The sequence below is a fragment of the Ilyonectria robusta genome (assembly GCF_021365365.1).
Source record: "Ilyonectria robusta strain PMI_751 chromosome Unknown BGZ61scaffold_3, whole genome shotgun sequence".
NCBI classification, from domain to species: domain Eukaryota; kingdom Fungi; phylum Ascomycota; class Sordariomycetes; order Hypocreales; family Nectriaceae; genus Ilyonectria; species Ilyonectria robusta.
The window spans coordinates 581863-1400215 of NW_025764437.1; the positions used below are offsets into that span (position 1 = coordinate 581863).

Consider the following 818353-nt stretch of genomic DNA (forward strand, 5'->3'; position numbering starts at 1 on the left):
TGTGGGCGTGTTATTGTTTAGTTGCTCCAAATGCGGCGGTCCATTCGAGGAGCTGGTGGTGGGCTATCGTCTGGATGTAGCTATTCGCTTTGGGTTCTCTTCTCATAGTCCTCTTTCGTTTCCGTCGTCTTGGTGGTCCTGCTCAAAGTGAGGACACACGAAACGAGACAGAAAAGCGAGAGGCGGCGTGAGGCGAGTGATCAACGAACGGCAGACACAGTGATTCGCTGACAAAAAGAAGCGGTGGACGAGAACTGAAGGGGAGGCGAGGGTAGAAAACAGGCCGAGTAAATAGGCCCAATCGCGTGATGGGGGAGGGAAACTGGTGATACGACAACACTGCTGCAAGGCACAGTCAAGCAGGGCCGGGCAGGACAGATCAGAGGACGAGGCGGAGAATGGGTTTCCTCGCAAACAAGTTGTTGGGCGAGGGACGGAGAAATGGGAGAAAGGGCGGCACCCAGGATTAAGCCTGCTGGGGGTTGAGGAGCAGATGGAGGTGACCTGTTACTAATGCTCATTTCCTCATGTCTGCTGAGACTCTTTGTCCCCTTGCTTCTTGATTCATAGCTAGATCCATGATCCCGATGGCCTTTATTTTTGCATGGCGCCCGCTAAATCCCCGCCAAGCTGAGCAGCGGTGCTCCCGGCATGCGGGATGCGGGATGCGGCCCCTTCCACCATCAGCAGACGGTGCGGTTGGATAGGTCGCCTACAGGGGCTTACAGCACATGTTCTAGCGGACCTAGGCCCTATATACGGACCTCGTACCCCCACCAGCCCTAATTTTCCGGCCGACTAACAGGCTCAACAGCCGCATGCTGCGAGCCCCGCGCGCCTTCATGGGGTGATTGATGGATTGATGCCAGGCTTCGCTTCGAGCACGTTCAAGAACTTGGCCTGCATCCGGCCACCGCAAAGCTAGAGATGGAGCTAGGGCTGAAGAGCAGCTGTTGAGAGCTGGAGGTTGGCCGCCACTGCTCAGAGGCTTAATCGGCCGAGTGAATACGAACTGGCAAGGTGGGCACTAGGCGCCAGTGTGGCTGACTCAGGATCCACAGCGATTGGGTGTTGCACCGTGTTGGGCGGCATGCCCAGCGGCGGGCCACCCATCCTCAGCGCACCTCAGCGCCAATGGCACCATCTCCACGGCGGGCTGCAGTGGTCCATGAGACTTGCAGGGGACTGCACAGTGGAGGAGGCTGGCCCCACGATGCCCGGCATGCCGCAGTCCCAGATATAGTCTTCAGACTAGGGTCGACCTCCAAAAATAGCACTGCCGTCGTCTATCTTGGGATTGTTCTGGATTCCTGGGGATCCTTGGTATCAGTACGATATTTACGCGGATGCGCCGGTGGAATGCCATGCTTCCAACTCCTGGTGCTTGTTCCCATTCCCGAGCATTTGGGACATGGCCCTGTCTCTCCCAGTTGATGAGCGACCATAAGCAGACGAGAGTAAGCGAGCGAGTAAGTCCAAGACGCTCTGTGGTGGATGAGAATGACACCATCTCATGTGCAGACGACACAGCGGGTAGGCTTATGGAGGTGGCAATTGCAAACGAACGTTGGATGGATGGCACCTCCGGGTCCGAGAAGTGGCTGCACTGGCGCTTCTAGGCCACCGGAGTTCGGTTCTCGGAATGCATCCGAACTAGACGTCTCCAGCTGCTTGAGGCTGGAAAACGAACCGCATCCCAACAAGACGGCACGAGGTGAATGGCCAGCATCCTACAGAGTGTACATGATAGGGTGCGGATCAACCCCAGTCATGCGACATGTGCTTCGTCCAGTCTAGCAAACCCTGTTTCTGCTTGCGCTTCAAATAAACCCTCCTCACCTGAAAAGCGAGACCTTGGCAGGACCATCTAGCTGCAGCATGCAGAGCTGCAGGGCGATGCGAGGTAGTTCAAAGTGGTGAGGCGTGGTGTTGTGCTGTTCGTGTTACCACGGACTAGTCCAATCCTGGGGGCGGGCCGTGCATGAAAGAAGCCCAGAGCTTTTTCGCTGATGCGGTGTGGGTGGTGGTCCTGCAGCTCTGGAAGAAGCCCGCTGATGACGATGACGATGGCGATGACGCCAGTACCCCATCAATCACAGGGCAAATTCATCTGGCACGTCTATCGCAATTCCCACCACATCATATCAGACAGAGTTCTGCAGTTGTCATGCCCGCAAGCGACTTCCCGCAAGCGGAGGTCGTATTCTTCGTCGGAAGTTCAGGCCAGAAATGGAGCAACGCCAGACTGGCACCGACCCAGGACAAGCCGGGAGGTCGGCAAACGGTGCCTGATCCTGCGATGCAGCACGTCGTGATCGGCGCTGGGCCGGTGGGGGGTTGATGTCCTGTCTGCGCGAACCTCCGTATCGGCTCGTATTTTTTCGTCGGCGGCAAACGGTGACTGCTGAACCCTGCTCGTTCAGGCTCTAATCGGGATAGACGACACTTGCCCCTCCGTCTCCCCTCGTTCAGCGCTCGTTTGGGGTGGGCTGCTCCTCGTAAAGGCTCGCCAACATGCGCTCGGCTCGCATGTCGTCTATGTAACTCCCCAAACCGGCGAATGCCCTCCCCAAGTTAGAATCAGTCCCACCTGAAGAGTCTTTGACATGACGTTAGTTGCGAAGCATGGGTGGTTAGCCTGAATGCAGGGCTAGCCGATTTGAACCCCTCCACACACCACTAGTGGCTTATTTACGGCAGTCCTACCCTAAACCTCGCCGAACAGTTCCGCAGTCGACAGTGCAGAGTTGCTTTGGATGACTGCTTCTTGAATGTGCTGCGTGATAAACGTGCTCATGAAATGATTTTTACGTGGGTGGCTGAACATATACTACCATTGATGCTTGTCTCGAGGCATGTGGTGGTGTCTTGTTCCAATTTGTTAGTCGTTAGTTCAGTACATAAATCCAAAATGCCATCACATGCATCTCATTGCCTAGACTACACAGTCAAAGATTAAAATGACATTGCAATGCGCCATCACACGTCTCCAAGTCGAATATACGAGCTGTATCCATGAAAAAACCGTACAGGTCCAGAATACAACTTGTGCTCAAGCTACCTCATGTTCCTGCAGCGACTTTCCCCAGGATTCCTAGGAGGCGCGTTACAGTGGCTTGCATGATCTCGTCCTATCTGTGAGTTACATTCACTAGGGCTCTTGCAGTCCGAGCGGCGGTTCGTAGAGCAAAGGACCTCAACATTTGACGGTTGTCGCTACACATCGCCAACAAGACGGAGGAGTCGACGGTTGGGGATACAGAGTCCCTCCCCACCAAGGAGCGACCTACAATTCTGTGTGTAAAATATCCATCTGTCTGCTATGACCATTCATAATCCGGGGTATCTGGGGACTATCTCTTCAAGTTTCAGTTCAACTTGACATAGGGCTACATGAGCTCGGGCTCCAGGCATAAGGTCGTCATGCTGAGCTGAGGCGCGATGTAACCATTCTTCAAGATTGCAATCCCATCCCCAGCACAATGACAATCCAAAGAGGTGGTGACCGTGACCAAAATGCCGCACCTAAGTTCAATTTATGGCCAACTTGATGAACTTCTACAAGACTGCAACTTGATCTCAGCTGATCAAGTGGGTGATGCTCACACCTCAAGTCACCCACCTCCACAACACCATCTTTGTGTATCTTCATGTTTGTTGAAAATGGCGGTGGAGCAATTAGAAACCAACCTAGACGCATTCATCTACCAGCCTGGGAAATTGGCCTTCCAATTTGCATCAGCACAGCTTCATTCACGTCCAGATCGCAGCATTCTGAGGGTCGAAGCGGAAGCGGGGCGATTTGATTACCTAAGGCAGGTCTGTGGCAAGGTCGGGGCCATTTTATCCGGCAGGGCATCGTGTCCCCGCTCACGTGATGGTCGCCTCCCGCTGAGCACACAACCTTTGCCAAATTCCCCAAAAATCTTTGGTGCGCCTCCGTCGTCGATTCATCATCCACATCACCAACTCAATCAATCACCATGGGTAAAGTTCACGGATCTCTCGCCCGTGCCGGTATGTTGACCTTCCTTTTCGTGATACCCGTTGTTCATCATTGCTGACATTTCCACAGGCAAGGTCAAGTCTCAGACCCCTAAAGTACGATTCCTCGATCCCATCCCATCCCGTCCCGACGATCACGATGACTGACCATCCCGCCCTACAGGTTGAGGCCCAGGAGAAGGCCAAGGTCCCCAAGGGCCGTGCTCTCAAGCGCCTCAAGTACACCCGACGATTCGTCAACGTCACCCTGACCGGTGGCAAGCGGAAGGTGAGCAGAACGCTTCGCGTTGCGATTTCGGGAGGAACGGGAGTGCTGACTCCGTCAACAGATGAACCCCAACCCCGGCGCTGCCTAAACGACTGGTTTTGCTATGTGAGGAAAAGCGGTACTGGGAGGTTTGCGAAACCGTTCACCGATGGATACTTCAATCAGCAATGGGAAGATGGACTAGTCGGGTCACTTGATAGGCTGAGCATCCTCGACAGAACGAGAGATGTGAAGAAGCACTACGGCTCTACGGCGTCTGGTGTCGGTTGTCAATACAACACACATTTGTTCGCACCTTTTGAGACGCGCTCCACGGCGCGGTCCCATGTGATTACTACCTGGAAGTTCTTGACGAAGCCTAATCCTAAGGAGACCAAGCTGGGAGTGATGAAGCAGCTGTTGGCGCAGTGGGCGCCAGGCTCTGTGATGCTTGGGAACATCGTAGACCTGTTTCTTGGCCCCGCCATCACGGCGAGTGACTCACGCCGGCGAGCCCAGGGTCAGGCTTAAGATGACGCCGTGTCAGACGATGAAATTACTGAAGACACGCCTCCCCGGCAATTACCTCGAACAAGCCGTCAACGACGGATAAACTATTGATAGCGTAGCTACGATCTCTTCAATAATCCTTAACGAGATACCTGACGTAGGACGAGTTGAGGCTGCTCCAATGGAAGAATCACGTGATATGAATTATTGACCTTCAGCGACGCCTCTTCCGCCCGTGAAGAGCCTCATCTCACCGCGACCACGCCTCCACGACTTCGAACCCCTTAACCCCTCCCCCCGACCGTACCCTTCACAATGGCCGACGTAGAGATGGATGTCGACGTCGAGGTCGACAATGCGTCACCCCCTCCCCCCGTGCGCAACGAGGGCGACATGCAAACGCACAGCAAGGCTACCGCCGTGCGCTCCATCGAGGGCTGGATCATCGTTGTGACAAACGTCCACGAGGAGGCCGACGAGGAGGCTCTTCAAGACATGTTTGGCGAGTTTGGAGAGATCAAGAACATGCACCTTAACCTGGACCGCCGGAGTGGTTACGTCAAGGTAAGGATGACGGAAGCGCCCTGACTGTCCCCGCGACTTGAACTTCGACCGACATGGACACCTATTTCTCGACGAAGGCACATCGCTGACCATGCACTCTGCTATAGGGCTATGCGTTGATCGAGTACACCACCCTCGAGGAGGCCCGCGCCGCTATCGACGGCGCCCACGACACTAAGCTGCTCGAGCAGTCCGTCCAAGTCGACTTCGCCTTCGTGCGCCCCCCGCCGGGAGGCAAGGGCGGGCGCGGCGGCCGTGGTGCCGGTGGCCGCAGGGGAGGACGCAGCCGCAGCCGCAGCCCCGAGGCCAAGGCGCGCGAGGAGCCTGCCGAGGAGCGCGAGTGAAGCGAGAGCAGGGACGCGCTGGTTCAGGACACAACACATGCTGTGATGCGGCACGGGAGGAGATGAAAAAAAGTAAAAAGTATAAGAGGGGATTGCCGATGTGGTCGCGAACACGTCGGCATGTCTAATCTCATTCTACGAGGTATGTCGGCCCATACAGGCTCGTTCGGGGCGTATCTAACAGAGGAATAGACCAAATCAAAATATACACCCTTATGGCCACACAATTGGCAGTCTCTCAACGACCGAGATGAGCTGTCGACGCGCCTACGATGGGGAAATAATACTTAGACCTGGCCACGCGCTTTCTGAGTATTCTGGTACACGTCTTGCTTGGGTCTTCCGGGGCAAGATCGGTATCGTGACAATCAATGTTAAACTGGGAGCACGGCGCTAGAGGCGATCTTGAACGTCGGGTGTTTCACTGATCAAATTTGTCGGACTGAAAGACTAGAGTTCAAGCTACCTCAATTCACATGTTGCCCTCTAATATGACGACGCATATTCGTTCCGGCCAAGAATGGTATTTCATCTCGAGGCCTACTTGGGCCTCGGTCATCAACGTCGATAAAAGAGTGACATGAATCAAAAACATCACATCCACCCAACCCTTGTGACTGCTGTCAATGCATCGCACAGCCGCATAATGGCTCATTCCGTTTGTTACGCTTCGTACTCTTCAAAACACCCAGGTAAACGACTCCTTCACTTGGAATTTCGTCGTTCGTCTGCGCTGATTAGTATTGCTGCCAAGGAGTTGCTTGATATCAGTCCGTACCTTATATCTGCGCTCGAGGCTCCAATGAGGACCTGGAAAGCGCCCTCTTCAGCGATCCACCCAGGAATCGCCTCATCATAGTACCCCACCGCATACTTGTCCAGGTCGATGGTAATGTGTCTCGTCTCGTCCGCCTCGAGGAACACCTTCTCAAAGGCCACGAGCTCCTTCTCCGGCCGCGGCAGGCGGCTCTTCTCGTCGCGGACGTAGACCTGGACGATTTCGGCGCCGGCGCGAGACCCGACGTTTGAAATGGCGAGCGTGATCTTGATGCTCCCATCCGCGGTGAGCGTGCGCGATGAGACCTCCGGACGGCCGTACTCAAACGTCGTGTAGGAGAGGCCGTGGCCGAAGGGGAACAGCGGCGTGATCTTGGCGTGGTCGTAGTGCTTGTACCCGACGTACAGGCCCTCGCCGTACAGTACCTTCTCGTTCTCACCAGGCCATGTGTGCCATGCCGGGGTGTGCTCAATGCGTCTTGGAAACGTGGACTACGCTTCATTAGTAAGACATAACGGCGCTTGTGCCTCAGGGATAACTTACCGGAAGCTTTCCACTTGGGCTCTCAATGCCGAAAATGACATCGGCCAAGGCATTGCCCGCCTCCTGACCCTGATACCATCCCTGAATGATGACGGGAACCTGATCAACCCAGGGCATATGAACCGGACTGCCGGACTGGTTGACGACAATGGTACGGGGGTTGGCTTTTACGACGGCTTCAATAAGACGGTCCTGAGTCCCGTCAACGGGGAGGTCCATGGTTTGACGGTCGTAGCCCTCTGACTCCCACTCAGCATCAACTCCAACAATGACCACAGCCACGTCTGCAGCCTGGGCAGTTTCGACAGCTTCCTGGATGTAGTCGACTTGGTCCTGCTCCTTGAATCCAATACGACAGCCACCGTACTTGTGCGTGATTCCGAACTGCTTCTGCTTCGAAAGCGGGCGCAGCTCGTTTGTCATTTCAACCTTGAGCTCCACCGGTTTGGAAGCCTCCATGTCGACATCAACAAGATAGTCTATCGAGCCATCAAACATGGCCTCTCCCTCCTCAGTCCACTCCCAGAGATCAAGGACCGGCTTTCCATCGACGTAGAGCTTTCCGGGGCCGACGCTCATGAAGCTAACTGTGTGCTTGCCTGTTGTCGACGGGGTCAGATACGTCGTTGCGATGGCCGACCACTCGGGGCCAACCTGGCTGAGCGGTGCCGAGTCCCACAGAAAGAGGTCAGTGTTGGTCCGTCGCTGAATGACAACTGGGCTGCCCTGAAACTTGTCACCAGCGTACCAGTCGATAGTGACTCCAGGCTTTCCAGCCTTGTCAGAGCAGTACTTGGATGCAACAGGGAGCCACTTGTGAATATGGCAACCCTGAGCAAAGGTGACATCCTTCTCTGCAACCTGGCGGATACTCTCAAGAGGGATGGTGTTGTAGTACGGGTTGAGACTTGCGCTTCCACCGCCACCTGCAATAGCGCGGTTGGCGTTGGGTCCGATGACGGCGACCTTTGTGGTTTTGGGGCAGAGGGGAAGGATGCTGTCGTTGTTCTTGAGGAGCGTCAGGCCCTCATGGCCGGCTGTTCGGATAAGCTTCCTGGTTTCCTCCCGGTCGTCCATGCGCTCAGGCACCTCTGGTGACATGTCGCCTCCTTTGAGACGCTCAACTAGTGTAAGGACGTTTTCAGTAGCCTGGTCTATGTCATCCATACTGATTTCTCCTTCATTCGCGGCGGCGATGAGTTTATCAAGCCGCCATTTCGAGGAGAAGGGGAATTCAATGTCGCATCCAGCCTGAACAGATTCCACAGTCGAGTTGGTGCCACCCCAATCGGACACAACAGTGCTGTAGCAAGTCAGTGAGAGCAGCTGTCAGTCAAGAAGGGAGATGCTAACCCGTCATAGCCCCACTCTCCACGCAGAATATCTTTCAGAGTATGCTTGTTCATGTCGCAGTGCACACCATTCAAGAGATTGTACGAGCACATGAGAGCCCAGGGATTTGCTTCCCGAATAGCAATCTCGAATGGTCGAAGATATAGCTCGCGAAGTGTTCGTTGAGTCATGAGCGAATCTATTGTGAGCCTATGCGTTTCTTGCTCATTGCCGACGAAATCTGCGTCTTGTTCAGTATACCAGAATATCTCAAAGCCCGAAATCAACTTACGCTTGATAGTCGCAGCCACTCCTTTATCCTGAAGCCCCTTGATATATTGTGCAGCCAGTTTACCCGTCAGAAGCGGGTCTTCGGAGAAGGACTCGAAGTTTCGGCCGCCAAGGGGATGTCGGTGCATGCAGACGGTGGGGGCGAGAAGCATCTCAGCCGACCTTGCTCGTGTCTCAGCAGCTAGGTGTTGCCCAACTTCGTAGAGAAGATTCTTGTTCCATGTAGCTGCCAAGGATATGCCACAAGGGAATAGTGCGGCCTGTGATATTTAGCATGACCGTCAGCTGCAAATGGGGAAAGATCCAACCTTGGTACCGCCCACAAAGATACCTCCACGAGCGCCATTTGGGCCGTCGGTGGTTTTGATGGCCGGAATACCCTTCTCAGGAATGGCCTTTGTCCTCCAAAAGTCGGCTGCGGTGAGTAAGGAAACCTGGGAGGTCAGCAGAGGTTCCTCAAAGCGATCAACTGGTCAACAGACCTTTTCCTTTAAGCTCAGGTTTGCCAATTTCTCCCTGGCTGCCAAGCGAGTGTTTTTGAGCAATTTACTCTTCTGCTGCGGGCTGCATGGCGGAGAGTATTCCGTATCAGGGGTTGAAGGGGTGTTTGAGTCGTTCATCTTGAAAGAAGAAATAACCACGTTGTCTTATAAAAGTCTTTCAACGAAATGCTTGAGTTAGTTTGGTCCCGGAACGAACTCTTCTGTATGATGTGATGTCGCTGTTGCTTTGCAACCTACCGTCTGGGCTCGTGGGGGACGGCTGACGGGGACGGCTGACAAGGAAGAATGGACACGGCGCAGGGTCACAAACCACAAATATGGAAATAGACCCAACTTGGCCTAGATTGGACGAAGTACATGCACTTCACCAGTTAGAACCTGTGTGAATGTGATAAAGGTTGCGTTGGTAGGGGGAGGCAGGTCGGAAAATGGGCGCCAAAGATGCACAGGTAATAGCGCCTAACTTATACGGGCAACCTGATTCTGAGATGCAAGTATGCGTAAATGAGAGTGGCATTTGATGCTTACCCACATCGAACCAAAGTCGTGCGTCTTTTCGAGGGGGACATAATTCTAGTAATAGTTTGGAAGGCTTCCACACTCTCAGAAGCTGGGGTGGGAGTGTGTTCCGGGGCTCCCGCCTGACGAGGTAGACAGCCTCGGGATGTCACTGCGTCTGAATTGCTGCACCCTGAAGGGGAAACGGAGGCAGCAACCTATGGGAACGGGAGGGGATAGCAACGGAGCTTCCGGAATACCGCCGGCGAGCAGACGGGGAGACAAGTGGAGATTGCAGGGGATTGACGGACGTTGGGTTAGGATGTGGGAGAAATGCAACTTCTTGCAGCGGATGGATGAGTTAGCGTGTTTCGATGCTATAACGACATCGGTCTGAACGGACCGTGTGAGCGGTAGCCAACCCCAAGCGGCCAATGCCGTACCATTTGAGGTCATCTGACATAAAGAGCACTGAAGGCAATTGCTGATGTGTGGACGTGCGGTGCAAGGAGGATAAGGCAGCAGGCATGTGGAGGGTTAGTACAAGGAGTGTGCATCGCCATGAGTTGGGCGATCAGAGGTGGCGGTCATGCAATGTTGAATGATGACCGGACCATGTTGTCCAGAGGGTTGCCACGTTGCACAGCTACTGACAGGCAGCGGGGGAAGAGAGATCTCGAGGTTGGCAAAAACGACGAGATCCAATCCCAATACTGGCAAAGGACAGGAACGGCTCTGCTTGGGCGTTGAAGAGAGGAGCGTGGAGATTTTCCCCACGACGCTTTAACGGAACGCTGGAGACAGCACCGGCGGGCTGGGAATGAGGTGCAGACCCAGGGCCCTGGGTGTGATCCTTGGAGGCGGCTCGGTCCAGAACCGTAGAGGCCATGTCGCCACGGCTGATCATCCCATAATGCAGGCAGTGTAGCGTAGCGTACCGAGGACGCAGATGCGAGGTCTGGGATGCGAAGGATGCGATTACTGGGTGCCAAGTGGCCGACCGGGGGCAGCCAACAATCCGACAGCAGTCATCCATTTCGCACCAGTCATTTCACACCAGACAGGCGATGCGCAGCGGCAGTGCAGCCGTAAAACAAGGTGTGCGGTGCTTCGGGCCGGGATTCCTTTGGCTCGGCGGCGCGACCGGGACGAGCGAGAGCCGCACATCCGCTATCCCCAGGTCGAGCCATGGATGGAGATGGAGTCGGCGACCATGATAAACGGCTTCGGCCCCACGTTCCTGGGAGATAGATCAACAACTGATAACAATTATGCGTATACGAATGATGCTGCTCTTCCCCTCGGCAGTATCCAGCATGGCTTGACAGAAACCGGGCGTTTGTCCCGGCTAGAGCTGATGGCCGAGATCTTTGTCGGGCCGCGCGGATTGTTGGTGTAACTCTGGACGAAACAGACTCACGCCAAGGTTTTGGTGTTGGAGCTTTGAAGGTCCCGGGTAGGCGGGCAATCTTTGTGTAGGTAGGTAACCCAATCAAGAAAGACCCATTTCCGTTCCTGACCAAGATCCTTCCTTCCCAAGGCGACGAGAATTGTTTCATTCCTGGTGCCTCACTGCTCAGGCGCCGAATCAGGTCAGTAGGCTGAGCACCAAGGAATTAAAAAAACATTCCGCCCCGAAACATTTTGTTGCAAATGCACACACCTCTCTGCGACTCCATCACCAACCATGTGCACTGCGTCATGGCTCTCTACCGTCGGCCGGTTCGCGATCTCAGCGACCGACCTAGTGCCACGACGATGGCCACCGAGATCCGCCGTTCCAGGTCGGCAATCAACAACCATGGGCTTTAGTCGCCCGGTTGCGTCTAAAAACCTTCATCCGTGACTCTAGTCTTTGCATCGACACTTCACCTCTCGAGACAGACGGACGCAAAGCATCGGCGCAGTGCATCGCAATCGCCCGCTCCAGATCTTATTCCCCGAACCCCCCTGCGTCATCCACACGCCGTATTCCCTCGTGCTTCGCGCGCCACGTCTCAGATCAATCACGGCGCAGCTGCGTCGGCCGCTTAGTGGCGCATTTTGCTCACCTTGGGGCGCTCAGCCATGCATCCCCGGGTCCGCTCCCGTTCCAATTCGGCAATCTCGCTCGACGAGCTCGACTCGCAGTCGCATTCTCGTGTCAATCGCTCTTCATCTAGTAGCGGAAGCTATGGACCGTCGTCCCAAGACCAGGACCAGGGCCAGGACCGAGGATTTGACGACGATGAACACGAGCACGAGAATGAGCTTGAGCCTGTTCCTTCAGAGCCATGTGGAGCAGGGACCGCCGGCACGGCGGGCTCTGAATCCGGCGCCCGATCCGAGACGCCGCCGCCTTGGGGAAAGAGGCCTATCTCGCGCCTGGCCAGCGCCTGGGGATCCCATGTTAGCTGCGAAGTTGACTTTGCCGCCGCCCGCGATCATCTAGGTACACGATTCCCTCTTCCTCTCATCTCTGCTATTTTCACATGCTCCCTCATCTTTCATATTTGTTTGGCTTAGCTGGACAATAATCTTCCCGCCAAGTGGCAACCCGGATCAGAATCGGAGGACCTTCCTCCTTACCCATTTGCATACTTCATTATTGTGGCTCCCGAACCATCTTCCCCATGTCTTAATGGCTTCTTTTATATGTCCTCGATATGGCACTCGCAACTTGTACCTCCGAGTTGCCCCCTGCATCCGTGGCATGTCATCGATGTAGTTGATGATCCCATCCGTTACTGACCTGGAGACTGCACTGTAGCGCTTGAGCGAACCTTTCTTGGTTATCTGAGGACCTCAATGATGATGTCTATGCTCGGTACCGCGATCGCTCAGCTTTTCACACTCGCACACGACGACTTGGGCTTTGGTTACAACCGGGTAGGGAAGCCGCTAGCGTCTGCATGTTTCGCCTTTTCCATCGCGACGATACTTCTCGGAGCGGTACGCAGTTGGAGGCACCAGCACTCCATGATATCCGGGAGAGCGTTGACTGGTGGATTTGAGATTCACCTTCTTGGTATTGGGACGTGTGTGGTATGATTTCCCTTCTGTGCTCAATGAAACCACTCTAACGTTTTAGCTTCTTGTTATATTTTTCGGATTCATGGTCGGGATCGATGCTGTCATAGTGGTCACCGAAGACTGAGCCACTCGGGAGAGTGTCCGAGACAGTGTCGAGTCAGCAAAAAGTCTGACAAGCTCATCCTCAATGAACCGACGGAACATCTACCAGGAACGTCACGAGTGACTCGTTCCAAAGGAAGAAAAACCAGAAATCGCAAAGGGCCAAGCACTACACTAATGAATGACTGTCCAAGGTTGGGACGTGAGCACACAGTCTTGGATTGCCATATCTTAGCACCAGTGAAGCCTTTGGGTCGAGAAATGCATTGTATCAAGTGGACATCGAATCACTGTCACACACCTGGTCGGCACACGTGGTCACAATGGGCATGACTAGTGAGGAGGTGCAGAAATCCGATTCAGATTGCATCAACTCAGCACTGCACCTAGCATAAACCCGACATCCTTGACTTTACTAACATGCGCAACTTCAAGACGAGCAGCAGGCTGAAAATTCAGATCCATGATGCGAGACAGAAATGCGAATGGGATGTCACACACAAACATTCCAAATATCAACAGGCCAAAACGAATAAAAAGAATATCTAGAGGTCGACCGTCAGCCGTCATGAAGCCGTATTGCTATTCGTGTCCTTTTGATCCCTTCGCCTTTTCTTGATGAATGTTAACTTGCGCGTGGCTGGCATGCGACTGGCCCTACATGCCGGTTAACAAGCGGAAACTCCAGGTATATTAGATCAAGATATACCTTCCTCCGAGCCGCCCGAGATCGCCATCGTCTGCTTGTTCTGCATCGATTGATTCGCGATGTCGTTTGCCAGGGGGCCCAGCGTCTAGGGACAAATATGATATCCCGGAATCTGGACTAATAGGGAGTTTATTCCAAGCTGACTGGTTTGACTCGGGAATAATGCCGATTAGGGTTGTCATTCTCTCAAAGGTGTTGTTCTGAGGAGTGGTAGGCCGGGGCGAGGTGGACGTCTCATCAATGAGAGGCTCTTTACCGGGACGTGATATCGGGTGAGATTGAGAGGTCTGGTCCTCGTCAGACTTGTCGATAATTTGCCAACTCGAGCCATCAGATAGCGATTGTCCCAGCGACTTTTTGGGAGATGAAGGCTGAGATTGGGAGGCTGATTCACTTGGCGTACTAGGTGGCAATCCAACCATGCGCATTGCATGCTGATCCTCTTCCAGCAAGTATACATCCATACGGTTCGTCACAGAAGGTGTTGATGGAGTACTCGGCTCAGAGGGAAGACGCGGGCAGCCATCCTCCGGACTGACCTCGCGGGGCTCGGTCGTGAAAGTGAGTTCCTGGGGCTGAAAAAGAAGAAGAGGAGACTTGGCCGAGTCGTGTACTGCCGGGGCGAGGTCGCTCGGGGAGTCGCGATGGCTGGTGCACGGGTTAGCATCCTTGATGAGAGTTGGTGGATGCGGATGTGTCAGCTACTAGTCATTGGGAACCCAGGCTGCGTCCTCGAGGCTGATGCTGCTGCCGCGGTTGGAGGGCTCGCTGGAGCTGCTGGACCGAGGAGGTGGTGAAGGACGGGAGGAGTCAATGCCGAGAAAGCACGAATCGTCCATGGCGAAAGGATAGGACAAAATTGTTGAGGTTGAATCAAGGATATGGGAATCAGATGCTGATTGAGTAACAGATGGGATACTGCGCACCATTGCGCCCCTGAAAAGACGTTGACCTGCAACGAGGCTCGAGCCCAACAGAGAGGAACGGGGCGTCCGACTTATATACCATGAGCAGGACAAGGCCAAATCTGCCAGCTAAGCCCGACGGCTTGGTCCAGCACACAAAGGTGACAGACGGGATGGACGGGCACGGATTGGCGCAACGGCAGACCAGGCTCCCCCAACATGTTTGCCGGCCACTCCCCTTGCTCTCCTCCTCCTCTCGCAGGAGGGAAAAGAGAAGGCAGCGCAAGCCACGCATACCGCAGGCCGCCCGGATCCCAGCCGCCCGGCCGCTGTCACCTCATCCCTGAGGCCCCGGTATGCTGGGCCGCCGCTCTTGTGCCGTCTCGGGTCTTGGCGACGCGGCCGTGGCCAATGAGACGGTGGGATGCGGTACGGGGAGGCGTCCTCGGGATGAGGCATCTGTGGTGGGCTGTGTGGGGAGCCGGTGTGCTGGTGTGAGCGCCGTCGTTTGGTCGTCATCACTGCCGGGGACAGACCCAACGACCCGTGTCCAAGGACCCATGTTGACGGGGGCCCATGGCGATGGTGACAGCACACGGCAATGGTTCGCCGGGACCCAGACCGCCGGGACACAAGGCGACGGGGTGGGTGAGGTGGTTCCGCTGTGCTGGGTCTGCGAGATGAAGTGACGGGAATATGACGGCTGGGACGGGCGGGCGAGTCTTTGTTGCGCGTTGAAATTATCCAAGACATTTGCTCGAGTCTAGGCGCGCTCAGCTGCGGCCGGTCGACGCCAGACGCAGGTCGTCGTCGTATCATGGGCTCGCCAGGCCGCGCAGAAGAGCGACGAGCGACAGCCAAGACGCCCAGTGCCCGGTCTGGACGCTGCCATCGTCAGTTCGGTGCGCTGCGACGGACTGCTTGTCTCTCATCTACGCCCCGCCGGACTTAACGGTTCTGATGACTACTGTATGTGGTTCGCATTCTCTCGTTTTTCTCACACCCATGCGGAACAGCCATGGGTCTAACTTAGCGAGTTCCCCCTCCCAGGCAAGACAAACCCGGGCTCGAATCACGACTCGCATCACGATGATCGGTGTTAGCATCGGTACCCCCGACCAGAAATAGGAGCGCTTGGCCCTAGTTTCGACTACGTACAGTATGTCCGAAGGCCATGCACACACAGGACACGCACGAGCTCCGCAGCAAGAGGCAACTTCATAGGTGGGCAGCAGTGCGCGCGACCCCCCTGCGTTGGCGACATGGAACCTTTTTGAACATGCATATCTCATTTCGGCCGGGGTTGCTTTTAAGGCTGCCGGCCCCCAAGGGTTCTTCTAGGGGCGGCAGCGGGTCGATGGTTTCCGGGGCCGCGACCCGGAGCCGTGTCGCTGGGAATTTTTCCATTTGCATTTCGATCTGCATTTGAATCTAGGATGGGAGAGATGGATGGGTGGGTGGATGGGTGGGAAGCGTGGAATGACGGGTGGCATGGAATGACTGGTCGGCGGGTGAGTGTTGAGATATGATATGATGGTAATGTCATGTTTTCCCATCTGCCTGTCTGTATGTCTGAGATGCTGTCCCTCGACTAAAATACTGCTTTTAACTCACAAAGCCTCGTCATCTTCCAAACATGCCATCATAGAACCAGAAAATAGAATCCATCACTCCCCAGCCTGATTCCCGTCAACCCAACCCCCTTTAACCCCCCTTCATCTACCCATCCACCCACCCACACCTCGCCTCGACCAACATGGCAACACTCTGCCCCCAACATCAGGCCGCCCCCCGTTTTGCTTTTTCCTTCTACACTTTGTCTCTTTTTCTGCCCCCGTTTTTATTTGGTTTTTTTTTAACCGCTTCGCTTCTGCGACACCCACGGACCCCCCCCACCGCCGCCGCCGGGTTTCTGTTCCCCTGCTGCTCTGGACGCCTTGTCTCGACGCCTCGAGGACACGATTCGACGCCGGCGCTTGTTCGCGAACCGGCGGAAGAATAAAAAAGAAACGCGAAAAAAAATAAGATTCCGGGCGCCGTGGCTGAGTTAAAACGAAAAGGTTACTCGTTCTGGTTGGCGCGTCTTGCTTCGATGGAAATAGGGACTAACAAAGCTGAAGTGGTTCATGTCTCGAGCGAAAGCCCCAGGAGGCACCACGGGAAGGCCTTGGAATTGCTTACTCGAGACATCGTCCCGCTCCCAGTACGTCAATGGAGTCAAGAATCCCTCCAGCCTGGTTCACCATCTCGGCTGCAGCATGCGGGGGTGGCATGATGATGATGCCGCTTATGACCGTTTGCATTCGCAAGCACGTTCGCATTGCTACGTGATACGGAGTACTAATGTAGTGTAACAGAGGCCCATTCTCCGGCCCCCAAAACAACGCCCAAGATGCCAGATGTAGAATATTTCCCGTACCAATGCCCATCCAATTGGGACAGATAAAAAAAGAACGCCAGATGCCAATGCTGTTGAATGTAATCCCGTACCATGTGCTTACAGTCTATGTCACCTTCTGTTTTGGTTGATCCAACGTCTTACAGCTCATCTCGATCAAGGTCAGGAAGCTGAAACTTCCACCAGCGGGGTGTGATTGGCACACCCAGCCAGAACTGGTACAGCCGAATCAATTCAGATTTGAGGATGTTCCAACTGCAAGATGATATGTCAGCATGGTGCGTTTTTGCCTGGGTGTTAAAATCATGAGGAAAAACTTACACTGTCTTGGGACCACGGATCCAACCCTTGATAATCACTTTAACGGCCACGCGGAACCGAGCCATCTCATGACTAAAGTGGTCGCCGACTGTGTCGCCCCGGGGTCCTTGGTTCTGAAGCCGGACGAATTCAAGGAGGTCCGGGTCAATGTCTTCGAGCTCCTGCGCCTTGGCAGCAGCGGTCATCTCCTCAGCCTCCTTTTCCGCCGCGATCTTGTCCTCCATGCGGTGGCGGAAATGCCCGATGGCATTCATGGAGCTGCTGATGCGGGCGTAGGTGTTGAACAGGGCCACAAGCTCGGTACGCTTGAGGACGGGTACGTCACCACTGTCGTTGTCGAGCTCGAAGAGGACCTTCAGGGCGGTGCCATAGCCAGCGGTCTGGAGCTTGCCCCAGAGGCGGCACTTGTCACAGCCCACACAGTCCATCAGGCGGCTGACGTTGCGGAAACGGTTGCGGAAGTCCTCCTTCAGCGAGGGTCCCTCGCCGTTAACGAACATGAGGCTCTCATCAAAGATCTGGGGTACACTGGCTGCTTGCTCAGTAACTGCCAGTACCTTGGACCGGGTAACAGCGTCACCCTGAGGATCACCGGTGCAGAAGGTGTACTCTTCGCCCTTGAGGTACTTGCCGAGCTTGGCGACGGCGCGAGTGAGGAGAGCGTAGTTGAAGTAGACATTGCTGATGCGGTCAGGGAAGTTGTGGAGGCGGTGTTCGTAGCAGGACAGGTTGGGCTGCCACTCGCCGGTGGTTTGGTTCAGGAAGTCCCAGCACAGATGACTGCTGATGCTGGCGTGCATTCCTGACATGACACGGTAGAAGACGCGCTTCTCGAGGCACTCGTCCTCGACCTCGAAGCCAGTGTTGGCGACGAAGGGGGTGTTTGGTTTTTCGATGCGCTGCTGCTCGAGCTGGGCCTGGCGACCGGCGGCATCGAGAATTTGCTTCAAGTCCTGGGCGGCGGGACCGGGAGGCCACTGGGAGACGCCCAGGTTCGCCGAGCGCGGGAACGAGCTCTTTTGGAAACAGTTCTCGCGGTAGACGGCGTCCCAGACCTGCTTGGCCCCATCGCCGGCGTACCCCGTGAAGCGCTCCGGGTTGCGGAGCAGGCTGACATAGTCTCCCTTGGAGCTGGCGCTCTCGTCCTCGGGGACGCAGTAGTCTCGCTCGTCGCACTCGTCGTCGTATTCGAAAACGCAGCTCTCGCCGACATCTTCACCTAGCTTGCCCTGGAGCGGGCGGTCGGGGTTCTCGTGGCGTGCCTTCTTTCCAGGATGCTGAGCTCGCGGGCCCTCGAGCTTACTGAGCTCGTGGGCGCGCCAGACCTCGGGGATATCCTCCTCGTTGTCGAGCGTCTCGACGGCGCAGCCAATGTTGCCGCACATGCCATTTTCGTCGTTCCAGAAGGGACAACTCTTGTGGAAGAGGTTCAATCGGTAGTGGGAGAAGAAGTCGGTGTTGCGGGTGAGGTCGTCAACGGCGGGCTTGGTGCGGGCGTTGAGCTTCTCGAGGGTCGCGTAGGAAGCACAGGCATCTTCAACGATGGACTTGGGAGAGATCTGCAAAGTCAATATTAGCTGGGTGCGAGCAAATGAAGTGGTGCGACAGTTGGCGACACGGAGACAAGGACACCACGCCGAGGGGCCGACAGTGACTTGGCGACGTACCGGGCAATTCTCTGTGGAACTGGAGCAAGATCCAGGAGCAGCCCAGAGGGCAAAGACGGAGAGATAGAAGACTCTACTGGCAGTCTTCATGGTTAGTTTAGTGGCGGCGTAGTCAGCCGTAGACGCAAGAGAGTTGATGCGTGTATGCGGGAAGCGTATGCGAACGCCGTGTCGAAGGTTGATTTAAATGAGGGTGGAGCAGGGCCGTCCCGACGGCTGGCGGTTGCAGCGGAGCGAGACAAAATCGTACCAGAGAAAAAGACTGGCAGTTACCCAAGAGAATCGGGCCTGATTGAGTTGAGCGTGCAACTCCTCGCGGACGAGAAACTCAGGACGTTTTGTACGAGCGCGCAACAAAGAATGAGGCGATACAGGAAACGAAGAAGCGACGTATCGGTTTAAACTGAGTGACAGGCCGGCGCCGGCGGAAGGCAAGCTGGCCTTACCGGATCGGGACTGGCGCGTATCTTCTATTCTGCGCTGTGGCGGGAAGGTGCAGGAGGGACGTCACTGGGGGTTTGTCATCAACGGACAAGGACGAGACACCAGCACGCGGCGAGTGTCTGCAACAATGGAGATGGACACTAGCGACGGCAGATGAGACACGGGGACGCAGAGTTGTAGAATTGGAGAGACGGAAAGGGGAGGGAATGGGCGCTGGGAAATGGGACTCGGGGAATCTTAAACCAAATCGACCGGCGTGGAGAGAGGCTTAGAAACCGACAATCAAGCCACGTCCATCAGAAGCAGCACTGCGGAGGTACTTTGTGCATCGCACGGGTTGCTAACAAATGACTCCGACGGGAAGAAGCCACGCTGGCTGCTGGCTGCTGGCTGCTGATGAATCAAACCAATTCCAGGGTCGTCCGTCTTCCCGTTGGTTCCCCCCCGCCCCAGTAAATTTAGTTGGTGCTACTCCCGATGTACAAACGGAACGGGATGGCTGCAAGCATGGCCTGAGGGCGTCATGATTGATGGGGTGCATCATGACTGGATGCAAACGGGGTGTGAATGCGCTTGCGGCTGGTCCTATAAGCGTGCATTGCTTGTTTGCAAGCTGAACGCAAAGGCAACGCTGCTGCATGGAATACGAACTCTCAGCCCACAACGACCGCCCAAGAGGCAAGTCAGCAAAGCCAAACCGCCATATGCCCATCGCCACGCCGTTGGTCTCCGGCTGGGAAAAGTGAAATGTGGCCACAACCAGCCATTACTCACAAGAAACTCCCAAACACACGAAAACGCACGAGGACACAGTGACAAGAGCGACAAGGGAACCCGGCTGCTCCGAGAAAGCCTAAAAAAATCAGCAGATACCTACCCATCGCTCGCCTGGGCCGGGTGGTGCCGATCAGCCCAGAACCTAACTCACGTAGCGGGAAAATGAGAGGGATGGGAATGGGATGAGGCTGAGGAGCCGAGTTTTGAGCAGATTACCTATTCGGGACTACCTACAAGAAGGCATCCCGGGCCCACGGAGGGGGTTTGCTCCGTCCAGAAAACGACTCTGTTGTTGCTAACATGTCAGGCCCTGGCACGTCGTTAATAAATATGCGAATAAGACGGCTTTTGTCGTCGACGGGCCTCTGCGGAAATGTCCAATAAAAGCTGCTCACCGAGTTCCCTGGGATGTCTTGGCAAGGCCCAAGAAGAGAGAACTACGCAGTAAATAAACCACCCCCATGCCCGCCCGCCTGGATACTGGAATGCGGTTTCACCCCTGGTCCTCCTCAAACACCCAGGATGCTAACCTTGACGACACCCGAAAACAACAACAACAAAAACACACTCGCAATCATTGACATCCCGTTGCGTCTTCCATTTCGCTCCCAGAGTTGCCGTCTCACACACTCTGCAGTCAGCAATTGTGGCGCAGGCGATCCGAGCCATGCGTCCACAAGTCCAAGTAGCCATCATCTCCCCGGTCTCCCTTGCGTCATGTCCTCTCCCGTGCGCGTATCCGTGGTTATCACGGTAATTGTATGTACCGCTTTCCACGTGCCAATCTACAACCTGGGACCGGGGGCGCTCTTCATCGCCTGCAAGTAGTGAGAGGGACGTCATACAAGGTTGAGTGAAAGCTGCATCTGTCACCCTGTCTATATGCTACGCTCACATTCCCGCCCAACTAATAAAGTGACTTTTCACTTTGAGGCTATTCCCAGTTCATGATACCGGTTTTCCTTTTTCCTCACCTTCACCCTTGCCGGATCCTTTCCTTTTCCGTCCATGTGAGACTCTGTGAGCTTGCCTTCCTCGACTAGCTGCAGCCAGCCATCCCACTCATTGGGTCTTGTCCATTTCAACCCCTCCCTCTTCCTGTCTTGCCTCGTCACTCCCTCTCCATATGTATACGACAAGTTAAAAAACACCACAAGCCACGAACCCACCCTCTTTCCTCACCCACTAAAGATGACTCTCGTCGTCCAAGTGGCTGTGGGCGTCGGCCAAGTCCCGCAACGAATCAGAGACATAAAAAAAGAATCCAGAGAAATCACCTCTAGATACCACATGGCAGGCCTCGTACCCACACTTGGGTCTAGATTGAGATCCTGCCATGCTTTCAGTGGACGGCACTCATTCTCGAGACCCATCCAGTCCGCTGTCCCGTCCCCCTCTCTCCACGCCTGCGGTCCCGGGACGGTCCATCCCTCGATTTTGCGTTGTGCGTCATACGGAGGCCTGGTCCTAGGAGACCGAAGTCGGCCGGAGAGAGCACCAGCAAGGCAGAGGAGCAAAAGAAACGGCAGGAGAGCATATCGAGCATATCGAGTCGGGCACGGGCGAGAGACGTATTTTTTTTTTCCGCATTGAACCAACAAGTCTTTTTTCTTTTCTTATATCTTAACGTGTAGACCGTAAAATCGTGAGACGACGTGGGAACCCCGTCTGAGCCTCGAGCATTTGCGCCGGTGCGGGGGGCCCTCTGTGAAGTAAGGTAGTAAGGTAGGTATGTATGGTACATGTAGAAAACTTGGAGCCGTTGGGGTGTGATCGATTACTGCGGTGGTTGGAAGTTGAGTGGTCGCCTGGGAGGTGTGGCGTCAGCAGGGACTTGATCGGGCTTGGCGGGAACCAAAAAAATGCTGGTACGTGGAGGAGGTGGGAGGAGGGGGGAAGAATGGTAACTCACTTGAACAGGAGAATGTGTGGCTCGGGCTCGTGGACCTCGTAATGCTCCCAGCCTAGACTCTATCGCGGTGTCAGTATTCGGCATGTTGCGGCGTTGACCGGTCCATTGGACGCGGGCGGGCATACCTGGGTGATGCCGATTGCTCGCCATTCCTCCTCCCACAGGAGCTTGAGCGTGCCGTGGGCAGTGTCGTGGTAGTCCTTGGGAATGGCCTTGAGCATGGCCTTGGGGAGTTGGACGTGGCGGTATTCATATTCACTGTCCGAGTATCTGGAAGTGGGGGAAGCCGTCAGTGTCATGGCCAGCTCGAGCATGGCGTCAAGCCCAGCGCCGGGTGGGGGGTCGTACCTGGCAGAGTAGTGGATGGAGTCGATGTACTCCTCAAGCCGGGCACGCTCCGAGTCGGACAGAGGCCGCGGAGACGTATTCCGGCGACTCGTGTCAATGTCGAGCTGAGGCATGGCTGGCTAGGTAGAGGCAAGGGACTGGCGTGCAAGTCCAGATCCCAACAACGTTGTAGAGTAGAGTCGGTGGGCGTCGAGGTGCGCCGGCGGGGAGCTCGCTCGATCGTGGGCGGTCGAGGGGCAATCGATCAAATTCTTGGTGAACCGGTCTGCGTCTCGCCAGGCGGCTCCGAGATCGAATTGCGGGTGCTGATGGATGACGGTCGGCCCAGAATCGCTCAAAGAGGCGGGGGCAAGTTGTTTAAAGAGTTCTTTGCACGGTCACGCGAGATCGGCGGGCGTTTTTACAACGGTTGGTTGTCCGGGGGCGTGCAAGATTCGCGGGGGTCCCTTTTGAGGGGTGGTTGGGACCAGACCAGGGCTAGATCTGTCGAGGAATGCGGTGATGGAGACGGCGAGGGGGGGTTAATCGATCAGCGCACGTGCTGGGAAGAGCACGAAAAAGGGGAGGGAGACGAAGAAAGAAGAGGAGAAGGGCCCTGTGGAGGAGGGAGAAGGGAAACACGCAGGAGATATGAGAGTGCAAGTCGAGTCGCGATGGTGTTGAAGGCGGGTTTTGGCGGGCGTGCGGGTTGACGGGCGGCGGGGGGCAGCAGAGCGGGGGGGCAAAAGAAAGTGGAATAATAGTAAACAAATGCAAATAAGAAGGTAAATAAATCGGAAAGACACACACAATCACGCCCACAGCGCCCACCCGCACACACACACCACACACACACCACACACACGCACACTCGCTCGCGCAGAATCAGAAATGCACACTAAGGCACCTGCAAAATATGGACATGGGGGGGGTGAATAGCACGGCAGCATACCCACTAAACCACCTGAACCAGCGCAACCCGTGCAACGAGCGCCCAAACGGGACCGCTCCAGCGCCGCGGAGGAGCCACCAGAGGCTAACCGCGAGATAACAGGCACTCCACGACATCTCCACCGCGCGCCTCCACTTGACTCTTGTCTCCCACGCATTTAATTTGATTGACCGAGGGCCAGATACGTTGCAGGGACGCGCAGCGAGGACCACCACCGCCAACCGAAAACCGGGAACTTGGCATCGGTGCGACAGGGGGGAATCCGCGGCAGCGGCAGCGAAGGCCGTGGGCTTGGAGGGGACGCGGAGGATCTGCGAATACGGCGCCGTTAACAAGCGCCCTCTGCAACGCTGGGCTCCACGGGGAAGAGGCAACGTCCTTCAACGGGCGGCCCAGGTCGGTCGGGTCGCCTGGGCCGGCCGCGTTGGAGGGGCTCTAGAGGGGCTCTAGAGGGGTCTTGGAAGCGGTCCTGAAGGGCCTGGAGGCATGTTTACAGGGCGCTTTCGGGGGGTGAAGTGGTCTAGCGCGTTGTGGCCGTCCGTGCTCCGGTTCCCGGATCCAACGCCTGGTAAAAAAGAAAACGGTGGGCGCGGGTTTTGACGTCGCACAGAGACGAGGCCGTCGCACGCCTGTTGGTGAGACGGGCATGTGCGTTTGTACATGAAACCCCATATTTCTACCATGACACAAGGCGAATGAATCTGACGGGAGATCCGGTGCACTTCCCGCGGATTTCGCAACGCAGCGCAACGCAACTGTAGCCGCAACGCGCATGAGGGCGAACAGGTATAAGCCGTTGGATATCGGGGCACGTGGCTCCCACATTGTCTCAACGCAGATAGCGGCTTGCAAGTTACACCTGCCTCTCGGCCCATTGTTTCACGTTCCCATTTCCACCACCAAGACCCTTTTCTCCTTCGCGACCGCCGCATCTATGTCAACAAACAAACAAACAAATACCGCCCGACCGAGATGTGCAGATCTCGAACACGGTAGATCTGCGCCTCGCTTGGGAAGCGACTCATCACGTCATGAGTGATGTCACTTCTCGGGAATCTCCCCCTCGTTCGATTTTTCAACGTCTATTGCTTTTTCTTCTTGCTTCTTTTCTTTTTATGCGGGGAGAAATCGCCTATCATCCCTGACAGTTGCTCCCATGATGCGGAATCCACCGAAGCGATCAATTTGCGATTGGGCTTCTTGGCTCGTCACCCGAGAGCCCCAGTTTGCCATCGTAGGGCCATCGGAAAAGTCCGTCCGTGCTTACTTTGCCATCCTCAAGCTGGAGCCTGCCGGCTACAGCAACACCAGAAGCGAGCCTGTACTTCGGCCCGTGATTGTCGTCTCATCCCAACTCACCTGAGAAACGCCAGCGTCCGGAGCAAATCCTCCTAAGCCACCGTGCCGAATGACTTCGGGTGTCTACGGCGTGGGAATGGTGAAGTAGCCTGATTGCCCAAGCCATGAGCGTCCTCTGTAGATGATGGTCTTAGGGCCTCTGGACCAGCTCAGATTTGGGCATGCTGAGAGAGCTGCCCTCGTTGTGTATGCACTCAGTTAAATGACAAAAGCCCACATCGAGGAATGGTCAGGATTCCAAAAATTTAGACACCCTGTTGTCTCTTCCCGAACCCTTTAAAGCAATGTGATTCACCACATTTCCAATTTTCGCCTTGACGCCAGGAACATCAATCTCCCATGATTGAATGCCAAGCCTAGCCTGCTTGAATAGCTCCACCGTTCTCCGAGAAGCCTCGTCGTCTGGCTGGTCAAATGTCCACGCAATGGATATGTGGAACTCATTTCCCGCAGGTCCTTTCTGGTTTTGCTGATACAGCGCCGGTTGGTCGAAGGATGTGACGGCAGTGTTGCAACGCGTTAGAAGACTCATGAGCTCCGGGTTTTGGTCCTTTGCGGCGTCATCCTCGCCATCTACTGATGGGTTACTAGCTACGCGGAGAACGAGAAAGGTCCGGTTCGAGTCTGGTGATTTGAACCATTTGAGGCTGCTTGGGCGCACAATGAAAGGTGCAATGCCGCCGGCGTAAATGGTGTGAGTGATCTTTTCTAGGAAGTTGTCCTTGTCTGCTGTCGGAAGAGAGAGTGGCCGAGAAAGACTGATATGCAGTGGGAGAGGCGAGCCCAGATCGCTGTTCAGGAAGTTGTGTAGGTTGACTTCACCACGTAGCTCGGCTTCAATATCTGTGATGAGGTCGACCAACACAGCATGCTGTGCCGTGGTGGGATGCCCTGAAGCAATTAGCTTTATGGACATGGCTTGGGACAATGCCAAGAGACTCACATTCAACGTAGAGATGACTTGGCCAATTGCCGACAACATGGGGTATCTGCCGGCGGCGGCCATGGTGCAGACTCGGGTCATCGACGACGCTCTGGCGGACGGTAGATGCGTAGAGGTCGTGGAATTGCGAAGGCAGGGGTGGCATGCCCGAAACGCCGGTGCCAGCCCTGCTTGAGTTGGCATCGGTGCCGGAGGTGCGTGCAGGGTCACCGCCGGAGGCCGCATCGGAGGTGTGGGCCGCCCCAACGCCGGTCTTCTGCCGTTTGGACGGCGGCAGTCGGCGGTCAGGCTCGTCCTCAGAGGACGAGTAGTCGACAAGAGCCATGGACTGGAGCGCAGAGGCTGACGTGGAGGGTACGAAGGGCGAGGCTGGGAGACAGGGGTTGGGACGGTTCGGTGTCGATTCAGAAGACGGTCCGGCTGACGGCCGAGATGACGGATGGTTCCTGCATTCGCCGTGCCGTGTCTCAGTGTCTTGTCCTACCGAACTCGACACCTAGCAGATGGCTAAGCAACTTGGGTGGGTGGGTCGAGGAGAGCTTCTTGCGGATGACGAAAGCGTGGTGGAGGGAGGACATTTACGCACGCAGGGACTTCGCCTCGCAAACGGACGAGTGACCTGCATTGTTGGGGTGGGTTTGATTGTGTTGCGAACCAACAAAAATCCCAGACAACATACAGCAATTTGGCTTGGCACAAATTCATACATGTACAGCACACAGGGCTGATCAGCATAAAGTGCTACTTAGCGTCCTGGCGGGGCAGGGTTGCTCCGTGGCCTTCCATGGCCTGGAGTCGGTGAAGAGTTATACATAGAAGGAAATAGCTACCGCAGTCAGCGTGAGTTGGCATGGGATAAAATCCGCCGGCGCAAGTGCTCTGTCGCCTTGCATGAGCAACACATGCACGTGGATGATTTGGACTGGCGGTCGCCCGAAGTAAAATCAGCCGTCTTCCCCTGACACCTAAGGACTGGGAGCGAATCATTCACTCCACCGTCGGAGGTGGCCCGGACGATGCCATGTTCCTGCAGTTTCAAAGTCTAATCAGTCAGTACACATTGGTTCAAAAACTTTTGACGTGTGTGCGTGCGTGTCCCTGGACTTAGTTTGTGGCTCGGCCAGGACAATGGTTCCACTGGGCAAGTCGCAGATCCCCAGCAGTCCGGGAAGCCGGGTCTCCCGTTGTGATGGAACAGAAAAACCCGATCTCGGCCCAAAGAGATCTCCAGGTCCGTCAGACACACACTGGGTGGCAGGGTTGTTTTGACGCTTCTTTCGAATGAGGTGATCAGGTGACGATGACGAGCCGTTTTTTGCTGCGGCTTGTGACTTGTGACTCGGTGAGCTGCGGGGCCCTGGCTGCAGACGAAGTACTTGCAGCTGGGGACATGGACAGGTCGGGGTCGTCGAAGACGTCAAGTCGCACGGAATACGAGGACGAAGAAACCTACTGGCCTCCCTATCTAGCCGATTGTTCCGGGGCGAGCCATCCGAGAGACAAAAATAGGAGGGAGCAGATTGTCGACGGGCGCATACGAATTGGTGCTGTACGTGTGAGGTACTCGGTCGCTGTGTTCGTATCGGGTCCCTGAGACCCTGCCTCGTACCTGATGCGCGAGAGACAGAACTGGCGACAGTCTGCTGCAGCCAGGAAAAGCCCCTCCCCCGCGACCGCAGGCGGGACTTGCCTAGACCAGAGTGAGAGGTGCTGGGGGCGTCGTCCATGGCGTGGACGGCGCGGGCGGCGTAGTTCTTGGGGCACCACCGGCGTGGGTTCGTGCGTCGGCAAGTGTGACAGGTGAAGGGTGATGTGGGTGATGTGGGTGATGGGATGGTCGAGAAGCTATTCCGGTGGTAGCTAGTAGAGGTCGAAACGGTCACGAGGAGTGGGCAAGCTCCAACTCCCGCGCCTTCCCCTGGTGGATGGTGGAGGATTAGACGGAAGACCGGACGACGGATGTGATGGATGTGATGGATGGGACGGATGGTTGAGGAAGGTGTACCTGTCCGTACCTGCCGCACCTTGCACCTTGTCGCACTCCGCTCCCTACCTTCCGTCCCCGAAGCTACCTGACGTCCAGCGCATGTCTCTCTTTGCGTCTTGCCTCGTTTGTTCATAAGACCTGCAGCTCTTCCCCCCTTCCCTCCTTCCACTCCGCGTTTCCCACAAATTTGCTCGTTCCCCTCCTACTGATCTTCTGCTCGGGAGCTTTTCACCCGTGAATAACTTCACCTTGCTTCGCCTCCAACGACCCGGCACAAACTGATAAGAGCACGGCTCGGTCACGGTTTCACGGTTTGACTGATATTGCGACGACGGACGACACTCGACCCCGCCCTACACCGACCACGCCGACCGCGCCGGCGACAGGGGAACAAAGCCCGATACCACTCGAGCCATCCAGGCACCTTCGGTAACCAGCAAGAAAAGAAGGGAAGCGAAGGGAAAAGGAACCCCCACCGATCGATCTCATTCCTATCTTGATTCTTGCTCAATATCTCACCATTTCATCGCACTCTCGCCACGATGAAGGAATCAAGCAGTGATAAACAGTGGGTGAGTCGCACAGCTTCCAATGATCGATCCTTGATCCGATCCTGCCTCTTTTCCACTCTGTTCTCCTCCACACCACCCGGTTCTCTCCCAACGTCATGTCATCCACTCGGCCACACGATCAGCGTCAGGGACCCAACTGGACCCTTTTTTTTTCGTCGTCTGCGTCGCGTCCATGTGGATCCCCACTTCGCCAGGATCCCCAGACCTGGGCGCTGGGCTTTTACGCTCGCTGCGATTGGCATGTGCCAGCGCAGCATCGCTTTGACGGCCAAGATGCACTGCCGCCCTACCTAATGGAATGGGACACGGAGTACGCGCAAGCGCGCTGGCGTCGCCCCGAATGAGAGGCTGCGCCCTGGCATTCATCCCGTCTTTCGTCTAGTCTTTCGTCCGGTCTCCCCGTGCTAGCAGACATATAACTGACTCCATCTCCCATATTCACAGGCGCAAGCTTACATCTTGGATCCATTGACTGCACCTGAACCCAGCCAGGAAACCGGAGTTGCATCTTCTCACAACCTCGCCGCCCAGTTGAAGAAGCTTAACCTTTCAAACTCAAACTCAAGCTCAAGCTCAATCTCGAGCAAGGAACGCAAAGAAAAAAGCTCGAGGCCATCCCAGAAACAACCGCGGAACTATCCGACACCCCCGACCTCTGCGAGCCCGTCTCGCTCCAACTTCCATCCATCCAATCCTTTTTCTACGGCTAGCGAGTCTTCCAAGTCCTTTTCGCCGCCCAGATCTCCTCCTCGATCTCCTCCTAACGCTGCCCGCAACTCGCGACGTTACCCCCCGAACACTGCCGTCACCCGCTCGTCCAGCGCCCGAGTTCCACAACTGGCCCCGCCGTCGAACCCTCGACACCACCGCAGCTTCAGCACCGGCAATTGCGATCTCTCTCGCAACCCTTCAATTTCACAGCGCTTTCCTGGCGACATGACCCACCGTCCTCTTGAAATTCTCCGAAAGGAGGCCCGGGCCGCCGACCGTTCACCCCACCTTCGGCGCAAGAACATTCCGCACACCGATATTATTGATTCGCTGGACACTATTGGCGGTACCTATCACCATGGCGGACCGTTTGATGCTGCTCTTGCCAGTCGCAACCGGAACAAAAAATACTCTCCAGCTGCCGCCGTGCACGACTCCAACATGGAAGCGATTCGAGCCACGCCAAGGGAGTATCTCGAAGACGCTCTCCGAAAAAACAGGCCCCTTCAGGGCACTGCAGTCATCCCCAGCGGCATGGAAGATTTCAGTGGCAATATCATGCAATACGAAGAAGGTGCCGATTTGATGCGAGAGCCGGATGCTGCTGGTGGCGCGTATCGGCGATATGAAGGCGTTGTAAGTGAAATCGATGAATGGACTCCTAACCATACCAAGTACTCACACTGTCAATAGGTCTACCACCCCGATGATCTCAAGGGAAAGGGTGCCAATTTCGAGCTTGAGCGAGATTTGAAAGAGAAGAAGCGTCTGGCCAAGGGTCAAGCCGCCGAGTACGAAATGCAGCCCCGAGCCAGTCGTCCCCCCCGGAGCCACCACCGAAGTTTCAGTGAACAACCCGTCTCCACTCCCGCCGGCGGTTTCTCCAACAGTGCCGATCTCGGGCGCCAGACCTCCACAAGCAAGCGGCTGAGTGACGGCTTCAGGCGACGTTTCGGTAGCATCCGTCGCAAGAAGCAGGAGGTACTATGAGGATGACTTCTCTACTCGCCTTGATTCAATTTCAGTTTTCCGGATATTCTTTGGCGTTCTTTTTTAGGCAATCTGGGTTTGATGGCGGACACGCTAGTTTTGGGAGTACGCATAGAATGAAATATTCACGACGATAGAGGCACATACACTCGAGGGGTTGAGGAGTTTTAGTATCTCTGGCGACAGTCTGATTGATAAGAAATACGGGATGGATGCGACAGTTTATCGGTTTACTACGAGGGCCTAAGATCCAGGCCTCTTGCAAGCAGATAGAATGCAATGAATGATACCACATTAACCGAATTCCTGTGCGTGTGCAAGAGGTCCATTGCAGTTGTATAATTGCAGTTCCATGTATTTGTATTTTACCCAGCTCTAATTTGAGGCAACCTACACGCTCCGCCGCAAGTGCAGCCAACTTGACGTGGCTCCATGAAGCACCTTTTCGACTCCCTGAACAAAACAGCATAACCATTGGGATTCGAACAAGACACGGTTAAAAGTACGCCAACCCACTCCAACCCAACAGACCTTCCAGCTCATCCCTCAGCTCAGCCACACCATCATATCCACCCTTACCAGCGATTTCAGCTCGCTTCGCAGCAGCCAGCTCGGTCCATCGCGCCAGCACAGCGCCGTCCACGATGGAGCGTCCGGCAGCGGCCTCGACGCCGACGTAGCGCGAGGCGTCCCCGAGCCGGTGGGCCTTTGCGTTGAGGCCGCCGTGGGGCGTGAGGGCCGGCAGCAGCTGGTTGGTGACGGAGAGGAGGCGGCGGTACGTCGTCTCGGGGAGCGGCGTCAGGGCGGCGAGGTGGCCCGAGGGCGAGGCGAGGACGAGGACGTGCGGCGGCGAGTCTGGGGCGGGATGCGAGGGCGGGAGGGTGCGTGGGAGGAGGAGCGTGGAGGATGGGATGTTGGGCGTTACGGAGAAGGTGGTGCGGTGGAGGAGGAGGTGGCCTTGGAGAGACTTGGGATCTGGAAGATGTTAGTCTGGGATTTATGCGTACATGATAGGGAGAACTTACGGTCTGGGTTAAAGTCGAGAATGTGCAGGTCGCCATCCGCGTCTGACGCAACAATGGCCAGGTCGTCGCCATCGGGGAGGAAGTCGGCCACCAGAAGCGGCAGCCGGCCGTTGCTCTTCCCGAGGATCTTGAACGTGTACGGCTCCTCGGTGTATCCGGCAAACCACACGCCCTTGAAGGCGTCGGCCATGAGACACAAGCCGGTCCGGGGCAGCTCGCGGGCCGTGGCGACGTGGCAGCTCATGTCGAGAAAGGCCACGGGCAGCAGCGAGCCGTCCTCCTTGAGGCCGCGCACCATGCACTTCTGGCCCTGGGCGACGAGCATGAGGCCCTGCGAGCCGATCTCGGACAGCGCCGTGACGCCGCCGCGCGGGATGTCCTCGCGCGCGATGAGCTTGAGGCGCTTGTTGGTCTCGGGCCGGCCAGGCTCCGGGATGACGGTGACGATGTCGAAGACATGCACGCGGCCGCGGATCGGCAGGTCCTCGCCCTTGGAGAGCGCGGTGCCGACGGCGAGCAGCATGCGGCGCTCCTTGGTCTCCTCCGAGACCTCGAGGTGCAGCGTCCGCATGCACTCGATGGACTCGCACGACTCGAGCTCCAGCTCGTGCACGACGGTCCAGCTGACGGGGCTGACGAGCTTCAGCACGCCGCGCGCCATGGTCGGCGGGATCCCGAGCGTCTCCTTGGCCCACTCCTTGTGGTAGTCGTCGTCGCGCGGCAGCTCGAACGGCTCGGGCGCCATGCACCCGGCGATGTACGCGCCCGTGGGGTGGTGGTACGCGATGCCGCGGACGTCGACGTCGAGCGGGACCTTCTTGACGGACAGGCCCAGCTCGGTGAAGTTGGTGTCCGGGGGCAGTTGCGTGACGCGGGCGATGCCCTCGTCGTCGGCGTAGATGAAGCCCCTGTCGCAACCCTCGGTGTGGAACGGGCTCATGCCGCGCACGCCGAGGCCCTGGAGGCCGACGACGCGGGGGATGCTCTTGCTAGACTTGATGACGAAGCTCGGCGACGGGCCCGGCAGGAAGACGGTGCTGTAGCCGTCCACGTTGGCGCATGCCCGGAGGGGAACGAACCGCGGTTGCTGCACGGCGTCGTCGCCTGTAGCCTCGACGGGGGTCACGGCCAGAGTAGAGTTGGCCGACTTCTTGAAGGAGAGGGTGGCTTTGAGCGTGGGCTCGGTGCCCTCGGAGTGGTTGCGGAGGGGTTCGTAGATGGTGAGGTCGTCGGTTGAGTTGCGGAGCTGGAGAGTCAGTTGATGCCCAAGATGCGGCCGTGGGCGTCGCTTACAATTAGGTACGGTTGTTGGGACACGGAGTCTCCGAGATCAGCTACCATGATCTCGCTGAGGGTCTCGCGGGCCATGCCTCGACGATGGGTGTAATCGGGGGAGAGGAAGGGGGGGATATAAGTCAAGCCTTCGGCGACGTAGACCGGCTCTGAGAGGTCAGGAAGTGCGTAGATCTATATTGTCAGCTATGTTCACATAGTTGGGAGAGGCTGAATCTCACATGAAGCGCTCCAGCCGAGCTTAGTAGGAACATCATGACCTTGTCCTCAGTGCTCGCGCCTTTGTCGCCCCCAAGAGGCTGGAAGGTGCCCTGCGTGTCGGTGTGCAGGCATCCAGCCTGCCACTTGGTAGTCGATAGAGTGCTGGTCTTTTCAACCTCCTCGATTTCGTTGTTGCTGTCTATCTGAGCGATGAAGATGCTACTGTCATCTCGGATGAGGAGTAGGTAAGGGTCGGCAATGCTTGCGCTTGTGACCCTGGGCTCTGCGCCTGTCTCTTCGTCCAGCATAGGCAGGATCTGGGCGAGACCGAGATCTATTTCTGTCAGTACATTTGCTCATATTGGCTGTGGACAGTGACCAACTCACCTCCGTCATAAGATCGGACTTCAGACTTGAGCACCTGGATGATCCTCATCTTCTTGCCCATCGTACCAGCCTCAACCGTGAAGCCAGCGGCGGGGTCAAACTCGGTTTCCTTGAGCGTCTCGAACCCGGCGGCGGTAAGCGCATAGACATCTGACGTCTCATAGCCGTCCAGGTCGACCTTGGCCACAATCATGAACTTGTCGTACTGCCCAAACGTCTCGTAGTCGCTGTTCACGGCGACATTGGCACCGAGCGACTTGGGAATTGGCTTCTTCACGGACATGGTCCAGAAGCCTCGTGCTTCGGGAAACTCGAAGCGCCCAATGATCTTGGGCTGAATGTGGCGGTTCACGACCGCAAGGGAGCCTGCGCTTCCGCGACCGACGGCCAAGCCGAGCTGCAATTCAGCGACGACGCCCTGAGACAAGGTCGCTTCTTCGCTGTCGGGAAGAAACGACGCCTTGCCGCAGGTGAAGTCCTGGATCGGGGCGATGCTAAGAAGGGTATCATGAATGCGGAAGCTCAGCTCGCCCGATTTTCCAGTGCCGTTGAGAACTTGAGCAGGTTTTGTGGCGGCCGATTCCGTGCCATACAGGTCATCGTCTTCGTCGTCCTCGTCATCGAGATCGAGATCGTCCACATCTAGTGCCAAGTCTGCATCGATGACTCGAGCCTTGCGGCGTTTCTCCTGTCCTTGTTTCCTTGACCAGCCCAAGACGACAGAGTCGCCAGTCTCGCTTCCCACGAAGAAGGAGTTCTTGCCCAGCTTTGATATACAGGAAGCACGGCTCTTTATGAGGGTGCCCCCACTCTCTGTGGGAATCATCTTGATGGTGATGCCGGATACGGTGCGGCCGTCGATTCGGAAAGACACAATGCCAAGTCGGCCATCGTTCAAGACAAGAAGAAGTTCTCCGTTCTCGATGTATAGCTGTTCAATGGCACATCCCTCCAAGCGTAGGTTTAGGTCGGACTGGTCAGTCAAGCTGAAAGAGGTCATCAACCTCGCCATAGAGTTGACAGCCACACCATTGGCCTTTCCTGACTGATCGACGTGGATCAGCTCATTCTGGCCAACCAGCAAAGCTCCTCCCACAGGCGTAGGCAGGGCAATAACCTGGTACAGGTCCCGGGGGAGGTCGGTGACGGAGAGAATAGTCGTCGAGGCGCGTTGCTGCAGGTCCAGAGTAAAGACCTTGTATGTGAGGTGGTCCTTCTGGCCAAACGAGTGCGCGGTCGATTGGCTGGACGAGAGAATGCCAAAGGTAGGCTCTCTATACTCATGCAGAAAGGCGAGGTGCACGGGGTGGAGCAGGCTGGGATCTAGCAGAGGGAGACGAAGGACAAAAGACGGTGTATACGCTGCTTCTAGACTGTCGCTATCTCCATTGGCGACTGCAGTGGGCGCCTTGACGGGCCGCGGGCCGTCGAGATCCTCATCCCAATCGTCCATCTCCAAGTCCTCTTCCGACTGCCGGAACGGGAGGATGGCGAGGTTTCGCGAGCCGAACTTGAAGGCCGCGCACCTGCTCCCGGGGTCGGCCTGGAGGTAGTTGACATGCTCGCCAAAGGGCACCTCCCACGGCGCGCCGTGCAGGTCGTCCTTTTCGTAGTAGTGTATTGAGATGGTCTCCAGCGTGTTCTTTTTAGGATCCCACTCGGCAAGGCACATCTTGGCCGCCTTGTACGCCAGCAGGAGCGCCTCGCCTCCCGACTTGGTGTTCTTGGTCTTGAGCCTCGCCAGGCCTATGACGGCGCCGGCAAGCGGGATCTCGGCAACGAGCACGAGCTTGGTGTTGTTTGTCCGATCGGTGCGCACCAGCATCGACTCCCCGCCGCCGAGGAAGGACGACTCGAGGCCGTCATCGTCGTTTGCGCGGAGGTCGAACTCGGGTTCGAGCTTGGCCAGCTGCGGCGGCGGGTTCTGGGCGTCGAGCTCGGCGGAGATGGCCTTTGTGGCGAAGATCTGGAGCAGCGAACCCTTTGCGACGACCAGGTTGGCGGCCGTGGCGGACGTGAGCGGCAGGCTCAGGGAGTGGGAGACGGCTGAGGGAGCCGCGAGCTCGGTGTAGGCCTGCATCGCTCCAAGACCATGCTTTCGCGACGAGGAGGGAGAGGGATTGAGCTCGAGCTCGGCGGGGGAGTTTCGTCTTCGTAAGCGGGCTCGTTCGCCTGGACCCTGTTGTCGCGACCGGTTGTTGGATGTTGCGAAAGAAGCTTGAGCTTCTAGCGGATCAAAACAGCCTCCGCCTTCCGAGAGCTCCAGGGCCACGACAGCTAGCTTACCCTACAGGCCTAGAGCGGCCTTGCGGGGGACTCCTCCGCCAGCCGGGCGCAGGGACGTGAGACAGGGCAGGGGTCGCGATAGCACGCTACTGCGGTAGTAGGCCGCTAATGGGCTCATGGATGCATTCTTGGGCAAGGCATAGCCGCACAAGCATAAGTCTATTGCGTCACGCAAACAGGCTGAAGCCGTGACATCAAGCTTCAACCCGTCACCAGCTCCAGGGATATCTGAGCTGCCTGCCTTCCCTTGCTAATTGCTCCTGATCTGTGCATCCTTCACTACCGCTTGCATATACACGCATTGCTCGCTGTGCCGAGTGCATAACGAACGACGTCACTGGCTCTACCGCAGCTTGTCTCTCCCAGCGCCCGTCGCCAACCAGCAATCTCGCATCTCGATTCTCGACCTCACACAAAACAAAGACATCTCGACGCCCTCACCTGCAAAATCCCACATCCCTTGCGTCTGCGGAATTGAGATCCACTGCTCGCATTGCACGCCTTCTTATCACCATGGCCGCCGCCGGCCTCGTTCAGACCAGTCTCATCTGGGTCACCTACGCCGTGGCTGTTGGCCTCTGCCTGGTCGCCGCCGTCATCACCACCTTCACCTGGCAGACGCCGCGCGAGCGCTCCGCCATCGTCAGCGTCGTCGCCATCGTCAGCTTGACGTCCCTCCTCGCGACCGTCCTGCTCCTCCCCGTCGACATTGCCCTCGTTTCCGCGACCGGCTCCTCCGCGCACGGCGCCAAAAAGGACTGGGCCACGCCCGAGCGAATCGACGAGATCCTCTTCACCCTCAAGGTCGTCTATTACAGCCTCTACAGCTTCGACTCCCTGCTGTGCCTCATCGTCATCCCCTTTGCCTACTTCTGGCACGAGGAATATGACGAGATCGAAGTCGAGGAGGGTCGCACTCTCACTAGCCGCTTCTGGGCCGCTGCCAAATACACCCTATTCTTCGTCGTATTCGTTGTTGTCCTCTTCCTGCTCGGCTTCTTCGTCCCAGCGGCTGGCGATAGCTCCAAAGATCACTGGGATCTCGACTACTTCAAGCATCTAATTTCTCAGAACCACGGAGAGAAGGCACTGACCTTTGCTCTCGGTCTTCTGATGACGATTGGCACGCTACTTTACGTTGTCTATACTGGCGCCGGACTTGCTCTGTTGCCCATCGCCTTCATCAGATCCGCACCTTCAATCTCCGCCCCGCAGCTTTCCGAAACGACCGCTTCTCAGCTCGAACAAAACCGCGAACGACAGCGACAGATTGAGATGCGCAATGTTGGCCGTCAGGAAGAGATGTCACGCAAGGATCGCCGGGAGTTGGATGCTTTGGTCAGAGAGGAGCAGACCTTGGTTCGACGAGAGAGATTGGCCGCTGAGGCGCAGGGAGAAGGCAGGAGCAAGGTCTACCAGGCATGGCTCAAGGTCTGCGTTCTTTTCCGACCGATCAAGATGCTGGGCGGCATCCTCCTGCTTGTTCTCGCCATCCTCATCTGGGTCTCGATGCTGATTACGGGCATCGACAAGGCCAAGAACTCGGTCTGCAAGCGGCGTTGTGGCTATATCCTGGGCCAAATTCACCTGTTCCAGCCTATGAACTTCATTTTTGTCAAGGCGGCGAAGGCTTTCCCAGTTGACTACGTCCTGATGGCTCTACTGGTGCTCCTGTTCTTCAGCAGCTCCATCTCAGGTGTCGCCACCGTCGGCATCCGCTTCCTTTGGGTTCGCATCTTCCAGATTCGCAAGGGCCGCACCGCTCCCCAGGCGCTGCTCATCGCAACTGTGTTACTGGGCCTCATTATTTTGGCCACTAACTACAGCATCGCTATGATGGTTGCTCCCCAGTATTCCATCTATGGAACCCAGACTTTCTGCTCCAATGCGCCAGACTTCCCCGGAACGCAACCTAACTGCAAGGGTCACCCGGACAAGATCCAACCTTGCTCCGAGCTCTTGGACTACAGGCACGCAAAGGATGTTTGCACCCCGTCCATGATGTCGACATTTTTGAACCGAATCACTATCACGTGGCCATTCTTCGGTCTCGTCGACTTCTGGGCACAGTTTGCTTTCTTAGGCGTCTTCCTCATTGTTTTCGTCACGGCGCTTTTCCGCTCCCCCAAGGTCAACATGTCCGAGTTTGACGAGCAGGCCGAGGCCGACGAGGAGGAGAGCCTCCTCGCCACCACAGGAAGGCGGTTCGGCGCGACCTGGCAGGATGTGAGGGGCAAGACTGGGTCAGGGAACCATTCTAGCAATGGCGGGAACGGATCACGGTCTAACGATGTTTGATATGATTGTACGAGTGTTGTATCAGTGAGAGAGGGATAGGTGGCATATCTGTATTGGTTCGCTGCAGCGCAGCAGCACAGGCACTGGTGATGGAGTTATGGCAAGGATTGGTATCTTGGGTATCTGGTTTATTTAAAATGGTTACGCGGTTAGGCAGAGTCTGGCAGGATGGATTGTCAAGTAGGGGACCACAGACTGGCTCGAATTATTTTCACGCCCCTAGCGCTATCTTCCTCTTCTCCGTCTTCTTGTCCCTGGTGAACTGCACGGCCCTGTGGCTGCGCTCGTCGAAGCCGGCCTGCGGACCGACGTGCATCTCGCGCCAGCACCGCGCGCAGTAGACGTCGTCGTCGCAGCCCAGGCACCGCAGCGTGGCGTCCTCGAGGCACACGGTGCACCAGCTGTCCATGTCGTCGTCGGTGTAGTTTGTGCGCGAGGCGAGCCGCTTGAACGGCTTGGAGGGCGCGTCGGTGGGCACGTCGGGGAGGTTGAGCATGTCGTTGGGTGCTCGGAGGGCGGCCATGCGCGCCGTGAGGTCGTCCAGGTCGGTGCTGGCGGCGCGGGCGGTGCGGGCGGCGGGGAGATCTTCGAGGGTTGGCGGGAGGTCGGGCAGAGAGAAGCCTGATTCCGTCGAGGGGAGGACGGTGGAGGATTCATGGCCGTCCTGGGACTTGTCGTCGTCGGGAGGGTCATCTTTGGCGAGGGCATTCTCAAGTTCCAGCTCATCGCGGAACCTCGCGAGCACGTCGTCGACGTCACGCTTCATATCCTCATTGTCCGAGTCATCCGAATCCAAGACCTTCTCATTCTTTCCATCCTGCTTCATGCGGCCCTCGGTGTCCTTTGGGATTGCTTTGGCGAGTTCTTCCAGCAGGACCTTGACCCGCTCATCGTCTGGTTCAGCTTGGAATTGGTCGTCGGGGCCAACATCCCCGAGTAGCTCTTCTAGCGTCTGGTCATCCGTCTGGAAGATGGCGTCGTCAATGTCCCCGTCATCTGGCTCAGGAGGACTCTCTTTCGGTGCTGCTCTCACGGGTGCAGGACTTGCGCTAGCCGTGGTGGACGACTTGTCCGCCTGAGGTGGCGGCCTTGCTGCTACTGGCGAGGGACTGCCCTGGTCGCGTAGAGACTTGAGACGCAGGGCGAGAGCCTCCTCCCGGTTCGGAGTCTTCTTCCGCTCTATGGGGTCTACATTTATCCTGAATACTTGATTAGCCTGGGTCTTGTCTTTTCAAGCCAATATCGCGAAGTGTGCCGCTGTACTTTGTAGGTGGAGTCCTGTCTGGGGTTGCGCTGCCCCCGCGTAGCGCTTGGAGGCGATCGAGGAGGGATTTGTCGACGGGGTCGGACATGACGCGGGGTCGGGCTTGCAGGGTAATTACACAGCCCTGCACGATGCTGTTAGTGACTCGATATGTGTAATCTAGTGTTTGGCGTCCGAGTGTTGTCGTTGTAGGTGGTGGAATGAGATGAGGCGATCTGCAGCGCTGAGCCTCTATCTCCGCTGTTGAGTCAGGTGGGGTTGAGTGCCCAGACGTTAGTTAGTTGGCGTTGGCGACGGCCACACCTACCTTATCACTTGACCAAAAACAGAGTCGCAAGACCAGAACTTCTGGATCATATGACAGAAACTAAATCATTTCATAAATCCCATCCTCAAATTTGTCAGTTTTTCTTCCAGTTTTTTGAACTCGCAGCATAAGAAGATCAACGCCAAGTCTGGCTGTGACGTCAGCCCAGCAACAACATCCACTCTGAATCAAGAGGGCCAAACGAGTTGAGACCTTTGTTGTCAGGATATTTTACTCTGACCTGGTATTTTAGATGGGATGCTTCTTGCACTCAGGGGGACTTTATTCCGAGCCTTATATAAAGCAGCCGGACCAGTACATCGACGCCGGTCTATTAGATAGGATACTGTATTGCATTATGGAGAACTACCCTCTGTGCATGTGCGAATAGCAAAACGCCGTCCAAAATCCATGCTAATTTCACTAAATATCTAGTCATCTCACAGTCAGTCTTGCCCTAGCACCACATTTATTAGTGTAATGTGATATTGGACCATTTAGCCTCGTATGATGCCTCCCCCAGCATCATGCTTGGAATAATGCTGTCACCGACCACCGTATATGTCCCGTCCGTTCGAGGGCGTAGGACCACGGGGACACTGCTCCCACTCAAGATGGCAATGGAATCGCCCGGCCTCGAGTGCTTAGAAAACCACCCAACATTCCCCTTCGTAGTTTCTCCTAGTCTCATACCCATTCGCAAGGCGTCTGTGGCTGCAAAAATGGCGCGAAACCTGATGGCCGTCTTTTCCTCACTCCTAAATCCTGGAAAATTCCACTTGGAAACGGGTCGAGAAGTGAACCACGACCTTAGACTGTGACCTCTAATCTTGAATGAAGAGTTCATTGGACAATCTAACCATTCAAGGATATCAGAGGCCCTCTTCCCCAGATCAGTTCTCACTTTCCTTTTAGAGATTATCGTATCTGATACGAATTGCATCCCCATAAGGAAACGAGGCATGCTCGAGTATCTTCTCTCATCATCGGGGAGAATGCAGAAACAGTTGAAAAGTGCAAACTCAATACTTCTGTGGCTCTTTTCCTTAACAAGTCGTATATTCCGACGCCCACCATAATCAGGTAGCTGTTTAGATTTTGATCGTCTCTCTTCAAAGGTCGCAGAACAGTTGCCGATGGTGTCCAGAATCGATCCTTGAACTACCAAGTGCTGGCCTTGTACGGTAGCTACTGGGAGACTCGATGGCGTAGCATCCCACTTGGAGCATAACGTTCCATTTCTCGAACGGAATTCCATAGTGCCATCGAGGTATGACACGACTCGCGGATCCAGCCAGGTCTCCGAGTCAAACCAGTCGACCAACCAGGACCTTGGACCCTTGCTCCTGAAGACGATGGTATCTAGCGAGCGCTCAAGTCGGATAACGCGCAAGGTCGCATCCTCGTTAACACGCCGGATGTCGCTTCCGTAGCTCGGAGTGGGGAAGATTATGGAGCCGTCGTATGTCAGTCCCATCAACCCGTAGACCTTGTCGCGAACGTCTGTCGACCTGGCAAACGACGTCATCTTCAGAGCTTTGATCAACGGTACGGCTTTCAATCCGCTTTGGAGGTTCTTGAATTTGAGGAGATTTTGAATGTGTCGACAGGCTCTGGGGGAAACAATGTCGCCTACCATGTCGGCTTTGCGCATGCGCCTGTAAGCCACGGCGAGGTAGGCGAGGTCCAAGAAAGCAAACTTGTGACTTCCCCAGATAACTTGTAAGCGGTTTGCCATAGATAGTTCTTGGATGACCCAAACCCGACTCCAGTATTCGCAGCTAAGCAGCCTCTCAAGGGCTTCCCAATGAGAGTCTTGCAGGTTTGCGCGAATGTGTTTTAATGCGCCCCTCGTTTTTCTGACTGGATGAAGGTCCTGAGAGGTGTTTTTGTCCAGGAGTTTGACGACGCCTCGAACGACACGGCGTAAAGCACGCTGGCGTAGCTTCTGGCCGTCGGGCGTTTTTGAGTCCTGCAACTTGGCCTCGCTCAGGATGTCATGCCCACTCCCACCACCGAGACGCTGAAGCTTGTCCCTTCTGTCGTTGAATCCTAGCAAAGTTTCAATTGCGCCCATTAGATGGATGACCCCTTGGACTGCAGGAGGTTCGGCATGACCCAGCCAGGCTATCACGGCGTGAGCGGAGCGGTAGCCTGACCGGCACGGTCTTGTCAGAACCGCCCCAACAGTATGAGAGCGCGACGTAATTGGAGCTTGCTGCTAGCGGGACATGTTCGAGCTGGCATTTAATCTCGTCTTGAGGCCTCTTCGCAGGTTTGATGCTTAGGATCCGTATTTCGTTGCTCGCCGCACTCAAGGGCTGGTAGCTCAAACCCAGCTGCGGCGCAGAGCTTGCCATTGGGGTCAATCAAGCACCTGCCAGCGATGGGGAAATCCGTGCCAATGAGTATCGCGCGAACAGTCGCGGTCGTACGTCCGAACAAATGCGTATGTTGAATTCGAAGATTAGTATGCTCCGTCTGACATTGCTTTTGTCAGCTCTCATATGCTCCATGAGCATGGAAGGCAGACGAGGCAACCAATGTGGCGCAGAGCTGCAGTCCGCCTTTCCATGCAAGTGATATGCATGTTCCCTCAGAAGAGGCTTGGATAGCATACCGGCTGAAATTTTTTATTGCAGCCATGTGTGATGCCTGGATGTTTTGTGAGTGGGTTTTTCGTGATAATGCTTTTACTGCTTTGTCTACATACCACTGATACCAGGAGATTTAAACATGGAATTATGGCTAGTCTTCCGGTAATTACCGTTAATATCTCCGATAGTAGTAGCGCCTTAATCCCGTGATAATTCGATTCATCATTTTTGAGAGAGAGGAAGCCATAATCTCTGAGGAGGAGCCCATTTCATGGCCTACTCGTCATATTCTACCTGGTGTCATGATTTTGTAGAATGGCTGGGTCAGTGGGACCCCCTCACTTGACCAACACGGTTATAGACAAATTTATCTAAGGCGTCTGGGACCAGAAAAGAGAAGAAAAAAGGAAGAAGAAATAAATCAAAGGCCTCCAAAAATTGGAGGTAAATGTCTATTCTTGGCGGCTTATGAGAGGTCTCCTGTTTACATCTTGGAGTTCGTGCTTTGAGGGTGGCTTAGGCGGGCGAGGCATACTTCACAAAATCTGTAGGAGAGAGCAGGGTATGAACAAGTGCCGCAGAAACGTATGTGGTGTTTTTCTGCTGCTCTTATTTGCCGACGCTTCCTGCATGTGTGACGCAGCGATGCGCTGGCAGCCCAATTAGCCTAACCAGGCAGCAACGACTCGGCCACTCCGCAGTTAGCATATTGGTCAGATTTGGATGGATCGCTTTATTGTTCGCAAGCAAAGAGTTGAGAAGGGCTTCCTTCAAGAAATGTACACTTCTGGATCGTCTCTGGGGAACTCTCTTCTGTATAGCATCAGCCCCCGATGTATGCCGCTTTGGTTGAACCCGTCATCCAATGCGAGATGAAATCCAGAAAATTGACTTTCAGCGCACTATCGATATCGCACCAAGAATCGCATCGGCATGAGAATAAGTCGCGACGCCAATTCCTACATGGGCGAAAATGGCACCTCCCATTCTCCATTAAATCGAGTCCCAAGATATTCCATACCAAAGTCCAAATGTCTTCCATGCGGCCATGCATCTTCCGTGTTAGGCCAATGTGTCGGCCAGCGACAGAGTTCCTTAGAAAGTCTGGGCTGAATTGAAGATATTCGCTGACCACCCCCGGCATCTTGTATTTTATTAGTTTGACATTTTCGTGCCTCTCCACCTTCTAAGACGCGCATTCTGTGACTTTGTCACCCTCTGCATTCATTGCTGTTAAAAAGCTCTCTATCTCTCGATGAGGCAACCCAATGTCTGCATCTGGGGCGTTTTCGTCGTGTATGTCACGGTTGCCAAGGCCCACGTTTGGGTTCCAAGCCCAACTTTTCGATCTGCTTGAGTCCTATTTTCGTTTTATTGGCCTTACAGCCATTATAACCTTTATAGACTGGTCAAAAACCCCATGACCCAATGCCTTGCATGTCTCGAATCACGTAGCTCAGGATAAAGTTATTACCCACAGGTAGCAAAGTTATGGCTTACACTGTATGGCTTTGATCCATCTGTGATATTGAGTGAAGCTTAAAATCTTTTCTTTTTGTGGTCCTGGGCGAAAATGTTCATCCAGCATCTTCCACTTCTCCACCCACTTTCTTGTCCTCTCAAAAAGATTTTAGTCGTACCATCATCGCATCTTCTCGCCATGTACGTACACATGAGACCCTACAACTAACAACTATTGGCTAAAATACTGCTCAGGATGCGCTTCTCGATTCTCGGTATTCTTGCCGCTGGCCCTCTCTTGGCTGTTGCTCTTGCGAAGGGCTGCGCCATCTCCTATCTCTGGCCTGCCGGTGCTAAATATGACGTATTTTGGGACCCGAAGGCTGAAGCCATTTGCACCGAAATGGGAGGGACTATAGCCAATTCTGAGATGGCCCTTAAGGATCGTGGCAGCAATAGGAACAGATGCTCTATCTGTCGGGGTGCGAGAAATATAGATCGGACTGATGACTTTAACTATATTGTCATACGGGGAAAGCAACGACTGCAATACTCAGTTCGATGCGGATGGTACGAGTGGGGGGACTGTGATTTGTATTAGGTATCAAGCCGCCTGAGGGAGGATCTGTGGTCAAACCTCTGTGCCTATTTTCAACAGTATATTCAAACGAAGCGTATTCCCAACCGAAATCTCCCGTTCACTCATTCAAAGCGAACCAAACCCCTATCAACTTATCAGTTCTAGGCGTGCTGCAGTGGCCGTCAACGTGACGAGGGTGCCAAGTCATTTCCCCGCTCTGAATCAGCTCACTTATACACATTACCAACACCCAACCTGCATATGCAATCTTGATATCGCACAATACCCCTCCAGTTTTCCTCCATGGGTGTTGACATCCCTGCACTTTTGGATTGTATTTAAAGGTGCGTTATTTCCCGCATCAAATCAATCTCCTGTTGAGTTTTGAGCGACGACTTGCCAAAGGACTACGAACAGAAGACTTGAAAACCCCACCAAATCGTGTAATCATCATGGGAGATCAGGAACCCACACGAAAGAGTAGTCCCGAGAGTGGGAAGAGCAGCCCCCGGACGGTAGCGAGCTCCGATCACGGCGAGATCCCCGCAATTGAGCCTGATGTAAGAACCCCGAGACAACTCTCAACACCGAAGCATCCGAAGCTTAGGGACGCATGTTGAAACGAAAAATGTAGGAAGCTGAATTTAACGACGGTGATTCTGCCATTGAGACTGTGAGTCCGCCGCCACACAACTAGATAACCCCCTTCAAAGCTCAACGATGTATCTGTAGGCATCCACTGGCAGCAGCACCACATCGCTTGCTTCCAGCATCGCCAAATATCGCATGGAGAACGGCCGCACATATCATACGTACAAGGAAGGATGTGTGTTGACAACAACAACATTGAACTTCCGAGAGCTATAACTGACTAGTAACGTTCACGCAGCCTACCACTTGCCGAACGACGAGATAGAAAACGAGCGACTAGGTGAGGGATTATACCGGCCAAGAGCAGCATTTATATGTCCATTTCATGTGACAAATATCTCTAACAAGATGTAGATTTACAACACCATCTCTGTTTTCTAACTTTCAACAACAAACTCTTCACATGTCCAGCCGGCGTGGATAAGCTTTTGAAGCGTGTCCTGGATGCTGGTTGCGGAACAGGCGCGTGGGCCATGGATATGGGTAAGTTGCGATCAAAAGATATGGATTAATTCAAACTGATTAGCCTATTAGCGGATGAACACCCTGAGACAGAAGTATGTTGATAATTATGATCTTTGACGCAAGCCATTGTCATCTCTAACCACTAGGCAGGTCATCGGCGTAGATCTGAGTCCAATCCAGCCTACATTGCAAGTTTCCCGTAACTGAGATACGAGAAAGATATATCTCAAGCGAAATCTCATACATCTTCGCTAACTACAACTAGGGTGCCACCCAATGTGACCTTCTTGGTCGATGACTTGGAGGCAGAGTGGACTTATAGTCAGCCATTGGACCTTATTTACCTCCGCTTCCTAGTAGGTTCCGTTTCCGACTGGGATAATCTGATCCGCCAGGCGTTTCAGAATCTCTCCCCTGGTGGATGGATCGAAACCGCCGATGCGGTGTACCCCCTGGCGTGCGACGATGACACCGTTACGGAGGATCAAGCTGTCTACAAGTGGAGCAACCTGATGAGAGACGCAGCAGCCAAGGTTCACCCAGGACGGAGCCTGGACGGATCCATGGAGCTGAAGCAGAAGATGATTGACCGCGGGTTCACCAACGTTACTGAGAAGTGGTACAAATGGCCCATGAATAGCTGGCCGAAGGATCCCAAGTTCAAGGAACTTGGTGGCTGGACTCTGGAAAACGTGCTCAGCGGGCTTTCAGCCTTGAGTCTGGCGTTGTTCACACGCGTTCTAGGTTGGACGTGTGAGGAAGTTGAATTGTTCCTGATTAATGTCAGGCAGGATTTGAAGAACAAGAACATCCACGGCTACTGGCGAATGTGAGTCTCCAATCCCTTTTGGCCGATATTTAAATGCTGATTGCTTTAGTCTTGTTGTATCTGGGCAGAAGCTGGAATAAAGGGATCAAGTTTGCTATTTTAAGTGACTGTATTCTTTCTTTTGTCCAGGTTTCTAGCGCCGTTCTTGCTTGCTCATAGTATGGTATGGCTTTGCTCCATTTTGCTAGAACATGGAAGGGACCAGCCGGAGAGGCAATAATTGGGTTTTTGACTGGAGTGGAAGCTTGAATGGAATTATACCTACACTTCCTAGAGTTGAAATAGGCCAAAGAGCAATCCGAATGTTGAATTGAAATGTTTCCTTTCTCGTGGGTGAACCTACACTGTGAATAGCTGCTCCAAGTTGAGTTTACCTCCAATCCAAGTCCTGAATGTGACGCTATTAAGGGGTTTGTTACGGAACTCCGACGCATTCCCCGACGAAACCCATCCTCATATTATATTCGTCAACATCATTAGATTAATCACTAGAAGTAATGCCGCTGATAATGTTTGAAGATCACGTGCTGTCAGGCATTTTTACACCCTTGTTGCCCCGCGCGGACGAGCGCATCCTGGCGTTGGAGTGGAGGTTTGGCTTGAGCAACATCCATCTTCATACAATCTACCACCGACGGGTTCATAATAGCCACCATGGAAGCCATCGGGGCTGCTGCGAATATAATCGCCGTCATTGATTTGTCTGCCAAGGTCGCTACACTATGCCTCCAATACTATACCGAGGTTGCGGGGGCCCAAGCCGACATCACTCGCCTCCAGAGCCAGATTAACCACCAGTGCGTTGCCTTTAGAGGCGCGCTCAGCAGCTACTGGAAGAGAAAACTAGCTAGCCACTCGCTACTTCACGCGAACTGGTAGATTCGCTCTAGGAATGCGAACGCGAGCTACGGAGACTCGAAGACAAGCTTGACCCCAGCAGAGCACGTAAAGCGATGCGCCGCTTTGGGCTTCGAGCCCTCAAGTGGCCCTTCAGTAGGAAGGAGATGGAAAGTGTCATCGCAAACCTGGAACGTTGCGAACAAACTATCATGGTCGACCTGCAGGTTGACCAGACGTGCGTTTGAGCCTACCAGTATCTCATTAAGTTGCACGCTAATCTGCCATATAGGAGGATCCTTCTCGACATTAATGATAAAATCGAGGGCATTTCACCCCAAGTAGCCGACGACTCGCCAAAAGTTCACAAGCCTCATTTCATGGTGCCATTTCCCGCCGATCCCGATTTCTTCGAACGGCCCGCAATCTGGACTTGGCTCACGGAACGATACGCAGAGCCTGTGAGCCGAATAGCCCTTGTGGGCATGGGAGGGTTTGGGTAAGGCTTTTATGTCTCGACAGCCGCTTATTGGGCTAACAAGTGGAAGGAAATCCAAATCGCCATCCAGTTTGCTTACCATGTCCACACCACTTCCCCCAACACGAGCATTTTTTAGGTATACGGGAGTACGAAGGCCAGATTCGAAGAGTCGTACCGTTCCATCGCAGACGCGCTTGCGTTACCCCGTCGCCGCGATCCCGGCGTTAACGTCCTCACGCTCGTCCGCGACTGGTTGCAGAGGGACGATGTGAGTCCGTGGTTGATGAGTCTCGATAACGCAGATGCCCTCGACATGTTCTTCTCTAAAGATGAAGGTGAAGATGATACGCAGGTGCTGATAGCATCATGTTTACCGAAAACACACAATGGAAAGACTCTAGTCACGTCGCGCAGCTTGACCGTCTCGGAGAAATTGACGGGTAGTCACAAGGCCATCCTGAGAATACCTACGATGGGTAGATCAGAGGCCCTTGAGCTCTTCCGAAACAAATTTGATGGAGATATCGACGAAGCCGCCGCTGCGGACCTTGTTTCAACACTTGACTTCATCCCGCTTGCTGTGAATCAGTCGGCTGCTTACATTAACCGACGCGCTCCTCGACTTAGTATCCGCTCGTATCTGGTTGATTTCCAGAAAAGCCAAGAAAAGAGGGGAAGTCTACTTCACAGTGACGCCGGGGATCTTCGGCGGCATGAAGATGTGTCCAATGCGGTCGTTGTGACCTGGCAGGTGACCTTTGAGCAAATTCGCCGACAACAACCAGCAGCTGCCAATTTTCTCTCACTCATGAGCCTCTTTGAAGCGCAGAACATCCCTGAATATATGCTACACGGGTACAGCAATGTTGACTCGGACTGTGGAGAGAGCGACTTTGAAGATGACCTTGATGTTCTTCGCGGATACTCCCTCGTCAATACGACGACGAAAGGCTTTTGCGAGATGCATTCCCTGGTTAAATTATGTACGCAAGTCTGGATTTCGAGGTTTGACGACTTGAGACGATGGAAGAGGCTTTTCTTGAGTCTAGCTTCAAAGCACTTTCCATCCGGTGATTTTGAGACTTGGGAACAATGTCAAACATTACTGCCGCATCTTCAGTCAATCTTAAAAGAAGAGCCAGTAGAAGAGAGTGATTGGCTGGATTGGAGTACGTTGCTTGCAAACACATCGTGGTATATGGTCCGCATGGGACAGCATCACCAGGCAGAGATATTGGCTCAAAACGCTCTCAGAATGAGAACACGGATACTGGGCGAGGGGGATACCGATACATTGGCCAGCATGTACACCTTAGCGTCAATATAGGCAGACCGGGGAAGGTGGAAGGAGGCAGAAGAGTTAAAGGTGAAGGTACTAGGGATCAGCTCAAGGGTGCAGGGCGAAGAGGATTCCTCAACTTTAGTTAGCATGTCCCACCTCGCGACAACATATCGATCTCAAGGAAGGCTGAGGGAGGCAGAGGAGCTACAGGCTAAGCAACTAGGAATCTGCTTAAGGGTGCTGGGTAAAGACCATGTCTCAAACCTAGTTAGCATGGCCCGGCTAGCGTCAATATATTGGGATCAGGGAAGGCTCAACGAAGCAGAGGAGTTAGAGCTTTGGGTAATGGAGACTCACAAGAGGGTCTCAGGCGAATAACACCCCCTAACATTGGTCAGCATGGACAACCTCGCGTCCACGTACCGAGTTCAGGGAAGGTTACGGGAGGCAGAAGAGCCGGGCTCGCGGGCCGTGGAACTTCAAAAGAGGGTCCTAGGCGAAGAACACCCTGAAACATTGACTAGCATGGCCAACCTAGCCTTCACATACCGACTTCAGGGAAGGTGGGGGGAGGCAGAGGAGCTACAGATTATGGAATTAGGGATCACCTCAAGAGTGCTGGGCGAAGAGCATGTCTCAACCTTAGTTAGCATGGGTAACCTAGCTATGATATACTGGAACCAGGGAAGGATGAAGGAAGCAGAAGCACTGAAATTACAGTCAATGGAGAGCCTGAAGAGGGTTTTAGGCGACGAGCACCCCGATATGGTAAACAGCATGGCAAATGTAGCCTACGGGTGGCATCGCTTAGGTAGACGCGGCGATGTGATTACGTTGATAAAAAATTGCGTTGGTTCTCAAGAGAGAATCCTCGGTCGAGATCATCCTCAGACGCAAAAGTCAATCTCAACTCTGAGATCATGGCAAGAATCATTTGCCCCGGTATGAGGATGGGGTATGATTAGAGAATGGAGTTTGCAATACGAGTGTTCAGGATCTGCATCCTTCGTTATCCTCTCTAGTGACAGCTTCATTTGACCACACATCATCGAACAACTAGGATTATTAACTTATTCGACTTTTCGTCATGTGAATGGAGATGACAGAACATTGTCGGTTGAAAAGCGGCGAGAAAAGCGGGCACCACAGGCGAGTTGCACGCATTCCTTTAAACTACTCAGCGCGGCCCGACGGAGTGAGAGCTGGCGGATTGAGGCCACACAAGCTTCAATACTAAGGAGGGATCGATTAAAGTCCCCGTAACTGGAAACCTCAACACCGCTATTATCCACACTTCGCCATAATTCCTAAGGCACTGAGACGAACACATGGGGCTTGGTGGGTAGCGGCCAAGTAGTGCTGAACCTGGCGCCCCCAGAAAATGGCGATACTTCTGGTGTCGCACTAGGGTGTTGAGCATCTAGATTCGGTTGTCGAAACCGCATTTGTTTAATCGCAATATAGTGCATCTTGGCCGACATGGGTTAGAATCCTAGTTGTTTATCTAATTATAACATACACTCTAGCTTTTACACGGCGCACTAGTCTTGAATTGTCACCAAAGTCTATTATCTGTTCTTATGGACTACTTGATGTACTAGTAATAGTTACTTTTTCAGATCCCACCCCGCCCCTGCGGAATTTTACCAAATAACACATCCCAGACGTCTGTCTGTAGACGAATCCAGGAGACTTGACGGTGCCCTTTAGTTGCAGGTCGCCGCGTTGTTAGCGTTTGCGTTGGCATTGGCGTTGTTGGCATTGGCATTGTTCGCCTGCTGTCCTTGGTGGTGACGGGCATAAACCTCATCATCACGCTTGTTGTTGCAAGCATTAGCATTGGCGTTTGCATTGGCGGCGTTGGCATTGGCATTGTTGGCGTTGTTAGCATTGGCATTGTTGTTGGCCTGCTGACCCTGGTGATGTCTAGCCTCAAGCTCCTCGTCTCGCTTGTTGTTGCAAGCGTTAGCGTTGGCATTGGCGGCGTTGGCATTGGCGTTGTTGTTGGCCTGCTGTCCTTGATGATGTCTGGCCTCGAGCTCCTCGTCACGCTTGGCATTGCAGCCATTGGCATTGGCATTGGCATTGGCAGCGTTGGCGTTGGCATTGTTGGCATTAGCATTGGCATTTGCCGCGTTGGCGTTGTTGTTAGCCTGCTGCCCTTGGTGATGTCTGGCCTCAAGCTCTTCATCTCGCTTGTTGTTGCAGCCATTGGCATTGGCGGCGTTGGCGTTGGCGGCGTTCGCGTTGTTGTTAGCCTTCTGGCCCTGGTGATGACGGGCCTCAAGTGCCTCATCTCGCTTGGCATTGCAGCCGTTGGCATTGGCATTGGCAGCGTTGGCGTTGGCAGCGTTGGCGGCGTTGGCATTCGCATTAGCGTTAGCCTTCTGCCCTTGATGGTGACGAGCCTCAAGCTCCTCATCGCGTTTGTTATTGCAAGCATTTGCGTTGGCAGCATTTGCGTTGGCATTGTTGGCATTCGCATTGTTGGCCTGCTGCCCTTGATGGTGTCGAGCTTCAAGTTCTTCGTCTCGCTTGGCATTGCAGCCATTGGCATTGGCATTGGCGTTAGCGTTGGCATTAGCATTATTGGCATTGGCGTTGTTGGCCTGCTGTCCCTGGTGATGAGGCTGTTTTGTATTAGCGAGTGGTTCGGGAAGTCCAAAATGATTCAACTCACATCTCTGATCTCGACAGTCTTGAAGATAGGGAAACCAGCGGCTGGAAGAGCCATGACGGCTAGTGGGGCCTGCGAGAGTATCAGTAACAATGTCTGAGTTCAGCTTGAATAACCACATACGGCATATCGTCCAACAGTAGAACCCGAAGGAGTGAGGCCATAGGCCAGGGTCTGACTGGCGAAGACAGTCGCAAAGAGAATGGAAGAATGCATGGTGGATGTTGAAAAGGTTATAAGTAAAGGTAATAAGTAAAGACTGGCCAGCAGTGTGAAGTGAAAAAGTATTCAATTGATAGAGGACCGGGCCTGAAACCAAAAGAAGAAAGAATAGAGAGCAATGTGAAGCTGTGTGGTGTGATGATGGAGAAAGAATCGAACCACATGGACTGAGCAGGTTTGAGAACTTATATGATATCCATCACAGGAGCCACAGGTGTCCAAAGTTGGAGCTCTGGTTGATTCCTGAGTTAGCCCCTGAGGCCTTGTCTGCTGGTAAAGATGCTACACCGAATACCCCAAGTTTCCGAATCCAGTGTCAATGACATCGCGTATGCCGATTAGCCGGCCTCTGCAAATGAAGACTCCTCGATGTGTCTATCAAACTCGACGTCGAGAACTTGTCCCTCAAACTAGAGGCTGGGACGGCACACTAAGCGGATTCTGGTTGTTGAGGACCGCAGACAGTCACATTGCCGCCGCCACTAATCCAATAGCACCGTAGCGTCGGCCAAGAGCCCTATGCGCGCTCTGACAAGTGTCATCGAACGCCAAGGCAAGCCATTGTTCATGGTTTCGAAATAAAATCATTGGCAGACATGGCAGGCGGCTATTGCCCCCTGTTTGAGAGTTGGTCAAGGCTTTAGGCGAGCGCTGTTGGACTCTTACAGGATGAACCATACTAGTGCTTCAGGTTTTCAAACAACCCCCAGACAGGGCTTGAATACCACCCTGGCGCCAAAATTCCACAAATCCTGCGTATTTAATTGGGCAGGCCAGGGTCAGTTTCTCCGAGCCAGGAGACGGCCCCTCTGCAAAGGGGTTGCAGTCAGGTTGTGGAACATCGGCGATCGCACTGAACCCGCCTGTCGGTTAGTTAGCTCATACATTTCTACCCCGCGATATTTATCGCTCGTGTTGTAGGGAACCCAGTTTTTTTTAAGGGTGCATCTGTATTCCTCTAGCCCTGGCTTTCCCCTGTTTGAGCGTGGCTTTTTCGTTCAATGATCGCTTCATCATCGTTACATCCGTTTACGATTCGTCGGAGAGCCAAGACCTATTCATAGCTTGCCAAGCTCCTATTCCGCTTGGCCTTGTGATCTTCGCTGGTAATAATCACTGCACGCACCCAACGAAAATTCCCTTCGCTCTTCATTCCATTCCTACGGCTGTGCCATTCTTTTTTTTCGAGTCGCTGGGCGTCTTTGTACATTTTTTTTTTCTTTGTGTAGAAGCATTTCGCAGACGCTAGACGCCGCGATGGATACCTACCAGTCAGTCCCTCTTGACGAGGAACAGCAAACGTCCGAGAAGGAGACTCTGCTGTTGCAATTGGAAAAGCCCGTTCCGTTCTACAAATCGCTTGTCCAACGTTTGGGCCTCCAACCCCATCTGATTTGGATATTACACGGCCTACTTTTATCCACTTCACTATCACTCTTCGCACTCTCATTTTGTCTACATTTCGGTCGGCCCTCGGTGCTATCATGCACTGGACAAATTTCGCCTTACTGTAAGTCACGAATGTTCATGAAAGATGTATCGTTCTGACGCATGGCAGCTCCGGCAGATTCGGCCGTTCAGTACCAGACCACTCGCTATAACATCACTCCTCTCCTAGCAGAGTCTGAGTACGTCGGGTACGGCGCGGAAGTTGACAAGGCCTGGGACCACGTCACCTATGATGTTGGTGATCAGATGATTAGCCAAGCAGAGCTTGATCGTCTTGGCCTTGATCCGGCTTCCTTGAAGATCAAAGACCCCAAGACCGGCAAAGAAGGTTACCGTGTCGGGGTGCAAGCATTTCATCAACTCCACTGCCTCAACCTCCTGAGACAGGACAGTTATAGAGACTACTATTCTCACCACGGCGGAGATATTGAGGTGCAGCCTGAAGACTTGAGAGGGCATCTTGGTGAGTGAACCGATCGACCTTGGGTTACCCTGTACTAACGAGTGACAAGACCACTGTATTGAAATCTTGCGCGTGGCATTGATGTGCCAGAGCGACACTGGTGTCTATGCCTTCAAGTACTATGAGGGGTTTGAAGGACACTGGCCTGACTTCAGCACATTGCATACCTGCCGTAATTTCGACGCTATTCGAGACTGGGCATTTGAAAATGCTGTAGTTTTTGGAGATGAGCAATAATTTGCTAGTTCACCGTTAAATAATCGGATTGCATGACATAATTATATCCTTCTCGGCATTTTTTGTCCCATCGTGGAAAAGACGAGTAGGTGGAGCCTGTTACTCAGCTTCATTAAATTTCACTTGTGAGGCTGGAGGATTTTACCAAAACGTATATTTTATCCGCCTCAGCCTGTTGTTCCCTGTACTTCTCTTGGCCTTGAGCTCAAAGGTGGATGGCTACCCTATGACACACGATAGCTCAGTGACGAGCATCGGGTGGCTGAGGTGACTGGGCCTACAGCTGGGATTATATAACCCTAGCACCACTGCCAAATGATGTCCGCATGGGATAACCAACTGATTTTTTAGTTAATGAGATGAACAGGACCCGGACATTCACGATGCGTGACGCAATCACTCCATAGATTTTATTAGTGACACGGTCCCTTTCTCGAGATTGATTAGCTAGAGGGAATTTAATGGGGCTGGGCAAGTGAAATTGCGTTCTGTCCAGTGATCCTCCCGGAGCCTACCCTGGATCTCAAATGTTGGTCGCGTCTTCCACTACACTACCAACAGGATCAATCCGTACGGAGCTGGATAGCCGGTATTAATTTAGCTGCTGTTTTTGGTAGAACGCACTGGGAACGAACGGGAAAAGACGCAACGCGCGTACACACGTGGAGCTGTTGGCGCAACAAATGTGAAGTTGAGGGTGAGGCGATATTTTCTACGATCCCGCGTTGTCTAGCTTTGTAACACAGCACTGGCTGGACTCTCCTATGTATCCTTCTGTAGATCCCTCAGCACTATTTTTTTTCTTCTGACCAATTCAGTTCTTCGATGTCTACAAGTTGTTTTCCCCTTTAATCTTCATCGCGCGACGAGAGTAGAGCGATAGATGACAATTGACCATAAGAAATCATCCCCACACGAAATGAGACGAGACGATTCGTCTACCCCGGATAATCGGCTCTCAGTCGGGCCAAAATAATGGCCATTCAATCTATCTCAGCCGCGTTTCATTTATTGACCCTGTAACAGTTTTGCTATTCGTCCCATAGGATCGATCGGATTGTGGCTGGTATCAGAAACATGCGACGAAGGATCCGCAACATGGGGTGCTTGTTTCATTACGCTGACTCCTGCCAGACTGGGTAGGCGGCCACGCATTGGATCATTTTCCGTCGCTGTGAATGAATTGTATGTATAAAGCTTTCGAAATGCACCCAGTTTGCTCATGCGAGGTCAAATTTATTCATGTAACATACTTGCACTTTCTGTTCTATTCTCTTCATTTCGTTCATTCATTCAACAATTTTGTCATGCGTTCTTTCATTACTTCCACCGCTCTGGTCAGCCTGATTACTTCTGTTTCTGCTACCGGGATTTTGCTCCCACTCTACGTCTATCCTTCTGCTGAGTGGAACGACAATGCTGCCAACTGGAAACCCGTCATTGAAGCCGTCAAAGCCCACACCGATATCGATTGGACTATCGTTATCAACCCCAACAACGGCCCCGGCCTGTCAGGTAAACCCGCCGATGATGATGTAAACTTTGTCAGCGGCGTATCGCAGCTGAATGCGAACGAAAATGTCAACACCGTTGGTTACGTCCGAACCAACTACGCAAAAGCTCCGATGGAAGAGCTCAAAGCCAACATCACGAACTATGCCAACTGGGCTTCATATTCCGGAGCGGACATCTCCATCCACGGTATTTTCCTCGACGAATCCGATGCCGATTTCATCTACCTTAACGAGGCCATTACGTACGCACGCGAGGCCTTTGACGATCATATCACCACCATTTGCAATTTTGGTGTCAAGACTGCAGAAGAGTACTACGGCATCTGCGATATCGTCATCGCCTTTGAGAGCTGCCTTAATTGCTATGGAATGCCTCAGTACGAGAGCGAAAAGACTCTTAAAGCCAACTTTCCTGTCGGTTACAAGTCTCAGGGAGCCGTGATCGTCAACCAGTTCACAGGCGAAGACTTCCAGGGCAAGAGTGCCGATCCTTCCTTGCTGGCCAGCTATGCCGAGACCATTGTCAGCCACGGTATTGGCTGGTACTACTTCTGCCCTGCAGACTACAACGATATCACGTCCTCCCCAGCCACCGTCTTGCAGAACGCGAAATCACTTGTTAGTGTGTAGCTCGCGGTAGGGGTTCGAAATCTGAACAACAGTGGTTCTACATTGGGTATAAATTGTAGATAAAATTAAGTAAAAATCGTAAATGATTCTAAAAACCACCCCCTACCAGTTTGGTAGATCAACAACTGCAGGGACATCCTCGACCTTGGTAATCTGAACCTCAAGCTCTATTATGGTTCGCCCAAGGAAAGCTGCAGTGTTGAGTTTCGCCGTGACTCTCTGCTGCTCAACGCCCCCCAGAAGAGCAGAGTCGACATGCGATTTCGTATTTCCATCAAAATTAAAGAGTGAGTCGAAGGATCTATCACGCATGCGGACGCTTTTCATGACCTCCCGAGCAAATGCCGCATTGCCACGAACACTGATACTTGCGTGCTTCAAATCGTCCAAGGGCCAGATTTTGCACCATATTGAGAGAAACTGCTCTTCTCGATTGCGAAAAGGAGGCTTGGCTCGTCTTGATTCCCAAATGACGCAAAATCTGGGGGCTGAAGGCTTATGGAACATGATGATGCCTCTTGGGGTCAATCGGGAGGAAGTCAGCATGGTGTCGCTGAGTCTTTCTGGGAATGTATCCTCCACGCTGTATCCTCCGCATTCAATAAGTGGCTTTATCCGCAAGGGGGTCCCCTGAACAATGGGATCCTTGCGGAGATCGTATTCTGGGACGATGGTAATCCTTTGAACCTGAGCTTCAGCGATGTCAAAGTTAACTAGATCAGCCAGTTAGCCGCTGTTATCCTCTCCCAGAGGAGGGTCTACTTACAATCCGTCCAATTTCCAATTGGACTTCCCACGAGGCGGCCGTGTCCGGGTTGGTCCACACAGCACAAGATGCCAGGTAAAAACCTTCGAAATGTGTGCTCAGGTAGATGAACCGGCTTCAGGAGAATAGCAGGTCTAGAGAGCAAGTCTGGCCCCATCGCACAATCCAATATGCCGATATAATAACGCTCCGAATCTAGCGGTCTAAAGTCCCGCAGAGGACATATTAAGATGTCGGCGCTCAATCCACCATTAGCCAGGTAAAGCTTAGATTGGCGATTGCTCAGTAATTCGACTTCACTATCGAGTGCCCATTTGGAATAGATCTCGCCCACACCGAAGCAATCTGGGCTGCTGGCGAGGATCGTACCCCAACCCTGATTAAAGGCTAGGATCGATTGATCGTCGTTTCGCCGGACGATCTCCTCTTGAAGTCGAGTGAATGCCCTTGGGCCCTCGCCGTAGAGCAAAGGCAGATTAACATCAAAGAGGCCAAAGAGGCAGTACCCAATGTCCTCTTCTCGTGTTGTTGCCCGTTTTGCAGCCCACGACATGCGCTGCGCGACGCTGAATTGGGCAATGCCATCATCATAAATGGAGGACCACCATCGGCACCCGCACGACAAGCAATAGGAATTAAACGTGTTGTCGGACTTGTGATCTGCCCATCGTGAAGGGTATGGCTCGTGCCCATGCCGAAGCACTACCTCTTTGATACCTGTGATATTTGCGAGCACCGGTGCAAGGGAGAATCGATCGTTGATAAATGTCCAGCTCTTGTCGAAAAACCTGACGTCTGTGGGGGCAATCAACTCCTGCAACGTCCACCCTCGAGTAAACCATCGACACCCATCAATGGGCGCGTTCGGAGTGGTATCGTCAAGGTAGACGTAGCAGACTTCTGCTTGATTGTACCACTGAAACATGGAGTTGATGGCCTCAGATAATTCGGCACTGCTGCCCTGGTCGATACAGCACGTATCAATCCAAACATATTCATAGCCATGCTGGTTAGCTTTCTTACAAAATCCTTCTAGTTTCGAAAATGCGCGTTTCTTTCGCCAGCTGCGAACAGGCCTATTCTGGACGTCGTCGAAGAGTATTTCATCGTCCCCCCAGGTATGAGATAAGATGGCGTATCTCGGTGAATTCGCGATGAGAAAGAAATGTAGCTGCAGAGTTTTTATATGCAGTAGACGCATTGCAGTTTCGGAAAAGAGTAGCTTGTATTTCGCAGAATGTGACAATGCTTCTTCGCTTGTTCATAATATGCAGACGCGCATGTTTAGTTGAAACGGGGAGATCGCCCTCCGTCACGCCAGCCGTATAATCACAATCACACCTCAAGACACGTGACTCCGAGCATTTGCATTATTTCAATTGTGCAATTCTGCTACCTGGCGCAAATTGTCAAAATGCACAAAACCAAGCTTCGCAGACAATTTTGCTCTTGTCGCAGCTCAGTCCAACGTCCTGATAATATCGTAGGAGTGAGCCAAAGCCGCTATTTTTTGGACTTCACATGCTTGATTATAGTCACACCTGGTGGGACTGAAGCCATTCCCACTCTGCTCCCGCCTAGCCACTGCCGTCACTATGTGTGCTGACGAGTAGCACCCTAGCAAGAGCGGTGACAGCGATTATGCAACTTCTGTTGTCGGTGTTAATAAATAGGTGTATGGTAGATACATGTCTGCACCTCGTTCAGTCAGAAGCTTGATCTTAATTGTAAATTATCACACACCCGCGACGTCTATCGCAGAAAGGTACACATTTTTTGGTTGACTGCGCCGTCTATAGTCAAGCATGGTTAAAACAATCTTGCGCTAATTCTCGCTGATATTGAAAGGACATCACTAATTGATAATGCACCGAGCTTGGGGCTGGTCCTCTGTTCTCCTAATAGTGTGAGGCAACGGTTCGCCTGACATTACAGCGATCAAATTTCCTCGATGACTTCCATCTCAGCATTAGTCTTCTGAGGCAAAATTATTCCTCCATAGACACTCTCAGCTGGGACACTGGATGCAACTGGATCCGCTCTCGTTTCTTCCACTGTCCGTATCAAGCTTCCATACAGAGATGTTGCCTGAGCAAGAGCCTCTACGGGGACCGTCAGCAGAATGCTATTTTCTCCTCCTCTCCCACACCCATTGCAAGGAACCTCCTTTTTGGTCATTTCTACAATTGGCGGAATGGCCGTGCGGCACATAGCGCAGTAGTAAAATTCAAGAGTAGTGCGGATTTCGACAATGATGAGAGATCGAGAGTGTGTCGGCTCAACGGTCGTGTATCTAACCACCGATGTAATTGATGTAAGAACGGTTTTTGGCGCAGCCGAAACCGGTTCAGCCCCTATATCAGAGGCCATCTTCTCATTTGCAATTAAAGATGTGGTAGAATCCTCGTCATGGATATAAAGAGTAAGCAGAAGAGAAGCGATATCTAGCTTAGCGAGGGGATCAACACGTCGAGTACCACCATTTCTCCAGCCTCTCAAACGTCCCAGCCCACCACAGAAGCGGCCTAGATTTCCCGGGCAACGCCAATTGCAGCGCTGTGAAGGGACAATTCTTGTCTGGTTGATAGAGTCTGCAGCATAGCAGATACTGTGTTCAGCATTAGCCTCTGGGTATTAGAAAATTAAGGGTAGTAAGACTATACTCGTCGTTGATGCCAAAATACTTGCTTCCCTTCGCAAGAGATAGACACAAAGCAGGCTCCATTTTGTTACCCACGTTACCTCTGCCCACTTCTGCGAAGGTTGGGTAGCCAGCTTCGGACAGTAGACATCCGCCAAAGGTGTATTGGCCAATTGTTGGCAAATTCGACACAGGTCTCATCCCAGATGATATATTCGGATCGAGTGCCGTAGATATAGGTGATTTGATTGCATCTGCATCCTCCTAGATGTGTTAGTGGGGCGGGCGAGCGGAATGTGATTGACAAGGAACCTTACCGTAGTGTCCGCAAGTGAAGTTGATTCTGGTCTACGCACAGCCTTCACGCTGAAAAGTAGCGCAGAGTCGCGAAGAGCATCTCCGACCTCGTAAACTGTGAACATGAACGAATGGATTCCAGGCGACATTGGGATGTTACGTGAGAGTAGCCTCGTGGAGCGAGCGTACGACATCCCAATATTATTCGACGAGGACGTTAGTCTTAGGTCCGATGCATATGCTCTCTCTATTATCTCCCCGTCGAATCGAATGACCATTTGGTCATCTTTCATATGTCTTGGGACAAGTTCACGCTTGCGTCGTCGCAGTTCGTCTGCAAAAGGCCTATCATCTGTTAGTAGTTCATTCACTAGCTTCGTTCAACTTCTCTCTCACGGTGGCTCAGCTGTTGCAAATATATAGCTTATTTTTAGCGCCTCGATGCTCTCTGGTACAACGATGTTGGCGACGACGCTGATGGTGTCATATCCCGGATACTCTCCGCTGGGCATTCTTCCTGCGTCAACATTGATATCTCCCCCGAGTATAGCTTCAATTGGATCCCCTGTGGTCAGAATAACTCCGCGCTCCATGCCTAGAGGTCCATTTATGAACGTTCCTGAGCTCAGGTTCCCAATTAAAATATCGATGTCGCCTTCCAGAAGTCCAGCATCACCAAAGGCGGAGGCATACAGAGCGGAGGCACCGGGGTTGGGTTTAACCGAGAACGATGGGGCATGGGCAACTGCCGGGCGGCATCCGAATGCCATCCACAGTAGGAGAGGGCTGGCGGTCGCAGGCTTCATCGCGACAGGAAGAATTTTAAAAAGTTGGCACAGCTCAGGAGTGTGCCAGCCCAGCACTGGAAGGAGTGATTAATAGAATCACGAATACTAAGAAATGACCGAGAAATGACCACTCAGTCCTCTAGCGGAGTTTCCGTGGGGAAACTGAGCTCATCTGGAATGCGATAAAATTAGTGACCGTGTTGGCCAGCCACGATACAGTATGACGCGCTGGGTGATTCATGATACTAAATTCCAAATTCAAGCCTTGTGGATCTAACGACCTAAAAGTTTTCTCGGCAGGGACATGGTTCGCGTATCACACTGCCTCCTGAGACATCCGTCTTCCGTGCTGGTTAGGTGGTATAATTGCTTCACTCCCTTCTCAAAATGTTCTAAGAAATTGGGGACCAACCCAAACTAGGAATTTTAAGCATATGGAATCTAGCAACTAATACGTTCGTTTCTAGGAGCCGCTTATGTCATGGCTGGTAGCTCTAAGTTTCACCCTCGATGACCATCGCCATTTTCAATCTTCATACAGCTCACCATTTATCACGCTCGTATCATCCCGTTACAGAATGTGAAACAATACTCTCCCTTGAGATAGAAACATTTCTTTTTGCGTACTCGTTGAGAGGTACCCCTTGTTGTCTTGAATCTAGGTTCAGGGCGTCTTTATCGCTTAGAGGGGGGTGAGGTGGGAATTCATGGTACGTGCCTGTTGAAAGAAATGGATAGGAAGAGATTGTGTGATCCGATATATACTTAACAATAGCATGTTCAGTCTACTTTGTTCTTCGACAAGAGGATTCGTAACCACAGCCGAAGAACATTGCTTCAGCTAGGTCGGGGCTATCCGCTTCCTCCTATTGAGCTAGGCTCTATATTAACCCCTGCAATTTTGACCTCCGGGTTTAGAATCAACGGGCCTGCTTGTCTTCGCGACCTTTGTCCAGACAATGAATACCACCAATCATGTTAGTTTCGCCGCTCTCAATTGCCGTTAACCACTTCCAGGTGGGGGTTCCGGAAGATGCCACAATGCATTGCACGCTAGGGTTCCGTCGTTTCTTTCCGAGGCAGTCTATTGGTTCGAACTGGTGAGTCCTTCATGGGTTCTAGTCTACAGGCGCATGATGACGTCACGATGCGCGATGTCCTCCTTGCTGTTGTCACTAGAGCTTTTGCTGTCGATGGGGAAATGTGAGAGGGTGACAACAGGAAACCGGCTCAATTGTGTGGTGTTTTTCTGTCTAAGACAACGGAGCATGTCAACCTACGCCGCATGCTTCCCACAAATGCCGCCTCCCTGTCTTTAGGACAAGGGCTATTTCCCAGCTTGCATGACTCGACTCTGGTTAATTGTGAAGCCACAGTCTAGCTACTTTATCTCAGCGCGATACTGTGCCACCGGAGGGCTTACTCCGCGATGGTCTCCACCAACCCGCTGCATCATCGCTTCTTTCCTCAGACTACGGACTACTTGGTGCGCGAAAAGGCAGCTGCTGGCAACCTCCATGATCCGCCCACATTCCTGATTTTACCCTTTGCATAGTGTCCCGACCTACGGAGTATGTCGCCCCCTGTCCATCTCCCGGCGTGTTGTCTTTGATCACCGGCCGCTGTGGGGGATCGCTGAGTCGCCTAGCTAGGCAATTTTTGTGCACATCGCGGTACCTGCGGCGACTAAGAGCCCCGCGCGATTGCGATGACGGCACCGCCCAAAGCTCCAAAGGCCGTCTGCGAGACGACGCGTGAGCGCGAGACGTTCAAGTGAGAGCATGCTCTATGTTCTGTTGCTCATCGACATTCACCTAACCAACCGTCAGCTAACCAATGCGTGTCGCAGATACGACGGGTCGCTGTTGACCTCGGCACGATTCAACAATGACGGCCTCCCCATTCCCAGCTCCGAACTGGTGACCTGCTCCGACGGAACATTGACTGCGCTCGCCCAACTCGCAACCTGCCAAACGGGCACCGCCAGGTCTCTGATCTCCCTTTTCGACCAGACCCATCAATACATCGTCACCGAAGCAACGCCCTCGCTCCCGCTGATCCCTAGCCTGCCGCAAAGTGGTCATGGCGAAGAACTCTGGCTGTGCGGCACCGCCATTCCTCGCGCCCATGGAGTGTGCGATTATACCCTTTGCAGGGGCGATACGGATCAATTCGACCAGCCCAGTGACCCCAGTAAACTGCCCATGGTCATAGTGGACGACCTCACAGCCGACCCGCGCTTCATGACGAGACCATATTGCCAGCCCGGGAGTCCCGCACGCTTCTATGCTGCGACTCCCATTACGACCCGCCAAGGCATCAATATTGGCGTATTGTGTGTCATCCACACCGAGCCCGTGACGGATTGGACCGAGCGTCATTCCGACTTGATGCGGAATTTATCTCGCATTATCATGGGCCACCTGGAAGCGAGCAGGCTGAAGAGTGTACAAGCACGGAACGATCGGATTACTCGGGGTCTTGGATCATTTCTCGAAGGCAAGCTGGCATTGGCTTCCGAGGTTAGTCCAAAGAAGGGAGGTACTCTGAATGCGGGTCATGACTCCCTCCAAGATGGTGATGGGACCGCCAAGCAACAAGATCCCCCACTGTTGGAGCAGATGACTGAGTCAAATTCCAGGCCAGATTCCAAGCCAGAGGAAGGGCCTGGAGGACCAGTGCTTGAAGTGCCACACAAAACATCGAACGATACTCGGCCAATCGAAGAACCATCATATTCAACTACCGATGAGAACAAAAAACGGGACCCCGAAACAATCTTCTCAAGAGCCGCAAACATAATCAGAGAGTCCATCGACATAGAAGGATGTCTATTCATCGACGCCAGTTCAAAGAAGTTCAGCGGTGCGGCTCCTCACCAGGCGAATGAGACGCGACAAGGCTCCTTAGCTCCCTCAATAACATACGGCTGTATCAGTGATGAGGAGGATGGTGAAGTCTCGTCGGTTAAAATTTTGGGGCCACCATGCGAAGTGATTGGATTCTCTAGTTCTGGTCAAGTTGGCACCCACGCTTCCTGCACACGATCATCACCTCAGCCTTTACCACAAAAGTTCCTGGAAAAACTCCTTCGACGGTATCCAAAGGGTCACATCTTCAATTTTAATGTGAATGGAGAGTTACAGCGCAGCGACTCCTCCGAGGATAATGTCCGGGGGTGGCTTGCCCGAGAGCCTGACAGGCAAGGTGCTACACATCAGCGCGAGAACCCCATAAAATCCAGTGGTGTGTCAGGGAACCAACAGGATACAACGAGGACGCGACAGAAAGAAGGTCGTATACTCCTTGAGACATTTCCAAGAGCCCGAAGTGTCGCTTTTGTCCCTATCTGGCACCCAAAGAAGGAAAGGTGGTCTGTCGGTGCCTTTGCCTACACGTCCACACCAGCTCGGGTTTTTACTCTGGAGGGCGACCTGAATTATCTAAGAGCTTTTGGTATGCTCGCGGCTACCGAAAAACTCCGACTCGAAACGGTCATGGCCGACAAGGCGAAGGCCGATGCACTTGGCTCTCTTTCACACGAGCTCCGCTCTCCGCTTCACGGCATCATCCTGGGAGTTGAACTGTTGAACGACACGAACTTGAATGTTGTACAAGAAAACTTAGCACATACGATTGAGACGTGCTGCCGTACTCTTGTCGACACTGTGGACCACCTCTTGGACTACTCCAAGATCAATAATTTCATGGGGAAAGAAAGGTTACCGAGGAGAGACAGCGGGCCCCGAGGATTGCGACCGGACAGTGATCAATCGATCGAAGCTGGAATGCAGGTTCTTTACAAGGATACCCGTCTCGATATTCTTGTTGAAGAGGTCATGGAAAGCGTTTACGCAGGTTTCAACTTTCAGCATCTATCCATTGCTCAACTTTCAAGAAAGAGGGCAACGGGTTTAGCACACACTGATTACACCGCAATGAGACGCCTCGATTCGCTACGAGCGATGGAAGACCTTGGCCCGACACTCACACAGAGGGGAGAAGTCCAAGTGAAATTTGGAGAGGTCACCATTTTGCTCATGATTGACCCTTCTCTCTCTTGGACGTTTCACACTCAGCCGGGCGCCCTTCGCCGTATTGCGATGAACCTATTTGGCAACGCTCTGAAGTATACTCACCGAGGCGTGATCAAAGTATCACTTGACCAGGTCTCGTCCGAATCTGGTTCCAATGAACGGCTGGTAAACCTCACAGTCGTTGATACTGGGGTGGGGATCAGCGACGACTATCTCCGAAATGGCTTGTACAGGGCATTTTCACAGGAGGATCAGCTAGCACCTGGCACAGGTCTTGGGTTGAGCCTTGTCAAACAAATCGTGGATCAGCTTCGTGGCCATATCTCTGTCACGAGTCAAGTTGGAGTTGGGACAACCGTACTGGTGTCACTGCCATTGACACAAGTTGTGACCCGCCTCGAAGTGCTACCTGAGGCTTCAGAAGCGGACGATGCGATCCAGGCGCAGATGCGTGAGCTTCATGGCTTGCGTGTTCAGATAGTAGGGTTCAACAAGCAGCGGGCTTCCGAGGAGCCTTCGTCAATCGACACTCCCGGGGCTCATCCTCTTGTCCAGCATATCTGCCATGACCTGCTGCATATGCAGGGCAATGCAGAACCGCAAACACAACAGCTGATACCGGATGTAGTGATTTGGTCCGAAGATTCTTTGCCTGGTCCTGCGGATACGGATGAGCGGCTTGCAAAAATACCAGGAGTTGTCATCTGCACAAACGAGCTCATTGCGTATCAGTACACCACTGGATCCAAAAACGCTGGACGACTTGGAATATCGGAATTCATCTCACAGCCGTCAGTATTACTCCTTATATTCCCAAGCTGACAACTAACGACAAAGCAGTATCGGCCCTCTCAAACTCGCCAGAACAATATCACTGGTATTGAAACGTTGGACTGAGACCCAAGTGAACCCGATAACTTTCAGTGTTACGAATCCAGTTAACGAACTGCGATCTCTAACTCCTCAATCACCTCCCAGCCTGCCGCCTTCTCTCAACCGGAAGGAGAGTGTGGACCAATCTCTAGGCTACTTCGCATGTCCCGAACTTCTGCTCGTGGACGACAACAGCATAAACCTGAAGATATTGGCCTCGTACGTGCACAAAGTCGGACGCCTATATAGCACGGCGACGAATGGGCAAGAGGCTGTGGATGCTTTTCAAACAAACCTGGGCCAATACAAATGCATTCTGATGGACATCTCAATGCCGGTCATGGATGGATTTGAGGCCACGCGGCAAATTCGAGCCTTGGAACAAAAGAACCACATGAAGCCAACACTCATCTTGGCGCTCTCTGGATTGGCCTCCGAGGATGCCCAGAAGGAAGCATTTAGCAGCGGAGTTGATCTTTTCCTGACGAAGCCGGTTCGGCTGAAGGAGTTGGGGGCCATTCTCAAGTCCAAGGGAATATTAGAGGAGTAGAAAATTCTTACGTTTAGTTACTGCAAGCCGACAAACTTTAGATACCCGTATCTGGACATAGATTCAGATCATTAATATGACTACTCTTGGTGTCATCGCTCGAATCCTATTGGTACAAATGAGTACAATGCTGCGATTGATCTGTCTTGTGCTATAGTGCTATCATATTTGGTAAAGATGTTGCGAAACCGTCCAGCCAGGCTTTTCTGAGTCATTACGCATGTATTATAGACAAAAGAATTCCATCCTCAAAGGATGACGATCGAAGCTTCAGAATTGCACAATGCCTAGTTACAATGGTGCGCTCTCAACGCACCAACCCATTTTTGGTCAGACCGACCCGTTCCTGTGAACTCCGCATTAGTGTCTCCAGTCCCTTGGTTTTAGTCTCGTGTGCCTGGTGCTTAGCAATCTGGTTTCCGTTCTAGGAAGGACTAGCCGCTGATGTCCAATCGGCAGCGCCACTAAGATGCATAAAGATCGTGGACCAGTGTCGTTTTGCACTTGGCGCATGTGATAAATGTCTCGGGAGAACGGGAAAACATGACAGTTTCTATGGGCGGGTCTCAATTAAGGCTTGAGACGGCTGTCACGGGTACAGTGGTGAAGAAATCGATACGGGTTGTGTGCTGATATCCACACAGCCTTGCCAGCATAGATTCGTTCATTGATCTTCCAGGAAGGGTGAAGTCTCTAGGAAATGACAGTCTTTGCTTCACTTAGATCTACAATTGGTCTTCTTGGTGCTTTTATTAGTTCCGCTTCTGTTGGGAGTGAGTCGGTTGGCTCATGATGCTAGAAATCTTTGCGTAGGCTCTGTTTTCGACCTCACCGCATCTCCCTCTGACCCACCAACCCATCTCGTTTATCTTGGGTTGCATGATCCACCCTGCCCTGATACCCAACCCGCACCTGCTTCACACCTTGCCAACGGACTTTGATAAAAAGGGATCGGAAATAACAAATCGTGGTCCCAAAGGAGCTTGTGGTTGGGTCGGTAAGCTTGAGTCGTGGCGACTGATCCACTCCTCTTGGTTCTGTCTGTGGTGGATGCATCCGCAAGCTTATCATCCGTTGAGGGCAAACTATTGTTAGCGCGTTGCAGTGAGTCCACTTTAGATAAGTCACACACACTGACAAGACTTTGCACCATCAAGATCGCGGCAACTCTCGCAAACTCGAAAGGAACATATTCCATTCGAGATCTCTGGATCATGGCGTTCCGTGTGCCGTTTTACGTGACTGCAAGCATCCTTACATCATGCGTGGCATTTCTCTTCGGGTGCGATCGTTGATTCTAGTCTCTTTCTCCGGATTTCAAATTCGCTAATGCCTTTCTAGGTTCGACACCGGCAGTGTCGGTTCAGTGACCACCATGCCCGCCTTTAAAGAGACATTTGGGGAATTTTCAGCAACTGTGCATGGATTGATTGTGTCGTCTTCTCTTATTCCCGGCGCCTTGACAGCCCTCATTGCTGGGGCCCTTGCTCACCGATTTGGCCACACCAGCCTCATTGCCCTTGGTTCCATCACCTATGGCATAGGGGCCGGGATTGAGTGCGGTTCTCCCATTCTGGGCGTCTTCGTACTGGGTCGACTTATAAAGGGTATCGGTGAGGGTCTGTTTCTCAGCAACGTCTATGTTCAGGTCTCTGAAATATCGCCATTTCGGGTTCGGGGCATTATGACGGCGTTGCCGCAGTTCCTGATTGTATCCGGCCTAGCTACCGGATACTTTGTCTGCTATGGCACATCACGTCTCGGAGACTCGACTTCTTCCGTCACATGGCGAATACCTCCGGCCATCGCCTCATTCCTTGGGCTTGTCCTGTCGACAACCTACTTCGTCACGCCCCCGTCGCCTCGCTGGCTGTTGTCCAGAGGAAGAATAGATGAGGCTCGCGTGGTTGTAGCCCAGCTTGGACTGGATGAAGTTGAGCAAAAAGAGCTCCTTTCGCAGTCCCTGCCGCCAGATGAAGTCATGGACCCAGACCTTACTTTCTGGCAAAGCATTCTACATACCTTCAAGGAGTTTGCGCATGCCTTCTCGGCCCCCTACAGATCTCGGACTGCGTTCGCCTGTTTTATCATGGGCATGCAGCAATTCAGTGGAATTGACGGTGTCTTGTACTATGCTCCTATCTTGTTCACCCAGGCAGGACTCAGCAGTGAGAAAGCATCATTCTTAGCATCCGGCGTCTCTGCGCTGGTCATCATGGGGGCTACTATTCCTGCGACCCTCTTTGCAGACCAATGGGGCCGTCGTACCTCGGGGATCTTGGGTGGAATACTAATCACAGGATTGATGCTGGTGATGGGCTCGCTCTACGCTGCAGACAAAGTCCACCCAGATCATGGAGCTGGAAGATGGATTGTTATCGTGTCCATCTATCTTTTTGCCATATCTTTCAGCTTCACTTGGGCTATTGGATTCCGAACATGGGTAGTGGAGAGTATGCCGAGGAAGACAAGAAGCAGTGCCTCAAGTCTTGCGCAGTGTTCCAACTGGGTAAGTTCGCATCTTTAAACTGGATCAAGAATTCACATTAACAACATTTTTTAGTGCGCAAACTACGTTGTTGCATTGGTCACTCCAGTCCTTCTCGCCAAGTCTACCTTCGGGGCGTATTACTTGTTCGCCTTCTCCAGCCTTGCCTGCACGCTCTCAGTCTGCTTTTTCATGTTTGAGACAAAGGGGCTTAGTCTTGAGGCAATCGAGAAGAGGTATGAAGAGAGAAAGGGGAGCTCAAATGGCCAAGAGTCTGGAGACTTGAAAATGGGACTCGGATGTGCCTAAAAATAGAAGGGTTCCAGGCGAATCACAATGCACGCCTGACGGTCGGCACACAACATTTAATAGCGACAATCAAGGTTTGGCCGAATGGAATTGAGTATTAGAAAGTACTGCGGCGGAAGATTTAGGGGATTAGTCGTTCGGGCGGTGGCGTGATGCACATTGATTAGCGGGTGGAATGAGCCGGCGATGCGGTTGACGTTCGCGGCCGTCTGCGGATTTTCGGTCCCGGAAAAGTGAGAAATGTCCGGATTCCGACCGGGTCGCTCACCTCACGTCATCTTTTTCGCGTTACAACAGCGCAATAAGAATATATAAATAGAGCATGTAGACCTTTGTGATTTGATCAATCGCTTCTCTGTTCTGTATCAAATTTTATTTCTCATGTCTTGGACAATCCAGTTTCGCCAAGTGCGACCAGCACCTCTCATCGCCAGTCTCGCCGCAGGTGGTATCGGTCTTGGAATAGTATCCAAACTCATGATGGGCACAGCCTCTGCAGAATCCAATTCTCCCCCCAAGGTCTTCAAAAGCGGCCCGGCGTTTGTGTCTCTGCCTCTTGAGAGCTCCGAAGCGGTAAACCACAATACCAAGCGCCTCCGGTTCAAGCTACCCCAGGAAGATGCAGTCAGTGGACTTGCTCTCACATGTGAGTTAATACACAGGATCATTAGGAGATACTGAGGGCTGATATTTAATAGCCGCTCTGTTGACCGTTTCATGGCCTAAGGGAAGTTGGGTGCCTGTCCCACGACCATACACTCCTGTGAGCGCGTCTGGTAAGTTCTGCATCCTCCAAAGCCCTTAGAAGCCATGCTCATGTCTATATCCCCAGATGCACCAGGGTTTCTTGATCTTCTTGTCAAGAAATATCCCTATGGAAAAGCCAGCAGTCACTTGCACTCGCTAGAACCAGGAGAGACGCTCCTCTTCGCGGCACCTCTGAAAGGATACCAATGGAAACCCAACACTCACTCGCACGTCACTCTCATTGCTGGAGGTGCTGGCATTACTCCCATTTACCAACTCGCTCAGGGTATCCTCCGAAACCCCGACGACAAGACGGCCATCACTCTAGTATTCGGTGTGAATGGTGATGAGGATGTCCTGCTAAGAAAAGAGTTCGAGCAATTTTCCAAGGACTTCCCCGGTCGGTTCAAGGCGATCTACACCGTCAGCCATTCAAGCGAATCATCGACTTTTCGAAAGGGCTATGTAACAAAAGCTTTGCTAGAAGAGGTTATGCCACCGTCTAAACAAGACACAAAGGTTTTTGTTTGTGGACCACCAGCAATGGAAGCGTCCCTTGTCGGCAAAAAGAATTCGCCAGGAGTTCTAAGTCAGCTTGGGTACAGGTGGGATCAGATCCACAAGTTCTAGAGCCGGAAACGCACGCCTTGTGTATGTTGAGTTTTTAAGCATTCGATTGACAGCTGGAATGTTTTGGAATGAAAAGTCTACTAATGTAAGATTATTAAGTAATTCTATATTCTTGGAATTGAAAAGTAAAGCAAACTAACTTTGTCCAATTATGTTAAGTGGTTCTCTCTCAAACTTAGAGCCAGCCGTAGATAATCTATCAGTACATGCTAAAAACTCTACATCTTGAAGCATAGGTAGAACTACGAGGGGGACTGAAAACTGTCTCCCCTAGTACCCGAGCTGATCCGAGTTTGGAGTATGTCCTTTTCGTTGTCCAGGGTGAGCGAGTTTCGCAACTGGGTCTGACCCACCTGCATGATTGGACTTAGCGGACACTTCTCTTATCAAACACGCGGGTTTAGCTCAGTTGGGGTATGTTCACACAATAATCCCTCACTTCAAGCAAATCACTAACCTTCACTGGCAGAGAGCGTCAGACTGAAGATCTGAAGGTCATGTGTTCGATCCACATAAACCGCAAAGAATACCTTTTTGTGTTTCATTTTTGCTGAAGTACACTTTCAACTCGGCAAGATAGTCCACACGAAGAACCCCGGCTCTCAACACAGCGGGTTTAGCTCAGTTGGGGTATGTTGTCATATTAATCCCTCTTCGAGCCACATCACTAACCTTCACTGACAGAGAGCGTCAGACTGAAGATCTGAAGGTCATGTGTTCGATCCACATAAACCGCAAAGATTGCCTTTTTGTAGTCCTTCTGTTCCAGGAGCAGGCATCGGTGTCACTGCCTTATTAGGCCCATCGACTGCCACGTCAGTTCCTTATTTTTTTTCACTGGTGTATAATTGGAGTGGGTTTCTATCTATATATAAATATACTTACCTTGCCAACTCGTACCGATGTTTGGACAATGTGTGAGGGAAAGAAAATTTCGTCCAGGATCCATATCAGATGGGGTTAAGCTAGAGTAGCACAAATAGTCCGAACCCCGGCTCGAAGTTCGGAGGGAGGCAAACGATGATTCATAGGCATATCCACAGAGCATGATACACAACTAGGGTCTTCATTGGAGTTGATGCCTTCAACTCGGGCACAGTCTTTAAACGTCGTAGTAGTTCAAGGAGAACGGAGCCTAAACTGACATCTATAACTTCCGTTTAAATCCTTGGAACTGAGAGTTTGTTGCACGGCGATAATGAACGGATCCCCCCAATTTCATACATCGGCACCAGTCAATACTTTATCGCGTCGCCACAGGCTTGCCATAGCGGATCAAATAACATTGCCAAGTAAACCAAGATGTCTGGGCCCCTCAATAATTACAGCATATGCGTCTCTGCAGAGCTTGTAGCTGCCGAATCTTGGCTCATGGATAAGACGTGGTGGCGAGTAGGATCTAACCCTGACTTCTGACCGTCTTTCATGTTGGCCCATGGAGTCCTTTGAAGGAGGCATACACTTGCAAACCACCTTCAATACTTTGTACCAAACCAAAGAATATTGTCAACACAAGAACCAGCACGGCTACCCAAAATGTATACCTGTTGATGAGACCAGTATTAGTGGACAACAATGCACGTTGAAGCGCTTGCGGTTGAGAGGGGGTACCATTGAACGCCGTTCCGCCTATCATGCCACCATTGCGACAAAGATTTGGGCTGTGCTTCATCAAAGACCTGCTTCAATATGACAAGACGATCACTCCAAAATCCGAACCTTTCAGTTTGCCGATGGTCGGTCTTTAGTTGCCCGCACTGGATGACTCGTTTGTCGAGTCCAGCGTCGGACAACTTGGAGAACCACTTTTTCGTTTCCAAGTCCGAGGATGGGAAGAGGAGTGCCAATGTCCTCAAAGTCTCATCCGCGAGACCCTTGGGTAGCAGGGAGTCGGTACTGTCACAATAAGTCAGCGGCCATCGCACATTGAGTGGTCAAGAAGAATGTGAACCTCTGTCTTTGGACTTCCAGGAACGAAGCATGATGGAAGATGTGTACGCGTCGGTCGTCATCCGTCAAGCGGAGATGATCTACCAAGTTATCCGTCCAAACGATATCCAGTCCTGCGATGCGGCATAAGTTGCGTGCAGTAAATATTTTCTCCATTCTGACGTTCTCCTTGACCTGGTGGGCAGTTCCAGGATCGAAGTACTCAGACACAAAGCTCTCCAGTGATCCGTCACTCCAGTGAAGAGGACTCCTGCCAGAGAAACCGTATGCGAAGCTGCAGAAGCTCATCATCAAAAGCAGACTGGCGGCCAAGTCTATTGAGTTGTCGAGCATCTCGTCTTCGTTGTCATGAAAAGCCGTAAGTTTTTCTCGCAGCTCCTCCTTGATGTCATGTCGCAGCATCCCGCTTTTAAGCTTGCGGACGCAGTCGGCCACATCGCGGTGAGATCTCAGAGCCACGTATCGCCCTCCGTTGTGGAGAGCTCTGGCGCATTCTTTGTTGTAGTATATCCAAAATGATTGCAGATCGTAATCCACGCTATTGAAGCGCTGACCTTGGTGCCGGTAGGCCCAGTACTCGCTGGATATTGCCGTTTTGGTGAGTTGCGGCAGCGGGAGGTCCAGCAGGCTCGAATCGAGCACCGTCTTGTCTGTCATTATCACAGTTCAGTCGTCTTCTGGCCTGTTTTGTTCACATGGAGGATCAGGCTCTGGTGACGCTGAAGACAACGAGTCGAGTGAGGTAGCATTGCTTAGCTGCATGATACTGCATTTGCTATTGGTGGATAATGCTGCGCCTCAGCTCAGCTCTGATAAGCCACCTACACACAGCCTCAATAGCCCCTCATAAGTGCGGCTGATTCCAGGATCGAGAGCCGTATTTCTCGTCATCTGAGAAAGATGTCCTGCATTACGCTGAACCATGTCGACGGAAATCGTAACATCCCCTCTGAGATCCTGGGGCAGCGGCATCGCGATACTCAGTGGCAGGTCGGCAACGAGACATCTCGCATGGCCTGAACCAGAGCTATCTGCCGGCCGCTGCATTGGCAACGTCGGCAAAGAGCGTTGTTGGGTAGCTAAAGGCCCAGCGAGAGACGCATTTATGACCTTGGCCCCAAAGATCAAGGCCTACCTCGAGAGGTCCGTCGAGCCAGTATCGAGCTGGGTTACATGGTCCATCTATATGTTCGGCAAGTCAGCAAAGAATGCCAGCCCAGCGATCCTGTTCTGCTGCGAAGTCGCTGCATATCGCAAGCAGGTGAGAAATGCAATCAAAGACAGCGGCATTCTCGATGAATTCCCCGGGATCAAGACGGCCCACATGCCGCGACCGCCTGACTTCAATCAGCTCGTTCAGTTAGCAGACAATGGCACGACGTCCGCATTTTATCAAAGACCTGTTCTTGCGTCCTTTGCGAGCAACCCGTGCGGGATGCCGTTGTTCGTTGAACCAATCATCGACGACAGAACTTGCTGCAAACAAGCTACTGTTGGTGGCATCATTCAGCTGTCGGACAAGTTCTACTACACCACAGCAGGCCATGTGCTCAGCCCTGATACGATGCCAAGCTACGCGGAGGCTGAGGGTAGTGATGACGAATTCGAAATTGACGATGAATTTGACATTGACGACGATGCTGAGGTGGAAGAAGAAGGATCGAGGTCTGAGGAAAATGCGTGGTTGACACAAACAAACGACGCCGCTCTGAGCTCGCAGTACGCAAGTTCAACCGAGAACGAGATACTCCAACCGCAAATCTCATCGAGCATACAAGATATGCAAACAACAGAGGAGGGATTGAAATGCAAAAGCCGTCGGGTCCTCGAGAAAGAACCTTCACTGGGAACTTTCCCGCCCCCACAGCGTCTGGGACATGTCTATCTGTCCTCCCTCGATGAACCGCCGTCTGGTCTCGACTACGCTCTGATCGAGGTGACCAAGCCCAATCACTGCATCGCTAACGAAATAACCCCTTCCTCATTTCATGTCCAGGGCCGAGCCAAGATCCAGCGTGTTGTCCCTGACGGCCCCAAGGACGTTGAGATCTTGAGCTCCACCTCCAGAGGAACGCTCACAGGAGTCATGTCAGGCACTCCACTGTACGCCCGCCTCCCAAACAGCCGTCTGTTCCAAGACGTATACAACATCCTCCTGGAATCTCAGCTAGAAGCCGGGGACTGTGGCTCCTGGATCATTGACGCGGAATCCGGGGACTTGTATGGGCATATCGTTGCCGGCTCCCCAGATTCAGGTGCTGCAATTGTGATACCTTTTGCTCGGGTATTCGAAGACATAGAACTGCGAGTCAACCAACAACCTCACCTACCCCTAGCTGTAGCAGAGTCTCTATACAATGCTAAGGGAGACCTGGATCTTGATCCGCATCCGCAAGACATAGAGTCCGTCACGGCATCCTCTTCCAACGCAAAATCGGACTACGGCCAAAAGTGGAGCCGGGACTTGAGACGTCGATTTGAGGACCAGCGGCGGATCAAACTATTGAATGAAATTAGACTGTCACGGGCTAAACGACAAGCTACTATTGAACAAGCAGTTTCGTCCAGTGGCAATGAATCGACTCAATGCCAGGATGCACCCGGCGAGGATGAGTCAGTTCCACCGTACACTACAGCTAGTGAGGATGGGTCAAATCCATTCCACACCGGAAAAGAATTACTGCTGCAGCCCCAATGGCGAAGGCCAATCCTGACACCGCTTTTACCCCAGCCTCCAGCAGAATACAACGGGGAGTTCAACAAGTTCCGCAATCTTTTGATATCCCTCTCCTCGACCCCAACGAAATATGAGAACCCAGGACTACTGGACGAGGCTCTGAGCAAGATCCCGTTGATCCGGATCTATGCCGAAGCTGAAGAAGAGAGTACATTGCTCCAGGCCGAAGCAGAGTCATATGACGATGGACGGCGGCCCACGTGGAGCTACACTGACTGCATCATCCGGGCGTTACTGCGATGGTTTAAACGCTCGTTTTTCACTTGGGTAAACAATCCACCATGTCCAGTATGCTCATCGTCCACCATTCCTTGGGGGCTAAGTAGCCCAACCGCAGAGGAATCAGCTGGCGGCGCTTTGCGTGTCGAGCTCTTCAGATGTTCAAAAAAGAACTGCCAGGCATACGAGCGATTCCCCCGATATGGAGACGTGTGGAAACTACTCCAGACCAAGAAAGGGCGAGTTGGTGAGTGGGCGAACTGTTTTACGATGCTCTGCCGGGCTATGAGCGTTAGAGTAAGGTGGGTGTGGAATAGTGAAGACCACGTGTGGACCGAGATGTACTCAGAATACAACAAGAGATGGGTTCACATTGATTCATGCGAGGAATCTTTTGACAACCCATCCCTATACGGGAAACGTAAGTTTTCGCACCCAAGATCTTCCCAATCAATGACTGCCCTCCCAAAACACAGCGCTGACATTTCGCAACAGACTGGGGGAAGAGAATGTCGTATGTGATCGCGTTCTCTATTGACGGCGCTACGGATGTCACGCGACGATATGTTCGCAACGCAGACCATGCGCTGGAGCGAACCCGTTGTACAGAAGCTGCCCTGCTCTTCATCATGGATGAAATCAAGAGCATCCGACGCGCTGAAATGAGTGACGAGGATAAACTCCGACTGGAAGAGGAGGATAGGCGTGAACAGCGGGAACTCAACGCAAATGTTGTTTCAAGTCTCACCGCTGACTTCATCGCGACGAGCTCAGCTCAGATCGGAGATCCTTCACAGCTGCCGATCAAGCCCCGGGGAGACAAAATGAAGCACGGCCAAGGGCAGGACCAGAAGCAGAGAAGTGGAGGAGTGGAAGAGGGACCTTTAGTTATCCCTTAGGTGACTCCTGTGTATTTCGGTCAGTTGACGACAGGAAGCGATACCTATCGCGCTGAAAGGATCCGTTACGAGGCATCATCGCTAAATATGTCGGGTGATAGCTTGAAATAGGAAGACATGTCAAAATAGAACGAGAACTTGGGCGTGACAATTCACTACATCGCGCGAGACAGCTCACAGCGTTTAAAATTCCACTCGGCATACTGAGGTATAGCTTGACTAGCAACACATCTTCCAAGAAACATCAACATCAATTCGCTCAAAACCCTCACACTAAGAAATAACTGGGAACCCTAGTAGTTTCATCCCATTCTCCAAGACCTGCCGTGCATTCTGGTACAGGACTAGCTTTGCCTTCTTTTCCTCCAAACTCTTCTCACCCAGATCGCTAGGACCCCCCTCCTCACCGTCGCCTTCAAACTCCTCATCTTGTTCGTCACCCAGCATAGACAACGAACTCACAACCTTGTACAAATAGCCGAGGAGCGTGTGCGGCTCCAAGGACTTGTATGTTGCTACAACAACGTTGGGAAATTGTGCCATGAGCCGTAGCAAATCCGCAGAGTCGTCATCACTCAAAGTGGCGTAGTCTGCCTCAGCAGCCTCGACCTCGTCAGTGGTCAACCTGTCGATCGAGGCATTCAACACTCCGTGACATGCCTGCAGCACCAAGCCCGTGTGGGAACTGGATGATGCGATTTTCTTGGGGTCAAAGGTGTAGTTATGCCCTCTCCTTCCAGACATGTCTAGGGCAAGTAACCCGCTGATCAGGGACACGTCACTGACGGATCCCAGACCGTCGCTGTCGATGTCACTGTCACCATGCTCCTCTCGCAAGGCGTCATGAATCCGAACCGCGCACTGGTCGAGAATTTTGGAGAGCAGACTACCCTCAACCCCGTGGATGGCACCGAAATTGACGTGCTGAAGCTTGCCTTTGAGATCCGAGCGGTCCATCAGATCGAATGATGTGAACAACTGCTGGAAATGATTGTCCTGCCTTGCAGATACAACGTAGATCATCTTGTCGAATGCGAACTTGCGTGAGCGATCGAGCACTCCAGCAATGTCTCGGAGGAGGTAGCGTGTGGAGCCATCGCGGCCTCGGACGATTTGCGTACCGAGGCCTTTCTTCCCAGCATGCTTGACAAAGTCGATCATCCACGACCCATCGCTCTCCTCAAGGACGCCTTTTTCCTTGAGGGTGCCTTCGACTTCAGCAATTGTCTTCGGCTGAACCTCCGACTCGCCCCAGTACTCGTCGAACTCAACACCAAGGCGTCCATACCCGAGTTTGAGTTCGTCAATGGTGATATCTCGGAAGCGCTTCCACAGCGCAAGGGCTGTTTCATCCCCATCCTCCAGCTTCTTGACAAATGCGTCTCTTTCAGCGAAGATGCCCTTCCCTTCGATATCCGCAGTGTTCTGTTTGTCATGCTTCGCTTTGTCCCTTGCATCTTGTTCTGGTCTGAAGATTTCCTGGATCTTGGCGTAGACGTCTAGAAGGTGATGAATACCGCCACTTTGCAGCTCCTCCTCAGAGCTGAACCTGTCATATCCAACTGCAAGTAAACCGATCTGCTTGCCCCAGTCCCCGAGGTAGTTCAGACGTTCCACTTCCCATCCCATAGCTTCGTAGATGTTGGCAACAAAAGCGCCGATGAGGGTGCTTCGAAGATGGTTTCCATCGAAATCGGTGGCAACGTTTGGGGACGAGAATTCCACGACGACTTTCTTCTTGCCTTGACCAGGCGATGTGGGATCCCGGAGACCTTGGGATAGATCATGACCGTACAGCGATTTTCGGTCGCTGATGTACGGGAGAAGGAGCCGGGGGAGAGTATCTGGAGAGAAGAACATCCGAAGATGGATGCCATCGACCCAGGGTGCCAAGAAAAGCGGAGAGGAAGGGAGCTAAGAAGTGCAAGTTAGACAAAATCAACGCTGAATATCAGGCTATGGGGGTGGCAAACCCTGTGACCTATCTCGAAAGCCAGTGTCTTTAGACCGTTGTTGTCAATATCCTTCAGCTTGAGGCGAGGGAGAATGAGCGCCAAGTCTCCAAGCGAGGTCTCAGTTGTTGAACTGATAGCCTCTTGGATCACAGCCTCATCACAATCTACCACTGTTGAAAGGAACTTTGCGAAATATGACCTCCATATTTCAACGGGCTTAGTAAGAGCATCGTTTGATGCATACTGAGGCAAAGGATCGAGGCGGAGCCCCTGGAGGAGGGCCTCAAGTCCTTGTGGTGTACTTGTAAGGCATGCCATCGTCGGTGTGTTGAGGCGAAGTTATTTTGAATGAAGCGGGTGCGGAGAGGCCGGTCTTGATTGTGCACATGAAGTATCGGGCTCTTTGGGAAGAAATTAGGCTGCGTTGGATTGAGAGCATATGGTTTGCTGACGGGAGCCGCATTAGGCACATACCTGAAGTTGGGCAGATATTGGGTACGGTAGGAAGGGTGCTCACGAGGCAGCCAGCTGACTGCTACGTGATGCACATCGCCCTCACTGTGATACTTGAAGTGACGTAGCAAGGGAATTGATCCTACTAGAATAACGTCAACAGGACAAAGAGCGTCATATGTAGTCTTTTTCCTAATTTGTTAATTATCATCTGATTTGTGCCCAAGGCCCTACACTCTACAAGCATACAATATCCAGAGGGAATCAATCGAGGCTTCGAAATACCCGGAAAACAAGGCTTACAAGCGCCTCACTTCAAGCGCCGTCTGTCCAATAAGAGTTGGCCACGCAGCTTGCTATGATGTGACGAAGGAATTCGTGCGTCGCAATGGCATCATTGTTAAACCACTGAAAAGCAGTGCGACGAATAATTTTGTTGAGGAATCGCAGGTAATTGATCGCCCGCATATTTCTCATATGTGGCGAACGCACATTGAAGGTTAGGAGGAATATTTGAGCGTTTTTGAGAAGCAAGTGTCTCCGGGTTTTACAAGAGTAAATTACAGAGCACCTGGTAAGAACGAAAAAAAAAAGGAAAAAGAAAGCTCGATCGGAAAATATAGCCAGAAATTTCATAATATTCTCTTATTTCGCCATACGTTTTGAAGCTTGCATCTCTTGGTGGTCCCTCTTTGGGCATCTCGAGCCATGATGCACGCTCGACAACCTCGTTAAAATAGGGTTTCCTCCAGAACTAGACGTGGTTCCAAGTGTGGTCATTCTTTGGTATTTACCGTATTATCTTATACATTGGATAGTTTGAACAAGGATGGAAAAGGATTGGAAGAAGGCGGAAAATTTGTCAAGTAGACTCTGATCGTTCCACAATTACCATGATGGCATCAGTGGGCTGCAAATGTAGGCTGCGGGAGCCTGAGACCCTCTTGCTGCCAATGGAAACCATTCATCATCGGCTCTTGGGCAAGTGGCGGAACAAAGCTGGCCCTTGGCTTCGAGCCCATGTATCGATGATACCATGTTAATGCTGGCCGCACAGCCGCCATCAGAATCCACAGGATCGCCGTCACAATAAGCCAAGGAAGGAAACCGGACGTCCAAGGCAAAACTCGGCTCTGCATCATGGTTGCTGCCAATGCAGGCGGTGATATAATTTGGATCTAATCGGAAATTGTTAACCTTGCATTTCCGGTCGCCTGCTAGACAGACTTACGAAGCTGATGTTGAATTGTTGCAAGACGATTGTTCTGTTATTCTCTACCTGTAGGTATAGCTCGAGCTTCTAAATTCAGTACGGATTGCTTTGCATTAGAATAAAGGGTTATCTCACCGACTTCCTGAAGTCCTCATTTTTGTCCCATAAGTCTCCCAATTGAACTTCAAGGGCGTTTAGTTCTGTTACTATTGTATCGATGGAGCAAAGAAGAATCCTTGTACGGTTTGGCTTGTCGCTTTGTTGGTCAGTCACGTCGAAAGAATGAGTATCCCTAGCTCTAAATGACTCCCAGGCTTTGTTGAGGTTTCTGATTCTTTTCCTCAGGTGCGTTAGAAGACAGGTGACTTGCTGTGTCCACCCGTAGGAATCCTGGAGAGACTTCGAGTGATCTTTGTCAGGCCCGAACGGCAATTTATCGTGGTCGAAAAAGAAATCTTCGTCGTCAATCTATGATAAATTTTAGGATAGGCCTTGTGCAAACAGGAAACTAGGGAGCAAGCTCGTCGTAAGAATCGAAATGCAGCATGCGTCTCGGGCCGGGGAAATAAGATACGAAGTGTAGATTTGCATGAGCGAAGGAAATTTCGAAGAGATCCACTCACGTAATAGCACATTTTGCGCTCAAGTCTGGTGATGATGTTGTTCCATTCTTCAAGAATGTGGTTCATGCATGATAGGAGGGTCGCTACAAAGTATTCGCGAGGGTCTTGGATTGGAAGGTTGGCATCTGATCCAATGATGGGATCGTACTCCATCCTGTCTTCATCCTCGAGACATCTTTGGTAATAATTGACACTCACACGATCAAATTCATCGTCTGTGTCGTAGAAGTAAGTGTCTGTGAAACCGTATACATTCCAGACGGTGTTGTTGAAGCCGGTCACGACACAGGACCACTGACTTTCGTGCAGACAATCCAAGTTATCTCCTTCTTTAGAAGTTGGACGAGACCTTTCCAAGAAGGAGAGGAGCCTCGACTTCCTCAGCGGAAACTTGTCTGATCTGATTCGTTTGTCGCGGAGGATTGATTTTGTGTCCTTCCACACAAAGAATGGGAGATGAAACTCCAGCGAGAAATGGCGAGAGGTCTGTATAGAATCAGTTTAGTTTCAAGTCTGAAGGACCTCTAGAAGAACTTACTGAGACGGACGCTTGGATTGAACAACGAGCTATCATATGCTTCCATAGAAAAATGCTCAAGATGCCCGCCTCCTGTCTTGAAGCAGTCAAGATGATGGGCGACAAACCTTGCCAGTCTGGATTTGGTAGGTATCTGATGAAGCTGTCAGCATCTAGCAGTTCTAGGAAACTGAAAGAAAGTAAGTCATACATGAGACGGCGTTCAGCATTTGGCTCATGGCTTTCATCGACATCACCATCATTTTGGACGTGAATGCGCTAAAACTTAATTAATCTGACTTTCGAGATCATGACAAAACTTATATTATAGAAGCTTCAACTGAAAGAAGGAATTTACTTACCTTTGCCCGCAGGGCCTTATACAGATCAGAACGCGTCAGCCAACCTGACAACTTTCTCTTACAGGTCGAGTTCCGGGCCTGTGACCTGTCGTCAAGCCACGCGATGATCTCAGAAGACCGACCAGTGACACCGACCTGGCGCAATTCTTGTAGCTTAGAAGGTGGACAAATAACTTCAAGCTCCCTAGCCTGATAGTGTAACCTTGGAGACCCATCAGGGATGAGTTGAAAGAGCTCAAGAATTGTTCCATCTAAATCATCCCACTGCTCAACAGCTGACTGGTTCACTGCCGTCTCGACACCTAGCATGGGCTGGTTCCAATCGTAAGTGCATGGATGAGGCTCAGGTTTATTGTCCAAACCCATTATTACTGTTTGGTTGTTCTATATTCCGCCGGCGCAGGATTTGTTGCAGGGCCCGGATGTGTTGTGACGGGAGCTGTAGATGTAAAGGACTCATGGTCAGGCTAGACGGATGTCGGCTGCTGTTATTTAAATCGAGAATGCGCCGGGTTTATATCCTTTAAAAACGGTTGTACCTCTCAGATGGCATCTTGAGTCAATGAGAGTGAGGTATTGAAACTTGGCTGCCCGAGATCGGGGTCCCAAGATAAAATATTGACTCAACATTGGTAGGGTTGGGTCAGCCTGAATGTAATAGGCTTGTGGAGTTGTCTCATGACCAACAATTGGCCACGTCATGGTGCAGGTCAGCATGTATGTTTGCTCACAAAGTCGCTTTGATTTGAGTGAGTCGACATTGTCAATGTTGTGCTTCCATGGAAATGGATACATGGGGGCTGTGAGGCCTGACTGAGAGCCGAGGCGTCAAGTTGTCTCGTGTGAAATAACCAGCATTTGTGGGGGTCTCAAAGGGCCCCCATCTGGGAGTAACGAGTCAGATGGGTTTCATATGTTAAGAATAAAGATACATGAATTGCCATACTGATTGCATAGGGAGCTAAGCCGCTCACTAAAAGATTTTTGTCAGTACTCGGAGGTAGCTTGTTAAGTGAAGTGTATTCGTTTACAAATCAATGATTTAATTCATTAAAATTGCCAATTAAATACACGTATCCTGATACAAAATTGTGCGTATGTACGTTGACTCTGTTCTCCATTGACAACCCTCGTGCTTCTGAGGCCCCCCAAAGTGGTGCCATAATCTCGACAGGCGAATGTGATACTGAGAAAAAACTATTTGTCGCGCCGTTGGCCGGTCTTAAGGGCTGAGGCTCGATATCACGCGGAGACGCGGCCGCCTATCAAGTGGAAGCCAAGAGACGAGGCGACAAGGCAACGAGGCCAGCTCATGGCTGACAAGGAGGGCGCAGTGCATTGAAGGTGTGCTTGAGGCAAAACTGCGAGATAAAATCTTCCAAGCATGCTTGAATTGGCCGATTGGTAGAAGTGACGAGGAGGGGGGGCCTCACATTGCCAGCCAGAATCAATAGCACCAGGGTGCGATAGTCAAGTGGACTATAGATATCAGATCACGTGTAAATGTAGGTTTTCTTTGAACCAGACTCTTCACCTCAGTCATGGCTGAAATGTACTGCCTTGACCCTGACTCTTTCTACAGGGCAGTACGCGCAGCGAGACGTGCTGCAGTGCTGACACGTGGGGATATTCACTGACATGCCGGTGTGGCCACAGACGCAACACGTCCACTGAGTTACCGTTTTCTTCTTCGGAGCCAGTTGTACTGGGCCTTGAAGAGGGTAAAAAATGTCGCTGCCCTCAGGCCCGTCCACACTGGGTAAGGCGAAATCTGGTACGGGCCCGGCCTGCCCGTCCTTCCCCGCCGTAGCCCACGTGCTAATAGGTTCCCATTCGGACTCTCCATCTCCGCTGTTGCTAAGTTTCTGGGCTAGGGGTGGGATATAACTCATGATCAACGATATAATTGTCGAAGCTAGGAGATTGAAGTGCTGAAATCAGGTCCACGGTTAGATACGTGAGGACGGGTGAGGTGTTTTAGAGCTGCCTCAGCTTGAATATAAACATCTATAGATATCTCTGCCAAGCTCCTCAAGTCTAGCTACTCTTAGGCCGGTGATTGCTCTCGTCGCACTGGAGTCTCAAGTAGCGAAGCGGCTGAGATAATTGTCTCAGTACCGTATTAACTCGTGTTGGACTGACCCTCGGGTGCCGGACTAGGGGCCCGGATAAGACCGAATCCCTGATACATCAATATCTTGTCTTAGTCATGAGGGGGGTGTGAGATTGACCAAAAACCCCTCACCGGAAACAGGGCCCTGGAAGCAGGTTAGATCCTACAAGCATGATCATCAATATCATCATCTTTAGGCTCCACTATCGTCTTGATCATTATTGCCCTAATTGACTTACCCGTACCGGATCCAACAACTCGGTAAATTCTTTCTGCCCCGCTTTACTGCAGCTTATCAGTGAAGGCTTATCGGGATGACTAGAGCCAACCACTAGTGAGTTAAGCTACAGAATTTGCGGGGTCTACTTGCATAAGGGAGTCAAAAAATTTGTACCAACTTACCGAGTTCATACGGTAACTTTGGGTCTTAAACTGTCCGTTTTCGAAAAGAGCTATTAATATGGGCAAAAACTCCTTCCACTAGCGCTAGCGTCTCCATTTTTCCACTCTTAGCCGCGAAAGCGTGCAAACAGCCTACAATGGTTCCTCTTTTGTAATAGCTAGGCTGCGCGGAGTGAGGTAGTCTGCGACCGGAGGACGCACCCGTCCGCCAGGATCTGCAACTGAATTCCTAATAATGGACGTTCTGGGCGTCACACGATGGCCTGAAACCAGCTTGTGTTGCGGTCCAGACACCCAAACAGTCGTTAGGGCGAAGTTACACGGGGAGCTGAAACGTATTCATTAAGTTTGTGCTTGTGCTATGTATTGAAGCTCAATTGGGACTCGGATGACCCCTGAATGGGATAAGTCAAACCAAGCTAGGCTGAATGGTATCACTTCTGTTCCATATGAATATTGTCTTGTACTTTAGCCGAGCCTGCTATTATCTTACCTTGTTCCACTCTCACACACTTTAGAAGGAGGATCCAAAACTTAGCACGAACCTTGACGTAAGTGTCTGATGCCGGGTATCAACGAGAATTAGGTACCTAACAGATGTTAAGTTGATTTCCAAATCGTACTATTAGTTTTATTAGTAGTATCTTCTTCGTGTTGTGGCTCAGTGCTGACTAGATCTTATGCCATCACACAATATTGCATTGACAGCTGCAGCAAAAGTAAAATGGACACTACGCTAGTGTGTAGTGCAACAGAAACCTTACATTATGTGTGACATACCCCCGCCCCCCCTAGATTAGCGAATATGTGTGTGAGGCAATTCAAACATTGCGATTCTGAGACGCAGACTGTACTTTGTGTTGCTTCTCAGTAGGACTGTGTAGCTGTGTGGCTGTCCCAGCTTGTTGTGTGCGTGGTCCGGACTGTCGACGTCATCCAGTTGGTGTATGGGTTGTCTATTGCACCTGCGATAGCAATCTTTAGAATAGTTTCAGGTATTAAATTCACGGGCTTATAACTCTCAGAATAGCTCAAAGACGGGAGTACCCTATGACAACGAGTCGGGGTAAGGACCCTTATACCATGGCAGTGACGGGGCGGTAACTTAGCAGGAATTAAATGCCCCAACATGTTGAGATTTTACGAAGTCATTGAATTAAATTGGATTGACAACTGTAGCCTTCGAACTGTTACAATGCTCTGAATGGCAAATTTCGTACATTTCAGTCATTGGATTTCATCACTGCTTAAATGTGTCCTCGTCGTATAGTAGATAAGGAATGAAGGGTTGGTATTTTCTATCGACTGTTTAAACCACATTGGAAGGATACTGGATCGTTTCTAGTGGTATGAACTCCTCCTTGATGGACCGAACACTCACAAATCGCTGCAGATGAGCCATTGTGCCTGTCTTATCGTTGGTACCAGAGTCACGGCTGCCTCCAAACGGTTGCTGAGCCACGATCGAGCCGGTACACTTAGTGTTAAGGTAGAGCATACCGGCAGCGTGCTTCAAGATAGTCTGCGCCGTTCGAGAGGCGTAGGGGTCAGTGGCATAAACACTGCCGGTCAGAGCATATCGAGAGGTGCTGTCAATAGTCTTTAATGTCTCCTCCCACTTGTTATCCGGGAAAACGTAGATTCCGAGGATAGGTCCAAACAGCTCCCGAGACATAATGTCATGTCGTGGGTTGGTTGTTTGATAGATGGTTGGGTGGACGAAGTAGCCCTCCTCCTTCGAGGCTTTTCCTCCCACCACCAACTCCAGTTCGGGATCAGTCTTAGCATCCTCAATGACCTGATTCAGTTTGTCAAAAGACCTCTCGTGGATAACTGGGGTGATGAAATTTTCGTAATTCTCAACATTGCCGACCTTCAGCTCAGCAACCTCGTCTTGTAGATGCTTCTTGAACTCGGGCCAAACGGATTCGGCGACGTAAACCCTGGAGTTTGCAGAGCATTTTTGGCCCTGGTACTCAAAGGAACCTCGAATGGTATTGAGAGCAGCACTCCTGATGTCGGCAGATGAATGAACAACTCCCCAGTTCTTGCCACCAGTCTCGCCGACGACTCTGGGGTATGAGTTGTAGATGCCATCGCCGATTCCGTTTCCAATCTTCTTTTGCACTCCCTTGAAAACCTGGGTAGACCCAATGAACGACAGCGCGCCAAACTCAGGCCTTTTGAGGACTGTGTCGGTGACCTCCTCAGCGTCGCCAGGAATGAACTGGATGACGTCCTTCGGAAGACCTGCCTCGAGCAGGATCTGATACAACAGCCAGCTAGAATGAAGAGCCGAATCGGAAGGTTTCCAAATGACCACATTGCCCAAAAGAGCGGCAGGGCCAACGAGGGTGGCGCCGAGTGCGGTGAAGTTGAATGGAGCGATCGCGTAGACGAAGCCTTCTAGCGGGCGGTACTCCATCTTGTTCCATTGCCCTGAGGGCTGAACCTTGGGTTGTTGCGCAAACAATGACCAAGCCTCTTGGATATAGTACCGGAAAAAATCCACCGTCTCGCTGGGTGCTTCAATCTCTGCTTGCCAGATGTTCTTGCCCTGGCCCAACATGGTGGCCGCGACGATATCAGAGCGGTACTTTCCAGCGATCAATTCTGAGGCGCGCAGAAAAATGGCAGCTCGGTCCTCAAAAGGCATGGCCTCCCAGGCGGGCTTCGCGTTCAGGGCAGCATCGATGGCTGCGTTGACATGGTCGGGGGTGGCGATGGCATATTCTGCGACGATCTCCTTGTGGAAGGATGGGTTCTCTTGCTTCCTTGTTTGTTCCGTTTTTACCTGATTACTACGTGAGTGAAAACTTTTCAAAGGAGAGTATGACACATACTGTTGCACCGCTAATGGATATGGGAATGTTGAGAGGAAAAGCGCTCTTCATCCGCTTGATGGTCTTTGTCAACTCGGCCCTCTCGGGCGAACCTTTGGCATAATCGAGCTGGAGTTCCTCAGTTAGCATAATTTCAAGCCATGTAAAAATTTATTCGTGGGTCATACAAATTTCTCATTTTCGAACTTGGGAGGATGGAGGCTGAGACATCGTCGCAGAGCGGGAGTTGCGGTGCTGCGACGACTTGCGGCATTCAAGTCCGCCAGCTGGACCCTTCGGATAAATTGAGACCTCTGCATGATGGAACTTGGTAAAAGGACTCGATGGAGAGAATTAAAGATGAACTGCTGAGTGAGCATTTGTCAAATCAAGTCGGCTTTGAGCGATCAAGTATGCCTCTTATGGTAGCGAATCGGGATCTGGACGGAAGCAGCTTCCGACGGTCGGCGTCTCTCCTCCGACCAGCGCTGCAATGCAACCACCCCCTTTAGTCGTCCCGATAGTAGCCTATCCAAACGTCTTCAACGCCACGGAATTTGCTCCGACTATTGGCTCATTTTCCGTGCTGATTGTCGCGCAGGTCGTCATGACTGCATGAACCTGCTCTTGTGACCTCGCTGCGCGTCCCCGCCCGCCGCCACCTTACCTGAATGGTCTTTTAGCCCAAGCCAAACAACGATAACAGCGTCGGGATGCAATCCCGTGCTACGTCGCCTATCGTCGGAGGTTTGTTCTGGGTGTTACGGAGTGAGGGGGTCGTCAAATAGGGCTGGTAGCTCAGATGGGTGAAGTATATCATCGGTTGATCTCCTTTATCGTGACAGGCGACAATCATACTTCCATACCAAGGCCATCCGCCCCAGAATGTTATTCCAAAGTCCAATTCACAGCCGTCAAAAACTCCTTCCCCTTGTATCCCATCTCTTTGGGCAGCAACAGAGGAGAAGGCTACTCAGTCATGCCTCTATCAAATCTGCTCCGGTAGTGGTGGAGGAGCAGACGGCGCTCTCCAAACTGCCGGCCAAAACCCTACTGCGCTCTGCTATTTTGACCACCGTTATGTCAAAACCCTGGCTACTTCGACCTTCTTTAGCCATCATGGAGCTCGTCGTCAACTCAAAGTCTGCGCTCCTGAATGCGGACAAGAACCCTGCTCTGAATCGGTTGCTACGGTGGGCCGTCTACAACCATTTCTGCGCGGGCACAAATTCCAAAGAGAGCTTAGACGCAGTGAAGAATACAAAGAAGCTAGGGTACCACGGTGTTATTCTCGGATATGCTAGGGAGGTTGTGCTGGATCCAGTGGAGGCACTCCACCACACCCCCTCCGAAGGCGCCAAGTATGGACAAAAGCACTATGAGGTGGTCGATGAGTGGAAAATGGGAAACGTGGAGACTTTGGACATGCTTGATGCTGGCGACTTCCTGGCAGTGAAGTGAGTTTACACATACTTTCCTGGCGGAATCAATCAAGCTAACCTTGGGATAGACTGACTGGTGCTGGTCAAATCGCTCTGGATGCTCTGCAAGATAAGCAACCAATGCCCGAGTATCTCGAGAAAGCTGTGGATGAGATTTGCGGGGAGGCGAGAAAAAGAGGTTGCCGACTGTGGTTCGACGCTGAGCAACAGGCCCTGCAGCCTACACTTGATGAGTGGGCAATTGCAACAATGCGGAAACATAACCGAGGAGGCAAAGATTTGATGTACAACACGATCCAGGGTTATCTCAAAGGATCCAGAGCCAACGCTGAGCGACACTTAACACTAGCAGCCCAAGAAGGATTTACCGTGGCTGTCAAGCTTGTTCGAGGAGCTTACATCGAAAACGAAATCCGGTCTCTGATCCACGACACAAAGGAGGACACCGATCGATGTTACGATGACATCGCTGACATGTTCATCTCTCGGAGGATGCCGGAAGCGGCGAAACACCTTGATTTCCCTAGTGCTACCCTATTTTTGGGCACCCACAACGCTGCGAGTGCAGAAAAGGCCATTCAAACTCACAAGCAGAGGGTGCTGGCTGGTCTCCCTCTAACACCTCTAGAGTGCGGTCAAATCTTGGGAATGGCGGATGAGCTCAGTTGCAAGCTGCTTCAGGATCACGAGAAGGATGCTGCTGATTCTAGGATTGGAGGGAAATCACCCCGAATACTGAAGGCCTTCATTTGGGGCTCGGTTGGAGAGTGTATGGGATATCTGTATCGCCGGACGGTGGAGAATCGTGGGGCTGTAGAGCGAACTCAGCACATGGCGGAGGCAATGCGGAAAGAAGTGCGCCGCAGAATTTTCGGGTAGATGGGGCTATGAACTGAGAATATGTTTTAAACATTCAGATTTTCTGTCTTAGTGTAGCTGGCATTATATGTATCAATGAAATCACGGCCGTACGGTCGAACTGTTCATCCAGCCCTGTCATTCCCAGTCACTCTAGTTAGTGGAGGAAATAGCATATGTGCGAACAGATGTTCCAAGGATTCTCTGCAACCAACACTGCCTTAACTGGTAATAAATTCCCGTCATATTTCATTTCCTTCTAATAAGAAACTCTCACATTTACTCAACATTTAGAGTCATGTGCGAGGATACAGCAATAGGAGTCACCAAAAGTTCACATACATTGAGGGAGCAAAGAAAAGACCCGGATGGAATCGCCACTCCCACCAGAGTATCTAGGATGCAAGACGGACATAGATTCATAATGAGACTCTAATTTATTACACTGGGGGAACCAATCGTCATTATTGCTTCGACTTCTCTTCTAGTTTGGTAAGAAGGTCACTTTTGGGTTGTTCATCGACCCACCGCATTCGGGGCAGCTCAAATGTCGAGGTAATACGACCATAAGACATGCCACCTAATTGCGCAATCGGTCGCAACTTTTCGAGGTCAATGTGACTAAAGTCCTCATTGGCCGCATCCTCTTGAACCCAGAACCGTGTTGCCTCGAGTAGGACTATCGCAGCACTGCTCATCCCAGGTTGGTGGGGGGCGAACTCCTTGATATCCACAACCTTGCCCTCGATGGAAAAGACCGACTCTTGAACCCGGGATGGCTTGACAGTTGTTGTGGGGGCCTCATGAAGACCAGTGACATCCCACTCGGACAGTCCATAGGGTGCATCGATTGAGGAAGCGCTCACAGCCTCGATCATATTTTCTGAAACCGTATTGATAACGCATTCGCCAGTGTCTTTCAGATTTTGGTAGGTATCTTTGATAGCGCCAAATCTTGAAGAGAAACTGACGATAAACATGGGCGGGTCATGATCAACAAGTTGAAAGTAGCTGAAGGGTGCGAGATTCTTCGTCTTGCCATCCACGGAAAGTGTGCTGATGAATCCGACCGGGCGTGGAGCGATTCCGGAAACCAAAAGTCTATAATTTTGACTAACGGATCGGTCTGAAGAATAGGGATCGATTTCCTTGTGAACTTTCTGTCTTGGGTCTGTGGCAGAAGGCGACTTATTGCGGACGCCATGGCCAAAAGACCAGGTTGAGTCGGGCGACTTGGTGACTTCGATTGGGGGGTTGGAATGATCGAAGTCCGGTCGCTTAGCGATGGTCTCTTCGAAGTTGGAGACTGTTTGTACAGCTGAGAACCCATTTGTTGTCTTTGCCGGACTGGGAGCCAACGCTGCTGCGGCGGAGGAATTCATTCGCAGGGTGGCTGGGAGCGCCCTTGACACCACAGATGCTTGTCCGCGGAGTGTATTCAATTGCCTATGACAGATTTGATAAGATAAACAATTTTGAAACCATGGGGACCTAAATAATTAGGATGCCTCATACCTCAGGGCAATTAGTGAGCGAGATGCGGTGGCTCTGATGGCCATTGTCAGATCCGGCTGGGGAGGTTCAATTCCTTGGAATGAATCGTTATAAAACACGTGTTCTCGGGTTTCGTTTTCGATATACCATAAATGTACCTGTCGTCAAGGGATATTTATCGACTGTTTGCGAACCCCAGAAAATGTGTTGCTGAATGATAAGAAAATGCAAACCCCACCGGATTTCGAAGCCGATCTCGCGCCATTGTGCCCACTGACTCGCACACGTCGGGTGCGCCATCCGACTGACAAATCACTCTCCGCCGATAAGCGCCATCATTTTGAGAAGCCGAATGCGTACGGATTTACTTATAGTCGGAACCATCCCCCGACCTCATTCCCCGATCGACCCACGATAATCCACAAACCCACTGCGAGTCCAGTCGCCTGTTCACAGTCTCAAGATGCCGAATAACCTACAGCGGGCCAAAATCGGCAAGAAATGCCCGAAAGCGTGTGTATCTACTGGCATTATTTTCTCCACTTCTGTGGCGTCCTTCAAGCCCTGACTGTTGTTGCAGCTGTAATCGATGCCGGTCCATGAAGGTCAAGTGCTCCGGCTCTCAGCCATGCACAAGATGCGATCGTAAGCATGTAACATGTCAATTTCCTGCCACGGACAAACGAGTCTCGGTCCCAGAGAGGTATGTGGGATGATCGTTCATCTTCGACTTTCCCCACCCCGCTCCTAAACCGCGTCTAACCTGCATCTCCACCAACAACAGCTATCTCCGCGCCTTGGAAGGCCGCCAGGACGGCAGTGCCTCAGACCCCTTCTTGGAGAATGAGACATGGTCAAGCCGTCAACTTCGTTCCAGAGACTCGAATGTTGGGGCCCGGGCTGTCGGTGCTGGCGAGGGCTCAATGACATCCGGCCGAGGTGAGATGGTAGACCCAGGTAAGACAATACCGTCAATTCAACAGCCTGTTCTTACTGACACATACCAGTCTTGACGCCGGGGACGTCCCAGGAACATCAATCCGAACACGCCCATGCAGGGAGTGTTATTGAGTCGGCCCTTAGCAGAGTGGAGCCGGCCTTTCAGCAGAATCCTCTCGTAGATAATGACTACACCTTTGCATTTGCACAAGAAAATGGGAAATATTGTAAGTGCCATAAGCCATCTCACACTGGAATGTTCACTCATATTTGCCAGGGTACATGGGCCCGTCGTCATCTTGGGCCTTCTGTCGTCGTGTACTCTCACTCGTCGGGAAGCATCTTCCTGATGCCGGCTGCGAACCAGCCCCGTGGCATCTTGACGGAGTCGCTTTTAAGATGCAAAGACGACCCCTCGGCTTTGATGAAGCCCCTGATGTTTCAAATCTACCACCTTCAGATTATGCCCTTTTCTTGGTCAAAACAGCCACCTTTTATCTGGGTCCACTGGCCAACATCATTGATGAGCAATCTTTCCTCCGCAACATGAAAGAGTTGTACCAGGATGCGCCCACCAAAGCGAAGAGATGTAGGCACTGGTACGCCCAATTCTTGCTCATGTTGGCATTTGGAAAGGCCTTCTTGGGTAACGGAGGCAAGAGTGATAAGCCACCCGGTTATAATTATGCGGCTCGAGCCATGTCACTACTTCCAGATCTGGCGGCAATTGACAATGATCCTGTAGTCGCAGCTCAGGCGTTAACTTTGGCGGCCATTTACTTTCAATCCGTCGATATGAGGGTGCCTGCTTTCCAGCATGTGAGTGTTGACCTGATTCAGTGATCATACATCTGCTTACATGATGCCTCTCTAGATTGGACAGGCTCTACGTATATGTGTTCTTGCTGGGATGCATCGACACATGCGAGAGGACGTTGTTGGCGTCGAACTGTCCAGACGATGCCATATCGTATTTTGGATCGTCTACATGTTGGACCTCGACTGGGCGGCACTCATTGGGGCAACGAGTTCTATTCGAGACGAAGACATCACCACGAAGCTTCCATCTGAGACGGATGACTCTCTCAATGCATTGACTATGACTCTTCATGTTCGACTCTCCCGCTTGACAACTCGAGTCTTGACAAGTGAGTCCAGCGTGTTCTAACCCTTCGCTGCTTCGAACATCGCTCATCATATTCCACAGCCGTCTATGGTGTAGGAAAGAATTACGATGGCACACTCATCACAGATACTCAGTCGATTTTGAGGAATCTTGCGGAATTATCTAGAGATTTGAATGCTCTAATCAGCACGTACTTTCAAGACTCCATCAGCAAAGCTTCACGCACTGCGACCCGTTTAATCCTGGGCTATCACCACGTGAGTTTAGTATTATAAGTGTATCGCCGATTCAAATCTAACATTCTCCAGTGTGTGGTTCTTACAACCAGACCGCAAATCATGTGCGCACTGCACATGCATATTGAGCAGGCTACAACACAAGTCTCTCGGGGAATCAATCTTTCGCCGCCTGTCGCGTCACTTATACAGTCATGCGTTGACTCAGCTCAGACGGTTTTAAGCACTCTCCGGGCATTAGCTGACGAAGATCTATTGGGTAAGCTTTTATACTCTCCTCATAATAGGAAGTTGCTAACTGTAATGTCTTCGTCTAGAATCTTTTCTACCTTTCCAAGTCGAATACGCATCTTCTTCCGCCTTTCTGCTTCATCTTATCACCGTTATCTGCCCCTACCTTCTCCACGACCATACCTGGCGCGAAGATATCAACTACATACTCGACACCATGATCTCAAAAGGCAGCTTGGTGGCGCCTCTCAGAAAGGTAGAACTAAGCCAACTAGAACAAAAGCTATCTTCTTTCACTCCAGCTAGTGAAGTACCTGAGACACAGGAACCTTCAACCGTGGAAGATGAGTTACAGCACCAGGTACAAGGAGAGCTAGAGCACGAGGATCATGCGATTATTGATGAGACTGGATGGGATCACTTTGCAGCTAATGCAATGGCCGGGTTATCACCACGGGAACTTCTTGATCTGGCAGAACAGCTCGACGTGGATTGCCTTTTATATCCTCCAGAAATGTAGTAACCTTGATTTCCCTCGGGAATATTCCACATCCACCCTTCTTAGCGCACAAAATATGCGACCGACCTCCCTACTCGTCGTTTGAGAGAAAGTTTTCTAGGACAAGGGCTCTCGCACAGCCGGAACATACTACCAGGAGGAAGATGATTAATACACTTGGCTGTGTGGTAGTGGAAGGGCGTAGAAAGTAATTACCGGAATGATCTGGGCTTTTTCGAGATCCCACACGCCACCTCGAGCGTAAGCATCATTGGTGATTAGTTTGTGGACTTCTTCAGCGCTGTCTCCAGTATATACGATGACACTACCCTTGAACAATGCAGGTTCGCCATCAACAGGATGCTTTTCGAACATGGCTCCTTCAATATCGTTTGGTTAGCCATAGACAGCCAGCCGACTGGAGAATGCAGCAAGTATTAAAAGAACTCACCACCAGCGACGAGTTTTCCAGAAGCAACCAACGGCTTCACTGCCTCATAATGCTGACTTGAATGGAATGTGTCAGAAAGCGGACCAAGGCGAAGTTGAGCGCGAGGTTGAACCCAGTGACATCGTCAGCTTACCTTTTTACCTCTTTTCTACGTTCAAGAACGTTGGCCTTATCGGGGAGAATACAGAGCCACTCCCGCTTTTTATCGGTGGCCATGTTTCGAGCCTGAGTCGCAGTGTTCAAGAAAGACGAATGAGGGGAAAATGCCCGTGACGTGGGTGTTGAGAACACCCGCACACAAACTCGGCGCAACGAATGAGTAGTGAACGACATCGCTTGCTGTAACGAGAATGTGTGAAGCTGGCGGATTGTCTTCTTCGATGTTAATTTAACGTCCTTTAGAACCGCACATATGATGATGTTCACTAGCCACGTCGGGACCCCGTTCCGATTCTATGTCGAGTCAGGTCCACCGGGTGACATACCCGACGAGGCCGAGAACTTCGCGCCGGAAACGAGTCCTTTAGAAGGCTATATGTAGCAAAAATGAGGTATCCGTTTAGCAATTACATGCTAATTAAAAATACAAATGGGGGTGTTTCTTGCCCAAGTCCTTAGCCTTGCTTTCGCTTGGCGGGTGGTTCAGCTCCCATGATGCTTCCAACATGCTGTCTCCATCAGAGGCGGACATAGACTGTCCAGTATTTACGACTATCGGCTGCTGTACTTCTGTATCGGGTATGTCTGTAATTGGCACCGGTACGGCCATCTGGTTGATTGCGCGAAGGGGCCAGGTAGTGCTCGGTGGCGGATTGTCGATCGACAAGTCACCTGCACTCGAAGGGGTTGCTCCAATTCGTTGTTGGTACCATTTATGTACCTCATCCATTGATTGCAACGGAAGGCTGTCCCATTCTTTTATGCGGTCGGCTTTACTTTGTCGCGAGTGATGTAGTGAGTTCGGTTCATCAACCGATCGTTGGTCAATGAACTGAAGAACCCGATATAGGGCATCTTCAGTTTCCACTAGGCGTGCTTCCAATCTATTGATGAAACCAATAGGTATCCCCCTGTTTAGGATGTCAGTATTTGATAAGGCAACATGTCCAGAGTGGATACAGACCTCTTGTTCTGCTCCGGATAGTGGCAGTTGGACGGGTCATGGCTGCATTGAAGGCAGTGAGGTCTAGATAAGGCAAAGAACTTAGTTCATTCATAGCAGATAGTCAATCGATAGGGAAAACAAACAGTTGGCGGTCGCACTGCACCGGTTGTTAGTGATCTATGATTTGAGGCTGATAGTTGTCCCGCCCTGCAGCACCCAGTGTAAGAGATTGCTCACCTTGCGTTTCCTCTGTCGACAGTAGCTGCAGGCAATGGGATTCAAGCCCTGCCCAGCCTCCCCTTCCTCTAATTCATTGTCGGCCATATGCTCTTGCGCAACGGCCGACCCTTTCTGTGCAAATACTGCTGGTGGTCCAGGTTAGCACAATCACTGAAGCGATGCCCCACTGGAGCGACCACACGAAGTTCCATCATAACCCCGCTTCGGACCTTTCTTTGTCCGCTCCAACGTCATTCCTTGACCTTGGTTCACACGCGACACGGCTTCAGATGCAGCCTTCTCACCTCGGACACGACAAGGTCATTTCAGCGGTGAATTATTCCCCTGGAAATTCTGTGCCATATGGCTCCACGGGGAGTCGCAGCGTGATGGCCACTCACCAATCACCGTTCAGCGCCTCCGAGACTGCCTCATGTTCTACCCCTGGATACTCAACCGAAGCACGCAAACGAAAGCGATCGATCTCCGGATCCCAGCCAGCCAGAGAATATGGGTTGATGCGCGATTCCGGAGAGCATGATGTGGCTCGCTTTGTCGGGAGTGGCAGCGGGATTCACTACATACGTGCTGTGTACCTAAGACTGGCCAGGAGGTCCGCGACGAGAACGACCCAGGCGACGACGATCAATAATCTGGTACCGGGCGAGGACGATCAGCTTCGACAACCGACCTTGGCAAAAACGAACCGAGAGAAACTTCTGTGGAAATCCCATGAAGTCCTCAGTGACTCAGGGGCGGGCAACCTTCATCCAAGCTTCGAAGACTTGGTTGGGTGGTCAAAGAGCTTCTTTGAGTCCTGGCATCCCGCCGTCCCGTTTCTCCATGGCCCAGACACACTACGGATATTCGAAGACGCTTCGGAGCGAGGGATATCGTCCATTCTTCCATTGGACTATGTCATTCTCAGATCAATACTGTCCATCTCGCTCGCCGATAGCCGCCAAGGAGATGCCTTCTCGAAACCTATTCCGTCAGACCTCGTTTTCAAAAGTGTGGAAGAAGCTGTAGCAAGCTCACAATTCGCACTCAGTCAACCAGCATCGATCCGAGCCACCCAAGCAGCTCTTGCTATCCAGTTATTCCTCACGTCAATGCTCTGTCTGAATGCAGCATCTCGCCTGGGCGGTCTCATCGTTCGCATGGCCTTCCACCTGGGGCTTCATCGATGTCCAACTCGGTTTCCTTTCTTCACCGTGGAGGAAGCCTCTGTTCGGCGCCGCGTGTTCTGGTGCATCTACATTCTCGAGAGATTTCTCTGTCAATCCCTCGGGCTGCCTCTAGATATCCAAGACGATGACTTGGATGTTTGCTACCCAGGTGAGGAGCATCATGGCGGGTCAACTGATGCTGCTAATGGAGCCGAAAAGCTACAATTGCTCACTTATCTCGCCAAACAAGCCAGAATTCGCGGGCTTATCCTAGAACTACGCAACAAGTCTTTTACGAAGCGTCAGGACACCGCTGATCGAACAGCATTTGTACAGACGGAGCTCGCAAAATGGTCGAATGAGATCCTGGATATCGTTGAAGAAGAGGACGAAGTAGACAATTTGAGCGACACCGATACGCCTAATCGACCAAAGATTTCCCCTAGCCATCGCTTAATGCTACTTTTCCTGAAGCACGAGTCCACAATTTGTCTGAACCGCCCCGGTTTGGCTTCTGAGGCTTCTTCTCCATCCTACTCTTCTGCTTTCCAAGCCTGCATCTCTGCGGCAAAGTCGATCTGTATTCTATTTAAAAGACACCGAAAACGTCACCGTCTCGGTAATGATCGGGGTGAGAGACGGTTGGTCATGCCCCTTCTGTGGCCATCTTTTACCTGGGCTGTGTGGATCAGCACTTTTGTTCTTGTCCACGCCGCCTTTGAGAGCCAGGTCCCACTTGACAGTGCACTGAGGTATGTCCCCGGCTTAATTCTGTGAACTAATACTAATGTTTGTTGAAGGCACGTCATGGCTGGGAAGGATATGCTCAGCCATCTGGCTGCTCGAGACACATCATGGCCAGAGTATTGCCTCGAAGCCATTGATGAACTTATCTCTGCTGTCCGGGAGTTATCCACCACGATCTCGGTGACCCAGGACACGGCCGATGTATTGCCAGAGTCTCAGACATTGTTCAGAACAGTTGCATCTCAGAGTGCGCCATCTGATGGTCAAGAAAGCACTTCTACGGCAAACAAGCGCCGAGGTACAACATCGGGCTGGGATTCAGCCGCTGGTGTCGACAATAACCCAACCTCGGGAGGATCATACAATGAGTCTAGCGTTTTGACACAAGCCTCAAACGGTAGCGAAGCAAACGTACAGCATCAAAACACGGTACCATCATCCAGAGCAGCGGCTCCATTGCAACCAGACGCGCTTTGGCGACAGAGGCAGTCGCGTGCCCAATCATTCGCAACTATGGGCGTTCATTACAACCCAGACGCCTCAGCTATTGCTGCTAACCGACCAGGTCTCGCAGGTGCCCAAGATCCCTCTTCCTCATTTCCTGTGGCAACAGACTCACTTGATGTTCCCCTGGACACCGGGCCCGTCGAAGGTCAAGAGTCAATGATGTGGTATGACCAGCTATTTGCCAGTTCATTCAGTGCTATTGACAACCCTTTTCTCGTTGCTGCCGAGTTTGACGCGTCTATTGACCCAACTTGGAACTATCTAAGGTAATGTTGACTTGTGCTGTATCTTATACTGTATTCTAATACTTTTACTATCCTGGCGTGGGAGGTATTGTGTACATATTTCTCTCCAAATACACTTTCGTGATAGTTCTGGCCTCGGTTAATATCGACGTGTGCAAATTCACGATGGTGTGTATATGAGACATATTTCAGCTCTACATCCAGCAATAAAAGACCCATAGGGTCAAGAACTTTTGCCTACGATCTTGACCTGTATTTTCTCTTGGCCCCGTGGCGACCGTTAGCACCCTAGAATGAGTATTGCCATTCGCACATATAACTACATACTTCAATTCTGCTGATCATTATTTATTATTCTCATAAATTATTTAGAAGACCAATTCGAAGTGTTTATTTCCTAATAAGCATTTCATTAAATTGAACATTTTAAGACATATAACCCTAAGGTCTAAGAACTCCAATTTTAGATATATCGATTCGCCCTGGGGTTAAGCTGAAGAGGCTTGCAATTGTGTGCAAATAGCAATACTCCCTAGAATCTTTTTTCTTCTTCAAGACTGGCTGAAGAAAACAAATCCTCACATTCGCGATACACCCGCCGACAAACTTTAGCAGGGAATGGGGAGAAAAAGGCAAGGTCACTATTCAAGGATTGTTCACATTTTTCCGGTTATCTGATCGTAGTACTCAAAAACATGTGTTCTGTTGACTAAACCTCCCCCTAATCGTAGATAGCACGATTAGCCTACAGTTCAAACAATTGTTCGTTCCTTCACCACAATCCCCGAGTATGGCACCTTGGACCGCAACATTGGTTGCCCACTTGAGCCTAGTAAGCGTATCTCACTGTCTGGGCATTTGTCTCTTGGTCAAGCTTCTTGTTGTCCCGACGCAGCCAGACCCTCATGGCCCACGTTCCAGCAATGCACGCGACGGCAAATGCAGCATTGCTCGACATTCCGATCAAGTAACGAGGTCCGTTGCTCTTTGGGTACAGGTACGCGGTGTAGATGTAGGACGCATTGGCGACCACATTTACAATCGACAAGCTGACGGACTTCTTTTCGGGGGTTGATCCAAGGGTCGCGGACACCCAGCCAAGAATCATGGAGTTGACGGCATAAGCACCACTCGCGAACAAGAAGCATGCAATGTATCGGGCAGGAGTGTTGAGCGTGGCGCAAGAGATGATATATCCAACCAGTGCGATGCTCATACACGTTGTGATGTGCCAGGTCCGCTCATTGTACTTGCCCGAAGACATGCCGGCAAGGTATCCAAAAAAGCCAGAAACGAGGTAGGGAGGGCAAGTGAGCACGAGAGTGATGGTTTTGTTGAAACCCAGAGAGCCAACAACAGTCGGGAAGAAGTTGTTGAAGGAGCACGCCGAAAGATGCATGTTTTGGATGAAGCAAAAGAGCCAAAGTCGAGGATCGCGAACAGCCTGGAAGAATCCAGCACGGGCTCCCTTGCTCTCCTCAAGACCGACAGTATCACGGACCATACGGTCATGAGCAAGCTGTCTCTCTTCCGGCTCCAGCCACCGAGTGGTCAATGGGCTATCGGCCAACGTGAAAATGCCGACAATACCGACAACAAATGTCAGAATGCCTTCGATGATGAAAAGCCACTGCCATCCTCGGAGACCCTGTGCTCCATCAATGGTGTTGAAAGTAGCTGCGGCAATGAGACCCGAGAAGGAGGTGGCAAAGATATTGCCAGAGTATAGAATCGACAGTCGCGTGGCAATCTCTTTGCGGGTATAGAAGATTGACAGGAGGTACAGGGCTCCGGGGTAGAACGGTGCCTCTGTAACGCCCAAGAAGAACCGAAGTACAACAAGGCTGGTGTAGTTTTTGGCGAGAGCGGTGCAGGCAGACACGACTGCCCAGGCCATCATGCAGATGGACATATAGACCGAAGGACGAACGCGTTTCGATGAGATTAACATGTTGGACGGAATTTGCATAAGGAGATATCTAATCGTGTGTTAGCAAAATAAACAGATGAGCGCGTGTTCGATGGTTTGAACTTACCCAACGAAGAGAATGGAGATGCAGGTGTTGTACTGGGTTCCGACAAGACCAAGATGCTCCTCCAGGTCGTTCAAGCGCGCTTGAGCAATGGCATTTCGATCCAGCTACAAGTTTACCAGTTAGTAAAAGGTATTCCAAGCAATCAAATCAGTCTCGGCCGGACGTACATAGTTCAGGAAATACATGGCCCACAGAGTCGGCATGATTCTAAAGTCCAGCTTGCGGACGAGGCGAATCTCCTCGGGGCTGGTCTTCTTGACAGCTCCAGAGTAGTCGGCCTCCTCACCCAGGACGCCTCCCTTTTCCATGGGGTCGGCAGACATTTCGACAAAGTCGTCCTCTGGCTTTCGCTCGATGCTGCTTCGCTTGGTGTCTGCTGTCATGATGATCGCCCAAGAAGATGTCTTAGAGAAGAGGAGGAGTTGGTGGGATATGAGGCTGGCAATCTCAAGCAAACCGTGACGGCCGCAATGCCATCTTATATTTCACGGGGCCAAGGCTACATTGGTCATGGCCTGACCTAGTCTTCTTCTCCGTGACGACGTCCCCCCGGGGCCCCAGATTTTCCCCAAGGTCAACTGCCATTAGACCGGATCTAGACCCAGGATTGGCGTAAGGTTAGATGCTTTAGCGTCGGACAATGAATGCACCGCTGCTTGGAGCCGATGCGGGACCGCCGTGAAGCGGGGGAATGCATCCCGTCAGCTGAAGTTGGAGTCAACACCAGGGTCTAAGAATGCGGCGAAAGGGGCGTCACATTACGGTACAATTTCAACACTAACAAGTACCGGATGAGACCTCGGTTTGAGAAATAGATCAGACTATGGCATTGGACACAGTGACGGACTATCTAATTGTGCACAGCAGGTTGAGATGACTCGAAGGCGGCTACTCCAGCTCCTTCACCTGCACCACCTCTCTACCCTTGTTCAGGACAATCTGCACATGCATCTTTGATCCTACCCCATCTTCCTTGAAAAAGTTCTCCTCTTGGAGGCGGCCTAGGAATAGTTCGTATGCAGGCATGTATCCCCGCACGAATTGAATAACTTGTTCGTCCGTCATCCCCGGCTTGTGCTTCCTAAGCGCCTTCTCCTGGTCCAATCTCCACTCATATACGTGGATCAACTTGTCTGTGCTCAGATGCAGAAAGCCGTCAAAGTGCTTTGGGCCTGCAAACGAGTCGCAGTAGCGCCCAAGATTATCGTTGATGAGCAGCAGGTGGCTCAGGTCGTGGCTGGCGAGCGTCTGGATGAGCTTGGCCTCTTCAGACTGAGGTTCGCCGCCCGTAATGGTCGCTTTGTCTTCTTCCCACTTCTGGCTGACCTGTTCTTTATTCAAAGGCTGGAAGCCGAGGCACCAGCCTTCAAAGATTAGAACATCCAGGCCCTGGCTGGCAGGGACCTTGTCCCACTGTTCCGGGGGCACTCGGCCTCCCTGACCGCTGTGAAGGCTCTTATCGTAGGCTGGCCACTTGATGAAAGCCTCTGGACTATTGTTCGAGTTTACGGCAAGAACCTGATGGAAGAATTCTCGAGCAAGAGTCTCATCGTGGGTCCCAGGCTGGCCTCGTGTCTGCAATAGCCCATTGTCCGGGTTTGCCTCTCGGAGAGCGACGAGGTCTGCATGGTCGGAGTAGAGGTCGTCCAGTGAGAGAATCCTTGTCTTGAGGCTGTGCTGAGCAACCAGAGCTCCGGATAGAGCTGCAGCCCATGTCGATTTTCCACTGCCTTGGAGACCTGACAACCCTAGCACGTAGGGCGTCGAGGTTGTCTCGCGATGGGCTTGGATAAGGGGAACAAATTTAGCCAGGACGGCTTCAATTGCTTTCGGGTCTATCATGATGTTCAGAAAGTATTCGGTGAAATTTGATTGATTGAGTTGTAAAAGTCCATGTCCAAATGAGTGACGAGGGGCGACAAACACCTCATGAATCGCTACTCGGCGTTGCACCTCCGCGCTCTCCCCGCATTCGGCATCTCTCCATCATCTTCGACTTCAGTTCCTCTCAACAAGAGCAATCTCAGATTCTTTCCCCGCATTCTCCACGGTCTTGGCCGGATGCCGGCACTAAACCATCCCATGAAACAAATGGACTGACATCTGACGATGCGTTACGCAGGATACGTCCGCGTGGACTGATTCTGGCGGACTATGAAATGTCCGCGGCCAATCCTACGTCCGCTCCGCATACACTTGCGCGTCTACCTTGGCGAAGCGTTGGATGAAATGGCCGACCTACATCCGTGGTCGGAGAAGTCCTGAGGAATCGACGATTACAAAAGACGGCATGCTTCAAGAGTCTGCATAATTGCTTCTCACCGCATCCTCACCACCCAACCCCCAGTCGAACCAATCTCCTGCATCCCCCACCATGTCTCCTAGCGCGCTTGCTTCCAAGAAGGCGTACAGCATCGCCTCCATTCCTGCCGATGGAATTGGCCCCGAGGTTGTCGAGGCCGGTATCGAGGTCTTGAAGGCTCTGGCCGACACGCTTCAGACCTTTGAGCTTGACTTTACTCACTACGACTGGAGCTCTGATACCTTCAAGAAGACGGGGAAGTACATCCCCGACAACGGTTTGGAGGAGCTTAAGAAGCACGACGCCATCCTCTTTGGCGCCGTCGGTGCCCCTGGTATGTTGATATAACCCTCCGCGTTCATTGGCCTCCTTGTTCACACGACGGCGCAGATGTCCCTGATCACATTTCTTTGTGGGGCCTTCGCCTGGCAATTTGCCAGCCCTTCCAACAGTATGCCAATGTCCGGCCGACCAAGGTCCTGAAGGGCACCCAGTCACCCCTCCGCAACTGCAAGACGGGCGACCTTGACTGGGTCATCATCCGCGAGAACAGTGAGGGAGAGTACGCCGGTCAAGGCGGCCGCTCCCACCGCGGCCGGGCCTGGGAGACAGCTACTGAGGTTTCCATCTTTACCCGCCATGGAATTACTAGGCTCATGCGCTTTGCCTTCGAGACTGCTCAGAAGCGACCTCGCAAACTGATCACTGTCGTTACCAAGAGCAATGCTCAGCGAAACGGCATGGTGCTGTGGGATGAGGTTGCCGCTGAGGTCGCCACCGAGTTCCCTGATGTCACAGTCGACAAGATGCTTGTTGACGCCATGACTACCCGAATGGTCCTGAAGCCCGAGACTTTGGATACCATTGTCGCCACCAACCTGGTAAGGCCTCCGTCAAGTTGATCAAATATGACATGCTAATGCTCAACCTAGCACGCTGATATTCTCTCTGATCTGGCAGCCGCCCTGGCTGGTTCCATTGGCATTGCCCCTACCAGCAACCTTGACCCGACGCGCGAGAACCCGTCCATGTTCGAGCCCATCCACGGCTCTGCCTTTGACATCACCGGAAAGGGCGTCGCCAATCCTGTGGCTACCTTCTGGACCGCTGCCGAGATGATGACTTGGCTGGGTGAGGAAGAGGCCTCGCTCAAGTTGATGCAGTGTGTCGAGAACGTGTGCGATGCGGGTGTTCTATCAGCTGACCTGGGTGGTACTGCAACAACAAAGGAGGTGACGGCTGCAGTGGTGGCGGAGATTAAGAAGACGCTTGTCAAGTCAATCTAGACAAAGGTTCTGAAAGCGATACAAGGAAACATGATAGACGTGGAGAATTGCGCTCTTTGGATTATCGAGGGTAGTTAAGTGTATAAAATTGATGTTCTATGGGGTGCTTCTAGTTTCTGCTCCCTTCTTTGACACAAGCCATTGTCCCGTGGACACACGCAAATCCACCCGAAAATGTACGAACAAAGATATCAGTTTGAGCAACAAACAGCTTTTCATTGTTAGACATAGACCCATTGTTTGACACCTCCCATATAAACTCTCGCAGGCTCTAACTCCCACCCGTAACATTTCTCACATAACGCAATCGACCAAGATATCACCATATCCACCCCAGCTCAAAACCTCCCAAGACAGAACAAATCAGCAAACCTCCACAGAAACCATGTGTCGCATTCAGAAGTCCATGTGCACCGCCAAAGACTGCGAATATCCCTGGTACACCCTCATGAAATACTGTAGCCGGTCAGGCTTGGATCCTAAGAACCCTCTTCACGCTTACTTTCTCGAGCATGGGCAATCCTGGCAAGGTAAGGTCGAGCTCGCGCCTCCGGTGGCCTGCTGCGGAGAGCTGGTTCAGGAGCCTCCGATGTTCGACTTCTATTGTCAGGAACACATGTTGAGCATATTTGGATGGAGTAAGTGAGTTTATTCATGTCAATGATTAGGTTCTTCAAATACATAGTGTTTATTTTACAATTTACCAGTCAGTATTCTAATAAGGTCCTATCCTACAGTTACAGGCCAAACGTCTCCGTACGTACCTTGAGATCCATTCGCGTCGTGATCCGCCTACTCTGGATGAGAGCCAAACCGTACCGAAGTCACACGTCTTTGACATCCTGCAGCGCTTTATTACCCGTAAATTGGAGTGACCCCAAATTAAACCTAAAAAAATCGATCCTCTAACATTGAAACCGTTAATTAGCTGAACCCATATGATGCGTGTGAAATCTGGAGGGGAGTTGCCGCGCCCCTGAATACCACAATGTTTTGGATGCTGGCTAATTAAGTAATTATAAGGAAGAATTGAGATAAAAGAAGAAGAACGAACGAAGGGTGGACTGGTTGAAACCCTCCCATGAGGGTGTGCCCCCTCGTCCGCCGGTCCAGAGGAGGATAGGGAAGTGAGGGCAAGATTTCGGCTGTGCGCAACACAGCTTCGATGGGCTACTTCTAAAGGTGCGGCTAAAAAGGTCAAAAGTATTAAGGAATTCAAAAGAAAATTATTTAAAGAAGATACATGTCTCATTAAGTGTTCCAAGAACAAAGTCTTGTACTCGGTACCAATGGCTTACACTACGGACACTAATGCTAAAATGCGCATACTAAAACATCAGAACGACAACTTTTGTCCAATAATCCAATCCAAATCTCTCACTCCTTCCGGGAGACTAGTCAAAATGTCCCAGAAATCCTCCATGAAAGGACATACACATCTGACCCATATTGCGCCGTTCATGCCTGGCCTTGCCAGCTCTCGCGCCTCAAACTTTGCCCTGAAATGTCCCTCTCCTGATTTCCGAATGCCGTCTGCATTGCACTGGAATCACTATTCCGGAGGAGTATTCAATCTCCTGCGTCTTCGGGTTGCACTCCACCTCAGGCCCTCTGGGATGCTGAAGGAGCGTCGGCTGAAGTGTGAAGTTCTCTTCCTCGCTCTCTCGGGGAGCGTCTCACATATCATCGATGAATAGTCAGATGATCGATCCCGGAGTATCATTGGCTGGCTCTGTAGCCTGTCTGTTGATCATTCCCCCAGTGTTGGCTTGTTCCGTAGTTGCGAGGACGTGGTCCACGGCCCATCTATTGATGGCTCTCTGAGTGTTATCCACAATCCGTCCGTTGACGAGTTCCTGAGGATTAACAGGCTCCATAGCCCATCTGTCGATGGGTCTGTCAGGATTCATCGGTCCGGCCGCCCGCATAAAGACATGTCTCTCAACAGGTCCCTCTCCCGCCAGCTGTTGGACCGGTCTCTCAGCTCTTTCCGGCTCTGGTGCAATCTGGGCCATTGATGCCTCGCGTGCTCCCACTCCCGGCGCCTGTCGTCCCGGCTCGAACATCCTCCGTCGGGGAACCTGCCACGCCAATGGCTGCTCACCCGGCCTCGGTCTCAACTGCGGAATGGTGTGGAACACAAACTGACCCGTCGGGGCCGGAACAACGCGGCGTTTGCGTCTCCACCGCTCGGGCTTCCGGCCGGGTCGAAGATGAATGCTCAGTACTTTGTCGTGGTGTGCGTAAATGTCGCAATCACACTCCGGCCAGGGCCCTCCACAGAGGAAGCAGAATTGCGCTCCGCAAATACATGTTATGTGGTTGCAACCGGTCAGCAGCGACAGCATTCTCGCGCATTGGGGACAATTGACGATACCATTCTGATCCATGGTTTCCTAAACATCTTCAGCAGGTCCGTCCGTGTCGTCCGAGCATTTCTCTGGGGGTTCGTGGGCCGGTCCTCTGCACTTTTCACACGTCCGGCTCCCGCAGCTCAGACACTCTCCATGCGCCTCTGGGCGGATATACATGGCACACTCGCCGTGATGACAGTAGAGCCGCTCCGAAGGCCCGACGGCCATCTCGGAGGCGAATTGGCGGTTGAGATGGACAAGAGCCGGGCGATTGACGGAGCGGATTGCCTCTTCCGAAAAGGGCACGCAGCATTGAGGTGGAAAGTCCAGCTCAGAACGGAGGCCGACGCGGATGGTTTCCCGAAGGCAGCGCAGGCAAAAGAAGCATCTGCATCCTGGGATGGTCACTTGAGCTGGTTCAAAACAAACGAAGCATGTCCCGTTTCTTGGCGCGAGCTCATCCCTGGCATCTGGCACCGGCGTTTTTCGAAGGGCGGCAAGTCTCTCCCCGGCCGTCAAGGGGATCTGGAGATCCATATCCTGCACATCCGGGTGCTGGAGACCCTGAGCAGCGACATCCTCATCACTCATAATGAGCGACAAGATGAAGTCTCGTTCGTCTTTGTCGCCAAGAGAGAGAGCAAGCCCAATAGCTTTGGCCAGTTCTCCATCCGACAGGTTGTTGAGGTTTCCTTCCGGAACTGTCGCGTGTCGACGAATGAGGTTGATCAAGTGCGGATGGACCGCATTGGCGGGGATGTAAGTCCCCATGATGAAGGAATAAGTGCGATCTCCTATCGGTCAAGTTGGGTTTGTCGAATACTTGGTGGAAAAAATGGGCTTTCACCCGTGGAAAGAGTGGCTTAGTATCCACAGATGGAGAAGAAGAAAGGAGAGAAAATTCCCGGTCGGCAAGGAAAGGAGAAACCCTTTACCCTCTGATGGACAGTCCTCTCGAAGTAGAGTGAACCAAGAACAAAACCTTGCGATACAATGTTCCGATGTTCAGAACACTCCGAATTCGAGGTTGATTGAGACCAACACTGCAGCTCCAACAAACCAGCCTAATGTGCAACCCAGGCTTAGCCACAAACAACTAGAACACATGAGTCGGCTCGAGAACACTAGAAAGCAAGGCCATGTTCCATACTAGGCATCAGACAGCTAAGAACACTAAGGGTTGCGCCGTACAGGACTGGCCCCAATCGGAGCTGTTGATGGCGAGGCACATATGCCACAATCCATACAACCTTAGTATAGGTAGGCATCTACTTTACCGCCGGGTTGTGGTTTAACATAAACACATTGAGGCAAGTGACCAGGAGCAAGACATGTTCAGGGGTATTTAAGAATGCTGTATATTTTTTGAACAGGTATTCAGACACTATAGCATGGCACGGCATGTCTGTTACCCAAAAATTCGTCGCCCATGCGTCAACCAGCCGCCATACCTCTTCCCCGACAATTAGTCGCTGCCCACGGGGGTATCCGGACTCCCAATCATCGACGGCATAACAAATCCCTGAAACGACGGTAACCTCAATTCGAAAAAGATGAGGGCGGTATCCAGTCCTCTTACCAAGTACCCGTATTCCCTGAGTGAACCCGTCCCGGTGGGTGGTGAAGATCCCGATATAAAAAAACAAGACGTATAGGATATAAAGAGTAGAAGAGACAAAAAACAAGACCAAAAACTTGGAGATAAAAAGCACGTGAACCCCTCGAAACTCCACCTCGTCGTAACTCCATCGCTGATTTCCCTATGTGACACGACGGCCAGAAGACACATAATATAGACAAAGAGATTCGAGCACGAGCCGCGTGACCTAGTAGCTGAAGTCGACATTCGCCATGACAGGCGGGGCCTTGTTCTGGTCGTTTGACGCTGTGTTGCTGTTGCTGTTGGAATTATGCACGGTGATTGATGATGAATCGCCGTCGCCGAGCGTCGTGTCCGCGCTCGATGCAGTCGTCGTCGTTTGTAGTTCGTGATCGACTGGCGGCTGGGCGCTAGGGGACCATCCTTCGTCGAGCATCTGCTGGAAACTCCAACTCGGTTGGAATGCCTTGCTGTTCCACGCATGATTCACCCGCTCGTACATTTCGTCAATCTGTTCTAGACTGATCTTGCTGGTTTCGTACACCATGCACCATACAAAGAAGACGGCCAAGATACAGAACGCACCCCAGATGAAGAATATTTTGGGTCCGAATGCAGCACCCCCGGGCCCGTCACCGAGCATGAAGGGAGAGCTGTAGGCAATGGCAAAGTTCAGGACCCAATTAGACGCGGTGGATACAGACATGGCCTTGGCTCGGACTTTGAGGGGATAGATTTCGGATGTGACAACCCAGACGACGGGGCCCCATGACGCAGCGAAAAAGAAGATGTTGACGGAACAAAAGGTGACCAGGATAGTCTGTGATATCTTCTTCATGTCATCCCCTGTGGCAGTGTTGAAGGATGCCATCAGGAGCTGGCACGCAGCCATGCCGAGGGCACCAATCATCAAAAGTCTCCGTCTACCCCAGTGCTCAATGACGAGCAACCCAGGAAGAGTGGACACGACGTTGATGACGTTGATGATGAGCGACTTGGTGTATGGGCTCTCAACGCCAGCTCCATCGAAGAAGGATGTGCTGTAGTACATGATAAAGTTGATTCCTGTGAGTTGCTGAAGCATCTGCAGGCCGCAGCCGGTAAAGGTACGTCGTCCGAGGTGCGGGGATCCAACAAAAATCTCTTTGTAGCTATCCGGGCCTAAAGTGAGTTCATAGCGATGATTTGCTACAATTTCTTGTAGCTCATCTACCAGGGCAGGATGGGTAATGTCGAGTCGTCGTAACCGGCTGAGGGAGAGGCCGGCTTCCTCGTGTCGTCCCTTTTTGACTAGGAAGCGAGGAGTTTCGGGTAGGAGGAGGAGACCAGCGGTCAAGATGAGGGCAGGAACGAGTTGAAGAGCGAGGGGGATGCGATATGCTGATGAGTTGTCGAGACGTGAGGTGATGATGTTGATGATGGAGGCGGCAAGAAGGCCAAATGTGATGGATAGTTGATAGGCACAGACTAGAGTACCTCGGACCCATTTGGGGGCCATTTCGGATTGGTAGAGAGGTACCAGAAGGGATACACCGCCGACACCAAGACCGGCAAGGAATCTAGAGGAGTGGTTAACAGCGGTTATCTGAGTGGAGAAGCGCGACATACCTGCCGGCCAACAACATGTCAGTGGCCTGAGCGCAGACCTGAAAGATGGAGCCGATGCAAAAGATTGCGACGGCGAGGAGGAGGGTTTTGCGGCGGCCGAGCGAGTCGCCAGCCGGGGCCGCCAGCAGAGCGCCGAGGGCAGTGCCGGCGCTCAAGATGGCGACGATGATGGACGAGTCCTCGGTGCAGATTTCGAGCTTGTGGTTGCTGTCGTAGCACTTTGTTCCGAACTGCTCCTTAAACTCGGTCATGGCGAGGATACCGTTGATGGCCCTAGAGAGTGACGACGGACGTCGGTTAGCCTCGTGTATTGTCGGTAGCGTGACGCGATGTGATGATGTGATGGAGTTGAGGGAAAGAATCGAATGCGCCTCGGGACGAATGGACCGGCATGGTATCTGCGGAAAAATCGATGTCGAGTCCTCCTCTTGCCTATTCCGGTCCCTTTTCATGACTCCGACAGGTTCCGACCCAAGGTTTGTCTGCAAGCTGGGGTCCTCGGTCGGTTGCGGGGTGCGAAGCCATCGCGAACATGGTCGTCGGTCGTGGTCGTGGTCGTAGTCGTGGGTCGCCACCGCAGCGCGCCCTTTATCGATGCCATCGCCAGGCCCATCGTGCACCCATCCAAAGCCATGGTGCTCGTCATTCCCGTCGTCGTCGCAGTCGCAGGTCGTCGGTCGTCGTCGAGTGCCGGGGGGTGGGCGGTGCGCGCAGAATCCAGAATGCACGGCGAACAAGGGACAGAGAGAGGGAATGGTCTTACCCGGTATCGTAGCCGAACAGCAACCCGCCCGAGGCCACGAAGAGGCCGACCATGATGGCCGGCGCCGACGAGCCCGCGACATTGTCGGGTTTCTGCCAGCCCATGGCAATGGCCATGGTGTCGGTGTTTGCGACGTCAATCCAGGGTCAGCAGCGTCGCCTGAGAGGCTCCGAGTCGGCCAGTTTTGGTGGAGGTGAAGGGTTGAGAGGGACGGGGACATTGACATTGGGCGGTTCCCGGTGGATAATATGGGGGGGTGTGGGTGGTTCAACTTGTTTGGAGGGCGGCCCACGGGTGGGTGTGGAGCCCGCAAGGAGCCCGCAAGGAGCCCACCCAGGGAACGCCAGCGGAACGCCCAGCGAACGCCCACTGGACGCCCAGGCGCTAGGGCGCTGCGAGCTGCACTGTATCAGTCCTGGAGTACACGCATTGCCGCACAGGGCTAGGTACCGGTGGTGTCGACGAGGGCATGAGCCTTGAGGGGAGGGCTGGCGACGGGAGGGAGGTTTGGGTGCTGCGCTAATGCGGTCGCGGAACACCGGGTGCACGGCACGGGTTACACCAGTAGGGGCGTCTCCCCACTCGGACAAAGGCAGGCAGTGCGGACTTCAGCCAAGCCAAGGGGGACTTGGTTGCTGGGAAGTGAGAGAGAGGAGCATCTCTGACTCCTCCCATGGCGGCAAAGTGAGCGACTACGCACTCGTTGCTGTGTATGCAGCCCGTACTGTAAAGGCGGAGGCGAATGCATACAAACGGGCTGGGTCGAGTCAGGAGGCAAAAAGCGGAAGGGATCGGCACAGTGGGGAGCCCAGCGTGCGCCGGGTGATTGGCTCCGCAGCGTGACTCTCCGCGACGCCTCAGTGGCCTCTCCTTCTAGGCTTCAGGCCCTTTGCACACACACGCACACAACGCAGCACACTCGCCAAAAAGCCACCTCCGCAGGGTGCTCGATGTACCGGCACCCGGACGCTGCGGAGCCCGCCCACTAATCGAGGTCTCAGCCAGGTCTCAGTGGTCACAGCGTCGCAGGCAGTCCGGGGGTGTTGCGTCGAACTCCAGAGTATTTCTCCTCCCCGGTCACCGTTGGAAGAGGGTTGCCGGGGCCTGATCCTCCTGCGTTGCGGCGTCCCCTGGTCGGAAGCACAGAAGCACAGTGTGTAGTGACCCAGGCCCTGGCTTGGCTGTGTGGCTGCGTTTCTGGGCGTCTTTGAGTGTCTGTGTGCCTGTGCAATCGAGCAAGTAACAGTAACTTGTGTGGCTCTGTATCGTGGCATTGTACAACTACAGAGTACATCACCACCGCCATGGCTGATGGCTTTGCTGCAATTGGGTTGGCTCCTTTCCCCTCGTTTTTCCTTCTTTTCCTTTCCTCGCTACTGCTAGTACGCTGGGCCTCGACCATCCCAATCTAAGTGCACCAACTCTGAAACTAATTCACATCAACTGTTGAGAGCAGCTCTAACACGCCAGCATTTCTCTCCCTCCTCTTCACCTGCGAGGGACCTAAGGTAAGGGATCGAGCCGAAGAGGATATCTCGACATGCCAGTCGTTGCCTGGAGGGCCATCCCTGAAGAGAAGCCGCATACCCAGATGGATATACAGAGACGTCATCCCGGAAGAGAAAGGACTAAATTAAGCGAGGAAGAGGATGCTAAGAAACAGAGTTTGGAATCATCTACGCGGACTCGTTTATCGATACCACGGAGCATGGAGACGAGAGCGAGCATGAGTGAACTCGACCATGATACGGCGAGGCACAGTCCACGCCTGAACAATCCCACACTGTCAGCACACGCAACGGCGGTGCCTCGATGCTGCAGCGGCTACCCCGGAAGTCCGCCCCCTGGACTGTCGGCTGGTGCCCCATGTCAACACTGCGTGCCACCCGTAGCGGCGACTTGCGCTGTGACGGCCGGGCAGTCCATCAGCCGAGTACCCAATACTCCGGGGCCGCGTGGTGCCGTCTCCCAGGCTAGCACCGTCTCCAGACTGCCCCAGACCGGGACCAGGCAGGGGAAAGACGCACCAGCGATGCAAGCCGTGAAAGTTGGGTGGGCGAGCGAGCGAGCAAGCGGCCTGTGAGCGAGAAAGCGGCCGTGAGAAAGCGAGAAAAGGCGCGTGTAATTTGGGTACCGGTACTTGCGTTCATGCCTTCACCACTCGGAGTTCACATGGCGTCGCTAGTGTGATGAAAGGATCAAACTGACTGATCCCTTTTGCTTTGTGCGAGGTGGTGATTACGAAAGTGCGAATGCGAAGGTCCGAGAAGGAAGTATTCCGCGAACAATGTCCAAGCATCTCATCTCATCTCGACTGCCGTCCTCGGCGGCTTAAGGCTGGACCGGGCTGACGAAGACGCAGCTGACGGATGACGCCCCAACACGGCCTGGGCACGACGCGGCGAGACACTCGTCGCAAGCCCAAGACACGGAATTCAAGCCTCACGTAAGAGGGTGCTTCGTATCCGTACTCCGTACTCCGTACCAGAACCCAAACCCGACGCCATGGGAGAGGAGAAGCAGGAAACGTTCGTCTTGGAATAGCCCACCGTCTCCGGGTCATGGCAAACACGGTGTGCTATTGTCAGCGGAGGTTCCACTCTGCTTCTCCTCTCCTCTCCTCTCCTCTCCTCCCCTCGCCTGCTCAGATCATGTTACGCTGTTTGATCCCTGGCAAACGAAAAAAAAAAAGGGTCCGGTCCATCACCCATCGGGAATACATCAGAGACATGAGGCCGAGAAACCTCCCCCTCTCTCGTCCCCCATCACAACGACATGTTGTTCATCTCCTTTGGGCCGCGGTGGCGCTCTCCAAACCCCCCCTCGGCGCGGCGTCTCTGGTGATTATGACGCCCTCGAAGCCAAGCCCGCCCCGGCGCACGACGACGGTTGGAGCTTGACATAGCACAGTGACGGTGACGGTCATGCGACTATTGGGCTGTTGGCTGCTTGGTTGTGTGTGGCTGGCTACCGACCTAGGCTGGGTCGCTATACTTTCCCACAAGCCAACTTGTCTCTACCTAGGTAGGGGACAGCCACAGTGCATTCCGCAGGTCGTAAACACTGTGTCGCGGGGCCAGGGTGCGGATGTGGATGTGCCATTTGCGGGGTGACGATGGCGCGGTGCCGCTACGCCATTGCTGGATGAATTTTGCTTGGGGCCAACCGCCGAGGCGACGTGATTGGTTTTGGAAGCGATGCCATGAGATGGTGCTGCAATAACCTGTATGAATAAGGCTATTTTCTTAATATTTGTCTAATTCGCTGCTCATATCTCACCGAGAACGGGCAGTGGACCCTACCTCTTAACCAGCGCATATAACTCACAGCACTGTACTATAATCCTCAAGAGCAGCAGTTAGTGTAAGTCATCTAAACCACCACCACCGACATCACCGCCCGACCATCCATCCAGCCTCACTGTCACATCGCATCCGGATCTGGCGTGTGCCTTGCCACAGCAGCAGCAGCGACCTCCGAAATCAGTCGGGCTCGGCCCACTAAGTAACCGCCAAACCTCCGAAACCAGCCCAGATCGCGCATTCTGCAATCTGAGACAGGTTCGGCTGCTGCGAACACGCCGTCCGAGCTCCAGCAGCCTGCCTGCGTCCCAGGTGGCTGGCGAATCCCGCTCGCCTGCCGGAGCTCTGTCCAAGCAAAAAGGGAATAAATAGAAAGAAAGAAAAAAACTCCCGGCTCCCTCTCATTGCCCCCCAGTCCAGCCCAGCCCAGCCAGCCCCCTAGTCTCTCGGGCCTTCGGAGTCTGGGCTGGCGAGAGGGGGAAATGGATCTGTGCTGCCGAACTCGGTCGTCTCATTCGCCGCTTGCTCGGCCGGTCATTGTCAGGCCACCATCTCTCTCGACGAACTCTACCTGTTGCTCAGGCCTTTTCCGCCTGTTTGCCTGCCGGCCGGTTCAAGCTTGTCTTAGGTTTCTCCTTGCAGCAGGCCGTGCCGCCATGTCGGTTGCGTAGGGTTGTGACGCATGGACGACTTTCTTCTTCGACTGCAAACTACTGTGGCCTCACATCCAGACACAATGACCACCTAAACGACCGCTCGAGACGCGCGATAGTTGCCCGCTTGTTTCGCCGTGATGTCACAAATGTGCCCACCAGACTATCCGCACTCGAATATCGAGTATCCACGCCTCCACTTGCCCATCTGCCGTGCGCCATCCACCCCACAGCGCTCACCTACCGCGAAAAGTAAAACACAATCCACTCTCCTAGCATCCCTAAAAATGTTTCCAACCTGTCAATTCAAAAGACCATGTCAGCTTGCCCATTCCTGCTCAAGTCCCCCAATCGCCGACCCACTCGTCCAAACATCCTGATTCACAACGGCCATCGCCAAGCCTTGTCAGGTCTCACATGCTTCTGTTTTCGGCTCTCACCTTCTTGGGCCCTCTCCCTATAGTAGACTAGGTCAAGACCCTCCGTCCATGCTCAGAGACATTAAAGGACCCTTTGCTTCAGCTTGAGTCTTATCGCCGACGTTGGAATAATCACAGCTTGCTTTTCTTGGACAGTGGGACGCAGAAAGTTTGCACCCGAACGCTGGAGCTCTAAGCGCTTTCCATCCCCTTTTGCTTCACCAGAAGGCATCTTATATAAGAATGAATAATAAATATAAATATAAGCACTTCACCTTAACTCTTCCCTTGACTCTTATATATTGACGATGAACTGTGCCCTAATATAATTGTATCAGGACTGAGATCGGATGCAAACGTTGTGCATCCCACTCCCCAACTACGCCTGGCATGCCATCATGATTAAGCCCAGTCTGCCGCCGGCTTCTGTGTCTCAACGTATCACGCTCAGCGTACGCGTCGGGTTTCACCGTCAGTAATTCTTTCTTTTTTCGCCCTTATTCGGCGTTCGCGAACGTAGGCGGGAGCTTGGCGGGAGCTGCTCTGCCTGCCGACGGATGCCTGGCTGGATCTTCGCTATCTGCGCACCCTCACCTATACCCGACGGTGAGGAAGACGGGAGGACTAGTCAGCTCGACGGGGCTCATGATGCCAAGTGATCATCGTAACTGGAACACTGTCTAAAGTGACACAAGCGCGCTCTGAGCTCTTCTTTGACTCGCCTAGACGTTACCGAGCGAAACGAGGCGAACCGAGCTGTGCGACCGCAGCCAACCAACCTCTTGTCAACCAAGACACGAGAGACAAAGCTTCACATGTCATTGGCCCGTCTCCTCCTCGCCAAGCTCATCCGACTCAAATACAGCCTCTCACTAAATCGCACAATCCCTCCCTGCTTTCCACAGCTTCAGTCCCATCTCGCTCACTAGAGGTTGAAATGACACCATGTCCTCTTTCCAGAAGCTCCCATCCCGTGCCACCATCCTGAGACTTGTTCACCGGTCCACCAATCCCTCGGGTAACTGTGCTTGGCTATGGATGAAGAGAACAAATGGAAGGAGTGGCTACCTCGGCTGAGAGGACAGACAGGCCTCGGTTTCGTTTCATTTCACAGCCCGTTTCCGTACCTCGAAATGGCATCATCACACAGTCACGACAGTCACAGCAGGTCATGGAACATTATGGTAAAGGTAGAAAATAAATGTAGTATTCGCAACAATTGGCATGCATCCCAACCTATCAATACAAAATCCTTTTACGCCTTGACGGTCCATGGTCCATAGACCTCTTGGGCACGAGCTACAAACACAACGCATCTTCTCATCACATCGTCTGTGTCCCCCAGCCTCGCCAGCAGGTGTCGGTACTTCTCTAATTCGCGACTACAAGCTTACAACTCGAGGGTGACATCCTGGCCTTGGACACGTCCAATGACCTGCGACGGGGCATACTTGGGGATGACCTCGTCATCGTGGAGCATCTCAAACTCCTCGGTCGCATCACGACCCATGAAGTTGAGGATGGCCTGGACGCCACCGGGGTGCTCCTCGAGCCAGTTGCTGAGGTCCAGGACGACGCCCTTGACGACAACCCACAGGTCGCCCTTGGTGTTGTGCTTGGCAACCTCCTCCATGGAGTACTCCTTCTCGGGGACCTCGAACACCTTGGGCTCGGGGGCCTTGGCGGCGGCCTTGGGGGCTTCCGAACTTGCGGGAGCGGAACCGGAAGCGGCCTGCTCAGCAAAGGCGGCGGGGCCGGAACCACCGGAACCGGAACCAGCACCAGCGGTGTTCCACTCAACGGTAACGCGGTTAGGGGCGTTGGGGTCGAGGTGCAGAGAGATCTGGCCGACACGCTGGGCGGCGGCTGAGCCCGCAGCGGTGCCCTGGAGGGCTTGTCGGAACAGGAAGTTACTGGCGGTGTCACCGGCGACACGGCCGTAGACGACACAGCCGAGCAGCGACGATCCACCAAGACGGTTGGCACCGTGAACACCACCAGCCAACTCACCGCAGGCGTAGAGGCCGTCGAAGGGCTTCTTGTCCTGGTTGAGGACCTCGGCCTTGTCGTTGATCTCGATACCACCCATGGTGAAGTGCAGGACGGGCTCCATGACGGAAACGTGGAAGTCGTCGTTGATGTCGAGGGGCACGCTGGGGAAGAACTTCTTGTCCCAGGGGTCCTTCTCCTTGCCGTCGGCGATGGAGTTGTAGGTCTTGAAGGTGCTCTGGAGGTGCTCGGGGGTGCAGCCCATCTCCTTGGCGAGCTCCGCGCCGGTCATCTTCTTCATGAGACCACGGCCAGAGTAGTGGCGGGTGTGGAAGTCGAGGGTGTTGGAGGCCTTGGAGTTGAGGACGAGGCGGATGGGGAACTTGTTCTTCTCCTTCTCCTTCCACATCATGCCGGAGACGTAATCACGGTGGCCCAACTCGTCGCAGAATCGGTCACCATCGGAGTTGAGGAGCAGACCACCCTCACCTCGGAGAGCCTCAGCGGCAAGGAACTTCCACTTGGAGCCGGGGTCCTTGGGGTCGACGAGACCAGTAGGGTGAACCTGGACCTTGTCCATGTCGATACCGTTGCCGCCAATGGCCATGACCATCTTCTGGCCGTCACCGGTGGCGTGGGTGCCGTTGGTGGTGGCAAGGCCGTAGGTGTCGGGGCGGTGCTTCTTGAGCAGAGAGGTCTCGGTGAAATCGGCGGCGTAGCCACCGGTAGCGAGGATGACGGGGCCGTCGATGGAGTGAGACTCGCCGTCAAACTCGTATGTGACACCGGTGATGGAGTTGCCGTCCTTGTTCAGGCTGGTGACGCGGGCCTTCTTGATGATCTCGACACGGCCAGGCTCGGTCTCGGAGAGCTCCTCGAGGCGCTGCATCAGGGCGTAGGTGATGGCCATGCCAGGGAACTTGGCGTCATGGCCTCGGTGGGTTCGGGGCTCGGAGTGACCACTGGAGGAAGGTAGTCAGTTTCAATGGTTCCGTTGCTGATTGCTTCATCCAGATGAATGAGGCAGAGTGGGTGGATGAATCAACTTACCCGAGACGGGAGACGAGGGTGAGATCGAGGTTGAACTCATCCTGGAGCCACTCGACGGCGGCGGCGGACTTGTAGGTGAGGACCTTGATGAGGTCGGGACGGGCCTTGTCACGGGCCGACTTTAGGGTGTCGTTGTAGAACTTCTGGACGCTGTCGGGAATGCCGTGCTCGACCTGGGTGCGGGTGAGGGCGCCGTTGATTCCGGAGGTGGCCTTTGTGGAGTTGCCGCCGAAGAAACCTGTGATGACGAATGTGAGCACATGTCAATCCGCTGGAGAGCGCAGTGCCGAGTGTGGTTGAGCGGCGAGGCTGACGGCTGACGGCCGAGATTTGCGGCTCATGGCAAGCTGGGAATACGTGAAAAAAAGGGATTCGAACTTACCCTGCTTATCGAGGACAACGACGTTGCCACCGGCCAAGTAAATGGTGTGCGCAGCTGACAGACCGGACACTGCATCGAGATGGTCAGCCAAGGGTCCTGGGGGATGAATTGCGACAGAGCGACTCCAACGCCCAATGCCCAGACAAGTCGTCGCAAAGCGACCGCCAGACAACGAGGCGAGAGACAATCACATGCCAAACGGCCCGAGAGCCTGTGCAAGATGGGGAGGTAAACTTACGGCCGCCGCCCACGACAATGACGCGGGGAGCCATTACTGGTGCTGGTTGTGGTTGTGAGGAGGATGGAGGAGGATGGAGGACGGGCGTAGACGGTGCAAACGGACAGACTAGAGCACGGCAAGAGGGAAAGCACGCGGGGAGGGCGTTGAGAGCGGGTTGCAGGTTGAGAGAGGATGAGAATGAGAAAAGAATTAAGACAAAAGAGGAGTTCCGGCGCGCCAGATATGGGGGGGAGTGGGAGGAAAGCGAGTCTTAAGTTTGGCGTGTGACGGGCCCCGACGACATGGAATGCGATGCGACCGAACGCCCACAACGCCGAGGGACACTGGGGAGCTCGCAATGACGGCGGCGTGCCGAGGTCTCTCCTGTTTTTTTTTCCCAGGCCCGGTCGGCTGGTACGTAGCCTCAGGTACTTTGCAACTGGCGCTGCGCTGCGGTGCATGAGACGGCCCTCGGTCCCCTGTCAACCCGAGCCCTCACAGCGCTGGTAGGGGGCACGGTCCGGGGGGCTGCTCGCTGTAGCAACCCCCAAGGAACAATGGAACTGGCCCACTGGTGTCAGGAAAGCCCGGGGGAGGCGCAAATCAGCTGCCGGCCTTTGCTCAGCACAGTTCCGTTCCCCGGAAGCGGTGGGCTGGTTCAGTGGGTTAGCGCAGGTGCCCGCCGAAACCACGTTGGAGGGGGCTTCAGGCACGGATACTGGCCGATGGGATGATGCTGCTCAATCCGTCATGGTGCCAGCATCAACGGCCACACAAACGCCGGCTCTACAAAGAGGAATACACACATGCACTCTGGAACATGAATACAGAATAGTTCTCTACCCCAGACACTCCTCCCCAACCCCAATTTTGCCTTCTCCCAGCTTGTTCCCGCGCAAGCCCATATCCCAGCGCGCCCTCTCGCGGCCAGCTACGCCGAAAAGCCGCGCGCCCCAAGTCCCACTGCGCAGAGCACCATGGCACCATCCCATGGGATGGGCACCGCTCCGGCCATCCAGCCGACGCCCTCTTTGGTCGTCCGCCGCTCTTTCGCTGCGCGTGCCGAGGTCCCCACCCGCCGCAACGAGGAAGATGGGGGAATTGTGGGGGCCAGGTGCGTCTAGTGTCTCTGGCCCCTGGCTCCCAGAAGTGTAGATGGGGCAAGCTCGCTGGTTTTCATCCCCGAAGTCGAGGTTGGGAGGAGGAAGAGGAGGAGGAGGAGAAGCTGGAGAAGCTGGAGAATAGCATGAGGGGATGGAAGAGGGGACTCCTTTTCTCAGTTTATTTCTCCATTTCTTCACTCCTTCTGCGCTTACACCAACCTCTGAACCTCTGAATACATCCTCCGGTCCGCATCGGTCCGCATCTGTCCGCATCTCTCCCTCACCTCTCTTCCCCAACTTTCCCCACAATTTCCTCTGCCTCCACACCATTTACCTCGGCGGACATCTCGCCGTGCCCGGACAAGTGCCCGGCCCAGCGACTGTTCTGAGTCCTCTCTCGTCATCGACATCTCGGTCAGATGACCAGTTCATTGCAAACCCTCTCTCGCGCAGGCCGCCGTGCTCGCCCGGAAATCCAATGCTTGTGCCATTATTGGGTCAAGATTCTTTCGTCTGGCTAGTGCTTGATGCTCGTAGCTGGAAATTTCGTTCGAGTCCTGGCACGTCTACGCTTTCACATGTGAACGAGGCTGCCGCTCCCCCAATGCTCCAACTAGGGGCACATGAATCGCTCGTGGCTCCCTGGTTCGCCCCTCGCCCACTCACATCACCGGCGATGGTGACGCTGATGACCATCCTGTTCCAGGTTACCGCTGATTTGGGTCATTCGGTTGCTTCTGATTCCCCAGATCTTCACTTCGCCTCCTCACTTGGCTTCCCCATTCGCCCACTTCGAGCTCCGGCGCATCTCGACCCTGCCGTCGCCCTGTCCACCATCCCACCTAGGGAATAAGCTGGACATGCTCCGTACCGCGTCTGAGTAAGGGGCCTGCCACCGCATCACCACATGCAAGACTCATCATGGTCATCTGGGGTCAAAGTGAAACCTTGCTCGCATCTTCAAGCACGTGAAAGCCCCAACATAGCCGCAGCCCGCCGTAGCATTTGCCGTCCTCCCGCAACCGACTGGAGGGAGAACAACCTTCCCCAGATTCTGCACGTGCATCATCTGATCTGACGCCAAGCCACCTTTCTCCATTCACCCGTCTCCAGCTTTTGGCTTGTTTTCACATGCAGATGGTTGCAGTCATTGATCATCTCATCTCCCAAGCGAGACGAATGCCAAGTCTGGGGAGAAGATGTAACGTGACTAATAAGAAATTCTTTATCTAATCTGATAGCCATCCACGTGATCAACTCTCATTCTTGACCCACATCCAATTACTTGCATCCCGCTGCCCCTCCACTCATGACGTATCAACCATCAGCCAACCAACCGCATCGTCAACGTCGTGCGCCTGCTTCTGCGTCTGCCTGTATCAGAATCCACCTCGACTCCCGGTTTCACCATGAAGCCTCTCCTGCTTCTCAGTCCCCTCATCGCCCTCGCCACCGCCCAACTCCTTCGCGGCTCCCTTCAAGTCCCGCTCCCCAACCGTCCCCCGCTCAACGGTCACCTTCCCGCCATGGCCGACAAGAATGATAACGCCGGCAAGAAGGATGCCAGCGGCGATAACCAACCCTCTGTCGCCATCGCCGACGTCCTCGGCACCCAGCGCTCCCTCACCACCTTCTCCTCCTTCGCCCGCCTCCACCCCTCCAGCGAAGCCCTCCTCGCCAACTTCGACGTCAATACCACCGTCCTAGCGCCCCTCAACTCCGCCATCGAAGCCCTCCCCCGAAAGCCTTGGGAGGACCCGCGAGACTACAGCCGTCTAGGCCCGAAGGCATACTCCGGCGACGACGGCCAGGAGCGCGCCCGCAAGAATCTGCTTCGTTTCGTCGAGGCGCATCTTGTTGCGGGAAGTCCCTGGATGGAAGACGACAAGGCAGAAACGGTTCTCGGAAAGCAGGTCTGGTGGGTCGAGAAAGATGGAAAGAAGTTCGTGATGCCGGATGACGTCGAGGTGGAGCGTGTGGCTAGCCAAGTTGCCAACGGCGAAGTGGTAAGTTATCTTCATAATGAGGGATATCAATCGCAATACTAACAGCATTATGCAGTGGATCCTAAAGGGCGTCCTGAACTATGAATAGACCTAGCGATCCATGATTTCATAATGTACATGTGTAATGATGAGATGAACGACGGTAAGGATACCTAGCGACAAGATCGTTGTTGTAGTTGCTTATTATTTATGCCTTTATTTGTATTTATTTTCCACATCTACTCGTGCTTAATAGAGACAGCGACTTCTTTTTCATCATGCCGTGCGTGAAAGACGTGTAGGTGTTTATGTAAAGCGGTGCCATCCTATTCGACTTCTCACTATGTGGAATCACGATGTCTCAACTAAATATAGAGAGGGAGATGACGTGCTCCTAAACACAATCCCAGCTATCTGCTGAGTTGGGATCACCTTTTCCGCTGTAAACATTTCGAGTTGGATACTTGCAGTGCCTTCTCTGCAACACAACCTCTCCAGAGCTCGTTCCATCATCGAACTGCGTGCCCATAATGAACTCTGGCGCAATACCCTCCTCGACCCATCTAACAACAGCGGCCAGGACGTTCTCATCAGGGCTGTATTCCGCCAGCGTTTGCAGGTTGCCTCCGATGAAACTGGCGCCGCTTCCGTCGCGGCAGTGAGCCATGCCGGAGATTCTGAAGTATCTGTAAAACTCGTCCAACTCGTCCGAAGGAAGCCCCATGGTTCGCGACACGTGGTTGTAGTAGCGGGCCGAGTTGTCACTGCTAATGGCGTTGTCTTGAAGGCCGTGGTAGTGCAGGATCTTGGTCCCCCGTTTCTGCACGCCGGACAGGTCGCCCTTCCAGGTCGCGGCGTTGAATGTGTTCCGTTTGGACACAGCCGTCCAGTCCTTGACGTTCAACGTTGCAGGGTCCCATGATGGATCTTCGTGGATGACATATCGAAACCAGTCAACTGGGTAATCATGGGGTTCGCCGGCGAAAAACCGCGCGGTGGAATTGGCTCCAGGCTGGAAGCGAGGATAAACCAGTTTGCCGTCGGGACCGTAGACGGGCGAGAAGACAGCCCGCACAGTGGCCGCCTGTTCCCCTGTAAGACAACCGCTTTTTTGCTTCGTGCTGCAGATCAATTCCTCAGGACGGTATTGACAAAGATCCGGGTCCTCAATAATCCCGTCCACAAGACCATCCAGGCCATCGCACTGGCGCAGAATATCCTCATAGACCAGATCCCACTGGGCCGCAGAGAGAAACGACGCCGTCCCAGCCTTTCCTGTGTCAAGATAGAACTGGCCAGTCCAGTACATCAGGGCATTCAAGTCGAAAGCGGGAGCGCCGGCGACAATGCCATCGAAATCTTCGGGAAAGTCTTGTGCCTCCTTGAAGCCTTGTCTACCCCCAGTTGAGCATCCGAGATAGTACGACTTGGTGTGCTCTTTTCCATAGAACTTCTGGCTAATTTTCTTCCCGAGCACAGCGGAGAGGTGAACAGAGCGGTAGACGTAATCCTCCAGCACCCCCGGGTTCTTGTAAAACGGCGAGCCCGAGGTTCCGTCGTGGCCGTTATTGCCACCAATGGTGGCAAAGCCCATAGAGGATCCGTAGTTAAGATCATCGTGTTTAATACAACCACTCAATCCCCCATTGCCTACTGTGAGGAATCTTCCGCTCCAGTCAAGAGGCAGCCAGGCGTCAAGCGTGACATTGCTTCGTGGCCCTGTGACTACCAGCAATGAAACGCGGCAAATGTCAGCGCGAACAACCTGAGACCTGGTCGTGCAAGTTGGGTGATCATTTGGAAAGGTAAGGTTGGTTCCTGCCGCAACGAAAGCGGCGTTGTGTATCGTGACGTTGGCGAGCTTGAGTGTCCGTGATAGTCTGGCACACTTATCACGCTGGGAGCAAAGGGCTTGCTCTGCTCCTAGGAGCAGGAGTAGCAGTAGAAATATAGGGGAATTATAGAGTCCCATTTTCAAACAACGTGAATAGTTGGGTATGATGCCGTGAAGATGCCAGTCAACCTGCAGGATGGATGCAACTCAGCATGTCAGTTCCCGCGCGGCACATATTTATATTCATCTCGCCATCCCATTATTGTACTTGATGTTGCCGGCCGGATTTTATTCCGTCGTCTGGTTTATGCACTCTTTTCCCCCATCCCCGCTCAACACCCTTATATTCATCCCGTATAGAATTGCCGTTGTTCCACTTACCAGGTTGTTAGATTAGCGTGGGCGACGATCTGGCAAGATGTGGCGGCACCCCCGCAAATTTTACGGGGGAGAGGACTAAACGGTCGACGGCCGGATCAACAGCCGACGTTAACGGATATGCAGCCGATGTCAACACAGACCCTTGGCTGAGATCTAGGTGACGGAAATGTGCGGGTTCTTGGTGTTCGCTGGTGTTATGAGGTTGTCACAGAGTTGTGCTCATTAAGGGTTGAGGTTCAGTGGAAAAGAGGACCTTCAAGATGTACAGAGACATTTTAATGAGATGGTACATCATATTCCGTACACGTCGGCTCAAATTTCGGAAATCCTCTATTATTTGGAGTATCTCAATAATACACAGACTTATTTACCAGGGTTAAACAGAGGCAGGCTAAAAAAGCCATCTCTACTTAGTAGAGGGACCGCTTTTGAGATCCTTTTAGTTGTGGATGTGGGACACCACTTACCCTATTACCAAGCACCGACTCCCTAGGATTCTGGCACGAGACAATCGTAGAAATACAGTTGGAGGGATGTAAAAGACCATTGAGTATCGTGAAGAACAGTCAGACATAGAGAAGCGTTTCTCGTATTCAGACAGAGTTTCTATTCCTCGCATTCCCTTCGTTTAGGAGACGAGCACATCGGCATGTGGGGCCCTACAGAAAGGTGAGAAGAAGTCCCACAAGCGCTCGTGGGGCCCCGACTTGTCCACAGCAGCATGATATTTGTAACTACTAGAAAGCTCAGAGATGTGACAGAAAAATATGGAATTGGCAGTGTGAATTTTAAAGCGAGGCACTCTTTCTCGGTATCCGGTTGGTTTTTGCGCTGTTCAAAGACCCCGCATTTAGCCCTTGCCTGGGTCTGTGTGAGTGCTTTACGAAGGCTGGCGCAGGAAGTTTGACAACTCCAGTATCTAGAAACAAGAAATAGATAAGTTCTTTATTATTTTGTTATAAACCCTTCATTTACACACAATATTACACAGTGTACAGCGGTATGTACCTATTCCTGAGGAAGTTATGCAACTTCCTGCGACAGCCCTCGTACAGTCAGAGCCACCAAGCAACATACATACTTCGCATACCAGGCTAGTTCCCAATATACACTGAATACGCGTTCTTTAGTATCGGATTTTGACGATTTGAGGCTTCTCTCGTAGTGATTGCTATCTCCGACTGGATACGGAGATTCCGCTCTCAGAGTCGACGAGATATAAATATGGGTCACCCGGAGTGTCGGCGAAATCGGCGAAATCGGAGTTCCCGCGTTCGGCCTGGCTCGCAAGTTCTTCGCCGATCGTCTGGCCGAGTCTCGGGCAACGGAACGGAGAATTCGCAACATACATCTATTTCACCCATGGCCAGTCAGAGAACGCCGAGTATCAGACTTGCCGCATGCGAACCATGTCGGCGGGCCAAACTTGCCTGCGGTCATGAGCGGCCTGTTTGTGTGCGATGCCAAGATCGCGGGCAAGGAGAGGGCTGCGTTTATCGCGATCACCCCTTTCGGAGAAGAAAACTGCGAAGCCATTCATCCAAGTAACTACCACCTGTCTACGGAACGTAGATGTGGACTCTCAGCAGCTAATTGGGTCCAGGAACTCGACGAGGGCCGAGGATATCCCTGCAGTAGTGCCTTCGCCGCAACCTCATTCCTACCCAAATCCTGGGTACCTGGGCTCGTCAAGCCATTCTACCATATTCAACGCGATGGCTTCGTGGCCTGCGTCAGATAATGGGAACTTGAATGATGATGGTGCAGCCCAAGAACCGGATTTCTCTGCTTCTGGTAACATGCTCAACGGCCAAGGCATCGTTGACCGCGCAGCACATGCGTTGAACCAGCTGATCCGGACGGACATTCCTGGGCTAAAGAACCTGGTCCAAGTCTGGCTGGATAAGAGGGTGAATCTACCACTGGCGGAGCCATTCGTGGCTCGTTGTGCCGAGGCCACGAAGGACATGGCCACTCTATTCCCTCCCTCCACCGCCGGTCTCCGGGATCCCAGCGCGCTGGTGGTACAGCAGGCAAAGCTGCTGCTCCGAAACACGCTCAAACGCTTCACCATTCACAGAGAATCCACGGTTGAAGATTACTTCTCCCAGATGCTTGGTGATAATCTGCGTTGGGAGTCAATCGGAATCTTCTTCACCGCAGCCAGCAGGGCAGCGATCGACCGAGACTCCTACCCTTCTCTGTATATGACTGATCAACAAAGAAGCGTTCTAATTAGGGCCTTGACCTACATAGGAGATTGTTGTTTAGAGATTTGCCTTTCGCTCGATTGCTTGAATGATCTACAGCTTATCCTGCAGTATGAGAATTTTATCGTGCATTCTCAAGTTGATGGAGACCAAAGTAAGTCACTGTCTTCTTTCAGAATTGAGGTTGCTAATGTTAGTATCACAGGTTATCACTCATGGAGGAGGATGGGAGACCTTGCGAGTTCCTTGTTCGCACTAGGATACCACGAAAAGATTGATGCAGCTGCATCGAATATCCCCCCATTCGTAGCTGAGCTACGAAAATCAACTTTCGCCCGCGTCTATACGGGTGATAAGAGCTTGGCGATATTTCTTGGACGCCCACCACGCATCGCCAAAGCGTACTGCACTTTCCAACTTCCGACCAACGAGTCGGATTTTTGGGGCAACACGGGTCCTGCTTCTGCCCCTGAGCCAAGTCTAGGTCCCTCAGATGGAGAAAGCTCTGCTACGGTGGATCTAGGCTCCGATCGCCTGGAGCCCATTAATTATACGGCCGATACACGTTGCACTGTCCGGTTCGCGTGGCTGAAGGAAGATGTTCTTGGCCTCTTCCGCCATCGCCTGTCCCCGGATCAAGTGGAAAAGGCAAGGTAAGCCGCGGCCTCCTCGGATGTTGTTATAAGAAATTGACGATTCGTCTCATAGTGCAATCAGGACAGCAGTCGAAAATCAATGGCGAGAACTACCGGCCCACTTCAAGCTTACCACAAGTATCCGAAATTGTCATTCTGACCCCTTCACCCGAGATTTCCTCGTGGGTACCCGACTTGACTACTTGCACACCCTTTTCCTCCTACATCTAGCTTCTCTTAAGCAGATCTCTGAGCCGGACGAAGCTCTCCTAACTGTGGCTGGAGAGATGCTCTCTCATGTTGTCGAGGTTATCATTTTACGGGATCGTATGGTCAATTCTGGCACATCCCTCATCTGGAAGGTACTATTTAACATTCGATTTTTCCTTCGATAGAAGCTAACTCGAGGTAGGTTGCCCAGTTTGGTCTACCTGCCGCAGGGATCATCTCACTTGCCCTCTTAAACCCCACCGTCAACACAGGCGCAGGCTCGTTTTCGCGATCTAGGCTCGTGCAAGATCTAAGCGTCCTTGTCGCAGAGATTAGGACAGGAGCAGTAATCCAGGCTGGGGAGCCAAACTTTGCACTATTCACTCGGGCTACCAGCACTATTCAGAGTCTTCTCGATTCTGTAATGACATGGGGCCAACCCCGCCCAGAGACGCTCAACTCCCAAGTTGACCCCCCGGCTCAGTATATGGACCGTTGGGGTCCTTGCATCAACTTTGATCCTTGGGAATTTGAGATAGATTTCTGGGCAAATCTCGCCGAGCACCCGACGCTGCATAGCCACGAAAACTAGATGATATATTCGTACAAAGCCCAGTCACAGAAGCGGAGCCTTGAATTCTTGCCTTTTCACACCTGCAATGCGGGCCGGAAGAAGCAACTCATTGGAGACTGCAGGAATAACCGAGGTATTGCATAGGCGGCCCGCTCCGACAGGGTTACCAAAGTCCTACAGTGGGAAGCATAAAGTCCTGATCCAAAATAATGTACTGAATTGCTTGCTTACTTGATGCAGCTAGCGCATTTTACCGCTATACTCTGTGCTCTGGTTGAATAGTATGATAAAATTATATTCTTCATTTACATATGCTGAACCTCTTATATTTGCTTCGTCGTCTCACTCAAAGATCTTTATAGTTACTTCTAGCCCTAGATTTTAAGAGTTATGACCTATTGAAGATCGGATACTCCGTATACCGCAGTGCAGATTACCGGTGCATAACCCTGTACAAAACTTTGGATCAGGACTTTGTGCATCCCATTGTTGGCCGGCCATACGAGCCATTTGGCGGCCGGTTCCGTCCTGCACTTGGTTCGAAGCAAGCAGCCAACCGTTGTGCAATATTCCCTCTTATTTCCATAATGTCTATCACTGCCGTAGATAACGTAAATCAACAGAGTTGTCTTTTTACAGTGTTCATAGAGCCATCACCCTAATGTTAAGCTTATCTTTAGGGAGGTCGGATTATCCTTGCACATCGCTGATACTTACCATTTCGAGTAGGAGAACCGTAAAGCTAATTAATAGAGTGAGGACATATATGGGCCCACTCGGCATTAAGAAAACGCGGCCACGGCAATTAAATACCACATCTGGCAGGTGACGCGATGAAAACGGTCCAAGGTTGCTTTGCATGATGCGCTATATCACGTAGCGAAAGGCTGATGGGACAATGGACTGATCTAATACGCTGCAGGTCGACATTTCACACAGGAGCTCCCTCTTAAGACCCAAGGACCGGCCTTGGCACTTGACAACAAAACAAAAGTCCTCCATTCTGGAGAATCAGGCTGTTATCCGCTCAGTGGGCCATGAATGGGGCAATACGGACAATCCGCTGGCGCGTGCGATAACGAACAAGGCAGGTCGTTCTAGTGGGGTCATAGATTGGCACCTATTCCCGCTGTGCCAATGCCGATCCCCGGAGTATGAGCGTGGAACAGTTGCCGCTGATTGGATTGTCCATCGGAGCTGCTGTTGGACTTAGGCGCCGAAGAGAGTCTGTTTTAGGAAGGTTGGATTTCGAAGTCGAATAGTTTCTTTTGATTGGAGCAGTTGTAATTATGCGCTGAGAAGCATCTCTTTTAGGAAGGCTGATGTTGAAGAATACGAAATACTGCACTTGGCAATGCTAGGGAACTTGACTATATAAGTGCCATCGGCATAGGAGTTTTGATACTATTCCCCAGACAGCAGTGTCAGCTTCATCCTCTTCCATCTTGAATACCGACCTTCATCATCTATCCGGTACAATGTTGTTCAAGTTCTCCTTCTTTACCGCCCTGCTGGCGGCAACCAGCACGGTTGCCAAGCGCACTTGCGGAACTCCCAACCCTAGCGAGGAGCAGAATGAAGTCGCCTTGGACTTCATGAAGAGCGAGGCTAGCGCCCGTGAGCTCAAGATCACCACCCGACAGGCTTCTTCTATCAAGATCAACGTCTACTGGCATGTGCTTGCCACCTCCAACTCCGTTGCGGGAGGCTACCTTACCCAGGCCACCCTGACCAGGCAGCTGGCTGTTCTCAACACCGCTTTTGCTCCTCACGACGTCTCCTTTGTGCAGGCTGGTGTTGACTGGACCATTAACACGAACTATGCCAACGATCGATCCGAGCTCGCCATGAAGAGGGCGCTCCGCAAGGGCACCTACGCTGATCTTAACGTCTACTTCATGCCCGGAACCCAATACCTTGGATACGCCTACTTCCCTACCAGTGTTACTGCCGGTTCCAACGCGTTTTACTATGATGGTGTCGTCATTCTGTCCACCACCGTTCCCGGAGGTAGCGCGACGCAGTACAACCTGGGCCACACTGCTACCCACGAGATTGGCCACTGGCTGGGTCGTAAGTTACCTTGAAGATTGTTTGATTTGAAATTACCATCCCGAATAGACGCTGACAGGATTTTTAGTTTACCACACTTTCGAGGGCTACACTTGCGGTGGAAACGGCGACTATGTTGCCGATACCCCTGCTGAGTCTGAGGAGGCCTACAACTGCGAGATCGGACGTGACACTTGCCCCAACATTGCCGGAACTGACCCCGTTACCAACTACATGGACTACTCTGATGAGTAAGTAGATCGAATCAGTTTCGATACCCAAGCTAATTCATCGATAGCGACTGCTTCACTGGCTTTACCGCTGGCCAGGAGGACCGCATCTACAACTACTGGGACACTTACCGTGCCAGCTACCAGTAAATAGCTAATGCTGTCAATCGACCAAGATCAATTTTGAAAGAGGTTGCAAAATGTGACGATGAGAAACATGACGAGGTGTTGAGGTGTTGAGGTGTGGTGGGTGATTATGGATGGCGGAAGATGCATTGGCCGATCCTTAAGAAAGGAGAGGCTGTACTGTCACTACTGTACATTCATATTCTTTGTAGCTACTTGCTCAGGTTGTTACGACTCTTCAATTATCCATTAAAAACTCAATACCGTCCAACTTCCTTGCATTTTGAAAAGCAACTCGTCCAAAAAAGACGCTCGGAGTGCAGCGGTTCTAACAGATGTGACAGCCATGCCCTCCAATCTCAAAGCCGCGAGGCATTGAATTTAGATTCCAAAGAGGCTCAGGGACAAGGGCGTGGACAGAGTAGCAACGGACTACAGTAAATAAAGAAGATAACTTGTTATAATGAAGACTTACGGCGCAGACATGCCAGGGTGCACTGCCAACAAAAAAGGGTAAACTTGAGTCTAGACTCTACTAGAAGAGGGTACCCGATGCCCAGCAATATCTTACTTCGTCTGCTTGTTTCAGCAATCGCACTTCTTGTACACACCACGTCAGAAGGCTCACTTGATAGTCTTGAAGATTGAGGAGAGGGGTTTATCATAATCTAGCTAGCGCAAGTGATGTCTATGTACAATCGCCACAGTGGAACTTCCTCTTATACATTGGGTATGCTTCCGTCAAGATTGTCCTGTGCTATTTCTCTGCGCCAGGTAAGCACCGAATTTCTTGAGAGACACCGGAGCATCATCCATACTCATAAAGACCTCGACCATGTTCAGCCCTTTACCTTCTTGAATCAAAGGGTCCGCAAGGACCGATTCCAATTCACCCCAAGTATGAGCCGCTCGTGTCGTGACTGGGTACGACGGGTCATCTTTAGGAGCTCCGAAATAGCTTGGTGCTTCGAGATTGCGCCAGGGCTGCACGTCGTTATAGGAGGCGTTGAATCCATGAATCATCCGCTCAATGGTATAGCCGTTGTTGTTGAGGACGATGATTGTGATGTCGAGCCTGTTCCGGATGATGTCGCTGATGGCCTGCGCTGACATCTGGAGACTGCCCTCACCCTCGAAGAGAATGGTTCTGCCAGGGCGCCGCGTTCCGTTCTTGACCATTTCTCTTTGCGCAAGGGAGACGCCTTGGGAAGCGGCCAATGTATATCCAATAGACAACCAGATGGAAGAGTTTATGACCATCGTATCTTCAGGGAGGACGAAAGATTGCCCTCCGTATGAAGATGTACCGGTTTCAGTAAGGATGATGTCTCCGGGCCGAAGGAAGTCAGAAATGCGCAACCAAAACGAATGCTGGTCAACGATGGAGTCTCCAGCTGGCACAGGCAAGGCTTTCAAGAGTGTTCTTGGGTCCTCTGGGTTTTCCGGGAATGGCTCGACAGCTGCCAGTTCCACTTCCTGTAGCCTTGCCACAACCTTTTCCAGCAGCGATTTGATACATATTCCATGATGTTGAGTAGGCTCCGTAGTCTCGTTGCCAACAATGACCCTATCTGCCTCGAATACCACGGTAGTTGTGGCATCGGGACAAGCGGTGAAGCCGAACGTATTGACATCCGAGGGGAGAGGCCCGAAGTGAAGCACCAAGTCGCGACTCTTGACCCACGCCGCATGTTCTGGGTTTCCCACGAGCCCATAATAGACGCCGTGGAAGTTGGACAGCGTCTCGCTCACTAGGCTCTTGCCAAATGGTGTCGTCAACGTCGGGAAAGCCGTGCGCCTTATGAGCTCGTTCAAGTTATCCCGGATGCCGAATCTCGTTGCGAAGCCGTCGACCAAAATCAGTGGTCGTTTTGCTTGTTGAATCTTCCCAAGAAGTTTGTCGACTGTCTGACCTTCGAGGAGCTTGCTGTATCCCGGGATGGTAAGGTCGATCAATCCCGTCGGAGCTGCCACCCGGGCGCTGACCATGTCGGTGGGAATCTCGATATAAACCGGGCGGCTCTGCAACAAGCACTGCTTCAACGTCATGTCAATCAAGCGAGGAGCGTTTTCCGCATCCGTCAGGTTCGCTTGCGCCACCGTCACCGACTTGTACATGTCCGCAAAGACTCTCAAGTTGCCATCGCCCAGTGAGTGGTGTAGACATGCGCCTGAGTTTTGGGCAGCCAGAGGGGCCGTCCCGACAATGTGTACCACGGGGGCCTTTTCTGCATAGGCGCCGCCGATGGCATTGATTGCTGAGAGCTCTCCCACGCCGAACGAAGTCACAAGGGTGGCAAGGCCCTTGGTTCTTGCGTAGCCATCTGCCGCGTAACCGGAATTGAGCTCGTTGGCGTTTCCTACCCAGCCCAGACCTGCCGATTCGAGATAGTCCAGGATGGTGAGGTTATAGTCGCCTGGGACACCATGGACAGATCCGACTCCAAGTTGGGCCAGGCGCCGGAATAGATAGTCGACTAAGTGAATCTCCTTCTCCATGGTGTGTCTTGGATGACAGTGAATCTAATGACAGGGTAAAAGAGAAGAAAAAAAACAAATTTTCAGGAGAGGCTTGCATATTTCTGCGATGACAATAGAAGGCTCTTGTAATAATCCTGCTCCTTGGCCAAGTGATCACTTTCGCCTTTCGCCGGCAATCCCCACTATGCAGCATGTCAATCCAGCCCTACGAGATGTCTATTTAGCCCTACGGGATTTCTATCTTGCCCTACGATTGGTATAAAAACTGGAACCGGCGAAAGATGTTAAATGATGCTATCTACCAGGGTACGGAGAGTGTAGCTATGTCCGCTATCCGTTCTCTCCGAATACTCCGCATTGGACTCCGCACCTCGGCTGAGCTTACCATATCCTATCCGACATCCCCGGCAATCACATCTATCTCGTGTATTCTCGGCTTGCGATTATACATTGAATACTAGAGCCGCTCTTTGATTGAGATATTATTTGTCTTATCCTGTCTTATCTTTAGGCCATGTCGTATCTATCGACCCTACTTCCCCATAGACTCACCAACTAGACTTTGTAAAGATGACAATTGCCACGGAACTGACACGCCGATTGGGCATCAAGGGTATCCCACCTAATCATCCCAGTTCCCAGATTGTCGGCTTAGACTCACTCCGCCTATAGTGCCCATTATCCAGGGGGGCATGATGCACGTCGGCACCGCCAAAATGGCATCCGCCGTGTCCAACGCCGGCGGTCTCGGCACCATCACGGCCCTCAACTTCCCAACTCCCGCGGCTCTGCGCGAGGAGATTCGACGCTGCCGTCGTCTCACCCCAAACCCCTTCGCAGTGAACATCACCCTGCTGCCCAGTGTAGTGCCGCCGGATTACCGTGGCTACGCGCAGGCGGCCATCGACGAGGGCATCACCATCGTCGAAACAGCAGGCAACTCTCCAGGGCCCATCATCACGCAACTGAAGGAAGCCGACGTTACGGTGTTGCATAAATGCACGAGCATACGCCATGCCGAGAGCGCGCAGAGACTCGGGGTTGACTTTCTGAGTATTGATGGCTTCGAGTGCTCCGGCCACATCGGCGAAAACGACATTACGAACTTGATCCTCTTAAGCAAGGCGCGCCAGGTGTTAAAAATTCCCTTCATTGCCAGCGGCGGCTTCGCCGATGGCTGGGGTTTGGCAGCGGCATTGTGCCTCGGAGCCTCTGGCATCAACATGGGCACTCGATTTCTATGTACACAGGAAGCCCCAGTCCATGAGAACATCAAGCAGAAAATTGTCCAATCCCAAGAAACCGACACGGTCCTTCTCTTGCGCCGATGGAGGAACACGTCGCGCCTGTTCAAGAACAAAGTAGCCCTGGAGGCGCTGAAGGTCGAGCAAGCTAGCAAGACTGGGGAGTTTGAAGAGATAGCGCCTCTGGTGAACGGGAAACGCGGCAAAAAGGTTTTTGAAAATGGGGATCCCGAGTTTGGAGTAAGATAGTACCCGTACCATGAGAATGGTCTCAATTATTAACCAGCATATAGGTCTGGACCACGGGACAAGTGATTGGCCTGATCCACGATATTCCAACATGCAGCGAGCTGGTTCAGAGAATTGAAAGGGAAGCGGAGACCGTTTTGAGGGACAGACTAGGGATGATTCTCCCAGGTAGCAACTTGTAGATACAATGGGGTGACAAATGTTCCACGATCAAAACCACACCTTGAAATGCCATTTGCTACAGTGCGTAGGCGGTGTCTTTCAATACTTACCTATCTAACCAGGCCCTCAGATCTTTATTATTTAGTACCTAGGTAATGTACTAACGTTCAATTCTTATTTCTAAAAGTAAGGGTTTACTGATATTGCTTCCCTTAGGTAGTTGATCGATCGCAAATTATACTCTGTGGAGCTGTCATGATACCATGAAGTTGTCGAACGAACGAATCATTTCCTACTGCCACTGATCAAAATGTCGGCCGGCGAACCCTCCTACGATAAACCTCCTTGCTCCAGTATTTAGACAGAAACAGCTTCTAACAGTGACGCTAGTGACCCTGGACGTCTTTACGCGGAAGATGTACGTCATCCGAGATCTCATTCGCGACTCCACCACATCGCTGGGGAACTATTTTTATCCTCCGTATACTTGAGCTCTGACATTTTTCCTTTGGGTTCAAGGGCAGCCAGCTCGCTGTCGTCAAGAGAGCGAATCCCGCGCCATCTCCGGGGCAAATGCAGATGATCGCGCGAGAGTCCAACTTATCCGAGACCGTCTTTCTGCACGGCAGGAAAGAGATGGCTCGTTCCACTCATCACTTCAAGGAGAATCTAGTCAAGACGCAACCTAGCTAGGCAGCCAGTGCGGAATTCGCGTCTATGGAGCCCTCCTATCCCTCGGTGTCAGTAGTCAAGGGCGTCACCTCCTTCAAAGATAGCATGTTAATGGCCATCAGTTCAAGTCAAGCTTAAAGAATCAAGGCCAGAGGTTGTCAATTGCAAAACTTTTGTCAAATTTGGAGATGAACCAATCTTTTCTCAACAGATTTATAAAAGAAATATCGACGTCGCCGGTATAATCTACCCAAGTCCCGCCCAACACCGGAAAATAGCAACCCAACCTAGCGTCACTCATGTCCCAACACGAACGATTTCCCATATCTTGTCACAGATATACCATGCACACTGCGGATTGGCCGCGAACCCAAGTCTTCCAAACGAGCCCTCCAGGCTTCTTCAAAACATCCTGGTATCAGAATCAAAGAGGGAGAAGCGAATTCCACCACCATTCATGAACGCCTCTCTGAGGTAAAAATAGATCCGAAACAAATTGGTTTCCCACCCAGATGTGAGAAGGATAAAGAAGTAAAAATGTGACTCTGATGGTGAGCATAGATATGAAATGGTCAGGAAATGTGAAGCAGCAGCCTCTGTGCTAACACCAGCAACATGCCAGAGACCAGCCCCTCGTGTATGCAGCCAAGATTGAAAACAAAGAGGCAAACATCGCTTGGAATGTGGTGCTTGCGTCAAACCGCAAGAACATCAATCAATACAGACAGATAGGAATATTGAAGTCGGCTGTAGATCATTCAACTTTGACCCTTTTTGCGTCTGCCGCCTCCGCTGCCTCGCTTTGGTTCGTGGCACCGTACTCTGGCGTTTTTCGCTTCATTGCTGCAGTATTGTTCGTACTGACGCTCAAATTGGAGTTGTTGGGGGTGGAGTTGGGATTTGGCCCGTCGTCTCTCAAGAAGCTAGGCCCTGACCCAACCACGGGTGTGGCAAAGTTCAGCGGGCTTGGCAGGGTGTTATTGTCTCCTCCCCTAAAGTTCCAATCCGGGTAGAAGCTACTGGGGCTGGGAAGGAACTCGTTGTTGAGGAATCGTGATGGCAAAGCCGACACCGGCGTGTTATCACCGCCATTCACAGTCTGCTGGGGAGGCGGTCGGGCAAATGGGTTTGGAGGACCCGTTGCTCCAGCAGACAGCAGCGCCGATGCGGACGGGGACGGTGGGGGCAGGACTAGGGATGATTGGGAATTATGTCGTTGGGGCGGTTGAGTCGTAGTCTCGGCGGGATTTCGCGGCGAATTAGACTCGGCCGTCTCACTTCCCCCAGCCTCGGAAGCGCCGGCCGGAATCTGCACCGTCAGGCGTGGACCCCGGGGCCGAGCCCCGCCGACCACCTGGAGACTATTTGACCTTGACGGAGGAGTAAGAGTCGTCTCTGGGATCGATGACATGGACGTAGTTCGCGTCTTGTCCGTGTTGGCCCGCGGCGGTGGGATGGGAGGCGATGAGGTGCTATGATTGGCGCGGTTTATCGCGGCTATATCGACTGACTGTGCACGGCTTGCAGCATTGGCCGCAGCAGCAGCCGCCCCCGACTCCGTTTTGATAGGTTCAGAGGCGAATGAGGCCAGGTGCTGCGATAGGATCGATCGGTTCTCCTCGATTGGCGTAAAAATGCTGTGTGACTTACGCTGCGGCAGCTTCTTGATGGCCGAGTCCGTATTGAGCAGTGGTGGCTGTGGTCGTTCCATGGGTTCAGACTTTGGTACCACGGGAGGAGGTGGCGGGGGGTCATGCAGTCGGCGCTCACCCAATGGGTGTTGTGGGGGCTGCGGTGGCGGAGGTGAGATGTGCGGTATAGGGGGGTTGGGAGGCAGTTGCTGGTGGTTTGGCTGAGGCGACGGTTCGGGGCGCGAGGGTGCCTGGATCCCGTGCGAAGGCGGGTGCGAGGAATAGGCGGGAGGCATTGGCGAGCGTCGACCATCTGCGTAAGGCTGATGTTGGGGATGTTGTTGAGGCGGCTGAGGGGGCTGAGGCTGCTGATGATGCTGTTGTTGCTGATGTTGATGTTGATGCTGCTGTTGCTGCTGTTGCTGCTGTTGCTGTTGCTGCTGCTGCTGCTGCTGCTGCTGCTGTCCATAGGAATACGGCGGCGCCTGCTGCGGGGCCATCATGGGAGGAGGAGGGTTGTAGATTGGAGGCGTGGGCATGTAACTGATTCCAGGATGCGGCGGACCGGGTGGGGGCCCGGGCTGCGAGACCATGGGACCGGGACCCATCCGGCGCATGTCGTTTCGAGAGCCCGGTCGCGATCCGATCGAGGGCTGCGGGGTGTGGCCGCGTTGAACTGGGTGGCCCGGGTGGCCTGGATGGGGTTGGAAGTGACCGCCGTTGGTGCCAATTGGTGGTGATGCCGAGGGCGTGTGGTGTCGGATCTGAGGGAATGGCGGTTGAGGGCCGTGGAAGTGCGGAGGCATCATCTGGTTGTTCATCTCGTCGGGTGCGTGGGGAGGAGTGCCGTCGGCCTCCTCTTCCTCATCCTCATCATTGCCACCGTTGAAATCGGCGGGTCCTTTGTGCTCGTTGGGACCGCCATGCTGTCAAACTGTCAGTATATCATGTCTTCATCTGGTCGCGGACGAAGCGATGGGCGCAGAGGCCGTGGTGGGTGCGGATTGACGCGCGCAAAACTCACGTATTGGTACCGGGTGATGAGATCTCGCATGTCAGACGACGAGTATTCGTAGAGCTTCTTGTTGTTGCCAAAGATGAAGACGGCGACGTCGACGGAGCAGAGGACGGACAACTCGTGGGCCTTCTTGAACAAACCGCCCTTTCGCTTCAAGAATGTGCTGAAGGCGCGGAAGGCGCGCAAAGTTAGCGTCGAGTCGCAGAGAGAGACATGGGTTGGGAAAAGGGAAGAAGCCTTACACAGAACGATTTCTGTCATCCTTGATGGCTTTGATCTCAATCTTTCTTCGCCCCATGGTGATGGCTTGTGGGTGTCTTGGATCGACGGGCTGCTAGCTGTCGCGTCTCCACGCGGGGCGACGGGGACGGAACGGCGGCGGAGGAGACAGGGACGCGGCGGGATGGAAGTCGACAGTGTCTGAGGCTTCAAAAGCGCGGCGCGGGACGAGACGATGGGAGCGCCGACGGGTGTAGCTGAGCGTCGCGCCACACGGGTTGACTCGACCGTCGTCGCTTTGGAGGATCCAGGGTTGGCGACGTAAGCGAGGTGGACGTCGAGTGAGGCCTGGCTGTGCGCTGCGGGCGCGGGTATCGAAGGACGCTCGGCGGGAGCGGCAAGACGAGGGCAAGAGAGAGACGAGACGAGGCGGGACGGGACGGGACGGGGCAGAGGAGGTCGAATGACGGAGGCGGCGGCGGCGGCGTCGAGGGTTTTGAAGGTGGAGGGAGGCACAAGACGCAGGCCAGAATGAAGGATGGCCGAGGGACAAAAGGTCGAGCGAGATGCGAGATGAAAGAGGCGACCAAGGGAAAAAGCGTCGACGGCCCGGGACAAGGCACGACGTGGGACCCGGGAAATTGGGACCCGGCGGCCGTTGCACGCGCAGTCACGCGGCTGCTGTGGTAGGCTGGGGCGGTACCTCGGGCGTAGCGCGGACGGGGTACCTCTGGGACGTGGGCCAAGCTCGGCCGGGTACCTGTACTTGGTTGAACCTGTCAGGCAGAACCGGCACACACAGCACAGGACGTCGGTGGTCGGTAGCCCTGAAAGCTGAAAGGGGAGCGGTCCCTTTGGAGCTGGGTTTTCGTAGCTGTGTTTCCAGGCCTTGGGAAGTGTTTCGACGCGGGAGACGAGAGCAGAGGAAGCGCTACCTGCTCGAGCAGTGAATGCGAATGCGCCTGGAAACCAAAGCAGTGTCTGTGTCTACAGCTGACGGCCGATCCCTCTCAGCGTTGCGTGGTTGATAACGGTTCCCCGTCCAAACGCTGACGCAGACTCCCCGACGCACGACGGCGACTGTCGACAGCGGGCGGCGGCGGCACAGCGGCAATGACGACCGGCCCTGCGCTGAGTGGATGCGATATGCGCGATGCGAGTTGCGCTGCGATGGTTTGGATGCGATGCGAATGGGGCTGAATCTGGCGTTTGGTTTTGGGAAGGGAGGGGAGGGGGGGTGATGGGTTCTAATAATAGACAGATCGTGTTCACTTGGGATTTGGGTTTTTGGGGGTGGAGGGGGCCGACGAGTGGGATGGAAAAAAGAAGTCGGCATGGAAGGGGAGGGAAAAAACACCAACGCGTGGTAGGGACCTGTGTGTGCTGCACCGCAGGTACTGTACGTACTAACTAACAGCGAGCGGGGCCGTTCGACGGAGTGGACAAGGGGATAGGTGCCTACTTACCTACCTTAGGTAGGTAGATAATAGATAATAGATAATAAATAAGTTAATGTAAAGATCGGCGGCTTTTTCTTCTCTCTTCACGCTGCAGAACCGTGGCCCAAACCCCAGGCCCTGTCTCAATCCATCCTCAGATCCCTCAACGCTCAGGGTCCCCCTCCGCCCAACATGTTGTCACTGACGGGCCTCTGTGGCGGCGACCTGCCGGGCTACTGCAGTGCACAGCCCAGCCTCCAGCCACCAGGCCGCTTTTAGCCCGCTGGCTTCTCGTCCGCAACGAGAAAAGGACGAGGGTTATCCTCGTGTCACGGACGGGAAGAGTCATTCGGCAGAATACCACCCGTTGAACCGGGTCTGCACATCTCCCAGCCTCGTCCGGATCGGCTGCTGGGTTGGTTTTTTTCGTGCTCGAGACTCCGCGCCGAGACAGCGCGGCAAACACAGCGCAGGGAACGCCCCTGGACTCCCGTGCTTCATGTTGCTGCGTGTGCTTGGCTTTTGTCGATCATGCATGAGAGACGCTGAAGCAGCAGCTGGAGCCTCTCCTCAGCTTCCGTTTCATTCTCGCAGTCACACCCATGCCGGCCGTCTGTCAGTCTCACCGTGGACTCCTCCCAATTCCCTCCAACAACCTCCTATTCCCTTCCTAAGCCCGCCCCATCATCTCCTCTCACTTACACACTCCCTCGCCTCGAGATCTAGCACAAAAAAAACATTCCGAGAGCTCTGGCCAAGTCCTGGCTCGAGTGCCGTTTCCTCGAAGCTAATTCCCCCCCACCCCGTGCAGAGCTAGCCAAGGAGCCTAGGAGACACGCTGTCCAGGCTAGAGCGCGGATCATGGTGATGCTACTCGCCTTCCCAGGTAGAGTGTAGGAGGGGGGGATCCATCAATCCCTCACGCGCGGCTTTGCGCTTAGGCGACAATGCACTCCGGTTGTCGTTAGCTGGTGGGCCGGGCCAGAAGCGAGACACCGTCGCCCACACAGGCGCAACGGACAGACGCACACCCACGTCTCTGGCTGTTGTTCTCTTGTGACCTCACCGCACAGCAGAGGAAACAAAAGCAAAGACTAAAAGTCCTAGACAGCCAGACGGCCAGACATCTTACCACACCAATCGCCAGCCGCAGATGTTTTGTTTCAAACCCTGGTCCGATATCGCTGAGCCTCACTGCCGCTCCGCTTCGCTGGCCTCCCCGCTGTGTGCTGCTCTGCCACTGCCACGCATGGATGGGGAAGTGGTTTATGTGGATGGATGGATGGATGGATGGTTTGCAGCAACGTTGCTTGCCTGTTAATTAGGCCGCGAGTATGCAGCCAGTTGTCATGTGTCCAGCTGGGTCGTCGACATCCCAGCTGCAAGCACTCATCCCGCATTTGCCAATGCTCGTATCCCAAGACTTGTCGAACCATGTCGCGTCCAACGTGAATCGTCAGTGATGATTCATGAAGCGCTGGACTGACTGATCACCTCGCAACCGGGTTAGGTCCCAAACCGGAGCAGAAACGGTTTCCAGCCCCTCTACCCCAAAGTGCCATCATACATTGTACGCTTCATCCAGCACGTCCCCAGCCTCGCCGGATACAACATCACCGATGCCATGGCTCTCACCGTCATCCGCAATTCCCATGAGCCCCCCGCCGTCCATTCACAGCCTCTTCCTTCACCTAAGCGCCGGCCTCGACTGTGCCCAACCACTCAACTCCCGCGTTATACCTCAGCCTTCCATCCAGACCGAACCGACCGACCGATTGGGCCGTCTCGAAAAGGTGTGTCCCGGTTTTCCCGTCCCTCGCTCCCGTTTCTAAAAATACTCCGGCCCCCAAATCCCGGACCCAGAGCCAAGGGCCCCAACATCCACATCCGCGATTCACAATCCACATGTGCATCCATCCGCATCCACTCCCGCATGCCTCATGGCCCATCCCATGCCTCATGGCCCATCCTATCCCCCCATCCCACCGTCATGCACCCACCTTTCCAGGCCAATTAGCCCGCTTTGCCCCCTTTGCCCGACCTAACCGGCACAACTCGTCCAGCTATCTGGCCTCTGAGTCGTCAGCGTCGTCGGCCTCGTTTCGAAGCTGCAGGAAATGGGGCTAATTTGCTGCATTAGCCCGCGTCGGCACCCTGACCGGTGCCACTATCACCACCGGCCACACACACCTCACACATCACACATCACAAATCACGAATCACACATCACAGAGCCCCTTCACCGCATCCCAACCCTCTGACTACACGGCCCTATACCGCGCTGCACTATCTCATCACGCAACGCCCGTATCCGGCACTGCCTCTCCAGCACGCCCGAAACTCCCGTGTCCGTGTCCGTCTTTCTCTTGTTTGCCTTGGCCCACCTGCAAGTTACGTGACTCTAACATCCCCGGGTCTTCCACGTGTTGTTGCGTTGGGGATGCCGATCCTCCTTTGTCAATGCACCTGTCACCATCTTCGGCTCTTCCCACTCCCGTCACGCAGTCGTCCATCCTCAGGCATTAGTCACCCCAAATAGACAAGCCGATACTTACAAGATATCCTAAAAACAATCCGACTATATAGTGATTAAACTTCCAGTGGAGTAGGGCAGTATTGCTAAATAGGCTGCATAGCATTTAAGCTTAAGTGCGAAGAGGAGTTGCGCATCATGTGACGAGTAGCCTGGTTTCAGCTTTCCAAAGGAGGCTGGGCACCTACGGAGTTCGCCTCCAGCTCTCAACGACCACTAAATATCTCGCCCTCATAGAGGCTTTGGTCGTTATCCCAAGCGGTGCAGACGACAATAGCCTTTTTGATTTCGCCCATGACGCGCCAATGACGCTCCATCGCGTGTTTCGCAGATCGCAGTCGAGGGTCGCAGTCGAGCTTGGGGCACACAAGAAGCTGTGCGTCGAGGGCTGCCTTGCCGCCGGAGTGCTCATCGCCAAGAAAGCCCTATACTTAGTGGAAGTTAAGCAGCTACCCAAGCTGGTTGTACTTTATATGTGGTTCTTCGCTGGTGAAGACTACGAGAAAGTTGGATAGTGATAGTATATGCTTATTTGTGATGAGGTCTGGCATAGATGCAATATGATCCCAATCCGAACCCGACGAGCCATCTTGCTTTTATAAAACGATGCCGCTTTTGCTTGCTCCCTCCCACTCACCTCTGCTCACTCTGGCCCACACACCCAAGGGTAAAGACTCAAAGACGGACCAATACTGACCAGATATCCGGCCTCATGTGACCCGGGCTCCAAGAGCTAGCACTGAATATCTGCTTTGTTCGTGGCAAAGCAGACCATCAAAGATCATCGGCGATTACCATCAGAGGCAACCGTGAGTGAAGGGCGCTTCTCTTTGTGTTGGCTCCTTTGTTGGCAAACAGCAAGCGATTCGACGAGACATGGCACAAGATCCCAATGGCTTGTACCCCGCTGTCTTGAATAAAGAAGATGCTCTCCTTTGTTTGCTTCCTAATATTCTTTCCCCCTGAGAACGACACAACCGTTACGTATCTGGCGGCTGGTTTCCGGTCATGATTCACGGTCCCTTGGGGATACAAAGTTCCCAGCTCTCCCGCCTTTGACCCTTCTTTTCTTCTTTCCTTCATCACCGCCGCCAAGGTAACCCTCTTGATCCCTTGAGCGTCCCCAATACCCAACGCAGCCTCGACTCAAACGCATCTATCACATCTATCTCATTCGTACCGACGCAGATAATAATCATCTACTCAGACCATGGCAACGGAACTTCCAGCCGCAACGGACACCGCCGAGTCTAGCCCTACCATTCGGCCACGATTAACTCTCTGGCAGATTGATCGGGAGATTGATGGAGTCATTGGACCCGATGGATGGCCCGCGTTCATAATGCTCAAATTGTACAGCCAGTTGAATGCAGAATCGCAAAGCATAATCGCCCAAGAGCTGTTGTTGGAACACCTGGGTTTTCGACGTCTGCCTGTTGCAGATCGGAGGCTGGCCACCCACCGTCGGCTCGATCCTCCCCATTCGGGTGATTGCGACGAGTCCTCCAACTCCGGAGAACACGGGAAGGCGGAGTCAGCTGAGATCGATATCTTTGCCGACCCATGTGAGGTCAAGAAGTACTTCCTGAAGCGGTGGATAAGTGTGGATCGTGATACGGACAATGATGCGTGGCATATCCGCACAAATGACTTCAGGGATCCCAGCCTTTACGTAGAGTGGGATAACTATGGGCTCTACACCACACCCGGGACGCGAGGCATCGGCCACAACAAAAATGGTGTCATCCCAAGTGGCAGCAAGTCTTACAAGCCGGCGGAACTGATCTCGTCGCAGCTTCTGCTCTACAGGCTCACCATTGTATTAAACAGGCCTCCTCTCGCGGATAACATACAGAGGGATGGTATCAGATCGGCTTGGGGGTACACCCTGCATTGGATACCAGACGTGGTCAGAAACCAAAACGGGGACAAGGTCATGACAAGTTCTTTTTGCATTTTTGAACGCAAGGGTTCCGTCGCACTCACCTTTATAGGGTCAGAGGAAGCTAGCAAGGCAGCGCTTCTATTTTTTAAGTGGCTGGTCAGCGACAATGTGCCGCATCCGTGCGGTAGTATAGTGGCAGGGAATCAATTTGTGGGCTCCTGTGGTGTTCCTTACTAGAGGTGGTAGTGACTACATAAATAGCTAGCAACTTAACAAGCTAAGAATTATATCTAGAAAATAGATATATATATATTAGTAAAAGTTCTTCAATTGGGAAATCTAACATTTGAATTTACTCTATTTTTATTATTTATATTACAGTTACTAAAATTTAAGTTAAAGTTTTAAGCAGCTTTTTTGCTTTTTACTGAAATTCTATCTAACTTTTTTAACGTATCTTAATTTCAATATTTCGATACGTAAATTTTACAACTAAATCTGTAACTAGAATACTTTACACTATATGCCCAGTCTATTCAAAGGTTAATAGTTACTTAAATAGAATAAGAAGGGATGGCAGTCCATACAAACTATTCGCACTGCAAAATGAATTTCACAAGAAGAATAAGAGGGATGGATATCCGGGCTGTCCTACGGACCAAATTCTCAGATATCAAATCCAGGAGACCAATGCGGTTTTAAAACAACAGCTCTTGGCCAATATATCGCGATCTAGATTTTGTTGTGCACCAAGCAACAACACCACCCCTCTTCACCCACGCCTACGTTTTCATTGACGACCCGAACCAGCCAAGTAACTCAGTCACGCGGCTTCAGTCCCGGATAAAGCAATGTGACGAAAACAAATGGCAGCTGAGCCAATGTACGAACCTAAAGCATTTCGTTAGACATCCCTCTCCGGCCTCATTTGTGATTAACCTAGACACTAAAGTTTTAAACCAACTCCTCGCTTACAAACACTACCAATCATTATACATCAGTGACCAGTTGAAGGTACAGATACTGAAATAATTTGACAAGGAATCGCTCCAAAAAGATCGTCTCGCACAATAACGAAGGTCAATTGAGCCACTCAAGGACATTGGGCGAAGAAGACTGCGGGTCCTGTTACTGCCGTGTCAGACCGCCTGGCATACACTGGACCGTCGTGACTTGACAAGAACCGGACAATTCTAAGACAGCTCATGCATAATTACCATGTCGTTTCTGCCGAGTTCATTCAACAACTTAGAAGAATATACCGGCAGTCTTATTAACTTTATCAATTCACCGATAATTCGCCAAATTAGCGGAGGGATCCATGTCAATGACGCGATAATACACGATGCCTGGGGGGCCTTGCCTCAAGAATGGACGGCCTGGTGGGACTCACTCCCCGATCACCGCATGGCCCAACAAGACCTCATAGAAAGCATTGATGAGGGGGCAGAATCAATATCCCAAGACCGAATCGAAAATGGGGAGGAGTTTCTGCCTGTACAAACCCGACCGAAGTCCTTGACTGAATGGCTGCAAACACTCAAATCTCTCTCGCTTTCACGGACTCAGCGGCCAGGCCCCAAAGTCGAATTGCCACAAACGCTCAAGATCCGGATGAATACGAAGAAGATAGCCGAAGTCTCGACTGCTGCAGCATACATCGGAAACGTCTGCCAAGCCAACAACATCACTCACGTCATCGACATGGGGTCTGGACAAGGGTACCTCTCCAACTCGCTGGTTTTCCTCTTCCCGTCTCTCCGAGTCCTCGCCATTGACGGCAGCGAGTCTCAGATTGCTGGCTCCAAAGCTTTCGCCGCTTCCTTGGGCATTTCTGAGGACAGGCTTAGCCACTTGGTTCTCTACATTGACGGCGATGCCTCACTCATAGGCGAGATGGAAGCATGGGCCCGTGGAGAAAAGTGCATGCTGGTTGGGCTCCATGCCTGCGGACAGTTGTCGGAGCACATGCTCAGATATTTCGCGGCTGCGCCATCCATCACATCGCTAGGAGCAGTTGGGTGTTGCTACAACCACATAATCCCCCGCTCAGTCACTTGCCCGGATGGATTCCCAATCAGCGCCCGGTTAAGAAGCATGGACGTGACCCTCAGTCCCACGGCGCTGATGACTGGGTGCCAGGCGCCGAATAACTGGCAAAGAGCAGATCTGACCGGAGATGAATCTATTTACACCAAGAGACGCTTTTATCGGACCCTTTTAGAGAAACTGTTTTTTGACAAGGGGATAGTGCTCGACTCAGAAGACAGACCTGTCTGGGGCACCCAAAAAGGGGATCTCATTAGCTTTGAGAAGTTTGCGACTCGAGCCATGCAAAGTCTCGGTATCGACCCAGAGAAAATATCAGCAGCGGAGATGCTGGAATATGAAAGGCGGTATGAAGACCACAAGGGAAAAGTTGCCATCTTATGGACACTCAGCATATTATGTTGCAAGATCGTTGAGAGCGTGATCGCGCTAGATCGGTACTGGTTTCTCGTTGAGCAAGGGGCGGCTGATGTAGATGTCGTGGCAATATTCGATTACAAGATTTCACCGAGAAACTTGATGATAGTAGCCAAGAAATGAAATGAACAAGACCTCAGATTCCCCGACTGGCTACGAGTGATGTTTGACACGGATGGTGGGCAGAACCGTTACTTGATCCAACCGAAGCTTCATGAAAACTGCATTGAAATGGTAGACTTCAGTCCAGATGGTAAACCATGAGAGACATAACGCACACGAGCCAATGTCATCCACCGACAGAAACATGTCTTCACAAAATCACCCGGCAGGTAACAAGACAATGCCAAAAATACAGTGTATTTGTGTGGGGTATTATTGCCAACTTAGAAACTCAACGAGCATTTCCCCAGCCTTTTGGATATGCTCGGCCTTCCCCATTCTTTCCGCAAAATAATGCAGGGCTGATCCGCAACCATAGTGCCTTAACTCCGGATTCAATGCATTCATACATCCCTCCCTTGCCCTAATGCCGAGTCTCATGTACCTACGGCTTCAATCCTCAGAACGAAAAAAAAACTGATATCCTCTCCTGCCCTGGCTCGATTGAGAACCATCGGTCAAGCGGCCATACCCAATCGAATCCATCATCCTGTCGACATCCCAGCTCCTTTTTTGTAATTGTAGTGACACCAGCCATTCGGTTCGGGGCTAGCCGTCGTTTCAGTCCACTCGCATACGACCGCGTTCGATCTCGTTTAGCCTGGTGATCCGGCATTCGCAGACGGCGCGTTGTAGTTACCAAATCCGCCATGCTCCGCAGCACCGTTGTCCGCTTTCATCGTTCCGTTGAGCAGAGGACATAACCTTGCGCCACATAGTTAGTTAAGGTTCTGCAAGGGTGTCAAGTTGTGAAATGGTGGTGAGGGTTGACGCTTGTCAGTGACGAAGATATCCGTAGCGGAACTTGGGTCTGGCTCTTTCTCGCCTGAGCCGTTCCCTTTCAAGACGCTGCCGCTTCTCCTGGTCCTCCAGGAGCTTCCTCTCACGCGCTCTTCGTTGCAGCTCTTCTTTCTCTCTCTTCTTTGCGGCTTTCTCCTCTTCTTTCTCTCTTTTCTTTGCCACCCTCTCCTCTTCTTTTCTCTTCCCCTCCGCTGCGCGGCGCTCTTCCTCTGCTTGTTTCTTCGCAGCGTTGCTCGCCTTGGTCCGTTCACGGGCCGCGGCTTGCTCCTGCTTTGCTAGCAGTTGCGCCTTCTTGCGAGATTCTGCATCACTCTTCTCGAGGCTCTGCAGGAGGACGCTCTTCCGCTTTCTTCCACCTTTCGGTTCATCTTCCACTTGGCAACTCCACCAATCAAACGACAAGCGAGGGGGTGGTGAAAAAGGGGAATTCATACTTCTTGTTGGTCTTGATATGCCCGACCTGTCCACAATTGGCACACTTTCGGGTGGTTCCGGTAGGGATCTTTTCCGCGCCGGAAACCTTGGGGGACCCGGCGTCGCCAGCGCTAGCTTTGTGATGCAGCTCCTTCTGCTGCTCTCGGGCTTGTCGTCGTGCCTTGTTCTTCTCGAGTCTTTCGAGTTCCTTTCTGATTCTAATACACTGTCAGTCTCATTGCTCAGGTTGCTATTAATCTGGTGAACGTACCTAATATTCGCAAGACGGTCGTGGTCGGCATTACCCGTAGGTCGGGACGCGTAGATGCTGTTGCAAGATAAACGTAAGCTGATGCTCTGAACTCTAGTCCAATGATGTCCTTCTGTGAACCAGGACTGCCGACACCATACGAGCGTGCTGGCTTGGAGGGTTTCCTTTTCGATTGTCGTTGGGTGACTTGGTTGGGATTAGGTGGGTGCACATACTCTTTCGATTCAATGTCCGCCTCTGTTCGCCGCTTCATATACTGCGAGATTACGACTGGATCGTGAACGAGCTCGATTCGGCTTTGGATACTACCATCTGCCATCCGGAAATCGCGGGTGATGCGGATCGCGCGCTTGGGGTGGCGGCTGGACGAAGTCAAACCACTAATTTGGCTGGTCCCGTCATCGAACTGGGCGGGCGTGGCGGCTGACTGAACGTTGAACCTGTCGTCTTCGTCCTCTGTCACTGCAACGTCCTTATCGTCATGCTCCTGGTGGTCAGAGAGTGTCGACTTCTGCTTCTCCCAAATCTCGCGGATGCCCTCTTCGTACATTGCCTGTTGCTTCTTGACATTGTAAGCGTGGCCACCGTTGGCTCTCTTCTCGCGTTCCATGGCATCTGCAGAGGTGGCTAGGGGTCCCTGGACTGCCTCGATGTATCCACCCTTCATAGACGTCCGAATGAAACTGAAACCAAGGCCATGACCTGTAGGGTCTCCTTCGCCGTGAAGTTGAAGCATGGCTTTCTGGGCACAGGCGTCAATGAAGGCTTTCGTCGTCTTCCATGGGGCCATCTTGTCGGCAAGGGTCTCTTCCTGCTTCTCTGGCGCTTTCTTGGCTCCCTTGGCAACTCTGCTGCTGTCGTCTTCGGCATCTTCCTCTTCGCCATCCTGTTCCTGGACCTGGACGTCGTCATCGATGTTGGCGTTTCGAGGGTCGTAGCCGGCATCCTCCAGTTCCTTGATACCAAGCTGCATGGCATCAAGTAAAGACACCTCCTCCGGCTTGATCATGGATCGAACCGAACTCTCATCGGGGAGAACTTCTCCAGGCTTGAGACGCCACATGCCCTTCTCGCCACTCTCTCGATCATACTGAAGAAACTCCTTCAATTTCTGTCGATTTTGAGTGTCGGTCGACTCAGCAATGTGCTTAGTGATGTCCGATAATTGACAATTGTCCGTCGCGCTATGTCGGATCATGCGGAACGCCAGCATCTTCATTCGGTTCTTTGAAGCGTTGGTGACCTTTCTGCTATGGGGCCCAGGGACCTCGACCGACGGGAACTGCTGCCCTACCACGTGCATGTGATCGATCTTGTGAAGGAACCATTTTGACCCATACTCGCCTGTACTGCTTCGCACAACAAGGAAATCGGTGTTGCGGGGGGTGTGCTTGAAGACGGGTGCGCGGTACATCTCATTGTGCAAGGTCGGCACAGTCTCACCAGAGTCGACGGTTCCGAACAGGGAGAATGGAGATCGATCCTCGGGAAGTAGCATACGATACTCGCCCAGTTCTTGTTTCGGCAGCTGGTCGTCTTCGGTTGTGTCCTTTCTTCGGTAGTAGTTGATCAAACGGTTGCCCATGCCGAAGTTGCTGAGTACTCGTGGTCGCTGTTCGCAGTACTCGAAAAGGACAGCGGTGGAGTTGTCGTTGATGCTGAGATCCTTGGATTTCAGGAAAACTTCGTGTGCCTTGCCCTTCATCTGCTTCCGCTTGTGGTGATTGGGCTTGTCAAATTTAATGACATGACCAGCAAATTTCTTATATCTGAAGCGAGGGCGATGATACTCATCAGTCGTACCGCCCAGCTTAACCTTGTAGTACGGCCATGAGAGCTTGATGGCAGGCATACTGTGTTCGACCGAGATGTTGCCAAGAGTCGCGCGGACCTTGCTCTGATGGTTCTCCTTCAGCGCTTCGTATGCTTCGTCGTTCGAAATGTTGAATCGTTGCGAAACATCCCGGCCCAGATTGCCGTTGGCCATGCGCTTCAGCTTCGTCTCCTGGCGGGGCCTCTTCGCGGCCCGCTGGAAGTCCTGGGTCTCCAAGAGAAGGTATGGGTCGCTCATGTCCAAATGGACACGCTTGGCGCCTCGGCGCGTCGCATCCTCAAAGTTGTCGAAACTGGGAGCTGCGTAACGTGGAATCTCGGGCAGGCCGAGCTTAATGGCCTTGCGCTTCTTCGGGCGTTGTTGAGTATCGTCCATGTCCATCAAAAACTCCGCATCCCATTCATCATCCTGTTCCTCGGCGTGGCGGTGCTTGGACTGGAGCTGCTCCTGCTCAGCGGCTTGGAGGGCTTTGAAATCCGCCTCCACCGTGTTGATGTGCACGCCCCAGTCCTCGCAGGCCAGCTCGATGTCACGAAGGGTGAACCCTGCGATCGTCTCGGTATCGGATTCCTGGTCGACGTCGAACTGGACGGTGTCGCCGGCTTGCTCGGCCTGGCTCTGTCCACACGGCACAAGTCCCCGAGCTTCAGCTTCTTGCGCCTTCTTGCGAGCAGATGTGGCTGCGCCGGGAATTCGGAAGAGCTTCTCCTGGTCGGGGGCAAGGTCAAGGTTGAGTTTGCTGGTAACAAGGTGTTTGGGTTTCTTTGTCGGCTTCTTTTCCTTCCAGGTCGCCTTCTTTGCAGGCAGCAGCTCGCTCCAGGTCAGAACGTAACCCTTCTTGAACGCTGGCCAGGTGGCCTTCAGAAGATCTTCGACCGTTTCGGCGGGGGCGGGGATGTCGGGGTCTTGGTTCGCGCCGTTCAGGTGAGGTTCGGGGTCGAAGTTGATGCCGGGGAAGCTGAGTCCCATGTCCATTGGCTGAGTGTCTTCGCCGCCGTCGGCATCGCGTACGTGAGGTGCGGGCGAGGGAGGTCCGAGGATGGGATCAATCGGAGAGGATGCGCCTTCGCCAAACAAGTCATCCGCGTCGTTGCTGGTTCCGCCGTCGTCTGTCAGCCCCGGCATCTCCATGGAGGCGCCCGCGCTGGGCTCCTCCTCTTCGGGAAGGTCATCGTCGCTGATGTCCTCAAAATCCTCCGCATCGTCGGCCTTGTTGGTTTGGTCGAATGGTGTGTCGTCGAGCTTGAGACCGCCGCCGCTGGATCCGCCGTCCTGGCTCTGTTCAAGCAGACGTGAAATCTCGCGGCTGTCGGCGGCAGCCTGGGCCTTCCAGGCCTCCTCGTCCAGGGACGAGAATTCGGGGTCGTCGGACATGATCGTGTAGTCGTAATCTCCCTCTCGACAGCGTCCAAAGCCGCAGCAGAATGTCGATTTATATCATGCTTCTCTGGAAGGGGCGTCCACACGCGTCGTTCGGGCGCAGGGACGGGGCGCGAGAGGATGAGGTCGTGGTGAGCGTGGTGGGAGGCGTGAACTGACGTGGAGATGAATTCGCGGTTGCGCTCACGGTCGCGGCTTGGGGATTGCGGCGGCCTAAAGATGCTGAGTCAGCCAATAGGAGCACACGGTACGACAAATAAATCAAGTGGTCCGTGCGTGCGCGGTGGCGCTGGGGCAGCTCCACAATGAGTTGTGGCGTAAATCTGCAACGGGGCTGCCAAGCCCGACAGACAGACGGAAAGTTGTTGAGCGTACAGGTATTTTTGTGAGATGGATGGCACTCTGCAGGAGGCAGAAATACTACCATCCACTACTTCTTGTTCCCGTCTCCGAAACCGAATCGTGGGGGGATGCGTGCGCAGTGTTGAGTTTGTAAAAGCAAGATGATTATCCAAGACTTTGCGTGATGTGAAGTAGGGCAATGAGCAGGTGAAAGGAGTAATAGCGGTACAGTGTTGAGCATGTGCGTGTGATGAAGGAGATAAACACAATTGCAGATGGCGCAGAGGCGCAGAGATATAACAGAGGAGGGGTGTTTGATTCACTGATGGAGAAAATCAGGCAAAGGCAGGAATGCGAGCTGGACTGGAGCCTGCGAGACTGTGAATTAATTTCTAATGGATTCAATGTCAAAGTCAAGGCGGTTTAGTCTAGGGTAAGTTAATTGACACGCTGTGGTGTACCATCTCAACACTCATCCCTCATCGCACGACGATTGCAAAATTCCAGCATAAAACCCAGGGCGAGAATAAATATATTGAGACACAATTGAGATTATTGATTCCTCAAATGAGGTTTAATTGCGCCAGCGTTGCATTCGCGCGCATCACGGACTCCGCTACCTGTGTGGAGACACAAAACACGCCTTCTAGGAACAAGTGATGCCCGGAGGTACATTTTCAGAGAGTTGAGCGCATAAACCCCACGAGCAAACATGCAGACGAATCCTCCATTATGGACACAGTCGGCTATTCCATACCCGACGATGCCATGAGTCAAAGATGGCGGACAATTAATCACCCGCACGCTGGAGCATTTATTTCTCGAGCACCGCAACTTAGACCCGCATGGCAATCGGACCAAGATACCACAAAACACCACAATGGCGTACGCTTTAGAATCCAAGCACGAGCTACTACAGCAGTTTGTCGGAAAGACGCTGCATGACGTGCCGACCCCATCGCCGTTGCTGGACCTGGCCAAGGTCGAGGTCAATTGCGAACGGATGCTCCAGGCTATCAAGCGGCTGGATCTAGGATGGCGACCGCACATCAAGACCCACAAGGTATGCTTTGCTCCAACTGAGACGACAAGTCGATCAACTGACTGGCTAGACGATTGAGCTCACGAGGCGGCAAGTTGGAGATGCCGACACGACTCCCGCCAACATTGTCGTCTCGACCATCCTCGAAGCGGAAAAGGTCGTGCCCCTTCTGCAGGAGTACCAACAAAGAGGTCGCGAAGTAAATGTACCAACACCAAATGCACCTGGGTATCTCAAATCACCCAACTAACTACCACAGGTACTCTACTCATTTCCCCTCTTCCCTTCAGCAGTCGACCGCCTCAGCAGCATCTCCACGCAGCTCGGGGCCGGAGGACTGGCCCTGATGATCGACCATCCAGACCAACTCCAACATGTCGCAGCCATCCAAACTAAGACGGGCTTCCCGCCGCTGGTCTTCATGAAAGTAGATATGGGTTACCGGCGCTCAGGCGTGGTCCCTGGCACGACCGAGTGCGAGACGCTCATCGAACAGCTCCTCGCTAATGAGACAGAGGGCAAGTGTGTGTTCCACGGCATCTATGCTCATGCGGGCCACTCCTACGAGACCCGCGAGGACTGGAAAGCGCTGGATCACCTGGCGGCCGAGTTCAAGGCTCTGGAAGAGGTGGCCGCGTCGATTGTCTCAAAGCTCCCGGGGCACACCCTGACTCTGTCTGTGGGAGCATCCCCAACTGCGACCAGTCTCCAACACCCTGACCTAGACGGCAAGACACCAGACAGCTCTAGCAGCTCGGTGGCATCCATCAACCGCTTCCTCCGGGATCTCAAGGCACTGGGCTACAAACTGGAAGTACACGCCGGCGTATATCCCACACTGGACCTACAACAGCTCGCAACGCACGCCCGCGACCACACCCTCCTATCCGCCTCCTCCATCGCCATAAGCATCCTCACCGAAGTAGCGTCCCTGTACCCCAGCCGCGGCCCCGAGGGGACCACCGAGGCCCTCATCAACGCCGGATGCCTAGCGTTGGGTCGCGAGCCCTGCGCTGACCTGGGCTCCGAGAAGGGCCAACATTACGCCGGCTGGGGCATCGTTATGCCTTGGGGGCTTGAGAACCCAGCCCCGGGCGAGGGCTTCCCGGCGAAGCACGGAGGTTGGCAGGTTGGAAAAGTGAGTCAGGAACATGGCATCCTGCGGTGGCGGAGCGAGCCGCTGGACGAGATTCCGCTGAAGGTTGGGCAGAGGCTCAGAATCTGGCCGAACCACTCCTGCATCGCGGGAGCTGGATTTGACAAGTACTTTGTGGTGGATAGCCGGAGGTTAGGCAAAGAGGATGATATTGTTGATGTATGGCCGCGCTGGAACGGGTGGTGAAGGGCCTTAATGATATCATAATGCACGTACTGGGCAGTGTGGACGCGAGCAACGACTGTTTTAACCTGTTCCAATTGAGTGATCTAAGAAGCAGTGATAATCTAATAAACAAAGCGCCACCCAAGAGGGACCCAGGATATCTTCCCTCTCCCACCGGGGTAATAACGCCAAGCAAGCCGCAAGCCATGGTTATGAGTCCCACCAAACCCCATTTTGGTCCACCCAAGGCCGAGAGGAAGTCCAACAGTCGTTACGAAGGTCATGAAATTATTTAAGACGAAGAATTTACATTGAAAGAAGGGAGTTGGTTGATGGCCTAAAACAGGAAGACTGTGGCGATGACCGTGGCCAACACAGGCCAGAAGCCGGCTGCCTCGGCCAAAGCTTGCAAGCTGCCGGCGGCGGCGGAGTCTTCGCCCGCGACGGTGGTGCCGTTTGCGAGGGTGCCGTTGATGAGAATTGTCTCGGTGCCGTTGACCCTGGCGACGTTGACAATAGACTTGTTGAGGGCGTCGTAGCTGCCATTGCCAATGAGCTCATCGTAGTACGCGGTCGAGTTGTTGTCGTCGCATCCGCAGACAGCGTAGCGGGCGCAGCCGCAAATGACGTCGCGGGTCTCGTTCGCTCTGCTGGACGCGTTATAGAAGCGGTAAGGGTTGTCGTAATGGTACATGTACGCGCCGTACAGCCAGACGCCGGGCCAGAAGGCGATGGCGGAGCCGAGTAGGAGGAAGGGAACGATGCCGAGGGCGGACGTAGCACCGGCACGATATGGAACCGCAGCTCCTCCGGGATAATATCGGCCACCGCCGTAGGTGGGCTGGACGCCGGAGCCCTTGGACGAAGTGCCGCCGGAGTTGGATGATCTGGAGAGAGACAGCGGGTTAGTATCGTGGAGTTGGATCGAGGATCTTGCGAGGAGCGCTACTCACTTGCTGGTGGAACCGCTACTGGAGGAACTGCTGCCGGACTTGCTTGAGCCGGATGATTTGCCTGATTTATATGAGCTTTTAGATTTCCCGGTACGTCCGCTGCTTTTGCGCCCACCTCCACTGCTGCCACCACTGCCGCCGCCGCCGCGACCTCCTCCGCCGCCGCCACCGCGGCGCTTGAATAGATCGTTCTGGGGAGTAACGTCGACGCGCTCGACGTGTCGGGGCGTGTTGATGATCGTGGCAGCACTCGAGCCCACGAGCGAGAGGGCCAAGAGCGCGATGTCGAACCTCATGGCTGTTTCGGGGTGCGGATGTGGTGGAAGGAAGGTTGTGAGATACGTGGGAGGAGAGGGTGGTGTCTTGGCGACCAAAGAGCAACCCCAGGCAAAGATGCGTCTGCACAGATAAAGTACAGAGGCGAGAATCCGATAACAAAACGGAGAAAATAGGCTGCTTTTTGTGGATTCCAGATGCTGCGATGCGAATAGCGATGAAGTCGGTGAAAGACTGTTTGAAAGACGGTTGTCCTGCGAAAGCGCTGCGAATGGGTGTTTGTGGTTTGCTGACAGGGGGTTTGTCACTGGCGGAAGGGCGGGGACCCGCGTTTTATAAAGATGAATCAAACTTGGCCGCAGGTCGCAGATGCGGGCAGGGGCGAATGTGAAGCGACAGGGGCTGTGTGTGGGTAGCTGCTTTCGCTTGATGCAAAGGAGCCTATGCTGGCCGCGCTTGGGTGGGCGTGTTGGCGTTGGCGTGGTTGAGCGCAGTAATAATCAACGTAGTAGTTACCGTACTGCGACTGCTACAGGACAAGGGGTGCTGTAACGGGGGACGGCCGGACTGGGGTTGTGTAATAGCGCTGAGTGCCTTGGAGCTTCGCCTTCGCTGCCCCGTGGTAGCGGGCGGTAGCGAGTGGTAGTGGGAAGTTTTTACGGGCCGGCCAGCAGGTGTCGATGACCAAACGACTCTGGGGAAGAGGCGGAATCCAAATGGTGACGCCGGCGGTTGTGTGGGTGTCGCCTGGCCAGCAGAATAGCCGGGAAGTGGATGATGGTCAATGAGGTCACAGGGCGTCACACACACTCGGTTGTGGCATGCTGGGTTGCCTCTTTGACGATCGAATTGAACGGATGTGTGTTTGGCTGTCGCTCTTCCTTTAGGATGAAAGAAAATCGATGGGCGTTTCAGGATTTAAAGGAAGACTGCTGAAAGGATTGAACAAGCACCAGGGAAGAAAGCAAGTCCCCGTCACATATATACACGATTCGGTCATTGCTCGTGTCTCGCCACTTGCAAGCCCAGAACACCAGTACGCGCCAAAACCGGACCTAAGTTCTAATTGCATCTGACTCTCCAGGTGAAAATGACTCCAAAACGGAATTATCGTGCCCTTTGGGCCGTGTTAGCTGGGTGCAAGCTGAAGCGCTAGCCCCAGATGCAGTCGAAGTGGCGCACGTCTTATTTCCTCTTTATCCTTGTGGCACGCACCAGTTTCTGGTCTCTTTGATCTTGATGCGTCGGGCGAGATGAGCTGCGCTCCCTCCGCGGAACACTCGTGCTGCATTGGAAAAGCGCGTTGTCTCGGTGAGATGGCAGATGGGGGCGATGAAACTGGTCCTTTCGCCGAATGCCACCCTGGACGGCATTAGCTGGGGTGACGTCGATTCTTACGCCCCCTTTGGTTTCGGTACGCCGTAGAGAATCTTCACGAGGAGGACCCTTTGCTGGGAGCTGCTTAGCTGTGCGACCAGCGACATGGGCCCGCCCGTTTGGGCATCGCGCCAAGCCAAGGCTCACAAGCTTAAAGCCGTCAAGCTCGCAGCACGGCCCAGCATGCTTGCGAGCCCTGCCCATTGGTCGCTGGGCACTCCCGGCCTGAGAGGGCTGACCGCGTTCAGTGGACTCAGTGGGCTCAGGGCGAGGTTCCAGGCCTCTTTGGTGGAACGCTACCACTGAGCCGACGGCTGAATCACCCGTGATGCCGCATGAATGAATCCACCGCCCGTCCTCACCTCAGCCATGTACCAGCTGCCGTCTGGACTTCCTTTGGCTACACGCCATCTTCACATGGCGCTTTGCTGGCACGCAAACGCGCTGGCACCCGCAAAGCAACACGTGTTTACGGTTGGAGCGTGATACGACGCGGACCAAACAAGAGGGTAGCTTTGACTATTGGGTGGCTGTGTTTGAAGGCCCTTTGTTGTTTGCTGCTTAATGTCGCTGCTTAATGTCCGTCGGCCGGCGGTTTCTGCTTACGGCCAGCTCGGACCAACTCAACCCATCCATTCAGGGGGGTATTGTTGCGGTGTAATGTCGGTGACATGCTCTCCGTGCTGCGTTTCTTGCTGCAATTGGGTATGCGATGAGTCCAACGACGACGGCGCTTCGGGGGATGATTCCAAACTTTACCGAAACTGGACACCAACTTTCTTCAATGGATCTGCCAGCCTCTCGTGCGGGGGGGATTCTTCAGAGGCTGTGCACATCATGCGCCGCTCCCAGCCCATCCAATTTTTCTAGAAGCTGCCCACCTAAGCGTCTCCCACTCGATCGCCTTGGCGACATTGCCAAGCAACGCCATTCCCTTCTGTGACAGGTGTTGTCCAAGGCCAAGTCTGCCAGAGATTCAGCCTTGTGCGGCGATGCATATTTTACCCCTCTCTGTGGTGTTGTGTCTCAACGCCGTCTCAACTCCGTCTCTCTCGTACGAGATACGAGTTGACAAATACTCCGCAATCACTCCGCGCTCACTCCGTACTCCCGGCCCGAAGGAGGGGTGCAGACTGCAGTGCTGTCATGATTTGGCGGCCTCCCAAAGCCCCGCTGGATTGAGATGACTGCAGTCAGATTAGACATCAATTGCACTTCAATCCACCCAGACTCCGATGCGCATGTGTTAATTTGATATCCAGTTTTCTTGGAGTTCACGTGACTGACGGTCCATGTGGACTCCGAAACGCCCGGTCGCGTCAAGGCCGCCTTGTCTCGCCTTACGGGGCCACGAACATGGCCACGGTTGCCTCGTCAAAGTGCATCGCCTACTTAGGCGGTTCATCGCCTTCACCGGCTTCGGTGACGGGCCCTCCTAGCTCAAATCCTTCCTCCTCATGCAGTTTCTAGAGTGAACAAAAGATCTTTGTCCTGCCCTGTTGTCCAACTCACGTCAGCCCCCCATGGCGCGATGACGGGAGGCTCTGTTGCTGGTCATCCTTTGCCGAGCAGACGGAAACGCCGAGAGTGGATGCGACCTAGGCATTCTATGTTGACAATATTTCGCAATTTTTCTTTCATTGACGCTCTTCGACAAAATGCCGGGCCTAGTACCTAGAATGGGGTACATTTGTCGGGTGTTCTTGAGCTTCCCTTCCTCGACTCGCCCAGTGAACTCAAGCGAAACCAACAGCCACCGACAGATGGAATGGGTCGAGGAAGACTCTTGCACGGGTCTCATTTATTTACTCTTGCGTTAGCCAGTCCCCTCTCAGCAGTCGAGGCTGAGTATGCCCAAGGCTCGTAATGTGCATGGTCCTCTCCGAAGCCGTGATATCTTCCCAAAGTTCCCTTGGTGCTACCCAAAGGAGACTTTACGCGCCCACCACATTTTCCCCGTCGAGTGGTCCCACGTCGTAAAGCAGTATTACTTCGCCGGCTGGACTCACCCTCGAGGCTGCCTCTCTGTGCTTTGGTCAGGTGCAAAAGTGGTGCAGCCCTATCTATGTGGTCCTGTATGCATCGCTGACCATGGGGCAAATGATATCGTGCGTGGCCTTGCTTGGAGATGCAACCATCCAAGACTCACACTCACGGAAATTTGGAACTTTTCGCTGCGTCACGGAGCCAGGCGTCAGCAAGCAAAGAGGAAGGATGTGTCGATACACCCTTGTAGAAAATCTCGAATCTTGTCGAAGTTCTCAACAAAGCCGCAACTCCCGTTCAAAGACCGAACCCATTCCGCCGTCTAAAGGGGAAAATAAAATCACAATCAAAGGGATGCTCACATTTGAGGTGCTCGCAAGAGCCAAAACGTTCAGGCACAACTCAGATCTGGCTGTACCTTCATCGGCGGACATGAGCACTGGCGCTCAGTAATGACCATTACTTAACCCTAAGAAGTACGCCTTGCTACTTATCACAGAGGAAACAATGTCACATCTCAAAAATCGCATTGGAGCATGGATTCTTGAGCCTGGTGGGCAACCGGACGTGGTTTAGAGCAACTCTGGCGACAGGCTGCGACATGAATTTCGCAGAGTGGGCTGCATAAAGTACACATTACAAGCCTCACTACTGGAAGGATAAGAGAAGCTACTACAGTAAACGAGACTTTGGGGCAATCGTCCTAGTTTAAAGTCGATATTCGAAAATGATACAGCGGCGGTGCTTGAGTTGGGTAGTAAAGAGACAATGATGAGATAGGATGAAGGAAAAAAACCTTGAATACAATCATAGAACTCTTGGAATATGAATATCAATCAATCTACGTGTGGTTCATGTTCAGAATTTGGGACATATTGAGTCCAGCATGGTGATGAAGGGGTCACCTCCTTCAACCGTGCTTGGGCAGCGGCGAGCTCCTCCTCGTCGACTGGCCTGCCCCAGCGTCTATGACGCATTGCCGTCATGACAATATGTTCATCAAGAATCTCGGGCCAATCAGCACCATCTTGGACACGGCCTGGCTGTGGACGGGTTGTCGGGACCTTTCGTTCGTATTTGTCACGAAAGATGTGAAATCGGGTAATAGCGTCATAAGCATCCCAGCGTGGTCGGTTCATGCGTGTTCCAAATATGGGGAGAGGACACGGCACTTCGTCATCCGGTTTAGCTAAGAGGAAGCTAATCAAGGCATCGAATTGCTCTGGCATTGGCGGATAGAGGGTTTTTGGCCCCCTATACTTGCTTCCATGTATCCACATGGAATTGCACTGCCGCATGTTAGTCTGCTTTACCGGGGGAGTTAAGTTAGTGGTAAATAAGAGTTTCTGCTCCACTTGCCTCTTGCTCCGTCTCGCCGCGATCAAACACAACAACACCGCCAAAGATCTTTCCCTCAGCCCAGTACCCTGCGACATCCGCACAACCTCTAGGGTACTGGTCATAGGCTTGATAAAACCTGTGGAAAAAAGCCGTCGGTGTGAGTGCATAGCTTCGATAACGCGCCTCCTTCTCTGTTACTTGACTCTCAGCATCAACCCAGTCTTGGTGGAGTTGGTGTTTGTGAGCCCCGTCGTCCAGCTCATATAAATGGGCCGCGATTTGATGGCAAGCAACGACGACAAGCTCGATAAGGCGTAAATTAAACTGTTGAGAACCCGATGTTGTATTCTGGAATGCACGGAGTAGCTACAGATGTCGGGTTAGTTTGATACCATTAGAACCAGCCACTGAATACCCAGAGAGCTAGACTGGTGAATCGAGAAACGTGTTGATGAGTTGGCTTACAGATTGCTTGAAGCGCAAGCCGAAAGCGTCGAATTTGGTCATAAAGTCACGCGCCTTGTCAAGAAAGCCCTCACATAGCTCTGTGTGCTCTAGCTCGTAGACAGGATGGCGGGGCATCCACACATAAGAGTCCCGGAGAGATGGCTCTGTTGGTAGCCCGTCGAGGATCTGGGCGTATGTGTATTCAGCCAAAGGAGTGGATAAGAGGCGTCTGAGGGCCTGACGGAACGTCTCCTTGTGTTCGTCGTCGAGAACATCTTGATCAGGGACCTCGATGTCCGAAGGGTCTGGAGGAGGGGGAGGAATGTATGTGATGGGCTCGGGGGTTTCGATTTGTGCACGCATTCTTGGACAGCGTTTTGGTGATGTATGAGTGATGTTTCGGGCGATGTTGGGTGACCTAAAACTGCTACGACACCTTCCTACCAAGATTACTAATAGGCGGCCGGGCCGGGGCGGCAAACTTCCCCGAAATACCCAGTCCAATCACCGATGGGAACGCAACAGTCGATATCCGACTCCTCACCAACAGTCCTTCTAAGTCGGGTTCGATAGTCTCATTTTTAGAACAAATGGAGCTCGTAGGTGGACCGTCTCACCAATGCATGAGTAGACAGCGATGAGTGAATTTGCAAGGGAGGGCGAAGAGGCGTTGGGCCTACGGAATAGCTAGTGTAAAACTGTCAGTATGCAACGTGCGGGTCCTCTGATTTGGATTCAAGGTATGTATTGTGAAGTTTAGTTAGTGCAATATAATGGTCTTTTATTGTTTTTTTTATTAAATCATATTCTGTCTCCTGGTGATATTGAGTATGGCTTAAAAAAGCGAATAGTTCTACATATCACGTTCTTGTTGGAGGCGCGATAAGGAGGCATCAAGCGCTGCCGAGAGGAAATTGAAACACACCATATTAAAAACTTAGAGGAACAAGGCCATATCCCCCGCAACCAGTTTCCCAATGTTACAACTCAGAACCCAATGGGGATTTATTTTTATTTATCATGTCGTTCTATTTACAATCTCCCACCATGCCATTCTCATATACCACAAAAACTCCCATTACAGTGAGCTGGCTTGTCGTTCTGGATCTTGTAGTCTCGCTAGCTCGAGCAATAGTCGATACGTGTAGATACTTAGATCAACCTCCCGAACCGCTTTGGCAAACCAGCTTCTGCCATTTTCCGCGATCACCTTCGCCTGCCGTCGACCATTTTCCGTCGATGTGAGATAAAATACAAGCTCTGGAACTTCTTCCATGCTCTGACTAACAGGTATATAATGAACCCAAGGAATGAGACGATCGTCATGCCATTCTCGGAATATTGTTTGCTTGAGCGGAACTGACTTGGATGCTAGTAGCTTGTAGAAACGCCCACTGATGCCATTTCCGTCCATGTCAAATACGAGCCGTGATCGGAGTGCTTGATCCTTATCTGCCCAAGGCTTAGAATTGAAGAACATCTCTTGCTCGCGGCAGGATCTTCTCTGACATTGAAAGATTCTGGTAAAGGCAACATCAAAGAGTCTACTGTTGAGAAAGGACGATTTTATGGTGTTGATAACCCCTTGCCGTTCTCGCAGATACAAATGCTGCTGCCATCCCAAGTTTTGGGCTAGCGACACGAAGCGCTGTCGGTGGTAGCTGAACCACTGATTGTTTCCAGCAAACCCGCCTGTAGTAGAACCTGCCCAGTAGAGAGAGTTGCGTTTACGATCCCACTCGATGTCGCGTGCAGCGTCGTACTGGAATTCAGACTCAATATAAGCCGGACTTGGGAATAACACATCACCCATTGTAGATGGCGAACCTGTCGACAGGATTGGTACAAAGCCTTCCACTAAGCGAAAGGACATAGGGCTTATAGCAAAGCCGTGCGTCGCGCTGTATTCAGGATGTTGACACAGATCCATGGCTGAGTGGATGTCTGTGATAAAAGGCAGGCTAAAGGTTTCCACCTTATCATGCTGGATAGGTTGATTGCTTGGTTGAGGTGCGCAAAATTTTGTGATTGTGTCCCAAGTAGGTCGCTTGGACATGTTTGTCAGATTGAGCAAACCACCCTTGGATGAGTCCAAACCTTCCCAGCCGGGGGGCGGCATCAAGACTCTTGGTTCATCGAGATGATTAATAAGAAATCGGACGTCGGGAAGTTTTCCCTTCAGATTTTTTAATAATGTGTCGAATAAGAGCTGGAAGTGTCTATCGAAAGTACGATAAGGATGGGTACAATGTGTCTCGGCAGCTGTGCCGGAAAGGAGGCACAGCCAAAGCTCGCTATTCGTTGTTTTCTGGGCATCGTTCATGATTCTACCCACTTCTTGGCCACTCAGTCTCCAAAGCGGGGAGACTGCATCATAAAGGATATCGAAATCATCAATAATGGGCGACTGATGCGATACTGCAAACTCATACCACGTGTCGAAGCCGGGTGGTGGTTCCATTCTGTATCTGCGTCGATATTCATCACACGCACTCGTATAGTCTGCCGATTGCCTTTGCAATTTATCCTTGAAGTCATCCTCTGCTTTACGTATCATAGCTTCGACAGGATGCGGTTGTGTGTGACTGAAGTTTGGCGCCGAGGCTTGTGCTGACATGATCATGAAGGTATTCGCTAGGTACGGGACCAGAGGAATAAGGTAAAAAGCCCAGAGAGTTGATTTAGCTTTCGCTTGCTTCGGAAGCAGGTGGATTGCCTGGCCAAGTACAAGAAAAGCGGCGATAATATGCGAGACAGCATGTGCCTCTGAAGATTGCGTAAAGGGATTGCGAGTAGAAACAATGCTGAACGTGGCGATTATGGGGATAATGCACCAGGGAGCATAGAGGGCCTATATGTGTAATTAAAGGAAATCAGCAAGATTACTTTACTTATTCTGGAAATGAAGGACTGTACGTACCATGCGAGTTGTAAAGTACCATGACAAGGCTTTAGCCGCGCCTAAGAACAGGGTAGATGCAACATGAACCCCGGAGAAGCCGAACCAAACAGCCTGGACGCATAGTACAAGCGTGAAGAGAGGTACAATCCGGAAGGATAGAGGGCGAATAGAATCCTCAATATTACCAAGCGGAAGGAATTGAGAGTTCTTCTTACTTCTAGGTAATAGTGCGACACAGACGAGAAGCGAAACAGCGACAGGGATAATCGATAAAGATGAGGCTCGGAGGTCCCAATTCGATAACGCCAAAATAGCAAATAAGGCAGCCGAAGTTATGCCCCAGACTGTATTAGTATAAGCGGAGAAGAGCCAAGAATCAGTGGGTCTTGGAGCCAAGAACTTGGGGTCAAAATATTTCTGTGCTATCAGAAGCAGTGGGGTGAATGCTGGCTGATGCTTCTTAGCAGAGTGTCCATTAAGCATTGAGGAGGAGGGGCCCATTTGTCACTGATGTATCAGTTGGCACTCGCTTACCAGATATGCAACCATGATGTTCTCTGCTCTGCACAAACAGAATGCGAGAATGCTTATAGCAGCAATCCATAATGACCGTGTAGAAGTAGATTGGGTCGGGGAGTAGCCAGAGGGAGCCACGGCTCGTGGAATTGTGTTGTCATTCGACTGTCGTGCAATATTGCAAAGGACAGGCAGGAGAATCCAGCCGATCATTTCCGAGCCAAGTTCTGACCGCCTAGATGATAGGCAATGCGTCAATACTGAGCATGCCACAGCCGCCCCAGCTGATCTCGTGACTGGATCGATCTGGTCTGATCGTGGGATCCACATCATCAAACCAGAAAATCTTTGGGGGTGGCGAGGCTCTCTCTTGCAGTCACTTTGTAAACACAGGGGTTATGCAACAGAGACGCGGACACAATCGGTGTCTATGGTGGGCTTGAAGTCGGGTCTCTCATACGGTCCTTACCTTGGGGGAAGAGATATTGGACTGGCGGAATTTTCTGCTGCTGGAGGTGCAGAGAAAGAGCCAACATAAGGATTCATGGAGGAACCAATCGGATAGATGGGGAGAAAATATTAAGACAAGGCGACAGGGCTATCGGACATTGTGCCAGTGCCCCACCGACACAGCTCAGGACCATTTCCTCCGTGAACAAATAGCGACTGCTATTGGTTGGTCAACTAATACGAGTCGGTCTGGAATGGTTTCATACCTACATATACGAGCGTGATTAATCGGGGCTGATCAGCTATGATCCATGGTACCTCATGGGGGGTCCCATCATGGCTGACGAGCACGGGCATGTCACTTGAGGCTTTTAGGAAGGTTAATAGCGAGCTAGTCGATCACTAATAAGCATCTGGCAACCGAAAAGTCTAGATTAAGGACGATTGTTCAAAAAGGCGTATGCATTGCAAAAGCGAGAGCGAGAGAGAGATGGAAAGAGATCACAAGATGGGCAATCATATTGCAGCACCCAAATCCCCTCAGCCTAAGAGTGTAAGATTAAATGTCTCGCGAAGGTAAAGATGCCCTCAACGAAGTGATTCGTGCCGAGTTTCCTTTAGTCAACGAATAAAGGATAATGCGGTTTTTTCAGGGACATAAGCCTTACCAGGCCCGGGGTCTCGGAGATCCCATCCCTGCTACACACAATTCACTCTCTTTCACACAGAGTATACATCCTCCTTTGCCAGCTGCCGCATCAGTTGTGGCGTCTTTAGCTCCGGCTTAAGTCAAACATTTCGAAATGGACGCTCGTTGTCCAATTGATTAAACCGTTTAACCGCGGCGGGCGGAACGGGACGTCCCTTCGCTTGGCGTGGGCGGAGCCACTACTGCGCAAGATGGGATCGTCTTCAGCTAGCCGTACATGGGATCTCGGCGATGACCCGGCGGCCCCGCGAGTTAGATTTTTGGTCATCAGCAGAGCTCCACATATCCGTAACGGAGACCCAGGGGTAGACGCGGTCGATCGCCCGGGTGAATGATGCCAAGTGCCTTGTAAGTGAGCTTCATGACAAGGCTGAAGAGTGAAGACGGCCATTTCAGCAAACAGAAGACCCGCAAAAAATTGCATTAGGATGCGGTCATTCTTTTTATCTAGCGAGATGAAGCACTCGTTCTCGGGGCTGATCGAATTCAGGCTGTTGGTCGAAGTGGGCAGTGGGTCCCTCATTCTACCATGACAGGGGAGAAGCTTGCTTGGACGACAGGGCAGAACCAACACGCTTTTAACTTGCTTAGACGACAGGGCAGAACCAACATGCTTTTCCAATTCTGCCGGCTTTCCTCTTATGAGGGACCCAGTTTATGTTTTTCTGACCGTGCTGCCGAGCTGCCGTGTGCCGAGCTGCCGGGCTGTCGGGCTGTCGGGCTATCCGAATCCTCACGGGTTTTCTGGAAAGACGCCATCCCCATGGTTAATTGTCCAGAACGCGTTGGCTTATATTTGAAAGGGTCTAGCTAGAACCTGTTCTAATACTTTATTTTTGTCGTCTCTGAAGAGGTATCTAGCTAGTTGCGCATGCACACATTCTAGTCATCATATCAAGTAACCGGTACAATTGCCATCAAGGTCATGCTGCTGGATGAGCCGCAGCAGCCAAGTGGCACCGAGGGAATGCGTCGACAATCAGCTGTTGATGCTAGTCAAACCGCGAGAGGAAGAATAACTTATTTGGATTAGTGAGAAGACGCCCAAGTCCCCTCCGCCCCGTGCCTCAGCCAACAAAAGACCCTACCTCATCCAACAGCACAAACAACACACCCTGCCTCAACCGACAGCACGCCCTTCATCAACCAACAACACACCCTACCTCTTCGGCAAATAATGACACCGACTTTGAACTTAAATCCCTCTACGGAGTAGAATACAGCGAATGAGGCGCCTCAGTAAAGAGATTCAGCCGCCTGTGAAGCATATATATACCGGACGAGATCCCACGTAATTCAAGGTTAATCACCAAGCATCTTCACATCTTTACCTCTACAAATACAACAAAAATACTACTCTCTACATTCCACCGGCTACCAAACAAGCCCCTCATCCACACCAAATTCAACATGCAGTTCTTCCAGCTTGCTCTCTTCGGCCTTGCTGCCATGGTCTCTGTCAGCGACGCTTGCAAATGCTACAGGACCAACGGCGGCACTAACAACGGCGCCACTCACAAGTGCTGCAACGACCTTGGTGGAGTTTGGCAGTTCGGAAACGATTGCCGTGCCAGCTCCATCTCCGAGCACCTCCGAGGATTCGATCTCTGCTGCAAGGGCCAGGGCTCCGACTGCGACTACCCTCACAAGCGAGATGAGGCTTACTGGGCGAATGTTGAGTCGTCTTAAATACTGGAGTCGACACATCTCTGAGTTAGATCGGGGTTTCTTAAGGAAGCTGGACAGGAGGATGGACAGGAGGATGGACAGGAGGCTTTGTATTCAGTGAGCAGATCAGGTTGCGAGGAGCAAAGAAGACTCAAGGGATTAAGAAATATATATTGCATTTATATCTTTCTACAACCGCTCCGGATCACCGAATTCCACACGCTGATTGTAAGCTGGGCTCGAGGTTTATTTGTGAGTCCCTGGTTGGAGTTCCATGCTCGCCACCATCGACAAGCAATAGCCTAAAATAGATGTGGATAAAGGTACCCAGACGCCTCACGTTTCTGCCATATCATAACGCCTGATACTCACAGATCGTTAATTATTGCTGGGTCAGTGTCACATCAATTAACCTAGCCTGTCCACACGTGTTTTCTTCTTTCAGTCGCCCTCCCCCCCATCTTTCTCGTCTGTCTCTCGCTCGTAGCTATACCAACCGTACTCTTCTGTTTCTCAATCCGGCATGTTTCAACAGCGGCTCGGGCGCTTTCACCGCTCTAGTCTCCGATACCGGCGAGCCCCTTTCGATACCTCCTCTTCGCCTTCACGGCGAGATCATCCTCGACAAAATACTCGTCCACCAACGTCTAGATATCGCAAGCTGAGAGCTTCAAGCGCAAACTCTTTAGAAGCCAGTTCGTGCCTATACTGCTAGCTTGCACTGGAACAACGAGCGCATTATTCGCGCTTCTTGGGCAAGGGCATTCTCGATCTGGTGAAGACTTTCGGCCTTAACAATATTTGCATAAGCATGCATGAGAGTGGGAGCTTGGACCACTCCAAAGACGCCCTCCGCGAGCACGATAGTGAGCTTCAGACACTTGGAATTAGTCGGAATATCACATTAGACGAGACCACACGCTGATGAAATCGCTTTCCTGTCTGCGGAGCCGGGTCATGGCTGTGTCAAAACAACGCACAATCGGGTAGAACTTCAGAGGATCCCATAATACCTTGTTCAGTGACGAAATAAGTCTCTTCAACCCTTCATAGAGATGGCACAAGATGGAATTACGTTCGACTAGGTTCTTTTTTTAAAAGATGTCGATTTTACAGTATATAATTGCTCCACACTATCACTGGCCTTGCTATATTGACTCTCTTTAAATGGCTGATGTTCTTGCTCTACTAAATACGAACAACGGCAACTACGCTGCGGCATTTCCAATGGATTTTAGCAACCCACCACAGCATTATGATACATTTGCACTTCGAGATATAGCTGGCCATGAGCATATTACACATAGATGGCCCTACCTCTATTCATCGCAGTCTAGATCGTCTATGAAAAGTAGATGTTCCGGATAGTTGATGGTACCTCATGACAATACGGGGAAAGTTGTCAAACAACTAACAACCGCGCGCGGCGTATTCTGACCTTGTAACCTTGGTTGCGGTTTTATGCGGGGATAACCTTCATCCATACATCGACAGAACCATGTCGCCTCGGCATTGCTTGCGGGGTAGCTATATTGCAACTCTTGGCATGAATACGAATTGGGAATAATGGCCTCACTGGACGTTACTTTGATCGGAAAATGCCAACGGAAAAGTCAATTAGGAGCGGAAAAGCTAAGAAACGCCGGAAAAATTAAGCATAATTTCGAGAACCTTAAATCTGCATCTAATGAAAAGACGCATTTTCCCACAAGTCGGGATGCTTCCTCTTGCAGGAAGATCTTCAGGACATCTCCACCCCCACAAACGGCGGCCTCCAACCCCGCAAGCAATTGACAGAAACACATCATATGCTCTGACAACAAGATCTCTTTTTCCGATTGAGTATTTCGACCCTGAGCTTATTTGCCATCTGCTCAGTTCTACTGGTGGAAAAAGACCGAGACCCGGGAGGAATTGGCCTGTCCAGCATCTCAACGGTGACATAATGGACGCAAAATGGATGAGGTTCCTGAACCGCTGGCGAGCATTTAAGGATTCGACTGCGTCTACTTAGGTTCAAGGAATTGCTACCCTACTCAGCAAGCTGCCGTTCCTCCTCGTCATCTATCTTTGAGTGCGCATCATGAAGGCATCAATTCTCTCAACTGGGGCAATGGCCGGAGTAGCCATGGCAGCTGGCGTGACGCTGCCCAACGGGTGGTTTGCGATTCCTCCCACAGCAAAAATCGAGCCCGGAAAGTTCAAGGGCGAGCCGAGATACCTTACATGGATGGCAGACTCGCAAATTCAACACGGGGTGGAGCCTACTCTTGCATACACGGTGTCGTCCTATTACTCCGGCGTCATGCTGGCATATGAGCGAACTGGGAAGCAGAAATACTTGGACTACGTCAAGTATGGAACCGACATTCTCCTGTACCCGGATCAAGATGGGAGCATATTGATGTACAACAAAAGCAACTCCATCGACGACATTCGCATTGGCCATACTTTTCTCGACATTTACAACGCCACTGGAGAGGAGATTTACAAAACGGCCGCACAAACTCTTCGTAACCAGATTGATCGCACTGGTCGTACTCCTGCCGGTGGTTTCTACCATCGCTATCCTGCCTACATCGACCAGATGTGGTTGGATGGTATCTACATGCTCGATGTGTACTACGCCCGGTGGACTCACGAATTCGAGCCCAACAACAACACTGCGTGGGACGACATTGCGCTGCAATTTGATCTCATAGATGCTGGAACCAGGGTTGAAAAGCGTACAAATGGCCTGCCACTCCATGGGTTCGACGTCAGCAAGACTCAGATTTGGGCGGATCCCGTCACCGGCGCCTCTCCACACGTTTGGGGAAGGGCTGTTGGATGGTATATTATGGCTCTTGTGGACACCTTGGACTACTTCCCCGAGAGCCACCCTGGACGAAAGCGCCTCCTCGGATACTTGAAATCCCTTTCCAAAGCCATTGTCGCGGCTCAGGACAAGAGGACCAAGGGTTGGTGGCTCGTTATGGATCCTGGTCTGGAAGGTCGATCCGGTAACTACATTGAGAGTTCTGGATCGGGAATGTTCGTTTACGGATTGCTCAAGGCTCACCGCATGGGCTATATCAAAGAAAAAAAGTACCTCCAGGCAGCACTTGACGGCTACAAATTGATGACTGACACATTTGCTTCACCACGGGGACGCGATGAAGCTTTGGCGTACGAGTGGACTGTGCAAACCGGTAGCTTGAGTTCAAACGGAACATTTGAGGTAAGTTGCATGGTAATTCTACCTTGAAACGAAACTGACATCATAAACAGTACTATGCTAGTATGCCTCTATTCGAGAACGATCTCAAAGGCGTGGCCCCGTTCCTCTTCGCCAGCTACGAATACGAGTTGCTTCAAAGTAAATAGGACTAATTAGAGGAGCGAATGTGAATACCGAGTCGCGTTATTGTCTGGCAAGTCTCCTCGCGGAGTAAGATTCTAATGCGGTGGTCTGAGAAAAGTGTATTTTGGGCTTATGACTTCGATTATCTTCATGAATTGAAGTTGCGAGTCGAGTACTTCGAATTGCCTTTCGCCTAATATCCGTGACCGTGACCGTTACCGAACCCATTCTATTGACTCCTTTTCGTACCCTGGTCCTCCATTCCTGTTTTTGGCTCTGTAACCAGGCTGCTGTTCTCGTGCCCAGAAGTTCGAGCGGATTGCTGCTTGACCGATTGCGTAGTGTCAATGAAGACGATGGCTAAATTGTTCCAAGGTTCCTCGTTTGCCGGTGCTGCCAGCCAACGAGTGATGGCGTTTCCTGTAGGGTCTTGTCTCTTGTTGCCTTCTTGTAAGGGGGGCTCACACCACGAACGGGGGACTTGGTATGGGCGGCTAGAGACCGGTTGAGTTGACGATGAACTAGCTTGAAGCCCTGCGCTTTTCTGGTCTAGGGACCGTGGGTGGCGGTGGGGGGTGTTTGGAGTAGGCGAGGACATGGTTTTTTGGGGAGGTTCTCAAAATGAATTGGATCTTAAAGAGTTGCAAAGAATTTGTTGATGGTTTAGCGCGGCGTCTTTATATTTATCGCTGGGCTATGACTGCTTAAATACCCATCAGCCCTTATCAACCTTGACCTACTTGTGAGAGTAATCTTGGTAACCGCGAGCTGCTCGTGATACCGGAGTGGGTGGCTCGAGAAATTGGGCCTGAGGAAACTGATGGGTATCAACAGGTGGTCAAAACGGCCCAGACTTGTAATCCAACACCACACGATGATAAAATTGGCCCATGCTAGTTGCAAATATCACAACTGAAACTAAGAGGCCTAGGAAATTGGCCCTCTGAGGGCCTAGTCGCATTTATAGGACGCCGGAAACGGCCCATACATCGACCTATCATTAAGTGTGAGATGAAAAGTGGCACGTGTTTGTTGGGAAATGTATGGCTGAGGCTGGAAGGCTCAGAAAATCGGCTCTTGACAATGGGAGGCAATCTGTCTCAGAATTACTTGGCTGTCAGAATTGGCCCAGGGCTAGTCCCGATACTGCCCTGCAATGCCGTCAGCTGCCTTATCTGTTTCTATTGGTTGCCTGACCGCGCACCAGTCAGCGAGGCAAACTCAGAGGTTCTTGTGGCTTACGAAATTGGCCCTGAAGAGCCTCATCTCGAGACCGCGCCGCTATTTTTGCCTTCTTATCCCGCCGTTTCCCCGCTTCTTGACTCTCTGAATACTAACCACTCTACATCCACATGTCACACCCCAACGTCACAACGCTGCCCGGGGAGATTGTCCGTTCAATCATCTGCCTGTCCCTCGATATATTTGCTGACAGCTTCAAGATCACATAGTACACAGCCGGGTAGTGCCGCGCGGGACCTTGGTTCCGCGCGCCTGCTATTCAAGAAAAAAACCATGATCTTCGCTTAAACTTCGATTGGCTCGAGGGCCTTGATCTCTGTACCATCCAGGCTTGGGATCTACCTATCCAATTCGAGTTCGACCAGGAAATTTCGGGGCAAGAGTCTCAAGTTCACCACCACGTCCATTCTGCTGTACCGCAAAGCAACACTCCAACCTCCCTCGCATTTCAACTCCCTCTCCCGACAGGGCTTGGGGCGTCACCGGCTAGTTCCAACCCTTACATCTTGGCACCAGGCAGCGAACTGGCCAATGTTTTGACGCCTGCGCTTCAGACTTGTCCTAACTGTGGTATCAAGATGTCCTCGCAGCGCCTGAAGTGAGTCTTGGCAGTATTCTTCCCGTACCCAGTTCAACCACGTTTCTCACCATCCAATTCTAGAAGCCACTGTGAAAGCTCAGCTTGCGGCCCTAGGTTTCCATGTAAAGACGGCAATGAACCGGGGTGCCACAAAGTATTCAGGCACAAGAAGGATCAACAACGCCATTGGGAACAAGTTTGCCAGAAAGCCGGCAAGCTGCTTAATCCCTTGAGGTGTTGCTGTCACGAGGAAGTGAGGGGCTGGGACCGCTTCATGCGCCATCTGAACCGATGTACCGCGACACAGATCAATGTGATGGCAGACAATACCATTGCTTCTGCGGCACGCACTTCGAGACAGTGTCCGCCCTACAGGCTCACCACAGTTCAACACATAAGAAAAGGCCGGGCCGCCGACGGAAGGACGCGAATGCGAGGGTTACATGACCCGTGGTGAATGTGCGAATGTTGATCATCGATCGATCATATTGAACTTCTTGCCTATGACAACCTGCAAGGAGATTTGGACTGCTGATAGTGTCCTTATTAATGGCAGGCTTGCGAGGCACCTACGAGGGTCTCACAAGTAACTCGTAGGTGCTAACAAAACGGACTTACTTTGTATCTGGATATGGAGGAAGGCCATGGCTCAGAGAGTGCTCTCGGTCTCTTCGATCTTTTTCGATGATCCTTTCAGTTGTTCTTACTGCATAATAAGTTGTTCTGATACTTTTATCGCAATTAACAATATATATTTCTTGGCTTGCTATTACCTGCAGCTCATAAAGGTATTGGGAAAGGTAACCAGTTGGACTAGAAACCTTAGTCTGTCTGAGTGTATTGTTGATCTTTGAATGGACTGGGTATATGGTCTGTACTGTTGATACTATTGTTGGTGTTTTTTTTTTTTACTGTTGAGCTTCTAGTCCCCCCTCTGGGTATGTGTGTACTAGGGCACCCTAACCTCTTGATATTTCTTGGCTTGTTATGTTGTTATATTTGAAGGTTGCGTTTTCGATTGCAGTTGTGCTCGTTGAGTCAGCTGAGCTGACGAGGGTTCTTGTTGGTAAAGAAGGCATTATTACCTCTTCATGCAAAAGATGACACGTGAGGGGGGGAAAGAGTTAGAGCTCGGCGTCTTAGGCCAAGTACAGTCTATGTGTTTATATAGGTTTAACTATTCCAAGCTGGAACGTTTGATGGTTATTATGGGAGTATTGGGTAGGAAATGCTTGAATTGTGGATTAAAACTTAGTTATTACCAGCAGTTTGAAATATCTAAGCCTTATCTTATATTGGCTTATGAAATGGTAGATCACATGACGAGCAGAGTGACTTGGCTGCGATCTGCCGAGACAGCCTTGCTCAAGTGTCAACATCACACAACTCGCGGGCCATTCTGATCAATCCAAACTCAGCACAGCGAAGGTGCACGAAATAAGACACCGATCACACCTCTCTACTATTGAATGAGTCGTTCAAGCCGAGATACAGCTTCCGGGTACTGTATATCGAAGCTAGTCGACGGCATACCCGCCCACTACGCACAGAAACATAATGGAGATGGCCGGAAATCCCCAAGATGAGCCCACCGACAGACAGGACAACACGCAAAGCAAGCGGGGTGTCCGGCAGCTCAAAAATCGCAGAAGGAACCGGGAAATCAGACGGCTGCAGAAGACGCCACCAGAAGATGACCTACAGATCAAGTCTTCGATGATGGCAGACGAATCACCCACGTCTGCTCTCAGCGAGATTGACAAGGCATTAAGAAATTGGGCCATTTTCGAAGAAAAGGTATTCGTACATACTAACGCGCGACTTGAACGAGTGGATATGGCCTCATCTTTTACAATATTCGTGAACGAGGATTCTAGAGCGGCCGATTGGGAGTTGCTTAACAAAAGGGTTCCCGACCACGACTTCGACGTTGTTCTTGTCTCTGCCCTGGTCTGGAACGCACGTTTTGAAACAGCAACACTGCAGAGCATGCCGTTTGCGAATGCGAAAAGGATGAGGGACTTCATGGAGGTCAACGGTTACTATGCCACATTCTATAGGAGGCATCTAACCTATCTGGCCTCGCTGCGCGAAAGATCATATACCTGGGAAACTCAAGGCCTTGATCCAAACATCACGTACCACACGGAGATTTCTTCGGGTATAATGCATGCAGAAGATTGTATCATGTACGGAGAAATGGTCTTTGGTAAGCTCCTGGATGAGCTTTCGATTCAAAATGGTATATTGGCGGATCGCTTGCTGATCTTAGCCCGGGCTTGTCGAGGGTGTGATGCCGACCTAGTTGAGTATGAGCGGCAGTTTGAGCTTAAAACCAAGATGCGATGCCTACGAAAGCAACAGGTCGATCCCGCCCTCATGTCACCAGGGAGGGTGGAAGTGCAGCGGGAGCTCGACAGCCTAGCTGTCGACTCTGTTGGTCGGTGCAATTTTGATCGCCTCAAACAGAAGTGCGTGGAACATCAGGAACGTATTCAATCTATACTTAACGTCAGCGAATAACGACTTTGACTGGGTAGATGACCCAAAGAGTCACTCTTGGAGGTCTAGCCGAAGAGAGCAATGGGTGGTATATCATGAGGTCGTTGTCAAGTTTTGAGAATGAGTTTCCTGAAATTGGGCTCCTTCCAGATTCTAGGAATTAGTCTAAGCTACGGAAGATGGGTTGCGCGACTTAGGCGTAGGAATATGGTCTTTTTAACATGCCTGTAATCTCTCTCAACAAGGGGCAGAGCCAAGTTTTCACGTCGTGAAGCCTTCGTGGATCACCAGCCCTTGTGCCAAAACTTGTTCAGCGGACCTGGAGAGTGCTACCTTGTTGATTCCATAGCAATGTCATTATGTCTGTCATCATCTGGTATGGTAACATCATTCGCGATCAAGTTTAAACACGAATCAGATCATGGCCCGGTACATGCCAACGAACTGGGACTGGAACAAAGATATGTGAAGTGCCCGCAAGTTGTTGATTTTGGTAAGAAACTGGAGGATGGATGATAAGAAAGTGTTATTTTGTTCCTTAGTTTCGGGGTCGCTGAATTGAAAATGGATGGTCCATTTGCAGAGGGGACAAGTTGTAAATTGCTGCGTCCTAGCACTGATACCGAAATATCTCAAAGCGACCTCTCTAATCATATTGCGCCACTGATCCCCAACTCTGAACCGCATTGGAAATGGATCACTTGAGTCCAAAACGATCTACTTGAAACTCGTGATCCACGCACAACCCTTGACCGTTGATAGAACGGCTGGGTAGCTACCCACTGTCGTCGCGCCGCGGATATGGCTCACGAACTCCGTTCCGATAATATCTTAACACCTTCCACCTTCCACCCCCCACCCCCCACGCCTTTCTGTACCTTTGATTTCTCAACATGACCAGAATGCTGACCAGTTTAATCGCGCAGGCCTAGGAAGTGATACCCGACGACATGCTTGAGCCGTGCTCCCACTCAACAACCGACCCCGCTTGCAAGGATGATAAGGAGCTTCGGTCTCAATTATTATCTATGGCGTTCTTTGCGGTCTTTGCCTTGCCTGCTACCTTTTTCTTCATCTCTCGAAGACGCGTGACTGCCTTTTGCAAAACGAAAGTCGCGTATTCGCCGTGCCCTTCCATCTCCTGACTTGCTCGCCTCTTAATATCCATGTACTCCTCCCTTTCTTCAGCTTGTTCGCCAATTGGGACGATGATGCCGGCATATCGGCAAAGAATGGCGTTGAGAATCATGCGGCATACTCTGCCGTTACCATCCTGGAAAGGGTGAATTGATACGAACTCAAGCGAGTACTTGGCGGCGATTGAAAAGGGATCAATGACGTTTTCTTTCTCCGCCGTAGCCAATTCTTGTACAAGGCTATCGCACATGTCCTTCATTTTCGCTGGAACGAAGCTTGGAACAGTAAAATTCGTTGTTCCCGCACCAACAATAACAGTCCGATATATCCCACCATATTTCTCTGCGGGAACGTCCGGCATATCTGGCTCAATAATTGGTATACCCTCTGAAAGTATCTTGTGTGTTGTCTTAATTAATTCCTCGGTGAGATCTTGATTCTCAACGATGAATGCGTGAATGAGGTATTGGAAGGCTTTTGCGTGTTGAACGATCTCCTTGCGACCCCTGAGGACATTCTGAGGTGGTAGCTCGCGAAGACCCGGTTCTTGATGATAGAGGTCATCCAAAGACACCTCATCGGCATCCTCACCAGCGAAGACCTTGCGGCATAGTGAGGCGGTGATTTCCCAGCCAAGCCCTGCACGCTCAATCATATTGCTGCCGTAGATAGCGCGGAGTGTGGTTTCCTGGATTTCCTTGGAGACACATTCTTGCTGCATTCCATCGAGTGTGGTGGTTTGCAATGTCGTAATCTAATTTGTGGCTTTCTCAAATAACTTTGCCGGATCTTGGCCTTGAGCATACCGACGGTAGATATCCTGGGAACGAATTTGTAGGTGCAATGAGGGCCATGCCGTGGATATGGCGTTCGAAAGACCCTGCATCATAATATCGAACTTCTTAGGATTGAAAGGGTCGTAAGCTATGCCCGAATTATGCAGGTGATGGAGGTTTGGACTGTGAGGAAGGTCAAAGAAGGGGTTTTGAATATTTTATTGTCAGGTCCAAGCCCCAGATAATACAGAGAAAGAAATAACTTTTATCTTACAAAGGAGTCGGCTCCATCAAGGTTCCCCACGATACCTTGATGGTAAACCTTCCCAGAATATGCACGTATGCTTTTGCCCAATCTAGATTTCTATGCAACCTTTTTCGACCCTCCAAGGTACGCATATCGGGTTTACAAATGGCAGCAGAAGCTACTTGCTAAGGACGTCTTAAGTCTCAGAAGGAGATTAAAAAAACACATAGGAACTGGACGATTATTATCTGGAATTTTGTTTTCTATGCCTCACCTAAGTCTGTTGCGCAATAGTACCGCAGCAGAGTGGAGGGGTAGAATCGGTTGTTAGAAACTCAAGTTTCTCCGGAGTCAAATCCTCAAAACCTGTGCAATATCTTTGATCCAAGGAGACAATCAACCCGCATCTAATCAGTTCTGATTGCTTTTGGGTCGCTTCTCGATTGTTGAACCTTGGTCACCATGCTCTGATCTCCAAGACACGTGGACACATTGTTTTCACTCATGGGCAAGGGGAGGACGTTAGTATATAGCAGAAAGCGTGAAAATGAGTGCAAGTTAAATAAATAGCAATGCTCTCATAGACAATCTTATAAATAATTGGTGCTTGTGTCCCCATAATTGGTCGGCGATGGTATTTACTGGCTGATGGAAGTTGGAACTGGGTATACAGGTCGGTATCCACCATCAATCAGTGGAATAAATGGCATCATACAGGGACTCGCTGAGACCATCAGAAAATAGACCGGGGCTCTGCCAAGACCTTTACATGGCGTGTGATTTTTCGATTGCGCGATCTGTTGACTAAATCCAGACCGTTGGCGTTGATCGGGAATATCATGGAGATTAGTGACCTTGCCGGTATTGGCTTTCATGTCGCCGGCACCGGGATTGTAATGGTCCGATAACAAAACGACACTTTGATGGTATTTAAACCGTAGGATCCCCCCACGAGTCATTAATGGTCACTTGTGCTCGATTTGACATTGCGTTTACTGAGAGCATCCAAAATTATTTCCTTCACAGTCAATCACAAGCGGACACGATGGCGCAAAACTTAACTGATCCATCAAACGAGAATTTCTCTAGGACCCCCAAGTTTGAGGTGGCAATCGCTGGAGGAGGAATCGCAGGACTTATTACTGCCATCGCTTTGCTCAAACATCCGGGAGTTAGCGTCCAGATCTATGAGCGCGCCAAGGAGTTTAAAGAGATCGGTGCCAGTATTGGGCTTGGTCCTAATGGGCTCAGATCTCTCGAGAAACTAGGTGTCGAGAATGCCTTCTCCGAGGATGTGTGCGCGCGACAAGAGTCAGCCTGGCCCATGATCTACCGACACTGGAAAACGGAAGAAATCATTGACCACGACGTGCACAAAACAGTCGAAGAGAAGAGACACTTCACAGCTCGATTCCATCGTGCGCACCTACACCAAGCTCTGCTTGAAAACATCCCCAAGGACCTCATTCATCTTAACAAAAAAACTGTTGATGTTACAACGAATCCAGACAAAGGCGCAACACTCTATTTCGAAGACGGGACATCCGCAGAGGCAGATATTTGCATTGGCGCGGATGGCATTCACTCCGTATGCCCTCGATCATTTTGTGGCAAATATCAATCGCTAACTAGAAATCCAGAATGTTCGGAAGACATTCGTGCCAACGCACACACTCCACTGGACTGGATGGGTGGCGCTTCGCGCGACATTTGAGGCATCTCGGCTCAAGGATCTTGACTATCCTAAGGATGCCGCGCATTGGGTAAGTTGGCTTATCTTCCCTAAATCGCGCACATGGTCGAAGTAGAGAACCTGACGATGATGCAGATCGGGCATGATAGAAACTTCTTTCATTCTCATCTAGGTAGGCCCAAACCAGTTTAAAGTCGATGTTCTATTTTTACTGATGCTAGACCGTAGGGAAGGGCCTTTTCACTACTGTCGGCGGCTTCCACGCGGATCCTTCTGATCCAAACGCTCAAGGCCACGATGCAAAATGGGATGATGTCGGGAGCTTGGATGAGTTTAAACAGCTGTACAAGGTGGGTACTGTTCCAATCTCTTCGCGTTTATTCCAATTAACTGGAAGTGTAGGACTGGAATCCCACCGTACGGGCTTTCATTGAAGCGTCTCCGTATGTTAGGCTCTTTCCAAACTTCGCGGGCAGTGCTCTAGAAACATGGTCATTCGATAGCCGCGTTACACTCGTTGGCGACGCCGCACATACACATGGCGGCGCTTTCGCTGCTGGCGGATCACTTGCGATAGATGATGCGTATGCCCTTCATCTTGCACTCAATCACGTCTGGCCATCTTCGCCCTCCCAAAAAGACAAGCCTACAAAGGAGCAGATCGGAGAGATATTTCGAATCTACGAGGCGACGCGAAAACCTCACATTAACAAGCTTCTGGGTGTTGTGCACAATTCCCTAGCAGGGCAGAAAACTACTGTCGAGAGAGGCAAGACTGAGACGGATGAACAGCTAAGGAATCGAGTCTTGCAACGGATGGATCCATGGTGGATCGGGGAGCACGATGTTGATGGCGCATTTCGGGCCGTCGTTGAGAGCATTGAGACTGTGCAGGGAGAGCAAGTGGGATCCCGGTCTAGACTTTAGAGCAGTGACTGGAAATTGAGAAAACAAGTGGGATGAGATTGTGAGGTCATTCAAGCCCCGCATCGCAACATACTTGCTAGGATCAATTGGGAAGCGATACCGCTGTTCACAGGAGGGAATTAGAGCCCGTCACGGATCTGAGCATACATGCGTTAATTTCTCTGCGAGCTGATTAATACAAAACAGAGTGGTACTCGTTTGTGAAGCATTGCGCTCGCCCATGCTGGCATCAAGCTCCTGGGGCCGATGGGTTCTTACCGCCATCTCACCCATCGTAACAAACCAAATGTCGCGTTTCATGAAGTGTTCAATCCACCTAGAAGAAAATAATATAAATGTTAGTAAATGCGACTGTTACTGCAGCTTATTGAGGTATTGGAAAAGGTAACCAGTTGGACTAGAAACTTTAGTCTGTCAGAGTAAAATTTTGACCTTTGAATGGACTGGGTATATGGTCTGTATTGCCGATATTATTGTTGGTTTTTTTTTACTGTTGAGCTTCTAGTCCCCCCTCTGGGTATGTGTACTAGGGCACCCTGGCCCCTTGATAAATGTCAGCAATACAGTCTGCTCAATACACGAGTACCTTAAGACATGAACACAGACGGCTTACCATTTATCCATCAGGGTGGCGCATGACCGCCCCTGGACGTCAGGGTGGATCGAGACGGGGAAGATGTACTCGGCATATTCACAGTGAAGAATGATGGAAGTTGTTGCGCCAAATGTCTACTAATCTAATCTAACTTCTGTCTGCTCCATCAAGAGTTTCATCCACAATTCAAGTATTTCCTACCCATACTACCATAATAACCAAATATCGAGCTTTTTAACTTGAAAAAGTTAAAACCTGTATGAATATATAAGCTGTAGTCAGTTTAAGAAGCTGAGCTCTGACTCTTTCCCTCCTTCACACATCATCTCTCATTCATCTATCCTCTTGAAAGCCATTATGCCAACGACAAGAACTGTAGTCGACCCGGCCGATGCTACAAGTCCCGCTGTAGTGCAGTACATAACAAATCAAACAATAGGCGATTCGACTCGTCTTCTTGGAGGAGGCTCGGTGTCAGGCATGAGTCATCGGGGGCGGAGGGTTTGGTCGAAGGTTGACAGGCGAAGGTTTTGTGGGGGCGGGGGGTTATTACACATCAAGTTTATACTCCAATTCACTTCGTTGAGCAACGCAATGGCCAGATGTCTACAACATCTCGAGTTTTCACAAATCGGGGCCGTCTTAATAATTAATATCAGTTAAAATCTATTATTATTTAAATTTAAAAAGTTTAATTTTAAATCTCAAATTATATAAAGAAAAGAAAATACTAAACTACTATTCACAGCTAGTTGGAAAAGAGGCAGGCTCGTTAAGAGGTATCAGTCTGACTTAATTTTATAGTGTTAGATAATAAAATAGCAGTAGGGTTGCAATATCTCTCTGGCCAGAGCCTGTTTCTTATCTTTAGTAATTACTGTCAGTCCACGCTGATTGAATGAAAACCAGGTTTCAGAAGTTTTAATCCGTCCCAGTAGTTCAAAAGATTGTGAATGACAAGGTTGAGCGGACTTTTCGGCACTACGAGCTAACGTCGGAGTCGCCTTCCTTCTCAGTGCACAGCTTGCCACCGTCATATGTAAACGCCCAGCATAAACCGTGAGTATGAAGGGCCATCTGAATGTGATTACTAAAGACCGACTGACCAATATGGAAAGTAAGCGGCCTGGTGTGGTAGGGGAAAGGATACCATCAATTCCAGCCTTGGTGGCGCAATTGTATAGTTTTGTGAGATGCAGCTAACGCCTGGAACTCGACGAAGACTGCTTGTGAGGAACCAGACGATGTACCCCGTAGCTTCAGCATCAAAGACTTTGGCAGGTCCAAGCCGGTCCGAGCCGTTGCAGACGGAGAGGTCCTTCTGGTGGATGGCGAAGCCATAGCTGGCTACTCCCTCCGAGGACAAGGAGCCGTCTGAGTATACGATCAAGATGGTTGGGTCTACTGTCTCAGTCCACTGAAAGGAGGCCTCGGCCGATTCCTCTTTCGGAGCTTTCTGTAGGGGCGTTTCTTGTCCCTTGCCGAAGCATTTTTGGATGAGAATTGGTCGTGGGCAGGGTGCAAGGAGTTCATTGGTCCTCCGAAGACGGTTGGCTCCATCGGTCGCGTTGCACCAGGGTACTACACTTACACGCCATAGAACAAGACTGGTTCGACGCAGGCACTGACGGCACTCCGCACCGCACTAGGCAGCGGGTCGTGTATCGTGAGTTTCCTCGGTTCTCACTGGAGGAGATGTGTATAGGGTAAGAAAGCCCGAAGAAGACAAGTCAAGTGCTGTCTTTTGACCCACACACCCAAATGAAAGCTCGGAGTCTCCTTCTCAAATCGGTAAGCTGGTAGTTTAAGTATCGCCAAAGTCGGAACAACGAGTTATACAAGTGACCAGATGCATGTGTCCAACTACATCACTGTTCTATATTATGTTGAATTAAGCCGCTGATCTATTAGTGGCGATATAGACCAGTCTGGTTCGACACGAACAAAAACGTAATCCACCATACGAAAGATCGAGCTGGATTATCAGCTTGACGGTTAGATATATAGTGAAACACTCCGACGTTACATCATAGCCAATGTTCAAGGGCTACTTGAGGCTTGTTTCCTTCAGGACAGCTGCACATTGGGAATCGTGTTGAAATCTAAGTTCAGTCGATATATCTCCAGACCTGGACAAAGGGCTTGAGGTTGGATCAGAGTCTTTTTATTACCCACTGGTTAGCACGAAGAATATGGTCCAAATTTTCCGGTGTCGGCACTTGCACTCCTACTTGCTGTGCTATTCGCAGCGGGTTGCCGAGGATGACCTCAATTTCCATGGGTCGCTGCCTCATTGCGTCTACCTGCATCCTTGGACTTAGTCGGAGCTCCTTTAGTGAGGACGCGATCATTTCCTCCTGAGTTTCAGATGGGAGCTTTAGCCAGATGCCCTGGCAACAGCCACGACTTCGTCTATGGCTAGGCAGACTAGGTTGTGGACGCAACCGCCTTTTGCACTGTCCCAGAATCCAAACAAGTTAACGCGCAAACAACATTGAAGGAAGCGTCCCACATGGCTCCAACGATGAAATCGAAAGGTGCGTGCCTCAATGTATCAGAAACCGTCCTCTCGACTATTTGACAACGCGATTAGCTTGCTACCACCAATTGGGACATGCAGAATTACATTCTTGTCGTACCACAATGGGCCATTTAATTTGCAACCTCACCGTGGTCAATAACTTTGATTTGCAGGTCATTGTTTCTCACTTCATCAAAGTTGGACCAGAAGATGGCGGTGACGATAGGAATGCCCGATTTGTGAAGCGTAAAGACACTTGTGGTTCCGACGGCACCACACCTAACAGCACACGCTGAGTGAAGAACGCATGGGTTCCCCAGAATCCATAGAGTTGACAGGTAGTGAGGCTAGCTTGAATTGGTGGCTCCGGATCTTGACGCTCCACCACAAAATAATACTAAAAAGCCATCACTCTGATTCTATGTGGACAGCCGGGTGTAAGACAGGGTTGCTGGTTCCCTGTCATGTCCACGATTAGTGCCCTCGGAGTTTCCTTCCTCTTTCATTTCTTCTCTTCGCGATATGTAGCGTCGATGGTACGCACTTCTATCTCTACCCTTGCGACGTACATGATAAGGAAAGGATCTTGCTAATTTTCCGAAGGAACACGTCATTCGCTACACTCCTTTTGAGCCATCTGAACCATCCGTTCCATGAGCTTATCTAATCTGTACGCCCTTGGGACAAAAGCATGATGCTGCTCAATGCAACTATCATTGCCTCTACCGGGCTTGAGATATCGGGGAGTCTTTCCCCATGTAACTTGCATGTTATGTGATAGGAAAGAGTCAGTGTATAAATAACAAAGTATAGGTACCTCGGATTTAGTTGCCTCTAAAGAAAAGAAAAGAAAAGTAACCTTGTCCAGATTACACCCTTGACAAGCTCTGCCAGCTCTAGTAGACCTAGAGCTATCACCGAGTTCACTAGAGCGTGGGATGATTCGTCGTAGCTGCTGTATTGGATGATAATCAGATCTTATCAACCGTCTTTGGGTGCCTTGATTAGAGCATATAAAGTGTCCACTGACACCACTCTTAAAGTTTCCCAGTCGTTCCAAGTGTACCTACATTATTCATTGAGTAGACAATCCTTTTCATTATATTTGCTTTCCCTTTTCCATATCCTACGATGGGCTATTCAGACTGGGATAATGATAACCAGCCAGCAAGGGAGGGTGATCATGATTGGGCTGCAGAAGCAGGAGATTTTGAATCCATTCCGGTCATTGATGTCAGCGGCATTAGGAGCGACAGCATTGAGGAACGCAAAAGAGTCGCTTCAGACATCAGAGCCGCCTGCATTCGTGTTGGGTTCTTCTATATTGAGAACCATGGGATCCCCCAAGCTCTAATCGATGACGTATTTGGACAAGCCGAACGCTTCTTCCGCCTGCCTTTCGAGAAAAGGATGGACATCTTTATCGACAATAGCCCAAACTTCAGGGGCTACACCCCTGTAGGGGGCTCCGGAAAGCCGGGACCGGATGGCCTAGGAAGTCTGTCTACAATGTTCCCGCCGCTCGAAAATGACAAAACGACTGACTGTGAATATGGGATTTTCAGACTTGAATGAAGCCTTCGAGTGGGGTCACGACGCTAAGCTCAACGACGATCCAGCCGACGATTGCAATGACCCTTTTATGGCGGGTGGGAACGTCTGGCCAAGTGAGCCGGCGGGGTTTGAGGAAACCCTCTCTGACTATTATCGTGAACTGCGGAACTTCTGCCGTTTGTTGGCCAAAGCAGTTGCAATGTCTCTGGGTCTACCTGAGGGATACTTTGACAACTGGACCTCTCATCCTGGCTGTTCTGCGGTCATTGCTCACTACCCACCACAAGATCGAGGTTCTACAGCCCGCAGGCTCGACCCGCACACCGACTCTGAATGTGAGTGCAGCATTTCATGAGGACTAAAAGTAATAACTAACAAGTCCACTCGTGAAGTTTTCACCATCCTAGCTCCAGGACCAGTTCGTGCACTCGAGGTCTTGAACAAGTCGGGTAAATGGGTCTCCGCGCCCCCGAAGCAAGGCACCTTCATTGTGAACGTTGGTGATCAGCTACAGGCCGTTACCAATGATCTATATATTTCCACACGCCACCGAGTCATGAACTATTCAGGTGAAGAACGATATGCCGTCCCGTTCTTCTTTTCGCCAAACTACGAGACTGTCATTAAGCCAATCCCTGAGCTAATCACCGGCGCCCATGTAAGCAACTACCCACCTGTTTCAGCTGGCAAGGTAAGTCTAGAAATGAACCCCCCATTACTTTTTTTTGTTCGTCTCCAAATCACGATAGTTTGCTAATTGAAACTGCAACGTGCGACTAGATGTACAAAGACAACATGACACTCCTTCACCGGATTGCTTCAACTATACCGCAATTTTTGAAGTATCGAACCAACCTCCCCGATGTGAGTGGTTGAGGGGATATAACATGTTCCAAGCTCTAAGATGCTTGTGTTGAAAATTATTTTGGGTGTTTCTAGCTACCTATTTGACCCTATGAATATAAATAAATGTTATTGACATCAGTGTCCTACAATGATCTGATGTGCCTGAGCGACGGTCCAAAACATGGTAGTGGGCGAGTGTCATGGGGCAACTATTATGTCTTAGGTAACTAGGGCTTCAAACGCTCAAACTTTGAGCCCACTATGAGACTCATGTACTGTCAGGGCTGTAATACACAACGGGAGTGAAGAGGTCAGATGATAGCTGCTAGGCAGCTAGGAAGGTAGGGGTGGCAGTGGTCACTGTATTGATCTCTGATCTTTCTGCCAACAGGCGGCTGTCCCTAGCTATTTGTAGCTGATATCAGGTCTCCCTTCAGTATAGCTGCGGCTACGGAATGTAGATTTACTAGTCTTGACCAAATCCGGCGTTTAGATATCCCTTGCATTCCGGCACCTGACATGTACATGTCATACGACAACACATGAGGTACTCCTGTATCAAGAGAAGTCCAATATCAAAATCGAGAACTCCATGCAATGGTGAGGCCAGCATCGACAACAATCTCTTGTCCTGTGAGTGAGGAATTCTTCGCGACGGCGACATACATATCGGCACAATCGTCAAGGTATGTCTGCACCGAGTTAAGAAGGATATTATCCTAGAAAGGGTTCGGGGCTGACAATACCTCATGCTTCAAAACAGCCTCGTCTTTTTCTTCGGCGAGCTGCTCTTCACTGAGTTGCAAGCCCTACACAAGGTAAGATCTCTAAGGTGTTTTGTGGAAGGGGCTGTGCTACGTACCCATTCTGTCAAAAGTTGACCCGGAAGGATTGCGTTGATCCTTAATTTTGGCCCTTGGCTCGAGGCAATGCATTTCATCAGATGGAGGCCGGCGGCTTTCGTAACAGAATAAGCCATACTGCTTCCGCTCTGTGTGATACCCTAGTAGCTCGAGTCAGACATGAAACTAGATGTGATTGGATTCGTACTGCTATGGAAGAAGTAATGAGGTAGATTCCACCGTCCGGATTCTTATCAAAGATGGGTTTCGCTGCTTGCACGAGTTGCAGGTGAGATGTTGTGTTTATTGCCCAGCACTGATATCATTAGCCAAGTAAAGAGCGATAACCATCATGCCTGTGAGCTGACCTTGTTCCACTGGTCCAAGGATAGGGCTTCGAGGTCCTTGAAGTCGCTAAACTTGGTCCACCCAGCATTGGCAATGATGATATCTAGACCACCCAACGCCTCTACTGTTTCTCTGACGATGCGCGCGTTGTCTCTTGGTACTCCCACATCCTATTAAACGCGTTAGTATTTCTTTTGGACAGAAAATGCGCTGGGAGACTACTTACTCCTTGACATGTGAAAGCCTTGGCTCCATACGAGCTTGCTTTGTTGGCGACCTCCTGGGCCTTGGCCCGGTTGGAGACGAAGTTGACCATGATATGAGCACCCTCTGCCGCAAACTTTTCGCAGATGACAGCTCCTAGGCCTCGACTACCACCCGTGACTAAGACACACCGATTCTTGAGCGAGTAGCGCATTTTTGACCAGGGCGGGATTTAGAGGAGTCTGTCAAGGACAAAGACTTTTCGATGCAGGCGACTGAAGACCGACATTTCTATCCGAACTCGATCAGCGATCTAAAAGCATTTTGGTTACCAGTAGGATCCCGAGCAGGGGCGCTAAGAAATCCCTTCAGCGTGGTCTCGGAGTTTCCTGCCCAAAATGCCTCCGTCTCTCTTTAGCTAATTCCTTATCTCTCCCTTCTCCAAAATATGATGTGTCATTCTAAGACCATTGGAAAAGCTTTTAGCCACCCACTGTATATTCCAGAAGCGTCAATAATATGCAGGGTCATAATTATCTTTGCCGAGAAGCCAGTTGGTATCGTATGCGGGTTAGTCGCAACCTCCGCAATGGCTCAGAGCTGTTGGCCCAAAGACTGAAAACCTGATAGCTCTTCCGCTAGCTCGCAGTCTTGACCTTCATACCCCGTTGTTAGCCATCTTTGTTCACTGAGCCATGTAGATCAACCTCGACACTGATTATTTGATCATCATTCAGAATCAAAAGATTCAAACAATATGAAAATCAACGCCATCACCCCCCAAAATTTCCCCATGCATGATCCCATCGCAGTATGCCTCGCTGATATATGACCAAGTATCCTCCCCAGTAACAGATTCGTTCTTCCTTAAAATGTGTGGAACACTCGCCCCAAACAACACAACTACTGTGTCGCCTTCTTGTATGTCGTTGCAACCCGTGCCTATGTGACCTTCCTCGGTCAGATACACCTTCTGTCCGACATTTTTTATCAAGTCATTTGAATAAAAGCTCATCTCTCCCAGGGCCATCTCGGGATCCAAGCCAACCCTCTTCATCACCCCATCCCTCCCTGAGGCATTCAAGTCCATGCGGGAATATTTGCGTCGCAATCGAAGATACTTAGACAATAGCACCACATTTGCTGACGCGACAGACATTCCAATAAGGTCGAAGATAAACATCCCAGCGGCCTTCACCCACTTCGTGAAGGCCGCTACCGGGTTTACGGCCCAGAGCTGAAGAGCATCGGTTTCACTCGCAGGAACCCAGTACCAAGGAGTAATGCCAACGGTGCCGAACACGCGACTGATATGGTATGACGAGACGATATTGTCAGTGTCGATTAACTTCTGACCCCATTTCGAAAGTTGCTCTTTTGTTTTCTTCAGCCTTTCCGCTGTGTCATCGGGATATCTCGCTGCGAATTGCCTCATCGAAAGATCAAAACCTGCTAGGCGAATGGCAGCCATTTCGATGTCGTCTTTGATGCGGGATTGAGGGATGAAAACATCGAGCTCATCGTAAAATCTCTTCACGGAACGATAATCAACCCCTTGCACGACTCGTTGATCTGGATCCTTCACCATGGCTTGTTGGCCAACTTTCACAATGTTGCTAACTGCAATGCCTCGAGCAACCAGACACCTCGAGTTCAAATCCACACTTGGTTTCACGGCCATAGCCCCTCCAGCGCTGAAGATTGGCTCCTGTAATGTCAAGTAGCTGGCTGGTATCTGTAGGTTCATAGACCAATCAGGTGCCCAAGATGGGAGATTCGGGATGTGCTTGGGAAACTGTGAGAAGAGTATGACATCGAGATTTTGGACGACCAAGAATGCAGCAATCTCAGTAAAAGTCCTGGATACATCTCCGTATCGGACATTCATCCCAATCAAGCTTTGAGCTTCTGCTAGTCCCATAATGCCAAACACTCGGTCCTCGGCCAGCGTGGCTCCAATCTTTTTTTGATCGCCATTCGTATTGTACTTGATGATCAAGTTGTATAGCGAATGTCTTTTCCCGTGCATGTGAATCGCCTTGCGTTCCTGGATCATGCGAATAGGACTTTGATTGAGGCCGAAGATATTGTCGCGCTGAGTAAGTTCAGCCTGGGACACGGCATGCTTCAGATTTTCTAACCAGAACGTGTTGTAGATTGTGTAGAAAAGAAGACCAAGTTGAAAGTATTCGAAGCTCATATCCTTAGAGCCGCAAATGAACAAAACATTGGGCGCCAAACAGACCTCCTGGATGATCCAGAGGCGGTTGAACCAAGGCCGACGTAACACGTCTTCAAGGCCATCTACTGGGTAAGAGTTTCCATATTTTGACAGCAGCATTAGAACATCATCTCGATCCTCGCGAATGGATCCGGTGACTTCAATCTTTGGCTTCATGACTGCATCGAATACTTGGGGAAAATCACCCCTCCTTGGACCGATGAAGCGGCTTAGAATCCCTTCATCACACACTTTGGAAGTGTAAGAAAAGTATTCATTGGATAGCTTGGTTTCAGGGCCTAGCCAGACCAGCAACTGAGAGGAATTTGCATAGATGTCATGCATCAACTGGACCTGGTTGGCCTTTTCCTCATCATCGCACTGGTTGATACAGATCTGGTCGACAAAAATGGGCCGATTCGCCTTGATGCTGAGGAGCGTAAGCTCCAGAGACTGGTAGATGCGCAACTCATGAGGCCCATGTTGAGTCTCGACAAGAATTCGGCGATTTGGCGCGCGTCCGTTTGTCGACCCCCATGTGTATGACAGAGTGTCGTACAGACAGGGGCTGTCGTCGTCAACAGTGATGATCTCAATCCGCAACGTGTCACCGAAGAAGGCACGGTGGGGTGGGAGGATCCGGATGAGCCGGAATGCGCGGGGACGTGAAATAATAGGAGAATACTGATATGCTGGCGCCCTAGGCAGGCTGAAGAGTGGTGGCATTTTGATGTAGGCTAGCCAAGGAGTTTGAGGAACGACACAGCGTTGTAGCAAAATACCTCAGCTAATGTTTACCCATGGTGATATAGATGGATACTGATAACTTAGCGGGTCCACGTATCTCACACCGGGATCGTTGTGCTATCCAGGATGCAGCTAGACTTGAGCGGGGGTTCTGCCGAAAGGAGCAGGTAGTCCGTTGCTGCATTGGGCTGATCCATCACTTCTTGAGGAGTCTCAATCGGACCCGAGCGGAATTTATATTGCGGTAAACAATAAATGTCCTGTTCACTTACTATTCTATCACCACACACAATACAACGCAGGTGTGTACGACCAGCCGTCGCAGTCCTTCTTCTTGCCAAAATTCCCATCTTTGTAACAGCGAATCCCACTCACATCTTCACACCTCAAGCGTCCGATTGTGTAAGGCGAGCCGCTATAGGCGCACTTATGGCCATAGAGCTCTTTAATACCCGTGATTTCAGTAGGATACTTGGCGTCGTCGGGATCGTTGGGGCTCGTTTTCTCGCCGCGCGAATACTTTCCCGTCAGGTCACAGTAGTCCTTGGGCGGCGTCCCTTCAAGCGGATACTCCGTCACCCCCCACATCTTGTCGGAAATCTTGGTCGACACGTGGGTAATGACGATCCTGTGTGTCGTATCCGGTAGGTCGAGATCATCGCAGCCGTTGAGCCACGCGGCTATGGCGTTGGAGCTGCGGTCTACGACGACGAGACTCGCGCGGCCGCTGGCCTGTAGCTTGGCGAAGCGGATATTGTTGCCCGCGGTGCCCACGCTGCCGGCATACTCACCACTGTCGATCCATGCTGGGCTCTTCGGGTAATTGTTGATCCAAGCACGAACAATACCGTTGACGGGGTTGACCCAGAGGTAGTCGGCCTTGCCATCGCTAGAGGACGAACGTAGTCAGCAGAGGATGAGGTAGTGCACTGAGTGGTACAAACCCATTGATATCGTGGAAGAGAATCTCCTCGGGGCGGCGCTGGATGCCGTTCTTCGCCTCGGCATCTTCCATTCGCACCCAGCTATCCATGGGGCTATCCTTGTTCCACTTGTTCCGATATATGGTAGTACGGCCTCCAGGGTGCAGATAGATGTAGTCGTCGCGCTATGACGGTCAGCGATTGCAGATTGAGTATCAAGCAGGTAGCTTACACCATCGCCGTCAATATCTGCCAGTCGGACGTTGGCTCCAGGTCCAATGCCACCCTGGAAAATCCGATCCTGCGGCACGAAATTCCAACCGTACTCGTTGTCAATTGGACCGAGACTAAGCCAACCTCTCATACCTCCATCTTTAGGATCGATGACAATGTAGTCGGCCATTCCGTTTCTGGGTCAATAGTAAGACAGCTGGTTAACAACGACGGAGAAGGTGTATCAAGGAGACTCACCCGTCGAGATCAGCGAACCGCACCTTGGCACCCGGAGCGGTTCCTCTTGCAATGGGGTTGCCACCGTTCACAGACTCCCACTCCCATCCAAGTTGATCATGGCCATTTATCCCCCTGTTGAGGCTGTATGCTCTGTCAGCTTATCTGCCACGCAACGGGCTCAAAGGTCAGGTCACTCACCGAACACTTGGTGCCCCAGTCTCCGGATGGACCCAAATGTAGTCGTCAATCTATAGCGGTTAGTCCTCTGGATTTCTGCCGATGGGGAAGTCGAGACACTTACCCCGTCGCCATCAATGTCTGCAAACCGAAGACCATCAATAGCCATGGATGTGTCGGCGGATCCACGGTTGTGCCAGAGGTTAACAGCGCCGTTGTCGTCCACAAAGATGTAGTCGGCTTTTCCATTACTAAAGCGTTCGCTGTCAGTCTCTAAATACAACGTAATTAGTAATGTTGGTATCTCACCCGTCCATGTCAGCCAGATGAATACTGTGGCGGTCCTCCTTGATACCCACGGCAAAGGCCTTGTCGTCTTGTTTAACCCACTTTGGTACACCCTCACGGTTTGATGGCTGGTTCAAAAAGCCAGAGAGGCCTGAGTCACCGTCGAAAACCAGATAGTCTACATCGACATGGTCAGCTGTTGTTTCAGATGCTTGGTGCGTTGGCCACTTACCATCACGACCATCACCATCGATCTAGATTTTCTTCGTTAGCTCTGCACCCCTTGCATAACAAAATGCCCCTTCAAAACTTACATCAGCAAGCACCAGCTTAGAAAAATCGCTAAGTTGATAAGTTTCGCCGGTCGCAATGCCATTCCTCGACACCCACTCAACGCCTCTACCCAGATCTGTCCCAGTATTTTGCCAATTTGCCAAAGAACCATGCTTTCCGATGAAGACATAGTCAGCCCTATCGTCTCCATTCATGTCAGGGAACCGCAGAGTGGCTAGGTTAGCGTGGGGAACCCCTCCTGTAATCTGGCCGCCCTTGGCCCAGTCCCAACCGTTGGATGCGTTACCGCTTGGTCCCTTGTTCCACCATACATCCACCGATCCATTTTCAGGATAGACTACCAGGTAGTCGGAAAGCTAGAGTCAGTTAGCAAACCGTCAGTTGGTCCCCCTAGTGTCTTCGAAACTTACACCATCTCCGTCGAGGTCCTAGAGGCATCACTGTCAGTCGGGGTCATGCCGGGTCTCTGGGCCGTACTTACTGCAAGGTATACCCTCTCGGCAGTAGCTGTTCCTGCTGCGATGACGCCCTTTTCGTGGGTTCCGGCACGAACAAATCCGTCAGGCATATTGTTGAGCCAGCACTCTAGTCTTCCAGTGTCCGGGTCCAGCCAGACATAGTCTGATTTCTTCAAGTTAACCATAGTCCACGCATCGAATTACTGCAGCACATGGACACTTACCAGCCTTGCCATCACCATCCATATCGTGAAACCTAGAGGTGATTGCCCGTTAGTATCCTTGCAGTCCAAGTATGCCTAACAGTCGGCAAAGGATGTGTACTCACCTGACACCTGACGCAGGTCTCCCAATGCCATCGAAGACCTTGCCAGCCTTGCCCCAGTTTTCCGTGAACTTCCACAACCCATTCTCCCCGACACCCATAGCAATCTTGCCAGCACTCTGCCATACGGGACGACTCCGACATGCACTTTGGTCACCCTTGAGGGCCACTTGATAAGCCACGGCGAGCTCTTCCTTCGACTTGGCAACGACAGGATTGCCGTAGTCAGGCCCTGGAATATCAGTAGCAATCCCGCCATTCGTATCGCTTCCAGCACCGCTAGATCGGGATCAGATCCGACGGGCTTTGTGATCCAAGAGCCAGGGATCTGATGCATAAAATCGTACCAGTGGTCGCCCATTGTCTTATACCCGTCGTTTGTCGGATGGATGCAGTCTCGTAAGCTGCTCAGTGGAATATCAGTAAAGTCAACCGCAAGAACATGTTTTCCCTGTGAGCGGCGCTTCTTAGCAACTCCGGGGATTAGGGAGACATATTGGCTATGACGTGCAGCTTTGTGTGAGTCGCAGGTATCTATAATCATCGCGACCAAGATCACAGCATCAGGGCAAGCCTTAACCATCTGGTCGATCAAATCCCCAAGACGCTCTGACATTCCCTCCGGGTCATTTCCCTCGGACGAGTACTGGGATCTGTCGTCGAGGTCGTTTGTTCCCGCATGGAGAAGGATGACATTGGGTCGATGCTTCAAAGAAGGACCAACGTGGTCTGCCATATATTTAATCGACTTTCCTCTCCAAGCAGCCTAATAATCCGTTAGTTACGCGGTACACTCAAGTCCAATCATCGCATGGGCTGTCACATAATTGCCATTCTCCATCGTGCCACTCGATTCTGTCCCAGCAAAATACACCTTGTCCCCTATTACACAAGTGTCAGCTATCCCGCACCTGTAGGTCTGTGGGTGTTCTTGGGTCTTACCCGATAAGTCTTGCTTGAGTCTGAGCCGGTATCCGTTGCCGTCACCGCCATTGAGGTCGCTTCCTGCCCCGAAGGTGATGGAATCCCCAACGCAAAGGATCCGCAGCTTCGTACCGGACTTGACTGCTTTTCCAGGTTCGGTCCCTTCGTAAGTCAGGAAGTCCGGCATGTTCTCTTCGCCGTCCCCCGAGCCGTAGGCATCCCTGATCTCTTGAATCCACTGATCGTATTGCTTCCAGTACGAGTCGGGGTACAAGGACTTGTCGTGGGGTGCACCGATCTCTAGGTCTTCTCCTGACCCATTCTCATAAACTGTTGGACACATCCCGTCGTCCACCTGGGTGAAATTGATGAATGTTATGGGTTCATTATCGTTCGTTTCGAACGCTAGTGCCGAGCTCCTATCTCTATTCGGAATCCGAGGCATTTCAGTAATCTGGTCGTAAATCACGGGTATATATGGATAAAAGCCATAAGTCTTCTCCACATATTTTGCCAAGGCGAACATGGAGTAGCTGTCATCACTGCGCTGGATAAATTGACCTAGGGTCACGTCTCGACGCCATGGCTGGAAGCCGGCAAGAATCTTGGCGAGTCGTGGCCCGTAGACTTTGGTGTATTTCGTCAGCTCACCTTTGTGCTTACCACTGCCGACTCTAAACTTGATTTTGAAGTCACGAATGTCTGGGTTCGGATCATCATTTTTGGAGTTGGCGACCAAGTCAAGGTGCAACAGCTCATGCAAAAAGACATCGGCTAATAATGTTAACACGCGCCACTTGCTACACGTATCGGAATTTTCTGTTACCTCAGCCCTGATATTTACTCAAGTCAGACTTTAGGATAGGGTGGCTGGAGCCCGACCCATACGCCATCGCATTTCCCAAGTTCCGGAGTTGAAAGAAGCCGCGACAGAAAGCGATTTCCGAGAATCTGTCATTCGGCTTTTTTGAAGGGTCCGCGGCCTTTTCGAAAGGGTTCCTGGCATACGCAAGATTCTGGGGGGGCGGCTCGTCATCCGATGCGGTTGCTGGGGGACATACAGGATCCTTATCCGGATCCTCGGGCTCAGGCGGGCATACTCCTGCAGGATCATCGCAGCGCACCTGTATCATATTCAGCCCGCCAGATTCCAAGCTTAGGGTTACCTGGAGAGTCTTACACGAAGCCAATTCGGGGTAAACCAAGCGCCACCCTGCTTGACGGTTGCTGCATTGAAGAGGACATTCTGTATCTGTTTCTGCTGTTTTATGTTCAGCGCGGAAGGGCCCAAGAACTGAAGCGCGGCAGCTGAATTGAAGTCAAGATTCTCGTTTATGCCGTCGTAGTTGACCAATTTGTTGGCGTCGGCGTAAGCCTCGATGATCTTCTCTTTGAAAGTTTTATCCTTTTTATCGCAACCACTAGAGCATGGTCAGAGTCGGAATGTCATGACATTGTCATGGTTTGCTTCAAATCGTGTGGTCAAACTCCCATTTGCCCGCCCCTATACGAATCACATATTGGTCGGGGGGAGGAAGAGGGGCACTTACTTCCAGCCAAATAGGCTTGTTCCGTACCAATTCTGAATATCGACCATGTCGCGCGACGGCCAGGCATCATTCATCTCCTCGGTCGACAAGCCTTCAGCCAATTTAGCCGTGGCCGCAACGTCGCGCTTGGCTTGCGGTAGACATTGCACGCCATTCAGGAGAAGAGGTATTAGAAGAAGGGGAAATAGCATCGTGCAAAGAGACTTAATCGCACACAAGTATCGAATCCAAGGTGCACGTTGGGGGAGAAACAAGATGTTCGCCGTGGAGATTAGAATGCCATGCATCACTGAGGATGTTTTCCTCATTTATACCCCCTCCATGCTGCCACTATCTATATCCATACCACTTGGGCGGCTGCAGCTTCTCTGGGCGCAGTACCGACCGTGGCGTGACGTCCTGGTAGATATTGGGAACCTTTGGTGGAGGATTTAGCGTTGTAGAATGTAGCCTATAAAGCTGATGGAAATACTGGACCTTAAGGTCCACAGCGGGACCGGGACCGGCCGTTTTGCCAGGATACATTTAGCGAACGTTCGAGTGTGCTCTTGAAGATTGATACCGTGTTGGGCTTACACGGAAGGATTAACTAAAAACACAAGTTGAGGCAGTGTTGAATTAAGATAGATGGATGACCAATAACATGAGATGAGGCAGTGCTGTATTTAGATGGAAGGATTAATCAACAACACGAGTCAAGGCAGATTCGGGTCGAGGGATTAACCAACAGCATGAGTTAAGGTCGTGTTAGGTCTAAATACAAGGATAAACCAACAACGCGAGCTAAAGTAGATGTACTCCGTAGATTGCGTGATTAACCAGCAACATGATCTGAGGCCGTGATGTTATCTTTAGGCAGGAGAATAAATCCGCCTCTTAGTGCGGGCTGTTTGCTGGAAGATACGGCAAAATGCAGAATGGGAGGGACTTTTGTAGTTTAGGTGGCTCATTTACCAGCTCGTTTACCAGCTTTGTAAGTCAAATTCATCTTCCCTGAGCCATCGTCGTAGCCGAGGGCTTATGTCAGCTAGACTTTCCCTCCTTCACCGGGTAAATAAGCTTATTATCATATTACTTTGTAACCTCATTTACTTCTGCATCCGCTTCGCTTAATTACCTTCTTTCGGGTTCCAATCATCCTTGCTTGCTTAGGCGGCTGACTGCCCTCGCACTATCGGATTTCCTAGCTGTCAGGAGAAGGTAAATGTTGGATTTGCAGGTGGCTTTGGATAATACCTAGATGACACTGCGTCATCATTCTCCCCCGCCCACTCACATTTACCTCTGAATCTTGTGCCCTGAATTGGAGCACGTTGCTAATATCTATTGATCTATGAATCAGATCTCGCAATGAAAGAAATCACCCCATCATATCCGGAAACTAGCTCTACAAGCGGCCACCAACCGCGGATCATCCCCGGTCCTAAGGACTGCACCGTCATTGCCTACCCTTCCGTCGTCGGCGTAGTCATCCGTCGATTCACGGGCGTCGAACTCCAGTGGCTTGGACTTCCACGCACATCCCAATATCTCGATTGCCAACTCACCATCGGCGAAGACGAGGAATCCTTCAGAGAAGAAGACAAACTCGCCCTCCACCTTCTGCAGCTCGGTGCTCGGTGGTGGCCCAGCCGCGCTTTCGAGGCACAGCATAGCTCATTAGACTACCCCTACGGCTACCATTATCCGCCCGACTTGCACATCGGCTACCCTTCCCAACCTTCATCGTCTTCAGGAGGGGATAAAAACCCTGTGATCTTGCTCAAAACCTTTGCGGTGAACTCGCCTATGCGGCTTCCAGAGTATGATGCACCCGAAAAACCAGAAGATTGGTCCCGATTGGCGGCTTGTGGAACGATGGACGAGCGGTGTGCGGTGCTGCGGGATTTTGGTGCGACGGAGTGGGACGATGTGAAGAAGTGCTCTGAGATTCCTCAGTCATTGGAGGAGGGTGTGGCGGAAGGGAAGAAGTACGAAGTGTTATTGAACAAGATGAAGGATGTGGAATATCTCGACAAATGGTTGATGAGTCTCTGATTAGGCTAATGTGTCGTTGAAAACTCATATATCTATCTCCCTGAGCAACTTAATTCAAGAACCTTTATCTCAACGCGTTTTGTCTTTCCCCACGCCTCTCAGCGCTTGTTCTCTTTCCCAATAGTCATAACGGATCCTTATGCGCTTCGGGTCCGCGTGCAGGTTGCCAAACGAACCACTCAGGACCGCCCATCTAGTCCAAGGTGAACAAGTCATCGTATAGCTTATAAGAAGATGCCAGCCATATTTTTGATGCCTTGGCGTTAACAGTTATCCTACCCGGTTGACCTTACTAAGACATGTGACATCTCTACTTATTGTTAGATTACTGGATCTTCTATCTCCCTACAGATGGTCACGCATTGCATGCTATCTTATCACTCCATCAAACTGCCGACACGCCTGCCTTTCATATCAGTATCTAAACCTATTACTAGGGTCCGCAGGAGACAACAGTAGAGTCAACTATTTGGAGTTTGACTACTGATACTTGTAAGAAGAGCATGAGGATACTTATCGAATACTGAATGGGGAATTACATGGTAGCAATACAGCTAAGCACAATGACCATAATGGTTACATTTTTGAGTGCATCTATAGGCACAATGTCGAGATCAATCAACTCCAGGTGACTGAGACATCACCTTTGTCCAGCTCTGGAGGCGGCAGCATACGTCAGAAAACTTTTACGTATTGTGAAGTCCCGCAGAATAGCGAAGGAACACTATGGATGCAATGCGTATCAATCCTCCCCGGGCGCCCGATTGCTGAATGTGAATGAGTAGACGGGTCTGTGGCGGGTGATGGATTAACTGAAGGGTTGGAAGGCCGCTTCACTAATGCGGCATGTTGGATCCGTTGCGGTCAATTTGATCAAATGGACAGTGTGTAAAGCAGTGCTGATGATGGTGATAATTGCTTCTCCAGGTCATCCGGACCGGCCGGAAGAGGATTGGCTTACATCCGTGCCTTCGCGGCTAGAATTCTGCGCTGAGCACCACGACGTTCTGACCCTAGTTGTTTGATCACAGCGAATATATCCTTTTCCTAGAGGAATACATGATACCCGGAAAGCCCCACAGAAAAGTCATGTCAAAAGGCGAAATCAACATGATCGCGGAGTGGGTGGGTCGCGTACCCGGTAATAATGCGACTACCGAAAGGCGAAATCGACATGTTCATGGGTGGGTCACATGTCCTTTTCCGCCCTTCGAGGCTTAAACCAGCCGCCCAACTCCTCTCCGATTCTCCGAGATCCTGCGCCCTCGCTCCGAGACAATCTGCAAGGACTACGGGTCACGGATACAATGGATCAAGAGACGTATTCTTTCGAGTATATCAATGCGCTCGGCGCTGGCGAGTCGATGAATGGCCTGGATGCTGATATGGGCACCCCCGAGTCCAGCCGCAGGGTAGAGTCTATCTTTGACGGGATATTCCCCTTCCATGAGCAACAGACCCTTCCACTACCAATAGGATCGCACGCTCGACCGCAACAAAAACCAGACTCGTACCTGGACATGCTCGTTACTGAGCCTGCTGGCCAGCCTTGTTTGCCCGGGGATGCGGTTGACCTAAGAGCACACCCTCTCCGCATTGCACCAGTCAGAAGTTTGTCTAGCTCGTACGAACCTGCAAGTAGCTCCATAGAGGAGCTAGATTCCATGGATTTTGAGTTGCCTGATGAAAGAGAATCTCAGGACTCCAGGCTGATAGAACCATCCCGGGCTGGGCCCCGGTTTCCTTCTTGGGTAGTCAGGGCTTTGAAAGGTTGGTTCTCAGACCATATCCGACATCCTTACCCGACCGCAAAAGAAATGGAGAGCATCCAAAGGCAAACGGGCCTCAGCAGACAACAGATTGCAAACTGGCTCGCCAACACCCGCCGACGCATCAAGTCCAAACGCCCGCGCGCACCATCACCATTCGTGGGGTTGAGAGACACCTATTCCAACACAGACATGTCTGACCCAAACGAATCGCCCATGTCTTTCCAGAATATGGACCCCTTACAGCGCTGGCAGAACTCGCCACCTGAACACGAAGCCGTCGATGCCTCTGCCCTCGCACAAGCTATATCTGGACTCGCGCCAGGCATGGGCCGACAATCTCACGATGAGGATCGCGATGTGTCCGGGTCGTGGCACAATGCCTTATCAACCAGTAGCGCAGGGACCTCATACTCAAGTAGAAGTTCTCTTGCTTCTGCCTACTCCCAGAACTCGCACACTTCGCGTAGGTCCTTCGAACTTCCTGGGCAAGGCTCCAAGCGCAGGAGACGGAGGGTCGCTGCAGCTCGGTCTATGCACACCACCGGATTGAGTAACCTCTCGCGAACGTCACATACTTTTCAGTGCACCTTTTGCACCGAGACATTCAAAACCAAGCACAGCTGGCAACGGCATGAAAAGTCGTTGCACTTGTCTCTTGAGCGGTGGACGTGCTCACCAGACGGCCCAAGAATTAAGGATCCAAACACATCAAGGCTAGCTTGCGTTTTCTGCGCCCAGCTAGATCCAGACGAAGATCATCTCCAGAGCCATAACTGCGCTATTTGCTTCGGGCGTCTTCCAGAGGAGCGAATATTTTACCGAAAAGATCACATTCGACAACATCTTAAATTGGTACATAATGCCAAGTTCAACGACTGGCCCATGGACCTTTGGAAGGATGAGAGTCAGATTATACGCTCTCGCTGTGGGTTTTGTAAGTTTGTTATGAGTCATTGGTCTGATCGAGTTGGCCACCTGGCCGAACACTTCAGGGAAGGAAAGTCAATGGCAGATTGGCAGGGTGACTGGGGGTTTGAGGACCATGTCCTTGACATGGTTGAGAATTCTGTGCCTCCGTGTTAGTACTACTTATGAATACATTCCGATACTCTACTAATACCACCGCAGATCTAATTCACTACGAGCGAAACTCGCCCTGGCCTTTTACAACCAAACAAGTACATCCAGAAACTCCAAGCAACGCGTTTGAGCTTATAAAGCTGGAACTAGAGGACTTCCTCACAGACCACCTTAACAAAAGCCAATGCATACCTTCTGACGAAGCTCTTGCGTATGAGAGCTGCTGTATCGTCCTTAGCTCTGATGTTCTCTCCCAAAGCGCTGAGACGACGGCGCCGTCATGGCTGCGCGATTTGCTCACCTCGTCCGAGGAGACAACTAAGCGGGCACGGCTTCGTCCTATGAAAAACCACTCGACCTCATGGGTCACTCAGCTTAAGATCCACGGGAAAGGAAACATCTTCGAGACATGCAGTATGGAGAATCAGCTCCAGAACTACGTCGAGATCTCGACAATGCTCGGGCACCAAGTGGGAGACTCGGATCTTCAACTCGAGGCGTACAGCATTGTTACGCGGATGGAGGCGTCTTCGCCCCACCCTTGCCCATGGTTTCAAACGTTTTTGGCTGGGCTAATATACGGGTCAAGCGGTTGGCTTGCACCATTTCGCCGTCGCGCGAATCTTGTGTCAATGATCCCTCAATCCGCGCCTCGGTCAGATCACAGTTCGGAGATGCAAGACATTCAAGCCACCACTTCTAGCCATGAATCCAAAATTCCTCGCCTTGGCGTATTACCTACGGGCACTGCTCCTGAGGATCCCATCGGAAAGTCTCTCGACACAGTCGGCACCTCCACCTCCGTCCCCGTTATTGGATCGAATCATGGCGAGCCAAAGATACCACCCAGGGCGATGCCGCTATTACTCAATGACGATAACTGCTACCGAAGACTTGTCAGAGACTTATCTCGGTTTGTAGTGAGCACGATATCCCCACGTAATCCAGATAGCCATGTACCTACGGATGAGGAACTCCAGTACCAAGCACGATGGATCATGTTTCAAGAGTAAGTACCCAAGTCTAAGAGTTTCCCAGATTTAGGTTCTTTGATTGTATCGCTAGAAACATAAATGACTAATCAGCTTTCTTAGCGATGATCCGTGGAACCAGACTCCTGCCGACAATGCTGAGTGGCTCCGGCAGTTTAAGTGCGACCTACATGTTCTACACGGCGATGTGTTATCTGGATGGGTGGACACTAGTGTGAGTTCGTCATGAACAGGAAAGGTACTTTGACATTGCTGCAAATAAAGAGTGATACTTGTAGATGAGGGCTCTTGATCTTGTAACTTCATGCCTTGAACCAGCTTCTTATTCTGAGACAGTTCTTGTATGATCAGTAAATGTAATAAATGCGTCTTGGGTATTTTGGAGATCAGAAGCAAGTCGGTACGTTTGTGAGATTTCATTTTCTTTTCTATTGAAAGAGAGCCGTTCGTGACTAGCAAAATCAGGTCATAAATAACTTCATTGTAAGGCATTCTGGCCAAGAACGACTTGTCAACTCCCAAAATTGTGTTCTGTCGTCACAGCCATTATTTTTGTTTCAAAATAGGGCAGATATACTGTGTGCCGTATGGTGAATAGAGAGTAAACTGACGTCTCGTTTGACATAATGATGTGTTGAGTGTTTCAAGGGGCTTTCCCTTTGCGTTCTCAATACAGGACACCTATATAAGTATTTTGCAAGAGTAATTCTTATTTCGCCAAGGTGAGTATCCCGCCTAAGAACCGATCGGAGCACCAGTTCGGCGATCTTATAGGGCTGATCCCGTCTTCTTGGCGGAATCCCAGTTGGCCACTCCAGCCCACAAGGATTACAAATGCTAGCTCGAGACTTGCCCCGGTTTTGTAGAGATACCTTATTGTTGGCACTGACATACCCTTGAAGCAAGGTACCTTGACAGGCAAATTGTGGCAAATTGTGAAGTATTGATCTAATAGGACCGACGAATAGGGGCATCTCCCGACGTTCGAGAGCATTTGCTATTCTAGGTGGCGATATGCTGTCAACGAGCTAAAATTTGTTATCCTTGTGGGCTGTCTCACTCGAGAAGAATCGTTAATGACAAACGCCACGGACGATCAGTCTGGGCGCACTTAGTCAATGCCAAGATCAGGAATTCATGATGGAAGGCATGTCTTTCAATACCCCGCCATTGACACTAGGTTAAGCCTTAGACGTGTGACCTATGGGCCACCCTGGAGGTTCGCGAAAAGTTCGGGTTCAATGCACTTGGCAGACTGGGCAGTTTAGCACTCTTCCAAGAATCCTGGGATCTACCTGGGTTCTTTTCAATACCACAATAGTATAGCTGCATCTCTCGCAGAATTTTGATCAACAATCGAGAACGAGCGGCCGAAAAAAAATAGGATTTACGAATGTGCAGCGATATTTACTTTGTGGCGTTCGTCTAAATATATGATAGATAGGTTCAAGAACTTGACCATATAGCAAGACAAAAAAAAGTGCAGATCCGGGTTCTCGGTTATTTGACACCCAAACTGCCATGAGCTCGGCCGCTTGTATTTTACGTCGCAGTTGAACTACAAATCAAGCCCTTCCTTCCTCGAGATGTTGCCTGACCAACCTCATGACAACGACTTTTCGTGGCAGCAATTCTATATATGTTCAACCCATGAAAGTCGGAGAATACTTGGATTTAAACAAACACGGCATGGCTCGTGCGTGGCCTAGCGGATTCCCTGGTCAATTGCTACTTCCGGAAATATTGACAGGACCCCACGGATCAAGAGCCCTGAAGAAGGTTATGTAAATCCTCCCTGACAAGGAACCTCCGAAGGAAAGAGAAGGTCTCACTCCAGAAACGGGCTCAATCACGTCTGAGCCTCCTGCTTGTCAGCCTTGAAGTCCATATCTGGAAGAACAAAATTCGCAGAATGACTGCGCCTCGGAGCAAATTATCACGAATCTGCAGTCGGCCCAAAGGGCGGTTCTCGGCCTGTTTGTCATGGATACGAGCCCTCTCATGCAGCTCGTCAATGCATCTTCAACCGTGCCACTCGGGTTGGACCACACGCTTCAGCCGCTCAATTTCATTTTTCGTATTTCGCTTTGCCGTTTGACCAACAGCCACTCGCTAGGGCGAGACGAAACAATCCAGAAGCACATGTCTGGGGGTGATATCTGCATGCCTGAGCGAGTTGATACTAGAGCCCGGATCCCGGCAAATTACTATTTACGATGGAGCCAATCACCTTTGGCGCTAGAGTGGGCTGTGTCTTGCCAACTTCGTCTTAAATAGGCTAGCCTTCTGTATAGTTACGACAGAGCCAATCAGCATAGCAGTGACATACTCCCTCGGTTGACCAGAAGGCAGCCACAATTGTTCTAGTGCGCGGGCGCAGCCGAAGTGGGACCATCGGCATTAAGCAAATATCGTTATTGGGTGCATCGTAATAACGGGAAACTCCACCTACGTATCTCATGCAATATTCTTGGACAACAAGAACCACACACGGGTTCCGCGGCCTCCGCAGCCGCTGCCGACCAAGACGTGAAAGCATAGGGTCGTAAGGGATCAATAGTACTGATGATGGAAAACAAGCGACTAGAAATACCGAACACGTTACCAGGTTCAGACAACCATCACTCACGAAGAATACCACCGTGTAAGTGGCGTCCCGGCTTCGGTAGACATCTAATTTGCAAGAATTCGAGACGGTCTTGGTACAAGGTTATTTCCATGCCTTCTATTAAGTCTAGACTATTTACCATGGCGTCTCAAACTTCACTAACCAGACGCCTGCTTTCTGAAAACAGTAAGATGTTGATGGCAACGGGGCTGCTATTGGATCAAGGTTGTGGACATCATATGGACGTCATATGTTCGCAACCACATACATGTAGTAACTTACCACCTGTTATGAAGAAAGAGACCAGGAAGACATAACGCCAGATCTCAAACGACCAGCCCAGTAGACATCGGCGCAAAACTTCATTGAGAAATGATGGCGACACACTGACGAGAGTTGCATTGCCGGACCTTGTGCATCTATTGAAACAGCTGTTGGCACTGACCCACTGACAGATGTCGAAACACCCATGTCTCTCCATCGTAGGATCGGCAAGGGGTAGGGACAATACATCCAGAGCGTGTGGTGATCATGTTAGACGAAATGCAGTGTCAGGTATGTATGACAACAACTCCATCCGCAACTCCGCTCTATCGCTGTTTTAGATCTGCGGACAAGATCGAATACAGCTTTCCGCCAAGTCAGGAGTAAATGCCGGATTGCCATCCTCAGGCACCTAAATTTCTGGGTGAAACTAACAGCAAGCTAGCATATCACTAGCAATTCGAGGCCGCCAGTATTTAATTAAGCATTTAATTAGCGCTGGAGGTATTGGGGCTGTGCTTCTTCCTACACGATAGCCTATCTCCAGAGGTTGGCAGCGTATCGCAATCTTTTGCCAGACTGGCTGGAGAAGAAAACACGAAGTCGCACCATTCCAATCAGGGTTAAAATGTAAATGTAGGGCATGGCAATTAAAAGTAGTCCTAGTCCTCCCTGGTGTACATACAATACATCTTTCATCGATCCTACATAATGACAGCCTAACCCGTTCCAAAATAGTCAGCATCCTCCTCTGCCAAAGCCAGGGCCCCTGTAGAGATTCTAGATTGGGTTAGACGAAGAGTCGAAACCAGCCTTGCCAGCTGAGGCACCTTCCATGGCAGTGCTTGGAATGAGATCAATCCCCTCTCTCTTGCCATCACCGTCGATTCTAGGATATCCCCCATTTCCTTACTGTCCCAAATCCCCTCTCTTATCCTGATGGAGCGCAATAAACGTACGCATCTCCACTGCACTTCGAAGTCGTTGCATGATGTAAAGACCAGCGTTATTGCTGGAACTACATTTGCGTCAAAGGAAAAGATGGGATCTTGTCCATAGAGTTCAATCTCAATCAGAGATTCAACTCTCTTTAATATGGTATCGGCTGCTTCTCGACTGATCTCATCGTCGAACGACTTCATCTCGAGGAAGGTCGACCACATTGACTGCCCAATTGACAACATTGAGATCTGACGTAGTTCCTGTTTCGGTACAGTCCGCTTGTCGATCTGGCTCTTGAAGAGGTCGAAGCGGACACTCCAATCATGATAGATATTCTCCAGGTCTAGTATGTTGAACACGTCATTTTCCGGAAGCAGGGAATCGTCATCCCAGTATGGGGGAAGATCGCGACCGTCATATTCTGGAGAATTCTTCCACTCCAACTCAGCAATGTGCATTCTTACACCATGCTCCGTTTCAATAGCAAACAGCGTTTGTGCTGCTGTACTAACCGAATCGAATGGGGTAGAGTTTCTCGGGAAGTCGATGGTAGGGGCGGAATGGACGTAGAGTTCCGGAATGATGTCTACGCCCATGTACATGGCAGCGTCTTGGCCAAGCCTTGACAGCAAGGCCCCGATGTCGTCGAAGAATCTGGATTTCTCCCTCGCCTTGTCCAGTTGTACACCGTTCTGTAGGCTCAGAGCAGCTTCCTGGTCTGAGAGCTGTCGGATCGATGCGAGGAGCGCACATCCGGCTTGCATGTGGCGGAAAGATTCGGAGTAACGACCCAGGAGATTTTCAACGCATATAAAAATCACACAGCAAGTCAGAATGACCTCCATGTTTTTCTTTGATGGTGTTTGCGTAAACGATTGGATGTGGCGTATCGCTTGGTTGTATTGTTGAATGGACATTTCTTCCAACGCTTGAAGTGATGAGTTGCCGGATTCCCCAAGGAGTTGCGATTTGAAGTGCTTGTGTGCACCTCCAAGGGCACAAATTGCGTACTTGATAGGCTCCACGGCATGGCCGAGTGGAAGGGCATGGATGTACCAGAAGTCCGTTGGCGTCAAGGCAGACGCCAAGTCTTGGATGGTGCAGGTTCGCACGTGATGGAATAAATCCATCTCGGTCGGTAACTGAGAGGCATCGAAGATCAATGTCGGCGGTAGAGAAACCTGGACGACGGGATGTTTGTGTCGCAGCACGAGCTGGGCGGTGTTGGGCGGGGTTTCCTTGGCCTTGGAGTCCTTGGTCTTGGATTTCGGTTTCCGACCCGAGATGACTTCATAACCGTCGCAAACATGGCCGTCTTTTATGCATCTGCGGCATTGGGGTTTTTCCTCGTCGCATTTGAGATGTCGGATTCTAATCATCAATGAGCAATAGCACGCCAATATCTTGGCTTGGGTTAACGAACTTGCTGGTGACCCAGTTAGCACATCATACCAAAGGCGTCGGCTGAATGGCGTACCATGTAACACAGCCGGTTCTGACTCTCGGAGCCTTTGCTCGAGTCCATTTCGGGGGCTTGTCTTTTGCGGTTGCCATGATTACGCTGGTTTGGGTATCTGCGGCCTCCACTGAGGTTTTCGGAGCATGTCGATGATTCCTTATATCAATGGGAGGTTTGTCGATTTATTGCAATATTCTCTTAGTTGCATAAAGGCATACCGCCGCTTAACCAGACCTGGAGAGGCTGTGCAGTCAGTGCACGGGTCCGCGACCCCGGATCCATTTTATGGCATGTAACTTGATGTATGTAGTTGGTCTCGCCGCCGCGGTAGTGTCTCGCTTGCCTGGGGCACTTTTGCGCCCCTGGCCGTGAGTCCGGGACGGAGGGACTCGGCGTGACCCATCAGATGGAGTCTGAGCCGGCCTTTCCCCTTTGAACTGTGTTGCTACCTTAGGACAGCCACCTCCCATTCGCTATGTGACCTAGCAGAAGCTGAGCCCCAACGCGCGCGTAATCCCCGAGTGGTGTTTGAGAAGCTGAGAGCGTTTCATCTTCTACCGGCACTCCACTGGCCCCCGACCACATGTAAATGGGGCATGCTTTGGTGTTTCTTGACGCCACTCGAAGCGCCTGCACCAGAAGGACGAATCAAAGGGATGGACACAGCAGAGGAATGGATGACGAGTCCAATCTAGACCAATTGTTTTAATTTCCAGCAATATTATGGCCGCGTTCACTAAGCGGGCTGTGAGGGCAGTGTAGAACTCTAGGTTAAGGTACGTTGGGAGAAAAGGGGGGCTGGGACATATTCAACCCCTTTAGGATGGACCGAAGGTCTAAAAATACGCATAAAAGACTGAACATGGGTTAGAATTCGTACTGACATAAACTTATTCGCGCTACTACCAAAAGTGAAACCAGGGGCAAAACTGTTGCGAAAGATGAAGGTTTATAACTTGTTTGGCGGACTCTCTTATAGTCCGAAAAATGTGGGTTTAGCCTGGGTTCAACACCACCCTAAAATATCAAACGCCCTCCTAGGCGTCTCCCTGCTTCTCAGTGTCGGTGTTTTGAGATTGGTTTGTCCCGAATTTCCGGATTACCAACCAGGCTGGAAACAAAGATAAGCCCCAAAGCCCAAAGTTGAGGTATGTGCTGCCGACGGAGGCGAAGATGGGGACTGCACCCAACCCATAACTGATCGCCTGCCAAGCCGATTCAGTGCCTCTCAATAGAGCCGACAAGCGAATGGTTTCTTGGGGGTTTGACGATAATTCTCCGATGATGAAGAAGGCAAAGTTGTAGTTCAGTTGAAATCCCGAAACCAGAAACACGAAGACTCCGAAGGCTCGACCGAATCCAGGATCACTCCAGTCATACACTGGCTGCGTGCGTCGGAATTCCGTGACGTTGATGGTTAGCCAAATCCACCACGCTCCCTGGAGCGTCATGATAACGGCAAAAGCCCACCGAGCTCGTTTCTTGAGTGCGATTTGAGCCTGGTCCAACCATAGGCCGAGAAGATTCCCGGCAATGACGGCGACAATGCCCGAGACAAATGATCCAAGGGCTCTTGCCCGGACGCTGAACCAAAGTGCAATGTATGTGAAAAAGACGGCTTCTGAGTAGACTGCCTGGCCAATCCACAGAATGAGAAGCAGGAACTCTAGGCGTAAGAATGTTTTCGTAGTTGCCTTGAACTCTTGCCATGGGTGGTCGAAGATGGAGAGCTCGACCTTTTTGCCATCTGATCGCTGGACCTGCGACGGGCTATTGAGCAGCAGCGCCACGAAAGGGCCGCAGCATTGAAGCGCGATGAATATCAAGTAGACATTGTGCGATACCTTTCCAGCCTGGTCTCGATCCGCATTCATGCCCAAGTTGATCGCGCCACCTAGAATTTGGCCAAGTCGAGTCCAGGTCAACCAGTACGCAACCATTCTCCCTCTGTTCTTTGGCTCGGGGTAAGTGATTCCGATAGCAGCTTCGGCCGCCCAGAATATTCCAGCCGAAACACCACAGAGTGCAGCACCAAGGATAACCAACCACTCAACCCCGTACCGGTTATTCAGGTATAAGCCCGCACTGTACGGTGCGAATCCGATGGTTCCTACGACGAGGGCACCCTTGATGCCGATGTATTTGACAATGCTGCTGGTGGCCCAACAAGACAGCACCATTAGACAGAACGTGAGTGCATTGCCGGTGTTGACGAGGTACGGCTTTTGTGCGCCTCCTGCACCCAAGGAATTCATGGCTCCCCATAGACCAGGCGCAGCAAAGCTGCATATTCCGAGAATGGTTGCATTGTATGTAGGCGAGCGGTACCACTTCACTATCCCGGTGTTAATAATCAACCACCAGAACGGCAATGCGCAGATACTCACCTGGATGGTTTTCGATTTCGACAGTCCTAGCATTGTCATGCGGAGCATCTTTCCCGTCCGACATGACTTTGAACGACCTAACGCACGCAAGCCGGAAGTGCCCAGCTTCAGTATTCGACGAGAGAATTAAAGATAAAGACAATACCGCTAGTTCAGATGTGCTACTAAATGGTGAACATTCAAATTTCTGTTGATTAAAATTTTTAGAACTGGTACGCTTATATATACCAGTTGATCAGCATTGGGTCCACAGTAGGTTACCTGTAGCACGGCTTGGTGTAGTCACACAATCACGCAATAGAACCCCGGCAATCAAACATGCCCACAGGGCCTTTTCGTCACTTGATTGTAACAATCGATGGATGAGAGACCCCGCATTTCAGATTACTTAATTCCCTGACGGAAGGCGTGCTCTAGCCAGCCCACTGCCAAGATATATCCTAACCTCGAGCAGTTCGCGGCGGCATATAATGGCCATATTTGGCGATTTACCCACCCAGACTCTCATTGCTAGGCTAATTTGACCATGTCGTTGATATCTATCTAGATATCTCCGAGATTTCCAGGCCAATAGCCACGTCTTGGGCGGCCGACACTTGTCCAAGAAGAGGCAACAATCCGCAAGCACGCCATCCAAACTATTGATCTGCAACCTCGGAAGATATGATTGCCAAGGAAAATAGTGCGCGACCTAGGACAACCCATCCTCTCAACGCACACGCGTCCTTGTTTTCCGGGACACACGGCCAGGTTCGTCCCTCTCATTGCTCACAGATTCCGCGGAAGGACAAGGCATCTCTACGTTCACCAGCTGTTTCTGTGAACCACAGATAAGAGTTGAAATGAGACAAACAGTCTGCAGACAACCGCAAAAGGTATTTGCTTTTTTTTTCTATGGTTATTCTTATCCAAGCCATCCAATCAATTGCTCGTCGTGCCGACCCAAGGTCAGCAGCCAACTGTCGGGCACCGCAAGGAACATGCTTAGGGTTCTTCCCTGCAACTCAATCGAGCCGCTCTTTTTTTCAGCTAGAAACCTACGAAGAGAGCCTAGATGGTTGTTACTGACTCTATTGTCATTTGCGGAATCAAGTATAGGTGGTGCTCTCGGATTGGTTGCCCTCAGTTGCTATGGCAGCATCCCAAATAAACCTCGTTTCTAAACTCATGGACTAAGTATTTGGCATGATCTTCAACATCTCTGAGAGTAATCCTGTCGGAAACGTTAAAACCGCTGATATTTGTTTCCTGGATCTAACTTTCTCCGATGTCAGCGACAGATTTCGCGGTGCACAGTGCTCGTCCACGAGGGTATCCCAAAGTGGGTTCTTGAGCAACGCGTACTGTAGCCTCCTTAATATTGTCACTCCCCGGGATTGTCACATCACAGTTCTCCGTCAAGGTTTGCATACCTGGTGGCCCGGTGAACAAGAAATATGTCCCTCGTGCTCGTCTTGTGCTAAAATGCCTGTCCCAGCGAGTACAACATCGATTCTGGCGATGAGTTTGACGCTTTGAGGATCGTGACCTTACACTAAGCAACCTGAAAATAACTTGTCAACTGGATAAACTCTGATTTAAAGTCAATAAAACACATCAGCAGTGGGACTCATATATCGTAGATTGCAAAAAAAAAAAAAAAAAACATTTACCTCGAGTAAACCTAGCCCCTAGCTGTAACCTACCAGATGATTGCCCTTTGATACCAAGGTTTTACTCTTAGGCTGCGATGTCCGTTGTTTATTATGCCACTTCAACCAACCAGATACCATTATTCAGGTCCCGGGAGCCGCCAACCAGTCGACCAAGGGCTCTGTATTCGTTGCTGGAGTACTCGACTTCGGTATGGACAGAGAGGAGAGGGGCGACGTCATCCGCGAGTGCGCTAAAAGATTGCGGAGCTTAGGAAATTAGGTACCGAGAGCAATAAAAATTAGGTGTTGCAACCGCTGCGAAATGCACTTTCGGCTCCTGTAGCCCACTGGACCGTGCACCACCCCCCATATCATTGAGATGAGTGTCGCGGTGAGATCCGACACAGGTTGGCCGAGGACGCAACAACTGAGAGGTCTGTCAAGACACTAGCTCTATAGGGCGATCTTGGCTTGAAGTAAGAATAATTGCTGCGATTACGAGATATCAAACGATACCAGGACGAGTTTATGCTTAAATAATTAGGTATTGCAGCAGTGGAGGTGACTGCAGTTCCGGCGTGCATAACTCATACTGCCATAGACGGCTCGCAGTGAAGTGGTTTCCAGCTGTCTTAGATTTGGACAATATTTTCCTAGCGAGTGATTCCCTATCCGCTCCGACTTTGGCATCGGTACCGATCGGTGTAAGTTCTTAGGTGCCGCTGGGCGAATTTCGTATTACGTCGTGAAAGGTTGCATACCCGGTGGGTTGACCAGCCTCCAGGTATCTTCTGCTTGCCTAGTGGTCTTGAGGGGGACGCGAAACCCATTGTTGCAAAGTGCTGAGATGAATCTGGCCGTGGTGCGTAATTTCGGCAAGCTTTGGATGAGATACTGATCTTAGATCCATCTGGTCGACCTCAAAGAGATATCCTGTTTCTTGGTGCTGAAAATGTGTTTAGTTGATGGGGCGACACTTTTCCCTCGACCAAGCATGCAACTTTACATTAGCGCCAGCACCACGCGACAACTCCAAATGCCCCATTCTAAGATCTGATGTGACCTAATCGTCGTCCTTCGTTCTGTGCAGTTCAAGAACCCTTCCAGTGACAGGAGCTTGTCTCCGTCCATGATTCCAACGACCTCCGCCTTCCTGCCCGCGAGTGCGCTAAAAGATTGCTGAGCATCCATTAAAATAAGGTAGCCAGAGCACTATATATTAGGGAGTTAAGCGCTGTAAAATTAGACTTTCCGCTCCCGTGGCGGGCACCATGCACCACGTGATCCGCTTGCACCTGTGAGAACACCACTGCGGAAAGTCATGATGTTAAATCCCCGATGTCAATCAAAAAAAAAAGCAAAAAAGAAATCCTCTGATGAGGTTGTATAGCAATTGCACGTTTCGATCGTGCGACTGAGGTACTGAGTTAGTTGGTGTCGCTAGAGCCGGATTCGAAGGATAGGCTTACCCTCCGGGTTATGAGCCCGGCTGGGATGAGTTAGTTATCGTTCGAGAATTTCTTAGGATTCCTTATGATGACTTACCGCGCTTCCACTGCGCCAAATTGCTTTGACTGGTTGGAAACTGAGCTCCAAAAATTGTATTATAAAGGAAGGGCAACAACACCCGTGCACTCGGCCACGGTTGCGACACTCTAGCTTTGGCTTCCTGCACCGGGGTTATTATTTATTGTTCAACTTTTCTTAGAGGCCGTCGGAACTCTCTGCAGTAACGGCTGGGCAATGGCCGGAGGTTCGGCCCCGGGTCCGGAAGACGGTGTCTAGACACTCATCGCCATATCCAGGCCTGAAATGTTCACTTCTGGCTTCCAAGAATTTTAGACGTTTCCAAGTTGATCCATAATGCCACACGAAAACTTCGAGGCGGAATGGGACATTGAATTTCTTGTTCGTTTTACCAGCTGAATACATATTTACGGAACAGACTGACGCTATTTGAAACCCATCTTAAGCTACAACATTTGTCAGCCCTATTCATGTCCTTCACAATCCTTTCGCGCAAGAAGTCGCTTCTCGTAAATCGACCTTTGTCCAAGCGGTTTCCCGAGGTACACCAACGGGTGGTTGCACCGAGTGAAAGCTACATCCCTGTCATGTACAATTGAAGTCCAACGCCTTTGGCGTCAAATCCTTCGTTTTGGGGACTTTGGCATCCTCTCCTAGTCCCAGTCCAAGATGAATACTAATCAATATCCAATAGTTCAGAGCCCATCAGGGGCGTCGGCGAACCGCCTGAAGACGGGATCGCTCAGGAGCCTCTCCATGGCCGAGCTCTCGACACCCACAAACGCCTCAACACCACCCCTCTTGGGATCGGGTAGAACAACCTGCATGGTGTGGGTAATTCCAACTGCCGGAGGCCGCAACGCCAGCATGTTGCCACCCAGGGCGGAACCCCACTCAATGTCGTAAAAGGGGAACTCCCGCCACGACGACTGGATCATGTGGTTACCGGGCATGTCGAGGAACACAACAGGTGCGAGGCGATTCAAGTCCTCAAGACGGTCCACGATCGTCATCAACTCATCCAGGTAAGTGCCCTCGGCCTTGATCAGGGCACGTCGGGAGATTATTGCCAAATCGGCAAGCGTGGCCTCGTTGACAACCTTGTCGAGGTCGAGCATGGCAGGGGCAAAGCCAAGGATGTTACCGATGGTATATTTGTGGACCGGAACACCGGCTCGTCGGCGAGCGTCAAGGGCGATACCCACTTGAGAGAGACCAGGGGCAGGCGTCGCAGCGTCGGCGCGACCGGCAATGACATTCGGGTGCTGGGCCACCATGGTGGAACGCCAGATGAGTGCCGTCAAGGCATCGTTGGTAGATACGAAAGCTGGGAGATCCGTACCCTTCAACAGTTTGGCATTGGCGGGCGATGCTTCCCTCTTGAGAGCAGCGAGGTTCTCAGGAGAAATATAAAAGACGTGGCCGTGGTGGTTGGGCGTCGACAACTTGGGAGGGACGCCAGTGGGGGTGAATGGGAGTTCAATGTACTCATGGTGGACCAGGTCCAGCTCAGCATCGGAAGCAGAGGGCTTCATGAGCTTGGCTCGGTCATCTGAAGGGATCTCAACCGGGTTTGTGATGGGGAGGCCTTGCGCACGGCGGACATCCTCGGCAAAGATCTCAGTAAACTTGTAAGCCGTGGTGTGGTCGGCAAAGGCGTGGAGGAAGAACATGTTCAGCAGCAGGCCGCCGCGGATGAAGTTGGCCTGCATCATGGTGACAGTCAAGTGGTCGCCAGCCCCGGGCCACTCGCCACCGAGACCGCGCTTGGTGACAATCTCAGGGTCCAGAGCAGAGGCAGGGAAGCCTCGAGCCTTGAGCTCTGCAAAGCTAGGGAAGGCACCCTCAGCACGAAGGTCCTTGACGGCAAAGTCGTCGACCTCATCGCCGTAGTGACGCAGCTGCAGCATACCGGCCTGCTTTCCCTCCATTGGGATGGCCTCACAGCCAGCAACCGGGGTGCGATCCTTGAAGGACTTGTAGCTGGTCTTGAGGAGGTCGGCCAGGGCGTCCATGTCGTAGTCCTCGGGCAGTTCAAAGAAGAAAATGTTTCGTACCCAACCCTTGGGCCCAATCTGCTCGGTAGGGAGGAGGGGAGGGGCCAGATCGGGCGAAGCAGTTACCTCAATGGTAGACTCATGCTTCTCGTCAAGCTCTGGTCGATCGGTAGATACGACCTCAATTGGCATTGTGGTAGCCATCTTGAAAGATCACGTATGGATTCGCTCCTTGAGAAATCAGATGTTTCTTGGGAGTCAGTCTCGAGTAAATAGTAGTGATAAAAAGGTTCCTGAAGGATTGAGAGTGAAAGGATTGAAACTTGAGTCCAGGCTGCCCATAATTATGCAAAAGCGGCATGACAGGTCGCTGATCATATACTCTTGCAGAATCGTTATCTCCCTGCATCTCCCCTGACAACGTTTCAAACACGTCCAGGTGCCAGAAGGGTCTCTGGGGGAGTTGAATTGGGTTGTCTAGTTGCACATTGGGAAAGAGCCCTTGCTTCCATGTCGATGGATGGCGGGCGTTGCACATCCAGACACGCCATCAAACCCGCCCATGATACGACGTCTGCGGTGCCTGGCGAAAGGTTGTTGGTTGATGTGCAGTTGGCTCAGGGATTGCTCGGTACCACCGGCCAGATTTAGAGAATTCTGCGACGCTGGGTGGATATATTGAGGCTGGATTGGGAGTACGTAACCCACGTATGCGGTCCTATCTGGACGCGGCATCAGGAAACCCACGTGTTGGTTCAGGTAGTTGCAACGTTGTGCTGAGGCATGTGCAGAGAGCGGTCCGTGGAGAAGGAAACGCGTCGGAAATAAACGCACACGCCAAAGAGCAGCTCGTGGACGCCTGTCATTCCTTGCCGATCAAAATATCCGACCTCCTCCGATGGAATCGCCGGGAGCTTAGAGACCCCCGGGCAACCTCCGGGCGGGCCCGGGTCCACCGAGCCCACTCCCCGACTCCGTGTTTCAGGGATTCCAGTCCCCCTTACCACCACAGTAGGAATCGCCAGGAATACATGGATGCCGGAACCGGGGACTTCCTTCCTGCAGCGCGGTGCGGCGTAGCATCCGCAGCGGAACCGTCATGCCACATTGCTCCGTTTTCTTTTTTACTCGGGCGTGGGAACTCCCATATGGTGTCAAACGGCATTGACCTGCAGGACACGACCAGTAATGATCGTCCAGACCGCGGATATGCATGGATATAGCTGGATAGAGTCGGCGAGCAGTTCCCCGTGCCTGCATGTACGCTTGCGGAACCAACAAGCTATTAATGAAGAAGTCCCGTGTGCCGGACCAACCCCGTGGGTACTAGTAACGAACCCATCCCAATCACCATCGCATGCTGTTGGTTCGTCGTCATTCATTCACTGGTTGAAGGGAAGCAGAACTTGGGGATCATGACTGTCGACCCGGCCATTCTGGCCATCTTTGGACCGGCCCCAGATGGCCTCGACCTCGACGAGCAAATTGTCACGGCTTACAATGTCGTTGTGTGCGTTGCGCTCGGCATCGCTGCGGCTTTTGTTGGGCTTCGGTTTTACGTGCGTCTGTTCAAGGGATCTAACCTTTGGTACGATGACTGGGCCATCGTCTTCGGCATTGTAAGTTTATTCATGGTCGCGTCAACAACCTCGACATGAGGGATTGGAACTAACCATCATCTACTCAACAGTTTTGCACCAGCGCAACAGTAGCAACCACAATTTTGGGTAGGTGAGGAGCGATTAACCCCCGTCCATTCACACTTGGTCACTCACATCCACCCCTTATAGCTGGAAATCATGGCGCCGGCGAGCATATCTGGTCAACTAACATCTCCCGATTCATCAAGCTCATCAAGGTATGCAGCATCTCAAAAGTCAAGAAGAAAAATGAATTGACCAGTTACCTAGCTTGTATACGCAGAGCCCTACGTTTACGCATTAGCCGTCACATCCACCAAAGTCAGCATCCTGCTGCTCTACCACCGCCTCTTCCGCTCAAAAAACGACTCGAACCGCGTCTTCACGATCATGTTCTGGGTGGCCGTTTTCCTGACGAGTATATACCCACTGATTCTATGGATCACCATGGCCTGCGCTTGCCGGCCAGTGAGTTACTACTGGAACCAATATCTCGGAGCAAAGGGGACCTGCATCGATACCCACCTATTCTTCCTGCTACTTGGCATAGTCAACATGCTCAACGACATTATAATTCTCGTCGTTCCCATCCCGAGGATTTTACAACTACACTTGAAGAAGAGAGTCAAGGCATCCATTGTCGGTATTATGTTGCTCGGAAGCTTGTAAGTCCCATACGTCCCTCCAACCACCTTGGTGATTAGAACTGATTTATCACAGTGTTTGCGTCGCGAGTATTGTACGAATTTACTACCTCAACGGGCTCTTCAAGAACGTCGACGTCGCATGGTGGATGGGTCCCTCCTTCGCCTGGTCCAGCATTGAACCCTCAGTGGCCATTATCTCCGCATGTCTGCCTACACTGGCGCCGCTATTTCGCATGGGCCGGAATAAATCTACGAGCAGCCCTTACTACGTCAGTGGCGATAGAACCGGTCAGTCTGCGACGGGAAACTTGCATTCGCGCAATGTCCATGGCCGCTACAACGCCGGGCATTCGAGGATTGAGGACGACGAGGTCGAGCTCACATACAAGGTGCAGGGCGGTGACTCTTCGTCAAACCGCAGCCCGGAGAGTCAAGGGAGCTCGGAATATGATCGCAATATCATGGTCAAGACTCATGTGTCAGTTGTGACACAGGGACGAGAAGATCCTGCACGACGCAGGCAGGGTTGATTGACAGTCGAAAAGGTGTTCTTGTCGCTATAAAATTGGCCAACTGCCGATGGTGCGCAGAACAAGACCACAAGACGTCTCGGGTACGGTGCAGCACATGGGAGCGCATTCTCATCACAAGGGCGAACAGCTGAGACGCGTCATTACATTTGCTTGTCTTCTAAACTGTCCACAGCGACAGGGTTCATTCTGTACAAATCATTCAAACACATACAATTAGACTACTAGGGCCGCCTGTTCGGTAATATGTCCCACAATATGAGAGAAAGCAATGGCAACATTGTGAGCCAATAGCAAGAAAATCGGTCGGAAGTACAACGTTGATTGCCTGTTATTTCACGTTAATCGACCAAATGTGATACAAGAGGTGTTCGACCTCCCAGTCGATCGTTCCTATATGGCAAATATTGCACTTGTGGTTGGCCAGCGATCCAAGAGGATGAGCACGTTTTCTAGCCGAAGGAGTAGGAATTCAATCCATGTTATGCAGTGACAGGCACAAAGGGTTACATTGGACTGCGAATGCGTTTGTCCCGATCGTGCCATCGACTGGGGCATTTTCTTAGCCAAACAAGGCTCCCTGGCATGTTCTCTCGGCGTCAGCATTCTATCTCAAGGTTGGTCGGAGCCCGTACAAAATGTCACGCCACTGGGAGTGCCGTGCCGAGGTTGCATCGGCGAGAACACGACAAGAAAACGGCCGTAAAACAGACAGTGGCACCACTAAAAGATAACGGCTAGAAATCTGTTTCACAGAGACTCAGCACCCGTCTGTGCTCTAGTCGGCAATCTTCTGGCGTCGTTGTTCCTCAACCATTCGTTTTGCTGGGCAATGGGGAACTCAAGAGTTGAGACACGAGGCATGTCGTGCAACATACAAGCAAACAGAGCCTTTCAAAAGCACGACCGGATTGTCTTCCCCGGAGGATCCGCATCTCGGCCAAATCATGTTCTCGTCTAACATCAAGGCCGTCTAAAATTAAAGCATTGAGAGAGAGAAAAAGATGTGCGTGTTGGGCCAAGTCAACTGCACATCCTGCCATGGACTCCACATGGTTCGGATCCACCGCTGTCGCGGCCTTTTGGACCGGCACCCTGGTTTTCCCACCGCTGTAGTGTTCCATGTCAAGCAGTTTTGCTGGAGCCCGAGCCCCGGTTGCGACAATCTCATCTTTCACAAGTCGCCGATCAGCATGGGGCACTGCCATACTTGTCGCTCGGACGAGGATGAGCCAGTCACGGGTACGTTGATAACCAGCAGTGGTAAAGATTGGGAATTGCCATCTAACCTTTGCTAGAGGAGGCCATTGAAGATTTGGCGAGGAGGTGCTGGCAAATTGCCAGGAATAGATCGTCGCGCAACCAAACTCCCAGTCTATCAGGGTCACAACCGTCTCAGTGAGCATCACTGGGATAACCCCGGTCATGTCCTCGGGTATACGGACAAAACAACCATTTCTAGCATTCTAATTAAAAATCGAGATACATCTATTTCACGTGACCTGTCTCCCATGTCCTCACTATGTTATGATCTCCTTATTCGGCACCCAGCAAGGAACGTCGAAGCGCTTCGTTTGCCGCATCACCTTAGCCTCCCTACTCCATAGCCTCCACACCAGTAAGCTCGCAGCTCAAGGTCCACAACTTGTTTTCCCCTTCTTCGTTGAATGCATGCGGTGCATATCCAGGGTCCAGGACAGACATGGCATCTTGTGCAGGCCCCGCCACGCTGCAGTCGCTCAGATACTTGCCGCCCTGACCCTCCCAGACCTTGGCCGTTGCAGCCCAGGTGCTCGTTGCGGCACCCTGCTCCGCGGTCGTCATGTTGGCCATCATAGCGGTGTCTTTCTGCCACTGGGCCATCATTTCAGGCGTCACGTTCTGGAACAGTGCAGTCAGGGAACCACCTGGGTGTACCGACAGGGCGTGGACACCCCGCGAGCCGTAGACGCGGTCGATGTAGTTGGCCATCCAAATGGCGGCCGTCTTAGACTGCCCGTAACTGACCCACGGGTCGTAACTTTTTGTCATGTTGACGTCGTCCCAGTTGATGGCAGAGTATCTGTGCGCGGCCGACGTGAGAGCTACGACACGCGAGTTGAAAGACGGAGTGCTGCCGTTGATGAGGGCGGGGAGCAGCAAGGCCGTCAGTGTGAAGTGGGCCAGGTGGTTTACTCCGAATTGCTGTTCGAATCCGTCCTTGGTCTTACTCCCTTCTGGCGTCGCCATGGTTCCTATTATCCGATGTCAGTATCATAGCCAAGACTCATATTGTAAGCATATGCGGCGAACTTACCAGCGTTGGCCACGAGGATATTCAGCTTAGTCGACTTAGAAAGGAAGGTATGTGCAGCTTTCTTAACTGATTCAAGCGAGTTCATATCCATTTCGATGACTTCCAGCTTGCCAGCACCCTCAGACGACTTGAGGATGTTATCGACAACGCCCTGCGCCTTCTGGAGGTCGCGGGCGGTGATGAAGACATGGGCGCCGGTGGCCACGAGAGCTCGCGCCGTCTCAGTTCCGAGCCCAGAGGTGCCTCCAGTCACAAGGACGACCTTGTCGGCCCACTTGTTTGTGAGATGGTTGTCGTTGATGATTTGAAGCGCAGTGGGTCGTGCGTCACCCGGTCCTTTGGGGTTGGAGAATTGAGTGGCGTAAGGCTTAAATGAATCAGACATGTTGTAAGTGGTGAGTACCTGAGGCCGGATTATTTGGAAAAGTCGAGTTGATGGTATTTGTCTGTGTCTTGAGGTTGAAGTATGTTTGGTGAGAAACTCGAGAATGGGAGGACCGAAGCCCTCATTTATAGGCATTGTCCCGGTTTGCTAGACTCGGCAGGATTCCCCCGGCCCAGGGCATGAAGCGGACGCGTAGAACAACGAGCGGTCGCTTGGAGGTTGAAATATCCGCTCTAATAGATCGTATACCAGATTGTCCGCCCTGATGCGTCATGTAGGGCTGTAAGCGGGCTGCGACGGCGAAGTGGGGCCGTAGAGCGGGGTTTTGGAGCGGGATTTTGGAGCGGGGACGATGCCAATTGCCCGCTCTGAATTCTCCGCTTGCGACAAGAACTCCCGCTCATGCCCGCTCGTCTATCCGCTCGCCGCCTCCTAGTTCCGGGCTCGGACTAACAAACGGCATCACGTCCTCCCGTCGGGACAATGCTCGCTGCCGCCGTCGTATCTCCGGAGCCGTGCGCCGTCCAGTCCCTGAGCGAAAGTGTAGGCCACGCAGCGCAGGCGTGTCGACAATGCAGGTACGGCTTCTTCCACCGCACCAAGGGATTACTGCTGTTTTCTGACTTCGTTCGTCGATAGTCGACTAAAGAGGAAATGCCTGCGAGAACTCCCGGTCTGCTCTTTGGTACGTTTCTTACCTTCTGCGATCATCACGAACTCACCAACAACCTGAAGTGCATCCGTCTTGGCAAGACCTGCCAGTATCCAGCACGTCGCAAAGCTTACGGTTCTCGAACCACCGAGAAAGATCAACCTGCCTCACCAACCGTATCCTCTACTTCGAGAAATAGCGATGTCATAAATCCATTCCCCGATGCCTTCTTCATTGACACCGAGCGCTTCCGCTCCGTCCCACATTCCACGCTGAATAGCGCCTACCCTATACCTCAACATGTTTCGCATTTGCTTGGTCTGGACGTCAATGCAATCTGCGAGCTTTACTTCGACTCCGTTGACACGTGGTTTCCGTTTATTAGCAAGAAAGGCTTGAATCTGAGTATTCAATCCAATCTGCCGACCGAGACTCCAGGATTGGCTCTTCTGCTTATTTGCATGAAGCTCATTTGCACTCCGCCACAGCTCGATACGTCAGCATCAGAGTCTGTACTTTACAAAACGGCAAAAAGCTTCTTGAATAACATCGAGGAGGTGTCACCAGTAGCTCTTCATGTTTTTCAGTCCCTTGTCCTCATTGCATTGTACGAGGTTGGGCATGGTATCTTTCCAGCTGCGTACTTGACCGTGGGCCGCGCCGTTAGACTGGGCATTCTGAGAGGCGTCCACGACCGAAAGAACTCTACTCAGCTTTTTGTTGGACCGCCAACTTGGACCTATGTTGAAGAAGAGCGCCGTACATGGTGGGCCACATCGATACTTGAATGGTGAGCTCATTTCCCCCATCATTACATCCCCTCAATGCGTTGTTCTCAGCTTACGCTTCAAGCTTTGTCAATCTCAATCCTACCGGTTTTCCGCTTGCGATCCCAGAGCCGGCGCGCGGTGACCTATTACCTACGACAGATTCGGAGTGGTTTCGCGGTAAGATAGGGCCAAACCAGGCTCTTTTCATGACCGGCTTCGCGCCAAATTCGACAATCGGTCCCTTTGCGAGGGTCTGTCAAACGTCGCACATTCTCGGGCGCGTCATCAACCATAGAAACTATCGAAAAGACTCCCAGAACTGGGAATTCATACTCGACGAGGCTATCCAGTTGAACGCAACCCTGACTGCCCTGGATAGCTATGTCTCTCAACCCATGGAAGCTCAGCCGGATGACGGGGCAACGTCTGCCATTGACGTTGCCCTATGCACTTGCGCACGACTAGTGCTTTACCAAATGTACGCATGCAACGAACCCGACGTCCTGGCGCCTCGACGAGCGGAAGAAACCGAGATGCAGGCCGACTCCATAGCCGGGATAAAGCAGATCATGTCCACTCGCAGCCCGGCGCTCGCCCTATGCGTACTTCGACAGGGTACGGAAAACCTAGGCAGGTCCAACCCGCTAGTCATACAGTGTCTTTATGATACCGCCACTGAGTGCCAGTGGTTTCTTCGCGAGGGTGACGTGGTTGAGGGGACCGAAACGACCCTGCAGCTGGTCATTGGGGCACTGAACTTGCTTGCGCAGCGATGGGCACTTGCAGGTAAGTTTCACTCTGCTGTCGGCTTGTCGAGGATGAGTCAAGTATGAATTTGCTAACGGGTTTTCCATCTGATGTAGGAAAATGTCTTGAGCTACTGAAACGGCCAGACGAGCATTAGGTCGAGAGGAAGCATGGTGTATATTTTGGCCAGGAATGCATCAACCGCTGTGAGATGAATCCATACCGCCCATTGACCGAGAGCTCTGGGTGTACACAATCGAACCAAGGAGGTGGCAGTGCGTCCAGCGCCGGAATTGTATAGTTTCACTAGTTGAAGGCTTTCAAAAACAGCCGTGGAGTAGCTGGAGATCATAGGCCCATGTGAATAATGGTGAGCCCCTCAAGCCACAGCAGTTTTAATTTCGTTTGAATCAACCTAGGGTCACCAGGTTGATAAATGAAGCGCCTCTGTCTCTTCCCATGCTTGCAGTTTCTGATAGCTCGGCCATCTTAGCCCATCCCCTGCATGCATGATTCTGGCCTAGTCATTTATTTAATATGACGATGCCAAGCCGGGAGTGTCAGGTGAAAGAAATCCATATTGTCAATACTGATCTCTGACATGGGCTGGACCATGGGAATGTGACAATCGCGTCCTTGCGGCGGTAGTTGCCGATGGGCTGGTGTCTTGGACTTGGTTCACGGGGGGTTTCCAAGGGCCTAGAAGCTCCATTGTGTCTGAGTCATAAGAGTGCCACTATTTCAGAAGGAATGAAGTTTGATTCAGAAGGGAAGCAAGACAGACAGTTGACTCGGATGCCAGTCCGGGTGCGGTCTCGATTGTTCTTCTGTGACCAGTCCGTACTAAAAGGTGTGACGCATTTGTTCTCATGCTGTACTAGTAGCCTTACGAAACTCTCTCCAGGATTCGGCACCAGGGGAATGTGAAGCGAATGCGATACAGCCACGCCATGAGCAGGGTATGCATTCCAATGCTATTGAACGCCACTATTGAACGCCACTTTTGACGCCACGCACCCTTTCACCGGCAGGTTATAACCTTCTGAGTTCATGCAAATAAAATTAATCAACGCAAGGAAAAAATAAACATATGGTTTCTATTTGTGACTGTATTGTCTGTGTGTGTAATTGTTGTGGCTGTCCTCCTTGGAATCTTGCAACTCCGGCAAAGCCAGTAGAATAATGAATGTAGCCGCCCTGTGTACCCTGTATGCCTTGTGTACATCATTTCATGTCGTAAAATTAAATAAATCACTTGTTCACCCGCTCAAAGAACTGGCCGATCTTATGCTCAAATGGAGCGAGTGGATGCTCCTCACCTATCCCTAGGTCGGTAAGCTTGTACCTGGGGTTTGTCGTGTGCATCGCCATGTAACCTCTAATACTGTCGTTCCAAGACTTCTCGTATATACCCCTGCCCTTGAGAATTTTCTCAACGCGTCGAGCAGACTCTATCGTCTCCTTGTTCACCTCCTCTACTACCGTAAGCACTGGCTTTCCACTGCATGTGGCACGGTTGTGGATATAATTTCTCGTATCGCCACCGAGTTCCTCCTTGTAGAAACTATCGAATATTAGCGGCTGATCACTGCCTGAGCGGGGGGTACTCACGATAAAACATCGTTGGAAATGTTGATAAAGTTTGCCATATCTGGGATCGCCTCCAAGAAGGCCCCAACGTCGGGATAGAGCGCTTTGGGATAACAGAACACGGCATATGCTTGGTCCATGCCTGACATATCTCTATAAAAGTCTGGAAACTTCTTCCCCGCTCTGGTGACGGACATATTTTGGAACCCATCGTGTCGCTCCAACAAGTTGCTTGTCAGAAACTTGAGGACGGAGATCTGTAACATGTTTGCCAGGACGGGATCAAAATGATCATGGGCCTCTCGGATCAACCCTGCGATACCCTCGAGAAGGTTATTCGGTTGGGCTTCGCCTCGAAAAAATCGCTGGTGGAAAAGGAGCGCCTCCTCTACCATCTCGTTGCTCTGACCGACTATGTCATCGTACTGAACGACGAGCCAGGTGAACAGACCGACATAACCCTGGACTTCAACTGGGTGACCAGGATGGGCAAGCTGCTTGACGTTAACAATCACGATCTTCAAGAAACCTGTCGCTTTGACCTACCAATCCTTCAGCATAACCCAGTCGAAATCCCTTGGAGGATATTGGGGTGTCCAGGGGCACGCCGATCTCAACGGCCCTCGTGTACATGTACTCTAGCAAAGCCTCAACGGCCTCGCCTTTCAGCTGCGGGGCTCCTGGGTAACGTAATTGCGCAAGCATTTGCGCACAGATCGGCCCGACAACAGAAGCCAGACGTTTCGGCTCCTTGTTCACATCATCCTCGAGTCGGATTGAGTTTCGAAAGAAGATTCCACTGAGGGAACTGTATATTCTGTGCCACGCCGAAGTGGTAGCGTGACCCCGCGAGTGAAGCATTTTACTGAATACAGACTGGGCTGAAGGGATGAAAGAACTGGGGAAGTAGGAAAGAACTGGAAAAAGCAACAAAAAGGTTGCACGGGGATACTATGTACTGTAGGCTAAATGACGAGTGAAACGTACCAGACCGGGGACCCCTTGTTTCTTTGTGAGAACCAGGACAAAGAAGTAGGTGGACGTGCTACGTTGTACTACGAAGGGAACGGTGGGCGACCTTAGGTCATGAACGGGCGACTCGGCTCAAATGAAGGTGGATATGAATGGCTTCATACCTAATCTAGCTTCTTGGCCGATGGGCTCATCATCTGTACAGTAAAGGATGCAATGTGAAGCCTGTGCTATTGGTTGGAACCTGTGGTTGAAGTCTGCCAACTCACATCATTCGAAGGTTCCTACATATGCGCGCACATCGACAAGAGTCGTCTTCGTCATCGTTCAAGCGCGCGGCGATCCACTTGCCAAATGCAAGGCCACGGCTGACCAGTCGTAGTGTATTCGCATCGCAGGGATGTTGGTTCTTGTTGCACTGCCGACATACAGGACAGCCCACGTTATAGCGTGTGGAACCAACGGTGGTCAGCCAGATGCAGGATAGCACGCCCGCGGCTAGAGAACGAGGTAATAAATTAGACGACGACTCTTCTGCGACCTAGAAGTTAGACGTCTCTTGCCAGGACAATAAGGTACCACCGTATTGCCCAGGAGTCATGGCTTATTCTTGGGCTGCCTCGCTACGTAGTAGCACTAAGGCTGGGGTTTCATATTCCTTTGTTCGCGCCACTTCTAGCACAGTCATGAGGAAGAGAGTTCAGCTCCAAGACGCTTTCAGCGACGCCCGAAAGCGAGCGGTGGGTCTGGCCAGAAACAAACACGGGGAAAGGGGGCGCAGGAGTTCAGGGCTCTTCATTCCCAACTAGTCTGGAAGCGTGGCTAGACGACGTTGTGGGAACGCTAAATGGCCACTACTCCAAAAGATAACAAAGATCACCAGCCTAGACTCTGAAGTGGCGGAACTGGCAGGCAACAAGGGTCCATCCAACTAATTTACTTTCATACCAGCGGCGGTGCTAAGCTCTCATGAGGTTAGGGGTGACACCTCACACACCACCCTGAATTCTACCAACACGGCAAGGAGATACCCGGCGGGTACGTAGCGCTCGCTCGCCGCCTTGTTTGAAGCCCACATTGCATAGACGGTATAAGAAAAAGCAAGTTCCGGATCCATGTGGTCTGGAATGCTCAGCTGCGTGCCCTAGCGCTTCCGATAACGCCATGCCTGCCCGAAGACGCACGCGTTGGGCGAGCTGGGGGGCACTTGCGGGTACAATATGTAAATGCCGACACCCCGACCATTTGCTGACATCTGGTTCTATTGTGTTGGCCCTAGTGATGCAGATGCAGTTCGCAGCATCTTGACTTTGAACCCCTGCTCCTCTCAGCAGAGTCCCGCAGCTGCAGTCTTGGTCACCGTCGCCACCGTCGGACCGAATGACTGGACAATGGGCCTCACTTACAGGCGTCTTGACCCGTTGAAGCGAGAGATCCGGCTGCTCGAGATACACTCGGCTCGCAACATCACCGATACCGTCGAATGCCGACTCGTTACCCTCCGCCTCACCGAAGACCTCGAGTACATAGCCCTCTCCTCTCTATATGGAGACGCATCCGAAACCGACAAGATCGTCGTCGGGGGCCGCGCCGTCAGCATCCCGACACACATCTCGCAAGCATTGAAGCATGTACGCGCCGTCTTCTACCCAACCATCTCGCAGCGCTTCCAGCGAACGCCGGCCAGGCGGCCGCATGGTGCGCCCCGGTGGCTAAGGCAACTCTTCGGCTTGAGCACGAACAAGGATGGTGTTGATGTTGACCGACCGAGGGCCCTGCGAGTATGGGTCGATCTTCTCTGCGTCAACCAGCACGACGACTTTGAGAAGTCGAAGCAGCTCGTCGAGATGAGGCAGATATACAGCTCGGCCGAGCTCGTGGTCGGCTGGCTGGGCGAGAAGACGGAGCATACCGATGTCGCGATGGCGACTTTGGCTGAGATCGAGGATGCCATGCCGGCTCACTGGGGAGACCCTGGTGACCGGGAGAAGCACCCGCAGGATTACTCACCAACGCACAGGTGGGCAGCATCGATAACGCACATATGGGCCGAGGGAGCCGGCGGCGAGATACCGTTCTTGATGCCGCACTGGGTCGGCTGCAACGACTTCATGACCCGGCAGTACTTTCAGCGCCGCTGGATCCTAGAGGAGCTCGCCCTATCTCGCTTCCCGACTTTCCTGATTGGCGACACTGTTGTGCCGTGGAAGCAGGTGCTTCGGCTGAACCGAATGATGGAGGAGTTCAAGTATCATCCTTCCGATGTGTTCCCTCCGGTATGTTACCTCGGGCCGCCGAACTCGCCCCTTCGCCTCACTGCGTGTAAGCATGACTAACTTGTTCCTTCCTAGCATCTGAGTGCCATGATTGCTGATTTGCCCTTGGAAACGGCTCATAAACTGCTCGACGAGTTCGCGAAACGGGAAGCGTTGGAGGAAGCCAAGATCCTCCGCGAGACCGGGCGTAGGGCCGAATCCACCTCGACGCGGGATACTGAATAGGGCGTTGATTGGCCGCAGTGATTCTATGAAACTGGACGGGGTCAGCGAGCCTTGAAGCTCCCGTGGTGTTTGAGTAAGGGGGGCGTTTCCAATGTCCGGTGCTTCAGCGTTGCAGTGACGAGTATACCCAAAATTAGTTATTTCTTTAGCAATACATGGAATTCATCTCAGAAATGACGTCGGACGAGCCAACCGGCCATTACCCGTTATCCATTGTTTCAATCAGGGAACCGTCGCACGCCAAGAAGCGGCGGACGCTGATTCCGAAAACCCGGTAACGACATTTCAGCGGCCCACAGGCGAATTACAGGGGATGGAGTTCGTCCAAAACAGGGTTCTGCAGCCACTATCGCAAAGCGGCCACGCGGCTTGGGAAAGTGGGAGCACCATGAGCCCGCTCTAGTCCCGGAAATGGCGCTTGTTGCGAGCTTGAGATTTGCCTCAGCTATTGCGCTAATTATGGCAAGGAAATATTTGCATTGTTTTTCGGGTTGAAGGGTCATTTTTCAAGCATTCCCAGACGAATTGCTGACGTCTGAACTCGCACCCGACAGGATGGAACGGCACCCGACAGTTGGGAACGGCACCCGACAGTTGGGAACGGCTCCCGACAGTAAGGAACGGTTCATGCAGGTCCAGGGTTCTTAGCGAATCACGTCGCATGCCGAGATACTACTGTAGGAATACGAACATGGAAATGCATAATGACCTGTCGAATATAACATCATTCTTGGCAACAATCTGGTAGGGATAAATCGTGTTTTCTCGATTTCGCACCCTGAACTTCACGATACCATCCGAGGGCGTCATTTCTTAGGAAATGACACATCCCCACAGTGCCTCAGATCATCAGAAATCGCACTCCACACTCGCTTGGCTTTCTCTTTACGAAGTTCCACCACTCAAATTGAGCTGTTGAAACCTCCTAGGTAAAAGAGACTAAAGAAACTCTGCCTAGTTCTGCCTCCAGGTCTTCGGCTGGCCGAAACGGGGTTCGGGGGCCAGTAGCGTCGAAGAAATTCGGCCCCAAGGTAGCGTGCACTGGAATGTAGGTAGCCGGTGATGCTTGCGGAGGAATTTTGCTCGACGATACTGCAATCGCAGAGGACTGTTTGATTGGCTTCACTTTGGTCTCGATGACACCATCATGTTTACCGTCAATGGTAGCGACTGATTTGACACCATCGAAGTTTCCGGAAACTGTGGTATCGCCCTCCTCCATAAAGTGAAAAGGGTAGCCAAGAGCGGCATATGACGTAGCATCGATCGGTGTCTCCGGCGCTGGTTGTCCAGTAATGCGAGAAAAGGACGAAGTGTTGAGAATCTGGACGTTGAAAGTCACAGTCTTGGTAGTATCCCAACGAGCCTCCGTGCCTCGCAGTGGATCCTCGACGATGTTTTGCTTGATGAGGCCGCCTGGCGCCAAGTTCATTTCTGGCTCAGCACCGGCGCCGTCCGCCTTTGAAGCATTGCCATGGCTGTCACTGGCCTGAGGCGCAACATAACCACCACGGAGTCGTAGGACTAAGTGTAGGGTTGCATCCTAGTAGGTTAAATATGATGTCAGCCATCGAACCAGAAACATAAGTCGAATCTCGGAGACCATGACTAACTTGCCCAATGCCGAATTCCTCACAAGTATGATGGTCTGTTGGCTGCTTTCCCAAAAATATCAATCTCTGCTGGTCAACGGGGATTCCTTCTGTGTCCTGGATCTTGAACTTGAGATCTTCAATAAGCTGAGTCGGCTCTATTTCTATCGTGAGGGTCTTTCCGGTCAAGGTTTTGACGTAGATCTTCATGCCGCCTTGAAGCTTCAGGACTAGGTCTACTGTTGAGCCCTGCCAGGTATATCAGTACGTGACCCAAAACTGGAACAAACAGTCTCCTTACATCTTGGACTCCACGCTCTTGGAGTATTTCATGATCTAGTAGTGGAGAAGAGTCAGCACATCTCTATTCACTCAGACATTGGCATCACGAACCTGACAGTTTCCTACCGCCAAAGATAATGTTCCACGCCGGTAACTTGTGGATACCTGGATCCCGTTCGTACAATGCTGCCAGTAAACCTTGCAGAGGTCCACTCAGGTTTACTGAAATGGTGTAGATTTTACTGTTGGGCATCTTCACAAAGATTGTGTCCTTTCGCGTTTCCTTTTCGGGAGTGATCTCAACTTGTATGCCACCAACGACATCTTGTCCAGTGACCTGGGCCTCGATTGAATGTCCCGACCCCATCGACATGGCTACAAATTGTCGGACCTGGCCAGTACTGTTGGCAATTCCATCGAGCCACTTCTGGTCAGGCACAACGACATAGTCCTGGATCGGCTTGTTCTGGCTTAGTTTCTGTCTCCTTCGTAAGGTCGTGGCTGCATTCTCGACTACTGGTTCTCCCGAAATGGCGTTAACGCCTCCGACATTGATCTTTATCGCATAGCGCTTCTTGGACTTGAAGTTGATCTACATAGCCTCTCTCTCTTAATCCCGGGTTAGCAGAAGGTCGCTTCGAAAGCGACTTTGGAAACATAGCTTACGGGACAGAGGAATGAACAGGCCACCCTTATCCACCATTTCTCGGGGCATCTTGTCGGCATAGTCCTTGACTTGGAAAGAGCGGAAACTTCCCGATGTTAGGAGGTAGCTGAGATAGTTGCTGATCATCGGGCACCCGAACTGTGCGTCTGAACGAGATGTCTAGATCTCCGAGAAGAACATGGTCCTGAGTCAACTCGTTTTGGGAGGCCATGTTGTATTGTGGACACGCTTTATCTTACATACACCGGGATGTATGTTGTTAAGATCAACAAATTTGCGTTAGCGATGCGGCGTTGAGTGGCTTTACTCATCCTCGGTGCCTGGTAGATTGCCTGCGGATGCATTTTGCCTCGTGGCGAACCACGACCAAATATGCCTTGCCTTGGCAGCTGATTGTAGGCGTTCCCAACGCGTGTCGTGACATTCACCAGAATTAAAATTCAGATTCTTAAATAAGAAGAAGAAAAAAAGACTTCGATAAGTGCTATCGGAGTCTAGGCGATATATTGGTGAAGATGCTGATACGCTGGAGGTTGAAATGTTACTGTGAGGTGCACCTAGCTGTGGTTGTAAGGTTAGTATGGCAAAATCAATGGTACGGTATTGGTGAGAAGCAAACACCTATTTTAATCTTAAGCCACGCGGTTATTTTTGATAGAAGGCGCGCTTATTCCAGCCATGAAGTTTTGTTCGAGTAATATGTATTGTGCAGGGCTGGAAGCTAACGTATCGCGGCTGAACATTTGGCTGCTTAAGGAGCTCGAGACCAATTAGCCATAGCACTAGTCACGCCCGACCACCTGAACGAACAGCGTCCTAGTCACCCTAATTTCTAAATAAGATGGGGGATCATACTAAGCGGAAGAAGAAATAAAATGGGCCGAGTCGTGCCCTTTGTGGAAATTGGGACCGCATCCCCTCTGTTCAGCCAGGGCATCAAGTTTCGACGTCTCCACGCTGATGCATCTTTCTTGATTGAGTGATTCCCAATTCTAACATGCATCAGGTATGGAGGTGCTTCTGCTAAACTCTCTGACAGAGAGTAGAATCTGCACCCGTATTAGAGCTTAAACTACTGAGAAACAAAGTTTCCGCAGTTTCTGTGTGTAATCGATCGATCTCTATAAGAGTCCTCATATTGCTCCGTTTTATGACAAGACTTTCAAATACATAGTCCAATACATCGTTTACTTCCTTTTAACACGAATTCTTAACCCCACTGCTATAACCGAAATCTTGAAACATTTTCTAGCGGTGGAGACGCCTGCGGTGAACGCAACTAATAGAATAGAACGGAGTTTCACGTTGAGGTGAGATGGATGCTTTCGAAAGGAACATCTAGTGAACCTCGATTTGAGTATTGAATTGAAGGAGTTTACAAACAAGGATGAGCCCCGCTGCTGGTCTAGAGGGATGCTCTGGGCCATTTATATGACATCCCATGTCGGCCAGGTGTGAATACACTGGCCTGTTGGTGTTGGAGCTATCGACTTTCAGCAGCGGGAATAGGAAGCTACCTGCACTGGAGCGAAATCTACAATGTCTCTCGGGAAGTGGTCCCATCGTCGTGAAAGCTGATTTATGGACGGAGTTCAAATAAAGGAAGAATCAGCCACGAGAGGTGTAGAGGCCTTGAAACGAGATGAGTCATTTTTACCATCGCTTTCCCTGTCTGCGAAAGACGCCCGCGGTTGGGAGGTGCTGTTGGGCGGAGATAAACCCTGTCGATCACTCATACATCTCCGAAGCACCCCGGAGCTTGGACAAAAGTGGAAGCACTTCCGTTTCATGCCGTCCGCATGATGTGAGGCAACCAAGTCTTAACCATTGGAGGTTGTGGATACTCTGAGTAAACTCGAAATGATGGCTTGGACAAGATGGATCTCATGGCCGCGGGATCAAGATACTATTGTGAGCGATTCATCCGCATCCCACTCAAGGAAATTCCGAGAAACGGACTTAGTGGTGCCTAAATTTAGGGCTCTACGTGTTTAAGGCTATGGTTTTGGTATTTCAAACCGTTACAACGACCGGAAGGCAAAGGTCAAGGATGGATTGCGCACAAGTAAGTGGACTACCTAGAGATTCATTGCTCTTCTCAATTTTACAATCTATCCTAATGCCGCTGAAAAGAAGAAGAGTATTTAACTTATATTTCGAGGCATATTTTCTTGCTTAGAACATCAATATATGTTGCTCTCTAATGGGGAATTCTGGTCATTTACTATAGCTATTAGGACAATGAACGCAGTTATCAAGGAAACAAAAATATAAATTGATCGAAGCCCATAAGGCTCATAATATTAAGAAACAAGCGTTGGTTATGTCTGCTTCTTGAAGAAGAAATAGATATGAGATTCACAAGGCTCGACTTATAGGACCTCTCGCTGAACAGTAGCTTACCCATGTGTACTAACAGCAAGATGGCGCCACACAGGATCCAGACTATCATCATGTTAGGTTTATAGTTTTCATGTAGACTTTCATCATATTTCACTCACACTGTTGAGCAGGAAACCTGGTTTGCACTGACATCCTATAACGCATTGCATTGTGCAAGCCTCAGGCGGAGGCTGACCGCACCGGAGAGGACATGCTGTCCCGCACTCGGTGTACACTTGGTTTTTCTATAAAAAGCATCAGCCGCTGTGGGCGTAGCCTAGCATGGGATCGGTAATTGTTCATTTACTGGGCATTTGGTCGGTTTCTCCTGCAGGGGGCTGGCCACGACTGCAGTGACGAAAAGAAATATCACAGATGATAGCTTCATTGTGAAGTTCGCAGGTGTTGGTGAAGTAAGGCGTCGCAGTACAGTGGTAGATAATGGGTTGTCGAAACGATCACTACCTTCGAGTGATTGCAGACTTTCGGACAAAGTGATCAAGTAGAGAACTGATTGAGATGAGGAGAAAGGCTGGTTGGGCGAGTGGGTGGACGCCTATATATATCACAACCACCCTTCACCCTCACCTTGGAGGGTTCGTATTCACGGGGGTCAAATGGACAGAAGACGTGTTTTAATTGGTCATTTCAGTCGTATTTTCCAAAAGTGATCTACATTTATGTCTTAGGACGGATCATCCCAAGCCGCCCGAGTGAACACATTTGTACTCTCCTCCCTTGTCATTGTCTTGGTTAGAGCTAGGTCTTCAAGACAAATACCATAAATTAAAACCAAGAGTATCCAGGCATAACTTTGACTGCACACACGAAATCATTCGGTCCCTTCCAGATATTGAAGCCCCTTGCGAGAAAAATCGAGAAGAGGATACATGTGTAACGTTTCGTTACGATAGAAGAGTCCCACGTGTGTAAAGGATTTCTCGTTGACATTTTTAAGAAGAAATAAAGAGATAAATGGGCACTCGTATTAAGACAAAACTAGTGAACTTAGTGCACATTTAGAGCCTTTTCAGTGCGTGTTGACCACTGGATGTGAGACGTTACCGCATTTGCCGCACCCTCGTTGGCGGCGGCATTCCATTGAGCGTGTGGATGGAATGGATCGGGCCGACTGAGTTAGACATTTTCCCGCAGATCTTCGTATAGAAATAAGAGCCAAGACCCCAAGAATACGTCATGACGCGGATGTGATGTACGAGGTGGTTTCCTCATGACCCGACTTCCCTCCTTGGCTAACTACATCATTCACTAGAAGTTTACCATGTCACACCGCTCAACGACCCCATTTTTAGTAAGAGACATTATCCTGAAATGGCACAAGCTGACGTGAATGACTGGGCCACTACGGCGTCAGCATGCGTTTCTTTAACACTACTGGGAAAGAATACGCCGGGAGTACCCGAGGCGGATTTGATCTACTCTATCATGATTTGGGGACCGCGAGCTATGCAGTGATCATTTCCACTTTCTCTTAAACAACAAGCAATACACCCTCGATTATTTCTTGAATACGTTTATTTAGGGTACCTTCAGCTAGGAAGTAGGCTCTACAAATCAACACTTTGACTGAGGTATACAGGTTCCTCCCGATTTCTATGTCGAGTTAGTAAATAAGTCCTAGGTTTCAAATGAATTACAACTTACATTTCGGACGTAGCCACTTTTGCAGAAGCAACCTGATTGACACATGTCTATGCACATCGTATTGGGAGGTGTGGTACAAGTTGGTGGACACGCTGTTCCACAGTCTGACCACACTTCGTTTTTCTGCGTCAAAGTGTGAGCCTGAGTGCATATAGCCCGAAAATCGATATTCAGGATGGATCACTCACCCCGGTGCATTTTGGAGTCGCTACTTTCGTCACAACTGGAGGGGTTGACTTCGCAGGCACAGGACTAGCTATGATCCCTGCAATAAAAACGAATATAATAAAACTTGGTAAATTCATTCTAAGTTCGAGATTGATGGCTCAATTATGCGTGGTGGTGATCAAGTGGATGATTGCATGAAAATCGGTACGATATGTTGGTTACTGTGTTGGAGTTGCGCGACTTTGCCTCGCTGTTCAAGGGTTGCGATTTAAATATATGACAGACTATCCCTTCCAACCAGGTTCAGAAAGTTCAGTGCCACATTCCTTAATGGTCAGCTGAAAGCAATGCGATTCCCGCATTCCAGTCCAACTGGCTCACTTCAGCTATGAAGATCGAGCTTACCATTCCGGGGGAGCCCTTCCTGATCCATTAGGTCATAATAAGGAGGCCTTCCCCTTTCTGTCATGGTTGACTTTCATCTATAAAAGCCAGATCCTAAAACTTGAGACTATATTTAGATGGAGACTGCCGCAGCTCTTGTTACACAACGCCTGCTGATGTATGTACATCCGAATTCCAACTGGTGGTGTCATTCCTCGGTCACGAACATTTAATCGTTCGGGATGGCAGGGCGACAGACTCACGCGTATGAGCGGATACATGAAAGAGATTAAGGGATCTCCATCTGCGTGTAGCCAAGACCATTCAGAATAAGGTCTAAGAAGCGAGATCTCCATCATATCCTTCTCGCCACCGTGGTCCACATCATGTTTAAGAATGGTTAAGGTTGGAGACAAACTCGGTCAGCAAGACGGGTGGCAAACGCAGGGAGGGTCGATCGGAAGCTGAACTACGCCAACCAAACCATATTGGGCTCCACTGCCAGATCGTCTAGTACTAGGCATGTTGTTTGCCTCCAATCCACTTTGTGGGATTTAGATACCGCGTTACCTTGATCTCTGAAGGTGCCAAAAAGCCCTTTGCCTACAAGTCATTCAACTTCTCCATCTTAACACTTCCCCACCCTTCAACCTAACAAGCTCAACATTACGGAGGGCCAATGTGCCAGGATAGCGCCGGCAAAATTAAGCTCATGCGCCGCTCGTTCCTGCTCTCTAATCACTACTTAAGCGATGAGGCTTTCGCTAACGCGAGATCTCCAGATCGTGGTGGAGATTTCGGCCGGAAGGAAAGTTTGGGAGACACAAAGCCCGTGCTTAGTGCAGTCTACTGTCATGCTGCGGGGATTAGTTGAGATCTTATGACAGGTGTTTAGCAGTGGCTCGCCCAGACACCAGAGCGGATGCAGCTTAACAGCTCAGCCTCACGCCAACATTCTTGTGTTTCAGTGCAAATACGGGACACAGGAATGGAACCAACAACAATAAATCACACGATGAGTCCAAAAGTTTAACCATTTTGCGTGCTTTGGGAGAGAAGAGTAAAGAGGGGCACTGTGCCAGGGATTCAAGGTCTTTTGGGGAGAAAACAGGGAAAATTGAAGCTTTTTGCATTCCCGGGGAGAAACCCACGGCCAGTTGTCTCCTTTGGGATATACTGTCTTAGCCAGGGCTGTTGGCTCGACATGAGCAGCCAGTTTTGCCGTATTATAGGGAGGATTTTGAGGCAGCAGATTAATCTGTTCGTGATCATCAGCAGCCATTATCTACAGAATGCCCAATTAACAACATTTTTGGCCCATTGATGCGGCATTCCCTTTTGAATCGTTTGGCTAGATGATATCCATAGCAGCATCCCAATATCTTGTCTCTTTTATTCATTTCCATCATCTTCATCAGCTTCCGCAGACGCACCGCAGACGCACAGCCACCACAGCCTTCATCAGCCTTTGGGTGGGCGCAGGCATGTATTTTTACTAAGCCATGATTTGTACTACTGAAGCCAAAGTGATTCGGTTCTATCGACTCCAGCATACATTGGCACTTTTGCTAAGGTAGTCATCCATAGCATGATGGCTAGTACTTATTGGATCGATGGGAAACAATCGAAGCTCTGCCTGTATATCCCTTCTCGCATATCTCTTCCCGCATAGCTTCGATTCTCTTGTCCTTGCACGGGTTTATCCTCCAATGGAGTCGATTTTCCACCCAGTGCTATGGGAAATTCACCAATCCACCGCTTTTTTATCCATGGTTTACAAGGGCAGCGCATGGAAAAAGCAATTATGTGTTATTTTACCCGATTTTGCACCGCCACGTAACGCGAACAACGCCACGCAAGAGTAGTGCTGCGCGGAACTTGCCGGGCCCCTGTTCACCTGTAACTCTGCCCCACTTTTTAGCTGACCTGAAATTGCCACGCAACAGCGAATCAGAGGCGTCTAGGCGAGTCTAACCTTTAGTGCACCATGGTTCGTATAAAGTATAAAGCTTCAAGCCTATTCAAATCCTCATTGTGGACAAACCATACTGTTTGAGTTTATGATTTGGCCCATGTGTTAATGTCACAATCAGCACACACAACTCACAGAAGAACCTTGATATCACCTTGACCGAATATTAATAGTGCTTGGAAACCTTTGCCCACTCGAGTTCAATTACACCTTTCGATCTTCATCTTAGCACCATGCTCGCACTTGACGTTCGAGGCTGGTTTCGTCGCCTCAAGCGGCATTGGACCTATCAAAGATTTGATGCAGACCGAGAGATGTATAGCGTTGGCGAAGGGTGCGGTTCAGCAGAAAGGTCAGAACATGCTATCCAAGAATCCTATTTCATCAAGACGCTAATAAACCCGCTCGATAGTGATTGGGAGACGTACGATTCGACAAGCACCTCAGAATATGAGTCGGCGCACTCTGGTTCAATAGGACACACGCAAAGCTCTGGCAAGAGATTCAACCCCGAGTCGAAGCTGGATAGGATGCCCATGGAGATTCTTATCATGATCGATGATCATCTCACAAACGCATCTCGAATGGCATTCGCCTTGACCTGTCGCTCAATCTACCCAGTTCATTTCGATGCCAATAAGTATCCTCCGCTTTATCCTTCGCTCGTCACTAGGAAGGACAGAGAGGAGTTTCTGCAGCTTCTTGAGAAGGATGTCGCCAATCTCTTCTTCTGCCATACTTGTACTGTTTTGCATTCATGGAGTACAAATTGGGGGATATCTGGGTCAGCACGATTGTCCTACAAACCCTGCAAGGATTGGAATTACCAACAGGTAACGTTGTGTGGCATTGACCAACTGAAATTCTGCGCAGCCCGGCTATTCATTAATTGCCACCTCTATGGACCTGCGCATGGATTGCCTCTCTCAAAGCTAGAGAGGCAATCGAATACTACAAGTCCAAGTGGTGTTCACATGCAAGTCGTCCGAAGAGGACGAATCTTGGAAGACGAGCTTTTTATCCTAGTCACATACACCATCAAAGGCTCTCAGGGCAGAGGAGGTAGCTTGCGTCGGTTCATGGAACAATCCGACATAACCATTTGCAACCACGTTCATGCGACTGACGACAGTTCCACCTTATACGATTGGAAAGCGGGGAAGCTCAGGAGTCATAGCCTTGACGTGCCCTTAGTTCCTTGCGAAACTACCACAGAATCATGTCCCATGTGTCTCACGGACTACTCAGTCCAGATCACTAGGCTAGAGCAGGGGCAGGGTTGGACTGTCGTTCTCGATGTTTACAAGCAGCTGGGCGGCTGCCGATCTCCATACGACTGGAAATGGAGATGCGCGAGTGAAAGAAGCTTCATGAACGAGCCGAGGTCCATCAACAATCAGGCGGGAGTGGTGAGAAATCGTTGGGCGACGGCTGATGGCATGAAGAGAAGTGTCGCAAAATTTGTGGGCCGGCCGAATAATATGAAGTATTTTATTGTCGGCATAAGACGCTGTCCCTGGAATAGCTTTTGCAAACGTGGGAGTCACGATTGCGCAAAGTACTAGTATGGCTTAGACGAATAATGCAGCATGGTTCCCAAACAAAGGCAGCTTATCAGGTCAGAGCAATTCACGTTTATCAAGTTTCTTTCTTAACCCGAAATGCTCACTATCATTTCACCGAGGCTTGTGCGACGATGGCATAGTAACTCAATATCAAGTAATAACTACTGCACGTAGATACTTAGATAGCTACTATATATAGGTAGGCAAGTAGGCGTGGTGAGTTAAGTACTCAAGGTAGATAGATACTGCCCACGGTACGCTCTTCGAGACTAGATGTCCGATATTAACGATTGCTCAAAATTCGCCACCAGATCACCATCACTCAAGCGTTCAACACTCATACGAATGACAGAGTGTACACTCGATTGACTACATCGGGGGTCATCCCAAATAGAGGGGGAAGATGGTCTGGGAATATCCAGCAGAGTGTCTAAGACGGCACGCAAAGACGTGTTTATCTCAATGACCATCTACTATTCAGACTGAACCCGTGATCTCGCGAAGTAACGTATTTGAATTAAAACGGATCTCTTCTACTTTGGAACTAAACTCTTCATCCCCAAGACCTCGACGTTTTGCAAGTGATGTGTCCTTCTGAGCATTCCGCGGCGAGACTGGTTACGTCGACACTATGTCAACATTATGTCGACATGGATTAGTGCCAAGGCGCACCGCAGTTAACTGCGGAGACTTTGTCAGCACCAAAAGGAAAACCTAGGATCAGAATTGAAACTTAGACGAATAGTCAGCCCGTCTTAGCTTCACCCGCCTGAGCAGGGTTACTAGACCCCAACACCATGTTGAGGTGCGGGCTGGTCGTTGGGGCGGCCCCGAAGGACCGCCACCTCCCCTCGGAGGGTTGGTGGGGAAGCATGGAGCGACCTAGCCAGCGGCTACATCAACGAAATGCCGAAATTCGCTGGAAGCTTGCCTAGAACCCTGTCGCGCTCCGGGACTTTGGAGACGATGTCGAAAGGGGCGTGGTTGCCGGGGTTCTGCGCAGGACGATCATCGGTTGATCCGGAGGTTGGCAAGATCGAGTGCCAACGACACAATTTCTCGATCATTTTCCCAGCCATCTGGCTGCAGAGCAGCCGTCAAGTCATGGATGGCGCGGCGAGTTACTCGATGTGCAATGAGCAACTCGTCTTGCCTGATCCGGGCCGCCCAGAACTCACTTTGCTCGGTCGCAACGAGTGTCCGTAACAACGGCACGGCCGCACGGAAAACCTCCCGTAACATGCGCTGCTCGTTTACGCTTCGTTCGGCGGCAGCGGATGAGGGAGTAGATGGGAGCATGAAGGGCAAGAAGAGGTGCACGCACATAAGTACGGTGCTGATGATGACAAAGGGGAGGCCAATGGCCGTAAGAATCGTGCAAAGAGGGCCCCATCCGGGCCAGAGGAAGTCAACCATGGCTGGGCTGACGTTGGAGGTATGCATATGTGTTCGACGTATGCGTTTCGGCGTTTGCGTTTCGTGGGCGTTTGCGTATCGTGGGCGACGGCGTCGTATATAAGAAGAAGAAGAAGAAGAGAGGGAAGCATTTGGGGAGTACCCGTGTTGACATGATAAACAGAATCATCTCGTCAATGGCTCTTACCTTCATTGTCTTCATCATGAGCGGCAATAGCAGGCGATGTATGCGGGCAGGAGGGGATGTTCCGGGGCGGGAATTTCCTTTTACACAGCAGGAGCCAACCCAACAAGAAAGGAATTGGCGTAACAGGAAAGAGGTTGGCGCAATTGCACTACACATTGGATTCTCCTTCGATATGCCTTTCCCACATCCACCACTTTGACTCTTTCTTAAGGTAAGTAACACTTACTTCCACCTTCCAGATGCAGTGTCGGCGGCGCCAGAGACGGGACCCATGGTTTCCGTACAATGCAATGGGTAGGTACAATAGTTGCTGGAATCAACTCATATGGCAATGTAGAACTTAATGTAGCGGAGTATACTATACATTAGAATCAATTATCCCAAAGTTTGGTGATGACTTCTTCCAAATCAATAGTAGCCTGCGTTCAATTCTCTATGGACCTTAGGGGCACATGAACATTCAAAGACCCATGTCCCGTGATGTCAAAGAACATACGGCCACTTCCCTCGTATAGCACCACCATCGAGCGTAGAACTGCTAGATTCTATCACATTGCGCTGCCAAAGGCCGGGGGCAATCTGACGCCACACAAGATTGGGATATTCAGATGACAATTTACCATAAGTAAAAAGTAACAGTGAACGAGGGGGGCAAGGTTCTCTCATACACTAGCTGTTCGACTAGTCTATATAGATGACCTCCAAGTCTAGCACATCTCTAATTAGTAAGAGGATACCTGAATATTAGCCATAACGGGACGATATTCCGGCATGGTGTAGTGAAGTTAGCGAGGTCCGGTTGGTTAGAGTTGTGTCAAGTAACAGAAATGACTTAATCAATTAATTGAGGTAGAGTGAAATTAGAGTTGCTAGACAAGATAAAGTATCTAATGACAATACCTAGTACGAGTAAATGAGATGCATATTGATGGCGACAAACTGAGGGCTAGCATGGATACCGACTGCCTGAAAGACATGTTTGCTGACTATACCCACGGCTAGCAAGCAAGGTGCGGATGTGAATAAAGATGGATATAAGAGAGGGTAAAAATATAAAGAATTAATTTATGATAAGAATGAAATATATAGACCTCAGATAAATATAAAAAAATTGGAATGTAAATTTAATAGAAATTTCACGAACGCACATAAATCTAGCTCTGAGGACAAATCTCAGAAGACCCCCTTCTGCCAAAAATCACATTTCGCATGATTAGTGGCGTCTTGGGCAATACTAACCCCATCGATTCCAAAAATAGCCAAATTTGCCTGTTCGCCGTACAGAGGGAAGCTTGGTAAGTCTTCTGCCACTTCACCATTTGGAGTCCCTGTCATGGCAAAGTTCGTCAAGTAGCGCTGCATCGCGATGGCGAGTTCCGGCAACACTGCCGGGTCATCGCCCTTAAAGAAAGTCCATGCAAGGTCCTGGCCATGTAACCCCGGTGGGTATTCGAATCTGTAACCATAGGTTTCATTCTGGAATGCAGCCGCGAGAAACCGCGTGTTGCATGTGAAGACCATGTCGTCAATCAGAATCCTTGTGCGCTCGGCTTGCGTGGTGTAGCCATAGGTTCCATCTAGGATGTTGGGGTATAGTTCCGACAGGACGAAATCTCGTGCCGAATCTGACATGGGATAGCTAACCTGAAGGAAAGACGACAGGTCCTCGTTTGTGCGTATAGTAGGGATGAACATCCCGGATTCATTCTTGTTGTATCCCGTCATAATCTTGTCGTGTTAGTTTTGTTTTGTTTATATATACTCGTCAGAAAATACTAGCATCCCCTTGTACTTACCTTCACGTCGTGATAAAATTGGCCGTTTAAGAGAAGAACCCCGGGAAGAGCTGGCACAAACAACCGATCGACTAATGGACCATACGTGAAGAGACCATAACCACTGCCGAAAACTGCCGCCTGGTTGATCTGCATCAACGCTGACGAGTTCAACTGACGGAGTTGTTGCACTGTCGTAATTTTTCCAGCAGTTATCCGCGAAGCCTCCGCGATAGTGGTCTGCCAAATTTCCGATGTATTTGCGGTAATGGGAATCGCGGGGCTCTGAGAAATCGCCGCGGCGAAGGGTGCTTTTCCTCTCCCGCCAAAGGCAGTAACTTGATGCAACACGCTACCACCGCCTGCAGATTCTCCAATGATGGTGATGCGATGTCTGTCTCCGCCGAAGAGATGGGCGTACTTTTGGACCCATTCAAGCGCGAGCCTCTGATCCCAGAAGGCAGCATTGCCAATCATGTCGGCCCCGTCGTTATAAAGAAAACCAAACATACCCAGTCTATAGTTTATAGAGATAAAGATGATTCCCTCTTGATCATCGAACTGAGAACGGGCTAGTAAACCTGCAGGAGAGTCAAACGGCGCTTGGTCCTTGAATCCTGTGCGCCTGTCAGCCATTCTATTGCCTCCATGCAATATGTACTTTGACTCACCAATATCGTAGCCACCTCCATGAATCCAAACCATTACAGCAGCTGATTCATTTTGCAGTCAGTTGCAGAAGCATGCCAGACGAGATTGAGATTTTACTCACCACCGGAGCCCTTTTCGCCCTTTTGTGCAAGTATAGCCGAAGGAACGTGGACGTCGAGGAATAAGCAATCCTCACTCACGCGCTGGTCGTTCATGAGGAAATCCACCATCGTTTCTACTGGTATCCCTGCCGCTTCCGCTCGGGGCTGCAGCAGCCAGCGGGGGTAGGCTTGGGGACAGATTCGTTGCACTCCACCATCATCAAGGGTTCTGTTGATTGTTCGGGGTGCGATTGGTGGGTTCCATCGCAGGGCTCCAACAGGTGGCTCGCCATACCGAATGTTCTTGAAACTGTAGTATTCATTCGAGGCCTAGTAGCACGTGTTACTTGACGATTCCACAGCCAAGGGAATTCCATCCAATGAAGAAAGATTGAATCATGCGAAACAGCCAAAAGCATGCTATGTAGAGAAGTAGAGGTAAACCCACATTAAAAACGCCTTTATGAACTGAATATCCAAGATCAACGATGATTTCTGTATCACTTGAACGGCATTTGACGAAAGCAGCAGGACCTTGCACCATAAGCCACGCAAATATGGCCCCGTGGAATGGAATCTTCATCGTTGTTGGAGAAATACAACAGCGTGTATTTGCATGAACAAAAGTGTTCGTGTCTTCAAGAGACTGGTAATATGGATATATGTAAATATATGTAAATATATAACGTACATGATAAGCTTGCGTGACAAACAAGCTTGCGTGACAAAAATCCCTCCACCTACATTATCTCCATTTAATCAATTAATTCTCAACCACAAAATATGTCTGACCCTCATATTGAGGGTAGAATTCTTCTTGTGCTTCAGGCCCTTCAAAATGACCCAAAATTAAAGCTCTAACGCGCTGCAGAGATCTACAAAGTTAGCCGTATGATGCTATGGCGCCGGCAGAAGGGGATTCAATCCCGACGCGATTGGATCCCCAAATCACGCAAGCTATCTGATCTAGAAGAGCAGATTATTATTCAGTTCATCCTCGACCTGGATTCGCGAGGGTTTCCCCCGCGACTGCGTGGTGTTGAAGAAATGGCCAACCGACTGCTCGCCGACCGCGACGCGTCACCCGTCGGCAAGCGCTGGGCTTCTAACTTTATCAGGCGACAACCAGAGCTCAAGACGCGTTTTTTTCGTAAATATGACTATTAGAGGGCTAAATGCGAAGATCCAACTATTATTTGCAATTGGTTCCAGCTCGTGGAGAACACAATTGCGAAATATGGTATCGACCTAGCTGATATCTACAACTTTGATGAGACTGGCTTTATGATGGGTATTATTGCAAGCGGAATGGTCGTCACAGGCATAGATAGGCGTGGAAACCCGAAATCAGTCTAGCCTGGAAACTGGGAATGGGTTACAGTCATTCAGGCGATCAATGCGGAAGGCTGGGCGATCCAGCTGTTCATCGTAGTTGCGGGCCAATATCACCTCGCTAGCTGGTATTAGGAAAGCAACCTCCCGGGCGATTGGGCTATTGCGACGACTCAAAATGGCTGGACCGACAATGAGACAGGTTTTGAGTGGCTCAAGCACTTTGACCGGCACACAAAGGATCGATCGACCGGTCGCTATCGTCTTCTGATCCTCGATGGGCATAAAAGTCACCACTCCGTCGACTTTGAGAAATATTGTAAAGAGAACGACATCATTATGCTTTGTATGCCGCCTCATTCATCTCATCTGCTCCAGCCTCTTGATGTTGGATGCTTTGGGCCGCTTAAAACAGCCTATGGTCGAGAAATTGAGCAATTGATCAGATGCTCTATAACCCACGTTACGAAGACCGAGTTCTTCCCAGCCTTCTATGCTGCCCACGCAGCCGCTATGACAAGGAGTAATATTGAGGGAGGTTTTCGAGGGGCCGGACTTGTTCCCTTGAACCCAGAAAATGTCATATCGAAGCTTGATGTGCAGCTACGGACTCCAACACCAGCTGCAGAGGAGGTCGGCCTCCCCGACCCTTGGGTCTCGAAGACCCCAAAGACAGTGCTTGAGGCCAGTTCGCAGTCTGAATACCTTAAAAGACGAGTAAGAAGGCATCAGAGCAGCTCTCCAGCATCTATTCTTGAGGCGCTTGAGTCATTTTCTAAGGGAACAAAGGCAATAATGCATCAAATGGCATTATTGAAGTCTGAGAACCAGATCCTTCGACAGGCAAATGAGACTCTTAGCAAGCGGCGCAGAGCAAAAAGGACCTGCCTACAGAATAGAGGGAAGATGACTGTAGATGAGGGAAGGGGTGAGATAGATTAGAGAGATGTCGATGCACAGGTAGCAGCTGAATCGTCGAGAAGTGGTGGTCGAGCGAGGTCGGTGATGCCGAGGGAAAGGCGCTGTGGAACTTATGGAAAGGCCGGTCATAATGCAAGGACCTGTCAGGCTGTTATTGAGACCTCTGGAGAAGAGTATAGCAATTAGTTTTAATTGATTTAAGGTGTTGTTGTATTTTTATTGAAGTTTTAATTTTGAAGGTTAGTATTTTTGTCACGCAAGCTTGTTTGTCACGCAAGCTTATCATGTACGTTATACATATATATACTACGTAATATATAAGGGGGGATGACTTAGCTTTGTATTGTGAAGGTCTATTAATCTCCTCACAGGGATATAACTTCGGGAAGTGAACACGGCACTTACATACCATGCGAAACCGCATCTCGAGAGCGATCGTCCCCTGGAGCCAAAGAGTAGCATGTTAAAAGGGTGGGAAGTAGGAGTCATTCGTGGGAAGCTAAGCCATGACTGGGGTAGGACGTTACATTTAAATATCTGTCTAGTCTCCATACCCTCACAAACTTGCCTTGGTACGGAGTACTTTCAGTGAAAGTGGAAATCAAGCCGAAACCGAAACCGAAACCGAATCAAGTCCATCCCTATGACCCTACGCCCCGTTGAAGCCTGCTAGATAGCAGTGGCATAGCCATTTTCGCGGAAAAGATCGGCTACCTCCACTTTTGCCTAAAAATGAAGCTTAAATTGCGATGCAGGGTAGAACCTGGCTACATTCATATTTGGTTATGGAAGCCGAGCGACTTGCCCTGAAAGGAAGCTTCCAAACCTACGCTTGGTCCCAGGTCTACACTGATCCACATCTATACTATCCTAGGGCCATAGCTATCCCTCCCAGACGCATTAGCGCATCTGTAGGATGGGCCAAAGTGCCGTTCTGAGCAATGTGCCTCAGGAGGTCCTGGAGCGCATTCTCATGTCTTTAGCACTGGCCGACTTGAAAAGCCTCCGCCTTGGAGCAAGCACATGGGCCTATCAGTGGCTCAGAAGTGCTTCGACCGCCACACAACAACTTTGACTTCTTCCGGCCTCTCGTCCACAGAAGCCCTGATGAGGCATACCGATCTGGGCAATCTCGTCCGCCATGTACGGATAACGGCTGAATGTTTTGCCATTGACCCCGCGCGGCAGACGTTGAAGTCTGGACAGTACTACCAGGAGGAGACAGCGGTCACAAATGGTCGTGGCGATACATTTACTGTGCAGATGCCCTACTCAAAGAAAAAAGGGACTGATGAATAACTGGCGCACACGAGAAGATATCTAGAGTGGCTGGAGTCGCGAGCGGAGGCTGAGGATATGGACGAAACCACTATTCTTAGCTCAGAGGAACCATTCGTGGATCGTCTTGCTGCGATCCTTACATGGGGCGGGCGGGGTTCTTTGACGACACTGGAACTGGATGCCAGATTTATCGAGGGCCTGAATCAGATGGATGAAGGCGGCGAGCGATCAGGTCTGGAGGCTGGAGCATGAACTGGTTGACTTAAAGCCGGGTCCACATGTTGTCAAGATCAGGCTGTGTCATCCGAATATCTTGCTTGAGAAGTTGCTTGTGGATTTTGGGGGTCTTCTTCGTGGGGAACTACTCGCACTAATTAATATACCGCTTTTCCCCGAAGCCCGAAAACCTCTAGATGCTGCGAAATGACTTCTTCACCACTCGTCTCGGATGCCATGCCAGACACAGACAAGCCCTCATGCCACGGATGTTGGAGGAGAAAGCTTGAGTGCTCCAGAGAGCAGCCTTCATGCGCTAATTGACAATAAGTCCATGATTCTCCTGCACCACCGAATTGCGTATCCGCCGCGTGAATGGCCCTGTCCTGTCTCGGAGTTTTATTCCCGAGTAGTCCACACAGATACGGCATTCGCGGCGGGCCGGGATCCAGCCGACGCTCAGCTTCCACGACGTCTGCCGTAGAGACATACGAAGGCCTCAACGAATCATCCCAATGCATCTTGTATCTAGCTGGGATCTCGGAGGCCTGGGGTTGGGTTTATCTCTTGTGAGCATTTTCTCCACCATCTCGAATGCTCTCATCTCCATCTCGGCGCCATGTTAGTCGCTATTCGAGCCGCTTGCGTGCTTCCCTCTAGTCAAGCAGATATTATCCAAGATGGTGCTGTTGTAGTGTATAGTAACTGCATCACAAAGGTTGGAATACGGGACTTGTTAAAGGATTCTTACAGAGCCTCGACGGTAGAAGACCTTGGGGATGTGACTCTAATGCCGGGCCTTTTTAACTGCCATATGAGCTATCAGACGGAAGATATGGATTATAATAGTCCTGCAAGCAAGCGGAGCGCATTCCCTTTGCTATAGCGGTTATTACAACATAACCACGCCCGGTACCTCCTAATATAAGACATATACAGGAGATTAGAAGCCATTTCTAATATATAGTAACTCCAGCTTTACCTCCAAATAGACTCAATAAGAATTTCAACCTCTATTAAAAGTAACCTTTCAGATGCTGAGATTCTCTTATTTATAGCTAAGCACTTAACCTATCTTCTTAACCCTGGTATTAAGACTGCCTGCAATCTTGGCTCTTGTAGTAATAATACTATAATTATATAGAAGTAGATCTGCTGTAGCTCCATTTCTATTCCCCATCTATAATATGCTAATGTGCCTCTTACTATACCTAGTAGTTACTACAAGGCTATGAGTAGCAGTTATAAAGGTATTAATAGTATTATTGCTAAGATTTGCAAATATACTACTAAGGGTGCTAACCTTCTAAAAGTTATATCTACTGAGAGCTTTATAATAGCAGGCTTATACCTAAGAAAAATATACTTTATATATAAAGAGATACATACTATTAAATAGAAAGTTGAGAAGTATAGTATATTTATAATAATTTATATAACTGGTACTAAGAGTATTAATATAGCTGCTAATTGTAATAGCTATACTTAATCTAGGCTAACAGTCTAGAATAGGTATAGATCGTGGAGTTCAGATTCTAATAGAAATTAAAATATTATTATATAAGTCATAATATAGTTACTACAAACAAAGCAATATAATAGAATAATAGTATCACATCTAGTAATATATAGCTAGTATAGTAAGCTAGGTAACTAAGTATTATTGATAGCTGAGGATCTGGTGTCCTAATGACAGCCAGTTCCTCGGGTTAATATACTAGGTGATCCTGACGGGATTGTGTGGCGCGTGGGATCGTAGCGATCCTGGGATCCCTCGGCCTCATCAATGGCAGCTACGACATTACTAGCTCTTACGTTACCTCCCAATGGTCCCACTACCGCTCGGACTTCCATTTGGAACTCCGCCTTGCTGGTGACAGTCTTTGGGGCCGCTTTGACTTGGGAGTCCTCAGTGGCGTCATGTACTTCGACAGGCGGCCGCGAGCTTCATCGCGTGATTCCGTGCCATTTACGTGGCGTGGTCGTGAAGATCAGGGTCCCATCATCTATGGCGATAGTAACAGTGGCCGGCTCACATTCCTGGGCGACGGTCGTATTGAGGGATCCATTGATTACGAGGAACTCCGCTTCCGAGGCTGGCGGTTCCCAGACCAGGGGACGGGGGGTGGAACTTCTGCCTACACTTTGGAGAATGAGTGGGATGGGTATTCGGAGGATCAGTATGAAAACGAGAGGGTGTCTCGTTGGAGGTGAGAGACGGCATTCGAGCGTTCCTTTTCTTGTTTGTGTAAACTACTTTTTGCAATTTATAGTCGTTGGTGTGTGTACTTGGAGGGGTAATGAGTAAATCTGGGCCACAGTTTGTCACAATAAATTGAGTGGATTGAAGGTGTCACAATCGAAATTCTTATGCCGTTCTTTTCTTCATCTTCATTACCCAAGGCTTAGCCATTGTCTCAGACTGGCGGGTTTCATGTTATGATTCTCCAAGACTAGAAGGCTGCCCTGGTCCAAATGAGCGTACTCAAGCCCTAATATCAAGGAAAGTAGACAGCATCTAAGCGACTATAGGCTGGCGCACCATGTACCTAAATGTATATGGGCCCCAGCTCTCCCGATCTCCAAATACGCCATCTTTGGGTGGCGGTCCGACGGCCCATGTATCCATATCAAACGTCAGGCGCTCAACTTCCTTGAATCCATGCTTCGCAAACACCGGCCAACCGGCCTCAGAGGCGTGCACCCAAGAGAAAGCACCCAGCCTGTCTGCCTGTTCGGTTCCCCATCGTATGAGCTGGGAACCAACGCCCTGACCCTGATATTTTGGATCTACAGTGATGCCCCCCATGAAAATGCACTTCGAACCATCCGGCATGATCCGGTGCATGAAGTCATGCAAGTGTTTGCTTGTCATGGCCTCAAGCTCATTGATCCTCTCGGCACCCGAGATGATAGGCTCCTCTGTCTCAGTCACCCCTTCGCCCTTGCCATCATCATCCACAACAGTCTCCTCCACTTGCTCCGTAGCTTTTCCATCCTCGCCCGGTGAAGCATCGAGTTCGATGCCCCTGAAACCCCACGCCATGGAGCCCGCAATTGTGCCATCGCGGTCATCCGTTGCCTTGAGAAGGACACCTCGCGGGGACTCAATCCAGGCGCGGGCGCCTATGGCCATTCCCTCCGCAAAAGAGCCGGGCTTTTGACCCATAATCTTCATCTGAGAATGAGAATCGTTGTCGAAAGCGCGGGTGGAGATCTCCCCTATTCGTGGCACATCACTCAGTGAGGCGCGAGAGATAGTGAATGTAGCTTTAGACATTGTGTGTTGGGGATAATGAGTAGATGAAGGGTTGGAATAATTGTTTCTAGCTGAGGAGGCTATTTGCTGTTTTCAACATCTCCCATAACCGCGGAGTCTGGGAGTTTTATATATTTCATCAACGGTCAAAAATATCGGAGAGCGCTGGTCTGCAGTTGATTGGGTCCCACCTCAGTCAATTGCTGTTCCCCGGGTGAGTCATGGAGTTATCGAGCTTCCCAATTGGTACAGGCTTACGAGCCGCAGATAAGTTATGTGTAAGCCCATACGATCCGGGAAAGATCAACGGTCACAGGAAATGTGAGATTTGCTCTTAGAACTCTTCAATTTAGTTTTTCTTATCATGCGAAGGCTTAAATGCGCTAGGAGCGGAAATTCTGATTGTCTCAGAGATGCATGTAGTGTGGCCCCAGCCTGATTGACAGGTGACAATCGTATAGGAAGATGGTTTCGGGACCGGAAGAACGGCAACAAATTGCAGGGCAGATATACTTGACTAATGGGACTTGGGTAACCGCGCGGGCAACCCCTACAACTGGCTGCGTCGCGGAGCTGACATCGGAAGGAAAGGAATGCAGGGTGATGGTTGGGGGATGAATTCGTTCGGTGGCGGTAGAACATAATTGATCAAATACTATCTCTGTAAAATCCTACACACTTGGTCTTGGAGTCGCGAACGCAAATAAATCTCATAGTGACGCATCCAGTATTACCACCACCCCATTCAACTAGACCTCCTCAGCCGTAGTACCGTACTGGTGGGCTTCCATTCCTTCTGGAACGACACCCCCAGCAACCTCGGCACTTTCAACAAAGCGTCTAATCTCAGCCTCCTCCGTGTCAGTCAAATCGACATCAAGCGAACCCCAGTTTTCCTCCAGATACTTCACTTTCTTAGTGCCCGGAATCGGAATGACGTCGTCGCCCTGCTTCAGAAGCCACGCGATCGCCAGCTGCGACGTGCTACAGTTCTTCTTCTCCGCCAGGGCTGTCAGTTGCTGGACGAGTTGGATGTTCTTGTCACGGTTCTCTCCCTGAAAGCGTGGGAAGAAGCTGGAGCGCATGTCCGTGCCGGCGCTCGCGGCATCCGTGCTGGTGAAGGTAGATGTGAGCAGGCCGCGTCCCAGGGGCGCGTAACCGATGATGGAGACGCCCAGCTCTCGACAAGTGGCCAGGAGATCGGTTCCACTTGGGCTCTCGATATCGCGCGCAAAGGCCGAGTACTCGATCTGGACTGCAGCAACGGGGGCAATCTTGACAGCACGGCGAAGTTCAGAAGACTTGATATTGGACAGGCCGATGTGCTTGATCTTGCCCGCTCTAAGAGGTTCCTGTTAGTAAATGAATGTGCGGTTTTCCAGTACACAATGCTTGTAGGGTGAAACGCTTACGCTTTCAGCTCTGCCATCGCTCGCATAGTTGATTCAATTGGCGTTTTGGCATTGACGGTATGGACGTAATCTTGAAGTTGGGATGCATTAGCCTCTCGAACCAGAGGGTAGGTTGGACATTTCAAGGTATGTTGCCCTGACACAAGCATGTACAGTTTTGTAGTCCTTGGAATGAGCAAGAGTTATGAGAATAGAGTACTTACAGAGATCAATGAAATCGACGCCAAGAGTCTTGAGACTGTCCTCGCAACATTTCTTGCAATACTCGGGGGAGCTGTCAGTCTCATAGGTCGGGCTGCCTATCACATAACCGAACTTGGTCGCCAGGAAAATGTCACTGCGCTTTCCTGTGCGCTTGAACCATTTGCCCACTATCTCCTCGGAGTCGCCATACATGCTGTAGAAATCGTCAGAAACTCATGCTGTCTACGACCATTTATGGACATCTTTCTTCGAAATACTCACTTGGCTGTGTCCCAGAACCTTGCTCCAATCTCATGAGCACGGTCAAGCAGTGCGAATCGATCCTCATCTGTCGGAGGGGCTCCGTAGACCGGATAGCCGAGACCCATCAGGCCAAGGCCTAGGGCGGGGACGTTGGGGCCGTTATGGCCAAGCTTGCGCATTTGTGCAGGCATATTGATGGTATGGGAGGTGAGGGTTGGTGTTTAGACTGCGGAAGCGAAAGAAATTGTGATTTCCGGTGATCTTGTCTCAGTGTCAAGCATTGTGAGCATGCCGACACTCGACCTCTTTATAACCAAGAGATTCTTGTGGAATAATTCATGTCAACCTTAGAGATTGGCCTAAGTCCGTTAAAATCCGTATTAAAATCCGCAAAGGCTTGGAACAATCGTCATCGTGAGCATCTTTGTTTAATACATTGACGAGGGGTACTCCAGCGAAGCCCATGGCGAAGGAATTATCCAATCAACGTCCAAAGTCGCCGAGCGGACGAATCATATCTCGTCAGACTAAGGTTGCCTTGGGGCGTTCAGGGACCAATCATATCGCAACCGATCCGAGCCTACGAATAGCTGGATCAGATGCCGGTGGCTGATTAACGGTGATGTTGGTCAGGTCGAAAATGACAGCCCCGAAGACGCCGGTTTTCCCAACAACACACCGGACTTAAGGCATACGGAGTGTTCAAATATGCCGCAGGCTGCATCTATTAGCAACTCTCGCATTGAAAGTCGTAGCAGCAGACGCAGAGTTAGGTCTGGCTGTGGTACCTGCCGGTGAGTCGCTTCAGCTAAGTACGAACGCGGCGATTATCACGCATGAGCTTACGGATGAACCTGGGACAGGATCCGAAAGGTCAAATGTGACGAAGGTCGCCCCGCTTGTCACCGATGCATCTCTACCGGCCGCGCCTGTGACGGCTACGGTATTTGGGGCGGTGGGAGTAGTTCCTATGCTAAGCTGCAGCAAAGCCTTGCCACATCCCAGGACGTCGAGACCGTTGTCGCGCGGCCTCCCGCACCTCTCTCAGTCCTTGTTGCAACTACAGAGGAGAAGGACTACTTCACCTGGTTCAAGAGTCAGGCTATGCACAAATTCTCAGGCGCCTTCGCCTCTAAATTCTGGAATACGCTGATCCTCCAGATGAGCTTCCGTGAACCAGCCGTCCTACATGCTGTCCTTGCCCTGAGCTCTGTCCATAAGAGAGGGGTTGTCATCAACACTGGCGAACAACGAGACATCAAAGACACCCTCTACGGCCAAGAACAATTTGCGCTACAGAACTACGTCAAGGCAATCAGACATCTGCAGCCACATTTCTCCGTCAAGGACAGGACTTCTTTCCGTGTCGCTCTAGCCACCTGCCTCGTGTTTATTGCTGTGGAACTCCTTCGTGGACACTTTCAGGCGGCCATTTCTCATCTTCAGAACGGTCTTAAGGTCCTCCAAGATGCGCAATTGTCCGTCAATATCGATGATAGGAACCTTGGGTTGAAGTCAGGTCATGAGATGGCCGATGACTGGATTGTCGAAACGTTTTCCGTGCTCCAATTTCAGGTCGAACTCTTCTCATTGTCTTATCATGGTCCCTTCTTAATTCCCACAGTGGCAGGACACAAGCCTGGGGGCACCATGCCACAATCTCTCGACGAAGCCTGGCAGGAAATACAACGGTTACTAAACAAGATACTTCACCTGGCCCAAACAGGCTGCCACAACGTGCCTGGGAGTGGATCTCATCTGCCTCCTCACACACCACTTGAACTTCGGCAGCACATTCGAGCCGACCTCAAGCGTTGGCTTTACATGTATGAGAATCTCGGGAAGTCTCTGCACGGCCACATGTCGTACGACGAGAACAAACGTTTTACAATCTTATCGGGATACCATACCATGGCAAAAATTATGCTGGAGGTGTGTCTGTGTCCAGACAATGAATCGGTATTCGACTCCCACACAAGCCAGTTCGTCTTCCTGGTCAGTAAGTTGTCAGAACTATGTGCTGAACCTGGGACGTACCTACCCACGCGTCTCTGTCGGAAACTCCGGCCAGGGAATTTCGTCGACATGGCCCATTCCTATGTCGACGTGGGTTGGCTCCCGCCACTGTATTACACGGCTATGAAATGTCGCATTCACCGTGTTCGACTGCAGGCCATCAGGTTGATGGAAATTTCCTCCCATAGGGAAGGTATCTGGGACGCAGAGACCACAGCGTGCATTGCGCGAAAGGTAATGGAGATCGAAGAGCGGGACTTCTATCGGGGCGTTGATATTGATAACGAATTTCCTCTTTCCAGCTACCCTACTCCACGAGATTTGTCACTACCACTCATCCCAGACTCGTACAGGATACGTGGACTTGAGGTTGTTTTGCATGGCGATCCGATGGAGAGTATCTTTTTATTCCGCAAGCCAAATCAGGAAGGGAGGACAGGGAAGATTTTAATATCGGAGTACAATATATCCTCGCAATGTTGGGTAGATAGGTGAGATGGCGGTTTTAATTTGGGATTCTTCTCAGCAATCTCATTACGCACTTGAAGAAAGTGCGAACTTGTTAATAGGATCAAGAGACAAGATGTATTCGCAGTATCCCGAACTTACCTGTCCGATTCATTTGGAAAAGGATGGAAAATCCTCTCACCTCTAGATCATGGAATCATTTACGGAAATCAGAGAATCGAGCCCGAATGCATAAATATATTACCAGTACTATCACGGTCCTCAAAGACAACTTAATCATCTCCATAAGTCCGCGAGACGGTTCAATCTTATCTAAAGTAGGGCTTCAAGCGGGATAGATATTTGCATACAAACTCGAGCCAGATCATGCTACCTTCTTCAAATCCCGGATGTCAAATCGCTGACCTCCCTCCGTCTTCAACCCACCCTTCTCCATCTTTCCCGTTGGCGTCTTCTTTATTTCATCGACAAACTCTATGACGCTTGGCACCTGAAACCTCGCCATGTGTTGCACCGCCCACTCCCAAAGCCCTTTCTCGTCAATGGTGCTGCCCGCCCGCATCTGCACTGCGACCTTGACATCCTCTTCCGTTCCAGACCCCAGCTGTGACGGCACGCCATATGCGGCCGCGATGACTACCTCTGGGTGCTGCAGGAACTCTTCTTCTACTTCAGCCGCGTTGACGTTCTCACCACGCCGGCGCACTACGTCTTTGACTCGGCCTATAAAGTAGACATTCCCCTCGTCGTCAACTTTGGCAATGTCTCCTGTGTGAAGCCATAGACCACGGGACGCAGCTGCCGTATTCTCCGGGTCATTGAAATATCCCTGAAAGAAGGCGTTTGGCACATCGCTCCTCAAAAGCAGGTGACCTGGAGTGTTTGGAGGCAGCTCTTCATCCATGTCATTAGCGATGCGAAGCTGGTGGCCTTCCCTAAGCCTTCCGCAAGAGCCAACTGGGAGTTTGCGGCTACGATCCTGGATGATGGGAAGGCTGGCTTCGACGCTTCCGTACAGAGTGGTAAGCGGGTGGCCAAATCGTTCTTCATATGCTTCGCCGAACTGGGGGATAGGAACTCCCCAGGCTAGACGCACACTATGGTCGCGGTCGCGGTCGCTGGGCGGCTGCTTGTACGTCAACGCCAAAGTGGCACCCATGAAGTCGTAAACTGTGGCCTTGGCGGCACGGATCTCATCCCAAAATCTGGTAGCAGTGAAGCGGACAGACAGAGCCGCGACAGCACCAAGAAGGATGGCCGGGATGATTGTAAGTGCGGTGGCATCCGCGTGGAAAAGAGGGAATGAGCAGAAAAGAACGTCGTCGGCTCGCAGTCCGCAGCTCTCTATAAGCGCCTGTGCCTGGAGGATAAAGTACTCGTGGGAGAGCACACAAGGCTTTGACCTTCCTGTGGTGCCGCTTGTATAGAGGAATGCAGAAGTAGTAGCTGGTGTTACTTTGGCAGAATCACCAACCGCAATGCTTGACTGTAGTAGAGTCGAGAAGTTGGCCGCAAGTCCATCGCATTGACCATGGACGTAAACAGAGCTGTCCTCCAACACGTTCAATGACTTGAGCTCCGGCCAAAGTGCAACATCAACAATGGCGAGTTTTGGCTGAGCAGCTTGGATGACATGCTTCAGAGTGACAGATTTCAGCTCCGTATTGACTGGAACCCACACAGCACCCAGTTGATTGGTGGCCATCCAGGAATACACCATTTCGACGCTGTTTGCCATCATCACCAGCACTCTGTCGCCTGGTTGGATGCCGGCCCGCTTCAATCCTCCAGCAAGCTTTCTCATTGCCACATCAAACTCGCCAAAAGTAATATCTCTGCCACCGAAGCGGAGGAACGTTCTGTCGGGGAAGCTGTCTACAACCCGCTTGAGAGCTGCGTTGATGTCCCTAACGGGAGGTTTCTGGGTCATGAGATAAGTCTCTGACGCCATCTTCAATGTGGCAGCTTCTTCGATCTTGTCACCAGTGGCCACAACTCCAGTATTTTTCCCAGATTGGCGAGTTTTCCGAGCAGCAAAGTCGCTGAAGGCCTTGGTGGCGTCGCTCTGGGCGAAACAGTAGCTTGCGACGTTGATTTCGTCCTGCAAGCAAGCTTCCATGTTGGTGAATACAGCTCGCTCCAGAGAGGTTTTAGAAGACGCCAGCGAAATCGCAGGGAGTTTGGCCATCTCTACCGCCAGCTCTAAAGCGCGACGCTTTGGGTCCTCGCTGATCTCGCTAAGCAGGCCGATTTTGAGCGCCTCAGAAGACTCAATCCAACGACCAGTCAGGAGCAGATCCTTTGCCTTTAACAACCCAACTAAATGGGTCAGGCGTAGAGTAATGCCGCCCGTGGCTGCATGGCCGATGGGAACCTCAGGGAAGCGAAACTTGGCAGCAGGTCCGCCGATGACAAAATCAGCAGCCAGTGCCAGTTCCGCACCACCTCCGATGGCAAATCCCTGAACGACAGCGATCACCACAGCCTGTGAGGAAGAGGTGAGGCGGGTGAGGTCTTGCAGTTTGTGGAACGCCTCTCGCAGCTCTTGCGGCGTTCCTGTGACCGGAGCGAGTGTCTGCTTCAGGTCCTCGCCGGCGCAGAACGAGCGTTCTCCAGCACCTTCAAGTACGATGATGCGGGCTTGGGCATTCTCGCGAAGAGCTCGGACAAGGCTGTCGAGGAGATCGACATTGAGTGCATTCAAGGCCTTGGGTCGGTTCAAAATAATCCTGACGATGCCGGACGCGGGGTGTTCCACCAAAACTGAGTTGGAGTCCATCTCGGCGATGGACTTGGAGTAAGAGATGTGAAGAGTTTAAGATAATGTTGAAATGCTGGAATGAACAGAACCATTTCGCAACAGGATCTATCTACTTATAGCCGTCATTTGAAGAGGACCGCCGATTTTCGACAGCCAACGACACCGTGGTTCTTCAACGCTAGGTCCCTGTGAGACGAACAAGCTCAACGACACCAAAATCCATCTTGAGGGGACACTAGATAGTGGGTATCAAATCCTAGCTAGTCCCGAAAAATATTTAAAAGAGATGCTTGCCGAGAACCGTTGGGCTGTTCATCTGCTTATCGACATTCATCGTCAGCTGGGATGGGTTGTTAATGGATCCACCTCAATCTAGCCCGATTATCGCACTATAGCAGTCTATACCGACCATGCGCTGGCATCTTATACCGAGAAAGCGTTGGCAGCTCATACCGACGGAAATCGGGCTAATGCAGCCTTATTATATCCCCTTATCCATCGTTGACACATCCCATTTCAATCTGGGTCAACCACCCCGTGGCCTGCATTTAAAGGGAGTGATTATAAAGTAACCCACATTTGCGTAGTTTGCAACCCAATTTGTGGCTGAACCCCACCTTCTTCCGATTCCGCACCGCACACCAAATTTAGTATGAGAGCTTGAGAGTGCATATAATGACCATGTTATTCCTTGCTTGAGAATTGAGTGAAGGCATCAGTGATATTCTTCTCAGTTAGAGACGGTATTTCCTTTGGTGGTTGAGCGGCTGTAGTGTTGCCGGTGTTGCTGCCTTCATCGTTAGAGGCATCTTCCAAGCGCTGAAATGTACGCATATATAACCTATGCAATTCGATGCTGGGCTTATATGAATTGCCTGCCTCCAGCCTTTTCAACCCTAATATTGTAGTTGACTCTTTAGATATATTGATTGCAGCAGGGGCGGTGGAAGGTGGAGGGTTTGATTGAGGTTGCGATGCGGCACGCAAAATCGCAGCTTTTACTGCAGTAGCCGCTGCCGTAGTGTCGATAGCTGGCGCGGGGTCAGTTGATTTGATTGGTCGAGCATAAGGCTAATCTTCCCGATCGGGAATCTGACTTTCCTGAATAGGCAAGTCACATGATATTTCCGCCTCAGCCTTCTCCCACACTTCAACCCGCTCAGCGAGAATAGAGTCTCGCTGCGAGGTCCTGACGGCCGCACTCTTATTAAGTCCTAGGGCCCCCTTTAGCCGGCCTTTTGCCTGCATAAAGTGCGGATCGTAGGGGGTCCAATACCGCCGCAGTGTGTGTGTCGCTGCGCTGCAAGTCACGCTTAGGCTTCTTCGTCGTGACAAGAAGGCTGAAGCCGGCAGCCTTAGCGGCGGAAAAGGTCGGAAATTCAGACTTAAAGATATGCTGCGTTGTTGCTGCTGACGGGTTGTAATGACGGCTTCAATTTACGGGTTGTTATGCAGGTGGTTGTATGTATGAACAAGATTAATATAAATTGGACAAAAAGTAAGGGATTTTGGTGTAAAAAGCCGATACCGGCGTCCAGCCTCAATGAAGTGGGTCCAGCCACAAATTGGGTTGCAAACTACGCAAATGTGGGTTACTTTATAATCACTCCCCATTTAAAGTACAGACGGCCACCAGATCTCGTGATTGGCAAACGTATCTCACCAGGATCCTACCGTTTTCTTCATCATTGGGTTCGTATTCTACCGTCACCTTTCCATACTCAGTACAAAATGTCTACCTCGAGTACTACTCATGATGAAGGGCATACCCTTGTCGGCGAAGACTTCGACCCAGCCCAGCGCTTGCGCACAATAGTCGCCATTCACGACGCCGCTCTCAACTTCCAACAGCGGAACTCTACTATAAAAGCATCGCGCTCCCCTCTAGTCATCAAATCAGACGACCTACCCTTCAGTCTTGTGCAAACTACGCTCGAAGGCGCCGAGGCTATCGTGGAGCCTTATGTCTTCACTGATGATGACACGGGCTCTCTTCTCGCATTCTACCATCTTGGCCGAAGACTTGCGGGCCATTCAGGCATCGTGCACGGAGGCATGGCCGCCGTGCTTCTCGACGAATGCATGGGAAGGGCCTGCTTTCCACGTTTGCCTGGCAAAATTGCTGTGACAGCGAGGCTCGAGCTGGATTACAAGAGCCCGATTCCTGTCAACAGCATCATTCTCATCCAGGCTGATACGAAGGAGGTTCAAGGCCGGAAGGCTTGGGTGGAAGCGACAATGTCTGACGCAGAAGATGGTCGTGATTTAGTCAAAGCAAAGGCATTGTTTATCCAGCCGAAATGGGCTGCTGAAATGACCGAAGTGCTCTAAAGTGCGCATAGATCCCTCTTCCCATAAATTAGTTAAAGATGGGTATCAAACAGGGGCATATCCTTTGCGCACACTCAATATGCAATGGCTAGACTAGCAACAAATCGCAGTTGACTTCTTGCATCACACTCCTCCAGTCAACAGAAATGAGTCCAAGTTCCATTCCAGATGCCTTGCATATTGCCTCTCGTCGACTCCATACCTCTTCCACCACCAGTCTCATCGAGTTTCGGCTTCCGATCCCAAACGACGTGGCACAATCCAGCCACTCCCTCGCTGCAACGAGATCTTCCTCCGAGTATGCCTCGACAGCAGCAATGAAAGCTGGCCAGATAGAAAAGTTGCCATTGCTTATGGCGAAATAAGCAGACACATGTGAAAATGTCCTTTTGACATACGGCCGGACCGTCTTAGGAGGAACGTTTAGTAATGAACGGTACATATAGATGTACGTTGCGTTGACAAACGCCTCAATCTGGTCCGAAGCTTCTGGTGGAGACTGTTCATTGCCGGGAGGTTCATCAGGAGTGCTTTCAGGAACCAACTCTGCGTCGAAGACGCGGCGCGAATCGTCCTGGTTGCTGTGGATCTCGAGACGTGAAAGGAGGGTTTGAAGCAACGCATCGACCTCACCTTCTGAGTCGCTTTGTGCTTTGTTTCGAAAATCGGTGATCAGCGCAATACATTGGAGTACATTTCGAGGAGCGCCAATCGTGAATCCAAAATCTGAGGTGGACAACATTGGGGCCACCGCTGTGGAATCAGTAACGTTGTGCTGATGATGTACTTCAGACTGTTCCAGCACCAGCCCACCCTTTGAAGTATCACCGATGATTTTGATAATGTTCAGACTTTGTAGAGAGCTGAATATCAGGCCTGTAGACTTCCAGGGCTCAGAATCGTAGTGCTTCTTCAGCCAAGCCCATGCGCCTTCGAAGTGATGCCTCCATGATCCAGATGGCCCACTATAGATCTGCTTTCGTTAGCACACCCGTCGAATTCGCCAAGACGCCTCAAACGCAGTGATACCATACCTCGGCGAACATGAGGGCCATCATCGACACCATAGTAGCAGGGAAATCCAGCTCTTCTCCTGAAATGGTTTGGAGCATCTCTTGGATGGCCTCGCCATAATGCTTTGAGCCAAGGCGCACCATCTCCTTGTCAATTCCTCGTAGATGAGCCACATTGAAAGCGGCATGTGCCAACATGGCACTATACAGGGACTTTTGTCCCGAAGACGCTAATTCCAGAGCTGCGACGGGGTATTGGCTCTTCCACGGATTGCGTGAGTGCTCGTAAGGCATCATGATGATAGCCACGTGTGTTACATAATGATGAAACAAAAATACCTCGTCCCAAGTCGAGTCCGGGAAGCTATCCATGGCCTGGGGTATGGATTTTGACAACTGGCTTGCTGAAGCTCCTTCGGGATTTTGCCGAGACCTCGGGGGGATGCCTGCGAACACCAAAAAGGGATTGTGGCTCACCGACTTCAGGGAAGATACGGAGTACGGCTGGGTCGTCTGTTGTCCAACGCCAATGTCTTCGTCATACTGGGATATCAAGAGGTCCACTACATCCGAGGGTAGAACCTCAACGCCCTTCCAGGTGGATGCTAAGGCATGTAAGCGTGAACCACGGGTGAAGCGTAGGAGTGGCAATTTTGCGACAAGGCTTTCCGAACACGTACCACATGGAAGGATACGCCGACCTTGAGATGGGTTGATTCGGCCATCATCCTCGACCCAAACAAAATTAGCGTCATAGCCAGTGCAACTGACACCGATGCGTCGACATGCTAAGCATCCTGGTTTCGTTTCATCGCACTAGACAGACGGGGAGTGTAAGCAGGGCCCTCTACAAGACCATTCATGGCTGGAAAAAACGAGAACCTGACGCACCTTGACTTTTCTGGATCTGCATTTCCAGCAGCCCTGGCTCGCAATTGGAGTGTTAGCTGGGTTGGGATCATCCGGTGTCCAGATATGACTAGATTGTACGTGGAGCCTGGAAGTAAGAAGCCACCGCAGAACCGCCGGAGGCTAGGCAGGGATCTACGCACAGTGAATGTTCTATGACGCCGACGGACCATAGCTCTAGAGCCAGTCCTCAGCTCGGCGAAGAGCGACAGATTGTATCTTCTAGGCAATCGGGCTGCGGCTCTGGTTTTCTCACGCCAGACTGCAGGGCTATATAGGTGGATCTGCGCGGGGAGGGGCTTGACGTGCGTTATCTCAATGAGTCAGAACGATTGAGTGTGGGGAAAAGCAGTCCGGCAGCTCGGCATGGGCTACCTTTTGTTCCCAATTTGGATCATGAGGTGTCGATTGTGTATCCCCACCTCTCCGTTAGCGTCCTGGAGTGATACCTTCAGACAACTGTCTGGCGCAAATACCTGCGCTCTTTCGAAGCTCGAAGAAGGGCCAATCTATTTCGAGGACCGACATAGCTCGCTACATGATTGCTAATATTCTTGGTACCATATCTGTGTTAGATTTGGTGATGAACAGAACGCCTAACCGATGAGAAAATGAATCACAGAGGTCAAAAATGACGCAGAGCCTTATGAATCGAGCACACTGTCGTAGCTCAAGGGTATCATGTAAAATCCGAACTTCTAAGCATAATTTGGTAACAATCGGTCGAGGGAATCGGTGCTTGGTCGCAACTGAGACTCTACATATCAGCAAATGCCTCCTCTACCGCCTCCGCCATCTCTCCAAGTGTCTTGAATGTAAACGACAAGTCCAAATCATCACCAAAATCCTCCGGCCTGCCACCAATCGCTGCGTCTTTTCCCGCTCTTTCAATCCAACAACTTTTGAGTCCCGACTTGTATGCCGGGACATGATCATGCTTCAGAGCCTGCGCTGTGTGCAAGAAGCCGTCTCTTTTGACGCCCAAGTCTTTCTCGGCATGTTCAACCATGTACTCGAAATTCCGTAGGTCGGGCTTGTATGACCCGATCTGCTGGGCCGTGTAGACAGCGTCAAAATGTACGCCCTTCAAAGGGCCAGCCAGGGTACGGGAAAAAGACTCTCCATCAACGTTGGACAAAACGATCAGCTTGTACCGTTTTTGCAACTTCTTCAGCGCATCCACACTGTCAGGGAAAGCTGGCCAGAGTCCAACAGAACCGCCAAATTCTGCTTTCTCTTGCTCAGCAGTATCTGGCTCCAACGGGACCGCCAGCTCCTGGGCCATCTCGTTGTACACCATCCCAAGCAGGGGAGCATAATCCATGTCCGGATATTTCCTCTGCAATATCTCCTCATGTCGGGTGAATACCCCAAGAAGCCCCATTTTATTGTTTTTGAGGGGATGAGTCGCCGACAGGCGGGAATTGAGTGGTCCTAAGGCGGTGTAAATGCCACTTTCCCAGTCGACTAATGTTGCGTAAACATCGAACGAGAGTGCTGTAAATGACGTGAGCGGGCGCGTGCTTTGAGATGCCATAGTGGTCAAATGAGTAGGGTTGAGGAGAGTGGTGAGATAATGTGGAAGTTAAGAATGGTGGAATCAAAAATACCATGAGTACAATGTGCTGGAGACCTCTTGGGTCTTGAAGGGCGCTATATATCCTAGAATGGATGATGATCTTAGCTCAAATGAGATGTGCGGGTCACCATAATGCAGGTTCACTTTGGCGGTTAGCGTCATGCTCTTCGGTAAAAATTGCAACTAAATACCAAGATGGTTAGGACAGCAACATGCACTGCGGGATTCGCAAACTCCACCATAATAAATCATACGTTCTTAGGCCTTGAGCAATGAGAAACGGAATGCCAATTGCAATCCAATAACTATTGGTGCAGAAAGAGTGGGTATGTTATAGTTCTGCCGATTGTGACCGCCTGTTCCGTCCCGGGCCGTGACACAACAAGCCCGGTTTTATTTTCTGTCCCTTGTATTCTTCGCTTTCATACATGAACTCAACTTTCGTCAATAAATCTTACATTCCACTACTATTTTACATTAAGAACACGCAGGTATTCACATCAGACTTTATTTTACTTCGTCTCCCTGATAGACAGCGATGATAACATGCGTATAGCTATGAATCTAAGCGACGCCCAGGCCCCGGAGGCATTATTCCTTGACATCTCCGTGCAACGAGTCCTCCACGGCAACGGGGTTGACGCTGTCGAGCCCTGGGCCACCTTGTATGTCGATGCTGTCCATGACGGAAGGTTCGGTGATGCGATATGGGTGCGCTGTCATATCTTCGGGGAGGTGATAGATGGCATGATCGAAAAATTAACTGTACTTGAGAGCATTACAGAAGATGCAGTAGGATATAAGAAGTTTGCGCCGGAAGATTATGCTGAGGCTGTGGCTTTCTATAAAGATACGATGAACAGTGCAGACACACACACTGACGTGATCGAAATAATCTTGCGTATTGACGAGGAAGATGTTAGTGGTATAGAACTCTAGATCTTCGTTCATATATCCTTGTATTTAAATGCATGCTTAATGAGTGAGGGAGTAGCAGAGGACACTAAGAACACACAACCCACCCAGAGGCAGAGCTGTGATGACCGCAATAGTGTTGTGACGGAAAGGTTGGATAGGGTCGGGTTCAGAACTTGGATAAATAGCTTGATCGAGCAAAATATATGACCTTTTCAGCTGATACCATTTGATCAAATGGATCTCTGAGATGTCTCAAAGGGATAGGTCAAAAGACTGTCAATTGAATGAGATGCTAAAAGGGATGATTCTTGCTAACAGATCCTGTCTGAGATCTTCCCAATTTATGGTCCCAATAGGTCAGGCTACTGGTCCTTACCCGGTACGGTATTTCCTGTTGAAGGAACCCACCAATCCTAGCCCTTGTGGCTGCAAGCATCCGATCAGATGACCTTTATCCCCAAAGACCGGAAAACCCCGACTCATTAACCTTTTGGCGATGCATCATAGTACATAGATAGCATGTCAAATGTGGAAACTTACTTTGCGGAGCAGTTATTGTCTTGGTCCCAAACTCAGGGGCAGACGCTTGCCTCCATCATCATCCTTTCATCCGGCTGTAGACATAACCATGCAGCGCTAGAGCTCAGAAGAAAAGGCTAATCCTCTCACCTGACAGTTAAAAATCGAGGCGGTGCAAAGCTGGGGCATAGCGATTAACCCCCAACTCAGCCTACATACCATGATACCCCATCCCCTATGTACGCGTCCTACTACAACCAGGTGAAGTCATCGGTGTGATTGGTCTCAGCCAAGTGGTGATCTTCTAAGCTCATGACCTCTTCCATTGAGCAAAATTGAGGTGCAATATCAGTTATTCGAGCAAACGCTCCGTTAAGATGTTGATCACGCATGGGGCATGAAAGTCCATGGACTTCGTACTGGACTTTAGACACAATAAGCAGAAAATGAATCGTGAGACTTTCCGACTTGCATTAGACTGAATTATGCTTTTGGTTTTGTCTGCAGAAATCGGCTCTAGTCGGTCTACGATGTTGCATTCGCGTGGTTGACCCTCCCCTCCAAGACGCTCAATGGTAACCAACTTGACCGCCCCTGTTGTAGGTTGAGATATTCCCCAGTAAGAGCTAGCACATCCCCGCGCCACTAGCAAAGTCATAGCGACAAGTTAAACCTTGCGTCAGCTATTCAAGTGTGGGCAGCCGATTCCCCTGTGTCAGTCCCCGCGTCTCATCACCGCTTTGAGAGTAACACGGATTGTGGTGAGGCTAGCGCAGCCGCTTGGTTCTCCAACCAGAGCGTTCTATCGTTTTCTGCCCCACAATCGCCATTTCAACATCCCGGCGAATGGCTGGGCTAATCCTAGTATTGAGAGACCATTACGAAATCACGGCTTGCGTTGGGGAAATCAGCGTCGTCTTGCCTGTTGAGTTCGGGTGGTTACGGCCGCTAGCACGCGAGAGTTGGCACGCGAGAGTGACTCAAACTGCCACCCGGCTATCCTCGGAGCCAGCCCCCACCCGACCACGTACGCCATGATCGAGACCTACCGTACTTGACCATGGGAATGAATCGTTTAAATAGATGCAATTGGAATCAATCACGGATCTCTCAACTAAGCCTTCCTCATCGGAATCCCAAAATGACTGAATTCATGAGTGTCGAAGCCCAGCGGCGCTGCACATGGCAGTGCTTTGCGGATCTTTTTTCAGCCGCTATTGCTTCTGCTTTTGTCTCTCCATGGGTGACGGCAATCGATAAGTACGTATTCACCTCTCTGTATTATTGATGATGACTGCATTGAACTTCAAATTCGCTTTCAGTCCAAATTCCTGTTGTGTCAAAGATTGCAATCTAACTTCTCGTTTCCACAGGATCGTCTACTATCGAGCTGCAACCAACGCCTCTCTGACGTCTTGCGTCCAGTCATGGCTCGCCAAACCCAAGCCATCTCTGAATGCCATGTGGCTTCCTTTCCTGGTCTATTTCGGAACCTACGCAACCGCGAACCTATTCGATTCTATATACGCCGAAAACAACTGTGCAGATCCTGCCACGACTTCTGCCACGTCTTCCAAGTTCTTTGCTACGGCCGCTGTCAGCACCGGGCTGTGTGTCTACAAGGATGGATACTTTGCCGGGCTGGCGAGCAAATCACCAGCACCGCTAATGAGTTATTTGCTCTTTACAGCTCGGGATGCCGTCACAGTATATGCCTCATTCAACATGCCAGCCTGGATTGCCCCCAAGCTATCCCAGGTGTCCTTGCCAAACTTCGCCCCATTCTCTGTCTTCAGCTCGGAGGAATCAAGATTGCGGGCAGCCCAGATAATAATGCCAGCAGCATCTCAGCTTGTCAGCACCCCTCTTCATCTCCTTGGCTTGGACCTGAGCAACAGACGATACAAATTCCCGGTCCGTGAACGCCTCAGCATGGTTCGGCATCATTTGTCCTTTGCTACTCCCTTGCGAATGGTTCGAATTATACCGGGTTTTGGAATTGGCAATGTCGTGAACACTAGTTGCAGAAATTCGATGTTGGCTCGAGTGATTTGAAGTTTTTGAGATTTCGGTTTACCTGAAGATGCGCAACGTAAAAGCGTCGACGTTTTAGACATAGATCAGGAAGAAAATTGGATAGTCTTGTTTTAACTGATTGAAAACTGCAATGTTTTAGATTTAGTGTGCTGTAGTGTTGTCAGTAACGATCCCGTAATCAGTTTTCTCCATATCGAATAAGTAGAGCTCTTGGTACATGATGGCGCAGACTGAGACATCCACATCTAGCACCCTTTGGCCACATCTCCTTCACTCACCTTACGCCTAATCAGTACCAAATTGGCGAAGGGTGGAATAGATGGTTCTGGGCGCTAGCGAGCACTCGGTAAAAGCCGGAAGGTTAGACCTGAATGACTCTACAGATCGGTCAACGCTTTTACTGCCGTGCGTCCTCCGTTAGGCATTCAACCAAGCTATTTACGTCATAGTCATGATTCTTAAGTTCCGACATGATCCGATGGTGGTCTCAGGAATTACTCCCCATAGACAGACAACAGGCTACAACCTCAGCAGTAATGCTAGGAGATCTTCTCACAATAATTTGGCCTTCAGGTCGTCTAGAAAGTCTAGACATCACAAAACCTAAAGTATTTCGTACTTTCGTTCAATTTTCTTTCTTTGTTTCTATTGTACAAACACAATGGGATGCAAATGGTCCAGATCTAAGGCCCTGATCCGCAGTCTCCTTAGACCTTAGACCTTAGAGGTACTTCCGGCGTGCATAACAGAGCCGGATGTACCTCTAAGGTCTAAGGTCTAAGGAGACTGCGGATCAAGGCCTAAAGCACAATATGAGATCTGAATCTTTTGCATCCCACTGTAGTTCAATACTAATTAATCTCTTAAATCCTTTGACAGCTCTACAGTATCGTAAGATCTTGTGACAATGTGTCGCAATATTTCGAATCGTGAATCTACAGTCTATTTTTTATGGTCTGCTTCTGCGTTAAATACCTGGCCTATTAAATATTATCCAATTTACTCCTTCTTCGTCTTTCTTGTCTTGGGTACTCGCGCCAACCAGTAAATTCCCAACGCCGCAGCAATGTTAAACAGAATGTACACCCACATGAATCCAAAGTCCCTCCAACGGTTATCAAAACTGACTCCCAGACTAGACAAGAAAGTATTCGTGTCAGAAATTGTGCAATACTGGCATTCAGCACCGTTCCCATCGGCTGGGTTGTTCACGTAGCCACCCGCTGTGTCGATGTACGACTTCAAATAAGCACCACACGTCGTGTTGTTGGGGGCGGTGAACTTGATGAACTCATTCGATTCGCAAGAGGCTTGGGCGTTTGCCATTGACGTGCTCAGGAGACCTTCCACTACGTAGGTGAAGGGGTTAACCCTGTACATAAACATCCAGAAACCCGGAAGGTCCTGGGGTGGTGAGAGAATGCTTGTCGCTGCTGTTAGAAGTGAGAGGCTGAAAAAGGTTGATGGAACATACCCGCAAAATGAGAAAATCATGACCATGATAAGAGTCACAAGACCTCCGGCCACTTCATCACTATCGAATCCCGCAATTATCATGTTCGCAAACGTGCTCGTGAACATGAGGAAGAGCCAAATGAAAAGTAGCACAGTGACTCCCCGTGAGTCAACTGAGTCGGTCGGGTAGGCATTGCGATAGAGACCGGTAGGGAAGTACCAGCAAACAAAGCAAAGCACAGCCATAAGCTACATGAAGGTCAGCGTTGTATCCTTTCCAATATTCTCAAAGAAGCCATATAATTGGGCACTTACTGAGTTCCACGCCGCTTCCACAAGCATGCTCGAAACCATGAATGCCTTCCAGGAGTAAGTCCTCGAAGGCCTCTCGCGAGCTTCGTACATGGTACGCTGGGCCACAAAGGCAGGTAGCATCTGATTTATGACTTGCGTAAAGATGGTGAGAAACATCATGACGCCAAACATTTGGTTCTGGAGGCCACGCTCCGTGTTCTTTCCATTGAGGAACGAAAGGCCAATGAACAATGACTGGAGTATATAGTTAGCGTTTCCATTTAGTGTAGCAGGTTAATAGGCCGAATACTCACAGCTCCACCCGACAGGGTCACCTTGGAATAGATATATGATGGGCTGCGCCAGTATTGGTGGAAGAGCCGCCTCGTGACCTCAACATACTGCTCTCTGTGAGATGCGGCAAACTCGCTATGGGTCGTTGGAACCTGATCCCCAACCTGCTTGAGCTGCGAACTACCGTCTGAAACCAACCCCGCGAGCTCGGCCTGGACTTGGCCACGCTCAGGAGACACCTTCCAGACCTCAGGCCAGTCAACATCCGTGTGAGAGCCAGGTGCCGCGCCAATAACATCCAGCATATACTCAGCCGGATTTGAACCAGGTGGGCATTCAGGAGCGCCATTGCGGACGAAGTAGTCGACCAAGATGCTGGAGTTCTTGCCGACATCTCCGAAATAAATGGTCCTGCCTCGTGAAAGCAGCAGAAGCCGGTCAAATCGTTGGAACAGCATCGCAGAAGGCTGGTGAATCGTGCAGAGAATAGCTTGTCCGTTCTTGGTCAATTTCTCCATCAGATTGCAGATGGACCAAGACGTCTGGCTATCGAGGCCAGAGGTCGGTTCATCCAGGAACAGTAGAAGTTGCGGTCTGGCAGCAAGCTCAACGCCAATCGTCAACCTCTTTCTTTGTTCCACATTGAGACCCTCGCCCGGCACTCCAATAATCGCATCTGAATACTCTTCCATGTCCAAAAGGTTGATGACGGTGTCGACATACGCGAGCTTTTCCTCTCGGGAATAGCGGGAAGGCTGACGAAGAAGAGCGCTGAAGTTGAGGGCCTCGCGGACGGTTGAAGTATGAACATGGAGATCTTGTTGCTGAACATAGCCAGTTTTCCGTTGGAAGGAGTCATCGCGCAGTCGTCCGTCAACTAACATGTCTCCGGTGACAACACCCATCGTAACTCGGCTAGCGAGAACATCCAATAATGTGGTTTTCCCAGCTCCCGATGCACCCTGGATTCGTTTGTTAGCCCTCGCCTTTAATTGTTATATGAGTACATACCATTAAAGCAGTTAGCGTTCCTGGCTTCACCCAGCCGTCAACGTGATCAAGAATCCTGCGATCCTCGCCCTTGATTTTGACATCATAGCATACGTCTCTCCAATGGAATACTGAAGTTTGCTTTTCAACGTCTGAAAACTCACCAGAGTCGTCTCTGCCATCTTTCTGTGTGGTGTTGGCCTCTCCGGACTCTTCGTCGTTGTTAGGCTTTTGAGAATGCTTCTTTAGGGCGTTGCGAGCAAAGACCAACACCTCTCCTTTCGACCGTTCAGAAGTAATGTACTCGGTAGCAACCAAATGCAATCCCATAAAAAGCAGCGTAAAGGCAACAATCACTCCGAAGTTCCGCCACTTATGTGAGTCGTCATATCCATATGCGGACTTGATGTATGCTGACCCACTCACAAAGTCCTCTCCGGGGACCGAACCTTGAATTGCGCATGCTCTCGCAAGTCCTGTGACGGACTCGTAGTCAGGACCTTGGGGTACAAATTCCGAACAGGGGAATCTCTGGCCAGAGAATTCATTGATCATGAGGGTTTCCTGGGCGTAATACGCCGGGTTGATCCACCGGATCCATCCAATCCATACGGGCATGTACTGCGGCGGTATCGCGAAACCAGCGTAGAGGGTTATAGCCAGAAGAAGGATTGAGGCACGAGCAAGAGCTTGAGCAATGGTTCTTGTCAGCGATGCGATAAGACGAAAAGTCATCGACATGCTCATTGTTATCGCAAACGACACGAGAAAGAAAAAGAAGAAAGCCCCCGCCTCTCTTCGCAAATTTCCCATAAAGTAAAGGATCGTGTTCATCATTATCGCGTTGAACACCTTGTATGGAAGGTCGACGATCATAGAAGATAGTGCTTCTGCGCTTGGATGGTAAAGAGCATACCGCCCATGTTTCTCGACAATATTTCTCTTGGCGTAGAGGGTCAGAATTTCCAGGACGTTGTTGAAAACATTCATCAACATGATGAACAAGATCAAGAATCCTCGTTTGAAGAAGGCGCCGGTGTTCTCCGGTAGGTTGTAAAAGATACTCGCAACCACCAGTGACTCCGTGAGGTTGCAGCAGAGCATGGTGATAGTAACGCTCGGGTCCGCCTTAAGCATTGACCAGCTTCTTCCCAGCGTAAGGCTCATCTGCTCCAGATATGATAAAGTGAATGGAGATTTGGCGCGCTGAGACTTTGACTGGTCCATCTTGCGAGACTTGACGAAGTTCTGGTAGTTGTCACCGCCAAACGGGTGGCGCTCGAGGTAGTCGTCCATCTCGACCAAGAGACGTTGTCGGTGAGCACTCTTCTTCCAAGCCTGCGCAAACTCATCGGGAGATCGCGGGGTCTTGTTTTCCCAGCCTGGTCGGATGATGCGCTCTTGGTGGTTAGTCATTGACGTGAGGAAATCGGCTGTGGTTTGCTGTTCAGGGCAAACAAAACCGAGCCTCTCAAAGTAGGCCTTGGCCTCGCCTGTCTTGCCGAAAAATATCTGCCGACCCTGATAAAGCACAAGTACCTTGTCGAAGACCTGTGTGCATGTTAATATTGAGTACTGATCAATCAATGCTGGCAGGCTCAACTTACGTCGTAGGCATCCTGGGATGCTTGGTAAATAGCAACCGCAGAAGTGCAACCGATCACGTCGGCCTGCGTTCTTAGAGTCCGGCAGAACTCGAGAGCATTCGCGCTATCCAGTCCTCTGGTACTGTTATCCCAACATTGCAGCGGCGAGTAGCTCAATGCAGCCTCGGCAATTGTCACACGTTTGCGTTCACCACCAGAAACCCCTCTTACGAAATCGTCTCCCACGCGGGTGTTTCTGGTATGTGAGATGCCAAACATCGCCATTGTAACATCGCGCAGGTGCTCTGCGTATTCTTTAGGTGTGATACCTGCAGGGATGTTCCTGGGGCATCTAGCACGCGCGGCGAAATAGAGTGTATCTCCCACAGTTAGATGAGCGAAATGCTGATCAACCTCGGCAGCGTAGATCGCCTCTCCCCGGAAAGCTGTCCGAATCTCCTTGGGGTGGATTCCAGAATAGTTGAGCTCAGCCCCTTCGTCAATGTGGAATCCGTGGGTGTCACCAGCAATTGTCTTCAGGAACGTCGAACAGCCTGAGCCAGGAGGTCCAAGAACAGCCAGCATCTCTCCGCTGTGGAGGACGCCTTCGATGTCTCGCAGTATGTCCACTCGCTTTTGTGAGTCGTGCAGCAATTTACTGATCATAGTTCCAGCTTCGAGGAAGATGTTGCCAACACTCTTTTGGAAGTCAGTGTCGGTGCCGAATCCGTACACGTTGAGGTTCTTGAACGCCACGCCCGTTGTTCGAGGCGGGTTCCCTTCAGATGTGTCAGTTCGAATGTCGTAAAATGCTTTGGCCCATTTTCTGGCGTTGAAATCCGGGCTATGTGGGTTGAGCGGCCCATCTGATGGCAGTGGGAACAAGGTACCCGGGGCTGCATGCGATTGGGTTGTGAGTCGACGCGCCAAGTCAAGAATCTCTTCATTTTTGTCGGCTCCTTGGTCCTCGGATTCCCTTTCAGAGGGCCATTTCTCCTCACACGGCGCAGTTATCGATGTTGAGCACGAATCACCCAAGTGATGGTGAGGACGACTTGGTTCTTCGAGACTCGGAGTCGTGTAAGTCGCGGGCCCGGACTCAAGGCCCCCCTGTGCACCGTTTGCCATTTGGCGAACTCAATTGGGTCGCGATTCAATTCCACACCTGAAGTAACTGGTGGAAGGCGATGAAGATTGATTGAATTTACTAGACCAGGACAATTGACAATTGGCCTGGTCTTATATAGTGGGAAGGGTGAGGAAACGTAAAGCATACAATAAGATTAATCAGAAAGGTCCCACCCAAGGTTCACAGATGACTCTTCTTCGTTCAAACAAAAGCAATACGGTACGTAACTCGGTAAGTATCCATGCCAAAAAGCGAAAAGTACCGGCCATCGACGTTGTCGAAGCTATGAGTGTGGATCTGTTGAGGGTCGGTGGATCCAAACGACGGACTTTCGGTGGTTGAAAGACCGAATTCCCGTCACAATATTGCTAAACTCATTCGTCAATAACCCTAACCCTCGATTATTCAGACCCTCGAAGCGCCCCTCGGTCTTTGGCGGATTTGCCAAGCTCCGTTAGCGCCACGGGATTGGAATACGGCATGCATTTTGGGTGTTCGTCAACACTCGGCTCATGTCAATTGCTGGCTGCACCTCATTACCAACCCTGACTTTAATCCAACAGCCGACCACTTCTTTACCGTCTGACTCCCATGTGTAAATACCCCGTAGCGATATCTGGGGCAGCGGGAGATGGCGCAAATTATTGCGTAAACTGAAGCCTGGAAAGACGCCATGAGGCTCAAACCGTGCTGATGGTTGGTCATCTTCTGGTAGCGGAGATTTTTGCCCCCAAAGTCCGTCTTAGTCCGTCTTAGTCCGTCTCTCTCCATAGTCGACGTCAAGAATTTCATCCCCCTCGTGCAAAGGCGCAACCAGACGTCGCTATCTTTCTGCCATCCTGTACCCTGCTGGTGCTCACGTAGCACAATCTCTTAGATCGAGCAATGGCAGATCGTGAGCAGCTTAACCGCCTTTCGGTACGCGGGCCGCCCCCCGCCCAACGTCCCACACACGCCTGTGCTCTGTCTGGTCCAGCCACTAACTGATGATGCGCAGTGTTCGAGATGCAAAGAACGAAAAGTCCGTTATGTGCCCAAGCGCCACCTGTGGCCTGTGTCTCGCTGACATATCATTCTCTTCGTTTGTTAGGTGCGATGCAATCGAGTCATGCCCGAGTGCAGCCGGTGCAAGGCACACGATGCGGAATGCGTCTATCCCATCCGGGTGAAGAGGAGAAGTGCTCGTCCACTAGGAGTAGACCAGCCAATGTAAGCTTATCCTCCGTTATTAGACATATCCGTCCATGTGGACTGATGTCTGAGGGTATCACAGGCCTGCAAGCTCCGAGGCTGCTTTGTCCACCATCCTGGACCGACTGCAGCGCCTTGAAGCCCAGTCTGCCATCAACGCTCCACAGGGCTTTCGGACCGCACCGTGCACAGCCAATTGCTCCCCGGCCTCGTCCTCTCCAACTGCATTAAATACTCCTGCTTATCATGACGCGTGCGATACTCCTCTCCGAGTTAGGATCGATGCGACCGCCATTCTCAAAAATGCCGTCGATCAGGTCCGGGACTTGAGGCTGCGGGGACTTGCGACGGTCGTCATCACTGATGTGATTGACATTCCAGTTGACCTCGCCAGGTTCTGGATTCGTAGTAAGAGGAGCCCCTTCATCCTATTTGTGCTCGGGCTAACACAGATCTGTTCAGACTATCTAGATCACATGCCGGTTTGCATGTTTCTCAGTTTTGTGGACAAGCGGACAATCCAGCTCATACCTGACATCATCGGCCTCCCACACATCCACGTCGACCCCGGAATTCTAGTAATCTACTACTGCATCCTCTACCATGGATGCACACTCAGAGCCAGCAATGAATCTTCGAATGCGAGCATGTCCTACGCTCGACTGAGTTATGCGGCCTGCATGCGGGCGATTCCCGGGTGGCAGCGAGAGGCAACTGGAACTATGACGGACCTCATAGCAGCTCTCTTTTTGGTAATTACTGCTCCTCTTTATGGTCATCAACCATCCTCAAACTGACACCTCAGACCCGTATCGCTCATCAATTCTTTGACGAGGAGCTTGCCTGGAAAATGTTCAGGCACGCCTGCGAGTATTGCCATGCCCTCAACTTGCATAAGCTTGACAGCGCGGATTATCGTGAGAACGACAATACCAATTGCGACTGCGATAACGATCGAAAGGGGTTCTGGGAGGTACTCCAAACTGATCTCTACTTTCGGCTGATACTGAACAAACCCCCCGTTCTCACGAGAAACACATGGAGTGTCAACTTGCCTTGGTTAGACGCAAATTCACAGCCTCCTCCCGATGGCATTCGCGCCACAGCATTTCTGGCTAGTTCACGAATCACTCTTGTCATCATTCGGTTCTTTGCGCTCCTCGAGGATCCGGAGATAGACACGAAGGCAGAAATAATGACCAAGACCGAGGATCTCGGGCGCGAAATCCTACAGATACCCGCCGAGTGGCAGCTAGTAAGAGCTCGCTTTCAATTTTCTACAATTGTGTCTAATAGTCGTACAGAATGAGTGGCTGGCGAATGCCCCCGATCAAGAGGCAGACCTCTGGGAGGTTGCCGATGTCCTCCTCACCGGTTATACGGCCATCATATATATGTTTCGCAAAATGGCCGTTCTGGACTCCAGTTCACCCGAGCCCGTTACTACTGAGCTCGATATTCCCGAGTCTCCCGTCGTCACTGATGCAGCCCGCAGTATTATCGATGTCCTGTGTCAGATACTGGTCAAGATCCCTTACGTGGAGACCATGGTAACGCTTTTTGGAGCATACCGCTCCTATATTGCCTTTTCATATCTAACCAACACGCTGCTACGTGCCCCGGATATCCGACAGCACATGGCAGATGTCAAGTCGTTGGAACGCCTTGGCGACCAGGCAGAGTTGTTGGCAAAGGGGCAGAGCGACATTTTCCCTTTAGTTCGGGCAATGCAGAACCTCAATGCAGAGATCCGAAGCCGGTGTAGCCAATAAGCGTGAAGATAGGTGCATTTTGGAAGGCCAAAATAATCAGAAGATAGCACGGGAATGATACCTTGGGACTTGGCTGGCGTTTTAACTTAAAGGATGGAAAGATTGCGTCATCGGGAAGACAGGTCGAAGTTTGGGTGCATTTTTGTTGGGAGATACTCAATGGCAAAGCTTATGACAAACAACGAGAGACCAACTCCTCAGATGATGAAATCTGATTTGATCTCTCTCGACCTTACAACTAAATTAATATTAATTGCAGTTTATATTCAAGGCGACAACTTGATGGGATGTTTTTAGGGTTGCCACTTCCGGGTCTAGGGTAATCTCACCTGTGTACTTGACACATGCCAATTATTATTCACACGCACAACATACAGCGGCTTGCATGAGAACACCACGCGACATGATGTGTCTTGTATGTATGCAGATAAACCTAGACACTTTTGCCGGGGGAAATGTACCTTGATTGAGCAGGAATGTGAAAATAAGCCGCAAGACGAGAATGTCGAATCTCGTGGTTACAAAAAAACACATGGACATATGTATTTATCCTAATCCTATGATGAAAGCACTAAGATGGTAGATACCCAAAGCATATCAGATACGTGTAAATAGGAATACGTATGCGTGCGAATACCAACAGTCATCAACGACAATAAGCACATGTGCCTAATTGGCAACGGACTTTTTAGTTGAACCGCGGCAACGCGATGGGCGAGTGACATGGCCGCTAATACGAAGCCCCCAGCCTGCTTTTAGCCCTGCGCCCAGGGGTCTCACATGCCTAACAAGCCACCGACGTCCAGCACTGACCCCTGAATTTGGAGCCGGACTCCCGGGAGATCCAACATCCCCGTTCCCATCGATTTCCCCGGCCTCAATACCAGCACCCGCCCACCAAAGCACCCCACGGCAAGGCCACATCCTCGTCTTTTTCCCCTCCTTCAACTCCACCAAAGCTTCGTTCCCTCTGCCCGTGGTTGTAGCTGTTGCGCGCACCTCCCCGCGCATCACCGCCCCTCCCCGTCGGGCGCCTGTCGTTTCCCTTCCCTAGCCAACCATGAGCTGAGCGCCCTCGCCTCTCCGACCCGAATCCGCAGTCATGGGGCTCCTCTCCTACGCCTCTAGTCTCTACGACATCGACACCCTCGACACTCGCTTCACCACCCCGTCGTCCGTCCCCTACCAAACCGTCGTCGATTCGCGCGCCGATGCCGACGCCGACCTGAAGAAGGACGTTCCGGACAAGCCGCGACTCCACGGGCAGCCGTCGAAATGGAAAACCCCCGAGTACTACTTCTACCTCGGCTTCCTCGCCTTCATGATCCCCTACATGTTCTGGATCGCCTATGGGGTCTCGAGGCGTGCGTCGTCCCTGTCTGCGACGCTGCGTGCGTGACACTGGAAGCTGATGGTTTTCTTAGCGTCTGACCCACGATATGTCAAGTTCAGCAAATATCTGACCCCAGGTTGGATCCCCGGCCGTAAGATCGACGCCTCCGACAACCAGTACTACGTTTTCCGAAAGAACCTCCCCTACATGGCCTCGCTCCTCGTCTTCCACCCACTCCTGCGCAGGCTGTGGAACGCCGTGTATAAGAGCGGACCGCAATCCCCCCAAAGCCGCCTCGACCAGCGCGCCACATTCGACTACGTCTTCGCATTCATATTCTTGGCAGCGCTACACGGGATATCAGCTCTCAAGGTCCTGTTTATTCTCTATATGAACTACCAGGTGGCGACACAGCTCCCTAGGAAATACGTTCCAGCAGGCACCTGGATTTTCAATATCTGTACTCTATTCGCAAACGAGCTCTCGAACGGGTACCAATTTAGAACTATGGCCAGCTACATCTCCCCACCTGTGATGGCTATTGTCGGAAATGGGATTAAGACGGTTGACTCAGACCTGATGCAGTTTGGCAACTGGCTCGACAGCTTCAGAGGCATCCTGGCCCGGTGGGAGATTCTGTTTAATATTACTATTCTGCGCCTCGTCAGTTTCAACCTCGACTACTATTGGAGTCTAGACCGAAGCAACTCCAACTCGCTAGAGGTAAGTCGACTAGATTGACAAGTTCCCCCGTCTGCGTTCTAATAGGCCAAAGAAGAAGCAACTCGACCCCTCCAACCTCTCCGAGAAAGACCGTGTTTCCATCCCCGCGGATCTCCGAGACTTTTCTTTCCGAAACTACATTGCCTACGCCGTATACGCACCGTTATACCTGGCCGGCCCGATTCTCACATTTAACGATTATATTTCACAACAAAAGTACCGTCCTGCTACGATTGAGACGCCGCGTACTATTCGATATGGTATCCGATTCCTCTTGGTATTCCTAGCAATGGAGGTGGTCCTCCACTTCAACTATATTGGCGCAATTAGCAAGGCCGGTCCGGAGTGGAGGTCCTATACTGCCGCTCAATTGGGGCTTTTATCCTTCTTCAATCTACATATCATTTGGTTGAAGCTTCTGCTCCCCTGGCGCCTTTTCCGACTCTGGTCACTCCTCGACGGTGTTGATCCGCCTGAGAATATGGTCCGATGCGTCAGCAACAATTACAGCACCCAGGGCTTCTGGCGTGCGTGGCACCGCTCATACAACCGCTGGTTGATCCGCTACCTCTACGTACCGATGGGAGGTTCCTCATTCCGCAATTGGCAAGCCATGGCCAAGTCCGTTGTGACCTACTTAGTCGTTTTCACCTTTGTGGCCCTCTGGCATGACATCAAGCTACGGCTCCTGATCTGGGGATGGCTGATTGTTCTGTTCATGATACCCGAGTGGACGGCTGCCTATCTCTTCCCTAAGCGAAACTGGGAGCATCGACCTACTGAATACCGGTTTTTATGCGCAGTGGGATCAGTGCTGAACACCTTTATGATGATTGCCGCCAACCTGGTTGGATTTGCGGTTGGCCTGGATGGCTTGACGAGCATCTTGCAAAGCATCCTGCACGATTGGTCTGGTACGTTAAACACCTCGTCATTTGAACCCGTCATCATAGCAACTAACGCTCCGAGCAGGTCTCGTTTTCCTCTGTACCGCCTTCACGACCCTTTTTGTGGCGGTTCAATGTATGTTTGAGGTTCGTGAATCGGAGGCTCGACGGGGAATTATGATCAAGTGTTAGAATCTATGCATCGCCACCGCGTTTGTGTCACGCGTTCCCGATAGACTGGGCCAGAATAATTGTAATGGTACGACAAGAAGTTATGGATGTGGTAATGAGAGATGTATGGCAATATGGAAAGGCTTGTTGAAATGATATCACACTGGGATGTTGTGCTAGGAATTATGCATTATGTTAAGCTACTAAACTAATCATATTTGGGGTATTTTGATGATTCGATCTATCCAGTTCGGACTCTGCATATTACGGTTGTCTCCAAAAACTTTCTGTCAAACGCTGCAAGATTTGTCAACAGGGGGACCAGGCGGCCTAGTATAACCGATCAGGCGTCTCGGAGTTGCTTCCTATGGCGTGCTTATTTTCCATGCGATTCATCTCAACGTCATTGTCGTGGGGCGGCGCGGCAAACTTGCCCTCCTTGCCCATCTTCGTCTCAGTCACCCACTTCCGCAACCAGATGAGGCACCATACGATGCAGAAGATGATGACGATGCCAACCGCGATGCCAATGATGTAGGCGGCGACGATACCCCGGCCGTTCTTCCTGTAGTCGAGGAAGCTGTAGACATAGACGCCTCGTGTTGCGTAGGTGATGAAGGCGAGACCGAGGTACAGGGCGAGGATGAGGATCAACCAAGGGATGTTGACCCAGAGCGGCTGGTTTGTGCGGGGGATGATGATCTCGAACAGGGCAAAGGCGCTGTTGAGGCCATGCTGGCTGATATTAGACCAGGCGTTGAACTCGACGGTGAACCAGGGACCATCGTAAAGGACGACCCAATAGACGATGGTGACGAGGAACGGGTATGTGACGATGGTGGAGTAGAACAGGGCGTGGAGGGCCTGCAGCGGACGGGGGAAGCTGTCGAGGAGAGGGCGGCCGCGGATGGCGTAGGTGAGAGTGTGGATGGCGGCGAAGAGAAAGTAGAAGGCGATGCCCCAGTACGTCAGGATGGTGAAATACGAGAACGAGAGGCGGACTGCAGAGCAACCGCCCAGGGAGTCGTGGGTGCAGGTCCAGCCGATGATGAAGAATCGGGTGACGAAGGCGTAGAGGGACTGTTGAGGAATGTGTTAGCGACAGAAGGGGAGACGTGTGTATACACAGACTGCGTATAACAAGCTTGATGCGACTGAGGGAACCGCGTATGAAGCAACTTACAATGAGGGCGCGACAAGCGAAAAGCAAGTAGGGACTCAACAACCACGACGTCTCAAAGCGATTGGACGTGTCCCAGAGGTCGGTCCCGAACTTGAAGGGGTTATTCGGAGCCATTGTAGCGAGCGGCGGTCCCCAAGAGCTCGGAGGAGCTGTCTCGCGATAGGGGTGAGCGAGGTGGGCGGAAGAGAAAAAAGCCCGATGCCGATGATGTTGGGGAAGTGGGCTGGGCGATCTCTTGGTCGCGGTGGTGTGCTGGCCAGAGTGTGCGCTGGCGAGCTAAGATGGGCTGGGCAATAATGATGTGGCTTGGCCTACTCAGCGCCGAACGTTGGAGGCGCAACTCGAGTGACGTGATAGAGGCGCCAGAGATTATTAGTTGGCTGCGAGTAGCTGAGAAACGGATGGAAATTGGAATTGAGTGATCACGTTGGGACGGGAACATTAAGTCTTGCGCGTAGCGGCGGAAGTCGAGCCTCTCGGTCTTTGCAGTGGACTGTGGACTTCCTGGTTTCATTCCACAGGCCCCGTCCGTCAATGCTGAGCCGACTCCCGGTGGCATCGCGGCCACGCCTCCTCGGAGCTTCACCTCGATCCTGCTGCGCCGTGGGCCGTGTTGTCGACTTGGCTAGCGATGGAGCCAAGTCGCAACGGCCGTATTGGCCTATGAGCCTTGGTTTCTTGGCATCGGCACATGGCTTCCCGGCTTGTTTCTCAACTCCAAAGTCTTGCTTCCATCCCCGTTGCTGCGTCTCGCCGCCCACCACCAATCCTCGGTGCCTTCGCGTCAATGGCCACTGACGGCGGCGGCTGTGCCAGAAAGCAGCTGGCGTCGCCGTTTGCTTGCGCGTCCCAGCAACAATTGTGCCATGTAGATTCGTGGACATGGCCGAGTCAGAGGGTGGATACGGCGACAAGGGACGGGCCACGGCGTATCCGTCTTGCGTCCTGGCATCTAACCTACAACTGCCACGGTCCCGCCGTTCTTACGATGCTAGCCTCTATTCTGCAGCCTCAGCTTGTCGACGGGTCATTCATAGGCTCTAGAATAGCGAGTGTTAGCCAGCAGTCAACACATGATATAAGAAGTCATCAATCTGAAGCATCTCCTTGTGCCGCAAATGAAGCGGCGGGTTCAAGATTGGTATGGAAAAAGGGTCCAGCGACTCCATCGCGGACCAGGCTCAGCCGCGCCCCCCCCTGACGCAGAATGCAGACCGAAAACCACCTTGGAGGCCAAGAGCTTCTGTGCGAAGTGCGCCACAGTACTGGCGCGGGCCTCCCGACCGGATTGAACCGTGCAATTGACTCCATCGCCGTGGCCCTGTCAATGACACAATGGACCAGTATCCCATGTTGACCCATTGCATCGCATCCTGGCGGTTGTCTTGACCTGTCACCGAGTAGCTGCCCCCTCAATGGATCACGGCGTCCCCTAGAGCCTGGGCTCCATTTGCGGTCCCCAGTCCGCGGTCCCCAGTTGGCCATCTCCAGGCAGGGGGCCAGGGCGAGGCGTCGACAACGACAGACGATGCATCCCCGTAGTGGGCGATTTGCAGATGACGGATGACGGATAACGGGTATTAATAAATGAGGTCTTCAAGTCCAACTGTCAAATTCCGATCGATCACAGCCCCCTTTCCCTTTTGACAAGCGCCAAGCTGCCCGATCCGCGCACCAAATGGGTCCTACTTTAACATGGACCTGTCCAGGGCGTCGTGCTTGATGCTGGGGCCTCGAATGGCTGGACCCAGAGGTCGTCAACAAGCCACCCCAGACTATTCGCGCTGGGGAGCTGCGGTTCTAGAGACGCCTAGGCCAGCAAAAAGATTGGCCCAGGGGGGGCCGCGGGATCCAGACACCCAGACCAGGCCAGACCAGGCGACATGGGGGCGTCCAAGATCAGGTTGTGTGTGCATCTGCAGGCCCCTGAGCTAACAGGACGGCCTCGAGTGCGTATGCGCGATTGGGAGAGGAGGAAAATTGCAGCAAAATTGGATGTGCACGCGTATCTCGTTTTTAGAATTGACAAACATTTGATTACCGGCGTGGTACCTTCACAACCGAGACGAATCGCGGCGTGGACGTGTTGATAGTGCTGACGCCCACGGGACGGAGTCGTAGGGATGGGTGATGTTTGTTGGTGACACGCCCGCCCCAGCCCAGCCCAGCCAGGCCAGATGCGGCAGTTTGTCCTGCATTGCAGTGCGCAGAGCTAAAGACTCCAGCGCGTGATAGCGGCTGATCACCCAAAGAGTCAAAAGTCTCGGCTGGCTCTAATTTGCCCTGGCCGTATTGCGAATTGTGGTTCACACCTCGACACCCAATCCAGCGGTTGGCGTAACCACACCATCCCCATCGGCGGTTCTCCGTACTACGTCGCACACACACTGGACGCCCACAAGCACCTACAAACCCACGCGTAAATTTACACCCACCGCACACCACACACACAGAAGAAACCTCGGTAGATCTAGATCCATGTTTCTCGTCGTTGACTGGTGTTTCCCCGGTTCATGATTGTTTTTTATTCCCCTTCGTCGGGTATTGGGTGGTCATCATGACTCCGAGAGTGCGGGAGTGAATTTGCCAAGTCCATCCAATCCCGTCTGCGAGTTCTCATTTCACATCTTCAGGCCATTCCCCAATCTCCAATCAATTTGCCCCTGAAAACCGCGTCGTCGTGTAGAGGTAATAAATCATACTTCGATACCTTACCTACTCTGTACTGGATGCCTCCTCCCACGCCTCCCGCGCCTCCCACTCACTCCTCCCAGGTACGCAGACGCACGCGAGGCCTGCATCCCGGGACCGCCCCGGGCCTCGATCACAAAGCTCTGGCGGGGCCTTGACTTGACTTAGTCACATAGAGGTACGTTCCCAATTTAGCAATCCGTCCATCAAGCCGCCAGGGACGGCGGGACCAGCCCAGCTCAGCCCAGCCCAGCCCAGCCCAGGGAATCGCTCATCACTGCCATGGATGGGTTGGACTCGGGATTCGGCCCCACTAGTTGGGCAATTGCAATTGGCATCCGTAAAGAATTGGCAGATTTGGTGGAATTTGGTATTAAGCAGCATCGGGGGCTAGCCATGGGCGCGACTACTAGCCCACTAGCATCATTTTTGGACTGGATAAGGCCGGGTCGCATTGGCGCCTCAGTGGCCCAAGTGCAGGTGGCTCATGTGGCCCCTGGCGGACAACCCGCTGGCCCTGCAGTGGCTTCACTGGGCTGCAGACGTCGTTTTCAGTGGCTTTCACTGGCCTTTGGCGGGGAGATGGCGCAGGGGAATTTGCATGGGCCGAGGGGCCGCCACAGGGACAGGAGAGAGCACTTGGGCTCAGTCAAGTTTAGTGCACTCGTCGAGCCAGTGGCTGGCGCGGTTCAGGCTCAGGGGATTCAGCGAATGCAGTGGACGACCGAGCGAGAACACACACACAGTAGGGAGGAAGGAGGGAGGCACACACACACACAGACGCAGTGGAGTTAAGCGCACGTACATTACATGGCGCATGGGGGAGATGCCCACAGACCACAGACCACAGACCACAGGCGGAAGGAGCGGACGGGGACGAGGGTGAACGGTCATGGTAGGGACGAAAGACCAAAGGGCCCAAGGAAGGAACGCCTCCGTAACCCTGCGGCGCCCTAGGCCACTCATTGTCATGGATGCTGTCCCATCGAACCCACGCCTCCCCCTCTCTCTTTCCCTTCCCGACTTCCATTGTATCCTTACCTTGCAACCCTCATCCTCCTTAATAACAGCTCGTCGTTGGCTTTTCCTCCTCCCCTTCCAGTGCCAGTTTGCTCGGGAATCCCCCTTGCAGCGGATCCTTCTCGTGGTCTGCAGCTACCCCGGATTGTCAAGAGCCAACCGACACTCCTGCTTGGGACCTAATAAGGTCCCTGATCAGCTGATGATCCTCCCCTTTGCAGCCGAGGATTACAGATAAACTACACAGCTCTCAGCTCTGTCCACCTACATCCACCTCTCGCCTACCTCCCGCCGATCTCCCTCCTCCGTCGAGCCTCAGCCCAACTCGACTCACTCGGGATCGCAACCGTCGCGGGCAACACTGCTACCGCTCTCAGCTCCAGTTGACCGCCCTGTGACTACTTTGGCAGTATCATGGCGCTCGCCGTCCTCTAAACACTGGCTCCTGGCGGCTCCCGAGATGCGATAGCAGCCCTCTCCCCGGTCCGACATCTTCCACTCCATTCATCGCCTGGTTGCATTCCGCGGCGCCAACAGTCGCAGACACGCCACCAAACTTTCGTCACCGTCGCACAACATCCAGTGACCGCCTCTGCCTGCCTGTCCAACGAGGACACGGCTCCCCGCAGCCCCTCGATTCAATTCATTCCTATCAGCCTTCTTTTTTACCCGCCACAATGCTACCGACCCTTCGACCTGTCTCGAAAATCAGACTCTCCGGTACTAGCACCGCCACTATGCCTCCAACCACCCTCGCCCCGTTGACCTTCGACAAACCCAGCGACCTCCGTATCGTCCTCGTCCCGACCCCCGAAGACGCCGCCACGAATATAACCATCTCAGATAATCTACGATCCGAGCTTGACGACGATGAGAGTCTACTATCCGAAATGCACCCACCTGCCGACCAGAATATACCGGTCCACCCAGTCCCGTCTATGCAGGAGGCCTTTGCCGAGTCTCTGCATGAAGTGACGAATGGTCAAGATGGTCCTGGAAAGCCCAAGTTGAGGGAGCTCGACGCAAAGGGCCGCAGAGAGAAACTTATCGAGCAAGCCGCCCAAGACGAACCTTTCGATACGACCTGGCGGTACCGACCTGGCCAAGAGCAACATGAGGTGTACAAGTTGATTTCCCAGATCACGTTTGGTGTTTACCTTTTACTCAACGGACTGGCGGCAGACGACTCCCAGGTAGTCAGCATTCTCCAGGGCCATATCAATGAGGTGGATGAGTTCCTGGAAGTGATGCTGGAGGACTTTGCCCAAGCTCACCAAGATCTCACCGAGCGCATCGCCCACCTTCAGCTGCCCATGGGCAATAGAAATGCCTTTGAAGGGATGCTTGAGGATCGCAACTTTCGCGCCCAGATTCTTGCTGGAAATGAAAAGATTGACCACATCCTGGCTCGAACAAATGCTGCCATGAAGCAGTGGGACGACGACATCGACGCTGGCCTCCGGTCCAGTGAGGCATTCATGGATTGGCTCAACGAGCACAAGGATGCCGAATGGGCTGAGGCCTCCCCGGACCTGGGCAAAATTTCCCGAGCTATGAAGGGCAATGCCGACGGTTGGCTTAACGCCTTTGATGACCTCAACAACCAAGCACAGGACTTGAACGGCTTGATCATCAAGCTGATGACCATTGTGGCTGAAATGGAGAAGACGGCTGGTGAGGTGAGCCGAAAGACTTGGGTAAGTTTGATATCATGTTCAGTCTTCCAGAAGGGCGAGGCTAACACCCATAGGCAACAATCCCTCCATTCACTCTTCCCATACACGCCTCACAAACTGATGATCCTGAATCTCCGTCATCACCAACGAGCTCACGCGCCCGGTCTGCTACCCCGGTTGGGAGCGTTGGAAGCAGAGATTCCGCATCCACTCTCCATGCCCCGAAGAGAATCGCAGACCCCGAAGTTGATACTCTCAGCGACTTCCCTCTTCCTGGATCTACCCCTCTACTCCCCCCTCGCATGAGCTTCCAACTCGCGGCTCCGCAACCAACCGTCATGACCACCTTGTCCCCGACTGTTTATGACGGCCCCACCTTGTCTCCAACTGTTTACGACGGCCAGCCCACACTGTCTCCGACTGTATATGACGGCAAGCCCAAGTTGACCCCGAGCGAACCTAAAAGGGACGTGCCGAAACACGAGGAACCTGAAACTGAGGCATCACCATTCGATGACGCACTATTTATTCTTCAGCCACGGACATACACGCCGAGACTCCCTGAGCCGCTTCCCTCACCCATGGTAAAGAACAGCCCACCGCAGTTACAGATTCAGACACAGACCCAGCAACAAATGAGACCCCAGTCTAGGGATCCTCATATGATGCCTCCGCCTAGGGATTCTCAAATGAGACCCCAGTCTCGAGATCCGCAAATGAGGCCGCAGTCGAGAGATCCCCATATGATGCCTCAGTCTAGGGATTCTCAAATGAGGCCACAGTCTCGATCTCAAACGAAGCCGCCACCAAGACCGTCATCCAGATCTCAAAGTCAGGCACAGTCACCGCAGATGACACAGGGGCAAGGATTTCTACAAAAGAAGACGTCTCTGCGCCAGCGTGTGTCCCAGAAGACGACACCCCCCGAGTCCATCCACATCCCCCCAAGGAACGCCGCAGAGGCAATGTCGGTCCGTCCATCAACGAGTACCAGCATGCAGCAACCACGCATGTCTCAGGTTCCCGATTCTACGTACGCCTCCGATTTAGAAGTCTGTCAACCGCACCGCCTCCCTCGTGCAAGTTCCCACGCGGATTTCAGCGCTCCTTCACGACCCCAGCTCATGCCGACACCCCACTCCGAGCACCAGCAATTCTACCACCCCGTTCGCGCATCGCCCCATTCTCCTCTTCAGCAAAGACCTCACACTGCCGACCCCAGGGATGGATACTTCCCTGGCCATGTGCGCCAGCAGCCGTCTCGCGTGGGCGGCATGAGCACTCTAAGCAGCGTAACTTCAGCAACATATGATGATACGGCCACTCTGGCTTCTCGGGCAACTACTCAAGCTGGAGGGAAACGCCTCAAGAAAAAGAAGAGCGCTCTTGGCTGGCTGAAGAAGGCGTTTAGTATGGACGAAGACGAGCGAGCAGAGTACCAAGCACGGAAGGCCATGCAATACAACAACCAGTTTGCCAACCAGCAGTACTTTGAGACAAGCCCTAAATTCCTGGATGGAAAGCGGCTCAGATGAGGCTGCAGTGAGTGAACAGTCTTGGATAGCATGTGCGGATACCCATATTTTTATTCCATCCTCGGATCTTTGAAGCGTAGGGTTTACGCTTCGCTTCCGATTCTTTGCGCGAACGAGTCGTTTCTGCGAATTGATACCCGGCGAACTGAATCTCCTGATTTGGCGCACCAACGACCGCATCTATAAATATGCATTACTATCAGCGGCCAATGGGCGATAGTACCCAATATTATAAACATAATTCGGCCTACGACTGAGAATACATGTCGGAAGGACCAGCAGGCAGCCAGTCTTGCTGCTGTATCTAATCATCATATACCAGCATGTACATTCTTGACTAACCTGGCTGCATCTATCAGCATACTGCTTTGGCTAGTTAAGAACGTGGGCGTTTGAGGGGCTTGGGTTTCAGCGGCGAGGAGTAGAGTGCTCGGGCCGGTTGTGATTGTGTAAGATATTGGTTTGGGAGGGAATCAGGGGCGAGGATTGGCAAGTGGCATATAAGAGAAGGTTTAGGCAACAAGTAATGATATGAATATATGCAGAAATGTAATCTTTGTTGTATTACAGACGTCTGGGCTGCAACGATTCTACAATGTTTGATACATTGGTGTCTCGTAAGGAAAAGCGGCCGTCACCCATTGGATGTGTAACCCATTCGCGAGATTCGTGTATAATGCCTGGCTCATCAATGCGAGGGACAAGGTAGTTTTGGTGAAGCAGATGGATGTGATCTGTCTATGTCTTTCTATAAGATGCAACTTAGATATACTTTGGCGTCTTTATTCTAACGCCAATCTATTCCGTCATGACGCCTGTCTGGTATTCATCTTGTAGCCGTTGGGATAGTCACTCCTACAACTCACCCTCCAAATCCATAGCTCTTGACCCGACTGAAAAAGAAGGGCTTGTCATTCTTGAGGCCAAACTCCCCCCAATCGTCCGTCAGCTTGTTGTAGCTGTAGAAGCCTCGCCAGTTGAGCTTGTTGTTACGGACACCTTTTCCAGCGCTGCGAAGGGACAGGTCCATACGGTACACGTACTTGGAACCAATGCCTTCAGTCTCGATGAAGACGTCACCCTCAGGGTCGTCCCGGACACCGCCCCGTGAGGCACCGGGGCCCATGGAGGCCGGGTCACGGAGGTCATCGGCGGAGGACAGGCGCCAGCGGCCCCGTAGAGCAAGAGCCATGACGGCATTGGGCAAGTGGGGGTGGGGGGCGGTGCGTTGCGCGTTGAGGTCGTCGCGAGTCAGGTGGTGGACGACGGCGGAGGGCTCATTGGTGGCGAGGAGGCTGATGAGGCTGCCGTCGCGGAAGAAGCGAAGGTAGCGGTAGTAGGTGACGATGTGGATGGGGCTGTCCCAGGTGGTCTGGTTCGTCGAGGCCTGGCCGCTGCGCACGTAGTTGACGGTGCTGATGTAGCAGCCGTTGAAGCGAATGCGCGGCCGTGAGCGGAAGAGATCTTTCCAAGATGGGTAGACGGAGGGCGTCAGGGACTCGGTCAGAGCGAAGCTCTCATCACGACGGCGCTGGGCCAGCTCGGCCGGGCTAATAACAACGCCGTCGACGATCTCGGGGCCTTCCTGCTCCTCCTCGGGCAGCTCGTCCCACTCGATGCCCCTCTCGAAGCGATACAGCATCGCAGAGAAGCCGACCTCGCTGCCCAGGGCGACGCGGCGCCAGATGCGCTGCTCGGAGGCTACCAGGTAGGCGAGGCGCTTGCACACGCGGGCGAGGCGGGCAAAGTCGGCGACGTCGACGATGGCGAGGTCGCGCAGGATGTGGATGAGGATCTCTTCGGGGAGGTCGGCCAGCGGCGAGGGCGGCGGCGGCATGCCCTCGACTGCCGGGGGAGCGGGCTCGATGTTGAGGCCGGCAAAGCTGGCGATGAGGTCGCCAATGGACTGCGGTTGAGGTCCGGGGGTGGCATCAGGGGCGGCTTGCGATGGTGATGTGATGGCGGTTGTGGCGGTTGTGGTGTTAGTGATGGTGGATGGGCCGGGAGGAGTTGCTGGCTTGGCCTTGGGGTGGTGTTTCTCCCGGTATATTCGGTCCACGCCATTGTCTAGCTGCAGCGACGTTAGCATTGAGTTCAAATGTCAACATTGGAGAGAGGTTCATACTCGGTAGGCCTTGCGATAGAGCTTCAGGCTATCACCCATGCTGCCCTGGGCCTCCTTGGCCATGGCCTCCTCATAGTGATCAAGGGCTGAGACGAGCTTCTTCCGAGACGAGGCGCCGTTCACATCGTGCACAGGCCGAGTCGCGGACGGGGGCTCATCAAATGATTGGGTCTGGACGTAGTCGTCTTCATTCTCATCGACGGTCGCAACCGGCTTTGTTGGCGGCGCTGAGACGGAGACGGACGGGCCGCGACGGCGAGACGGGCCGACGGCTGAGCCCGCGGGGCGTGGGGCGTCATGACGACTCTGAGACTGAGGCTCATGATCATGAGTCTGGTGTTGGAGATCTGAGATCCATTGCTGGCGGAACGACTCGAGTTCCGAGTTGAGTCCGCCCTTGTTGGCGGAGGATGACGGGGATGAGGACATTGTGAGGAGAGATTAGGTATATCCGATAGGTCCGAAAAGCCGGGATTGCGGGGAGAGGCGACGGGACGATTGCGATTTCTACAGCGAGTTCATGATTACGTAGGAGGGACAGGAGGTATTTAGCTGGTGCGCGATGGAGGATATTGAAGGACGGCGAGGCGGTAAAGGAAAGTTAAGAATGTTGCCGTTCGAGTCAGATGGAGACAAGTTACTACAGCATGTCAAGGTTGAGGAGTGATGCAAGGTTGGAGACGGATGGCGGGGATTGGTTGATGGAGGGGGAACTAGGATGAGGACGCCTCCACTGGGCGGCGGGTGTTGATCCGGAGAGAGCGTCGATGATGTCGCCAACTCGCCGGGAAGAGTCAGACGGGGGGAGTATGTAGGTAAACCGTATTGAATGGAAGGGGGGGGGGATTGGAATGCAACGTAAATAACGGGGTGCATTAGTTGCATCCGTTGCATTCCTCCGTCATCACCGTTCGACTGAAGCTGCATTATCTGATCTTCACCGGCCCTCTACCAACCAATCACAACACTTCATACCATCACGCCCGGAAAGCCGCGGCTCTTCCCCAAAGCCAAGCAGGCACAGGCCGCCCCAACGCCACCGAGAGAACCAACGAAATTTGCCGCCGACGCTCCGACCCCGGTGCGCTGGAAATGCGGGCGATGTCGCTGAACTGAAAAAAACGTGAACCACGACAAAAGACCGAAGGCGAAGGGAATCCACCCTGAAAACGCAGCTACGACGTGGATTGTTTGACGACAGCCAATCTCAACCCGTAGATTTGTGGTGGATTCGATTCACCTCAGGTCTTGTTTCTTTTCCCAGCCCACAAAAACACGATAGTAGCCGACCGACCGATCGCCCGACTCCGACCGGCCTCGGTGCTTTGGCTGAAGGCGCTAACTTGGAGACTTCGCAACGATCGACGGCCGAATCGAAACTTGTCCATCGGCGCTCTCGCTCTCTCGCCGTGATTTGTGACTCGCGCAGCCCTCGGGACGCCGCCACCGTTTGTCATCGTCATCGACCATCGACGCCATCCGCTGCAGCCCGTTCATTCTTCCACCGCTATCAATCGTGGCTTTCGCTCGGAAAATCCATCTTCTGAGCTGCCTCGTCCTCTGCTACCCACCCCTCCACCAGCCGGATACCATGAGTCGCAACGTGCATCGCTCCGGTGGCCTCGATAGCAACCACCACAACCATCCCAACGCCGACGACGAGTTCACCCTCGCCAACATGGTCGACGCCAAGAGACCCAGCGGCGGCGGCAACTCGAAAGCACCGGCCCCCGCCAATGACGATATCGTCGACATCACAGCTCCCCAGAAGATGATCTCGGCCATGTCGGGCAGTCTGTTGACCTCGCTGCTTGGTACGTCCATGTTGATATTCCAGCATCTAGATTGCGACCTGCTAACACTCTCTTCCTCCAGTCACTCCCCTCGACGTCGTCCGCGTCCGCCTCCAGTCCCAAACCGCCGTCCCCCGACCGACCGTCGATTTCTCCAAGCTCGCCCTCACCACCACCTCTCTCACCCCCGCCCAAACCGCCGAGCTCGGCGTCACCTCATGCTGCCGCGAGGTCTTCTTCGCCGGTGGCAATGCTGACTTCTGCCTCGCCGCGCCCCGGATCGAAGGCATATCTCCCGCGCCTCCGCCCGCCGAATGCGCCGTCGAAGAGGTGCAGCGTCGCACTTTTAGCACCACTATCGATGGTCTCCGCAAGATTGCCCGCAACGAGGGCGTTACCACTCTCTGGAGAGGCCTGTCGCCCACCCTCGTCATGGCCGTCCCCGCCAATATCATCTACTTTACCGGCTATGACTGGCTGCGATACAATGCCAGCAGCCCCTTTGCGCACTTCTCTGATGCCTCCGCTCCCCTCACTGCCGGATCGGCCGCTCGTATCCTCGCAGCGACAGCCGTGGGTCCCATCGAGCTCGTCCGTACACGAATGCAAGCGGCCTCGGGAACTGGGACTTCCAACCACCTGGTCCAGACTTTCAAGGGTGTCAAGGATATGGTGGGCACCCAAGGATATACAGCCCTCTGGAGAGGTTTGACGTTGACGCTCTGGCGAGATGTGCCCTTTTCGGGTCTCTACTGGCTGGGATACGAGTCAATACGGTCGAGGCTCACCGATCTACGGGAGCAGCGTCAGGGACATGTGCTGTCAGTCGACGACGACCTCTCAGAGGCAAGGCGGAGGTCACAAAGCCACGAAAACCACACCGAGACCTTTGTGGATAGTTTTGCTGCCGGAGCCCTGTCTGGTACCTTTGCGTCCATCGTAACAACACCGTTCGACGTTGGCAAGACACGAACGCAGATCTACCAGAACGAGGCTTCCGGCGCGGCGGTGGCTGAGGAGCGCAATATGATGCGCCTCCTCTGGCACATCTTCAAGACGGAGGGCATCCCCGGCCTGTGGAAGGGATGGATTCCCCGGACGCTCAAGGTGGCACCTGCGTGCGCCATCATGATCAGCAGCTACGAAGTCGGCAAGCGGGCGTTCCGCGGCGTTAACGAGCGCAAGCGACTTCGACAAGACGGTCAGCAATGACCTGTACCAACAAAGTAAAATACATAAAGAAGCCAAAAAAGAAGCAAGATGGAGAAAAGACCTGGTGGATTTGCATAAACCCGGCGTTTTGAGGAACCCCGACTTGGAGGTTTGGCGGCGAGGGCGACTCTCTTCTTTACAGCCCCTTGACTGTTGCGAGCGTTAGACCAGGCGTATGACACTGTACAACTCAGATAGACGAAATAATTTGTAAGAATACGAGAGAAGAATCAAACTCAGCGGACACGATCCCCTTTCTATGAATCGTCTGATACATGCGCTTATGTGTGATTGTTTTGTATTCTTTCTGTCTGCGGGCGTAGCTGAGTGAGGCGTCGTCGAGCTGGGAGGTGGGTAGTTGGGGATATTCAGTTAACGAGGCCAATCGCAAGTCTCGACTTTCAAGTGGGGGTGAATATCCGGTTGGACTTTGGGTTGGGTTGACTCTGCATTCACAAACTGCGCATGCGAGGATTTGTTAAGTGACGATTAGGCAATAGATTTAGTGTAAGTCTCTGCAACCTGTTTCGTCTTGTTCCTGGAGAGAGGTATATATCCCATGCTGGCCACCGCTCTCCATCCTAAATATCGGCATGGACGCCATCTCAAAACTTTTCTACACCCTTCACAACCGACAAACTGACAACCCACACCACGCAGCACACAACTAAACCACAATGTACTCCCTCACCTGCGCCGACGGCCTCCACTTCGGCCGCGACGTCTACGTGCTCGACGTGCACCGCACATCCGCCGGCCTCGCCGCCATCGCCTCGGACCAGTCGCTCGCGCTGCTCGACGCCGCGCGCCTGTCGCAGGGCCCCGTGCGCCGCCTGCAGACCGACCACGGCAACCTGACGACGCTGCGCGTCTTTGATGCTAATGCTGCGCTCGTGTGCACCGCCGGCGAGAGCGGCACCGTGGCCGTGTGGGATCTGCGGCAGGGCGGGCGCGTGGCGCAGTTTCAAGGTGAGTTGCCGGAGTGAGATGATGGCATGGCGTCGGTGTAAGTGAGGCTTGTCATGATGAGGACGCGGTGGCTGATGAGAGTGCGCGTGAAGCCAGCGAGTCGCCTATTCTGTCCATGGCCTGCAGTGCCGATACCAAGACGATTGCCGTGGGCACTGAGTTGCAAAACCACACGGCTTCCATCTTCCTCTGGTACGTCATGACATCTTGCGTGAAGCATCGCCCTCTTATACCCGTCAACACCACACCCCAGCACCACCCAACCACTCACGCCCACCTCCTAACAACCCCCCAGGGACGTCCGCTCCAACCCCTCGGCCAGAGCGCACTACCAAGAAGTGCACAGCGACGACGTGACGGACCTCGCCTTCAACCCGAGCAACGCGGCGCTGCTCATGTCGGGCTCGACCGACGGCCTGGTCAACGTCTACGACACGCGCATCGCCGACGAGGACGACCTGACGCTGCAGACGTGCAACCACGACGCCTCGGTCCACCGCGCCGCGTGGCTGACGCCCACCGAGATGGCCGCGCTGTCGCACGACGAGCGGTGCGCGCTGTACGACGTCGCCGAGGAGCGCACCACCGGCGACGCCACGCAGGACTTTGGCGACTTGCGCACCGTGCTGGACTGCCAGTACGTTGCCGACGTGACGCCCAAGTTGGACGGAAGCGGCGCTATCCTCGGTGCCGGATCTCAGGAGTAAGCCGTCTCCCTCACTGAACCCCGAAGCGCAGAAACAAGAAATACTAACACCCGCCAGCCGCCAAATGTTCGAGCTCGTCTTCCTCGCCAAGAACCCCAACGGCCAAGGCTGGGCCCTGGACCGGGACAACAGCGTCGGGCTGCCCGGCGCGCACGGGGAGGAGATTGTGCGGTCGTTCTGCTTCTTCGACGAGGAGCACGTGGTGTTTACGGCGGGCGAGGATGGCAACGTCAAGGCGTGGAGGCCGAGCACTTAATTTAGATTGGGTTATGAGTAAACAAAAGGATATGAAGAACATGAATCTGTGTGTTTGCGTGTGTTCATGTGCGTGTGCGTCAAAGTGTATAAGTGGTAGTGTAGTGTGAATGGGTGCGCCACAACACCACACTCAGCCTCCATCACCACCACCACCACCACGAGCCTCACCCCAACCACAGCCAGCAGCATGAGAAATATACACAGAACTCACACTGCAGCACGCAAATGAAGCTCAAAACCGACCAAAAAATAACAGGCAAGGTCCATAGCCCAGCCTCTATCCAACGATGCCCCCAAGACAAAAAAGGACCAGCAAAAAAGAGAAGCTACTAGTGACGTCGAACTGAGGACCTACGGTCCCCTGTCAAAGCTTGGGCGCACCCCCGCCCCATCTCGGCCAGCACACTCCGAGTCCTGAAGGATGGAAGAGGGCTGTGTTGTTTGGATCTATAAGGCTTCCTCGGTCTGTTTGCTGGTTGGTGGGAGGTGGCGGGATTGGCGGGAGTTGGCGCGAGGTGGCAGGCAGCTGTTAGCTGGGAACTAAACCGCGTGCCAGCTGTCAGGGGAAATTCCGTCAGTCCGGGCCGTCAATAGGTCATTAAGGTGGTGGCCACCGTCATGCGGGAACACACACTCACCAGTTCATTGTTCTCCAGCTTGTGCCCCGTCACGTGTCGGGGTCTCTCTGTACAATTGCTCCCTCGAGTTTGGAAGCTTTGTTTTCACTCCTTGTCCATGATATCTTCTCACCCTCACCCTCACCCTCACCCTCGCTCTCTTGACTTGTGTTTCCCTTGTATACCCATCTTGCCTCACAAATTGTCACTACCAACCTCTCACAGGCACTCCACTCAACCATACTTGTCATGCTTCCCCTTGACCTTCAACTCCAGCAACCGCTCGTGATAGTCTCCCTCCTTCCTCGCCCTCTTTAGCTTCCGCACCTCGTCCTCTTCCAGTCTCCGCCCCACCGCATCTTCGAGTTCCCGTCGGCTGATACGCGCCAGCGCCTTTTCTTCCTTGGACGCTCGAAGTCTCGGCTTGAACCGCGCCTGCATTCGGATCCGGAACGTTGTGTTGAAAGAGATGGCGTCGCCGTCACCTCGCACCTCGGCGCCCGCTGCGCCGCCGGCCTTGGCGGACGTCGTCGGCTTAATGGTCAGGAACGTGTCGCGCAGCGTCTGGATCTGGAAGGTCCCCGGCGTGTCGGATGTGGGGATCATGTTGAAGGACTCGAGCGGCGAGACAGCTTCGGACATGGCTGAAAGCAACCCGATCTTGTCGCAGGAAAGATATCTATCGTGTATCATGTCAGCCCAGTTCGGTTCATCCACATTAAAACACAAACACACCTTCCATGATGGCCCTTGAGCCGAAAGCTGTCCGTTCCTGACACCTTATTCGCAACCCAAACCTGGCGCACATCATGCGGTTCGGCCGTGGAAGGGTTCGCGTCGACAATGTTCTCAATTGGCAGCGCAAACACCTTGCCGCTCGGGTCGCACGCCAGCGCCGACGGCGTGTCAGTGGGGAGGACGATCATGACAGGTCCGACGACATCCATCAGTCCCTCGGCCGACACCCAGCTGTCGTCATTATCGGGCTCGTCGGCGCCGGGGTTCTGCTTCTGCACCTGCGCGTCTTGCGCCTCGGAGTCGGCGTCGCGGGGCGGCTTGTCGGCGTCGGCGCGCTTGCGCTTCTTGACCTTTTTGTCGCCCTTGAAGGAGAGCGGCTTGACCATTGTCGAACGAGTTGAGAGTTGAGACCCGTTGTCGTTGGAGATGATGGTGGAAAACCGTCCTCGGTTGGCGTCGGTCAACAGTCGTCGGTTCAAGGTCGCATGCCGTGCTCGACGCTTGAGGCTCTGTTGGCAAGGGCACTGAAGTCCGCCCCGGGAGACGGCGAGCTCCACACGGAAGGATCACCGTTCGGGAAGGTGATTGGTTATGTAATCTCCCCTCCCCCCGCAACATGCGCTCGTCCAACCACGGGATCCTCAATTCCAAGAAGAGATAAAGAGACGACAGCCCAGATAATGCGTGTCATTTTCTCATTAATCCAGTCGCCTTTCTTGAGTCTCCTGTATTTACATATATTCAATTACATAAAACCCTCGCCAACATGACTTCTCAGGCACAAGCCGTCACCGTGTCGCTCCATGACCTCAAAGAAGGTACGTACCACCAGACGTCATGCCTCACTCACCATGTCTTGAAGGATTTACGACTTACACCCCATTTACTTCCAACACACAGGCAAAATTCCTTTCGAAACCCTTCAAGAAGCATTCGGCCCCAACTCTCTCGGCATCTTGGTCATCAAAGATGTGCCCCAGGACTTCCCCCAGCTGAGACACCAAGCCCTCTCCTACGCCTCATACCTCGGCAACCTGCCCAAGGACGAACTCGGTATGTTCCCTTCCAGCCTCTTACTGTCTCTTACTCACACTTGCACAGACAAACTCGAAAACTCCCACGCCAAATACCTCACCGGTTGGTCTCTCGGCAAAGAAACGCTCAAAAATGGGCAGGTCGACACCTTCAAGGGCTCCTACTACGCCAACTGCGCCTTCTACATCGACCCGTCCCTCGAGTGCGCCGCCCCAACCGACGCCTTCAGCCCAGAAACATTCCCTGAGTACCTGTCGCCTAACATCTGGCCGCCAGAGTCTGTCCTGCCTGGCTTCAAGCCCGGCGTTACGGATCTGTGTCGCCTGATTATCGACGTCGGCGTCCTCGTCGCCCGCGCTTGCGACCGCTTCGCCGAACAGGACATTCCGGGATATCCCAAAGGCTACTTGGAGCACGTCGTTAGTTCGTCCAGCACCACCAAGGCCCGCCTGCTACACTACTACCCGCAGGACGTCGACCCCGCTGCCGGCGTTGACGCTGATGAAGATGACTGGTGTGCCACGCATCTTGATCACGGCTGTCTGACCGGTCTTACGTCCGCCATGTTCATCGATGAACACGACACCAGCCCGGCCGTTCCCTCCTCTGCAGCACCGGGGCAATCCCTCCCCCTCCTAAACGAACTCGCCGCGTCTCCAGACCCCTCCGCCGGCCTGTACATCAAGTCCCGTTCCGGCGAGACTTTCCAGGTCAAGATCCCGCGCGACTGCATCGCCTTCCAGACGGGCGAGGCGCTTGAACGCATCACGGCTGGCCGCTTCAAGGCCGTCCCTCATTTTGTCCGGGGTGTGCGTGCTAGTGTTAGTGGTGGAAGGATTGCTAGGAACACGCTTGCTGTCTTTACCCAGCCTAACTTGGGCGAGGAGGTGGACATTGAGCAGCATCTCACCTTTGGAGAGTTTGCGAGGGGCATTGTTTCCAAGAATACCGTTTCATGATGGGGTAAAAAATTACAATGATGATAGAAATGATAACCATTACCGAAACGAATGCATGTCACTATGAAAGCTATGGGGGATGCTGAAGGTGTATCGCTATTGCTCCAGCAATAATCGTTTGTATAAAATGAGCGTCAATTTGCTAGTTGTAGATAGCTATCTATGTGTGAAATATCAAGCTTGATGCAACACATATTGGAAATGTCGTTACATAAAGTGAAGAAGATGTAAAATATTCTTCAGACCCTTCGCATTGTGTTGCGAGAGGGAGCGCGCGGTGGAGGGGTAACCTGGGTAGGTTTGCAGAAAGGGTCGGTCCAGATCAGCAGAGGCGGATCCGGATCCGACGATAGAAGAGAAGAAGAAGGCTCCTATATCAAGATCAAAGCCATGTGCTCGGCCATCAAGTAACTGGTATGTCCACATCGGCAGGCCTCATGTACAGCGTTTGCCAGGCAGTAGGCGTTAATTCAGACCCATTGGCGGCATGGCACCTAAGCCCATGCACCGACAAGGCTCATGAAAAAGGCACCAAAGAAGACGAGGAGGCAGGCGTAGACTCGCTTCTTTCCACGGAGAACACGCCAGCTCTCATCGCTCAAGAAATCCTCCGAGAGCAGCTCGACCAGAGAAGCAAAGGTAAGCAGACCGGCGGAGATGGCGTTCATCACTCCCACCATGATCAAGCCCACTTCAGAGCCGGGGCTGTAGAGGGTGTGAGTAGCCAGACCGAGAGCTTGGCCAAGGGGAGTTCTATTGACATGAGCAATTGCCTAATTATGGGGCGGACGAAGGGTGAATACTTACGTGCAGCCGTATGCAAGTGCCATGAACCAGGGTTGCATCTTGCCCTTCGGCCACTTGATGCTCGCAATTCGAGAACCGAGTGCTAGACCTTCGAAAGTCTCTGTGACAAGGGGTCAGTAATCACTTCAACGGCAGCAATAACTAGCTGTCTAACTTACGATGAAAGACAATGGCAATGAGGAGAATGATGAATTCGTTCCCAGTCGATACACTTAGAGCCATCCCAATGAAGACACTGTGGAACAGAATACCAAGCTCGAGAAGGACGCATTGAAGAAGCTCCTTACGCTGCTTCTGCTCTGGAGTCAAAATCACATGCACGCTCTCAAGGCTTGTCTCCTCGAAACTCTGCTTTCGTCGCGGCTGAGTGCTATCCTCCTGGCCGCCAGTCTCGTTTCCATCGGCAACCTCCGGCATCTCCCGGTTGTTCAAGTTGGTCAAGCCGTGACCGATGCTCGAGGCCCGGCCGCGGAGGGGGCCCATGTCGCGGACTGGAAGCATACCGACACTCCCCATGCAGCCACCGTGGTTGCGAGGTTCGTCGTCGGAGGGGGCATCACCCGAGGAAGGGCCCATCTGGTTGGTAGGAAGGTGCCGGGAAGGATGAAAGACCATCTCGATAATGGTGACGAAGAAAATAGCCGCCAGGGCAATGGCACCAGGAATCGCAGGATAGTCGCTAGTCCAAAAGCCGCCCAGGCACGCGTCGCCCAGGGAAATAAAGGCTGTGGGAAGCAAGTGGACGAAGGCCGTGGCGATGAGGACGCCAGTACCGAAGTGACGGACGGCAAAAAAGAAACGGTTTGGAATTCTCAGACCCGGGAATTTGACAGCCAAGATGGGAAAGGCGCAAGCAAGTGTCGATACACACAAGATGATGAACAAAGCCGCGACATGGAGCCCGGTGTTGTAATCATTCTTGTTTACGCCCCCAGCATCGCAGGTGGACCTCTTACGGAGGGGAGAGGCTTGGACTGGGGGCAAGGATCGCTGAACGAGAGGCGACGAGACGGCAACGGGATTGGGAGAATTCCAAGACGAGATAATCGAAGAAACAACAAGAACAGAGAGAACCCAGGCGGCCCAGCTCCAGACGCGAGAGAGACACGACGGGGCCGTGCCTCGGGAAAGACGGTCATGGTCATCACCACCATCAACCGTCTTCAGACACGAGGACAATCCTAGAGTCAGAGTAAGTGGACATGCCTTCAAGTGGTTTATTATAAGAGGTGGACATGTGACTCGAAGGATGTGTGGGGTAAGAGGATATAAGTGGTTGGAGAAGAAGGGAGAAAAAAAGGGAGAAAATACCTGCAGAGCGGGACAGTCGTCTCGCATCTGCCAGCTCTCCGTGGCTGGGCTCAGGAGGTTGGATCCCCAGATGATTCTTTTCATCACCAGTGCCTAGCGATCCTCCGCTACAGCCTCCGCTGCCATCATCTTGGTCGGCGTCAACATGCTCGCGGAGGTTGGCGATGCCGTTAAGATCCTGACGCGTCGTCTGGGCGGCGGCCAGGGGCGAAGGGCTCTGGTTCCAAGACAGATGCCTGAAGACGAATTCGTCTGCTTTGGAGAGACAGATCATTCTGGTTGATGGGGCCGGGAACGGGCACCCGCTGGTGACGCTGATGGATCGACGTGTGGATGAGTGGTGGTTGGACCGAGTGAAACCGAATTGGAGCTGGTATGAGACGCGAATTCACCAAGTGACAACTAAATCTCAATCGCAATTGCAATTGAGGGTGCAGTGGGGATGATGTTTCGTCGAAAGCGCTGCAGTCGTCAATGGTTGCGATGACAGATTTAAGGATCAGCGTTAAGGTTAAAACCACCTTTTTGGCTTTGCACCCTGATCGAACACCGTTAGTAGTCGGCTATGCCAGGAGGCAAGACCAGGAGGCGGGCGGTGCGCCACCGAAAAAGGAAAGAAGCCAGGTTCGGACCACCGCAACCCCGGTTTCGCCCGCGTGATCCTGATCCGCGAGTTGCACATGAAAAGTACCCTCCCCCGTCGTACCTGCCTCCGCATTCTCCCTCGCCCGCATGAGCAGCGGCTTGCAGGAGGTACAGCGGCAGGCGGTACCCTGGCGCTTGCCTTCGGGACCCGGTGTGTGTTCGTACCCCCCAAGCTCAGCTGCAGTGCCGCCCGGGAATCAACCCCGGACGGTGCCCGCATCGGAGGTCCGTCGACGGATTTTCCCACCTGATGACCTCCTCAGTGACTAAAAGGTTGGCCATGGTCTCATCGAATTGCGGCTGGGTTCGCGGGGCTCCCAGCACCAATTTGCCAGGGCCCAGCACTCGCTAGCAGCACCTGTGCGGATCCGGGAGCACCTTGACGGGCTGGCAGGGAACTAGAAGTGCTTCTAGACTCCTGGAGATGCAAGTACGGGACCGAGGACGTGTAGACGCGGCGCGCACGAATATCGGACGGCATCGGTGGTGCCCACTACCAACCGACATGGCGTATATCGGACGGGTTCCGAGAAGCAAGCTTGCTGCTTGGCTGCATTCCATGTCTCACGTCCCGCTAGCATTGTAGGTCAGAGACTGGCCGCACTGCATGTTGAGCCTGGGCATTGGGCTTGGACGGACTCGGTGAGATGGCTGGGCGGGCTGACAAGATCTTGGCGAGAAGATGTTCTTCCTTTCCCTCCTCTCTTAGACTAGACTATGTAGGATTGCATGTTATCACATCTGCAGGTGCTGCAGTTTGGTCATCTCAGCCCGGATGTAGTTGATCCGGCGTCGGCATCTCTGCCGTCCGTCTCACACCGTAGATACCGCGCCACATCAGTGGCCAGAGGATGGGAATGGTTGCGGGGGAGCATCTCGCAGCGAATTCATGTACTGGGATTATTTTAAGTTTCAAGTGCAACCTTGTCGGTGTGCGTTTCTCTGTCTCAAACATACACCTGCGTACCTAGCAATACGAAGCACACGATAAGGGTCCCCCTCTCGCCTTATCGTGGTTAGTAATGCCCCATCCTGACAGCTCGCCGACAGCCCGGCGAGGTGGTGAACTGTGTCGTGATTCCACGTGAAGCTGACATCATTGCTTTATCCACGGGGTAAGCTCCCATTCCAGCATCGTTCGTTGGATAGTGCTCTGCTTGGTAATTGATAGTAGCATTTGTCTCCTACGGAAGCTGTGCTCTTAATGCTATAAATGTAATAAAACATAATATGTTGATGTCCGTTTATAATATGCCCGATTTGTCGACATCATCTGCAGCTTCGTTTCCCCGCTGATACTGGCTGTGCCACCATCCTGACTGTACCCCTCAACACCACAAACTCACATTGTGAGAGATTTGACAGCTGACACATCAACGCCAACATCTACATCCATCACAAACAAACCCGCGTCAAAAGTACACGTCAGAAACAAATCAAGTCACACGCAATGGCTCTCCCTCCCAAGTTCGCCGGCCACAAGCTCGAGTTCGCCGCTCCGCCCGCCGCCGCCTCGGCCGTCGCCCACACGACGCACACGGCCGAGCTCTACCTGGACTACTGCTGCCCCTTCTCCGCCAAGATCTTCCGCACGCTCACCAGCGCCGTGGTCCCCGCCATCAAGGCCAACCCCAAGTGGGCGGCGGGCATCGCCTTCGTCTTCCGCCAGCAGATCCAGCCGTGGCACCCGTCGTCGACGCTGATGCACGAGGCCGCGCTGGCCGTGCTGCGCATCGCCCCAGAGCGCTTCTGGGAGTTCAGCGGCGTGCTGTTTGACGAGCAGGCGGCCTTCTTCGACGTCAACGTCGTCAACGAGACGCGCAACGATACGTACCGTCGCCTCGCCAAGGTGGCCGCCAAGGTCGGCGTCGACGAGGATGAGGTCTACCGCCTGCTGGTCATCCCCGACAAGCCGGGTGCGGACGGAGCGCTGAATGCGGGGAACCAGGTCACCGTCGACGTCAAGCTCGTCACCAAGATGAACCGGTTGATTGGCGTCCACGTTACGCCTACTGTTGTGTATGACGGTGTTGTGCAGGACATCAGTTCTGGGTGGACGCTTGAGCAGTGGACCGAGTGGCTCGATAAGAATGTTGTCTAGAGGCATTGTGTCAACACAGCTATGTACTTGATCGAATCAGATACAAGCAGCGTAATCGTCTGCCATCAGTCTCTTCGTCAATGTCTTATCGTAATTCAATTGTGAAAATACCACGCAAAAATTCAAGTTCAGTCGTTCCATTGCCTTGCAGCACCGCGAAAGCGGCTGTGTCAATCTGTAAAACACCACGTGCCAATCACACCCCCTCACACAGGGCTGCATCGCGTCCCTAAGCCGCGTCCCTCATGACTTTTTTTAGCATCACTTCCCGACAACGCTCCAACCCCAGACCACTATAATCAACTTACAAGCAATGTTTTCATTCCGAACAATTATCCCCCGGCTGCGGCCAATCCAATTGACCCCCCTGTCCCCAAGCTCCCCCCTCTCAGCATCCCTCTGCCGCACCCTCCGCAGCTCCCTGCAGAAATCTCTCCAGCAGCAGCCCCGGCGATGGTACGCACTGCCCGTACCCAAGACGCCGTCCCGGGTTGAGCAGGAGCTTAAAAGGCAAGCTCGAGCAGCTTCTAAGAATGGAAAGGAGTATGGTATGACGTACCCCGTCCCTGGGTTGAATTGATCTCAAAGACTGACAATTTCTGCAGCGCTTCCTGAGCGGCTGATCATCTATCATGCCGGCACCGGACGGACCACGTTTCTGGCCATGGTCAAAGTCACGACTCTATTCATCGGATGCTTTTTCTGTTTTGTCGTTGCGCCGGGTTATATCAAAGCCGAAAAGCCCGTGTGGGAAACAGCTGGTAGTATGTTCTATCATGACTCTCTCAGTCACTCTCCCTCTCACCTTCGAATACATGAGGACCATCATGAACTGAACAACACACACCTTAAACCTCAAACCGACTAACACCTCCTCTCACGTAGTCGCCCTCTGCGGAATCATCCCCATCCTGTTCGTCGCCTCCGTCACCTCCCCCTTCGTCACCCACATACACATCCACCTCCCGGCCTACGCCCGCGCCTCCCAGCCCATCCTCGAGCGCTTCGTCCGCACGCTGCCGCCCAACACCCAGCTCACCCTCACCACCATGAGCTTCATCGCCAAGCCCCGCTACAGCTCCCTGCAGGCTGGCGACCTCGCCCCCACCCGCCGTCGTTTCGGCCTCGTCAACTTGGTCCGCGACACCGACGCCGAGAACGCTAAGCGCAGCTGGTACATGTTCCGCGCCGTCGGCAAGTTCTACGTCCAGGAGAAGGGCCCCGTTAGGAGGGTCCGCTACGAGAAGAAGAAGAAGGACCAGGTCGATGGCTGGATCTGGGATGCTATCAAGGAGAGGCTCGACAAGAAGGCCGGCCCTGCCTAACCAACACTACATCTTTCACATATACAACAACTAATCATCTCCACATCCAACATCTCACCTCACCCTTCCCAGCCGCGAAATCATCACACTCAAGCAGTCACCACACCATACCAAATCATCCCCATAACACCTCCAAGAACAATGGAAACCGGCGGGCTAGCTCCCATCCACATCCCCCCAAAGAAACTCGTCGCCGTCGTCACCACCCACCATGGCTCAACCGCCAAGCTCGTCCCGTTGCGGTATCCCTCGTCGATGTACCCAATCTGCCACAACCGGTACACGGCTGTGTATATGAGTCCAACTGCCGCCGCGTTCACGCCCCTCAGCGCCGCCTTAACCCATCGCCACCCGCGGATTGCGCTCCACAACCCCATTGTTCCGTGGACCAGAATCATCCCCGGCGCGAAGATGCCGACAAACGCGAGAATCGCCCCGGCGGCAGAACTGTATCCGCCGTTGATGGCCGTCAGGCTGCCGAGGTACACAGCGAAGTTGAAGTTGGGGCCCGGGAACGCCTGGATCAGGGCCAGGCCGATGAGGAAGTCTCGCGGGCTCACCCAGCCCTCGGCGACGACGTACTCCCGCAAAAGGGGGATGACTACGGGGCCGCCGCCGAAGATGATGGTTCCCGCCAGGTACATGTTGGCGAAGAGGCTGTAGAGGAGTGGCAGGTCGGGAAGCGTCCCGCGCAGGACCATGACCACGAGGAAGCTCGTAAAGAAGGCTACGATGAGGGCAAGACCCAGCTTCCACGACATGACATTGAGACGTCGGCCAGCTGGGATGACACGGGGCTCGTCCTCGGCGGATGCCGTGTTGGAATCTTGCACCTCAGTCGACGAGCCCGCCACCGCTGGCTGCCGCGTCTGCATTTCTATCCCCGACTCCTCCTCAACCGTCTGCCTCTGTCGATTGATCATCGCCAACACTTTCTTAACCGGGCCATGTAACCACCGATAATCATGCACCACCGTGGCCAGGCCAGAAAGCACCATCAGAGCCGGAAAGTACCACATCGCATTGTACATCAGCCCCGCCGAAGCACTCAGGAACACAATGACACGCGTCATACGGTCCGTGATGGCCTTTTCCGACAGCTGCACCGCCGCAAGCAGGATAACCCCCACCGTTGCGGCGTTGAGGCCGGAGAGCAGCGCGTAGACCTGGCGCGGGAGCGTCTCGCCGATGCTGGATACGCCGACGGAAAGGCCGTACATGCCAATGGCGCCGGGAAGACTATGCTGTAGCTTAGCTCTTTGCCTTGTACAATATTAGAGAAGTGCTGAATGCGAAAAATGTACCTCCAGATGAAGAAACCCATGAGCGCAGAGAGAAAGCCGTCGTGGATGAGGTTGATGCAATAATGCATCTTGGTGCTTGCCGGCCCTGAAAGCGCCTGGCACACGCTAAAGAGTTCTTGATACTGTTTTATCGTTAAGCAACCATTCCAGCAAGACAGTCATTCTGCATATCTGGTCGTTGCAACTCACCACTTGTTCATCTAACCACCGCAGTCTAACCGCAAATTTGTCATAAAACTGCCGAGAATCAGTTACAACCACACCGATACCCACTGCCGCACTGCAAGGACCAGAAACGGCCACAGCAATGCGAGTACATACAATCTTGAAGTGCACCGGCGGCCCGCCAAACGACGTAAAGCCCATGTGCCAGTTCTGCCGCACCGTGCTCCCCAGTCTCTCGACGGGGACGCACCCGCGCTCTGTTCCCAGCACCATGATCCAATAAGCCGCAGTGCTTGGTTACAAGCAACGAGGAGAGATAGACGGTCTAGGTTGCAGTGAATGTAGTAAGGGAAAAATGGCAAAGAAGGCAAGGGCAGAAACTGAAGGTTACATGTTCTGACTCATTAGTCTACCCCGGTCGGTTAGCTTGCTGCCAGTCCAGCTCACCGATGCCACACGTGGGCACTTGGCGCGGGGAGCAAGAGAGACGTATCCGATGGCGTTCTTTCACCTTGGATTTAATTAAGCTTAATTACCAGCAGCCTATCAAGACACTAACAAGGCGACCTAGCGAATTGCGCCATACATACTGAAGTTGCGCAACCAACGTGAAGCCCCCGTGTTACCTTCAAAGCTCCTCCCTAGCCTCTCTTAATTTCATTCCTCACATACATAATACTTCCAAGCTGGACATTGTTCGAGTGAGTTCTGGTCAAAATATCACACCAAGACGTAAAAACATTGCAGACAAATAAAAGAGTCGATATTATGCAAGTCCCCCACCCCTGGAAACACAAGACGCCAAACATGCGCTGCCCCCTTATTTGCTTCCAACGCCTCCAAAGGACCACTCAATTGGTTCCTTTGGACAAGAGAAAAGGCCGTCATCGCCTTGCCTTGCCTTGCCAACCACCCAAATCAATGCGTACGTATATAGTAATACATCCATCCATCCAAGGACAAAGACTCCAAGTCGTCATTGCAAGCCCAAACAAAAAAAAAACGCCTTCGGTCGTAGCTCGTCACATATTCCTTTTCAACCCACACCTAGCAGCCGCCATCCCTACACCTGGGAAGCGCCTTTTCATCTCCCTGTAGCTGCTCTCTTCCCCCACGCCAGTCGCCATAGCTACACGAATAGCCACTTCGGAGGGTCCCCGGAAATATGCACCATGCAAATTGCTGATCACTCCACACCAGAAACCGCCATTAGACCAAAATATACACCGAAAATACGGTCACCCTTCTCTCATCCATGTTGTGCCTGGACGGCTGTTAGAGTCAACCACTTTCCCCTGGCATTGCCCTGCAACCCAGTTTGTGGCTAGTTTATGAGGTCAAATTAATAGCCTCAATGACGCTTCATAACCGGTCCGCCCTCGTAGTCCCAAGCCCGCTTGAGACCACCTTCGTAGACACTAGCAACGGACTCTTGCCACATGGCTGGAGTCACAAAGCTCGTCACGGGTGCGGCCGAGTACTGCGACGGAGAAAGCTGCTGTGAGCCAGTCGGTAAGGAACCATGGACTGCTTGGATATCCTGGAGTGTCGAAACCTCGGGTGCACCTGCCGAAGACGCAACGTTTAGAGAGCTGGCTTGTGAAGGGGTGGAGCTGGGCTGTGTTTGTGCGGGCGTACCAAATGTCGTATTCCATTGTCTAATAGTCGAGTTAGCACTGAAAGCACAGGTGCAGGCGACTCGCGCATAGGAGATGGTTACTTACTCAAAAATTCGCGAAGGGTTCCACCCAGGTTGGTCCGAAAGTGGCATGCTCTGTGCCATGCCCGGGCCCTGGGTTCCTTGCGACATCATAACGAGTGACTGTACAGCTGGAGAGTCACTCTTGCTGTCCACAGGGCCGGCAGAGATGGGAGGTGTGATGGGGTGACTGGTATAACTGACTTGTTGAGTGCTATGTGTGTCCAAGGCTTGATCCATGGATCCCGTTCGATGAACTGCCGGTCGGTATCCCTGAGTGACCTGGGGCGGACTTGAATGGGTTGATGGGTGAGGGCTTCCGTAGGGGAAAGTTGGTTTCAGCACAAAGGACTTTCTCGGATCAGCCGAGAAGGCTTCCCGGAGAGCATTGATCTGCTTCTCCAACTCGGGCATCTCCCAGGCATCCATTACTTTCTCTAGGATCCGCATGTGTCGGGTAAAAAACTCTCGAGCATCGTTGTTCAAGTCCGGGTCAGGCGAGACGATTGCCACCTACGTGAATTTGGGTTAGTTCCGCATAAACACCCCAGAAGAAAAGAAAACCAGCTCCTACCAAGTGAATGACAATGCAAGATAATCCAGCATAGACAACGAAACTGTAGCCACGTTGCATACACTGGAGGCCCGTGAGACCAAATGTGTTGATGGTGGCTTCCTGTAGACGACAGAGCGCCTTGGCAGAGTTGTAGCAGATCATCATGTGGCGTTTCCACTGCCCATCAGGAGCGTTGGGATCCAAGAATGACAACTGTGGCCGGTGGAAGAGGATCAGAGTGAGATAGTAGTAGGCGTGCATGTTGCCCAAGAAGTGAGACGGAACCCACGGAGGGGAGCCATCCGCTGGGAAGGTTATAGCCAGGTCGGGGGGCAGTTCTGTCAGCCACGAGTTGAATGACTGGCTCAGCTGCTGGAATTCAGGGTCGATTCCCCAATCCTTGCGCTTCCGAAGGCGGGCGTAGACTTTGCTCATACTAGACACGCCTCGTACCACTCGAGCAAAGTACGTAAAATGCCGGCACACATGAAATTCGCTTTCCTCGCACTCAGGGAGATGCCTTGGCACATTAAAGTCGACCGAGTCGGCGTGAACTGACAGGTCGTGTCGGCCTTGGGGCGTGTTAGTCTTTGTCGCATTGGATCTGCCGGGGTTTGTTTGTGTTAGGGGAACGCACCTTGGGGAGTTCCAACCATGACCTCGCAAGTAAAGACGACTTGCCAGATCCGAGTCCTGAGAAGGCACTCTTCCGAGTTGAACTCGCAAGGTTTGCCTGCTTGGTGGTCTTCGTAATGCTCATCCAGCTCCAGATCCTTGCCAATCTGAACGCATTGCACAACGGTCATCCAAGAACGGTAGTAGTATCCTCGCTTCGGGGCTGCCTCTCGCGCCTTGAGAATCATCAACAGAGCTTGGAGAGTGCTCAATCGCGGAACATCCATGAACGAATCCGCGTGTCCTATCAAAGTAAGTATATATCCATCGCGTTTAAGCAGGGACTATGCACGTACTCGTAGCAAGGGCGAGCCACTGCTGGCCCTCAGTTGGGTCCTCGGCCAGCCGGCCACCGATGGCAAACAAAGCTTCGAGAATCAAGGGAGATATCGATTCCCTGTCTGTATTCCATTGTTGATAGAATATTGTTTTGCACAGAACTGGGACATAGGCGTGAACGTGGGTAAAGTAAAGGTCGAAATAATGGAGTGCCGTTTCGTCATCGGGCATCAACTCCGGAGGAATACGAATCTTTAGACCGGGAGCAGGCATCATCGGCGGCAACGCGCTTTTGTAGTCATCTGATTCCTCAATAACTGGCTCTTCCCCACGTCGGAAAGATGCCTTATTCCTCAAATATGGCGCTGCGCAAGGGTGGTTAGTCGGGTCTGAACCTCAAGGGCAAGCCACGGAGGCATCTTACCTGTTCCTGCCTCATTCACCTTCAGAGTCCCGAGTAAGTCGGCGAGGTCTTGATGTTGATAATCGCCGGGGGAAGAATATGCTTCCGGGGAGGATTCCTGGCGATGCGAGTGCGGGTGCTGCATCGGCGGGGTGGGAAATACATTCTGAGCAGCATACGAGTGATCAATCATGTTCACTGGAGGCTGTACATTGGCATATGACATGCCGCCTTGCTGCTGATTCGCATCATAGGGAACTGTCTGGTATGCGCCGGCGTTTGCGTCGGGATATTGCTGCGCTGCGTACATGGAGGAGCCAGGCGACTTGTTGGCCGTGTGCATGACCTGCTGCTGCATGGACATCTGCTGGAAGTGATCGGAGGGGTTCATCTGGGGCTGGTCATAAGTCGTCGAGTCAGTGGCACCGTCGTAGCCATTTGGGCGCACGCAATGCAGCTTGAGTCTGATGCAGGCGGAGCATGGCCATGTGTTGGTCGTCGCAGCGTCGCATTTGATCTTCCGTCTCCGGCAGCCCTCGCAGGCTCTCATAACTAGAAGGAAGTTGTTAGTCACGGGGGCGTGCGCGATCAAGACAGGCAAATCGATAGAGCCGTACCCTTCAACCGCTTGTGACGGTTGTGCTCGTCGACAAAGACATAGTCTATGATGAGGGGTCAGTGGTTAGGTTTACAACGAGGCGGGGTCCAATTCGCAGTGGGATGGCGCACTCTTCTGTGTCTCGCGCTGAGCATACTGCTGCGGCGCAAAGCTAAAGGAATTCATCTGCGAGTTCTGGGGCAGGATGCGACGGACGGAGGCGTCGTTTTCGGACATGGTGGGCGACGCGGTGGTGAGGTCACAGCCTCCGGAGGGTCAGACGTTGGGGGTGCTGGCTGCCAACATCAAGTCGGCGCGCGACGTATCGAGACCAGGCGGTGGCGGGACCAAAGGTTAAAGAGTCGAACAAGATTCGGAAGCTCCGATGTCGCGGCAGAGTGAGAAAAGCAACGACGTCAGCCGCGCGAGGTTCGTGGGAGGAAAAGAACACTTTTCAGTCGGCGTGGCGAAAAGTGGCGAGTGACAACGATAGATGGCGACGGCGACGGAGACGGGGATTTGACGACACAGCAGAGCAGCTCCTGTGCAACAGACGGGAGACGGGACGAGAGCTATGCGGACTGCGGATCGGTGCGCGTAGGAGGCGGTCCAGGCTTATTATGGACAGGTCAGGGAGCGCGGGGCGGCAGGCGAGTTGAGTAGGCGAGCTGAGTGGGCGAGTTGGGTGGTGAGCGTGCTGTAGGATGGTCTTAAAGCTGAAGCTGCAGGGCTCAGTAGAACAGTAGCCTGCTTCCAGTGGCTCTAGCCTCAAGCTCTCAGAGACGGGAAGGCGACGAAGACAGGGGACTTAGGCTTGGGGCATGCCAGGCATGGGAGGCATGGGAGGCATGGGATGGGGCATGGGGTGTCGCTGGAGTCCTGTCCCTGGAGTCCTGACCCTTGGCGTGTGTGGCCTTGGCCTTGACCTTGAACCCGGGCCTGGCCCTGGCGTTTTTGGGGGGGCGGCGGAAGGTTTTGCGCTTGGGATTTTTGGGGATCACAACAGGGCCGACAACAGGGGCGTCGACAGGGTGCGATGTGGTAGGGTGTAGGGTGATGCAAGTGAGGAAAAACGGCGGCGCGTGTGTGGGCGTCAGAACGTGGAAGATGGGGCGGCCGAGTGGATGGCCGAGTGGGTGGCTGCCCAGGTGGTGGCCCAGGTGGCTGTCCAGGTGGTGTCTGGTGGGAGCACCACTCCACTGTTCCACTGTTCCACTGTTCCACTAGGCCACTGTTCCAGTTGCCAGAGGGTGCGTTGCAGCCGTTGCAGGGCGCTGCAGGCTGGCAGCTGCGGCGAGGGTGCCAAAGTGCGCGGAGAACGGACGAGGTGGCGGGTTGGTTTGCGGGTTTGCGGGTTTACGGCTTTGCGAGTTTGTGGAGGGTGGCGGTGGTGCGGTCGATGCGATGAGATGATGATCGAGGCCGACAGCCGGCAGCTTTGCGAATGAGGTGGAGTGATGATCGATGCCGTGTACAATGGCGGATGGATGGGCCGGAAGGGGACTTGTCATACCCGTACTTAGAAAATGCCCGTCTTTCCGTCCAAGTACTATGTAGAAGAAGCAGAACAAACGCCAAGATCGGTACGATCACGAACTAGAGGTCGACCTGAGGATACGTACCAAGCCCAGCTCTTGGCCTCGCGGTACCGTGTACGTCAAGTCAGCCCCAGAGATACCTTACGGCATGGCATGGCATGGCACACCCAGCGCGTCTAGCAGCCTGCTTGCCCGGTGTCTTGTCGGCGGCCCTGCGCGCAAGAGCCAAGGTGTGGACTGTGGATGAAACGGGTGTGTCGGGGGTGTGTGTTGTGAGGTGACGACGATTTATCCCTCGACTTGAATCAGTGAGTAGGGCCTTTTTTAGTGACGGAGGGGGCGTGGATTCGACTGTGGGTATGGATGTGGATATGGGATATCATCGACGTGGGAGACCGCCTTCTGGGCGTGGGACATTCTGGAAAAGGGCCATATAAGCGTGGATATGGAAGACGACGGCGTTAAGCCACTCCTGTCGTGTCTTGCACAACGCCGGGTACGCGTACGGCATCAAGTCGGACGTCCGAATCGATAGACAGACAGAGAAGAATCAAGTGCAATTTACGAGAGCTGGAACCAGCGGACGGAGCGAGAGCCGTGGCCGATATTGAAGGACGCGGGTCATGGCGACGTACGGAGTACCGTACCAAGTACACAAAGCACCGAGACCCCAACTCCGTACCTGCCTTCCCAAAGCGTGGCCAAAAGAAATGCACTTCCTGGGTCACCTGCATATCTCTTCAAACTCGGGGCTTCGTAATCACGGTAGCTGGTCGGCAAAGAAGGAAGGTACTGGAGGGAACCCCCTCCTGCAAGTCTGCAAGGCTCTCAAACGCGGGTGCGTCGCTGGGCTGCTTGCAGGCTTGCAGGCTGCACCTTGACCACCTGCAGTTGGGTTGGGGATACCTACAGCTTTGTGCGACAACCCACTTGGGCGGTGCGCTGCAGGGCTCAACCAGAAGCCCAAGCTCAGGCCAAGGAATGGCGAGCGGTTGGTTCCATGCCACAGCAGCCGTACGTACACGTACATACGGAGTATACCAGGAAACCCGCCGCTGCCTCCCTTTCGCATTCCCACGTAGCACAGAGCTAAGGTAGGCAGGCGACGGGAGGAATGGTTGGTCTGCACGCAGTCCAGGTAGGCAATTGATTAGGCCGGTCAACGAGGTGCGCTATCTCGCTTTTCCCACCCAGCCCATCCGCCTGCACCGCGCTGCATCTACAGTGGAGGTCGGCGGTGAGGTATGTACGATGAGGCTCCAAGGACCAGGCGCCGTCATCTCGTAATGGGCCCAAGGCTGTGGGTTAGGTTATTCGCCGGGTGAATGGACTCCTGATTACTTATTACGTACCTATCTATAGTTGTGTAAGAGAGGGAAATACTACGTAGTAGATGACCAAGAAGATCGTCCAGGCCAAGCAAGCAACCGCGCTGACCGCTCGCTGGCATTGCGTCCCTGTTGTCTCCTTCACCTTCCTCACTGCTCTAGCCTGACAAGCACAGGAGTTGCACCATGGCAAGATGGGCTTCGCTCAGGTCCACCGCGCCCTCGAGCCCGATCAGGAGGCGTCGTGTCACCAGCACCCGCGGTAGGGTAGGTACTTATGTTGAGAGAGGTGCGCACGCTGGTCCGCATCCTGTCTTGGACTCCGGGGGGGCTTCCGTCTACCGCGCCAGTGTGGATTGATGTCTTTGGTCGCCTCGGGAGGAGTTTAAGGCGACGTTCCACCAGCATATGTCCACTAGCATATGCCCGTTGACGACAGAACGGCACTCGCAGGCGACCACCACGCCACCCACCGCCACCGCCCCCGGGACTCTTGGCTCGCTGTCCCCATCCCTCCCGTAGTCGTCTCGAGCATTAGCCTCGTCCTAGTATGTGTGTTCCTCTGGCAGACAGGGCCTCTCCACCTGCTTCACTAGGCTCGCCTGGGTCAAGGCACTCAGCCCGGCACCTTGCCGACTGCGTGCTTCAGTGGAGTTGCCACCGAACAACAGGGGACAAGCCGCTCCACAGTGCGTCCCAGGTCGCTGCGCACCGTCGTATATCGACGGGTGTTATTGGGTTCATGGAGTGAACTCCACCGCTTTCGACCTCCTGGATTCGACTAGGCAGGTTTTCGTAGAAAGTAAGTGCCTTTGAAGATCAATGACAGATGGACGAACAAGTGCGGTGCGGCGGACTCCGGACCTACATACAATGCCAGCCACAGCCACAACACGGACCTCACCGGCATCCGGGCCACGGTTTCTAAGAAACTTCGGCCACCTGATACTGAAGTAAAAACCAGCTGATTCGCCCATTTAATCGAGGCATTGGCATTCGTACAGATAAGTACTTTGGGCTGCCGCTTGGGTTCTTCTAAGGGGGCCTCGACATCTTCGCGGTGTACGCGCTTGCCAGAATGCCAGGGACGACAAGATACATTCGCGGACATCGAGATGCGTCCAGATGTTCCACTCAAGAGCCGGGACATCCAAGAGTCCCCCGGACACATACATCGACTTCCGTGCCACAGCGCGGAACTTGCCTTGGCGCGTCATAATCATTCGCTGCGATCCACGGGCCTTGCGGCAACCCCCTGTTCTGCCCATCGTCTTGCTCCTTGCCGGTTTAGGCCCGTAAACTTGCCGTCATGTATGGTGTCGGTATCGGGTTCCATCCATCCCTTCATCCCTCCATCCCTCCCCGCCTCGCAGTCCTACTATGTATGTGCGTGGATATATGATGGGCTGGCTAGCGGCTGGCTGGTAAGGTTGGCAGAGCTGGGTTGTCCCAGTACGGTTACCGACACCATGGCCCCAAAGTGCGCCACGGCGGTCAGTTCATTGTCCTCGAGCCACTGGCAGCGCGGGATCCACCCTCGCTCCCAAGGAACCCAAGACGGTGCTAACGGTTCTCATCCTGACCTGCAGTAGCTCAGCCCAACGCGCGTCAATCACCATCCTCTGCTTGATGGAATCTCTCCATCTTCCTGCTCTTGAGCCTCCCCCGGCTTCCCGTTGGCTGACTTTCGGCAGGGGCCGCACTTGCTCGTCAAGGTTGTCACAACGGCGAGGGGAGCTTGGATGGCTTGGATGCGACCCTCCCGCCGACGAGAAACAAGCCGCATGAAGATTGTGGGTGGCATTTGATTGCAGCTGCAGTATTCGGCATGCCAGCGCGTGAGTCCCGTCAATGAGGTCTTGTTCTGCCTCCCAAGGCTAATTGAGCGACCAACACCCTGGATAAGTGCCTATCCCCGCTGACGACGACGGTGAGCCTGGGGTATGGCCCGTTGCCTCCCCAGATTGGTTCGTCCAAACATGTACCGAGCACAGTGCGTCCACCAGAGACATGCCATGCCACCTTTGGCAACTGCGAATACCTGTTTGTTGTTGAAATGCAGGAACCGTCGCTATGATAGACCAGTCCGAGTATAGCCCCGGAGGCGGGTACTGGTCGTACTCGGACGCGATCAGCCAAGCAGGCTCAAGGATAGCAAACGCCTAAACCTGCGACTTCCCCTCGCCGGTATTCGGTAATTGACGGAGGAAAATTGAACCGTCATCGCGGGGATCTGTAGCTTTGGAGGCGAACGATAGCTTGTTAGCAAGCTTACCGCTCGATCCTAAAAAGCTCCGGCAGCATTTCGATCCGCAACTGGTGGGCTACCTGCGCCTCGCAATTTCACCCGGTGATGTCTCTTCTCTGTGGTTCGCGATTCTCGCACGGATACTCCTTTGTTAGCTCGGGGAAGGGTCAATTGGTCGTCTCCATCAAGCGCCAGGGGTCCTCGATGTTTCCAGCACGCCACGGTACTTGTCGTATCGACGTCAACACCCCAGGATCCGAGCCGACATCTAGCCTGGAACCCCCTCCCCTTGGCAGACACCCCCTGGTCGCCTCCCACGCACGAGCTAGAACTTTCGGGGCCAGACAGGACGCAAACTTCGCTCAGTGGCGCCTTTTGACACTGTACTAGAGGGCGAATCCGCCCTTCTCAGACTGGCGACAATGCCGCAAATGAAAGAGGTGTACCACCTGCATCTTGACAAACCTTGTCCTGTGCTCCCTATAGAGCCGAGAAGGGTCAGGGGAGCGCTGTGTTTTCCCGGCAGGTGGTACGGCTGCGCTGGGCCGTATGTAGGTACCTACTAGATGTTGACTGTTGTCACATGTCGGCCGTCGTTGTCGGTTCGGTGACGCTCAGGGCAGCGAGGAGGAGGCGGCGTGGAAGATGCCGAGGTACAGCGACGTTAAGCCCAGTCGTAGGTGGGGAGAGAGAGGGGACGGTTTTTCTCCACGCACCCGCAGCCCACTTTCCGGGCTCGAGGGCTCAATCAAATTGCCCTTCACGCAATGGTGGTTTCAGTGCCTCGACGGGGCCAACACCCCCAATTCCCTTCATCAAAGTCAATGTCCTCGCTTGGGCAAGCGGAAGCCTACCAGTGACCACGGAGCGCGCAGCTCCCGCCACAAAGCTTGGTCGGTGAGGCCACCGCTAGTGCCCAGCGCGAGCTCCAGTCCCCGGACTAGGTGCAACGTGTCGGCACGACGAGATGGGCCGGCGCCTCAGGGACAAGGCGGCAGAAGAAGGTTGGGTGCTTCATGGGTGCTTCATGGGCGACAGCTGACAACTTATCGCCCTCCTTGCCGCTGTAGGGTTCGCCGCAGGCACAGAACCAAGGACGACCTAGACGATGACGATGACCCACCCCCCTGACCTGGGAGAATCATGGCAGGCCCTTGCATGCATCCTCACAACTATAGGATGTCGTAGCCATAGGAGCAATTTCAACCTGTCCGGCGATCCCAGGAACCGCGATACCCATGTCCCGCTGGGTCCGTCGGCCGGCATCTTCTGCTGAGCTCAGATTACACATAGATACCAATCTTGGATGGGGTTCTTACTAATGCCAATCAAGATCCGATGCCCTCCGACATCCAACACACCAGAACTGAATCGGCCCCCAGCGTTAAGCGTCAGGGAGTCACGCATAGGGCCGCGGATCGCCCGTTAGGGCCATAAGCTGTTGGTTGCGTCGGCACTTGAGACGTTCTGCGGCAGACGACTCTCCGGCTGGCTCAATTCGAAGCCCAAGGGGGTTCGCGGACCTTGGTTTGACCCGTTCTGGTAGTCTGCTCCGAAGTCCACGGAATCCGCGTCCGCCACGATCTGGGACCGGTTGTCAAGCCATGCAAGACCCATGGCGCATCTCGACCAACCTTCGGCTTCTGGGCGGCTTCTGGGGATCTTCGTTGCAGGGGTGCCGGCAACCGCGCCGCCCATTGACGCCTTCTACGGAGATTCCAGAAGCCTTCTCGGCCGGGACGTCACGACCCCATCCAATCTTTCAAAATAGGTCAGCCCCCACTGCCACGTTAGATTATTGAGTGTGGAATGCTTGTTCTTAGTTCGAGCGCCATCAATTGAGTCAAATCTCGCTCTCACCCGGAGTCTCGTGGCGTTTGCTACCCCTGGTCTTACACCGCAATCATCTCCAATGATCCCCAGCGCATGAATACGTGCGTCCTCCTCGAGGCCACTATCGATTATCCTGCATATTCCGACAGCAGCCATGACGACGTGTGCCCAGCCAGTGTGCATTCGCATTGCAGAGTTAATCCTCAGCCGTCCAGGGCCCCTGTTGCGGGCGCGTCTCGGCATGGATGCCGATGATGTACGCACGGAGTTCGATGCGATGCCAATAAAGTTTCCATCGCAATGTGCCTATTGTCATGCGTGCGTCATTCTCTAGGGGTCCACCACAAGCGCCTCCAGCTGACGATTTGCCATGCGGAGTATTGCGATGCTAGAAACTAGATTGATTGCCCAAGGGCCAAAAGTGCGAGTCTAGTCAGCTCAGTGGCGGTGGTCTCGAGTCTCGCTTGTGCTGCGCCTCACCCCCCCCCCCCTCCTTCCCTCAAGCCTCCTGCCTCGGTCGAACTCTCCGCGCTTATCAAATGTGGCGTCATGAGATCAAATCTTCCCCTCCACGCCCACAACCCGCATCCCACCATCCTTGTGCAACACGAACTCATGAACAACCTGGCCATCACGAGTCCGCGACCCTTTGGCTAGCATCTTGCGGCGCATTTGTCATCTCCACTATCCAGCTTTCCTCGGGCTGAGCCGGTCACTCTACGACGCTCGTCCTCTCTGCCCCCTGCGTCGCTCGCGCTGTATCCCGCCTGCCAGCATCCCAGCGCCGACTATCGGTCCCTCTCTGGCCGCCATGGCCACCTTGGACAATGCGAACCCTACCATCCTGAGCGCATCCCAGCTGCCCACGCGCCAGGCAAAGCTGGCTCCCCGGAAGGGCCCTGAATCTAGGTACAACGACATTGTTTTCGCCAAGCCGTCGTACCTATCCCAGCCTTTCTGTAGCCAGAGCGCGGTTGCTTGGCCGCGCACTAGTGATTGGCACGACGAGTTTGCCGATGAAGCTATCGATGAACAGGAAATTTACGGTATGTCGATCTCTTTTTGTCTTGCTATTTTAGTGGAGTCGAGACTAGAAGTGTTTCAACTTGAGACACCTCACTACACTATCTCTGCCACTTGGGTTGCCTATTTCCTTTCTCAGAAGTTTGCATGACGCTCAAACTACCACCATCAAACCCCAAGAACCACGGGGCTTCTACTGTGGAGTTGCTTGTTAGATGCGTCCGGTTCTACATACCATAACCAGTCCCTAGTGGCAACAGCGTTCATTCCGCTGGATTCTCAAACAAGTATTCAGTGCTAACGTTGCTTTGCAGACTTGATCTCAACCATTTCCGACCCTGAACATCCGGTGTCTCTGGGTCAGCTCTCTGTCATTAACCTCTGTGACATTCACATTTCTCCCTCTCCCTCGTTGGGCGCTCCAGACCCCAACACTATTGTTCAAGTTGCTGTGGAAATTACACCGACCATCACGCACTGCTCGCTCGCGACAGTTATTGGTCTGGGAGTTCGGGTGCGACTGGAGCAGGCTCTTCCTCCCAACTACCGGGTCGATGTCACTTGCAAGGAAAACAGCCATAACCAGGACGACCAGGTGAACAAGCAGCTTGGTGACAAAGAGCGAGTAGCTGCCGCATTGGAAAATGATACTCTGAAGGGAGTCCTGGATAAGATGTTGGAGACGTGTGCTTGAGCACTTACACGGGATTTCAGCTGCCTCTTTCGGCGTTTCGCAAAGGATAGTCCCCTGCCCCCCTTGGCCTTTGACGATTCCGTCACCCGATTATAATCGGCGGCATGTATGGTCAATCGAACAACCATGAAGAAATCACATGAAACTCAAGCTGAATATGCAATGATGGTTCGGCTTTTCCCCAACATTGGTGACATGGCGGTCTGCAGGGTCAGCATCAAGCAGCAAGCAGACCACTTGACTATCGAGTCGAGCTGGAATGGGAAGCAATTGGGCGAAATGGCAAAGGTTCCTGATTGGAGGGGTTGGTCTTTGACAAGGGGGCTGGCCCCAAAGACAGATGGATCTGGTTAAAGTTCAACCGCGAACAAGCCACACCACAAAGTGCACAACAGGGGACCCTCCATCTCCAAGGCGTTATCCGGCAAAAGTCCACGCTTTTGCCGCGGAGCAGTACCGAGGATCGTACGCCTGCTACGACAGTCACATGCTGATGGCCTGGGTGGACGGGTGGACTGAGCGGAATTATCGACTTGGCCAGGCCTTTCATCAATTCGAGGCGTTTGACAGGCCTCGATTGTCCGGGGTCGTGGCTTTGGTCCTTGTCATATTTGTGACTTACACTGCAACGTCAATCTCCTTGGGTCTAGTTCGACCATGATCCAGATCTACAGCGTACTAATGTGCTGGCGCTCCATCTGCTGTCAAGTTTCTGGCCAAATGGCCAACCCTGCGATTTGCTTTCCGTTTTCGTGCCCCTGTCAGGCTCTAAACCAGCATCCCCCACTCCCGTCGCCGCAATTCCAAACCGCCCGGTCTTCAATCTGGCCCCATCTCAGGGTTCTTTGCTGGCCAGTAGCTGCTGGGCTACAACTCTTAGGCGGAATTTACCGCGGAGGGGGGATCCAACCCATCGTCGACACCCCCCTCCCCCCCCTGGAGTGGTCGTCCCAGAAAGCGAAAGCGCACCTAGCCAGCATCACCATCACAGCGATGGGGCTTGTGCGCTTCCCGTGCACTTGGGTCACCGACAGGATGGGGTTGAAGTTGACAAGTCGTGCCAAGCCAGCGGAGGGCGACCTTAGCCGGCTTGGTAAACGGGGCCCCAGGCAAGACTGTCATGTCATGTCCAGTTGACTTTTGCTACTCGAGCTAGGCCCCGGTCGATTTGCACGCGCGAGAGTTCAGCAGGCTCCTCGATTGTGGATGTGGAGGATGATCTTGGTCGACGACGCCCTGGTCCAGCTCATAAAATGACGCCTTTACGACACACCCCTGGCTCAAGCTTGCTTGGAGGTGAAGCTTCGAATGTGCGGGTGTCTGGCCGCGGTCCCGATAATTTTCGGGAGCGCTCTTTTCCTGGGCACCGGGGATCACACCTGCATATGCCGCTTGGGTCGCTGTCAGTCTGGGGGAGCATGCTGCAGCCGCCTGTTGGTGGCTCACATCATCCTCCATGTCGCTGCAGCAGGGCAGCTCTCCCTCAACTCCCGTGGTCCCCCCCGACATGAGAGGAGAGACAGTTCTCTCTAGTGTTTGGGATCAGCGAAACGTCCTAAGGTATAAGCGATATGGGGGGGTTCTTGCATTCCGAAACGGGACCTCGGACTCGACCTCTGCTCCGCTAGCCTTCACATAGCACGAGTATTTCCCCCGAGCCGATGGCACTACTCTACTCGGCGGATACTGATGCCAGCCACATCTCATCTCATCTTTAGCTCAAAGGCGGGATGCATCATGCCGTGTCCCAAAGCTTCCGCGCCGAGCTCCATGGCCGTTACGCATTCCGGCATGGCTTTTTCTTGCTCTTTCGTCCCAATGGCCTTAGAAGAGCGCCCATCACAAAACACACACCCCAGCAAAGCCCTACAACCCCTTCCCCCCTGCTGCGACTAGTCAACCTGCTGCTGCTGCTGCTGCTGCTGCTTGCTCACTCGACCGCTCGACAGCCCAGGAGTCCCCCTGTAGGGAATTGTTCCCCACCACTACCCGAGCTTCCTGTCGCTCTGCCCATCGAACGCCCTACCGCTCCTCCGGAATTTCGACATGAGGGGTTGTTCGGTCTCTCTTTGGGATTTGGCCTCACGCGCCTCCTCTGCGGTGCGTTCCCCGCAAGCCACCGTGCAAGCCGCATCACACGCCGGACGTTGGCCGAAGGAACGGCGGTTTGCGCATTTCACCTCGTGGGATTTCGCCTCGGGATCAGCCGTCGAGAGTAGTTCAGGTTGCTAAACGCTGCACCCCCGTGACGCCGACCCCAAGCCGTCAAGGAACCCTCAGCGTTTGGGCTTGTCAGGGTGTCCCCTGAGTGGCACCTCCCGTCCTTGTGGAACCGTCATCATCGAGAAAAACGGCCCCGTCCTGTCCAACAACCTGGGGGGGGGGTTGGCTCACCGTTCCAGCAGACAGGCAACTCTAATCGTGGACGGTCTAGAGGCAAACGAGGCGTTCATTCCTTCGACTAGGTGGATTGTGCATACGCGTGTTAGTAATACAGATGTAGAAGCCCAGAGTCCGAGATCCTGGTTCCCATGGTAGGGCCCTTGTTTCGCCGAGGCTTCTATCGTCTTTCATCTACATACACCGTGGTTCCTGGATGCTTTCTTGCTAACACTATCGCAATGTAACTTACTTAGAACCTTTTTCCCAAATGGTGCAGCATCTATCCTTGTACACGTGGCCCTCGCACTGGCCATTATCATCATCATCCATGTGAGGATCCAAGGGTACCGTCCATTTCCTCCGTGCGCAAGCCCCCTTCTCTTCAGCCGCCCTCGTCCTCAGCCCTCCCTCCTCGCACCCTCGCACAAGTTACCCCAAACCGTTTGGTTGGCGTGTGGCTCCTGGTTCCTGCCTCGTGACACATTGCTGCTTCAAATCTCTCCTAGCATACCGCTCTCCATGAGGCTCTGGTAGAACTCCGGCTCCAGGAATGTCTTGACGCTAACGTCCTCGCTCAACCCCTTGCGACGTCGTGTCTTAAGCACGAAGTCGCGCGCTGTCGCCTGTGCTGATGCAGGCTGCAGTGGGCGGATGATCTGTTCCCGGTCCAGTGGGTCGCCGGGGACGATGCTCCAGCTGTCAAAGACGAGGCTCACCATGGAGCTGCCCTGGGTCTTGATGCGCAGATCCGTCTCGAAACCGAAACTGTCGATGACGGGCAGGAGACCATTGACGCGGTACAGCGGTGTACCGGCCACGGGGCCATCCGACAGGACGTGACCGCGCCGCCGTGACAGCACGTTGTAGACCTCCATGTACGAGTCCTCGGGACCTGTCACTGACACAGAGTAGACGGGTTCCATCAGACGCGGGGACGCCATCAGGAAGGATGAATAACAGGCGCGGCGGGATGTGGGGATGATTTGGCCGCCACCCCGGAAGATCGCCTCGTTGGCCAGGAGCACGTCTGTAACCTTGAACTTCGTATTGCGGATAGCTGCACGTCCCAGTCAGTGTTTGATTATCTCTTGACGCCACACGAACCTGGCGTCCTTGGGGTTACATGCAGGCGCAAAGCGCATCTGCCGCGATCAAGGGAGCGATCGTCAATCAACCCAACCCCCACCACCCGGCCCGCAGCGGTGAAATCGACCCCATGTTCATGGGCTTGTCATTACCAGCCACGAGCACCAAGCGGCATCAGCAAACACCGCGGTCTCATGCCGGCCGCGAGAGCAGGATTGCAGGCTGCATTAGGGCGGCAGTGATGGTGCAATCAGGGGTGGAGGCTTCAATCCCCACAGCATCCTGCAGCGGTCGGCCCCTTGACAGGTCAAGGTCCACCGCGCTCGAGACATGAAGCCGGGGTCAGAGGGCGGCACAGGCTCACTGGAGCCCGTGGCGATGTCGGCCTCATTTGTAGTCGGCGACGTAGAACGCCAAGAAGAAAGGAGAGAGGTGACGACGTGATGGAGTTGGGAGGCAAAAGAAGGGGTTGCAACTCACGTTCTTCACACAAGGGTCCCTCACGGGTTGCCCAGCTGAAACCCTGTCGAATCGATTCCTTCACGGTGTTTAGCAGCTTTTTGTCGACCTGAGACACCTGCTGTCAGCATTTACTCTCAAAAACACCGTAGAGTGGTCCAACCACGGGGCTTGGGCCTTAGGGCAAGGTTTTCTAGACTCACTTCTGTGGGAAGGGTGTCATCCTGAAGGATGTTCGGCCCCGACTCGTCCGGTCCAAACGCCCAGATACTTCTGGCCGCCAGCTTATCCCAGCCATGCTTCTCCTCAAAGAACTTGGCCGTCTTGCGGATAGGATCTCGAATGCGCACGGCCCCCGTCTCAATGTCGGTCGAGATGCCCTTCTCGAGCTGCTCAGCTACCATGGTGATCTTGTTCTTCTTGTTGGGAGTGATGGCGTAGCACTTCGTCGCAGATGTCTCAACCACCGTCTCACAGAAGCGTGTGACGGGGTCTGAGACCTTAATGTCCATGTCGGCATAGAGGCGCCGCAGATCGTGCAGCACGCAGTCCATGTATAGTTCGCCGGTACCGAGGATGATGTGCTCGCCCGACTCCTCGACCTTGGTATTGATGAGAGGATACGACTTCTGGATCCTGCGCAGGCCATCAAGCATCTTGGGGAGCTCGGAAGGATTGATAGGCTCGACGGCAACCTTTAAGACAGACTCGGTGAAGTGCGTCACAGGGCGGAAGATGTAGGCGTCCTCGTCGTCCTCCAGCTTGGGCGGGAGAATGGTGGCCGACTTGACGATGGAGTTATCCACGCCGCTCAGCAGCACCAAATTTCCGGCGGGCACGCCGTCAGTGGGGATGTTGTATCTAGACTCGCCAATAAAGACCTCCCCAACGGATACCATGGCCATATCTTCCTCATCGTCGAGCGAGTAGCCCTCACCGAGGACGCGAACCTGCATACCCGGTCGAACTGTACCGCTGAGTACACGACCAAAGGAGTGGAAGCTCTTGGCATCTGAGGTGTTGAAGAGCTTGGTAACGTGAATAACGAGAGGACCATCTTGGTCACACGCCATCATGGATGCGGCGATCTTGGTATCCGTAGGGCCCGTATAGTACCTCTCCAAGAGCCGCTCGGCGGTCTCAACGGGAGAGGGGATGTGCTCAACGATCATGTCGACGAAGCCCGTCGAGGGGCCAAAGAACTGCTCGCATATCAACTTGAGCAGCACCTTTGCATCGGCCTTGTACTGAGAAGGCTTGAGCTCGATGCCCAGCGAAGCCAGAACCGGTCGTAATTGTTCTTGGCTGTCACTGATAGAGTGTGTGAAGATCTTGTAGATAGGTTCAAGGATAAAGTGAACAAAGGACCTCGCCGCGCGCTCCTCGATGGGTTTCCGCGTGAAGTTGCGCTTCTTGGGATTGTAGTATACATCTCCCCAAAGCCGCTTCGCGAACTCATCCGTGTTGATATCACCAAACGTGTCGGTATACATCTTGGCGAAGGACGACAGAGTGAAACACCAACCCATGTCTGTACAGGCGAAGAGAACGTTGCCCTTCTCGGGGCTTATCCGCTTCGAAGCTGCCGTGGCAGGGGCTGTGTTGGTGATGACGGTGTTGACCTCCTCGATGACATGCTTGAGCTTGAAGTAGGCGTCCTTGGGGGGGAGCTTAAGCTCGAGGACTAGGCGGTCCATCTTGTTGATGATGAGGGTCAGGGGGATGTCCTCGAGGACAGCGTGCTTGATGATCTGCTCCGTGTTGACCTGGACGCCCTCAACAACGTCGACAACTAGGCACACACCGTCAACCAAACGGAAGGCGGTCGCAACCTCGTCGACAAAGTTGACATGGCCCGGGGTGTCAATGAGGTTGACCAGATGCGACTTGCCCTTGCTGCTGGGCAATACCAGGCTCATTGGCGCCGACTTGATCGATAGACCTCGCTCCCTCTCCAACAAGTGCACGTCGGTGTATCTCAACTGCTCGTCGCGCTTCTTGCCAACCCTCTTCTCCAAACGGTCCGTGATGTCATGGGTCTCGAGGACCAGCATATCCATAAATGCCGTCTTTCCGTGGTGCAGGTGACCGGCCAAAGCGACGTTTCGGGTCTGATCGGGGAAGTTCATCAAGTCGGTCATGAATTCGCGATCGAAGAACACAGGGGGGAGGTCGGCCTCCTCGATGTTGAACTTCTTCTGCTCGATGGGTGCGATGATGGGCTGCGTAAGAGGTTGCGCATCCTCCTCTTCGACGCGGGTATCGACATCAGCGCCATATACCTGCTCGGCCGTCGGGTAGTACTGCTTGTCCTCGTGGAGGATAATTGCATTCGACGGTCCATCTATAGATTCGCAAGACAAGGTCAGCTTCCGAGCTTCGCTAGCTCCACGGCGCGCGGCGCAACACGTACCATCAATCTCCATCAGCTCCTGCCCTGTGACGCCAGGCGCTTCCTCGGGCTCATCGTCGTAGACATAGTCGTTCGCCTCGACACCGGCCTCAGATGCCTCCTCGGATCCGGCCTCGTCGCCAATGAAGTTGCCGAACCTGCAGTGCCGTGTGTTAGCGCGTAGTCGTGGAGCGACAGTCAGAAAGCGAGCACGTACTCGTCGTAGAGGTCATCCATCTTGGCCGTGCAGCGAAGCGCAGAATGTCAATCAGGTTGCGCGGGCGACGGACTCGGAAAAATGCAGCTTCTCTTGTCGTTCTTCACCCAAAGCTTCGCCCTCTGCCTCGCGCGCGTGGAGTCGGTGCTGTATGGCGCCGGCAACTTTTTCGATGGACCGGGCGAGGCTGCGTCACGTGGGCATATGCAAGGCTACGCGCTGCATGGAGGTGATTGGCGGTGATTGGCGGATGCGGGCGGTCAGGTACAAGTGGGGCAGGAGCGGTGGGCAGGGTTGCAGATGCCGACAGCGGCGCCTGCCAACAGCCGTGCCCCTCCATTCTGGCCCATTCTGGTGTCGATTGTCCATTGTGGTCTCCAGCGGTCTCCATTTCGCTCGATTTTCCAGAGTGCGCGCGCAAGCAGGCGCAGTAAGGAGGGGCACTCGGCCATAATACGTAACGCCCCGGCGGGCTCCTGGGCTATCAATCTCCAATCGCTACTGCTCATTGTCGCTGCCTACCTCATTTGGGAGGTACCTACCTACCTTAGCATATTTACGCCGGGCTCAGCTGCTCCTTCCCTCAACAAAATTTCCGCAATCCCTCCTTCTTTCCCTCATCTCCCACGTCTTCCTCCATCCTCCTTTGTCCAACATCTCAAGTCTTCTTTCTGATCAAGACATCTCTCCAAACAACCGCAATCATGTCAGGCCTTCCTACCGTCTACATCGTCTCGGCGGCCCGTACCCCCGTCGGCTCCTTCCTTGGGTGCGTTGGACATATGAAGCCATGAGAGCGATATAGCTCCGTGGTGCCCCGCCATGCCCTCAAAGTTGCCATCACGATACTGACCATCACAGCTCTCTATCGAGCCTGAGCGCGACTCAGCTTGGTTCCACTGCCATCAAGGGTATACTTACACGATCCTTGGTTCTATGAGCTTTCGGGTGCTAACGCGGTCCAGGTGCTGTTGAGCGAGCCGGCATCAAGCCTGAGGATGTCGACGAGGTCTTCTTTGGCAATGTCCTCTCCGCTGGGTACGTTCCAAATATCCCTCTGTTTCTCTGCCTGTCCCGCCTCTGCGCCTTGGGGATTTGATCTTGCGGTCCTCTCCTCTACGCCCAAGATCTCCATGGTCGCATCGTCGTCTACACCGCAGAACCTCTCGCATGCTGACCGACAGTCTCTAGTCTCGGCCAGGCCCCTGCCCGCCAGTGCGCCATTGGCGCCGGCCTCCCTCAGTCCACCGTTGCCACCACCGTTAACAAGGTCTGCGCCTCTGCCCTCAAGGCCATTATCCTCGGAGCCCAGAACATCATGACTGGCACTTCCGACATCGTCGTCGCCGGCGGTACCGAGTCCATGTCCAACGCCCCCCACTACCTCCCCAACCTCCGAACCGGCGCCAAGTACGGCGACCAGACCCTCGTCGACGGCGTCCTCAAGGACGGTCTGACAGACGCCTACAACAAGGAACACATGGGCCTCGCTGGCGAACTCTGCGCCAAGGAGTACGAGCTCACCCGTGAGGCTCAGGACGAGTACGCCATCAACTCGTACAAGAAGGCACAGGCTGCCACCGCAGCTGGTCTCTTCACCGAGATCGTCCCCGTCGAGGTCAGCGGCGGCCGAGGCAAGCCCCCGGTCCAAATCACCACCGATGACGAGGTCAAGAACCTCAACGAGGCCAAGCTCAAGGCCATGCGCCCTGCCTTCAAGCCCGACGGCACCGTTACCGCCCCCAACGCCGCTCCCCTCAACGACGGTGCTGCCGCTGTTGTCCTCGCCTCCGAGGCCAAGGTCAAGGAGCTTGGCCTCAAGCCCATTGCCAAGATCCTCGGCTGGGGTGATGCTGAGCGCGAGCCTGAGCGCTTCACCATTGCCCCCGCCCTTGCCATCCCCAAGGCCATCAAGCACGCCGGTCTCACCCCCGAGCAAATTGAGTTCTACGAGATCAACGAGGCCTTCTCCGCCGTCGCCCTCGCCAATGGCAAGATCCTTGGCCTTGACCTTGACAAGGTCAACGTCTATGGCGGTTCCGTCGCCATTGGCCACCCTCTCGGTTGCTCCGGTGCCCGTATCGTCACCACCCTCACCTCCGTCCTCAAGGAGAAGAAGGCCAAGATTGGTGCCGTCGGTATCTGCAACGGCGGTGGTGGTGCCTCTGCCATGGTCATTGAGAACCTGCAGTAGACGCAAAACATAACGACTTAAATGACATATTTAACGGCGCACAGCCACTTACATGAATGGGATACGGCACGAGGATACAAAAAAGCGCGTCACTATACCTAATGCATATTGGTATCGCTGACGATTCAAATCGTTGCTGCTCTATATCTATATCTAGTAGATCTATCTAATTTAAAGTAAAATAAACATGATTTCATGATTTCACCCAGTTCACCACATGCAAGTTGACGCCGACACAGCACAACAAAGAGTAGGAATAGCCACTTTATAAGATATGGACGGACGTGCAAGGGCTATATAATCTAGAGTACAAGCGAGAGAGGAAAATGTCCTCTTCTCATATTCACCCGGACCCCCTCCCCTCCTTTTTTGGTGGAGACTCGCAATACCTGGATCGCCTCCTCCTACAACGCAGAGAGAAAGAGCAGAGTCTCCGCAAATCCAGCTTCCACGCCTTTCAATAGACAGGGAAACAAAGGAGCGCAATAATAATAAAACGAATTAGAAAACAAAACCGCGACACACAAAAACAAGCGCTGGTGAGATTCCCCCGGCCATAATCCGGTCCCTACTCCGGTGCGGTGCAAATCCACAAGCCGGGTGAGCCAAGTTTGTTTCCCATTTCCGCAGAGTACCTGAAACAACATCATCATCCCGCTCCTCCTCCATCCCTTTTGCCTCTTTTATCTCTCCGTAGAGAGAGGGCAGCGAGCAGGTTTCCCGTCTAGTTCATCTCCGCGTCCTCTTCGGCAGCGCCTGGAGGCACAATGCCCTCGTCCATCCAACGGCGGAAGTTCTTGTTCTGATCCTGAACCTCCTCGGGGCTGAGATCCTTTGTCCACGAAGGGTTGTGCACCCACTTCTCGAGGAGCTTGCTCTCTCGGTAGTTTGTGAGGGCGCGGATGAACTTCTCGCGGCGTTCGCGCTGATCGCGCGTCTTAGGTGCCTGGCCGTAAACGACGTATTCTGAAGTACCGGGGGCCCAGACCATCTTGGAGCTCTTAAGGCAGATGCTAATGGTCAGGTTCTCCTTGTACGAGACGGGTTTGGGCGTGCTGTCGTCGTCCGAGTCGGCGTCACCAGAGGGCAAGTTGCGCGTTAGCACCGATTTCTGGAGCTTGGATCGTGGGACTCCTTCCGTAGGCTCCACGCGGATGAAGGATGAAATGTAGTACTGCCAACGTTCGCGGAGCTGCATTTCGTCCATGTAGAACGTCGTCTCCTCTCGCTGCAGCCATCGAACCGTAGCCTCTGACTTGCCAGGGAACTGCAAGCATTGTTAGTTTTCTATCCGAGACAGAGCACGACTTTGACTTACCCAACAAACGACGAAAATGTCGCCATCCTTTACACACTTCTCGGCGAACTTCCTGGCGCTAATCTCGGTCTGGTAGCTCGTCTCCTCCTTGTCGCGACTGGTGAGGTACTGCTGGATCAGATCGGGTGTCTTCTCCTTCGCATCGGTGCTGCTGCAGGTGAGGGCCAATCGGCAGAGCGTCTTGAGCAGGTCCTGGATCGTGTACACCTTCCATCCGGTCTTGAGGTAGTAGTGACGCATAACATCCTGGTACCGGTTCTCGTCCACGTCACCGGTAATATACTCCTCAATGAGCTCGAGTGTCTTGGGCCAGTAAGTCTCGGGGTCGTCGCTAAGGTCAAAGAACTTCATATGGTTCTCGGTGAAGCCAATGTCCCGAGCTGGCTTCTCGTTGTTGAGGCGCACGACCTCCTTAGCAACAGTCTCCTTGCTGTCCTTGAGATCTTGCAAACGCTGGTACAGAGTTTGGAAGATGCTAAAGAAGACAAACAGCGTCTGGTTGCAGAAGAAGTTGTACCACGGTCGAGTGAAGAACCCGTCAGCCTTCAGCTCACCATCCGCATTGAGCAGGGCGTCGCTCTGGCCAACAACCACCGGCTTGGGAATACTAGGCATCCACCGCTCGTTGGACATGTCGTGCGCCGCAGCGTCCTCGGATGCGTCGGGCATCTCCTCTTCATTCGCCGATGTAACATCAGGAGTGGTCTCCTTGCTTCCAGATGCTGCACTGTCCTCCTTCTGGCCTCGCGTCTTGCTACCGTTGCGGCCAGGATCAAGAACTCCCCTAAGCAGATCTCCTTTCTTGCCGTTGCGGCGGCTACGGCCGTTGGTGAGCTCAGCGGGTGTATGGTCTTCCATCTCCTCCTCGCCAGACTCGGGCTGAATCTTGGGGAGCTTGTCTTGGATGTGCTCGTCAGGGATGTCGAAGAAAGCAGGAATGAACATCTCGAAGAAGTCGAGGATACGCTCCTTTTCTTGACTGCTGTGCTGACCGCTATGCAAGCTGTACAACATCATCAGGCGGAGAAGATCAATAACTGTATCCTTGTCCGCAAAATCCCAAACGAACTGGTGTCGAGGCGCCCTGCCCTTAAGAGCTCGCTCTCGGCGCTGTTCCTCATGTTTCGTCTTGATGACATCAACAAGGTGCTTGGCAGTCAGGTTCCTCTTGTCATTCTGCTTGACAAGGATACCCATGTGGTCCAGACTCTTGAGATGCATATTGTCAGTCTGGGCATGCCAGACTTTCTCCCACTCACGCTGAGAAAATCGCCACTCCTCGTCTTTCTGCTTCATCCGGGCCAGGAGAACTGGCACGACATCGAAGGGATGGGTAAACATGTCGTTGACAACATCAATGCCCCTATCGCCGTAAATCTTCTTGCAGATACGCTTGAAGATCGAGGTGCTCTGTCCGGCAAGTGCAGCAGGCATCTGGAATGCCTCCCTCTCGGATGGAGACATGGCAAGCATCTGTTGTGCGATGGGCTCCAGAAGCTGGATGCACTTCAGGTTGGCCTCGATGTTGAAGTCATAGTCGTGGCGTTCTTCCTCGATGCGGTGAAGGCCCTCCTCAAACTGATTCTTGCGGTGGGCGACAAATCCAGAGTCCTCAGATGCCCAAGTAGGATGCGAGGCCCACTCGTCGTTCAATACCGAGTTACAGAGCTCATCACGACCACTGCAAGGCTTGAGACGTTCCTTTCCACACACGTTAGTAAAATACAATGGAAATATCAAGATAGTCCGCTTACCCTCTTGGGGAGAAGTCTGTAACTTGGGCCGTATCCCCGGCAGTTGCTCAGCGAAACCTTTTCAGTTGGAGGTGCCGGGCGGTTGTCGATGACCACATCCTGTGTCTCAACTCCGACAAAAGTCCTCCAGAAGCTCATCAAGTCAGGGTTAGCGCCGATGAAGAGGGCACCTTTGTGGAAGAGGGTATTCCTGTCGATAATGTTCTGGCTGAACAGGTTGCATAGCTTCAAGAACTCATTCATCGAAGATCGGTTGCTAAGGAACTTCTTGACGCGCTCGAAAAATGCGATCTCATCCTGGTTAGAGGTGGACGATGATCGCGCTGGGTACGGCTCAGGCATCACGGGAGTTAGCGTTGGCTCAACCGCAGAGTTGTCGCCTGGGGGTCGAGCGACATGGTTGATCTTGGGTCTCTTGCTGCCATTCACGCTGGGAGGAGCGATTCGAGAGCTCGCTGCTGCTTCGGCAAGGAGAGCTCCTGCGTTGGCGGCCTGCTTATCGGCACGTGGTCGCTTCTTCTGGTCCTTGCTTGCACTTGCTGGAGGCGCAAAGCTTCCAAGAGGGGGCAACTTTTGCCCGTCTCTCATTCCAGGCTGGGGAGTGTGACTGGGGCCCGTGGGCGTGCCATCTTCCATCCGGCCGGGAGTCGCCTTAGCCTGGCCAGCGGTTTCCGGCAAGAATTGCTTGAAGTCTTCCAGTAAGTCAGGGGCGGAGTTAAACAGAGTCGTAACCTGAGCGTAAACGTCCTGGATGGGCTTCTGTTCCCTCTGATATGTCTGAAGGATCTCAAGGAACTGTTTGTATATCTCAGGCTTGTCCTGAAATCGGTTCTGACACATGTGATTAGCTGATAAATTCCTACGCTGACCGAGTTCAAGCTGCGGGGCGTACCTTGATCTTATTCACGTAGCTGATAGCATGGTTAAACTCCACGGGTCCGCGGCGTTCCATGTTTGCTTGGTTAGCCGCGTTGCCGTTTACTGCTGGTTGTCCTTGGGGGGTAGGGGTCAAAGCATGGCGGGTGTTGGGTGTATCACCAGGGCCGGCAGTGCCTTGAGCACGACTACGCTGCGAGTTTGCGCTCTCAAAGGCAGCGTTTTGCGCAGCAGCCTGGACAAATAGGCTGGCCCCGTTTTGCACGGGGGTGCTGAATGTAGCCTCTGGGCTCTCGATGCTGTGTTGAGGCCTTTGTTGCTGCCACTGTCCACCGCGTTCCTGGAAGAGGGATTGGTTGCCCCCCGCGGGTCCATGGCCATCAGGCTGGTTTCCGCGACCAGTAATCGACTGGACCGTGGTCCCCATAGGAGTTGTAACCCTGATTGTGTTGGGGTCATTGCCGGCACCGCACTCGATCCGATAGCCCGGAGGCAGGAAGGTGTTAAATCCTTGGATCAGGTTCGGGTGACCCGCGAAAAGCTCCGAAACGCGGTTAATAACTCCAGGCGTGTCGATTCTACTTTTGTCAATACATGTTCCTCTTTCGCAAGCGAGTTCGGACGTACGCTTGACTCTTGAAGTCCTTCATAATATCAAGGAACCGGTTATAGACATCGGGCTGGTCGTGGAATTGAACTTTGACTTGATCGAGGTATGTGAGGGCATCCTAGAACAAGACTTGTTAGCATTTGACCTCTCCTATCGCTGGTTGAACATGGTCAAGTGGATGTGCGGTACGATGTAGCTGTGGTAGTTGCACCACATTGAAGCATTCCCGTCACAGTAAATAATCACCCCTTCTCCCCCATTGCCGAAAACACCAACCAAGTCTCCCGCAAGCGTCGGGACATCGAGTAAGAGGCTAAGATCCATTGCTTGAAATGGGCCACTGTGGTGCTAGTTGCCGCAAGACGTTCAAGAATATGCGCCCTTGTATCGCACAACAAGATATCTCGTAGAGAGCAGGGAGGGTTTGAGAAAAGGTGAAGGGAGGTGGAAAGCAGCTCGGCCGAGTTATCGAGCAAGTGTGCGCGTGAATCACCGCCATGGTGTTGAGCTTGTGGTTTGGCCAGCTCAGGTTCGGCTGCCCGCCAGGAACAAACACAACTCGCGCCACCAACAACCCCCACCTGATGGGTAACAAAGAGCAAAAATGGCATGTACTCACATTAAGAATCGGCTGCTGCCCCTGGGTGATGCCACCGGGGATCTGATGAGCAGCAGAGCCTGCTGGGGGGAAAGGCGCGCCCTGCTGAGCCCCACGCTGGCCATCTTGTTGTTGCAGCGGGCCGCCAAATACTGCTGCTACGCTGCTCGTCACGGCTTGCGAAGAGGCCGGAGGAGCAGTTGTGTGCGGCATCGGCGCAAACATCTGATGCTGCGGGTTCGCGTTGTTTTGTCCACCGTGTTGGATCGGGCGGTTGTGCTCGTTCTGCAACGGCCCGCCAAAGTTGGCCAAAGGACCTCCGGGCGGCGCGCCGAGAGGGATCGGGGGTGCGTTGCCGTTGTGGTTTGCCAGTAATCCGCCTGGGCTATGGATCGCGCCGGAAATGCGGGAGGCTACCGGCTGGTGGATGGGGATGGAGCCCGCGGTGCTGTGATGAGGCGTCGATTGGTAGCGATCGCCGGATTCCCGATCTCGGTCGCGCTCGCGTTCGCGCTCCCGTTCTCGTTCTCGTTCTTGATCTCGCCGTGCCATCTCCTCATGCTGCTGGATGGCCCGGTGTCGTTGCTCGTCCATCTCGCGATCTCGATCGTATCCCGCAGGGCCACTGCCGCCATGAAGATTCTGGCTATTCATGCTGATCTGCGGGGGGGAGAACGGTTAGCCTAACCATCCAGTGAAGCTCGGATCCAGCGTTAGAGCTGCTGTGAGGTCGCGCGGCGCCAGGTTTCGGGCGAGGGGAGCCGTTGGGAGGTGGCGGGACGCTGCGTAACAAGGCGGCTCACAGCTCAGGAGAAAGTGAGGCCGGTCGCGACGCAAGAAAAAAAAGACAACTTACACCGGATGGAAAACGCCAGCGCCAGCAGGCCTCTACATGGAGACGGACGTCCTCTGGACAAGTTCTGGGGGCGTGGGGATAGAATGAACAATGGAAAAGACGGCGACAGGGCGGGATTCCAGCGTTTCGTGCAAACTTGCGAAAGAGCTCCTCCGGCTCGGGTGACGAGAGATCTGGACGAAGATCGCACTGGGCTGGGAGCGCGCGGAAGATTCCGCATCACGTGGTGATAAGGTTGGCCCGCGGCGGGCTTATCTCGGAGTGTGGCCGTCGCGCGCCAGCTGCTCATGCTGTCTGTTTTCTGTTTTGGACCGGCAACCGGCGGCACTACGAATCCCCAGCCACTGGCCGACGTCGGCCGAAAGGGTGAAAACAAAGCCAGCTGGCGGCTCAGGAACGACGCTGTACGCAGCCCCCAAGGACAATGAACTTGGAGCCTATTCCGTGTAATCTTCGCTGTCCATGGTTCACCAATTTATCTCCATTTTTCTGGCCTTCGGAACGCTTTGGAACCCTCTTCAGCGTGTACATCGCCCCAGGCAACCTTGGCTGGTGGGGACAACGTTAGAAATCCCCCAGATCTCATAGGACAATCAATACTCCGGAGCCGAGAACCTGAAGCTGTCCTATTTCGGTGCCGGTTCGGGTGGAAGGATGAGTTCAAAGTTGCTGGACCACAGCTTCGCAGAGTGTCACAAGGGACTTTAGAAGGTCATGGATCATGCTCCCGTGCAACACGTGATGTATAGAATCAGAGCACCGAACATGAGGTCGTGGGCTACTTGCAACGTGGAGCGACTACAAACATACTCACTTTGATGACATCGCATTAACTCCTTGACAACACATTAGACATATATAAAAAGATATTGGCATGGCTTCAAAGGGGATATCTAAAGCATTGTGTTCTGAATACTGTACAGTCATTACCACTCCCTTCCGCACGCCAACCCCACCGGCAGTCTGGTTCACTTCGCGCCCAACGCCAAATGTAATGCAATACACGCCATTGCATCTATTCAAACATCAAAATCAACTTTCAACGGGTCATCAAAGTCCTTTCGCGGTCGTTGGCCGCGACCTCAACACCAAATTGTGTCCGACCATTTTCTTCTCCACTCACTTCACTCTCAGATGTAGTCTCGCTTGGGAGAGATGGAAGAGACTGAGGGGTGACAGGTTCAAAGGACGTCCTCGTCTCACCATTATCGTTGGGTTGATACACGCCACTGTGTATCATTTCCTGTTCCTCTCTCTGTGATATGAAATTCGGGCTCTCGTATGTTGACTCGGCCCAAATTTCATTGCTTGTTTTCTCCATACGTCTCCGACTTGGCTCCCCTGGTTCTTTCTAAGGAGCGGGCGGTGGTGGATGAGGTTTGCGAATAATCTTGATCTTCGGTCGCACAGACCCCGTAGTTGGCGTGGAAGCCGCCTGGCTTTGTACCTTTGGCTTTGGCGTTGAGGCTGAATGGGCACTCAGCGAGATCTTAGGGCCCGGCGTAGGGGGGTGTGACGAGGAGACTGGGCCTCCTGGCAAAGCTCTCCTAACGGGCTGCTCCCCCGAAGGCAGAGGCTTTCTTGCAGGCTTGGCAGTAATAGAATCTTTGATGGACGAAGCGGGCGAGGATTCCTTGCGATTCCCTGAAGGTAGGGACGTCCTCCCATTGGCAATCGGTTTGGGATGGTGGCCCAGGATCAAAGCAAGACGTTTAGGATTTCTTGTCTTCAGAGTAACCATACGACGTTTCTTCCGCTCGCCACCAAACTCCGAAGTTAGTGACTTTTCCACCTTGGGTCTCTTTGGAGCCGGTGAAGGATGGTGCTCCTCCTTTTCCGGACGAGGTCGCTTAGCTGAAGAGGCAGAAGAGGGCTCTGGCGGCCGAGAAGATTTCGAGGCTGATGAGGATGAAACACTCGGTTGGCGAGAAACAGAAACCACCGGCGACGCTACAATCGTATCCCTTTCCGGGGGAGGATTAGACATTGGCCGCTGGGGAGTAGAGATCTTGTGGGTATTGATTTTGATCGATGAAGTTCTCGGGAGGGGAATAGGTCGCTTGGGCTCAGGAACAACCACCGGCGCCGGGGCTGGTGCGGGGACTGGTGCAGGAGGTGGTGGCTGAGGGATAGGCTCCTTGGGCTTCGTCTTGTAATACGACTTGAACATGACAGTCAACTGCGAGCGGTTAGTATGCGTATCCTGTGTCATTGCTCTTGGGTTTCTTACCCTGTTGGCAAGCTGTTGGGCCAGTCGCTCAGCCTTCCAAGCCTTAGGCAGGTTAACCGTGACAACCCAGTCGCTTGCTTCCTCAAACATCATCGCCGCCAAATCAAGCATACTTTCCAGCTCAGCCCGGCCTAGACCAGGGTGGTCCAGGGCCTTGCGCATCGCCGTGCTGTAGTGTCGCTCATCCCCGCCGTATGTTTCTTCCATCTCTTTTCGCAGAGCCTTCAGGGCTGCGTCCAGGTTTTCCTTTCTTGCAAACATCTCCTTTCGAGCCTCAATCTCCTGGGCACTGTCTTGGACAAGCAAAAGCGCGTCTCCTTCATCTGGAGCAGGCTCGTTCTTAACAGCCTTCGAATGCTCTCCGAACGCGATCGCCGCGAGACCAGAAGCCGCTGCCTCGATGAGCTTGGTGCGGACAAAGGGTGATCGATCTGTGGTGAGAGAATACACCAAAAAGGTGAATACCGTAGGATCCATCATCGCCCCAAGGTCGACCAATGACTCGAAGGCTTTGATCCGAATAAGATCTCGGGTTCCATCAAGCAGATATTGCCCAAAGTCAAGATAGCTCTTAGGAATGACCTCTGCCTTCATCAGCCGCCGCTTTGCTTCCAACCCAGCAATTGTCCAGATGTTCTGGTAAGAGTTTGTCCATTCATCCCGTCTAAGAACACGTTCAATCTGCTCCAGAGCCCTCTCGAGAAATTGCCTCTCCTCTTCAATCGGCACCTTGTTCTGACGAGCATACCACTCGTCCTGCTTCGAGGGCACGAGAGAGATGGCCAATGTCTCAACGAGAAGGGAAATGTAGAAGTGGTCCGAGTAGGGGTTATCCTCATTGTTGTTAAAAAGTAGCTGGTCGAGGATAAATTGCCGAGCCTCCAGCGGGCACTTGTAAGTGTTGGCGTCTCTGACTTGTGCAATAGCCTTGATGATGGCTCGACGGACGTTGTACTGCTTCTTGTCTGAGAAGTCGTTTGGCTTCGGTTGACTGGATTCATTGTGGCAAAACATGTCGGTAAAAGCCTTCATCAGCTGTCGAAGGCCAAGCATTGAAATGTCCTTGATGTTGGCTTGCCTTGGAAGAGCCTCCGCAGCCATCGTCCGGATACCATGGAAGTAGCGTCGGTCGATAAGCGTCCGGACGAGGAAACCAGAGGCAATTGGATGAAGGGGTCCGTGAGTAAGGTACAGCATGGCATCTTGCTGAGCCACCACATCCCTATCCTGTTGAAGTTGAGACACGTACATGTATGGCTCGAGGGTCCGCTTCATATCGCAACCCCACTCGAAGTCAGCATCCACGCGAATCCATTCGTAGGACTCCTGGTCCATCTTCCTCTCGGTATCAGGATCCCAGTCAATCAACTCCCAGTCCCGTTGCTCCTCTGGGGTTTGAAGAACATCACCCAAGCAATAGAGGAGGGTATCGTCGAGGTTTTCCGTGTCCATGCTGGCTCCAACATTTTGCTTCTCCTTCATACGCCGAGTACGTTTTAGTCGCTTGTACTTGGTATTGTAGGGGATCTCGAATTTGGTGGATCGTGTCGCATCCTCGCGAATTTCAAGAATATGCTCGTATGGGGTTCCATCGGCTTCGTGGATTCGAACAGTCATAGGTCCAGTGAAAAGCGGCTGCACCTCACCAAGCTTAACTCCAGCACGGCGCTCCTTGATAACTCGGAGGAAGTCAGACCTCTCCAGCTGGGGTTTCTTGGTGATCTGAGATTGGATCTGATTCAGAGTCAACTCAACACATAGCCTCTTCTTGTTGAACTTGGCTTTGACATCGAACCGAGGACATCCAGACCCGTAAACCCATTGGCTCCAGAAGGTCTCAAGTCGGTACCTAGCCCCTTTCTCGCAGGTCGTCCTGAACTTCTCCGTTTCGAGAATTGTTGACTTGTCTGAGCTCTCGATCTGGACCTTGGTCAGGAGTTTCTGCAATATTCGAGTCAAACCATGGCCGCCAGAGGCCTTGATAAGTCTCTTGTCCAGAATGAAGAAAACGACGGGAGCCTTTAGGGTCATGAAATCCATCTCGAACTCTCCCAGGTGGAGATGGGGTCCGAGGTCATACAAGCATGGCCGCTCGTTGTCAACCTCGACAAGTTGATCTGACAACATTTTCATCCGAAACCTGTATTCGTTGTTACCACACAGGCGCTTCATGAAGAGATCTGTCATGTAGTGGGCAATGCCGATGATGAGCCACAGATCGTTCCGGGTGTTTGGAATCATGTTGATCCCGATCCATTGGCTAGCCAGAGTGTAGACGATCTTTCTCGTCACATCGATCTCGGTGTCCATGATGTCTTCTGGGAAGAGCAGCCGATTGCTAACAAATGCCATCGAGTAGAGAGACACGGTATCTTCTACCAGGTCATCCAGAAAACACAACTTGAAGTTTCCAAAGGGATACCTAGCAAAGGTGTATGTGAAGAAGTCGGCTGCCATGGTCAGAGCAGCAGATGTGTTGCGGACCCAATCGGCTCGGTGCGGTAGACAGTAAGCGTGGACCTTGAGCGCGTTCATACCCAGCTTCACCTCATCCTCTTCCGTTCGGGACTCAGATGAGAGGTCGATATGTTCAAAGGGGCCGACCGCGAAGCCAAGCTTCTGTACCGAAACCTTCTTCTCCGGCTCAAAAGTCATGATCTTCTTGTGGTCATCATCTGGGTCCACAGTCTCCTCCATAAGGAAACCTGAACAGACAACGGACATTTCTCTGAGTTTGTCCTCTTCTGCAAGGTTATGTGATCGCTCTTGTCCATCAATCTGCATCCTATCCCCACCCGAGCCATTCCGCTGTGTGGCCAAGGCCTGCTGGAGGGCATCTCCGAGTGTTCGAGGGTATTTGATGGATATCCGCCAATCGCAACGTGATCCATGATCATCGACACATGGGAAGATGCAAGAAGCAGTCCCCGGGTTGATGGAGCTTCGAGTGTACATGTGGGTGAACCGGTTGTCGAGGGGGTCTACTCCAACGAACTGAATGCCATCTCGAGGGTTCGTATTGGTGAACGGAATGGTGAGCTTGAACTGCTTGTTGGTCCTATCCATCGTATCAAGGCCCGTCGATTTCCTAATGATGAGCCTCGGACGATCTTGGTCTGCCTTCCCACGCAGATTCACCTTGAGTGACCCATAGACCGGCGTGCAGCCCTCGAATTCTCTATTCTCGGCGGGGACGTCGGCCTTTCGGCTATGAAACAAAGAGCGCGCTCTGATTCGGCGGAGATCATGGTGCTCAGCTCTCCAGTTCCAGCCTTTGGGGTGTGAGAGTTTGTCGTATGGGTCGGTATACACGGCGGTGGTCTTGCGCTTCAGGCCCTCGACGATCTCCCCGTTGACCTCGCGCAGCTCGGTGACGTAGACATTGTCGGTGTCGATTTCGCAGTTCGCGGCGTCGAGCGCGACCTCTTCGATTTTATCGTTGAAGGTGGCGAGGATTACGTCAGTCGTGCCATCGATGCGCTTGTCGCGAAAGTTGACTTCAAGATTCACCTCCTGCTTGATGACGAAATACTCAAGGATCGGCAAGTCCTCGATGGGTGGAAGGCCATCATCTAGGCCCAAGAGCGGGTGCGTCTCCTCCATGGGATCGTGCAACAGGCCGTCGGTCGCCATTTCCACGGTCGGGAGCAGGGTCGAACGAAAACTAAGGCCGAAAGGCCCCCGCGAGCTCAGTGCTTATGTATGTCGCATCGATGAAGACGGAGGTCTCGATATCCTGTCGTCGCGAGAGGCCCTTTCGATGACGCCTATGCGCAAGAGGTATTCGGCCTAGGTCGTGGTTGTGGTCGTAGGCATAACCTTTGTTCGGTGGTTCAGCGCACGTCGGTAGATTGCGGAGACGGTTCGCAGAAGGCAGCAGCAGGGGGAAGAAGTCCGTGACGGGAGAGCGATGGCAAAGGGGAAAACAAGAGAGGGCGCGAAATAGTCTAGAACGAGAGAGTGGCAAGAAGAAATTGTGATGGGTGCACGCCCGAAAGGAAAACACTGGGCTGTCGTGCCTCAATCGCTCGCCTGTGCACCTTGACGGGAAGGAAACGAAGTCGCGGCTCGGAGGCGCGTTGGGAGCTGTGGCGCACGGGCCACATGCGGCTCAACCAGCCTCACCCACACTCGATGAGTGAACCAAGTACGCAGCGCCGTTGCGCCGTTGCGCCTCATTACGCCTTGTGTACTTGCATCCAAGAATCGCAAGCTCTCAACCGCGCCGGCAGTGCGCAACATGATAGTGTCCAGCACCACCGACATGAGTGTTCCAAGGCACGCAGTCTCCTTTTCAGTGGACTGGCGAACTTCTATCCATGCCCGCGGCTGTGCCATGGTCGTGGCGGGTGCATCCGGAATTTGACTCGGTCAGGAGCCAGCCATCCGACACAGCTTAATCCGCCTTTTCACAGCTCACAAGGGACAACTCCATGCCGACCTTGGCGGCCTCAACGACCTTGACGACCTTGACATTGATCGATCAACTTGCAAAAGACACGTGTATGTTCTGAAAGCGTGGGCACAGTTAACTACTACAAATCGTACACAGGCCCGTCCGCACAAATCCTCATCTTCCATGATGGGAGAACCTCCCTAACGCCATTCCGAAATGATTCCCTTCATGCCCTTCTCTCCATATCCCTTTAGTGTTATTACAGGCAACGAACACAATGCTAATTCGCTCTCAGTTCTTGCTGCCTCGCCTGTCCCGGCGCTTCCTCCTTTCCCGGGCCTTCAATGCATCTGAATCAAGGAATTCTTCCGGCAAATCAAAATCAACTGGGGGTATCTCGGGGACCGGGTGTCCCCATGCCATCACCTTCCTTCCCGCCCGCCTATGGCGATTCAACGCCCCATCCCGCTCGTACCTCTTGCTGAAGAACGACTTGAACTCCTTGGGCGGCTCGGGGGGCTTGGGAGGTTTGACCGGTTTGGGAATTGGTGCTTTGGCCGCCGGCTGTTTTGCAGCAGGTGGCTGAGGCGTTGTTCGCCGCTTCTTGGAACCCTTAGTCGGTGGTTTGGTTCTAGCCATAGCCTCTTCCTGGAGCTGCTTGGCCGGCGATGCTGAGTCGCTACTGTCGTCATTGGCAGCATTGTCGTCATCACCGTCCTCCTCGGCATGTGCCGAATCCGAATCATCCTCTCCGGCTCGTTCAGCGAGCGCCTTCTCCTTCTCCATCTTCCGCCGCCTCTCTTCTAAAATCCAGTTACGGAACTTGGCAAGAATGGCTTGGCAGCCCTTGATGAAATGGTCACGCGCTGGTTCAAACGTCTTCTTCTTGGTCTCGGTAATGCCGCTGACGCCCATTATTCTCAACCAGTCATGGCCTTGAAGTCCCTCCAGGAGCCGGATGATCTGGTCCTTTTCATGCTGGGCCCGTCCCTTTTCGGTATTGCGAATCGACCGCTCGAGCCTCTCTGCCCGCCTGTGTACGGGCTGGAACAGCTTATCCGGCAAGGGGTCCTCAAGAGCCTTGTTCTTGTACTGTGCCTCGAGGAAGCTAAAATCGATGCGCTGCGCATCAAACACGTCGTTGAACAGGGCATCGCCATATCCTCGTGCAGGGTATTGGTCAGCCTGGTGGGGTCGCTGCACCGCGCTTTGGGAGTTTGCTGCAGCGCGTCGGGGGTCGGAGTCAACGACGACAATCGGCGTCTCGACGTTAAACACATCTGAAATTGGTCAGTAACCAGATTGGCGCAAAAAGGAGGCTCTAGAGAGCGATGGGAATTTTTTTCTATACGTACGATGCTCCTTGGGGTCATTCCCAATCACCTCGTCGTACTCGGGGAAGTATGCAGAGAGCTCGCTTTTGAATCTGGTGGCTTCTTGCGAGCGGAGCTTGCGCCCCTGCTCCCGAGTGTCCTTGGACTGCGGCTGTAGCCTGTCCAGCTCGTGTTTGATGCCATTTATCACCTTGGCCTGGTGTTTTGTCAGGTTCTGGTCGGTGTTCGTCGCGGGGGCTGCGGCAGTCGTCGTCGTCGTGGGCGGAGGTGGCGGGTTCACCGTGGCTAAGGCCAGTCGCGGGCGCGATACAGGTGCAGGCGGCGCCCGTACTGCGTCGGCCAGGTTCTGTGAGCCCTTGGCGAGGATCTCGACGGTGATCCGACTCCTCTTTGGCTTTATCACGTCGAAGTCGCGCTCCGGGCCCTCGAGCGCCCGCTTGTTCCGGGCAGCCTGGTGGAAGAGGCCTGCGCTGGCCGCGGCTGAGGGCGTCAGGTGATGGGCGTGGGCGCTGGCGTGGTGGTGCGGGTGAAGACCCTCAGCGCGCCGTGTGGAGCGGGTGACGGAGGCCATTGACAGACGTGAGGAAGCCTGGCATGGTTCTCGGTCTCGGTGGCTGATTGCAGGATACGGAGCCCGGCTCGGGCTTGTCGCGATGGGAGCGCTCGTTGTTGATGTTTTTTCGATGGATATCCCGACCGGTTTCGTGCGACTGACCAGACGTTTGGGTGGTGCTTCCCTTCCTCGTGGCGTTGGCGTTTGGCGTTATTTGGGCAGGTTTAGGGGCGGGTGACGCTGTCGGATCACCTAGAGCGCCTTGACCTCAGCACTCCGTACAGGGCACTTGCCCGCTGTGGGAGTCCCGTGCCCAAGGCGCTTCCAGCGAGGTGCACCCCAAGCCAGTGCGCTGGGCGTTTGGAGGTGAGAGCAGCCGATGGTTTTCGACTTTCCGCGACCAAACAGACACTTGAAGATTGTATGTGACTCAGGTAAGCACCTGGTTGAATAGCAGTGTCTGGAGCCGTATGTGATTTTATGACGAGATGGGTACGTACTTGGCCTTCCGCAGCTATCCTAGCCTGATTGTGACCTCGTCTGTCATCTTGGCAATGCAGTTGGCAATGGTCCAGATTCACAATAACAAGCAAACATTTCATGGCAACAAAGCAAGCGCCGAATTATGAAATCCGTCGACAACACCCGTACACAATCAAATGCAATAGTCCAAACAGTCGAACACTTTATCCATATTAATCACGCCTCGTTCATCAAGAAATCAGTCCCCATCATATTTGGTGCTCGCTATAGGGTAACCGACCGGATGTCGAGGCTGCCTGACAACGTTAAGAAAGGGAAGTAAGTCTAGTCGTGAACCGGAAGAACTGCTTCTCATGGCGACCACTTCTGGCTATATGCAAGAACACCGGGGTTTGTAAGTATGGACATTAATGCTGATTATATTCATAAGTCGTTAACGTATAACCATCACTCAAGGGGTATTAAGAATCCGCCACAGCCAGTCTCATGCCGTCTGATACCAACCACTCGTCACGGCAGCACGCTACCCCCCTTTATTAAGTCTCGATGTAGAAATCCTCAACTTCTGCATCACCTTCACCCCGGTGCTTTCGGCATCCCTTTCGGCTTCCTCCCTCTCCAACGCCTTTCTCTCTTTCTCGGCGCTCTCACTCTTGTCCCGCGCATCCTCCTCTCGCTGTGCCGTCTCCTCCGGTGCTAGGATCTTGTCCTTCCCGTGCGCCAGCTTCCCAAGCATCTCCTTACCCTTGCGCCGTGTCCGCAAGTATGCCTCTAGCCCGACAAGCACCGCGTACGACTTGCTGATGGCGACGTGGCTCGTGTCCACGCCTCCCGCCTTCAGGCTCCGTACGAACGCCCGGAAGTTGGCTGCCGGAGGTCGGTAGTGACCGCTCAGCGGCGACAGTGATCGCAACCGCCCGTTCTTGATCTTGATCAGGCCGGCTGCTGAGATTCGGCCGCCTTGGAGGAACGACGAGTGTTGAAATGCCCCTGAATTCTTGATGCCCACGTATAGTCGGAATGATGTGTCGGCTACAAAGATCCAGGTATTCTTCTTGACCGACTTGCGGAGCAGCTTGTTGAATACGGTCGATGCCGATAGGTGAGTCACCTTCTTGAAGCCTCCATTGTCATCGAACTCCGGCGTCGCATACTTGGCCGCCCGATCGGCTTCCCGTATCGACTCCAGTGTCGAGTCCGAGCTGCTTGTGTCGACCGAGTTCCGTGAATGTCCTGACTCGACCATGGGGTTGAAGGCCGGCGTCGGGTCATCTGAGGGCACCACGCCGTGGATGCTATCCTTGTACGCTACCGTCGTGTCGATGCGCTCCCCGTTCTTGGCCCAACACAAACGCCCGTCACCGTCCACGTTGACGAGGTAATATTGTCGCTCCTCCCGCGAGAGGTATCGGACTTGCTCTCGTTCAAGACGATCGCGCGGGCAGGCATCTAACTCGATGTTGCGCCCCTCGCCGTAGTCGAGCCAGTAGAAATAGTTCTCCTTCGTGGGGGACCGCTTCCATTCCTCATGATACATGCGCAGATTGCTCCCGTAGCGATGCTTGAGATCTACCATCTCGAGGAAGTACTGGAGACCCATAACGCGAGCATCGCTTCTGCGCGAGGCATTCTCCTTCTCGCGCCGTGCCTTTGCGGCAGCCCTTTCTTCTGGCGATGCCTCCTCGTCTGAAGACGTTGAGGATGACGAGTCTGAGGGAAGATCGTCGTGGTTTGCTCGTCGTGCAACTATGCTGGCCTTCTTCCACTTTTCTCGGGCCATCAAGCGTCGTTTCCTCTCTGGGCTGCCCGTCCCTGAATTGGACATGCTCTCTTCCCTTGACATTGGGCGGTTTACCTCCCGGAACTGGGCCTCGCGGATTGCCGTGGCCCATCGAGTGCCCGCATCGAGTCCGAATCCCTGCATCTCCCGCCTTGCGCGATGCCCCCGAAAGGTTTTCTGGATCAACCGGGCAGCCTGCGCCCTCTCATCCTGACCACCGCTTGATGAGCTCCCGTTGCGCTCATGTTGCGCTTGCGCTTGCGACTTTAGCGACTGGCGCCTGAGCTCTCGGGCTTTGCGCTTCTGTTCGTCCTCGTGTCCCTGTTGCACGGATGCGATACGGTCGAAGCCGTCCGCCGTTGGAGGAACTAGGGAATCCATGTATTCCTTTGTCCTGCGTGGAATGCGAAAAACAGTCGATGATGAAGTGGCGACGACGGACATCTGTGAGTTGGCGCGCCCCAGGGGGTGTCGTGATGGTGGGGTCGTACTGGTCTCTGCCAAAACCGGCAAGGAGCAGGCTTCTAGAAGCTCGAGTTGCGTCATGCCTGGAGCGAATCCGCGGCGTATGACGATGCGAGACCATCAAACGCTTAAAGCAGTTACTTGATAATTGCCACCGATCAAACAGGGCATGAAACAGGTCATTATGCTCTCCTCGCCTTCTGCTGTCTAGTAAATCTGTGTCGGATCTATTCGTTCTTATGATGGACGCGGATGACGCAAGGAGGCAACCGCCCAGCCATGTCCCGTATCTTGTCACGGAAAGCCGGCACTTGGCATCGCGGCAAACAGCATTGGCACTGCGTAAGCAATTCTAGTTGCAGATTCGATAGGTCCGCGCGTAGGAATGAATGGAATATGGCGGCTTGTGTGAGACGCCGCTCAGCCCTCTAGGCATACCCACCAACATGCGCTTGAGGGTTGGCGGCGGACCACAGAGCCGGCTTGGCAAAAGGAGAAAAGTACGAGAGGAAGACAGCAATCCATATGTCTTGTACGAGTTTGACTATTGAACCATGTACGAAAATAGCAGCAGTGAGGCGCATATGTGCGTCATCCAAGGCATTATCATTAGCGTTGCTGCCTATTGACGAGGCAGAAACTGGCATGTCGTTTGTACAAAAAGAGCCCTCCCTGAGGGCCGATAGTGAACTATATCCAGTGAAGTCATGAAGGGAATGCAGCCGCTATGCAAAGAGGAAATCCTTGAGAACCGGCGAGCCGGAGAACTCTGGATTCAAGAGAATACAACTGAAGATCAGGTAAGCATACATCCGGTAAGTCAATATTGAGGAGATGCCTACTTGAGAAAATATTGGAGACCAGCTCGTCTTTTTTCCAAGAACTTGGGTCGGAACTTGGAGATGACGCTCTTGGGCGGAATCTCCGGAACTGCCGCCTCGAACCCGGGGAAGGTCAAAACTAGTTGATGTCGAAACTCATCAAACTCCGAATACCGTTTTCGGATGTTCATGTAACTTCCCTAAAAATATGGGTGGTTGGTTAGTCATACTGTTCGGTCCCCAGTTTGCACCTCGCTGGCAGAGTACCCACATGGAGAGTCTCGACACGGATGTTCCACACAACAAAAGCGCCGATGTTGGTGGCGCTGCCGTTGACGATGGTGTAGTCGGCTATCTCGACGCTCTTGGCCCAGCAGGCATTGTTGCGGTCGTTGTAGTCGTTTATCTCGTTGTCGCGGAGGGTGATGGCTCCGGCGGGAAGGATGGATTCGACGGATACGCTGGAGATATTGCGCTGGTGACCATGCGAGTTGACCCAGTACGGCGGAGATGTGACGGAGCTGGGGGACACGACTGGAGAGACGGCATCTTCCTCGTCGCGGTGGTTGATGCTGATGGGCGCCTCATTGTGCAGCGACGACTGCGGGGTGTGGAACTCCTCGACGGACGCTGAAGGGATATCGGACGGTCTCGCGGGAGATGCGGTGCCCGTCCAACTGCCATTGGCACGCTCTCGATCTACCGCCGGCGCCATTCAGCCATGCGACAGTGGAAAGGGCATGTGGGTTCGAAGGATTCGGAGATCGGAGTCGCACGCGGCGGACGAGGGGACGGCCGGTGGTGTGTTGCGATTGATGCCCAGGCGGATGGGGTCTGGTGTGAGACGGGGTGGGAGTAGGATGATCGTTTGAGTCCCCCGAGGAACTGTGGTGTCGACGGAGATGTTGTCGTTGCTGCTGCTGGCAAGAATGATGGAATTTGATAGTCGTGGCGGTTGACGTCCGTGATGAAGAATTGCGAGTTGGAAGGATTGGATCACCAAGGGGTTCGATATCGCTGCGCAGGGAGCGTGATGGGGAGGGACAGGGTGCACGTCAACTGTAATAACGTGTCTGGAAATGAAGGCCAATGAAGGAAGGGCTGCGCGGCTGGCTATACGCGGATGAGCAACCGATGGCGTGGTTAAAGCTTTGAGGTGATGCAAAAGAAGGCCGGCGTTGAGAATGTCGGCATCATGCTTCTTTCGGCCGGAAGAGGGGCGGGCGGCGTCCCGGAGGAGGAACGTGTTTTGGGCTGGCTCCCGCCCGTCCCCACTGGCTGGCGCAAACTCGACGCATCGGCGTTGGCTTGCTCCGGGGAGCGGGACGTTGGATTGGAATAACGTTGATCGGGCGCTGTTGGATACCGATGCCGATGCTATTTTCCAATTGGTGACTTGCCTACCGGTAGTTCTGCTGTCATGTCGGGTTAGGTGCGTTGCCGGTGATGCTACTGTGGATATTCACGACTTTCCTACCGTGACATCCCGTACCCGTGGGAAGATTGTGCACATACTACTGCCGCCGTGGCATCCACGCCGGTATCCCGGCCGCCGCATTCCGATGACGGCCTCTCCATCAATCTGCGAATGCCCGTTCCGGCCCCCGAGTGAGCACCCGTGCCGTGCCGTCCGTCAGGCCAACCGACACGGCCCTCCACGGGGATTCAAAGGGAGGTGAGCCAACAAGATCCGGCGCTATGCACCTCTCTGTGTGCCACCAGGTGGGGCCATGTCTCGAAGATTTGGGCATCTATCCGCGTACAGGATCTTTTTCTCGGCCGGGGCGGCTTGCCTCTCATATCTATAGAGTCGACTGATATGCCCCAGCATAATATTTGCAGTCCTGAGCCTAACGGAAGGGAATGCCGACTAAGGAGCGGGGAGGGCCTATCGTAAGACAATAAATGGAGTGGTTCGCCATGGGTGGACGCGGTGGGATTGGTCTCCTGGTGGTGCAAGCTTATGACTACCTACACAAGGACCAGGTCTACGGGATGCCAGCCATTAATGTAGTTGGGCTCTATAATCTCTATCTTGAGACTTCTCGTTCATCCAAACTTTTAGGCCAATGTATTGAGCCAGGTGAGTCAAAGCAAGTAGACCCATCTATATTGTCACTTGTTCTATCTGTCCTCTGGCTACCCAAGCCGTGCCTCTAGGTGTGAGTTGTGCACGCCTCCTGCAGTCGACCCTGGACCGCATAAGCAGCCCCTGCTACGTGAGTCTGGACTGCCATGGAGACTTGGAAAGCTTGGCATTCATCCACCCACCTGATGCTTGCGATGTTACTTGACGGCACGGAGGTAGACCCTGGACAATTCCCCCTCAGACCCCGGACTCATGCTACTTAGTAGGCGGCGCCTCCTTTTACTCTGCCATCCGCACTTTCAACCGATCCCTTGTCTATTAGTGCAGTAACCTTATTAAGGAGGCCGATCAGTGTGCTCGGCTTCTACCGCCCGGAATTATTGCCGTCAGAGTCGTCTCGGCGTCACCTTTCAGTCAGCCCGGTTGGTTCAGTGCACAAACATGATCAGACCCACGACTGCTCTCGTGCATCGCGCGGACTCTCGGCACTACTATCATCATATGCAAGAAATACGAGCTCGCACCTGGCGACCTGCCTCTGCGGGAGTCAACAGTGGGCAATTGGCCACTCACCTGCTTTGCCGCACCGCCTATGCTGGAGTAACTCTTCTGACAGGAATGGGGTGGGCTCGTAATGCTGGGGCGGAGGGTCGGAAGGTCGGAGGCGGGACACCCTCACGATGCACTAAGTTCCACCAACTGCTGACGGACAAGTGGGATATGCGAAGTGTCGTGTCGCGGCCCGGCCTGGATGATGCAGTCATTACTCAATGCAGTGACCTCTCAACCTCTCAGACGGCCGTGTTTTGTTTTGCACATGCACAACCAATGAATACATTACACGAGAAAGGCCGACCGCCCGCGGGCGGAGTGAGACCTGTAATCGAGGCCTGAGCCGTGGGCGCCACCGACCGGCGAAACACCTGCGACAGCCCAGGGCTAGGTGCTGGAGGTGCTGTATTCGAGGCAATGAGGAGATGGGAGGCGAGCGGGAATACGATCATTTTGGATGTGGTCTGTGGGACGGGGAGATGGAGACCTGGCCGAGCTTATCACCCGACGTAGCCGATGATGGCATTGTAGTGGAGAGAACTGTCCGAGTTGATTCGCGGTAGTGAGACCTATTGAGACATACTAGCCAATAATCTGGGGAGAGACAATCACAACGAACGGCAACAAAAACAAGAACGGCATGTAGCAATTAACGCCAATGGCAGATGCAAAATGAGTTCCGTCAGCGGTCATTTTCCCCGAGGGCCCATCTCGGAGCGGCTTGGCTTGCCTGGAAATTGGAGATGCACGCCAGCAACACACCAGTGGCGTCCGCAAGCTCTCCAAGCTCCATGCTGGCGCTCACGCCAAATTGCTAGCCCGGCGAGCCAACCTGCGCCAACATAGGTAGCTACTGTACCTATGCAAGCTCCCTACGGCCTACGGGCTGAATATCATGTAATTAATTATGGTACAAATCCGTACTTTGTATAATGTAGTAGCACCTCCGCCTAGCGATCCCTGGCCAAAGCTAGCTTCGCATCGCGCCGAGCGGTGGGTCGTACCGCCCAGGCTGGATCCTACCCGAGCCTCACGGGGCCACGGCCCAGCACGCCCAGAGCTTGCGATGCTACGCTGCCTGTGCCTCGGCCACGGGCTAAGCCTGTTTGATGTTGCTGGTTTGCTAGTCACCGGTGGTCGTGATAATGCCAGCCGCGGGTCTCAGCCCCGGCTCTGGCTCATTTCTGCATAAGGCTATTCCGTCCTGTCGCCTCCTCTCTCCTCCCGGTCTCCTCTCTCTTCCCGTGTATCCGGCCATCTCTTGATCCTCCACTTCTCCTCTCGCTTGAGTCCTCCGACATTCGTTTGCGGATTGCTTTTTCATCTCTCGCTGCCGTCTTGTTTGTACCTTCGTTCATACAAACAAACGCCCACCCATAATAATTGTGTGAGTTGACCCTGAACCCACCCGCCACACGACCCAAGCCCGCATTCAAATGTGCTGTTGTCCTGGGGATCATACTGCATACCGACCCAACCTTCTATGACTACCTGCACCGTCCTCAGACTTGTTGCGTCCTGAAATACTTGACAGGCCAAATCCCAGTTCAAGAGCACCCCGCTGACCACCGAGATCTACAGTCTTTCGTCCCATTCCTCACGATACTCGGATCATTCACCTTAACACCTCTTCGAACCGTTAATTCCTCCACCACATCGCCATGCCTTCCGTCCGCTCCACTGTTCTGGCCGTCGCCGCCACTCTCGTTGCCGTTGCTCAGGCCGACTACGTGATCGATCCCGACAGCGTGCCTCTGTCCCAGCGACGTGAGTTGTCTAGCTCCTAACAATGGAAGAGACGAAGAAGTAGAGACTGATGGTGAATCAGAGGCCTGGTGTGCCAGCGAGAAGTACACTTGCCCCCTCATCTGCCAACAAACTGGTGACGGAACCACCAAGGTCAATGATTGTGATCCTGTATGTCCCCCCATCCGCCAACCTGATTCTGCGTACCGTCTAACTCATCATCTTCAGGCATCTCTGACCTACGGCTGCATTTGCGGCAACGGCAAGCAGCCCAACGTCTCCGAATACTCCCTATCTCTCCCCTACTTCGTGTGCACCGAATGGGGCAACCAGTGTGTCACCGACTGCAACGGCAACAACAACTGCGCTTCGGCGTGCCGTCAGGAGCACCCTTGCGGTGCCCAGGACCCCAAGAAGTACAACATCACCAAGACAGCTTCCGCCACCGGTGCCGAGGCGACAGCCTCGGCCACCGATGACGCCGACACTGTTTACACCTCAGTTGACGGCAGCTCCGACTCGTCCAGCTCCGACTCCAGCTCCAGCTCCAGCTCGAGCGACAAGTCCGGATCGGCTACTGCTCTTGAGGCCGGCCGCAAGTGGGGTCTTGCTGTCGTTATGGGCAGCATGTTCGTTGGATTCGCCCTGCTATAAGCAGCTATACGGCTTGTTCGCTCCGTCATTCGCTCAGGGAGTGGATGACCTAACACATTGATTTGGTTGCATCTTTTTCGCGTGTCTTCTGATTCATTCCTTTAAGAGCCTTGGACGTCTGGGTGTTGGTGGATGGGCATAATCTTTTCAAGCATTGTTTTTTGTTCGACTATAGGGATTCGCATATCCCTTCCTAATAATCCCGGAAGAATAGCATGGATGGGGAGAATGATTTGAGACGGAGACCAAGGAGACAGAACAGAACAGATGGAGGAAGAAAATGTGAGGGCACGAGACCTGCGACCCACCTCTGAGACGTCAGTTTGCATTTCCAAGTCGAGTTGGGGTTTACTTTGAAGGGTTGGAATAATATATTGGACCTTGTTGGCCAAAGCTTGATGGCTGTGTATTGTGAAGATTGTATGTGAATCTGAAATGACGTGGAATTCGGGTTGTCATCGTTCAGCCTTGCAACGCATTCCTACGTCGGCACTACGGTCGCCGTCCGGATTAACTAGACTGGCGATTCAGCATACCCGCTTCCCCTGATTTCGCCGCGAATGGGGAATGGAGCCCCTACCGCCTTTGCATCCATAGCGCTGGCTCCGTGGATACAGGCACATGCCATTATGCACGAAAGGATCCTCGGCCCCCAACAAATCGCAACCAATCGATCCACGTCGGCCAGACGGACAAAACGTCTCATGTGCTCACTTGTCGTGAGCTACCCGTTGCCCTCGTGAGCCATGTCTTGCCTTTGTGGCGCTCGTGGCTCTTGTGACGACAGTGTCTCGGGGATAACGCGGTTGATACATCTGGAGGATATGCCGTGAGGGATCATTAGAGGTAGCGGGGCTCAGTTTCTGGGGGGGATATTGATAATTAGATTAGCTGCAAAGTTGAAAATTTTTCAGTCGAGTTGAGTTTGAGTAAATGTCTGGCATCGCCTGCAGGTCTTGTGTAGCTATTCGCCCAGCAGCATTGGCTGAACCCATAGTGGGCATCTTGGGGCTCCGGGAGGCTCCAAGGACGCCCTCTGAATGGTGACAGGACAGGCGCTAATCTTGGCCGTTGACCGCCCCCCGGTCCGGTAATCTATGACTTGGTCGGGGACTGAAAGCCACCGTCTAGTTCGAGTCTTCAACCGGTTGTGTCCCAGCTGCACTGGAGCAACGCACTGCGTGGTCCCTTGAAAGATCCGTGGCCTCGCGGTCTTCAGTGGGTCGCAGCGCACGCGGCTGCAGGGGGCTGACGCACCGCCTTTCCCAAAACACCAATGCCAGAGCTCGCTCATCTCAACCAGTTTTGCCCCCTTCACGCAAACCCCCGAAAAACAAGGCAGATCGAGACCGCTGCATGAAGGCTGAACCGCCCAACACTGTTGCAACAAGCTCCTCTTTTTTCCCTTCCCCAGCCCGCGCTTGTGTGAGTGTGTCAAACCTGCGCCGCGCCGCACACCGTCATCCCGTTACAGCGCAGCGCCAGGCGCCGTGCAGCGTAGCTTTGCTTCCCCTGACGCCTTTAAAGGGTCCCCGTTTTCCCTTCGCAGACCCCTCCGCCCTCCGGCCCCTCCCCTCCCACCATGTCTGGAGGCGAAACACTACCGCTATTCAATCCAACCTCGTCCAACCCGAGCGGTAGGAACATGGCTCCCAATACTAGTAAGTGTCTCTGTTCTACGACTCCCGATGACGTACGAGATCGTGTGGCTGACGACTGTCTCCAACAGAGAGCGCGGTTGCCGAGTGCATCTCGGACGATGCCCTTGTCCATCTAAAGACGTACAAATATTCGAGCGTCGACCTCTCTCCGGTCTCGAAATACGTCCTCGGCCCCTTTGTACGTCCACCTCCTCCCAGACGCACTTGAGCTCGCTCCCGCAGCTCCCGCTCCGTCGTCCCACTGGACGCCTGCCTCATGAGACCTTCCCGCTGACCTTGCGCGTTTCTCCCAGTGGAACGCCTTCGTCGAGCTGCTACCGCTATGGCTCGCGCCAAACATGGTTACCCTCCTCGGGTTCTGCTTCATCTTGGGTAACATCATACTACTCGAGATTTTCATGCCAGATTTGGTTGGACCGGTACGTTGACGTCACTCAACCGACCGCATGCGAAAATGCTAACAGCATCGCCCATGTTACAGGGACCATCATGGATCTACTTCAGCTTCGCCTTCGGACTGTTCATGTACCAGACCATGGACAATGTCGATGGCAAACAAGCCCGCCGAACGGGAACCTCGAGCGGTCTCGGCGAACTCTTCGACCACGGTATCGATTCGCTCAACTGCACTCTCGCCAGCTTGCTCGAGACGGCCGCCATGGGTCTGGGAACCACCCACGCCGGTGTCTTCACCGCGCTGTGTCCTTGCCTCCCCATGTTCTTCTCGACCTGGGAAACCTATCATACACACACACTCTACCTGGGCGTTATCAACGGTCCCACCGAAGGCTTGCTCATTGCCTGCCTGGTCATGATCATGTCTGGCATTTATGGTCCTGGGATCTGGACTCAGCCCATGAACCACCTCCTGGGCGAGCACCTGCCCGGCCTGGCCAATCTCCTCGGTGAGACCACGTTCCGAGACATCTGGATCAGCCTCATCGTCGGCTCTCTCGTTTTTACCCAGATCCCTTTCTGCGTGTACAACGTCGTCCAGGCGCGACGCAAGAACGGCCTCCCCGTCGCCCCTGTCTTTCTTGAGTGGACTCCTATGGCCGTATATACCATTTCCATTGGTCTGTGGGTCTTCTCTCCTTACAGCACGCTCATGGAGGAGAACCATCTTATGCTCTTCTGCTTGACCTTGGCATTCGTCTTTGGTCGCATGACAACCAAGATGATCCTCGCCCACTTGACGCACCAGCCTTTCCCCTACTGGACTGTCATGCTCTGGCCTCTCGTCGGCGGTGCTATTCTCGGCAACCTGCCCCGATTTGGCCTCTCTCAGGTTAGCGCTCGGTTCGAACTGAACTACCTGTGGGGCTACTTCTTCTTTGCTCTTGTTGTCTACTTCCGCTGGGCTTTCCTCGTTGTGGGCAGCATCTGCGAATATCTCGGCATCAACGCCCTCACCATTCCTAAGGAGAAGCAGGTTGCCAACAAGCTGGCTCGCGACGCTACGAAGCTCCATTAATATCGGGACACGACATACATATCCTCGCCCACCTGGCCGTTTTACGACATGATACTATAGAGGAACTTGGGAGGCACAGACGAATGGAAACGGCAAAGGGCGGGCCTGTTTGAACACCAACCTATAGAATCGGAGCATCTCAGTTCTGGGAGGCGGGTCCAGATTAAAGCGGATCTCCATCACAGGCGGAGGGAAATTGCATGATGGGCGTTGGGTTTTCCATTTATACGCGCATTCTTTCTGGCGCCCAGAGACGCGCAAGACAGCGCGAGCCCGTGGGAATGATGACATATTGATTTTAATAGAATTGAACGAGCATGATGCATTGGCGGAAACCATTGATTCAAGCCTATATATGTTGGATACGATCTGGCTATCTCGGTGTTGGACATTGTTCATCCCAAGATAGACATGTAGGTCCATGTTAAAGTGGAGCAGATGATAATTTTTAAATAACCGAATATACATGCCGGAATTAGAACGCTGTATTGTATTGATTAACCCTTGTGTCTAGACGCTGGTATTTTCAAGTTCATCCTTCCACCGGGCCAGGCAAATTTCGTACCCCCAAGAATGGGATGACGAGCGCCATAAACTGGCCCCGGAACCTGAACCCATCATTTCCCAGTTCTTCCACGGTAAACCGTTCCTCATTTACAATAATCTCCCATTCCTTTGCCTGAATCTGGGATGCCAAGTCCCAAAATCGCCCGCCTCTGTTTATGGTGAATTCCTACAGAACTACACAATAATTGCGGATTCTGGTAAAAATAACGCTTCCGGGTCGAGAAATTTTATCGCCAAGACGAAATTAATTACACTGAAAGTAAGAATTAATAGATAAAAACTTACCTATGATCGTTAGTGGGGTTTGTCTATTGTTGTCGCATGTATTGGGGGTCGGTGTGTAACAGAACGGACAATACTATATCGACTCGATAAATTGGCCCTGTTTTTATGGACTAAGGCTAAGCTATAAGTTGTGAGGCTTGGATTTCCTAAATCATTAGGTGTAATAAAGCCCGAAAGCAATAAGTAGGGGAAGGGGTCGATACGGTAGTATGTACGCCTGGTCCCTTCAACAGTATTACAGCGTCTGATACCGAGCCTTAACAAGCATACAGTGGACCAGCTGCCTTCTCCACTATCTACAATATTATTTCATGTCATCATGATCGGTTGACACAATAATATCCTCCCACTCCTTCAACAGCTTGAGGGTACTCTCACACTTTCCTTTGATCACATTGAAAGAATCCGATCCCAACACCAACCTCACAGGAATTGTCCTGCCCTCGCCCACGCCTGTTCCCGTCAACACATCAACTGTGACCCGTGCCCCCTTTTCGACGTCCCCCAATTGACTATTGTTCTTCTCATCCAGAAACGCGCGTACCTCCTCCACCTTCCCGTACACGTCGCCCAGGCGGCGCTCGGTGCCGATCCGACGCCCGGCGTTGAGAAACCCCGTGCGGAACATGCCCGGCTCGATACAGGTAGTCGCGATACCCAGCGGGGCCAACTCCGCGCTCATGGACTCGGAGAAGCCGCTGATGGCCCACTTGGTTGAGTTGTAGAAGCCCGTCCCCGGGTTGCCGTTCCAGCTAGCGAGGGAGCCGAAGTGTGCGATGACGCCAGAGCGCTGAGCCCGGAGGTGAGGAATTGCTGCTCGAGTGACTTTGATGGCGCCGAGGACGTTGGTGTTGAACTGGTCGAGGACCTCCTTTTCCCTGTTCATTTTGTTAGTGCGTTCCTAACTTCAGAGGAGCTCAAGTGAACTCACGAAGCTTCCTCGCAAGCTCCCTCAAGGACATAACCCGCAGCATTAATAATGTAGTCCAAGCGACCGTAGTAATCATGAGCTTGTTTCATCTTGACCTCGATGACGTCCTCCGTAGCGGTGACGTCGAGGTCCAGGATCTGGGCGCCAGCCTCAGCGAGGGCGGTAAGAGATGAGGAGCGACGAGCGGTGGCGACGACATGATGGCCTCGGCGGAGGGCTTCCATCGCGATGCTTTGACCAAAGCCGCTGCTACCACCAGTGATGAACCAGACGGGGATTGGGGAGGCCATGTTAAGGTATCCGAACTGCGGCTTCGTGCTTTGTGATATAATGTAATTGAGAAATGGAATGGAGGCCTTCTTGATTGTGTCTCCTTAGATGGTCAAAGGAATTACGATGAGAAGAAAGCCTCTTTTGGTCACGGAGAAAGGGTTTATATAGGCACTGGCGCAACGCTCATGCATTGCTTACACGCGCGTCGTAACATCGGAAACACTCGCAACGTCGACTGTGGTGTAAGTACCATACGCTGAACCCGAAATATCCGAACATGGAAATACCCCGCTAGTCTAGTTATTTTCTCCAACTCGACATATGATTGAGGCCGAGTAGCAGGGTGAGTTCTCCTATCGCCGAAATCCATCCATTGTGGGGTTGAAGATTTCGGCGTTAGGCGCTCTGCGTCGTGAGCGAGGATGAACCTAACGTAACCACTGTAATGGAAAGTTGATTGCTGATCACCTACTTAACTTGTGATATTTTAGAATGGATGTTGAGCATGACGAGATTGAATGAAAACGGTGTGCAGATCAATGTCTTACACGTCATTGCTGTGGCGATTGGCTCCAGGTATACGGATACATTTGGTTGTTGTAAGCTTATTTCCATGCCTCCTCCACAAGCATAGCAAAGGCATGTGAAATTTGTATTTCTCTTTACTGTTACGGCAGTCCACGAGGATTGAACATGTTCTTGGCAGCATCCTCAGTCACTCACACATCTCTTCCTCGTAGCAGTTAGCACCATGTAGCAGTTTCAATTGCAGCAGGTCTTAGGCATTCTCCCTAAACACCAGGGAGGTTTTAGTTCCTATTACTTCCCCCGTGTATTTTGCTAGGAGCATAAGGTACCTTGGCTTGAGTGTGTTACAAATCTACATTTTTGGATCCTTGTGGGCATGCACAAAGCGGATGTCATTTTAGCTTCATGCTACTGCAAGAATTGTTCTTGAATTGGCGTTGACGTGATATTTGCTTATAGTCGTCCCAAAGAACCGAGCTGCTGTTTCAAACACCATTCTGCGTAGAGTCTCCATAAGTTGATTTCCTGGCGCCGAGCGATTCAACCGTAGGTACCTAGGCAAGTTCAGCGTGGTCTCATGGGATACCTTCCCGATGAGAAGGAGATCACGACTAACCAAACCATGATGCCCGCCAAACCAAGTATTGGACGTTTTAAAAGCCTTTTCGAACTATGCGATGTGTTTAAAACTCACTAACAATATTGAAGTCTACCATGGCCCTATCCCAGGTTTCACCCGTCGCCAGAGAGAGCATAGCACCAGTTCACACAATGAGCAACGGAGATGTCATGAGACCATTTAAGCTTTAGTGCCTGGAACCCCTGAAGGACCTGGATTTGTGGGGGTTGCAACCACTAACGAAGCGTTATCTCCTAGCGTGTAGTTGCCCACGTCCTGGCTGCGAGCCGCTAATGAACTGGCACGGGGAGACACAAGGGGCTGCTGGTGATCATTGGAAGAGGCCACGACGTCAGTCGCATCCACTCAACCACCATCAAACGCCTCCGTCCGTCGCTGGAATCCACCATTTTTCAACAGCTATCCGTACATCCATCCACCCGACGCTTGCTTCCTATCTTCTAGCATATTCTTCTGCTTGACTTGATTGCGTAGCGGCGGGCGGAATGAGCTAGCGCCGTACCCACGAGAATGTCAATTTGTTCCCAGTGATAGCCACAAACCTCAGCAAGAATGCCTCCATCTGCGATCCTCGTCTCCGTCTTCGCCCTCCTCCTCGCCCTCCTCGCCCCGGCTGTTCGGTCCATGACGCTAACCGACGATGACCTGCGTAACATTCCCTCGCCGGGCGACGACTTCAACATCAAGAATGGCAAGCTGCTCGCCCCGATCTTGATCCCCCGCGTCGCCGGCACCGAGGGCTCGCTGCGCGCCCAGCAGCACTTCGTCGACTTCTTCCGCGACAACCTCCCCGAGTGGACCATCCAGTGGCAGAACACGACGTCCAAGACGCCCGTTACTGGCGACAAGGACGTGCCATTCTCCAACTTGATCTTCCGCCGAGATCCCCCCGGTTCGAACCCAGGCGAAGTCGGCCGGTTGACTTTGGTCGCGCATTATGACAGCAAATACGAGCCGACAGGCTTTATCGGCGCAACCGACAGTGCGGCGCCATGCGCCATGCTCATGCATGTGGCGAGGAGCATCGAGCAAGCGCTCAAGGCCAAGTGGGAGTTGGACGATGGGCTGGACGAGCCCAAGGGGGTTCAGATCCTCTTCCTAGATGGCGAGGAGGCCTTTTTGCACTGGACGGACACTGATTCCCTGTACGGGGCGAGGTATGAAACGACTTGTACGACAGCAAGGGAGAGTTGCTAACAATTATTTAGAGCACTTGCCGAAGACTGGGACTCGCAATTCCACGGTTCCATGTCTACCTACAGAACGCCTCTCGACTCCATCAGCCTCTTCCTGCTGCTAGACCTTCTCGGAACCTCAGAGCCCAGGGTCCCGTCATACTTCCTGACGACTCACTGGGCCTACAGGGCCATGGCTCTGCTCGAGAAGCGTATGCGTGACTTGGGCGTCCTCGAGGCCAACCCCGCCAGCCCTTTCCTACCAGAATCAGACAAGGAGGCCAGCCGCTTTACTCGCAGCTACGTAGATGATGACCACAGGCCGTTCATGGAGCGTGGCGTTGACATCCTGCACATCATCCCCTCACCGTTCCCCAAAGTGTGGCACAAGATGGAGGACGATGGTGAACATCTGGATCTTCCTACGACGCGCGACTGGGCGAAGATCACGACGGCGTTTGTGGTGGAGTGGATGGGGATCCAGGATCAGATGCCGAAGCTGTCGGTGACCAAGGCGAAGAGAAGCGCGACGGTGAAGACGACGAGCCAACGGACGGAGTTATGAATTGGATCAAGCAAGGCGAATGATTAACGGAGATTTGGCGTTCAGGTGGACAAATGTCATTATACAGATAGAGTCATATGCATCAGCGGGTCGGGTATCGTGAGGATTTGCTGTATGGGCGGAGGTTGAAGTATTGCTTCTTGGTTCTTACCGTCGAGACTGGCGCAACAGTTGGTGGCCAAATCGGTGTCTACAGCAACAAATGATAAGCACCCACACACACCTTCAGTACTGTACACATGCACTCTGGCCTCTGCCTCGTGGCTTTCGGTGTCACGCATGCGATTCAACCTCTCGCCGCCCCTGAGACCAACCATGAGCACCGTTGAATACCCCACGATAGCCCTCGTGGAGCGCGTCCAGCGAGAGGCATTTATTCCGGGTCCGCAACATCGAGCTAAGACGTCATTAGACGCCAACCGCCAGACTAAATGAGCCGACAAAGATACCGAATATACGCACGCTCCCGAAGTAAACGCCAGAATTCCACTGATTGGCTGCTGGTGCAGCTGCCGCCTTCTACGACTGGATACCCGGAGGGCGCAGTTCATGTACATGCGTTTCGCACACTCGGACCGCCCTTTCTCTGACACGCCCGGCAGCCGGGGCGGGACGCTCATCTCATGGGCCCCTTGCGGCCTTGCGGGACATACCACGGACTCTAGATTAAGATGACCTGACTTCGCGGGCTCTACTCATGACTCGGTTGTTTCTTTCTTGTTTTATCTTTTGTTCATCTTCTCGTCTCACTTGGTGGTCGCTCTGAATCGAGGTTGCCCGGTCCGTTGGCGTTACACCCACGCTTAAATACCTTGACCATCACTGGGTGATAAGAGCACTATTACACTCGAGATACCGCCTAACTGACGACACCATGGCTCACATCTATTCGGAGGCCCAGGTAGCCAAGTTCCTTTCTCACCTCAAGATACCGGCTGAGTATTACATCGGCAACGAGCCCATCCTAGACCATGCTTTCCTCTCCGCGATCCACAAGCACATGATCACTGGGATCCCCTACGAGAACCTGCTGCTTCACTACTCCGACCACCGGAGCATCACGCTTGATCCCCAGGAGGTGTACTTCAAGCTCATCGCCAGTGGTCGCGGGCGTGGCGGCTACTGCATGGAGAATAGCATCCTGCTGACTCACATGCTGCGTGCGCTGGGTTTTCAGGTGTATCCTGTCGGTGTCCGGGTGCGGCCGCGTAAGGACGGCGTTCCGTATGGGCCATTCCCCGGCTGGTTGGTCTCCTTGTCTCATTTTTCTCACAAAACACCAATATTAATTAACGTTGATCAGGGTTCACATTGTCAACATTGTGACACTGGCTGACAACTCGCGGTGGGTGCTCGACGTCAGCTTCGGCGGGGACGGCCCCACGCAGCCGATGGCTTTGGTCGAAGGCTCCGAGTGGCGCAACATGGGCACGCAAGATGCCCGGCTCATCAAGGACTTCATCCCGGGCCAGACGGAGCTGACGCCCGGCCGTCGGCTGTGGATTTACCAGTGCCGTAACTCGCCCGACCAACCGTGGGTGAGCTACTACGCCTTCAGCCACGCCGTGGAGTGGCTTCCGGCAGACTTTGAGGTCTGCAACCACTTCACCAGCACGAGTCCCCGCAGCTTCCAGACATGGACGGTGCTGGTCGTCAAGTTCCTCCGGCGACCGTGCGCCACGGCGGCGGGAGGCCAGGAAGTGTACGGCAAGCGGATGCTGGTGGACGACGTGGTCAAGGAGAACCCCGGAGGCAAGACAAAGGTGGTGCAGGAGTGTAAGACGGAGGAGGAGCGGGTACAGGCATTGAAGGAGTGGTTTGGCATTGAACTGACAGAAGAAGAAACTCAGTCGATCAAGGGGCATGCAACGGAGATTCAAGTATCAAAGTGATATAAATAGAAAGCGGGAGGTTTGACGGACCGAGATGCATTTGGGAGGCTTCCTGACACGCGGGCTGCATAGACTTTACTTACATGAGATGGAGAATTGGTGGTTTACGCAATTCAAGAACTGACAAATATGATAGATTAAATCGCCCTGTCAATATGTCGATTGAATTGCGTATAAATCACCACCCTATCCTGAATCCATCTACTAGAGACGCTCAATAGCAAGGTTGGATTCAGCAATGCGCACTCATGAGAGTGGTGGAACATCCCCACGAGTACTTCTGCCGAGACAAATCCACTTACCCTAGAACACCACCAAGAAGCCCAGTACATCGGGAGGAGTACGTACTTCGTTTCGGCCCCACCAACTTCAGACAGCTTCGGCCAATAGCGTTGCTCCACCTGCTACCACGTAACCTCCAAGAGCTACTGTCTGGGAGTCCATCTCGCACTATCTGGTCTCTCCAAGCTGTCCACATCCGTCAGCCTCGTCCCTCGAAATTCCCACCACCACCACCGCCCACCATGCGTTTCTCGATCGCATCGTCCCTGCTGTTCCTTGCAGGCGCCGCCCACGCCTCTTCCTCATGGGGCTTCGCCGACGCGTCCGTCTCCGTCGGCTCCAAGAAGGCCAACGCCGTCACCCAGAAGTGAGCTCCCGCGAAAGCTGTCCCCACCGCGCGGCAACGAAGCATCTAGCTGCGTTCTGGATCTGGTACATGGAGGGTTCAATTGCTGACTGGATGAGCACTGCAGGTTTAGCGCAAATGAGCATGCTGCAAATGCCGTCGTCCTGGGCCATAAGGATACCATCACGGTGTCGTTGACCACTAAGGATGGTTCCAGTGCCAAGCGGCCGCACCAGGCGTTCCTGATCTTGTCGGAGTCCACTGGCCTCGAGGCCCCCTACCCTCTCACCATCAAGGCATCCGGAAAGGGCAGCGTCGAAATTGTAAGTGATTGCGCACCCCGAGACGACGCAATGACATGTGCTGACGAGTCCTCAGACCCAGAAGGACCTCCCTGTCCAGCTCCTCCTGTCCGACGCCCCCCTCAAGGCTAGCATCGTGCTCGGCTCTTTTGGATCTTCCAAAGGATCCATCTCCCCCGTCTTCGACATCGAGATCCAACTCGACCCCAACACGCCCACACCCGACTACAAGGCCCCCGTTCGATACGGCAAGCGCTCCACGATTCAACACATCTTCCGTGAAGATGCTAAGAGCCCACCCATGTTCATCTCGCTGGTGTTCGTGCTGGCTGTTTTGGGCACTGTCCCCCCTCTGTTCACCGGCGTATGTGTTTATGCCACCCTATTTGGTAGGATAATTGCTAACTTGGTGTTACAGTGGCTCTTTCTGGGCGCTAATGTCAACCACATCCCCAAGGCCCTCGGTACTGCGCCGATTTCGCACATTGTCTTCTTCGGATCCATCATTGCCATTGAGGGCGCCTTCTTCCTCTACTACAGCGCGTGGAACCTGTTCCAAATCCTGCCCGTCGTCCTTGTCCTTAGCGTCGTCTCGTTTCTCAGCGGAACCAAGGCGCTGAGCGAGGTCCAGGGCAGACGCCTCGCTGGCGAGAGGTAAGGGACCCTATGAGGGACCCAGAGAGAGACGATCCAGACAGTTGGGGTTCTTTGATAGACGGTGCCGATGACGGCTTCAATTACAATTGTGGATGGGCTGGTGCGGTGCTGGGGGAGACTGCGTAGAGACGCTGAGACGCTGAGAGACGCTGAGGCCACGACACGATGGGCCATGTATATGATGTACAATAAGCGAATGCGAGGAGCTAGAACTTCGCCGGCTAAAATGGAATAAAATGGAATTTTGGAGGCATGCTCCCTTTCAACTTGAAGCAACCCCCTGCGTGTCTACCCGTCTTCCCGTCTGCCCGTCTTGGCTGCCATCTAGGAATAGCTCGGCACGTGCGGGAGCAACGTCACCGCTGGGGACGGTCCTCGGTCCACCAAGGACACTCCGCCGCGTGTTGTGGGAGATGCTGCTTATGGTGTGGGATGTAAACCCTCGTCTTTGATTAGAAAATTTGTCAGCCATTGAACTTGTGCCTGACTTTGCTGTCTTTGAATCACAATAACCCTCAATTCTAGACGTCTGAATAGCTAATTGTTGGCTTCATACCCCACTCAAGTGTCCCGTTCGTGTGGGGAATAATTGTCACCTGCACCCCGGCTTGGACGCACTGGGAAGACGCCGAAGCTCAAGCAAACATCATGGCAACTGGGTAAGTCTCAAGGCGTCGCACAATTTCCTATCTCTCTCTCTGTTCCTATGATTGTTATCTCGCAGCCGTATTCTCGGGGTGTTTGTGCTTTGGCGTATAATCATCTTGTCGCGGGAATACCGCCAACTGACCAGCGATGCGCCGCAGACAAGAGAATTTCCCCTCGACGGAGGAGACGGTCAACCACCTGGCGTATCCGGGGACGGTCTGGGGCCTTGAGCCTCACCAGCAGGGCAAAGTTGCGGCGGCCAAGGACCGCGGTGGGCCTGTAAACATCGCGTGGGAGATGCATGGCTCCGGGCCGATCAAGCTCGTGGTACGTTGATGCTCTGTTTCCCCATCGCGGGCGACTACACCCGCGAGCCAGACTCCGTGCAAACTTGACGCCTGTGTTGGAAAAGGGACTTGCGCTGATGGTCGTTCGGGTGCCGCGCAGCTCGTCATGGGCCTCGCCGGCGTGAAGGCGTCCTGGCAGCGGCAGACAAAGTACTTTGGCCACGACCGCGGCGACCAGTACTCGGTGTTGATCCTCGATAACCGGGGCATGGGCGGGAGCGACAAGCCGCTGGGGCGCTACTCGACGAGCGAGATGGCCAAGGACGTTATCGAGGTGGTGGACCACGTCGGCTGGACCGCCGATCGCGAGATCAACGTCGTGGGCATCTCCATGGGAGGCATGATTGCCCAGGAAATCGCCCATGCCATCCCGCACCGCCTGAAGTCGCTGTCGCTGCTCTGCTCGTCGGGCTCCATCATGAGCTCCAAGTCCTTCACCGAGACCATGTTCGAGGGCATGGGTTTCCTGGTCCCCAAGTCGATGGAGCGCACCATTGCCGACACGGCGCAGCAGCTCTTCACGCCGGAGTGGCTCGCGGCGCCGGACGCCGAGGAGCTCCCCGTCCCGGGCGAGACGCCCCGGTGCATCCCGCCGCCGCCGGGGCCGGGGGCCGGCGCGCAGTACCGCACGTTCGACTCCAACTTCCAGCGCTTCCAGGCGCAGGAGCTCGTCAAGCGGCGCAACGCGGACGAGTTCTCGGTCAAGGGCCTGCTGTGCCAACTGGTGGCCGCCGGCTGGCACAACAAGACGGACGAGCAGCTGGCCGCCATCGCCGAGGCCGTCGGCCGCGACCGCCTTCTCATTATGCATGGCACTCGAGATAATATGATCGCCCTGCCTAACGGCGAGCGCCTGATCCGAGTGATGCAGCCCGGCGTGGGCCTCATCGTCGAGGGCATGGGCCATGCGCCTCCCATGGAGCGGGCTCAGTGGCTCAACGGTTTGCTGGAGGAGAGGCTAGGAGTTTGGGATAAGCTATAGTCGAGGATGCAGGATGAGAAACCAGGCTGTGAAGAGGAACTGGGGTTTCACGAGGCTTATGGGATGTCTTAAAGATCTGGGCCGCGGCCGAGCGTATATAATTGGTCATCATCGTCGACTGTTGGATATTCATCTCTTCGTACAGATATTGATTTTCATTTTGCATTGGTTCCCTTGGGTTTCTGCAATCTCTACGTCCCATCTCTCCAAAACCTAGATGTTGCCACCTTCGCCCCTGCGTCCCGTCTGTTTTCTGCACCACTCACGCTTGCACTTAGGGCATAACCGTGCCAATACCGCTGAGGGTCTTCTCGTCGAGCTGGTTCTTCCTGTCAACACCGCCGGCGATGGGGTTCAGGCGGTAGTTGAACAAGTAGTAGTGCAGCTGGCCGTCGCCGGCGCCAAACTTCTGCTGCTCGAGGAAGAGAGCGTTGTCCATGAGAGACAGGGCGTTGAAGACATCAAACTTGAAGCGCTTGGCGAGGATGAGGGCGTCGTGGATGAGCTCGTTGAGGCGTGTCTTGAGGGTGGACTTGTCGAATGGTGTGCTGAGGCCGACCTCGCTGGCGTAGTAGAACATGTAGGCGACGCGGATAACGCTGTGTTTGGCGTTTCCGATGGCCGAGGACTCGATGCTGAAGAAGGAGAAGAAGTCGGTGATGTTCTTGTCAGCGTCCTAGACTCGTGTTAGAATGTGCAAGGGTCGCAGGATTCAGGGGCAGCTTTACCTCGACAACGTAGGTCCAGACAACCTGCTCGCCACTGGGCTCGATCTTGGGCACAAACCAGTGGTAGGCCTCCTCGCGAGTGAAATCGGGCACCATATCATATCTCGCCATGTACTTCTTGTACAAACTCATGACCGCATCAAGATCTTTATCCTCCATAGCACGCAGGCCCTTCGTGTTGGTGTTATCGGGCAACGCATACTTGCGAACCTGGTACTGCGGCTTGCTGTTGGCGGGAAGCGGGCTGAAGCCAACCTCGTACAGCTTCTGCCAGTTGAGTGCGCGGTGGTAGTAACGACAGGTGCTGACGGGCTTGGGGAGGACGACGCCGGCGGTGTACAGGCCTTGCCAGATCTCGTTGAGGTTGCTGCGGCGGGTGATTTCCTTGATGAGGACGGGGGTGAGGCGCTTTCCGCGGAGCTTCTTGTGGATGGACAGGAAGTTGACCTCGGAGCACATGACATGCTTGTTGCGGACGCGAAGGTTGACGGGAATGGCGGAGATGAAGGCGACGAGCTTGCGGGACTGGGTGGCGCGGACGCCGACGTGGTAGTCCTTCTTCCAGCCGGGAGGCATCATGGCCCTATATCGTGTTAGTGAGACTGATAGGACAGATGTAGTGCTCTAGTAGAGGAGGGACAGAGCTCGTACCATCGAAGGATAGAGGGGGAGTAGTTGAATCGGAACATGGCCTCATCGTCCTCGACGTAGTGGCCGTTGAGCAGCTCATACACCTCCTTGATCTCATCGTCGTTAGTCAGATCCATCGTCACCCACTCGAAGCCGGCGACCAGCGGGCCAGGCTCCGTAGGCACATCCTCGACCTTTTGAAGGCGCAGAGGGCCCTCCTCGAGCTGGCCCTCCTCGCCGAAGCGCGGCACGGGCTGCGTCTGCCAGAACTTGTAGGAGCCCATGTCCTTTGCATTCTTGCCGCTGGCCGCCAGTCCGGTCATGATGTCCTGCAGGTTCATCTTGCGCAACTGCGTGGCGGCCTCGTCAGCCGACGGGTTGGCGCTGCCCGAACTCTCTGCCACCTCCCTGGCCAGCGCCGGGTTGAGCGCGATGAACTCCTGGATCTGCTGCGGCGTCAGGGACGACAGCGCCTTCTTCAGGTCCGCCTCGGCGCCGCCGTCCTCGGACGACTTGCCGGTCAAGGCCTCCTTGACCTTGCTGCGCTTCGACCGCTTCTTCTTCTTCTTGGCGGCGGAGCCGGCGGCGGGAGCGGCGTCGCCCGCGGTGGGCTCTTCATCGTCGTCGGACTCGGATTCGGCGGCGGCGACCTGCTTGCCCTTGTCGTCGACGACGGGCTCGACTGGCTTGGAATCCTCGGGCGGCATTGTGGGCGGCGAATTTGTGTGCAAGTTGGACGTGGTTTGAGGAGTGCGAATGCGCGGCCGACTTTTGGGTTCTGGAATTCTAGAACTCGGGAGCTCTTTTGGTGGGGTAACATTCACAGACACACGACTGCGGGGTTGCACTGACAGCAGCTCGATTAACCATTACCTGGCCTCGCTGTGATTTGTCCACAAGGTCAGGCAACACCGAGACTCTTACGGTAGACCTGTCCACAGTGAATACTGCCAGATATTCTAATTTTATAAAGCACTCGAGACGGTGATTCAGGTCTTGTAATTCGGGCCGTTGTTTCAGAGAGGTAGCAATGAGGGGCAAATGGCTCGGCCAGTTCTGGTGGGCTGTCTACCCAAAGACAGGTGAGGGCACTTGACTACCGAATTCTGCATAAGTCTACCAACAAAGAAGTTGTTAATATAGCCCATTACTCTAGTCTACAATCTAGAGAGGTTGGAGACTGGAACTCGGGAATGGCTGGGCCCGATGTCTTCTGTTGTACCTGCGTCGTGGGAATAGCGCCCGGCTGAGTGCTAATACTGTGCGACAATTAGATGACCTTAATTTGTCCGAGGATACTAACCCAAGGCGTGTAAAAATGATACCTAAACTATATACTATTTTGTGAAATTCGTCCTAAACAGTCAAACAGGCTCTCTTAAGCAAACCTCCTTGGTAGCTAACCTACAGACAGGAACTATCTTCACTACCACGTGGCCGTTCCTGAACCAAGGATCCAGAACACTCTTTTTTCTCTCTAGTAAACTTCACTTGCACAGTTTAGGCAACATGCGTGGAGTGTTCAAGAAAGCAAAACTACATGGGCTTGGCGCAGACTTCAAGAGCATCCACTTCCAGTCAGCAGTGTCCAAGGCTCTTTCGGGCACTATTTTGATATCCAATTATGATACCTTGAAAGAAGCCCGATTTTATTCGTGGAAGAATTTAATCCTAGACACATTCTAAAACAGGCCTAAGGGAACAATACGTTGCGAATAGGTTTTCTCGGAGATAAACGCCACGAGCACCTCGTCTAGAGCAAGGGAGACACGGGTTCCTCCTACTCGGCCTAAGGCAAATCATCGGCGAGATGAAGAACTGAGTAAAATCGCCACAGAGCACTCAATCTCGGATAACCCAAATACGCTGTAATACTTCGACTGGTGGTGGCCAGAGTCCTGGCAGCGAGCATAGGTCTGCGGCGATGGCCTCTACTGCGTTGATCTCAAGAAAGAGGTTCCAAGGTTAGCCTCCCGAGGGAATTTTTCTAGGAGACGGAAAGTTTCCTGTGTCTTACCGGGTATGACTGAATCGGTGATGTTGAAGAGGAATCTACATGACCCTGATATTTATCTATGAATTACAACATCCCTTAAAAAAATGAAATAATTCCCTTATCTTACAAACAAATCAGATAGTATAATCTGCACCTACTTAGGACGTATTGCAATAGTACTTAAATTCATGAATCATCAATGACTCTGGTAAATAATGCGCTGAGCTTCTATTTCTATCCTGGTTTATATCTTACCACTACGCATCGGCGTGAGTAGTACCATGCAGATCAAACGATCTCATGATGGCGAGCGCAACGGGCGCGTAGCCCATAATGTCATTATGACCTGTGCCTTGGTTAGCGGATTTTTAAAGAGCGAGCCGAATTGAATCCACTCACCTCCATAAGGAAACAGTTCCTGTCGGATAATAATATTCGGCTCCGCAGTCCATGTCGTGACAAAGGCGTCCTTCCCTTTTCTGACAGTGCGCTGCTCCTTCCAGGCATCAAACTCGCCATCGTCGAGAATGCCGACTGTCTCGTTGGCTGCGGCTCGGAATAGTTTGTTGTCCTCGGTCCAGGGGATATCCGCGTCATTCTTGGCGTGGACCAAGTTGATCCTGAGCCTGGTCTTGGTGTGCCGGACAATGTTGCCAAGACGATTGGCAGAATGCCATTTGTCAACAACAAAGTGATTGAACGAGCGCACCAACCACGGCCAAACACGGAACGGCGCCAGCACGGGGAAGACACCCAGGATGCGGTACCCAGTGAGAAGGGACGCCAAGTCGCTGAAGCCCGCAACGAGAGTGATGCCGGCGAACTCGACACCTTGTAGGGCGTACTTCTCGGCCACGCCGCTGACGACGGCCGTTCCTAGGCTTTGGCCGAGTAGAACAATCCGGCTGGGAGGGACGCCTGCAACGCCGACGGCCCAGTCGACGAGTGTAGAGGCATCGTGAATGACACCAGCTTCAGTCGGACTTCCACTGGAGTGACCAAATCCACGATAGTCGATGGCGATGACGTGGTAGGATGAGGTATCTGTCAGGGTGTGGTAACTATCGGGTCGGAAGCCTTGGGCAATGTGGCCTGCGTTCTACTAAATATTAGGAACAGCCATTCTGAAATTATGTTCACGACTTACGCCATGGACTAGTTGCGGCATTAGCTTTCTGTCACAAATAAGGAAGCGAGACTAGGCTTACAGTACAGAACCAAGCGGGATTCTGGGTCCTCTTTGAGTAAACGAAACGACTCTGTCTGAGTGAAGTCTTTTGAAAAACCTGGCGCTTGAGTGGCAAGGGATGCCTCGTTCTGCAGGTAAAGGGGCAGTGGCAATATATGCCAGGCGTAGATGGTCTCTCCATCAGACGTGTCTAGGGAAAATGGTGTCACTTGGTTGGCTGGGAACAGTGTGTGTCAATAACATGGACTGCGTTGCGCGTGACGGGACGGAGGGTTGGACAAACTGGCAAAGCCCCATTGTTCTGGCTTGTTGATATCGGTCCACCACAGGGTATTAATCTTATGTGCATACAGGAAGCTATCACCTCCATGTCAGAAAGAAATGACTGGCAAGTCTGGAGGAATGCTTCCGTACTGTCTCTGGAAGAATGGAATGACGCCGAGGCCTAGGAAGAGGCAATACAAGCCAAGGGGAGCGGCCACGGCGATGATGGCGGAACGCAGCGCAGGGTGCAGCGGGACTGTCATGATGGACTTGGGAAGCCTCAGAGCGAAGGTTGATTTACATGCAACGAAGCGAAACCAAAGCAAACGCGGGCGAGAGTCGATACCGAGACACCCGCGATCAGCAGCGCCGCGTCATGGGCAGCCGTCGGCGCTGAGCCCGAGGCCTGAGGTTGAATCAGACGTTCGCTGTGCCGCGCTAAGCCAGGCCCAGATACCGTTGCCCGGATCAGATCTACCTTGCGATGCGCGGGGATGGCGGCGGCTGGGGAAGTACTTGTGCTAGGGCACGCGCGTCGCGCCGCGGTCTGCAGCAGGGAAATGCGGCTGTAACAGGTGCAGGCCCACCCGGCGAGTCTGGATCGTCCGCTAAGACCAGAGCCGCCAACACCTCCGGCAGGGTGGATGTGACGACAGACGGAGAGCCACATCTTGCGCCACGGCGAGTTGGGGCAGTGACGGAGGAAATAAAATGACTCGCCTGGAGCTAGCTTCATAGATGCATCGAGACACAGGATGGGAATAAATATAAGCTGACGCAGGCTAGGTTGGCGATGGATATCCCGTCCAGGGCGCTGCCTCCAAGCGCCTGCGACTGGGTTTGCTAGTGTTCCCCATTCTCTGGGCTTCCTCGGGTAGGCTTACCTACCGAGGCGCCATCAGAGGCTATTACAGGTCCAACGGGCCACAGCGTAGGAGGACCCAGCGCCTGTGGACTGTCTTTTCTGCACCACTGGGCCGCTCTGTGGCCTCCGTCTCCTCTCGGAATACCCAAGGTTGGGCCTCCCGAAGTGCCGTTTACGTATCCGAGCAGCTTGCACTGGGCACCTAAGTCAAGCTACCCACTCAACCACTGCGCTGTGCCTGTTGGTTGCAGTGCAGTGCAGCGCAGTCAGCACTCCATTGCCCGGCGCACTACGCACTATTACGCACTACGCACTACGCACGACGCCCTAGCGCGCCATTCGAGGTGCCCCGGACCAATCAGGGCCCCTGACTTTCTCTCCATGCTCCATCTGGCAGCGCTGCACCTCTCTCCGCGCTCTGCACTGGCCGCTGTGGCTCAGGCGGCATTGCTGCTTGGTGCCGCCGCGCCGCACCTCATCGGTTACAAAGTTCCCATTCCCACTGTCGTTCTCGCTTCACCTTCCGCCTTCCACCTCGCAACATCTCCTCCTCCCCCTCACATCCGCTCTGCATCTTCGCTCGCCTTCGCTCCCCGGCCTTCTGCAAGCTCCACGACCAAGGCAGCTCCCCCGTCGATTTCTCCGCGGCCTCGGCCTCTCGTTCCGAAGCAGCTCTTCGCCCGCCTCGATCTTCCTTCCCTGCCCAGGCGACGCGCTCCTGGATGACATCCTTATAATGCTTTGCTCCTCGCTCACCGTGTGACCACTTTGACCCTTCCCCGCTCTCCCCTCGTTTGCCATGGAGAGGAAGCGCAAGCTGCCGGCTCGGGCTGCCGCTCGCAGCGAGCAGGTCGCCAAAAAGCGCAACATCACGCCTCGAGAACGCTCCGCGACGCCTGCAGCTCCCCCGCCACCACCCCCGGCGCCTGAAGAGCCCCCGCCACCACCGCTGCCCAAGTCGGTTCAAGCTGGCAAGCCGTTGCCTACCGTCGAGGTTGCGCAGACCGACGACTTGTCAGTGAAGGAGTATCAGTCGGTGGGCGAGAGGTAAGTCGCAACATGGGCATGAGCTCAACCTTCGTAGCTAGATTACGTACTGACAGACGCGTTTACCAGTGGTGTCCTCGCCGAGTCTCTCTCTCGATCTCGGAATAAATGGATCAGCGACGGTCTCTTCGCCAAATACTGGACGAAGCCGCACAAGCGCAAGGGTGTTCTGAATGAGGACCCGAAGAACCCCCCCAAGGACAGCATGTCCAAGGTCGGCACCGTCACCATTACCATCGAGCCTCACATGATAGAAGCTACTATGTATGTGGTCAAGGACCCAAAGCCAAAGCCCATTCCGCACGCCCAGCAGCCTCAGCAGCAGCCTCGTCCCATCATCCAATATGGCCCCCCGAACGGCTCGATGCCTCCCCCGCTCGCACCCGCGTCCGCAACCGCTACACCAACACTAAGCGGCGCAACCGTTGCAAAGCCGGTGTCCCAGAGCCCAGCACAGTCTCCAGCACAACCACAGTCGCTATCTCGACCCCCTCCGGAGAAAATTGCTCCTCCGACACCCTCTCCTAAAGTCGTGGCACCTCCTTTGGCGAACACCACCACTCCCTCGCTGAGCCCGAGTTACCCACCGAGACCACATGTGGCTGGACCACCTGTGGCACCTTCTGCAACGCCTCCCCAAATGCCTCGGGCACCGTCCAACCCCCCACCGCATGGCGGTGTCTCAGCACCCGCGCACTCTACCGGAATTACCCCAGCTCCAGCGCCCTCAACACCCGTGGCTCCGATGGCAGCCCCAAGGGCATCGCCAGCTCCGCGTCCGCCCATCAGTGCGCATGCGACGCCTACGACTGGTGTAGCTAAACTGGCAACTCCTACAACGGCTCCTGCTGCGCCTGCTGCGCCTGCTGCGAAGCCCACAGCGAATGACCCTGTTATTGCTTTACTCGCACAAAAAGCTTCTGGAGACGCAGAGCTTCGCGACTTGATGAAGAGAGTGGCTGTAGGCCAAGCTAAAGAAGGAGAACTGGCGCACTTTCAAAAGATCATCGACCAGCTAAATGCCGAGTATCGAAGCAGGGGAGGCCAGCAGGGACCATCCGCAGACAGACTCCTTGTGGATGGCAGGACAGTCAAGTATTTTGCCGACGAGGTCCGAACTATTCTCGACATTGTCCTCGCCTCAAATCCCATGCAGAAATCGTCAGAGCTCCGACCACCGCCCCGCAGCGACCCTCTGGTCGTTTTGTTGGTCAGGACGGCACTCGAGGACCTGAGAACGAAGGACATGATTCGGCGAATTGCCGAAGGACGGCCGGGTTTCACCGATGCAACGGATCTCAAAGACATTCTCGACAAGTTGCACCGAGATATGAAAGCTGTCCCACGTCCTTCGCCCGCACCATCTCAAATACGGCAGCAGACGCCAAATGGGGTTCCGAATGGTCATGCGAGGACTCCGACTCCCCAAACTGTATCGCAACACAACCCCCAAGCGTTACGTTCCAAGGGACCTCCGCCAACTCCAAAACCTGATATCTCGGCCGTCGTACTAGATTTCGGGAACGGAGATCGTTATCTCTTCCCCAAATTCAGCATCCTGGAGTATCTACCTACTTCCTCAGGCCAGCAGGTTGTAGCATCATTTCTGATTGTGCGCAAGGGCAGTACCTCGGAGTACGGGGGAGACCCTGAGCTTGACTACTACCAACCCATCACTATTCGGCTTTATACGCAGACTGGCCGACATTTGGAGAACCTGGCAAGGGTGGTAGCTCCGCAAGATGAAGTGCGGCGATATATGGATGATGTGATGGACAACATGACACGTGCCGAGTACGTCCTCTTAGCCATGAGACTACCCCGCGCCATTAAGGATGGCGATAACGATGGACTCGGCTCAGAAGAGCTCAAGACAAATGGCTCGACCCCCAAGCCTGACGAGCCAGCTCAAGGACAGAAGATTGTACCAAAGTCTTCGGTCCTCTGGGCTACCAAAGGCAAATCAGAAACGCCACCTATCGAGGGACACTCTCTCAGACCGCCCCGAGACCAGGAACAGGAGACTCAAGCCCGGTACCAGCGGCTGATCAACTCAGTGGCTGCAAAGGATAGAGAAGCTATATGATGAGACGGTGGGACACGATTTGGAGGCTGATATATTGTGTACATATTTTTCATGATTGATTGGTCCAATTATATTAGGGATGGGATGGCGGGGCGAGAACGGAGCAAGGAGCGGGAAAATTATGCTTTAGGATTGGCGCAGTGATACTTTGGAAGCTCGATGCTCGAGCGAGGACTATTTTGTACGTCCACATGGATCGAATGGCCTGGAGTTCTGAAATGCCAGACTTTTAGAACTTACTTCTGCTCTCATTCTTCACGTTGGGTTTACTTCTTGAAGCAGGCCTAGTTGTAATCATTGACCACGGATCTACCCATCCCTAATCACTGCGTGTATTCATCATGGCGTTCACATGAACTATGTAACCATTGCAGGCCATAACCAATCATGCATAGAAATACACAACACCTCCTGGTGCAATGTCAAACACAATCGTCCTACTAAACCTGGATATGACGGCATCGACACGCATCACCACGCACAATCGGAATGTTTCGTGGCCATCGAGGCGGTGCAAAGCAATCCACCGTGTTTGAAGCTACCAGTACTGCGAATCCTCTAAATTGGTGAAAGCTAAGCAGCCTGCAATCTGTATCTTACTCTTCCATAGCAGCATCGCTGTCGCCATGAAGCCTGGGACGATCACTACAGCCACAACTGAAGCGCAGTCTTGGCCTAATGCACCTTTTATCAGCACTACCACCACTTGCATCTTCTACAAGGCGGGTCCACTACGATGTAGGTTTGTGAAGTCTCCTGTCCAATGGAAGTTAGAAGACCATTTTACCCAATGGTCTTTTAACGTGGGTGGCCAAGTTTCAACTCGTGTCTGTGATGGTCAGAGACGAAAACGACGTATATGTACAACAACGGCCCCGTCATCGAGATGCCATCCTTGGAGCTCCAAGGCGGGAGAGTGATCCAGTTTATTCCGGTCTCAAAAAAGCATATCGCCACTATTGGAGTGCGTGTCAAGAAATAAGAGTTACTTCTCTTCTATGATTGCAACGACACTGTGCCCGCCATGTTTTCTGCCGTAGTAAATTATCCTCAATTTCCCCTGAAGTTGACCAAGCAGGCTTAGAGTTAACTGACCGTAAGTTTGAACCTGATTGCATCGTTTGGTAAACCAACTTTGCCGCGTAATTGCTCAAGCGAGATATGCAGTCGCCATGCATGGCTGAGGCATACTGTGGCTTGAGTTGGACCGCAGACGTAATCATACGACAAGTAGGGGGTCTGCGAAAGTTGCGAATTGCTTCAAAAGATAATGCGACTTTCAATCGAAACACGGCGACATAACGCGGACGGGACTTCCTCGGTCGTCCAGACCTTTTGGACGTGAGCAAAGTTTTGATGACGATGTGATATCTGCAGCTGGAGCGTATGCCACTCAATCTCAAGATTTCCCTTGGGTACATCCAGGACAATTGTCATGCTCACCTGTACTTTACCGGGTGATCTGGACAATATTAAGGTCGAAGCAAGTAGCATCACTAACCATCCTTTGGGAAGGAACCTTTCCGGACGACTTAAGAAGGAAGCTTGTAGAAATCCCTCAAGATAAGGATGTTGGGGCAGTAGAGGAGAGACGCGGCGTGGCACTTTCCCAGAATCTCAAGTATAAAACGCTGCATTTCCCCCCCCTCGATTGTATCTTCCCATCACAACACCAACACACCATCCATCATGAAGCCATCTCACATCCTCCTCCTGCCAGCCTCGCTCGGCTTGGTCTCGGCCGCCGTCATGCGCCGGGACCCTGAGCCCGCCATCGTCGGGCGAGACCCGGAACCCCTTGGAAGACGGGATCCCTTGGATCCCCAGATCTTCGGTCGTGACCCCGACCCCAAGGCCGACCCTGACCCCGTCGACCCTCAGATCTTTGGTCGTGATCCTGAGCCCATGGCCGACCCTGAGCCTGTGGACCCCCAAGTCTTTGCCCGGGATCCCGAGCCCAAGGCTGATCCTGAGCCCATCGACCCTCAGATCTTTGGTCGAGACCCTGAGCCCATCGACCCTCAGGTCTTTGCCCGGGATCCCGAGCCCATTGATCCCCAGATCTTTGGTCGAGATCCTGAGCCCATGGCCGACCCTGAACCCGTCGACCCTCAGATCTTCGGTCGTGACCCCGACCCCAAGGCCGACCCTGACCCCGTCGACCCTCAGATCTTTGGTCGGGATCCTGAGCCCATGGCCGACCCTGAGCCTGTGGACCCTCAAGTCTTTGCGCGGGATCCCGAGCCCAAGGCTGATCCTGAGCCTGTGGACCCTCAAGTCTTTGCTCGGGAACCTTAAGTGTGACCTTGGGCCAACAAAAGTCCTTTTACTCGTATGTTACCTATCATCCCACATTGCACTCCTCTTATCTGACATACAATTTCAATCAGTCAGAAGTTCACCGTTCACGGTTTGGGGGTTCAGGGCATTGAGCAATAGTATATTCCTCCATCGCGTTTCGACATAGTTGCCGTTCGTCGGCTCGCTTGGCGGGATCAATCATTTGTTCAGTTCATGATGACAATCTCATCCAGCTGTGAGCAACTGGATGTTATGATGATTTGTTTTTGCTTTCTTTAGGGGTTAGGAAACATAGCAATTACACTCTTTTATAATGTGGTAGTCGAGTCCTTATACCATGAAATTGTGGATTGGCAAATCATAATTCGTCCGATTCTCACTTGAGATACGGGCTCAATAAAGATACACACACACGTTAGTACCAGTCGCTATTTTGTCATAGTGTGAGTTAGGATGTCCATTTTTGATGAGAATTTCTCACCATTCTCCGTTTTACCTGGAGGTGGCTACTGGCAGGTTGGGTCCCAAATATCTGATATTTGGCTTTGCGCTTGTTGGCATCGTTGAAATCATTGGCAACGTCACCATCCCCCTCTACGAGATCTCCGCAGATGGTGTACAAGTGTCGGTCTGCTTTGCTGTAGAAGGCACGTTACGGTTAAGAGCAGCAGGAATCTCAACCGAAAAATGGTATCTTAGAACATCATCTCCCGTCGCTACATGGTCGGGTGCTGTGCCTGGACGGTCAAGTATCTAGGTAGGGAGACAATTGGTCCCCAGAATCACCGCAAATTTGGCACTGAAAAAAACTCACTTTTTGGATCACCTACCCACTCTTAACTTCTTTATTTTAGATATTTCTTTTGAACTAACTTCCTTTTTTCTAAGATTTCTGGGGTATTACTGTTGGCTCCGGTGATCGCCGGCCCGATGATGACCCCGGATCCACGTGCATCATGACACGCCAAGACGGAGGGTACGTATCGAGGTACGTACCGTCGGACTATGTCAGCGCCGCCAGATGTCATGAACTCCCAGGCTACCAGCTTTTTTATATCACATCATCGCCTCTCAATTGTCAGAGCTACTGCAATCAAGAAAATCCTACGACTTCGAAGGGATGAGCGTAGAGCTGGCCGCCTCTCAAGATGGGCCAGAATCTTTCGGATGAACAACCGCGCCGGCGGACGAACGAGGAACTCAGCCGTGAACTCGTAGGCTCATGATAACACGGACACCGCTGAAGTTCAATTGACTGACCATATGAAACAGGCACAGAGGTTCAAAGACAAATGCTTCACCTCTCTCGAGTTCTACTCACTCAAGGATGTCTTCAAGTCCCTTGCCGATCACCAGGACACCATGAAGTACCTGAAGGAGGACACCATCGCGCGATACCTGGAGATACCGGATATCCTCCACGCGTCGCCTGTCATCTTCCAGATGGTTTCATACCTTGGCGCCTTTCCGTTTCTCCATGATGCGCCGGCCGTATTGGAGCTACCACAGTTGATTATGGTTGTCGTCATCATGACGGAGCGGTATAAAAAGGTCCTGGCTCGTGGCTCCACAGATAGGACAAAGCTGCTGTTCAAGAGCATGGCCGTTTACGACCGAAAGCCTTCCGACGCTGCGATCAATCCGCCGGAAGATGAAGCTCCGCAAAAGAAGCAGAATGGCAATTCCCACGCTGGATTCGCCGTGGACGAGGCCCAAGAAGACGGAGAGGAGGAGGACGACGAGGACGACGATCTGGTCCTGACAGCATTCGAGCTGCTTGATATCAAAGAAGCTGTGGACCAGGGCCATGCACCAAACTTCCATGGCGCGACAATTCCAACCGACAACTTCCGAAAGCTGTTAATGCTGCTGTTGCTTGCGGCTCCGCTTGACCCCCAAGAGAGCCTCTCGCTATATTCGAGCCGTGTCGTTGGCGACGAGCTCGACTGCCTCCGTTCAACGGCCGAATGCATCCTATCATCCTTTGTCAACGCCGAAAAGGCACCCGGGATCAAGTACAACCAATTCAAGACGATCATTCCCGTGATATCTCCCCATCTATTCCGTGGTTTCAACGGCCTGTTTGAGCATTTCCTCTTCTCCAAGAACCTTGACTTCTCGAAACATCAAAGCGGTGCCGCAGAAAAAGTCGAGGCCCCAAAGATAGCGCAACCGCTGCTGCCAGAGGGTGGTGAGATTCTGAATGCGAGCACGTTGTCCCAGATATCGCTCTTCCTCCCCGGTTCGGATCTTTTTCGAAGAGTCAGGCTGCTATATTCCGGCAACGATGCGGGATTCTCGATGGGAAGTTTCCAGAACAAAGTATTCAACTGGCAGGCGCCGACCTTGCTCCTGGTGAGCGGAACGCGCCTCGGGGACGTCCCAGATGGTGGCCAAGAGGCAGCCTTCGCGGCGTCTCTTCCATCTCGAAGGTTCCCTCACGGCAGCAAGTCAGATCGTCTCACTTTCGGAGTCTACATCCGAGAGCACTGGAAACACACGCACAGGGAGTGCTTCGGAGACTCGGATACGGTGTTGTTCCAGCTGGAGCCCATTCACGACGTGTTCCCCGCGTCGACCATCAACAAGGACTACGTTACCTTTACCAAGTCTCCCGCAAACCACCCAATGCTCGCCGTCGGATGCCCTCATCCCAAGCCAACGCAGGCGCACCGGAAAGCCGACCTTCATCGATTAGGAGCCACATCTCTGTTTCTCGACGATTCATTCGAGTTTGGTGTCTTCAACCACGACTACTCCTCGCGAGGAGGGGCTTTCCACACAAGTGTGGTGAGGAAGTTTGACTTCCAGGATCGGTTCCAGATCGAGAACCTGGAGGTTTGGGGATGTGGCGGAGACGCAGAGGCAAAAGCGCAGGCGGAGAGATGGGCATGGGAAGAGAAAGAAGCCGAGGCCCGCCGCAGGGTCAACCTTGGAACTGGGGATATTGACACAGATCGGGCCTTGTTGGAGATGGCTGGGCTGGTCGGAGCCAACCGGAGTGGAGGTTCCATGGGGTAGTATTGGAGTTGTGTCACCTGGCCATAAATTGCTCATGTTCACGGCGTTTCTCTTTGGGTAAGTGTGTATGATGGAATAAATTCAATTCAACTCATTTGCGGGCGGAATATTCACATTCGTATTGCATGATTTCATGACATTGCTGATCATATTAACACCGATCTAATGAGTAGAGCCATGCCGCCATCAATTGGCAGCCCGATATCGTACACTATGTGACCCTGCCACTAACACAAATGATTTTACACCGGTCCCTCGTGATCACCATAGTCTCGGTATCGGGGGACGGGATTACTCCTTCTTGGACTCGGCGTCGTCCTTCTTCTTGGTGGACATGATCTCGCCGAGATCACCAAGCGAGCTCTTGGGATTCTTCTTTCTTTCCTGCTTTTCGCTTGCATCCGCCTCGTCCACCGCACTTTCCACTGCATCCTTGTTCTCGCTCTTGGGCCACAGTCCCATCCGGCCGAGGACGCCCCCCGTCCCGCTCGATGCCGGCTCCGACTCCGGGCTCTGGGGAGTCGGCTCCTCCGTCTGGGCGGCGGCCAGCTTCCTCCGGTTCTGCAAATGGGCCTTCATGGCCTTCTCCTCCTCGTCTCGGGCCTCGAGCTCGCGGATCCACTTGATGCGCTTCTCCTCGGCGTCGCGCTCCTCCTTGAGCTTGCGGAGTTCCTTGCTCTTCTCGCGGTCCTTGTTGTAGTACATGCTGCCCGCCACCATTGCGATGACGGTGAATCCCTGGGCGGCCACTCGAGCGCGGAACATCCGGTTCGCCGACTTGGAGTCCCCGCGGCGGAGAGCTCGGTAGGCGTTGATGAAGGCCAGAGTCGTGAGGCCCATTCCTGCGGCATGGCGTGTGAGCGGGCGGCTGCTGCGTAGAGCGACATTGGGGACATTGGGGAGTTCAATTATTACCCAGAGGAATCAGAGGCTCCTCCTTGATCTTGCGGAAGACCTTCTGGAGCGGGCGTTCGTTGTAGCGTTCCCTGTCTATCGCGTGAGTGGGGATCTGGAGGCCGGTGCCGATTGCGCAACGGGCGACAGCGGGGAGGCAGCATACTGGTCGCCGTCAAAGGACGAGGGCAAAGGCCCTGGAATCTGGGGCACACCGTCAACCATGGTGAGCGGTGGTGTTGGAGTCGCAATTGGGAGACGGTTTTGGAGTTGTAGGAGACAGAAGTGGGCTGAGGAAATTCAGCTCCGGGCGATATCGAGTGCGGGATCCATCCATGACAAGCATCATGATTTTGTCCCTCGCTCCGCCGCTCTGCCGCTACAGCGCTATGTACAGCGCTAGAGCGCTAATAGAGCCCCCGCTAACCACTGTCAGCGTCATGGACGAGCAGACGAGAGGTACGTATCTGACTGGGATCGCACGGACCAGGTCCAGGTTCGACCTCTAAACTCCAGCTTTCCATTTCAGCTTCGGAGCTTCCCAGAGGTCGTGTTACCTACGGTGTGTTGTCTTTGTCATCGCATCCTTCAACGCCGCATTAACTTAACAGTCATCAACACGCGTCCAAGCCAGCACAAGACATACTCGCGCATACATAAACCCACGGAATCCCCCTTCGACGACCACCCCCTCCATCAACTAGCCCCTCCAAACCCCCACAAGCGACTCGTTCCCACGACTCCAGGGATTTCCCCGCGACAACGCACCTCTCCTGACGCCCAAGGCATCGGCCTCACCATGCTGCACATATAGCCTGCCATGTGGTTGCCGACACCCTCGGCCGAGAGCATAACCCGGCCGCGACTGGCCGTGGCCATCGCTTCCGCCTTCGCTGCCGCCTCGATTGGATACTATGCATACATCAATCGCATAACACGCGACGGCGCCGTGCCAGGATCCGGTCTGCACCGCAGTAACGCTGTCCGCCGAAGTCACCGGAACCGGAGGAATGAAGCCGGCTCGAGTTCGTCATCCGAGGCCCCTGGCGACGAGAACGTCGATGTCGACACCTTGCGCCCCACCGGTGATGGTGAGACCATCGTTGAAGGCGGCGTCGACGACTGGTGGAACGAACCTAGCGGTTATCCCTCGAACCAGCGCGCTGGCCACAACATCGTCAACCTTCTTTTTCGAGTTTCAGAGGATAATGCGCGCCGCAACGGATGTGTCCACCGCGGGTGTCAATGTAATGCCTGCGGTATGGTGCCCATCCGTGGGGTTCGCTACCGGTGCGCCAACTGTGCCGACTTTGACCTCTGCGAGACCTGCGAGGCCCAAGGCGTTCATACCAAAACGCACATCTTCTACAAAATCCGTGTCCCCGCGCCTCCATTCGGTCCTCGACAGATGCAACCAGTCTGGTATACGGGAGATCCAGACACTTGTCGACGAAACCTGCCTCGCGGACTGATTCCCAAGTTGTCGAGGGACACGGGCTTTGAACGCCCAGAGTTGGAAGCGTTTTGGGAGCAGTGGACTTTCATGGCCAACTCGGAGTGGAGAGACGACCCGGATGAACTCGGTATTGCCATGGACCGTAAGACCTTTGAGCGGTGTTTGGTACCAACCGGAGGTTCCCGCCACGCCGCTCCAAACCTCATTCATGATCGAATGTTCTCCTTCTACGACTCCAACAATGATGACTTGATTGGCTTCACCGAGTTTCTCCATGGTCTATCCTATCGAAAGCGCAAGGACAAGCTCCGCAAGATTTTTGCCGGTTATGACGTCGACGGCGACGGTTACGTGGACCGGAGAGACTTTCTCCGCATGTTCCGTGCGTACTATGTCCTCTACAAACAGATGCACAAGGACATACTGGATGGGCTAGAAGACCAGCTTCTTGCTAGTACCGAAGCTCAGCAGCTAGTCACCAGTCGTCAGCCGCTCAGCAGTCTCTTTGGTCGCGAGGGCAGAGTTCCCGAAGGCGACGGAGGACTGCGACATGAGGGCAAGATGTACAACCGCGATGGAAGCATACAAATTACCGACGGTCATGAAAGCGTCGTGGTTCAGGATCGGGGAGACACAGCCAACCGTGAAGACATCCTGACCAGTTTATTTGCGTGTGAAACCGACCACCGCTCTCGCCGACGTTTCATCACTCGCAGTGATACGGATACCAATTGGCGTACAGTGCGTCGCCTTAGTGGAAACGACGATGAGCGCACATATTGGGTTACCCTGCTCGAGCCTCCTGCTAACGTCGACGATTTACCCACAATTTTGTTAGGGAACCACACCCTAGAAATACAGGAGGCATCTGATGATAGCGAAGATGAGGGCCGTGACAGGAATGGTGACCAACCAAATGGTGTCAATGGAGTTCATGAAAGCGGCGACCACCCCGCCCACGATATGCCCACAGAGAGCGAGGTCCGAGCCAGAGTTATCAGCAGTAATCGACAGCGAGCTCCAAGGCTAGAAAAGCGGAAAAGAGATATGGCCCGAAAGCAGCTGCATGAGCGGTGGAGAAGAAGGCAATTCTACCTCGACGAGGAAGAAGGGGGCATTGCTCCAGAGGATTGGGAGCACAATGAAGACATCCTTGCGGATCTCCGTGAGATGGGCGAGAGCTCCAAGTCAGCCGAGGAACAGTCACAATCTCCAAAATCTCCCTCGAGCTCCAAGAGTCGGTTGAAAGATGGCATGGACGACTTTGAGATGCTATCTGGCGCCTCGTCATCCTCGAGGAGTGTTCCCGAGCAGCGGGGACCCCGACGCCTTCCCGAAGCCGAAAGGGATGCCGGAAAGGAAATCCTCTATCAGGTCACTCAGCAAGCCTTCAACGAGCTTCTTGATACAATCTTTAAGCCTTCGGAGGATCTCGCCCTCCAAGCCGCAGAGACGAAGCAACAGAGGGAGAAGCACAAGGATTCGATTGATGCTATCGATCTTAATGACTTGAAATCCTCGAACAAGGACGCTGATTCTAAGATCAAGTCTCCCAAGGAAAAGTCCCTCGAGGACCTGCTGCGCGAGACTGGATATAGTCTGGAGCTACCCGAGGGACGCAATGCCGTCGAGATCGACACCACTGTCGAGATCATCCATGAAGATGAGCCCGAGGAGGATCATGCCGAGCCCCAAGAGGACCTTGTTGGGCCCGAGGCCGTTGCGGAGGACTACCGAGATCCTACTCTCCCACAATTCCGTCCAAACACTGCGGAAGATATGAAAGACTCTGGATTATATGAATGGTATCCCATAACCCACCAAACACCTACCACTACGGACATCGAGGAGAGTGGGTCTGACAGCGAACCCGTAACGGATGACGAACCCACTACAGAGACGCTCCAACAATGGAAGCGGTTAGGCATTGCTGAGGCGAAGGCCACGAAGAGAGGCGGCTGGGGCAAGCTCAGTTTCGACGAGTTCGAGGCGATTTACAAGGGCCAGGAGCAGCAAGGAAATCGACTCGAGTACCTCGGAAGCTGGATTGATTTCTGTATCCCTTAGGAGGTGCGGAGCAAACGGCGAGGGGCGAGGGGGAGAACATGATCACTGGAGGCGGTTAAGTGTACATTAGACATGCATTATGGTTTCAAAATGGAGCGGTAAAGGAAATTCCAGTGGTTAGAGCGTAATGTTTAGAAACAACTTTACATCCATTCGGTTGCCATTGAGAGCTCCGCCGATAGCGATGTGAGGGTCACTGGCCGCAGGTCCAGCCACTTCTGTTGACGCATTAACTGGCAAAGCGGCAATATGAAGACGATCACAGCAGGATAGCATCAACTCCATATTCCTGATGAATTCATTCACTCCGCTTGTATTAACAATTCGCTTCATTGCCTTCATGCCATGTACACAAGTATTATCCAGAAACCAACCCAATCTATCCCCATCCCTTCCTCTTGTATCTCAACCCATCACTTGCGAGTGTTGTAATAATTAGAGTTGCTATAATAATTGGGATGAGTTTCGGAGTGGTTGTGCCTCGACTCTTGCACTGCTGCACCACCACCACTGCCGCCGTAATAATTATGATTTTCGTAGTTGTTGTAGCTTGTATCTCCCTTCCTTGAACCGCCACCGCCACAGACGCTGCTTAAGCATGCCATAACGGCAAAGACGATCAGGATCACCAAAATAAAAGCCACGCAGAAGAACAGTCCAATGGAGATGAGGGTGAATAGCACGCCCGCGAACAGGACATAGAAACCCGGTCCGATAAACGTCCGCTCATTGCCCTGGTCAATGCCTGAGAGCTGGATAAGCCCTCGCGGGCCGTCGTTCATAGCATATATGGCTATGATTCCCGCGCCGAGAAACGCCATGGCGGAGAGGAATGCAATGCCGTAGAGAATCCAGCGGTGTAATCTACCACGCAGCACGCTTATGGAGGCGATGCCCAGGGGAAGCAGCAGGAACGAGAGGATAGTCGAGACGAGAGTCAGCGCGACAGCAGCCTTGAAGTACGTCTTGGGTTGCGAGGCCGGAGCAAGGTCGTCTTCGACTTGGGCGAGTGCCGACGTCCAGGGCTTGATGTGTTTGGCGATGACAGCGGACGAGGTGTCTTCGTCGAATTGGGTCGTAACGGCAAAGGTGATCATGTCTTCGATGGTCATGGTCGGAGGGAACGACTTCTTGCACGAGACTTTGTCATCGCTCGTGTTGCCGTGGACGGTACACACGCCTATGCAGTCAAGACTTCAGCAAGGAGACTTCAACAATATAGGGCTCAATACGCACCAGAGAGGCCCCAGTACCAGTGATTCGGCAGTCCATCGATGCGAAGGTCGGCGGCCGAGATGGTCGTCGTGTTGGTGGCTGCGTTGATGAGATCCTCAGTGCTCACGCGGAAGAGATATACGGTCCGGGTACTGGCGGACATGCAGCTGATTAGGACGGTGATATTTGCAACGACTCCGACTGTGGTGTTGCTTGTTAGTTGATGGTTTATCTTCTGTCTTCAAGGATGTCTATCAAGCCCATCTGGCGGTCTAATGGATGGGTGTATACTTACGCAGAATGGCAATCAGAAACCAAATGCTCAGGAATTTGGACTCGCCGACGCCGAGGAGCTCGAGGAAGAACTCGCTCTTTGAGCGCTGCACGCCGCGCTTAAACATATTGTCTCGAAGACGGATTAGAGTAGCCTCACTCACACAAAGATGGAATGAGACCAAGAATAACCACAGAATAATACACCAAGCGAGGGAGCCATGCCCATCAAATATTCTCCTCCGCCCTCTCTCTCTACTCAACGTACCTTTCCGCGTTCCCATTCCGTGCGATAGATAGCCCACACCGCGAAATTTCCCCAGGGTCAATACATGCCTGGTGCCGCTACCAGGCGCCGGGGCAGCTTGCAAGGCACTTACAACGACAATCCCGGCCGCTTTAGGGATTCGCGCTGCTTTAAATGCATCCAGCAAGACGGAAATACAGGGGCCCGATTGGCATTGAGTGGAGTGGCATCTTGGTTCTAAGGCTTAAGCGCCGCGACGGGGCTTGGCGGGAAGGGATCTGGTTCAGCTGGCATGGGTACTTACAGTAGACCGTGTTTTGGTGTCTCAAGAGGAGCAAAGCTGAACTTTGACGAAGAGGAACGGCATCATGATCTGAGGGAGGTCGAAAATGATTGGTCTTTGACGCTGTTCTCCAATATTCTTGAAGGGGTGAAGATGGACATACGAAAATTCACGGCAGATGGTGTGCCCCTAATTAAAGCTTATCTCGTTTCTTTTCTTCACACTTTTTCAGAAGGGAAAAATAAAACATAAGAGACCTAAAACATAAGGGGGAAATAAAGCATAAGACCTAAACGAGAGGAGGAGAGATCCCGAAGCGCGTGCCGAGCAAGCAATATTTAGACATCCAGTCGGCGACGGTAACTAAACCATATACATCTAATCCGATACCATCGCCGATTTCATTTGCGGGACACCCAATTCCAGGGGCGATCAGATTGCCATAGATCCCAACCACAGGGTTGTGCCAGATCCTACGACTTTCCATGGCTTATAAGACAGTGAAAATGATGCAGGTGAATAAACGAGAGACAGAAGCCGTTTGAATGGATGACAGGAAAGAAATGATACAATTCAAGGGATTGGAGTCTGTACTCGTACACTAAAACCCTGAGCCAAGAATCAGTCACAGGGTTTAAATTGATGGGACAGTGGTAGCTGCGAGTAGAGCCGAGGTATCCTTGTCACTTGAATTCATGCAGCTAGAAAAAGGCGATTGATGGCAATGGTATATGCAGGAACAAGCTGATATTTATTATTCTTTTCACCACAGACTAGATCCTAAACACACATCCAGGCATGTCCAAATTTCTTATTACTAGTACATGAGGAGGGAGTAATGGTATCCCGTCATTTACTCAACCTCAAAGGAGCCACGACCGACTCTCAAAGGGTTGCCTTGGTAGAGTCCGCACCAGCAAAACCCAGCAGGGCGTTCCAGGTGTCGGCAGTGCTCTGATCACGCGTGCCCAGGGCCTCAATCTGCGTCTGGGCGTCGTCACACGCCGCGATGGCCTCATCGCTGGCCTCGCACACGTTGATAAGCTGGTCGCAGATGCGGTTGGTGATGATGTTGGGGTTGAGAGCCTCTTGCTGGCCCTGGGCGCAGAGAGGATCCTGAGGGATGAAAGTAAACTCGGTTGCTGCTCGGCCGTTGAGTCCAGGCACGCGAGCCATTGTTGGTTGACAGAGGCCAAAGTCGAGGTTTGAGGTGCCAACTGCTGCACCGCCGCCGGTTGCTGCATCGTTGTTGTTGTTATTGTTGTTGTTTCCATCCGCCGCAGTACCGTTGCCTGCATTATTGGTAGGGGTGGCGTTGCTCGCTCCTCCTCCGCATTGAGTAGGCTGCTGGACAACAGCAGTGTTTCCGGCATTGTTATCTTGCGTGCCATCAGTGGCAGCAGCATCGTTTCCGGCAGCGGCATCTCCGCCGGCCGCTGCGCCGTCCTGGCCACCAAGAACCACATCGTCTCCATTTCCTGCAACGGCGGTGAAGTTGCTGAACCCCTGAGCAATCATCACCTCAGCCTGGGACAGGCCTGCGGCGTCGAAAGGAGTCGTGACCGAGGTGGCCGAGTTGGCATTCTCAACATCAGATCCAGTCACCGCCGGGTCGACAAGCGGGACGATGCCGCGCAGCTGTGCGCTGGCCGGGAGCGTCGCATCCGCACACACAAAGGGGACGTTGACGGCGAAAGGGTTGAAGTTGGTCTCGGCGGAGACGAGCCCGATGGCGGCGTCAATAACTTGCTGGTCGGTTCCCAGCTCGGTGATGATTTGGTCCGCGATGGTGAGCTATCTCATGTGTCAGTCAAGTATTGGAACAAAAACCTCATTTTTCTTACCTTTTGACACGGGCTGGCAGCGGCCAACAGGGATCCGGGGATGCTTCCAGCAATAGTGGCAGCAACACCAGGGTCGCCAAAGCCAGCATCACCAAGTGCAGCTACAGCCGCGACAGGAATCTGCTCCTGGCCAAAACGAGCCTCGGCATAAGCCAGAAGGGTGATGAGAGAAGTAATCTTCAACATAGACATGATTGCTGTTTGGTTGGTGAATTGATGGGAAGTTGGAAGTTGGATAAAAGAAGGATTAAAGCTACCGGCTGGCGGTGAGTGAACTGTAATGATCTTGAAGGAGTGGTTGAAACGAATGCGTTCACAGAACAGCAGAAAGAAAGAAAAGCTAAGAGTAGTAGGGAAGAACTGAGAAGAGACTTGGATTGGATGCTGATTTGAAAGCTTATTGAGACCAGACGAACCATCTTATATAAGGTTGGCTTGACGTGATGATCTAAACGGTCGTACAGAGACCTGATACAGGGACATCGGCGCTAACCGGCAACCCTCTTCGCATCTGCACGATAATCTCCCATCATTCGAGGACGAAACTAGACGCCATTCCGTGTCGATCTGTTTGTTGCAACTTTGTGTCACTGACATCTTCGCTTGTACCTGTTCGGCCTGCTCCGCGTCTCGGAACCTGCCAGACGGTTGGGAACTTGCGACAAAAGGCAATTCCATCAATAGAATCATCTGATATCCTCTAGAACCTGAACCCTAGTCGTCGCAAAGGTCGGTGGTGGTGTCGCGGTGGTGTAGAGTCTCGGAAGCGTAGATCCCGACACCTGTGTATCACCATCCGCAACCCCCAACGCCACGACGAACCGACCGTTCTGGGCGCCTATTTTTTTTTTAGGAAGAGTCGGTAAGCGTAGTTAATTGGTCATTGGAAAGTCTTAGTTGGTTCATGATTTTGCCAGAATTCTTGTCCGCATATTGCAGTTTGGTGGCCAAGATTGCGGCCTCGAAGCCGAGCAGACCGACATGCCCAGCTCAAAAAAGGCAAGCCAATGCAATTGCCCCAAATTTGCTTTCCAGTGCTATTTGCTTCAACGAGGCCGGCAGTAGAAGTTCCCGAGCGGCTAGATCTAGATTGAGGCTCGCTTAGAATAGTCGCGGCTCCGATCAAACAGGGGTTGTGGTGTCCGAGACACGTTCAAAACCCAGCTAGTTTTGCCCAACCTCCCCGATGCACGCTCGAAAACTCGTAACGGGATTCCCCAATATCCCTTTTGGGCCAGCATGACCTCGACGTGAAGAATAAGCATGCTCGTGTGGCTCGCGTGGATCATGTTGTGGTTGCGGGGATCGGTTATTCGGTCCGTGGCGTTGCATCCTCCCGTCGAAGTATTGTTTCGGACTGTGCCAGGCATTCGGTACTGAATGAATAATCAACGCTTGGACTTCCGTAGGGACCGCAGCTTCATCGCTGATCGCTCCTGTGCGAGAAACGTTGCTTTGTTCCTGGCGGTTGGCATTGACACTCAGCGTCCGCTTCAAGCAGACCCTTGGTTCCTCTCTTCAGGCCATATCACGAGGTCGTCCAAATTCCAAGGGCTGTATTCACTGGCCGCAGCCGAGGACGCTTCCGTGCTAGATTGTGCCGAGCCTATGACGTCGTCCCAACAGGAGAAGTCGAGTCCAGCATTAAAGTTCTCGATATCGAGGCTCTCCAGCCAGCTCGCTTGGTTGTCTGACAGCTGACCCTCGGCGGTGCTATGCCTCAGGCGCTCGTCTCGGATGTACTCTGTCGGCGTCATACCAACGCACTTTTTAAACACGCGGTGGAAATGCCACTTCGACAAGCCCGTTTGCTTAGCCATCTGACTCAAGCTCAACATCGCTTCCCCATCATCCCCACCGTTCGAGATCCTCTGGCCCACAAAGCCACGGATCTTTTGCACGGCCATCTCCTCAGGCATGAAGCCCGCGAGCTCGGGCTTGCAGCGCTTACACGCGCGAAAGCCGGATTGCTGCGCGTCGCGACCGGACAGGTAAAAGGAGACATTGGCACGGCGGGCGAGGCGCGCTTTGCAGATGGGCCGGCAGAAGATCTTGGTCGTTCTGACACCGTACACAAAGAGGCCGTCGGCGTTGGCGTTGCGGGAGACGACGGCTTGCCAGCGAGATTCGTCGTCGTCGAAGAGGGAGATGAATGGAAATGGCGACTCGAGGTTAAGAGTATTTGCATCCATACTTTTAGGAATATATAATGAATCCGATATGATTAATGTTTTAAATCTATTCGTTTGATGGAGAAGAAGCGAACAGTTGAAGTTGAAGTCAGCGGCAATGGGCGATTAGCTCACAAGTGGGGCGTTGCTATCAAAGTGGCCAATCAGTCAAGGAGGACGTCAACGTTGAGAGCAACACACATCGTCCGAAGTTTAAAGACATCACTGAGGTCAAAGCGATTTCTTAGAAAGATATGTCTCCTATTTTCCCCGAATCTCTCTCTCCCTTGTTCGTTTAGTTTGGAATCTTTAAGTGTTATGTAAAAATGTGCTCAGGACCGTGCGGAGGCCGTAACGATGGGAGTGAGGTCGTGACGGTTACTCCCATTTCATTGCTCCACAGGTATCAAATGCGATTCATCTATTCATCTTGAGAATAATCCACACCCAGCGAGTCTGTTCAAGCCCAAACCATGTCCTCGCTTTGGGGCCCCCACCGGTAGCTATTGTCGTCTCCCATGCCCGCGCCCCTACCCTAGACCACCCCTGAACACCCCAAGTTTTAGAGTCAATCCTCATTGTGTTCCTCTAGATGCAAACCCTTCACATTTCAGAAACCAGATCCACCCGGTAGGGTCCCCTCGGGTAAGTCTCCCCAAAACCAAATCACTGCGCCGTAGGCTGCTCTTCAGCAGGCGGGATGCCCATGTCGTTGGAAGGCATCTGGTTGACTACAGGCCGTGGAGCTGGGGATGGGCTTGGGGGTGTCATTGCAGGCAACATGCCAAATTCCGTTACTCGAAAGCCGCCAAAGTCCATATTTCCATGGCCCGATGGGGTTATCTGAACATTGTTGGCCCGAGGAGAAGTTTGTTGATTGGTCGGTGTCGAAACTTGAGACAGCCGAGGGTCGACGAGTGAGCCATTCATTCGTGGCTGTCCCGGGGAGTCGAGTTGTTGACGAACCGCGGTAGCAATAAAATGACCCGATGACCCAGGAGTTGGCTCAGGGTTGCCGATAATGCGATGTGGAGGTGTGCTTGCCAAAGCTTTGATGGACTCATCGGAAAACGTGATGTGTCTAAACACTCGGGGAAGGTGCCCGGCAGATTCGCTTTCTGTCGCAGCCACCAAGGCCAGCCCACTAGATTGGGAAGCATGCTGAGAATTTCCTGAAAGGTGAGCATACAGCGGGGTCCCTTGAGGAGTGGAAGGTCGTGCAATAGGAGGAAGCGTCGCGGTGGCGTGATAAGGGCTAGTAGGACCAGCTCCGGTGATCGGCTGGAGTTGTTGCCTCAACTGGGATGGGCCACACAGGTTTGGGGATCGCATCATGCTCTGTTCAGGAGGCGGATGCTGGTTGCTTCTACCATGAACTTGTCCCTGCATATTCTGAAAGGCACGAATGTGCTGCTGTTGAGTGAGCTGAGGAATAGGGAACGTTCCGGAAGCAGTGCTCATTGGCATCGAGGTAGATTTGACACTCTGACCCAAACAGCGCCGTTTCTGTTCTTGCGTTGAAGGCGACTCCGGACGAATCCCTATGCCTCGAAGCGTCTCAGAAGCAGTAGCACGCCCGGAAATGGACTGTTCAGCCGGTCGTTTGCCGTTGTCTTGAGTCAGTTGACCAGGTCCACTGGATTGACACCCAGCTCTTGGCCCCCATTTCTGATTTTGCACCTGGACTTGGGGTGTGTTACCCGGAAGTGGATGTGGTGCCGACTCGGAATTCCTAATGGAACCCGTTGAAGAAAGGACCGGGGTCGATTCCGGAATGGCCTTCAAATTGCCGCTTTGTTCACTCTTCTTCGCTCTTCCATTTTCCGAAGTAACCATGCTCCGCGACTCGGACGAAGTGGTCGGACTGGCGACTTGAGAACCGGCGGTAACTTTCTTCTGGATCCATCTCTCAATGACACCGGCGACCTCATCACTGTTCGTCTCGAGGAACATCAAATGACCGTTGCCGACAATTTCGAAGTCCTCCAATCTTAGCCAGTCGACAGCGACCCCAGCCTGCTTCATGTAGGCCACTGTGGCCCAGTCAAATACGGTGTGTGAGCTGGCATGCGCAGTAATGAGAGCATGGGGAACTTTCTTGAGGTGGATCAGTTGCCGAACCTGCTGTCCAGGTAGTGGCTTGCCATCAGACCCGACCTCGATTATATCAGTCTCGGCTTTCTGCTGCATGAAGCAAGCGCCCAGGCGGTCGGGTCGTAATGCTCGCACAATGTCTAGGGGATCCCTCGCAGGTCTCTCAAATCCATCGTGAGGGTGGGTAGGAGGATCGTAGGTCAAGGGTATGTCTGTCAATCCATACAGCCGGTTTCCTTTGTCCAGTTGAATGAACTGGGTGTAGACTCGAGGCTGGCCGTTTTTTGGCATGGCAGTTCCGAAGGGAGGGCCTGCTGGCTCAACAGCCACCACTCCAGCCACCAAGTCCGGCGCGACATCGTTTGCTAACCAGCTCATGTTTCCTCCAGAGCCTTCGCCCACCAAAACAGCCTTCCCAGTCTTGTGAAGCAGAGCTCGAATGGCATTCTGGCCCAATGACTGCCGTTCAATCTTGTTGAGGTGCAATGTGACGAGTGAGGCGCAGTAGTTGGTAAAGATGGGGTCACCTCGCTGTCCAGTCTATGAAATGTTAGCCTTGTTTTATGGGTTGGATAGGGATAAGGACTCACTCCAGGCCATTTGCTATGCATACCAGCTCGCGAGTGTCTGAGAGGAACGAGCGGTTGACCGTGTGCAGGCTCCTTACCTGGAGCGGTAAGTTCACTCTCGACGACGGAAGCCGCAAGTGAGTGGGATACGCGACTGAGGTCTCGGTGGATGAAATGGGCGGCAGTCAGAAAATTCGATCTTCCGCATGGAGGTAGGTCCACGACATAGACCTGGAAGCCTCGTCGGACAAAATACGACGCCCAGCCAGGGTTTCCATCAGGTTTGGCCATCTAGACCTAGAGATGGAGTTAGTTATAGTTCGTTCGAGGCTTAGGGAGATCTCAACCTACCTGACCGGTATGAAAATCGCCGTGAATAAGGATGATAGGGTAGGGTTGCAGTTTCTTAACAGGATCCAGGCGCTCCACGTACATTTGGCCGACAATGGTGGTTGCATTTGCGAGAGTCGACCCCATGCGCCAGTCGGCATTGACGAAGAATGTTGTTCGAGAGCAAAAGGCTTCTCCGGAAGCGCTAGAAGGAGAAGAATCCTCATCCTCGTCAAACTCCATCGTGCTGTCATGAGGCGGGGTTTGAGACGAGACTGGGCGACCGAAAGTAGAAGGGGGACGCGCTGAAGAGGGTCCAGGATCGTCGGGATCCATGGCTCTGTATTTCTGATTGTCCATTACGTGGAGGTAACGTGGAATTCTTCTTCTGTCGGAAGATCTGAGCGGAAATGTTCGACGGTCGTCGTTGGCGTCCAAGGTCGGTGCCTAGGAGGCTTTGGGAACCCAGTGAATGAGACTAAAGGCCGGGGTAAAAGAGTCAGCGTACCAAAGCTTCAGCGCGACGCTATGGAAGGATGGAAGTGATGTGAAAGATAAAACGGGTGCAGCCCCGGAGTCGGCGAGTCGGAGTCGGCGAGAGATGGAGGGTGTAGGGGGGAGGAGGGAGGAGGGAAAAGATGTGAAGGGAGAATTAGGGCACGAACCTCCGAAATCAGTGAGAAGAGAGTGTGCGTCAAGATAGGGCGCTCGCGTAATAGAGGATAAAGATCAATAGAACCCAAAGTCAGAAAGAAGAAGGTATGTATTGTATATCGCGAAATATGGCGAGAGGCGCCCGTGGGCGGCGCACAATGGGTTAAGGTAGGCCGAAGGAGGAAATTATGAGGATGGAAGAATGAAGTCAGGAGGCACATCACAACAGGCGGTGCGGGTTTAGGGAGCCTTATTCATAGCACTGAATCATGCTCAATGGGGCAGCCCCTGTGGCGAGTGCGAGCCAGCTGTCAACGCGCGCTTTAGGGGAGTCGGCGTGCCTTCAACGATGCCCACGCCGCTGTATTGTTAGGTACCCTAAGGTTGCATTAGAGGGGTGTATTCAATACTCGCATTGAAGCATAATTGCGGTTGACCCCTTTCTCTTTCAAGATCTGGAGTTGATGTTGTGCAGGGATAAATGATCGACTGAGATCAGGACTGAGCGGGGAGTGAAATTGTTCACAACAATGATGGGAACATGTGACAAGATGGTATTGTAGATAGCAAGTCTATCAACGCTTTCCAAAATCTAACATATCTCATGGAAGCCTCATGACAGAACCATCTCTGTAAATGGATGTTTGACCTGCTGCATTGCCCTCTTCGGTGTTTTCCTCGTCGACTCATTTGTTGCTGGAATTATACCATCAAGGTATGACTCATTCATTCTCTTATTCAATGATCACATCCATCTTAGCTCTTTTTTCTTCTCTGGCCGATATGTCACCACGCCTGCTGTTGTCTCCATCTGGTCGAACCAATGGCCATATTCGTCCTTCACGTAGCGCACCATCGGGCCAAACAGCACCATCCGAATGACATCCTGCGAGTCATCTGTGTGTGTGGCCCCTAGTACACCAAGTACCTTCATTCCCTTGGCTTTGTTATCGCGCATCGATTTTGTATTGTCGAACAGTGAGAGACTGTATCGAACGGCCTTTTCAGAGGTCAGGAGCTCCTTCAGCCCCATCGCCTTTGTGGTAAGGACACGGAGACATTCTTGAAGTATTGGCTCTTGGCTTTTATGGTTGATGAAGGGCCGAAGGGAACCCAACATGTGTTCCGCAGTATTGCGGATGAGAAGTCGGGTTGGAATGCGCCCCTTTTCAATGAGGATGTGGTCATGGATTGTGTCCCACATCCAAGCCATCATTTTCCATCGAAGTGCCATGTTGATCTTATTGGGGAGTTCATTTTTGAGACTCGCCAGCATCATTTTCTCAACGGGTTGCAAGTTGCCGAGTGTGTTGGTTCTTGAGCCCTCCGCCACCATGTCCGGAACTAGGTCATCATTCTTGACCGCTTCATAGAAACCTCGATATTCGTAATATTTTTTATACCATTTCGGCCTCAACGTCGGCACAGTGTCTCGAAAGATGGTACTGTAACACGCAAGGCCGATATTCAGCTGAATGCTTTCAAGCAACTGAACACGTTCAGGCTTCTTCTCGTTTCCCCCCAGCTTCGCGATCGCCTTATTGTAAGGCACATAGTCAAGATCGACTTTTTTGGGATATTTGGGTCTCTCCTCGGCGGCTTCTATTTCGGCGACGTGGAGCCCGTCGTTGTCTAATGATCCTCTGCTGGACACTAAAGGAGGTGAGGTACCGCCTCTGAACCCGGCTCCTTCCAGCCCAGTGACTTCATTTGGTTTCCGGGACGCGAAAAGACTCTGCGGCACTCCAGTGGTACCAAGATTAGGCCTGAGAGGGGTTGTCGGGGTTGTCGGTGCTGGCTCGAACGCATGGTACCGCAAGGTTTCCTTGCCGAACAAGCCGGTGGGAGTCGTCATTATTAAGTAATTATCAACTAACACACGATGACTTGGTGGCCGGATTCAATAAATGGGTGAAGAAGTCCACACAATGTGGAAAATACAGGAATGAATGGGAGTGAGAGAGCAAAGATTCTAAAAAACAGTATTTATTCGGCCAACACCGATTCCTTTTGTTATTTGCGACTCAGCCATTGTTCAGATCGAAGGTTCTAGGAATAAAGCAAACAGCCTTTGAGAGGAGACATGCCGTCTGCCTCCAAGAATTATAAAAGCTTTAGGCAGAAATTGAACTTAAACGAAGGTAGAATCACCTCAGTTAAGTCCAGTATTTAAGACTGAGCCATGGGGTTCATAATTGTATCCACAGGACATCGGACGGAAGTGTTGGACATGCAGGACCAATCCAGAGTAAGGTGTAAGGTAATTGCAACTATGCGTCATCATTTGATCATCTTATCCTGTTAATAACTGTCATTTGTAGTCCTGTACAATTGCAGCCCATAAGTGCCTGCAACTTTAAGGAGGATCAAGTAGTCCGATGCTTCTTGAATTATGAGATTCTATATTTGGCTAATGGCGCCATCTAGATGAAGTTGCCTGTGACAGTACGGAGTTCTGTTCCTTCTACACTTTCCCGTATTTTCTTTACATCCCCCTTGTCTCCTAAGAATGGAAAACTCTCATCTTCTAATGCTCCAATAGTGAATTCTTCCTCTCTAGTCCCATCTCTTTGAAACCACCCAATCCGAAAGATTGTCCCAGCTAACCACTGATGAAGATCATTCAAAGACATTTGGCAAACATCTTCCGGTGTGTCCTTGAGAAAGTTTGAACCATGGATCAAAGACTCCATCATAGCAATGCTGCTGAACCCCTTAGGCGCCAGGCCCTTCAAGTCCATATCCAGCAGCCAGTTACCTCTATCGCTCAGTATGCGCCGTAGACCTATCAGGCCCAAAGCCCACAAGTTGACTGCAACAACTAACGACAAAATCCCAATTAAAATAAAAGTTACTGTTGGATTTTGAACCAATCGGCGTCTTCCACTGTCTATTATCGTCGCGTTAATCAGTGGAAGGTCTCCATGATGGGCCGGGACTGCTATCGACTTCTCATCAATGCCCAAGCGATACTCAAGATTTGCAAGCTGGGCACTAACAAACCCAAGGTTGGAGTGAAGTGCTTCCAGGATCTCGTCATCTTGGTCTGGTTTACCAAAGCTTTCAACCGGTATTGGACCAAAGGGTTCTGCAATTGAGATGAATTGGGTAGAGAAGGAGCTCGCTCGAGGATCTGTGAGCTCAACATCCGGAAAGACGTCACTGACGCCCAGCCCGTCGCCCCCACCGCCAAGCTGTGGAAACCCAAATGCCGGGCTCCATGGCCTTACAGTTGAGTTGTTTTGAGTAGGAGGATTCTGGTGGTCGAGTAGAATAGTATTGTTTGACCAAATCAACCTCACGTCGGTCGTAACCTCAGCCCAGGAGTAGTTGCACCGCCAGATGGAAAGATGATCAAATTCCATCTTTGAAGCCACAAACTTTCCCCAAACGTACGTTTGAACTCTCCAGGGGGTTGTTATCAGAATATTGTCGTCAAGGTCGAGGTCACAGGCGCTGGCACCGGCGATTGCAAACAGATTGCCCGGAGATGGGACAATCTCCCCAGTGAACGACAGTCCAGGCTTTTCAATTGCTGCCCTTAGGTCTAGAAAGTTGACAAGATAAGCTGCAGAGCCATTGGGGCATGTGAATTTTTGGGTGATGTCTGCATAGAACTTTTCTGTGAACTGGCTGCTGTGGACTGACACCTTAGCATCGTCTTCAGAAAGTTGAACGCAACTAGGAAGCAATTTTGCAGCCGGAGTCCGGACTTGAGCTGATGTATTGGCATTCCAATTGGTATCGTTTATCCCAAGAGTAGGAAAAACGAGATCAGCGTATGTATTCCGTGGATATGTGAAGTTGGACAGCTTTCGCGCTAGAAGTAGGCTGCCTAGGTCCTCTCTAGTGGCGCTGTATTCATTTATGTATGCCGAAATCGCCGGTGGTTGTCGAGAACCGAACCAGCTTTCCTGCTGGAATTGTGTGCTTGTGGATTTCGGAGCAATCTGGGTGGTGAGAAGAACTGCCGCTATAGTTGTCAAGAAGGCGCAAACAGTAGCAAGGATCTGCGAAATAGTGACGGCGTAAGCTTTCAGCCGAAGCGAGTGATACAAGGCTCGGAACCCAAGCATGTCCAAAAGCGACATGTCCAGCTCCAACGAGTCGCAAGGTCTGATAGAAAGGTTGGACAGTGTGGCCAGGTCTCGCATTGTTACATCAGTCAGACTGATGTACAACGAGACCAGAAGCATGGCCAGGGTTGGGAGTGACTTCCATAAAAGAGGCATGAAGCCTTCTTCACCGATTGTCACCAAGCCGTCCGACTTCTTTGAGATATTGAGTGTGACGACGAGCCCATCGATGAGGCCTAGTACAAATATGGTGAATATTGCACGAGCCCAAGCCCGAAGGACGAGTGGGGAATGGGTAGAGTGCTCCCACTCGGCCTTCCTACTTGCCCTTTCCCCCGATACACACTTGACAATGTCGGTGCTGAGGCTGGTCTTGCTTTGAAAGAATATCATAGTTCCGAGTATTGTAGCCGGGTCCCGATGCCAAATGTGAGACACTTTTCTGGATTGAAATATTGCCCAGAAAGCAATACACATAGTGACAGCGAACAGTCCCGTCATCCAAAGGCAGACAAATTCGTTCACTTTCAGTCTGTATGTTTCCACAATAATCGACCCAGAAATCTGACGCTTTTCTGGTTGTCGGAGTTGGTAATGAGAAACCATAGGGCCGATTTGCTCCGTTAGGTTCATGATGGCTTGGGTCAGCATCTCGTTTTGATACAGTGAGATATCAGTCGCATTTGGGGTTTTACCCCGGAACCCGAAAGCTGTTGCAACTGGCCCCTTGACGATGTTTGCTGTGGAGACGCCTATTCTTCCAAGTATGTCGGGGACCGAATTTTGTAGCATGACCCAAGGGTTTGAGTCGATCGTCGTCTTCTGTTGGTTTGACAATAACGTCACTTTCGGACTAATGCCGTCGTCGACAATCTTTACTTTCGAGGTGTATGCAGTCGGCGAGCAGATCACAGCGGCGCAAGTCTTTAGCTGTGGTAGAGACACGTTCTGCGCTGACGGTGTGTAGTATCCCGCAAAATAAAGGAAGTTTGTGTTCTGTCGAGGTAATGAAGAACAAGGGTATGTCGGTTCAAGCTGGGTATCAACTGCCCAGTAGGTCTGGACGGTGTCTTCGTTCGGGGATACCCACTCGATGTTATTTTGTATAGTGACTGATTGCTCGCAGTTTTCGAATTGGAGATCGATCGCAAAATTGTGATATGTGCTGCCAACGCGTGCTAGCCTGGAAACTGAGTGGCTTTCTAATTCTAGGCATTTCATGTCCGTGAAAACTCCGTCCACGGTGACCGTTAAAGGTGCGTCGGTAGCGCCACGAGTTGCAGTACCTTGATTTACCAGCCTGAAAGTTTGGTACGCGCCTTCTTTTGTGACGCCGAAGGGGAACATCATATCAAAGTTGTCAAGGGCCCGGGCGTTATAATAGGGAGCAGTACCGGTGACGTTGCTGAAGTCATCAGTCACTGCAAACAAGTCCAGCACGTCAACTTCAACGGGATGTGAACTCCGAGTGCTTTGTATCTGGTAAAGACTGGGCGAGAGAACGACTTGGACTTTCAGTATTATCGATGCGGTAGCCACAAGGAAAACGAAGAAGTGTTTTCGTCGAAAAGATTGAATCAAGATCATCGGAGACAACATCTGGGTGTAGTCCAGGCTGTACCCAGCTGGACCTAGGGGCTTTCCAGACTTTATTGCCATCCAGGGCATATATCTCAGAGTTTGGAACTCGACTCGGGCCCAGATTATCTCGATGATGGTGATGACTAGGGAATCGAATGTTAGGTGATGCGTCTGGCGCCTGAGTAATGATGGTTGGTGGATCAACTTACTGGCAGTCGGGCTAAACCTCCACACGTACGCATAATTTGGCCCAGATTCTAGAAGGCCGTTGTTGCGCTTCGAGAAAGACAGCATGACGGGGAGTGCTATGGTGCAGCACATGAATAATCCACAAAAGCTGCCGAGCATGACCTGCCGCAGCCAAAATGGATGCCATGGTGGACTTTGCGATTGTTTTTCGGAAATGTTCTCCCCCGTTGAAGTTGCTGTGGACTTCAGGAGTGATGGATATGTGCTGTCCTGCGGCGCAGCATGTTCTGATCCCAGGTCGGTCTGGATTGAAGAGTCAATGTCGCGGGTTGTCTCTGTTTCGGGATGATGGCCCTCCGCCACGGATCTCGAATAAAGCGTACTGCCGGGGAGGCTTTCAATCGAGGCTGAGCCAGGGCCAGGATTTTGAAGTGCGCCTTGGTATCGGTGGGTGTCGCGGCCCAACAATGGTCGCTCGTACAAATCCATGCTCTGAGCGGAGACGCAACTGGTAGCGCGATGTGATATTGACTCCAGGATTGAACCAAAGGATCAAAGGATGGGAATAATCCATTTAAAGCGAAACCATCCTCCAATATGCCTCGGGCGATGCAAGTCTTGGCGGTGTTGGTTGAGAGACATGGTCTGGACCAACGGAGTAGCCTAGTAGTAATGAGCGCAACTTGTGTTACATGCCGAAAATAAGAGTATTTTATTGGATTGGCAAACCCCGATTTCCATCTAAATATAGAGAGTCTGGTTTTGACGCTGTAGAATTATCTCGGTAGACCGTCGGCGCTTACCTGTACACTCTCATTCGCGGCTGCGTGCAGGGCTGAGGTTGTGAAGAGTGGATATGTTGGACTTCCTCCAATCACTCATGGCCGTCAATCTGTGTGTAACAAGTCAGCGATCATTCACAAATTATCTTGCACAGCCAACACAAGTCAGACAATCCCACATTATTTCAACACTGCGCATCGCTGAGCCACCGGTCTCTGTCCTTCCACAGCACAGGGCGTATCCCTCGTTTTCCCACATAGTCCCACATAGTGTCGCTGAGAAGACACTCAGCAGTGTTGAAAGTTGAGTTTAGCATCTAGTTAGCGTGATCGTGCCATTCAAGCTGGAGAAAACTAGCTATGGTGCCGAATTTGTTTGCAGTTGATATAATGCTCAACACGGCATAAAGACATGTGGTCATTGTTTACGGTGTTAATTAACCCGCAGCGCTCTTGTCGGGATTACAAGGCATTGCAATCAGCAGGATAGCAAGGTCCGTTCCTCTTAGATTGATGCTTTTTGTTTGCGACTTTATGTTTGTGTAGAAATCCAGTTGCAGCTTACCACAGTCTGCATTTAGCCATGGTAGAAAGTTTGGACACAAGGCAATGGATAGCAGTAATTTCTTTCATTCGGTGTCCATTTCGGTTACACAACACGGAATTGTGCGTCCAAACACAGAGGTGAGAGTTCAACACGGTATCCCCCTCTCTGGCCCGCGGTCAAATTCAGGCATTCCATGGCATCCGCTGATTTGTTTTCCACTCAGTGAAGTATGTCTCAATTCTTCAAATCGGTGACACGGGCTCGGGAGCATCGTCTCTCATGTCAGGCACCCACCCTTTGGGTCGCTCACTGCCTCTCACCACGAGCCCATACCCCAGCTTCTCCACCTTGTTAACGCTCTGGCGACCGGCGATCATCTTGCCACGGAAATCCTTCGTCGGTACCGCAGGCAGCATCTCAAACGCGCATCCCAGCTCCTGGATGTCCTGTAAGATGTTGCGACCCTCACGTCCCGCCAGCTCGCCGGTCTGCGCCGTCGTGACCGTCGCGAAACGCATCAGCTCGCCGAAGAGGTCGAAGATGCCGTACATGTAGTCATGCGGCGTCAGAATGATGTTCGCAGGCATGGAGGCCTGTGATTGCTCTGGTGTTATAAGGGTCTGGTGGCGCAGGTAGTGCGCAAAGGACAGTGCCTCGATGAACTCCTCCAGACAACGCAAGGGCGATGTGTAGCGGTAACGGTTGATGGACTGCAGGTCTGGGGCGATGCCGTTGAGAAGCTTAGAAATCTCTTCGAGACGGGTGTCAATGTCCTTCTGAATGTGAGGAGGGGGTTCTTGGTTCAGCTGTTTGACTCTATGGTGGGTGGTGAGTGGGTAAGCAAGTCAACTCAAATGCAGCTTCTTGAGAGCAATGCCTACCTCTGCAAGGAAAAAATACTGCATCAATGTCAGTCACACCCGTAATATGTAGTATTTCATGTGAACGAACATTTTCTTGCTCTGGGCGGTGACGTCGCGCGACGCCTTGATAATCCTTTCGCGGCGGTCATGATGCTCATCCAGCTCGTTGCGGAAACCTTCAAACATGGCGTGGAACCTCCCAGGGGGCCCTGTTGGCGGCTTGGCCTTGGCCCGCGCGTTACCGTCGCGGTCTCTCTTAACGCCGCTGGACATTGTGGGGATTCGGTAGCTGCCGCTGGTCGTTGAGATAAGAATATCCGGGGTTGGTTGTTGATGCTGTTGGATGCCGATGTTGGTGGTGAATGTGAAGGATGGGACAAGGTACTTTGGCGGGGCCCATTTTGTGCAGGGGTGGCTGGCTCAGGTGAAAATTGTTAGTTCCCCCATCTCCTTCTAGCGGTTGGTTGTGGCACGCTGTGCTAAATCTGGAACCCCTAACTTGCAGATTATCAGCCAAGCTCATGGTATAAGACTACAACAGCGGCCGCCACCAACGAAAATGCAGGTCTGAACGAGGAAGAAAGGGATAAAAGGAAAAGAGAAGTCTCTCTTTCAAGTCATGAGTGCGGATCCGCCCAAACTCTAATCGTCATCGTGCCATAACTGAGGCTCGTCTCATCTCATCTCAAATCTCATCGCCAGCTGTCCTCATCAACAGCTTCTCTGGCATCGCAACCCGTCGTCTCAAGGTCGCGACACGTCTGGCGCACAGGCTAACCCGCCACCATGACAATCATATCCCCCCTCCTTCGGCCCGCGCCCCTCTTCCTCGTTGCCACCCTCCTCCGCCTCGTCCTCCTCGTCTACGGCCTCTGGCAAGATGCCAACTCGGCCCTCAAGTATACCGATATTGATTACCTCGTCTTCACCGATGCCGCCCGCTTCCTAGCTGCCGGCGACTCCCCCTACGCCCGAGACACCTACCGCTACACGCCCCTGCTCGCCTGGATGATGCTCCCCACCGTCCACTTCGCAGCCTTCGGCAAGCTCGTCTTTGCCGCCGCAGACCTGCTCGCCGGCTGGCTCATGGTGCGCGTGCTGCGCCAGAGGGGCATGCCCGAGACGACCGCCGGGGCCTTTGCGGCAATTTGGCTCTGGAACCCGATGGTTGCGACCATTAGCACGCGTGGAAGTTCAGAGGGCTTGCTGGGCGTCTTGACTATGGGCTTGCTGTGGGCTGTCGAGCGGAGGAGGGTCAGCCTGGCCGCCGTCATCCTCGGGCTCGCCGTGCACTTCAAGATCTACCCGTTTATTTACGCGCCTGCAATCGTGTGGTGGATGGATGCAGAGCGCCTGGGAAAGACGACCAAACAGGAAAAGCCATCGTCGGCGATGGCGGCGTTGGTGCGCTTCGCAACTCCTGAGCGCATTAAGCTTGCCATCATCAGTCTCGCGACCTTCATGGGGCTCAACCTACTCATGTATTCCATGTAAGTTGTCCAAGCACCTCTACACCCACGTCGAATTTCACGAAAAAGAGCCTACGACTGACCAACTTGTCCAGCTATGGCACCCCGTTCCTCATTCACACCTACTTCCATCACGTTAGCCGTATCGACCACCGCCACAACTTTTCACCTTACAACACTCTCCTCTATCTTAACTCCGCTGTCCCCTCAGCATCATCCCTTCGCATTGAGTCGTTGGCTTTCCTCCCCCAGCTGCTCCTCTCCTGCGTCCTGATCCCCCTTGCCCTCGCGAAGCGAGACCTAGCCACATCCATGATGGCGCAGACCTTTGCGTTTGTGACTTTTAACAAGGTCTGCACGTCTCAGGTACGTTTGTGGCACTTCTATTTGGCAGACTTATTCTTCTCGGCTGCTGACGCGTATATCCCAGTACTTCCTTTGGTATATGGTCTTCCTACCAACGTATCTTCCCTACTCATCACTCCTGCGCAACCCCAAGCTTGGTATCTCGGCTTTGCTGCTCTGGGTTGTCTCCCAGGCCGCCTGGCTGCAGCAAGGATACCAACTCGAATTCCTTGGAATTAGCACATTCTTCCCAGGACTTTGGCTCGCCTCGCTAGGTTTCTTCCTAGCCAACTGTTGGATATTGGGTATAATTATTGGTGACGGGGCACAGTTAACTCGATGCAAGACTGTCGGGGAGAAACGGCATGTAGAGTAAAGGCGTGTTTTTTTAATAGTACAGACACTAGTTCAATGTGTATCTGTGCATGGTATTTTACAACTGACGCCTCACGAACCGACGTAAAAAAGTGTAATAATGCAACAATGAACTGCAAGGTGTACAAGGCGTGCCCAAACACGTTTGACCATAAATCCCGGAGAGGAAAAAAGCATGCATTATTGTTTAAATTTTCAGAACATCTTTGAGGGTATCTCACGGTCTTGACCCTTTCAAACTAACAACCTGGCCTCTTAGACCTTATAGTCTAGGGTAAATAGCCCAAGCAAATTTGTGATACGTAGCGTTCTCCTCAAGTCCTGTGTATCCATGCAACCATAAACTCCCTGCAGAGGTCCCTGCCGCCCAGTACCTGGGTATGAAATTCAGATTATCAGCAATAGTATGCCGCTTCCCCGCCTTCCTGAACCACTTCCGTAACGCCCGCCAAAAATAAAATCATCGTCATCTGTCCATGTAACCGAATTCGAGCCGGGAGAGCAGGTGTAAGATCTGGTCAATACCTGCTCGTTTTTTTCCAACCTGGTCTGAAGCCGACGCCCCCAATTGTAGATGCTCTCATTGAATTGTGATGCCCGCCGCAAGGGACCGGTAGTTTGTCAATTTTAGTGACGTAATCCGTGTCCGTGGATACTCCGGGGTGATGACCATTCGCCCTTCCTTGCCGTAGACAATATTCCCGAAGGATTCGCTCAGTTCTGTAAAGGATGTCTCAGGCCTCACTCGTGCCATCTCTGTCAGAATCCTGTCGCTCCAGACACCGGAACATACCCCATTCCGCATGAGGAAAAAGGGATTTAGAGGTGGAAGTACAGAGTCTATATTCAAGTCAGAAGAGTCATGTACAGCTGAGCCAGAACGACTTACCAAGGTCTACAAACCGAATCCTCAAGTACACCACCTCTTTTAGCTTTTCCATGGATCGAATCCCAGAGATGACTAATTTCTCAAACGCATCGATGAACCCCATGTCTTGGATTCCGGAACCCGACTCATGGAAGCTCACGTTGTGTCGACAGCAATTCTTTACCGTCAAGTCGATAGACTTGAGTCTTGATGTGCGCGGGTCCGTCGACCGCATCGCCATCTCAAAAAAGTGATGACAGACGCGACCAGTGTATGCAAAATGCTCCAGCGAGGGCAGTGCTTCGGCCATGCGGACACAGATGTGCGTCTTCTGAATCACCTTGGAGTAGAAGGCGGGCATTACACCTTCGCGCCGGTAGTCACTCTCGAGGCAGAGGCTGAGGTTGGAGATGTTGTGAGGCAGTTGCGGGAGGAACTCGGACATGGTGATGTAACTCTTCGACTTGGGTTTGCTGTATGAGCTCTGCCATTCTGCGAGGTACGGCAAGGCATTAAGCACTGCTGAGAAGTCTTGGTTTTCCCTCGTTAAATTCCATTGACCACGGGTCACCAGGGTCTGCACCGATTCCAGAATCGGGAGGGCCTTGTGAAATGTCGGATCAGCTCGTTGCTCGTGGAAGTGTAGGACCCTTGGCGCCTTTCGTCGTTCTCCACCCTCGAGTGTCAAAACCCTTGCTTGTGGTAACGCTTGTACCACAAAATGGAATACCTCCTCCAAAGTGCAGTTATTGCCCGGCAGTGTGTATGTTGCGTTCGTCAGGCCTTCCATCGTAACCGTGGGCAGCGACAGGGTATTCGATAGCGCTAGCGGGCCGTATGTGGGCTGGAATACGGGGAACCAGATCTCGATGTGTTTAACATACGACTGGAGATACTCGTGCTGTGCGAAATGGAGCATCGCATCCTCGAGACAATCCACAGTGGCCTTGAGCTTGACATGGCGATAGAGCCGTTGCTGGACCAGAACGCGCCAGACCTCGCTCACTCTCGCCAACTCGGTGAGTTCCCTCCTCCGCGAATGGCGCAGCGCCGTGCCCCAGCTCTTTGTGACACAGGAGACGCTCATAGCGCTCCGGGAAGTGGCCGAGACGCGGTAGCCGAACAGGTGGTCCAAGATAGCCTCATGCACTTCTATGGGCAGCCGGTTGAAATCCGTGATAGGTAGAGGGAGCGGGCGGGGCTCACTGTCGGACACCGCGAGGGATTCGGGAGAGGGCTGCCAGTCGTCGCCGTATCTGGAGTCGGTAAGGCAGCATGGTTTCGAGTGCCGGTGGTCGGGATGTGGGAACGGAGTGCTGCTGGGTCTGGTGGGAGGGACGAAGTCGGCGCTCTTGGACTGGTCGAGGGGCGGGCTGGAGGAGCCCGGTGAAACGGGGTTGGAGGTGGTGTTTAGGAGACTGGTGACCATAGAGGAGGCCATGATGGAGGCGAACTCGTCATCGGACTCCTGGCTTTCGTGAAGGTCGGAGCAGCCGTCACGGATGGGCAGTAGGGCGGCGCAACGACCGATACAGGGTGTCGATGCAGGCGTCGTAGAGGCGTCGTAGACATCGTGGCCGTCGTGGCCGTCGTGGCCAATATCCATGGGATCGCCCATGGAGAATGCCATGTTGAGGTCGGCTGGCGGTTCAGGGCACTCCATGAAACGTCGCTGACGTCGGCTCGGTGGGCATTTCAAGGCGGCGGCCGGATAACGGGGATGGGAGGGATGAAGCGACACGGGCGAAGGGCACCAGAATGACGAGGAGTTGATGAGGTAAGAAGAGGATGGATGCACTACGAGGTCGGCTGAGGCGAATTACTGCCCAAGACAAGGGAAGATGAGGGACAAGATAGAGAGGGAAATGAATCACTAAAACGTAGTCGGAGCGGAGGGATCAGAAACAGGTGACTGTCGGGTCGCCAGTGCCAGGGAGGGGAAATCGCAATCAAAACCGGCACCGAACGCAACCAGGGTTGAACCGTAGTGGTACAGCGCAGGACGGCACGGCCCAAGGAGAGTGGGAGGCGTTTATTAGCACTCATTCGCCCCCCCTCTTACTGCTGTTTGTCTCCTTTGGTTCTCCCCTCTACTGGCTTGACTCTGCCGGTATTTGCTTGTCTGTCGCTCTACCCGCGATTCATGCGCCCTTTGGCACTGGGCTCCCTTCCCATCAATCTTCCCTCCATGCGGCGATGCCCTGAGATCCCCAACAAGCAAATTGCTGTGCCAAACATTGTCGCGGCACGCTGCATCGGCCAGTGACGACGGGGGCAGTGATATCACAGCCTGGTATCCATCATCGATGGTGGAGGGCCGCTCTGGTCTGTGAGTGGCAGCTGCGTGTGTGTGTGGCCGAGCCAGCGGCAGTGGGCAGTGAACGACGTGCCTAACCGCATGCTTTTTGCCTTATGTCCCTCGTTCCGACATGATAATTTCCTCCTCGCAGGTGCCCACGTATGTAGGTACCATTGCGGTCCTCTGTAATGATGGGCTGGGCAGAGAGATTAGATGCGGTTGCACTTTACGCGTTGCCACGACTCCACGCCGTAAACGTGAATGTGGGTGCCGGCAATCTGGTTTTGGGGGTCGCGTGCCAGCGGCGGGGCGGGGCTGCAGATTACGATCCTAACTAAGGCCAGGCTACTCCCGTACCGGCACGCAAAGCATGTGGTTGCGTGGATGCCATCATCAGACTCTTTCGAGGCGGATGATGGATATCAGCTGCGTTGGCAGCCGATACCGTCCGAGAGTCGAGACGAAATAAATTCGCAAGTTGGTGACGATGAAGTATCCCGTGAAACTCTGGCCACTTTGGCCGCTCTGGGCGGCAAGCACAGAGACGTGTACGCCTTAGTATGGCCAAGCTGACCAAGGGCATCATGCACGCTACAGGTGCGTCTAAGATACAATCTTCCAGAGCGAGGCGATTGGGCACCTGGGCGTCAACAGGCGTTATCAACATCAGTACCGGGACACCCGCAGCGAACGGGTCCGACAGCGAGCCATTGGGCACCCCTACTTTGGCCTTAGTGGCAACAAAATACCCTCAAAACTGATGGTTTGCCTACTAAAGGGCGAAGACCCTGAGACAGCCTCGTCTACAGTTGCTAGCGCTGCGCCATTATCGACGATCTGCACGACCTTGCTTTCACGATCTCATTGACAAAACATGCGTTCCTAGATCAGGCAGCGCATGCTTAGTCGTCAACTCTCATTAGTCCTCATCCCCTATAGCGGGCAGTTAGGTGCTCAGATCGTGGTCTTTCGACAAAATTCCTCCAAGCTAGTAATAAGGGAGAAATCCTGTGCTTGGTAAGGATCCCTTGCTTTGCTTTGCCAACACTCAAAGCTTCATTCCAGTCTCAAGTCTTAGTGGGCGGCAAACTGACGAATCTACCTCGTCAGCGTCGGAACGTCACCCACGGCTGAGACAAGAGTTTTCCATCCTCAACAACGTCAGCCTCCAATAGGCTCGCTTCGTGCACATTAGGTTAGATGCGTTCGATATGGATTCTGATTCAAACAAGAATGCTGGGCATCTAAACAACATCCGCCTCCAGATTGTTCGGTTCGGAGACGAGGCCAGGAGGCAGCCTGTGACAGCACCCTGCCTCATACATACCTGTGCGGGGGATCCACATGCATAGAGATCCCAATAAGGGAGGGGAGAAGATTTATTTGGCCATGAGACGCCCGTGAAACGCCTGTGTAGTTACCAAAGGCGTCTTATTGAGATGCCAATAGGCTGGGGATGAGCTGAGATGAAGATGAGGCGCAACAGAGATGCCGAAACTGATCGGCGTCCACGAGGCCCCGGTTGAGACCACACCAAGGAGGGGAAGAAAACCCGTCCACTGCTGGATGCGTCGTGGGTGCCATCTTCAAATGAGGGGAAGACGATGTGAGACGACCTCGGGCGAGAGGGATGGGCCGCATCTCATCTGGATCTTGATGAAGCATGATATTCGGGGATTTGGGGTTTCGCTGACGACGAGTCGGGAATCACGAATTGTTGCATGTGCGAGCGAACCCCACTACTAGATCATAATACAGACGGCATACACCAAAGACTTCAGAGCTGTGAAGAGCAGATCTTGATGTTTGGGGGGCGCATGTTATGCCTATGCACCTTCCATCTGGCATGAAATCGGCGTGCAGCCAAGCCTTCCATCGTCTGCTCGTTCGGAGTACGGCGAGCCCTGCAGCCCTAACCGGTAGGTGAGGAAGGTGAGGCAGGAGCTGCCTTCCTAGAATAGAACCTAATAAGCCATGTGCAAGCAAACACCAACTAGACGGGATCATCGACACACCTAAAACTCTACCTTCTTCTTTACCTTAATAGTGTTACTCGGTTGGTACGGAGACCCATGATTTGACCGCCACCCGTGCAGCGTCGTCTTTGCATCCTCGCATGACTAGACAAACCAGATTGCACGCACAAGGTTCAAGGCACGGGCCGGCCTACACCATCATGGGTAATCTGTTTACGGAGTCTAGATGCACGGAATACCTAGACGATGCCTGGACGAGAACAAGGAGAAGCTCATGTCACGCATCCTAATCCAGCGGGACCTCCGTCCCCGGGCTCTTCGAAGTAGGGCCTCCCATGCTCCCAGCCCATGGCCTTGGCGAGAGCCACACCACAATCCGACACACTCACCCCCATCGATCCCCGGCTCCTTCGACACACGCACGTTCCGTCTCCTGTATGCTTCTCCCCGGCCGGCCGGGTTTTCGGAGGGCCCCGCAATATCGTCGTCCTTTGTACTCGGCGCAGTCGACCAGTTTGGGACTGGACAAACACTCCCTGGGTAGATGACTCTGGGCAGGGCTGCCGATAGTCCCGTGGAAGTCTGGGCAGAATGAGAACATGTTCCTCGGCTTGCCATGCGTTGAGCGCCATGCAAAGCAATATGCGGAAGGGCTATTTGACGTGCGTGTCACGATGGTCCTAGCGGCGGCAATGGCTGACCTCTCAACAGAAACGATGTGCTTCCGATGGACATTAGAGGGCATGCGCAGAGGCAAAGGGCCAGTGAGAGCCAGCCAAACAAGGTGGTACGTCGCTATGCAAGACGCGGTGGCAATGACCACTGGACCGCGGGGGTTCGTCCGTTTCACATCGGGCAGCGAGGCTACTGACGGGACCATTGACAGCGATGGGACACGGGATGGAGATGGAGGCAGAATCCAGGGGCCGCCACCAGTGCCCACCACCGCTTTTGGGCGGGTTTCCAGTCGGTGGATCTCCTTACTACGATGTCACCTTCGGTTTCGCGGGTGCTAAGCTTACTGGAGTCTGGACGCCAAGCGCACCAGATGGAAACCAGGGGCTCAGCTGCACATGGAGGCGCTCTGTCACCGCATGAATTGTCTGCCCAGCGTCTCTCAATCCGCGACTGCATCGAGACACACCCTCCTAGAAGCTTACTTTTGAGGTTAGAATTGCATGTTGTTGATCCTGTTGCGCCAGAACGACAAACATCATGGGTCGGCTCGATTTAGCTCGAAGGATCAAGAAACCAACACTAACTGAAGATCAATACACACACAGCATCCAGTGGCGGACAGGGGCCTGACAGGGCTAGAGGCAAGCCAGGACTGTCGCCCCTTGCCCTGACTAGGTACCTAGGACATCACCGGAGTCACCGCCCTCGGTTCGACTGGTTATCGATTTTTGTGAGAGAGGTCTTTAGCGCTGTGCCCATTGGCCATGATGGGTAATTGAGGTGTTGTATTGGTCTGCCTCGCTAATGACTGACAATGCGGCGGCTGGGAGCAGCGTCAGCGACCTCCGTGGACCAAAGGATTTTGCTGGCTTGGCGTATTCGACGGGGAGTTTTCGGTACTGGCTAGATCCGACGCTGTGGACCTGGCTTCCATGCGGCCTTCTACTCCGGCCGCGTTGCTCAATGACGACGCGCTGCCCAAAACTGCAATACACACACACGGCGGCCAATCAGCGGTGGCCGTCTCCTGAACAAAACATGACATCGCACACGAGACGGTCACGGTGGCTCAAGCAGTTGCGGTTTCGTAAGTCCCGTCAGTTTCGTCAGCAACACAGCTGCTACCCCCAGTGCTGCACTGGCTGGGCTGCTTGGTAGTGGCCTAGTTTGGGATCCCTTTGCGAGGAGTTTCCAAGTCACACAACCGATCGGAACCAGACGAGCCAAACTTTGAGCTGTGCGAGGCCTCTAGACTCTTCTGCCACTGGTACCAGGGCCCGCGCGTTTGACTTGGCAGCGATTCTCCGACCTGGTCCAGTGCATTGATACACTAAATATCCCCACCCCCTGGTAACCGTATTGACCCCTGACCCCGGCCCCGTTGCAAACCTCGTCCCCAGAATGGATCTTGCGGCTCTCTACAGGGGTCTCGCCGACTGGGGCCGTTAGCATTGGCATTGGCCTGCAAGCTCTGATGCCACCACTCACAGGCCACGAAACCAGCTTGTCTGGAGATGCCAGGCCACCCGCTGCATTGTACGCTGCTGTCTCACCGTATGGGCCGCCGTCTCCTTTTAACCCAGCTCGCCCGCCTTCAAATTGCTGCTGGCCCGGCTGTTTTGTTCTATTGCTCCATTGTGAAAGACTTCCTTTTGGGTCTTTCTATATTCGTTTCCTATTCCTATTCTTCCTTTTTCTGTATCTTCCATCCTTTCCCTTCCCCTTCCCTCTTGTGTACTGCGAGCCAGTCTCCTAATCACCCTCCTTTCATACTCACGACATTCCTTGTCTTCATAACTTATTCGAGAGGAGCGTTGATCGCCCGCCTCCTCTGCTACCACTCATTTGAGTTATCACTCATTCGATTTTCCAACCTCAGTTCACGACTGATTACTTTCACTTTACCTCTCGAACCTGATCTTGCTAGACGCATCGAGAAATACGGTGAAACTGCTGGACCTGGTTCACCACTCCTGTTTCAATAACTCTTTTACCTACACCACAAAAGAAAACCAAAATACCGACCACAATGGCGCCTCTCAAGTCACTCTTCGCCTCCCTCCTTCTGGCTTTGCCCCTTGTGGCTGCCGCCCCCATGGACCTGCCCAAGATCCCCGGTGATCTGTCCGAGACCCTGGATGATATGGTCGACACCGTCACCGACGCGATTGCCAACAGCGATTTCACTATCAGCAGTTTCCTCCGGCCCATGCTTTCCAACCCTGACGCCGCCAACATTATTTCCAACCGATACATTGTTGTTTACAACGACACCTTTGACGATGATGCCATCAGTATCAAGCAGGCAGGCTGGATCAACGCCGTTAAGAAGCGCAACCTCGGCAAGCGAAGTAGCATGGGTCACATGTTGTCCACCGAGGTCAACACCTTCTCGATGAACAGTTGGCGCGCGATGACCCTCGATGCCGACGACGATATGGTGCAAGATCTCTACAACGCTGAAGAGGTTGCATATATTGAGGCCGATACAAGGATTAACATCACTGCCACCATTGCCCAGACCAATGGTACTCCCGGGCTCAACCGCCTGTCTCACTCTGCGCCCAACAATGAGACCTACGTCTTCGACAGCTCCGCGGGTGAGGGTATCACGGCTTATGTGGTCGACACTGGTATCCGAACCACCCACGTCGAATTTGAGGGCCGTGCTACCTTCGGTGCTAACTTCGTCGATAACATTGTATGTGGGACTCGATTTCTCTTGACACTCGGGAATGATTAGACAGGCTAACTGGAAATAATAGAATGACGACGAAAACGGTCACGGCAGCCACGTCTCTGGTACCATTGCCGGTGCCACTTTTGGAGTCGCTAAGAAGGCCAACCTTGTTGCAGTCAAGGTTCTGGATGCCAACGGCGGCGGCAGCAACTCAGGTGTTCTCAAGGGCATGCAGTTTGTCATTGATGATGTGGCCAATAAGACACTTACTGGAAAGGCTGTCATGAACATGTCTCTTGGAGGATCTTTCTCCGCGGCCATCAACAGCGCGATTGCTGCTATCTTCAAGGCTGGCATTGTTCCCGTTGTCGCTGCTGGTAATGAGAACGTAAGTGGGCAATTGAGCTCGTACCACGTGCACTGGCTAACACCCATGACAGCAAGATACCGCCAACACTTCCCCCGGCTCTGCGCCCGATGCCATCACCGTTGGTGCTATTGATGCAACGACTGACGAGCGTGCCGATTTCTCCAACTTCGGAACCGACGTCGATATCTACGCTCCCGGCGTAGCAGTCCTTAGCGTTGGTATCGACTCTGACGTCGGCCAGGCTACTCTGAGTGGTACTAGCATGGGTATGCCTCACTCACTTTTCACCGGCTCTACTCCGAATTTATACTGACATAACATTCGCAGCCTCTCCTCACGTCGCTGGCCTTGCTGCCTACCTCATGGCCTTCCAGGGCATTACGGAACCCGCCGAGGTTGTCACCCTCATGAAGAGCCTCGCCACACAGACTGGCTCGAAAGTGGTCAACAATGTCGACGGCACGACCGACCTCATCGCCAACAATGGAAACCAATAGATGTCAACGAGGAAACGGGATGAAAGGAATTCGAGACGCTCCAAAATGGACGATTGGCTAGCCTACGAGGGTGGAATCTTCGATTCATGTGTGTGTTAGTGTGTATGTAATATAGAAAGAATGGGGGCCTTTTATTGACATTATTGTGTCACCTCGCTTCATGGGCCCCCTTCGTGTTTGAGCGGGGAGTTTTTCTCGCTGGAAAAGGAAAGCGGGTTGAACGTATAGACAGTACATATTATTGGACTATTTTCACCATGTCGAGAGAAACGAATGAGACCCTGACTGCCTCAACATTTGTCTGAAGCGATTCCGTATAAGGTGGGTCGGTCAAAAGAGAGCCCGAGTCACGGATACCCGAAGATGGTGAAACAAGATCTGTCAGGGGCCGGTCCACCACAACCACGAGTCGGAAGATTTCTTCAAGAAGACCGAGTCTCACTGCCGCGATGTAACCCCTCAGGCCGACGCGGCCGCAGGGCAGACCCCCGTCCGCAGGTGGATGAGGATGGGGACGGAGACCGGGGGGAATGTCGCCGCCGTGAATATGCAGGCACAAGCTGAGGAATCTCGCATGTTTGGTTCGGCTGGCCGTGCGGTGAAGGGATTCGAATCGGGGGTTTTGAGCCGGGAGGGCTAGTCGTTGGAGTTCGGAAAGGGTTATTACAAATATATTGATCGACGGCCAGCGCACGAGGAAACCGAGAATAGAATGGTGGCATTTGAAACCTCGGTCCAGGGATTTATGGTGTTGAGATGTGTGAACAAGCGTAAGGTGTCTACCATGTAATCCTGTGCACTGGTTTCTCGAGGGGAGTGCTCAAGCCAGAACAAGTTGGGAGAAACACTACTTACAACTCGTCGCGGGCCCTTCAACGTTATAGTCTAGATTGCCCTGTGCATCCAATTGCCGCCGCCTCCCTAAACTCGTTCCCATCCTGAAGCCTGAATGCCATCTGCGCCATGCCCACGGTACTTGCACCCGCCGAGCTGTAGACGTGCGCCCTGTCCACGAGCTCCGCACCCACGGCCAACCTCAAGACGTCGAGAAACTTCGCCTCCAGTGCGTCCCCGTACAGTACGAGTTTTTCGATGTTCCGCGGCAGAGAGCTGCCCGTTTCCGAGTTTCCCAACGGCGGCGACGAGATCTGATTAAGGGCTACCACTACGTCGGGCCAGTGCTCCTGGCGCGGCTCGTCGTCTGCGCCGAGACCTTGCTGGTAGTCTTGGCGGATGGATTCTACGAGGCCCTCGTCGTCTAAGAAGAGGGCGAGGTTCAGGTGGGATTTGCTGTAGCCCACAACCAGGACGACTTGCTCATCATCGACGACCGGATGTTCGATGTCGTTGGCATAAAGCGCCGCCTTGGGGGCGTCTGAAGTGCTGAGCATCTGCCTCAGACCAACCGCAACAAGCGCCTCCTCGATAACACGGCGCTGGTAACTTTGGCGCAGGTCGGGGATGACGAGTTCGGCGAAGCATATCTGTGTGCCGAGCACTGCCTCGACCACAGCCTTGAATTCGGTCAAGAGAGCTTTCACAACTTCAAAGTCGGCATTTCTGTCATAGTCGGTAGAGTTTGACGGCAGCCAGTTGCATCGCTCAACATCCGCCGCAAGGCCGTCGGGTTTCCTCATGAAGGTTCTGTATGACTGCGACTGTTTCCATTCAGTGCGGTCTATCTGGACAACCGTGCCATTCGGGAAGTGTATCGCGATCGTGCTATGCCCGGTTAGCACGGACTACGATCGGAAGACAGAACTAGCAACATACCCGATGTCAGGAGTGAGCCCAAACGCAATGCCGGGGATGGTGGGTTGCAATGGAGGCCCATCCCATGCCGAGACGAGGGGCAGGAGGCCCACAAGTGATATGAATGCGAATAGCGAAGAGAAGAGAAGAGCTGGGTGATAAGCCATTTTTAAAATGCGGAAATGTGAGAATGCTAAAATGTCAAGATAGACGGGATACTGAAAAACTAGGAATCATATCAACTTAGTACTGACGTGGTGTTGCTGATCCGGCCCCGAAAGATCAAAACACAGCCACGAGGAGCAGGCAACCAACGGGCAGAACTGACAGCGCAAATCGTGGGAACAATTGTCAGCAAGACCAACAACGCAGCGTCTGCGAGCATATTTCTTGGCGTCTAGCGCATGAACCAACAATTCGACCAGCCCGCCATCCTTCCCACATAAAATCCTCCGCGGGTGACTTTCATGGCTACAAAACTCAACGTGCGTCGAAGGCATGGCATTGATCGTGCGGCTGCTTGTTGACGACCCGGCCATGACACAGTACGAAATCTTGGGCGTGTTTAGTGAGACCATGTACGTACACTACACTAGATGATAGGCACGTCGATCCTTGCAGGCAACAGCTGCAACCCAACGTAGCATGCGCCGATGAAACCCTAAGCCTCACATACAGCTCTGCATGGAGACCGTGCGGATATACTAGGTGTACGGATATACTGGTCATGGTATAGGACTGGGGGACAAGCTGCGGGAGAAACGTCACGAGTATATTAAACTATCCACACTAGACATTGGGATATGGCATGTTTGCTCGCCGCGTTTGAGTCCATCGTCCAGGTGAGGTCAAGACGGACTCGCAGCGGGCCATCGTACGGAGACGGAAGCCAGTGAGCGACGGGTGTTGATATAAGCACTTCTTCGGCACAACCACAGTCATGATAGGACTGAATTGCAATTTGACATCCGTGCTGGATTGGTCGATTACATGCGCAGGAAGAGCGACCAAATCTCTTCGCGCTGGGCACCGAAAGGGTTGGCGCCGGGGACACGTTGAATGCACCGTGGCACCGCTATGTGCCACGCTGTCTGCTGGTTGTATTAACAAGAGTATATAGCCCGCCATGTTCATCAGGCTTGGGCCGCCGACTCCTTATGAGGAGGGGCTGGTAATGAGTTATGTACGTTAGGATATCGTGAGAAAAGTGACAAGAAACAAAACCCAAAAGCAGGTGAATAGTGCTACAATTCGTCATGGCCCGTAATCAAGGGCTTGGCGGCCTGGCTGCTGGCCTCGCTTCCTGGTAGGAAGACGCTGAGTTCACTGAAGACATTATCGAATCTGGCGCCAAAGATCCAGGCAGTGCCGATCTATACACATATTAGCTTCCGAGGAAGAGTGAGGCATGGGGATTGCGACGCACCATAATGCCCGAGATAGCGAGCAAAGCAAAAATAACAACGCCAAACAGGACCGCCGCCTCGCCAGGGTCCATCGTGGGTTGGTCGTTCGCCTTCTGCTTGGTCTCGACGGCGAGTTTCTTGGGGTCTTGTCGAGGGAACAAGGTCTCGATGAATTGCTCAATCTGTTGCTCGTTAGTTTGGAGGCAAGCATCTTGTTTCGGTGGCAGGCTTACCTTGCCGCACTGCTCGCTAATGGCCAGGTAGTTGGGATCCCTAGGATCGTTCTTCTTCTGAATCTTTCGGGTGTATTTTCGGAAGACTTCGCAGACAACGACGAGGTTCTGAGTAGACTCAAACATGATCTGGCAGGCATCTCCCTTTGAGATCTTGACGTTGCGCTCAAACACCGCGGGGTTTCGGAAGACGGCCTCGAGGGTGGCAATGGCCATGGCTTGGGGGATAGCCACAAAGTTGAAAACACTTTGGTCTCTAATGCCAGCCATGTAGAATATACACTCCTCAGTGTGCTTCAGGGCGTCGAGGACCATCTCTGAAGTGCACTCCAAGGCCTTCTGACGTTGCTTGGGGTCGAAGAGGTCCTCCCACTTGTCGACATGCTTGCCCCAGATCTCCTTGGGGTACCACCTTCGACCATCTACCCAATCCTCGTGCAGATCACGAATGATATTGGTCTTCTGGAGGAACTGTCCCATGGACTCGGTCAGGGAAGGTCGCTCGGCGAGCTTGGGGTTGGCGAGCTCTGATGCCACAAATAGGCGCGTCAGACCCTCTCCGACTAGGCCAGCCACGTAGTGGCAGTACAACTCATATTCTTCAATGGTCTGGACACCATTCTCGATCATCTCGGTGTTCTGGGCGTAGTCCGCCATGCCGTTACCCATCTTGAGGGTCATGTCCTTAATGATCTCCATGTAGGGCTCCTTGATCTTCTTGAGCTCGGAGACGACGACATCGAACTTCTCGAGGAGTTCGCGGTCCTTCTCCTTGCTCTCGTGAAACTGCCAGCCGTCCTGCACCATGGTGGTATGGAAGTTCCGCAGGAGAGGGACTTTCTTTTCGATGTCGAGGGTCATGTCATCCTCAATTGTGTCCAAGCCACGGAGAACAAGGTAGAACAGGGTAATGGGGACGAGAAGCTCATGGTTAAGCTCCTGGATGACGGCCGAGAAGCTGCGGCTCGTCAGGTTGAGGAAGCGGAAGCATTCCTGAAGCTCTGGCGACTCGTTCTTGAGGTCACGGGTGTGGACGGGGTCGTGCCAGACTTTCCTGCGGCAAAAGCGTCAGTCGCGCAAGATCTGCGAAAGACTGCAGGAGCGAGCAACATACCATTGAATGATGGACCGAAGCTGGTTCGGGTGGAAGAGGTAGTAGAGAGCACCCATTTTTGCACGAGCGCTCGAGTGAGGGCGGGGACGAGCAAGAAAAAAAAACGGCGGAGCAAGGGGTATCAGGGATGGACAGTGCGCAAGAAGTCAACTCAGACGCCCAGAAGATGGAAGGATGCAAAGATTTATGGCAATTGCAACCGAGAAATCTGCTGGAACGCGTCGTTTTGTTGTCGCTCGCAGTCACTGCGAGGAGAAGAAGAGAACAGAGTGCCCTCCGCTCCGGGTAAATCCACATTAGTGCAGGTGCTCATTTCTGCATTGGATGCTCCCGATCCCGGATACAGCGATCTGCCGATTGCTGTGATGCGTTCCAGCCCCTGTAGATGCATCGGCACAGCAACCGGGGTGCACGCGATGTCGTTTTAATGGATCGCTTATTACAATAAGGCCGCCATGCTATCCGCCGTCACATCAAATCTCGGTCAATGCTGGAATATAGGCTCGGCCCACGCGGAGAATATCCCCGACCCCAGATGTTCTCCAAGCCTGCAGGGTCTGTCCGCCAATTGGCGTGGACATGCAGACGGCCTTCTCTCCTTGTGAATTTCGGCTAAGGCAAGTCTGCATGGACTAACTGGTAAATCACTACCTGTAATGTTGATCAATTCCATCAAGACAAAAACCCCACCGGGTCGACGGCAGGAGCTTGAAGCGCTAGTCACTGATACACTCCTTCGTTATCTTGAGGTCCAACTTCCAACGGGTCCTCATAAGGACCTGATTTTGATCTCGAGCGATGATTAGTCGGATTATGTGGTGCACCTCAGGTATAATAAGGTTGCAATAGTGATGACGGCTCGACTCTCTGAGTCATTAGTCTACTGTGTGAGCCTTCTACCAACCCAATAGATGGATAATTCGGCTCTTATTATTTCACATACGCTCTAGATAAATTGATTAACCGATGTACAAGACCTACTGTATTGCGGAACATACGGCATACTGACCGCGCTAATCTGGGAAGAGAGTTTGTGATCTAACTTAAGGAGCTGAGGTATTTCGGTAGTGGCAATCAAGGCCAAACGCAGCACAGCCCAGACGTTTTGGCTCTGGGCCTTTCCAGCAATTAGCTGTTTGTTGTTGTCAGACCTCTCGAGACTGGACCTTGCAAGCATTCCAGGAAGGGCTCAAGCATTTTCTGATTGTGATAGTACCGATCAGTTAGCATACCGAAGCTCCGAGGCGATGGCTAAAGTGGTGCGAATTGTTTACCAGATGCCAGACGCCCTATCCCCTTGACTGTCGTAAGCCTCCACCTAGGTCTCGGGACCCACGAGACTCCTGCTACAGCTGAGATACCCAGAGTGACATCATATGGTAAGAATCAACCCCGCCGATGTTAAGAGTGTGATGTAGCTCTATGTAGATCTAGGAATTGCTGGGACTTGTGGCACCACGAAAATTAGGTGGGAATCAATGTACCTTTTATTTGATGCTCTCTGCTTGGCTGAGATCCCTACAAGGTACAAAAGTGGAGGCTTACGACAGTCAAAGGGATAGTGGTTGCAGCGCCCACCCTCCTTGTCCTAGCCAACGCGCACTTAACCCGACGGCTAGCGCGCGGCTAGTCTATCTTACCATTCTGACAGAAGCGTGGGTATTGCTAACTACGAAAGCACCTGGCCTCACTTGCATGAGTCGGGGGTCACCGAGCTCAATTGGCTTTCCACTCTACTGCGACTCGTGGGAACGTACAACCTTAACGATGGGCCTCCTGTGAGAGGTCGGCAGGCTCGGCGTCGTGAACTGAGACGCCACGTTCCGCTTGCTCGGTTGGCCGTCTTCATACTACGTAGGTCCAGGCCACCGGGTCGTCGCCCCGTCTTGCCGCAGCCACCGTATCTACGGGTATCTGCTGCTTGAGTCAAGTCGCTTGTGACCCAATATTCTAGCGTTAGCCCTGAATACCCCAGCTGATTCGTCTTCGATGTGATTCCGCCCATGACCATCCGATCTTTCAGATGAGGGGAATGCCTGCACGTAGGGTCGTGGTTGCGTCGTGCATCTGGGGGACGGTAAACCTCCCATATAGCGATATTCGACCCCCATAAAAATGTATGGTGTTTTCCGAGCCGGGCCTCTACACCGCTCAGCCGGATTTATCCCAACCCCACACTCTCTGCTTCAGACTTCGGGAAATTGCGCCTCAATCTTCTCAACATTTGGGAAGCGAGCCAATAAGCGGAATGTGACATCCTGTTGCCACGTCTTCCTCTAGGATGCCTGTTTGCATTGCTGTCATGGCAATGGGTGAAACCCTGGAATGGCTTGCAGGAATGTTTGAAGATTGACATGAAGGTTATGATGCGGCTCTTGTGGTTTAGCAATTCTGCCCGGATTGTGGAGAAGCGCAAGCAACCTGGAGCTCTGTGCCACCAGATGGAATAAGTTGGACGGCCTCACAAGGTAAACTGTCTCGGGCCCTCTGATGAACACCACTGTTCACCGTTAGAGTCTCGGGAATGGAGGCGACCGGCGTTTCAAATTAATCAGCATGAAGTGAATATATATTTAACTTTGTTTCTTGTTTCCCACAGTTTGTATGAGTTGATCGGCGGCCAATGACAAGACTTCGACTGCGAATAACGTTACTATTCTTATCATTTCATAGGAACATAAACACTGCGGCTATGATAAATCACTCCCGGTCCTATGCTTCATGAGACAGCCTTGAGTCCAAAAGTCGCATCAAACAGTCAAAGTGCACTCCATCCCTGAACGGCAATTGGGACTGGGACAGAAATGTATAGAGTGTGAAGACGATTTGAGTTGGATTGAGACACTGGTGGTGTTCAAGAAAGTCGTACTAGACCAGAGTAAAAAAGAGTTGTTATTACTACTACGCAGCGCACGATCCAAAAACTCCCAGGGAGCATCGCTATAGGGATGTAGACTGGGTGGGGAGTCGGGATGATGCCACCAGCTTTGTTAGCGCGGAGCAGGGAGTTGTTGTGGACGCGAATACGACAGCATCGATGGCTGCCTGCGTTGCGAAACTCTCGCAAAGAAACAAAGCCACATGATGCGCAGCTCAAATCTACATGTCCACGGGTCCACGGGTGCGAGAGACGTCATGAAGCGCCGTGACGTATTGGGCAAGATGACCTAATTCTCTGCGCGAGGTGGCAGTCTCGGACTCAGCGAAACCCTGCCCCGCCATTACGTAGGCGCCCTCCCCTCCTTTCAGCTTCTGAGAAAAAAAAACTGCCCCAAGTGGCGGGGGTAAGAGGATCCACGGCTGGGCAACGACGCCCAAGCCCACTGAAGCCGGGAAAACCCCGCCCTAACGCTCAGTGGCTTCCAGTGGCTCATCTGCTGATGTGGCTCTGTGCTACCCTGCTACCGTGCGTGCTACGGCGGGTTGTTGCGTAGGCGTAGCCTTGGCGTGAGACTTGGTTTGGACGCTTTGGGTGACACCCGACGCCATCATTGAACATTCTACTTTTCGACCTTGCAGATATACCTCACCCGCGAGCCTTCTCTCTCCCCCTTCCACCTCCCGTCTCATCCCACGCGGAGACTCTAAGCCCTAGCGACCAGGCCGACACGGCAGATCTCCAAGATGGTCGTCGATACCGCCTATTACGATGCGTTGGGCGTCGCGCCCACAGCCACCGAGCTGGAAATCAAGAAGGCCTATCGCAAGATGGCCATCGTCCACCACCCAGGTGAGTTCCTCTAACTCCATGCCTAGGCTCTCCGATCAGCGGGCATGGTTGGAATGCAACTCGTCGAGGCTAACTGAGAGCCCCTCGCAGACAAGAACCCCAACGATCCCACCGCCCACGAAAAGTTCCAGACCATCGGCGAAGCCTACCAGGTCCTATCGGACCCCGACCTACGCAAGGCCTACGATAAGTTCGGAAAGGATCATGCGAAGCCTCAGGAGGGTTTCGCCGACCCCGCCGAGTTCTTCACCTCCATCTTTGGCGGCGAAGCCTTCCTCGACTGGATCGGCGAGATCAGTCTCATGAAGGACCTCACGGCCACCATGGACATCACCATGAAGGAGGAGGAGGAAGCGGCGGCGGCTGCTGCTGAAGCTGCGGCTGCTGAGGATGGTGACTTCCCTGGTACCGATGAGGCCTTGAAGCAGAGCATGAAGGATCAGGGCGCCGCACCGCCCGCAGGCCCTTCGGCACCACCCCCGCCCACCGTCGTGGTCGAGGAGGAGAAGTCGTCCGAGAAACCCCATACCGCCGCCGTTCCCGGAGGCGTTGCCGATGCGCCGCCGTCGCTTCCCCCTCGATCCCAAGCCACATCCCCCGCCCCTTCGACCGGCTCCGGCAACCGCACCCAGATCCCCCTTCGACCGGCCCTGATGGACAAGTCCCACGAGGATACCGAGGGCGAGCTCTCGGAGGAGGCGCTCAAGCAGAAAGAGAAGAAAAAGGGCAGCCTGTCCAAGGAGCAGCGCGAGCAGTTGGCCGCGTACGAGAGGGAGCGTGCCCGCATCCGCCAGGAGCGTGTCGACAACCTCGTCAGCAAGTTGCTTGACCGATGCAGCGTGTGGACCGAGACGGATAAGGGTGCCGACGTCACCAGGGCGTTCCAGGAGAAGATGCGCCTCGAGGTCGAGGAACTCAAGATGGAGTCGTTCGGCATCGATATCCTGCACGCCATCGGCCAGACCTACGTCTCCAAGGCTTCCACTCTGCTGCGCAGCCAGAAGTTCCTCGGTATTGGTGGCTTTTTCAGCAAGCTGAAGGACAAGGGCACCCTCGTAAAGGAGACTTGGAACACCATCAGCAGCGCCATCGACGCCCAGCAGACCATGGAGGACATGGCCAAGATGGAGGAGAAGGGTGGCGAGGACTGGACCGACGAGAAGCGCTCCGAGTACGAGCGCCGTGTCACCGGCAAGATCCTCACCGCCGCCTGGAGGGGAAGCAAGTTTGAGATTCAGAGCGTTCTGCGCGAGGTGTGCGACAGCATCCTCAACGATAAGAAGGTTGCCCTTTCCAAGCGGTTAGAGCGCGCCCAGGCCCTGGTTCTCATTGGAGATATCCTGAACAAGGTACGTTACATTACAATACACCGTGCCCAATGGGGCTTCCATCCGAACATATGAACTGACTCTTTTACTTTCAGGCCGAGAGATCCCCGGAGGAAGAGGGCGACTACCTCGTCTTCGAGCAGCTCGTCGCCGAGGCTGCTATTAAGAAGGACAAGGACGAGGAGGGTAAGAAGAAGAAAGACCACAAGAGCCGCCACAAGAAGGAGGCGGAGGACGTGGCCGCTGATGCGCCCAACGTGCCCAAGGCTTAAGGAGGAAAAGTGATGAGCGATGGCTGAACTATAACGCAATGGGGTATATTAGGGAACGTGAGATACGACGATGGCTGTCGGAAGGAGACGACATAGAAAGCGATGCGAGACACAAACGGCCGGCGACGATTTTAGACATAATTCTCATGACCCCATTCCCCCCTTATATCATGATTCCCCAACCCATTCCTGTGTTCAGGGCCTCACTAGCTACGGCATCAAAGCAGAGGCGTCAACAGACATCAAACAAAATCACAAGCACAGGTTGACTCTAACATGTCTTTGATATTTCTCTCGTGGGGTCTATCCACAAATTCCCACAGTCTCTACCAGTTATCTCTTTAAGAGCAAGCACGGGAGCCATCTGATTGATATCCATATCACCTCCTCTTTGAAAATCCCGCCAATCACCCTTTCCGTTCTTTTTCTGACTCGCCGGTACGTGAATTATCACGGGGTATCTGTTATACAAATCCGAAAACCAAATACACAAATGAAAAAGCGAAAGAAAGCGAAAGAAAGCTATAAAAAAACGCCCCAGTGATAGGGCTCCAATCCATATCCGACCCGCTTCTCGATCAGTGAAACAAAAGACGATAACCTCCGTCCTGGTCATTATAGGCATGTGACTTGATGAGATTCGGGAGAAAGGAAACGGTAGCGTGGTGGGCAGCGGCGTCGCTGAGGGGAAGTGGAGAAGAAAAAAAGAGAAAAAAGAGAGAAAACGCCTGTCGTCCAACGCCCAGTATGCATGTGGCCCCCCTTTTGTTTATGCGTATGTGTATGTAGTGCGTGTGCCATGCGTGTATGGTCGGTTGGCTAGTTGGTGGTGATAAGTTGTAAGGGGGAAGCCGGGAGTGGTGATTGTGTACGGCTACAGGCCGCCGTCGGTCGTTAGTATTCAAGACTGCGGGTGGCTTTGGATCGATGGGAGCAATCCCAGTCACATTCCTTCGGCCTGGAGTTCAATGCCGCTGTCACGGTCCTGGGAGCTCTTTTCCCACGGCGGTGGCGGTTCTAACCTAGCGTCTATACTCTCGAGTAGCTGGTCATCCTCTAGTAGCTGGTCATCATCCTCTAGCAGTTGGTCATCCAAATGAGATGCATCGTCCAGATGAGATGCATCGTCGAAATGAGATGCGTCGTCGAAATGAGATGCATCGTCGAGATGAGATGCATCGTCTTCGTCCGGAGGTAATAGCACGTGGCCACCAAAGTCAACGTCGGATACGCGAACGCTGTATTCGAGCGCTTTCTGGCCCTCCTTGATGAGAACTTCTGTCCAATTGAGGCAACGCTTAAGGCTTTGGTTGATTTTCTGGCTATCAACGAGGAGTTCCTGGTGCTTGGTGAGGTCAAGCTGTAAGCGACGCTCGTCTCGATTCCGTCGAATTGTCAGCTTCTCATTGGATTCGAGAGGATCAGATGAGAGATCGAGACTTTCGAGGTCCGAATCGTCAAGGGAGTCCGGTTCTTCTTCTTCTGACATGAACGATTCCTCCTCCTCGCTTAGGTCGGGGAGGTTGACTTGAATATCGGGGAGTGTTGTGGATGGGACTCGGCTAGAGGCTGCTGAGGCAAGAGACATGCGAGACATGCGTTTAAACCTGCGAATTTCGGCTGTCTGCTTTCGTAGTTGTCTCTCAAGAGTTCGGTTGATGGCTTCGAGCGAACCGTTTCTGATTTCGAGGTCCTGGACCTTGCGCTCTCTCCGGGCCTTGGTCACCACATCATTCACAGGGTCCGGGGGGTGTGTCGACTTTGTCGGGCTCTGGACTTCTGGAGATGAGTCCTCATCATTCTCCTCGGTGAAGTCCTCGACAGCTTGGAGGATGGATGCCATGGTCATAGCTGGCTGGACCACAATAGGGCTCGCAGGGGGAGACGACGGTTCAGAGGGTTGTTGAGGCGGCGAGACTGGCATCCTGGGAGAGTGTAGCGAGTCGATGGTAGGGACACTCACGGTCCTCGAATGGCCCCTTGACCTGGGGGCCGAATCAGTGCTGATTCGCCTCTTCGTATTGGCGCTCGAAGAGGGTGCCAGAGGGGGCGGTGAAGCTAACGGAGGTCTGCTGTTTAGGCCGGGTGTTGTCGTGTTTTTTAGGATTGGCGGAGGTTGTTGGAGTATCTTTGTTGGAGACATTGGTCGTTGAGGCACACAGTGCCCAGGGCCAGTAGCTGAGCTGCTCGTGCTCGGGCGTCCAGCCGCCACCCTCGAGCTTGAGCTAGACGACGGGCCAGAGGATTGGAGACTTGTTTTCGAAGATATCTCGGGAGTGCCGCTGGCGTAAAAGAACTTGGAGGTTGCGGGTTCAGGAGGCGTTGCCAGCATCGGGGCGAAGGCTGGCTTCACGGGAGGACTCATGGCCCTTTTGGGTTCGGCGGTGGCCCCATTCGCATAGAAGAAAGTCTTGGACGACTTCGTGGCAGCGGTGGAGGGCCGGGAAGGTGGTTGCTGGACAGGCCGGGCCTCGCTGGCGTAGAAGAACTTGGAGTCTACAGAGTCTCCTGGAGAATCAGCCGCGGCAAGAGACTGTCTTCCGCCGTCAATTGCCAAAGTTGCTCGTGGGTCCCAGCCATCGTGGCCTCGCTCCGGGTTTGGGGTGCCATTAGGTGTGGTGTTTGTGCTCTCGCCACGGCTCTGGCGGCCACCGGAGCGAGGAGTGAGAGAGTTTACGAAGCCGTCATCTCGATTCTGTGTCGACCGTCGTCCAAGGGGGGGAGCTACCGCAAGGCCCTTGGCAGCAATCTTAGGCGTAAGGGGCGTTCGTCCGACATTCTTGAGAGCAGCGGCGCTTAGCTGTGGGGGCCGGGGCCTGGAGTCGCCCGGCGGCATTTTGGAGGCGCTCGAGGAGGATGAGCGTGTCGTGGTCGTAGTTAATGCCAGGACATGTTGCTGCTGCTTGTGTTCGTGGAAGCCGAGCGGCGGCGAGCGAGAGTCGGAGGAGATGACGGGGGCGGAGGGGAACCGAGCGCGGATCTGAGGTGTGGCCGTTACGGGCGACTTCGGTGACTTGGCAGCGGGGAAACGCTTTGTGTTGTTGGCAGAGGAGGCGGAGAGCGATCTGGCGGACGGTGTGGCGGAGCGGCCGTTGTGGGAGGTGAGGGCGGGAACGGGAGATCGCGAGGAGGGTGTGTCGAAGGACGAGGCCGAAGTTGAGTTGTTGATGTTGATGGCCGATGAGTTGAGAGTGCGCATCCTGACGACGGGGCACGGGGACGGGAGCACGGAGACGTGCGCAGTCCCGAATTTGATAGGCGTGTTTTTACTGGCTAGCCGGCATGGCTGGGGGGGAACAATTTTAAGTTAGGGGGAGATCCCCTGGAGCCATAGAGGGATTTCCCGCTGAGGCGCTGAAGGGCGCTGGAGGATAGCGGGCGTTAGTGACCCGGGGGCTTGGAGGCCGGGAGTGTGGCGCTGGCACAGGCGGAAGGAAAAAAATACTGGAGTCGTAGCGGGGTGGGCGGTGAGAGATAGACTGGCGGGAGTGCGGATGTATCAAGGGCCGGTGGGCAATTGCAAGACTCCTCCAGGGACAAGAAATATCACAGCAGAGGGCAGAGGCACGAGAGCGGCAGAAAAGAGGAAGAGGACCGGAAGGCGGAGGAGAGCACGAGGGAGACGAGGGGATTTGAATGCTGGATGCCCGGGCAAAAAAGGGACAAAAAGGATGGAGCCCATGCCTCGCCTTGACCTTTGACCGCCATTGACAAGGTCGAGCAAACCCACATCTCACATCCGCGCGCCCACACAAAGCGAACAAACCACACAAACTGCAGCATCCGCGCCCACAATCCATGGCGGGCTGGCGGCCGAGTCGCTGGGCCCCTGCCATGCGAGGCCAGCCCCGGCCGTGCCATGTCATCCTCCATCATCTGCCCAGGGATGCGGACGGGGGACGGGTTCACGCATGTTTTAGGGGCGTTCCCGGGAGCAGATGGATAATTACAGCCAGCTGATGCTATCGACGACGCAGCATGATGATGTCTGGGAATGGGAAACCCAGCTGTGTCTCGCAAGGTCATCCGGGCACGCATTGATTCATTTGGTTTGGCGGGGATGACTCGGAATGGACTGGACAACAACAAACAACAGCACAACTGAGACCCGACCATGGCTCATGGTTGCCCAATTCCGCCGTCTTGTGCCGGTGCATCTGGCATTCCGTCCCTATTCTGCAAGGTCCGTGTCGACGTGGTCCTGGTCCACCCTTGATGCGGTTCGCGAGCCCAACCAAACTATTCAATTGCTTCCCAATGCCGAGTTCATGGCCGTCATCTCTGCTGATTGCCCGTTCATGCCGTCCGCCTCGACAGCTCGCAATCTCGACTCCACAGTCCAGTGGGTGCTCCCGGCGGCCCCTTGGTTCCATCGTCCTCCCTGGAAGATGCTTGGAACGATCCACACATGGAGTCTCGTCCCGGGATTCACTCGAGACGGCCACCACCCGTCGATCGCCGGTGTGGCATGACACCGCCAGCGCCGCCGGCGCCGCCAGCGCCACCGAGTCCACGCCACCACCCACACTTGCGTGACCGAGTCTCAGCTCGCAGCCTCTTGTTAGTGAGCCAACTTGTGAAAAGAAATTGTCTAGGAAGAAAAAACAAAACCACACGCTGCGGACTCGTGAGACCCGGGGGCAGACGGAGCTTTGTTAAGCCATCATGCCAAATTAGAGAGGACCACTGCGCACATACTCGGTGAGTCGCCAAAACAGGGGTCCAAAAATAACCTCCCCCGCCAAATTTGACATCCGTTATCGACAGCGGTCGACAATCAATCTTGGCACAGGCGCTGGCACGCAAACCTACACTGGCTCCAGGCACTGAAAAAGCCGGCCAGCCAGCGCCGGCGCCTTGAATTTCAGGGCTCCCGGAGTCCCGGTCTCTCGGCCTCCAGCGCGTCTCACAGCCACTTGCCCGCTGACATATCCGTGCAAGATATGACGCACCGGGACGCCGGGCACTAGCGGTACGTAGCACAAAGTTCACAACCCGTCCATCTCAAGACGCCGCAGCAGTGGCTCGATGATCCTGCAACCACCAGTCCACAACCCACCGCGCGATCCCGCATCGACGTTCCGACAGCAGCCCCCCAGCGAACTCTCCCAGCGTCTCCAGGCGTCCGTCCAGCGCCCAGACCCCCTGGGATCTGAGCCTGACCTTCGCTTGCTGCCCTTCTGCGCTCCCAGATCCCTCAGCTCGATTTCCCCCGCGCCCATCGCCCATCGCCTCGTCCGTCGCCATGGGCATCGTGGGGATATCGCTTATCGTCGCCTCCGTCGTCTGGGTCATCCTCCGCCCGCCCCCGTGGCTGACTCCCCTCCAGGTGCTGTTGCGCTGGAAGGGCGCAGGCGCAATCACTGGCTCTGACGCAAAAGCAAAGGCCGATGACCGTGATCAAGGGTCACATCACGGGGTAGAACCGGGTCGACGGGCTGAACCGGGCACTCAGCTCAAGAACCGAACCACGCCTGCCTCGTCCGACCGTGACCAACATCAACGCCAGGTACCTCTCGGCCGTCGCGATGGCTCTTCAGCCTCCTCCACACAGCTACGCGATGCTGTCTCCATGCCGCCGCCGCCTCCGCCCTTCATCCAACCTCCAACCCTCATCGAACCCCCGACCATCACCGAACCTGACGAACAAACCACCCCGAAGGCCACCCCAGCAAGTGTACCCTCGATCCTCGTACCCAGCTTTTCCCTCGACAATGTCCCTCTCAGTTCCACTCCCAGCCGGCCGACCGCTGCTGCTCTCGCTCGGGCCCCCGGTGCTCAAGGCCCCACTCTCTATGCCACCGCTCCGACATCCCTAGGCTCCATGATGCCCCCTCCTCCGGCCCCCGGACGCATGCCACCACCGGCCGGCCGTCCCCCGTCCCTCGCCCAGTTCCCGGCCCCCAACTCCGCCCAGCGCGCTCGCGGCCCGACCCCGAACCGTGGTGCTCCCACGTCCTCCGGCCTCGCGCCGCCTCCCTCCCACTCCTCCAAGCCCTCGAAGCCCAATCGCAAGGTCCTCCTCACTCCGGGCCACTCCCCTCTTGACTGGGCTCGCATCTCCGGTCCCAATGCTGACCTCCGTGGCGTTGAACCATCCACATCCTATCTACGAGTCACGCCCTCCATGCTCAAGCGTATGACTGGTCGCAAGGGCAAGGACGCCTGGATGGCCCTCAATGGCAAGGTCTACAACGTCACTCCCTACGCTGACTACCACCCCGGTGGCGTTCCGGAGTTGATGCGCGGCGCGGCTCGGGATGCTACCAAGCTCTTTGGCGAGATCCACCCCTGGGTCAACTACGAAACCATGCTGTCCGCCTGTCTGGTCGGTCTCTTGGTTGAGGAGCCTGAGGGCACCGGGGAGAGCGCGATGGACCAGATGGACTAGACATAATTTACAACTAAGACGTGTAAGAGGTACGTAGACGCCGGGTTGGCATTTATCCGGCATTGAAACCATGATTATTGTGGTATATTAGCACGGCGCCCTTGCGCTCAAGCGTGGGTAGAAACCACCATTTAGATGTACACTAGTTAGAAAGATACCCCGAATTGTAGAGGTCGATCCATTACCGTCTCTTCCCGAACCTAAACTTGAGTTCGTCATCACTCTCGTCGCTGTCCGCAATCGTCGTTATTGGCTTGCGTGCCGGCCGCTGTCTCTTCGGTGGTTGCTCTGCTGCTGGCTCAGGCGCAGTACGTTTGCTCCCCTGGCTAGTCACCCTCGATGACTGGCTCCGAGTGTTACTTTGAGACTGCGAGGCAGATGCTCGTGTTCGCGTTCGTGGCGCGGGCTCCGCTTCTTGGGTCTTGCCGTTGTCATCGTCGCTGCTATCTGAGAGTATAACTCCGACAACTTGCCTCTGGGCAGGCTTCGGGGGAGGAGGTGGAGGTGGTACCGTCGCCGCTGAGCCTTGCGACTCGAGACCGGAAGGCTGGCTTGTCTGTTTCTTTTTGCCATAGCTGTCTTCGTCCTCGAGCCAGTAATCATCACCCACGCCAAACTCCTTGTTCTTCACTTCTGTCAAGGCCACGATGACCCTTGCGGGTGGTCTTCCAGTCGTCTCTCCACGCTTCCGGAATTTCTTGAAGTTCTGCATGCCGTTCCATTTCGGGTTCCATCGGCCGTTCAAAACGTCTTGCTCCCGCGACCTAGTTTGTGAGGCCGGGGCCCGCACTTCAATTTCCTCCACGATGTTGAGCCGGCGAATTTCAGCAAGATCGACATCATCGGGGAGGTTGGCCAAATCCTCTTTCTCTGCCCGAGCTCTGGCTTCCTCCTGTTCTCGATTTTGTGCCGCCATCGCCAGAATGTCAAATTCTTTCTTGATCTTCTTCTTTGGCTCTGGTTGCGCGGTCTCAGCAGCCTCCTCGGGTTCTGGAGTGGGTGGATTTAGGTCCTCTCCTCGCTCCAGCCGCTGCCGCTTGAACTTTGCCGCTGCTGGGGCCATACCCTCCATTAGGTCATCTTCTGGGAGGGGAGATGCATGTCGCTTCCTCTGTGATCGTCGGGTGTTCGTTGAAAGTTCCTGGGGGGGGGAGCGTCAGGATCCTGTGATACAAACAGCCCGCCTTCTTCCTCGGCTGGGGGATGGCTTTCAACAACAGGAACCGGCGGCGTATTGTCCATGTCGATGTCTGCGTCATCGTCAAAGCCTGCAAACCGCCTTTTCACTGGTCGCCGAGTTCTACCCCTTCTAGGGGCAGGTTGCGATTCTTGGACAGGTTCGGGTGCTGGCGTTTCTGCTTCAACATCGTGGCTGGCAGTTTGTGGTGCAGGGCCTGGCTGCACACTTGGGGCGGCTCCTTGAGGGTCCTGGGTATTCTGTGTCGACTCGACCTCGAGCGACCGGCGGAGAATGCTCGCGTCCTTGATTAGAATTGCTTCCAAGAACTCGCTCTGTTCGATTGGGCGGTGATCCAATCGCAATGACACTGCCGTGATGAACTCGGTGTACCAGTTGACCCCAGAGCCTTTGGACGGCAAGTATCTGACCAGCACAACACCCTTGCCCTCGCTTCCGTCATCAAAAGCGCCCAGCCCCTTCTCACCTGCAACATGTTTGACATATTGGACGAACTCGTCCACTTCAGTCTGATTGGCGACAACGTCGCCGAGTAAAGCCTTGCCACTACCACTGGTAATTGGCGCTAGGAGGTTGTTGTACTGTGACTTGTCGTAAAATATGAAGGTATACCCATTAAAAATCTCGTTTCTCTCAAGATCGGGACTATATGTCGAGTCTGGGTGCTGCACTGGCTCTCCGCCTCGTGGTGGTAAGTGCTCCATAGCAGTCGGCCAGTGTGCATCAAAATCTTTCTCTAGGGCACTCGATTCGGTAACATCGGCACCCTCAGGTATGGTTGCAGCCTCCACAACTGCATTGAGAAATGTCTCGTTGACGATGTATTTCCCATTAATCAGCGCCTGAAGCCCTTTGGCTGTGTTGCGTTTCTTCGAGACAACATGTGTGGTGGCGCTGGTGAATTCTGTCACGAGTTTAACATCTAGTTGCTCGAACCTCTCCTGAAGTTGCACTAAGGGGTTGGTCTGCATCTCCTTGCTCGTGAAGACAAAGGAGAATACAACTGGGTTCCACGTAATGCTAGGGTCGGTCAGCAAGAGTCCTGGTGTTATGTACGGACATCCTTACCGAAATTTGTTGGGACATTTACCCATAGTAATATCCGCTGACGCTGTCGTGACCTCATATTTCTTGCCCTTGATCTTTTCTCCGTTGACAACAGTCCCAGTTTTAGTCTTCAAGTCCTCGATCGTGAGTGTCGACCGATGCTTGGGGCTCTGCGATCGTCCATCCTCGACCTTATCGACAGTAATCGTCAAGTGTTTCCGGGAAATCGTATTATGTGAGATTGCGAGTTGGCCAGCTGTCAGTGGCATGTTAGCTGTCTAGCGTTTAAATCGTGGTGCTGGGTCGCTCACGCTCTGCGGCGGTCCTGCCGAAGAGGTACGTCTTGCCTGGTCGCAACCACAACCGACGGCCTAAGGAGAGTGTCAGTGGCGGCGGTTATATTCCGAGATTCTCTCTCTTACCATCAAAGGCCTCTTCATTTTCCAAGAGCCACATCTCCGGAGGTCAAAGTACGGCGAAAGGTCGCTCACAGTCATAGAGGAAGAAGCCGATGACGTGAGGTCAGCGTCGCGAACTTTAGTGGGGCCTAGGAGCGCGTCAAAGGAGTAACGCCAGATCACGTGGCACCCAAACTGACATTTGTGAGAGACACCATGCTGAATGCCAACTTACCAAGGTATGAATTGGTTTCTCGAGGTGCTCAGACTGTATGTCCTCGTATCCTTCATAATAACTTTGCATAGGTATACCAAGGTTCGAAGAGTGTGGAGTACCAACTCCTTCACAGGGTTATGCGAAACTGACTTTACTCTGTGCCAGCCGGGTTCGCGTGGCCGTGATTCATCTTGTCGGGGAAACCAATAAATTCCTCGCTCGAGTTCGATCCAAAATTTGTCTATCCCAACCCAGATCGTCCTCTAGGCTCGCGGGAATACCGCTTCGGATACAACAGCGACGGCGAGTGTGGATGCCTTGCCAGAGCTGCCTCGTACGGCCTTGCGCTAGTCAAGCATTTATGCATCATTGACTTCCGAATTCAAAGACTCCCAGGACTTCTTCCGCTCAAACAGCGGACGTGAACTTCTTGACAGTTCTGGCAGATTCCTCGAAATCGGCTCTTGGGGCAAGGTATGGCACGTGGACTACGTTGTGCCCGGGTCGAAAGTAATCAGCTAGACTGATCCTTACGCTTTTGCAGAACACTTAAAGGGGGCCTGAAACTGTGTCTACGATGGGCCAGATATTGGCGTCCTGGCTTACGAGGCATGGACTTGAACCTCTAAGAGGTACACGCAATGGCGGCGCTTGGTACTTGCTTTGGAAAGGCGAGTGACGCGGAGACGCCGCCAGATTCATATATTTTCCAAGTAAGCTCGCATCTCACTGAAGTCAAGGACAATATGTGGGAAATATAACACCCCGAGAGAACTGCGCGGTGCCAATAGGCAGCGAAATGCCGTTGTCCATTGTGTCCCTGCAGCAATCATATCTGGTTGATAAGTGCGGTCTAATTGCTTCGCAATACTTGCACCACAATTATCCACGGAAGTCAATGAGTGTTTTAATTTAAGGGATATATTGATCGTCAGGAAAGGCTGGAAAGATGTGTACGTCCACGTCCGAATCTCGAATCAAGATGAGGAATGGTGACCGGGTATGTTCCTTGAGCCTGGATAACCATGCTAGCCTCGGGCCCCTTTATTGAATCCACTTCCCGGATCTTGAACCGCTCACTCCAGTGCCCACAGTCGTGACCGCAGCATCGACCTTCCTGAGGTAAGCCACGGCAGGACCGAAGTGGGACGCATCCATGACGTCTTCCGGCCCCGAGTAGAGGGCACGTCGCCAAAGGGCGTACAGTGGAGCTAGTGGCGACGGTGAGAATCGTCTTAGTGGACGTGGTCAGGTTCGGGTCTCCGTTGCATGCAAGCGACTCAGAGTCGACGTCAGTGAGGGGGCCGTCATAGGAAAGGGTTCGGACATTGTAGGAGATCTCATTGTCAACATCAACTTCGAATGAGAGAAAGATCGTGTGGGCGTTGGTCACACCAACTGCAATTAGGAAGAAAGACAGCTTCATGGTGGCGATCTATCGTAGTTGTGAGTATAAAAGTTGTGTGTTTGAGGAATCTGTAGTAGCCGGGTAGAGTCATGCTCGGCCACCTGGACAATTCCCAGATATCTTACAAAACCATACATCCCTTTCTTCATCCTGGTCTTTTGGGGGCTATTAATTGTTTCCGTTAGGCTGTCCAAAAGCCGCTCGAGGAGATCCAGGGGATTCTTGAATAAAGTAGTGAATATTTCCTATCTGGGAAACTCATTCCGTCGCCGGCCAAAGTCAATTTCTATGAGAGAGGCAAAGAGTTAGGTCGGCCGTGTTGCTAGCCGTGGCGTCAGCCGTGCGTCAGTCCTTCTTCCGTGCTTCCCCAATCGTGCAATATTAATCAACTTTACAGAACCGTCAAGTGTCCAAAGTGAGGGAGATGACGAATGGGGCGGAGGCTGGGACCTCCGAGCCCAGTAAACCCGAGTTGGAGGTAAAGTATCGTCCCACGCAGATAACGCTTGCTCTAATGCCATCTTTATGTAGCCAGGCTCTAAGGAGGTACGCTCTAGCACCCCCATGATCCATTCGAAATCATTTGCACACATAGTAATGCCAGCACCTTGAGGACCATATAGAGACAGGAGAAATGGTGACATCACCCCGGGTGTAGAAGGCAGCCCGATAACCGAATTTGAGGGTTAGAACGAGAGAAGTGAGTTGTGTTTTGCCCGTTTACCCTTTATGCATCAGTGTTTCTAGTCTAGTTGTAGAAGCAACTTACGTGAATGGATCACGTTGATAGAGTCCATCTTGGGGACTTGTACTGACAATTTATTTTAGACTCTTCTCCAGAAGTTCGGGGTGTCGATCTTATCCTCAAATAATAAGTTTTGCCATGACACGATGGAATTTTGGGAACATTGGAGGATGGGAACAGGGTCTTTGGGTGGACTTGGTGGGGAGTTTGATGTGAAAGAGTTGAAGGACATCAGGGCCGTCTGGGTAGGCTCAGGGATATCGCATTGACGACAATGGCAAAGTGGAATTAACACTCCACTAATGCATAGTGCAACTGACACCTATAATATATGGCAAAGGTCGAGTGGAAACTTTATCAGGAAGCACTGTATCAAGTATTCCCAGATGATAGCATGCCTGTTCCATGACCCGGTCTAACCTGGGTTGACTTATCCGTCCCTAACTTGCTATTAGCGGACCCGCGTTCTTACTAACAAATTATGTCTGTTGAATTTATGTATCTGGCCCTATGCATGCAAGTATAAGGATTCAGATACAAGAGGAAGGGGATGGAAGGTCTTATAACTTTAGAGAACTAATTATTATTTATTTCTCATCAAAATAACTATTTATTTTATGTATTAGGTGTTATGTATTACCTAAACATTCAGGGTAATTTGGTGTGCTTATTCCCAGTTTTCATTCAGACCTTCATCCGTATCATTCAGACTCTTCCAGGCTTCCCACACTCAGCAAACATCCGTTTTCGCCCTACCATTTTGCTCTTGACACTGACAACCTCGCTGTTGGCAGTCATGACTCGGTCGATATTCTCGGGCGCTTGGTGCGTCACTCGAGCAACTTCGGCGATTTCACCAATCTTCCATCCCCGCAGCACAACCAAACACATTGTAGCCACAATGTACATGAAGCCGACAAATAGCTGGGCGCCTATGTACTTGCCCGTTTTCGCCACGATTTCCAAAGCAATGGGCTCACTGAAAGTACACGGTAGTACAATGACCAACCAAACGAGATTGAGAGCAGAAGGGACATCCGCCAAGCCAACCACTTCGGCCGTGACTGGGGCGATGGTCGCCCAGAAGGTGCCGCCCACAGCACCGCCGATAATAGTGAATAAGATCAGAACTCCGTAGACATTGCCGTTGATCCAGAGGGCAAAGACAAAGATTGCGGCCATGAATGTTGTCAGACAAGCCATGTTGATACGACCAGTCCTATCACTAAAGTACCCGATGAATGGTCGGCCAAAAGCCTGGCCCAAATTGAAGATGGCGCTGACAAGAGCGGCCTGCGAGGAATTGAGCCCGACTTCGTTAGCATAGTTTGCCAAGCTGAAGATGAGCACGATATAAGCTAGCATACTGAACCACGCATAGCCGAGCAGCAAGAGGTACTCGACACGCTTGAACAGGGCAGTGTCAAATGCTACTTGGCGGGAGCCAATGATCTTGTTACGATCTTTGACTAGAAGGGTGCAGATGGTGTTGACGACAAAGACAAGAATGCCGAGGATCCGAAATGCCCATGCAAGGCCGAGGTTCCTAATCATGGCGCCACTGGCAAACGAATAGAGGAGTCCGCCAAGGCCGGATCCTGCAGCTGAGATGCCATTGGCCAAAGATCGGCGGGTTGTGAACCACTGGGGAACGATGCCAACACTTGGAACGAAGAGGAATCCCATCCCAATGCCAAAGAGGACGCCCTGGGTGAGAAAAAGGTGCCAGATCCTGTGGGCGAAACTGGCACAGATCAGGCTGGCGGTTTCAAGGACAACGCCGATGAACAGAGTTCGTCTGGTACCGAGCTCGCGGACGGCAATGGTGGCAAGAGGGGATATGAGGAGGGCGGAGCTGACACTCAGTGAGCCAATGAAGGCGTACTCGAGGGATGTGGCGCCAGGGAAGGTGTTGTTCTTCAGGTAGTAAGCAAGGAACACACCATAACTGGAGTTGAGGCCCCAAGTATGTGCGTTGATGGTTGCGACACTAGCTGTGCAAACCCAACCATAGCCTCCGTTGGGCGGGGGGGGAGGTCCATTGTCTTGGGCAGGGGATCCCTCGTCAAGGTCGGAAGGCGAGCCTCGGTTATCGGTTGTTCGAATGGCGGTTATTGCATCTCCATCGTTCAAGGTTGACGTGTCTGGGCTGCCGGAGTCGCGTTCGGGGTACCGATCCGCCAAATCTCGTTTCTCGTCCATTTCACCTCTCTGAAGAAGCAATTGGCCAGAGGTGTTCCAAGCTTTGGCAGGGAATCCTAAGACGGCGGAGGATAATACCGTGGGAGACAACCGGTGAGGATGGTGATAGACGCCTTGGTGAGCGGAGGTGAAAGGATGAAATGCCTAAACAGATAGAAATTCTCCTTATGACTGACATGACGGCGGGCCCCAGATTTTTTATCCCAGGCCGGCAAGTGACCCCGGTTCTGGGTGGATGCTGGTCGGTTCGGGGAGGGCGCTGGGCCACTTTTCCTCCATTATCGAGTGGATGGATCATCGAATCATCGACCCCGAGGATCGGAAATGGTGTCGGGGATAGCACGGAGCGTCGTTAGTTCGGTTTTCTCGGTTGGCGTCGCATCAGCCTCCCGACGTTCCCTGGGTGGCTTGAGGAAGCCGAGGAGAGGAGAGGAGAGGAGAGGGGGAGCCGCACGATGAGGGCATCATGACATGACGGATACATTGACCAGACGCTGAAGAGACATTGATTGAAGAGTCTCACAATCCACGTGGAAGAACGGCCTCCCGCAAGTCCCGTCACAATCCATGTCTTTGGAGAGCCAACCGCGTCTGCAACGTGGATTTGTAAGGTTTAGCTGCGGTTCCTGTTCATAGTCCGGGGATAAAGCGGGGGCGTTGCCTTCCGTAGGCGTCACGTTCTCTCAGGATTCGGCCAACCAACCAAACCAGCCAACCACATCACAAACCTTTCCACGCCACGCCTCCAAACCGCGGAACCACTAACGAACTGCATGCGCCAACCCAACCCAACCGGCTGACGCACTTATTAGCGTCGGCTATTGCATTGTTCAGGAAGGAATCTGTGTTTTTAGCACCGTGGCACGGTCCTCATGATTGAGCAAAGGACAAGGTCTCCTAGCCTTTGATTGGACCTCAATAGAAGCCCCAAACTTGGCCGTCGCTCGATTCTACCATGACAAAGTACTCAGAGTGGCTAACTCAGAATTCCAACATATGGCGTCAAGACAAGATGGGAGAGAAGTGGTACTAACCACCCAGGTTTCATGCGACTTTGCCGCCACCCAAGACCACTTTTGCTATAGATCATCATGTCCCAAGCAACTGGTCCTGAATATCCAAACACCTTGCAATGAACACATGAACCATGTCTTGTTCTGCAATCATCTGGATTCGGGTGAGTGCCTCAATATGTCTATACCTTCGCCAATGCAGTCACCAGGTTACTACCAACTCTTTCCCTCCCATCTCTTCTATACCCCTCAATTCTCATAATCCATCTAGCATTGGCCTTCTCAGCGGACCATCACTCTCGCCATGGAGGCCAACTCCTCTTCGACGGGCCACTTCGCTGCCCTCATTGCCTTCGTGGTTCTGGTCTCTTTCCGATATTGTCGCCTTATGGGGAATCTCATTGGTGCAGTATGCTACCATCCGTTCCCAATTCCTGCCCACCCTGCCATCACTCATCGAGATTGTACCGTCATCATGCCCATCGTCGACCTCGACAACCCGCATCTGGAGCAGTGTATTCGCTCAATCTTGAGCAACCGCGTCTATGCACTCATCCTCGTCACCGTGGGCAGAAATCGCCGAAATCGTCTCTACGATGTCATCCGTGAGCTTCGGCTTGAGTTCCCTAGTACCGGAATTCACGTTGGTGCAGTGCCACAGGCTAACAAGCGCTCCCAGATCGCACACGCCATTCCGCAACTGACGACTGGTATTACAATCCTCGCCGACGATCGTGTCTTCTGGCATGAGCGGTTCTTGACTGCTGCACTCGCCCCCTTTACTAACGAGGCTGTTGGCGGCGTCTTTACGAACAGGCGTATCCGCCGCGAGGCGACAGGATTTAGTTGGAATTCATTCTGGGGTTTTATTGAAAGTGTGTATGTCTCGAGTCTCAACTACGAGACGCGAGCTACCAATGCCATCGACGGGTCTGTTAAGGTCATCGAAGGCCAGACTGCCCTCTACCGCACAGAGATCATCCAAGCCCCGGAGTTTGTGGAGGCATTCCAGAACGAGTGCTTCTTCTTTGGTAAGTATGGACCTATTGCCGCTGGCGATGATAACTTCATCACTCAGTGGCTCATCCAACACGATTGGCACATTGCGTTTCAGTCAACTACCAACTCATGCGTTGAAGTCCCTACCCGCACCGCCTCGCAGTTCATCGATCACTGCGATCGCCGAGGTCGGAACTCGTGGCGATCCCACGCAACCATGCTCTTCTGTACCCCGAAAGCGTGGAAGCGTTTTCCGTGGGGTGCCTACGCCATTCACCTTTCGGGCCTCTTCAACTTGTCACTCTTCTGCGATGCCGCTTTACTCACATCCTTTGCGTTCACCTGGTATGCAACGGAAGCACCGTGGATGTTTGCAATCCCCGCTGCAGGAATCTTCCTAACCAAGCTGATCAAGCCACTGCCAGTCTTGGTACAAAATCCTCTGGACATGTTCTTCATTCCTGGACTCATCATGTTTGGGTACTTCCACACCCTCCTAGAGCTCAAGACTCTTTTCACCCTCTACGATAGAAGGTGGGGTAGATATGGAGTAGCTGATGTTGAGGAAGGCCCCGATGACGAGATCGGGTGGCTCTGGGGTGAGGGCCACGAGATGCGGATTCTACTCTCCTAGGTCATTCTTGGACAGCCCTCGCTATGGATGATGGTATGTACTAGTTCACTAGGCTTATTGTTTGCCCAATAACTAGTACTTTTAGGTGATAGATTTGATATTTGACAAGTGATACTTCGATATAAGCGCAAATTCTACTTTCTGATCGGATTTGATATACTTCCTGCGACAAAACCATGCCGTGCTACGTAAATCAGACAAATATTGAACATAATGCATAAAATAACGGAAATCATCACTAATACCTTTTAAAGACAACTGCAAATCATTGAATACCTGCTGTATCCATTTACGTGCAGTTTGGATGTCGAGACAAAACAATCTAGGGTAAGTGTCGGTTCACAAAGTGAGAGCAGCTTCGCACATTTGGTGTCACAAACTAGGATCGAAGTTAATGATAAACAGTATAGTAAGTCTAACCTTAACATAATCAAAAAAAAATATCCAACTACTAGTTAAGGGCTTAGGGTTGTGGTAAAGACGTGGTCGAGGAGGCTCAAGGGGTAACACAAATTCAGGGCTGCACACCTAGCTTGATTGATGAGGCATCAGGCCGAAAATGACTGCCATACCGCGTTAAAACCATATTTAAGAATACGAGACTACGTTTGAGCCATGTTAAGACGAACCGGTCTCGAATGCTGGCTTCAAACGATTGAGTTCCAGCGCCGTGGTGTTGCACCTCAGAAGCGTTCAGGGGTAACCACCAAAACCTACCAGTTTCAATGCCACGACGTTGAAATCTACTAGTGGAGCCAGATTCCCGAATACCGAACGAAAAAAAGGGTCTCAGATAAGATCTGGATGGATTCTGGGGCGACCCCGTGGGGATAGTTGCGCCGGCTTCATCTGTGCTCCAGGCATCCACATCGTCCCTGTGGGTATGGGGTAATATCTGAGCTTTATAATGGCGAGATCTCTGCGGCCCATGATCGTGACATTCTCTGGGGATGTGATGGGCCGGGAGTGGGCCAAATGGTCCAGAAACTTCTGAGGTGAGAGTGGCGATGTGTTGTTTGGATGCATCAATCGCCGGCCCACGAGGATTTCATATTTTCAGAAGGGCTTCAAGCATACAATTATTGGGAGTCGTCTTGGAATTTTAATTGTGACTCCAAGTTATAGTCTACATGCCTCTAGGAATATCTTTTAGGGGACTGGACGAGGGGGTCAAGCTGCACATTTCGCAAACTCCCCGTTTGGAAAGGATCATTCTTCCCTCGCTCAAGGGCTGACGGCCTGCGATGACAGATCATCGCTGCAGTAGAGGTACTCTGTTACTTTTTACATCTTCAGGAGTCTTCATCAAGCTGGATAAGGTCTAGGCATGCCCTGACATCAATTTGGTGATGGCCTCAGTGGGAATAGGGGTAAGGCTTGAACAGTGGCCACCAGCGGCCTGCAGCTCCTTACGGGAGCAGAATCTGGCTCTGGAAGGCTGATTACTCCGGCGCAGCGGTGGCGAATCTCGGCATTCAAGTGAGAGCATTTGCCGACTGCGATTTCGTGAGTCTCGGGATCCAAGTCATCCATTGTCGACATCCCGAGCCTGAGATTCTACAGACACCATGATTCTACGCAATAGTCAGTCGATTACGGTGCGGAACCGCAGATTGCATGTTGGTCTTGGTCGCTGGCAACCAGTAGTTCGATTTGTTGATGATCGAGGCCGTTTAAGGGGGCCATTGCAAAGGATGCACACCCGTACTGCCGTTTGTTCCGACGAGGTCTTCCCTGCGAGCCATCCGCAACCCCAACCATTTGGTACAGGCTGAGAGATCAAGCTTAAGAGCAAGGTCGGACAATGTTAATGCAAGCCATGGATAGCCGTGGTCGAGATTTGTCAAAATGGATAGGGGAGTGTTCATCCTGCAGCAGGCGTTGAACGCAGAGCGCTACTCAACGTCGACCACGTCTACCCATCAAGACACTTGTACAGAATGCTCGGTTGAACCGTTTGCAGCCAGACATTGCCATAACCGAGGTTGAGAATATATGGAGTCAGTTGATGTGAGATGTGAGATGTGACCCACGATGATCCACGACGAGATAGATTACATCCCGTCCCGTCTCACCCCAAACCCACGCACGTTCATAAAACATAACCCAGCACTCGGTTCAAAGGAAGTTGCCCGAATGGTCCAATAAGGAAAATTGTCCTTCCTTGCCTAAGCCCCCTGGCTACCGCAGGGAAAACGCAACAGTGACGATGAATGTTTATGGACCGAGGATAACATGCTCACGCCACCCACTGACGAAATCTCGGCCAAAGAGCGGTCGGCAAACAACCCGAGCTAAGTCTTTACTAGCGACTTGGAACGGACCTTTAATCCACCAGAGATTGACGGGGCAGTGGTTTGAGAGCGAGAAAACGAAGACACCGTGTATTTTGGATCCCTTCATATCTCGGGATTCACGGATGCTTGGAGCCGAATTTTACTAGACCTAGTCTCAGTGCACCCTCACAGAGAATCTACTCGAGCGTCCTAAGATTGAAGAATGGCCAAGGGCATTGAATCTCAGGCCAAACCTGAGTGGTTTGGATGCCTACCCATCGATGGTTTGGAGGATTCCTCATTGCAGGCTGCTTGGCCTCCGGGATTTGAAGTCCGGGTATCTCCAAAAGCTCGCATCGGTGTCTGGCGGTGGCTGCATGGGTGGGAGGCTAACGGCAATGTGCGTGGTATTAGCAGATCGCAACCCTGGCCCCTGACCCTTGGCACTTGGCACTTTGCCTCGCGGCTCTTCAAGTCTTGGCTGGCATGGGGCGTATGTTTATGTCCCTGCGCTTGTGCCCGGGTGTGCGTAGTGAGTGCAGCTTCAACGTGACTACTAGCGAAGTCAAAGAGGGCTTTTGTCACAGTCAGAAGAGAACACTCCTGGCGATGGTGAGTAGTTCAGATGGACGCTTTGAACTTGCTCCTCTGTTTTCAGTGCCGGGGCACACCCTAACGCGTGGGCTAATAATGGCAGCAGCCGCAATCGAAATGGCAATGCGGTGACGGACTTCGTTCGGGGAGTGTGACACGGCGATTCCGCTGGCGGAATTGGCTGAGACAATGACGGCGGAGCTGAACTCATACGATAGTGGAGCTTTCTGGGTCCGTCGCCCGTCACCACGCGTGTGGGCTCCTAGCGCTGCCGACAGCGTCGATTCGCACGATCTCTGGAAGAGAGAGAGTGGTGAGAACAAAGCTAGCGCTGACTTGGATAATTATCCCGTTCGAGGCGCAAAATGGGCTGCGGCAGGGGTTGATTGATGAACCTTGTGTTCCGTCGAGGAGTGTCCATGGAGACTGACCAACGCCGGATTCCAAGCGGAACGACCTTAAGAGAAAATATTGAGACGGGAATACGGATAGAGCGATGCGAGTGCGTGTTGGGACATGGTTGGAGACAAGGTTGTTGGTGTGCGTTGTTGGTTGCAGATGTGCAGAAAGGAAACAAGCCGAGATAGAGGCAGAGGGCAGACAGGAGCGATAGCGGGTGGCGGCGCCCAGTGTTCCTGCACCTGCCTGCATTTGAACCCGGGTTGGTACCTGCCCTGGACGCGTCCTGCACCTATCCTGCGCCTTCCCTGCACTGGCTCCGGGCGCAAAATGGGAAACAGGCTCCAAGGAGGCTCCTTGCACCTGTTGTTTCTGGAATACGTTCAGCAGCCCCTTAGTGAGGCGCCTGCATCAAGTGGCGTGGTCGCTAGTTCGTCCCCATTCCCGTCACCTGGAAAGAGCCGCAGCTGCGGCGAACGCCATGGCGGCCCGCCAGCCTGGCTGGACAGAACGCCTCATTCTCGGCGTCATCAACTGGAAATCCGGTCCGATGATGCTGGGCACTGCTACGCTACGTAATGATTCCACCGTGTGACCGTCTCTTAATTGCCTCCCCCAAAACTCCCGACATCGGGGTTTTGGAGAAGGAGGATTGCCCCCAACGAGCCCAACGAGACTGAGGCGTGAAAAATTAGAGGGACAGACCGACAGACCGGCCCTACAAGCGTCATCGCCAAGACGTCGTACCGTACAACCCCTGGCCATGCGGCTCCGTTCGAGAGGGTCCCAGCCGCCAGGTCCCATGTCCGTGTGTTCAAAGAGCCGGAGACCGACCGTTTACCGAGGATAACTTTCAGGCTGTGTCTGTGTCTGTTGACTTCAGGTTTGTATCCAGGACTCCATATCCAGGACTCCAGCTCGCAGGGGTGTCCAGAAGGCCCTCTGGCAAGGGAGGGAGAAAGACACAGACAGATCACGTTGTTCATCTCTCAGGTCTACGAGTTGTGTGTTCCTGCCAAGGGGCAACATTTCTGCAACCTGACAACGGCTTACACGAGTTTTGAGGCGATGGGAAACTCAAAGCCAGGCATTCCCTTGCTTGTCTGATCAGACCACCATGCGCGAAACACGCACTGAGCGGATGCATGTGTGTGAGCGCAGCGCCACCCATGCAATCCCTTTGCTTGCCACATGGTTTTTTGGTGCAAGGCCGTTGCGGCCCCGACGGCAATCTCTCGTGGGCACCCGTTAAAGCCGTGTTTTCTGAGCTGATGGGGAGACACACATGAGCTGCAAGGAGGTTGCAACCTATTATTACCGCAATCCTTCTTTTTCTACGCCCTCTCTGTCTACCTGTTCACCACGCCGGAGAGTTTTCAATAGTGCGAAGGTGGTGTGAACCCCGCGGCGGGAGGCTGGACAAGGACAAGGGAGAGCCATCTCCAAATTTCGTGAGGAGAGAAGAGGAGAGTTTGCCAAGACAACCGAGCACTTCTCCAAATTTCGCTGGGTTTTTGGGGAAGCCGACGTCACATATTCAACGTCGGCCGAGGCGAAGCAGCCATGGCGTGACGGTTGGAAACAATTCCTTCTGGAATATCGCTATTTCCACCAAATGGATGCCCTTCTTCTAGTCTCAGGGACTGTCCTATCCCTTACGCGGCAACACACAAAGCGGAGCCGATGGCAAAGGAAACTCGGATATGTCGGCGCGGTCCAGGACGCCTGCGGGCTAATCTCCAACAACCGCACGAACAGCAGACTGACAACCCCCACTTTTTGGGATTAACAATCGAACAAACTCTTCCGTAGTAGCACAATACTTTCGATTTGATCATCGTCATGATGTCGATCTAGTTCAGGACAAAGCACGCAGATCGTCAGATAAATCCAGTTCCTGTGGTGGTTTGAGAGAGCATTTGTTGCCACGAACCGCTACAGGTCTCGACGCTGACGACACCAAGTCTGCTTCCTCCTCACCTCTCCTTGCGGTACCTAGCCGATCTCCGTCGACGTGATCCTTGCCTACGCTGCAAAAATCCCGAAACGGTATGCCCGTCCAATCAGATTTGAAGCCGCTGTCAATCAGCGTCACATCCGGCGTGAGGCGCTGAAGTGACGCCCCCGTCCTACGCTCTTGTTGCTGCAGCGCGCTGCGATTTTCTCTCTTCCGCCTCGGCCCCCCACTCTGCATCTCCACCTGAAGAACCACCCAGCCCACCGTAGTGGGGACTTACGTCTGTAAGTGACGCCTGCGAGTTGTGTGAGTTGGGTCTTGAGCCTTGAGTGGCCTGCGAGATTGAGCCCACGGACAATGAGAGATGCAAAAATTGCCCAAATGCCGGTCTTTTTGTTCCGCGCGCATCAACAGAGGATGGCCCAAAAGGGGAACTTAACGATGGAGGGCTCCATGATGGACAAAGTGATCCCAGGGCAGACCGGTTGCCTTTGGTCCGGCGCTGGAGAATAAAAATGTGGATATCTCATGGGAACATTACCGAGGATCTGTACGAAGTAATGCCTGGTATCTCGTCATCCTCCTCTTTCATCTCTTTGTACCCTCTTCCCTCGGTTCCCTCTTATTTGGTTCTCTTCCCATGTCCCCCTCACTGCCCCCAAATCTGTCGCCTGCACAAATTCTAAGCCACCTGCGTTCCCCTCTTCGCCAACCCCTGCTGGTCAGGCCTGGACGGCCATTCCCATTTTTGGGGTAATGGACCATTCCCCTCCTTGAGCTCGAGCTCTCTCTTCCTCCTTTTCTCTTATCCTCATCGTTCTTGACGCTGTTTGTGTCCATTTCTCCATACCATTTATGCAAGTCGAATGAACCGAGTGGTCAGCATGGAGCCAGCTTGACTCAACGGGATGGCTGAGACAAGCGTGAGGGAATGGTTAAAGCTTGGGTTCTCTCCATCTGATTGGTCCGGGCTTACAATGTAATTTTGATCCCGTACCTGCCGCCACGACAAGGCTTTGGAAGCAGGACTGAACAAAATCTCGTAGTTAATTGTGGTCAACTTGGCCGCCATTCTCTGTTGACACACCAATCCGCACATCTTGTCCAGCTTCTCGACCACGGACAGAAGCAGATTCCGGAGACCTGCTCCTCCACAGGGCAAAACATGACAAAATCTGCCATTTCTACATAGTTCCAGAAACCGGCAGCTTTGTTGGGCAGGCGTCCACGCACAGGCATACATTCGCCTGCATCCGCGTGTGTGGTCTCCTCGTCGCTTGGCCTGTTGCCTCCGCCTCACTTTCTCGCCTCTCGCCTCTCGCCCTCTTACTCACCAAACCCAGCATCATGACCAGGATGCGGAGCCTTGCACGCATCTCCCTCCCCGCGTCCAGGTGCCTGTCCTCGGGTCACAGAGGTACCCCATCCTACCAGACACTGCCCATTCATCAGCAACCCCGTCTTGATCTCCTCTTCTCCGCGTCTCAGGCTTACTCTTCTTGTCCATCACACCTCTCTCCCCCGCTTGATACACCCCCAACCACTTACCGACCTCATATCCCGAACCATTGGCCGGTCTTGCCTCTCACCAACTGAAGCCTACATTGCCTCCGCCCTCTTCTTGTTGCCCATGTACGCCCCTCCCGGAAGGAGGATACTGGGGTAAGCCCAATCCGCCACTCGGTGACAACACCATCCGGGGATCCACAAGCCCATCCGCCCTCAGCCATCAAGCTACGGCTATGGCCATGAGCAGTGCACGCACCGTCTCTAGCATACGCAGCCACCTCAACTTGGCGCTCGGAATTTGTGGTTGAGACGGATACGGCCACTATGGTGGGTGCCTTGGTCGTGTTAGTGGTACCTATCCCATCATTGTCCGCTCCCCGCGGACTTCTTGATGCTCGGCCTTTCGCCTCTCCAATCTTCCCCGTCCATGGACGTCTGCTACCCCGAATCTTGGCCAATACTTGTGGTTGACACCGAATTGACCGTCTCTGACGATTCTCATGCCCGTCTCTTCCCGTCTCTGCATTTCTTGTGAAATCTCTGCTGTCCCTCCCCCGTCGATTCCGCTTCACCCATCCATCCTCACTCCCTCTTCCATGCGGCCGCGTCGTCGAGGTAGCCGTCTGACCCGTCCTTCCCCCTCATCTCGTGCCATCTCCATGCAATACTCCATGATTATCACGGTCCATGACCCTGCCATGGCCAATTCAACTTGCTAACCGCCGTTCCGTGCCGTACACCTCCATCCCAACATTCACAAACACCCTTGCATCCATTCATCCAGACGCAGCCTTGCCCAAAAAGACCCCAGAACGAGATATCCCAATCCCTGTTCCCTCCTCCTTCTCCACCTCCTCCGCTCTCCTCCGTTCCCCTTCTCCCCACTTCGTCTCCTCCACTCGACATCTCCTCTCCACTCTGTCACCTAGCCTCCACTCCTCCTACTCCCTCTTCTCCTGGAGACACTAACGACGGCCACCGCGTTCCCCTTGCTCGGCCTGGTCCCTCTCTCTGGGCTCCCCTCCCCAGACTGCATACGACAAATCTCACCAAATCTCTGTCTGAAAGGGTCCGTCCGCAGCTTGGGACTGTCTTTAAAACCCTATCTCCCTCCCCACCCTTTCCCCAGACTTCTTCTCCGCGTCACTATCTTGTTTCTTCCTCCTCAAGTTTGTTGTCTTCATCCCTTGTGAGGTTGTCTCCCCACTACGTATATGTTCCGTGCCCCCCTGGTCGGGCTCCTCCGCTGTCACCCCATCCGGCCCTCCCCAACGCCAACCTATATATATACAACCCATATTCCGTCAACCGCCGTCAACTTTCTTCCACCACTTGATATCAAATATTTCCTGCAACACATTCACAATGGCCGACCGCATCCAACACGACCCCCACAGCGACTCGGACAAGACTCTCGACCGCCACAGCAACGACGTCCACCAACATCATCACCACCACCATGACTACCCTCAGATGAACCCAGATTGGGCTCCAGCTGCGGGCGGTTCCCTCCATCCTGGCATGTGGAAGCCCTATGAGCACCGAAAGTTCGGCAACCCAGCACCCCTGGGTCTTAGTGCCTTCGCCCTCACCACTTTTGTCCTCTCCTGCTGTAACATGCACGCCCGTGGCGTATCCGCTCCCAATATCGCCGTGCCCTTGGCTTTTGGCTATGGCGGCGTCGTCCAGCTTCTTGCTGGCATGTGGTATGTTGTATCGAGGCTTTGTCTCGACGAGGCTCTCCGACTAATGCGCTTCCCAGGGAAATGGCTGTCGGTAACACCTTTGGTGCTACTGCCCTGTCCTCGTATGGCGGCTTCTGGATCGCCTACGGCCTTCTTCTCACGCCGACTTGGAACGTTCTCGGGGAGGATGGCCCCTACGCAGGCGATACTGGCTCCGTGATGGGATTCTTCCTGACCGGCTGGTTTATCTTCACTACCCTCTTGCTCATCTGCACCCTCAGATCCACGGTCGCCTTCTTCCTCCTCTTCTTCACACTCGACATTTGCTTCCTCCTACTCGCCTGCGAGAATTACGCGCACGACCTAGGCAATGAGAGTGCCAGACTTGCGCTCCAGAAAGCAGCCGGTCTGTTTGGCTTCCTAGCGGCCTTCATGGCCTGGTACAATGCGTTGGCTGGCATTCAGGACAGCAGGTTCGTCAGCCCCTTAGCCCCCGCCGCAATGCCGGCCCGAAAAGAAAAAAAATCCACACGGAACCCACCCACTAACATGTTATCTCATAGCAACTCCTTCTTCCAGGTCCCTGTCTTCCACTTTCCCTGGTCTGACAAGGGCCACGAGCAGCGAAAGCAGAAGACCGAGCGTAACCTGGCATAAATCGCGTGACGGCATTGTTTTGTCGCGTGACGTGCAACGCCTTCTCTTATCACGGCTTATGACTCGAAATCAACAATAGATAAGATCGGACTGCCCGACTATGGACTGGTGGAGGAATTTTTGGTTAGGGCCTGGATGCTTCTCTCCTTCACCAGCCTGCATCGCTTGATGCTTTTTTCTCCCTCTCTCTATAAATCTTAAGACCGCTGCCGTTGCGGGCGCGGCTGGTATATTGGCGGCGAATAGCGTGTTTTAATCGGCTTGGGATTGTACCTACGTTTCTGCGCAAACTTAAAAAAGAGATGACTGCTGATAACTGATGGCTCTCATTGACCGAATCTCCCGTTGCGTGGTACGAGGGCCAAGTATTTCGCCGAGCCACGGTAATATCGCTCGTCAGCTGCGGATACTGAATGCGACGCGGCCGAACAGGTTATCTGCAAGCGAAGGATGGAAGACCAAATAGAAGCAAGGCCAGGGAAAAGCTGAGAACGGCTCCACCCTCCATCGGAGTGCGCGAAGGTCTCGATTAAGCTGCTGCGGCCCCTACCGATCGATACCCCCCCGCCGGTTCGTTTATATCTGCCGGGGACAACGCCATGCAGTCGAGTCGCCCTGCTCCACTGATCAGTCGACGACCGATATCGCAGCGTCTGTGGGCACCTCGCTGCTTGGCGTCGGCGTTGGGCCAGACGCCAAAACAGGGGTGGGATTGATGAAGCATGGGTTTATTGCGCGCGTTCGGTCCAGAACGCGATCTCCGTGGCGTTGGTCGGAGATCGAGAGAACATGAGGCTTCTGGCATGGTGTGTGCTCGAGATGAGGCTCCGAGTACCAGCCGCAGGTACCGGGGGACGAAGTGGGGCCGGGATCTGGCGTCATATCGGGATCGGCCCACCTCCCGGCGCCCGCCCCTCCACAACGGGGCCGGGGGGGGGGTCCGGCAGTCCACGGAGAGTCTCTAACCTCCCGATCCATATCCCGGAACATCTTATTTTTGTAAGTTGATACCATGATGTTTTCCCATCCTGTTTGTGTCATTTTTTTTCCTGTCTGCCCTCCATGCGTGCACCCAAGCCAAGGACACTGTGTCTGTCTGAAGTTTCGGCTCAATGCGTCATCGTCCCATCGTACGATGCGGTCCCGGCTTGCCCACTTTCCACAGGAATCGCCTGATACCGCGCCCACGAGTCCGCCCACGCTTCTGGCCTCTCTCGACTTCCGTCCTGCTTGCACCGCCGGGTTGCGCCATAACCAGGCCACGCACACCGTGAGAGGCCAAGCCAAACTGAGCTGAGTATCTGCAGGCTGCGCGCTGATGACGACCGCGACGACGGTATAAAGAACGGCCGATACCGCCCGGCTCTCCGCGTTCCGATCTCCGATCCCCCTCATTTCAATGCCTCGGATCCTCCGCTGGACAATGAGCAGACCACGGATCCTGTTCCTCTCTTGCATCGGCATCGCAGTGGCTCTAACTGCTATGCTCTACGGCAACCTCTTTCGCCCTTCAGTCAGCTTCGCCTTCTCCAAAACCATGGCTACATCCAAAGCAGCTCGCCGGCCCGTCATCGTCGTCGGCTCCGGCCTCGCCGGCCTCTCCGCCTCGTACGAGGCTCTCGCCCGTGGCGCTCCCTCCGTCCATCTACTGGACCGCGCGCCGAAGCCCGGCGGTAACAGTATCAAGGCGTCGTCCGGCATCAACGGCGCGGGGACGCGGTTCCAAATCGCACAGGGCATCGCCCAAGATAACCTCTTCTACAGCGACACGGTGCGCTCCGCCGGCGCCCGTTTCAGCGATGCCAGCCCGCCCGTCGACCGCAAGGCCCTCGTCTCCAAACTCACAGCAGAGTCCGCCGCAGCTGTCAACTGGCTTGTCGATGAGATCGGCGTGGACCTGAGCGTCGTCGCTCCTCTAGGCGGTCACAGCATCGCTCGCACCCACCGTGGCGGCGGCAAGATGACCCCCGGCGCTGCCATCGTCTTTGCCCTGCTCGGCAAACTCAAGGAAAACGAAAAGTTCACTCTCACCAACCTAGCCGAAGTCAAGGCCTTGTTGAGCGAGGGTGACGCCGTCAAGGGTGTCGAGTACGTCCTTGACGGCCAGACGCAGAAGCTTGAAGGAACAGTCATGTTCGCAAGTGGTGGTTTCGCAGGCGATGCCACCGGCCTGCTCGCAAAGTACCGCCCCGATCTCAAGGGCATCCCCTCGACCAACGAAGAGCGACCCGGGTCGCACAGCATCCTCACGGCCGTAGGCGCCGAACTCCTCGACATGGACAGCGTGCAGATCCACCCCACCGGCTTCGTGGACCCCGCCAGTCCCAACACGATGCTCAAGTTCCTCGCTGCCGAGATGTTGCGTGGCGAGGGTGGCATCTTGCTCTCGTCCGCTGGTGAGCGCTTCGTCAACGAGATGGAGACCCGCGAGCACGTCAGCGCTGCCGTCATGAAGCTGCCGCAGAGCACCGACGGTGACGGCATTATCCAGCAGTGGGATGTGACCCTGCTACTCGACCCGGGCGCAACTGAGGCATCTGCCAACCACATCGGCTTCTACGAGTGGAAGGGCCTGCTCAAGAAGGTCAAGGTCCGCGACCTCCAGCCCGCCGTCATCGCCGCAGTCGACAAGTACGCCAAGGCCGTGGCCGAGGGTGCTAAAGACGAATTCGGACGTAGCACGTACGGTCGATGGACGCTGAAGGCCGGCGAGGAGAACCGCGATGAAGATATCTACATTGGCCGTGTGACTCCCATTGTCCATTTCACCATGGGTGGTGTCGCCTTTGACGAGCAAGGTCACGTATTGCGTCAGCGCGACGGAAAATTGGTTCCCATCCCCGGACTGTTGGCTGCTGGCGAGATCACTGGCGGTATTCACGGTGACAATCGGTTGGGAGGGTCTTCTTTGCTGGAATGTGTTGTTTTCGGTCGCGCGGCGGGAGTTGAAGCTGCGGCTTCTTCCTCCTAAGCATTGCCTTCGAAATCAGCTGTGTACTATACTCACATAGTGTGAGGTGCGACTCTGATGGGGTTTTGCCCCTTGTTCCAGAATAAACAAATCGATACATTAACTGCATTGAATACAATTTCATCAGCTTCATTACTCGGTTGCTCACTACTTTTAACTGCATGCTCCTCCTCAGATAAGTACCAATTAGCTAAGAGGAGGTTCCAAAAAAAGTTCCAAAAAGGGGGTTCTCAAGCTCTAAGATCCATTGCCGTCATAACAAATCATTAACCCATAGTTATCGCATATTCGTTTGTAATCATTGTTCCCCAACATGCCGCATTCATCTATTCTTCAGTCCTCAGTCGAATCGCCGACATCAAACGCTGGGTGTTCACCAGCAAAAAAGGCACCACGCCGCTTGCTATGTCTCATTTCTCGGATTCCGATCTTGTGGGTGGCTTCTCCAAGTCTAGCCAAGGCCCTTTCTCGAAATGGCCGTCTCAGAGCAAGCCTAGACTCTTTCCACTTGGCTTCAGAGTCTCTTTGTACCAACCCATACTCGGGAGGAAATGGATGTTGAGCGATTGTATCATCACGGTTGAACACCATCACAGCCCAACTTCCGCCACAGACCGTTCCAGATCCACCTTGACAAGGAGTGCCGCAATAATTCTCAGGAAGTCTGATGGCATCTTCCCGGATAGTTGTTCCACACCAACACTCTTGGCCATTTTCTGTGCCGGCAATTGAATACCCTCTTGAGCTGCAGTGCTGGATGCACAAATCGTTCGACATGGCCCCTCGGAGATAATCCGCCGGCTTCGCACCAAGCAAGGTTCGTGAAATAGAATCCTGAAAACAACCCAAGTTGTTCCAGCCCGAAGTAATTGGTTCTCTGTTGTTTTGCATGCCGCCATTTTCGGCGTTGGGGGGTTGCGCGACAACTGGGCTAGGGTTGTTATTGGGAACCGAGTTGTCTCCAGGAATCACCTCTTTTCCGGGAGCAGGGTCTGTTCCATAACTTGGTAAGATAGGTGGGACAGGCAGTTGGGTAGGAATTGGTGCGCCTCCAGGGATTGGCAGGGGGGTGGTAGCATGATCGCCCATGTTAATCGGTACTGTTCCAGGAATCAAGCTATTTGTTGGAGTCGCCGGCGCCCCAGGAGCCTGCCCATTTGCCGGGATTGGACCTTGGTTGGGGGATGAACCTGGACTGGAATTGGATCCGTCATTTGGAATCGGCGCTCCGTTTGGAATCGGATCCATGCCCGGGACTTGCCCAGGAGCTGGCTGGTTGCCGGGATGAGGGGAATTCGTTCCGGGAACTGGGTAATTGGCTGGAGGTGAGCCACTTCCAACGCCAGAACCACCGTGAGAAATTGGTCCATCGTTGGCTCCTTGACTTCCAACGTTCTCTCCATTGGGGCGCGGTTCCGAGGGCGTGATTGTGGGCTCGGGCGTAAAAACCAGCTCGCAAAACCATCCTGATTGACAATGATAGCATGGCCATCCCAGCCCGCAGGGCACTGGCTGTGCTGGCGTTTCTCTCGGAGGACAGAACCAGCCGTCTAGGCATTCTGCGCAATGAAATCCCCTTTCGGGACAAGGGCCTAGATCTGACTTGCCTGCTTGGTTGACATTGTCGGATTGGGAACAAGAGATGCAAGTCGGGCATGCGGGACATGGTATCGGATCGACAGCTGGGCACCCCAGTATCCCCGACACTTGAGTTTGGTCGCCTAGCCGATTGTACGCGGTGGGAGTTCCCAGAGTAGGTGTCTCTGCGTTAATCCATCAGTCAGTCATGCACAAAGGGGGCTGAGAAGGCAGGAAATCATCTACCTTCACCAGCATCACTCCAACCATTCAATGATCCAGGGCCGCCTAATCGTGCCGCTCCCAAGTTTGGGTCAACTCCCGAAGATCCACCACTTGTGCTTTGTCCGGAGGCATCCCACTTTAGCGGGGATGTCAATCCATCTTGACGGACATTTCCGGAGTCTGGCAGCTTCACAGTGGGTGATCCGGAGGCCTGTATTTGACCAGAGGAAATTGGAGCTGGGTAAGGGGCATTCTCGGGTATATTACCACTTGAGCCAGTCGCTGAGCCCTCTTGACCGGCGCTCGGTGCAGTATCAGTGTCAGGTGATGCAGAATTGGCTCTCGCAACTGAACATGGCGTAATCACTTCTCGGAGCACACCGGCAACAATCTGTCTGACGACACAAAGTTGCCCATTAACTGAGTTGGCCGAGTCACCCATGGAATTGGGCATGTGTTTGCTGATGTCACTCCCATCATGAATCGCGATGCTCAAGCTTCTAGCCTGAGCAGGGGAGTTTAGAGGAAGATACCCCTCAACCGTTTCGCAAAGGCGGCCTGCAACTAGAGGAGTGATTGGATCCAGGATATCAGCCGCGTTCAAAGGAGTTGGCGCAGCCATTGGGAGGATTTGAGACGCCGTTTGCTTCGAAAACGCAGTATCGACACCGGAAGGTTGTCTGGTAATATCACCGAGTTGAGATAAGTAAGGAATGCGACCAGTCTCTTGGCCAGGGGCTGCAGGTCCTTCCGCATCGCCAACCAAATCACTTGAAAGGATCGGTGTCGGATTCGAGGTCAATGGAGTGCTTAAAACCTCTGCTCCAATGCTTCCGCCTGTGGTGGCATAGATGACACTGCGGAAAGTAGATTCGAGAATGGGGTTAGGCCCGAGGCTCAGAGATTGCAGGGTCATGAACGCCGTGTTCGGGGGTTCTTGTTGCCCAGTTGAGCCGGCAGTGGCTGGTGCATTCGTGGATGACAAGGTCTCCAGCCTTCCAGAGAGCCCTGCAACATTGCCTTCCAGGTTGTCTGCGACATGTCCAGAGGGCGCTGGTTGTAGTGGTGCAGCACTCGACTCAACAGAGATGTGGTCCGTAGGGATCAGGTTCTGGACATTGCTTGCGGCGGAGATCATAGGAATTCCTTGCTGTAGTCTTGTCAATAAACTCCTTGCTTATGCACCGCAAACCTCTAACTCACATGTTCGGCCCCTCCACCTAAGAGGCTACCAAGTTGGAATTGTCTCTTGAAAAGGAACAGATCTTTCGGTCCGGACGATGCATCAATAACAAACTGAGCCATTCCCAAAATGAGTATGGCAAGGAATGCAAGGCATGCAAGGCTAAGAGCCAGGGTCCGTCTTGTCGAGGTCCACGGCGCTCGACGGTCTGGGGTGAGCGAATGTAGGGACGGCATGTTGGAGATGTCCCAACAAACACAAGTAAAGAAAGGTAGTATGCGTTCCAAGACAACGAGCCAAAATGAGGTCCCAAAAAGAAAGGCGAAGAATTCGTAGTGTGGTGCGCAAGGAGGTGAATGATGAGAAAGGGAAGTAAAACCAGTTGGGAGGGGGATCTAGTAGACATTGAGAATGCCTCTCACTCCTGCCGTTTGAGTAGAATAATCCATAGTTGCCTCCGTAGCCATCTTCATCGGAAGGAACTTTCTTTTAGTGGTCGCTATTGCCGTCCAGAATTGACCAAGCAGGAGTCGCCCCCAGATGCTTCCATCTCAGGCCATGGGCGTATTCAGATAGGCTCAGCGAAATCCTCCAATCCAAATGAGGTTCAAAATAGATGAGTGACGAGTGAATATCCTAATCATCTGAGTTAATCAAAACAACAGGCGGGTGAGCATTCGTTTGCTCAACCTCCAGGTAATACGCATTGGTATTGGAATATGTAGACGAGTTGCATCAACTCAGCGTCTAAAGCGCTTGCAATCTATTCGGGAATCATTTGTTGAAAACAGCCTTCCACTTTCTCAGTTTCAGAATCGCAGGTACGCCAGGTAAAGCCAGTGAGCTTGCGCTGTTTCTCTCTGTCGCTCTCGCAGTCATCAATGGTTAGGCGTTGGGAAGGCAGCTCAGGCCTTCGGTTCTTCTTCCTTTCCCCACCGGGCGGTTTCGTCACCCTCTTTCCACTCAACCTCAACATATCCCAACTCTTTCTTGACTTTCTCTACGGTTTCCTTATCACCTGTATTCTTGCCAGCGTTGTCACTGCTCACAGTCAGGCAAAGTCCTTCCGGGGGTGTAATCAAAGGGTTGATAGTTACTCACCTAATCTTGATCGCAGGACGTCCAGCAGCTGAGCTGAGCTTGATGACAATGTTCAAGGGGACCGACTTAGTTCCCGTCTTAAGGTGGGTGAAGTCGTTTGTCAAAAAGGTTCCCACACCAAAGGTAGGTTGAAAGCCGAGGTTCTCGGATACCTGCTTGTACTCCAAGCAGCGATCAATGTTGAGCGAATCGGAAAAGACGATGAGTTTCTTATCCTTAATCCCCTGCTCGTCGTAATAATCCCGCATCATCTTGGTGTACTCGGCCGGATCGCCAGAGTCCTGCCGCACTCCAGCGAAAACTTCTCCATAGGTTTTCATGGTTCCGTCTTCCTTTTGGAAAGTCTCCGCTGGGAAGCCGCCCTCAACAGGGCGTACGGGCAAGCTGAAGGATCGAAGGAACTCCTGTGTGCCGAAGGTATCAGTCAGGGCAATAGCGAGTTTGTTGCCAAAGCAGCCGACCCAGTGTCGGAGGGCCTCCTCGGTAGCTTTCTTATAGTCGCCAACAATGGAGGCTGTTCCCATAAACCACTCGTGGGCGACGGTGCCGACGGGAGGGATGTTGAACCGCATGGCCAGGTGGACGTTACTCGTTCCAGACAACTTGCCTGGGAAGCCCTTCTTCTCTGCCTCCTTGGATGCCTTGACAAGCCCGCGGAATACCAGGGCCTGGGTATGGTAATCGCGCCTTCTTCGAGTTCCGAACTCGGATGTGATGCATCCTGCTTCCAGCAGTTGCATGCCCTTGTCAAGGGCCTTGTCCTCCTGGCCCTCGTAATTCCAATCCGTGTCCATGAACTTGAAGTAGGCCTCAGATGTCAGAGCAAGCATGGGGATCTCATAGAGAATGGTCTCAACCCAAGCGCCCTTGATCTGAATATCGACATCGCCAACTACCGAGTCGGCACCAGTGTCTTCGCCAATAGGTGTAAAGGTCAGCACAACCTGTTCCCTTGGGCGCAAGCGGAACTCTTTGAGGAAGTTGAGGTAATCCTTCGTCAGGTAGTCGCAGTTCTTTTCGAGGAATTTGTACTCTTCGGCGGAGAGGGAGATGTAACCGAGCTCTAGACAACGAGGTTAGCTGTCAACACACCGATTGCAGGGGCAGTCGCGTGAGCATACTCCGGATCTGCTCCTCGAGCCACTTAAAGGCAGCTCTGGAGAGCTTCTTGTCCGGGGTGCGGTTCGTGTAGGCGTAGGTAACGGGAACGTCCTTGAAGAACTTGAAAACGGCGCATTGCATCGTCAGCTTGTACAAGTCCGTGTCGAGGAAGGAGATGACGCCCTCGGGGAACGGCGACGAGCTGTTGAAGTCCATGGTGGGCGACTATGAAGCGGATTCTAGGGAGTTGATTGCGCGGTTTGCGTGCAAGAGCGAAGCCAAGGGACGGCTAGTGGGTGATTTGGAAGCTCAAGAGCCAGAGGACCGGAGATCCGGAGCTGGGGTCGGGAGCTAGTTGGGGGGCGATGGCGCGTCCGTTTCGTCACGTTACGGGAGACGCCGACAGGATCAGAAGGTCTCCTGCGGGGAACCAAACCAACAAGGTAGCGAACGGTGATGGTGATATACCTCGTGCCAAATAATCAAGAGGCAATGCTCAAGAGGGCGCGGAACGCGACGAGCTTGCAATGGCAGTGGTCTGAGCGATCGAGGCCGTGGTGCGGCGCGAGAAGTGAAGCTGAGTTTGCGCGAGTTGTGTTTTGGCTGAGTTCTTTGAGTCACAGCAGACGTCAGTGACGTTTCCGTAAGTGTTACAGCGGACACTGCTCCCCACCGCGACTAATTATGGGCGCAAAATGCACCAAAAACGGCTGAGCCAGAACTGTGCAGTGAGGGGTCAGTCGCTCCTTCTTTGAGGCTGCCTTTGCGTTGCCATGGTGGGGTGGAGGGGCACTTGGGCGCACTGACCACACCTTAATTCCCAAGCGGACCGAGCTGCTCAGAAAAAAAAAATCTGGACGACGGCCCAGCTTTTTTTTGTTCTCCATCAGTCTCGCTCGACCTCGACGCCTGGCTACTCGGCGGCGAGCTTCGGCATTAAACAGGTTTTACGCGCGACACTCGGAGACGAGCTACGAATTCGTGACGAAGTCGAAATACGGAAGCCGACTGATAAACGCGTCAAGGCGACAAGTTATCCGCAATCATGGACGTCCACCGCTGCCGATTCGTTCCCTACAAACCCTCCGCGATCAACGCCATCGCCTTCTCGCACCCCAAGACGAGGTCGGCGCTGCAAGCCTCACTTGCGCGTCTGGCAATTGGAAGGGCCAATGGCGACATTGAGATCTGGAACCCGTCAAATGGGTCTTGGAACCAGGAACTCGTCATCCCCGGAGGCAAGGACCGCAGCGTTGACGGATTAGTCTGGGTCAACGAGCCTGACCAAGACCTCGGCGATGGCCGAGTTGCTGCTGGCAAGTTGCGCCTCTTCAGCATCGGCTACACCTCTACGGTTACCGAGTGGGATCTTGAGAAGGGAGTACCCAAGAGGCACGCGAGCGGTCAGCATGGGGACATCTGGTGCATGGCCGCCCAGCCGCCTGCCACCGACAAGGCGAGCTTCGGACAAGATGCTCAAGATTCCACCAAGCTCATCGCTGGAACCATTGACGGCGAGCTGGTTATGTACTCCATTGAGGATGACGACTTGCGCTTTCAGCGAGTGCTGCTGAGGTCTCCCACCAGGAAAGCACAAATGGTCAGCATTACCTTCCAGTCCCGCAAGGTCGCCATTGTTGGTTGCTCCGATAGCACAATTCGAGCGTACGATATTACCAAGGGCCACATGTTGCGAAGGATGACACTGGGCTCTGACCTCGTTGGTGGCTCCAAGGACATCATCGTCTGGTCAGTGAAGTGTCTCCCCGGAGGCAACATTGTCTCAGGCGATTCTACCGGTCAGGTCTGCATCTGGGATGGCAAGACATATACGCAAACACAGCGCATGCAAAGTCACAAGCAAGATGTGCTCAGTCTCGCAACCAATTCAGATGGGACCTCAATCCTCAGTGGAGGCATGGACCGACGAACGATTCTTTACAAGCAAAACACCGGCGCGGGCAACCGATGGAGCAAAGTTTGGGGCAGGCGGTATCACGAGCATGATGTCAAGTCCATGGCCTCATTCGAGAGTGGCCGTATCAGCGTTGTCGTCTCTGGAGGTAAGACATCCAACTCCTTATCCTGAAATAACCACTAACGCGAATACCAGGCCCCGACGCCAACCCTGTTGTGATTCCTCTCAAGGAGATGGGACGCGAGAACCACCGAATCATGTCTAGCCTACCGCAACAGCCTCCTGTCTTGAGTGCTGCCAGGGCACGGTTCGTCGTTAGTTGGTGGGAGAGGGAGGTTCATGTCTGGGCTCTGCGGAAATCCGCAACAGCCATGTTCGAGGCTGGTGGCGAGGATGTAGATGTCAACCAAAACCGCAAGCTCCTCAAGACGATTGTGGTTAAGGGAGACTCTAACATCACCTCCGCAACCATCAATCAGGATGGTACACTCCTTGTGGTGTCTACTTCAGCCAGTGTCAAGGCGTTCAAGCTGGAGCACCAAGACCCGATCAAGCCGTCTGACGTCAAGCTTTCCAGCATCCAGGTCCCGCAAAAGCTGACTGGCATCGGTGCCAGCAAAGTCGAGCTCTCTCCCAATGGTCAGTGGCTCTGCGCCGTGCAGGAGGGTTCTCGAGTTTTGCTGGCCAAGGTCGACACCCTCAAGGATTCTGATGCCCCCATCACCTTCCAGCCACAACTACGACGGCTTACCCGATTGCGACGACATATCCCACGTTACGTTCTCAATGGTGGACTGGGCAGCTACGATAGGACCATCACACATGTCGCCTTCTCTGCTGACTCGAATATGCTCGCAACCTCCGACTTGGCGGGATACCTCGATACTTGGGTGTTACGCGGCAGCAAAGAGCACCTGCAGAATGGAGCTAAGGCAGAAGGTGACGCGTCTTCATCCTCAGAGAGCGATTCTTCAGAAGAGGAAGATGATGTAGTCACGCAGGCTGGTGACCAATGGGTTCGTAACCCCAACGCCAAACTTCTGCCCAAACTCCCTTCTGCTGCCACGGTTCTGTCGTTCTCGGACGACGTGCCCCAGACCCAAAATTCTGTCGGCGGGGCGGACGTTGAGTCAGATGTTGCCGACGACTATACCCTCTTGGCAATCACCTCCTCGTGGAACCTTTTTACGTTCCATCCCCTGCAAGGCTCCCTGACCCCGTGGGCTCGTCGTCATCCCCGACATGCCCTCCCTACAGCTGTTCAAGATCTCCTAGACTTGGCCAAGGGTGTGCTCTGGCAGGGTCCCCGCGCATGGATCTACGGTGTCTCATTCCTTCTCATGATCGATATGGCTCAGGATCTCCCCAAGCCGGCTCCTGTGGCCGACGCAAGTGAGAACCCTGGCAAGCAGGGCATGAAACGCAAGAGAGGCGGCCCGAGTAGTGGTGCCGGTGGCAGGATGGAGCAAGGCAACCTCGCGCCCTCCCAGGTCCTCAAGCACACGGCGGGTCAGTGGGAGGATGTCGACATGGAGGACGCGCCCCAGACCGAAGACGCTAACAGCGATGACGATATGGATGAGGCAGACGGCGAACTTGCCCAGCTGCGCAACCACAACGAGACTGAATCCAGCCTAGAGGTCGCAGAGACTGGCGGTGAGCGAAAGAGCTGGTGGATGACCTACAAGTACCGTCCCATCTTCGGTATCGTGCCCCTCAGCACGCCAGACCAGGACCTCGAGGTGGCCCTGGTGGAGAGACCGACATGGGATGTGGAGATGCCGGAGAGCTACTTTAGCCTCGAGCAGTGGGAAAGGTAGATTTATCCCCAGTTGGAGGTTACACACGGCGAGATGTTGGACGGGAGCGAGAGTCGGCGCAGAGTCGGGAAGACGAAAACGAGGCGTGTTAGTGGCAATGTATGGAAAGGTCTGGACCGGACGACAGCCCTGGGTTGTAAATTTCTTGAATGGTTATACTCGGATGCACAAATCCATGCGAACGTGGGTACTTTTCTCCTCAGGAATGATGGGTCTAATGTTCCCCCAGTCCACATCCAACATTGTGATTTGTGAAGTTAGTGATGGTGACACTGACATTCGGCCCCAAAGGGCAAGCTCCGATATAACTTACAGATAACGCTCACAGGGTGTATACCGTTGAAAGTCATCTAATTCGTGTTTCATAGGGCTAGTTGACTTATCCAACAATCGAGCACGGAATTCTGCGGATTCTACACAGGGGCCGTAGGGTACGGCTATCAGGACCCAGTCTCGGTAGCGGCTTACACGTCAACGCCAGTTCCCCAAGCCTCAGAACTCACCGCCCATCAAACCTCGAGAACAAGGAATACCGGCCCGTCCCAAGTGTGGCTTTGCGTCACCAGCCCACGGCTCACGGCCACAATACCGGGCTTCCCGTCAACCCCTACCCCTCCCCATGCTTGCAAAGCCCAACGGGGCTCCAGAGGGTTGCGAGTTGGGAGGGGATCCGCCGAGGAAACGCGCGTCCCGACCTCTGGAGAGGCCGACGAAGGGTGTCCAAGCGAGTACGTCTGCGGGGACGGGCACTTAAGCGGGCGAGTTGGGGTGGGAGTCATGGCAGGTGGACTCACAGAGTTGACTAGGAAGCCATTGCGAAAATTGCTCGTTCGGGCAAGTAAGTCGATGGTGGTCTCGTCCGTGCTCCGCAACTTGCCGACGATGAGAAGAGGCCTGGTATGATTCGACGAAGCATCTTCAAATAGCCCCATCAAGGGTTTTGATACTCGGTGCCTAGAGGGACGCGGCATGGATATCCCAACACGATATTTTGATAGCCCACTGGGTGAATGACACTCGGTTGCATGACGTTTGCTTTTGGAGATTCGTACTCATGGACTAATATCCCAACCGCTATCATCTTGGATTGAGTTGTTTCCGAGAACAGTAGAAAGGGAGTGGAAGCGGAAGCGGAAGGAAAAGGTCTTAGTTTGTAGAGTGAGTCTTGTGAGGTGGATAAGTTGAGGCTGCATGCATGCTGCATCTGGAGAAAAGAACGGGGCAGCCAAATCCGCTACCACCTCAGTGACGTGCCCAATGACACGGATTCTTGGGATATTTAGTCATCAGGATCACTCTTACAGGATACTTTCGGTCTGTAAAGAAGGCATATTCGGTCCAACTAAGACATCAAAAACCCGAACGCACAGTCTCGTCTGAATTTTGAATTAGGGAAAAAAGGAGCCAAGAGCCGGGATCTAGGGGAAGCTTGGCGAATGGAGGTTTGGAGATATTGGCAGGGTCAGCATTAGAGCCTCAGTGACAATCTCCGTGGCAGAGACAGGATCCAAGGGTCCGTCAAACCGGGCTGTCATTGGCAGGCCAAGAGCCCAGAGAGTCCAAAGGAGTGTGGGGTGGTGGCAAGTGGTCGAATTCTGGCAGTACGCAAGCCGTCGCCAGATGACGCGGCCTCTAGGGTCTTACAGGCCACCCCCTCCCTGGTCGTGTCTGGAAGAAATCGGTGTTGGAGCCCTGGACCGATATTTGATGTACGTGATTGGCGACGTGCTCCACCAAGAGTGGAACGTGTCGACGTTTGGCAAGGAGAATGGAAACGGCGAGTACAGGTGGCGGCTAGACGACCCGAATGCTCTTTGATGAGGCACGGGATTGATTTCTCCTTCCCTTCCCTGTGTGGAGCATTCCCGCCGCCAAGAAGTATTGGAGCTTCGGAATAAAGAGCACGCTTGGACAGTGATGAGGCTCGACACTCGCTGGGATCGTAATCCATTAGCCAAGGCTGGCGCTGCGTAATCGTCTCGGGACCGGACCCATCCGTATCCAGGGGCAGGGCGACGCACGCAATGCACACGCCAACCAAGTTAAGCTTCTTTGTGTCCGAGACGAACATGGCGCCTCGGGTTCGAGTTTCGGTTCAGCCAAGAGGCCCAACACAAGTTGGTGAGCTAGTGCGTGAGAGACAGACGAAACGAGGCAGTTGAAGGCATCTCGCAATTAAGCAACTGCCCCGGGCGCATCGTTGGTCGGGTGCGGTGCCGAGCACATGTCCAGAGAGGAGAGAGGGGTCAAGGTGAGGCGTCAGAGGCCAGGCAGGCTGAGCAGCGAAACGTTGCTGTGAGGCGGAGGCACAGCACAATAAGACCAAGATGCACCGGGCCATCGGGGTCAGGATGAGTACTACGTTGAACCGGTACGCACGCTGCAGTCGAGTGGTGGTCAGTCTTTGAGATTCCTCTCGGGAAGTCAGGACGAAAGCATGGATCTGCCTCCATCCAGAAAGTTCAAAATCCACCTTGAATGGAGTGGACGATGATGGTGATGATGGGAGACTACTCCACGTGAGATGATGGATTCGCAGGGACCAGATGCCCACGAGCCAAGAAGGCCGCGTCTGCCAGTTTCACAGACTCCTGTCGCCTCTCCCAAAGGTGGGTCCTGTGGATTGTTCCCTGCGTTCTGCGACGGCGGGCGTGAACTGGAAATAGAGGTACGTACCTCATTAGTCGCCTGTGCGTTTCGATCGCACGGCACAGAAGCTCAGAACCAGCACTTCAGTGGAGAGTGGAGCTCGCTCGAGGGAGGAGATCCAGTTCTGTGGCTGGAGATGAGCGGCGGACGCCCTAACTGATCAGGGTCGGTGCTCCCGAGAGACTGGCTGGAGTGCCTTTGGCTGTTGACCCCGGTGCTGGCTCGTTCTGGGGGGATCGGATGCACGATACTGCAGGCGGACTAGCAGCCGCGAATGCCGTACGTACGGGTCTGCACAGTACTAGGGGAGCAAACGCTGGGAAATGGAACAAAGATCATTGCGTCAAGCGAAAACTCGGCGGCGGCAGTGCCGCAGGGCGAGCGAGTGCGAAACAGAGCGAGACAGGGAATGGAAAAGGGCAATACGGTCCAGCAGCATGGGCGGCAGTATGCGAAGGACTGAAGCTGAACGCTGTGTGGACGCGCTGGCAAAGCCCAGTGGCTTTGCTGCACGCTGTGCCACACTGGGCTCCCCAGTACCAGTGCCTCGTCATCGCCCACCACGACGACAGGCCCGTCCCCAGCCAAAGTATCGGTACCTCGAGGCCCCCAGCGTCAAGTGACTGCTGTGACTTGCAGGCCGAACGATCTGGGGTTCCTAATCCCCACTGGAGTTCAGCGCCCAGGCCCAGGCATTGGAGGCAACTGGTGTACGTACGTACGTATTCTCCAGCTGGCTTAGCTGTTGGTAGCTCGCACTCTCTTTGCTGATCTGCTTCGAGTCGGGCGGAGGATGGTGCGGGGATAGATCGGAGTCAAACCGACCCGTTTGCTTGCCATCTTTGCTAAGATCGTCATCTCCGTCCTTGCCACATGCCGCGATGGCGATTGTCATTTCGATGGTTGTCAACGCACTCCATTTTGGTGCGTCTGCCATTCCCGGAGACAGAGGACCGGTACGCCTGGGAATCACTGTACATACGGGGCGCTGTCGCGTTGGGGGACTGCCACTATCGCCGGATGACGACTGAGATGCGGCGACGCCACCAGTTGACGTCGTCTCTTTCGCCATCCGTACTGTACGGAGCTGCTGCAAAGTCCTAGGTCTCGTATTGTCCCGTGATTGCTGACGCCTAATACCTCATGTCCGCGAAAGCACGTCTATCCACGACTGCAATGAGATTGAGATGGAGAAGCCAAGAAGACGACACGCTTACGCCCACGTAGCAACCCACGTAGTAGAGGCGAAATGGCTTCGCCAACGGAGAATAAATTGAAGCGAATTGCGTAGACTGCCCGTATATCTCGCCAGGCCATTCCGAAAGAGTCGCTCCGCCGTCGCCAGATCCCCCCAGCGCCAAGGCTTCACAGTATCCGCGTCCCCAGAGGCATTCGTCAACGTCGCGGCCTGGTAATTAAACAAGAGCCGATCAGAGGATACCAGCGCCTCCAACACGTCGCCCCGTCGCCAGCTGCCCACTGGCCCAGGCAACTGTCAGCGCAAGTCCCTCCGAAGAGGTACACGCATCGTCGTACCGGTACGTGCTCCTGCGCCTAGCGGCCCCCACCGCTGACTCGTCTGGGCATGCCCATTGGCCATGGCGCTCACGGCTGACGCGTAAACTGCCATCGTAGGCCTGGCCCAGAGTGGGAAGGAGCGGACGAGACGCACACCCTCCCGAGACACCCCGTCCCTTTATTCCCCTGGTCCACCCCGACTCTCTTGCTGCCTCTGCGCTGCCCGTCTCGTCTGTCCGTCTTGTCATCCCGCCCATCCACCAACCGTAATCCCATCCCTTCCACTTCCCTCCTTCCAACCACGCATCGATTCACCCACGAGCAACACCATCAACGACGACAAACCCGACGACGACGAATTCGCACCAAGACGGCATCGTTGGAATTACCGGCTCCTGCGACTTCATTCCATTCAAGGACCACGCTAGCGAATCGAACATTCGAAGGAAGCCAGGCGGCTAGGCGCCCGCGTGTCTTGTGGCAACCCGACGGCCTGTGAGGTCTACGCAAACCTCCAGCTGACGACGACGACCACCGAACGACGACGACTTCGACGACGATTGCCTATCGCTTACAAGGACAACGCCGAGTGACTCGCTCATTTAATCCCACCGGCTCGTCTATCAACTCGGAACTCACTCTCAATCCCCCCACCCAATCTCGCATTCGGGCTTCCACCACTTGCGACACATCTTTGACCCTTCGCTCCCTCCTTCCGCGCATCTCCAGAAACCCCCAACTACCCGCTCCTTCTCTTCAACATGGCGGGTCGAGGCATGCCTTCGAGTCCTGCTCCCGAGTCCCGCGGCGAGGACTATGGCGAGGAATGGGCTCACGACCTTCGGGTCAAGTTTGAGGGCTTGCTGCGCGACAAGCGCATGACTGACCTTCGCATGTCATCCCGACAAGGCTCGCCAAACCCTCGAGAGCGAGCCTCAAGCTCCAATCTGCGTGCTCCTGCGTCTCCCAGTTTAAACAGCCGGCCATCCACTTCTCAAGGCCAAGCTCTGCCCTCGTACTCCGCCCTCCGCCACCTTCCCATGATGCCCACTGCTCCCGATGTTGGCGACCGCGACTCACAAAAATTCCGAAACCTCCTCATCAGCCTATCCCTAACCCCGACCAAGTACGAAAACCCTGGTTTACTGGATGAGGCCCTCCAGACCATCCCTCTGGATCGCATCTACGGCGAGGCTGAGGAAGAGACTCAAATATTTCGCGCTCAAGCTGAGAGCATGGGTGGCGGACAGCGACCAGAATGGGGTTACCAAGACTGTGTCATCCGAGCACTCCTCAGGTACGTCGTTTGGTCATACTCGTCATTGCCATAATGCATATACTAACGCGATGTTCAGATGGTTCAAGCGTTCATTCTTCACCTGGGTCAACAACCCACCCTGCCCCGTCTGCCTCTCCCCCACCATTGCCCAAGGCATGACTGCCCCATCACCAGAGGAGAACGCCTGTGGTGCCCTCAGAGTTGAGCTCTACCGGTGTTCTGTTCAAACATGCGGCGCTTATGAGCGATTCCCTCGATACGGCGATGTCTGGAGATTACTTCAAACCCGAAGGGGCCGAGTTGGCGAATGGGCCAACTGCTTCAGCATGCTCTGCCGTGCTGTTGGCGGCCGAGTGAGATGGATTTGGAACTCGGAAGACCATGTGTGGACTGAGGTCTACTCAGATCACCAAAAGCGATGGGTCCATGTTGATGCCTGCGAGGAGTCTTGGGACAACCCACGGCTCTACTCGAACGGATGGGGCAAGAAGATGTCTTACTGCATTGCCTTCTCCATTGACGGCGCTACCGATGTGACGCGACGATATGTGCGCAAGAACGAGGCTGCTGCCGAACGCAACCGGTGTCCCGAGGAGGTTCTCCTCTACATCATGCAGGAGATTAAGAACATCCGCCGAGAAAACATGAGCAAAGACGAGCGGTTCCGCCTCGTGAGGGAGGACAACCGGGAAGACCAAGAGCTCCGAGGATACGTGGTGGCTTCCATTACCCAGGCCGTTACTTCCATTGTCCCTGGAGGCTCCAGCTCTTCCGCAAGCGCCGGCCGACCCCCCGCCTCATCTGGTAACGACGCCAAGGTGCCTGCTGAGCAACCTGGCCGACAGACTGGATCCGCGGAGTGGCTGGCTGCTCAACAACAGGCCGAGTCCCGGCGGTATCAACCCCGCGATCCCAGCCATCGACGACCTCTCCCTTGAGTGCGAGCGTACGATTGCTTGCTCGACATATCCTCATCCTACCCGACCATTATTACGACCTGATGTGTCAGCCTTCCATTCTGACGCATCAGAGTCGTCGACAACAACGTGCTTGGCCACGAAACTCCGATGACCTCGATGAAAGTACCACGATACCCCTGATACTCTCGCTTCGACGAGTCGCGACATCCACAACTCGATCTCCTTTCCTGTCTAATACATCCAACATTCTCAACCACAGTCACCACATAGACTCGGCGTTTGACCGCTTCATCATCCGTTGTCTGCTAGAGGGCACGGCCTGTATCTACTACACACACACGCTTCGATTTTCTTTTCTTTTGTAACTTTGATATATAGGGGGCGCATCTAGGACGGGATAATGGGGGGTCATACATGTGGACATGTACCCTTTGGGGGGCGGGGATGAGGGAAACTCCCACGCTCCGGGGCGTTTGGTTTGGTTTCTTTTGGGCTACCATGAGCGATATGAGGCCAAGTTGAGGAAGTTAAAAAGAGATGGATAAGTGGTTGAAAGAATTAGGAACAACAGAATTCCAACACGCAAGATCCTTACATTGCTTCACTCCTCGGTCCTTCTCATCCGTGACGTCGTCTGAGTCAATGCCTCCATCTGCCTAGGAGTGGATCGCCGATCTAGTAGCCTGCTTCGCCACACTTAAGGTAAGAACTAAAATAGCTCGCATGTATGGGCTTTATTTTATCCTGTTTATCTTGACGGATCTATTGATTTAACGAGGTACTTGGGTACCTTCTTGAACGAGAAATCTGAGGGAAGCGCGCCTAAGTATTTTGCACGTGACTTCATACCTGTCGCAGGCGTGTTTGCAAGTCGTCAAGGAACCTTAAAGGAAGGCACATGGGATTTCTGGGCAGTGGACACAACTTTTACATCTTTCTCGCCAAACCACCCCATTTTCGTCTTCGATATGGGTTCATCGAAAGTGCAGCCGTCCAGAAGCCGAACTGCATCTGCTCCGGCGGGCAAGCTCAGAACCCCGCAGAAAGCGAATTCGGCAGCACGAGCGGGCCAAACACCCCAGCATCCTATCGACCTCACTGGCGAATCCTCATCCAATCCATCTCAGAAGCGGAAGATTGGCGAGAGTTCGAAGAGTTTGACCGCTTCTGCGAAGAAACTCAAGGTAGAAACGGCCCAGCCCCCGCCGGAGAAGCGGCTGCGCAAGTTCAGGCCAAATCCACCCCAGCCGTTTCATGATGTCTATGCGCGGGCATTGAGCCAACGGTTTTATGTCCTCAGCCGGACAAGAGGCGGGTCTGATGAGTGTCCCGAAGAGGTCGTGGAAATGACAGGGTCGACGGGCAATATCTACACGGTTCTCATTGCGCAGCAACCACATTGTAATTGTCCTCATGCCGAAAAGGGGAACCAGTGCAAACACATCCTCTATGTAAGTGTCCGTCCTTCCGCGTATGGACCTCCCCTAACCTGATCAGGTGCTCAAACGAGTGCTCAATGCCCCATATGAGATGGTTTACCAACTCGCCCTTCTCCACTCCGAACTGCGTGACATCTTCACCGCCGCACCCCCCATCTCAACACCCAAGCAGGCAGAATCTGATAAGCGCAAACCCATTGAGGGCGACTGCCCCATCTGCTACAGCGAGCTCGAAGCTAAGAGCCCCGAAGCTGTAGTTTGGTGTCGTGCAGCATGCGGCCAGAACATGCACGAGCAGTGCTTCAGTATGTGGGCACGCACCAAGTCCAATGACGTCACCTGTCCAATGTGCCGCAGCTTGTGGCAGGGCGATGAAGACGCTGTGAAGAGGGTTCGCAGGGAGGCGGGTGACTCGGAGGAGGGGTATGTGAATGTCGCAGATCAGTTGGGCATCAGCCGCGTGAGAGGTATGTGGAGAGATTGTCTGGTGTGGTGAGATTTTGACTGACCTGGTGGGTCGTGCAGACGAGTCGAGTTACTCTCGATGGTACGGGAGATCGAACGCCTACAACAGCCGTCGTTCTGGTTGAGGTTGGTCGAACTAGGAAGATCGGTAAGATAATTTGTGGCGAGCAAGGGTCTCGAGACGGTGGCTTTGATTGCCCACCACTTGCTCAATATAGTAACGTCCATGAGGAATTGACGGTCTTATGCCCGTGTGTTCAGGTATTTGCGACATTTGAGCCGAGGAAGATGAGGTAGTGCGGCTCTAAGTTGAGACTCCCAGCCATTGAGTTGATGTACTACACTTGAGGGAAGTAGACCCTGCCCAGGTATGACCTGAACCAGCCGGGGAGGACGGGAAACCATTATGATATCATGATTGAAACGTATACATATTAACAACTATTCAGCCTGATTGTGTTACCAGAGGAGTCACAGGGTGCCTTGAGATTTGGTCCACGAAGATCGTGCGTGGCATAGAGAAACATGCTTGATGATACTGTGCTACCCTAGGCCTGTACTTCCGGAAAGTCAGAGGTGACCTACAGCGGGTTTCAGCACATAAGAGGTCGGAGAAGTCCCAATGGATTTACGTAGATAATCCAACAACTATGGTGATGAACCGATATTGTTTGTTTCTCAACTGCGGTCTTTTTAAACGGACCGTGTGTCTACGCAACATAATCCCACTACACCAAGTCTGGCCACTTTACATATATAGGTCATACACTTTACAAAACGCACGTCCTCACAAATAACCACATGGATATCACGAGCCAAGGAATAGCAGCCTCGAAATGAACTCCGCTGGCGGAGTTTGAAGTCCTCAAGCCTCGAAGCCCGAATGTTGGTGGCCGGCGCGGCGTTCGGCGGTTTCGGTGGAGCCATCCGAGCGGACCCACCGAAACCGCCGAACTCGTATACTCCGCCGCCGGATGTGTTCCCTGACGACATAAAAGACACTTGGCCCCGGGAAGACTACAGCTCACTCGATTGAACTTGATCCCATAGACCCTAGAACCAGGCGAAGAGTCGAGCAAGCGCGGATATGACGACTATCCCAGCTACAATGCGGTCTCTGATCGCGCCGAAGAAGTGCTCTCCAGTTGACTACGACGTCGTGGACATGCCGACGCCAATGATCAAGAGACCGGAAGAGGTGTTATTGAGAATGCGGGCGGCTACTATAAATACGGGCGACACGCAGCTTGCCAAGGGAATGATGGATATGCTGCGGAAGCAAGAGTAAGAAGTGCCCCAGGCCCCCCTTCAATGGAGCGGCCGAGAACTAACAACGACAGATACCCACTGAAACTCGCTATCGAAGGCTCTGGTGTTGTAGTCGCAGTTGGGTCTGCTGTCAAGAACCTCAGGGTCGGCGACGAGGTCTACGGCTTCAACATGGATAAGCCAGTACCGCCTAACCCGCAAGCGGGCTTCGCGTCTGAGTACGCCATCGCCTCGGAGCGGTTCCTAATCCATAAGCCGGCTCACCTGTCGTTCGAAGAAGCGGCGTCATTCACGGGGCTTGTCATCACGGCGCTGCAGGCCATCCGGCGCGGGCTGCAGCTGCGGGGCGAGGAGAGTCTTGAAGGCCAAACTGTGTATATCCCGGGAGCCCTGAGCGCGTCGGGGTCGTTGGCGGTGCAGGTGGCGCGGACTGTGTTTGGTGCGGACAAGGTCATCTCGACCGTATCAACGCCAAAGATGACGCTCGTGGAGCAGTACTTGCCGGGCATGATCGACCAGCTTGTTGACTACCAGAAGGAGGACGTGTGCAAGGTTGTCGGCAAGGGAACGGTGGACTTTGCGCTGAGTACGCAATGGGGAACATTCGACGAGAGCGTCGCCCTACTAAAGCCCGAAAGCGGCACGTTGGTCAGCATCGCGAGCATCCCGACCAAGGAGACAGCGCGGGGGCTGCTGGGCGACCAGATGCCGTCGTGGGTGGGCTGGCTGTTAGACGTGTCGCAGCTGTGGTACCGGTGGAAGCTCCGTGGCACGGCCATCAGGTATGAATTCGTGTCTGGGAGTCCGAACATCCGGGAGGACATGGAGGCCGCGGGGGAGATATTGGCACTGGGAAAGATCAAGGCGGTGATGACGGTGGTTGAGTTGGAGGATGTAGATGAGGTGCGCAAGGCGTGTGAGAGGGTCGCGACGGGGAAGGGAGGGTTGGGCAAGTTGGTGATTCGGATTGCGAAGGAGTAATTTGGGGAGTAATGTGAGGAGTATGATTTCAGTTGCTTGGTTTGTGAATTTAATAGTTATTAATGGCGATTTAAAGAACATAATCCATCTTATCTGATGGTGTTAAGCTCATCCTCGCCATGCAAGTGATCCCACTAGCCAACCGAACAACAGTGGAGCCATCACGTCGCGTACACCTCTTTACGCGCTGAGAGGCCCCTGTAAGATGAACCGCCCACTTCTACGCGAGATGAGCGCGCTCCCGCCAACCTCCAAATAGCCGGCTTGTCTCGTGCTTACTCGCACTTCTGCCTTCTGTCTTCTGTGTCTTCCCCTCGAACCACACTCTCCAAGCACCTTTATCAACACGATCAACATTACCACGACTACGAGTACCAGCACCGGCTCTACTCTTCAGGTCTCTCTCGTCAATTGCTTCAACTCCTCACACTCGTCTTCACTCTCATCATCAAAAATGGTCCTCAAGCGAAAGCGTTCTGCCTCCGAGCTCCTGTCCTCGCCCTCGTCCGTGTCCTCTTTCAACTCGCCTCCCCATGGAGCGGCCATCAGGAACCCATTTGCCACTATGGACATGACACCCATCCACCTGCACAGTCGTACCCTCAAGCGGTTCCGTGACTCTCGACCTTCAGAAAACGAAGTCCACCGTAAGTTCTACTCGTGGTCACCCACCCGCCCCTTTCTGAACAATCACTCACACGTCTTGGTAGAGCGTACACTCAACATGCTGTACTCCGCCCAGCACCAGCCCGAGCAACACGATGATACCCTCCTTTCCCTGGAAGAGCCCCGGCAGACAGCCCAGCCTGAAGCCAACCAGCAATCCCTGCACCGCTTCTGGAATATCTCATCCATGCCGACCCCATCACCCGCATCTATGCATCCCGTTACCAATCCTTCAAGCCGTGATAGCGGTGCTGGCAATTCCAGTGGCAATGGCGATGAGATGGATGTCGACAGTATGCAGTGCACCGGTCGACAAGGAGTACTTAACTGGCCAACTCTTGGCGTTTCTATCTGTTGAGACGTCCCGTGAGAAGACAAGAGATGTCCATATTAGGCGTATTGATTTTGGGACTTGACTGGAATTTTTGGATTGTTTCAGCGTTTGGGACATCTCACGGAGAGATAAAGAATACCAATTGGGAGCTTCAGGATGGATCGGTATAGCATTTTCTGGTAGTTTAGGAACACTCAATAGGTGTCAACATGTCACCATCGACAATTAAATAAATCTTTTTTTATATCAAGTATCAGGATGGACAAGTCAAAGTGACGCGGAGCTACGCCTGAGGATAGGACACAGAATGCTCAAATCAATCAAGTGATCCTTGAGTCCGTTGGTCGATGGGAGTTTCATTAAGGTAATATGCGAACTATTACAAAGAATATCTCTACTTAAACACTCGCAACTATCGTACGACAACCCTCTAACCACGACGGCGGGTAGTAGGGCTCTTCTTGGGGGTGGAGGTCGCGGTCGAGGTGGCCACAGGCTTGGCCTCGACGGGGACCTTGCGCTTGCCCTTTGCCTTCTCGGAGGGCGCGTTCCAGTAGAAGACCATCTGGAGAGCCAGAATGGCGTTGAGAACGAAGCCGGAGATGAAGCCGTAGAGGATGAGCTTGTCGTCGACCTCCTGGAGGGTGGTGAAGATGCGAGACAGAGAACCGGCGAGGTAGTTGAAGACCTGAGTTGAACATGTTAGCCATAAGACTGGTGTGGGTGATTGGTGAGAACAACTTACAGCGAAGGCACTGAGCTGGCCGGTACCGCCCTGCTGGAAGATGGCGAGGATCTGGGGAACCTTGCTCGCGACGCCCAAGACACCAGCGCCAGCCTGGAGGTAGCTCAGGGTCTGCATGTCGACAACATTCTCAGCGAAGAGAGCAGCGAAGGTACCGGCAAGCGCCGCGACGAAGACGGCAGCGAGGCTAGCGCGACCGCTGTAGTTGAGGACGAGGACGGAGATGATGATGTTCTGGCCGACAATCAAAGCCGTCTCGCCAAAGGTGCTGAAGGGGAAGCCATTGCGAATGTTGTAGGCGAGCGAGATGATGTAGGCGGTGGTCTCGAGGAGGTAGGAGAGGAAGGAGACGCCGTCGGCAGAGCGCGAGTTGATCAGCTTGAGGATCTGAGGCACCTTGACGATGGACGAGGCGGCGATGATGCCGATGCCAAGGCCCTTGGAGACGCCGAGCTTGATGCAGTCTACATCCTCGAAGTTGACGTCGAGGAGCAGCGACGAGTAGCACGTCTCTCCGATGATGGAGACGCCGAGGTCGCGGATCGGCGCGGGGAGGTTGTGCGTGATGGGCTGGATGGCGGAGCGAAGGGCGTCCATGGCGGCGTTGAGAATTGTACTTGGTTGGTATACAGAATTTAAGACAGGAAGAAACCGAGCCAAGGCGGAACAGGGCTCAACGGGGGGGTGGGAAACACGAAACGAAGAGCCCAAGGAGTGAATGTACAAAGAAACAAAAAAGGCAACCTAGTTGGTGGTGATGGTGTGGTGTTGCACGCGCAAAGAGGCCAACTAGGCGGATGATTGCATATTTCCCAAAAGGGTTAAGCGCTGGCCCCGTAAATTTGTCGACTGGTTCGATTATTTTCTTGTCTCTGCCTTATGAGCCTCGGCCATCTTCCCGCCCTCCCCGGCCAAGCTACCCTAGACCTCTATCAAGGAGTGTGGGATAGGCGCCCAAGGCCCACGGGTTTCCTTGCACATGTCTGCAATGACATCATCATCTCCATCCCGGTCCCCTGGGCGCATCCATAACCCCGAAACCAAGGCATACCCAACCCGACGCAGCCGTTGCATTCTCTTCACAGTCTGGCACCGGGAGGCGGAAAGTCAATTGTCCCCGATTGATTCCCCCGTCGCAATGTCCAGCCGGGCCGCTCCTTGCCTTGCCGTCCGAGTCGGAATCTCGGTGTCTCGGTGCTCCAGTGTCCGTTCCTGTTCCTGGTCTGTTCCTGGGCGTCTCCATGGGATTCCCTCGTCGTGTCGTAATCCGCTGAGTAACCGTCTCGTGGCTGAGTGAGCGGGGAGGCAGCCCTTCCTTCCCATCCCACGCTTCGTGTCACACAGCCTCCAGCTGGCCGCTGAGGGTGGGCTGCAAATCGGCGTAGCGCATGGCCCGATCCCCACAGTCCTGGCTGATGGCAGAAACGTCGGTCAAGGGATGATTGCGAACCGATAATTATAGCGAGAAAATACAGATTGGCAGAGGCCTCGAGTTGGGAGGCCGTAGGTGAGAATAGCACAGATCGATGGCTTGCCTTTTTTCCCCACAGACCCCATCATGACCCTGGCTCATCCATCATGACTCTGGCGGGACTCTGGCGGGACTCCACCTTCCAGGCAGGTTAAAGGCAGGTTAAAGGCATGGATGGATCTGGATGACTCTGGGACCTACAGCGATGATGCACGTGTCAGGCTCCAGCTGGTCGGCAGTGGAGAGAACGCACGGCGAGATGAGTGATGTGCACGAGGCGTACAGACTACCGAGACTGGAGCAATGATATGATGTGTCAGGCGCGAGGCGCCAGGTGTGAGGCGTGAGACAAAGCGGCGTGATATCGTAATCTCGATGCACAGCCGCTTGTGCCTTGTTCTATGCCATTGTATGCGATTCTCTGCGAGCCGATCGCCAGTACTCGCAGGCACACAAGGAGGAGCTCGGACAAACGGTGACAGTCCGGTTTCTGCGTCTTCTTTGTGTATTAATTATCGGACCCCAGCCCTTGGAATTTACAGGCAGATGCGCATCACAACTCAGAACACCACTAGGAGCACAGTGGCAAGTCAGCCGACTCCCCCGAGCGAAGGGTAACCCGGCCTGCGCAACAGCCTCTTTTGTGTTTTTCGTCTGGAATTTCAACAAAAAAGCACCAGGCTCGCGTTAGGCACAAGATTACACCCATGTCACCCATGCCATCATCTTCCCCGACGTGCCCTTGACGTGCCCTTGACCTGGATCTGACCCACGGATACGCGGGTGCGCAGCAGCACAGCAACGCTGCCTTCTTTCAGCCCAGCGCCTTCCCACACGCCAAGCTTCCCTGCCTGCCCTTGCCTTGTCATCTATCCATCAGCTCCCAAGTTCTTTTCGTCCCGATCCTTCGCGATTTATTACCAACCGCACCCAACGTCAATACCCTTGACTTTCTTGTCTTCCGCCATTTATTGCTCTTCGCATGCGGCCTCGTTGCCGGTATCCTCACCCTCTCCGAATCCGTCGGCGCCGTCTCCCGCCTGCCACTGACCGCCGATTGCCTTAAATCTTCCCCGCCATCCGCCCTGGAAGTGAGGCTCTCATTGCCACAGAACAGCGCTCAACCCGCCCTCTCCTCGCCATGGCGACGCCGCCCAAGAACGATGCCCCGCCGGGCAAGACCTCGCCGCCACCTATAGAGTATCGCTACATGTACGAAGAAGACAAGAGCCCAAGCGATCAGCTTTATGCCCTTTTGAGGGCCATCAGCCGCCATGTGGTATGTTTGCGCCACCCAGAGGAACCCCGCCAGCGCAACTGACTAACATTGAATCTCACAGATTTGCAACATTGGCGACAAGGACGTCGGTCAACTGACGCCTAAGAAACTGGCCGCCTTTTACAAAGCTGTTGGCGGTGACTATGATTGTGCGTAGAGTCCAAGCCGACAACTTATACGACGCGCGCATTGCTAATCCGCCGTAGCCCTCTTCGTCGATATGCCCCACGAATCTATCTCCTACATCTGGCAGGTCACCGGCTGCCAGCACACCCTTCAGCCCACCGCGGACGACTTCGCCAGGCCTTCCATCCCGGCGCTCACACCGAGAGGCTTCTCGCGATGGGAGTCGCTGGAGATCTTGCTTGGTCCGGAGGAGCATGTCCCGTTCCTTCAATACGCCGTCAAGAACTGGCATCTGAAGCACCCGGAAACCGGACAGGACTTCCCGCCCGACCTTCCCAAGACCGTCTTTCCCACCGGGGCAGACGAAGAGGTCGACCGCTGGCACAAGTCGTGCGCCGACAAGCTGAGAAAAGAGGCTTCCAAGGAGCGAGAAGCCTCCGGCGCTGCACCTGAGCCGGATCACCCCGAACCAAAGTTTGCCTATGTGCGGAAGTCGTTCCAGACTCCGTTCCAAGCTCGACAGCGGCCCGCTGACCCCGCCTACTTTGAACGACCCGTCGCGTATAACCACGTCCCCGGCCGACACGGTGGACGAATGCCGACCCGCGCATCGCCTGAAAGATATCAACAGGACAGAAACGCCGAGGAGCAGGCCAGGCGGAGGAGCTTCTCTGACTACAAGATGCCACCTCAACCCGAACCCGCATCCCACTCCCACGGATCGCCATATCTTGATCCCAACACGAACGCCAAGCGGCCTGAACCGACCCGTCGACATAGCCAGCCGAGACATATCTCTTCCGACTCGTCCGACGAAGATCCCACCCCGCCCCGGACAAAGCGAAGACAGGATACCAGCCCGCCATGCGCTCCGCAACCCCCAACATCTAAGCCACCGCAAACATACCGCCATCATCCCGATATCAGAACCGAAGAGGCGCCTCGGCGACGAGCAGGGACTAACTCCAGTTTACGGGAGAAGTTGACGGAGAAGGTATCCAACATCCTTCCCAACGGAATTGTGCCAGACAGGCCACGCACCACTTCTCGACCCACCTCGTACAACGAATCGTCCCGAACGCGCCGAAGTCGTGACCTCCCGCCCTCTCGTCTCAACCGAAGCTACTCCGACCTGGACTCGGACAACTCGTCAGATCCTGAGATTAGTGCGGCCGACTACCAACGGAGGCAGAGGGCGCGAGATGACCGAGAAAGTCGGGAACGAGATCGTCTCCGTGAGAGGGACAGAGGTCGACCAAGAGACTTTGATCGGGAGCGCGACGAGGAGCGGCGGGCGTACATGCGCCGGCCGGACATGGAGCGACGGACGAGTAGCCACGCTGACATGGATCGACGACGTGACCACGCATCGTTTGACCCGCGTAACCGAGAACAAGAGAGAAAGAGATGGGACAGACGATCGCCGCCCAACAACGAGAGAGGGACGAGCCCGATGACCGGAGTATCAGGGAGACGGTACCCCGAGCCGGCCTACACCTAGAGACTGAAAGCTGGGACGGTTAATCGGACAATCAAGCCCTCTACTGTTCGCACGCATGATAGGCCGGCACATTTTGATCCACTGTGGAGAATGCCAGATGCAAGAACACTTTATCGAAAGAGGAGGGAGGAGAAGAGGAGAAGAGGGAGAGGTATGAGAACGTCCAGTCACCATCACTGGACGGAGAACGTATGATGTGGACAAAGCGAGAAGTCACCACCACGCAACAGTCGGTCTTTCAAAGCGATGCAGGCAATTGGCACGAGACCGAATTGGCTAGTCGAAGGGTGAGCAAATGATTGGGCGTTTAATGGGGATCTTGAACAAGTAGGCATGCGACATGAGGGTGAATTGTTGAGTTGTCGAGAGACGGATCTGGACATAGGACACGGCGCCTGGTAATTTTATTATGGAAGGAAAGGTGGCAGAGCGATGAATGAATACACGATATGAGAACTTGTGATGAGGTCTGATTTTTAAACTTGGTGTCTCCTTTTGCTTCTTCTTATGTTGTTACATGAGTGAAATGGTGGATTGTAATGACAAGCCATATGTCGGATATCTGAGTTGCAAGGCCAGCCCAAACACCGATGAGTCAATAAATAGCTACTAGCTACTAGCTACGATATTATATTTCATGAGGATATTATACATCGGGTCAGACGTAGTTCAATTGCCATGCAACTAGACTGCAAAGCCAAAAGACTAAGTGGGCTCATTACACAACAAAACATTCTCAACCCCGGAATGACGAGGTCGGTACTCCGTAGCCGCACGCCATTTTTCGGTCTTCGGCTTACCCCCGGCTTGTCGCCCCCGCGCATCTTGTGGTACTGTACGGAGTACTGTCGAGCTCTGTTGACCCCCAAAGCTCGACTACGTATACTTAGTAGGTAACTAGGTCGCTTGAGGGAGTGTCTGGAGCTTGGCCCTCCGTCGACGGACAGGTTCCGGTCTGGCCGCAGCCAACGAGAAAGGCCGCATTGCCATCAGGGTCCAGTTGGACGACGGGCCGAGACCTCTTGGAGGGGGGAGCTACGCCCCGGCCCACCGCGCCGCAGCCTTGAGCTGTTTAGCTGTTTCTGATGTGTCTAATGTTGAGAGCTCTCTCACCACCAACAAAGGGACGATCGAAACTGGGGACTCGGGGCCATGGTTCGATCGCCCTCAACACGGCAGAACATGCAGTAGTGAGCACCTGCGTCTGCCGGCTTTGGTCGGATTTAAGAGGGTTAAGCAATTGGGACTCATCGCTTCCCTGATGGAGGTTTTCCCCCCAGCCGAGGTTGGCGGGCATTCGATCTGCGCAGCCACGCAGCCACGAGATTTGGGTTGCGACGGTTAGCAGCACAAGGCGGCTCTACGGGTCTTACCCGAAGGTTTGTTGGCAGCCCTCCGCAGCGCGCCGCCTGTGCTAGTGATTGCCGAGCGGGGGACTGGATGGATGGGGATGGTGTTGCGCTCAATTCACTTCCTCATTGACCTTTGCTACCTTCACTCACTTGAGCAAGTCACCCATTGCTTCTCCTCACTCATTTTGCACACACACGCCGCATATTACGACATGAAGGCCGCCACCCCGCTCCGTCTGGGCGCCCTGCGTCCTCAGCGCCTCACCAGCAGCCCCGCGAGCGTGCTGCTCCGACGACAGGCTCAGCCCGCCGTCGCCGGATGGCATCAACGTGTGCGTGCCATGTCGACTGTCGTCGACTATGCTGGACGGCCCTCCCAGCCGCCGCCGCCGCCGACAGGCACACATGAGACTGTCGAGAAGCAGCGGAGTGACAAGGCCAAGCGGATCCTGCGCGATGCCGTCTCGGCGGCTCAACCCCGTCACGACTGGACCAAGGAGGAGATCGCCGCCATCTACTACCAGCCTCTGATGGAGCTGACGTATCAATCTGTGAGTATCTATCATGTTTTTCTCCATTACAATGACCCCGCGTCCGTGTTCATTCGATGCCGGCCAAGAGCCGGGTTTCTTACCGTGCTGGACATGGCCTGTGTATGAGAATCAGCGGCGTCATGATTGGCTGACCATCTGTGACCACCCATACAGAGTACCGTCCATCGTCGCTTTCACAACCCGGCAGAGGTGCAACTCTGCACGCTCATGAACATCAAGACGGGTGGATGCACCGAGGATTGCTCGTACTGCGCGCAGTCGACTCGCTACCAGAAGGGCACCGGCCTTGAAGCCAAGCGCGTTGAGACGGTTGAGAGCGTGCTCGCGGCGGCGCGCGTGGCCAAGGAGAATGGCAGTACGAGGATGTGCCTTGGAGCTGCTTGGCGGGACATGCGGGGCCGCAAGAACAGCCTCAAGAACATCAAGGACATGGTCCAGGGCGTCAAGGGCATGGGCATGGAGGTATGCGTGACGCTGGGCATGATCGACGCCGAGCAGGCCAAGGAGCTCAAGGCGGCCGGCCTCACGGCGTACAACCACAACGTCGACACCAGCCGCGAGTTCTACCCATCCGTCATCTCGACTCGCACGTACGACGAGCGACTGCAGACGCTGAGCCACGTCCGCGACGCGGGCATCAACGTGTGCTCGGGTGGCATCCTGGGTCTGGGCGAGACCTCCGAGGACCGCGTCGGCCTTCTGCACACCGTGTCGACCCTGCCGAGCCACCCGGAGAGCTTCCCCGTGAACGCCCTGGTGCCGATCAAGGGCACGCCGCTGGGCGACCGGCCGGTGGTGGAGTTCACGAGCATGCTGCGGACCATTGCGACGGCGCGTATCGTGATGCCGGCCACCATCATCCGAATCGCGGCGGGGCGCAAGACCATGTCGGAGGAGAAGCAGGCCATGTGCTTCATGGCCGGTGCCAACGCCATCTTCACGGGTGAGAAGATGTTGACGACCGAGTGCAACGGCTGGGACGAGGACGCGGCCATGTTTGGACGGTGGGGGTTGGGTCCGATGAAGAGCTTTGACAAGTCGCCGCAGCCGGCTCCGGAGGTGAGGGTTCTCTAGGCGTCTCGGAGACGTGAATCTAGACATCTCGGAGACGTGAATCAGAGAACACACACATAGGCCCAGGTGGAATCCATGGAGTTTCGAGTGGTTGGTGAATATACAAAATTGGCCTTGAGCAATTTGCTTTTGGGAAACACTTGAGTCTGTTTGCAGTCTGTTGTCGTACATGCCTACATACCCAGTACTGACAGGTCTCGACTCCGAAGTGAGGTCCCGTCTCAGTGTAATTACTCGATTAGGCCGAGTCCATGACCGGTTCAGTCACCGGGACCGGCATGGTGCCGGTCCACACTCGGCCACGGAGACGCAGGGTAAAAAAAGAAGACAGCCAGGGTCACTGGGCTGGGCCAGGGGTGTTTGCGCACTGATTGAGTGATTGAGGCGCGGGGTGATGGGAGGAAGGGATTGGATGAGGGGGATGGATGGGGAGACGTGGAGGGGGCATGACATATGACCAAGAGCGCCAAGTCAGGCCAGGGGATTCGAGACGACACGAGAGGAACAGCAGCTCGTGACATGGCGAAGAAAGAAAAAAGAACGAGGTGATTGACTTTCTGCCATGTGGTTTCAAAGAGATTTGTAAGTGAGCGAGTGGGATATTAGGAGCCGACGGCTGCTGACTCGTGAGCGGACTCCGGCAGAGTGACCCATGACGTTGGACGGAGGACGGAGACTGTTTCTGCCCCGGAGGCGACCGAGATCATCAGGTACGAAGAAGAGGTCTAAGAGAGGGAAATAAACCGCCCACATGCAGTACAGCAGGATGTGTATCTTGCCAATACGGAGGAATTCATCGGAACGGCAGAGACATACTCGGCTCTGGGAGCTGACGACAAGGCTCGGGTACGGACGTCTACAGATACCAGACGTATAACCGCCTGAGACGGCTGGCCTTCCATTCCGACAGCGTGCGAAGGGAGGGTTCGTTGTACAGCGCACTCACTATAGCGTGAATGGCTGGGGGCCCGGACTCGAACGGACAGGGCCATGACGGGATACGCAGCCCACCTGAGGCATTGCTACTGATGCTCCGTTGACGGCGATCCTCTCCGGGCTGAAAAGGAAATGCTCGGGAGTGGCCAGGGTCTTTTCGACCTGGCTGGGTTGGTGGGGGAGGTGTACGGATAGTGATCTAGTCCCCACAGCCATCCCACGTTTCCCTCGCAAAGGTCAACAGAACAAGACTGTCCACTGTCCACTCGACACAAGACCCGTCGTCTTTCTCCACGAGATACTAGATGCCTTCGCGTTTCCTGCGTGCTGGGACCCGCCGCCGGAGGGGTCATCGCCGTCATGACCATCACCTGTCGCCTGCGCTGTTCGCTTTCCAGCGGATGTTTTGCCCCCGTCCCACCCCTCCCCGGAGGCGCACGGGCCTGCCGCAGCTGCGAGAACGGGGGAGCCTATGAGGAGCAGCCATGAACGGGATGCGCACGAAGACTGTGTAAGCAGACGCCGGGATATTATTGTTGACCATCCTGGTTCGCTGCTTCTGGGTGCCTGGGCTTTGCGGGCTTGCGGGCTTGGGGGGGCCTGGGGTTGGACAGAGGCCTGACCGGGCTGGCTTCTGGGCCTTGTTTACGCTGATCATTGGCAGTTGGCGCAGCTGGTGGCATCTTGTGGTGGTGGTATTGGATTGCATCCAACGCAAGGGGTAGTGAGTGCAGTAGTATTGCGCACCTAACCCATACCGCGAGACCTAGATGCCCAAATACATACTTCGATGGATACCACGATTGATACCACGATGGATACCAAGATGGATACCCAGTGCCCAGATAGATAGATACCTACCCTGGCAAAGGTGAGTGCACCAAGCACAGCTGTCGGCAAGCACCGTCTCTTGGCTGTCTGCGACTCGCATTGACCGTACGGTTTACAGTGGATGTATCTGCGGCTACGGGGCATTTTTCCTTTCCTTTCCTTTCTTTTCCTATCCTCGCCCCTCCTTCTTCCCTCGCCCTGGCTCCCGCTGCCGCCTGACCTTGTAGGTCACATACCTAGTAACCTGTCTGTACCTGACCGACCCGTGGGCCTTTTTCTCGCTCGTACGGTGTACAGCGCCCACCCCCAAACCCAACCCAACCAACATTTTTCTTCCCTCTTCCTCTTCACAAACACACAACACAAAACACAGAACAGCTCGAAACAACATCCCGTTCCTCGCCCTGGCCCTCTCTCGTCGTGACTGCCTCGAGCGTTGCGTGTGCGTGTTTCTCTCCTCAAGGGAAGCCGCCACCAGGCCTCCCGGCTCTGTGGACCTGATTCCAGTGACTCGTTGACCGTCACTGCCCACACCCTCTCGCCCGCCATCACACCCCCGCCGAGAACGCCCGACCTCCAAGACAACCTAATCAAAAAGGCGCCTTCCGCCTTCCGCCTTGCTGCCGCTCGCTCGCTCGCTGGTCTCCTGGTCGGTTGCCCGCCCTCGTTCCTCACTTGACACTCTGTTCCTCTCCCTCGATTGCAACTGCGACTGCCACCGCGTCCGTGATTGAGACCGTCTTCGCCTCGTCAAGTCAACTGCGGTGAACGGTTATCTCCGGTCCTGTCCCTCATTCACCTCGTCTCGAGCCGCCTTCGCCCCGATTACGTGACCGACCTGCTTTCTTCCGGCAGCTTCTTTCACCGTTGACCCCAGGCCGTTCTTCTTCCGCCTTGGCATCTCGACTTCACGCTTCCTCTTAATCTAGGCTACGCACTCACCGATTCTCCAACATCCTCCGGATTTTTGGTCTCCCAGCAACATCGCCAAGATGAAGGGCCGCCCCGTCGACCAGATCGTGTACGATTACATGTTCCCTCGCGCCAAGAGCAACGACCCCCAGAATTTCCACGCCCTTCTTCAGCGCAACCTCATCCCTGAGGTCCGCCAGGAAACCCACGCGTTCTACGGCCACCTCGAGACCCACGAGGCCAAATACCCCGGCCTCGACTACACCCATCGCACCCACCGCATTCGCCTCGCTCGTTGGCCGTGGCATCGTCGCCTCTTCCGCGCCTTCGACGGCCTCCGCCTCACCGATGCCGAAATCGCTGGCCTGACTAAATGGGAGGGCACCAAATGGGCCAAGGAGAAGTTCGAGAGAGAGCAGGGAATCATCATCCGCGACACCACCGCCGACGGCTTCCCCGATTGGACTGAGATTGAGGACCGCCCTCGCGGAGTTGAGAGCCACCCCGCTAGCGCAGGCTATGTTGGGCTCGACGACCTCGACGACGGCGAGATGGACGTTGAGAGCGAGCCTGAGATCGACAGCGTTGGCGTTGAACTCAACGAGCGCCTACGGGCGCAGGCCGCTCGTAGGGAGGCCGGGGACAGCACGGCTGTACTTGACGAGGAATGGGAGCAGTGGCTCAAGAACGCCATTGAGAATGGCGAGCTCTTCCGCCGCGGCGACGATGCCAATATTTCTCCCGAACTGCTCCCTACGAGCATCGTCAGTGCCGCCCGGGCGGGCCAGTGGAGCGAGGTTCCTGATTTCCTTCAACCCATGCTCCGATACACCCTTCAAGAGGAGGTAGAGAACCGCTCCAGCAACAGTACCCCCCAGCAGGTCCACCCGCTGGCCGAGCCGCCAATCCCTTCGTCTTCGAGCACATCTAGCGGGCTTCTCCGCCACCTTATCAACCAGCAACAGCAACAGCAGCAGCAACAGCAGCAACAGCAGCAACAGCGGGCGCAACAGCAGCAACAACTGGAGCAACAACGGCAACAACAGATGGCGCAACGACAGCAACAACAGTTCGCGCATATACAGCAACAACGGCAACTACAGCTGACGCAACATCTGTTGACGCCACAACAGATAGCGCAGCAACAGGAACAACAGCGAGTGCAGCAGGCGCAAGAACATCGCGTGCAACAACAGCAATACCAGCAAGCGCAACAACAGGTGGCGCAAATGCAGCGAGAAGACCTGCAGCAGCAGCAGCAGCAGCGCCGAGTCCGCGTCCCCTGGCCCCGCCGCACTTACTCGGACCTCCGCCTCCCGGTCGGAGATTCAGGACCTGGTCATCGCGCTGCCTGAGGGCCTTGAAGCTGGCGTTTTTACTTTCGACAAGTAATGAGACCAAGAAAGCATGAAAAGAAGAGACCACTGCCCTTGTTAAAACAATTATACCCGTCACATCACCTTTTCTTTCCCCTTTACGGCACACCATTTTCGACACGACACATCGCTGGACTGGTCAGCCTCCCTTCAGTCACAGCACCGGAGCACACACGCAACACACCAGCACTCGCACATGCACACGCAACACATAGACTCGCATACGGCCCACTGATTCCCGTCGTCGCTACTCGCCCTGTCTCAATGCAAGCATTGGCGGGGCCTCGGGTGGCGCGGCATCCCTTTTCATATCTGCTTCTCCCTTTCCAGAATGGACGACGGTGTTTGGGGGACTTTGGGTTAGGAATCGGGGCATATTGGGTTGATTTTTATTCTTAAGGTGAATGGGTGAACTAGGGCCACCAGCGACACGCCTCGAGGCATAGGACTGCAATTGCCCGTCCCTGGTCGCTGGATTTCCCGGCTAGAGGAATTCGCAGAAAAGCGTTGTGCTTCTTTTGTGCTATATCCCTGCCTTTATGTGCTGGGCACTTTTATGTATTGGCATGAGATAGATAGCCGACAAACAGGAGCCTGTATGGTGAAACTGTATCTTTGGCTTTTGTCATTAAGCGACACCAGATTGATTGCACGCCCTGATCGTGAAACATGCAGGTCATGCGTTTTGAGAAATTGTTATAATTTGTTGAGGCAATCTTTTATACTACCTGCAGATCGCATGTCATCGTCACTCGCTGCCCGTGCAAGCCCCTTGACTTGTGTCCAGACCGTTCCCCCTCATAATGCTATTCCAGCAGTGGATGATGTACAAAAAAACCCAAAGAGCAAAAGACCCGTCGAAAGAGCCGAAACGCCACGCTTCAAACCATCCCCCACACTCACTACCAGCAAAACAGAAATGCAAAAGCGCCCCCTTGAGCACATGGCCTCCTCCATGACGGCTATCAGGGCTGAATTCTCCGCCTGGAACTCGGCGCGAAGACCTACCTCTCCGGCTCCAGGTGGGACCACTCGGGGACAGCCTTGATCTGCTGCCACATGAACTTCTCCAGCTTGTTGGCCGACTTGGCGTAGGGGGTGCTCTCGTTGTTGTACTTGCGGCAGTTGTTGAACACAAGACCGGCGTCCCGGATGAAGTCTTCGGGGGTGGCATACTGGTCGGCCTCGAGCTTGTTCTCCATGGTGCTGAGGTCCATGGGCTCCTTGATGACATCGTAGTAATCGGCAACATCGTCGCGGTTGACGGGGACGAGGAAGGGCCATGCTGAGTTGTGATTCTGCAGGTCGTTGAGCAGGTGGAGGAGCTGATTATAGTTGGGTCCGTGGCGGGGCTGGCGGGCGAGCTCGTCCATGTCTGGGGACCAGCCCGAGGCGCGGATGGCGGGGATGTCGAGGGGGTTGATCTCTGAGATGCCGTTCTTCCACTCCTTCGGTGGCGAGTGGACATTGTGGGACTTGGAGTAGGCGCGGATCTTGGCTTGGACGCACTCCTTCTGCTTGAGCAACATGCGACCCATCTCGAGGTAGCGGATCCGCGGGAGCATAGAGCACTGCATGATGGTTCCGCCTTCATAATCCTTGATGTATCCCATCCACACGTTCTTATCGAGAGTGATCTCCTTCGTGAAACCCTGCTTTTTAAAATAACCGATGGCGTAGTTGTCGGCGTATGTCAGGAAATGCATCACATCGCTCGTTGCTTTGACGTAATCCTTGAGATGGGACATAAGATGCGCGCCGTAACCTTTGACTTGCTGGTCAGAACTAATGGCGCAGAAGACAATCTCGGCGAAGCGGCGGCCCTTGAAGGGACGGTATGTGATGCCGCCGACGACCTCGAGGGGCTTCTTGACGATGGCGATGGACAAGTGGGTACGGTCGTAGACAAGGCGCGCGATGTAATCCTTGGGCATCTTGGGGAGCTGTTTCTGGAAGATGCACTTCAGGCCGGTGAGGATGATGAGGGACTCGCGATCGTTGTCGTTGTTTACTACACGGAACTCGATTTCGCCGGTGCGCTCTTCGATGACGGCGGGCTAGTGGCGTGTTGTTAGCAATCTACCTAGCTAGGTCGCTATCGAAAGGCTCGAGGTTTTTTTGTACCTTTTCGGGGAAGGGGATGGGCTTCATGGCCGATTTCTTTTCTGGGGGCTCGACGGATTCATCTTGCTTGATGCGCTTTGATGGGGTGGGAGACGAGGGCTCCTCCTCGGCCTTGCGCTTGTTGGCGCCTGGGGGCCAGATGTTAGCTCGGGGTCCGGGTTTGATCGCGTATGTACGCGGAGGGCAGCCGACCTTCTTCTGACATGTTCGCGATTGTGCAATTGCCACTTGATCCTGGTGGATGTTGGTGGGAGCGTGGTCGAGTCTACACGGGTTGGCGTCTGGGGATGCATCATCGATGGTGGACAGTCGCCGCGATGGAGATGGCCCGTGCGCTGCTTATGTCATTCCAGGCACCACACAAGTCAGACTCCGCTGCGGTGCCAGGGGAAGGAGCGCGACTAAACCCCATTAGTCTATCGGCCACGATTGCGCATCGTAAGCTCGTGAAGCTCCTCCAGACTGTCAACGTTGCAGCTTGAACCTAGCAAGCAAGCAAGCCAATTCCACCATCTCACACCCGCGCCTCCCTCCCGCAAACGCCGCATCGCAAACCTTTGAGCGAATCTCCTCCGACCGAACTCCTCCGTCGCCCACTGCGACATTCCCCTACAAGCCTAGCACATGGATTCCTCGCTGCATGAGGTTTGGCAAGCTGCTGCTGGCAGTCCATTCTACCCTGCCATCAACAAGGGGAGCCAATTCTGGATCAGCTTCCTGCTGTTGGTGTTGGGCATCTTCTTGACCGGTGCCTTTGCTCTGAGTATGTTTACGAGACCGTTTCTCGCTCTGTTGTGCCCTCCTTCTGACCATCCCGCAGACCGATCTCTCATCAACGTTCCCGTGCTCGGCATTCCTGCTTCTCTGGCCATTGCGTATGCCCCCTTGTCGACAATTGCCCTCCCGATTATGGCGCTGACTTTCGCAGGTTCGGAGTGGTTTACATGTTCTGTGCTGTCGGAGTCTACGTCTAAGATACCCCCTCAAAAGTCCCGTTCCATCGGTTTTCTGTACACTAGTTGGACCAAACAAGAGAAGGCGCCACTAAGCGTCGTTGTATTTCTGCCAGTTCTTGATATTTTCCCTTCGCGCAACTCTCACTCGTTTTCGATACAGTTCGCACCGTATTGAAGATGGCACCCGAGGCTCAGCCCATCTTTCGTGCCGTCGCCACATCAACGAGACCCCTTCACCAGCTTCTGCGATGCATCAACTTTGCCCCCCGAGTCCACGTTCAGATCACCGAGGATGGTGTCAGATTCGCGGCGGACCATGCGAGAGTGATGCAAGGTAAGGCTTGAACATGTCCATGCGCCAGGCCTGGGAATGACACTGACCTAGGGCTTAGGGGTTGCCTTCCTTGATAAGGCTCTTTTTTCATCTTACACTGTCAACCTACCTACCTCGGAGGATGATGAGGCCAATGAGCTTCCCAATTTTCAAATTTCCTTGTCATCTGTTCTTGAAGTCATTCAGATCTTTGGGGCCGTCGACGTGGCAACGCGGGCTCAAAAGGCGGACCAGGACCCGTACCGCAGCAACCTCCGGAATTATCGACCAGATGCATTTAGCAACCAAACATTGGGAATATCTGGGACTTGTACCCTTCTCTATGCAGAAGAAGGGGACCCTTTCAAAATCACAATCGAAGAGTCTGGAGTCAAGACCACGGCCGCCCTGACCACCTACCTCCCAGAGGCACCTGAGGATATCCCTTTCGATCGGAACGACCTCTCCTTCAAGATTATCATGCAGTCGCGTTCTCTCCTAGATGCCCTCGCTGAGATTTCCCCAACGGCTCCTACAAAACTGGCAATCACCGTTACCAAAACGTCGCCCTACCTTGCCCTCGTTGGCTCTGGGGACCTTGGCAGTTCCACAGTGGACTTTGCACGTGGCAAGGATCTCCTCGAGACATTCAGCATTCAGGACCGATGGTCACAATGCTACAAGTTCGACTTTATCAAGAGCTCCACGGAGGCGATGCGGATTGCGAACAAGGTCAGCTTGAGAGGTGATGGTCAGGGGGTGCTTAGTCTCCAGTTCATGGTAGATGTGGAAGGGGGCAAGAGGAGCTTCTTAGACTTTCGGTTTGTTCCGTTCATTCAACATGACGAGGATGAGGACGAGGCTGAGGACCAGGATTGAAGTGGCGTGGTTGAGACACGGCCTAGTATCCTTTGTCTATGCCTTGACTAGAAATACATTGTTTCTCCCTTGAACCGGCCATGCGCATTACTGGGAGAGTTTTAGTGGTAGTGTTTTACTTGACGGGCGAATGACGAAGAGGCTGACGTTGGGACATGCCAATTTTATCCCAATTAAACTCCAGGAGGTCGCATCGGTCGATTATGCCATTCGCACTCTAGCCCTGCGCCAAAGACACAGTAGCCGCCCACCGAGGGGAATGGTAAGTTGACTTGTGGATCGCCAGGGTGAAGCATCACGCCACTACTGGCAACGGGCGCTTGTTGATTGAGAGAAGAGCGAAGCAAAAAGCGATGCATGGCAGGCCGCGTCGCTCCATGGTGGCTGGGGCCCAACCTTCACGTGAGACTGTCGCAGCCTGCGATGGCCGTAGCCAACCGTTTAGCGGTGAGGCCCCTTTTGATCGGCCGGTGGAATTCAAACGACACCGAGGTGGCTGTTCAACCTGACACTAGTGAACTCAAGGAAGCAATCATGAAAAGGGGTGTTTGGAATGACAGCCGTGCTTTGTTTCAGTGTGCATCGCAATGAATGGATGGGTGGTGTGAGTTGGATTGTTAAAAGGAGCATACGCCGTGGAATTTCGAGCGACCGACCATTTATTTACACTCGCTGCTGCTTTTATTCATTTGCAAATCACAAAGTCATTCAGTTATTCCAGTAATCTCTCGTTTTTTTCTTCTTCTTCTCTCTCTCTCTCTCTCTCTCTCTATTGTTGTGCAGCCTCTTACTTGGCCCGCGCGTTTCAGCCGAAATGGACTGTTCACATAACATCAAGATGGCGGTGACTGGCAGACAGAGGTTCGACAGCGAGACCAAAGAATCAGCTTGGTCAGGCCGAGCTCTGTGCTCACTCAAGTCATTAATGGCCATGGTCTTCGTCAACCAGCCAGAACCAGTTACTCGTGACGATGACCAAGAGCCCCTGCTGGAGGAGACGAAGCCGTATGTGCCGAAACATGCTGCTTCGTCGTTTCTCAAGACGGCAACATCGAGGGCGATGATGACACGCAATGAGATGCTCCGACTGCGCTAGTTGGGCACCTGATTGCGAATACGAAAGGACCACGATCAAGATCAAGACCAAGCTTCTTGATGACGACAAGAACCATGACGAAACAAACGGATGACATCGGCGGCAAAGCAATGGACATGGAATATAATTGCGACCGCCACACAACGAATACGACAAACTACAAAATAAGCAACAATTTGGATTGGTCAATATTTAGACCAAGCCATGGATCATATTCTCGTTCTCGCAATTTGACTATACTTGGGGGCGGGTTGTGACATAGGGCGGCTAGGCGCTTGGAGTTATTTTTGGGATTCTAGTCGAACAGGTTTCGATCAGATAACATATTCTACGCCGTTCAGGATTGAAACGAAGATAGGATTGTATTAAGCGCTGTTGATTGTTTCCTGTGTCTGGTCTGAAGCGTGCCAAAATTAGAATCCACCAATGCTCTCGCCGTGTAGTGAGTGGCGGGCCGCCTGCAGAAGCCGGCAATCCTTCGCCTAGACGAGAGTGGGTTGGTCCCAGAACAACACACAGTACGTGGACGATTGCTGTACGGTCTGCTCATCGTCTTTCCATTAGCATAGAGATATAGGTGGGCTCATACACATGGCCATGGCCCTACGCACGCACCCGCCAGCCATCTGATAGAGTTCGCACTGTATTTCGAAGCTTTCAGCCAGTGATTTCTAGTCCGCTCCCATGCATGGGAATCCAGTCGACATGCATCACTTACGCGGTTACGAGCTTAATCATGGTTTCAGGGCAACGTCTAAGCCTGCCTAGCGACGGATAGATGCCGCTGCAGCTATCCCGGGCGTCCAAGACGGCTGAGCGTTAGACGTGTGGAGATGGTCTGTTCTGCGAGATCAATGGAGATTTGGGGTCGGGTCGCCCGGAGCGAGCTACTCCCGAGAGGATTTTGCCAGAGTCTTTGTATTTATCTTCTACACGACGGCCATCAAATCCCAGACCGGTACTTTTTATTTGGATCCGCTGGGATGCAGGTCCGGGTAATTGAGGCATCAGGTTCTCCCGAGGCATCCTGCGAGAGTGCGGCACGCACGTGGGTTGCGAGATGTGATTTGAGGCATGTTAGTGAGGCCTGTGACCTGATTCAATCGATCGTACGGCCGCGAATAGCTCAGTCGAACCATCGAAAAGTCATTATTGGTGATGAAACGTTGGACGTCTCTGCACAACCAACAGCTCCAGTATTGCTCTTGGCATTGTTGGGCAACTCAGTCTCGATGAGGCAGTTGGTGTCGTGCAACATACATATTCAGGCATGCACTGAGGCACCAACACAGCCATCCTCTGCAATCCACCAGCCACACCTCCCCCTTGAGCGAGGTTCCATTGTTTCCACAACACCATCCAACAGGCCTGCCCACAATCCGCAAATACACCAGAGTAGTACCATACTGCCATCTGTTTCTTCCTACGCCACGCTAAGGATCCGGAGCGCATCTCCTCCGGCCCAGTGCAGAGGCCCCCGACATCCGGAAGTTCCTCGCTTCCGAGTTGACGATAATGTTTCTTCCGCCTTGGGCTCCTTGTTCTGAAACATCCACCCGACGGAACCATGCTCATGAGTGTCGTGCAAGCCGAGGCACTGGCCCTTTGTAGCCACTTCCGCGCATGCAGCGATCAGCCGTGTGAACCCTGCCTTGGGGGCCTTTTGGCGATTCATTCCCTCCCTGCAGGCGTACGGCCAAGCCTTGGAATGGAAGGAGGACCATGCACGCCATTTGCCGCACGCTGCTTGCTGGACAAGATGGGCAGTGCGGCATTCACCATCTGTGCACAACGTTTCCGCCTCTCCACAATCGCGGGGCTGGGCCACATGGATGGTCTTGAGCGTTGGTCTCCATCTGGCAATGGCGATTTTACGGCTCTGGATGGCGAGAAGCGAGGAACAAGTGACTCGGTCGCCGACTCGACTATCAGACTTATGTAGCTGCCCGCCGGTGACTCCGCCGACTACGGACTTGGTTGAAAAGGCCTGGGCATCCATCACTGGCAGCTGGGTGGCCGTGGTGATACAAGTCTTACGCTGCCCGTCGAGTCTCATTCGTGTCACGATGCTAGGTGTTACCTTGTCTTATCCTGTACTCCTGTCCGCCGTGAGTTGTCATTCCCGGCTAACCGACGACAGTGGCTTGAAGTTTAACCAACCGCACTGTTGTCACGGACGCTTCCCCAGGCTGTGCGCTCGACTGTCACGCTGTTGTGTGTGTTGTGTGTGCTGCGTTGGACCCATCCCTCATTGCCGGATCGTTCACCAGTTGGCCGAGGCAGAGCGGGAACACCCTCCCTGGAACCAACGTTGAAGGATCTGGAGGATCGAGCATTCCTCCCATGGTGGCAAAAGCGCCAACCCGCCCCCTCCGGGAGAGGGTGCATCGAAACTCTGCAGGACAGTACCGGCATCACCCAGTGGGGGATGAGTGTGGCTGACCCAGGTTCCCGCGATACGAAGTCGGGCTTCCATCGGTGAAGCATTCTGCGTAGAAGCCAGAATAGCAACAGCCACGATAGCAGGTGCCCAATGACAGCCCGGGTCCGAACCAGCACCTCCCCGTTCAGTCAGTCTGCCCGCATGCTGTGCAGGGTTATCGGTACTGCGACTCCACACCGCATCCTGGCCCTGGTCGCATCCGTCGCGCGATGATCCTAGAAGCCGCTTACATGGATGATGGCAGCGATGGGCGCTCTAGTTGCCCAAATATTCCCTTCGCAAGACGCCCGCACCGTGTGCGCTCAAAGCTATTTGATTTGTCCTACGCCATGTCTTGGTGCTGTCGATTTCAGGTTCATATCGCTTCTCACTGCCCTATCCGCAGCCTGAGCTGTTTTCAAGCTTGGAGAAATCAATCGACGTTCACGACTCACTCGGATGCGTCCCTACCTGCAAAGTCCCGCCTATTGTGCTACACCAGTCGCCATCATCCTATTTTACCTCTTATTCCTCACCAGAGCCATGTGAAACGTTTCCTTCCCTCTATTCTTTTCATTTAGTCCCCTGCAGCGTTTACGCTGTGCATCGCTCTACTCAACATGGCAGGATCTCTGCTACGTCGGCTTATAAGCTCGAATCGCCCGAAGGCGAACAACGACTGCGACGGGGCCGATTCTTGCGACAATGATGATGATCGATCTACCAAGACACCTTCAGAAAAGAAGCAGCGCACGCAATCATGGGTTCCGGCCAGCAAAAAGAAACACTCCTCGACCGTTCCCATCGATATCCGGAGGGTCCACAGCATCCACCGAGTCTCGAGTCCATTGCCTCACGTTGCCGTCGGCAGTCGTCCATATTCTTCCTCGCACACCTCGCTGCCCGGCTCAACGGCGCAGGAAGACGTCATCGTTGGGACCCCGCCGCAACACAGAAGGGCTGCGTCCACTCTTTGTCTCCCTGATCAAGGGCGAATCAACCGACATTCCCTTACACCCCAACCACCTTCACGACCAATGGATAGACTGCTCAGCTCTCCGGATGAGGAAGTTCTTTTGAGTCAGACTCATTTGAGGCCATCGCTCTCTTTGTCCGTTCCTGGCGTTGAACATCCCGAATCCAGGCTTCATTGCCATGTGTCACTCGACAAAGAAAGTCCAACAGGGTCAATGATCGTCGACGAAAATTTAATATTGGAGACTGAGGAAGCCTTCAAAGCCGTTGGAAGCGCCCTACAGGATATCAGACCTACATCGCAAACATATGAGCAACTACCAACATCTACACAAACATCTACACATACATCTACTTTACCACTTCCTCTATCACTCACGTACAAGCATTCGCAATCGATGCCTTTGCCGTTGAGATATAACAAGGACCTGAGGTCGTCCCCATGTCACTTATCATCATCACCAGCAAGGAAGGCCTCGGTCAAGAAACCAAGAAAGAAGGAGGCCACTCTGAAGTCCTCGTTCAGTGCGCCCCGTCAGAGAAAGTCTTTGATTCATGGTTCACGATGGGCCCTGTCAGGGAATGTGACAGACATTCTTACCGGCCAGCGCTTCAAGCGCATCGAAGCCGACGAGATGCTAACACCAGAGCGTCTCGAACTATTAAAGATTAGGCGGGAAAAGGCACGGTTAGAAAAGGAGAAGGAGGAGGAGAAGCTGCTGAAGGCTCGAGAATCAACCGAATTGACTTGCAGTCTAAGTTTGGATAGTCCTGACACCCCCATCGAGCCGTTTCACCTCCAGGACCTACCATTGCGGATTGGGGCGGCAGGAGTAGAAGCGATGACAACCTTTGTGGAACCAATACCCCCTTCCGTCCTCTCTGATCAGGATGTCACCCACGAAGACTTTTCGATTCGTATCGATGCGCCAGAGAACAAGGGGTCCTTGGAGAGCCCCGAAGAGAACGATACTTGGCTCACTGCGGAGACTCCTATTCCTCCACCGCCACCCAAAAACCCTGCGCGATTTGGAACGCCACCGCATCTGAGACCATTACCACCACTACCTAAAACGAAGACGGCAACTCGACCCAAGGCGCCACTGAAGGCTCCAAAGAGGGTCCGAGACCAGTGTGAACCCAACTTGAAAGCCGAGGAAAAAGATGGAGTCCTGTATCTCAAGAGTACCCCGTTCACGTTGACGCAACCGCAATTTCGACATGGCTCTATAACCTTGCCCAAGGCCGAGGCGCACCAGACCGTGGCAATGGACGATACACTTGACTGGACGGCGTTCCAGATGGCCATCCTGTGTGGTGCCGGAGACTTGTTCCAGGATTTGACTATTGAGGAGGATGCCAAACAGGTCGAGGATATCACGACTTGGTTCGACTCGTTCGGCTTCGAGACGTATGGAGAGATGATCCCGGAGGATGTGCCTGCGCTGTCCTTCCGAACCTCGTCTCAGAGCACCATCTCATCGACTCCCTCGACGATAGATATGGACATGGATCTCCCCATCCCAGTGGGGTCTGAGTACCCGTCTGGGTTCTGGAACGATTCTTCATCCGGACAATGTGCCAGCAAAGAAAAATTCTACAGCAATTCGGGACTGAAGCGCTGGATGGGCGAGGGCCGGCCGAAAAAATATACATCACGCAGCTCAATGGACAGCCTGCCACCAAGCCCGATGCTGCCGTTGGTGATGTCGGTGGGAGATATAAGTGGCGATGAGGCGGCGGAGCCGGTACCGATGGGATACAACCTGCATCATGACTTGGGAGACTTTTTGAGATGGGAGGCGGAGAACGTCTGGGTAAATGGGTTCTGCGACTCGCCTTGAAAACAGGACATTCGTTATTTTGGCAATTTTTTTTTTTGTTACGCTTACGATTACGGCGCATGGGAGACATGGCATTGATGAGGTTAATGGTCTGGTTATTTTGGATTGGGAGCGGGGATCATATATACCTAGAACGGCGCTCTTTCGGATACCGTCTACGACAACATTGACAGCATGATAAATTGGATGGGGCAAAAATTGCGGCGCATAATATTGATGAATAACACTGGAACACTGGAATCGAGAGTTACATCATTCTCTCCCCATGACTTGTGTATAATTATATGGAAGCCTACGGGTCATTGGGTGTTGCCTGAGCGAGGCTCCCGCCCAAGTATTAGCGAGCTGAATTGGGAAGTCGGTCTGCGTCGAGCATCAGTCGAGACTGGGCCGAGTCGGCCAGTCTATAAGACGGGGCTCAGACGATGGGGGATTTTTGACAAACTTTTAACTAAACAATTGCATCCATGGCTGGTGTTTTGATATTGCACTCAGTGTTCTGACAAGGCGTCAAATCTCACAAAGGTCAAGGCAGGAAAGAAGCAACATGTTCATTCGGGTCGCCATCATCATCGCGGTGGCGACCTTTTTTCTCGTCCGAGTCTACGTCAATCGAGACCCGTCACCGCGGATGTTTTGGCTAGATGACGATACCGCAGACGATTCGGAGCTCCCAGTCCATTATAGCGCAGGCCTATACGAGAACCGGAGCGGGAGCCAGGACGAGGACGCCGACAAGGACGATATCCAGGATCGACGGAATGCCCGGACTGTCTTTGGAAACTCAATCGGCACAACTGTGATGTGTTATCCGAACAAGGGAGGCCGGTACACATTATACGACTGCTCCGTCCTCGAACTGGATTTCCTGGGCCTCGACCGATTCACGCCGGCGCAGCGCTCGTACGATGCGACGGAAGAAGAGGCGCTTTGCGGACGGATGCGGCAACTGGGAGCACAGTGGTCTAGGATCAGCGACGACGGCTCCGAGGTCATCGATCTGTATTCGCCGGTTCTGTACGTCGGGTGGCCGGCGGGCGGCGGCGTGTGGGTGGTCAAGATGGCGTATTGGGAGGCGTCCCGGAAGGGGCTGGGGAGGATTTCCAATGCCGCGACGATGGAGGAGCGGTGTCGGCTGATTGAGCAACTTGGAGGGATGTATTATGAAGATGCGAGGGAGTGTCCGCACTTGGATCTCGAGGATATAAATCTGGTTGTTAATTGAGTGTTGCAATATCGGGACCCGGGAAGCTCCACCGCTCCGATGGTGGCGGAGATGGACGTGTGGCGCGGCCAAACGCCATCAACCAACAAGGTCTCACCCAGCACGTCGTTTTGTCAGAGATTCTCACAGTCACACTCGCCCTTGCATCTCAGCAACGTCGCACCACGTCGCATCACAGACAAAGCATCCTTTTTCCGTCGCATTCCGGTTCCGCCACCGACTTATAACCCCCCACAAGGCGGGGCAGCGAAAAGACAGAGCCGCCACTGCTAAATACCATCACCATCAACACCATCACCGAGTCAACAGCTGCTTTTCGGCGATTGCCTCCAGGATAAGACAGCTCCTCAAAGCCCCTGCAAAAGAAAGGAACAGGAAAAGGGAAAGAGGAAAAGGAAAGACCCATCATTGCAGACCAACAACCCGCCAAAGACACACCAACATGCTCCGCCGCCCCGCAACAACGCTGCACATCACCTCTGAGGACGTCGCCGCTTACGAGGACCGGCGCGCCCGCGAGGCCCTCGTCGCAGCGCAACAGGCCCGCATCGCCGCCGCCGCCGAGGCCCACGCTGCCGCCGAGGCCGCGGGCATGGAGGGCGTCCAGGCGAGTCCCGATGCCGAGGCGCGCGTGAGGAGGGCGCGCGACGACAGGATCGGCGTCACGAGGCGCGGGAGGTGAGAGAGAGGCTGAGAGGCTGAGAGGCTGAGAGGCTGAGAGGCTGAGAGGCTGAGAGGCTGAGAGGCTGAGAGGCTGAGAGGCTGAGAGGCTGAGAGGATACTCGGGAATCACGGTCAAGGCTGAGGTTGTTGGATATCGCTGTTGGACTAGACACCGCAATAGGTTACAGTCACAGTCCCTGGATGGCTTGGATGGCTTGATACTATCTATCACACGGTGTCACAAACTCAAGCATAACCATCATGACAACCTGATTCACACAACACTTTCTTCATCCCTCGCTCACTGTCGAGTACAATTACACCTCAGTCTATCCCCAGTCCACACATTATTCCCTATATACACATAATAAATAGACTCAAGGTTCGAGCCAAAAAACACAACTTGCGATTCCCCAAAATGCACCGGTCCCTGTATCCAAGTGTCCGCCCTTTCGGCTTGTCTTGTTCTCCTTCGTTGTTTTTCTCCGTTTCTCCGTCATGAATATGCTGTGAAATGATGTGATTATATACAAAGGTCCAAGTATTCGGTTCAGTTTACATCCTCACACATCAGCCCTGTCGCGTCAGATAAGCCCAGAACAGCGCTGCCATCCACACGACGCGCCACATCGTCGTCCACAGCTCGCGTCCCACGATGCCGATCGCCTTCCGGCTACCAACACGTCGGTCTGTCTTCGCTCCGTCGTACAGGTTGGTGTCGAGATGGATCCGCGGCCCGCCGTCGTCTCCCCATCCCCACCGCTTCGAGCTGCGCCCGCCCCGACGAGCCTGCCACCGTGCCGCTGGTGAGGAGTGTGGCGATGTACTCCGGACCCCACGCGGCGCAGCGGCAGAGAGCCGTGACGGCATGTAATGAGATGAAGCGCCCGTCGACGTGCTACGCGCTCGGTTACCACCAGAGAAGGACTCGGGAGGTTCCACCTTGTCCTTGTATACAGGCAGGATAGTAGGCGTCTTGATGGGCTCGAGAGCAAAGGGTGTGAGTGGAATGGCGGGAACCAGCAGTGCGCGAACCGTCAGGAGGACGGCCGTGGCAATGCCAAACACGATATATTGCATGTACGTGTGGATCTGGTTGGGGAGGAGGCACAGATGTGTCTGGAGCGTAGCCTCCGGGGCGTCAGGCAGTGGCTTGCCCTCCGCATCGACGGGGTTGTACAAGCTGACCATAAGGAAGCCCGGCGTCGGGACACCCATGGCCATGCTCATGCTCTTAACTGTGATCTCGCGCACCCCTTCCTTGGCCGGGGAGTGCACCACCTCGCAGTAGTCGTGGTCGTCTCCGGAGAAGACATGGATCACGTTGCCCACGTCCTTGATAAGCTTAACCGAATCGACCTCGTTAAGGACGTTCTGGTACTGATATCCGCCCGTGACACTGATAGCGTTACGGTTATCCGGGTTCACCGGCCCCTCTTGGCCCTTGGGCGGCTTCGACGGCGGCCAGTGTTCGCGGCGCGGTCCGCACGGGGTGCCGGGGTTGCGATACAGGGGGACATGGGTGAGGAGAATCGTAGGGAATTCAGGGGCCTCGTCGCTGACATCCGGATGGGGGAACCGGCCCAGGTCCGCCTTGTTCAGCTCCTCGACTTCATGGGCGAAGTGCTTCTCGGTCCCGTGCCAGAAGCTCAGCTCCCCCTCGACGGCTCTCCGCTTGATGGCCTTGACGTCGTCGAGAAATTGATGGACAGGGCCGTAGATTGGTCGTAGGTCGTGCTTGTCCCTGTATGAAGAGGTGCCGGCGCTCAGCGAGAGGCCGTCGACGGACACGATGGTATGGTTTCCGATAATGTCGACCCGGTTTACGTCGCCAAAGAAGGCGCTGAAGCGGTCCCGGACAGGGACTTGGACCTGGGCGCCAAACCCAAGGTCGTGGTTTCCAGGCAGGCTCGCAACGAGCTTCCGCCCACGCTGCCACGGTCCCGGAGCTTCGTTGCCCTCTTTCCAGTTGTCAAAGAAGATGTTGGCGAAGCGCTCGTACTCCTCCATCCAGAACTCCTCGCCGTATTTGTTGTGCCAGGTCTCGACCCAGGCCTTCTCGTCTTTGTGACGAGGGTACCCCCATTTAGGGTCAACGAACTTGCCCTTGCGGGTCTTCCATTCGCGGCCGCCGTCGAAGAGATCGCCGAGGAAGAAGACGCTGTCCGGGTGCAAGTGGCGCTGGAGGGCTTTGTAGCCATGGCGGAGGTAGTTGTCGGTGATGGTGACGGTCAACGGATTAATAGGCCAGGGGCGGCCCGGGTAAGAGTGCGGATCGATGAGTTGGGGGTCGGCGACGAAGATGAGGTGGTGAGGCTTCGTTCCCTTGGGCTGTAAGATGGTCAGTCTCTGCTGTGCCCAGTCGACATGTCATTTCCATATCCTCTTCTCTTCTGCTTTCTCCTCTGCGTTCAACGTACCCATTTCTCCCAGCTAGCCCAGTCGCAGTCAGCGACCTTGCTATCGAATATCCAACGCTCTCCATATAGCAACACCACCATCCAGATCAGCACCAGCATGTGCGGGAAGCTCAATACACGCCTCGCCGAGAGGTTTGCGCGCACCCTCCGAACCACTCGGCCACCCACGGCCGTCGCCAGGTGCCGTCCGGGCCCTGTCACCCATGCGCTCAACATGTGGGCGGTTCGCCGGCAGCCGGCCTTCAACGCATTGGCGATGGGTTGCAGCTGCGAGGGCACTTTGCTGTTGGAGTTGAGCTGCTGATAGAGGATGCGCGACATGATGGGGCCATGCCCTTGCTCATGAACCGTCCCCTATTCGTTAGCGGACGGTAGAATGCTGGTCGATTTCGTCTCGTTGCGCTGCTGTGTCGTGTGTTGTTGTTTCTCGCGTGCCGCCACTTGGACCGGTGCCGCTTTCAACGTCCCTCCTTCCGGATGTCTGGCTGTGCGGTGGCGCAACAAGTATCGAGTCCCGTCTCAGCCGAGGCTGCTGTGTCAATTGCAAGGTAGGGAATGGAATGGCTTCCGTTGTCGAGACGGTCGAGTGGCGGTTTCTAGTTCCTTGAATGTAGCACAGGAGGGAAAAGGAGGAAGCTTCAAGGTGCTCCTCGGTACGCTGCAGTGGAGGTGGTAGCGGAGGTGGGCAGTCGCCAGCGGACAGCCACGGTCCAGAGTGGATGCCTCCTTTCGAACCCGTGGCCGAAATGATTCGCTGCATTTCTGACCCCCGTGTCGGGCGCTTCCCGGGGCGTGTTTAGCGGCCTTTCTAGGCCACCTTAGCGGCCCGCTACAGGGCGTTATGGTTCTATCGCGGGGGGTTGCTTCAGGGGAGTTCCAGGGCTGTCTTGGAAGGATCGTTGGTGCCGAAATAGCCGTCTTGGTATATTGCATTTTGGTGTAATTATAGAACTGAGGTGGCTCCATCCATCGCCTTCGCGGGGAATATCACCTCTCTGTTCAGTCAATATGTCAATATGTCAGTGTCGGTCGTCATTCTTTCAAGTCTTTGAACAATCCAATCGTGTCTCTTTGTGGCTCGTAATCCAATCCGACAACCGTTGTCAGAGTGCTTTTGCTAAATATCCCTCCCATGTTACCTCCCAACTGCGCCTTGAAATGTCAATCAATCTAACCTTTGGCCGTCATATATACAGTCCCGACCCTTACATCCAAAAAGCAAATTCAGAAACCTAATTCGTAATCGTCGCGACAATCTCATTAGAGTCCTTCATACGTGTCACTGAGACCCCGCGTGAGACACCACAAAGAGATCTCCCTCTTTGTTTGTCTTTCTGAAGCGTCATCTCCTTAGCGCTGGTAATGATCATCATCCTCCTCGCTATCGTACTCTTCTTCATCTCGAGGCCGCACCTTCTCGGGCTTCTTGCGGAAGCTCAACAAACGCTTGAAGCCACTCGGCTCCGCTGACGCCCGTGGTTCTGCCTCCGGGATGGGGATATCATCCACCTCTGGGCTGTACTCGTACAGCAGTTTCGGTACCAGTAGCCGATAAGGTACCGTAATACCCGCCGGATCCTTGGGATTTACTTCGACGTTTAGGCAAATGTCAAGCCCACCCTCAAGGTCCACTTCATACTTGTCGCCGTGCTTCTTTTGCTTTGTCGACAACCCGGTCGGCGTCCGGTGGAACGGCCGTGTTGGAGGTGCTTCAATGTCAACCCTTGCTCCACCCATTCCTTGGGAGCCTGTGGTCTGCGCTCTTCGTGGGGGCTGGGCCATGAAGTGCGAATCGTCGCCCACCGTGTACTCGTCATAAGCCGCGCCGCCACGAAGTCCTGACCCGCGCTGTCGCCGAGGAGATGGAGGTTCGTCCCAGTATTCTTCTTCGTAATCGGGCTCGTCTCCCCAGGTGCCATTGATACCACCATCGTCGGGGCGTTCGTCAGCCCGACGTTGACTGCTGCGACGGCCGAAGCTGAAGAAACCGACCTTCTTGGGTGCGTCGCCGTGGTCGACTGACATGGACCGGGTAAGCTTGGCCGGCTTCTCTTTGTTGGGCTTCTCTTTGCTGGTCGAGTTCCGGCGTGACAAGCTACGGAACAGCCCACCGGCGCCCCGCGTAACAGGTGGCCGGGAGCCCCGGACCGACTCTCTGGACTGCTCAGGCTGAGGCTCTGCAGACGGCCGGTTCTTCGACAGGGAAAGTCTCCGAAAGAGGCCACCGCCTCCCCCGCTGCTGCTTTGCGGTGGGCTCGGGGTTCTGTCATAAGCTGATAATGGCGGGGTTGGCGGCGGTGTGTTGCCAGGGGCCCATTCGCGGATGGAGCACCAGTTGCGATGCGGCAGAAGATGCTTGTTATTCCTGGGTTTGCCGTCGACACCTTGTTGGAACATGGGAATCATGTCCTCGTCCGTTTGCTTGTCGAAGTGGTGCACCTTGTTCCGCTTGTTCAGCACATCGGCCATGAGGTCCGGTGGCGGTGTGTTTGCAATGGCCGACGAGATGACATTTGGCATGTACCGTGGATCCCTATGCTTTGCCAGTCCCAGCTTGGGGTTGGAGTAGAACTGTCCAACAGCAGCCAGATGCACGTCACCGCTACTCAAATTAGTGACTAGTTCCCAGGGTCATCAATTATGTTTCAACGTACCTGAGAATTGTGACACGGACCGACTTGTCGATAGCAAGATCTTGAAGGTCCTCAACCACAACACTCCGCTCCTGTTTGTGGTTCTTGGCTGTCCAGTGGTCGTTCAAGTCATCCAAAACTTCCACACCACCGTCGATGTTGTTAAGCGCCTTTCCAAAGACGCCCGTTCTGCCCAGAGCTTTAACGGGGTTCATGAGTCTAGAAGTCAAACTTGCGAAATGTTAGTTCACTGATATTTCGCCATCTGTTGTGGCAAGTCACTTACATATTCTCTAGCCAGACCAATCTCGGGTACGCAATCGGGACACCCAGGAGCACCAGCAAGTGTTCAACTTGGCCACGCCGCAACTCCGCATAGAGTCTGTTCATGATTTTCTCCCATGTCTGATCTGAGACAACATCGTGCTCAGTCCTCTCCATGCGGGCGTCGACTGCAACCAGGGCAGCCTTGGCACCCACAGACACAAATATGCTGCGGCCAAGCTCGCCAATGTAGGGACCAGGTTTGGCTCCCATAATCCAGCTCGGCTCGGCCTTTTCCGTCTCATCCAGAATCGTTTGCTGCTGGAACAACATGTAGTACTTGAAGGCCACCGCACCCAAGCCACGGAAGACGGGTGAGTTCATGTCGTGGTGAGGGTACGATCCATACCCATCAAAGATGTCGTGGTCATCGTACATGTTCACCATGGGGATCTGCGAGTTGGCCAAGCCAAAGAGACCCTGAGAAAACCACATGCAATAGCGCTCCAGGTAGAATGTCTCTAGCTGGTCTTGCATCTCAGGCGTGAGGGCAGCAGTATGTTTGTGAACAGGGTTACGGATTGACAACCACTCTTGGAACAGAGAGCAATCGTTCGCGACACCTAAACCATATTAGTAATGGGATCAATATCGCAAGGCCAAGCAAAACTTACAGTCATTGTAGATCTGGTCACCGCCACCTATCATGAGATGGAAGGGGTTGGTTTGGTGGTTGTTCAGGACGTCGCGCCACATGGGATCAGGGCCGCTCAACTCATCAGTCTTGACACTCGTGCTGAAGCCGTTGCAGCTGTAGAACATCATGTTCATCGTCTGTCCCCCAGCGGGCACCCAGAACCCATTGGCCGGGCCACGGTTAATGCGGTAGGCGATGCGCTGCTGCTTCTCGCGCAGCTCAACCTCAATGTTGAAACGCCAGAACGTGCATCCTCGCTCGGTATGGAGACGGAAGCCTCTGACTTCCTTGTACTTCTGGACCTTCTCGCCGTCAATGCCAACTCGCTTCCTGCGGCCGGCGAATGATCCCGGAAGTTCCGTTGAGCCATCAGCGGGTGGGACATCTGGTGGGCTCCGGCTCTCCTCAAAGATGCCCTCGTCTGTCTCGTCACGAGACAAGTCCTTTGCCTCTTCCAGGTGCTCCACGGGTCGAACGTAAAGAGTCTCTCCCCGTCGACCGAGTTTCGGGTGGCCCACAATGGGGTCAACATATTCTGGAGAGAGGTCCCCCTTTACGCGGTGCGGGGGAGGGGGCAACAACTCAATACCTTGGACAAAGAGTCGAAGCGTAGGGGCTATTTCGTAGGAAGAGCCTGAGTCCTGAGTAACAATCATGACACTGCCTCTCCAAACCTCTCGCTCTGAGATGGCGTTGCCTCGTGGTGATCGAACGGGTGCCTTTTCTCTTCGGATACCACAGTATCTTAACAACGGACCGCACTTCAGATACAGCGGAGGCTTAAATCGAGTAGGGGCTGAGGGGACAGCGTTAGCAAAGCACCAATCATAGAACCACCACCCGTAGACAAGGGCTGCTTACTATTTTCGCTGTATTCGCCATCGAATGCCTCTGCCTTGCGTGGTCGGGAAGGGTAACTACCACGGCGACCGTCTTGCTCCCACCAGGCTTTGTTGGAATCTGTAGGAGGGGAGTTGCTCTCTTTCGGACTCTCCTGGAGGTCCAGCAAGCTACCAGCCAAGGTGCCGACGGTTGCCTTCTTCCACTCATCAAGCCATTGAGGCGGCTTATACAAACCATTGCCTGGGATCATATCTTCGCGACGCTTAAATACCATGTTGGAGAAGCGGTGATGATGCGAACCATCAGAAGAGAAGCTATCTGCTCTCTCCGCACGCCTTCGGCCAGCTGCCGCATCCTGTGGGTAAGCGCGGTCATCTTGCTCTGCCTTCCCAAATGATTTACCGCGTGCGGCTGGTGGGATATACTCTTCGTCAGAGGCGTACTCTGCCCTTGGAACTGGTTCGGTGGCACGTCGTCTAATGCCCTGGCTGTCGGCCATCTTTGGTATTTGGGCGCCTCGGCTGCCAGCATCAACGGATGGCCTGCGACCGTCGGATGGGGCAGCGGAAAGATCTTTATCTCGGGCAGATGGCGGGTAGTCTCGTGATTCGCGGCGCGGCTGTTCTTGTGATTGATTACTTGAGCTCGCGGCCAGGTCTCTTTTCAGATGATACCAAGGATCTCCTGGAGGTGCTTTCTTCAACTTATTGCTGCCGCTCCTCGTAAGAGAGAAGCCTCCATTGGGCGGAGGCGGCGGCGCTGTCTTGGGCTCCTCCGGCTGGGCGAACTGCACATTATCTCTAACGGCACGTTCACGGAAGCTCAGGTTGCGCTTTGGAATTCCAGAATCCGCTTCCAAGTGTCTTTGAACGGGCACGACGTCTTCTGGTTCCTGTAGCGCTCCTGAGCCAAAGTAGTCCTGGTCTTCTGGTGGATGTTGAGAGAGCGGGCCATGACGACGAGTCGAGTTGTCGCGCTGGATTGGGGCATCTCTCGGTGCCTCCCTCACCACTTCTCTGGTTGCTTTTCGAGGTACGTCTCTCGGCACCTCTCGGGGAGCTTCTCTGGATACTTCTCTCTGCACCGGAGGTTGCCTAACAGCTAGCGGAGCGGGAGCCAAGGACTGCCTCTCATGACTGATGGAAGGTTGTCGGTCAAATCGTACTTGGTGGTCGACGGGTTTGTGTCCAGCCTCTTCGGCCCTTCGAGCCGCTCTTTCTCTTGCACGCTGTTCGGCAGCTTCAACTCTTGCTCGCTTCTCCTCCTTGGTGATGCTATCGAGCGTCAGCTCAAGCCTTTGGAGGGGTGATCGGTCGTCTGCGAACGTTTTTCGGCGATTTGATGTCCCAGTCGTTGCCCTTCTGGACAGCGGCGGGTTGTCATATGCGGAGGCGCTGGAGTCTTGTCTGGCAGTCTGGCCAGGAGCTCCCCCGGGGTACTGTGAGCCCCCGGCCCTACCGGTAGAGCTCTTGTAATATTCTTCGGGCTCCATGTCGTCGTATTCGCCCTCAAAGGGGGCAGGGTCGGCCAATTGAGAAGACTCTGCTGGTGCGTCGGCCGCGGCGTGGGTATAGGGAAGGCCGCCGTTGCCGTATGGGTGACGGTAGCTCACTGGGGGACCTCGAGAAGCCTCGGGAGCCTCGGGGAAGGACGGGTCGACGTCGTCAAAGTCTTCCTGGTTGCGATTAGGACGACGGGTTTTTCTGAAGTCGGAAGGTTCTGAGGCCGGGTCGCGAGGAGCTCCACGTTGGTAGGAAGGCGGTCTAGGTGCTAGGCCTTGAGCACCGAAGCTAGCAGATGTGGGCGAGTCGAGAGGACTAAAGGTAGACTCGGAGTGCGCCTCAGTAGCCTGAGTTTGAACAGAAGCACGATTAGCTCTACGAACAGGCGGGACGTCGAGCGAGGATCTGCGGTCAGCATTATAGGTGTAGTCATCCGACTCAGACCTGCGGCGGTGATGGCTAGAATGCGTGGCCTGGGCGACCTTGGGCCCCGGCAGCTGGCCCCAGTAGGGCGTGGACATTGAGGGCGACGATGAGCGCGTGGTTGGGCGTCGATTCGGCGATGGCGTCCAGGAGGGCGTCTAGCAGGAGGCGATGGGGATGGAGAATGGGGCGTGTTTCGCGCCTTGTGCCTTCGGGGGTGGGCAAGCTGAGAGAAGATCTGGGCGGATGCTAGTTTGTACGGTCGGCACACCTCGTCGCAGATGGAGATGACGGCGGGGCGGGGCGTCCAGGGCTCATGCGAGCTGCCGGACCTAGCCAATGCTGTGCAGAACACAGGCGACGCAGGCGGGTTCAGGTACCGCCGGGAAAGCGCTCGATGATTTGCAGGGGCCACGGAGGGAGCGCGAAAAGAAGAGGTTGACGGAGAGTCGCAACGGTATGGCACGGACTAGAGATGGAGGTTCGTGGGCAGATGTGAGATATCCGGGGAGCTTTCCAAGCTACGGTGTTGGCCTGTGCTCTCCACCACAGCCTGGTTTGGCTGGTTTTTTTCCTTTTTCCTTGTTCCTTGATACTCCGGGGCTGGGCCGCCAATTCGTCCACTCCACCTGTAAGCTCGGAGCTGGGCGGCTGTTGGCGCTGGACGGCCCTTTGCGCAGCCCTGAGCAGCAGACCCTCCAGAATCCTACGTATGGCCCCCGTCGGTCGGTCGCCTTCCAGGTTTTCTCGGGGTCTCGGGGGAGGCTGCGAAACACGCCTGCAAGTACCCGCCCGGCTGCTGGGACTAGCACTCCCGTAGAAAAGAAGGCGGTCGGGGAGGCGCTAAGAGCTGGCGAGCTGGACCCTATGTGCGCCGTGCGTGCGTACGGGGCAGAGGGAGCTTTCTCGGCCCTCCGTTGGGCTGTTCCAGGCTGGGCTGAGCCGACCACCTTGGGCTAGGCCGACTGCTCAATGCAATGAGGCTGGAGAAACGCTTAGGCTGCGTGGATGAGAGGCCAGCAAAAAATCCGGTGGCTGGTGGTGGTCCAAATCAACCGAAGCGGACACGAGCGGAGCTGCGGGCTGCAAGGAACGGGTGGCCGCTAAGAAGTTGACGACGTACTGTAGCTCCGCGTAGACGGAAAAGTACGTGGTAGACGACCGATGAGGTGGAGATGGGATCTCTGCCAAGTCCTGTTGCAAAAAGAAAAGAGGGAAGGATGGCGACAGAACGACGCAATCGTCACCAGTCGAAGTTGGCATTGGCATCATATGATGGCCTGAGATATCATGTCGATGGTTCTATGAACTGAGTTCGGTACGTACCTCCTCCGTCCTGAATTAGAAGTTTTGCGCTGCAGCTCAGTGGACGATGTCTTGAGTTACAGTGGCACACAACCCACCAAAGTCCCCATTTTTGGTTTGGTTCCAAGCTGTTGGCGCCGGGGCGGGATGGCCCGGAGCCACCAAACCAAACCTACTTTGTCTGACATTTTTCCTAACATTCCAACTAGTTATCCAGTCCCTCGACAGACGAGGGAAAAACGCGCCCGTCGAAGGACCCCTGTCGCTCAGTGGCCGGGCTGACATCATTCCCAGCCTCCTCCAAACAAGGTGCTGGAAGCGAACGGTTTCATGCAGTGCGATCGGGCCAGTCTCCGTTGCAAATGAGTTTTTTTTGTGCCGGGTATTGCTGGCAACGTGTGGGTCAATGGCTTCCATTATTGGCGGTTTGGTGATTGATCAATCAGTTGACGGGATCATGGCTGCGTGCATGTGCGGTGTAGCGGCTGCAGCGTTCCCACGTTTGCCGCCGACCTGTCACATTGCTCGGCTGCCCGTATCGCATGCCAGCATCCGTGTCCATTCCGCCCAGTGCTTGCATATGCTGTGATTGAAAAGCCACGCAATGTCGTAGATTGAGCGACAAGGACACCAGGGACCATACACCGGATGAATGGGTGGGTTGATAATGGTGTGCTACGGAGTACAATGGAATATATCTCGAGTCCCCCTCAAACAAACTCCCGTATCAGGCGCCCTCTTTTTCTCCCCCTCCTCAAGCCGGCACCTACTCAAGCTGGAAACTTCCTCGCCGAGGTGAGCTGATCGCTGCAAAAGTCCAGCCTCCCCATCGCATCGTCCAGGAACTTGGCCATCTCGTTCCCATATAAATCGATGATTCTTCTAGTCTGCTTGCCGACGCCAGAATCGGCAAGGACATTGTCCATAATGCCAAGATTATTCATGAAATTCCGTTCGGTGTAAATCAGCTAGCTTCTGTCAGCGAAGAACGGTTGTTGCTGAAGCGTGTAAGAATGGCATAATATACCCTGAAAATTATTGGGCAGTATACGATTATCTGTGGAAGCTGGAACGATACATCCTCAACTACGGCGTTTTCTTGGTTCATTCACTGAATTCCGGAGGCCAGCTTTGCAAATTCAGTCCCAAGACCCTATTAAACGATCAACGTTTGTCTACGTCTGAAGTCCTAAAGCTCGGGCTATATACCTCAGCGTATCTAGTCCCACTATTTCTAGATAGGTTAAGGCGCTGAAGATAGCTTGATGCCATCCCCGTTAACTGATCAACTTGCGCGATGTCCATTGACAATGTATCTGGGGAAGGCCCTGCTGCCGTTTGTCACGCCCTTAGTGCAGCAGCAAAAATAGTGAGCATCCCAAAGTGCATGTTGGCGTCGGGGTGGTTTGATGCGTTGGTGTTAAACTATGACCTTGCCTCTGTGGTCACGAACCGGAACCAAATATGGGAAATAGCTACAATATATAATCGAGGTTAATATCAAAATATCACATTCGCCACCTGCCGTGCGTGGTTCCCATGCATGGTTTTCTTATTCTGCATGTAGACGGCCGAATACACAGGCTTTTACATTCCAAGCTTGACTTTGATGGCTGTGTAGGCTAAGGTTTGTCCCTAAGCGAAATACTCTAATGACAGATGAACAAGCAGGTTGAGTTTGCTTAGCAATTTGGGAGGTTCTACAATCAACTCAAATGCCACCCATGCTTGTGGCCCAACAGTAGAGCAACAACGTGCCTGTCTCTCTCCCAATGGCTATTCGCACATTTTACGTACAATGACAGATATGCGTTAACTGTGGGCGCAGTATTTTAGAGTGCAGAATTGTTGTGAAACAGACTCCATAGTTACGCACAATAGCCAATGGCATGGATTCGTCCTGAGCATCCAAGAACACGGGGAACGTGGCACAATACAGTATTAACTAGGAGGGGGCCTGGTATAAGGCTGGGTAAAATCGTAAGGTCTAGCCTCGCATTGCTTTGTGTCCGGGGAGGAAACATTCTGAGACCTACGGAACTCAATGCCATTCTCACATCATAAGTTCGAATTGGTAGCTGTTAAGACGAAGGAAGGCTCCATCAATATGAGAGCCGCATGGTAACGAGAGAAGTGACATACAAATCTGTCTCATCGTTTTAAAACAAAGACAAGAAATCGTCAACGACCAAAGTGTTCCATTTAGTAAGTAAGGGTGATGATGTTCATCGTAGTTGGTGTAGTTAGTGTGGTGGCAGATAAATAGACGAAAATAAATGCATTTTCAGACGATCATGGAGATACGAGGGGAGTCGGAGTTGCCTCCACACTGGCGAGTCGAAAACACACATATTTTTCAACTGCAAAAAGAAAACGAAATCAATGAAAACATCAAAAAGATTGGATGGCATCAAGAGTCTATTGCTCCCGGCAGGGCTTGAACCTGCGACCCTCGCATCACCAACACTGGCAATTGAAGTATTAGTACGATGCTCTAACCAACTGAGCTACGGAAGCCGTCCAATTGTTGAAACAAAGCCCGGGAATGGATCTCATGAACCTATTCCCAAAGCGGAGTTGGTTTAAGTGGAACTGACTCGTGTGCAAGTGCAAGATTCATCCAACGAACGCACTGCCGAAGTGACGAAGTGACAGACTTTGTGACAGAATTTCCGTCAATTTCCACAGTTTCTACGATCGATCCAGTTAACGATCCCAAAACCCCGGTCACTTGTTCTCTCGAGAAAACTCTTCCTCATATTAACGTCATGGTCTACATGGCCTTATGCATCGGAGATATTTGACGCAATCTAATCAATCTATTGAACCCACGCGCTATACGAACAACAAAACGCCGGAAGCAGCACCACATCAACCCAACGGCAAACCCCCACGCTTTCAGACCAACCCGTCCCCGTAGCTTAATAAAAGTCCCCCTCGGGGTTTTCGTAGGTAGGCTCTTGGCCCGACTCCGACGTCGGGCTTAACCCTTACCAGATGCTCCGCAAGCCGCTTAACCACGCAAATTGGTCGGGGAACTAACGGGGAACCCACAGCCAAAGTATCGCGACCAACATGATAACCAAGGCTGCACCATGAGGAACTGTCTTCTGATCACGCAGCCGGTGGATATATTCCGGAAGGCTTGTATACCCTCTGTCCTCGTCCCGATCTAGATCCCGTCCTTGGTAATACACGACGTGGGGCCCCATTATCCTGTAATTCGCTATTCCTTCCCTCCCAAACGCGTCCGTGGCGGGGTTGTAGCGAATGATCTCGGGTGACACTGAGATTTTTACTCGCGCTGTCATCTTACAGCTGCCAGTTGGCATCCGCTTTGCGGCCCAACTCAGTGCCCTGCCTTTGGAGTACTCGAACACTTCCTGGGAGAGATTGACTTGGTCCACGTGGTACCTCTCACCAGGCTTGACCCAGTCGAATGTGAGGATGGCAGGTGAGAACCGAGTACAGACATTGAGCCAGCCGGCGTACGCAATCACATCGTGAAGCCACTGGTACAGGACTTGGACCGAAGGTGTTTGCGACTCTGGTGTATCACTCGTCCACGTAAACGTGGGCAATAAGAGGGCCAATACCTGGGTGCATAGTTTGTCGACGTCCTCCCAAAAGAGGGGGGGCTGTCCACGTTTTGCGTTCAGATACACGCGATTTGTTTTCGCACGATCAATGCTCCGTTTGAATCCTAGAGCCAGTTAGCTTCATCATCGCCATGCCGTGTAACAGAGCAAACACACCTTCTTCATTAGCCATCGAAGCATCGGTCGACTGCAGAATGCTCAGGTGTTCAGGATCGGCACCGAAAAGCAGACTTGAGAAGACCTTGGCGTCGATGATCTTCATAAGGGTGGCCTGGAGGAGGAAGCCTCGTTCCGTTTTGTCGCGAAGCAACCTATCCCATCTTCCGGCGTGGCGATCGGGGCGTGCCAGCAGTTCCACGTATTTGATGAACTGGCCTGGGTGCTCTTGTAACCATGGTGCGGACTTGGGTTTGGTGGGCTGGCAGAATGCCTTTGTAACGAGGACGTTGACTTCAACGAAGAGATTGGCAAAGTGGAGCTCGTAGAACTCGTCAGGGTGGTCTTGGAGCGACTGCTCGAATTGTAGGGAGCGCCGGCTAGGGCGGAATCGTGAGAGTTCCTTCATCTCTCCTGGCTGACGATAAGGACAGTACAATCAATATCCTTTCCCGGCGGTAGCCTTTCAGCGAGGGTGGGGGTGGCAGGACGAGTATTGGTCGGGTGACGGGTGTGTATAAGTGGGAAAACCGGGATAAAATGGCGACGAAATGAGCGACGAAAGAAAGCGATCCAGAATAGTAGTTGATCTCAGCGAGATGTCGACGATCTCATAGACGTCGTCGTGCCGGCTCTTTGGGGGATGGCGGCCAGGAAGGTCATGCCCGAACTTATCATCAAAAGAGAGCTACTTCGGGTCTTGCTTTTGTGGGCAGAGTCTTTTGTCTTGGCGGCGTCCTTCTCAAAGGAAGTGGTCTGTGTATCGTGGTCCATTGTGTCTGGTGACTGGGGAACTCGACTGGAGTGATAGAGAGGTCGTGTAGTAGATAATTCAAAGAATCAAAGAATCAGCTGTGGAAGCTAGGAGGAGGTGTTTGGGGGGATGGGAAGCTTTGTTCTGTGGGTGAGGCGTAGCTATTAAAGTATCCGACACAAAGGCCCGGCATTCCAGGCCGGCCACACATCACGCTGATGCTGCGGAATAACCTTTGAGGGGCATGGAGGGGTCGTGAGCGTGGGATGGAATGGAGTTGAGACGCGACAACATTCCAGAACGGTATAGCCAGATCCGTGGCCTCATGCATGGGACGTGGGTTTGCTGATCATTGGGAGTCCCACGGCAGAAATACGTAATGATGCTCGTGGATCCCGTGGACACTCGAACCTGACCACTCGGCCGTAGGGCAGCTTGGGCCAGGGAGATCCCGCGCTGGGGGAACTGGGAGGGCAGGCTAACTTGCCGCTACGGCGCCTCATTCATCACAAGGGAGACGTTGCGGGCGCTGGCGGCAACGTGGTTGCGACACTGGAAAAGCTGAGGCGAACCAGTGTGAGACGGCCCATGCCGCGGGCAAGTTGTGTTTCTGGGGGGCCAAGTGCGTAATCCGTTGGGCCGCGCATCACGGCCGTCATCCAACTTAGGAAATGCTCGGGGATTTGCGTGCATGGTCACAAAGCAAATCATTCGAGTCGCTGGATGAAACGTGGGTTGAGGTGGAGGCCTGGATGGGGGTCTTCGTGATAGATCATGGATGACTGAGGGTAACACACCTCTCTCGGGAACTAAGCTCAGATAGACCATGATCATGGCTGTGTGAAAATGGCCTCACTTCACCTAGCATGGCCATGCATAGACACGAGGAGACTGGCTCGTTCTCAGCGTAGCAACATAGTTCTAATTCTGCCTTGTTTTTCTCCGAGAGTGCAGTTGGCAGTTGGCAATTTGGCAATTTGGCTCTCAAAGACTGCATGCTTGGTGGCCAGTCAGTATTTCAGCAGGTGGAGGAGGGATTCCTTAGCATGTAAACTTCGGGCAGGCAATCCCGGATTTGGGAGATTGCTATCCTCTTTCCGGCGAGAACCGCATACGCACCTACCTATATGTGCTGGAATAATCCAGAAGATGATGCCCTCCCAGATTGAAGTATGTAGTTTGAGCCCCAGAGGTGCTGTAAGTGCATGAAAACGGGAAGAAGTCTCTCATTGTATTACCACACAACTCTTAAGTTTGCCAAGATGAGAGTAATTACCCAACACCCCTTTGTCAGCTTTCGAAAGTACATTGTACACTGCCATTTCTCGTACTCTACCTGGTAGTCATGACACAGAAGCCAGTGTTTCGAAAGGCGCGTTCCTGGGACGGCCCCTTATATTCTTCCCCACCGTTCGCCCGCTCACGGTTACAGGGTAGGGGAGGCACACCGGAATAGCTCCTTCGGTTCAGGTTGGGGGTAGATTCCATGCCTGAATGCATGCCTTGCATACAAGGCATGAATATCGGGCCACACACCTCGGGCACCCCGTTGTGGCAGGCACGGAGCACGACCGTCAGTCAGGTAGGTAGGTAGGTACGGAGGTATGGTTTAGTTTAGGTCAGCACCGATATTTTTTTGCGGCTGGGGCTTTCACGAGTCGAAACAGCCCTCAAACACGACAACACTCGCATCTCCCGACAATCACCACCTCTCCAATACCTCATTCCCGCCGACTATTGCCTGGCGCAAAGTCACACACGCAAAGCTCAACCGGAAAGAACCGCTCGACTTATTTCTTTTCCGCCGCCCCACTTCCTCTCCGCCTCCCACCACCTTCCCTTCGCTATCCTTCCCAACGGTGCCCCGCGATCACACCTGCACGACGCATCTTTGATCCCGCCTGTCGCAACCTCAATTCCAGCAGCAGCACACGCGCCACCAAGTACAATGGCCGCTACCGCAACCGAAGTCCCCAAGATGGACGAGCAGGTCGACCTCTCCACCATCCCCATCGACCCCAACGGCAAGGAGGATGTTTCCGACAGCAAGGGTGGCGACGATACCGTCACCGTCTTCCACGACAAGGACAACTTCAACGTCAAGCACCCTCTCCAGAACAAGTGGACTCTTTGGTTCACCAAGCCCCCGAGCGGCAAGGTATGGCGAATTAGCTTCGGGCATGCTGGACTTCATGTTGACAGTGACGCAGGGCGACAACTGGAACGATCTTCTGAAGGAGGTCATCACCTTCGATTCCGTTGAGGAGTTCTGGGGTGTCTACGTGAGTCATTCTACATACTACCTGTCTCCGACCTCCCTCTGACATTCACTAGAACAACGTTTCCCCCGTCTCCGAGCTCGCCCTCAAGTCCGACTACCATCTCTTCAAGGCCGGTGTCCGCCCCGAGTGGGAAGACCCCCAGAACAAGCACGGTGGCAAGTGGTCGTACCAGTACAAGGAGAAGCGCAACGTCGACGTGGACCGCCTTTGGCTCCAGGTCATGATGGCCGCTATCGGCGAGACCCTTGAGAAGGACGAGGAAGATGGTGAGGTCATGGGTGTTGTTGTCAACGTCCGTAAGGCCTTTTTCCGAATTGGTGTCTGGACTCGCACCATTGGCAAGAGCATTCCAGGCCGCGGCGATGGCGATGTCGCCGGTGGCAAGGGCCGCACCAGCGAGAAGGGTAAGGATATCTTGATGTCTATTGGCCGTCGGTTCAAGGAGGTTCTGGAGTTGCCCGCGACGGAGCAGGTTGAGTACTCTGGTCACACCGACAGTGCTCACTCTGGAAGTACGAGGGCCAAGGCCAAGCACGTTGTCTAAGTGGAGGTGTTTGCAGATGAGGAGGGATGTTATTGACTTAGCAAAATACCCAGTAACATGCCAGGTCCATTTTATCCTTTACCTGTCATGTCATACCCCTCATAATGGCCAGATGGGAAAAATAGTGGTATGAGGTTACTGGAAGGCAAGGAGGCAGGGAGTTGAGATCAAGACGAAAGGATCTAGCTCCCGCCTGGTCACGGTTAGGGCCGGATGCAAATTTTTCCCTCGAGTTTATGATGGCGTTGCTAGGGAGGTCCTTCAGTCGAATGGTTACCGCAAGTACGAATATGACGAGCTGGCCACCAGGGCATCGGAAAAAAATAGAATACTTCAACATTTTGGTCCACCTCTTCACTTGTCATGGAAAGTGTCCGATGATGTATATCCTGGTTCTAAACCCCTTAATCAACCTGGGCTTCCCATGTCTAATCACAATACGTATAATCTTACACATCTACATTTCTAGGTGTTGTTTTCCTCTTATTATGCCACCGTCCCACAGAATCATATACACATGGAGAGGGTAATTGTAGTTCTACCCTTACATCTCGTCACCGCTCATGTCGGCGAAAATGGCTTTGACTAGTTGCTTCTTGTTGATCTTGCCCATGGCGTTGCGGGGAATGTGGTCGACGATACGCAAGACCTGAGGGATCTTGTAGTTGGCAAGGCGGTTTTTGAGGGCTCGGCGCATGTCCAGGGGCGACCACTTGGTGACGACGTCATGGTCGAGGATGAGGATGGCGCCGACCTTGTGGCCCCAATTTCCGCTGGGGACTGCGACGACGGCGGCCTCAGCGACTTCGGGGAGGGAGAGCAGCTCGCGCTCGACCTCGAGGGCGCTGACCTTTTCGCCGCCCGTCTTGATGATGTCGGCGGACTTGCGGCCTTGGATGAAGTAGAGGGGCCCGCGGGTCCAGGGCTGCTGCGTGGCATTGTGGCCTGCAGATAGGACGGGCCGACGGACGGCGACGTCTCCCGTCTTGAACCAGCGGCCCTGGCCGTCCTTGTCCTCGACGAACTCGCTGGCCGTGGCGGTTGGGTTGCGCCAGTATTCGCGGAAGATGGTGGGACCGCGAAGCTGGATTTCGCCGGAGCGCTCGCGGCCCGTTTCCGGGTCGATCTCTTCGCCTTCTTCGATGATCTTGCCCGTGTCCATGTCGACAAGGCGAGCCTGCACCGACGGCAAGGGCCAGCCGACGCTGGCGTCGATGCGATCCCCAAAGTCAAGGCCACAGCTGAGGGCCATGCCAACCTCGGTCATGCCGTATCGCTCAAGAAGGACGTTGCCGTGGCTCAGGTCCCTCCATGCAGCCTTGATCGGCGTGGGGAGCGCGGCGGAGCCTGAGATGGCGACTCGCATGTGCTCAGGTGAGGCGGCGGTGCGGGCGGCTTCTTGAACATCCGAGGGGAGAGACTTGTAAGAGTTGAGAAGACGGCTATAGACGGTGGGAACAACGGTGAAGAAGGTGATCTTGTCCTTGGGGGTAGCCTGGTTGGCGACGGGGAGGAAAGGGGCTGAGAGGCGCTTCCAGACGGCATCAGCGTTGAAGGGGAACATGAACTCAATGGTGGAGCCGGCGAGAAGAGGGGTGAGGATGGCATTCACAGTTCCATGGATATGGTGGAGGGGAAGGACATGGAGTAGGTGGTCAGAGGGGGAGTACTCCCAGGCTTCAAGGAGGGAGCGGGATTGGGCCGTAAGGACGGATTGGGGGAGCAAAACGCCTTTCTAAGTCAGGGGTTAGCAAAGAGACGAGATCACTTTCATGAGCAGCTTCTATCTTACCGGTCGATTGGTCGTTCCCGAGGTGTAGAGCATCATGCCTGCTTCTCCGGGGTCGGAGTCACCAAGCGCAATCTCCTCATGGCTTCCTCCACCCATGTGCTTTGCCAACTCGAGATGAGCAGGCTTAGACTTCAATTCAGTGGCCAAGACCTCTTTAGCCTTGGGCGCAAACTTGGTTGAGGAGACGAGCAACGAGGCCTCGCTCTGGTTGAGGATATACTGCAGCTCCGGCGCCGGGAACGCGGGAGACAAGGGTACGGCGATGGACCGGGCGGCCATGACGGCGAGGAGGGTCACTACGAAGCTCGGCGTCAGTGCCAACAACCGAGAGGGCGCGGAGGGGTGGTGGTGCTTGGCTCACCGACGTAGTCATAGCTGTTCTCAACCAGGAAAGCAATGCGCTCGCCATTGAGGTCCTCGCGACCGGCGGCCTGGGAGAGGCGATCGCGGGCCCGGCGCACATCGCCGAGCAGCTGGCCGTACTTGAAGGTGCGCCCGGAGAGGGAGTGGATGACGGCGGTGGAGTCAGGGTCGTGGCGGGAGACGGCCTCGAAGAGGGGCAGGCGCGGGAGGGTGGAGAGCATTCTGGCGGCGGGACGGAGCGAGGCAAAGGGCGAGGTCAGAGACGGAACGGACGAGGGCGGGCGCCGGACGGCGGAGGAGAGAAGCGACCGGAGGAGGGACATTGTGAAACCGGAAAGGGAGAAGGGACGGAGGGAGGAGGGGGTAGTCAATTGGAGTCGGAAGGATGCGTGGGCGGAGACGCGACGACGCCGAGTCCGGTCCGGGGGCACATTTGCCGAGGCGACGATGGGAGGATGGATGGATGGATGGGTGGTGATGGGGAAGATCCGTGATCCTGGACTGGAGCGGTAGATCTGTTTGGCCCTGGTGTAGGTGACGTCGGGTAACGGGCCGCGGGGCGCTGCTAATTGGGTCTACAGAGCTCCAGGTCTCCGCTGAGGGTACGTACTTGGCCCATCTTCGGCCGAGAGTGATCGATCGGCATCCAGATGTAGGTGCGAAACCAGGTGGGTTAAATACTATCCTAAGCCGAAGACAGTTATAGTCTCGTCTCGTTCAAGTCATAAGATGGAGGGATCTAGTCGGATATTTTGACGAGAGGTTCTAACGAGGTGTTCTTTCTCCATTTCTGAGAAAGAACATCGAGAATATCCACTGCCGCGGGGCTTCAAGTATGGCATCCATCCATCCATTCGCCTCAAATGACATGTCTCCTGCACACCCGGAGCTCAAATTCGCGCTGAGCGTGTTAAAATCTCATAGGATGGCCTGCACAACTCAGAAGAGGAAAATTCGTTATTTTGGAACTTGGGGTTTTGCAATAGGTTGCGCCTTGATGATAAGGTGGACCAGTGGATTTGGACCGACTGTCGACCTATACATCTCGACTTTGTTAGCTTACACCCAGTCAATGAACGAGGCACGCCAGCAAGGTGCGGTTCAGATGGAGACATAACATTATAGTTGGTGCACGTTGGTGTGCATAATCATGCCTAGCTGGCAAGTTGAAGCCCGACGAGCAGACCGCTTTTTTTATTGAGGGGTATTAGGTAGCAATCGCATAACCGTCGAATAAGAGTCATATCCTCAGACGGACATTAGGCTGGATGCTCTCACCAGATCAACAACTGAGCCGTCACCTATTACTCGCAAATCCAAAATCGCCTCATCTGTGTGTTCTTCCAAGCAAAATGGCGCTGGGTCAGGTTGAGTTCACGCTCTTGGCCAGTGTCTTGGTGGCCTACATCATATTCACGCCAGAGCCCCTGGTGTTGTTGCGGAATCTTTCTGCATGGGCTATTTTGACCTGGCTGGCGTGGTATGGCTACCAGCACTGGGAAACATCTCCCCGGACAAGGAGGCTCGTCCATGGTATTTACAACGACCGTGCCATTTCCACTATTATAGAGCTGTATTGGCACCAGGCACTTGGTGCTTTGGGAAGCTGGGGAACCAAATCGGTTGGAACCACATGCACCCGAGCTGTCGTTGGGCTTGCAAGCATTTTCGGATTCGGATGGCCACAGAGTGATGGAACGGCTTCAGGTACTTGCACCATTTCCCGAAAAAGTTGCCCTGGGTCAAACCCGGCCTAACGAACGACTTCACAGACACCACAACCAAATCCAAGGGAACCTTCCTGCGCCATACGAAATATTATGCAATCCTAGTCACAACACCCCCGGTTCATATCTATGGACCAGTGAGCGATCATCTCCATACAGCGCCCGACCGATCGGAGAAAATTATGTGGAACTCGACTTCACCGGACTCCATCCCGCCGATGCTAGCATCATTGGCATTCCGACGACATTTTGCCCTGTGCCTCGTACCTCAAGGAGTCTGGGAATCGAAGACCAAAACTCTCACGGAAAAGTTTGACGGGCAGGTATTCTGGGACTACTCCGGCGACGAACCGGATAATTCGAGAGCAGTTGCCTGGCCGCCAAGTCGAATTTCGGACATCAATGCTATTCAAGAACTTGGCATCATTGACTCCGATGGTGACGCAGTGGCCACCTGCACAAGCCGTAAGTATAACCTTAAAACCTTAGATTGTTGAGAGTACTGGGTTTCAGGATTTGTTAGAAAATCGCTAATGACCACATAGATTACAATCAGCTTCGAGAGGACTGGGAGTATTTCAACATTTGGTGGAACGACGCTGATTTCGCCATCATTCTCGCTTGTCTCGTTGATGAGAGTGCCGTGTCCATCTGTCGCGTCTTGATGCGCCGTCGGGATGAACTGAGAGAGACCGAGGTCACCAAGCCGCGACAGGCATCAGGTCGTACAGCAACCTTCATGACGATGGCTGCGGCTGGTGGACTGATGGTGATGACTGGGGGTCTGGCCGCTCCGGTCGCTGGTCCTCTCTTTGCTGCCGCCGGGGCATCTCATTTGGCGCAGGATGTGTTGACGACGAAAGAAGCATTACGCCGGAGTCAGCGGATGGCGTCGTCTGACCAGCTACAAGTCCGATTCCCAAGGCTGCGACAGCTGTTTGCATGAATAGTCGGGTGGCAGCTGTAGGGGCCTCTCTGTTGCATTTCATCCCCCAGATAAATTGACGCTATACTCTTCAGTCCAGATGACTGCACAGAATCCTTCGAAGCTGAAACCACGGAGCGCCTATGGTTCATCCAGACTCCCATCTTTGATACTAAAAATAACGGCAAATCGTTTTGACAGGTGGAAGATGGCCAAACTCCCTGGCTTACCTTTGCACGTGATGGTATAGGCCTGCAGATCAGGTCTAGATTGTGATTCGGCGGGAGATGTAGGCGAAGTGGCTTGGGGGGGATTGCCTCTGGACGGGACAAGCTGGCGCCCAACAGCCTACGATCCTTGACACACTCTGGAGCCATAAACTGCCAGCAGTGCAATTACGTACCTCGCCTATCTTGTATAGTACCGGGGTGTATGTCTGAGCGTCGTGGTGTTGTCGAGTTAGCGGGACGGCTCAGCAGCCACTTGCTGCTAGAGCAGGTTCCTTCTCTTGGACTCCCTCACGCCCGCTTGGACACTCCGGCACGGGAGGTCGGGAGCGGGCCATGGGCTGGACTCTGCTCTAGGGCGAGTAGCGGCGGTGGGGTGACGACGACATGCTGGGGCTGCGAGGGGGGACAAGCGGCCTGCTGGCAGACCGTCAATCAGTGCAGGTTCTCTCTCCGCCATTCCGATAGTGGGAGAGGCAAAGAGGGGGATCCCGCGGTGGGTGGCACGAGGGTTGGGATGGACACAGGGGATGCTTCTTTGGAAGGTTCTGTGCGTCCAGCCACAGCACAGGGCCCCTGCGGGTGTGCTCCACCGTGTCACACCGTCTTCGTAGTGTGTGTGTGTGCTGGCGGTAGGGCGGTAGGCTCCATGGCTACCAGGGCGGGCTCTGATGTTGCGGTGTTGCGGTGCCGCTGCTGAGTTGCGGTGCGGCATCATGACTGATAAGTCGATACATACCGGTCTGATCCATGACACGGGCCCTGACCAGGCCCTGACCAGGCCACGCCCGCAGGTCATCTGTCACATCGTTTGGGACGCTCCTCGTCTCTTTTCCGCGGGCCCCGGTCTCCCCGGACCAATTGCTCGGGGCGGTTGACTTGTCCCTCCGGTGGTGTGGTGGGCGGGCATCCATGATGATCCCGGCACACGCAGACCGCATACCGCCAGAACGCAAGGGCGCCACACCAGATCCCGCCCGTCTGGGCCGTACCTACAGAACACCACGCAAACTACTGTACTGTACGGCAGCGACACGGAGCAAACTCCACACCGCAGAGGGCGGCCGTTCCAATTGCGGCCCAAGGCGGCCCTCCCTGGTGGCAATCCGCGTCTCCCCGCTAAAAAGGAGAAGGGCCATCTATTCGTAGTTCGTACATAGTTACATGGTGGCATCTACCGGTGCTTGGGCGCAAAGCCGGGGCGCAAAGCCGGGGCGCACCCATGCCCGCACTGTACTGCACAGTTTACTCACTACGTAGTAGTTACCATCTTAGTTCATCTGCTGCGTGGGATGGATTTTTGCACCGCCGGGAGGGCACAAGGGCCCACGAGGGGCAACCCGGTGCCCAGGTCCCCGGCATTCCCAGGGCTTCACCGCTCCCACTGCTGGGCGGTCTGCTATTGGGCTTTTTGCTTCTCCCCGCCAGCAGCAGCCCAGCAAGGGCCCTTGTTGGACGGTTGGCAAGCAGTGGGCGGTAGCCGGAGCGTGGCCACCGGGGCTACTGTAGGGGGGGGGGGTCTGGTACAGCGTACAGCGGCCAGCGGGCAGCCAGCCAACCTCACTCCAAGTAAACGAAACCTGGCGGTGCTCGAGCTGCGCTTCTGCTGCACGCTGCACGCCCGCCAGGCAAGGGATCCGCACAAACGCGGCCTTGGGTTGGCTTGTTTTCCCTTTTGGCTTTTGCTTTTGCTGGAGCGCGTGCCGTGCTCTGTCGCAAGCCCGCGGTGCGTCGTGCGTCGTGCAGCGTGCGTCGTGCGGGATGCGTGTGAAATGCGCTGTACTTCGTAACTTGGCCGTGCTGCGGCGCTCACCGACTTCACACCGAAACGCCAACGAACGAACAGATCCGGTCCATCCAACTCTCTCCGTCACCCGCCACCCGGCAAAAGCAGACGCTGCCAAGGGTCAATCACACCCTCTTTTTTTTTTTGTTTTTGTCACTTCCCGCTCAACAGCCTCCTCTGCTTCCTTTCTTTTTCCATCCCCTCTCCCCTCTTCCCCCGAAACTAAAATATCTCTGCTCTTGTTGTCTCGTCTTCCTCGTGAGTGGCTTTTTGGGGGCAGCTGAGTAAATCGACAAGTCCAAAGAAAAAAAATCAAAACCGAACTAGACTTTGTTCCGCCTTTCCCGTGTTTCTCTTATCGACTTCATCCCGTCGTCTACCGCTCGCACTTCGACCCGGCTACTCTCGTCCTCACCTCTCCTCCCAACCCTCGTGTATTCATTCATCCACACCAATCCTCTCTCTTCTCTCTTCTGCTTCCTTGCACGTGCTGCACACGGTGCCCGTTTCTCAGCGACTGTTGCGCCGCGACGGGACCAACCATTTCAACGTCGGCATCAACACCCGTCGACACCACGGCGCATCCACATCACGGACGTGACCTCACGATTCGTTCCACCTAAACCACTTGCACTCTACCTCATGTTTCGACGATACGCGCTCGGCTTTTCGAGCGTCGGACGACAGCTCTCCACCATGAGCTCCAACACTCCAGTCGAGGACACCATCAGGGCCAAGGTATGTATCTGCTCCTCGCCCTCCGCCATGACTCGCCGAGATTGACACCCGTCCGCTTAGATCACCGCCGCCTTCAACCCGCAGACTCTTGAGATCTACAATGATTCCCACCTGCACTCTCACCACAAGGCCATGGCCGGCAGCACCTCCAAGGAGACCCACTTCCGGTAAGTCCTCCGAAAAGACGGCGTCTACTGTTCAATGGCATCTCACCCCATCCCTTTGCATCCCCATGACTCCATCGCCGAGCCTCACACCACTCCCTAATCCCCACTCTTGCTGTCACTGTAACCTCGCACAAACTCGACCTCTGCCTCAATACCGTCTCATGTCCACCCCCGCTAACACTGCTCTAGTCTCGTCATCACCTCCGATGCATTCGACTCTAAGATGCAGCCCGCCCGCCACCGTATGGTCTACGCCCTGCTCCGTGACGAGATGGCTCTCGAGGGCGGAATCCACGCCCTCCAGCTCCGCACCATGACTCCCTCCGAGGAGGAGCGCCATCAGAAGAAGAAGGATGAAGAGGCCAAAGCCAAAGCCGAAGCCAAGGCTCTCAGGGCCGAGGCCCGAGCTGCCCAGGAAGCCGAGCCCGAGACTTGAACATGGCACCCAAACCAAACACCCCCGACAACTCTCTGATCGGGGGCCTCATGATGATTAACGGAACCAGTAACGGATTTTACCAAACCCACCACGAAAAAATTGTAACGGAAACGGAAAGAATGAAACGCAAGAAACAACAGGTCGCTCCAAGATGCAACGACAAGGTCGCGCCGCAGTGCCACAGAAGGGAAATGACGTCGAGGACGAGTCGGATTCGCAAAACACAGTACTTCGTAGAATGGCACGCGCTCCTCAGGGAGATGGACGCATGAGATGGAATGTTCGAGTATCCTAGGCAACAAGGCTCTCAAACCGAAGTTAGGCAGGCAGTCAGTCAGTCTAGCTATTATAGACAAGTTGCCCACGCACAATAGACCGGTCTTTCCAATGCTTTTTACTGAGCCGTGTGCAATTGATTGATTGTTCTTCTCTATCAACGGAGACGTATCAAGCTAGCCCCACACTCCGTGTCCTTTCCTGAAGGATTCCTCGACAGAATAACAAGTAGCAATGCTATACCGGGTATCAATAGTATTACAAACTCCGAGACGCTCTCCAGCTTTATAAACGCCAAAACGCAAGATGACACTAGGCATGCCCCACTCTCTACAAGTATCGCCGTCCTGTCACTGTCGAAACCTGCTGCTCGTCACACTCCGAGAGTCAGCGCTCTTCCTCCTCAAAAAGTGCTCCCTGAGTTTTGCACGCTCTTCTACGGTGCGCCTTCGTGGGGTCGAGCTCGAATTGACGCCTGATGCGAGTCTCCCAAAGTACTGAGATGCACGAGAAGGTCTGGTCCTGGTGGCAGGCGTTGCAACCGTCGACGGGAGAGCGGTTGAGTTCCAGGAGGGAGAGGGGGGTGGGGGAGCCTGAGTTAAGATCCCACGAGGTCGTGATGCACTCGTCAATGCTGGTGTTGAGATTGGTCGCCGCAACGTTTCACGGCGGTCAACGTCCATTATTCCATCTAGGCCGAGGGGTGCCTGCCTTGTCTCAATAACTTCTTCATCGGACCCGTCCTCTTCGACAATGAGCTTGCTGGCCTTGGCCACTTCCTTTGGATATGAATCGAGGATGTAGCTAAGGTTTTCCTTGGTTACCACCATATTGTTGAAGACCGGCGGCCCGGACAAATTGTTGAACCATTCAATGGCGACGAGCGCTTCCTGTCCTGCCCTGGCATTCCTGACGTAGACTTGGTAGTTCGCAAATGCTCGGATGAAATCATCATAAAGGTAGTCCCGGAGCTGTCGGCGCCTCCGGAGCCAGTCGAGATAGACACAAGTCTTGATAAAATCCCAAAGGGTACCCGAATGGTTTTCCGTGTACGTTGGATATACCATTGTGAAGACCTTGAAAGGCTCAATATCCCCACTAAGGGTTATCTGTGGGAATGGTGGCGGGAAGTGCTGAGAAGCTCGCTCAGATTGGTAGGAGCCAGATACGGGTGCCTGAATTTGTGATTGTTCAATGATCACTTCCATGTCGTCGTTTTCCTCCTGATCATACGCATCGTCCATATCCATGTCTTTGCTGGTCTCAACGGACTGTAGAACAGAGCCCTGAGTTGGGGGTTCTTCAAATGTGGCAGGAATGATGGAGGAAGGAGATGTTGAATCAGAGCTCTCGATCTCCGTAAATGTCTTGGTTGGAGCGAGTCTATTCAATCCAGGTTGGATTTTCCTTGGAGTCTTGTCATTGAATTGGATGGCCTTCATGCGGCGTTCGCGGCGTTGTTCCGGTGGAACAAATTCAGCCGCAGGTTTGCCCGCCACAACAGTGTTCGGAATGGTAGGCTGCGTGGGATGACTTGGCTGTGCGCATGGCGGAGTGGCCATGGGATTGGTTCCAGAGGGGGTTGGGAAATCCACAGTTGCTTGGAGGCGAGCAGCTGCCCGATTGACAGGAGTATCTTGGAGAAGCTGGGGTTGGGGGATATCCACTTCCAGATCCTCCTCCGGCCCGTCCGAGGAAGGGAAGCTGAAGGGGAGAGCTGGCCGTGGTGGAGGGGCCATGGGTGCAGCTTTTGGTGTTTCACGAACGATGGAGGACTCGACGGGTATCTGCGGGAGTTGGGGGAGACGAGGTTCCCGCTCCGGCGATACTGACCACTCGATGAACTCTTCCCTCAGTTCTAAAGGGTCTTCCGAGTGGCCATTTTGGGTGGGTTGAACATCGTGACTGCTCGTTGGCCCTGAAGGGCTGCTGTCTCTTGTCGTTGACGGCAGTGGCAACTGTGATGACAGTTGTACTTGTGACTGTACTTGTAGCTGTGTTTGAGGCTCTGTTGTTGCCGATGTCTGGGCGATATACGCCTTTTTGGTCGTCTCCAAGACATGACCAGGGACGTTGACTAGCCCGTGAGGCTTACCCTTCAGGTCAATCGCCCATGAGTCTGGGTTATCCAGCAGCACCTGCTGGTCCTTGGGGATGCTGGTGAGGTTGCGACGCGCGAGAAGCTCAATGATGTCCCGCGGAGGGGATGAGGCTAGAGACATTGGATGGGAATGAATCTGGATGACGACAAAGGCCCCGACGCCAATGGCGATGTGCGTCACATCTGCTTGAGGCTGACTGATGAAGGGATGAAGCTCGCGGCCGCGAGGAGAGAAGGGATGGAACGAAATAACGGGCCAGGGATTAAGAGATGCGACGAGGATCGTCTGTGGTGATAGTTGACTTTGTAAAATGATGGCCGGTGGTTTGGGACAGAAATGCAGACGTTTTTTTGGCCTCCTACCATTTTCACGTCACTATCGTCTGCCGGCGCGACGCGGCGAAGATTGGCAGTCGCGTCCCCAGACTGCGGGGTCTGGTTCCAGATGCCCTTGTGTGGCTGGCTGGTCTGTGCAGCATCTAACGGGAAGTACCAAGTACTCTTCCGTGCCTGGTGCGCCTGGACCAACATTGCAGGGCATTCCTAGTCCCTAGCAAGTAGCGAGAACCTCAGCTCAGTTAGCGCCCGCCGTATGGTCTGGGTCTGACGACATTGTGCCTCTGAACTCGACCCTCCCAAGCTTACCCTCCGCTGCGATCTTCAAGACGCTTAGCAGTGATTAGTCGGTAAGTCAGCATTCCTCTCAGTGCCCCTCCAGGCTGCCTGGTGCACTTTCGTCATCGTCGTGCTTGTTTTTCCCGTTCTCGAAACCAAACGACGCTTTTTGTCCTGCAAACCCGCCTTGAGCCGAGCCTTGCTGATTACCGAAACCTGAAGATCGGCCTTGGGCGCCAGTGGCCTATCGGTGACGACGACCTTACCCGCCCTTTCGACGTTACGAGAAACCGCCATGGCATCGAAACCTCAGGCCTAACGTTTACCGGGCCTCGTCTCGACTGCTTGAGCAACGAGAAAGCTAGTTGTTCATGGACTAAGCTTGCCACACTGTGGGCCGCGAGCTTACCGCTTACTTGTATCGCCGGCCGACCGCCTACGCTCTGTCTATCGTCCCACGACCCAGCACAACACCGGGCTGAAGACGAACTCAGGCCTAACTTCTGCCTGTTGTCTGCTGTCCTTCGATAATATATTATTATGGCTAGCAACGTCTCGAGGCTCACATCCGACTCTCCGGCCTCGGGGTCTGTGAGCTCTCCCCTCCGGACCCGTCGCGATTCCATAAACTCGATATCCGTCAGCTCCATCACCGACAAGGAGCAGCTCGCCCATACCCTCGACAAGATACACACCTCAGCGAGCCAGTGCGACTCTCTCACAACATTCAACGACTTCGCCCCTGCCCCGGGTGCTGCGCCTGCCTCCGAGAGCAGAGGAGCTGCTGGCGACCTGGTACACCAGGGTCTTAGCGGCCTATACAGTCGACTCAGAGAGGCGGTTGGAGCGGGGAGTTCATCCAAGACAATACCGGAGGAGAATGCGGCAGAGAAACAAGAAGCCTCTTCAAAAAGAACATCATTCAGTGGTCATGCCTCCAAGGCTTCAATAAGCTCGCTTAGTCGTGTCGACACCGTCAGTACATTGTCCACCATTACATCACAACCACCTCTCACAACCGATGTCGCCCCGCCCATTGTCTCGGCCGGAGCCGCCGATGGTCGACAACAGCAACCTCAGACATCCAAAGCCACAGGAATCAGTTTGATGACTGGAGGCAAGTCAAACCAGGCGCCCAAAGCCCCTAGCTCCATCGCTGCCGACCCCACCATCGCCCCCGTTACTGTACATCGGGATGCCAGTCGTAGCACAATACGCACCGAGGATAGCACTGGCCAAGGATCTAGTCGAAAGAGCATCACTCGCGCAGATCTTCAGGCACACCTTGCGACAACCGACCCTTCGGTTAATCTGTACGACTTGAAAGAAGGAAAATTGCCACCCCGGTCCAAGCGAGAGGATACTTCTAGCATCGAGGGAAGTATTGACACTCCATCTAGCCCGCTCAAGGGCCCTTCTCGCGCAGTCACATCTCTGCAAACTCGTGGAATTCGCAGCAACTCCGGAGCATCCTCCCTCCTCTCCCCTGATAGTATTCGACGAAGACCCACTGTCATAGATCGAATTAGTCGATCAAGATCACCTGGCGTCCCGGGATCTAGAGACTCGTCCCTGGACCGCGGAACTGCCGAGGCGAGTCCAGTCAACACCTCTGCCCACAACTCCGTATGCCATGAGTCGTTCTCTCAAGATCCACAACCGCAGACGATGGCATCCGGGAGTCTCAGGATACCAGGAACAGTTATGGGCAACGACGACGCATCCGAGCAGGTCAACGCACAGCTTGACAGGATGCGCAAGCAAGTTCTGAACAAGGAGTTCTGGATGAAGGATGATACTGTCAAAGAGTGCTTCCTCTGCCAGGCTCCCTTTTCAGCATTTCGCAGAAAGCATCACTGTCGTACGTGTGGTTGCATTTTTGACTCCAAGTGCACGACTGTGATTTCCGGGGAAAAGTTTGGTGTGCAGGGCTCCCTCCGTGTTTGCAAAAGATGTCTTGAGGTGATTAGCAGACGCTTTGATGGAAGTGCTTCCGAGGACTCTGGAGATGAGCAGTCATTCATGCCGAGATTCTTCGGGGGAAATCACGGAAAGAGCCCTAGCAATGCTAGTCAGTCAAGGCTTAGGGAGCAAGAATCTGGGCTAGGGTCTGAAGGCTCAGAGGACTCTCGACCTGTATCAACACCAATGATGGCTATAGCTGCAACACGACGTGTTGGGGAGAGTCGTACGGCGGCCGTACTTGAGATCGACGCACCTCAGTTGAGCAGACCTGGCTCATCCCGATCTCTCAAGTCCTTGAGCGGGCGACCGCACTCTTCAGCGGGACACAAACGGCATCACTCAAAACATGGCCTTCTGGGACGATTCAAGCCTGCCCAAGAGGAACGAGCGCCTTTTCGACGGGGAATTGATGCAGAGAATGCCAAAAAGCCAAAATTCCCAGCTTTCCACGACGATAACATCATTGACCCTGAGTTGGCCGATTACATGTCAGACGAATCGAGCGAGGATGAGCAGATGAGCATCTTTGCCACCATGTCTCAGGGTGATCTACAACCTGCGAGCTTTGACAATGACAAATCCGAATTTGCGCCATTCATGAACGCTGGAAGGAAGTATCGCCATAGGGGAGGCGAAAAGAGCATCAGCGGCGTGAGCTTCGTGAGCAGAGGAGGCTATGATGAGTTGAGCGGACCGCCGGGTCTAGCTGGGCATCGACGAGCACCCAGGCGGCGCAATACCAGCAATGTTAGTGGCAGTATGCACCACCTGGCGTCCCCACGGCCCAAGTCTGGTGTTTACAAAGGATTCTCGACATCTTCTGAAATGCTCTTCTCCATGGACACGCCAAACCAAAGCGCGTCGCAGGTTACCAGGAGTGATTCATTGCAGCATAAAAAGGCACCAAAGGCTGAGCTCAATGCATCTAGTTTGAGGCACGTCGACAAGCTCCTGCACCAACTCCTTGAGGATGCCGAAGTCCCGAATCCTCCAGCATGGCAGAAAGCGCTTGTACCCATTCTGTTGCGCTCAACCGATGATGTAGACCCCGATGTTGCCAAAGGAGAAGACATGGACATCAGGCACTATGTCAAACTGAAAAGGATACCGGGTGGTAAACCTGGCGACACATCCTACATCTCAGGAGTTGTGTTTACAAAGAACTTGGCATTGAAGAGCATGCCGCGTCGGATCGCAAACCCACGAATTGTGCTCGTTACGTTCCCCATCGAGTATCAACGACATCAACAACATTTCATGAGCTTGCAACCCGTCATTGAACAGGAGAAGGAGTTTCTTCGAGTTGTTGTCCAAAGGATAACGAACCTTCGCCCTCAAGTACTGCTCGCCGAGAAAAGCGTCTCAGGTGTAGCACTCCAGTACCTCTCCGAAGCGAACATCTCTGTGGCCTACAATGTTAAGCACACGGTCATTGAGGCAGTCGCTCGGTGCGCGGAGACCGAAATTATATCCTCGTTGGATATGCTCGCCTTGCCCGTCCAAGTGGGCCGATGCACTGCCTTCGAGGTCAGGACCTTTGTCAACAACGATTACCCTGGCAGGAAGAAGTCGTACATCTTCCTATCTGGCTGCACACCGGAGTTGGGCTGTACCATCACTATGCGAGGCGCGAATAACATGGTACTCGCAAAGATCAAGCACATCATGGAGTTCATGGTTTACGTCGTCTACAACCTGAAACTAGAGTCTAGCCTCCTCAGGGACGAGTCTATCGAGGCCCCCGAAGGCGGCGATTCTATGACCAGTTCGCTCAATGCTTTGAACGATAGTATCAGGTCTCTGAGCGTCGCCAGCGTCGAAGTTTCCAAAGATGCGCCTGCCGTGGTAATAAACCAAGCCCCCGGCGAGAGTGAACCGCCGTCCCAGACCACTGTGGATAGCTCCAGTGTTGCCGAGACAGATGACGTTGCGTCGTTATCCCAGCCTGAGCAGCCTGTTCAGGAACGTCCAAAGGTGGTTTCCCTTCATGAGAGTCATACCCATGCTGCACAAGATCAAGACAGCCAAGTTCCTGACGATATTCCGATGCCGACTTTCTACAGCGATATGGTGTCTAAATATGAAACAAAGATTCTTTCAGCGTCCCCATATGTCAAGTTTACGCAACCATATCTTTTGATGAAGGCACGCGAGCAAGAAAGACGACTCCTATACCTACGTCGACTACGCGATCACGATTTAGTCGAAGAAAAGGAGGATCCGGAGAAGGCAGGACCACAACTCTTCCAGCTCATCAAACCGGAAATGGTCGATGAGATCGGCCAGAAAGCTCCGAGACAGATCATGGAGATTCTGCATGCCGTCCACGATGCCGAGTACGACAAGGCACTCTACAACTACCAAACCCAGACGCGCCAGTGGGAGACCTACATCCAAGGAAACATCGATCTTTTCGACCCATATTCGCATCAGAATATCGTGGTTCTGTACTCGGTCATCTGTACAGAAACGAAGATCCCCTGCACTGAGCCGTCATTGGTTGCCATCAACTTTTATGACGAACAGCATATTGATACTGGCATGGACCCCGATTGCACGTTGGGACAGTACATTGTGGATCTAGCATACACGATGGATCACGTCTGCAACTCCAATGGTTGTGAGCGCAAGATGGTTGAACACCACCGAACCTACGTTCATGACCAGTCTCGAATCACAGTCTTTGTTGAGCATGTACCAGCTACTACCCCTAAACGATCCGAGCTTAGCGAAGGCATTACGATGTGGACATACTGCAAGACCTGTAAGAAGGACACGGAAGAGACAGCTATGTCGGAGACCACGTTCAAGTACTCGTTCGGCAAGTACTTGGAACTGCTGTTGTGGGGTCACGGCCTGCGGATGAAGGATGCTCACCATTGTTCTCACGACCACCATCGCGATCATGTTCGATACTTCAGCCTTGAACACGCGCGAATTCGAATTCACTGGGACCCCATCGATCTCTTGGAGATCGTTGTCCCCCGAGCCAGAATAACCTGGAAGGTTGCTAACGACTTGAAGCTCAAAAACGAAATCTTCAGCAAGATGGAGGAACGTTGGCAAAATTTTATGTCATCTGTCAACACCAGGCTTCTGAGTATCCGGATCGACAGTGTTCTTCCCGAAAAGGCGGATCTCTGCAAGGCAGAAGTGGACCACTTGATCGCAAAGGCAAGCGAGGACGAACCTGCCATGGTTCAAAGGCTGCAAGACATCTACATGAATTCCAAGTACTACGAAGTGGTGCCTTTCAACAGTATCGTACGGGAGATGCTCGAGAAGGCTGGTGAATGGGACCAAGCCTTTACCAAGTTTGAGGCAGACTTCCTTGGCGACAAAGATATGCGCCAGCTGACAATAATGCAACTCAAGAAAATGTTCACAGACAATGAGTCAAAGGAATCACTTGCGTCGAACGAAGGGACACCGTCAACTGCCGACAGCGAAGAGCGACCTTCGCAGACATTCACAGAGGCGGAGGAAAAGAGCACTCAACCTACCGATTACACGGACAATAGCATGGAGGGTAGTATGACTTCAGCTCAACCCGGTCACGAGAAAGACTCGGCTAGTGATGATAGAAAGGCCGAAAGCCCACCCGAGAGTGCTATCGAGAGGGTGGAGCATCTTGATCTGGTGCTTCCCGCTGCCGAAATTCCTCATGCTGCGGAGCAGCCTCAGCCAGACGAGAAGAGCCAAGCACCAAGCTCTGTGCCCTCTCAAGATGCGCTCCCGGTAGATCCACCGCTGTTGCCAACCACGGTTGACGAATGTTCGAGCGAGGCTCAGTTGGACAATGCCGCCTTGGCTGAGGCTACGGACGAAGTTGCTCCTTTGCCTTCGGCTTCCTTGCCAACCTCTGGTCAAACCTTGACTGAGAAGGTTGATCAGATGCGTCGCGAACAGGGTATTCGGCCAACTCATTCTAACGAATCTGCTGGACCATCAAGTCCTGTGACTGAGCGTGCACCATCCCGAAAATCCGGCCAGACCGTGTCGCCACCGATGGTGCGAGCCATCTCCCATCCTATTCGGCAGCTGCCTAGAAGTCAGTCTGGGATTGGAAAGTCATTTGGGCTTAAGGAATCAAAGACAAATCCCCTGGAATGCACAAGCCCCGAACCAGTTGTCGAAGGCTCGATCAGAGGGGATAAGAAACTCTCCGATCGATTAAGCCTGAGCGGCCTCAAGAACCGTGGGAAGGCAACCACATCAGGCATCCCTCGGTTCATACACAAGAAAAGAGAATCAAAGGTTTCAACCCTGGCAAGGCACTTCGAACAACTCAGTCGTGAGTTTGAAAAGGAGCGCATTCGGGATCGCAAGAAGCGTGCTGCCAGCATGCGTGCACCCCGAGCGATGTTGCCGAGAACCACGACCAAGGCCATTGTGGAGGTGTATGATGATGTGAACGAGGCGTTTGAAGAGCCTTCGCCGCCGACTGACAGTGTTGCGGATCGCGATGGCAAGCAACGTTCAGCGAGCATAACGTCTCGACAGTCTGAGGTAGCGCCGAGGACTGAGCCTCCAACCGAACCCCCGACCCCTGTGGAGCAAACCTTCCCGCAGGACCAGCATCAACCGAAGGAAGACAACGATGAGGCTACCACTGCCAACACTAGCCAGGGATTCTGGGACGATGAGGGGGGAGTAAGCGATCAAGAGCATTCTGTTCCAGATGAGTATCTGCCCGATATCAAGGAGATCGCCGACTCGCTTGAGCCAAGCACCGACATTCCACTCGAGCTCCCTAAGCACCAGAGGACAAGTCTGATGAAGTACCTCACAACCTTCTGGGCTGAACGCTCAGCGAGTGGCTGGACACCACTGGACTATCCCGTCAATCCAACTGACCACATCTTTGTCGACTCTGACATCATTGTGAGAGAGGACGAGCCCAGCTCTGTGGTGGCCCTCGCCCTCAGCAGCGAAGATTACCAAGGCAAACTTGCCAATATTCGGCGGGATGCCCAAGAGATGATGCAGCGGGAATCAGAAAGCGGTGGGGATACCGACCCCAAATCGTTCCCTACTTCAGACGGCGCGGACTGGATGGTGTCGGAAAGTGAGCTGGAGAAGAGTTTGCTGCGGGTCACGGGCACACATCTCAAGTACCAGTTCCGCGAGGGTTCAGCCACTATGACGTGCAAGATCTTCTATGCTGAGCAGTTTGACGCTCTGAGGAGAAAGTGCGGCGTTGCGGAGCGTATCATTGAGTCCCTGTCTCGCTGCCTTAAGTGGGATTCGAAAGGCGGCAAGACCAAGTCCGTCTTCTTGAAGACCCTCGATGATCGACTAGTGTTGAAGGTAAGATTGCCTCTGCTTCTATTCCTATTCTAAGCTAACATGTATTAAAGTCCCTGTCACCTATCGAAACGTCGGCATTCCTCCGATTTGCACCGGGATACTTCAACATTATGGCCGAGGCTCTGTTTCATGATCTGCCCTCGGTGATTGCTAAGATGCTTGGCTTCTTCCAGGTCTTCATCAAGAACCCCGTTACTGGAACCGATATCAAGCTAGACTTGCTCGTGACGGAGAATCTGTTCTACGACCGTTCGGCGTCAAGAATCTTCGATCTCAAGGGTTCAATGCGCAACCGCAAGATTCAGTCCACCGGAGAACAAAACGAGGTGCTTCTCGACGAGAACATGGTTGAGTACATTTACGAGTCCCCGTTGTTCGCGCGTGAACATTCGAAGAAGCTCCTCAGGGCGTCGGTCTGGAACGATACGCTGTTTCTGGCGAGGCAAAATGTCATGGACTACTCCCTCATGATTGCCGTGGACGAGGAGCGAAAGGAGTTGGTTGTTGGAATCATCGACTGCATTCGAACTTATACCTGGGACAAGAAACTGGAGAGTTGGATCAAAGATCGCGGGTTTGCGGGCGGAGGTCGCAACCGGCCGACTGTGACAAGTCCCAAGGATTATAAGTCGCGCTTCCGAGAGGCGATGGCACGGTATGTTTTTCCAGCTTGATGATGAAGTCAATTACTTTGCTGACGTATCAACTTGTAGATATATCCTGCAAGCGCCCAACTGCTGGCATCTCTTCAACAACCCTCAATACCCTCACTACGGCGGGCGTGCCAGGTTTGAAGAGCCTGAGATGTAAAGAATCAACTTCGAGATGAATAATGGAAGGCACGGATTTGCAACGGCCGAGACGCATTGGTTTATTATTAATGATTGCTTTCTGATATTGGGGGCGTCTGCTTTTGTTCCGTCAAACACATCATTGCCACCAAGCGAGCAAGGTCTACCTATCGCATTCGTTAGATGAGAGGAATACGCAGTTATTTGTGGAGGATTTCGGATCAAGATATACCATTAGCTAGATACCCTTATGGAAACGACTTCTTAGATGGTTTCGATGATATCTGGTCAGTCAGTTCACTTGTGTGATTTAGTGATGCATAGGTACATAATCAGCCTGTTGCGTGGTGCTCATGGTCGTTGAGCCCACTGAAGCCCTCTGAAGGCCGCCGTAGTTTCAAGGCGCCACACCGCTGGGAGCCTCCACTCCACTAACTCACTGAAGACGATGCGCCATCTCATCAACCCAACAATGGGCGTCGCATCTCAAACAACGGACATCAGGGCCAGCGCAAATGTCCATCGATCTCAACTGGGAGACGCTCACCAGCGGCCCCGACGGCGAAGCGCTCGCTGAGCGGATCCGGACCTTCATCCACGACAAGTTCCAGACGGTGCCACTGCCGCGCTTCATCCGCTCCGTCAACGTCCACGGCTTCGACTTTGGCACCATCCCGCCCAAGCTGGACCTCAAGGACATTACGGACCCGCTACCGGACTTCTACGACCAGGACCTTGAAGACGAGGAGAGCGAGAGCGAGGATGAGGAGCCCGAGCCGGAGGTTGCCAGCGTGTCGGCCAGGGAGCGGCCGTATCCCAGACAGGGAGACAGGGCGAGGCAGCGGCCTGGAGGGTTGAGGAGAGATCTGCTGCGGCACGAGTTCATGGGCCACGATATGGGCAGTCCGTTTTTAGGGACTTCAACGCCGGGCCTCCTCGGCGGCCCGGGGCTCAACTACTTCCAGGGCCATCTGGGAACAGGCACGCACACGCCGCTCGCGGCCGTCGCCGGAGCGCATCTGGGCAACAGCTGGATGGGCGGGCCGATCGCTCACCACTACGACTCCCGGAGCCCCAGCCACAGCCGGAACCCGTCGCAGAGCAGCATCTCAGTCGACAACTTCGGCGCCAGCCTTGCTCCGCCGCTGCAGAACTTGCGCGAGAAGTCGAGCGTGTCGACCCTGGCGCCTACGTCGGTCGGCACGTCGCGGCCGCCCACCCGGGATGCGCCCACCCGGGATGCACATGTCACGGCCATGTCCGGCTCGGCCATTGTCGATGATGACGACGACGAGGAGGATCCGCAGGGCCAGGAGCCGAGACGCGAGCCCCGGGTGGAGGATGTGCAGGCGGTCTTCAGGATCACATACCGCGGCGACATACGTTTAAACCTAACGGCAGAGATCCTGCTAGACTACCCAATGCCGAGCTTTGTCGGTATCCCACTCAAGCTCAACATCACGGGCATGTCGTTTGATGGCGTCGGCGTCCTGGCGAACATCCGCAAGCGCGTCCACTTCTGTTTCCTCAGTCCGGACGATGCGCTCGCCGCCGTGGGGCCAGATGCAGAGGAGGATGAGTCCGGCGCGAAACACGAACACACCAAGCCGAGGTTCGGTGGCCTACTGCAAGAGATCAAGGTTGAGAGCGAGATTGGTGAGCGGGACGGGCGCAAGCAGAGTCTCAAGAATGTGGGCAAGGTTGAGAGGTTTGTGCTGGAGCAGGTAAGGAGGATCTTCGAGGAGGAGTTTGTATATCCTAGTTTCTGGACATTCCTGGTATAATGGCGTAGGATGGTGGTCATTATGGGTATATTAAAAAGGAGGCAATCCCGTCCGGCGTCATGTCATATTTACATCAAGTGCGGGTCAGGTCCAGGCTACTTCCACCTCGCTCGCTCAACAAATAACCAACCCGACAAGCACACCAAGCAATTTGTATCATTCACAATCATGTCAAAGTCCGTCTGAAGCCCTGGTACGCCTGCTGAATATCCAGCTCGAGCTCGCGGGCCTGCTGCTCGCCTAGCTCTTCGGTAGCCTTCATCTGGTTGAGGGTGATGAGCCACTGCACGATCTTGCCCCGGTTCTCAAAGTCCTTGTCTGTGACGCGGTTGACCGACTGGATGACGTCTGACAGCAGCGGGTGTAGCTGGTCCTTGGAGAGCAGGCCGAGCTTAACGGCGTCGAGGAACGTGATAAACTCCTGCGTGGCTTCAAGAATCAGCACGCCGCTGGTATTGTTGGCCGCTGAGGGAGCGGGGGTTGGACCCGAGGAGGCAGCCGTCATGGTCGTCGAAGGCATACCGACGCGGAGGCGCTCAGTAGCACGAGGAGCATCAAGCTGCAGACTCATTAGCATGAGATTCCGGTTCCATCTGTTCATGTGGCAGAGGACATACATCCCACTTGGCCTTGAACTCCTCCAGGCCCTCGAATTCCTTTGCAATGGTTTCATCGGCCAGGAGCGCCTTGTACTGCCTCAGCGATCGCTCGCATATCTCGGTGTACTCGGCTTCCGGGATTGCATCTTTGAGGAATGCCTTCTCAAGCTCGTCGAGAGTGACGATGATGCTGAATAGCTCGCCGAGGGAGTCTTGGAGATCGCGCTCAGCACGTGTCTCAGTCAGTTTGACCTCCTACATGAGACGGTTAGCAACGGCGTTCACTGAGGCGGTGCGGGGTCAGATTGAGCGCACCTCGTCGAGGTTTATAGTCGCGGATAGGCTCGTATTCGGAACATAGCTGTGCGGCGTTGGCGCATAGCCTTGTCGCGGTATCATGGTGGAAGAGGCATTGGCTTGCTCATTGAGCCGGGGAGGCCATTCTAAGCTCGAGGGGGGATGGTGGGAGGCCTGGACGGTTACGTAGAGGGACGCGGCAGAATTCCCCCACCGCCTGCTCTTTTCAGACGCGCAGCGTTATCGATAAGCTCGCCGCAAAATTTTTGGATCGATACAGAGCTGCGACGAAAACCGCCAACGCCAACGCCCCAACTCCTTCACAAAACCCAATTATCCCAATTCTTCACCAGCCAGAGCGCTCCCGCTATTCACAATGGGGGCTGGCAAGAAGAATCTCAAGGCGACGAAGAAGTTCGAGAAGAATCGCCTCACCGGCGTTCTCGACAAGAGAAAGGCCAACGCCAAGGTCAAGCAGCGCCAGCAGATCAAGGACAAGAAGGTGCTCCGAAAAGCCACCGACTCGGAATTCTACAAGGGCTCCAAGGATGGCGCCGAGGGCGAGGTCAAGAAGCCCGCCCCCAAGGGAAAGAAGATCAACGAAATGAGCGTCGACGACTTCTTCCAGGGCGGCTTCGACGACATTATCGACAACAAGGTCAGCAAGGACGGCAAGCTTGGGAAGCGCAAGAGGGCTGGACCCGAGGGTGACGTCGAGATGGGCGAGGGCAGCGACTCTGACGAGCCGGCCGGCGCGCAGCCTGTCGCCAGTGACAGCGAGGACGAAGGAGAGGACGACGACGACCTGGGCATGAGCAGGAAGACCATGGACGACCTCGCCGAAAAGGACCCCGAATTCTACAAGTTCCTCGTCGAGAACGACCCTGAGGCCCTAGACTTTGACGACAACGCCGACCTGGCAGAAGTCGACGAGCTCAGCGCTAGCGACGAGGAGTCAGAAGAGCAGCCCAAGAAGAAGCGGAAGAAGGAGAAGAAGACGGACGAGGACGAGGCCGAACCCGTTGGGTCAGGAAGTGAATTGACCCGCGAGCTTGTCGCCTCATGGAGGAAAGCCATGACCGAGAAGAAGTCTCTAAAGGCGGCGCGACGAGTCGTCCTTGCCTTCCGCTGTGCCGCTCTACTCAATGACGAGGACGATGACGTAAAGCAGCGATATACCATCAACAGCCCCGAGGTCTACAACGACATCCTCATCCTTGCCCTCAAGGAGATCCCCGTCGTCATGAACCACCACCTCCCCGTCAAGGAGTCAGCATCGGGTAAGGTGCACGTCCAGACCGAGTCCAAGAAGTTCCGCACCCTATCGTTGTTGCTCAAGACGTACACGTCGTCCATCATGCACCTCCTCGGTACCCTCTCGGACGACGGGACGCTCAAGCTCACCCTGTCATCCATCACTCCCATCCTGCCTTACCTGCTCTCCTTCAAGAAGCTCATCAAGGCTCTCGCCAAGGCCGTCGTCAGCTTCTGGGCGCAGCCCGCCAGTTCCGAGACGACCAAGATCACAGCCTTCCTCGTCATTCGACGCCTTGTTGTCATTGGTGACAAGGGAATCCGTGAGACGGTCCTCAAGGCCGTCTACCAAGGCCTCATCCAGGGCTGCCGTGTCACCAACGCCAACACCATCCAGGGCATCAACCTGATGAAGAACTCAGCCGCCGAGCTCTGGGGCATCGACCAGGCTGTCGGGTACACCACGGCCTTCACCTTCATCCGCCAGCTCGCCATCCACCTGCGCAACAGCATTGTGCACAACAAGAACGACGCCTTCCGCATCGTCTACAACTGGCAGTACACCCACTCCCTCGATTTCTGGTCCTGCGTCCTCGCTGAGCACTGCAGCCCCCTCAAGGAGGCCGAGTCCGGCAAGGAGAGCCAGCTCAAGCTCCTCATCTACCCGCTCGTCCAGGTCACCATGGGCGCCATGCGCCTCATCCCCACCGCCCTGTACTTCCCGCTCCGCTTCCACCTCATCCGCTCTCTTCTTCGTATCTCCCGCTCCACCGGCACCTTCATCCCGCTTGCTTCTCCTCTCATCGAGGTCCTCACCTCGGCCGAGATGAAGAAGGCCCCGAAAGCCGCCTCCATCAAGCCATTCGACTTCGCCGTCGCCTACAAGGCCCCCAAGTCGTTCCTACGCACCCGCGTGTACCAGGACAGCGTCGGCGACCAGGTCGTCGAGCTCCTGAGCGAGTACTTCCTCCTCTGGGCCACCTCCATCGCCTTCCCGGAGCTCGCCCTCCCCGTCAACATCCAGATCAAGCGCTGGCTCAAGCAGGCCCGCCACCGGACCCAGGGCAACAAGAACGCCAAGCTCGTCGGCCAGCTCGTCCTCCTGGTCCAGAAGCTCGAGGCCAACGCCAAGTTCATCGAGGAGCGCCGCGCAAAGGTCGACTTCGCCCCCAGGGACCGCTCCCAGGTCGAGGCCTTCCTGCGCGACTTTGACCTCGCCAAGACCCCCCTCGGTGCCTACGTTGTCGGACAGCGCAAGGCCCGCGCCGAGCGCGTCAAGTTGTTTGAGGAGGCTAGGCGTGAGGATGACCGCAAGCGGAGGGCGGATGAGAAGGCAGATCTCGAAGACGTGATCGACAGCGAGGACGATGACGAGGAGGAAGATGATGAGGATATGGAGGATGACAGTGTCGATGACGACGATGAGGATGAAGAGGATGACGAGGAGTAAATCAAAAGTCAATAATTGGTCTGTACGTAGAAATGGGCGTGATTTTCCGCCCGATAGAGCTGAATCAAGGATACCTACCTTTTCTCTGTTTACTTTAAAGCATATGTTGGCATCGTCACAACGGCAAAGCAAAATCTTTTGGTGTGATGTGAATTAATCATTCATTTCAAAGGTCATTCCCAGCTCCAGTACGACGAGCCATAAGTGTACAGAGACGATACAAACACTCCTATCTCCCAAACTCCCCGAAAATGCCATCCAGCCTGCGACGGCCCCTTGCAAAAAAAGCGCAACATCCAAATAGGGCGGATGCCTCATCCAAACCCAAAAAACGCCGAGTTACTGGGTGATTCCAATTGAAGCACGCCTCTTCCGCTCCCAAACATTCGTTTCCGCATCAGTTTTCAAAGCTCCGGGATTCCCTCCCAGGTGAGCTGGTCGCTACCACGGGTGACATCTCGGACGGTCATGCCCGTAATGTTGAGGACGGTCATCTCAATCTCCTCCTCAGACATGGCCTGACCTGCGGCCTTCTGTCCCTCAAGGACGTCGTACAGGCTATAGATCTGGTCGTTCTTGGCCTCGAGGCGCTTGAGTAGGGTGCGAATGTTCTCAGCGAGACTGATGCGCTCCCGGCGACCGAGGGCCTTGTCGCGGCCGTTGTATTGTGCCTGGATATGGGAGAGCTCGAGTTGCAGGTGGTGAGACTCATCCTCGAGGCCCTTGATGACCATCGCGAGAGCGTGACCAGGAGAATTTGCGGGACGCATGGTAGGGTCCTCGGTGGAGATATCACGGTCAGTGACAGGGACCGGTCGGGAAACGGTGACACGCTTCTTGCCAACAGCCAGGTCCGCCGAGGTCAGGATGCCGCGGTGGGAAGTAATGCGGCTGCAGACAGTGCAATTGCGACAGTTATGCTCGCACAGATCATCCAGGACGCGGCGGGCATCAATGGAGAGGGTGGCGCAGGTGTCCTTGTCCACGCTCCTGATGCTATCGGCGGTGAACTCGGACACAACAGTGTGTCGTTGAGACGATCGCGACTGAGAGCGGACGTGCTGTGACTTCTGGCTCTGGCTGGTCAAATCCTGAGTAGCCTGCTTCTGCTCCTTGGTCTTCAACTCCTTGCGGGCCTTGGGGACCACGTTCAGCTGGATGGAGTAGTCCTGAGTCTGAGTGGTGTTATCCACGGACTGCAGGCCGGTGGTGTCATCATTCTCATCAAACTGGTCGACTTCTTCAACTGTGGCACCCTTGGACGAAGCCCGGCGACTGGTCTGCGAGTCCTTGCGACGCTTGCTTCCCTGGTTCGCAACATTGGAGCTGGTCTTATTCGACGACTTTTCTGGTATCGAAAAGGCGACCTTCTGGCTTTGGCCGGTCTTCGCAGAGGAGCTCTTGCTCTTGCTGCGAGACTTATGTTGGATCTCACGAGTCTCGGTATGGGATGTTGTTTCGCGCTTGGTCGTATTTCGCGTCTCTTGCTCGGTAACGTCAGGGATGGTCGGCAACTTGGTGCTCTGGGCCGTCAACTCTGGCAGGTCCTTGGTCTCAGTGTTCTCAACCGGGTTGGTGTCATTAGTGTTGATCGTGATATCCGGAATAAAAAATGCCGATGTCATGTTCTCCTCAGTCTCCTCGTCAAGTTGAGCAGAAAAGTCTTCCTTAGGGATAGGTCGGCAATGATCCAGTTGCTGCTTCAAAAATTCCACCTCGTCCTTTAGCTTCACGTTTTCGTCGTGCATATCGTGAATACTACGCTCGAAGCCAGAGTTCTCCCGACGGAGGATCTTGTTCTCGCTAAAGTACTTCTCGTTGTGTCGCACCAGACTCTCGTTGTCCTCGCGGAGCGAGATCTTCTCCTGACCATGGTTCTGCATCTCCTGCTGCAGAGTCTCAACCTCCTCTCTAGCGGCATCAAGCTCATGCTGAGCACCGTCCAGATTCTCTCGGAGATCTTCGTTCTCCTCAATCAAGGTCTTGTTGTTTGACCGCAGTGATCGGTTCTCAGTGATCAGAGACTCCTGATCCTGGCGGGTCTTGTTGCTGCCGGAACGCAATGACTCGATTTCCAGTTTGAGACTCTCGTTCTCTTGTCGGAGAGTCTTGTTAGCTGCCTCGAGTGACGTGTTTTCAAGCTCCAGGGCATCTCGGCCATGCTTCAACGACATGAGATCCCGACGGAAGGTGTCATTGTCGTGCCGAATTTGCTCTGTTGACTCGAGTTGTCGGTGAGTGGTTTCGAGTTCCTTCTCCTTAGTGCTCAACTTGCGGGTAAGCTTATTGATATCCTCACACGCCTCTTGGAGCTTTCGTACAGCGCGATCCCTCTCCTGGGACACGGCATCGTTTTCAATCTCGTTAAGACTGGTCTTTCGTGAGACCTGCTCCAGTCGAGACTGCAGCGTGGACACCTCAACCTCCAATCCTACACCTAGTTAGCTGTGTGCATTCTTGCGCATAACACATTTACTCACGGTGTTTCTGAATCATCAGCTGCTCGTTCTGATGAGAGCTAAAATCATCGTGGATGTGTTTTCGGGACTTGAGCTGGGCCTCTAGTTGCTCAACTTGTTGTTGGAGATTCTCGGCGTATTCTTGCACCTTGTCGTAATGTTCTTGCAGAGAGATGATCTCCTCGCGGATCATATCCATGGACACAAAGATCTTTTCCTCATCTTCGGGCACCTCAAGTCCGTCCACCTCAGCATGGTGGTTGACGGAGTACTTGTCCTTTAGGTCATGGACCTTGCCGTTCTTGACAAAGATGGGAACACCGTTCCTCATCGAACCACTGAATCGAAGAGTGCCGGTGACAAAGTCACCGAGGTGAGAGACATCGGGCATGAAGAATGACCGAGCATTAGTCTCATTGTGACTAGGGCTGTGCATGGATTCTGGTGAAGGAGGGACAGCCGTCAAACTCGATTTGGCTGACGACATTTGGGGGGAAGGACGATCATGCGCGGGCTCCTGCTGCTCGTAGCTCTTGGGAGTTTGCGACACGTTGCGTAGGCGTTCAAGCGCATCCGAGAGGGACTCTTGGCGCTGATGTTGCTGTTCCTTCATGGTGTCTGAAGGGACGCGAGTCTGGACCTTGGCCAGAGGGCTGGGGTTGCGAGTGATCTTCAAGGCCGCGTTTGACAGTGTTCGGACGGGAGACCTGGCAAGGATAGAGGACAGGTCGGATTCGGTGTCGGCGCTAGGCTGCATCTCGGCGCGGGTCCGGTTGGATCCCGTCCAGATATTCTGCGTAGAGTCGTCGGCGGCGAACTTAACGACCGCGGCTGGGGGCTTGTTCTCCTTAGACTCTGCACTCAGAGGTCGCGTGTCGGTGTGGTCGTCGAAGATGGGTGCGTTGCGGGACTTGGGCATGCCAAAGAACTCCGGCCACTTGCGGTGGGCAGCCTCCCAGTTGATGGGCGGGTTGTTGCGGGGGGCGGTAACGCGGGCAATATCCTCGTTGAGTCTTCGCGTGGACTCGCCGTCGGGATCTGAAAAGACGGATGATAGAGTTGGGCTGACGGTGCCGTGGGAGCCAGTGGAAGAGGGTGGTGAGTTGAAAGGGTTTTCGCGGTTGGCGTTCATTTCTCTAAGGATGCGGGAGCGATATCTGCTAACAGCGTCGGCCTCCATGGCTCTTTTCACGCGTTACGGCGCGTGGTGGTGGGTGAGGCCTTGGAATTGACGCGGGCGGAAGGACCCAGTGAGCGCGTTTTGAAGGGGCAAGCTCGCGTTGGGGTGCTGGGTTAGTCAATGGTAGAAGGGACGAGTTCCGTGACGCGCTGAGAAAGGATTGCGCGACGGTATAGACATGGACTGAAGACTGGAAAGTTGGTGCTGGGCCTGCGAGAAGGAAGAGAGTCGGAGTTGTGGACCGTGGGTTGTGGTCGCGGGAAGGTAAAGAGGTGCCGGGGTATGTTGGTGTCTGTTTTGGGTTGAAAGTAAACAAAGCACCCAAGCGACCCACTTTCACTGAAATCCCGCTTCACCACTCGCTAGAAGACGACGGAGAGGCCACTAAATGGACGGATAGAGCCCACTAACAGGCCGGAGCCACTAAAAACCAGCCTGTAGGATTCGCTCGCCCACTGAAGACGAGTCTTTCTGGGGCCAATTGGCGGCGGGGAAGGAATTCACTGTCCATTCATGTGTGCGCACCTCGCATGAGGTGTACATGAATGATACTAGGAACATGCAATGATACTGTACCTAGAGATTTCTCAACGACAAAAGGAGGCATGGGCTAGATGCAGAATAGTTTCTTAATCAGAGGTTCTCATTCTTTATGCTAAAGATATTTCGAGAAAGCTATTGTGGTAGTCCTCTCAACGTCCGCATTCGCTCTGTCCTAGGATTATTAGGGTTCCCTCCCACTCCCGCCACCCACACAGCAACTCTATCTCTTGCATCATCCCCATGCCATACGATAAACGATAAAGATAGACGGGAGGGTCGCACAACGGCGTCAGGCCAATATCATTCTCGTTACGACCGGGTACGAGAGAAGAGAGAAAACCATCTCGTGACCAATAATGCCGCTGGCGCCAGTCACCAAACGCCTGGCGTGCTCTTCACATCCACCCTCCCGCCCGGAACCGTCCATTCAAGACCCAGAATCCTAGTCATGTCTCTACCGGTTTGTCGCAATCCTCGTGGCCCACTTGTTTTTTTGGGCCTGCGCCACGAACGTCTCGACGAACTATCTGTGGTGGGGCAAAGCGTCGCACTTGGCGGTCATCCCTCATCCTCAAGACAAGACGAACCCCCAGTCGCCCGCCTTTTCGTCGTGTCTGATAACCTCACTCACTCAACTACGAACCTCCCAAATTTCCGTCCTTGGCATAGAGTGTTGCCCTGATCAACACCTCGCCATAGATCCCTCGGGTTCGCCATTTCCGACGCTTTTCCAACCAACAAGCCGCCCATACCGCTGATCTGTTCTCACTCCGAGATCGCATCGAGCCGGCCCTCGACATGGATCGTTCTATCCCGTAAAAACCGCGCGTTGTGACCAGATGATACTCTCGCAGAACCCACGATAAGCTCGATCCCGTCGCCTACATTCGACAACGTATCGCATTTCGCCATGGCTCGGTTATCTGTCGTGGCTGGCCTCTTCGGCCTTCTTACTCTTCAAACCGCGCTCGCGGCTCCCTCCAACGACGACACAAGGCAATACTGTCCCATCCTCTATGCCGAACCCCCCAGGAACTGCAAGCCTCTCCCCGAGTCCTTCCTGGGATTCTCTTCCAAGTCACCAGCGCCTCCTCCCGTGGATTCCGTCGTTCTCGAGTATGCCGTCGAAGCCCTGGCTGTCTTGCAAGATCAGTATTTCCACCCAGATTATGCGACTTGGCCATCTGCCATAGACTGGACGGCCGCTGTTGCAGGCACTGTAATTGCTGGCACGCTAACTACATTGTCCAAGTCTTTGGCTACCATCCAGCTCGACGGCGTGGATGACTGGAAGGCCAAGGAAAACCTCATCTCATCCTACTATGCACAGTTGGTTGGGTCATACTACGGGCAGGATGTCCTATCTATCAGAGGACAGGTTAGATGCTTTAACTTGTCAAAGACTTTCGTCGTACTAATACATTATCAAGGCCTATGACGATATTCTTTGGGTGGCCCTCGGCTGGATTGAGGCCATCAACTTTGTGAGGACTCACGCTGAACTGCACTACCCAAGGTCCGGACCCCATGAGGTTGTTCCAGGCAGCGGACTCAAAAATATCATGGACTCGATACCGTGGCATGGCCATAATTGGCTGTCGTCCTTCGCTCACCGCTCACGAATCTTCTGGAACCTGGGGGCTCGAGGCTGGGAAACAAAATTCTGCAAGGGGGGTATGGTTTGGAACCCTCGCCTCAACCCATACAAGAATGCCATTACCAACGAACTCTGGATTTCTACATCCATCTCCATGTATCGCCACTTTCCTGGCGATAACTTTACAGCACCGTGGCTTGCCACGGCCGGGTTCCCCACCAACGACCCTGCACACCTACAGGCCGCCATGGACGGATACAAATGGTTGATGGACGTCAACATGACCAATCATCACGGCCTGTTTGTGGATGGCTATCACATCGATGGAAGGAGGCCTGGCAACACAGAGTGTGACCTTCGTGACGAGATGGTGTACACGTACAACCAAGGTGTCTTGCTCACGGGTCAGCGGGGGCTTTGGACTGTCAGCGGGGGTGCATCGTTTCTGGAGGAAGGACATGTGCTGATCCAGTCCGTCATTGAAGCCACTGGGTGGAGTCTTAAGGAGAATAAGGCCAGAGATGATCCGGAGTCGGTTCCATCTGGTCGATTACCACCCTGGAGAGGACTCGGCCGCGGAGGAATTCTCGAAGAACAGTGCGATGCAAGCGGTACCTGTTCGCAGGACGGACAAACCTTCAAGGGCGTCTTCTTCCATCACCTCACCTCTTTTTGCACGCCTCTTGACCCTCTCCAGGTTGCAAAGGGTATGAAGTTGGATAAACGAGGTTATCGGCGAGTCAAGACTGCTCATATCACTGCCTGCAGCACCTACGTAAGCTGGATCAAGCATAACGCCCTCGCAGCTCTAGGCACTCGCGACGACATGGGGCGCTTCGGCATGTGGTGGGGCGCCGGGATATTTGATGCGGTCGTCACACTTGACAACGATGGAATCAACCACGATGCGGAGAACACGACCGATTATCGCAACCAGGGAACGCCGGAGGACGAGACGTGGGGAGGCCTCCATCGATGGCTACCCGGAACAGGCCGGTGGAGCGTGGTAGATCCGGGGACAGGTCAGAAAGTACTCGGTGGCATGAAGGAGGCTCAAGGGTTAAGAGATGGGTATGCGTCCGGGGAAACGAGGCAGAGCAAACGGAGCCTTCAGGATCCAAATGAGCGGGGGCGGGGACGAACGGTAGAGACACAAATTGGCGGTCTCGCATTGCTGAGAGCATATTGGGAGCTTTCTCAAACCTGACGATGGCACGGAGTTTCACGAAAATACATAGCCATGATATCAAGCCACTAGATTACGCGCGTAACATAGACGATCTTTCAGATAGACGGGCAAGACGCCCTCAATACACAACATATGTTTCAAGTTAGCATGGTCTGATTAGTGTCCTAGAGGCTATAGCAGGTGCTGCAGTGCCTAATTCGCCCGCTAAGGACTTTCGTAGGGCCATTCTTCATGCTTGTAAAGTGGACGGCACACATATCCGGGCGGCTCATCAACGCAAAACGTCACTCTCACGCCCGTGGCACGATCAGCGAGTGCGAGTGCGACAGTGATAGGGCGGCGGAGTGATTGGGTGGCCGCAATGAGTGGGGCAATATCGGAGCTTCCGTGCTCGCGCCAAGCCCTTTTTGGGGGTTGATTCGAGATGCAGTCAGCTCTGCCAGCAATCATGGGGCTGCGCATCTGGGGCTGGGATCTGCATCTCGAATGGAAACCTCGATTGGGTTTGGGATGAAGGATTGGGAGGGAGGCACCTCAGGTACAAAAGGATGGAGAAGAACGAGGGGACGAAAGATTAATTTCCGAATATTATCACAAGTTCACAGATCACCGAGACATTTCTTCAGCTTCATTTGCTTGCACTCTACCCTAGACTCGCAACCTTTCAACTAAGAAGTACAACAACTCCAAACTCACTATGGGTTTAATCGGCAGAATCATCTCACAAAGGCTCGGGCCTCTCATGGGAGATACCGACCAAGGACAACAAAATGCCCGCCACCAAGATCCTTACTACCATGATCCGTACCACAACGGCGCTCACCAGAACTTCCATCACAACCCGCCCCACCACTGCCATCAACCGCAGGTCATTAATGGGGGGTACCACTACGCAACTCCCCAGCTCTCATCAAAGCGTCAGCACCGTACTGAGCGCCGAATCGAGCGCCATTACCGCCGCGCCGAGCGAAGCATGCAACGGGCCGACCATAAGGTAGACCGGGACCTTCGGAAAGCAGAGCGACGAGGTCACATTGTATCCATGCCGGTGCCCGTTGGGCCATCAATGCCAGGGGCTCCTGCGAGTGGTCAAAGGTTTTCGGGAGAGCCGAATGGTTATGAGATGAGGGATATGAGATCTCAACAGCGACGAGAGGCGTTTACACCGGAGTTAGAGAGTCCACATGTGTATGCATCAGAGTTGGACAGTCGGGAGGCGGGACCCGCCAGCCGCGATCCTCGTCACCAGTTTGAGGGTGCACCACCGCCCGCTTACGAGGAAGTTGTGAACAAGTCGTGAGCGGTTTAGCTGGGATTGATTCTGATGGGAGTTTGGAGTACCTGGGATAGACGAGCCATGAGTCGATAGTACCAAATAATCAAAAGTTTCATATTCTGTCAAGCGATTGTTGAGAATGATCATCTAGAGTTTCCCTCATTCACAACTGCGACAAAACAAATGACGTGGCTGTGGTTGGACTGGTCCCTGCAGCAGTGGCGCCCAAGCTTCAGGGCGCCTGCTGCACACGCCGCACTTGGCCTCCGATATCGAAGCCCCGCTACGTTTTGGGGGGTACCGACCCCGCCACCGGAGTGCACCGGAAGATCAATTGAGAGGACATTTCCACGTGGTAGTGTTGATAAGGAATTCCGCACTATAGCCCACCTACGGGCGACAACAACAACAAATAAGACCACTTCCTATGCCGGCTGGGACTACGATAATGTTACATTTTGTGTCATGTTTCTCAGCCCATTTGGAACACGGGTTGTACCGGTTAGGCGCGAATGCGTCCATGTCGGTGAGGCCGTGTCTCGCATATCCGCACCGGGTGAGAGACCTAGTACTTGCAGTGACTCCCACCGCAAAACAGGTGGCAAGCACGTGCGAATTGGCTATCACCTAGTGCCATCCCCAAGCTAACAAAAATTAAAGGTCCGATTCTTCGGCGGTGACTCTCTCCCTTCATCTTCCCATCAACAACCAAACATCACCCGCCTATGATGCCTTCACTTCAAGACCCTTCCGTGGTCCCTGTGGCTACCAATGGCGCCGTCAATGGCACCAATGGAGTGGAAACCAGGCCTCACACACCCACCAGCACTATGGCCCTGACTGAGTACAGCGCCAACCCGTCGACGCCGTCCGAGGAGAAGCGCGCTCGCATCAAGCAGATTGTCCCCGAAGAATTTCTCCTGCCCACAGGATACCCCGACGTGAGCAATGCTAGCCTAACAAAAGAACTTCCTAAAGATGACCTGTGTGGCTGACCCGTTGGTTCTTTGTTCCTTCTAGTACCTCCGACTCATCGCCAGCGCTACCTCGAGAGTCTACGAGGCCTGCAAGGTCACGCCATTGACTCACGCCATTAACCTGAGCAACCGCCTCGAGTGTAACGTCCTGCTCAAGCGCGAGGATGAGCAACCCGTCTTCAGCTTCAAGCTGCGCGGCGCCTACAACAAGATGGCCCACCTCGATCCCGCCGTGAGCTGGAAGGGTGTTGTCGCCTGCTCGGCCGGTAACCATGCCCAAGGCGTCGCCTTCTCCGCCCGCAAGCTCAAGATCCCTGCCACTATCATTATGCCCGAGGCCACACCGAGCATCAAGCACATGAACGTTGCCCGGCTAGGCGGCCACGTCGTCCTGCACGGTGCCGACTTCGACGCTGCCAAGGAGGAGTGCGCGAGACGGGAGAAGCAGGATGGACTCATCAACATCCCTCCCTTCGACGATCCATATGTCATAGCCGGTCAAGGTACCATTGGAAACGAACTCTTCGGTCAGGTCAACATGGCCAAGGTGGAGGCTATCTTCTGTTGCTGCGGAGGAGGTGGCCTCATTGCAGGAATCGGCCTCTACGTCAAGCGAATGGCTCCTCATGTCAAGATCATTGGCGTCGAGGCCTATGATGCCAATGCCATGGCCCAGTCCCTCAGAAAGGGCGAGCGGGTGCTGTTGAAGGAAGTCGGCCTGTTTGCTGACGGTGCTGCCGTCAAGACTGTCGGCGAGGAGACCTTCCGCATTGCCAAGGAGGTCGTGGATGACGTCGTTGAAGTGACCACCGACGAGATTTGCGCCGCTATCAAGGACATGTACGACGACACCCGTTCAGGCCTGGAGCCTGCCGGTGCCATGTCCATTGCCGGTTTGAAGAAGTATGTTGCCCAGAACCCTTCTAGGGACTCGAAGAGGACTCTCATCGCCGTGACCTCGGGTGCCAATATGAACTTTGACCGCCTCAGATTCGTTGCTGAGCGTGCGACTCTGGGTGAGGGCAAGGAGGCTCTCCTGGCTGTTCAGATCCCTGAACGCCCCGGCGCGTTTTCCGAGCTCGTCACCACCATCATGCCACATGCTGTTACCGAGTTCTCCTACCGATATGCTAGTGACGACGTGGCCAATATCCTGATTGGTTTGTCTCTGACGGCCCCCGCTGACCAGCGATCCGAGGAGCTCAGCAATCTCATGGACCGCATCAAGTCTGATGGTATGAAGGTGACAGACCTTTCCGGCGATGAACTCGCCAAGAGCCATATCCGATACCTGGTTGGCGGCCGATCTGGTGTGCCAAACGAGAGGTTGTACATGTTCACTTTCCCCGAGCGGCCCGGTGCGCTGGAGAAGTTCCTGGTAACTCTCCGTGTCAAGTTCAACATCAGCCTGTTCCAGTACCGTAACTACGGTGGTGATGTGGGCAAGATCGTGACGGGTATCCTGTGCCCCGATGACGAAGTCCCCGAGCTTGAGAAGTTCCTGCGCCGGATCGGCTATCCTTACGAGGATTGCACCAATTCGGAGGTGTTTAAAACATTTTTGCGCACTTAGAGACAGGGGGGTGAGTGAGCCATATAGAGAGTGGGAGAAGATTCGAGTTCTGGTTGAACATTTGGCGTTTTGGAAAAACGGGGAAATTTCGAAAGGCCATATTTTCTGATTCATTTCAGCGTATTGTTTTAGTGCAGATAGATTGGTAAATTGACGTGGGTACCGAGAGAACTGGACAAATATAATGTCAGTTTGCGAAGTGGAGTTTCATTGATCATAAGAATGTGACCTAGGTACTTGTCGTCGAGACCGAAAAACCCGAAGGCATCACCTTTCGAGCCTTGATTGGTTCTAATCAATCATTCTGTCTGCACATGAGTGTTGGCGAAAGGATGATCTACCATGATTCTCAGTTCACGGCTACCACAGCCAGGCTAGACACATATATGCCCTCCCATCCTCCCAGTCCCGTCCCACACCTTGAGCAGGACAAGGCCTGTTCTGACACTCAATTTCCTGCCAAAAAAACCCCGATGTTGACCGCTATTTCCATAAAGTTCTGGGAAGTTGTGGAACAAAGTTGGCGTAATGTCCCCATCCTGTTATTTGATGGCTTCCTGTCTGACATTAGGAGATATTTCATGGGGGTTATTTTTTTTTTTTTTAAAAAAAACTACGCACTCTGAATCGTCCTGACTCTTTCTTGGGAACATATGACTTACTTGTGTTGTTCCAGCGATTGTGGCAATAGTCTGAGCTGCGTCGCGTTTGAAGGCCCGAGATTCAGGGGCGACTGTTGACAGGACTGGCTGGACTGACACAACACGGATTACTGGTTATATGTGGTACTTAGCAAAGCCGCGGTAGTAGCAGTAGTGGCAATATACTTCTCATCCTGGACTGTTTCCCATGGTTCGACACATTCGCCATTTTCAAGATAAATTACTCCCTAGATAGGGCCGGATTTGTTGATAAATCCCAGGCTTTTCTCGCCATGATCTCAAAGATGGCGGTAGACGAAGATGGTAGCCAAATGTCATTGTCGATACAGATGAAATGGGGTCTTGTATTCCATAGTGAAGCTGAGTCTAGGAAAGCTTTCAAGATTAAAGAGGCGTGCTGAGATGCTGGAATATCTCATCAAATTTCTTCATTTTCTGATTCATTCCATCCAGTGGTTCGTGGCCATCATATACTCCTCCTTTAACTTGATCTATGGAACGAAGATTGTTGTCCGATTGAGCCATGCCTATCCCCTTAACATCCTTCCCTGAATCAGAAGGCGAAAAGTGGCACGCCGATCTATCCTCACAGCAACGTGTAACGGCGTTTTGCTTCTCTTCTCTGATCACTAAGGGGCACTCCAGCATGTACTAAACCAAAACCCACGTTTACAGCGTCACTGATAAGATTGCAGGGCAGATAAGTCTCGTAATGTTGTTCCTGTCGTCTAAATTTGGGTTGTACTTGAGAAGACCAACGACCAGCTAGTGATCCCCAAGGTAGCAAAAATTGTGCAAAGATGAAGACAACACTGTGGTTCACATTTTTGACTTTATTGAGAGTAAGACCGCAAGTAGAAGCAGGGCGCAATAAAGTGAAGGCGTCTTCCTCAGAGAGTCTTCCACCCTTGCCAAACGGACGTGTCATTCCAGCACCTTGTGTTGCTCGAGTCGATGGTCCAGAAGCGGCTACACGTGATAAGGTTCTGCCAGTATTGTCTCTGGGAGGCATCCCTAAGGTGCTCAGGCTGTTGGAGCACGAGCTAATGGATTGGGTATTTAATAGTGCTTGTGGTATGTCTGTCCGCGCAGCGATTTGGGAAGCAAAGTGCATAGGGAGGTTGAAGACACTGTTGCTCGTGACAAGACACAACCGGTCGTTGCGAGTTCGGCAACGGCCTGGGATCAATTGAGTAACCTTTGGAACCACTGCATGAACAGAAACAATGCAGGTTATTCCTTTCAAAGCCAACATGCACAGGGATTGAACCACACACAATCTAATGTACAGGTTAGCCCAGCCTCTGGTCCTGGTTCCACATAATCGCCCTTTAATCTGATTCAGGAGAGACAGATGGCCTTGGCACCAAGCCCCCCACCAGATGAATAGAACTGAAAAGAAGCAACGTCGAGTGACAGAAAAAACAAGTCAGGATAACGAACTGCCGGGCTCGATCTAATCAGCTTTGGGGTGGGGGTGGGAGTGGTAGATTAAAAGAACGTCTGTGCTGTGTAACGTAACTTGGCTGGGGACCGAGCTCGGAGCCAAAGACAGTTAGTTGCTACTAATAGAGTCGTATTGACTGGTGTCGGGGACCGGGATAGGGCGGCTGGAGGGGAAGGAAATAAAGAAAAAAAGAAAAAAGGAAACGAGCCAAAAGGAAGGGCGTCGAAGGCGACATGGCAATTTCACGTAGCGTCTTCTAGCGGGCTTCTATGGCCGGGGCAGGGTGGACTTGGCTTGACCTGGCCCTGGACCATGGCGTCTTTCCGTCTCCGAGTGGTCCGTGAGAGAGGCACCATCTAGCAGATGACACCTTTTTGGCGAGGTTTCAGGATTGGATGTGTTTATTTTGGGACGGGTGTTGGTGGGAGATAATTACAAGATGCAGCATGTGTGTCTAAGATACGGAGGCATGAGGTTAGCTTGGTCCCTGATTGGAGGTTGGAGATGGTTTAGGATAAGGGAGTTGCGCTGTAAATTACGCTGTAAATTACGCTGCAGCCGGGGGTTTCGGGACAACCTCCAGACACGCTGAGCTGGGCTGCGAAAGGGGGCTGACCAGCGAGCAGTGCTTACCAGCGGGTTCGGTGGCCCGCAGCGAATGCCAGGTACGTTCTTGGATGATGTCTTGGAGCGTTGATGAAACAGGGATGCAGTACAGTGGGCAGTGACGAAACGTCTCACTCTCATCTCCAGATATGGGGCGGCGGACTCCATCTCCTCAACAACAGACCTAACGCATAGCGCGCGCCGTGCAGCTGCAGCTTGCAGCAGCCACTTCTGGCAGGACATGACCTCGACGTGGAAAATCATTGCCGAGAAGCCTGCAGAGGACGCCCCTTGAAACTGGACGGGGGAGTGTATGCTTTCCCAACCTCAACCAAAGCTCTCCCGGAGAAGGTCTGGGGGCGTGTTCCTCTTAGTCTCTGATCAACGGGTTGCGGATCTCCGACGATCAGGATCGACGCAGGCCCGACGCATGCCATGGAGGGGGCAACAGCCGAACAGGACGACCACTCAGGGCCAGAGGGAGACAGGAAAAGACCCTGTAATTGTCTGCTGGATATGAAGCAGGGCTGGCACGGCAGGGTCCCTTGCGGCCAAGTCGCACCAGAGACGTTTCCATTCCCGTCTGAGTGGAGCTCGCCCAGCAGACAGCTTTCCAGGGCGCGCGCCGCCTATGGCTCCAGCTCCTCACAGCTCCAGGGCCGCGCCGTAAGTGTGCGATGTGTGCCTGAGGTCCCCGGCTGTTGGTGCACTGACCCCCCCGGGAGACTTCAGAGCCTGCAGGACCCCGGGGTGCCCTGTGCGCGCTCGGTCATCTGCGCCTGGGGCCGCTCCCTAGCAGCCCTCCAGGCGCTAGCAGGGGCGCGGCGATGGAACAGCGAGTGGCCAGGGCAGCGAGGGCCGTATGTGGTGAGTGCAGCACGTACTGATGCGGTAGGTGGCACACATGGGCGCTGTACGGAGGGGGCACCGTACGGGCAGATACAGCGGGCACCCACTGCGGCGCGCGAGTGACACGCGCAACGCACCGCCCGCACGCTGCCCTGGGCGATGCCATTGTCACTGCGACGCCACCAGAGCGCCGGGTCTGGATTTTTAGCGGACGGCTGTCGCCGGGAATCTGGTCGTGTGTTGTTGATTAGAGAGATGCGTGTCTCTGGGCTGGGCTCCGGTCCTTGATCCCGTCTTCTAGTGCGCGCTTGTTGCTTGGTGCTTGGTGCTTGTTGTGTCGCTATACGGATCGGAGCACGCCTTAGGAGCCTCCCATCGGCTTTGCTTCCATCGGCTCGCTGTGTGCGCTCGGAGCTCCACCGTCCATCTCCATCATCGTCATCAAGGCCCGCTGCCGTTCGCCGACTGTCGCTGCCCGTACCTAGCACTACTACCTACACTACTACACCACTACTCTACTACACTACTACCTAGGTACATTAGGTACTATGTCGCCTTAGCCCTTTGCCGCCCCCTCCCCTGCTGACCCTTGCTGCTGTTTGTGACGGCACTGCCCGCCCACCTAAAAAAAAGCGTTACCCCACATCGAGCTTGCTTTCCCGGTTGCTTTGGGCGTGTGAGCGCTGAGCGCTGAGAGCTGGGAGCTGGGCGGGCGGCTTGTGGGTTGCGGGTTCTGTGTGCTGTGTCTTGTGGGCGTGTGTGGCGGTCGACGCTTCTCCGCGACTGGAATCTTTTCCTTTACGGATCCAGCTAACCAGCTATCTCTCTTCCTTTCGGAATCCTGACGCTTCCTCAACCGGTCGTCAGCTTCCGCAGCTTCAGTACAAATCAACTGTTCTCTCGTCGCAACCCCCCCGCGAATCCCTTCCGGACCCCGTCGCCTGCCGTTCGCTGTTTCCATCGACAACCCCCCGTTTGCTGCAATCGCATCTTCTGCTTGCGTCCGGCTCCCGCCTTGGCTCTTGGTAAGCCTCCCACCGTCTTTCCTCCCGCCTTTGTCGCCGACCGCGCTCGCTCACAGGCTCGAAAAGTCCGCCCGTGACACCCTCGCGCAACCGCCCTCGCACGACCGACCTCTACGCTCACGCGATCCCGACAAAGCCTCCGTGTGCGACGACAAAGCCGCCCACCCCGGCCTGGCATCTGGTCCAACCTGCAAGCCTGATAGCTGCCAGCCCATCGACGTCCCTCCCACGTTGCGGCCACCAGCCCCGGAGCTGCCCTTCAACTATCGCAACAACCGTCCTTGGGTTGTCTGTGAACGCTGCCCACTACTGCGTGTCCTAGATACCGTCTCCCACCTTGAGATAGTGGCCTGGCTGTCCCAGCGTGGGCGTTCCCGCCCCCAATCCCGCCGAACAGAGCATGACCCGTCCCCGCTCTATTCTGTACCTGTTCGCTCGCCTGCGCGCCTTCTAGAACCCATTGACGAGGGTTGACCTGAGAGACAAGGACGCCATCCCCGGCGTTTTGGTGCAGCTGCGGCTGACAGCTTGCTGGAGGGAGGCAATATCCCGCCTTGCTGCTGGCGCATCAACGTCGGCGCTCAGGAACCTCAGCCTTTCCACGGCCTGTGACCATGAGGCGGGGCCGCTCTCCGAGCTCGCCCTCGCCCTATCGGGCGCTGGCCCATCATCAACAAGCCGCGGGTGCTGGCACTTCGTCCGATTCCGTCTCACTTATTCGATCTTTTAATGTCGAAAACAACCCGACACGGCCCGTGCGGCCATCGCCGCTCACGGCTTCTACCATCAGAGACATGCCCTTGGATCTGGTTGATCGCATGAGATCGTTTCCCCTTTTCATGTCCGCTCCCGAGGCTTTCCTTATTGCCATCGGAAACAACCTGAAGCCCCAGGTTCATGGTGCAAATGACCACATCGTCACCGAGGGCGATGACGCAAAGGCCATGTACTGGCTGGTTCGCGGCGTCGTCGCCGTCACGTCTCGCGATGGCGAGGCCGTTTATGCGGAGCTGAAACCTGGTGCCTTCTTCGGCGAAATTGGCGTTCTTATGCAAATGCCACGAACAGCCACCATCATTGCCCGGACAAAGTGTTTGCTCCTCGTGTTGAAGAAGGAGGATTTGCAGGCCGTGATGCCTGCATTCCCCGATATGGAGAAGGCGATCCGTGAAGAGGCGCAAGAACGTCTAAACGTCCTCAAGAAACGACGCCAAGAAGGAGGCAAGCTGCTCATGTCTCCTAAAATGGATTATGTGACCCGAGAAGTCGCCCCCGGCGAGGTGTCGACAGGAGAGACGGGCGTCATCAAGGATGGCGCAGTCATCAACTCAAAGAAGAGAAAGTCCCCTAGCCCTGGCATTATCGAAGATCCCGCAGCCGGCAGCGCTTTGGGAAGCGGATTGGTGAACATCCGCAAGACTTTGAAAGAACTCCCTCTCTTTTCCACGCTCCCTGTAGATATCCTACATTTCCTTGGCTTGAGTGTTCAGCCCAGGACATACACCCCTTTCACAGACATTGTCCGTCAGGGTCTTCCCGGAAACGAAATTTTCTTCATCGTCCGGGGCGAAGCAGAAGTCATTCACGATGAGCCAATTCAGGCCGTGAGCGGATCGATTCAGAGGAGACCACGGCTGAAAGCAGGCCAATATTTTGGAGAAGTGGCGAGCTTGGGACTCTCTCGCGGCCGAACCGCCACAGTGAGATCTATCACCACGGTCGAGTGCCTCATGATTACTGGCAGTGTTCTCGACGAGTTGTGGAGACGGTGCCCACCGGATATCAAGTCTCAGGTTGAGGAGACGGCGCGCCTGCGATTGCAAACACAAAACGACGATATCGACATGATGGATGTAGAGGGAAAGGCGAAGGCGAATAAATCCGATCCTCCGACCCCGACGACACCGACACGAGGCTCATTACCTGGTCTCACCTTCTCTACTCCATCAAAACCTAGCTCCCCAGTCAAGGAGGATTCAGGAGGCAACATGGAGCCCAAGGACCCGGACCCGTTCTTGAGTGTCAACATGGAGAACCTCAGGAACCGTCGACGTCATTCGTTGGCTCCACCAACTCCCCAGACCGAAGGCTCAGTATCGACGACGAACGGAGTGAGATCTCGTTTAGCAGAGATAACGCCCATCAAGTTCGCCTTCTCCCAGTCTCCCCCGCCAGATGACCCGGAAGACCTCCCGGCCAAGCGAGTTAAGGTTTTGCCTCGGCGACCACTTAGCCTGAGCAAGCCTGTTCTCTCCGACGAGATTCTGACCTACATTTTCAAGCACGCCGATATTGGAGAGCTTTTTCGCTTACGCCTCGTCAGCTCTCACTGGCGCAAAATTCTTACCACATCCCCAAAGGTCTGCCAGTACGTCAACCTAGCAATTTACAACCGCACAATCACCGATGAGATCATCATCAAAGTTCTTGCTCCCTTTGTGGGAACTCGTGCGCGGACGATAGACCTTAGCAACTGTTTCCACATTACGGATGTGGGATTCGCGGCCCTATGGCGCAAATGTGGTAAAAATGTCACCCATTGGAAGATGAAGTCAGTCTGGGACGTTTCCGCCAATCAGATCCTAGAGATGAGCGAGACCGCCAAGGATCTTGAGGAGGTAGACTGGAGCAATTGCCGCAAGGTAGGGGATAACCTACTTGGCCGTGTGGTTGGGTGGGTTGTACCCGATCCGGCACCAGCAAACAAACAGGTTGTTATCTCGAGCTCAACCACTAGGTCCAAGAGCAAGGCCCAGCAGCAACAGCAACAGCAACAGCAGCAGCAGCAGCAGAGGGCGCAGAACATGCCCCCTCCAGGAACAGTCATTGGATGCCCCAAGCTAAAGCGCCTGAATCTCTCTTACTGTAAACATATCACAGACAGATCAATGGCTCACCTCGCCGCCCATGCATCGAACCGCATAGAATCCCTTCAACTCACTCGGTGTACATCGATCACAGACGCTGGTTTCCAGTCATGGGCCCCCTTTCGATTCGAGAAACTTTCTCGGCTTTGTCTCGCGGACTGCACGTACCTGTCGGACAACGCAGTGGTGGCTTTGGTCAACTCGGCAAAGAATCTGACGCACCTCGACCTATCATTCTGCTGCGCTCTTTCTGACACAGCCACAGAGGTTGTGGCTCTTCGCCTCCCTAAACTCCGGGAACTGCGCCTAGCATTTTGCGGAAGCGCGGTAAGCGACGGAAGTTTGGAAAGCGTAGCGCTTCACCTGAATGATTTGGAGGCTCTCAGCGTCCGCGGTTGTGTCCGGGTCACAGGCAGAGGCGTGGAGAATGTTCTGAATGGTTGTGGACGACTCAATTGGATCGATGTGAGCCAATGCCGCAATTTGGAGGGGTGGCTGCGAGGAGGAGGCGTTGCAAACTATGGGTTCGATGATCGAGCCGGCAACCCCCCAGCTGAGAGCGTGTCCAGCGAGAGTTCAGAGGAGGGTGTGCCGCTTACTGAAGCATTCGAGGAAGAAGCTCGGGTGCCTAAGACGATGAGCGTCGCCATGTTGACGACGCAGAGATTCATGCCACGGTCTGCCTTTGGGCTGCGAATGAGGAGGGCCAGACGGCCGGTAAGATTTGTGATTGAGAAAGGAGTTGGTGGGTTGCGATGATACGAGGGAGTAATGTTGCAGGCACATTTTCAGGAGGCCGGAGTCTTTGTGGGAGGTGCATGAGAGCATGGGGACTATACAACACCGGCGTCACAAGTGATGGAGAACACTGCTTTGCTTTGATGGGATTCATGTTGGGGCTTTGTGTGAATAGCGAGCAGGAACATGAATGGTTGGTTGATTCATCTTTTGTGGGTGGTGTGCAGGTGCACCGTAGAGAGGAAGGGATACATACATGACATCCATGACAAGATACCCCGATGAAGCTGCAGCGGAAGCTGAACCATAATAGCGCACATAGTAATGTTGAACCGAAGAATCTATTGAGAGAAGGGCGTAGAAGGATTTCGTGCGTAATTATTATTAGCAGTTGCTGGGTTCTCGTCGCTGCTCCGGGATGGTTTCGGCTGCCATAGTTAAGTCCGAGTGCGATCCGCTGGAGTTTGGAGACTGCTTCCGGGGCGCACAGCATCCGCTGACCAACTGAGTCACCAAGAGACGCCGGAAAATTCCACCAAGTTCCAACACGTGACGGCGGACTTAGCGACGCTCCACCGCCCGAACCAACGTCATGCTCGCCGCCTCGGGATTCTGTGCACATAATATACCCGGTCCGCCGTCCTTCTTCTCGTCCCCCGCACAAGCGTTTCCTTTGTCAACCTCGCAACCACACAACGACCCCCTCTGCAGCGTTGCTCTCGACTATGTCGTTTACGCTCACCATCCGCCAGGGGCCCGCGCGCCTCGCGCAGCGGCTGCCCGAGCTCTCCAAGACGGCCCTGCGATCCGCCGCGCCCGTCCGAAACTTCCACACCCCGGCCAAGCCGACACCGGGCTTCTTCTCCTCGCGCATCTCGTCGGCCACCACGCGCAGCGCCTTCCACCGATTCAGCGGCTCCGGCGCCCGCTCGTACTACCAGGAGACGGCGCGGCAGCAGCAGGCCGCCGCCGCCAGCTCGACCACCACCCGCAAGCTGCTCGTGGGCGGCGCCATCTTCGGCGGTACCCTCGTCGCCATCAATGCCGTCTTCAACCGCGAGACCCGTGAGGATGGCGGCATGCCCATCTACGAGCGCGAGTACCTGAACAACACCTTCCTGCACACCGGTTTGGGAATCGGAATCATTGGCTTGACGGCCCGCCAGATGGTCCAGACCGGCTTCGTGTACCGATTGATGGTGACCAACCCTTGGGTTGTTGGCATTGGTGGTCTTGCGCTCAGCTTTGCGACCATGATTGGCACTCGATCCATCGCCCCTGACAAGTGAGTCCCGAATGCGATTCAATGACGCAAAATCAACATATGCTAACAATTGACAGCTACATCCCCAAGTACGCCCTCTGGACCGCTTTCAACGCCACCCAGGCTGCCTTCGTCGCCCCTCTTCTCGCCTTCGTCCCCGGTGCCCTCCTCGCCCGTGCCGGTCTCTACACCTTTGCCATGATGGGTGGTCTGGCTATTGTCGGCGCCACTGCTAAGCAGGAGAAGTACCTGTACATCGGTGGTCCTCTCCTGGCCGGTGCTGCCATCGTCGCCGCTTCTGGTCTTGCTCCCCTCCTCATCCCCGCCACTGCCGTCCGAACTCTGGCCTTCACTGAGAACCTCTGGCTGTACGGTGGTCTCGCCGTCTTTGGCGGCTTCACCCTGTACGATGTCCAGAAGGTGCTGTCCCACGCCCGCCTGGCCCAGGCCGGTGTTATGCGCCGTGACCCCGTCAACGAGAGTATCTCGCTGGAGCTCGATTTCCTCAACATCTTCATCCGGATGGTACAGATCCTGATGATGCAGCAAAACCGACGAAAGTAAATGGAAGCGAATGGTCATTTGTAGTAGATCGCGAAGAACGCGTGTATTATTTGGCGAAATGAATAGTGTTTGAAGAGGCTAATGAAACTCCTCTCCTTGGTTTGGCCAATGCCTGCTGGCGATGCGCCCACATTTTGTAGCAGATAGGGATATACCAAAAAAAGAAGAACTTCTAAAAACATATCTATTAGAGTATTGCTATTCGCACACATTCAAAATACAAATCGCATACAAATACAAGCTTTTATACTAAACTTAGATAGTCTAAGATATGCCTGGACTGCGCGCCCGCCTTAAGGTATCTTATTTTAAAGAGTCTCCAGTTTCTACTCTAAAATAAATTAAAAGATAAAATTTAAAAAGTAGAACTTAGAGGATAAATACTTAAAAATAAAACTTATTTAATTTTCTTAGGTTTAGGTATATTATTGAGACTTCTTGGTGAAATTAGTCTATATATTTAAGTGTGCGAGTTGTATTTTGAGTGTATGCGAATAGCAATACTCATCCATTATTGCCATCATGATTTGACCACTTAAAGCGTGAATGCTATACTGACCCCCTTGTATTCATAGCTGACTGCGACTTGCCAATGCTCCAAGCTTGCCATCATTGCACGTCGATATTTACATCATTGACATTGTCCGTATTGTCTAATTATCCATTTCCTTCTTTTACACAACCTCAGGTCCACCATCACTCCAGCGGGGGGAACGGCCTCAAGAAGTGGCTAGGGCACTCATAGCCCATGGGGTTGTTGTCGAGGTACAGCTGGTGATACTCCTCAGCGGTCCACCACTTGCCGGCGGGCGCAACCTCGGTGACGACACCGTTTTTCCACCACTGGGCGTTGACCTTGGCAGTGACCTCGCGCGCAATCTTCTCCTGCTCCTCGTTGTGGAAGTAAATGGCAGAGCGGTACTGCGAGCCAGTGTCGGGGCCCTGCTTGTTGAGGGTTGTGGGGTCGTGCATCTTGTAGAAGAACTCGAGGAGCTGGCGGTAGGAAACTTGGGCTGGATCGAAGATGATTTGCGCGGCTTCAGCATCTGCGACAAAGTGTTAGTTGGTCAAGATCACACTCCCCAGGCAGGAAAATAGGACGAAAACAGGAGGACGTACGACCAGTCTTTCCGCCGCACACGGCGCGGTAGGCCGGGTTCTCCAGGTCGCCGCCGATGTAGCCGACCTTTGCGTCGATGAGGCCCTTGTTGGCAAAGTGCTTGCGGTAGAGGTGCTCGGTGCCCCAGAAGCAGCCGGCCGCGACGGTGCAGAGCTGCGCGTTGGCGGGGACGGCGGGGGGGGAGGAGGCGGCGGCGTCGGGGGCGATGGAGAACATGGCGGATTGCGTGGACGGGCGCACGAGGCGGGCGATGAACGGAGGGAGCGAGAATGGCATTTTTGGCGACGAGTTTTTGGTGTTGTAGTGGTGGTTTCTTGAGTGGGCTCGAAGGCAGTATTGATGTTGCGACGGAGATCGGATGCCGGGGAAGCGGGGTGATTGCTGGGTTCTCGATGAAGCGATTGCGATCTGCTTCGAGCAAGTGTGTGATGTGCTTAAACGCTTCTAAGGGGACGAGGAAGCAGTTATAGCCAGCAAGGCAGCTCAGCTGCGCTTCTGCGGTGAGGGAGGATAGGTTTCGAAGCTCTGTCGGAAGCCGGACGTGACAAATCCCGAGAGTTCGCTGCGTCACCGATGGTACTGATGACGATTGGAAAAAAGGTACCTGGGGGGGAGGGGAATTGCCACATTCGGCTGTGGTTCAGCGGGGGGCGGGCTTCCATTGGGAGGCGCTATTCGCGATTGGTGGATGGTTCTGTAGGTCTTTGGAATCAATTGTCCGGCTGCAAGGTGGGGGTATGAATTTACAGACTGCGGAGGGAGTTATGGGGGAATTTGGAATCAACGAGGCTTGGGGAACGTGACGTAGAAATTAGGGGTCGTGCTGTGTGGCTGAGCGCTTCCATCGATCGCTTGCTATTTATTTAGCATCCTTGAAACTTGAGGCGCACCAGTTCAAATGACCAACGTGACAAATAACGGGAATGCAAGATCAGCCTTGGACTGCGCTGGTCTTGTCACTGGATGGATGGCCCTAGATCTCTCAAATATGAATGATTCCACCTCGACTTTCCAAGGAGCTTGGTGTAGTTGGAGACGTTTCACTGAGCTTGGTATAAGCCATCCGTCAGCTAAAGGCGCTACGGCCCGGGTGAGGATGTAAGCCCACCTTTGTGCAGCATAAACTGTTCCGGGGTGAGGATTTTCGAGATCTAGTTTACAAGGATTTAATAAATTTATGGAGAATTTCTAGTTATAGTATTGTGAGGAGCATTCAGAAGGGTGTATAGGTATTTTGTCGCCACGGCGGTGTTGGCAAACCCATTCAATTGAGCGTGACACTAACAAACAAGGCCGTGTCGTTAAAGGGCACCGATAATATTAAAAGTAAACCATTTTGTATTTCGTCATCAATAATTTCGTGTTCGTGCGCATATCACCAAACGGCTACATGTTGTATATGTCAGATGACGGGCATGGTGAAGGGAGACCAGATTGGAAGATCGGCTGCCTTGTATGCACGCATGGATGACGTAGAATAATTACCCAGCCAATTGAGCAGATTGTATCTGAAAACTAAAGTAATGGCTGGTAATACTTATTGGAGCATCACAACATCACCCGTCATCCCACTTATATGTTGTATTTCGGACAAGTTCCGTGTTAATCCCATTGGCGTTGACTTTCAGACTGACCTTAACTCGGTATCATGCAGCTGACAGAACCCTAGAAATGGAACCCTAGACGCCGACTTCCACCATGTCCTGATTCACCGAGCTCTCCTGCACGGATCTGTTGGATGTCTTCTGCTGGCGCTCCTAAACCGCCCCGGCGGCCCTCGGTGAATCACATCCGAGGCATCCTCCATCTCCATCTCCACCCCGTCCAAATTCGATTAACTCAGCACCTACAAAACCCACTGCCCACCACCGCCGATCGACATCACCTCCGGCAATATCATGTAACAGCAGTGAAAATGGCCCATCAGGAGCCTCACTCCGGCCTCGCCGCGCGCATCCCCGCCGGCGCATGGGACTCGCACATGCACATCATCGACCCGATAAACTACGCCCTGGACCCCGATGCGGCCTACCAGCCCAGCACCTTCACCCTCGCCCAGGCGCTCACCTTCGAGGCCTCGGTCGGCATTGGCAACATTGTCATCGTGCAGCCGTCTATTTATGGCGTCGACAACGCATGCATGCTGGATGCCCTGGGTGAGCTCGGCCCCCAGCGTGGACGCGGCGTCGTGCAGTTTGATCCCGCCACGACATCGCCAGCACTACTCAAGGAATGGCATGAACTGGGCGTCCGCGGCGTCCGACTCAACATTCAGTCGAATGGACGCGAAGTTGATGCCCAAGAACTGTCGATTCTACTGCACCAGTACGCCGACGCCGTGAGAGACCTCGGTTGGGTCGTCCAAGTCTACATCTCCATGCCTCTTATCCCCCTTCTCGAGCCCATCGTCCCAACCCTCAACGTGCGCTTCTGCATCGACCATATCGGCCACCCAATCCTCAAGGACCACTCCGGCTCCAACCCCTACGACATCGCTGGCTTCTCTTCTCTCGTGCGCCTTCTGCAGGACGGCCATACGTACCTCAAGCTCTCTGCGCCTTATCGCATCAGCCAGGTTCCAGGCTACGGCGACCTCGAACCGATCTCAAAGGAACTGCTGAAGTTGTTTGGAAAGACTCGCATCGTCTTTGCAACAGATTGGCCGCACACGCGCTTCGAGGGACTCGACATTCGCCCGTGGATGGAGACAGTGCTGGATTGGTGCGCCGACGACGACGTGCTCCTCGAGAGACTCTTCAGGGGCAACGCCGAGGATCTGTGGGATGTTGCGAAGGACTGAGTGGGCCTGTTACTACTTTTTCACCATTTAGAAAGTGAGTTGCCATGAGCAAACTGGATCGGGGAGCTGTCTAGGTACAAGGCCAGCCTGGAGGTTTTCTAAAACTATTCTACTAAATCGTCTCAACAATGCGTACAGAGAGCCACACCAAGTCTATAAGAACAGAAAATAAGAATGGAAATATAGATAAAAGACTCGACTCCTAATAGCAGTCGACCAACTTAACTCCTTCGTCTCACAGACTGAGCCCCTAATCCTTGCATTGCTCCATGATGCTCTGGTCATCCACCAACATATTGGTACAGACCTGGAGATGGAAGATGCACTGCTGCGATGAGTCGAGCCGGAGAAAATCGCCAAAAGGGTACACCAACTGCACCCCGCCAGCATCGTCGAAGCAATCAGAAACATCCTTGAACATCTGCTGCTTCGTCATGCCGTACTTGTCCTGCATCGTTGCTGCAACATCCTCCATGGTCGTGACCTCGTCGCCGTTTTCCGGCCGTCACGAGGGAGTAGCTTCTCCATTGGCCATCCTCTTCCTGCACGCACGCTGTCTCCCGCCCGGCTTCCCTGCACCCGATGTCTTCTCTCTAAAGCTGGTTTCGAAAGACAAAGGCCCGTTGGGCTTGAAGCGCAAGTCCCATGGCGTAGAGCTCCAGAGACTTGACCGCTTGTTCTTGCATTTCTGCCTGCGTGACGTTCTGGCTTGTGCCCAGGAATTTACCATCACTAACAAGAGGCACGATTCCGTTTGCAGCGCTTGCCTGAGCCTCGATGATATCCTGGAATGAGGATGAGATGCTGCTTTGCAAAGACTGAACCAAGATTCCCATGGAACTGGTGCCGTTGGTCCAAGCAAGAAATCTGTCCTCGGGCTCGGGAGGAATCAGACTGCCGGATACGAGCATAGTAGTCCCCGAAGCCACTGTTGCAGCGCCACCAAGGGCTTCCGTGAACGGAATGGTGCCGAGAGTGCCACCAAAGACTCGTGTAAAGAGCTTCAAAACCGTAACATCATCTTTCGAATCGGGGTAGACACCAGTCACGATTCCTGGAAGGGTCAAGGTGATGATATTGCCCGCCAAAGAGACAGCATTATAGAGCGTATTCATATAGGTGTTCCAATTCTGCACCGATAGCAAGGCATACCTATGTTGCGTGTGTTAAGTCTGTAGCCGCAAGACGAACAGAGGGGAATGATTGTGGGACATAACATACCAAGCGGGCAGGTCAATGGGAAAGCAAGCCTGGCCAGCATTGCAGAAACTGTTAAGCCCACTAGAAGAAACATTATTAACTCAACGTGATAATATGCAGACGATACAGCAGAAGCGTACCAGAAGAAATTTGGGGCCCCAACAGAACTAGCAAAGTTCTGTACTCCGTCGATAGGGTTATCAGCAAGCTCGCTCGTAGCCCAGTCGGTCAGCCATTTTTCCATTCCTAGCTTTTACCATGTATCCGAAGTCAGTGGCTCGGCGGTGCATATGTCTTCTTCCTGTGGAATGGGCGAGGCTAATACGTCGGATACAAGAAGAAAGGCATGAATGCCAAAGACAAGTGTAAACTTCATCTTTCAAAGAGAGCACTGACTCGAGAGCAGTGGTAGAGATAGAATAATCAAGATGTGTTGTAAGCGTGAATTGGGTTATCCCATATCTCTTTGCGATGACTAACTCTTTGTTTTATAGCCATCATACATCTATTTCTGGAGAATGATATCAAGCAACCTGCCCCTTTGGGAATCCCAAGTCTAGAAGGTTAATGTTCTTGTCGTATCAGTCGCGATTCAATCCGAAATAATGCCAAGGGAGACTGCGCCCATTATCTCATGTTATCGTTGGAACAAAATTTTGAGTTTCCCAAAAGCAACCTCATGAGCAATGCTTGACCCTTGTAGAGAATCTCGTTAGAACAAATTCGCCCCCGGAGTATCCGGTGTCTCAAGTTGACCAATTTGTCATCTGAAGCTTGGATCCGGCGATTGAAGCAGCTTCGGGGACCTCACATGGTTAACTGGGGGAGCTAGAATCCCCGATAGGAATCCGATCGGATCTGTCAAGAACACAGATATCCGAGTTACGCAGCGGATCAAACCAGAGTTTCAGTTTGAGCTTAAGCCTTTCTCGCCCTAATGAGCGTGGTGGTATCATATTCGGATACAAAATGGCTCCGTTCATCGACGCGGCCAACAGCTTTCTCGCCTGGTTTCTACCTATATTCATTCCCCACAACTTCTTCTTCATACATGTCGTGTCCTCAAAATTCTGTTCTTATTTCCATAACTCGTAATCTCCGTGGTATAACCATCGATTCCGACAATTGCTCTACATGAAGGCCGATACCCGGACTTTTACTCATTTTATTCCTGCTAAAGTCACGCGCTTAGTTCTGTGTCGATACTTTCAGGGCGCCACTGAAAAAGCTACATGCGACAAGAGGGGTAGCTCTCCTATTATAGCTTTAGATGACACCAATAGTGTAACTTGTCACTCATTAGAATCACTTTACTGGCTCATCAGCAGTGGCCATGACACAATAGTGGTGGATCTAGACTCACTCATGCATCTTTCTTAATGGTAGGATTAACCTAGCCGCGCCGAAGACTAACGGAATTGTTGCTATGAGAGTGAATGTCTGGCCGTATCCACATGCATTGCTCACTCTCTTCAGGTTTAACAGGACGGTTTTATCGATGTCAAGTCCTAATCAGAGCGATCATTATGATACCCCGCTAGCAATGTGGAGTACGTGTGACAAGTCGAAATTCTCCCACCCCTTACGAATCTAAGTCGGCTGTTGCGGGTTTATGTCTGCATCTCGTCGCCATTGCAGCTGCCTGGCTCTTTTCGAACGCCTTTTGATGCGTGGCGGGGTTTATTTGTTTCATTTATACTATCGAACATTGTATAGCACAGATGACTGCCTGGTGTTCAACGCGCACATGGTGAAGTAATCTTTTGATTTGTTTGTTGCCGCTTCTGAATGCGTCTCCATGTTCCCAAGTCCGCCCCCAAGCAGTCCAGCAGAACCCCATGATTGAGTAGTAACACCCCGTCCCATTTCTTGCACTATAGGGCATGATGCGATGGACAGGTTCGGACAATCGTAGCTTCGACCGGTGTTCTGGGATTATCCGAATTTGCCCTCGACGAACCCACAGGGCCAGATCTTTGCTCTCCACCGAATATTGCCTGGCCGCCAGCGTCCCAGTGCAATCCACACGGAAAGACCGCAGCTTTCATATTGCAGCGTAAGGGTAAAGCTCCAGGCTGGCAAATATCCCACAGATTCGGAGGGTTCCCGTGAAGATGACTGGGGTTGTCGTCAGAATAGAGGGGTTGAATGTCGGCGGAAGAGCTTGTATCAATTGCCTGTAAGAACTAGGGCGCATTACGTTACCTTCACCACATCTACATCCTCCGACAACTTATGTAAGGTTGCCATGGCTGATTTTGGCCTATTGTTTCTCGCCTGGCATCAGTAGCAGGCTCCTTAGCTGCGAACATACCACCGAACACGGCGTAATCCGTGACATCCCCTCATGGCTAGGAGCAAGTTGGTTCAGTTTCCGACTTGATCGTTTTAGGGGTAGCAACCCCCCAGCACCCACGAGGTTACTGATTGTCGGATTTTTTTGTTAGTCGAGGCGAATGATGATGCAGGCTCGAGGGAACCCTGCTGTGAGCGCCAACAAGGCAGTGACCAAATCCGAGCTGGATGGCGAGTGTTTGTTCCGCCGGGGACAAAAGACATCCCTTTATCCAAAAGGTGCTTGGTTGTCAGATTCGTGGATAGCACCAACACGAACGCTAAGAGGTTGAAAGGATGACAAGGCTTCGAAGACACCACGGTCTACATTCATAGAGTTGGGGTCAAGGTTGTCAGCCCATGGGGTCTGAAAAAGCTGCCCTGGCGAGTACTGTGGCTGCTGAAGGGGTACATCGAGTGGTGTTTGGAATATGGACTCGGAAAGGGGCACATCGGGAGACACAGTTGGAGTTGTTGGTGTCGGCTGTTGCTGCTGCTGCTGTTGTTGTTGACTGACGCCACCTAGATTAATTCCAAGGCTAGTCACTTCTCTTGTAATGAGAGACAGAGCACTTGAGATGACTAGCGCTCCGTTAGCACTTTGGGCTCTTCTCCAATTCCAAGCAGCTTACCTGGGTTGACGAATTTTGCCTGATTCAATGCTTGAATACAAAAGCTCAACTTGCGAAGTGCTTGTTGATCCTCTGGAGATGCCTGCACCTGCAAGAGGAAAATGGTCGCCGCAATGTAAAGGCTGTACGACAGAGACAGGACACAATGATTGATTGTGAATGTCCTGCAGAAGAGGTCGAAAATAGCGATGATGGACGTGGCTGACGTGACACATTCCACAAGATGATTCTGAATCGGGTGCGGCCCATCATCTTCAGGGTGTATTTGACGAGAAAGCATAGGCCTGAACAAGAGGATTCTAAACGTATGGTACAGCGCGCTGTCCAATAAGTTAGCCGTCCGTTTACAAAACTGAGGAGTGGGACGTGGTGCCTACTTCATGGTAACAATATGCGAAGGCGGTGCTAGGGCCGGCAGAGCAAGAGGATCAATTTTCAGGTGAGGGGGTAGTTGATCCCACCACAGTCTCAGGGCTGGATCTTGGTACTGCAGGCATTCTTGCATCTCGGCATCAGTATTCTGCATCAATGGGTCGTACATATGGATGAGAATTTCGTTGAAAATAACCGACAGCCGACACGTGCTCATGAAGCAGGATGTCGAATGTGCGGTAGCGGGAGGATACTTCCAATCCCCGCCATGAAGCGAATCAAATGGAACCCAAAGTTCATTCTCGGCAGAATCATCCACTGGAGATTGTCAGCAGGGGAAGCCGGTGTTTGGGACTGGGACTTACACATGATTTGGGGAGGAGAAACAAATGAGTGCTGTAGGGATGGGGAGCGGCCAAGGTACAGACTAATCATCTTGTCCCAGAAGTAGCAGCTCCAAAAGATGCGATGGCGAATCTCGACCTCCTCGTCGGAAAAGTGAACCGAACCAGGGTATCTCTGACCGTCCACGCAAATTCCCAGATGGTCAATAAGGCGGAACGCCAGGCCACTGTACACCCACGCCTGTGTGGTGTTTCCATGGCCACATTCTTGAGCACTGAGGAGGAGAAGTGTCTGAACTGTCGGAATAGTGCTAACACCTCGGTTCAATTCATCGAACAGCATACTACGGGCATGCTTCGCGAATACGGCACCGCCATCGTAGGACTGATCCAGCAGCCGTTTTGTCGAGGGATCACTCTTGCCCCAGCGGATGGAGTGTGACAAGATTGCATTTAGAAGTGTGTGCGAGTAGTAAGGGCCCATCGATTGCATGTCGCCTATATCAAGTTAGATCTTCAGCGGCTTCAGATGTACAACTGAGGAAAGCATACGGGTGAAAGCAGGTCTGTAAATGAAATTGAACAGAGGCTGGATCCAGCACCAATGCACATTCAGAAGGTATTGAAATGGTTCCTGCGGTACTTGGTAAGCTAGCATATACGGGAGTCATGCAAAGAGAGCATACTGGGATGTCGGAGAGGTTTTCCATTGCGCGCTGATGCCATGCGTTGGTGACGAGCCGCTCCCTTCGATGAGCGTCCGTGTCAACGGAACAGAGCAAGTCATTTTGGGTCGTGTCCCGGTCACTGGGGAGATGGAATAGACTGGTCGGGCCATGGTATGTAATGCCACCTTTGTCGTCAATTTTGAGGCCCATAAAGCTCCTTGTCATGCCATGGTCATCGGCATGGGCGCTGTTGCGATTGTGGCTGGCCGAGTCTCCATTGAAGACGCCGGGGCTGGAGTGATTCGAGGCGGCAATAGACGGAGGGGCAGACTTGGCGGAAGCGAGCTGGTCCTCGAGCTCCTTGATACGCTCCTCGAGGCGTTGGGTGTAGGACAGAGTTGGGTTGCTGTGGCGTGTGAGTAATTTGGTGGGAGACGGGCAGGGCACGCGAGTATCATCACGAGCATGAACAGCGGCCTGATACAAGGCCAGCGGGAGTCGTACAGTTTGTATACACAATCGTCCTTTCTCGCAGAACACCGGTTACAAATGGGCTGCTCACCACCACACTTGACCTGGAAGCGAGTCAGCAACGGTACAAGGGAGCAGCGCAGAGCACGGCGAGGATGGATCCACCTTGCGTCTGCGGCACGGCTCGCACGAGAAGGCGCTCTTCTTGGTGGCCTTGACCGACGACATGTTTGGCCACGGGCGTCTCTCCGGCTCAGACAGACTCAGACTCGGTCTCGGTCCTGGTCCTGGTCCTGGTCTTGGTCTCGTGAGAGAAATTGTGCTAGGATGTTAAACCTGACGGCTGCGACTTGTGAGCGACGAGCCTTAGGTAATTCCCCGCGTGCGTCAAAGATCAGGCCCCACTCGGAGGAACGCGGACGCCTTCAGTCGCCGCTCAGCTCCGTCTTCAAGCGTTGCACCGTCTTGGAGTTGTGCGAGAACGGCTTTCGGCTTGCCGCTTTGCGAGTCGTCGCCTGATGCGACACGACTCCTAGAACGTGGACGACTGCACGGGAATTCGACTCATCCGGTTTGTTTCGTGGCCCGTCTCGCGATGTATTGACCTAAACAGCCGAGGTTCACCTGGAGTTGGTCCTGGCGACAAAACGCCAGTCAAATGGTCGAACGGATGTGTGGGGTACGTAGTCTCTGCGGCGTCTGCGCCCAAAGAAGCAACCCAGCTTGTGACCACAGTCTTGCAGTGGTTGTGAGCCGTCTTTAGTGGAATCCAACCGCATGCGCTCGACATTGCAAAAGCAAAGAAAGGCACTGATTGGGGGTTGACGGTATTGGATGGCATCCAAAGCGTGGGACAAGTACGTCATGGCCTGTGTCTGATCACGTGGCTCGTTGCCTCTAAAGGGCATCACCGCGCCAATAACTTTTTCTCTAGATCAGCTGGCGCCAACATCGTGTGCTGGATTGAAGTGCTTACTTTGGTCGAATCGCCATCGCCACGAACATGCCGTTGGGTCACAGCACTGTCATGTTCTCTTTCGTCGGGTCGAGATTCCGTCCTTCGTCCTGTCCCGTGGCCCTCAATCCCTTCGGCTGCGGAGTTGTAAGCCGATACTCCTCATGACCGAATGCATGGCATGATGCCCAGAAATGCGTTTCCTGACCGGTGGTGATATGTCTTGGCCACGTTCTGAATCGGCTGTCTCGAGGATTCAAAGGATGGATCATTATCTACTCATCCGCGGACGTGGTGACATGCCAAGAGATGGAGAACGGCGCCGTAGCGCCCCGTGAATTGTCCCCGGAGTCTAGGAACGCATGGTCCGGCCTTGAAGCAGATGCCGGCATTTGGCGGGTCTACAATGCAGCCCAACCGGCTCTCATGTGCTCAACCCATGCCACCAGCCCAGCCACGTCCGCAAGCTGAGCCCATGGCCACCATCCTCCAAGCAGGGCTGTCGGCGCAAGCGCAAAGCAAACTCGAGAGGCGTACAGACCATCTTGGCTCATTGGACCTAAGACCGTGTGATCATATATGCATCATGGATCAGATTGCAGCTGTCGACAGCTTCGTTTTGAGGCACAAGGAGCGAGTGAGCCAACGACTTCGGGATAAAATCCGTCCAACCCGACAGACCGCTGGGGTATGAGTACTAAGACATGACACCCGGTTGCTTTGAAAGACTACGTGATTTGTAAGGCTCACAGGTACTTGGAATTCTTTTTCAATGAGCCTGGAATGAACGAGGCTTGCGCGGATTGCTCATAGGAGTACGGCCTATTCAGTATCGAGCTAAGAAGGAGTACCGAACCTAAAATTAATAATCCCAATCCAGTGCAGACGAATTTCCAGACAACATCGCCCTCTTATGTCAGGGCCATCTACCAACAAGCGGCGAGGACGAGTTACTATCTACGTTCAGCAACCCCACACCCCTTCCTCTTATCCATGTCTGGAGGTGACGAATGGCACATCGCCCAGCGACACCAACCGCTTTACCGGGCCGTCGGAATACGGCCGAGGTAATCCCTTTTCGTGAGATGACATGCATTTCCAACAATCGCTCGGGATGCTGGTCGTTGAACCTCGGTCGACGCCTCCAGTTGGACGTCGTTCCATCAAAGCTGAATAAAGCAACCACGGGTCGCTACGTTTGGCTGCATAGACTCGCCCCATATGACCCTCTCTGGTGCATGCTGTAAAACCGGGGAATGATTATCGGCAAATGAATCCATCTCAGCAGCCCGTATTCCTCTGTCTATCACCGTAGCTCGACGAGGCGTTTGTTCTAACCCCGGACCCATTTATCAAGCTTGTTTGGCGGGGTCACTCCATTGTACTTACTCCACACATGGATGCACCCCGATATGCGGTGTAATGGGAGACGACAGAAGGCCTTCGCTATCTTCTCCCAGCTATTCATCCTTCATCTCGGGGATCTTTGAAGGATGTCTGGACATGGCCAGGCTCTTCAGATCCCGAAATATCTGTGGGGGCTAAATGCAATGGCACTTCCCTCTTCTCCTCAACTGGATGCATGCTAGAAACACGACATTACGGCCAACGCATGTAGTACTTCACCGTTGGTGGCACAATTGAACATGCATGCTGCAATATTCATTCCCTCAACGGCAGACATGGGTCCACTACGACAATAACAGTACTCTCCTCCGATGACCTGATCCCCCACATGCTTGTTGATTGTTGTTCGAGTAACCTCGTCTAAATCGACATTCACACCAAACTCATCCCGGTCGCCTTTCCGCATTGGGACATTCCGTGCTCGGAACTTCATCTCCCGTGGCCTAGTTGAGAAAGGAGCCATGTGCACCACTTCAAGCACATCGATTAGTGAATTTACACTACGGGATGAGATTGCCGCGATGGATCATAAAAAAAGGTATCATGTGCGTCCACTGTGTGGACCAGAGGTTCTCATCTCCACGAGTTAGTGACCTTGTTTCATCATTGGCTAGAGTTCGCATCCAGTTCATCGTCTCTGGGTGAGACTGGGAATTTTGAGATCTGAATGTCACCACCGCAACTTACACTGTGTGACCCTTGCTGTGTTATGGAATTGGCTTGCGTTGTCTTTCATGCAGAACAATGGCAAAGACAACGCAGTTAATTCAGGAACATCCGTTCTCCACCCGTGTGTTTTGATCACACTTTCGTAGAACCACTGTTTCGGGACGAAAGACCCCCCCTGCCTGTGGTCCCAAGCATCGATCAAGCAGTCCCCGGAGCCGGCCTTCTCTTCAACGAGGTTAGGCCAAATGTGCATGGTACTTCTCTCAAAGGAGGGTCCATACTGGTCCCCGACCACCCAACCCACCCACCCGACTAACTGATCTACGCGGGGTTGCTCCTGCCGCAACCCTTGCGGTGGTGCGGGGACCCCAGCCGCCAGGCTACCTGCTATGAGGTGACGGTCGGTGCTTCCTGCCGAATTTCCGCCAACGGTGTCACAATCGTTGCTCCTGCTAGCAACAAATGAGTCTTAGCAGGCGCTGCATTAGAATCGGAAGTACAAGGTTCCTGTGGCTTGAGCTTGGACGGAAGCGACCTCCGTCTCGACTTCCACTTTCATTCACGACCCTGCATCGACAGGATGCCACTCATTGATAAATAATTTCCTCCCTCCCCCATAATTGTTCTTCTATTATCTCCCAGAGCACCTCTAACCTTCACTCCCATCTCGCACCAGTTGGTCTTGAGATTGGTTGTTCTATCGACTTGCAACGTTGCACCCCATCCCACACACAGACACCCGGCGGATTAGCCAACATCCTCGAGGACCATGTCTGAAAAAATCGCCCAGTCGAATCTAGAGCCGGTCCATGATGATGGAGAAAAGGTACGTGCTTCCACGCTGGATGACTCCCATCATCACTTGAGATTCTAACTCTAACGCCTTCTACAGAAGGAGGTGAAGACCCATGTGGTCACGGGTAACGAGGCCTTCAACGAGGCCATGCTTAAGGAGCCCCCGAATGCTTGGTCTAAAGCCCAGCTCTTCGTCTATGCCTTTTCCGTCGTTGGATTCTTCTGCAGTACCATGAACGGTTACGATGGTTCACTCATCAACAATCTGCTCCAGAACAAATGGTTCAAGGAAACGTACAACATTGAAAATGACGGTCTCTGGGCCGGCATTGTCTCTTCCATGTACCAGATCGGTGGTGTTGTTGCCCTCCCCTTTGTCGGTCCATCCATCGATGGCTTCGGTCGTCGCGTAGGTATGCTCATTGGTGCTCTCATCATCATTGTCGGTACCATCATCCAGGGCACATCGAATTCGATGGGTCAGTTCATGGGAGGTCGCTTTTTGCTCGGCTTTGGTGTCTCCATTGCAGCCTCGGCCGGTCCCATGTATGTCGTTGAAATCAACCACCCTGCATTCCGTGGTGTTGTCGGTGGTAAGTATCTACTTCAGTAAACATTTTTACTGTGATGCATGGATCTGCTAACACGCTCATGTTTAATCTTTTCCAGCCATGTACAATACTCTTTGGTTCAGTGGTGCCATTATTTCTGCTGGTTCCGCTCGAGGCGGTCTCAACACAGGAGGAGACTACTCCTGGCGCCTTATCACCTGGCTGCAGGCTCTTTTCTCTGGTCTAATCGTTCTCCTCTGCATGCTTATTCCCGAGTCTCCTCGATGGCTTTACGTCAACAACAAGCAGGACCAGGCTAAGGCAGTTCTGGCCAAGTATCACGGCGAAGGAAACCCCGAGTCTGCTTGGGTTAAGCTCCAGCTTCACGAGTACGAGGAGTGTCTAGACCTGGACGGTGCCGACAAGCGCTGGTGGGATTACCGGGCGTTGTTCCGCAACCGAGCTGCCGTATACCGTTTGACTTGCAACGTTGTTGTTTCCATCTTCGGTCAGTGGGCAGGAAACGCCGTGCTGTCGTATTTCCTCGGATCGGTTCTCGACACCGCCGGCTACACTGGAAGCATCGCACAGGCCAACATCACTCTTATCAACAACTGTCAACAGTTTGCCTTTGCTATTCTCGGAGCCTGTCTGGTTGACAGAATTGGCCGCCGCCCATTGCTTCTGTTCTCCTTCACTGGATGCACCGTCGTGTGGCTTGGAATGACGATCGCGTCATCTGAGTTCGCCAAATCCTACGCAGGAATTGATGAAAATGATAAGGCTATCTACACCAACCACGCTGCTTCCAAGGCATCTTTGGCCATGATCTTCATCTTTGGTGCGATTTATTCCGTCGGTATTACTCCCCTCCAGGCCCTGTACCCTGTCGAGGTTCTCTCCTTCGAGATGCGAGCCAAGGGCATGGCCTTCTCCAACCTGGCGGTCAATGCTGCTGGTCTCCTAAACCAGTTTGCCTGGCCTGTTTCCATGGAAAAGATTGGCTGGAAGACCTACATTGTATTCACTATCTGGGATGCAATCCAAGTCTTGGTGGTTTACGTACTGATTCCCGAGACCAAGGGTCGTACTGTAAGTTTTCTTATCTTGGTGTTTCCTCTGACGCACACGCTAATAAAAATACCCGACAGCTTGAGGAACTTGACGAGATCTTCGCGGCAAAGAATCCTGTCAAGACGTCAACCACGAAGAAGATTTTGGCTGTCGATAGGTACGGAGATGTTGTAAATATCCAGGACGCGTAAAGGGACATGGAATTTGATACAGCTCTGTGCATTTCTTACCTTCGCAGTTAATCCCCGAGTCTGCAGTATCTGCCCATATCTGTCTATCGGGATTCATTCAAAGATTAGTACAGCTTGCATTTTTAGGTCTCTAAATATGAACCCGATGATTATTTTACTGCTTTAAATGCCTGTGCTGCGTTGCATTGCCCGGGATTAAGGTTGAGAAACCACCTTGCCATGAATGGCTCAGGATATGAAAACGCCTCATTGTTTTGGGTAAACATGAGGAATTAGGATAAAAATTACTCAACGACCAGTGTGATATTATTGTACTGAAACGTATGAGTGAACTTAAGGTGTTGGTTGAAAGTTGGCCAGGGCATGGGTGGGCGCCAAACATGGCTTAGTGGCTGCGGCATGGCCCCTGGATTGATGTTGCATCAAGGGGTTGTATAATTACCATCGCCAACAACAAGAACTGAGCAGGAAACGCGCGTCTTCTCCTTTCTCCTTTCTCTCTTGGCATCACCCGCTCACCAAAAAACACGGCAATTCAGAATGGCGGAAGTCAACACTCGCCTGAGAGCAACGGGCTTCGGCCTCTGGGCCTTTGTTTTTGCCTTCCTCTTCGCCAGCTTTTCTGACCGAACTTGGACGCAGAATCTATTGGTTACGATCCCACACTACACCCTGTCATTCAGCATGGAGCTTTTTCTCCTCTTCAAATTGGCCCATTACCTGCCGAAAACCACCTCTCGCACAACCGAATGGCACGACTTCTTCTACGAGTCGAAGGAGGGATCCTGGGTGTTGGTGGCGCTATGCACAGTTTGGCTCTTCAACCTTTCAGGCGTCGTCTTGCTTTGCGTCGGCGATATGTTGTTTGCGGGACGTATCGGCGGGATCGTGGGCGCATTTGCCAAAAGCAGCATCATTGCGTCCATCTTCACTGGTTTGATTGTGTGGTTCGGCCCCTTCTATCTGCTGTTCTTGATGGCTTGGCTGTTCTGGACGGGAGCCAAGGCATTCTGGAGGGTTGCAGGAGGACCAAGTATTAGACTAGACCTAGATGAAGAGGAGCCCAGCTTGGGCTTCATGGGACGCAACTGAGATTAAATGCATTGTATATTATAAAGATTGTTAGTTGGCCATCTTCTTGAGGCCTCAAGGTATACCACTCCACCAGAGAAACAAAACCCCATTCCTTCCTCCTTTCATTCTATGCTTATCCGTTATTGCCGTGTCCCTGACCCTCCGATGCTATGCATTGCGCAGTGAGACGGTCTCATATTACGCAGAACCACAATATACCAAATTTCACATTTCGTTCGAGAGCGTGGCCAGCTCGCATGTCAGATGCATGTCGATAAGGGCCTTGATGGTAGTGGTCTCCGCCGAGAACCACTCACATGGTGGGGCTCATCTGGCCGTCAAGAACGCTGTCGTTCCTCCGGTGGGGAGACCTAGGCTTGGGAACGTCATCAAGACGAGCGCCGGGAGGCATCGACCTCTCGTCAGGTCGGATGTGGAAGCTGCTTGCCTTTTCCACGTCGGAATCCTGTCCAGGGTTGGCATTCTGGTACTCGAGCCACTTGAAGGTGGTGTACACGAGGAAGGCTAAGCAGGAGCCCATGCAGGGGCCCAGCCAGTAGATCCAGTGGTAATTGACGAAGCCAGTGATGACAGCAGGGCCGAAAGATCGGGCAGGGTTGATGGATGTGCCAGTCCAGTTGGTCGCAGCGATGTGGGCAATGAAGACTGAAATACCAATGCCAATGGGGGCAAGGAAAGTACCACGGTGCTTCTCAACGGCAAGGAAGTAGACCGTCAGGACGAGCTGTGCCGTGAGGAACATCTCAATGAAGAGACCCTGTGCCGTACTAGCACCACCTCCAAGTTTATTGGCAACACCGAGGGGGCCGGGAAGCAGACCATCGGTAACAGCAGCGGCGGCGATGGCGGCGACGAGTTGGGTGGGAACGATGGCGAGGCCACGAAGAGGCGTGACAGCACCGACAAGGACTAGACCTAGGGTGACCTAAGACGCAAAACATTAGCCACTCGATTCATTCATTGATATCATGCCTTTCTTACAGCTGGGTTGAACATTCCACCCGTAACGCGATAGAAGATCCAGACATTGACGGCCAAGGCAGTTCCGAAGGAGCATGCAATGTACATGAGACTGAAGGGCAGCAGGGGTGCGTTTGGGTCTGAGGGATCGTTGGTGAGGAGAGCAGTCTGGGTGCCAATAAAGGAGAGAAGAAGGAACATGAATGTTCCACAGAACTCTCCAAAGAGAATAACAACAAGATTCCTAGCGGAGGCATGGACCGAATGGCGGCTTCCGCCAGGTGCTGTCTGGGCCTTCTGGCCGTTTGGATGTCTGTTGAACATTGCAGAAGGGGAATTCACTCTTGGAACTTGGAATAGTGGTGATGTAGGGAGGGAGTCTGGGGTATCAGTGAAGGCTTGTCAATGAGATGTGGTTGCTTGCCGATGAACCACACCTCTGGAGGGACGGCGATAGGGTTAATATACCCTCGGACGAGAAGTAAAGGTGCTCGTCATTCTCCATCTGTATGTAGACCGGCTGGTACCAAGAGGGCTAGTCCCTTGAGGCCATCGATCAAGCTGGGGGTGTGTATAAGAGCCCTGACGGTACTACGTACAGTGAACCACAGCTCCTCCACTCCCTCCTCCTACGGTGGTGTTACCCACGAGATGCAAGTTCAAGCCATCACACCCATGGCCCTTCCCCGAAACACGGAATCACACCGGGGTATGATCGATATTTTCCACATGCTGTCCCTAGTCTCTTTGCGGACTCTGGGGGCAGGGTATTTGGTCTTTATCCGGAATAGATTCACAACGAGGATTCCGTGCAAACACCGGGAAGAAAAATTCGGGATCGATTCGGCGGTGTGAAAAAGCTCAGATCCGGTGTTCACACTGTACCAAACAAAGAGCTCTTTGACTTTGAGGGAGGCGTACTTGCGGCGCCCTTAGGAGACGGTTCACGATGCCCTCTTCGCTAGTATGAAAGCATAAGCGACTCCACACATCGAATCATGTCGCCTCCTCCACGAGGCACACTGTGGATCGTCTTAAGCGAGGCATCGAAAACGGATTGTCCATGCAAATACTCCATTTACTTGCCGCAGTGGAGCCGCTGACTCCGGATCTAACAAAGCTAGATCGAGACCTGGCCATCTTATTTTGAAGAATGCAGAGATATTGGAGCCAACGTTGGAATGTCTCGGAGCCGACGCGCTAGTCCAGAACAAAAATACACGATATTGCCGGCGCCGCTTCAGCCAGCCCAGCTTCAGCCAGCCCAATTGACTTGCTGGAAAGACATCCCCACATCAGACCATACTCTACGAATGAGCACCGCGGTAAACATGTGCCTTTGCCAAGTATACTAGCCAGTATCAGCCAGCGTCAGCTAGGGTATAACGGGTTGGGGATGGCTTCCATATAGTTCGGCTGTGCATACGCACTTCTCAGCACCTCCAAATTGTCACCCTAGGCCGAATCAGGCCCAGGGAGCTATTCGGACCTTGCGGCGTCTTACGCACGCAAGGGAGGTGTCATACATGTGTGTTGGTGCCTTCGTCGCTCCGTGGACTCACCTGCCCGTACACGGGGTGCACACACACGAGCTGACTGTGGACCAGGCAAATGTCACCGGTGACGCCCGGATACGGGTACACTCCATGTATGACGACTGAGGCATAGGGCCGAGACAATGTAACAAACTCGGGGAGCTCTCGAGTCTCTGTGCTAGCTCCCTCCCTCCGCGGACAATAACATCTCCAAGGCCGAAAGGTTCAATTGAACTGGTGGAGCGATCGGATGAATTGGAGGTTTCATATGATTTGAGTTGCGCCAAGGAACGCCCATCGCTCATTCAACTCGAGAGGGTGCGAGTCCCGGAGAGCACCCTCCGTAGCGGCAACTCGTCTTGGCACTCGGCACGCGTACGGAGACACCGGGTACCAGACGATGATGGGACGACGCTGCTGCAACTCGGTGCCTCATGGCGAGCGTACGTTACTGCACAGATGCGGATCCAGCGAGTGAGTTGCGGGCCCAACGGGAGTGGCGAGGATGCTTTGTGGGACATAGCTCAGTTGGGTGCTGAACGTAGTACTTACTGGTCATGACCATATCGTTGGCAACGCGGCAATTCGATGCTGCACGATCTTGTGTTTGTGCTTGTAGCGTGGCTGTACGACAAATTTCGTACGTACATAGGATCTCTGTGGCGTCTACGTTCTTAAATCGGGGGTTGTGAGATCATGACAGTCGACCTACAATGCGCTAGGACATCAGACAACAGAAAGACCCTTGCGACAAAAACAATTATTTAATCTCCGGGCCGTCTTCCCCTCAAAGTAATGCGGAAGTAAATTCCATTGCTTCGGTTATGTCACAATACAAACCTCGACTTCAGATGTCTCACACCCCCCCTCCACAAATATCTCCTCTTCACCCGCCAACTCACCCGCCTCCCAACTGTGCCGTCCCGTAGTAAAGATCACGTACATGGTCAGCTGCAGACTCGAACTTTATCTAGTTTTCTCCGAAGATGGACTAGGCGGCATGATAAGGATTGGCTTTACGTTGATTTCGTAGGGCGACGCTTTGGGTGGGGAGTGAGGATTGATAAATGATAAGTGAGAGTGAGTTGTGTCGTCATCAATGGGTAGTACAGCAGCTGCACTACAATGGAACATGGGGTTCGCGGAGTGCCATCCGCTCGCCGGTCGCCGGATTTGCCAATTAAGGCTTTGGGGGGCCTCAAAAACTTCGGAAGCCTGAGTTAGGTATTAAGAGTGTGCATCCGCATACTTCGCGACATCTCAGGGTATGGAGGCTCTGTTAGACATGGGATGCTGTCAATGCACCGTCGATCAAACGGTTCAAACTCCAACGCCGGGATATTCCTCGAAATACGGTACCCTCCAGATGCGGGTGCGAGATCGCTTAGTGGCGAGCTGACATCCCTGTTCCCAGCATTCAGCGGTCACAAGCGCTCAGACTCCGTAGTCACGCATCTACCGGCATGTATCACCTGCAAAAGCGGATAGGTTAGAGGTCGAGACGTCCCTGTGGCGAGCTGAGGAGACGAACACATCCCAACGCTAGCTTGAGCCGGCGGGAACGAGGGGACCCATGCCCAATAAACAAAGAAAAAAGAAAAGAAGCCGGGTCGAGAACACTACCAGGGCTTCTAACACAACGATTGAGAGTAGGGATGAACACTTCAATCAGTTACGAGGTTTGCGGGCAGCGGATAATACGGCTCGGACCGCTTCGTCCAGGGTCCTCGGACTATTGATCACAGACTATCGATCCTAGCTCGTCATCATCTAGTCGTTTTCTATCAAATAATGCGATGCCAGCACTGACCCCGGCCTGGGTCTAGATCAGGGGAGTCTCCAGCGGCTCTCCGGCCTCCCAGCGGTTGATGTTGTCGACCTGCTGCGCATACCACGACCCGAGCGTCGCCTCTTCCACGTAGCCCGTGTGTGGCGTCAACAAGACCTCACTCGACCCATCCTTACCCCAGTTCTTGTTCCTCCACTCGCTGTCGGCCGGCAGCGGCTCCAGGTTGAAAACATCCAATGCAGCTCCCCGGATTCGACCCGCCTTGAGGTGGTCGAGCAGGTCCCTTTCCACAATCAGTGGGCCACGAGACGTGTTGATGAGAAAAGATGACTGCTTCATCTTGCCCAGGTCTTCTGACGTGACCAGCCCCCGAGAGCGGTCTGATAGGACGATGTGAACGGAAATAACGTCGGCCGCGCCAAAGAGCTCGTCTCGGCTTACCGCCTTGAACGTCTTCTCGCCATCTGCGTCTTCCACCGGCAGACCTTGATCCCTGGCCCTCTCATCCGCAGCGTCCTGGGTAAGGTTGGTGCTCCATGCAATAACACGCATGCCAAACGCGGTGCTCATGATCTTCGCGACGTTGGCACCTAACCGGCCGAGTCCAAGAATGCCCAAAGTCTTCCCTTTGAGGCCCGTGGCGAACCCTGTCTGCCAAGCACCCTCTTTCACGGCCGCATCATCTCTGGCAATGCCTCGAGTGAGTGCCAGAATCAGGGTGACGCAGTGCTGCGTAGTGCTGTCCGTCCCCGCCGCCTTCGTGTCCGCGCGATTCTTGTCTACGGTGCCGGCAACTGGAATTCCACGCTCTTTGAATGCCTCCAAATCGAGTGCTTTGTTTCGCACGCTGGTGGAAAGAAAGAGCTTGAGCGCGGGCAGTTGGGCGATCAGATCTGCGGGGAATGGCGTTCTCTCCCGCATACAACCTGAGTGACATAATTCAGCTTATGTTTCACAACATCCAGACTCGATACCTACAAATGATCTCGAAAGGCTCGAGCCGCTTGACCAGGGCATCCTTGATTGACTGTGGCGTATCGGGTTGATTGTACGGCAGGAGGGTGTCTTTGATGGAGGTGACCTCATACTTGGCCGAGTCTAATTTGTTGAAGTGAGGATCGGAGAAGCCTTGATAGTCATCAAGGACTGCCACCTTGATAGGAGCCATGGTGCGAATATCGAATGATCTGGTGATGGTGTAGTTTCTGAGATGACAATAACCCAGCCGGAGCTAGGATAAACGGTTACCCTGCACAGTAACTCAACGCACCTCCCGTGGGACTTACACTGTGCAAACCACGAAGTTGGTCAAGTAGTTGACGACTTTTACCTATCATCTCACTCCGAAAATTATTACAACGTGAGTTTCAATCATGAAGTCGACAGTTTATAGGGTTTGAGGGGGTGATTACCAATCGCCCGGTTTTCGGAATGGCCATCATCGTGTCTAGCCGAAATAGCCGACTCCAAGTTACGCGGCTGCCCAGTGAAGCCGATTTCTCCCATAGAGTAGGATCACGAACTCGATCTTCCGAGGTATTATTCCACACGTCAGAAAAATGTTAGGACTAGTGTATGGGGATTGAATTTATTCCCTGGTTTAATTCAAGTGAAAGATATCTACTGTATTGGTGTCACATTTTGCTCGGCATCCTCATTGCGCCATCCAGTCTGATGACGACCCCATTCAACATGACGTTCTCAATCCCCTGTCGGACCAACTGGGCAAACTCGGCCGGTTGACCCGCCCTTTTAGGGAACTCCATTGCACCCTCAAGACTCTTCTTCACTTTCTCCGGCATCATGCTCGTCATCCGACTGTCAAACAGACTAGGCGCAATCGTCACGACTCGGATGCCATAGCGCGCTAGGTCACGCGCCATCGGCAACGTCATGGCCGTCACAGCGCCCTTGCTGGCAGAGTACGACACCTGGCCCTTTTGTCCATCAAAGGCAGCTGACGATGCCACCATGATGATGACGCCGCGTTCTGAGTCTGGGCCGACCGGGTCAGCTTTGGCGAGATGCTCAAGGGTCTGGCGGACAAGGTCGATGGTGCCGCGCAGGTTGACATTCAAGACGAAGTCAAAGTCGTCGAGACTGAAGGCTTTTCCGTGCCGATCAAGCATCTAACAGCAACATCAATCAGTTCTCACTCACGGCTTGGAATTTCCAGAAGATGCATCACATACAGTCGCAGGCGTTGAAACGCCGGCCGCGGGGATGACACCTCCCAAGGGCTTGTTCGTCTGTTTGCTCCATTCCGCGGCGCCTTGGACGGCGCTTGCAATGCTTTCCGTCTCGAGCACGTTGCAGACAAAGAATTTGGCAGAGGATGATAACTCCTTGACCACCTCCTCGCCATTCTCCTCATTCATGTCGAAGATGGCAGCATTGCCTCCATTTTTGCAGATTTCCTCGACGCAGGCCCTCCCAAGGCCAGACGCGCTGGGGATGATGTCAGCACGTGAAAGCGACGGCGAGAGCCGATGAATACTGACCCGCCGGAGACGATGAAGGTTCGGCCCTCGATCTTCATTTTAGAGTAATGCCTGACTGGCTGATGGGAAATTACAAGCCCTAACGGGATGTGAAAGATGGCGATGGCTTAGATGCTGAGTTGATGGTGGAATCTCCGAATTATTTAAGACACGCGGGGCGGATCAAGACGTCGTGGCTGGCGGCCGAGGCTCAATTTCGGCAAAGGTCAGCCGCTCAACCACAACATCAACATTATTCATCAATTGCTTGAATCACTACATAAATCGAGAAATAATATAAAAAATATTGCTTAAACCCGAGACTTCAGATAGTAGTATTATGAGGTAGCATGTGTACCTACATCTATCCGTGATTCCATGGGGTGAGGGTAAATCCCGTGTAAGACGAGACCTCAGCCTCTTCAAGATCACCTCCAAAATATGTCCGACGAATCGTTGATTCTAGTGAAGGGTTTCATTTGGTCTGTGTACCCCAGGACCCTAGTCAGACATTAAGATGTCTCCAAACGCAGATCAAACACAGGCGTGATGCGTTGTAAAAAAAGGACCTCGGTCGATCGATACTCACTTAGTACCGCATCTGGACATGCTTGAGGGGAATGCATTTCAATTGCTAGAGGAACAAGGAACTATTCACCACAAGGGCTGTGAGCTGCAGGTATTATATTTAGACTTGAGTTGGGATTAGGTTGAAGCCGAGGTTGAAGATGGAGTCCCATGTGTGCAATTTCAACTGTTAAGTGTGGATAAATAAGTGGTTCGACACGATCCCCTCCGGAAGTTTGGGTGATTGATGATGTAGACTGCTCTCAGCGAAATGACGTCCAGAATTTAGATTCCGCGTACTTCGTACTTACTCGGTGCCCATTGTGTGGTTGGTTCGAGCGCCACCTCTTCACGTAATCACTGCCAACGGTGGCCCACCCGTTTCGCAGGGGTCGCACGGCGCTATATTATAGGGCGATTCCAGGCGGCCCATCCCTGTCGCTGTCGTCAGGCCTCCCGATAACCAGCCAAGGGCAGCAGCCAAGTCGGTGATGCGTCCCACCTGAGATACATTCGTACATCATCGCAATCTAGCCCACACATGCCCCGATAAGCCAAGTTTTCCCCGGTTTCCTGGCTCATTCTATTCATCCGCCATCTCCCTGCTCGTCAGCATTGTTCTCGACGCATCTCTCGAAGTCGCGCCCCTCCGAACGCCGCGACGCGACCCGTACATGCAGCATTATTCGAGCCCTCGAGCAGGACCCATCTGCGACGTCCGACCACCGCAATGACGAGACCACGCCGGTCGTCGGGTGCGAGCGAAGAGAGCTCAGGGACCGCCCGGGAGCAGGTACGCACGCGACAGATTTGCCAGCCGCGGTGATATAGGCCCGCTGACATTGACCAAGGAGCTGGGGAGCATGTATGATTACTTGGCCAAGATCATACTGTTGGGCCCTAGTGGAACGGGGAAGTAGGTTCACCGTCTTGTAGCGCAACGCAACGTCCCTGACGCGGCGACCGCATGAGGAACCCAGACTGACTGAATATTTGGCGCATAGGTCGTGTCTCCTGCATCGCTTTGTCAAGAATGAGTGGAGGGTCCTGTCGTCGCAGACCATCGGCGTCGAGTTTGCGAGCAAAATTATCAGAGTGGGCACCGGATCGCGGCGGAAACGCATCAAGCTACAGGTAATGACCATTCCTACCATGCCGCCACCGAGGAGGAATTCTAACGGACCGATAGCTCTGGGATACCGCCGGTACCGAACGTTTCCGATCCGTCTCTCGCTCGTACTATCGAGGCGCTGCTGGCGCTATTCTCGTCTACGACCTCACTTCGCATGCCTCCTTCCGCGCCCTTCAACCATTTATCAACGATGCCCGAGCGCTCGCGTCTCCGAACCTAAGCGTCATGCTCGTTGGGAACAAGCTGGATCTTGCGACTGACACGCTGATCGACACAAGCCTGCCACCAGCGACCCCAAATAGCGTCTCCTCCATGGCTGGTGGCGCAGGAGGAAGCTCATATTCTACCTCAGTATCGACAAATGCCGATGGAACTACGACTAGGGATCGTGGCGCCTCGATCGGAGCCAGTGCACATCAAAGAGCGAGCATCGCACCGGAAGGCCGGGAGGTGACGAGGGCGGAGACAAGTCGGTGGGCAAGCACTGCAGGCATTTCGGTCGTCACGGAAGCCAGCGCATTCAACGGGGAGGGCGTGGATGAGATCTTTGGCCGACTGGCGAGGATGATTCTTACCAAGATTGAGCTTGGAGAGATCGACCCGGACGACCCTGCGAGCGGAATCCAATACGGCGACAGTGGAGGTTGGAACACAGCCAGCGATGGAGGCAGCATCAAGAGCTCCATGACGGGCGCCACGGTTGACGATGGCCTCGCCGGGCTTCGGAGGAGACGAAAGGCGAAGAATCGCCCGCAGAATTGGGGCATCCGGGAATGGGAAGAGGTCTTCACCCTGAGCAACAGGAGGAGGGGTGGCAACTGTTGTTAATGATTTCCTTTTGGACTCTTTTCTTCCTTTCTTCTTTTCTCTTCTTCCTTTCGTTCCGTTCATGTTTGGAGCTCAAGGGGTCTGGGACGGGTCATTGCGGGAAACGGTGGTATGCCTTGGCTGTACAGTGTTTGGGGATATTACTTGGAAGCATTCGTTCTTGAAGCGTCTGGGGCGTTGGGCATAGATGACGACTGTAGGTGTCGAGATGGATCCGATCTGGATTTTGGTTCTTCTTCGCTTGCTGAAGGTACATAGATACGGGCTTAGGCCACGTATATAATTTCAAACAATCGCTGAAACGGACTGTGGTCCGTCATATTTTGTAACAGAAACAGGCGGTGGTGTTGCAACGTGTCATGGTGATGAGATGAGGTCTGACGGCGGGGAATAACGGAGTCGGGGTGACGGCACACTTCCCTGGTGATCGCCGAGAAGAGCACGGAAAACGGAAGACGGGGGACGGAGTCAGAAGACGGAAGACAGAAGACATGGCATCATGGCGACGGGGTCATGGAGACCAGGTGAGGGTTGAGGCTCTCACGAGACTCCATCTGGCGACGGAACGTCTCCCTCCGGGCTTGGGCCATACGGATTCGGACAAGCGCATATAGGCTCAGGACAGTAGGCAGTGCACCGCGAGTCCGCGACCCTTGCGCGGCAGCGAGTTACACGCCCTTGATACGAACTGACAAACAATGACAGTGGGGAAGAGACACGCCATGTGCCACGGTTACCAGGTTGAGAAGCTTGTCCCGCATTGGCTTCGGAAACACGGTGCGACGTTGCGGCCGGCGGTCGGCGCGTGTGCAGCGGCTAGCAACCACCGGGTTGTGTAAAGAAGGTATAAAAGCTGTGGCATCGTCCCGGGTGGCTTTCCCGTTGATCTTCTGGACTATCCGAGAGAGGAGGCATCGCACGATACGCTCCCTACTGCTTGTAAACTGAATCTCACTTTCGGCTCATCTTCGAACCCCTCACTGAATCTTGATGCGTCGCGGGGCATCACGCCTGCCACAGCTGACCCCCCAGTGAATACGCAGCAACCCCAAAGACCGCCTCAAGCTTGGATCTGGCATCTTCACCAAACAAACGTATTTCCTCCTATTGCAATCCAAGCATAATCTATCCTCACTGTCCCCCCTCACTATTTCCCCATGGCTCCTCGCACCGTCACGGCCATCGACAAGAACTGGCAATTCAGGCAGGCCGCCCACGACGACAGCACCTACTTGCCCGTCGGCCAGTTCCCAACCAACGTCCACCTTGACCTACTGCACAATAAAAAGATCCCCGACCCGTTCATTGGCAAAAATGAGCTTGATGTTCAATGGATCGGCGAGGTTGCCTGGGTTTACAAGACGACCTTTGCCGGCCAGAAAGTGCCCAAAGGCGCCAAGGCCGTTCTGGCGTTTGATGGCCTCGACACCTTCGCCACGGTGCGCCTAAACGGCAAGACGATCCTGGAGGCGGAAAACATGTTTCTTCCAGAGCGTGTGGATGTCACAGATGTGCTAGCACAGGATGGTGATAATGAACTGGAGATTACTTTCGACAGTGCCTACCTCCGCGGCTGGAAGCTTGTTGAGGAGCATCCGGACCACAAGTACATCTGCTGGAATGGCGATGATTCGAGGTTGGCCGTCCGCAAGGCGCAATATCACTGGGTGAGTTTTCGAATACCATTTCAACGCGCTCGTTTCTCCAATATGCTGACCAGTTTGAAAGGGATGGGACTGGGGCCCCGCCCTCTTGACCTGTGGTCCTTGGAGACCCATTTCCCTTGAGGTATATGACTCTCGCATCTCCGATCTTCACAACGAGATCAAGGTGGACGAATCTCTAAAGAGCGCCAAGGTGGTGGCCCGCGCTACGACAGAGGGCACAGCGTCCAAAGTGCAATTCAGCATTTCCCTAGATGGTACCGAAGTTGCATCCCAAACCGCAGATGTCCAGGACGGCAAGGCGGAGTCGACTTTTGAGATTGAGAACCCAGAGCTTTGGTACCCAGTCAGACACGGAAAGCAAACCATGTACACGGTCAAGGCCATTCTACTTTCGGAGACTGTCGAAGTGGACTCAGTGTCGAAGAGGATTGGCATTCGCAAGCTCGAGCTTGTCCAGCGACCGCTAAAGGAGCAGCCCGGCACCAGCTTCTTCTTCGAGGTCAACAACATCCCGATCTTCTGTGGCGGCAGCGACTGGATTCCCGCAGACAACTTCATCCCTCGTATTTCCAAGCAGAGATATTACGACTGGGTTAAGCTAGTGGCCGATGGCAATCAATTCATGATCAGAGTGTGGGGTGGCGGCATCTACGAAGAGGAAGCCTTCTACGACGCCTGCGACGAACTAGGCGTTCTGGTTTGGCAAGACTTCATGTTTGGCTGCGGAAACTACCCTTGTTGGCCAGAGCTGCTGAAGTCCATCGACCGCGAGGCCAGGGAGAATGTCAAGCTCCTGCGACATCACCCCAGCATTGCCATCTGGGCTGGCAACAACGAGGACTATCAGGTGGCCGAGAGCGACAATCTCACCTACGACTTTGACAACAAAGATGCTGAGAGCTGGCTGAAGACGGATTTCCCGGCTCGATACATCTATGAGAAGATCCTTGCGGACGTGTGCAAGGACCTCATCCCTGAGACGACGTACCACTATGGCAGTCCTTGGGGTGGCAACAAGACGACCGATCCCACTATTGGAGATATCCATCAATGGAATGTCTGGCACGGAAGCCAGGAAAAGTACCAGAACTTCGACAAGCTTGTCGGTCGTTTTGTGTCTGAATTCGGCATGGAGGCCTTCCCCAGCATCAAGACCATCGATGCGTATCTTCCACTGGGCAAAGATGATCCGGACCGCTTCCCGCAATCTTCGACTGTCGACTTCCACAACAAGGCAGATGGCCACGAGCGCCGCATTGCCCTCTATCTCGTAGAAAACATGCGATATGCCCCTGACCCGATAGAGCACTTCATCTACTGCACCCAGCTGATGCAGGCCGAGTGTCTTGCGTCAGCCTACAGACTCTGGAAGCGCGAGTGGCGTGGCCCCGGCAAAGAGTACTGCGGTGGTGCGCTTGTCTGGCAAATCAATGACTGCTGGCCCGTCACGTCCTGGGCTATATGCGACTACTACCTCAGGCCGAAGCACGCCTACTTCACAGTGAAGCGAGAGATGGCACCCATTTCCATCGGAATCAAGCGACAGGAGCACAAGCACCCCAAGGACAAGTATACTCGCGTTCACATCGAGACCAAGGTCCAGGTTGAGATTTGGGGCAGCAACCTGATGCTCGAAAACCTGACGGCGGACTGCGTCGTCAAGGCCTGGGATGTCGAGTCTGGCAAGGAAACCTTCTCTCAAACGGTCTCGCCGTCCATCCTACTGCCAAAGAACCGCTCCACCGAGATTTCGGTGCTCGATGTCCCCGTTGAGAAGCCCAACGCGGGTCTTGAGGGCCGCACCGTTGTTGCTGCCTACCTCTACCAAGAAGGCAAGCAGATTGCGCGTTATGTCAACTGGCCTGAGCCGCTCAAGTATCTGCACCTCCAAAAGCCCAAGTCTCTCCGGGCCGAGGTGGCCGACGACGGCAAGACTGTAGAGGTCAGCGCCGAGGTGCCCGTCAAGGGCCTGGCGCTGGAGTGCGAGGATGACGACGTCAAGTTCGAAGACAACTTGGTTGACATCGTTCCTGGCGAAGTAGTACGCGTCGGTGTGAGCGGTACCAAAAAAGGAACTGTCATCACGACGCAGTACTTGGGGATGATGAGTTAGGCCCATATATCGTTGGATGTGGAGTCTCCTATGGAACCTAGATAGGCCATGAGATTGACAGAGGCCACCTCTTGAAAGATTCAATAAAATAGCTTTTTCTATAACTTGTAAACTCCTGCAACCTTGATAGCCAGCAGAACTTATTATGTGCACGGATGGAGCGGGGCCAAGTTCTGAGCCTACCGGGGACGGAACGGCCCCACTATCGCCGAAGTGATGTACGGAGCCAAAAGTCCGATCCTCCCAGGGAAGCTGACACTGCACTCATTTATGAATCTGGCCAAGGTACGACTCATTTTTGGAATATCGACACATGACGTGCTTTTAGATAGCGTAGCCGTGCTTCAAAGATTATGTCATGTCTCACCAAAAACTTGGATAGGATTGTGGGTAAGAAGTGGGAAGCCCCGGTTCTGTTGATCATCTTCAGTCTGGCCATGTTTCACTCCCAATCCGTTTCAATACTAATCAATTCAGGTATAACTACGTCATAGATGCCGATATTACTTGCAGAGCCGGTTCTAGAGTTGTCATCGTGTTGGGAACAGTACGGTTCAGTGTCGGTTGTCCTGCAGGAGCGTGGCGCCCAGCAGCGGGTTCTGTCAGTAGAGGTCTGTACATATTTCCCACCAGTCGTTTCAGGTTAATTCCGCAGCCCTTGTGGTGCAAAAACTCGAGGAATAAGGTATTAAGGTCAGAAAGAGATAGAGACCGCCTTGACCGTTGAGGTGTGGTCCTAAAAAATTGTTCAGGCATACCACGAACTTGCATCATCTCAGCACGAGAAAATCATTTCCAAAATTGAGTAACTTTAAATCTATACATCGACTAAAATTTAGGTCCTTCTTTGAAGAGACTGGTGCGGAAACCGGCGCGAGGACTTGTGTTAGCGGGGACGGAATCTGCATGTGACACAACCAATATGGGCTTAAGTATAAGCATCAAGTTAAACTTGAAGTTGCCGAGGAGTTCAAATCAGGCTCGATACAAGGTAGCAGATAGCCGTTTTCTCCTTTGAGCTCCGCCGCCGGGCAGCGTCTCGGCCCGTTGACACAGCGGACTTCTGAAGCGATTGGCTACCGCACGATATCAGCGCCGATGGGATAGCATCCTGAGCCTGGACTGGTGCATAATTGTTTCCACGCTGTAGAGATAGATAGACGATCTCATATTCCAGAGTGCGTCGTTCCATGCCCAACCCTGCGTGCAGCAACGGTCTAGGAAGGAGGCCAATGCGCCGGCGTGAAGCTGCATGGACTTTTGTAGGACCAATGGCTGCGGCAGCCACGGCATACACGCGACTGTTTTCGGTAGTTAGTTCCTGAACTAGGGCTAGACGATCAAAGACCGCCTAAGACAAAGCCTAGGATACTCTCAGGGGTCAGGGGGCTGACAAGCAGGTTCTAGTGATGGCGGGTGTGGCACGCCAGTCACTGCCAAAGTTGGGTCCCTGGCCGTGGAGTCCATGTTAGACCGACCCGTTGTCAGTGCCATCCGTTATATTTCTGTTGATCCATTAGCAAGCTAGAGTTGTATGTCTCATGATACACACCTCTCTGAAAAACAACCACACCAGTCCCATGGTCCGATGGCTACCTGTGGGATAGGGCAGTCTAAACGTTAGGGTGGGTGTGTTTCTTTAGTGACGTCGCATCCAGCTCTTCCTTTTAGGTGCTGCTTCCGTTAAACTGAAACTTGACAAATGGAACCCATCATTGTTGTTGGTAAGGATTCCCCAACGAAGGACCTTGGGTAGCAATAGATGGGCTTGCCATTTCTGATGCCACGACTGTACTCGTTTGGCCTCAGCTTCTGCTGGTTTTGGCAAGAGAAAGGCTTGGTCACAGTAAATGAGATCTAAAGGGGGGATCAGCGGGCCGAGACAAACCTGTGGTGTAGGCTCGGTATGTGGGAGGATCAGAACAGAAGTCGATGTCGATGCAGAAACCAATAGCAGTATCATTCTAGGGCATCTAGAATCACCAACTCCTAGTCAGGGGTCACGACAAACAAAAGGTCTTCGATCCATATCCATAGCATGGAAGGATTGTCGTGATGTGGGGGGACTGCATAGCGTGGTTCCGGGCTCATGCCGCATATGAGCAGCCAGGGTGCATGGGGCGGCCCGAGATATGATACGCCAATGTTGCCGATGTTGCCAAGGAACCGGGCGAACTTTTGCAAGAATGCAGCGCTGATAACGAACCCTGATCTGTCTGGCTCGAAGTGGCGGACAAAGAAAGCGTGGCGCGAATACAGGTTGACGATGAGGAATAAAGGATGAAGGATGAAGGATGAACGGAGCATGGTTGTCTCGCAGCCGAGGTGGATCGCCCACGACATCTGCAACAGGCCTATATTCCCGAGTCTTCAGTGGGTCGTTCCAAGCCGTTCCAGGCAGTCTCAGCACTTTTAACGCTGTACCTTAGCACCTCACTTATCTCTACCCCACTAAATCTACCGGCCACGACCCGTTGAATCTTATCTCCAGGCGCCGATCCTTCGAATCGCCCCTGCCAGCGATCACATTCCGCCTTCGAGTCTCAACACCAGGCCCTCGATCACGACATCCGTCCACGAAACAAAACAGACGCTTCCGGGAATCTGCGGGACACCTCCTTGCTTAATCTTGTTTTCTGCCGTCGGACTCGCGTACGAATCAACAACGGTGGCTTTCGCGACCATCCTAACGGCCGAGCAGACTAGAGCCTCAGTTCCGTCACATCATAATGTGTTCCCTTCAGGCTGAGAGGCCTTCATATGGTCCGGCCGGAGCAAGGACAACCCTGAGCTTTAAAATTTAGTACCTTCAAGCCTAGTGTTTGTATCTCATTTCCTCACTAACCTTGCGTTCTTGAACAGCCCCTCCAGCAATGATGGGCACTTGAGACGGCCGCAATATCCCAAAAGGGAAGTTGGAAACCTCTTGACCGGGACACCGGAGGATTAAGGGTGGAACCAACCCCGGCCGGCTTTCACTGCCATCGAGCCTAGTCCTTCAAGGGTTCGTCCGCCAAGAAGCTCTGACGTGCTCAAGTTGGGGAGAAGAGCAACTACTCCGATGGCTTGGTGTATCGACGACAACCGCAACACGCTTGGGTTTATGCGCCATTTCCTGCTTCTAACATGGCCTCCGAACGGCGTTGGCCTCAAACCCGCTCTCCAATCGCCGAAATCTCGACCGTCGCCGTCCTTCATAGGTCGTTCATTATCCGTTGCTTCTACGTTGAGGATGATATGAAGTTTGTTAGCTAGGTCCCGGTCTCTACGTGTTGATGCTTTCTCAAAGCTTGATTGACAGTCCACCTATCAACAGTCGACTTGCGCTGATCTTCACACTTCTGGAAGAGTAAAGTCAACCACTTGTCATCAATTCCGCCCTCGGTTTACATCGCATTCCGATAGAGTCCGCTTGTAACCGTCGAGTCTATCCACCCTGCATTTTCTCTACTCCCTTGTCTCCTGCTTCCTCCAACCCTTAAGCTAGAAGCCATCCAACATGTCCAATGGATCCCAGTATAAAGCCCCTGCTACATCGCCAAGGCCAACCGTCTTTCCAAAGTTCCTGGTCGAATCTCGTTTGAGGCTACAGTGCTACATCTTCTACCCCCGGGCGTCCACAGTCTCGAGAACTTTTGTGCGTTCATCTACGTGACATTGCCTTCCTGAGTCCAGTCTTCTCACGCCATCCATCTTTGCCTTCCGTTTTCTCCCATCGACAACCGCACGATCAATGCACATGGGGTAACTCATCTTGCCCTGAACAGGAAGTTGATTACAGTGTCGCCGGAGATGATGCAGCCATCCTAGCTGCAAACGACATCAGTGCTTCTTTAGCCTAGAGCTGCCACAGGCTCGTTGAAACCAGGCGTCAACGTCACGATGCCATCTATAAGGGGGGTAAGCTGTAGGCCAAGAAGGTATATAAGACAGTCTTACATCCTCTATATATTTATGCATACTTCATAGTCACTTCAACGACTTCAGCATCTTCTTCATCTCGCTACCCATCTACTATCTCTGCAAAATGGTTAACTTTACCAACCTCGCTCTTGTTGCTACTACCCTCCTAGGGTACGCTATTGGCGCTCCAGTTGAGCGTGACAGTGGCAGTGTTGTCAAAGGCAGCTATATCATCACCTTGAAGTCTGAGCTTAAGACTGATGACCTCGAGAACCACTTGACTTGGGTCAACGATGTCCACAAGCGCAGTGTCTCCAAGCGTGACAGCCAAGCCAAGGGTGTTGAGATCACTTATGACGGTGATTACGGCTTCCATGGCTATGCTGGTTCTTTTGATTCCGATACCATTGAAGAGATCAAGAACAATCCTGAGGTAAGCTTGGACGCAATTACCCCTCAATAGATACTAACATATTGGCAGGTTGCTCTCGTTGAAGAGGATAAAGTCTGGAAGCTGCAATACATCAAGGAGGAGACTGAGTTGTCTCATATCGCCAAGAAGGCCTTGACTACCCAGTCCAGTTCTACTTGGGGTCTTGGAACTGTCTCTCATCGCAGCAGTGGTTATACAAGCTACATATACGATACCGCTGCTGGAGAGGGCACCTACGCCTACATCGTTGACACTGGCATCCGTGCCACCCACAACGAGTTCGAGAGCCGCGCCACGGCTATATGGTCTGCCTTCAGTGGCGACAACGCGGACACCAACGGCCACGGCACTCACGTCGCCGGTACCATTGGCGGCAAGACCTATGGTGTCGCCAAGTTGGCCACCCTGTTAGGCGTAAAGGTCTTCCAAGGCGATGAGTCCACAACCTCCATCATCCTTTCAGGCTACAACTGGGCTGTGAATCACATTGTCAACAACGGCCGAGCCTCCAAGGCTGTCATCAACATGTCTCTCGGTGGAGACTACTCTGCCACTTTCAACAACGCCGTCGCCTCTGCCTCTTCCTCCGGTGTCCTTACTGTCGTCGCCGCTGGAAACGAGGCCCAGAGCGCTGCTAATGTGTCTCCTGCCTCGGCAGCGAGTGCAATCACCGTTGGTGCCATCGACAGCTCCTGGGCCATCGCCTATTACTCTAACTACGGCACCTCCCTCGACATCTTCGGTCCTGGCTCAAGCGTCCTGTCCGCCTACTACTCCAGTAACTCAGCTACTGCTACCCTCAGCGGTACCTCCATGGCCTCTCCCCACATTGCTGGCCTTGCTCTTTACGGCATGTCCGTCGAGGGTGTTAGTGGTGTCTCTGGCGTCACCAGCTGGCTCAAGTCGGCGGGTACCGCCAACGGTGTTACTGGCACTCTCCGTAGCTCTCCGAACTTGATTGGCAACAACGACAACTCTTCGCAGTAAATGTTTCTTGCCAGCCGACGAAATTGCAACGATGGATGATGAATGATAAAGGACGGATGAGCGCTTTATTTCTAGCGGAGAAGGAGGCGGAAGTCAATAAGCTACTGAGCAGGGAAGGGGGAGGTCTGGGTTTGTTTCTTTGTTTGGCCCCGAGAGCACAAGTTGACAGAATGAAATATATGACGTCTTGGAGTGGATTTCTCAGTCTAGTAATTGCGTGTTGCTGGTATCCCCGGTAAAATCCTTTTCCAGGAGCATTGTAAATGTGGAGTTCTATAATGATCGGTTTCTGAGTTAGCCGCGACCACTCGAGGTGGTTTGTTCTGATTCTTCACTCCGCTGAACTGCTGCAAATAGCGACACTCGACTAGGCTAGTCCGCCGTAGTTTTAGGACTCTGACGACACTACCGGGTTCTATCGGACGACCTGGTGGGACCATCCTCCCCAGTAATCCCTGACAAATATTCACGTACACTCATCTCGTGTAGGTTGGTCACAAGAATGCTTATACTACGTAGTATGCGTCAAAACATTTGCAAAGCTGGGATATCCCGTTTTCTTTTCTTGTGAGAAATCAGTTGTGAGGCGTGATGCTGAATTGTGGATTTCGTGGAGTACAGTGGGGAGATGGCGGCGGTACGTGCTCAGATATGTTTTATTGCTTTTATCCGTATAATTAAGATGGGACATATAATCCAAGCATGGCCAGAGTAATCGTATACATACACGAGTCGATACATTAATTGTTGATGATTAGTAAAGTATAATTCAGTGTACTCTCACAGCCCAAAAGGCTTCACGATCTAGCGAGATATGGCTTGAGTTAGACGACTGGTGCTTGGATTCTTAATTACTGAAGCATCATGAGTCGTCAAACGGGCTAGGGACCCTTGGTCGAATTACTTGATTTCTCCACTGCCCGCCCCTCTCTTGAAACGCTGATCAATATTCCATACGGATCAAAAACCGGCGGACCAAACGGCGTTAGTCTCGTAGGGCGAGAACCGTGCTATCGACTGTGGCTTCTCGGCCGTGTCTTGGCTTGATGGGAACTGTTCATACTTCAACGCCTTTCTTGCTTTTTAGCCGGCTGGCCTCTGATGCAGTGATGCTGACATGGTTAGGACTTCCTAATTGAGCGCAGGGCAACCCTCCCGTGAGATACGGTAGAATTCCTTGATAAGGTAGTCTTGGCATTGCACTCAGGTCTCAGTATCTGTAAAACCCAAGAATCAGAGCATGCGCCTAGTCCTGGCTGGCACGATGCATCTTGAAGAATGAAGACCTACCCAGGCCCCAAACTCTAGGCAGCCATTTAAAAGAAGTGCGGTGTAACATCAACCCTTATTAATACGCGGGTTCATTGGGTCTCTCTTCTCCGCCGTCGGTCCTTCTCATAAAAGTGGCCCTATTTAGGCTCAAAATACCACATCTCGTGAGCAAAACAACGTGGGGCCAGGATTTAACGTCACATCAACGAAGCCCGAATCCACCCTAGACGCCGATCTCTCCATCACGCCGCAACCGCTTTGGCGTCATGGCGAGAGGCTTTAGTCAAGAATGGTCGGAAATAACGTCAAAGGCGTCTCGGAAAGGAAAGGTGTAGCGAAAATTCTTTCACGAATCTCAAGGGTCGACTCCACGTTTGAATGCAACGTGGAGCACACAACATCCATACGACCGACAAAAGTGCTTCTGATTGCCTATTTAGGTCCTCATTCCGCGGTGGGTTATTCCAACCACGAAGCTGATGGTCGGTTCAGTCAGACGGCGACCTGGAGACTCCCGTCTGGGGTCCCCGGATTGGTGAATGAATACTTTTCCCCAGGGAACACTCCAGCTGGGGTGTTTGCGAGAATTGTGGAGAAGTGGGAAACGTGCATCCTCCGCAGTATAAAGGAAGCAAAGATCTGCAATGAATAAATATATGTAATGTCGCAGTAGTCTTGTAGGATTAAGAAATCTCTTGTCTTGCACTTATTGCGCTTTTATTGCTCTTTTTTTCATCCTCAGAGCCGTCATCATGGAGACAATGGCAGAAGAGCGGACGAAGCTCGCTTACAAGAACCGGTGGAAGACGATATATAACAATCCCAAACTAATCGTCATCGCGCTTTTTGCTTCGTGAGTACCAAATCCTACCTACTCCTGCTGCGTCCTAACACGCTTGGAAGATTTGGTGGTTTCGAATATGGCTACCAGCAGGGTGTCCTAGGACAGTCCCTGGTCATGACGCGCTTCAAGGACAACTTCCCGTCAGTTGTAGCCTCCTCCAGCGCAACGGGCTGGCTGACCTCAATTCTCCAACTCGGAGGTATCCTCGGCTCATTGTCCGCCGGTGTGCTGGGCGAAGTCATCTCTCGAAAGTATACCATGTTCTCAGCCTGCTGCTGGGTTATTCTGGGTAGCTATCTCTACTGCGGCGCGACGTACCATAACCCGGCTATGTTGTACGCGGGACGATTCTTCACTGGCATTGGTGTTGGAACCTTCAGTGGTGTTGGGTAGGTTCATTCTTCATTTGCCATTCATGCCTAAACTGACATTGAATTGCAGTCCTCTCTACAACGCCGAACTATCAGCCCCCGAACTACGCGGATTCCTCGTCTCATTCTACCAATTCTGTACCATCTTGGGTATTATGCTGTCTTTCTGGATTGGATACGGCAGCAACTACATTGGTGGTCACGGCGAAGGGCAGACCAACATGGCATGGATGCTTCCTTCCATCATCCAGGGAATCCCGGCTGTGCTCCTCGCCTTTGGTATCTGGTGGTTGCCATTCTCCCCCCGATGGCTCGTCAAGAAGGGCCGCGATGAGGAGGCACTCAAGACTCTCTCCTATCTTCGAAAGCTTCCTGTGGAGCATGAACTCATTCAAGTTGAGTTTATGGAGATCAAAGCGGAGTGTCTTTTTGAACAGCGAAACTTTGCCAAATCTTTTCCCAACTTGGCGGCCAAGGAGCAGGGCAACGTATGGATCCGGGAATTTGCTGGATATTACCAGATCGTCAAAACTTGGGATAACCTCAAGAGAGTTGCGACGGCCTGGTTGGTCATGTTCTGGCAGCAATGGTAAATGTGCAATCAAAGAACTGCATGAGCATGATGCTAACAACGATACAGGTCTGGAATTGACGCCATCATCTACTACGCTAGCAACGTCTTTGAGAGTCTAGGCTTGACCGGCGGAACTCAGGCGCTGTTGGCTACGGGTGTCACTGGTGTCGTGTTCTTCGTCAGTACACTACCGGCGATGGCCGTGATTGACAAGGTGGGCCGAAAGCCAATGCTCATCGTGGGATCGGTGGTCATGTGGATTTCCATGGTTCTCGCAGGCATCATCGTTGCTGTGTACCACCACGACTGGAACGCCCACGTGGCTGCGGGATGGACCGCTGTGGCATTCATTTGGGTCTACGTGGGGGCTTTCGGTGCTACTTGGGGTCCTGTCTCATGGACACTTGTGGCCGAGATCTTTCCCCTGTCTATCCGATCTAAGGGTTCCTCAATTGGTGCTTCCAGCAACTGGGTAAGTTGCATCGTTGTTGGTCTGGAGTATCGAGACAAAGTGCTAACATGTCCATTCAGCTCAACAACTTTGCCGTTGCCTTCTACGTCCCTGCCATGTTTGAGACGCTTGAATGGGGAACGTACATCTTTTTCGCGGGCTTCCTGGCTGCCAGCATTCTGTGGGTGCATTTCTATCTCCCCGAGACCAAGGGTGCAACTCTGGAAGAGATGGACCGTATTTTTGGGAGCCATACCGGTGAGGAGGATGCCCTGATGCTGGAGGAGGCCAGACGAGATGTTGGCCTGGGATTCGAGTTGGAGAACAATGCGCTCAAGGCTGAGAAGAGACTTGTGCAAGAGTCCGAGGAAATCGACTCTCCTACACCGTCTCATCATGAGGATGTTGAGCCTGGTCGATAAATTATGCATTTGACGTTGGGATATCGCCGGTACTTCCTGGATGATTAGGGAGTGACTCTTAGTTCTAGGGCAAATAGACTTCGCAACTGACACTAAGTAGATATATGATCGAGTCACTTGAGAATTTGCAATATATGTCTAGGTTCTCTCAATTACAACCGAAACCCCATTTTTTGAACACGGCCAAGTTTCGACAAACAAGTTGTTTCAATAACCACATGTTCCCTTTCTTAGCCGACGCAACCAAATTCCGACCAAGAGATTCATGTCGAATTTTCTCTGTCATATGCTTCACCAAGAATTTAATTTTTTTTAAGCTCTGGAACCCAAAAAGAACGCTGAAGCCTGAAGGTGTATTTAAAGTCAAGTTTACAGCTTGAGGAGAATCAGAGGTACCCTGTACTTGGCGACAGGTGCCGCTAGCCGTTCGTGGCTGGGGCGGTGTCTCCACTCCAATTTTCCTTAATACCAGGACCGCAGAGAGAATTTTCTTCATTCAACAACACACCAAGAATCGCTCGTCTTCAGGTGCGATCTCCTCCACGCGCCGCAAGTGCGGCCGTGAGCACGACGAAACCATCAAAATACGTTCATTGCGCTCTCACCCACGGTAGGTATCCTTTCCTCTGTTCTTTGTCCTCTGTCCTCTTTCCGCGTCGGGGCCACCTCCGACTGCAGTGTTTTCTCTCCAGCCACTCATCTATCTACGAGTCTTCCTCGCGAAGGTCTTCCACGAGCGATGCGTTTTGTACTGCTCGCGTGAAGTAGGCTGGGGTTTTGCAAGTCTCTCCCTTCGGGGGAAGATTTGATGTAGCTGCTAGACCAAAAGGGCCATCATAGTCCACGTCCGTTGTATCCATTTATGGACAGAATCCTACACGGGTGTGGCTCCCAGAGCACCGAAATTCTCTTGATATCTGTCACATGAATATTGTCTCCCATTTCAGCGTATTTTGATAGCCGCGCATCGCGCATATCGCCGTAGCATGAGTGATGACGGCATCGATTCCTTATGTTCGGATTCGAGGGTGGTACCAAGTACATGTACACACTGCCAACAGGATATTCTTTTGCATGCAGACTAATCTTCACATACGTCACCTGGCATATGTAGGCGACTAAATAATCAGACCATACGTATATACCTATCACGCCCTCCTTGGCGACACTCGATCAACCAGGTTTCTTGGTGAATGCTTGTCATCTATCACATCTCCCAAAGCTCATCCGCGTTGTATCCAACGTAACCCAACCATGTCTCCAAGCTCTTCAACCCCGAAGTTCCGCAACCTCCCACTTAGCACTAGCGGTCCCATTGACTGCGCCCTGACAGGTGCTGCCCTTCTCAACTCGGCCTACTTGAACAAGGGCTCTGCATTCCCAGCCGATGAGCGTCGTCAGTTCAATCTCACCGGCCTGCTCCCCCAGGGTATCCAGACACTCGAACAGCAATGCAAGCGCGCGTACCAGCAATATTCGACACGAGCGGATGATTTGGCCAAGAACACATTTCTCACGTCTCTCAATGATCAAAATGAGGTCCTATACTACAAGGTAGGTCACGGTCTTAGAGCTTAACTTAGTCGTTGTTCCGGGCTTACCGGATGAAGCTGTTGCAACTCCATCTTAAGGAGATGATGAGTGTAGTGTATACTCCAACTGAAGGCGATGCCATCCAAAATTACTCTCGACTATTCAGACGCTCGGAGGGTTGTTTTCTCAATATCGATGACCAGGACAGAGTGCTTCACGATCTAGCTCAATGGGGGAAGCCAGAGGATATCGACTACATCGTCGTGACCGGTTCGTCCTCATAACAACTCCACTAAAAACCCTTGACTGAAGTAAACGGCAGATGGCGAGGAAATCCTGGGCATTGGTGACCAGGGCGTAGGCGGTGTCCTGATTTCCGTCGCCAAGCTCGTATTGACGACGCTTTGCGGCGGCCTTCATCCAAATCGCACCTTGCCCGTCGTTCTAGATTGCGGGACTGACAACGAGGACCTCCTGAACGACGACTTGTACCTAGGCCTTAGACAGAAGCGCGTTCGAGGTGAGAGGTATGACGCTTTCGTCGACACTTTCGTCAGTGCCGCGCGAAAACTATACCCACAGGCTTATATCCACTTCGAGGACTTTGGTCTTGGCAATGGTGAGCCCTTTTGGTGCGTCATGGTGGCCAAACCGTAACTGACAACAGGATCTCAGCAAGACGCATCCTTGATCGATACCGCCCTGAGTTCGCCTGCTTCAACGACGATGTCCATGGCACCGGCTGCGTTACTCTGGCGGCCATAATGGCGGGCCTGCATGTGAGCGGCCAAAAGCTGCCCGATATCCGCATGGTTGTCTTTGGAGCTGGCAGCGCTGGCGTGGGTATCGCAGACCAAGTTCGGGACGCTATAGCTGCCGAGGGAGGTATCAGTCATGATGAGGCTGCAAAGCAGATTTGGTGATTACAAGATCCCTGCTATCATTGAACTCAACTAATCAATGGAAAGGTTGATTGACAAGCCCGGCCTCCTGACAACTGATACCGACACCTCGGACGCCCAGAAAGGCTTTGCCAAAAGCGCTTTGGAGTGGAAATACAAAGACACAACACTCCAGTCTGTCATCGAGACTATCAAACCCAACGTCCTCATCGGTACATCCACTGTCCCAGGCGCCTTCACCGAGTCCATCGTCAAAGCCATGGCCAAAAACACGCCTCGCCCCATCATCCTCCCGCTTTCCAACCCCACACGCCTCCACGAAGCCAAGCCCGCCGACCTCCTCGCCTGGACCGATGGCAAAGCCCTCGTGGCGACCGGCTCGCCCTTCGATCCGGTCACGGGGCCGTGGGGCGAGTCGGGTGCGGATGTAACGATCGACATTGCCGAGTGTAACAACTCGGTCGTCTTCCCGGGGATCGGCCTCGGCTGTGTACTCGCCCGCGTCGCACACCTTACGGATCGCATGCTCGTTGCTGCTGTGGAGGGTCTCGCAGCACTGAGTCCCGCTCTGACTGACTCGACGGCGCCCCTGTTGCCAGACGTGAGCTCCGTCCGTGATGTGAGCGTCAGGATCGCGCGGAATGTCATCCAGACGGCCATCGAGGAGGGTGAAGCGATGGAAGAGGACATCCCTTCATCCGAGGAGGAGCTGGAGGAGTGGATTCGAGAGCAGATGTGGAATCCGGTATATAGGCCACTCAAGTTTGTAGAGATGGAGGGTGCGACCAGAGCGGCAAGAGGAGAGTTGAAGAGGGCGGGAACATTCTCCACGGAGACATAGAGACTTGACAGTACAGTATTAGCAATTTCATTTAGATGTGTAGCTTTATAGGTAGCCTTCAGAGTATGTATTGGTTAACACTACGGAGATGAACAAAAACAAACAAGACGTAGCCCGTATTCAAAAAGTCCCTTAAGAATTGCCAGAAAGTTCCAAGAGGAAGAACATTACATCGAGAGTCGCCGAATCCTAACGCCGCCCAACATTGCGATCACCACCTCCCTGGGGTTGGTGCCACGATAGGGGGGTTCAGATGATGCCGGCCCGAGCAGCCTCGCCACCACCGTCTTCGACGAGGTCCTCCATCCTTCGCTTGCCCTTGCCCAAGCCACCCTCACCTACTCCCATGCGGCGCGCAACGTATCGTTGGGCAACAATGCCAACAGAGAGGTCAAGGAGCTCCTCCAGCCATTCAGCAACCCACTCCCGTGGATCGACACCACCACTCTCGATGATATCTCTGATCTCCTCCGGGATCATAACCTCGGGAATATCCTGGCCCTCATCGTTGGATCTGGGAGTCAACGGGGCCGGGGCATCAAGCCACTGGACCCATCGAGCAGGGACAGACTGGCTGACGGTAGAAAACTCGATACCATGAACAGGATCGAGGATAAAGATAGCGAAGCAGATGATCTCCCCAGTCTCTTCCTGGTCCTTGACATCCGAGGACTCCTTCTCCTTTTCGGCAGAAGCAGTGCGAGCGAACAGAGCATCGTCCTCGTCAATGCAAATGGCTTGGACAGAGAGGAAGAGGTCGGAGGTTCTGACCGGGTTGGTCTCACTCAGGTCTTCCGTCGCTCTGAGCTTGGCCTGCTCCAATCCACCGGTAGCGGCAAAGTATTCGTTGGCGTACGATTCGGCACTGGCACGACACAACTTGGTTCCCTCAGGCAGTCCGTTGATTAAGCCGAGTTCGCGAGGAGAGTCAGCCTGTCTCCACCATGGACCATCGCGCCACCCAGCAGCGCTGTCGTTGTTGCGGCGGGAGCTGCTCTCTTGGCCGCGCTGGACGACGAGGAGGTCACCACCTTCGACCTGGGACATGACACGGGCGAAAACGCCATGAATGAGAGGGTCGAGGGAGGGGTAGCCAACGATGTCGTGGGTAATGTGGATAAGGAGGCGCTCGTGGGAGCTGATAGGAGGAGCGAGGGTATGTAGGATGTTCGTAAAGGTGGGAAGGGCGCGGTGGCGGAGTTCATCGCCTAGTTGTGGGTAAGCTTCATCATCAAAGGGGAAGGCAGATGATAGTACATACCATACTTTTGCAGGCTACCAACGTCGATTCCCTTGAGGCCTTTGACTTGCTCTGCCCACTTCATAGCCTCCTCATTCTGTTGAATCTGACTGACGGCAGCTTCAGCCTGCTTCATGGCAAGGCTGGCTGTGGCCGTGGCCGTGGACAAGATGCCACCCCACCATCCACCGCCAGTGGACGGAGCGGGCGGCTCCTCGACGACCGGCTCAACGGCGGGCTTCTTCTCTGACTCGTGGGCATCAGAGCTCGTGGCACTCGGGGTAAAGGTCGTTCTCAGACTTCTGGCGCTGTCGGTGGACTTGCGACTAGCCATGGCAGCCCTGTCGTCACCAGCGGGAGGCGTCGCAGTAGAGCGTCGGGCGGCGACATCCTTGAGGCGGGGTGTATGCGGGCGGGACGGCTGCTCGGAGGCCAGCTCAGACTCAAGGTCGGCGAGAATGTCCTGGTCCGCAATGGCCTTGGAGGCGGCCGATGTGGGCTTGGACTTGTGAGTGGAAGGCTTCTTGGGCTTGGTGTCGATGCCGGAGAAGAGGTCGTCGAGGTTGTCGTCATTGGCGACGGCCTTGGTCTTCTTTGAAGCCATGGTCGAAGAAGTCGCAGAGGAAGACGACGATGGCGGGTGGTTGGTTTTGGCTGCAAGTGCAGTAGATGTGACGGACGCGTTGCTGATGAGATGATGGGTGGGGTTACGTGGTTGAGAGGAAGAGGTCAAGTATCATGTGTAGGTACGAACGTAATCGTCGGAAGGCTGTTTGGCACAGGTGCGGCAAGGCAGTTTAGGGAGTGACACTGGGTTAGGAGCTCCCTAGCGACAAACCAAACAAGGGTAGGTGTCTGGTCTGGTGAGAGGGCAACGCTGGGTTGCCATGACGCGGCAACCGAATTGGATACGGCAACAATACTGGAATCAATGCTCAGCACTTTGGAATTATTATTTTCAAGTGGAGTGAATAGATATGATTAACATGCAGACTCAGAGCGAAGAACAGATGCATCACAAACATGTGCAGTTGCTTGTAAGTCCATGTGGTGTAAATGGAGGGGGTCAGGTACTACGCTTGGTACTCCTGCTACGATCATCCACTGCGGAGATGTCACCCAACGTGGGACATGCATAAAGTACATCCAAGGTACCGATCGGGGCCAGCAGCAGCGGTCCCTAAATCGCAATCTGCAGCGACAAGCCGCCCATAAATAGCCAGTGATTAGGGGCCCAGCAGGCGCTGTATCCAGTAACAGCCGTGGCGGCCCAGTAAGAAGCCACGGAATGACTGCCCCAAGCCCGACATGGCCTAGGCCCGTGTCTTCCCGCGCTGGCGCTCCTTATTGGCCAGCAGCGCCCGGCGGAGGAACCCCGGAGAAGGGCTCTGGCCGGGGGGAAGGTGCCAACGGTACGTACCAGCCGGCCTAGGTTATTGGTCGGGAGCGCGGACAGCTAATACAGCGACGCAGGCCTTGGCTTATTCGAACCACGACACCTCGAGAAAATCGACGGCAACCACATCAAGGCAAAGGAGACGGCCCATCACCGCGTCTCTGATATTTGGCCCCAACCATCATCGCGCTCTTCTGCAGGAGGCTGGTCTTTCCTCCGCCGCCTGAACGGCTCTTTGTCCCTTGCTCGTTGCCCCTGCGTTTGCCCCCCGTCTTTCAAAATTCTTTCGCTGCCCTGGCTCATTCAAACACGCCTCATCGCGGCCTCTCTCCCATTCATACGCTCCCCGTCCCAAGCCCTCCGCCACGCAGACCACCTTCTGCGCCATCTCTCTTCATTAGTCGTCTCCCTCTCAATCATTGGCTTCTTTTGCGCGTCTTCTCCTTCCCCCGCATGACGCCGCTCGCGGGCCTGGCTGGCCGCTACACGTCGCTGCTGTACTTCCCAGCCCCAGCCCGTCTCAGCTTACCATGGACCGGTCGCGCCGCACAACTCATCGCCGCCGCCAGCTAGGGGATTCTGCATCTCCTGTCTCTGCCTCAGAAGCCTCGTTTGATCTCAATTCATCCACGAGCCCCGTGCTCGCGCATATTAACACCACGCCCCAGTCCGCTCACAGTGCGGGTGGTCGCCGCTCCAGCAAACCTCATCAGCGCGCCTTCACTTTCTCCCCACCGGGCCCTCACCGTGGCCTCAATCTGAGGAAGCGCTCCTCTATCATGGACAACTACTCCATTGCTGATGACGATGAGGATGGCCCCAAGAAGGGTGGTCACAGTCTTCGGAAGCGCGCACGCGTGGATTACACCTTTGAGCACATCGAGGACGATGTCACTGTCCCCAACTCCAGCTCCTCAGCCCGTGGTAGAAAGCGCAGGCCTGATGTCAATTTCGATACTGAGGACTTCTACGGCACAGACTCCAAGCGGAGGGGTGCTTCCATGGGTGCCGATACCCCATCCACCCGCCGGAGAAACCCCTCGCGGAAGTCGAGCGAGATGAAGGCATACCGCGAGCCCTTTGAGGAAGATGACAACGATGTCCAAGACACCATCGAAGTTGGCATCTCATACTCGGATGTCGATGAAACAGAATTTCAAGAGCCCAGCTATTCAAATCATTCATCACCCGCCAAAACGCCGCCAGTGCCCGAGAATGGAGCCCCGCCGGCAAAAAGCAATCATCAAAGCAAAGATCAAAGCCGTCCATCTATCGAGGATGCCACTCAGATTTCCCGGCCACCTCCTCAGACTACTCTTGACTCCTACTTTTCCAAGGCCCCTCTTGAAAAGTCTGTCTCTCAACCTGCAGAGCAGTTGAAGAGTGAGTCTGCAAAGGTGGAAACGACAGCCGAAGAGCTACCTTTACCGCGTACCCCTACTCCTACTGCTGACGTCGTTGCGCCTACCGCTGCAGTTGCGCCTACGAATGTCGTTGCGCCTACGGATGTAGTTGCGCCTACGGTTGCGCCTTCGGATGCCGTTGCGCCTTCGGATGCCGTTCCGCCTACGGATGCCGTTGCACCTACGGATGCCGTTGCACTTGCGGATGATGTCGCACCTACGGATGATGTTGCGCCTATGGATGATGTTGCGACTGCAGATGATGTTGCTACCACGGATGCTGTTGCCGCTACGGATATTGCTGCTACAGATATTGTTGCCGCTGCTGATGTCGTTAAGGCGGCTGATGTCCTTGCGACGGCTGATGTTGTTACACCTGATACCATTGCGGCGACTGATGGTGTTGCAACTGCTGATGTCGCTGCGCCCACTGAAACAGCTACTACTACTGATGTCGTTGCGCCCACTGAGGTCGTTGCGCCCACTGAGTCCATTGCAGCTACTGACGCTGTCACGGATGCTCCCTCAACTACTGCCGCTGAGTCTTCGGTCAGTGAATCCACCCCGCCACCAATCGAAACGCACTTGAATGGTGAATTCGTATCAAGTCCCAAAGAGATTGTCGAAGAGCGCCTTGAACCTTCCAGCAGTATCAAGAAAGAAGCCGAGGTGGAAACTACCAACACCACCCGTGTGTCACCGCTTCAAGACAATCAGGACAACGAAAGCATACAGGACAACGAAGACAAAATGGACATTGATCCAGTCGAGGAGCCTGCGCAAGACACTGAAATGGCTGAGTCAGGGTCTGAACCCCTAGAACCGGAGCATGATGTTTCTACAACACCCGTTCTAGAGATCCCCAACGATGTTCCTGCATTGCCTGAAGTGACCAGCGCAAATTCAGACCTAAGCAAACCAGAGGAAAAAGAGGACGCAACAAATGACAAAGCATCAGATTCAGCCCTCGCGTTGCCCGATGCAACCCAGTCCTCAAATTCACCTCAGAAACTACTCACCAAGGAAAGCCCGGTACCTAGCGCAAGCCCCAATGAAATTGAGGCATCGACCCCTCCACCGCCAGTAGAAACGAGCGAGCGTCTTCCTTCTATACAACCAGAACCGAAGTCAAGCCCTCGCAAGACCGCACCTCCTCGGCCAACTATGGCAAGGCCACAACCCACCCCTGTTGGCCGTTGGTCCCATCTCACGCCCTATGTCGATGGAGAGTATATTTCGTACCCCGAAAAGAAAGGCCGTCTTGAAGAGGATACTACTGCCGACGAGCCCACTCCCGACGGCAAAGACACCGATCGAGAAGGCATGGACATGGAACCAATGGTGGAGGACAACGATGACAACACAGCACTAGAAGCGCCAACACCTGCTCTCAACACTCCTACTCGGGGCTCGCCGGTTCCTGACTCGACAGATCCTACTGCTTTCAACTCGCCAGCTCCGGGTGGAGAGGACCCAGATGATGCCGACGTCTCTGAATCCCAGGAGCCTCCCGACAGGCGCCGGTATTTCAAGTACCGCAAACTTCGCGACCCTGAGGAGTACATTTCGGCTATTGAAAACTGCGAAGATATGTCCACCACAGATCTCTACGAGATCCTGGAAGCCATCAATGTTTCATTAGGCCAATGGCAGCAGGAATGGACTGGGTTGGGCAAGGTGGTAGACGACTATGAAAACGCACTGCGCCGACGAGCCGCAGACACCAAGTACGAGTCTAGGACCCGTAACTTACACCAGCATGGTGTCAACTACGAGGAGCCAGACTTTGGCGTCAAGGGGTACAAGGCCCGGGAGAAGGAAGGCATGACCGAAACTCGCTACCTCCAGGCCCAAGACCGCATCATGGCTGCCACTTACGGCTTTGAATACGACCCTCACCCCTCCAAGATTGGTCGGCAAAATCCAGAGACACAACAGGTCGGGATCATGACACGCGGGCGGTCATTGCGCAACCAGCCGAGACAAACCGCCAAGGCCACTGAGACGGATGAGGTAACGGGCAAGCGGAACCGGAAACCAGTTCAACTTTTTGACCCAGCAGCTGCGCAAGAAGTCAGCCGAAGTTCGACTCCTGTTCCAACTGGCCGGGGTCGCCGACGAAAGAATGCCAATGGTGATGCCGAGGAAACCCAATCCAACCCCAATGCTAGCTTCAACACTGACATTGTTTCCGATGGCGAGGATGCACCTCAAAAGATCAGGCGCAGGCGTGGCCCGCGAGCCAAAGGAGCTGTGCCTAGCATCGTTGAGGAGCTTCTTCCAGAGCAGGATGAAGACGAGTCTGCATATAACTACGAGCCCGCAAAGCCCACTCGACGAGGGCGGGGAAGGCCGGCTATTAGATACGAGGAGGCGGACCCCAATGAGTTTGTCGAAGACGAGCCCCAGCCGGAAATGAAGCAGCCGAGACGACATCTCCTGACCCTCAAGATCCCAAAAGGCAAACACTTCAGCGAACCTTCCTCTGCCATCACCGATAATGGAGACTCCCGTCCATCGACGGCTTCTTCGGAGGAGTCTTCGCACACCGCCGAATCTTCATATTCGTTCCGACCTAAACGGCAAAAGCGGTTCCGCGATGACCCTGATGGAAGCGAAGAGATTGCTCAGGCCCCTCCCAAGAAAAGGGGCAAGCGAGCAAGTGGTGTTATACCCTCCAGTGATGGGCCCGTTCCCTCGTCATTGGGTCCTACCTCCGAGCCGTCGTTGACTCCCAATAATCGCAAGGTACATAAGATCAAGGTTGTGCGGTCTGGGCCAGAGAACCGGAATGGCGTGCCACCTGCCAGTGAGGAAGGTGAGGAGCCTCAGAAAGACTACAAGTCGATGACCAAGTCCGAGAAGATGTCGGCATCTATGAAGAGTACGTCCCGTATGTCACCTCCGATTTGGAACAAAATTCTAACGATTCTTAGACCGATGGGCAAATGGCAACATGGCCGGGGCTGTTGAAAAGCGAAAGGCGACGCTTGCTGCGAAGAAGGCTGCCCAAGCAGCCGCAGACCAGAAGTTGGGAGTGATTGCCCCCAAACCCAAGGGCAAGGCAGCGTTGAAGAAAGAAGCTGCTCTGCAGTTGCAGCAGCAGCAGCATCAGCATCAACAGCAGCATCAGCAACAACAGCAACAACAGCTTCACTTGCAGCAGCAGCAGCATCTTCACCAGCAACACCCACAACATCCACCACACCAGGGTGGAAATCCCGGTTTCGTCCATGGCATGCCTAACATGGGCTACCCATATCAACAGATGTGAGAGGGAAATGCCCATCGCACTCCGGCTGTCCTTCTCGATCTACATTTGCATCCCTTCTTCCTTCCGAGTTGATTCCCAGACACTACACGAAAAACTGGGTTCTGAGGGGCGTGCCCTTCAATGCGGTCTATGTAGCATTCACATCAGATGAACGGGGGACAGTACATACAGCCGCTCTGTATACTATGGATATTCAGAGGGTTTTGGATGTTTCACGTGCCTGTACACTAGATCGACTTTCTTTCCTTTTTCCGCATCCGTCGATTGGTTTCTTTGCTTTTCTGTGCTTATTTTTGGCTTTTGCATCATCATAGGGGGTGGAAGGTGTGTTGCCCGTCTCTGGGCTTTAGCACTGGGGAACTGTGTACCGCCAAGGTCAATGAGCCTTCGATATCGGTTTATACACACTTTTCCCGTAATTCAATTTTCTCAATGTTTGAGTCCTGACGTCATTTGGTGAATTGAAACGGGTGTTGCACTAAGCTTACCAACTAAACCGCTAGCCAAAGAGTGAGTCGAGATTTTGCGAGCGACGTACGAAGTAGACGACATGATTTTTTACCAAATTTACCGCTCACGCTTTGAGAATTAAAACTAGAAATGAATGGGCCTGAATAAACCGGTCATACACACATGTTCAAATCATGACTGTTAACAATTGTCATTTCCAAGAATAAAACACACTTTAAGAGCATTCGTGTGCGAAATACAGGGTACGAATACTACAGTATGTACTCGGAGACATCTATCTCTGCAGCTGACCCACATGGCAAACTTAGACCACAACCTGAGAAATCTGTAATTCCTTGCAATTATTCTCTCTCTCCTCGCCAAGGGCATTGTAATCAGTCATTGGCTGTTGGCCGTATTGGTCACGGCACTTCCCACGGAACTTCCCATAGAACAGACGACATACGAAAAGACCAGCGAGGGCGAATTATCCTGAATCATGAAATCGAACAATGGGGGTACAACGCATTACGTTCAAGCAGACACACTCGAACTTTACAAAACAACACGGCGAGAAAGGGTCACAGGGCCTTGAAGTGATTTTGTTTTGTCCTTTGATGTGATGCCTTGGTATGAATCATCCTTACACGCCGCAACCGAAATGCAGAGCCTGCCAATCCAGCGACTAACTTCCCATTCCGCCGAATCCCCGAATATGAGGAAGAAGGGGCTTTCGCGCTCTATTTGATCGCATGGGGACAGAACCACGCCTTTTGTCTTTCCTCTCCCAAAAGCACCTTACATCACAACACCGGAGTTGCTGGCAATACGCTGCGAGGCGGGTTAGCTGCTGCAGGACGATGCTGATGGTATTTGGAAATTGACTTACGGGCCAGAGCTCAGCAGCCTCCTTTCCGACGGGGCCAGTGATGGCGGATCCCTTCATCTCACCCTTGGGGTTGACGATCTGCCAAATTTCGAGTCAGCCAAAAGTCCACACGCAATAGCCATTCGCCCAAACATGGATGTCGTGCAGGATGATTTGCGCCACTTGTACACACAACACACTACACCAACCCCACCACGGGAAAACAAATGGGACAGGATTCCACATACGACACCGGCGTTGTCCTCAAAGTACAGGAACACACCGTCGAATCGCTTCCAGGGCTTGGACTGGCGGACGATAACGGCGGGGTGGACCTTCTTTCGGAGCTCGGGCTTTCCCTTCTTGACGGTGGCCATGACCATGTCACCGACACCACCAGCGGGCAATCGGTTCAGGCGAGCACCAATACCCTTGACGGCGATGATGTACAGGTTTCGGGCACCGGAGTTGTCGGCGCAGTTCATGACGGCACCACTGCAGCGAGAGTTAGTTGGACCAGGGTCGAAAGATCGGTTCGGGAGGGGTTCGAGGTGACGTACACTGGGAGACCCAGGGTCATCTTAAGCTTGCCACCAGGGGCACCACGCCTATACGCATTATCGTCAGTGTGCGGTCCACGTTGAAGTCATCTCAAGCGGTTGAATCTCTCTCTGCCAGATCCATGTTCGGGGGGTTGCGTGCGAATTGTCCGTCGTCCATCATGGTCGAATTTTGTCGAGAATAACGAGCGAGCATCGAGCGGGAGAGAAGCAGAAGCAGACGTGGTCGTTGGTAGAGCGTCGGTGATCGAGGTTGCTCGTCGTTTCGTGCGCGGCCGATTTCGTCCCCCGCCACCATGACCAACACGGCGAATCCAGGTTTCGCGCGACCGTCCCGTCACGGAAATGGCAGAGATCTCGAGGCAAATGAGTAGAGCTGAGGCAGACTTACGAGAGTTTGGCCATTGTATCGGAGTGTGTGTGGCGTTACTTCGTTAGAAATCCGTGCCGAGTCTCGAGATGCCGTCGTGAACAAGAGCTTTTCAGGCGAAATTTTCCCAATGAGATCTGTGGGGTGAGAAACCCTATGGGAAGCGAAGACCCACCACGTGACGATAAGGCGCTTATCGCGAACGACATGAAAGCCCAGAGGGTCCACAGCCAATCAGAGGGACGGGCGCTCACTCAATGACTGTGGCCCGCCAAGGGGGTCCTACACGAAGTGAATAATTCACTGAGTTGAAATGAATGGAAATAAATATAGAGGACCCTGTATGTGTATTTAATTAAATTTTCCAATATTCCAGTTGCCATTTTTATGTAGAAAATACCCAGAAAATAGGCCATTCTGTGAGCCACAACCCTCAGCGCCTGTCAATAATACGACAATGTCCAGGCCCGTGTAACTCCGCCAAGTGGATCCAAAGGCACAACCCTCAAAAGCACCCCTCCAATAACGACACAAGATTGAGCATCCCACCAAGCCCTGACTCCCACCAGCTTGCTTCATGAAGCGTCTTTTTCGCGCTTCCTCCAACGCATCGGGCGCCAGTTCGTGCGAAGCACGCCCGGTTAGCTCAATCGGTAGAGCGTGAGACTCTTACGAGTGCGCGATCTCAAGGTTGCGGGTTCGACCCCCGCATCGGGCTGTTCCTATAACACACTATAATCATGATTGAGAAGTGCTTTCTTTTTTTTGCCGTTCTCGACGGTGAAGTTTTTTCCGTGATGGATGGATGGTACTTGGGGGGTGAAGCAGTGTTACTTGTGTGTTTGCGAAGGATTGTTCATGTAATTCACATCATCTTCATTATGATCTTGCAAGAGGAGGAAAATTTATGTCATCGCTGGTGTATTGTCGATGGTGTAACATGGTGGGCCTCTCTTTAGTCGCCACTAAGAAGAAATAGCACTACCCTACACCTTGTTTCTACTTTGTATGGTTTATGATATGGCGAAGGGGAAACTCATGAGTTGGGGGGGGACTTTTCTTGTCTAAGGATAGGGGATTTGTCTCATATGTTGACGAGGCCATTCATTGGGCACAAATCGTGGGCTTTTCTTAGTGGTGTTTCTGGTCGTTGCGCGGCTTTGCTCATCCGACGTTAGCCTTTTGTCGCATGTTCGCATCGCACCCTACTCTGATCAGCGAATAAGACACAAGCATTGAACCGTTCCTGATTACAGGACACACGAAACAATCAACTAACAAGATCCATATCTCCAAGTAAGACACGCACCAATTATCTCGGTTCTCGGCTCTCGGCTCTCTCTACATTACCTCCGTGTCCCCCGCACTCCCCGCGCCGGCGTCTCGTCCGCCTTCACGGAGCCGAACAAGTGGACCTCGGCTTGGACGTCAATAACCGTCAGTCCCCACGCGCCACACGACGTCACGGCGAACCGCACCGTCTGTTGCGGTTCACATTGGTCAGTTACGCTCTCAGTGAAGGTCGTTCAGCAGGCCCCATGACTCCCTCGCTCAACGCCATTGGGAGGTCCCTGTCCCATCTCCATCTTCTCCGCCGCAGCTTTGCCACCGTGTCCAGCTGTGTCTCTTGTAAGCCGAGACCAGTGCGACGGCCTTCCCGCTTCTCGCCCTACATCTCACCCGTTACATACGCCATGGCTCCTCAGATCAACTACTCATCCTCCGCTGAGGGCACGCGCCCGTCCAGCGAGCCTAGACCAAGCTCTTCGGTGCTGCTGCTCTCGCCGCAGAACCAGGTCCTGCTTCTGCACCGCGTGCAGACGTCGACGTCCTTTGCGTCGGCGCACGTCTTCCCCGGCGGCAACTTGGATGCGTTCCACGATGGGACTCTCCCCGCCGTAGGGTCACCGGACCGCCATCAGGACGGGCTGGCGTACCGGCTTGGGGCTATTCGCGAGACGTTTGAGGAGACGGGGATCCTGTTGGCCAAGAAGGATGGCGAGCTGGTTAACCTAAGCATAGAGGAGAGGGATGTGGCGAGGAAGAAGATACATGGAAACCAAACCAGATTTCTCGACTGGTTGGAATCGCTAGGCGCCGAGCCAGATACTGGTTCGTAGATCAAGTTATCTCTTGAGACTGGCTGTTGCTAACTCCCATTCAAGACGGCTTGGTTCCCTTCACCAGATGGATCACACCCGCTATCAACATCAAGCGCTTCACCACCCAAATGTATCTCTACCTGCTACCTCTAACCCGCAACCAAATGCCTTCAGAAATGCTCATCCCCACGCCCGACAACGGCGTCGAGCACACTGCTGCCCTCTTCGCCCCAGCCCAGACCTTCCTATCCCGGGCTTCTACCAACTCCATCATCCTGTTCCCTCCGCAGGCGTACCTCCTCCGCCTCGTCGCCAACATCTTCAGCAGCACGGCCGCGTCCCCAGAAGAGGGCCCACTGCACCTCGCCTCACAGCGCGAGAAGCTGCTGGCGTTCCTCTCGAGCGTCCCTACGGCGGAGACGGAGAAGGGCAAGCAGCACAACACGGCGCTCATTCCTTGGGGTGATAAGGTTATGAGCCCGCACACGCTGTTTGTGCGGAAGAGCGACAAACGAGTTGTCCTGGCGCTGGATAAGCCGGGCCCGGAGCTCAAAGACTCGGGGAGAGGCGGCGACTGGTCAAGAGTGGTTCTGGTCAACTTTGGCAAGGGCGGACCGACGAATGTGGAGATTCGGGGACGAGAAGAAATATTGGAAGAGGAGCGGGAGAGCAAGACGGATGAGCAGAAACTATAGAGTGGCGTGGCATATAGAATTGTGCTTATAGGCTTGTATAGAGCATGCCCAAAAAGTCTGGCATCTATTCTGTGGCGACGACTTTTGACTGGACATGCCCTGGACACGCACGTTTTCCATAAACCAGATGAGAGAGTTGAGCAGCGAAATCACGCCAATATACATTGAGAGTGGAACTATTCATCTACAGTCCTATGTGCATCCTTGAAACTCCACCGGGTATCATACAACGACAAGCAAGAGCTCACAAGTTCAAGCGTGGCTACCATACCGTCTACCAGTTGCCCGCCCTTCCCATCTATCTTATCACCACTTCTTTTGCGTTTGATTGCTCTCCATTTCCAGGCCCCGGATGCTCTGGCTCCAATCCTGCCAATTAAACTCCTCTCCCAACATGTCGGTGTCTTCCCCACCCATATCACCAAAGGTAGCGTTCATGGAGGTGAACGGATCCGACCACAAGTAGGGGGGCAGGTTGTCATCCTTGGGGAGTTGCATTGGATGAGGCATCTGCTGAGGCATTTGCTGTCCGAGTGTGTTATTTTGCATCTGGGGGGTTGGGCCCGGAGCGCTGCCGCTGTTCGTATTTTGGGGGGTATTCTTCATCTCATGGTTGCCTAGGTCGTTGAGGGGCCAGAATGCTGTCAAGGGCATCGCCACATCTTGATTCATAATATCTGTCATAAGGTTCATGGCAGCATCCGACAGCTCAATACTGGATGGGACGTCTTTCCCGCTCGGTGTTTGAGGCGGTGAATTCACCTGAGGTCCAGGTCGCGGCTGAGACAGGTCACGCCGAGACATCGTGGGAGATGTCGTGGTATCTTGACTAGTCGAGGAGACCCATGGTGCGGGCCCTTCAGGTCGGACCATCACGCGCCATGCATCTCTGATTTTCTCCATCTTGCCTTCGGCGCCTGGAGCCGTCCCGAAGCGGGCATGCGTAGGGTTCATCCTCTCTTCAAAGTCCAGTCGGCTGGCCTCTTCAGGGTCCGCCTTGAGACGAGCAATCTCCGAGGCACGATGCTTCGTGGCCTTGAGGGAGAGCTTCCTTAGCGGTAGGATCATGGCCGCGTGGTCCTCGTTCTTGGGAAGCTGAGTAGGTGACCCATATCCATGCAAGGCCTGCCACCCACGCTCCACGAGGGCTGTCCATGGGCGCCGGCAGCTCTCGACCAAGTAGTAGGCCATCGCATGCCAGCTGGTATATGTCATGAATATCCATTTGTACTGCTTGCATCGAGGGTCCGTATTCAAGATGTGGCTGTACTCCATCATCTCAATAGCCGCAACATATACGCGGTGCCGAGCCTCGTCGGTAAGCTCTGCATCGGAACCCGGGAAAAGCATTGGTTGGTAGATGACCAGGCACATCTTGGCCATGATCACTCTGGCTATCATGGCGGCCATCCAGTACAACGGGTCCGTTTCATGGATCACGACATGCTTGAGAAACTTGGTTTCCACGCCTTGGTAAACCTCGATAAGCATTCGTTCCCTGTCCGGGAGGCTGGTACCATTAAGGGCCATTCCCCTTGGGCACAAGGACGCCAATGCAGACGAGGCCATCACGAGGCGCCTGCTAAGAGCGCATATCTCGTAGCGAACAAGAGAGATGGCAGAGTCAGACCGTGATTCCCTCGGCTCCGGAAACTCCGTCGACTCTGGGCTGATATCTGCGTCGTTAATGTTGCTTGGCATTTTTGTGTCAAATGCGCGATCGCTAATAGCAAGATCGGTTCCTAGCTCGTCGACAGACCGAAGATCGAGGATGAGCAACTGCCACCAAACTCGCCTTCTCATCTCCGTCTCAAACGGACTCAGCCCAAAATGGGTACCATCACGATGGAGGCCCATTCCTCGGGCAAGGTGAATCACCAGGCCAGTGAGGGACCAGCAGAACCGACTGTCATCCTCGCACCTGACCACTACGAGGAATATCGTGAACGCTTGCATAACCATGAAGTCTGACGCGTGTAGAAAATTCGCCTTGGCGAGGGCTTGCTCAACGGCAAAGCGATACTGTATGAGAATCTCTTCCTTGGTGGCACCGAGATTGGTTTGAACCTTTGGCCCTGATAGTTAGTCGACTGGTTTGACAGAAGATGGACTCGACTTACCTCATCAGCGTCAAGTGAGTTGATGGCGGCGTAATAGATGGCGAATACCAAGCATTCCTGACCCGGGGTGAGCTGGCTTTGATTCCTCCTCACGTTACGGAATAGTTCCTCCGTTGTCGGAACATGCACCAGTTTGACGAGGGGTTCAACATTTTCCTGGTACACGGACCATAGGAACGGTACGTGAGAGGGTAGCGGGTAACACTTGGCAAGGTTGACATCCGCTGAGCGGTATCCGAGGATGAAAGCATGGTGGTCTACCGATGGAGCACTGGCCGGAGAGAAATCAGGTGTTGCTTCGTAGTCAGACTCGTCTGATTCCTCATCAGTCAACTTTTGCGTGTCCTGGCGGATCGAGTCGAGCTATTAAATGTCAGCTGTACTGCGTACCAGTGCGAACTCGATCAGCACATACTTCGTCGTTGAGCTTTGCCCAGAATCCACTGCTGACGTATCTTCGGCCGCCGCTCTGCTCATTCAAGACAAGACGCCCGAATTTCTTCTGGAGTTCCTTCTTTTGCGCTGCGTCGTTGACATCGCCAGCGGGTTCGTTCTCCTTTGGGCTGCCGCTATGGCAGCCAAACATGTTCGCACTGGATGCTTGCCTTGGCGGGAAGGTAGTTGACCTGTCGGATCCCGCGGCCAGCGCATTGTTGTGGACCACATCAGGTGAGCTCGCCGACGAAGGACCCTTGCCTGCAGACTCGACCTCGATCTGTCCGCTCAACTCCTCGACGATTCCCTCCAGTTTCCTCAGCCTCTTGACGAGCTCTACCTCGCGCTGGCTCGAGTTCTTTGGGGGCGCATTGGGGTCTCTGGGGCGCGGCTGGCGCGGAGCTCGACCGGGGGCGGGGAAGACGCAGGGAATCTGGGCGCGGCGGCAGTTGGAACAGGGCATCTGCTTGTCGCAGCGCACCTTGCGGCGTCGACAAGTTACGCATGATCTGGGGTTTATAGCGGGAGCTCCGGAGCCGCCGGCGGCTGGAATCGGGCCTGTGTGGGCGTCGGGGCCGGTTGTCTGATAGACGGTGACATTGCCGGACGAGCGCGAGGTTTGGCTGGGTGTTGGGGTGCCTTCTTGGTGGGTGGCAGACGGCGATGAATCGTTGTGGTGCGCGGCCGGATCAGCTCCGTTTGTCATATTATTGAAGTCATAGGTCATGGCTAGACTCTCAAGATAGCTCGTCATGCTGGCGCTGTGGTCGTCGGGGTCGTCGGGATCGGAAAGTGGTGATGGTGGCGCGGGGGGTTGTCAGCGACCAGACGTCTGCTAGGCAGCGATGAATTGGATGATGGACGCGGGGCTGGGCGCAATGAAAGCCATCAACGAGATATGAGGACCTGCGACTGGTGCGGCAGCTTGCGAATCATGGGGAGACCGTGTCGGGAGGCAAAGCGACGAAAGGTTTTGAGGCGCCGACGGATGAGGTTGAAAGAGAAAGTGGGGGAGTTTTGGAGAGGAATCGCTTTGTTACGCCTGGAGATAAGACGACCGCTAATACCATGTCTTTGGCCGCCTATGACGCTGCTGAGGCGTAGTGTGTGACTCCTTCAGCGGTTGGCCACTCGTCATATTTTTCCCTACGCCGGCTATTAGGGGCCTCCCCGGGCCCGGAGCACGATGGGCGGAGCCGGTTTCAGCGCCTAAAGGCCTAATTATCTCACCCCGCGGGGCTGATACCCCAAAACGCCAGAAAAAAGGACCGCTAATTTATCCAAAAGAAGCTTAAGTAAATCCTCGCTGCTCTGGGCGGTGCGCTATCGTGATGATATGCAGTTGAGTCTGGGCCTGGGCCTTCGAGCTCCACCGGTTGATGACCAATCCACGTATGCATCACGAAGTTTTTTCTTGCATCCGTGAACCGCGACGAATACGTCAGGTAACGCTTCGTTGACGTTGGTGGAAGATGGCTGCTGTGCTGTGGGACAGCTGGGTCGTGCAACCAAGCACAGCAGTTGTTGGTTCTAAATTCTCACCATCCCCGCTCACGAATCCTTCGCCAGGGTCAGTTATGGCCGCGTAATTGTCAGGACGCGCCAACTCTGAGTCTCTTGGTTGACAGTGTTTCCCAGAGACTACTCCAAGACATCCGGGCGCGATGAGGCAATCCTTTCATTTGGATAGACGGCCAATCAACTAATGAGGGACTATTGGGAATTTGTGGCGTCCAACCTCCGACGTCGGTTGTACCGGCAAGGGCGTGGTTGCGAATCCGCTGTTGCTACCTTGTTGTGGCTCACGTTGAACCGAATCCCGTGATCCCTCCACATTAGCAGATTCCCTCGACGGAAGAAGAGTTAGTTGGCTCGCCACTGAGGGATCGCCACTCATGGGTACTCGCATCCTCAGCCTCGCTGGAGTGAGGTAGTTGGCTACTGGCGAGGCATACTTACTCCCTCGACAGCAGCCTCGTGTCTGCCCTGCATGGATGTTTCTGATACATCATAAACACCGTCACACCAAAGCAGTGAAGCCGCTTCCCTCCACGACACGAGTCCAAATCTGGAGATTACCACTCAAGAGACGTGTGGCGCTCATGCGCCTACCACTGCATATGGATGATCCTCGTTCGTTGCACTTGGAACTGCACTTCTCACCCAAACCACCGGGATGGTTTGCACTTTTCCCCCACGGTTTGCGCCTTGTCCCTCCACCAATAAACCGTCCCAGCATATCAGACTCGAGTGCTGGAAGATAGAGTTCAGGCAAAAAGGCCCATCCATCTCTGTGACTTGATTAGTCGAGATTTTGAAGCCTCCCGTGAACCATTCTCATTAGTGAGCTTGGATCTTGTAACTGGGAGAGCCCAACAGACACACACACACACACTGCGCCTTGGCATCGTCAGCCTTCACACCCACTTGGCTACAAATAAACCACAGTCTAGACTTCAATCAAGGAGCATAAAACCATATTTCAACCGATGACTCAAATCCCGGGTCACACTCACTATTCCGGGACCGACCGGATTTCCGTCATCCGAAGTGTCCGGTACGCCCCACCACTCGTCGCCGAGTCCCTTGGTCCGACGAGGCTGCCCACAGATTCACAGCCGCGTGGTCCAGTAACACTGATATAACAACGTCCTTTCGCCTTCCTCTACCGAGCATCGCATCACACAACCGAGATATCATCCGCAAGTGACCGTTGCCCCGAGCAAATCATCATCACCATCGATCGCATCCACCAACATCTTGGGATCCCCTCAGAGGCCCAAAGGCTAACGCGGTAAGACGGCACGCATTTCGAACCGAGATCAATAGCTCTTGGCCTTGGCCTGCGCACCTCATGCCTCGTTCAATCACCGACGACATCGGCCTTCTGTCGACAGGGAAGGGTCTCCGACGAGACCCTGACTCGACCAAGGTCCGACCAGTGAGGTGCCGACAAGTAGTTTAGCCGTATCGCGCCGCGGCACAACGCAGCTGCATACTTCGACCCCGTTGCTCGATAGTGAGTCTTGAAGGGCCAGAGAGAGGAGGCAGAGCCTCATCCCCTCCTTCGTGAGCTCTAGGCCTTCCCAATCCGTCCCTCAGTGTACGTGGCGCCAGGATAAGATGGCACCTGATGATTAGGACGGGCTGATACGGCGTCTGGTGCATGCAATGCATCTCAACACCCCGGGTATCCGCAACGGCAGCCCTCGGTCTTGCTCGCATCGAACCATTGGCGGGGCAATTTAACGCACATGTGCGTTAGAGAACGATTCGCTCCTCCATACCTTGCGAACATGGAGGCGTGACCCAAGATGCATAAAGGATGTAACCAAACAATTGGCGTGGGATGCCGTTACCCCAGGCCATCCATCTCCATCGAGCTTTGACGAATTGGGAGATGGTGGTGACGTCGAATCGCAACCCGTTCCAGCATCTCCAAGGGGACCCCAGACCAAGTCCCCAGATGCAGACTGCGCTGTCATGGCCCTCGGGCCAAAATTCAAGATCCCGCTGACCGGTCAACATCTTCTTCCATTACTGGCCCGCCACGAGGGTCACGGGAATCATAACGATGCCGGGATCAACCGTTGTCCACTCCGCGATGGATACCGCTACGCCCCCCCCAGCCGCATCACCACTCTGTATATCTCGACACGTGTGCCCTAGGTTAGTGTCCTCCGCGGCACGAGATAGCTTCCGAAATCGTCATTGGCACGTCATCTAAACGGCCCGTTGGGTCCCCGTTCCGTCACCAGCGGAAGGTCCATTTCGAGAGTGACCGACGGGATGGACCACCACCCCGAGGGTGGTGTGATGCTGTTCCCAAGAAGCCAGTGAAAGATATCTAGCAGAGCCGCTTGAGCGATGTGGTGTACTATCATTGGCGTCGAGATGAGACTCCCTGTGGATCGAGCTTACCTGGTGACTGATCCTCAGAGGATCCTTCTTCTCCGTGTGCCAGTAAGATCTTGGTAGATTATGAAGCGGGGGAGCTTTCAAGGATATATAAGACCTCTCCAGCACCGAAGTGACCATCCGTAATTCTGTGCTACTCATGATGCTCCAAGCAAAGAAGATCGCGACCAATTCAAACACTCAAACCACCAATCTCAAACTTTGCTCGACAGCGAAAACAAACTGAACAACCAAATATGCCGGACGATAACAATCCTGATCCGGTGTAAGTATCAGCAGCTTCCAAACCACGACGAACAAGGCTCACATGAATAGCACCTCACCGCTCGACGACTATCTAAAGGCTCCCGATGAGCTTCCCGACAGGTGGGCTGGATCAAATGGCGATGGCGAGGAAGACACCCCAGAGGGCGGGACCTCAAGCTGATTCCGCGGTTCGTTGTATCCAGTGCCGGCGCGATGGTACGTGATTCGGAGGATTAAAGCGGGGGTTTCTTAGTCTGTTCATTAGATTGTCGATAATCACATAGCACATAGCTGAGCAATTTTATCACGAAGGTATGACCTTAAAAAAAGTTCCCTTAAATGAATCGACAGAATGGGCTTACGCCTTGACCTATCCTATGGTAGTATCATCTAGTAAGTTCAATAATGCATACACTCCTGATCTACAGCCTCTGACTAGTAGGAGGTAGAAGCTTGGGAGTATGGTCACTCCCTGGCATCAGAGTGGTAAGGAGATTTGAAGGAAACGAAGTTGATAAAATTGCTGATCATTGTGTTGATACAGCCCGAATAACGCCGCGGAATTCCATCGCAATGCGAACGCCTCGCTCGTCTAAATCATATCAAAAACGCTTTCGTTCTTTCCCACGCAAGTTAACCTTCCATAAACAGCATACACTCTTAGACTCACACCATTTCTTGACCTCTCCTGGGCTGATCTCACCATCATACCCAGCCCGAGTTAGCTCGCCCGAATTTAGCCATGCCGCGAGGTCTTCAAGGACAATGGGATCGTAGAGTAAAATCTTCTCGTGCCATGAGGGATTCGCGGGGTCTGTTGTCCGAGGAGTTGACTTGATTGCTTTTGTGACGTGGTCAAACAATGTTGTCTGTTGATCAGTCTGGGACGCCATTAGAGAAAGCTCTGTGTCATCCGCCATGGAAAGCGATAAATCAAGAGGCGGTGGCGACGAAAACATTCGCTCGACCGAAGAGTCAGGCGAAGATGCAAAGTCGGTCGCATTTTCTGAAGCAGAGTCGGGAATTTCGATGGCGGCCTTGGCATCAGCTTTCTTACGCCTTGGGGAGATCGCAGATTTCTTTGGCGACTTTGACTTCGGCTTCGGTCGAGATTTCGCGATTGGCGACGGACTGGCACTATCCTTCCTCGGCCGACCTCGAGGTCGTTTTGGAGTATCTGGTGGCTGTGCAGATGGCGGTGGCTCTTGCGGTTCCGAGGCACTGACACTGTTCTTCCTCGGCCGGCCTCGTGGTCTCTTTCCAGGGCTGGAAACCAGTGCCAGATTGCTTGATTGTGAAGGTTTAGAAGCGGCCGCGGACAGAGTAGCGCTTGTGTGCATACTGGCTTGGCCTATTCGAACCTTGCTTTGCCAACATTGATCTAACAAGGCGATCATGGCACTTCGTCTCTTGATTGGCTTGAAGCCGTATGTTTTGACTTCCTTTGCGAGCTGAATATCAGTCAAAAGCTCGTACTTCGGTCGTGATGGCTGATCAAGGGGGGCAATTTCTTGCCGTGATCCACTTGTTTGATCCGCGGGAGCTATGAGGGAGCGGTGAGGGGGTGCCTGTTCCCGGATGTTGGTGTTGGCCGAGCCATCGCTCCCAGAGAAGAATGGAGACTCGCCCTCTTCAACCTGCGTTGGTATCCCGCCGGGTGAGGGTAGAATGTCAGACAAGTTGACGAATGAATCAGCACCTTCAGACGCAACAACTCCTGTCGCAATAGCAGGTACAACACCCTGACCCTCGTTTCTGAAATATCCAAACGGGTCAGTAACAGCGCGCGTGGTAGGTAACTGCGGCGAGCTCTCAGCAAGGTTAATGACTTCGATATCAAAGAGATCACCCTCAGTATCCCTTGCCGCTGCCTCCCATAACCTGGGTCGTTGATCTAGAGGTTCGATGGCATCGCTGTTGATTGGCGTGGCAAAATCGTCAAAGTCATCCTGGTAAGACCGCTTTATTGCAGCTTGAAGGTCCCGGAGAACCGTCGGCGATGGTTCCCTTGCTAATTGGCTTGATGTTCCAAAGAGGAAATTTTGTTTCGCAACCTGGTCGAGCGCTGCCCCAGGCGAAAGCAAAATGGGCTTTGGCGGTGGGGCTTTCTTCTTCGTCGCCCTAGAAGGCCTCTTCCGAGTGCTTGGTTTGCCTTTGCCGTTCTTTGCGGGCTCGACTGCAGGAGGGGCTGGGCCAGCATCCAATGGAAAATGGTTCAAAATTGAGTCGATGGGTTCAGGATCCGGTTGCGTTGGTGTTTTATAGGCCGCAGTTGCAACCTCGGTGATTGTTCTGGGTTTTTTCCTAGGTGCCTTCTTTTTGGTTGGTGATTTCTTGGGGACTTCTGGCTCTGGCGGGTTTGCATCTTTCACAAGTTCAATGCGTTTCCTTTTCTTGAGAAAGCCTGAGTCTTCGTCCAAAGGTGCCGAGGTGGTTTGGGGAGCTTCATCTGGGCACGCGTAATCTTTGAGGAGGTTTCTGAATGTCGGGCTCTGTTGGCCGTTACCATCTGACGCTAGCTTTTTGATGGTTGAGCAATCCGAGTCGATGTTGATGATGACCTTTTGGGCGGGGGGCGTCCAGTCCGCTTTCCGAGCGGTCGCAAACTCCAATTCCAGCGGTTCATTTGCATGGCTTTCCTTCACTTTTGCCGATAGATCGGGATCGGTCGTTGATTCAAAGTGTTTACTCGTCGTGCCGGTGCTGCCACTGCCTCCTGCTTTTGACCTCCCGGATTTCGTTCCAACCTCTGTGTGGCCATCTTTTTGCTCGATTTTCTTGGCCTTGGGCTGTGGCTTCTTCCGAATTCGTTCCTTTTTGGCAGGCTTGGATTCGTCCGTCGTTTCGCTCGGTCCATCCACTTTCTTCCCCTTTCCTTTCTGGGCTCTTGGCTTTCGAGGCTTCGGTCGAGATTCTGGCGGGATTTCGACAATTGAAACTGATACATCGGCGTCGCAAGCCCTTTCGATAAGAGGTTGGTCAGGTTGGTCAGCTTGTGGTGCCTCTGGCGTAGTCTCCGTAGATTGCCAAAGGTTTCGTGCCGAGATAAAACTCGTCGGGGCATCATCCGGAATCGGTGCAGCTTTACTACCGCTTCGCAAAGGGGGTCGAACGGACTTTTGAGACAGAATATCCTGGAGCGGGGGGAGACCTGGGGACGAGGATCCGATGACAAGCCGCTCGCGTCGTGTGCCAGGTGGCGATGCTCGAAACGGATCAGGAGATGTCATTGCTCCCAAGGCAGAAAACTGAGTGCGCGCCGCGCATCTCAGGATTCTGGTCGGCAACAGAATGGCTGTGGCGTCGAGGAGGCTGTCGAGACACGCCAGCTCCAACTCTTCACGGATGCCAAGCGTCGCGACTGGTTGGATTAACGATGACCCATCGCCAGTAGCGGGCGGGCGGGCTGGAGGGGCAAGATCTGGGGCGCGTCAATGCCGCGCTGTCACATGACTGGGCACATGACGCACACAAAGCCCTCGTGCCCCACGAAATTGGCGAACCACACCAAATTTCATGGAACTTTTTGCATCCCACCCAAGCCTTTGCGACGACTTCAACCCACGCCGACACAACACCCAAACCACCCTCACACCCCCCCTTTCAATACCGCAAAGATGGAGAACGACCGTGGCGAGATCGTCGATCTGTAAGCCTCAACCGAGCCGTACGCTTCAACCGATCGAAATACTGACGCTGTATCACCAGCTACGTCCCCCGCAAGTGCAGCGCCACCAACCGCATCATCAAGGCCAAGGACCACGGTTCCGTCCAGATCTCGATCGCGAAGGTCGACGAGAACGGCCGTGCCGTCCAGGGAGAGAACCACGTCTTTGCCCTCTGCGGTTTCGTCCGAGCGATGGGCGAGAGCGACGACGCCATGAACCGACTGGCCCAGCGAGACGGCCTCCTCAAGAGCGTCTGGAGCGCCCAGCGATAAATGTTCCAACTCGGCAAGGTACTTGGCATGTGGTTATGGGTCTCTCAAAAATAGGGATTCTGACAGGACCCTAGGGTTTGGTTCGGGCATGAAGGCATGGGTGAAAGAACTTAGGGTTGGCTGCATCTAGCAAATCCAATTCGAGGCGTTCGGCTCGATTTTGAGACAACACAACGATATCCGACTCTGCCTCCGACGATGTGACAGGTGGTGACATGCACCCTCCCGGCTAGCGAAGTCTCCTCGGATTGACCTCACGAGGTCACCTCCGTTCCGGGGATTCTGGGACTACTTTGATGGTCTCCGTGCCGCAGATTGAACTGGCCTGGAAAAAGCTGTGGCAGTTAAGTCCTTTGCTATGGTACAGATACGGGTCAAACATAAAATCATTGAACTTATTGTGATGGTGCTTGCCAAGTGAACATTAATCTATACAGTATGCAGGATTCCAGCGGGAGGGGAAGTAGACATTACACCGTGACCATTAAAGGGTTAATTGTGTCCACGATTTGTAAATGAGATGGGCTGCGTGCCTCTTGACGTAGTTGATACTACGACGGTTGGGCGGATGTGTTCCCCCTTCTCCTCGCTGCGGGAGTGTTCAGTGAGGAAACTGAACCTGTCAAGGCGATTCCAACTCGACTCAGACTCAAGCCTGGCATTGTTCTTAAGCCTCTGAACAAAATGAAGATTGTTCAAGGATCGGCGAGGAGGGGATTGAGCATCAGGTGTCACGATGGGCTATGAGGTTGTTGGGTGTAGCCTACACCAGCGAGCAGCCGGCCTATAACCAGTACTTGGCCCTGAGCGGAAGCAGGATACAAAAAGCTGCTTCTTGGGGCGTTGACTGGGAAAGAAGTCGAAATGTGATTTATTTCTTGTTGATGAAATTCGTCCGCAATTCAATTCAAGCCACGGCGTTCAAAGCCTGCAGCACACCGAAGCAACAAGTGACAGTAGCGCGATCGGGATGTACCGCTCGCAATGCCATTTGCCGCCATTTCTCTCCCGTGAAGGTACTACCTCTGTTTGAACCGAATCTGGACGGACACAGACCGATAAGTACCTATTCTTTGACCCAGTTGTGATCTTGACGCGTCCAAAATGACCCGCCCCAGGCTCCAAACAAACCTCAGGTGAATCATACCGCAGGGGCCATCTAGCGCCCCGAGTCAAAGCGCCCTATGAATCTGAGATCTGAGATCCCGGTAGTGTAGGTCCGATCTCCAGGGACGTCATCGAGCACTTACCATCGACTCTCAACAAGCCATGTCATCACCACTTATGGAAAAGCAAACAAATCAGCCAAGGGATCTTCTCCTTTTCATCAACAACCCTCTTGAACGGACCACTCCCAATCAACAACCTTCTCGTAATCTCTTGTATGCATGCACTCATCCGGATTTCTACCACCAGTGTCCAAAAATTACGAAGCATCTCGACCAAAACTTCACCATCGATTAGCCATCTCGGTCGGGCCAGCCTGATTTCCCCCTCGAGATTGCCCTCCACATCGATATTCTCCACGATGGCTCCCAAGCGCAAGTCCGCCGCTCCCCCGAAGTCTACCGACGCTGCAAAAAAGACCAAAACCGTCGACAAATCCAAGTTCACCGACGTGCTGCGCCAACCACATCATTTCGCCCAGCATGCCGAGGAGCATGGCATCGTTCTTCGTAACTACTATCCACCCGAGATGAGCAACGCACGCGCACGCGCATACAGGAACAACGAGATTGCCCGGCCAATCGAGGCACTCATTTCCGCCTTGGAGGAGACGGCGCGGGAGAGAAAGAGAGTTGAAGTCAAGGATGCAGTTGTCCACTGGTTCAAGATGGACCTGCGGCACACTGACAACAGGGCATTGGCGCTGGCCAGCAACAAAGCCCGCGAGGCTGGTGTTCCATTGATCTGCATGTACATGGTGAGCCCTCAGGACTTTGAGGCGCACTTGAGGTCGCCCGTCAGGGTCGACTTTACGTTGCGTACGCTCGAGGTGCTCAAAAAGGATCTTGCGAAGCTCGATATCCCGCTCTATGTCGAAACTGCCGAGAAGAGAAAGAACATCCCGAACCGTATCCTAGAACTCATGGGTGAGTGGGGAGCGAGCCACCTCTTCGCCAACATGGAATACGAAGTGGACGAATTGAGACGCGAGGCAACCATGGTGCGAGACTTCGCGGGAAATGGCAAGTCCTTTGAAGTGGTTCACGACACCTGCGTTGTACCCCCAGGGGATCTGCAAACCGGCACCGGAAAGCAGTACGCTGTGTACTCTCCATGGTATCGATCATGGGTCGCGCATATCCACGATAACCTTGACCTCTTGGAGTTGTTCGACCCGCCGGCGAAGAATCCAGACAGCGCCCGTGAGCAGTTCAAGACGCTGTTTGGGGGACTCATTCCGGAAGCACCCAAGAATAAGTCTCTGACTAATGAAGAGAAGAAGAGATTCCACTCCCTTTGGCCATGTGGCGAACATGAAGCACTGGAACGGCTAGACAAGTTTTGCGAGGACAGAATTGGAGGATACCACGATAAACGAAATATCCCATCAGACAACGGAACTTCTTGTCTGTCGGTCCATTTGGCCTCCGGCACCATCAGCGCCAGGACCTGCGTGCGAGTCGCCCGAGACAGAAACAAGACCAAGAAGCTGAATGGGGGAAATGACGGTATCCAGACCTGGATCAGCGAAGTTGCCTGGCGCGACTTCTACAGGCACGTTTTGGTTCACTGGCCCTACGTCTGGTAAGTTAGAATGGCTTTGACTATGTTATACCGAATATTGACCATCTCTAGTATGAACAAGCCATTCAAGCCCGAGTATTCCAATATTACTTGGTCCTATGACGAGGAACACTTTGCCGCTTGGTGCGAAGGCCGCACCGGGTTTCCTATTGTTGACGCTGCCATGCGGCAGCTGAACCACTTGGGCTATATGCACAACAGATGCCGCATGATTGTAGCCTCCTTCTTGGCAAAGGATCTCCTACTCGACTGGCGGAAAGGGGAGAAGTATTTCATGGAGCACCTGATCGACGGCGACTTTGCCAGCAACAGTGGTGGATGGGGCTTTGGTGCCAGTGTGGGCGTCGACCCTCAGCCGTACTTCAGGATCTTCAACCCTCTGTTACAGAGCGAGAAATTCGATCCTAACGGAGACTATATCCGCAAATGGGTTCCTGAGCTGAAAGATCTAACTTCCAAGGAAATCCATGACCCGTACAACAGAGGTGCCGGACCGAAGGCAAAGAAGAAGGGGTATCCGAAGCAGATTGTCGATCACAAGGGTTGTCGAGAACGAGCTCTGAGTGCCTACAAAGATGGCATTGAGAGCGATGATGCGTAAGAATTCAACATGAACTAGGTGGTCTTGTCGACTTGTTTTGCAGAATTGGCGGGCTGTTGAAGGTGCATTCCCCAACTGTGCAGCCTAGGCAATAGGCAGCTGTTCACGTTCAGTGCATCTCGTAGGTGATTGTACCCCGCACATGGTACAATTAGCGCCCAAGGGCCAGAAACCTGCCTGTGGTTTTCTTCTCATTGTTCAACCCGTTTGAGTTACTACTTTAATATTTTCTGGCACAAATAAAAGATTTGATAAAAAAATGATAGAGTTTGTCTACTCAATCAATTGTTTGGTATAAGAACCCCCCCTCGCATGTGAAATTCGTGTCTAAACTGTTTTAGTTGGGATGAGGTTTGGCGTGAGACTGCTGCTCAGGCGCTTGTTCCGGGCCTCAGGCACTACTCAGGCCAATCGGCAACACGCTGGGCTCAGTCGCGACAATCGCATGGTAACCTGGACTGTTTCTCTCTCGCTTCGAGAACACCACAGATCTTCCATCGACACACGCGGTGAACCGTCACACCGGACTCATTTGCCGACATTAATCTCCTGTGTAGCCGCCGTCACCAAGGCGCTGATCGGTCCACTCAACCCCGTGCCGGCTGCCGACCTAGGTGCACTTCCCCTTTGAACGAGGCGTCCGAAGTCCACATGGCTTGTGAGACCTAGCTAAGTGACCTCTCCGGATCATAACGTTATCCTGGCAAATCTAGCTGTCTGAGACAACGCCGATAGCCCAAGACGGTCTTCAGCCTCCAACTGGAAATTCCCCGGTCCAGTTCAGGACATCCTGCCTCGAGCTCCGCGCGCACGCCCGCGGCGGTCTTATAGCGCCACCCCGGAGGCTGCGGCATTCTATCATCAACACGTCTCTGCACCCCTCTGTGAGACATAGGCCGGGTAGCTAGCTCATACATCACCGTCGCATTCGCCTGCGCAGGCAACGTCGCGGCCTGTGGAAGTGTGCTCGGCCTATTACCCTGGGAACTTGCAACCCCGAACTTCCTCTGTCCTAAGCCCCGGAACGGACATGTCCCCCACGAAGTCATGGCGGCCACTGCCGCTACCCTCTTCATCCGACATGCCTGTGCTACTCGTGTCTATCGATATCGACACGGCAGCCTACACGGTTCATGTCACCGACATGGCGAACATGTGGACCGAGAGCCTCGATCGGAAGGCCATCTGCATACGGGGCTGGAGTGAGAATACCAGCATCGACCCCAGTGATACGCCGGACAACATGGTCAAGTTCCTGACTAGTATCAAAAGCGCCTTGGATTCATCGCAGCCGGGGCACGACCAGACGCGTCTACGCTTGAACCGGGCCTCCAAGTCCGATGCAGGAGATGAAGGGCTTACTCTGCAGATTACCTGTGAGCTTCCGGGGCTGCAGCCATTAACATGGCCTATGCATTTGAAGAAATCTCCTTCTTCTGCCATTGCAAAAGACCTTGTCCTCCCTTTGGTCCAAGCCCATCTCACAAGACACCAGGAGGTGGACTCACTTGTTCGGATGCTTGACCAGAAAGACGCAGTTCTCAACAAGTTACTGGACAAGCTGGACGCCATGGGCACAGGATTGGAGCATGTGTTCAACCCCCTATCTGGGAAGAAAAAGGTGTCTAGGACAGCAGCTGCAGACAAGGTTCCCGGTCTCGCCCCATTCAACCGCCGACGTTGGAAATCCGATGTAACAAAGAGTGGTGACGACCCAAGCGACACAGAATCATTGGTAAAGGCGGTCTTTGGAGGCGAAGGGCTACACTTTGAACCCGCCATTGCTATTGAACAGCCGGCTCAGCTGGATCAATGGTGGCAAGACTTCCTTGGTGTATCATCTACACCAAGACCATCTCAAGAAAAGGCCGATGCGTCCAAAGCGACCACTCCACCACCCGCAGATGGGTCCCTGGGTGTTGACGACGACGACTTCCAGGTTCAATCCACCCCACCTGGCCTCACGACGGGACGGAAATCGACAATAGCGAAAACAGAACCTCTGCCGGACGATGTATCCACGGAGGAGGAACCAGATTCCCCTGAGCCGGTCAGAAACACCCGGATTATCCCCTCTGAGACACGGCAACCGGAGTCCAAGAAACCTGCCTCACGGCTAGGCATGCTCGGCCGAAAGAAGCAGTCGCCTCCGGCCCGCGCCCCAAGCCCCGTACCAAGCCCTCCAAAGACGCGGGGTGCGATCCAGAAGGTTGATGACTCCGAGACAGCGTCTGAGGCGGAGGACGATGGTGCAACTGCCTCGCTTCCAGATGACGATCAACCCCCGTCTTCGCCACCGCCACCGCCAAAGCCCGCGCCAAAGAAAGGCGGCCTTGGTCTGGGGCGCATTGGTGGTCCCAAAGCCAAGCAGCCTGCAATGGAACCAGCCGAAACACATGAACCGGATGCTGGTGAGACATCTGCACAACCCGCCACTCGACCCGCCCCCAGAAAATTGGGCATGATTGGGAAGAAGAAAGGAAGTGACACCGGTCCTGTGGTACCGGTGGCAGATGAAGGTAGGGGTCGCAGTCGGGGCCCAGTGGTTGAGGAAGAACCATCAAAGGCTACACCTAGGGAAACGTCTCAAGAGAGGGCAGATCGCAAGCGAGAGGAGCTGAAGAGGGAACTGGAGAAAAAAGCGGCTGCTGGTCCAGTCAAGAAGAAGCGAAAATTCTAGATAGCATTTCTCATTTTGTCAGAACTTGGAAGGCACAGATAACAAGGATGAGGCCAGTGGGTTTCTATATAGCGTAACTGCTCGGTGCTATTTTGTATTCCTCGATGGAAAGGATTTAGATGACAATGTCAGGAAGAGAAGTGAACGAAAGGGATTTACAAGTACAGGAAAAATTTGGGAACTTGGAAACGAAGCATTTCAAAGCTAGGAATAGATCGTCGCCAGTCTAGTACCTCCAAGTGTGCAGTCGAAGCAGGAAGGTGACATTGCATTGCTCATGCTGTGCTCGCCGAGCAAGGACAGATTTGTGACACCGTGGTGAACTGGAGTATGGTGGATGGTCGTTGCTTCACGACATCAAGGAAGCCATTCATTCGATGGCAGTTCTATCTACGTCGATCTCGTGTGTCTGGGGTCCCAATACGGAGACGACAATACGGAGACTGGCAAGAGATGACAGCGGTGCTTGACATGTCGATATTTGTGACTTTTTAGTCTCATACACTCGATTCTTGCTCGGAAAGCGAAGTCGATGACCAGGAACTGCACCAAACTCCACAAGCCAGCCAAGGGCACCTTCAACATGGCGAACCCAGGCTTCATGTGATCAGTCAACGGTTGCTAGTGGCCTTCGGCATCTCAATGCTCAAAACGTTTTCCGTTAGCTCTATCACGCAGTCCCGGCAGTTCGCACTTGATGCTGTCACGCCAGCGGCTATCGCAAACGGCGCCTGGTAGCGGGCGGGGGATCTCCCCCAGCCTCGTCGTCACATCTGACCCTTCCGCCACCGCCAGCAAATCGGATCGTGCCCACGTCAACCGGCATGGGAGGCTCCAGCCTATGATATTCCCCCCGAGATCCCTGCGACGCTTCGGGTCTATTGCTAGCTCGCCCTCTGCCCGGGCGAGCTTCGTCAACGTGCCCGACCAAGCAACGCAGAAAGCCCTCCGCATTCTAGGCCAAGCTCATCCTGGGTGGCAGCTCTGCATCTAGCACACGGGCCAGGGTCTCAGGATCGTACGATTTGAGAGGCAGGGGCGTTGAAAGATGGCGGCGTTTCCGGGGCGGGTGTGCTCGAGAGCTGTTGGTCAGAAGAGTATATGAGCTAGGGGCGTCTTCTCCCTCCTCCTCCTCCACTTCCACCTCACACCCCCAAATTTACGTGCCGTGGACGGAGGGGACGGGGCGCCGTGTGACAATGAACAGAAAACGCCACCCTTTATTCCATCCCGTTCGCTTTGGCCGTGGCTTGAGCAGGACGCTCAAGTCCAAATCCGATTGCGCTTACACCTTCTAGTGCGGTGCCAAGCCAGCCATAGAGTGAGGCCCAAAACGGGCGACCAACGTGAGCTCTCGGAATTGCCTCGGTGTGGGATTGCGCATCTTCTGCAGCAAGGATCTTGCTACGTGGACTGACCTCGCTCTTCCATCTGGTAGCGGTGGGGAGGGGGGGCGGCTGGCGGGAGCCTCATGCTTCTTTTCCTCAACTTGGAAAAGACGACGGGACGCTATCGCCACCGGCAGCAGCTCGTGTTCGTCTGGGCAAACTTGTGCGAGGGCAGTGAGCCTTAACTTAGGGAGTACGTGCTTGCAGACGGGATCTAGACTACGAGCGAGCATGGGCGGTGATTGGGATAGAGTTCCCAGACCGCAAATGTCATCCTGTGTCCTGGGTGGTTTGTTGTTGACCCGCGATGTATTCGGTACCGGCCTGTTAGTCCCGGCAAGGGAGCGGAGAGGGTCACGGCAATGGGTAATTTCAGCGGGCGGTCTGAATCACAGGTGCTCCGTAGGCAGTTTCGAATTCGCAGCCTGGGTATTTCAATCTCCATGGTACGTCATGGAGGTGGCGTCTGCTTTCACAGGCGGTTGTGCTGGTGAACCATCGTGGATGCTGGGGGCCTCCACTACATTCCAGGAACCTGGTATCAGTTGCGATCCTCAAGATGGGATCGCGATGCATCTCGATAGTGTGGCGACCTCCTCGTGACCCATGTTCTGCAGGTTTGGACGGTGTGGACTGCGTTGATGCCCATGGGGTGTGTGGTTTGTGTGTGTGGCCCGAAGCAACGGTGAGATATGACAGCCTGGTTCTGGCTCACCTTCGGGGCGTGTTGACAAGGGGGCGTTTCGTTTAGTAGTTGTCGTCGTCGTCGTCGTCGTCGTCGCTGCATGCCTTGCGGAGTAGTAGGTGGAGAGCTGCAGGCTGCCACAGCTGTCCAGGTTCCCCGGTTGTTACGCAACGCCAGCCGTATCTTTGACGCAGGACCTCCGTCCATCGATCCAGCTCAGCTCGGTTTTCAGCAGTCGGCCGACCAAAGTGTTTCGCAATCCCGCTCAAAGCGCGCCCGTGTTGATGAAAGCGCGCCTGTGTTGGGTGGTGATGGATGGATGGACATCCCGCCCGTGTTGGTTGGTGGTGATGGGAGTGAGTGGCCCGGCTGCCAATCAGGAAGGAACGGGTGTGAGCGACTCAGCTCAGCCCCCCAACAAGTTGCGTTGATGGAGGTGGCCGAGCTCAGATAGGTACGTACCTGCCCAATTGCAAATGGTTGATTCCTCAGCTGGCGGACGGGGATCAGGAACCGGGAAGTTCCTTTGCTCTTTGTTCTCGTCCACCACCTTCACCCAATTCCCAATTCCCAATTCCCAATTCCTACGCTACCTTACGCCTTCTCCCAGGGGCTGAGGTAGCATCTCGTCCGATCTGTGCTGGTTTGGATCTCGGCCACGATCGATCCGATCGATTTTGCATATGTACGCATAAATTAATTCACCACCCCATCCCATCCCATGGTAATATGCGCCCGACTGCGAACTCAGGCTCCATGCTGACGGGAGCCCCCCAAAACGCACTGCAACACACGCATTCTCCGTCCGGGGTTTCCCATGTACAGTACATGCGACGTACCGCTCCGGAAGGGAAACTGGCCGGCGAATCAGAATCGGGGCGTCTCCTCAATTGAGAAAACGAGAATACACGGCCCCGTCTCCAGGCGAGAGAGAGCCCACCGAAAAAGGATGCCGGCATTCGCTCGCAGCGGGACTAGCCAGTCAAGGTTACCTTTTCGTGGCATCCAACACGGCCTGCATGGAGTGAGGGACTGCCTCCAGAAGCTCTGGGGGGAGGCTCTGACTATCCGGCAGCCCTCCCTCTGTCCAGTCCAAGTCCGCTCTTTCAAGGACTTCTTCACTCTGGCACTTGTGGCGTCCCCTACTGGAGCAGCCAAGTGTGGGACTAGCCCAGCCGTCAACGGCGCAACATGCACCCAGACCGATGTGCTCGCCTGTTGCAGGGGGCTGGTTCGCTGTCCCCGTCTCCCTTGTGATCGTCTTTTTAGTTCGGGGCCTCTGTTCTCGCTTCTCTCGGCATTTGGAGCGCTTGGCGTTGCGCTGCTCGATGAGAGACTACGGCCACGGAGATATGGAACGCCCTCCATCACCAGCCCTCAGTCTGTGCCTCACTGCGGCAGGCAGTTATCTGTCAAAAGATCAGTCCTGCAGTGGTGCCTCGACGGACTCGAGCCGGAGCACAGCACTAACCAGAAAAATCCACGTCATGCCCAGCTACGTATGTAAGACACATGGCCCCTGTTGCATGCCACCCCATCCACCCCGTTCACCTCCACGTCCTGTCAAGTCCATCCATCTACTCTGGATTTCTCTGCACAGCTTGCACATTGCTGACCCCCCGAGAGGGCGTCGCAGATCCCCTCCCTGGGCTGCGGCTTGCCCCCAAGTTGGGCCGGCGCCTCCCGATCTCCTCAGAGTTGGTGATTACGTCCGAGGGGGGTGAGCCTTGTTCTAGCTCTCTACTCTCCCTGCTCTCTCTGCTCCACACCACCTTTCAGACCGAGAAATACGCTATGGGCGGGATGAAATGCAGGATAGCCTGGCTGATCGCCTGCTCAGATCCAACAAGGGGCACCCTGGTCAAGGGCCGCTAGTTGCTACAAGCCGTCGATCATCCCCCTTCGTACTGGCCAACTTACTGCGTGGAGTCTGGCTCCAACTAATTAGAGCCTAGGGACGACGGAGACTCGGCCCACGTTGTCAACGCCTTCACTGACGCACCTAAGATGTGGCTTTCCTATCGCGAGCCTTTAGCCCCCTCGCCCGCGCTCCTAATTCCACCCCGTTTGCCGTTTGCCCAAACGACCTTTGCTGCCGTCAGCTTGCCTCCCGCAGTCTGAAGCAGCAGTCGGGCGGAGGAGGATGGCTCACGGACCGCCGCGAAGTCGACATGCATAATTGCAGTGCAGCAGCTAGCTCACCTCACCCCCTGCGCGCCGTCCCCGTCTCGAGGAGATCTGCGCAGGGTTGCGGTCAAACGGGAGGGATGGCCTCGCTCAAAGAAGCATCCCCCGCGGTACGCCAGTTCACACCCACAGGGCACCAGTTCCCCCTCCCCCCCATCTTCTCAGGCAGCCCTTTCGTCGCCCATCTGTCCAGGATTCTCGAGAGGGGTCTGTCCAGCCCTTTGCTAGCCCTCTTTTGCGGACGAGGAATGGCCCTACCACCTCCCTAAAAGGCGCCCGGATCTGGCTCCGCGGTCGACCCGATGGGGAGGAACCCAATAGCACTGGCAAGATAACCGAAAAATGAGCGGCCGTTCCTTGTTGAATTGCTTCATCCATGTCTGTAGGAGCACGGGATTTGCAATTGGCATCGTAATAGCTCACAATGACTTGGTTTAATGTTCAAGGGGGGGGGGGGGGGAGGCCGTGGCCCATCCCCCCCGTTTCACAGCGTTGTCACTTGCGCAGCTGACCGTAACACCGAAAGAGCCACTCTTGAGAGGAATGGCAATTGTTCGGCCTTAAATCACTGATCCTTGTGCTCTGACTGCATTGACTAGGTGCAGGGGGGGGACGAGCTATCAGAAAACCATCATCAGCGTCGGAAACTGCCACACCATCACCCACCACAAGGCACCTCCAACGGGACTCCACCCACCCGTAAGATGCAGCCTTCAATACGCAAAAACAAGATAACAATTAGGCAATGCATGAATCAAGGCATAGATTTAAAATTTGCAAAGATCAGACTTTTAGTGCTATTGATACCATGTGCTTTTGTGTAAGGCTGCTCTGAAAAGCTAGACAAATATCCGAAGATAAATAGCAGGAGGCCGTAAATGACAAAAACTCGCTTGAAGAGGACCGCCCTCGCCTTTGCCGTCAGGTGACGGCACCGACGGTGACGCCCTCCCCAACTTCCAAAGGACCAAAGGAAACAACTACCACCCTCTCTAGACAGACTCAGAGCCTCCCCTGTCCCTAACGGGAAGAAAAAGAAAAAGGAAAAAAGAAAAAATAAAGGAAAGTGCCCAAGTTCCAAGCTCCCATCCATCCATCCATCCTGGACATCAATATCGTGATACCTTCTTCTCCAATGGAGCTAAAAGGCGCTCAGCTCTAATCAAAGCACCCTCCCAAAGTGTCCTTAGTAAATGCGCCGATGTATGACCTAAAGCCCGCAGTAACATCAAAAAGACGCGTTCGCATATTACCTGACCCGAAAACTCGGAACCCCATGTTCGAAGAACCAACAATTCAGCGCCATAGGCGCTCCTAGTCTCGCCCAATCGAGAAAGTCCAATGCCCCGTGAGCTCAATTCCCTTGGCCACTGGGATTGTCGTGATGGCTGTCAGCGCCACCCAATGTCCATCCACCCTGGAATTATCTTGTTGGTTCATCACCTCAATCCTGCGGGCGCATCCTTACCAACAGATTGGCAAAGAAACGACAATAGGAGTAAAGTTGTTTCCGAAATTGCGCACTCGTTGTGTCCTACTCCTCTGCTCGTTTTTTTTTTTGGGAGGGTTTTTTTTTTTTTTTTTTTTTGGCCTTTCGTGCTGTGAATAGTCGTTGTCGACAGGTCTAAACCAACACCTCTTCCTTGTCGTCCAAGCAGCAGACAGACAATGGGGCACGCGATGCGACCCTGTGGCGCTGGAGGATTGCCCAGGAGACCACCCGGGAATTAAGGCGCGTCATTGCCCCATCCGTAGGAAGCGGCATCACCGTTCATGGGAAACAGGCTTCCACTAGCCCCGCCAACGATGTGTTGGCTGTTGTTCTGGGAGTATTCGCCCGGGTACATGCCGGAGATGTCGTTGAAGCTGAAGGGGAACTCGGATGGGGATGGCGCATTGTACAAGGATCCCTGGTTCCCACTTGCAAGCGCATATGCAGCGGCTGGGTTGGCACTGACGCCATGGTGTGCTTGGCTCGCCTCTGGAAGCACCAGAGAGAACGAATCTGGAGCATTCGTCTCCGGGGTAAGCGGCGAGTAGGTTGGGTTCTGCGTGATAGCCATCTGCGGCGGCGTCTGAAGAGGCGTCTGAAGCATCTCATCACCGCCATATGGGTACATGCTCGAGGGCATCGCCGGCCGCAAGGGTGGCCCGATAGGCAAGGGCAGTTGCTGTACCGTTGCGGGAGTCAATGGCATAGACGTCTGCTGGGCGTTCTGGCGACTGCGCAACCTGGCGCGGCTCGCGGCGTTTCCGCCTCTACGGCCGGAAATGGCCCTTGTGGAGATTTGGCCATCGGTCTGCTGGCTTCCGCTTTGGGAAGAAGCCCTGCTGCGTGTTGGGTTGCCCTTGCGATAGCGTGTGGTGCTCTGCACTCCGTCTTTGATGGCCCAGTCGGCGAGCACCCACTCCGTGGATCGCTTGGAGTCAGTGGGCAGCGACGCCCGGTTGCCAACGAGGATGACCGTCTGCAATGTCTTGTCGTCTCGCTTCGTAAATGCCTGTAATCGGGTACACTGTCAGCTTCTGGCTCACATGTGCGGAGTATCGTGGTGTATGCACGACAACCCTACGACCTGCAGGGGCAAGCGAGATCTGAAACAGGGATCCCAGCAGCACATCCCCCCGGTCACGTTCAACTTACCGCATTCATGCTGAGGTTGTGGCGGATGCTGTTCTGCCAACCCTTGCTCTGGCTGTTGCCCTTCTTGGTGTTGTCGCGGAACCAAGAGTAGATCTCCTGCAGCGTCATGGTGTGGTCGTCCCGGCTCTTGAAGGCGCGGTAGATAAGTTGGGCGTACGGTTCATCATCTCTGATGGGTGTGTCCTCAATGTTGGGCTCTCTGGTTTCGGTGTTTCCATCTGGGCTCGCCAAATTCTGCGGGCTGCCCAGTGAGGCATCATTAGGGTTGGTAGCGGGCATGAAGATGGGGTTTCCATCTGGGCTCGCCAGGTTCTGCGGTCCGCCCAATGAGGCGTCATCCTGGTTGATGGCGGGCATGTAGATGGGAGTTCCTGCAGGAAACTCGCCGGGCGAGGGTGTGGCAGGGAGACTCGCACTCAGGAAGTCTTGAATCCTCCCGGAGGTGTTATCTCGGGGCAGTCCGTCGATGTCCGCGTCGAGACAGCGGTCGATGAAACTCCCCGTGTAAGACGCGGCGAGCTGGGGGCCGCGGGTGGGGAGGGGGAAGCTGTCTGTAGAGGTTGGGGTGCAGATCTGTAGGTTCTTGAAGGAGTCTTGGGAAGGGAACTGGTCCAGCGGCTGCTGAAGGGTATGGTGCGGGCACTGCGGGGACGGCCACGAGGTTGGTGAGACGGGCGAAGGGTTGTAGCAAGTGTCGCTACTGGCGCAGGTGGGAGAAGCGTGGTAAGAGTATTCGTCAAACTCGTCTGATCCTGGAGGAGGCGACGACCAGGCGTGGTGATGGTGGCTTCTGGGGAAGTGCTGAGGGTTGGAAGTCATGGACGGGAAGCACGTTGTGTATCCGTCGATGATCACAGTAGGAGACGGGCAAGACGGGCAATAGTGAATTTCGTACGAGGCGGAAGTTGAGGGCAGAGAGGCAGCTTCTGAAGGGTGCGGCGACTGGATTTGAGCCACAGGCGATGGCGTGTAGTAGGATGCAGTATCCATGGAGGCAAGCTCTGACACGCAACTTGATTGTTGGGCGGCTCCGGGAACCAGGCCGCTCGTGTACCTGGGAGGTTGCTCGCCTTCAGAGAATGGTGGATCCATGGCCGGAAGACAAGTCAGAAGGGGCTGTTGGAGAGGAAGCACAGTCCGGTCTCGTGATGATGGTTTGATGGTTTTCCTGAAAAGGGGAGACAAGAGAGAGAGTATGTGTGTGTGTGTGTTGTGTGTGTGTGTGTGAGTGAGAGAGAGTGAGAGGTCGATGAAGAAGGGATGGGATGGAAGAAGAAGTGGGAACGACCAGACAAGAGGGACGTCGTTGGGGTTCACAATACAAACAATGGGACACCAGCGATATTTGAAGTCGCAAGAAAGACTTGGGGCTCCTCGTGTGGACAAGGGTAGAGAGGTAGAGAGGTAGGGAGGCAGGGAGGCAGGGAGAGAGGTAGAAGCAGCAGCTGCAAGACTATCCCATTCGAGTGTAAGGTGCACGGGGCGAGCCGCCGTTGATAAACAGCTGGGGCAGGATGGCTTGCAGTAGACAGCTGCAGAAGACCCGAAAGCCCAGAAACACCCCCGGTCTTAAACAACGCCCATCATCCCAACTACCCGGTCTGTCTGCGGGCAATGAAAGGGAACGGGGCCCAGGGACGGTGCCCCGAGAAACCGATCCGTACGTACGTACAGGGGGGCGTGTTTCCCAAGTTCCCCAAGGCGTGTTTCCCAAGCTCCCCAAGGCGTGTTTCCCAAGCCCCAAGGCGTGGCCCAAGTCACAGCGAGCACCACACGGCGAACAGAGAAAAGCAACGAGAGGGCGGGCGGCATCTAGGGAACGAAACGACGGGACGGTAGTGGCCGGGACACACGCCCTCGCGGGCGGCATGGCCCTATTCTGTCGAGCATACAGCATTAGAGTATCCATAGAGTATCCATACATGCCCCCCAACGTCTTGTGCTCTCCCGCGTTGTGTGCGTGCGTGCGCGCTTGTCCAGGATGGTCCGGTATCGTCAAGACAAGCCCCGGCAACCCAAAGCCAAACGACGGCGCAAACGGCGTCCCCAAACGGCTGCGTGGCTTGCTTGGCTCCTGTCAGAGCCAGCGTGGATTCTCGAAGCAGCGACCCGCGTAGATGTGCAAATGTACGGAGTACCTCGCGCACCAGATTTAGATGCACACACCCTGGTCGGTCAAGGTGCATGATGCAGGCTGTGGGTTGTGAGTTGTGGGTTGTGGGTGTAGGCTGTAGGCTGTAGGCTGTAGGCTGTAGGTTGGTTGTGGATTGCATAGTACCTTCCTCCTTTGCCTACCTAGTACCTACTACCTACCACCTACCTGGTTTGCAGGCTGGCAACTGCACCCTTTTTGGCTAGCTACCGACCTTGCAAGCCCTGGAACCTCCCTACCAAATGTGTGTAACAGAGCCTCACTCACTCACCGTTGCTGGCCCTCTCTCTGTCTGCCTCTCTCTGTCTCTCTCCGACTGCCTGTCATTCACGTCGTGTCTCCCCACCGGCGCCTCTCGGGCCATCTTGGGCGTTTGGTGTGCAGCCGGAGCACTGTCGCATCGGGCCTTGTACATGTCGTTTCGCCAAACCAGGCTGCAAGTCACTTGACGGCAGTCTGGCCGGTTTGTACTCTCTGGGACCCGTCCTACCGCGGGAGGTAGACTTCTGGAACGGCAGCTTGCATCTGGAGGCGATACCAACAAGGAGGCCAATCATGCTCGTTCCACTCCTCTCACTCCTCACTTTCCCAATTCCACTCCCCCGTTTCACTCCCCATGTCACCCCCGTCCCGCCCGCCCCGGCCGTATTTGGTTGGAGTCCTGCTCTGGGGTGCTGCTTTGTTACCGGAGCCGCGCTGCCAAGTCGACGTGGAAGCTGTAGAAGCATCTGGCCGGACCCTGGTCAAACCAAATCATCACTGCAGTACGGGCCAATTCTGGATAGTCGTGCATGGAACGACATGTCGAACTTCACCGCCGGCTACCCGTATGACAGCTAAGGTTTGGAGGCTTGGAGAATACTGGAGAATATGTGAGTGAGGCGAGCTGGATGCAAGAATCCTCCATTGTGATTGCTGGCATCTCGGGCACAATCAACCCTCTAGCAAATACATGCAGATTGCTATGGTTTTTCTTTTTTTGCCCTGCACGCAAATCCTGTTCGTATTCCGAGTGCAGACCGGTCCAGAAGTCCAGAAGTCCAGATGCTCGAGGCCTTCGCCATCCCATGTTTGACTCCCACGTGAGCCACTGACAGACGGCCATCCCGTCGTGCCGTCCCTTTGATGGTGTGGGTGTATGTACGTAAGTTTGTGCCTGTGCATACCTGCTAGTGTGGACACGATACAACGCAGAAGTAGACGGGCCCATCTCAGAACCAGCCTGCTGCGGGCGACTGAAGCAGATGGCCTAATGCGGTGACACAACATGCCAATCAAAGGGACAAGACAAGGGACAAGACTACCCAATCGAGGATCTAGGGAGAAGCTATGGGCATCCAACACGATCCGCGCCGCTGTCAGTGAATCCCACTGGTAACCCTTCACTCCTTTGTTGTCTCCGAGACCAACTTAGTTTCCTCCATTGATTCAGTCAGCTCAAGTTCCCCCTCTCTTCAGGCTGCAGAACAAGCCGATGACTTGTCGGCGTAATGCGAAAACAAGTCTAACGACACTCCGTTTGAGGCGGTGAGCAAGCCAGGAAGCAAACGGGAAGCTACTTTCTGTAGTAGATCTGGGCGTGACACGTCAGTATCGACCATCGAGTACATCGCAGCCACCATTGTGTAGGAACATACCTTCTTGAACTGAAAGTGCAGCTGCAAGATGCCCTGCAAGGTGTAAGAATTAGTTTGTGTTTTCTTAGATATGCATAGAGGAAGAGCGGTCAGACTCCCACCCCAGCGCCTTGGTGTTTAGGTCAAAGTGGCCCGCCAGGTGAGGCTGTCCGAGGGCACAAACACCTGCAACAGCCGCCGTAGCGTGGGTTTTCAACATGCCCGTGATTCCATTTTAGGAGAAACAATTAGGAGGGTATCTCGACATACCTTGTCGAATGAGCTCTTGAACCCTCGGTCCTTCTTGGCGCTATAGTCCCACTCTCGGTCGACGATTCGAAACGCAACATCCTCGTATGGCGCGCCTGCGATGAACCGAATCAGGCACGTGTCTTCTTCCCCAGCTGCAGCAAAGGATTCTCCCCGTCTTCGCCCGTGCTCTCGAATAATCTTGAATGTCGGTGCTTTCGTCTTATCGATGAGCTCGGGATAGAATATGTTGAACTTGTATCCTTGGACGACCTTTGGTGGAGGGTTGTCGTGGTCGTAGTGGGTCTGGTTATACTTGTTCCAGTCGTATCCCATTTGCACACGGTTGAAGTAGCGAGGCTTTCGAGGTCTGTATTTGTCCGACCACTGCGATGACCCCGTGCTGACGACTGCTTCCTCACTAGTGAAGATCTCCTCGTTCTCGTCCACGCCTCGAGCAACCTCACGATCGTACAGGGCCTTAGTAGCCTGAGAGAAGTCTTCGTTGTCTGCCTGAGAGAAGCGTGCAGTTCCAGGCGGGGCTGATTCGCGGCTAGAAGATGAAGCAGCAACTTGTCTAGACCCCTCCCCTTTCGAGGTTGAAGATACAGGCACATGCAAGGTAGACAAGGCGTCTGTGGTGGGCAACCCTTCGTCCAGTGCTTTCGCCTTTGTCGGATTGATCTCTTTCAGTTGGTTGATCCGGCTCGTCTTAATTGCTTCGTATACTTGATTTAGCTTAGCTCGAGCTTTCCAGACTAGGAGACTCCGTAGTAGCTGCTCCCAGTAGTCCGTGTCGATGTCCTCATTCGACTGGAGCTTGGCCTTGATCTGCTTCTGCAACCCTTCCAGTTGATCGTGTGTCTTCGGAGCAAGGATCTTGTCAATGTCATCGGAGACACTGCTCACCACCCTCTCTTCTCGTCCCAGGGGGTTGAGCTTCGATTTCCGGTCTGCGCAGAGTGTCTGGAGCGCCTTCCAATATTCCCGGTTCCTTGCGTTGGTTTCCAAGACGTGGTATGATGCAATGTCGGAGTCGAGTTCTGCGGTTTGAGCTGCGTCCAGAGACTTGATGATATCTGCAGGCGCAGGGACGTCAATCTCTAGGTCGGCTTCATCTTCGTCAAACACGTCGCGATCGGAGTCGATGTATCTCAGGTTGAACGCAAGGTAATCGATCGGCTTTGCGCGACCCTCTCGAACCCGGATATCGGCCTTCTTCTTTGACTGCTTGAGAACGAACTTGTCCTCGTCGGCGACGAACTGGCGCGACTGCTCGTCCTGGGACAGGTACCTCGCAGTATTCTTGGGGGGAGGCGGGCGGGTAGATTTAGTGATTCGGGTGCTCGGGTCGTGCCTGGGCGAGGTGACATCCCGTCGCGTGGGAGATCGGTTCCCCGCGATCAAAGCTCGACGTCCAGGATCCATGATTTCTTGAGACTGAAGGAGAAACAGCAAGTTGAGGTTGGCGTGATGGTAGGCGCAACAACATCAAAAGCTTATCGAAAAAGTGGAAACCAGCGAAAAACGTTATCGAATAGCAGCGATAACCCATCACGTGACGCATCCATGGGCACGGAGAACGATTCAGCGGTGCACACAAATGACATAGATGGGTGAATGATATGGGTTGGGTATGATGTAGACATCCTCAGAAGCGATCCATTCATTGTCATCGTTGCCGTCAGGTGATGGTGGTCCTTCAAACGGACAGTTCTGTCTTCAAGTAGGTATTTAGGTAGGACATTGTGAGACTACGTGGTGTGAGAACGTAATGCATCGACGCATTAGTTTTTGCTGTACGTTATATGCAATATACTGCTCAATTTCGTTTCCATCCCAGGTGGTTGTTTTGTCAATCAACTATCTGACCGAGTGAGGCTTGGGGTGTTTATTCTTGGTCGACCGCGGAGACAATCCAGCATGCTCTTCAGCATCGACGTGGCTTAGTACTTACACCCCGCACCAGGTAGAGCCAACAGACTGAAGATTAAAAAGTTAAGGCAGACAGACTCAGTCAGAGTGGACCAAAACAGGTGGCAAAAAGATTGGATGGCATCAAGAGTCTATTGCTCCCGGCAGGGCTTGAACCTGCGACCCTCGCATTACCAACACTGGCAATTGAAGTATTAGTACGATGCTCTAACCAACTGAGCTACGGAAGCCGTCCAATTGAACTCTGGTGAGTTCGATGATTAGGTAAGCGATATTGAACATTAAGTAGGCAGCCGCAACAATACCACTGCTCCGTCGTTGAAATTAACATGGAATAAGAACATGAGACTGTACATAGAGTGATACAGTGAGTGTTTTTGCTTTTAGAGTCCTACAGTGTTTCCAATGCTAGCTATTAATGGCTCCGATGGTAAGAGCCGTTCGGTGCTCCGTCGACGTCGAGAAGTGCACCCTAATCAACTTTTCAAGCTGAAGCAACAAATCCGACACCGAAGTGAGATATCCCTGGGGCGTTCATACATCGGTTCAAATTTAGGTCGACTGCCAAATTAACATGCCGAAAGCCATGTGCTCTCTGAAGAATGGCAAGATCACTCCTTGCTGCAACATCCAATGCTTGACACTCACAGCGTCGAAGAAGGATTGGAGGACAAAACAAGTGCAACAGTGTGTGTGCAAGAATCACCACTTAACATCATCGAAGTAATAGTACCGTCTTCTAGAATTCAATAAAAATAGACTAATAGCATAGTAATTTATTCCTCATTTCCACGCCCTGGTCACCTCGGTCTGCTCTGCGTTGTTGCCGCAACGCCTACCCTGCAGCTTCCCAATTGATCTCTGCTCTCCCTAGCAACAAATGTACGCCAACCAAATTCGCAGGATCTACCTCGCTTGCCGCCATCTAAACACCAATAGACCGCCTCTCCCTAACCAATCCTTGAGCCTTGCGAGATATTTCCCCGAAGGCAGGGATCGTGCGGCCATTTGAGCAAGTTTATATCGGCCTCAACCTCCTGGTGCGGAACGGGGCTGGATGTGGCGCGCCCCACCCCCGCATGTTCAAGTCCGTGTATTGGTTCAGCGGGTGTGAATATCGTCGTGAGATCCGGAGGAATGGCGGCATGTCAGACTCTGGATGAAGGTGAGAAGATTAGAGAATCAAGCACATAAGTACAGAAGTGGATTTATTAAAGCTTCCGATGGCTACTCAAGATTAAGCATTGCTTCACCAAGTACGGAGATGCTGGTGCTCCTTGTCCCATCCCAACCCGGCCACTTGCTCCCGCCATTCTGGCACCCGGTCCCGATACTCCGGCCAACGCTCCGGACAGTATCATTCACAGGCGTCCATCCGACGACTAGCATCGCCCAATTCAGCTGCCAACCCAGCCCAAGAGCAAATTCACTCACGCTAGCAACTCCCTCGGAGCTAAGTTATGCTTAGCCAGTCAAGCATATCTCACATCACCCCGGCCCAAACGCCTGCAAGCCACTTCTGCGCGTCTAGGTATAAAGACAACAAGAAGTTCCTCGGCTGCAGGAGCTTTCTTTCTCTGCAGCTACCTCCTCACCTTCACCTCACCTCTTCTCCCCCCCGCAACACTCACATCGTTGCCGCACCGCAATTCTTGTCAACTCCTCAACTTTCCACCTATACCAGCAACATGATCGCCACCAAGACCCTCCTTGCCTTGGCCGCAGCCAAGGCTGCGACGGCCCACTTCGGCCTTGTCTTCCCCGAGTGGCGAGCGGACACCCTCTCTGAGGAGGGAGAGGCCGTCTACAGCCAGTGGACCAACCCTTGTACGTTGCCTCTTGCTCACAACCTGCCTCACCATCGACCATCACGCTAACATTGATCTCCCTTAGGCGCTGGTGCTGACTACGGCGCGGGCAACATCACTGACTGGCCCCTTGACGGCGGCGCCATCAAGTTGGAGCTGCACCACCCGTACACCTACGTCTTCATCAACCTCGGTCTCGGCGAGAACTCGACCAACTTCAACATCTCCCTGACCCCGCAGTTTTGGAACGTCACCAGCCCAGGCATCCTGTGCGTCGACAAGCTTGAGCTCCCGATTGAGGTTGAGGATGGCGACCTAGCTAGTCTGCAGGTCGTCACGGGTGGTCAGAGCGGAAACGCCCTGTACAACTGCGCCGACATCCGCTTCAAGAAGGACGCCAAGGGCCCCAGCAACTGCACCTCCGAAGTCGAGTACTTCGCCGTCAAGGATCAGACTACTTTGGATGAGGATGAGACGAGCAGCAACAGCTCCAACTCAACTGACTCGGCCGACTCAGCGACCGAGACTGGTGGTGACAGCGCTGCGGGCGTTCTCAACGTGAACAAGGCTGTCTTGACTTCTGTTGTGGCACTTGCTGCTGCGTTCGTCATGGGCATCGGTCTGTAATGGTGGCTAGAGAGTCGAGGAACGCAAAGGCAATTGTAATGAACGAGGTGCGAATGACCCTCATGAGCCCACGAATGAACGATGTAGACGTTCTATGCTCTATAATACACAACGGATAAAAATGCTCCCGTTGCTTCGGGCCCATGCAAAAAAGTGCTCCAAGACGTCTGTGATCATCTATGTCGTATGTTTCAATCTGGACCATGTTAGCCTCTACTATTCACCCCTTCGACCATGCTCACTCACCCTGTCAACTTGGAGACGTGGCTTATGTCCGCTTCTCGCGGCAAAATACATGTTATCCCATCGAAGCTCCATAATGAAAGCGAACTTGACGCCTGAAATTTCAAAAGCAAGGACATATCCTTTGGTTAAATCATTCGTATCCTCTAGTTGTCCTCAACTTGCAGCCGAGGTCTGGTCAACAGCCAACTCTTGCAACACTCTCGCCATGGTGATACGTTGTTGCGGATTAGGGGTCAACATCTCCTTGACCAGTCGCTCAAGTCGATCCTTGTTGTCAAGCTTCTCTCTAGCATCGTAAATCTCAGTCAACCAGTCGCGCATTTGGTTGATCGCAGGCTGACCATTGCCATATTGTTTGTGTGGTGTTGAGGGGTTGTTGACTCCGGATATTTGCCAGTACAGCGGCTTGGGATGGTGGCGGCGGGCGCGACAATCAGGGAACGGAATTTTGCGTAGGACATAAAGCATGGTGATGCCAACAGCCCAAACGTCCGACGCAGGACCACGGAGCTTGCGCCCGATAAATTCCGGCGGTACGTAGTACGGTGTTCCGCCGCCCATAGGCGAGTTGCTTGCCAAGGTTGAGAGTCCAAAGTCGCAGAGGACGGCTCCACGCTCCGGAGAGTACAAGATGTTGGCGGGCTTGATGTCATTGTGAACTAGCTTGCGACCGTGAATGTAGTTCAAGGCGCCAGAAATGTCGGCAAGGATCCTCAAGGCATCACTCCGATCGCCTTGGAATTCGTCATTTGCCTTGTTCCTCCATCGAGGAGCGGCCGTCAGATCCTTTGCGTCCACATGCTCCATGTACAGGGAGAGAAAACGCGCGTCTCCGCCGTAGTATCGGACAATGGATTCGTGTTGGAGTTCTTCCTGACTTTTACACTCACGCAACCACATGTCAGCTTGACGGATAACGTTCCGTTCGTGCACATGGGGTTTGTCATTTGGGTTCGCGACACGGGTCTTGAGCACCTTGACTGTGACGATGTTGTCGGGCACATGAGAATGGTCCGCAGTGTAGACGGCCGACAGCGATGTGGATGCAATCGGCTCCCGCTTGGTAAGCTGGTACTCATCAAGCTCGCAAACTCCTGGTACTGCAATCGTCTGACCCTTTTCGGTGTCAAGTAATGCGTGGCCATTGATAGCAGATAACTCTTTGGTCTCACGGCCGTTGGGAAGGGGGAAGACAAGAGGGTCGGCGGCAGGCCTCAGAAACATGATGACGCCATCATCCCCAGGTGTATCCGGATCTGAGACGCGGCGTTTAACCCTCTTTACATCAACTTCTGGGGTCAGGGCTCGCTTTCCGCCTGAAATGACCTGACTAGAGCTGCTCGATGAAGACACTTCCTCCACGATGGTGGGTGCTTGGGGTTGGTACAGCGTCACTGGGCGCTTCTCCAGGATCCTAAAGTCCAGCACGGCGACATCCCTAACAGCAATGCGCCATGTTCCTGGCCTCAAGGCCCTTGCCACGCCTGGATTAATGACGAGGGCTTCAGCGAGGACAGGGCTCGACAACGGGGTCTGGGTGACGCCGGAGAGGGATATTGGCACATCCGACTTGTTTAGGAAGATCACCTTGTCACTGGCAGGGTCGTAGTACAGCTCGCACCACAGCGGAGGTCGCGGAGACTCGTCCTGGATTTCGCCGGGGATGCGGACGGAGAACTTGATATCCTTGGATGTCTGAGTCACAGCGAGGACCTTGTGTTCAGGCTGCTCAGCGGAAGCAACCTCAGCACGGAGCGCAAGCCACTGGCAACTGTCACTGCCAGGACTGACGGACCGTGAGTTGGGGAACTTGGCTAGAGGGCGGACGAGGATGCGGATGCCTTGCCTGTGGTGGTGTTCCTCGACCTGGAGGTTGTCGAGAGGGACGGACCCGGCATCAGCCGAGGGGACTGGCTCCTCAACGCGGATGCCCTTGAAGAGAGCATCGATCTGGGTCTGTGAGAACGGCTCGGTGCGCTCCTCCGAGATGGCCTCGGAGAGCACCAGCCTAGGATCGGCCATCAGGTTGGCGTGCCTAACGGCCCATGCGACGTTGGTAAGCAAACGGGAAGGGCGGGATGGCGGAAGGCTGAGAGGATGACGAGTGAAAAAAGATGAGTGAGTGTACCTCTGGGACAAGCCAACCAAGCCGGCTCAGGTAAAGATCCCAGCCGCAGTGAGGGTAAGAGCCTATGTAGATTGAGACAAAGGTGGTGATGCACGAGTTGCGTTGCGTTGTGCTGTGCTGTGCTGTGCTGTGCCAGGCTGCGATTGAGTTGTATTGTGTCCAGTTATGAGCGGGTGGGTGAGCCCAGTGAGTGGGATTGGGCAAGTGAGGCGGCGGTCGGCAAGGCAAACGGCGGATCAGCTCGACTCAGCTCGGCCGAGGCAGATAATTATAGCAGAGTAGCGACAAGGGGAAGAGGGTAAAAGGGGGGTCAGAAGTGGGCTGTGGCTAGGTAATGAATGAATGGGCGCCTCGCAGTATACATAGGTAAGTAGCTCTGTTGGGTACGCTCCGTATGTAATCAAAAGCAGGAACCAGAGCGGCACATGGGACAGGACAGAAATCGACAGTTCCGGGGCGAGAGGGCGCGAAAGGCCAAGCAGACACATCAGAAGGGCAAACCGGGGTCTTTTGATGGGGACAGAGAGGGAAACCGCCAGGCCTGCTGATGGAGTCCCATCTCGTCTCAGCCTCCACAGCGAGGAACTGACCCCGTCATTCAACGACCCAGATACAAGTACCTCCCCGGCCTGGTTCGCCATGGGGCCGGGGCCTGTCTTGCCCTAGCCTGTACAGCGCGTAGCCTGTGATAGCCTGTGACGGCCTATGAATCCCAGGCCGAGAAGGCAGCAGAAACGGCAGCCAGACGGGAGGAGCGGCGCGCAGCGGGTGCCTGGGTCCTGGGGTGGAGGGCTATGGGAGCCTGGCGAGCAGACTGCCAGATTCTACCCGAGATTTTTGCGCTGGCGATTCGAGTGGGTGGGTACCAGGTATCTCGGACAGCGAAGTGTGGCACAATGAATCTGGAGGAGCATTGTGGGCGAGGTAGGGCTGGACAAGGCCAAGCAGAGTGGAGGATGTTGGTTAGCGGCGTGGCTGTGGTTTTGGGGGCCGAGTCCATAGTCGGGTATCTCGACTGCCAACGCTTGCAGGGGTGATTTCCATCACCAAGTGCTGAACCCCAGAGAAGCAGATGGATGTTCTGCGCCACACTAATCTATCGTACGCCGAGAATATCGGCGGCTGTGCAGTTTGATGAGGCCTCGACTGAGGCTGACACGAGGGGCTGAGGAAGGGTTCGTCTTGACCAAAGACAAACCAGGTGATCTGGCATCACGGCCCTTGCAAGTTAGTTTCTTCCATGGGCATCGAGTTAGTGACGCTATCTCCGTGTCGACCAGGCGACCACCGAAAAGGAGGGTAAAGTGCAGACGAAAGTGTACGGTGCCTGACTCCAGTCTCAGCGTGAGGCTGTCACGACGACCACCAAAATGAATCGGAGACGGGTTGGGTGACAGGGAGGGCGGGTCAGTTGCCCGGCTCCAGTGAGGCAGTTGATTTGTACCAGAGCAGCGGTTGGTGGTATGTGTAGGTAAGCAACAACGAGGAAAAACCGAGAGCACTGGTGACGAGCACTGGGCAGCGATTTTCGGACATCTGGCGTTCATACAGTGGCGAATCCACACATGCACAGTGAGTGGGTCAGCACTTGCCCCCCTTGGCCCCCTTAGCTCCGGCAGGTGTGGACACCCTGTTCTCAATTGGACGCATTCGCCAGCTGTGTGGAGCCCATTTCTGCACGTATCCACATCAAACTTGATGATTGGACATCGTCATCCCTACGCGCCGTTGATTGGCTTTCACAAGTGGCGGAGTGATGCATTTGCAGTCTCGCGTGCCCGACTTTCCGACAATGCATCCAATTAAAATCGCGTTACGGTGCCACAATCTCTGCCTAAGGCCACAACATCTTCCCTTGGGTTGGGGGCGAGCACGATCCGAATTATGTTGCTAGTCGGCGCACCCCAAACCACCAGCGATCCTGTTCTCGTTACTGTCACCACGCCCACGCACCGCCAACCCGCCCCCCGAACCGCACAACACAGCACCCAAATCCTCCCAAAAACAAACGATCGCACTGCTCCAGCTCCCTCGAGACCGCTGAGCATTCGCCGATTCCACTTTTTCCGCCATGGCTATGAAATAGATCACAAAGCTCACTCGAGCTTTGAACGAACCACGCGGTGCAACAGACTGGGCTGACTCCCTTCCTCACAACCCCCAAAACAAACCACGATTCCACCTATCCGACCCATCCGACAGTGACCTCAACATGCCAGACTTAGACGAACCAGGCTGGTCTTGGCCAGCCTGGAAGTTTGGCATGAAGAGGGATGACCTCTTTACCAAACTCCACGATCAGTACAACACCTTCTCCTTCAACATCCAAGACCCCGAGGCCTTCCACCACGACGTCTACGAAATCTCCCGTGATGCCGATACCCCTGACGAGTTCCATCGCTTGATGGCCGATCGCCAGCGCCAGCGCCTGACCGAGCTCCATGAGTCTCTCGAGTCGCTGGCCGTGGAGATCATCGCCAACCCCAAGCTGATGGACTCGGAACACTGGCAATACGCTCTCCAGCTCTTCCGGACCAAGTCTTTTGACTCAATCGTCCGGTACTTCGCGAGCTATCTCCCTGACAGCTACCTCGATCAGCACGACACTGTCTCTATCTCATCTTCTACTTACTCCGAGACCAACAGCGTCAAAACCGAAAGCACCTCGGCCAGCAGCGTCGACGATGCCTCCCTTCCTAGTTTCTTCGGCGATGATGACGAGGTCGTCATGACCAAGGAGCCCCTCTCTATTCACACCAATATCAGGTCCTCTCATGTTGTTGAGGCCCCTCTTTCACCTCCCAATTCGGAGGCGATGCACTCCGACTCTTGTGCATCATCCCCGGCTCCGACTCTGGAGCCTCACGAGTACTCTTCCAATCCTCCATCACGCTCCATGTCCTTCTCTGGTTCGGAGTCGGGTCCTTTTGGACCTGACTTGACCCGGTCACACGTCCACGACGACGATGAGACCTCGCAATCGGACGATTGCGAGAGCGCCGCCACCTCCGACTGCGCAGAGAGCCCGTCGTCGTTGGATGAGACCACTGAGGAGGAACATGTTCACGATGGCTTCGATGAAGATCTCGAGGACGAATATCCTGCCGCACAATTTCCCGAAGATGCTTTCGACGCGTTCGATTTCAATAACGATACCCTAGATTCCGACACTCCTACCCCTCGACAAGAAACTATCGCATCCTGTTATATTGAGTACAAGTCCGTGGTGTCGCGGAGGATACCCTCCCCTCACCGACGCTCACCTTCCCCCTCACCAAAACACCACTTTGCACATCGCCACCAAGGTTCTTCCTTCCGGGAGATCCGGAGAAGTCCTGATGAAGCGCTCAGCAAGGTCCAGAAGCCCATGCCAGATCCCATACGGAGACGGACGGGAGGCAGGAGACGGCTGGATTAGCATGATGGGTGGCAGGGTGCTTTGTATATACGTGGAGCAAGCAAGCTGTACATATTTGTATCTTATGACACTAATGATTTTCACATCTTACTCTGTTCTCGTTACCCGAAACGGGTCATTCTTGACGTCTTGACGACTCGAGTCCACTTCCAACGGTCATTTTCAAGCGAAACGGCCCTGCTTTTAGATATTCTGGTGAATACTCTTTGCGCCTGATTGTTCTTTGCTCCGGTACCGTGACCTGGAGGGTGGCGGTAAGTATCACGACACGTGGGTCAGGCGGTTTTGGTGTTGACATGCGACATCATATCGGGACTCCCACGTCACGAGACCCCGTACTGCTATAATATTAGAACGAGGGGATGAGCCGAATGCAAACACGACTTGGCTAATGACGTACTTGTTTCATTCTCTGGACTGGTTCCTGTTTCATCATTCCTCTTATTGTTCAGACGACTTCTGCGTGGTGTCTCTTGGTCGCGTGTTTGCTACTAATTGTCAGACTGCGCTCCACCCAACAGTAGCCATCGCGCCTCGAGCTCATGATGTAATACTCTGGTAGGTATTGAGCTATAATCATGAACAGCTTCACTTGTAAACTTCTTGAGGAGATGGTAAGTCCTTGGGAAGCGAGCTTCGGCAAGGATGCCTAGGAGAAGCGGCATGATTGCAGGGGTATTTAGCAAGTCAGCGCCGACACGCGCAGCGGGGAATAATCCTTTGCTACATAATAAATCCTTCTCTGAAAAATGGTGCACTCGCGATTTCCTCGTCTTTCAAGTCGACTGGCGTACAGTAGTTGAACTGGCAGGTCACTGCATCGCCAGCCAAACCACTGAGACGATCTCGGCATCGCCGACGACTGCACACATAATGCTCACTCTCATACTTCTCTATCTGGCGGCTCTTGTGTCCGCCTCTGTAGACCACACCGTCTTGAACACGCCCAATGTCGTGCGAGCGGGCGAACCCTTTACCATCTTCACCAACCTTGCCGCAGCTCATTGGCCGATTCCGGACTGCCAGGGGCCGGGGAGATGCGATATGAAGTATCTGAGGGTGTATATGATGGGCGATCCGACATATGAAACCATGACGGATCGGGGGGGTCCGGCAATTATCTGGCGCCAATATTGTACCTCTCGCTGAACCTATGAGATGCTGCTCCCTCTCTGACTTGGCGTAGGCTATCTTGAGGGTTGTGTGTCAACCGACTTGACCAGCTTCAATACCACCATTCCGAAAGCCTCATTCCCAGACGGCTATCCCTACAGCCTGGACTATATGCTCTTCACACCTCTGGATAACGGCAGCATCTCGACATTGGAACCGACCTTCTCGATCTTCGAGGCCACCACCTTCAACTTGACGGGTGCGACAGGCAACTGGTCCGACTTCGCGTATCAGTCGGCCGACTACGGCATTGAAAAGTATGTTTACACCGTGCCGTGCAGTGCCGTGCCGTGTCTGCAGGACTGCCAGACAGAGTTCGTAGCGCCGTATGTACCGTTCCCGCGAAAAAAGGGCGAGCAGCTGGATGCGTGCGTGAAGGGGTGTAAGGGGGATTCGGATCCTATGGCGAAGTGCTTGACGAAGAACGCGACGGCGGCGGCGGCGGCAGAGACAACGACTGCCAAAACATCGGAGACGGCGGCGATAACCACTACCACCTCCACTGGCACGGCATCTACTACTGGAGCGGCACCTCCTGGGAATGCTGGCTCTGATTTCAAGGTAGAGAGAATGTCTTTGGTCTTGTGGTTGGGCTGTTTCGCAATGGCTTTCTGGCTCGTGGTCTAGATGTGAATCGTCCACAATGCGGAGTGGCATCCGACACACCTTTACTAATGAGACCTCGATGATAAACGAAGAATATGCGCCGTATGGCTAAGAAGCGCTTTACATTGGGAATTTGGTTTATTATTGAATTAGCTGTACTGGACAAATCCGACATGAGTTGCCGAGCGTCGGAGTTGGTGAAGGGCAAGCTTGGTGAATCTGGACACAAAAGACCAAACGTATGGACAAGGCCTGTTAAGAAGAAACAGCACTGATGAGATTATTTATCTGTAAATGATATGATGCTTGGCAGTGATCATATACATCAGCTTTATTGAATATCTTCAGATGTATCAAAGCAATGTATTGGTGGTACTGAGTAGAGCAAGAAACAAAAGCAAAACTGTTCGAGATTGTCAAGTATTATGGTAATAATATAAAACACACGAAAACGCTGGTGCCGGGTTTATTAAACTGGCGTCTTCGTGTGCTTGATCCATTCGGCAACAGGGTCCCAAGGTTCCTTGGCTGCTGTCGACACTCCGTCCTTGCCTACACCATACAGGTAAGGCTTTTCATTGGCATAGCATGCTGTCTCGGATTCTTGTGGCAGTTCGCGCCCCATAATATAGGCCTTGGCAATGGCATCCGTACAATTCGATGCGTCTCTCGAAGAATGACCATATCCATGGTGAACAACGAGCCTCGCATTGTCACCCATCTCGGCCAGAAGTCTCCTCCCGTTCCGCAACGGTGTTGCTGGGTCATATGTCTCAGCAATCAGCAAGACTGGGAAATTTAGAGTGTTGTTTAGATCACCCCGGTAGACCTCCGCTGGCTTGGGCCAGTAGTCGGTGAAGTGCTGGCAGGGGAAGACATCGAAGAAGCGCGGGTTGCCTGCGATCCAAGATTTGGCAGTCATGTTCGCCCAGAGCGAGGCCCACCAATTCAAGTCATCAGGAGGGAGCGGCGCATCGTAACCGTCCGAACAGATGACGAGAGTAGTAAGCTCATCAGATGATGGGCGCCGAGAAGGAGGGGCAGGCAGTGTCGGATCGTATTGCCAGGCATTGTGCTCGAGAAACGCGGTTGCGAGAGTTGAGTTGCCGTCTTCAAGCTCAGAGAGCATTTGAGCCAACGCAGGCCAACTTTGCGCGTTGTAAAGAGAGGCGTATATGACGTTGACAAGGGAAGAGTACGTGACAATCGAGGGCCCGCTGAAGTCGGTGTATCCGGGGATTGGTCTTTCAATAAGGGATGTCACTAGTGTCTCCATGCGTTTCTCGAGGTCTTTGAGGGAGACTGAATGCCCATCTTTGGACTTTGCGAGCGTGCAATGCTCTGGCCCAGCATTGATGCACTCGCCAAGGAATCCGTCTGTCCAAGCATCGGTGACATTGTCGAGGGCCGTCCAGCCAAACCCGCCCAATAGGCGATGATCTCTGACATATTCAGTGCCATCAAGGATCACGGGGCCGACGCTGTTAGGGAACATGTTGGCATACGTCTGCCCGATGCCAGTGCCGTAGCTGACAAGATATCCCGTCAACTCATCCTCGCCTAACGCCTTCCGGATCTCTTCTAGATCACGGGCAACAAATGCCGTGGAGACGAAGCGCGGAAGATCACCGTGCTTCTCCCAACAAGCACGCAAGATGGCGTCATTCAAAGCATCGACGACTTCCAGCTGTGCCTTGGGTGAAGGTGACACTTCCCGATACTGGCCGGCGAGCATAGACCAGCGATCTCGGTCCGCGTTATAGGGAAAGCATGACATGGCTGGGAGCGAAGCGTTGACGCCTCGAGGATCCCAACCTAGAACATCGAACTGACCGTCACTAAGTCGCTTGGTGATAAGTTCGGCGGCACGCCATACATAAGAGGTGCCGCTGCCGCCAGGACCACCAGGTTCGATGACGATGGTCCTCTTGCTCCCACGTCCCGCATTGGGGGCAGAGTTGCCGTCAATTCGGCGGAGCCCGGAGACCTGGAGCTTGGTAACAGCTAGACGGACGATGCGAGGGTCAGACGCATTGGTGTAGTCGAGAGGCACGTCAAGATATCCACAGAGGTAGATGCCCCGTCCAGCGTAGGGATCATCATGATCCACGCCTTCGCGTACCTCGTTTTCCCAGCTCCAACGGTCTGGATCCGGTTCATACAGCGCCTTCCAACTTCGTTCTGGCTCTGGGTCGTCGAGCTCGGGCGGCAGAGTCGCGTTGGTGCAGGGAAGAAAGCGAAAGGGGTCGTTGTGCTTGGGGAATCTGCTATAGACGCCCTCAACCTCATCGTGTTGCTCGCGACGGCTGCGCCTCACGTGCCAATTAAAGAGTTCCGAGAGGAGGATGAAGCCCGCGAAACATGCCGGTACTACCCACCAAGGCTTTCCCAGACGCCGAGGCCTCTGAAGAGGCGTGACTGTTCCTTTCCCCATGCCCTAATCGACCTGGAATATACAGGAGGGGTTGTGTTGGATGGAACAAATTGGGAGGAATGATGAGAACTGACACTCAAGTGGCGCAAGATGATGGTGGAGGGACGGGTGGGAGCCCGCCGCCAACCCCACTGAGTCAGCGCTAACGTCCCCACTGAGCCCCTGGAGTGGGATTGAGCCTCCAGTACCTGCCTAAAACAACTGTGTAACAGCGACCAATGGCCCGCTTCGTCAGCTAGTACTACTCCAAAATCTGTCTCCGCATTTCCGTGACATCCATCTCTTGTCTTCACAGTGTCTCGTTGCTCACCACCATGGCGCTCAAGAAAACCGCCCCATACGGCTCATGGGAGTCGCCCATATCTGTCGACTCTGTTGTTTCCAAGAGCTGGAAGCTCTCGTCTCCTCGTGCCAGTGTACAAGCCCCCGAAGCCAGGATGTTGGATATTGACTGGCCGTGCTGACTAGGGCGCAGGCTAAATCTGGACGGGCCTTCTACACTGAGAGTCGAGAAGCTGGTGGCATCTCGATTATCGAAATCACCAAAGATGGACTGAAGGATATCCTTCCCGCCGAGTACAGTGCAAGTAATTCAGTCTATGAGTATGGAGGCTCGCCATATGCCGTGCTCCCCGACGACCGCATCATCTTTTCCCACAAGGACAACACAGTCCACACCCTAAATACAGACACCAAGGAGGTTTCACTTCTCGTAGGCTCGCCCAAGTTGAGGTATTCCGACTTTGATGCTCATCCGGCTCATCCTTGGGTGTTGGCCAACGAGGAGGATCACGAGCACGACACTCCTGACGGAGTCAGGAACTACATTGTGGCCATCAATACCGAAACAGGAGAAGTCAAAAGGATTCTTGGTAGTGCTGACTTCTACTACACTCCGTATTTCAGTCCCGACGGGACGAAACTGGTTTGGCTGGAGTGGAACCATCCTGACCTCCCTTTCGATGCAGCGAAGCTGTGCTCTGCGACCTGGCAAGCCGACGGTGCCATCTCAGATATTCACTTAATTGCTGGAAAAGATCGCGAAGGCGTTGCTGAGCCGCGATGGGGCCCTGATGGGTCGCTGTTCTTCGGCAAGGAACCCAACGGGTATCGTCGCTTGTTCCGGATCCCACCTGGCCAAGATGTACCTGTTGAGGTCCAGTTTGATGAGCTGAGCCAGTCTGAAGTTGGTGAGATTCGCTGGTTTCAGGGGAGGTGAGTTGATTCGATGGTGCCTAGCAAACTCAAACAATTGATGTCGTATAGTCACACATATGCCCCGTTATCGAAACGATATCTCGTGGCTTGCCCCGTCACCGCCGGAGTGTCCCAGCTGAATATCGTCGACCTGGACACAGGATCATGGACAACAATTGAAGATGCATCAATGCTATCCGAAATTATGTTGGATTCAGTGGCTCGCCTAGATGACTCGTCTTTCCTTGTCATCGGAGGCGGGGCGGCCAGTCCTCAGACATTATATCGATGCGAACTTGGAGATGTTTTTACTATCACTGCTATACGGAAGTCGACAGAAGAAGAACTTCCAGAATCGCTCTACTCAAAACCAGAGTCCTTGGTTATTACTTCAAGGGAATCGTCAGGTAGACGCATTCACGGTTTCCTGTGGCCGCCACACAATCCAAACTTTGAAGCACCGGACGGCGAGCTACCGCCCCTGATAATGGTGGTCCATGGAGGCCCAACGTCCTACATAGGCCCCGGCCTAAAACTGCGGACCCAATACTTTACCTCGCGAGGGTATGCTCTCCTTGCGCTCAATCATGGTGGGTCGAGTGGACATGGGCGTGAGTACCGCGAGGCTCTGTTTGGCAACTGGGGACTGCTGGATTCGAACGACGCTGCGGAGTTTGCAGAATACCTGATAACGACGCAAAAAGTGAGATCCGGTGGAGTGGGAATCACCGGCGTCAGTGCAGGTGGTTACAACACACTTCGGACGTTGACGCGTCATCCGAAGACATTTGCGGCGGGTGTCTGCCTCTCCGGTATCAGTGACCTCAAGAGACTGGACGAGTCCACACATAAGCTTGAGTCAGACTACATGGATCACTTGCTTATTCCCTCAGGCTCGAGCAAGAAGGATAAAGAGAGAATTTGTCGCGACCGGAGCCCTCTATATCACGTGGACAAGATTGAGTCGCCATTGCTGTTACTACATGGTGCGAAGGACAGAGTGACGCCAATTGACCAGGCTCAACAGATGGCGGACGCTATAAAGGCAAAGGGAGGCGATGTAGAGATAATCGTGGCGCCGGAGGAAGGTCATGGTTTTTCGCAGCCTCAGAATGCGAGGTTGTGGTTGGAAGAGGAGGAGAAGTGGTGGCGAAGGACTCTATTGTGAGTGTTGGGTTTGGGTCAGGAAGCCGAAAATGGCATGTGTGACGAATAAACTATTTGGTCATCAAAGGCGGGTGGCAGTTTGTTGGTAATTTGTCATGAATGTCGGATGCCCAGCAAATCGAAACGTGATGTGTACGAATTACCAGATGTCGTAGTTCTCGGTGACTTCGGGGTTCTTCGGAAACAGCTCGGAGATTCAAGTCCACAACTGAGATGTAGTACGGGGCGAAATATAGTAATTTACAGTCTCGCTGTAGAGTGGTTTCATGGATAGGGGCTAAATAAAAGAAAAGTGAGGAAATTGCAAGTAAACAGTGAACATATCAAGCAGCTTTCGTTCCAGAATTTTGGGTGGCTTCATCAATTGCGATTGATAGTGGCCCGGGATGACCCCGGCTTCGAGGCCCGTTGTAGTCGACATTGAGAACTGGGTCCATTTAGATCAGCTGCACGCACAACATGCGATGTATCTCCCCAGATGGGCTAGCCAAGAGTCGCGGAGTGCATGGTATGGAGAAGCCGGGGACCTGGCTAGTCAGAACACGGTCAATCAATAGCAGGTCACGACAATGAGAGTATTTGTGAAGCCAGTGAGATTTGTTAGGCGCTTCAATTTGAAATAAAAAGAATACCAGCGGGTGATGTAAGATTTGTCAAAATCCACGTGGGATGACACCCGGAATGAGGCTTTAGCCAAACATGGCGATGGGAGGCGATGGCCGGGAGCAGTGCGGGTTCCCCTTCCGTCCTAGAGACCGAGAACCGCGGGGCAGGCTCGGAGATCTTGTGGGCAGGCAAGTACCTGAGCATCGGGATCTGGATTTAACGGATCAGAATTAGGAAACCTACGGCGGCCAGCGAGGTGGAGTTGGGAACATGGGCAGTCAGGCGATTGGGCGGCTTCATCACAACGGGCCGCGGCCAAGTGGGGGAGAGAAGCTGTCTGGTGTGAATATTTTACGGAGCTGGTGGAGATGATGTTGGTTGTGACGTGGGACTAGGATTGGGATTGGGGATTGGGATTGGGGACTTTCTTTTTGCTGACGCTGAGACGAATATGACCACGCAGAGACAAAATATTTCCCTCGCCTTGAATTGGTTTCCTCCCTTGTTGGCTGGTCCCTGCTTTTTGACTCCTCCATCACCTTAGTCTTGGTCCATCCACTCCATCAACGAGTTGAAGCTATCCACTCAACAATAAAGCAGGCAACCTACCAAAACGACGTCAACTGCGAATCCGGAAACACAAATCGATAGACCTCTCCGAACAGAAACCGCAATGACTTCCCCCCTCAACGCAACCCCCCGAAACCGGAGCTTTGCCTCCCAGCCCAAGCGCTCCGCCGAAGTCATCGTCGTCGGCGCCGGCCTCAGCGGGCTCAACGCCGCCCACGAGCTGCAGCAGGCCGGCATCTCGTGCCTCGTCCTCGACGCCCACGACAGCCTCGGCGGTCGTCTCCGGAACGGCGTCTGCGGTGCCTGGATCGACCATGTTCACCAGCCCCGCGCCTGGAACCTGGTTCGCAGGCTCGGCATTGACATGGTGGAGGAGAAGCTCGCCGCTGGGAAGAGCGTCGTCCAGGGCGCCGGGAGCTTTGAGCATGGCAGCGTTCCCAACGTATGTGCTGAAAATGCTAGCTTCCATGTCCACTTTCATGTTGTTCTCAAGTATCTAACCCTCTTGGCTCTGCGTCTAGTTCTCCGAGGATGACCGACGATCGTACACCCGTGTCCGCGCCAACCTCGAGGGCCTCTCGCAGCGCGTCGATCTCAACAACCCGACTCTATGGCTCCCCAACTTCGGCTCCATGAACGTCCGCGAGCTCGTCGTCTCACAAGGCGCCACGCCCGTTATCAAGAAGCTCGCCGACGCCTGGACTGCCAGCATCTTCGGCCTCACTGCCGAAGACGTCCCCGCCCTCTACTTCCTCCTCGTCTGCAAGACCGCCGGCGGCTTCCTCAACGCCATCGGCCAGCCCGCCCGCTCTGGCCGCCGTTTACGCTTCCGCGCTGGTGCCCCGTCTATCTGCGACGCTCTATCTGAGCGCCTTGCGCCCGGCTCCGTGCTCCTGTCCCAGGCCGTCCAATGGATCGACCAGACCTCCAGCAACAAGGTTGTCCTAACCACCGAAGCTGGCGAAGTCTTCCAGTGCTCCCGTGTCGTCCTCGCCGTCCCTACCGCCTCATATCGCAATATTGACTTCAGCCCTGCTCTTGGTGAGCACAAGCAGTGGATGCAAGAATTTAAGCAGTCCGGTTTCCATGCCGAGGTCGTCCTGGCCTATGAGAAGCCCTGGTGGCGCGAACAAGGACTCAATGGCTTCGCCCAGAGCGTCGACGGCCCCGTCTGGGAGACGCGGGACTCATCATGCGATGCCGTTGGCCTGTACTCGCTAACTTGCGTGGTTGCGGGCGAAGCCGGCCGCCAATTGTGGAATATGTCCGAGAGCCAACGCCGCGAGACCCTCGTAGCCCATATCAGCGATCTATTCAGCGAGTTTAACCCCTTCCCGGACCCCATGGAAATAATCTGGTCCGGATTTGAACCTGACAGCAAGATTCGACACGTCCCCTGCCCTGCTCTCCCCACCTGTTATGTGCGTGACCTCGCACAGGACCAGTGGGCGATTGAAGACAGGTTACATTTCGTGGGCTCCGAGACTAGTCATGTATGGAGAGGCCAGATTGAGGGTGCGTTGGCATCAGGAAGCCGGGGTGCTGAGGAAGTTCTGGGCGTGATGCGACCAGTCGCGCAGGATCTTATGATTCCTAGGTTATAAGACGGTAGCTTGTTTGTAAGAGGACGAATAGGGTTGTACACAAATCTTCCGTATACCGAATAGCCTCTATCAGCTTCTCTACTATCTCCGCAGACCCAATGAGGCTGTGTTCCAACTGTATCTGTGGTTGCTTATCACGTTTGGAGGGCAGATACTCCGGACTATCATACAATAGCAATATACATTCACTACCACTATCACTATGTTTTCTTTTAATGTTTAACTCTACACTGATGCTTCTTGATGAAACCGCACCCAGTGTGGACTGTCAGCTGGGTATTGGTATACAAGAGGTTTTGCGGGAAGGGTTGATTGACGCCTCGTCGAAATGATCCAGCTATTTGTTTATCATGGTACAGACCTGGATTTCGCCGAAAGGCCTCTGTCGCTTATATGACTGGGAGTGGCAGCTGTTGACCTGCTGAACACGATGAATTCGTCGAGCTTGGTGCTGAGCCAAACTTGGTTGGGAAAACAATCATATGCGCACCCGAAAGTTGCCTCAGGTACCCCATTTTGAAATATCATTCATTAATCTGCATCATTCGTTTCGCGTTAGTAATCATTCCTCTCCGTGTCACCCATGCTTCACTTCTTCCGCATCTGCAATCTGGTTTTTCATCTGCGTACACCAGCCCATCAGCACCCCTTCCACAGGTACCACCAATTGGGAAAGCTCATTTACAACCGAATTCCTTTGGCTGTACTGCATTTCCCTCCTGCCAGTTCTCTACAAAAGCCAAGGAGCTGAGTGTGTCATCCACACTGTCGTCGTTCATCTCCTCGTATAGAGTCGCCGCCTGTCCGATTCGGTCAAGTGCTGAAGGGCAGTGAGAATTAATGAATAACAGGCATATCATCAGATGGATAGGGCACGTACAGGGTGTGTTGGACTTCGTGAACTCGATAGGTACGGAGCCCGCGTTGTGCAAGTACGTCAGGAGGAGGTTGCAGCAGAATATGCTCCTCTGGGCGAGCTTGCTGGCCGACTCGGGGTGCTTCCATTTGTATGCCTACAGGTTTCTTCGTTAGTTCACTTCCCATGGCACAGACGGTGTTACTCACTTCGTTTTCGTGCCGCAGCCAATACATAAGTCTCCAAATATCCTTCTCGGCAACGCGCAGTATAAGAAACACGGTCGAGAAAATCTCAATCCAGCCACACGTCTTCTGCTTCATGGCTTTCTGGAGGTCTTTGAGAAGCTGAAGCTCGACCCGAGCCATGAAGGCCTCAACCCTGCTGTCAATTTGGTTCTGCAAAACCCGGGGCGCTATTGTGGTATTGTAGTAGGGACTTTCGGGGTCGGTGACTCGACAGATACCTAGTGCGGGGTCTTCCTTCGCCTGCCACCCTCTCATGAGAAGGCGGTTCGCAGTCCAGAGTTGGAGGGCGAGGGGAAGTAGTTTGTCTTGTCGCGAGGCATTTTGAATAATCGTGCGGAGCTGTGGGCTGTTTCGAGCGGCCTCCTCGGCGCAGTACGGAACGCACTCGGAGATGTATTGCGCGACATATTCCTCAGAGACGGCCGAGTCAAGGCCAAAGGCAGCCGTTGGCTCAAGTCTCCAGCCACCGGGCGTCCTTCCCCAAACCTGACACTGCTCGGGACTGTCAGGGATGAACTGGCGGCACTTGACTAGGATGGCTGGCCCATTGTCGAAGTGGTACAAGTTCATAGTGATTTGCCCGGGAACCCAGGCGAGTTGCCCCCATCGCATCTTTGATTGGTAGAGGCCAACATTCCCTACGCACAGCGGTCAGTAATTCATGGATGACGGCTGACTGACGAGTGAAGTCAGCTAGGAAAACACACGTACACTTCTTGAATATGGGCTCTTCGGTAAAGCGGACCCGGACGCACATATCAGCCGGTATTGACTTGAGCATGCATTGCAGGCATCGCGGGTTAGAGTCGCACTATTTGCGCCGGAAACAATTAGCTCAATCAGTTCTTTAAGAGTAGTCGGCCAAGGTCCGTTATTCTAGGCGCGATACTTGCCTTTCTCTTGTTGAGATAGCAGAAACTGCAAGCAGTGCCTCTCAGTACCTTGTTGCTATTGTGGATGCGCTGCAGGGCGTTTTGAGGTCGGTCAACGTCAACGTGCGATGTCGACGCGCGAGAGTCGGCAGCTGCGACGGGAGTAGGAGCCACGATATTTGCTTCATTGTCGTCGGTTGGTGCAAGATGGGAATTCAGGGCCACATGGATGCTACTCCCTTCTCCCAGGCTTTCGACGGGAGGTACGGGGTCGGACACCCGTGGTGGAGGGAATGTCGCCTCGCCGCCGCTCGACTCTGGCAAGGTGTAGAACATTGGATCGCTGGGGTGGAACCAGGGGTCAAGCTCGAGCAAGTCCGCGAAGCCGCCGACGTTTCCAAAGCTGGACGTGTCTTGGTACAGAGGACCGCTGTCGAAGGCGGCAGGCGGGGTCAGCTCCGGGAAGCTGAGGTCGTGGATGGCAGGATGATGGTTGGATAAGTCGCCCGGGAGCAATACCAGCGGCAGGGCGGGAAACGAATTGAAGGATGCCGTGTCGGCGTTGAGTAATGGAGCATGGAGGAATGGAGGGTCGAAGGAGGGGTCGAAGGAGGGGTCGAAGGGGAAGTCGAAGGGAACGTCTAATGGCACGTCGACTGGCACGTCGACTGGGATGTCGAATGGGATCTGCGGTGGGTTGGCAGGTAGCGGCGGAAAGAGAAGGTTCTCGTCGAAGAAGACGGGATCGATGTTGCCGGATCCGACGGCAAACAGCTCTTCTTGCCCCTCGAATGTGTTGCGGTGGATGTGGTCCGTTGACGGGATCGATGTGGATCGAGAGTCGCTTGCGGGGCCGTTAGTGGCATCGGCACTAACGGCGCGGGTCAACCCGTTCATGGCCTTGGGGTCAAAATCGCCATAGTCTGGACATGGATCCATCGTGGACCGTGGTGGAGATGATAATCAGCGCACTACGAACTAGGGTCGACTCTAAATCGAGGAGGGGAACGGGGAACGGCCTGACGACCTATTTACTACCTGTCCTCCGTCTCCATCCTCGATTCCTGCTATCACCGCTGCCTCCGAGGCGAGCGCCAGCTATTATTGGTCGCCTTACAATTTAATAGAAAGTGGCGTATTTGGCGACGTGTGCTGCAGTGAGACTGAGCCGGGCGAAAATGCTAATGGCTGAAGGCCCGTGGAGGAATCTCCCGCTTACGGAGGTAACAACTAAGTTACGGGCTGTGTACTTTATTGCACGAGCTTGGAGTGAGGCGGGCCTCTTCAAACGTTGATGCCATCCATTCGTCGCGTTGATCTTTGGGGAAGCGCCTGCCAACAAACCAGAATCGCCATCACATCACACTGGGCACTCTCTAGCAGGAGGGCCCTGCAAATGGAAACCCTTGTGGGTGGCCGACTAAAGACAACCCCGGGCGACATTAGGCGGCGACACCTTTAACCAATCATACCCGCATCTCAATGGCCGCCTACCACGACCCCGGGGTCTGTTTATGCGGTCTTTGGGTGAGGTATCGTGAGGCTCTATGAATTACGGATCTTCACCTAGAATATGGTTCAATTTTTCAATTCCTTCATTAAAAGGCTTTGGGCATAACAGGAGGAGACTTAAATAAGCCTCTCCCGCTCCATAATCCCATGGGTCTCCAAACTTAGGACTGCGCCGAAAGCCATCACACTCTCGCAAATACGTCTACTCTTATACTAAGCTGTCTATGCTTAGCTCCCTATTCTTAGCTCGATTAATTTGCATAAAAAACCTAAGAACCCACCATCCCAATGCCACACGCTATTGAGGTCGAGGTTCATACAGTCAAGTAAGTAACCACTTGCAGCCCGTGGTCCCGCCGACTCCACGCCCCCACCAAGATCAACTAACGACTTTACTACGTAGCTTGCCGCGCGAAGAGCCACAGTCCATTGTGGAGCGAGAGCCGGACCTATGGAGCATTGTCACAAACTTGGAGACTCGTGTCACGGCCGACTTTCCCGCAGCGAATGACGCCAGCCCAGATGGCTTCCTGCCCGTCGACATGGCAGACAACTGTGAAGATTGCATTTATGCTATCGGCTCTCAATTCTGGACTTAAGAAAAGGAGGATGGAAATTGAAGCATTCCAAGGGCTCACCAGCATTACGTCATAGGGATACGTAGGGGAGGAAGCGGCACATAGAAGGAGAGATTTTGGTTCAGCAGTCTACGTTCTGGGACCAATAGAGCATTTTTGGCAGTATTGTGGGCAATTCAAATTGATGTGCTTGGTGATTTAAGAGCAAGGTTTGGGTGACCAGAAAGTAGGTACATCATCATGCTGTCGTTTTATCCCCGAGGATACCCTCGATAGCCTTCTTCATAGCAATGTATACCTCGTCTGGTGATCCGGCGCCGTCGATCTATCAATCAAGAATTAGCATGAATTCAGGCCGCTTCTTTCGTATGAGTCACTTACACGGTGAAGCGGGTTTCTCTTTAGATGATTCACGACGCCTTCATTGGTTGCGTTAAAAGTCTCCAGTCGCTTTGCAACGACCTCGGGGCTGTCGTCCGTCCGACCAGAGGATGATGCTCGACCCTTGATTCGCGCTACCATGTCCTCTGCTGAACAGTCTAGGAAGAAGGTCGAGTATCGGTCGGAAATCTGGACAATCACACAAAGTCAGCCTGGAAACGCGCACTGGATAGGCCGCCGTCGCAGATGATGCTTACCTCCTCCTCGAATGCGGTAGCTTGCTGGACGCTTCGCGGGAAGCCGTCAAGCAGCACCCCAGCCTTTCCCTCTGCCAGGGCAGCCTCGATGGAACCTTTGAGCAGCATCATCGACAGCAAGGCCGGAACGATGATGGAATTCTTCATGCTCTCGTCGATGAAGTCGCCAAAGAGAGAACCAGGCTCCCCGCGCTCCTTGCGTAGCAGGTCGCCGAGAGAGATGTGCGCAAAGTTGAACTCTTCCGCAGCACGGGCCCCTTGAGTTCCTTTTCCTACACCAGGACCGCCTATAAGCCTGCGTGTTAGCGAACTTGTAATTGCTCTTGGGAGGCGAGGCGGCCATATACCAATCAAGAAGATCATGGGAGCTGTCGATTCTCGCCGTGCTTTAGCGGCATCCCATTCCGCGAGGGTTTGATCCGCCAGCTCAGACAGCCAGGGTTCGGTGATCTTGGCGCGGAGAGCCCTGAATTCATTAAGCCTGGAAATCTTGCCGTGGGTGCGTTTGTCGTATATGGCTGCCTGCTGAATGCACTCGAGTTTGTCCACCTGGTTGACGAATTGAGCGACCTTGGTCTCGTTCTCTTCATACTCCCTCCACAGGCCGGCCAACTCCGCGGCGAATCCAGGGCTGGACGGCTTGAGAAGGCAGTCGAAGAACTTGAAGGCCAGGTTCTCCCGTAGCGCCTTTTCCTCTGCGAATCGTTAGGTGATAGAAAGAGAAGGGGTAGACCCCCGATCCCCACACTGACCACGGCTGACGCCATCAGATGGCGTTATGTCTCCTACGATGGCCTCCCCGGCGTCGTGCACGACCGCCATCTGAACGGCACGCAGCCGCTCGCTCTCTTCGAACTGCGAAACCATCAGTCGGAAGGGAACTGTTGAAAGTTACTGTTCCTATGACGTACGTTCGGGCACGCCATGCAGAGCATAGCCATCTGATACATATGGTCGCCGACGTGCTCGGGATTTGGTACGCCTCGGAGCCCCCAACCTGTGCGGGGCAGGGTCTTCACGGCCTCAACCACGCTGAGGAATGGTAGCACGGAGCCGAGATACTTCTCCATGATGTGGAGCAGAGAGATGACTAGAAGTTTGGTGGGGATGCTAACGTGGTGGTTTGGTGAGATTGTGGTTTGGCTGAAAGGTGACAATGTCGGGCAGGTAGGTGGGCTGCCTGCCTCAGGCATGGACAACACCTCAGCCTCGCCGAAGCACAAGCGTACCGTGAGAGCCTGACCAGGCAGGCGATTATCTGCTGCGGCATTATAATGATGTATTTTTTGGGGATAAAATAAATATAAATATAAATGCTTTACCATAACCCTTACCTTAACCCTTGTATTAGAGATAAACTGTACCCTAAGATAGACTAGTGTACTATATGAGTGACTTAGATCGGGTGTAAACTCTGTGCATCCCACTGTATGAATGGACTTGGTGCCTTTGGAACGGGAGCTCCCGATCCCGCTGATGACTTCATGCGGAGAATCGTGATAGGTAGGCAGGTTGCAGCCGGGTTCAAGCGGTATCTACATTCAAACCTAATTCATAAGATAATCGCGGAATCAGTAATCCTACTCTAGGTTAGACATATCCTCTGGAATTATTACCAAAATTTCTTGTCTTTTTTTAGAACATAAGATGCCTAAATTCTAATAGCAATTGTAAATCTGGGATGGACGATTTCGTGGGCAGCTACCCTATACTTCAGAACTTCCGAGCTCGTACCCGGGACCGCGCCGCACATCACTAGGTGCAATGATCCGCATAGAATACAAATGTTGCACCGTCCTATTATCAATATAAACAATGAATTCAATTTGGCATCGGATTGCTCCTATCCTTCTACAGCCCGTTCGTAACTTCCCCACCGGATTTCCAAATCTCATACTCGAAGTCAGGCTGGAACTCGGTATAAAGCGTTTCCTATGCCAAGTTAGTACTGACAGCAAGACCATGGCATCGGGGGCAACTTACTGGGTCAGCATTGACCTCATACGTGAACTTGGCCTCTTCCTCGCCAATAGCCTGTTTCTCCAACCCGGCGCTCTCCACCAGCAACTGCACCTCGCACGAGCGCTCCATCAACGAGAACAAGTACGCCGCCTCGTCAACGGTGCCGCCGGCGGTAAGCAGCCCGTGGTTCTGTAGGACGACAGTGCGGTTCACGGGGCCCAGCGCCTTGGCGATGTTCTCGCCCTCCTCGGCGGCCAGCACGACTCCGCCGAAGCTGGAGTACACGCTCTGGTTGTTCCAGAACATACAGGCGTCCTGGTTAATGATGTCCAGCGGCCGGCCGAATGTCGACCACGCCTTGCCGAACTTGGAGTGTGCGTGGCATGCGGCGTGGACATCGGGGCGGGCCTTGTGGATGGCGGAATGGATCATGAAGCCGGCGGCGTTGACGGCGGCGCGGTTGCCGCCGATGACTTGACCATCCTCATCGATGTGAACCATGTCGCAGGCCCTCAACATGCCAAAGTGCTTGCCCATTGGGTTGATCCAAAATGTGTTTGGGTCAACAGTGTCACGGACGCTGATGTGTCCCGCAGCACCCTCAGTGAAGCCCAACCGCGCAAACACACGGAAGGCACCCGCCATATGCTCGAGTTGCCATTGGCGCTTCTGGTACGGGTCTTCAATCTTGGGGATCCCCGGGTACGGGATACCGCCCGTGGCCACGGCAGCGAAGTTCTGGTTTTCTTGGGCGGCGGCGGGCTCCGCTGCCGGCGCAACGGCCTCGGCACTGGTAGCGAACGACGCAGAGTGCTTGATAGGCTTGGACTGGTTCACGAGACGCTGGGAGGCTTGATGAGAGGGAATAATGAGGCGTGATTGAGGGTTGATATGGCTGAAGGAGCGGATGGTCTGTCGGACCGCAAGCCGTCGCAGCGGCGCTGCTCTAATAGTGGCTGAAGAGAACATGTTGGACTGTAGCTTGGGTTGATTCCTCTGCCAGAGAACGAACATCGAAGGGGCGAGGTCGCATTAAAGAGCCATTGAGACGGCGCCGGTCCGTAGCCGGTCCCGGATCATTCTGAGATATGCAGCCGGTTCCCCCGCTTGGAGATAGACTACCGGTAGATGCGAACCACTCCTAGATATGAGTCGTGTGGACCTCCGGATTGCGGGGTGCATGACAAATCTGGCAAAGTCCATTCGGTCAAGCGAAGAGGCAAGTACTAGCGAGTCAAGATATAATGCTATTAGTAACAAAATATTTAGGTCATGGTCATTTTTCGCCATATGTTATGTGTGGGGAGTTGGCGCGCTGGGCTGAATGTGGTACGAATGCCCAATTGAGGAACATTCGGGGAGGGCTATTGGCATGAAGATGACCACTGTTGGGGACAGCCTCAGGGCAGGGCATGCTAATTGGGCTAAATCCCATGGGTGGTAATGATGGACATCTCAGTTTTACATGCCTTGTATTATTTTGAGTATCTACATGCAATATTTGTTCAAGCCCTACCTAGTCAGTGTACCTCGCGTTACTATCAGCCTCTCCCCGTGCAGACGGAATAGTCTCATCAGGCTCATCCCCTGATGACCGCTCCAAGTCGCCCAGACTCTGCCCGTCCATCCATCCCTTGGGACGTCTGCTCAACAGCCACTTGACCGCAATGCAGAGCGCGCTGACTTGGCTCGCGACGTAGGCGCCCCACAGCATCATTTCACCCGTCATATTCCTCTTGACGTTCATGCTGATACCCTCTGGCAGTCGCTCTTCCATGTAGCCGATGAAATGCGGAAGGAATATAGAGGTGAGCGTGCCTTGGACCGCTGGGAGCGCAAAGTATGCTGCCGTCAGGCCCCAGTAGGCCAGACGAACCTTGTCCCACGCGTGGTCATCGAGCTGCTCAATCTCCTCCCTGGTGCCAGTCGGGCTTGGGCAGAATCGTTTCCCAATCAAGCATCGGCACCTCATCCAGTAGGGCCGTTTCCGGATCATCCATTCCTGGGCAATAACCAGGGTGCACATCACGATGGCGGAGAATACCATGATCCAGGTTAGCCAGCCGAAGACAGGGAGGCCGTTGACGGTGGCGAATGAGCGCCATGCTTCGAAGAAGACGTTTTCGCAGGGCTTTCCGTAGGGACCGGGGCTGGGGCAGTCGTAGCTTTTCTGGGGAAGCTCAAGATCTGCGGCGATCTTTCGGAGGTCGGAGCCAATGTTGGAGGAGAAATGAAGGCCTCTGGATGCAAAGCCAGCCTTTGGTATTCCCTCTGGAGCTGTGGGGTATTCCCACGAAAACGAGTTGACGAACCAGTGTAGGTGGACCAGGAACTCGGAAGAATCGTTGTTGGCAATGATTCCATCAAACTACAGATGACTTCAGGTTAGCATGCGGAAGAGCGAGAAGCGTCGAGACGCTAAGAGCCAACGTGTTGAAAATCGCAACTTCGAAACGTCGAAACGCTGAGTCGTACGGTCGCTTAGAGGAAAAAATCATACCGAGACAAACGCCAGGTCCTTCAGAATTAGGTGGTCACCGCTGCGGCTGGTACCAGCGGTGAATACAATGAGCGCCAACAGGGTCGCGATGACGCCGCCAAGGATGGCCACGGCATTGAGGGCGTTGGAGAGCTGATTTCTCCAGGGTCCGCCTTGAAGTCCAGCCATGGTGAGGAGAGTTGATGCTGAACGTGCTGTTGGGCGACGAGACGGTGAAGCAAAGATGAAAATGCGACATGGAGGCTACGGTCGCAAGATGAACCAAATAACTATGTATGGGAGGTTTGCTCTTAGGCATCTTCTCGTAATCAACACGCGATACATATTTTGCCTCACATCTGTTATACGAGTTCCGCGCGGAGGCACAGCCAATCCTTCAGGCCCGAATGAGTCTCCCGGCGCCGGAACCGGCATAGCCCAGCTGTAGGGCGGCCGCCTCCAGCTATTTACAGGTGCGACTCTGCGTATAGCGGCCTAACTAGGACGGAGAGGGGACTTTGGGGGGCTTGGCCTTTTTTCAGGACAGTTTTAGGGGGCGAATGGCGACTATTTGTAGGCGCCGGCCCCCCGCGCTGGCATTTTTAGGGGCCGCGGAGATGCGTCGTGGCGGGAGTCGCCCCCTGAGACGCCGCCCGATGAGGCTCGTGTTAGGACCGGATCGATCACTGTATCTGCTGCAGAGGCGCGGTCTCTAATTAATATACTTAACTTTGGCTTACGTGAATTGAGCTAGCTGTCCGGATCTGTTTTCGAGTGGCCAGGAGAAGAGAGGGAACAACCAAGGTGGGCCAGACAAGCAGCGTTTCATCCCATTCTGTGCCACGCGCCAATGCAACCTGGAATACGACGTGATTTCAGGCTCCTCAGAGGGTACACACTCGGTCTCGCTTTTTTGGCGGGTTACATCTTGATGATCCGCCTCGCTTCCCGGCAGATCGAATGAGTCCCGGCGCTGCCTCGTTGATCCCGGTGTGCCTCGTTCCTGGAGCCGCGTGACTGGTCGCGTTTACATTCCTAATTGATCGTTGCCATTATTTCCCCTCCTAAGCTGCTGTCGTCCTGGGTTCGACGAATTAGAGTCGCCCTTCAATAAATACTTTCTGAACAGTCTCTGCCGATCGAGAGGCTCTGCGGTCAACAATGATCCCTCCCTGCCTTACGATGGATCTGATGTTTTGATCAGCAGGTGGCCAATGGCAACGCAATGGTCTCGAAACCTCTCGAAACAGGGGCAAGCATACAAAACTCTTGGCCAAGGCTTTATCAGAGGCTGGGTGTTTGTGGTCCGACCACCCGGACTCGACTTGTCCTCAACATAATCTCGAAGGCGAAAAGTGATTTAGGAATACGGCAATTGTTGATTAGCTGACAAAGGAAAGGAAAGGAAAGGGGCTCCTCGGCATCAACCGAGATGGCGTCTTCACTAAGATCATGAGCCGTGGGGCGCCAAACCAACAACATGGCAGCACTTGTCGTGAGAACCCGCTGCATGAGCCCTGTCTGCCATTGCGAGCTCTGTGAAATTAGGGACTGTACCCCGCAGAAAGAAACCGCCCACCTTCTGAGGTGGCCCCGTTTTGTTCGAGATGCTCCTGGGTCCATCTCGTTTACTGCCTGACACTTCGAAACCATCCCTCGTGGGTATCCATATCGTTCCCCGAACCCACGCTCGGGTTAGGCCCAGGCTAGGCACACGGCCGTTGATGCTCCACCAGTGAGTCCATCCGCTAACCTCGTGTTCGGCCCCGGCAGACGGGGTCGTTGGTGAGCTGATGACCCTTGTTATTCAATCGGTGTAAGGACTACACCACATATTAGTACACCGCCGTAGGAGTGTCCCAATACCACTACAGAGTGTTCACAACTCACGTTACACTATTTATCTTATTGTATTGCTATTTTATGTACTATTTGATTCTTTTATTTCCCTTCTGGCCTTGTATTTTCCCCAGTGGACTCACAAATACAGAGAATTGTAATCAAAGCTAAGGCCCATCCCAGCCTGTCAGAACGAGACCGGGGCTTGAAACGCCTTAACCCAGCATCGACACCCCCCTCACCTGTTGCCTGTCTGATGTAAAATGAGCGCCTGCAAAGTCCAGGCCCCATAACCGAAAACCTAGTCGTTCATGGACGTTTGGAGTTTTTCCACCGATGGACTTCTACATTGGTCAGGCTTGGCCGAAGCCGTCGCTCCCGGCTTACAAGATACGGCCCGTGGGTCCGGGGAGAAGCGAGGCACCGCCGTTGTTTATAAGATCCCGCGCCGCCTGGCTTACACTGGATTCTGGAAGCTCATCAACCAGTTTTGTGGCTTTGCATTTTTGACCTGGGGTCTTTCACATTCTTTGATTTCTTTTCCACGATCTTTACCGAATCGACCGAGTCCACTCTCTTACTCGCGATATCTTGATTCTCTCGTTCTCTGACTTGTTCACCATGCAAACCCGACACCTCTTCACCTTTGCCGCTGGCCTGGCGCTGGCGGCCGCCAAGATCTCGACCTCTTCGCTCGAGAACTTCGTCGACTCGCTGAGCCTCACCAGCTCCTTCAACCCCATCAAGGAGGCTTACTGGACCGGCTACCCCCACCATCGCCGTACCCCCTTCGCCGTTTCCCCCGATGGCTCCAAGGCCTTCCTTGCCTACCTCGACTCCAGCGGCACTGGCGTCCACGTCCAGGGTGTTGACCCCACCACCTTCGCGGCTGTTGGCACCGCCGTTAGCATTTCCGGCGGTCTGGAGGCCGGTGGCCTCGTCGCTCACGACGACGGTTTCGGTATGACACCAATCTATGCAACTCAACTGTGACGGACCTCAATGCTAATGTGATTAAAGCTCTTCTTACCAACGAGGTCGTAAGTGGTCAGGCTGACGGTGTTGGTATTGCCGTTCTGTACCGATACACCAATGGCGTCAAGACCTTCCGAACCCTGCTCGGTGGCCCTGATATCGATGCCTCCGACTCTCTCGCCTCCCCTGATATCAACGGTGACCTTGTCTACTCTGAGAAGGCCGGTTACTATGCTGCTTACATCGTCGTCACCTCTTACTCTGGTTCCGCCTCCGGCCACTTCGGTGATGCCATCCGCTACATCACCAAGGCCGGCAAGCTCGAGACCATCGCTGGCGCCTCTTCCTCTTGGGGCTGCTCGCACAACACCGGTATTGCTTTCGAGGCGGCTGACGAGGCTCCTTTCGCGTCCCTCTGCGCCGAGGACCAGGGTGCTATCTGGCTGAACACCGAGACCCAGGGCATGGGCAACAACGGTGTCAAGGTCTCCAACGAGCACGTCATCAACGGTGCCAGCAACGAGCCCATGGGCGGAATGAGCGGTTCTTACAGTGTCCTCGCCCGCTTCATCGACTCCGACTCGTACATCTTCTCCTGGGTCTCCCGTGGTGCCATTGACCTGACCGAGAACTCGTGGATGGGCGCCGGCTACACCACCTCCCAGAACCGCACCAACAACCGAAACATCGCCATCGCTCTCTTCTCCGACAAGAAGACCCTCAAGGGATCCCAGGCCACCTCCGTTGTCGGCTCTGAGGACGGTGACAGCCAGGTCAACTGGATCACCGAGGGCTCCAACGATTGCTCCAACGCCCACGTTGCCGCCTTCGATGGTACCAACGCCCTTGTCTCTTGGGAGGAGATCTCCAACCCCATCTGCGACTTCGATGCTATGGGCTGCCGCGGTACCTTCGCCGGTACCAAGTTCCAGCTTGTCGACAGCACTGGCGCCAAGTCTGGTGAGGCCATCTCCTCCACTGACACCACCGTTGCCGGAGACATGGTTACCATGTCCGACGGCCGTATCTGCTGGCCTTACGTCTCCATGGCATGGTCTCTTACCGGCCCTACCACTGGCAGCGCCGTTAGCAAGATGTCCTTCGCCTGCATGAGCAACGGAAGCGGTACTGGCAGCTCTGCCTCCTCCGCCGCTGCCACCAAGTCCGCTACCAAGTCCGCTGTCGCCTCGTCTGCTGCTCCCACCAAGTCTGCTGCTGCCTCTTCCGCCGCTGCCGTCCAGTCCACCGTCGCTGCCGTGTCCAGCTCCGTCAAGGCCGTTGAGGAGACCGCCGAGACCACCACCTCTCTGCCCTCGGATGCTCCCCGTCCTACCTTCGTCACCCTCTCTGAGTCCGTGTCCAACATCCTGGCCGCGCCCTCCTCTTCCGGCGTTGCCTCTTCTGGTGTTGCCTCTTCGGCCGCCGCCGCCGTGACCTCCGCCGCTGCCTCCTCCGCCGCTGAGACCACTCCTGCCCTTCAGCTTACTGACGCCGTCACCTCTGCCATCACCCCGTCTGTGCCTACCACCACCGCCATGGCTGGCGATGATGATGAGGGCGACTGCGACGAGGAGGAGTCCACTTCCACTACTTCCACCTCTACCAAGGTCTCCAAGACGAAGACCAAGACCCGCAAGACCAAGACCCGCAAGAGCAGCACTCGCACTCGCACCGCTGGCCAGGCCTCTGGTGCTAACAACACCAAGGTGTGCTCTGCCCACACTGTGGTCAAGACCGTCTACGTCACCCAGACCCCCCAGGCCGTGCCTCACAGGGGCTACTAAGCAGAGAATTTCCGAAGAGGAGATGTTAGTTGGGAAATGTTTCTAGGTGGTGGATGTGATCGGAGACGTTAGGATTTTACCTTCATTCTATTTTTACCTTCTTGTGAATAGCAAATTTATTGGCAGGTCCCATCAGATCTAGGTCTAAATGAACGAGGTTATGGGACACTGAGGAACTGGTGTAGAAAAACCCAGGGGGTAGCATATAGCGCAATTCAAAATTTATGCCACTTTAAAACAATTATGAAGCTTCTAAACCTGGATCAAGTAAACAAATGTGAACCATGCATGGTTGTGCTTATTTTAAGGTGAGCCAAATTGTGCATGACCCGGTGAACGGTGAGCCTGTGATATCACGGCCAAGCCCAGAGCATGCATGATCTGACGAACCACACACTCAGACCAACAAGCTAGGCCAGGAATAAAGTTGTCTTTCTCTTGCTTCACCATGATAGGGCACTTCTCACTAATTCCACTGTTTACGCCAAACACAGTAACTCGTCCGCCCCAGTGTGAAAGTGCGGTGTACTTTGTGATTGTCTTGGGAATGTTGCCGTGTTAGTGGGTGGCCGCTTATTAGCGCGAACTCCATGGTTGAACTTATTTTGCTCAGAGTCTCCACCAGCAAAATGTCGCTCTGTCATAAACACAGTTGAAGTTCGTCAGAGTCCCGTTTGTTCGTCTGTTGGATTCCTCGGCTAGAAAGACGCGTCGTGAGACTCCAGTTATCATGACCGGTCTACTAAGTAACGGCACCGCCGGCAACGGCCGCCACAATGGTCGTGTAGTCGACGAGAATGCGCCGCTGCTTTCACGATCCTCGCCACGCAAGGGGCGTGTGGGTTTGCGTGCGAGGATGGGAGCCGAGGTATCCTGCTCATGGGCAGATGCGGTTCTGCTTGCTTGCTATCTGGTGACGGGACTCTTGGATAGTTGTTCAATCCAAGTTTGGGGTTCGTTCGTGTCTATGCAGACGGGTAAGTCACGAACTGCGCTCCGAGTCCAGCAACTCGCCGTCAGTGCTAACACGCAGTCAGGTAACACGGTCTACGTCGGGCTGGGACTCGCATCCCTGGTTTCAACTACGACATCACCACGTCTCTTCAAGTCGGCGGTTTCTATCAGTTCCTTTTGCGTTGGATCGTTCCTCTTCGCCCGATTCCACCGCTTCTTCTCACCCAGGCGCCGTTGGGTACTGTGCGCATCGTTTGCAGCCCAAGCGCTCTTGACTATCGCCGCGGCGCTCATCACAACCACGTACCCACCAACCGGGAATGAAGACCCTTTCGCGTGGAACGTCCTGGTGCCCATTGCGCTGATCGCATTTCAGAGCTGCGGACAGGCGGTCGCGAGCCGAGCGCTCCGGCAGAACGCATTCATAAGCGTGGTCCTGACGAGCATTTACTGCGACCTATTCTCGGACCGTGACCTGTTCGCGCTTCACAACGTGGGGCGGAACCGCCGGGTCGTTGCACCGCTGCTTCTTGTGCTAGGTGCGGTGCTGGGTGGGCTGTTTGCGAACAGTTCTGTGGGCATTGCCGGGGCCTTGTGGCTTGCGGCTGGGTTGAAGTTTTGCATGGTGGTCACCTGGTTCTTCTGGCCAGCCGAGGAGGATTCTGAGTGGGAGGAGTAGACACGGAGAGACGGCGCAACTAGACGGGGTGTGATTGCGGGCATCGGATTTGCCCTTGCTGGTGCAATTGGGCTTCTGTCGAGGACTTGGAATCCGATTGGTGCAGGATGGATTTTTCGCGTCGGTGATAAGGCGACGATGGGCTCTGATTTCCGCGTAACTAGATAAACGGGTGTGCTCAGAGCGGTCAAAACAATGAAGATCCCAGCGATATCGCAGGAGTGACGTGACTCAACTGGGAGAGCTGCTAATCGTTGAGAATCAGGCACTGAACACCGTCCGTCTCCACTCGGGTAGGAACACAGGCTCTGTTAATCACAAACGACCCTATCTGGCAATCTGGGCAGACACAGAGAAGGGCCTCGGTTTCATCGCCTGGGTAAATAGATAAATTTACAATCGATTTCCTTGTAACTTGTGCAGCCAATCTAGCCTGTCGATCGTAGACGAACTGCGTCATCAGGGCCCCCCGGAGGGCTTGGCCGGCACCGGAGGACCACGCACCAGCCACCCGAGACTGGGTCCACCCCGGCCCGGGGCGCTCGGAGACATGCCGGGGCAAAGCAGTCCGAGTTGACAATTGGACGGGAGATTCGGGTATCACAAGCACTCGATTGCGCATGTCGGCAGTTACGAGAAGAAATAAAGTCCGTCGGGGGGATCTGTGCCGGCGTTGTAGTGCTTGCAGGGAGGCACCCAAAACCTGGGACCATCGGATCATGACGGCCAAGGCGAACTTCGAGCATTGGCCGTCTCTTATTGTTCCCTGTTCCCAGAGTGCGCCCCCACCACGGGCTCGCAGTTCTCTCCCACAATTGGACTATCGGATCCCACCCTGGCCTTCTGGCGAGTGGAGGGAGGGACGCGTGGTCGCTTTTACGATGCATTTTCGGGTCGCGTGCTCGGTGCGACGGGAATGCCATTGCGGCTTGGGAGCGGTTGAATGAATACCCTAGGCTCGCGACCGTAGTCTCCGGAGCCACCGCAGCGTGTCATATGTTGCGAGGCATGGCCGTCCCCTCCGCGCCGGACCCGTCGGCAGAAAGCAAAGCAAAGCGAGGGACCAAGTGTCGCGTGCCCTGCGTCGTTGGGATGGTCGGGGAGAGTACGAAAACATGGGAATCTGCATCGTCACCTCGCATATCGCGGCGAGAGTGGGCGGCCCGCCGGAGATATTCAACTCGGCGCATGCGCATCTACGCCGACCAGACGAACAAAGCGCAGCGCAACGCAGCGCAACGCACCCTTGCGTCAACCACCGGCCGGGTTCCCTCATCCAGGCCTCCATGGCGCCACTGCGAGTCATTACGGGGTGGGAGGGTTGAACTGATCTGATCGGCCAGTGGAGCCCTGGCGAGCGAAGCTGCGACAAAAAGGCCGCCGACTTCTCCCCCGCATTTCTTCGTCCCGAGACGGCGGTCTGATTTGGCCTAGCAAAAACCCATTCCCATCTCTCTCGCTTTTTTTTTACCCGTCATCACGATATCTCTGTTCTTGGCGGACGCCCCTTCCCCTCGTCTTGGCTCCTGGACAGTCGTTGCCGCACCGTCGTGAAACATCCATCGCTTGACGCCGCCGCTGTATCGCATCGCGCCTCGTTCATCGTCCGACGCTCCGCCCTCCGTCGAATCGCTGTATCCATTGCCTCATATCACTCTGAATTGCGCCGCGGCCGCTGCTGAGAGCCAGCGCAGGCGTTCAACATGGCGGCGTGGCCTGCGGAAAAGATACCGCGGCCATTCCCTCCTCCCGTGGCCGAAGACGATGTCGACTCCACCATCATCAAAGATGTAAACTTCCCTCTCGTTTCCTCTGTGTGCCGCCCTGTAGATTGCCCGTGCCTGACCATCGTGCTCCTGTAGGACCCGGCGTTCGTGTACGATGTGTCGATGAGCCCGACGGAGAAGAGCCTGCTCTGGAAGCAGGACATGCGCATCATCCCACTCTCGGCCGCCATCTACTTCCTGTGCTTCCTCGACCGCACCAACATCGGCAACGCCATGATCCTCAACTCGTCGACCAACAACGACATGCAGCACGAGACCAACATGACCAACTCCCAGTTCATCATCTCCCTCATGGTCTTTCTCGTCTCCTACGCCGTCTTCGAGGTCCCCAGCAACATGCTGCTCAAGAAGCTGCGGCCCAGCCGATGGCTCGCATTCCTTATGTTCTGCTGGGGCGCAATGACCATCGTCACGGCCGCCACCAATAGTTTTGCGAGCGTCACGGCGGTTCGATTTTTGCTGGGAACGTTTGAGGCGGGCTTGTTCCCGGGATTGGTTTATTATCTCACCTTTTGGTACAAGCATGACGAGCGAAGTGTGCGGTGAGTTTCGCAATGGTTGTCCGAGTTGTCGCAAGAGTCATGCTCATCAAAGAATAGTGTCGCATTTATCCTCGCATCCGCCACTCTGGCTGGCGCAGTAAGTGATCCTCGTTGCCAGTCTCTTCTCGCTCTGCTCACAAATACCTAGTTCGGCGGCGCAATCGCGTACGGCATCGGCCACATGAACGGCACATCGGGTCTCTCTGGCTGGCGGTGGCTGTTCATCATTGAGGGCATCCCGTCGTGTCTCTCTGCCTTCCTCGTCCTCTTTTTCCTACCAGACTACCCCGAGCACACCAAATGGCTCACTGAAGGGGAGAAGGATATGGCGATTCAGCGACTGTACTACGAGGGTAGCAAGGTCTCCCATCCGACCATGAACTGGGAGGAGGCCAAGGAGACGCTCACTGACTGGCGATTGTATGCGCACTACGCAATTTACTTCGCTGCCAGCCCGGCGTTTGCGAGTTTGAGTCTGTTCTCGCCGTCCATCACCGTTGGGCTGGGATACCTCGACTTGCAGGCGCAATTGATGACGGTGCCTCCGTGGGCCATCGCATACGGTAAGGATTTTCCAAACCCCAGAGGGACGACGTTCTAACAACTCCCCAGTGTGCCAGGTTCTCGTGGCATGGTCGGCGGATCATTTCAACGCAAGAGGCGTCCACACAGCCGCGGCCTCTGCAGTCGGTGCCATTGGGTTCATTATGTCTGCAGCGCTCCCGGCGGATGCGTATGCAGCGCGATATGGCGGTCTTATCATGGCCACGGCTGGCTCATTCGCGTGTATCCCACCGATGTTGGGATGGCTCAGCTCCAACGTCTTCACGACGGCGTCCACAGGTCTCGCTATCGCCATCAACGTGTCCCTAGGTGGCGGCCTCGGGCAGATCCCGGGAGTTTGGATCTATCAAGCGAGCGAGCGAGAAAAAGGGTACCCGACGGGTCACTGGACCAACGCAGCGCTGCTCCTCTTTGTCTCTGTGGTAGCTCTGGGTCTCAGGGTGTTTTATGGGTGGAAGAATCGCCGCCTCCAGGCGTATGCGGAGAGCCAAGAAGTGCCTTATAGGTGCTTCAAGTTGTAGATCACCTGGCCTAGTCTTTTTACGTACCTCCAAGCAACAGAGAAGCCGGCTTGATAACAATGAACTGGAGTCGGTTTGAACTCTTCTATGACTTGTATGAGAAATATGCATGTACAACAGGTAGCCTGGGTGGATCTGGGCGTTGATGTTATTTTGGATACCCAGTAGCAGCTGTATATTTTTCTGATATGCCGAAGTACATTTGATTCAATAGATATGAGGAAACTGAATGCACTGTGCCTGCGAGTAGATGGGGCGTCGTATATGGTCCCAAAGGGGCGAGATAGACAAAGAAGTATGTAACACACCCCGTCTAGACCATTTCGGGTGGAGTGATTAAGAGATGTTACTGAAAGAATAGAATAATGTCGAAACGGCTGTCCATGGTCGGTAAATACTTCGTTATAGGCGCGACGTCCGTCATCATGAAAGACGAAGAAATTTGATGATTGTTAGAAGGGAAGTTGGTCTCTTGACGATGGGAGACGTCTCTCTTATATGTTATTGCTCGGAATAAGGTTTCTATCTCAAGGTTACCTACGGACAGCAAGGTCGTTGACTGCAGACAGCAGGGTTGAAGTTAGAAGGGTTGAAGTGAAGCTTCAGGCAAAGATCAGCGTGTAACAACTTTATTGTTTAGCTACTGTTTTTTCTAGTGCTGTGTGTAGCATTTACTGTATATTTCTACTGTTTGAGAATACTGTATGTGTATGGCTTTGATCTATCTGATGATATTGAGTAAAGCTATAAAAAAGAACTCAAATAGGCGCGACGTCTTTGATGGACTGCAGCGCAACTACGTCCCTACGGGCGTCAACAAAGGAAATCATCACACATTCACGCATCCACACTTTCACACATTCACACTCTCGCACTTTCATACCTTTACTTCCACACTTCCACACGTCTATACTTTTATATTTCTACCCTTCTTTACTTCTTCACTTCCACACTTCAACACTTCCACACTTCAACACTTCCACACTTCCACAACACTTTCCACCCAAAGGCAATTACTCCCAACCTGAAAATGCCCTTTGAGGTCGGGGGTGTGTAGTATGTTGCCTTGGGCGCTACTCCAGTAGGTCAAGTGCCGCTCGCCCTTGGTGCCCTGATGCTCATGCAAATCTAGTTCAAGCCGAGTATCCAGACACCTAACGAGCCTTCTCTTGTCACTCTGGTTGCTGCTGAAAATGGAGTTGAGCTCAGCAAAGCGTGGCTAGAGACTTATCTCGACAAGCTAGACGAGTGCGATGTTTATCAGAAGCGACCGTTTCTGGCCGGGCTGATCCTAACCAATTTCAAGACGGGACAGATTTCTTCGGATTTTCGGGAGTACCTCGATTCCCTGGGAAACCAGTGGCTGGATTTCCAATTTGATGATGGACCGGTACAAGCGCTAGACCCCGGCCCTTACGTCTTCCAAAACAATGCCCTGAAGTCCGTGTGCCGTCTGTACGATGACGAACAGCGAGCGTTTTTGACGGCTCTGAAGCCCAAACTCGGACCGTGAGATCTTTTCCAAATGATGGCATGATAGATTGATAACCGCTAACTTTTGGTTCAAGGTCCGAGCCGGCTGGCTTTCTGCAACTCAAGGTCGCTGGCGCATCATATGACTGCCTCAGTATCGCAGTCCCTCCGCGAACACCGGCCTCTATCACCAACGGTCTCCCACGGCTCCGAGTCGTTGTGAAGGATTGCTATTGGCTCGAGGGTCTCAAAAACTCACTCTGCAATCGGGCATACTTCGAAACAGCTGAAGCAGCACCATTCACGGCCAATGTTGTACAGTCTCTGGTCACCAGCGGTGCCCACATCCTTGGGTTGACCAAGCTGAGCTCCATGATCGCTCGTGAGGAGCCAATGGATGCGGTAGACTACCTCACCGCTTTCAACCCACGGGCAGATGGCTACCAATCTCCAGCTGGGAGTAGTAGTGGGAGCGCTGCGGCAGTGGCTGCGTATGACTGGGTTGACTGTGGTGTTGGCACCGACACTAGTGGCAGCGGCCGACGGCCTGCCCTGGTTAACGGAGTCTGGGAGTTTCGGATCTCCCACGACTCAACGTCACTCAGGGGAATGATTACAACCTATCCTCTGTTCGATACGCCGTGCGTCTTTACAAGAAGCCTCTCTACCCTTAGGCGTGTTGTCGAAACCTGGATACCAAGCCCTACTCGAGACCCGTCACCACCTGCATACAAGCTCGTATATCCAGTCGACTACCTGCCAGTGCAAAACGGCGATCAAATGAAACTCATTGAGCATTTTATCGATGATATGAAGACGCTGCTTCCCGCCACAGTCCTGCAGTTTTCCATTCGACACTCCTGGAAACAGTCTCATCCTCCTGGAACCCCTGACGACGTGGACAAGTACCTAGACGATGTCGTAACTCGCACCTTTTACCACCAGTTCTACCACTCTTCAGATGCATTCCGCAAGACCTACTCCGAAACGCACAATGGGCAGACGCCATATGTGATTCCCTTCGTGCAGCGCAGGTGGGCCAAAGGCGCAGGTGTGTCGACTGCAGAGCACCAGGATGCTACGCAACGAATGCTTGTATACAAACAGTGGCTTCTCGACACCCTCTTCTCGGACCCAAATACCGAAACACTCATTGTAGTCCCTGTGGCCAACGCGGCGCCGAATTATCGAGACGAGATTTCACCCTCACCCGAGAAGCAGTCCGCCTTGGACGAGCTCTTCCTGCAACCCATCCTAGGCGCCCCAGACGTGGTAATCCCAATTGGCGACGTACCTTACGAGTCTAGAATTAGTGGTAAGACGGAGTTCCTACCTGTTGTGGCCAATGTTGTCGCTGCGCCCAAGAGGGACTTCCAGCTCCTCCAGGCCATTGAAAAGGTCATGACGAGGTCAGGGAGGCCTACAGTCGTTTCTACTGGGCCAAGGATGTTTCCGGGTAATGGAGTATAGAGCTGTTCAGCTTTCACATGAATGTCTGGTGTAGATAGCTAGCGAATTGGTTTGCTATGATATGCATTCTTAGCTTACTTTGATATGAAGGTGACCAACTCATCAAGTCTTCGTCTTTTAAAGCTCTTTCATCTCTCCTCGACTGAGTTCCCAACTCTTGGGCCATGTTGGTGTCGAATTTGAAGGTATCTTCAGCATAGACCTAAAAAGATCGCATCAAACGCATCTCGACTCCTGGACGTGTGCTTAATGGGAGTTTCGGACTTTCCAAGGCCCCCAGGGCCGTATGGTGGTCGGACATGGACTCTATCCCGCTATATGGACATAAACAACCCTTTTGAAGGAAGAATCTTGTCGTCAAGACTGTGGAACACGCCATGTCTTCCAAATAAGTAATGTGTTTCTGACAAAGGCGTCAAATGGGATTTGGGGTCGGGTTGCTGAATCGAGAAATCTTCCCTCAAAGTCTGTATATCCAGCGAACTTAACCCAAAATTGACGGAGGGCGATGCTGCGATATCAAATGTCTGGTGGTCTTCTGGTCTTGATTTAGGTTCCGCAATGAGTGCCTACCTGTTACACAACTGTCAGTGATGTATGTGTTAACAATAGTTGTATAGGATTTGGTGGAGCTTGACGGGCTTGCGCGGATGAAAACTCCTATAAATACACTGATGGGAAAGAAGACTGTCCGGAAACATGGCTGGGATGAAATTGGAGAAATCAGCAAGTGCAACGATTTTTGTGCCCAGTTTAGCTCATAATGTCATAGACCAGGGGTTAGTCTTATGTGAGGCATGGGGCTGCTTCTGATATCAATCAGTATTGCATGTTCATATATTTAGGAAAAATAACATGGAAACACCTCATCTCTGTTGATTTTTACTCTGGACAACGTCTTCCTGTACCGTAAATTAATACTGTCTAGAAGTCCCTATGGTTCCTCGGATCACTTTTTGTATGGATACTTTCGGGCATCGCTTTACCCACAAATCCTGCCCTTCTTTTTCTCCCCTTCTGCTTTTTCTTTCGCTATCGTCTCCTTATTCTCACTACCATCGACATGGCTTCGATCAAGATATTCACAGAAAGATATTAGTGTGTGAGTGGGTGGGTTGTCCAATTCTCAGTCTCTCGAATCCACCCCAAGGCAGATTGATAGAGACGGGTGTGGCAGTATGTCCGCCACAGCAGGGAAGGCAGAGACTGGAGCACATATAAATGAACAAAGAGTCAAGAACATCACAGATACCACTACTTGCGTCATCTGATCAACTGGCTCCCGAAGGAATGCCGCAATAATGAGCCAAAATGCTATAAATAAAGCAAGCATACCGATGAATATATCTGCTTGTGAACTTGGGCGGTCTGCAAAGCATGTCCATGTCCCAAATTCTCACCCGCAAGTCTGAGACTGACTTAATTGGGCCATTCAAGACGGAACTTCCTGTAGAAGGCAGCCCGCTGTAGGCTCCTTGGGTTGAGTACAATTACCAGGTAGATTGGGAGAAAATCTGCTTCTCGCACCTAGCTAATTAGTTTACTATGGAGGTCGTTACATCCACAAGTGCGAGACAATTAATAAAACATTCCCAGCCGAATGGTAAGCCAGGATGTCCCGTCCATTTGGAAGCGGGGATTTTGTGTGTACGCTTGAGCTCCCTAGGCCAGAAGTTTTGCTTACTGACTCCGCAATCATGACCCATCGAGATGAGCTGTTGGAATGCTCCTGAGCATCAGATTCTGTGCTGCGAGTAGCGAGCTAGTGGAAAGTGGTGACGGGTAGATGCCATTGCAAAAATGACGATCCAAAGAAACACTGGCTAGGACTTGCTACCTGCTAGTCTGAGATAGGATTCGATGTACACTTTGAGGCTGAGACAAGCATCAACATTGAGAGCTGGATGGCATCTGCACGTGTCAGCTCCCGGCCCGCTAACTGTCGTGACTCGACATGACTGGCCCCGGGGAAGCGCCATTGCAGAGCCGCGTCCCGGAGTGGGAAGAAGCAAGCATGCGACACGAGAATGTTTTTGCAGTAGGTCAATAGAGAAAAGGGTTGAGAAATGTGGGATTGATGGCAGAGACTATCAAGCCTGCAGATGGAGCATGGATCCTGGACTCTTGCTAGGCCCTGTCTTACGATCCTAGGTTCTAGGGTCGAGGGTGGATTGAGTCCTAGAGTGAGTGACAGGGTCATAGGGCAATGGGCAAAGCTACTGAATGAACCAAGAGATGAGGGACTGAAAGCATTCATGGCTGTTTCAAACAGAGACAATGACTGCAGGAGACACGCCATTGATGGGATGGCACAGAGAAACGGTCCTCTTGGGCAAGTATGCAGCCAGGGTCTAGACTTGGATCGCCCAACAAACGGAAAGCCAAAAGCCGGTTTTTAGTCTGGCTTGTGTGCGGCCGTCTCTGCTGCTGGTATGCACGCATGAAGAGGCAGCAAATCTGTGATATCGCAGAGTAATCCCCAACGATCATGTCTGCCGCCATGATCTGTACGCCGTCTCCATGTCATCATTGAGTAATGCCTCCCATCGGGAGCTCCATGACTCGCGAGCCCCGAGACGCGGTGCTGCCCGTTGAGCCCGAGTGGAGAGCGCTGGAGCCGGCACTAGAAAGCCTCCTGGGCGCTGTGGGACAGCCTACTGTAGCCACTGAAGGCGCATCATCCCGAGCAGCCAGGGCCAAGGAGCCAAGGGCACAGGCAGGGGCCCGTTGGGAGGCGGTGATTGGTGGCGGAGCGGCCTCTAGACCGGGCTACGGGGAGTCCAGACGGCGCCCAGAGCGGCCACCAGCGCCGAGGGGCCACCCTGGAGGCCAGTGGAGGCCCCTACTACGTAGTGGACGGGGGGGATGATGACGTCGTCCACAGCGTCATAACGGGGCGGGGTGGGGATGCTCCATTCTGGCTGCGCGATGGTGATGATGGCCACGCTGACGCTGACAAGCAGCAAGCAACCAAGCAAGCAACCAAGCAAGCAAGCGAGATCTTGGTCGATGCAGGCTCGTTTCTGCGGAGAGGCGGACGTGCGCAGTGCTGCAGGACGCTGCAGTGCCTGGCGGCATGGCACGGTTCTTCGATCGGCCTCTTGCGATGGAACCGTTCTGCATCTGCTATCCGTTGTGACGGGAAGCTTCACCAGGATGCCAGGTACTCTCGTAGCTGACAGCTGGAGGGATCACCGCGTTTCTCAATGAGATCGTCCCTCGCTGACTAACGACTGCATCAAGCCCCCAGGTACGACGCCGGTGAATGATGAAAGCGATGATGCCACCTGCCACCCCTCCACACCCACACACCTCAGATGTGACAGCAGCCGGCTCCCAGGCCGAGGGATGGGATGCCTTCAAGTATTTTTTTCTCTCTCTTCTCTTCCTCGCCAGCTCGCGCCGAAGCGGCGGGCGCGGCGGCTTTGGCGGCGTGTTTTTAGTTTCTGTCATTCCCGCCGTGGACGCCGTCTTTTAGCTCCATTGAGACGGATGGATACATACCTTACCTTGCCCGTCCAGATGGGTCGGGTACCTAAAACCTCCACCTCCACTGTCGCAATACCTAACTTAGCTTCTGGTCAGCTTCTTGCGCGGGTGCTTGGGTGCGGCAGGTGCATGACAATATCTCGTAGTGCGTATGTGCTGTGCGTACCTATGTGCGTGCCTATGTGCGTATGTATGGAGGTATCGTACCTAGTTTCTTGTTTCTCATCCTTGCCCGTCCAACGGGAACGAATAAAGCCACGAGCCAGCCACGAGACTGCACCGACCACTCCCGTCCTGGATCCAATGACCAGCTACTGCACTCATGCTGGTCCTTACAAATACACCAAAACCTAAACTGCCCGGCCCTCTCGCACTCGTTCCCGGAGCCCGTCGCTGTCTTCTGCTGCTCCTGGTGTGTTTTTCTCTCTTCTCTCATCACCATCACAACGCTGCGTCAAGGTGCAGTGCACAGCAGCAAGGCGTCGGGTGCTAGACGAAACAGTGGCTGTCGACTCCACCCTGCAGCGAGCCCAGAACCTCTCAGCTCGGTACCTAGCTCAGTGACCTCACTGAGGCGGATCCACTTCCAGGTTCCTCACCCCGCCGGGCCACCTACCGCCAGGGAATCTCTCCCACTGACGATACCCACTGTCCACTGTCCGTCCGCTGTCAACCGCCCACTGGCACTGACACCTGCACTCCATTGCACTCGCACTCTCCATTCCCACCAGCCAACTCTTCTGCCTCTTCCTCCTCCTCCTCTTCCACTTCCGCTTCCGCATTTCTCCCAACTTCGTCCGCTTCTCTCGTCCAAACACTCCCTCCCTCATTCCTCCCTCTCCGGCTCTTCCGTCAGCCTCGCTTCCCATCGCACGCACCTTGTACGACCGAGTCCCGCGCACGAACCCTCCTCAGCTCCGTCCTGAGACTCGTTAAACCCCGCACATCTGCCGCACGCAAGCCAACTCGCGCCAGCCCGCCTCTTGAGCCCTGGTCCACCAGCCCTGTCTCGTCCCGGCTTCCTGACGACATCGGCCGCTCCTCCGTCCTTGCAGTTCTTACAAATACACCAGAACACCCGAAAACGAAGCCTCCGACTGCGACGATCTCGACTGCGACGATTTAGACTACGACGAGAAACAACCTCGCCTACAGACCCCGGAGTATCAAGAGGAGAGGCGTCCTTCATCCGTCTCATCTAGCATCACTGTAGAGCTCTGCCCCCCCACCGTCTTCTCTCAAGTGGCTCGTCGCGCCCCAGCGACACCTTTTCCAGCCATGTCGACCATTCAACAGCTCAAGAACTTCATCCGCCACGGTATGTAATTTTTTTCTCCTGTCTCCATCCTTTGGCCGACAATGTGTGCGACCCGACTAACATGTACCACAGGCAAGCAAGCCCGTGCCGCCGAAGACCAGTCGCGAAAGAATGAGGCCGCTCCTCAGCAAGCTGCCCAACCCGCCCACCACCATAGCGCGCCGGAAGGCCACCACGCTCCCGCTCAAGCCGACCCTCACTCGGAAGCTCCAATCGAGGGCCATGGCAAGTCCACAAAAGCCAAGCGTGTCGATGACGCCAACCTCGCCAAGATCGTCGCCGAGGAGAACGCGAGCAAGAGCAAGTTCCCACGATACCCGGGCCTCGAGCGATGGGAGCTCGTCGCCAAGATGGGCGATGGCGCCTTCAGCAACGTCTACCGCGCCCGTGATACCACGGGTGATAGAGGCGAGGTCGCTATTAAGGTCGTCCGCAAATACGAAATGAACAGCATGCAGGTGAGTTTGCTTGGGCCGTTATGTCAACGCTGCTCGTCTCCTTTTGTTTTCTGTCATCGCTCGCATTATCTCGTCTCTCCGTCCCCATTTACCAACACACGGGGTTGCCCCCCTTATTAGGGAAACAACCATTTACATCCGGATTTCAAAAAGGTCCCGAAGGCTGCAGAGGTGCGACAATATTTTCCTTAGTCTGCGTCTCCTTATTTTTTGTGATTTCTTTTGCCGCGCTCGCCGGTTTTGTCGAGTTACAGGAGAGCCTGCATACTCGCGGCTAGGCGAAGCAACATACTGACTCGAACGCAGCGATCAAACATTTTGAAGGAGGTCCAGATTATGCGCCAGCTTGACCACCCCAACATCATCAAACTCGTCGATTTCTCCGAGTCCCGACAATACTACTACATCATCCTCGAGCTGGCCCCTGGTGGCGAGCTCTTCCACCAGATTGTCCGCTTGACCTACTTCAGCGAGGAGCTCTCCCGACACGTCATTGTCCAGGTCGCCAAGGCTCTCGAGTATTTGCACGAGGAGAGAGGTGTTGTTCATCGGTAAGTTTAATTCCCCAACGCCCGGATGCCGCAAGGCTACGCAGATCCTGGGTGTCGATGATGCCCCTCCTGACGTCATTTCGCCCCTGTATCCCACGGCGACGGTTGCTGACCCTTGCCAGTGACATCAAACCCGAAAACATCCTGTACAACCCCATTCCATTCGTGGCTTCTAAGAACCCCAAACCGACGCAGCCTGGCGATGAAGACAAAGCAGACGAGGGTGAGTTTATGCCCGGCCAGGGCGCCGGTGGCATTGGTCAGATCAAGATTGCCGATTTTGGCCTGTCCAAGATTGTGTGGGACAACCAGACCATGACCCCCTGTGGCACTGTTGGGTATACGGCGCCCGAGATTGTCAAGGACGAGCGGTACTCCAAGTCTGTTGATATGTGGGCACTTGGCTGTGTCCTGTACACCCTTCTCTGTGGCTTCCCTCCCTTCTATGACGAGAGCATTGAGGTGCTTACCGAGAAGGTCGCCAAGGGCCAGTACACATTCTTGTCTCCGTGGTGGGATGACATTTCCAAGTCCGCCCAGGATCTCATCAGCCACCTGCTGACGGTTGATCCCGAGAAACGGTACACAATTGGAGAGTTTCTGGCTCACCCGTGGGTCCAAGGCAATGGTCCTACCCCCCGCGAGGAGAAGAAGAAGCCCGACGGCATGATCCGGGCCTTTGATCCTGCCAAGTTCGAGGAGCCAGGCAAGCGTTATGATTTCCGATCACCTGGAGCCGTCAACCTGCGCGAGGTCTTCGATGTCAGCTACGCTGTGCATCGCCAAGAGGAGGAGGGCAAACGAAGAGCGGCGGTGGGTGCCAAGGGTGGGCCTGCAAGGTTCCTCGGCGGCCTCAACGAGGAGGACGAGGAGGAGACGGAGGATGAAGATCGCATGCAGATCGATGGCCAAGACCCTAATGCTGGGGCAAAGCCCAACGCAGCCACGAACGCACTTGAGCAGAGCATGCGAAAAACCAACATCCGGGATCAAGACAACGAGCCTCGGGGCCGAGAACGCGAACGCACGACTGACAGGGGTTACGGCCAACACTCTGCGGCCGTGACGGCAGCGGCCCGGCAGCAGGTGAAGGACCGCAACCGTGGCCGAGGTGCCTTCGAGCTCAACTTGGATAACGCCACGCTATTGGGCAAGCGCAACAAGAAGATACCTATCATGGGGGTGTAGGAGCCCAGTGATGTAGATTCGAGGAATATTACAACTGTCATGGGGCAGAACGCTGTTGACGGGGCACCACCACCACCACCCAAAATCCCATTCCTCAGTCGGCATTTCACGGATGAGCTTCAGTTTGTACTGGATGATGACATATGACGGATAACACTTGCGGTCTAGTCATCTCCACCGCGCCACAGTTTCTCATTCTCGACCAAGTGGGGGCTTTTGGCTGAGCAATAATCTGTCAGCGGGTGTTACGGCAAACGCATTCAGGCGCATGGAGTACTAGGCAACACAGGTTGGACATCCCGTGTCCAAGGGGATCTTACGACTTTTCATGTCAATTGTTCAATGTATCTTTGTTCAGGAGCTGAGGTATCCCGCTTTGGGGGCTCTTGTTTTGATTCTGTTCTCGTGCCAGGGAGAGAGAAGGGGGGTGGCAAGATGATTTGGGAAACATTATCCATCCATGGGCTGGGAGTTATTGGGAAATACTTAAACGCTGTTCGATCCGATGTGTGAAGATGAGGGGCTTGTTTATTTCAGTCTCAATCCTACTTGTCCGTCCCTAGTCGTGACAATGATCAAGATGATCCTTTCCGAGCATGTTTTGTGATAACTTGTGAGCGTTCCACTCCACAAGAATTATGCTCCCAGACGGGTAGGCGTCTTTTTGTAGCATTTATCATAGCGAAAACCATATGGCTCTAAGAAACCTATATATAACCGCTCGTATGGGTGGGCTGTCGTTTATTTCTTATCCCCTTTGTTAAGAGCATAGGCTACGGTGGCAATGCCAGAAACGCACATATTTGATCCGTGTCAGAAGCACAAATAACTTGATCCAGTACCCAACATGACATTATTCAAAAGATTCACGCCATCTACTTCAAGGAGTGTCTATTTCTGCCTCAATACAAACGTACCCGCAGACCAGCCGTATGCCCGGGTAAGCCTCCGTCCAAATCGCCTGGCCACCTCAAGTGTCATCTTGCCCTTCGGATGAGGCTCATTAAATTGTATGCTTCGTTTGACATTCAACTTGGTCGGGGAGAACTGCCAGACGAACCCATACAGCTTCTCAGCTCTGAACCCAGTCAAGGCCATGGCGTGAAGGAACTCATTCCATGGCACGTCGCCCGGCGATGACGATACTGCCGGGTTGAAAAAGAGGGTGCGGAAGACCTTTAGCGAGCGGGCGTCAATGGGGACGGTCGGTCGATGGTCAATTTGTGCGATTTCGGGTGTTTCAGTCGAGTCATCTTCTGGTTTGGATGGCGTCCCCTTTGTCTCTGCCTTTGTCTTTCGTTGCGTAGTATCGTCAAGAGTACTCAAACGGTTACAGAACACCGCCGAGAAAGGCTGAACAAGGGCCTCGACATCGGGATCTGCAGCTTGCTTGTCCTTGGCAGCTGTTGCCGTTCCAACCCACTCCGGAGTCCTCTGCAACATGCGCGGCTGCGAAAGAAGGTGCTGAGCCGCTGTTCGGTCTAGCTGGATATCCTTCTTCTCGAATATTCGGTCAAAGCTGGCCCACACATCGTCCAGGTTGGCCTCAGCCAGTCTTAGGGCATCCACATTCTCCCTTGTCCGGCGCTTACTGAAAGGATAGGTGAAGTTTCCACTAGATGGGTCACTCAGCTTGGCGAACACATTCAGGTTGTGCTCGTCGAGGGCAAGAAACATCTCGCGCCATGGCTCAGAGAGTTGCATAAAGCCTCGGTCGATCTCGGGTCCTCGGTCTTGAAGAGCCTGATCAAATTGCAAAGCCCATGGGCGGTAGAGATCTAGCTGCCTCAAACATTCAAAGATGATAGAAGCGTCACTGATGAGTTTGGCGACGGGGCTGGATATAAGGGCTTGCGCCTGTGGCTCTGCTTGTATCAGACGCTCAAGCTCGTCGAGCATAAGTGAGTGGCTCTCCGAGAACATCCGATTTTCATAATCCCACAACGAATGTAGGAGCCAGATGAGGTGCTCCTCGACCTTTGTCATTTTTACCCCAGTTCGGGGTCTGATTGCTATCTTCGACTTGCCATCACTCGGCTCGCGCACATAGAACTTACGCATTGGCGGCGAAGCCATGACGCGTGCTTCGAGATTGCTTAGCATGCCACGTGAACCTTGAATGAGGTAGTGACGGAACTTGACAAGAGCAACTAAGTACTCCTCTGGCAAGTAATCCAAGAGTGATATTTCAGCGTGTTTTTGCCGAAGCCGCTGAAGCATCTGCACCTGCTTGTGAAGCTCAGAAAATAGTTCAAGGGGCAAGTAAGCGTCAGTGAGAGCATTGCCTAAGATGCGAGACCAGAGAGTAGCGGTGCGGCCTGTACAGGCGGTGTGATGAGACTGACCCAAGGTGTCCCGCATCAGCTCTTGCTGATGTTCCTTTGTTTCCAGAAGCCGTTGCGTAAAGTATGACGGATCTTCTCGAAGGATCCAAAGCCTATCTTCTGCGGCTGACACTCTAGCTTCAAGAAGCGACTCCATTCGACCCAGGTCAAGCTGTCCTGGCACCCGATATGGCGCCTCGGCTGCCAACACGGCCAGGGATTCAAATCCAGAAGCGTCACTCTCTGATTTCACTCGTGGCTCTGGCTGGACAGGGAACTCATCGCTGGTGAGTGTGTCCGCCGGGATTTCGTGGAGAAGCTCCTGACAGCACTCCACGAGAAAAACCAACACTCGTTCTTGTGCTTCGAGGATAAGCAGGGCCTCTCCAGGAAGGAATTCTGTACGGGAATGGATCCAATCACAGGCATCAGGATGAGTATCCCAATCCAACATCTCGCCATAATCCTTTTCGGAGGTGGCCCTGTTGAGTACCACGGTGTATTCATCGAGAGCTATAGCGACTATTGCCAAGCTCGTTTTGCCGAGTTGCATTGCATTGTGGTCGGCACCCACGAAAGTGGTCGGGGGAGTACGGCCTCTTGCGTTGAGCAACAAGGGCAGTGGTCTAGTCTGCGATAGGTCTTCCTGGTTGATATAGGGCCATATGTATGCACCCCTATGCTTCGTACCGCTCTTTCGCTTCTTAGACGGCTCGTTGCGGAACGCCTCGAAATCGGGACGATGCGAGGCAGGCATATCCGGCCAGGCGTTGAGGAGAATGCGAAGCCTCTGCGATCGAGTCTTCTTGGACCATCGCTTTTGAATGGTGGCCTCATGGCGCTCAAGGATCTTGTTCAATGTTCGGTATGTCGAGAAAATCTTGCTTGACCGTTCCTTTGCCTCTTCTTTGACTTCAGCTGGAGAGGGACACTCTGGCATACGCCCGCCCATGGCCACCATGAGGTTGACTGGGTCGTTCCAATCGATCCCGAACATATTGGCACCTCCCTCATAATGTGAGTATGAATCGAGACCGAAAGGGCCGAGTTGATGGTTTAGCAGAAGCTCCATTGTTGTAGTGCATGTGGTGCTGTTGTAACTCTCGACCGCATCCCGCAGATTTGCGGCGGCAGGACGCAAGGGCGGCAGGGCGGCGAGGCTGGCGGACCGGGACAACAGAATGTCCGGGGGGGAAGAGAGATCTTGATGTTGAATCTAGAAGATTCTACCCAATTGTGTGTTTTAGATCAAGAGGGGAATAATTGAAGATGGAGGTTCTTGATTTGGTCATGCTCGTACAGTAGCAGGGAGGAAGAGATATTCAGACCGTACTCTGCAAATGACATGAAGCCGCCTGCACCGCTTACGCCGAATTTCATTCCTCATCGTCGCCATCATCTTCATCATCAATCGTGATATAGTCTGCATTGCCACTCCCTGAGCCGGCACGATCGCCCGTAGCCTTCTTAGACCGGTCAGGGTGAGCTTCATGATTGCCCTTGGTGCAACCCGAAGCATCACCGGCCTTATCGCAGCACGTCCACATGAACCCTTCGGGGTACTCTTCTCGATTCTCTGGCGTATCCTCAAGCCCGAATGTCTTTTCGTCCCAGTCAATCCAGGTGTCTGAGTCGACGTCGTGTTCGAGATTCCCTACTCCGACCGTTAGCGGTCAATATCCCAACCCCACCGACAGCTTGTGTGGGGAGTAAACCCACCGGGATGGTATCGACAGGCCCTTTGCACGTTATCCTCCTTGTAAAACGGGGAATCGCACTGCACGCAGATGCATAGGTCCCCTGCAGCCTTGCGTTTGAGCCCTGTAGCCTCGCTGTTGAACGACTGCAACGCGGCGTAGTGCTTCAGCGCGCGCTGGCGCACCGCCGTATCGTCGCAGAGGGCCAGCAGGATGGCGCGGATTTGGTGTTCCGGGGCGCCCATCATCCCGTCGAGGGCCGCTTGGGACATTCCGTAATTCATTTTACTGACGCGGGATAATTCGGGAATTTCGAGCAACGATTGTGGATTGGTTTAATATTCTGCGTTGTGAGTGCAGGCTGGCTTGTTCATGGGGACGCTTAGTCCAGTTCATTCTCGCGACTCTGCCCTGGTTTGGGAACTGACGGGACGGCGCATCATACCCACATAAGCCACATATCTACCCCATCGATACATGGGTGTATCCTGGTCGCAGACACGAGATGATTGAGACTACCCACCTTATTTTTGCTCTTCTTCCTGTAAGCTTTTGGCGAGTACATAATAAAGTGAATCGCATCTGATCCTGTTCCTGGGACGGAAGCTTGCGTAAGTAGTGGTTTGGTGTGAATCACCACCCGCACAATGTGACTCCACGGCAGCATCTTACTCACCACACTCAATATACAACCCAAGTCACCGCACATTCAAGCTGATTATCACCTTCATATTAGACAAGAGGCACAAGAGTCCCATGTGATGTATGTAGTATTATGACCTACCATTAACACAGCTGGCAAACGCACACCGACCCAGTCTGGTGAACACCTCCTCCTGCATCTTCTCCACAACCAGCGTCACCCAGGGTCCCAATCCTGCTAGCAGGGCTAGTTGGATATCCCACTTCTTCACAAGGGTCATTTCTTCAAACTTGTTTGCCTACTGCGCGGCTAACGCAGGCGAGTTTGGATACCCGACGGGCCGGCAGCTAGTTAACCCCCACAGCGAACGGCCGGAATCAGCTGAACAACACTCCGGGTCCACCATTGCTGCGTGTTCAGGAACATGAGCCTTTGTTCGGCCTTGTTACGCCTGAGTTCACCGTACACTCGAGGACTTGGTGCATAAGTCTCGAGTAGGTCTCGGTCTAGACAACTCTCTCCTCAACACATCAACACCATCACAACACATCTCAACAACCATCCAGCTTACACTTCAGCTTCCCTCAAAGCAACTCTTCTTCACGATGCACTCCATTCTCGCTGGTCTCACTCTCCTGGCTGCTTTGGCCACTGCCAAGAGCACCCCAGGCCCAGGGGACTTGAACTGCCCCTCTGGCGTCCACGTCATTGTTGCTCGTGCCAGCCAGGAAGCTCCCGGCCCCGGAATCATGGGCCAGGTAGCCAACAAGATCCTCGAACGCATCCCAGGATCTGACATCGAGTCTCTGGACTACCCGGCTCTGCTGGACCCCTATGTTCCGTCTCAGACGGCTGGAGTCGCCAATCTGACCACTTTGATTCAGAAGTACTCCGAGAAGTGCCCTCGCACCAAGATGGTTCTCATGGGGTATTCTCAGGTAAGTTGAAGCACCCTCTTTGTACAAAATTTGGAAGATACTCACAAGTGTAGGGCGCCCACGTCACCTCTGACGTCCTGTGCGGCACCAGCGAAACTGGATTCCCGGCCACTAAGCCCCAGCAATCGACCGTAACTGATAAGAGTAAGTCCGAATGAATATTTTGGAATCGATCACTTGGCTAACTTGAATAGTCGCTGCGGTTGTCTTGATGGGTGACCCATCCTTCACCGCCGGTCAGCCATTCAACGTCGGAACTAGCCATGGCAGTGGTGTAAGTACCCGTTCCACTCCCTCTAATTCTCAATACTAACTAGATTATTAGATCTTCCCTCGCCTGAACCCCGATGGATGCAAGTGCGTCGATCACAAGATGATGTCTATCTGCGATGCAGGAGACATGTTCTGTGAGAAAGGTGGCGACAGTCTTGCCGTCCACATGAGCTATGTCATCAACTGGGGCGATGCCGCGGTTGACTTCGTTCTCTCCATGATTCACTCGTACTAAAAACGGCAACTTGCTGGACTACTAACTTTGGTTGAGCCATATGGCGGGTTACTTTGTGTTCTAGTTGGCTACGGTCGTTCGGCGATGATGAGGACGATTCTTGAATAGTCACGGGGGAGATCAAGGTTGAATAATGCCACTCACCCAACGAGAGATTTCAGGATGTAACCTAGAGAGCTTTAAGTCGTAGTTGGTACCGGATAGATAATTCACCCACAGGAAAATTCCCGGCCATGTTACACTGGCAAGGTCATGAGAACTTCACGTCGTTCAGTGCAAGACATTGAAGTCAGGGCCACGTGTTCGTGCAATGGAGTGTCCGCATGTGCTCCCTTGATTGAAACATGTGTCACCAGCTAAGTTGGAGTGGTATTGAGTGCAATTCAAATTTGTCCTTCTAAAGTAATAACAGGGTTGAAATGGAGAGATAATGGTACAAGAACTGAGTCGTAAGGGTATCGTAAGGTTGAATCAAACATGGCTCTCTCCATGTCTTCTATCCACACATACTTATTAAACATTGATCATCAACCGTGTAAAACGAACGCCTCTTTATTTGGGCTAAAGCGTCGCCATGTATTCGTCATCCCCCTTCCGACCACTCAGTGGAGATCTGCCATTCGACGGAGATCGATTATGCAACGGAGACCGACCATTCGATGGAGGCCGATCAATCAACGGAGACCGTCGGTTCGATGGAGACCGCTCAATCAGCGGAGACCGACGGTTCGATGGAGATCGATCAATCAACGGAGTTCGAGCACTCGAAGGAGAGCGATCATGCAACGAAGATCGACGTTTATCCGATGGAGACCGGCCATTCGATGGAGACCGGCCGTTCGACGGAGATCGACTGAGTGCTAGAGCTCTCGGGGTCGATTTCCGTTTCCTCTTCACCGCGGCGGCTGCGGTCTCATTAGGCTCATGAGAAGGAAGCTCGCCCATCTCCTGAACCAAGATGCCCGCTGCGCCAAACAAGGGTACCGAGTCTGGAAAGGACAGCGTAAAGGGCACCCAGAATGTGTCGAGCCAGATATGAGGGGCTCGCCGTGGAGTGAGATGGTGTTCCTTGCGGGACAGGGAAGCAATCTTCCCGAGAACCCAGAACATGTCAGTCGCAAAGACCTTTTGGTCCCGACCAGCGGAATGCTCTAGCTCTTTGACATATCCTTGGGCGATCTGGTCCGCCAGGCCCGCCAGCGAAAGCACCAGAGCACGCGTCTTGCCGGAACGGATCGCGTCCACGTCCTCGAACCCTTCCTCCATGTAGTCGACATGAACTTGCCGAATGATTCCATTAGATGTTACCAGTCCGAAGTGGTCTGGCCGGTTGGGCATGGGGTACATGCCCTGTGCTATTGCCCAACCTCTCATGGCTTCTCGAGAGTGAGCCGGACAGAGAAGGTTAATATGTGAGGTTGGACGGCCCTCGAAGCCGTAGTAAAGCATAGCAGCAGGGCCACAGACCACATAGGGAATATGGCCGAACAACTCTGCGATCCGGGTGATGGCTTCGCGGACGGCGGCGCGGTCCATCCGCCGGTACTCAGCCGCCACGGGGGTGGTGATTGAACCCTCTGATTTTGGCCGACGCGGCTTTCTGGTGCTGTCTTTTCGCGTTGGAGGCCGAGATGTATCACGGAGTTGCCTCTCCGTGTTCTTAAGAGGCTCAAATGAAGGCCTTGGTGTGTTGGGCCGGGGGAACGCGGCTTGTATCCCAGGCATAATTGGGTCTGAACGGTGACGCGCTATGTGAGCCTCTGAGCGACGCGGGCGCCGCCGTTGACTCCGGCCTGAAGCCGGGCTGTTAATGGTTTCCGTCGTGAGCGACATGTGAGCTTGCGCTTGACGAGGTGGTTTTAAAGCGTGCCGGGCGCGTTGGGACGCCCGTAGAGAAGCGGGAGTTGGCGTTGGAGTTGGCGTTCGCGTTGGCGTTCGCGTTCGTTGGGCTCTGTCCGGGCGATCAGGAGAGAGGCCCAACGCGGTGCGTAGCCATGAGCCAAAGCCCATGATGGGTATTGACCACGATAAAAAATAAATTCGCTTCCCTTACTGTTTTGGAAGTCGTATTGGGAAGCAGTTGTCTCTGAGGGAGCTAGTACGCGTAATGTGCTAGTATATCGGGCTGTTGATGCTTAGGTGGCAAGGAATTGAGATCAAGCAATTTTAGTCTAGCGGTGAAGTTGCAGAGCCCACAAAAGAACTACATGGACCATGCACGCAACTTATAATATAAAGAAAATGAACGGATTTGAACATCTTTATTGTTCCTATGTGTTTTGTGAAGCTACTGCTTTGTTCGATTTTGTTGGGGGTTTGTTCAACTCTGCGCTTAACGCGCCGCAGCCCCTTTTGCGCGGCTGCGGGGAACCGTTCGGTCGCGCCGACGCGCCAGGAAAGGGGCAGGCGGGAGACGCATCATGCAAGAAATTAATACCGTGGATCCGATCCTGCCTCGTGCAAGAATTCGTAAACACAGCATGGTCTCTATATCGTCCGTCCCGTCCGACTCCAACGCCCCGTAATCTTACAAGTTTATTCCGAAGCCTCCGCATGTCCGTTTCTTCTGCTTCCTTATAGCTCCTCCTCCACATCCATCTGCTCACCATTCGCTCGTCCCTTGGATCCCGTTGGGCTGTCCTTTTTGGGCATCGTCGCCTCCTTGTCAATCATCTGTCGCGAAACTGACACGATATTGTCTTCGATGAGCTCCTGGCCCACGTCTTCGAGATGCTTCTTCGGATCAAGCTTGCCGACGTATCGGGTCTTGAGTTGATCCTTAGTCAGCTCAGTCTCCTCCTTCACGCGGGTCTCGTAGCCATCGGCCAGGGCGACCAAGCGCTGAAGCTTATCCTTGTTCTTCGATCCCTCCAATCTGAAATCATCCATCTCTAGCGCCTCGGTCCAGACGTGCTTGTGGAGGTTCATCAGCATGTTCTCCTCGAGCGCCGTCTTGCGATAGTCGATTGCGATCGAGTAGTAGTGTCGGTTTAAACCGTGGATAAGAGCCTGGATGGAAGGCTTGTTGAGGTGACCCAAGTTGCTCGTGCTCTGGCGGGGCTCTTGACCCATCATCAAGAGCTGGGGGTTGATGAGACGGAATGCATCAATGACAACCTTGCCCTTGACTGACTGGATGGGATCGATAACGACGGCGACGGCTCGGGGGTTCAGCTGCTCGAAGGACTGCTGGGTGTTGATATCGACTGACGAGAGCCAGCATCCAAAACCGGGATGGGAGTGGTACCAGCCGACAACGGACTCGGGTCTATTCAGGTCAGCCAATGAACACCACACATGTAGTTATCGAAGGGAGGCAATGGCGTACCGTCCTGTTTGCCGCAGCATGTCCATCATCTTGGTCTGGAAAACGGGGTCGACAGCCTCGACGCTGACACCAGTACCACTTTGAGGCATAGCGAACACATCCATGACCTTGACGGTGAAGTCATCCACGAACTCCCCCAACATCAAACCCATGACTTCCATGGGCACACCTGCGCGACCATGCCGAAGCATCTTCAGCAAGGCCAGGGATGAAATGTAGACGGTTTCGGAGTTGTCGATCAGGTTTGTGTTGTCCTGTGATCCCAGTACATTAGTAATGTCTCGAGACACCTGGGTCATCCAAGCAGGGAGCTTGAATGGCTGGAGAAGAGCTTACCGTGCCATGGGCAGCTCCTCCAAGGCCCATACCACCGCCACCTAATAGGTTCCGGAAGCGCTCCATTGTGCTGAAAATGATCTTTTATGGGGTCGGACAGAGAGTTTGTATGAGGAAATGGGACAGATATGGGGTAGGGGAGCTGTGGTTGAGGGTGACAGCGGAGGACGGTCGTCGTGATCGGAGCTTGCGTTGAGAGGTGGTTGACGTTGACGCCAGCCCGGGAGCCTAGAAAGTCACAGCTCCATGAGCTTAGTCACGTCACGTGCCACTGCCACTGTGGCGTGGTTCAGCCTCGCAGGGACCCTTGCGGACGTCGCCAGGGTGGTGCGGTGGATGCTCTGTGGCTGGTCCAATGACGACACATGCCCAGGCACCGCCGCATGCGACTAGCCAGCCTTGACGCACCAAAGTTTATCCGCGATGTACCTTGCGCTGTGGCGCTTCCGCAGCCTCCCTTCGTGTAGTTCGTTCTCACCCTCCCTTGACTTGGAAACTTCTCCCGATCATTCACCCCACCCAGTCGATCATGTCGAGCTCCCTTTGAGCTGACTTCGACTGGTTATATCGACGGATAATCGCCTCTTTTTGAATTCCATCGTATTCACTTTGCCGATTCTCACCTCCCGATTCGCGACGCCAACCGTCCAGCAGCATCATGGGAGACATCACTGTGAATCTCGGCTCGGCGGCGCTCAATGGCTCATCACCCAAGAAGGTCGCCTACTTCTACGACTCCGACATCGGTAACTATGCATATGTCACCGGCCATCCCATGAAGCCTCACCGTATTCGCTTGGCGCATAGTTTAATTATGCAGTACAACCTCTACCAGAAGATGGAAATCTACGTCAGTCGCCTCGCGTCGCTGCCAGCCTTGTCTTATGACAGCCTGGCGCTAGAGTGCCTTTGCTGACCGAATAACAGCGTGCGAAGCCCGCGACTAGAGGGGAAATGACACAATTTCACACGGACGACTACATCGACTTTCTCCAAAAGGTCACTCCCGACAACATGGACAGCTTCATGCGCGAGCAGGGCAAGTACAACGTCGGCGACGATTGCCCTGTTTTCGATGGCCTCTTCGAGTTTTGCGGCATCAGCGCCGGTGGCAGCATGGAAGGTGCCGCGCGCCTGAATCGTCAGAAGTGCGACATTGCCATCAACTGGGCTGGAGGTCTTCACCACGCCAAGAAGTGTGAAGCAAGTGGCTTCTGCTACGTCAACGGTTTGTGGCTAATTCCAGGACGTTTTCCCACGCCACTCTAACCAACTTTTAGATATCGTTCTGGGAATCCTTGAACTTCTCCGGTTCAAGAAGCGAGTTCTCTACATCGATATTGACGTTCATCACGGCGACGGTGTCGAAGAAGCCTTTTACACGACCGATCGTGTCATGACCGTGTCTTTCCACAAGTACGGCGAATATTTCCCTGGAACCGGTGAGCTTCGAGATACTGGCATTGGCCAGGGAAAGAATTATGCCGTCAACTTCCCGCTCCGCGACGGAATCACCGACCAAACGTATAAGTCAATCTTCGAGCCGGTCATCGAAAACGTCATGAGGTTTTACCAACCCGAGGCGGTTGTCTTGCAATGTGGTGGAGATAGTCTGTCGGGCGATCGATTGGGCTGCTTCAACCTCAGCATGGACGGCCACGCCAACTGCGTCAACTACGTCAAGAGCTTCAACCTTCCTACGCTTGTTCTGGGCGGCGGTGGCTACACCATGCGGAATGTTGCGCGCACCTGGGCATTTGAGACTGGTGTTCTTGTTGGACAGGAGATGAACCGCACTCTCCCGTACAACGAATATTACGAGGTATGCGAAATTGTTCCCAATGTGAGGACTCTGCTGACCATCTCAAGTACTATGCCCCTGACTTTGAATTGAACGTTCGTTCTTCAAACATGGAAAACTCCAATAGCCGAGAGTACCTCGAGAAGATCACTGCTGCCGTCATTGACAACCTTCGACAAACCGGACCGGTACCCTCAGTCCAGATGCAAGATGTTCCTCGAAAGCCATTTGGAGGAATGACCGACGAGGAAGAGGCCGAGCTCGATGACCTCGACGAAGACGAGAACAAGGATGTCCGCATGACCGAGCACAGATGGGACAAGCGGGTTGAGAACGATGCCGAATTTGAGGCCAGTGATGATGATGAGATGGCTCGCAACAATGGCGCAACACGAATCAGCGATAACAAGCGACCATTCACGGATTTCGGAAAGGGAGACATGGAGATCGACAGCGGCGACGTCTCTCCTGCCCCCGGTACGAACGGCACCGCCGTTGAGGAGCCAGTAGTCGAGGAGACACATGATATCAACGATGACACCATCGAGGACATTTCGGCACAGGAGCAGCATGAGAAGGAGCAGTCTGAGAAGGAGTCTGAAAAGCCGGAGGAGACCCCCAAGGAACCCGAAAAGAGCAACATAGACGGCGATGGTGATGTTGGAATGGAGGACTCTGCCCCAGCAGAAGACACCACGACAATCAAGAAGGAGGAAGTCGAGCCCGAGGCAGCCCCCGAGGCCGCGCCGACTGAGAAGCCAGTGGACAACGAGTCTGCCACCAAGGATCCCACACCCGAAGTGGCTGCCAAGGACCCAACGCCGGAGTCCAAGCCTGCCGAGGACACTTCGGAGAAGCCTACTGAGAACTTCGAAGAGAAGCCCAAGGACGAGCAACCTGCGGATGCAATGGATGTCGATACCGAAAAGGACAAGCCTGAGGAGACAAACGAGAAGAGCAAAAGCCCGGAGCACTAGGATAGCTACCATGGCTTCTGAGTGTACGACTCGGTTCGACATGCTGCTGGTTCTCAACGCAAGTTGTCCCGCACTTGTCCTCTTATGTTCACTTTTTAGGACCCCGAGAGCTTCAGCTTCCAGGCATTCTGAATTCGAGCATTTTGTATCTATAGCGTGGTAAGATGTGGCCTGAGGCGTTCCAGGCGTAGGATTACGGGCGGCAGGGAGGGGAATGAACAAGGCAGAGAGGGGTGTGAACATCGGCTTCATTCGCTCGAGGGGTCCTTTACGTCCTGCCTGAGGATTTTTTGTTTTGAGATTTCGATCATAGCGTATGGAATATAATTGCGTTCACTTTTAGGCCCAGTTTCTCTTTTGACTACCTGAGGAGAGGCCAAGTTTAAACCAGTTACTGCCCGCTAGACTCTCCCGTCACACCACCGAGAACTGCCTGCGCTCCGGCATGCAAGCCTTCTGCTGCTCGGCCGAGACCTAGATGCAAGGCGTGCAAACACACCAAGTGCAGTGAAAAGTCCGCCAGCGGTACGATCAAGGTAGCTTAGAATCGCGGTGGAAATCGCAGGTAGGTACAAGCCAGGGGCTGTGCTGTCCGAAGACGCTCCCTTTAAGAACTGTCACTGGGTGGGTAAAGGGACCTGTAACAACAAAATGTGTTTCTACAAGGATGTGCAGTTGGATTTGGGCACGTACGGTGATATTGCAGTATCCTAAGCTAGAAACTCCCACAAAAAGATGGTGGACTGTAACAATTCCCAAGAGCATCGGCCCCTTTCTGCCGATTTCCCTCGATGCAGCGATTAGTAGAGGCGGAAGAACAGGGATAGGATGAGACCAGAGAGTAGCGAATAGATCAGGGTCATCAGCATGCAGTCATTAGCTGCAAAGGAGGATATTCCAGACAGACAGCAGTTACTGTTGCAGCCACAGGATCAGCTGCAAGTAGCAACCCAAACGGTGACTGCCGTTGCAGCCGGGATATCAACCAGACCGAGCACAAAGATAACATGGTTTTGGTACAACGAAACATATGCGTTGTTCAGACCATGCTCAGACTGATGCTGGATTTGATGTGGAGGAGTTGACGAGCAAGACACGATGCGGGGCCAGGAAAAGTGGGGTCACATGATTTTGTCTGTGCCCATGACAACTTTTGTCTGCGCCAATCGCAAGACTCAAAATAATTATTCCCAACTGCGATATCCCACCATCAACCTTCTATCCATCCGTTCCTCGCAACACCCAGCGGCCTCCCACAACCCCAATCGCTCCCGTCAATGTAGCACTAACTTCCATATCTATTCTGCTCTCCTCCAGCGGCCATCGCCAGCCCGTGACGTGCAATCTCCCCTCCCGCAGCGGCTGCGCACTGCCGCTTGAGTCACCCCTCCATCCCGCCCGCCCATCAGCGACCTCCATCGCATCACCACCATCGCGGCCATGCCGACCCCCGCCCCCCCAGCAGAGGGCGATGCCGCCACCGCCAAGCTGTCCGTCTGGAAGGAGGCCTTGTATGACCGCTGCCGCGAGTCCGGCGTCGACATGTTCTCCCAGGATGACCTGCTCCGCCTCGACGTCATCCCAAACCGCGACCTGATGCTGCTCGCCCGCGTCGTCCAGTCCCTCAGCGATGACAAGCTCTTCATTACCATGCGCGAGGCCTCGGGTCAGGTCTTGTGGAAGTGGCGCGACGCCACGGAGGCGCACAAGTATGTTGCGACGGCTCGCACCTTAAGATGCCTTGCTGACAGCCTGCCTCTCCAGGTATAAGCAGTGCTCGACCGACGAACAGATCATGGTCTACTCCCTTATCGACGACTCGGGCGGTGATGGAATCTGGTCCCAAACCCTCCAGAGGCGGTTGAACATGCACGACTCGGTCCTCAAGAATGCTCTTAAGCAGCTTCAGACCAAGGGCCTCATCGCCCCGTTCAAGAATGTCGAGCACCCCAACAAGAAGATGTACATCAAGGCCTCCATCCGTCCTAGTGACCGCGCCACCGGAGGACCTTGGTATACGGACCAGAACCTCGATGAGGCCTTCATTGAGGACCTGCAGCGCGTCGTCTTCGACTTCATCAAGCGCCAGAGCAGCTACCACTCCACCCACGGAGGGGGCGCCACCCGGTCCCAGGTACCCAAGAAGGGCATTGTCAAGGGTACAGTGGATAAGGGCAAGAAACGAGACGCCGGTCAACTGGATGAACCCCCCTCCAAGGCCATCAAGACCTCTGTGACTGCGACCCCGAAGAAGGACGCCCTCCTGCCCCTCCCTGCAGGCTACACAGGCTATCCCACCGTCCGCGACATCGCCCGTCTCTTGTCCACCAGCGGCATCACCCACAACACTATCCTTTCCGAAGTCGACGTCAAGAAGCTCATTGACGTCCTTGTCTGGGACAACCTCATCGAGCCAGTTAAGGTCGCCGGCAAGGTTGGTTACCGTGTCGCCCGGATCGCAAAGCAGTCCATCGAAAGCTGGGCTGGCCGCGAAGATCCCACGGGGCGTGAAGGCGGCCCTGAGTCGCACATGAGCTCCTTCACAGAGGCACCCTGTGGTCGGTGCCCGGTGTTTGACCTCTGCGAAGAAGGCGGACCCGTTGGTCCCAGTAACTGTGAGTACTTCAAGACATGGCTGGGGGTTGAATAAGACCCGTGAGCGTTAGTCTCCTTGCCTATTGCGAACATAACATCAGGAATTGGATTCTCCGGCATTGAGAGCCAATGGAAGCGAACGAGTGTGGTCACCAAATACCTGGCGGGGAACGGAGTTTTTGGATCTGGTTTTCGTCTTTTCCGGAGAGCATAGCAGCGGCGCAGGCATAGAAAAAAAATCAACATGACCCCACGGAGTCACTCAGCGAGATACCTAGGTAGGCATAAATGAATATACACTACCCATCGCAACATCACATTATTCCTCTTCTTCAATCGCGCTGGAAAGTCGTCGTGAAGGTTCATCATCATTTGAGAAAACACATCAAGGGAAGCCAATGTTACATCATCAAAGGTAGATACGGGACTTCAAAAGTGGGGTCTGAACAGTTGACATTTTCAGTAGCTAACTCAAAGGGCCGGTCAACTTGTTAATCACCAGCCGCAATTGCTAGTCCTCGCCGAGGTTTTTATGCCATGTACTTCCAAAATCCCAAATCACCTTTACTCAGTACGTACAAGCCAAGGAAGCGTTTACAGCTCACCAGAGGCGACAATGGTGGGCTTCTCCTTGTAGTTGACGGCACCGCTTCCGGAACCGGTAGCCTCAAGAGCCTTGACAATGTCGAGGGAGTCCTGGTCAGCGACCTCGCCGAAGACGACGTGGCGGCCGTTGAGCCACGAGGTAACAACGGTGGTGACGAAGAACTGCGAGCCGTTGCTGTGAAGTGGCTCAATTAGCGACATGATGCGTGTTCGGTTGCCGTGGAGGGTAGCTTACGTGTTGGGGCCAGCGTTGGCCATGGACAGCAGACCAGGTCGGTCGTGCTTCAGCTGGAAGTTCTCATCGGCGAACTTCTCGCCGTAGATGGACTTGCCACCAGTGCCCTTGAAAAATGTGAGTTATGGTTTCAATTTGCGGGTGGGGTATTGGAATGGCGTACGTTGCCACGGGTGAAGTCACCACCCTGGAGCATGAACTCGGGGATGATGCGGTGGAAGGCAGATCCAGCATAGCCGAAGCCCTTCTCGCCGGTGCAGAGAGCGCGGAAGTTCTCGGCGGTCTTGGGGACAACATCGTTGTAGAGGTTGAAGTTGATGCGACCGGACTGGCCTGTGCGGGAGGAAACAAGATGTCAGCTCAGATAGAACAACAAAGAGGTGATTCCAGCAGGCGCGGGTGAGGGGCCGCCATGTTGACATGACAAATACCGCGAAAACACGGGCTGACGATGCAATGGGCGATTGCGAGGGCCAGACACAGCCATGGAAGTAGCCAGGAGCGTATGGCTTGATGGAATCTGATGAATTCGGGTAGGTTGAGGACTTACTCTTGATGGTGGAGGTAGGCTTGCCGTTCTGCATGACGGGGCCCTCCCAGGTGACGTCGAAGTAGCTGTTGAACGAGGTCAGCGTCAAGAGCGAGAGTCAAGGAGGATACCATTGACGACTGTCAAGGACCAAAACGGGAGAGCTTACACCTTGCTGTTACCCATGATTGCGGATGCTGTGAAGAATCGAGTAGCGTTTATGATGGTGGAGGAGTTTGCAAGTTGAGGAAGAGAGAAAGATCTCGGGGCAGAGAAGCAGGAAGAGGTATGGCGGGGTAGGAGGGGTCGGAGAAGGGTTGGTCTCATTTTGAGAGCTAGAGGGGCAAATTGTTAGCGCTCGTCCGTTGGGCCAATGAGAGCAGCGGAAATGAGTGTTTTGGTGGGGCTATGTGCCCGAATGCGGGTCACGTGAAGTGAGCAGGGGAAGGTTGGCGGGACTTTGGCAGTGAAGCTCTGCTCCGCTGTCCCTCGCATGAGGTCACCGTGGCCAGGGCGGGGTCGACGCGAGAGCTTGGAAGCTTCTGCTGACACTGCTAGCGGAAGATGCAAAGCAGCGCTGTTCCATCGCCGGAGCCCCTGTTAGCCGCCGGTGCCGGTGCTGGAAGCAAGACATTGGTAGGAGCCACGAGCGCCTTCTGCACGTCAATGCTCCCTCATCCGCAGCTTCAATGGGGGGGGCATTGAGGCGGTTGTTGAGGTGGTGGTTGCCCGGCCAAGCCCACGCCCGCCAGGGGACACGAGTCGACTTCGTCCACGGCCATTGAGTGGCACGATGCAGCAGAGTTGCTGCAGGCTTTGCCTCAAGGCCAATGCCCATTGGAGGGATCTGGGGACACGGGCTGCGCAGTGGATTCTCATCATCACATCGCCCCCCCTCCACTTCTCATCCAGTCCAAGGCCCCGTGGTGGCCACAGACTCGCGGTGGCGGAAGCCTGCTGCTGGTTGGCAACTCCGCAAAGCCGGCTGGGCTCGCTGGCTGGATCAAGGACCAAGGCCACGGCTGGAGAGAAGGATGGATGGATGGATGGATGGGCATGGAACTGGGCCAATGCCGGCAATGCCCGGGTTTGGGTGAGCGACTTTTCCATGGAAGCCAATTGGTGCTGGACGGCACAGTTTGGAAACTGGAGCCCGTCGCTTGCCATTGCATTCTATGCCTTGAGAATCGGTCTGCTTGCGTTGCTCGCCCCCCATGAGCGAGCTGAGCCACCCCAGGATCTTTCGTATGACGGGTATAGCGGTGATGCGGTAGGATCCAAACCAGACGTACCTTGTGGTGAGTAATACACTTAAATGGTAAAAGTACAAAGGGAGAAGAGGATCAGGCAGATGAGATATACACAGGGAATATGGCCCAGATGTACGTGTCGTCGATAAACCTTTGGACTGGTCTTCAAGGGAAGGGGGAAAAGTTTTGGGCCAGCTGAGCCGGCCATTAAACGTCGTCGGAGAGAGCTGCTGTTTTCAAGCCTGAAGTCTCAGGTACTGACGAGTGCGGTGAGGGACCCAGGTACGCCCACGCTTGGCTCTTGGGCAAGCTAAGGTCCCTCCCACTTTAGCTACTGTAGGGAGCGGCGTATGCTGTACGAGATGTATGTCCATAAGCCACTCGACAAAATGCCAATGAACCCATCACTCCATCGCGAATGGCCTCTCTCCCCTCCCGTGCCGCTCGCTTGTCCGTAACCCCCAGCGTTGCGTGCTGGCAAACGCCCAGGCCATGTACTCTGTAGCTTATTTGCCATGTTCCAGTGGGTAATCACGTGATTCGACTCCCCTCCACGCTGGCATTAGGCTCGCCACAGCTGAGGCCGGAAAGTCCAGGTGTCCGAGATGACTTTGGCGCAAGGGGCAACTTGACATCATCTTGTTGGAATAGTTACCATCCAAGCTGGCAGCACAACACCAAGCATTGCCGCGCGCTCCTGTTCCTCCGCCCGCCCATCATCTTCACGGTGTCTAGCCCCCTGGATCCCCCGCAACCATGGATTTGAACGACTTGAAGTCCACCGTCTCGAACCTGTCCTTGTATGACATCAAGGCCGGGTTCAGGAAGGCCCAAAATGGTACCCCCTGAGCGCTCTCGTCCGTTGCGCCCAATGACTGACAGAGATGCGCAGCGGTAATGAACTTTACGGAGATGGAGTCCAAGGTGCGTTTGTCTGCCAGAGACGGCGAGCAATCCAGGGCCAGGCACTAACAGTCGGTCTACAGGTGCGAGAGGCCACGAACAACGAGCCTTGGGGAGCATCCTCGACTCTGATGCAGGAGATCGCGAGCGGCACCTTCAACTAGTACGCCACCCAACCCGACGTCCTCGCACATGTTTCCGCCCATCTGCTGACCGACGACCAGCCAAACTCTCAATGAGATCATGCCCATGATCTACCGCCGCTTCACAGAAAAGGCCGCCGAGGAATGGCGCCAGATCTACAAGGCCCTCCAACTACTCGAGTTCCTCATCAAGCACGGCTCTGAGCGCGTCATTGACGACGCCCGGGGCCACATCTCCCTCCTCAAGATGCTCCGCCAGTTCCACTTCATCGACGCGAATGGCAAGGACCAGGGCATCAACGTTCGAAACCGAGCCAAGGAACTCGCTGAGCTTCTCGGCGACGTCGAGCGCATCCGGGCCGAGCGTAAGAAGGCGCGAGCGAGCAAGAGCAAGTACACAGGCGTGGAGGGCGGCGCGACTTTTGGCGGCGGCTTCTCCAGCGGCGGTGCCAGCTCCAGCCGGTATGGCGGCTTCGGCAGCGAAAGCGCCGATGGGGGTGGTGCTCCTGGAGGCTATGGTGGTTACTCGGGAGGCGTCTACGGCGACGGCGGCGGCTTCGGAGGCCAAACAAACGAGTGGCAGGATTCCAGCAGCCGAGCCGACCGATTCGAAGAGTACGACGAGTTCGATGAGGGTGAGAGGCCCGCACCGAGCTCCACCAGAACCGCAAAGCGACCTGAGCGAGCCGGTGTTAAGAAGACAACAGCCGAGCTTCCTAAGAAGAAGGAGCCCGAGGTTGATCTGTTCTCCTTCGACGATCCCGCGCCGTCATCCTCGTCTGCAGCCCCCGGTGCTTCTTCGTCTGGCTTTGCTCCCTTAGCCCCGAGCGGCACTTCCGCTTCCGCCAACGACGACGACGATGAGTTTGATGACTTCCAGGAGGCCACTCCCGCGGCTCCCAGTGCCTTTGGACAGACTGCCATGGCTCCCGTGACATCGTCAGCCTCTTCGACCGCCCACTTCGCTTCTCCTCAGCCCCGATCCGGCCCTCAGCAGGCCGACATCAACCAGATGGTTAGCATGTCATCCATCTCGCCTGCTCCCAGCGCATCGGGCACTCCAGGTATCAACTACTCTGCCTTTAGCGCCCCTGCTGCTGCGCCGGCCGCCCAGCCCATCAAGCCAGCTGCCTTCCAGGCTTCCGGACCCAACTACTTTGGTACCGTCCAGGCTCAACCCGTTGGCGCTCCACATGTGTCTGGCTTGCCAGGCATGTCTAGCGTAGCGTCCAACACGCCGACTACCATGGGCAACATGAAGCCCGTCACCAGCTCTGCGAACAAGCCTGCGGCTGCTGCTGGCGGCGATGCCTTTGGAGCCCTGTGGGGCAAGGCCAGCGCGGGCATGAAGAAGCCCAACACCCCTACCGCTGGTCCCACGATGGGCCAGCTCGCCAAGGAGAAGAGCGCTGCCGGCATCTGGGGAGCCCCTGCTGGCGGGTCTTCACAGCCACCTGCTCCTAAGACAGGCGGATCTGCGATGGACGATCTTCTTGGTTAAGCAACGTACGTGAATGTCCAATATTACAAGCCACCACCTAGACCTGAGACTGGGACGGGCCTGGTTCAAAGTAACCGTGAGGAACATGTCCCAGCGGGTGCCATGGGGTGGCCCTAAGAATGTATGGATAACAAAGCAATGGGACAAGCATGTTATTTTGATGATAGGATCCTAGATAGGCGTCTGGCGCAAAAAATGAACTGACATGTCATGCCAGTTTGGTCTTGATCCAGGTCTTGGTGCTGGTGAACTGTGCTACGCCATCCCAACGCGTCTGATCTCACGACGGCGTCCAACAGCGACGCCTTTCCAGGGATACAACCATGTTAAGGCCTTTGGTCCTCTAAACATAGCGGGCCATCCAAGTTCACGAACGGCACCCTCAACGAAATGCAGGCCACGGCCAAACAAGCCACGGCCCATGCGTGGGTGCCAAGAACCCTGCTCCCCGATCCCAGATGTAGGCAGCGCGCAGAGGCCAGAGCGCACATGACTGGGATGTAGACAGAGAGGCTGCGTTCATCCTCACGGCCAGGTCCAAGCAGCGGCAGTTGCACGACCAACAAGCAAGCCACCGGAATCTAAACAAAGAACACTCCATAACATGGCCGGGGCTCGCGCAAAGCAAACAACGACAGGCTCGCTCACCTTCAATCTCGCCCCATCTGCGGCCGGGCCTCAAACCAAACCAGCCCGGCCGCAATCTTGACCCGAACCACCAACCCCCCCGTCCGCCGTCCGCCATCATGAAGCCCTCTGGTCCAATCGACGGGCCCGTCCAGGGCGATGATCGCCAGGACGCCCATCCGTCTCCATCTGCGCGGCTATCCAAAACCCACCCCCGGCATCGCAGTTGTACATGGCGGCATCCCTGCCGTGTAGCGCCGCGCCAATGACACGGCGCCGCCGGGATCCGCCGTGCGGCAAACGGGAAATAGACCCTCCCAGTACCGTACGGCCGGCCGCCCCATTGGCCGCCTGCGGTTTCCACGCGCCTGGGCGGGCGGCGTGGAGAGAAGAGGCACTTGCAGGGGCCCGTCTGTGTCAAGTTCCAGGCGGCGGGCGGATGAGGGCGCGCGACGGCTGCTGGGCGGGCTTCACGGTGAAACACGGCGCGGCTGGTCGTCTGCGCGAGTGGAGGCTCCATGGATTGATGGCCGTCGTGGGCGGCTGCTGAATTTGGAAACATCCAGGCCGCGTTGAGTCTGGCCGTGTTTGTGTGTGGTTGCGGCTTGCTTGTGGTTCGACGTCAACCTTCCGCCGTGTGTTTTGGCCATGAGCCATCCTGTATAAAGACGGACCGCCAGTCGTCCTCAATCGTCTGCTTCTCTTCTTCATCAAACTACACAACACTACACTCCATCTCATCCTTTCCTATCTCTTTCCTTTTTCTTTTTTTTTTCTTTTCCTTGTTTCCTTTGTACCCTTCTCTCTATCTCTGGGTTTTTGGTCGCATCTCCTTCGCAAACGTTCAACATTTCCAGCTTCACAGCATTCAAAAATCATAACGACTCTCTTCGCCTTTTCCCTTTACTTTCCTCACTACGAAAAAACCAACAACTTCCTCCTCGCCTTTTCCTTAGGCGGGCCTAACCATTGACAAAATTTCCTCCCCGGCCCCTTCCGTCCCTTTCTACTCCAACCGCCTCCCGCTGCGCACCGCCGGCTCGTCGCGCCCTCGCCTTTCCATCGTCACTCCCAAGACTCTCAAGATGCATTCTCCTCCCTCCCTCGGTGCTCTAGGCGTGACCTGGACTGCCATGCGAGCCATGCAGTTCGTCTCCCTCGTTACCATCATCGGCTTGACTTCCAACTTCATCTCCGAGATGGTCATGGCCGACTATGCCGCTCCTTCGGCCCTCATCGGCACACTGGTTGTGGTAAGTTTGATTCCGCTTGCTTCTTGTTTTCTTCCGAGAGTCTCTGCTCTTTATAGGGACTTACATGGTGGCGTCTTCAACACTGGACCCCGTCAACTAACACCGTCTTCCAGTCCTGCATCGCAACTCTCTACATTGCCATCAGTTACATCCTCTACTGGGACTACATGCTCCCTCTCCTCATTGCCACCGGCGCTGACTCGATGATCCTGATCGCATGCATCGTCGTCGCTTGCACCGTTGGCAAGCCCGTCAGCTACCTGTCGTGCCCCAAGTTCCCCACGAACGGCAACACGGCCAACTTCATCAACTCTCTGTTCCACAACGTCTACCACTCGAGCAGCAACACGTTCAAGTGGGTCGACGCCGACAAGGCCTCGTGCTACCAGATCAAGGCCATCTGGGGCCTGAGCATCGCCCTGTGCGTGCTCTTCGCCTTCTCCGCCGTCACCTCCATCTGCCTCTGGAAGCGCACCAAGGGCGCCCCCCCTCCCCCCAAGGACGTCGAGAGCTACTGAAGGTGCGGCCGTGGGATTGCGGCGGGGCCGACCGCCGGTCCCGGGCCCATCGCGGCCCGGAGCCGGAGCCGAAGTCTCGGGACGACGGCCATGGCGCAGCGTGAGAAGCGGTTCGATAGCGACTCCGACTCGGACAGCGCTCGCCAACCGTGGTATCCCCCGCCCCCCACGGCACCTATCCGCGAGAAGAGGGTGCGCATGAGGGAGGTGGCGAGGCCGGTGGAAGAAATACCGCCTCTGCCGCCTGTCCCTCCACTGCTACTCCCTCCACCCTCGCCGGCCTTCTCAGACGGACCTCGCAGTCCGCTCCTAGAGAGGGTCAGGTCTAAGCGGAGAACCATTATGCAAGCCCTCGAAGGATGGTGGGATCTTGATATTCTCGAAAAGAGACACACTTTGTTTGGTGGAGGAGCATCACGAAAATGAAATTGGGCAGCTTGGTCTGCACGGGAATGTAATGAACGTTGAAGATTTTTGGGGTTATGTCTGGGTCTCGGTTTGGGTTTCACAACCATGGGTAATGTCTACTGGCTAGATTGGTTTTCATAATTAGAAAAACATGAGAAAAAAATACGAGGAGTTTTGATAATATCATTTCCCATCCTTGATGCGAAATGACAACTTTCAAGTTACTACCGAACCAGTTACCCCTAAAATCAGTCATTCGTTACGCCAAAGCTTTCAAAGTATTGCTGTCATCCAGTCCAACCGTGTCTCATAATCACGCCTAAATCAGACATATAATTGCCGTCAATCACACCCCATGATCCGCTCGCCAGTGTAGGAATGGGGGGCGTATCCCAGGGTATCAAATCAGCAAAACTCCATGTCCCAAAATCCGCATGCACTTGGCCACGTCCCAACTCTCGTCAATCTGACTCCTTTGAGCCCAAACTGCTTCCATGATCTCCATTGCTGCCTTGACCGTTCCAAACACACTCACTGATCCCATCCGCCGGACCATGGCACGGTACGTGCACTCATCCTCTGGAGGGGAAAGGCAGCCAGCAATGCAGAACGGCCAGGCCAGGGTCCTTAGACCCGTGTCCTGGGGCAGCTCGGTCAAGAGGGCCGTCATTTGAGAGACAGAGTTTCTGATCTCGGGGCATGAAGGCTGCCATCCTGAGATGACGACATAAAGGTAGGTCATTGCAGCTTGGAGCCAGATGACGTTATTTATGAGTAATGGCGGGGACTGGTCCGTAATGCCGGGTTGTGATGGATGCACATTGTTTCCAAGGACGGCATAGACGGGGTTGTTAGCAGGCACCCTCATCCGGAACTCGCTCTCCATGGCCTCGAGGCCCGCCTTGATAGCATCCTCCATGATCTTTCCACGCTGGACCAGCTCCGTTGTGGATAGTGAGCCCGCTCGCTTCTGGTCCTTCTTCCAAGCATCCAACGCGGCAATATCACCAATGATCTGAACCACCCAATTTTGGAGTCCAGTGAACTCCTCCATGAAAAGGGGTCCAGCCGATTGAACACTTATTCGTTCTTTTGCCAGTTTGCATCCGGGAATAACTGGATCCTGGTACTTTTGCAGCCGTGGGGCCTGCTCGAGGGTGATGCTGGCCATAACATCAACGTAGATAATATTTGCAGTGAAGAAACGCAGGGCGGCTTGGCTCGTACTGAATGGCCGGCTGATGCCCATTTCAGGCGGAGGCCAGTTAAGACTGTAGAGACTCTGCAGAATATCGGTCCACATCTCGGGGGAGGGGATGATTTGCAAAAACATGGCGATGGCGGCGTCTAGGTGCATCCGCCAGTGCTCCTTGTTGCTAGTTGACACCTCGAAGATGAGCATTTGAAGAATGGCCTGGAGGACTTGCAGCTTTTCTTTCGGGCCTGCAAGACTTCCAGCAGTGTTGAGGGCGCTCATCTCCCGCTGAAGCTCGCGCAAGCCCATCTCGAGCTGGGACTGCAGCTGGTGCACCATGCGGTTGGTGCATTCCTCGTGATCCTTGTTTCCGTTGGCCAGGACGATGCTGAAGAAGTAGGAGGCGAGTGAGATGGCCGTGTGCCAAACGGACTTGTTGCTCTGCAGGACATCGAGGACCCAGCCGCGACCACCGGCTAGCATTGGGGGGCGGTAGAAGGGGAACAGGTGAGGGAAGACGTAGTCGAGATAGATCATGATGAAGTGCACCTCAGTGTTGACACCGATAGGGTTGGTCGTGTCCTCGGGGCGCACGAGGAACTGGCTATGCCACGCAACCTCGGGGGGGGAAGCACCGCTTGTGTTGCTGGAGGCGGGCGTAGAGCCAGGGTCTTGGCTGGACGGCGGGTCGGTATCGGAGTTGGAGATGACGGTGTCGTGATACTCGTGGCCCAGACTGGTCCGTTCGTTTGAGTATTCGCTTGTGCGCTCGGCGGTTCCATTTTCTCCGGGCCCGTCGAGGTTGACGTCGCGGGTGCCCGACTCGAGCATCTCCATGTACTTGCGATCGCGGCGCTGCGACGCCTGCTTCTTGACCTGGGCCTTGATCTTCTCGGCCATGGCCTTCTGCTTGGGGCCGCCGTCCATCCAGTCGGGCTTGGCCTCGTCATTGTGGCAGGTGATCTCGAGGGCGCTGCAGCCGTCGCAAACAGGGCGTTTCTCGTCGCACTTCTTGCGCCGCAGCCGACAGGTCCAGCAGCCGGCGTTGGAGCGCACCTTGGCGGACATGAGGTGGCGGAACATGGCGGCTCGATGCCCAGCCTGGGGGAGGTGCTTGGTGTTGCTTGGTGATGATTGGTGATGCGGGATCGAGATTGGGATCTGATGCTGTCGTCGCGCAGTCAGTTGGCCTAACGAATTGCCGAGCAATTAAGGTTGAGTCGCAGGAGGGAAGCCGACCGCAGGAGGGACCATGCTATGATCGCCAAGCATACCCTAAGCATTCACAGCAATGAGCTCCGCGGATCCAGGTACATTACGGTTAATTTGTCAGCCCGCAGCCGTCGCCCCAGCCTGGCTTTTGCTCCAGGTACCATTGATCCGCCCAATCGCAGGGGCGCTTCACCCCACCATCCCACCATCCCCATCCCCATCCACCTTTATTAACCTCCTTGTCTCCTTGTCTCCTTGTCTCCTTGACTTACCCTAGACGCAATCCATGAAAGCCGAGATTTGACCCAATCCAACGCCATATACCCAATCTGAGTACCCGATAATCAGAAGAGGCATGCATTATGACCACCGCATTCATTCACCGGGCAACGGTATCACACGAGGAGTACGAAGAGGGTATCTTATTACGGGCTAACTGAGTAGTTTGACTGGACATGCTCCTGCGCAACACACGTGTCATTAGATGCGATAGCCCATGCCAGCCGCCTCCCAGTTATGCCTCTGTTCATCTCCAACTGACCAAGTTCAACTCGTGCGACATCTTGCCAACTCTGGATGATGGCCAGCGCCTCAGGTACGACAGCAGCCAACTAGTTGACTAGATGAGAGTTTGTCTCCCAGCCGCCGCTCCTCACATGCCGATGAAACGTAACACCAACACCGTCACCACCACTGCCGCTGACCACCCATGCCAGAGAGTATTTCTCCAGAGCCACACTCTTTTAACCGCAGCAGACGGTGGCTTCCTTGGTAGCACTCGTCTGCTGGCTTCCGCCCAGGGTCTCCCAGTGGAACACAAAGGATCCCAGGTACGCGCCGAGGAAGATGCAGATAATGATGTATCCGTTGTAGTACATGGCGAGCAACATGACAAAGTAAGCCACAGCGAACTGCATCATGTGCAGAAGCGCGCGGATCGCCTGCTGACCGACGTTGGGGCGGAAGGGAGGGATGCCAACGGCGCAGGCGGTAGCGCCGTCGGTGGCCTTGCCGCCATCAGAGCCAGTTCCATTGTTGCTAACCGCAGGAGAAGATCCCTCGAACTTGGCGATGTGCTGGCGGATGATGTAGCTGTCGAATTCCTTGACGGCGCGGCGGAGGGCTTCGAGGGACATGACAAGGAGGAGGACGCCGATGCAAGATCCGGCGAACATGCCCTTGGAGGTGATGTGCCAAGAGCGGGAGATGAAACAGGAATCGATGGTGTTCCAGTTCCAAAGCATCTGTGAGAGAAAAGACACAGTCAGTACTCAACCCAACTCAGTCACAAAGCTCGAGGGCTTGGGGGTGCACATACAGAGATCACACAGCTGGAACCAGAGCCGCCCATGCTCATGGCGGCAGCAGTGCTGGTGGCGGATGACATATCCATAGTCGCGGTACCGGTCATCACCATAGTGGCCGTAGTAGACATATCCATGGATTCCATTGTGAAGCTTTTGTTTGGTTCAGTTGATGTTTGGTTGGTGGTTGGTTGGTTGAGGATGTGTTGGAGCAGTGAGTTTCTGTTGATGTGAAGGTGAAGCAGCAGTTGGTGCGATGCAAGGGATTTTATAGTCGAAAATCCCTGGGTTTTTTAAAAAAAAAAGACCCGGAGAGCACTGCTTCTATAAAGGTAAGGGAAAAAAGGTAGAGGCGGCCCTCGACTATTTCTACCCTGAAGGATCAACAGGCCCGCCGCATGCCGTGTTGGCTGCCTGCATGGGCAATAGCTGTCAAGTGCCTCAAACTCGCGACGCCGACATGGTTGCAACGAGTAATCCCCGTGCATGGCAGACGAACCGTGGAGTTCGGTGGAGAGACAGTAGCGAAAATGGGCGCAAGCCGGCGAGCGTTGACGCCCGTTTTCGTTGTCGAGATGGCCCAACTGCGTCGGTTTGAGCAAGTTTTGTATGGGCTGCCAGCTGCTCGACCCTGGCTGCTGAAAGAACCCTTGTGCCAGAGCATCCTAGCGGTCGATCCACTGCGAAGAATACCTGATTGGCCTGGGGCCCTGTGTATCTTGGGTTTTGGAAACTAATGGACCAGTCGCTCATGGGCAGTTCACACGGGTGAGGCTGGGGTGCGGTCTAGGTGAAGCTTGGCAGAAGAACTTGGTCGTCACGACCCGATAAGGTAGATCGAGATGACAGTTTCCGCGAATTTTAGCCTCTTTGGACAGGGCTGCCTGGTCTTGCGTGGTCCTCCTCTTATTAAATTCCGCGTTGCCCACTCGGTTGAGCGAGCACAATTGGGAGAGTCTCCGTGAGGGTTCCATCGCACCGTCCGACCGTCATACCATCACAACAACGCAATTCCGAAACCAATTCCCGTGTTCCACCAACACGTATATTTACTCACTGAGGCATCCCAGGCAAACACAAAATTGCTCTCGGAAACTTTGGCCCTCCGTTGCCACTGTTGCCACTCATGAAGCCTCATACCCGGACGGCCACGATCAACCACAGAAAGGTGAGTTAAACCCTCAGCTAAGAGCAAGCCACTTGATCACCAGAGCAGTCTAACATGCGCCATTCCTCTGTCTGGTCTGGGGTCTTGGCACTTGAGCAAGTTTATCGTATGTTTTTTTTCTTTAAGCCGACGCCTCCAATCCAACACACAGCAATACTTCGACGCCACTACCCCACCGATTGCGAACAGAGACAACAACCTCAAGATCAGTCGCCCGAATAATCTAAAATTGTGCTTTTCACCTTGGCAAAGCCGTTTCATTCGTACTTTTGCGGCTTGGCTCCTTGAGAGTTGACCCCTGCGCGGCCTGCAAACACTGGTTACGTCCTGCAGGGATCGTGAGGCGGAATATTTATCATTAGGGTGCGCAGGAGTGTAGGATTGCATTTGGTTTCAGAAGCGCAGTTGCCAAGTCTAGATATCCATGTACACGGCAGTGATTCGAAGCGATCATGTCCCAGCCGAATCGTCATGTTGCACAGCATGGCGGCTGTATACGTTTTGAACCACTTGTGTAACTCCATGTGCCAACCTCATCATTCATTGTTTGCTTTCGGTGGACCTAGCCACAAATGTCCCTCTGCTGTGTGCGCACTCTCCCACAGTCACTCACTTCTCGCTGCCCAAAGACAACTCCTCCCAGCCAACAAAGGGCTTCGTCATTCATAGACTTTGCCCCTGTTGTTAGCGTTGCTTGAGTTGGAGGTTGAGCTCGAACTGGAACTCGAGCCGGACGGACCCTGCTTGTTGGAGATGACCCTGGGTTCCTCCCTGGTCTCTGCCATCAACCCCCCATGAGTCGCAGGAGGCTCTTGCATGTGCTCATCAATACCCCCGCTAGATGCTGGTGTAATCGGGTTCGCCTCGGTACGAACTTCGGGCGGCTCAAAAACGATAGGAGGCCCGCTCCCGGTGTTCGGATCGGCTATCATAGGAGGGGTTGATCCCTGGGCAAGTTGGACGTTTTGGGGGCTGTGGTGTCCGGATACTCTAATCTCAAAGGTCAGCCTAAAATGCAGACACGGTAAGGGTAATAGCTCTCGTACGGTGGTGGGGATTCGCTGTGAGGCCGAGGCCCCATATCCTGGAAGCCGTTCTCATGCTGTCCCGGGACTCGGGGAGTAGACTTGCAACATCCCATATTGCGGAGAATGAGCAAAGGTCGTTTTTAATGAAGAAGAAAGAGAATTTTGCGATGGTATGTAGGTAATTTATGGGCTCTCGAGTGATAGGATTGAATGTCGTGCTGCGGAAAGTACCATGACTTGGACAGGACACTATTGTGATTCACGACATCGGCATATCGGTCACTGGCTGGATGCCATGTTGCCAACAAGAACTGTTTGACCAAATTGACACAATTTTTTAGACCTGTGATGCGGAAACCGATTCTGAGTCACCAGATACTTGACTTTGTTAGATGCTAGCAAACATGATAACACATCGTCAGTCGGGATCATGTTAAGCAGCAAACACGAATCACATTCATAACTCGTGTGTCATTGAATCATTTAACTAGAGTGAACCACTGTAACTTAGCTTAGCATAGCGTAAAATGGCCACTCCTATGCGTGAATCGTTCTTCTCATCATCCCATCCATATCCCGCCGTACTGCTCCCGAATGATGGCTTGCTCATCACGCCTTAGTCTACTTGCCGGCAAATGAGCAAGGGGAATACTTCTATCTCGGTAGTCACCGCTACCGGTAGACTGGTGAGAAACGCGGCGAGGCCTACTGTAGTTTCAGAAGGAGAGCTTAAACAACTTTGACAAAAGGCTGAGGCCTGGTTTCGCCAAAAACGTACCTTTGGCTCCCTCGGCTGCTCACTGGTCGGGGACGCCTACTATCCCCGGAACTCCGTTCCGGCGTCGACTCACAGCAGCCCATGATGGTAGATATATTAAGCGTGGGGTTCGGCGCGGAGTTTAGTGCTGACTGCTTATAGTAGGCTGCCACGATGCTAGGTACCAGAAGCGGTTGTGAGTATATAGAATTGGAGACCTCCAGGAACAGGAGCACCCTCTTGTATTAAATACAGAAATGCACTTTCCAATTCAGCGCTGTCACGGCGGTTTGTCATTCAAAATATGACACTACCATGGTTTGTTGAAGTCGTCGACGGCAACCCAAAGCTGCCACTACTTTCAAATAAGACTTATCCAGAGTAAACAGTCTCGCCCTCAGCGCATTCAGTTCCTTCACGGACGCATCTCTCCACGGCCGCTCCAGCATCCTCATCACCATCTAGCACATCCAACCACCGACTCTTCACATGCTCCGCCTCGAGAAGAAGCGCCGTCACCTGGGCCGTTGTTGCTCGGCTCGTCATGCCTCGTGCCTTTTCTGTTTGGCCCATCATCACACCTCCAGCGTCTTTGTCCGTCAAACCCCCAGGCCGGACTGACACGGCAGTGAAGTTGTCGCGCTTCTTCGCTTCTGTAATAAGCGCCTCGTCCGCAGCCACCTTGGCCTCGTAGTAGCGTGCCAAAAAGGTCGAGTTGATTTTGTTCCAGCCTGCCCAGTCCTCGTCGGTCCACCATGGAGCGTTGGCCCGGCGGGCGCCGAGGTAGCTCACGATGAGGAAGTGAGTGACGGTGGGTGTCGCAACGGCAGCCTGGATGAAGTACACTGCCGCATCGCGGTCAATACGGAAGACCTAGCCTATCATTAGCTGAGATCGGCCGAAAATGTTACAGTGCCATGTACTCTGTCTTGATCACCTGTCGCTCCGGCACCTATATTCTGCTTGGTAGCGGTTCCCCAGTGACACGTCAACCGTCTTACCGGCACTCCAAACCACCGAATCGGGGTTGGTTTCATGAATTATTGCAGCGGCCTTTTCTTGACTGTCGACTTTCTCTAGATCCCGGACCAAGACGTTCAGCTTTCCGGGCAGTCCCGAGCCAAAAGCCTCTAGATCCTTGACCTGTTCTTCTGTCCGGATAACGCTCGTCACTGACCACGACTTCTTGAGCAGAATCTCAGTGAGGGCCCGGCTGATCCTGCCGTTACCGCCTAAGACTAGAACATGGCGTGGGGAACCCATTGTTTCGGTAGTTGGAAGAACGTGAATGCACTTGGTTGTACTGTGTTGGAGGGTTGGTGATGTGTCGGCGGCCGTAGCACCGTGACGCGGGGTATTAGTGGGCGGCATTTCGCTCATACGCCCAGACCTCTGTAGTAACCCGGCACAATATTCCGCACCCATGAACATGAATATGGAGTGAAGGAGGCCAACACATGAAATGCAGATTTTATCTTGTGATTTTTTATACCCTCTAGTCCGTTGCTCTACTGAAAGAGACGTATATTCACTTCCAAGTCTAGGCCCATGTTTGTGATGGCCGATGATCCCGTCTTCCGAGCTGCCGCTTTGCCTTTGACACCCACTTCCACCAAAGAGCAGTCACTATCCATTTCAGTTTAGATCGAGATTCAATCCCTTTACGGAAGTGTGTTGACTGCCGGTTGACTTTGCTTTCTCCTGTTTGGCAGTTTCTTGCTCCCCATTTAGTGGTTATGCTCTTAGACGTCGAAGGCTAGTTGCTTCTTCTCTTTATTCTTCTTCTTGTTCTTCTTTTCGCCATTTCCATCCCAATCCCTGGGAAATCTTTCTTTCAGCGGCATGCTTTTGTGGACAGGACGCGTTGCTATAACTTGACCCCTCTTGAATCGCCGCTGGATCCCGTGTTACTTCCTTGCTTGGCGTGCAGCCCATGGCAGGCGACTTGAATAGTAGAAAGAGTTTGTTAAAAGTGGAAGTGATGTGGTAAGTGCGTGTAGGCTGATGTTATTGGTCGTGCCCAGGTCTTTTGTAGAACCTTGCGGTTCATTGAATCGTGATCCACAGATTGAGCAACAAGTAAATCACAGTTGGTATGTTCTCGAGTGACTTAAAATTCCGCCTGAGGCTTGGTATACTTGGTGACAAAAGGAAGAGAGAATATTGGGTTCACTATTCGACCATTCATTTCAGACGACTCTTTCTCTCTAGATCTAGGGTTTAGCAGCTCCCCTCCGACCTCCGAGCTGGTGACTGAATGATTAAGAAGACCAATTTATTCCGCCCATCGTCCATATCCATGGTGGTTCCACCGCTTATAGAAGGTGTGCGACGGTGTGTTGATACTAGGCCGGCATAGGTGCCTCCAACTTTGAGGGATCAGCCCTGAGGATGTCATAACCTCCCTATTTTAAAAGGGACGAATAAGATGATTCGTGTTGCCATTGGCACTTGGTCTGGTTACAATGCTATTGATAGTTAGAAGATTTCATCGTAGGATATTCACTGTAGGTAAGCTTACATAGTTGGCACCGCAACCCTACCAACTCTCGGATAAGGGCCTGAACGTAGTGACTCATTGATTTTCGAAGCCATATTGCGGCGAATAGAAGGTCTAGAGTCCTCGAATGGGTGGAAATCCGCGGCGAAGCCACGGGCATGATGTGCTGGCGGTAACGGCATTTGTGCCCCTCCTCCCATCATGACGTCTTTTCGCTGCCGGCGTGACGGAGTACTGAGAGGGTGGATTTCGTGATATAGAGAATCGCGATCATAATCGGAATCGAAATCGGAGCGCTTGGGCATGGAATGCATACAACCCATGGTGATGACCGGCTGTGCTGGGTCCAGGGGATATTGATGGATGATGCGCTATGGAGGCACCTCAGTCGATTCAGTCGATACCACGGAATAGATAATGAAATCAGCGGTTAACTTTTACTAGGCAGCGTGGCTGAGCTTTTAGAGCTCATATATGCGAGCTTAAGGGCAAAACCCAATTTTTTCAGACGGAAAACAGTACATGAACATCTGAACAAAGAGCCACAATGGACCCAAGCACACTCGTCCAAGAATTTCTCACTGATTCTCTATTGTTCACCTTTCGCTGTAGTTGCATTAGCTTGCGTGTTTATTTGGACGTGATTCTTTGATAAACCAATTGTTTATGACACATGTGCGGCAGTCAACAGAACCTCAACTTCAAAGACGATGTACTTGAAATCAATGGCTAGCAGCTAAAATGAACAGGGAAGTCACGGTATATTTCCCAAAACTAGGGAGAGTAAATCCATATTTGACTGCTTCTGCGTGCTCGTGATGTCATTACGCCCATTCCCGAATCCAAAATTATGGACTAAGATACAACCCGGTATAATCTCCCAAAAATTACATGCGGATGATAAAAATTCCAATAGCCTCCCTTGCGCTGACCGGTTCACACTAAGCATTGGCCTCAAATATTCCGCAATGCATATAACTCCTGTGGCTGTCCTTGAGCATCGCAGCTGGAAAACTTCCACCAGGCGCCGTACCACGACCCAGCAATGTTTGTCATGCCCCATTTCACGGGGGCAGGCATGGGCGGCCAGTTGGCCCAGAGGCCGTCCTCAGCAGTGTGATCGAGGTTCAGCAGGAAAAAGGGTACGACGTCAAGCATACCGGCCTTGGTGACCGTCTTCTTGCCCCAGGTCTTGAAAGTCTCGGAAGCGACAGCTGCCTCAGGGGTATCAACTTTAGGCGCCTTGGGGTGGTCGGCGAATGCGGCGATGGTGGCAATCTCGCTGTGGAAGTGGTTCTCAAAGTTGTCCTTGAAAGAGTCCATGATGCTGATGAGCTTCACGGAGTCGAGAGAAGTAGGCGAGTCGAGGGTATCGAGGTAGGTGTTGAATTCAGCAAGGCCAGTGAGGAAGGATTCTGTGAAAATGACACAATGTTAGTTGTCACGCTTGTAAAAGCAACGTGTGGGAATAATAGCGTACCATGCTCCTCGTGAGTTGCGGTCCAGACAGGATCATCACCCAGTAGATCCTGGACCTTGGGGAACAAATTATCCTCCTCATCGTCGTGGTGCGACTTGACGAAGCGGAACCATGTCTGCGAGTATCCAATGAAGGCGGCCTTGTCGGCGTCTTGAATGTGCGGGGCCTGGAGGTAGATGGTGTTGAAGCCGCGGATGATGGCGTTGTGCAGAAGACACATGTGGGTTGCACCGGTCGTGAAGAGGTCGGTCTGTGAAATAGGGCCATCTCGATAAGTCCACATTCGGTACACATATTTGTATCTCCATTGCAAAAGACGGAATCGTGGCATCATGAGAACTCACCTTCTTGGTCTGGTACTGAGGTGTGATGACAAGCTTCATGGGCCCATCGGCCCACTGCTTGGTTGGGGCTGTCGACGTCATGACGTACGGCGAACGGTTCAAGAACAAAGCTGCGATGATGGCTTGTATGGCGAAGAAAATCACGATGCGTATGCGAGACATGGCAACAGCGGAAGAAGAGGAAAAGAAAAGAAGGAAAGCGAATGAGGCGGACCAGATATATCGGCAGGGAGGGGCAGACACCAACAGCCACTGTAACAACAGGCGATGGTTCGATTCGCAGCTCCCCGGAGCTCGTCATGTAACTCTCCAGTCTCACACAGGCTTAGCTTGGCTTCAAGCTGGGCCCTTCACACGCCTGGAGCTGGTGTGGGACGAGGGACCAGGGTCTCTCATGGTCTCTGGCTGATTAAAAGCGGCTCGGTGATTGGCACGCAGAGTCCAGAGCATGCAACAGCCCGGACTCTGGCGGACTTTGCAGGCCAAAAGGCTCCGAGCAGACCCAGAAGACGGACGCTAATTGACCCGCCATCCGAGGGTGTTCGGGAGCTCGTGGGGCCGTTGCATTGCATCATATCATGCCAATTAGCTACCTACTTAGTTCTCACTGTGCCGCAAGGATGTAGATACATGTTATATAAGTGAATCGCTTTCAATACCGGCTCTTTTTTACCATCCAAGCTTGGGGAGACAAATCAGACCAGACCAGACTTAGTCTAGGTGACACTTGTTGATACACTGACAGCCATAATGGCCCAGAAGCTATCTCCAGTTGTTTCCCATGAATCGCCGACACCAGAATTGACAACCCAACCTGCTGTTGAATCCAGACCCAATCTTGCCAACGCCACCCATGACATGTAACAACACATGCGATTTACAGATTTATATGGGCTTGCCATAATTTCTTAAGCAAAAGCGCCGACCAAAGCCATCAGTATCGAGCCAGCGACCACGCTGAGATATGCTTGTAACCTTTTCTTGCCCTTCAGCACCTTGTAACTCTTCTCCGTCAAAAAGTCCTCCGCCAGCAGCTGGACCAGACCGGCGTAGAGCAACAGGCCTGCGGAGATGGCGTTCATGAAGCCAACGACCAAAAGTCCCCCCATGCTTTGGGGATCGTACAATCGATGCACGACCAGTCCAATGGCTTGTCCAATAGGTGTGGTGAGGCCGTAGGCCATGACCATACACCAGGGACGAATCGATTTGCGAGGGAATTGGATTGCCGAGATTCGACTACCCAGGGCCAGACCCTCAAAGGTTTGATGGAAGCCAATAGCAACCAAGAATACTACAAAGGCCGGTCCAGTGGCGACGGAAACGGCCATGCCAATAAACACACTGTGGAAGAGAATCCCGGCCTCAAGTAGGAGGCACTGCAGCATCATTCGCTTGTTCTCCTCGGGAGTCTTGGGCATCCCAGGCGATATGGGTGTCATGGGTGTCCGGGGCATGTCTTCTGGCTTGAGGGACGCATACGCACGGCGCTGCGAGTTGTGAGAGGAGCCCGGGTCAAGCTCATCCACGTCCAGGTCAAGGTCCGAATCTTCATCATTGAAGTCCTCTGTCAGCTTCGTCGTCTCTCCTGCCCTTGGTGTAGATGATGGAAGCGGCGACACGCCCGCAACCAGTCCCTGAGTCTCAATATCATCCAAACAAATGTCGGGTGGCCTTGACCCAGCCCTCCGCTCCGCCAACCCGATCGTCTCTTGCAGGGTCGCATCGCTATCGGACTCGTCGTGCTCGTCCCACGATGAATGGTTGTGCGCGTGGGAGTGTCCTGCTCCTCGGGCCGTCAGGTACGACTCGACACCAACAACAATGATGGCAGCGGTCATGGCTATGAAGCCAGGGAAAGGCGGGTAGCCCTCGTTGAAAAAGTACGGCAGACATGGATCGGTCATCGACTCGAATGCGGTGGGGAGGAGGTGGACGAAAGCCGTTGCGATGAGCACGCCGGTGCCGACATGCTGGCAGTAAAAGATGATGGTCCTTTGCCGGCGGCCGGTCGTAGTGCGACGTGATATCAAGGGGAATCCGCAAGCTTCCATGTCCATTAGCATGTGCCGCCGTGCGCCGGGGGCATTTGCGGAACAGCAACGTACCTAGGGTGCTCAGCACGAGGATGAGAACCAAGGCGAACACGTGCGCCGACGTATCGTAGGTTCCCTTGGTTCTTGAACCGCACTGCGGCTTCTCGCCATCCGCTTTTCGTCGCTGAAGCTCGGCGAGGATTAGATGCGTGGGAATGGACGTCCACGACTCTCCTGGAACAGCCCACCTCGGGTCAGCGAAAGGAGACGGGATAGGGGATTGAGGTGGATGGTTCGGCACACGCACCTCGGGGCTCCTCATCCAAGGCGCTCATCTTGAAGCTGACTGAATCCCTATCGATGCGACGTTGTGGGAGTTCTCATGGCGGATTGAGGACACGATTGCAGCCTTTGCAGGTGAGCCGTCAGGGTTGAACTGTGGACACCAGAACGAAACGTTGTTGCGTCACAGCTGGCCGCGGCTGTTTGCAGCGGTGCGCATAATCCTCGGAAGATACCGGGATCCTGACTTTGTCATGGCGGTGGCACGCGCGTCTCGTTGACAAAAGTTTATGTCAAGGGCCGTGTAAATACGAGGGGAGAAAAAGCCACGCGATTGTTGACGGTCTCTATTCACCACCAAAAATCGACATCTTCAAAGTCGGCCAATCTGTCAACGTACGGCGCATGCATGACGCCACCCCCGTAGTGAGTGAGGACCCGTGTGGCCGCTGGATGATCACCCATCAGGAGGGGCCCTCTAACCCTCATTCCCGTTGGAGCGTTGGAAGGGCCAGGGTGTTGTCTCAGGTCATGGTTTCAGCGCATGGCTGGCTTTCCCTGATAAGCTTATATATTTCTTCGTTTGAGGTGGTATACCGCCCTGTAATGTTTCCATCACTCGCTTCTAATTAATAAATCTAGCTCTTCTAGAACTATCACTACCACCATCTTCTGTCGGGGGGACCGTCGCTAATCGGGACCTGCATCTGCCAAATCCCCGGAATCGGTACAAGTCGCCCCGAACAGCCGGTTGCAGCCCGGAGGAGGAGCCCGGCCGCCGTCACAGAGCCCAGCGACATGCTTGGATCTGGATCTGTGGGGGTGGAGAAACGCCGTTACAAACTGCTTCATGGAGAAAGACCGTGGAATCACCGGGAGAACACCGCTTCAATGCCGGGTATTGTCAGGCAACTCGCGCTTGATCCCCGGCAAAAGCGCTGTTCAACATCGGGTGAATGCAACACCAACACCATCCATCCCCAGATGCTCCAGTCTAAGTCCAGGCTTCCCCGGAGGTACCTCCACATTTACAGGCGAACCACGCGAAGCCGCATGTACTCGCTTTCACCCGGCCTCCGCAAAAAGTGGGCATGGGATGGCCTTCGATGTCGTCTAGGCCGGGTGAATCGCGGTTGGCATTGCCCAGTCGGACGAGCCGTCGGCCGGGAGGCGGTCCACGATGTTGGACTCGGGGACATAAAAGCGTCCTTCTTCCCGGTTTTGACAGGATGATCTCCCATCTCCTTATCCTCCTTCTGGCTCTTTCGGTTCCATAGTGTAACTGCCGTCAAGATGTCTTCCATCGACATTAAAGCCATTCTTTCCACCCTCACCCTTGAGGAGAAGGTAGGTTCTCTTACTCCCTCGCCTCATACTCATGTTGTTCTACGCTAACATCCTTTTCAGATCACTCTCCTCGCAGGCAAGGATCTTTGGGAGACCATTCCTATCCCCTCCAAGGGTGTTCCGGCAGTCAAGCTCTCAGATGGACCTAACGGTGCTCGAGGAGCCGCCTTCACTGGTGGCACCACGGCTGCTTGCTTCCCCGCTGCCAGTGCTATGGCCTCTACCTTCGATATTAACCTGGCCAAGCGAATTGGTGGTGCCCTAGCTGAGGAGGTTCACTCCAAGGGTGCTCGCTGCCTTCTCGCCCCTACCATGTGCCTCCACCGTCATCCCCTGGGTGGTCGCAACTTCGAGTCCTTCTCCGAGGACCCTCTCCTGACCGGCAAGATGGCAACTCGCGTCGTCGAGGGACTCCAGGAAGAAGGCGTCGCTGCCACTGTTAAGCATTTCGCTGTCAACGAGCAGGAGACTGACCGTCTGACTGTCGATGAGACTGTCGACGAACGGACTCTTCGAGAGCTCTACCTCCGTCCCTTCGAGATTGCCGTCAAGGAGGCCAAGCCCTGGGCTGTTATGACTGCCTACAACATGGTCAACGGCCACCATGCTGACTCTCACCCCTTCACCCTGAAGCAGGTCCTCCGTGGAGAATGGGGATGGGACGGTCTGGTTATGAGCGACTGGGGTGGTGTGAACTCCACTGCGGAGTCCCTGGATGCCGGTCTAGATCTTGAGATGCCCGGCCCTACTCGTTGGAGGAAGTACGAGGATGTTATTGCTGCTATCAAGGCGGGAAAGATTACCGAGAAGACTATTGATGAGCGAGCTACTCAAGTTCTCAAGTTCCTCGAGCGCCTCAAGTGCTTCGAGGATGCCACCATCCCCGCTGAGCAGGCTATTGACAAGCCCGAGCACCGGGCTCTTATCCGCGAGGCGGGCTCCAAGGGTATTGTTCTTTTGAAGAACGAGGACCAAGTTCTACCTCTGTCCAAGGACAAGGTCAAGGGCAAGAAGATTGCTCTGCTTGGACACGCCAAGATTGGTCTTGCCCACGGAGGTGGCAGCGCTTCACTCAACGCTCATTATAAGGTTACCCCTTGGGACGCCATGCACACTGCCCTTGGCGACAGTGTCGAGTTCTCATATGCTAAGGGTTAGTCTACTTCAATTGCAGCATTTCATTATCGAGTCATCGGCTAATAAGCGAACAGGAGCCCATACCTTCCGTACTCTCCCTCCTATCCCCGGTGACAATGTCGTCGGTCTCGATGGCAAGCCAGGATACACCTATAAGCTTTACGAGCCCGGCTCTTCTGAGCCCTATGAGACCCAGCACGGACACCCCGACTCCGATGTCAACGTCCTTAGCAGCTTTGGCTTCAGCAACAAGAACGTGTCGCTGGAGGGCACTTTCACCCCTAAGGAAACCGCCACCTACTACTTCACCTGCTCTGGTCTCGGACCCAGCAAATTGGTCATTGATGACAAGATTATCTACGAGCAGACTGAGAACTGTGGCGACGCTATGGGCTTCCTTTTCGGTGGCGCTCCCGCTCCCGAGATCAAGGTTCCTCTTGTGGCAGGAAAGCAGTACAAGATGCTGATCTTCACCTCTCCACCCGCTCCTAAGAATGCGAGCGAGGAGGAGGATCTTGGTATCCTTGCAGGACGAGTTGGTCTCCGAATCGGACACATGTCGGAGGTCGAGCACGATAAGGATCTTCTCGCTGAGGCCGTTGAGGTGGCCAAGGCCGCTGATATTGCCGTCATCTTTACCGGCCACGAGCCTTTCTGGGAGACTGAGGGTGAGGACCAGCGAAGCTTCAACCTGCCCAAGGACGGCAGCCAGGACCGACTTATCGCTGCTGTTGCCGCTGTTAACCCCAAGACCATCGTTGTTAACTCTACCGGTGTGGCCGTTGCCATGCCCTGGTTGGGCGAGGTTCAGGGTCTCATCCAGTCCTGGTTCGCCGGCCAGGAGTGCGGTAATGCCATCGCCGACGTCCTGACTGGAGCTCAGACTCCTGAGGGTCATCTCTCTTGCACATTCCCCAAGAAGCTTGAAGACTGCCCCGCCCACGGTAACTTCCCCGGCGAGTACGTCAACGGCAAGCTCAAGGTTACTTATGAGGAGGGCGTCTTTATCGGTTACCGACACTTTGATCGCCTGTCCGCTGATAAGGTCAACTTCCCCTTCGGATTCGGCCTGTCTTACACCACTTTTGGCTTCTCCGACCTCGAGGTCAAGGAGTCTAGCGACAAGTTCGCCGTCAGTGTCAAAGTTGCCAACACTGGCAGCGTCGTCGGTGCCGTCGCTGTGCAGGTGTACGTTGGCAGCGTCGAGACTGCTGAGGAAAACCCTATTAAGCAGCTTGCCGCTTTTAGCAAGGTGACTGTCAAGCCTGGAGAGACCGCCACCGTTGGCATTCCTGTCAGCGCCCGCGATTTCTCCTTCTTCGACGTTGCTTCACAAAAGTGGGTTGTCAAGGAGGGAGACTACAAGTTTATGATTGGAAAGTCGGCTACTGATATTGTTGCCGAGTCCACGGTGGCTGTCAAGGGACAGTCTTTTGGTCTTTAACGCGTTGCATAGAATAGATTAGCGAAATTGAACTCGAATTAATAATGTATTAAACCTGGCCCGCTGTCGGTGCTCGTTACCTTTAGGATGCCCGCCTGCTTGGCTGTCTGATTTAGGATGCACCTGAGGTGTCGTGAATTAAGTTCCGTATTGCTTACTCTCAAATTCAAATTGTATGAATCAATAAATTGTCATGAGTGACGTTGTGATTCTGTCATAGAGCTAGTAAAATTTTCTGGGGGTTGTTCACTGTCACAATCAAGGTAACTATTGTCATAGTTTTGAGGTGACCCCAACTACGACTCCGAATAAACACCACCATCCCCCACAATGAAAAAAAGCCACATGCCACTTGTTTGCTCTTGGATGCATATTCCCCGTGGTTTTGAAACCGATTACTGGGTCCTATTGCACAAACACATCAGGTGATAAACCATGCTCCAACCATAATTCAGCTACTCCTACCCTAGACGATGTGACGACGCATCCGGATCATACTGGAAGCTTCTCACTTTCAGCCTCGTGAAGCTGGTGGTGCACAGACCAACGCGGGCCAATTACCAGGTCGCTGCGGGGTCGACCATCGAATGAGCTAGAAATCAGCTCTGGCCCTTTTCTTTCCCCACCACGCAATTCCTAAGGCGGCGACTGATCTCCTCACAATCCGGAGACACTGAACTCTGAACAAACCGCACGCTTTCGCCCTCGACGAGACTGATTCTGCAGCTACCGACCCGTTCGAAACTCCACAAGCGACTTACGTCATGTCTTCCGCAGACGAGCTCAAGGCTCTGGGCAACAAGGCTATTGCCGAGAAGAACTTCGACGAGGCTGTGTATGTTTAGGCGGGACACCTCCAGGATGGACTGCGAAGGAGAAAGCTAACAGCTGCGTAGCGACAAGTTCACCCAGGCCATTGCCCTACAACCCGAGAACCACATCCTCTTCAGCAACCGATCTGCAGCCTACGCCTCCAAGAAGGACTGGACAAATGCTCTTCATGATGCTGAGCAAACGACACAGATTAAGCCCGACTGGGCCAAGGGCTGGGGGCGAAAAGGTGCTGCCCTGCACGGAAAGGGTGACCTGCTCGGGGCCAATGATGCGTACGAGGAGGGTCTGAAGCTCGATGCCAACAACGCTCAGCTTAAGAACGGCCTGGCCTCGGTCCAGAAAGCCATGGAGGCCGAAGTTGGTGGTTTGTGTTCCTCGACCGATTCTGCAGAGAGCTTTGATTACTGACAGATCACATAAGGCGGCGTTCCCGGCAACGGAGCTGACCCCATGGGCGGCCTCGGCCAGATGTTCAACGATCCCAACCTGATCCAGAAGCTCGCTTCGAACCCCAAGACCAGCTCGTTCCTCGGCGACCCCGCTTTCATGGCGAAGCTCCAGGCTGTGAAGAACAACCCTCAAGACGGCGAGATGCTCTTCTCCGACCCACGGATGTTGACGGTGATGGGTGTGTTGATGGGCGTGGATATGGAGCTTAGGGAGAGCGACCCGAACGCTCCCCAGGACTCGCCGATGCCCGATGCCCCCTCCGAGCCTAAGAGGCCCGAGCCGACTCAGAGGGCCCCCGCTCCTGAACCCCGGGTTGTGGAGGAGGTGGAAGAGGAGGTAGATGAGGAAGCTCTTGAGAAGAAGAAGGCCAAGGAGGCCGCCGACAAGGAGAAGGCGCTGGGAACCGAGAACTACAAGAAGCGCAACTTTGACGACGCTATTGCGCACTACGCCAAGGCGTGGGAACTGTACAAGGACATCACCTACCTGAACAACCTGGGCGCCGCCTACTTTGAGAAGGGAGACTTTGACAAGTGTATCGAGTCATGCACCCAGGCTATCGAGGAGGGTCGCGAGATCTACGCTGACTTCAAGGTCATCGCAAAGAGCTACGCCCGTATCGGAACTGCCTACGAGCGCAAGGGAGATCTGGCCCTGGCCGTGGAAAACTACAACAAGTCACTGACGGAACACCGCACACCCGAGGTCCTTAACAAGCTCCGCGCTGCCGAGCGAGCTAAGACTGAGGCTGCGCGCACGGCTTACGTCGACCCTGCCAAGGCTGAGGAGGCCCGTGAGGAGGGAAACAAGAAGTTCAAGGAGATGGACTTCCCCGGCGCCGTTGCGGCGTACTCGGAGATGATCAAGCGAGCCCCTAAGGATCCCCGAGGCTACAGCAACCGAGCCGCGGCCTTTGTCAAGCTCTTCGAGTTCCCCAGCGCGGTGGATGACTGCAACGCCGCTATCAAGCAGGATCCTTCCTTCATCCGAGCGTACATCCGCAAGGCTCAAGCTTACTTCGGCATGCGCAAGTACTCGGACTGCGTGGATGCCTGCACCGAGGCACAGGAGGTTGACCAAGAGCACCACAACGGCGCCAACGCCCGGGAGATTGAGACACAGCAGCAGAAGGCTTTCTCAGCCATGTACTCCGCCCGTGACAACGAGACGGAGGAGCAGACTCGGGAGCGATTGATGAACGACCCCGAGGTGAGTTTTACCACAGTCTCCAACGTAATGACAAGAACATTCTTACTAACGTTGCCTCCTCACGTAGATCATGAGTGTTATGCAAGACCCCGTGATGCAGTCAATTCTGCAGCAGGCTCAATCTGATCCCGCTGCTCTCCAGGAGCATATGAGAAACCCCCAGGTGCGGTCCAAGATCCAGAAGCTGATGGCTGCTGGTGTGATCCGCGTTGGCCGATAAAAGGCAGCTGGCGGAGACTTTGCCTTTTCATGGTTGGAAACGAGTGAAGGGAAATAGCGAGGATGGGTCTTTGAAGGTGCTTCCGCGGAGTTGCACGGGAAACGAGGGACGTGGATTTGTGAGATTACGAGTTGAAATTGGCGAACCTCTGAGAACCCTTGGCGTGTACATAATAACAGGTGGATGGTTGCTAATGAGAAATGAACCCATTCAAGCCACGGTAACATTTACGCGACTTTGTGTGTGTGTGGATGCGGCGCCGGATGGAGTTGACCAGCAGCGGAATGCAGCGGCGAGCAGCGCCGTGGAGGACTCGTACCACGCTGCAAGAGACCGCGGGCGTCTCCGAGGGTGCTGCGTATGTAAGGTACGGTGCAGAAGTGACTATGTCTCGCGTCTTGCCTTAGTGTCGCGTAGTGGTTGGCAATGGTTTGTGGGTATCAGACGCCGCTGATGCTGAAATGGGGCGGGAAAAGAGGAATGACACCGTTTCTGCCGTCGGCCAAATTGGGAGATGCAGAGTCTATTAGTCTGTACAACTAACTGTAATGGATACGGAGGTACAGATACGCATAGGCCCATTCAGGTACTTGTGTAGCGACTCTAGTTAGTAATGGGCGGTGGATAGATACAATGGATAAAACGAGGCATCCGCGTGTAAGTAGCGGGAGTTGAGGTGTGCCTTTCGGCTAAGTTATGCGCTATGACATGGAGGCCAGATCGGGGAGCTGGCAACAAAAGAACAATGCACATAGACATAGCGGGATGTACGTTTTCGGACTAATAAGGAGCAACAAGCAACAAGCAGCAATAGTCAAGGTCATACCCGGGGTGCTTACGATGTGAACGACACGTGGAGCGCACGAGGACGGCAACGCGGAGACGCAGGGGCAGAACGTGGGAGAACATGGACGACACGTTTGAAAAGCCACGAGGAAGAGGGCGAGGCAACAGCGCCAACGCCAACGCTAAAGGCGATGCAAGACGACGAGAACAGAAGATATGGAGACAATGCCCCCACGGAAGCAAAAAGAAAGGACCGAAGAAAAAAAAACCCTAAATAAAAAAGACATTGGTCTGGAGAATGAGGTGACATGCTGCCAAGCCGCGCCGGTCTCGAGCCGAAAGAAAACATGGTACTCCCGAGTAGTCGATAATAGTCGACAAATCGCGGGGCAGGGTTGGTCATGGGAAGCAGGCAGGAAGGACGACTGTGCATGTTCAATCTGCGTATCTGCGCATCGGTGCATCCGCAGCATCGCGACAATGCCCGGCACTTGGCCGCAAGAGGGAGTGACTCAGGGCAAGTGAGTGGAGATGGCGTCGCCCAAGGCCGTTTTTTGCTTCTTTGAAGCCTGGACTGCAACGGCTGATGAGTCCACTTTCCTGAAGAAGCGACAAGTCGTCTTGTCGGGGCTGGCGTCTTTCTGCATCCTGCTCGTCCCGCGCCATGTTTTCTTTTTCTTCCGCGTTGCTCTGCGCGCTGGACACCCTCCCGCTTCAGAAACGCATGCCGAGCGTCCAACCGACCCGAGGTGTGTAACACACTCCCAACGCATGCGGCGGCGTGGCGGCGGTTATTTGGGCCTCGCCGTCGACTGATCATCGATGGGCTCGACCGGCTGCAGGCCTCTGCCAAGATGAGGCAGGCTAGCAGAAGCGAGGGCAATGGCATGAAGAAGACGGGTGGGGGAAAAAGCAAAAGGATGCGTGTTTCCCCAAGCAAAAAAGAAAAGCAAAAAACTACTACGCTGTAAAGCCAAAGTGGGCGGCAACGGGGCGATGCGACGGGATGGACATGGCGGAATGTGACACCCGCCCGTGACGATGGGATAGTGGCATCGGCCGGCCGAGGCTGGTCAGCAACGAATCCGTCCGGCTCCATCTCGTCTGACAAGCGACAACAAGCGACGACTAGAGACGAATAGAGATCGAGATCGTCGGTGATGAAACAGTCGTGGAGGACTGGAGGTCCGGACGTTGCAGCAGGACGTAGCAGGCGGCGACGCCGTGGAATAGTGAATTACGACATGTGCTTTTTGGGGCTTGCTTTCTTTCTTTTTAGTTTCATTATCTTCAGCAGTCTTCGGCAGTCCTCACACCCCCTTTCGTCGGGACGCGGTGGGGTGGACAAAGCTGTCGTTTTCCAAGGGCGGTACTATATACGTCACAGAGGACAAAGTCGACGGGCTGGGGCTAGAGGAAGGGGATGCCAAGGGGCTACGGGACACGATTCTGCATTTGCGTTGAAGATAATCCCTGACTGCAGCGGTGTCACCAATGGCGACACTGGCACTGACAATCGATGAGATGAGATGCCGTGGGACGTTTGATTCCGACTCATCACAAAACGACTTGTTCTCTGGAGTCTAGGCCTGGGGCCTCGCAGGATGACGAAGGATAGTGGATGGATGGACGATACTGGGGTTGAAGCACGATGCTCTTCCAGGCCCCATCCTTGCTCGAGCTCTAACTTGAGGCCAGAAGATGCCACAGAAGGAAGGAAGCCTTGGAATCATCGTCATCTTCTGCAACATCCGTCGCCTACATACGCTCTTGGACGCGGTGTCGTCGTCGAGCTTTAAAGCTCCGAGGCTGTGGCTGGGAAGCTCGTGCCAGCGGAGGTCCCGGCCGCCGCCGCTCCGGCACCACACCCGGGCGTGTTCCGACGAATGTCGACCCGTGTTGGTGTTGGTGTTGGGGCGAGTGACAGGAGCCCGCTGGAGTGTGGTCCTGGCCCACCTGGCCCATCGGACCTGGGGCGGCGGAAAATATTTGGATTTTCGTTCGGTGCTTAAGTGCGTGTGTGTGTCTGTGTGTGTCCGTGTGTTGGTTTGGACCTTCAACGGGATGGGAGAGTGAGAGACCATTGCTAGGATGGACCAGCTACGGAATCCCTGGAGGCGTGACAGAAGCCGGGACGGGAAACCCGGAGAGGCAGCCTTCTCTCTGTATGTAACCAGGGATCAAGACAACTGAGCCCTGCTAATCTTTGTCAGGGGGCCCGGTGACTTTGATTGATGAGAATGACGAAAGTGAAGAAAAAGAAAGGGTCCTTGACCGGGTGTAGCAGGATGGAGGACATGGCGTCTCGGAATCTGATGATCCAGAGTTTTTGGCCCATGCCTGCGTGTTCCGGGGAGCTAACAAGATGGCCATCGCTAGGGGCCTAGGGCGGACGATCATGGGCAGCGCGAGCGACATTACTCCGTGGGGTAAAACGGGCCTGGCCCTTGACTAGGCGTCGTTGCTCAACTTAACTGAGGGAGGGGGGCGTTGGCCTAGGCTCTATTTCGCGATGGCGGCCGAGGGATTGTAGCTTGGGGTTTAGAGGGTTGGTGAGGAATGGTACGCTGAGGGACGACGCTTGGACGAGAGGCGTCGAGTGGCAACTCACAAGTTGTGATGTATCATGTTTCTACTTTCAGGGACCGGCAAGCGTTCGTTTTGGCGCACGAGGCGACGCAAGGCAAGGCAAGGCAATCTACAGCACCCATGCCCGGCCCAATTTCATGTGTGCATCGACACCGGGTAGGGTCGCGGAGCTGCTGCGACCGGCCTCTGCTGTCATCTAACCGTCTCACGCCTCACATATCGTGTTGTTGGTTGGTGGCCGACGTATTCGGATGTTGTTGGAATAGGCTGATAAGTGCTTTTGGGGCTGAGGCTCGGCCTATGCAGTTGGATGGCCGCCCATGTGCGGCCTATATGCGAGTTACATTGACCATCACACCCCAACTGTCCATTCATCCCGCGGCATCGGATTGTTGGGCCAGGCACATATATGCAGGATTGCATTGCTGGGATCGAACGGCAACTACTTGCAACTGCAGCCCGGTACTCCCACCCCCGAAACCTCCGGTCCATGGCATCCCGCGTTCCGGCTCGACGACGCCGAGATGATTCCACGCTCGATTGACGCCCGGCTATCGAGCAAGGGCCAGACGGGATTACACGTTGTGGCACCAGGTAGGGAGGATGACAGGCCGGGGCCGGGAAGAGGACAGGATGGGACAATGGGAGCCTTTTGCTCGATGGGCATTGATGGGATTCTTTCAACAGCCTGTAAGAGGCGAGGGATCGCGTATCAGCCGCCGCAGATGCATGCGTCACATGCATTGGGTGGCCGTACTCTGTTGGTGTGGCATGTTGAAGGATGCATCTTGGGCCCTTGGTCCTGGGCCTTTGGCCCCATGATGGTTATGTCAACGGCAGGCCACCCCCCAGAAAGGTCGATGCAGGCATGAACTGGGAGGGTACCTAGAAAATAAATCACGTCTTTTTCCCAGGCTCTGATCCGACCAAAAAGCAAAACCACCGCTGCGTCTTGCCTCTTGAGGCCACGGGCACGCCAGAATGTGCCTATCCCCCGCCCCTTGCGGGAAATGCAAAAATGGCCTAGGATGGGTGGGAAAAGGCGAAGAAAAAAGAAAAGAAAAAAGAAAATAGCCCCAGGCGCATGGCATGGCATGGCAGGGCAGGCATGGGGGCGGAACAACGAAAGATGAGAGTGCCAAACGGCGCCTACTCCGACTTTGGCCGAGTCCGACTGGTCATATCCTCTTACCGCCTCTTCGTCCCCTAATTTACAATGGCTTCTAGGCTGGTGCTGGTGCTGGACTGAGCATGGAACATGGAGGGAGAATCGCATAATGGAGAATCAGCGGATGGAGAAATGGGATTCTTATGGGGACACGGAGAATCGTGTGTGGTTGACGTAAACGCATGCGTGCTTCATAACGTGCAGCAGTCATGACGGCGAGAGGGAGCGAGTCGCTGTGGCACAGCACAGCTCCAGCCCAGTGGCCCGGTGCGGACCGGGCTTTTCACGTCCGTGTGAGAGATTTCTCACGAGGAACGGCATCCACTTGCCATGGCATTGTCCAATGTACTGCACAGCGCTAATAAGCCCATGTCGCATGCCATGCCATGTTGTAATGTTGTGTCTTGGCATCGCATCCACCAGCGACGTCGACGAAAGACGAGATGAGACCTGGGCGAACCAGGTACAGGGCGCCGCTATAGAGCACTAGGCGCTATAGCACAGGGCACCGAGATGCCATCCGCCGCTATTGGCTGTCGCGGGCTCCGCAGTTGGAACAGCGAGGAAGTTTCGCATTTTTCTGGAAGCGGCGAAGCAAAGCGCATTGAGCACTGGGCATTGGACCACTGGAGCCCGGGCCTCACCTAAGCCTACACGGCCAACATCCGGGATGACCCAGGACAGAAGATGAGGGTGTCTGCAGTGGCGGCGGCCCGCGGGCACAGCACACGAAGAAGGGGCTTCATTTCCGCTGATGCGTTGCTGGGCAGTCCGTATTGTCCCGTTGGCGGTTCTTCCATGCTTTGGGCGCTGCGAGTGCGTGCTCCGACGAGTGAAATGGCTGGGACGACCCCCCGGACTGGCGGCTGGCCGGTGAGTGACAGTCGCGTGAGGTGTGCAAAAGGTGTGAGGGGCCGGCCGCCATCATCTTGGTTCGGTACACCCAGTTGCTGGGATGTTGCGAGTCCCGTTGGGCGGAGGATATTACCTGAGTACCGCCCTTGGGTTCCGTACTGTGGGATCGTACCGCACCGTAGCAGCACCGCAATTTAGTGCCTGCGTAGTACCAACGCAGCCAGCCCGCCACCCGGACCGTTGGCAATGGAAACGACTTTATTCGCAAGGGCATGGCTGGATTCAGGGCCGCCAGCGGGGTGGAGTGGAGGCCTACAGGGGCGCCCACTGCCCAATTCAACGGCCTGGTCGCCCTCTGGTGCCCGTTCCTGTTCCTGACAGCCACCGCACACAGCGTAGTCCCCGCTGGCTCTGCCGACGGCGCTTTTTCCCACGTACCGAGCTAGCTACCGACAGAATTGGCAATGTGGGAGACAGGGAGTGGGTTTGTGCAAGGGTGCCGCTGAGCGTCGTCCACTCGGGCCCAAGTTGAAGCCTCTTCTTCGTCGACGACGCCGCCGTATTCCCACGGCCGGGACCCTCCTCTGCCAGTCCTCACCCCCAACCAACACCAACGCGCCAGGCCCAAGCCGACGCTTAAGCCCAAAGCTCTGGGGATGGATCATGGATGGTCAGGCACGCACAGGAGTCAGTGCATCTGGTGCCGTGTGCGGGCAGGCAAGCCACCAGCCAGCCGGCCAGCCAAGGTAAGTGCATGCGAAGGCATCCGTATCCGAACCCACGCTATGGAGCAATACGTACCTACTGCCGACGCACTTACACCGCGGTACGAAGAGGTATGGGTACTTGGGTACCGATATTCGGCTGTCCGCGCACTTACATGGCAGGTACGGGTACGGGCCATCGGGTTATTCCACCGCGCACAAGCAACACGGCTTCTTCACGGCCGGCCAGCCGGGTCGACCGTTCAACTCCGCCGCTGCATCATTCCATCCCGCCAACTCGGAATTTCTCGTCGACGGCTACTCAACCGAACGCTCCACGGGGATGCGCCCTCTACGGTTTGCCCCGAGCTGAGTCGTTCGCGGCGGCGCCTCGCGGGGCCTTCGCAACACCACCCTCACGGCCCATTGCGGCCTCTAGGCTCGTCACATCTCACAATTAGCCTCGCCCTTACACGCGAGAGCCATGCGATGTGATGCGTGGTGCGTGATGCGTGATGCGGCGGGCGCCCTCCTCCACCAGGCCGCTCGCTCTCTGATTCACGAGTCCAGTCCACCATCGCGATCCCGGTGAACCCACCAATGAATCCATAAACCCATGATCCATGATCAAGAGCAGCCGCCCAAACCACAGGCCCCTGCCCTGTCTGTCTTCTCTTCTCCTCGCCCTCGTCTTCGCGGGTCTCGACTTGTCCGTGATGGGAACATGACAGGTCTTCTTCCACCCTGTCCTCGCGCTTCCTCGACTTCCCTACTCCCCCCCCCCCACAACAAGGCTGGGCTGATACCCACCTTTCTCCAACAAACGCCGGGACCAGCGTCGAGTGACGACAGGAAAGCTCCGCCAACTCCACGGGGTGTCCGCAAAACCCAGCAAAAGCAAAGGAGCCCCTGCCTACCATCGTACGACTTCTGTACAGCCAGGAATCTCCTCGCTCGCGACGGCTTGGGGACAGCCACGAGGAATCATCGGCTTGTGGAGAAGGAGAAGTTTTTTTTTCTTTGTCCTCAATCTCTGCTTCGATGCCTGCAGGTCCAGTTTGACCAGGGGGGTCGGAACCATGGATGCCATCGAGGATAAAACATCTGGGGAGGACGCTCAATGTGTCGATTCTGCTTCTGTATCCTGTCCGAGTCGAGTCCTTCTTTATAAACCACCTCCCCCTCCCTTGTTCTCATCATCATACTCTCTTGGTGTATTACTCGGCCGGCCGTCATTAATAAGAGCAGCAACCATCAACATCTCAATTGCAACATTACATCCCTGCACGAGAGTCCCCAGATCAGTCTTTGCTGTAGTATAACTACTCCGTCTCATCTCCTCCATCAACACCCTCGGATCCTCCATCACATACAATCACAATGGCTTTGTCTTACCAACAGAGCAAGCTCATCCGGGGCACCATCCCGGCTCTCACCGACCATGGAGAGCGTATCACCACCATCTTCTACCGCAACATGCTGAGGGACCACCCCGAGCTCAACGACTACTTCAACACCGTCAACCAGGCCAACGGTCGTCAGCCCCGTGCCCTCACTGCTGTTATCCTCAGCTACGCCCAGAACATCAACCACATTACCGAGCTCATCCCCAAGATGGAGCGCATGTGCCACAAGCACTGCTCCCTGGGCATCATGCCCCAACACTACGCCATCGTAGAGAAGTACTTGATTGCCGCCTTCGCTGAGGTTCTCGGAGCTGCTATGACTCCCCAAGCGAGAGAAGCTTGGGTCAAGGCTTACTGGATGCTCGCCAAGATGCTCATCGGCCGCGAGGCCCAGCTCTACCGCGACTTCGATAAGTGGCAGGGCTACCGCAAGTTCCGCATTGAGAAGAAAGTTGAGGAGTCTGAGGACATCTACTCTTTCTACCTCGTCCCTGTTGATGGCAAACGCCTGCCTAGCTTCTTGCCTGGCCAGTATGTTTCCGTCCAGGTCAAGATCGCCGAGAAGGGCTACCTTCAGTCTCGCCAGTATTCTCTCAGTGACGCTCCCCGACCTGACTACTACCGCATCACCGTCAAGCGTGACCAAGGCATCCACATGAGCCGTTCTGGCCGCTTCCTGGGCGGTGCCGCCCTCACTCCTGGTGTCATGTCCAACCTCCTCATTGACATGAAGGAAGAAGGTGACCTCGTTGAGCTCACCCACCCCGCCGGCGAGTTCTTCCTCGACACCAACAACACCTCCAACGTCCCCATCGTCCTCATCTCCGCCGGCGTTGGTGTCACTCCCATGATGTCCATCCTCAACACCGTCTCAGAGCGCCAGCCCCACCGCCCCGTCTCTTGGATCCACGGATCCCGTCGATCTGTCCCCTTCTACGACCAGATCCGCCGCATCTCCCGCAACCGCCCTAACTTCCGTTGCAACATCTTCAAGACCCACCTTGCCGAATCTGATGTCTATGGCGTCAACTACGATCACGACTTCCGGGTGGACCTCGCCAAGGTCGATAAGGATGACCTGTGGCTGTGCAACGGTTCTGCTGAGTACTATGTCTGCGGCCCTGAGCAGTTTATGCTTGAGATGGCTGAGTACCTCAAGTCTAAGAAGGTCGACTCCTCCAGAATCAAGTTTGAACTCTTCAGCACTGGTGACATGGAGTTCAAGGTTGACAACCTGAGCATCATCTCTAGCAGCGACAGCAGCTCTGGGCCGAGAACCTCAAGCTCCGAAGCTGCCTGCCCCGTCAGCGGCGCGAGCTCGCTCGCTGGTGCCTGCCCCTTCAAATAAAGATAATGCTTTATGTTTTGCTATCTATTGTCTTGTTGGTGGCTCCGGATGGGCACCGGCTTTTTCGGGAGTTGATTGGAGTTTGTGTGTATTGGGCTACGTCTTTTCATGTACTCTTTCGATTCTCGGCCATTTTTCTATCTCTTGTTTTTCATCATCACTATTGTTAAAAATTACGGCCTGAGGGTATTGTGGCATTGTGGATTATACAACGAAATGAGCGGGTAACCTAGAGGCGAACGCGGAGGGCGGGTGCAAACAGCGAAAATGACCTACAGAACTTGTCCTCGTAATACCATGAGGAAAGGAAATACAAATAATTTGCTTCGATCAACGAGTGTCCACTCCATCCCAACCGTGAAGCCATCAGGGAAATAAGCCAAACAAAATAAGATCCATAATGAAATAAGTAATTTCCAGTTCGTCAACCTCGGCCAAGCCCATCAATTTCCCGTGTACAAATGTAAAAGAGATGAGAGTCCCGAGCACCTGTCAAAATGATGCCCGAGCGGCTGGCCACCGTTAGCAGGGGGAAGCCGGTCTAGTGAAGAAATCATTCGACGTCATAATGAACAAGGCTAGGAACCCCCTGGGACTGAGGCGCCCGAGTCAGCCGAGCAACTACGTATAGCCGTGCAGGTTCCTCATATGCTTTAGGAGGTTGTCAGGGCGCGTGAACGTCGTACTACACACCGTACAGACGTAATCGTCATCGGGGATCCCCATGAGTCTGGCGTACGATTTGTGAGCGCTGCTGTAGTGTCGGTCCATGTCCCGTTGCTCAGCTCGTCGTTCCTGGCAGGTTGGATCCGCCTCACACTTGACAGGTCTGTCATGGGTCTTCATATGCTTGCTGGGGTTAGAACTCGGTTAGCTACTGGCAATGCTCATGACCTCGGCTAGAGGAAATCGCGGTGAGTAAACGCACTTGAGTTCAGTTGGTCTCTCAAAGGATTGGTTACAATCTTCTCTCTTGCACTCTAGTCGATTGGGCGCGGCTGAAGACGCAGATGGCTGGGCTTGGTCTGATATGAGGTCATGGCGTTAATGTTTTAATTGTTGAAAGTGTGAAGAAGGGAGAAAACGCACCATAATAAGGATCTGGAGAACCATAATTGGTGAAGTTTTGGGCAGCAGAGCTTGGCCCAGGGTTATGAAAGAGAGTCGATGGGTCAACGGTGGCTGGCTGGTCTGAGAGGCTGTTGTAATAATCACGGATGTCCTGCTGCTCTTGGCTGGTCCCGGCCACAAATGTGCTTGGGTCGGGGGTCATGAACCGGCGGTCTCGTCGCTACTGGTCTTGACTTGGATCATCCTGGCCAGACGGCCCTGGCTCAGCCGTGTAGTAGGTGTTTGGGTACGGCGTCTCTCCCTGGTACTCAAGGAGGTTAGGGTCGATGGGTATGTCGTCGTCGCGAGTCTGGCGGGACTTTCCAGACCGTTTGCGCTTGTCGGATTTGCCGTCCTTCTTCCCCATGGTTACAAATATTGTCGTTCGTGAGTTACTACGAACTGCGTCGTCCTTGTCAGCAAGAGAGGGTCGTAGATGCATTCCAAGGCGATATTTACAAAAAAAGCTGGAGGAAATCTTGATGAGACTGAGGAGAGATCTGTATTAGCAAAGGCTTGTCTTCTTTTCACCAGATGGTTGGCCCAAGATCCTGGTAACATACTGGATTGGCTCGGTTGGCGCACCAAATAACAGCACGGATTTTCTCGACTTTGGCTGGATAGAGGAAGATGAGAAAAGTCTTGGAAACTCAGTCTTGATGTGAGTGAAGGTGAGATATAGCAAGTTCGTCTTTTAGAGAAAGCTCCTCTCCTTTATAGCGCTTCTGTATCTCCGGTGGCGCAGAGAGGCCGTCCGGAGGCCGCAAGAGGCCCTCGTCTGGAATTGGAATTGTAAATTCCAGCCGGCGTGAGATAAGAAAGGGTAGCACTGAGAACGAATAGAACATTCAAGAAACTTGGGTGGATATCGTTGCTCAATTGCGTACGACGCCTTGGCGTTGGTTGGTGATGACTTCAGGCTTACCCGCCGCTCTGCCTCGTTGCCTTTGCGGCCGCGACCTGGCCTGAGGCCACAGCCGGTGAGAACACGGCGACTGGTTGGATGCCTGATTCGTGACATTGAAACATTAGGCATTGAGCTAACCCTGATTCAGAAACAGAGAGACACGTTGAGGCCGTCGGTTGGGTTCTCGGGGGGTTTGTTGGTGTGATGCCCCGCTCGTGGTGATGGGCCTCCGAGCCTCTGAGCCTCCTGACGGGCCTCTTGTGGGGGTTTCGGCATTGCGCGAACCGGTCCTTGGCCGATGGCGTGGATGAGAAAACGTCTCGTTTGAAGAGTATGAAGGAGCTGGGATATATATAAAGAAGGCTGGGGAAAGAAAGGAGTAATTAGAGCCACTCAACCAACTTTGCCTCCCAGCGCTCTGAGAACACATCTACCCATCTGCCTCAAGACATTTTGTTCCCCGAGATCATACTTGCTTACTCAATCAATTGATGCAATGGACCTGACACCTCCCACCTCGCCCCAGCATGGTAAATCAGATCTGGTTCTATTCAAGCCTAAACAGCTCCGTCGCTTCTATGAACCCGTCGTTCTCTTCAAAGCCCTCAACGACATCTCACGTACGTGGGGTAGGATTCGATTGCCAGACCGTTCCCCAACCCCCAAGACGGACGAAGAGAAGTTTCAATTGTTTCTCGACAAACTCGCTCTCGTTTGCGATCGGGAAAAGAGTGGCTCAACGGTCACGGCTGTTACCGTTCTGGACCAGGAGGAGGATGTTCTCACTTACGTCTTCGCTTGCAACCAAATCTCAACGTCTGGGCTTGAGAAAACGAAGAATTTCGTGCTTGAGCTGCTCAAAAAGGTAGAGGGTTTCAGCAACCTGGAGCCGGCTGAGACAATTGGAGTTGGGGAGGACATCCGGGATTTGATTCTGGCGTTCAATCGACCAAGGGTTGAGTGCTACATGAGAAGTGTGCTGCAAGAGCTGGAGAATTGCATCAAATCATGCAATCACATTGAATACGATGACAGTAAGCGAGACCCAGGAATAGACCACCCATTCTAAGCAAACTAATGCTCGTCATAGTCTCACAAATTGAGAGAAGCTTGAAAGAGCTACACAGGTCTATTGGCGACGGCATAGGCAAGAAGACCATTGAAGCTGAATGTATGCTGAGCCAACCCGAGTAACATCAAACGCAACTAAAATAAAATGCACAGACCTTGACTCTTCCCTGCGCTGCCTCCGAGGAATCAACGATTTTCGAAAGGCTCCCATGAAAAACTTCATTGACGAGCGAGCAACCGAAGGTCGCCTACCTGACCATAGGACCATGTTCTGCTGGGCGGAGTTGCGACACAACCTGACCCGCCTACTTGCCTACGAGAAAACTGTGGCAATCTTCGTTGCCACAGAGGCCAAATGGCCAGAGTTGTTCCAGGAGATAGAGGTCAAGGCAGTTATTTCCAGCCGTCCAGACGTTAACCCGTTGGGTAAGAAGAGCGAGGACGCGCAAAGCATAATCGGACGCATGTCTTCCGACATTCGAACAATTCAGAAGTATCGGGGGCTCTCTCGGAACCTCGAGGCAGAGCCGTACCAGTTAAATGATCGAATTGCAGAGCAGTGTCAGAAAAGAAGATTCAGACCAATCGTGCATTGCGAAGTCTTGCTCCTCAACTGGATTCTGGTCAAGTATATCGAGCCGATCTTCTTCCAGAAATGGAGGTACATCGGGACCAGCAAGGGACCATGCAAACTATGCCACTACTACTTCGAAGCTCACCCGAGCCCAATAAAGGTGCGCCCTGCTCACGGAAACGTGTACACGAGCTGGAGGTTCCCCGACTTGACCACGGTCCAGGGGGACGCGGGCATGCGAGGACGACAGACCATTTTCAATTCGATGATCAATGCGATTCGGAATGATGCCTTTTCGATCTTGGAGGAAAAATCGCCAATTGGGAAATCGCATGATTCGAATACGTACACATTTGTGTCACACCCGGAATCGGACTGTGAGGTAGAAGCTGGAGGAAGCGAGTCATCCGAGATTGAGGAGTTGGTCGAACAGTTCGACGCTGGGCTCGGTTTTTCCAATACATCGAAGACTGATGGCCTTGCACTGCCCAGCTCGGATGATGAGGAGGGAGGCACGAGCTTGGTCTGAAATCTGACTTGAGAGACTGGGGGAGAGTATCGTTGATCGATTTTTATTGTTCCGTCAATTCAGATGATTTAATTTTGGTAGTTACCAACGTATAGTTGAATTATCATGCTCTACTTGAAGCTATTGTATGCTTCATAGGCTTACTTAATAATCGTTTCGCTTGTGCCATGGCGCTGATGCCTCCAGGATGTCCTTATGAAGCTGGAAGTCTCCAGCAATCTTGTAAATCTCATCGATAGCACCGATGCGCTGCATGAAGATAAGGAACCCAACCCACACAAAGTCCGCGTAGCTGACCGTTTTGCCGAGGAAAAATGGTCCCTCCTTGTTCTCGTTGAGGAGAGCTTCGACCTCACGGAGGATTGGCTGACCAGCATCCCAAGCGAATTGACCGCCGCGTTCCTTTTCCAACTGCTCCAGGGGCATACCCGCCATTTGTGGACGCGTGCTGTACCAGTACTCAATACCTCTTTCGCTGAGAAGCTCTCTGGGGACTGAGAGGAAGTAAATTCCGCGGAGTGCCTCCATAAGGCGGGGCATGATGGTCTCTAGCTTGGCCAGGGTTGGGGAATCCAGGTGAATGGACGGCTCGGGGTGTAATTCTTCAATCCGCTGGACGATCTTGCGGGAATCCATCAGGTACGTGCCGTCGAGGAATCTGACAGTTGGAATAGTCCATGTTCCTGTTGCTGGATTGGCAGGGACGCTGATGACGAAACAGATCATTAGCGTCACTGCAACACATGTAAGTGCTTATTTTGGACATCTCAACTTACTGGGGCTCCAGCGTGGGCTTGATGTCGGGGTATTCAAGCTGCACAATTAACAAAGCCGTCAAGATCTATAAAGCGGTTGTATTTACCCATTCTGTCTTGTAATCAAGCCCCTTGAAGCTGAGGAGGAGCCGGGCTATTTGAGGTTAGTGACTCACGGAACTCTGATTTCTGTGGAGCGATAATGTCATACTCTTCCAAGGGTTCAAAGACCACGCCGCCTGTGGGGGTTTGCTGGGAATGTCGAAAAGGACGATCTGATCTGAAGACATGTTTGCGTGTTGGGGAAGTTATTGTTGGATTTGAAACAACAACACGAGCTTGGGGATGTCGAGATCTTGAGGGGTAGGATCGGTGGGGACTTCTTTTTACATCGGCCCAGTCATCCTGCGCTCGATAATTCTCGGACAGATCTCCCAGGGTGGGCCAATCATTTGAACTATTTGGACCCTCCGCATTAAGCGATTGTGGTAGTCTAATGGGGATTGACTGGCCTGACTTAGACCCCGTTCCTTAGCCCATCTAGTCTGTGGCCCAGAATTGGCTGCTTGAAGGACGTTCCATAAGTCCACAGAATGGTCCTTAAGACTAAGTACTAGGGGTTAGGTGGGAGTACTTATGATGGTTATTTCAGAATAATTTATTATAATTGTGACGTCGGTGAAAACAATCCTGTACGCTTGAAATCGCGGATGTTAATCCGTGTGCGAGTGCATAGCTGACAAATGCTCGCGGGGATGCTGCTCCGCTCTATATCTCCATCCCTGTCCTAGACGGGAATCAGCCGGCGATCCTGGCAGGTTATCCCTCGGCAAGCATGAGACGCTACAGCTTATTTGGGCCTTGGTCGCGCCTTTCCCATTACAAGTGAACAAAAGGACTTGGTAAGTCTACCAGTCAAAGACGGGTGGGTTCCTGATGATTCTGATGACGTCCGAAGCGAGACGTGACTGTGAAAACAGACTCCAGATTGACCATAAATGGTTATACCGTATCGACTCGATAGATTGTCCTTATTTTTATGGACTAAAGCTAAATTATAAGTTATAAGGCTTAGATTTCCTAAATCATTAGGTATAAAAGAACTGGAAGGAAATAAGTGGGGGAAGGATTCAGGGTTAATTGACTGAGTCGATACGGACGGTACTACTTGAGACTATCGTGCCTGCACCACCTATTCATTGTGCTAATCATTGCGCTGATGACGACCCCTGTATTCAATTGTCGCTTTGTCCTCTCTTGGCGAATGGTCGAAACAGTAGTTGCGGGAGTGCATGATTTGAGGGACAGTCGTACCACATCGCACATTTGAACCAAGGTCGAACAATCTGTCACATTGCTTCCATTCGCCTTTGTCCTTGCAGCCACACTGGTATTTATGGTAGATTTGGGTGCACATGTTGAGTGTTGGTCGAAAAGAGGCGTTGGTCGAAAAGAGGAATGGAGGCGAAACTAGGTCACTTCATGTCAGTACCCAATTGCCACAGTAATACCAAGAAAGGGAACCGACATTTTTGGTCAAGTTGGACGCGGTGGGTGTCAACCAGATGGCGATGTACAGAGCGGCCGTGGCGGGGGCGGCAGTGGTGGTGATGATGAAGGAAGAGGAGATAGGAAGGAAGATGAGAGAGGAAGGAAGATGGGAGAGGACAAAAGGTAGAAATTTAAGCTTCAAATACGGCTTTGAAGGCAGCCTAAGCGGGCCTGGGATCAAAACGCAGGCGCAAGGGCGCAAACCGAAGGTGAGTTCGTGGTGAGTTTGTGGTGAGAATTGGTATCGCAGCGGAGTTAGGACCCCGGCACACAACCACACGACCAGACGGCACTGAATCACAACTGGACGAATGAATGGCCGGGGCCCGACCTCTACACCAGTAACCGGAAGGGTCACTTCAGCCTTCAGCAGAGGCTCAGGGACCTCGAGGGCCTATTGGAAGCCTATTGGAAGCGTAGTCTGGCTTCAACCAGCAGAACATATATAGTCAATCTAGGATCCGTCTAAACCCAGGCCATAGTTATGGAGTACTGATGTATCGTAGGTCAACCTTGATTTCTGTTGAGTATTGTATCTTTAAACCCCGAGAAGAGTCGAGCCAACTGGATCAATGTGACTTGGCAGTTTCCCTTCAACTAGTTTCCCTCATCCGTATCAACTTCTGTGCACAGCAGCACTGCTCCAAATGTTCCAAAAAGTCCACCCTGGACCTTGCCCTTTTAGCCATTCCAAACAATATTCCTCAAGGAGGACAGGGTCGAGGCACTCTCCTCAACATGGCTCTCGTCGCCGAATAGGTGTCTGTGTATTCTTTGAGCGTGAGTTCGCATCCCCTGCACCAAAGTCCATTCTCAATAATCTCTGGTGCTGGAATGGAGGGGAAATGAATAGTTGCCATGCCGAAGAAGTAGTCGTTGGGGACGTTCCCCTGATCTGGCACAGTCAAAGGGTCCTGGCGGGGAGCACCTGTTGTCGAGCGTTGGAGGAATCTTACTGTGACCAGGGCCAGTCCAGTTTTGTGCGGATTCACAGCTTTTGCCATCTCTTCTGCAGAACCGTGTTTCAAAACCCCCAGGTCCCTTGCCATTCTCGCACTCACAAGCTTGTGAGATATTCGTGAGATCTCCTCAAAAATTCCGTAACGGCCGGGGATGGTATGCATCACTGGTAGCTGTCGGAGGGTGTTTTTTTGGAGAGACCGAAGTATCTTGCAGCCTGCCCAGGAGAAATCACTCTCCATGCCGGATTGATGCACAGGCACTCCCAACAACACCTCTCGCATGTCGGAAGAAAAAGGTAAGTGCCGTACTCTGAACAAGTCGCACAGCGATCAGCCCGGAGGGTATCATGAAGCTGAGAGACGGAATGGACGCCCAAGAGCTTTGTCTGGCTGAGGGCTGCTAATGCTTCCGGCGCCTTGTCGAGTAAATTTCGATATGCGGCAAGAGACTTGACGATCACAGTGCCCCGACGGGAAACGCGAGAAACTCGGGAGATGGACTTCAAATCGAGTGCTTGTAGGACGAAGAATAAGACCTCGGTAGGTAATATGTCAAGTTCCCCAAGTGATGAGCCTTGAGTGTCGATTTCAGTATCGAGAGATGCTGGTGGATTTGGGATCGTAATCATTGCGCTGAGGAGGATGTGTGGTCGATGTGAGAGGAGAGACACATGGTCCTGGAGTTCGAGGCTCTCGCAAGACATGGTGCGTGAAATAGTATGGTCGTCTCGCTAGAAAGTATCTTTGAGATAGTGAATTGTCCAATACCGCACAGACTGATCGTGGTTGTGCGGACCAGAGGTGAATGTGTTGGCCGAGTCGGGAACTTCGATATGTAGGGAAGGGAAAACGTCGACGCGATGTGAAGAAGCGGAAATAAATTATTGAGTTGGTGGCGTTACGGCCTCTGTAGCGCAGTTGGTCGTCGAGTTGGTGACGTGATTCACGGAGAGTTTCTTATGACATCGGGAGCTTGCATGCGTACTTGTCGGTGAATAGGAGTAGTGCTAATGACTCCTTCCCTCTCCAAAACTACCTAGTTAATGTCAAGAGACTTGACACAGCCCCATATCCAGGTTATCATTACGGCTATAGTCAGGGATTAATGGGGACTGTAATAGATATTACTAGTTTTTGTCACAATAAACAGGGTAAATAGTCACGTAGTGATTGTAATAGCACGGATATCAAGTCACAGGCCTGGTGCTGATGGGTGTAATGGGCGGGTTTTAGGTTCCAGGCGCCAGAATAAGGATTTATAAGTTTAGCTGAGGGTGTCTCAGGTTATTATGCAAGCCTAAAAGCTCGGCTAAGCCTAGCTGGATATTAAGGACAGCCCTCGCTGCGATTTCTCTTCGTAAAAAAAAAAAAAGGCGAGCTTAATGTGTTTACCCAAATCACACTGTAGCCGTGACGTGGCAGTCTCATAATATTCAGTATAAATTGAGCGAGTCTCTAATTCATACAACTAGTATATCCTAATTCCAGGCATAATGTTACGGTCCCAACCATCCTCAAACTCGTAGCCCAGGGCCTCGCCTGATCTCTTCACCATACGTCTCATAGGGCAGTCATCGCTGGTTGTTGTCACAGTCGACGTCGGCGTCTCCAGAGTCGTCGTAACTGCAGTGATACCGGCGCGCGAACAGGCGCTGAAGTATGCAGCTGCCGACGCGCAATACGTGGCGTACGACGGGACCATGGTCGGGGTGATAGTGGTAGCAGTGGCACCGGGTGTGAGCTCAGCGCGGCCAACGACATTGGCATTGGGCGGCTCTCTCTTCACGGGTAGACCCGTGGGAATTCGAACGGCGATGAAGCCAGTACCCACAGTTGTAGTCCTAGAAATGCGTTAGAGAATCCTCGCTTGCCCAATGCCTGTTGAAATATGCCACTCACACTGTGTAAGGACTGACGGTGATGGTGTTGAAGGCCTTGCAGTCGGCTAGGCGACTGCTTAACGGAGGATCGACGTCGACGCTGTTGCCGACACCGTTCTGGCAAATGTCATTTGGTTGACACCGACCGGCGCGTCTGTCGAGAAAGCCCTCTCCCGCAACGGCGGAGATGCAGACAGCCGGCAGTAAGAAGAGAGCGGATAGCTTCATGTTGGGAATTGGCTTGCAACGGAAGCGTGGCGCATGATCACGAATAGATGAACAACGCCGGTGGCGGAACTCATCCTCTTTGTATCATCTCCTTTTCATTAAATTTCGATCGTCTATCTTAGTCGGGTGTATTGTTAGCAGGCTCAAATGAGTTAGGATGCCACACTGTTGGTGGAAAGAAGGCAATAGTGCACACGCTAGAATCATCGTCTTCCAAATCCAGCTGGCGTTCCTGCCCCAGCGTAAGCGCTCCGGAAAAGACGCTCCGCCCTTGGTGGGATTGGTACAGTCTTGATCGAGGCGCTGAGAGATCGGGGGCGCTATTGATTCGGACCTTGGTAAGCCGTTCGTGGCGTTTGTAGGGCTGTGTTGGTCCTCCACTCAGGCCTTGATTCAATACCAGCGATTGACAACCTGGTGCAGTACTCTATTAGCTGTGGCACAACACACCGTGCCGAAGAGATGATTCGGTCTGAATGGTGCATTCCCGTAGCATGGAATACAAGGCTAGAAGTCAATTTCGAATTCTCTGCTAAATCCTCTGGGTAGTATGCGCGAGCGTGGTTCCAACCGTTGTCAGAATCCCTTCTCTCAAGCGATGCCTAGCGAACCGCGAAGTATCCTTCTTGCTGTCGCATGCTGGCTTTAGTCTAATGGAAGCCTTTGTCCACGAGACGAATTGGGTTCCTAACTCCAATTTATCTGATATTTAACATCCCTGGATCAACAATTTTTTTCGAATGTTTTGTTTTATCTTCGGATCTCCAGTTTGTGTTCATTTCCAAAAATAGAAACTGGCAGGTTCGCTTCGAACTCAGTTAGTACGGCGCTGTTAGGAGTCTGTACCCAACGCACACAATGTCAATTACTTTTGTCGGGCTGAAATATTCATTTAATCCCCAAAAGTGGAAGACTTTAACGCATGACCGTATTAATTTAATAGAGACCGCTCATAAGTAAATACCCCATCTTCTGCAGAGGAACAGTACACGTGGTTATACTTGGAGGACGTCAGATTCATTGGAGATTGTGGACATGGGGAACCACTTTATAAGGTCAGGAGCGTTAGCCGAATAGGACTCATCGGAGTGGAGGTGCCCTCATCTGCACCAGTTTGGGGCATAATCGCCGAGGATGAAGTCCCGAGTGTAAGACGATCAATGATATTATTTGCCGGAAGCTCGTAGGGGCGAGGCAAATCCTACCTAAGCTTTATCGCCAGGGGTACCACCGAACCTAGGTACCCACTAACCCGATCACTCGGCACTTGGAACCCTAGGCTCCACAGGGGCTCAATCCGAATTTGACATTGCCTGGGAATACAACTGTCCGTATAACACAACTTTTTTGTCCTACAACGAGTAGATCCACGCCCATCAAAACTGAGGATGCTTTCAAAACGACCCCCCAGAGTCTTACTTGCACATGGGATTGCTCTCGTTGAGGGAAACATGGGCCAAATATGGTGGGGTTGGCCTGTTGGGAAGATTTGTGGGACCGATCAAGGGGTCCTGGCTGGAGACATCGTACGAAAATGTAGTTGATAGCTGTGCTCTTGAGCTTTTCACCTCCAATTGTCCCTTCAATCCGACCACTCGCTTGCCAACCATGTCCCCAAGCGCCATTGATACGAGCGAACCCGCCGAGCACCACGACATTCTTGTCCTGGGAGCAGGCATCTCGGGCATCAACGCGGCGCACGTCCTCCGCGAGTCCCTCCCCCACCGCCAATTTGCCGTCCTCGAAGCTCGACCCATTCTCGGTGGAACATGGAGCTTCTTCCGATACCCGGGCTTCCGATCCGACTCGTTCATGACCTCGTTCGGCTTCAAATGGCACGTCTGGAAGCACAGGCACAAGATGGCCTCGGCCACCGAGATCGTCGAGTACCTGGAGGAGGCAGTCGATGCGGCGGGGCTGAGAAGCACGATTCGATTCAACCACAAGATGGTCGGGTGCGAGTGGCGGACGGATGAGCAACAATGGCGACTGGACGTGGAAGCCGATGGCGAGCGCAAGCTTATCACTGCAAACTTCGTCATTAATTGCTTGGGGTACTACTCTTACGACAAGGCATTCCCCACCGTCATTCCCGGACTGGACAGCTTCCAGGGCGAGATTATCCACCCCCAATGGTGGCCTGAGAATCTCGATTACACCAACAAACGAATGATCATCGTCGGCTCCGGCGCCACGGCCGTCACCATAGTGCCATCGCTGGCTGAGAAGGCGGGCATGGTGACGATGCTCCAGCGCAGCCCGTCGTTTGTCGTGTCGCGAGTTACCTCGTCGGGAATTGACGACTTCTTACGCATGTTCCTCCCGCTGGCTTGGGTCCATTGGTTCGCCTGGTGGAAGGATACGATATACGAGGTGTTCATGACGCAGTTCCTGCTCGCATTCCCAGACGTGGGGAGATACTTCATCACCAAGATGACCAAGGAAGCCGTCCCCAAGGACTTGGATGTCGACGTTCACTTCAACCCAAAGTACAATCCCTTTCAGCAGCGCCTATGCATGTGCCCCAATGGAGATTTTTTCAAGGCGTTGCATCAAGACAACGTTGAGATTGTGACGGATGTGATTGACACGGTGACCAAGGATGGGGTCCAGCTCAAATCTGGGCGCGAGCTCACCGCCGACATCATCGTCACTGCTACCGGCCTCTACTTCCAGCTCTTCGGCGGAGTCACGCCCCTGGTCGACGGTCAACCCATCGACGCGGGCTCGCACTACACCTGGCGCGGATGCATGATCGAGTCCCTGCCTAACATGGCCTTTGTCATGGGCTACGTAACGCAGTCGTGGACTCCCGGCGCAGATATCATGACCAAGACGGTGGTGCGGGTTATGAAGCACATGGAGAGCACGGGCTCGACGAGCGTAATGCCGGTGATGGAGAACAAGGAGGGCAAGCCGAAGCGGTTGGCCGTCGACGCAACCAGCAATTACTTTGTCAAGGCTGCCGACAGGATACCCAAGGTGACGGGCAAGGGCGTTTGGTACGGTCGTACCAACCTGGTGATCGACATGTGGGCATGGATGTTTGGAAGCATCACGGATGGTTTGCTGTACAGCCAGGCGCAGAGCAAGAAGGACATGTGAATGACAAAATACCTGTACATAGCTGTGATATTGCGCAGATAAGGGACCGTGGGGTACAAGATGGATTACGATTCGTCTCGGCCGCCGTTGGAGGTTGGAGACGTGGAATCAGGCATTATTGATGAGGGGTCGATCTCTGCTCCTCCCGAACGCCACCAACAAATTAATTCAATTCAGCGGCCACGCCTAGAACCCCGGGATTGATGGCCTTCCCACACTCGGATGTACACGCTACTTTTGTACGAGACCGACGACACCTGCGAGCAACATCCCACGCCGTGCAGATGGCTCTGTTAGCACCGGAACGACCCTTGCCCGCTCAGAGCCTACATATGCGAGCCACGCTCCTCGACCAACCCGCGCCGAGATATTGGGGAGCTGCATTTGCGGAAACTTGGTGCTAAAGACGTGCGAACATGTCGCCCACGCGCTGCGCTAGGGCCCGTTCCGAGATCAATCCATCCGTCCATCGATCCATCCCGTTGGAGAATCCAGACTCTCCAAGGTGGTGAGCATGCCTTCTAGGCCTTCATCCTGATGCATGTTGGTCGCCGGGTGACCCCCAGCACATCGTCGGGATGAGATACGCTAGCCTCTAATGAGCCCGTTTGTTGGTTCCAGGCTCTTTGTCCTTGGGCAGTCTGCGCTTTAATCATGGGGCTTTGGCGTCAAGCCATGCCGCTGCGCGTCGATCCTAGTAGCTCGACCTGGAAGTCTGGGTTTCTGCGACTCACTGTGGAGGACTAATAAGGAAGGCCACTTAATGTCGTTTCCCCCACATGGCTGGGAGCATGTTTTTGGGGCGCTGTTCCCTTTCCTTCTTGTGAATATCTCTCCCAGCCTTATTTAGGTCTATTCGTTGCCTCTTCGACTGGACCGTTCACCATGGGCCTGTTGGTGCATCTCGGCTCCGCGTCCTCGTCGTCCAGTCTCGTAGTCGGCGCAGTTCTCGGCCTCATCGCCGCCGTCCTCACGCGCAGAGTGCGCCGTTGGTCGAGACTGCGACACATCCCCGGCCCCAGAATCGCCGGATGGTCGACTTGGTGGCAGCTCAGATCCGCCCTCAGCGGTCGTTATCATGAGCGTCTGAAGGAACAAGCCGATTTACACGGTAAGACACCCCGTAGGCCCTACTTGACGCCATTGTGCGATACTAACACGGCTTAGGCCCGCTGATACGTATTGGACCCAACGAGTTGCTCTCCACTGACCCAGTCGTCCTGCGAAACATGTCTGCGGTCCGCAGCAGGTATACTAAGGGCGATTTCTACTCCAGCGGCAGGATCGTGCCCGGTGTTGACAATGTGGTCTCAATGAGAGACGAAGCCAAGCACAAGGTCATGAGGGCCAAGATGGCTCCCGTGGTAAGTCATTGAGCGCCAATCCTCGTCCACATGGTCATACAACTAACACATCCATAGTACTCGGGCAAGGAAAATGAAGGATTCGGATTCGAGGCCGGCATGGACCGTCAGCTTCTCAACTTCATGGCTCTTCTTGATCGCAAGTACATCTCCACCGACACCACCACGCGTCCAGTAGATCTGGCCGAGAAGACACAGTTCTTTGCCCTCGACGCCATTGGCGATGTTTCTCTTGGCGAGCCCTTCGGCTACCTCGCGCGTGACGAGGACCTTTACAACTACAACGAGATCAACGCCAGCTCGCTCCCCGTCATGAACGTCGTCTCCGTCCTGCCCTGGCTGACACATATTGTCCACCAGTGGCCGCTTTGTTTACTGTTGCCGCGAGAGGGGGACCAGGTCGGCTTCGGGCGGCTCATGGGGTGAGTCAAGCATTGCATTGGAATGCTCTTGTACAGGCCGCTGACATATTGTGTTTAGATTCGCGAGGGATTTTGTCGAGAGGCGACTGGCTACAACTACTCCGCCCGTCAAAGACATGATGCAGGCGCACATTAATAACGGCATGACCAAAGAAGAGCTCATTCAGCAAGTTTTCATTTCCATGTAAGTCACGGGTACTATACTATGGCGGCTTCACATAGTTCTGACAACCCGTAGCATCGCCGGCTCCAACTCTTCCGCCCACGTCCTCCGCATGATCATCCTGTCCCTAATTACCAACCCCACGGCCTACACCTGCCTGGTTGCCGAGATCCGCAGTGTCGCCGCCTCTCTCAGCACCCCGATTTCCTGGAACGAGACTCAGACCCTGCCGTACCTCCAAGCCGTCGTCCGTGAGGGTCTGCGCATGTGGCCGCCAGTCGGCGGTCTGGGCTTCAAGCAAGTGCCCCCTGAGGGCGACACCATCAACGGCTACTTCGTGCCGGGCGGCACGCAGATTGGGCAGGGTTTTTACGCGGTTGGACGCTCAAGGCTCGTCTGGGGCGAGGATGCTGACGTGTTCCGGCCAGAGAGGTGGCTGGTTGCCAAAGGAGACGAGCTGAAGCGTATGGTCGACGCGCTAGACACGCATTTCGGCCATGGAAAATGCTCGTGCCTCGGAAAGCCAATCGCTCTAATGGAGATTCACAAAGCAGTTTATGAGGTAAAGAAAGTCCCCAAGAGTTGATGACAAGGACCCAAACTAATTCGAGGCAGTTGATGAAACGATATGACTTTGCAGTTCTAAATGCCGAGCAGCCCATCAAGACACAGACTTCTGTCTTCTTGTTTGCCTCGGACTTTTGGGTGAAGATCACGAAACGCACGTTATGAAACTGCTCACGCATAATCTTTAAATTGCCATTATGATTGTACAAATAGACACACATATAGCGAGTGGTATATACTTCTTAGCTCGAGCTTGCCCGTAGGCAGGAGACAACTAATGTTTTCACATATCCTCGGATCAGTCTGCCTTTGGCCTACCTGGGTCCAACCATCGCAGGAGTACCTCACTATCCATCTCGCTGTCTAAGTATGTAACGGACCATCGCACAAACCCTTGTAACTCTTTGCTCTCCGCATTCTCAATTATCCAATCTCTAGGTCCCCAAGTGCGCCAATAGTCACGCCCTGTGAAGGGCTATCGGGAAATGGAGCTGTAGTATTACATGGGAGGAGCGGTGCAGCACATGTGATGGGATGTTTCGTGGCGGGACCCATCGCTGATACAGCGATGCATAATTTGTGATATTGATGACTTGTCCGGTCAAGCCATTTCCCACGAGGCTATGATACTTCATCATCGTCCTCTGGTTTCCTTGACGGAGTCCCGAGACTTTCTAACCCTCTTGCTCCAGCCAACTCAGCTGGTGCGGTGTTCGGCACAGCCGAGTCCCCAATTTTGGTAGACTCCATTGCTTCTTTGTATTTCCGACCCGTTTCGTCAAGCAAAGCCTGAACTTCCTCTTCCCTCTTCACGATCTCCTCCCGCTCTTTCTTTAGTTTCTCGACTCGGGCCTGTTTTCCCGTCATGTCCGCTTCCATTCCTTTGAGAGTGGTTTGTAGTCGGGAAAGGCATTCCGTTAAGCTAGGTAGAGGTGAGATCTTTGGTGGCACCTGCAGTAAATCCTGACCCGGATCCTTTCGAGGCTTCTTCAAGCCATCCATGCCCGCACGGGTCTGTGCAGCTTCGTACGCGATTCGCCGCTCAGCATCACTGTCAGAGGACGAGTCGGATGTGTGCCCCTCGGCTGCCGTGATGAGCTCGGCCATTTGTCGTCGGTCCTGTTTGCGCCGTTCTTTTTCAGCCCGCTTGCCAAGAGACAATCCGCCATCCTCGACATAAGTATCAAAGCCTTCTCCTAGTTCCTCATCCTCCGCAATCAACCGGGTATCATCCTTCTTCTTGCGACCGAAACTGTCTTCATCGTCGTCGAGGGATAGGAAGTCCTGTTCCTTTGCTAACCGGGCTCGGCGCTCCTTTTTCTCGCGGATCTCGGCGTCGGTGAGAATTGTGGTGCTAAACTTCGAGGTGCCTAGATCGGCAGAATCGACGACAAGGGCACCGTCGAGTTCGGAAATATCGAGATCCATCGCGTCGACTTCGTCAGGAGATATCGTGGAGACTTTCTGCGGGGTATTGGGCGTTGAAGACTGAAGTTCGTCGAGGTACTCCTTGCTGTATTTAGGCCGGTCTTCATCGTCGCCCAGCGATCGCATCGGAAGCCCCCTTGACGATATCCCCCTCTTGATGGCGCTATTCTCCAGAGCTCGCTGACCCAGTGGTACCTTCTTCGGCGTAAACACTTCGGTATTCTCCTCCTCGCCCGCGGTCGCATCGTCTCCACCAAACGAGAGGCGCGAAGACTTATTAGGGCGCTTCTTGTTTTTCAGGGAACTGGACCGGCTGATCGCTGGTCGAACCACGACGGGGCCGTCATCGTCATCGTCGCCATTGTCGACTGGTATCGCCTCTCCAAGGCTGCCGCTATCGGCTGGGTTGAAACTCTTCCGTAGGCCTGATTGTCGGAAAGGTTTTCGTCCGGATTTAGATTCGAAAACTGGCTTCGGAGATTCTATCATTCGTAAAGTCAGCCTTGATCTGCATCAGCAATAATCACGAAGAGGAATCAAGGAATGCTCACCAGCTTTCGTCGCGTCGCCGATGCTGGCGGTAGCTGGTTCTGCGCCAGGCTCATCGTCATCCACCACCTTGATGACCTTTGCTTTGCGCTTCGCCCCAAAAGAGCTCATTTCGAAAGAATTATCAAGTCGGCGCGCTCGAGGTTGAATCTTGCGAGTCTTGAAAGTTGCGCCAGGCGCTGTTGACCAGCAGTATTGTTATCTTATCACCACGTGACCAAAGTTTTCTGACGGGGATGCGAAGCAGAAGCTCAAGCTCCGCCATCGCGTCGCAACAGACAGCGCCCAAGATATTCATATTGACTACCTACTCAAGATGGCGCCCGCCCAACCTGAGTTAAAGAAGGTATTGATAACCTCCATGTTCAGATCCTAACTTGTTCCTCCGCTGCCTCTGCGGCAGGGGAGTCCCCCGCCACAACCAATCTTGCGACCCGACGACCAAAACCAACATGCTAACTTTTCTACCTAGTACCTCGACAAGCGACTGTTTGTCCAACTGAACGGCAGTCGCAAGGTTATTGGCGTCCTCCGTGGCTACGATGTAAGCGATGGAATTATTGCGCCCTGTTTTCTACTGGGCTAGGCTGACTGAACCAGGTGTTCTTGAACCTCGTGCTGGACGAAGCGGTGGAGGAGAAGGAGGGCGGCGAGAAAGTCCGAATCGGCATGGCCGTGCGTCTCCCTTGATCGCCTATTTCCCTATGTGATGTACCGTACTGATACTGATGTTGGCGATAGGTAATCCGTGGCAACTCCGTGGTCATGCTTGAGGCGCTGGAACGAATCGGCGGCGACGACCGATCGCACCACCGATAAACGACGACGATGGGACGGACGAGAGGAGGATGGAAGTTTAAGATGCTTGCTTGGCGTTTGTGGTCGGAAATGAGACATGTCCATGAGACTATTCATTCAGGTCTATCTTGCTAGATACTACCTAGGAAAGGGAATACCCTCAGACCGGTCCCGACCAAATCCTATTTGCCCTGTTCTGCCCAGGTTTTCTCGTCGTATGAGTCCATCAATCTTCCCCCGTACGCCTTCTGCCACCCCTTGATGCCCCCAGCAAGGATTTCGGCTTTGATGCCGGTCTCCCCCACCTCGTTGAGGTAGTCTTGCATCCACCCGGCACAGCGTGGGCCTCTGCTTCCACAGCTTCCTGTTTGCAACGGGGATTGTCAGCAGCAGTCTCTCACCAAGTTTGCGAATGCCAAACAACCACTCACCGCAGTAGAAAATGATTCTTCGAATGCCTGCCTGCTTGCAAAGCTGGTAGATCACGGCTCGAGTCTGGTAGAAGGTATGAGCGGGGAGGTTGATGGAGGTGGCGACAGTGCCGCCCTCCCAGTCCGTCCGGCGGACGTCCACCAGCAAGAAATCTCTCGTTGTACCTGAGCCTGCCGCCGAATTGGCCTCGAGGAGAGTCGCAACCTCGGAAACTTCCACTCGGGGGCATGTTGCCTGTGCCTCGGGGAACGCTGTCCACCATGGCGGGGTATCCTGCGGGGCAGCTGAAGCCATCTCGTCTGATTCCTGACTGTTTCTAGCAGGACACAATGTGTAGGTCTGTATTTATTACCTAGCAGTGCTGGATTTGCAATAAGAGGGAGAAAGGTAAGTGGTTAATGCCAGAGAAGACTCGGTTCGGCACGGTTCGTGCATCATAGCGAATGCTTCCTAAATACCCATTGATCCGATTCCGTCAGCACCTCTCTAAACCGTCACTGCCCGCCCTGCGTCTATTCTAACTGCAACATTAATATGCATGACACCTGTCAATACTGTGCACATAATTTTCGGAGAAGCCTCAAGATTTCTTAATCTAGTTTTTTGTTGGAACCTTTCTACTTTTCTAGCTACTCATACCATCCATGATCATCCTTTTAAACATCTGTTCTACCATCTCCTGGCTATTTGAAGTGCCGACTTGCCCCACAGCACCGACGTTTATACCAACTTAAGTACCTAAGACAGGTTTATGAATACTTCTCCCTAGATTACGGATATCTTCAGCGTTCGAATTATACGTCAATGTATTGTTTGCTTATCCCTCTCTGGTAGCATGACGTTTCTACACGACCTTCCGAGCACCGCTGCAGCAGACAAAGTCTAACCCCCAGACAGAAGACCTGTTCAGTATCACTTATGTTTCCATGCATGCAAAGTACGACTAGTGAATTTATGGGATATCTCATTCAGTCTCCGATTCATATCTCATTGCCAAAGTAAGGATGATCTTTGTTCCTCCGTATTCCTCACTTTGTGTCTGCAGCTAGAATTTGCCAGGGTTTTAGGCTCGTTGGCCATCTGTCGTTCTTCCAGAATACTTAATTCTCTTCCTTTCCAACGCTATTCTGGGTAGCTTCAATAAACCATCGTCATCCCTCCTCCACCCCAAAAGGTCAAAACGCCCCCAGCCGTTAATTTCAATTCTTGCCCTCCGCCGTGAAGAATCGCAGGCCAGTACCGGGAGACAATCTTAGATCAAACCAAGATTAAGAAATAAAGCATCATCGCTGCGTGTTCGTAAAATTGTATCGATATCAGTGTGAAAACGCTTGATTTGTGCGTTTACGCACTCCAGGGAGAGAGACCCAGCATTCTTAGCCCATTCTCCAGGACCTGCCTAGCATTCTCATACAAGGCCATCCTTGCTTTGGTCGCCTCCTCTCGATCAGTCCAGTCCTGCTCGTCATCGTCATCGAGAGTGATCATGATTTGATCAACCAGTCGCCCCAGGTAAATGATAACCGTGGTCGGCTCCAGCGTCTTGAACGATGCATAGGTTGTGTCCGGAAACTGCGTCATGATGCGGAGAACCTCGGAGTAGTCCTCCGTCTCCAGTTGAGAGTAGTCCAAAGTGTCATAGTCAATTCCATCGGTCTTTCCTTCAAGAGTGGTGACGAGTCGTGCATAGCAGTTTTGGATGGCTGCGCCAGTCTCGCCTTCGAAGGCAGTCATGCGCTTGGCGTCGCACGCATAACCCGTCGTTCTCTTGTGGTTCAGGTCCTGGATGAAGAGGCCAGAAAGCCCGACGGACTCGAGTGATTTGTCGGTCTTGGTCACAAAGATTCCATCTTCCGTTTCCTCTGCCATCTCAGCCTGCATGACGGATCGACAGCCATCAATGTAGTCGCTCAGCAACTGGGCATCCTTGAACTCGTCTAGGAGACCGGTGATCTTGGCAAAGGCGACATGCTGGATCTTTTCTGCCACATCATTCCGGCCGATCAGTTCGAGGGTTTTGGTGAGTCGATGGAAGTGCATTTCCTGTTCCATCGCCACGACGTAAATCATCTTGTCGAATGAGTGCTTCTTGTACCTGTCCAAGACAGCGGCGAGGTCTCGCAGAAGATAGGAAGTCGTTCCGTTCCGGTATCGCACTATGGCGGTGGAAAGGCCTTTGGCGTCATGCTTTGAAAAGTCGATAGTCCATGCGCCTTCGTGCTCCTCGTAGACACCCTTTTCTTTCAGTGCCGTTTCAACTTCTTCGACGGACTCGGGGCTGGCCTGCGACTCCCCGGAGTACTCATCGAACTGAATACCAAGCCGCCCATATGACGCTTTGTAATCCTCCACTGTCGCATCGCGGAAGCGCTGCCAAAGGGCAATGGCCTCGGGCTCCTTGTCCTCCATCTTCTTGAAAAACTCATCTCTCTCGGCGTACAAGCCACGCGACTCGATTTCGGTAACATCCTTTCCTTCGCCCTTGGCTACCTTGCATTCCTCCTGTTCCGGCTTGAACAGTTCCTCGATCTTGTGATTCACCTGAAGAAGATGCTGCAGCGGGGCTTTCTGAAACTCTTCCTCGGATCCAAACCTCTGCCAGCCGGCCGCGAGAAGGCCGATCTGCTTTCCCCAATCACCAAGGTAGTTCATCTTGATGACATCCCACCCCATACCGGCATGGATATTAGCAACATACGAGCCAATGAGGGTGCTGCGCAGGTGTGAAACTTGGAATTCGCTGGCCATGTTGGGCGACGAGAATTCCACAATCACCTTCTTCTTGGGACCTCCCGGGGCATTCCCGTCGACCAAGCCAACAGAGTCATCGTACCCGTATGACGTATTTCGGTCATGGACGTACGGCAGCAGAAGCCGCGACAGCGTGTTAGGCGACGACAAGACACGCAAATGGATTCCGTCTGGAATGGGGCATGCAAAGGGCGGCGATCGAGGCAGCTAATGGCAAACGACACGTGTTAGTGCTGACGATACCTTCCTGTGCGAGTTCGGCGAGCGTACTCTGTGAGCGAGATCCGAGACTAGATCCTTCGGCTTGACATCCTTGAGCCTCAGTCTCGGCGAGACAATCACAAGGTCCCCCATTCCGGTCATGTTGGAGGGCTGGATGGCATCGTAGGCGACCACCCTGTCGACCTCGACCAGTTTCTGCAGTGTATCGGCCAGATAGGCTCGGAATATGTCCTGGGGATTATGCACAATGTCTCCGCCGGGGAACTCCGGTACGGGAGTGTCCAGCCCTACTTTCCCAAGCAAATCCTGGAGGCCGTTGACGGTGCACGTCGCCATAGCCACGATGAGGATGGATGATAGATGATAGGTGGTTGTCGATAAACAAACAAACTTAACTAGGACAAGATTCAGTTGCCTCGTGATGGCGTCGATGTGAGTCTCGAGGGCGGCCACTCAATATGAGTAGAAGGGAAGCGGAGATGACGAGGCGGTTGGAGTCGGGCAGCAAGAGGATATCGGCGATGCATTATCGATGCGTCACAGAGCCCAGAGCCTGATAATCTCGCCGCATGGCTTTGATTTGCGGGAGCGAGTGACCATGCGATATCGAGCGTTGCCCGAGCTGCGGGATGCGCTGGCAGATGTTGTCATTGGCCGTGTCAGGCTGCCATGGTAGGGCGGCCGTGGGCGATTGGCTGGTGATGTTCCTATCACAAGGCGAAGCCCAAGCACGCCGGATTCTCTCGACCGATAGTCAGGCAGTCGCACTATCGATATGCAATGTGCAATGTTCAATGTGCAATGTGTGTTGCCATGATTCCATCCCGTTCCCGTGTTCCCGTGTTCCCGCTCCATGTTGCATGTTGCATCTCCCATGCACATCCCCCATCCAATTCTCACGTAGGGCGGATGTTGTTGCATGAGTCAAGTCGAGTTGCATGCGTAGCGCTCTTCGCTGGCACGCGGTTGCCTCGTCATGCAGAGGGTCACACGCCGTCATCCTCTCGTGACCACCCTCGGTGAAACTTTTCGCCAGTTGGGTGTCAATGTCGCCTTGGCCTTGAAGCTATCCCGCCATTGGGCTTAGACTCATCCCGATTTCCCCCGCCACGCCGGCTTCCGAAAACTCGGGAGCCCCCATCCGTTGAACACGGCCGCCATGAGAGCAACGCCAAAACACGCTCCAGAGAGGATCATGCCTAGAATAATGGTTTTGCCCGTGTTGCTATAGAGCTGGGCTACCACGCCGAGGATAGTGACGAACTTGGATACGTTAGCATATTAGCATATCTGTGCCACCAAGCTAGAACGAAACCTGAGCTTACAAGCGCTACAAGCGACCCGATAATCGAGACCCGTGTCATGGTTCCAAATTTCTCCCCAAGCTCATTTTCGGTTTCATACTGCAGCTGAATACAGGTGTTAGTGAATGTCTTGATCGGTTTCTGTGTGTCACAGCCCGGAACATTAGCTCATCTCTTACCTGGTCTCTCAATTCCTCAAAATCCTTCCTGTAGCCCTGCATCGTAACTTCAACAGCCTGCAGTTCGGGTGGCAAACTATGCAGACTCTTTAAAGTAATGATTGCCAGTCTGTCTTTCTTCAACGATGCGAACATCGGGCCCTTGGGGATTCTGTTTGTTCCGAACTGAACTTCTTCTTCGAGAAATCTTTCCAATTCCCTTCTCAGTTGGGAAATAGCATCAAGGACTGTTCTCAGGACCTCAAGGGAGATTTTTATCCATTCTTTTGCTTCCTCTGGGGAAAGATGATAGGGTGAGTCTTTCTCACGATTTGGGGACTAGAAACCGATTAGCGGGCAAGTCAAGCGTGTGATCCCCACCCGAGGAAAAGTATTCATACAAGGTCCAAGTGCTTTCTCTCTCAGTGGATAGGGAATAGAAGATGGGACAACTTACATGGCGGGCTAGACTAGCACTGATCCAACATTCAATCACTTGCTGATGGCCCACGATGCTGGTAACTATTTTTGTCAAAAATACGAGGAAGTATGTTCTTGGCGAGGGAGTTGTTTGCATTAATGGCTCGAGAATCAGCGGGTCGAATTCGTCTCCCAGTAGCCCATCGATATCCAGGCCCTCCTCAAACTCCAACCTGGGAGTGTCTTCAAAAAGGTCCTCATTGAGACAAGCCGCCGTCCAATATGAATCGCTCGTTCCAGTTGACATGAACGAACAGGCAGCTTCATAGAGGAATGCTTGGCCTAGAAAGTTTGGCTCTTCGTCGCACTCTTCTTTTGTTAAATTCCGAGGGTTTAAGAAGGAAAGATCGACACGGCGGCGAAGTCGTCGCGTGCCCCCAATAGTTCGAGCATCCTTAATGTCTTTTTGGCTGACAGCGAAGTACCGGAGATTAGCAAGAAGGATAAAACATCCACGCCACCAGTTCTTTGCGGAGTATAAAATGTCAGTCACAATTCAGTTCAGGAACCTAATAATACATCGTCACTTACAGATTCCCGGAGAGTGATACGCGTTCTAGGCGTCGGAGTTATGTAGTTGGCGAACAGTTCCCGATAGCCCTGAGCTTGTGATAAAGAGGCTGTCTTAATCAAGGCCAGGATGGAAGGTCCGTCTGCATAATTAATATATCTCAAGATTCTAGGTCAGTTTCAGTTCAAATCGTAGACATCGAATCAGGATACGTACATTCGCCTTGGAGGAATGACCACAGGACGATCCTCAGGTAGTCGCTTCAACACGAATCTTAGGTCAACGATAGGTCCCGGTTGATAGCAACAAACTCGTCTTGGGGAGGGGCTATTTCACGTACTTTGTTCCTTAGCACTTCATACAACCTGGTAGTGGAAAGCACTTGTTCGTAGTCACGCGGAGTGTTCAGCTCTTGAGGATTCCAGTTTCGGTCCGATACCCATGCAATTGTTTGGGGCACAATTTCCGTCTGGAGTTCTTGAGGAGTCACAGCCACGAAGTCGTGGAGAAACGCATCCGCTCCCTGGCAGAATTCTCTTAGTCTCGGCACGAGATGTTTACCAAAGTGCGTATGGTAAACATCTGACGACATGAAGAGCTGTATCTCGTCTACCTTCAAGTCATACACTTCGTTGAATCTGATAAACGGTTGGTTCTCATCCACGGCTATGATATCGATGTCGGCCGAATATTGAAGCCGCCAAGCATCGGACTGAGACCGCCGAGCCATTGGGAAAAGGCAGCCACCCAGCCTTGCAGGGGAGGGGAGGATTCGTACTTGAACTGCCCCGGCTTGTCGATCATCCTGGGGCCCTGGGGCGTCTGCAGTAGGGCGTGGGGGATATATGGAGGAGCGCGGCTATATCTATATAGCAAGTCTAGTCAGTGCAAGACCATACTAAAAATGACATACCGCATCACCGGGCATGGCCCCAACCACAACCTTCACTTTCTTCTCGACGTCGTCTTCACCAACTCGGGCCAATTCAACTTTTTTAATAACCGAAATCTGCAAGTACAAGTGGTTGTTCTGTACCGTTTTCGTCCAGCGACCCCCAACCCCAGAAAGTGACATACTTTTGACTACCAAGACAAGACTCCAACGCCAGGCGCCAAAACCAATTTCGAATCTCGTTCTCGTCTTCGGGCTCTGGATACTCGTCAGAGCCCCGGATATTGAAGCGTTGGGTGTGGCAGGTTGGACAACGAGGAATACCGCAGTGGGGACAAGGATCGACACTGACTTTCATGCCACCATGGCCACAGCAACACTTGAGGGATTGTAAGTGTATGTATATATTTGGCATCGGCACGATCTATATGCGATTATCGATTGGGCACGTACGCATATCCAGATCCACACGACCTTTCGGCGAGGGGGCAGCTCCCGTATGGGCACGGGTAAGCGTGGTGGTGGCGGGGCTTCGAACGCTGCTGGCAGAAGGCGGAAAGGAGGCGAAGGGGGCGACGGGAGAGGCGAAAGGTGCGAAAGGTGCCGAAGGTGCGAGGGATCCGGGAGAAGTAAATCTTGGGCTTCCTCGACGAGGCAACCATCAGGCCAAATATCGGGCTCGGTAGAATGGGCATAATGGACGCCGAGGCAGAGCCCGCCGCATGTCCTTGGCAGCAGCTCGGAGGATTCCTCCATTCTGAAACGAGAAGCTCGCTGATGGGATGGAGGCTGGCTGGAGGCGTCCTACGTCCTACGTATGCGCTCCATTGTCAGTCACATGGACCTTTCCTTGCACACCACAATTGTCAGGATGGCTACCTCTCGCGACGAATTACCGGCTGAGCTGCGCTCAATTAGGCTCGACGAGGGCAGTATCGGGACCCGGGTCGTCCCCGCGTCGTCTCCGCGTCGTCTCTCCCGGGGAAACGTGTTCAAAACTGGGCGGCACAGCACCAAACGAGGCGTTCGTAATCCCAGATTCTACGCGCGAGAAGGCAAATTTGAGATTTGGGCGGACGAGTGTGGGCTGTCTGGCGGACAAGGACCTTGCGCCGCCGGGCCATATATTGAATTAGGGCCTTTGCAGGACCGGTAGCATCGAGGTAGATCGGCTATGGACTGCGTTGGCTCCATCAAACACCATCGAGCTCGGGGTATGCAAAAAGCTGGGCGACGATACGCAGGCCGTGCTGTGAGGTGAGACAATCACACACCCCCATGCCCCCATTCTGAACAGCGTGTCAGTCAAAATTGCCTGTGGCTCCTGTACTTCCTTGCTACCTGGTTCATGACATTCTCGGCCTGGGCGCTCTGTACACACCGCCGTCCAGTGCCGATTGCAGCCTCAGCGAGGCGTCTACTTACGGCCCCCCAACGGATGACGACTCGCCAAACAAGGGCGGGAATTTTTTTTTTCTTAGCTGATCCTGGCCCTGGCCTACTAGGCTTGTGGTCGGTCAGCACCCCAGCAACGCGGTCTGCGGGCTCTGGGATCAGCTCGCGACTTGAGTCGAGCAGATACACTACACTATGTCCGTATGGCCCACGGCGCTCGCGGACAAAGGACGAAGTACATGTCCTCCGTATTCGGGATGGCGGGCGAAGACGGACCAGCAAACGGACCTGCAACCCAAAGAAAGAATGTCTACTAGCCCCCCCTCCTCTCAGTTGCCGCAGGGAGTCTTGTGTTCGAGTCCCGTTCGAGTCCCAGGAATTCCTTAAGAGCAGGGCGAGACCACCAGCCAGCCCCAGGGAAACCCTCAATGCCGCCTCCATAACTGTTGGTTGTTGAGGCGGCGGCTGCTCCGGCGCTTACCATTGACCAATCCTCTGCTGCATTGGAGTTGCATCGTGGTCTGGACCATCTCGCCGTCTCAAGCAAGACAAGGCGGGGCAGACGGCATACGGCATACGGCAGATATACCATCGCTACCTAACTTAACACTCCGTGACGTCGTGCAATGAATGACCGGTCGGCCGATGGTCGGGCGGTGTGGGGCCGGGCTCAGACCGCAATTTCCATGTCGTGGAAGCAGGAGGAAGGGATCGGGAGCTCACGATACCGGATATTAAGGACCAAATCCTGTGCTTCCCAAGACTGTGTTCGCCCTAGGATAGTTTCGTACCCTCGTCAATCCCAAACAGAGTTCCTTACCCGGCTTCGTGGCACAACACCACGCTGCGGAAGCCCCTGCGGGTGAAAAGTTACCGGGTACGCACGTCGCCTTCCGGGGCTTAACACGGCATATCGCCATGGGGCTGATGGCTGTTGGCTGCTGGCACCTCCAGCTGCTGGGTTCCCACAACCCTGTCGATCGGTCGATAACGGTTATTCGTGCACAGCAATCTCATCACATGGTTTGTAGGGTTGTGTCTTGTGACAGACCCTAACCAGTGATATCCAGCATGAGTCGCACTGTTCGCTTGCAAGCCCGGTAGCTGAGGCCGCTCACAGCCACCAGCAGAGCCTGGGCCGTGTATCTGCAGAGTCGAGTCACAAGCTTACACGGCCAGCGCATGGCCAAGTGGGTGTGCGCTCTAGTGATACATCGGTGTGCGATAGGTGGGTGACATTTTGCCATGCCGTCTTCAAAGACTTTCGGCAACTAAAACAACGGCACTCCACAGAAGCCTTGTAGTTTATTACATCACCCGCTATTCTACACGACGGGCGATGCAATTTTCATAAAAGAAGCGGCAGTGATACCTCTATCCTGCATCACAACCAACAGCTGCATTCCTCTTGGCCTTGAGGCCTGTAAATGATAATCAGTCGTCCACGACCCCCCCTTCCCCCGATTTCGCTCCCGCTGAACTGATCATGCTGCATGTTTGTTGGCAGTACTTCACGCTGTTGTTGGCGCTTATGCAACCTAGGCCGCATTCTGTAAAGTCTCACAAATGACTACCACAAATCTGGCATTAGTAGATCTGGCTGGCCACATGGAGTCTACACCGACATACCTACCTGAGCTGAGTGGGTTAGGTCCGGAACATCCGTTGCAAGCGCATGTCTCATTGAACTCACTCCTTGCTGGGGCTCTACCCGGAAGGGTTTCCGCTGTGACGACCTTCGCCTATTGTAAGTGAATGATAACGTCCAAGCAAGTCTACTGTCATTTGTGGAAACCAGAATGTGCTAGCAGTTTTCAGGAGTTTGCCTATCAAGGTGCATTGATTCTCTACACTCAGTCATATGAGTCTTGAGTTATAAGTGAAAAAGTTTATTTAAAAAAAGAAAAAGAAAAAAAAAAGGAGGGTCTGTTCGCCTCACTTTTTCCTCAAAAGGCAATGCACGGTTCCATCAGGGGGTGCTCATTGCAATGACAACCTTGGCAACCACTGAATTCGAGGCGGTGACGTTCCCCCGAGCAAACCCAGCGACGCCACGATCCCAACCACGTCACACATGATTAGAAAGTCTTTGATATTTCTCTTCAAGGGTTGGATTACCGATTAAGACAGCGAAGTAATTTTGGTGAAAAACGGCTGATCCAATCATGTTGTTTAAGAATTGATAATGAGGTCATGGCGGCAGTTTGAGCCGTACGTCCGGAACGCTACTGTCTCAACACAACAGCGCGGCGAATTCGTGTTCTTGTCGGGTACGGCACTCTGTCGGTCAAGGTGTTTAAGGGGAGTCTCTCACACAGTAATGAACATACGTCACAAAATTACTTTCCATTCGTCGGAAGGTGCGTTAATTGCAAGTATACAACACAATGTCCCAGCCTCATCCTCCCCAGTCCCAACCTCTATTGTTCTAGATTTCCCATTGAGTTCATGATCACTGCGCCCCAATCCAAGTAACCATCAAACCATATGGAAGGGTCGACTCCTTGGAGCATCTCACTGGTCCATGGCGTTGTCGCGTTCCAGTTGGGTTGCATTGAATCCGCAGCCAAGTCACCGTTGTTATTGAGGAACGGCTCAGACCCATCAATGCTAGACTTGCTAGTATCGACACTCTCACTATCCTCCATGTTAGTGTCTCGCTCGTGGTCGTCTTGAAGCTTGAGCGCCTCTGTCCCAGCTGCAACAATCTCGGCCCATCGTTCAAGTTTTGCCCGAGTGATCCGGACTTTGACAGCGCTCATAGTCCACAGAGTGTGATCTAACGCCCCAGGCTCCGCCGGGCCGACCTGGAACCTCGCGTTGGCTTCTTCGAATCGTGAGCAGATTCCTGTGAGAAATCCAGACACGTCCAGGGAGAGTCCGGGCTGAGTCTGGATCTGCGATCGAAGCGCCGCCACTGCACCTGGTAATCTTGGATCCGTTCCTTCACGAAGGACGATCTGTCCGACTTCCTGCGAATCCTTGTCACGAGAGCTCGGGCTTGGTTCCGAGGGTGTCGGGTTCCCCGATTGTAGACTGGCAGCGTACTCTGAATCGGCCTTGAACATATTCCGATTCGGGTTATTTTCGCTTGTGTCAACTGGCATTGGCGTCTGTGGTTGTTGATTCAACGTGATAGGTACGGTGAACTTGGCCCACCGACCGAGCATGGTAAGTCCGTACACAAGTTGAGCAGCGATTGGGGTAGTCTGGCGGTAATATTCAGAGACTGGGATCGAAAGCCAGTTGTCAAAGAATTGGTTAAGCGCATTTCTCGATTGGTAAAAAATGTCGAGAGCAGAGGCAGCTCCTAGCGTGGGAGAAGTGAGAGACTCGGACATGGAGATGATTCGAGGGGTATCGAGTACCGGGGGTTCGTAAAGGCGAAGTGCTGCCGTATTGAGGAAGGCATTTATGATTTCTGTAGTTGTTAGAAATATAGGCGAACCATGGGTTTGTGCTACTGACTATCACTCTTTAGATTCGCAGGTAGGGAATTTCGAATCCGATCAAGCTCGCCCTGAAATGCTGAAACGTAGGCCGACATGGGAGCTGTAGGGACGCCGACAACCTCTTCTGCTGGGCTATCTGGAGAATTGAGCAGGGAAATACGTTCTGTCAGGTGTTGTATGCGGACTAGATGTACGAGATTCACATCCGTTTCGTATTCATGCTCGTCTTCGAGCACCTGGACACATTCTTGAATATACTTGGTATATCTCATCGACTCAATTCTTGAGAATCCCAGAGACATTCTAGCATGCGTTAGCGATGAACCGAAAGGAAGTAGTATGGACAATCCTACGCTGATGATAAGAACCAGACCCCAAGAAGCGCTCGCCTCTCTTCGTTGGTCCTTCTTTCTGGATAGAATGGTTTCACAACCATGAGATTAGTCCGCTCGAGAAGACTTGGACTGCGATGCAAGCCCAATTCTCCAACAAGAGTCGCAGCCAAAGCTATGAGGTTGTTTAATTGAGCATGCATGAAGCAGTGGTATTGATACCACGCAGCTATGACGAGAATTCCCATTAATAAATCCAGCGATCGCTCCGAGCGGATGAGCATATGGTCGGCGATGTGTTGCATCAGATAATACATCTGGGCTCGCATGGATCTGAGGCTTCGAAATGACGTGACCATTCGGATAGCCGACATGAGGAACGGCCTATGAGCTTTAAGTTTCGCGGCAGTGACATTGTTGGGTATCACTACGAAAGGGTGAAGTGCCTGTAACTCGTCTCGGTATATGTTGAGTAGCACCTCATCAGAGTCTGGAGGTGGGGGTGCATCCCCGCTTTCTGGCCGGCAAATGCATGATGGCGGAGCGTACGAGTTGTAGATCTCCGGGATGGCCCAGGGGTTGTCGCTGGGAGCAAAGGATGCTTCAGGGCGTTTTGAAGGAGTCTGCTGGTTGGAAACAGCTGGGTCTGCTTCAGTGGGAATGCATGTGGTGTCCGTAGCCAGATCGGCATTTGTCAATCCTCCTGACGCCTTGAGTAGATTGACAAGGCCATTGAGTCTCTCTTCGATTTGAGCCGTTCTCCTATTGGGCATGGTCAGTCCCTTGACGCCATCATGACATCCCCAGTCATGACACGTGTGGATGGAGGTCCACAGCGTCATGCAAAAGGCCGCCGAAAAAGGGCCACCTACGAAGGCTTTGGTTGTCTCTTTTTTCGTGGACGATGGACTTGTTCGGCGCAATGCTTGACCAATCTCTCGCATCTGTGAAAGTCAGCCCATATAATTCAGATAGAGTACGCTGAGGGAAATGTCTCGACGCGCATGGCCGGCGGTCAACCCGGTCACTTACACCTGGGCTCGGACTTCGGCAGCACCGGCACCAGGGTCATGATCAAATGTGAGGCTCTGTGCCTCGGCATCTCCTTAATCGTATCAAGAGCAATCGAAACCTTGGCTCACCTGTCACATTTGGCCCAAGGAGCTGTGTTCGACCTGATGCACTTCGCTTTCGCTATCGAGCACTGTTGGCAGGCAGCGCCCCATTTAGCCGTCGCTGGCTTGGGCCGGTCGGCACTTGACAGCATCTCAGCGCGAACACGGCCGGATTCGGATAAGGGGACAGGAGAAAGCGTATAGGTCGGAGCCGAAGAAGAGCCAAGAAGAGAAACAACTCCGGCGGACTTTAACGGTGAGGATGCATGCCGTTTCTTTAAAAGGCGTCAGATGTTCAAGATGGTTGTCGAGGCGGAGTTTTCCATAAAGTCCGGTTGTAATCGTACTACTTTGTAAACGCGAACTAGGCGGGGCTGTGTCGAATGCCAGGGGACTTGATTGGCAGAATCAGCCACATGTTCTGAGGCTGTGACAATGGCTCAGTTGAGATTATCAGCTTGGACCAGCCGGAGAGTCCAGTAAACGCCGTGCTGGACAAGACGGGCAAGATAGAAGTCAACTGGTCCTCGGATACGAAATACAGTACGTCAACACGATCCGATGCATTGACTAATTACCGATGAGCCATCCGCGATGACGTACACGAGACAGGGAGTACTCAAAATCACTGAATTGCACAGTCTAACGAAAGAAGCCTCTGTTGCTGAGACACCTGATACAAGCTCCTTGCCTTATGACGCCCGTATATCAATACACCGATATGGTACATGCCGCCCTGGGTTATATGGTGTTGGAACCAGGCAGTCGGCTTATACGCTTCCCACATCCTATCCTCCCTTCCAATCGCACCCTCAGGTTCGCTCTAGCGTACCGTTCTACTTGGACCTCGAAACTCCGGCACCAATGACGCCAGGAAGCTTCTCCTCACCGACACTGAAGAGCATTCCGATACCGAGGGTCAGAACGCCAACCATGACAATGGTGAATCCAGCAAACAGCCAGAACTGAACGCTAATGTCCTCCTTCGTACAAGCAGGGCCGGCCCAGTGGATCACGCTGCCCTGTTTGCTGACGGTGCTGAGACAGTGGCAAGTATAGCACGCCTCCTTGCCGTCGGAACCGTCCGGTTTGGCATGCTTGTTCAAGCACGAACCGCGGCCAGAGCAGTTCCCAGTGCCGGTAGAGCAGCTGTCCAAGGAGCTGAAGCACGAAGGAATAGTGCCGGTCGAGGTGAAGAAGGCAGGGGAGTTGCTAACAGCGGAAGTCTGGGCAGACTCAGTGGCGTCTGAAGAGATGACAGCCTCTTCCTGTCGGCGTCGAAGCTCCTGTGACTTGTCGGACCACTGTTTCGGGCTGGTCGACTCGGAGGAGGGAAGAAGAACCAAGGTGGTCTCCATTTTGCCGGACGCGGCGAGCTTCGTGAGCTTCGAGATCTTATCAATCAAGTTGTTAAGAATCTTAGAGTCCTATGAGAAGTCAGTAAAAACAGGTTGGCGGAAGAAATGCCATGCCAATTACCTTTGACACGTCGTACTTGGCGACAGTGGACTTGCCACTCCAGCAGGTCTCCTCAAGGGGGTTGATGACCTGGTCCAGGGAGCACTTGTGCGCGTTTGTAATTCCAACGTTGTAGAAGTCGTTCTTGACCAGTGTCTCGTGCGCATCTGCCGAGGGCGGGTTCGGGATGGTGAAAGCGGGCTGCGCTTCGAGCGCGATACCTATCTCCTTGAACTGGGCGTCCGTCATCCCCTCCAACATGACCACCAGCTGGTTTGGGAACACGCGTTCTTCATCGGCAAACAATTGGAAAGACTCCTTTGCGAACGTGTTCATCAAGGACATGAGATCCTCGGGATCAGAGTCATCGGGGACATCGCTGAACGATGGACCCTTGCCGTTGGAGGCAAGACGCTGAAGCAGGATCAAGCGGGCGGTGCTCGGGGAGATGGACGTCGACGACGCGGATTCGGGCGCGGGCAGAATGTAGACCTCGGCGGCGTGCTGAGCGGCAGCAGCGAAGCTGGCGAGGGCGGCGCTGAGCCCAATGGTGAGCTTCATTTTGGCAAGGGGGTGATGAAGCTTGGTTGTTGGCAGGGCCAGGCTGAGATAGCTTGGAACAGTCGCAAGCTCCAGGCACCAAAGAGTCCCTTGCCGCGATGCACGTGTCGGGACTCGGGGCCCCCAGTTGTTCCGTCATACAGTGTGCTCGTGCGCGATTTGCGTGCGCGAGTGTACAGTGCGCCTTCTGTATCCGCACCATGGCCTTGGCCGTTTGCTCGTTGAACCAACCGCCGTCGCCGGCACGTAGCACATCCGTCACCATCAGAATCGCCACTACCATGATGCTTCTCTTGTCATAACGTTACTTCGAGACGGCGAGGGCGAGTTCCCCCTATACCATCTGTTCGTTTCTTTACTCTTCCAGCCTTCTGGCTCTGTCAGAGACGGAATGTTCGCTCGACAAGTTGCCTCTCGGCACGCGACGCTCTCTACAATCCCAGTGCAACGAGCTCTCTGCCGACAACTTCGACCGTTCGCGAAACAAACGAGACAAACGAGACGAATATCATTCCTACCATGGCGCCGACAAAAGTCGCCCTCAGACTTGCCGGTTTATTTCCCTAAACCCATCGTTCAACGGCGGTCCTATGGCCCGAGCCTCCGTCGACGGATCGGGTGAGCAGCCTCACCCCACCATGTTCCAAGTAATCCAATGTCCTAACATATCATACAGACGAGCCGTCTTCACAACCATTGTCTTATATACCTGCTGGCAAATATTTGCCACCGTCGTATTCGATCCACTACTCGATTGGGCTGACGAAGAATGGGAAGCCTTGTCCGACAAGGAGAAGGAGGAGGTGCAGAACATGGAGGAGGACGAGCCCATGTTATTCCTGCCGTTCCCATTCACCACCAAGGAGGTCAAGCAGCCGCCGTACCGGGGTTCTGACCCGGAATGGGAGATGTTTGTCAAGGTGAACCAGGACACGAAGCTCCAAAAGGAAATCAAATGTGAGTCGACGACATGGACATGTGTGCCGTCAGTTGCTAACACGCTCTAGTCGGCTTAGCGGATGAAATCAAACGAGGAGTTGAGAAAAACCCAGCATTCGTTCGGCTATTGGGTGGTGGTGCTATCAAGGTCAAGAAGCTCTGGTTGGATATCATATATCCACCCTCCCCTCCACCGAAGCATTATGTGTCTGGGTAAGCAATCCGGTTACCACACCATGGCCTAGCTAACATATGACCAGTCTCATCGTTGATGAGGAGGGCCTCTTCTGGGGCGATCGACCCATAGACTCTACCGCGGCAGGCCACTTGGATAAAGCCATCTATCCCAAGGCAGTCGCATTGACTACATGGACGTTTATCAACTTTCTATTCAAGCAAACAATGCAGGATATCGCCAAAGTCCTGGGCTTGAACAACCCGAACCCTCCCGAACCTACATGGCAATCAGTAACTATAGACCGTCTCAACGGACAGGGGAACGGGTTTGGAAGCTCCGGAAAACAAACAGTACGGATACTCGGACAATCTGAAAGGCCTGCCCAGGGACAGTTCCCGACTGGGAGTGGAGACATCATCGGCACTCTCTTCGGCGGCGAGACTCAACTGGACCCTCGTGTCCAGGCCGCCATACAGGCCGCCTCGCTTACATTTGCTCGGAACTGGAAACCCACAAAAAGCCCTCCTACCCGGGGTTGCATCAGAGTCGATGGAGTAGTAGAACTGCGAGGCAAGACTGCTTGCATGGCCGTGTACGTCCTGGGATGGTACGACCCCAAGTTGCGCAAGTTCATGGGCATCCAGACTGGTCTCAAGCATCTAGTCCAGATCAAACAGCGACCAGCGCCCGGCTAAAGAACCAACAAGGTGTACTAGTTCGGAAATGTGGTATGGAAGGCATCGGGGAGATATTTCGCATAACTTTGCGTGGCGCTCGGGACTGGGTTCTGCTTTGAGATACCATAGAATTCAGAATATCACGACTTCCATCAAAACGCGTAACACCCGCTCCCAATCAAACTTCCCCTCGCGCAGCGCTCATTTGAGAGAGGAAAGGATCTACGAATGTTGAAATCACTAGCCTAGACCCATGCATGACATCAAACACACGCGCGAACGAACATGAGGCCAATTGATTTGATTATATGTGGCTATGTAACCCGACCTTACGGCATGGAAGTCAATTGCTTCCCCCCAAGGCAAGCCAAGAAGCCAACCCCTCCGGCTGCGCCCAATCCATGCCAGCTGCGAACCAAAAGACGAAGCTACACGACTGAAGAAATACCCCGTACATCCGGTTCCATGCCCTGGGAATAGCACCGTCCCATTCCACCACGTCCCATAACGCGCCGAAAACAATCCCGCCCAAAAAAGACAGCCCCCCCTTCAGTGTTACAATCATCAGTATCCCGGTTTGTACCCCGTCGGCATAGGAAGCCACTGGGTGTTCCTTTGGTGGCGAGGGAATGTCTAATTCCTTAGCACGTTGATAAAGATGGTGAACACTTCCAGCTCCACCTCTGGGCCGCCAGGAACGCGCTCATCCCGGGGCATAGCGGCGATGAGATGCGTCTCAACGACGTTGATTCCAGGATGCAGAATCGCCTCAAAGGCACGCTCCTGCGGGTGTTGTCCTGGGGCTTGCTGGTGGCTTGGCTTCAGGGCCTGCTTGTTCACCACGGTCCAGAGGCTGTATTGCCGAGTGCGCAGTAAATCCGGGAGCAGTGGGATGATGAGCACACGGGCCAGATGGGCTGGCAAGTTCAAGGTGGCGGACTGCACCATCTCGGTAGGGTGAGGCAGCACAGTCACCACTGTAGGGCTCTGGATTTGAACAGCCGGGTGTAGCTGTACTCTCACACTGGAAATCAGCGCATCGTCGATATCTAGGTCACATTAGCCATCTGCCGCTTCGGAATCATACTCGCTCAACTCACTTTTTCCAGGACCACGGAACCGCCTTTGTTCCATATAGCCATTGGCCAGAGGATTGTGTGGAGGAGGTTGAACCTGCACCGTAGGGATAGGGGCTCCGACTCCAGGGCCAGCCTGCGCTGGAACTGCGGTGGCCGGGCCGGCAATGCCTGCTGGAGACGCTGCCGCTGCATCCTCAGCCTTGAGGGCGGCATGTGTTGACGGGCTTGGAGATGGAACCGAAGCAGATAGGCTCCGAGCCGTCTTGTCTTGCGGACCGAGATTGGACTGAGCGGGAGTTGACGTGCGAGTCCCGTTGACAGGATGACCGTTGGCCGGCGCATCGGTGCTTTGGGTGGTCTGGGGAGCGGGTGAGTCTGCAGAGCCTCCGCGACCTCCAACATGAATGGTAATCTTCTTGGATGATGGTGGTGCCTCTGCACCTAGGCTAACTTTCAACTTGATCTTCGCCTGGGTAGGCTCTTGCACGGCTGTTTGTGCCTTTTTCAACTCCTTGGTAAAGAATTTCTGGTCAAAGGTCAGATGAAAGGCAAATCCAAGCAGCGGTTACAAACGGACCTCTAGTTCTTGTGCCAAAGCGTAGATTTCGCTTCCCTCCTCGTTGTAGAAGAATGCATTCGTCCAGAGAAGGGTAGACTTCTCTTGGAAAGCACCCCAGGTTTTGAAATTGCTGGTGCCAGCGACATCACCACGTCCGTGGACGCCTTTGACCATCTTCTGTAGTTTCTTGATGGAGAGCGGGTCGGTGATGACCTTGTAGTAATCCTTCAAAGCTCGAGGGGGGAGGTTAATGAATGGCTCGAAGTAGGCATCGTCGTATCTGATAGCGACGTTAGTAACCCAAGACCATATGGAGTGATGCCCACATACTCTGGCTCCTGGTGCCTGAGAAGTTCCTCGACAATCTTCTCTTGAGCTTGTTGGAAGTTGAGCCCCTTGTAAGGAACGCTCTCGAATTGGTGGTCGGGCCGACTGGGTGTAGCAGATGTTCGCGGGCTCTGCGTTTTAGCGGTAGCAGTAGCAGCTGCGCGAGTTGGACGTCCTGAGCCTCGTCGCTTGAGTATGATGGATCGCTTTCTCGAGCTGGGCTCTTCGTCCTCTTCTTCTTCATCCTCTTCGGGTTCGTCATCTTTGTCGTCTTCATCTGCGTCGTCATTTTCTGCGTCCTCGTCCTCATCGCCGTCGTCCTCGTTTTCCTCTCCTTCTGCGTCTTCGTCCTCTTCAGCATCATTGGAGTCCTCGGGGAACGGAGTCGGCACAGCTTGGTAGCCACGATTCTGGTAGGCGGGGTTCGTCTTGGTCATATAGTTGCTCAAAGCTTTCCGAATTCTTTCCGCATCGTCAAAGTTCGAGGATGATCGTGGGTAGAATTCCTTGGCATTGGCAATCATACGCTTGAAGTAGCTCTCCAGTTCGGCGAGCGTCTCAAACTCACCCTTGTCCAGCTTGTTCTCGATCGTTTCCAGTGAAATCGGCATGCGCGTTTGCTTGTAATAATCTGCATTGCCTTCGCGAGGCAGCAGTTCCTCGAAGTAGGTTGCGACAAGACGACCACTATAGAGGGGGGGAGTCAGTATATGGCCCTGTATCGATTGCGACTCCGGCAGCTCACCTCTTGTCGGCGGTTCGGCGAATCTGTTCCAGGAAGCTCAAACCATACGCCGTCGTCGAGTCTCGACTCTCTCCTTTCGATAAATTGAACTCCTGCGATGGGAGCTTGTTAGCTATCCGGGTTCCTGTATTTCCGCCTCGGGACTGGGGGTTGCGCTGTCAACAAGTCGCGCAGGCGAAGGGGGGTCGGTCCAAGCAAAGAAAGCAGTGCACTGATCTGATGACGGTGGAAACAATGAGATGGACTTACAGCTAGTTTGCGACGCTTGGAGGCTCGATCATCGGTTTCCACCTGCGCAGCCCCATTGGCCTTGCGCTTGCTATCCATGTTGGGTGTGCTCGCTATAGTCGCGGAGACAGGCGCATCACAGGCCTATACAGGGCTCTTTCAAAAGATCGTTCGTCGGTGCACAATGGGTTCGCGCGGGATCTCAGCGTCGAAGCCGTCGCGACAGTGCTCAAGTGGATTTTGACGCGTGCTGGTCCAATGGTCGCGTCAAATGCACCAGGGACGTGGTGGATTTCGGCAGTTTGGAGCTGGCGATTATGGCGGCGGAGGGGCGTCGAACAGGTCACTGCGAAATGTTACAGGGCTTCAAGAATCACTTGCACGCGGCTGCGAATGCGTGAAGCTGTTTTGCGAGGCGCGAAAGGTGGTCTGCCGTTGGGGTCAAGTCGCGGAGGTCGGGTTTTGGCTTTTCGTTCTGCGGCCAAAGGTGAGGTGGTGGCGCTGGTACGAAGACACAGCAGTGCGAGGTACCTGAGCAGAGGTACCCGCTTGGCTGATCGCCGTGCCTGAAAACAGCGCTAAGGCAACAAGGCAAACAGAACGACTTGCTGGGAAGATGCCACTTGATGCCATTTGAGACTTTGAGTTGACATAAGTTCACAGATAAGTTCACAGAAAAAATGCAAGACACGGTCATTAAAGCAATCACCATCTTAAATTACGTCGATCTTAGTCTCGTCCCTGTGCTGGAACAAAGGCATCGATCCCAAGTCGACAGTTGTAAGCAGTTGGTAGTGCTCCCAGCGTAGACCCCCAGGACACTTAACTCCAGTGCCGCTACATGGCAGTACCTGCACCGCAGCAGAGCGCGGTAAAGTCAAGACACGTGCAGCAAACCACAATTGAGCATACTGCAGCCAGACTCTACAATTGTCCCGTGATCTAGTCGCCCTTCATCCGACTCACATCTGCTCTGGTGGCCATTGATACACATGAGCATTTGCATGTCACGAAATAAGCCCCAGGTCTGGCAAAGTCGCACTGCGAGGGCCCGTAATTGGAGCTACAGGCGGGATGGGCTGGCCATCGTGGGGCGGGCTGGCGCGGTCCATGGTGAACCCCCCCCCACATTGACCTCATTCTCCAACCCAGCTTCGGCGCTGCGCTATCCACCACCATCATCGCCTCTCTGGAGTAGCAATTTGCAGACCACCTCGAAATATGGCGGATTCCAACTTCCCGAGCGACCCCCCTCCATACACCGACAAGGTGGACGAAAGCGCGGCACCTCCTCGTCCGAACCTCCCTATCCGCAAAGGCCCGCAGCCCCTGGAGCTCCCCATCCTCCAGCATCTCAACTCCAAGCGTGTGATCCTCGCCTCCGCTTCGCCCCGACGAAGAGCACTTCTGCAACAGGTACAGTCCACAATTAACTCCTTCTTCTTCGGTTGAGGTGCTCACAGCACCTAGTTCGGTCTCGCAAAACTCGAAATTACGCCTTCCACCAAGCCCGAAGACCTCGACAAGACGGTGTACGGACCCGATGAATACGTTGCCGCCACCGCCCGCCAAAAATGCGTGGATGTGTACTCCACTGCCCTAGAGGCGAGCATCAAGTCTGTCCCCGACCCCTCGCTAGTCATTGCTGCCGACACAATCGTTGTCACCCGTGACGGCCGGATCCTGGAGAAACCGCGAAGCGAGGCTGAACACATTCGCATGTTGAAACACCTACGGGATACGCGGATGCACCGGGTCTTGACAGCCGTCACCGTGATTGCACCCAGGGATGATGCCCGGCATCCTGGGTACGAGTTGGTTAGCTATACGGAAGAGACCAAGGTCTACTTCTTGGCCGAGTCTGAGGGACTCCCGGACGATGTGATTGAGGCGTATGTTAAGACTCGTGAGGGAGCCGATAAGGCCGGTGGATATGCCGTTCAAGGTGTTGGAGGCATGCTGTTGGTGGAAAGAATTGATGGATCCATTGACAACGCGGTCGGGCTGCCGGTTCGAAGGTGTATGGCTCTTGCGGAAAAGGCCATCTTTAGACAGGATGACGAAGACTTCGACGAGGACGACTAAGGCTAGGGTCCCGGCATTCGACGGATACAACTCCAAGATGAGGCAGGCCTGGTTCAGGCCTGCCTTGAACCGCATATAGAGGTGACCGGCGTCTCATGGGCTTATTGTTCCGGATATATTAAAACCCGGATTGCGATGTACAGCGGCACATATAACCAAATTTGAAATCTAGAATTAACTTAGGGGCTCTACTAGCTGCGCGACCCAAGACTGCGAACATAGTGCCGTAGGTTGAACTGCAAGCATTGGACAATTGGACACTTGGCAACCAGAGGCACATGTCAGTCGCTCCTGAAACGCCTACGAGGCCTGTGTAAATCACCAGATCGGGTCCGAGGCATTTAAAGAATGGTACTGTGACACCGAAATCATAGACGGAGCCACTACAGACCGAGGACGTCACATTCACATGTGTTCCAGGAACGTGATGGTGGTGGATCGGAGATTTCAGAATTGGTGCGGATATTATGTAGCTGCAGCGCCGCTGGCAGGTCGCCCGCCATAGCACATGCAAGGACCAGGGGTTCACATGAATCTGGGGCAACATCCTTGCACTTCACAAGCCGCGTCTTCTACCTTGCGCGCATCATTTCCTCACGCCTTTAAAAGTTCCCACCTCCCGCCGAACAGACTCTCTCGGCCCCGCGGCTTCTCCTCGTCACTCGGTTCTGCAGCCCAGCTACGGCTTCGAGAGATGTCGTCGTCGCCAAACCACAAGTCTCCCGCGGCCGGGGACGCCGGCGCGCAAGCCGATGATAAACCGCGTCTCACCGAAGAAGAGAAGAAGCAGAACCACATCGCATCAGGTACGCTGCGCGTAAGCGTCCTAGGCCCTGCAAGCTCTGCATCCTAGTGGCCGTGTTTTCTGTTTTATGCGATCACCCAGGGATCGGATGGAGTGCTAATGCACCCTCTAGAGCAGAAACGCCGGCAGGCAATCCGCGAGGGCTTCGATCGCCTGACCGAACTGGTGCCTGGACTGGAGGGCCAGGGCCGCTCCGAGGGCTTGGTCCTCAAGCGCACGGTGGACTACATGCGCGAGCAGCTTGTAGAGCGGCAGGCCATGATCGAGCGCATCGAGCAGGCCGGCGGTGGTGTCGACGACAAGCTGAAGAGGTGAGTTGGGCCGGCCCACCCCGGTCGAGTCATCAGATGACTTCCCCCCGGGGATGGTGTACTGATTGCCACAGAGCGCTGTACCAGCAGGCGGGATCGGGCCAGAGCCGAGCGAGGGGATGAGCTCTGCATCGTGACGGCTCTATCAACTCTTAGACATTGCGGACCAACGCTTTACGATAGGGATGAAGGATCGGGCACCAGCTTGGCCTCACGACATGCCACCCGCGCTCCCGCCACCACTACCAGCGGCGCCAAGGGACGGCGCGATACAAGGCGAAGCACAGTCGCGCCGCGCAACTCTGCGCTCCTGGGGATGGGGGAGAGAGGACAATTGGGAGAGGACTTGTATCTACGTTGGCCCCCCAAGAGGGAGAAGGGAAGTACACCTATCTACGCAAATGTATCCACCATGCCTCGCAAGCGCTCGCGCAACTCTTCGGGAGACATCCGTTCCTTGCCCAATGCAACCTGCTTGTTCTTGACGTCCTCGTCTCCGACCACCAGGATCTGGCCGTAGCCGTTCTTACGCGCCTCCCTGATCTTGGCGCCGAGGGACCTCGCCGTCGTGTCCACATCCACGGCCAGCCCGGTCGGCCGCAGGACATCGCCCTGTGCAGGGAGTGACCCAGCTTCAAGCTGTTCGTAGACCTTCTTGTTCTGGCCCACCAACACGTCGCGAACTTCCTCGGCCCAGTCCAGCACAGGCGTGGAGGTGTTGACGGTGAGGACGATTGCCTGGCGTGGGTTGAGCCAGAACGGCCACTTGCCGTCATATTTCTCAATCAGGAGTGCCATGAGACGCTCCACGGAGCCCAGGACGGCACGGTGGATCATGACTGGCCGGACGGGGCCGTACTCGGCCAGCAGTACCGGATCCTCGGTGGTCTCGCCGCGGGCTTCGTACTCGGGGGCCGGGGCTTGGTACTCGAGCTCGAAGCGCTTGGGGAGCTGGAAGTCGAGCTGAATCGTGGCCGTCTGGTGCTCCTTGCCGTCGGAGTCTTTGAGAATGATGTCAATCTTGGGTCCGTAGAAGGCACCGTCGCCTTCCTTCACACCCCAATCCATGCCCGACGCATCCAGGGCTCGTTTCAGGGAGTCCTCGGCTCGCGACCACTCCTCCTCGGTGCCGATGTAATGATCCTTTGGTCGTGTAGAGAGTGCCAGTCGGTAGCCCACACCAAATCGCAGCACAGTATAGACAACCTTGACAAAGTCCAGGGTCTTCTTGATCTCCTCCTCGACCTGGCTCGGCCGGCAGAAGATGTGTCCGTCGTCTTGGTGGAAGCGACGCACTCGAGTCAATCCGCTCAGCGATCCCGAGGTCTCATTTCGGTGCAGCGGGCTGAAGTCTGCGTAGCGGATAGGAAGGTCTCGATAGCTGTGTCGTTTTGAAGCGAAAATCAGGCAATGGCCGGGGCAGTTCATGGGTTTCAAGCCATAGTCGCCTTCTTCCTCTTCCTCCGCCTTGGCCGTGTTGGCGTGATCTCCATCGCAGCACCCCGTATGGTCTGCATTCGGCTGCGGCGTATTCCCTGTCACCGAGTACATGTCGTCCGCATAGTTCTGCAAATGCCCTGACCTGGCCCAAAGCGACTTCTTGTAGATGGTGGGGGTGATGACTTCCTCGAATCCATACCGCACGTATTGCTTCCTCAAAAAATCCACCAATCGGTTGAATATTCGGGCGCCATTTGGGAGGAATATGGGAGATCCGGGGCTGTAGAGGGAGCTGATGAAGAGTTCTTGCTGGAGGCCAAGTTTGCGATGATCAGGTGGTTCGCGCTGGTCGGGCTTCTGGGAGTAGGGGCGGCGCGAGGACAGACAAGCTGGACACGTCCATTGGCTTCTTCGTAAGGCCGGGAGTGCCAACCGGGCGGTTCGTGAGCGTATCATTGTCAAGTTGGACCACAATGGCGGCCAATGTTGCAATGACGGGGCATGAAGCGATCGCCAATCTTGACGACAAAATGCGAAAGTCGCAGTGGACGAAGACCGGCCAAAGCTCGTTTCCCTTTGTGGTCTAGCGCGTGGACTGGCACGCCAGGGTCCGCCTCCACGATTCCTAGCGCTTTGACAAGACAGCTGCATTGATGAAACGGAGGCGTCAGCGTCAACTGATGACAGCGGCACCAACCTAACTCTCGGCCTACGAGCCAGAGCAACGCAATCCTCGGTATGTAAGACAAACGTAATCGGATAGTGTCATCAAATAAATATCCTCACCTTTGTCATGGTTATTTTGGTGGGCTTTTCAGGTCCCTTACACCAAGCACCAACCCTCTACAGGGCTGACTGAGTTGCAGCTTGTGGCAGCGGTGTGCAGCGTGCAGTGAGCTTGTGGAACAAAGACGCATGGAATACTCACAACGTTGAGTGCTTGTATCCCCCGCGAGAAAATCCCCAATGCCCATGGCTCGAGACCAGGATCCTCAGCAGCCAGGAAAACCTAGGCTAGAATAGCTTTGCTTAACCCTAGTTCTTGGATGGGCCACGGGTTCCTCGTCGACGTTGTTACCTGTAGCTGCATGCAGGCTTGGCGGGTTGCCTTCGGCACAAGACGTTGCGGTAGTCGAGTTTCCACACTGTCACCACACAAATTCTTCATGTAGAGTAAATGAACAGACTCGCCGATCAAACCTCTCCCAGTTTCACTCGTCTCCTATAAAATCTCCCCCCAGAAACTCCCCCAACAGCTCCCTTCTCGCCGGTGATGTTGACGGATCTCGTATTACCCCTCCATAGGATCCCGGAACCCCACCACAGCGATACCGAATTCACTGCCTAGTACGCCTGGACGGGGCAAAATTCCCTAACGCAGCCCATCCCTCTTCTTCCCCTCCACTCTTCACGTACTTCACGTACTTGACGTACTGTATCACTCCGCGGTCCACAGTCCGCAGTCTGCAGTTCGCCGTACCGCAGTCGAGCCTCGTGCCGCGAGCCTCGTGTTGCTGGTTCCATCGACCATTCCTGCCGCCCCTCTGGACGGCGCCCGGCACCAACCATGAGCTTCGCCATCGAGGTTCCTGGCGACGCGAACCCGCTGACCCTCCAGACGCTCTGCCAGGCCCTCCAGTCCGCCACTTCATCCGACTATGCACAGCGCCAGACCGCTGGCCAGCAACTCACCTCGTGGGAGCTGCAGTCTGGCTACTATTCTTCGTTACAGGTAGGGTTTCCAGTTCCCAGGGGGCTTCCGTGTTCCGTGACTGACGAATGCACTTACAGGCCATCTACCTCGACAAGTCCCTCCCCGTCGACATTCGTTTTCTCGCCGTCATCCAGCTCAAGAACGGCATCGATCGGTATTGGCGACTTTATGCACAGGTCAAGAACAGCATCAAGCCGGAGGAAAAAGCTCTCATCCGTCAACGCCTATTCCAGGGGACCATCGAAGAGGAGGAGTCGAACCTCGCTTTACACAATGCACTGGTTGTCGCCAAGGTTGTTAGGATCGACTATCCCTCCCAGTGGCCGGACGCGCTAGGAAGCATCATCGAACTTCTTCGTTCCTCTCGAAATGGTAGCCAGAAGCATCTGCATGGAGTGTTGCAGATCCTGCTACGAGTTGTCAAGGAGCTCGGAACCGCCAGGCTGCGAAAGTCACAAACCGACCTGCAAGCCGTCACACCTGAAATAGTCCATGTCTTGTCGGAGATTTACGCCGAAAAGTCTACAGCATGGGTTGGCTACCTCAGTGGTGGACAGGGAAACAATGGCGAAGCAGATGTAGCTATGCTGAACAGCTTGTTTTCTCTCAAGATTCTCCGCCGCCTAGTCATTCTCGGTTACGAGCGGCCCCATGGAGACAAGACGGTCGAGCAGTTCTGGACCATGTCACAGAACCAGTTCGGTCAACTCCTCAACTTTGTGAGCCATGACTCAACGGTGCCACCCCAATATCAAGACGTCGTCGGCAAGCATCTCCTCCAGTTCACCAAACTCCACATCGACATGTCGGAAACACATGCTGCCAGCTTTGCCGTCCTTCCCAACTCCCTTTCCTTGGTTCATGCATATTGGGATCTTGTTGCAAAGTTCGCCGAAGTCTTTGACAAGTCTGGCGGCATTCGACAAGGCTCTGGGGAAGCAGGCACGGCAAAATCAAAGGTCGAAGGTCCCCTCCTCGAGAGACTAGCGCTCAAGGGCCTTTTGCTGCTTCGAGCATGCGTTAGGATTGGCTTCCAGCATGTGCAAACATTCAAATACCGGACCCCAGAGACCAAGGCAGAGCAGGAACAAGCCAGGGATATCATCAAGACCCAACTTCTGAAGCCCGACCTTGTCGTCCAAATCGTCAACGCCATCATCACTCATCTCTTTGTCTTCCGCAAGGCGGATTTGGACGCTTGGGAGGAGGATCCCGAAGATTGGGAGCAACAGGAGCAGAGCGAGGGAAGTGCCTACGAATGGGAGGTGCGCCCCTGCGCTGAGAAGCTCTTTCTTGACCTTCTCACAAACTACAAAGACCTCTTAATCCCCCCTCTGCTGTCGTACTTCCAGACTGCGCAGGCTCCCCAGGCTGATATCGCCACCAAGGAGGCGGTGTATACAGCTATGGGCCTTTCAGCGGCTCATGTCTTCAATGTTTTCGACTTTGATTCCGTACTAGCCTCTACCATTGTTAACGACGCTCAGCAACAAGGCGGTTTGTGCATGGTGTTGCGACGACGGATAGCTATCCTCGTCAGCCAGTGGGCTCCTGTCAAGCTAGACGATTCCAGTCGGCCATTAGTCTACCAGATCTTCCAACACTTTCTAAATCCGGAGGACCAAAACAACGACCTGGTCGTTCGAATCACAGCGGCCCGGCAACTACGCTGGATTGCCGATGAGCTTGACTTCAGTGTCGACGCGTTTCTACCCTACACCTCCAATGTCCTGGCCCAGCTCATCAACCTCATCCAGAACGTGGATGTCGATGAGACCAAACTTGCGATTCTCGAGTCCATTAGAATCCTTGTTACCAGGATGGAAGAGCAGGTATCTCAGTTTGGTGACCAGCTTATGGCTGCTCTTCCTGGTGTCTGGGAGAACTCTGGCACGGAAGAATACATGATCAAGCAAGCGGTCATTGCCATCTTTGCCGCTCTGGTCATGAGTATGGGTAGCAACTCCCAGCGCTACCAGCATTTTATGGTGCCACTGCTGTCTGAAGCCGCACGTCGGGGATCTGACTTGCATGTTCACCTAATCGATGAGTCGCTGGAGCTGTGGAATTCCATCCTGATGCAGAGCAATCCACCTCTAGCACCTGATGTGATCAACCTCGCCGAGTTGGCGCTCCCACTTCTGGAATACCAGCCCGAAACAGCATCACAAGCCCTCTCCGCCATCGAATCCTATGTCCTCCTTGCTCCCAGTGCGATGTTGGAAGACAGGCTACGACGACCAACTCTAATGGCCTTGTCAGGGGCGCTTGACTCGAGAAGTCGCGAGCATGTTCGCCTTGCTACGGTTTGCATCGAATACCTTATCAGGACCGCTGTCGAGTTAGGGGGTTCAAATGGCGTCTCGGTGATTATGCATGACATGGTTGAGATTGGATTCATGAACAAGATTCTAGAGAACCTGCACGACTCTTGGGAGGCACACCAGACCACGGGTCCCAACCGGAAAGTCAGCAAACTCAACACTGTCACAGAAGGAGACTACCTCGCGGTCCTCGCACGGCTGGCACTGGCGGAACCCACCCTATTCGCGCAGATGCTGACGAATTTCGGCCCTCTAGAACAGGTTTGGGGCTGGCTGTCGGCTGAGTGGTTTTCATATCTGTCGAACATGGACCAGATCGAGCGGCAGAAGCTCTTCCTCTTGGGTCTCACCCGCCTATTGGAACTGCCCTCACCGATGCAGGAACTCGTGCTGGGCAAGCTTCAGGAATACTTTGACCTTTGGACCAATGCGATTTCGGAGCTGCAGGACGGCGTGGCCAACGGCACCGACACGCTGATCTGGGGCCCCCTAGAGGCGGGCGAGTATGATACCCCGAAGATCGTGGCGGAGCGCGAGGGACTTGCCAAGGACCCGGTGCATACTGTTCACGCGTTTGAGTTCGTAAAGATGCGACTCCAGGACTTGGTGGCCCGCGTCGGAGGCGATGCTGCGTTTGAAGAGCAGTGGGCTTCCAATGTCGACAAGGAGCTGATTGCAAGGTTCCAGGCCCTGGCGAGTGCGGTGCAGCAGCAATGAAGGAGGTGGGCATTGGCGCAAGGGAGTGTGGGATTATGAAGATGAGTTAACTATTGAACGACGAGATGACCGAATAGACCATGAATATCGAGGGATTTGTGTGAACAGTTTTGTATGAATCAGAGTGTCGGCTCTATCGTGACCCATTTGGGCGAGTTGCAGAGCGAGATGTTACAGGTCAACATTACGTATCTTAGACATCTAGCTTGTCTAATACGGCTTTATTCCCACTTAGACATCACAACTTGCTCTCTCCCTCCTGAGGAACCTTGACCACCACCTTTCCCCACGTCCCTCTCCCTCCCAGGGCCACCAGGGCATCCGCAACCCTTTCCAGGCCGACAAACTCCTCGTCGGCGTACTCGGTGCCGCGCAGCTTGCCCTGCTTGACCAGGTCCATGATGCCCTCCCACACGCGCGGGATCGTCTCGCGCTCGTTGATCGTGTAGGCGCCCCAGTGGATGCCCACCAGCGCGATGTTCTTCAGCAGCACCTTGTTCATGGCCACCTTTTCGATGCTGCCCGCCGCAAAGCCCACGATCAGGATGCGCCCGTTCCACGCCGTGCACTTGGTCGAGAGGTCGACCAGCCCGACCGGGTCGTACACGATGTCGACGCCCCGCGATGACGGCGTCAGGGCCTTGACCTTGGCTGGCCAGCTGGCGTCGTTGTAGGAGACGACGTGGTCGGCGCCAAAGGACTTGGCAATGTCGAGCTTGCGCTGCGTTGAGGCCGTCGCGATGACGGTGGCGCCAAACGCCTTGGCCACTATCAAACCGTCAGCCGTGAACCGGGTCCCTCTTGATGACATCCATATATAGATATATATTTCTCATAACACCATCAGCTTACCCTGCACGGCCGCAAGACCGACGCCGCCCGCCGCAGCATGCACCAGCACGGTGTCGCCCTTCTTGATGCCGGCCCTCACGACCAGCGCGCCGTAGCTCGTGGGCGCCGTGACGAACAGGCCCGCGGCCTCCTGGAAGCCCCAGCCCGGCGGCACGGGCAGCAGGGACGCCTCCTTTGCGCAGACTTTGGTGGCAAAGGCGCCCTGCGTTGCGCCGAAGACGCGCGAGCCGGGCGGGAACTTGGCGTTCTTGGGCCCGGAGATGACGGTGCCGGCAAACTCGGAGCCGGCTACCCAGGGGAAGGCTGTGGCGGAGGGTGTCAGTGAGGAGACCTCGGAGCAAGAGGGAGCATTGTGAAGGGGACAGTACGCGGCTGGCTCTGGTATTTGCCCTGGACCTGCAGGATGTCGAAGAAGTTGGCTGCGGCGGCGTGGACTTGGATGAGGTAGTCATCGCCCTTGGGGACGGGATCAGGGAGGTCCTGGACCTTGAGCTCGCTGGGGCCCTAAAATCGAACATCAGCGCTGTTTGGTACATAGGATAGGATCCCATCTCTCAAATGAGCGGGCATCAAGGGGAAATGGTTGGACGCGGACCTTGACATATTCCTTGATCTGGATTCCACGCATGATGGGCGGGTAGAATAGGATAGGCCGACAGTAATCAATCAATTACGAGAATTTGGGTCTGAACGGGGAAAAGTTCTCAGCAGCATACGTTATGATCAATGGAAATCAAAACAGAGACCAGAAACCGGGGGAATGCTGGCATTTAACAATGACGAATTGGCCGACCTGTTTAGATCCGGGGTTCGTCTGGGGTAGCCACCGCTTCAGATCGCGGGGGGCCCAGCGCGAGCCGAGGCATCTCTGGCTATGCGCCGAACGGCGCCACTCAGCGTCCGTCAGCGTGGGGGAGGATCTGATCGGCGCGGCGGGCGTTGCAAGGTGTGCAATCGGGGTTACACGAATGCTTTAGGCGAACGCCTCATATAGGAGCTAAGTTAATATTATCCAAGCTACGAGGTTGCTTGTTTGTTAGTCGACAGCGCTGTTTAGCCTACGGTACCTCTCATGATGGCGTTGTTACAGCTTCTCATGATGAGGTGAAAACACCACCGCCACATTCAGTCAAGTTATGCCGTACCTCAAGGCACATCCACAGTTCTTATAAGAGTTGTTTAATTTTGACTTGCTCGTCAATGCTTGATATCATAACAGCATCATACTAATCCCTCGAGGTATGCCCTGTTCTCGCCCAGGAGCCTCTGGCCCCGCCCCAGCTCCAGACTGTTATTACTCAACTTGCCTGGACTTGATTGCTTCCACAAGGCGCCGACATGAAAGCGTGCCTTGCCATCAACAACAAGACCGACAAGCCTCCATATCGAGGCCCAATTCCTTCTTGTATCTCTCCGCCTCACGCCTCACGACTCATTCAGGAGGTGCTCAATGGCGCCTTGGACGCTTCCTCCACTGCGCCTCAGGGCCGCAACGTTTCTATCGAAGTCGAAGAATCCCATGTCATTTAGCTGACGCAGCTGTTCCGCATAGCGCTCCTCCGGGGGCCGGTTGTCTGCAGGCGCTGCGGGCGCGGCTCCTCCTCCCATCAGTTGCATCATTTGCTGCATCATCTCGGGGGTCATTCCGAAGGGGCTTGGCTGGGCACCTCCTGGGGGGGCAAACAGTGCCGCGAATGGGTTCCCCGCGGGTGGGCTCGATGTACCCTGGCCGGGGGTGCTTCCTGCCGCCGCCGGTGTTTCCGTCGTGCCTTGGCTGGGCGTCGTTCCTGATCCAGCCTGAGGAGTAGCCGTCTGGCCTGCGGTTTGACCTGTGAATGGGTGCGGCCCCGACATCGCGTTCAAGGCCTGAAGCTGTTGTAGCATATGGGCAATGTTCGGTTGGGCGCCATCTCCACCTTGCTGGCCGCCCAACATACCGGGCATCATGAAGGGGTTGAGGAAGGGGTTCTGCTGGTTCTGATTGGCGCTTGCAGGATCAGTGGCACTAGGTGCAGCTCCCTCGGGGCTCGTATCCGTGGCGCCAGGAGCAGGGAAACCCCCCTCGCTGCCTCGCAAGTTCCTCTGCATGCGCATAGCCTGGCCCATCATCTGAGGATTGCTCATCATCTGTCGCATGAAGGGTGACGTTATGATGTCTCGAGCGTTGGGCATGTTTCTTAGCATCGGGTTCGATTCGATGAGCATGTTGACGAAGTCGGGGTTGTTGAGGGCCTCGTTCATTGACTGCTGGACGTTGGGGTCGGACATCAGGCGCTGAATGCGCTCCTCGTCCATGGGAGGGCCCATCTGGAAGGATGGTGGTTAGCATTGTGACACAGTCGTGATGGGCGGGTGCACTTACACCACCGTCGGGTCCAAACATGTCGAGACCGGGGAGGTTGATCTGGTGGCCAGCGTATCGAGCGCCAGTCAAGCCAGCCAAGGGGTTGTTAGCAGTACCGGAGGCCATGTTGGTAGGCACGGCCGGGGGTGTAGAGGTAGACGATGCGGAGGCGGGCTGGGTCTGGTTGCTGGCAGCGCTCTTGACCATGTGGATGGTATTGTTGTGCTTGATCTTGTAGTTGCTGAGCGGGTCGTCGTTCTTCATGACGCGGCCGGAGTAGATCAGGCGTTGCCGCTCAACCGGGACGTTCTCGAGGTCTTGGCCGGCCAGCTTGGTCTTGAGTTCGAGGACGGTGGCAGCCTCGGACATGGTGATGGAGTGGATGGTGTCAGATGAGGTCTTGACCTTGAAGGTGACTTGAGCGTCGCCGCTCGACTCGGCGTTATCGGCCATGGCGACGGGTGAGGGAGGGAGAGCGGGGATGCGCTAAGGAGACCGAGGCTGGGTGTTGAAGCCGGACAGAACGGGACGGGACGGGATGGAACCAGAAAGTATGCGGGCAGGACGCGGTAAGTGAGAGGTTATGGCGGGACCAGGGATCGCGCGGGGACGGTTGTCGAGATGAGGGATGAGGCTGCCAGGCAGAAGAGGGGGAGGAGGGGTGGCAGGGCAGCAGCGCAGTGATGGACGAGCTGCGGCGGCGGACGTAGCGTTAGACGATGCTGTAGCTGGTGTTGGCGATGTTGGTGCGAAGGTTAGGTTGCGGGCGAGGCTGAGAGGCAACGTGGGGTGAGGCGAGGTCGGGAAGTCCGCCGAGCTGGGAGGTGCCGTTGGAGGTTTGAGGCGGGTGCGGTTGGCGGTGCGGTGCGGCGGTGCCACCCTGGAGCAGTTGCTGGCGGGGAGCTGGCGATGGCGATGGATGGAGATACGTATGCGCCGGCCGTGGTTGGTGGTTGGTGAGCACAACGTGGGGCAGTAGCTGCAGCGCTGGCTGGCTTCCAATGGCGCCCGATGCTACTGGAGCTGGTACCTACGCGATGCTGTGCAGTTGCGTTTGCAGTTGCGTTTGCAGTTGCAGTTGCAGTCGTAGTCGTAGCGGGCACAGTGACAACCGGAGGGGAGGGATCGGGCCAAGTACTAAGGCAATACAGCGGCTCGGTTTTTTGTTTTTCTTTCCTTGTTCCTCCTTTGGCCGATTAATGAGGTTCTAAAGACGAAGATTTCCATACTCAGCCATCCTACAAAACGTCGTCTTTTCTTTTGGGGCCGCAATCCGCTGTTCCATCGCCGTCCACCGTCTTCTCTCGCCAGATAGCACCCAACAGCCAGCCATTACCTACCAATCTCGGATAGTTCATTGCCCCGGCGGACGCAGGGTTCCGTAGGCTCGGCCCAAGTCGCCAATTCCGTCACCCAACAATCAGTAACCAATAACGGACAAACGGCTAACATGATGCATATCCACAAGTTGTTGCTGCTTAGACGCCCATGGCAAAAGTAAAGATTCATTTCATTATACCTGATTATTCTGGTTTTGGCCACGGCTACAATGCTCCAATTTCCACCTTGTCACCAACAGCTGTCTAGGGTAGGCGGATGACAAAAGATGCTGGCATTTGCGATAGTGTTATAGTGGGGTCCTGAACAACCTCACCGAGGCCGTCTGAACTCATTCACTCAAGCCACAACCTGCACTTCTGCATCGCCAATATAAAGCCTCTGGCGTCTCATTTGCCCAAGGCGCATAGCTGCGAGGGCCCGGCGAACACAGCGCTACCTGGGGTGCGCCATACACCGCTGTAACGCACCTCGCTGCATGCCATTCTTTGAGCCCGCTCATGACGGCACCCGAACATGAGAAAGTGCACCGTATGAATCGCCGCCCACCATGATTCAAGGCATATTCTACGCAAGATTCTTTCCCCAGGAAGGTGAGAACCCCTGCCAATTGGCCTTTACCTGCGATGCTCTCTTCATGGTTGCGCATTGCGTCATGTCGCATCGCCTCGCACATCTCATCTCATCGCCAACCTGAATACTCACACCATATCCAGGCCCCAAAATCGTCGCCCAGTCGCCAGCCGGGTGCATCACGCCTGTCGAGAGCTCTACCAAAGCTCCCCTCATCGACTTCGACGTCCTGCAAGAGTACATCATCCCGCGCCAGGCCTTCTGCAACCGCTACCTGACCATCAACACACCCGATGGCAAGTACGCCGTCCTGGGCTATCCCGTCGTTATCCCCCACACAAAGTACCTCCGCAATGAGTTCATCTTCAACTTCGGCCTCGTTCTCGATGCCGACGAGGACCAGATGCCCTATGAACGCGTTGTCCGCCGCCTGGCATCCACCTTCTCCGAGATGGAGAAGCAGAATGAGTACCTGAGCCAGAACGAGGGGAGAGGCTGCGGTCCTCTTGGCTGCGGCATTGGGGGCGGCGGGAGACGACCCATTGATAGTTTACTCCAGATTGTCAAGGAGGACTTGGATACCTACGGGGAGTGTATGATTCCCGTTGGTAAGCTTACCCTAGTCCTGATAAGACGGCCATAATGACTGACACCGCACCACAGACGAGGCCAACACCATCAACATGAAGCTATTCCCCCACCACCCCCAGCCCCCCGTCGTCAAAGGCTGGCACGTCCCGGTCCCCAAAACCAAGCTTACCGAAATCGTCGACCCGACCTGGGACCTCACCCTACAAAGGGTCATCTCCCATATCGACGGCGTCTCCGACGTCCGCCGTATCGCCCACGCCGCAAATGTCTCACTCGACCTCGCCAAGACGGCCCTCCGCCACCTTCTCTACTACGATACCATCCTCCTCCTTGACATGTTCTTCTTCGGCGCCTGCTACGCACTGCGCCCGGGCATTCACGACTTCATCGGAAACGTTGATGGCATGGTCGACGAGTGCGCGGCCTACGTATCCCACGGCCGCGGGCGTGTTAGCAACTACCACCTCATCAAGCTCATGTCCACCTTCGTACAAGGGCGCACCATCATGGAGTGGCTCAAGGGCCACCAGGATTCCGGCTTCGAGGTCCTGAGGTATGTCGATGTCCGCCGGTTCGTCCAATTCGGCATCATCAAGGGCTGCCTCTACCGCGTACACAAGTACGTCGTCTCAAAGCAGTACCTGGCCGCACTGGCATCCGGCCAGAGCCGTCCGATGTCGGGAGGGGATCCTCTGCAAAAGTACACGGATGGGTGTCACCACTTTGAACAGATCATCACGGAGCAGAACCTCACAGAAAGCGAAATCATGGAGAAGCTCAAGGCGCTACCTGTTCCTAAAGGCGACTTGACTGTCCTTTACCAATGAAAGCGGATAATATGGAAGGACAGAGAAAAGTAGGAGTGTACTTTTGTAGAGTTATCATTTACATCAAGTCTATGGTATCATCCAAAATACAATAGTGTACAGTGTATCTTACAGGGTGTGGTCGAGCCAAGATTCGCACATCTCTCGCCCCCCTACAATTGTGACTTGGGTCCTTTGCCCTTCCCCCGCTCGCGCACCTCTTTTTTGCTGGGAAATTCAATGCCCGAGTTGTTGGCCACCCTGCGTGACGAGCTAACCAGCCTCTGGCTCGCAATCGCGGCGAGTTGCTCGTCCGTCAACGCCTCTCCGCTCTCTTCGGCATCGCTCTTGAGCTGCTCCTTCATCCGTCGGACAATACCGGTGTAGGGCTGGCCGGGGTAGATCTCGCCGCTGGCGTCCCACTCCTCGTCGCTGATGAGCTCCACGATGCGGATGTTGTGCTTGCCCTTGCGCAGGATGAGCATGCGGTCATCGATCAGGTACCGGGCCGTATCCTCGGGAAACCACGCCTTCATGGGGGTCCACGACAGATTGCCAGGGACGAGGCCACGGGTCTGGCCAGGCTGGGCAGCAATGTACGCGCCCTGCTGAGTGACGAGGCGCTGGCCGTCGCTGCTACTGGTGGCGAGGCCAGAGGCGAAGAGAATCCTGGCGGGGGACTTCTTCATGATGGACCGGGGGAGCTTGATGTCACTCCTCGGGGCATTGTTGGGGGTGATGATGCCCGAAGACTCCGGGGGCTCGTTGATGACGTGGGGGAGCTTGCCACCGAAGCGGAATTCGTGCTGCTTGGCCTCCTCGAGCGCTCTCTGGGAGCCGTGGACGAGCGACACGACCTCAAAGGCCAGCGCGTGCTGCGCACTCCTCTGAGCAGGGTCCTTTTGATGCTCCACCATGACTTGTTGGATGCTCTCAAGGGACATGAAGGTAAACATCTTCAGTAGTCGCTCAATCTCCTCATCGGTTCGTCGCATAAAGAAACCGTACAGGTCAAAGGCTGAGGTCTTGAATTCGTCCAGCCAGACGGCGTTGCCAGCACTCTTGCCAAACTTTGCGCCCGAGGAGTCGGTCAGGAGAGGGACCGTGAAGCCGATGGGGTCGTTCTGCCAGCCCGCGGGCATCTTGGCGTGAGGGGCCTCTTCAGATTCTCTGATGATCTTGAGGGCGTCGCATCCGGCGACGATGTTGCCGTACTGGTCGGAACCTCCGATCTGCATCTGGATGCCTAGCTTGTTGTACATGTGCCAGAAGTCCCAGCCTTGCAGAAGGGGGTACATGAACTCGCCAAACGACATGCCGTCTCCCTCAGTCAACTTACGCTTGACGCTATTCTATGTCAGTCAACCTGTCAAGTGATAAAACAGGAGAGAATACTCACGTATCGCGACTTAGCATGGGGCCAATTCGAATGTGTCTGCCTATCCTCTTGACAAAGTCGTAGAGCGTCAGCCCGCCAAGCCACATGTTGTTGTTGAGAAGGTGGTGCTTGGCAGCCCAGTCGTTCTGGTATCCATGCTTCTCCTTGAGGTGTTGGACATTGGCCCAGATCTTGGTTAATTGAACGTGGATTTTCGTAATGTTCTTGGAGATATCCGAATTCGACATGATATCTCGGCTCTCTAGTCGGCCGGTAGGGTCACCGACTCGCGCAGTCGAGCCACCGATCAAGGTGACGGCGGGGTGGCCGTGGAAGTACATCAAGAACATGGGCATCAGTGGCAGAATATGGCCAACGTGCAAAGAGTCGGCCGTGGGGTCGATTCCAACATAAGCTCCTATCCTCTTAGTGCGCATGATTTCCTTAATCGTCTCGGGGTTGCTGGGCACACGTCAGGCCTGGTTGAATTGCTACCGTACTGCGTAGAGTGACATACCCTGCGACATCTTTGATGTAGCCGCGCTCCTGGAGGATGTCCCAAACGTGAGGAAGCTCTCCGGTCTGGATCTTCTCGGCCCTCTTCTCCCATCGCTCTTTGCCTTCGTTCTGCTTCTTGATGAATGTAGTGGCAACGCCTCGTGTTCGGGAGAATTGGAGAAGTGGTCGTAGTGGGTTGAGGCATCGTGGGCGCATGACTGGTCTCGCGCTCGAGAGCTTCGATAGGGCTGCGCGAGACGCCATGGCGATCGGAACCGGTTGGAGGAATTGAGGGATGTCCGGCAATCTCACATTGGTCGCCCAGAGAAAGAGGAATAAAAGGTCGTAAGAAAGCAATCCCGAATCACACGATCCACCTTGGACAGCTCCCGGTCCACAAGCTCCAAGTCACTTAAAAAAAATCCCCGCGACAAGACGCATCTCGAATTCGTACCTCCGGGTTCGGAAGAACCATGCACCCGACCAGAAACACCCAAACTATAAATTTACAGGTCGGATTGAATGCCTTTCGCTTGCTGCATCTCCTCGCATTCCATTGTGATGCAAGTTCTTGTGGAGTGTGTATTTGCTTCATGAACGCGATTTTCCAGCTGTTGAAGTGCTCTCAAGCCCCTGTTCCGTTATCCTGGCTTCAGGCGCTTGTTCTACTGCAGCCACCACTGCGTCGAGGTCTCAGGTACCTGCTGGCCAGGCTCTTGTACTAACGTGAAACGATTGTTCTGGAGGCGAATATACAATCAATTATAGTTCATGACCGAGTCTCATTTTCCTCAAGCACCTATTTCCACTCAGCAATTTTTATTAAGAATTCCCCGCCATTTTGATCCTTATTGAGAGGAATGAGTGAGGGACGCTTTGCTCTTGCCGAATGACTCAAAATTCCGAGTTCCTGCCCAGCTCTGCCATAAGGCCACAAGGGTGCCAAACCATCTAAGCTAAAAACTTGGCCATCGATCACGTTTCTCCTCCGCCGACCTACCTAGGCACCGATCTAAAACGAAATGTGATGCTCACATCATGGACGCATTAAACGAACTCGAATCACTCGCTCAATCCTCAGCCCATGGCGACCCTCTCCCAGGAGGACCAGAGGCAGAGACGATCCAACAGTACATGGAGCTATTTGACCTCAACGAGAAGGAAGCGATCGACAAGATCAATGAGCTGCGCGGGTTCATTCCCAAGAAGAAACCCGGCCTTAAACCACGGCCAGCTGCTGCATATCTCGTTAAGTTGCAAGGGATACTGTTGGATGCCGAAATGATCAAGTCTATTGCCGGGCTCGCGGAGGTTCCGGAGGTGGTCTTCGGCACCGACGACTCCGGGCACGAGGCCGTGTTCTGCCGGGTGGACCCTAGCACCCGGACCAAGATTGCGACTCATTTCGCCGCGAACAACCTGGGTCCCGTCCCAACATTTCTACAACTCACGCTTGCTGGAAAGGCTTTGAGCCATGATTCTCCTGCCCCAACGCTTGGCTTAGATGCCACGTTGCCGCAGAACCGGCCCAGTTCAATTGGGGCCGCCATTAGGCCGAGTCAGGATGAGTACCCAGTATGGTACTTCTTCTATGGGCCTCTGGCCGACCCGAACGAGCTCTCCATCATTCTGCGCCTATCTAGCGAGCCCGAATACAGCCCCGCTTCCATTGCTGGTGGGCGATTGCTTGCTTGGAACGCCATCGTGGACGCTGAGAGCGACAAAATCCCAGCTGAGATCGAGGGCAAAGCCTTCCTCGTGCGAACTCAGAAAGAAGAAGAGTCGCTCCGGTTCTCGGTCACCGACAAGTTTGAGGTGGTGCGGTGCAGGATCCGGTTCACCGAGAGCGGCAATGTGGTTGACGGACTGACGTTGCGATACGTTGGCACAGACCTGAAGTGACCCCCGTTTACCATGCCGGTTGACTGAGTCTAGAGCCTCGGCCGTATCATGGCATCCTGAAAGACCCGAGTGGTGGGTGGGTTTCGACGGCATTTAGAGCTTGTCAAGCACAGGTGCCATGACAGCCAAGCATCACTGCTACCCCAGAGTTCCCACAAGCCGTGGTCCAAGGGTCCTGTCGTGCTCCGTTGCTGATTTGCTACTGCTGGTGGTCCCCTTGCACAAGACCATGACGGTATGAGTGCGGCGGACGGATGGGCGTGAGGTTTCGCATTAGAAAGTTGACGAAACGATTGGCACGACGAGAATAAAATGCCGCACAAGATAACTGACCTTCGCCCGCGTGCTCAGTACACCTACCAGAGGTACCTTTGGGACGCCAGGCTTGTGCTGTCCTGTCTGCTCGTTCTAAGTGTCGTGGTCGATGGACTCCTTACACGACTGCTTAAAGCCACATGTGGTGGGTAACTCTATGCTCATTGGTCGACGAGATTTCCTATTAAGGGAATGCATGGTTCGTCGACAGCCCGCTAACACGCCCAGCCTCTGCACCCCAGCCGAACAGCAAGAGGCCATGACGCTTCTAGCTGCTGGAGGTAGTTTTCGTAAGGACAACTGTGCTGCGTGTGGTTGCAGATGAGATGGGCCTTTCGATTGGGGAATCCGAGGGCGCTGTGGGCTCAAGCCAGGCTAGTAGGATCAAGTCGGTTCGCTCTCAGCTATCACTGGAAGCTCACAATCCCACTTTCGTACGAGCATCATACGTATCACACCGTCCAGAAACCCCTAATTTTGCATTGCTTCGAGACGGCGCGGATCTTCAACGATGAACAGAGCTTGAGCCGTTCAATCCCCCAAACCCCACCCACACTACCGTGGCCAAAGCAGCCGCTCATAGCCAAGCATGGCACATGTGCGCCGCGAGCGCAGCCTCACCACGCCCCTACAGCCGCACGGCGCTCGAGCATGTGCTCCAGCCATTGGCTCACGCCTCCGTCGTCGATTCGTGCCCCCTTCCTGGCCATGGACCCTGGCGGCGGGGTACTGCCATCCAGTGGGGTCCGACGAGATCCCTAGTGACGATTGTCCTCTCGAGCAAGTAGATTGTCGTCGAGGTATCATGCGTGAGCGACTGAGGGGTCCGGACAGGTGCCGTGCCGCCTTCGATGAGTCTCGTGGGCAACCTTCTCGTGCCTGGGCGTATATATCCTTGGCTCGCCGTGTCGTGTCCCTCAGTCTGATCCCAACTTTCAACTTGATCGTGTGAACGGCTTTCAACACTGCTCTCCTAACTAGCGCCTTTTCAACAACTCCTCTCTCTCTCCTTGAACAATGAGAGAGTACCATGGCTTCTCATGTTCGTCCTCCCCATCTGCGCCCCTGCTTTTTCACGTGCTAATCAATTGACCCAGGGTGGTAACATTTTGTCCTTGGGCTCTGTCCCGACCCTCCTCGGTGGAATCGTAGCAGCTGCATTGAGCACACTCTGCCTTTCCTCCGTCTTTGGCGGGAACAAGGACGAAGCCCCCGGCCTGATCAAATCTTTTTTCCTCTTCTTTTACTCTTCCTTCCTCAAGCCTCACCAGGGCGACTCCAAGGGCAACCAGCAGGATGCCCTCGAGAGCTTCTACAAGAAGCAAGCCGGGGCTTACGATGCCACGCGGAAGGTCCTCCTCCGCGGTCGCGAGGACATGCTCGCGCTTGTTGCCGCTCAGCTCAAGTCTAAGGCTGAGAACGAGAACAACAAGAAGAACAAGCGGATCTGGGTTGATGTGAGTGCAATTGAGTGTGCTTCAAATTGATTACTCGCAAATATTTACCCGTGTCCTTCACCAGATTGGCGGCGGCACTGGCTTCAACATCGAGGCCATGTCCGAGAACGTCGACGTCCCTACCTACTTCTCAAGCGTCTACCTCGTCGACTTCTCCCCATCTCTGTGCGAGGTGGCCAAGAAGCGATTCGAACGACTTGGCTGGAAGAACGTCAAAGTCGTCTGTGAAGACGCTCGCAAGTTCCGCCTCGAGGACCACGAGCATGGTATGGGATCCAACCCGGCCCCTCCCCGGTCCCCGGCTCTGAGCTACTTCAGCAAGCCGCGTCCCGACTTTGGCGGTGCGGATCTTATCACCTTGTCGTACAGCTTGTCAATGATTGTGGGTGCCAGAAACAACTCCAAAATGAGAAGGAATACTTCGCTTTGGCCTGGGAATGCACTAACCCGCGAACCTTAGCCCGATTACTACTCAGTTATCGATTCAGTGACCTCGCTGCTGGCCCCCCAGGGCATCATGGGTGTCGTCGACTTTTACGTCCAGAACAAGGTCGATTTCGCTTTCCGAAACTACACCGGCGGTCTGGTCGATCGCCACGTCAACTTCCTCTCTCGAAACTTCTGGCGCTCCTGGTTTGATCTCGACCGCGTTGGCCTCGAGCCCAGCCGCCGAGATTACCTCGAGTACAAGTTCGGTACTGTTCTCAACGTCAACACTCGCAACAAGGGACTGGGTGCCATTCCCTACTACATTTGGCTTGGATGCCACAAGAAGCCCTTCTCCTCGTCCAGTCTTCCCAATGAGATCGTTGAGCGCATCGATGCCCTCGCCACTGAGTCGCCTTACCTGCACCCTGTCAACCAGGGCGATGCTCTGAACCGGGCTATCGAGAGATCCGCTCCCGAGATCCGCTCCAAGGCCTTCCTCACTGCTGTCCAGAACCTGTCGTCCAACCTCCCTCTGCCGTCCTTCTTCTACCAGAACCATCACTGGCGCATCTACTACGACGACCAGCTCAAGAAGCACACCCAATTCAACGACGAGTACATCTATGCCTTTACCTGGGAGGATACCCGTGTCGACGAGCGCCTTCTGAAGCTAGGCCCTGACGACAAGGTCTTGGCAATCACTTCGGCCGGTGACAACATTCTCTCGTACCTCACTCAGAGCCCTGCCCGAGTTCACGCCGTCGATCTCAACCCCACCCAGAACCACCTCCTCGAGCTAAAGGCCGCCGCCTACACCTCCGGTATTCCCTATGATGACTTCTGGAAGATCTTCGGCGAGGGAAAACACTCGCAGTTCCGCGACCTGCTCATCACCAAACTGTCTCCTCATCTATCTGGCCGTGCTTTCCAGTACTGGCTCAAGAACATCCACGTCTTCCAGAACAGCAGCGGTTACGGCCTCTACGACACCGGCGGTTCCCGTCACGCTATTCGTGTCTTCCGCTGGATCGCCCGTATCTTCGGTCTTCGGTCCGCTGTTAAGCAGCTGCTTGAGACTAAGACGCTCAACGAGCAGCGTGAGATCTGGCGCAACAAAGTCCGCCCCGCCCTGCTGTCTAAGCTTGTCTGCAACCTCGTTGTCGCCCAGGAGAGCTTCCTCTGGGCTGCTTTGGGTGTCCCCAAGAACCAACTGGCCATGATTGAGGCTGACCACGCCGAGTCTGACCTGGTCAAGGGTCCCAAGCCCACCGCCAAGAACAACCGCTCGCACGCCATCTGGCACTACATGGTCAACACACTCGACCCCGTTGCTGAGGAGACTCACATCGCCGAGAACAACCCGTACTACTATGTCTGCCTTGCTGGGAAATTCTCTCGCAAGTGTCACCCCGACTACCTCAGCCCCCAGGCTCATGCCAAGCTCTCGCGCCCCAACGCACTCGACGGCCTCCGCATCCACACTGACGAGCTTGAGGAAGTCATCGCACGCATCACGCCCGGAACCCTGACCGTTGCCGTTGTTATGGACAGCATGGACTGGTTCGACACTGGCTCCCGCGCAGCCGGTGCCCAGATCACGAAGCTCAACCGAGCTCTCCAGATGGGCGGCCGGGTGCTCCTGCGCTCGTCGGCTCTGACCCCGTGGTACATCAAGGAGTTTGAGAGCCACGGCTTCACTCCTAAGCGCCACGGTGCCCGCCTTGACGGTGCTTGCATCGACCGGGTCAACATGTATGCCTCTTGTTGGATTTGCACCAAGTCCGAGAACCTGCCCCCGCCTACTCCCGAGATGGACCGGGTAGGAGGCGCTGAGATCAGTAGCCTGACTATCTAGTTGGGGATTGGTGAAGGGAATGGTGGAAACTGAACTTGGAAAGTGGAGGAATACGCTCGTTCTTGATGCAACAATGGAGTGGGGAGTAGTTTGGTGACATGATGGAAATGAATTCAAACAAACAAGTGACGCGATGCCGAAATGAAATAAATTTGACGCATGCTATTGTGCCTTATTCGCTGTGACGGCTGTCTCGATGAGCAATTAGTCACTGCAGCCTATTCGATCACGCCCGCCTTTTACACCCGAAGATAGATGTTTGCAAATGTATCTGCGATCCTATGTAATACACATAACTACTGACTGATTTATGATGAATGTGTCCAACGATTATTACCCACCAGCACCTAGGTTAGAGACATAATAGTTGGATTCAAAGCGGGAGCCAAAGAGAAGCATTCGACAGGTCTATCGCATGGATTAATATACTCTATGGCATCAGGCATGTTACCAAGTGTGTACCAATATTGTCTGCGACAACTGTATGTCTTTAATCTATCTGACGATTTTGAGGAATGGGAAACTGTTAGTGGGTGTTATAGTATGAGGTATGAACCACAATAACTGCCATACATGGGGATTTCCACTTTTGCTGGGCTAGCACATCAATAGAAATCCAATTAATTCTTGTTATACAATGATACTAATATTAAGAGCTGGGATTTTAAATAATTAATTTGCTATTTTCTTGAGGATAATTGAACACCTAACTTCGGGTGCATAGTAACGAGCTTCTAGAGGTGACCCGCTTCCTGCATGTGGAGTTGGGAATATCCTTAGCCGGTCCGGCCCCGGCCACGGCCATGATCGGAATGTGGCCGGCCAATCACAGGCCTCCCAATTCAATATCCTCGGCAATCACTCCGGCGTCGATTGCATCCCACTATGATGGGAGACGGGTTGTTGACGCAAACTGGTGCAGCATGAGAAGAGCTATCGCTAAGACCGCTGTTTCTAGAGTACTACATGACAGCAAGCATCTGTATGCATTTTCTTTATTCAGGTCCCGATGGCGAATGGCGCATTGTTGCGCTATCAGCGCTGCGGGTTGTTGTCTCGGCGCGTGCGCTGCCAGCTCATCGCATTGGAGACTTCACATGCAAGAAATGGATTAAACGGCCAACCCAGCGTTTCATTGACAAAATAAAATAAATTCTATACAGTTGCCTGCAGCAATTTGTCTGCCCGACAATCCATGTCCACTCGGCAATTCATGTCCACCCGACAATTCATCTCCCAAACACTTAGGCCCTCCAGATTCGCTTGACAGCCTCGGTAATACCGACATCGTTGGTCTCAAACTCGTACAGTCCCACGCCAACCGTGACAGTGGCGGCGTTCAGGAGCCACCAGAAGACCTTGCGGAGGACAGGGTACTTCTTCTGGGGGATGTAGTCGATGACGACGGATTGGAAGCCCATGTGGGAGTGAAGAAGCAGGACGCTGCACAGGATGGCATCGGTGGTAGGGTTGAGCGAACCGGAGGCGAAGGGGGTGACGACCAAGGGGATGAGGCCGGCGGCGAGGAGGCGCTCAAAGGACCAGTGGTAGGAACCGTGGGCGGAGCTGGGCTCGGGGATGGGAGCAGGGTCGTTGACGGTGCCAATGATGCGCTCTGGATTCACGGGTTAGCAAGCTCTGGCGGGCAGCAGAACTCTGCGCAACACGTACGAGGGCCCGGAGGCAGAATGGCGGATCGTCGGGCGGTGTTGTGGAAAGCCGCGACGCCCATGAGCTGGGACTGGAAGCTGGGCTTGACGAAGGCGCCTCGGGTCGCGGCGGAGGGGGTGGCCGCCCATCGAGCAGCCAGGGCGGTCTGCCGGAGCAGAGAGGGACGCATAATTGAGGCCATTGTGAGGATGCGGGAGCGGCGCTCAATTGGTGGCTATTCGAGGGCGTGAGGGCCGAGAAGGACGAATGTGGGTGATGACGGACTGGACAAAAGCGAGGATCTCGGTTGGTGCACTCGGCCCAGAGTTGTATTTTACGCTAGCATTGGACGGACCAAGCTTGGGAGGGGGATCCTTTTAACGCATACAGACCAGCTATCGGGGTCCGTCCCACACGTGCTGGTACCCCCCATTTGGTACCTGCCGTCGTACCCGCAACAGTGAAAGGTAAGGTACGTACCTTTGCGGCGCCTTGATGCACGTCCTCCGAAGCGCGCCGTCATCCCTCCGTTCCTTGTTGTCGCATCTCGAGATCCTCCGACTCCATCGCATCGACCCTCGCAACCGCCCCCTAATCGATCCGCCGCTGAGGCACCTTTTACCTATACCGTCTCCACGATGCCTCCAGGAGGACCGGCCCAGAAGGGCACCGGCAAAAAGAATTCCGCGGCCATGCAGAAACAGAGCCGCAACACCACGCCAGCCCCGGCCGCAACAGCCGCAGCAGCTGGAACAGCCAGTCTCCCGCCCCAGGAATTCTACGATCCGGACTATCTGAACACTAGAGTTATTCTCTTCCGGAATCTGACATATGATGACCTCGTCGACCAGTCGGCGTCCAATGCGACCGTCCCCGACTCCAAGAGCCTCGACGGCATGATTGAGCGCCTCAAGAGCCTCACCAACATCATGGAGAAGCGCTCCACCTTTTACGACCGCGGCATGCGCCACCTGGCAGATGAGCGCAAGAAACGACCCACCGAAGACTACGACCGCGGGCGCGCAGAGGGCGAGCAGGAGGGGAAGCGACCCAAGCATAAGCGTAAGAAGACTGATAGCTTGGCTGCTCCCGATGGCAATGTTGGTATGTCTCCCCACCCACATTTTGCGCGTTAATTCTCCTTCGCGCGCTTGACAGCTGTCAGCACTGTTGGCTAGCTGACATGAATCAACCATGATTTCCCCCCCATGCTAACGCATCCACGATAGAACGGTCGTCCCCTCTTCGAGATTCTAAGAGCAAGCACACACGCAACGAGTCAGCCAGCTCGTCCTTGTCACCCGCTGCAGCAGCTTCACCATCCGCAATGGAAGTCGACGACAAGACAAAGAAGCAAGAGGGGGAAGAAGAATCAAGCTCCGAGGACGAGGGTGCGCCGCCCCGTCGCGAGGTACCCCAGTCGCAGACCTTTGGCGAGGATCCCTCGACCTTTCCCGACCCGACCGTATACGAAATCAGACCTGTGTATCCTGGCATGCCGGACGATCTGCGAAAAGAGATTTACTCCGTTGCCACCTATCCCAGGAGCGACCTTGCCGACCTCATTGCTGGGGACCCGCCAGACAAGGACTTTAGCAATGCGAAGCCGAGTAGTCAAATTAACTTTTCGACATTCTCAACCTACGTCGACCCGTTCTTTAGGCCATTTTCTGAAGAGGATCTGGCATTCTTACGAGAGCGGGGAGACCGGGTAATGCCATTTGTGATGCCAAAGCGCGGCAAGCGACACTACACTGAGGTCTGGGCTGAAGAGGATGGTGCAATGTCCGTCGACTCCCCCCAACAAGGCCGCGACAAGCTCCCACCAAACCAACCTCGAGGCGGCATCGAGAACATGGACGACGACGTTGGCGAAACTGATAAGCTCTCTGTCGGACCCTGGTTGGCCCGGCTGATGCAAACGTTCCGACCCGAGGCTCGAGCGCAACCCGCAGAGGAAAAGCCAACTACGAATGGCGTGACAAACGGAGATATTAGCATGAACGGCGATGCCAACGGCGAGGAACATACTGGGGGCACTGACGACAAGTCAAATCCTCTACAGCCGGCGACCTATATGCCCGAGTCCATGTCAGAAGCCTGGAAGAAAGCAACTCATCCCAAACTCGAGTACTCGCAAGTCGACGAGCGCATCAAGCAGGAGCTTCGACATATCGGATTCCTCCCACTGGAAGGATTCGAGGCAGAATTCGACGGCCACTACGACGATGAGGTGGCTGCGAGATTGCGCCTGCTCCAGTCACGGCTCAAAGAGCAGATGCTTATCAACGGCGCACGCAAATCACGCCTGACTGACCTTGTTCGTGAACGCATGGCGCATCAAGAATACCAGACTATCCTGGAGGATCTCGACTCGCAAGTCCAAGCAGCGTATCTTAAGCGAACGCGGACTATGGGCAAGAGCAAGAAGAACAAACGGCCAGGAGGCGCTGGCGGAGGTAGCCACTTTGTGGGCGGCGCTGCGGGTACGGCGCGGCCGGGCATTGGTGACCTGACCAAGATGCTCATGGAGCGGCGGAGACGATGGATCGACACGATTGGATCAGTATTTGATGATGAGAGCTTGGGCAAAGTCCCTCGAGCTACGGATCCTGAGAGCTCCATTTTCAAATCCAAGGACATGGCGGACTTGATTAAGAAGGAAAAGGAGCAGTGGGATGAAGAGGACGAATGAGTGGAGGTAGGCGTATGTATGGCTCGAGTGTCTGTCTGGGTCTAGGTCTGGGTCTAGGTTGCTCGTAATTGTTTTTGTTTGGAGAGGTGGCGTTGAAAGAGTACTGGGATTTGGTTTTATGGGGGAATAAGGTTAACGAATAGCATGCGTGTTTTTTAAATCAAAGCTAGAGCTGCGTATTGCGGGCTTCAACACTATGTTTGCACATCATGGACGGGGCACTCTCGGCCGAGTCTCTCTTGGTTCTAATCCACTGGGTTCTTGGGCGGGGACGGGCGAGGACACTAGTTGAGAGGCGACGGCCGTTCCCGCCTCGGTCAGCGGTCTACTCCTTCACGGATGAAGCAGCTGTAAGTTAGAAATTCGAGCCAAAAAGAGAAGATGCAGTATGGGTATGCAGATGTCCCTGACACTGCGTTCATCGCCACCATGTTTGGCCGTTCGTCGACATGTCGCATCTCGACTTCGCGGGCGCAGTGACCAATAGACGCTATCAGAAGGGCACATTCCTTATCGGGCGTCGTCCTCAAGCCGCATTCCGGCCGCCGGTCTGCCACGACGGACACACGGCCACCGCCGGCGGCACGCGACTGCGACAGTGACAGGCGACAGCGGGGGAGGGCGGCGTATTTTTAGGCGTCTTTTATCCCTCTCCTCGTACTGTGCCGGGCCGTGCTAATCGCTAATCCCATTCTCCGCGCAACCAGAGACGAAGCGAGCCGGCCGACTTGCGCTGCTGCTCGAATCCCGACCATGTATCTGGTTCCCAAAGAGGTTCGTCGCCTTCACTGCGCCTGCGCTGCCCTCGGCGCGCATTGGGTGGACTGCGGACTAACAGGGGGGGTGCTTCTCCAACACGACTACAGCTCGACAAGCTCGTCATCTCCCAGCTGGGCCTCCTCGCTCAGAGACGTCTGGCGCGAGGTGTTAAGCTGAACCATTCCGAGGCCACGGTACGTGCAATTCGTAAATGCGGCCTTCGCTCCTCGTTGTTTTTCGTTGTTTTTCGGTGTTTTTTTTTCTCCATCATGGCCTGTATCTAGCTAGCATCATGCCCTCTCATCAGACTGAGGGGCAGCAACACCACCACCAGCGCTGACTATGACATGACGACACCCTACAGGCTCTCATCGCCAACAACCTCCATGAGCTCATCCGCGATGGAAACCACAGCGTGGCCGACCTGATGGCCCTGGGCTCCACCATGCTGGGCCGCCGCCATGTGCTGCCCTCCGTTTGCAGCACCCTCCATGAGATCCAGGTCGAGGGCACCTTTACCACCGGCACGTATCTCGTGACGGTCCACAACCCCGTCTGTACTGACGATGGCGACCTCCGCAAGGCCCTCTACGGGAGCTTCCTCCCTATCCCGGATGCTGAGCTGTTCCCCATGGCCCCCGTCGAGGAGTACGAGCACACCCGGAAGCCCGGCGCCGTCGTCACCGTCAAGGCCAAGGTCGCCCTCAACGAGAACCGCAAGAGGACCCGTCTGCCGGTGACGAGCAAGGGAGACCGGCCCATCCAAGTCGGATCGCACTACCACTTCATCGAGACCAACCCGCAGCTGGAGTTTGACCGCATCCGCGCGTACGGGTACCGCCTCGACATCCCCGCCGGCACCTCGGTCCGCTTCGAGCCCGGCGACACCAAGACGGTGACGCTCGTTGAGATCGGGGGCAACCGCGTCATCCGCGGTGGCAACAACTTGGCCAGCGGCGTTGTCGACCTCTCGCGCGCCGACGAGATTCTCGCCAAGCTGCAGCAGGCCGGCTTCGCCCACGCCCCCTCCCCGGCCGGCGACCTCAGCCACATCGACACCCTCACCATGGACCGCTCCGCGTACGCCACCATGTTCGGCCCCACCACTGGCGACCTCGTCCGGCTTGGCAACACCGACCTGTGGGTCAAGGTCGAGCGCGACATGACCGTCTACGGCGAGGAGTGTAAGTTTGGCGGCGGCAAGACGCTGCGCGAAGGTATGGGCCAGGCCACGGGGCGGTCGGACGCCGAGACGCTGGACCTGGTCGTCGTCAACGCTCTCATCGTCGACTGGACGGGCATCTACAAGGCGGATATTGGCGTCAAGGAAGGCATGATTGTAGGAATTGGCAAGGCTGGTAACCCAGATGTTATGGATGGCGTGGCTCCCAACATGGTGGTCGGAAGCTGCACGGATGTCATTGCGGGAGAGGGCAAGATTATCACCGCTGGCGCCATCGACACTCACATTCACTTCATCTGCCCACAGCAGATCCCCGAGGCTCTTGCATCCGGCGTCACCACTATGCTGGGAGGCGGTACTGGTCCAAGGTTCGTCATGATTCGTTATCCCACTAATCCCATAGCCTCCGTTTCCTTCAGCTAGTATATCTGGTTATACCCAAAGCTAACCATCTCACAGCGCCGGAACCAATGCAACCACCTGTACCCCCGGCGCACACTACATGCGCCAGATGCTGCAAGCATGCGACACTCTTCCCATCAACATCGGCATCACTGGCAAGGGCAATGACAGCGCTCCCGAAGCCTTGCGGGAGCAAGTCGCTGCCGGCGCGTGTGGCCTCAAGCTCCACGAGGACTGGGGCACGACGCCTGCCGCCATCGACGCATGCCTGACGGTCTGCGATGAGCTCGACGTCCAGTGCCTTATTCACACTGACACGCTGAACGAGTCTGGCTTCGTCGAATCCACCATCGGTGCCTTCCGCAACCGCACCATCCATACGTACCACACCGAGGGCGCTGGCGGCGGCCACGCGCCCGACATCATCTCCGTCGTCGAGCACCCCAACGTGCTCCCCTCGTCGACCAACCCGACGCGGCCCTTCACGCGCAACACGCTCGACGAGCACCTCGACATGCTCATGGTGTGCCACCACCTGTCCAAGGACATCCCCGAGGACGTGGCCTTCGCCGAGAGCCGCATCCGCGCCGAGACCATCGCGGCCGAGGACGTGCTGCACGACCTCGGCGCCATCAGCATGATGAGCTCCGACTCGCAGGCCATGGGCCGCTGCGGCGAGGTCATCCTGCGCACCTGGAACACGGCGCACAAGAACAAGGTCCAGCGCGGATACCTGCCCGAGGACGAGGGCACGGGGGCCGACAACGCCCGCGTGAAGCGGTACGTGAGCAAGTACACCATCAACCCGGCCATCGCGCAGGGCTTCTCGCATCTCGTGGGAAGCATCGAGGTGGGCAAGCTGGCAGACTTTGTCGTTTGGGACCCGGCCTGGTTCGCGACGAAGCCGAGCCAGGTGATCAAGAGCGGTCACATCGCGTGCGCTCAGATGGTATGTCCCCCTTCCAGTCGCAACGAATCCCAAACTGACCTCTCACCAGGGCGATCCCAACGCCTCCATCCCCACCATCCAGCCCATCATCGCCCGCCCCATGTTCGCCCCCCTCGTCCCCTCTACCAGCATCCTCTTCGTCTCCGCCGCGTCCATCTCCTCGGGCGCCATCGCCTCGTACGGCCTGCGCAGCCGCGTCGAGGCCGTCCGCGGGTGCCGCAACATCAGCAAGCGCGACATGCGCCACAACGACCTCATGCCGCGCATGCGCGTCGACCCGGAGAGCTACACTGTCGAGGCCGACGGCAAGGTATGCGCGGCCGAGCCGGCGACTACTCTACCGCTGACGCAAGCGTTCTATGTGTACTAAGGAAGGGAGTCGCTGAGAGAGGGAGGGGCTTCTCGGGGGAAGATGGGAAATGGATATCCCTTCTGACGAAGGCTGGGTTGACACTGCGAATTCAATGGCGAAGGAACGGGGAATATGTGAATTTGAAGTGTGAAATCTACCAATTAAAAGAAGCATTGCATTGATGTACACTCCTGTGAGAAACTCCAGCCTAATAGAGCGGCTGTTCGAGCGTGCAGGGAGTCAATCCAACCTCTGACAGGTGTCCATGCAGATCCAGACCCACGACGGTCTATCAAGCTTGACCTGAACTTATTTACACACGAAAACAAGGTGAATTTGAAGCTCTTAAATTTAAATTGCAAGTATCGTTGCTCTCATTACGGCATAGCCAGTTCAGCTGTGACAAATACAGCGACCAAGACGGAAAACGTACACAACATGGAGGACCTCCTCCCGCAACCCATCCTGTCCCACTCCGTTACGGAGTCTCCCATCCATGGCCGTGTCCGCAGTGTTTTTGGTGCCTACGGCCCCAAGTGAAACCCTCCCAAGCAGCACAGAAAAACTAAACGAGACCCCCCAAACACCGAAAGAGTATATAGGATAAGAATCCTCCTTTCCACATCTCACTCCCATCAGGTATCATGCTTCCTGGCAGCGATGCTGCAGGAGCTAATCAAGGAGTGGTCATCAGACCGGAGGACGCCAAAGCAGCGCCAAGAAAACAAGGGAGTGGCTTAAGAGCTCTTAGCCTTCTTGCGTCCCGACTTCTTGGGCTCCTCGGGGGTCTCAGCGACAGCAGCAGCGGCCTTGGTGGATGTGCGCCGACGCTTCTTGTCAGGGCTGGCTGGGGGAGCGGGCTTGGCATCAACCTCAGCAGCAGGAGTCGCAGTCTTGCGCTTACGGGTACCGGCAGCCTTCTTGGGGGTCTTGGCGGGAGTCTCCTCATCATCAGGCGCGGCAGCGACCTGCTGGAGCTGCTCAGCGATGGCGTCCTGATCGTTGGCGGGAGCCTCGGTCTGAGTAACGTCCTTGAGTTCAGGCATGGGGATCTGGTAGTCCTCGGCGTACTTCAATGCCTCCTCATCGGTCATGGTCTTGGCATGGGGGTTGCCGTTCTTGTAGGAGTGCACGCGGGCATTGTACAAACGGAGGTTGTACTGGTAGGCGTTGTTCCAGCCCTGCTTCTCATGAGGACCCATGTGGGCCCATCGTCGTTGGCCCTCTTCTTGCACAGCACCCTTGGGAGCCTCGGAACCGAGGTCATTCGCAATAATGGAGCGGGCGTGCTGCATGTAGAGGAAGTAGGGGGTCAGGGGGCGCTTGGGGGCGTTGGGGTCAATAGTGCGCTTCTTGCGCTCCTTCTTCTCCTCAACGGGAGGAGCCATCTCCTGAACGGGCATGATAAGGTGAGCAGCGGCGTGCTCAAAGTTGGCGAGGATGTCGCCCTGGACACCCTCAGGAGTGGGCTCACCCAGGAGCATGTTGGTCTGACGAACATAGTCGGTAGTGAAGGTGCGGACAAGATCCAGAATGGTAGTCAGACGGGCAATGGCCTAAGCGAGGATATGTTAGCAAGGACATTCTCATGACGAAGGCGGGAAGAATAGCAAGGCGACAATGTGTAAGAGCAGAAGAGATCAAGAGGAACAATGTGCAATGGAGTGAAGTTGTAGTGGAGAGCTTGCTGGGAGACCTGGAGCTAAGCTGCTCAAGTCGCGGTGGCCATAGCTCCTCGGCGGCACCAAGCCCAAGAGCCCGCCAGAGCGCGGGGCTCCTGTCAACAACGGGCGGTCCGCGGCGCGTCTTGCCTTGCAAGCACTCGAGCAGGCTTTGGTTCTTGTGGAACAGAAAGAAATATATTCCCTCAAGTAGGCGCTGGGAGAATTGGCCAGGCGCGTTTTTTTTTTTTGAGACATAAACTCGCTTGGGTCCTGTGCTGTTGCTCCCCTAATCGTGCAGTGGTTGCAGAGGGCGCTGGGAGAGTCTAGCACTACCCAGACAGCTCATGCTGGGTGAATGAGACAAGTACCCAAGTCACTTTCAACCCATTCACCACTTGACCAGAGCAAACCAAGCCAGGCCAAGTCGCTCGAGGCCTCTCTGTCGCGGTTTGTCCCGAGACACGCGGAAACGGCTGGAGACAAGCGCGGAGTGACGGCGAAGGGGAGGCAGGTGAAGGGGATACAGGGCATTTGGGGTAGTCGGGACAAAGATGTAAGAGTCAAAGACTTACCGAGTCGCGCACGCGCAAGAAGCTATCATTGTCGATAGGGCGCTGAGGAACACCGGGTTGATTGGGAGGCACAACGGCCGTGGTGAGAGAAAGGGGCATCATGGGCGTGGGGACAGCGGCGATGGGAGTAGCAGGCGCGACGGCAACCTTGGCTTCAGCTGACTTCTTGGGGCGAGGCATTGTGAGTGCGAACTGAGGGGAAGAAGTGGTATCGAGTGGTGTTGGGCGCTGGCGCGTTTGGCGTCAGTTGTTTTGCTGCGGCAGCTCTGAAATTCAGGATGCGGCGGGCGTTTGAAACCTCTGCTGGACTATTCCCAGGCTCACAGCGTTGGCGGCAGATGGTGTAGGCGATGTTGGGATGGAAGAGAGAGAGTGTTTCCAGTGGATGGAGAGTGCAGCGCTGTTGTCCGCTGTGGTGATGGTGATGGCGGGCGGATTCAGTGGTCTTGGGGGATGAGGGGGGAATTGAGGGGATGAGGGAGTGCTGAAGTTCGGGGGAAAAACAACTCGGGGGCTGGGGGTGGGCGGTGCGCTGAATATGTAGGGGCCGGCCGTCGCGCGCAATCAGTCAGTGAGTGGGTGGGTGTGGGTGACCTGAAGGCCCCGAAAAAAAAAATACATGGCCCAAAAAGTGAGCGAGTGAACGGCCCCCCCGCCCGCAAGGCCCCAGGCCCCAGCGGCTGCTCCCCCTCCCCTTCCCCTCCAGAGAAAAATGCGCTCGCCAGATCGGAGGAGCTGGAGGACCGGGCACGCACCTTGGGAGGGCGCATTGGCGGCAGCTGCAGTGGGCTGCCCGGTCTGCCAGGCTCACTGAGCCCTCCCCCCCTCGAGCCCTTTCAACTCTGTAACCCCCGCCCAGCTCAGCCCAGCGCACAACCGCAGAGTTTTTTTTCCTGCGACTTTCCCTCGGCCCCCTCTCACAGCCTCCCACAAGCGGGGGCAGTTCGGTTTTGGGGGGGACAGCGCCGTCCACAGCAGATGGGACCCGACGGAAAATTGGGAACCTGGGCCTAAATGCCCGACAGAGAGCCCCAGCGCTGGACCTGCCCAGGGGCGCTTGAACTCGTTCCCCTCCTCCCGCACATCTCAGCAAGCCTCACTGGGGAGCCGTTTTTCGGACGCTTCGGTGGTCGGCGCTGGAACTCGTGCTGAGCTTCAAGCTTGGGGCCTCTGAGCATTTCGCCACAGCGCCAGACCTGCCAGACCTGCCAGACCTGCCAGCCACGTACTGAACCAGATTGTTCCAGGTGGTCGCCAATTACCTCGCTACAACTTCCAGTAAACGTCCACGGGTGCAACACGGTCTGTTCGCTCTCTTTCCGTCAACACCATTTTAACTCAGTTTGCAACATATCTCGTATCAGGATCACCCACGGCACAAAAAGGACAGCTCTCCTCCTCTCCCCCATCGGACCGCCTCACACCTCACCTCACATGGCCACAACTGACCAGGCCGGGCAGCAGCCAGCCCACAGCCCCCGACAGTCGCTGACTGGTCAGTGGCCAGCAGCCTCGGGCACCCTAGGCTCTTCCGCCCCGTCGCCCGCAGCCTACTACTGCTGCAGGATCCAGCGCCCGTGGCATGGTGACTGGGACTTTGTCACTCCAAACGTCATCGCTCTGTATCTGCTGCGTATTCGACTATTGCGGTTGCTGGATCGATTCGGTCGTCGACTTTTCAATCTCGTCGCCTCGTTCGTTTTTACATGTGCAACTGTTTCCTTATTGTTGTTGCTCTCGGTGCATGTCGAGTTTGCGACCCAGCAGCGCCCGTAGTCCTGGGTCAAGACCTCCCCAACCAGCGCGTCATGGCCCTGATGCTTCAGCGATACCTCTGGAGGACTCGCCTGGAGATGCTTTTAGCGCCTTGGAGATGCTCCCTCCAGGGCGCTTAGGGAGATTGTGCAGCAGCCCATCAGCTTCCAGGTCCATTGGGGCCGCACACAGCCAGGCCAGTGTCACACTGGCCCTGCCTGTGCCCAATGCGCTGGCAGTACTGGGCTGGGCGGGCGGGGCCATTCCAGCGCCTTCGCCCTCGGCCTGTACATCTCAGCACGACAGAACAGGCATCCGCAGTGCAGAGCCTCAGCGGGTTCCCCCCAGGTCCCTCCAGGTCCCTTCCAGCCTGCCCTTCCTGAGTATTCCAGCTTGGCTCTGAGCCCTCCAGTTTTCAATCCCCCCTCCCCCCAGGACCGCGGGTCAATCACTCCCAGGAGACATGACACTGTGGTACAGTGGGTTCGGGTCCATCCTTTAAAGCGGCGACCAAGTTCGACGGTGATTGAGCCAGAGTCCCCCAATCCCCGTCGCTTCAGCGCGCTGCTCTGTGGCAGTCTCGCCAAGGAACAGTGCTCAAGTGCCGTCCCACAGCCCGCCCACGTTCGCCCGCCCAAACTTGCCCGACACATTGAGGTTTTTCAGTGATATTGATGCCCACCCACCACCTAGGTTGGACGTGCCAGCTCTCCTCTTTCCCCAATGCAAGAGCTGCCACAATATTCCCCCCTAATTCTCACCAAACCTGCCGGGCTCTAGGGCAGCTACCTACCTGCTCAGAGCCCGACTTGCAAGTTTCATGGGACCGTCGGTGTCTCTACAGGATGCTTCAGGGCTCACGCGGTGTGCTTGCTCCCACCACTCCTGATGCAGCGTGAAATGGATCCAACGCGTCGATTCAAATCTCGCGCACCTGACATTGTCGTCTTTAAATAACATGTATCTCGTGTTGGATCCAGTTCCAGATACGGGTCGATTCCATTTGCGCATGAAGTCTGCTTCCCGATCCTAACCCTACTGCTCACTGGTGGCGCTCATCGTGCCTATGATGTCCGCTACGCGCAACGGGACGGGCGGACCGCTCCGGACAGTGCAGCTGCTGGTGTCAGTCAGCCTGTAAAAGTAGAATTTTCCACAGGACGACTCGACTTTATACCAGACGTAGACTTAGAAGCCCGTGTTGGTTCGCCAATTCATCATCTCTGTGAACTTGTGTCACGAACTCGAGAAATGACAGATGCTGCTGCCATTATTCGGTAAGAAATTGACCACAGCCAAGCACAACCTAAGGGCCTAAAGAGATACAAGGGCTAAAGTGGCTTGGTATCTCGTTCACATTTGATACGATAATATCTCTTCTGATTCCACTGAGGTACGTAGTTATCTTTCGGCCCAATTGTGGCGTGCAGGTGGATAACAAAGTGCAAAGCCGGCAGAAACAACACAGTCGCAAACCTCACAATTCTCTCAAACAGATCACAAATAATAAAGCGAGAAGATGACAGATATAGATCGCTTCAGTACATCCTAGCTACATCACATTGGTTCCACTGGGTTTGAGAGAGGTACCTTGATGGATTGGGAGACGTGAATCATCTGGCTGACGACCAAGATCGGAGCTCTTCCCCCGCCTCCAGGATGGTATTAAAGGCGCGCAAGTCCTTCGTCCGTTGATCTTGAAGTTATGCGACCTTGGTCTTCCGCACCTGAAAAATTATTGTTCATATCCATCCTAATGTGGGTTGACGATTGATCCTCCATCTTGTCGACGGCATCTGGTGCGCCAGACCAGAGCTCCCCTCCGAGACGCGTCTTGAGGTGAGGGGCAGCTCGGCGGTACGTACACAAACAACACGTGATGCCTGAGATGCCTTGCCCTCTGTCTGCTCTTGTCAGCTCTTGTCATACGGTAAACTGCACAGTTTGAATCACAACATTCAGTATCTACCTTCTCTATGACTGACCCCTCTGCTACTTCGTGGTGGACTCTGCACTCGTCTACTTCGCTCATGATGGCCTCCTACAGCTCATGAATTGCGCGAGCATCGACAAGCTTCACCGACACCGAAAGCCTGAGCTTAAGCAAGCCATCTAACGCGCGGCGGGGCAGCCCCTCAGCAAGCTTTGGTTCGATGACGGACGATCGCCGGAGCATCCACTTGTGTCGCAGACCCCTGCTATCAGGCAGCCCGTTCAAACCAGAGATGGAGGGGCGCGGTACTTGACGGATCTATGGCATCAACGCGCAATGCCGAGTACTGGGCCCCTGCTCCAGCTCTCCAAGCTGTCACGCTCGGATGCCCCTCCAACCCTCCAACTGTCCAACAGCCGCAGACCCCGGGCGCGTATGATTTCATGCTTAGCTGCTAGCCCACGAATTGCAGGCTTGTGGCCAAAGGAATGCCCCCAAGAGCCGGCGCGGACCAGCGCCTCACGCATGCATTGAATCAGAAGTCCCCCAGAAACCGGGAGAGGGTGGTAAGGAGCGTGGTACGGAGGGAGCCCGTATCGTGTACGGCGGGGGGTTGAGAGGCCTGGGAATGAATGCACTGGCCTTGGCGGATTACTGTTGCAGCTGCTGATGTTGGTGCTTTGATTCCTGTTTTCGTTGGGTAATTAGTGGTCCTGCTTGCGTTGCTCAAATGTCTTGTTTGCACCATGCTGCAATCCACGCCAGCTGAATCTGCGTCACTTGCCCCTCAGCTCAGACAACCCCTCCTCCTCCACCTCCACCGTCTCCTCGCACTCTTCCTCCTCCCTTCTCTTCTTCTCTTCTTCTTTTTCCACTTCCCTTCAAACCACTCGACCTTTACCTCGCCTATCCCCCTCTCGCTAGCTCGATTGGGGCCTATCACATATACCACTTGTGCATCGTCACTCCCATCTCCTTCTCTCTGGGACCTGTCCCAATACTTGAAGAAAGGAACACGCAAGCATGTTCAGCTTCAGGTCGCACGGCCTCCTGGTGGGGCTCATCATCGTCGTTTGCCTGGCCTCTCCCGCCTTGGCCTTCGGTGCCGGAAACATTGCCTCCATCTCCAAGGTCGAGGGCCAGAACTGTACGTAGCCATAGTCCCAGTGTGGTGATCACCCATCGGCCCAAACCCACATGCTGACAGCTCCCTTTAGGGCGACACGGCGATATCGAAGATGCTCTCCTCACCCTCACCATGGCCCGCGCCCTGAACGGCAAGAAGTTCAACAAGCTCACCGTCTCCCGCGTCTACTTTGGTAACTGGCTTCGCGATTACTCCCAGGCTGTCGACGTTGGCACTGTCAAGTCCGTCTCTGCCGAGGCCATCCGTCTCCTGCTTTGTGTCCTTGGCTTCATGACCTTCGGTTTCGGATCTGGCGAGTTCGAGGTTACCGCCGATCGGCTTGGATGCTACCGCCCGGAGGATCACATTGACAACCCTAAGGATTATGCGGAGAATGTCGATGCTCGCCAGTACGATCGTCGCCTCCGAGGCCCCATCAATGAGCAACGAGAGCTCTCGGTTGACCCCGAGTCTGGCATGAAGAACTACATTGCCAACGAGGGCGCCGGAATCATGACTTCTGCCAAACATGTGAAGCAGCTCTTCTCTCGCTCTATTGAGTTGGGTCGTCGCTACAAGGAGAGTGACAGGAAGTCCGACAAGTACGAGGCTCTCCGTCTCTTGGGAACTGGACTCCACTGTCTCGAAGGTTGGTACCTATCAGCTGCTTGCTACCCACTCTAGTCGCAGCATCTTCTTTTAATCTCCGAGCATGTTGATGAATGTATTGTTTCCGAGACTAACCAAAAATTACAGACTTCTTTGCCCACAGCAACTACTGCGAGCTTGCCCTGATTGAGTTGGGCGAACGCGATGTCTTCCCCCACGTTGGACGTGACACCCAGATTGAGATCGAGGGTGCTCGTCGTCCCGTCTATCCCATTGTCACTGGAACTTTTGGAGGTGTCGATTTCTTGCACTCTGTTACTGGCGAAGGTTGGTTTTCTCATTGCACTCCCTACGACACCATCACTAATGAGATGCAGTCTCCGATAAGCTGACCCAGAATGAGATTGACGAGCTTGAGGGCACCCTCCAGGAGGGAAGCAAGGCAGATACCAGCATGCTCCGAGATCTTCTCGACAAGATCCCTGACGGCATCTTTGGTGACAAGCACCAAAGTGAACGCGTCGACGAGCTCCAGTCCAATGCAACTCAAGCTCAGATGGAGAACACCACCGTCTCTCCCCGTGAGCCCGAGGAGTTCACCATCTACATCCAGAATGTCTTCAAGCAGGTGATGCCCGCCATCGAGTTCCACGATGAAATCATGAAGAGCATCTCTGCCGCTTTTGAGAAGATCCCCGTCCTGCCCAAGGTCATTGAGCAACTCGAGGAGCAGTTGTCCGTCTTCATCTTCTCTCTCATCGCTCCCTTCATTGTCCCCCTCATCCACCAGATCCGCAACGAGCTCAAGACTGGCTCCGAAGAGATCATTGAGAGCAGCGAGCGAGAGCAACACATTGTGTTCGAAGATGACAACTCGACTGACCCGACACACTCCATGCTGTCCAAGGATCACTTCTCCAACGTATGTGCACTCCCTTGACTCTAAAGAATCCCCTAAGCTGTTCGTGGCTACACCCAAACGTTTGTTTTCTGACCATGCCATAGATTCTCAACGAGATCGCTGGTCGATGTGCTGCCGGCATGGTGACCTGGGTTGTTCCTCAGCTCATGGACGCCATGGACGATGAGAGCGTAGACGTTGATGAGCTCCTGGACGGCATCGTACATGGGATCATGCATCACCCTGCTCAGCGCGAGTCGGGTGGTGGAAAGATCCGCGAGGGCCGTCGTCGCTGCTACGAAAACGTCAAGGAGTGGTGGGGCGAGAAGCGCGACGAGGGATCCCAGGATGACTACCGCAACAAGCTGACTCGCGAGGGAGTTCAGGAAGGCCAGAACCATAAGGAGGGTGTCCATGACACTGGCCACGGCCATGGATGTGCAGGCAAGCTCAAGATGCGCAAGCTCTATGGTGGCGGTCCTGAGACCATGGAGGACAAGATTGCTGGTGCTGCGGCTGATGCCATTATCTCGGGTGCTACTGGTGCCTTCTCTGGCATAGTCGAACAGAACACTGGGTATAAGATGTCCCAATCCTCTCGCAAGGAGAAGGAAGACGAGGGTGGCTTTGGCGGCTTCCTCAACGCCGCCAGTTCGATCCTAGGGGGGTCCTTCGGTGGCAGCGAGGAGTCGAGCTCCCGCCGAACTGAGACCCATTCCTATTCTCAGCGGACTGAGACTCACTCTTCTTCCGGAGGCGGTTACGAGCAACACACCGAGCGCCGTGAGCACCATAGCTCTTCCGGAGGCCACCGCAGGGATAACGATGATGATGATGATGAAAACAAGCATCGCCGCAAGAAAAGCCAGGAACACCACCGTCGGAGGGATAGCAACGAGGGTCGTCACGGCCGTGATAGCAATGAAGGCTATGGCGGCGGAGGTTACGAGCGTCGCGAAGAGCACCGCGAGGAACGCCGTGAGGAGCAAAGCTATGGTGGTGGCGGTTACCAGCGTCAGGAGGAACGTCGTGAGGAGCAGAGCTATGGCGGCGGTGGCTATGAACGCCGTGAGGAGGGCGGAGGTTACGGAGGTGGAGGCGGCTACGGAGGCCAGCCCGAGCAGGGCGGCTATGGTGGAGGGTACGGCGGTCGACCCGAACAGGGTGGCTATGGTGGCGGCGGTGGTTACGAGCGCCGCGAGGAGGGCGGTGGATATGGCGGTGGTGAGGCCGATGAATATGCTCGCCAGAGCCAAGGAGGCTACGGAGGAGGTGGTGGTGGCTATGGCGGCGGCGAGGGCGGTCAGTATGGTGGAAACGGTGGCAACGGCTACGGAGGCGAGCGTCGTTGGTAAAGAGTCGATAGCTTTGATCGACTGGTGTCCAGGAACTGAAACAAATGATGCTTCTGTCAGGGGGAAAGCCTACGTTGTCAGAATAGATTGCCTACTATTGAGACTCTAGGAAAAGAATTGGTGCCTTGTTACAAGATAACTGAATGCTATTTGTGACTCGATACATGTTAATAATTCCTGCTCCAGGCCTTTCCTCTAATACTGGTTCATTTTATGGGATGTCCCAGGGATTCAGGTCAAATGTTTCTCACAACAGTATCATTTGGATTAGAGTACGAGACACATGTTAGTGAAGACAGTTAAAACCATGATCACTTTAGTATGCAAATATGGATTGGACGTCGACATTCCTTATGGGCTCGCCCTTAGCTGTTAGTGACAGTGATCATCGGATGATAAGAGTGTTGTGTTGAATTCCGGGTCTACCAGGTTAAGAGGTCAGCGTCCGACCGTTCACGGCTTCATCATGATTTCCGCAACTGCCAGGCTAGCACTTTCAATAATGAGGCGGCGATAAAGGACGAAATTGCAAAGCATCCCAAAAGTCACCGAGAACTGACCGAAATCCTCCGATACGACGGATGCTTGCAGTGGTCCGATGCTTGCAGTCACCTGAGAGGGCTGAGCGAGCCTTTGAACAGGCCAAGGAGCTGAAGGGGGTGTGAGGAGGGTGAAATGTGTCGTTTCGCTTAACTTTGCTATGGACAAAATCTTGGGTTTCTGTCTCGTTGATAAACTCTCAAAGTTGAAGTTGAGATATTGACGTTGTGACGCACGGCGGCTCCAGATTGCGGGTAAGACACGGCCGGGTCTCGCCTCTCGCCGGTTGCCGTTGAACTCTACTGCAATTTACGTTTAAATCTTGTTTCCCAAGATTGGGCGGGATGATTCCTTCGGACAGGACTGGTGCAGGTAGCTGGGTTGGAGATACCAGATATGAGCCCTGATAGGCGGGAGTCTGATATCAGCCTGACGATCGCAGCGTGGTCTGACGCAATTCCTGACGATCTCTCTCGTACCCGAGGTTGTGCATGGCGAAGCAAATTATGAAGGTTTGCACAATCCCGTACAGTACCTGGCACCGGCCGCAGAGTGGTATTTGATGTCGTTTCGTTCCAGAAGGCGCGTGTGGAAATCGGATCTCATCCATCCGCACAGTAGTGTACCGTAGCATCCGACTCAGTCGAAGAGGCACTATCCGTGTCCAACACCACCTCCCTGTTTGCTACCTGGGGCACACAACTTATGCCACGTGCAAGCAGTGCAGCCGTGTCATTCGGCTGGTGTGGGAGGCCCACGTAGTCACGTAGTGCTTCGATGGAACTTGTAAAAGTGCATCCGAAAGAGTGCACGGAACCCGGTCCCGTATCCTTTGCGAACAGTGAGTCGCCGGGTGTCTATCATTGCACCGATACGGGTGGGGGTGTGAGGTAGCAGCGGGTGACAGAATGGGGGAATGTGGCGGCAGTTAAGTTGCTTAGCTGCCTCAGGAGCCTAAAATGCCAGATACGTATCGGCAGTGCGAACGTTGATACCTCCGTCCGTCCCTCCTCACTCACCGAAACGCGTATTCCGCGGCCGCCATGTTTTACGTCAAGTGGCGTCGCACCAGACAGGGCCCTTTTGCGAGGCACAGTGTCGAGGCCTCCCAGGGCCCTGTGAGGAGACCGAGACCCCAGGACGGCCCAGTCTTTTTTTCTCAGCTACCGTTCGCCGCCTGTCGCCCGTCGCCTGTCGCCCCGTCGCTCCGATCCAGTGAGCGGAGTTGACAGCTCCCAGCTGTGGAGATGGAGAGACACAGACTCAGCCACGCAGCGAAGAAGCCTCCGAGCTTCCCGCGCAGGGACTGACTGACCTTTTTGTACATAGTATCACAGCCTGAGGACCAGGACGGGCAGGGGGCCCAGCATCCGAGACGAGGGAGGAGGAGGAGGAGGAGGTCGGGGAGCCGGTCGTTCTCTGCCTGCGAAGATGCTATCCGACTTCCGACTTTCCCGGCAAGCCCCATTGTGGCACATTTCGTCCTTTGTCGAGCTATGCTCTCGCAAGCCGCCATTTGCGTGATCTGCGACTCATGCTGCCGAGTTGCCGGCCTGCCGCAGCCTCCGTGCTCAATCGCGTCTCGTCTACAGAAGGCGGAGGGCTTAGGCGCATCTTTGACTTTGAATGTCATGGAGCAACTGGCTACTTCACACCCGTGCTCTGCGGGGCCTTGTCCCGCTCCAGAGCCATGTGGTGGTGAACCCAGTCACGGCCATCAATGAGGCGACCGGCGGCGCCTCTTGTGTTTCGCGTGGGCCTGCCAACCGCAATGCATCGCACCCCACTGTACCGCTCGCCGTCGTATTTGAATTGGCGGGCCTTGTTCCGCGGAACCCAGCGGCACTGCTGTGTTCCCTGGTCGCACTCAAATACGGTTCCTCGAATCAAGGGTCCTGTCCCTACAGGGATTCTTTCGCACACCCACGAGGTTATCATCGACGGATCAACCCTCGCAAGGCATACCATACATAGGTGCCATGTCGTCAAGACTGGTCCTTTGCGCTATCCTTGGTATAGGATGCTCTGGGGCTAGGAGCGATGATCACCATTAGACTTGGCTTCGTGGAAGAGCGAGCGAGCCTCCTTCTGGTGTTGGCTTGGGACCACCGGGGTCAAGGGTTTGGGTAGGCTTGGCGGGTGTGTTTGCGTCGGCTTGCAGTTCTGGGTGATGGGTGGGTTTTGCGCCTTTCTGTGCGAGTTTGTGCCTCGTGGCCCGTGGACCCTGGATAAAGCTGGGCATGTCGCGGCAGACAAGCTTTTCGGCGCAGAAGCTTGGCGGAAGTGCAGATCCGATTCGGCTCGCTTCCCGTTCTCGCTTTCTTCAACTCCCCCTCCCCTACCTACCATTCATCGGCATGGTTGCGTCGGCCATAAGGCTACTCGACGGGGTTGTTTGGCAACAGGCAAAATACGAGATGGCAGCACCCTTCCGAGGAAAGAGGGAAGCACTGCAATCGCGAGACACACACCAAGCTGTTGCGCTCTTGAACGCACAATCTCCCTTCAGCGAACAGTCCGGTTTTCCTACCAAATTCTCGATTTTCGAATCTCTTCTGCGGGGTGTTTTGAGCGGTGACTGGCGAGAGACGCCTAAATGATAGGGGTACTGTGGAGATGGATGCACCAAATGGCCCTGTTCGGCTGGAATCCCTGACATCGAAACTCACACCCGATGGATCCATGCCACCAAGTCGAGGTGCCAAAACGTTGAAGTGAGACTGATTGTGGCACGCAAACAAGTATATTCCCGACCCCGCTTTAAGACAAGTTCATGAAGTATTCTAGCTTCACCTAGGCTTATCAGAGGGCTTTGTGGAGTGTACACATTGTCTGTGAACCAGTCCAATGCCGTTTGTGCAGGACGTGGGAGGGCAGGGGGAGGGGAATAAGCAGCCTGCCTTGGGTTTTCCCGGCCGGGGGATCGCTGTTGGGCCATGGGGTCATGGATAAGTGTTGCTGCTCCCTGGTTGCTCACACAGGTCTTGGCAAACGGGAGGAGAAGCAAAGAAGACGATTAGAGCTTCGACGAACAAGGAGGGACTGGGAGAATCAACAACAGGTACCCCCTTGTATCGGCCGGCCAATCCTCGATGGGGAGGATGAAGTCGAGCATGGGGGCATTTTGTTGGAGCAAGTGGTGGTATTTGCCAATGCAACTTGCGGCTGCAGCTTCTGTACCCTTGACTCACGCCTTGTAATCTCTCTCCCGGGGCCTGTCACCGCAGGATTCCTGTTGGTACGGAGTGCGGATCCCAACCGCACCTCTAGCAAACCCCCCTGGCTCCAAAAGGAAAACCACTTGCATCGCGGCCCATTCAGCTATGTCTCAGTTGTTGGCTCATGGCCTCATATCGACGACGGCAGAAAGCAAAGTGAGACTTTCTGATCGCTAAGACGGCATTTGACGATTTGCCCGATACAGATCCATGCCGGCAATACCGAATTCCGCAACGTGATCGCCCATTAAAGTTCCTCCTGCTCACTGTGGAACAGCCGAGCCGCGTCTTTTGTCAATCATCGAACATGACGCTCATCCCGTGAATTGCTCACAATACATCAACAACAATTCATACCACTGACGGTTGGACTCAGTTAAAAGATTGATCGGTTTTACTACCTCGTCCGTACTCAACCCGTTCATACTCGACCCGTTCGTACACGACCAGTCCGTCCGCCACTCTCACTATTCCCCCCCGAGTCCCCCGGCGTCGAGGCGCTGTCCGTCTTGGCAGCCACGCCGCCGCCGAAATTCATCCCTGGGACCCCGTTTTGATCGTATTCCTATCCTCCTTAGTCGCACGTCCTAGTCCAGCTTCTTTCCAGCACCGGTTCGTCTCGTCCCAAGTCTTTCCGCGTGTTCATTTCGTCCCGTTTTGCACCAGTCCGGTATCCCGCACACGTCATCCCTAGGTACCTCGCAATCGATACCAGTACCTACCTACCCTGCCTTCCAACGTAGTAGTGCCTTCTCACTGCTAAATTGGTGCCCGCACCCCCTTCCTTCTGCGCCTCCCACACAGTTACCTCACACCTACGCGCCACCTCTTGCACACCCCTTCTTTCCGGCTTCCCGCCTCTGCGCCAGGCGCTTCCCCCCTCTTGTTTGCTTGCTCTGCTTCAGAAGAACGCCTGAGTCGCTCCTCCC

The 818353-nt window shown here is 53.6% G+C and overlaps 311 protein-coding genes and 3 non-coding genes across 314 annotated transcripts; 152 read left to right on the forward strand and 162 right to left on the reverse strand.

Annotated features, from left to right (window-relative positions):
• Positions 1-3983: 3983 nt before the first annotated feature.
• Positions 3984-4361, forward strand: BGZ61DRAFT_490392 (ribosomal protein S30; the record flags this gene model as incomplete). The annotated part of the gene is made up of 4 exons (XM_046250330.1): positions 3984-4017; positions 4076-4101; positions 4169-4273; positions 4335-4361. The coding sequence occupies 4 exons, from the start codon at positions 3984-3986 to the stop codon at positions 4359-4361; spliced, it is 192 nt and encodes a 63-aa protein (XP_046109216.1).
• Positions 4362-4909: 548 nt separating this feature from the next.
• BGZ61DRAFT_124561 (uncharacterized protein) lies at positions 4910-6048 on the forward strand. Its single transcript, XM_046237071.1, has 3 exons — positions 4910-5326; positions 5434-5812; positions 5863-6048. The coding sequence occupies exons 1-2, from the start codon at positions 5078-5080 to the stop codon at positions 5668-5670; spliced, it is 486 nt and encodes a 161-aa protein (XP_046109217.1). The 5' UTR covers positions 4910-5077; the 3' UTR covers positions 5671-5812; positions 5863-6048.
• A 301-nt stretch (positions 6049-6349) lies between these two features.
• Positions 6350-9234, reverse strand: BGZ61DRAFT_342271 (glycoside hydrolase superfamily; the record flags this gene model as incomplete). The annotated part of the gene is made up of 7 exons (XM_046239491.1): positions 6350-6398; positions 6449-6939; positions 6992-8294; positions 8345-8564; positions 8616-8874; positions 8923-9048; positions 9097-9234. The coding sequence occupies 7 exons, from the start codon at positions 9232-9234 to the stop codon at positions 6350-6352; spliced, it is 2586 nt and encodes an 861-aa protein (XP_046109218.1).
• Positions 9235-10317: 1083 nt separating this feature from the next.
• On the forward strand, positions 10318-11090 carry BGZ61DRAFT_124564 (uncharacterized protein). The gene has a single exon (XM_046237072.1). It carries the CDS (start codon positions 10565-10567, stop codon positions 11012-11014), a length of 450 nt encoding a protein of 149 aa, XP_046109219.1. The 5' UTR covers positions 10318-10564; the 3' UTR covers positions 11015-11090.
• Positions 11091-11523: 433 nt separating this feature from the next.
• On the forward strand, positions 11524-13087 carry BGZ61DRAFT_124617 (uncharacterized protein). The gene is made up of 3 exons (XM_046237074.1): positions 11524-12046; positions 12365-12639; positions 12686-13087. Exons 1-3 carry the CDS (start codon positions 11683-11685, stop codon positions 12749-12751), a joined length of 705 nt encoding a protein of 234 aa, XP_046109220.1. The 5' UTR covers positions 11524-11682; the 3' UTR covers positions 12752-13087.
• A 208-nt stretch (positions 13088-13295) lies between these two features.
• On the reverse strand, positions 13296-14277 carry BGZ61DRAFT_527779 (uncharacterized protein; the record flags this gene model as incomplete). The annotated part of the gene is made up of 3 exons (XM_046253161.1): positions 13296-13386; positions 13439-14086; positions 14144-14277. The coding sequence occupies 3 exons, from the start codon at positions 14275-14277 to the stop codon at positions 13296-13298; spliced, it is 873 nt and encodes a 290-aa protein (XP_046109221.1).
• BGZ61DRAFT_124599 (uncharacterized protein) lies at positions 14186-15339 on the reverse strand. The gene has a single exon (XM_046237073.1). The coding sequence runs from the start codon at positions 15160-15162 to the stop codon at positions 14473-14475; it is 690 nt and encodes a 229-aa protein (XP_046109222.1). The 5' UTR covers positions 15163-15339; the 3' UTR covers positions 14186-14472.
• A 1542-nt stretch (positions 15340-16881) lies between these two features.
• BGZ61DRAFT_490394 (endoplasmic reticulum Oxidoreductin 1-domain-containing protein) lies at positions 16882-18819 on the reverse strand (the record flags this gene model as incomplete). Its single annotated transcript, XM_046250331.1, has 3 exons — positions 16882-16996; positions 17063-18621; positions 18730-18819. The coding sequence occupies 3 exons, from the start codon at positions 18817-18819 to the stop codon at positions 16882-16884; spliced, it is 1764 nt and encodes a 587-aa protein (XP_046109223.1).
• A 2957-nt stretch (positions 18820-21776) lies between these two features.
• Positions 21777-22420, reverse strand: BGZ61DRAFT_124665 (cyclin-dependent kinase regulatory subunit). The gene is made up of 3 exons (XM_046237075.1): positions 22211-22420; positions 21988-22132; positions 21777-21921 (listed from the first exon to the last, which is right to left on the reverse strand). Exons 1-3 carry the CDS (start codon positions 22321-22323, stop codon positions 21859-21861), a joined length of 321 nt encoding a protein of 106 aa, XP_046109224.1. The 5' UTR covers positions 22324-22420; the 3' UTR covers positions 21777-21858.
• A 618-nt stretch (positions 22421-23038) lies between these two features.
• Positions 23039-23697, reverse strand: BGZ61DRAFT_442549 (uncharacterized protein). Its single transcript, XM_046244747.1, has one exon. The coding sequence runs from the start codon at positions 23255-23257 to the stop codon at positions 23075-23077; it is 183 nt and encodes a 60-aa protein (XP_046109225.1). The 5' UTR covers positions 23258-23697; the 3' UTR covers positions 23039-23074.
• A 1032-nt stretch (positions 23698-24729) lies between these two features.
• BGZ61DRAFT_342353 (uncharacterized protein) lies at positions 24730-25768 on the reverse strand (the record flags this gene model as incomplete). The annotated part of the gene is made up of 2 exons (XM_046239496.1): positions 24730-25391; positions 25444-25768. The coding sequence occupies 2 exons, from the start codon at positions 25766-25768 to the stop codon at positions 24730-24732; spliced, it is 987 nt and encodes a 328-aa protein (XP_046109226.1).
• Positions 25769-26374: 606 nt separating this feature from the next.
• On the reverse strand, positions 26375-27768 carry BGZ61DRAFT_124712 (uncharacterized protein). The gene has a single exon (XM_046237076.1). The coding sequence runs from the start codon at positions 27561-27563 to the stop codon at positions 26490-26492; it is 1074 nt and encodes a 357-aa protein (XP_046109227.1). The 5' UTR covers positions 27564-27768; the 3' UTR covers positions 26375-26489.
• Positions 27769-29719, forward strand: BGZ61DRAFT_124713 (uncharacterized protein). The gene is made up of 3 exons (XM_046237077.1): positions 27769-28002; positions 28447-29349; positions 29407-29719. The coding sequence occupies exons 1-3, from the start codon at positions 27973-27975 to the stop codon at positions 29701-29703; spliced, it is 1230 nt and encodes a 409-aa protein (XP_046109228.1). The 5' UTR covers positions 27769-27972; the 3' UTR covers positions 29704-29719.
• A 301-nt stretch (positions 29720-30020) lies between these two features.
• BGZ61DRAFT_411779 (CPSF A subunit region-domain-containing protein) lies at positions 30021-34828 on the reverse strand. The gene is made up of 5 exons (XM_046243278.1): positions 32610-34828; positions 32243-32556; positions 32022-32195; positions 30729-31974; positions 30021-30678 (listed from the first exon to the last, which is right to left on the reverse strand). Exons 1-5 carry the CDS (start codon positions 34687-34689, stop codon positions 30200-30202), a joined length of 4293 nt encoding a protein of 1430 aa, XP_046109229.1. The 5' UTR covers positions 34690-34828; the 3' UTR covers positions 30021-30199.
• Positions 34829-35408: 580 nt separating this feature from the next.
• BGZ61DRAFT_473175 (uncharacterized protein) lies at positions 35409-37193 on the forward strand (the record flags this gene model as incomplete). Its single annotated transcript, XM_046248429.1, has 1 exon — positions 35409-37193. The coding sequence occupies one exon, from the start codon at positions 35409-35411 to the stop codon at positions 37191-37193; it is 1785 nt and encodes a 594-aa protein (XP_046109230.1).
• A 211-nt stretch (positions 37194-37404) lies between these two features.
• BGZ61DRAFT_343382 (uncharacterized protein) lies at positions 37405-38545 on the reverse strand (the record flags this gene model as incomplete). Its single annotated transcript, XM_046239591.1, has 2 exons — positions 37405-38392; positions 38457-38545. 2 exons carry the CDS (start codon positions 38543-38545, stop codon positions 37405-37407), a joined length of 1077 nt encoding a protein of 358 aa, XP_046109231.1.
• A 604-nt stretch (positions 38546-39149) lies between these two features.
• BGZ61DRAFT_442555 (uncharacterized protein) lies at positions 39150-40670 on the reverse strand. Its single transcript, XM_046244748.1, has one exon. It carries the CDS (start codon positions 40500-40502, stop codon positions 39237-39239), a length of 1266 nt encoding a protein of 421 aa, XP_046109232.1. The 5' UTR covers positions 40503-40670; the 3' UTR covers positions 39150-39236.
• A 2151-nt stretch (positions 40671-42821) lies between these two features.
• BGZ61DRAFT_124756 (uncharacterized protein) lies at positions 42822-43492 on the forward strand. Its single transcript, XM_046237078.1, has one exon. The coding sequence runs from the start codon at positions 43079-43081 to the stop codon at positions 43421-43423; it is 345 nt and encodes a 114-aa protein (XP_046109233.1). The 5' UTR covers positions 42822-43078; the 3' UTR covers positions 43424-43492.
• A 167-nt stretch (positions 43493-43659) lies between these two features.
• On the forward strand, positions 43660-45675 carry BGZ61DRAFT_442560 (S-adenosyl-L-methionine-dependent methyltransferase). The gene is made up of 9 exons (XM_046244749.1): positions 43660-43962; positions 44037-44075; positions 44135-44228; positions 44292-44333; positions 44408-44536; positions 44588-44610; positions 44669-44706; positions 44784-45347; positions 45397-45675. The coding sequence occupies exons 1-9, from the start codon at positions 43855-43857 to the stop codon at positions 45425-45427; spliced, it is 1068 nt and encodes a 355-aa protein (XP_046109234.1). The 5' UTR covers positions 43660-43854; the 3' UTR covers positions 45428-45675.
• Positions 45676-46001: 326 nt separating this feature from the next.
• Positions 46002-48895, forward strand: BGZ61DRAFT_490401 (uncharacterized protein; the record flags this gene model as incomplete). The annotated part of the gene is made up of 13 exons (XM_046250332.1): positions 46002-46144; positions 46261-46422; positions 46477-46663; positions 46733-46765; positions 46802-47670; positions 47710-47866; positions 47897-47970; positions 48007-48096; positions 48133-48214; positions 48254-48276; positions 48346-48592; positions 48632-48796; positions 48839-48895. The coding sequence occupies 13 exons, from the start codon at positions 46002-46004 to the stop codon at positions 48893-48895; spliced, it is 2289 nt and encodes a 762-aa protein (XP_046109235.1).
• A 687-nt stretch (positions 48896-49582) lies between these two features.
• On the reverse strand, positions 49583-50840 carry BGZ61DRAFT_584441 (uncharacterized protein; the record flags this gene model as incomplete). The annotated part of the gene is made up of 3 exons (XM_046256365.1): positions 49583-50577; positions 50628-50696; positions 50748-50840. 3 exons carry the CDS (start codon positions 50838-50840, stop codon positions 49654-49656), a joined length of 1086 nt encoding a protein of 361 aa, XP_046109236.1. The 3' UTR covers positions 49583-49653.
• Positions 50841-52042: 1202 nt separating this feature from the next.
• On the forward strand, positions 52043-53009 carry BGZ61DRAFT_411788 (uncharacterized protein). The gene is made up of 3 exons (XM_046243279.1): positions 52043-52356; positions 52405-52758; positions 52808-53009. The coding sequence occupies exons 1-3, from the start codon at positions 52104-52106 to the stop codon at positions 52993-52995; spliced, it is 795 nt and encodes a 264-aa protein (XP_046109237.1). The 5' UTR covers positions 52043-52103; the 3' UTR covers positions 52996-53009.
• Positions 53010-54302: 1293 nt separating this feature from the next.
• On the forward strand, positions 54303-55139 carry BGZ61DRAFT_490403 (Spherulation-specific family 4-domain-containing protein; the record flags this gene model as incomplete). The annotated part of the gene is made up of 2 exons (XM_046250333.1): positions 54303-54332; positions 54402-55139. The coding sequence occupies 2 exons, from the start codon at positions 54303-54305 to the stop codon at positions 55137-55139; spliced, it is 768 nt and encodes a 255-aa protein (XP_046109238.1).
• A 48-nt stretch (positions 55140-55187) lies between these two features.
• Positions 55188-57182, reverse strand: BGZ61DRAFT_381873 (heterokaryon incompatibility protein-domain-containing protein). Its single transcript, XM_046242652.1, has 2 exons — positions 55906-57182; positions 55188-55852 (listed from the first exon to the last, which is right to left on the reverse strand). Exons 1-2 carry the CDS (start codon positions 57104-57106, stop codon positions 55242-55244), a joined length of 1812 nt encoding a protein of 603 aa, XP_046109239.1. The 5' UTR covers positions 57107-57182; the 3' UTR covers positions 55188-55241.
• A 465-nt stretch (positions 57183-57647) lies between these two features.
• On the reverse strand, positions 57648-59721 carry BGZ61DRAFT_442567 (uncharacterized protein). Its single transcript, XM_046244750.1, has 4 exons — positions 59240-59721; positions 58864-59188; positions 58569-58807; positions 57648-58513 (listed from the first exon to the last, which is right to left on the reverse strand). Exons 1-4 carry the CDS (start codon positions 59647-59649, stop codon positions 57844-57846), a joined length of 1644 nt encoding a protein of 547 aa, XP_046109240.1. The 5' UTR covers positions 59650-59721; the 3' UTR covers positions 57648-57843.
• Positions 59722-61150: 1429 nt separating this feature from the next.
• BGZ61DRAFT_442569 (uncharacterized protein) lies at positions 61151-65359 on the forward strand. The gene is made up of 3 exons (XM_046244751.1): positions 61151-61404; positions 61481-64459; positions 64509-65359. The coding sequence occupies exons 1-3, from the start codon at positions 61340-61342 to the stop codon at positions 65089-65091; spliced, it is 3627 nt and encodes a 1208-aa protein (XP_046109241.1). The 5' UTR covers positions 61151-61339; the 3' UTR covers positions 65092-65359.
• Positions 65360-66230: 871 nt separating this feature from the next.
• BGZ61DRAFT_381878 (general substrate transporter) lies at positions 66231-68209 on the forward strand. The gene is made up of 3 exons (XM_046242653.1): positions 66231-66373; positions 66433-67600; positions 67655-68209. The coding sequence occupies exons 1-3, from the start codon at positions 66306-66308 to the stop codon at positions 67886-67888; spliced, it is 1470 nt and encodes a 489-aa protein (XP_046109242.1). The 5' UTR covers positions 66231-66305; the 3' UTR covers positions 67889-68209.
• A 60-nt stretch (positions 68210-68269) lies between these two features.
• Positions 68270-69265, forward strand: BGZ61DRAFT_473187 (oxidoreductase NAD-binding domain-containing protein; the record flags this gene model as incomplete). The annotated part of the gene is made up of 3 exons (XM_046248430.1): positions 68270-68534; positions 68587-68664; positions 68721-69265. 3 exons carry the CDS (start codon positions 68270-68272, stop codon positions 69263-69265), a joined length of 888 nt encoding a protein of 295 aa, XP_046109243.1.
• Positions 69266-70357: 1092 nt separating this feature from the next.
• On the reverse strand, positions 70358-72086 carry BGZ61DRAFT_442574 (uncharacterized protein). Its single transcript, XM_046244752.1, has 3 exons — positions 71217-72086; positions 70877-71161; positions 70358-70809 (listed from the first exon to the last, which is right to left on the reverse strand). Exons 1-3 carry the CDS (start codon positions 71870-71872, stop codon positions 70689-70691), a joined length of 1062 nt encoding a protein of 353 aa, XP_046109244.1. The 5' UTR covers positions 71873-72086; the 3' UTR covers positions 70358-70688.
• A 31-nt stretch (positions 72087-72117) lies between these two features.
• Positions 72118-75270, forward strand: BGZ61DRAFT_411806 (uncharacterized protein). Its single transcript, XM_046243280.1, has 2 exons — positions 72118-74592; positions 74667-75270. The coding sequence occupies exons 1-2, from the start codon at positions 72138-72140 to the stop codon at positions 75068-75070; spliced, it is 2859 nt and encodes a 952-aa protein (XP_046109245.1). The 5' UTR covers positions 72118-72137; the 3' UTR covers positions 75071-75270.
• On the reverse strand, positions 75245-77667 carry BGZ61DRAFT_442578 (uncharacterized protein). Its single transcript, XM_046244753.1, has 3 exons — positions 77500-77667; positions 77044-77426; positions 75245-76984 (listed from the first exon to the last, which is right to left on the reverse strand). Exons 2-3 carry the CDS (start codon positions 77341-77343, stop codon positions 75344-75346), a joined length of 1941 nt encoding a protein of 646 aa, XP_046109246.1. The 5' UTR covers positions 77344-77426; positions 77500-77667; the 3' UTR covers positions 75245-75343.
• Positions 77668-78380: 713 nt separating this feature from the next.
• Positions 78381-80559, reverse strand: BGZ61DRAFT_527800 (uncharacterized protein; the record flags this gene model as incomplete). Its single annotated transcript, XM_046253162.1, has 7 exons — positions 78381-78656; positions 78710-78775; positions 78827-79159; positions 79315-79800; positions 79853-79985; positions 80043-80110; positions 80194-80559. The coding sequence occupies 7 exons, from the start codon at positions 80557-80559 to the stop codon at positions 78381-78383; spliced, it is 1728 nt and encodes a 575-aa protein (XP_046109247.1).
• A 1169-nt stretch (positions 80560-81728) lies between these two features.
• Positions 81729-82085, reverse strand: BGZ61DRAFT_473191 (uncharacterized protein; the record flags this gene model as incomplete). Its single annotated transcript, XM_046248431.1, has 1 exon — positions 81729-82085. The coding sequence occupies one exon, from the start codon at positions 82083-82085 to the stop codon at positions 81729-81731; it is 357 nt and encodes a 118-aa protein (XP_046109248.1).
• Positions 82086-84017: 1932 nt separating this feature from the next.
• On the reverse strand, positions 84018-85850 carry BGZ61DRAFT_342911 (Aldehyde/histidinol dehydrogenase; the record flags this gene model as incomplete). Its single annotated transcript, XM_046239545.1, has 3 exons — positions 84018-85502; positions 85552-85659; positions 85719-85850. The coding sequence occupies 3 exons, from the start codon at positions 85848-85850 to the stop codon at positions 84018-84020; spliced, it is 1725 nt and encodes a 574-aa protein (XP_046109249.1).
• A 760-nt stretch (positions 85851-86610) lies between these two features.
• On the forward strand, positions 86611-87851 carry BGZ61DRAFT_342292 (FAD-linked oxidoreductase-like protein; the record flags this gene model as incomplete). The annotated part of the gene is made up of 2 exons (XM_046239492.1): positions 86611-86987; positions 87041-87851. 2 exons carry the CDS (start codon positions 86611-86613, stop codon positions 87849-87851), a joined length of 1188 nt encoding a protein of 395 aa, XP_046109250.1.
• Positions 87852-88133: 282 nt separating this feature from the next.
• On the reverse strand, positions 88134-89537 carry BGZ61DRAFT_442582 (uncharacterized protein). Its single transcript, XM_046244754.1, has 2 exons — positions 89346-89537; positions 88134-89276 (listed from the first exon to the last, which is right to left on the reverse strand). The coding sequence occupies exons 1-2, from the start codon at positions 89387-89389 to the stop codon at positions 88295-88297; spliced, it is 1026 nt and encodes a 341-aa protein (XP_046109251.1). The 5' UTR covers positions 89390-89537; the 3' UTR covers positions 88134-88294.
• Positions 89538-89923: 386 nt separating this feature from the next.
• Positions 89924-92376, forward strand: BGZ61DRAFT_527804 (uncharacterized protein; the record flags this gene model as incomplete). The annotated part of the gene is made up of 8 exons (XM_046253163.1): positions 89924-90027; positions 90109-90281; positions 90332-90490; positions 90541-91082; positions 91138-91411; positions 91471-91646; positions 91698-91884; positions 91943-92376. The coding sequence occupies 8 exons, from the start codon at positions 89924-89926 to the stop codon at positions 92374-92376; spliced, it is 2049 nt and encodes a 682-aa protein (XP_046109252.1).
• A 147-nt stretch (positions 92377-92523) lies between these two features.
• Positions 92524-93022, reverse strand: BGZ61DRAFT_527805 (uncharacterized protein; the record flags this gene model as incomplete). The annotated part of the gene is made up of 3 exons (XM_046253164.1): positions 92524-92735; positions 92807-92862; positions 92940-93022. The coding sequence occupies 3 exons, from the start codon at positions 93020-93022 to the stop codon at positions 92524-92526; spliced, it is 351 nt and encodes a 116-aa protein (XP_046109253.1).
• A 239-nt stretch (positions 93023-93261) lies between these two features.
• BGZ61DRAFT_124904 (uncharacterized protein) lies at positions 93262-94298 on the reverse strand. Its single transcript, XM_046237079.1, has 4 exons — positions 94149-94298; positions 94055-94068; positions 93930-93992; positions 93262-93876 (listed from the first exon to the last, which is right to left on the reverse strand). Exons 1-4 carry the CDS (start codon positions 94233-94235, stop codon positions 93384-93386), a joined length of 657 nt encoding a protein of 218 aa, XP_046109254.1. The 5' UTR covers positions 94236-94298; the 3' UTR covers positions 93262-93383.
• Positions 94299-94519: 221 nt separating this feature from the next.
• On the forward strand, positions 94520-96823 carry BGZ61DRAFT_527806 (fungal-specific transcription factor domain-containing protein; the record flags this gene model as incomplete). The annotated part of the gene is made up of 2 exons (XM_046253165.1): positions 94520-96051; positions 96100-96823. The coding sequence occupies 2 exons, from the start codon at positions 94520-94522 to the stop codon at positions 96821-96823; spliced, it is 2256 nt and encodes a 751-aa protein (XP_046109255.1).
• Positions 96824-97627: 804 nt separating this feature from the next.
• BGZ61DRAFT_342674 (major facilitator superfamily domain-containing protein) lies at positions 97628-99157 on the reverse strand (the record flags this gene model as incomplete). Its single annotated transcript, XM_046239529.1, has 3 exons — positions 97628-98777; positions 98835-98938; positions 99002-99157. 3 exons carry the CDS (start codon positions 99155-99157, stop codon positions 97628-97630), a joined length of 1410 nt encoding a protein of 469 aa, XP_046109256.1.
• A 463-nt stretch (positions 99158-99620) lies between these two features.
• On the reverse strand, positions 99621-100803 carry BGZ61DRAFT_442587 (P-loop containing nucleoside triphosphate hydrolase protein). Its single transcript, XM_046244755.1, has one exon. It carries the CDS (start codon positions 100674-100676, stop codon positions 99723-99725), a length of 954 nt encoding a protein of 317 aa, XP_046109257.1. The 5' UTR covers positions 100677-100803; the 3' UTR covers positions 99621-99722.
• Positions 100804-100824: 21 nt separating this feature from the next.
• BGZ61DRAFT_503165 (uncharacterized protein) lies at positions 100825-102559 on the forward strand. The gene is made up of 3 exons (XM_046251761.1): positions 100825-101470; positions 101527-102017; positions 102069-102559. Exons 1-3 carry the CDS (start codon positions 101209-101211, stop codon positions 102420-102422), a joined length of 1107 nt encoding a protein of 368 aa, XP_046109258.1. The 5' UTR covers positions 100825-101208; the 3' UTR covers positions 102423-102559.
• A 2259-nt stretch (positions 102560-104818) lies between these two features.
• On the reverse strand, positions 104819-105547 carry BGZ61DRAFT_527810 (uncharacterized protein; the record flags this gene model as incomplete). Its single annotated transcript, XM_046253166.1, has 1 exon — positions 104819-105547. The coding sequence occupies one exon, from the start codon at positions 105545-105547 to the stop codon at positions 104819-104821; it is 729 nt and encodes a 242-aa protein (XP_046109259.1).
• A 573-nt stretch (positions 105548-106120) lies between these two features.
• BGZ61DRAFT_442589 (uncharacterized protein) lies at positions 106121-107922 on the reverse strand (the record flags this gene model as incomplete). Its single annotated transcript, XM_046244756.1, has 1 exon — positions 106121-107922. A coding segment is annotated over one exon (1320 nt), but the record flags the coding sequence as incomplete, so codon positions are not given.
• An 8-nt stretch (positions 107923-107930) lies between these two features.
• BGZ61DRAFT_442590 (uncharacterized protein) lies at positions 107931-108996 on the reverse strand. Its single transcript, XM_046244757.1, has 2 exons — positions 108748-108996; positions 107931-108257 (listed from the first exon to the last, which is right to left on the reverse strand). Exons 1-2 carry the CDS (start codon positions 108861-108863, stop codon positions 107948-107950), a joined length of 426 nt encoding a protein of 141 aa, XP_046109261.1. The 5' UTR covers positions 108864-108996; the 3' UTR covers positions 107931-107947.
• A 1291-nt stretch (positions 108997-110287) lies between these two features.
• BGZ61DRAFT_473202 (uncharacterized protein) lies at positions 110288-110830 on the forward strand (the record flags this gene model as incomplete). The annotated part of the gene is made up of 1 exon (XM_046248432.1): positions 110288-110830. One exon carries the CDS (start codon positions 110288-110290, stop codon positions 110828-110830), a length of 543 nt encoding a protein of 180 aa, XP_046109262.1.
• Positions 110831-111416: 586 nt separating this feature from the next.
• Positions 111417-112290, reverse strand: BGZ61DRAFT_513929 (uncharacterized protein; the record flags this gene model as incomplete). Its single annotated transcript, XM_046252190.1, has 4 exons — positions 111417-111722; positions 111768-111970; positions 112075-112083; positions 112249-112290. 4 exons carry the CDS (start codon positions 112288-112290, stop codon positions 111530-111532), a joined length of 447 nt encoding a protein of 148 aa, XP_046109263.1. The 3' UTR covers positions 111417-111529.
• A 2221-nt stretch (positions 112291-114511) lies between these two features.
• On the reverse strand, positions 114512-117129 carry BGZ61DRAFT_560142 (FAD-dependent oxidoreductase-like protein; the record flags this gene model as incomplete). The annotated part of the gene is made up of 4 exons (XM_046255785.1): positions 116781-117129; positions 116543-116611; positions 116161-116398; positions 114512-116072 (listed from the first exon to the last, which is right to left on the reverse strand). Exons 1-4 carry the CDS (start codon positions 116812-116814, stop codon positions 114512-114514), a joined length of 1902 nt encoding a protein of 633 aa, XP_046109264.1. The 5' UTR covers positions 116815-117129.
• A 2061-nt stretch (positions 117130-119190) lies between these two features.
• BGZ61DRAFT_513932 (uncharacterized protein) lies at positions 119191-120126 on the forward strand. Its single transcript, XM_046252191.1, has 2 exons — positions 119191-119871; positions 119927-120126. Exons 1-2 carry the CDS (start codon positions 119275-119277, stop codon positions 119957-119959), a joined length of 630 nt encoding a protein of 209 aa, XP_046109265.1. The 5' UTR covers positions 119191-119274; the 3' UTR covers positions 119960-120126.
• Positions 120127-120244: 118 nt separating this feature from the next.
• BGZ61DRAFT_527814 (Tannase/feruloyl esterase) lies at positions 120245-121822 on the reverse strand (the record flags this gene model as incomplete). Its single annotated transcript, XM_046253167.1, has 1 exon — positions 120245-121822. The coding sequence occupies one exon, from the start codon at positions 121820-121822 to the stop codon at positions 120245-120247; it is 1578 nt and encodes a 525-aa protein (XP_046109266.1).
• Positions 121823-123414: 1592 nt separating this feature from the next.
• Positions 123415-126014, forward strand: BGZ61DRAFT_442601 (uncharacterized protein). The gene is made up of 5 exons (XM_046244758.1): positions 123415-123609; positions 123669-124429; positions 124481-124928; positions 124984-125272; positions 125323-126014. The coding sequence occupies exons 1-5, from the start codon at positions 123428-123430 to the stop codon at positions 125710-125712; spliced, it is 2070 nt and encodes a 689-aa protein (XP_046109267.1). The 5' UTR covers positions 123415-123427; the 3' UTR covers positions 125713-126014.
• A 1158-nt stretch (positions 126015-127172) lies between these two features.
• Positions 127173-128126, forward strand: BGZ61DRAFT_473209 (extracellular metalloprotease; the record flags this gene model as incomplete). Its single annotated transcript, XM_046248433.1, has 3 exons — positions 127173-127767; positions 127835-127997; positions 128045-128126. 3 exons carry the CDS (start codon positions 127173-127175, stop codon positions 128124-128126), a joined length of 840 nt encoding a protein of 279 aa, XP_046109268.1.
• Positions 128127-128843: 717 nt separating this feature from the next.
• BGZ61DRAFT_473210 (thiamine diphosphate-binding protein) lies at positions 128844-130601 on the reverse strand (the record flags this gene model as incomplete). The annotated part of the gene is made up of 1 exon (XM_046248434.1): positions 128844-130601. One exon carries the CDS (start codon positions 130599-130601, stop codon positions 128844-128846), a length of 1758 nt encoding a protein of 585 aa, XP_046109269.1.
• A 445-nt stretch (positions 130602-131046) lies between these two features.
• BGZ61DRAFT_411839 (uncharacterized protein) lies at positions 131047-132269 on the forward strand. The gene is made up of 3 exons (XM_046243281.1): positions 131047-131196; positions 131256-132067; positions 132121-132269. Exons 1-3 carry the CDS (start codon positions 131154-131156, stop codon positions 132256-132258), a joined length of 993 nt encoding a protein of 330 aa, XP_046109270.1. The 5' UTR covers positions 131047-131153; the 3' UTR covers positions 132259-132269.
• Positions 132270-133664: 1395 nt separating this feature from the next.
• Positions 133665-135857, reverse strand: BGZ61DRAFT_341890 (uncharacterized protein; the record flags this gene model as incomplete). Its single annotated transcript, XM_046239462.1, has 3 exons — positions 133665-135467; positions 135566-135722; positions 135802-135857. 3 exons carry the CDS (start codon positions 135855-135857, stop codon positions 133665-133667), a joined length of 2016 nt encoding a protein of 671 aa, XP_046109271.1.
• Positions 135858-138841: 2984 nt separating this feature from the next.
• BGZ61DRAFT_473213 (uncharacterized protein) lies at positions 138842-139743 on the forward strand (the record flags this gene model as incomplete). Its single annotated transcript, XM_046248435.1, has 2 exons — positions 138842-139010; positions 139358-139743. 2 exons carry the CDS (start codon positions 138842-138844, stop codon positions 139741-139743), a joined length of 555 nt encoding a protein of 184 aa, XP_046109272.1.
• A 1217-nt stretch (positions 139744-140960) lies between these two features.
• On the forward strand, positions 140961-141872 carry BGZ61DRAFT_473214 (uncharacterized protein; the record flags this gene model as incomplete). Its single annotated transcript, XM_046248436.1, has 1 exon — positions 140961-141872. One exon carries the CDS (start codon positions 140961-140963, stop codon positions 141870-141872), a length of 912 nt encoding a protein of 303 aa, XP_046109273.1.
• A 970-nt stretch (positions 141873-142842) lies between these two features.
• On the forward strand, positions 142843-144234 carry BGZ61DRAFT_442609 (methyltransferase domain-containing protein). The gene has a single exon (XM_046244759.1). It carries the CDS (start codon positions 142854-142856, stop codon positions 144222-144224), a length of 1371 nt encoding a protein of 456 aa, XP_046109274.1. The 5' UTR covers positions 142843-142853; the 3' UTR covers positions 144225-144234.
• Positions 144235-145185: 951 nt separating this feature from the next.
• BGZ61DRAFT_125033 (uncharacterized protein) lies at positions 145186-149115 on the reverse strand. Its single transcript, XM_046237080.1, has 3 exons — positions 145965-149115; positions 145750-145806; positions 145186-145696 (listed from the first exon to the last, which is right to left on the reverse strand). Exons 1-3 carry the CDS (start codon positions 148955-148957, stop codon positions 145456-145458), a joined length of 3291 nt encoding a protein of 1096 aa, XP_046109275.1. The 5' UTR covers positions 148958-149115; the 3' UTR covers positions 145186-145455.
• Positions 149116-150185: 1070 nt separating this feature from the next.
• Positions 150186-151689, forward strand: BGZ61DRAFT_527823 (putative serine dehydratase domain-containing protein; the record flags this gene model as incomplete). Its single annotated transcript, XM_046253168.1, has 3 exons — positions 150186-150368; positions 150418-150552; positions 150607-151689. The coding sequence occupies 3 exons, from the start codon at positions 150186-150188 to the stop codon at positions 151687-151689; spliced, it is 1401 nt and encodes a 466-aa protein (XP_046109276.1).
• A 56-nt stretch (positions 151690-151745) lies between these two features.
• BGZ61DRAFT_442614 (uncharacterized protein) lies at positions 151746-153263 on the reverse strand. Its single transcript, XM_046244760.1, has 3 exons — positions 152737-153263; positions 152622-152682; positions 151746-152555 (listed from the first exon to the last, which is right to left on the reverse strand). Exons 1-3 carry the CDS (start codon positions 152915-152917, stop codon positions 152006-152008), a joined length of 792 nt encoding a protein of 263 aa, XP_046109277.1. The 5' UTR covers positions 152918-153263; the 3' UTR covers positions 151746-152005.
• Positions 153264-156951: 3688 nt separating this feature from the next.
• Positions 156952-158442, reverse strand: BGZ61DRAFT_584469 (uncharacterized protein). Its single transcript, XM_046256366.1, has 3 exons — positions 158067-158442; positions 157620-157967; positions 156952-157549 (listed from the first exon to the last, which is right to left on the reverse strand). Exons 1-3 carry the CDS (start codon positions 158409-158411, stop codon positions 157097-157099), a joined length of 1146 nt encoding a protein of 381 aa, XP_046109278.1. The 5' UTR covers positions 158412-158442; the 3' UTR covers positions 156952-157096.
• Positions 158443-159035: 593 nt separating this feature from the next.
• On the reverse strand, positions 159036-162133 carry BGZ61DRAFT_442622 (uncharacterized protein). Its single transcript, XM_046244761.1, has 3 exons — positions 161485-162133; positions 160969-161400; positions 159036-160899 (listed from the first exon to the last, which is right to left on the reverse strand). Exons 1-3 carry the CDS (start codon positions 161797-161799, stop codon positions 159127-159129), a joined length of 2520 nt encoding a protein of 839 aa, XP_046109279.1. The 5' UTR covers positions 161800-162133; the 3' UTR covers positions 159036-159126.
• Positions 162134-164035: 1902 nt separating this feature from the next.
• On the forward strand, positions 164036-164314 carry BGZ61DRAFT_527826 (uncharacterized protein; the record flags this gene model as incomplete). The annotated part of the gene is made up of 2 exons (XM_046253169.1): positions 164036-164083; positions 164147-164314. 2 exons carry the CDS (start codon positions 164036-164038, stop codon positions 164312-164314), a joined length of 216 nt encoding a protein of 71 aa, XP_046109280.1.
• A 2062-nt stretch (positions 164315-166376) lies between these two features.
• BGZ61DRAFT_342448 (cell wall glycosyl hydrolase YteR) lies at positions 166377-167659 on the forward strand (the record flags this gene model as incomplete). The annotated part of the gene is made up of 2 exons (XM_046239505.1): positions 166377-167513; positions 167564-167659. 2 exons carry the CDS (start codon positions 166377-166379, stop codon positions 167657-167659), a joined length of 1233 nt encoding a protein of 410 aa, XP_046109281.1.
• Positions 167660-170852: 3193 nt separating this feature from the next.
• Positions 170853-171449, reverse strand: BGZ61DRAFT_442626 (uncharacterized protein; the record flags this gene model as incomplete). The annotated part of the gene is made up of 1 exon (XM_046244762.1): positions 170853-171449. The coding sequence occupies one exon, from the start codon at positions 171447-171449 to the stop codon at positions 170976-170978; it is 474 nt and encodes a 157-aa protein (XP_046109282.1). The 3' UTR covers positions 170853-170975.
• Positions 171450-172975: 1526 nt separating this feature from the next.
• Positions 172976-173818, reverse strand: BGZ61DRAFT_527829 (fic/DOC family protein; the record flags this gene model as incomplete). The annotated part of the gene is made up of 1 exon (XM_046253170.1): positions 172976-173818. One exon carries the CDS (start codon positions 173816-173818, stop codon positions 172976-172978), a length of 843 nt encoding a protein of 280 aa, XP_046109283.1.
• Positions 173819-175165: 1347 nt separating this feature from the next.
• Positions 175166-176740, forward strand: BGZ61DRAFT_342066 (uncharacterized protein; the record flags this gene model as incomplete). The annotated part of the gene is made up of 5 exons (XM_046239479.1): positions 175166-175708; positions 175761-175883; positions 175949-175985; positions 176042-176163; positions 176216-176740. 5 exons carry the CDS (start codon positions 175166-175168, stop codon positions 176738-176740), a joined length of 1350 nt encoding a protein of 449 aa, XP_046109284.1.
• Positions 176741-180987: 4247 nt separating this feature from the next.
• BGZ61DRAFT_584473 (putative 1-aminocyclopropane-1-carboxylate oxidase) lies at positions 180988-182623 on the forward strand (the record flags this gene model as incomplete). The annotated part of the gene is made up of 4 exons (XM_046256367.1): positions 180988-181354; positions 181422-181745; positions 181803-182101; positions 182191-182623. The coding sequence occupies 4 exons, from the start codon at positions 180988-180990 to the stop codon at positions 182284-182286; spliced, it is 1086 nt and encodes a 361-aa protein (XP_046109285.1). The 3' UTR covers positions 182287-182623.
• Position 182624: 1 nt separating this feature from the next.
• BGZ61DRAFT_442632 (uncharacterized protein) lies at positions 182625-184016 on the reverse strand. Its single transcript, XM_046244763.1, has 6 exons — positions 183673-184016; positions 183467-183616; positions 183307-183414; positions 183119-183259; positions 183003-183065; positions 182625-182948 (listed from the first exon to the last, which is right to left on the reverse strand). The coding sequence occupies exons 1-6, from the start codon at positions 183862-183864 to the stop codon at positions 182832-182834; spliced, it is 771 nt and encodes a 256-aa protein (XP_046109286.1). The 5' UTR covers positions 183865-184016; the 3' UTR covers positions 182625-182831.
• Positions 184017-184028: 12 nt separating this feature from the next.
• On the reverse strand, positions 184029-186637 carry BGZ61DRAFT_442635 (heterokaryon incompatibility protein). Its single transcript, XM_046244764.1, has one exon. It carries the CDS (start codon positions 186595-186597, stop codon positions 184399-184401), a length of 2199 nt encoding a protein of 732 aa, XP_046109287.1. The 5' UTR covers positions 186598-186637; the 3' UTR covers positions 184029-184398.
• Positions 186638-186897: 260 nt separating this feature from the next.
• Positions 186898-192201, reverse strand: BGZ61DRAFT_527834 (uncharacterized protein; the record flags this gene model as incomplete). Its single annotated transcript, XM_046253171.1, has 19 exons — positions 186898-187507; positions 187563-187726; positions 187774-187951; positions 188013-188135; positions 188193-188242; positions 188296-188422; positions 188481-188637; positions 188692-188713; positions 188774-189109; positions 189164-189181; positions 189235-189374; positions 189436-189467; positions 189540-189815; positions 189884-190302; positions 190360-190418; positions 190479-191234; positions 191305-191584; positions 191641-191881; positions 192011-192201. 19 exons carry the CDS (start codon positions 192199-192201, stop codon positions 186898-186900), a joined length of 4179 nt encoding a protein of 1392 aa, XP_046109288.1.
• Positions 192202-192932: 731 nt separating this feature from the next.
• On the forward strand, positions 192933-194093 carry BGZ61DRAFT_442639 (uncharacterized protein). Its single transcript, XM_046244765.1, has 3 exons — positions 192933-192983; positions 193042-193210; positions 193353-194093. Exon 3 carries the CDS (start codon positions 193361-193363, stop codon positions 194045-194047), a length of 687 nt encoding a protein of 228 aa, XP_046109289.1. The 5' UTR covers positions 192933-192983; positions 193042-193210; positions 193353-193360; the 3' UTR covers positions 194048-194093.
• Positions 194094-195711: 1618 nt separating this feature from the next.
• Positions 195712-198120, forward strand: BGZ61DRAFT_341931 (uncharacterized protein; the record flags this gene model as incomplete). Its single annotated transcript, XM_046239469.1, has 3 exons — positions 195712-196897; positions 196948-197908; positions 197994-198120. 3 exons carry the CDS (start codon positions 195712-195714, stop codon positions 198118-198120), a joined length of 2274 nt encoding a protein of 757 aa, XP_046109290.1.
• A 3274-nt stretch (positions 198121-201394) lies between these two features.
• On the reverse strand, positions 201395-203297 carry BGZ61DRAFT_442645 (uncharacterized protein). The gene is made up of 2 exons (XM_046244766.1): positions 203183-203297; positions 201395-203131 (listed from the first exon to the last, which is right to left on the reverse strand). The coding sequence occupies exon 2, from the start codon at positions 203082-203084 to the stop codon at positions 201483-201485; it is 1602 nt and encodes a 533-aa protein (XP_046109291.1). The 5' UTR covers positions 203085-203131; positions 203183-203297; the 3' UTR covers positions 201395-201482.
• A 904-nt stretch (positions 203298-204201) lies between these two features.
• On the reverse strand, positions 204202-205615 carry BGZ61DRAFT_527838 (major facilitator superfamily domain-containing protein; the record flags this gene model as incomplete). The annotated part of the gene is made up of 2 exons (XM_046253172.1): positions 204202-205499; positions 205552-205615. 2 exons carry the CDS (start codon positions 205613-205615, stop codon positions 204202-204204), a joined length of 1362 nt encoding a protein of 453 aa, XP_046109292.1.
• Positions 205616-209021: 3406 nt separating this feature from the next.
• Positions 209022-210472, reverse strand: BGZ61DRAFT_442649 (transferase). The gene has a single exon (XM_046244767.1). The coding sequence runs from the start codon at positions 210425-210427 to the stop codon at positions 209408-209410; it is 1020 nt and encodes a 339-aa protein (XP_046109293.1). The 5' UTR covers positions 210428-210472; the 3' UTR covers positions 209022-209407.
• Positions 210473-211739: 1267 nt separating this feature from the next.
• Positions 211740-213979, forward strand: BGZ61DRAFT_442651 (uncharacterized protein). The gene is made up of 5 exons (XM_046244768.1): positions 211740-212328; positions 212400-212436; positions 212500-212567; positions 212620-213014; positions 213070-213979. The coding sequence occupies exons 1-5, from the start codon at positions 212125-212127 to the stop codon at positions 213524-213526; spliced, it is 1161 nt and encodes a 386-aa protein (XP_046109294.1). The 5' UTR covers positions 211740-212124; the 3' UTR covers positions 213527-213979.
• Positions 213980-214091: 112 nt separating this feature from the next.
• Positions 214092-215031, reverse strand: BGZ61DRAFT_442654 (uncharacterized protein). The gene has a single exon (XM_046244769.1). It carries the CDS (start codon positions 214951-214953, stop codon positions 214336-214338), a length of 618 nt encoding a protein of 205 aa, XP_046109295.1. The 5' UTR covers positions 214954-215031; the 3' UTR covers positions 214092-214335.
• Positions 215032-215122: 91 nt separating this feature from the next.
• On the reverse strand, positions 215123-216207 carry BGZ61DRAFT_527841 (putative short-chain dehydrogenase; the record flags this gene model as incomplete). Its single annotated transcript, XM_046253173.1, has 2 exons — positions 215123-215760; positions 215823-216207. The coding sequence occupies 2 exons, from the start codon at positions 216205-216207 to the stop codon at positions 215123-215125; spliced, it is 1023 nt and encodes a 340-aa protein (XP_046109296.1).
• Positions 216208-216577: 370 nt separating this feature from the next.
• BGZ61DRAFT_125364 (uncharacterized protein) lies at positions 216578-218735 on the forward strand. The gene is made up of 5 exons (XM_046237082.1): positions 216578-216785; positions 216847-216892; positions 216943-217649; positions 217712-218415; positions 218493-218735. Exons 1-5 carry the CDS (start codon positions 216691-216693, stop codon positions 218531-218533), a joined length of 1593 nt encoding a protein of 530 aa, XP_046109297.1. The 5' UTR covers positions 216578-216690; the 3' UTR covers positions 218534-218735.
• A 746-nt stretch (positions 218736-219481) lies between these two features.
• Positions 219482-220897, reverse strand: BGZ61DRAFT_442657 (longiborneol synthase). Its single transcript, XM_046244770.1, has 3 exons — positions 220513-220897; positions 219988-220460; positions 219482-219940 (listed from the first exon to the last, which is right to left on the reverse strand). The coding sequence occupies exons 1-3, from the start codon at positions 220825-220827 to the stop codon at positions 219628-219630; spliced, it is 1101 nt and encodes a 366-aa protein (XP_046109298.1). The 5' UTR covers positions 220828-220897; the 3' UTR covers positions 219482-219627.
• A 1100-nt stretch (positions 220898-221997) lies between these two features.
• On the forward strand, positions 221998-223682 carry BGZ61DRAFT_442662 (heterokaryon incompatibility protein). Its single transcript, XM_046244771.1, has 2 exons — positions 221998-223214; positions 223290-223682. The coding sequence occupies exons 1-2, from the start codon at positions 222165-222167 to the stop codon at positions 223437-223439; spliced, it is 1200 nt and encodes a 399-aa protein (XP_046109299.1). The 5' UTR covers positions 221998-222164; the 3' UTR covers positions 223440-223682.
• Positions 223683-224364: 682 nt separating this feature from the next.
• On the reverse strand, positions 224365-226191 carry BGZ61DRAFT_503188 (uncharacterized protein; the record flags this gene model as incomplete). The annotated part of the gene is made up of 4 exons (XM_046251762.1): positions 224365-224982; positions 225053-225261; positions 225557-225856; positions 226014-226191. 4 exons carry the CDS (start codon positions 226189-226191, stop codon positions 224365-224367), a joined length of 1305 nt encoding a protein of 434 aa, XP_046109300.1.
• Positions 226192-228029: 1838 nt separating this feature from the next.
• BGZ61DRAFT_442666 (cysteine-rich/TIL venom protein 2 precursor) lies at positions 228030-228957 on the reverse strand. Its single transcript, XM_046244772.1, has 3 exons — positions 228670-228957; positions 228482-228607; positions 228030-228425 (listed from the first exon to the last, which is right to left on the reverse strand). The coding sequence occupies exons 1-3, from the start codon at positions 228748-228750 to the stop codon at positions 228393-228395; spliced, it is 240 nt and encodes a 79-aa protein (XP_046109301.1). The 5' UTR covers positions 228751-228957; the 3' UTR covers positions 228030-228392.
• Positions 228958-229575: 618 nt separating this feature from the next.
• On the reverse strand, positions 229576-230423 carry BGZ61DRAFT_442669 (uncharacterized protein). Its single transcript, XM_046244773.1, has 3 exons — positions 230216-230423; positions 230028-230150; positions 229576-229976 (listed from the first exon to the last, which is right to left on the reverse strand). Exons 1-3 carry the CDS (start codon positions 230330-230332, stop codon positions 229938-229940), a joined length of 279 nt encoding a protein of 92 aa, XP_046109302.1. The 5' UTR covers positions 230333-230423; the 3' UTR covers positions 229576-229937.
• A 2361-nt stretch (positions 230424-232784) lies between these two features.
• On the forward strand, positions 232785-234116 carry BGZ61DRAFT_473242 (uncharacterized protein; the record flags this gene model as incomplete). Its single annotated transcript, XM_046248437.1, has 2 exons — positions 232785-232903; positions 232964-234116. The coding sequence occupies 2 exons, from the start codon at positions 232785-232787 to the stop codon at positions 234114-234116; spliced, it is 1272 nt and encodes a 423-aa protein (XP_046109303.1).
• Positions 234117-235124: 1008 nt separating this feature from the next.
• On the reverse strand, positions 235125-235992 carry BGZ61DRAFT_473243 (uncharacterized protein; the record flags this gene model as incomplete). Its single annotated transcript, XM_046248438.1, has 3 exons — positions 235125-235534; positions 235720-235796; positions 235946-235992. The coding sequence occupies 3 exons, from the start codon at positions 235990-235992 to the stop codon at positions 235125-235127; spliced, it is 534 nt and encodes a 177-aa protein (XP_046109304.1).
• A 900-nt stretch (positions 235993-236892) lies between these two features.
• On the reverse strand, positions 236893-238790 carry BGZ61DRAFT_343669 (Alpha/Beta hydrolase protein; the record flags this gene model as incomplete). The annotated part of the gene is made up of 5 exons (XM_046239619.1): positions 236893-237447; positions 237516-238111; positions 238166-238207; positions 238267-238576; positions 238695-238790. The coding sequence occupies 5 exons, from the start codon at positions 238788-238790 to the stop codon at positions 236893-236895; spliced, it is 1599 nt and encodes a 532-aa protein (XP_046109305.1).
• A 3834-nt stretch (positions 238791-242624) lies between these two features.
• On the forward strand, positions 242625-242819 carry BGZ61DRAFT_278666 (uncharacterized protein; the record flags this gene model as incomplete). The annotated part of the gene is made up of 1 exon (XM_046238428.1): positions 242625-242819. A coding segment is annotated over one exon (195 nt), but the record flags the coding sequence as incomplete, so codon positions are not given.
• Positions 242820-243916: 1097 nt separating this feature from the next.
• Positions 243917-244297, forward strand: BGZ61DRAFT_473245 (uncharacterized protein; the record flags this gene model as incomplete). The annotated part of the gene is made up of 2 exons (XM_046248439.1): positions 243917-244206; positions 244270-244297. 2 exons carry the CDS (start codon positions 243917-243919, stop codon positions 244295-244297), a joined length of 318 nt encoding a protein of 105 aa, XP_046109307.1.
• Positions 244298-244341: 44 nt separating this feature from the next.
• Positions 244342-245358, reverse strand: BGZ61DRAFT_442679 (acyl-CoA N-acyltransferase). Its single transcript, XM_046244774.1, has one exon. The coding sequence runs from the start codon at positions 245274-245276 to the stop codon at positions 244515-244517; it is 762 nt and encodes a 253-aa protein (XP_046109308.1). The 5' UTR covers positions 245277-245358; the 3' UTR covers positions 244342-244514.
• Positions 245359-245964: 606 nt separating this feature from the next.
• Positions 245965-247488, reverse strand: BGZ61DRAFT_411892 (putative aldo-keto reductase). Its single transcript, XM_046243282.1, has 4 exons — positions 247133-247488; positions 246871-247064; positions 246668-246737; positions 245965-246596 (listed from the first exon to the last, which is right to left on the reverse strand). Exons 1-4 carry the CDS (start codon positions 247303-247305, stop codon positions 246005-246007), a joined length of 1029 nt encoding a protein of 342 aa, XP_046109309.1. The 5' UTR covers positions 247306-247488; the 3' UTR covers positions 245965-246004.
• Positions 247489-247747: 259 nt separating this feature from the next.
• On the forward strand, positions 247748-249788 carry BGZ61DRAFT_381972 (uncharacterized protein). The gene is made up of 2 exons (XM_046242654.1): positions 247748-247908; positions 247978-249788. The coding sequence occupies exons 1-2, from the start codon at positions 247823-247825 to the stop codon at positions 249623-249625; spliced, it is 1734 nt and encodes a 577-aa protein (XP_046109310.1). The 5' UTR covers positions 247748-247822; the 3' UTR covers positions 249626-249788.
• Positions 249789-249962: 174 nt separating this feature from the next.
• Positions 249963-252836, reverse strand: BGZ61DRAFT_560214 (putative coenzyme A synthetase; the record flags this gene model as incomplete). The annotated part of the gene is made up of 2 exons (XM_046255787.1): positions 251595-252836; positions 249963-251519 (listed from the first exon to the last, which is right to left on the reverse strand). Exons 1-2 carry the CDS (start codon positions 252375-252377, stop codon positions 249963-249965), a joined length of 2340 nt encoding a protein of 779 aa, XP_046109311.1. The 5' UTR covers positions 252378-252836.
• A 1254-nt stretch (positions 252837-254090) lies between these two features.
• Positions 254091-254690, forward strand: BGZ61DRAFT_342554 (HotDog domain-containing protein; the record flags this gene model as incomplete). Its single annotated transcript, XM_046239517.1, has 1 exon — positions 254091-254690. The coding sequence occupies one exon, from the start codon at positions 254091-254093 to the stop codon at positions 254688-254690; it is 600 nt and encodes a 199-aa protein (XP_046109312.1).
• An 88-nt stretch (positions 254691-254778) lies between these two features.
• On the reverse strand, positions 254779-256785 carry BGZ61DRAFT_343203 (fungal-specific transcription factor domain-containing protein; the record flags this gene model as incomplete). Its single annotated transcript, XM_046239574.1, has 4 exons — positions 254779-255663; positions 255725-256308; positions 256384-256519; positions 256756-256785. The coding sequence occupies 4 exons, from the start codon at positions 256783-256785 to the stop codon at positions 254779-254781; spliced, it is 1635 nt and encodes a 544-aa protein (XP_046109313.1).
• A 470-nt stretch (positions 256786-257255) lies between these two features.
• Positions 257256-258222, reverse strand: BGZ61DRAFT_442686 (putative haloalkanoic acid dehalogenase). The gene has a single exon (XM_046244775.1). The coding sequence runs from the start codon at positions 258147-258149 to the stop codon at positions 257370-257372; it is 780 nt and encodes a 259-aa protein (XP_046109314.1). The 5' UTR covers positions 258150-258222; the 3' UTR covers positions 257256-257369.
• Positions 258223-258616: 394 nt separating this feature from the next.
• Positions 258617-259253, forward strand: BGZ61DRAFT_442687 (uncharacterized protein). Its single transcript, XM_046244776.1, has one exon. It carries the CDS (start codon positions 258738-258740, stop codon positions 259128-259130), a length of 393 nt encoding a protein of 130 aa, XP_046109315.1. The 5' UTR covers positions 258617-258737; the 3' UTR covers positions 259131-259253.
• Positions 259254-260781: 1528 nt separating this feature from the next.
• On the forward strand, positions 260782-261683 carry BGZ61DRAFT_342424 (uncharacterized protein; the record flags this gene model as incomplete). Its single annotated transcript, XM_046239502.1, has 2 exons — positions 260782-260888; positions 261002-261683. The coding sequence occupies 2 exons, from the start codon at positions 260782-260784 to the stop codon at positions 261681-261683; spliced, it is 789 nt and encodes a 262-aa protein (XP_046109316.1).
• A 937-nt stretch (positions 261684-262620) lies between these two features.
• On the reverse strand, positions 262621-267412 carry BGZ61DRAFT_560225 (ABC-2 type transporter-domain-containing protein; the record flags this gene model as incomplete). The annotated part of the gene is made up of 7 exons (XM_046255788.1): positions 262621-263088; positions 263140-263369; positions 263436-263669; positions 263729-264670; positions 264720-266249; positions 266306-267338; positions 267384-267412. The coding sequence occupies 7 exons, from the start codon at positions 267410-267412 to the stop codon at positions 262665-262667; spliced, it is 4422 nt and encodes a 1473-aa protein (XP_046109317.1). The 3' UTR covers positions 262621-262664.
• An 886-nt stretch (positions 267413-268298) lies between these two features.
• BGZ61DRAFT_490458 (uncharacterized protein) lies at positions 268299-270376 on the forward strand (the record flags this gene model as incomplete). The annotated part of the gene is made up of 7 exons (XM_046250334.1): positions 268299-268331; positions 268411-268434; positions 268504-268622; positions 268687-269012; positions 269076-269356; positions 269410-269859; positions 269909-270376. 7 exons carry the CDS (start codon positions 268299-268301, stop codon positions 270374-270376), a joined length of 1701 nt encoding a protein of 566 aa, XP_046109318.1.
• An 800-nt stretch (positions 270377-271176) lies between these two features.
• On the forward strand, positions 271177-273664 carry BGZ61DRAFT_442695 (MBOAT, membrane-bound O-acyltransferase family-domain-containing protein). Its single transcript, XM_046244777.1, has 4 exons — positions 271177-271740; positions 271801-272432; positions 272488-273346; positions 273405-273664. The coding sequence occupies exons 1-4, from the start codon at positions 271479-271481 to the stop codon at positions 273509-273511; spliced, it is 1860 nt and encodes a 619-aa protein (XP_046109319.1). The 5' UTR covers positions 271177-271478; the 3' UTR covers positions 273512-273664.
• A 156-nt stretch (positions 273665-273820) lies between these two features.
• BGZ61DRAFT_341952 (uncharacterized protein) lies at positions 273821-274787 on the reverse strand (the record flags this gene model as incomplete). The annotated part of the gene is made up of 2 exons (XM_046239472.1): positions 273821-274570; positions 274674-274787. The coding sequence occupies 2 exons, from the start codon at positions 274785-274787 to the stop codon at positions 273821-273823; spliced, it is 864 nt and encodes a 287-aa protein (XP_046109320.1).
• A 154-nt stretch (positions 274788-274941) lies between these two features.
• BGZ61DRAFT_125524 (uncharacterized protein) lies at positions 274942-275826 on the reverse strand. Its single transcript, XM_046237083.1, has one exon. It carries the CDS (start codon positions 275555-275557, stop codon positions 275096-275098), a length of 462 nt encoding a protein of 153 aa, XP_046109321.1. The 5' UTR covers positions 275558-275826; the 3' UTR covers positions 274942-275095.
• Positions 275827-277646: 1820 nt separating this feature from the next.
• BGZ61DRAFT_560234 (uncharacterized protein) lies at positions 277647-278392 on the forward strand (the record flags this gene model as incomplete). The annotated part of the gene is made up of 1 exon (XM_046255789.1): positions 277647-278392. One exon carries the CDS (start codon positions 277647-277649, stop codon positions 278157-278159), a length of 513 nt encoding a protein of 170 aa, XP_046109322.1. The 3' UTR covers positions 278160-278392.
• A 669-nt stretch (positions 278393-279061) lies between these two features.
• Positions 279062-281595, forward strand: BGZ61DRAFT_527860 (uncharacterized protein; the record flags this gene model as incomplete). The annotated part of the gene is made up of 2 exons (XM_046253174.1): positions 279062-280081; positions 280135-281595. 2 exons carry the CDS (start codon positions 279062-279064, stop codon positions 281593-281595), a joined length of 2481 nt encoding a protein of 826 aa, XP_046109323.1.
• Positions 281596-282115: 520 nt separating this feature from the next.
• On the reverse strand, positions 282116-284455 carry BGZ61DRAFT_411925 (uncharacterized protein). The gene is made up of 2 exons (XM_046243283.1): positions 283721-284455; positions 282116-283666 (listed from the first exon to the last, which is right to left on the reverse strand). Exons 1-2 carry the CDS (start codon positions 284147-284149, stop codon positions 282458-282460), a joined length of 1638 nt encoding a protein of 545 aa, XP_046109324.1. The 5' UTR covers positions 284150-284455; the 3' UTR covers positions 282116-282457.
• An 856-nt stretch (positions 284456-285311) lies between these two features.
• Positions 285312-286725, forward strand: BGZ61DRAFT_342453 (mitochondrial carrier domain-containing protein; the record flags this gene model as incomplete). Its single annotated transcript, XM_046239507.1, has 2 exons — positions 285312-285534; positions 285596-286725. The coding sequence occupies 2 exons, from the start codon at positions 285312-285314 to the stop codon at positions 286723-286725; spliced, it is 1353 nt and encodes a 450-aa protein (XP_046109325.1).
• A 453-nt stretch (positions 286726-287178) lies between these two features.
• BGZ61DRAFT_442710 (WD40-repeat-containing domain protein) lies at positions 287179-288696 on the forward strand. The gene is made up of 5 exons (XM_046244778.1): positions 287179-287232; positions 287386-287694; positions 287787-287886; positions 287990-288397; positions 288459-288696. The coding sequence occupies exons 2-5, from the start codon at positions 287403-287405 to the stop codon at positions 288655-288657; spliced, it is 999 nt and encodes a 332-aa protein (XP_046109326.1). The 5' UTR covers positions 287179-287232; positions 287386-287402; the 3' UTR covers positions 288658-288696.
• Positions 288697-289510: 814 nt separating this feature from the next.
• Positions 289511-290400, reverse strand: BGZ61DRAFT_527864 (FRG1-like family-domain-containing protein; the record flags this gene model as incomplete). The annotated part of the gene is made up of 2 exons (XM_046253175.1): positions 289511-289955; positions 290012-290400. 2 exons carry the CDS (start codon positions 290398-290400, stop codon positions 289511-289513), a joined length of 834 nt encoding a protein of 277 aa, XP_046109327.1.
• A 380-nt stretch (positions 290401-290780) lies between these two features.
• On the forward strand, positions 290781-292008 carry BGZ61DRAFT_342003 (uncharacterized protein; the record flags this gene model as incomplete). The annotated part of the gene is made up of 3 exons (XM_046239475.1): positions 290781-290832; positions 290915-291067; positions 291116-292008. 3 exons carry the CDS (start codon positions 290781-290783, stop codon positions 292006-292008), a joined length of 1098 nt encoding a protein of 365 aa, XP_046109328.1.
• A 111-nt stretch (positions 292009-292119) lies between these two features.
• Positions 292120-294683, reverse strand: BGZ61DRAFT_442713 (ZIP zinc transporter-domain-containing protein). Its single transcript, XM_046244779.1, has 4 exons — positions 294127-294683; positions 292974-293996; positions 292816-292915; positions 292120-292761 (listed from the first exon to the last, which is right to left on the reverse strand). Exons 1-4 carry the CDS (start codon positions 294398-294400, stop codon positions 292503-292505), a joined length of 1656 nt encoding a protein of 551 aa, XP_046109329.1. The 5' UTR covers positions 294401-294683; the 3' UTR covers positions 292120-292502.
• A 1262-nt stretch (positions 294684-295945) lies between these two features.
• On the forward strand, positions 295946-297007 carry BGZ61DRAFT_442715 (thioredoxin-like protein). Its single transcript, XM_046244780.1, has one exon. The coding sequence runs from the start codon at positions 296222-296224 to the stop codon at positions 296870-296872; it is 651 nt and encodes a 216-aa protein (XP_046109330.1). The 5' UTR covers positions 295946-296221; the 3' UTR covers positions 296873-297007.
• A 134-nt stretch (positions 297008-297141) lies between these two features.
• BGZ61DRAFT_125690 (uncharacterized protein) lies at positions 297142-298242 on the forward strand. Its single transcript, XM_046237086.1, has 3 exons — positions 297142-297420; positions 297478-297636; positions 297758-298242. Exons 1-3 carry the CDS (start codon positions 297186-297188, stop codon positions 298195-298197), a joined length of 834 nt encoding a protein of 277 aa, XP_046109331.1. The 5' UTR covers positions 297142-297185; the 3' UTR covers positions 298198-298242.
• On the reverse strand, positions 298242-300267 carry BGZ61DRAFT_125657 (chromate transporter-domain-containing protein). Its single transcript, XM_046237084.1, has 4 exons — positions 299823-300267; positions 299691-299738; positions 299502-299623; positions 298242-299436 (listed from the first exon to the last, which is right to left on the reverse strand). The coding sequence occupies exons 1-4, from the start codon at positions 299937-299939 to the stop codon at positions 298287-298289; spliced, it is 1437 nt and encodes a 478-aa protein (XP_046109332.1). The 5' UTR covers positions 299940-300267; the 3' UTR covers positions 298242-298286.
• A 623-nt stretch (positions 300268-300890) lies between these two features.
• BGZ61DRAFT_125662 (lipase regulator 1) lies at positions 300891-304378 on the reverse strand. Its single transcript, XM_046237085.1, has 10 exons — positions 304008-304378; positions 303896-303940; positions 303300-303830; positions 302893-303240; positions 302559-302840; positions 301940-302493; positions 301570-301878; positions 301391-301488; positions 301305-301324; positions 300891-301232 (listed from the first exon to the last, which is right to left on the reverse strand). Exons 1-10 carry the CDS (start codon positions 304111-304113, stop codon positions 301018-301020), a joined length of 2508 nt encoding a protein of 835 aa, XP_046109333.1. The 5' UTR covers positions 304114-304378; the 3' UTR covers positions 300891-301017.
• Positions 304379-309508: 5130 nt separating this feature from the next.
• BGZ61DRAFT_125772 (uncharacterized protein) lies at positions 309509-310268 on the forward strand. Its single transcript, XM_046237087.1, has one exon. It carries the CDS (start codon positions 309636-309638, stop codon positions 310119-310121), a length of 486 nt encoding a protein of 161 aa, XP_046109334.1. The 5' UTR covers positions 309509-309635; the 3' UTR covers positions 310122-310268.
• Positions 310269-311634: 1366 nt separating this feature from the next.
• On the forward strand, positions 311635-312540 carry BGZ61DRAFT_490473 (uncharacterized protein; the record flags this gene model as incomplete). Its single annotated transcript, XM_046250335.1, has 2 exons — positions 311635-311869; positions 312161-312540. The coding sequence occupies 2 exons, from the start codon at positions 311635-311637 to the stop codon at positions 312538-312540; spliced, it is 615 nt and encodes a 204-aa protein (XP_046109335.1).
• A 1604-nt stretch (positions 312541-314144) lies between these two features.
• On the forward strand, positions 314145-315086 carry BGZ61DRAFT_125793 (uncharacterized protein). Its single transcript, XM_046237088.1, has one exon. The coding sequence runs from the start codon at positions 314271-314273 to the stop codon at positions 314757-314759; it is 489 nt and encodes a 162-aa protein (XP_046109336.1). The 5' UTR covers positions 314145-314270; the 3' UTR covers positions 314760-315086.
• BGZ61DRAFT_125799 (P-loop containing nucleoside triphosphate hydrolase protein) lies at positions 315087-319205 on the reverse strand. Its single transcript, XM_046237089.1, has 5 exons — positions 319077-319205; positions 318881-319017; positions 316671-318811; positions 316489-316576; positions 315087-315979 (listed from the first exon to the last, which is right to left on the reverse strand). Exons 1-5 carry the CDS (start codon positions 319094-319096, stop codon positions 315414-315416), a joined length of 2952 nt encoding a protein of 983 aa, XP_046109337.1. The 5' UTR covers positions 319097-319205; the 3' UTR covers positions 315087-315413.
• Positions 319206-319456: 251 nt separating this feature from the next.
• Positions 319457-321474, forward strand: BGZ61DRAFT_442727 (Thiolase, N-terminal domain-containing protein). The gene is made up of 4 exons (XM_046244781.1): positions 319457-319845; positions 319938-319987; positions 320042-320114; positions 320268-321474. Exons 1-4 carry the CDS (start codon positions 319781-319783, stop codon positions 321268-321270), a joined length of 1191 nt encoding a protein of 396 aa, XP_046109338.1. The 5' UTR covers positions 319457-319780; the 3' UTR covers positions 321271-321474.
• Positions 321475-321521: 47 nt separating this feature from the next.
• Positions 321522-327453, reverse strand: BGZ61DRAFT_503212 (histone deacetylase complex protein). The gene is made up of 7 exons (XM_046251763.1): positions 327283-327453; positions 326448-327086; positions 325846-325946; positions 325235-325796; positions 324343-325173; positions 322589-324289; positions 321522-322537 (listed from the first exon to the last, which is right to left on the reverse strand). Exons 2-7 carry the CDS (start codon positions 327078-327080, stop codon positions 321995-321997), a joined length of 4371 nt encoding a protein of 1456 aa, XP_046109339.1. The 5' UTR covers positions 327081-327086; positions 327283-327453; the 3' UTR covers positions 321522-321994.
• Positions 327454-328134: 681 nt separating this feature from the next.
• Positions 328135-333544, reverse strand: BGZ61DRAFT_584511 (uncharacterized protein). The gene is made up of 2 exons (XM_046256368.1): positions 329513-333544; positions 328135-329461 (listed from the first exon to the last, which is right to left on the reverse strand). Exons 1-2 carry the CDS (start codon positions 333143-333145, stop codon positions 328634-328636), a joined length of 4461 nt encoding a protein of 1486 aa, XP_046109340.1. The 5' UTR covers positions 333146-333544; the 3' UTR covers positions 328135-328633.
• Positions 333545-334199: 655 nt separating this feature from the next.
• On the reverse strand, positions 334200-335813 carry BGZ61DRAFT_342136 (something about silencing, SAS, complex subunit 4-domain-containing protein; the record flags this gene model as incomplete). The annotated part of the gene is made up of 2 exons (XM_046239483.1): positions 334200-335188; positions 335264-335813. 2 exons carry the CDS (start codon positions 335811-335813, stop codon positions 334200-334202), a joined length of 1539 nt encoding a protein of 512 aa, XP_046109341.1.
• Positions 335814-339248: 3435 nt separating this feature from the next.
• BGZ61DRAFT_296249 (Phox homologous domain-containing protein) lies at positions 339249-339804 on the reverse strand (the record flags this gene model as incomplete). The annotated part of the gene is made up of 3 exons (XM_046238629.1): positions 339249-339312; positions 339366-339544; positions 339616-339804. Coding segments are annotated over 3 exons (432 nt in total), but the record flags the coding sequence as incomplete, so codon positions are not given.
• A 214-nt stretch (positions 339805-340018) lies between these two features.
• BGZ61DRAFT_125911 (uncharacterized protein) lies at positions 340019-341299 on the reverse strand. Its single transcript, XM_046237090.1, has 2 exons — positions 340822-341299; positions 340019-340759 (listed from the first exon to the last, which is right to left on the reverse strand). The coding sequence occupies exons 1-2, from the start codon at positions 340920-340922 to the stop codon at positions 340060-340062; spliced, it is 801 nt and encodes a 266-aa protein (XP_046109343.1). The 5' UTR covers positions 340923-341299; the 3' UTR covers positions 340019-340059.
• Positions 341300-341398: 99 nt separating this feature from the next.
• On the forward strand, positions 341399-342747 carry BGZ61DRAFT_442738 (uncharacterized protein). Its single transcript, XM_046244782.1, has one exon. The coding sequence runs from the start codon at positions 341875-341877 to the stop codon at positions 342325-342327; it is 453 nt and encodes a 150-aa protein (XP_046109344.1). The 5' UTR covers positions 341399-341874; the 3' UTR covers positions 342328-342747.
• Positions 342748-343376: 629 nt separating this feature from the next.
• Positions 343377-344436, forward strand: BGZ61DRAFT_125956 (uncharacterized protein). Its single transcript, XM_046237092.1, has 4 exons — positions 343377-343423; positions 343567-343752; positions 343814-343902; positions 343960-344436. Exons 2-4 carry the CDS (start codon positions 343647-343649, stop codon positions 344383-344385), a joined length of 621 nt encoding a protein of 206 aa, XP_046109345.1. The 5' UTR covers positions 343377-343423; positions 343567-343646; the 3' UTR covers positions 344386-344436.
• A 1531-nt stretch (positions 344437-345967) lies between these two features.
• On the forward strand, positions 345968-347520 carry BGZ61DRAFT_490482 (CDP-alcohol phosphatidyltransferase-domain-containing protein; the record flags this gene model as incomplete). The annotated part of the gene is made up of 4 exons (XM_046250336.1): positions 345968-346046; positions 346115-346224; positions 346340-346465; positions 346528-347520. 4 exons carry the CDS (start codon positions 345968-345970, stop codon positions 347518-347520), a joined length of 1308 nt encoding a protein of 435 aa, XP_046109346.1.
• A 1156-nt stretch (positions 347521-348676) lies between these two features.
• On the reverse strand, positions 348677-349662 carry BGZ61DRAFT_411976 (uncharacterized protein; the record flags this gene model as incomplete). The annotated part of the gene is made up of 2 exons (XM_046243284.1): positions 349304-349662; positions 348677-349250 (listed from the first exon to the last, which is right to left on the reverse strand). The coding sequence occupies exons 1-2, from the start codon at positions 349591-349593 to the stop codon at positions 348677-348679; spliced, it is 864 nt and encodes a 287-aa protein (XP_046109347.1). The 5' UTR covers positions 349594-349662.
• Positions 349663-351296: 1634 nt separating this feature from the next.
• BGZ61DRAFT_490484 (uncharacterized protein) lies at positions 351297-352484 on the forward strand (the record flags this gene model as incomplete). Its single annotated transcript, XM_046250337.1, has 2 exons — positions 351297-351901; positions 351953-352484. 2 exons carry the CDS (start codon positions 351297-351299, stop codon positions 352482-352484), a joined length of 1137 nt encoding a protein of 378 aa, XP_046109348.1.
• A 2-nt stretch (positions 352485-352486) lies between these two features.
• Positions 352487-353439, reverse strand: BGZ61DRAFT_126060 (uncharacterized protein). The gene has a single exon (XM_046237093.1). It carries the CDS (start codon positions 353102-353104, stop codon positions 352544-352546), a length of 561 nt encoding a protein of 186 aa, XP_046109349.1. The 5' UTR covers positions 353105-353439; the 3' UTR covers positions 352487-352543.
• Positions 353359-354376, forward strand: BGZ61DRAFT_527883 (arylamine N-acetyltransferase 2; the record flags this gene model as incomplete). Its single annotated transcript, XM_046253176.1, has 2 exons — positions 353359-353729; positions 353788-354376. 2 exons carry the CDS (start codon positions 353359-353361, stop codon positions 354374-354376), a joined length of 960 nt encoding a protein of 319 aa, XP_046109350.1.
• Positions 354377-354900: 524 nt separating this feature from the next.
• BGZ61DRAFT_343439 (Oligosaccharyltransferase subunit Ribophorin II-domain-containing protein) lies at positions 354901-355964 on the forward strand (the record flags this gene model as incomplete). Its single annotated transcript, XM_046239597.1, has 4 exons — positions 354901-355025; positions 355132-355327; positions 355383-355670; positions 355725-355964. The coding sequence occupies 4 exons, from the start codon at positions 354901-354903 to the stop codon at positions 355962-355964; spliced, it is 849 nt and encodes a 282-aa protein (XP_046109351.1).
• A 506-nt stretch (positions 355965-356470) lies between these two features.
• BGZ61DRAFT_126082 (Alpha/Beta hydrolase protein) lies at positions 356471-358069 on the forward strand. Its single transcript, XM_046237094.1, has 3 exons — positions 356471-356622; positions 356770-356938; positions 357059-358069. The coding sequence occupies exons 1-3, from the start codon at positions 356612-356614 to the stop codon at positions 357938-357940; spliced, it is 1062 nt and encodes a 353-aa protein (XP_046109352.1). The 5' UTR covers positions 356471-356611; the 3' UTR covers positions 357941-358069.
• Positions 358070-358087: 18 nt separating this feature from the next.
• Positions 358088-360208, reverse strand: BGZ61DRAFT_411992 (Glycylpeptide N-tetradecanoyltransferase). Its single transcript, XM_046243285.1, has 3 exons — positions 359320-360208; positions 358669-359251; positions 358088-358616 (listed from the first exon to the last, which is right to left on the reverse strand). Exons 1-3 carry the CDS (start codon positions 360003-360005, stop codon positions 358215-358217), a joined length of 1671 nt encoding a protein of 556 aa, XP_046109353.1. The 5' UTR covers positions 360006-360208; the 3' UTR covers positions 358088-358214.
• Positions 360209-361356: 1148 nt separating this feature from the next.
• On the reverse strand, positions 361357-363292 carry BGZ61DRAFT_442750 (Alpha/Beta hydrolase protein). Its single transcript, XM_046244783.1, has 6 exons — positions 362898-363292; positions 362767-362840; positions 362503-362700; positions 362442-362449; positions 361694-362393; positions 361357-361640 (listed from the first exon to the last, which is right to left on the reverse strand). Exons 1-6 carry the CDS (start codon positions 363008-363010, stop codon positions 361552-361554), a joined length of 1182 nt encoding a protein of 393 aa, XP_046109354.1. The 5' UTR covers positions 363011-363292; the 3' UTR covers positions 361357-361551.
• An 809-nt stretch (positions 363293-364101) lies between these two features.
• Positions 364102-367127, forward strand: BGZ61DRAFT_411998 (uncharacterized protein). Its single transcript, XM_046243286.1, has 2 exons — positions 364102-364659; positions 364729-367127. Exons 1-2 carry the CDS (start codon positions 364412-364414, stop codon positions 366743-366745), a joined length of 2265 nt encoding a protein of 754 aa, XP_046109355.1. The 5' UTR covers positions 364102-364411; the 3' UTR covers positions 366746-367127.
• A 1228-nt stretch (positions 367128-368355) lies between these two features.
• BGZ61DRAFT_126131 (uncharacterized protein) lies at positions 368356-369376 on the forward strand. Its single transcript, XM_046237095.1, has 2 exons — positions 368356-369077; positions 369136-369376. The coding sequence occupies exon 1, from the start codon at positions 368435-368437 to the stop codon at positions 369041-369043; it is 609 nt and encodes a 202-aa protein (XP_046109356.1). The 5' UTR covers positions 368356-368434; the 3' UTR covers positions 369044-369077; positions 369136-369376.
• Positions 369377-369877: 501 nt separating this feature from the next.
• Positions 369878-372173, forward strand: BGZ61DRAFT_442753 (restriction of telomere capping protein 5). The gene is made up of 2 exons (XM_046244784.1): positions 369878-370260; positions 370319-372173. Exons 1-2 carry the CDS (start codon positions 370195-370197, stop codon positions 372065-372067), a joined length of 1815 nt encoding a protein of 604 aa, XP_046109357.1. The 5' UTR covers positions 369878-370194; the 3' UTR covers positions 372068-372173.
• On the reverse strand, positions 372174-373347 carry BGZ61DRAFT_442756 (hypoxia induced protein conserved region-domain-containing protein). Its single transcript, XM_046244785.1, has 3 exons — positions 373128-373347; positions 372983-373053; positions 372174-372909 (listed from the first exon to the last, which is right to left on the reverse strand). Exons 1-3 carry the CDS (start codon positions 373184-373186, stop codon positions 372359-372361), a joined length of 681 nt encoding a protein of 226 aa, XP_046109358.1. The 5' UTR covers positions 373187-373347; the 3' UTR covers positions 372174-372358.
• Positions 373348-373512: 165 nt separating this feature from the next.
• Positions 373513-376804, forward strand: BGZ61DRAFT_442758 (uncharacterized protein). The gene has a single exon (XM_046244786.1). The coding sequence runs from the start codon at positions 373782-373784 to the stop codon at positions 376482-376484; it is 2703 nt and encodes a 900-aa protein (XP_046109359.1). The 5' UTR covers positions 373513-373781; the 3' UTR covers positions 376485-376804.
• Positions 376805-376879: 75 nt separating this feature from the next.
• On the reverse strand, positions 376880-378256 carry BGZ61DRAFT_560291 (uncharacterized protein; the record flags this gene model as incomplete). The annotated part of the gene is made up of 4 exons (XM_046255790.1): positions 376880-377664; positions 377721-377900; positions 377995-378105; positions 378241-378256. The coding sequence occupies 4 exons, from the start codon at positions 378254-378256 to the stop codon at positions 376898-376900; spliced, it is 1074 nt and encodes a 357-aa protein (XP_046109360.1). The 3' UTR covers positions 376880-376897.
• A 1131-nt stretch (positions 378257-379387) lies between these two features.
• BGZ61DRAFT_343093 (uncharacterized protein) lies at positions 379388-380538 on the reverse strand (the record flags this gene model as incomplete). Its single annotated transcript, XM_046239559.1, has 2 exons — positions 379388-380296; positions 380347-380538. 2 exons carry the CDS (start codon positions 380536-380538, stop codon positions 379388-379390), a joined length of 1101 nt encoding a protein of 366 aa, XP_046109361.1.
• Positions 380539-381839: 1301 nt separating this feature from the next.
• On the reverse strand, positions 381840-382538 carry BGZ61DRAFT_343274 (metal binding domain of Ada-domain-containing protein; the record flags this gene model as incomplete). The annotated part of the gene is made up of 1 exon (XM_046239581.1): positions 381840-382538. One exon carries the CDS (start codon positions 382536-382538, stop codon positions 381840-381842), a length of 699 nt encoding a protein of 232 aa, XP_046109362.1.
• Positions 382539-383183: 645 nt separating this feature from the next.
• Positions 383184-385753, reverse strand: BGZ61DRAFT_527896 (Alpha/beta hydrolase family-domain-containing protein; the record flags this gene model as incomplete). Its single annotated transcript, XM_046253177.1, has 3 exons — positions 383184-385151; positions 385202-385471; positions 385532-385753. 3 exons carry the CDS (start codon positions 385751-385753, stop codon positions 383184-383186), a joined length of 2460 nt encoding a protein of 819 aa, XP_046109363.1.
• On the reverse strand, positions 385643-386478 carry BGZ61DRAFT_126175 (uncharacterized protein). The gene is made up of 2 exons (XM_046237096.1): positions 386176-386478; positions 385643-385988 (listed from the first exon to the last, which is right to left on the reverse strand). The coding sequence occupies exons 1-2, from the start codon at positions 386383-386385 to the stop codon at positions 385761-385763; spliced, it is 438 nt and encodes a 145-aa protein (XP_046109364.1). The 5' UTR covers positions 386386-386478; the 3' UTR covers positions 385643-385760.
• A 431-nt stretch (positions 386479-386909) lies between these two features.
• On the reverse strand, positions 386910-388019 carry BGZ61DRAFT_473298 (uncharacterized protein; the record flags this gene model as incomplete). Its single annotated transcript, XM_046248440.1, has 1 exon — positions 386910-388019. The coding sequence occupies one exon, from the start codon at positions 388017-388019 to the stop codon at positions 386910-386912; it is 1110 nt and encodes a 369-aa protein (XP_046109365.1).
• Positions 388020-388536: 517 nt separating this feature from the next.
• BGZ61DRAFT_382099 (uncharacterized protein) lies at positions 388537-392731 on the reverse strand. The gene is made up of 2 exons (XM_046242655.1): positions 392031-392731; positions 388537-391964 (listed from the first exon to the last, which is right to left on the reverse strand). Exons 1-2 carry the CDS (start codon positions 392497-392499, stop codon positions 388588-388590), a joined length of 3846 nt encoding a protein of 1281 aa, XP_046109366.1. The 5' UTR covers positions 392500-392731; the 3' UTR covers positions 388537-388587.
• Positions 392732-393581: 850 nt separating this feature from the next.
• Positions 393582-394475, reverse strand: BGZ61DRAFT_473300 (Translin; the record flags this gene model as incomplete). The annotated part of the gene is made up of 3 exons (XM_046248441.1): positions 393582-394155; positions 394221-394238; positions 394291-394475. 3 exons carry the CDS (start codon positions 394473-394475, stop codon positions 393582-393584), a joined length of 777 nt encoding a protein of 258 aa, XP_046109367.1.
• Positions 394476-394687: 212 nt separating this feature from the next.
• On the forward strand, positions 394688-396494 carry BGZ61DRAFT_514011 (mannosyltransferase). The gene is made up of 3 exons (XM_046252192.1): positions 394688-395692; positions 395767-396037; positions 396102-396494. Exons 1-3 carry the CDS (start codon positions 394989-394991, stop codon positions 396390-396392), a joined length of 1266 nt encoding a protein of 421 aa, XP_046109368.1. The 5' UTR covers positions 394688-394988; the 3' UTR covers positions 396393-396494.
• A 477-nt stretch (positions 396495-396971) lies between these two features.
• Positions 396972-398688, reverse strand: BGZ61DRAFT_342437 (uncharacterized protein; the record flags this gene model as incomplete). Its single annotated transcript, XM_046239504.1, has 2 exons — positions 396972-397231; positions 397281-398688. 2 exons carry the CDS (start codon positions 398686-398688, stop codon positions 396972-396974), a joined length of 1668 nt encoding a protein of 555 aa, XP_046109369.1.
• Positions 398689-403803: 5115 nt separating this feature from the next.
• BGZ61DRAFT_412032 (peptidase S8/S53 domain-containing protein) lies at positions 403804-406023 on the forward strand. Its single transcript, XM_046243287.1, has 4 exons — positions 403804-404913; positions 404978-405280; positions 405333-405528; positions 405590-406023. The coding sequence occupies exons 1-4, from the start codon at positions 404242-404244 to the stop codon at positions 405757-405759; spliced, it is 1341 nt and encodes a 446-aa protein (XP_046109370.1). The 5' UTR covers positions 403804-404241; the 3' UTR covers positions 405760-406023.
• A 614-nt stretch (positions 406024-406637) lies between these two features.
• BGZ61DRAFT_473304 (uncharacterized protein) lies at positions 406638-407678 on the reverse strand (the record flags this gene model as incomplete). The annotated part of the gene is made up of 2 exons (XM_046248442.1): positions 406638-407481; positions 407533-407678. 2 exons carry the CDS (start codon positions 407676-407678, stop codon positions 406638-406640), a joined length of 990 nt encoding a protein of 329 aa, XP_046109371.1.
• Positions 407679-408693: 1015 nt separating this feature from the next.
• On the reverse strand, positions 408694-410578 carry BGZ61DRAFT_126270 (isoprenoid synthase domain-containing protein). Its single transcript, XM_046237097.1, has 4 exons — positions 410265-410578; positions 409151-410204; positions 408938-409099; positions 408694-408884 (listed from the first exon to the last, which is right to left on the reverse strand). The coding sequence occupies exons 1-4, from the start codon at positions 410318-410320 to the stop codon at positions 408756-408758; spliced, it is 1401 nt and encodes a 466-aa protein (XP_046109372.1). The 5' UTR covers positions 410321-410578; the 3' UTR covers positions 408694-408755.
• A 3310-nt stretch (positions 410579-413888) lies between these two features.
• On the forward strand, positions 413889-415594 carry BGZ61DRAFT_342242 (X-domain of DnaJ-containing-domain-containing protein; the record flags this gene model as incomplete). The annotated part of the gene is made up of 3 exons (XM_046239489.1): positions 413889-413994; positions 414085-415343; positions 415418-415594. 3 exons carry the CDS (start codon positions 413889-413891, stop codon positions 415592-415594), a joined length of 1542 nt encoding a protein of 513 aa, XP_046109373.1.
• Positions 415595-416537: 943 nt separating this feature from the next.
• Positions 416538-418793, reverse strand: BGZ61DRAFT_343248 (uncharacterized protein; the record flags this gene model as incomplete). The annotated part of the gene is made up of 1 exon (XM_046239578.1): positions 416538-418793. One exon carries the CDS (start codon positions 418791-418793, stop codon positions 416538-416540), a length of 2256 nt encoding a protein of 751 aa, XP_046109374.1.
• Positions 418794-419232: 439 nt separating this feature from the next.
• Positions 419233-421985, forward strand: BGZ61DRAFT_514017 (uncharacterized protein; the record flags this gene model as incomplete). The annotated part of the gene is made up of 4 exons (XM_046252193.1): positions 419233-420055; positions 420190-420295; positions 420536-420566; positions 420642-421985. The coding sequence occupies exons 1-4, from the start codon at positions 419665-419667 to the stop codon at positions 421983-421985; spliced, it is 1872 nt and encodes a 623-aa protein (XP_046109375.1). The 5' UTR covers positions 419233-419664.
• Positions 421986-422166: 181 nt separating this feature from the next.
• On the reverse strand, positions 422167-424743 carry BGZ61DRAFT_514018 (uncharacterized protein; the record flags this gene model as incomplete). Its single annotated transcript, XM_046252194.1, has 5 exons — positions 424653-424743; positions 424542-424601; positions 424252-424486; positions 423159-424203; positions 422167-423126 (listed from the first exon to the last, which is right to left on the reverse strand). Exons 1-5 carry the CDS (start codon positions 424684-424686, stop codon positions 422167-422169), a joined length of 2334 nt encoding a protein of 777 aa, XP_046109376.1. The 5' UTR covers positions 424687-424743.
• Positions 424744-427566: 2823 nt separating this feature from the next.
• On the reverse strand, positions 427567-429354 carry BGZ61DRAFT_442783 (major facilitator superfamily domain-containing protein). Its single transcript, XM_046244787.1, has one exon. The coding sequence runs from the start codon at positions 429198-429200 to the stop codon at positions 427704-427706; it is 1497 nt and encodes a 498-aa protein (XP_046109377.1). The 5' UTR covers positions 429201-429354; the 3' UTR covers positions 427567-427703.
• On the forward strand, positions 429351-429669 carry BGZ61DRAFT_442784 (uncharacterized protein). Its single transcript, XM_046244788.1, has one exon. It carries the CDS (start codon positions 429368-429370, stop codon positions 429554-429556), a length of 189 nt encoding a protein of 62 aa, XP_046109378.1. The 5' UTR covers positions 429351-429367; the 3' UTR covers positions 429557-429669.
• Positions 429670-430517: 848 nt separating this feature from the next.
• Positions 430518-431846, forward strand: BGZ61DRAFT_342095 (uncharacterized protein; the record flags this gene model as incomplete). The annotated part of the gene is made up of 1 exon (XM_046239480.1): positions 430518-431846. The coding sequence occupies one exon, from the start codon at positions 430518-430520 to the stop codon at positions 431844-431846; it is 1329 nt and encodes a 442-aa protein (XP_046109379.1).
• Positions 431847-439748: 7902 nt separating this feature from the next.
• On the forward strand, positions 439749-441188 carry BGZ61DRAFT_126422 (GPR1/FUN34/yaaH family-domain-containing protein). The gene is made up of 3 exons (XM_046237099.1): positions 439749-440287; positions 440344-440739; positions 440830-441188. The coding sequence occupies exons 1-3, from the start codon at positions 439947-439949 to the stop codon at positions 440921-440923; spliced, it is 831 nt and encodes a 276-aa protein (XP_046109380.1). The 5' UTR covers positions 439749-439946; the 3' UTR covers positions 440924-441188.
• Positions 441189-441871: 683 nt separating this feature from the next.
• On the forward strand, positions 441872-444061 carry BGZ61DRAFT_126401 (FAD binding domain-containing protein). Its single transcript, XM_046237098.1, has 2 exons — positions 441872-441922; positions 442231-444061. Exon 2 carries the CDS (start codon positions 442323-442325, stop codon positions 443892-443894), a length of 1572 nt encoding a protein of 523 aa, XP_046109381.1. The 5' UTR covers positions 441872-441922; positions 442231-442322; the 3' UTR covers positions 443895-444061.
• Positions 444062-445710: 1649 nt separating this feature from the next.
• BGZ61DRAFT_527913 (uncharacterized protein) lies at positions 445711-447116 on the reverse strand (the record flags this gene model as incomplete). Its single annotated transcript, XM_046253178.1, has 2 exons — positions 445711-446847; positions 446901-447116. 2 exons carry the CDS (start codon positions 447114-447116, stop codon positions 445711-445713), a joined length of 1353 nt encoding a protein of 450 aa, XP_046109382.1.
• A 669-nt stretch (positions 447117-447785) lies between these two features.
• BGZ61DRAFT_473316 (Quinolinate phosphoribosyl transferase) lies at positions 447786-449298 on the reverse strand (the record flags this gene model as incomplete). The annotated part of the gene is made up of 3 exons (XM_046248443.1): positions 447786-447921; positions 447982-449044; positions 449103-449298. The coding sequence occupies 3 exons, from the start codon at positions 449296-449298 to the stop codon at positions 447786-447788; spliced, it is 1395 nt and encodes a 464-aa protein (XP_046109383.1).
• An 829-nt stretch (positions 449299-450127) lies between these two features.
• BGZ61DRAFT_341863 (WD40-repeat-containing domain protein) lies at positions 450128-452820 on the forward strand (the record flags this gene model as incomplete). Its single annotated transcript, XM_046239461.1, has 2 exons — positions 450128-451145; positions 451196-452820. 2 exons carry the CDS (start codon positions 450128-450130, stop codon positions 452818-452820), a joined length of 2643 nt encoding a protein of 880 aa, XP_046109384.1.
• Positions 452821-453074: 254 nt separating this feature from the next.
• On the reverse strand, positions 453075-453901 carry BGZ61DRAFT_126556 (uncharacterized protein). The gene has a single exon (XM_046237100.1). The coding sequence runs from the start codon at positions 453789-453791 to the stop codon at positions 453330-453332; it is 462 nt and encodes a 153-aa protein (XP_046109385.1). The 5' UTR covers positions 453792-453901; the 3' UTR covers positions 453075-453329.
• A 1246-nt stretch (positions 453902-455147) lies between these two features.
• BGZ61DRAFT_514026 (uncharacterized protein) lies at positions 455148-456869 on the forward strand (the record flags this gene model as incomplete). Its single annotated transcript, XM_046252195.1, has 4 exons — positions 455148-455191; positions 455634-456183; positions 456222-456425; positions 456574-456869. The coding sequence occupies 4 exons, from the start codon at positions 455148-455150 to the stop codon at positions 456604-456606; spliced, it is 831 nt and encodes a 276-aa protein (XP_046109386.1). The 3' UTR covers positions 456607-456869.
• An 894-nt stretch (positions 456870-457763) lies between these two features.
• On the forward strand, positions 457764-459204 carry BGZ61DRAFT_342328 (uncharacterized protein; the record flags this gene model as incomplete). The annotated part of the gene is made up of 2 exons (XM_046239493.1): positions 457764-458284; positions 458343-459204. The coding sequence occupies 2 exons, from the start codon at positions 457764-457766 to the stop codon at positions 459202-459204; spliced, it is 1383 nt and encodes a 460-aa protein (XP_046109387.1).
• A 527-nt stretch (positions 459205-459731) lies between these two features.
• BGZ61DRAFT_442799 (uncharacterized protein) lies at positions 459732-461171 on the forward strand. Its single transcript, XM_046244789.1, has 2 exons — positions 459732-460637; positions 460684-461171. Exons 1-2 carry the CDS (start codon positions 460155-460157, stop codon positions 461119-461121), a joined length of 921 nt encoding a protein of 306 aa, XP_046109388.1. The 5' UTR covers positions 459732-460154; the 3' UTR covers positions 461122-461171.
• An 844-nt stretch (positions 461172-462015) lies between these two features.
• Positions 462016-463358, forward strand: BGZ61DRAFT_382141 (chaperonin 10-like protein). The gene is made up of 2 exons (XM_046242656.1): positions 462016-462374; positions 462431-463358. Exons 1-2 carry the CDS (start codon positions 462178-462180, stop codon positions 463338-463340), a joined length of 1107 nt encoding a protein of 368 aa, XP_046109389.1. The 5' UTR covers positions 462016-462177; the 3' UTR covers positions 463341-463358.
• Positions 463359-463794: 436 nt separating this feature from the next.
• On the forward strand, positions 463795-464211 carry BGZ61DRAFT_278313 (uncharacterized protein; the record flags this gene model as incomplete). The annotated part of the gene is made up of 2 exons (XM_046238424.1): positions 463795-463987; positions 464051-464211. Coding segments are annotated over 2 exons (354 nt in total), but the record flags the coding sequence as incomplete, so codon positions are not given.
• Positions 464212-464649: 438 nt separating this feature from the next.
• BGZ61DRAFT_442804 (uncharacterized protein) lies at positions 464650-465840 on the reverse strand. The gene is made up of 2 exons (XM_046244790.1): positions 465086-465840; positions 464650-465028 (listed from the first exon to the last, which is right to left on the reverse strand). Exons 1-2 carry the CDS (start codon positions 465680-465682, stop codon positions 464771-464773), a joined length of 855 nt encoding a protein of 284 aa, XP_046109391.1. The 5' UTR covers positions 465683-465840; the 3' UTR covers positions 464650-464770.
• A 1857-nt stretch (positions 465841-467697) lies between these two features.
• On the forward strand, positions 467698-469462 carry BGZ61DRAFT_341793 (uncharacterized protein; the record flags this gene model as incomplete). The annotated part of the gene is made up of 3 exons (XM_046239448.1): positions 467698-467835; positions 467897-467984; positions 468042-469462. 3 exons carry the CDS (start codon positions 467698-467700, stop codon positions 469460-469462), a joined length of 1647 nt encoding a protein of 548 aa, XP_046109392.1.
• A 1693-nt stretch (positions 469463-471155) lies between these two features.
• Positions 471156-472442, forward strand: BGZ61DRAFT_343543 (uncharacterized protein; the record flags this gene model as incomplete). Its single annotated transcript, XM_046239608.1, has 2 exons — positions 471156-471365; positions 471522-472442. The coding sequence occupies 2 exons, from the start codon at positions 471156-471158 to the stop codon at positions 472440-472442; spliced, it is 1131 nt and encodes a 376-aa protein (XP_046109393.1).
• A 2759-nt stretch (positions 472443-475201) lies between these two features.
• On the forward strand, positions 475202-476476 carry BGZ61DRAFT_343704 (uncharacterized protein; the record flags this gene model as incomplete). The annotated part of the gene is made up of 2 exons (XM_046239623.1): positions 475202-476002; positions 476384-476476. The coding sequence occupies 2 exons, from the start codon at positions 475202-475204 to the stop codon at positions 476474-476476; spliced, it is 894 nt and encodes a 297-aa protein (XP_046109394.1).
• A 735-nt stretch (positions 476477-477211) lies between these two features.
• On the reverse strand, positions 477212-478888 carry BGZ61DRAFT_514035 (Bromodomain-containing protein). The gene is made up of 3 exons (XM_046252196.1): positions 478814-478888; positions 478622-478749; positions 477212-478554 (listed from the first exon to the last, which is right to left on the reverse strand). Exons 1-3 carry the CDS (start codon positions 478824-478826, stop codon positions 477502-477504), a joined length of 1194 nt encoding a protein of 397 aa, XP_046109395.1. The 5' UTR covers positions 478827-478888; the 3' UTR covers positions 477212-477501.
• Positions 478889-479245: 357 nt separating this feature from the next.
• Positions 479246-480769, forward strand: BGZ61DRAFT_490522 (repair protein Rad1/Rec1/Rad17-domain-containing protein; the record flags this gene model as incomplete). The annotated part of the gene is made up of 4 exons (XM_046250338.1): positions 479246-479384; positions 479442-479549; positions 479738-479911; positions 479970-480769. 4 exons carry the CDS (start codon positions 479246-479248, stop codon positions 480767-480769), a joined length of 1221 nt encoding a protein of 406 aa, XP_046109396.1.
• A 703-nt stretch (positions 480770-481472) lies between these two features.
• Positions 481473-482034, forward strand: BGZ61DRAFT_126854 (uncharacterized protein). Its single transcript, XM_046237102.1, has one exon. It carries the CDS (start codon positions 481584-481586, stop codon positions 481863-481865), a length of 282 nt encoding a protein of 93 aa, XP_046109397.1. The 5' UTR covers positions 481473-481583; the 3' UTR covers positions 481866-482034.
• A 1059-nt stretch (positions 482035-483093) lies between these two features.
• Positions 483094-484024, reverse strand: BGZ61DRAFT_126922 (uncharacterized protein). The gene has a single exon (XM_046237103.1). The coding sequence runs from the start codon at positions 483919-483921 to the stop codon at positions 483289-483291; it is 633 nt and encodes a 210-aa protein (XP_046109398.1). The 5' UTR covers positions 483922-484024; the 3' UTR covers positions 483094-483288.
• Positions 484025-484907: 883 nt separating this feature from the next.
• BGZ61DRAFT_473329 (uncharacterized protein) lies at positions 484908-487106 on the forward strand (the record flags this gene model as incomplete). Its single annotated transcript, XM_046248444.1, has 1 exon — positions 484908-487106. The coding sequence occupies one exon, from the start codon at positions 484908-484910 to the stop codon at positions 487104-487106; it is 2199 nt and encodes a 732-aa protein (XP_046109399.1).
• A 467-nt stretch (positions 487107-487573) lies between these two features.
• BGZ61DRAFT_490523 (uncharacterized protein) lies at positions 487574-488331 on the forward strand (the record flags this gene model as incomplete). Its single annotated transcript, XM_046250339.1, has 2 exons — positions 487574-487580; positions 487799-488331. 2 exons carry the CDS (start codon positions 487574-487576, stop codon positions 488329-488331), a joined length of 540 nt encoding a protein of 179 aa, XP_046109400.1.
• A 1233-nt stretch (positions 488332-489564) lies between these two features.
• BGZ61DRAFT_343682 (uncharacterized protein) lies at positions 489565-491735 on the reverse strand (the record flags this gene model as incomplete). Its single annotated transcript, XM_046239620.1, has 2 exons — positions 489565-491325; positions 491415-491735. 2 exons carry the CDS (start codon positions 491733-491735, stop codon positions 489565-489567), a joined length of 2082 nt encoding a protein of 693 aa, XP_046109401.1.
• A 726-nt stretch (positions 491736-492461) lies between these two features.
• Positions 492462-498264, reverse strand: BGZ61DRAFT_412090 (uncharacterized protein). Its single transcript, XM_046243288.1, has 5 exons — positions 495870-498264; positions 494986-495804; positions 494334-494934; positions 494069-494278; positions 492462-494016 (listed from the first exon to the last, which is right to left on the reverse strand). The coding sequence occupies exons 1-5, from the start codon at positions 497872-497874 to the stop codon at positions 492765-492767; spliced, it is 4887 nt and encodes a 1628-aa protein (XP_046109402.1). The 5' UTR covers positions 497875-498264; the 3' UTR covers positions 492462-492764.
• A 3239-nt stretch (positions 498265-501503) lies between these two features.
• On the reverse strand, positions 501504-501598 carry BGZ61DRAFT_t59. Its single transcript has one exon. It is a non-coding gene; the product is annotated as a tRNA-Ile (tRNA).
• A 521-nt stretch (positions 501599-502119) lies between these two features.
• BGZ61DRAFT_342544 (uncharacterized protein) lies at positions 502120-503245 on the reverse strand (the record flags this gene model as incomplete). The annotated part of the gene is made up of 2 exons (XM_046239514.1): positions 502120-502784; positions 502837-503245. The coding sequence occupies 2 exons, from the start codon at positions 503243-503245 to the stop codon at positions 502120-502122; spliced, it is 1074 nt and encodes a 357-aa protein (XP_046109403.1).
• A 455-nt stretch (positions 503246-503700) lies between these two features.
• BGZ61DRAFT_442825 (uncharacterized protein) lies at positions 503701-504415 on the reverse strand. Its single transcript, XM_046244791.1, has one exon. The coding sequence runs from the start codon at positions 504299-504301 to the stop codon at positions 504080-504082; it is 222 nt and encodes a 73-aa protein (XP_046109404.1). The 5' UTR covers positions 504302-504415; the 3' UTR covers positions 503701-504079.
• A 1123-nt stretch (positions 504416-505538) lies between these two features.
• BGZ61DRAFT_343449 (translation initiation factor eIF 4e-like domain-containing protein) lies at positions 505539-506416 on the forward strand (the record flags this gene model as incomplete). Its single annotated transcript, XM_046239600.1, has 3 exons — positions 505539-505748; positions 505801-505872; positions 505925-506416. The coding sequence occupies 3 exons, from the start codon at positions 505539-505541 to the stop codon at positions 506414-506416; spliced, it is 774 nt and encodes a 257-aa protein (XP_046109405.1).
• A 544-nt stretch (positions 506417-506960) lies between these two features.
• On the reverse strand, positions 506961-508792 carry BGZ61DRAFT_342710 (uncharacterized protein; the record flags this gene model as incomplete). Its single annotated transcript, XM_046239534.1, has 3 exons — positions 506961-508151; positions 508209-508504; positions 508570-508792. The coding sequence occupies 3 exons, from the start codon at positions 508790-508792 to the stop codon at positions 506961-506963; spliced, it is 1710 nt and encodes a 569-aa protein (XP_046109406.1).
• A 1051-nt stretch (positions 508793-509843) lies between these two features.
• On the forward strand, positions 509844-511478 carry BGZ61DRAFT_127063 (uncharacterized protein). The gene is made up of 3 exons (XM_046237104.1): positions 509844-510278; positions 510344-510763; positions 510844-511478. Exons 1-3 carry the CDS (start codon positions 509924-509926, stop codon positions 511242-511244), a joined length of 1176 nt encoding a protein of 391 aa, XP_046109407.1. The 5' UTR covers positions 509844-509923; the 3' UTR covers positions 511245-511478.
• Positions 511479-512451, reverse strand: BGZ61DRAFT_127064 (uncharacterized protein). The gene has a single exon (XM_046237105.1). It carries the CDS (start codon positions 512247-512249, stop codon positions 511713-511715), a length of 537 nt encoding a protein of 178 aa, XP_046109408.1. The 5' UTR covers positions 512250-512451; the 3' UTR covers positions 511479-511712.
• Positions 512452-513699: 1248 nt separating this feature from the next.
• BGZ61DRAFT_127080 (bola domain-containing protein) lies at positions 513700-514979 on the forward strand. The gene is made up of 3 exons (XM_046237106.1): positions 513700-513974; positions 514035-514141; positions 514331-514979. Exons 1-3 carry the CDS (start codon positions 513879-513881, stop codon positions 514575-514577), a joined length of 450 nt encoding a protein of 149 aa, XP_046109409.1. The 5' UTR covers positions 513700-513878; the 3' UTR covers positions 514578-514979.
• Positions 514972-517357, reverse strand: BGZ61DRAFT_442832 (uncharacterized protein). Its single transcript, XM_046244792.1, has one exon. The coding sequence runs from the start codon at positions 517076-517078 to the stop codon at positions 515207-515209; it is 1872 nt and encodes a 623-aa protein (XP_046109410.1). The 5' UTR covers positions 517079-517357; the 3' UTR covers positions 514972-515206.
• Positions 517358-517657: 300 nt separating this feature from the next.
• Positions 517658-525921, forward strand: BGZ61DRAFT_584568 (uncharacterized protein). Its single transcript, XM_046256369.1, has 3 exons — positions 517658-524847; positions 524898-525502; positions 525561-525921. The coding sequence occupies exons 1-3, from the start codon at positions 518113-518115 to the stop codon at positions 525655-525657; spliced, it is 7437 nt and encodes a 2478-aa protein (XP_046109411.1). The 5' UTR covers positions 517658-518112; the 3' UTR covers positions 525658-525921.
• A 232-nt stretch (positions 525922-526153) lies between these two features.
• Positions 526154-527422, forward strand: BGZ61DRAFT_527939 (uncharacterized protein; the record flags this gene model as incomplete). Its single annotated transcript, XM_046253179.1, has 1 exon — positions 526154-527422. The coding sequence occupies one exon, from the start codon at positions 526154-526156 to the stop codon at positions 527420-527422; it is 1269 nt and encodes a 422-aa protein (XP_046109412.1).
• Positions 527423-527588: 166 nt separating this feature from the next.
• On the reverse strand, positions 527589-528420 carry BGZ61DRAFT_342139 (vacuolar protein sorting-associated; the record flags this gene model as incomplete). Its single annotated transcript, XM_046239484.1, has 3 exons — positions 527589-527981; positions 528040-528276; positions 528337-528420. The coding sequence occupies 3 exons, from the start codon at positions 528418-528420 to the stop codon at positions 527589-527591; spliced, it is 714 nt and encodes a 237-aa protein (XP_046109413.1).
• Positions 528421-528539: 119 nt separating this feature from the next.
• On the forward strand, positions 528540-531114 carry BGZ61DRAFT_442835 (Noc2p family-domain-containing protein). The gene has a single exon (XM_046244793.1). The coding sequence runs from the start codon at positions 528695-528697 to the stop codon at positions 531020-531022; it is 2328 nt and encodes a 775-aa protein (XP_046109414.1). The 5' UTR covers positions 528540-528694; the 3' UTR covers positions 531023-531114.
• Positions 531082-534908, reverse strand: BGZ61DRAFT_382190 (uncharacterized protein). The gene is made up of 2 exons (XM_046242657.1): positions 533503-534908; positions 531082-533453 (listed from the first exon to the last, which is right to left on the reverse strand). The coding sequence occupies exons 1-2, from the start codon at positions 534659-534661 to the stop codon at positions 531427-531429; spliced, it is 3186 nt and encodes a 1061-aa protein (XP_046109415.1). The 5' UTR covers positions 534662-534908; the 3' UTR covers positions 531082-531426.
• A 734-nt stretch (positions 534909-535642) lies between these two features.
• On the forward strand, positions 535643-538131 carry BGZ61DRAFT_442838 (glycosyl hydrolase family 76-domain-containing protein). Its single transcript, XM_046244794.1, has 2 exons — positions 535643-536582; positions 536635-538131. The coding sequence occupies exons 1-2, from the start codon at positions 536115-536117 to the stop codon at positions 538006-538008; spliced, it is 1842 nt and encodes a 613-aa protein (XP_046109416.1). The 5' UTR covers positions 535643-536114; the 3' UTR covers positions 538009-538131.
• Positions 538132-538580: 449 nt separating this feature from the next.
• On the forward strand, positions 538581-539406 carry BGZ61DRAFT_442840 (uncharacterized protein). Its single transcript, XM_046244795.1, has one exon. It carries the CDS (start codon positions 538688-538690, stop codon positions 539288-539290), a length of 603 nt encoding a protein of 200 aa, XP_046109417.1. The 5' UTR covers positions 538581-538687; the 3' UTR covers positions 539291-539406.
• Positions 539407-539641: 235 nt separating this feature from the next.
• On the forward strand, positions 539642-542047 carry BGZ61DRAFT_382196 (tryptophan synthase beta subunit-like PLP-dependent enzyme). The gene is made up of 2 exons (XM_046242658.1): positions 539642-540207; positions 540287-542047. Exons 1-2 carry the CDS (start codon positions 539992-539994, stop codon positions 541814-541816), a joined length of 1746 nt encoding a protein of 581 aa, XP_046109418.1. The 5' UTR covers positions 539642-539991; the 3' UTR covers positions 541817-542047.
• Positions 542048-545259: 3212 nt separating this feature from the next.
• On the reverse strand, positions 545260-546432 carry BGZ61DRAFT_560361 (uncharacterized protein; the record flags this gene model as incomplete). Its single annotated transcript, XM_046255791.1, has 2 exons — positions 546020-546432; positions 545260-545867 (listed from the first exon to the last, which is right to left on the reverse strand). Exons 1-2 carry the CDS (start codon positions 546339-546341, stop codon positions 545260-545262), a joined length of 930 nt encoding a protein of 309 aa, XP_046109419.1. The 5' UTR covers positions 546342-546432.
• Positions 546433-547019: 587 nt separating this feature from the next.
• On the forward strand, positions 547020-551838 carry BGZ61DRAFT_342921 (uncharacterized protein; the record flags this gene model as incomplete). The annotated part of the gene is made up of 3 exons (XM_046239546.1): positions 547020-549989; positions 550763-551295; positions 551352-551838. 3 exons carry the CDS (start codon positions 547020-547022, stop codon positions 551836-551838), a joined length of 3990 nt encoding a protein of 1329 aa, XP_046109420.1.
• A 411-nt stretch (positions 551839-552249) lies between these two features.
• Positions 552250-553673, reverse strand: BGZ61DRAFT_584577 (peptide methionine sulfoxide). Its single transcript, XM_046256370.1, has 2 exons — positions 552958-553673; positions 552250-552884 (listed from the first exon to the last, which is right to left on the reverse strand). The coding sequence occupies exons 1-2, from the start codon at positions 553232-553234 to the stop codon at positions 552535-552537; spliced, it is 627 nt and encodes a 208-aa protein (XP_046109421.1). The 5' UTR covers positions 553235-553673; the 3' UTR covers positions 552250-552534.
• Positions 553674-554696: 1023 nt separating this feature from the next.
• BGZ61DRAFT_442850 (uncharacterized protein) lies at positions 554697-555758 on the forward strand (the record flags this gene model as incomplete). The annotated part of the gene is made up of 1 exon (XM_046244796.1): positions 554697-555758. One exon carries the CDS (start codon positions 554697-554699, stop codon positions 555756-555758), a length of 1062 nt encoding a protein of 353 aa, XP_046109422.1.
• Positions 555759-556008: 250 nt separating this feature from the next.
• BGZ61DRAFT_527950 (uncharacterized protein) lies at positions 556009-556233 on the reverse strand (the record flags this gene model as incomplete). The annotated part of the gene is made up of 2 exons (XM_046253180.1): positions 556009-556083; positions 556138-556233. 2 exons carry the CDS (start codon positions 556231-556233, stop codon positions 556009-556011), a joined length of 171 nt encoding a protein of 56 aa, XP_046109423.1.
• A 118-nt stretch (positions 556234-556351) lies between these two features.
• Positions 556352-557202, reverse strand: BGZ61DRAFT_527951 (uncharacterized protein; the record flags this gene model as incomplete). The annotated part of the gene is made up of 3 exons (XM_046253181.1): positions 556352-556910; positions 556980-557039; positions 557099-557202. 3 exons carry the CDS (start codon positions 557200-557202, stop codon positions 556352-556354), a joined length of 723 nt encoding a protein of 240 aa, XP_046109424.1.
• Positions 557203-559364: 2162 nt separating this feature from the next.
• BGZ61DRAFT_127265 (fungal-specific transcription factor domain-containing protein) lies at positions 559365-562203 on the reverse strand. Its single transcript, XM_046237107.1, has 8 exons — positions 561945-562203; positions 561813-561883; positions 561327-561714; positions 561193-561274; positions 560662-561138; positions 560302-560614; positions 559925-560244; positions 559365-559874 (listed from the first exon to the last, which is right to left on the reverse strand). The coding sequence occupies exons 1-8, from the start codon at positions 562005-562007 to the stop codon at positions 559522-559524; spliced, it is 2067 nt and encodes a 688-aa protein (XP_046109425.1). The 5' UTR covers positions 562008-562203; the 3' UTR covers positions 559365-559521.
• A 3123-nt stretch (positions 562204-565326) lies between these two features.
• Positions 565327-567678, forward strand: BGZ61DRAFT_514056 (general substrate transporter). Its single transcript, XM_046252197.1, has 4 exons — positions 565327-565636; positions 565703-566198; positions 566275-567248; positions 567308-567678. Exons 1-4 carry the CDS (start codon positions 565580-565582, stop codon positions 567419-567421), a joined length of 1641 nt encoding a protein of 546 aa, XP_046109426.1. The 5' UTR covers positions 565327-565579; the 3' UTR covers positions 567422-567678.
• Positions 567679-567961: 283 nt separating this feature from the next.
• BGZ61DRAFT_473351 (uncharacterized protein) lies at positions 567962-568513 on the forward strand (the record flags this gene model as incomplete). Its single annotated transcript, XM_046248445.1, has 1 exon — positions 567962-568513. One exon carries the CDS (start codon positions 567962-567964, stop codon positions 568511-568513), a length of 552 nt encoding a protein of 183 aa, XP_046109427.1.
• A 295-nt stretch (positions 568514-568808) lies between these two features.
• BGZ61DRAFT_490541 (aquaporin-like protein) lies at positions 568809-569981 on the reverse strand (the record flags this gene model as incomplete). Its single annotated transcript, XM_046250340.1, has 4 exons — positions 568809-569441; positions 569498-569720; positions 569799-569856; positions 569945-569981. The coding sequence occupies 4 exons, from the start codon at positions 569979-569981 to the stop codon at positions 568809-568811; spliced, it is 951 nt and encodes a 316-aa protein (XP_046109428.1).
• A 2691-nt stretch (positions 569982-572672) lies between these two features.
• On the reverse strand, positions 572673-575514 carry BGZ61DRAFT_382218 (uncharacterized protein). Its single transcript, XM_046242659.1, has 6 exons — positions 575302-575514; positions 574993-575248; positions 574439-574929; positions 574213-574279; positions 573779-574031; positions 572673-573726 (listed from the first exon to the last, which is right to left on the reverse strand). Exons 1-6 carry the CDS (start codon positions 575337-575339, stop codon positions 572834-572836), a joined length of 1998 nt encoding a protein of 665 aa, XP_046109429.1. The 5' UTR covers positions 575340-575514; the 3' UTR covers positions 572673-572833.
• A 1027-nt stretch (positions 575515-576541) lies between these two features.
• On the forward strand, positions 576542-577965 carry BGZ61DRAFT_127360 (P-loop containing nucleoside triphosphate hydrolase protein). Its single transcript, XM_046237108.1, has 3 exons — positions 576542-576763; positions 576852-576981; positions 577037-577965. Exons 1-3 carry the CDS (start codon positions 576711-576713, stop codon positions 577805-577807), a joined length of 954 nt encoding a protein of 317 aa, XP_046109430.1. The 5' UTR covers positions 576542-576710; the 3' UTR covers positions 577808-577965.
• A 999-nt stretch (positions 577966-578964) lies between these two features.
• Positions 578965-581587, forward strand: BGZ61DRAFT_343584 (family 2 glycosyl hydrolase; the record flags this gene model as incomplete). Its single annotated transcript, XM_046239612.1, has 2 exons — positions 578965-579474; positions 579536-581587. The coding sequence occupies 2 exons, from the start codon at positions 578965-578967 to the stop codon at positions 581585-581587; spliced, it is 2562 nt and encodes an 853-aa protein (XP_046109431.1).
• Positions 581588-582890: 1303 nt separating this feature from the next.
• On the reverse strand, positions 582891-583856 carry BGZ61DRAFT_442873 (uncharacterized protein). The gene is made up of 2 exons (XM_046244797.1): positions 583140-583856; positions 582891-583092 (listed from the first exon to the last, which is right to left on the reverse strand). Exon 1 carries the CDS (start codon positions 583548-583550, stop codon positions 583227-583229), a length of 324 nt encoding a protein of 107 aa, XP_046109432.1. The 5' UTR covers positions 583551-583856; the 3' UTR covers positions 582891-583092; positions 583140-583226.
• Positions 583577-583894, reverse strand: BGZ61DRAFT_527960 (uncharacterized protein; the record flags this gene model as incomplete). Its single annotated transcript, XM_046253182.1, has 1 exon — positions 583577-583894. One exon carries the CDS (start codon positions 583892-583894, stop codon positions 583577-583579), a length of 318 nt encoding a protein of 105 aa, XP_046109433.1.
• A 1720-nt stretch (positions 583895-585614) lies between these two features.
• Positions 585615-586910, forward strand: BGZ61DRAFT_342743 (peptidase S8/S53 domain-containing protein; the record flags this gene model as incomplete). The annotated part of the gene is made up of 2 exons (XM_046239535.1): positions 585615-585923; positions 585972-586910. The coding sequence occupies 2 exons, from the start codon at positions 585615-585617 to the stop codon at positions 586908-586910; spliced, it is 1248 nt and encodes a 415-aa protein (XP_046109434.1).
• A 1944-nt stretch (positions 586911-588854) lies between these two features.
• Positions 588855-590844, forward strand: BGZ61DRAFT_412148 (general substrate transporter; the record flags this gene model as incomplete). Its single annotated transcript, XM_046243289.1, has 6 exons — positions 588855-589035; positions 589086-589415; positions 589468-589986; positions 590038-590443; positions 590503-590721; positions 590761-590844. Exons 1-6 carry the CDS (start codon positions 588935-588937, stop codon positions 590842-590844), a joined length of 1659 nt encoding a protein of 552 aa, XP_046109435.1. The 5' UTR covers positions 588855-588934.
• A 1254-nt stretch (positions 590845-592098) lies between these two features.
• Positions 592099-594120, forward strand: BGZ61DRAFT_341908 (uncharacterized protein; the record flags this gene model as incomplete). The annotated part of the gene is made up of 5 exons (XM_046239465.1): positions 592099-592398; positions 592455-592647; positions 592700-592996; positions 593053-593296; positions 593346-594120. 5 exons carry the CDS (start codon positions 592099-592101, stop codon positions 594118-594120), a joined length of 1809 nt encoding a protein of 602 aa, XP_046109436.1.
• Positions 594121-594369: 249 nt separating this feature from the next.
• On the reverse strand, positions 594370-595964 carry BGZ61DRAFT_527964 (maintenance of telomere capping protein 1; the record flags this gene model as incomplete). Its single annotated transcript, XM_046253183.1, has 2 exons — positions 594370-595328; positions 595382-595964. The coding sequence occupies 2 exons, from the start codon at positions 595962-595964 to the stop codon at positions 594370-594372; spliced, it is 1542 nt and encodes a 513-aa protein (XP_046109437.1).
• A 1322-nt stretch (positions 595965-597286) lies between these two features.
• On the forward strand, positions 597287-601433 carry BGZ61DRAFT_527965 (uncharacterized protein; the record flags this gene model as incomplete). The annotated part of the gene is made up of 2 exons (XM_046253184.1): positions 597287-601043; positions 601096-601433. The coding sequence occupies 2 exons, from the start codon at positions 597287-597289 to the stop codon at positions 601431-601433; spliced, it is 4095 nt and encodes a 1364-aa protein (XP_046109438.1).
• Positions 601434-602661: 1228 nt separating this feature from the next.
• BGZ61DRAFT_127419 (ribosomal protein L14 domain-containing protein) lies at positions 602662-604015 on the reverse strand. The gene is made up of 5 exons (XM_046237109.1): positions 603703-604015; positions 603312-603359; positions 603000-603246; positions 602773-602850; positions 602662-602714 (listed from the first exon to the last, which is right to left on the reverse strand). The coding sequence occupies exons 1-5, from the start codon at positions 603714-603716 to the stop codon at positions 602682-602684; spliced, it is 420 nt and encodes a 139-aa protein (XP_046109439.1). The 5' UTR covers positions 603717-604015; the 3' UTR covers positions 602662-602681.
• A 301-nt stretch (positions 604016-604316) lies between these two features.
• BGZ61DRAFT_t50 lies at positions 604317-604399 on the forward strand. Its single transcript has one exon. It is a non-coding gene; the product is annotated as a tRNA-Lys (tRNA).
• A 976-nt stretch (positions 604400-605375) lies between these two features.
• Positions 605376-606478, forward strand: BGZ61DRAFT_343436 (uncharacterized protein; the record flags this gene model as incomplete). The annotated part of the gene is made up of 2 exons (XM_046239596.1): positions 605376-605793; positions 605847-606478. The coding sequence occupies 2 exons, from the start codon at positions 605376-605378 to the stop codon at positions 606476-606478; spliced, it is 1050 nt and encodes a 349-aa protein (XP_046109440.1).
• A 159-nt stretch (positions 606479-606637) lies between these two features.
• On the reverse strand, positions 606638-610114 carry BGZ61DRAFT_382245 (fungal-specific transcription factor domain-containing protein). Its single transcript, XM_046242660.1, has 3 exons — positions 609014-610114; positions 608599-608961; positions 606638-608545 (listed from the first exon to the last, which is right to left on the reverse strand). The coding sequence occupies exons 1-3, from the start codon at positions 609785-609787 to the stop codon at positions 606785-606787; spliced, it is 2898 nt and encodes a 965-aa protein (XP_046109441.1). The 5' UTR covers positions 609788-610114; the 3' UTR covers positions 606638-606784.
• A 3389-nt stretch (positions 610115-613503) lies between these two features.
• On the reverse strand, positions 613504-616580 carry BGZ61DRAFT_442894 (uncharacterized protein). Its single transcript, XM_046244798.1, has one exon. The coding sequence runs from the start codon at positions 616425-616427 to the stop codon at positions 613800-613802; it is 2628 nt and encodes an 875-aa protein (XP_046109442.1). The 5' UTR covers positions 616428-616580; the 3' UTR covers positions 613504-613799.
• A 234-nt stretch (positions 616581-616814) lies between these two features.
• On the forward strand, positions 616815-617137 carry BGZ61DRAFT_527971 (40S ribosomal protein S21; the record flags this gene model as incomplete). Its single annotated transcript, XM_046253185.1, has 2 exons — positions 616815-616846; positions 616906-617137. The coding sequence occupies 2 exons, from the start codon at positions 616815-616817 to the stop codon at positions 617135-617137; spliced, it is 264 nt and encodes an 87-aa protein (XP_046109443.1).
• Positions 617138-618665: 1528 nt separating this feature from the next.
• On the forward strand, positions 618666-620489 carry BGZ61DRAFT_527972 (DNA photolyase, FAD-binding/Cryptochrome; the record flags this gene model as incomplete). Its single annotated transcript, XM_046253186.1, has 2 exons — positions 618666-619888; positions 619940-620489. 2 exons carry the CDS (start codon positions 618666-618668, stop codon positions 620487-620489), a joined length of 1773 nt encoding a protein of 590 aa, XP_046109444.1.
• A 1030-nt stretch (positions 620490-621519) lies between these two features.
• BGZ61DRAFT_343014 (XRCC4-like factor-domain-containing protein) lies at positions 621520-623169 on the forward strand (the record flags this gene model as incomplete). Its single annotated transcript, XM_046239555.1, has 1 exon — positions 621520-623169. The coding sequence occupies one exon, from the start codon at positions 621520-621522 to the stop codon at positions 623167-623169; it is 1650 nt and encodes a 549-aa protein (XP_046109445.1).
• Positions 623170-623406: 237 nt separating this feature from the next.
• On the reverse strand, positions 623407-624013 carry BGZ61DRAFT_442901 (uncharacterized protein). The gene has a single exon (XM_046244799.1). It carries the CDS (start codon positions 623770-623772, stop codon positions 623560-623562), a length of 213 nt encoding a protein of 70 aa, XP_046109446.1. The 5' UTR covers positions 623773-624013; the 3' UTR covers positions 623407-623559.
• A 1857-nt stretch (positions 624014-625870) lies between these two features.
• BGZ61DRAFT_127581 (uncharacterized protein) lies at positions 625871-627190 on the forward strand. The gene is made up of 2 exons (XM_046237110.1): positions 625871-626741; positions 626869-627190. The coding sequence occupies exons 1-2, from the start codon at positions 626060-626062 to the stop codon at positions 626964-626966; spliced, it is 780 nt and encodes a 259-aa protein (XP_046109447.1). The 5' UTR covers positions 625871-626059; the 3' UTR covers positions 626967-627190.
• Positions 627191-629156: 1966 nt separating this feature from the next.
• On the reverse strand, positions 629157-631165 carry BGZ61DRAFT_527974 (uncharacterized protein; the record flags this gene model as incomplete). The annotated part of the gene is made up of 2 exons (XM_046253187.1): positions 629157-629930; positions 630074-631165. 2 exons carry the CDS (start codon positions 631163-631165, stop codon positions 629157-629159), a joined length of 1866 nt encoding a protein of 621 aa, XP_046109448.1.
• A 1282-nt stretch (positions 631166-632447) lies between these two features.
• BGZ61DRAFT_127609 (uncharacterized protein) lies at positions 632448-632841 on the reverse strand. The gene has a single exon (XM_046237111.1). The coding sequence runs from the start codon at positions 632780-632782 to the stop codon at positions 632549-632551; it is 234 nt and encodes a 77-aa protein (XP_046109449.1). The 5' UTR covers positions 632783-632841; the 3' UTR covers positions 632448-632548.
• A 939-nt stretch (positions 632842-633780) lies between these two features.
• Positions 633781-635518, reverse strand: BGZ61DRAFT_490558 (mid region of cactin-domain-containing protein; the record flags this gene model as incomplete). Its single annotated transcript, XM_046250341.1, has 3 exons — positions 633781-633798; positions 633863-633895; positions 634112-635518. The coding sequence occupies 3 exons, from the start codon at positions 635516-635518 to the stop codon at positions 633781-633783; spliced, it is 1458 nt and encodes a 485-aa protein (XP_046109450.1).
• A 642-nt stretch (positions 635519-636160) lies between these two features.
• On the reverse strand, positions 636161-636255 carry BGZ61DRAFT_t58. The gene has a single exon. It is a non-coding gene; the product is annotated as a tRNA-Ile (tRNA).
• Positions 636256-637713: 1458 nt separating this feature from the next.
• BGZ61DRAFT_342547 (uncharacterized protein) lies at positions 637714-638460 on the forward strand (the record flags this gene model as incomplete). Its single annotated transcript, XM_046239515.1, has 2 exons — positions 637714-637852; positions 637919-638460. The coding sequence occupies 2 exons, from the start codon at positions 637714-637716 to the stop codon at positions 638458-638460; spliced, it is 681 nt and encodes a 226-aa protein (XP_046109451.1).
• Positions 638461-638859: 399 nt separating this feature from the next.
• BGZ61DRAFT_343668 (kinase-like domain-containing protein) lies at positions 638860-640728 on the reverse strand (the record flags this gene model as incomplete). Its single annotated transcript, XM_046239618.1, has 1 exon — positions 638860-640728. The coding sequence occupies one exon, from the start codon at positions 640726-640728 to the stop codon at positions 638860-638862; it is 1869 nt and encodes a 622-aa protein (XP_046109452.1).
• Positions 640729-640899: 171 nt separating this feature from the next.
• Positions 640900-641390, reverse strand: BGZ61DRAFT_127645 (uncharacterized protein). Its single transcript, XM_046237112.1, has one exon. It carries the CDS (start codon positions 641320-641322, stop codon positions 641071-641073), a length of 252 nt encoding a protein of 83 aa, XP_046109453.1. The 5' UTR covers positions 641323-641390; the 3' UTR covers positions 640900-641070.
• Positions 641391-642747: 1357 nt separating this feature from the next.
• Positions 642748-644252, forward strand: BGZ61DRAFT_412189 (uncharacterized protein; the record flags this gene model as incomplete). Its single annotated transcript, XM_046243290.1, has 2 exons — positions 642748-643610; positions 643752-644252. The coding sequence occupies exons 1-2, from the start codon at positions 643047-643049 to the stop codon at positions 644250-644252; spliced, it is 1065 nt and encodes a 354-aa protein (XP_046109454.1). The 5' UTR covers positions 642748-643046.
• A 751-nt stretch (positions 644253-645003) lies between these two features.
• On the forward strand, positions 645004-646313 carry BGZ61DRAFT_442916 (uncharacterized protein). Its single transcript, XM_046244800.1, has 2 exons — positions 645004-645387; positions 645439-646313. Exons 1-2 carry the CDS (start codon positions 645126-645128, stop codon positions 646050-646052), a joined length of 876 nt encoding a protein of 291 aa, XP_046109455.1. The 5' UTR covers positions 645004-645125; the 3' UTR covers positions 646053-646313.
• Positions 646314-648526, reverse strand: BGZ61DRAFT_442917 (Alpha/Beta hydrolase protein). The gene has a single exon (XM_046244801.1). It carries the CDS (start codon positions 648463-648465, stop codon positions 646501-646503), a length of 1965 nt encoding a protein of 654 aa, XP_046109456.1. The 5' UTR covers positions 648466-648526; the 3' UTR covers positions 646314-646500.
• A 148-nt stretch (positions 648527-648674) lies between these two features.
• Positions 648675-650967, forward strand: BGZ61DRAFT_412195 (Alpha/Beta hydrolase protein). Its single transcript, XM_046243291.1, has 3 exons — positions 648675-648881; positions 648941-649680; positions 649732-650967. The coding sequence occupies exons 1-3, from the start codon at positions 648780-648782 to the stop codon at positions 650828-650830; spliced, it is 1941 nt and encodes a 646-aa protein (XP_046109457.1). The 5' UTR covers positions 648675-648779; the 3' UTR covers positions 650831-650967.
• Positions 650968-651837: 870 nt separating this feature from the next.
• On the forward strand, positions 651838-653805 carry BGZ61DRAFT_514082 (uncharacterized protein). The gene is made up of 2 exons (XM_046252198.1): positions 651838-652447; positions 652527-653805. The coding sequence occupies exons 1-2, from the start codon at positions 652109-652111 to the stop codon at positions 653607-653609; spliced, it is 1422 nt and encodes a 473-aa protein (XP_046109458.1). The 5' UTR covers positions 651838-652108; the 3' UTR covers positions 653610-653805.
• A 481-nt stretch (positions 653806-654286) lies between these two features.
• BGZ61DRAFT_527983 (uncharacterized protein) lies at positions 654287-656524 on the reverse strand (the record flags this gene model as incomplete). Its single annotated transcript, XM_046253188.1, has 5 exons — positions 654287-654429; positions 654490-654622; positions 654675-655351; positions 655425-655524; positions 655655-656524. 5 exons carry the CDS (start codon positions 656522-656524, stop codon positions 654287-654289), a joined length of 1923 nt encoding a protein of 640 aa, XP_046109459.1.
• A 1389-nt stretch (positions 656525-657913) lies between these two features.
• BGZ61DRAFT_490584 (adenylate kinase) lies at positions 657914-659383 on the reverse strand (the record flags this gene model as incomplete). Its single annotated transcript, XM_046250345.1, has 6 exons — positions 657914-658000; positions 658057-658245; positions 658314-658600; positions 658661-659008; positions 659066-659168; positions 659225-659383. 6 exons carry the CDS (start codon positions 659381-659383, stop codon positions 657914-657916), a joined length of 1173 nt encoding a protein of 390 aa, XP_046109460.1.
• Positions 659384-660164: 781 nt separating this feature from the next.
• BGZ61DRAFT_473380 (class II aldolase/adducin N-terminal) lies at positions 660165-661244 on the reverse strand (the record flags this gene model as incomplete). The annotated part of the gene is made up of 2 exons (XM_046248446.1): positions 660165-660245; positions 660297-661244. The coding sequence occupies 2 exons, from the start codon at positions 661242-661244 to the stop codon at positions 660165-660167; spliced, it is 1029 nt and encodes a 342-aa protein (XP_046109461.1).
• A 433-nt stretch (positions 661245-661677) lies between these two features.
• BGZ61DRAFT_412207 (uncharacterized protein) lies at positions 661678-663101 on the reverse strand. The gene is made up of 2 exons (XM_046243292.1): positions 662776-663101; positions 661678-662643 (listed from the first exon to the last, which is right to left on the reverse strand). Exons 1-2 carry the CDS (start codon positions 662941-662943, stop codon positions 661792-661794), a joined length of 1020 nt encoding a protein of 339 aa, XP_046109462.1. The 5' UTR covers positions 662944-663101; the 3' UTR covers positions 661678-661791.
• A 2113-nt stretch (positions 663102-665214) lies between these two features.
• Positions 665215-667352, forward strand: BGZ61DRAFT_341749 (uncharacterized protein; the record flags this gene model as incomplete). Its single annotated transcript, XM_046239445.1, has 2 exons — positions 665215-665554; positions 665614-667352. 2 exons carry the CDS (start codon positions 665215-665217, stop codon positions 667350-667352), a joined length of 2079 nt encoding a protein of 692 aa, XP_046109463.1.
• A 730-nt stretch (positions 667353-668082) lies between these two features.
• Positions 668083-668985, forward strand: BGZ61DRAFT_473383 (uncharacterized protein; the record flags this gene model as incomplete). Its single annotated transcript, XM_046248447.1, has 2 exons — positions 668083-668329; positions 668390-668985. 2 exons carry the CDS (start codon positions 668083-668085, stop codon positions 668983-668985), a joined length of 843 nt encoding a protein of 280 aa, XP_046109464.1.
• A 1768-nt stretch (positions 668986-670753) lies between these two features.
• On the forward strand, positions 670754-672735 carry BGZ61DRAFT_442932 (major facilitator superfamily domain-containing protein). Its single transcript, XM_046244802.1, has 4 exons — positions 670754-671314; positions 671372-671411; positions 671463-671877; positions 671927-672735. The coding sequence occupies exons 1-4, from the start codon at positions 670875-670877 to the stop codon at positions 672397-672399; spliced, it is 1368 nt and encodes a 455-aa protein (XP_046109465.1). The 5' UTR covers positions 670754-670874; the 3' UTR covers positions 672400-672735.
• A 694-nt stretch (positions 672736-673429) lies between these two features.
• On the forward strand, positions 673430-675342 carry BGZ61DRAFT_490570 (amidase signature domain-containing protein; the record flags this gene model as incomplete). The annotated part of the gene is made up of 3 exons (XM_046250342.1): positions 673430-673448; positions 673644-673908; positions 673968-675342. The coding sequence occupies 3 exons, from the start codon at positions 673430-673432 to the stop codon at positions 675340-675342; spliced, it is 1659 nt and encodes a 552-aa protein (XP_046109466.1).
• A 3604-nt stretch (positions 675343-678946) lies between these two features.
• On the forward strand, positions 678947-679192 carry BGZ61DRAFT_442934 (uncharacterized protein). The gene has a single exon (XM_046244803.1). The coding sequence runs from the start codon at positions 678961-678963 to the stop codon at positions 679183-679185; it is 225 nt and encodes a 74-aa protein (XP_046109467.1). The 5' UTR covers positions 678947-678960; the 3' UTR covers positions 679186-679192.
• Positions 679193-680109: 917 nt separating this feature from the next.
• Positions 680110-682346, forward strand: BGZ61DRAFT_490571 (kinase-like domain-containing protein; the record flags this gene model as incomplete). The annotated part of the gene is made up of 4 exons (XM_046250343.1): positions 680110-680149; positions 680222-680607; positions 680914-681158; positions 681281-682346. The coding sequence occupies 4 exons, from the start codon at positions 680110-680112 to the stop codon at positions 682344-682346; spliced, it is 1737 nt and encodes a 578-aa protein (XP_046109468.1).
• Positions 682347-683095: 749 nt separating this feature from the next.
• Positions 683096-685765, reverse strand: BGZ61DRAFT_442937 (uncharacterized protein). Its single transcript, XM_046244804.1, has one exon. The coding sequence runs from the start codon at positions 685740-685742 to the stop codon at positions 683238-683240; it is 2505 nt and encodes an 834-aa protein (XP_046109469.1). The 5' UTR covers positions 685743-685765; the 3' UTR covers positions 683096-683237.
• A 281-nt stretch (positions 685766-686046) lies between these two features.
• On the reverse strand, positions 686047-686639 carry BGZ61DRAFT_527993 (uncharacterized protein; the record flags this gene model as incomplete). Its single annotated transcript, XM_046253189.1, has 2 exons — positions 686047-686324; positions 686390-686639. The coding sequence occupies 2 exons, from the start codon at positions 686637-686639 to the stop codon at positions 686047-686049; spliced, it is 528 nt and encodes a 175-aa protein (XP_046109470.1).
• A 684-nt stretch (positions 686640-687323) lies between these two features.
• On the forward strand, positions 687324-688684 carry BGZ61DRAFT_442939 (cutinase). The gene is made up of 4 exons (XM_046244805.1): positions 687324-687948; positions 688002-688092; positions 688143-688222; positions 688274-688684. The coding sequence occupies exons 1-4, from the start codon at positions 687616-687618 to the stop codon at positions 688454-688456; spliced, it is 687 nt and encodes a 228-aa protein (XP_046109471.1). The 5' UTR covers positions 687324-687615; the 3' UTR covers positions 688457-688684.
• Positions 688685-688809: 125 nt separating this feature from the next.
• BGZ61DRAFT_442940 (uncharacterized protein) lies at positions 688810-690698 on the reverse strand. Its single transcript, XM_046244806.1, has one exon. It carries the CDS (start codon positions 690464-690466, stop codon positions 689018-689020), a length of 1449 nt encoding a protein of 482 aa, XP_046109472.1. The 5' UTR covers positions 690467-690698; the 3' UTR covers positions 688810-689017.
• Positions 690699-692322, reverse strand: BGZ61DRAFT_442941 (JAB1/Mov34/MPN/PAD-1 ubiquitin protease-domain-containing protein). The gene is made up of 3 exons (XM_046244807.1): positions 692121-692322; positions 691785-692038; positions 690699-691724 (listed from the first exon to the last, which is right to left on the reverse strand). The coding sequence occupies exons 1-3, from the start codon at positions 692184-692186 to the stop codon at positions 691031-691033; spliced, it is 1014 nt and encodes a 337-aa protein (XP_046109473.1). The 5' UTR covers positions 692187-692322; the 3' UTR covers positions 690699-691030.
• A 286-nt stretch (positions 692323-692608) lies between these two features.
• On the forward strand, positions 692609-695295 carry BGZ61DRAFT_382306 (uncharacterized protein). The gene is made up of 4 exons (XM_046242661.1): positions 692609-692970; positions 693048-693348; positions 693401-693942; positions 693990-695295. The coding sequence occupies exons 1-4, from the start codon at positions 692779-692781 to the stop codon at positions 694896-694898; spliced, it is 1944 nt and encodes a 647-aa protein (XP_046109474.1). The 5' UTR covers positions 692609-692778; the 3' UTR covers positions 694899-695295.
• Positions 695296-695405: 110 nt separating this feature from the next.
• Positions 695406-695968, reverse strand: BGZ61DRAFT_127923 (uncharacterized protein). Its single transcript, XM_046237113.1, has 3 exons — positions 695770-695968; positions 695592-695673; positions 695406-695503 (listed from the first exon to the last, which is right to left on the reverse strand). The coding sequence occupies exons 1-2, from the start codon at positions 695926-695928 to the stop codon at positions 695614-695616; spliced, it is 219 nt and encodes a 72-aa protein (XP_046109475.1). The 5' UTR covers positions 695929-695968; the 3' UTR covers positions 695406-695503; positions 695592-695613.
• Positions 695969-696017: 49 nt separating this feature from the next.
• Positions 696018-697810, forward strand: BGZ61DRAFT_442946 (RNA polymerase Rpc34). The gene is made up of 2 exons (XM_046244808.1): positions 696018-696607; positions 696663-697810. Exons 1-2 carry the CDS (start codon positions 696339-696341, stop codon positions 697546-697548), a joined length of 1155 nt encoding a protein of 384 aa, XP_046109476.1. The 5' UTR covers positions 696018-696338; the 3' UTR covers positions 697549-697810.
• Positions 697811-698087: 277 nt separating this feature from the next.
• On the reverse strand, positions 698088-699190 carry BGZ61DRAFT_341757 (peptidylprolyl isomerase A precursor, mitochondrial cyclosporin fungus; the record flags this gene model as incomplete). The annotated part of the gene is made up of 5 exons (XM_046239446.1): positions 698088-698274; positions 698335-698441; positions 698498-698667; positions 698885-698949; positions 699033-699190. 5 exons carry the CDS (start codon positions 699188-699190, stop codon positions 698088-698090), a joined length of 687 nt encoding a protein of 228 aa, XP_046109477.1.
• Positions 699191-699287: 97 nt separating this feature from the next.
• Positions 699288-700305, forward strand: BGZ61DRAFT_128015 (uncharacterized protein). The gene has a single exon (XM_046237114.1). The coding sequence runs from the start codon at positions 699657-699659 to the stop codon at positions 700167-700169; it is 513 nt and encodes a 170-aa protein (XP_046109478.1). The 5' UTR covers positions 699288-699656; the 3' UTR covers positions 700170-700305.
• A 279-nt stretch (positions 700306-700584) lies between these two features.
• Positions 700585-702888, forward strand: BGZ61DRAFT_442950 (uncharacterized protein). Its single transcript, XM_046244809.1, has 4 exons — positions 700585-700951; positions 701006-701037; positions 701100-701179; positions 701241-702888. Exons 1-4 carry the CDS (start codon positions 700870-700872, stop codon positions 702658-702660), a joined length of 1614 nt encoding a protein of 537 aa, XP_046109479.1. The 5' UTR covers positions 700585-700869; the 3' UTR covers positions 702661-702888.
• An 82-nt stretch (positions 702889-702970) lies between these two features.
• Positions 702971-703948, reverse strand: BGZ61DRAFT_128073 (uncharacterized protein). The gene has a single exon (XM_046237115.1). It carries the CDS (start codon positions 703847-703849, stop codon positions 703043-703045), a length of 807 nt encoding a protein of 268 aa, XP_046109480.1. The 5' UTR covers positions 703850-703948; the 3' UTR covers positions 702971-703042.
• Positions 703949-704372: 424 nt separating this feature from the next.
• Positions 704373-705058, forward strand: BGZ61DRAFT_528001 (uncharacterized protein; the record flags this gene model as incomplete). Its single annotated transcript, XM_046253190.1, has 2 exons — positions 704373-704540; positions 704654-705058. The coding sequence occupies 2 exons, from the start codon at positions 704373-704375 to the stop codon at positions 705056-705058; spliced, it is 573 nt and encodes a 190-aa protein (XP_046109481.1).
• A 90-nt stretch (positions 705059-705148) lies between these two features.
• BGZ61DRAFT_528002 (uncharacterized protein) lies at positions 705149-705484 on the forward strand (the record flags this gene model as incomplete). Its single annotated transcript, XM_046253191.1, has 1 exon — positions 705149-705484. The coding sequence occupies one exon, from the start codon at positions 705149-705151 to the stop codon at positions 705482-705484; it is 336 nt and encodes a 111-aa protein (XP_046109482.1).
• Positions 705485-705866: 382 nt separating this feature from the next.
• Positions 705867-707744, reverse strand: BGZ61DRAFT_490580 (fungal-specific transcription factor domain-containing protein; the record flags this gene model as incomplete). Its single annotated transcript, XM_046250344.1, has 1 exon — positions 705867-707744. One exon carries the CDS (start codon positions 707742-707744, stop codon positions 705867-705869), a length of 1878 nt encoding a protein of 625 aa, XP_046109483.1.
• An 872-nt stretch (positions 707745-708616) lies between these two features.
• BGZ61DRAFT_343125 (Ctr copper transporter) lies at positions 708617-709117 on the reverse strand (the record flags this gene model as incomplete). The annotated part of the gene is made up of 1 exon (XM_046239564.1): positions 708617-709117. The coding sequence occupies one exon, from the start codon at positions 709115-709117 to the stop codon at positions 708617-708619; it is 501 nt and encodes a 166-aa protein (XP_046109484.1).
• A 386-nt stretch (positions 709118-709503) lies between these two features.
• Positions 709504-710039, forward strand: BGZ61DRAFT_128088 (uncharacterized protein). Its single transcript, XM_046237116.1, has one exon. The coding sequence runs from the start codon at positions 709576-709578 to the stop codon at positions 709912-709914; it is 339 nt and encodes a 112-aa protein (XP_046109485.1). The 5' UTR covers positions 709504-709575; the 3' UTR covers positions 709915-710039.
• A 965-nt stretch (positions 710040-711004) lies between these two features.
• On the reverse strand, positions 711005-711486 carry BGZ61DRAFT_473399 (uncharacterized protein; the record flags this gene model as incomplete). The annotated part of the gene is made up of 2 exons (XM_046248448.1): positions 711005-711335; positions 711392-711486. The coding sequence occupies 2 exons, from the start codon at positions 711484-711486 to the stop codon at positions 711005-711007; spliced, it is 426 nt and encodes a 141-aa protein (XP_046109486.1).
• Positions 711487-712321: 835 nt separating this feature from the next.
• Positions 712322-713441, reverse strand: BGZ61DRAFT_442961 (uncharacterized protein). The gene is made up of 3 exons (XM_046244810.1): positions 713132-713441; positions 713054-713082; positions 712322-713003 (listed from the first exon to the last, which is right to left on the reverse strand). Exons 1-3 carry the CDS (start codon positions 713391-713393, stop codon positions 712503-712505), a joined length of 792 nt encoding a protein of 263 aa, XP_046109487.1. The 5' UTR covers positions 713394-713441; the 3' UTR covers positions 712322-712502.
• An 856-nt stretch (positions 713442-714297) lies between these two features.
• Positions 714298-715058, reverse strand: BGZ61DRAFT_442963 (uncharacterized protein). The gene is made up of 2 exons (XM_046244811.1): positions 714652-715058; positions 714298-714598 (listed from the first exon to the last, which is right to left on the reverse strand). The coding sequence occupies exons 1-2, from the start codon at positions 714951-714953 to the stop codon at positions 714541-714543; spliced, it is 360 nt and encodes a 119-aa protein (XP_046109488.1). The 5' UTR covers positions 714954-715058; the 3' UTR covers positions 714298-714540.
• Positions 715059-715140: 82 nt separating this feature from the next.
• On the reverse strand, positions 715141-719139 carry BGZ61DRAFT_503316 (ZIP zinc transporter-domain-containing protein). Its single transcript, XM_046251764.1, has 8 exons — positions 718798-719139; positions 718563-718724; positions 717411-718501; positions 717114-717118; positions 716702-716706; positions 716455-716564; positions 716111-716360; positions 715141-716045 (listed from the first exon to the last, which is right to left on the reverse strand). The coding sequence occupies exons 1-8, from the start codon at positions 718823-718825 to the stop codon at positions 715585-715587; spliced, it is 2112 nt and encodes a 703-aa protein (XP_046109489.1). The 5' UTR covers positions 718826-719139; the 3' UTR covers positions 715141-715584.
• Positions 719140-719782: 643 nt separating this feature from the next.
• On the forward strand, positions 719783-722749 carry BGZ61DRAFT_503318 (family 3 glycoside hydrolase). Its single transcript, XM_046251765.1, has 3 exons — positions 719783-720119; positions 720180-721272; positions 721331-722749. Exons 1-3 carry the CDS (start codon positions 720066-720068, stop codon positions 722698-722700), a joined length of 2517 nt encoding a protein of 838 aa, XP_046109490.1. The 5' UTR covers positions 719783-720065; the 3' UTR covers positions 722701-722749.
• Positions 722750-723324: 575 nt separating this feature from the next.
• On the forward strand, positions 723325-725714 carry BGZ61DRAFT_442969 (heat shock protein STI1). The gene is made up of 4 exons (XM_046244812.1): positions 723325-723535; positions 723597-723898; positions 723956-725193; positions 725261-725714. The coding sequence occupies exons 1-4, from the start codon at positions 723465-723467 to the stop codon at positions 725411-725413; spliced, it is 1764 nt and encodes a 587-aa protein (XP_046109491.1). The 5' UTR covers positions 723325-723464; the 3' UTR covers positions 725414-725714.
• Positions 725715-728901: 3187 nt separating this feature from the next.
• Positions 728902-730113, reverse strand: BGZ61DRAFT_128251 (uncharacterized protein). Its single transcript, XM_046237118.1, has 2 exons — positions 729674-730113; positions 728902-729596 (listed from the first exon to the last, which is right to left on the reverse strand). The coding sequence occupies exons 1-2, from the start codon at positions 729877-729879 to the stop codon at positions 728981-728983; spliced, it is 822 nt and encodes a 273-aa protein (XP_046109492.1). The 5' UTR covers positions 729880-730113; the 3' UTR covers positions 728902-728980.
• A 970-nt stretch (positions 730114-731083) lies between these two features.
• On the forward strand, positions 731084-731888 carry BGZ61DRAFT_473406 (uncharacterized protein; the record flags this gene model as incomplete). Its single annotated transcript, XM_046248449.1, has 3 exons — positions 731084-731245; positions 731289-731557; positions 731699-731888. 3 exons carry the CDS (start codon positions 731084-731086, stop codon positions 731886-731888), a joined length of 621 nt encoding a protein of 206 aa, XP_046109493.1.
• Positions 731889-732012: 124 nt separating this feature from the next.
• On the forward strand, positions 732013-732755 carry BGZ61DRAFT_128272 (uncharacterized protein). Its single transcript, XM_046237119.1, has one exon. It carries the CDS (start codon positions 732132-732134, stop codon positions 732612-732614), a length of 483 nt encoding a protein of 160 aa, XP_046109494.1. The 5' UTR covers positions 732013-732131; the 3' UTR covers positions 732615-732755.
• BGZ61DRAFT_128295 (uncharacterized protein) lies at positions 732648-733035 on the reverse strand. Its single transcript, XM_046237120.1, has one exon. It carries the CDS (start codon positions 732879-732881, stop codon positions 732681-732683), a length of 201 nt encoding a protein of 66 aa, XP_046109495.1. The 5' UTR covers positions 732882-733035; the 3' UTR covers positions 732648-732680.
• BGZ61DRAFT_343473 (globin-like protein) lies at positions 732896-734269 on the forward strand (the record flags this gene model as incomplete). Its single annotated transcript, XM_046239603.1, has 1 exon — positions 732896-734269. The coding sequence occupies one exon, from the start codon at positions 732896-732898 to the stop codon at positions 734267-734269; it is 1374 nt and encodes a 457-aa protein (XP_046109496.1).
• Positions 734270-736655: 2386 nt separating this feature from the next.
• On the forward strand, positions 736656-738528 carry BGZ61DRAFT_584635 (uncharacterized protein). The gene is made up of 3 exons (XM_046256371.1): positions 736656-737320; positions 737377-737457; positions 737511-738528. Exons 1-3 carry the CDS (start codon positions 736783-736785, stop codon positions 738458-738460), a joined length of 1569 nt encoding a protein of 522 aa, XP_046109497.1. The 5' UTR covers positions 736656-736782; the 3' UTR covers positions 738461-738528.
• On the reverse strand, positions 738529-739586 carry BGZ61DRAFT_442984 (uncharacterized protein). Its single transcript, XM_046244813.1, has 4 exons — positions 739427-739586; positions 739323-739369; positions 739237-739274; positions 738529-739166 (listed from the first exon to the last, which is right to left on the reverse strand). The coding sequence occupies exons 1-4, from the start codon at positions 739503-739505 to the stop codon at positions 738605-738607; spliced, it is 726 nt and encodes a 241-aa protein (XP_046109498.1). The 5' UTR covers positions 739506-739586; the 3' UTR covers positions 738529-738604.
• A 1884-nt stretch (positions 739587-741470) lies between these two features.
• BGZ61DRAFT_490594 (uncharacterized protein) lies at positions 741471-742432 on the reverse strand (the record flags this gene model as incomplete). The annotated part of the gene is made up of 2 exons (XM_046250346.1): positions 741471-741892; positions 741928-742432. 2 exons carry the CDS (start codon positions 742430-742432, stop codon positions 741471-741473), a joined length of 927 nt encoding a protein of 308 aa, XP_046109499.1.
• A 764-nt stretch (positions 742433-743196) lies between these two features.
• On the reverse strand, positions 743197-743836 carry BGZ61DRAFT_528013 (uncharacterized protein; the record flags this gene model as incomplete). Its single annotated transcript, XM_046253192.1, has 2 exons — positions 743197-743569; positions 743628-743836. The coding sequence occupies 2 exons, from the start codon at positions 743834-743836 to the stop codon at positions 743197-743199; spliced, it is 582 nt and encodes a 193-aa protein (XP_046109500.1).
• Positions 743837-745444: 1608 nt separating this feature from the next.
• Positions 745445-746941, forward strand: BGZ61DRAFT_473412 (uncharacterized protein; the record flags this gene model as incomplete). The annotated part of the gene is made up of 1 exon (XM_046248450.1): positions 745445-746941. One exon carries the CDS (start codon positions 745445-745447, stop codon positions 746939-746941), a length of 1497 nt encoding a protein of 498 aa, XP_046109501.1.
• An 885-nt stretch (positions 746942-747826) lies between these two features.
• On the forward strand, positions 747827-749622 carry BGZ61DRAFT_490596 (cytochrome P450; the record flags this gene model as incomplete). The annotated part of the gene is made up of 6 exons (XM_046250347.1): positions 747827-748052; positions 748109-748305; positions 748363-748727; positions 748786-748911; positions 748966-749452; positions 749506-749622. The coding sequence occupies 6 exons, from the start codon at positions 747827-747829 to the stop codon at positions 749620-749622; spliced, it is 1518 nt and encodes a 505-aa protein (XP_046109502.1).
• A 124-nt stretch (positions 749623-749746) lies between these two features.
• BGZ61DRAFT_442990 (nineteen complex-related protein 2-domain-containing protein) lies at positions 749747-751589 on the reverse strand. Its single transcript, XM_046244814.1, has 2 exons — positions 751437-751589; positions 749747-751367 (listed from the first exon to the last, which is right to left on the reverse strand). Exons 1-2 carry the CDS (start codon positions 751543-751545, stop codon positions 750079-750081), a joined length of 1398 nt encoding a protein of 465 aa, XP_046109503.1. The 5' UTR covers positions 751546-751589; the 3' UTR covers positions 749747-750078.
• A 117-nt stretch (positions 751590-751706) lies between these two features.
• BGZ61DRAFT_442992 (LSM domain-containing protein) lies at positions 751707-752455 on the forward strand. The gene is made up of 4 exons (XM_046244815.1): positions 751707-751780; positions 751907-751978; positions 752035-752109; positions 752176-752455. Exons 1-4 carry the CDS (start codon positions 751751-751753, stop codon positions 752251-752253), a joined length of 255 nt encoding a protein of 84 aa, XP_046109504.1. The 5' UTR covers positions 751707-751750; the 3' UTR covers positions 752254-752455.
• On the reverse strand, positions 752415-753100 carry BGZ61DRAFT_584642 (Rhodanese-like domain-containing protein; the record flags this gene model as incomplete). The annotated part of the gene is made up of 2 exons (XM_046256372.1): positions 752664-753100; positions 752415-752596 (listed from the first exon to the last, which is right to left on the reverse strand). Exons 1-2 carry the CDS (start codon positions 752956-752958, stop codon positions 752415-752417), a joined length of 477 nt encoding a protein of 158 aa, XP_046109505.1. The 5' UTR covers positions 752959-753100.
• Positions 753101-754008: 908 nt separating this feature from the next.
• BGZ61DRAFT_528019 (uncharacterized protein) lies at positions 754009-758820 on the reverse strand (the record flags this gene model as incomplete). Its single annotated transcript, XM_046253193.1, has 9 exons — positions 754009-755622; positions 755686-756032; positions 756765-756900; positions 756963-757046; positions 757121-757438; positions 757557-758045; positions 758111-758232; positions 758307-758350; positions 758453-758820. The coding sequence occupies 9 exons, from the start codon at positions 758818-758820 to the stop codon at positions 754009-754011; spliced, it is 3522 nt and encodes a 1173-aa protein (XP_046109506.1).
• Positions 758821-759990: 1170 nt separating this feature from the next.
• BGZ61DRAFT_128616 (uncharacterized protein) lies at positions 759991-760910 on the reverse strand. Its single transcript, XM_046237121.1, has 2 exons — positions 760324-760910; positions 759991-760271 (listed from the first exon to the last, which is right to left on the reverse strand). The coding sequence occupies exons 1-2, from the start codon at positions 760816-760818 to the stop codon at positions 760176-760178; spliced, it is 591 nt and encodes a 196-aa protein (XP_046109507.1). The 5' UTR covers positions 760819-760910; the 3' UTR covers positions 759991-760175.
• A 1887-nt stretch (positions 760911-762797) lies between these two features.
• BGZ61DRAFT_342648 (uncharacterized protein) lies at positions 762798-767295 on the reverse strand (the record flags this gene model as incomplete). Its single annotated transcript, XM_046239525.1, has 9 exons — positions 762798-763768; positions 763846-764132; positions 764183-764923; positions 765034-765105; positions 765304-765428; positions 765855-765918; positions 766005-766073; positions 766117-766703; positions 766756-767295. The coding sequence occupies 9 exons, from the start codon at positions 767293-767295 to the stop codon at positions 762798-762800; spliced, it is 3456 nt and encodes a 1151-aa protein (XP_046109508.1).
• Positions 767296-767536: 241 nt separating this feature from the next.
• On the forward strand, positions 767537-769241 carry BGZ61DRAFT_128681 (uncharacterized protein). The gene is made up of 4 exons (XM_046237122.1): positions 767537-767913; positions 767972-768252; positions 768303-768447; positions 768495-769241. Exons 1-4 carry the CDS (start codon positions 767687-767689, stop codon positions 769105-769107), a joined length of 1266 nt encoding a protein of 421 aa, XP_046109509.1. The 5' UTR covers positions 767537-767686; the 3' UTR covers positions 769108-769241.
• A 134-nt stretch (positions 769242-769375) lies between these two features.
• On the reverse strand, positions 769376-772544 carry BGZ61DRAFT_443007 (Bromodomain-containing protein). The gene is made up of 6 exons (XM_046244816.1): positions 772049-772544; positions 771800-771891; positions 771058-771741; positions 770746-771007; positions 770190-770694; positions 769376-770138 (listed from the first exon to the last, which is right to left on the reverse strand). Exons 1-6 carry the CDS (start codon positions 772124-772126, stop codon positions 769723-769725), a joined length of 2037 nt encoding a protein of 678 aa, XP_046109510.1. The 5' UTR covers positions 772127-772544; the 3' UTR covers positions 769376-769722.
• Positions 772545-773248: 704 nt separating this feature from the next.
• On the forward strand, positions 773249-774112 carry BGZ61DRAFT_473422 (inosine triphosphate pyrophosphatase-like protein; the record flags this gene model as incomplete). Its single annotated transcript, XM_046248451.1, has 2 exons — positions 773249-773443; positions 773498-774112. 2 exons carry the CDS (start codon positions 773249-773251, stop codon positions 774110-774112), a joined length of 810 nt encoding a protein of 269 aa, XP_046109511.1.
• A 523-nt stretch (positions 774113-774635) lies between these two features.
• BGZ61DRAFT_443011 (uncharacterized protein) lies at positions 774636-775623 on the forward strand. Its single transcript, XM_046244817.1, has 3 exons — positions 774636-774918; positions 775030-775228; positions 775303-775623. Exons 1-3 carry the CDS (start codon positions 774642-774644, stop codon positions 775349-775351), a joined length of 525 nt encoding a protein of 174 aa, XP_046109512.1. The 5' UTR covers positions 774636-774641; the 3' UTR covers positions 775352-775623.
• BGZ61DRAFT_412286 (putative threonine--tRNA ligase) lies at positions 775622-777195 on the reverse strand (the record flags this gene model as incomplete). The annotated part of the gene is made up of 1 exon (XM_046243293.1): positions 775622-777195. Exon 1 carries the CDS (start codon positions 777122-777124, stop codon positions 775622-775624), a length of 1503 nt encoding a protein of 500 aa, XP_046109513.1. The 5' UTR covers positions 777125-777195.
• Positions 777196-778235: 1040 nt separating this feature from the next.
• On the forward strand, positions 778236-781423 carry BGZ61DRAFT_490605 (armadillo-type protein; the record flags this gene model as incomplete). The annotated part of the gene is made up of 2 exons (XM_046250348.1): positions 778236-778400; positions 778460-781423. 2 exons carry the CDS (start codon positions 778236-778238, stop codon positions 781421-781423), a joined length of 3129 nt encoding a protein of 1042 aa, XP_046109514.1.
• Positions 781424-781661: 238 nt separating this feature from the next.
• On the reverse strand, positions 781662-782903 carry BGZ61DRAFT_342858 (uncharacterized protein; the record flags this gene model as incomplete). Its single annotated transcript, XM_046239541.1, has 4 exons — positions 781662-782191; positions 782276-782578; positions 782644-782779; positions 782871-782903. 4 exons carry the CDS (start codon positions 782901-782903, stop codon positions 781662-781664), a joined length of 1002 nt encoding a protein of 333 aa, XP_046109515.1.
• Positions 782904-783700: 797 nt separating this feature from the next.
• Positions 783701-785072, reverse strand: BGZ61DRAFT_343138 (uncharacterized protein; the record flags this gene model as incomplete). Its single annotated transcript, XM_046239566.1, has 2 exons — positions 783701-784582; positions 784638-785072. The coding sequence occupies 2 exons, from the start codon at positions 785070-785072 to the stop codon at positions 783701-783703; spliced, it is 1317 nt and encodes a 438-aa protein (XP_046109516.1).
• A 1435-nt stretch (positions 785073-786507) lies between these two features.
• Positions 786508-787948, forward strand: BGZ61DRAFT_473427 (nitrogen permease regulator 2-domain-containing protein; the record flags this gene model as incomplete). The annotated part of the gene is made up of 3 exons (XM_046248452.1): positions 786508-786550; positions 786674-787138; positions 787194-787948. The coding sequence occupies 3 exons, from the start codon at positions 786508-786510 to the stop codon at positions 787946-787948; spliced, it is 1263 nt and encodes a 420-aa protein (XP_046109517.1).
• Positions 787949-788100: 152 nt separating this feature from the next.
• On the reverse strand, positions 788101-790019 carry BGZ61DRAFT_343602 (uncharacterized protein; the record flags this gene model as incomplete). Its single annotated transcript, XM_046239613.1, has 3 exons — positions 788101-789274; positions 789327-789767; positions 789823-790019. The coding sequence occupies 3 exons, from the start codon at positions 790017-790019 to the stop codon at positions 788101-788103; spliced, it is 1812 nt and encodes a 603-aa protein (XP_046109518.1).
• Positions 790020-790841: 822 nt separating this feature from the next.
• Positions 790842-791705, forward strand: BGZ61DRAFT_528032 (uncharacterized protein; the record flags this gene model as incomplete). The annotated part of the gene is made up of 1 exon (XM_046253194.1): positions 790842-791705. One exon carries the CDS (start codon positions 790842-790844, stop codon positions 791703-791705), a length of 864 nt encoding a protein of 287 aa, XP_046109519.1.
• A 954-nt stretch (positions 791706-792659) lies between these two features.
• Positions 792660-795918, forward strand: BGZ61DRAFT_503337 (uncharacterized protein). The gene is made up of 4 exons (XM_046251766.1): positions 792660-793062; positions 793118-793477; positions 793542-793859; positions 793938-795918. The coding sequence occupies exons 1-4, from the start codon at positions 793051-793053 to the stop codon at positions 795759-795761; spliced, it is 2514 nt and encodes an 837-aa protein (XP_046109520.1). The 5' UTR covers positions 792660-793050; the 3' UTR covers positions 795762-795918.
• Positions 795919-797005: 1087 nt separating this feature from the next.
• BGZ61DRAFT_473431 (CybS-domain-containing protein) lies at positions 797006-797613 on the reverse strand (the record flags this gene model as incomplete). The annotated part of the gene is made up of 2 exons (XM_046248453.1): positions 797006-797376; positions 797433-797613. 2 exons carry the CDS (start codon positions 797611-797613, stop codon positions 797006-797008), a joined length of 552 nt encoding a protein of 183 aa, XP_046109521.1.
• Positions 797614-797901: 288 nt separating this feature from the next.
• Positions 797902-800324, forward strand: BGZ61DRAFT_503339 (histone acetyltransferases subunit 3-domain-containing protein). Its single transcript, XM_046251767.1, has 2 exons — positions 797902-798515; positions 798641-800324. The coding sequence occupies exons 1-2, from the start codon at positions 798050-798052 to the stop codon at positions 800104-800106; spliced, it is 1932 nt and encodes a 643-aa protein (XP_046109522.1). The 5' UTR covers positions 797902-798049; the 3' UTR covers positions 800107-800324.
• A 423-nt stretch (positions 800325-800747) lies between these two features.
• Positions 800748-803806, forward strand: BGZ61DRAFT_443026 (uncharacterized protein). Its single transcript, XM_046244818.1, has 5 exons — positions 800748-800880; positions 800973-801059; positions 801230-802416; positions 802508-803399; positions 803449-803806. The coding sequence occupies exons 1-5, from the start codon at positions 800860-800862 to the stop codon at positions 803767-803769; spliced, it is 2508 nt and encodes an 835-aa protein (XP_046109523.1). The 5' UTR covers positions 800748-800859; the 3' UTR covers positions 803770-803806.
• A 682-nt stretch (positions 803807-804488) lies between these two features.
• On the reverse strand, positions 804489-806101 carry BGZ61DRAFT_278667 (uncharacterized protein; the record flags this gene model as incomplete). Its single annotated transcript, XM_046238429.1, has 2 exons — positions 804489-805307; positions 805988-806101. Coding segments are annotated over 2 exons (933 nt in total), but the record flags the coding sequence as incomplete, so codon positions are not given.
• Positions 806102-810698: 4597 nt separating this feature from the next.
• Positions 810699-813666, forward strand: BGZ61DRAFT_342707 (heterokaryon incompatibility protein Het-C-domain-containing protein; the record flags this gene model as incomplete). The annotated part of the gene is made up of 5 exons (XM_046239533.1): positions 810699-810822; positions 810893-811450; positions 811558-811737; positions 811788-812332; positions 812416-813666. The coding sequence occupies 5 exons, from the start codon at positions 810699-810701 to the stop codon at positions 813664-813666; spliced, it is 2658 nt and encodes an 885-aa protein (XP_046109525.1).
• A 1436-nt stretch (positions 813667-815102) lies between these two features.
• BGZ61DRAFT_514137 (uncharacterized protein) lies at positions 815103-815839 on the reverse strand (the record flags this gene model as incomplete). The annotated part of the gene is made up of 1 exon (XM_046252199.1): positions 815103-815839. One exon carries the CDS (start codon positions 815837-815839, stop codon positions 815366-815368), a length of 474 nt encoding a protein of 157 aa, XP_046109526.1. The 3' UTR covers positions 815103-815365.
• Positions 815840-818353: the final 2514 nt, after the last annotated feature.

Bases quoted from the DNA above. Each gene is read 5' to 3' on its own strand.
- BGZ61DRAFT_442569 (XM_046244751.1), top strand. From the start codon at position 61,340: ATGACGGCACCGCCCAAAGCTCCAAAGGCCGTCTGCGAGACGACGCGT. The intron at 61,405-61,480 runs GTGAGAGCATGC...TGCGTGTCGCAG, and splicing joins CGTGAGCGCGAGACGTTCAA to ATACGACGGGTCGCTGTTGA. The intron at 64,460-64,508 runs GTCAGTATTACT...ACGACAAAGCAG, and splicing joins TCGGAATTCATCTCACAGCC to TATCGGCCCTCTCAAACTCG.
- BGZ61DRAFT_514011 (XM_046252192.1), top strand. From the start codon at position 394,989: ATGACAATCATATCCCCCCTCCTTCGGCCCGCGCCCCTCTTCCTCGTT. The intron at 395,693-395,766 runs GTAAGTTGTCCA...CAACTTGTCCAG, and splicing joins AACCTACTCATGTATTCCAT to CTATGGCACCCCGTTCCTCA. The intron at 396,038-396,101 runs GTACGTTTGTGG...CGTATATCCCAG, and splicing joins ACAAGGTCTGCACGTCTCAG to TACTTCCTTTGGTATATGGT.
- BGZ61DRAFT_443026 (XM_046244818.1), top strand. From the start codon at position 800,860: ATGTATCTGGTTCCCAAAGAG. The intron at 802,417-802,507 runs GTTCGTCATGAT...ACCATCTCACAG, and splicing joins GGAGGCGGTACTGGTCCAAG to CGCCGGAACCAATGCAACCA. The intron at 803,400-803,448 runs GTATGTCCCCCT...ACCTCTCACCAG, and splicing joins ACATCGCGTGCGCTCAGATG to GGCGATCCCAACGCCTCCAT.
- BGZ61DRAFT_128073 (XM_046237115.1), bottom strand. From the start codon at position 703,849: ATGTTTCCAAATTCAGCAGCCGCCCACGACGGCCATCAATCCATGGAG.
- BGZ61DRAFT_126922 (XM_046237103.1), bottom strand. From the start codon at position 483,921: ATGAGACTCGACGGGCAGCGTAAGACTTGTATCACCACGGCCACCCAG.
- BGZ61DRAFT_126082 (XM_046237094.1), top strand. The intron at 356,939-357,058 runs GTACGTTGATGC...GGTGCCGCGCAG, and splicing joins CCGGGCCGATCAAGCTCGTG to CTCGTCATGGGCCTCGCCGG.
- BGZ61DRAFT_411839 (XM_046243281.1), top strand. From the start codon at position 131,154: ATGACAATTGCCACGGAACTGACACGCCGATTGGGCATCAAGG. The intron at 131,197-131,255 runs GTATCCCACCTA...CTCCGCCTATAG, and splicing joins ACGCCGATTGGGCATCAAGG to TGCCCATTATCCAGGGGGGC. The intron at 132,068-132,120 runs GTAAGATAGTAC...ACCAGCATATAG, and splicing joins ATGGGGATCCCGAGTTTGGA to GTCTGGACCACGGGACAAGT.
- BGZ61DRAFT_442901 (XM_046244799.1), bottom strand. From the start codon at position 623,772: ATGAAGCCTGGGTTCGCCATGTTGAAGGTGCCCTTGGCTGGCTTGTGG.
- BGZ61DRAFT_128272 (XM_046237119.1), top strand. From the start codon at position 732,132: ATGATCCATGATCAAGAGCAGCCGCCCAAACCACAGGCCCCTGCCCTG.
- BGZ61DRAFT_125033 (XM_046237080.1), bottom strand. From the start codon at position 148,957: ATGTCCGACGACCCCGAATTCTCGTCCCTGGACGAGGAGGCCTGGAAG. The intron at 145,807-145,964 runs GTATGTGCACCC...ATCTTGCAACAG, and splicing joins GCGGACATTGAATCGAAAGA to CATCTACGCGTCCCGACCTA. The intron at 145,697-145,749 runs GTACGTTCACCA...ACAGTGTATTAG, and splicing joins GACCGTCTTGCGAATATTAG to AATCAGAAAGGAACTCGAAA.
- BGZ61DRAFT_128295 (XM_046237120.1), bottom strand. From the start codon at position 732,881: ATGGAGGATCCGAGGGTGTTGATGGAGGAGATGAGACGGAGTAGTTAT.
- BGZ61DRAFT_442835 (XM_046244793.1), top strand. From the start codon at position 528,695: ATGGGGGCTGGCAAGAAGAATCTCAAGGCGACGAAGAAGTTCGAGAAG.
- BGZ61DRAFT_125956 (XM_046237092.1), top strand. From the start codon at position 343,647: ATGCCTTCCGTCCGCTCCACTGTTCTGGCCGTCGCCGCCACTCTCGTT. The intron at 343,753-343,813 runs GTGAGTTGTCTA...ATGGTGAATCAG, and splicing joins CGTGCCTCTGTCCCAGCGAC to AGGCCTGGTGTGCCAGCGAG. The intron at 343,903-343,959 runs GTATGTCCCCCC...CATCATCTTCAG, and splicing joins AGGTCAATGATTGTGATCCT to GCATCTCTGACCTACGGCTG.
- BGZ61DRAFT_411892 (XM_046243282.1), bottom strand. From the start codon at position 247,305: ATGCCTGCACAAATGCGCAAGCTTGGCCATAACGGCCCCAACGTCCCC. The intron at 247,065-247,132 runs GTGAGTATTTCG...CGATTTCTACAG, and splicing joins AGGTTCTGGGACACAGCCAA to CATGTATGGCGACTCCGAGG. The intron at 246,738-246,870 runs GTAAGTACTCTA...CCCAACTTCAAG, and splicing joins CGTCGATTTCATTGATCTCT to ATTACGTCCATACCGTCAAT.
- BGZ61DRAFT_125657 (XM_046237084.1), bottom strand. From the start codon at position 299,939: ATGGTGCTGGGAACAGAGCGCGGGTGCGTCCCCGTCGAGAGACTGGGG. The intron at 299,739-299,822 runs GTATGTACTCGC...GATTCTCGGCAG, and splicing joins CGCCGGTGCACTTCAAGATT to TTTTATGACAAATTTGCGGT. The intron at 299,437-299,501 runs GTACATTTTTCG...GCTACAGCATAG, and splicing joins ATGGGTTTCTTCATCTGGAG to TCTTCCCGGCGCCATTGGCA.
- BGZ61DRAFT_127080 (XM_046237106.1), top strand. From the start codon at position 513,879: ATGTTTCGACGATACGCGCTCGGCTTTTCGAGCGTCGGACGACAGCTC. The intron at 513,975-514,034 runs GTATGTATCTGC...CCGTCCGCTTAG, and splicing joins AGGACACCATCAGGGCCAAG to ATCACCGCCGCCTTCAACCC. The intron at 514,142-514,330 runs GTAAGTCCTCCG...ACACTGCTCTAG, and splicing joins TCCAAGGAGACCCACTTCCG to TCTCGTCATCACCTCCGATG.
- BGZ61DRAFT_584568 (XM_046256369.1), top strand. From the start codon at position 518,113: ATGGCTAGCAACGTCTCGAGGCTCACATCCGACTCTCCGGCCTCGGGG. The intron at 524,848-524,897 runs GTAAGATTGCCT...CATGTATTAAAG, and splicing joins ATGATCGACTAGTGTTGAAG to TCCCTGTCACCTATCGAAAC. The intron at 525,503-525,560 runs GTATGTTTTTCC...ATCAACTTGTAG, and splicing joins TTCCGAGAGGCGATGGCACG to ATATATCCTGCAAGCGCCCA.
- BGZ61DRAFT_442758 (XM_046244786.1), top strand. From the start codon at position 373,782: ATGTGGTTGCCGACACCCTCGGCCGAGAGCATAACCCGGCCGCGACTG.
- BGZ61DRAFT_127265 (XM_046237107.1), bottom strand. From the start codon at position 562,007: ATGTCGTCGGTCAAGGCCACCAAGAAGAGCGCCTTCTCGTGCGAGCCG. The intron at 561,139-561,192 runs GTATGCTTTCCT...AACTTGATATAG, and splicing joins TTACAGACCTGCTTTCACCC to GCGACATGCAATCGATGGGC. The intron at 560,245-560,301 runs GTAGGCACCACG...CTTATTGGACAG, and splicing joins TCGCATATTGTTACCATGAA to CGCGCTGTACCATACGTTTA.
- BGZ61DRAFT_126131 (XM_046237095.1), top strand. From the start codon at position 368,435: ATGAAGCCATCTCACATCCTCCTCCTGCCAGCCTCGCTCGGCTTGGTC.
- BGZ61DRAFT_128681 (XM_046237122.1), top strand. From the start codon at position 767,687: ATGTTCGCTCGACAAGTTGCCTCTCGGCACGCGACGCTCTCTACAATC. The intron at 768,253-768,302 runs GTGAGTCGACGA...AACACGCTCTAG, and splicing joins GCTCCAAAAGGAAATCAAAT to TCGGCTTAGCGGATGAAATC. The intron at 768,448-768,494 runs GTAAGCAATCCG...ACATATGACCAG, and splicing joins CCGAAGCATTATGTGTCTGG to TCTCATCGTTGATGAGGAGG.
- BGZ61DRAFT_442654 (XM_046244769.1), bottom strand. From the start codon at position 214,953: ATGACCGGGGTTATCCCAGTGATGCTCACTGAGACGGTTGTGACCCTG.
- BGZ61DRAFT_127923 (XM_046237113.1), bottom strand. From the start codon at position 695,928: ATGTTTCGTTGTACCAAAACCATGTTATCTTTGTGCTCGGTCTGGTTG. The intron at 695,674-695,769 runs GCATGCTGATGA...GGAAATCGGCAG, and splicing joins CTCCTTTGCAGCTAATGACT to AAAGGGGCCGATGCTCTTGG.
- BGZ61DRAFT_442984 (XM_046244813.1), bottom strand. From the start codon at position 739,505: ATGTCTTCAGATCAGATCGTCCTTTTCGACATTCCCAGCAAACCCCCA. The intron at 739,370-739,426 runs GTATGACATTAT...AACCTCAAATAG, and splicing joins GTCTTTGAACCCTTGGAAGA to CCCGGCTCCTCCTCAGCTTC. The intron at 739,167-739,236 runs GTAAGTTGAGAT...TTTCGTCATCAG, and splicing joins AAGCCCACGCTGGAGCCCCA to CGTCCCTGCCAATCCAGCAA.
- BGZ61DRAFT_503337 (XM_046251766.1), top strand. The intron at 793,478-793,541 runs GTGAGTGCAATT...GTCCTTCACCAG, and splicing joins ACAAGCGGATCTGGGTTGAT to ATTGGCGGCGGCACTGGCTT. The intron at 793,860-793,937 runs GTGGGTGCCAGA...CGCGAACCTTAG, and splicing joins CGTACAGCTTGTCAATGATT to CCCGATTACTACTCAGTTAT.
- BGZ61DRAFT_442695 (XM_046244777.1), top strand. From the start codon at position 271,479: ATGGGGCTCCTCTCCTACGCCTCTAGTCTCTACGACATCGACACCCTC. The intron at 272,433-272,487 runs GTAAGTCGACTA...AGGCCAAAGAAG, and splicing joins GCAACTCCAACTCGCTAGAG to AAGCAACTCGACCCCTCCAA. The intron at 273,347-273,404 runs GTACGTTAAACA...CGCTCCGAGCAG, and splicing joins CATCCTGCACGATTGGTCTG to GTCTCGTTTTCCTCTGTACC.
- BGZ61DRAFT_503165 (XM_046251761.1), top strand. From the start codon at position 101,209: ATGTCTCCTAGCGCGCTTGCTTCCAAGAAGGCGTACAGCATCGCCTCC. The intron at 101,471-101,526 runs GTATGTTGATAT...ACGACGGCGCAG, and splicing joins TGGCGCCGTCGGTGCCCCTG to ATGTCCCTGATCACATTTCT. The intron at 102,018-102,068 runs GTAAGGCCTCCG...TGCTCAACCTAG, and splicing joins CCATTGTCGCCACCAACCTG to CACGCTGATATTCTCTCTGA.
- BGZ61DRAFT_442753 (XM_046244784.1), top strand. From the start codon at position 370,195: ATGGGCCAGAATCTTTCGGATGAACAACCGCGCCGGCGGACGAACGAG. The intron at 370,261-370,318 runs GTAGGCTCATGA...CATATGAAACAG, and splicing joins AGGAACTCAGCCGTGAACTC to GCACAGAGGTTCAAAGACAA.
- BGZ61DRAFT_442992 (XM_046244815.1), top strand. From the start codon at position 751,751: ATGGCGCCCGCCCAACCTGAGTTAAAGAAG. The intron at 751,781-751,906 runs GTATTGATAACC...TTTTCTACCTAG, and splicing joins CCCAACCTGAGTTAAAGAAG to TACCTCGACAAGCGACTGTT. The intron at 752,110-752,175 runs GTGCGTCTCCCT...TGTTGGCGATAG, and splicing joins AAGTCCGAATCGGCATGGCC to GTAATCCGTGGCAACTCCGT.
- BGZ61DRAFT_442941 (XM_046244807.1), bottom strand. From the start codon at position 692,186: ATGGAGCGCTTCCGGAACCTATTAGGTGGCGGTGGTATGGGCCTTGGA. The intron at 692,039-692,120 runs GTAAGCTCTTCT...CTGGGATCACAG, and splicing joins GAGGAGCTGCCCATGGCACG to GACAACACAAACCTGATCGA. The intron at 691,725-691,784 runs GTACGCCATTGC...TGACCTGAATAG, and splicing joins ATGCTGCGGCAAACAGGACG to ACCCGAGTCCGTTGTCGGCT.
- BGZ61DRAFT_442582 (XM_046244754.1), bottom strand. From the start codon at position 89,389: ATGGCCATCAGAGCCACCGCATCTCGCTCACTAATTGCCCTGAG. The intron at 89,277-89,345 runs GTATGAGGCATC...AATCTGTCATAG, and splicing joins CGCTCACTAATTGCCCTGAG to GCAATTGAATACACTCCGCG.
- BGZ61DRAFT_127063 (XM_046237104.1), top strand. From the start codon at position 509,924: ATGGCGCTGGGTCAGGTTGAGTTCACGCTCTTGGCCAGTGTCTTGGTG. The intron at 510,279-510,343 runs GTACTTGCACCA...ACGACTTCACAG, and splicing joins GAGTGATGGAACGGCTTCAG to ACACCACAACCAAATCCAAG. The intron at 510,764-510,843 runs GTAAGTATAACC...ATGACCACATAG, and splicing joins AGTGGCCACCTGCACAAGCC to ATTACAATCAGCTTCGAGAG.
- BGZ61DRAFT_126422 (XM_046237099.1), top strand. From the start codon at position 439,947: ATGGCCGACCGCATCCAACACGACCCCCACAGCGACTCGGACAAGACT. The intron at 440,288-440,343 runs GTATGTTGTATC...TGCGCTTCCCAG, and splicing joins CAGCTTCTTGCTGGCATGTG to GGAAATGGCTGTCGGTAACA. The intron at 440,740-440,829 runs GTTCGTCAGCCC...GTTATCTCATAG, and splicing joins GCTGGCATTCAGGACAGCAG to CAACTCCTTCTTCCAGGTCC.
- BGZ61DRAFT_584577 (XM_046256370.1), bottom strand. From the start codon at position 553,234: ATGCCATTCTCGCTCCCTCCGTTCATCGCCCGCCTCGTGCGCCCGTCC. The intron at 552,885-552,957 runs GTACGTCCTCCT...ACTTTGTCGCAG, and splicing joins GTGCGGCGGAAAGACTGGTC to ATGCTGAAGCCGCGCAAATC.
- BGZ61DRAFT_127064 (XM_046237105.1), bottom strand. From the start codon at position 512,249: ATGACCTGCGGGCGTGGCCTGGTCAGGGCCTGGTCAGGGCCCGTGTCA.
- BGZ61DRAFT_442840 (XM_046244795.1), top strand. From the start codon at position 538,688: ATGGGTTTAATCGGCAGAATCATCTCACAAAGGCTCGGGCCTCTCATG.
- BGZ61DRAFT_127419 (XM_046237109.1), bottom strand. The intron at 603,247-603,311 runs GTACGTCACCTC...CTCTCGCTGCAG, and splicing joins ATGACCCTGGGTCTCCCAGT to TGGTGCCGTCATGAACTGCG. The intron at 602,715-602,772 runs GTAAGTCAATTT...CCCGCCTCGCAG, and splicing joins AGGCTGCTGAGCTCTGGCCC to CGTATTGCCAGCAACTCCGG.
- BGZ61DRAFT_411998 (XM_046243286.1), top strand. From the start codon at position 364,412: ATGGAGAGGAAGCGCAAGCTGCCGGCTCGGGCTGCCGCTCGCAGCGAG. The intron at 364,660-364,728 runs GTAAGTCGCAAC...CGCGTTTACCAG, and splicing joins TATCAGTCGGTGGGCGAGAG to TGGTGTCCTCGCCGAGTCTC.
- BGZ61DRAFT_442750 (XM_046244783.1), bottom strand. From the start codon at position 363,010: ATGACAGTCCCGCTGCACCCTGCGCTGCGTTCCGCCATCATCGCCGTG. The intron at 362,841-362,897 runs GTACGGAAGCAT...TGGAGGTGATAG, and splicing joins ATTCCATTCTTCCAGAGACA to CTTCCTGTATGCACATAAGA. The intron at 362,701-362,766 runs GTTTGTCCAACC...CACTGTTCCCAG, and splicing joins AGAACAATGGGGCTTTGCCA to CCAACCAAGTGACACCATTT.
- BGZ61DRAFT_443007 (XM_046244816.1), bottom strand. From the start codon at position 772,126: ATGGATAGCAAGCGCAAGGCCAATGGGGCTGCGCAGGTGGAAACCGAT. The intron at 770,695-770,745 runs GTCCGTTTGTAA...ACCTTTGACCAG, and splicing joins CTTTGGCACAAGAACTAGAG to AAATTCTTTACCAAGGAGTT. The intron at 770,139-770,189 runs GTGAGTTGAGCG...AATGTGACCTAG, and splicing joins GTTCCGTGGTCCTGGAAAAA to ATATCGACGATGCGCTGATT.
- BGZ61DRAFT_442937 (XM_046244804.1), bottom strand. From the start codon at position 685,742: ATGGAGCTTCTGCTAAACCATCAACTCGGCCCTTTCGGTCTCGATTCA.
- BGZ61DRAFT_442917 (XM_046244801.1), bottom strand. From the start codon at position 648,465: ATGGGGAAAGGAACAGTCACGCCTCTTCAGAGGCCTCGGCGTCTGGGA.
- BGZ61DRAFT_126060 (XM_046237093.1), bottom strand. From the start codon at position 353,104: ATGAGCGTCCCGCCCCGGCTGCCGGGCGTGTCAGAGAAAGGGCGGTCC.
- BGZ61DRAFT_442990 (XM_046244814.1), bottom strand. From the start codon at position 751,545: ATGAGCTCTTTTGGGGCGAAGCGCAAAGCAAAGGTCATCAAGGTGGTG. The intron at 751,368-751,436 runs GTGAGCATTCCT...TACGAATGATAG, and splicing joins CGGCGACGCGACGAAAGCTG to AATCTCCGAAGCCAGTTTTC.
- BGZ61DRAFT_126401 (XM_046237098.1), top strand. From the start codon at position 442,323: ATGCCTCGGATCCTCCGCTGGACAATGAGCAGACCACGGATCCTGTTC.
- BGZ61DRAFT_124564 (XM_046237072.1), top strand. From the start codon at position 10,565: ATGCGAGGTCTGGGATGCGAAGGATGCGATTACTGGGTGCCAAGTGGC.
- BGZ61DRAFT_127360 (XM_046237108.1), top strand. From the start codon at position 576,711: ATGTATGATTACTTGGCCAAGATCATACTGTTGGGCCCTAGTGGAACG. The intron at 576,764-576,851 runs GTAGGTTCACCG...TTTGGCGCATAG, and splicing joins GGCCCTAGTGGAACGGGGAA to GTCGTGTCTCCTGCATCGCT. The intron at 576,982-577,036 runs GTAATGACCATT...ACGGACCGATAG, and splicing joins GGAAACGCATCAAGCTACAG to CTCTGGGATACCGCCGGTAC.
- BGZ61DRAFT_442783 (XM_046244787.1), bottom strand. From the start codon at position 429,200: ATGGACGAGAAACGAGATTTGGCGGATCGGTACCCCGAACGCGACTCC.
- BGZ61DRAFT_381873 (XM_046242652.1), bottom strand. From the start codon at position 57,106: ATGCGTCTACTGCATATAAAAACTCTGCAGCTACATTTCTTTCTCATC. The intron at 55,853-55,905 runs GTAAGTAGACCC...TGGCTGATCTAG, and splicing joins AATTGGAAATTGGACGGATT to TTAACTTTGACATCGCTGAA.
- BGZ61DRAFT_442590 (XM_046244757.1), bottom strand. From the start codon at position 108,863: ATGGCCATTGCCATGGGCTGGCAGAAACCCGACAATGTCGCGGGCTCG. The intron at 108,258-108,747 runs GTAAGACCATTC...GTCACTCTCTAG, and splicing joins CTGTTCGGCTACGATACCGG to GGCCATCAACGGTATCCTCG.
- BGZ61DRAFT_442601 (XM_046244758.1), top strand. From the start codon at position 123,428: ATGGCCAGTCAGAGAACGCCGAGTATCAGACTTGCCGCATGCGAACCA. The intron at 123,610-123,668 runs GTAACTACCACC...AATTGGGTCCAG, and splicing joins CTGCGAAGCCATTCATCCAA to GAACTCGACGAGGGCCGAGG. The intron at 124,929-124,983 runs GTAAGCCGCGGC...TTCGTCTCATAG, and splicing joins GATCAAGTGGAAAAGGCAAG to TGCAATCAGGACAGCAGTCG.
- BGZ61DRAFT_126175 (XM_046237096.1), bottom strand. From the start codon at position 386,385: ATGTGCCTCCTGACTTCATTCTTCCATCCTCATAATTTCCTCCTTCGG. The intron at 385,989-386,175 runs GTTCGTGCCCTA...CCCGGCCTTTAG, and splicing joins TCTTCTCACTGATTTCGGAG to TCTCATTCACTGGGTTCCCA.
- BGZ61DRAFT_125524 (XM_046237083.1), bottom strand. From the start codon at position 275,557: ATGTCCACGAATCTACATGGCACAATTGTTGCTGGGACGCGCAAGCAA.
- BGZ61DRAFT_442669 (XM_046244773.1), bottom strand. From the start codon at position 230,332: ATGAATTTACCAAGTTTTATTATATTCGTTTTTATTGCAGGGATCATA. The intron at 230,151-230,215 runs GTGAGTGATCCA...ACTTTGACGCAG, and splicing joins CGACTCCAAAATGCACCGGG to AAAAACGAAGTGTGGTCAGA. The intron at 229,977-230,027 runs GTAAGTTGTAAT...AACTCGACATAG, and splicing joins AAAGTGGCTACGTCCGAAAT to AAATCGGGAGGAACCTGTAT.
- BGZ61DRAFT_442932 (XM_046244802.1), top strand. From the start codon at position 670,875: ATGAGCCCGACGGAGAAGAGCCTGCTCTGGAAGCAGGACATGCGCATC. The intron at 671,315-671,371 runs GTGAGTTTCGCA...ATCAAAGAATAG, and splicing joins CATGACGAGCGAAGTGTGCG to TGTCGCATTTATCCTCGCAT. The intron at 671,878-671,926 runs GTAAGGATTTTC...ACAACTCCCCAG, and splicing joins TCCGTGGGCCATCGCATACG to TGTGCCAGGTTCTCGTGGCA.
- BGZ61DRAFT_514056 (XM_046252197.1), top strand. From the start codon at position 565,580: ATGTCTGAAAAAATCGCCCAGTCGAATCTAGAGCCGGTCCATGATGAT. The intron at 565,637-565,702 runs GTACGTGCTTCC...CGCCTTCTACAG, and splicing joins TCCATGATGATGGAGAAAAG to AAGGAGGTGAAGACCCATGT. The intron at 567,249-567,307 runs GTAAGTTTTCTT...AATACCCGACAG, and splicing joins CCGAGACCAAGGGTCGTACT to CTTGAGGAACTTGACGAGAT.
- BGZ61DRAFT_126270 (XM_046237097.1), bottom strand. From the start codon at position 410,320: ATGGGTGCTCTCTACTACCTCTTCCACCCGAACCAGCTTCGGTCCATC. The intron at 410,205-410,264 runs GTATGTTGCTCG...CTTTTGCCGCAG, and splicing joins CTTCGGTCCATCATTCAATG to GAAAGTCTGGCACGACCCCG. The intron at 409,100-409,150 runs GTAAGCCTGCCA...AACGAGCAACAG, and splicing joins TTAGCGAGCAGTGCGGCAAG to ATTGAGCAATTCATCGAGAC.
- BGZ61DRAFT_584635 (XM_046256371.1), top strand. From the start codon at position 736,783: ATGGACCTGACACCTCCCACCTCGCCCCAGCATGGTAAATCAGATCTG. The intron at 737,321-737,376 runs GTAAGCGAGACC...TGCTCGTCATAG, and splicing joins TCACATTGAATACGATGACA to TCTCACAAATTGAGAGAAGC. The intron at 737,458-737,510 runs GTATGCTGAGCC...TAAAATGCACAG, and splicing joins GAAGACCATTGAAGCTGAAT to ACCTTGACTCTTCCCTGCGC.
- BGZ61DRAFT_381972 (XM_046242654.1), top strand. From the start codon at position 247,823: ATGCCGCAGGCTGCATCTATTAGCAACTCTCGCATTGAAAGTCGTAGC. The intron at 247,909-247,977 runs GTGAGTCGCTTC...AACCTGGGACAG, and splicing joins TCTGGCTGTGGTACCTGCCG to GATCCGAAAGGTCAAATGTG.
- BGZ61DRAFT_442963 (XM_046244811.1), bottom strand. From the start codon at position 714,953: ATGGGTTGTATGCATTCCATGCCCAAGCGCTCCGATTTCGATTCCGAT. The intron at 714,599-714,651 runs GTAAGCTTACCT...AACTATCAATAG, and splicing joins AGGGTTGCGGTGCCAACTAT to CATTGTAACCAGACCAAGTG.
- BGZ61DRAFT_503316 (XM_046251764.1), bottom strand. From the start codon at position 718,825: ATGAGCGCCTTGGATGAGGAGCCCCGAG. The intron at 718,725-718,797 runs GTGCGTGTGCCG...GGGCTGTTCCAG, and splicing joins CTTGGATGAGGAGCCCCGAG to GAGAGTCGTGGACGTCCATT. The intron at 716,046-716,110 runs GTACGCTATTAT...TCATTTTCACAG, and splicing joins CGCAACTCACGAGGAGCATG to AATCCTTCCTCACTGGCCTT.
- BGZ61DRAFT_442666 (XM_046244772.1), bottom strand. From the start codon at position 228,750: ATGAAGCTATCATCTGTGATATTTCTTTTCGTCACTGCAGTCGTGGCC. The intron at 228,608-228,669 runs GTAAATGAACAA...TGCTTTTTATAG, and splicing joins AGAAACCGACCAAATGCCCA to AAAAACCAAGTGTACACCGA. The intron at 228,426-228,481 runs GTGAGTGAAATA...ACATGATGATAG, and splicing joins CAGGTTTCCTGCTCAACAGT to TCTGGATCCTGTGTGGCGCC.
- BGZ61DRAFT_382099 (XM_046242655.1), bottom strand. From the start codon at position 392,499: ATGGATTTGTACGAGCGACCATTGTTGGGCCGCGACACCCACCGATAC. The intron at 391,965-392,030 runs GTAAGTTGATCC...TCGATTCCCTAG, and splicing joins GAGGTTTAGCCCGACTGCCA to TCATCACCATCATCGAGATA.
- BGZ61DRAFT_442686 (XM_046244775.1), bottom strand. From the start codon at position 258,149: ATGGCATCTCAAAGCACGCGCCCGCTCACGTCATTTACAGCACTCTCG.
- BGZ61DRAFT_382141 (XM_046242656.1), top strand. From the start codon at position 462,178: ATGACGACTATCCCAGCTACAATGCGGTCTCTGATCGCGCCGAAGAAG. The intron at 462,375-462,430 runs GTAAGAAGTGCC...TAACAACGACAG, and splicing joins GATATGCTGCGGAAGCAAGA to ATACCCACTGAAACTCGCTA.
- BGZ61DRAFT_126854 (XM_046237102.1), top strand. From the start codon at position 481,584: ATGGACTGTTCACATAACATCAAGATGGCGGTGACTGGCAGACAGAGG.
- BGZ61DRAFT_442587 (XM_046244755.1), bottom strand. From the start codon at position 100,676: ATGATAGACCCGAAAGCAATTGAAGCCGTCCTGGCTAAATTTGTTCCC.
- BGZ61DRAFT_411806 (XM_046243280.1), top strand. From the start codon at position 72,138: ATGTCGACGGAAATCGTAACATCCCCTCTGAGATCCTGGGGCAGCGGC. The intron at 74,593-74,666 runs GTAAGTTTTCGC...ATTTCGCAACAG, and splicing joins CCCATCCCTATACGGGAAAC to ACTGGGGGAAGAGAATGTCG.
- BGZ61DRAFT_382245 (XM_046242660.1), bottom strand. From the start codon at position 609,787: ATGACGAGCTATCTTGAGAGTCTAGCCATGACCTATGACTTCAATAAT. The intron at 608,962-609,013 runs GTATGTGCTGAT...GACATTTAATAG, and splicing joins GGGCAAAGCTCAACGACGAA to CTCGACTCGATCCGCCAGGA. The intron at 608,546-608,598 runs GTAAGTCGAGTC...TCAGGGCCAAAG, and splicing joins ACTCACTTGACGCTGATGAG to GTTCAAACCAATCTCGGTGC.
- BGZ61DRAFT_442609 (XM_046244759.1), top strand. From the start codon at position 142,854: ATGTCGTTTCTGCCGAGTTCATTCAACAACTTAGAAGAATATACCGGC.
- BGZ61DRAFT_442679 (XM_046244774.1), bottom strand. From the start codon at position 245,276: ATGTCTAAAGCTACATTCACTATCTCTCGCGCCTCACTGAGTGATGTG.
- BGZ61DRAFT_442873 (XM_046244797.1), bottom strand. From the start codon at position 583,550: ATGATACTGCTATTGGTTTCTGCATCGACATCGACTTCTGTTCTGATC.
- BGZ61DRAFT_125364 (XM_046237082.1), top strand. From the start codon at position 216,691: ATGCTCGCTGCCGCCGTCGTATCTCCGGAGCCGTGCGCCGTCCAGTCC. The intron at 216,893-216,942 runs GTACGTTTCTTA...AACAACCTGAAG, and splicing joins AACTCCCGGTCTGCTCTTTG to TGCATCCGTCTTGGCAAGAC. The intron at 217,650-217,711 runs GTGAGCTCATTT...TTACGCTTCAAG, and splicing joins GCCACATCGATACTTGAATG to CTTTGTCAATCTCAATCCTA.
- BGZ61DRAFT_442784 (XM_046244788.1), top strand. From the start codon at position 429,368: ATGACTGACATGACGGCGGGCCCCAGATTTTTTATCCCAGGCCGGCAA.
- BGZ61DRAFT_382196 (XM_046242658.1), top strand. From the start codon at position 539,992: ATGATGCCTTCACTTCAAGACCCTTCCGTGGTCCCTGTGGCTACCAAT. The intron at 540,208-540,286 runs GTGAGCAATGCT...TGTTCCTTCTAG, and splicing joins TGCCCACAGGATACCCCGAC to TACCTCCGACTCATCGCCAG.
- BGZ61DRAFT_442549 (XM_046244747.1), bottom strand. From the start codon at position 23,257: ATGTCGTGGAGTGCCTGTTATCTCGCGGTTAGCCTCTGGTGGCTCCTC.
- BGZ61DRAFT_128088 (XM_046237116.1), top strand. From the start codon at position 709,576: ATGCCGTGTTGGCTGCCTGCATGGGCAATAGCTGTCAAGTGCCTCAAA.
- BGZ61DRAFT_128251 (XM_046237118.1), bottom strand. From the start codon at position 729,879: ATGCCATGCGCCTGGGGCTATTTTCTTTTTTCTTTTCTTTTTTCTTCG. The intron at 729,597-729,673 runs GTACCCTCCCAG...ATGGGGCCAAAG, and splicing joins AGACGTGATTTATTTTCTAG to GCCCAGGACCAAGGGCCCAA.
- BGZ61DRAFT_412207 (XM_046243292.1), bottom strand. From the start codon at position 662,943: ATGGCTGGACTTCAAGGCGGACCCTGGAGAAATCAGCTCTCCAACGCC. The intron at 662,644-662,775 runs GTATGATTTTTT...AGTCATCTGTAG, and splicing joins AGGACCTGGCGTTTGTCTCG to TTTGATGGAATCATTGCCAA.
- BGZ61DRAFT_442799 (XM_046244789.1), top strand. From the start codon at position 460,155: ATGGGTTCATCGAAAGTGCAGCCGTCCAGAAGCCGAACTGCATCTGCT. The intron at 460,638-460,683 runs GTAAGTGTCCGT...TAACCTGATCAG, and splicing joins AGTGCAAACACATCCTCTAT to GTGCTCAAACGAGTGCTCAA.
- BGZ61DRAFT_126556 (XM_046237100.1), bottom strand. From the start codon at position 453,791: ATGCCGCGTCCCTCTAGGCACCGAGTATCAAAACCCTTGATGGGGCTA.
- BGZ61DRAFT_442632 (XM_046244763.1), bottom strand. From the start codon at position 183,864: ATGCGCTACTCGCTCAAGAATCGGTGTGTCTTAGTCACGGGTGGTAGT. The intron at 183,617-183,672 runs GTAAGTAGTCTC...CGCGTTTAATAG, and splicing joins AGGCTTTCACATGTCAAGGA to GATGTGGGAGTACCAAGAGA. The intron at 183,066-183,118 runs GTACGTAGCACA...TACCTTGTGTAG, and splicing joins GTCAACTTTTGACAGAATGG to GGCTTGCAACTCAGTGAAGA.
- BGZ61DRAFT_412195 (XM_046243291.1), top strand. From the start codon at position 648,780: ATGGCGCTCAAGAAAACCGCCCCATACGGCTCATGGGAGTCGCCCATA. The intron at 648,882-648,940 runs GTACAAGCCCCC...ACTAGGGCGCAG, and splicing joins TCTCGTCTCCTCGTGCCAGT to GCTAAATCTGGACGGGCCTT. The intron at 649,681-649,731 runs GTGAGTTGATTC...GATGTCGTATAG, and splicing joins ATTCGCTGGTTTCAGGGGAG to TCACACATATGCCCCGTTAT.
- BGZ61DRAFT_125690 (XM_046237086.1), top strand. From the start codon at position 297,186: ATGTTTTCATTCCGAACAATTATCCCCCGGCTGCGGCCAATCCAATTG. The intron at 297,421-297,477 runs GTATGACGTACC...CAATTTCTGCAG, and splicing joins TAAGAATGGAAAGGAGTATG to CGCTTCCTGAGCGGCTGATC. The intron at 297,637-297,757 runs GTATGTTCTATC...CCTCTCACGTAG, and splicing joins CGTGTGGGAAACAGCTGGTA to TCGCCCTCTGCGGAATCATC.
- BGZ61DRAFT_584469 (XM_046256366.1), bottom strand. From the start codon at position 158,411: ATGCGTGCACAAATCGAAACCCCCGAGCCCATCACATACATTCCTCCC. The intron at 157,968-158,066 runs GTAAGCCAACTC...CGACATCTGTAG, and splicing joins GCTTGCGCTTCAAGCAATCT to CTACTCCGTGCATTCCAGAA. The intron at 157,550-157,619 runs GCAAGTGGAGCA...AACATGCGGCAG, and splicing joins GCGGCGAGACGGAGCAAGAG to TGCAATTCCATGTGGATACA.
- BGZ61DRAFT_442662 (XM_046244771.1), top strand. From the start codon at position 222,165: ATGCCGACACCCCGACCATTTGCTGACATCTGGTTCTATTGTGTTGGC. The intron at 223,215-223,289 runs GTATGTTACCTC...GTTCCTTCCTAG, and splicing joins CTTCCGATGTGTTCCCTCCG to CATCTGAGTGCCATGATTGC.
- BGZ61DRAFT_128015 (XM_046237114.1), top strand. From the start codon at position 699,657: ATGCAGCAGAGTTGCTGCAGGCTTTGCCTCAAGGCCAATGCCCATTGG.
- BGZ61DRAFT_411925 (XM_046243283.1), bottom strand. From the start codon at position 284,149: ATGTCCTCATCCCCGTCATCCTCCGCCAACAAGGGCGGACTCAACTCG. The intron at 283,667-283,720 runs GTATGAACCTCT...ACGTCGCTGCAG, and splicing joins TCTATCGCAAGGCCTACCGA to CTAGACAATGGCGTGGACCG.
- BGZ61DRAFT_124904 (XM_046237079.1), bottom strand. From the start codon at position 94,235: ATGGCCGACAATGAATTAGAGGAAGGGGAGGCTGGGCAGGGCTTGAAT. The intron at 93,877-93,929 runs GTCTGTATCCAC...CATCCTAAACAG, and splicing joins TATCCGGAGCAGAACAAGAG to GGGGATACCTATTGGTTTCA.
- BGZ61DRAFT_412032 (XM_046243287.1), top strand. From the start codon at position 404,242: ATGGCGCCTCTCAAGTCACTCTTCGCCTCCCTCCTTCTGGCTTTGCCC. The intron at 404,914-404,977 runs GTATGTGGGACT...TGGAAATAATAG, and splicing joins CTAACTTCGTCGATAACATT to AATGACGACGAAAACGGTCA. The intron at 405,529-405,589 runs GTATGCCTCACT...TAACATTCGCAG, and splicing joins TCTGAGTGGTACTAGCATGG to CCTCTCCTCACGTCGCTGGC.
- BGZ61DRAFT_442710 (XM_046244778.1), top strand. From the start codon at position 287,403: ATGTACTCCCTCACCTGCGCCGACGGCCTCCACTTCGGCCGCGACGTC. The intron at 287,695-287,786 runs GTGAGTTGCCGG...GTGCGCGTGAAG, and splicing joins GCGCGTGGCGCAGTTTCAAG to CCAGCGAGTCGCCTATTCTG. The intron at 288,398-288,458 runs GTAAGCCGTCTC...AACACCCGCCAG, and splicing joins CTCGGTGCCGGATCTCAGGA to CCGCCAAATGTTCGAGCTCG.
- BGZ61DRAFT_442560 (XM_046244749.1), top strand. From the start codon at position 43,855: ATGGGAGATCAGGAACCCACACGAAAGAGTAGTCCCGAGAGTGGGAAG. The intron at 44,076-44,134 runs GTGAGTCCGCCG...ATGTATCTGTAG, and splicing joins GTGATTCTGCCATTGAGACT to GCATCCACTGGCAGCAGCAC. The intron at 44,229-44,291 runs GTGTGTTGACAA...ACGTTCACGCAG, and splicing joins TCATACGTACAAGGAAGGAT to CCTACCACTTGCCGAACGAC.
- BGZ61DRAFT_442555 (XM_046244748.1), bottom strand. From the start codon at position 40,502: ATGGCAAACCGCTTACAAGTTATCTGGGGAAGTCACAAGTTTGCTTTC.
- BGZ61DRAFT_442804 (XM_046244790.1), bottom strand. From the start codon at position 465,682: ATGGACGCCCTTCGCTCCGCCATCCAGCCCATCACGCACAACCTCCCC. The intron at 465,029-465,085 runs GTAAGTTGTTCT...TGTTCAACTCAG, and splicing joins GCCAGCTCAGTGCCTTCGCT to GTCTTCAACTACCTCGCCGG.
- BGZ61DRAFT_381878 (XM_046242653.1), top strand. From the start codon at position 66,306: ATGGCGTTCCGTGTGCCGTTTTACGTGACTGCAAGCATCCTTACATCA. The intron at 66,374-66,432 runs GTGCGATCGTTG...ATGCCTTTCTAG, and splicing joins TGCGTGGCATTTCTCTTCGG to GTTCGACACCGGCAGTGTCG. The intron at 67,601-67,654 runs GTAAGTTCGCAT...AACATTTTTTAG, and splicing joins TTGCGCAGTGTTCCAACTGG to TGCGCAAACTACGTTGTTGC.
- BGZ61DRAFT_513932 (XM_046252191.1), top strand. From the start codon at position 119,275: ATGAAGCCTCTCCTGCTTCTCAGTCCCCTCATCGCCCTCGCCACCGCC. The intron at 119,872-119,926 runs GTAAGTTATCTT...AGCATTATGCAG, and splicing joins AAGTTGCCAACGGCGAAGTG to TGGATCCTAAAGGGCGTCCT.
- BGZ61DRAFT_442657 (XM_046244770.1), bottom strand. From the start codon at position 220,827: ATGCTTCACTCGCGGGGTCACGCTACCACTTCGGCGTGGCACAGAATA. The intron at 220,461-220,512 runs GTAGGTCAAAGC...AACGTCAAGCAG, and splicing joins TGGGTTATGCTGAAGGATTG to CTTGCCCATCCTGGTCACCC. The intron at 219,941-219,987 runs GTGAGTACCCCC...AATATTCGATAG, and splicing joins ATTTCCAACGATGTTTTATC to TTTCTACAAGGAGGAACTCG.
- BGZ61DRAFT_442574 (XM_046244752.1), bottom strand. From the start codon at position 71,872: ATGACAGACAAGACGGTGCTCGATTCGAGCCTGCTGGACCTCCCGCTG. The intron at 71,162-71,216 runs GTTCACATTCTT...TTATTGTGACAG, and splicing joins CTGGAAGTCCAAAGACAGAG to TACCGACTCCCTGCTACCCA. The intron at 70,810-70,876 runs GTACCCCCTCTC...TCTCATCAACAG, and splicing joins AGGCGGAACGGCGTTCAATG to GTATACATTTTGGGTAGCCG.
- BGZ61DRAFT_442713 (XM_046244779.1), bottom strand. From the start codon at position 294,400: ATGATCTGTCTCTCCAAAGCAGACGAATTCGTCTTCAGGCATCTGTCT. The intron at 293,997-294,126 runs GTATTTTCTCCC...CTCTGACTCTAG, and splicing joins ACGACTGTCCCGCTCTGCAG to GATTGTCCTCGTGTCTGAAG. The intron at 292,762-292,815 runs GTAAGTATTCAC...TCATGTCAATAG, and splicing joins GCACTTGCATACGGCTGCAC to AACTCCCCTTGGCCAAGCTC.
- BGZ61DRAFT_125662 (XM_046237085.1), bottom strand. From the start codon at position 304,113: ATGTCCGAAAACGACGCCTCCGTCCGTCGCATCCTGCCCCAGAACTCG. The intron at 301,489-301,569 runs GTCAGTTATACC...CCAGCTGTACAG, and splicing joins ACACACATAGCACTCAACAA to TCACTCGTTATGATGTCGCA. The intron at 301,233-301,304 runs GTACGCCCGCAC...CGTCTTCGGCAG, and splicing joins ACAATGGAATACGACATTTG to GTGCACCCGAGGTTTCGACA.
- BGZ61DRAFT_584511 (XM_046256368.1), bottom strand. From the start codon at position 333,145: ATGGCGACCGACGGCCTGTTGCACGATCCCATGGAGGAGACGCACCCG. The intron at 329,462-329,512 runs GTAAGAAACCCA...AACCGCTCGCAG, and splicing joins CCCAACAGCTTGCCAACAGG to TTGACTGTCATGTTCAAGTC.
- BGZ61DRAFT_128616 (XM_046237121.1), bottom strand. From the start codon at position 760,818: ATGGAGGCGGCATTGAGGGTTTCCCTGGGGCTGGCTGGTGGTCTCGCC. The intron at 760,272-760,323 runs GTAGCAAGGAAG...CACGCTGTTCAG, and splicing joins CCGAGAATGTCATGAACCAG to AATGGGGGCATGGGGGTGTG.
- BGZ61DRAFT_124599 (XM_046237073.1), bottom strand. From the start codon at position 15,162: ATGATACGACGACGACCTGCGTCTGGCGTCGACCGGCCGCAGCTGAGC.
- BGZ61DRAFT_412090 (XM_046243288.1), bottom strand. From the start codon at position 497,874: ATGTCCACGCCCTACTGGGGCCAGCTGCCGGGGCCCAAGGTCGCCCAG. The intron at 494,935-494,985 runs GTAAGTTTTGCT...AATATGGTTTAG, and splicing joins TGACCAGATCTACAATGACT to GTGTCGCGAACGATTGCTCT. The intron at 494,279-494,333 runs GTAAGTGACTTG...ACATTTCGCAAG, and splicing joins TTGGTCTGGCTAGAGAATAT to TTTGACTTCTAGACTCATGA.
- BGZ61DRAFT_125793 (XM_046237088.1), top strand. From the start codon at position 314,271: ATGCATCATGCCGTGTCCCAAAGCTTCCGCGCCGAGCTCCATGGCCGT.
- BGZ61DRAFT_125799 (XM_046237089.1), bottom strand. From the start codon at position 319,096: ATGGATGACCTCTACGACGA. The intron at 318,812-318,880 runs GTACGTGTTGCG...GCGAATCTATAG, and splicing joins GGAGCTGATGGAGATTGATG to ATGGACCGTCGAATGCAATT. The intron at 316,577-316,670 runs GTGAGTCTAGAA...CAGGTGTCTCAG, and splicing joins ATGACACCCTTCCCACAGAA to GTCGACAAAAAGCTGCTAAA.
- BGZ61DRAFT_442894 (XM_046244798.1), bottom strand. From the start codon at position 616,427: ATGACATCTCCTGATCCGTTTCGAGCATCGCCACCTGGCACACGACGC.
- BGZ61DRAFT_503212 (XM_046251763.1), bottom strand. From the start codon at position 327,080: ATGAATAGCCAGAATCTTCATGGCGGCAGTGGCCCTGCGGGATACGAT. The intron at 325,947-326,447 runs GTGAGTACATGC...GTCTTGTTCTAG, and splicing joins GGCAGCAGCCGATTCTTAAT to GATGCCCTCACATACCTCGA. The intron at 322,538-322,588 runs GTAAGTCAAAGT...CAATGCTTGCAG, and splicing joins ACATTTTCGTCGTTTGTTGG to TTCCCTGGCAAGTCAGAGGC.
- BGZ61DRAFT_127609 (XM_046237111.1), bottom strand. From the start codon at position 632,782: ATGATTGGCCTCCTTGTTGGTATCGCCTCCAGATGCAAGCTGCCGTTC.
- BGZ61DRAFT_514035 (XM_046252196.1), bottom strand. The intron at 478,555-478,621 runs GTACAAAAAAAC...ACACGCCACTAG, and splicing joins CCATCCCCTTCCCCGAAAAG to CCCGCCGTCATCGAAGAGCG.
- BGZ61DRAFT_442614 (XM_046244760.1), bottom strand. From the start codon at position 152,917: ATGAGGTTCGACATCGCGCTCTTGGCCCTCTCGCTCGTGGGCTCGAGT. The intron at 152,683-152,736 runs GTGGGCGCAAAA...CATATAAATCAG, and splicing joins CAGTGGTGGCAGCAGTGGAG to GCAAATCATCCGGCTCAAGC. The intron at 152,556-152,621 runs GTGAGTAGCGCT...GTCTCTCTCCAG, and splicing joins AGTAGCGGTTCCACCAGCAA to ATCATCCAACTCCGGCGGCA.
- BGZ61DRAFT_442940 (XM_046244806.1), bottom strand. From the start codon at position 690,466: ATGGGCTTTGGCTCATGGCTACGCACCGCGTTGGGCCTCTCTCCTGAT.
- BGZ61DRAFT_411788 (XM_046243279.1), top strand. From the start codon at position 52,104: ATGGATACCTACCAGTCAGTCCCTCTTGACGAGGAACAGCAAACGTCC. The intron at 52,357-52,404 runs GTAAGTCACGAA...GACGCATGGCAG, and splicing joins TGGACAAATTTCGCCTTACT to CTCCGGCAGATTCGGCCGTT. The intron at 52,759-52,807 runs GTGAGTGAACCG...ACGAGTGACAAG, and splicing joins AGACTTGAGAGGGCATCTTG to ACCACTGTATTGAAATCTTG.
- BGZ61DRAFT_442916 (XM_046244800.1), top strand. From the start codon at position 645,126: ATGCTCACTCTCATACTTCTCTATCTGGCGGCTCTTGTGTCCGCCTCT. The intron at 645,388-645,438 runs GTACCTCTCGCT...GACTTGGCGTAG, and splicing joins AATTATCTGGCGCCAATATT to GCTATCTTGAGGGTTGTGTG.
- BGZ61DRAFT_442832 (XM_046244792.1), bottom strand. From the start codon at position 517,078: ATGTCTCTAGCCTCATCCCCTCCGCGGGACATCATTGAGCTTCTCGCG.
- BGZ61DRAFT_124756 (XM_046237078.1), top strand. From the start codon at position 43,079: ATGCGCTTCTCGATTCTCGGTATTCTTGCCGCTGGCCCTCTCTTGGCT.
- BGZ61DRAFT_127581 (XM_046237110.1), top strand. From the start codon at position 626,060: ATGTACAGTACATGCGACGTACCGCTCCGGAAGGGAAACTGGCCGGCG. The intron at 626,742-626,868 runs GTATGTAAGACA...ACCCCCCGAGAG, and splicing joins TCCACGTCATGCCCAGCTAC to GGCGTCGCAGATCCCCTCCC.
- BGZ61DRAFT_443011 (XM_046244817.1), top strand. From the start codon at position 774,642: ATGAATCTGGGGCAACATCCTTGCACTTCACAAGCCGCGTCTTCTACC. The intron at 774,919-775,029 runs GTACGCTGCGCG...TGCACCCTCTAG, and splicing joins GCAGAACCACATCGCATCAG to AGCAGAAACGCCGGCAGGCA. The intron at 775,229-775,302 runs GTGAGTTGGGCC...TGATTGCCACAG, and splicing joins GTCGACGACAAGCTGAAGAG to AGCGCTGTACCAGCAGGCGG.
- BGZ61DRAFT_442756 (XM_046244785.1), bottom strand. From the start codon at position 373,186: ATGGTTGACGGTGTGCCCCAGATTCCAGGGCCTTTGCCCTCGTCCTTT. The intron at 373,054-373,127 runs GTATGCTGCCTC...CGCGATAGACAG, and splicing joins TCGTCCTTTGACGGCGACCA to GGAACGCTACAACGAACGCC. The intron at 372,910-372,982 runs GTAATAATTGAA...GCCATGCCGCAG, and splicing joins GGAGCCTCTGATTCCTCTGG to GAATGGGCCTCACGACTCTG.
- BGZ61DRAFT_442825 (XM_046244791.1), bottom strand. From the start codon at position 504,301: ATGATTTGCTTTGTGACCATGCACGCAAATCCCCGAGCATTTCCTAAG.
- BGZ61DRAFT_514082 (XM_046252198.1), top strand. From the start codon at position 652,109: ATGACTTCCCCCCTCAACGCAACCCCCCGAAACCGGAGCTTTGCCTCC. The intron at 652,448-652,526 runs GTATGTGCTGAA...CTCTGCGTCTAG, and splicing joins AGCATGGCAGCGTTCCCAAC to TTCTCCGAGGATGACCGACG.
- BGZ61DRAFT_442939 (XM_046244805.1), top strand. From the start codon at position 687,616: ATGCACTCCATTCTCGCTGGTCTCACTCTCCTGGCTGCTTTGGCCACT. The intron at 688,093-688,142 runs GTAAGTCCGAAT...TAACTTGAATAG, and splicing joins ATCGACCGTAACTGATAAGA to TCGCTGCGGTTGTCTTGATG. The intron at 688,223-688,273 runs GTAAGTACCCGT...CTAGATTATTAG, and splicing joins GAACTAGCCATGGCAGTGGT to ATCTTCCCTCGCCTGAACCC.
- BGZ61DRAFT_124561 (XM_046237071.1), top strand. From the start codon at position 5,078: ATGGCCGACGTAGAGATGGATGTCGACGTCGAGGTCGACAATGCGTCA. The intron at 5,327-5,433 runs GTAAGGATGACG...ACTCTGCTATAG, and splicing joins GCCGGAGTGGTTACGTCAAG to GGCTATGCGTTGATCGAGTA.
- BGZ61DRAFT_442727 (XM_046244781.1), top strand. From the start codon at position 319,781: ATGTCAGGCCTTCCTACCGTCTACATCGTCTCGGCGGCCCGTACCCCC. The intron at 319,988-320,041 runs GTATACTTACAC...AACGCGGTCCAG, and splicing joins TGGTTCCACTGCCATCAAGG to GTGCTGTTGAGCGAGCCGGC. The intron at 320,115-320,267 runs GTACGTTCCAAA...GACAGTCTCTAG, and splicing joins GGCAATGTCCTCTCCGCTGG to TCTCGGCCAGGCCCCTGCCC.
- BGZ61DRAFT_442934 (XM_046244803.1), top strand. From the start codon at position 678,961: ATGACAATATCTCGTAGTGCGTATGTGCTGTGCGTACCTATGTGCGTG.
- BGZ61DRAFT_442578 (XM_046244753.1), bottom strand. From the start codon at position 77,343: ATGGCATGCCTTACAAGTACACCACAAGGACTTGAGGCCCTCCTCCAG. The intron at 76,985-77,043 runs GTTTGCCACCCC...TGCACTTCTTAG, and splicing joins CTTTCGAGATAGGTCACAGG to CTCCCTTCCTCTCCGCTTTT.
- BGZ61DRAFT_382306 (XM_046242661.1), top strand. From the start codon at position 692,779: ATGGGAGACATCACTGTGAATCTCGGCTCGGCGGCGCTCAATGGCTCA. The intron at 692,971-693,047 runs GTCAGTCGCCTC...ACCGAATAACAG, and splicing joins ACCAGAAGATGGAAATCTAC to CGTGCGAAGCCCGCGACTAG. The intron at 693,349-693,400 runs GTTTGTGGCTAA...ACCAACTTTTAG, and splicing joins TGGCTTCTGCTACGTCAACG to ATATCGTTCTGGGAATCCTT.
- BGZ61DRAFT_503339 (XM_046251767.1), top strand. From the start codon at position 798,050: ATGCCTCCAGGAGGACCGGCCCAGAAGGGCACCGGCAAAAAGAATTCC. The intron at 798,516-798,640 runs GTATGTCTCCCC...CATCCACGATAG, and splicing joins TGCTCCCGATGGCAATGTTG to AACGGTCGTCCCCTCTTCGA.
- BGZ61DRAFT_382190 (XM_046242657.1), bottom strand. From the start codon at position 534,661: ATGGAGGCCGACGCTGTTAGCAGATATCGCTCCCGCATCCTTAGAGAA. The intron at 533,454-533,502 runs GTGAGTAAATGT...AACTAGGTGTAG, and splicing joins GCTGATGATTCAGAAACACC to GATTGGAGGTTGAGGTGTCC.
- BGZ61DRAFT_442567 (XM_046244750.1), bottom strand. From the start codon at position 59,649: ATGAAGCCTGCGACCGCCAGCCCTCTCCTACTGTGGATGGCATTCGGA. The intron at 59,189-59,239 runs GTGAGAGAGAAG...AACAGATGATAG, and splicing joins TTTGCAACAGCTGAGCCACC to GCCTTTTGCAGACGAACTGC. The intron at 58,514-58,568 runs GTATAGTCTTAC...TGCTGAACACAG, and splicing joins TATTTTGGCATCAACGACGA to TATCTGCTATGCTGCAGACT.
- BGZ61DRAFT_124712 (XM_046237076.1), bottom strand. From the start codon at position 27,563: ATGAACAAACGAGGCAAGACGCAAAGAGAGACATGCGCTGGACGTCAG.
- BGZ61DRAFT_442622 (XM_046244761.1), bottom strand. From the start codon at position 161,799: ATGATGTGGATCCCACGATCAGACCAGATCGATCCAGTCACGAGATCA. The intron at 161,401-161,484 runs GTAAGCGAGTGC...AAGAAGCATCAG, and splicing joins ACATCATGGTTGCATATCTG to CCAGCATTCACCCCACTGCT. The intron at 160,900-160,968 runs GTACGTACAGTC...TTACACATATAG, and splicing joins GGTACTTTACAACTCGCATG to GCCCTCTATGCTCCCTGGTG.
- BGZ61DRAFT_442635 (XM_046244764.1), bottom strand. From the start codon at position 186,597: ATGCCACCACTCTTCAGCCTGCCTAGGGCGCCAGCATATCAGTATTCT.
- BGZ61DRAFT_442715 (XM_046244780.1), top strand. From the start codon at position 296,222: ATGGCTCTCCCTCCCAAGTTCGCCGGCCACAAGCTCGAGTTCGCCGCT.
- BGZ61DRAFT_442649 (XM_046244767.1), bottom strand. From the start codon at position 210,427: ATGATGCAGGCCAACTTCATCCGCGGCGGCCTGCTGCTGAACATGTTC.
- BGZ61DRAFT_442961 (XM_046244810.1), bottom strand. From the start codon at position 713,393: ATGGGTTCCCCACGCCATGTTCTAGTCTTAGGCGGTAACGGCAGGATC. The intron at 713,083-713,131 runs GTAAGACGGTTG...AGCAGAATATAG, and splicing joins TTCGGTGGTTTGGAGTGCCG to GTGCCGGAGCGACAGGTGAT. The intron at 713,004-713,053 runs GTACATGGCACT...ATGATAGGCTAG, and splicing joins CGACAGGTGATCAAGACAGA to GTCTTCCGTATTGACCGCGA.
- BGZ61DRAFT_442687 (XM_046244776.1), top strand. From the start codon at position 258,738: ATGCGTATAGCTATGAATCTAAGCGACGCCCAGGCCCCGGAGGCATTA.
- BGZ61DRAFT_442838 (XM_046244794.1), top strand. From the start codon at position 536,115: ATGGCTCGGTTATCTGTCGTGGCTGGCCTCTTCGGCCTTCTTACTCTT. The intron at 536,583-536,634 runs GTTAGATGCTTT...TACATTATCAAG, and splicing joins TCCTATCTATCAGAGGACAG to GCCTATGACGATATTCTTTG.
- BGZ61DRAFT_442738 (XM_046244782.1), top strand. From the start codon at position 341,875: ATGATCAGACCCACGACTGCTCTCGTGCATCGCGCGGACTCTCGGCAC.
- BGZ61DRAFT_124713 (XM_046237077.1), top strand. From the start codon at position 27,973: ATGAAGGAATCAAGCAGTGATAAACAGTGG. The intron at 28,003-28,446 runs GTGAGTCGCACA...CCATATTCACAG, and splicing joins CAAGCAGTGATAAACAGTGG to GCGCAAGCTTACATCTTGGA. The intron at 29,350-29,406 runs GTAAGTGAAATC...CACTGTCAATAG, and splicing joins ATCGGCGATATGAAGGCGTT to GTCTACCACCCCGATGATCT.
- BGZ61DRAFT_442645 (XM_046244766.1), bottom strand. From the start codon at position 203,084: ATGATTAGAATCCGACATCTCAAATGCGACGAGGAAAAACCCCAATGC.
- BGZ61DRAFT_442969 (XM_046244812.1), top strand. From the start codon at position 723,465: ATGTCTTCCGCAGACGAGCTCAAGGCTCTGGGCAACAAGGCTATTGCC. The intron at 723,536-723,596 runs GTATGTTTAGGC...ACAGCTGCGTAG, and splicing joins AAGAACTTCGACGAGGCTGT to CGACAAGTTCACCCAGGCCA. The intron at 725,194-725,260 runs GTGAGTTTTACC...CTCCTCACGTAG, and splicing joins GATTGATGAACGACCCCGAG to ATCATGAGTGTTATGCAAGA.
- BGZ61DRAFT_127645 (XM_046237112.1), bottom strand. From the start codon at position 641,322: ATGTGTCTGCTTGGCCTTTCGCGCCCTCTCGCCCCGGAACTGTCGATT.
- BGZ61DRAFT_125772 (XM_046237087.1), top strand. From the start codon at position 309,636: ATGCCGAGGTACAGCGACGTTAAGCCCAGTCGTAGGTGGGGAGAGAGA.
- BGZ61DRAFT_382218 (XM_046242659.1), bottom strand. From the start codon at position 575,339: ATGAAGATCGAGGGCCGAACCTTCATCGTCTCCGGCGG. The intron at 574,032-574,212 runs GTAATCACCCCC...CGTTTATCCTAG, and splicing joins TTCCGAAAACCGGGCGATTG to CTCCGGCTGGGTTATTGTCA. The intron at 573,727-573,778 runs GTAGGTATCGAG...TATGTCACTCAG, and splicing joins CGAGCCTTTCGAGATCATTT to GTTGTATGCGGGAGAGAACG.
- BGZ61DRAFT_124617 (XM_046237074.1), top strand. From the start codon at position 11,683: ATGCATCCCCGGGTCCGCTCCCGTTCCAATTCGGCAATCTCGCTCGAC. The intron at 12,047-12,364 runs GTACACGATTCC...ACTGCACTGTAG, and splicing joins CGCCGCCCGCGATCATCTAG to CGCTTGAGCGAACCTTTCTT. The intron at 12,640-12,685 runs GTATGATTTCCC...CTAACGTTTTAG, and splicing joins TTGGTATTGGGACGTGTGTG to CTTCTTGTTATATTTTTCGG.
- BGZ61DRAFT_442950 (XM_046244809.1), top strand. From the start codon at position 700,870: ATGGATTTGAACGACTTGAAGTCCACCGTCTCGAACCTGTCCTTGTAT. The intron at 700,952-701,005 runs GTACCCCCTGAG...AGAGATGCGCAG, and splicing joins GTTCAGGAAGGCCCAAAATG to CGGTAATGAACTTTACGGAG. The intron at 701,038-701,099 runs GTGCGTTTGTCT...GTCGGTCTACAG, and splicing joins TTACGGAGATGGAGTCCAAG to GTGCGAGAGGCCACGAACAA.
- BGZ61DRAFT_125911 (XM_046237090.1), bottom strand. From the start codon at position 340,922: ATGGAGAGGCCGTCATCGGAATGCGGCGGCCGGGATACCGGCGTGGAT. The intron at 340,760-340,821 runs GTAGGAAAGTCG...CCGACATGACAG, and splicing joins CACGGGTACGGGATGTCACG to CAGAACTACCGGTAGGCAAG.
- BGZ61DRAFT_442651 (XM_046244768.1), top strand. From the start codon at position 212,125: ATGACTGTCGACCCGGCCATTCTGGCCATCTTTGGACCGGCCCCAGAT. The intron at 212,437-212,499 runs GTAGGTGAGGAG...CACCCCTTATAG, and splicing joins AGTAGCAACCACAATTTTGG to CTGGAAATCATGGCGCCGGC. The intron at 212,568-212,619 runs GTATGCAGCATC...CCAGTTACCTAG, and splicing joins GATTCATCAAGCTCATCAAG to CTTGTATACGCAGAGCCCTA.
- BGZ61DRAFT_411992 (XM_046243285.1), bottom strand. From the start codon at position 360,005: ATGCCGCCCGAGGATTCCAAGCCAGTCGAGCCCGTCGTCGACGACAAG. The intron at 359,252-359,319 runs GTACGAGCTCTG...AACACGATATAG, and splicing joins TCCCCCTCTATCCTTCGATG to GGCCATGATGCCTCCCGGCT. The intron at 358,617-358,668 runs GTAAAGCTGCCC...ACACGAGTCTAG, and splicing joins TCTGGACCTACGTTGTCGAG to GACGCTGACAAGAACATCAC.
- BGZ61DRAFT_442639 (XM_046244765.1), top strand. From the start codon at position 193,361: ATGAAAGAAATCACCCCATCATATCCGGAAACTAGCTCTACAAGCGGC.
- BGZ61DRAFT_124665 (XM_046237075.1), bottom strand. From the start codon at position 22,323: ATGCCTCAGCTCGACATTGACACGAGTCGCCGGAATACGTCTCCGCGG. The intron at 22,133-22,210 runs GTACGACCCCCC...CCCCACTTCCAG, and splicing joins TCCATCCACTACTCTGCCAG to ATACTCGGACAGTGAATATG. The intron at 21,922-21,987 runs GTATGCCCGCCC...ACACCGCGATAG, and splicing joins GAGCAATCGGCATCACCCAG to AGTCTAGGCTGGGAGCATTA.
- BGZ61DRAFT_411779 (XM_046243278.1), bottom strand. From the start codon at position 34,689: ATGCAGGCCTACACCGAGCTCGCGGCTCCCTCAGCCGTCTCCCACTCC. The intron at 32,196-32,242 runs GTGAGATTCAGC...CTGACAATATAG, and splicing joins GCTCGGCTGGAGCGCTTCAT to ATCTACGCACTTCCTGACCT. The intron at 30,679-30,728 runs GTAAGTTCTCCC...AACATCTTCCAG, and splicing joins TCTCGACTTTAACCCAGACC to ATCCCAAGTCTCTCCAAGGC.
- BGZ61DRAFT_442946 (XM_046244808.1), top strand. From the start codon at position 696,339: ATGCCGACCCCCGCCCCCCCAGCAGAGGGCGATGCCGCCACCGCCAAG. The intron at 696,608-696,662 runs GTATGTTGCGAC...CTGCCTCTCCAG, and splicing joins GACGCCACGGAGGCGCACAA to GTATAAGCAGTGCTCGACCG.
- BGZ61DRAFT_503318 (XM_046251765.1), top strand. From the start codon at position 720,066: ATGTCTTCCATCGACATTAAAGCCATTCTTTCCACCCTCACCCTTGAG. The intron at 720,120-720,179 runs GTAGGTTCTCTT...CATCCTTTTCAG, and splicing joins CCCTCACCCTTGAGGAGAAG to ATCACTCTCCTCGCAGGCAA. The intron at 721,273-721,330 runs GTTAGTCTACTT...ATAAGCGAACAG, and splicing joins CGAGTTCTCATATGCTAAGG to GAGCCCATACCTTCCGTACT.